Source organism: Carettochelys insculpta, chromosome 6 (genome assembly GCF_033958435.1).
Source record: "Carettochelys insculpta isolate YL-2023 chromosome 6, ASM3395843v1, whole genome shotgun sequence".
Lineage (NCBI taxonomy): Eukaryota > Metazoa > Chordata > Testudines > Carettochelyidae > Carettochelys > Carettochelys insculpta.
The window spans coordinates 70234496-71355187 of record NC_134142.1 but is presented as its reverse complement, the minus strand read 5'-3'; the positions used below and the strand labels follow the sequence as shown (position 1 = coordinate 71355187).

General features: G+C 44.3%; 2 protein-coding genes across 20 annotated transcripts in view; both read left to right on the top strand.

The window, feature by feature from the left end:
* Window positions 1-556671: 556671 nt before the first annotated feature.
* Window positions 556672-1092271, top strand: GPHN (gephyrin). 19 transcript variants are annotated; one of them, XM_074998882.1, is made up of 27 exons: window positions 556672-556783; window positions 668310-668388; window positions 725008-725065; window positions 742196-742248; window positions 744449-744512; window positions 770258-770350; window positions 851141-851235; window positions 864334-864400; window positions 876892-877164; window positions 878458-878565; window positions 901745-901879; window positions 931801-931857; window positions 974341-974383; window positions 988800-988937; window positions 999467-999559; window positions 1022270-1022325; window positions 1026496-1026615; window positions 1036208-1036266; window positions 1036476-1036629; window positions 1039242-1039363; window positions 1054435-1054506; window positions 1075010-1075097; window positions 1077874-1077947; window positions 1080534-1080598; window positions 1086946-1087049; window positions 1089469-1089565; window positions 1091264-1092271. In XM_074998882.1, the coding sequence occupies exons 1-27, from the start codon at window positions 556720-556722 to the stop codon at window positions 1091395-1091397; spliced, it is 2565 nt and encodes an 854-aa protein (XP_074854983.1). In that variant the 5' UTR covers window positions 556672-556719; the 3' UTR covers window positions 1091398-1092271. The 19 variants fall into 19 exon arrangements, with proteins under 19 accessions (XP_074854983.1, XP_074854989.1, XP_074854995.1 ...); XM_074998881.1 differs by lacking the exon at window positions 556672-556783 and adding an exon at window positions 610152-610272; XM_074998885.1 differs by lacking the exons at window positions 556672-556783; window positions 878458-878565 and adding an exon at window positions 610152-610272.
* A 13722-nt stretch (window positions 1092272-1105993) lies between these two features.
* The window catches only part of GARIN2 (golgi associated RAB2 interactor family member 2), a 19029-nt gene continuing 4330 nt past the window's right edge, over window positions 1105994-1120692 (top strand). Inside the window, exons 1-3 of the mRNA XM_074998527.1 lie at window positions 1105994-1106077; window positions 1110242-1110444; window positions 1112657-1112924. Coding sequence (XP_074854628.1) covers window positions 1105994-1106077; window positions 1110242-1110444; window positions 1112657-1112924 — 555 coding nt within the window. The remainder of the gene's footprint in view (window positions 1106078-1110241; window positions 1110445-1112656; window positions 1112925-1120692) is intronic.

Here is a 1120692-nt window from a genome sequence, read left to right as displayed (position 1 = left end):
TTTGATAAAGGTATGTTGAAAAATATAAAATATTGTTAGCAATAAAGTATTTATTTTTAGATATTAACTAGGTATTGTGGCTCCTTGTTCCTATTGGTTATTTGAGCCTCTGGTGCTTACAGTCCTTGCAAACTGACTCCTGCCACTACAAGAAGGAATTTTCATAGAATCTCAGTGTGGCTTCTAACGATTCCTAGGATGAGCAGACATGATCTTCACCACCCAGCAACTGCAAAAAAATATTGTGAACAAAACCAAGCCTTATATGTGAGCGTCATCAACCTAACCAAAGTATTCAACTCAATCCATTGTAGCACACTGTGGACCATCCTCTCAAACACTGTCTGCTCCAAAAAATTTATTAACATTTTCAGGCTGTTTCACGACATGACTGCCACAGTATTGAGCAACAATGGATCCCAAATTGACCCCTTTGAAGTCAAAACAGAAGTCAAACAAGGCTGTGCCATTGCGCCATCACTGTTCAGTATCTTTATCGCCATGACCCTTCACCTCATTGATGGCAAGCTTCCAGGTAGCGTGAAGATTGTCTACAGAATGAACAGGATGCTTTTCAATCTCAGGTGACTGAAGGCTAAAAGCAAGACCCCTATAACCTTGATCATGGAGCTCCAGGATGCAAATGACAACTTGGTTGCTGCTCTTTCTTCTGCACCCCTTCAGACTATCTTAAGTGCCATTACTGAAGCATATGAGAATCTCAGCCTCACACTGAATATCAAAAAGACCAAAGTGCTCCAGCAACCCTCACCAAAAGGACAGTCTCATGTACCTTCTATTTAAGTCAATAGGGAACTGCTGGAAAATGTTGAGCACTTCCCATACCTAGGAAGTCCTCTTTCTGCTAAAGTCAGTATTGATGTGGAAATCCGTCGTCGTCTCTGAGCTATGCAAGTTCTGTTTTTACCCACCTGAGGCAAAGGGTCTTAGAGAACCAGGATATCTATGCCAAGACAAAGCTGCTTGTATATCATGTGGTGGTTGTTCCAACACTACTGTACTAATGTGAAACCTGGAAAACATGCAAATATCATTTGAAGGCACTTGAGCAATATCAAGAATGCTGCCTCAGGAGAATTGTAAATATCTCTTTGGAGGATAGGCGTAGAAACACTAGCATCCTGGAAGAGTTGAACATGACCAGCATTGAAGCCATTATCATTCATGAACAACTTTGTTGGACTGGTCACATGGTTGGGATGTCCAATCAGTGCCTCCCGAAAGAGATTCTGTTTTCCGAGTTGGAGGAAGGACAGAGGAGCATTGGAGACAGTGGAAGCAATATAAGGACATGCTGAAGGCACATATGAAAAAATGCAGCATCAGCGTTGAGCCACAGCAGATCCCAAAGTGACCCCATTGAAGTCAAAACAGGAGTCAGACAAGGCTGCCTCATTGTCCCAGTATTGTTCTGCATCTTCATTGCCATGACCCTTCACCTCATTGATGGCAATCTACCAGATGGTGTGAAGATTGTCTACAGAGTGAACAGGAAGCTTTTCAGTCTCAGGAGACTGAAAGATAAAAACAAGACATCCATTACCTTGGTCATGGAGCTCCAACACTTGGATGAGAACATGGTTTCTGTTCTTTATCCTGGAGCCTTTCAGACCATCTTAAGTGCCTTCACCAAAGCATATGCGAATCTCAGCCCACACTGGACATCAAAAAGACCAAAGTGCTCCACCAACTCTCACCGATGGGACAATTTCACATACATGCTGTTGACATCAGTGGAGAACTGCTGGAAAATATGGAGCATTTCCCATACCTTGGAAGTCAACTTTCTGCTAAAGTTGAAATTGACGCTGCAATCCAGCATCATCTGAGCTGTACAAGCTCTGCTTTTGCATGCCTGAGACAAAAGGTCTTCGAAACCTGGGACATCCGTGCCAAGACAAAGCTCCTAGTATACCACACAGTGGTTATTTCAACCCTAATGTATGCGTGTGAAACCTGGACAGCATACAAGTGTCATTTGAAGGCACCTGAACAATATCATCAATGTTGCCTCAGCAGAATCCTAAATATCTCTTGGGAGGATAGACACAGGGATACTAACATCCTGGAAAAGTTGAACATGACCAGCATTAAAGCCGTTGTCATTCACTAACAACTTCGTTGGACCGGTCACATGGTTTGGATGTCTGATCAGTGCTTAGCAAAATAGATTCTGTTTTTGGAGTTGAAGGAACACTGGAGGAGCGTTGGGGGCCACAGGAACTGAAATAAAGACATGCTGAAGACAAGCGTGAAAAAGTGTTGCATCTGTGGCAACACTTGGGAGAGCCTTGCCCAAGACCATCCTCAGTGGAGAGTGGCAATCTGTGATCGGGTGGCACAATTTGAGAAGTCCTGCCACAGTGTGGATGAGGAGAGGCAGAGAAGAAGAAAAGAGCAACAAAAACTGCCCCGTGTCCCTCTAACAGCTACAAACACCTGTCCCTTCTGTGGTAAGATGTGCAGCTCCAGAATCGGGCTGGTCAGCCATCAGTGGACTCTCAAATACGAGTATGACATGAAGACGTGTCCTACTCTTTATCGAGTGATTGCCCAAAGAGAGAGTTTACAGTGCAGTCCTAGCATGGCACTGCCATAGAGAAAAGACCCCATCTTTTCCATTCCAGTATGCTGTCACGTGCACCTATCTTTCCAGAGATCTATTTCCTTCAGGAGTTCCAATTAGCTCTCCAGATAAAACAGCCAAAACTCAATCCATTATAGGTTAAATAAAATAAGTACTATGGACTTGAGTCACAGTTGCTAAAAAGCCCCTTTGCCAATGAGGTGAAGAGCTGAGGGATAAATGAGACTTAGGTCCTGTAGTAAATATTATAGCATACAGAATAGAGAGAAAACAAATAATAAATATTGTATTTGATACTGAAAGGAACTTGAATGGAGCATTTCATGAAGGTACTATTGATTAGTTAAGTTATGTAATAATTACAAATTATACTTGCTCCAATAAAGCCTTAGTTTTGCGGAAGTCCATTTTGTTCTCTGTATCAGAGCTCCAACTCTGACATAACCCTATAAACACAGAATCATTGGAATAAGGCCCCCAGTCCCATTATGGTCCAAGTACTCTTTGATATAGACAAGAGTTTTAATTTCTTTCCTTCTGATGTGTGTTAATATTTAATGGTATGAATTCCTTCTTCTAATTTTACATGTAATAGGCTTATTATTAGAATTCGGGAAACTTTTTTGGCCAAATCTCTCTCCACTCAAAAAATACATATTCAGATTAGCCAAAACATTTTGTGAATTGCCGTCAATTCTGCAAAATTGTTTCGCTGTAGGAAAGACAAATTTGAAAAAAATCTTTGTTCAAAATTTTCAAATCTAAAATTTTCAGGTTTTTTATTCAGAACTTTCTATATGCAAAGTTACTTCAATTTTATTAACAAAATTTTAAACTATTTTGTTCAACCTAAGTTTTTATATTTTTAAAAATATCTGTAAACCAAAAAATCCATTATTCACACAGCTGTAATTATTACATCTTTTGTAATAATTTATTTTCCACTGTACCTAGTTATTATTTCTTTCCAGAGGAAATCTTCCCCCTTGGATTCTCTCCAGCTGGGCTAACAAACTCTCCACATATTTTTCAATTAAGTAGCCTTATGTATTGCTGAAGATTGAAGCCCTGAGGCTTCTCTAAGGTGTATAGGGCACTGAACTGCCCCCTCTCCCCCGACTTCAGCTGTTCTAATCCCATTGACAGCTAATACGCAGATCTGTATTGCGTGGCATTCTCCAATATTTATCGGTCAACAGCCTCACTTCCTCCTTAGTGACTTGTCAGGCAAACCTTAGATTGCCTGACAAGTTGCTTTTTCTGTTCGTTTGTTAGAACAAAAGCCTAAGCTTTCTTTTTTTAAGAAAGTTACTCTGAAGTGGTCAGAAAGTTCCCTCGCACATTAAAATTTGTTCTAGGTTTGTTTGGATACTTGAGGTATTTTCCATTTTCTATTTCCTCCAGCATCCACCTCTTCCCATGATAATGGTCAGCCCTCCTTCCCCCAGTCACAGGTCCGGAGTGTTTTTTTGTTTTTAACTTCGGATTGCTCAGCTAGTTTATAAAACCTCCACTTGACGTGCGGTCGAACAGGGACTTTTACTCTCAAGTGGACTTGTGAATGGTAGTCTATTTTAAATGCAGCACTTTTCCACTTGGGTTAATGTCTGCCGCAAATGTATTCCTAGAATTGATGTTTCTCATTTCAGCAACCCTCCCACAAGAGAATTTAGTATAATTCCTTATTTGGTTTACCTTTTTTGGATGGGGGAGGAGGGGGAACATTCTTGGGACCAGCCATAGTACTGCAAAGCACCAGCTGTGTTCAATTTAATTGTTTACATATTGACCAAAAATACCATTAAAAGAAATACCACCAATAGGCTATGTCTACACTAACCAAAAACTTCAAAATGGCCATGCAAATGGCCATTTTGAAGTTTACTAATGAAGCGCTGAAATACACATTCAGCACCTCATTAGCATGCGGGTGGCCGCAGCACTTCAAAATTGATGCGGCTCGCCTCTGCGCAGCTCATCCAGACGGGGCTCCTTTTCGAAAGGACCCTGCCTACTTCGAAAGTCCCCTTATTCCCATCTGCTCATAGGAATAAGGGGATTTCGAAGTTGCCAGGGTCCTTTTGAAAAGGAGCCCCGTCGGGAGGAGCCGCGCAGCGGCGAGCCGCATCAATTTCGAAGTGCCACAGTTGCCCGCATGCTAATGAGGCGCTGAATATGTATTTCAGTGCTTCATTAGTAAACTTTGAAATGGCCATTTGCATAGCAATTTTGAAGTTTGGGGCTAATGTAGACGTAGCCACAGAGTACAGATTGCTTCAGATGCAAGTCTGTTAGGACCTCACCCAAACCCAATGCAGCACGGAACACATAAACTCCATGTGAAAGAAAAAATCCACAAAAAGGCCCAAATTACAGGCGGTTGGGTTATCTTTGATAGTATTCTCAAGAGTAATCTGGGTAAAACATGTCTTCATAAAGTCTGATGTAATAATTGAACCATCAGGGTAGCATAACATTTCCAAAACTCCTAAGGAACTTGCCTCTCCTGTTTGCCTTGAATGAAGTGATTTACCTTTTGGTAAAATCCTGCTCTTTCATCTTAAAGGTGAAAATGAGTTGCTCCAAATTGATCCCAGAGTGTCATCCCAAAAGAACTTCAGTAACTTGAGAATCTCTGGCATAGACCTATTTGCAATAAAATGCAATGCTGACTTCTCTATTTTGGCAGCAAGTCCCTAAACCCAGTAATGTTGGCCTAGGACATATTTGCTATTCGATGGAACTTGCCCTCGAGTTACCCCTTTCTTTCCTTCACATTTCAGCTGCTTCCAGTTGGAGTTTTCCAGTAAGTTACTTATACTGGCTAAGATAGGCTTGATCTGCAGACCTGCTGATCTCTCCCAACGGATAAAAATCCCTCTGCCTGTGTACCACACTGTTCTTTAGCGTGGTGCCTGAGGGTGTGTGAAGTTACTAAAGACGCTTCAGAAGGAGGGAAGCATCTTATGTAGTGCAACCCGGACCACATGGCATGTACAAAACCAGTGCTTTCTTCCCTTTTTGATCAATTGCAAATGTCAGTGTTTTTGCCCACCTGTTGCAAGCCAGGGACTTGTTTTAATTTGGTTTTAAGATTTTGTGGGGTTTGCTTGTTTTTGTTTTTGTTTTGTTTTGTTTTGTTTTTTCTAGTTATGCAAGCCAAAGTCCCAGCTGTTGTATAGCGCCTTCAGGAAATGTACAGGAACTAACCCCCAGAGTTCAGATCTTTGCTCTAAGCATCTTAGGGTCTCCAGCAGTAGCAGGCCCCAATGCTAATGTTGAGGTTCCTGAAAACAATGAACTTTTGTGCCCCCCAAATTAGTCCTCTGATCCAGGACATATGGGCCTTGTCTACACTAGCCAAAAACTTCGAAAATGTCCTGCAAATGGCCATTTTGAAGTTTACTAATGAAGCACTGAAATACATATTCAGCACCTCATTACCATGTGGGCGACCATGGTACTTCGAAATTGACATGGCTCACTGCCATGTTACTCGTCCAGACTGGGCTCCTTTTCAAAAGGCCCCCAGCTGCTTCAAAGTCCCCTTATTCCCATCTGCTCATAGAAATAAGGGGACTTCGAAGTAGCTGGGGGCCTTTCGAAAAGGAGCCCTGTCTGGACAAGCCGCGTGGTGGCGAGCCACGTTAATTTCGAAGTGCCACAGCCACCCGCATGTTCATGAAGCGCTGAATATGTATTTCAGGGCTTCATTAGTAAACTTCAAAATGGCCATTTGCATGGCCATTTCGAAGTTTTTGGCTAGTGTAGACGTAGCTATGAACATGGTCTTCCTCCATATTATGAGCCTTTCTGTGAGGTAGATTTTCAGTTTCTGTCACTGAGGGTAATTTCGAGGGAGTGATTGCTTTGGCCAGGGAAAGTGGGGACACTTTATGCTTTCCAGTAGTCCTCCATATTTGTCTTCTCAGAGGAATAAGGAGTTGTTCTCACTTACCCTATTTTTGCCAAAGACTTTTTTTCTGCTTTGATTAAACCAATAATATACCTCACTTTTTAGCTTCTGTCCTAATCTTTAGCCAGAGAAAGAAAAGCTTGACACTCAAGGCCTTCACAATGTAATTAGACCAGAAACCTTCAAGGGAATAGGTTCCTTTTTTCATTCTCTTCCAAGGCTAAAAGATAAGTTTCATGACCAAATGGGTCAGGGCCAATATTCATGAGATTTACAAAGCCAGAGAAGTTCCTTGTCTGGTGAGATTTACAACCCATTCCACTAGATCCAGAAACAGTTCCTTGGCTGGATAGAAGAGGATCTCTGATCAAGCTTTGCAAAGCTACCACTTAATATTCCCTGCACATCTTCAACTCAGCAATAACAGCTTATTGTGCAAGTGTCTACAGACACAATCCTTGACTGCCAAGTGCTTACTATAGAACTTCAGTGACAGGCTCTCCCTTTGGGTGAGTTGGCAAAGTCAGAGATGTCCATCCCCTTCTTTCTTTAGCAAACTTAGTCTTGCTTGTCTAGTCAGCCTCAGTGTTCTTGTTCTCGCTCATGTTTTTTATGGGATACAGTTTTATAGACCTCAGTGTCTAGGATCACTGAAATCACATCTTACATCCGCTCTTACTAGCTGAGAGAAGACAACTAGGCTTTCCACAAGAAAGGGAAAGAGAGTAGGCTAGCAGATATCTTTCCAAGCAGTAGGAATCAAACTGGAGAAATTGGAAAGGGTTCACAAAAGAGCAACAAGAATGATCAAAGGTCTAGAGAACATGACTATGAAGAAAGGCTGAAAGAATTGGGCTTGTTTAGGTTGGAAAACAGAAGATTGAGGGGGGATGTGATAGTGGTTTTTGGGTATCTAAAAGGTGTCATAAGAAGGAGGGAGAAAACTTGTTCTTCTTGGCCTCTGAGGATAGAACAAGAAGCAATGGGCTTAAACTGCAGCAAGGGAGGTGGACACTAGGAAAAAGTTACTGTCAAGGTAGTCAAACACTAGAATAAATTGCCTAGGGAGGTTGTGGAATCTCCATCTCTGGAGATATTTAAGAACAGGTTAAATAAATGTCTGTCAGGGATGGTCTACACGGTACTTGGTCCTGCCATGAGGGCAGGGGGCTGGACTTGATGATCCCTCAAGGTCACTTCCAGTCCTAGTATTCTATGATTCTATGGCGAAACAGAGGAGGGAGCCCTAGGAAATGGGACATGCCAGCAGAGTATAGATTACTTCAGATGCAAGTCTATTAAGAACTTACTCCAAAGTCAATGCAGCACGTTTGTTTGGTTTTTTTTTACCTTGGCTATTAGTAAGGAGGAACCAGCACCATGCCGTCTGACCCAAACTGCAAACAACCAATTAGCCAGTAAATGGGAACGGGATTTGTCTATTCACATCAGCATATTATTGGAGAATGGACTGTGACATTTGACAACGTTAAATGCATGGTCACTTGGTAACATCTATAAAAATTTTATTTGATTTCACTAGAGAGTAAAGTTAGTATAGTGAAGTGACAGATTTAAGCATGTGGAGTTAAATTGACAGAGGCAAGTATCAGAGAGGTGTAGCCATGTTAGTCTGTAGCTATGAAAACAAAAAGAAGTCTTGTGGCACTTAACAGACTAACATATTTTGGAGCATAAGCTTTCGTGGGCAAAGACCCACTTCATCACATGCATGAGTGGGGGGAGGGGTGGTTTCAGAGGGGTATTTAAAGAGTGGGGTCCCAGAAAAAGGGAGGGCCAGAGCTGACAAGGTCTATTCAGCAAGGTGGAAATGGCGCATTATCAATAGTAGGTATCAAGAGGAAAAAACAAGTCAGATCAGACAGGGTGATATGAGCCATTGTCAGAGTCTAATGGGGAGATCTTAACACCCAGGGCAGAGAAGCTGCTTTTGTAAGCTGCGAGCCACTCCCAGTCTCTGTTTAATCCTTGGTTAATGGAGTCAAATTTGCAAATAAATTGCAGCTCAAAGATTTCTCTCTCTATTTGATTTTTGAAATTTCTTTGTTTCAGGATTGTCACCTTTAAATCTGCCACTGAGTGTCCAGGGAGATTGAAGTGTCCCCCAACAGGCTTCTGCACATAACCATTCCTGATGTCTGATTTATGCCCATTTATTCTTTTACAGAGAGACTGTCCAGTTTGGCCAATGTAAATTGCAGTGTGGCATTGCTGGCACATGATGGCATATATTATATTAGTAGATGTGCAGGTAAAAGAGCCCCTAATGGTCTGGTTGATGTTAGGTCCTGTAATGATGTCAATAGTGTAGATATGTGAGCAGAGCTGGCAGTGAGGACCATTGCAGGGGCTGGTTCCAGGCCTAGAGCCACTGGTTTGTGATTTGTAGTGGCTGGTGAGGATTTGTTTAAGGTTGGCAGGTTGTCTGTAGGAGAGGACAGGCCTGCCTCCTGTCCTGTCCTGACAGAGGTAGCGATTCTTACTGGCTCAGAAGGAATTTCTTGTGCACTGGAATTTTTTAATAATTTTTTACTTGTGAGTAATTTTTAATTCTATAACACTAATGCAGTCCATTAAGACTGAGCTGAGTTTTTAATCTGTGCATCCTAGGAAATTATATGATGTGATGGGATCTATCAGGCTGTCTTGTTTGCTGCTTGGCCAGCTGCTCAAGGCAGCTACCCACCATACCTCATGCTCCAGAAGTCTAAAAGGGCCAAGAAGTGATACTGATCAATCAGGACCAGTTAAGAAGTCTTGCCTTTTACTTCTCAGACGTGATGGTGTGAAAATTAATCAGAGAAGAAGCTCATCAGGGCTAGTCCAGAATGTGAGGGTGTCATGAATGAATGTCTGTGAAGGGTTAAATCCAGAGAGAGGGGGTTCTCTATTGGCAAGCAGTCAAATGAGCCAATGGGAAGAGAGAGATCCTTTGAATAGAAGTTGTTGCCTGCTGAGGATGACTTTTGTTCTCTGGTCCAAGCAGAGAGACCAAGATGCTTAATCCAAAACAGGTTTAATAAATCCAGTAATTATCCTGGCTACAATGTAATCTGGGCATACAGATATGTAAGCAGAAAGGAAATGTTTAGTTAGATGTGCTCAGATTATTTTTATTTTGGGTTTGGTGCAGGATATCTTAGGCTGGTTAATGTAACCCCCCCCCCGTGCCCCTCCCCCCTACCATATGTTCTAACTTAAAAAGAGTCCCAAAGAAGTAATTCCCTGTTCTCTAACTTTTGTGAGGGGGTCGGGGGGAGAGGTTTGTTTTTGTTTGTTTGTTTGTTTGCTTTGTAACACCTAGCAACAAGTATGCTTTATCACTTCTTTTATACCTTTTGTTTTGCTTTGTTAATTACTTTGAGGCAATGATTTGATTCCTTTGTCCTAGAGAAGGGTCTGTGTATGTTCATTCTTAAGACTCAAAGGTCAGCTGTGGGACTACATCTTTCTTTCTTTCTTTTGTTTTCAAGCTCTCTCTTTAAGGAGGGTTAAAACTTTGTGTTCACTCCATAGGAAGCTATCCCAAGTGTGTCTTCCTGGGTTTTAAAGGATTGCGGGGGCGGGGGGGGATTCCACTTGGGTGGCAGCAGCTACCTCCCAGGGTCAGGGAACCTGTAACCTTGGGGAGTTCTTAAGATGAAGCCAATAGAGGCAAGGTATTTTTAAGGTCTCTTGTGGGATCCTAACTTCTACAGTCAGAGAGGGGATCAGCCCTTACAGAGGGCCTTGCCTTTAAGTACTGCAAATAAGGTTTTGTTTGTTTACAGATTCCGACAGTCAAATTCTGGGTTAAATTTTATTTCACTGCATAAAGTCTAGTGCTGGCCACCGTGCTCCATGCAGGGAGACAGAACGTGTGGACATAGGCAGAGTGTGTCTTCCATTCTATGATGCAGAGCAGCCCCAGCTGTGACATACAATAACTGGAATTAATAAATGTTTACATAGCCAGTTTGAGATTCCCAATATAGGAGCTATGAGCATGAAAGGTGAGTGGGTTTGTTTAAAAAAGAACATTTTCCAACATTAAAAGAAAATTGAAAATGCTAAGAGGTTCCCTATATGCCCCTTTTCTGCCAATTTAGCTGTAAACAGGTGCAAATAAGTTAAGGTGGAAGGAGATAAATCTGAAGCATAATTTTGTTTTGCAGTATTTTGCTTTATTGCCCTTAGGTTAATATTCTACCTACCTCTAAATCTCAAATTTGTAAGGCAGCCTTTGCCATGGTATGTGGATGTCCATAATAAAAAAACAATCTCAGGAGCACCATCCCCTCTTTTACGCCTGAGAGTACCTGACATGAGTTCTGAGTAAGACAGTGCCAGACCTTTCTTTTAAGGTTGTGGGGAAGATTGTGGAGAACAGATAGTTGGCTGGTTCAACTCTGAAATCAGCATTTTACTGCTCAGGGCCAAAAAGTGACCAAGTCGTGGTCTGTGAACTTCAGCCAAGTTCCATCTGCTTTGGAATCCCTACTGAACTCTTCTGTTGTAAGCAGAGCAGTGCCTGACGCCTCTCTGGTTTCTGCAGAGGGAAGTTGTGTCTAACTAATCTATTAGAATTCTCTGAAGGGGTTAATAAACATGCGGACAAGGGGCACCCAGTGGACATAATATACCTAGATTTCCAGAAAGCCTTTGACACGGTCCCACACCAAAGGCTTTTATGTAAATTCGGCGGTCATGGGATAGGAGGAAAGGTCCTTTCATGGATCGGGAATTGGTTAAAAGACAGAAAACAAAGGGTTGGAATAAATGGTAAATTTTCACAATGGAGGGGGGTAACTAGTGGTGTTCCCCAAGGGGTCAGTCCTGGGACCGATCCTGTTCAACTTGTTCATCAATGATCTAGAAAATGAGGTAAGCAGTGAGGTGGCCAAGTTTGCAGATGACACCAAGTTGTTCAGGACAGTCAAAACCAAAAGGGATTGTGAAGAACTACAAAAAGATCTCAGCAAACTGAGTGACTGGGCAGCAAAATGGCAAATGAAATTTAATGTGGGTAAGTGTAAGGTAATGCACATTGGAAAAAATAACCCAAATTACACGTACAACATGATGGGGTCAAATTTAGCTACGACAGATCAGGAAAGGGATCTTGGAGTTATAGTGGAGAGTTCTCTGAAGACATCCACGCAGTGTGCAGCGGCAGTTAGTAAAGCAAATAGGATGTTAGGAATTATTAAAAAAGGGATATATAATAAGACAAAAGATATCATACTTCCCCTATATAAAACTATGGGATGCCCACATCTTGAGTACTGTGTGCAGATGTGGTCTCCTCACCTCAAAAAAGATATATTGACATTAGAAAAGGTTCAGAAAAGGGCGACTAAGATGATTAGGGGCTTGGAAAGGGTCCCATATGGGGAGAGGCTAGAGAGACTGGGACTTTTCAGTTTGGAAAAGAGGCGATTGAGGGGTGATATGATAGAGGTATATAAAATCATGAATGGTGTGGAGAAAGTGAATACAGAAAAATTATTTACCTTTTCCCATAATACAAGAACTAGGGGACACCAAATGAAATTGATGGGTAGTAGGTTCAAAACTACTAAAAGGAAATTTTTCTTCACACAGCGCACAGTCAACCTGTGGAACTCCTTGCCCGAGGAGGCTGTGAAGGCCAGGACTCTATTAGGGTTTAAAAAAGAGCTCGATACATTTTTGCAGGTTAGGTCCATAAATGGCTATTAGCCAGGGATAAAGTATGGTGCCCTGGCCTTCAGAACAAGGGCAGGAGATGGATGGGGCAGGAGATAAATCACTTGATCATTGTCTTCTGTTCTCCTTCTCTGGGGCACCCGGCATTGGCCACTGTCGGCAGACGGGATACTGGGCTGGATGGACCTTTGGTCTGACCCAGTATGGCCGTTCTTATGCTCTTATGTGACTCAGCTATCTGAGGGATTTGAACATCAAAATTAGGAACCAGATAGGTTACGAGACAGGGAGCAAGTGCCTGGAGCCTTGGAGAGAGATGCTGTCACCTCCATTGTTTTAGTAGACAGCCTGTTGACCTAGCTTATTCAAAGCTTCCGATTTCATTCTTAAGCATAATGTACTGCAACAGTCTATCCTGGAAGTAGCAAATGTGTAGATCACTGTGGCCATTTATATAGCTGTTAGGAAGAGATGATCCAAAGAGTGAAAGGTGTATACCTGCCACTAAGAGAAACTGTTGAGTATGGCCTGGGATTGTGTATTTGAGTTGACAGAGGGCGACTGCCCTCATCTGAGCCACAACATAGTTCTTTGTTTTGCTGTTCCTATCAACACTGCCCAAGTTTGTTTCAACCAGCTGTACTTTATCCAGGAGCCTCTCTTTCCCAGGGTGTAGAATAACTGGAAGGTATGTTCTATACATTTGACATGAAAAACACTTAGAGCTGGGCTTTGTCAAGCTTGCTAGTGTTGGAAACCACAGCGTACTATCTTCCCTCATTCGGCTACACCCACCTCTCACTCTTCATCGTGCCAATGATGCCAACTTCAGTTCTCACTTCACCTCCTTGCCTCACTCGTGTGTCTCTGTCCTACCTTGTTGTCCTTTGTGCTCTGAATACCTTTCCCAAATCACCACCCATTCTTCATTTATCATAGGCAACAAAAGGAACTCTAGTAGATAGTGGAACAAGTGTGCAGGTTAATTTAGGCCTCTGTCCAGACTCGGTAATACATAAGATATATACATTATCTTGTAAATAATAAATGCTTGGACTTCCTCTGATGTCCAGAGTCAGACAAGCAAAGGGCCAGATTTTTTTTCTGGATTTTTCCACTTTCGCTTATTGTAGTCTGTCAAGGCTGTTCCCCAGTCTGACAGTCTGAGTGCAGAAGGTGGGAGACCACAAGAGACCTTGAAAATATCTTACCTCTATAGGTTTTTGCTTAAAAGCTTCTGAAGGTGACAGATTCCCTGACCCTGGGAGTTAGCTGCCACCACACAAGTGAAATAACCTTTATTTAGGACCCAAGAAGACACACTTGGTTGTCTCTTTGTGGCATACCCCAAGCTCTTCACCCTCACTTGAGAGCTTAAAAACAAAGAAAAACGAAACAAACTGCAGTCTCTGGCAGCTGACCTTTCAGTCTTAGGCATGCATATACAAAGACCCTTCTCTAGGACGCAGGAATCAAATCATCACCTTTAAAAAAGGTAATTTATTAACATAACAAAAAGATATACTTGATAAAGCATATTTGGTTGCTGTGTGTTACAGAGCAAACATATTTTTGAAAAAAGGTAGATTAAAATACAGAGAATTGTTTCCCTAGGATTCAGTTTAAAAGTCACAGTGTATGTGGGTGAGCGAGTGGGGAAACAAGCCAACCTGAGAAGTCCCACATCAAACCCAAAATAAAAACTAGACTCATACAATCCTATGGCTGGCAGAGACTGGAGGAGGTCATCAAATCCAGCACTCTACCCAAACCAGGACCAACCCTAATTATGTCATCCCAAACAGGACTTTGTCAAGCTGAAATTTAAAAACCTTTACATATGGATATTCCACCACCTCTCTAGGTAAGCCATTCCAGTGCTTCACCACCATCCTCGTGAAACAGAACAGTGGTTAAGTACTGGAAAAAAACCGAGCTGATCATGTCAAACTAAACATTTCCTTTCTTCTTGAATATCTTTATGCCCAGATTTCCTTGAGGCCTGGATATTTATGGAATCCTCCAAGCCTGGTTCAGTCTTAAAACATCTGTATCTCTCCCCTCCAGCTGCAGGAAAGAAAGACTCTCTCAGCAGGTAACTGCTTCACTTAAAAAGTAACCCTCCCATCCCATTGGCTCTGCTGCTTCCCAACAGAGAATCTGCTATCTCTGTTTAAAACTTAATAGGCATTCATTCATGACAAACTGAATGGAGCAGAAGCTTCTTGCTAAGAAACCAGTTAAAATCAGCTTCTGCTGTAGTGGTCAGATTCCTGATGACACAGAATAAATGTAAGTATTCAGGGACTCTGTCTCTTGGTGGTCCTGCGATAACAAGTAGGATGTCTTCATATCATACTCCTTTTTATGAGTCCGTCGATGACTGATCGGGCCGATTCTGGAGCTACAGGTCTTATCACAGAAGGGGCAGGTGTTTGAAATTGTTGGAGAAGCACAGGGCAGTTTTTGTTGTTTTTCTTTCCCTCTCTTCATCTGCATTATGGCGGGATCTCTCAAATTGCACCACCATCATCTCAGCTTACTGTTCTTCTCTGGGGACTGTCTTGGGAAAGGTTCTCCCAAGTGTTGACACTAATGCTGCATTTTTTCATGTGTGCCTTCAGCATGTCCTTATAGTGCTTCCACTGGCCTCCAGTGCTCCTCTGCCCTTCCTCCAACTTGGAAAACAATCTCTTTTGGGAGGCACTGATTGGACATCTGAACCATGTGACCAGTCCAACAAAGTTGTTCATGAATGATAGTGGCATCAATGCTGATCATGTTCAACACTTCCAGGATGCTAGTGTTTCTGTGCCTATCCTCCAAAGAGATATTTAGGATTCTCCTAAGGCAGCATTCTTGATATTGTTCAAGTGACTTCAAATGATACTTGTGTGTTTTCCAGGTTTCACATGAGTACAGTAGTGCTGGAACGACCTCCACATGACATACAAGGAGCTTTGTCTGGGCATAGATGTCCTGGTTCTCTAAGACCCTTTGTCTCAGGTGGTTGAAAGCAGAGCTTGCACGGCTCAAAGATGATGATGGATTTCCATATCAATACTGACTTTAGCAGAAAGATGACTTCCTAAGTATGGGAAGTTGTCAACATTTTCCAGCAGTTCTCCATTGACTTCAATACAAGGTACATGAGATTGTCATTTTGGTGAGGGTTGCTGGAGCACTTTGGCCTTTTTGATGTTTAGTGTGAGGCTGAGATTCCCATATGTTTCTTCAATGGCACTTAAGATAGTCTGAAGGGTTGCAGAAGAAAGACCAGCGACCATGTTGTCATCTGCATCCTGGAGCTCCATGATCGAGGTTATGGAGGTCTTGCTTTTAGCCTTCAATCACCTGAGACTGAAAAGTGTCCCATTCTTTATGTAGACAATCTCTACCCTGTCTGGAAGCTTGCCATCCATGAGGTGAAGGGTCATGGCGATAAAGATACCGAACAGTGATGGGGCAATGGTGCAGCCTTGTTTGACTCCTGTTTTGAATTCAGAAGGGTTGATTTGGGATCCATTTTTGCTCAATACTGCGGCAGTCTTGTTGTGAAGCAGCCTCAAGATGCTAATGAATTTTTGGGTGCAGCTGATCTTTGAGAGAATGGTGCACAGGGCGCTATGATTGACTGAGTTGAATGTTTTGGTCAGATTGATGGAACTCATATATAAGGCTTGGGTTTGTTCATGACATTTTTCTTGCATTTTCTGGGTGGTAAAGATCATGTCCCCTGTTCCTTGGAATGGTTGGAAGCCACACTGGGATTCTGGGAGAATTTCTTCTTAAAGTGGCAGGAGTCAGTTTGCAAGGATTCGAGCTAAGATTTTCCCTGCTGTTGCCAGGAGGGAGATGCTACAATAATGTCCACAATCTGACTTGTCACCCTTCTGGAAGAGACTAATAATCCACGTGTCCCTGAAATCTTGTGGCCTCTGCTCCCTATCACAGATCTTAAGAATCAGGAGGTGAAGTTGTTTGTGGAGGTCTGGCCCGCTGCCTTTGAAGACTTCTGCAGGGATTCCATCTGGTCCAGTTGCGTAGTTGTACTTCATTGCTTTGATGGCAGCTAGGACCTCACTCAGGGTAGGATGTGTTACAAGATCAGCCCTAGGCATTTGCTGAGGGATTTAGTCAAGAAATTCGAAGGCCACAGTGAAGGGGCAGTTCAAGAGCTCAATGTAGGGCTCCTTTCAGAGAGAAGCAACAGCTTTTTTGTCTTTTAAGAGCTGGGTACCATCCTTTTATCTCAGGGGATTGATTCTATGGTTTCTCGGCTCATAAACAGATTTAGTAGCGCTGAAGAAATCTTGTATTGTTGATGTCTGTGAGATGCTGGAGTTCTTATGCCTTCTCAGTCCATCACTAGTTTTTCAGAGTCCTTGTTTTACATTGAAATTCTGCCTTGACTTAGCACTCAATTCTCTCTTCATTGTGCAGTTGATGTCACTTTGCCAGGCCCTAAAGACTTTCCTTTTTGTCTCAATCAGACATTCAATTTCCACATCATTCTCATCAAACCAAAACTGATGCTTCCTGGTCTGGTAGCCAATGGTTTCCCCACAAGTTCCAATGATCGCATTTTTCAGTTGACACCAGTGTTCTTCCACATGATCAGGGTGTACTGTCAGCAGCTCCTTTTGGAACACCATCTGGAAGTCTCTTCATCTGATGAGGTCCTTCAAGCCTTGTATGTTGATCTTTCATTGCATCTGTTTCCTTTGACTTATCTGTTTGGTGACAATCCTAATCAGCATTGTGGATTGCATAAGGTGATGATTGGTCCAGCAGTCATCAGTACTAATCATTGCACATGTGAGAAGCACATCACATCGATACTGAGTTCAGATGTCTAAAAGGTGCCACTGCTTCAATCAAGAATGTTGCCTTGATGTCCTAAATTTGTTTTTCTGTTGGAAGGGGGCGTTCATGATAACGAGCTCATGTTCCGCACATTTTGTAAGGAGGAGCACTCCATTGGATTTTCTGTTGCCAACTCCTCCTTTCCCCATGGTGCTCTGCCAGAGGTCTAGGTCTCTTGTGACCCTAGAATTGAAATCCCCCAAGATAATAATCTTGTTTCTTTTGGGATGTCTTTCAGGACTGTATCCAATTGGGTGTAGAACTTCTCCTTTACATCATCTTTGGCATCTAGAGTTGGTGCATAAACCCTGATGACAGTTGCCTGTTGGTTTTTGGCAAGCTTCAGCTGGAGAGTCTTGAGAGATGCTCATTGATGCCAACAGGGATTTCAGATAGGATCTTTGTCAGTTCATTTTTGATTGCAAATCTTACTTTGTGAATTCATTCTTCCTTTGGGTGTTCAGTTCCAGAAAAAAGGTGATCCCTCCACCTTCGCATAGCTGTCCTTCTTCTGGTCTATGCCTTTCTGCCAGGACAGCTATATTGACATCAAATCATTGCAGCTTATGGGCAATAATTGCTGTGCATCTTTCAGGTTGCCCACTGTCTGGATTGTCTATTAGAGTCTGAATATTTCAAGTTTCAAAGTTTACTGTTCAATTTTGACCACGTAGAGGTGAACCCATTGGCCATGGTTATCCAGTCAGGGGGATTGTGATGGACTATGTTTAGGGCACCTTTTCTAGCCTCCTCCCCATGTGGGGTGAGCAGAGTGGATCCTAAATAGGGCTGCTCAGTCATGGATGCAGCGGCTATACCATTCTACCACCTCAGCCCTCGAGATATAATGGCTAATACATACATCCACCACCTATGTGCTGCTCCATTACTAAAATCTTCCAGATTTCACAATCCTGCTGCCGTCACCACTCGTCAGTTGCTGTAGGGCTTAAGTTTGGGAAAGTAGTACTCAGAGGAAGATGCCTGTGTGTGACTTCTTTTGACTTCTTTTGATATGGGGGGACTGTTGCACTGTAGTCACCACATAGTTCGTGATGGATAGATGACTCAGGCCCAATGGCATGGGATCCACAATGACTGGGAGTCTCCTGTCTGCTTCAACCTTCATCTGCCTTCACAGCCATTGTAGCATTACCTGTGCTATCTTTCCATTTCCTGAGCTGTCCAATGAATTGGATTCAAGTATGAAATGTACTGTGAAGAAAGCTTGAAAAAGTTCACAGGTATCCAGATGAAGATGGGGACTCTGGGGTGGTAGAGGGGAGAAAGAGTTCCTGTGCATATTTTGCGGACAAGGAACATGTGAGCAAAATCCCAAGGCTTCATGATGGTGGTTGGGAATGTAACCAGTTCTACTCAGAAGGGCCAGGGATGGAGCTCGAGGCCCATTAAAGGACTGGCCTCCAAGCAGGGCAGACTGGCCTGACCAGGCTCCTGGGTGCCAGAATCGGGGGACCCGGGCCAGACCAGCAGGCTGACATGAGCCGCCAGCCAGCTGCCAGCCCAACCCGTAGGACCGCAGCCCATGGCCCCCTACACTGCCTTCCCAGATCTACTGGGCCCCTTGCGCTTGCGGCGGGGCCCCTCCCCCGAGGCCCTGCTGGGGCTGGAGAGACTGCCTGTGGCCAGTTACCCCAGGGTCCCAGGTGAGGACGGTCTCAGAGTGTGCCTAATGCCCACAGTACTGAAGCCCTTGACCATCCAGAGCCCACAGTCTTGCCCCCGGTAGACTACCCAAATGACATAGAGATGTCCGACTGGCCAGACCTGCCGAGTGCTACCTACCTGAAGGAGACCCACCTGCCTGGACTTGCTGACCAATCTGACTGTGACCCTGCGCCAATGGAGGTGGAAGTAGGAAGTGGCTCAGGGGATGCTCCACCTGAGCCCATGGTGGTGTGTTGCGGCCTGGATTCCCCACTGCCAAGCTCAGGGTAAGAGCAATCGTTAGGGCCCCGTGCGGGGACACAGTGGAATGGGAGGTTCTGCATCCCTCTACCCCACCCCCAGGAAAGGCAGCCCCATGACTCTCCCCAGCCACCGCATTTTGGTGGCTGGCTGCTTACCTACTGCCCCACCCTGAACTAAGGGCTGGGCTTCCAAGCTGTTTGTCTGCTGCCCTGCCTTGAACTGAGGGCTGGGCTTCTGAACTGTGGGCCTGCCTTGAGCAGTCCGTTAAAGGGGACAAGGCCCCCCCTGGGTTGGCCGGACTCTGAGGGGGGCAAGCTGTGGAGGCCTATACCACCTAGAAAGGGCAACTGCCACAGGCTGAGGATGTTACAGCACTAATAATTTTTAAAGGGGTACTTTATAAAAAAAAAAAAAAAAAAAAAAAAAGTTGAGAAACATTGGTCAACGTAACAGTCCTACCCGGCCAAGTGGAAGCGCTTCTCCTGTTGCTGTAACCATTGCTATCTTGTACCTCTGTCTACCTCCGTCCCACAGGTGTTAGATTATCTCCTATTCATGAAGCAGCAAGGCATTGCTTCTTCATCAGTGAAAGTGCACTTGGCAGCCATATCAATCTTCCATCCTGGGGAAGGTCAGTGTTCTATGTTTGTGCACCCCATAGTGAGGTGCTTCCTCAAGGTCGTGGACTGACTTCACCTGCTAGTTTGCTGGCTGGTCCTGGCTTGGGACCTTAATGTGGTCTGCTGGGTGATTATGGGCCCTGCCTTTGAACTACTAGCTACTTGCTCCCTTTTCCCTCTCTCCTGGAAAGTGACCTTCTTGGTGGCTATAACCTGTGTCAGAAGGGAAACTGAACTCTGGACCCTTGTGTCTGAGCCCCCCGTACAGGGTGTTCCATGAGGACAAGGTTCAACTTCGCCCTCACCCGGTGTTCCTGCCTAAAGTGATCTCCAGCTTCCATATCAGTCAGGACATTTTCCTGCTTGTGTCCTGTCCTAATCCCCATAGCTCCCAGCAGGAGCAACAGCTGCACTTCCTGGATGTGAGCCGGAGCTTGCCTTCTATATTGACAGCACTAAGCCTTTCTGTCAGAACACACAGCTCTTTGTGGCCATTGCTGAGTGCATGAAGGGACTCCTGGTGTCATCTTCCTGGTTCACATCCTGTATACCAGCATGTAAAATCTTCCCACTGCTGGTGATGGCGCACACTACATTAGCGCAGGCATCCTCATCCACCTTCCTGGAGCATATGCCTCCCCAGGAGATCTGTCGTGCTGCAATGTGGTCCTCTGTGGATGCCTTCACATCTCGCTATGCAATTGTGCAGCAATCCAGATAGAATGCAGCCCTCAGGTCTGCTGTCCTGGAGTCGGCCACTGCCACCCCCATTTCTGGGTTTAGCTTGGGAATCACATAAATCAAATCAATATGAGCAAGCACTCGAAGGACAAAAATGTTACTTACCGTTGTAACTGTTGTTCATACTGACTGAAAACCCATCCTCCTGCCGCACATTTGGAGTGGTCAGCAAGAAGGAACAGAGGGGTTCTGGGTCAACTGGATCATATAGAGGCTTTGCATAGGTGCCACCACAGGGGGCTCTCCAGCTTACCTGGCTAATTACTAGGGAAAACTTTCCAGCAGGTGTGCATATATAGACACACACAACTTGAATAGATATGAGCAACATATGTCGAAGAACAACAGTGGGTAATGCTTTTTGTTCTAGTAACTTGTAAACTAGCTCAGTTGGTAACTCTGAGATCTTTCATTTTCCCCAGGAGTACGAAGTGTAAAGGTTCAGTCCTACAAACGCATGCTTCTGGGTGTTGTGCCTACTAATGTTTGTGGGATCTGGCCATAAATATTTCTACTTTCCTAACAGAAGCTTCTGGCTCAACATGGAAAAAAAATCATCAGATCACTACCTGGAAACTATCTTTCTAGCTCTTGTGTGCTTGCCATTCACTTCAATAACCAAAGTGGCTCACCTGTCCCACTTTCCCCTCTTCTTAATTTGCATTTTTCAGTGGTTGCTGCTGTACACTAATCAGTTTAGAAGGAAATTAACAGAAGTAAACAAGTAATTGAGAAAAAGGAAGCACAAGGAGAGAGGCTATTTTCCACGGAGTTTCAAATGTAGCAAAAATGACATCTGCTTTTTATCTACTTTGAAATTTGAATTAATTTTGTTGGATAATTGCTTCTCTGTACTTTTTCTATATGTATAGAAGCAGGGTCAGGGGGGATATTTTCTGAAACCCACAAGTGACTTAAATAAAGTTTGTAACATAACTTATTAATTAAGGGCCTCATAAAGGGTCACTGATTACCTTCTATTCCCAATCACATCTGTAGGAGAGGCAGACGCTCAGCACCAAGCATGATCAGTCTCTCTATCCCTGACCTCTCTACCTTTGCTGTACCTCTCATATCTGTAGTCTGACTGCATTACGCTTTTATCACACACTAAGGAGAGTTCAGTCAACTTATTACTGGATGAGCTACCCCCAGGCAACACCAAGATGCTGCAGAAAGAAAGGTTAGCAATTTCATATTCTTTAGTATTCTTTCCCCCTCTGTGTCAGTACAGAAGTGATGCCCTTTCATGGCGTTAGGCAGAGCTATGCTGCTGGAAATGTGGACCTGTAGATAACACATTACAGTGAGCTCCAGTAAGTAGTTAAACTAAATTGCTCTCATGTCTGCAGGTGGAATTGAGAGGGTACACTGGACTTTGCCACTTTTCAGAGACTCTACTAGTGTCTGAACAGTGTGGCCTCCTTGTTTATTATGAACATTTAAATGATTGCCTTTGTGATGTCTAGAAGCAGCATCAGCAGCTTCACCCAAGATAGATAAAATGGAGCTTCTGCCTGAGTTAGCTTGATGAGAGCTGTGCAGAGCATGGCTCAGATAGCCACCTTTCCCTGCAAATTCTACAGCCATTTCAGATACATAAAGGCAATTGACTAGAGAAGATTCCAGTGATGTTTGTTCAGTGGCTGGTACTCATACTTGTGTTTCTTGGTCTTGAAATGCTGGTAGGGCAGTGCCCTGGTAGTTACATCAAAGGAACCCAAGGGAAGAGCCCTTATCTGTCTCATGATGAGGATCCAATTTCATTAATGTAGCATCTTCCCTTACCTTGGTCTGGCAGATGATATCCAGCCCTATGTGTTATAAGCACCTGGGTTCCCCAAACTTCATGGCCACCAACAACCAGCAATGGGTTTACCAAGAGGACTAAAATGGAAATATGACCCTTTAGTGGAGTCTTTTGGGTAAAAAATGGGGATAAAGCGGAGGGAAGTGAGTGAGCAGATCTAGTCACAATGCCAAAAAAGAAAAAAAAAAATCTGTCTTTGCTTTTATTTTAAAAAGTTGAGGAGATGAGCAGAGTGCAGCATTCCAGTGAGTGTAACTCCGAGTTGCTGAAATACATTGTGAAACCACAGTGAATAAAACTAGCTAAAATAAATTGTGAACATTCCATGAAAAATGTATAACCTTTGCATTTACTGAGCTGTTCAGGTTGGCATAGGGGCTTACTTACCTCTGCACTGTAGCACTTTAGTCCCTTTACTGCATTTATAACGCTTTGTAGAAAAGCTCTCTGATGCTCAAATTAATTCAATTTTGTCCCTGCACTCCTAGATCTATTTATTAATTCATCAGCTTTCACTTATTCATGCAGTGGTTCTCTCTTCAGTTCTCCACTCTTCAGGAACCATACTGGTCTGTGGAAACGGAAAGTGATGAGGCTGAAGTGATTAGGAAAATGAGGCTACAAGATAAATTCCAATTTAAGCAGAGAGGTAGCCCTGTTGTTCTGTACTCAAACAAAACAAAGCAGCAGAAATGTAGCACTTTAAAGACTAACAAAATAATTTATTCGGTGTCCCACGAAAGCTCATCACCAAATAAATCATTTTGTTAGTCTTTAAAGTGCTACATTTCTGCTGCTTTGTTTGTTCCAATTTAAGCAGTTAGCTCAATATTAAAACATTACTGTTTTCACTGTAAATAGCATTAGCTTGAATTCGGGAGCACTAATATCGATATCATAATATTGTTGGAACCTGCAGGGTGTAGCGTCAAATTTGAGTTTCAAACAAAGACGAGTGTGGAAGCTTCATGTCCCAAAATCGAACTTATTAACCTTCAGAAATGTCTGTTATGTATCCCACAAAGCTATCTGGTTACCTGCCAGGTATGGCCATTTCTTTCTAAACTTCTCTCCAGGTGCACGGGAAGGAGGTCACAGGAAGCCCGTGAATTTGAATTTGAGTTCATCAGCACGCAAGCCTGGAAATATAAGGGTGCCCATTGTGGAAAAAATGCCTTTCACCCATCGCATCACACTGCATCAGTAGCCATCTCCTGCAATCAAGAGCACTTAGGGTAGAGATCTGCCTAGTAGTTCTGCCTCGCAAGGGAGCTCCAGCATGGAGCCATCAGGAGATTCTGGATCTTCTTGCAGTCTGGGGAGAGGAATCAGCGGTAAGCAGACTTCAGGTGTTCAAGAGAAACATGAACATGTATGTGGCAGCATAGGGTTGGGGATACAAAGCCCCACCCCCCCACCCCTGCAAGGCCTAGGGAAGGAGATGGACACCTCCAGTTGCCAGGGAGACAGGGCCAAACCCCTGTGACAGCCCCTGTGAACCAAGGCTGGAGCTGAAGTCCTAAGGAAGGGAGGCTGAGGCTGCAGCAGCCCCAGAGTGCAGGGCTATCTGGAGACAGATGTCTTGGACCTTTCCATTCTGGCCAATTCTCTTGTTTGGGACCTGTTAGGGTCCTGATCATTCCAGATCAGGGAGGTGCAACCTGTATGAGACTTTTAAAAAAAAAAAAAAAACAAACAAAACCTTTTAGAACAGGATTATCAGCACAATGGGATGGTGACACACAATACATACAACAGGGTAATGTCTTGTTCACATTCTAGCATAAAAAAATATTGGAAGAAATGCAGCACTAAAAATGAATCATAGACTCACAGAATCCTAAGGCGGGAAGGGATGTCAGAAAGTCATTGAATCCAGCCACCTGCCAAAAGCAGGACCAACCCTAACTACGTCATCCCAGACAGGACTTTGTTAAGCCAGGACTTTAAAACCTCTATGGATGGATATTCCACCACCTCTCTAGGTAATGCATTCCAGTGCTTCAACTCCTGGTAAAATGTTTTTCCTAATATCCAGCCTAGACCTCTCTTTCTATAACTTGAGTCCTTACGCTGCCGTCGGCCACTACTGAGAACATCTTCTCTCCATCCTCTTTAGAACTCCCCTTCAGGAAGTTGAAGGCTGCTATCAAATTGCTCCTCAGTCTTCTCTTCTGCAAACTAAATAAGCCCAAATTCCTCAGCTTCTCCTCCTACATTAAGTGCTCCAACCCCCTAAACATATTTGTTGCCCTTCGCTGCACCCTCGCCAATGCATCCACATTCTTTCTATACTGGGGGACCCAGAACTGGACACGATACTCCAGATGTGACCTTACTAGTGCCAAACAGAGGGGGAAAATAACTTCTCTAGATCTGATGGAAGCGCTCCTCCTAATGCACTCCTATTTGCCGTTAGCCTTCTTGGCTACAAGGGCACACTGTTGTCTCATAGCCAGCTTTTCACCTACTGTACTTTCCAGGTCCTTTCCTGCTGCACAGCTACTTAGCCGGTTGGTCCCCAGCCTGTAACAATGCATGAGATTCTTCTGTCCCACATGCAGGACTCTGCACTTGTCCCAGTTGAACCTCATGGGATTTCTTTTGTCTCAATCCTCCAATTTGTCTAGGTCACTCTGAACCCTATCCCTATGTTCCAATGTATCTACTTGTCCCCTTAGTGTATCATCATCTGCAGACTTGCTAAGAGTGCAATCCAGTCCCTCATCCAGGTCATTAATAAAGATGATGAACAATATTGGACCTAGAATTGATCCTTGGGGCACTCCACTTGGAACTGACTGACAATCAAACATAGAGCTGTTGATCAGCACCCTTTGGGCCCAATCATCTAGCCAGCTTTCTAGCCACCTTATGGTCCATTTGCCCATTCCATGCTTCCTTAATTTATGGGCAAAAATGTTGTGGGAGACTATGAAAAGCCGTGCTAAAGTCAAGGTATATCACATCCATTGACTACCCCACATCCACAGAGCCAGTTACCTCATCACAGAAGTTAATCAAATTGGTCAGGCATGACTTGCCCTTGGTGAATCCATGTTGATTATTCCTGATCACTTTTCCTTCTTCCAACTGCTTCAAAAAGGATTCCTTGAAGTCCCCCTTCATAATTTTTCCAGGGACTGAGATAAGGCTGACCTAGCCTATGGTTCCCTGCACTGTCCTTCTTACCTTTTTTAAAGATGTGTACTATATTTGCCTTTTCCCATCATCTGGGACCTCTCCCGATCTCCACAAGTTTTCAAAGATAATTGTTCAAGGCTCTGCAATGACATTTGCCAATTCCCTTGGATGCATTAGATCTGGACCTGTGGATTTGTGTACGCCTAGTTTTTCTAAATAGCCCTTAAGCTGTTCTTTCTCCACTAAGGTCTGACCAGCTCCTTCACATACTGTACTGCCTAATACAGTACTGTGAGAGCTGACCCTGTCTGTGAAGACTGAGGCAAAAAAGCATTGAGTACTTCAGCTTTCCCCACATCATCTGTCACCAGGTTACCAGTCTCATCCTCTAACAGCCCCACACCTTCCCTGACAACCCTCTTATTTTTTTACATATGTGTAGAAACCTTTCCTGTTACCCTTCATGTTTTTTTGCTAGCCACAATTCCAGTTGTGCTTTTGCCTTCCTGACTAGTCCCCTACATACTCCAGCAATACTTATACTTCTCCTTAATCATCCACCCAAGTTTCCACTTATATGCATCCTTTTCGTGCTTAAGCTTGCCAAGGATTTCCCCGGTAAGCCAAGCCGTATTTGCTTTTTCGAGTGCCCATCGGGATGGTTTGTTCATGTGCTTTCAGTAAAGCTTCTTTAAAATACTGCCACTTCTCCTGGACTCCTTTCCCCTTCATATTAGCTTTCTAGGCAAACCTGCCCATCAGTTCTCTCAGGGAGTTGATGTTTGCTCTTCTGAAATGAAGGGTCTGTATTTTACTGCTCACCTTTCACCCTTCTGTCAGGATCCTGATATCCACCATCGCTGCAGCCCAGGTTGCCACCCATATCTACTTCTCCTACTAGTTTCTCTTTGTTAGTGAGCAGCAGGTCAAGCTGTGCATGGCCCCTGGCTGGTTCCTTCAGCGCTTTTACCAGGAAGTTATCGCCAACATTCCCCAAAAACTTCCTGGAATGTCTTTGTGCTGCTTTATTGGTCTCCCAACAAATGTCAGAGAGAATAATAATAAACATATGTTAAGGAGAAGTCAGGGAAAATAATAATAAATGAGTAAACTTTGATAGAACAAAGAGTTATCATTCTTATATTTTAATATTAATATTTTTATATTGATAATACACAGCAGTTAATCAATTATATATTATAATGGAACTGATTAGCCCTTCATCTGGAATACACTTCATTGAGCAACATATAAATGCATTAATCACACAAATCATGACATACAACTTCCTCTTGACCCTATCGAATGCATATTTTGCATGGGTTTGTTTTGTGATCTCATCATGCATGAAAAGTCAAATCATTTACATATAACCTACCAGAGATGTCAGGGAGATGGATGAAAATGATTCCTATATGCATAGTTGAGAGTTCTCAACAAGGAATTTGTCACATTATGGTAAATGTGATTACCATACATGTACTCTTTTACAGTTGTATTTATTATAGTTGCTGAAGAGAACTACAAAAAGGATAAAACCTACAGGGTGAGTTGCTCTATCCAAGCTAATCAGTGTTTTCATAGAAACACCCACAGCCAATCACTGGGATCACACTAGTCATGGAGACTGTACCTGTCCCTGATAGTGGCAGGAGAGAGCTCAGCTGCCCTTACAGCATCATCCCTCTCTGCACTTGGGAACTTGTATTGCATCTGTGCCAAGGTTAGGGAATGTGTGGTTCATGAGGGATGGGCAGGTTAGGGGCAGGAAGGAGAAGACCAAGGAATGGTACCACGTGTTCCACACCTTCAACACCCTATAGAAACAGAGAGGTAGATGTGTTAGGCTGTATTCTAACAAAAGAACCAGCAGTCACGTAGCACTTTTAAGACTAACACATCAGGTCGGAGGAAGTGGGTTTGCCCCATGAAAGCTCATCGCCTAATAAATTATTACAGACAAGCTGTGAGAAAATTATTGGAGTTGAGAGTACCATTAACTTTTCTCTGGCCTCCACTATGTTGATGGAACACTTCTTCAGGTGCAGGTGACAGGAAAATGTCCCCTTCTTTGGAAATGCTTTGATAAGAGGTGAGGTGGGAGTGCCTCAGAGCCAGCATGGGGACCCTGTGCCGTGGTGTGCAGCAGTGGACAGTAAGAGGCCTGCGGGCTGGATGTGGGATGCCAGTGAGGGTTCCTGTATGTTGCGGAATGTGGCATTTCCCACAGGTCCCATAGGCTGGGAATGGCAATATCTGGCCAATGGGAGCTGCGAACAGCTGTAGCTGGGGAGGCGCAGGTAAATAAAGGGCTGGGGGCTAACCCTGGCCAACAGCCTCCAGCTTATTGCCGATCTCTGATCTGTTCAACGTGTGCCTATGAATCTAAAGAAAGAAAGATGTAGAAGGGAATGGGGTATGTTGGGAGTAGTTAAGGTATGTGCCTTTCATTTTTGAATTTAAATTCCCTTGCAGCTCACAAGCAAAAATTACTTTGAAGACCTCTCACCTGAGTATGGACTCACTAAAGGTTACTTTCTCCATCACAGAGTCGTCATATTTGTTAGAATTGGCCATCTACTTCAGGAGAGGTAGTTGCATTTGAAGATCAGAGATCCTACAGATTAGGCATTGACAGACCTGTGTATGAAGCCAGCCCAGGCTGGAAGAGTAAGCGGTTATGAAAGACTTGCTAGAGCTGCATCTACAGAGCTGCTGTGAAGGTGACTCAAATGGAAAAGCAGAAATTACTTCAGGCAAAGATTGAGTTAGGTGCATCCCCAGACCTTGGGAGGCCCAGGATTGGAACTGGTGAGGCATCTGCAGGTTATAATGGAGTAGCTCAAGAGAGTGCTATGCGGGAATAGTTCTACAGTTTCTCTCCAATACTTCACTCTAGCCAGCACTGTCATAATCTAATACACGAATTACATTTTCAGTGTTCGTTTTTTTTGTCTTTTTTTTAAAGTGCCAGTACTCGTACCTGGTGTGGGACAGGGGACCCCACAGCTGGGACCCAGCTAGGGGGTGGAGACTTGCTGGCAGCCTGAGCCACAGGAACCCCAGCCAGGGTGCAGGGGGACCTGCAGCCCCGAGGTCACCAAGTGGTGTGTGAGCCACAGCTGGAAGCACTCTGCAACCTGTGAGTTGGCTGGAGGCACCCTGCAGCTGGTGGCGCCGTGTGGCTGGCGGCGCCCTATGGCACTAAAAAAACAGGAAAAGGTGTCAGAATGCTGTTTTGGTGTGTTCCACCAGAAAAAAAGCCCTGCGTTTTTATGGCCCGACCAGACAATGAAACATCAAGCACTCTGTTGGCACTATTTTTTTTTTAAATTTCCTTCAGTTTCCAAAGTGTTATATTTATCCAGTAACTGGAAAAGAAGGGAAGGGTGAACTTCCAAAAAGGGGAACATTTGTGGATAAGATCCGCTTAATTATTCTGACACTTGTCTCACTCATTTTAATGGAGTAAATGGTAATCCAGTTTAACCATTAACACAAACCTTTTCCAAATCCTCCACAGTACATATACAAAGACACACATACACTGTACACACACTATAATACTTTCCTGTTCCATTGTAGAATTTCAAGTTGCTTTTCAAATACGAATGCAAATAGCTTGTGAACCCTTTTGTGAGGTAGGTAACTATCCCCCTTTTGACAGTCTCAGCACAGCCTCAAGACTGTCTCCTACAGGTGTGTGCTTCTGTGGTGATAAGGCATCTGAATACAGGGGAATCTTGACAGTCTAGATAGTCTTTTTGTGTGCAAAAAATTAATTTCATATGAGTCAGCATGGCTGAAAGCTTGGCCCCATGAAAGAGGAGAGTAGGGCTCCCTCTGGCTTCTCAGGATTTCACTCCAGCAATTCACTCTGAATGCAACAACAAAGGGGAACTTCTCAGCAGTTCTTGTAGGGTGAATGATGAGGTCTTTTCTGATGGATACCTTTTTCTGATGGATACCTTTTTCTGAATGATGAGGTCTTTTCTGATGGATACCTTAGTGAAGGCAGCAGGAACCTTCATCAGGGAACTCTCGGGAATGAAATGATAGGGAATCTTCCAAGAAGAGCCCCTCACTCAGTACCTGTTGGGTATACCCTAGAATCTTGATGTAACTACACGCCATGGATGGGTGTTTGCTAAAATACTGAACAGGAATGACTCTTGTGTCATTCTCTGTACACAGGACATACAGTGGTGGAAATGGTCATTTTCATCTCTAAGCCACCTTCAAAGCCAATGAAGGGAAGTGGAAGGGAATGTCTGGCAGATTGGTTGAAATGAAGGGGAAAGCTATTTAGCTGATTCTGACATGAATTCCTCAGTGTTTCAGTCCTTACAATTCAACTTTTTGCAATTATTCTGTTTAGATTTTTGGAATCGCCTGACCTGTATTAAATGCACAAAAACATCTCTTCTGAACATGCCCATTTTCTCCAAAGACTTCAGTGATGTTGTTTTTCAACTACTACCTCTTTGAAAAATGCACTGTAGTGGCCTTAAAACCAGAGGCTAGGATTGTTCTTTACATGTCAGGAATGATCCTTTCCATCTTTAGAACTGTACATGTGAAAGTTTAAAGGCTTGTGGAAGAATAGTGCTGCAGTAAACACCACTGATTACATTCGCCCCTTCTTGCTACATTGCCTCCCAGTTTCTTCAAAGTCAATTGTAAATCGTGCATTCGTAGATGAAAAAATTGAAAAAGCAGCATGTCAATTCCATTAGGGTGGATTTGAAAACACCAGTGCTGATGGATATGCCTTACAAAGTGCTAGTGTCAGATTGTCTTTGAGCCTTTCATGTCTAATGCACTGAAAACCTCTTGTGTATGTACTACTTCTTTCCCCTTTTTCTTTTCTTCCTTAACATCGAAAGTAAAATGTTTGTAGCTGTCATGATACTTTATAAAGTAACGAGTAATTAAATCTGATACAATATTAAGTTGGGGCATGATGGTGATTGATTAATTGCAATTTTGTTTCCTCTCCTTTTGCTGTTACTCATGCTTGTTCTGTTTGTTGAGCGTCTCTCTCTGCCCCAGTTTAATTAAAACAAGATGTGGAACTGGGTAGTTGGAAAGGTGCATTTTTTGTCCATGTCCATTAGATCTTTCTTGAAAGGCACCATTTGTAGATTTGTAGGATCATCTTTCTTATTGTGCTAGGGAAGTGATTTTGCTGTCGAGCTAAAGCAAGAGGATGTTGAGAAGCAAACAGGTTCTTCAGATTTCCCGTTGTCTATAGCAGTTAAACCAGCCTTCAGTAGGCCTTTCAGAAAAAGTTACCTTGAGTTATAGTTGCTTTTCCTAATACTTTACTGGTTGCAATTTTCTCCCATCATCCCAGTCATGCAGCTGCACTTCTGTTTGTTTTTGTTTGATTGTTTTTTTGTTTGTTTTTTTTTTTAAAAAACCTGGAAACTAACAGTTGATCGCAGCTCACAGCTACCCCTCTGAGACTTTCCTTTTGGGTTTGACTCTTTCCCCGTTGTATTCCAATAAAATTAAAACAACAAAACTTTGTGTGGGTATTTCTGCTGGCATGAACTCTGCACATAAAGGGCCGTGCCCACAGCTAGCATCAGTGGATCCGGCTCCTTTAAGTAATTCATAATAGTTGAGGAGCCAGCTTAGAATATATTCGTAAACAGCCCCATTGAGCCGAAACAGAGGCTTACAAAACAGTTGCAATCAGCAGCACAATGCTTAAAGCAACCCTTCCGCTTGCTGGATCTCCTGGCATTAATATTACACCATCACGGGTTAGTTTTTTAAGGAAAATTAGAAAAAGTTAAGATAAACAGTCTAGATACTAATCAGTTTGTAACTTCTTTTTATCTTGCCCTGCGTTAAGACCTTTGGTTCAATAAGGGTGTATCTAATCAGCTCTGCCTGTAACTAGTTGCACTCCATCTGTTTAATTGTACACCTATAGAGAGAAGAAAAAGTTTCTCTGAGACAGTCTCATGGTAGAGTTTTCAAAAAGTCATATTCTGCAATAAAAACAGGCAAAGGCATGAGTCCCCCAAGAATGTAGATGTTCTGCATCCAGGCCAAATCTAGAATGTCAAACTGCCTGTGGCATGGATGTATGCCATTAGGGTATAGATGAAAGTAGGTCGTCCATCATTGTGCTTCCTATCCCATAGGCTCATGATTTGAGCACAGTACTTCAGCCTTTTGTAACCTCTAGCACTGATTACAGACATTCATTGGATATAGGGATGAAACAGCTGACTATGAAAATCTCTAGCTGTTTCAGAATGCAGCAGCATGCATGCTCAGTAACACAGGGTTCTGCAGACACAGCACTCCAGTTCTCTCTTCCTTGCATTTGTTCCCTGTGGGATATAGAATCAAATGCAGGACTTAGGCTCCCGCAGTCAAAGGCATCAATGACATTAGCTCAGACCACGTGAGGATTTTCCTTCTTTATGTTACTATGACCTCCCACCACAGTTATACCCCACTAGTACTTTGGAGCTGTCAGACACAAAAGTGAGCCTCAGGAACGCTTTGAACAAAGATTTCTTGGCAGATGGCCCAAGAGTGTGAAAATGGCTGTCGGGACACATCAGACACACACATCTCAACAGCTTCAGAGCAAAATGCAAAACTCACACATTGGAGTCAGCGGCACCACAATAAGAGTAAAATAAATGAAAAAATGCTGTCTGGGAGGTGGGTGGGAGATTAAACAGATTTTCTCCCAGGAAGAGCTATTTTAACTTGTAGGGACTTCAGGTACTATGGAAATGAGGTTGGTATAAAAACTATATACATTTCAACAACAGTTATTATATGTATCTTCTTGTGGCTGGTCAGTGGCTTTTGCTAAACAATGGCTCTCATCCAATTCCACGTGGACTAGTGGGGCTGGAACCCTTGAGGCCTTTTCTAGACCTAAGATTCTATGTTTTTGAGTGTTCAGATCCTAGAACACTCATCACATTTCATTCTGATTAGCCCTTGCTGGTAGTTTTGGCAGCGAAAGCAAAGGACTCAGTGGGCCAGAAAATCAGAGGTCACAGTTGAGGAACTGATGCGGCAGTATGTTGTATAGCTACTATCTGTTTGTGCCAGTCAGCGGGCTTTTGTTTTCAGGGCTCTCGGCCTGGCGCTTTTCACCAGCGTAATCTTCACACCCCAAACAGTTCTTTAATATGGTAATTACAGTATCAGAAACACTCCAGGTTTGTCCTGGCTTCTGTCATCTACCAAGCACCACTGAAGAGAGTACTGTGTAATTTGAATCTCTGCCAAAATGAATGATATAGAGACTTCCACACGTTGTGGGCCTCTGTCTGTGGAGATACAACCTTATCTAAATGGAATGAGATGCGGTTTCTAGCAGAATCCATCATTCTAGTCATTGTTTAGCACCCACTGGATTAACAGCAACTCCCTGAGTAGCAATCTACAAAAAACACTGCCATGTCTTTCATACAAGTTAAACCCAGACCCACTGTCAGCTATCTGTTTGTCTGTTTGCTGACTAACGACTCTCTCAATCCCTTTAATTACAGCTGGATGTAGGAGTTTATGGAATTCCAGCTGTCTTTGCAGATGTATAATCCTTCGTAGATCTCATATGCAAATGTGCACAAGCTCCTGAACTGATCTTGTTAGAAAGGCAGGAGGGATGTGGTTTTTTTGCTTAAGCAGAATTGAAGTTGAAAGCTCTTCAAATGAGCCACTTTAAGCTCTTAGAACCCCTTGCTCATAGGCCTCCTAAATGTTTCCAGGTCTCTAACTGATATAAGATGATGGACAAGGAACATATGCCCTGTAGAAGTCCTGCTGGCTGATCTTGCTTGTGGAACTAGGGCCATGCACAGCTTTCCTGTGCAACTTCTGGGTACTGCTGCTACAGCCAGGCAGCATGCAGTTCCTACAGAGCTGTTGCTGTGCATATGGATGAGGGAGGAGCTCAATATTTACAGTATCCCTGTATACCAGGAGTCATACTGTATGTTAAATCATCAAGATCATGTAGTAGGAATTTGGCACTCAATTTATATGGAAGTTGAAAGCTCACATGAGGCAGAATTATGGCTTTGAAAATAAAAGACACCACTTGTCCACACAGGGTGCTTGGCCCTCGCAAAAAGCCATTTTGGGAAAGGGATGTGGACGCAAGAGAAATGCTGCAGAATTGTCACAGCAGATGAAGTTTGTACTAATACGCAGGGGCAGCAGTAGCCAGGAGCCATTTTTGACCAGCAGGAGACAGTACCTTGTGGTGAAGGAGTCAAAGGTACAGCAGGTATGGAACCACTTCCGGCAATCACAGCAGGAGAACTGAGTGGCATAGTATTTATTCTCTTACTGTGCTGTAAAGGCAACCCATAATAGTAATAGGCAAATCTGTAATCCTGTCACTCAGGAGAAGCTAAGACTTAGGGTATGTCTATACTTGCACTTGATCAACAAAACTCAGGAGTGATTTAAAAAAAAGCCTTGAACAGCAAAGTTTTGCTCCAGCAAGTGAAAGTTTGAATGCTGCTTTGTCAGCAGGAGAGCTTTCCTGCCAACAAAGTGAAACCCCCTCCCTCATAGGGAGTGGAAATAATTTATCTGCAAAAATGCTAACAAGCAGCATTCACAAGCACCTACACTGCTTTCTAGCAACATGGCAGTGTTGACAGTCTTGTTTCTAAAAGCTGCACAGTATAGCCATAACCTCAGTGTGATTATTGGTACCCTGTGCATGCCATCGGGCTCTTCTGGGTCACTTTTGATAGTGTCTTGATGTGTTTGGTGGCAGTACCACAGTTTCACATTGCCTCTCTCTCAGGATTTCAGCCAGCCCTTCTCAATGACCTCATGAACGAGGTCTTGATTACTTGACTCAGAATTGCTTTAATGACTGGTAGCCACTGCTCGCCTATCTCTTAAATGTTTGTATGGTGCTTATCACAATAGTATAGAAACATTTTTCCTAACTTTAGAAAAATTTATGTACCTGATTTAGGTCAACTGAATCTTCAGCAAAAAGCATTCTGGACAGGTAGGTGACGACTAAAGAGGCTACCTGTTCATTGAATTAATAAAAAATATCCCTCAGAGTATTGAGGAGGGCAGCTTAGAGGGCTCAGAGTGACACACATAGCCCCTCACATCAGTGCTCTTGGAATCCATCCCTAGTTGACTGTGATTTGAAGATATCAAGCTGCTCGGTGATCAAAAGTAGTCAGCATGGATTCACCACAGGCAATTCGTGCCTGACCAAACTGAATGGTTTTTATGATTACGTAACTGGCTCTGTGGACATGGGGAAGTCAATGGATGTGATATACCTTGACTTTAGCAAAGCTTTTGGTACAATCTCCCACAACATTCTTGTCCATAAGCAGGTATGGATTAGATACATGGACTGAAAGGTGGATAGAAATCTGGTTAGATGGTCTGGCCCAACGGGTAGCAATCAATGGCTCAATGTCTGGTTGGCAGACAGTTTCAAGTGGAGCACCCCAGGGATCAGCTCCGGGGCCAGTATTGTTCAACACCTTTTTTAATGACTTGGATGAGGGGTTGGATTGCACCCTCAGCAAATCTACAGATGACACTAAGCTAGGGGGACAGGTGGATACTTATGAGGGTAGGGATAGGGTCCAGAGTGACCTAGAAAAATAGGAGGATTGGGCCAAATGTAATCTGATGAAGTTCAGCAAGGACAAGTGCAGAGTCCTGCACTTGGGACAGAAGAATCCCAAGCATTGTTACAGGCTGGAGAACCTACTGGTTAAATAGTAGTACAGCAGAAAAGGACCTGGGGATTATACGGAATGAGAGGCTGGATATGGGTCAATATTGTGCCCTTGTAGCCAAGAAGGCTAACGGTATATTGGGGTGCATTAGATGGAGCATTTCTAGCAGATCTAGAGAAATTATTATTCCCCTCTATTCAGCACTGGTGAGGCCACATCTGGAGTAGTGTTTCCAGGTCTGGGCTCCTCAGTATAGAAAGGATGTGGATATATTGGAGGGGGTCCAGCAGAGGTCAATAAAAATGATTAGGTGTCTGGAGCACATGACCTGTGAGGAGATGCTGAGGGATTTGGGCTTATTTAGTTTGTGGAAGAGAAGAGTGAAAGGAGATTTGATAGCAGGCTTCAACTTCCTGAAAGGGGGCTGTGGTGTGGACACTGGACTGCTATACGCCCTCTCTCTCCACATGCATAACACTGATATCCACGATGCGGCAGCCGTCTATTCCTTGGACTACCCGGCCTGGCCTCCTGACTCTCCTTTCTAGTAACCCCCAGAACCTTCAGGGCCTCAGACAGCTCTCCCATCTCCTTCCTTCCACCCCCCTGTCCAGCCCAAGGATTCAGAGGAGCAGGCCTTGAAGGTAGGAGTGGCCCATTGGGCTGGCCCAGCATCTTCCTTGGGGGAGAGTCGTGAGAGGCTCCTGGTAGATAGCTGTCTCTCTACAAGTGCCACCATCTCATCATGGGAGGAAGGGTCGTTCCGGCTAGCCCATGCTTACAGATTGGGTGGAAGTCCCCTCATATAGCGGTCCAGTACAATGATCTCTACAATCCCCTCTGGTGCGTAGGTCTCGGGTTGTAGCCACCTTTGAGCCAGGTGAATTAGGTCAAACAGCTGGGACCTTGGGGATTTCCCCTCTCGGTACCTCCATTCATGAAACCTCTGGGCCCTAACAGCAGTGGTCACGCCAGATCTGGCCATGATTTCTGTCTTCAAGTGGGTGTAATCAGTGGCTGCCTCCTCAGGCATGTTGAAGAAGGCCTCCTGAGCCTCACCACACAGGAATGGTGCCAGGATGCTGGCCCACTGGTCTCGGGGCCAACCTTCCTGTGAGGCCATCCTCTCAAAGGCCAAGAGGTACGCCTCCACATTGTCTTCTCCTCTTGTCATTTTTTGGAGGAAGTTACCAGCCCACCGGGGTCGGGTTCCACTTAAACTGGGTATGTGGGCATTCAGGGTTTTTAGCTGCAGCACCATCTCTTCCAGGGTCGCTTGGTTGTGGGTAGCCTGGTTTATCAGCAGCTGGTTAGTTTCTTGCTGCAGCTGCAGGGTCTCCTGCTGTGTAGCTGCATACACCTGGGTGGCTTCCTGCTGGGCTGCAGTAACGTGTACGAGGGCCTTTACTACGTCTTCCATCGTGTCAGTCTCACTATACTGATGGTGCATTGTTCCATTCTAGGTAGGTCTGCTGCAGGGTCTCACAGCGGCTCAGATCCCACCACTGCCATCATGTGTGGTGTGGTCAGTCTCATTCCTGGGCCCCAGGCCCTCTGTTTAGTCCACTGGCCCCAACCCCTGCACCACGTTACCCTTGCTGGGGCAGGGGGCAGTCTGGGGGGGGAACCCGGTCCCCACCCACTCGCCCCAGGTTCCAACCCAGGGACCCTGGACAACTGTTACCTGGGAGGGCTGGCTTACTTTGCCCTGACTCCTGCAGCTTCTCTCCCTGGGTCACTTCCCCCAGATGCTTCCCCCTGGTATTCCCTTCCTCAAAGGGTAGTCGTGGCAGCTGGTCTCCTCCTTAGTTTGGCTCCTTCAGCTGGACAGTTCCTCCGGTCTCCAGTGAGGCTCCCAGCCCTCCCTGGGTTGGGGCAGCACAGACCCCTGGGTTGCCGAGGCTCCTCTCCTCTTTTGTAGCCCTGACTGTTTCTCTCCATCTCCTTCCTTCTCCTCACTAGTCTCCCAAACTCTCCTTCACCCTCCTCCCCTTGCCTTGCGAGGAGAAGAGCTTATAAAAGTAGCCCCTGAGTAGGATCAGCTGGCCCTGATTGATTTAAGGCAGCCTACTCCTCAGCTGTTCCCACTTTGGTTGCCAGCTCTGTCTCAGCTTTTTTTACTCCTGCCTCCCCTCTCCTGGCCCCACCCTGCCCCAGGGGCTCTAAAGAGGGTGGAGAGAGGTTGTTCTCAGTCATGACTGATAACAGAACAAGGAACAATGGTTGAAAGTTACACAGGGAGAGGTGTAGTTTGGATATTAAGAAAAACTATTTCACCAGGAGGGTGGTGAAGTACTGGAATGTGTTACCTAGAGAGTTGGTAGAACCTCCCTCCCTAGAGGGTTTTAAGTCCTGGCCTGACAAAATGCTGCCTGTGATAATTTAATTAGGGCTGATCCTGTTTTAGGCAGGGACTGAACTTGACGACTTTCTGAGGTCCCTTCCAACCCTAGGATTCTATAATTCCATGAGTTTAACTGCTGGGCCCTGTACATGTTCCATATTTATGCCATGAACCTGAGTCTGAAGATTTCCAGCAAGTAAAATATACTGGTCTGCACATGTGCAATTGTTCTCCTTGTGCTCTGAAGTGTGGCACCTATCAACTCTGTTGGAGATTGAGGAAGAGAAGGTTGAACTGGATTTCTAGGTACCAGCAGTGCCAACAGGTGTTTCATCATCTTCACCACATCAGGCAATTGACATATCTTTGGTATCTCTGCCTGATAGCCACAGGTAGTATCAGGAGCTTCTATAGAGAGTATCAATGATGTGCAAAGTACATTACAGGTGGCCCAAGTTACCCAGTTGGTGACTCTGTTCCGGCTCCATCTTGTGAAAGCTTTGGGAATGTGTGTGTAGCCCAAGGTCCAGTGTACTTCAGAAGCATCCTTGGGAACTACAAGTAGTGGGCTACAAACTGTGGCAGGTTGGGAGAACTTCCTGGAATGGCCCAGCAGGTTCTCGCCACTGATTTATCTGTGAGCGTGCAGGCTGCAAGCAGAGAAAAGGCTGCTGAATTGTGATTTTGTTGTATGTTATTTACTGGAGTTTAAGTGACCAAAGGGAGAACAGGGGCTTGTTTGTTTTGGCATTAGTTATTGTGGGAGTTAGAATGGGTTTTAAGAGGGGGTGGTGTTGTACGCTGTGCCCTCTGCTCTCACAGCATGGTCTCCAGCACTGACTGTCCTGGGAGCATGCAGGCTGCAAGCGGGGAGGCTGCTGAATTGTAATCCTGCTCTATGTTCTTTGCAGAATAAAGCCTGTTCCTGGTGGTTCGTCTGTGTGGATCTGGTCTGAGGTGCTCACACACTGATGAACGATGCAGAGCATGCATAGGAACCTTAGGCCTAGTCTCTCAAAGTTGTGTAAAAAGTCACGAGGTTGATGTATGTTGAATAACCTCCTCCTGGGCTAGTGAACAGGAGGAGCTACATGCATAAGTGCTGGAACAAGAGTATGTTTGTCTGGGCTGCAGCATCCCCGGTCTTGAAGTGGTTTCCATTATATACAGGGTTTCTAGCTTGGTTCAACAGTTCTTGGCAACCCCATTCTAAAAATTGTTCCACCACCCTGGTTCCATGTGTACACAGAGTCCATTCTGAGTCCCTCGAGGACTATAGATGTTATAGGAGTGACCCTACCTTTGACCTCAGCAAGGCCTATCTCCCCACAGAAAAAATTCAGACCCTCAACATTCGGAAAAGTCACACTCCCAATCCACAAGCCACCATCAAGATTTTCCTTCTCGTGTTAGGCCGTAGAGCATCAAGTAACATTGTTCACCAGACTTTACCTTTATTGCCTACAAACATGGCTCCAGTTCACTTGCTCATCAGACAGAGACCACATGCATACCAAAGTGACAATTTCCACCCAGCATCACAGAGGTAGCTGTGTTACTCTGTTTCTTCGAGAACAACAAGGAGTCTTGTGGCATCTCATAGACTAAGATATTTTGGAGTATAAGCTTTTGTGAGCAAAGATCTGCTTCATCACATGCATGAGTGGTGGGGTGGGGGTGTGTTCCAGAGGCATATTTAAAGAGTGGGGTCCTGGTAAGAGGGAGGGCCAGAGCTGACAAGGTCTATTCAGCAAGGTGGAAATGTCCCATTATCAGAAGTATGTATCAAAAAAGGAAAAAACAAGTCAGATCAGGCCGTGGGATATGACCCATTGTCAGAATCTAATGAGGAGATATTAACACCCAGGTCAGAGAAGCTGCTTTGGTAAGGGGCCAGCCACTCCCAGTCTCTGTTTAATCCTTGGGTTGGTGGAGTCAAATTTGCAAATAAATTGCAGCTGAGAGATTTCTCTCTCCTTTTAATTTCTGAACTTTCTTTGTTTTAGGACAGCTACTTTTAAATTGGCTACTGGTTGTCCAGGAAGATTGAACATAGACCTCTGGAAACATACCCCACCCAGGTCATTGCTTCTCTCAGTTGTTGGATGAACCCAAAACAGGCAGGCATGAAAGTTCCTTTCACCATTCCCACACTGATGCTGCTTTTGTCACAGGTTACTGAGTGATCTGAAGCAGAGACTTGGTGTCTTGGAAGCAACTTGAATATTGTGTGATTTTTGGTGTAAGTGAACATTTACGCTCAGTCCAGCTGGCCTGGGTGGCAAGATAGAGTAGAGATTGTCTGTAACTCCCTGGTGAGAATATTATAGTGATCCAGATGTTCACATTTGGTGTTGGCTTGGTAAAATCTTATATAACATACCATCAGTTTGGGGTGTCTACTCTGAAGTAAGTACTCAGAGTTGTGAACCGCTCCAGACAAAGTAGAAAAGGTGTTTTTCTATAGTAATCAATCATTTTCAGAATCTGCATCTTGCTAGACATCTCCAGATCTCCAGACTCAGGCCCATGATGCTGATGCCTCCCCATGTGTCGAATGCAGAGATGTACCACACATCTCAAAGAACTTCCCGTGACAAGTAAGTAACCTCCATTTTTCTTATTGCTAGACTAGATTTTTTTTCCCTGAGTCAGTTGGATTCTTGCTGCTTGGCTGTTTCCCCTTCACCAGCTCTTAGCATTCACAGCTCTGCACAATTAGAGACAAGTGGGACAATCTGCATGAAAAAGTAATAGAGATTTTTAATTAAGAAATTATTTAGAGCTTTGAGGAAGGTGGCACAGCCACTTGTTATGCAGCAGCGCATCTTACCAGCCGGCACCCTAGCATATTCAGTAAATGATAGTTCTATGCTTTCCTTTGCAGGTGGTCTTAGAGTTACACGTGTTCAGAGCATCTGGTACTGATGCTTTGGGGACTGCAATAAGGTAAAGATTGCTGTTTCTAATTACTAGCATATCAAGAGGTGCATATGAAGAATTCCAGCCGCTTCCTCTGACTCGTACGGTATTCTTGAACTGCATCACCACGCAACTAATGTCTGCAGTTCTCTGCACAGCATAGTACCCTTCTGAAAGGCTCTGCTTTGCTTGTGAGTGTGTTCTTACTGCGGGGTTTTGGTTCTGCTGTTTGATGTCCATAGGATAATTCTTTTGCTTTGGTCCAGATTATTACCTTTCATCCAGAGAAACCCCCAAGCAGTTTATACACATGTGCACGTGCACACACACACACCATATTTCACCCATCTCTCAAATACAGCTACCACAGGTTGGAAAGTGACAGTCGGCTAATGGCTCACATCAATGCTATGAAAGTTTAGACACAGAAGAAAGAACCAATACTGAAGCCAAATAAAAACCACATACTATCACCACCTAAACTAGAATTTAGTCAGGAAACTAGGGTTGATGCTCTATAGTCTGAACAAAATGCCAGTGACTCTCTAGTGATCGTCAGTTGTAATCTCATCTATATAAACTGTACATCTTGGTGACCTAAAGAGTAGGAATCTCAGTATTGACAGCTGTTGATCAATAGGAGAAAAGAATCTCAGCTTTGCTTGAGCGCTCCAGTTGGGCAGTGAGCAAGAGGAAGTGGCTGATGGCCTGGGCCTCATTTATGGTCCTGTTACGTGACTGGGAGCATTTTGCATAACATACACGTAAGTTTTGAATTTGGGAGCTATCTAAAGCTACTATATGTCTTGGGAAACTGAAGGCCAAGCAAACTGCCCGAATGTGGCTGAGGTGAAGAGTCACCCTGATCATGCTTCAGTCAACTGCCATTGGGTAAGGGAGGCTAGACAGGGATAAAGGAAGATAGGGGAAAGGGGCTTCTGCTTTTTGTTGTGAGGCCTTTCTGGTGGTGAGGATCCTGTTTAAGGGTGTCTATATACTCTTGATTCCTTTATAAATACTCAGCACTGCAGCAAGTTCAAAACAGGTGATGGAGCTGAGCCAAGGTGAGGTGGCTGTGGGGGCAGTAGGTGGAACTGAGCTGAGGTGGCTCAGAGGTGGTGGATGGTGCTGAGAAGCTTAAGTTGAAGCCATTGTTAGCAAAGGCCAACCTGAAAGATTCCAATGTGAGTTGCTGTGCTCAGCAATCAAAGATAAAATCACTTCTGCTGGGTCAGGTGGTAAAGTTCTGGAACAGTGCAGGCAGCACTCTCTTAGGGGCTGGCCACTGTCCTGCCAGAATCCTTTGACTCCTCCAACCCTGGACAACAAACTGCGTGAGTAAGCTGGGGAGAAGGGAAGTAGGCAGAATAGGTTAGACACTTCCTGCTGGAACAGGAGGAGTGAGGCTGGGACTGCTGCTAACACACTTTGTAGAGTAGGAGTCTTACCTAACAGATGTTGATTTACTAATTGCTGTCTTTGTTTTAAACCCCTGGACTCTCTGATTGTGCGTGGGAAAGTATTATCTACCAAGGCTGCCCAGGTAGGAAACCAGAGAACCTTATAATCTGAGTTGGGGCTCAAGCCAGCGTAGTTTAAGTTTTCACAAGGCAGCCATGGAAAACTGCATCTGTCCTTTTTTGCTGCCAGCAACACTTGGAAGGAGTACATCTGAAAATGTATTTTTATAGTAAGTGCCCCGTGCCCCCGTACATTGGCTCATCTCTCACTCAAAAAGAACCGTGTCAGACTTATGAGTCACGGTCATTTCCTGCAGCATTTAAATATTCCTTGAGGATGCACTGAACAAATTCTGATTTTGAGATCTGATGCATTCACAGCTCCATTAGGTATCGCTGTAGGTACTAAGTTGCTTCAATTTCAAAAGGCCTTGCTTCCCAAGCCAAAGCATCTTAGCGTTCTCCAGCAGCCCTGAATCACTACTTCTGGACATCTTGGGGAAGTTAATGATAGACTGCACATAGTTCTCCCCAGGTTCTTTTCAGTGGAAGGGAGGGTCAGTGGGGAAGTAGGTGGAATGTATTAGACACTTCCTGTTGTAAGAGGCGGAGTGAGGTTGGCACTATTGCTGAGATACTCTGTTGGGTGGGAATTTTGTGATTGCCAGCTCTAGTTATTTTCTTTTTGTTAGAGCCCTGGCAGCTGGAATCAGATTTCATTTTAAACAAAGTAAGCTTATAGCCCTTGTGACTGCAGAGAAAAGCCTGAAAATATGGCTCCTAAATGTCCTGACACAAGAAGACAAATTAAAAACTACCTTTTTTATTTTTTTTTTATTTTTAGTCTCTTTTGGGGTTTGACTGCTTGAGGTTTTGTGATGCTGGGTCAGTGTGGTATAGGACTCGAGAACTGGTAGCATAGATGACACAGTGTGTGTTTCCCCACACGTAATGGGACTAGCTTAGTAAGTGGATCCTACTGCAACATAGAAAGTATTAAAAATATGCACAGTGCAGGGAGCTTGCTGGTTTCTGTAGTGGACAATAACGTAAAAGAAAATTAGTTTGTAAGGAGGAGCTGGTGCTGTCTCTTTAAACATGTTTGCCATTTTTCACAGTGCTCTCAGCCATATGCATGGTTGGTTTAGCATTTTAATTCTCAGCACTGATTGTCGTGTTTCCTGTCTTGTCTCTTCCAAAAGCCATTAAGCAGGTTCCGCAGGCCTAACAATTTATTCTTGGACCAAACACTGGCATAAAGCTGTTCAGCTGGGATGAGTCTCAGAATTCACCTCCTACCAGCCAAGGTTCTGAATAACAGAGAGACTTTTTTACCGAGCCCAGAGAACCCAGGCTGGGTTGAGGTATTCCTTGCTAGTGCCTCTGTGAAGAATGCATTGGTAGTGTGTTCTGAATTGTACGTACTTACGAAATCCCTGTGTGCTCTCTGCAATTTCACAGCTTCTTCTGTGCCAGTAGGAATATTGTTTGTGTTGTGATATATTAATACAAGGGTTGCCATCTGCTTGCTTCTATGCAAAGGCAAGGTTTCTTTTTGTGCATGAAAATGGGTCTGTTGCTAGTGTTTGCTTTCTAATGTCTGCATTAAAGAAAGAGGGAAATCCTACATGCAAATTAATAATTGTCCTGAATACTTTGTGCAAATTAGCATCACAGCAGGATCCATGAGGCTTCACACTCCCAAACCCACTAGCAGGAGCTTACAGTATTTGAAAAGCCGACAGCCCAAATTCCCCTCCACGCACTGAGCTGTGCGAATGTGCCGAGATGTGTGTTTTCTGGGGACTATATTGCTCTCAAGAGGTGAACAATTGTCAGAAAAGTTGCATGTTGATTCACAATCAGCATTGATTCATGTGTGGAATCTTCTTTCCCTCACCTGCATGTATTATTGCTACCTGCCTTCAAACTGCTGTCATCAGCCCAACACCATCTGGGTGCAATCCAATCCAAAAATAACCACCCCAGTAAAGATGGTTTGGGTGAAGACTAACATGAAGTTTTCAGAGTAGGGTGCTGGGATTTAGCTGAACAAAACGTGCCTTGAGAAGCGAGTGACTAGAGGCCCAAACCCTATAGGACAATATATACTGAAAAGTGTATTTTGGTGTACATGTCTGACATCACAGGAGCAATGATGTCATCATTCTAACAGTAACAGCATGAGATCATCATCGGCTGCATTGGTGGAATGTCTCAGCTATGGTGGAAACTTTGAATAATGTGGTACCTATGAAAACTACAAAGAGACTTTTCTCCTAACGTTTGGCTCCCAACAGGCTCCGTTCTCTGAATAATTTTATCATAAAAGTAATTTTAAAGGGATAGAAATAATATAGGTAGACCTTAGGTAGGGGTTGTGCTTACAAGCTAATTTCCACATCTTCTATGACTTTGCCACATGACAGGAATGAATCATAACTTTTTACTTCCAAACTCAAAACAAGATAAAAGGGTTTGGATGTAAAATATAAAACAAACAATTTCATCCCTCTTTGTTTCCTTTCCTCCCCCAGTAACACTCACTGTACTTACCCAATGCCATACGACCCAATTTGCAAGGAGAATAACACATTACTCCATTGTGCTAAAAGGTACGCTATATGGCTGTGTCTACACTCACCCCTCCCTTTCAGAATGGTGGCCAGTCGTGCTTCGAAAGTGCTGCTTTTGAAATGCAGACTGGCTGTATAGATGTGGGTGCTTTGAAACTGGGACCTGGGAATAAGGGAATTTTGAAGTGCGGCACTTATTTCAAAAGGCCTGCATCTATACACCCAGTCTGCATTTCAAAAGTAGCACTTTAGAAGTGCGACTGGCTGCCATTATGCTAATGAGGTGCTGAATATGCATGTTGGTGCCTCATTAACCTGTTCCAAAGTGCCTCATTAACAGGTCCCTTTGGAAAGGGAAAGGCATGTGTAGACATGGCCTATTATACAACATAGTTTATAACCAAAGACACAAGCATATGGATACAGAAGTTCAGGAAAGTACAAGGAGAAAATATGAAACCAGTCTACTGTTTCAAGTTTTTGTAGGCTTTGTGGCAAAGAAGGGTTAGGAGGAACATAATGAGCTAGTTTTGTTGATGCTTATGGGGAGCTTCTTCCACCCGTGAGTGGCAGTGTGGAAGAAAGCAAAACTTAACAGGTTGGTGAAGGGAGCTGACATTGTGGGCCTATTTAAGGTGGGAGTTGATACCTCATTAGTGAATGAGAGATGATAGGTAGGGTGGGGATAGACTGTGAAAGGGCTTAAAACTGAAGACAAGTTGTGGTAGAGCAGTGGAAGCCATTGGAGGGATGCAAAGAGAGAGATGATGCACTCAAAATGACAGCTAGAAGAATGATCATTGTAGCAACAGTCAGGAGTAGAGCAATACTGCACTTGTTAAGGTCAGAGTAAAGGAAATTTCAATAACTGAGAATATGGGAGCTTGGACGAGGGTCTTATTTGTGTGTACAGCTAGGAAATGCTCCATCTTAGAGACGTTATACTGAAAGAATTTACAAGCTTTAGATGTAGCGTGAATGTTAAGACCTAGTCTAAGCTGAAAATGACACCGAGGTTGTGGGTCTGATTGAGATACAGGATGGTGGTACTATCCAGAGTGATTGTGCAAGAAGGGTATGTGTCTGGAGAGGTTGTGGGGGAAAGATTAGGAGCTCTGTTTTAACCATGTTGAACTTGAACTAATGGCTATACATCTTCAGTAGACCTGTAGGTAAGGGCACCAAAGAAAGAGCATGATGAAACCTCCACAGAGGCCGCGTCTACACGTGCCGGCTACTTCGAAGTAGCGGTGCCAACTTCGAAATAGCGCCCGTCACGGCTACACGAGTTGGGCGCTATTTCGAAGTTGACATCGACGTTAGGCGGCGAGACTTCGAAGTCGCTAACCCCATGAGGGGATTGGAATAGCGCCCTACTTCGACGTTCAACGTCGAAGTAGGGAATGTGTAGTCGTTGCGCGTCCCACAACATCGAAATAGTGGGGTCCGCCATGGCGGCCATCAGCTGAGGGGTTGAGAGACACTCTCTCCAGCCCCTGCGGGGCTCTATGGTCACCATGTGCAGCAGCCTTTAGCCCAGGGCTTCTGGCTGGTGCTGCTGCAGCTGGGGATCCATGCTGCATGCACAGGGTCTGCAACCAGTTGTCAGCTCTGTGGATCTTGTGCTGTTTAGTGCAAGTGTGTCTGGGAGGGGCCCTTTAAGGGAGCTGCTTGCTGTTGCCCCGGAAGTGCTAGTCCGCCCTGTGACCCTGTCTGCAGCTGTTCCTGGCACCCTTATTTCGATGTGTGCTACTTTGGCGTGTAGACGTTCCCTCGCAGCGCCTATTTCGATGTGGTGCTGCCCAACGTCGATGTTGAACGTCGACGTTATTCATCGAAATAGGCTATTTCAATGTCGCTACATCGACATAAGCTCAACGAAATAAGCTATTTCGATGTAGCGTGCACGTGTAGACGTAGCCAGAAAGGTGAAACGGTGTTCAGAAGAAACCTCCAAATGATAAGATGAAGGAGAAATTAGAGAGACAGGAGGATAACCAAGTGTCCCAAAAATCTTGTCCTGCCTTGACTTTCAAACAAAAGGGCATGGTCGATAGTGCCAAAGGTGGCTGATGGGTCAAGGAGGATGAGGGCAGAATGCTGATTTTGAGCTTTGACCAGGAAAAAGGTAATAAGGGACACTGGTGAGAGCATTTTCAGTTGAATGCAAGAGATAGATGCTGAAATAGATGGAATGGAGTGGATCTAGATTAAATGGATCTAGAGGAAATGGAGGAGAGACACTCCAGACCCTGACTGTAAACTGGGGTGGGCAAAATATGGCCTCTTGGCTGGACCTAGCCTGCTAAGGAATCAGATCAAGCCCATGGCCCAACAGGAGCCTCAGCCAGCTCCCTGCCTGCCCGGCCCTGGCACGCTACTCAAAGCAGTTCTCAAAATGCTCTGGGCCTGGAGGTTGGGGCAGGGAGGCTTTGTATGCGATCCCTGCCGCCGCTCCCCCGCCAGCACATTCTCACAGCTTGCACTGGCTGGTTTCTGGATGAAGGGAGCTGCCTATTTGCAGGACAGGTGGTACACTAAGTACTTCTCCTCCTCCGGGATCACAGCTTTCATCAGAGCTGCACATGGCCCTACAGTTGGCCATTCTGAGTGATGTACAGGGACATGGAAGGCAGGGAGCATGGCTGAGGAACCTGCTGGGCTGCTGGCCAAGAGATACCCAGGTAAGCACCTTCCAGTCATTGCCTACCTCTGGCACACCAGCCCCCTCGTTCCCCCCAAACCCTCCGCCCTCTTCCCGCACTTCTACTCCCTCTCAGAACCTGCATCCCCTCCTGCAACCCTCCTCCAGGTCACACCCCCTCCCAGACCAGGCACCCCAATCTCCTAGTGATGGGGTGTGGTCACAGAAGACCCCTTGGGGTTATTCCCTGTTATGCTGATTATGCCACCAAAACCCATTTTCTTGCTCTCTGGGGCTCTCCTACTACCCTGCCCCAGCCCTGGTTATTCCCCAACCCCACCCCTACTCCCCATACAGCAATATAGATACTGCTTAACTACAGCTTTGGGTGGTTGTGGCTCTAGGGCACAGCTCTCAAAAGAAATCAAAACCCCAAATAAATCCAGCCTCTCAGTGCAAAAGATTTGCCCAGGGAGGGCTCATTAGGTAAGCCCCTTTGTCAGTGAAAGGGAGACATGCACAGCAGTAGCCCTCCCAAGGTAATAACAGTTTACACTGGGCTTGATCATAAACATGAAAGTTTTCAGTAAGCAAAACAATAGGATTTAATGGGTTCTAAGAAAACAGGGAGATTAAAATGAGTTACCAAATCAAACAAAAGAGAACACTCATAGCTAATTCCATTCCGATAAAAATCTAGTTACTTACGAGTTCGCACCCTAAGCAGCTGCCTTTATAGCACGTGAAATCTTCAGGTCAGAAATAATCTTATCCTGACTTGGGTCTCAGGTAAAGTTCTCTGTCTGTCTTAGGCTGTGGCAGACGATTTCCAAGGCAGGTTGAAGACAAAAGATGAAGGAATCTCAGGGCCTCCTTTACACCTTTCACCTCTGGAGGGAATTTCATTGTTCTCTATGTATAAAAGGACACTCCAAGATGGAGACTATTATGTGAGTGAAATCACCTGTCCCTGTCTTTTTTAGGCAGTCAGCTGTTGCCTACGAATTGGTATGAACATAGACTGTAAAGTTCTTCAGATCTGGATTGGCACCCATTAAAGGCCCTTTGTTGGCTAAGTCCTGCTACCCCATCGCAAGTCGTACTATCACAACTGGGTGGCTCCTTTGGAGGTCTTCACAGAGACAAATGTTTGAAACACAAATATGTGGACAATACTTATAACTATAATTACAAAAATGATGAACAAAAATAGCATTTTCAAATGCCACACATTCTAACATTAGAAATGATAGGTCACAGGCACATTTTGTCCACAGTATTTCTGAGTTATGCATATTTATATTCATAACCCACTTGCCTTAAAACATGAGGGGTGAGCTCTGTCACACTCCTACCTCTAGTAACAATCCAGATCCTTTGCACCTCCTCTTGCACTCCTGTCCCAGGTCACAACCCCCTTCCAGACCCTGAACTTTCTCTTGAACCCCTCCTCCAGATCAGAATCCTCTCATGCACCCATATTCTTCCACACACACGCCTCCTGCCCTAGGTCACAAACCCCTCCTTCACCCAGGCCCTTTCCCAGATCCCACACCCCCTCCTGCACCCCAATCCCTTACCTTAAGTTTTCTTCTTCACCCAATTTCCAACACAGATCTGGCACCTCCTCCACTAATATCATTGAAGAGTGCAGCCCTTGACCATTTACCAAATTCTTGGAATAGCCCCCAGTCAGAAATTATTGCCCAGCCCTCTTTTAAACAGTGTATTCAGAGAACGTAGAGATGAAATGGAGAAACGGAAGATCAAATGGTAGTTGGAGATGCCAGTGATGTTTATCTTTTTTAGTTGACTGAGATGTTTGTATTGTGGATGGAAAATGCTATCTAAGACCTAGGTGGTAATGATTTACAGTGGTATTATTTATTGTTAGGGAAGGCGAAGGGCCCTTACTGGATGAAAGAGATAACCTAGTGACAGATGATGTAAGAAAAGCTGAAATAATCAATGCTTTTTTCTCCTCAGTCTTCACGGACAAGGACAGCTCCTACACTATGGTGCTAGACAATGTAGTATGGGAAGGTGGAGGGCAGCCATCAGTGGGGAAGGAGTGAGTTAAGAGCCACCTAGAAAAATTAGACGTACACAAATCCATGGATCTGGATTTAATGCACCCAAGGGCACTGGGGGAATTGGCAGATGACATTGCTGAGCCTTTGGCCATTATCTTTGAAGACTCTTGAAGATCTGGAGAGATCCCGGATGACTGGGAAAACGCAAATGTAGTGCCCATTTTTTAAAAAGAAAAGAAGGACAATCCAGGGAACTATAGACCAGTAAGCCTTACCTCAATCCCTGGGAAAATAATGGAGGGGATCCTCAAGGAATCCATTTTGGAGCACTTGGAAAAGGGGAAAGTGTTCAAAAGTAGCCAACATGGATTCACCAAGGGCAAGTCATGCCTGAACAATCTGATTAACTTCTATGACGCGGTAACAGGCTCTGTGGACATGGGGAAGGCAGTGGATGTGATATTCCTTGACTTCAGCAAATCTTTTGATACAGTCTCCCACAACATTCTTGCCCGTAAGTTGAGGAAGCATGGATTGGATCCATGGACTATAAGATGGATAGAAAGCTGGCTTGATGTTTTGGCCCAACAGGTAGTGGTCAATGGCTCAATATCTGGATGGTGGTCAGTTTCAAGCAGAGTGCCCGAAGGCTTCGTTCTGGGGCCGGTGTTGTTCAACAACTTTATTAATGACCTTGGCAAGGGACTGGATTGCACCCTCAGCAAGTTTGCAGATGACACCAAGCTAGGTGGAGAGGTAGATACATTGGAGGGTAGAGAGAGGATCCAGAGTGATGTGGATAAATTGGAAGATTGGGCCAAAAGAAATGTGTTGTGGTTCAACAAGGAGAATTGTAGAGTCCTGCACTTGGGACAGAAGAATCCCAAGCATTGTTATAGGCTGGGGACCGACTGGCTAAGCAGTAGTGCAGAGGAAAGGCACCTAGGTATTACAGTGGATGAAAGGCTGGATATGAGTAAACAGTTTGTCCTTTTAGCCATGAAGGCCAATGGCATATTGAGGTACATTAGGAGGAGCATTTTGAGCAGATCTAGAGAGGTGGTTGTTCCCCCCTATTCAGCACTGGTGAGGCCACATCTGGAATATTTGGTCCAGTTTTGGGCCCCCCCAATACAGAAAGGATGTGGATGTGGTGGAGCAGGTTCAGTGTCGGGCAACGAAGATGATTAAGGGGCTGGAGCACATGACCTATGAGGAAAGGCTGAGGAATTTGGGCTTGTTTAGTTTACAGAAGAGAAGACTGAGGGGTGATTTAATAGCAGTCTTCAACTTCCTGAAGGGGAACTCTAAAAAGGATGGAGAGAAATTGTTCTCAGTGGTGTCAGATGGCAGAACAAAGAGCAGAGGTCTGAAGTTAAGGAATGAGAGGAATAGGTTGGATATCAGGAAAAACTACTTCACCAGGAGGGTGGAGAAGCACTGGAATGCATTGCCTAGATAGGTGGTGGATTCTCCATCCCTAGAGGTTTTTAAGTCCCGGCTTGACAAGGTCCTGGCTGGGATGACTTGGATGGGGTTGATCCTTCCTGAAGCAGGGGGCTGGACTAAATGACCTCCTTAGGTCCCTTCCAGCCCTACGATTCTATGATTCTAAGATTGTAAAGTGAAAAGTCTGGAGGAAGTGAGGTTAAGAAGGCTAATGGAGGAGAGGAGTAAGGATGCCAAGGAAATCAGAAGAGGGATTAAATGGGGTCACTGCGGCAAGTGAAGGGTTTAGAAGAGGAACGCAGATGAGAAATTTTGGCATCTCTGATAAAATGAGAAGAGAATTTTGTTGTGAGGGGAGGAGGATGGAAACGCAAGCCAAGGGGAGGGGGAAGGTGACATTGCATTTTCACAGTACTTTACAGTTATTAGTTAATTAAGGCACATGAAAGCCCTGTGAGTCATAGTTAATAGTCACTTCTGAAAGGTCTATGCTAGATGTTTTTGTGTGGTAACTGTAGGCAAGTGCTTACTTTACTGGTGACCTCTATAGCTAAGTAACCCTTAGTGGCCAAGTCTCTGCCTTGAAATATCTAGATTTTGTTTTAGCACTGATTCAAATCCTGGAAGAGATTGTTTAGTCCTTCGCTTTTCTGAAGTAGATAGATGAAGCTCCATGCAATTTTCAATTTAATTATCAGATGACACTTTAAAATTGGATGCATTATTTCCCCTGAATAGGCACTGAAAGTCCTCTGGCACTTATTACAACAACTGTAGGATTTAGCCCTGGTACCCTTGGCCAAAATTTACTATTTCCTCCCACTATGATGCAGTGTACTGGAAGACCTGGCCAGCTTGGAGCTGACATAGTGAATGTAGGGCATCCTCACTGCTGGTCCTCAGGATAAGCAGTATGGGCAAAGTGTCTTGGCATTCCCTGGCTTCCAGAGATGACTTTGAGGCTATCGTCTGCCAGGATGAACTCAAAACTATAGTCCTACCTCATTAATTCCCTATTCATCAGGCTCAGGATTCTTGCGTGTGAGTGTGCGTGTGCGTGTGCGTGTGTGTGTGTGTGTGCATAGAGAGAGATTCTAGTCATAAGAACATAAGAACGGCCATACTGGGTCAGACCAAAGGTCCATCCAGCCCAGTATCCTGTCTGCCAACAGTGGCCAGTGCAAGGTGCCCCAGAGGAGGTGAACCGAAGACAATGATCAAGCGATTTGTCTCCTGCTATCTGTCTCCAGCCTTTGCCTAAAGGCTAGGGGCACCATACTTTACCCTTGGCTAATAGCCATTTATGGACCTAACCTCCAAAAATTTATCAAGCTCTATTTTAAACTCTGTTAGAGTGCTGGCCTTCACAGCCTCCTCCGGCAAGAAAAAAATTCTTTTATTAGTTTTGAACCTACTACCCATTAATTTCAGTTGGTGTCCTCTAGTTCTTATATTATGGGAACAGTAGTAGTAGTAGGCATCCTTCAGTCTGCATAGACTATGGATCACACCCTTTATAGTTTCAATCGACGACTTCATTTACAGCGTCTACTGTGACTATGAAGACCCACACGAGAGTGACAGTCCTTGCTGCATCTCTTGCAGATGTGGTGGGTGTCTGGCAAGTCCTTAGTGTGCTTTTTGTGCACTCGCTTCTCCCCTGCTAGCTGTCTGATCCTCATCTCGCCCTTTTGAAGGCCCTTGTGTAACCCCTGCCTCCATCTGCTGTGGTCATCTGCTAGTTCTTCCCAGTTGTCCAGCTCGATGTCTACCTCTCTGAGGTCTCTCTTGCAGACATCTTTGTAGCACAACTGGGGGCGTCCGGGAGGTCTTTTGCCAGAGGCTAGCTCACCATACAGGATGTCTTCCGGAGTCCTTCCATCATTCATCCTGTGGACGTGGCCAAGCCAGCGGAGCCGCCACTGCCTGAGGAGGGTGTGCATGGTTGGGATTCCAGCTTGCTTCTTCGCACTCCTCCTGAAGCATGCCTTTGGATCTTCAACAGAGGGCATCTTCCTGCACACAAGATCTGATGGGAAACTGTTTAATCTTGCAAGGCTGAAAGCCAAGTCTAAGGTACGGGACATCCTCATCAGAGACATGCTGTTCGCAGACGATGCTGCTGTAGTGTCTCACACAGAAGACCAGCTTCAAAAACTGCTGGATCAGTTCCCCAAAGCGTGCAAGGACTTTGGGCTTACCATCAGCCTAAAGAAGACAAACATACTCGGTCAGGATGTTGCTGAATCCCCATCAATCAGCATTGACACCTATATGTTAGAGGTCGTCCATGAGTTCGTTTACCTCAGGTCCACCATCACTGACACCCTGTCATTGGACACTGAGCTAAATAGGAGGATCAGAAAAGCAGCCACAACTCTGTCCAGACTCAGCAAGAGAGTGTGGAATAACACAAGCTGTACACTCACACCAAAATGCAAGTCTACAGAGCCTGCATCCTCAGCACCCTCTTTTATGGGAACAAGTAAATAACTTTTCAATATTCACTTTCTCCACACCATTCATGATTTTATATACCTCTACATATCGCCCCTCAATCTCCTCTTTTCTAGACTGAAAAGTCCCAGTCTCTCTAGCCTCTCCTCATATGGGACCAGTTCTAAACCCTTAATCATTTTAGTTGCCCTTTTCTGAACTTTTTCTAATGCCAGTATATCTTTTTTGAGGTGAGGAGACCACATCTGCATGCAGTACTCAAGATGTGGGCATACCATAGCTGTATATAGGGGAAGTATGATATTCTTCATCTTATTTTCTATCCCTTTTTTAATAGTTCCTAACATCCTATTTGCTTTACTGACTGCCGCTGCACACTGCGTGGATGTTTTCAGAGAACTATCCACTACAATTCCAAGATCCCTTTCCTGATCTGTTGTATCTAAATTTGCTCCCATCACATTGTATGTATAATTGGGGTTATTTTTCCAAATGTGAATTACCTTACACTTACCCACATTAAATTTCATTTGCCATTTTGCTGCCCAAACACTCAGTTTGCTGAGATCTTTTTGAAGTTCTTCACAGTCTGCTTTGGTTTTGACTATCCTGAACAGTTTGGTGTCATCTGCAAACTTTGCCACCTCACTGCTTACCCCTTTCTCTAGATCGTTGATGAACAAGTTGAACAGGATTGGTCCCAGGACTGACCCTTGGGGAACATCACTAGTTACCCCCCTCCGTTGTCAACATTTACCATTTATTCCAACCCTTTGTTTCCTGTCTTTTAACCAGTTTCCAATCCATGAAAGGATTTTTCCTCCTATCCCATGACCACCTAATTTACATAAGAGCCTTTGGTGAGGGACCTTGTCAAAGGCTTTCTGGAAATCTAAATATATTGTGTCTACTGGATCCCCCCTGTCTGCATGTTTGTTAACCCCTTCAAAGAACTCTAATAGATTAGTAAGACACGACTTCCCTTTACAGAAACCATGCTGACTTTTGCCCAACAAATCATGTTCCTCTACTTGTCTGACAATTTTATTCTTTACTATTGTTTCTACTAATTTGCCCAGTACTGACATTAGACTTACTGGTCTGTAATTGCCAGGGTCTCCTCTAGAGCCCTTTCTAAATATTGGCGTTATATTGGCCGTCTTCCAGTCATTGGGTACCGAAGCTGATTTAAAGGATAGGTTACAAACCACCATTAATAGCTCTGCAATTTCACATTTGAGTTCTTTCAGAACCCTTGGGTGAATGCCATCTGGTCCTGGAGACTTGTTACTGGTTAGCTTATCAATTAGTTCCAAAACCTCTTCTACTGACGCTTCAGTCTGGGACAGTTCCTCAAATTTGTCACGTACAAAGGACGGCTCAGATTTGGGAACCTCTGTAATATCCTCAGCCATGAAGACTGAAGCAAAGAAATCGTTTAGTTTCTCTGCAATGGCATTATCTTCCTTGATTGCTCCTTTTATATCTCTATTGTCCAGGGGTCCCACTGTTTTTTTAGCAGGCTTCCTGCTTCTAATGTACTTAAAAAACATTTTACAATTGTTTTTTGAATTTATGGCTAACTGTTCCTCAAAATCTTTTTTGGCTTTTCTTAGTCCTCTGCCTAAACTAGTTATATGGTGATGATTATTGATTGTGTCCATTGGCACCTTTAATAAGTTTGTGTGTCAGTTTAAAAAAAAAAAGCAACTTTTTTTTACTGATAAACTGAGCACACTTGATGTAGAATTAATGAGATGCAGTAAACATGCAACCCCAGCAGGCTATTTTTTGAATTACTTTTTAGAGTAAAGCAAATGTTTATTATTTTTCTCCCTGGCTTAGAATTTATTCTTAACTTCTGCAGCTGTTTTGTCTGAAAGCTTGAAGATAGTTCAAAAAATGAAATTATTATACTTTTATGTGGTCAGACTTGAGGTGAATGTAGGCCTAGGAGTTAAATACTAGGGGTTACTATAGGTCAGTGTTGAATATGATATATTGGGAAATCCAATGCTCAAACATTTGGATAAAGCAAATCCTGGAAGCGTGGGACAAAAGTTGGGAACATGTCTCTTTCTTTGAGTATTAATTTGCATTGCATAAACTTAATCTTTCCTGCTATTTTTACTGTCTGTGTTAAGAATTCTGTCTAGGCAAGACTTCAGTTTGTTACTAACTGCTTTTCAGATGAATGTTTATTGACTCATTTAGGCCATGGCTACAGTAGCCCCTGCCTTTTGAAAGGGGAATGCTAATGAGCCACTTTGGCAGGTGCTAATGAGGTGCCTCCCATTTGGTTTTGGGGGTGAAGGGTCTTTCAAAACTGGGGGGGTTCTTTCAAAATGCCCCTGTCTACACGAGCAGCGTGTGTTTCAAAAGCGGCACTTTTGAAATGCGCATGGCCACCATGATGCTAAAGAGGTACTGCATATTCACGACAGCGCCTCTTTAGCATCTGCTGAAGTGGTTCCTTAGCGCACTTCTTTGGAAGGGTGGGGGCTAGTGTAGCCACAGCCTTAATGAATGTTACAGGTTAAAAGATGTCTGGGATTGTACAGCAGCTTCCATCCTTCTCTAAAGGCGTCATTAACTATTATAGAAACTATTAATATTTCATCCAATGTTTAACTTCTGAATGTTGCCGTGAAACAGCTACACAGCCTCTGTGAGGACTTGTTTGTGATTTCCAAACAAATATTCTCAGGCAGGAACTCTTTTAATTTTTTGTTTATTTACTGTGAATTCAGGCAGATGAAACTAGTTCAAATAACAAGCATATCTATAGAACAAAAAGTTCACCAAGTCTATGACTATAGTTCAATGTCTCTTAAGAGACACTCCCAGTCAGAAGCTCAGGGCCTGATCCAATACCATCTGACATCAACTGATAAACAGCTCCCTCCCAGTGATTTCACAAAGAGCTGATCTAGGCTCTTAGTGCCAACATAAATCCACTAAATGTACCCATTTTTCTGTCCCAGGCCAAGGCTTGCTCAGCATAGGACTACTGGAACTGGGAAGCAAAGTGGTTATCTTATCTTTGCATTTCCAGGTCTGGGTCTAGTGGGAACTGGAGTTGTCCTTAGCATAGGTTAAAGCAATTGAAAATCCTTCTGATATGAAGTGTGAGGCCATGCTGGGTTGGGCAAGGTTGGGAGTGGAGCTCCAGCAGGTCCCAGCTAGTGTAAAGGCTTGCATGAGGCTGTTGCAAGTCACCATTACCTGCAGTTACTCTATGTTACACCAAAGTCCATTCTGGTACTTAGTCTGCTGTGGACATGTTTGGAGTGGTAGTGTAAAGCCACCTCTCTCTGCCTCCTGCCCTAAGTCCCTCCCAGCATTCCAAGTGCAGTTCTGATGTATCTGAGGATTAAGATTTTGATACTTGATGTTTGGTTGCCTGTATTAATTTTCAACAACACGGATACCGCCAGCTACTCGCAGCGAGTACCAATGATAATTAGGAACATGATATTTGGAGCCCTTTTACAGTTTCTTTTTCTTGAAAGGGGCCTCTTGCTGAAATACCCTAGAAGAGATTTAAACCATAAATGTACCAAAACCAATTTTTCCCCAATACATGTAACTTTAGAATGGCAATGGCTCAGTGACACAGACTAATTCAAGATCTTCCGTGACAAAATTTCATGCAAATTCCTATAAAGCCTTGACCCAAATCTGTGCCCCACCCACTGCTGGTATGAGTTATACAACTTTAAGGTGAATGGCAATGGACCAAAACCCTTATTTTGGCTCACACGTGGAAAAGGAGCAAAGAGAGCTTCCTTGTACGTATGCTAATTAATATATTACCCTAGATTGGCCTTGGCTTCTCTGCTGTGATTGGCATAGTGGAGCTCTTAGTGCTAGCTGTGCTGGTGGGGATCGGTATATGGTCAAAGAGAGTGAAATTGTCAAACTCATTTCATGCCAACTGCCTAAGACCCATCAGGAGACAATTATCTTAGGTCACAGTACACCTCAGCTATGTCTGCACTAGAGTTTTGTAGGCAAAAACACCAGTTTTGTGGACAACACTTGTGGTGCGTCCAGACTAAAAATGCATTCAGTACATACCATTGGCAAAAAAACCACGTGTATGCTCCAGGGGGCCCTCTGTCTTCCTTTCATCAGAGCTTTCAGGCTTCTTCTTCAGACGAAGACCAGCCACCATAGTGCTCCTAACAGAGTTCTATGGCCATGAGCTCTGCTGCACAAAATTTGGAGCTAATTAATTGAATCCTCTTAGCTTCTGTTTTGGAGGGGAAATTTTGGGTACCCCAGACCCGAGTAACAACCTACACCACTGCCTGCAGCTGGAACACCAAATGTTACGCTCATAGCTAGGGTCCTACTAAAGTCACAGTTCATACTGGTCAATTTCACAATCACAGCATTTAAAAAAAATCTCACATTTTATGATTTCCAATATTTAAACTTTAAGTTTCATTGTGTTATGACTGTGGGGGTCTTTGACCCAAAAGCGTCAAGACTCATGGGGGGCTAAGAATATTGTAGGAAAGTTGTGGAGTTGCCACCCTTATGTTTACTCTGCCTTCATAGGTAGGTCGATGGAGAACGGAAGCTCCTGGCCAAGAATCCAGCTCTGAAGGTCAGGCTAATGCCTGCAGCAGTGAAGTAAGGGTTCAGTACAATACCATGCCACTCTTACTCCTACACTGCTGCTGGCAGTGCTGCTGTCTTCTAGGCTAGGTGCCTGGCTATTAACCACCACTCTCAAGCCACCCAGCTGTGCTAGCATCATAGAAGTCAGGGTGACAATACCATGACCCCTCTACAAGAGCCAGTTTTCATGGTGAAGACCAGATTTCATGGGCCATGAGACATTTCTTGTGGCTGTGAATTTAGTAGGGCTCTACTCTTTGCCCATTTCTGAAGCCTTAGCACAACCAACAGACTAGCAGGAAATGGGGAGAGTGAACATGGGGAGTAAACAAGTCCCTGTGCCCTCCTGACTTGAACTTTTTTCTGAAGCACATGGTTTTGCAAGATGAAATGTCTAGTAATAGCTAACTATGGGTATGTGAAATACAACTGGTTAACTAGCAGAAAAATTCCTGCATGACCAGCTAGAAAACTGTACACTTTACTTAGCTTCTCCTCAGCATTTTTTGTTTTGGTGGGTTTTTTTGAATGAAGAAGCTACTTACTACTAAAAAAAAAAAGGCTATAAAAAGAGAGAGAAATCTGAGCTCTGTGGACATTTGAATGTCTCTTAAGTTCCTGTGCAAGTGTAAGGCTGGCTGCTGGACTTCTGCAGAAATCCACTTAAAACTCCTCAAGATCTGGGGTTAAGTTGGGGTTCTGTACTAACCTGTTATGGACCTGTGTAAGTGCTGGATATGAAATAAAGCTTTGAGTGAAAGCACTTTTGTTTGCCAGCCCGCATCACCTATTGGCCAGATGGCCATGTGCTGATTGATTTATTTCCTGTCATCTCCTTGCAAAGAATAGAGTTATCATGAGCTTTGGGTTCAGCAAAAACTTGGGTAACACCTGTACCCCCATCTGTTCTGCTTGTGCTTTTCCAGCTTGTACTGCTCAGTGGAGATTGAATTTTAGCCAGTAGATCTAGGTCACCCAGTGTGGACAAAAAATGTTTTTGGGGGCTGAGGGGACATGAGGAGACGTTCAGAATGCCAGGAAAACTTCATTTTGTCCTATTACTTTTAATTCTTGTCCTCTCTCTTCTCGTGCGGTATCTAGACAGTACCCAATAACATGAGAGATCCTCTTCATGGGGTATTTCTGGCTAGGCTGGAAGTAGGAAGGAGCAGAAGTCTTGCATGTTCTCTTGAAGAATTCATGCATCCCTGTTTTACAAACCCCAGTAATCTATCAGCAAAGTATCCAGACTTTTTGGTGCTTAACCAAACCTCTGAACATATAAGATTTGCCAGCAATTTCTTGTAGTTCTCAGATACTGGCATGCATGTTTTTTAATTCTAGGGACTCAACTGAAATGTCACAATTGACATAACAATGTTTATTTTTCAACTAGCCTTTCATCAACAGCTCCCCCCAGCCCGAGTTTCTGGTTCAGCTTGTTGGCTGGCACGCTTCTTCTCCCAACGGAAACCTTCCCTGACTGATCATTCTGTGCTGTGGCGCTGAATCTGGAAATCTGGGGCCCGCTTTTCCCCAGGTGAACAGACAACAACATTTTGTCACTTTAGCTGTCTTGGGGGACAAACAAAGTAGTTCAAACAAAAAAGAGATGGCTATAGTGGATCAACTTGGCTTGGTGTCTGCTACGTCATCTGTGGACTGACAGATAATACTTAGCTGCCACAATGGGGCATTATTAGGATTTATTAATTAATATTTATAAAAGGCCAGATTACTCATTGCTCTTTACCTTGTACATCATTTATTTCAATGAAAAGTGGGGCTACAATTCTATTGCTCTGGATTAATGAAATTTTATAGCCATTCTGTACCATTATGAATGGTACAGGGTAATAAGTAACCTGACTGTAAGAGTTTTCACACCAGCTGTGTTTTTAAGCACAGAACAATTGATTCTTCAGTGAAGGCATTTGTAATTGCATTTCTGTAGGTTCCCATCTTAGATGTTTATGTCAATAGGTTTACTGGTTTCACTTCTTTGCCACCTCTCCTACAGTACTCGGTATCCTACTTTTACTGAAAGTGAAGCACAGAGGAGTCAAGAAAGTTGTAGGAGGTGCTTCAAGCAATTGGTAGAAATCAGAATGATTGACTTTTAGTTGTCTGCACATGGACACATTTCCTTCTTTCATAGCAGGACTCTCTGGAACACCAACAATATTTGTCTTCTGCCCCTCTTTGATAAGTAGGGCGACCAAATATGGGCCAGGAAGATATGACAAGGAGGTATGGCTCTTCCAAGCTCCTGGGAGCCAGGAAGGAGGTGGCAGCTGCCAGCCCTTCCCGGGAGCCCTGGGGAGGGTGGCAGCACTCCCTGGAAGCCTGAAGGAATTGGCAGCTGACGGTGTTCCCCAGGAAAGCAGCAGCCACTGGTGATCCCTTGGAACTCTGGGGAAGGCACAGCTGCCCACCTCCCCTTGCTTCCCTGAGGCTGGGAGTGGGGCAAATATGGGACAATGAGGCCCTTTGAAAAAATAAAAACTTTTTGGCATCCTAAATACAGGACCGTCCCGCCCAGTAGGGGATGGATGGTCACCCTATTGATAAGTCTCTAGAAACACCACTTCACTGTGACCCTGTTTTGTTTTCTAATGTCCAGTAAGGCAAATGGGCTTCTGTTAATTAACCCCAAATGACAGCTGAAGAACTAAAATAAAATAATAACAAAATAATAAAGTTAGAATGCTGAGGATCTTTCTTGAAAGGTGTCATGAATTAATGCCTGTAAAGGATTAAACACAGAGACCACGTCTACACTACCCCAGCATTTTGGAAGGGGTATGTAAATGCCATGGCTCAGAAAAAAAATTCTTCCCCATTTTTTGGGGGGAAGAAAAGTGCTTTCGAAAGGAAGTTCCTTTCAAAGGAACCCTGTCTACACGATTAGTTGTCAATGAGAAAGCAGTACTTTCAATGCTCCAGGTGGCTGCCATTATGCAAATGAGGCACTGAATATTCATATCAGCACCTCATATCAGTATTTCCAAGCCAGGGCATTTACATACCCCTTCCTAAAGGGAAGGGGAGCATAGGAGTGGTCAGAGAGATTGGGTTCTCTGTTGGTAAGCAGCCAGTTGAGCGAATTTGGAAAAAAGAGGGTTTTTTTGTTTTGTGTGGCAGGAGAAGAGAGACAGAGAGTTGTTTAAACCTCAGGCTTAAGAAATGCAGTAAATATCCAGGCATAAAGATATGTAAGTAGAAGGGAAATGTTTAGTCAGACGAGATCAAATTATTTTTAAGTTTGGATTTGGTGCATGACTTCTCAGGCTGGCTAATGTACTCCCCTATGTACTGTAACTTTTAAATTGCATCCCAGGAAAGTAATTTTCTGTGCTTTAACCTGCCATTTTTAGTTGCTCTATATCACCTCGCATCTAAGTGTGCGTTATCATGTAAATGTTTTGCTTTTTTAATAAATCGACTTTTTTTTAAAGCGTTATCCCACACGGAGACATCCCAAGTATGTCATCTCGGTTTCTACAGAGGGGTTTTCTCACGAGTGGTGGCAGCCACCTGCCAGGGTTAGAGAATCTGTGACCTTGGGAAACTTTTAAGCAGAAGCCTATAGCGATAAGGTACTTTAAGGTCTCTTGCAGGCCTTTCACCTTCTGCCCTCAGAGTGGGGATCAGCCTTGACACAAGTGTCACAGCCTGTGTCTAGGTTCAGCCTTCAGTACTAACTGGAATTGACCGCTGATTAACACATCTTTAGGACTCTGCTGCGCCATATGATCCAGATGATAAAAGCTGCAGTACTTCTATACTATTGCCCTGCTTCTCACACTCCATACCTCACCTTTTCCTGCTGGAGTTTATCACTGAGCATCAGTCATTGGAGAGTGACTCTGGAACACTCACACCTTCTTTAAGTGAGAGAGTATGCCCCTGAAAATAATTAGGCTGTGTCTATACTACAAGATAAATTTGAATTTAAGGCAGTTAGCTGAAAATTATGACGTCACAGTCTTCACTGTAAATATCATTAGCTTGACTGAGGGAGCACTAATGTTGATATCATAACGTCGTCGAAACCAGCTGGGTGTAGCATCAAATTTGAATTTAAAAATCCCAATAAAGGCCAGTGTGGAAGTGCCATGTCTTAAAATCGAATTCATTAGCCTCCATAGGTATCTCATATGTATCCCACAATGCCCCACAGTGCTCCACTCTGGCTGCTTCCATCTCCGCTGCTCTCCAAGTGCATAGGAAATAAGTAAGAGGAAGCCTGCGAATTTGAAATTGGCACCTGGAAGCCTGTGGCTGAGGGGTCATGTTTGTATGAGAGGCTAAGAAACTTCTTTCTTTCTTTGCTATGAGCGCTGTGAGTACATCTACCCCTTCCAAATAGCCCCAGCATGGAGTTCATGGCACTATTTCAACCTCTGCAAGCTGAGCACTTGGATTTTTTTTTTTGCACCAATGGACTCAACCCCTGCACCATGTGGCAGCTAGGCTGCTGCGGGGCGGAGGTCGTGCATGAAAGAGAGGCTAAGAAACTTCTTTTCTGCAGTTCACGTTGGTGCAGGCCTCCCCCCTTTTTCCCCCACAGGCACCACGCAGTTGGGGTCTTTCCCACACCCAACCACATCAAGCCCTCAACCCAATGAAAGGACATGCCTGGTGTTCAGTGTGGACCATGCTGCCAGGCAACACCATGTCCTGGCTTATGCACAGTGAGACCCCATCCCCTGTGTTGGACAACTCTGTGTAGTGTAATGGGAACCCAATAGTTTTTTTTCCTAACCTTTTCTATCATCTTTCTTCAAGCTTTGGCCTCCTTAATACAGGGAAGAGTGGTTGGAGGGCCAGTTGAGAAGGCACAGACACCATGCTGCACTGTAAGCCCATTGCAGACACCTGCTGCTTCTTATAAAATCTTTGATATTTCAGTTATGAATTATAGAGATTTCAGCCCCTTCCATTTTAGAAGCCAAAAATCTTTTTCCTAACACCCTTAACACAGGGAAGAGTGGATGGAGGGCCAGTTGAGACAATGCAGAGTGCTGGGTGGTCCCAGGGCACAGAATCTGGGTAATGGACCGGAAAGCCAAAAACCCTGCTTTGGAAAAATCTCTTTTTTTCAAAACCTTTACTCTCCTACTCTTTCTTCAAGCTTTGCACTGTTCCTGTTTTATTCTCAGGGATCATATGTAATCAAGGGAGGGGGGACAGTGGCTGGAGGGCCACTTGAGAAGACACCTGCTACTTTTTGTAAAATCTTCGATAATTCAGTTACAGCTGCAGTTATAAAAAGCAATTCAGTCATAGAAGCAAGACATTTCAGTTAATTTGGTGATCTTTGTTGATGCCTTACTTTTCCTCCTTTCCTTCTTTCCTCCTAGGAAAATGACTGCTTTCCACTGGAGGGGAATGAGGGCATTGCAATGTGGGAAGATGACATCACACTCCCACATTTTTTCCTATGCTGCACCAGCAAAAATACCCAGAATGCTACTGCGCTGAGGGAGCTGTGGGATGGATCCCCACAATGCATGCTGCAACAGTCAATGTTTGGCAATTGAGTGTGGCAGCAATAAGTCGACTTTGTGGGGAGGTGAGGCTACTCCAATTTGAATTTATAAAACACAGTAGTTAATTTTAATAAATTTAAATTTATCCTCATAGATTAGGCATAACCTTAGCCTATTGGTACAGTGGAAGTGTGCCCAGAGCAAATGGGAATGTCGGTAGTCCAGCAAAGAATGAGAAAGAGAAGTTCACTGTTGCAGCATCCAGAGTTTCTAGTGGTTGAAGGCAGGGAGGAGATCGGTATTTTTCTATTAAGAGGTAGGGATGCTAATAAGGGTGCAAAAAGAAGATTTCTATCCTTTTGTCCTCCTGTCCATGCCCAGCATTTTGTTGCATACAGAAGTGGCCAGAATCACATAAATACTAATCAGGTGATTGCTTTAGTGCATATACTTATTATGTGCCTGTTGCCGACAGCCTTATCCTTGAGCCTTTTCCTGATTAATCATTCTCTTCTCATCAGCTGGTCCTATCATCTAATGTCCAATAATGAGCCTCAGCCTTAGAATAAAAGATTTCCCAATAATTAGAAACTGCCACTATTGGTTACTCCAGAGAGTGTGTTGTCCATAAATTAAAACAATAGGGAACTAGTCAGATGACAGTTTACTTTTGTCCCCAGGAGAGTACAGCATAAGCTTTCATATTGTGACTCAAAAGAAGTTGGAGGTGGGGGAAGGGAAGGGAAGGGAAGGAGGGGCCTGACGAGAAAACATGAGTGCATATAAAGTGAATCTCCCTCCTGTTTGAGTGGCAGTTGTGATTATATATTTGCTATTGGCTACGTCTACAATAGAAAGCTACATCGAAGTAGCTTATTTTGAAGTAGTGACATCAAAATAAGCTACTTCAACACGTAGCATCCATACATCCTCTCGGGCTGGCACCATCAATGTTCAACGTGTATGCAGTGAATGCGCAACATCCAAAGGAGCCCCCTGGGAGAGCATCTATGCACAAAAGTGTCCCCTTTCACAATAAGGGGACAGGAAAGTCTGTAGACAGGGTCACAGGGTGGACTGACCCTTCCAGGGCAGCAGCAAGCCACTCCTTTAAAAGGCCCCTCCCAAATGTACTCAGCCTGCACAGCCCGGGGCCTGTGGAGCTGACATCAGACTCGTAGAACCAGTGCATGCATCTATGGACCCCCAGCAGCAGCAGCAGCAGCCAGAAGCCCTCAGGGCTGTCACACAGGCAGGAGCCGCTCTGATCGGCACTGTGCAGGATGCCGCCCAGCACCTCTTGGAAGGTGAGCCCTCCTCAGTCAATGAAGGGGTTGCCCCAGACCTTGGAACCCTCCTGGTACCCCTCCCCGCACTTGGTCCTCCAACAGCTATGGAGCTACCCCATCACCTCAGAGTGGTGGAATCATTTGGTTCCGGCAGAGTGGAACAACGACCACTGGCTTCAGAATTTCTGAATGTGCTGGCAGAAGTTCCTTGAGCTCTGCTAGTGGTTCACCTCTGCCCTGAAGCACCGTGAAACCCACATGTGGCACACCCTCATCATTGAGAAATGGGTCCACATCGCCGTCTGAAAACTGGCCACTCCACACAGCTACCGATCCATAGGGCACCAGTTCGGTGTGGGCAAGGCCACTGTTGGGACCATCATCATGGAGGTAAGGAGGCCCAGGTGGGAACCCATTGCGGGGGTGGGAGGCCAGGGAAGAGGTCCGGGTAAGGGGCAGCCCTACGGGAAGCCTGGGGATGGGGGAGGTTGGGAGGGAAGTGGGCACACCACGCACACCCTCATGGGTGCCCAAGTCCTCTCTCTGGAGGTGGTCCATGTGCTGAATGCCCTGCTGCTCCACAGGCTCATGTGTATTGTGGACCTGGACATGGCCATCACAGGGTTCACTGGCATGGGGTTCGCCAACTGCTTCGGGGTCCTGGATGGGATGCATGTCCCCATCCGCGCCCTGGACTACAGTGGAGGACGCTTTATAAACAGGAAGGGCTGCCACTCAGTGGTCCTCCAGGCAATGGTGGACAGCTGGGGCCACTTCCAGGACATGTATGTTGGCTGGTTTGGCAGCACCCATGACACCCACATTTTCAGGAATTCAGGCCTGTGCCACCAGCTGAAGGTGGGGACCGACATGCCCCAGAAGGAGATCCCTTGGGCGGGACACCATCGTGCCCCTCTGCCTTGTGGCAGATGTGGCCTACCCGCTTCTGTCCTGGCTTATGCAGCTGTACATGAGCCACCTCAACGCCAGCTGGGAGGGGTTGAACGGCCACCTGAACCACACCTGCCAGCTGGTTGAGTGGGCTTTTGGCCGCCTCAAGGGCTACTGGCGCTGCCTCCTTGCCTGCTTGGACTTGGGCCTCCCCAACATCCCCCAGGTTGTGGGCGTGCGCTGCATGCTGCACAGCTTGGTGGACAGCAAGGGGCAGGCCTTTGTGCAGGAGTGGGCTGTGGAGGCTGGCACATCCTACCCCCAGCCAGCTGCCATCCCAAGCCACCAAGCCCACCATGAAGGGGTCCAGGTCTGGGAGGCCCTGCAGCCCTATTTTGACCAGGGTGTGGGGTGAGTGCTGCCCCAGCCATCCCTGGCGGGCCTCTCTCTCACTACCCCCACCACCTGCACACTGCCCCCCTAAAGAACACGCAAAACATGTTTTTGAAAAATAAACCTGTGAACATAATATTTAAGAACCCAAACTTGTCAACCATTTATTTACAGGAACGAACATCCTGTAAACTATGTCCGGGGGGCGGGGAAATTCTATCTAAAGGTGGGGGGACCATGTACAGTGGAGGGGAGCCTGTGTGGCCCTGTCCTTGGCCCCTCACAGCCCGTCATCCAGCGTGGAAGGGTGTAACCCCTGCCGGGTCCAGGGTTCCAGTTGACGCGGGGTGGGGGCTGGAAGGATCAACAAATATGGCCAGGACAGCTCTGGCACCCTGCAGTCGTCTTCAGTGGGCTCCAGTGCAGGGAGGCTGCTGGGAGGGACAGCAGCTGGAGCAGCGGGGGGAGGCAGATGGTCTGTGATCTTCTCAAGGGTCCCAGCGATGCACTCGAAAGTCCATATGAAGGACCCCCACACCTCCTGGTGCCAGGCCAGCACCTGCTCCTCCAATTGGAGGCAGCGGTCCACCACCTCCACCTGGTGCTGGAGGTTGGCAAGGACCTTGGGGTCAGCAGCTGCCCTTAGCTGGCTCCAGTGGTGGTGGGCCAATCCTGGCACTGGTCCCTGCCCAGGCTGGCTGCCAGGCTGTGATGTCCCTGGCAGCCTGTCCAGCACCACTGACACTGCAGTGGTGTTGTAGCACTCAGACAGTGTGGATGTGGAAAGCAGAGGGAACAGAGAGAACGGCCATTAGTACTGGTACTGGGCCCTGGCCCATGACCCAAGGCCCAAGGCCCCACCCCCTCCCATGAGTGCCAGGTCCCTGTCCCCCGGCCATGGGCATGGTGTCCCTGTGGACTGCCCCCTTTGGGGGTTCAGCACCCCCCGCTCTCCCCCCCCAGGGATGGGGCATGGTGCTGTCTGCTGGGGTGGGTACTGATGGGCACCAGGGGCTGTGGTCTAGCTAGTCCATGGTGGGCCAGGGTTGGCTGGGTGTGTGTGGGGCCTCCGGTTGTGTCCTATGCCCCCACCCCATACCCTGGGGTTGTGCGCCCTGTGGAGAACATACCTGGAAGTCAACTCCTGTGGTTGGGAGACACCTGTCGAAGCTCCGGGAGAGGAGGTCTATCAGGAGCTCCCTGTCATTGAACCCCTTCTCCACTGTCCCGAGGCTTGGCTCCTCTAGGGGCCCCTGGGGTGTGGGGCTGGCCTCCAGACCAGACTTCCAGTTGGAGGCCTGCTGGGGCTCCTTGGTCATGGTTTTGAGGATGGCAGCTGGGGAGGAGGTGTACCAGGAGCCCAGGATTTCCTTGAGCTCCCTGTGATAGGGGTAAGTGGTGGGGATGGATCCAGACCAGCTGGCTGTGTCCTGGGTCTGAGTGTAACCCTGCTACAGGTCCTTGACTTTGCTCTGGATGTGATCTGGAGTGCGTGCAGGGTGCCCTGGCGGCCAGGCCCTCAGCTAGCTGGGCAAATGCTTCGGCATTCTGCCACTTCCTTCCCATTACCTGGTCTGGGGGGACAGCAGTGCAGGGAAGTGCTCTCTTGCAGGTTCTGTCCCCACTGGAAGGAGCGGGGGATGGTGCCTGCAAGCACACAGCCAGGCAGAGACATTGCTTTTAACTTTGATTCTCAGTGGAGGGCCACATTAGTGAGGATTTTTTAAATTTGTTTTGCTTCTCATTTGTGTGGTTCCCAACTTCTGTGGGTCATTGGTCCCCAAAACAAAAAAAAGATTATTCACCCTTGTCTTGTGTTATATGTTAACATTGATAGCTAGGCGGTGCAGGATTGTTTCTCTATTCTCCTGAGCTGCTGTGCTACAGAGGTGTAAATTGTTGCTACTTACATCTGGGCTCCCCTCATTATAAAGCCAAAATAGTTGGAATGTTTTTAATATATTAGGTTGATGATAGAGTGGTGATCAGACCAGGATCTAGCAATGAGGCCAATGATTTCATACACAAACATTCTCTAAAAGTAGAACTGTATAGTCATTTAACATAGCATGGTGACCCACAATTCACTCCGCTACACGAAGTCTGCCTCAAGCTGTATCTTGTGACAGGTAAGCAATGTAAACTGCTGCTTGACACACAGAACTGAAAGTCAGGATTGCTGAAATTTTTGTGTCTGCTTTTTGACTGATGTACAATTCTGTGGCCCGTTAATGTTAGAAAAGCAAGGAAAAGGCCATTGATTTTTTTTTAAAAAAATCTACAGAATCTTGATTTCAATGGTTTCACTCTCTGTACATGGCAAGTGGAAATTTTCAAAACACAGTTTTGTTGGCAATGGACAAAGCTGGGTGTCCTGAGAAAGTCCTTTTCCCAGGAACTCAACAGGTCCATGCATGACAAACCTACAACAAGTACGCAGGTGTATATTTAAGTAACTATTTTGTTTTTGTGTTTGTTTTTTTTTTTTCAAAATTATGCTTTAATGTGGTCACGCCAAACATGCAGGCCTACGAAAGCTAAACTGAGGCTCTAGTCTGATTGTACTGTGGTATCAGTTAATTCTCAGAACACGATACCTGATAATTGACATGCATTACCACCAGTGCAAGTTGATTTGCCATCATCAGCAAAAAAAAAAAAAAAAAAAGTGGTTCAATGATATCGATTTTCTGCTTTGATCATTATAACAAAGCAGGTATAAGCAGCACTGAGTAAGACATCAACATCCAACCAGAAATTACTGGAATCCATCCACGCATAATAGGCACATCTAAAGATAACATAATTTAGTACAAACCCAAAGAAATTTTATTATGAAAACCTTGTTTTACTTTGGTCTTGTTCATTTTTAGACATCGAGCCTAAGAATACCAAGTAGCAGCTCTCGCACGCAATGGAGAGCAGCAATACCACAGATTGGATCAAGCTATTTGAGCTTGAACTGACGACAAACCCTTGGGAAGATACAATGATACAAGATGCTTGAATTTTTCCTGCTCTTTATTCAGTCTGTCAGAATGGCTAATTGGAATTTGCACCTCACAGCAATGGACAACATTTTGAAATACTTTTTTACTTTAGATTTAACCAACTAGTCTGCAGTGATTGCCTGGTACAACACTGAAATCAGTGGTCCTGAAACATCTGACTCTGGCATATGGGAAGAATTTTGAAGAGGAAATTGGGTTGTTAAGAGGTCTCCGGTGTCCTCCTGTGGACTTGTTTTGGACAAGGCCCTAAAACACGAAATTAGAGCAATGAAATCACAGTGTGTGTGTCAGTGCGCGTAACCTAGCTTCCCAGTGTTCTTTCCTAGAAACCCCAGAATTTTACTGAAGTTTGAATGAAACATTAAGCATGGCTGGAATGACTTCCCTAGAAGTAACCAAGCCTCGTTTAGCCACATGCAGTTAAATGCCAAGAAAGGGCAACTTGAAAGCTACAGTATGAGCTTACTCATACTGGCACCCTATTTGCATATGATGGGCTAGAGCTCATTAATATCATGATTAAGGCAGACTTCAGTGATGCGATAGTTAAAAATATCAGTCAAATGGACGCTCTGAGTTGTCACTCATCAAAGTCCAAAGAATTATTGAAGGTTGTGTCAATCTGTGGGCTCCAATCAGGGATAAACTAAATTTGTGTTCAAGTGCAAAGGAAAAAAGTCAGAATGAAGGTCCGAGGGCAGGAGTCAGCACCCCCAGCACAGGTGTCAAGAGAGCCAGTTTTCATGGGAACATGAGGCAGGAGCTCACTCCTTCCCCATGCAGCCAGGAGCTTGCTCAAAGCCATGATCCCTGTGGATTAACAAAAGACCAGGTAATGCTATCAATCATCATCTAAACAGCAAAGTTCTGCATAATAATTAATGAATGAAACTGTTGTAAGTAGGATTATTGGTTACTTTAAAAAGTGTTTCTGGCACTCGGACCATATATAGAGTCCATAAGGTCAAATTTCAGCACTCCTCCTTGGAAAGGTTGCTGACCCCCTGAGCATGCCTTCATCCCATCATCATCTTGATCTATGTGAGAATTTTGGAAAGTCCGAGTTCCTGCTGCCACAATGGATGTTTTGAATGATTTGAAACAATGCATATGTGCCAAGCAAAAAACAAAGGGATGCATAACTTAAACAGTCTTCTTGGCCAGCACCCACATCAACAGAACCTTCTGCCAGCAGAGGACTTTCAGTGTACCAATTATAGATTCAGAATACTAGAACTGGAGCGGGCCTCCAAAGGACATTGAGTTCAGTCTCCTGCACTCACAGCAGGTCCAAGCACCATCTAGATCATCCCTAATAGATGGTTATGTAACCTGCACTTAGATGTCTTCAATGATGGAAATTCCACAACCTCCCTAGGCAATTTCTCCCAGTGCTTAACCACCATTACAGGTAGGAAGTTCTTCCTAATGTCCAACATAAACTTCCCTTGCTGCAGTTTAAGCAGTTTAAGTTCTTGTCCTGCCCTGAGAGGTTAAGGAGAATAACATTTCTCCCTCTTCCTTGTAACAATCTTTTAAGAACTTGAAAGCTCTTGTCACATCTATCAATCTTATCTTTCCCAGACTAAACCTAATTCTTTCAATTGTCCCGCACAGGTCAGGTTTTCCAGATCTTCATTTTTGTTGGTCTTCTCTGACGCTTCTCCAATTTGTCCACTTCTTTCCTGAAATGTGGTGCCCAGAACTGGACACAATACTCCACCTGAGGCCTAATCAGCACACAGTAGAGCAGAAGAATTACTTCTTGATGATAAGGCTGAGGTGCAAGCTCTTGACAAACCAGAAATTTTTAACATCTGCCACAATTTGACTGAAAACTTCTTAACAAAATTACACAGAAAATATTGGACCTATGATGTTCATCTTAAGTCTGACATGTACATTGAGGAATCTATTAGAAATATTACCAGAAAGAAATGACTCTATGGTAATACAATGTCCGGTATGAAAAGTAATGACTCTGCAAAACACTTACAATGTCACAATGAAGAAGCTATTGTCTCATACTTGCACAAAGGATGGGTTAATCATGTGCATTTCAGGAATCATGCTCCAATAAAGAACAGCTTGAAATATTTCACTGTTGAGTGAAATGAAGCAGTGGCTCGCAATTTCTTTGGGCGGGAGGCGGGGCTAGATTTTGTTTGAACTGGACACAGTATATGAAGCAAGCAGGAGGGTTTATTACACACAGCTGGTGGGGTGTCACCTCATGCGTTAGGCTCGGTGATCACCATCGGACAATAGGTTACAATTGATTATATAGATTATTGATGGGCAGGGGGAAAGCTCCGGCATGGGTGTCACCCAAGCCTGTATAGGTCCTAGCAGCAAGATGAAATGAGCACAGTAAGCCTATAATCTGAATAACGTTACAGAGCATCCCCGCCCATAGCTTATAGAACATCCTATCTCTAGTACAGGTGTCTTTCCAAACAAGTTATCAAACAAAACAGATAGACAATAGCATATTTATGTTGGATGAGATGGATGATGTGTCTACAAGGATAATGATGGCGCCTCCACACTGGCACATTCAGGGATGCTTATCTAGAGAGTTGAAGCAAAAGACGTTAACAGCATAAAGCAATAACATATTTGTTTGAGTACAAGTCTGGGATGTCAGAGGACAAAATACCATAACTTGGTTCTCATATGCAGGGCTTCTCTGTTGAATATGGTTGCTGAGGCATCTATCCCTCCCTTCAGACTCCAGGGTCCTGCCCAAGCTGGGATGACCTTCTCTGGGTTTTCTGAGTGAGATGCGGTTGGGGGGCAGTGAGGTATTCCTCCACTTATGCTAGCTGAGTTTCTATATTGTAGGATTATAGGCCTGCTCCAGACTTAGGAATTGAATAGTGGGTCTTTAGCGTAAACCATTGCCTGCCTCAGGAATTTTCACCGTACAACTTGATGATTTCCTGGGGTCTCTTCCAGCCCTAAGACTCTATGATACTTACATATTTGTATGCCCAGATTGTGTTGTGACCTGAACATGTACTAAATTCATCCAAGCCTACTCTGGATTAAACATCTTAGTCTTCCTGGTCTGGCCAAACAAAAGAGAGACACCTTCAGCAGGTAACTGTTTCAATTCAAAATGATCCCTCTTTCTTCCCTTTGGCTCACCTGACTGCTTGCCAACAGAGACCCCTTTGCTGGGTTTAACTATTTACAGGTATTCATTCATGACAGATCTGCTTATGGGTGGCACTTGAAGTAACTGAGGAGATATGGGGCCCTCTCAAACTGAAGATTGTAGAGTCTTTGCCAAATTGGTGACACAGAATACGCTGTGCACCCAAAAACATTAGGAGGATATTCCCAGTGTGCTGGCAGCTGTCCAACATTTTCACCTCTGCTCTGTATACAGATGTCTGATTCCACCTCATATGGTTTAGTGGTGTGTGGGGGAGTTTATACATACACAGATTCTCACACCTGAAAAGTGCTTTCAGATCTGTAGATGAAAGTCATATCAGCATTATGTAGAGTGATAGGACAGCAGCAGACAAAAGTGTAAAATATTTTTATGTGGTGTCAGCAGAAGAGTTTAATTTTAGTTGCATACTTTCACCAAGTAAAGAACATAAATGAGGGACAAAGCAGTATTTGGCTTTCACTTTTTGCTTCTCCAATCCCAACTGTGTCAGGGGATCATGTCTTACAATATACATTTCAAACTGTATTGAAATCACCCAAATGGTGAGAAAAAATTCTCCCATACTCTGAAGAGGGATCTGTATGGCTTACATTTTTGCTATGGAACAATGTCTTAGACTGGCTTCAGTCAGGCTGCGTAGCAAACAACTAAATTGTCATGATAGCTGGATTTGTCAGAGCTTCACGGAAGGCTGTGTTGTTTAAGATTAGATTGTAGTCATAAGTACAGAAATACCCATTCTGCCTTTTACAGGCCATCCAGTAACCTTGTGTACGTATATTAGAGAACAATCAGAACTGACTTAAGGAGGTTCAGCCCCCAACCCCCAGTTTTTAATGAAATAACAATTCAAATACTAATTTAATTTTGGAACTTGCAGTATATGCAAATTGTGCCATGGTTGGGAGAGAAGAAATACTATCCAGTGGTGAGAATTATGGACTGGGAGCCAGGGTAACAGCGATTCTATTCCTCCTCTACAACTGACTCACCGCTGAACCTTATGCAAGTAACTCAGTCTCTCTGTGACCCTATTAGCTTCACAGCAGATTTGTGAAGCTTCAGTAATAAGTGTTTATAAAGTATTTCCTGAACATTTCAGATCGCTCTCCCACCCAACTTTTTATCATAGATGATAAGACCATTGCTCCCTGCCAAAACTTCTTATGGCATCAGTTTAAAGGACTTGAATGAATTCCAGAAACAGAAACAGCCCCTCAAAGGAAGGCCACAAAGCTTCGTGGAGTTTAAGGCCAGAAGGGAACCACCAGATCATTTAGTGTGATCAGCACGTTACATCCATCAGGAGACATGACTATTATGTGCCACAGACAATGGATAAGAGGGACTGAATGAGACCAATGCCCAAGCCCCCTTCAATTGTTCAGAATTAATTTAGTGAGAGAGATCCAGATACTCCCAACAAGTGAACCACACTGAATGTTGCACAGGAAAACAAAAAAGAAAGCAAACTCTCAGGTCCCCACCAATCTGACCTGAGGAAAAATTCTTTCCATACTCTGACTGTGGTATCCAGCTAAATATTGAACGTATGTGCAAGTCCCACCAGAAAGGCACCTGAGAAGAGAATTGTTAGTAAATGCAGTGTGGCAGCCCACCCCATCTAGTGTCCTATCCTTAGCCAGGTCCACTTCTGATGCTTCAAAAGGAGGAGATGGGGAAGTGGCGGGGGGCGGGGGGGGAATGCCTGTTCTACAGGCCACTGGCTGAAGTCTCCTCAGAGAGGTTTTTCAAGAGAAAATGGAATTGCCTAAGGAAGCGATAGGGTCTGTGCATTGCTGCAACAGGCTACGTGAAACATTTTAATCATAACAAAACACGGCTTTTGTTTTCAAAACTGTCAGGATTTACACAGTCCCACCGAACATTTAATTTTTTTGATAAATTGATATTTTCAAAAAAATAAAATAAAATGTTTTGTCAGAAAATTTTTGACCAGCTTCATGGGACACACATGGTGGGTAAAATTAACCATCAAATACACCCATGAGGGCACAACAAGCTCCGATGATTCTGTTGTGCTCTCTGGTTTTTGGGACACTCTCTGCGTACTTCACAAGCTAGGCCCTGGAATATCAGAGGAGCAACCCGGTCATTCAAAGGGCTGTTTCATCTATACCACTGCCACTTTCTTCAAAAGAGAGAACTGCTTCATTGAATATGATTTCTTCCAAAAGGCACTTTTCTTTATTTTCCTTTCTTTTATTTCAAAGCCACTTCCATCCTCCTATCTCCAGTTCTCCTCCTGGCACAATTGTTCCCTCTCCCTTTCCTGTCTGCCCATTTACCTTTCCTGTCTCTTCTGTTTCTTCCTTCCCCTCTATTTTCCTGTCTCCAAGTTCCCAGTGCATGCTTCACAGCACACAAGCAAACACAGCCTGTAGGTTTGCTTGTTTTATTTGCCATTTCACTTTGGTAGTTTCTAGAAATGTGCTATTAAAAGACTATTTCAGTTTCAGGAACAATCTCAGTGGTGCTGGCTAGAAATTATGATCCCAATGTGAATTTCTTAGATGGTTAGCTTCAACATGAAAATTACTGAGCACCGGTTCTAAAATGTGTATACTTTTATAAACATCTGCAAACAACTGCTGCAGGAGTCAGATCTGTACCATGTCAGTATAATTATGTATTCTGCCAAGCTGTCCTGAGTGGCAGATTGCAAACGTTCCCTCTTGCAAGGGCACCCACTAGGTAACAGTCATGGAAGTGATACTGGACATTGCCAGCTTAATGGTCCATCACAAAGGGAGTAAGTGGTGGATGATTAATGCGCAGACAGCAAATCTCAGTAATGACATATCTACAAAGTTGGAAACAAATTCTGTAATCTGAACAATATACATTCTAGGTGACCAACACGCTGACTTGAACCGTCAAGTCCAGGACACAAATTTTGCTCCAGTGAGGCTGCATTGATGCTTGTTAGTGCAAAGCTGATCAGTTCAAGTGACCCATTAAGAGAACTGGTTTCAGAGAGGTAGTCATGATAGCTGAAAAAGCAAAAACAGTGATGGACTCCAGTGGCACTTTAAAGACTAACGAATTTATGAGGATATAAGTTTTAAAGAAATAGAACTCATTGCTTGAGATGCTCGAAGTGAAAGAAAGGCAGGGAAACAGATATGGGAGTTCTAATTGAATCAGGGTAGATGTGGCTCACTTCCAACAGTGACAAAAAAGTGTTAGAAAAGCATATACAATTTACCTGAAGCGGAAATTACTTACTGTAATCAGAGAGCAATTTCATGTCTCAATTTGCACCCATTGTGATGGTGTTAAATTTGCACGTGAATTCCAGCTCAGCAGTTTTGAATTGCTGCATATTTTTGAAAATTTTTTTGCATAAGAATCACAACTTGCAAGTCAGTAACTGTGTGTCCAGGAGGTTAAAGTGCTCATCATCACCAATAACCGTGGGCTCAGCCCCCGTTGGTGTCTGATGCTTCTCTCACTACTTCCTTCCATCTTTCCCTATCCAGTGCAGAGTGGCTTAGTTTCTGTAGACTAGCTCCGCACCAATCTACTACATCATCTATCCATTCTCTGTGGGGTCAGCCTTTCCTATTCGAACCATCCATTATGCTGAATACTAAGGTCTTGATTTTTCATTTGTCATTCATTCTGCAAATATGTCCAAATAGTTGTAGCTTCTATTTTATAACCTTCTGCAGCAGGTCCTCTTTTGGCTGTATCTTCCTATATAATTCCTCATTGGTGACCTTCTGCATCCATCCTAGTCTCAGAATCTTTCTATAACAAGTCCTTTTGAACGCCAATATTCTTCTTTTTGAATCTTTCGTTATCACCATGTCTCACATCCGTACACCATGCTGCTGAATACACAGGTTTTCAAGACACCCAGCTTCATTCTTAAGCTAATTGCTTTGCTTTTCCAGATCTTATCCATCACCTTCAAACTTGCTGTTGCTTTTGCTATTCTAGTTGCTATTTCCTTCCTACAGTCTAGATCATACATTATGTTGCTCCCCAGATATGTGAACTTCTCCACATTTTCTAGTTCAATACCATCCACACTGATCTTCCTTCCTATTTTCTTATCTCCAAATACCATTGTTTTTGTTTTATCAATGTTCATAATCAGTCCATACCGCTTCCCTTCTTCATTTGACATCCGCACCGTTTTTGCTAGCTTCTCCTCATCTTCCTCAATGATAACTATATCATCTGCAAGCCTCAAGTTGTTAATTCTTTTCCCATGCACAGATGTCCCTTCTACCTCTTCCTTGATCTTATCCATCGTTCTCTTCAGATGTGCGATGAAGATACTTGCCGCTATTGGATCTCCTTGTCTCGTACCTCTGCTTGTTTTAAACCAACTTCCCAACTCCCTGCATGTTCTCACTGCTGCCTCCGCATTATCATTGATATCTTTCAACAACCGTATTAGTCTGCTATCCACTCCGTATGACTCCAACACTGCCCAAGTCACTTTCTGATCTACACTGTCAAATGCCTTTTCAAAATCAACAAAACAAGTGTATACGTTTTTGTTCTTTCATTAGCTTTCTCTGCTATCAGTCTTAGTGCCAATATCTGCTTTATGGTACTTCTATCTTTTCTGAACCCTGCTTGCACATCTGCTACGTTCTTCTACCTGCGATCTTTATGTCTCGGTCAGTATCATCAGCACCACACCTAGATGACTCGTTAGGGCAATCGTTCTGTAGTTCTTGCACTCCAATGTACTTCCTTTCTTGGTTATTGTCACAAGCACAGATCTTGTCCATTCCTGAGGTGTCTTCCCTTCTTTCCATGCTATATTACATAATCGGTGTATTTCCTGAATCATGCTTTCTCCGCCATATTTAATCATCTCTCCCATGATCTTATAATTTCCAGGGCTCTTGTTGTTCTTTAGTCATTTCACTGCTTTTTCTACTTCCTCCTTTGAAATATCGGTTTCACTCTTGATGCTCGGGGGAGATATCTCTTTCAATTCTTCAGTCAGTGTCTCTGAGACACTCGGGTCCAACTGTGCTTTGTATAGCTCTGTGCAATATCTTGTCCATCGCTGCACAATCTTCTCCCTGTTCATGAGCACTTCGTCGTTCTCACCTTGGATCACCATCTGCTTTGGTTGCCATTTCCTGTTAATATTCCTAATTGTTTTATACACCATGCTGGTCTTACATTTGCCACAATACCTCTCAATGGCTACGTCTACACTAGCCAAAAACTTCGAAATTGCCATGCAAATGAGCATTTCAAGTTTACTAATGAAGCACTGAAATACATATTCCGCACCTCATTATCGTGAGGGCGGCCATGGCACTTTGAAATTGACGCAGCTCGTCCAGATGGGGTTCCTTTTCGAAAGGACCCCGGCTACTTCGAAGTCCCCTTATTCCTATGAGCAAGTAGGAATAAGGGGACTTCGAAGTAGGTGGGGTCCTTTCGAAAAGAAGCCCCGTCTGGACAAGCCATGTCAATTTCAAAGTGCCGCAGCCACCCTTATGCTAATGAAGTGCTGAATATGTATTTCAGCCCTTCATTAGTAAACTTCGAAATGGTCATTTGCATGGCAATTTCGAAGTTTTTGGCTAGTGTAGACATGGCCAATATCTTCACTTTGCTCCTCTAACCATTTCTCCTTACCCTTTCTGGCTGCTTTACTTACTTCATTGCATTTCATCATATATTGCTGTTCTGCCACCTCAGAAACATCTCTTCAGATCTTCAACGCTCTTTTCTCTTCAACCAACTTCAATGTCTTCTGGGTAATCCACTTCTTATTTATCTTTTCTTCTTCTGGAACAGTCTGCTCAATTGCTTCTTCTATAGCAATGGCTATCTCTGCGACTCTGTTCTCTAGGTCTTCCTCTGTGGCAATATTCTTAATCTTCTCTTCGAGCGCTGTTCTGCATGCATTCCCTGTTTCTTCCTCACATAGCCTCTCCACATCTCTTCTTTTCTTAAACTGTATCTTACGTTTTCTTTTGAGTTTTATCTTGATGTTTGCGATCACTAGACTGTGGTCTGAGTCTATATCTGCTCCTTGGAAAGTTCAGCACTGCTGTACTGGTGTTATCCATCTTCTTATCAAAATCATATCTATCCTGTTCTTGGACTTCCCATCATTCGATCACCATGTCCACTTCCTACAGTCCTTTTGTTGGAATCTCGTGTTGCAAATCACCATCTCATGCTCTGTAGCAAACTCTAACAGTTTCTCAACTTGTTCGTTTCTTCCTCCATATCCAAACCTTCCCATGACTCTCTCCTAACCTTCATTATCTGTTCCAACCTTCGTGTTCCAATCTCCTCCAATGATCAACACATCTTTCTTCGGTATCTCCTCCACCGTCTTTGTCAAGTCTTTATAAAATAGCTCAATCTCTTCCTCCATACTGTCCAACATGGGTGCATACACCTGAATGACTGAGATGTTGAACAGTGTTGCTTCGAATTGCGTGACCATCATTCCTACACTCACTGGTTTGTATCCTAATAATGCTCTTCTAGCTGTTTTGCTAAGAAGGAATCCAACTCCTGCTTCATGCTTCATTTAATTTCCTGACCAAATGACTTTGCAACCGCATCTCTCTCCTGATCCCATCCAATGCATCTCTGCCAGTCCAAGTATATCACATCGGTATCTCTCCATTTCCTTCCGAAGCAGCTTTAATTTTCTAGTTGCCCACAGTGTTCAGATGTTCCATGTTCCAATGGATCGCATATGTGTTAGGTGTAATTTTCTTTCGGTAGCCAACTTATCGACCCAACCCCGATCACTCGATTGACATCGCAGAACTTGTTTATCCGGACAATGTCCAAGCTGGCATCTTTTAACATTTGGTTGTACCAGCATCAGATTTCATTTGTATTGTTGTTTGATGATCAGTGCATCAACACACATCTGACCATCCCTCCTCCTTCATCCAGGCTTGGGACTGGCATGGAGCTCTCAGTGGCTTCATGGTGGAGTTGTTAAAGTGCTCCCTTACTGATTTTTTGAATGTTACCACTCTTGTTATCTGATTTGTGTCCAGTCATTCTTTTATACAGACACAGTCTAGTTTGTCCAATACATATAGCACATGATGGCATATAGCTCAGCAGAAGATGTGCAGGTGAATGAACATTTGATGGTGTATCTGATGTGATTAGGTCTTGTGATGGTGTCACTGGGGTAGATATATGGACAGAGTGGGCAATAGAGTTTACTGCAGGGATTGGTTCCTGTGTTGATGTTTCTGTTATGGGGTGTGTAGTTGGTGGTGAATATATGTTTCAGGTTGGAAGGCCTGCCTCACATGGTCTGTGAAGGCAAGGGATCAACACCTTGGGTAGGTTATAGATCCTTGATGATATATAGGAGCGGTTTTAGCTGGGCTGGGGGCAGGGGGCTGTAATTAATAGCTAGTGGCATTCTGTTGTTTTTCTGTGGTGGGTGTGCCCTGTAGTAGGTGACTTCTGGGAACCCATCTGGCTTTGTTGATCTGTTTCTTCACTTCTCCACGTGGGCATTGCAGGTTTAAGAATGCTTGATGGGGATTGTGTAGGTGTTTCTCTCTGACTGAAGGACTGGAGCAAATGCAGGTGTATCTTAGGGCTTGACTGTAAACAATGGATAGTGTGATATGTTCTGAATGAATGATGGCGGCATGTAGGTAAGTATAACAGCAGTTACGAGATTTCTGGTACAAAGTGGTGTTTGTGACAATTTATTCGCACTGTAGTGTGCAGGAATTGGATTTCTTGTGTGGACTGGTGCAGGTTGAGGTTGATGGGTTGAAATTGTTGAAATCCTGGTGGAATTCTACAAGGGCCTCCTTCTCATTGCTCAAGATGATGAAGATATTGATGTAGCAAAACTGAAGGATGGGCACTTGGGGATGAGAACCACGGAAGCATTGTTTTAGGTCAGGTATAAAAAAGTTGGCATACTGTGGGATCATGGGGGTACTGACTTGAAGATGTAAATCATCCTCAAATATGAAATTGTTGTGGATGAGAACAAAGTCACTAAGTTCAGAAACTGTAGCACAGTGACAACATTGGAGGTACAGTTCCTGATGGCTTGTAGGCCATCTGTGTGTGGAATGTTGGTGTAGAGATCTTCTATATCCATAGTAGGTAAGACAGTGTTTTGATTTTACACTCCCATCTCTGTATCACTAAATTTCTTTCATTTGAAGCATCTGAGGAAATGAGTTGTATCTCATGAGTCACTCACCTGGTGGTATCTTACTGATGAACTCATTCTTTTCAGAGATGGAGTAAAGTATAGTGGCATATGTATGGCTGATTTTGATAAATAGTGGTATGTAGTTCTGATGCAATGTTCAGATAGAATTGTAGAACACTAGAAATGGAAGGCATCTTTAGAGGTCATCGAGTTCAGTCCCCTGCCCTCATGGCAGGACCAAGCACTGTCTAGACCCTCCCTGATAGATGTCTGTTTAACCTGCTCTTAAATATCTCCAGTGATGGAGATTCCACAACCTTCCTAGGCAATTTATTCCAGTGTTTAACTAACCTGAGAGGAAGATTTTCCTTATGTCCAACCTGAACCTCCCTTGCTGCAGTTTAAGCCCATTGCTCTTTGTGCTATCCTCAGAGGCCAAGGAGAACAATTTTTTTCCCTCTTCCTTGTAACCCTCTTTTGGGTACTCGAAAACTGCTATCTTGTCCCCCATAAGTCTTCCTTCTTCTAAACTAAACAAGCCCAGTTCTTTCAGTCTTGCCTTATAGCTCATGTTCTCTAGACCTTTACTCATTCTTGTTGCTCTTCTATGGACCTTCTCCACATCTTTCTTGAAATGTGGTAACCAGAACTGAACACAATATTCCAACTGAGACCTAATGAGCTCCGAGCAGAGCAGAATGACGTCTTGTATCTTGTTCTCAACACACCTATTAATGCATCCCAGAATCATATATTTGCTGTTTTTGCAACAGCATCACACTGTTGACTCATAGTCAGATTGTGGTCCACTATGACTCCTAAATCCCTTTCCGCAGAACTCCTTCCTAGACAATTGCTTCCCATTCTGTATGTATGGAGCTGATAGTTCGTTCCTGGGTGGAGTACTTTGCATTTATCCTTTTTACACTTCATCCTGTTTACCACAGACCATTTCTCCAGTTTGTTCAGATCATTTTGATTTATGACCTTATCATCCAAAGCAGTTGCACCCTCTCCCAGCTCGGGATCACCTGCAAACTTAATAAGCATACTCTATATGTCAATATCTAAATCATTGATGAAGATGTTGAGTAGAACCCATCCCAAAACATACCCCTACAGAACCCCACTTGTTATGACCTTCTAGCATGACTGCGAACCTTTAATAACTACTATCTGAGAAGGGTTATCCAGCCAGTTATGTATTAACCTTATAGTAGCCCCATCTAAGTTGTATTTGCCCGGTTTATTGTTAAGAAGTTAATGCAAGGCCATATAAAATGTCTTATTAAATTCTAGATATACCACATCTGCCACTTCTCCCTTATCCACAAGACTTGTTATCCTGTCAAAGAAAGCTATCAGATTGGTCTGGCATGATTTGTTTTTTACAAATCCATGCTGGCTGTTAGCTATCACCATATTTTCATTCCCGATGTTTGAAGATGAATTCCTTTATTACTTGCTCCATTATCTTTCCTGGCACAGAAGTTAAACTGACTGGTCTGTAGTTTTCTGGGTTGTTCTTTTTTCCCTTTTTATAGATGGGCACTATATATGCCAATTTCCAGTCTTCTAGAATTTCTCTCAATTTCGAAAGATGATAGCTTTTCAAAGATGATAGCTAAAGTTTCCAATATCTTCTCTATCAGCTCCTTGAGTATTCTAGAATGCATTTCATCAGGTCCTGATGACTTGCAGTCATCTAACTTTTCTAAGTATCAGAGGGGTAGCTGTGTTAGTGTGGATCTGTAACAGCAACGAAGGGTCCTGTGGCAACTTATAGACTAACAGAAAAGTTTGGAGCATGAGCTTTCGTGAGCACAGACTCACTTCATCAGATGCTGGTCTTGGAAATCTGCAGGGCCAGGTATAAATAAGCCAGAGCAAGGGTGGGGATAACAAGGTCAGCTCAGTCAGCAAGGGTGAGGCTTACTACCAGCAGTTGATCTGGACATGTGAACACCAAGGGAGGGGAAGCTGCTTCTGTATTTAGCCAGCCATTCGCAGTCTTTGTTTAAGCCAGAGCTGAGGGCATCGAATTTGCAGATGAATTGTAGCTCAGAAATTTCTCTTTGGAGTCTGGTCCTGAAATTTCTTTGCTGTAAGACAGCTACTTTTAAGTCTGCTACTGTGTGGCCTGGGAGATTGAAGTGCTCTCCTACGGGTTTTTGTATATTGCCATTTCTGATGTCTGATTTGTGTGCGTTTATTCTTTTACATAGAGACTGTCCAGTTTGTCCGATGTATATAGCAGAGGGGCATTGCTGGCACATGATGGCATAAATTTAATTGGTAGATCTACCAATTGCTGACTGAGCTGACCTTGTTATCCCCACCCTTGCTCTGGCTTATTTATACCTGGCCCTGCAGATTTCCAAGACCAGCATCTGATGAAGTGAGTCTGTGCTCACGAAAGCTCATGCTCCAAACTTTTCTGTTAGTCTACAAGTTGCCACAGGACCCTTCGTTGCTGTAACTTTTCTAAGTAATTTTTAAGTTGTTCTTTTTTATTTCATCCTCTAACTTACCCCATTCCCACTAGCATTCAGTATGTTAGGCATTTCTGCATCAGACTTCTTGGTGAAGACTGAAACAAGTCATTAAGCACCTCTGCTATTTCCACGTTTTCAAATATTATTTCTCCCTCCTTGCTGAGCAGTAGGCCTACCCTGTCTTTGGTCTTTCTCTAGCTTCTATTATATTTATAGCATATCTTCTCATTACCCTTTGTTTCTAGCTAGTTTGAACTCATTTTGTACCTTTGTCTTTCTAATCTTCCTCCTGTATACATGTATTGTTTGCTTATATTCATCTTTGATAATTTCTCCCAATTTCTACTTTTTATAGGAGTTTTTTTTTTTATTTTGAGGTCCTGCAAGATCTCCTGGCTAAGCCAAAGAGATCTTTTACCTTACTTACTATGCAAGAAGCTGCTCGGCAGAGTAGAATCAGAAGAAGTCCTGACCGGGGAGCGTGCAGGACTGGTTCCTTGGAGGAGAGAAGTACCTTAGACAGAGCAGGGCTGGGAAGGCTAATGGGCGCTAGGGTCATGTTCTAGCCTGATACCTGCCAGATTGCTGACCCTGAAATAAAGCCCAGTGGGGTGCAAAGGGTCACAGGAGAAGTATCCCAGGGAACAGGAGGCAGTAGAAGGGAAGATAGAAGGATGGCAGGAGAAGGCCATCACCTGAGGGTCCCTGGGCTGGAACTCACAGAAGCGGGCAGGCCTGAGTTCCCACCTTTCCCCCTAGCACCACACCTTCCCAGGAAGAAGTGGCCTTTCTGGACTGTCTCTTGCCTCTGAGGTGATGGGCTAAACTGAGGCTGCAGTTGGCCACAGTTGTGAGTGTTCAGGTGCAGAATCACTGCCACCCCCATAAGGAGGTGAGAGACTGTAGTAGGCACAGCCAAAGGATGCTGTCTGGAAGAGAATGCCATGATCCTGAGAGTGAGATGGGACCACAACAAAGGGAGCACAGGCAGAGCAGAGTGACAATGTGGGACACACCTGCCAGCCAGGGGTGACCTGATGACAAGGATAGCAATGTCAGCAATAGCTGCATTCAATATTCTTCATCCCATATAGAGTTCACAAATAATATCTGTGAAGACAAAACTGCAGATCTTCAACACAAATGTGAAGAATGTGCTCTTGTTTGGATGTAAGACCTGGTGTACTAAAAAGTCTTCAAATCACAAGCTACAGACATTCATAAACAGATGCCGGAGGTACATCTTTGCATCAAATGGCAAGACTCTGTCACAAATGAGGAGCTTTAGAACAGAGCAGGACAAGAACCAATTGACCTACAAATCAAGAGAACAAAGTGGGGATAGCTAGGTCACGCTCTCAGAAAACCATCATCCAGCATAGTCCGTCAAGCTCTCATATGGAACCCACAAAGAAAATACAAAGGAGAAAGACCTCGGACAACATGGAGAAGATCTACTGAGATTGAAGGACAACTGGGGTACTCCTGAAGTCTGCTAGAAGTTTTGTCCTGAGACAGAGTGAAGTGGAAGAGACTTGTAGATGACCCATGCTCCACTCGAAGGACAAGGATTTAAGTCAAGTAATACAATGAATTTTTGACTGCAGAACTCACCCCATGTTTATGGCAGTCTTATTTGCTTCTTTCAAGCCAGAAAAAAGATGTAATCAATGTATCTCACAGAGTGTCTGTGTCAGTTAGTCTGGTTTCAAAGAGAGTAGCTGTGTCAACATCAAGCTACTGAAGTTCTTTGTCAATGGTGGTACCAGTGGTCCTCCCTAGGACCAAAGCATCCTTCTTTGTGGTGCTGACCAAGCCCAAATACTTGAAGACCAAGACATCTGGAAGTAGCAATTTCAGGAGAATAATATAAAACAGGCTGCAGAAGAAAATATGTATCTCTCAGGAGATTGATTAAAACAAAAGCCATATGCATTAAAAATTGCAAGGGACTCTCTTCCAAGTGGCATGGAAAAATAAATCTGCAAATACCAGTAGATGAATATCCCCTTCTTCCTGAAACATGCAGTGAGTGCCTTGATGTGTGTGTGTGTGTGTGACAGAGAGAGAGAGAGAGAGAGAGAGAGAGAAAACACCTAGTTTGCACAATTCAGCTTCAAGGGGCAAGATTAAGACTTCAGTGAAAACAACTTCCCAGGCTGCTGCAGTGGAAAACTTTGGACAACTAGGCTTTAATGACCAAAACCAAACAAATGTAAAAGCCACCTGCATTTTGAAGCATTTCTGTGCCAACACGTGCATTCTGCTTTTCATGCTTTGTCCCATCAGCTTCTTTCTGCTTCCTCATTGCCACAGTCCTCCAGTTCAAGATCAGGAGACAGCACTAGCTGTGAGTATTTTCTAATCTTGTTGGCCTTCTGCAATTAACTAAGAAGAAGCCACCAGTGGAGTGTTAGCTCAATCCAGATGCATGGCCAAGCAAGTGTGTTTGAGGTTTGTTGTTTGGCACAGTTTTTAGGTAATCTAAGTAGCTACATGGGTAATTATATGCTTACTTTTAATTATGCCTTCTTTCCAAAGGCAGCTGTTTCACACTCTGCCCCCATTACCCTCCAAATCCTTGAATGCCTTGGCATGCTTTGTCATCTGGCAAGGTAGCTGGGGTGAGATGGGCTAGCCTATAGCAGAGGAGCACAGGGTGTACCCTATTTGAATCTACTCTCTTCTGGGAGAGTAAGGTGAGAGTCACCTATGTATTTTAATTGCTTTGCGCAGCTGTATTGGTGCAAAGTAGCCAGAATCCTGTTGTAAATGGCTAGTTGATAGCTGCTTTTGTTGCAAGAGAGGCACAAGGCAGCTGAAGTGTCTTTGCTATGGATCTTAACGTTAAGTATCAGAGAGGCAGCTGTGTTAGTCTGTAGCTTCGAGAACAACAAGAAGTCTTGTGGCACCTTATAGACTAACAGATATTTTGGAGCATAAGCTTTCATGGGCAAAGACCCACTTCATCAGATGCATGGGTGGGGGTGGGGGTGGTTTCAGAGGGTTATTTAAAGAGTGGGGTCCCAGTAAGAGGGAGGGCCAGAACTGACCAGGTCTATTCAGCAAGGTGGAAATGGCCCAGTATCAACAGTACAAACATTTTTAAAATCTCCCTGGACACTCAGTGGCAGATTTAAGGGTGACAGTTATGAAACAAAAAAATTGTAAACATCAAATGGAAAGAGAAATCTCTGAGCTGCAATTCATTTGCAAATTTAACTGCATTAACCATGGATTAAACAGAGAGTGGGAGTGGCTCGCAGTTTACAAAGGCAGGCTCTCTGCTTTGGGTGCTAATAGCTCCCTGTAGTGAGTCAGTATGGCCTCCCGCAGACTCAGAGGCATATGAGGCTGTGAAGAGGCCCTGGTGGGCGGGTCCGGAGCTAGGATACCAGAGGCCTGCCCCTCAGAGGGCGGAGCCCAGGGCTAGAAGAGCCCAGGGCGGGGCTCAGGGCTCATTAAAGGCTGGGCCTCTGGGCAGGGAGGACGCGCCTGCCCGAGCTCCCCGGCGCCCAGGGCAGAGGGCCTGCCGCCGCCCGGCCAGGCTGGAGGAGCAAGCCCCCAGCGGCTCCCAACAACCCCAAATCCAGATGCCCAAGGGGGACTTCCCAGACCTGCCAGGGCCCTCACGCCGGCGGAAACCCCCCGCCTGGGAAGAAGCCCCAGCAGACCGCTGCAGCCCTCAGGCCCAGGATCATCGCAGGTCCCCCGTGCTACTGCCGCCTGACTACCCCAATGATATTGAGATGGGCAACTGGCCGGAGCCCCCGAAGGTGGATGACCTGGAGGAGACCGACCTAGAGGGACCCTCTGACCAGATGGACTGGGACCTTCCTCCAGTGGAGGTAGAGGTAGGAAGTGGTTTGGGGAACGACGCTCCTGAACCCATGGCAGTGTGTTGCGGCCTGGATCCCCACTGCCATGGTCACGTGTGAGCGACCCCCAGGGCCCCGGGCCGGGTCGCAGTGGAGTGGGAGGGCCTGCGACCCCCTACCCCGTCCTTGACAGGGCCGGCCCACGCTGGGCCTGTGCTTAAGCCCTTGTGCTGGTGCCCTGCCCCAAACTGAGGGGTGGGCTTGTGCTGCTACTTTGAACTGCTGCCCCGCCCTGGACTGAGGGCTGGGCTAAGCTTGTATTGCCATTGTGAACTGCTGCCCTGCCCTGGACTGAGAGGCTGGGCCTGTATTGTATTGCACTGGGAACTGCTGACCGCCCCAACTGAGTGCGGGCCGGTGTTGCAACCACTCTTTGGTTGCCAGCCGCCCTAGGCCAAGGGCTGGGTGGTCTAGGACTTCCTACACTCCCCATTAGACACTGACATAGGCTCACATCCCCCTGTCTGATCTGACTTGTTTTTTTTCCTCTTTTGATAAGTGCTGTTGATACTAGACCATTTCCACCTTGCTGAATAGACCTTGTCAGCTCTGGCCCTCCCTCTTACTGGGACCCCACTTTTTAAATACCCCTCTGAAACCACCCCCGCACTCAGGCATCTGATGAAGTGGGTCTTTGCCCACGAAAGCTTATGCTCCAAAATATTTGTTAGTCTATAAGGTGCCACAAGATTTCTTGTTGAACTTAAACTATGTCAGTTTCATAAGGGAAGGAAGGGGCTAACAGAATTTCTCTGGCTAGGTCACTAGGTCTCACCTTCAGGGGCAACTGTTTATGAAACAACTTGGTCTAGCTCTTGAAAGTGGAATTTATAGCTTGTACAAGGGAGAAAGAAGAAATTAGGAGTGAAACAGGCATTTCACACTGACTTCACTAGGGCCAGGGTTGAACCCAAGCTCTGTGAGTGGTGTTCCTAATGGCGTAGCTCCAGCTCTGAATTAGCATCAAAGTGTATTTCTTTGATGCAAAATAAGAACGAGAGGTGCTGGTTGTAGGGTTTTTTTGTTTGTTTATATTATATTCTTCACTAAGGGCCTGATTGAACTCTATTGAAATAAGTAGGAGCCTTTCTGGAGGCATTAATCATAGCTGGATCAGACCCTCGGTGTGCTATGCATGTCTCTGTCGTTACAGGTTACCCTCAAATGAAACATTACCAGTGACGTATTTTATGACTATTTGATCATTTATTCTGCAGTTAAATTTCTTTTTTTGTTGCTTTAATATTTATATTTTTAACAACGTATATAGCATAATTTTTTTGAAATGCCAGATAAATAAATAGAAACACTGCCTCAAGTTATCCCCCCATAGCTTTGGTCCTGTTGTAGACAAATAATTTGAATTTGTGACCTTGCTAATTGTTAGTTTCTTGGCTGTGCTCCACACTATATGTCTGTACTATTTACTCCTTGGTGGTGTTCTATCAGTTTGTGCTGAGTAATGTTCACACCAGCTGGTGCACTGCTTTAAAAAAAAAAAAGACTCTCACTAAAGATGGCTAGAAAAGATTATAGGTATTTTTTTAGAGCAACAGGGATGGTCATGATAAAGCTCAATCTTAGCCCAATAAACTTACTATGAGGCCTGGAACCAGTTCGTTACATTTTGTGGGAACCACTGTTTGCACAAATGATCTGTCTTTCTCCAGTTAGTGTAATGGTTAGTGATTCTACCTCAAAACAATACACATTTAGGAACCGTATCGGCTCATTTCCTATGGATAAGTACAAAAATCATGTGAAACAATAAATTGGCTAGTGTGGTTTAAAGAGCATGTTTTTAACTTCTACAGAATCTTCTGTGACCATTAGCTTCTCAGAACACAACACTCCAATAAATGTTATTCCTGTTTTATAAATGACAGTATTGAGGTACAGAAAAGCCATGTGATTAACCACTGGTTATGCAACTAGTGCTTGGCAGAGTTCGAGCCATAATGCAGCTCTCCTGGTTGCCTGTCCTGTCTAGCTCAAAATCATGTTACAGTGAATACTACAGTGAGCTTTAGGATCAATCATTTTACTTTGTTTTGGTTTTGTAGACCAACACCTCTGGCACTTTCAAAGTAGACCTAGGCCGAGATTTCCCATTCCCTCTTGTGGGTTCCGAAATATGGGGCTTTAAATCTGCCTCAGCACCTAAATATGTATTTAAGAACTGACAGGTTCTCATTTTTAAAAATCTTGGACCTTATGATTTCAGTCCCTGTGACTTGAGCATTCATGTGGAATGACTCAAAGGCTGGAAATGGCAAAGCGAGAGAGAGAGTGCACACCCCATGCGGATAGTACATATGCAAAGTACACTCCCTTACGATTAAAATGAGCTCATTTAACAAATGTTGCAGAAGAGCTGTCCAACAGGAATGATAGCTAATAAACAGCCTGCCACAGTCTTCCTTGGGTGTTTAATTCCTGTACTCATCTATGCCTATGTTATCACTGTTTTGCTATCATTATAGAATTATCCAAGTTACAGGTGGAAAAGCTCTAGCCACTAGTAGGTGACATCAGCTCCACATTCTTGGAGTTCAGTTCAGAATTTTTCCCTCTCATGTGTTCTCCAGAGCTTCGCCAATCTAATAGTCAGGAACCAAATTCTGGGGCTCTTAGTATTTCCCTCAGGAGATTATTCTACTGCTGAATAGTTATCACTGTTAGGATGTTTTTCTCGATGCTCATCTTAAACTCTCCTTTTGTTAATGTCAACGATATTAATATACTTTCTACAAATCCTGACAATATCGTCTCCCCACCTCAAAAGTCAATGGGGAATCTCCAGTGTTTTTAAATCAGTCTGAAATTTGCCAAAGGTCTAAATCAAACTCACTAAAATTTCCCTTTCTAGATCTGGGTGAGTTGTACACAGCAAACAATTTATTTGACAAATGTAAATATATTTTCTTGTTTGTTGCCTGAAATATTTGACAGTCTGTATCTACCTGAGGACTGATCACAAACGCTTTGCTAGCACTACTACTTTAAGCATTCCCTCTGTGTGACCACTTATTTTCTTTGCGTGATAGGAATCCCAAGCTCTATATTCTTTATTTTACTCAGACCGTGGTATGTCCAAAATGTTCTGGGAACTGCAAAGGTACATGGGATGACACAGTACCAGCTTACTCTTTATGACATGGGTTCATAAATAGGTGGACCGCTTTTGAACTGATCTTAAAATTGTTTAATTTACTTATTTTATTTTCTCTGGAGTCTGGACCTTGAACAAGACAGCTGGACTTTGACAAAAAAAAACCCAACAATTGATTACCCCTACCCTTTCTTCTCACAAGTAACTTGAGTTATACCACACAAGGTGGCACATGGTCCAGCCAAATTGAGCTTAAGGTACTGTGTACTTTGACCTAGACATTTTGGTGTGTGGGTGGGAGTTGGGTTGAGAGAACGCTTTGAGATATACCTGAAGCTAATGAAAACAAGCCTGAAACAGGTACGTCCCATGAAACTGATTTTGTTCCCTGATTGCACAACTCCAGTCTACAACAGTTTTTCAAGATAGCAAATACACAGCCCAAGTATATGCAATGTCTCTTTCCCCTGCCACAAACATACTTGTGAACCAAAAAAAAAAAAAATTCTTGCATCAGTGCTTTCAGAATCAAATGAAAAGGAAGCACAAATACCACTAAACTGAATTCACATCCTTTAATCAAATGAATATTGCAAAATTTATTTTAGGCTGGCTCTGTTGAAATAGATAAGAAGTGTGAAAATATGCAATCTCCTGCTGGAAAAAGGGAAGGGCAATAAAAGGAATTAAGCATACTTAATCAGCTGGTAAGAGAAAATGCAGTGGCAGTTAAAAATGGCCACCCCGAGGCTGCAGCCGCTAGTGTTTGCCAAATATGAAGAGTCAGAGTCATAGAAACCTGCTGGGCCCAAAATTGCTATAAAACCAGAACTCATTGTAGGAAAGAGTTAAAGGGATGAAGAAGTAATCAAGGATAATGCTCCTGGGGAAAATTTGCTTCTGTGTTGCTCTTATCACATGTTCCTGGGGAAAGGTTGCTTCTGTGTTGGTCGTGTGTTCTGCCATGCTAAGCATTGTACAAAATATGCGGTGGATTACTCGGGCAGTAAGAGATTTTAGCTCTGCTTTTGTTGTTCTAAAGCAGGTGTCCTGAACCTGAACATTGTAAGCAGGTGCACTGGGCTCATGAATATTTTGACTTTGTAGTATAGATTAATAGGAGTTTCAATAGCTAGACCACTGTAAGAGTGAAAGAGGGAACTGGTGTGTAAAAGGTTGAGAACCACCATTCTAAAGATTTGTTGATGCAAATGGAAGTCTTCTCCCCATGGAGATCTCATTTCTCTATCAATCCATTTCTTTGTATGTTAGCGCTGTATATATTTCTAAGCATGCCATGCCCTGTTGTGTGTGGGTTGCTTCACAAGCAACCCGCTACAATACACTGTTAAACGTAGAAGTGCCTGTTACACTGCACTAGAAATATCCAGTCTCAACAGAGGGGTCTGGCTACTAATGAATGTAGTGTATTAGACCAGTGTTTCTCAATGTCTGCTACGCGTACCCTTAGGGGTACATAACAGAAGTTTAGGGGGTACATGCCCTGGAGCCATTTGTGGCTCGCTGAGCAATAAAATGCTGTGGGCCACTCTGCACGTGTCCCTCCCTAGCACTTGGATGGAGAAGAAAGTGGCAGCAGCGATGGTGGTGGCGGTGGTAACTCAGGTGAGTTGCCGGCATTGGATTATGGGGAGGGGGGAGGGTCTGGATCTGTAGAAGGGGGAATTGAGTTAAAGTGGGGGGTGGGGAGGGCTGGGACTGCCTGCCTCTGGAGGAGGGGAGGGGAGGGGAGAACTGGGTTAAAGCTGGGAGCAGGGGGTGCCTGGCTGTGGTAGAGGAGAGGGGGATTGGGTTAGAGTAGGGAATTGGGTGTGCCTGGCTCTGGAATAGGGGAGGGTGATTGGGTTAAAGTGGGAGGTGGGGAGGGCTGGGGTGCCTAGCTCTGGAGGAGGGGATGGGGGATTGGGTTAAAGCAGGGAGCTGGCAGCGTCAGGCTCTGGAATGCTATGCTTGTTATCCGAAGTAAGTGATAAAATTGCTGTTTGTACAATTTTAGTTTAGTATTTATAATTACAACTGAAAGGGTTTTAAATGGACCACTTCCGTGTGAAAACAAAGAATAAAACTGCAGATTTGGAAGAAAGTACTGCACAGGAAACCGTATCAGAAGCATTGATTTAATTGTGGCCCTCAGCAGTTTGAAACCTAGGTTTGAGCATTTGAATTCATCCAAACAAGCGCAAATTTTGCATTAAATTAATTATAATTTTTCTTGTAATTTCATTGATGTTTGCATAAAAATATATACATATGTATGAATAAAAATTGGACCTATTCTATGTTCATCTAATTTTTTTATTTATCCTCTTTGCACAATCATAAGTACAACGGCAAGTTTATTGGCTTTAGGCAATTTCCTCCAACCAACCAGTTACAATTAAGTTGCTTAAACAAATGTGTTGCAATGGAGAAAAAATTTTTGCATGTTTGAAACTTGTGAGTACTGGGAGTACTTATAAACCGGGTACTTGTAAACAAGGTAAACTAGGAAATAGTGAAAAGCAGTTTTCTTAGTATGTCCATCTCCCTCCACATTGTTCCTGCAGTTCCTTGTGTGTACAGAGCCATCAGTGAATGAAACGAAATAGCTGTTACGTCACTGTGTTTTTAATTTACTGCTATTAGTTGAATCTGTGTTTCCAAAGCGCTGCACTGAATACACCCTGTGTTTCTCTTTCTGCAGTTATTGCTCATACAAACCTGTGCTGACAGCTGTATATGTCAGGGCCAGAACCACAGTGTCACCAGTGTGTTCCATGCAGCCACTGTCAGTTCACTTAGTCTCTGAAAATGGTCCCAGTAAGTTTAGAGAGAGTTAAAGAGTGAACAGAAGAGTCCATGAAGGAGAATGGAAGCTAAGTATCATTAAAGCTGCTTATGAACTGCTTTGAGGTAAAAAGCATGAACAGGGCACCAGTCTTCATGGCAGCTGACATCAGCGTGAGATCCAGTTGAGTTTTCTGGATAGAGGTGAGCAAAGTATGGATTTAAAGACAATATTGAAAACCTGTATCTGACAACCAGCCTCTTTCCTGGCATCCTGAACCTATTCCTTTATCTTATTTTTCAAACCATGTTTAAACCAGAGTGGGCCCCACACAGATCTTTTATTTACTGTCACCCCCTGTCCACTTCAGGGTGGAATAAAATGCACTTTGGCATGTGTGTCACAAATGCGTCCTATCAAAAAGGACCAATCAAATCTGTAGATGTGTGTCCATTACCCCAGGTGGGGTAAAATATACTAGAATCATAGAACACTAGGACTGGAAGGGACCTCGAGAGGCCATCGAGTTCAGCCCCCTGCCCCAATGGCAGGACCGAGTACTGTCTAAACCATCCCTGATAGACATCTATCTGACCTGTTCTTAAATATCTCCAGCGATGGAGATTCCACAACCTCCACTGGCAATTTATTCCACTGTTTGACCACCCTGATAGTTAGGAACTTTTTCCTAATGTCCAACCAAAACCTCCCTTGCTGCAGTTTAAGCCCATCGCCTCTTGTTCTATCCTCAGAGGCCAAGAAGAACAAGTTTTCTCCCTCCTCTTTATGACACCGTTTTAGATACCTCAAAACCACTATCATGTCTCCCCTCAATCTTCTCTTTTCCAAACTAAACAAGCCCAATTCTTTCAGCCTTTCTTCATAGTTCACATTATCTTGACCTTTAATCATTCTTCTTGCTCTTTTCTGGACCCTCTCTAATTTCTCCACATCTTTCTTGACCTGTGGTGCACAGAACTGGACACAATACTCCAGCTGAGGCTTAACCAGTGCAGAGTAGAGCAGAAGAACGACTTCTCATGTCTTGTTCACAACACACGTGTTAATGCATCCCAGAATCAAGTTTGATTTTTTTGCAACAGCGTCACACTGTTGACTCATATTTAGCTTATGGTCCACTAGAACCCCCAGATCCCTTTCTGCTGTAGTCATTCCTAGACAGTCTCTCCCCATTCTGTATGTGTGAAACTGATTGTTCCTTCCCAAGTGGAGCACTTTGCATTTGTCCTTATTAAACTTCATCCTGTTTACCTCAGACCATTTCTCCAATTTATCCAGATAATTTTGAATTATGACCCTATCCTCCAAAGCAGTTGCAATCCCTCCCATCTTGGTATCATCTGTAAACTTAATAAGCATACTTTCCATGCCAATATCTAAATCATTGATGAAGGGATTGAACAGACCCGGTCCTAACACAGACCCCTGCAGAACCCCACTTGTTATACTTTTCCAGCAGGATTGAGAACGATTAAGAACTACTCTCTGGGTACAGTTATTCAGCCAGTTATGCACCCGCCTTATAGTAGCCTCATCTATATTGTATTTGCTTAGTTTTTTTATAAGAATATCATGCGAGACTGTATCAAATGCTTTACTAAAGTCTAGGTATACCACATCTACCGCTTCTCCTCTATCCACAAGGCTCGTTATCCTATCAAAGAAAGCTATCAGATTAGTTTGACATGACTTGTTCTTAACAAATCCATGCTGGCTGTTCCCTATCAGCTTACCACCTTTCAAGTCCTTGTAGATGATTTCTCTAATTACCTGCTCCATTATCTTTCCTGGCACTGAAGTTAAGCTGACTGGCCTGTAGTTTCCTGGGTTATTCTGATTCACCTTTTTATAGATGGGCACTATATTTGCCCTTTTCCAGTCTTCTGAAATCTCTCCTGTCTCCCAGGATTTTCCAAAGATGATAGATAAAGGCTCAGTTACCTCCTCTATCAGCTCCTTGAGTATTTTAGGATGCATTTCATCAGGCTCTGGTGACTTGCAGACATCTAATTTTTTGAAGTGATTTTAGCTTGTTCTTTTTTTATTTCAACTTCTAACCCTACCCCTTTCCCACTAGCATTCACTATGTTGGGCATTCCTTCATCAGACTTCTCAGTGAAGACCGAAACAAAGAAGTCATTAAACATCTCTGCCATTTCCAGGTTCCCTGTTACTGTTTCTGCCTCCTCACTGAGCAATGGCCCTACCCTGTCCCTGTCTTCCTCTTGTTTCTAATATGTTTATAAAAAGCCACCTTGTTTCCCTTTATGCCTGTAGCTAGTTTGAGCTCATTTTGTGCCTTAGCCCCTTCTAATCTTGCTCCTGCATACTTGTGTTGTTTGCTTATATTCACCCTTTGTAATTTGTCCTTGTTTCCATTTTTTATACGATTCCTTTTTTATTTTAAGGTCATGCAAGATCTCCTGGTTAAGCCAAGGCGGTCTTTTGCCATATTTTCTATCTTTCCTACACATTGGGATAGTTTGCTTTTGGGCCCTTAATTATTGTCCCTTTGAATAACTGCCAATTCTCCTCAGCTCTTTTTCCCCTCAGTTTTGCTTCCCATGTGACCTTACCTACCAGCAATCTGAGTTTACCAAAATCTGCCCTCCTCGGATCCATTATCTCTAGTTTGCTGTCTTCTGTTCTACCTTTTCTTAGAATTGTGATCTCTATGATTTCATGTTCACTTTCACCCAAGCTGCCTTCTACTTTCAGGTTCTCTACCAATTCCTCCCTATTTGTTAAAATCAAATCTAGAACAGCTTCCCCCCGGTAGCTTTTTCAACCTTTTGGAATAAAAAATTGTCTCCAATACAATCCAAGAACTTACTGGATAGTCTGTGCCCTTCTGTGTTAGTTTCCCAGCATATATCTGGATAGTTGAAGTCCCCCATCACCACCAAATCTGGGGCCCTGCATGACTTTGTTAGTTGTTTAAAAACAGCCTCATCCACCTGGGTAGCTGGCCTGTAGTAAACTCCTGGCAGGACATCACCCTTGTTTTTTACCCGTCTTAGTCTAACCCAGAGACTCTCAACACGTCCATCTCCTACGTCCATCTCCACCTCAGTCCAAGTGTGTACATTTTTAATGTATTAGGCAACCCCTCCCCACTTTCTTCCCTGTCTATCCTTCCTAAGCAGGCTGTAACATTTCATTACCAACATTCCAATCATGTGTATTATCCCACCAAGTTTCCGTGATGCCAATGATGTCATAGCTTTGTATTTATTTATTGTCACTTCCAGTTCTTCCTGCTTATTACCCATACTTCTTGCATTTGTATGTAGGCATCTAAGATGTTGATTTGATCTTGACTCCCCCTTTTGCCCTGACCCTCTTTTTACTCTGACATTGTTGCCCATACTGCTTCCCATTTCTGACCCATCTCCCAGGTTTCCATGTTCTCCACTTACCTGTGGGCTTTGCTCCCTTGCCCCTGTCAAACCTAGTTTAAAGCCCTCATCACTAGGTTAGCCAGTCTGTGTCCAAATATGGCCTTTCCCCTCCTCGAAAGGTGAACACCATCTCTGCCTAGCAGTCCTTCCTGGAATAGCATTCTGTGGTCATCAAGGAAGCCAAAGCCTTTCTGGTGACACCATCTTCAAAGCCAGGCATTCACCTCCAGGATGCACCTGTCTCTGCCTGGGCCCCTACCACTGACATGCAGGATTGAGGAGAATACCACCTGTGCCCCAAACTCCCTCACCCATGCCCCCAGAGCCCTGAAGTCACTCTTGACCTGCTCAGCATCACACCTCACAGTATCATTAGTGCCCACATGGATGAGAAGCATGGGATAGTAGTCAGAGGGCCGGATAATCCTTGACATTGCCTCCATAACATCTCAGATACAGGCCCCCGGCAGGCAGGATACCTCCTGAGATGAAAAGTCAGGGCAAGAGAGGGGCACCTCCATCCCCTCAGAAGAGAGTCCCCAACCACCACTACTCTGTTTCTTCCTCACACTGGTGGCAGCAGAATTCCCAGCCTTGGGGGTACGAGGCTTCTCCTCTGCTGTACGGGGTGATTCTTTGTCTCCTGTATCAATCTCTAGCTTAATATAAATGTGTTCCCTTCTGGATGGAATCAGACATGTGATTCATGTATACATCATTGTATTGCTCTCTAGTGGAAGGAGGGCTTTTGTTCAGTTACCACCTTAATACTAGTGTCAGGCCATTGAGATTCTCAATTTTGTTCATTTGGTAGAAGCCACTGTTTTTGAAACAGAAAGTTCTATGATGTGCCCCGTATTTGGCATGTAGCTACAGTCTATTGTGTCTGTTTGGACTCACAGATTTTTTTCAGTGTCTAGCCAGCAGAGACTGTTTCTCTAGCAGCAGCTGTACCTCACTTTTCTAATGTATAGTAGTTAACCCCTCTGTGGGCTTTCTCTTGGAGGGACTCTTGGAGATCTAGAGAGATTCCAAATGATTGGAAAAAAGGCAAATGTAGTACCCATCTTTAAAAAAAGTAAAGGAGGACAAGTCAGGGAACTATACACCAGTCAACCTTACTTCAGTACCTGGGAAAATAATGGAAGGGATCCTATAGGAATCCATTCTGAAGCACTTGGAAAAGGGGAAAGTGATTAAAAGTAGTCAACGTGGATTCACCAGGGGGTAAGTCCTGCCTCACCAATCTGATTTGCTTCTATGATGAGTTAAGTGGCTCTGTGCATGTGGGGAAGTCAGTGATTGTGATATACCTTGACTTCAGTAAAGCTTTGAATACAGTCTCCAACAATATTCTTGCCCATAAGTTAAGGAAGTATGGATTGGATCCATGGACTATAAGATGGATAGTGAGCTGAGCTGACGGTTGGGCCTAACAAGTAGCGGTCAATGGCTTGATATTTGGATCACGGTCGCTTTAAAGTGGTGTCCCCCAAGGCTCTGTTCTGGTGCCGGTGTTGTTCAACATCTTTTCTAATGACCTGGATTGCACCCTCAGCAAGTTTGCAGATGACACCAAGCTAGGGGGAGAGAGAGATACATTGGAGGGTAGAGCGAGGATCCAGAGTGATGTTGATAAATTGGAGGATTGGGCCAAAAGAAATGTGATGTGGTTCAACAGGGAGAATTGTAGAGTCCTGCACTTGGGACAGAAGAATCCCAAGCATTGTTATAGGGTGGAGACTGACTGGCTAAGCAGCAGTACGGCAGAAAGGGACCTAGGGATTACATTGGATGAAAGGCTGGATATGAGTAAACAGTTTTTCCTTTTAGCCATGAAGGCCAATGGCATATTGGGGTGCATTAGGAGGAGCATTTCGAGCAGATCTAGAGAGGTTGTTGTTCCCCTCTGTTCGGCACTGATGAGGCCACTTCTGGAATATTGTGTCCATTTTTGGGCCTCCCAGTATAGAAAGGATGTGAATGTGCTGGAGCAGGTTCAGTGGAGGTCAACGAAAATGATTAAGGGGCTAGAGCGCACAACCTATGAGGAGAGGCTGAGGGATGTGGGCTTGTTTAGTTTACAGAAGAGAAGACTGAGGGGTGATTTAATAGCAGCCTTCAACTTCCTGAAGGGGAGCTCTAAAGAGAATGGAGAGAAACTGTTCTCAGTGGTGACAGACTGCAGAACAAGGAGTAATGGTCTGAAGTTACAGGAGAGAAGTAGGTTGGATATTAGAAAAACTACTTCACCAGGAGGGTGGTGAAGCACTGGAAAGTGTTGCCTAGGGAGGTGATGGAATCTCCATCCCCAGAGGTTTTTAAGTTCCAGCCTGACATTGTCATGACTTAGTTGGGTTTGATCCTGCTTTGTGCAGGGGGATGGACTTGATGATCCCTTGAGGTCCCTTCCAGCTCTGTGATTCTATGATTCTACAATGGTCAGTAGTGTGTAGTGTGGCACAATAGTCATTTTTAGATATCTGGAAGTTTGCTCACAAGCTTGGAAACAAGTACAATAAACACTCCAGGCATTAGAATCCAGTGGATCTGAGCAGAGGATGAAGCCCCACTGAATACTCATGTTTAGTAAGTAAAGGAAGTGTCGTTGCTGTGGTTAGTAGGAAGTCAGTTTGCAAACAGTGTAGGCACAAGACTCAAGCAGCTACAATGAAATCTGGATTGCTCTCCCTGTGACCCATCCAAGAGAATGGTACATGGGTAACTGTATCCCCCCTTTGTGAGTACCTGGGGGTGATCCTTCTACTCCAGTTAGCTCTTGGAAAGTTGGTCCATAAGCTACGCTGGCTGGAGTCCAGTTCTTTGGCTCATGATGTTGCTAATCAAGATATGCAAGTATCTCATGCCGCCTTCTAGAGTGCTCCCCCTGCACAGTGCTGCTGTGGGCGCAGCAGCTACTTCTGAGTATCTTCTAGGAAGTTTGTTTCAATGCTCAGCTCTCAGGCTTCCTGCTACATCAAAGTTAATAACCGAATTAGATCCCTGCACCTCCACCTGTGGGAGATATACAGTGGTAAGTTAGCAGGTACACTATAGTAACTATACCTTTACATCCTTTGATTCTGAGTCATTTAACATTTTGGACCACATACTCGAAGGAACAGCCACCCTTTTTCTGGACACATTTCCTTCGAAATCTCATCTGCATTTTTACTTTTGCAGTAGAGACTTCTGGGCTCCTGTCAGAGTAGTTGCACAGCATCCTTCACATAATCCAGGAAGGAATTATATAGTCAGGAGCTCTGATTTTATGCCTTCAGTGGAATAGCAGCCTCAGAAATGTATGAACATGTTGTTTACATAAGATAAGATTCTGGGCTTTGGCCTTTTTTAAATTGTTCTTAGAAGCCTATTTTGGAGGAGAACAGGGAAGAGAAAAACTGATCAATATGTGCTGAAGGGGGGCAGGGGGAAGCTACATCAAAAGCTTGCAGAATCCCCAAAACTACAATGCACTGCCAAGCCAACTCTCTGAGCATCAACTGTGCTTCCTACAAAATAGAGGGGAGGCCAGATTATCCTCATAATCCTAGAGCCAAGAAAGGGATGAAAAATGGCTAATGTTTGTGTAAAAAGGCAGAAACTCAGATGAGCAGGAACAGTAAAGTACGGAACGTGCTATATGATAATACACCACACAAAAAATTAGGTTAAAAGTCTTAAAGTTTCAGATTCCAGCACCCAAAAGTTTGGATGTGCCATTTGAGGTTGTCAGTGCAACCTTTATTTGGACCCCGTATGCATACCAATTACGAAACAGCCTTTAATTACATGAATGCATTTTTAAACAGAGCCCCGCCTCAGTCTATAGGATGGAGAATGCTCACATAATAAGCGCACATAATAAGTAGTGCTCCCATAAAAAGTAGTGTAGCAGGGCTGGTCCCACCCTGTGTGCCCCCTCATTACTTAGGTTGCAGCTACACTATGATTTTTAATAAATTTGATTTTTAACCTCATTATTATGTATTCGAATTAGGTGTCCACAGAGCTTCTTGAAATTCAACCCTCCTTTTTACTGTGTCGAGTTTCTGCAACCCCATTGCCCTGTAAAATTTCGACCATGTGAGCATTGCTTTGTGGGTACCTATCCTACATTGCCTTAGCCCAGGTTGCTTGTGAGCATTTCATGTTTGAATCCCAGAATGCAAAGCACTGTCCCAGAATTCAGAGCACCAGTAACTGCATGAAAATAATCTGGAGATCACATCATTTACTGCTGCAGCTTTTCAGTGCAAGCATGGATACCCAAATGCTTCGACTCATAGCTCACATCTTTTGGCAACCGCACTGGCTGTCATGTAACTTTGCTTTCAATTACAAAGCTCAGTGATGGTTCAGTATCATATAGACGGTGATGACGATGATGGTTTGGAAGAGCAAATCTCCCAACTGCGGTCCAAGAACTCAGAGCTGCTGGATGCCCTGGACCCATTGGTGACAGTGGACCAGTGGTTTTGGATTTGTAAGACCAGCACACGCTTGTGGGACCACATCATTTTGGAGTCCTGGGATGACCAGCAGTGGCTGCAGAACTTTCGCATGTGCAAGTCCACTTCTATAATGTGCTTTTAAATGGAATGAACAAGTCTGTGTGAGCACTATCAGGTAAAGTTACCTTTCTGAAGGCAGCTAAAGGCTTATTAAGGATGGGGACAGTAAGCGTGCGTTTCACAACACATTATTTGCCATCACTTATCCAGCACAAATTTCTTTGTGGACATGGTGAGCTATAAGCAATAGTCTGCTTTTGGGGGGATGGAGAGGGCTGCAAAGCAGGAGAAGCTGCCAGATGTCCCGGGGGTGTTCTGTGGCAGGGAAATTTTTTTTCAGCCATTCCTGGCGCAGTCCTCCCTAGTGATCAAGCTGCGTAGAGGGGATGGTGGGAAAGGGTTCGAATATAGATGCATGGATGGCTGTGTGTGGGTGGGCTTCAATGTAAAATAAAACAAATGTAAAAAAATATATAATAAATAATACAAAGAAATGAGGAGTGGAAAAGAACATGAGAGGGGAGACACCCAATAGAGCCCGGCAGCCATGTGGTGCCGGGGAGTCCTGAAAAGGAAAAGAAATGCTGGTTGGAAAAGGGCATGGGAGGGGATCCCCACAGAACCTGCAAACCACGTTACGGAATGGAGAACAGAGTGCTTGCTGGCTTCTGCAAGCAAATGTGAAAGGGCAGGAAGCATGTTAAAAAAAAAAAAATCTGATGCAAATACCCATAGCTCTGTAGGTTGCCAAAGAAGACATCACCCTCCTAAAACTAACAGACATGGAGGAAGAACACCTGCTCATGCTGTGTGACCAAAAGCCTGGAAAATTTGCTAAAATGCTCAAAAACAACAAGAATTCCTGTGGCACCTTATAGACTAACAGATATTTTGGAGCATAAGCTTTCGTGGGCAAAGATCTGCTTTGTTAGTTGCATCTGATGAAGTGGGTCTTTGCCCATGAAAGCTTATGCTCCAAAGTATCTGTTAATCTATAAGGTGCCACAGGACTTCTTGTTGTTTTTGCAGGTACAGACTAACACAGTTACCTCTCTGATGGTAAAATGCTCAGTGGCGCCATGACACCAGATCGCTATCTGGTTGTCTGGTATGGCAAGATGTGCTACCGTGGAACCCAAGAACTTTGTGGGGAAAAAAAAATACAAGAGTGCCTGGATGAGGTCTTCGAGGAAATCTCCAAAGAGGAGAAGAGCTCCATCCCAAGAAACATTAACATGACATTCTGATGGGCACAGAACCGTATCAAACCTGTATCTATACCTCTATCCACCCCTGTTTCTAGCATGCAGAATAGTCACCCAAATGGCTTCGTCCAGGGGACTTGGGGACCAGCGTGGAGGTGACCGATATGGAGGGGACCACTGTGGAGAGGCCTGGCATGGAAGGGCCCAGTTCCAGGACTATGATGAAGAGCTCTCGGCTGTCTAGAAGAACTTCCCTCGTTCTCTGCTCATTGCCCCCTTCGTCCTCTTCATTGCCCTCTTCCTCTGGGGCACCCAGCTCCATACCACGGCCTCCAGAAGTGTCATAATTAAGACCGGGCTCTCTGGTGGGGTTGATCCCCTTAAGCATGTGCAGCTGTTCATAAGAGCAGCAGGTCTGTGGAGCTGCCCCAACCACTGATTGGCTTCCTGGACTTTTTGATAGGCCTGACAGAGTTCTTTCACCTTCACCTGGCATTGTAGAGAGTCCCAGGAGTAGCCTCGGGCAATTGTCTCGTGTGCCATCTGATCATAGATTACCGCATTTCCCTCAGAATCTCCTGGTGGGTTCACACTGGGCTCTCTTGTGACCCTGAGAAGTACTAGGCAGATCACTACTCCAAGTGCTCATGATTGCAAGAGATCGTTAAAGATGTGATTGTTACTAATGCAGTGTGATGGCTACCGATGTGGTGCAATGCAATGGGCAAAGGAATTTTTTCATAATGGGCGCCCTTTTTATTTGCAGGGCTGGGTGCTGCTGAATTCCAATTCAAATTCAAATTCCAATTCAATCAAAAATTTGTGGGCTTCTTGTGACTGTCGTTCTGCACACCTGGATGGCAAAGGAAGTGGCCATACGTGGAGGGTAACCATGTAGCTTTGTGGGATACATATGGGTCACTTCTGGAGGATAGTAAATTTGAACTAAGGACATGGCGCTTCCACACTCGCCTTTATTCAAAAGTTTAAATTCAAAATTAATGCTATACCCATCCCGTAATATCCATATTTTGTTGTTGGTATTATAGCTAAATAAATGGAGCTAATAATATTACCTGTGAAGACAATGACGTTTTTAATGTCAGCCTAACTCCTTTAAATTCGATGTTATTTCATAGTGTAGACACAGCCTTTCTCATACTACAGGCGGTTGCTTTGCTTCTCCATCTTGGACTGTTCAGCATGCTTTAAAAACACAATTTTGTCCATTCCCATCCCTTCTCGGGTTGCGCTTTTGTTAGCTTAACAACATTCAAAACAAAGATTTCAAGTCCACCCATAAGTCTATACAGAGCAAAGATTTCTCATCCTCCTCCCAAGCCTCTCTACCCAAGTCTTTCTGCTTTGGCAAGCAATTTCCAAACCCTACCTGGCTGGAGTCTCAGTCCCAATTCTCTACTGGAACCTGGGCACTCCCTAGTTGTCACTGGTCCGTCCCTGAACATTCCCCCTTCGTTCAAGCCTCTTGCTGATTTTATAGGGCAAGCGACCTGATCTCTTCAGGTATGATTCATTGGAGTCAGGGTTGGGGAACCCCAGTCCTCCAGCAGTGAACTGCCATGTACAAGAAGTTATTCAACTGTTGACTCATGCAACTGATGAAGCGGGTTTTTGCCCATGAAAGCTTATGCTCCAAAATATCTGTTATTCTATAAGGTACCACAGGACTTCTAGTTGTTTGCGAAGATACAGGCTAACACAGCTACCCCTCTGATACTTCAACTCTTTGTTTTCTTTCCATTGTACATTGCTGCTATTCCTTATTTACTGCACACCATCTAAACCCAGCTTTAAAGGCAGAAATAGTAATTTCTGAGGGGCTTTTTTGTGTGGCTCTTATCACTATAAGAGGAGCGCTTCACAATCATTAAATTTATCTTCATATAACGCATATCATATGAGGGAGTAGTATAATCCTCATTTTACAGATGGAGAACTGAGTTTGCTATGAGGATAAGAAGCACTTTTCCAAGAGTGGCAAAAGACTGGTTCCTCAAAGGCAAATAAAATCAGTTGCATCTCCGAGGGTCTGAGGGACAGTACAGTGCCAGGTGGCTCTGAGGGAGAGTAACAAAGCTGTGGGCCTCAACTGGTCCTAGCTGTCAGAACTTGAGGAGGGAGCACAAACTTCTTCCCTTGGATGACCTCCACACGTCTCCCAACCTGTCCTGGTTGGGGAAAATTCAACAAAAAACCTGGGAGCCCATGCGGGCCCATGCTCATCACCTCTGCTGGAACACCAGTGGCAGAACTTATAGACTGAGTATGACTGATCACGTCAAAGAATTTGTGCTATGGTTGTACAGAAAATGAAGAATTTCTTTGCTTTTTGCCTCTGCCACAGCATCCTTTAAGTCTCCTTGGCAGCAAAACCGTTCCGACTGGTGAACAAACCGGTAAACTGAGACTATGTGCATTCAACAACAGAAGCAATTGTTTCATTCTTTGATGGCCTTTCAAGCAGAACCATGCCTAGTGCTGCCAAATACCATTTCTACACTGTGGCCAATATTCTTTAGATGAAGAAAATTGAATAGATGGTGGTGAATCAACTTCAGTAATTCAAGGAGTAGCATATTTCCTTGACCTGCTTCTCTCTGGCTTTATGTCTATGTACTGTATTGAGACTGCGCTGGTCTTGTAGTTGCTGAGCAACGTCTGGCAAGAGGTGAAGATCCTTGGATCTGATTCTCTCTGCCTATCATGTTGCCACAGCCATTTACACCAGTATAAAGTTTGGGGAAAAATGGGGACAAAATTCTATCATAGCAAAATTCTGCACCCAGGTCAGTTGTGGCATTTTCCAACCATGCAAAGCAGTGCAGCATGTGGCTGCAAGTGTTCCAGCTGATTTTTTAGGTCTACTATTTGCTTCTTATGCTAGAGACCCCAACAAGAAAAAAAAACCCATGTTCAGCTATGTCTATGCCTAAGTACAATAAGAAAAGGGATGAAGAGAAACCAATTGAAGCTGAACCCAACAAGCTCAAAATAATTCTTGTGGGAAATGATAAACACCATAAAATTGCCTAGCACTACAATGTCTCCAATCAGTAAGGGAACCTTCAGATATTCAAGACATTAGGTAACCATCCTGGCTTCCTCACTGGTCTTGGATATGTGGTTAACAATATCCATCAAATAGGTCTCTTCTACCAAGAACCTTTCACCAAATATGTGCTTGCATTGGTTACACACTTTCAGTCTATAGTGTCCACCTAAACTAGAGTATTACAGTTCTTTGTAGTGGGAATGCACATTAAAAGCACCAAAAGAGTTCAGGTGGAGCCAAAATGCACCAGCCAACTTACTATGTTGACTCCCCAGAAACCACTCATTCATGGTTATGATCCTGATCTTTAAAGCCGTTCATGAGCTAGAACTGAGCTGCCTGAGCTCCTGACTTTCCTTTTGTGGCCCACATAGATTTTGACAGCTGCACTCCTCAGAAATGATGATGCTACAGCAAAAATAAAGCTCTGGAGATCTGGAAATAGCTTTGTCAACAGCTGCTCATGATTGTGGATCTTTCTCTCTTCCTAAGAATGACCCTGAATGATAGAATTACAGAATCCCAGAATTCTAGGGGTAGAAGGGATATCAGGAGGTCATTGAGTCCAGCCTCCTGCCTAAAGCAGGATCAACCCAATCAAAATCATTCCAGCCAGGACTTTGTCAAGCTGGGACTTTAAAACCTGCAGGGACAGAGATTTTACCACTTCTCTAGGTAACGCATTCCAGTGATTCACCACCCTCCCGGGCCGCGTCTACACTAACAAGTGCATTCAAAATTAGGATCGGAAGACCGAGCTCTTTTGAAAGACCCCCTGGAGCATTCACACACACACACCTCGCACCCGTTAGGAAGTAACTTCAAAAGAACTCCTGTGTTCTTTCAAAGTTGGTCCTCCATTCCCAGGATGGGAAGAGCGCCCTCCTTCGAAAGATAATTTCAAAAGAGAGCAAGTGTAGACGCTCCACGGCCCACTCATTTGAAAGAGGGAGTTCTCCATGGCGGTGATCAGCTGGCAGGCGGCAACACAGCTCACGGCACAGACGGAGCTCTATGGTTCTAGCGTCCGGCCGCGCTTAAGAGGACGCAGGCTCCCAGAAACCCTCAGGCAGGAAGCTGAGAGAGTGCAGCCAGCAGTGAGACCACGCTGCTCTCCAGCTCACCAGCCACCATGACGACCAGCCAGTCCCCCACACCACCCGGACCCATGGCCAGCCACCCCAATCCCCACCTAACCCAGGGGCCCTCCAAAGACAGTGGGAAGTCATTCCAGGAGGTGGGCCAGGCCCCAAAGTGTCAAGCCCCCTCCTGGACAGAGGCCGAGATCCAGGACCTCCTCTCCCTCTGGGAGGATGAGGAGGTCCTCCAACAAACAGGGGTCTGTCACCGCAATGCAGTCACCTTCCAGAGGCTGGCAAAGGGGCTGCTCAGCCATGGCCACCCCACCTGCACACCGGACCAGGTCCAGTCAAAGGTAAAAGAACTGCGGCAGGGGTAGTGCAGGGCCCGGGACGCAGCTGGGCAGTCGGGGACAGCCCCCACAAGCTGCCCCTACTACAAAGAGCTCCACCGCCTCCTGGGGACGAAGGAGGCTGGACCCCCCCACCATCTTCCTTGACACGTCCATCAGTGACACCGAGCCAGAGACGGCGCCCAAGGGCGAGGAGCACCCGGGGGTCATTAGCCAGCACCAGGCAACCGTGGACAGCACGGCAACTCGACCCCACCAGCGATGATGAGGGCTCAAGCGAGGGGGCCCTTGTTATCGACCTCCCATCCGGGCCACCCATCCAGGCCCTGTCCAACTGAGCCTTGCCTGCCTTCCCGGAGGGACCCCTAGGTAGGTGGCATGCACACCAGCCTCCCTAGTGCCCAGGGAGGGAGTGTCAGGTACCATGGGCTGGCCACAGGCATCCCACACGGCCACCAGTCCCAGTGCATGTGGACCCTGGACAGCTATGTTCCCTGGGCTCTCAGGGGGATGATGCACGGCGCTTAGCACCACATAGATGGAACAGCACCAGGGGCTGCCCAGACTTGGAGGGAGCGGGGAACAGCGTGTGGGGCACCCAGGGACATGTACCCTGGGGCGGGGGGGCAGGACACGGGGACCTGCACCTGGGACTTATGGCCCATTCTCTCCACCCCTTCTGTCTCCACAGCTCCTGCAGCCAGTGGCCGGACCAGCCCCACCACGGAGGGCGAGGGGGAGCGGCCTGCATCCTGAGCAGGGACCATGGGGGGTCGCCACCAGGCCATCCGCCGGCGCCACCAGGGCAGCAACAAGGAGGTGGGGGACACTGCCCATACCGAAGCTTTGCGAGACCTTTCTGGCATGCTGCGGGAGTGGCTTGCCATGGAACGGCAGGCCTGGGACCGGGTTGTGGCAAACGTGGATGCCCTGACCTGGGCCGTGGTGGGCCACCTAGACCCAGCTGCTGCCCCATTGCAAGCCACTCCTGCCCCCACCCCACCCCACCATCCCTCATCCCCCTGTCACCCAGCCATCCCCCCGCCTCCCCAGTCCCCCGGTCAGCCTCTCCACCCCTGACATCTCCTGCCCCCGCAAGTCTCCCCCTCACCCCCTGCAGCAAACCCCTCCCCACAAGCCTGACCTCTCTGCCGTTGTCCCAACCCACCTGCCCCCGTCTACCCTGATGCAGCTGGCCCATATGTTGATGGCCAGGGCTGGCCAAGGTGAGGCCATTCCCCATGCTGACCCCAGGGAGCCTGCAGGGGCCCCTCCACAGCAGCGCCCCTACCTCCCTGTGCCACCCACCCCAGCCCAGCGACGACGGACCACCCGGACCCGGGGGGGAAGGGGCAGATGTGGGCGACGGGGATCCCGTCCCTCAACTCCCATAAACGAATCAGCCCTCCCAGGGCCCAGAGGGTGACCCCCTAGGGCCACAACGCCCCTGTATATAGTTCCCCCAGCCCCTCTTTCTGTGATCCCCCCTGTATATAGTTCCCCCCGCCCCCCTTTCTGTGAGACCCCTCCCTGTACATAGGCAGCAAAGCGGTAGTATTGGTTAAGTAAAGTGTTTATTTTGTGGTTCCATCTGGGTCCCCTGTGCATGTGTGGGGGTGGTGGGGGTATGCGTACATGGGGGTGGGGTGCTTACTGTGGTTCCCACTCAAAGACCTGGCACAGGGCCTCCCGTACCCACATCCCATCCCGCTGGGCCTGGTGGCATGGGGCAACAGGAGGCTGCTCATACCCGCGCCCTGCCTCAGCGGTGCACCCCCATGGCTCGAATGGCTTGTGCTTTGCCTCCACGAGGTTGTGCAGGGCACAGCAGGCCCCAACCACTGCCGGAACACTGGGGAGACCAATCTCCAGCCTCGTGAGGAGGCATCTGAAGCGCCCTTTCAAGCAGCCAAATGCCTGCTCCACCGCGTTGTTGGCCCAGTTCAGCCGCTCATTAAAAACGTCCTGGCTGGGCTGTGTGTGTCCCGTGTATGGCCTCATGAGCCAGGCCTGCAGGGGGTAGGCCACGTCTGCCATGGTGCAGGGTGGCATTGTGGTGTTCCCAGTGGGGAACTCTCACTGGGGGATGAAGGTCCCCTCGGCCATGCGGCGGCCCAGCCCCGAGATCTGGAACACCCTGGTGTCATGGGCACGGATGGACCAGCCCACGCAGATGTCCTGGAACTGACCGTTGGTGTTGACAAGTGCCTGCAGGACCATGGAGTGGTAGCCCTTACGGTTTATGAAAGCCCCGCCTCTGTGCTCTGGGGCCCGGATGGCGATGTGCATACCGTCCAGGGCCCTGAAGCAGTTTGGGAAGCCCAACTCCTCGAAGCCCCAGATGGCATCATCCAGGTCCCTGACACGCACCAGCTGCCACAGGAGGACCCTGTTGATGGCCCAGATGACCTGCAGGGAGCAGGAGGAGGATGCACTCATGAGCATGGGGTGGGGTGTAGTGTGCCTGACCATCCCTGTCCCCTGCAGGGCAGGTGTTCTTGGGCCCCCTATCCCTGTCTTGTCCCCTGTGGGGGCTGCCCTGTGCCCATGCCGGAGTGCCCCCCCCATCCCCTGGCCCCTGCATGCGCATGGCTTACCTCATTGAGGATGGCCCCAACGGTGGCCCTGCCCACCACGAACTGATGGCCGACAGATTGGTGACTGTCCAGAGTGGCCAGTTTCCAGAGGGCGATGGTCACCCTTTTCTGGAACGGGAGCGCTGGCATCATGCAGATGTCTTGGTGCTGGAGGGCTGGGCGAGCCAGTGGCACAGCTCTAGGAATGTCCCCTTGGTCATCCGGAAGTTCTGTAGCCATCGGTTGTCGTCCCAGTCCTCCAGCACCAGCCGGTCCCACCAGTCGCTGCTTGTGGGGAAGCTCCACAGGTGGCGGATGCGCCAGGGGACTGGCTGGGGATGTCGCACCCTCTGGATGACTTCCACGAGGGTGGCTAGTAGGCTGGCTGCCTGTAGCTGCTGCTGTGCGGTGGCCAGGACCACAGCCAGTGCACTGGCCAGGGCCTCGATGGGGATGGGGGGGCTGCTTGGGTTCCATGGGGGCCCGGGGCACCGCCTCTGATCTCCTCAGTGTGCGAGCCTGGGGACAGGTGGCTGGCCCTCGATGCATGTGGGCTGACGTATAGGATGGGAGGGCCTTTCAGGGGACGGCGGGCTGCAGTCCTGGAAGGGCTCATCCTCCATGAAACCCTGCCCGCAGGACTTCTTGTACCTGTACTTCCGAAAGAGCGCCCTGCATAGTGTGGACACTCATTTTCAAAATCTCACTCCAGGACTTTCGAAAGAGCGGATCGCACCTTCGGTCTTTGTTTGTCTGTGTGGACGCTCCCTTTCAAAAGAACGGTTTTTGATGTTCTGTTTCGAAAGCCGTCCTTTCAAAAGGGGGCTGTAGTGTAGACGCGGCCTTGGTGACATAGCTTTTCCTAACAGCCAACCTACATTTCCCCCTCTGTAACTTGAGCCCATTGCTCCTTGTTCTGTTATCCGTCACTACCGAGAACAGTTTCTCTCCATCCTCTTTACAACCTCTCTTCAGGAAGTTCAAGGCTGCTATCAAATTGTCCTTTGCTCTTCTCTTCTGCAAGCTAAATAAGCCCAAATCTCTCAGCCTCCTCCTCATATGCCATGTACTCCAGCCCCCTAATCACTTTAGTTGCCCTCCACTGGACTCTCTCCAATGCATCCACACCCTTTCTGTACGGGGGGCGGGGGGGCGGGGGGGGCAGAAATAGACACAATGCTCTGGATGTGGTCTCAACAGTACTGAGTAGAGGGGAATAATAACTTCTCTAGATCTGCTAGAAATGCTCCTCCAAATGCACCCTAATATGCCATTAGGCTTCTTGGCTACAAGGGCACACTGTTGACTCATGTCCAGCCTCATCCACTGTAACCCAGGTTCTTTGTGCTGCACTGCTACCTAGCCAGATTGGATGCCTTGAGGTCAGTGGACAGGTGTCCCATTGCAAAAACCTGTCACAGTAGTTAGTTAATTGGCCTTGCAGGTACAGTAAAAAATGGCCAAGGACTGAACTAACCACAGAAACAGAATCTCTCTTTCAGCCATCCAGGTCCAATTTGAGGTGCACAGGTGCTGGATGTCAGGTGGGGCACAAATGGAGCTTGCACTGTTTTGGGTCTAAACAGGACCCAGCACCTCTCCACAGTGCTAAATTCAGGGAGGGTTTAAGAAATGGCGATTACAGTCTAAACTCCAGCGCTTGAACAAGGCTGAAGGGAATAATAGCAAGATAAAGATGAGGCCTTTAAGCACAAAGGATGAAAAACAGCCTGGTCAGATGCGGAAAGTTTCAGTCCCCGGTCTAGCATAAAGTTAATGGATTTCAATGGAGATAAATGACCCTAATCTTTGGTTTTACTGGGGCTGCAGTGCAGTGCACAAGCTGCAAAAAATAGTCCTAAAGTCATAGAGTCAATCACAGAAGAATCACCCCAAAGAAGGGGCACATGGCACAGCCAGTGTAATTCTCTCACCCTCTCCCTTTCCTACAACCAGCATGGGGAGGTGGCTACGGAAAAGAGAGATGGTGGTTCCCAATGTCCCTTTGATTGCCCACAAGCTGTAATGGTGCCTGGAGGGAGGTCAATGGCAAGAGGCGTAGATTGGAGCAGTTCTCAGGGTGTTTTAACCTCATAATAGGGGATTTAGAATTAAGGAACCCTGTTCAGGTCAGGGTAATGGGAAGGCATGCGCCCACTTCTGAGTTCCACTGTATGCATTTCAGCCACAGCTGAGGCTCAGAGCCAAATATGTACACTAGTGTGGTTTGAAGGACTACTCGCAAGGGACAATATTGGTATTTCAGCAGCTACCCTGCTGGCTATCATAAAACCTAAGTAAAACAGGAAGCAAACTGAAATGAAGTTAACTAATTATATGCCCTTAAATAATAATATCGGGACCCGTTCTGATACTCACATTGATTATAATACCTTCTTGCACCCTCAGGCCGTTTCTACACAGGCCACTTTCTTCGAAGTGGCATGGTAATACACAGCCCGAAATATGCTAATGAGGTGCAGGTGCAAATTCCCCATGCCTCATTAGCATACGGTCACACGATTTGGAGTCCAGAAGACCATTTTTCTAGACTCCAAAACGCCGTTTAGAAGCGCAGCCCCCGGCGAGTCTTCCGTAAGGAAGTCCTTCTTCCGGATGCCCCTTCTTCCCGAAAATTTTTGGGAAGAAGGTCTTCCTTCTGGAAGCTCCCCTGGGGCTGCGCTTCTACATGGTGTTTTTGGAGTCCAGAAGAATGGTCTTCCGGACTCCAAATCACATGACCGTATGCTAATGAGGCGTGGAGAATTTGCAGCCATGCATCATTAGCATATTTCAGGCTGTGTATTACCATGCCACTTTCAAAGAAAGTGGCCTGTGTAGAAACGGCCTAGGTGAAAAGCCTTAGACTCATTCATAACGCTTCTGGAGCAAGAGTACAAAGGGAAGGGAAAAGTCCAGCGTTCTGGCCTTAAGTTTGTATAGTTCCAGCCAGGAGTTCAGGATCGTGGAGCTCTTAGTCAAGCAACACTTTCACTGAAGCCAGTAAGAGTTTTGACTGACGGAAGACTGTCATAACACTCATCAGATACTCATCCTGAACTTGTCCGACCTTTTGAAGTTGTCAAATTAAGCTGAAAAAAAAACATGAACAAAGCTTTCTGGAAACGGGGCTGGGGGATAATTCTTGACACTTCCCACTGTTTACGGCATAGGAAATGTGATGAAAAAAGTCTTCTCACAAGAAACAACAATATGGCACTCCTGCTTTGCGTCCCAGCTGATTTGAGGAAGCCCTGACATAGCAGCCACAATGAAAATGAACAGCCAACTAAAAAGGTAGCCAGATTTCTTCTCAAATATTAAAATAGGACCTGATTTGGCTTTTTGGTTGATTGGTTGTTGGGGGAAGGCCTAGAAAGACTTTTGCCGCCCAGCTACTCCCTGTGTGATAGACGCTCTGGAGTGCTTTAGCAAATTGAAAGGGGGCAAAACAACAGGCTCCGGAAGTGTCACTGGACTCTTGATGCTCCTGAGTGATGGTAACAGGCTGTCTGGCTAGCCAAAAGAGCAATCTAAGTGGCCTGGGAAGAAGGGTGCTGCCTGGGTGGGCTCCTAAAGGCACTGAAGACTGGGATAGAGCTCCAAGAGAGCTGCTTAGTTACCCTTTCAACTCCAGTCTTGCGTGAGAGTGGCTGCCAAACTCCCTTGCCAGGAGGCAAAACTTCATGGGGGAGTTAACAGCAGACATAAGGTGAGTTGTGACTAGACAGAGTTGGCTGAAAATTGGAATTTTCATCCCATGAAGAATTCAAGTATTTTACCTTTTGATCCCAAATTGGATGAACATGTGCAATAGCAAAGGTTTGACATGGAAACGTACCTGACTGGGGTTCATGGAAATTGTAGTTCGGGTTCAGCTGCCTCGGTCTCATCCCCTATAGGCAGGGCTCCTTAGCTTGACCGTAGCTCTTAGAATGCAGCATGATCCAGGAACTTCCATGTGATATCATAATGATTCAACCAAAGGGACAAATGGGGTGCAATCCACTGAAAGAGCAGGAGGCACCTGAGCTACATGTGCCAGTAGGCATCCAGGCAGCTCAGACAAATTAATACTGAACTGACCCAAAGTGAAACAGCAGAAATGTAGCACTTTAAAGGCTAACAAAATGATTTATTCGGTGATGAACTTTTGTGGGACAGACCCACTTCGTCAGATCAATCTCATTTCCAGTACAGACCGACATTTATAAGTACAAAGGTCCTCTAAAGCTCATCACCGAATAAATCATTTTGTTAGTCTTTAAAGTGCTACATTTCTGCTGTTCTGTTTTACTGGAGTACAGACTAACGTGGTTATGTCTCTAAGACCCAAAGTGAAACATTTTGTTTAGGTTCAGACTAAAATGTTTTGTTTCAGGTCAACTTGACCTAAACTGAAGTATTTTTGTTTAGCTTTTCCTGATGGAAAACCATCATTTTTCCTGCAGAAAATATCATTTTGCAGAAACTGTATTTTCCATTAAAATAAACCAGCTTTATTATTATATATGTATATTCTGGTACTGCTTAAAGGACCCAGGTGAAGGCCCCATTGTGCTCAGATTTCTATGAACATAGGAAAAAGAAAATCTCTGCTCGGAAGAATTATACAATCTGAAGACACAAACAGACAAAGAATAGGGAATAAGGATACAACAGACAAGCTTATTAATCTGATGAAGATTTGGTGTTGCTTTTGCTAGTTACTCTGGTCTTTTTTTAAACAGATTTGAACCATTTGGACAAACATTTGATAAACCTTTGCACTTCTGCACCTGAGTTTTGCTCATCACTAGCAAAAATGTTATGGCACCAAAAGCAAAGACAAGTCCGTCTCAGTCCTTCTGTGTCTCTAAGGTGTGTCTACACAGGCACAAATCTTCGAAACAGCCACATTTCAGAGATTACTAATGAGGCCCTGAATTGAATATTCAGTGCCTCATTACCATTAGGATGCTTCCGGCCATGGCACTTTGAAAGCACCGCTTTCGAAAGCTCGTGGCTCGGCACAGCTACACAGGCGTCCCTTTCAAAAGGACCCCGCACCTTTTGAAATCCCCTTATTATGATCAGTGAGCAGGATAAGGGGATTTCGAAAGGTGTGGGGTCCTTTTGAAAAGGACCCCCGTGTAGCCGAGCCACGCACTTTCGAAAGCAGTGCTTTTGAAGTGCCGCAGCCAGAAGCGTCCTAATGCTAATGAGGCGCTAAATATTCAGTTCAGCGCCTCATCAGTAATCTTCGAAACGGCCATTAGCATGGCTGTTTCGAAGATTTGTGCCTGTGCAGACACGCCCTAAATGAAATCAGGTTCCAGTGTAACGTGGGAGGTGCTGTGCTAGTTTAAAGTGTATGTACTTGGAGGTGCAGTTTAGAATGCACCGTATGCTAGCTTGAGTTCAATGCCCTGAAACCCTGTGCCAGGTAGCTGATATGTGATCCTCACTTGTGCAACTGAAAGGAAGCTGAAAAGCAGTGGAGAGGAGTGAACTGAGTTACTATTCTGGTGCTGTAATGAACTGGCCTTATTCAGACCCATGAATGATAATACTGCCTAGGAGTCTGAAACTGTAACCGTTTCATTTTTATGTAGCTGAGTAAATAGATCAGGGAAGACATCTGCTTAGGAAATGCATTTGGCACAACAAATAACATTTACACAACTGATCCTGCAAATATCACTGTGACATTTACTGATTTTATCCTTAACCGACCCCTTATGACAACAGAGCGATCAGCTGTTTTAAAGAGAGAGTTCATACCTTTCTCTCTCTGAGCAGCAACTTTATTATTATTAGTTAATACACTGTCACAGCTGTGCCTGGCGTCATGAAGACAATTAAAAAAATGGGTCTACTTCCAAAGGAGCTAACAATCTAAATCCCTGAGCCCACGCCGGGCTCCACACAAGCAGCACTTGCACACATGCCCGGCCACATAGAAATCAGTGAAACTCTATAGTCTCAGGGTTTGAATGCACAGAGCTAATTGGAAAACCAGGGCTTAAATGAGACCTAAGCAAGGCGTGAGAAGACCAATAACAAAACCCAGAAGGGGAAGAATACATAGGCAGGCAAGGAATATGACATCTATGTGTGCGATGCTTATTGTTCTTTGCATCTTGCTACGTCATCTTTTAAAAAATCAATAGATAAAATATATGCCAGTGAAATAAAGGTCCAGATGGAGTAAGGGTTGGAGGGAAGGAAGTGGGCTGGTGTGAAGAGCCAGTGTTTTAACTTTAGCAAATCTCTCATTAAAATTAAAAAAACAGGTAAATTCAGTATTGCCAGCTTTCACAATATGCAGTACATTTCTTCAGGCCTCAGCCCTTAGCACCACATAAGTATGCCCCTGAGGCTGTGGGTCTTTGCCCTCAAAACTTATGCGCTGAAAAAATCTGCTAATCTATCAGGTGCCACAGGACTTCTAGTTATTTTATGAATACGTGAGAATCTCACCTGCCATTTTTTTAAAAAGTAAGTTTCTAGCAGTGAAGTAGCTGGAAGTGGAAATTTGGATGGAATCTTGAGCCCTTTAGCTTTGACGGCCTATGACTTAAATGGACAGATATGATTGGCACTCTTAGGCTATGTCTACACAGTAGTAGTATTTTGAAATAATCCATTCTGGAATAGCTATTCTGAAATAACTTTGAAATAGTGCTTATTTTGAAATAATTCGATTGGATGCCATTATGGCTTATTTCAAAAGAGAACTATTCCATGGCTTTAGCTATGTCTACACTAGAGCAGGATTTCGAAAGGCGCCCTTTCAAAAATGATAAATCGAAAGCCCACTTTTCGAAATACGACATCCACACATGAGCAGAGGCTGGTTCTTCCAATTTTCCCTTTTGGCAGGGCAATGCGCGCTTTTGAAAGAGAACGTCTACAGTGCCCCAAGTACCCCTTTGGAAGAATGGGCCAGGAAATGCCGCCAACGAGGTCCATGGTGGACAACCCCTTCCAGGCCCACAGCCACTCACCCCCTAAAAGGCCTCCTCCCCAAAACCCTTGCCCTGCACACGCTGAGGTCTGCAGAGCTACCACAAGCCCCACAGACCAAGTGCATGCACCAGACACAACGACCAAGGCCAGATGGACCAGCAGCAGCAGCTGGATCTCCTGCTGTCCTTTGCCAATGGCGCACTTGCCCTGCTGTTCATGACAGTGAAGGCCACCCTTCAGCTTCTCTGGGGAGGGGGGACCTCCCACCTCGCCATGGCCATGGAACGCCTCCCAACTCTGGAGCCATCCCCGTAACTCCAACTGGTGGGAGCGGCTGGTGATGGGGGAGTAGGATGATGCCAGGTGGCTCCAGAATTTTAGGATGAGAAGACAGAGCTTCATGGAGCTCTGCCAGTGGCTAGCTCCTACCTTGAGACACCAGGATACGTCGCTATAGCCGTGTGGAAGCTGGCCACCCCAGATAGCTACCGTTCTGTAGGCCACCAGTTTGGGGCAGGTAAGGCCACCATCAGGGCTGTTCTCATGGAGATAAGTCCTGCCCGGGTCACACACCATTGGGGGAGGGGCTCCTGGGAAAGGAGGAACATCTGGGGCTGCAGGCTGGGAAGGGCATAGGAATGGGAGGACCAGGCACTCCCCATCATGCCCTCATGAGTGCACACACCCTTCATCCTGTGCAGGTGGTTTGGGCCATCAATGCCGTGCTCCTGCAGAGGGTGATCCATGTGGTGGACCTGGATGCAGCCATCGCCGGCTTTGCAGTGCTCAGGTTCCCAAACTGTTTTGGCACCTGGATGGGACTCATATACCAATACGTGCCCTTTAGAAGGGGAAGAATGTGGGTCCTGCCCCTAACTGCCAGGCCGAGTCCCTAGTCCAGGCGTAGCCCTGCCACAACTTCTTCACTTATTCCTGACCTGGTCAGGAGTGTGAGCAGGGTGTCCCCGGAAGGCCAGTCCATCCTCCAGCTGGGTGAAGGCAGCTGCACTGCAGCACTTTGTCCCCATTTCTTCGAGGACCTCCTCCTCCTGCCAGAGGCCCAGGAGGTCCCTGAGCTCTGGCTCCATCCAGGATGGGGCTCATTTTTTCATTGCCTGGATGGTCCCCTGCGGTCCCTGGGAATGCTCAGAGGAGGGGTCCTGGGGGTCCTCCAGGGGCTGTCTGCTTGCCATACCTGGCTATCTTGCTGCGGGGGGGCGGGCTGTCCCTGAGGTGTGCTGAGGGAGCACTTGCGATGGCTGCTCACAGCACACTCTCAGCTTCCTGCCTGAGGTTTCAGGGTCTGTGTGGTTTTAATGACTGCTACATGCACGAGCCATAGAGCCCCGCAGCCTCTGGCCAGCATGTATCCGCATCCTGGCTGTCCATGGAGGACCTGAGCTTTCAAAAGAGTGAGTCACAGAGAGTCTACACACATTTTCTTTCGAAAGAGCCTTTTGAAAAGGGGGGCTTTTTCTATTTCCAGTTAGAAAGAGCGATTTAGAAAGCTCAAGCACATTTCTTCAATTATCTTTTTGAAAGGGAGTGCTTTGTGTGTAGATGCTCCACACACTGTTTCAAAAGAGGGCTGAAAATTTCGAAGGTACTGGCTAGTGTAGATGTGGCCTTAATGGCAACTATTTCGAAATAGCTATTTTGAAATAAGCATAATTTCTACTGCAATGAGGTTTATGAAATTCAAAATAATGCTCCCACTATTTCAAATTTCTTTTGAAATAGTGTATGTGTACTGTAGATGCTCACAAAGTTATTTTAAAATAAGGGCTCTTATCTCAAAATAACTTTGCTCTGTGGCTGTCACGTTAGATACCCCGAAAAGTGCTATGCCTCTTTTTGCTTATGCACTGTCCTCGTCATTTCCTGTCTCTCGTATGGATACCATGCAACGTTGCAGAGATGGCCCACAACACAATGTTCAGGCATTGCAAACAGGTCGTCAAATGTTAGGGGGCTTGATTTTAAGAAGTGGACATAAAACATTTCATTTAAAGTCAGTAGGAGCTCCAAGTGCTCAGCAGCTATAAAATCCAGGCCTAGAATTCTGCCTGCAGAATTTTCTTTGGTGTAGATAAACTAAATGGGATAATGACAAAGTAACTTACCCAAGACATATTGCTAGTTACCCAAATAGAATTAAAGTCAGAATCTGTATTTCAGGCGCACAATAAAATGTGCTGCTAGTACATATACAGGCCTTTGAAATGGAGCACACTAAAACTATTCAAGGTCAACTCCAAAAAATATCAGGCTCCCAAGAAGGAACGTGTTGAAGAACTATAGAAATTCATCTAGAAATTTGTTTTTCAGAGATACTTCCACCAGAAGTTATATATAACAGTAATAAATTTTGAATACAACCTTTATTTGCTGAACAATTTGTCTTTATGAAAACTGTGCTGTCTCATGTCCTCCTGATACCCCAGTGACTTCACATAATAATGAGCACCCTGTAAATTGTGAAACTTTGCATATGTGGAACTTCCCTTTTTACTTACTAACATACACGGTCTCTTTGCCTTACCAGAATGCTCAGTCTTCTGGGATTAGCAAGCTACCTTAGTGTTTTTCATGTGTTGGTTTGTAACTAGCTTAACAGTGTAAATTTAATGTTGACATGCCCCGCCCTCTCCCCCCCCCCACTCACAAGCATTCTCGGAACAAACCCTTTTCAAATGAAATTTTTCATATGTAGCCTTGTGCCAAAGAAAATTTTTGGAGAAATTGTGAAAATTAGACCAGAATTTGTTGGTGCTATGAGAGTCTGAAAATGAGAGGTTAGATCTCTTTCTGAACAGTCTTCTAATGTTGCATGTGTTTCATTGCTTGACTCTAGAATGCTCACATTTCTATTATTCGCTTCCTCAATTAAGAGTTTTTCTTCTGAGTATTTTATAAAGCTGTTGTTTAAGTGAAGCTCATTTGACAATGTCCAGATTTTCAAACATTTGATTTTTACAACTGTAAAGTTCCGGTAAGATTTTTCTTCAGTAATTTACAGCATTGCTAAGACTAAACAGTCAAAAATCATGAGTCATGCCCCTCAAAGCATAAGATTTTAAAAAACATGGTGTTCTTTATATTGACCTTCTGTTTTTTGAGTCTTTTGAGTTCGTGGGGGTTGGTTTTGGTTTTTGGTTTGTTTGTTTTAGCTTTTCTATGCAACCACAAAAGCTAGAAAACGGGCGTAGCCAGCAGGGAGCCTGCATGGGCCATGACTCATCTGATTAGCACTCAAATCTACCCAAAGTCACTCACACATCCCCAGCTCCCTGCCTGCTTTTGGAGGAAAAACCCCTTTCATTGCAGTAATCTGCGTCTACACTATGGGGTTGCACTATGATTGTGTGGAAAGGCAATGTAGCTACTATCACTGTTGGGAGGTGGAGTTCCTACAGTGATTGGGATCAGGGACCCTTTCATCACTGTAATCTGCATCTGTACTGTGGAGCTGACGTAGGTGGGGTGCTGAAACTATGCTACTATAATGGCCCTAGTCTATATATAAGGGCTAGGTGTCATCAAGAATTTGCAGTGGCTATCCAGATACCCACGGAACCTACCCTTGCTAGCTAATGATGGGAACTTACACACACACACATCTCCTAGAACTGGAAGGGACCTTGGGAGGTCATCTAGTCCCTGGGTTTAGCAGGCCAATCGTCAAACCACTGAGCTATCCCTCAGGGACAAAACTCTGTAGTGAAGGTTTTGTTTTTCTCATTGTGATTTGTTGGGACTGAATCTGTTCCATAATGAGGTTTTTTTTGGCTAGGATTACAATACCCAATCTATTTTACCACTAAGGACATGTAGCAATTGTCCAGACACTGCTGTTAATTTGCAATCTTCACACCTGCAAGGTGAATAATCAGACAGATGCCTAAACATCTATCTTAAAATCATTGAATAATTATCCTTCATGGTCTGTGCTCAGGAGCTTAACAGAGACAGTGGACTCTTTGCATGTATAACTGTTGTTCTCAGGAAAGTATGCTAAAGTGGGCTCAACATTCATTGGTCTGAAGTATGTACAGTGAACTTAGTGTGTTTACTTATACCTAAACTAGAAAAAGCTATGGTACTGCAAAGTGACCGATGTTGGGTTTTAATGTTGTCAACAATAAATGATTTTTACAATAAAATCTGCTGATTCCAGTATTTAGCCCATTTGTTGATGTGCGCTGCATAAGGACTAATGCAGCAGACTAAAAGACAAGACTCCTATGGTCTGTTCCCCACTCTGTCAACACATTGGCGTAACCTTTTGTAAAAAGCATCACCTTTCTGCGCCTCAGTCATGACATTCTATAAACTGGGGAGGACAATACTAACCTATCACATGGAGTGTCTGGACCTTGTTAGATTTGTTTGCAAATGTTTGAAGACCCTCTGTTGTTGGTACTACAGAATAATCTGGTGATAATAGACGTGAGGGAGGTGAATGATATATTTCCAGACTTTTTCAAAATGTACACTGTACAGAAAATCCTGTTCTTCTCTTTCAGGGAGACAACAGTGGGAGATCCCTCTCACTCCAACTTCTTTTCTCCCAATTGCTCTTCAGTTTTGAACTGGTTGTTTCATCCCCTCCTCTGCGTCTTCATGGACTGCACTTTCCCCAGCTCCTCAGTCAGGGTTGCCAATGGGTGGGTGGAGAGGAAGGGGACAATTGCCCGCGGGCCTGATGATTTTAAAAGGGCCTGAGGCTCCAGGCCACTACAGCAGCAGCAGGAGCCTCCTCTGGTGGGATCCAAGGGCACCAATGCCTGGCTGCCCCTAGCCCCTTCCAACTGAGGTCCCGCCCCTTCTGGAGAGTCTGGGGCTGAGCACAACCTCCGCACATTGCCCAGGGCCCAGCAAAGTCTGTTGCCAGCCCTGTCCACCACCGTGTTCTTTGTGTTCTGAACTGCATGTCCAAATCTGTCAGTGTTTGCTTGCTCAAATATATCAACTTCCAATGAGCTGAGCTGCCAGTGACATTGCCACTGGGAGCAAATCATCAGAACAAGATGAGAATCTGTCCTCTTGAAGACACATTTCCAAGAGTTATTGATATAAACAGTTCTCTGACATCCTTAATACCTCTAAAACTTTATAGCTTTTCCATCTTTGCTGGTTGCATGGGCACCATTAGCAGCAGCGATTCTCTGTGAGCACTAGTGTGTGTAATCTTTCTATGGCACCTTCACATGCTCTGCCTAAAAACTCCCTTTCCTGTACTGAGCCACCAAAGTTCGTGCTCTGTTGTTCAACTTCAGAGAAAGCAAAGAAGTAAAACCCGTGCACTATGTATGTGTCACAACTTTCAATCTTCTCTCATCCACCAATCTTCTCCCACCCGACCCCCAAATCAGGGCACTGCATCTCCTCACTTGCAGACTAGCTTTTTTTTCCCCATCTTCCAATCACTCTCCCCTTTCTGTCCCCCCATACACACTCATGACATTCAGATGACTCAGGTATTTTTAAATGTTCAGCTTTTTCTTCTTTCATTCATTTATTTCCTTTACCCACCCAAGGAGAGAGGCCTTTTCAGAGCTGCCAGATTGGTGATGTCATTTTGGGTGTGATTATCCCTCCTTAAACATCAGAAGTATTTGAAATGGCTACATGAGTAGTTGTAGTCAATGGTGCCAAACAACCTTTTGTTTGTTTCACCAGTTTTGTTCTCATTTTGGCTAGCACGCATGGAAGAGAAGGATTAAACAGATGCGTTGAGGTAGTTGGCAGTGGAAGAGTAGAGCAGGGGTCGAGTCATGTAGGTATATTGTGGTTGTTGTTTCTGAAGTAGGAATTTTAAGTCCTGTTTCCATAAGCTCTGCCAGCAGCCAGCAAGACTGGATGATTTTAGGGGATTAGCTGAAGGCCACAACAAGGGAAACATTTACATTTAGATTACTAGTTCAAACCCACTTGAGGATAATAGTGAACAGGCTTCTCCCCACCTGATAGCTACTTTGGTGCCCTGTGTAAAAGAAGTCAATTATCTCTGTACAGTTTCTACTGGACGATGTTCATATCATTAATACCATGTGATAGTTGATTTAATGAGATTTTTTTAAGAGAGAGGCCAAGGACTGAATGGCCTTTGAATAGGGAACAAGTTGCTTGTCCCAGGGAGACGTGAGCCATTCTGAAAAAGCAGAGTGGGGGTAGCTTCTACGACAGGTATCTGTGTTGTACCTGCTACTGTGGGTAAACAAACAGCTGTGAAACTATGACTTTTCATCAGCATTAAAAATAAATACATAAATAAATAAAAGGAATGGGCCAAAGCAGATACGTTTTGTACCTCGCTGAGTCTTTTGCATTCATCTGAAGATAACTCCTGTGAGGCTGCTGCCATAGGTGGGAAGATCTGAGGCACATTGCAGTGTGATAGTGCACCTTCCTTTAATATGCATAGGGCTACGTCTACACGTGCACGCCACATCGAAATAGCTTATTTCGATGTAGCGACATCGAAATAGACTATTTCGATGAATAACGTCTACACGTCCTCCAGGGCTGGCAACGTCGACGTTCAACTTCGACGTTGGGCAGCACCACATCGAAATAGGCGCTGCGAGGGAACGTCTACACGCCAAAGTAGCACACATCGAAATAAGGGGGCCAGGAACAGCTGCAGATAGGGTCACAGGGCGGACTCAACAGCAAGCCACTCCCTTAAAGGGCCCCTCCCAGACACAGTTGCACTAAACAACACAAGATCCACAGAGCCGACAACTGGTTGCAGACCCTGTGCATGTAGTATGGATCCCCAGCTGCCGCAGCAGCAGCCAGAAGCCCTGGGCTAAGGGCTGCTGCACACGATGACCATGGAGCCCCGCAGGGGCTGGAGAGAGAGCATCTCTCAACCCCTCAGCTGATGGCCGCCATGGAGGACCCCGCTATTTCGATGGTGTGGGACGCAGATCGTCTACACGTGCCCTACTTCGACGTTCAACTTCGAAGTAGGGCGCTATTCCCATCCCCTCATGGGGTTAGCGACTTCGACGTCTCGCCACCTAACGTCGATTTCAACTTCGAAATAGCTCCCAACACGTGTAGCCGTGACGGGTGCTATTTCGAAGTTGGCGCCGCTACTTCGAAGTAGTGTGCACATGCAGACACGGCCTAGGAGTCAGTAAACTGGAAGGAAATCATGGTTGTCTCCTCACAAGCTCCCAGCATGGCCTCTAGTAGAGGGGAAGAGGAGCTGAAGGGGGAATCTTGCTTATTCTCTGCACCCCTGCTAATGACTGGAATGTCAGCTGGGATACCAGATGACAGGAAGGACAAATGTGGGACTGCAACTCTATCAGAACAAGATCTGGCAAGTGGGTGGGATTATATGACTTACTCAGATCACACAGGAGGCCTCGGTCACTAGGTTCCCAATCCCCTGACCAAGGCCACCTTCGGTGCCTTCCTTTATTGTGCTGACCTATCACAACCTGCCCACCCTCCTTTCCAGCTAAGGGGGGAGCTAAGGGGAGGTTGGCAATACAGCAGTACCTGAAAGAAATGTAAGAGTGGGATGGAGTGCAGGGGGCTCAGGGAAGAGGGGTGGTGTGGGGGATACAGAGTTAGTGCAAAGGGATGGGGACAGCGATGCAGGAGTTACAGGGCAGGGTGTGAGGATGGGCTTAGGGCAGGGGCCATGAGGAAGGGACATGGAAGGAGGGTATGAGGAAGGGCCCATGGAAAGGGTTGGGGGTATGAGAAGGGGTTCTGCACGTTCCCCTCATACCTTAGTCACAACAACCAGGAAGCAACACACAGGGAGTGGTATGTGTGGCTGCATGTCCCCCAACCCTCAGCCTGAGAGTGGGTCCCCTCAGGCAGCTCCTTTAACCTGCCTGGCTGCCTGCTGCTGAGCAGTGCGGCCTGCAGGGAGCCAGGAGCCAAGGTGGCAGAGTCCTACCCCTCCCGCTGCAGCCGGGTGCCCCAGCCAGCCAAGTTCTTGCCAGAGTGCTGCACCACGGTGTCCCAGCTTACTTTCACCTCTGAATTAAACAGACTGGGGTGTGTCAGCTTGAAAAAGAGATGACTTTCGCAAAGGGGAATATTTTAGCTCTATACGATCATGAATGATGTGGAAAAAGCAAATAAGGAACTATTTACCCCTTCACAAAACATAAGAACCGAGGGGTCCCCAATGCAATTACAGGTTGTATCTCCCTGGTCCAGCACCCTCAGGACCTGATTGCTGGATCATGGGCGGTCAAGGCTGTCCCTTCTGCTCTTGACTTCCTGGTTCTCCTGGGAGGCTGCCAGCCTCCTGGCTGCTGAGCTCAGCTCCTGGTGCCTGCCTCCTGCTTCCCAGCTGCCAACTCTGCTTCTGGCTGCCAGCCCAGATCCACAACTGGCCTTGGCCTTGGCCAAGTTCCTGGATTCTGTACTACCTGCCACTGGCCCAGCTCTGTTCCTAACCCAGACCAGGCTCCAGGCCACCTGCTCGCTGTTGCCATCCCAGCTTCTGATCGCCAGCCTCTCCTGGCAGTAGCCCAGCTCCATTCTCTGCCCCAGCCATGCTCCTGCTGCTGCCCCCCCCGTCACCAGTCCAGATACGCTCCTGGCCCAGCTATGCTCCTGGCAGCTGCCCCTACCACAACCTGACTCCTGGTGCCCTCCTGCCCCCAGCTCCTGGGGCTCTTTGATCCAGCCACATCCATGGTCTTGCCAGACCAGAGTCCCAGATTAGAGAGCTTGTATCTTTAATAACAAGAAGTTCTGTAGCACCTTATAGACTAACAGCTATTTTGGAGCATAAGCGTTTGTGGGCAAAGACCCACTTCATCAGCTGCATGAGTGGAGGAGGTTCAGAGAGAGAGAGAGAGAGATTTAAAGCGGGGGGTGTTCAGTAAAAGGAAGGGCCAGAGCTGACAAGGGCTATACAGTCAGGGTGGAAATGGCCCGTTATTGGTAGTTAATGTGGAGTAGTGTACATCAAGAGAGAAGAAAACAAATCAGTTCAGTCGGGGGTGGGGGGATGTGGCCCATTGTCAGATGCTAATGTGGAGGTTTTGACATCAAGAGCAGAGAAACTGCTTTTGTAATGGTCCAACTACTCCCCGTCTCTGTTTACTCCTTGGTTGATGAAGTCAAATTTGCAAATGAATTGCAGCTCAGAAATTTCTCTCTCCATTTTATTTTTGAAATTTTTTTGAGTAGGGCTGCTACTTTTAAATCTGTTACTGAGTGTCCAGGGAGACCGACGTGTTCTCCTACAGGTTTTTGTATCAAAACAAAATAGTGTATAGACTAGCATGGCTTACTCTCTGTTACTATTCAACACACAAGGTTTTTGTATGTTACTGTTCCCGATGTCTGATTTATGTCCGTTTAGTCTTTTATGTAGAGACTGTCCAGTTTGGCCAATGTAAATTGCAGTGGGGCTTTGCTGGCACATGATGGCATATATTATATTAGTAGATGTGCAGGTAAAGGAGCCCTTGATGGTATAGTTGGTGTTAGGTCCTGTGATGATATCGCTGGTATAGATATATGAGCTGAGTTGGCAGTGAGGTTTGTTGCAGGGCTTGGTTCCAGGTTTAGCATTACTGTGTTGTGGTCTTGTTGTTTTTGAAGCTAGAGTAACACAGCTACCTCTCTGATAATGTCTATCTGTAACAGTCAGCACATTTAAAAGATACAAAAGAAAGTACTTCTTCACACCAGCCATGGTCAAACTGTGGAACTCCTTGCTATGGGATGATGTAAAAGCCAAAAGTATAACTGGGTTCAAACATAATTAAATAAATTCACAGAGGCCATGTCCATCAATGTCTGTTCCCCAAGTTGGCCAGGGATAGCACCCCATGCTCTTGGTGTCCATAAGCCTCTGACTGCTAGAAACTGAGACTGGGGAACAGGGGATGGATCACTTGTACATTATGACGTTCATTCCCTCTGCAGGATTTGACATGGGCTGCTATCAGAAGTCACAACACTTGGCTAGACCAGCCTTTATCAGACTGGGGTCCCCCAGAAGTCCCCCAGGGTATCCTGGGGCTGGGATCTGTGGACCCCACTGGCCAACTTCTCACCCTCCTTGTCAGCTCCTTCTGCCTGCTAAAAGTCCAGTGATGCAGCAGGCCTAAGGCTGGCTTCCTGTCTGTCATACCTCCACACTGCTCCCAGAAGCAGCTGGCCCATTTCTGTGGCCCCTGGCTTGAGGCAGCAGGGCTGGGGGGGGGCAGGGATCGCTGTATTCTGCCTATGCCCTGAACACTGACTCCACAGCTCAATTGGCCAGAAGCCACAGGGATGGTGTCTGCAGTTCGGGACAGCACAAGGTCCCAAACACCTAGGAGCTGTAGCCAGAGGGATGTGTCAGTCACTTTCAGGAGTTGCCCAAGGTGCACATTGCTTGGCCAGAGTCCACACACATTTATCCACCTCCCTCCCCAAAACCACATGCCAAGCCCTCGCCCACACCCTAACTCCCACCCAGAGCCTGACTTCTGGACCACAATCCTGGGCTCCAGCCTAGTGAAAGTGATTGAGGGTGGGGGAAGACTGAGCAATGGAGGGAAGGAGATGCAATGAGCAGGGCTGAGAGGGCCTCAGAGACCAGCTGGGGAAAGGGTGTGGCCTGAGGAACGGGGCAGGGCAAGGGCTGAGCGCAGGCAACTTTGGGATCCCCAAAATTTTAAATCAAAATGGGATCCTCACATTGATAAAATTTGGTGAGCATTAGTTTGACCCCGCCCCCACCCCCCCGGCCTTTCCAAGATAAAATTCACTTACTCTCTTCACTCTGTGTGTACGCGCACACACGAGCATGCATGTGTGTGCCTTTTATCCCTCTTTCTTTCTCACCACCTTGTTCTTTGACTCCCCCTCCTTGAATAGTAACAGAGAAGTAGCCATGTTAGTCTGTATTCCAATGAAACAACAGCAGTCATGTAGCACTTTACAGACTAACAACAAGATTTATTAGGTGATGAGCTTTCGGGGGACAGACCCACTTCTTCAGATCTGTAGCATTTCCAGTCCAGAGCCAGTTATATAGTGCAGAGGTCTAAAAAAATTGCAATAAAAACTGACAAATCAAATACAGGAACTGAAGGAGGGGGGTGGGGGTGGGGGATGTTAAGTGTCTTGCCTGAGATCATTACGAACATCAAAGGAAGGGAAGCAGTCCTTGTAATGCGTGAGATATTTGTTATCTTTGTTCATACCAAGTGTTACTGTGTTGAATTTGAATATGAACCCAGTTTACAAATCTCCCTATGTAATCTGTTTTTAAAGTCTCTTTATTGTAGGACACATATTCTGAGGTCTTTAACAGAATGGCCCACTCCATTGAAATGCTCTCTGACCGGCTTATGTGTTCTGAGATTCCTGATGTCTGCTCTACGCGCATTCAGTGTTTGGCACTCGTTTGTATTTGCCTGGTTTGTCCAATGTACATTATAGAGGGGGCATTGCTGGCACATGATGGCATATATAATATTGGTGGAGGAACATGACAATAAGCCCCTGGCCTAAAAATTAACATGGTTAGGTCCATTGATTGTATCTCCAGAGTAAATATATGGACAAAGTTGGCAATGGGGTTTTGGTCAGACTGACATTAGAATATAGCATCCAGTTCTGGTATCTACATTTATTAAAGGATGCTAGCAAATTGGAAAGGGTGAAGGGAAATGCCATACAAATAATGTGACGGTGGGAGAAAATGGCTTACAATGAGACACTTACACAGCTCAGTCTTTTTGAGCTTTGGGTGTCCGTGTGAGGTGAACATATTAACTTGTTCCTGATGTTATGGCTGAGTCACATTAAAGGAGCAGTAGATGGCAGGATATGTGGAACATGTGCTAGGACTTTTGAAAGTCTGAGATGAGTGGTCATGACATAGTCACAGCCCTTCCGGCTCCTTTATTGCCTCATGCTAGAGAATGCTGAGGCATCCTGTGACCATGTGCGTCCCTTTTCAGAAAGAGTAGAGAGAAGCTCAAAACACCCCGTTAGATGAATAAATGGGCAGATTTCTCCAGAGTCCACTTTGGAAAATTATGGCCTGTTTGACTCATTCGAAATTAGAGGAGAAGTTTAGGCTGAGCAATAAAACACAGGAGTCTTTATTCCTAGGCCTGTGCTTTAGCCACTGTAGCAACCTCCTTCTCCATGCCATACGCTAATCCCAAGAGCAAGCAGTTTTATTTGTATTTCCATCTATGACTTTTTTTCTTTCTATTTTTAAATTGCCATTAAGACTATCATGTTTCCAGTGACCTTGCTGAACTGGACTGGCTGCCCCGACAAACTGGTACTTACATAACTGCAAATCCTAATTGGTGGTCTTAGAAGCTGTCTGTTCATTTATCATTAAAACTAGACCCAGCCATGTTGTGTGACTTGAAGGAAGCTTGACTCTTCCATTGTGATTTTATAATTCCCTTGCTTATTCCAGGGTCTATGTCAAAACTGTGGATAAACTTACGGTAACAATGCGGGCATTCCATTAATGCTGCTTGTTAGTTGCATGTATCTTTGACAGTTCCCACCATGTGGAGAGTAGCAGGACCCAGCGTATGTGGAAGACCACTGATCAGCAGGCTGATGGAAGCATACAAGAGCAATAGGACGGCTAGGTATGGGGGAGAGTAGTTGTGGGATTTCCTGTCTCAGTTTTTTCCTTTAACTCAACAGTAGGACTGTTTTTGCTGTGATAGGAAATCCCAACAGGACGCAGAAGGGAGCGTATCAGGACGGGTGCTATGTGGTTAGGTTCCCTGGGCTCCAGGTACTGCCACCTCCTATATTAATGCACTAAACTTGTGTAATAAATCCGGTTGTTACAGCCAGCATAATTTCAAACATTCACCAGTGTTTGTTATATTGAAGTACTCCTATCTCTCGTAAAGGGGCTGATGGCCATATCCTTTGCAGCTTGAGCCAAGATGACCCATATGGCCACCAATAGCTTGAAATGTGTTTTCGCTCTCATCTCTAATAGAAGTCAAAGTAGTCGTAGCTTTTAGTTGATCTTTTTTAGTGGAGAAACAACCCACACTATTAGTTCCCCAGCCTGTGTCAATTCAATAAAAGCAATTAGTTTCCCTACAGCAGAGACCCTGCTCAATGTTTGACAACTGCCGTGGAGCATATCCTTGGAGCAGATGGCTGCTTGTCTGCCAAACAAGGCATAAATTAGATTTCCAGATGACTGAATGATGGTGGCAGCAAAGCTACCATTCATCTTGACTCCTTCTGTATTATGTATCCGTTTTTTCACTAACAGGACAAGTCCTAGCAATGACAGCAAGTGACCGGACAGAAGAGAGGCAGGAGGATAGGCAATGCTGTGAGAAAGAGATATTTGTTGATAGAAACATTTTGCTCTTTGTAAACATTTGGTTTATGATGATTGCTGGATCGGTTTCCTACTTGAGTGAATTGCCGGGGATGGGGTTGTCTGTAAGGAAAGTAAGAAGTTGGTACAATTAGATCAATGATCCATCTAGCAGGATAATTCTGACTCTGACAATGTCCATTGCAAAATGTATGAAAGTAAGGCATAGATTCCCATAATGCTTGTGAATAATTGTGCATTTTATATCATGGAAAAAGATTTATTCTTGTTTCAGTTAATGACCGCTTTTGATTCAAAGCCAGCAGTAGTATTGTGTGTGTTTGTGGAGAAGGGCAGATTATGGAACTACTTCCTAGCTGGCCAAGAAAATCTGAGGCTCAACCTAATAACCATCCGTCTCTTCTATAGCTCAGTTTCTGTATTTAAAAAAGACATTTTACATTTGACCTTGGTTGTTTCTAACTCATAAGAGATGGTGGGCTCACCAATAGCTGAGCACAAGGGCCAGGTAAAGGTGCTTGGCCTAGTTGGAGCCCCACTCAAAACGTTAATGGTTTTATAGTTCACCTTGAACTCACACATTGATGTACTCAAGTTCTTTTTAGAAGTTAGTATACTTTAAAAAAAAGTGTTGGTGGAGGGGAATAAAGAAAAAGCCAATGAAAAAATAAACTGATCTATAAGCAGAGCTGGGAACAGAAGACTAAAAATAGAAAAATAAAGCCCATGACAGTGGGACAAGTTGGTCTATGAGTTAGTCATGTTCCCATTGAAGTTCATGGGGTTGCAACAGTGACATTAAGGGCTTGTCTGCACTAGCTGCCTACTTCAAAGGGAGCATGCTAAGTAAGGTGTCGTGAGATTATTGATAAAGTGCTGCACTGCATATGAAGCATTTCGTTAAGCTAATTCTCCCCGGCAGCAACTCCAAAGTCTTAAACTTTCAAGTGCCGACTCACATGTAGCCACAGCTAACCCGCTGGTACTTTGAAGTGCCTGGGCAACTGCGAAGTCCCTTTACTCCTCGGTGGGTTAGCCGCAGCTCCATGCGAGCCGGCATTTCTGAGCCGGCACTTCTAAGTTTAACATTTTGGAGTTGCTGCAGGGGAGAATTAGCTTAACGAAGTGCTGCATATGCAGCGCAGCACTTCATTAATAATCTCCCGACACCTTACTTACCATGCTCCCTTCAAAGAAGGGAGCTAGTGCAGAAACAGCCTAAGAGAAGAATTTGCCCAGTATAGAAAGGAGAGCCCAGAGCCTCAGTTAGTATGAACAGGTATATCTCCCCTGAGGTCCATAGAACTAAGCTGATTTAGACAAAAAGAGGATTTGAACACAGAACATTCACTTGTGGCAGCCTCACTTTAGGCAGATTTCTCTTAGTTCATGTTCACATAATTAGCTATTCTTTGGCTAGAACAGTATATTCTTCCTCAAAAATGGATTTAAGTGAGAAGACGGAAAAGTCTGAAAACTCGTACCAGTTTAGTGAACCCATATATTTTACAGGTCTGCATATTCTCCTCTCCCCAAGGTTCACCCAGTTCTACTAAGTGTACCTATAAATATAAAGCTGCAAAAGCAGCTGTGTTACAGTCACTGGGAGGCAAAAAAGTTTTAAAAGCACAGCAAGGGCTTGTCCATCTAGAGCCCCAATTTAAAACATGCTCTTGCAAGTTATTCTCTTATCTACGGCTTACGATGAGAGATTTCAAACAAAGAGGAGTGAAGGAAGACAGAAGTAATGGGGCTTAAAATGTGGTTTTACTCTGAAAATTGACTAAAAAAGCATTAAGGGTTCCATGCTCACTGTTTCTCAATGGCTTCCCAATCAAACATGCTTAGTTTATAAGTAAAACAATGTGTCTAAATGTCTTTTTTTTTTTTGAACAATGTTTTACTAAATGTCTCTTCTGAAAATCAACCTGGGCTCTGATAGTCAAGCTGAATTCTTTCATTCATTTGCATTATTGCCAGTCATAAAGGTTTATCAGCCCAGAATCTATCCACTGGACGTATTTACCAGAGGCAAAAAAGGAGTCTTGGGTAGCACACACTAGCTATCATGTTGATTAATGACAAAGTTATGGGGTGTGACACACCCAAACAACCTTTCCACCAGCTCAGCTAGGCATGGGAGCAGTGAAGCTCCAGCAGCATATATGTGGAACTACCCCGGGTGGGCTCATGCAGCCTGTGCAGAAGCATTTGCTGCCATAGATTTACTGCTCTGTTACCAAAACTAGCTTTGGTTTCTGCACAAGCTGTGATCATACTCCATGGCTGCAGCACGCTCTAAAGAGGGATTCCCAGCCTGTGGGTTGGGACCCAAACAAGGGTCACCATTAGATTTTCTAAGGATCATCAGCTGGGCATCTCCAAGCCACATGTGGCTCTTTAAGGAGCCATTTATGGCTCCTGACACTGCTGACGCTCTCTCCCCCAGCTCCCAGACCCTGTCCTGACATGCTGAGCCAGAACTCAGTTGAAGTGATTTAGTGGTCGGCAGGAGGGATCCAGCTGTTAAACCAATTCAACTGAGTCCCATTTCAGCATGGCAGGACAGGGAACTGCCCTCGTTGCAGGTGGAGGAAGGGAGTAGTTGAGCTGTGGGGAGCGGCACGGAGGAGGAGGCGATGGTGGCAGCCCAGCGAAGGAGCAGCAGGGGGCAGCAGTGGCACTCATGTGAGGTAGGTGGTGGGGCTGCAAGGGGTTCCAGCCTTGGGGTGGGGGGGCATGTTTCGGGGCTGTGAGGAGTTTAAGCCTGGGGGTGGGTGGTGTTTTGGGGCTGTGAGGGGTTTAAGCCTGGGGGCGGGGGGTAGGTGGTGAATCACAATTCATAAAAATAAATTTCCCAGGGAACCTCCCCTTCTGCCCCCTCCTTCCCCCCCACCCTGGTTTGGAATTACCTTGGGTCACAAAAAAATTTTACTGAATTGTCAAAATGGGTCTCCATCTCAGAAAGGATGGGAACCAGTGATCTAACATGTTTTAATCCTGGCATAGACAAAGCAATTTATAGTTTTCATATATTAACTATATGAGGTAAACCACAGGTTCGCTAGAGTTAAACTTACCAGTATCAGGTGAAATATAAATACTGTCTACACTTAGGCTATGTCTACAGCAGAGAGTTTTGTCAACAAAACTCACGGAGCGTCCACATTACAAAGGCAGTCTGTCGACAGTAAAGCAACAGAATGCATCACTTCTGTCTAGAGCATTCTGCTGTTCCTCCACAAGGCAGGACACCTCTCTCGACAGATCGCTGTCGACAGAAAGCCAATCTGGACATTCTGGGGGGCTTCCCGTTGACAGTAAAGGCCTCCAGGGCACTGGCCAGCTGTCCTAGGGGATGCCCTGATACAGCAAGCAGAGCTGTATTGTCCCTGCCTCTGGCCAATCTTAAAGCTGCAGGGAGTCCTTGAAACCCTGTGGCAGGAAGCTAAGAGTATGGAGGCAGCCCAGCAGCAAGTGTCTGCTCAATGCCCTCAGAGACACTCCTAGCAGCAGATCCCCGTGAGATGACAGAGAGCCAGGCCCTTGGTGACCCAGCCGGCCCTTACAGGGAGCAGCTGTAGATGTCCCAGGAGCCCCCCGGCGCATAAAAATTTGAGCCCTCTCCATGACCAGGCCCAAGATCCAGAACCTCATGGCCATGTGAGGCAAAGAATACACCCTCCTAGATCCCTCAGCAAAGCAGAGGAACACTTTTCATATGCTGTTCAACATCTTTATTAATGACCTGGATGAGGAGATGGATTGCACCCTCAGCAAATCTGCAGATGACACTAAGATAGGGGGTTAGGTAGATATATTGGAAGGTGGGATAGGGTCCAGAATGACATATAGAAATTGGAGGACTGGGTCAAAAGAAATGTGATGACGTTCAACAAGGAGAAGTGCAAGCATTGTTACCGTCTGGGGACTGAATGGCTAAGTACCAGTGCAGCAGAAAAGGACCTGAGGATTACAAAGGGTGAGAGGTTGGATATGAGTAAACAGTTTGCCTTTGCAGCCAAGGAGGCTAACAGCATATTTGGGAGCATTAGGAGAAACATTTCTAGCAGATCTACAGAAGTTATTATTCCTCTCTACTTGGCACTGGTGAGGCCACATCTGGAGAATTGCATCCAGTTCTGCCCCACCCACCAGGTATAGGAAGGATGTGGATACATTGGAGAGGGTTCAGTGAAGGTCTGGAGCACATGAACCTATGAGAAGAGGCTGAGAGACTAGGGCTTATGTAGTTTGCAGAAGAGAAAAGTGAGGGGCAATTTGATAGCAGCCTTCAACTTCCTGAAAGGGGCTCTAAAGAGGATGGAGAGAGACTGTTTGCACGTGGTTCCCCTGATGGCAGGGTGGCCTAATGGCTAGGCCCTTGGGGGAGCCTAGAGGCCTAGGGTGTAGGTCTGCCCCCTAAAGCCCCTAAAGCCTGTAGTCTTAGTTTGGGGTGTGGCCCGAAGACTCATGTTCTCCTCTGCAGGGTGTTGGTTTTCTGGGGTTCTCCCCCCTCTTCTCTGCCTAGAGAAGGGTTCGGAGGCCCCTTCCTCCAGTGGCTGACCTGGTGGCAGATCTGACTCAGGTGCTCCATGTGCCAGAGTCAGATCCTGCTTCTTGGCTGGTCAGCCACGAACTGAGCTAATTTCTCCCCTTTTATACTGCCTCCATGCTCTCAGCCCCAACCCAGCCCCATGGGGAGCCCAAACCTGCAGCAGGAGGGGATCCTGAAGCCAATGATAGCTGGGGTCCTGCTCCTCCATTGGGGCCACAGCCCCCCCACCCCGGATTGAGCCCCACCAACCCCTGTCTCAAGCCCCACTTTTATTGCACCTTGCAAACAGCTTTTCATCACATTTATTTTGAACACATTTAGCTATGTTAAAGTAAAAATGTTATTTCTTCACCATCCCTTTTTATTGAGAAGGGGTCAGCAAGCGTTGAGGAAACAAAAGGAGAAGTTGTGGTGGGGACAGGGTAGGACTGTAGTCCTGAGTCCTCCACTGGGGGTGCCCTGGGGAGGGTCATTAGGAGCTGCGTGAGAAAGTCTTCCTTAGGGCCTCCCATGTCTGCAGCGTGTCACGGTGGGCTTAGAATCATAGACTCAGAGAACACTAGAACTGGAAGGGTCCTCAAAAGGTCATCAGGTCCAATCCCCTGCCCTCACAGCAGGATCAAGTACCATCTAGACCACCCCAATAGATTTATATCTAACCTGCTCTTAACTATTCCACAGTCTCCCTAGGCAATTTATACCAATGTTTAACCACCCTGACAGTTAGGAAGTTTTTTCTAATGTCCAACCTAAACCTCCCTTGCTACAGTTTAAGCCCATTGCTTCTTGTCCTATCCTCAGAGATTAAGTAGAATTATGTTTTCTCCCTCCTTGTAAAACTCTTTTAGGTGCTCGTAAACTGCCATCAAATCTCCTTCCAGTCTTCTATTTTCTAAACTAAACAAGCCCAATTCTTTCAGTCATAGCTCATGTTCTCTATACCTTTAAGCATTCTTGTTGCTCTTCTCTGGACCTTCTCCCATATGTCTACATCACTCTTGAAATGTGGTGCCCAAAAATGGACACAGTACTCCAATGATGGCCTAATCAGCACAGAGTAGAGTGGAAGAATGACTTCTCATGTCTTGCTCACAACATTTCTGTTAGCGCTTCCCAGAATCATGTTTGCTTTTTTTGCAACAGCGTCACACTGTTCACTCATATTTAGCTTGTGGTCCACTATGTCCTAGATCCCTTTCTACAGTACTCTTTGTTAGACAGTTGCTTTCCATTGTGTATGTGTGAAACTGACTAGTCCTTCCTAAATGGAGTACTTTGCATTTGTCCTTATTAAACTTCATCCTGTTTACCTCAGACCATTTCTCCAGTTTGTCCAGATCATTTTGAATTATGACCCTACTTCCAAAACAGTTGCAACCCCTCCCAGATTGGTGTCATCTGCAAACATAATAAGCGTATTCTGTATGCCAATACCTAAGTCATTGATGAAAATGTTGAAGAGAATCAGTCCCAAAACAGACCCCTGAAGAATCTCATCTGTTATGACCTTCCAGCATGATTGTCAACTGTTAATAACTACCCACTGAGAATGAAAGGCAGTCAAGTAGCACTTTAAAGACTAGCAAAATAGTTTATTAGGTGAGCTTTCGTGGGACAGACCCACTTCTTCGGACCATAGCCAGACCAGAACAGACTCAATATTTAAGAGACAGAGAACCAAAAACAGTGAGCAAGGAGGACAAATCAGAAAAAGATAATCAAGGTGAGCAAAACAGAGTGGCATGTTCACATCCCCAACCACCAGCTCCTGGCAGAAGAAAAAGGTGCCTGCCTCCATCCTCCATCACAGGCCAGGGTTGTGGAACAGCTGTGTGTCATGTGCCCAGCTGGACTACCCCATGTACACATCGATGAACTGTCTGTGGTGGTTGACCAGGGCCTGCAGTATGAGTAATATCCCTTCTGGTTGTTGAACCCAGCCTCATGTGGGCTGGGGCATGGATGGCAACGTGGGTCCCATCGATAACCCTGAAAGAGCCAGGAAACCCCAGGGTAGCAAATCCTGCCACGACCATGTCCACATCAGCAAGACGGATTGTCCTTCACATCAGGATGGCGTTGAAGGCCATCATGACCTGCAAGGGGAGGAGATCAAACACACACATCAGGGACTGCAGGAGGGGGCCTCTGGGCCCTGGCAGGGTCCCCTGTCCCCTCCTATTCACTCCCCACTAAGCTCTCCAGAAGCCTCCCCCCAAAACAGGTTTCCCCTCACCAGCACAGCTATGTGAGGGTGGGATGTGTGAGAGCGGCACAGTCCCTGGCTCCACCCCTTGCACCCCTGACCCCACCTCCCAAGCGTCCCCCTTGGGCAGGACACCCCACTTCTATTCATGCAGGGCTTGCAGACTGAGAGTGCCTTATGTGCATGAGGATAGCCCTGACAGTGGATTTTCCCAAGCCAAACTGGTTTCTGACAGAGAGGTAGCTGTCAGGATTGGTAGGCTTCTATGGAGCATTGGTGACGTGATTTTCTTGGGGCATGTAGGGCTGCAACTGGGTGTCCTGTCCCCACAACATGGGGCAAGACAGGCACAGAGCTCCAGAAATGTGTCCTTCCACATTAGGAAGTTCTGGAGCCACTGCTGGTTGTCCCATTGTCCCAGGATGAGACAGTCTCACCAGTCGGAACTGGTGCTGTGCCTCTAAACCAGCCTAAGCACCTGAGTGGAGGGGCAAATGCAGCTGGGCCTGTGCAGGAGCAAGGGTGAGATCTTTGAAACTGGTTTCAGGCATACCCTGCCAGAGGAAGAGGAGGACAGTCATGAGGATGGGCAACAGAAGCTGAAGCACTTCTGTGTGAGGCCAGCGCAAGCCCAGGTGCTGTTCTGGCACCATGGCTAACTGTTAAGCGTCTTCCTCAGCAAGCACGTGAGCCCTGCTGTAGCAGCTGTGCTGTCCCTCGACAAGGTAGGCAAGCCTCAGCATGGGCAGGGAATGTGAGTCGAGGGGGTCTTTAAGGTCGCATCTCGCTGAGGCACCCAGAAGGGATTGCCGGCCATGCGACCCTGTTTGACGGGTTCCAGGGGCCATTCTATCGAGAGAGCAGCTGGGCAGTCTGGCCAGTCTCTGTTGACAGAGTGGATCATAAAAGTGATCCACTTTCATGTCTGGCTGCAATCTCTTGCCAGACGTTTTGTTGGATGATATCTTCTAACAGTAATTTCTATTGACACATTGCTCTAGTGTAGACATAGCTTAAGATATTAACCTGGGTTTGCTAAGGTATATTAAAACATCCTTTGTTCCTAATGCAGACAAGTCCATCAATGCCTTTGTAACTCCCTTTCCTCTAGAGGGTTTTCACACAACAAACAATTATGGAGGTGTGTAGTGGGGCAGGATGGCCATCCAATGACCTAGAGAGGGACAACCCCCTTCTGGGAGTCATTTTGTGTAGAGCCTGACCCCTCCCAGTCACCTGACCAGAAGTCAGGAGGTGGAACCAGGCCTACAAAAGCCCAGGCTGACGACTCAGTTGGAGCTGAGCCTCTAGAGGGGCTAGAGGATAGCTCTGTGCTCCCTGCCTGACAGTCTGAGGACTCTGCTGGGGGCAGCCCCCCGGGCAGCCAGAGAATGGCTCTGGGCTCACAGCCTGGGAGGTGGTGAATTGGCTACAGACCAAAGCCTGGGTTGACCTACCTAGGCCCCTGCTGGTCCTGACACCCTGGGACCCCCAGCAGAACCTTCCTAGAGAAGACCGGCTAGACTCTGGGAACCGACCGGAGCATCCACTTCAACTTGCACACTGAGTCAGCCTGAGGATGTGGAAATGAGAGGCTGTGCAGGCCTGGATTGAGTCACCTGGACCCCAGCCGGACCTGATACCCTGTGAGCCCTGAGATGTTGGTGGACCACAGGTATGTGCCTGGGGGGTGACCAGGAGTGGCCCAGGGGATAGACCAGACCAGTAAAGGTCTTTGGGCAGTGTGTTGCAGTCTGAATTTCCCCACTGACCCATACAGCAGGCTATACTGCTGTAACCAGGCCCCTGGGCTGGGATGCAGTAGAGCAGGTGGGCCTGCATTCCCCCTGCCATCTACTTGCCAGGTGGCAGTCTCCCTGCTCTCTGCCAGCATGGGCAGAGTGTGTGTTGTGTTTGTTTGCTGCCCCACCCTGAACTAGGGCCTGGGCTTCCTGAACTGTTGGTTTCTTGCCTGGGCCAGCCCTGCCTTGCTCCAGCGCTTGGGCTCTTTGTGATGTGCACCACCCTGCCCTGAGTTAGGGCTGGGCACCGCCAATGACTGTGGGCTCACTGCCGCACCCTGATTTGAGTTAATTTCCCCTGGCACCTGCCTGAGATAAGGTAGGGGGCTTATGAACTGTTGACTCTCACCCACCAGAGGCAAGGTGGGAACCCCCAAACTAGGGACTTGGGGGTTGGTGGACTTATAGCAGTGAGGCGGGATGGCCATCCACTGACCCAGGAGGGGAGGAGCCCTTGTGGGAGCCTGAACCACCTGAAGGGTGATATACAAAAGAGAACAGCCTCAGCTCACTCTTAGCTGTATTGGTTTGGTATTGATTACAGGAGGGAAAAACAGGAAAAGCCTATGTTTTTTTTTTCACTTATGGAAGCAGCCCTGGCTCTGAATTTCCAAAGAAAGCAGCTGCTTTTGTGTGTGTCCTCCATCTTTGTAACACCTAAGCACCTGACAAATAATAATGGTTTTATTCTTACAATAAACTTGTAAGGTATGGAAATATTATTTTAATTTTAGATGAGAAAATCAGGCAGCTGCTGCTACAGTACCATGGTCCTGTCGGAGGCGCCATGGCAATGAAGCAACTCAAAGCAAGCTAATGAGGCACTGACATGCATAAGATTGGGGACAGCTTCGAAATAAGCACCCCGCTTTGACATTCCCGTATTCCATTCCAGTTCTGTGGGAGTAAGAAAATGTCAAAGCAGGGTGCTTATTTCGAAGGTGCCCCCATCTTCATGGTCAATCTGAAAAATCGCCGTTTGTTCACGTGGCTGCCATTATGCTAATGAGGTGCTGAATATGCATGTAAGCACCTCATTAGCTTGCTTTGAATTGCCTCATTACTATGGCCCCTCTGATGGGACCATGATAGTGTAGCAGCAGCCTGAGGCATGAGGAGAGAAGAGAAATTCCCAAAGCCTCATACAACATCTGTATCAGAGCTGGGAACTGTACTCGGACTTCCTGAGTCCCAGGCCAGTGCTTTAGAATAATTGGTAAAATACAGTATTCTTATTGTCTGTGGCACCTTTTATCCTAAAGGACTTAACATTTTTCACAAGCATGGAGCTATATATAAATGACCAATTAAATGCAGCTATCTCTGAGCTTGAGAGCCGCAGCCAGGCACTGGGCACACTGCAATAGGGACAGAAGCTTTTGGACGGACACTGTAGTAAAGTGCTTCTCGTTGGTGTTCATCTCCACAAGAACTGTTTCATTTGAAAGATATTTCCTGATTAGCAACACAGCAAATTGCAAGAGACTCAATTTACCCTTCTTTGAAATGTAACAAATTAAATCCTGTCAAGATGTGAAGCTATGGATCTAGAAACTTACACATTTAGAAGGCAAAACTTAGAGCACCAAACGGTTCTGGTGACTGATTCAAAGCCTTAGGTTCTTTATTTATTCTGTCCAGGATTATGTAAGTACCAGAACCACTAAAATTTATGTCTACAGTAGAGCTGAAAGGTATAAATTCCAGCTGGAGGAGGCACATGTTGACTTGCTACTTTGATCAAAGCTAATGTAGGCTTATCGCCTCATGCTGTAATTTCACTTTCCACATTTAGTTCAGGCATACTGTATATGTACTTCGAACCCTAGAGCAGTCCACCCAGTGCTGTGTAGGACTCTATAATAAAAAGTTGCTAGAGACTGGCTGGCACAGTTTTTATCAGATATTTTTATCAGACTCTCCATTGCCGTGAGCCTCAATGTCAGTCATCAAGTGGTCCTAATCTTGTAGTTCTTTGGAACATAACTGGGCTAGCCCTTTCTGACCAGAGATGAGTTGGATGCTGGCGTCGGTCTTGAGTGTCTTCATGGCTCATAAATCGGAGTTTTATTGTACATTTAACACTTCAGTTCCCCCAGAGCAGATTTTCATGTCACTGCTCAAATTTTATTCATTAAGTCTCTTATTAGAATCTTTCCTGATAGGCTGATTTCAGTCTACATATTAATGCTTGCTTCTGTCAGTTCCTTGCCTATTTTAATTTCTTGCCTACTTTTGGTGATTACTACCTCCTCATCTCTTTCTCTCTCTTCCCTCTTTTTTTTGCTGGTGTAGACCTTTGAGAGAAGATTTTGCAACATGATAAGGTCAAACAGAGCCCTGTTGATAATGTTTATATTGTTTCTTCTCCCTGGTGAATTGCAGTCTCTTCTCTGAACTAGCAGAGAGAACAAGAATCTTCATGTTTTGGATTAAAGTAAAAATAGCCCAGAACCTCAAAGGAAGGCACTATCTCTTCATCATTTATATCTGTTTACAAGTGTTATGTTTATGATAGTTTGGGAGGGCAGAAGAGAAGGGACAGATCTCAAGGGCACCACAGCGGAAGTCAAAATAAAAGTATAAGGCTACGTCTACACGTGAAGCCAACATCGAAATAGCTTATTTCGATGTAGCAACATCGAAATAGGCTATTTCGATGAATAACGTCTACACGTCCTCCAGGGCTGGCAACGTCGATGTTCAACTTCGACGTTGCGCTGCACCACATCGAAATAGGCGCTGCGAGGGTACGTCTACACGCCAAAGTAGCACACATCGAAATAAGGGTGCCAGGCACAGCTGCAGACAGGGTCACAGGGCGGACTCAACAACAAGCCGCTCCCTTAAAGGGCCCCTCCCAGACACAGTTGCACTAAACAACACAAGATCCACAGAGCCGACAACTGGTTGCAGACCCTGTGCCTGCAGCATGGATCCCCAGCTGCTGCAGAAGCAGCCAGAAGCACTGGGCTAAGGGCTGCTGCCCACGGTGACCATAGAGCCCCGCAGGGGCTGGAGAGAGAGCATCTCTCAACCCCCCAGCTGATGGCCGCCATGGAGGACCCAGCAATTTCGACGTTGCGGGACGCGGATCGTCTGCACAGTCCCTACTTCGACGTTGAACGTCAAAGTAGGGCGCTATTCCCATCCCCTCATGAGGTTAGCAACTTCGACGTCTCGCCGCCTAACGTCGAAGTTAACTTCGAAATAGCGCCCGACGCGTGTAGCTGCGACGGGCGCTATTTCGAAGTTAGTGCCGCTACTTCGAAGTAGCGTGCACATGTAGACACAGCTTAAATGGGATACAGATGTTTATCTTACATTTTTATATTTGCATCTTCAAATATTCCAAATCACTTTACCAAGGCTGTAAATTAAAGCCAGAACATTTTAAGAAACAGTTAAGATTGCCAATAGATACCAGTAAAATTAATGCATCAAAAGGTTATGGTTATACAAGAAGACATATCTTTGATATCCAGAAGCCAGGTTACAAACAAGTGTTTGATCATCAGGAGCTCAAAACTAAAATTCCCTAAATAACCTTACCCCTAACCAGTGCCTTTTTTGTATAAAGAAGGGTGCCAGTACTCAGTACTGGCATGAAAAAAAGGACTGCCTCTGACCATCTATGCTAGTCCACCACCTACTTATCTTTTGGCACAATGTAAATTGTATCAGAGAACTCCTGTAAGTGCATATGTTAGAGGGTAGTGTAGGCAACCCCAATTTAACCACAATCATTCCCATGGTTTCCCTGTTCAACATAAACTAAAACTGAATAAAATACCCCAGCCAGTTTCAAACTTTTTGTGCTAGACTTGCAGGCTAAGGCTGAGGGAGAAGCAGGGGGAGGAACAATCAGAGGCAGGAATATTTTCTCCCATCACCCATCTTCCCTAAGGTACAAGGGGAGTTGCCTGCTGCAGGTGAGTAGAAAAAAGTTGCCACCATTTATCTTCCCTACAGAACAATAGGACTTGCTGGGACTAGGGGTAACTGTTCCTAAAGCAAAAAGCAGTCAAGTAGCACTTTAAAGACTAGCAAAATAGTTTATTAGGTGAGCTTTCATGGGACAGACCCACTTCTTCAGACCATAGCCTGGTCTGGCTATGGTCTGAAGAAGTGGGTCTGTCCCATGAAAGCTCACCTAATAAACTATTTTGCTAGTCTTTAAAGTGCTACTTGACTGCTTTTTGTTTTGATAGTGTATAGACTAGCACGGCTTCCTCTCTGTTACTGTTCCTAGAGCAGTTCATTTTGGATAAGCAGAAACTTTCAGATGCAGTCGTAGAACTGACAATTTAAGTACAATAGTTTTAAAACACTCTATCTTAGGTGTGTATGCACAATAGGTGCTTTAGGTAATCAGTAGCTGGTTGGTAGATGTTACTAGAGCAACCAGGTAGAGTATAAATATAGGTTAAAAAGAAATAACCAACTGGAAGGGGCTGGATGGGGTAACACACTACTTTATTCTTTGTAACCAGAAGTTGTAACCTGTATTTACCGGCAATTGCATTATGGACACCTTTATGCATGGAAGAAGGAAAAAGGCCCCAACCTTCCACTTAACTGATTTATAAAATCAGTTCATGTATATTCATATTGATTATATGGACTATCTTGTGTAATATCCGGTGTGTAGGCATCAGTGTATTATCATTGTCACTAATCCCGTGTATTAAAATAGATTACTATAACTCTGCATTACTTGCCTGTACTGTGTTGTCTACTGGTTCCTTGAATCTAAAAGCTGAACACACAACAGGTAATAATATAGCTAGAACTTCCTGCCTAATAATATAATTGTGCCTGGGTGACAGTGTTAATTCTGACTTGAATATGGAGGGATGACAAAAGACAGGTTAATGATAGTGTTATGATTCTCAGGGTAACTGTACCTCTCACCCATTTATGGCTTTCCTGGGGTCACCCGAAATATGTTTCAGGCTTCTGTCTGTCATCTTTCGCAGGACAGGAACCAAAGTCCTTCTCCTTCCAGACTGAAGATTTAGACTATCAATCCTCTTGCAATTCACTATAATCACCTTAGTATGTCTGAGCTTAGTTCAGCCTCTTGCTGTCCTGCTGTCTCCTGGGAAGTATGAAATATCTGACTAGTTACCAGCCAGCCTTTGTAAAAAAAAAAAAAAAAAAAAACAGTATTTATTTAGGACAAAAGCATTACACAGAAAACACAGGTTGAAAAACAACAAACAGTTAATATACATTCCTGTCTTACCAGGGTCACCCATCTTCCACACACAGACTGTCAGGTTTAAAGGCTTCCATTACATTAATAAGGCCCCAGTCTCATTCTAGAAATTGCTGTTCTCCTTATTCTAAGATAAAAATAATTCAGAAAAGCATCAACATTTCTGTACCCAAGACTGGGACAAGATCACAGCCTAAAGAGGCTTTATTGCTTGGCAGCTTGAGAAGCTTGCAGAAGAAATCGGTTCAGGCTTTCCCCGTGTAAAATGTTTAGAAAACAAATCCTTCCAGTGCTATGTCAGTTTATTTAGAAACTCTTGACACTAGTGGTATTCCTTGTATGAAATTCTAATGCAAACACTTATTTTGTAAAGGAAATGCCTGTACTTTAGGTTTATTTAAGTAACCACTAAGTTTTCTTTCAGGAGATGAATATAATTTTTGTCATGTCTACATTCCCTTCTGCATCTAGGAATCTTAATTGAAATTATGAAGCTTCCAGAATGTACTAGTCTGCCCTCAGGCTGGGGGGAGAAGTAAACTCCAGTCATGGAGCTCCAAGAGAATAGACAGTTTTAATTGCACAGGATCACTGCCTTGCAGCTTTTATCTGAGATTGTCAATTTTCAAAGTTAAATCTAAATACAGTACAAAAAACCCTCTACTTCAAGCTTCATGCACTCTGAGTATTTGGCTCTGAATACTAAGTAATCCTTACAAGCAAGCAGCTTTTATATGATGGTTCATTTCTGCAGCCAAATCTCAGAACTCATATTTTCAGGGTTAACCTTTGGAGACGAAAGACCAGGACCTTTGTATTTAATTGTTGTTTGGTTGGGGGAACCTCCAAGTAGAAGCCAAAGTATTGCTGGAAATAATGTCATGGTTCATAAGCTGGCAGCTATTGTCTGGAATAGAACTCATTCAATGCTTAAGTATTATGTTGAGTAGACTGTATGCTACTGAAGAGAACGCTCTTTGGATAAAATGTAGGCCTGCCAATGGGGATTTTGAGGAGGCTCCAGTGACTGGAGCGCCAGGTTCTTTCAATCACCCTTGGAGAGCCATGTGGCACTCTCCAGGACATGCTCAGGGCTGTGGGGAGGTGCGTCCATAGTCTTGGCTGTGGTGAGTGTCGGCTACTACCAGCTCTGCCCCTTCCAATCTAGGCTCACCCTTCTGGGAGCACAGAGCCACCTCCCTACCTTGCCCATGGGCCCCTCAGTTCTATTAGCTTCCCTGATAAGATGTAAAATCAAGGACCTGACTCCCTGTTGTTAGGACAGGTTCCACACTATTTCTTCTAGGAGCAGAGGATTTACCCCAAATATCCAGAACAAATTCCAGCTGAGTCATTACATCCTGTGGATCTATTTTCTTCTGCAGTTTCACGAAGGTGTCTTCATCATGTTAAGGTTCATAAATCCATGAAATGAGTACTGGAGCATGTTTGCAGCTTGTGGGCATACAGTTGCTGGAAGCTGGGGAATCTCTTTGCCCTGAATTTCCCTTCGAATTTCTTTGCCTTCCTAGTGGTCTGAAGCACAATTAGGCCTCCTTGAAGAAGACTTTTCTAAAGTTAATTCAAAACTGTATTTCAGATTTCTGATGGACAGTTTGGCTCAACAATGTGTTGGTCTAATATCAAGCTGTTTCCTAGGGCTCTCGTTGCCTTTTGGGGAGATTTTCCTCCTACCTCCACTTGCCCTTGTGTGGTGTTTGAACTAGCTTATGCCTTTGCAGTCCTCAAGAAGACCGCTGTTCCAAGAAAAGAAGTGGAAGGAAAAGTCTGTGTCTTCAGCTCATCCCATTAGTGAGGGTCACATGGCAGAGCTCAGCCAGCTCTGTGGCTGGAGTGCAGCCCCCCTCCCCACCATCACCCAGCCCAAGTGGCCTCCTCCTGTAGATAGCAAAGGAACTTATTTCTAGAGGCAAGATTGTCCTCCTCCTCCTTCATGAGGGAAGTGAAGAAGGGCAGTGCAACAAATAGAAGGCTTGAGAATGTAGAGAGAGGCCTTTGGGTTCATTTCTTTGTGGGGAGATAAACACCAAGATTTTACAGTGAAGAAGTTGAACTAAGCTTGAAAATATTCTCATTCATTCCAAATCTGCTTGGTGGGCTGGTGATTGACCTCTGACTCTGGAAACGGCAATAGACTGTACTGCCTCTTTAATGCTGCGTCTGCACTAGCAAGTTCTTTCTAAAGATTTTCTTGAGAGAAGGGGGGGCTCTTTTGAAAGATCCTGTGAAGCATCTAAACACAGAATGCTCTTTCAAAAGTGAAGCAGAGGAATACATTGCTCCTTTCAAAAATCGCTCATCCTTTCCTGTTTCAGAAAGAGTGCCCCCTTTAGAAAGCTTCTTTTGAAAGAAAATGTGTGTAGATGCTCCACAGGCCCTTTTTTTTCCGGAAGGGCAGCCCTCGTGGGGCTTGTTTTTTTTGATCTCCCAGCCCATTCTTTTGCAAGAGCTATGTGGACACTCTTTTGAGAGAGCAGATCACTCTTTTGATCCACTTTTGTGGCTGTGGATGCAATCTTTTGAAAGAAGCTCTTTCAGAAGGGCTTCTTTCTAAAGATCTCTGTAGTGTAGATGTAGCTGAAGTGTCAGAAGTCAATGACCTCTTGAGAGTTGGTCAGTGTCTCTGCTATTGTCTTTCCACCTCTCACACTGCTCCCTCAGAGCCATGTTTCCTATGTGTGGTACGTATACCCTTAAGGGTACATGAGAGAAATTCAGCAGGTACGTGCATTGGAGCCATATATGACTCTGAGCAATAAGGTGCTCAGAGCTGTGAGAGAGCTGTGTACCACTCTGCGCATGTGTCCCTCCCCAGCACTGGGAGGGGGACGCGCATCATAGTGGCAGTGGCACCTCCAGTGAGTGGCTGGCACTGGACTACAGAGGCAGGGGGAAGGGCCTGGATCTGGAGAGGGGGGGATTGGGTTGAAGTGGAGGTTGGGAAGGGCTGGGGCCACCAAGCTCCGGAAGAGGGGAGGGGGGATTGGGTTAAAGCAGGGAGCTGGGGGTGCCTGGATCTAGAGGAGGAGAGGGGGTTTGGGTTAGAGTGGGGAGCTGGCAGTGCCAGGATCTGGAGCACTATGCTTGTTATCTGAAGGAAGTGATTAAAATTGCTATTTGTACAATTTTAGTTTAGTATTGATCATTACAACTGAAAGGGTTAAAATGGACCAATTCCTTGTGAAAAACAAAAATAAAACTGCAGATGTAGTACACAGGAAACCGTATCAGAAGCCTTGATTTAATTGTGGCCCTCAGCAGTTTGAAACCCAGGTTTGAGCATTTGAATTCATCCAAACGAGTAAATTTCACATTAAATTAACTATAATTCTTGCCATTTCATTGATCACTGTTCATTGATGTTTGCATAAAAATACATACACATGTACAAATAAAAAATTGGACATTTTATGTTCATCTACTTTTATTTATCCTCTTTGCACAATCATAAGAACAATGGCAAGTTTATTGCCTAAGGGCAATTTCTTCCAACCAACCAGTTACAATTCAGTTGTTAAAGCAAATGTCTTGCAATGGTAAAAACAAATTTACATGTCTGAAAATTATTGGTACTGGATGTACTTAATTTTTTTTCAAAGTTTTTTTTTTTCAAAAAGATTGAGAAACACTGCCCCAGAGCATGCAAGAGAGAGAGAAGGGCACCCACTGCTTTGTCCTTTCTACTTGCAAAGGCTATGGTTCTCAGGAATCATAAACCTAGATTTGGACTGTCCACTATCTCAACCTCAGCCATTTCCACCAACCCATTTTAAGCTCATTTAACAGAATCATAGACTCCTATGGCTGGAAGAGACCTCAGGAGATCATGGAGCCCAGCCCCCCTGCCTAAAGCTAAATCATGCCAACCAGGAATTTAAGATAGGAATTAAAAACCTCTAGGGAAGGAGATTCTACCCCCTCTCTAGGTAACACATTCCAGTGTTTCACCACCCTCCTAATTAGTTTTTTTCCTAATAGCCAGCCTACACCACCCACTCCATCCAGATATTGAACCATTGACCACTTGCTCTAGAACCAATTGTTAGGGCAACCCACTTGAAACAGACCTCCAACTGGAAATTGAGCCACCGATCACTACCCATTGGGGCTGACCATCTAGCCAGCTTTCTAACTATTTCACAATCCATGTATCCAATCCATACTTATGGGTAAGAATGTTGTGGGAGACGGTATCAAAAACTTTGCTAAAATCAAAGTATATCACATCCATTAACTTCCCTGTGTCCACAGAGCCAGTTACCTCACCATAGATACTGATCAGGTTGGTCAGACATGACTTGCCCTTGGTGAATCCATGTTGACTATTTTTGATCACTTCCCCCACGTCCAAAGTGCTCCAAAATGGATTCCTTGAGGATTCCCTCCATTATTTTCATAGGGACTGAGGCAAGGCTGATCAGTCTATAGTTCTCTGCATTGTCCTTCTTTCATTTTTAAAAGATGGGCACTACGCTTGCCTTTTCCTAATCATCCAAGATCTCTCATGATCTCCAAGAGTCTTCAACAATCATGGCCAATGGCTTGGCAATGACATCTGCCAATTCCCTCAGTACCCTTGGGTGCATTAAATCCAGACTCATGGATTTGTGTACATCTAGTTTTTCTAAGTAAGTCTTAACTTAATACTTCCCCACTGAAGGGTGCCCTCCACCTTCCCATATTGCATTATCTAGCAATGTAGTGTGGGAGCTGTCCTTGTTCGGGAAGATAGAAGCAAAAAAAACCATGGAGTACTTCAGCTTTTCTTATATCATCTGTTACTAGGTTACCTCCCTCATCTAGTAACAGCCCCACACCTTCCCTGATCACCCTCTTATTGTTAACATGCCTGTAGAAACCCTTCTTGTTGTCCTTCACATCCCCTGCCAGCTGCAGTTCCAGTTGTGCTTTTGCTTTCCCGATTACTGCCTGACATTCTCCAGCCATATAGTTATACTCCTCCTTAGTCAACTGTCCACATTTCCACTTCTTATATGCATCCTTTTTGAGTTTAAGCACACCAAGGATTTCCACGATAAGCCAATCGGGTTGCTTACTGTATTTGCGTTTCTTACTATGCAGCAAGATGGTTTGTTTCTGTGTCTTCAGTAAGACTAGTTTAAAATACTGCTAGTTTTCCTGGACTCTCTTCCCCTTCATCTTCATTTCCCAAGGGATCCTGCCTATCAGCTCTCTCAAGGAGTCAAAGTCTGCTCTTTTGAAATCAAGGGTCTGTATTTTACTGCTCACCTTTCTCTTTTTCAGGATCCTGAAATCTACCATCTCATGGTTGCGGCATCTCAGGTTGCCACCCACTCCTATTTCTCCTACTAGCTCTTCCTAATTCGGGAGCAGCAGGTCAAGTTGTGCACGGCCCTTGGTCAGTTCCATCAGCACTTGTACCTAGAAGTTATCCCCAACATTTTCCAAAACTTCCTGGATTGTCTGTGTGCTGCTGTATTGGTCTCCCAACAAACGTCTGGATGGTTAAAGTCTCCCATGAAAACCAGGGCCTGTGATTCGGCAGCTTCTCTTAGCTGTCTGAAGAAATCCTCATCTCCCTGATCTGGCGGTCTATTGCAGACACCAACTATAACATCACCTCTGTTGCTTCCACCTCTAAGCTTAACCCAAAGACAATTGTCAAAGTTTGACTCAGACTCACAATTTATCAGACCACTCTGTTTTATTAGCAAAGCCGCTCTGCTAATACATTTAGAAGTGAGCCGCCCGAGTGGGGCTTGTGTCTCTTAATTTATACAGTTTTTTGGAGAACAAGTTACAGAGAAGTTACAGACAAAAGAAGAAAAAGATTTTAGTCACCACCCTTCGAGATCCCTGAGACCAGTCACGTATCTTCAATTACCTGCCACCCTTAACAATCTCCTTTAACAGCTTCCAGTTAACTTAACTAATTGCCCTTCACACCTTCCATTCTGATGCCTGCTTCTTAGACGTGCTGGCTCCATCTTAATTGCTTCTCCATTCAAAAGCTAACTGTCCCTACTGTGCTCCCTCAGATACTTTGTAACATGTTTTGGCATGCCCTCTCATATACAATGTATCCAGCATGTCCCCTTATACAACGTTATACTTATACAATGTTATACTTCCACACATCCAACTGGCTTTTCTCCCTCCTTTTACTGGAGCACTGAGCAATCATTGTGCTCCCTCACATAGAGAGCAACCCCTCCTCCTTTTCTTCCCTGCCTGTCCTTCCTAAACACTTCATATCTTTCCATGACCGTACTCCAGTTATGAAAATCATCCCACCAAGCCCTTGTTGTTCCAGCCACCTCATAATACTTTGAAGGTGCCGAGGCCTCTAATTCTCCCTGTTTCCCAGGCTTCTTGAATTTGTGTACAAGCACCTTGTAGAAGCGGCTGATTGGCCCACTTCCTTCTCTTCACCCAGGAATCTTACTTTGTTGTTCCCTACTCCTTACCTCATCATAGAAGCTAAGCAGATTGGTCAGGCATGGCTGGCCCTTGGTGAATCCACGTTGACTACTCTCGATCACTTTCCACTCTTCCAAGTGCTTCAGATTGGATTCCTTGAGGATTCCCTCAATGATTTTTTCTGGGGACTGAGGTAAGGCTGACCACTCTATAGTTCCTTGGATTGTCCTTTTCTTTAAGGATGGACACTATATTTGCCTTTTCCCAATCATCTGGGACCTCTCCCAATCTCCACGAGTTTTCAAAGATAATGACCAAAGGCTCTACAATGACATTTGCCAACTCCCTCAGTACCTTCAATGCATGAAAGCTGGACAATCGACATATTTTTGCTATGTCCATCCATTTGTCTATCTGGGCAAGGTTCAACCATGTTTCCTTACCCTATCGTGTCATCCCCTCCCTCAGCCAGCATGAGACCAGGTCCAGCTGCCTCAGCGGAGCCCCCCCACCCACACCATGCCAGCCTCAGCCCCTCCCCTGGCCAGCACAGGGCCCGGCCCAGCCCCAATGCAGCTCCCACCCCCAGTCAACATGGGGCCCGTTCCACACACTTTTAATATGTTTTACAACAGGTTTCTGTCTAGAACTTTCTTCCAGCCCAACTTCCACTTGCAAGCAGAGCTGCTACAGGGACACTAGTACATATTATTTTTGCTATGTCTGTCTATCTGGGCAAGGGTCTACCATGTTCCCTCCTGCTGCACCCTGCCAGCTCCAGCTCACCCCCAGCCCAGCTCTCCAATGGACCTCCCCACACCATGCCTATCCCTCCTCCACCTAGCCTGGGCCCCAGCCCAGCCTTCCCAACTACCTCCCCACCATGCCTACTCCAGCCCCTCCCCCGGGCAGTGCAGGGACTGGCCTATACATTTGGGCTGTGTATTACAACGGGTTTCTGACTAGGATTTTCTTCCAGCCCAACTTCCGCTTGCAAGAGGAGCTGCAACTGGGGCTCTAGTTCAGGTTATTTTTTCTAACATTCTCAGATAAAAAACTTACCTGCACAAGAAGTATCACTGTACCAAAGAAAACAGACCTCACTGGGACAGAATCAAACCTATTTTTGTCTGCTCAGCTAATAAATGTTGATAGCAGTGAATTAATGAAAACAGTGCACAAAAATCATTCCTAAAATGGTAAGATGCAGGTTAAGTCTCTGCTAGAAAGCCTGGGTTTCCCTAAACTTCCTGCTCTCATAAATGGACAGTTCATCGCATGGGCACCCACTCCAGTCTAGGGAGTGGAGCACCCATGAGGGAAAAATTAATGGATGCTCAGCACCCACCAGTGCCAAGCTCTCCCCTTTGCACTCCTCCCTCCCACTGCTGCAACACAGTTCTGGGATAGGAGAGAGTGAGGGTGCAGTATGCTCAGAGGAGGTGATGGAAGGAGGTGGGAAGGGTATTTGGAGAAGTGGGCTGAGGGGGTTTGACACCCATGTTTCACCAGGAAAACTGTTACAGCTTAACTATAATGTCAGAGACACAATACTAATTACTTTAATGATGTTATGCTAAATACAACTGTTGGGATCAAGATTTTTATATGCCACAGACAAATATTATTTGACACAAGCCAAACTTTGGACAATTTTGTTTTAAGGAATAGCCAGGAAATTCTAATGTGGCCTCAAAAAAGAAAAGAGAATTCACATTGTGTACATTGCATTGCATAAATGAGAGCTTTCAAATTGCTTATTTATTGATATCAAATGTTATGAAGGGTGCATCGTGTTCAGGTTTTTAAGGTGAAAAATGCTCCCTCTATAAAAGTTACTTCCCATTATGAGTGGAACTGTGAGACTAGAATTGGCACTTCTGGTAAAAATAATGAAAAACTTGGGAAAGCAGAAAATCATGGTTAGAGCAGGGGCCAGAAAGTCAGTACTCTTGGGCTATGGCTATACTAGAGTTTTGTTGACAAAACTCAGTGTGTCCACATTACAAAGGCGTTCTGATGACAGTAAATCAATAGAATGTGGCACTTCTATTGACAACATTCTGCTGTTTCCCCAAAAGGCAGAATGCCTCTCTTGCCAGATCTATCAACAGAAAACCAAAGTGGACACTGGGCAGCCCTGTCTGCTGTACTTCTGGCTGGCTGTTTTGTCGAAAGAGTGGCTGGGCAGTCTGGCCACTCTCTGTCAACAGGGCAGATCGCTTTTTTAATACGCTTTGCAGTCTGGCCACAATCTGTCGACAGAAGTTTTGTCCGAAGATACCTTCTGACAGTAACTTCTGTCGACAGATCACTTCAGTGTAGACATAGCTTGGAGTCTATTTCTGTCTATGCCACTAAGTCACTGTGTGACAAATAGGCATGTTACTCAAATTCCCTGGGTTATTGTTCCTATTTCTAAACTGGATGAATAATATTTAGTTACCTCCCCAAGGTGCTTTGAAGATTATTTCAGCCATTTGCATGCACAAAGCAGAAGTCAGGCCATTAACCAGTATGCATTAATTGCTTTTATAGGGACACAACAGGTGGGTGTACGTGCTGTGCCTGCAGCTAAAAATATGTCCCATAGGAATATAGTTTAGTTCAAAAGTGAACGTCTCCTTATTTCCAAGAGAACTGTTACGCTTTTACAGGATTTGTTTGCATCAAAGAAACAAAATAAACTTAGCAAATGGTTCTGAAATAAGCATTACTCCAAATTGTGCTTTAGAGCGTGTATGTCCCAGTCTGTTACCACAAGTATCTTGAACTTCTGTTCAGAGTTTCAACCTAACTGTAACCTCTAGGTACAGGTTGCAGTTTTAAATATTAGCTCTGCAAGTGTGAGACATAGAAGAGCCATCCTAGAATGTGAGCCTGTGGTCCCCAGACTGTGGTGCATACCCCTCCCCCCAGAGCAATGTTTGGGAGGCCAGGTGGAGTCCTGGCCAAACCCAAGAGTGCCACCCAGCCCTGATCTGCCTCAACTCCACTCCACTCCATTCCATTCCCAGTCTTGGCCTTGGCTCCATCACCAGCCTCAGCTCTAGGTGCCATTCTCAGTCTTGGCTCCCAACTGTGGCTCCTGCTCACTTCTGGACTGAGGATCCTGGTGGGTGGGCAGGGACAGGCTCCATGACTGGTAAGGGAGCACACAACAGAAACAGTCTGGGGAACTACTGGTCTAGTAAAACCCACAGAGACTCAAGACCTGTAAACCAAGGTCTGTTATAATATACCTCCATGGCTCTTGAGAAGTTCATGCTGTAACATTACCTTTACTCCCTTTGACAGGATGCTTCCCTTCCATTGACTCCTTCCCACTGGCAGACACAGAAGCGGGATGGAGCCATTTGCCTTATTTTTCCTACTGCTGGTGTAACTAGCCCAGTGGAAGCCAAAACTCTGGTGCAGTCAACACATGGACTTCGGCTGTAGATCATTTTGAATTATGACCCTATCTTCCAAAGCAGTTGCAACCCCTCCCAGCTTGGTATCATCTGCAAACTTAATAAGTGTACTTTCTATGCCAATATCTAAATAATTGACGAAGATATTGAACAGAACCGGTCCTAAAACAGACCCCTGCAGAACCCCACTTGTTATACTTAACCAGAAGGATTGAGAACCATTAACAACTACTCTGAGTACAGTTATCCAGCCAGTTATGCACCCACCTTATAGTAGCCTCATCTAAATTGTATTTGCCTAGTTTATTGATAAGAAATATCATGTGAGACCGTATCAAATGCTTTACTAAAGTCTAGGTATACCACATCCACAGCTTCTCCCTTATCCACAAGGCTTGTTATGCTATCAAAGAAAGCTATCAGATTGGTTTGACATGACTTTGTTCTTTACAAATCCATGCTGGCTGTTTCCTATCACCTTACCACCTTCCAAGTGCTTGCAGATGATTTCTTTAATTACCTGCTCCATCTTTCCTGGTCCAGAAGTTAAGCTGACTGGCCAGTAGTTTCCTGGGTTATTCTTATTCCCCTTTTTATAGATGGGCACTATATTTGCCCTTTTCCAGTCCTCTGGAATCTCTCCTGTCTCCCATGATTTTCCAAAAATGATAGCTAAAGGCTCAGATACCTCCTCTATCAGCTTCTTGAGAATTCTAGGATGCATTTCATCAAGACCTGGTGACTTGCAGACATCTCATTTTCCTAAGTGATTTTTAACGTTTTCTTTTTTATTTCAACTTCTAATCCTACCCCTTCCCCACTAGCATTCACTATGTTAGACATTCCTTCATCAGGCTTCTCAGTGAAGGACAAAACAAAGAAGTTGTTAAGCATCTCTGCCATTTCCAAGTTCCCTGTTACTGTTTATCCCTCCTCACTGAGCAATGGCCCTACCCTCTCCCTAGTCTTCCTCTTGTTTCTAATGTGCTTATGAAAATATTTAGAACTATCCATCAGCACCACTTTATAGAAGCGGACAGGGAGCTGCAGACAGGGGAGTTTAAGAGGGAGTTTGGGAGGGAGTGTGACAGAGAGGACTATAATGGTTAGGAAGACCCTCAACACCTGTGCCAGCACTACTGCTGTCTCCCTCACTTGTGCCTGTAGCCAGACAGACTGCCTGACCGTGGATGTTTCTACCCAGATCCTGGTGTGGTTCTGCAAGGACTGTGGCCTGCCGTTCCCACTTACTGATACCCAGGCTGAGGGGAATATTCAGTGTGGAAGGTGCCTGCTGGTGGAATCTCTCAGGCAGCAGGTGGGGGAGCTGCAGGAGGAGGTGGCCAGGTTGAGGAGTATCCGAGTCCATGAGCAGTTCCTGGATAGTATTCAGGTGGAGACCGCGGAGGTAACTGTCCCAGTGCACAGGACGGCTGATAAACCACTGGAGGAGGTGGACCAGGGTGGACACTGGCAGCTGGTTACTTCTCACAGCAGACAGTGTCCCACCCCTGCTCAGAACCCTCCCACCGCGGTACTGGAAAACCGTTATGCTGTACTCGATACAGGAGACCAAGAATTACCCGGTACAGAAGAGGAGAAGCCTCGTACCCCCAAGGCTGGGAAGTCTACTGCCACCCCTGCAAGAAGGAAACGTAGAGTAGTGGTGGTTGGAGACTCTCTTCTGAGGGGGACGGAGGCGCCCATCTGTCGCCCTGACATTTCCTCTCGGGAGGTCTGCTGCCTGCCGGGGGCCTGTATCCGAGATGTTACACAGGCATTGTTGAGGATTATCCGGCCCTCTGACTACTATCCCATGCCTCTCATCCATGTGGGCACTAATGATAATGCGAGGTGTGACGCTGAGCAGGTCAAGAGTGACTTCAGAGCTCTGGGGGCACAGGTCAGGGAGTTTGGGGCACAGGTGGTATTCTCTTCAATCCTGCCTGTCAGAGGTAGGGGCCCAGGCAGAGACAGGTGTATCCTGGCGGTGAATGCTTGGTTGCGGAGATGGTGTCGCCAGGAAGGCTTTGGTTTCTTTGACCACAGGATCCTTTCGAGGAGGGGGAAGACCATATTCGGACACAGGCTGGCTACCCTAGTGAAGAGGGCTTTAAACTAAGTTTGACGAGGGCAGATCCTGCTAGGATAGGGGAAAAGGCAGCTCAGGCCAGTAGCCTGACCTAGGCGAGCAGCTAGTGCGGCAATACAGGTGAGGGCAATCTTCAGTCAGCTTAGGAGAGCCAGCTGATCTGGCTGCCAGCAGGCTTAAAAACAACCCAGTCAAGATGAGACTGGAGATGGAGGAGTTTGGAGAGCTATTATGAAGGGGTTAAGGAGAAGGTGACACAGAGGAGTTGAGTGAGTGCTTGTCAGGGAGCTCGGGCAGGAACAGTACCTCACCTTCCTCCTCTAGCAAGGCTGACAGTCCTGGCTGTGACTAGAGGAGGGAAGGAGGTCTTCTCACTGGCCGCAGCAGCACAGATAGTTGTAGCCTAAACCCTACAGCGAGGGGCAGAGGTGGGGGACTTCAACCAGACAACGAGGCACCTTGCCATGTCACAAAAACTTAAGGAAATCCAAGGTGTTGATGTGAAGCCATGAACGGGTCTGAGGATTTCTGGAAATGGAGCACAGATTTATTCTTCAACATTCAAAAAGATCAGCCAAAGTTGAAACTGACACAAATAGGCAAAATCCATAATGAAGCACCCGATCAGTTGAATTTCATGTCTTTGTTCTTGCCTGTATCTTGGGTTCCCCGTAACCCTGGTCTCACACCGTAACTGTAGAGGGAGACCACAGAGGCATTAATGGGATCTCAACCTCCCTCAAACATTAAGGATTTTCAGATTAGATATCACAGCTTGAGTGCATCTTAATTATGACCCTGGCAGAATGTCACAGTTGGATCCTAACATGATTTGGGTCCATCACTGCATAGGCTGCATCTAGATTGTCTGGCTGCTGGCAGCATGATGGAAATGAGGGCTCATGAAATTGCAAATGGCTATTCATTTACATATTTGTGTGGTTCATTTGTACATTCACAGCAGAAAACAAGCAGTGTAGACATGGTTCTGCCAGCAAAACCCCCCTCTGTCGCCAGCCCCTTGTCCCTCTTTTGCATCACGTGGCCAGCAGCCAGACTGAATTTGGACTCCACCATAGAGATTGGTTTAAGCCAAACATAAGGCTGTAAATGTCCTCAGTCTTTGGAGATGGGGGTTCAAAAGAAAAACCCAGCCCTAGGTTTAAACTTTTCAAATGGCTTTTATGATATGCAAGGATGAACCAAAATGCTTGATTCAAAACTGCCAAAACACTGGATCGTTGTTTGAAATCCTTAACCAGTCTTTGTAGTTTGAACCCAGCTCCAAGATATGATAATTTCAAAATCCTTTTTCAAAGATCAGATTGAGATTTGGTATAAATTAATACAATTTCACTAACTAAAAAAATGGCCCTCACTTACACCTCATCCAAATTTTATCCAAAAGAGTAAAGGAAAAAGAATCCTTTGCTATATCTCTTTACTATTCAAAATTTTGCATGGGAAAAATTCTCAGTGAGAGGAAGGCAAATTAGATATAACTGACAGGTTGCAATTAAGCACTTTTACTTTCTTGCTCAAGTGAAATTAATAAAATGTTTTTCCATTTACTGCTGGCATTTAATAGCTTTCCTGGAATTCCCTCAGTGATTCTGCAATGTGTTCCTTTCAACTATACAGGCTTTGTGGTATGCTTTATTTAAACAGTCTGATAATGGTTAAAGGAGCATATTTAATTAAGTTCTTGTTTATCATAAAACTAATGGACTTAGACTAATGATCAGCCAAACCAAAAATCTTATTTTTTTTTATTTAACTCATCCATTTTCTTAAAGTTAAACAGTAAAATATTGGTTATACATAGCTAACATATATATCATTCTTCCAGTTGTCTTCCCATACCATACCTCTCAGGTAATTTAAGATAGTTAATGACCCTGTCCTAACAAGGCAGGATCATTCCCTAAGGTATATTCTCCAGCATTCTGCCCTACTGAATTTTAAATGACTCACCTAATAACGCTTCTTCCATGTCCCTTGGGAGACTCTTCCACAATCAAATAGAAAGCACTGCTAGGAGATGTTTCTAGATATGAAGCCTAAATTCCTCTTTTTGTCAGGTTCGTCCCATTACTTTTAGTAATCCTCTTAGTCAAATTCTTCTCCTCCCTGGCAGATAATTCAAGGTTATCCTTATTAAGTCATTCCCTGCTGCCTATCACCATCAACACCGCTATTCTCCCACTCTTCTGACCTCTTCCTCATGTATTTGCTTTGACAATCAACTGCCTGGAATCTCCCAAACATCCCAACACCCCATTTAATCCCAATATGGTGACTGGCAGTTCTACCACACTTCCAACTCACCTAGAGTTTAATTCTCCATTGCCCTGAGCTTTTGTAATCATTTATAGCGGTGGTGAAAGTGAATGCCAAGTAGGTGCAAACTCTAACCAATCAAAAGATACTCACTTTGTACTGATGTAAATGGCTACACAAAGTGCTGAGCAATGGAGAACCAGACTCTTAATATCTCATTCTCTCCAGATGCCTCTGCCAAGTTCAGAAGAATGTATCGCCTTCTCCCCAGGTGCCTTCCTGGAGGTTGGATGCTCTCCTCCCTCAGGCTGGCAACTCAGGAAAAGGGCTGGCTTTTCTTCTGTCCTCTGCCTATTGACAAGTTGAGGCACCATAGCACATAGGTCCTGCAGGAGCCCCTCCACGTACCCACCCAGATGGTGCCTGCATGACTCCTCTACCACAGGCCCCAGCCGTGACAGAACCCTGTTTCTTGCACGTAGCTATCTCCTCCAGACGCCAGGGGAAAACTTTGCTCCTTGCCCCCGCCAAGCCTTCTCAGCCAAAAATTTCACATCCATTGGCCAGTTTCTGGCCAATAGGAGCTCATAAGTAATTCTGTGAGGCAGGAGCAGGGCATGAAATCTTCTCCTCCTCCCTTCAGCATCTGCGGCAGAGATCCACGTGGAGCAGCCTTGGCTGATTTGGGGCTGCAGCAGGTAGGGAGCCTCCCTCAGCAGGCTGTTGGCTGATAGGTGCCTGGGTAAGTGCATCCTGGCCATGGCCTGTCTCTGGAACCCCAGTCCATCCCTTCCCCGCAACTCCCTGTCCAAGTCACCACTCAAACCACTCTGCATGCACCCCAGTCCGTCCCTCCCCTGCAACTCCCTCAAAGGCGACAGCAACAGCCCTGCCCCCTTCAAGAGGAGGTGGAAAAAGGTGAGGTAACGGAAGAAATAGGGTGGCAGCAAGGAGTTTTGCTGCTCCACTTTGCATAGGTGTTGATGGTTTAGAAGGGAAAAATTTCTTTTTACAACAGAATTCTTTAGAAGTTTTCTAGCTATCAGAAACTGATCAATGATTTTGTAAAAAAAAAAAACTTGTTGCTTTACTAATTGATACATGGGAAATGAAAAACTGGAAGAACTTTACCATTGATTCTGTTTATTTGACTTTTCAGTTAGAGTTGGATTTCCAGATGAGTGATTTCCATCAAGTTTTAGCATTTGTTTGGGAAGGGGTATTTGAGCCAGGAGTCTGCGGTCCTAAAGTTAATCTGACCTTGCCCTGGGGAATGGGAAAACTAGGTAGACCACGACTGCAAAGCAGGGGGAAATGGGGAAGAGAGGGAGGAAGGGGAGACCCATAGGTGGCACCTCTTTGTTTCCTAGTTGCTATGTGGCCTGGGCATCTCTGAGGGAGAAAGGGGCAGCTGGCCTAGTGGTTAGATGGAAGGTCAAGTCACTGTTTGGGAGCGAGAAAACCATGGTGGGGGATTTCAGTGAGAGATGGCAGAAGGCAGCATCAGGGCAAGGGGTGAGGATTCCCAAGCCTTTCAGTGCTGTACCTCTCAGAGGCTTATAAGCTCTGAAAATCCTGTTTACAGCATGGGGCATTAGACTGTAGGTCTGTTGTATAGAGACTGGTGGCAGGTTGGAAGGTTTGGCAATGAGTTTGGCAGAGCGTGTGTGGCTATTAAAAGCTATACTGTGCTGTATTGAATACAGCGAGGTATTGAAACGTATCAGGAATGGTTATATATATTGTTTTGCTTTGAAAGTTAGGGGTATAATTTATCTACTGGAAATCCACAGACTCAGTGAAATTTAAATGTGGTGGTGGTGTGGCGTGGTGGGGGAACAGGGCTGGTAACATTCATTCTCTTCTCTTTTTATACTGTTGCAAAACTATCACATGGCTTACGTTGTTCCAGAACCCAGGCCAAGTGCTCTCCCCTGCTCCCAGCCTTCTGTCCTGACCCGTATCCCTGATTCCTGCACACACCCCCAGCCCTGATTTCCAGCAGCTCACTCACACACCCCAGCCCTCCCCCACATACCTTCGGCCCCCTGCTCTGGCTCCTGCACTGCTCTTTCTCACTACCAGCCCTCTCACTGGCAGCCCACACTGCATAAGACAGCACGATGAGGACAAGGCAGGCATTTCTATAGAGCAATAAACCACTTATGTGTAGGTATATATGTTTAATGTTTACCTATTGTTATAATAATGCAGTATATCTTTTAAATGGGTGCTCAGTCAACTTAATGTTGTTTTTTGAATGTTTGTATGGCATAATTCTGATGTACTGCCATTGAACTCACTTAACTCCAAGCTATTTTACCAGGTGCCCTGTATTTCACAGAGGGCAATATGATCACCCTACAGCTGAAGGAATTTGGCTCTGCCTGGGAAAGTGCCATTGGCAAAATGCAAAAAAAACTGACCTTGAGTGGTGATGTGATTCTCCATTTTGAACATGCTCCCAAACAGGGAGGAAAAATGGATTTCCCTCCACATGGGCAAGGACATAAAGGGGACCCGAGGCTCCTCAGTTTGGTCTTCAATCTTCCATCTGCAGTCTCAGAGCTTTTTAAATAAATATATCTTTGTTTAGAAGGTCAAAATCAGAACAAAAATTTTGTTTTTATAAAACCAAAATGTATCTATCAACTTGCATTTTTCCCCAGACATTTGTTTCCTGGGAAACCGAACGGTTTTTTGATTTTGTTCCATTTTGAAATGGAACAAAAATGCAAAATCACACAACTCCCAGTGAAATGAAAAAACCTGACCCACCCAGCTCTACTTCTGAGAAAAGTGAACTGTCCTATTCCTGTCTCTGTTAGTGACTCTAGAGTCTGAAGATGACAGTATAAATGTCAGTGTTGTTCATGTTTTACTTGAGATCATTTCAGCAGAAACAGCCAACAAATGAGCATGTTCCTGAATCCTAAACTGCCTCCCACAGTTCTCCAAGGCAAAAATCCAAACTGTTCCCAGCCTTTCTGTGTATCATTTAAATCCTGTTTGCTTCAGCATACCCAGTGCCAGAAAAATGATCCCGGAAAACTGGTCCTTTCCTACTTCACAAAACTGTTTTCTGTGTCTGCAACTCCCATCTCGTCCCTTCATAGACATAAATGATATTTTCTTCCTGTTAAATGAACGGAGCATATACAGGTACAAGAGAGCAAGATGGAGGGTCTATTCTATCTTGTTTATCAGCTACACAATTCTTGGATAATTTCCAGTGGTTGCATATTTATTTGTCGTGATGGAGTCAGAAAGAGACAGCTGCATTTGGAGAACCCAGCTGGAATTTGTGATGCCAGCACTTAGAAAACTATCTTTTGGCTTATAAATGGAGCATATCTGATTTCAAATCACAAAGGATGAGAAATCCCATAATGTGGTATTTGCAGTTAATTTCCTGACTATAGCCCCACTATAACTGAAGGCTCCTAAATATTTTGGGAACGCATGCTTGGGGGAAAAAACAAGAGGCATCATATCGAATGAATGCATTGCAACAACTCCTTGTACCTCTGCCCCATTCTGATTTGGACTTATTCCCCTCCCGGCCTGTCAACCCCTAGAAAATATTTAGGGCTATGGCTACGCTGTAGCCATAACTCGAAATAACGTACACAATTTATTTTGAGTGAACTTAGTTCAAACTGATTTCAAGCCCATGCCACCCAAACAGCACTGAAATTCAAGAGAAGTGGCTATTTTGAAGTTTCATTTTCTATCATGATGAGGAAACAGAATTCCATGCTCAAAATTGTGCTGTTATTTGAGCACTGTTTAGCCACCGGGTTGCTGTTTCAGGATACAAACATATCCTGATATAGTGACCACAGTGTAGCCATAGCCTATGAGAGAGATTACTAAACTGGAACACGGATGTTATCACACTGTGCTAGATCAGTGGGCTGGCTAATCCAGTATCCTTTATTTAAGCGTAATCAATGCTTCAAAGTAAAGTGGAAAACCTCTGTAATGGAACTAACTTTGCTACTCTACCCAGTTCAAGAGTATGTTCTTTGTGATTCTGGTGGTCTGCACAAAGAGCGTGAGGATAGACAGCCCCTGTGATTTTTATCTCAGCTGGTACAAGTTGCCTGCAAAAAGCAGCGTGATCACCGCTGATTTAGGTGGGAGACAGATTTCCTCAAACTATGACTAGGTGTCACCTTTCATGAAAGAAATTTTTCCAAAAGAAATTGGCATCTATAGGAAAGATGTTAAAAGCAGCTTTGGTGCCTGTCCCCACCAAACACGTGGTGTCAAATATCAGAGGGGTAGCTGTGCTAGTCTGGATCCGCAAAAGCAACGAGGGGTCCTGTGGCACCTTACAGACTAACAGAAATGTACGAGCATGAGCTTTCGTGGGCGAAGACCCACGTCGTCAGATGCTTATGCTCATACATTTCTGTTAGTCTATAAGGTGCCACAGGACCCCGCGTTGCTTTTACCTAACACATGGACTGGCTGGACTGGGAAGGGGATGTGGCCCCACTGTTCAGCTGGTGAGCATTCTCCTAATGCCAATTAACACAGGCAATTAACTCAAATTCCCCAGACATTAGAGTAAGAATTGGAATTCCTAATGAGTTAAAATTTGGGATGTTTAGCATCATGCCGCTTCTGTGAATGCAGAGGGTTCATCTCACCTAAGAGCTATGGCAGAGTGGGGTTCCTGGTGCTTTCTCTAGGTTTTGCCTTCTTCCTTGTTCACCACAGCTAACTAGGACTGGGGTGTGAGCATCTACCCTCCCCCGTGCTGCCCCACCCACACACCAAAGCTCTCAGCACTTCCTCTTCTTGGTTCTTACAAAATGCTTGTACAGGCTGCCTATCCCTTCAGTTTGAGCCAAAGTCTTTAGTGTCTTCCATGGTAAAAGGTTAATGCATAATGAAGAGCACACATCTGTATTTACACTGAATTATGCTGACTGTTGACAACCTGGTAATTAGCCTCTTTGCCTCTTAGCGAACCCCAGTTTTAGGATAAAATGCTGGATTTTGAGATGCACTTGCATGAACTTGTGGTTTTTTCATAGGTGTTGGAAGCAGGGGTGCTACTGTACCCTTTGACTTGTAGGGGGTAAAGACCCAAATGCAGTTTCCTCCTTTATTGCTCTCGCTATAAAAATTTGTTTCAGCATTGCTCTGGCTTTTTGACTGGAAAATTACTGAGTTTATCTCATTTTTAAGACTACATAGGGGAAACAAGCACTGACCATATAGGGAAAAGAACCCAGCAACAGTTTTCTGCCTACTCTTCACATTTCTAGTAACTTCTCTCCTCTCCCTCCATCTTTTTATTTTCCACTGATATCTCCTGTTGCCTTCTTGGGTATCATCATTTTAAGAAGGAAGAAAATCTTGTGTCTTGATTTTTTTTGTCTGATACCCCCATGGATGTTCTCGAATTGGCCCCATCATCCTGGCACAAGACTGGATTGCCTTCCAAAATTAAGTACACATGAGATTTTTTTTTTCTCTTTAGTACTTTGAGAAGCAGCAGGACTTCAGAGTAATATGTCCTGGTATATAAGGCATGTAATGCTTGCACTGTATCTTTCAGCAGCATAAACTCGATCCTCCTTCAATAGAGAGTATAGAAAGGAGGACATACAACTCTATTTTGCAGTAGTCATCAATGAAGGCCTCATTAATGCATTCTAAGTAAAAGTGGGGGTTGTATTCATAGAGAAGGTTCTGAAGGTGAAGCTGTAAGATAGCTACATGGAGAAAAAAATAGGTATAAAAGATGAAGGCTCACCGGAGTCATACTGTGATGAAGAAGAGGACATTAGAAGTTTTTGTGCAAGAGAACAAAGCCGCTACAAAAGTCACTTTGCTTAGCTCAGAACTGTAGGGACCACCTTGTGATGAGTTGAAGAATGAACACATCTGACCTAAGCTTGCATTAACTTTGATTGCAGAACAAGGGCCTGTAAAGAGACGTGGTTTATTTAAGGCATCAAAGAGGATGAAGCAGATAAGAAACATGACACTGCCATAAGTATAGGGTGGTGCTAACTCCAATAGCAAAGAGAAAAGAAGAAAATCAACTTCTATGTGATCGTGTTTGTATTAATAATTTTAAACAACCATATAATAGGTCATTCTAATGGCTAATTAGACATGAACTTCCAGAACTTGGTGTGCCACGTTTCACTGGCATTTCCTTTCAAGTCACGTGGTATAAAGGACCTCTCTGCAGCTAACACAGAAACAAATAAACATGGAATTTTATTTACTAAACTTCATTAATATGCAAGGGGTGTGTCCAAACATAGCTGACCAAGCCTGGGTCTGGGTTCCCATGTTAGAGGGTATTCAAGGGCTGAGGCAGGACTTAATATTACCTAGACCATCCCTGGTGTATGTCTGTGTATCTTGTTCTGTGAAACATCCCTGATGGTGATTCCACGACCTTCTTAGATAAGAAGTTCCAGTGTTTAACTAACTGCCCTTACAGTCAGGAAGTTTTTTTTCTTAATGTCTAACTAAATTTTTCTCCTTACGCACTAAGGACAGAACAAAAAGTAACGAGCTTAAATTGAAGCAAGGGAGATTTATTATCCCATTCTTTGTTTATCATTTATTCACATCCTTTTTTTTCCTATCTCTTAACCAGTTACTGATCCATGAGAGGACCTTCCCTCTTATCCCACAACAGCTTACTTTGCTTCAGAGCATTTGGTGAAGGATCTTGTCAAAGATTTTCTGAAAATCTAAGTTCTCTGTCCACTGGACCATCCTTGACCATATGATCATTGACCCTCCCAAAAATTCTAGCACATCAGTGAGGTACGATTTCCCTTTTTTTATCTACTTTTTCCCCTAGCCACAAGTGTTACCCTGTCAAAAAAAGATATTAGGTTGGCCTGTTAAGATTTGTTTTTGGCAAATCCATGTTCACTCTTGCATATTAATTTGTTTTCTAGGTGCTTGCAGTATGATTATTTGCTCCATTATTTTTCCAGATTTTGGAGCTGAGCTGACTACTCTATTATCTGAGTTATATAGGTATAATCATAATACCCAGTATAAGCATAAGCTATAACAGCTAAATCTACCATGTCTTAATAGCTTGAATTCTGTAAATGCTTATTTTTATTAGGTATTACATATTTGATGTATAGAATATATATGACCAGTAAAGTTTGTTTCATAACTTTTATTGCATATAGGTGGAAGGTTAATATATTTTTGTAAAAGATCCGAGCCTACCCTAGAGTCTGCTGGACTGCCGAGCAAGGAGTAATATGCCAGAGTGAGCTACAGAGCTTTTCATGTGTGGGTAACCAGTTACCAGTTTGAAATCAGTCCAGTTCAGCAGGGAGTAAAAATAGGTCCTGCTGATGAATGTCCAGTAGCCTTTACATGGGATGAGCCTGAGCCTGGGTTCTAGCTTCTGCAGAACAAACTCATCACCACTCTGTTTACTTTGACAGGCAAACTCAGCTGAGAGGCTAAGAATTATGTGGGCCTTGGAGACTGACTTACCCTGGTAACCCTAGAGGAAGTTTCTGCAGATCAGATTTGAGGCCTGTGTCTCCACAATGACAGTGTGTTGGATCGTCTGTCTTCTTGTACAGCTGAAAGGAAAATTATTTTCTTCTTGGCAGGGGGAGGGAGGGGCACACCAGCTCAGGGAAGCATGTGATCTCCCCATCTGACTCCCCCTGCTCCCAGCCTGGGGCCCCTACTCTCTTCCTCCCCCATCCTCATCCCATGTTATCTGAGGGGGGGAAGGATGGTGTGGGGGAGTATGGCAGCTGGAGGAGCTGATGGCAGTTCTGCTGCTTTCCTCACTCTGCCCCTGCTCCTGGGAAGAGAAGCAGAAGCCCCAGCCCCTCTGCAGAGCTGCTTCTCATTCAACTTCCTACAACACAGCCCTGCCAGAGGACAAGGCTGGCAGTGGTGGGGGTTCAGATGGAGGAGGACAAGGCTGGGACTTCTGCTCTTTTACCTGATGGAAGAGACAGTAAGGAAAGGAGCAGAATGCCAGCAGCTCATCCAGCTGCTGTACCGCTCCCTGCATCCCCTCCCAGCCCCGTTCTCCTGCAGGGTTTGCTGGTGTACAGAGGATGCTGGAAGAGACGTTCCTCCATGGAGGGGTTGGGGGCAGAACTGCATCTTTTTGATACACTGTACTGGCTATAAATGGCCATAGTGTATAGAACTTTGCAGGTCACTTTCTCGTGGTAGGGTGTATCTGTGCTTACTTTCACCTCTGCTTCTTGACAATAGGGCCCTTCATCCTTCAGAGCTCTGCAGTCAGTCTCCATAACACTAAATCCAAACAACTTTTTTAACCTTGATGTATGGGGTTTATTCAAACTGTTTTCATATATTCAAATATTAGGTATTTTAAATAACTTGCATACCATAGACCCGCATAAAACTTAGTCGCTGTACTTTACTTCCCTTTTGCTTGTCTGCTGTTACCTCCATAATTATAATCCCTTGATCCCTCACCTGGAGCCTGTGTGAGGAAAAACAGCTCTCTGCAGGCTAGCTGTCAGTGTTCTGCTACTGCCAACTTTACCACCAGCCAGCTCCTGTGTACCTCAGGCATCTCTGCTACCTGTATCTTGAAGAATATTAGGAGACACCATACAGCAGTAAGGTGGTGCCAGACGCAAAAGAGACTAGCGGGGTCGAGGCAGTTGAGCCTGAAAGAAGCTGTTCCTTTCCTGCAGACTGTAGACCATGGCCAAGAAGTCCTTTTCGTAGTCCCTTTTCTCGGGCACTTACATTGCAGATGCTTTGGCTTTGGCCCTACTTCAAAGGGAGCATGGTAAGTAGGGCGTCGGGAGATTACTAATGAAGTGCTGCGGTGCATATGCAGCACTTCATTAAGTTAATTCTGCCCCACGGCAACTTTGAAGAGGCAAACTTTGAGGAGTAAAGGGACTTCGGAGTAGTCCAGGCACTTTCGAAGAACCCGCGGGTTAGCCGTGGCTACATGCAAGCAACTTCAAAATCTGCCACTTTGAAGTTGCCGCAGGGGCGAATTAGCTTAATGAAATACTACATATGCACCACAGCGCTTCATTAGTAAACTCCCGACACCCTGCTTACCATGCTCCCTTTGTAGTTGGGAGCTAATGTAGACACAGCCTCTGAAGGTTGTCTAAATATTGGGAAGTCAGAGAATTAGGGAATGCCTTTGTGCTACGTATTTAGAACAAAATCATGAGATTTGGAAAGAGTCAGTTACAGAAATTATTTAGTGCTGGCTGAAGGATATATTTTTAGTACAATTTGGTCTGGAGCAAGACAGAAGCTCTAATAATTCAAGAAACTTTTTAAAAGTTCAGTAAGGAAAGCCAAATATTAAATTTAACTTGGTATTGCAAAGATCCCAAATGAGATGAAAGGTCTATACGTTATACAGAGACAGTCTCTCCCTAATGAGCTAACAGTCTACATCGATGAGACAAATGATATTTTATTGTTCCCATTTTATATATGGGGAACTTTTTTTCCATTTAATTTATGGACTCCTAAGTATGCCCTACTCCACTACAAAAAATCATGGAGCTAATATGTTTGTTACTATCACATCACATCTTCCCCATCTCTGTATCGCTCTTGTCTCTTTAGACTGCAAGTAATTCAGGGCAAGGACAATGAAGCCCAATCTTGCTTGGGCCCGTGGACATTACCATAACTATTAAAAATACCCCAATGCCTATTAAAGTCAATCGGAGCCTTCGGATCAGGCCCTATGTGACTTGCCCCTGATTAAATTAATGCCTGGGGACAGAGCCAGGAACTGAACCGTGTTCTTTGAACTCTCAGTGCAATGGAGTAGATACAAGACTTAATAAAACAGGACAGCAACCTTTCTGCAGTTCAAAGAACTCTTAAGTACCACCTGACAAGGCAGGTAGTTACTGTCTGAAAAATGCACAGCTTTGATGCTGAAGTCAAAAGAGCTTGTGAACTGTGCAGTGGAATACCTCAAGATTTATTTATGGTAACATAAAAGTTTTGAAATCAAGCACCCATCTCAGGAAAATCCATTGCTGTGGCCACAAGCAAGGAATTTCGAAAAGGAAAACCCTGATAAGTAATTTTAAAGTGAGTCATTTTGATATGGAGCAAATACACACAAAGCTCGGATCAACGTTAGGATCTGCAACATTGAAAGCTACCCCCATCCTTTCGAAAGGGAGCACAGGGCGTCCTTTCAAAAGAACGGGTCAGGAAATGGCGCAGGAATGATCGAATGACCAACAAGCCCTTTCTGGAGCACGGGCCAGCCACCCGCCCCTCCCAAGCACCTTCTCTTCCCCCTCACCATGCACATGCTGAGGGCTCAGGCTGCGTGCAGCACCAGTCCTCCAGCATAGCACAGGTGGAGCCTTGCTCAGCCCCAACACCACCGCACTGCATGGACCTGCAGCACCTGCAGGATGAGGACATCCTGCACATCATGGCCAGCCTGATGGCCGTCCTCGCGGCAGCTCAGCTCAGGCTCCAGATGGCCCGCCACATGGCCAGGTTCCTGCAGGCCCACCCCCCCGATGGTGCAACTGGAGCATCCCATTTCCCGAGCCCGCCGTTACCTTTGGTAGTACCTCACCAGCGGGGAATGGTGGGACCGCATAGTGCTGCAGGAGTGGCACGATGAGCAATGTCTCCAAAACTTTATGGAGCACCTTTATGGAGCTGTCACTGGCTGGCATCAGCACTATGCCACCAGGACACAAGGATGTGTCCTGCCCTCCCCCTGGAGAAAAGGGTGGCCATTTCCTTGTGGAAGCTGGCCACCCTGGACAGCAACTGTTTGGTGGGCCACCAGTTCAGAGTGAGGAAAGCCACCATCAGGATCATCCTTGTTAAGGTAAGTCAGCTGGGGTCATGCACCCATAACAGGCCCCAGGGAGGGGGATGGCTGCCCCCATCCATCCCACCACATGCTCATGGGCACTTTTGCCCTCCACTTCACGCAGGTCATTGAAGCCTTCAACAATGCCCTCCTGTGCCAGCTCATCTGTGTGGGGGATGTGGACGCCACCATGATGAGGTTCCAGCAGCTGGGGTTCCCCCAACTGTTTTGGTGCCTTGGACAGCACACACATCATCATCCGGGATGCTATCCACACAGCCGTGGATGGTACATCAGCCACAAGGGTAACTATTGCATCGTTCTCCAGGCCCTTGTGGATGCCAGCAGGTGATTCATGGACATTTGTGTGGGGTGGTCAAGCAGCATCCACAATGCCCGCATCCTGAGCAACTCCTGGCTTGGGCGGAGACTGGCTGATGGGACCTACATTCCCTGTTTATGGGAGCTCCTGGTGGGAGACATGACTATGCCCCCGTGCTTAGTTGCTGAAGCAGCCCACCCCCTCCAGGCATGGCTATGCACCCCTGTATAGACCATACCAATGACAGCCAGGACTGCTACAAAGCCCAGCTCCACCAGGCCCAGAACACGGCTGAGCGGGTGTTCAGACTCCTGGAGGTGGGGCCTCCTCAGTGTGCCTGCAATCATGGGCGCATGCTGTGCTGCTCACAATCTCGTGGAGAGCAAGCACAAGCTCTTCATGGTGTGTTGGTGGCGGGGGTGTTGTGGAGGGTCCCGGCTGTGGTTCCTCTTCCTTCCCGTCAGGCTTAGCTGTATCCAGGGCCTGTTCCAGGGGACCTGCCTCCCTTGGGCAGAGGAGCTGGTCCAGCTCTTCAAAGTAGGGGCAAGCATTGGCCCTAACCTCCTGGCTGAGTCCTTGGCCTTCGCTTAGCCCTGGCACAGCTCCTTAACCTTGAAGCGCATCTGGTTGGGGTTCCAGGGTGGTGCCCCCTTTCAGAGAGGTTGCCCACAAGCAGGGTGAAAGCAGTCACATTCCACTTCCACTCCTCCATGTATAGCAGGACCTCCTTGGTCCCCTCCAGAGGGCCAGGAGGTCACAGACCTTGGCCTCCAGCCATAGTGTGCCCCTCTTCTTTGCTGGCTGCCTGGGCCCTGGAAGCCCTGCCACCCAGTGCCTGGGGATCCCTGGGTTTCCTGGAGGATCTTGCCTCATGGCCATGGCTCCACCTGGGGGCTTTTGTCATTTTGGGGGATACTGGAGGCTGTGCTGCTGTGGGTTTGTGGCTACCAGCACACTCTTAGCTTCCTCCACGGGGCTTCTGTGTCCCTGTAGCTTTAAGGGGGCTGGAGCTGGCAACCATAGAGCCCTGCTGGTGCTGGCCAGGGTGTGTCTGTGCTCTGGGGTGGGGTGGGCGCAGCACTGTGGAGGATTTATAATTTTGAAATGGCAGCCAGGGGAGTGATTACACCATTTCCTTTGGGAATTGATATCAAAATGAGCTGTTGCTCCCCAAACAGGAGTGGAACAATGCTTTTGAAATGACCACCTTTTTTATTTCAAATTTGCTTTTGAAACAAGCACTTTGTGTGTAGTCGCTCTGCTGCTTGTTTTGAAATCACCGCTCCTTTTGAAAACGCTTTTGAAATTCCTTGCTAGTGTGGCCACATCCCAGATGTTAATGTGCCAATATCAAATTAACTTGAGCAAGTTACACATGCATGGCATTCTGTCTTCCTATTTAATCACGTGACATGGAAAAAATATGATTGGTGATGTGTGCCTTCAGGCATACAGGATTTACACTATGATTGAGTTAATTGTGATGGAATTGAAAACACTTGAAATTTCCAGGTGAGCAAGAAGTAGGAAGCCCGGCATTTTGAATTCTTTTTTTTATGGAAAGTGCATCTAGTCATGAAGAGAGCCCCAGCATGGAGCCATCAGGAGAGCCAGGATCTCATTTTGGCAGGTGGGCTAGCCCTGGCCCCACCAAATCAGAGACCAGATAGTGGTACATCAGGCAGCAGCATGGCATGCCCTGCCCTGTGCAGGGTGAAGGCTACTTTCCTACACAGGGTGTAGAAGGAGAGGCCGAGAAACATCTTTTCTGCTCTTCACATTTGTTTGGGGCAGCTCCCCCTCCACACATGCAGATGCCATGCAGTCGGTGGTCTGGCCTCCATCGCACCATGTGGCTAACCACCTCCCTCCCACCACCATCCCCCAAGTCTCCAAACGTCTGCCATTCCCTGCTTTTCCTTCTGAAAAATGGCCGTTTCCTTTCAATGAGAGGGGAATGAGGGCAATGCAATCTGGGAAGATGATAATGGTGCTCTCAGAATACATTTGGTTAAAAGGTTAAAACCCAAACAATTTTTCTCATCAGGGAAAGAGACTTCTGAAAAATGGTCATCTGCTCTCAATGGGAGGGGAATGCAGGGTGAGAAAATGACATAACATACCAACAATCACTTGCAGGGCATCTTTTCCCCATAATGCACCAGGAAAACAACTCAGAATGCTACTGGGCTGAGGGAACTGTGGGATAGATTCCCCACAGTTCACTGCTGCAACAGTCAAACTTTGGCAACTTAGTGGGGAACCACTAAGTCGACTTTGTGGGGAGGTGCAGAAACTCAACTTTGACTTTATAAAACTCAGAGTTACAAAGTCAACTTTCATAAATTCGACTTTATTTCATCGTGTAGATGTAGCCTGAGTTCTAAAGAAAGAAAGAAACCCTGTTTCCATGCACTGAAATATCTTTCTAAATGATATAGACTATGATGCTGTTTGCAAAGTCAAAAATGAAATAATCCTGAGGAATAGCTGGCTTTATTTGAGAACTATTGCTTCAGTACTTTTCCAATTTTTGGAAGAAGAAACTAATGGTGGCTCATGATGGACAAGCCTTTCTGAATTGTCTTAGTTAATCTTTAGATGATATTATGTCCTTTATTGATAGCTGTCATGCACTTCACACCTTGCATGCCCACTGCTGTGTGAACATTTCAGATAAGATTGTTTCAGCTTGTTAATGTTTTTTGAATTGACTGTGATCTGTTAACAAAGCAACTCCTCTTTCTCTCACTTTGCAAAGAAGAGAGTACATTCTTAGTATGCCCTGCTTGAAGTGAAAGCTATGAAAAGGTCATAGTGTTCCTAAGTAGCTATTCAGTCATAATAAATATTGGTAGACAGATAGTTCAGCGGTTGTAGGTTACAAAAACACATTTATTAAAGAAGGCCTGAGGCTACAACAATTAAGTAACTAGAATGAACAGATTGCATACACTTAATCATCTCTCTCATACAAATACATATTCCCTTGTATAAAGCTCCAGGTAGGAGCACACCCAGACAAATTAGTTGTCTCAATAGCCCAATCAACAGAATAGTTAATAAACCTGTGTAGTGGGTATTCTTGCTTTCCACTGTGAGACTCAAGCCTTGTTGAGTATGCATCCTGAATCTATTGTCCACACAGTGTGCCTGATGGAGAAGGAGGTAAATGAGTATGGATTTCTAATTAGTTCAGCAGCTGCAAAAGCCCAGAACTGTGTCATTCTCTCCTGTTTATTATGTTACTTGCCTCTGAAACAACATATATGAGCCTCCAGTGGGCAAACTCCAGTGTGCCTGCATGGAAACGCTCAGAATGATTAAGCTGAATTAACTGAAAGTGTGAATTTAAAGAATGTTAAACCCCCTTGTGGATGCTCTAATTCAGAAGTACATGGATCTATTTTTCTTTGGCTTAATTCATGAATTAAACTGAACTGAATTAAGACTGTAAGTTGAACCTCTCTAGTTTGGCACCCTTGGGACCTGACCAGTGCTGAACCACCAAATATGCCAACCTACAGAAGGTCAATACTGTCTAGCAGCATTACCAACACTTCCACTGCTTACTGGGCTCCTGGAGGATATTCAGTGGTAAATTGAAGCTAAATAACAGCACAGAACACTCAGACTCAGGACTGGTGCCTGTAAACAGACTTTATGGGACCTTGGTAAAGTTAATCATGCCCATGGTCAACTAAAATGAAGCCAGGCCATGAATATTGCTGCACCAGAGAGTGCTGGACTAGAGAGGTTCAACCTCTACTTTATTTCAGAATGAGAGTGTCTACCCAGGGTTTTAACTAAGCCTGGATCTACACCTGGAAGGCTTTGCTTTTATACCTAGAACAGTGCACAACATTGGCAAAGCTTATTCTGTACTGTAGTTTATTTCAGAAAAGTTGCTTTTCCTTTTCCTAAGTAGCTTATTTTAGTTTTCCAACCCCATGCCCACCCATTTAGTGAAACAAAGCCTTCTTCATTCTAGAAGCAATTTGTTGGTATAAATAGGCTAGTATAACTATACCAAAAAATCAGAGAGGTAGCCCTGTTAGTCTGTAGCTTTGAGAACAACAAGAAGTCTTGTGGCACCAAATAGACTGACAGATATTTTGGAGCATAAGATTTTGTGGGCAAAGACCCGCTTCATCAGATGCATGAGTCGGGGAAGGGGTGGTTTCAGAGGGGTATTTAAAGAGTGGGGTCCCAGTAAGAGGGGAAGGCCAGAGCTGACAAGATCTGTTCATCAAGGTGGAAATGGCCCAGTATCAACAGTATTTATCAAAAGAGGAAAAAACAAGTCAGATCAGACAGGGGGGAGGTGAGCCTTTGTCAGAGTCTAATGGGGAGCTGTTAGCACCTAAAGCAGAGAAACTGCCTTTTGTCAGCTGCAAGCCACTCCCAGTCTCTGTTTAACCCATGGGTAATGGAGTCAAATTTACAAATAAATTGCAGCTCAGAGATTTCTCTCTCCATTTGATTTTTAAAATTTTTTTGTTTCAGAACTCTCACCCTTAAATCTGCCACTGAATGTCCAGGGAGTTTGAAGTGTTCCCCCACAGGCTTCCGTACATTACCATTCCTGATGTCTGATTTATGTCCATTTACTCTTTTACAGAAAGACTGGCCAGTTTGGTCAATGTAAATTGCAGTGGGGCATTGCTGGCATATGATGGCATATATTATATTAGCAGATGTGCAGGTAAAGGAGCCCCTGACGGTATAGTTGGTGTTAGGTCCTAACTGTGCCTGGGGTACTTTGAAGTCCCTTTACTCCTCAAAATTTTGCCTCCATGGGCATAACCAACTTTACCAAGGTCCCATAAATTTTGTTTACAGCCACCAGTCTGGAGTCTGAGTGTTTTTGTGCTGTTTATTTAGCTCTAATTTACCCCTAAATATCCTCCAAGAGCCCAATAAGCAGAGAAAGCATTGGTAATGCTGCTAGAAAGTATTGACCTCCTGTGGCTTGACATATTTGGTGGTTCAGCACTGGTCAGGTTCCAAGGGTGCCAGACTAGAGCAGTTCAATTTATAGTCTTAATTCAGTTCAGTTTAATTCATTAATTAAGCTAAAGAAAAATAGATCCATTGTACTTCTGAATGAGAGCATCCACAAGGGGTTTGACATTCTTTACATTCAAACCTTTAGCTAATTCAGCTTAGTCTTTCTCAGTGAATTTTGAGAAGTGAAGGGACTTCGAATTACCCTGGGCACTTCGAAGTACCGGTGGGTGAGCTGCGGCTACACGCGAGCCGGCACTTTGAAGTTTAAAATTGCCACGTGGGGAATTTGCTTAATGAAGTCCTACATATGCAGCGCAGCAGTTCATTAATAAACTCCCAACACCCTACTTACCATCCTCCCTTCAAAGTAGGGAGTACGTAGACACACCCTAAGTAAATTCAGCTGGTACAAGGACACTTCTGCTGGCATAACTGCATCTATGCCGAGGCTTTTTTTGTGGGCATAGCGAAGTCAAGAAAAATCAGAACACTGGGCAATATAGCTCTTCCACGAAGTTTTAATGTAGACAAGGGCTAAGCTATACCAGCAAACACTTTTGCCAGAGAACTACATCTATACTTGAGGTTTTTGCCTGTGCAAGCAGGTCTTGCAAGCCCAGCTAAGTCTGTCACAATCACATCTCATCACACCCCTGGCTGACTTAGCTTTCCCACCAGAAAAAGTTTGTAGCTTAAACCTAGATAGTGTGCTTTAAATTCATGTATCTCTGCTGCAATCAGAATAAAATGTGGCTTACCTAGGGCTATCTTTGATCAAGCTGTGTCTCTAAAAATAGCTGTATAGCTGCTGTAGCACAGCTAGTCACTGGAGTACCTACCAAGGGTCCCAGATGGGGATATATTTGGGCAGATAGCTGCAGTTCATCCAATGCTGACATGACTCAACAGTGTTGTTAGTTACTTCACTAGCTCAATTGCAGCATGGACTTAGGTGAAGTGTCCCTATGACAACAAAGTCAGAGACACTGTCCTTAATGAGAAGAGTTCACAATTTAAATAGACAAGCTAGCCACAGTGTAGGGGAAATGGATATAATGCCACATAGGAGGGGAGCAATGATAGTTTGGAACCATCATGTTGGTGCAACTTGGTTTTGTTGAAAACTTTAAATGGGGTTTTTAGAAGGGGATTATCAGTAAAGAGGTGGAGCCTGGAGGCCTTGTTGCCGTGAACAGCCATTCAACAAAGGGAAGGGAAGGTTCGGAGTGAAAAGTGCAGAAAGCAGACTGATGATTTGTTCAGTATCTATCACTTCCTGCTTCAACTGCTCCTGCAGCTACCTTGATCTATGGCTGACTTCTGCTTGTGGCTTCTTGCCTCAAGCCTGCATGGCTGGAGAAGTGGGGGCACTGGATAAGCTGCAGAATCCCCAGATGGCAAGATACACCTGCCCTCTTCTGGCCCTTGGCGGATGCCGTGGAGAAGGGGTAGCCCTACCTGGACCACTTTTTACTCAAACTTTCTTTAGTTCAGCAGTAACTGCTTTACTTTCCTCTGTTCTGCTGGCTTTACTCTGTTACTGATCCCTAACATGGACCAGACAAAGCACTTTGGAGACATCTGCATGAATGTGGAAACACTAATGGTGCTGAGGAGATGTGTCCCAAAGACTGTTGTGTGTCAGCTTCTGAGTTATACTACCTTGTGAATGGCTGGTGGTGCTGCTTGATGTAAAATCTGATCCAAGCTATGTAATCCTGTTTGGATCTTTTTTCGTATAGCTTTGCATCAGAAAGAATAACACACAAGGACTAAGAGGGCTAGGATTATAGAGTTGGGTGATATGGACACCTTCTGGGAAGAAATCATTTTCCCGTTTGGACATTAGCTAGTACACCTGGTACTTCCCTGATGAAAAGAAAGACATGGTGATGGTCTCAAAACTCTTAAAACCTTAAAAAAAAGTCAAGGGAATGAGGAGAAATATGTTTTAAGAAAACTCAAAAGATAGAAAAAACCTTAAATATGTATAGCTAGCTTTATTTAAAGCTTTTTTAAAAAATTAGTTACAGCTCTTTCTTATAGCTTCGTAGAAAAACTTGGTTTGTTTAAAAAATGGATTATTTGGCTCCAGACAGTGTGACACCTTTTTTATAATGACATATATGTATGCTAAATTTGCATACTAATGTGCACATCAAGATGCACCCAAGGTTCTAATCCTCCTTCCTCATTGCAAAATATCAGACCTGCTGTTACCCAGCAAGCTATTCTGTTGATGACTCTGATACCTGAGACTAAGATGAGTAAATGAAATGAGATAAAATAAGAAGCTTCTAAAACCTTGGCCAAAAAAACCAGCACAACATAAAATTGAATCTATTCTGAGATATAAAATCATTCCACAATTTGGGTTTAGAGTCAAGTTATTCATACAGGGTTTTTTTTTTGTTTTTTTTTTGTTGCTCTAGAACTTGTCTGGACCCAGAAACAAAAGCCCCAAAATGCTTCAAGATGGTTTTCTTATATTGGTACCTGCCTGACCAGAAACTGGGAGGCAAAAAACTGGAAATGTAATCAGATGTTATAAAATTTCCAGTCTAATTTTTCGGATCCAGGAGACAAAGTTTGTTAAAGCCTGTGGGTCAAGATACCCCACTGGTATAAATTGGTAGGGCTTCACTGGGGACGAGGTTAACTTACTTCAGCTGAGGCTCTGACCCATGAACTTTTGAATGTTTAGCTGACCTTACCACAATTGATTAAAGTATTTTAGTTCCCCTCTTTTTGTGAAGTTACAAGACTACTTTATTATAACTGTCATTGTGGGTGACCCAGTAAAAACATGCACATATCTAAGTATGTTTAAAGTACGGGTCTATCTGGCCATGAAGATGATTAATTGGATCAGGGAGCTGCCAAGTTGTATCTGGATACACTGACGGAGGAGTTGTGTTAAACTGAAGAAGGGACATAAGAAATATGGTAGCTATGAAACAACTTGATTGTTAGACATCATGGAAGGTGCTATATTTACCCCTTTGCCAAGGATAAATAGTCACTGAATCTGTTAAAATTCTAGCTTAGCAAAGCAAACCAGAGATCACTGTTGCCTAAGGGAGGTCTGAGAAGCTTCAGGTTTGTGATGTCCATGCAATAGATGCAATTTCCCAAAGCTATGAGCATCTTTGAAGAATTCTCCATTTGGATCAACAAGATCCCTCCATTTAGAAGCAAACTTAGTAATTATGGTCCAGTACATGGTACATATTTTCTTAGTCAACACAAACGGTTGATTTTAATCCCATTGTTCCCCTTCCTTCTCTTTAACTGATTGTTAGCTATAGATACAAAGTGTAACAGAAAAGACACACAGGTTTATTTTTTTCCCTTTTCCTTTTTCTTTTATTTTTTTAATTAATCCTGAAGTAATACTTGTTTTTTTTTTTTCAGGGAAATGATTTTTCCCTAAACAGATTAAATTAAACAGGCTTCCCTACCCAGCAAACATAATGGCATCAGCTCTTCACTTCTGAACTAATTTCTGCTACCAAACCTGATCATTCCTTTTTCTGGAGTCTTACTTTTAAAGTCTCAATCCATCTGATTTCAAACTAAAAAAATGGGTAATGTGGCAGTGGGACCTGAGCCTAATCCTTTAATACAGGCAGACAAGAATTAGAAAGTTCAAGTCAGTACTTGTGGCATATATTCTTGCTAATAATAATTCCAATCTTTTCCCAGAATTATGGTCTTCAGGTTCAAATTGATACCAAAAGTGAAACACCATCAATGCAGTTTTTCAATTCTCGTAAAAAATCATCTGTCTTCAGATTTTGTGTGTGTGTCTAGTGCTAGAGACTGAAACCCCTATAGTCCTAGAGAGGTACATCAGAGGCATCAGATGCACAAACTTACCCTGTGCCCCAGCAATCTGTCTCTATTCCAGAGAAACCTTTCACAAGAGAAAGAATAGGGTGCAGATGCAATGATCTATTTAGCCCTAGGCCACTCTGCCATAAAAGTCTCCTCCAAGAACATGCAGGCTGTGTCTACACTAGACAGTTTTGTCATCAGAAAGGACCTTGTGTTGACATAACTCTGGGATCATCTACACACAGAAAGTGTTCTGTTGACAGAGTCTTGACAGAACTCTGCCTTTGTCTCGACAATGTTAGCCCTCCAAAATTTGAGAAATAATACTTCTGTCGACAGAAGTACAATGTAGACAGTTCTGTCAACAGAGAGGGCTTCTGGTTCACCAGGCAGGCCAGTTTGCGGAGCTTATGGTAAGCTGTTCTGTCAATAGAGGGCTGGGAAGTCTGGATACTCTCTGTCGACAGACCAGATTGCTCTATCAATCTGCTTTTGTGTGTAAATGCAAGGTGTTGACAGAGTTTCTGTCAACACAACTCTGTTGACAGATGTCACTGTCTATAGATGCTTCTAGTGTAGATGTAGCCATAGAGTGGAGCCTGGGCCTGGGAAAATGTGTGAATATTGGCTTCTAGGGCTCAACAGAGAAGACTGCAGTTCTGTACAGGTGGAGGAGGTGGGAGGAGTTTTGGGATAGGCTCCTTCTGATTCTTACCACTAAAATCCACTAGGAAAAGAGCAGAAGATAATGCAGCCATATTTCATAGAATCAGTCATAGAATCATAGAATACTAGGACTGAAAGGGACCTTGAGAGGCCATCTATTCCAGCCCCCTGCCCAAAGGGCAGGACCAAGTACCGTCTAGACCATCCCCGATACACATCTATCTAACCTGTTCTTAAATATCTCCAGCGATGGAGATTCCACAACCTCCCCTGGCAGTTTATTCCAGTGTTTGACCACCTTCACAGTTAGGAGCTTTTTCCTAATGTCCAACCTAAACCTCCCTTGCTGCAGTTTAACTCTGAAGACCCATGGACACACCCCTGGCAAGACTCCATTTCATACATGGCGCATCTACACACACAATGCACTCTCTCTCTCTGAAATTGAATGAATGCAACTTTTCTTCCAGAAGCCCTCTTCCGCTCCCGGATATAGAAGACCGCCTTCTGTAGAAAGTTTCTTTTGAAAAAAGTGTGTGAAGACGCTCCATGAGCCCCTTTTTTTGGAAGAGTCATCCTCATGGTGGTGGATTTTTCCATCCCTGGCCCACTCTTATGAAAGAGCAGGGGCTGTCTGAGCACTCTCTAACAAAAGAGCAGATCAATCTTTCAATCCACTTCTTTGTGTGCGGACGCATTGGTTCAAAAGAAGATTTTTCAGAAGAGATCTTCCTGAAGAACTTCTTTTGAAAGATGGATATAGTGTCAACGTAGCCGCAGAATCTACAGGGATAAATTTCGTTCCTGGTGACCAAGATTCTGTGGCTGAGAAGCAGCCAAGCAGTAAACCAGTAAAATACAGAATTCAGTAAAATACAGAGGCTATGTCTACACTAGCACCCCCTCTTTCATAAGGGGGATGCTAATGAGACACTCTGGGTTATGCTAATGAGGTGCTGCAATGAATATGCAGCATCTCATTTGCGTAATGGCAGCCGTGGCACTTCGAAAGTGTCACTTTTGGTCACGCATGGCTTGTCTACATAGGATCCTTTTCGAAAGGACCCCGCACATGTTGAAATGCCCTTATTCTGATAACCAAATAGGAATACAGGGATTTCAAAGCATGTGGAGTCCTTTTGAAAAGCTCCCCATGTAGACAAGCCATGCACGATCGAAAGTGGCACTTTCGAAGTCCCACAGCTGCCATTATGCTAATGAGGTGCTGCATATTCATTCCAGTGCCTCATTAGCATATCCCGAAGTGTCTCATTAGCACCCCCCTTTTAGAAGGGAGGGTGCTAGTGTAGCCATAGCCAGACTCCCATTGATTTATTTGATCAGCAGATAGAGGAGGGGTAGTCTGTATTGCCATGGAACCAGGCTTGAATGGCAATCTCTCACAACAGCTACTGCAACCCTTGATTGCCTCTCACCCACATGAACATATTCTTATATAAGTTGCAACGATAACTTGGATAGTGGAAAATTCAACAGAATTGGAAATTAACAGCTATAATTAAATGTCTAGGTTGTGTCAATAAAGCTTCAATTCTTTAAAGAAAACAGTTTGGATCCGATTCTTAATTGGAAAGAAACTTTTCTGTTTGGGGAGGTACTGTGTTGCAGTATGACACGTTAGAGCCTGGGGAAGACACTTCTCCACGAAAGATGTTTTAGTGTGGGGTGATTATTTTGGTGGGTGGGGAAATGATAGTGAGGTACATTTGACAGTGGGGCCAAATTTTCACATGGCCAGCTGTGGCATGAAGAATATTTCAGCTGAAGAGTGCACTGAAGTGAGCATAATGAAAAGACCATTTTAGCAGCAATAAGAGCATGCTTCAGTGGGGAATACACTTCAGTTAAATGGGCAATATTTACAGGGTCCACTTCATTGTTTTCTTGTGGTTGGGGCAGTAGCAAGGATCATAGAGGGGCAAGATTCCAAGACAGGCATTATTAATGGTAGTCAGCATTACCTCAAGTTCTATGAGACCTCCAACATTAACTATTTAACTAACTTTCCGCACAGTTAGTGGGTGTGGAGGTGGGAAAGCATTTCAGTGAACAGGAGTTTTTAGAGCTCTATAAATATTTTTAAAAGTGCATTCTCTGTCACCTATGTTGTTAATCTAGCTGGAAGTTTTATAATATATAGGTCAAAATACTACATTTTTAAAGCTACAGTTTTGTCTTTGATTCTTTTGAAATGAATCTCCATGTAAGCAATAATCTGTCAGGAATAATAGTAAGTCCTGCTGTGAGGTCCCCTCTGTTTCTATGAGGTATATATATTCAAGGTTTTCTGGGACACTCTGCCTACTACACTGTATTTGGTCTATGGTCAGCTTCACACAGGTAGTCTAAGAAAATCTATCCCAGCTGGAGACTCTCTCCAATATTTCACAACACTGTCAGAAGTAATGTGACGGAGCTTTTATGATTGGTGTTGTAATAGGGGTCTCCTGAAAATGATTCTTCCCAATAGCGATGGATCAAAACATTCACTTTGTATTGTTTCCAGAAGTTTAAGGAATCAATTTTTCAACGCAAAAAGTGGACAGTTCAGCAGCTATTTAATGTCAAAAGTTAGTTATTTAGTTAGTTAAAGCCTGTTATGCCCACTGGCATGTAGGGTAGCAACTCTGTACACTGTTCTGTGACACTTCTCAGGGTGAAAATCTGGTCTATACATCCCATTCCCTGGCAAAATCCAGCTTGTTCATTCCTCAGAGACTCGTCAACAGCATCGGAGATCTCTTGGATGATGACTTTAGCTAGGATCTTACTGGGTACAAATAGAAGTGTGATCCTGCACCAATTGTTGCAAGTCACTGAGTGCTCCTTTCTTGGGAATCTTGATGACTCCTTTGGTCCATTTCTTTGGTGTCTGTTGTCCTTCCCAAATTTCTGTAAACAATGGTTGGAGAATGGTGAGTACAGGTCTGCTTTAAACAACTTCATGTTCAGGTTGTTAAGTCCTGGAGCTTTGCAGTTTTTAAGGGATTTGACGACTGATCCACCAGAGAGAGAACAAAATCAGTGAAATGTTAATATCAAGGTCCTCCTCAGCTTCCTGGATGTTTTATTCTTCTTCAGGTGGCAGTCTATTCAAAAGTTGGGTAACTGTACTTTAGAAAATCTGCGCCTAAATACTCAGCTGTACCTCCTTTGGATCACTGTAGCCTGTAAACTTGGGCATGAATCCTTCTAACTCCTTCATTAAGCTGCTAATGCAGTCTTCTTCTGGTAAAAATAGAAGTGTCTCAGGACCAGCCTTTTTTTTGGCATTTCCAGTACCAGAATGACTTGGCAGTGTGAAATATAAAATGAAAACAATCATTATGGAGGGAAGAGGTATTATCCAAATTCTTTTGAATTTTCAAAAAAGGTTTAGATAGGATTTGCATTTGGGACAAAGGGTCAGTTCTTACTTTATCTGAACTGATTTAATGTGAGGATAAAAAAAAATAGCATTTGTACCATGAGTATACCTGTATTTTGAGTGACCATTATATTTTTGCAAGGTTTTTGTGATAATGTTTGATTTTAATTTCCCAAAAGAGTCCATCCTATTGTCTGCAGATCACGATTACTGAAAGAAAACACCTTATTTATACCCTCAGACAATTACAGCTCAAAACATCACATCTGTTGTGAATAGAAATACTGGTGTGACTGAATAATTACTGTCCATATAACTGATTGCAAGGTTTCATATCAATGTTTTTCATTTGCCAGACTGAAGTAAGCATTCAGAAAAAATGCAGCACTCAGTACATAGATTTTTTTTTCTCTTCCAATTAGCAGGAAAACTTCGTGTTGTTTTTTTTTTTAAATTTGTTAAGCAGTGTTTGCAACTTAAAATGTGGAGGAAAAGGAAGTGAAATGTGTATGGCAGAGGTAGGAAATAAAATGTACAGACTTATATCAGTTCTTCATCCAATTAAGCATGCGGCTCTGTGCTCCAGTTTCCCTCCAGAGGAATTAGTTTGTTTAACACCAACAGATCAAAGGGAATGTTGCTGTGACAGTCCATGATCTCTGTGTAAACTTGAATGCCCCACTGCAAATTTTAGTCCAGAAAGAGTGACTCCTTCTTGTCTCTCTACTGTGACCTTTCTCCAAGTCTCAGGTCTCCAGACCTTTATAAAGTGTGCAGATAAGAAGCCCCTAAATAGCTATTTTTGTTACAAAGAACATACCGTCTCACTCATACAGTGACGCACAACCACATCATTAACAATCCTCAAACACCTCCACTGGATGCTCATTCCAGACTGTGGCTGAAAACTGCCCTCTGCATTCAAGCTTCTATTGACTTATTACAGATGCCCTCACAGAACCTCTCTCTACTCCGCTCCTTCTTCAAAATTATTTTATCCTACTGCTCTTGTACTGGGAATCCCACATTTTGGTCACATAACATTTCCTTTTTATGTATTTTTAGAGAACGGTTTCCGCTCACAACCCTAAATGAGAATAAAAGGACAGAATTATCCATGTGGTCAATTCATAACCTACTAAAGCGTCCCACCACGGGGAATGGGAAATACAATTAGACAATGTCTGTGTAAGATACTGGGGCTAATATTCTTTTGTTTCCTCATAATAGGTGCCCTTTCCTGCACATTTTAAACAAACCTTTTTAAATATATATTAAAATAATTTATTTCCAATGGTAATTTTCATTCATTCATTCATTTCATTAATTTTCATTATTAGTGTACTCTGGGGATAAAGCAGAAAGGCTATTAAAGAGCAGGCACTCAATGGCTGAATCAGCAGCATGTGGATTAATGAGCTGTCACAAACCATTTTACCTTTCCTGAGACAAGTGGCCACTCTGGCTAGAGAGGCCATTTTGAAGTGACGTATAGAGCCAGTCCTGATATTTCCAGTACACTAGTACCAGGGCATAAACTCAAAAAGGAAGAGAGCAGATCCTGGAGCATCAATCCATCAAGCCACTCACTGCTCAGAAAATAGATTAGTCATTGGCATGAAATGACACCACGTTAATCAGCTTATCTGTATGCTCATCACAGAAATATCAATGTGTGCCTTTTGGTCTCCTTCCCCTGTACATATGGGAAAGGAAGTAAATTTGTCCTGGTACCCTGCATCTCCTGAACAGATGAAGTGCATTTTTCCTTCACACTTGGGCCTGGCTGGGAGCATGACATTTGGAAAACCAGTAGGTACCAAGAGTCAGCACAACTCCTTGGCTCCAGTCACAGAGACCACTGGTGTTTATTTAGATTTCATAAATTTCTTAATCCAGATTGAGTTTTGTTGCCAGGTGCAAGGGACATGGACAGATCCACAGAATGCCAAGGAAAAGGGTGGCATTCTGTGAACATCTCAGTTCTGCCAAGGTCTTTTTAACCCAGTTTCAGTAACTAGTCGTGATATTCCCTTAAAAGCCCAGTTCTGAAAAATGCTGCGCGCATATTAAAAAAAAAAAAAACTGTGGAGGTCCGATTGAGCGCAGCAGGTTGTAGCATCAGACCTTGTGCATAAAATGTCAATGTCAGTATAAGACTATTATGACATCCATATAACAAATGAATGATATTAATCACTGCAGGTTTCTCAAGCATCCCAAAGAGCCTGCCCTGACAATAATATCCCCCAGTCTATATAGTTTTAAAAGGCTTGTTGCATTGTATCGTGTAGGAAAAATTTTAGAAAATAATAACTCATGGCATGACTTTGTCCTGAAATCCACATTAGCACAAAAGGAATAATTTTCCTCCACCTCAGCATTCATTCATTCATTCTGCTGGTGAAAACTCGGTTGGAATGAGTACCATTGTTCTAAAGCAGTTTGTCACCCCTACAAAGATACTGTGCTGAGAGGTTCTTGGGCGTTCCTTTTGTTTTGTTGCTATTGGCATATTTAATCTTATGGCCACTTGCTTTCCTGAACTATCATTCCCTGCTTTTGTGCTTGCACCTATTATCCCCTGCATATTCTTAATACTTGCCTGTCATTTTTCTCAAATTTAAATGTGAGACAGTAGTTCATCATCAACAACCGTGGGCTCAGCGCCCATTGGTGTCTGATGCTTCTCTCGCTATTTCCTTCCATCGTTCCCTATACAGGGCAGAGTGGCTTAGTTTCTGTAGACTAGTTCTACACCAGTCTACTACATCATCTATCCATTCTCTGTGGATATTAGTTACGTCTAATCATGTCTAATAACATGGGTCTGCCTCTCCTATTCAAACCATCCATTATGCCGAATACTAGGGTTTGATTTTTTGTTCGTCATTCATTCTGCAAATACGTCCAAACAGTTGTAGCTTCTGTTTTATAACCTTCTGCAGCAGGTTCTCTTTCGGCTGTATCTTGCTATATAATTCCTCATTGGTGACCTTCTGCATCCATCCTGTTCTCAGAATCTTTCTATAACAACTCCTTTCAAACGCCAACATCCTTCTTTTCGAATCTTTCGTTATCACCTGTGCCTCACATCCGTACAACATGCTGCTGAATACACACGTTTTCAAGACACTCAGCTTCATTCTTAAGCTAATTGCTTTGCTTTTCCAGATCTTATCCATCACCTTCAAACTCACTCTTGCCTTCGCTATTCTAATCACTTTTTCCTTCTTACATTCTAGATCATATGTTATGTTGCTCCCCAGATATGTGAACTTCTCTACATTTTCTAGTTCAATACCATCAACACTGATCTTCCTTCCTATTTCCTTACCTCCAAATACCATTGTTTTTGTTTTATCAATGTTTATAATTAGTCCGTACTGCTTCCCTTCTTTGTTTAACACCTGCACCGTTTTCACTAGCGTCTCCTCATCTTCCTTAATGATAACTATATCATCCGCGAGCCTCAAGTTGTTAATTCTTTTCCCATGCACAGATATCCCTTCTACCTCTTCCTTGATCTTGTCCATTGCTCTCTCCAGATGTGCGATGAAGATACTTAGCGATATTGGACCTCCTTGTCTCGTACCTCTACTTGTTTTAAATCAACTTTCAATCCCGGCATGTTCTCACCACTGCCTCCTCATTATCACTGATATCTTTTAATGACCATATCAGCCTGCTATCCACTCCGTATGACTCCAAAACCGCCCAAGTCACTTTCTGATCTATACTGTCAAATGCCCTTTGAAAATCAACGAAGCAACTGTATACATTTTTCTTCTTTCGTCGAGCTTTCTCCGCTATCAGTCTTAGTGCCAACATCTGCTGTATGGTACTTCTATCTTTTCTGAACCCTGCTTGCTCATCTGCTATATGTTCTTCTATCTGTGATCTTAATCTCTCAGTCAGTATCATCGTCAGCACCTTACCTAGATGACTCATTATGGCAATTGTTCTGTAGATCTTGCACTCCAATGTACCTCCTTTCTTGGGTCTTGTCACTATCACAGATCTTGTTCATTCCTTAGGCGCCTTCCCTTTTTTCCATGCTATATTACATAGTCAGTGTATTTCCTGAGTCTTGCTTTCTCCACATATTTGATCATCTCTCCTGTGATATTATTTCCAGGGCTCATGTTGTTTGTTAGTCATTTCACTGCTTTTTCTACTTCCTCCTTCGAAATATCGTTCTCGCTCTCGATGCTCGGGAGATATCTCTTTCAATTCTTCAGCCAATCTCTCTCAGACGCTCGGGTCCAACTGTGCTTTGTATAGATTGTGCAGCGATGGACGAGATATTGCACCAATCTTCTCTCTGTTCATGAGCACTTCTTCGTTCTCATCTTTGATCACCATCTTCTTGGGCTGCCATTTCCTATTAATATTCCTAGTTGTCTTATGCACCTCCCGGGTCTTACGTTCGCCATAATACCTCTCAATATGTTCACATTCCTCTTCTAACCATTTCTTCTTATCCTTTCTGGCTGCTTTCCTTACCTCATTCTATTTCATCCTATATCTCTGTTCGGCCACCTCAGAAACATCTCCTCTGATCTTCAACTCTCTTTTCTCTTCAACCAACTAAAGTGTCTTCTGGGTAATCCACTTCTTATTGATCTTTTCTTCTTCTGGAATAGTCTGCTCAATTGCCTCTTCTATAGCAATGGCTATCCCTGTGACTCTCTTATCCAGGTCTTCCTCTGTGGTGATATTCTTAATCTTCTCTTCCAGCACTGTTCTGCATGTATTCCCTGTTTCTTCCTCACATAGCCTCGCCACATCTCTTCTTTTCTTAACCTGTGTCTTACATTTTCTTTTGAGTTTTATCTTGATGTTTGCGATCACTAGACTGTGGTCTCAGTCTATATCCACTCCTTGGAAAGTTCGGCACTGCTGTACTGATGTTATTCATCTTCTTATCAAAATCATATCTATCCTGTTCTTGGACTTCCCGTTATTTGATCGCCATGTCCACTTCCTACAGTCCTTTTGTTGGAATCTTGTGTTGCAAATCACCATCTCATGCTCTGTAGCAAACTCTAACAGTTTCTCAACTTGTTTGTTTCTTCCTCCATATCCAAACCTTCCCATGACTCTCTCCTAACCTTCATTATCTGTTCCAACCTTCGTGTTCCAATCTCCTCCAATGATCAACACATCTTTCTTTGGTATCTCCTCCACTGTCTTTGTCAAGTCTTTATAGAATCGCTCAATCTCTTGCTCCCTACTGTCCAACGTGGGTGCATATGACTGAGATGTTGAAGGGTTTTGCGTCAAATCGCGTGACCATCATTCTTGCACTCACCGGTTTGTATCTTAATAATGCTCTTCTAGCTGTTTTGCTAAGAAGGAATCCAATGTCTGCTTCATGCTTCATTTCGTTTCCTGACCAAATGACTTTGCAACCACATATCTCTCCTGATCCCATCCAGTGCATCTCTGCCAGTCCAAGTATATCACATCGGTATGTCTCCATCTCCTTCTGAAGCAGCTCTAATTTTCCAGTTGCCCACAGTGTTTGGACGTTCCATGTTCCAATGGATAGCATATGTGTTAGGTGTAATTTTCTTTCGGTAGCCAACTTATCGACCCAACCCCGATTGCTCGAATCGGTATCGCGGACCTTGTTTATTCAGGCAACATCCAAGCCAACATCTTTTAACATTTAGTTGTACTGGCATCAGATTTCATTCATATTGTTGTTTGAGGGTCAGTGCATCGACACACATATGGCCAACCCTCCTCCTTCATCCAGGCTGGGAGTGGCATGGAGCTCTCAGTGGTTTCATGGTGGAGTTAGGCAGTAGTTGCTTCATTTTAAAAGAGGCTTGTATCAATCTTATAAAGTTTTGGCTTGGATAGTACTGGAGGAGTACCCTTGCAAGAAAGGTCACAGCCTTTAAAAAGCTGACAGTGATAGTCACAAAAGTGTAACATTTTAAACAAGAGTCATGCCTCTGCAACAAAGCTTGGATTCCGATTGAAATTTCCTCTACATTTCCAGGTCTCTGAAGGCAAGATTCTAATCTGCCCTCCTGGATGTGGGGGAATGGAAGGCTGGAGGAAGAGAGAGGGGGAGAGAGAGAGTTTGGCTGCTGTAGCAAAGTTTGGCTACAGATCTGACCTCCAAAATCTGGGTATGATAGGATATGGGATTTTGGTTCAGGTTCATCTAAACTACAAGTCTCTGCTGTCAATGAGGATGCATTGACACTTAGACACAGAAGTTGCCCACAGATACACAATTTTAACTATGCTAATTGTGTAGCTAAAATTAATGTACCTGTGTTTGGCTAAGTTGTCTGTCTTAATAGGGGAAGATCAATGGGATAGTTTCTCCCACTGACCTACCTTACCCCTCACCTCTTGTGAGGAGCACAGAGGTAGACTTTGACCTCTGACAGCTCAATTTCCCGCACACACAAAATCAAACACCGTAAGATTGACTCTGAACAAGTCAGTCTTCTGCAGTAGTGTAGATTAGCTGTTAAAGATACGTTAGCACAGCTGATTAGGAATCTTTTTTAATATTTTTTTCCAATAGAAAATGCAGATTAACCAAAACAAACTTTTTGCAAGATTAGTTTAAACCAGTTGTCTGACTTTCAAACATATGACATGTTCTTGTTCAAATTTTTTTAAAGCAATGAGAGGTCCTGGGGTACCTTATAGGCTAACAGATTTATTGGAGCATAAGCTTTCATGGTAAAGACCCACTTCGTCAGAAGCGTTCAGGAAATGCATTTTTTGCCCATGAAACTTATGCTCCAATAAATCTGTTAGTCTGCAACAAGCCACAAGACTTATCATTGTTTTTGAGGATACCGACTAACACAACTACCCCCCCGATACTTTTAGTTTTGAAATTTAAGCTAATTATAGTTTTAAAAATTAAAAATGAAAAGGTCAAATGAAATATACAAAATTAATAATAAGTTATATATGTATTTTTACAGTACAGAACAAAATTAAAGACCTTAACTTTTTATCTCAGTTCAGGGCAGGATTTTTTTTTGAAAAACTCAAAGCCTTTTCCACACAGGAAAGCAGTTTGCTGCCTATCTCTAACTGTCTGTGTAGTGATCAGACTTGGTATTCTTTGTCAAAGAGGCATACTTTATAGAAGTGTCTGAATGGAGAGAGAAAAGATGCTTGGCTCTTGGGAAATGGAAGGTTATTTCAATCAAATGGTGGTATGAAATAAGGTATATAATTCATAGTACCAAAGGGACTTAAATGGAGCAATTAGATTTGAGAGAGCAGTGAGGACCAGAAGGAGCAGAAGGGTTGGAGGGGGGTGCAGGGAGGGCGGGAGGAAGGGAGAATGTATGTAGAAGGCTTAGAATATTGTACTTAAAAAGCTCCAGTGTAATCTCTCGAAATAAGAGTTATTCTGACTTATATACTTTTAATAAAGACAAACCTTACACCATTGGATCGGGCTTGACGTGTGGCAGGATTAAAATATCTTGAATTTATTTCCAAGTGCAAAAAACATTCAAGAAAAAGAAGCGTCAGCAGAGGGAACATCTATAAATTTCAGAATTCTCTTTATCACTTTCCTTCAACCTTCAGTAGATTTAGCACTGCTGAAAGGTGCCGAACTGACAGCCCTGAAAAATGAAACCCTTTATTTATCCCAAAGGCAGGCACAGCAAGGTCCATGGCAATGCAAATGTCCCTACACTCCTCTAATAAGGTGCTTCAGTCTGACCCGGAAATGTTTTGACCAAAGCTCTCTTTTTAATCATAAAATTCAGGTTTGGCAACACATTTTTCAATTGTCAATTTCACCTATTTATTTTGAAAATAAAAACCTGAAAAGTTAAAAGGTTTCATTTTGACATTGACGTTGGAATGTTTATTTTTCAAATCTAAATGACTTTTCAGTTTAAATTTTTCTTTTTTTAATTAAATAATGTAATACAGGGCTCAAAGTTGAAACCAAACTTTTCATTTTGGTCCAAATCAAACTCTTTAACCCAGAAATAAATATATATATATATATATATATATATATATATATATATATATATATATAATTTTTGGCTTAATCTAAAACAGGTTTTCCACATTTTTGGCATGACCAGAAAATTGAAAAAATCTCTGTCACCTTTTTTGAAACTGCTATGAGATAGGCAATTAGAACCAAATGTGGCTGTTCTGAAGAAGATATCTTTTTGCTAAAAATGGGGCTGAGAGCCCCCATATTAGCCCAGGTAGGGCCCTCAGCAGCTATCAAACAGCAATGCATTTCAGTGACTCCTAACCTGATCTGGATTCCTCCAGTGCCATAGGGACAAAAAGCTCTATAAAAAGTGCATTATCACCCTGATGATTCATTCAGTTCCCCCCGCCCCCACTCCCCCGGCTCCCCTTTCAGAGGTGAAAGTACATGAGTAAGCTCTGGAGTGTTGCCTGCCAAGAGCTGGTTGAGCTGTGTCAAAAGCCAGCAGGAAACTATTTAAAGAGCTGGCAGTGACCCAGGTTGCAATAGGATAGTTCCTGTTAAAATTTTTAAGTTACTTTCACCCCTGCCCACCTTAGCCACTTCTCTGAAAAAAAAGAAGGGATCCATGCTGGCTACTTGGTATTTCGCCACACTTGCTTAGTTTTGTTTTTAACAAACAACCAGGAGGCTCAACAGCCACTCTGGGCCACAGGGCAAAGTAGAAGGGGGGCCCAGCTCTGTGCCCGCAGAAGGAGTGGGGCCAAGGGCAGAAGAGGCAGGGCCTAGGGCAGTCGGCCCGTACTGCCACCTGGACCATAGCACTGGCCTCCCCCCAGAGTTGTTCATAGTGGTGGAACAGTGGAACAGCGCTGCCACAGCTCTTCAGAGGGGCCCAGAGAGCCAGCCATCACTGCTGCCAAGGCAGCAGCAGCCTGAGTTCTCAGACCCTTTGAAACACCTGGCCCCAGAGGAACTGCTCTCTTTGTCCTTGCTAACCCCAAGTGGCAGACCTGCTCACAGTAGTAGTTGCTGTCCTCAGTCCAACAGATCCCAGCTTCTTCATGTCCTAACTAGAAATCTGCCTGAATTTCTGAGAATTGCAGCCTCTCACACTATGTCTACACTAGAGGATTTCGTTGACAAAACTGGTGTTTGGTCAAGAAAACCCTGGAACTGTTCAGATTCCTGAGGCATTCCGTGGCCTGTAAATCAACAGAATGCAGCACTTCTGTTGGCAGCTGTATCCCGCTCCCCATGAGGCATAACACCTCTGTCAATAGAGATCTGTGGGGGCCCTCTGACAAACAGCGCTTCCAGGACACTGGGCAGCTCTGTCTGCTGTGCTTCTGGTTTACCATTTCACTGATAGAGGGACCAGGCAGTCTGGCCGCTCTCTTTTGACAGAGTGGATCGTTCATGCAATCCGCTGAGAAGTTGGGCTGCGATTGGAAGATATCGTCCAACAAAAACTTTTGTCAGCAAAACATTGTAATCTAGACATAGCCTCACAGACTAGAGCACAATCAATTGAAAGACAGACAGTTTATCTAGCCTAGGAATCTTCATGGGGTTATAAATCCCATCCGTTATTTCCACAGTCAAAAGGAATTAATCTGATGCTCTTCTAATTTTTTGTTTTCCTGTGGAGGAGATAACCCACCTTAACATGGCATTCTGGAAATTGCATAGGAAATCTGACACAGTGCTGGTTGAGACTTGTTCTGCTCCCCATAATCCCAAGGAAGTACCCAGAGACTAGGCTGCACAAGACAATGGTCATTATACCTGGGACAGAGAGGATATGTTTTGTGCATCCTCCCAGTTTACCACACAGATGCATAATAGTTTCTGGAGTGAGCTTGTATTGCAACTCCTCTACGTCTACACTAGCACACTGTGCTGAAGTAGCCTATTTCAAAGTAAGAACATCGAAATAGGCTACTTCAACGCGTATCGTCTCGACATCCTCCGGGACTGGTGCCGTCGACGTTCAACGTCGAAGTAGCGATGGTGACCTTCAAAAGGAGCCGCCCCGGAAGGAAATGTGGAGCGTCCACACGCACAAGCACTCCTCATCGAAATAAGGGGCCTGCAAAGCCTGCGGCTGGGGTCACAGGCTGGACTAGCCCTTCTGGGGCAACAGCAAGCCACTCTCTTATAGGACCCCTCCCAGACGCACTTGGCCTGCACAGCACAAGGTCCACAGAGACAACTGCCAGTTGCAGACCCCATGCACGTTGCATGGACCCCCCCAGCTGCAGCAGCAGCAGCAGCCAGAAGCCCTGGGCTAAGGGCTGCTGCACACGGCGACCACAGAACCCTGCAGGGGCTGGGCAGAGTGTCTCTCAACCCTTCAGCTGATGGCCACCATGGAGGACCCTGCTATTTCAATGTAGTAGGACGCGGATCGTCTACACACACCCTACTTTGACGTTGAAAGTCGAAGTCGGGAGCTATTCCCATCTTCGTATATGAATAGCAAATTCAGCATCTCGCCACCTAACGTCGATTTCACTGTTGAAATAGCACACGACACATGTAGATGCGACGCGTGCTATTTCGATGTTGTGCCAGCTACTTTGAAGTAGCTGGCTAATGTAGATGCACCCCTAGTGTGGAAAACACTAGAAATCTCATCCTTCAGTAATCCCTCACCCTTATTTGAATTGTTCTCATTCTCTAACACGTGCTGCCTCATGTGTCTGAGACGTTTTATTCATTTAAGAGTGAAGTCACTTAGCGTTTTTTTTCTGGAGTTCCTACTGCTGGACAGTGAGAGGCTTATCTAGTACCTTCTGATTTGTCCATGTTCATAACATTACTAAACCAATAGCACTTAATTGTGTATGTGGAAGTCACTGACTACTTTGAAAATCCTAATTAAATGATTCCCCCACCCTTAGAATGACCACTTGCACTGCTTGCTCTGAAGGTACTTGGGGATTTGTTCATAAGTAAGGGACTTTCTGGAAATGTCTGGTAATAAATATGTGCCAAGGCCTGTACAGTGGGCCTTTTGAGTCATTCAACCTTTGTAATATTTGGCATTAATCAGCTCTTCATCTGTTACAAACAGATAATATTTCTCTGCTTAACTGAGGTGTGTATGTATTTGGATATTTACCACCAATGGAGAGACATCATTATTCTTTGGTGATAGGAAGACAAATACATGTAACCTAAAGTAGAAAAATACATTATCCTTATCTCCCCATTTCCCCTTGTAAAACCCTTTCTATTCTGTTTAGCTGCACCTACCCTCACCCCACTTCCAGAAGGAGCGTGGTAATAAGCAGAGCAGAAGATGCTAATTAGGCACGGATTAAAATATCACACATCTCATCAGCATATGTGAGATCTCGCTTCCAGAAGATCCCCTTCCAGAAGCAAAGCTGCTGTGTAGATGGGGCTCCTTTGGAAGGACATGGGGGGGGGTCCTTCTGAAGGAAATCCCCCTTCCAGAAGACCCATCTTCTGCTCCGCTCATTACCGTGCCCCTTCCAGAAAGGGCAGGAGGGTGCAGGGAGAGTGTAGACACAGACTTTGTGTTGGATTGCTGGTACTAATATCCCCACTCAGCTCCATCATAAAACATGCAGGTAGATCCAAGCGGTTTCAAAATTAGAAGTAGTTTAATCTGTCAGAGATTAATATATGCTCTGGGGATAGCTTTGAAAGAAACTTTCCTCTTACAAACAAATGATGAAGTGGGGATTTCACAGTCATTTTGGCAGACACACATTGCTGCATCTTATGTTTTAATCTAGAGTTGCCTGAAAGGAACAGAAAACAAAACAAGTAGCTGGAAACTCATTTGATTTACAAGCTAGGAGTCCAGCCTCTGTTACACCAGTACACTTCCATATTGGCTGAGACTCTGCCCCTGATTTTTTTTCTTTGTACTCTGTGTTGCTTGCTGAAGCTCACACAGTGATCTCTTCTCTTTTCAACAGAGAAAATGGGAGGTATTTTTTTTTCCTAGTGGGATTTCAAGAGCTGTCTTTTTCAATCCAATATTTTAAATAAGACTTGATTGCGAATCCTCCTGTTTATTAGGATCCCTCTACTGAGTTGCAGAGCATCCTCTCGATATAGCTGTCACCCCCATTACAAAGATAGCAGCACCAATGCAGTCCACTTTTTAAACACTGTTTTGTCAAGCAACATGCTTGTATCACTACCCAGTAATGACCACAATATTATGCCTTACTGTTATACCAGCACATAATGATTCAAGGTCACATTGTAAGACATGGTGTTAGAATGTCATAACAAAAACTCCTGTCGCTATGTAACAGCACATCTTTATAATACCAGATAACATGTTGGAATGAAGCAAATTATCTGACACTAGTTTTCTGTATCTGTGAGAGTTTTCCCATTTTCAGGCCAATGACATTATGAGGAAGAGAGCTAGAGACCTTATCCAGGTATCACACAGCAATTTCTGGTCATTTTATTTCCTGCTTCCTCTTGCTAATGAGGACAGCTGTCAAACTGGAGCTCAGAAACTGTCTTTTTTGATGGAGCACACAATGACAGATCGTTAAATGATTCTACGGTTGATTGAGCATCTAGGAACTGGGGAATTAGGGGCAGTCATTAGGATGCCAAAAACAAAAACAAAACAAAACAAAACAGAGCTGATAATGAGAAATGGGACTTAGAAGTCAATTCATGCTGGTTTCTCAAGAACTTTTACCTGGATTTGAAACAGTTCTTATCCCTTAATTCCTCTTGAAGGACACTCACTGCTGTATGGCCTGAGAAATGCTTTGCTCATTGCAGACACTTCACTCCATGCTGTGATTTTTTTTTGTGATATTTCTGTTCCTAAGCCAGATAAGGTGGGAGCAATACTTGGAAAAGATATCATCAGGAACATAAGAACATGAGAACGGCCATACTGGGTCAGACCAAAGGTCCATCCAGCCCAGTATCCTGTCTGCCGACAGTGGCCAGTGCCAGGTGCCCCAGAGGAGGTGAACCGAAGACCATGGTCAAGCAATTTGTCTCATGCCATCTGTCTCCAGCCTTTAACTAAAGGCTAGGGGCACCATACTTTTCCCTTGGCTAATAGCCATTTATGGACCTAACCTCCAAAAATTTATCAAGCTCTATTTTAAACTCTGTTAGAGTGCTGGCCTTCAAAGCCTCCTCCGGCAAGGAGTTCCACAGCTTGACTGTGCGCTGTGTGAAGAAAAATTTTCTTTTATTAGTTTTGAACCTACTACCCATTAATTTCATTTGGTGTCCCCTAGTTCTTATATTATGGAAAGAAGTAAATAACTTTTCAATATTCACTTTCTCCACACCATTCATGATTTTATATACCACTATCATATCGCCCCTCAATCTCCTCTTTTCTAGACTGAAAAGTCCCAGTCTCTCTAGCCTCTCCTCATATGGGACCCGTTCCAAACCCTTGATCATTTTAGTTGCCCTTTTCTGAACTTTTTCTAATGCCAGTATATCTTTTTTGAGGTGAGGAGACCACATCTGCACAGAGTACTCAAGATGTGGGCGTACCATAGTTGTATATAGGGGAAGTAAGATATTCTTCATCTTATTCTCTACCCCTTTTTTAATAATTCCTAACATCCTATGTGCTTTACTGACTGCCGCTGCACACTGCGTGGATGTTTTCAGAGAACTATCCACTATAATTCCAAGATCCCTTTCCTGATCTGTTGTATCTAAATTTGCCCCCATCACATTGTATGTATAATTGGGGTTATTTTTCCGAATGTGCATTACCTTACACTTACCCACATTAAATCTCATTTGCCATTTTGCTGCCCAATTACTCAGTTTGCTGAGATCTTTTTGAAGTTCTTCACAGTCTGCTTTGGTTTTGACTATCCTGAACAGTTTGGTGTCATCTGCAAACTTTGCCACCTTACTGCTTACCCCTTTCTCTAGATCATTGATAAACAAGTTGAACAGGATTGGTCCCAGGACTGACCCTTGGGGACCACCACTAGTTATCCCCTCCATTGTGAAAATTTACCATTTATTCCAACCCTTTGTTTCCTGTCTTTTAACCAGTTTCCAATCCATGAAAGGATCTTTCCTCCTATCCCATGACCACCTAATTTACACGAGAGCCTCTGGTGAGGGACCCTGTCAACAGCTTTCTGGAAATCTACGTATACGATGTCCAATGGATCCTCCCGTCTGCATGTTTGTTAACCCCTTCAAAGAACTCTAATAGATTAGTAAGACACGACTTCACTTTACAGAAACCATGCTGACTTTTGCCCAACAAATCATGTTCTTCCACATGTCTGACAATTTCATTCTTTACTATTGTTTCTACTAATTTGCCCGGTACTGACGTTAGACTTACTGGTCTGTAATTGCCAGGGTCTCCTCTAGAGCCCTTTTTAAATATTGGCGTTATATTGGCCGTCTTCCAGTCATTGGGTACCAAAGCTGATTTAAAGGATAGGTTACAAACCACCATTAATAGCTCTGCAATTTCACATTTGAGTTCTTTCAGAACCCTTGGGTGAATGCCATCTGGTCCTGGAGACTTGTTACTGTTTAGTTTATCAATTAGTTCCAAAACCTCTTCTACTGACACTTCAGTCTGGGACAGTTCCTCAGATGTGTCACCTACAAAGGACGGCTCAGATTTGGGAACCTCTGTAATATCCTCAGCCGTGAAGACTGAAGCAAAGAAATCATTTACTTTCTCTGCAATGACATGATCTTCCTTGATTGCTCCTTTTATAGCTCTATTGTCCAGGGGTCCCACTGCTTTTTTAGCGGGCTTCCTGCTTCTAATGTACTTAAAAAACATTTTACAATTGTTTTTTGAATTTATGGCTAACTGTTCCTCAAATTATTTTTTGGCTTTTCTTATTACATTTTTACACTTAATTTGGCAGTGTTTATGTTCCTTTTTATTTTCCTCACTAGGATCTGACTTCCACTTTTTAAAGGATGCCTTTTTATCTCTCACTGTCTCTTTTACATGGTTGTTAAGCCATGGTGGCTCTTTTTTAGGTCTCTTACTGTGTTTCTTAATTTGGGGTATACATTTAAGTTGGGCCTCTAATATGGTGTCCTTGAAAAATTTACATGCAGCCTGCAGGGATTTTACTTTAGTTACTCTACCTTTTAATTTCTGTTTAACTAACCTCCTCATTTTTGTATAATTCCCCTTTTTGAAATTAAATGCCAGAGTGTTGGACTGCTGCGGTGTTCTTCCCAACACAGGAATATTAAACATTGTTATATTATGGTCACTATCTCCAAGCGGTCCTGTAATAGTTACTTTTTGGACCAGATCCTGCGTTCCAGTCAGTACTAGATCGAGAATTGACTCTCCCCTTGTGGGTTCCTGCACCAGCTGCTCCAAGAAGCAGTCATTTAAGGCATCAAGAAATTTTCTCTCTGAATCCCATCTTGAGGTGACATATACCCAGTCAATATGGGGATAATTGAAATCCCCTATTACTACTCCATGTTTTATTTTGATAGCATCTCTAATCTCCCTTAACACCTCAGCATCACTATCACTGTCTTGATTAGGTGGTCGATAATATATTCCTAGTGCCATAGTCCTATTAGAGGAAGGAATTGCTATCCATAATGATTCTATGGAACAATTTGATTCATTTAGGATTTTTACTTCATTTGAGTCTATATTATCTTTCACATTTCGTACCAGTCCACCACCCAGACAACCCGTTCTGTCTTTCCGATATATTTTATATCCCGGTATGATTGTGTCCCACTGATTGTCCTCATTCCACCAGGTTTCTGTGATGCCTATTAAGTCAATCTCCTCCTTTAATATGAGGTACTCTAGTTCACCCATCTTATTAGACAGACTTCTAGCATTTGAGTAAAAGCACTTTAAAAAACTACCACTGTCTATATGTCTGCCCATCACTGATGCGTTGGTTTTTTTTTTTATATGTGACTGTTTCTCCTCTGATCTGGCCCATACTTTACCATCTCCCATCTTCTCTTTCTGAGTGAGTTCTAGGGAATCTCTATCAATGGAGTCTCGTCCAATCCACGTGCTCCCCTGCACCAATCGGCTTTCCCCCATCTCTTAGTTTAAAAACTGCTCCACGACCTTTTCAATGTTTAATGCCAGCATTCTGGATCCACCTTGTTTTAGGTGGAGCCCATTGTTCCTGAATAGGCTCCCCCTACCTCAAAAGTGTCCCCAGTTCCTAATAAATCTAAACCCTTCCTCCCTACACCATCGTCTCATCCACGCGTTGAAACTCTGAAGCTCTGCCTGTCTACAGCCGCGTCTACACATGCCAGCTACTTCGAAGTAGCTGCGCCAACTTCAAAATAGCGCCTGCCACGACTATACGTGGCGGGCGCTATTTCGAAGTTGACATCGACGTAAAGCGGCAAGACATCGAAGTTGCTATCCCCATGAGGAGATGGGAATAGTGCCCTACTTCGACGCTGAACGTCGAAGTAGGGCACATGTAGCCGATGCACATCCCGCAACATCGAAATAGCAGGGTCTGCCTTGGCGGCCATCAGCTGAGGGGTTGAGAGACGCTCTCTCCAGCCGCTGAGCTCGATGGTCGCCACGTGCAGTGGCCCCTTAAAGGTCCCCATCCCCTGCCTTCCTGTGCAGGAAGCTGAGAGAGCGTGCAGGCGGCAGCACAGCCACGCGGCCGGCCTGCACGTCTCACAGCAGCCCAGAGACACCCCCCCCCCCGCTGCGATGGCCACCCGCCAGCCCCCCAAGCGACCCCAGGGCAACCCCCTCCCCCCAAGGGGAGCCAGGGCTCCCAGGCTGGCAGCCAGCCCAGGAAGAGGCAGCGGGGCCCCTCCTGGACAGAGGCCAAGCTTCAGGACCTGCTGGGGCTCTGGAGCGAGGAGGAGGTGCTCCAGGTAATGGGGAGCAAGAGGCAGAACGCGGATGTGTTCGCTCAGCTGGCCGACGGCCTGGCGGCCCAGGGTCACCCTGCCCGCACTCCTGACCACGTCAGGAGTAAGGTTAAGGAGCTGCGGCAGGGTTACGCCCGGGCCCGGGATGCAGCCAGCCGATCTGGGGCCGTCCCCATCACTAGCCCCTTTTACAGGGAGCTCAGGGAAATCCTGGGCCTCCGGCACACCTCCTCCCCCCCAGCCACTCTTGACACCTCGGCCGATGAACCTCAGCAGGCCCCGGAGGCGGAGTCCACCCCAGAGGCAAGCCCTGCATCCCACGGGCCCCCCCAGGAGCCCCCCCGGGACACTGCAGGAGGAGGAGGGGGGATCCTCCTCCAGCGATGGGGGGCTCCACATCACGCTGCCGTCCCGGAGCTCCAGCAGGGTGTCCACCCACAGGGTGTCCCCCGACCGTGGGAGCGGACCATCAGGTATGTACCTCCCTGGTGCACACCCCCGGGTTTGAGGGGCGGGGCCAACAGACATGACCAGGGCCCTCCACATGCCCAGATGACCATGGCCCCAAGGGCAGCAGTGGCATGTCCCTCAGAAGAATTCATCAGCCCCTTCCCCCCCCAAGCACAACAGTGCGATGCCCCATCCCTGGGGCTGGGGGGAGCGGAACCTGGGGTCCCCCGGGGGGGAGGAGATGTGACACTCAGCAGCAGCAGCAGCATCTCCCGGGGATGTGGATGGGGAACCAGCAGCAGAGGGGTGGGGGCACAAGGGCCACGGCTCGGGGGCCACACTAACGGCTGTTTCCACTCTTCTTACCCCCGTGTTCCTCAGCTGCACCATCGGAGGGACTGGAGAGCGCCAGTGAGGTGTCAGTGGTCCTGGAGAGCCCACCGGGGCCATCAGTCCAGGCCAGCCCCTCGGCAGAGCACCGACCAGCCCCAGGGCGGGGACGACGGCGGACCCAGCACCACCCACGGATGGCGACGGACCCCCAGCTGCTGGCGATCCTCCAGCGGCAGCTGGAGGTCTCGGAGCAGCGCCTGCGGGTGGAGGAGCGGCGGCTCCATCTGCAGGACCGGGCGCTGGGCTGGTGCCAGGAGGCATGGGGGGCCTTTATGCGCATTTTCGAGCGCATAGCGGACTACCTGGCCCCCAATGCCGTGCCAGTCGCCTCTCTGCCCGCCCTGCCTGCTCCACCCGCTGCTCCACCCGCCGTCGCACCACCGTCCACCACCACCCACCTTCCGCCGAGGGGGACCTGGAGCCTGCTGACACCTGCCTGCCATATCTGCCGGTCCACCCGGCCCCCAGCCAGCCCTGGCCAGGGCTGAGGCCGAGGCGCGGGTCGTGGCTGCCCACCCCCTGCACTGGACATTAGGGGGTGCGGGGCCCAGGACGTGCCCCACCCTTTGTACATATCCCCTTTTACTTGTGTTTTGTATATAGTTTGTATTAGACCCCTGTTATTTTATGATACCTGCCCCCCCATGTAAATAGTTCTCCTCTTCCTTGTCTTCCCCTTTTTTTGGCTTAATCATCATATAATATATATAATATTTATATTTATTGTAAATAATATAATAATAATAATAAGAGTTCAACGTTTGGTAGTTTCACGAACAACAGGTCTATTTTTATTTGCAAGAAAAGTGTGTGGGGGGGTGCTCTTGGGTGCTCTATGGTGTGGGCGTAGGGGCAGGGAGTGTTGTGGAGGATGCGGGGGTGCAGTGGGGGGCCTGCCAGCATTCACTCTGCAGCCTGGTCGAAGTAGGCCCTCAGGGCCTCCAGGACCCGGATCCCCTCGGGGTCCACCTGGCGACCGGGGGCAGTGGGTGGCTGCACGTCGGCCCTGCCAGCCTCCACAGCCCAGCCCTGAAAGAATGCCTCCCCCTTGCTCTCCACCAGGTTGTGGAGGGCACTGCACGTGCCCACAATCTGGGGGATGTTGGTGTGGCCCGCATCAAGGCAGGTGAGGAGATACCTCCAGCACCCTTTGCGGTGGCCAAATGTGCGCTCAACCACCTGGTGCGCGTGGTTCAGGTGCATGTTGAAGCACTCCTGGCTGGCTGACGGGTGGCCCGTGTAAGGGTGCATGAGCCAGGGCCGGAGGGGGTACGCCGCGTCTGCGATGACGCAGAGGTGCATGGTGGTGTCCCCCACAGGGATCTCCCGCTGGGGGATGTAGGGCCCCGCCTCCAGCTGGCGGCACAGGCCCGAATTCTGGAATACCCGGGCATCGTGGGTGCTGCCAGGCCAGCCAACATATACGTCCAGGAAGCAGCCCCGGCTGCCCACCAAGGCCTGGAGGACCACTGAATGGTAGCCCTTCCTGTTTAAGAAGCGTCCTCCACTGTGCTCTGGGGCACGGATGGGGATATGGGTCCCATCCAGAGCCCCAAAGCAACTGGGGAAGCCCAGGGTGGCAAAGCCCGCGATGGCGGCATCCGGGTCCCCAAGCCTCACGAGCCTGTGGAGGAGCAGGCTGTTGATGGCATGGACGTCCTGCAGGGGAAGGACATGGGAGAGCACCAGTGAGGTGAGTGCAGGGTGTGTCTGGCCCTCCACTTCCAGGGCTCCCCTCCCCTCCACTCCCCTGCCAGGGCTCCCCTCCACCCCCAGGGCTGCCTCCCACTCCCCGTGGGTCCTCTTACCTCCATGAGGACAGCCCCGATGGTGGCCTTGCCAACGCCAAACTGCTGACCCACGGATCAGTAGCTGTCTGGAGTGGCCAGCTTCCAGACAGCGATGCCTACCAGTTTCTCCACTCTGCGGGCACGTCGCTTGGCGGTGTCCTGGTGCCTCAGTGCGGGAGTGAGCCACTGGCATAGCTCCAGAAATGTCTGCCAGTTCATACAAAAGTTCTGGAGCCAGCGGTCGTCGTCCCACTCGCTGACCACCAGCCGCTCCCGCCAGTAGGTGCTCGTGGGGTAGCTCCACAGCCGGCGGCGTGTGCGGTGGGGGGGGGCGGGCAGGGGGCTGCAGGGTTGGGGGTTGCTTCCTCCTCCCCTGCAGACAGCTCCTCTTGTGTGGCTAGAATGTGATCAGCTGCCTCCTGCATGGCATTGAGCAGGGCGAGCACTGCTCCTGCAGGGGCGGCTGGGTGGACCTCTGGCTGCTGCTGCTGCTGCTGCTGCTGCTGGGGGTCCACAACTGCGTCGCCGAGGTGTGCGTGCCTATGTCTCTGCAAACCGCGTGCTGTGCAGGCTGTGTGTGTCTGGGAGGGGCCCTTTAAGGGAGCAGCTAGCTGTTGCCCTGGAAGTGCGAGTCTGCCCTGTGACCCTGTCTGCAGCTGTTCCTGGCACCCTTATGTCGATATGTGCTACTTTGGCATGTAGACGCTCCCCCATAGTGCCTACTTCGATGTGGTGCTGCCCAACGGCACCAGCCCTGGAGGATGTGTAGACGTTATTCATCAAAATAGCTTATTTCGATGTCGCTATATCAAAATAAGCTATTTTGATGTAGCATACACGTGTAGATGTAGCCCATCTGGCCCTGCGCGTGGAACTGGAAGCATTTCTGAGAATGCCACCATAGAGGTCCTGGATTTCAGTCTCCTTCCTAGCAACCTAAATTTGGCTTCCAGGACATCTCTCATACCTTTTCTTATGTCATTGGTACCTACATGTACCACAGCCACCGGCTCCTCCCCAGCACTGCATATAAGTCTATCTAGATGCCTCGAAAGATCCGCAACCTTTGCACCAGGCAGGCAAGTCACCATACGGTTCTCCCAGTCATTAGAAACCCAAATATCTATATTTCTAATGATCGAATCCCCCACTGCTAACACCTGCCTCTTCCTAACAACTGGTGTTTCCTCCCCCGGAGAGGTATCCTCGGCACGAGAGGATACCATAGCACCCTCTGGAAGGAGGGTCCCAACTATGGGATGGTTTCCCTCTGCTCCCATTGACTGCTCTCCTTCCCCGAGCCTTTCATCCTCCTTAACAGCATCAGGGCTGTCCGACTGGAGGTGGGACAGCCCTACTATGTCCCGGAAAGCCTCATCAACATAGCTCTCTGCCTCCCTTAGCTTCTTCAGTTCACCCATCCTGGCCTCCAAAGCCCGCACTCGGTCTCTGAGGGTCAGGAGCTCCTTGCATCGAGTGCACACATACGCCACCCACCCACGGGGTAGGTAGTCATACATATTACGCTCGACACAATAAACAGGATAGCCCCTGCCATGCTGCTGGGCTTCTGCCTCCATTGCCTGCTCTGATTTAATTTAATTTAATTATATATGGGGATTTTAAGTAAATGCTTCAGATGGGGATTATTATAAAGATTTACATTTAAGGGCAATAGAATAACTAGCTCCCTCTAAGCTCCCCTTCTAAACTCCCCTCTCAAAACTCCCTCCTGTTAGCAATCACCCTGTTCACAGGCTCCTTGGTTGCCCACCACCAGGGTTTATATGCTCTGGCCTTCCTGATAGCCCCTCCCTCTGACTACAGCTCAGCTCAGCCAATCAGCACACAGTGTTCCGATTCAAACCTAATCAAGGCTAACAGCTTCCAACTGCCACCCTGAGCACACGGCCTTTGAAACAAACAGACAGCTCAGCACTCCAAACAAACCTATACACACAAGCCCAGAACCCCCAAACACAAAGAGCCACACACTATAGAGAGCCACTTACCCCAAGCTGCTGTGGTTTGCCTCCTCCTTCTCCAGGAGAGCCCTCTCAAAACTCCCTCCTGTTAGCAATCACCCTGTTCACAAGCACCAGGTAGCAGGAAAATCCAAGGTTCATCAGGAAATAGTTTGGTGGCTTCGTAGGTGATGTTTTCCCTCTTATTTAGTCCTGAAACACTATCTCAGAATAGTGTTAGAAGGAACTGTGTTCTTTGGCAGGTGATTTGCAGAGAGCTGGATTGTACCCAGCCCACAAAGGCTACATCTATACGAGCCCCAAACTTCGAAATGGCCACGCAAATGGCCATTTCGAAGTTTACTAATGAAGCGTTGAAATGCATATTCAGCGCTTCATTAGCATGCGGGCGGCCGCGCCACTTAGAAATTGACGCGCCTTGCCGCCATGCGTCTCATTCCCACGGGGCTCCTTTTCGAAAGGACCCCGCCTACTTCGAAGTCCCCTTATTCCCATGAGCTGATGGGAGTAAGGGGACTTCGAAGTAGGCGGGGTCCTTTCGAAAAGGAGCCCCGTGGGAATGAGACGCATGGCGGCAAGGCGCGTCAATTTCTAAGTGGCGCGGCCGCCCGCATGCTAATGAAGCACTGAATATGCATTTCAGCTCTTCATTAGTAAACTTCGAAATGGCCATTTGCGTTGCCATTTCAAAGTTTGGGGGCTCATGTAGGCACGGCCAAAGAGGCCAATCCTACATTCAGAGTCTCTTTTGCAGAAAGTTTTATTTCTCAATAATACGCAAAACACAAACTGGCAAATAACAAGCAGGTGCATTATTTCGATTCCAGTAAACTTCATTCCACAAGAAATAACATCTATTTTGAAATAAGCTAAATTGAAATAGGTCGAAATAAGCGGTGTTTCAAAATAAGCCATAATGGCGTCCTATGGCACTATTTCAAAATAGGCATAAGTGTCCAGAAAAGCTATTTTGAAATACAGCCCACAAGGGGGTCAGCTAACTAGCCACAGATGTATTGGCCTCTTCTCTCATAAATGGGAATCTTTATTTCTTAGCAGAGATATAAAACTAGGATTTGCTGCTTGGTGACCATTAAGATCCCATGTCATTTTTCATACAGGAAGGCTCCTCCTATCTAACTTGAGAAGCCAAATTCTTCCAAACTAAAATTTCTCTGTAGTTTCAGCAGGATGATCTTTTCTCCCATTCCTACATTAAATTGTCATCTGCTGTTGCTGTGCACCATTATACAGTGGCTGTGTAAGACAGGCAGTGCATTTCACGTTGCTGTAGTGATCTCTCTAATTAGTACATATTTGTAAAGGGCCTCAGGATGATAGGTGTCATAGCTATCCATCCTGTTTATTTTGCTGCCATTACCATTGTGGCTGAGTGCCCCTTAATCTTAAATTCATCTGTCCTCATAACAGCCCCGGAAGGTAAGGTAGTGCTATTATTCCCATTTTATGGATTAACAACTGAAGCCCAGATCAAAGGTATGTAGGCTCCTAACTGAAATCAGTGGAAGTTGGGAGGCTAAACAACTTTGTGAATGTGGGCCTAAGTGACATGCCCAAAGTAGTTCATGGATAAGCAGGGGGATTGGACCTGAATATCTCAAGTCCCCAGCTAGAACCTTCTGCTGATCTCCCTCTTACTAAACGTCTAAGATTCACTATTCTGAGACAGTGCTTCAGGACTAATTGGCTACGTCTACACGTGAAGCCTACTTCGAAGTAGCCTATTTTGATGTGGAGACATCGAAATAGGCTATTTCAATGAATAACGTCTACACGTCCTCCAGGGCTGGCAACGTCGATGTTCAACATCGACATTGCGCAGCACGACATCGAAATAGGCGCAGCGAGGGAACGTCTACACGCCACAGTAGCACACATCGAAATAAGGGTGCCAGGCACAGCTGCAGACAGGGTCACAGGGCGGACTCAACAGCAAGCCGCTCCCTTAAAGGGCCCCTCCCAGACACAATTGCACTAAACAGCACAAGATACACAGAGCCGACAAGTTGCAGACCCTGTGCATGCAGCATGAATCCCCCGCTGCAGCAGCAGCAGCCAGAAGCCCTGGGCTAAGGGCTGCTGCACACGGTGACCATAGAGTCCCGCACGGGCTGGAGAGACAGCGTCTCTCAACCCCCCAGCTGATGGCCGCCATGGAGGACCCCACAATTTCGATGTTGCAGGACGCGCAACGACTACACGGTCCCTACTTCGACGTTGAACGTCGAAGTAGGGCGCTATTCCCATCCCCTCATGGGGTTAGCGGCTTCGACGTCTCGCCGCCTAACGTCGATGTTAACATCGAAATAGCGCCCAACACGTGTAGCCGTGACGGGCGCTATTTCGAAGTTAGTGCCGCTACTTCGAAGTAGCGGGCACGTGTAGACACAGCTATTAAGAGGGAAAACATCACCTACGAAGCCACCAAACTATTTCCTGATGAACCTTGGATTTTCCTGGTTAATCCAATTTCCTCTGGAAGTTTTTAATGTTAAAAGGCATGTGGAATAGGGTTCCAGTGTAGTAGTCTATAAGGGCAATTAAAAACCTCCCCCTGCATGCACTTCACATAAAATAATTAATGATGTCCTATGTGGGATATACCCCACAGATTTATTGCCCAATCCAACATCTTCATGATGTTCAATGTTATAGGTATAATCATAGTCAATGGGTTATACTTGGAGATGGGACAGCAGCAAATAATATTTTACAGGTGTACCCAAACCTGCAAGGAGTATATGACTCTTAAACAGTTCAGGGACTGGGGAAAGAAAGACAAAAGTCTGGAGGGAAAATAGCCTGCACTGAACAGAAGTGGCTTTCAGTGTCTTGGTCAAAAGTGATTTTCAGCTGACTGACTTAGAAGCCTTTGAAAACTGAATTCTGTGCCTTTGCAGCATATTTGGTATGAGTGTTGCCATTTTTTTTCCACGCCGTGGTCTATTCCTTGTCACGGTGAGGTGGCTTTTGTGCCTCAATGACCCAGAGAGCTATGCCAGCAGGAGCTACAGCCCCTGGAAGGGTTACCTAAACTGGATGTGTCAAAAGGTCAACGTCTAGACAAATTTGGATCACCTCTTCCCAGGGTAAAAGGGGGTGAATTAGGGTTAATAACCCTAACCAAAAAAAAAAAACAGTTACAGAAATATCTACAAAGTAACCTACAACTACGCAAGTCTTGGGAGGAGTCGGCAATCCGAATGGATTTACTATGAAATGTGGTATGGAAATCTGAAAAAAAAGGTGTGCCACAGATGACCTTTCTGTTACCTGGGACAACCACCCTATTTGGTACATGGAACGTTTGGTCTATGTATATAACGGGGAAGACAGCACAAATTGCAGTGGAGATGAAACAGTAGAAGCTTGCCATTTTGGGCTTGTGTGAGAAGGTGGACACAGTCTGGGCAGCTATGTGTGGCAACAGGTGAAATCAATCTGGGACATGAAGAAGAGGGTGCATCACACACAGAAGGTATGGGCTTGATCTTAACAAGAGCAGTATCTGGTGCTTTAATGGAGAGAACAGAAATATAATGTAACACTTCAGCCAGATTCTACACCAACATGCAGAAGGTACTGACTGTGCAATGTCATGCAACAACCAACAAAGCAGCTGAGCAATGTAAAACAGATTTCTAGGAGAAACTACAATGTGTTTGAACCGGAAGGTTAAGAAGAATATCTTGATTCTTGATGGGTGACTTCAGTGTGAAAATTGGAAGCATAACTACAGGCAGATAACAGACCATGGCACAAGAAGGCCTAGGCAACACAAAGGAAAATGGAGAGCATGTCACTGGACTGACCATTAACAAGGGAAAGACCAAGAAAATGAGGATCAACCAGTCCAACAACAGCACCATCACACTGGGAGAGGATGACCTGGAATACATGGAGCAGTTCACCTACTTGGGGCGTATTATTGGCAGAGATGGAAGAACAAACAAGGATATTGACGCTAGGATGGGGAAAGAAAGCTGGATTCAAGACTCTTTGTCCCATATGGAGTTTACAAATAATATCTGCAAAGATGATCCGAAGGATCTTCAACGCCAATGTGAAGAGTGTGCTCTTATATGGATGTCGGACATGGCATACTAAAAAGTCTTCAAATTGCAAACTACAGACATTCAAAAAGAGATGCCTGAGATACATCCTTTGCATCAAATGGCAAGACTTTGCGGCCAATGAGGAACTTTGGAACAGGGCAGGACAAGAATCACTTGAAGTTCAGATCAAGAGGAGAAAGTGGGGATGGCTCTCAGAAAACCATCGTCATCAGTCAAGGGCCCCAAAGCAATTTGTGAACCCCGGTGTGGTGAAGCCCACGATAGCTGCAGCCAGGTCCTCGATGCGGATGACCCTGTGAAGCAGCAGTGTATTTGGAGCACAGACTACCTGTGGGGGGGTGGGGACATAGGCATCCGTGAGGTGTGTGGGGTGTGCATACCCCCAGTTCTCTCCCAGGTCTCCCCCCAGCCCCCTCCAGCCTTACCCCGGGCCCCCACCCCCTCCAGTGGGTGCACGTCCAGGCCCCCTTACCTCCATCATGACAGCCCCAACTGTGGTCTGGCCCACACCAAATTGGTGTCCCAGGAAGTGGTTGCTGTCTAGAGTGGCCCATTTCCAGACAGCTATTGAGATCCTTTTCTCCATGGGGAGGGTGCATCGCATCTGGGTGTCATGGTGTCTCAGGGCCAGGGACAGTCACTGGCACAGCTCCAGGAAGGTCTGCCACCACATCCAGAAATTCCAGAGCCACCGGTTGTCGTCCCACTGTCCCACGACCAGTTGCTCCCACCACTCGGAGCTGGCGGGGAGCAGGGTGGCTCCAGAGCTAGCAGAGTATGAGGAGGGGGTGGGAGCAGAGGACCCCATGGTCTGGGGCATCCCCTTCTGCTCTTTGGCGGAGGTGGGGGTCTGTCAGGAGCTGCTGGGTGACCACCAGTGCTGTGGCTAGCAGAGTGCCCACTCCACTGGTGGCAGCCAGCAGGGTTTCCAGCTGCCGCTGGCCCACACCCATTCCTGAGGGCGCTGTGTCTGCAGGGCTTGTGGCAGCTCTGCAGGCCTCGTGCTATGCAGGCCAGGTGTGTTTGGGAGGGGCCCTTTAACAGAGCGACTTGCTTCAGCCCCCAGGAGGGGGTGGCCACCCTGTGACCCCGTCCACAGCATTTCCTGACCCTTTCAAAAGAGGCCATTAGTAAGTGTAGATGCTCTCTTCAATGGCCTGGGCATTCCCTTTTGACATGTCAGGTGGCCCTTTCCATGCACTCATCAATGGCACCGGCACCAGCCCCAGCCTGTGTGTAGATGCTCCCCTTCAAAAAGGCATGTTTCGACCACTCTCTTTCTTTCAAAAGACACTCTATCGGAAGAGCGCTCTAGTGTAAATGTAGCTATAGACTGACTCTCCACTTGGGAATTTTGGGTGCTGTCATGAAGATGGCTCACTGTGTCCAACAGCTCTTTTCGTCACCTTGTCAGTTAGACTTGCTCTGAAAAGGTTTAACTGACGTGCTGCTGAAAGCAGCTGCCAGAGCTAAAGAACAGGTCATGCTGTGGCTGTACCAGCATTAGCAATGGTAAAAGTTTTTTCATAACAGTGCCTTAATGTAAACAATGACTAAGCTCCTAATATTATATCCTTCAAACACTTTATCCTGGGATAGTTCTGTGAAGAGGCCAGGGCTTCAGAGACTGCTGAGGAGAAAGATTTTGATAGGAGAGGGTGTGGTTTTGGTCATTTAGGGAAGTAATGGAGGAGTGGGGAGCAGGTTTCACCAGGCAGGACAAAGTATGGGGAAGACACGAATGAGTTCAGTCGACGAGGGGAGGTAGAGGGGGCAGAGATGGAAGTTTGATCAGTGTCAGAAGAATGGTTAGACTGGGAAGCTGTGGCAGAGATATGGGTAAATGACTAGTCCCAACTTGGAAGTCTCCGTTGGAAACTGGAGAAGGAGCTATTTTGTAGCAGCAGCCCCTTCATCTCCAAGAAAACAATTATCAGTTGAGTTCTAGCAAGGGAGCTTCTGGCTATTTTCCTGGAGGAAAAAAGAGGAGTATGTGTCAAGAGTTCAGGGCAACAGTTTCCCTCAGCAAATGCAAGCAAAATTGGGACTGTGAGCAGATGCATGTATATGTTTTTATCCTTCAGTGAAGTCCCTGAATTCTTCCATTGTGGCCTCAAACAATGTAACTGATTCTGAGAAATAGGATCTAATAAAAGGTTCCCCCACACATGGTTGGCTAGGAGACTCTGTGTCATTGTGGTGGACAGTGACCTGGTCATGATTCTGCCTTGTTTCCCTCCCATCTAGATTACAGCGATGCAGTAAGCCTGGGTATGAACACATAGTGCATTGAGAAATTCCAATTACTACAGAACAATGCAGTATGTCTCCTTAGTAACATGAGTTATGATGAGCACATTAGCCTTACCTTTACACTTGCTTGCTTATAAACTACTGTGTCAGGTTCAAGGTGCCCTGGGGCCCCAGCCCAGAATAGCAAAAAGATCAGCTTAAGCTCTGCGGTGAAGAGATGGTCAAAAACTCTACTCCTCAGGCACAACAAATCTCTAAAATAAGGGCAAAGCTCACCCATGAAAAAGACAGGGCTTTCTAGAATGTTGGTCCCAGCCTATGGAATGTCCTGGGGACCAAACAGTACCACGAACATTACCACCTTCAGCTCAAGGCGTACTTCTTCAACGTGAGTTCTCTAGCATGAGCACTAAGCATCAGGTATATTTAAAAAAGCCACACACTATTCTGTCCTTGGGGAGAGGATGCGAAAAGAACAGACCACTCGTAGAATATGACAGGCACATCATTTAATGTGCTACAGTGGTGAGGAAAGCAAAAGATTCTATATAACATACAATACAATATTCTACCTGCTGTGGGCAGATAAGTAAGTGAAGCCGGCATAAGGAGGAGAGAAATATGATTTTCCTAAAAAAATGCAGTGGCTAGCCTGGAACTTAGGCTATGCATTTGCACCAGAGTAACGACACCCTCCTTCTTCTCACCCACATGGGCTGCCCTCTGGACCTTGAGTGCAGAAATGCAGGAGTAGGTAGATGTTGGGATAATGAGCATCTATACCACCACCTATTGTGGATTCTATGGTGCTACCACACCTGAGCCCTAATTCCATTAGTCTATAAAAGAGATCATCACTAAGTGAAGATCAGGGAACTATGTGTTAGGACAAGAAGATTCTATTGCCCCCTCCCTGTTACTTGCTGTATAAACTTGGGAAAGTACCACATCCTTTCTACGCCTCTGTTTCCAGATCTCTGAAATAGACCTGACACTATCTAGCAACAGGTGTGCTACAGAGCTTAACGAATGTTTGTAATATGCTTTGGGATCTTCAGATGAAGGGAATGGGAAACAGAACATGTCAGAGCTTATTGACTTTCCAAAACAGGAGATGAACCTTAGTTTGAGACACACCAAGACAGAGATGACAGAACATAAGGGCTATGCTTACACGAGTAAGTATGCCAACAAAACGCCAGCTTTGTCAACAAAACTTGTGGCATGTCTACACACAAAATACCTTTTGTCAACAGGTTGTCCACAAAACTCAGCACTTTTGCTGGCAGTGTTCGGCCTCTCAGCCATGAGGCATAAAGCTGCTGTCAACAGAATCTGTCAACAAAAAACAGTGTGAACACTCTGAGGGGCCTTCTCTCCACGGACAGGACAACCAGAACAATGGGCAGCCCTGTCTGCTGCGCTTCCAGGTGCCTGTTTTGTTCAGAGAACAGCTGGGCAGTCAGTCCGCTCTGTCGACAGAGTAGTGTGCTCTTCTGATTGACGTTTGTATTTGGCCGCACTCTGCCCACAGAAGCTTTGTCAGGAAATCTCTTCTGACAGTGACTTCTGTCAACATATCTCTGGAGTGTAACTGTAGCCAAGGGGGCAATACAGATAAAGAATACATACAAGGCTGTCATCTGATAGTCTCTCCGTAACTCTGCAAGTGAGTAGCTAGTACAGACTGTTGGCACAGACTGGATACCTGCTAAATGGGGGCATGTTGAGTTATTCATGCCTTTGGTTATAAATAATGCATTGCCTGTGTATATCTAATTTGAATACACCAATATAGCCCAATGGATTAGTCATTCCATGTGTCTCAGAAGTAACAGATCATCTAGCCAAGTTCTGCAGGCTTACCTGTCCTCAGTGAACCTCCTGTAGAGGATAACACTTTAAAGTAATTGGTTCTGCTGTTTTTGTTGATACACAGATAAGGATGTGCTGTAAAGACTAAAGCAGGAGTGCAGTTTTGTATAAAAGCACAGGCTGGCTGAAATTACTCTGCATAATTTTCCCTTCTGATAATAACAGAGAACTGTGCTATATATTTTTACAGTATAAAGTGTACTGTATCTGCAATATTGTATGCTAAGCCTACGCCTAGGCTGTGGCCATACTTGGACAAAATTTGGAAATGGCCATGCAAATGGCCAAATTGGAGGATACTAATGAGGCGCTGAAATGAACATTCAGCACCTCATTAGCATGCTGCCGGCCGTGGCACTTTGAAAGTGCTGTGTTTCGCTCAAGCGTGTCTCAGCTACATGAGGGTCCTTTTCGAAAGGACCCCACAAAAGTCAAAATTCCCTTATCGCTATCAGCTGAAATTTTGAAATCTGAGGGGTCCTTTCAAAAAGGATCCCCTATGTAGCCGAGCTGCACACAAGCAAAACACAGCACTTTTGAAGTGCTGCAGCCAGCAGCAAGCTAAATGAGGCAATGAATATTCATTTCAGTGCCTCATTAGTATCCTCCGATTTGGCCATTAGCATGGCCATTTCCAAATTTTGGCCAAGTGTGGCCGCCACCCTACACTAGGAGATAAATTTGATGCTATTAAATTTGATTTTGTAATGCTGGGTTTTGTAACTCAAATTTGAGTATCCAAACCTCGCCACAAAGTCAAATTAGTGCTGCCACACTAAACTGACAAAGATTGACTGATGCAGCAGTGCATTATGGAAATCCATCTCACAGTTTCATCAGCCCCATAGTATTCTGGGATTTTTGTCTAGGCAGTATGGGGAAAAAAATGCTCCACAAGTGGTTGTGGGCATGTGATGCCGTCTTCCCATGTTGCATTGCCTTCATTCCCCTCCTGTGTAAAGCAAATGGACCTTTTTTCCAGAAGGAAAGAAGGAAAAGTAGGGAATCACAATGCGTATGTGCTTTGGGACCACCCAGAAGACTATGCCATGCCAACTGGTCCCTTAGCTACTTTCCCCCCACTTGAAACTACTGTACAGTATGTCCTATCTTAAGGAAGCCATTTGATAAGGAATTTGCTAAAAGAAATGAAGATTGGAAAGAAAGCATCACCAGATGTTGCCAAATTAACTAAAATTTCTTGCTTTTATAACTGAATTATCAAAGATGTTACGAAAAGCAGATGAAACATCATATCTGAAAATATTGCGGGAGTAGATTATAGCTTGTGGTATCCCTCTTCTGTCATTTATTAAAGCTTTTGAGGAAAAGCAAGAGTGCTCATTTAAACATATCTTGTTTTCCCACAAGTTACTGTTTGAAAGAAAGCTACGGACAAACTGGTAATCCATCTTAAAATCACATGCTGTAGATTCACTGGCTGAACTGCAAATAATAATGGAAACAGTTCTATACACTGAAAACATTGTGCTTTCTTGGAAGGGAGCCAACTTTCTGAAGCTTGCTTTGGTATAATGGTTCACTCTATACGGTGGGCATGGAAGCTGAGGGGCCAGTTGACATGTTCCCTTCAGGGGCTTTCTTCCAGCTGCCCAGCATGTGCTGCCCCACTGAAAATATAGCAACGACCAAGCTTCCCTGCTCATGTTGCCTATGAGGGGCCAACCAGGCTACCTGGCTCATGTTGCCTATGAGGGGCCATCCAACCCCAGAAAGGCTCTTGTTAGCATGGTGCAGGCACCAGACTTCTCCTCAGTGACACCCAGCCCCCCCAAAAATCTTTGCCATGGGGGCAGACTTCCCACAGGTGACTGCCAGACCCTTTGTCATGGGGGGACCTTAGTGGTTCCTAAAATTGACCTAATGGTGTGCACAGAGAAGACAGGGACATTGTAAAATCGAGCTAACTACCTTAAAATCAACTTTACCATGTCATGTAGACATAGCCTTTGTTGGTTGCTGTCCTAAGGGAAGGTGATTATTATTAGAAAGAGGATGCTACTTTGGGACTAAAATATGCCTACTAGTACTGCACAGCCAGGAAGCTATCCAAGCTTGGGTCCCCTACATGTACAGCGTGGCCCCTTTTTTGTTGTTCCCCATGGAAAGCCTTAACATAGGCTGAAGGTTGCAAAGCTTGGGAGAAAGCAGACCTGGCTGAAGGGAGTTGGAATTGGAGTGATACACATCAATGCCCATTTGTCATGCATCCTGAGGTGACTGAGAGTGCATGGACTGACAGCTACATGTTCCATTTGCACTGGAAGAGAAGCAGACTATTGACACCAAAACTAAAAGAAGAGAATACACCTTTATCCCTTTTGATTTCTCTTCCTAGGGTCCTGGCAATATGTAGGCTCCAACTGTGGCCATCATGAACCCACTCTAAGATCTGTTATGGATGAGATAAAGATAAAGGGCAGAATAAAGATAAAGGCACCCTTTATGTGCTGCCCAGGTATTGGGACTTCACAGCTTTAAGGGAGGTCCAGAAGGCAATGTCCTTCTGCGAAGCACAGTGATATCTTCTGAGCTCTCGGGCACTCTTGGGGAACGTGGCCCCTCATGCCACATGTAAAAGAATGCAGTGTGTACTCACCTCCACAGTGGGTCAGTGTATCTTGGGGACTCAGGAGAAGTAGGCTGTGGCATTTGAGGTCATCAGTATTTTGGTGCACAAGTGATGCAAGACATTCAGTGTTCAGTTCATATTAATGTAGCAGCAGCAGCAACTGGGCTTAATCCATGCAAAGGGGCACAAATTGGTGACAGCAGGGGAGGAGTAATATTTATTAACACCAAAATTATCACACCGCCCTTATTTCCCACCACTGCCAACAGTTTATAATTCCCAGTCCCTCTGGCCCCTGAACTGCAAAGCCAACCAGTTACCAGCTGCCATCCCACTGAGCGATGACTTGTTTTATAAAGAACAATATTCCCTCTCTTCTTTGGGGCCATTACCAGGGACACTTGAAGGAAAAGCCTTCATGGGCCTCCAGCATCGAGGAAGAAGGAGCACTAGTAGCTGTTCATTTTGGACAAAACAAATCATGACTTGTTCATGCCCCTGTCAATTTAAAACAGAATGGCCTGTATGTCTAAATCTTTAAATAAACAAAAGCAGTGTTGTAGACATAGATTCCTTTGCATCTAAGTAGCCATGTCTACACGTGCATGCTACTTCGAAGTAGTGGCACTAACTTCGAAATAGCGCCCGTCACGGCTACACGGGCCGGGCGCTATTTCGAAGTTAACTTCAACGTTAGGCAGCGAGACGTCAAAGTCGCTAACCCCATGAGGGGATAGGAATAGCACCCTACTTTGACGTTCAACGTCGAAGTAGGGACCGTGTAGTCGTTGCGCGTCCCGCAACTTTGAAATAGCGGGGTCCACCATGGCGACCATCAGCTGAGGGGTTGAGAGACGCTCTCTCTCCCGACCCCCTGCGGGGCTCTATGGTCACCATGGGCAGCAGCCCTTAGCCCAGGGCTTCTGGCTGCTGCTGCGGCAGCTGGGGATCCATGCTGCAGGCACAGGGTCTGCAACCAGTTGTCAGCTCTATGTATTTTGTGTTGTTTAGTGCAACTGTGTCTGGGAGGGGCCCTTTAAGGGAGCGGCTTGCTGTTGAGTCCGCCCTGTGACCCTGTCTGCAGCTGTGCCTGGCACCCTTATTTCGATGTGTGCTACTTTGGCATGTAGACGTTCCCTCGCAGTGCCTATTTCGATGTGGTGCTGCGCAACGTCGAAGTTGAACATCGACGTTGCCAGCCCTGGAGGACGTGTAGACGTTATTCATCGAAATAGCGTATTTCGATGTTGCTACCGATGTAGGCTTCACGTGTAGACGTAGCCAGTCAGTGGTATTTATACCTTTTTCTCACCTCAGTATAACTCAGAGAGGTTGGGGGTTAGTTTATTATCTTTTATGAATACAGAAGAAAAATCTGAAATCTTTCAATTTATTAGTGAAAATCTATCCTACTAATCCCTTCATGAAACCATGCATCCTTTGTAGAGGGACTTGAACAAAATAGGATCAGCCTTGCCACCCCCACTTGTGTGAAATTTTCCTCAGAAAGAATTGTGCTTATGTCTCAATTTCCCATACAAACAACAACAAGTCCTGTGGCACCTTGTAGACTAACAGATATTTTGGAGCATAAGCTTTCTTGGGCAGAGACACCCTTCATCAGATGCATCTGACCAAGCTGGCCTTTGCCCACAAAAGCTTATACTCCAAAACGTCAATTAGTCTGTAAGGTGCCACAGGACTTCTTGTTGTTTTTGCAGATACGGGCTAACATGGCTACCCCTCTAATATCAATTTCCCTTGAATCTCTGTGGTCCAGCTATCCAGTGATTCTCTCTTGGAATCCACCAGCAACTCTACCTTGAAGTGGGAGGACTTTAGAAATTCCAGAATTCTGTGACTAATCTATTCATTCTATAACTAATCCTAGCCATCAGCTAACTGTTCTCTACTTGCAGGTGCTAAAGAATATAACAACACGTGGCTAAGTATCTGTCAAGGTGTTTGATCCCTCCTTCTTCTTCCACTCACTATCTCAGATTTTTTGCAGTACATCAAAGACAGCTGGTGGACCCCACTCTTCACCCAGGTTGCAAAGCCATCTTCTAAGCTTAATATCATACGACATAAAATTCCTGCTTGCCAGATGCCTGTTCCAGATAATGCAGATCCTCAGAGCACAGGGATTCCTCCGGCTTACCTCCTTTTTCTTCAGACATACCGCCAGCGCTGCTAGAATAGACCAAATCTCACTTAATGCTGCTGAAGATCTAGCCCCTTGATTGCCACATCTGTACTTTGTAACTTTTCCACTAGCAGATATATATGTGGTATGGCTCAAATTCTCAGCTGGTGTAAATCAGCATAACCCTATTGCAGTCAGCAGAGCTATGCTTGTACATATGAACTGAAAACCTCTGTATATATGATCAGATCTGTGCAACAGATTTCTTGAGGATTTCTTCTTTTTCAGTGGTCATTATGCACCACATATTGATTCTCATGTTTGGAGTTTATTTACACCTGATGCGATTTTAATTTCCATATAAGCTTAGAAGAGCAGGATTGGATGCATATGGATGCATGATATAGGACGATGTGACTTTATCACATTTTAACAATGCTGCTAACATCAACATATTGGAATTTGTGAGGGCAGGTGAGTTACAGCCAAAAATTGGACATTTAGGTGTTAAAATGGGCTATGTCCACCCCCATACAGTCCTTGAGCTAAAAAGCTCCACTCCACAAAATTGAGGTTATTTTGCACTAGTTGTACACTTCAGTGAAATCACAACACAAAAATTTTTGAATATGACACTATCTTGCCCACAACTTAGGGAAAAATAACTCCTTTTTGATCAACCTGTGTCTTTTTTCCAGTATTGACATAAATGCAACGAGCAGCTGGTATCATTTCCTGTTTGGAGCACAGAAGCACCTGGAAAAAGATTCTCCTTAGATATCAGATAAGCTGTCAGTTCTGTCACAGATCTCTGACTTTATCCTTATGGATCTGACAAGGCTGCTTCTGTGTTAGCAGTAATAATAGTTTATTTATAGTACTGCTTTTCACACTGAAGGATCCCAAAATGTTTTTCATTATGGACCAGCCATTTTCCCTATTTCCAAATGGCTCCATTTCTTTTAAGTTGAACAGTAACCATACCTTTTTAGTAGCTCAGGTGAGTTTTTTGGTGGTATAGCATAAAATGTTCTTGTAACTATTTTACCCTTAAATTAATATTAGAACTTTTGTGAGGGACTATTATGAGCCAGATTCTCCACTCCATTACACTGTTGTAATTCCATTGAGGTCAAAGGAGTTACTTTGACACAAAACTGGTATAATGGTGTGGGGAATTGGCCCCAACACATATAAGAATCACTTCAACTGCTATCAAAATACCACCACCTTTGTGGTTTAATGCAGCTGCAATTTTAATAGAGAAGATTGTTAGCATGCAGGGTTATTTGTTAAGCTGAGATAGGATTTGAGGTTCGACTCTTTGGTACTCTTATACTAATAGGTGTGAATAAAGGGTGTGGGAATGAGAATGGGGAACAAGAACACAGGCGAGGTTCTATGGTTCAGAGCTGTGAAGGGGAAACACTGCATAAAAGGTTCTGTAGCATCAAAGTTGGGAACGGGACACTAGGAAACAGCCTCTGCCATCATGTCGAGTTATGAATATGCTTATTTGGAACTAAGCCCGGTAAACATTGCATTGGCTGCACTTTGGACTTCTGATCTCCTGCTTTCTGTCTGTGTGACAAGAACCAGGGGAGAGAGTAATGAGAGAGCCTTCCAACAAGCAGGACTGCTAAGCAGGTGATGTAGATCCTGCATAAACTGCATAGCAGTCCTTGTAGGAGAAGGATTTAAGGGAAGCAGAAGGTAGCTATCCAAACTTTTCACTAGAACTCTGAGACAAGATCCTTACACCTGAGAATACTACCCTGAGATCTGCAACCATGTCCTTGTTTTGCAGAGTCATTGGTACCCTCTGTCTAGCTCCATTATTTTGTGTGATAAATCTACATGCTTCACTTTCCCCTGCCACTAAAGAACTAAATACATAAGACTAAGTGCTAAAAGAGAGGCTGATTTCCAGGGATGAAGGAACACTGTAACCTTTGAACATTGAGAAAACTTATGATTTGTCAACTCGGACATGACTGCCTGCCTTCGTTTAATTAGATTTTATTTTTTCTTTACACATCTTTTCCTCTAAAGGCCTCCAAAAGTAATTATTTCCAATATCAATTGACATGGAGGAGCAATCCCAAATCAGAATAAGCAGCTTACAAAAATTCATCATGTTTCTGGTTAAATATTTCTGCTGTGAAGCTGTATATGCTGCTTGCAGTAATAACATCCAGTACAAATAATGGACTTGTGTCTCTGAGCACAGACTTGACATGGGTGAAGAGAACTTCTCACATGGCTCTCAGCAATCGCAGAGAAAAAGTTCCCAAATAAGCTACCAGAGGCAGAGAAATGAAGGTAGGGCCAGTCTCTTGCCTCCAGGGTCCCTTTCCTTAAAGTAAAAATATCAACATTTGTCAGGTTTCATAAGCAAACGTTGGAATCTGAAATGACATAAATTTCTCATTTGCTTAGGCTATAATGAATTTGTCTGTCCATAACCAAATATATTATTTATGTGCCATGTGTGGAAAGCCAACTTGGTAAAACAACAACTTCAACAAGAATGACAGCAACAAATAAATAAAAGCTACCTTAAAACAGAGATCCTTCACTTTAAGATGTCTCAAGTTGTAAAGCCTCTAATGGAAGTATGCAAAATCAGTGCTCACATTTGAAAATTTCGCTACAAATTCCTGGCCTAAGGCCAAAGGAAGAGTCAGATGTTCCAGACAGCTAGCCCTAAGCTGAGAGCGACAATCTCTCCCTGTCCCAAACACGGGACAGGGAGATATCGGGAGAGAGATGGCTCCTCCAGGCTCCTCCAAGCCCTGGGGAGAGCCGGGAAGGAGGCAGCTGCCTCTGGCCTTCCCCGAATCCCAGCCACGGCAGCCTCCAGTGCTGAGGAAGTGGCAGGGACAGGGCAGCCATGGCGCTTCCCCCGACTTCCCTGAGCTCCAAGGAAGCAGCAGGGAAGGGGCAGCCATGGTACTCTACTCACCTTTCCCCAAGACCCAGGGAAGCATCAGGGATGGGGCAGGTGCCCATGCGCCCCACGCTTCCCGCAGCCCCAGGGAAGGGGAAAGTAAGCTAACCTGCAGGCTCCCTACTCTCCAGCCAACAGCTGGACAATTAGTCCCTTTTCTAAACTAAGCAGGGACACCTTTTTGGCTTCCCAAACATGGGACCATCCTGCCAAAAACCTGTCTATGCTCATTCCACTACACTGTACCTCTCTTTTGCCTCTCTGTTAACAGCTGGTGTAGAGCTGCCAGGGCTAACCATTGGCGGTACATAAGAGGAAGTTTCTTTGGTCCTGCAAACCCCACAAACGTTACATATGCTTGAGTGCCATCTACTGGCGCCTAATCTATTAAATATATAACAGATAAATTTTAATGGTGTTAATTTCCTGCACATCCGAAGGAGGAAATGAAATGGCTGCAGAGCACCATAATGGGGGCGTTGCAGCCAGTATGTCCCTCATGATGTTCCTTTGGACTTGAACAGAACCTTCACAACCTCAGACAACCCCGGGGTGTATCATCCATTGGCTTTTGCCATTAACTTAGAAATATTGTTTGCACAGAGATGACTATGATGAAAAAGAAAACGGCAGGAGGCCTTGACTGCCCGGTGATATCACCATTGTTCATTAGGGCTGTTTTCCTTAAAGCAAAATCATCTGACTTTGGGAAGGAGGCCAAAGCTAATCCCTGAGCAATGGAAAAAGGCGGGGGGGCCTAATGCTAGGGAACTGTTGGTCTAATGTTGTTTTTCCTATCCAACGAAGTTATGAAGTTGCAGGGGTTTAAATACGTGTATGTGTGTGCAAACGCACACACACACCTTCAACAACTTAGTAGCTTTATGTACAAACACACATTTGAAACTGGGAATAATCACAGAGGTGATTTCTATGTTTGTTAATAAAAATGTCTAAGTTAATCAGTGATCATCCAGCTATACTCTAGCTATGCCATGTAAATCATAGAATCATAGAAGAGTAGGACTGGAAGGGACCTCGAGAGGCCATCGAGTCCAGCCCCCCCGCCCTCACGGCAGGACCAAGCACTTTCTAGACCATCCCTGAAAGCCATCTCTCTAACCTTTTCTTAAATATCTCCAGTGATGGAGATTCTACCACCTCCCTTGGCAATTTGTTCCAGTGTTTGATCACCCTGAAATACATTAACATTCTTGACCTTGTCCTTCTTTGCTTTCCTCTATCAATTTATTTTAATTAATTTGTTAATTCTTGTCTTAAATTTAGACTGTAAACTCTTCATCCCAGGGACATCTTTATTTTTTCTGTTCAGCACCCAGCATAATGAGGCAAGGATACTGAGGTATTTGTGTTTCCATCTTACAATATTTGGCTTTATGGCAAATTGGTTGAATATGTGCTCTTGGCTGAGCAAAACTGAGACACTCCTAGCTGATGTCTAATCACTTGAGCACACAGTGTAAATACGTGATCTTTTCTGCACTAGAGGCAATCATGATTCGTCTCTTGGGCTACGTCTACACATGCACGCTACATCGAAATAGCTTATTTCGATGTAGCGACATCGAAATAAGCTATTTCAATGAATAGCGTCTACACATCCTCCAGGGCTGGCAATGTCGACGTTCAACGTCGACGTTGGGCAGCACCACATCAAAATAGGCGCTGCGAGGGAACGTCTACACACCAAAGTAGCACACATCCAAATAAGGGTGCCAGGAACAGCTGCAGACAGGGTCACAGGGCAGACTCAACAGCAAGCCGCTACCTTAAAGGGCCCCTCCCAGACACACTTGCACTAAACAGCACAAGATACACAGAGCCGGCAACTAGTTGCAGACCCTGTGCACGCAGCATGGATCCCCAGCTGCAGCAGCAGCAGCCAGAAGCCCTGGGCTATGGGCTGCTGCACACAGTGACCATACAGCCCCACAGAGGCTGGAGACAGAGCGTCTGTCAACCCCTCAGCTGATGGCCGCCATGGAGGACCCTGCTATTTCGATGTTGCGGGACGTGGATCATCTACACGTTCCCTACTTCGATGTTGAACGTCGAAGTAGGGTGCTATTCGCATCCCCTCATGGGGTTAGCGACTTCAACGTCTCGCCGCCTAACGTCGAAGTTAACTTCGAAATAGCGCCCAACATGTGTAGACGTGACGGGCGCTATTTCAAAGTTGGCGCCGCTACTTCGAAGTAGCGTGCACGTGTAGACGCGGCCTTGAAGAACAGTATGGCCTTTTTAATGTCTGATAAACAGGGAGCATTTTATGGAGCAGTTGTCCATTTGAAGTGACACCTTCTTAGAGCAATTAACAAAATTTCTCAATAGGAAGTCATTCTCATTAAGTATTAACTACGTGTTGTAGGATTGGTTGCTATGAAGTCACCACAACCAGTCAGGGAGGCCAAGGCAGATGAATAGGAAACAATCCATGGTTTTGGGTTCCAAAGCTAGTACAAATGACCACAGCGATTGGGTGTCTCGCAGCTAGAGTTCAATGAACACAGGCAGAAGAGCCTTGCAGCCTCTTTCTTAACTTTGCATAGACAGATGAGTTTGGTCCTGCCAAAATAAGAGTGATTGTCCAGAACTGTCCATTCCTGGGTTTTGTCCCTGGTGGAGCAATTAGCTGTAACTGACCCACATTCCTCTCCAGAGCTCCTGATCCCTCAGGTGCTGTGTCCAACATTCCCTATGACAATGTCAAGTGCATGCGGTACATTTTCTGCTCAAAGGAGCTTATCATATTTATCCTCCCACTGTCAACAACAGAGCATTCCAATCACCCACTCATAGTCAGATCTTGGATCCAAAAAATAATAAGCTACCTCAGTCAGACTAAGGTTTATGACATACATGGAGTCACACATGGCATTTACATGCCACTCATTTCAGTCATAAATGCACTGCTGATTGGCTGCTGCACCAAAAAACTAGTGCCCCCAGCAGGTGATACTTATACATTCACAAAAATGATTTTTTTCAAGTGCCTTTATGGCAAAGAGATCAGTCCTCGAACACCATAGCAAATAGGTACCGATACTTTTAAAAGATAAGGCAACACTTCCTTAAGGCTGAATTTTACAAAGGTAATAAACACATACAATACGGGCAAAAACAATATGGTGAAAACAAATTGTTCTTTGTCACAGGTTGTTGATCCATGAAGAGATCTTTTTAAAGAAAAAACTGTTGCTTTCACAGTCTTCTTCAGAAGATAAAAGGGCTATGCGATCAAATTCAAAGTAATTGCTCTGTCTAATCCAGTAGTCTCTCCCTAACAATTGGTATTATTAGACACTTCACAGGAGATATAAAATGCCATAATGGACAATCGTGCAGTTCAGATTCCTGAAAACAAGAACTCCTCCTGCTGTCTTTCTAATCTGCATGTAACGATGCAAGGTCTGCCTAAAATAGCATATGAACTCTTAAAGTGGAAATTGGAGAAATAGTGATTAGCAGACTTTGACCTTTGTAATAATCTCAATTTATTTGTTTCTTGATTAAATTCCCTACTTACTTTTCTCTAGTTTATGATCTAATTTCATTGTGTTTTAGACCAATACAAGGATGGCTTGAGAGGTTTTCTTTTGGCGAAGGGGTTGTTGTTCTTGGGTGGAACTTCACCTTATTAAACCAAAGGACTCCACAATTTAACCGTCAAGTGTTTACACGTCTATTGGTTTGGAGAAATGTTATTAAATAGTCCGGATATCTTCCAGCTTAGGAAATAAGGCTGGGAAAAGAGAACTAATGCATACTAATGTCTCTGCAGGGAAGAAGGAGGGGGCCTGGCAGTAGTTAGCACTTTGGCTATGCCTTTACGGTGCTCTGGCCAGTGCCGCTGCCAGCAGAGCTATGCAAAATGAGCTTCTTGGGATTGCAAATAGCTGCCCATTTGCATACTCCCAAAGCTCATTACCATAGCCACGCAAAAGTTCGGTGAGGTCAGAAGGGGGTGCTGGCAATACAGTGGCCATTTGGACATGTCTCTGCTGGCTAACCCCCTCTCTATCACCAGTCCCTTATGTTTGAGGCATAAGGGACTGGTGACAGAGGGGGGTTTGGCCGGCAGAGACACATCCACATGGCCACTGCAGTGGCAGCACCCCCCTTCTGCCGGCACCAAACTCTCATGTGGCTATGGTAACAAGTTTGGGAGTATGCAAAGGGGCAGCCATTTGCAATCCCGAGAAGCTCACTTTGCGTAGCTCTGCTGGCAGCAGTAGTGGGCAGAGCTCCGTGTAGACCAAACCCTAGAGTCTTCTTTTAAACTTCTTAAGTCTTGCATGAAAGTTGAAAGGGCATTTGGAAGAGATGTCTGACTTGCCTAGTTCTCTCCTTGCTGCTTGTTAGTACTGAATAATTCAAACAGAGCTGGGTTACAGCTATCAATATTTGATGTTCAAGATCACCTCAGTGTAACGTTCACAGAACTCACTTGGATGAGCATTCTGAGTAGCATGAATGCAGTTGGTGCACCAGATACATCAACTGAATGCATTTCATGTACAGCTTTTTCACTCAGCGTGCAGCAGCATGCAAAAGCTAGATTCTGTCTGCACCAGCATGTACAGATTGTACACTGGAGCTGCAGGTAAGGATGTGATTGAAATTACAGGCAGGCTGTTTATAATGGAAATCAGCACTATTATATTTAAAATCAAATTTTAAACTGCTCAGGAACCAGAAATACACCTGGCACTCCACTATGTAAAATTATTATTATTATTATTTGGAGGGGAGAGGGATTAGTTTTTGATCTGTTAATCCCTACAGTCCTGCTGCAGAATGCAACTTCCTTTCATTTCAGTTTAAGTTACTATCACCCTGTAGCGTAAAAAGGGACTTTAATGTGCTTTTTGAGTGTTCATAGGAGGGCAGGACCAACATGGGGTACACCAGAACATGAAAATTCTATGCATATATCAGTAAAATACTTAAGCATGAATGCGATTCTCTCTGACCTTTTATAAGACACCACTATGGTTAAAACAGTATTTCTGGGAGAGATTCCATTGCATCAAATAATTGCTGTGGCTGCTGACTGAAAGTCCATGCCAGAAAGGCCATTAATGGTCGCAGTAGACTTTCTCTTTCTCATCTACTTTCCCTCCCAAGATTCATAACTAACTCACAAATTGTGAGGCAGTCACAAAAATATGAGTATTAATAATGATAATCATTTCAATAACAATACATTTGAAAAATAAAAATAACAATTCTCTGATACATCATAAGGAAATAGTGTTAGAACAATCCTCTAAGATATTAAAATTACCATATAAGTCAGTGTTTTGAATTCCGAATAAGAAATTCAGTGTTAATAACTTACAAGAACATAGTAAAATGCATACAGTTTAAAATGGCTTAAAAGAGTTTTTCAAAGCCAAAGAAAGAATTCAAAAGTAGTACCAACCTTGGCTACTGGAATCAAGCTGTGTCTACACGTGCACGCTACTTCGAAGTAGCGGCACTAACTTAGAAATAGCGCCCATCACGGCTACACGTGTTGGGTGCTATTTCAATGTTAACATCGACGTTAGGCGGCAAGACGTCGAAGCCGCTAACCCCATGAGGGGATGGGAATAGCGCCCTACTTCGAAGTTGAACGTCGAAGTAGGGCACGTTTAGACGATCCGCATCCCGCAACATCGAAATAGCGGGTCCGCCATGGTGGCCATCAGCTGAGGGGTTGACAGACGCTCTCTCCAGCCCCTGCGGGGCTCTATGGTCACCGTGTGCAGCAGCCCTTAGCCCAGGGCTTCTGGCTGCTGCTGCTGCAGCTGGGGATCCATGCTGCGTGCACAGGGTCTGCAACCAGTTGTCGGCTCTGTGGATCTTGTGTTGTTTAGTGCAACTGTGTCTGGGAGGGGCCCTTTAAGGGAGCGGCTTGCTGTTGAGTCCGCCCTGTGACCCTGTCTGCAGCTGTGCCTGGCACCCTTATTTCGATGTGTGCTACTTTGGCGTGTAGACGTTCCCTCGCAGCGCCTATTTCGATGTGGTGCTGCGCAACGTCGATGTTGAACATCGACGTTGCCAGCCCTGGAGGACGTGTAGACATTATTCATCGAAATAGCCTATTTCGATGTCGCAACATCGAAATAAGCTACTTCGATGTAGGCTTCACGTGTAGACGTAGCTTCAGTGTGTGAATTCCAAAGGTCTCCTCTTTTGCTGATGAAATAAAGAGCAGTCTGTATCTGGGGTCTTACATGACCTCATGACAGCTTCTAAGAGCATCATATATATTAATAAATGTAGCCTCAGAGCAATTAACTAAACTGTTTCTTGTTAGGAAGTCATTCTCATTAAGTTCTGCTGTTAACTACAGCTCTGTCTACACTACAGAATGTTGTCGCCAGAAGAGGCCTTCTGTCAACAAAACTAGGGAACGTCCACATTACAAATGCGATCTGTCAAGAATCTGTCAACAGAATGCCATCTTTTCCTGGCAGTTATGTCTTGAAAGTCTGAGGCATAGCACTTCTGTAGACTGATTCTGGTGACACAAAAATAGCGTTTATGCTCAGGGGGGTCCTCATTTGACAGAGAGGGCTTCCAGTTCACCAGGCAGCCCAGTTTGCAGAGCTCCTGGTTAGCTGTTCTGTCAACAGAGGGCATTGGCAGGGGGAGCCCCTATTTGGTGTGGACTTGTTCTGTAGACAGAGGTTCTATAGCGAAATAGCTGTCAACAATGACTTCTGTTGACAGAACTCTGTAATGTAGGCACAGTTTAAGTGTCGTAAGATTGGTCGCTATGAAGTTACCACAACCAGTCAGAGAGACCAAAGCAACTGCATGGAAAACAATCCAAGGTTTTGGGTTCCAGAGCTCCCTGCCTTCCGTAACCCTGCACCATTCCTGGAAGCCGGCAGCACCTCCCTGTGTAGGTAGCAGGGGTGGGGGAAGGTAGCTCCATGTACTGCCCCCTCCCCAAGCCATAATTCTGTAGCTCCCATTGGCCAGAAGCCACAGCCAACTGGAGCTGCAGGGGGTAGTGCCTGCAGGCAAGGGCAGGGTGCATAGCCATGCTCCCCCCAGCTGCTTCCAGGAACAGTGCAGGGTGAGGGCAGGCAGAGAGCCTGCCTTAGCCCCCCTGAATGACCAACGGGGGGCCGCCCAAAGTAAGTGCCGCCCAACCAGAGCCCACACCACACACACCCTGCTCCAGCCCTCAGCCCTCTTCTGCACCCATACTGCCTCCAGGAGCAGCAAACTTCTCTCCTGAACTGTACCTCCTTGTTCCAGCCTGGAACCCCTCCCAGAGCCTGGGCCCTGCATCTACTCCCATACCCCAGCCCTGTCCCCTACCCCATCCCAGTCATGATCTCCTCATGCACCCAAAATACCTCCTGGGGCCAGCACTCCGCACCCCTTCCTGCACTCTAACCCTATACCCAAGCTCTGAGCACACCTCCACACCCAAATTCCCTCCCAGAGCCTGCTCAGGCATCACCTTTCCCGCACCCTAACCTCCTGCCCTGGACTGTCTCTCATCCTGCACCCCAATGCCTGGCCCCTGGCTCTGCCCAGAACCTCCGCCACACACCCGACCCGTTAGGCCCAGCTCAGACCCCCTCATCCCCACCTTGTGCCCTATCCCAGTGAAAGTGAGTGAAGGTTGAGGAGAGTGTAGGAGGAAGGGAGGAGTGGAGTGAGCAGGTGCAAGGCCTTGGGGAAGGGGGAAGGAAGTGGCATGGCCTGAGGCAGGGGCAGATCAATGTGTTTGGGGGTTTGTATGATTATACAGTTGGCAACCCTAGCATGCATGTGAATTCTAGTGAATGTGTTTTCACTGTAAAGCTTTTTCCCATAAAAATAATATAAAGTAGGTCTGCATAGGAAGTGCTGTGTGGCAACTTATAGCAGTAAGTTATAACTTAGAGCAATTACACATGTTAACTGTCTGAAGAAAACAGAAGCAGGTACCTTTGGGAAGCCTGTCTGTTCTGGGAAAAATACAGGAAGGCAGGGAACTGTGCAGACTGGAAACACCCTGACCAGAGGGGAGAGGTGTAGTGCAGGTCTGCACCCAGAAAGGCAATGGCTGGGGAGCTGGAAGCTTGAGCGCGAGTGCCCTTGCTTGCCCACTAAGGGGAAATACAGGTGTGGTTGCCCTGAATTGCAACAAACACAACTAAATCGTCATCTGGGAAAACAAGGTGTGAATGTCATGATTGGATTTTTGGAACAGTTTATCTAATTTCTTTGTAATTGTTATTGTTGAGAAATGTGCCTGTAATAGAAACACAGTTTGCCTGGAAGAAACTGTAGACCTGGTGAATATTTCTAGTGACAGTGATGTTTGAATTTAGATTTAGAGTTGCATAAATGGCTGTCATTCAACTGTTAACAATTTCTCCTCATCCTGACAAAGTGGGGAAGGGACAACACGTTGGACCAAAAGGCCCAAATTATTCTTCTCTGCCTTGGAAAACTGTGACTTACATTTCGTATTTGGGAAACACAGGCCAAATATGATTTATGAAGGATTGAATTTCAAAGGATTCTAAGCTTCATTATTCTTATTACAATTCATCTTTTGTTTATCCAGTGAATGTACCAGGTGCTGTACAAACATAAAGGAAGCCACAGTCTTTGTTGCAAAAAGCTTACCGTTGACAAATACAAGGCAGAAATAGGATCAGATAGGAGAGAAGTATTCACCACAAAAGAAAAATGGGCAATATGGAGCTTGCCCATGATTTTGTAACATAACATTCTGTTCCCAATGAGGACTTGCTCCAAGTTGTCAAAGCACTCTGATTTGGCATACCTCCCAGCACTGTGACTCTTTTAGACTTCACAAACTACATAGGACTGAAACAAGTCATTTGTTTAAATGGGATAGCTCCACAGGAAAACAAGGTCATATAGAACATGGTATCAGTGATCGAGTAGGTTCTGGTCTTCAAAGTCAGAAGTGAACCAGTGCCTCCAGATGTTTCTGCTGAGGTACCATCTTTCAGATAACGTGAGAAATCACGCTCCTGTCCATGTTGAAGAGACTGCTGTACTTTTAGGTAAAACTGGAAGTATTACCTGGAATGTTCAATGTGTTTACCATAGGACTGCTTGATTTGCTCTGTGACATGGTTCTCAGAGCCCTTTATGCAGCTACATAAAAGTCTACCTTAAGACGATCCTGGGGCTGCAGTATTAGGCATTCAAAAAGTCTAGAAATCCCAAAGTTAAATTGGCCTGTGAAACCTTAACTCTGCTTCTTGGTGCATGTATATTATTCCAGACTTCAATAGATGATCACATTTTTAAGTAGTGCAGTTTCCTACAGTAGATCTCAGCTCAAAAGCCCATGGAAATCATTTTATGCAATAGCCACCATTGCAATCCCTTGCTCCATTCAGTGGGCAAAATTCACTTCACTTCCACAAAGCCAGAGTATTCAGACTTTGGCTACGTCTACACTAGCACATTACATCGAGGTAGCCTATTTCGAAGTAAGAACATTGAAATAGGCTACTTCAATGAATATCGTCTACACATCCTCCAGGGCTGGCAATGTCGACGTTCAACATCGAAGTAGCGACGGGGAAAGTTGAAAAGAGCCACCCTGGAAGGAAATGCAGAGCATCTACACACACAAGCACCCTCTTTCGAAATAAGGGGTCAGGACAGACCGCGGACCAGGTCACAGAGCACACTAGCCCTTCCGGGGCAGCTGCAAGCCACTCCTTTAAAGGGCCCCTCCCAGACACACCCGGCCTGCACAGCACAAGGTCTGCAGATCAGTAGCCACTCTCTTGCAGACCAAGTCACAGCAGATATGGACACCCAGCAGCAGCTGCAGCAGCAGCAGCAGGAAGCGAAGGCCCTCCAGGTAGTCATCCAGGGGGCAAGAGCCCTGCTAGGGGCTGCCCGGGAGGCCTCCCAGTGGCTCCTGCCAGAGGATCCCACCCCGGAGGCGGACGGGGACGCCCCTGACCACCAGGCTCCCCTCTTTCTCCCTCACCGGCTGCTGCCCCGCCTCTGGAGCTACCCCACCAGCTCCGAGTGGTGGTAGCAGCTCGTCATGCGGGAGTGGGATGATGATATGTGGCTCCGGAACTTCCGCATGCCCCGGCAGACCTTTCGCAAGCTCTGCCAGTGGCTCACCCCAGCAGTGAGGCACCACGACACCCAAATGTGGTGTGCCCTCCCCATCGAGAGGAGGGTCGCAATAGCCGTCTGGAAGCTGGCCACTCCAGACAGCTATCACTCCATGGGACACCAGTCTGGAGCGGGAAAGGCCACGGTCGGAGTCGTCGTCATGGAGGTAAGGAGGCCCGGGCACGCACCGGCGGGGGGGGCTGGGTGTGGTCTGGGGGGGGGACAGGGGGGAGGGAGGGGCCGGGTGTGGGGCTGGAAAGGGAGGGGTACCGGGGAGGGATGGGCTGGGCAAGCGGGGTACCCGGGGAGGTGCCTGGGAGGGGGGCCTGGAGGAAGGGCCCCAGGGCACCCTGCACAGCCTCATGGGCACCTGTGGTCCCTCCCCACAGGTGGTCCGTGCGCTTAACACCATGTTGCTCCAGAGGGTCGTCCGACTCGGGGACCTGGATGCAGCTGTCGCCAGATTCACCTCCATGGGGTTCCCCAACTGCGTCAGGGCCCTGGATGGGACCACATCTCCATCCGCACCCTGGACCACAGCAGAGGAAGATACATCAACCACAGGGGCTACCACTCCGTGGTCCTGCAGGCCATGGTGGACAGTTGGGGCTGCTTCCAGGACGTGTACGTGGGCTGGCCTGGCTGCACACACGATGCCTGTGTTTTTAGGAACTCTGGCCTGTGCCGCCGGCTGGAGGCGGGGACCTACATCCCCCCGAGGGGGATCCCTCTGGGGGACACCACCGTGCCCCTCTGCCTCGTGGCAGACACGGCCTACCGCCTCCAGCCCTGACTCATGCGCCCATACACTGGCCACCTCAACACCAGCCAGGAGCGGTTCAACGCCCACCTGAACCATGCCCGCCAGGTGGTGGAGAGAACATTTGTCTGTCTGAAGGGCCGCTGGAGGTGCCTCCTTGCCCGACTGGACATCAGCCTCCAAAACATCCCCCAGGTTGTGGGCACGTGCTGCATGCTCCACAACATTGTTGAGAGCAAGGGGGAGGCTTTTGTCCAGGGGTGGGCAGTTGACGCCGGCATGGGCTTCCCCCAGCTGGCCGCTGCACCCAGCCACCAAGCCCACCATGAGGGGGTACAGGCCCGCGAGGCCCTGCGGGCCCACTTCGATCAGGGAGACCCCTGAGCACCTCACTGGCCTTCCCCAGAAGATCCCACACACACACAGCCTGCAATGCCCGCACACCGCCCCCAACACCCGCACGCCACGCCCCCCAACAAGCAGACGCCTCCAGCTTTTTGGAAAATAAAACTTTTTTTTTTAAACTGGATAACTTGTTTGATTCAACAAAGAAACTGCAACTAATCTACAAAAACGGGGGCTACTATATACAAAAAGGGGGACAACTATATACATGGGCCAACAGCCGAGCCGTCCGCCTGGCCTCCATCAGTCCGGGGTGGGGGCAGAGGGGCGCGAGCCCCGGCGGGTATGGCTCGCAACCCCCCCTCCCCATGTCCACGGTCCCCGGCGTGTCTGGCTGGGGGCTGGGAGGACTGGCAGGTAGGGCCGGGATGCCTCCACTGGCTGGTCTTCAGCCCCAGTGGGCTCTGTGGAGCTTGCCGGTGGTGAGGCAGGTGGGGCGGCAGGCGGGGCAGCAGGCAGCGAGGCGGGTGGAGCGGTAGGTGGGGCAGCAGGCGGTGAGGCGGGTGGAGCAACGGGGAGGGCAGCCTGGGGGGGCAGCGTGGGGCGGGAGACGGGCAACGGCCTCCTGGATCGACCTGGCTATGTCCCTGAAAACCCCCATAAAGTCCTCCCACTCCACCCACCACCGGTGGACTCCTCCCGCTCAAAGCGGAGTCTTTCCTCCGCCATGTCTGTCTGCCGCTGGAGAGCTGCCAGCTGCTGAGGGTCCACCGGAGCCATCCCAAGAGTCCGGCAGTGCCGGGACCATCCTGCTGGCCTTGGGGGTGTCTCCGGCCGCTGGCGGTGGCTGGCCTCCGGCGGGCTGTCAAGGACAACAGACGGTGCCTGGCTGCCTGGGGCATCCGATGCTGCAGCTGGAGAGAGGGAGGGGAAGGCTGTTAGTCCAGTGCCCTGGCCCGTTCTCCCCACCCCCTCTTGGGTTCTAGGTCTCCGTCCCCGTCAGTGGGTTTGATGTCCCTGTTGGCTGTCGCCATGGCATTGTCCCCCCAGCCCCGGGGTCAAGACTGAGTTCTGTCCATGGGTACAGGTGCTGACCGGCGCTGATGGTTCTGCTGCCGTCCTGGGACTGTACTGTGGCTGGGCATTCGCAGGCTGGGGTCCGCTGGGGGTGTGTGAGGCTCCCGGTCATGTCTGGTGCCCCCGCCCTGTGGCCCATGGGTGTGTGCTCTGTGGGGTATGTACCTAACCAGCCATTGCCGCGGTCGGGGGAAGCCCGGTGGGCGGGTGCCCGGCTGGTGTTCTGGGAAGGGAGGTGGCTCTGAGCTCCCTGTAATAGGGGCAAGTGGCGGGGGGCAGCCCCAGACTGGCTGGCCGAGTCCCGGGCCCAGGCGTACCCCTCCTGCAGCTCCTTCACTTTACTCCGGACATGATCCGGAGTGCAGGCAGGGTGACCCCGGGCAGCCAGGCCCTCGGCCAGTCGGGCAAATGCGTCTGCATTCTGCCGCTTGCTCCCCATCACGTGGAGCACTTCTTCTTCACCCCAGAGCCCCAGCAGGTCTCAGAGCTTGGCCTCTGACCAGGAGGGGCCCCGCGTCCTTTTGGCTCCCCGCCTGGCTGCTGGGGGTGCCTGGGTCCCCTCAGGAGGGGAGCCCTGGGGGCGCTTGTGGGGGGCTGGCTGGAGGCCATGGGTAAAGGCAGCGGGGATCGGGGCCTGTGAAAAGCGTGCAGGGCTAGCATGTGCCTGTGCTGCTGCCTGCACACTCTCAGCTTCCTGCCACAGGAAATCCGGGTCGGCGGTGCCTTTAAGGCTGCTGCATGCAGCGACCATAGAGCCCCGCAGGGGCTGGAAAGAGCATCTCTCAACCCCTCAGCTGATGGCTGCCATGGAGGACCCCGCAATTTCGAAGTAGCAGGATGCAGATTGTCTACACACACCCTACTTTGACGTTCAACATCAAAGTAGGGTGCTATTCCCATCTTCGGATGGGAATAGCAACTTCGACGTCTCGCTGCCTAATGTCGTGTAGACGCGCCGGGTGCTATTTCGACGTTGGGTTGGCTACTTTGAAGTAGCCAGCTAGTGTAGACGCACCCTTTATGTGGGATATTTGAAAAATGAAATTCACCACAAAGCTAAAGGGCAGGGCTGCGGTACAGGACTAAACAGCACATGCACCACACAAGAGGCTGAAATACTGGCTGCACAGCAAAAGGATACTGGATAGGTCTATATGATTCTTTAACTAATATTTTTCTCCCACACTAGTTATCTGAACAGCTAAGACGTATATACAGGTAGAGAGAGGGAATGCTGTTAACGATATGCTAGTATGGGTTCTAGTCCTACTTTTACCATGGACTGTGTGTGTGTCAGTGGGCAACTTACTCAAATTATGAGTACTATGTCTTGGTTTCCATATCAGTAACGTGGGAATAATAATGTTTACCTACCTCATGAAAGCATCACTATGCTTCACTAATTAACTTCTGAATAATATGTCCAGATCCTTGACTGAAAGGTGCAATGACTTCTTCTAATGAAGGAGTTGGCAGTGGTGTGGGTCCTGTAAGTCCCTGCACAGACAGACAATGTAGTATCTGCTACTCTTCTGAAAGAAGGGAGAACAATATTTCAATGAACCAGCCTGTTTGGAATCAACATCAAGGAGTTTTTGTTTCTTATTTTTTCACATGAAAGAAGTCATTCTGGGAGATCATTTCATCTTTCTCACTGTTCACAAATAACCACAGGTCCTTTTATGCCATGTAACGTTCAGAGGCCAGAAAGCCATAACACACCTTCCAATTGCAATGCTTGGAGAGCTATTCCAATTAATCAGAAGGGTGGGAGGGAAGAATGAAATCTCTCATGCAGAAGCTATCCCACAACAGCCTGTGTTTCTAGACAGCTTCTGTTGGTTTCTCTCACATTTCCCCAGCTATCAGAGGCCTTGGGCTGCTTTGAAACACATGACAATCAAAACAAATTCTTCTAATGAAAAAAGCCCTGCATTTGAAGTCCAAAGAGACTCTCACTAGACAGCAACAGATAAGAAATGTTTCCTGTTCTGACTTTGCAGAAGTAGTCAATTTTTATAAGGCATTTAGGGTCCAAGAGATGCTCTTCTTTTGCCTGCAGCTTGATCTTTATTTTATCTGAAATAGGTTCTCTTCACTGGCACAGGTATTCTTTAAGGTCAGCTTTGTTCTTTGGTTACAAGGAAAAGCAAGAAGTAATCAGGCTTGTAACCACCAGCTGCCATGGGATTGCATTTCTGTTCATTTTAGAAGTGAGGAGTCAAGATACTTTTGTCTTCACTGGCCCATTCAGCTCCAATGTCAACTGAAAAGGCAGCTGGGGGTTCCAAGAGTGATCTGGTTTGTCTTTTAGGGCCTTGGAGCCATAAGTGCTGAAACTAGGATGCTGGGTGTGCTGCTTCACCATCTGGCCTGAAGTGGTTTCCATTATATATAGGGTTTACAGTTTGGTTCAATGGCTTTCAACACCCCCCGCTATAAAAATTGTCTCGGGACCCAGGCTTTAAGCCATAAGGATTCCTGGCATGGAATTATCCTCCTGCATCTTTAGGAGCAACCAAGTGATTTAAAGAAATCCTGTGCAATAGATGCAATGGCAGGAATTGATTAGGTTTTTTCTTAGAAAAGTACATTTACTATTATGGCCCATATCCTCAAAAATTTGCACAAGCAAAAGTGAGTGTGGGTGGATACTCATAGAATTTTCCTATAGTGTGTGTAATTGGCCCCAATGCCCTTTACTGACCCAGTAGGAGTGGGGGTGATGGTAAGAAGGGGTGAAGAGGGATGTAATAGGGTGCCCATTGGGAAAAGGATGAGGGAGGCATGTGGGTTTCCATTCTAGACCTGTAGTGATAGTGATGTCCACAGGAAGAATCACATTTGCTAAGAGGTCTTCGGAAGGCCTAGAGCTCAAGGAAAATAAAAATGTTCTTTTGTCCTCCAACTGCATCTCGTGTAGAAAGTGTGTTCTCCCTTCTGACATTTATGGGGCAGTAGATGTTGCTGTTGAGGGTTGGCATAGAAGGGAAATTCAGGAGACAGAGTACCAATCATTCTACATGTGGGCCCGAAGGCAGCTAGTGCCAATAGCTGCAGATGCCATTTTAAAGAACCATATTGATGACCAGGGCATCATTCCAGCAACAGTCATTGGTATTTTGCATTCACCTCTGGGTGTACAAATAAATTACTATTGTAAGGAATGTGGTAGCAGGAAATTGAGAACTGTGTTCGTTACAATCACTTACTTGAAAGGGGAAGAGTTTCTGGGTGTGTCTATGTAAATAAATAGTTGCTTTGTTTCCAAGATTTTCTGTGTAGCTGGTGAAGCAGTCATGTTTCGCCTATTGTAAACAACTAAGTGTAGTAAAGTCATAACTTCCTGGTGGATACCAAGATTCTTGTGGTTAGGCCCAGAGCTGAAGCCATGGAGAGCTGAAACCACAGTGTTGTTGCCTAGAGCCAAAAATCACAAAGTAGCAAGCAAGCAGCTGGCAAGGGGTGACCAGCAGAGTACAGCAGGTGACAAATGATCCTGTCCAGTGCAGCAGGATTCACCATGCTGATGTACCTGTGAACTCTGCATTGGTACAGACCGGACTGCACTGAGTGGAGAGCTGAGGTGGAGGTACAGTCTATGGCTGTGTCTACACTTGCATTCCTCTTTCAAAAGAGGAATGCAAATGAGGGAAATCAAAAACTGCAAATGAGGCACAGATTTACATATCTCATGCTTCATTTGCATGATCTTTTTTTGGAAGAGATTCTTTCGAAAGAAAAAAAGCACTGTGGATGGGGCTCTTTCGAAATTACACTCCATCTTTGAAAGAACCCTTCTTCCTACTTTGTTTCGGGAAGAAGGGTTCTTTCAAAGATGGGATTTATTTTCAAAAGAGCCTTACCTACACTGCTTTTTTTCTTTTAAAAGAATCTCTTCCAAAAAGAGATTATGCAAATGAAGCACAAGATATGTAAATCAGTGTGTCATTTGCATGTTCAGTTTTCCTTATTTGCATTCCTGTTTTGAAAGAGGAATGCAAGCGTAGACACAGTCTATTAGAGGGAATGTGCAGGTAAGGACCTCTGTGCAAGGAACGTGGCTCAGCAGACTCTAGGGACAGTGCCTTGCTTAATGGGGCTTTACTTTCCTTTGTTTAAGAATACCGGTTCTGTTGCTGTGTAAATTTGTGTTAGGCTACTGTTATTGAACAAACTGTTTCTATCTCAGACTCTGTGCCTGCAAGAGGGGAAGAGCTGCCTCTACAGGCACCCAGCAGGTAGGGTGAGATTGTCCGAGGTTGCTGGGTAGGAGCTTGAGCCAGTTTGATTGTATTATTGCTGGAATCCCCTAGGAACTGAACCTGGCCCTTCTGGCGGTCACGTGCCATTTACAGAAGGGTTACAGTATTAACATACATAATTTTGAAACGGCATTAAGGAAGGTAAGGATGAGCTCACACCCTCCCACGCCATGTAGTAAGTAGCAGCACTTGTTCTGGAAATGACAAGTGGATGATGTGGGCCATTCCCAGTCCCACACTCGTTGCCCATGCTATATGCTGACTGTTATGTGGGAGCCACAGAATGAAGGGCAGCGATACTGGGTCAGTGACAATGCATAGGGAGCTCTTCCTCTTTAAAATAGCAGCACAGACTGTGCCAGTAATGAAATGAGTATAATTCAGAGCTAATGGCTTCTCCTGCATTGCTTTGCTGCCACTGCCAAATCCTAAGGCTAGTCTACGTGAGCATTCTGCCATAACATAATTTTGCTGCTGATAACAGCAGACTCAGAAGTGTGCAACTGACTTCTGGCATCAGTTACATGACCATCCATATGAGACCAGGTACTCGTTTTTTAGCGTCAGGGCCAGCCGCTTTGTCATGACTTTCCTGTAGTTCATCTATTTCATTTTACATTCATTCCAGTATGTCTATCGCCCAGGGGCACGAGCTGCTCTATTTCAGCCTATGACAATGAGAAGGCTGTGTACAGTCGCCCCCCTTGCGCACATTGCTGCACGTGGGCACCACTTGTTTGCCAGACTTGCTCTTTCTGAAATCTGAAGAGGGCTACAGTGATGGGTTGCAGCACGCTGTGTTCCTGGGGAGCATTCAGCACCCCTCCAGCACCTTCATTGCCCCATGAAAATACTTAGCTTATTCAGAGCAGTCCAAACTGATCTCTCTTCTCTCCCAAAATTGCCCCACTTCTTCTGCCTTCAAAACTCCCCTTTGAGAAGTTCGTGTCTAGTTATCCTGCCAGATGCATTCACAGAACCTCCATTTATTTCAATGGGAAGTGTGCCAGCTTCCTCCAGACCTGGATTTGGACCAGAAGTCTAGGTCATCTAAAGGGAAGACTTGCGGGGGGCAAATGAGGACAAGAAACTTACAGTATTAGTGTACAGAATTGTTTCCCCTTCACAAGCTGGCCTAGGCAGTGGGTTTAGACCCCTAAATCACAGGTGTCTTAAGACCATCTGAACAGCTCCCCAGGTCACCTGCTTCCTGTTTAGCTGTATTCCTTTACTGTCCCGCCCCTCCAGCCCTAGCTCTCAAATCTCCTTCAATGAGGGAGACAACAAATCTACTAACACTGATTCAGTCTCACACTTCACAAATCCTGGGGAGCTGAGGGTAGGATGAATGTGGCCATCCCCCTGACACACACTCACCTGTTGTGCAAAGCTTTGACCCCAGAATGCACCAGCAAGGAAATTTCTCTACGATCATGGGAAAGGAAATGGTACCTCGTGTATCTGTTCCTCCCCTCCTGTCATGGCCTCCACCCTACCAGATTTGGCTCCCCGCCTTTCTTCAGTTATAGCAAGAAAGCTGGCCCCAGAGATAGAGAGAGAAAGTGGTAGAAGAGGGAGGGAATGATAATATATGAAGGTGGCTGAAATCAGGCTGACTTTTTGTCATATGCTTATTCTGTTTAAAACCATTTTTTCAACTTAGGGAGGAAATCAGCTTGTCTGTGAATATTTAATCAGGCATTGACTCCATCTGCATCTGCAACCTCATTACTTCAAGAAAGATTGTGGGCTGTTTTCAAAGAACAAAAGACAAAATATGCTTGAGCTTGGCACAAAGTACTGAGTAGAATTGGTCAATAGCCAAATATGTGTATTCCTAGCAGAAACTAGCTACATGAGACTGGCTGTATTTAACTGGAGATCTTTCTTATTGTATGCTTATTGCCATTCTCAACTACCCTTCTTTCCTCTGACAAGTGAAGCTGACTCTGAGCTCCGTGATAGAAATTTCACCGGCAATGGAAAGTGGAAGATTTGTTTTAAGACTTTACTTTTCTCACGCACATGTCATATTAGACCAAATTCAATCATTGGCTTCAGGACAGTGACAAGAGGCATGAATTTGGCCCATTGTGACTGGTGAGAGAGAGCATATTGCAGTTGTTAGATACCGGCTACCTCAGAAAAGCTATGTCTACACTACAGAGATCTTTTGAAAGAAGCTGTTCCAGAAGATCTATTCCAAAAGAACTTCTTTCGAAAGAGTGTGTCCACACAGCTCCCCGACTCCTTTGAAAGAACGGGCCAGGGATCAAAAAATCAGGCCCCATGAGGACTGCTCTTTTGAAAAAAGGGCCTGCAGTGTGTCTACACGTGTTTGCTTTCAAAAGAACCTTTCAAAAGGGGGCACTCTTTGGCCCCTTCTACACAGGCCACTTCCTTCGGAAGTTGCATGCTAATACACGGAGCAAAAGATGCTAATAAGGCATGGATGCAAATTCCTTGTGCCTCATTCGCATAAAGTCACATGATTTGGAGTCCGGAAGACCGTTCTTCCAGACTCCAAAATGCCGTGTAGAAGCGCAACCCCCGGGGGCGGGGGGTGCTTCTGGAAGGAAGTCCTTCTTCTGGAGGCCCCTTCTTCCTGAAAATTTTTGGGTAGAAGGGGCCTCCGGAAGGAGGACTTCCTTCCAGAAGTCCACCCGGGGCCACACTTCTACACAGCGTTTTGGAGTCCGGAAGTATGGTCTTCCGGACTCCAAATCACATTGCATTATGCTAATGAGGCACAGGGTATTTGCATCCGTGCCTTATTAGCATCTTTCGCTCCATTTATTAGCATGCCACTTCCAAAGGAAGTGGCCTGTGTAGAAACTGCCTTCCTGAAATGTGAAAGGAAGAACGATTTTAAAAGGAGCACCTAATTCTTTCAATTTAGTTTTGAAAGAATGCTTTTTGTGTGTAGATGCTCCAGGGGATCTTTCAAAAGATCCCCCTTCTTTTGAAAAAATCTTTTGAAAGAACTTGCTAGTGTAGACACTGCCAAAGAGAAAGAGATGCAGCCAGGTTCAGACAAAGAATGTGGTTGTTTCTTTTGCAGGTGTTTTCTAGTTATCAGTCGTTCTTCTGATGCCTTCTCATAAAAGGGAAACTTGTTATTAAGCTGTGAATGCCCTGTTAGTATGATTTGTCCTTCCAACATGCCCATCAGAAGCTGCTTTCCCAGTCACAGAGCAATTGTTGATGTGGGGACATAACAGGACACTGAGGGCTGACGTGACTTAATTGTCTAAGGATAAAGCAGGACGTTTTCTGTTAGTTTACATGTCTGATAGCATCTGCTGAACCATGAACAAAATGCAGGGTAAGCTGCTCAGTGCTAAGTTCTGTAACTTCAGATATATAAAAACAGAAACATTCTACCGAATGAGCCTGGCCAGGCCTGGGGAGAAAGCTGGTACACAGGGGGCTGGTGCATGGCTGGTACACCCTGTCACACAGTCATTAAAACTCTCTGTTGGATTAAACAATAAGCAATTGCAGTTAGGAAGATTCAGGACCCCTGGCCGGGCTCCAGCTATGCTCCCACTGCCTCCTGGCTGGGGTAAACAATTGTAGCTGAGGTTCTGACCCTCTGGGTAGGTTAAAGCCGACAAACAGTATACGATGGTATACTCTGAACCCCTGCGCAGAGCAAAGCAAACAGTTGCGGGGCTCTGATCTTCTAGGAAGGGCAGAGTAAACCAGTCTGTAGCTGGAGCTCCTGGTAATCACACCTTAGAACAACAATGGGTGTGGGTACAGGAACTCACCTACCTTACTCTAATGGGTTCTGACCCAGGATCCTATGAAGCCAGGAGATCACCAGTTAAGGATGCAAGCCTCAGCTTCTAATACACTCATGAGGTCACTTACTACTGCAAGGCTCATCTCGGGCACCTCCTCAGCTGACAGTGGCTCAGCATTCCAGTCAGTCTTCCTAGTTAACTGATCATGACTATATGTTCTGTCTGTGGTTGTTTTGCATGCTAAGTAAGTCAGGGCTGAGAGGCACCACTGACCCAGAGGTACCTTACTATGCACGTTGGGACCGTCGCATGCTTTGAAAATCCTGTAAGAGCTCTCAAAGCAGACTAGAGTTGGCCCTTTGCCTATCCCATTTCCTGAGCATGCAGAAGTAGTGGGACCAAGTCGCAGACTCCTTTTTTAAAATGCTTAGTGCACCCAGAGGAATCCCCACACAGAAAGAACAAACACCCTTTAGCTGCGTCTACACGTGCACGCTACTTCGAAGTAGCGGCACCAACTTCGACGTTAGGCGGCGAGACGTCGAAGTCGCTAACCTCATGAGATAGGAATAGCGCCCTACTTCGACGTTCAACGTCGAAGTAGGGACTGTGTAGACGATCCGCGTCCCGCAACGTCAAAATTGCTGGGTCCTCCATGGCGGCCATCAGCTGGGGGGTTGAGAGACGCTCTCTCTCCAGCCCCTGCGGGGCTCTATGGTCACCGTGTGCAGCAGCCCTTAGCCCAGGGCTTCTGGCTGCTTCTGCGGCAGCTGGGGATCTATGCTGCAGGCACAGGGTCTGCAACCAGTTGTCAGCTCTGTGTATCTTGTGTTGTTTAGTGCAACTGTGTCTGGGAGGGGCCCTTTAAGGGAGCGGCTGGCTGTTGAGTCCGCCCTGTGACCCTGTCTGCAGCTATGCCTGGCATCCCTATTTCGATGTGTGCTACTTTGACATGTAGACGTTCCCTCGCTGCGCCTATTTCGATGTTGGGCTGAGCAACGTCGAAGTTGAACATCGACGTTGCCGGCCCTGGAGGACGTGTAGACGTTATTCATCGAAATAGACTATTTCGATGTTGGCTGCACGTGTAGACGTAGCCTTTGAGGCCCAAATTGCCTCCTTTTGCATGCATGTTTCTAAAAATTCTGGTCTTGGAGACAGTCATGTTATTATGACATTCACACAGAAGATTTTTTTCTCAGCCTAAAGTAATAATTTACAATTGTTACAATGTATAAGACAATGCTGACCTCTCAGTGAAGGACCGTGTCATGAGCTTCTTTATTCATTAACCACAAAACCGTTAAGTATTCAAGTAATAAATAATTAAGGAAGCATCTTAGAAGGCAAAGGTGATGCTGAAATGCGTGTCTTTAATTTACCTCTCTTTCTCCAACAGATCTGTTAGATCAGTTAGTCTATATGGTTAGTCTGTAAGATGTCATAGGACTGCTCTTTGTTTTTGCAGATACAGAGTAACACAGCTACCCTTCTGATAAATCTCTTTCTCCAGTTTGTTAAACTACCTGTATGTCACACAGCTAACTAAATATCAAGACTGTATTTCAATTTTCCCTAAAGTGTGTTGGAGGGTGGGGTGGGGGAAAGAAGGTATTTCATAGTCTTGGAAACCCATCCAATCCTACCCTATCTATTAGTCAAACTGGGATTTTTGGTTTTATGTGGTCAAATTTTTCAATGAGCTACATCCTTACGTAAATCAAGAACTTCTTCACTCCCCGGCTTTCTTCCTACAGGGCTGGAACAGGTGCTATTTGAAGAAAGATTCAAAAAATTGGGACTTTACAACTTACAAAAAAAGGAGATTAAGGAGGGATATGATAGAAGTCTCTAAAATCATGACTGGTGTGGAAAAAGTGAATGAGGAAAAGTTATTTATTTATTCCCATAACAAAAGAACTAGGGGTCACCAAACTAAATTAATAGGCAGCAGGTTTAAAACCAACAAAAGGAAGTTTTTCTTCATGCAGCACATAGTAGACCTGTGGAACTCCTTGCCAGGGGAATTGGGAAGACAAAGACTTTAACAGGGTCCAAAAAAGCACTAGATAAATTAATGGAGGATAAGTCCATTGATGGATATTAGCCAGGATTGGTAGGAATAGTGTCCCTAGCTTCTGTTTGCCAGAGGGATCACTTTGATGGCTACCTGTTCTGTTCTCTTTCACTGGGGCACCTGGTCTTGGCCTCTTTGGAGGACAGGGTGCTGGGCTAGATGGACAATTTATCTGACCCAGTATGGCTGTTCTTATGTTCTACTGCCTTACACCTTGTAGAGTTATTTAAACCTCTGAAAAATGAATGCAAAGAAACTCTAAAAGATTACCAAATCAAGACATTGGCATTTGCACCAATTTTACTCTAGTGTAACTGACTGCTCAAGACACAAAGCAAGACAGAACCAGTCCATAAAGGTTTTGGGGAAGTATTTTCAAGTGACTGGTGATGGGACTGCAGATCTCAATATTTCTCACACATTCATATTTGGCACCTTCTACTTCTCTGCACCCCTGAGCTCTCAGCCCTCAGAAAGCACAACTACTCTATCCACAGATCACTGCACATCCACAGATACCCACTCTCTATCCAGAGTTAACTGCATCCATGGCTGTGGATGTGGATATCCATGGCTCTCTTCTGCAGATATGGATGCAGACATAAATTTTCTATCTGGAATCCTGCAAATGTGCAGATATTTGCTTTATATCCACTGGTATCTTCATCCACAGGTGTGGATGCAGATATCAACACATCAGTGTGACATATGCAGATACCACTTTTATGTCTGCACAGGGCTGTATCCATCCTTAAACCCACCATATTTCCCTTAACTCATTTAAGGAACCCCTCGTGGTTGCAGGGTAGCTACATGGACACCAGCATCCATACATGCATTTTTTTTTTAATGTTGTTGTGATTACATTGTGACTTCCATGTGATATTACTGTTTGGGGTATAATTAATGTGCCTGAGTGACATTAAAAATACTACAAACTTAATGGTGAAGGGCTACCAGTTTGGAACATAGCTGTTTCTCCCACCTGTGTGAAATGTTTGAGAAAATACCTAGTGAAAGCACAGCCATTGTTTAGACCTGCAGTGTCCTATCCAGTCTCCAGTTGCCACATGTTGTGGCAAAGGGGCTCTTGGAGTGCAGGACTGGGGCTTGAGCCCCTGCTGCAGGGCCCCTGCTGGAACACGGTGCTGGGGCCGAAGCCAAACCCCTGCCGTGGGGCCTCCACCAGAGTACTGGGCTGGGTCGGGAGCCTGAGCCCCTGCTTCAAGGCCCCCACCAGAACATGGCTCTGGGGCCTGAGCCACTGCCACAGGCCCTGAATGGAATGCAAGGTGTTGGGGCTGGAGCCCAAGCCCCTGCTGCAAGGCCCTTGCCAGAGTGCAGGGCCGGAGCCTGAGCCCCTGCCATGGGGCCCCAGCTGCAGGGCCCCACTAGAGTGCTGGCCAGGGCTGGAGCCCCTGCAGTGAATCCCCCACCAGTAATGGGGGATGCAGGACAGAGGGGTGGGAAGGCCTAGGCAGGGGTTTGGAGGGTGTGGAAGTGAGGGTGTGGGAGTGTAGGGTATGGGAAGGCCATGCTGCCCAGCCACCCCAGGCCTGGAGCTTGCTGGGGACCACTCTGCCCAGCTGCCCAAGCACTGGAACTGGCTGGGGACCACAGCTGCCCAACTCTTTGAGCACCACAATTGGAGCCTGGATGTGCTGTGCCCATGCAGCACAGAGTGCCAGAAAACATCCAGAGCCCCACCCCTGTCCAGGCAGTCCAATATAAGTACGCTGCACCAGGACACAGTGGCTTTCACATTTGGGGAAGCGGGAGACCCGTGTATATAAAATCCATTAAATCCACTAATATTTACCAGGGCTATTTATGAAAATTAAGCAAGCATGTCTGCAAACAGCTGTTCAGGTACTAGACACCTCCTAATAGAGAGATCTAGTTTACTTCCCAAATTGTAGCAAATGTGAATGTGGTACGTGAATGTTGGTACAACTTTTACTATGACTTTCATACACAAACCTGGTCTCCACTTTGAAAATTCTGACATGTGCTTATGGCAAACCAGAAAAAACAGGTATGCATTCAGTAGCAATGGCAAGCGTACACGATAAACTGAAAAGCTCTGCATCTTAATTTATTTATTGATGAAGCTGTTGTAAGTAGGACTATTAATGACTTTAAAAAGTATCACTGGCATTCAAACCATACATAGATGTCAAAAGGTCAAATTTTTGGCACTCTGCCTCAGAAAGGTTGCTGACTCCTGGGCTAGGAGGTGCCTGGCTTTAGGGGTGGGGAATGTGTAGCCAGACATGAACCCCCCATTTGGCCTTTTCTTCTTCTCCCCCACACTGGGAGAGGCAGAGAGAGAAACAAAGAGGGGGAGACAGGCAGCCTTTGATGTCCTGGGAACGCAGGTGTGCCGTCTCGCCCAGCCTCTCTACTATACACAAAAACCAGACAGTGAATGGGCTAGCTAATGGCCACCCTTCTGGCTGATCTCGGTAATTGACACGCCTGATCACTACCCCAGGAAGAATGGGGAATCTCCGCCCATCACCTCCAAAGGTGCCCAATTGTCCACAATTCACAGGTGCAAATTGAGCCTTGCACCTTCCCTGGGAAACCTGGGGTTCAAACACTTTCCTCCCAATTGGCCAGTTGAGACCAGGAAGAAGCCTATGTGACAAAAGGGGTATAAGAGGGGTTTGGCAGCCCACCCCCCTTTGAGTTTCAATCACGTACACCTGCTGGCCAGGTCTGAAATTAACTCCCGAGACTGGGGACGCCTGGTTCATATCTACTTCTTCCCGAGGGATTGAGAGAAAGATTCTGGGTCACACTGGATCTAGGAGGCAGGGGTAAGAATTACACCTGTATTACACTTCTTTCCTATAGGAATTGAGGGAAAGACACTGGTTCCACCAGGTCTAAGAGGCAGGGGTGAAAATCACACCTGCAACGTGCCTTTCTTGTGTACACATTAATTGTATTAGTTTAAGCTTGCTAGTTTGTCTAAAACTTTTCTTAAGTTAAATTGTGTTGTTTCCCCTCTAAAAACCACGAGTACTAACTTGTACTTTAATCATTTGTCTTAGTTAAATTGTGTCTATCTTTGTATAAATAAAAAGTAACTGTCAAAGCCTCTCTAAGTGTAATTTTCCTCTTGCTGCTGTACCCGAACTAAACACAAACCAAAGAACCCAGCCTGCCCTGGCTGTTTAGCGTAGCTGCTGGTGTGGCATCACCCCCTTTGCCCCACCAGACCCTTAGCTGGCACCTGGGCATCGGCTCACAGAATGGCATTTACTTTTTGGGGTTGTGGGGGCAGTAAATGTGGTGAATATGGAAAGATGACAACCACAGGTGTGGTGATCTTTGAATTCTTGTTGGACAGCGTTGTTTCAGATGTAAAAAACAAGACCAATAAAGGAGTTTCCAATACACTCTTCTGTGTGGAATAAATAGCTGTCTGGATACAGTACTTGGCCACAAATACAACTCAGTAGTCCTTCTCAGAGGGTGAAAAGTGGGTCATGAGACCTGTGTTGGATTGCTTACAGGCAGTGATCCAGATTCTCAGAAGGTGAAAATTGAAATCACAGTTATGCTGACTTACACTGAGGATCTGGCCCATCATCTTTAATTTTCTAGTCCAAGAGCTGAGAGTAAAATAACTCCAACATCTTAGAAGAGGATCACACCAGCAATTGTCAAGTTGTACTTTTGCTCCTCAAATCAATGGGATTACTCACCAAATAAGATACTACTCAGAAAGCATCTAAGACTTCTAACTCCATGTAATCTTATTCTGATATTAGCCTGTGGTGATTCTGCCTTGCTTTGTGTCTTGAGCAGTCAGTTACACTAGAGCAAAATTGGTGCAAATGCAATTGCCTTGATTTAGTAATCTTTTATACTTTCTTTGCATTCATTTTTCAGAGGTTTAAATAACTCTACAAGGTGCAAGGCAGTAGAACATAGGAACCACCATGCTGGGTCAGTGTGGGAAGGTGGATGGCAGCCTTCAGTGGGGTAGGAACGAGTTAAGAGCTACTTAGAAAAATTAGATGTACACAAATCCATGGGTCTGAATTGAATGCACCCAAGGGTACTGAGGGAATTGGCAGACATTGTTGCCGAGCCTTTGGCCATTATCTTCCAAGACTCTTGGAGATTGGGAGAGATCCCGGATGACTGGAAAAAGGCAAAGGCCGTGCCCATCTTTAAAAAAGGAAAGCAGGACAATCCAGGGAACTATAGACAGGTCTGCCTTACCTCAGTATCTGGGAAAATAATGGAAGGGATCCTCAAGGAATCCATTTTGGAGCACTTGGAAGACGGTAATGTGATCAAAAGTAGTCAACATGGATTCACCAAGGGGAAGTCTGCCTGACCAATCTGATTAGCTTCTATGATGAGGTGACTGGGTCTGTGGACATGGGGAAGTCAGTGGATGTGATATACCTTGACTTCAGCAAAGCTTTCGATACAGTCTTCCACACCATTCTTACCCATAAATAAGGAAGTATGGATTGGATACATGGACTGTAAGATGGATACAAAGCTGGCTTGAAGGTCGGGCCCAACAGGTTATGGGTAATGGCTCAATATCTGGATGGTGGTCAGGTTCAAGTGGAGTACCCCAAAGCTCAGTTCTGGAGCTAGTGTTATTCAACATCTTTATTAATGACCTGGGCAAGGGACTGGATTACACCCTCCGCAAGTTTGTGGATGACACTAAGCTAGGGGGAGAAGTAGATATGTTGGAGGTAGAGAGAGGCTCCAGAGTGACCAGGATAAATTGGAGGATTTAGCCAAAAGAAATCTGATGTCGTTCAGCAAGGAGAAGTGTAGAGTCCTGCACTTGGGACAGAAGAATACCCAGCATTGTTGTAGGCTGGAGACTGATTGGCTAAGAAGCAGTACAGCAGAAAGGGACCTAGGAATTATAGTGGATGAAAGGATGGATATGAGTTAACAGTATGCCCTTGCAGCCAAGACGGCCAATGGCATATTGCGGTGTGTCATGGCTCCTTCCCCACTCTAACAAGACAAATGCAGAAGTGGGGGCCAGCAAAAGTACCTCCAAAACCTTATCTACCAGGTTTTTGTATAAACTTCCCCCACCCCCACAAATCCTAAAAACCTTAGATTTTGGGGATAAAATTTGCTGCCACCACCCAAGTAACAATAAGGAAACCAGGGAGAGACTACTTGGGAAATCTCAGCCCCCAAAGTGAAAAACCGGGACACAAACATGAACCAATACCAGATTAATAAAAAGAAAAAGAGAGAACTTTTATTATTACAACAATATTCATGTTGCAAACTTCATAACTAGAAGGAAGAGTCACAAAGTAAAACACATGGGGAGTCTCCACCATGGGCCTAGAACTTCGTTACAAGGAGAGTAAAAGAACATTTCTAAAAAGTGCACAGACATCAGATCCCACTTCCGAAACCATAAAACAATAAAGCCTAATGGACTTATCTAAACTTTACCCTACTTACAGAAGATTGGAGGGCCTGTTCTTGGAGGGAGATATTCTGTGTCTCCCTCATGGCTGGAAAGAAGAAGAAGCAACAGAGGACAGAACAAGGGAGAAGCCAAAAAATTCAGTTCTTACCTACATTCCTATAGGCCAACCCCACCTGGCTAAGGAGGTTAACCCTTTTACTCCCAGGCTGTTGGCTAACCCTCATGATCAGGACAGGATGCATTAGCAGGAGCATTTTAAGCAGATCTAGAGAAGGTGGTGGTCCCCTCTGTTCTGCACTGGTGAGGCCACGTCTGGAGTACTGAGTCCAGTTTTGGGCCCCGCAGTACAGAAAGGATATGGATGTGCTGGAACAGGTTCAGCAGAGGGCAATGAAAATGATTAAGGGGCCGGAGCACATGACATATGAAAAGAGGCTAAGGGATTTGGGCTTATTTAGTTTGCGGAAGAGAAGACTGTGGGGTGATTTAATAGCAGTCTTCAACTTCCTGAAGGGGTGCTCTGAAAGGGATGGAGAGAAACTGTCCTCAGTGGTGACAGACAGCAGAGCAATGGGTAATGGTCTGAAGTTACAGGAGGAGAGGAGGAGGTTGGATATTAGGAAAAACTACTTCAGCAGGAGGGTGGTGAAGCATTGGAATGCACTGCCTAGGGATATGGTGGAATCTCCAGCTCTACAGGTTTTTAAGTCCTGGCTTGACATATTCATGGCTGGGATGACTTAGTTGGGGTTGATCCTGCTTGGGGCAGGGGGCTGGACTCGATGACCTCTTGGTCCCTTCCAGATCAGTGATTCTATGATATTTGATTCTTTTACATTGCTATGACTATACCTGACTATGAAGAAAAGATTGGTAGGGGTTTTAGGGGTCCATATGTATTCTTGAGAAAAGACTGAGGTGAGGGGGCTGGTAACATGTTAAAGAGGACTATGATCAATTATTCACCATGTCCGCTGAAAGCAGGACAAGAAGTAATGACTTTAATCTGCCGTAAGGGAAATTTAGGTTAGATATTAGGAAAAATGTGCAACTATAAGGATTGTTCAGTCCTGGAATGCATTGCAAGGAAAGTTATGGAATCTCTATCCTTGGAGATTTTTAAGCGGGATGTGGAGTGTCTGGGGTAGAGGTAGTACCTTTGACTCTCCGTCAGCTGTGCCTTTTCAGGTAGACGGAAGTGCTGTCCTCATCCACCACTCAACTCTCACTGTTGGCTCCTAGCAGCTGTTGTGCATTACAGCGACACCATCCCCCGGGCAACTGCGTCAGCTCACAGGCGAAACACAGTGAGGGGGTTCTGGTCTGTCTCACATACCTACCTTATGGGGGGGACTTGTTCCTTCTCCCTTCTAACGCACAGTCTCAATGGCAGACCAGGAGGTGTGGTGCTGCAAATAGACAACTCCTGTGAAGGCAGAGGAAGATGCCCCACTGCCTTGTGGGTTATCTTGGGAAGGAGTAAGGCTAAGGGAGTAAACCCTGACAGAAAATTCGAAGGGGAGTCCTAAGACGGTTCTGTGTCAACTTCTGGCACTGTCCCGAGAACTCCTGCAGATGAGCTGGTACCAAACGTAGAGGTTATCCATAGTGCCGACTGTGATACAGATCATTCACAAGTCTGCTCCAAGCTCAAGATCAGACCCAAGAAGCTGCACCATTCTAAACCAACTGAAAAGCCCCGCATTGGTGCCAGAAAGACGGCAAACTCAGAAAAAGCCAAAGTGTTCAGAGAGACCCTTGAGGAGAATCTGCGCGGCAGCTCTGGGGGTGCTGATGTGACATCCAGATGGCAGCATCTGAGGGACACTATCTACAATACGGCCTTGTCAGTGTTTGGAAGAAGAGCTGGAAACACAAATGACTGGTTCGACGCTAACTCCAATGAGATGATTTCAGTCATTGAAAAGAAGCGTGCTGCACTTCTGGAGTATAAATGCTCACCAAGTCAGAGTACCCAGCAAGCACTCAGAGTAGCCAGAAAAATAGTACAGCAGACAGCCAGGAGCTGTGCCAACATCTACTGACTTAAGCTGTGCAGCAGCATCTAGATCTGTGCTGACTCTGGTAATCTCAGGGGAATGTACAAGGGCATAAAAAAGGCAATGGGAACCATCCAGAACAAGAAGGCACGTCTGAAATCCAAATCTGGTGAAGTCATCACTGACAAAGCCAAACAGATGGAGTGATGGGTCGAGCACTGCTCCAAGCTATGCTCATGTGAGAATATTGTGGTTGATACAGCCCCCAACGCCATCGAGCTCCTGTCAGTCATGGACGAGCTGGACCAGGAACCAACTGTCGTTGAATTGAAGAAAGCTATTGACAGCACTGCAGTAGGAAAGGCCCCAGGCCAGGATGGTATACCACCAGAGGTAATCAAGTGTGCCTTGGACACACTCCTGGAACCTTAGGAGGGAGATTCCATGGTAATTGTTGCAGTCACTTCTGTCTCCTTTGTTCTTATGCAAGGTTACAATGTTGGCGTCCCACATATCCTGTGGTACCTCACCCTCTCTCCAGCACTACATGAGCTGCTGTGCCTGTGCTGGAGAGAGGGTAAGGTTCCACAGGTAAATTTTTCACTCACGTCATCCTCGGCAGACTCCAGAAGCTCGCTGAGAGGGTGTATACTGAATCCCAGTGCGGATTCTGCACCAAGAGATCTGCCATTGACATGATCTTCTCCCTGAGGCAGCTGCAGGAGAAATGCAGGGAGCAGAGGAAGCCACTCTATGTCGCTTTCATCGACCTGACCAAGGCTTTCGACTCGGTCAGTAGGGATGGACTGTTTAAATTGCTCCACAAGATAGGCTGTCCACCACGGCTACTCAAGATGATCCAGTCTTTCCATGAAGACACGAGAGGAACCATCCAATATGACGGCACATCATCGGATGCCTTCAGCATCAGGAGTGGAGTCAAACAAGGATGCGTCCTTGCTCCAACATTGTTCAGGATCTTCTTCACACTCCTCCTGAAGCATGCCTTTGGATCCCCAACAGAGGGCATCCTTGTGCACACAAGATCTGACGGGAAACTGTTTAATCTTGCAAGGCTGAAGGCTAAGTCTAAGGTGCAGGAAGTGCTCATTAGAGACATGCTGTTTGCAGATGACGCTGCTGTAGTGACACACATAGAAGGCCAGCTTCAAAAACTGCTGGATCAGTTCTCCAAAGCATGCAAGGACTTCGGGCTTTCCATCAGCCTAGAGAAGACAAACGTACTTGGTCAGGACTTTGCTGAACCTCCATCAATCAGCATTGACAATTACACGCTAGAGGTCATCCACGAGCTTACTTACCTCGCGTCCACCATCACCGACACCCTGTCGCTTGAGACTGAGCTAAACAGGAGATTGGAAAAGCAGCCACAACTCTGTTCAGACTTGGCAAGAGAGTGTGGAACAACAACAAGCTGTACACTCACACCAAAATGTGAGTCTACAGAGCCTGCATCCTCAGCACGCTCCTCTATGGCAGCGAGTCTCAGACCTTATACACCCACCAGGAAAACAGGCTCAGGAGCATTCTTGGGATATCATGGAAGGACAGAGTGCCCAACAACGCCGTCCTCAAGCAAGCTGGAATTCCAACCATGCATACCCTCCTCAGGCAGCGGCAGCTCCGCTGGCTTGGCCACGTCCACAGGATGAATGATGGAAGGATCCCAAAAGATATCCTGTACGGCGAGCTAGCTTCTGGCAAAAGACCTCCTGGATGCCCCCAATTGAACTATAAAGACTTCTGTAACAGGGACCTCAAGGAGGTAGACATTGACCCATAGTTGGAAAGACCTGGCAGACGACTGCAGCAGCTGGAAGCAGGAACTACACAAGGGCTTTCAGAAGGGGAAGATGAAGATCAGACAGCTGGCAGAGGAGAAGCGAGCCCGTGGAAATGACAGCAAGGACCTGCCAGACACCCACTACATATGCAACAGATGTAGCAAAGATTGTCACTCTTGTGTGGGCCTCCACAGTCACAGTCAACACTGCAAATGACGATCTTAAAAGGAGTTATGAAGGGCGCGATCCATAGTCTACGGAGACTGAAGGATGCCTAGGAGATTTTTAAGAACTGGCCTGTTAAGGATGGTTAAGGTTAACTTGGCCTTGCCTCCACATGGGGGAGTGGACTAAAATGACTCCTCAACGTTCCTTCCAGGCCTATATTTCTAAGCTTGTTATGTATTTCTTCTTATCTTTTTCAAGTTACCATATGCTATGTTTTGTCCTTGGAGACACTGCAGCCCAATAACAGTGTTACACTCTGTAAATATACTTTATCTATTTTCCTTTACCTTGTAGAGATTCCTTTAGTTCAGAAAGGTATAGAGACATGATAAAGAAAAGGATAGTATCTGAAGTGACTGCCTTTAAAGAACATTATTCATTATTCAATGAGAAATTCCAAAGGGGATATTTGACTCTGAAATATTTAACACAATTAAGTTAGGGGTTAATTTGGTGGCAATGAAAACTGAAACTTTCTAACTTTGTAACAAGAGCATTTTTTGTTGTTTTTTGTTTGTTTAGTATTCGTTTTTTCTTTTTTCTTCCTCCTCCCACAGTGGCGGCTGATGTGATAGGAACTACAGAACATCACACCAAATAGCCATCTTCAGTTTTCTGTTGCTGATTTTGGTCATTACTTTCACTTATACCCCTTTGTATTCTGATACCTAAATTCTATTCTTCATTCAGATGGGTACCCATGTTAGTCTTTATGTGTAAAAACAACGAGGAGTCCCGTGACACATTAAAGGCTAACAGATATATTTGGGCATAAGCTTTTGTGGGTAAATACCACATCACCAGATGCATCTGACAATGTGTTTTTTTACCCACAAAAGCTTATGCCCAAATAAGTCTGTTAGTTTTTAAGGTGCCATGGAACTCCTTGTTCTATTCTTCTTGGTATCTGCCTACTTTATATACTTTACCATCATTAGCCTACCCTCTTCCTGCAGACATAAGGTAGTAATTGGGCTCAAACACTGTAGGCTTGTTCACCTCTGGTGTATGTAACATTCTTAAATGATTGGCATTTTAGCTGTGTGTGAAGTTTTACTAGAAGTAGACTGCTGTTTAAAATAAACTAAAAAATAGTCATCCTCAACCAGGTTGAGTAATTTCATTTTGTATCTCCTTTGGAACGTGGGCACCAAACCTTTCAACTCTAGCTCCCTAGTGAATATTTAACCACAGAATTATTGACACTTTATGTTGCAAATAATTGATTCTGAATTAAATTGGTATGAAATAAATTGACATTGATTGTACCCAAACATAGGATGATGAACAAATTACATGGGTATTAATTATATCTTCTTAATATACTTATGCCCTCCTCCCAGCAGCTACTGAAGACTTAGTGCCATTGTTAACCAGGTTTCTTGAAGATAAATAAAAAATTGTGGAAATGCGGCATTTGATTAGCCCAGAACCTGGTTTTAGAATAATAGACGTGCAGGACTGAAAGGGATGTCAAGAGGTTATTTAGTCTAGTCTCTTGTGCTCTTGGCAGGATTATCTAAACCTTCTTGGTGCAGCTGGCTCTGGAACCCACATGGGGCGATGCAATTCTAGATTTAGCCCTAAGTGGAGTGCAGGATCTAGTCCAAGAGGTAACTATAATTGGGATGCTTGGAAATAGTGACCACAAGGTAATAAAATTTAACATCCCTATGGTGGGGAAAGTACTTCAACAATCCAAGACTGTAGTATTTAATTTCAGAAAGGGGAACTACACAAAAATGAGGAGGTTAGTTAAACAGAAATTAAAAGGTACAGAGCCAACAGTAAAAGCTGCATGGAAACTTTTCAAAGATGCCATAATACAGGCCCAGCTTAAATGTATACCCCTCAAATTAAAAAAAACCAGAGTAAGGCTATATCTAGATTGCAGCAATTTCTTGGAAGAAGTTTGTGTTGGAAGATATCTCTCGACAAAACTTCTGTTAACAGATCACGTCCAGACCGCAAGGCGGATTGCAAAAGAAATCTGCTCTGTTGACAGAGAGCGAGCAGCCTGCCTGGCTATTCTATTGGCAAAATGGCCTCCTAGAACCACATCAGACAGGGTCACAGGTCACCAGTTCCTTCCAGGAGCCCTGGCGAGAAGTGCACTTAAAAAGGGGCCCCTTGAACACCCATTTCCTGCATCAGCTGCAGGCATGCCTACCTCCTCGAGGGACAGCACAGCTATCACAGAGCTTCACATCTTGGTGGGTGACACAGCCGGTCTCTGGGAGCCATGCCACCAGAGCTGCTCCTGGGGCTTGCAGTGGCCCCACACAGAGAAGCTGCAGCAGCTGCTGAACTTCCTGACAGCCAACCTCCTCTTCCTCACACAGGGCAAGCCTGAGACCAGCTTTGAGGACAGCGCCCTGGCTGCTGGACTCTCACACCTGCACCCGCCCCCCTCTTTCTCCAGGAGGCTCTGGAGGCACCACACTAATTCAAACTGGTGGGACCAGCTGGTCATGGAGCAGTCACAGTAACATCAAGTTTTATGCTGAAAATTCAATTGTCCATTGGTGACTTGTTCCAAATTTGGAGAGTAAATTCATTAATGAAAGTATCAAATAGAGAATCTGAAATCCCACTTAAGTGGAAATCAATGCGTACGCAGCTATGCAGCTACTGCGCATGCCTCCATAATAAAAGGCAGATTATTGTATGACTGATTGGCCATGTTAGAGTTACATTGGAGTGTTAAGGCTTTAATTTTACTTTCAGATCGACTCCATTTTGTTTTCTCAGTTTTTCCTTGTAATCTCATTGTGAGGGTCTGAATCAGGCTAACATCCGAGGCGTTATCTAGTTCTGTTCTCTTATGTTATAGGGAGTCTTATTTTGTTTATAGTGTTATATTGTTCATCTTGTTAAATAGAAACCCTGTTACTTTTACTCAACTTACCTTTGTCATAACTACACAATAACCAATGATAGAGGCGGAGCAGATAGAGCCTTGCAGAATAGCCCATCTTCTGATCAGTAAAACTACAGTTCTAACTGTCTTGGACTAACAGCTAGGTTCATGGTTTAAATTGCATTTTCTTGTTACACTTATTCTACATGTGGGCCACATCCCAACTGCAAAAGTTGCAGTGAGATTAGTGCTTATTTAATTGCCTCTGTGACCAGACTCTGTTAAACAGCTTCCCATACGAGCTATGCTTAATTCTTTATTTGCACACAAACAACAAACATCATCAAAGCAGTAGAAAATGGCAGAAACGTGTCTTCCAAATCGACACCTTTAGACTCTAGGCAGAAGTGAGGAGCCACTTCTAGCATTAGAATCAGGGTAGTGTCACCTTCACAACCTGGTATTTCAGCTAGGCCAAAAGCAACAAGCTGGAGAAGAAAAAGATGAGTCTGTCTTGCTTGCTGTGGCCACCTTCTGAACTTTGAGGACGTAGTGCAAGTCATCCTGTCGGAGGTTGATGCAAACAAACTCAAAGATCTGAAAACAAGGGCACATCTGAGGTGGGGTGTGTGGACAGTTCCACTTTTACGAAACAGGTGAGTGCTGCTGCTGAGACAAAGGAGGCTGTCATGGGCCCACAGGGGTGCCTAGTGGTGTGCTGTTCACATCTTACTTCCACGGGGCCCAAAATCAAAATACACATGCCACTCAGGAGACGAATGATCGAACTGGTACTGAAACAAGAGAGACCACAGTGAATACCAGGCACTGCCATCTCTGCTGCTCCTCAGAGGTAATCCTAGATGCAGCGCTCCTAGGGGCATTGTGCGCTGTGTAAAGCCTGCTGCATCCCTCCTTTGTGCCTTACAAGATACTGTCTCCCTTTCAAATATTGCCCAAGCCCAATTCCTGAGCGTAAGAATTATAATTATTCAATGAAGGAACAGAAATTGCTCTGTGCTCCCTCTCAGAGTCATGCTCAAGTGTCTTTCTCGCTGTCTGCTTTCTTCCCTCCCTCCCACACACACTCTTCCAATTTCTATTAATGGAACCTTTTAGCTGACAAGGCTCAGCTTCTGATAAGGTCTTGTCATATTGTGCATTGCCTTGGGTAGTGTCATCTATTATTTTCAGCTCTCTGACTCCGTAGAAAGGCTTAACTTGCTGTTTTTCTTTCATGTGACAGTAGGGTGTTTGGCAGTGCCCACCGGCTTTAACCACATCTATGGTTGGCTGCTCCACAGAGTTTTGTTGGTAAAACGGTGGAGGTGGTACACACTGCTCTGATCCTTCTGCAGAGAAAACTCGGCTGCTTTGCCAACTAATAAAGCAAGAGACATAGAGCTTTTTGCAGCAAAGCTGTATCAATGAAGTGCCAATGCAGACATTATGCTTGGTTATGTCCCTGTAAATGGCTTCCAGGAGATGTTCCACAATGCCCATCCTGATTACTCCAGTCAGTGGTTCATTATCAGCAGTTAATGTGGAGTTGTGAACATCAAGAGAGGATAAATCAGGTCAGATAGTAGCTACTGATAATAGGCCACATATATTTAAACCCTCCTCAGGAACCCCCCACTTATGTATCTGACAAAGCAGGTCTTTTCCCACAATAGCTTAGGCTCCAAAATACCTGTTAGTATATATGGTGCCACAAGACTTCTTGTTGAAGATAGACTAACTCAGCTATCCCGCTGATACATGGTTAGAATGTTCCCCCAGATGTGTGCTTGCCCAGGGACAATGAGAAAGTGATCCCTTCTGTTAAAATAGGAGCATTTTACTATAATTCAGTGCTGTGCATGAATCACCTAACATGCTTCCCTGTATTGTTTCTTGTGCTTCTGCAGACATGGTTTTCAGGAACCCCCCTATCCATGAATAGAATGCCTCCACTAGATAAGAAAGTGACTAAAGCAAAGCAAGGGGTACATGTTCCAAGAAGTGCTCCAGTCTTCAGAAGCCAAAGCCAAAGAACGCAGACAGAGGAAAGAAACCCTGAGAGAAAAAGTTAAAGAATAGAAAGGCAGAAGAGAAAGGAAAGAGAGGAGCACCCTGTAAAGGGCCAGGAACTGCTGACAAAAGAGATAGCAACACAAAGGGTGTGTCTACACTTTCATTTCTCTTTCGAAAGAGGTATGCAAAGGAGGTAAATCGAAAACGCAAATGAGGCATAATTTTGCATATTCCATACCTCATTTGCATATTCTAATTTCGAAAGAGCTTCTTTCGAAAGAAGAAAGCCAGTGTAGACGCTGCTCTTTCGAAAGTAAACCCATTTTCGAAAGAATCCTTCTTCCCTTTATTTAATGGGAAGAAGGATTCTTTCAAAGATGGGGTTCACTTTCGAAAGAGCAGCATCTACACTGGCTTTCTTCTTTCGAAAGAAGCTCTTTCAAAATTAGAATATGCAAATGAGGTGCTGAATATGCACAATTATACTTCATTTGCATTTTCAATGTACCTCATTTGCATGCCTCTTTCGAAAGAGGGATGCAAGTGTAGACACACCCAACCAGAGATGTTCCTAGTCACACTCCAGGCTGAATACATATGTTCTTGCCCTGCTTCTCCAGCTTGCTGTGCTCCCCCCAAACTCCTTCCACACATTCCTTTGAACTTCTTGGAACATCCTGGTACCCCATTCAATCCATCCCTTCTGACAGCTTCCAAAATGATAGACTCACACACAACTATAAGACCTATACTGACCTGCATTCTTGCCTCCCTTCCCACCGAACTTTTTGTGTGTGTTGTTAATTGGTATTCACTAAAGATAACCAATCTTTATTTCTCTACTACACATGGCAGTTGCTGCTGGTAGAAATACATGGCACAATTTGATCATTTGCTGACTACAAATCCTAGTCAGGAATCATCACAATTTTCATGCAAAGCAGGAAGTTAACAAAGCATGGTAGAAAGCAATGTAGAAAGATACATTACTGTTACTAATTATCTAAAAGTTGCCACAAAGCTGATTTGCAAGTAAGCAGTAGCAGTCTGGAGTTGCCAATTTCTATGCAGCTGCAGACGCTTGCATACACTTCATCACCAAGAAGACAGCTCTCATTTTGGTGCCTTTGTACAACAGTTCTGGGTTGAGTTCCGAAAAAAAGTTTCTAGAACTTTCTGCATCTGAAAGTTCTGAGGCATCTGCTCATCATCTCAGACCTACATAGTCATGTGATCTCACCACTCTGTGCTTGTGTTCACTGTGTTCACCTGCTCCATAAATACCAGAAGTAATCTCATGTTGTTCTTTCCATGGCACCTGGCTAGTCAGGCACCTCAGATTCTTGTTTGGAGTTAAGTATCAGAGGGGTAGCCGTGTTAGTCTGGATCTGCAACAAATCTGGATCTGGACACCACGGTGCTAATACATGATGGCCACATCAGTACCACCCTGTACCATAAACCCACTGACCACTATGCCTACCTTCATGCTTCCAGCTCCCATCCCAGACACACCACATGATCCATTGTCTACAGCCAAGCACTAAGATATAACCGCATTTGCTCCAACCCCTCCGGCAGAGACAAACACCTACAGGATCTCTACCAAGAATTCTTGAAACTGCAATACCCACCTGAGGAAGTGAAAAAACAGATCAACAGAGCCAGACATGTGCCATGAAGCCTCTTACTACAGGACAAGCCCAAGAGAGAAACCAACAGGATACCACTAGCCATCACCTACAGTCCTCAGCTCAAACCGCTACAGTGCATCATCAGGGATTTACAACCCATCCTGGACAATGATCCCCCACTTTCACAGGCCTTGGGAGGCAGACCAGTCCTTGCCGACAGACAACCTGCCAACCTGAAGCAAATCCAAACCAGCAACTATACACCGCACCACAGTCACTCTAACTCAGGGACCCGTCCATGCAACAAACCTCGTTGCCAGCTCTGTCCACATTATCTACACCAGCAACACCATTACAGAACCTAACCAGATCAGCCACACCATCGTGGGTTCATTCAGCTGCACCTCTACCAATATAATTTATGCCATCATGTGCCAGCAATGCCCCTCTGCTATATACATCGGACAAACTGGACAGTCTCTACGTAAAAGAATAAACGCACACAAATCAGATATCAGAAATGGCAATATACAAAAATGCATAGGAGAGCCCTTCAATCTCCCAGGCCACACAGTAGCAGACTTAAAAAGTAGCTATCCTACAGCAAAGAAATTTCGGGACCAGACTCCAAAGAGAAATTTCTGAGCTACAATTCATCTGCAAATTCGACGCCCTCAGCTCAGGCTTAAACAAAGACTGGGAATGGCTGGCTAAATACAAAAGCAGCTTCCCCTCCCTTGGTATTCACACCTCCGGATCAACTGCTGGTAGTAAGCCTCACCCTTGCTGACTGAGCTAACCTTGTTATCCCCACCCTTGCTCTGGCTTATTTATACCTGGCCTTGCAGATTTCCAAGACCAGCATCTGATGAAGTGAGTCTGTGCTCACGAAAGCTCATGCTCAAAACTTTTCTGTTAGTCTATAAGGTGCCACAGGACCTTGCTGTTTGGAGTTGGAGCTCATGATATACTTGCATGATCATCCACAAAGTGTTCGTTACCATGGCCACAACAGTACAGAGCAGGTCCCTGGAATGCTAGGACAGGAAGAACCCCAACATGGGAAATTGCATCTGTATCCTGATGCATTGTGATCCACTCCATCTTACCACAACTCCCAGCTGCAGAAAGTGGTGATAGCACAGTGGGATAACTACCCACAACACACTGTTTTCACTGTTGATGATGGAGCATCAACTGTGGAGGTGTTCTTTGAAGAGCATTGTGAGATCGTGCAATAGTGATGTAATTAGACCATTTTTGATTGTCAGAGTAACTTGTGTTTACATAACTCTGTAGTGTAAAACAAGATTATAGCTCAAAGACCTGCTTGATGCCAGCTAGTAAGACATACTAACATAACAAATGCTATGGGATAGAGGCGATCAATCACAGTTAACTAATGCTGCTCCTGTCCTTTCCCCCCACAAGCTCTCTGGGTGCCCATCTGGCTGCCCCCCTCCCCTCACACCTCCACACCTCAGGAGTCCCCTTTGGGTGGGAGCCCCCCACCATCTTCCCCTTTTCCACCTCCGTGCGTGTAGGGCCTGCAGCCTATGAGTACCTTACCTTCATAAGTACAGCCCCAACGGTGGACCTCCTGACACCAAATTGGTTGCCCGCAGAGTGAAAACTGTCGGGGGGTGGCTAGCTTCCACTGGGTGATGGCAACCTGCTCCTCAATGGGGAGGGTGGGCCACAAGAGGGTGTCCTGTCATTGGAGGGTAATGGATGAGCCAGCTGCAGAGCTCTATGAAGGTCTCCTTGCACATCCGGAAAATCTGGAGCCACTGCTGGTCATCCCATTGCCCCATGGTGGGGTACTTCCACACCTGCCTGAGCACCTGAGGGGTTGAGGGCAGGCAGGGCACTGGTACGCTATGGGACAGACAGCAGGCTCATCTCCCCTGATGTGGCTGGTCATCAGCCCAGGGTGAGCCCGGGGCTGCTCTGGCATGCTTGCAGTCAGGAAAGAACTGGGTCTCTCACAGACAGCTGGGTAGCCCTGAAACAGCCATGCTGACCCTCAAGGAGGTAGACAGGCCTTGGCATGGGGTGGGAAGGTCTTTAATGGTGAGCCTGGCCAGAGGTCCCATAATGGCTTGCCCTCCATGCAACTCTGTCTTCCAGGGTTTTGGGGCCAGTTCTGTGAACAAAGTAGCCAGAGCCAGTGGCTGCTTTGTGTCAACACAGCTGACCGAATGATCGATCCACTTTTATGTGTAGCCGCCATCTGTCAACAGCTGTTTTGTCAGGAAATCCCTTCTGACAGATACTTCTGTAGACAGAGGCTTCTAGTGTAGACATAGCCAAGCTGAACAGGACCAGGTCTACCTCAGTTCTTGGAGAAAAGCCAAGGGTATTATGGAAAGTGGCAAAGCGAGCAGCACACTTCCCTGTGTGTCTGTATAGCTGAATTACTTCTTTACTGAAGTATTAGAAGGCATTCTGTTGCTGTAGGTATTCATCATTTCAGACCTGATAGCATTGGATGGATAACTTACGGTCTGTGGCTAGGCCAGGGGCCAAGTGAGTAGAGAAACCCCAGAGGAGTCTAAATCTAAAAATATAATCCAGCTGTGGGTATGTCGTTTGGGGTGTAATTCAGAAGTTATGGTTTGACCCAAATAACACAAGTCTGGCAACTGTTGCTGGGTGTATTGTTTCTATGCAGCATTACAGACAGTGACCTTTAAAGCACAAAATAAATATACAAACCAACGAATCTAGCTCTTATATTTCCCCTGGGGCAGCTAAAAGGCCAAAAGAAGGGTGAGAGATGCAGCTGGCCATGGGCCTGTGACAAATCCATTTCTGTATTATCATCATCAGTGCTTTTCACCTGCGGCTGTATGTTCTTGAATGCATTTTTGCATTTCTGTTGCTTTGCAATTTATGCTGAAAAACACTTTTATAAAATGGCTTTTTTATTGAAAGTGAGAGACCACTTGTACTAGATACCTCTGCATTTTGTGTATGCACAACGTGCTTATATATTTACTGCAAATAAGCCTGGTTACTGTCATTTGCTTCCTATTGTCGTCTTTTTTGGACCTTATCAGAACCCACAGACATAAACAGAAAAACTCACACTAACCTCAGGAATGCACTTTTGATATGATGTCCATGACAGCTCTTCCTCTGCTTGTTAACGCTTTCATTTGTGAATCACATGATATATTTCAGTATCCTTGCAAATATTCACTGTCCTTTGTAACGTCAAGACCTTCTCCAGCAATAAATTTCTTTGACATATTTATCAGTTACACATAAAATAATTGTCTCTAATTACTCCATCTGTTAATTGTTTAAGTTCACATGTAATAAAACTAATACATAGGTATGTGGTGATTTCCCCTACAGAGAATACACTGTTCCGGGGAGGCACTCTTGGTTGAATTACAGTATTCTTGATTTTTAAAATAACTTTAGGTAAAACTTTAAAATTGCCTGAGTGATTTAGGAGCCTGAGCCCTATTTTCTTTTTCAAATGTGACTGAACAGTTGGAAGCCCATGTCTCATGAGGGGATTAGCATGGGAATGACTGCAAGTTAAATACTATGTTACGTTTGAAAAATGAGATTAGGGACTTCTGAAATTTTTGCCCTTTATCTTGTCTTTTACAGTACCTGCAATGCCCCCACTGCATGTACTATAGACTTGCAATCCCCTTGGACCAGTGCTGTAGATTTCACTTTCTCTAGCTTCTCTACCACCCGCTTCCAGAAATATTAAGCATTTTTGTAACCTCCACCTCTTGTTCTCTGTATGGCTTCATTTCAACTTGAAGGGATTTAAGATGTACATCTTGTTCTATTTTTGTGACAGATTTGGTTTGCTTCTGACACCATAGAATAAATGTCTAACATGAGGGAATGCTAACCTAAAACAGAACTTTCGTTTCCTGGCCTGAATATATGATGTGATGTGAGGAGCCAGAGGCACTTTCCCTGATGCATGTCAGAAATTATTATCTGCTGACCTCAGAGGTTATTATTATACCACCTTCCACCTTGACTTGTCCAGATACCTGCATATTCAGTGTATGTGCAGGTCCAAAAAATGGAAACAAATTACTTTTAGTTTGTGTCAGCCAGAAATATTTCAAGAATTCTGATGAACTGAAATATCAAAGTGTTATTTCATGTTAACCAAAACACAGATCTCAATGCGAAATTAAACTTTAACTAAAGATTTTGAACATTTAAAAAAACCTTTTAAAAATTGAGGGAAATTCCAAAACAAAAAGTCAAACTACTTTATTTCAGAAATGCTTGAAATAAACCATTTTGACATTTTTCACTATATTTTAATCCCCAACCAAAACAATTCATCAAAATCAACCTCAACTATCTATTTTTTCAGTTGATCCAAATCTGCAATGGTAAGGTTAAAAAAAAAGGCTTCAATGAAATAGTTCACCCACCTCTATTGAAGCTTTATTTTTATTTGGTGTTTCCAAAAGTTATGAGGAAGGTAGCTAAATTGTAGTTACAGTATATGCTTGTTGGCTGTTCATTTGGTGAATGAGTGGAGACTATTGTACACATTTCCCCAGTTAGCCAAAGGTAGCAAGAACCAGAGAAGCAAGCTCCATTACCCACCTACTAACTGTTCCTCCCAGGCACCATCCATTGAAATCAATACTGCAGCAAAGCTCATTAAGAGACAACTGTGATTGGGTATTCCATAAGATTTACGAAAATATGCTTATGAATATGACAACTGGAATTTGCTTTATGTGAAATATCTTATGAGATATCACTGGAAAAGTTATAATGTACTGAATGTTGTCAGAGAGGTGGCCGTGTTAGTCTGTAGCTTCGAGAACAAGAAGAAGTCCTGTGGCACCTTATAGACTAACAGATGTTTCGGAGCATAAGCTTTCGTGGGCAAAAACCCACTCATCAGTTGCATCCAAAATTTCTGTTAGTCTATAAGGTGCCACAGGACTTCTTGTTGTTCTTGAATCTATTGAATATGATTTTCCCATTTCATTTGTAGATCAAGTGAGGAGTATGGAGTATAAACCTGTGTTATTAATGTACTCATGCTAAGTTAGGACCATTAATGATTCTTCAGGAATGTAAGGGCCTATTATCTGAACATGTTCAATAGTAGCAGAGAGGTAACTGTGTTAGTCTGTATCCCAACAAAACAAAAAAGCAGTCATGTAGCATTTAATTATTTTGTTAGTCTTTAAAGCGCTACCTGACTGCTTTTTTGTTTTATTATCAAATAGACAATGAAGCTAAACCTTCCTCTGCCCATCTGGGTCAGCCCCGAAGTATGACAACAGGGGTCTTGCAGAGAAATGTGATCATTTTACCTGACACTGGAATCCACCTGAAACCTTGTATTTTTCCATGAGTAACTGGGAGGGAATCGAACTGAACCAACTGCATTAGGAGGAGCATTTACAGCAGATCTAGAGAAGTTATTATCCTCCTTTGCTCAGTATCAGTGAGGCCACATCTGATGTATTGTGTCCAGTTTTGGGCCCCCCACTATAGAAAGTATGTGGATGCATTGCAGTGGGTCCAGCAGGAGGCAACCAAAATGATTAGGGGGCTGGAGCACATGACCTATGAGGAGAAGCTGAGGGATTTAGGCTTATATGGTTTGCAGAAGAGTGAGGGAAGATTTGATACCAGCCTTCAAGTTCCTGAAGGGGATGTTATATAGAAGATAGAGAGACGTTGTTTTCAGTAGTAATGGATGGCAGAACAAGAAGTAATGGTATAAAGTTGCAGAGGGACAGCTGTAGGTTGGCTATTAGGTAGAAACTATTTAATCAGGAGGGTGGTGAAGCACTGAAGCTTACCTAGAGAGGTGGTGGAATCTCCATTCCTCAAGGTTTTAAGTCCCAGGTTGACAAAGTCTTGGCTGGGATGATTTAGTTGGGGTTGATCCTGCTTTAGGCAGGCAGCTGGACTAGATGACCTCCTGAGGTCCCTTCCAGCCCTAGGATTCTATGATCTAAGACTGAACTAGAAGAAGGATTGGGCCCCGGCTGGAAGGCTTTCCAGCCAGTGAAAAACACTTATCAGCATAACTTTCAGGGTGAGATATTACATGGAATTAGTTTCTATAGTGTATTAAGCTTAGCTTGTCTGTTCTGTTTTATTTTGTTTAGTAACCTACATTGTCTTGCTTGCTATCTCCTATGAACACTGAAATCCTACCTTTAACATTTAATATAATCATTTTTGTTTATTAATAAACCCAGTGTTAAAGAGTCTGTGCATGTCTCTTTACATTTATAAGAGTATACATTTCATAAGTTTACACTGTACAGCTCTCCATACAGCAAAAGACAGATTTATCTGGGGTTCAGCTGCCAGAACGGCTGGGTATCTGAGTGCTGGAGACAGGTATCTCACTGTGCTGCTGTTAATTATGGTCTGCAGCTTTGGGAGCATGGCCCAGACCCTGTGTCTATGTTACAGCAGGCTGACACATCTGGCTTAACAAGACAGGGTACAGAGGGTCCAAGCTGGTAGGGAAAACAGGCTCAGTGTGGTCTCAGCATATCAGGAGACAGCACCAAGCACATGTCGGATGTTGGTTTAATAAAAGATAGTACCTCACCCACCTTTTCTCTAGATTCAAAAAGGAAGTTGACCAAGAAAGGAAAACAGCCTCCCTTCCACTCATATTTGTCCCTTTCTCCTGTTGTACAAGCGACAAGACACTCCAAGTTATTTTGGTCTGGTACTGTTACTCTCAATGTCCAGCACTGGGGCCTGACTAGATTGAAGGCTCTATGCGTTACTTCAATATACATTCTAAATAAGCAATAATGGGAAAACACATTGCAATGAAGAAGGATGCACTGATATAAAGCAAGATCAGAGACAGGTACTATTGAAATAGCGGTGTTTCAGAGGAATGTCATCCCTCATTACCTGCCCTGATTCTAACTTCCCTCATCTGCTTCAGGCATGTTTCAGTGCCTAATGGGTATACAGTGGCTGGAGCAGGTTCTTGCAAGTAATGACTCCTAGGCCACCCTACTCTACCAGGTACTGACCCAGGGCTCTTTGAAGTTGGGAAATTTCTGGTTAAGGATTTAAGCATTAGCTTCTATTACATTCCCTGGATCACTTCCTACCACAAGGCTCATCTTGGGCACCTCCTCAGATGGTAGCAGCTCAGTGTCCCAGTCAGTCTCCGCAACCAGCTGGCCATCCCCAGGATAGTCTTGGTCATTGGTGCCCACCTCTTGGAGAGCTGCATGTGTCTCTGTAGGACCCTGCAGTACATATCCTCCTTAGTCAGCTAAGACTGAGCTGTGCTGCTTCCTTTTATCTGCCTCTTCCATTTGAAGCATGTCCAGCAGGAGTCCAGGGATATAGTCAGGCCCTGATGTCCCAGTGTTCAGTAGGTACAGCCTACTTGGAGCCTCCATGTTCTGGTCAGCACTTCCTCTCTTATCAGTACAGGTTCAATGCCATGTTACAGATACAGTCATATCAGAGTGGTGGGAAAGACTTCAGGAAAACATTCTATAACAATTGATTCCATTTTAACATATATTGAAAAGTTGCTGGTTGGCTGTGTATTTCATGGACTGATATATCTTGCATTGACATTTCCTTCTACATCTTACTGTGTTTTTTTCTGCGGATCTAGAGGTGACTGTAAGATGTGACCAGGATATTTTTCCTCCAAAGGAGGAGTGAGGGAGAACTGCAATAAATTCATACAGGCAGCATCTACACTACAAACTGACTTCCAAGTTATGGAGTAGCACCCTACTTCGAAGTAACTTGTGTGCAGATGTTCTGCAGGAACTACCTCGAAGTAAGGTGTCCGCCAAGGAGGTGCTGCCTCTAGAGGATGGAGATTTCTCTGGCCAGCCAAAGCAGGGCTCTATGGTCCCTGCCAGCCACCTAAGAGGAAGCAGCTCCCCGGCAACCCCAGGCAGGAAGCTGAGACTGTGTCCGAAGCAGGGGCAACATGAGCTCCCATTTGGAGTGCCCCTGCTCGACGCACCACTCAGCCTCCACCCCCCTGCAAACCATGGCAGCACACCAGGACCCCCATGCCTCCCCGGGGGCCCTGGACAATGAGTCTGATGTCTCACAGTGCCCAGGTAAGGGCCAAGCCAGGAGGGGACCCTACTGGTTTGAGGGGGAACTGAAGGACCTCCTTGCTCTGTGGCGGGAGGAGGAGGTCCTTCCACTAACTGGTGCCTGACACTGGAATTCCAAGGCCTTCAGCTGGCTGGCCAGCAGCCTCACTGCCCAAGGCCACCCAGACTGCACTGGCAGCAGCATCAGGATAAAGGTGAGAGAACTGAGACAAGCATGCGTCAAAGCCTGGGACACTGCCAGCCACGTGGGGGCATGGCCTGTGCACTGCCCCCCCTATAGGGAGCTGCACAGGCTCCTGGGGCCAAGAGAGGTAGCTGCCCTGGAGCACCTCATCGACACTGCCGGTCCTCCCCTGTGGACAGCAATGAGGAAGCTGACCCTTCTGGCACCACCAGCCCCCCACCCCTGGCAGGGACCAGCCCACCGACACCGAGGGAGATGCTGAGGCCTCCAGCAATGGGACCCTCACCATTGCCCTCCCCTCCAGGACACCCAGCCGAGCCTCATCGAGCCAAGCCTTGCCCAAGCCCCAGGAGGTTGCAGCTGATACATACCAGGCAAGCGGGATGTCGCAAGTGCCAGGATGGGGCCCCCTGGAACAGCCCCGCGGGTCACATGCCTGGGGATGGGGGAGTGGGAGGGAACATGGTCTGACCCTCGCCAGGCGGGAACCTCTGGGCACCCAGGATCCCACAGGGTTCATGGGCCATCAGGCAGAAGTGGACGGGGTGGTGGCACCCCCAGGTTTGGGACCCAGCACTCCCAGTACATCCCCCTGTCCTCTTCTGTGGCCACAGGTCCATCATTGGGCAGCTGGCATGGCCCTTCCAAGCAGACCACAGCTGCAGAAGGCCAGGAGGCTGCCCCATCACCCTAGCCTGCATACCCCCCTGGCCGTGGCCGGGCCTCACAGATATGATGCTGGATGGATGAGGAGGTGGCCACCAACCGGGCAGTCATGCAGGAGATGATCAGGGTGCTCCAGGTCTGGCTGGAGATGGAGAGGGACATGTGGGTGTGGCTGGCCAGCAGCCTGGATGCCACGGTCCAGGCCTTGACCGCCTTCCTCATCCAACCTCCTGCCTCTTCACCAGCCCAGCCAGCAGCTGTCTCTTCCCCCCCACCCCCGCCGCCCCCGAGGGTCCCCACTGCTTAGCAGACCTATCTCTGGCCACCAACATTGAGCTGGCTTGGTGGCTCCTGGCCAGGTCAGGCACAGCTGGCCAGCCCCAGTGGCCCCCCTGACACCCTGTAGAGGTCAAGCTTGTAGCACCCCCACCTGCCCCTACCTCTCCATGATCCTGACCCCATTGCAGCCCTGCAGGGATCCCTGGACCTGAGGCAGTAGGGGAGCAGCTCCCAGCCACACATGCCCCTGGGCAACTCAGCCTTCTCCCATCCCAGCCCCTCTCACAGTTGTCTCTCCACCCAGCCCTCCACCTCTCTCTGTGGTCTTCCCCCGCCAATACATTATAAATAATTTAACACATTGTTTTGTTTTCTCATTATATTGATTCCCCAAAGTAATGTTTATTGTTCCCACCCTAACCCTGTGTCCCTTGTGTGTGGTGGGAGAGCAGTGAGTGGGGGAGTAGGAGGGGGGTGCATTAGGTGGGGGAGGTGAGGGGTAGAGGAGTAGGGGGCCTGTGGTATGGCATGTGGCTGGGAGGGTCAGGGCAGGCCCTGCGTAAAGGCCTGGCTCAAGGTGTCCTGGACCCTGACTTCATCCCTCTGGGCTTCAAGGCACGGGGTAGTGGGTGGCTGTTCATGCCCAGCCCCTGGGTCTGCAGTCCAGTCCTAGACAAAGGGCTCCCACCAGCCCTCCACAATCTTGTGGAAGGCATAGCAGACAGCAATCACTGTAGGGACATTTGGGATGCTGTGAAACCTCCCCTTCTGTCTCCCAAGTGCCTGCTCTACTGTGCCCTTGGCGTGGTTGAAGCAACCATCGACGGTGTCCTCGGCTTGCGTGGTGCGTATGCTATAGGGCTGCATGAGCCACAGATGCAGCGGGCACGTGGTGTCAGCCATGATGCAGGGGGTATTGGGATGTGCCAGCCACAAATTCTGGAACACCTGGGTGTCTTGGGCCCTGCCCAGCCACCTCACAAACACGTCCAGGAAATGGCCCTGAGTGTCCACCAGGGCCTGGAGTACCAGTGAGTGGTACCCCTTCCTGTTAATGCAGGCACCCCAGCTGTGGTCCAGAGCCTGGATCGCCACGTATGTCCCATCCAGGGCTCCAAAACAAATGGGGAAGCCCAGGTCTGCGAACCCAGAAAGAGTGACTTCCAGGTCCCCCAGGGTGAAGACACGTCGCAGGAGCACCATGTTGATTGGTTGGGCGACCTGTGGGGAGAAGCAGGGAGAGGAAGACATGTCCATGAACTCCTGAGCGGGAGGCCTCCCTGCCCTGTCCCCTGCCCAGTAGCCCCCTCCCCAGGGTGGGTCTGTGTTGGGGGCCGAACTTACCTCAATCAGCACCTCCCCGATAGCGGTCTTGCCAACTCCAAGTTGGTGACCAACAGACCAGTGGCTGTTGGGGGTGACTAGCCTCCATAGTGCGATGGCCACCCTCTTCTGCACTGGGAGCACTGACCACATCCGGGTGTCCCATTGCTGGAGGACTGGGGTGAGCCAGGGACAGAGGTCCTCGAATGTCTGGCACATCATGTGAAAGTTGCACAGCCACCAATCATTGTCCCAGCCCTCCTGCACCATCCGGTCCCACCATTCGCTGCTGGTGGAAAAGGTGCACTGGTGCTGGATCAGAGGGGCCCAGGGGAGGGGCAGCAGGGCCGTCGCCAGGGCCTGCACGCTGGGCCCAATGTGGGCAACCCGGCAGTGCCACTGGAAAAGCAGGGTGAGCAGCATGGCCAGCAGGCTGGCCAGGGTGGAGAGGAGATTGTCCTCGGGGAGGGTGTGAGCAAGCATTTGGTCAGCTCTTCTCCCCAGCACATGCTCTGCTGCTGTGTGCAGCCCGGATGCCATGCCTGCATCATTTCCTGGCCCCTTACTGCAAAGTAGGAGCTATCGGGTGTACATGCTTTACTTCGAAGTTGCTTATTTCAACATTATTTTGTAATGTAGATATGGCCATAGGGAGGAGGAGAGAGTCCATGTGGTGCTGTGCTATTTTTATAAAAGAACCCTAACAGCTGTCAATCCTCATTTATCAAGGCATTTGCTGATTGCAAGCTGGGGTCCAAAAGTCATTTCCCTCATGGGATAGCATTGCAGTTAGGCGCATTATGCAATTTCTTCCTCTGAAGCATTTGACATTGGTCAGGGTCAGAGACATAAGAACAGATTAAATGGGTCATTGGTCTGTGCTATTGTGGCAATTCCTGTGTGAGAGATTGTCAGGAAATAAAGCAATCTTGCACTTATATTTTATAGAGCCTTCCATCCTAGGACCTCAAAGCACTTTGGAGACATTACTGAAGTAATTCTTACCACTTCCTTAAGGGGTGGGACAGCATTATTATTATCCTTATTTAACAAATAGTTGATGCACAGGGGGGGTTAAATGACTTGGCCATGACCACACAGGTAACAAAGCTAAACTAACCCAGATCTATTGGCTCCCAGGCCCTGATACACACCCATCCTTGCCTAGATCACTACTATAATGCACTTTTCTAGAGACCACAGACAGGAACATGTGCATAAAAAGCAGGGAAAATTAATGCCCTGAAGAAATATGTTATGACTGTTTCACTTCTGAACTTCGGGGCAGAATACATTTTACAAAAGGGGTCTTCGAATCCTTTGGTGGGATTTGTGGGGAGGGAACATGTGACAGCTCCCATCTAGCTGCAATGCAGGTTCTATCACTGCAGAAAAAAAGTGCAGTTTCTTTCCTGCACTTTTATCTCCAGCTTGTCTTGCTAGGCACCACTTGTTTGTTACACAAGTCTTACCCTACCTATCTGGTTTGCAGGCCTTACTTCTCTAATCTCCTTTGTAGACTAAGGGCATTAAACATTCCCCCAGCTCCAGAAAATAATAGATCTCCCCTAATGTTATATGAATGAAAGAGGCAGCCTGAGGCAGGAGAATACTGAGAGCCAAGTGTACTTGTATAACATGAAAAGGCTCTTTTCTGAGACTGACTGATGAAGGGAGAGAAGAAAGTATTAAGGGCTGTTTTATATCCATCTCTGTTTAATCTACAAATCAAAGATTTCTTTCCACAAGCCAGAAAAGGTAACTGATAGGTTGTCACTCACTGGAATGTTCACTAACACCACCCCCGGCTCTGAAGCAGGACCGACTGGGACTGGGAAGAAGTTTCATATTACAAAATATTAGGTTTAAAGCTTTGGTGTCATTCTGAGAATCATCCAACATTTCGTTATAACTTTACTTCAACTTTCCAAATCTTTAAGGTCTTCAGAGTGGGGCTGGGAGGCAACTCAGATAATCAGCTTTCTCCGCAGAGAGTCTCAGTGTTTACTAATGCTCTTTGGATTGGTAATTCATGAAAACATCTTATCTACTACTTGCCAGTCATAATTCTAGTCTCTAATGGAACAAGACATGCAGAAGCAGTGGCAAACAACAAGAGAAGGTAATGACGATAATTAACCGTAAACAAAATTCAGGGCATTAGGGTTCATTTCATGCTTGGATTTGAGGTGGTGCCCTTATTTTCTCTGAAAGAATTTTCCCCACCATTCGCAAAAAATAGACACATACGTCTTCCAGACCATGCCAGAGAGGTCCTTTTGTTATTCAACGATATCCACTGCATTTTGCATTCTGTTAGTTCCTGCCTTTGTGAAATAAGCCAAGAAAATAAGTAATGAAGCCATATAAAAGAAGCCAAATAAAACAGTTTGCTAGGCTGGACCCAATAATTAACTAATAAGATTACATGAAATAAGCCAATCTAACTTGTTTTTATGCCTACATTAAAATGTGAATCTTAAGCCAAACAAGAACATCAATCTCACCAGAAGCTGCTACTATTAAAATCAGCCTGGATTGTAAGTAGAGACAAGGCTTCATTGGCAGCCATAAAATTTTCTCACGTGCCAGCAGAAGAAATGATGATAATAAAATCAGCTCCAGTTAAATGACTCTGTTTAATGAGACAGAACATTTGTGAGGAGTCATGCAGGATTCTTGCAGTCCAACCCACCATCTCCCCTTCCCCAGCTTCATAATCATAAATTTCTATCTAAATGCCCTACGTGAGATTCTTTTTGTTTTGTTTTTACCTTGGGGGCCACCCTGCCTCCTTTGCTGCCAAGGTGCCCTTTCTAGAAGAGTAAGGTCTGACATGTTATGGGATAAGTGAAGATTCTGCAGCTTTTACGCACGTGAGTAGTCCCAGTGACTTTAGGGAGACTGCACAGTAGAGTGAGAGCTGCAGGTTTAGTCCCAGAGACTGGGGCTACACTTGCCCCCAACTTCGAAGGGGGCATGGTAATCAGGGTGATGGGAGATTACTAATGAAGTGCTGTGGTGCATATGCAGCACGTCATTAGGCTAAATCTCCCCTGCGACAACTTCAAAGTGCCGGCATGCGGGTAGTTGCGGGCACTTTGAAGTAGTGCGGACATGTCGAAGTGCCCACTGCTATGTGCATGCTGGCACTGTGAAGTTTGACACTTGGAAATTGCCGTGGGGGTAGAATTTAGCCTAATGAAGTGCTGCATATTTACCGCAGCACTTCATTAGTAATCTACCCTCGCCCTGATTACCATGCCCCCTTCAAAGCTGGGGGCAAGTGTAGACAAGCCCTCAGTGAACAGATGGTATGTATGCTCTGCGGGGGTCTTCGCCTGGGGTAGTGGCCTCTTGTCCTGCAACCCATAGGAGGGAGTACAGTGCTCTGTGGGCTGACCCCAGCCTTCAGCTGCCCCTACCCTGGTCCTGCACTGGTTAGGGGTGGAGGGTGATGTTTTGGGGGCTACCCCCAACATTCAGTGACCCATCCATCCTGCTGCTTGTTTGGTGGGGTGCTTCAGGGCCTGGCCAGGCTCCGGGGGTTGCCCCCTGCCTCCACTAACCCCTACGGCCTACAGATTGTCTGCAGGCTGTCTGGGGGCTGCCCTTCCCTTGTGCAGAGCCACCCTGCCCCAGGCTGTAAGCTGTTGAAGTGGGGGTGAGGCTCTGAGGGCTTCCCTCAGCCTTCAGTGGCCCCCATTTGGCCTTCACTCTGTGTGTGAGGGAAGACTCTTGGAGCTGCCCTGCAGCCTCCAGTAGGCTTCCCCTTCCCCCACAACCTGCAGGCTGTCTGGGAAGGCAGGCTCCAGAGGCTTCTCCTCCATCCAGCCCCTCCTCTCCCTGCAGTCTGCTGGCTATCTGGCAGGGGCAGGCTCTGGATACAGTCCCCCCTCCTGCTTTTTTTGCAGGTTGTCTGGGTGGGCCAAGGTTCCCAGGAATGCCCCCAGTTTCCAGCACCCCCACCCATGGCCCACAGGCTGTCTGGCAGCTGTCCCCCCCCCCACAACCAGCAGTCCCCTCTAGGCTCTCTGTAGCGAGGGAAGGCTCTGGGTTTGGGGCAAGAGAGCTACTTACTTGGTCTTTGTGGCAGGCAAGATGGTGAAGCCCCTGGCTTGATGGGTGCCGAAGCTGCCCCCAGTGCCACTCTCAGTATCACATCTCTTTTGTATGTGCCTCTCCTGTTTTTCCTCCCTCATCCTCCTGCCCCCTCTCTTTCAATGGTCTGGGAAACGCTGGGATTTCGGGCATTTCCCACTTTCCAGGCACAACCAAACTCTGACTATGTTTTAAGTTAGGGTAAGAGGAAGCTGCATACCAAATTAAGTGGTTGTAACTCTTATGGTTAAAGAGGCATTCTCGGAACAAACGTAGCATTGACAGACAGACACATTCTAAAACATTGATTGATAGATAGTCCGGGTGTGTTACTTCAATGCCTTATAATAAACACTTATACCAACATTAGTGTCATAAGAGTATAAAATTGTAAAGAAAATGGGCCAGCTGAATGTCCCCCAGTGTCTGGATGTATGCCGGGAAATCAGAAATAAATCCAAGACCATGGAAGACAAACCTAAAATGCAAGTTGGAAGTAATTGGCAGTAAAGAATTATGAATCAAAAGTATAGGGGAAATGTCAATGTTCTGAGTTAAAATATGTTATAATATATTAGAGGAGTATGATGCAGCAGTTGACTGCATTTGGTGCATTAAAGAGATACATCACTTTGTTTAATGGCTGAGATTACCTGGTTTATAAGTCCACCTAGGAAACATCTTTTCTCACAATGGTTCGTTAAATAGTGCCGTCCTGCCCCCCACCCCTGCCATCGCTCCTGCCTCATCCCAAAGTCCCTTGGGAACTTCACTACAGGAAATAGTGCAAAGGACACTATGGTAAAAGACAATGCAGCCAAAAGACATTTCTGTGAAAGAATTTCAAAGGATTTTGTGGCAAGAGATGACTCAAAGAACAGTAGAAGAGCTGAGTGGACTCTGGTAAAACCCACATATCAGTTGGATCACTCATCTGGGTTAGGTGGTAGCTCTACTAACTGGGACAAGACAAGTAACTCTCCCCTTTGGAACTGGAGATAGACCTACATCAAGATACTTGGATAACTGCTACTTGCTAATCCAAACTGAATGGGGTTTGGTGGATGGGCAGCCATGGGACTGTAAAATGTGGGACTTTCTTCACAGAGGTTGGCAAGGAACTTAGACTGATTGCTGTCAAAGTTATTGAAAGGGAGTTGCTGGAAGGGAGGTACAGTAAAACCATAGTCCGCCAACATAATCAGACTGACTGATGATTGGGAAACTGAGAATGTTGGATAATGGGCAAGTGCGGGTGTGCTGCTGGCTGATCCCAGGGCCTGCTGGCCTAGGGCACACAGCCCCAGCTGGCCCAGCGTGCACAGACCCAACCAGCTATTGGGTGGTGAGCCACCACAGGCCCAGGGAGCTGCCAAGGGCCCCAGGCAGAAAGCTGCTACTGGCCCTAGGCAGGAAACCACCACCTCCCTGGAGCAGGGAGCCCCCGTATCCCAGGGTGTGGAGCCCTAGCCAGTTTGTGGAATGCAAGCCCCAGCCAGCTCCAGGAACGTGGATGTCAGCTGCCCCTTGGGCACCCAGGGTGGGCTGACAGCTGATGGGAACCATTTCCTGGTTGTCTTGGGGCTGGGAAAGATTAATGGTAGTCCATCGATCCGATGATTACAAATGTGTGCAGATCATCCGTTATTGGTCTTATGGTGTGCCCTCTGGTGACTGTATAAGCCAATTCTAGAGGTGCACATTTTGCCGCAGGTGGTGCATGGGAAGTTCACAGTCTGTGGGTTGTGCATTGTTGATGCTCTGTGATGTCATTCGCATGCCTCTTGTAGATGCCGGCAGCGGTCTTTCTCAAAGGCAATGCAGATATTTCTGACTGTTGCACGCCACTGTGTTCTGTCACTGGTGGTGTCCTCAAGGTCCCTAGGTTTGATACTGCTGTATTGCAGATTGGCTCTGATGGTATCCTTGTAGCATTCCGTGGACTACCTATACGCTGGATGCCCTGGGAGAGTTCACCACACAGAAGCTGGCAAGGGATTCTGTTGGCATCCATGCAGCTGACATTACCGCTCTAACATAGTTGTGACTTCATAATCATCATTTCGATGCTTGTAAACCGGGGTCTCTTGAGGACCTCAACATTGGGCACTTTGTCTTGCCAGCGGATCTTCATGATGTTACAGAGGCAGCGCGTGTGGAATGCTTTGAGCTGTTTGATGTGATGCCTATATAGTGTCCATGTTTCGCACCCATACAAAAGAGATGAGAGAACAACAGCTCTGTACACAAGCAGTTTTGTTGACATCTGGATGTTGTGGTGGTTTAGAACTTTGGCACTCAGACAGCCAAGTGCCTGGCTTGCTTTGGATATTCACGCATTGATCTCATTATGCAGTGATCCATCACTGGATATGACACTACCCAGGTATTTTAAGTTCTCCACTACTTTAAGCTGGGTGCCGTCAATGGAGATACTCGGGACAGCAGCATTTGATCCAGGTGCATGTTGATGGAGAACTTCTGTCTTTCCGAGGCTGATAGTTAGTCTGAAAAGTTGCAAGGCTTCAGCAAACTTGTTGACAACGTGCTGAAGATCATTTTCAGTGTGAGCCATAAGGGCACAGTCATCGGCAGTGTGCCTCAGAAAGGAGTTAGTGCACTGTCTTAGTCTTTGCATTCAGGCGACGTAGGTCAAAAAGTGAACCATCATGCTGGTATTTCAAGTATATACCTTGGTCCAGATCTTTCATTGCATGGTTAAGGACGCATGCAAAGAATAGGTTATATAGGACAGGAGCAAGAATGTATCCTTGTTTCACGCCATTGGTGATGTTGAAGGGGGCTGATGTGGCTCCATGAGACAGTACTTCGCCTGCCATGCCGTCATGGAAAAGACGTATAATCTGGACAAATTTTCTTGGGCAGCCAAGTCGTATTAGAATGGTCCAAAGGGCTTCCCTGTTGACAGTATCAAATGCCTTTGTCAGATCTGTGAAGACAGCATACAGGTGCATGTTCCATTCAATGCACTTCTCTTGTATTTGTCTGACAGCAAACACCATGTCGACTGTGCTCCAGCCAGGTCGAAAACCACATTGACTTTCAGGTAGATTTGCCTCGGAAATACTGGCTATTAGGCGGTTCAAGATGATGTGGGCGATGATCTTCCCTCCAATGGAGAGAAGGGATATGCCTCTGTAGTTTCCACATTCTGCTTTGCTGCCTTTATTCTTGAAAAGGGAGACAATAATAGCATCGCAGAGGCCCTGTGGTATATTTTCATCTTCCCAGATGCTGATGATCATGCTATGGAACGCTGCTAGTGCTGCTGGACCTGCTGCTTTATGTATCTCTGCTGGTATCCCAGCTTTTCCAGGAGCTTTTCCTGAACTCATCTGGCTAACAGCTTTCTTAATCTCATCTATAGTGGGCGGAAAGTCAAGATCTATCAGGACGGGTTGTTGTGGAATTTCATTGAGGACGTTATTATTCACGGTCAATGGTCTGTTAAGGAGGTTGCTAAAGTGTCTCGCCATCTTTCGTTGATGCCCTCTTTGTCTTTGATCAGTGTTGTGTTGTCTGATGAGAGCAATGGGGTAGTCCTTGGTTTAGAAGGTCCGTAGACAGTCAATAGCACTAAAGAAAGCTTGGCTTTAGCATTGGCTTTGCTCTCCCACCAGCTGTCTTGTATCTGATGGAGGTCCTTCTGTGTTTTGCTCCGAAGGTGCTTGAAATGGTCCTGTTTGGAGACTGAGGAGGGGTCATTCTGCCATTCTTTAAAGGCTTTTCTCTTTATTTCCAGTGCTGAACATATTATTTCTTGGTTCTCATCGAACCAATCCTGATGTATTCTTTCCTTTGGTCCAAGCGATGTTATTGCTGTGTCAGTCACTATCTACTTGAACTGATCCCACTTTCCGGTTACAGTACCGATCAGTTGACCGTGGGATGTTACTTTGTCATCGAGACTCTTCTGAAAATTGTTGAAACATTGAGCATGTTTCAGTTTGGCTATGTTAAAAGCAGGTGGCACATGCTTAAGGCATTTGTGCCGAGAGGGAGCGATGTAAAGTTGAAGAGACATCCTGACTAACCTGCGATCTGTCCAGCACTCTGCGCCTTGCATAACTCTTGTGATCAGTACGTCTCGGATGTCTCGCCTTCTGACAATGGCATAATTTATCAGATGCCACTGTTTACACCTAGGCTACGTCTACACGTGAAGCCTACATCGAAATAGCTTATTTCGATGTAGCAACATCGAAATAGGCAATTTTGATGAATAACGTCTACACGTCCTCCAGGGCTGGCAACGTCGATGTTCAACTTCGACGTTGCGCGGCACCACATCGAAATAGGCGCTGCGAGGGAACGTCTACACGCCAAAGTAGCACACATCGAAATAAGGGTGCCAGGCACAGCTGCAGACAGGGTCACAGGGCGGACTCAACAGCAAGCCGCTCCCTTAAAGGGCCCCTCCCAGACACAGTTGCACTAAACAACACAAGATCCACAGAGCCGACAACTGGTTGCAGACCCTGTGCCTGCAGCATGGATCCCCAGCTGCCACAGCAGCAGCCAGAAGCCCTGGGCTAAGGGCTGCTGCCCACGGTGACCATAGAGCCCCGCAGGGGCTGGAGAGAGAGCATCTCTCAACCCCCCAGCTGATGGCCGCCATGGAGGACCCGGCAATTTCGACGTTGCGGGACACGGATCGTCTACATGGTCCCTACTTCGACGTTGAACGTCGAAGTAGGGCGCTATTCCGATCCCCTCATGAGGTTAGGGACTTCAACGTCTCGCCGCCTAACGTCGAAGTTAACTTCGAAATAGCGCCTGACGCGTGTAGCCGCAACGGGCACTATTTCAAAGTTAGTGCCGCTACTTCAAAGTAGCGTGCACGTGTAGACACAGCTCTAGGGTGCATCCTCATCATTTTGTATTCATCCATTTGTCGGAACAGAGTATTGGTAATAGTCAGGTCGTTTTCAGAACAAAGGCTCAAAAGGAGTAGTCCCTTCCTGTTCATTTTGCCTACACCATGTGGCCTGGTTACTCTTTTCCAGTTCTCGTTGTCAGCCCCGACTCAGGCATTGAAATCTCCAAGTAGGAGGAGTTTGTCTGTTGCAGGTGTGGCCTTGATAAGTCTGTCGAGATCTTCATAGAATTGGTCTTTTGAGTTGTCAGGGCACGTTAGAGTGGGTGTATATGCACTGATGATGGTGGCATGATGTTTGGCATTTAGTGGAAAGCGTAGTTTCAGCAGTCTTTCATTGATACCCACTGGAAAGTCTGGGAGTTGACGCATCAATGAGGTTTTTATTGCCAGACCGACTCCATGTATTCTATCCTCCATTTCAGTCTTTCCCTACCAGAAGAAGGTATAACCACTTCCCGGTTCACTCAAGAAACCTTCCCCAGCAGATCTTGTTTCACTTAATGCTGCTATATTGATGTTATAGCGGGCTAGTTCATGAGCAATGAGAGCTGTCCTTCTCTCAGGTCTTGCAACAGCTTCTTGATCCATGGGAGTACAAACATTCCATACACCAATGGTAAATTTTCTCAAATTTTTTTTTTGGTTTTGACCGCAAGTAGGGTTGAACAGCCAGCCGCAGCTTGCTGGCCAGTTGTTGTTGTAGGGCAGACAATTTTTAGGCCACCTTTTCTAGGCCCCTCCCTTACTAGGGTGAGCAGTGCTATCCTAAAGAGGACTGCTCAGATGCCTGGGATGCTGCCGGGCAACTCTGCTGCCCCAGGTACAGAGCTGGACGACCACTTGTCCACAGGCCGCCTACATGCCAGATTGGGACTACAACTCCCAGTGGTAACCTCCACCTGTCGCTTTGCCCCTCCCCCATCGCTGCAGGACTTGGGTGATATGATGGTATGATGATTTGCACAGGACCTGTGCATGAAAGCTTTTTAAGTGGTAGAGCTGTTGCATGGGAGCAGTCCCACTCTCTCAACCTTGGAAGCCAGACACCAGTGGTACATAGAATCGTCACAACTGGTAACTTCTTTGGTTGCAGTGGATGGGCCTTGATGTCTTTCGTGGCTTGTCAAGCCCTTCACTTTCCACAAAGCATTGCAGAACTGCCTTCTTGGCCGTTGGATCCAAATGATCTCTTCCGCCCAGTCCGCCAGAACTGACTTCACATGCCGGGTAGGCACATCCCTAAATTCACCGAAAATTCACCGAGGGTTTGAGCCCCATCGGTTACACTCACCTGGTTTGGTCGGCCTGTCGAAGCCGTTGCCCAGGGTGTGGCGGCTGCGCATGCTGCAGCTACTTGGAGCCACAAGTGAGAGCTGAGTGACAGGTGGGGACCAAAGTGGATGGACTACCCATGAAGGGGTACGACAAGTCCCTCCACCAGAGGTACTACCCCTCCCTGTACACCCCATACACTCCAGCTGGGAAAGATTATCTGACCCCCAATTATCCTACATTCTGTTTTATCAGTGTTGGATAAAATGGAATGTTGGGTACCTGGTGGTCAGATAATTGGCGTTTTACTGTATTTTACTCTTTATTTGAATGCATATTTTGTCTTTGTGGAGGCCCAGCTCATTAGGGCAAACAATAACAGAGGGGGAAACTGAAAAATGCCCTTGTAGTGGGGCGGCTGCCCCACTCTGGCCAGAAGAAGCAGCCTGTGTAGAACCCAGGCCAGTCTAAGAGGCTTGTAAGAGACAAATTAGAGGGTCAGTTGCTCCTGGGTCTTGACCAGGGAGGGTGAAGGACTGATTCCCTGGGAGAAGCACCTCAGGTGGAATTGTGCTGGGCAGCAGAGAAAGAGAAAATCCAGGCTGATACCAGCCAGTCTGCAGGCCTCAATACAAGGTCCAGAAGAGTGTAAGGATCATAGGGGAAGTAGCCCAGAGACTAGGAGAGTGAAGGAGGGAAGAACAAGGCTGCTGCCAGAGGCTCCCTGGGATGGAATCCAAAGTAATGGGTGGGCTTGAGTCCCCCCTTATAGCACACCTGGCCTCAAGAGAGAAAGGCCTTTACAGACTGCGGCTTTCCCCTGAGGCAAAGGGCTAGACTTTGGAGCTACAGTTGGATACAGTGGCAGGTGTAGGACTGAGGACTGATGATATACCTCAAAAGTGGGTGAGAGACAGTAGTGGACTCTGCTGGAGAACAGTGTCCCAGTGGGAGTAAGACAGGTCCAGTGCCTGACAGTGAAGGTGATATGCAGAGTGGAAGGTGGTAACAGGTGAAACACTGGTCAGAAGAAGATTGGGCTAATTCCCAGCGTGACCAATAGGAAGTGCTGCGGTGCTGAATCGAACTCCATTACAGTCCCGTCTCATATGGAAAGGTAAGATAGTCCATTTTGCTCTAAACCAACAATTCCACTTTACCCCTCACATCACTGTTCAGCAGATGAAGATGTGCACTTCCAAACTCTCATATCATTCACGGGATCTGCAGAAGCTAACTCTTGAATATCTTACTTGTGCAGGACTTACTACTGGGTATTCTTAGGTTATCCAAGAGCCCATATTCACAGCTTATGGAGCTGGAGACTCCTGTATCATATAATTGAGTTAGACAGAAGACTGCTAAACAGAGGTGAACCACACAGTGAAGAATGCAGAGTTTTTAAACAGTTAAGACTGATGAGCATAGGCTAGACTCAATTTTTTTTCAGTGCCACAAAATTAGATCTTGCTAGGCAATTCTAGTAAACTTCTTCCAAAGTTATTGGAAGAGAGTTTTCTGAAGGGAGGCATTTTACTCTTTATGTGAATGCATTTTTTGTCCCAGTGAAGGTACAGCTGGCTAGGGCAAACAAAGAGATCAAGGACAGAGGGGGAAACTGAGAAGTGTCCTTGAATGGGAGAAGATGTGGCTAATGTACATTCAAGGAACTTAGGTGGTAAATGAATTTTTACTCTTATTTCCCAATGGCACCATTATCTCTATACTGTGTGAATTCCATATGAGTAGGGAAATAGTTTCTTGCCTAATATTTTCTTACCCTGTGCTTACAATATCTTCTCACTGTGGAGTTAGTTAAATGGTGTTTGTTCAACAGGCCAGAATAAGAGTTAAACTGACAGCCCATGCCACAAGTGGAGTTCATAGCAGAATACTTAAAGAGAGACAAGTCCAAAGGGTAAATTTAAGAGATTATGGGTTTTGAGAGAGGTGCAGAAATACAGATCTCTACATATTGAAGCAAAGTAAGAAATGAAGTGGCACAAAACTATTTGGAGAAAAACCTCAAGGGCAGAGATGGATTATGGATTTGTAGGATACTGTGTGGAGTAATATGCATCGATCCTTCTAGCATCCGTTGACTACACAATTATTCCCAACCCTTCCTCATATGTCACCTTCTATCTCCCTGTGCTTCCCACACAAATTGTGCCACCAACTCCTTGCCTGTTTAAGACACCCTGGCAACAATGTACTCATTCCAGAAACCTAAAAATAAGTCTCAGTGCGACTTTGCTGAGATGGAGTGAGGAGGGAAGCTAGGGAATCTAGTCTTTAATATGGCAAACTGGTATTACAATTAGACAAGATTGGATGGGAAATTGGCAATGATCATCTGGCTATCCTGTCGGGATTGGGGTCATTGTGAGTGGCATTATACAGCCACAAACTAATAGGTTCACAAGCTTAAGGCTAGACCTTATAAAGAACAAGCATATAGGTAGGTGTCCACATCAGTACTGTACATTATCTCTCTTAGGCATCTTTTCTTTTTTTCTGTATGCCCATGTTGGCTCTTTGTTAAAGAAAACAAACTTGGAGAATTCAAAATAGTGGAAAGGTGTATATGGTGAAATCAGTATTTGCTCGCACTATTTTTCGAGTGCCTTGAACTTGGTATTTCCTGATCAAGAGACCATGACAAAATATAAGATGTGCTTCATATTTAGTTTTGGGAAAGGTAATATTCTCATACTGTCATAGAATTAGTAGTAAAATTAAAATATTACAAGGAAAGATGCATGTTTAAAATTTTAGACATGCACCAAAAGCAGAACTAGGATATCAGGCATTATCCTTTCCTGATCCAGTACCAATGGGGCTGGAGCTCAGCACAGAACAGTGTGCCCAACTGATCCAATTTAACGGATAGCGCTTTCTGCCAGAGGAATATTAACTTTAGTGTTCCAGGAAAAATCCAGTTTGGTGAATTAGTAGAGCTGAGTCACTGATTGTGGCTGGTGCTTAACTTTGTCTGAAATATCAGGGCATTGGCCATTGATAAGAGTCAAGAAACCAGATAACATGAAACACTGGTGTGATCTGACACAACTACTACAATGTAAATTTGGTATGGAAAGCCCCCGAGAGCTAGCAGCACAGCAGTCCACTGATCAGCAGAATTTTAACAAGGCACTTTGCAGAGGCTGTGGAAATAGGGAGCCAAGGAAGAAGGAAGTTGGAGGACAAAGAGAGATTCAAATCTTAAAATGGTTATCAAAATGTATTGCCTGTGAAATTGCTCCATTAGGAAAAAGAGTGTCTCTAGATTTGTTTTTCACTTCAGTTGAAATGGATACTTGCCTGTTAGAGGAAGTGAGAAAATTGCAGGTCAGATGGTTTCTGAACTTATATTTGTTCTATATTTTAACATTTGTAACAATGACTGCTCTCACAGAATTGGGCATACAGTACATGATGACATTTTCTCCTGAATGTCAGTCACCTTTAAAGTAAATCAGAAATAGGGGACACACTACACTTTTTATCCTTTTCAGGAAAGAATACAAGGGGAAAAGCTGTGCACTTATTCTTTGAGCAAGTGAAAAACTTGTCTTTGCATCTGTTTGCATCACTGTGGCAGTGCCAGTGGATATTTTCCTAAGGGATAATTCCAAAAATAACAGTGAGATATTGGGGCCACTAAGCCCTGAACTGCTGTAGGACTAGGTGAACATTTAATTGAAATTTAGGTTATTCTTGTATTTATGGCTATGTCTACACGTGAAGACTACTTCGAAGTAGCTTATTTCGATGTAGCGACATCGAAATAGCCTATTTCGATGAATAACGTCTACATGTCCTCCAGGGCTGGCAACGTTGACGTTCAACATCGACGTTGGGCAGCACCACATCGAAATAGGCGCAGCGAGGGAACGTCTACACGCCAAAGTAGCACACATCGAAATAAGGGTGCCAGGCACAGCTGCAGACAGGGTCACAGGGCGGACTCAACAGCAAGCCACTCCCTTAAAGGGCCCCTCCCAGACACAGTTGCACTAAACAACACAAGATCCACAGAGCCGACAACTGGTTGCAGACCCTGTGCATGCAGCATGGATCCCCAGCTGCAGCAGCACCAGCCAGAAGCCCTGGGCTAAGGGCTGCTGCACATGATGACCATAGAGCCCCGCAGGGGTTGGAGAGAGAGCGTCTCTCAACCCCTCAGCTGATGGCCGCCATGGCGGACCCCGCAATTTCGATGTTGCGGGACGCGCAACGACTACACGGTCCCTACTTCGACGTTGAACGTCGAAGTAGGGCGCTATTCCCATCCCCTCATGGGGTTAGCGGCTTCGTCGTCTCGCCGCCTAACGTCGATGTTAACTTCGAAATAGCACCCGACACGTGTAGCCATGACGGGCACTATTTCAAAGTTAGTGCCACTACTTCGAAGTAGCGTGCACGTGTAGACACGGCTTATATGTTATTTATCAAAACCTAAAAACCAATTCCGCTTTCAGGGTATTATCGAAGTTCTTTCACCTACCAAACAAATATACACTAAATCCTACATTCACTGCACCAGTGATTTACTTCTTGTGACAAAACAGCAATAACAATGCAAAATTGCACATAAACCCAATGAAGGAGGGTAAACAGGGTTTGTAGTTTGGAGCAGAAGCCTAACACATGGATGTTTGTGCAAATTCATGGTAGTTTTCACCCGATCTGCATTATACAATCTGTCCCCTCCATCCCTGCACAATAGGACTCTTTGATGTCCAGCAACTGATGTCTTCGTTGGGAAAGGATCATTCATTGTGACTGGGTATGTTCAGCAAGCTTACTCCCTCTGTGGTACCTTCACCATAATGTATGGCAAGCCTGCTTCCCTAATGTCTTCAGGAGCACTGTTACTGATCCCTCTCTCTCCCTCGCCTACACCTAGACTTCTCCCTTTTTCTTCCTCCGCCTCCACCACCACCACCATCAGAGAGCTCTGTATGTGTGCATTGAAAGGGCGAGGGGGAGGCTGATATGCAGCAGTGAGATCTAAATGAGCGGGGTTGTGTCAACAAACTTTCTACCACCATACACAAGAATACCTCTTCCAATTACATGTGTTTAGGGCCGACTGATGTTCTCTCTGCCCCTTGTGTACGTGGGGGATGAATGACCACCAGAGCTCAATGTTAAAACTGACAAAAGTGGTCCCTCTCACTTCTTTTTACTCTGTTCCTTCCCTCGTAGTTGGTAGCCCTTTGTTCAGTGATGATGGAAGGGTTGAATTAATCTGAAAACTGGAATTCTGATATAGGCAGTGCTGAACTGATTTTCTGATGGGAGTCAAAATTGATTTGATAAGGACAAGGGCTGAACTGGAATGTAGAGGAAAGACGGATTTTTTCTCATGAGAAAGAAATGGTTGAATAATGAAGCAGAATTGCTGGAGAGAGAAACAGTGAAGTTTTTCCTAGGTGCAAGCTGCAGGCACGCTGCTGAGTGGTTTTGTTTCCTTGTTATACTGGGTATGGAGGATGGCAATGGATCCTTTACTGCATCTGGGCAGTTCCATTATTGGCCCTACCCTTCATTCATTTTCTTACACATTTTTGAAAATCAGGTTCATTCAGTCTCAGATCAATTTCCTGGGAGCCAATAGGGTAAAAAGGCCATAATGTGTCAATTAATAGCAGTGGCTTTTGTGATGTAGACACCTGTTCACTGGGAACTGCCTCCTTCCTCTGACTCACTGGATGACGGCCACTGTTGGAGAAAGTATACTGGACTAGACAGACCACAGCTTTAATACAGTATGGTAATTCCTATGAATGTGACTGAGACCCAGTCATGTTAAATGGGCTAGAAAACCACAAGGGAACCATTTAGGATAACTACCAACTGGAGCTAAAGCTGAACCAGTGACTTCAGCATGAAAGGCTCTATATGCTATTATCAATCTCCTGAGTAGGACAGTATCCCTATGAATCCCTTTTCCAAATATAACTGGCCTTTAATAATAAGTGACAGGCTAGCCACAGACGTTGCACTGTTTTAGTTTGGATAAACACTGTGCCAAGGCCAGCCTCACTCCTGGGCCCCCAACCCCTTATTCTGCTCACAGCCCCTCAGAACATCTGGGTACTATGTTCTGGGCTCCACATGCCCTAGCTGCAGTTTAGATTTATGTCTCCTGGCTGAAGGTAGCAGGAGCCCCCTGGTCTCCTGGGTTGGGTGTGCAGTCTTTCCCAGCCTCCAGCAGACCCCGGTGATCACCTAAGGGGAGAGGAGTCCAAACAATCCCTGTGGCAACTCTTCACCTCCCCTGCTGTCTCTGGCAATGCCTGTGTTCTCCTCAGCTTTCTAATGCTCTCTCACCTTATCTGTTGTCACCTCCTCACTCCAACTTCCTCTTCCACACTCCTCCTCTTCAACTGGCAGGGGAGGCTGTTTAAACACTCCTGTGGCAGCCCCAAGTGAGCTTAGCTGGCTCTGATTGATTCATAGCAGCCCCTTCCCAGCTGCTTCCCCAGGTTAGCAGCTCCTTGCTGGCTGCCCTAAAGTATCCCTCTGTTACTTTTGCCAAGAGGTCTCTGCTTGTTTAGTGTTGCTTCTCTCCCCTTCCAGGCTAGCTCACTGGCCTGATCCTGCCACAACATGCAGAAATTTGGAAAGCTTTTTCTAGCTCTTGACTGCCTCCGACTCCATGCTAAGAGACCAACAGTTCAATTTACACTAAAAAATTAGTTTATCACCAGCAGAGTGAAAACTTCCATTTTTTAAAATTAAAATTGTATAACAGAAAGAGTAGAAAATCCCATGCCCTGTGTGTTAATGAACATCACAATTGTAATCATGTACAGAAAAGTAAATGTTACACACGACGTAAATTGAAACATTAATAAAATTTCATCTATAAAGTTATTTTATATTAAAATTATGTCTAATGTTCTCTGCGTTCCTGAAAGACATTGAAAAGTAATCTGGCTCCAAAGATCTTGTAAATTTACTGGTCTACTGGCTTGTTTGTTATTTGGGTTATTTATATTAGTCTAAACTGGCAATTAATCTCTCTTTACTATTTTCATCTTCAGTATGAGACACTAACTCGGGAGTCATAGGAATGCTTCATAAAGACGGTGGTTACTTTAATGACGTGAGGCCAGATTCTGTTCTCACTTTGCTAGGTCAGGAGTAAGTTCTCTTAAATCAATGGAATTGCACTGATGTGAAACCAGGACAGGAATTTGTCCAATAGGTTTAGCCAGAGAACATTAATCACCTGAAAGAAAGAGAGGACACAGAAGAAAGGAAGGGTATGAGGAAAGTGAGAGAAAAGGAGAGCTTTTGCGTACAACATGTGCCTCTCTGCCAAATAGTTTCAAATTAGACAGTATGACCATTAACAATTAAAGAATATAGAAATTAGAGGTTAAAAATGCATATGGGCCATCTAGTTCACCCTCTGGTGAAAAACCTGTGCAGGATTGTTTCTTACAAAATATATTCTATTACTTGCCCAATTTGTTTTTAAATCAGTGGTTACCAACCTTTTCACTAGTGGGGACCCCCTACCGCACCCAAAAACATGCACAGATTACTATCAAGGCCACTTCTAGTTTCTATGTAAACTTCATTAAATGAAAAAGGAAACATGAATAATTAACATTTAGACATTCCACTTGCTCATTTGCCACTCTGCTTATCAGTCTCCTTCTTCTTCAGTCAGCCTGCTTTCAGCTACAGATCCATGTTGAATGTATGGCTACCAGAAGTACACTTCTAATTGCCAGGATCGTTTAATCACACAACGATGCCACAACATAGATTTGGATATTTAATTTAAAAATAATAATTGATTGTAACTTTGCAATTTATTTAAAACTTATTTTCTGTGACCATTTTTATTTATTTTTAATTTTGTACACAGACAAGCTGCAATACCTTCGCAGACCCCTAGGGGTCCGAGGACTCTAGGTTGAGAACCAGTATTTTAAATGACTTGTGAAAAGCAGCTCCCACCATTTCTCTTGTGATACTATTTCAGTCTAACAGAGCAGCAGATGGTATGTTGGTGGTATAATAGATAATATTCCTTTCTGAAATACTTTGCAGTTTCAACTTGATCTTCAGTTAGTGGTCCTGAACAATCTCTGCTTGTGCAATAAAATGCATTAGGTGGCTCCCTGCATCACTGAGTGCCGCTTATCAAGGGACTTTTAACTTGGAGCCCTGACTCCATATAAGCCCTAGGGGTTCAGGTTGCTTGGGGAATGCACTGATTGAAAATGAGACATGAGGAGGAGGTCAAGGAGGTTTTGATTCTACTCTGTTCAAAGATCTTATACTCTTCTCATAGGCTGCATCTTCACTTGCATTCCTCTTTCAAAAGAGGCATGCAAATGATGGAAATCAAAAATGCAAATGAGGTGCAGATTTGCATACCTGGCACCTTATTTGCATACTCTTCTTTCGAAAGAAGAAAAGCAGGGTAGACGCGGCTCTTTCAAAAATAAACCCTGTCTTTGAAAGAACCCTTCTTCCCCTTTTTTATGGGAAGAAGGGTTCTTTTGAAGATGGTATTTGCTATCGAAAGAGCCGCGTCTACACTGCTTTTCTTCTTTTGAAAGAAGCTCTTTTGAAAGAATATGCAAATGGGGTGCAAGATATGCAAATTTGTGCCTCATTGCGTTTTCTATTTCCCTCATTTGCATGCCTCTTTCAAAAGAGGAATGCAAGTGTAGATGCAGCCATAGTGTCTGAGCACCTTTCAGAAATGTGTTAAGCCACATGTCTGCATCCATCAGATGTGGTTGTAGGCATCCTGAATACTGAAAGGTATGGATGGCTTGAAGAGCCACTGCTAATACTATACCTACTAAGGTCTTCTGTTGTTCTGAGACACCCAAACATCTCTGGGCCAGTTCTACAACTGGACAGCATTCTTCCTCAAGTTTAGAACCTTCAGAAAAGCCGCATGGAGGAATACCAAATATGCCCTTAAGTTTTGGTTAGCACAGTCACATTAGAGTGGGAGATCAGAAATGTGTGAATGAGAATTCAAAGACTTCCAGGGTCTTGGAAAGCTGAGTAGCACTTAGCTTCAAACTGAATTGTTATAGGAAGTTCAGCATCATACAGAGGGCTCCATAGGATTTCAAGTTCAGTATAGTGGAGAAAAGTTTTGTCTTTTGACTGTTTTCTCTTGTCTCCCGGTGACACAAAAAATCATCATGTTTCCTAGAAGTGTCATCTTTCTGTAACACAGGGAAACATTAGCTCCCAAGTACTATGTGGGTCACAAAAAAAGACAGTTCTTGAAATGAAAAACACTACAGTGTAATCAAAGGTTTGTACGTACATTTGACTTAAAATGGACCATTCTGTGTAATAACATCCAACACAAATTCATGGTGAAGAAAATTTTCAGAGGCAATTAGATACCAAAGTCCTGTGATTTGCACTTGTTTCTTTGTAAAATCTCCCTCCATGTTGTGCAACAGAATAGGTGGCTCAGATACAGCAACTGCTAACCATTAAAAACTCTGAATTTGCAAATTCTGTCAAACACACTACACAGCAGCTAATGCACCATATAGACAAATGCCTTTGTAACAGGGTGCCTGTCCCCTTAATGATAGTAATGACTAGCCATTAGACAGCACTTGTTCTGTGGTGCTTCCCCTTAAATCCTGTTTTGTTTTGTTTTGTTTTGAGTGGATGAAGATCTAGAGAAGACAGAGGTAGTAGCTGGGATAAAGGAGGATGATTCCAGGGGGATAGATAAGGCGTGGGGGAAACCCAAAGGACTTAATAATTTTTGGACTTCCAACAGAACCATGGAGAAAAGGGAAGGAATGAAAAATATTGCCACTCAAAGGGTTCTTGAAGAAAGGGCTGGGAAAGCTGATAGAGCGCCTACTGAGAGTAAAAAAGCATAGGCCAAGGAAGGAGGACTGGGCATCCTCCTGAATCCAACAGGAGAGAACACAGGTCAGGGAGATTTTATTTCCAGTCTCTTTGGGCATTATAAAGAAGAGCACCAGAAATTCTTAAGGAGGGGGCCTGCAAGAAGGGAAACTGAGGTAAGGCGCTACAGAGTCATGTTTGGCCAGTAAGGGATGCTACAGGGCAGGCATGCCCTTTTACAGCCTCACAATTCCTGGCAACCAGATAACTGGTGTCTTAGTTGCGCAGGGCATGGCTAGCATGGGCAAGGGTTCTCTAGCCCTGGGCCTAAAGTCCCTTTCTGCCACCTGGTCAACCCTGTTCCTCCATAAGACAGGGAGGTGGCCAGAAGCACCTCCCACAAGAGTCAGCCTTGATGGGTCCTCCAGCCCTGGTTCCAAAGTTTCAGTTGATCATTGGGATCAACTCAGTGCCCTCACATGTTGCAGTACCAGTTAGGGAAGTTAAAGGTTAATCTGTAAGGGCTAGAACAGTACCCCACCTGTCACTGGCAGGGGATTGCTCTAGCCCTGCAGGACTGCTGCACATAAGGGCACTCCAGGCATGCTGGAGTAGCCCTGTCCATGGTGGCCCCAGGAAGAGAGGTGGAACCCCTGCCATGGGCAGAAGTTGCTCCAGCTGGGCTGCAGTGCTCCCACCCTTGCTTGCTGGGACCGGGGACACTTCAGCCCACCTGGTTCACCCCCATCCACAGTGCAGCTGAGGCCACAGTTGATGAGGGCTGCTCCAGCCAGGCTGGAGCACATCTGCCCACAGCACTCTCAGGCTGAGCCACTTTGTACAGGAGCTGCTCTGGCACCACTGCAGGTAGGGATGCTCCAGCTGGGCCACAGCAGCCCTCATCCTTGACACACCATTGACCCTTGTGGGAAGAGTATCTGGTCACCTCCCCCTCATATGGAGGAACAGGACTGACCAGGTAGCAGAAAGAGCCTTTAAGCCCAGGGCTAGGGGACCCTTACCCATGCTGCCCTGGTATTGAGCCAATTAAACAGGATTTTACATCCCCAGTAGCAGTTGCTAAGAGTTGCCCTACCTGCCTCCCCTGAAAGATTAGGACCCTCCACCCTGAGCCCAAGTCCCTTTCAGCCACAAGTTCAGTCCCAATGGGACAGAGGCTCAGTCTGTAACTCCCCGTTTCTTTTTTCCTTTAATATGGGAGGAGACCACTTGTATCACTAGAAAAGTGGAAAATTCCTAATGTGACGATTCTGCTCATTTCTTGAGATTAGCCAGACACCAACAGTTAATAGATCCTGAGCCCTCAAACCTGAAGAATTCACATCTAATGCCAATTTTAATTCAATACCTATCAAAGACTTTGTAGATGTGTATTGTCTGGGTGATGACCTGCTAATAGTAAGCTAATCAGAAAAGTGTACTTGTGCTAACGAAACCATGTAATAATTGAACTGTGGATTTATTTATATCTGAATAACAAGTTCCATGTTAACTGTGAGTGTTGTGTAAGCAGGGCTTTCTGGCCCAGCTTATACCTTGTTTATATCTTGAAGGGTTTTGGAAGACTATGAATATAAATTAGTTATATGAAAAACAACTGCAGATGTATATGCATACATATGTAAATATATAGCCTTGTGGCTATGGCTTGCTGCTAAGAAGCCATCCACAGTCTCACTATAGACAGTTATGTTTCTAAGTTCTCAAAATTACATACTGGGTGAATGCATTAAAAAAGTATCTAGGTAGGCCTTCTCTGTGCCTATAACAAGCCTTTGGCAGGCACCTCAGCTTCAGTAAGCCACAGGCAGAGCAAACGTCTGTCTAGATGTTTTCCAAACATGTGCAGTTTATCACCAGGAAATCCCTAGAGAAAGAACTTAAAGGCCATACTGTTTATTGCTTAAAATTCTGTGTGGATGTTATTAAAAAGATAGTACCACTCTCAGTGCATTGAGGGCTTGTCATTTATAAGGATTCATACTAGAAAGTTCCTCATTTATTGAATAACTGTTTCAATAGGTTCAGCTGCAAAATCATTCTCCTCCAAAGAGGTTTTTTTAAATGGCAAATTTCTACCCCCATCTCCGAGATTAAAAAGCAAGCGTAAAGGAGGAAGATCTGATTCCTTAGTTCAGCTGTATTAACTGGGCATTATTATTTTTATTACTGTAATGCCTACGGGCCCTGTTCATGGGCCAGGACCCCCATTGAACTATAGTGGTATCATACTAGCACAGTAGTTATATTATTATGATTATTTTTAGTGTGCACTATAGATTGAGCATCCAAGGAGCATGTTACACTCCCGTTGATCCAAAATCCTATGGTATGTGTTGTCTCTTGCTGGGGGACAATGAAGGGGTTTGAAAAATGTGGAAGTTTGGGTAATGGAGCAGAGGGCACTGCCCCTCCACGCAACCGCCCCACCAAACCAGGACTGCAAAAGAAGGATGGGTCTTACTAGTTGAGTGAACCTTAAGCAGCAAGCTGCAAGCAACCTGCAGATTAAAACACAAGGAAGCAATCCAAAGCAGAAACATTCCTCCAAAAATCTGAATATTTTAGTGGCCTGATACCATCTGATGCCCAGAGAAAGAAAAGCAGTAACTTGACTGTGATTTGTGCTGGAATTTTCAAATGTCTACAAGTACAAATCGATATTGCACCATCTGTCTTGTGTCAGAATATGGTCGGCCACTTGGACTTTCAACATAAATGTTTAATCACAGGAAAGTCCCCAGAGAGCTCCAAGGAGGTAAATAATCTAACAGGGAAGTTCCAGGATGTGATTAAAGGAGGGATCACTCATCTGAAATTTCAAAAGCATTTTGTGGTCTCTGTGCTAAACCAGAGAAACAAAGCAAGGCACTTGTCACTGTCTGGTTGTTCAAAACATAACTCAGACGTGTTCCTAAATGAAGCTTCAGAAAAAATCAAATCTGCAGTAAAGCATGGGACAGGAAAACCAGCATTATGTAGCATAGCTCATGGGGCAAATTCAGGGCATTTGAGGGAGGTGTCTACTTTTTTAGTAATTTTGTCCTAGTAATTTCAGCCATTTTACACAGGCATAACATTATTTATGTCAATTAGTCCTATTAGCCCCAGTAACCATCCTTGCCTGGCCTCCTTACAGAATCTGCATGCAAACAAATGAAGGAAGGATATTTCTTATTCTAATAGGCACAAGCTGTCCAGTGACCAGGCTCTTCCCAGAAGCCAGGGGACTCAGCCTCCTTGCATTCCTGGCTTGGAGACTGTTCTCTCATTCCCATGAAAGCAGGGCTGCAGAAGACTCCCTGCGTAGTTCCAGGCTGCTGATGCCTGATCCTTGCAGGTACAAAGGACGCAGGGAATAGAAGCATCGCCAGCCATGACTTTGTTGTGCTCCCTCTACTAGGTAAGTGAAATCGAACCCTGGAAGATTCACCCTGACCTGATTGATCTTTCACATAGTGAAGAAATGCCCTAAGTAAATATAGGCTCTAAGTGGTTTTTAAAACTGCTTCAAAGCTCATTGTAGAGTCTGGCTCTACCAAAGATCTACTGTGTAGGCTTAGAATTATGTGCAATAGGATTTTCCAAGTCAGGCAAATGGGGCATGCTGTGGCACAAAAGAGCACTTGTGATTGGACAATCTTGATATCTCTGGAGTCTCTGAGGATGGGTGGGGATAGGATGGAACATTTACCTACCTCTCCAGGCACTCACACTTCTTTGGTGTTCTGGTTCCTGCTGTAGGTTCAGGCTTCAGGATTTTCAGCCATGTCTTTAAAAGCCAGCTACTACCGTGCCCAATAATCAACAAAGACCAGAATTTTCCTGCAGGGTACTGGACCCCAACATGCAGCAAAATGTCAAGCTTGGACTACAGGCAGAAATCAAGAAGGCCCAAGAACCATGAAAGAATACCACAAAGGGAAAAGGGGCTCAGAAGGACAAGAACAAATCCTGTCTTTAAGTATAAGATGCCCACTCATATTAGCTTCAGGGGAAAAAAACTTAGAAACATAGAATCCTAGGACTGGAAGGGACCTCAGGAGGTCATAGAGTCCATCCCCCTGCCCAAAACAGGACCAACAGTATCTAAATCATCCCAGCCAGGGCTTTGTCAAGCCAGGTCTTAAAAACTGTAGGGATGGAGATTCCACCGCCTGTCTAGGTAACACATTCCAGTACTTAACCACCCTCCCAGTGAAATATATGGTCCTAATATCCAACCTAGACCTCATCCACTGTAACTTGAGACCACTGCTCCTTGTTCTGCCATCCATCACTACTGAGAACAGCCTCTCTCTATTCTCTTTACAGCCCCACTTCAGGAATGCGAAGGCTGCTATCAAATCATCCCTCACTCTTCTCTTCTGCAGATATGATGTCCCAGGCAAATACGGTATGTTGAGAGATTAGCACATTATTGATCTCTCTCTGTTCTCCACAGCCAAAATGGCCTGTTTGGGGTCACAGCCAGACAGCATGCTTTAGAAAAGCTGTGCACCGAGGATAACTGGAATACAGTGGCAATCTGGCTTTGTTTCGTCCCTGCTGCAAGAATGATCTGAGGTCTGAAAACAGGCCTATGGTGAGAGACTTAGGGAGCTCAATCTGTTTAATCTAACCAGGAGAGATGAGGTGACTTGGTCATGGTCAATAGGTATCAGTTGGGGAGAATATAACTGAGTCTAGAGTGTTCTTTAATCTAGCAGATAAATCATTAACACTAAGATTCTGTGACTGAAAATTGAAGCTAGATAAATTCAGTCTGGAAACAATGTGCAATTTCAAATAGTGAGAGTAATTAACCATTGCAACAATTTACCTATGGTTATAGTTAGTCTCAGTTGCCTGAAATCTTTAATAGACATTAGATGTCCTTTTAAAATATATAAACTAACTCAACCAGAAGTTATTGGGCTTAATGTAGGGTGAAATTCTACAGCTTGTGCTATGAAGGAGGTGAAGCTACATGATAATAATAGTCCCTTCTGGCCTTAAAAAAATCTCTGAATGTATAAACCACAACTCCTTCAGCAAAGCTGTGGGACAGAGATTGGCATCAGGCCAGTCCCACTGGTTTGAGTGAGGAATCCTTAGCCAGCTATTTAGCCAGCTCTTTAAATCGTGGATTTGTACTGTGAGAGCAACACAAAGCAGAGTGAACCAAAACCAAGATTTGACCTTCTGTGTTTTGCAGATTCATCCTCCTCATTTTTCGGATAATCCCTCCCAAGAATCTTTTCCAGGCAAGTCAGAAAGCCTCTCATTCATTGCAGACTGAAAGAATCTGTATTTGAAGGGTTGCCTTTAAGTTAATTACAAAACAATTCCTGTTTTGTTTTAAAACAGATGATAAAAGTATCTTTTTATTGAGATCCAGTAACATGGGGGTGGAGAAGGGTTATGAGGAAGCAAGTGACATGTTAGTTGACTGGAGGAAAGTGGTGATGGGGTAAATGTCATTAGAACTATCTCTGACTGGCTATCTCACTACCTTTCAAACTACCTCAAAGCATCAGACAGTCTTTTTGTTTCAGATCTAATGCTGGTTTAAGATGAAAACTACCTGAAGTGATCAGAGATCATGTGAATCAGTCTGCTTCCTTAAATAACTTCATTTCCCTCTGTGTGTCCTCATCACCTATTTGTTGTTAGTAACACAGCTTCCAGACCTGCTTAGGAGGAATATTGAGCTCAGGTGCCAGATGTGTTAGGGGAGTAAATTTTCTGCTGTGGCCTTTGTAAGCGCTAATCAGTTTCATCTGACAGTTTGCTAGAGGTCTGAAAGGCTTTTCTAATGAAGTAGAATATGTTAGAATCCCCAAACTCAGCCCAGACATGCTGAAATGTTTGAAAATCTTTTAATAAACTGCCTAAATTTTGCACAAAGCTCAAGCAGTTATAGGTGTCCCTAACCTAACTTATGTGTTTGGATGTACGCCATTAAGCATTGAGTAAATTCTGTGCATTTCAATATGAAACCAAAAAAACTTACCAAGCTGAGTTTTTCTTGAATGCCTGGGTGAAATCCTGGCTTCACTTAAGTTAACTCCTGTCTACTCAGTGGGGACAAGATTTCACCCCTTGTATACATCTCAAACCTAGAGTAAAGGTGAAACTTAAGATAAGCAAACCCTATGAAACCAAAAGCAAAGCTGTCATACAAGCTCTTACACATTGTGCTCAGCTCTTTCCAGGGCTTCTGAGTTAAAAGAGTTTTTATTTATTTTACATGCAGCCAGAGAGATAGAGACCTCTTTGGTGTGAGCAACAGGCTAGAAGAAACAGGTTGGGAGCTGGGTAAAGAAGGAAGATGACCATCTCAGAATTCATGAGCACTCTGTAGGACTGTGTGAAAAGATGATCCTAGGCCAGGAGTGGAAAGGTGTAAGTAGCCTAGGGGAGTCTGGGCGAGACCTTTGAATTTGCCACAAGAAGAAATTTGCTGGTGAGAATTTAAATTATCTAACTTTTTTGTTGACCCTACAAAAATGGGCACACATACGCAGTTTGTGTGCCAGGGAAAACTTTGCTGATAAGCAAGTCTCAAAAGGCTGGGGATCTTCAGAAGAATCTGAAAGTCTGGCTACTTGACAAACCCTCGCAAAAGATTGAATGACTATAAAGTTTGGCTGGAAAACTTACAACATACCAATATTTTCAGCTGGGCCAGGAATAGAAGAATAGTTTTTTTCTCATTGTATTTAAGAATTCCCAGTTTCAGGCCTGATCTAGACTCACATCAGCTGCCTATATTTGAAAGGTTTTGTAATCTACTCCATGACCTCTGAGCCGCTCAGTTCCCTCTAGGGAATTCTTTCTCTCTCTCTCTCCTCTCTGTGTACACACATGCATACATTGATTTTATGGTTTACAGCTCACCTAAGACACTTTATCTCTGTTTTTTTTTCAAGTAGTTGACCTGCTGTTAGCTGCTTTTGCTTTGTCAGTTTTCTCCTTGCAGGTTTGCACTGGCATGTAAAACCTCTAATGAAGCTTTTGGAATAATGTTCTGCATCTGGCTTTGATCATTAATTTGTGATCCTAATATTATCATTTTCCTCCTTTCATCTCTTCATGTCTTTTTGGATTCTCAAAATTGCCTTTTTTTCTAGACAATTTGTGAGCTGAAGCCATTCACAGAATCAGAGGGTTGGAAGAGAGCTCGAGAGGTCATCAAGTGCAGTCCTCTGCTCAAAGTAGGATCAATCCAAACTAAATCGTCCCAGCCAGGGCTTTGTCAAACTGTGGCTTAAAAACCTCGAGGGATGGAGATTCCACCACCTCTCTAGGCAACGCATTCCAGACAGCAACACCAATGAAGTCTGGTGACATGAAGATATGCAGGTGCACCAGTATATCTGCAAGAAGATATGCCTCAGAAAGGAGCACTCAGTCATCTCTTAGTAGCAGGTTAATATCTCATTTTATCTGACTCAGTTCAAGGTGGACACAGCCAATCTATCCTTACCCTTGCAGAATTAACCCCTTCCCCATCATCAGTTCACGTGGGTAGAAATGGAGGGAGTGTTACCAGGTCACAAGAGCAATTTTTAGGAGAAGGAAGGCACACTGAGGCTGTGTCTACACTAGCATTTCTCTTTAGAAAGAGGCATGCAAATGAGGAACTTGAAAATGCAAATAAGTTGCAGATTTACATATGTGGCACCTCATTTCCATAGTCTTCTTTTGAAAGAGCTTCTTTTGAAAGAAGAAAAGCAGTGTAGATGCAGCTCTTTTGAAAGTAAACCTCATCTTCAAAAGAACCCTTCTTCCCATTTCTTTGGGGAAAAAGGGTTCTTTTGAAGCTGGGGCTTACTTTCGAAAGAGCTGCATCTCCACTGGTTTTCTTCTTTTGAAAGAAGCTCTTTCGAAAGAAGAATATGGAAATGAGGTGCCAGATCTGTAAACCTGCACCTCACTTGCATTTTCAATTTCCTTGTTGGCATGCCTCTTTCTAAAGAGAAATGCTAGTGTAGACACAGCTGCCTGAGACTGGAAAAGCTACACAGCATGGCAATTAATCATAACCTTACAGAAAAATGATCTTGTGTGTTCTCATGGGCGGGTCAGTGATGATGATCACACAATGTGGAACTGCAGTCCAAAGCGTGACTCAGCTGTGTCGTAGTGAGAAGAGATGAAAGATAATTCTGATAGTCATTATAAAAATCAATGGTACACCTTCATACTGAACACAGCTCAATTTCACTAGATTATGGCAGTTAAGGACTCCAGGCACAACATGATAAAAGGCCTCCCCTACATGGGGAGGTGGTACCAGGAAGCCCTCCACTCAGAGAGAGTCAAGGCACCCTATTCTTTCCATCTCCAGAATGGCATAAGAGATCCTGCTCCCCTTAGCCGTGTCTACACGTGCACGCTACTTCGAAGTAGCGGCACTAACTTCGAAATAGCGCCCGTCACGGCTACACGTGTTGGGCGCTATTTCGATGTTAACATCGACGTTAAGCGGCGAGATGTCGAAGCCGCTAACCCCATGAGGGGATAGGAATAACGCCCTACTTCGACGTTCAACGTCGAAGTAGGGACCGTGTAGTCTTTGCGCGTCCCGCAACATCGAAATTGCGGGGTCCTCCATGGCGGCCATCAGCTGAGGGGTTGAGAGACGCTCTCTCTCCAGCCCCTGCGGGGGTCTATGGTCACCGTCTGCAGCAGCCCTTAGCCCAGGGCTTCTGGCTGCTGCTGCCGCAGTTGGGGATCCATGCTGCATGCACAGGGTCTGCAACCAGTTGTCGGCTCTGTGGATCTTGTGTTGTTTAGTGCAACTGTGTCTGGGAGGAGCCCTTTAAGGGAGCGGCTTGCTGTTGAGTCCGCCCTGTGACCCTGTCTGCAGCTGTGCCTGGCACCCTTATTTCGATGTGTGCTACTTTGGCGTGTAGACGTTCCCTCATAGCGCCTATTTTGATGTGGTGCTGCGCAACGTCGATGTTGAACATCAACGTTGCCAGCCCTGGAGGACATGTAGACGTTATTCATCAAATAGCCTATTTCGATGTCACTACATCGAAATAAGCTATTTCGATGTAGCGTTCACGTGTAGACGTAGCCCTTGGGTGCAGCAGTGATAAAAGCACTGATCCAGTCAGTCCCCAGGTGAAGCAGGGGTGGCAGCAAGGAGGCTTTCCACTATTTGTCCAACCATCAAAGTATATTTGCTTGTGCAGTACAGCAAGCCCTGCTGCATTCTTCCCTTGTTGCCACCCAGAGTCCCCAGCTAAAGTGGTGATTGCAGGGCCCTCCAGCACAATGGATTTTGTAGTTAACACCATACTGAGGTGTCTGAGTCAACTCAGCTCTCACGGCTGTTATTTTAGGCTGTCCATAGACTAAGGTATGACTTGGCTTACATTTTAAAGGCTTTTCCCCTCTCCTCATATAAGTATGAGGACTGGAAACTTTGCTGTAAAAAAACTAAACAGAGATTGTGATGTAATTCCATGACTTCTACAGCAGGAGTCCTAAGCTAGCAGTACCTTTGTCTTAATTCAGCCATGATCACCTCATCTCAAAAAGAAAACAAAGCAGTCCTGCAGCAACTGAAAGACTAACAATATAATTTATTAAGTCATGAGCTTTTGTGGGACAGACCCATTTCTTCAGATCTGGAGAATCCTGAAAACTGATAACTGAGATAAAGAGAATTTAAAAGAAAGACAGAAAAAAAATGAAACAAAAACTGATGAATAAGTAAGATAGGACAAAACAAAAGAGGTGGGAAGAAAGTGTGAAGAAAACAAATTCTGTAAGTATCTATTAAGTGGTCTGCCTGGGGTTACTGCGAACATAAAAGGTAGGGAAATTGTCCTTGTATGTGTAAGGTAATTGATGTCTTTGTTGAGGTGATAAGTATCAAACCTGAGAATAAATTCCAATTCATACATCTCCCTTTATAATGTGGTGTTCAAGTTTCCTTGTTTCAGAATACTCACAATTAGGTCTTGGATACTATGACCTGCTAGATTGAAATGCTCACTTACAGGTTCATGTGTATTCAGATTCCTAATGTCTGATTTGTGTCCATTCATTCTCTGGCAAAGTGATTGTCCAGTTTGTCCAATATACGTGGCAGAAGGGCCATTCACCTTCACATTAATTAGTAAGAAGTAAGGACATTTGGGGAGAGTAACCACTCTTAAATACATCATTGTGTGGTTCAGGAAGAAACGTCCTCATACTGTGGAGCCAGGGCTCAGACCTTCCACACCAGATATGAGAGTATGAGTTGGTGACAATGAGTAAGGCTGCAAACTTGTCATGGAGGTCACTAAAGTCACAGATTTGGTAAGTTTCCAGGACCTCAATGACTTCTGCAGTGGCCTGGGAGCTACCTGAGCAACGTGGGCAGCCTTTGGCCAGCTGCATCAGGAACTTCTGGGGCAATCGCAGGCCACCTTCTCCCTCCCCAGCAACAGCAGGAGGTTGGGCTGAGGGGGCAGGGGGTCAACAGTGGGGCACAGAAGAGGACAAGGACTGGAGGCCTTGCTTACCTTGGGGGGGGCTCCCTGGAAATGGCAACATGTCCCTCCCTTAGCTCCTAGTTCTGCAAACTGCTTCTGCCCACAGACACCGCCCCCACAGCTCCCATTGGTCACAGTTCCTGCAGAGCTCCAGGGACAGCACTTGGGGCAGAGGCAGCTTGTAGAGCTAGGAGCTGAGCGAGGGATAAGTTGCCTCTTCTGGGGAGTGGTCAGGAGCTGGATAGGGATCCTGCCAGCACCAGCTGGCATCCCAGTCTGCTCTTGCCCTGGCCCACAAGCATTCACACTGCCCCTGTGCCATGCCCCCTAGCACCCAAGGATGAGTGAAGCTTTGATATTGGTTTGGAAGGAAATAGCGAAATGAGGGTAATGCAGCAAGATGCCCGTGGATACAAACTGGAAGAATGAGAAGGACTCTGAATATGTTGGGGGGAGGGTAATCTAAGTGGAAGCAGACTGTGCTGTCAAGCCATGTGCCCACACTGCATTGCACACTGATGTTAAGATCACTGTGTTTCCACAACCTCACGCGCCCATGCAGAGCCAAGCACACAGTCGCCCCTAAAGAGAAGATCAGAGTGTGGGTGAATCGGAGATGGAAGTGAGCCAGAGGGGGCTGGCAGGGTGTACTGGCAAGAAGTGGCCATCTGTGCACGGACGAAGTTAAAGTGCTGCCAAGGACCCTCATTAGATGCTTTAACGTAAGGATCTCAAACTCAAGGCCTACAGGCCATCCCCAGCAGAAGCAATTGCACGATCCAGCCCAGGCATACTGGATGGCAGGCCAGGATAGGGCCTGTCTGTTCCTGTGCCAATCATTCCCCTTCCTGCCACCATCCCCCCATTGCACCCCTTCCCCAGGGACACAACCTCAGTGATTACTGAGAGGTCTGGATCTGGGTGGTAGCAGCAGTCAGGCCCCCCAGCACACCCTGTGGTGGTGGGAGCGGAGGGGAAGTGGAGTGAATGCTCTGCCTGTGGCTCCTGCCACCAGCCACTGCTGCCACCCCACACCAGCACCCTGACACTCGCCTGCCCTCCGGTAATTCCCAAGGCCACTTCCCACGTGGGTAGATTCTGAGAGCCATTGAACCAAATTGTCCTATCACTACTGGTTGCAGAATTTGGAGAGTTGCACAAACGAAAAAGGATAGTGCATGAAATAGGTGAACGCTGAAGAAATCTACATGGGCAAGATACCTCTGTTGAGCTGGTATTGTGCCCACATCACAGCCACTATACACTTTTGCATAGTCTGCATTGGTGCCTATTGGTTTGCTATTCATCTCCATGCAAATACCAAGCCAGATGCTTTCCTCATGTATGCCATAGTAAAATTGCTCTGTACATTGAATAATGCATTCGTTGATTGACTTGTCAGTATAACTGCTCAAAGTAATGTAGTTGAACATCTCTAGCAATAAGCTGGCAAGAAATGTAGTTTCATGCTTCTGAATGTATGATATTTTTTATTCTACACTACTAGCAGGGTGACTTTTCATCTATCGACCTTCTACCCTCCATAATTACAGCTGCTATCAGTTGCCAGCACCAGGGTATTTGGAGGAGTGTTTTTAGAGCACAGCAAAAGCGTTCAGTTTTTCCTATAATTGTTAACATGCAGGGCATACCCTGGAGATTAATAATTGTCTGGAAGCAGCCAAGGGCCTGAGGCATAAACCTGGAAAGAGAATAATCCTACCAACACTCTCCATCAATGCGGTTTCTGCCCATATGAAATTTCTTTGGATTATTTATTCATTTAGTCCATTAATCAAGTCAGTTAAGTGCCATACAATAAAAATTTAAAACAAAACAATAAAAATGTAGAGAAGAAAGAAAGAAAGAAAGAAAAAGAGTTTGTGCTTGTACCAAACTTCTTTCTTTCTATTTGCTGTCAGGTAAACCCCAGCCCCAAAATAATGAGAAGAACAAAGGGTAATGGATATAAGAGCACAAGAGGTGCCTTACATATGATAAAAATATCCCATCATCATGAATGCAGCTTGCAATAAGCCCTGCAAGGTACCAATAAGAGATGCCAGCAGATCATTTCTGGGAAGCAGTCTGACAATCAATCAAAGGCTCTCAGCTAACAATGATCTACCCTGAGCAAAGTCCTGTCTGAAACTAGAAAATCAAAGACTTAAACCCGCTAAACATAAGCCAGGGGCAAGCATCAGCTATAGAATGCTGAGTGAAAGACTGAGTCACATATTTGGCACTGTACATAACCTGTGCAGTCACAGAGCACAGAAGAGTTGTGGCAGCATTCAGCAGGGAAGAGATTACATTTTTATGGTTTGGGTGGTCTCTTATCAGTTTTACATTTGTGTGTGACATCCATATTGCCTCCAGCACAGTGAATATTTGTCTATACCCTACTGGGCGTTTCTAAAGAATGATTAAGTCAGAGGTTCACACTGGTAACTAGAGGTAGTAATTGGCCCAAATATCTTTTATTTATTTTATCTTAACCCAGAGGAATTCAGAAATCTTCATTTTATATATATATATATATATATATATATATATATATATACACACACACAAACTTTAACTGAGCCAATTATGGCATCATAGTCTTTCTGCAGTTACAGCAGAGTAGTAAAGCAGCCAGCTAAGAAGGACCGTGTCCTCTGCAACCCCAGCTCACATCTCCCCTTTGGTCTGTCAACTTCTCCCAAGTTTGCCTTTTGCAATACCCTTAATGGGAGAGGACTCTTCAACTTAGAATCTCAGATTTAAAATATATATATATATATATATATATATATATATATATATATATATATATATATATAGTTTTTAGAGCAACTTGGGTGAGCCTGCATCAGAAAATCAAAGGAGTAACAAGGACTGACCCTGCTCAGACTGCAGAAATAAGTGCAAGAGCAAATACAAATTGACCTTTCTACAACTTAATCAGAAACTGAAGCCTATTATCCCCAGAGAGAGGATAACAGCATTTTAGGATATCCTCTGAGCTAGTCCTCTGTACTTGCAAATTCCTTATGGAACCAAATCATATCAGATGATCATGGGGATTCTAAATACTGGTGGTCACCAAAGCCTTTCTAAGTATGTCCTTTTCCCCAGAGATTCTCTCCAAGGACAATATGTCATTTCTTCTTTATTTTTGCCTGTTTAACTTCCTCCAGAAAGGATCTTCCTCTAATATTTATGACATGTAGAGAGAAATTTCCTCTCTCACTCCATTGGGCTCTCGACTTGTTTGCTCTCCTCTCCCTTGAGCACAAGTTGTCCTATGCTATTTTCCATAAAGCATTTTGCACTGACATTATTGCTACCAATTAAGAGTTTGTATACTCCAGTTAGAATCTGCCTTGGTTGCCTGGCTTTTCAACACAAGTCCGTTGACATTCTTAACCTTCCCCATGTAACTCATCGTCCCCTTTATCTAGAATCAATTTTCTATCTCTTTACCTTTACCCTGAGCACTCCAGCCATCAGAACTGAAAGAATTAAACTAAGCACAATCTGACCTTACACACGATCTCCTGGGGAAACATTTTCAAAACTTGATTTGAAGATTTAGCAGCCTGGCTGCAGTTGTCATTACTGGACGCTGTTTTGTCCAGTTCCTTAAGATCACATAGAGAACGTATTCTTTAGGGAGTTTCCTCACACGTAGACTTTCTTGGTTCATTTGTCACTCTTCCCAATATAAAGAGTCTTAAGTCACCACAACTGGACATCTCTGAAATTTCAAGGGGTAACACTCAATGAGTAGCATGCTTGTGTCTGAGCCAAGTGATATTTGAACTAATACTTGCAACGGAACTGTTGTGTGTAACAAACACCATCTGCAAAATTTTGTATTTACGTGGGACTTCCATGATGGAGACAGATACACTGAGGTTTTCTACTCCTAATCCATTATGATTTATTGTCACTTTTCAAACACACTCTAGTTTCCTGGTAAGAATTCTGTGTACAGGAAGTTCGTGACATTTGCGAGTTCAACATTCACTAGTTCAACTCTTCATGATCAACTCATGAAATTACAGTGCTGTAAAATTATTAATTTTTGAACAGGGCTGCTGTGAGGTGAAATTCAAATTCGCCACGTGCCAGTGTGGGATTGTGAAGTGGGATGTTTGAGCATTGCTAGCATGAGAACTTCAGCGTCCTGCCAGACAGCATTCCAGCTCTGCATGGTCTTGTCTTACAGAAAAATGGCCCCCAAAAGTGCTAAAAGTGCTAGTGCTCATGGAGAAAGTGCTCCTAAAGAGAAAAGGGCCGAACATGTGAATACCCTTGAAATTTTAGACATTAAGGAGTGGACTGAAGTCGGCCATCAGTTTGGCATGAATGCGTCCTCGATACACTACATCAAGAAAAGGAAAAAGAACATTTGTGATTCAGTATCAGCAAGTGATCGAACCACAGCTAAAGTTACCCATAAACAAGAGATAAAACATTATTAAAAACTGAAAGGGCTCTGAATGTATGGCTGGAAGATATGAATGGGAAACGAGTACCTATTGAGGGGCCAGTCATGAGTGAGAAAGTGAAGAGCCTACATGAGCATTTTTGCATGGCAACAGGTGGCAAAGAGACTAGTGAAGCTACAGAATCGACATTTATTGCTGGCAAAGGTTGGCTCGGTAATTTAAAAAAATGATTTTCGTTGCATAACATCAAGTTAATGGGGAAATCAGCACTGGCTAACCACGAGGTTGCAGAAGTGTTTCCTGCCATGTTAAAGAAGCTCATACAACAGAAGAGCTATAGGCCAGAACAAGTTTTAATGCTGATGCAACTGGCTTATTTTGGAAGAAAATGCCCATGCAGACATACATTTCCAAGGCAGAGAGACAAGCACGAGGGTTTAAGGTAAGCAATGACTGAGTGACAGTTCTGTGTAGCAATGCAGCAGGCTTCATGATAAAGACAAGCATGATCTACCAATCTGTAAACCCCAGGGCATTACAGGAAAGAATAAGAAGCTCTTACCGATATATTGGCAATGAAATAAGAAGGCTTGGGTCACAGCAACACTACTTCTGGACTGGTTCCATAAGTGCTTTGTGCCAGAGGTGGAAACATATCTTGCTTCGCAGAACCTTGAATTCAAGGTTGTATCACTAGTTGATAACACCCTTTGTCATCCACAAAGTTTAGCATTTGCCCACCCAAAAGTTGAGGTCATCTTCCTCCCTCCCAACAACACATTGCTCCTCCAGCCTCTCAAACAGGGATAATACATGCCTTCAAAGCATATTACACGCAGCGTATATCTGCCCGCATAAAAAACGCAACGAACATGGATCCCAACTTTGATGTTAGTAAGTGTTGGAAGCAGTATGATATAGGCATCTGTATTACTAACATCAAGATCTCTTTGGATGAGCTGAAACCAGAAACAGTGAATGATTGTTGACAACCTCTATGGAAGGAGGCAGTGAATGACTTTATGGGTTCCCTTCCATAGACACAGAAGTGTAACAAATTCTTTCATAGTGCAGGAAAGTCTAGTTTTGTATGTTGAGGCAAACTTATCTGTAAGTTAACCAAGTTTGTTATTTAGTTTTTCTAACCTATTCCATCCAACTGCCCCACTCCTCCACAGAATGGCAGCTTGGTGTGCGGCCCAGCTGATAGCTACAGTCATGAGTAAAACAGAGCATCACCACATAGTAAAAACTGGGCAATGGTTAAGAAAACCTGAAAAATAAGATGCTGGGGTGTTTGTGCTGTTGGAACATTAGAACATGGAGCAAGGACGTGAGGTTGAGAAGAGGTGTGATAAAGAGAGAACTTTCTGATCAATCTGTACAGATATATTATTATTATTATTTGTCAGCTGATGGCTGGGTAATGAGTGGTCTGTGAGCCTATTTTACAGCCGAGTCTTTAGCTGCTAGAACGGCCCGTCCCTTCTCAGCGGGTAGCCAAGATGGCTGACGGATGCCCCCAAGATTCACCCGAGACTTTAACTGCTAGGACAGACTGTCCCTTCACAGTGGGCAGCCTCTGTGGCTGATGGGTGCCCCAAGATTGGTGCAGAGAGCTTATTCCACCCGACACTTTGATTGCTAGGACAGACTGTCCCTTCGCAATGGGCAGCCAGTGAGGCTGACGGGTGCCCCAAGAGTCTGCTCCATGAAGGCAGCATGACTCAGCACCCAGCTTTTACTGCACCGTACCACTGACCAGGCTGAATATAGCCAAACCGGCTAAGGTTCTTTGTTTGTGTTTGGCCAAGTTACAGCAACTAGGAGGAGTCAGGCTGAAGCTTAAACATGGTTACTATTTATTACAAAGCAGAAATGAAAATCTGAATGGTTACAGAATTATACAAAGTCTTAATGGTTACAGTTGCAGGAAAAGTTATATAAAATCTTAATGGTTACACTGTTATTGCTCTATTTGCTTAGCTACTATAGTAGGATGACACAAATGACATGTCAATTAGAGAAAGTTACCCATTTGAGGACAAGACGCCTCAGACTAAAGAGCTCTTACTATTAAATGTGCACAAAAAAAAGCATTGCAGGTATAATTCTCACCCCTGCGTCCTTCGACTCCGGCGTAGCCAAGGTTGTTCACTGATTCCCTTGGGAAGAACTGTACAAGGAAGGGGGTCCCCTAGATCCTCAGGAGGCAATAACCTTACCCGACCAGCAGGCACAAGAAATTGGAGCTCAGTTAGAGTAGGCTGCCGGGTCCCTCTTTATACCCCTTGAGGCATGTAGGTTCTTCCTTATCTCAAGGTACCAATTGTGCTGCTTCGTCTTTGTGACGCCAGCACTTACAAGGCAGTTACACTTGTAAGGACAGAGATAACTAGATTTAGAGAAACGGGGCAAACTTTCACACGGGCAGTACAATTCCCCTCCTGGGACCAAGTGTGGGCAGATCAATTATCAATACCAGCCAAGGGCAACTTGAAGCCCCGAGGCCGACAGCTAGGCCGTTAGCCCCCTTATCTGTATTCTTCAGTCCAGGGTCATGCAGACATAGCACATCTGTGTTTGTGAGGCACCAGCAGACAGTGTGCTCTCAAAACGTTCCAAGATTGTGCTGTTTCTTTGTGCTGTGTGCTCAAAGAGGGGCAAGCAAGATGGAGTAGAGCAGGGGGAGTCTGTCTGGCTACATTATTATATATGAATATATATTTATATATATATATTGTTATGTATATTTACAGTAGTCCCCCAACTTATGTGGAGGTGGCTGTCCTGCGCAACCTTGCATAGGTCAAATTTCGCATTACTCAGGAGAGCCAGGAAACTGACCAGCACAGCACCTCTGGACAGTTTCCTGTCTCCTGTGAACAGCACAGATCTGGGAGCCAGGCTCCAGCTCCTCACCACTCACAGGAGTGGGAAAACTGGCTAGTGCTGCTGCCCTGGTCTGTTTCCCCTCTCCTGTGAGTGGTGGGAAGCTGAAGCCTGGCTCCCAGCTCCTTGCCATGCACAGAAAACAGTTTCCCTGTTCCTACTCAGTTTCCCTGCTCCTGTCACTAGGGGCAGCCAGAGCCTGCCTCTCGGCTGCCCCCAATGGCAGGAGTGGCTGCCACCACTGACAGGAGTGGGGAAACCCTGAGTGGTTTCCCTCCTGTCAGGGACAGTGAGAGTCAGGCTGCTGCTCCTTACAGGAGAGGTTCCCCCACTCCTGTCAGGGACGGCAGCCTGACTATCACACCCTGACAGGAGTGAGGAAGAGGAGGGATGGTGAGAGTCAGGCTGCCACTCCTGACCGGAGCAGTTTCCCTGCTTCTGTCGGGGCGGCAGCTGCTCCTATCAATGGCAACAGCTGAGAGTCAGGCTCTGGCCACCCCTGACAGGAGTGGGGAAACTGACCAGCGCAGTAGCCCTGGTCAGTTTGCCTGCTCCTGAGAGTGGTGGGGAGCTGGCACCTGGCTCCTGGCAGTCTGCCACTCACAAGAGCCAGGAACCTGACCAGGACTCCCCACCTCTCAGAGTCATGTTAACCCGAGATTTGCGCAACTTGAATGCACATATCTCGGGGCTCTACTGTATTTGTACATTATATGTACATATACATTACATATAATAAACCACACTCGGTAACATTTTAAAAACCTCCAATATAAGGAGAGCAGGAGGTAGTCCAGAGCAAATCTGAAAAGACCCATACCTCCCCAGAAATAATATGCTCCCATCCTTTGATGAGAGATGTTCCTTTGGGTAAAGAACAGGAAAGCAGGTGAAACCTTCCACCTCCAGCTATCACAAGGAAGAGGGAGAGCCCCAGATTTAAATAAGACTACGAGCTCACAATTGAAAGGACATGATTTGAACAGAGATTTAGGAGAAAATTAAGGCTCTTCAACAAAATCCATGTTTTTATCTTCAGGGGTAGATTGAATAGATTGCATTGGGAGGCTGAAGAGACTGAAGGGAAGCACTGGGGATTTAGAAGGTCAGCCAGTCATTCAGAAGAAAGCAGACAAAGTACTATGATTTTAGCACCTTCTAAATGCTTTCTCATCCCTGAACAGACAAGTTTCTCCATCGGAGCATCTCTTCAGTTCTGCCAAGATATTGTGCAATTGCATTTTTACATGCAAAGCTTCCTTTCCGCTCCTATCAGTTGTGGTGCAAAGCATAGAAATCCCGGCCCCGGTTTTACACGCCACCTTAGACAACTTCATAAACATTTCATCTGTGATGAAAACATTTTTCCAGAATGCATAGTGGCTTCCCAGATCCTTGGTTGGGAAAGGCCACCGGATCCTACAGAAGTAATGCTCCAAGCAAAAGGTGAGAAAATGCTCGGTTAGAGGGGGATGAAAAAACCACATATAAGAGGAATTAACGCACAAAGAAAGATAAATTGGACCACAGAGAATGGAACTGAAGGGGGTTTAGAGACTTGCATAAACTATAGATTTTAAAGATAGATATATTGTCTCCATATCTCAGAACAGTAGCCTGCAGAAACACAGTAATTCCCCCAGATAGCCCAGTATTTTAACAGTACTATGGCCATTATTTGCCTTTTACTTACTAGGCTAACACATCAGTGCAACTCCAGTGAAGTCAATGGTGCTCCATACCCCTGCCAAGTGAATCAGATTCTAAGTTTACAAACTCTACTTCTGGAAGAATTCTGAGCTAAAAAATTAAAATCCTGTACACAATATCTTAAAATTCTGCACAGCTTGTCAAAATATAAACCATATAAAGGCACTACTTTCAATTACTTTGGTAATTTATTACAAAATTGCTGGCAGCAAGTATGTCTGTAATAATACAAATAATGATTACAGTTGCATTACAGAGATCTGTTGACAGAAGTCGCTGTCGGAAGAGATTTCCTGACTAAACTTCTGTCAACACAGTGTGGCCACACACGAGCCAATTGGAAGAGCACTCCACTTTGTTGACAGAGCGGCCGGACTGCCGAGCCATCCTCTTGCCAAAACAGACACCCAGAAGCACAGCAGACAGGGCTGCCCGCTGTTCTGGATGGCCTGTCTGTCAAGGAAGGTCTCTCCCAGAGCATCCACACAGCTCTTTTGCCAACAGAATCTGTCGCTAGCAGCATTATGCCTCATGGCTGAGAGACAGAACGCTGCCGGTGAAAGTTAGTCGCATTTTGTGTGTGGACATTCCTTCACGGCAAAACTTGCTAGTGTGACCGTAGCCTATGAAAGAGATTCTCTCAGAAGCAGAGAGTTAGAGAAACCCCTGTGACAATCCACTTCCTGTTTTTTTGTTATGCTTTTGATGGGCAACTTAAGCCATGTTTCACCCTTGTCAGCTGCACATATCTTTGGGGGAAACTCTGCCCCTCTGGTCTCAGACACCTACCCTCACCCCAGAAAACAGCCATCAGTTGCCTCCCTATCCAAGACACTCAGACCCCCACAGAGCCTAGCCATGGGGTACCCCTCAGCCCAGACACCTGCACTCCTTACTCCCACAAAAAAACAGGGTTCCAGAGGGAGAAAAACCTGATGCCGGGTCCTGAGTTTGTGCACAGATTCCAGTATATTGCCTCATTCCTGCAAGTCATGCTGAGAACTTCAGCGGACCAGAACCCTTCAGCTCTCATTCCCCTATCCTCCTCTCCCAGTGTCCTCCATTTGCAAGATGCTGAGTTAGGGTCCAGTGGTCCCTAGTGGTTGTCAACAGCTCTATAGCACCAATTCTTTGGGAGGCAGCAAATAAAATTCTGTGCAAAGCATTAATTCTGGGCACAGAATCCCCCAGGAGTTAAACTGAAAGTCAATGCAGAAACAGAGCAACAAGCAACTAAAAACAGATTTTTATGACTTCTTTCTGTAGGGAAGTTATTGTAGAGTTGTTAATGTAATTTGCCCTTCTACACTGCCTTTCATCAATAATGTCCAAGTGGTCTACAAAGATTAATTACTTCAAGTTTTACTACAATCTCAGTCACTCAAATAAAAAGAAGCTAATTTTTCTTATTTTCATTATGTAGGTACTTAAAGAGAGAGTCAAATAACTTGGCCAAGGCTGTACAGTGAGTCATCTGCAATCAGGAAGTAGAATCTAGTAGTCTTTACTTTTTCTCATTTGTTTTCTCTAGTACAGTAATAACCAGAAGGATCAAGTGTATCTTATCCAATTATCTGATTACAAAATTCTTTGCAATAAATCCTATTGTATTCCCAGTCTTCTACTAATATCCAGATTGTGTTGCACTATCATGTGCCCAATGGTAGGATGATGGCTGTAGAAGGAAATATGCTGGGAATATTACAGAAATTAACCCACTATAGCGACTTCTACACTTGCACGATCTTCCAGAAGAGCGGAGGCTTCTTCCAAAAAATCCGTGGAGCGTCTACACATGAAAGGTGCTCTTCTGGAAGCTCTTTACCAGACGAACACGCCGCATCTTCCGGAGTCCGTACTCCGCTCCCAAATGAGGAAGAGCAGTACAGGCAGCCCCAGCAGGGCTCTATGGTCCCTCAGTCTGTCCACTTTTAAAGCTGCAAAGACTCAGAGGCCCCGTGGCAGGAAGCTGAGAGTGTGAAGGCAGGCAGCACATGTGAAGGCTGCCAGCCATACTCCCCCAGGACCCTGCTTCACCCACCGAGTCCTGAGCTCTACAGATGGACAGATGGACAGCACCCCCTGCCCCCTCAGGGCAGCCCCAGAGAGCTGGCCAATGGCACCCAGGTCCTTGACTCGGCTCCAATACAGAGGTCCCCATCCTGGACCAAGACAGAGCTCCAGGACCTCCTGGGGCTCTGGCATGACTAAGGGGTGTTGCACTGATGGAATGCCCCCACCTTCATGCACCTCACCTAGTGCCTGGCTGCCTGAGGCCACCATTCCCAGACCCCTGAGCAGGTCCAGTGTATGGTAGAAAAGTTGTGGAAGGGCTACATGAGGGACCAGGACAGCACCCTTCAATCTGGCGGGGGCCCCAGCCAGCTGTCCCTACTTCAGGGAACTGCAGGACCTCATGGTGGAAGATGACATCTGCCCACTCCGCAGCACTATGGAGACAGCTGCACTGGAAGGGGAGGCGGGTTCTGCCACAGTGCCCAGCAGCCAGGACATCAATGTCCATCCGGTGAGGAGTCCTCAGAGTGCTCACTCATAATTTAGCTGCCCTCTGCCACCTGCAGTGAGGCCACCTGCAACCAGGAATCACTCGACCTGTTCGAGGCCACTTCAGGTAAGCGCATGACATGGCACATCCCTGGGGTGGCGGTGGGCACACCCAGTTCCCCATGTGACAGCCCAACCCCATATGGCCCATTCCAGACTGTGGCCCAGGGCTGCGTCCACACCTGCAGGTCATGTCCTGCACCCTCCTCCATGGAGAGCCCCATGAGCCATACTACTGTGCTGGGGGGCCCTCAGGTAGCATGGCTCCACCCAGATCACCTGTTCCCCAGGCAGGGACTCCCCCATGCCTGAACCCCTCCACACATACAGCTGCCGGACCATTCTCAGGGGGGCCCCACCATGGACAGCACCACCGCCAAGCCATCATGCCGCACAGGCCAGCACACTGGGGACATCCTTGGGACGGACGTCCCTTGGGTCCAGGGTGGGGTAGCCAGCAAGGGGCGGGGCTGGAGGCATGACACTCAGGATCCAGATGTGCCTCTGGACCCCCTTCCCTATCTCCCCATCTTAAAGCAGCTGTGTCCGAGGGGCAGGAGAGCTGGAAGAGGAGCCCGAGGCCCATCCACCCCATCCAGACCAGAGGGCCTGGCAGTCCTGCAGCAAGGCCCAAACCAGCCTCTTCACCTGTTGTACAGTGGCTGCAGGGCCAGATGGCCCAATGCCAGGGCCGTGACGAGGAGGTCATGGCCTACACAGCCACCCTCCAGCACCAGAATACGCTGACAGACAGGCGGCTGACCCTGGATGAGGCCAAACTGAAGTGGTGGCGAGACGTGTGGGGGAGCTGGTAGGGATGCTCCAAACCATCTGCAGAGCCCTGGCTGGCCTGCCCCCAGCAGCTCCTGCCCTCCCAGCTGCCACCCCAGCTGTTCCCACCCCGCTCCCAGCTACTGCCACTCCCGCTCCTGCCCAGCCAATGACCCTGAGGCCCTAGCCACACTACTTTCCCCAGGCCCATCCACAGCTGCTCTCAGGACCTTTGAGGCCTGGCTTGCAGCTACAGTGGGCCCCATGTAGGGCCCCCTCCCCACCAACCCTTCCCCCAGCCCCCCTACTGAGGTTGAGCCTGTGGCTGACTGCCCGTACCTCCCAGTGCTCCCAGCCCCAGCAGAACCCTGACGGGGTGGGAGGGGCACCTGCAGGCACCAGGGCTCATGGCCCTCCACCCCACCCCTTGAATAGCCCCGTCCCTCCCTGTCCCCGTCCCCATCCAAGTTGATATGCCCCCATTCCCTGACCTCCATGTACATAGTTGCAGAGGTTCTGGTTTTAACATGTATATTTGTTGTTTTCTAAGTGCTTTTTATAATTATTGGCTAGTGTTCTAAGGTTTGGTTTATAAACAGTTTTATCATTTGCACCCCCTGTGTCCTTGATCATTGTGGGGAAATGATAGGGGGTGGGGTGGCTGTGGGGATGGACTCAGGAGGGAGTCAGTGCTCCCCTCAGGTGAATGTCTCCCTGAGCTCCTCCCAGATTCAGACCCCATTGTGGTTGAGCCGCCAGTTGGGGGCTGTGGCAGGCTGCTCGTATCTGGTGGCCAGATCGGCCATCCAGCCCTGCAGAAGGGTCCCTTCATGCACGTTGATGAGGCTTTGGAGAGCACAGCAGGCACCCACAACCTGGGGGGATGTTCTCCACCCCCATATCAAGGCGTGTGAAGAGGCATCTAACCCTCGCCTTCAGGTGGCCGAAGGCATGCTCAACAGGGTACCAGGCCTGTGTAAGCTGGGGACTGAACAGCTCCTGGGGGTGGGGGGTGAGGCAGCCTGTGTATGGGCACATTAGCCAGGGCTGCAGGCAGTAGGCCGGGTTGCCCATGAGCCACAGCAGCATGGGAACCTCCCCAACAGCACACTGCTGCTGGGGGATGTAGGTTCCAGCCTCCACCCAGTGGAATAGGGAGGATGGGCTTGTCATGTGCCCTGCCTGCCAGCCCACATAGCTGTTGGTGAATTGTCCCTGCAAGTCCACCACCGCCTGGCGCAGGAAGGAGAGGTATCTTTGCAGTTCATATAGTGGCTGCTGCTGTGGTCCAGGGCCCTGATGAGGATGTGTGTCCTGTTGCTCACTCCAAAGCACTTGGGGAACCCAAGCTCGGCAAAGACCCCAGCGACTGTGTTCAGGTCCCCAGTGCACACCAGCCTCTGCACCAGCATGTTGTTGATGGTTCCCACAACCTAAAGAGGGCAGGCGCACTTTTGGGTGTGCACAAAGGGTGCCCCTGCCCCCTCCCCAGGCCCCATCCCTATGGGACCCCCCCTGACTGGGGCACCCCTCTGGGAGCAGCCTTACATTGGTCCCCCAGGGCTAGGACTACCCGCCCCCACAGTCCAGGCCCTTGCCTCCCTGGCCCCCAAGGGTCCCCAGTGCTCGCCAGCCCCCTTCCTCCCCATCCCCAGCTGGGCCAGGGCCTGGAGCAGGGCTTATCTCTAGGACAACGGCCCTGACAGTGGACATGCCCACCCCAAACTGATGCCCAATGGACCAGTAGCTGTCCGGTACGGACAGTTTTCAGATTGCGATGGCCATGCGCTTCTCAACAGAGAGGGCTGGCTGCATCCAGGTGTCCTGTCATCAAAGAATGGGGGAACAAGCCAGCTGCAGACCTCCAGACAGGTCTCCTTCATCATCCAGCAATTCTGCAGCTAGCACTCGCTGTACCACTCCCCCTGTCCCTCCAGTCAGTGTTGGTGCCGTGGGTCCAGACATGCAGGACAGCCTGTGGGGGGCCCAGTGGTGGGGGCGGGGGTTGGGAGCCACAGGGGTAGGTCTCTGTTTCCATAGAAGGCTGAAGAGAGTGGACAGGAGGACAGCCAACATCTAGGTCAGGACAACCCTGCTGGTCTGTGGCTTCTAGGGGTCTATAACTGATCACTGGGGATGTCAGGACCAGGCTTGGACTTGCTGTGAGCAGCATGGCAGGCCTCAGCAGCTTGTGCAGGGAGGGGCTGTTTGGGAGGGCCCCTTTAACAGGCCACATGCCCGGAAGCCCTGGAATGGCTCTCTGGCCATGCGACCCCGTCTGCAGCATTTCCTGCCCCATTCTTCCAGAAGACCATCCATGCATATGTAGATGTGATCTTCCGAAAGAAGGAGTGGCTCTTTCAGACCGTGTTGTACGTGTGGATGCTATTTTCCAGAGGATGATCCTCCACAAGTTGTCTTCTGGAGGATACTCTTTCAGAAGATCGTGCATGTGTAGAAGCAGCCGACAATAGAATCATCTGGTCTATTGCTCACTCTGATGGCCTCCTTTGAAATTCTCCTATATCTTATTTTGCACAATAATAACACCTTGCATTTTAGGATTTCAAGACCATTCAGAGACCATGATGACGGGGATGGTACTATAGCCTAGGTAGAGACAGAAGCATTAATTAAGCCCTGCACTGCATGATAGAGTTAGGCAAACATGATCAACTCTGTTCTACACATGGGGAACCTGAAACAAAGGTGAAGTGATTTCCCCTACCTCTTGATACAAGAGGTACCTGGTAGCTGAGATGACAAACCAAATTTCCTATCTTTCAGTCCTTCATTACCCACAAGAACAAATTTAAATGGTCCTTATTGTAGGATATAGCTCATCAAAATATTAACAATTTTGTGTAAAAATGGGGTTTCACAGAAAACTAAATTTTCCCTTGGGAAAAATCAAATGGCACTTTTCTCTTAAAGAGTGAAGGAATGATACTCTTTAAAATTTGCTTTATGGAAACAGAAAATAGGTTTTCTATATTTTATTTTGTTTTCAAATATTTGCAGGAACAAATGTTATTTTTGAAATAACACACAAAATGTTATTAATGGGGAAATTCTGAATGTGCATTGTTCCAGTGGATTATCATTCTTTGGTCAGGTCTCTTATTGAGCCTTTTGTGAAGATGCCCAGTGTAATATGTCACTCATCACAGAAGCCAAGGCCTGCGTGGACATTCAGTATGAACCTCCTCCTTCTCCTTACCTCTCCCAGATGTGGTCCTTCCAGTTCAGGTCTGAGGTACATTGGAATGGGGCACAGATTGTCAACCTGTGGACTCATTCTGTGCCTCTTCAGCGAAGAAACAGAGGGCTGCACTCTCCAGGGCTGGAAGTCCAGCACCAATTCACTTTCAAATGCTAGTTTAAAAACAAAAACGACTCACACAGAGAGACACACATTTTGGCTGTGAAATTCAGAATTACACAGTGCTTAAACTCTATTACATTCTGTATTTCATCTTTGCCCTACATATAGAGGTAGTCAGGTCCTTTGCTTCAGGAGATATATGGAGACACTTGGGTCTAACTAAAAGACTTCGGAATTAATTCAGACATGAAAGGCATTCTAGAACTGTTCTTTCCTAATTGACAAATTATCCTGTCATTACGGCACAGTACGGAATGTATCTTTTTCCTGTAATTCTGCAACTTTAAACAAAGACACGAGGAATCACCTTGCCCAGAAGGAAAGATCAATAATTGAGCACTGGCTGATGATGGAAATAAAATTGAGTGACTTCTACAGTACGCAGCTTACTGGAATACCTATGACTGTAAATGACAGCTCTCCATCAATGGCTGTGCAAATGGAGGTGAGAAGGAACAGGGAGTCCCTTCCGTCGGCACATTGAGACAGGAGGCAGCTATAATATACGTGATAACGTTATGGGCAAGATCCTCAGCAGATGTAAATTCATGTAGTTCCACGGAAGAGCACAGCTGTAGCAATTTCTTCCAGTTCAGTATCTGATCCATTACAACTACTGGAGATTCTGCATAGACCAAAGGAAGCAGATGCGTTGAAGCTGAATGTGTGGCCACAGTCCCACCCACCTGCAGACCAGTCCAATGGAGGAAGTCAGGGCAACGGCATGTTCACTGCACGGTTTTTATATTGGGAAAGCACTGCTGTAGGATGAGTTCACACAGGGACTACACTCAGGACATCCAGACTTCCAGGCATGAATCTTTATAGTTTGATTCAAAGAGCCAGATATGAATCTCTGCCTCTCGCAGATTCACATGCTCTGTGGACCAGGCACACAGGGGAATGGAGGTGTAACCCATTGATCCGTACATTTAATGGGTATAACGCCACTACTCGATTGCTGAAGTACATCACTGGCCCCAAAATTACATGCCTCTGAGATTTATAATGTGGCCGTCGGAGTCTCAACAGCAAATTATTTATAAGACTGGTAAAACAAAAAATCAGACGGACTTCAGCTTTAAAATGGGAACCGGATTTTCATACAACCAAAGCCAGGAACTGGTTGATCCTGAAATTCATTGTGTTGCTATTCGATAAATATTGAATGACTGATATTTATATAACACCCATTTATCCAGTTATCCCAAAATGAAGGACACGCAAATTAACAACCTGTCCTGGGACTCATCTTGTATAAAAGTGCAAGGAGAAGGAGAAATCAATTAAAGCTGCTTTCAGGGGGTTAACACGTAGTTCTTCGACTGCATCCTCCCATCTCCTGTGAGCAGCTACAACCGGTACAACAAAGGACAGGGAATTTAATCGGAGGAAGAATAAGAAGCTGGAGATTTGTAGGAAGAACTAGGTCCAGCTCCACCCCTCAAGAATGTTTTCCTTCTGCTGTTCTTCACCCACAACCTACTGTCTATCTCTGGCAACATAGATGGCTCTGTTGCCCTTCCATATGGGGCCCATGTGTTGGCACCTTAATAAAATCTGGTGATTTTTTTTTTGGCTTGGTTATTTCCCAATACCAACAGGAAGGGGAAGGGTAGATGGGAAATCAGGACCCTGAGACTCACAGTTGCCAGGGCAAAGTGGAGAGGCCAATGCTCCAACTCACACCAATCCACACGGCCAGCAGGCAATGAGGCAGTCAGAAGGTCACGGTGGGACCCAGCCTCTGTGTCAGGAGCTGGTGCAGCTGGGCCAGAGTGGGGCTGGGATGAGTTGGAGAGTAGAGCAGTCCTAACCAGAATGGGCTAGAACCAGAGAAGCAGACCTGTGCTGGGATGGGAGCAGCAGCAACAGCAGAGCTGGAGCAGTCTGGAGCCAGGTGCAGAGAGCAGCTGGGGAGAGTGAGGGGACCCTGGCAGAGGTATCCATCAGTCAAGAGGGCTTGCAGGCCAGATTGGGAGGGGGGGCTGACTGGGGACTGACTCTGGGAAGAAGGGTCCGTAGTAAGTACAGTCCCAGTATGAGGCCTTAGGCCTGAGCTAAGGTAATGGTCAAGACTTTGCTAACAGAAAGCAAAGTTCAGCTGTGAGCTAAAGGAATGCATTGCTCACAGAAGCCGGCAAGAAGAGGGTTGATGTTGCATAAACATATCTACCTAGCATATTGAAGTAGGAACATGGTACCAGAACACCCTACCCTGGAACATTCCACAGGCAAGAAAGAACAGGCCGACCCATCCCAATGACAGGGGCAAAAGGGTAATATGATAGATAGAGTTGTTTTGTTCGAACCAACATGTACAAGGGAGAGGCGGCACCTGACTACGTGAAAGGGTTGTACCTCAATACGTCAGGAGTGATGTGTAAATTGTTTGTACCTGTGTGTAAGAATGTACTCCTGGGGTGTGGTCTGGGTCCGGCCGAGGCGGCAGTGGAAAGTCCTGCCACTGACTGAGCCGAGTCCGTTGATTGTGGGTGCATATTTGTAGTATGCTCTGACTTAGACTAAGAAGTCTACAGGGAACTACTATTGTGTCCAATACGGCAATAAACCTGGCCGACGTGCCTTTGCACCTTAGTAGACTCTGTGGTCATTGGGGGTTCTCTTCAGGTCTGCTGGGTCGGCTATCTGCAGAGCTGGGGCAGAGCACAGAGGGAACGCACGCACGCAAGCTGAGTGAGACCAACATTGGAGAGAGCAGAGCACCACGCTGGTAGCATCTGACAACAGGGTCTTGACACCTAGAGCCCGAGGGCGTGTGGCCACTGCCAGAGTAAGTGTCTGGCCTTCAACATCCCTGAAGCACAGGGAAGCCTGGGAAAGGGGCCTGGGAAACGTGAGGGACAAACTGTGAACTTGCCATATGTTCCTGACACAGCCATTTCTGATCTCCCCGTGCCAGAGAACGAGGCTGTGTGTTTTACTTTCCCATGTTGTTGCTATTAACTTAATTGTTTAAACTACACGCCATGATCTGTGAGTTAGGGAAGCATTTAGAGTGGAAAGATTAGCCCAGTGTGGGGGACACCCTAGCCACTGTCCGAAGTGACTACAATAAGATTGGGTGTCAAGCCCCACAGGAAACGTGAGCCCATCTTTGTTGGGGTTACAAAGACTGTGCCGCGGGCGAATGGGAGGGGAGGTCAGGCAAGCCTCTGGGTAAAGGGAGTGTGAACGAGGGTTTGGGTCCCTTTGATGGCCAGTTCCACTGGCGTAGCATATAACAGTAAAGTTCCCGACAATAGGGGGACCAATCCCCTGCTTATGCTTGTCTTTCAATAAAGGTGATAGAGAAATTAATGCTGCTGCAAGCAGTGTTAACTAAGCCTTTCTTTGTGTGCAAGTTACTTGGTATAAAAAATATGCTGCTTATAGAGACACTCCTTCCCTGTATTTCCTATGGAATAGCTAAGGCACCTTTCCCCAAAGACCGTTGTTTTTGTGCAGGGTTTTTGCAACACAGCTGTTGACAGCTGTGCAGAAGAGACACATTCTTTGCAACTGCCTTTCATCTTTCTTTCATTTCTGATAAACTTCCATGATTTGGTCCCTTCTGCACTCAAGAGACAAGGAACTTTCACAGGAGTAACTACTGGATTGCTGCCGCCCACAGCTGGTCAGAACTAGAGGGGATCAGAAATTTTCCAAAAATATTTTTTCTGTTGGAAAATGCTGAATTGTTTGTATCAAGGTTCAAAGGGAGTGTCTACACAAAACTTCAGTCCAAAACCTGCCTCATTTCCTGTCTGTCTCCCCAGGCTCCTAGACTTCCTGGCTCCTTGGCAGCCTATGCGGCCAGCTCGCTGGCAGCCCCTTAAGTGAAGTTCTGTGCAGTACAGGCTGCCAACAGCCTCGGAAGCCAGGGAGAGCATTTCATTTCAGAAATGCCAGTTTCCCTGTGGCATGAAGCATCGTGACTCAGGCTCCAAAAATCATGGCATTTGTTTTAAACTTATGAGATTTAAATAAAATTAATTATTAGATTTTTATATACTTTTTTTCTTAGTGACTTTAGAGTTTACATTGTCAAGCTCTTTTGTGTAATGAAAGCTGAGATTCTCAAATACACTACATGAATCTAGGCTCTAAGACAAATACAGTGCTGCAAACTCAAAGAGTATTCTTTTTCTACAGCATCTGGGTGAGTCTCCCTTATAAAATCTGTGTGAACCCTACTACTATGGCCCCTTTTCGTCTCAAGAGACGGTGGTTAGCAGTGGCAGTGAGGATCTATAGGCAGTGTTTGAGTCTGCAGCTTCTCTCTTGGCTTATCCATCCAGTATTAGATTTGCATGGTTGTCTGCAATAACCGCAAGCCATCTATTTCTGAATTCTTGACTCTCGGAGTTTCTCCTTCTAAGACAAAGTTCTTTTTCATGGCTTGCACATATACTATCGAAGGATGATGTGTCCTGCTTTAGCTAGCATCAACAGATATTTCAATCTGATGATGTAGATTCCCAGGATTTTGGCTCGATGTTGAACTTTTTCATGGAGTTTTTGCATGTATCCTTGAATCTTAACTTTCGTTTTCCTCTTGTTCTCAACCCATGTGACAGTTCACCAAAGAGGATTTCTTTGGGAAGATGTTCGTCACCCATTCTTCTCACATGACCAAGCCATCATAGTCTTCTGCTGTTGAGGATCAGTATGAAGCTGGGTATGCCAGATCTTGACAGGACATCTGCATTAGAAACTTTAGCTTGACAGGTGATATTCATAATTTTGCAGCGACAGCGAAGATGGAAGCTGTTCAAATTTTTCTCCTGGTTTGAATAGGTGGTCCATGCACCGGAACCACATATAGCAGGATATTAAATACACGTGCCTGGTAGAGTAGTATCTTTCTTTTCACTGTCAGTTTAGGATTGTTCCAGGCACGTTTCATAAGTCTGTCAAAAATGGTAGCTGCCTTCCTGATACTAGTGTTCAGTTCTTCCTCCATGGATAGGTCTGTGGTAGCAGTAGATCCAAGGTAACAGAATTGTTGAACCACATCTGGCTGTTATCCAGAATGACGTTGGGTCACTGAGGTACACCTTGCAAGAATACAGCAGTTTTCTTCATGCTTATGTCAAGAGAAAAATCTTTCAGGCTCTGAACAGAGAATCCATCAGTGACAGTAGGGTGTCTTCATTATCAGCAATAAGAGTTGCATCATCTGCGAAGAGGAGTTCCCTAATTCAGTCTTTCTTCACCTTAGTTTTAGCCTTGAGTCGTGCCAGGTTGTAGAGAGAGCCATGTAATCTTGTGTGGAGAAACACATCACTGCAACAGTTTTGAAATGCGCAATTTAGTAGAACCGAGATAAATATGCTGCAGAGGGTGGGGGCAAGAACGCACCCGTGTTTGATTCTGCTGTTCATTGCAAATGGTTCCAATGTAGATCCACCGTATTGCATTGTTTGATTCGTGTTTTCGTGAAAGGATGTTATGAGTTTGAGTAGGGTCACTGGGCAGCCAATCTTGGTTAATAATATGTATAGTCTTGATCTGCTAACTGTGTCAAACTCCTTTGTTAAGTCCACAGTGTTATGAATAATGGCTTCCCTTGTTCTCTGCATTTTTCCTGTAGTTGCCAAAATAAGAAAATCATGTCCATTGTTGACTTGCCAGCCCTAAAGCCACATTATATTTCTGGAGAGACTCGATCTGTGAGTTTTTGCAGAATGATACAGGCAAATGCTTTACCTGTGATGCTCAGTAACAAGATGCCTCTGTAGTTGTTGCAGTCACCCTTGTCACCTTCTGCTCTCCAACATTTTAGGAGTAAATCATAGAGGAAGGGGAAGAGCACAGCCTTGCTTGCTTTCAGGACTTCATCTGGGAGTCTGTCATTCCTGTCACTTTTCCACTGGAGACAGCATTGAGAACTTGAGAAAGTTCCTCTTCCATAGGCTGTGCACCTAGCTCAGCCATTTCTGGAAGAGTTGGGAAGAGGCTTTCAAGTTAAGGTTGTATTGTATGCTCATGGAAATAAAGACTTGAGTCGACTTGAGACTTGAGTCCTATTTGGACATCTGCAGCTTTTTGTCTGTGATAACCTGTCCATTTAAATGCTTCAATGGGATGTTTTGGTAATGTTTGGTCCAAATGTTTTATTCAATCCTTCATACATGGTTCCCAGGTTGCCCAAATCAGACGCCTTTTGGATATTAAAACAAAGATTGGCCCAATATTTGTTCGCACACCACCTAGATTCTGTCAGAAGAACAGATCTAGAATGTCAAAGTTGATCTCTTGCACTTTGAGATGGGGTCTTTATGTTATACAGATGTACCTTATGGTTTTCTTCAAGAAGTGGCCTGAGCATGTCAGTATTTTCATTGATCCAGTCTTTGTTAGAGAAATTATGTGTTCCAAAGGCTGATTTGGCACATTCATATATTGCATCTCTCAGCATGGACTGTGTTTAATCAACGGTTTGTTGATCTGGTTTGTGTTCCATTTTGTGAGTGAGATCATCTGAGAAGACTGAGCATTTGAGTACTTGAGGGTATTGATTTTTGGCTTATTACATTCCTTTGTCATATAGAGGTTTTGGGGGGGACGATTTTCACACTTCTGATGATCAAGGAATGATCAGTGCTAAAATCTGTGCCATGGTACATGTGTGTAAATTTGATGGCATTGAGATGTTTCTTGCGTACCAGTACAAGGTCAAATTAATGCCAGTGACCATATCTGGGGTGGTGCCATGAGACCTTGTGACACTCTTTCAAAGTAAAGAACACATTAGCGATGCAAAGTTGATTCTGAGAGCTGAATTCAAGAAGCTTTTGACCATTTTCATTCATATTCCCAGTACTGTGATGACCAAGGCAGACAGGCCAGAGCTGATGGTCATGTCCAACTCTTGCATTGAAGTCACCAAGGATGTACAGTTGTTTTCCAGTCAGAAAGGAGTCAATAACTTTCTGAAGATTATAATAAAAGTGGTCCTTGTCTTCGGTGCAGGATGCCAATGTGGGTGCATGAGCACTGGTGATGTTGACATATCCTGACTTGGTGGGGAGTTTCAAGGATATAATGCATTCCAGTTCAGCTGTGGGCATATTGATAGATTTCAGCAGATTCTTCTGAACAGCAAATCCACTCCATAGAAGTGGTGTTCTTCTGAACTCAAGCCCTTCCAGAAGAAAGTTCAGTTGGTTTCTTTCACTGACCCAGGACCTGCCAGCCTGGTTTCCTGGACAGCAGTGATGTCAACGTTCCATTTGTGTAGCTGTTGATCTATGACTTCCGTTTTGCATATTGAGTCAATGTTCATAAGTTATGGGCAGATTCAAGTCCTGGGTACATGGTCCGCACATTCCAGCTACCGAGTCAGAGGCAAGTCGATTTATTATTTCATTTTTTCACAGGTATGTCATTTACATCTACTTTTTGATTTTGGTCTATCCCCATGTACCTAATGAAGAAGGCCGATGTGGTGGGTCAGCAACTTATTGATCAGAGGCTGCCCGGCTTGTGGTGAATGGTAGTTGGCCAGTGGAGTGCCCATGGCATCCTTCTCTTCTCCAGTTGAGGAGGGCTTAGAACTCATAATTGCCAGCTCCCATGTTATTTCCATGCCATCAGCAAGGATGGAGTGTCCTCTCCATTTGGCACCCTCTTACACGTTGCATTGCCTGGGCTAGTGTTTGGAAGCAAGTGCGTTGCCCCAGGGGCACTGTCCCCCTCTCGGTCGCCCCAGTTGAATCCAAAGGAAAGACAGAAGTCAGTACTTTTGGAACTGAGGTGACTGCAAGGAGATGCCAGAAAGCAGGTTTGCCAGATCCTCCCTGCTAACTGCCTTAGGGTCTCCACTCCAGATTTTCTGTCTGGGTTTACTCCCATAGCCTTTGGATTTCCCATACCTACCCACGAGTCAGTGAGGAATTTTCCGACAGGGTTGTCGTCCCTGGGGTGAGGTAAGGAGTCACGCTTCCTTGGGTGCCAGTGACAAAATCATGGTTCATACACCGTTTGGATTAACAAAAATAATCCAGGGACCCAAGTATCCCAGGTCCTCATCTCATCCAGAATGAGGGGGCAGAAGCTGCTCAGGCTGCCTGCCTGCCATCATGCTCATGGGTGAATTTAACCCTGTTATAATTGTTTTTTTATTTTTTTTTTTGTTTTTTCAAAATTACACATGCTTCTTTAAACATTAAACATGTTGGTAAAACAAAAGCCCATTGATATATTTAAGATTCAGCTGAGCTCAGAACCAGGACTAAGCTTTAACTTTTTCATAATCTGATTTGGTCCAATATGCACAGCCAAAATTAACACAAATTAAAAAAGGTTGAGGCACATCCATTTTGAAAGTGGTTACCCAGCACAATTCTGTGGTTTTCGAAGTGGTGGTTATTTTGATATTCTAGTACTCACAGGAGGTGAGATATTTTGCAGTAATCAAATAAGGTGAATTGTCTTTTTACACTGATATCCTTAAGGGAATATAATGCTATATGTTGAGAGTATGGTTTATCTTAGTGGAATCCTTTTGTAATATAAGTTCAAGTTGGATGTGAGAAATTGATAAAAGGAGGATCATATTGATCATTAAAATGTTTTAAACATTTTCCTCACTGTAAAGATTAGAAGCCTCAAATGACAAAGAAAAATGGTATAGTTTTAGACTGTCAACTTTCCCTCTTGTCTAAGAGATATTTGGTGAATATGCTTTGAAATCTTCTGCAGGCAGGAGTCAGCAAGTTCCCGAAGAAATCTATTATCGCAGATAAGAAGCCAAGTGTACGTCAGAGGTGATTAATGAGAAAAGCAAAGAGAACCTCCTTTAGTGACATTAGGGGGCAGGTGGAGGAGAGTGTGGAAAAAAAAAGAAACAGTAGCCCTCGTATCATAGTCTGCACCATCCTAACCATAATTAATGCCAACACTACCATCAGTATCACAATGTCACCATCATGGCCACTGTCAGTATTACCAGCCATACTATTTTTGCCACTATCACCCGTTTTGGTCACAGTCTTAGTCTCCAGTTCCGTTATCAGAATCTGTCATCGTCACCACTGCCACCATAACCAACAATCTCACATAGCTGGAAGTAAGCAACCACTGCATTCAAAAGCACTAGTGATGGTACAGCAACTTTCCCTACCATCACATCTCTTACCACTTCCACAAGCAATATCCTACAGAAAACTTCCCACCCTCAGACTCCATTTCACTCCTGCAAATAGCATCCCTATAATTTGCAATCAGCATCACCCACATGACAATCATTATCTCAGGCCTTGTCTACGCTTACCAGGAGATTGATGCTGTAGAGATTGATCTCCCAGGGGTTAATTTAGGGCATCTAGTAGAGATGTGCTATATTGACCACTGATCAGGCCTTCATCAACTCCAAATGAGAAGAGTAAAAGGATATGACAGGAGAAACTCTCCCATCAGCCCTCCACAATGGGTCCACTGCGGCAACTTGGACTAAGACAGGGGTCAGCAACCTGCAGCTCTTTAAGGAGCCACTTATGGCTCTGAGAGCTGCCGCCACTTAAACAAAAATCTAAATTCAGTTGCCCACTATTGAGCCAACTGAATTTAGCTTTTTTTTTTTTTTATGCTGCAGCAGCGGAGCCTCACAGCAGTCAGCTGCAGCAGTGAGCCTGGAAAAGAAATCCAGCCGGGCAGAGAGCCACCCCTTATGGGCAGAAGCCTAAGCTGGCAGAGAGCTGGGGGCAGGAGCGGCCAAGCCTGCCACTGCTGGAGCCGCACAACTGCACCAAGGATGACGAGAAGATGGCAGGGCGTAGTTCGGGGAGGCAGCGGTCATGGGAACGGCAGAACTCTGTGTGCTGAGGAGAGTTAGACCTGTGGCAGTGGGAGGGAAGTTGGGGCTCAAAGGGGTTAAGCCTGGAGGTGGGGGAGGGAGGTTGGGGTTCTAGGAGGTAAATCCTGGGGTTAGGGGCCAGGTTTGTGGGATGGGGGGGGTTAAAGTCTGGGGATGGGGGCAGATTTGGGGGGCTGAGGTGAGTAAAGCCTGGAGATGGGGATAACAACTTTCTAACTTGTACAAGTTATTGTGTGTGCGCTGTTCATAAAATAAGGGTGATAAAAAGCCCAGTTTGATATTATTAAGGACCGTCTCATATTCCCATGCATTGCGGCCCTTGAAGGATTGATTTTGTAACTGACTTTGAAAAAATGGCTCTTCTCTCTATTTTGGTTGCAGACCCCGGCCTCAGATATGTCAGACTCCAGGAATACTATTCACGGAGCTGGAGTTGCACACCTTAGGTCAACATTGCCCACAGCATAAACCAGACCTCAGACTTTATTTCTGTCATTGCCATGACCACCATGATGCCTTTGCAACATTATTGCTTATTAACATCTTTGTCACCATCATTAACAGACTTTGAACTTGACACATTTTAGGTGATTGTTCTTCCTGTTGAACTTTCCATGCATTAATGTCTCCTTTAACCCTGAGGATCTAAAGCAAAGCAAAAAGAAAAACCTTTAGGAAATACTGCCATATAATGTGTGTCTGTGTGTGTGAAGAGGGAGCGAGAGAGAGAAAGAGGAGAAATCTCACAAAAGCATAGGAGGGATTAAAAAGAACTAATGGGTGCAGCTAGATCTGACCCACTATCTGTGCAGTAAATGCCAGACCTGCAAGGAGAAGAAAAGAACCTGGAGAGCTCCGGCCTGACTGGTGAAGAAGTAGCTGTCCCTGTCTATTTGATGGGAGGGTGTCACTGTAGCCAGACAGCTGGGACATCTGCCAGAGTGGTGTCCCTGTGGTGTGGTGTCCCTGACAGAGAGAGACTGCTGAGGAGACAAGGAATTTCCCAGATGTGAGTGAATTTTACTATATGACTATGCCCTCCAACTGATATTTATCCTTGCCCAGAGGGACCAGAAGCCTTGGTGGGATGCTGCAAAAGATCTACAAGAGGGCACTAGTCAAGGTGGACTGATGCCAATTGCTTGGACTATAAGTGCCAGGCCCCAAACTAAAGGGATGTAGGCAGGAAATAGCTCAGGTCAGTAGAGTTAGGCTGTGTCTACACTGGGAGATACAATTGAATTTCAAGGAGTTAACTCAATATTAAAATGTCACTGTCTTCACAAAACAAACCAGAAGAAATGTAGCACTTTAAAGACTAACAAAATGATTTATTCGACGATGAGCTTTCATGGGACAGACCCACTTCATCAGATCAATCTGATGACATCAAAAGTGGGTCTGTCCAACAGAAGCTCATGGCCGAATAAATCATCTTCTTTGTCTTTAAAGTGCTACATTTCTGCTGCTTTGTTTTGTTGCAGTACAGAATAACACAGCTACCTCTGTTACTGTCTTCACAGTTAATATACTATTATCTTGATTTATTGAACCATAATACCAATAACAAAATATAGGCTCATATGGAAATACCACGTCCTTAATTCGAATTTATTAGGCTTCAAAAGTGTCCCGTATTTATCCCACAAAGCTATGCGGTGACCATCCATGTATGGCAGCTTCATTGTACGCTGTTCTCCATCCAGGGGACAGGAAGAAGGTCACAGTAAGCCCACAAAGTTTTGTTTGCATTTGAATTTGAATTGGAATTCAGCAGCACCCACCCTGCAAATATAAAGGGCGCCCATTATGAAAAAATGCCTTTGCCCATCACATCGCACCACATTGGTAGACATCGTACCACATCAGAAGCAACTGCACTGTTAATCACCTTTGCAATCATGAGCACTCAGAGGAGTGATCTCCCTAGTACTTCTCAGGGTCCCAAGGGAGCCCCAGCGCAGACCCACAAGGAGATTCTGGATCTTCTTGCGATGTGGGGAGGCCAATCATTGGTGAAGAGACTGCGGGTGGCCAAGAGAAACGTGGTAATCTATGATCTGATGTTGCGTGAGATGAACATCCACAGTTACTTCTGGGACTCAATGCAATGCCAGGTGAAGGTGAAAGGACTCCATCCGGCCTATCAAAAAGTCTGAGAGGCCAACCAGCAGTCAGGGGCTGATCCACATACATGCCACTATTATCAGCAGCTGCACGTGCTTATGTGGAGCAACCCCACCATGGAGCCTGGTCTGAATTATGACACTTCTGGAGGCCTTGGTATGGAGTTCGAAGTGAGCCCAGAGGAGCTGGGTGGCCCAGAAGAAGCGGGTAACAGAGAGGAGGAAGTGGGCGATGAAAAGGGGACTGAGGAAATTCTCCCAGGCAGCCTGGAGCTCTTCACCATGGACATGGAGCTCACCCCTCTACAGCATTCCCTCCACACAGGGCCCCTCCACACCGGTCCCTGAGCTCCCTGGACCACGCCATTCAGGAGAGTATTTATTCAGCGTCCTAGAAGCGGGGTGAGGGTGGGTACAGCTATAGAGTTATGTATGGGTACAGGTTTGCTAGGTATGGTTCTGTGCCCGGCATACAGACGGCATGTTAATGTTTCTTGGGATGGAGCGCTTCTCCTTTTCAGAGATCCCCTCAAAGGCCTCACCCAGGCACTCATGTATTTTTATCACGAGGTTCTTGGGCAGGCCTGACTTGTTGCGGCTTCCACAGTAGCACACCTTGCCACACCAGGCAACCAGATAGCGGTCTGGTGTCATGGCACCACACAGCATTTTAGCAAATTTTCCAGCCTTTTGGTCACACAGCAGGAGTAGCCGTTCTTTCTCCATATCTGTTTTAGGAGGGAGTTGTCTTCTTTGGTAACCTGGAGAAGCGTAGGAATGTGCCTCTGGGGTTTTTTGGGGTTTTTTTTGTTTGTTTTTAATTTTTGTTGTTGTTTTGTTTGTTTTGGGGTTTTTTTGTTTTTTTGTTTTTTTTTAACATGCTGCCTGCACCTTTACATTCACCTGCAGCAGCTGGCAGATGCTCCATTCCCCACCCCCCAAAGCAGTTTGCAGACTCAGTGGGGCTTATCCCCAGCCCATGTCCCTTTCCAACCAGCATTTGTTTTCATTTTTCAGGAATCCCTACACCCTGCAGCTGCCAGGCTCTGCTGGGCGTTTCCCCTCCCAAGTCCCTTTACATCCGGCCTTTCTTTGGATTACTTGTTTTATTTTTCTTTACATTACTTTTATTGTACATCGACGCCCCACCCACCTCAGCCATCCATGCAGCTGTAATCAAACCTTCCCCACCATGTGGCTTGATTACTGGGGCGAATTGCTCCAGGAATGGCCAAACATTTTTTTCTCCTGACACAGAACACCCCCCAGTACAACTGGCAGCTCCCCCTGCTTTGTAGTCCTTCCCTTCCCCCAAAAAGCTGACATGTCCACAAAGAAATATTCTGGATAAGGGATGGAAAGTGATGTATTATGAAATGCACTCTTCATATTCCATTAATTAATAAGCCTTCAGTGGCCTTCAAAAAGTTAATTTTCCCTGGTAGTACACACAGAGACCCATTTATTCCATTTCAAAGCACATTATATGAATATATCTTAATTTTGACCTCCATTTTCCAGAGCCAATGCTCAGCGTAGCAGAGAGGAACAGAAGAAGAAAGAAGTGCAAACAGGATGTTATCCTGCTGCACATGGAAAAGAATGAAGCAGAGCACACCAAACTGACAAAGGACACTGCTCATTGGTGTCATAGTACAGCTCAGTGGTGTCAGAGTCGAGCTGAGTTTAACCAGAGAATGCTTGACTTCCAGCAGCAGCAAGCAGCAAAGCTGAATCAGGCCGCGGCAAAGCATAGTGACGCTGCAGCAAATCTCGTAACAGCAGTTATGGAGCAAACTGAGGTCCTGCACTCCTTGCTGCAGCTGCAGAGGTACTCCCAACGCAGCAATACAGCAGCTGATACCTGCTGCCCAGGGTCCCTAAGGTGAGATTGCCCACCCCCCGTTGTTGCAGTCCCCACACATGGGGAGGGAGGGCAAGGGTAGCCTGCCACTCCACACCCAAAGGCTGCTGAAAAAGGCTATTCAAGCACCTTTGAGAAGGTTTCTTTTCTCTGCCACATAAAGCTCTCCTCCCCACAAAAATAAAATAATTCCTTTGAGCTCAGTGCGATTTCATGGCATGCAGGAGTGGAGAGAGGACACAACTCAAACGGGGTGGGTTGGAGGAGGGCTGAAGGCATGGCTGGCCACTGATACTCCCAGGTCTGCAGCGGACACACAGCTGAGGGAACCGGTTGTGTTAGGGTAGGGCTGAAGGCACAGCTGCCCACTGATAATCCCAGGTTCATAACAGACGCGCAGTTGAGGGAACCGGGCGGGCTGTGGGAGGGCTGAGGGCACAGTTGCCCACCATATGCCCACCATGAGGGCAGGGGCTGGACTCAATGACCTCTCAAGGTCCCTTCCAGTGCTAGTATTCTATTCTATGATTCTATGCATTCTACTTACTGCAACTTAACCCCCTCCCACCAAATAAAAACATTCATTCATTAAGACACAGAATGATTTACTGGCATTACGTCACAGAAATACATGGATATCATGTGCTTTACAGATCGTTCATGAAGCTGTTTTTTAAAGCATCCCTTATTGTTTCTCTCTCAGCATGGCTACCAGTGGATGCTTGTGTAGGCAGCTGCAAGTAAGTCTTGCCTATGCCCTCTGCTTTGAAATTCCAGATGGAGGAAGAAGTCTCCCACCTGTATTCACATATGTTGTGCAATATAACACATGCTGTAATAATGGTGGGGACATTAGTTTCTGAAAGGTCCAGTTGTGTCAATAAGCATCTGAACCTCACTTTTAAATGGCGAAAGGTGCATTCCACCACCACTCTGGACTTGATGAGTCTGTGATTGAAGTTTTCCTTGCTGGGGTCCAGGGCTCCTCTGCAGGGCTTCATAAGTCAGGGGGCGGAGGGTAAGCAGGGTCACCCAGTGTAACAACAGGCATCTCCATGTCGCCAGTCATGATTTTTGCAATGAGGGAAAAAAGTCCCTTTCTGTTCAGGCCAGAATTTAGGAAGATGTGTGCAATGTGAACCCTCCCTGACCAGCCAATGTTGATGTTGGTGAAATGACTTTGTGATCTACCAATCCCTGCAACACCATGGAGAAGTGCCCCTTCGGTTTAATATAGTCTGAGGCCAGGTGGTCCAAGGCCATGGTGGGGCTGTGCATGCCATCTATTGCCTCACCTCAGTTAGGAAACCCCTGGGCAGCAAAGCCATCCACTATTGCCTGTACTTCTCCCAGGGCCACAGTCTTCCTAAGCAGAAGCTGACAGAGTGCATGGGCCACCTACATCACCACAGACCCCACTGTAGATCTGCCTACCCTGAAATGATTTGCCTCTGACCAATAACTGTTGGGGGTTGCAAACCTCCACAGTGCAATTGACACTCGCTTCTGAACTGTTAAAGCCAACCCCATTCTTGCACTGCTGCGCTTCAGGGCAGAGACCAGCAGATCACAAAGTTCCACAGAAGTGGACTTGCACATGCGAAAGTTCTGCAGCCACAGCTGGTCATCCCAGAACTCCAGAACACTGTGGTCCCACCAGTGTGTGCTGGTCTCACACGTCCAAAACCACCACTCCACTGTCAGCAATGCATCCAGGGCAGCCAGCAACTCTGTGTTCTTGGACCGTAGTTGGGAGATTTGCTCTTCCAAATCATTGTTATCAGAAGCAGCAGCAGCAGCAGCAGCAGCAGCACCATTATGATACTGAACTATCACTGAGCTTTGTAATTGAAGGAAAAATTGCATGACAGCCAGTGTGGTTGCCAAAATGATGTGTGCTGTGAGTTGAAGCATTTGGCGATCCATGCTTGCACTGGAATGGCGCAGCAGGAAATGGCGGGATCTCCGGTTCGCTTTTGCACAGTTAGTGGTGCTCTGAATTCTGGGACAGTGCTTGGAATTCTGGGATTCAAACATGAAATGCCCACAACCAACCAGGGCAAAGGCACTGTGGAATACGTCTGTGGAATGCTGTCAAACTTGCACAGGACAATGGGGACACAGAAACTTTACATGGAAAAAGGGTGGGTAGAATTTCAAGAAGCTTTGTGAACACTTAATTTGAATTCATAATATCGAGGTTAAATAATCAAATGTATTAGAAATTGAATTTATCTCATAGTGTAGACACAGCTGTAGACTCTTTGCTGGAACGTTCCCTGATGACTTTGTCTCACGCAGAGCTCTGAACTGGGAGTGGGACCTGGGGGAGAAGGAAGGCCTGTGTCCTTCTGCCACGCTCTCTGAGGACCCAAATCAACTGGAAATTGAAAGGTTCCTGGCCTAATGTAAGGAACAAGGTACCTCTGTTAGGGAAGCAGGGCTGGAAATTAAGTTTGCTAACAGTTGAGTTACCTGGCCCTTCAAGCATGTTATGACAGTAAACCACTCTCTCCCCCATTGCTCTGAATGCCTTCTCATAGTATTCAGAATTATATTACCCTACGTACATGAAATGCCCAGAATCCTCAGTAGAAAGTTGTGCGTCTTGATTTTGATATTAAAAGATAAAGTGATTTTCAGCAGTAAATCTCTTATGCAAGTTTTTTCTTTTCCCCAAAACCCACCGGTGCGCAATATATCATACCTATCACAAGGTGTTTGCTGTCTCTACCCTCTTTGGTTAGTACTTGATAGCATATTCTATGTGTGAACACTAAAGAAGATTTTCATATACTTGAGTGAAAGGGCACTAATCTTTTTCCTTCAACATTTAATGACCAAACACTTAAAATAAATAGTAATTAGGAAATCACTGTTTTGGGTGTCCAAATTAACATAGTATGAGGAGGAGTTGATTCGTAGAGGGCAAGTGCAGAGCATTTTGTGGAAGATAGCCCTGTCTAAGGTACCTAAAGCTAAGCACCGAAAAGATGAGGCACCAATATCACTACTCACTTTTTACAAATTAGGTCAATATTGCCTTTTCTCAAGTGTCCAGCAACATTGGCTGAGAAACTAATAGAGCTGTTGAAAAATGCCAGTTATTTTTTTAAAAAAATTCTCTGTGAAAGCATACTGAACATAGTATTTTAAGTACAAAGTATGATTCTAGAAACCCAAAAACCTTTTACTTTATTGAAAACTGAACCAAATTATGAAGTTTTCTTTTTCTTGTTGTTAAAAACACCAAAAATTTTTATTTATCTCAACATTTGTTTGAGTTGAAAAGCTATCTTTGTTTTTAGAAAGAAATTGAGCACTTTCAGTCAGATCTAGACATTAATTCTATTCTTGGCAGTTTTCGTATTTCCTGAGCCTCTGCCTTCAAAGTGGCTCCTGTATAGGTACTACTGACCTCTACTGGATACAATAAGTATGATTAAACTGTCAGTATAAATCTTATAGCTGGTGAAAGGTGTATTATTAGTAGATTTAAGGAAAGTACTAGAATAATACTGTTCTTCTTTAACACAATCATTGGAAATCTATGCTTTTAGAGGTAGGGGATTAGAATTAATTGTGAAGTTCTGCGTTGACACGGTGTACAGCCCCGAAAGAATCCTGAAGTTCCTCCATGGTTGCAAATATATTATATTGCTAAGCCTCTTCACAAACTTTAGGCAAAATTGATTAGTATATTGCAGAGAATAGGGAAAATTAATTTGCAGAAAATGAAAAGTAGTGTGAACCCTTTCTTAGAACTCAAAACTTTTATGATTTTTCAAGAAAAATGTCCAAATATTTGTAGCCTGCAAAACAGGCTAAGTCAGTTCTGGACTATTTAGGCATAAAGTCATAAGGTCTTTGAGCCAGGATATAATAGTCCATCACTGGAAAACTACATTCAGTTTTTGGCATCAGATTGCAAGAAAGATATCTACCAACTTGGAGAAAGTTCACAGAGAAACGATGACACTAGTGCATGATCCTGTAGATCCCAATGACCATAGAGTACTTACAAGAGCTGCCCTTTGCTTATTTTAAATTTGGTTTCCCCTTTTGGTTCTCAGAATTGCGGAGCTGGGTCTATACTAGAGAGTTTTGTCAGCAGAAGGGGCCTTCTGTCAACGTAACCCAGGGACCGTCTACACACTCAAAGCACTCTGTTGACAGATTCTCAAGAGAACTCTGCATTTGCCTCAACAGTATTATTTCTCAAAAATTGTTTGTCTAAAAAATCTGTTAGTCTAGAAGGTGCTGCAGGATTTCTTGTTGTTTTTGAAGATACAAACTAACACAGCTACCTCTCTGATACTTGAGGCATAACAAGCTCTCGATAGACTACTGTCAACAGAAGTACAGTGTAAGACACTTCTGTCAACAGAGAGGACTTCTGGTTGCCGGGCAGCCCTCTTTGCAGAGCTGCCATTCTGCTTTCTGGGATGGGAGGGCAGTGCAGTCTGGCAGCTCTCTGTCAACAGAGCAAGTTGTGTGTAGGTGCACTCTATTGACAGAGGTTCAGTTGAGATTTCCCTGTCGGCAGTACCTTCTGTTGACAGATGCTTCTAGGGTAGACATAGCCCAGATGTTAGTTTATTTAGCAACAGAGACTACTTCAAAACTGCAGTAGAGGTGGGCATTTCAGCAGAGATCTTTTACAGTAATTTTTCCTTTGGTGCCTCTTCCTAATCACAGCCACTATAGCTGCGATTTCATCAGAATGTGACCTAACACAAGAACAGATGCCATGGAAGAGTGTTATAGATTGATTTTTTTTTAAAAAAAAGTCAGCTATGTTTGCTGTCCACACTCCACACTTCCCATGATTGTCAGAGCTCACGAACTTTGAAAAAAGTTACTTTGAATCATGTTCAAACTAACCTGCATGCAATGGTTTAGTGTTTCACTGATTTGACCAAAGTGGCAATTTTATGTTCCCTATAAAACTTCATCTAAAACTCTTACGACACTCTTCTTGAAAATTTCCTTTTTGATATTTTGTATGACATCAGTGAAAGGCTTTGTCTTGTTTAAAATTTAAGATGGTAAAATGTCATTTTCAAGACCATGAACTCAGGATTAGTACTGTGCTCATAAGCTTGAAACTTGTAGTAAATTAAAAAGCCAGTTCCTGGCTTTCTAAGGTAACATCAAGTTGTTTGGAACATTTTTATAGATTTTCTATATCCACGCAATTAAGATTTTCCAGCTTTTGTTTATGCACGGTAAAGGCTGAGACAGATTAATTACTCAACTACAAATCAATTGGAGGGTGACTATGATAATGTGGACTGTATAAGTAAAACAGAAAGAATATGTAAGAACATTAGAGGACCTTTGTGATTTACATTTGTTTGATTAGCTCCCCTCTGAATATTAACTTTATTTTTGATACAAAATATTCCTGTGGAGGATGAGGTGAAATCTATTTATTTTAAACATTTGGGGCATTAATGTTTTGTTTAAAATTAAATTGCTACACTATATTCTTGAAGTATCCAGCAGCCTGCACGTCCATGGCAAAGACAGAAAGACGTTCCAGGGAGCACTGCATTCAGTCTCCAAGCCTGTGAATGAGTCCTTTATGTTTTTACTTTTACCATATTATGCCTCTGTCCAATCACCGACATAGCAGCTAACCCCAGAAGTATAGTGGATGACAGTAAGGACAACCTTCCAGTATTATTATTGTCCCTGCAATTGGCCATTGCAAGAAATTGAACATGAAAGATAGGCCGAATTGATTTTAAAAGCTCATTCCTGGCCAGTTCTCCAAAGGAATGAAAGAGACCTTGCTAGGTCATAATTTCTAAATGGAAGTGTTACCCAGTGAGTATAGCAGAGTTTTGTTGCTACTAGCTCCTGAGTCCTAGTGCAGTTGCAATCAGGTGGATTCAAACTTGGGACTTCTGGAGGTTAGTGCATAAGCCTCTACAGTTTGACCTAAAAGCCAGCTGCCCTCAGCAAAGGCTGTAGAGGGGCCTCCATCTTTCTTTCTGTAAGTGGCATAGGTGCCACTACATGGGCCACTGAGCCACACCCAGGAGGTGTGTGGGTTATGTGTGGGTTACACAACCACTGCTTTATTATGGGATCTTGGACAAGTCATGTCACTATCTTGTGCCTCTGTTCCTTCATCTGTAGAAAGGAGATAGAAATAGTTAGTTTCTTAAGAACCGAGGGATCTGCTGATCATGTATTCAGATTTACAGATGTCTTATCCAAGAGCACTTGATTAACATCTCATACCAGTCTTTTCTCCAGGAATCCCAACATGCATTATGGAGTTATTTAATCTCAGGCTGCCACAGAGGCAGCCATCTTTGGGGGAAGTATGACTCCTATTCTCCTAAATGTGTCATTTTTCATAAGAACATAAGAATGGCCATACTGGGTCAGACCAAAGGTCCATCCAGCCCAGCATCCCATCTGCCGACGGTGGCCAATGCCAGGTGCCCCAGAGAAGGAGAACAGAAGACAATGATCAAGTGATTTATCTCCTGCCATACATCTCCTGCCCTTGTTCTGAAGGCTAGGGCACCATACTTTATCCCTGGCTAATAGCCATTTATGGACCTAACCTGCAAAATTTATCAAGCTCTTTTTTAAACCCTAATAGAGTCCTGGCCTTCACAGCCTCCTCAGGCAAGGAGTTCCACAGGTTCACTGTGCGCTCTGTGAAGAAAAATTTCCTTTTATTAGTTTTGAACCTACTACCCATCAATTTCATTTGGTGTCCCCTAGTTCTTGTATTATGGGAAAAGGTAAATAATTTTTCTATATTCACTTTCTCCACACCATTCATGATTTTATATACCTCTATCATATCACCCCTCAATCGCCTCTTTTCCAAACTGAAAAGTCCCAGTCTCTCTAGCCTCTCCCCTTATGGGACCTGTTCCAAGCCCCTAATCATCTTAGTTGCCCTTTTCTGAACCTTTTCTAATGCCAATATATCTTTTTTGAGGTGAGGAGACCACATCTGCACACAGTACTCAAGATGTGGGCGTACCATAGTTTTATATAGGGGAAGTATGATATCTTTTGTCTTATTATCGATCCCTTTTTTAATAATTCCTAACATCCTATTTGCCTTACTAACTGCCGCTGCACACTGCGTGGATGTCTTCAGAGAACTATCCACTATAACTCCAAGATCCCTTTCCTGATCTGTCGTAGCTAAATTTGACCCCATCATGTAGTACGTGTAATTTGGGTTATTTTTTCCAACATGCATTACCTTACACTTACCCACATTAAATTTCATTTGCCATTTTGCTGCCCAATCACTCAGTTTGCTGAGATCTTTTTGTAGTTCTTCACAATCCGTTTTGGTTTTGACTGTCCTGAACAACTTGGTGTCATCTGCAAACTTTGCCACCTCACTGCTTACCTCATTTTCTAGATCATTGATGAACAAGTTGAACAGGATCGGTCCCAGGACTGAGCCCTGGGGAACACCACTAGTTACCCTCCTCCATTGTGAAAATTTACCATTTATTCCCACCCTTTGTTTTCTGCCTTTTAACCAATTCCCGATCCATGAAAGGACCTTTCCTCCTATCCCATGACCAGCTAATTTACATAAAAGCCTTTGGTGTGGGACCGTGTCAAAGGCTTTCTGGAAATCTAGGTATATTATGTCCACTGGGTGCCCCTTGTCCGCATGTTTATTAACCCCTTCAAAGAATTCTAATAGATTAGTTAGACACGACTTCCCTCTGCAGAAACCATGCTGACTTTTGCCCAACAATTCGTGCTCTTCTACGTGCCTTGCAATTTTATTCTTTACTAGTGTTTCTACTAATTTGCCTGGTACTGATGTTAAACTTATCGGTCTATAATTGCCAAGGTCTCCTCTAGAGCCTTTTTTAAATATTGGCGTTATATTGGCCGTCTTCCAGTCATTTGGTACCAAAGTGGATTTAAAGGATAGGTTACAAACCACTGTTAATAACTCCGCAATTTCACATTTGAGTTCTTTCAGAACCCTTGGGTGAATGCCGTCTGGTCCTGGAGACTTGTTACTATTCAGCTTATCAATTAACTCCAAAACCTCCTCTAATGTCACTTCAATCTGAGTGAGTTCCTCAGATTTGTCACCTAAAAAGGCTGGCTCAGATTTAGGAACCTCTGTAACATCCTCAGCCGTGAAGACTGAAGCAAAGAAATCATTTAATCGCTCCGCAATGGCACTGTCTTCCTTGATCGCTCCTTTTGTATCTTTATCGTCCAAGGGCCCCACTGCTTTTTTAGCAGGCTTCCTGCTTCTAATGTATTTAAAAAACATTTTACTATCGTTTTTTGAATTTTTGGCTAGCTGTTCCTCAAAATCTTTTTTGGCTTTTCTTATTACATTATGGCACTTAATTTGGGAGTGTTTATGTTCCTTTCTATTTTCCTCCCTAGGATTTGACTTCCACTTTTTAAAAGCTGCCCTTTTCTCTCTCACTGCCTTTTTAACATGGCTGTTTAGCCATGGTGGTTCTTTGTTAGGCCTCTTACTGTGTTTTTTTATTTGGAGTATACATTTAAGTTGGGCCTCTAGTATGGTGTCTTTAAACAGTTTCCATGCAGCTTCCAGGGATTTTAGTTTAGTTACTCTACCTTTTAGGTTCTGTTTAACTAGCTCCCTCATTTTAGTGTAATTCCCCTTTTTGAAATTAAATGCCAGAGTGTTTGACCGCTGCGGTGTTCTTCCCAACACAGGAATATTAAAAGTTATTATATTGTGGTCACTATTTCCAAGCAGTCCAGTAACAGTTACCTCTTGGACCAGATCCTGCGTTCCAGTCAAGACTAGATCGAGAATTGACTCTCCCCTGTACTAGCTGCTCCAAGAAGCAGTCATTTAAGGCATCAAGAAATTTAATCTCTGACTCCCGTCCTGAGGTGACATGCACCCAATCAATATGGGGATAATTGAAATCTCCTATTATTACTGTGTTTTTTATTTTGGTAGCCTCTCTAATCTCCCTTAACATTTCAGCATCACTATCACTGTCCTGGTTAGGTGGTCGGTAATATATTCCTAATGCCATATTCATATTAGAGGAATGAATTGTTATCCATAATGATTCTATGGAACATTTTGATTCCTTTAGGATTTTTGCTTCATTTGATTCTATATTATCCTTCACATATAGTACCACTCCGCCACCCACACGACCTGTTCTGTCTTTCCGATATAATTTATATCCCGGTATGATAGTGTCCCACTGATTGTCCTCATTCCACCATGTTTCTGAGATGCCTATTATGTCAACTTCCTCCTTCGATATGAGGTACTCCAGTTCACCCATCTTATTAGACAGACTCCTAGCATTTGTGTAAAAGCACGTTAAAAAACTACCACTATTTATATGTCCGCCTTTCACAGACGCGTTGGATTTTTTTATATGCGATTGTTTCACATCTGATCTTGCCCATATATTATTTCCCACGTTCCCTATCTGACTAACTTCTAGGGAATCCCTATCTATGGAGCCTCGTGTAAGAGAAGTCTCCGTCCGATCCAGGTGCTCCCCCGCACCAATCGGCTTTCCCCCACCTCTTAGTTTAAAAACTGCTCTATGACCTTTTTCATGTTTAATGCCAGCAGTCTGGATCCACCTTGATTTAGGTGGAGCCCATCATTCCTGTATAGGCTTCCCCTACCCCAAAAGTGTCCCCAGTTCCTAATAAATCTAAACCCCTCTTCCCTACAACATCGTCTCATCCACGCATTGAGACTCTGAAGTTCTGCCTGTCTATCTGGCCCTGCACGTGGAACTGGAAGCATTTCAGAGAATGCCACCATAGATGTTCTGGATTTCAGTCTCTTTCCTAGTAACCTAAATTTGGCCTCCAGAACATCTCTTCTACCCTTCCCTATGTCATTGGTACCAACATGTACCGCGACGACCGGCTCCTCCCCAGCACTGCCCATAAGTCTGTCTAGATGCCTCGAGAGATCCGCAACCTTCGCACCAGGCAGGCAAGTCACCATACGGTTCTCCCGGTCATCACAAATCCAACTATCTATATTTCTAATGATCGAATCCCCCACTACTAAAACCTGCTTCTTCCTAACAGCTGGTGCTCCCTCCCCCGGAGAAGTATCCTCGGCACGAGAGGATACAATAGCACCCTCTGGAAGGAGGGTCCCAACTATGGGATGGTTTCCCCCTGCTCCCATTGACTGCTCTCCTTCCCTGAGCCTTTCATCCTCCGTAACAGCATCAGGACTGTCAGATTGGAGGTGGGACAGCCCTATTATGTCCCGGAAAGTCTCATCAACAAACACCTCTGCCTTCCTTAGCTCCTCCAGTTCAGCCACCCTGGCCTCCAAAGCACGCACTCGGTCTCTGAGGGCCAGGAGTTCCTTGCATCGAGCGCACACATACGCCACGCACCCACAGGGTAGGTAGTCATACATACTGCACTCGACACAATAAACAGGATAGCCCCCACTCTGCTGCTGGGCTTCTGCCTCCATTTCCTACTCTAATTATATATGAGGGGTTAATTAAAAGTTTCAGATAGAGGTTGTTATAAAGGATTTAAGTTTAAGGGCAATAGAAGTCAGTGGCTCCCTCCAAGCTCCCTCTCAAAACTCCCTCCTGTTAGCACGCACCCCGGTCGCAAAGCTCCCTGGTCGCTTACTAGCGGGGTTTAAGTGCTCGGCCTCCCTGATAGCTCCTCCCTCTGCCTACAGCTCAGCCAATCAGCACATGGTGTTTCAATTCAAACCTAATCAAGACTCACAGCTTCCAACTGCCTGCCTGAGCACACGGCCTTTCAAACAAACACTCAGCTCAGCACTCCAAACTCCAAACAAACAAACAAACACACACAAGCCCAAAACCCCCAAATATAAGCAGCCACTTACCAAATACCATTTCCCACTTGCTCTTAATTATCTAATTGTGATTTGTAAGGACTCTGGCAAATGAGTGTGTGCAACAGCAGCATTTCCATACATGTCAGTCTCTGTGATTATAGACTCTCCCATTTTGGCTTTTTAATTCATTTTACATTCCAAGTCCCCTGCTTCCTTACTAACTCCTGTACTGCTGTCAAGGCCAGAATAGCCCTAATAACTCAGGCTGATAATAGAGATGCCATTACATCTGCATATTTCAATGATATTACCCCTTTGCTGTCTCTTTTCTGAGCTATAACGATTCTTCATAGTTCACAGAATCCTATTCTGCTGTAGAGTCAGTTGCATTGCCCTCCACAAACCATTTCCAAGGCTGGGAGGATATTTTTCATAAGTCTGTGACGCTGATGCCCAGTAACTGTTACACAGGACAAGGAATACCCTCTACGGTCCAGTTCACCATTTGATAAATTGAATGGAATATAGTAGGTATGAATATCCCTGCTGTTCCATGTGGGGTGAAATTGGATGTCCACTTGTGGGCACACACATGTAGGTGAACAAGCACATGTGAACACTTGAGGTTCTTGGGAGCTCTAATGGATACTCCTTCATGTGATCTGGAGCAGCCCCTTGAACCTAACCTCTTTTCACCCAGCTCCAGCCAGGATGTTGGGTAGTCTGTGGTGGCTCCGTCTCATGGGAAAGCCATTCCGTTTGATAGGAAATTATTAAGTATTCACTGAGAGAGAATGACTCAGTAGTCCAGGTGCTCAGGACACTGCCTTAGGAGGGGGAGCCCTGGGTTCACATTCCCTGCTCTGAATAAGGATTTAAACATGGGCTTTCCCCATCCTGGGTGAATGCGCTAAGCACAGGAGGACTATTATGTACACAGTAGCAGCACAACCTCCCTTTGTAAAAGAGTTGACCCTGACTGCGAGTCCTCTCCTTGAGATAGGCATCTAATCCACACCAGCCTTAAGTGGAGCAAGGTGCCTTCCTCCAATCCAGGGTTAAATGCCTAAATCCCTTTGAGGAAACTCCTCAGCATTTCCTAGAGGCTAAAGGAGGTAGCTCCCTGCTCAATGTTCTGTTTTCTGTCAAGGACTTTCTTAGGCATCTGGGTCTCCCGATAGATTATATATGGTGCTTGGGCATCTAATCTGGAGTTGTGAATTCCACTAGTCAGCTGTGCAAAGTTAGGTGTTTCGGGGTAACTGATAGCACCAGCACTGAATGTCTGTTTGAGCCTTTCACTGTGTGCTGAATCTGACACAATCCATGGACACTACTGCACTCCAGCCCCATGTGTCCCCAAAAAGCTTCTCCTAATTCTTAGGTATTTCGTCTCCTCTGTCTTCTTCACAGGGACAAATCTGAAGAATTATTTGCAGAAGAGGAACTCATAATTCAGTGGGATTTTTAGAGCAGGCTGAACTTAAAAATCCACAATGGCAGCAGCTGGGCTTAAGTCCCTTCGGAGGGAGAAATGATGCAGGGAACAGGGATCCCTGTCTCTAAGAAAGGTTATGATTGGCTAATTTACAAAAGGCCTCCCTTGATACCAAGCTGGGTGACATTAAGGCTGGTGTCAGGGAAATGGGAGTGAGAGTGACTGGCCTGGAAACAGGCATAGAGGAGAGTGGAGACAGAGGCTGAGCTGCAGACTAGAATCAGATGAGGTGACAGACATCCAAGGTGAATCTCAGGAAGAGGAAAGTGCCATAGTTGAAGCCAACTGCATCTGTATTTCACCTCTCATGGTCCAACAAACGTACCCACTCCAGCTACACAGAAAGGCAGGAGCTCTGCGTCCTATCTCTTGTTGGGCTGCGGCCACGCTAGCCCCTCCTTTCAGAGGGGCTATGGTAAAGTGGCACTTTGGAATATGCTAATGAGGTGCTGGTATGAATACACAGTGCCTCAATAGCATAACAGCAGCTACACGTGCTTCGAAACTGCCATTTTCAAAACACATGCTGCCCGTGCAGCTGGGGGCCTTTTGAAACAGCCCCCTGATTTCAAAAGCCCCTTCTTCCCATTTCCCAGCCTTGGAGAACAGGAGCAAGTGCTGCTGCACATGAAGCTTTATGTAAGCTTCCTGTATAGACTTTCTACAGTGACACTTTGGGAGCCACCATAAAGTACACAAGCTGCATGGTGGAACTGCATTGAGAGGAAGGGGAGTTCTTATCATGTGGGAACGAATGCATTCCAGATGAGAAGGACTATTCTCAAGGTTCCCCTTCATGGTTACCACCCTGTGCTGTTGGGAGGACCTTTGACTGGAGATGATGGAGAAGTGGTTCTTCCATGAAGGCAATACACAGATAGCTCTTTGCTGAAAGCTGCAGAAGGCGGTAACAGAGCTGAGTGGTCCCTGCTGGCTGTAAACTCTACAAGCCGGCTGATGTGCTTAAGCCTGAGACAGGGCTCGGCAGCACTTCTCCTGGGACTGGAGACAGGCGTGCTTCAGTGGCCTTCAGAACACTGGGACAGCAGCACTGACACCAGACCATATGTGGGGTCTAGAAGATGGGGTAGGGGGAAGTGACATGTTAAGGGGACATCAGTGGATTGGACTTCATGCTGGCAGGTGGGCAGACAAAATAATAGACTACTGCCAAAGTTACCAACAGGAGAGAAGGCCTGGAAACAAAATGCCTTTGCCTGGGTGAAATTAGACATAACTTCACACTCCTCAAGTTAACCTCAGCTTTCCACTTTGTCTTCACTGTTAGGTATAAAAAATAAGTGATTTAATATTATGGTGTAAATTAAGAATGGAACTTATTTCTGCAAAGATATAAAATACAACTTGTAAAAATCCCATCTGTGAAATTGCTTAACAAACTGGTTGGGAAAAGGAGCAAGCATACAAGAAGGAGGAAAAATCATTATCTTATTTCCATCTCCCATCCATGCCAATGACACATGCAAATTCTTTGCCTTCAAATACAAAAAGGAAAGGCTTTTGTTTAAAGGGGCATTCAGCTTAATTTATACACAGATTTTAATTTTGATCAAAATATGTTTCAAATGTGTTAAAAGAAATTTTTTTTTAATTTTTTATTTTTTTTTTAAAAATAGGACATTTAAATGTAGCAGTTTAAGACACCATATGCTCCCTGCTTCTGTAACTTGAAAAACAGAAAATGAAACAATCCAACTTGAATAAAGGAGTAAATTTTATTTTAAGATGCAGTTAAAAGCATATTAAACTATTTAAATAACACAAGGAAGGATAGTTAATTACAATTTTATCTTATCAGTTCTTTAATCTATTCAGTTCCCTCTCTGTAACCCTAGTCTCTTTCCTCCCACTCTTAAGTTTCATAGTGCATTTAGAGCCATTATCTTTTCATCTAAATAATCTCTCATTTTCCGCTTCTGAGATGCAGTATCTCAGCTGAAAGACTAAACCAGGCTGCTGCCTATAATGGCTCCCCAGTATGGGTAATCATCCGAGCTACGTGACATCCATTTACTGGGACAGTAGAAGGGCAGTATTTAGTTTCTCTTTATGTTCTTTGCTATCTCTTTTCCCTGCACAAAATTCTGCAAACCAATGTAATATATATATTCACGGAAATCAAACTTTCCAGAGCTATCTGATTCTGGGCTTGTGAACTCAATGTGTCATCAGACTGGAAGGACTCTTACTTCATTCCTCTCTCTGCATTCAGAGCACACAGCTAGACTCTGACTGCGGGCTTTGTACATGTCCGTACCTATGCTAGCATTTCACCTCTTCATCATCGGGGTGACACCTGCCTCAGTTTCCCTTTCCTACTGGTATGTTAAGGAAATTTAGCTCTCCACACAATCCTTGCCTTCCAAATAATAACCATAGAATCCTAGGGCTAGAAGAGACTTTTGGAAGTCGTCTTGTCCAGCCCCCTGCCTAAAGCAGGATCAACCCTAACTAATAAGCGACAAAGGAAAAGCAAACATTTGAATTATAGGTCAGAAATTGCTGGTCTTTGTAGAGAGTTTGGTAGCCTATAAACCTTTCTAGGGCAAAGAAGAGTCCTACAGAACAGACAGCTTAATGAAGGTCCAAAACTCATCATCCTTTGATGCAGAGTCTAGGGGACAGAAGGCTTTATCAAGTGAAATGTACCAACCCCAGGTTTCTTCTTTAACCTTCTAGGCCTCCTCCCAGGCATTTTTCATTATAACCTTTTCCAAGATCCTTTGCCTGGAGAAACCCAGGAGCTTCTATTATTCTTGCCATGCCTCGCTAATATGAGTAAAAGTTGTTTCTGGCAAACTTCCCATCATCCTTTTCTGACCCAGGGTCCAGACCCTACAGCCTTTCTGGGCTACGCTCTCCAGAATTCCTGTATCCTGGACCACAGCTGGAAACAAAATTGTGCTGAGCTTGTGCCTGTCTTAGGGCTTGGCACTCCTTTATACAATATCTTTTCATTTGCTATTCACAAACATTCTTTTTATTCACAGGAGTATTTGGGGAGTGCCTGTTTGAGGAACAGAAGGAAAATTATTCATGTGCAGACAAGAATATTCATTATTAGATACTTGTCATTCATTGTAATTTTCCCTCTGTTTATAAGTTTTCAGTCTTCTAATGAGAGAGAAGAAACAATGCCCTGTGATTTTAAGTATCCAGTTATATACCATGATTCATTAAAGTGAGATGTTTGAAAATACTCTAGATGCCGAAATTTGTTTGCACAACTTATATGCTGTATACCATTTGTTGAAAATCAGGGGCTTTCAGTGAACTCTTTGCAAATAGAAACAGAGTAATTTCAGATAATTTATCTGCATCAGATAATTCTACCTGCTGTAATTACATCCCTCCAAGTACATTATAGCAATTCTGGGTGTAGAGTTCTAGCTCAGTTCCTCAGCTACAGCCAAGGAGTGTTCAGCTCAGTTGAAGACAGAGCATGAAGGTGCTTGTTTGTGTTATGATAGCTGCTTGAGGCGCCAACCAAGACCATGTCCCAGTTGAGCAGGGCACTTCTAATTATGAGGTAAGAGACCGCCCCTGTACCAAGCTCAGTGGTTTGAGCATTGGCCTTGTAAACCCAGGACTGTGAGCTCAATCTTTGAGGAGGCCATTTAGGGGTCTGAGGCAAATAGATTTAGAAAAAAACTGTTAGGATAGTGCTTTGTCCTGTAGGAGGGCAGGGACTGGACTCCATGACCTCTCAAAATGCCTTCTGGCTCTGTGAAATATGTATGTATGTAACTGATTATGCAAGGTGAAGAGCCTTCAGCCCAGCGCTCAAGGCATATTAACATATGAGCTGAGACTCAGGAAAAGCTGAGGTGAGGCAGGTGAAAGGAAAAGGGCTGTGTAAGGTAAGAGGGGAGCTGAAGGAAAAGGAGATGATAATTGGAAGAGAAGTAAATGGAAGCCATATTTGAGGAGTGACTACAACTGCGGGCAGGAGCTAAAACTGAGGGCTAGGACATTGCTTGGTGTTGCACTGAGGAGAAAAAAGGGGTCAGACAGATACAGTGCCTCAGGATACTCCAAATGTTCAATCAACTACGCAAAATGAAACACCATCAAATGCTGAAAGCATTTAGAGGAGAACAGGTGTTCAATAAATTGGTCATTTGGGTCAGCCATCAGTAAAAAGTGTCAAGGTAATCTGATATTCAGAAAGGGAGGTGATTTGAGTGACTAAATCAATTGTTTGAGAAAGCAGTGTGATCAAATGTGCAACTGTCATTTACAGTCTGTGGGCATCAGTAATCAGTGAAAAAATTGAAGTTATCAGCTAGGTATCAGATTGCTAGAATTATTTAATGCAAATAACATCTGCATCAAAGAACCTCTTTAATCCGGCACTCTCTTGTCTGGCAATATCACTCATCCAGCCTGATTTTAGTTAGCCAGACAACCAGTTATCATGGGTGTGGCCAAGTTTCCAACAGTCCCATAAAGTTTGCTCACAGCCACCAGTCCTGGCTCTCAGTGTTCTGTGCTGTGATTTAGCTCTCATTTACCCTTAAATGTCTTCTTCTAGCCAAGTGTTGGTAATGCTCCTAAACAATATTGACCTCTCTGACATTCAGCGAATTCTCTACTGGCACCAGTTAAGTCCTGAAGGCTCCGGACTAGAGAGGTTCAACCTGTAGTTCAGGGGAGAGTCACAGAGTGAAAGTGAAATCATGTTAATGGCGGAAGTGGAAATGTACAGAGTTGTGTGCCTTTTAGAATAGCTTGTGCCGTACAAGAAGCACTGGTCCTGGAGAAGAAAGAATCTCATTCTGTTACCAGTAGTTAGAGCAGGCTTAAGAGCTCTCTAATTTGGGCCAGCATTCTAGCAACAAGGGATCACCAAAGCAGAGGGCAAAGCCTGTCCATTGCTCTTGTGGTGACAACCAGGAGAGGAAGTAGTAGCATCCTTCCCTCTGTCTGAGACGTTACACTGAGAGCATTTGGGTTCCATTAAACATGCTGCAAATGCTGCTTGGTTCTCTGTTCCCTCTGTTGATTTATTCCATTCAGAAAACGGATGGGCTTGAGTTTTTGCCTCCGTGAATGTTGTATCAGCTTTGACATGCTATGTATTTTATCTGGCGAAAACTCTCCTTAATGTGTGCAATGAATTTGATTCCAGCTCGATCCTTTCTGTCCAGGTGATGTATGCAGCTGTGATTCTGTGCCTGAATGATGGCTCAAAGGGGAAATCTATCCCAAAGGGACAGAGATGAGGCTAAGAGATGTATACATATGAAAATCAGAAGCGTTGCTAGATTTATTGGCAAAATAGTAAAGCGTTCAGCAGCAGCTCTCTGACCCACTAGGGCCCATTAGTGCAGTGTCAATGCCAGTTGCAGCATAACACTGAGCAGAATAGACCCTCCAGCACAAGCTCGATAATAACAAGCCATGGGAAATGGCAGGTTCCAGCCGATACAGGAATTAGCTCTGGAGGTCCTGACAGGATAATTTTGCAAAATGTGTAAAACAAGTGTGATGAAAACTGCCTCTCTTGTGGGACTTCTGGTCCTTCCTTCTTTCAGCCCACTCAGACTAGAGTAACATTTCCTTCTTCGGTTTTAGGCTGCCACACAATGCCACTGTACTGGAAAGAACACGGAAACGGAATTAACTCTAGTGCTAGTGATTTAGTTTAGTCAACTGAATGCAAGCGACAGGCTCCAAGAAAAATCCATTGAACCAAGTCTCAGATCCTGAGCCAACTGACTGGGCCTGTGGGACTGAAAATAGCAGTGTGGACATTCCCACTCAGCTGAAGCCAAAGGTTCTCCCCTCCTCACTGGATTTCAGAGCCCAGGCTCCAGCCTGGGTTTGGAACAGCTACACAGCCATCGACTGGTAGATCCTGGAGCCTCTGCCAGTTGACTGATCCTCAGCGAGGCCATCTCTGACTGGCCCCACCCTGCTCCCAGAAGATGGCTGGTTGAGTGCAGACATGTCTCTACAGCCCTTGGGATGGGGGTTGAGGCCCCAGCACTGTCCAAGCAGGATCAATAGTAATCATCCCTTCCCACTGGGGAATGTTTCCTGGCAGAAACATTTCTGAGAGCAGTTCAGCTCAAGGGATCCATACAATCGCTGACCACTGAGACAGGCAGAAGGACAACTAGGGTATGAATAGACTACTGGGGATAAATTTACGAGGAAATATATTTGTGGTGGACTCAGCAACACATCAGCTTGTCTACAGGGGCCCAATCCAGCAGGCAAGGTCTGAGCATGGTAAAGCAAGTTGGGTGGAGAAATGCCTGTCGCCTCTCAGTGTGTGCATTCTGCTCAGGCTTAGGTGCCCAGGGCCACACGTGTGTATGCCCAAAGCTAGAAACATAAGCACCCAGAGAACTTTTGATGAAAAAATTTTAGCTGTGTAATTTTAGGCACCTACAGAGTTCAGGGGCAGCTGAGGAAGCACTTTGCAAATCTCAATGGGGCTTGATTCTGAGATTTAGGTACATAAAGTGACAGTTAGGCAGCTCAGTCCTTTTGTGCCTCTTAGCCCTTGGCACGGAATACGGGTACACTCATCAGCTTTCAAGTGTGGAATGTTAAAGTCCCAGCTCAGCTTTTATACCAGAAACACAAGAGATGGAAAAGGCAGCTTCCCGTTAAGGGGTTTAATCTTCTGCTGCCCCTCACAAACCCACTTGCCTGTCTTCACCCTCATCATTACATAGTGCTGTTGTCATCTTGGTTTAACGAGTCTCAAATTGAAGTCTGCAGAAATAAGACCATTTTGCGTCATAACTGTCACTGGTGTCAGGGTGGCTGTTCCATATTCTTTTCCATGAAAATGTCAGTGGTGATTTGTGAGACTCTCCACCTTTGGCTATAATGTGTTCTGAGAGGTTTCTTAGGGTTTACAGCTATTTTCTGCTTTTTTCAATGTTACTTTGTAATTTTTCTTTCACAGGCTATGTCTAGACTAGAGGGTTTTGTTGACAAAACCAAGTTAGCATCCAGATTACCAAGTGTATTCTGACAGTAAGTGAACAGAACAGAGCCCTTTTGTCAACAGCTGTACCCCTCTCCCAGTGAGGAAGAACTCTACTGTTGACAGAGCTTTGACAACAAAAGGTAGGTGTGGGGCCTTCTAGCAATAGAAAAGGCCTTCAGGTCGCCATGCAGGTGCCCCATGGATACCCTGTCCACAGCAAACTGCACTTTATGGTCCCTGCCTCCAGCCCCTCTGAAAGCCACAGGGATCCCAGGAAATCCTGTGGCAGGAAGCTAAGAGCATGCAAACAGCACAGCAACATACTGCTGTGTCCTATGCCATTGCAGTCACTCCTGAACAGCCAGCGTTCCCTATGACTGAGCAGCAGGCAGCCCGCAAACCCCCTGGGCCTTGAGGGACCAGTCCGAGGGGTCCCACGAGCCACCCTGGGACAGCAAGAGTCAGGCCCTCTCCTGGGCCAAGACTGAGGTCCAGGCCCTTTTGGACCTCTGGGAGGAGAAGGTGGAGACCCTCCAAGACCCCCAGGCAAAGGGCTGCAATGTCCCCATCACACACACACGCACACACACACACACACACAAAACATGGAGCAGGCCGGGGCAAAGGTGAAAGAGCTTTGCCAGGGCCACATCAGGGCCTGGAACCCTGCCCTTCACTCTGGAACCCTGCCCCTGTCATCGTGATTTCCACACCATACTTGGGGGGGCACACCCCCATAGCGCCTCAGCATGGACATGGCACTTGACCCCCCACCACTATCACCACAGTGGATGCACCTCCAGGAGGAGGAAGTCTCCAAGCCTTAACCTCCCCTGCAGCTGGAGTCAGACACAGGGTTGGAGGCCAGCAGCAGCCTCCTAATCATCCTGGAGCCTATTCTGGCTACTCAGTCCACCTCCTGGGCATCTTTGGCGTTGGGTGAGGGTCCTTCTGCTGAGTCCCCCATGTGTCACACACGCCAGGGGGTAGGAGGTGGACACAGAAGGAACATGATGTGCGTGTCACGCAACCAGCTTGGGCAGGACCTTGTGCTGCTGTCTCATCACATGGAACCATATACAAGGTAGTGGGTGCCACCCAGCCCCAGCAGACAGACCCTGGGCACTGGCACCAGCCTGCTGCCAGCCTCATGGGAGGCTGGACAAGCCTCAGGCCCCAGGAGGCGGGGGCTGCCAGCACCTGCCAAGGCTGGAAGCAGGCTGGCCACAAGGCCACTCACTTCACCCCAGACACACTGAGGAGTGCGGCAGCCGCTCCCATGGACAGGGCCACAAGATGCAGGTGTGTGGGAGTGCCAAGGAGGGCCAGGCTGCTCCTGGATCACCTGCCACTCATAAGGGGACCCTTCTGTGGCTGAATAATCCCTTGCTCGCTAGCCAGTGGAGCACGGGAGAAGAGGATGCTGTGATCAGCTTGGTCCCAGAGGCAGTGAAAAGCCCCTGTGTAGCAGGGCCCATTGTGCAAGTCACAAACGCCTTTGCTCTCGGGACATTCCCATTGCTTGGTCTTGTGGGTGTTGGTCCCTGCTCACGGGAGGGTGTGGGGACAGGTCCCTAAGGGCTGTGTTGTGTGAATGACTCACCATCCCTCCTCGTCATCTTCCTTACAGCTGCACATACGCTGTCTGAGGGCTGGGCCAGCCCTACCTCACCACCAGGGCGAGCCCACAGCTGGAGAGGCCATCAGTATGACCAGGAGGACCTCCACTGAGACCTCAATGCTGCCCTCTGGAGAATGACCCAGATTATGGAGTGGCAGCTGCAGGCCAACGTGGAGTGGTGATTGCAGGCCAGGGACTAATTCTTGTCCAGTTTTGACTCCCACCACTGGTAGCTGGTACGACATGATGGTCCAGCTGCCTGTGGCTGCTGCCCCACCCCCTGCCACCCCTGCCACCCTGCCCCTGCTGGCCATCCTGCAGGGCGTCCTGGACCTGCTCCAGTGGCTGAGGGCCATGACCATCCCACTGCTTCCCAGCCCCCCCGCCCCCCGCACCACCACTTCCTTTGTTCACTCAGACCCTGCAGCAGCCCCACCTCCTTCATACCTCCCTACAGTCCTGGGCCCAGCCCAACCCCCAATGGGAGCCCCGAACCCATGGCAGGAGGGGAGCCTGAGGTCAACGCCACTCAGGGTGCTGGTCCCCCCCATCCCAGTTTTGGTAACCTGCACCTCCTGTCCCAAGCCCCCCCACTGTATCTAGTCCACTGCACTCCAGTTTGTTGTAAATAGTTTTGAATGGTACTATGTTGCACAAGCGTTTTTGTTGTTTTTGTTGTTTTGTTTTTGAGTAAAAGGCATTTCACTGTTTACCACAGCTGTGTCCCTCTTTATTCATCTGGAGTTGGGGAGGGATGAGGGCGGGGTTACGGTGGGGATGGGTTAGGGCTGTGGGCATGAGGCCCCTCCACTGGGGGCGTCCTGGGGAGGGTTATAATTGTCCTGGGGGCGTCCTGGGGACTGTGGGAAAAGCTCTCCCTCAGGGCCTCATGGAGCTGCACCTCATGCTTGTGGGATAGGCCAATGGGAGCTGCACCCATCTGCTCATATGCACAGCCCTCACCACTGGCATCCGTCCCCCCACCCCAGGACGAAGGTCTCCCCCTTCCCTTCCACAATGCTGTGCACGGCACAACATACCACCACAACTTGAGGGACATTGTGGTCCCCCACATCCAGGCGGGAGAGCAGGCACCTTTAAGGGAGCATCTTGCCAGAGCTCCTGGAACTGTAATGCGTCAGGCACAAGTCAGTCACTAACCGCTGAGAGTTTGGAACGAGCTTTCCGTCTGGACTGGTTATTCCATAATTGTCCATTCTTGGGATTTCTTACATCTTGTTCTGAAGCATCTGGCACTGGCCACTATCCAAGACTGCATAGTACACAGATGATTCACTTGTGCGATCCATTATGACAATTCCTGCTCATAGATGTTATCTGGCCTTTCTTCTTTTGTCAAAAGCACTCTATGCTAAGAATAAAGGTAAAAGTATCACAGAGATTTTACTTAGAAAAATACAGAGTGACACCAATTAATTTCAGACATGGGGCAGTGCTTCTGAACACCCATCGTGAGCATATTCGCTGATCTTCCACTGGGGCTAATTAGCTTACAACCCCCGTTCGGTAATGCACAGTGAGTCTGAGCAATATACTCATGGCACAAGGCATCCATTCGCCCCACACCTTTATTCTGATTGGCATCTGGCAAGCCATCCTAATGGAGGTAAAAAGAAAGAGGAAAGATGAGGTGACACAGAGAGAAAAAGGGCCTAGTGGGGAGGGGAGAAACTGGGCACTACCTCATCTAGTAGTTTCTTTTTTCCCCCGAGCTCTCTGAGCCATAATTTTCTTCCCCACAGTTTTCAAGTAGCAAAGCTAAGTGGGCGGAGAGCTAACGTGCGTTTATCTAAAGAGGTAATATGAAACATTTACGGGGTTTTATTCGTGCCACCCGGACACATTAAAATAAAAAAAATAAATTAAAAAAAAAACCTTATGGGATTACCCCATAGCTGATGAGAGTTGAAATGACAAGCTATTGACTTAAGTTCAGTCCTTCTGGGAATGTCTCTCCCCTAAATCTCTTTCCTTTACCTTGGGGATTCAAGAATTGAAAAGTCTAGGAATCCTTCCAGTGGAGCTATTGTATTTTGTAATATCCTACACATTTTTCAAGGGCATTTAATTCCTCTCCAGTGCCAAAATGAAACTTATTCACTGTCCTGGTCACCCTGGTGCATTGGGTTGCCACGTCGCTGTAATTTCCTTCATTTCTCTGCTTGGAAGTTCTCAAATGAGCCTCTAAACAGAAAAATAAATAGATTGAAGCTCCATTGTGTTATGTGCTGTGCAAAGAATTAGAGGCTGTCTATGCCTGAAAGCGCTTGCAGTTGGAACAGAAAACTCAGAGAAATCAGGGAAGGAGAGGAGCACAGAAAACATAAGCGATTTGCCTAGCCGCACAGCAGTTCAGTGGCAGACCCATGACTAGAACTCAGCTCTCCTTGCTTTGTAAACACTTGTAATAATAATTGCTCTGCTACATTATGGTCTTTCCATTCTCTTTCCTTTTCATTGTACAGATACTGAAAGTTTATCCAATGGATGGAGTGCTGTTTTTTCTGGAAGATGACTGTGACACATTTTCTGATTGGTTCCCCTTCTCCCCTCCCCTGCCCCCGTTAACTGGACAACTAGCCTCCCAAAGCAGGGAAAATGTGTGTTTAATTATCAGTCTTGTCAGATCATGTAAAGCCCTGGGTTACAGATGAATATTGTTTTTAAATGAAAACACAACTCAGGGCAACACAATTTCTTTTATAAGCCAGACTCATTGTATACACCAGAGATTCCTTGCCTTCTTCCATTCCTCCCCCCCACAGCAAGCTCCCTGTGCCATCCACCTGTCTTATCTATTTTAGCAATACACTTAAAAGTTAAGTTGTATAATTTGTTAAATTATTTGTTTTCTTTTTGTTTAGGTGTGTCTCTGCTCTACAGACATCTGCTGGCATAGCTATGTGAGTTGGAAGCGTGAAAAGGTATGATCCCAGACTAACATAGCAATACAAGCAGAAGTCTATTGTGTTAACTCAGTTATAATTGCAAACCTGAAGTACAGTTTGTTTCACTTTGGTGTGCTCCAGCTTTGCCAGGGTGACCACACTAGGCGAACATTGCTGGCAGAGTATACTTGTATTCCTATATCAGTACAGCATTCCTAGTGCAGAAATGGTCTGGGAGAGAAATTATTCATGGTGCCACCATTTTAAACTCAACTGGGACAGAAGGCAGGGCTGATATGGGGAAGGTATTACACTGCTTCAGTCAGATTTTTAACCTATAGGCAACTGGAGAACTGGTTAAAGCCACAGGCTCTTCTAACCAGCTGCAAAAGTATCTCTGTTTCCTGTTCACCCTTAGTTTTCATCTCTTCACCCTAATTCAGGAGTGGACAATAAAAAAGCAGTGACCCCACCGGGTGAGTACCTGGTGGGCCACCACTGCTATATTTACAGGCACCTCCAAAGGTATTGTGCAGTTGCAGTTCTTGTTGTCCCTGGATCACCACTGGTGGCCAATGGGAGCAATAAAAAGTGGCGCAGACCGGGAGACAGCTTCCTGCCACTCCCAATGGCTGTGAACAGCAATGCACAGCCAACAAGACCTGCAATTGCCTGACACCTGCAGAGGTGCAGGTACATATAGAGGTGGATCTGGCCAGGGGTTAATTCTGATGGGCCAGATCTGGCCCATGGACTAGTATGTGCCCAGCCCTTCCCTAATTAGTAGTTTTTCTGCCCAATGATGTTATAAGTATTCCCTGAAATTTTGAATTTCATAAGATCTTGTGTTGAAAAGTCATCATGCTACATACACACAACCAGACAGGGCAAAAAATGCTATCAGCCTGAGGATAGGCCAGGGGCTCTTCACTGGGTCAGAAATAAGAAGCTCAACTGTCATCAGATAAAGCCTTTTCAGAAGGGTGAGGTAACTGTGAAGATTAGATAAGTGGGTGGAGGGGCTCAATAGCAGAGGAAATTTTTTTATCTGATCTTTTGTTTGATGGTTGAGCAAATAAATGGGAAGCTGCTTGTTTTCATCCTTTCAGAGACGGTATTAGGATGGGAGGTGAGGGAGCGAGAAGTCAAAATCGCTAGAAATGGTGGGGAAAAGACTTAGTATTCACTAATTCCTTGGAGTCTGTCTTTTCCACCACTAGACATCGAATAAACTGCACCGAATATAGAGTGTTAGCTTAGGGACAAGGGGCTTCCGTGAGACGGTAAAAAAGATGAGTGATTCTACAGTGGTTCTGTTTGTTCCTTCATTTGACACTTTTAGCATTTGTGGGGCTGTCAGATTGATGCTGTTCAGGAGGGAGCTGTCTATTTAAAGACAGTAACCTAATTTTATATAGACTCATAATTTTCGAGGCCAAAAGGAAGCGCTGCGATCATCTACTCTGACTTCCTGTATAACACAGGTCAAAGAATTTCCCCAGAATAAGCCCTTGGATCTATCTTTTAGAAAGACATCACATCTTGATTTTAAATGGGTCATTGATGGAAAATCTACTTTGTCTTTAGTGGTTGTTCCAATGGTGAAATTCTCTGTGTTAAACATGTATGCTTGAATTCCAGTCTGAATTTGTTTACCTTCAACTTCCAGGGACTGGATGGTGCAATGCATCTCTTTATTAGGTTGGTGAGGCCATTCTTACATGTTTGTTTCCCAGGAAGGAACTTCATTCAAATCACCCCTTAACCTTCTTTTTGTCTAGTTAGACTCTGAGCTTAATCAGTCACCGTGAGACACGTTTTCTAATTGTTTAATCATTCTTGTGCCTCTTCTCTGAACTCTCTTCAATTTATCAACATTCTTCTTCAATTGTGGACACTAAGGCTTTCTGCTTCTACTTGAAATTCCTGATGGCACTATACTAGTGACATGCCCTCTCCCTTGTTTACCACTTCCTCAGTTTTTGGGTCAGCTACAAACTTCATCCATGATTATTCAGATTTATTTTCTTTGAGATTATTAATAATAATTTAAAATAGTGTGGGCCTAAGAACACTTCCTTATAGGACTCCATGAGAAACACACCTATTCAATGATTTTCCATTTACAGTTCATTACACTTTTGCTGTGTCCACACTAGCTCCCAACTTAGAAGGCAGCCTGGTAAGTAGGGTGTCGGGCGTTTATTAATAAAGTGCTGTGGTGCATATGCAGCACTTCATTAAGCTAATTCTCCCCCACAGCAACTTCAAAGTGTTAAACTTCCAAGTGCCAGCTTGCACGTAGCTGCAGCTAGCCCACTGGTACTTTGAAAATTTTGAGGAGTAAAGGGAGTGAACAAAACATGAGAAGTCATTCTCCAGCTCTACTCTGCACTGGTTAGGCCTCAGCTTATTGTGTCCAGTTCTGGGCACCGCAGTTCAGGAAGGCTGTGGAGAAATTGGAGAGGGTCCAGAGGAGAGCAACGAGAATGATCAAAGGTCTAGAGAACATGACCTATGAAGAAACCTGAAAGAACTGGGCTTGTTTAGTTTGGAAAAGACAAGATTGAGGGGGGACATGATAGCAGTTTTCAGGTATCTAAAAGGTGTCATAATGCAGAGGGAGCGAACTTGTTCTTCCTTGCCTCTGAGGATAGAATAAGAGGCAATGGACTTAAATTGCAGCAGGTGAGGTTCAGGTTGGACGTTAGGAAAAAGTTCCTAACTGTCAGGGTGATCAAACACTGGAACAAATTGCCAAGGGAGATGGTAGAATCTCCATCACTGGAGATATTTAAGAGGAGGTTAGATAGACGGCTTTCAGGGACGGTCTAGAAAGTGCTTGGTCCTGCCATGAGGGCAGGGGGCTGGACACGATGGCCTCTCGAGGTCCCTTCCAGTCCTACTCTTCTATGATTCTATGATTCTGTGAAGTACCCGTGGGTGAGCTGCAGCTACGCGCAAGTGGCACCTTGAAGTTTAACACTTCAAAGTTGCCGCAGGGGAGAATTAGCCTAATGAAGTGCTGCATATGCACTGTAGCACTTCATTAATAATCTCCCAACACCCTACTTACCGTATTCCCTAGTGTAGACACAGCCTTTGAGACTTATCATCTAGCCAGTTTTTAATCTGTTTAGCGTGTCATATTAATTTTATTTTTTTCCATCTTTTTAATCAAAAAGTCATACAATACTAATCAAATGCCCTCTAGAAGTGGAAATATATTACATCAGTACTATTAGTTTTTTCAAGCTAACATCTAAATAAATACTTATAAGCTTTGTTTTTTTTTTAACGAAAAAAGGCACCGCTTACAAGAAGTCCTTGGTGGGTTGTCATTATACTATGTTGAGTCTAAAGTAAAAGGAAGACAGAATGATGATGGATGGATGATTCTAGGAACTGGGAACAGGATAAAGAAGTTTACAAAACAATAATACACTACAATACAGCCATTACAGACCTATAAAAGGATAGGTCTATAGATGGCGTGGTAAGTAGAGTACGGACACGGCACGAATAGCTTGTATGGGTATGAATAGCAGCATACTTAGTAAGGAATGGCTTAGGTGAGTGGAGTAGGACAGAGTGCCCTACAGGCGTGAATGCTAGCATAGGATATAAGCAGTTTCCTACACAATTCTCTGTGCACCTGAGCAATGCCTCCCATAGCTACCCTGTTAATTTTAGCAGAGTGGTGTCCTGCAGTGGCCCTGCTGCTAGAACCTTTCCCTGATGCCTCCCCCCGCTTGCCAGGGCCTTTCACTGTGGTGTGTGGCTACACATGCCCTGCATACTGCCACAAGAGTAGACAAAGTCTAAAATATATTTTATACTATCGTTCTTGCAAAATTCTTAACAGGGTTCAAAAACACCAGAAAGTACTTTGTATAGGCTTTACATGTTAGAAATCAGAGGTTTAAAACACTGGTGAATAAATTAAAATATTCAGTCAAAAGGCTCATTAGCAATGGGAGAGAGAAATTAAGAAACACAGGGAAGAGAGAGAGGTTTTTTCTCTGAAATGAGATTTAAAATGAGATAGGGAATCAATGAGGCAGAGAGAGTCAGGAAGGGTATAACAAATGAAAGAAACTGCAAGGGAGAACTAAGAGTGGAGAAATTATATCGTACGAAGGGTCAGAGAGGATGCAGCCACTGGATGAAAGGAGGGAGTGAAATCATCTGAAGCAAGTTCATGGAGGGTCATAAAACACTGGTGCCTGTTTTTAACTAAATCCTTAATTTAATGAGGATTGTTTGGGGCTCGGTTAGTGCTTTTGGCAATTATAAAAAAGCCAGCAGCAGAATTCTGTACATTCCAGAGTCAGAAGAGCTGGCAATCGCGGGGGAGAGCCATTTTCGAAATGAGATACAAGAGACAGAGGCAATGTAATAGAGTGGTACTGGTGAGTAACTCTCTTGCTCAGGAGGGATCTGTTGTTTTTGCAACAGATAGCTGAACAAGATTGAAAGGAAACAAGAGACTGGACCATTAGAAATCATGAAATGTGTCACAAGATATTCATAGCTGAGTATCCATGTAAAAAAGTCATTGCCAAGTCATTAGTTAGAATCTAATTTGTCAACAGTGTAAGAATTAATTCACAAGGCACAGAATAGCCATGTTGCCAAGTAATTTAGTTATCTTAGCCCCATTTTAGTAACAATATCATAATAATATGTCACTGCTGTTGGCACCAAGAGAGATGAAGAATGAACTGAATTGGAGACAGGAGGACTAGTAGAAGCTAATGGTTCTTGCGACTCCAAGCCATGTCAGGACTAGTGAAAGTTTTAGCTAATCCACATTTTCCCTCAGATGGGGCACAATGTGTGATACTACACTTCTTTTTTGTTTTTTTGGGTTTTTTGCTCAGCAATAAAGAACATCTGTGTAGTATACCTGGGAATCATTCCATTTCTTTTTCCACAGCATGTAGGTTCAATTAATATTGTTTAATCTAAATGAGAAATTGAATTGCACTGAACGACTTCTCAAAGGGAAAGGAACCGATTCTGCCACATTTTTGTAAACAGAGTAGATTCTTACTAATGGATTCCAGGGGGCTGCCTTTCTGTGCTTCACCATTGGGATGGAGTGCCAAGATTAATTATTGAGGCAACAAGCACCCATAGAGGATACTCACCACTGCTCTCCCTTCGGTTTTAAGCCTAGTAAGCAAGACTACAGTATTTTCTGAGCATTTTAGTCTGCTTCTAAATTAAGGGAGCAAAAATACTGAGAAGCAGCTTTTGCAGCCAATAGTGCATCAATGCAATTTCCTAATTTTGCTAGGAAAAGCACAAATTAATGCTCTCTGTATTGGCTATTTGTCTTTTGGGATAAGTTGCTGTTGTTAATCCTTCTTCTGCTGGATCAAAGTTCACACTGTTCTGCTGACACTTAAAAGACTTGGAAGCACATCTTCAGCTAGTAGAACAACTAGAAGTCAGACGAAGCGGGTCTTTGCCCATGAAAGCTTATGCTCCAAAATATCTGTTAGTCTATAAGGTGCCACAAGACTTCTTGTTGTTCTTGAAGCTACAGACTAACACAGCTACCTCTGTGATCCATATCTTCAGGTAGTGTAACTCTCATCTCTGACATTCAGATAAAGAAGAGTGACACACAGTTTATGCTGTACTCAAGGTAAGGTGGGGTCACGGCTGCCCACATGAATCTAGCATGTTCATTTTCACTGAACAGAGCACTCAGCAGATTTTGGGAATGAGGACAAACTTCTTCCTGGCAACCAGCAAATTCCAGGCTCAGTCTACTGGATACAAGCATCTAGCTTCCTGGAAGCTAGATGCATGCTGCTAAGCACACAGTATCCAGTCTGTGCAGGGGCCTGGTGTGAGCATGCCTACCTGCCATGCAACGTCTACTACATCCAAGTTTACTGAAAGGATAGCTTCCCAACACAGAACGCCCTGCACACAGGGAAGCTCAGTGCATGCTTATCCGCCAGTTACCCAATCCAATTTATTCTGGGAATACAGGTCCAGGACAGCAAAGCACACATCACCGAGCCTATTTAGAGACACAGTGGGGACCTTTGCTACAAACATAGCTGTCGACGTGCTTGAGAGCCATGGGGCACCATTTCCTCCAGGCACGTGTGGGTGTGAAGGGAGAGTTCATGCAATTGCCAGACCCGGAGCATCAGACTTGATTCCAAATCACAACAGATCGGAAAAGGAAAAGTAGAAGGGATATAAAATCCTGTGGTTCAAAGCATAAGTCATCACCTGAGGATCAGGGGTTTGGAAGAAACTTCTCAAAAGTTAGATGGTTCTCTAATAGTCCATTTGTTATGGAGTCTCTTGTATGGTCTTCTGAAGCATCTGGAATTAGCCACAGTCAAAGACCAGATACTGGACTGGATGGATTCCTGGCCTTATCCAGTATGGCAATTCCTATATTCATTGCATAACAGACTCCAAGATGCTCAGCAGTTGCACAGGGCAATTGCTGTAGAATTGTTTGCTCATCTCTGCTGAGAAAATCTAATGATTCTTTTAAGGTTCCAAGAACTTCCCACTGGCACAATACCATTAAAGCTGGAATGTTACGCTAATGCTATTCACTATAGTGAGAAGATCAGGAAAGTTTCTCTAACTGTACAAAGTACGTTGTGTTCATTGTTTCTCTAATACACTGAACAACATCCTTGAGCAGCAAGGGAGGGAGGACAAGCAGTATAACACAGACTGGCATGTCCTGAGTTTGCTATACAAAAAGCGTTTGCCCAGTAATTGTTCTCCCATAGGCTAATTGCGATCCCATGGGTTTTTTCTCTTCTCTGTGCACCTTGGGAAGCAGTTTTATGGGCTTTTTCTTCAATCCTTGCTCCCCAGCAAGAGCTCCTTCAGTTTAACATGAGGCAGTTGCTACAATCAAGCAGCCAGGCAGGGAAAGTACTTTTATGGCCCATGCTGGCAGAGGAAATTGTCCTTCTCTGGCTTTTAATGAGAGAGTTCACCAGCTGTTCCATGATTATCAAGGACAATAAAGGAAGTGGAATACTAGGAATATTAGTAACTTTTATTTTTTCCCAATGTATTGAAAAAACACAACAGCTCCCTATAAGGGTCTTATCCTCGTTGTCTTTAAATAGAAGAAGCATGATTATTATGTTCTATTCAAAAATATTCTCTGGGCCTTTCCCTCTTACAGACCTTTATGCTCCTGTATGGCATTTCAAAGAACCCTTTTCTCTCTTCTCCAAATACTGTCTTACTTTCAAATACCTGCATTGCAAGACAGAATAGTGTCCAGAAGGTGTAAAGAAGCAGAGGTCTCTAGTCTTCAACAGTGCTTTTTTTCTAGAAAAAAAATGCTGGAACTCAAGTCTGTTAATTCCTCATAGGGTATTCAGTTTTAATTCCCTGGTCCCTGTGCTGCTACAGGACTGGTGGGGACTCCTGCCCCAGTCCCTGAACTGCTGCAGGATGGTGGGAGCTCCTTCCCGGTCCCCGCACTACTGCAGAACCAGTGGTGAAAGCTTTTCTGATGTTCTACGGGAAAAAAGGTGTCAGAACTCTAACCCGGTGCGTTCCGCCAGAAAAGAAGCCCTGGTCTTTAATGAGAGGACATGACAGTGGTGGTAGTGGGAATGTAGCTATGAAGAGTGGGGGGCAATAATTCATTTAGGAAGGTTAAAGGTAGGGATGGAAGTTTCTGACTTATATGTGGAAGAAGAGCAGGGATATCAGATCGTCTTTAGCTGTTACGAGATAAACAAGCAGGAATAGAAAGGGTGCTCAGGTTAGTTGTTGAAGGGTGGACACAGTTAATGTTTGTGATGGTCTGTGATGGTGTTTTCACCTCACATCAGCCCCTTAAGGGATTAAGGTGGCTAGGTGGGCTAATTAATTTCCTAGGCTGCACTTGGAGGAGGAGCCAGGTAGCAAACAGGATTAATTAAAGAATGATGCTCACCCGAACAGGAAGGAAGGGAACCAGTGGCTTGTATTGAAGGCAGAAAGAAGCTAATACGGACATCTGCCATTGTTGTGTCTGAGCCTAAGGAGAAAAGGGAGCATGGTCTGGAAAGATGGGCATATCTGGAGCAGTGTGGAAAAAAAGACTGACAGAAACAATATAGGAATCACTCCAGGGAAGCAGTCCAGGGAGTCGTAAATGCAGTCTTTAGCTGCTGGGTGTAAGGTAGGGGTCCTGGCAGGATTATAAGTGGGACTTCAGAGGCTGCAGCTCAGGGCCCTATGTTAAGGGCACCCTCCACAATGCAGCCATTAAAGTCTGTGTGCAGCAGCTATCCTGAGCATAGGGGGTCCGTGTGATGCTGTTCCCTTTGTCCCTCACCTGGCTGGAGATGTGTGCATTGCTGCTGGTGGTACTCACCTGCAGGCTCCACCTCGGCTGCTCATGTTGGCCAAGAAATTGCAATGGTGGTATCTGCAAGCACAGGGCCATGTGGAACCACCTACTTTCCCCTACCCCCACCCCTCAAGAGCTGTGCCAGGTAAGTGGCCCGATACCCTGGCCAGACCCTGCAGCCTGCTCCGGCACCCTACCTCACACCCAGAATTGTCCTGGGGGCCTGTATGCCTGTGGAACTCCTTGCCAGAGGATGTTGTGAAGACCAGGACTTTAACAGGGTTCCAAAAAGAACTACATAAATTCTTGGAGGTTAGCCCTATCAAGGGCTGCTAGACAGGATGGATAGGAATGGTCGCCCTAGCCGGTGTTTGTCAGAGGCTGGAAATGGATGACAGGAGAGGGATTGTGCAGTGACTACCAGTCCTGTTCACTTCTTCTGAGGCATCTGGCATTGTCCACTCTTGGAAGACAGAATACTGGGCTAGATGGCCCTTTGGTCTGACCCAATGTGGCCATTCTTATGTTCTTTTAGGTATCAGATTGGAAGAGGTAATCCTCACATATGGCCTCAAGAAGGTGCTCTGAAAGTGAGTAGTGTACTTGTCATAGGAGTCCTATAAAAAGTGAAAATAGGTCAAAATATGAAGGATTAATATAAATAAATAACACAAATATGTAGGAGCAAAATTAGAAAGACCAAGGCAGAAAATGAGCTTAGGCTAGATAGAGACATAAAAGATAACAAGAAAATATTCTATAAATATATTAGAAGCAAGAAGAAGACCAAAGACAGGACATACCCATTGTTCAATGAAGAGGGAAAAACAATAAGGCTGGGTCTACACATGCCCCTTCCTTTCGAAAGGGGCATGTTAATGAGCAGGTTCAAAATATGCTAATGAGGCGCTGCAATGAATATGCAGTGCCTTATTAGCATAATGGTAGCCGCAGCGATTCAAAAGTGTGATCACAGATAGGAAGAAGGGCTTTCAAAAACTGGGGGGGTCCTTTCAGAAGGTCCTGTCTCCACGGGAGGCGCACGATTTGAAAAGTCGCACTTTTGAATCGCCGTGGCTGCCATTATGCTAATAAGGCACTGCATATTCATTGCAACACCTCATTAGCATATTTCAAACCTGCTCATTAACATGCCCCTTTCGAAAGGAAGGGGCAAGTGTAGACCCAGCCTAACTGAAAATGTGGAAATGACAGAAGTGCTTAATGACGTCTTTGTTTTGGTTTTCACCAAGAAGTTTTGAGGTGATTTGATGCCTTCTACAGCAAATGCTGGAGAACAGGAGATAAGTTCAGAAGTTAAACTAGGAAAAGAACAAGTTAAAAATTATTTAGGGGGCCTGACAACATTAATCCTAGAACGCTCAAGGAGCTGATTGAGGTGGAATTGGTGCCATTAGCTGTCATCATGGAAAAGTCACAGAAGGCAGGAGAGATTCCAGAAGACTGGGAAAGGGCAAATATAGCGCTCATCTGGAAGATAATAAGGTGATAAATAGTGTCCCCTTTAATTTTTTCTATCTGTGGGTGGAATAAATTTTGTTGTGTGCAGCTGGGCATGAGTGGATGTGCACCACTAAAAGAAACTCATACTGCCTGTGCGCACTGCTAATCCGCTGGATGGCACCTGAATTTCTCCTGGGTGGCTGCCCAAGCACTCAGCTAATGGGGAACACTAGTGATAAGTAACAGTCAGCATGGATTTGTCAAGAACAGATCTTGTCAAACCAACTTAATAGCTTTCTCTGATAGGGGATAATAAGACTTGTGAATAAGGGGGAAGCAATAGAAGTGATATACTTGGACTTTAGTATATGGCCCTTTTCCTTCTTGAGAGACAGTGGTTAGCAGCAGCGGTGAGAATCTACGGGCAGTGTTTGAGTCTGCAGCTTCTCTCATGGCTTATCCGTCCAATATTGGATTTGCACGGTCGACTGCAATAACCTCATGTCAGTCAATTTCCGAATTCTTGAGTCTGAGAGCTTTTCCTTCAAAGACAAAGTTCTTCTGCGTAGCTTGCACATATACTGTCAAAGGATGATGTGCCCTATCATAGCAGTTGTCACCAGGTATTTCGATCTGATGATGTAGATTCCCAGGTCAGTTTTGGGACTGGTTCTGTTCAATATCTTCACTAATGATATAGATAATGGCAGAGATTACACTTAAAAAGTTTGTGGATGCTACCAAGATGAAAGGGGTTGCCAGTGCTTTGGAGGATAGGGTCATAATTCAAAATGATTTGGACAAACTGGAGAAATGGTCTCGATGAAATTCGATAAGGTCAAATTCAAAGTAGGAAAGAACAATCATTTTCACACCTGCAAAATGGGAAATGACTGCCTAGAAAGGGACCTCGGGGTCAGAGTGGACCACAAGCTAAATATGAATCAGCAGTGTGACACCATTGCTCAAAAAGAAAAATAAAAAAGGCAAACATCAAGCCGGGGGTGCATTAATATGACTATAGTAAGCAAGACACGTGAGGTAATTTTTCTGATCTACTCTGCACTGTTTAGGCCACAACTACAGTATTGGGTCCAGTTCTGGGCACCACATATGAGGAAAGATGTGTAAACTTTGGAGATGGTCCAGAGAAAATCAACAAAACTAATTAAAGTTCTGGGAAACATGATCTATGTGAGGGAAGACTGAAGGAATTGGATTGTTTAGTTTGGAAAAAGAGAAGACTGATAGAGCATATACCCTGTTAGGTAACTGAAAGCTGCTCTCACAAGAAAGGTGCAGAAAAAAATATTCTCCCTAACCTCTGATGATAGGACATGAAGCAATGGGCTTAAACTGCAGCACAGCAGCTTTAGGTTGAACATTAGGCAAAACTTCCTATCAGAGTGGTTAAGCCCTGGAATAAATTACCTAGAGAAGTTGTAGCATCTGTCATTGGAGATATTTAAGAGCAGGTTAAACAAACATCTGTCAGGACTGACCTAAGTAGTACTCAAACCTGCCATCAGCGCAGGGGACTGGAATTGATGATCTCATGAGGTCCCTTCCAGTTCTAGTATTCTGTGAGTTTATACCAGGATGAAACTAGTTTTTTTGAAAATGTCTTCAAGAAAAAATGAGATTCAGCTTAGGAGTGTCAGAATTCCTCTGGGCTACAGGGATATGTTTACAGGACACCCTAACTTCCAAATAAGTTACATAATTTGTGCTATGCAAATTGCATAGCTTATTTCAAGCAGATTTTGAAATAGGCTATTTTGGTATGTAGCATTCTCTAAACAGCTCTACGTGCTGAAATAAAGTGCTATTTTGAGGCATCCCTGTACTCCTCCTGTGATGAGGTCTACGGGGATACCACAGCTTGGTGAGTTCTTTAACAATCTAACTACAGTTTCAGTCAATTGCTTTCATGTACCTAATGACATTTGTAGCATGGGTATCTCTTCATCTCTCCTGTTGGAGCTGTTCCATCATGTATAATTAAATATTCAACATCTCAGTGAAACCTTTTGTTGTGCATTTTTGTTTTGTTTTGTTTGAATCCCACAGAAAAGATAAAAATTCTATTAAGATTCTTGGGGATTATGAATGGCTTCTATTTGAAGGGTTTACATTCTCCCCAGACACCTGACCATCCACTGTTTCTGTGTACAGCCCACACCCATTTTGAAAAGTTTGCTCTAAACTCAGAACAAAATCCAAATCTAGTGGGAGCTCCAATACCAGGATGATGACCACAGCTTAGATGACATACTTTGCTCTCCTTACAGCCTCAAATTCCTAGTTTAGGAGAGCGGATGTTAGATTGGAGATAAACCTTTGGATGTAGGAGAATTTTGCTCTACATCTTGCTTATTCTGTTCTCTCTCTCATCCTTTTCATTTAAATTCATTCCTACAAACAGTGAAATGGAATCACTGCCAAAATGCAACTGCTTTTTGAGTGAAAAATGCAGGGAGGCAACATAATTAAAATACACACATGCTTGATGAGAATTGTAAGCAGATTCAAATATATTTCCTAATATAAACATTTCAGAGGAAAAGGAGGTCACTTTGAGCCTTTCAAGATAAGTAGAACAAGATTAAGCAGTATCATTGATTTTTCCTATACTTTATCCACAGGGAAGATGAAATAGATGTGTGAATAGAGTATTTTATGTATGTGTATGTTAAATATATATAGCTAGTTTAAATTATTGCTATCTTGACCTAGATATGAAAAAAAACTTTTCTTACTTGTCAACAAAATACAGGCTCTTTTTCTCTCCCACTGCTTGCTTACCCTTCTTTCTCAGAGAACAGCTACTAATTTGTGTTTGATGTGGAACTCCGAAGTACTATTAGTATCACACTGTATGACACCAATGAAATAATCTTACAACCCAGTGATCGTGCTATCACTCTTACGAAGGCATTGCGGTAGCGTCTTAGTCATGGTTGTGTTAAGATTTTCATTTAAGCAAGGATTTTTCAACAGAGACGGCGGTATCATCCACTGTAGGTTCACAGCGCATGCCCAAATTGTTTCAGGATTGAAGCCCAGGAAGTATTTATCATGTGAAAATAATCCGTTATTTGATCGTCTCTGGAAAAGCCACTCCTTTTGAAATCCTCTTTCGAAAGAGGGCCAGTGTAGATGCTCCGCAGGTTGCTTTTTCGAAAGACCAGTCCTCCACGGCGCCAGCCAGCTGACGTGCAGCGACACTCCTGCCAGTACATGGGGGCTTTATGGCCAGCACGTCCAGCCGTGTTTAAAGATGCAGTGGCCCAGAAGCCCTGTGCAGGAAGCTGAGAATGTGCTGGCAGCATGCCCTCCTGGTGAGGCAAGAGCCCAGTGAGGCACCCCACTGGCCGCATGGTTACCTCCCAAGACCCCTCTGGCCCCCAGGGGGCCCCCTCTGACCCACCTGAGGGGTCCCGGGAGGGCAGCCAGGGGCCAAAATAAAGTGGCACATGCAGGGCACTCAGCACACCCTGTCATGGACAGCTCCACAACCCTCCAGCCTGGGGAGGGGAACCTGAGAGGGGGACAGAGCCCACCCAGTATGCAGCTCACCCATGCAGGGACCCTCAAGTGCCTAGGATCTCCACAGCAACACTGTCCGAGGGCCAGGTGAGCCCTGCCCAGGGCCAGGGGAGCCCCCCACCCTGGAGGGCCGAGGGGGCTGGATAGTCGGACCACCCACCGCCAGTGCAGGCCTGTGCAAGGAGGTCATGCTGCTGCCACCATGGGGACAATGAGGAGAAGGCACCTCCCAGATAGCAGCAATCCGGGAGCAGCCAGCCATGCTCCGGCAGTGGCTTGAGCTTGAGGAAGCAGACATTGTGTGGCGGCATGAGGCCTGGGGTGAGATAGCCAGACCCCTATGGGCCCTCACCCAATCTGTCACCCAGCACTGACCCTGCCACCTGGTGCCTCCCCCTGCCACTTCCCATGTCACCCCCCACCACCTCCCGTGCCACCTTCCCCACTGCCCCCTCTGCCAGCGCCCTTGCCCCCCCTCCCCGACCTCACCGCCCTCCTCCCACCAGATTTCTCCCCCAGCTGCCCTGCTGGAGCTGGCAAAGCTGCTCCTGGCCAGGGTCGGATGTGCAGTGCTGACCCCCCCTACTCCTCCTGTCCTCTGCACCCAGGCTGCAACTGCCACACCCCTGCCATATCCCTACCTCCCCATGGTCCTGGCCCCATCCCCGCCCTGCCAGGGCCTCCGGACTAAGGGCTGTAGGACCCCCTGCAGTCATCATGAGTCATGGCCCCCCCACCCCGCTCCAGGTTCTGCTGCCCCCCACACTCTTTACATAGTTCATCCCGCCCCATGCATCCCTGTATATACCCCCCACCAATCTATTCTGGCATTCCAATATATTTTATATCCTGGTGTGACCGTGTCCCACTAATTGTCCTCAGTCCTCCATTTTTCTGGGATGCCTATTATGTCACTCTCCGCCTTTAATACAAGGTACTCTAGTTCACCCATCTTACTAGATAGACTTCTACCATTTGTGTAGAAGCACTTTAAAAGATTGCCACTGTTTATTTGGCTGCCCTTCCCTGATGTATTAGATTCTTTTATATGTGATCAAAACAAAAAAATCAGTCAAGTAGCACTTTAAAGACTAACAAAATAATTTATTTTATTTTAATTAAATAATTTAATAAAATAATTTTATTTTGTACATGAGTGTTTCTTGTCTGATCTGGCACATTTATATCATCTCCCCTCTTCTCTTTCTGACTAAAACCTAGAGAATCTCTGTCAATGGACCTCCCTCTAAGAGAAGTCTCCGTCCAATCCACATGCTCCTCCGCACCAATTGGCTTTCTCCCATCTCTTAGTTTTTAAACTCTACTACCTCTGCTCTACTACCTTTTTAATGTTTAGTGCCAGCAGTCTGGATCCACCTTGGTTTAGGTGGAGCCCATCCTTCCTGTATAGGCTCCCCCTATCCCAAAAGTGTACCCAGTTCCTAATAAAACTAAACCCCTCCTCCCTACTCCATCGTCTCATCCACGCATTGAGACTCTGAAGTTCTGCCTGCCTGCCTGGCCCTGCGCATGAAACAGGAAGCATTTCTGAAAACCACCACCTTAGAGGTCCTGGATTTCAGTCTCTTTCCTAGCAGCCTGAACTTCACCTCCAGGACGTCTCTCCTACCCCTCCCTACGTCATTGGTATCTTCGTGTATCACAACCACCAGCACTTTCCCAGCACTACACATAAGTCTAGCTAGATGCCTCAAGAGATCTACAACCTTTACACCAGGCAGGCAAATCACCATACGCTTCTCCTGGTCATCATAAACCCAACTATTTATGTTTCTAATGATCTAATCACCCACTACTAACACCTGCCTCTTTCTAACAACTGGCATTCCCTCCCCCGAGAGGTATCCTCAGTGTGAGAGGATACCATAACATCCTTTGGAAGGAGGGTCCCAACTATGGGATGATTTCCCTTTGCTTCCATTGACTGATTTCTTCCCTTGAGCCTTTCATCCTCCTTAACAGCGCTGAGGCTGTCAGACTGGAGGTGGGACAGTACTACCGTGTCCCAGAAAGCCTCATCAATATAACTCTCTGCCTCCCTTAGCTCCTCCAGTTCAGCCAGCCTGGCCTCCAAAGCCTGAACTTGGTCTCTGAGAGTCAGGAGCTCCTTGCACCAGGTGCACACATATGCCACCCACCCACAGGGCAGGTAATCATACATATTACACTAGACACAATAAGTATCCCCCCGTCCCCTTCAGCTGGGGATCCTGCAGCCAGTGCTTCTGGCCAGGGCTTCATGACCCAGCTGGCTCCCAGCTTTAGGGCTGTCAGGCCCCCCATCCCCTGGCTTAAACCCGTCTCAGTCCCAAAACTCACCTCAGCCCCATATCCTGGTTTTTGGACATCTTATGCAGCTCAAGAAGACTTGGCTGGGTATTCCACAGTTGGGGCTGCCCGTCCTGCATAAGTTTTCCAAAATTCTTGCAACTCTAGCTGAGAGGGGTTTAAGCCTGGGCAGGGGGCTGGTGGGGTCATTTGGGGCTAGAGAGGGATTTAAGCCAGGGGGCCAGGGCGGTACGTTTTTCCCAGAGGAGAACCTCCTCCTTCCTGTCCCCCAGTTTTGAATTTCAGTGGGGCATAAAGTGCTCCTGAATTGTCAAAATGAGTCCCCATCTCAAAAAGGTTGGGAACTGCTGGTGTGGATGCTCCACAGGTTTTTCCTACAAAAGCGCAATTTTGTCAGAAAAAACCTCTCATGTACACGTAGCCTAAACGTTTGTGTAGTCTTTTTTTTCTCCAACAAGGAAGATGAAGACATATATATATATATATATATATATATATAAAATGTTCTCTTAGTGTCAAGTGACTTCATAATACCTAAGTAGGTACTAATTAAGGATGATATTCTAAACTCTGGTCATTTAGAAGCTAAGTCACCAACTGAAGATGACCAGGAGAACAAGCAAGCAGTAGAAATGATTAAATAAAGATTAAAAGCAAGAAGTAGTATTTTTCCTTATGAAAATAACTCTAGCATATGGGGAAAGGAATTCAAGGTATAAGGGATTTAGCTCTCTCTGCAATGGCCTGTCACAAGAGAAACTGTAACCTTAAATCTTATCCAGTAAAGCAGGCCTTGGAATTTAAGGCTTTAGCTGAGCTCTCTTGTAGAAGGTGATCGCAAGTGACAGAGAGATAGCCCTGTTAGTCTGTATTCTATCAAACAAAAAAGCAGTCATGTAGCACTTTAAAAACTAATAAAATAATTCATTAGGTGATGAGCTTTTGTGGGACAGACCCACCTCTTCAGATGATAGCCTTACCACAACAGATTCAATATATAAAGCACAGAGGTCCAAAAATTGTAATCAAGGGTGACAAATCAGAAGAGCAGAGGGACAGCGGTGGGGTGTGGAGTGGAGAAGTTAAGAGTTAGATAAAACATCAAACTATGTAAAAGAATCATTATAACGGGTCAGATAATTGCTGTCCCTGTTCAAACCACATGTTAATGTGTCAAATTTGAATATGAATGTTAGTTCTGAGCATTCCCTCTGTAGACGGTTGTTAAAGTCCCTTTTCAGTAGAACACAGACTTTCAGATCTTTAACAGAATGGCCCACACCATTAAAGTGCTGGCTGACAGGTTCGTCTATTTGGAGTTTTTTGATGTCTGTTTTACGTCCATTCATTCTTCGGTAAAGAGTGTTTGCAGTGTGTCCTATATACATAGTGTGTGGGCATTGTTGGCACATGATGGCATATATGATGTTCGTTGGGGAACAGTAGAATGTGCCCTTGATTCTGTAATTAATGTGATTAGGTCCAGTGATGGTATCGCTGGAATAGACATGTGGACAAAGATGGCAACGGGATTTGTTGCAAGGAAAAGTTCCGGGATTAGTATTATTGTGGTGCAGCCTGTGGTTGCTAGTGAGAATCCTCATAAGGTTGGGAGGTTGCCTATAGGAAAGAACAGTCCTGTCACCTCGGGCCTTCGGTCACAAGGATTTTTTGGTTATTGGCCTCTCATCAGTTTCACCAGTTAGGTTCTGTCAGGGAAGAACCTGTTAAAGTACTCATTTGTTTTAGGATCCTAGTTTTCGTTCTCCTAGACCAGCAGAATTCTTGTAATATCCAGGGAAGGTATAGGACTGAAATGAGTAGAAGGAGAAGGCCCATCTTTCGTCATCTTCCTATACTGATCACTTTCTCTTAGGTGATGTCTAGACTGCAGGCTTTTGTTGACAGAAGTTTGTGTCTGAAGATATCATGCAACAAAACTTGTGTTGACAGAGCTCATCCAGACACCAATATGCATCAAAAGAGCAATCCGCTCTCCCAACAGAAAGCAGCCAGACAGCCTGGCCTCTCTCTTGGCAGAATGGCCACCGGGAACCACGTCAGCCAGAGTTGCTGGTCACCAGGTCCTTACAAGAGCCGGTGCTGTTGAGACACATGCTTAAAGAGACCCTTCAGACAGCTGTTCCCTGCCCCTGCTGTGGGCTTGCATACCTTTGCAAGGGCCAGCAGAGCTCTCACAGGCTACGTCTACACGTGAAGCCTACATCGAAATAGGCTATTTCGATGAATAACGTCTACACGTCCTCCAGGGCTGGCAACGTCGATGTTCAACTTCGACGTTGCGCGGCACCACATCGAAATAGGCGCTGCGAGGGAACGTCTACATGCCACAGTAGCACACATCGAAATAAGGGTGCCAGGCACAGCTGCAGACAGGGTCACAGGGCGGACTCAACAGCAAGCCGCTCCCTTAAAGGGCCCCTCCCAGACACAGTTGCACTAAACAACACAAAATACACAGAGCTGACAACTGGTTGCAGACCCTGTGCCTGCAGCATGGATCCCCAGCTGCCGCAGCAGCAGCCAAAAGCCCTGGGCTAAGGGCTGCTGCCCACGGTGACCATAGAGCCCCACAGGGGCTCGAGAGAGAGCGTCTCTCAACCCCTCAGCTGATGGTCGCCATGGTGGACCCCACTATTTCGAAGTTGCGGGACGCGCAACGACTACACGGTCCCTACTTCGACGTTGAACATCGAAGTAGGGAGCTATTCCTATCCCCTCATGGGGTTAGCGACTTCAACGTCTCACCGCCTAAAGTGGAAGTTAACTTCGAAATAGCGCCCAGCGCGTGTAGCCATGACGGGCGATATTTCGAAGTTAGTGCCGCTACTTTGAAGTAGCGTGCACGTGTAGACACGGCTACAGTGTCCACTGTGCTTGCCCTGCATTTACAGGCAAAACAGCTGCCCTGGGGTGTAATCCTCCTACCAGGATGTGATGCAGCTCTCCATAGTGGGGACAGGATGAGAGTTCTGCCCCCAAGTGTTCTGCAGAGTCCTGGGCCCACACATAGCCCTGCCGCAACTCATTTACATTTGCATGCACCTTTTCAAGGGTGTGGCAAGGGTGGCGCCATTCTGCCAGGGCCTCTGCCATCTGGCTGTAAATACTGGAGTTTCTGTGCCTGGCTCTGGGGTCCTGAAAGGTTTCCTCTTCTGCTTACAAGTCCGGCAGGGCCTGGATCTCAGCCCCTCTCCAGTATGGGGCACACCTCTTGGAGCCCCAGGGAGGATCCTGGATGTTTTTAAGAGCAGTCTAGATAAAAAACTATTGGGGAAGGTCTAGAATGATGGTGCTTGGTCCTGCCATGAGTGCAGGGGACTGGAGTTGATCTCTAGATATCCCTTCCAGGTCTATGATAAGGTTTCAAAGTAACTGGATCAGTTCAAAAGGTATGTTTTTCTCTGGTCTAGTCATGCAAGCTTCCAGTACCATGGGTTATAACATATTATTCCTGTTCTCTGGACTAAATCTTCTTAAAGTTGGACCATCCCCCAGCCTCTATGACACAACGAAAGTTATTAGATTAACAGCTTTCTAGGCCTGGATCAGTGTGAGCATTAGAAGAAAGTGCTATAACCAAGTTGCCTCATGGCACTTCCTATTCACCTCAGAGAAGCCTTGTTCATAGCTCTTCACTTCAGTATCATAGAATTTTAGGGCTGGAAGGGAACTCAGGAAGTCATCTAGTCCAGCCCATTGCCTAAAGCAGGATCAACCCCAACTAAATCATCCCAGATGTGACTATGTCAAGCTGGGACTTAAAAACCTAGAGACAAAAAAGAGGAACTATAGGCCAATCACTCTTACATCAGTCCCTGGAAAAATCATGGAGGGGTTCCTCAAGGAAATAATTTTGAGGCACTTGGAGGAGGGTAAAGTGATCAGGAATAGTCAGCATGGATTCATGAAGGGCAAGTCATGCCTGACCAATCTGATTAGTTTCTGCGATGAAATAACTGGCTCTGTGGATAGGGGAAAATCAATGGTTGTGATTTATCTTGATTTTAGCAAAGCTTTTGATATGGTCTCCCACAATATTCTTGTCAGCAAGTTAAAGGAATGTGGATTGGATAAATGGACGGTAAGATGGATAGAAAGCTGGCTAGAAGTTCAGGCCCAGTGGGTAGTGATCAACGGCTCGATGTCAGGATGGTGGTCAGTTTCTAGTGGAGTGCCCCAAGGTTCAGTTCTGGGTCCAGTTCTGTTCAACATATTTATCAATGACCTGGATGAGGGACTGGATTGCACCCTCAGGAAATTTGCGGATGACACTAAGCTAGGGGGAGAGGTAGATACGCTGGAGGGTAGGGAGAGGGTCCAGAGTGACTTAGACAAATTGGAAGACTGGGCCACAAGAAAACTGATGAGGTTCAATAAGGACAAGTCCAGAGTCCTGTGCTTGGGCCAGAAGAATCCCAAGCATTGTTACAGGCTGGGGTCCGACTGGCTTAGTAGTAGTTCTGCAGAAAAGGACCTGGGAGATGTAGTGGACAAGAAGCTAGATATGAGTCAACAGTGTGCCATTGTAGCCGAGAAGGTTAATGGCATATTAGGTTGCATCAAGAAGAGCGTTGCCAATAGATCCAGAGAAGTGATTATTCATCTTTATTCAGCTTTGGTGAGGCCGCATCTGGAGTACTGTGTCCAGTTCTGGGCTCCCATTTATAGGAAGGATGTGGACACACTGGAGAGGGTCCAGAGGAGGGCGACCAAAATAATTAAGGGGCTGGAGCATATGAAGAAAGGTTGAGGGAACTGGGTCTGTTTAGTCGGCAGAAGAAAAGACTGAGGGGGGATTTGATAACAGCCTTCAACTTACTGAAGGGAGGTTGCAAAGAGGCTGGAGAGAGGCTGTTCACAGTGGTCACGGATAGCAGAACACCGAACAATGGTTTCAAGTTGCGGTTGGGAAGGTCCAGGTTGAACATTAGGAAACATTTTTTCAGTAGGAGGGTGGTGAAGCATTGGAATGGTCTACCTAGGGAAGTAGAGGAGTCTCCACCCTGGAGGTGTTTAAGAGTCGGCTCGACAAAGCCCTGGCTAGGCTGATCTGATGAAGTTTGGTCCTGCCTTAGGCAGGGGGCTGGACTTGATGGCTTCTTAGGTCTCTTCCAGCTCTATTGTTCTATGATTCTGTGGTTCTATGAAACCTCTAGGGATGGAGATTCCACCACCTCTCGTGGTAAAGCATTCCAGTCCTTCACCACCTCCTGGGCTACATCTACATTAGCTCCTTCCTTTCAGAAGGAGCATGGTAATAAGTGAGTTGGGAAGATGCTAAAAAGATGCTTCCACGAATATGCAACACCTCATTAGCATAATGGTGGCCGTACATGATTCAAAAGCGCTGCTTTCAAATCACACGCGGCCCGTGTAGAAAAGGGCCTTTCGAAAGGACTCCCTGGACTTTGAAAGCCCCTTCTTCCTATTTGGTTTTAGGAAGAAGGGGCTTTCGAAGTCTGGGAGGTACTTTCAAAAGGCTCCAGTCTGCATGGGCAGCGCACAATTCGAAAGTGGCTCTTTTGATTAATGTGCGGCCACCATTATGCTAATGAGGCACTGCATATGCATGGCAGCACCTCATTAGCATCTTTCCAACTCACTCATTACCATGCCCCTTCTGAAAGGAAGGGGCTAGTGTAGACATAGCCCCGGTGAAAAAGTTTTTCCTAATATCCAACTTACACCTCTCCTGCTGTAACTTCAGACCATTACTCCTTGTTCTGCCATCTGTCACCATTGAGAACAATTCTCCATCCTCTTTAGAGCCCCCTTTCAGGAAGCTGAAGATTGCTATCAAATCGCCCCTCAGCCTTGTCTTCTGCAAACTAAATAAGCCCAAATCTCTCAGCCTCTAGTCATAGGTCATGTACTCCAGCCCCTTAATCATTTTTGTTGCCCTCCACTGAACCCTCTCCAGTACATCCACATCCTTTCTGTACTGGCTGGGCCAGAAATGGGTGCAGTACTGCAGATGTGGTCTCACCAGTGCCAAGTAGAGGGGAATAATAACTTCTGTAGATCTGATGGAAACGCTTCTTCTAATGCACCCCCATATGCCATTAGCCTTCTTGACTACAAGGGCACTCTGTTGACTCATAGACAGCCTCCCATCCACTGTAATCCCCAGGTCATTTTCAGCTGCACCACTACTTAGCCAGTCAGTTAATCACAGTTTCCTTTCTTGGATCCCCAAATAAACTCCACAGAGGATTTTTCCAGTCCGGTTACAACAACTATTGGTTCAAAACTAAAACAAATCTCCCCTCTAACATCAGTTGGTACAGTCCAAACTCCCTTGGTCTGGTAAGAGTCCTTCTTATCTTAGTAGGCTACTCTCAGCTGGAGCAGTTCCTCCAATGTCAGGGTCTTGCCCGCTAGAATATGCCTCACTGTCAGTAGTTTCATACAGACTCCTGCATCCCCCTTATTGCGGCCACTTTTGGCTCTTTCTAGACAATTGTCTGATTCCACTGAGGAGGGGACCATTTGGAAATCAGAGTTGGCTTAGCTCCAGGCTCTCCAGCTCAAGGGCAAGCCACCCTTTGACAAGGCCTCTATTCATTATTTTTAAAAGACCAGCATTTCCATCCTATGCTGCTTCAATGTGTGTGCAAACCAAACAAGCTTCTCAGCACTAGCCATTTTTTTCTCAGCCACCTGGCATTCTTCTTATATTGCTTTTGGTCTACTGAATTTTGGCAGAGGGTTTACAGCCTGTCATGAGTGTTTCCTCTATTTTTATCTCTCTTTCTGGGAACTGTTTGGTCCAGTTTTTATAGGCATGGTGAGACTAGTGAGTTCTGATGTTATTAACTCATCTATGCCTTTCAGTGTGAAGACACTATATTAAAGCTCATTCTCCCCACCCCATGCCATTTTCCTCACAGAACCCTGTGATAGCACATGCCTGGCCCATGGAACCCCTTTGTAAATTAGTATTGCATAGTACATATTCCCTGTCTCAGTCTCCTTTCTCAGGAAGCCAATAACTCAACTTCAAATGTTCTCAATATGGGTGCGTCTTCTCTAGCCGGCTACTTCAAAGTAGCCAGCACAACATCGAAATAGCACCCATCACGTCTACATGTGCCGTGTGCTATTTCAACGTTGAAATCGACATTAGGCGGCGAGACGTTGAAGTCGCTATTCCCATCTGAAGATGGGAATAGCACCCTACTTCTATGTTGAACATCCAAGTAAGGTGTATGTAGACGATCCTCATCCCGCTACTTCGAAATAGCAGGGTCCTCCATGTCGGCCATCAGCTGAGGGGTTGAGACGCTCTGTCCAGCCCCTGCGGGGCTCTATGGTCCCCACGTGCAGCAGCCTTTAAAGCACCACGGACCCGGATTTCCTGTGGCAGGCAGCTGACAGCGTGCAGGCAGAAGCACATGCACGTGCTAGCCCTGCACGCCCTCTCTGGACCCCAACCCAAGCACCCAGTGGCATGGCAGCCAGCCAGCCCCCTGCGCGCCCCCAGGACTTCCCTCATGAGGGGACCCAGGCACCCCCAGCAGCCAAGGGGGGGGCCAAAAAAGAGGCAGGGCCCCTCCTGGTCAGAGGCCGAGCTCCGAGACCTGCTGGGGCTCTGGGGTGAAGAGGAGGTGCTCCACGTGATGGGGAGCAAGCCATGGAACACAGAAGCATTTTCCCAATTGGCCAAGGGCCTGGCCGCCTGGGGTCACCCTGCCCACACTCCAGATCACGTCCAGAGTAAGGTGAAGGAGTTGCGGCAGGGGTACGCCCGTGCCCGGGACTTGGCCAGCCGGTCTGGGGCTGCCCCCGCCACTTGCCCCTATTACAGGGAGCTCAGGGCCATCCTGGGCCCCTGGGACACCTCCCCCCCGGCCACCCTTGACACCACAGCCAAGGAGCCCCAGCAGGCCTCAGAGCCGGAGGCCAGCCCGGAGGCCAGCCCTGCACTCCGGGGCCCACCAGAGGAGCCCCGCCTCGGGACAGTGGAGGAGGGGTCCAGCAGCGAGGCGGGGTGTCCTCATCAACCTCCCCTCCCAGAGCACCAGCCAGGCATCCACCCACCGGGCTTCCCCTGACCACGGTAATGGACGGTCAGGTACGTACCCCACAGAACACACCCCCATGGGCCACAGGGCGGGGGTACCAGACATGACTGGGAGCCTCACACACCCCCAACAGCCCCCAACCCGCAAACGCCCAGGCACTGTATGGTCCCAGGACATCAGCACAGCCATCAGCACCTGTCAGCACCCGCACCCATGGACAGCGCTCAGCCTCAACCCTGGGGGCAGGGGGACAATGCCATGGCAACAGCCAACAGGGACATCACACCCACCAATGGGGACGGAGACCCAGCACCCAAGAGGGGGCAGGGGGAATGGGCCATGGGCCAGGGCACTGTACTAACAACCTTCCCCTCCATCTCTCCCTCTCTCCAGCTGCAGCATCCGATGGCCCATGCAGCCAGGCACTGTCCGTCATCCCCAACAGCCCGCTGGAGGTCAGCCACCGCCAGCAGCTGGAGACACCCCCAAGGGCAGCGGGATGGTCCTGCCACCACCAGACTCTGGGGATGGCCCCTGTGGACCCACAGCTCCTGGCAGCTCGCTGGCGGCGGACAGTGGCGGTGGAGGAGAGACTCCAGTTTGACCGGAAGGAGTCCACCCGGCGGTGGGCAGCATGGGAGGACTTTATGGGGGTCTTTCGGGACATAGCCAGGTTGATCCGGGAGGCCGTTGCCCAGCTCCCACCCCCCCGCTGCCCCCTGGGCTGCCCTCCCCACAGCTCCACCTGAGGCCCCCCCACCGTACCGTCTGCCACCCCACCCACCTCACCGCCTGCTGCCCCGCCTGCCACCCCACCTGCAAGCTCCACAGAGCACACTGGGGCAGAAGACTGGCCAGTGGAGGCATCCCGGCTGTACTTGCCAGTCCTCCCAGCCCCCAGCCAGCCACGCTGGGGACCACAGACACGGGGGGGGGTGGTTGTGAGCCTTACGCCCCCCGGACTGATGGGCCATCGGCCGAGCCATCCACCGGGCCCCCATGTATATAGTTGTCCCCCATGTATATAGTTGTCCCCCTTTTTTGTATATTCGTTGCAGTTTCTGTTTTCAACAGAACAAGTTTCAGGTTTCAGAAAGAAAAAGGTTTATCTTTCAAAAAGCTGGAGGCGTGTGCTTGTTGGTGGGGTGGCGTGCGGGTGTTGGGGGCGGTGTGCAGACAGCGCGGGCTGTGGGTGGGGGTCTTTTGGGGAAGGCCAGGGAGGTGCTCAGGGGTCTCCCTGATCAAAGTGGGCCCACAGGGCCTCGTGGACCCGTACCCCCTCATGGTGGGCCTGGCGGCTGGGTGTGGTGGCCGGCTGGGGGAAGCCCATGCCGGCATCGACTGCCCACCCCTGGACGAAAGCTTCCCTCTTGCTTTCAATGATGTTGTGGAGCGTGCAGCACGCGCCCACAACCTGGGGGATGTTTTGGAGGCTGACGTCCAGTTGGGCAAGGAGGCACCACCAGCGGCCCTTCAGACAGCCGAATGTCCTCTCCACCGCCTGGCGGGTATGGTTCAGTTGGGAGTTGAACAGCTCCTGGCTGGTGTTGAGGTAGCCAGTGTATGGGTGCATGAGCCAGGGCTGGAGGGGGTAGGCCGCGTCTGCCACGAGGCAGAGGGGCACGGTGGTATACCCCAGAGGGATCCCCCTCTGGGGGATGTAGGTCCCTGACTCCAGCCGGTGGCACAGACGCGAGTTCCTAAAAACACAGGCATCATGTGTGCAGCTGGGCCAGCCCACATACACGTCCCGGAAGCTGCCCCGACTGTCCACCATGGCCTGCAGGACCACGGAGTGGTAACCTCTGCGGTTTATGTATCTTCCTCCACTGTGGTCCGGGGTGCGGATGGGGATGTGGGTCCCATCCAGGGCCCTGAAGCAGTTTGAGAACCCCATGGAGGCGAATCCAGAGACGGCTGCGTCCAGGTCCCCAAGTTGGACGACCCTCTGGAGCAACATGGTGTTAAGCACATGGACCACCTGTGGGGAGGGAACACAGGTGCCCACGAGGCTGTGTAGGGTGCCCCAGTGCCCTTCCCCCATGCCCCACTCCCGGGCACCTCCCCGGGTACCCCACCTGCCCAGCACTTCCCTCCCTGGTGCCCCTCCCTCCCCAGCCCCACACATGGCCCCCTCCCTCCCGCCCCAGCCCACACCCAGCCCCCCGCCCCCGGCCCTCCTTGTGTGTGTGCCTGGGCCTCCTTACCTCCATGATGACGGCCCTGACCGTGGCCTTTCCCACTCCAAACTGGTGTCCCACGGAGCAATAGCTGTCTGGAGTGGCCAGCTTCCAGACAGCTATTGCGATCCTCCTCTCAACGGGGAGGGTGCGCCACATCTGGGTGTCGTGGTGCCTCACTGCTGGGGTGAGCCACTGGCAGAACTCGAGAAAGGTCTGCCGGAGCATGCAGAAGTTCCGGAGCCACATATCGTCGTCCCACTCCCTCATGACAAGCTGCTCCCACCACTCGGAGCTGGTGGGGCAGCTCCAGAGGCGGGGGAGCGGCTGGTGAGGGAGGAAGTGGGGAGCCCGGTGGTCAGGGGCGTCCCCGTCTGCCTCCAAGGAGGGCTCCTCTGGCAGGAACCACTGGGCAGCCTCCCAGGCAGCACCTAGCAGGGCACTTGCCCCCTGGATGACTACCTGGAGGGCCTCCTCTTCCTGCTGCTGCTGCTGGGTGTCCATACCTGCTGTGACTTGGTCTGCGAGAGAGTGGCTACTGCTCTGCAGACCTCATGCTGTGCAGGCCGGGTGTGTCTGGAAGGGGCCCTTTAAAGGAGCAGCTTGCTGTTGCCCCGGAAGGACTAGTCCAGCCTGAGACTTGGTCTGCAGCCTTTCCTGGCCCCTTATTTCGAAAGAGGGTGCTTGTGTGTGTGGACGCTCCACTTTTCCTTCTGGGGCAGCTCCTTTTGACGTTCCCCATCACTACATCAACGTTGAACATCGATGGCACCAGCCCTGGAGGATGTGTGGACGATACGCGTCAAAGTAGCCTAGTTCGATGTCCTTACTTCGAAATAGGCTACTTCGACGTAGTGTGCTAGTGTAGACATAGCCTATATGATTTAATACCCGCCTTGGAGCTTCACATAAACAAGCAGTCATATAGCACCTTAAAGACTAACCATTTTATTTATTAGGTAATGTTTATTTATTAGATAATATTGTAGGTAAAAATGGTTAGTCTTTAAGGTGCTGTAAGACTGCTTGTTTTTTGTGAACCTACAGACTTAGTACAGCTGCCCTTCTGAGACTCCTTGGAGCTTGTTTATTAGTAAAACCCACACAAAAGTGTCCATAACAAAGTCCCAAATAAATAAAATGTGCTTTTGGTTTAAGGTTTCTCTCAAGCCTTTTCTCTAAGCTCGGTTCCCAGCAGGGCTGTCAACTGCAGTTAACTCATGTGATTAATTTAAATGAATCATGATTACCAGTGCGATTAAAACTGTGATTAATTCTTAAACACTAGAATCCCAACTGAAATTTTACATATTTTGGATGTTTTTCTACATTTTGAAACGTATTGACTTCAATTATACACAGAATACAAAATATACAGTATTCTATTTTATTCCAAATACTTGCACTGTAAAAATAAATAAGATAATATTTTTCAGTTCAGCTCATACACATACTGTAGTGCAATCACTTTATCATAAAAGTGCAACTTACAAATGTAGATTTTTTTACATAAATACTCTAACAGCCAAAGTTATAGCAAAAATGTTTTTAAATACATCAGAAGCAGGAAGCCTGCCAAAAAAAAAAACATTGGGGCTACCGGACAATCAAGATTCTAAGGGAGCACTCAAAGAAGTTAAGGCCATTGCAGAGAAACTAAATGAATTCCTGGCCTCAGTCTTCATGGCGGAGGATGTTTGAGAGATTCCCAAGCCTGAACCATTCTTTTTACATGAAAAATTTGAGGAATTGTCTGAGGCTGAGGTGTCCCTACAGGAGGTTTTGGAACAAATTGATAAACTTAACAAGTAAAAAGTCACTGGGACCAGATGGCTTTCACCCAAGAGTTCTGAAAGAACTCAGATGTGAAATTGCAGACCTATTAACTGTGGTTTGTAATTTCTCTTTCAAATCAGCTTCTGTACTAATGATTGGAAGATCTCTAATGTGATGCCAATATTTTAAAAATGTTCTAAAGATGATCCTGGCAATTACAGACCAATAAGTCCAACATCAGTACCACACAATTTAGTTGAAGCTATAGTAAAAAATAAAATTGTCAGACACATAGATAAACATAATTTGTTGGGGGAAAGTGAACACAGTTTCTGTAAAGGAAAATCATGTCTCATTAATCAGCTAGAGTTCTTTGAGCAGGGGTCAATAATCATCTGGACAAGGGGGATCCAATGTTTCATCACCAAAGACGCTTAAGTAAAATAAGTTGACATGGGATAAGAGGAAAGGTTCTCTCATGGATTGAAAACTTGTTAAAAGACAGGAAATAAAGAATAGGAATAAATAGTCAGTTTTCAGAATGTAGAAAGGTAACTAGTGGTGTCCCCCAAGGGTCTGTATTGGGACCAGTCCTATTAAACCTATTATAAATGATCTGGAGAAAGGGGTAAATAGTGTTGTGGCAAAATTTGCAGGTGATACTAAACTGTTTTAGATAGTTAAAAACAAAGCAGACTGTAAAGAGCTTCAAAAAACTAAATGACTGGGCAACAAAATGGTAAGTGAAATTTAATGTTGATAAATGTAAAATAGTACACATTGGAAAAAATAATTCCAGCTCTACATACAAAATGATGGGGACTAATGTATCTATAACTGCTCAAGAGGGATCATGGAGTCATTCTGGCTAGCTCTCTGAAAACATCCACTTAATGTGCAGCAGCAGTCAAAAAAGCAAACAAAATGTTAGGACTCATTAGAAAAGGGATAGAAAATAAGACAGAGAATAACATGCTGATTCTATATACCCACCTCTTGAATCCTGCATATGGCTGAGGCCACCACATCTCAAAAATATATATTGTCATTGGAAAAGATTCAGAAAAGGGCAACAAAAATGATTATGGGTTTGGTATAGGTGCCATATGAAGAAAGATTAAAAGGACTGGGACTTTTTCAGCTTAGAAAACCGGAGACTAAGGTGGGGATATGATAGACACCTGTAAAATCATGACTGGTGTGAAAAAATTGAGTAAGGAAAAGTTACTTACTTGTTCCCATAATATAATAACTAAAGATCACCAAATGAAATGAATGAGCAGCAGGTTTAAAACTAACAGAAGGCATTTTTCTTCATTCAGTGCATGGCAGGCTGGTGAGACTCCTTGCCAGAGGATGTTGTGAAGACCAGGACTTCAACAGGGTTCAAAAATTAATTGGATAAATTCATGGCGGTTAGGTCCATCGATGGCTGTGAGCCAGGAGGGATAAGAATGGTGCCCCTAACCTGTGTTTGGCAGACACAGGAAATGGATGACAGGAGAGGGATCACTTGATGATTACCTGTTCTGTTCACTCCCTCTGTGGCATCTGCACTGCCCACTGTTGGAAGGCAAGGCACTGGGCTAGATGGATTATTGGTCTGACCCAGTATGGCTGTTCTTACATTCTTATGTAAATGCACTCTAACAAAACAGTACAAAACTTTAGAACATATGAGGCCACTCAGTTTCCTGTTCTGTTTTACCCACATTCTGGATATATTTAATGTTTTAGCAATCTCAGATTGTAACCAAGCACATTTTGTTCATTTTAAGAACACTTTCACTGCAGATTTGACACAACACAAAGAAGGTGCCAATAAGAGTCTAATGGGGTTGACTGCACTGCCTCCTGCTGGTAGTGCTGGGGATTAGCTCTATCTGTTGGAGTGTGCCACCTTCTGGGAGGTGTCTCACCCTTTGTCACTCTGCTCCACTATCACCACCGTCTGTAGCTCGACCCACATCGCTCCCTGAACTATGGTGCCCTCTTCTGGGCCCTGGCCTCCGGCAGTGCCTGCCACTCTGTTCTCGTCCCCTATTGGGGCTACCGGCAGTCCTTACACCCACCACCATGGCCAACTGCAGCCCCAAAGTCTAACCCCTTGCCTAAAGTGAAGCTACAGTTGGTAAAGGCCATGCTCTATGTGATGAGGTACAATGCAAGGGTGAAGCAGGCCTGCACCCTACTCTGGCTTCCAGACCAGGATCCTTTGATGGCAGCCATCTCTTGCCCTCCTTCACTGTCCTTGACTGCTCCCTTTCCCTGAGCTACTCTTCTGTGATCCTTGTACCTCCGTGGTCTTTGTATCAAGGCTTACGGCCCGGGAGATATCAGGCTGGGGTTTCTCTCCAGCTCCCCGGGCCTGTCCAGTGCTGCTCTGTCCAGGTGCTGCTGGTTCCCTCCCCTGATGGGACGTAGCTCCTTTTTCCTTGCTGGGCAGGGTGAGAGTGAGCTCCCCTCATCTCTGCAAGTAAAGTCTCAAGAACAAGGAAAATTTCTCTACGCTGCCTTCATAGATCATAAAAGCTGTTGATTTGGTCAGCATAAAAGGTCTTTTATAATTGCTAGACAGAATTTGTTTTGTCCCTTCTCCCTCCTGCCACCACCCCATTCTCCTCAGTTTGATTCAATCCTTCCATTGTGTCATGAAGGCTACAATCCAGCATGTTGGTGATGAACTCTGACCGCTTTGAAGTCCAGAGTTGTGTCAAACAGGGTCACCAACTCTCTTCGGTGTAGCCTATTATCCACTGCTTTCTCATCTATCTCAGAAGGTGCACGTTGACATGCAAAAGGAGATATAGCAGTCTTTAACACCGCATACCTGAGAACAAAAAGCAAATTCAAACACCTATGGAGAAAAGGTCTGCTTTTGGAAAGAGGCGTGGTACTCATTGAATACAGTGAAGAGGAACTTCAGTAACTTTGTAGTAGTTTTGTGCTAGCTTGTGATTAATTTGGACTAACCAGCCTCTAAAGAAGAAGATGATTCAGATAAGCTGTATTAACTGCACCAGAAGTTGTAAAAGCTAGCACTCCACTAAAAGCTGGTGTATCAAAGACATTGCATAATTTACCTTTCTAGATGAAAAGCTTAACTCTCACATCAGAAAAGCAGCTGCCACATTTGGCCAAATGACTAAGTGTGTCGGGGATAAGAGGGGACAAATGCTTAATGCCAAGATACAGGTTTGCAAGATGTGCTGTCTGACCTGGATGCCTACAGCAAGCAGAAAAAAAGGTTAAATGCCTTCCACATCTGCTGTCTTCGCCACTTTCTAAACATCAAGCAGGAAATAAAAGTTCTTGACACCAAAGTACTTGAGAAGGCAAAATTACCCAGTCCTATCACTATCCACAAACACAGATGTCTCCATTGACCTGGTCATCTGCACCAGCTGAACAATGAATGCATTCCTTACAGGAGGATAACATGAGGCGATACACATCTCATAGAGATAGAAGGTCATTGTGTCCAGTACCCTGCCCTTTTGGCAGGACCAAATACCATCCCTTTTAAATCTATTTGCCCCGATCCCTAAATGGGCCCATCAAGGACTGAGCTCACAAGCCTGGGTTTAGCAGGCCAATATGCAAACTACTGAGCTATTCCCTCCCCACTATCCTGCATGTATAATTTGAAAGTGCTCTAAAGCTTGTGATCCAAACCATGCTTGTATTTAAGGTGCTTGCAAGAGGAACTTCAACAGTGCACCACATGCTGGGAAGATCCAGCTAGTAATAGGACACACAGGAGGGCTATGCTATACACCAGGCAGTCAGATTGGCTGAAGAGAGGGGGTGAAGAGACAGGAAAGCATATGGAGCAAAGAGGAAAGCGCAGCAGGCATGAAGTACTACAAGCGCACTAGATTCACCATCCGGCCCCTTTCGACGTTCCCCGTCACTACTTCGACATTGAACATTGGCAGCGCCAGCCCTGGAGGATGTGTGGACAATATGCATTGAAGTAGCCTATTTCAATGCTGTTACTTGGAAATAGAGTACTTCGACATAGTGTCCTAGTGTAGACGTAGCCACAGCGGAGAAGCTTGAACTTCCACCACATCTGTTCTGCGGAGAAGTAAAGACACTTAGTGCAGGTATAACTACACTGGAAATTGAATTAATCTTTTGAACACAAACTTGCTACCTATTTAAGTGTGATATTGTGTATTTATCAAAGCAAACCACAATTAACCAGAGGAGGCAAGTGCCCCTTGTGTCAGAAACCCCCCAGAGAGAACCAGCCAAATAGGATTCCAAACTGTCAATAGACATTCCAAGACAAACGCATGTGTAACAAAGGCACACTGTTCTCACTAGGCAGTGGAAGGGTGCCACATCCTTTCATTAACAAACTGTGAACATTTGCCATCAATATTCTTTACCCTTCATTTCTGTGAGCTGGATTTTGTGATTTGTGACAAGCTGCTCTGCCAACAATGCATTTTAATGAGGAATATCGAACACGGAAGGTGCCATTACTGATGGTACTAATGACTGATGATCAACAGAGCTGATGGTTTCAGGGTTAGGGTTGGTCTGTGGTAAGAGGGAGAAATTGAATGGGATGGGGGAGGAACTGCAGCTGCATATGAATTGTTTGTATGTCTGAGATCCAGCAAATAAAACTAAGATTTGTTGCCTGAATTGCTGCTACTCTTACAGCTCTATGATAAGTAAAGCTTTTATCATGAGTTGATCTAATACTGAAAAACAAACCAAGATCTGGTCTTTGAAACAACTCACTTACGGTTGCCTTTTGTTGTATCCAAGCGGGATATTGGATCACCCTGGTCATTTACCTTCAACTTAATGTGATCATTAGTAGCCTCTTCGTCACCACAATCTACTATATAGTTTAGAGAGTTTGGCTTCTTGTTCAAGAACTCCTGAACAGTGAGAGCTACAACCACCAAATCCAGTATACAGCTTCCTCTTGTCATAACTTAAAGCAACATAGCCAGGAAAATGGGCTGTGTCTGGACTGGGATTTCATCTCATAAAACCAAAGACAAAAGAGACAGAATCACCAAATCAAGTACGGTCCTAAAAAAATGAGATAATTGAGTGAATGTTGAAAGAGACTGAACAAAGAAGGACCAGAAAAATAGGATGAACCTGGAATAGGATTGCATCTCGGTGAACCTTACAGAAAGGTGGTAAATGGAGAAGTTTGGACTAGTGCTCTGTTTAGGCTCAGCTAAATCAATGCTAAAGGTTTGAAAACTAAAAGAAAATGTTACTGACAGCCAGACTGACTATAGCCCTTTTTTGTTTAAAACACAGTGAATGATAGGAGTCTACATGGATAAAGAAAAAAATGTAATTGATGCATAATTAAATGGAAAAATTCTAACCAATCCCTTCTTTAAAGAAATCTGAAATAAAAATCAAGCTTGTACTTTTGAACGTTACAATAATTTAAATAAAGCACATACATTTTCCTTTTATAAAAATAATGAACGGAGTTAAGGACCTGTTAAGGTACATCTGCTAGTTTTTTATATATTTCAAATTTGGAGGCTCTACCATGATTTCCCAAGATTCCCCTTGAGAGGCTTATCTGAACCTAATATATGGGGCTAGTACTGCGAAACGCACAATATGTTTAAGTTTACTTTCAGCCAGACTTCCGGGATCTGAAAATCTCATGAATATAGGGATTGTGTGCACGTAGATAAGGAACTCCCTTAGCCCAGAACCCTGGGCTGCAACCCATTAAGCCCTTGTGTTCTGGGCTTCTTGGTGGGTGGGGGGAAGCTCCATGGGCTGCCATTTCTTCCCTTCCATCCCACCCTGGCTAGAGTCATGTCACTGTGAGCATATGGAAACTGACACCACGAGCTCCCATTGGCTGGGAATCAGTGGGGTGGTTCCTGCAGGTGAGCACATGGCAACATGGAGCCACCTGTCCCCTCCAACCAAACAAGAGCTGCCCCAGCTAAGTGCCCCACACCCCAATCCTCAGCACCAAACCTCATTCTGCACCTTGAGTCCTGTCCAGACCTTGCATCCCCGCTCAACATTCTTCCCTGAGTTCACTCCTGTATTCCAAAACTCCTCGGTCCCAACCCCACCCCAGACCCTGGACCCCCAACCAGAACCCTCTTCCTCCCAAACCTGATCCCTCTCCCAAATACCAAACACCTTGCACCCTCACCACAGCTCATCCTAAAATGTATGTGCACCATTATCCAAACTAATGTGCATTAAATTCATTCTGAACATGCACATAGAAAAGTTAGAGAGAACACTGGATATGATCACCTTCTGATAATGACATTCATGCCTTTGTAAGGCTCTGTGGGTCCTTCTTTGGAGTTCAGTAGACCTAGTGTACCTGGATTTCAATAAAACATTTGCTACCGTTCCAAACGGGGCATAATTAAACAGAAAAAGATGGGATTAATATGAGAATCAAGCAGTGAGTATGAAGTTCAATGGGGGACTACAATAGGATCATGCTGAAAGTTGAACTCTGAGGTGGAATGGAGATTACCAGTGGAGTTCCTCAAAGACTGGTTTTATGACTAATCCTATTTAACATTTTCATGAAGGATGTTGGCACAAAAAGTGGGAGAGTGTTATTAAAATTTAGACACAAAATTGGGAGGTATTGCCACTATGGAGGAGGGCCAGAAGATCTGGACAGCCTTGAAAACTGGAATAATAAAGAAAGTGGACAGAATTTCATATTTGAAAATGCAATGTCACACATTTTGGGACTAACAACAAAAATATTAGCTGTTTAGTGGCAACTTATCAGTTGGAAATGATAGAGAAGGCGAAAGACGTGAGTATGGTGATTGGTCACAGGATAACGATGAGCCACCTATGTGATGAGGCCATGAAAAAATCTGGTGCAATCCTAGAATGATATTTCCAATAGCACTAGGGAAGTCTGATTAAATTAATTAATTATACAGTAACTCTTTCATCTATTTCCCCTCAAACTGCTGCTGTCTAGGGAAAGAGCTGGGTGGAATTTAGAGCCGGTCAATTCTGTTAACAAGTAAGCAACATCTCACATTAATTTTTTAAGGAAGCTCCTTTTGACTTCCAGTGATTTGGAAATAGTCATTTTGATGCTGTTTTATGTGAACTACAAGCATATCTTTCCATTAGATCAACAGCTAATACCAGACCTATAAATAATTCACAACTCTGGTTTGATAATGAATGTTAAAGAAAAATGCAACTACTAAATTATTTTGCAGGCTTTTTACATAGTAAGAAGATGTTTCTAGTTTAGGAAGTTAATTGATACTAGAAAAGAGAATAGACTGATATTAAAACCAAAAAAGGCCTTTCTCACCTCATAATTTTGAGAGACCTTCCCAAAGGTGTCTGGTTCAACAAACCTCCACCATTTGTGTTAAAGGAGTAACTCCATCAGCAGGCAGCAGTAGTGGGTAGCAAGTTGTCCTCCTCTGTTGACCAGCTACAGGAAAGATTAAAAACACACTGGGTTATGAATGCAGTGGTAGCCCTACCTCCAACCATTTATTTCTGAGAGGCATTATCCCTAAGAGAAGGTGACTTAGATCTTTCCATCTAGTCCATAATAGACTTCATTTCACTGCTCTGCAAGAAGTAACGTCTACCCTATAAAATCAGAAGGTAGCTGATACTTGGCCTCTTTTTAGAGTAGAGTGAGATCTTTCTGCGTATCAAGGAAGTGATGAACACAAAATTAGTGTGCAGTCAATAGAGGGGTAGAACTATAACTCAGGAACTCCTGGTTCCAGGAATACAATGCACTGTCCCACAAACCAAAGGCAATATTGACAGGGAAAAGCAGCAGTTGAAGTGTTTTATTTTATTTTTAATAAGCTATTGTCCTGTGCCATCCCTAGGTTTAATCCTGTATGGCTTTAAAATAATGCAGAAGAATTAGAAACACTTGCACTACAATTGGAACGTTACAATGCCTTAAAAACACACACACACACACACACACACACAAGCAGTTCCTTTCAACTGTCCTTAGTCTGGGGCTCTGGGCTGCAGCCCATAAATCCACTGTGCTTTGGGCCAGTCCTTCCTGGCAGGCAGGGGAAGCAGCTCTTTATGCTGCTGTTCCTCCCCTCGCTGTCTGGAGAGCCATGGGCTATGTCTACACTAGAGAGTTTTGGTGACAAAACTGGCATTTTGTTGACAAAACCCACGGAGCGTCCACATTCCCAAGGCATTCCGTTCGCAGTAAATCGACAGAATGCAGCACTTCTGCCAACAGCGTTCTGTGACTTCCCCATGAGGCGGAATGCCTCTGTCGAGAGAAATCAGTTGACAGAAAGCCAGTCTGGACTTTCGGGGTAGGGGGAGCCCTCTGTGGACAGACAGGACTTCTGGGACACTGGGCAGCCCTGTCTGCTATGCTTCTGGTTGACCATTTTGTCAAGGGAGCAGCCAGGCAGTCTGGCCCTCTCTGTCAACAGAGCGGATTGTTCTGTGGACAGATTTCTCTAGCGTAGACATAGCAACATTGCCAGAAAGCTCTGTCTCCATGCCGGCCTTGCCTAGAGGCTCTGCCCCTGCAGCTCCCATTGGCTGGAAATTGTGACTAATGGGAGCGGTGGAGGGCGGTAAGTGCAGAGGAGCACAGTCTACCTGGCACCACCTATTCCCTCCAGCCCCCAGTTGTAAGCTGCCCCAGGTAAGCTTCCCACACCCCAATCCTCTGGCACCAGCCCTGAGCCCCCTCCCATGCGCTTAGTCCCTAACTCTCTTTCAGACCCCACACCCTAAATCAGAGTTCCAGACCTGAGCCTCCTCCCACACCCTAACACCCTCCTAGACCCCATAGCCCAGCCCTGCTCCCCCTGCTCCACTTGAACTCCCACCCAGATCCTGCACCCACCCCCACCTCTTGCCTTGAACTGACTCCCACACTCCAAACCCCTTCAACCCAGCCTGGAGCCCCTTCTGAACCCCAGACTCCTCTTCCCCAGCCCTACCCCAGAGCCAGAACCCCCAGGCAGGGACCTCATTCCCCCCTACTCCAAGTCCCAGACACCAGCTCCTCAGCCCAACCTCTGTCACAGGTCATCCATGTGTAGAATGAATTTTGTTATGTGCACCAATATGGAGGTGCTGTGTAGAACATCATTTCCACATTGATGCAGCTATCAATTCATTCTGCACAGGGGCATAATAAATTAGAAGGAACACTCCTTATCAATTCTTCAATTCTATCCTATTATACTTAACCAAATAACTTCTGGTTCATAACAAGTAAGTAATTATTATATGGGCAAACAAGGAACCTATGCATGTCTCTCTTTAAGCTGAGAAAGAGGGTGAGCTCCATAAGCTGACACTGTATGGATGTCTACACACTGTAAGATGGATTTATCTAGGGTTCTGCTCCCAGAGGTGCTGTGTACTTGAGTGCTGGGAAAAGGTCTCACACTACACTGCTTTTAATGTGTTTCTGCAGCCTGGGGGGTGTGGCCCTGTTACTGTGTCTGCTGAAGCAGACTGGAGAGCTCAGCAAACCAGGGTTTCGGGGTGTCCAGGCTGTCAGGGGAAGTAGGCTCAGTAGTGGATCAGCACATCAGGTGACAGTCCCAGGAGGGTGCCATCCCATCACAGGCAGCAGTAAGAAAATAAGATGCCTAGGATCAAGAGGGTGGGAATTGGTAGAGCTCATAGGAGAAAATCAATGACATAGGTTGGGTGGAGATATTTAAATAAAGCATTTCCAGTTAATTTATGGACACCCTGGCAGGGTAAGCTAAGTGGTACCCCTGAAACAGAACATCTGCTTGGAGGAATTAAACAAGTCACAGAGGAGAGGATAGCTAAAGCTTTGGGAGGATGAATCAGAAAGAAAAATAAAAAGGATTCTAGCAAACAATGTGGGTCTGAGGCAGATTTTAACCACTGCTTCAGCATGATGGGAGTTTGAGAATTTGGACTGTGAAGTTGCCTTTGGAGATGGTTGTCTCTTTAGTATGCTGTTACTCAGTTGCATCTTTCAAGCTTGGTTAATACTTAATGTGATTGTCTTCAAAATCTGACAGCTTTTGGCATAGATCAGCAGGCAGCTGTGACAGAAGTGCAAATATTTGTATTAGAGTTCTGTAGTCTGCTGCAGTTATGATTAATAAGTTTTGCTCAACCATTCAGAGATTTTGTTTTCCAATTTACCCTGCAAAAATGTTAACCAGGATGTTCAGGGATTTATTTTCTCCCTTTGGGTTTGCTGTAAAAAAAAAAAAAGAAGTATAGCTCTTTTCTTGGCTGGCAAATTAAAAGACACGCATAGGTCCTGTCAAAAATCTGAGAAAAATTCTCGATCCAAGGAGATACCCCCCGCAGATCAGGGAAAGGATCAAGAAAACTGTTCTAAGAAAACAAGACTGGGTGACAAAGATGCTGATGAAATGTCAGCTGCTGTAAAACCTGAAATGGAAATAAGTGGCTATTAAACCCTTCAAAACAGTAATATATTGTTGAGTGGAGGCATTTGGAAGAAAGAAATTTTTCAGCTCTAAATAACGCATTAGATCTTTATGTCTTCTGTCAGAAGGACACAAACCTAAAGGATTTCTTCCAGTTATCACATTGCTAACTAGTAGAGCTTTTTTTCTCTGTGTTTCATGGAAAACTTCCTATTTGAACTTGAAGGAGCATGTGGGGGTGAGTGTATAAAAAGAGATCATAGCTGTATGTGCAGCATAGAGGGAAGAGAAGCGGAGACTTGTTGCAAAATAATGGTGCACTGTGCACTGAATTGAAGAGGAGGCAATGAGAGGAACAAATCTTTTTATGCTCTTGATATTTTTCACATAATTGTGATCAGTACCTTAGATACAAGGTGCCAGAGGTCTAAGATGGACAGAGAAACAAAGGAAAATCAGCATTAACTGTCTGTGTTGTTTGAGATTTATAGCCTCTGTGAACTGCACTCTCTAGAGACAATTAAAATGTGCTGAGCAGGTATGAGACATTTCATTCAAATAAAAGCAATAATCATATATATAAACCACTTGGTATATTAAATGTCAGAGAAGACAGGGCAAGTAATTCCATTTAGTTCCCACTTCTACTTACAGCTGCTACAAAGCCATGGAGAGTAATATTGATAGAGAAAAGGAACTCTCAATACCTCCAACCCAGCTTCTATCATTTCAAGGCTGAAACCTCCCTTGGTTTCCATCACTCTGCTTTTTTCCAAACCTAGGGCCATGGTATCAGACTTTGATCAGCCAACATATGTCTCCCCAGTACCTATTGTCTCTCACCCTCTCCTTAAACTTTGTTATCCTATTCTTTTTTCTCCCTATGTTCTGTCTGTCCATTTCTCTTTCCAAGCGTGACTGTGGGGAGGAAGAAGGGATTTGCAATGTATGACATGTTAGAATATCTATTTCTTGTGATTGGTAGTCACTTTTCTCAATTGTGGTAATGGTAAAGAGTCACAGAAAGAACCACTTTCTTCTAAAATTGAACAGTGGACTTTATTAAAAGAAAGAAAATCACATAGTCATAGAGAGAAAGGGCAAAGGGGACCTCAAAAGGTCACCTATTTCATCACCTTGTGCTGAAGCAGGATTAAATATGGCTAGGTCATCCCTAACAGATGCTTATCTAACCTGTTCTTAAAAACCTCCAGTGATAGGGATTCTACTACCTCCCTTTGTAACTTTTTACAATGTTTAACTAGCTTTATCATTAGAAAGCTTTCTGTAATATCCAACATAAATCTCCTTTGTTGAATAACAAACTTTCACATATTTCAAAATTATCAAGTCCCCTCTCAGCTTTCTTCTCTGAAGACTAAACATGCCCAGTTCCTTCAGAAATTTTTTTAAGTCAAGTTTCTGAATCTTTTGTCATTTTTGTTGCTTTCTTCTGGACTCCATTTAATTTGTTCACATCTTTCTTTAAGTGTGATGCCCAAACCTTGACACAGTACTCTTTTATATGCTCTCCCAGGGAGAAAATACAGTGTGACAAATTCAATTTGTGATCCATTACAATGCCCAGATCCCTTTCTGCAGTACTGCTGTCTAAGAGGTTATTGCCATTTTGTATTTGGTTATTTGATTTTTTCATTCTTAATAGTATTTTGTACTTATCCCTAAAGCTACTGTTTCTCTGTGCCTCACTGCAGAACTTCTACCAGCTACACCTTCCAACAGCTCCCTCCCTTTAATAAATTGTAGATTTACATCTTCACTACTTATCGAGATTTGGAATTCTTCTGGTCTTCAAGAAGGGTTTTGTCCACCTAAGTCACTTGAATTATTAATCCCACCAGAGTAAAAGCTGGTGAGAACACAGCAGGATGGTGTTTGGTCACCATTGCTCTATCTTGAGAACCATTGCAACTAAGGGCTCGCAAAGCACCATGACTCTGTTTGGAATCAAGGGAAGATGGCACCATTTCTTTGAACTGAGCACTATGATCAGTCCTTACTGAACAGAGTCTTGTGTGCTGGGTGCTGAAAGTAAAATGCTTGAACTCACAGTATATCACAAAAGTTCAGTATTTGTGGGTATCAAACTGCAGCCTGTTGCTAGTGTCTATTTCTTCCAAAACAAGAAAAGTTGTCTTGAACTTTTCTGCAACTTTAAAGACTAAAAATAAACCTATCCTCCATAAACTTATCTCATTCCTTTTTAAAAACTCAGTTGTACTTTTATCCTCAATATCCTCTGGCAACAATTTTCGTGGGTTGACTGTGCATTGTATGTAGTATTTCCATTTGTTTGTTTTTAAACCTCATCATCATCATCAACCATGAGTTCAGAGCCCATTCATGTCTGATGCCCCTCTCACTATTTCTTTCCACCTTTCTCTGTCCAGTGCAGAGTGGCTTAGTTTCTATAGCTTACCTCTGCACCAGTCTCGTGTATCAACTACACATTCTCTGTGGGGTCTGCCTCTCTGCTGCCTCTGAATTTAATTGGGTGACTCCTGGTTCTTGTGTTATGTGTTCACTTTCTCCACACCATTTGTGATTTTCATAGACTCATAGAATCATAGAACACTAGGACTGGAAGGGACCTTGCGAGGTCATCGAGTCCAGCCCCCCTGCCCTCATTGCAGGACCAAGTACTGTCTAGACCATCCCTAACAGACATTTATCAAAGCTGTTCTTAAAATATCTCCAGAGATGGAGATCCCACAACCTCCCCAGGCAATTTATTCCGGTGTTTGACTACCCTGTCAATTGGGAACTTTTTCCTAATATCCAACCTAAACCTCCGTTGCTGCAGTTTAAGTCCATTGCTTCTTGTTCTATCCTCAGAGGCCAAGAAGAACAAGTTTTCTCCCTCCTTCCTATGATACCCTTTTAGATACCTGAAAACCGCTATCATGTCCCCCCTCAATCTTATTTTTTCCAAACTAAACAATCCCGATTCTTTCAGCCTTTCTTCATAGGTCATGTTCTATAGACCTTTCATCATTCTTGTTGCTCTTTTCTGGACCCTTTCCAATTTCTCCACATTTTTCTTGAAATGCAGTGCCGAGAACTGGACACAATACTCCAACTGAGGCCTAACCAGCGCAGAGTATAGCAGAAGAATGTCTTGTGTCTTGTTCACAACACACCTGTTAATGCATCCCAGAATCACGTTTGCTTTTTTTGCAACAGCATCACACTTTTGACTCATATTGAGCTTGTGGTCCACTATAACCCCTAGATCCCTTTCTCCCATACTCCTTCCTAGACAGTCGCTTCCCATTCTGTTTGTGTGAAACTGATTGTTCCTTCCTAAGTGGAGCACTTTGCATTTGTCCTTATTAAACTTCATCCTGTTTACCTCAGACTATTTCTCCAATTTGTCCAGATCATTTTGAATTTTGACCCTATCCTGCAAAGCAGTTGCAACCCCTCCCCACTTGGTATCATCTGCAAACTTAATAAGTGTACTTTCTATGCCAATATCTAAATTGTTGATGAAGATATTGAACAGAACCGGTCCCAAAACAGACCCCTGTGGAACCCCACTTGTTATATCTTTCCAGCAGGATTGAGAACCATTAATAACTATTCTCCAAGTATGATTATCCAGCCAGTTTTGCACCCACCTTATAGTAGCCCCATCTAAGTTGTATTTGCCTAGTTTATTTTATAGACACACGTCATATTCCCCTTTAGTCCTCTCTTTTCTTAGCTTAAATGTTCTACGCTGGGCTTCAGGCTCTTTCATTTAAATACCCTTGCAGCACCACTTAATCCAGGCTTCCTCTCTCCTCCTCCCCACTCTCATAAGAACCTGTAAGAGTGACCAGCTGTATCAGGTCGTGCTTGACATATATGGATGGAAGCAGACGTAGTCCTCTTTGTATAATCACTGCCTTTAACTGGAGAGAATTATATCTGCTCCTCTACTAGATTTGAATCTTATCAGTATTGTCTCCTGTTTGATGTAAATCAGACTTACACATATAAGTGCATGTATTGTACCCACTGAAAAACTGGTCTTTACTGAGGAATATATGTTAAACATTTATTTAGATTTAATATAAAAAATACCTATATAGAGTTCTAGATTTGCTGGCTGCACTTAAAAGCCTATCCCTGCGGAGAACGCAGTGTAGTGAAACATAATAAAAATAAATGTACTTCTATCAAATGCAGCAGCCAAAGATGCCCCTATTCTAATCAACCCAAAGCCCCAGATTCAGAGACCTCTTCAGAAGCCTGTCAAATAGATGGTTTTGCAACCTATCCTAGAAATCTATTTCAGAATGAAAATGGAGGGGGCAGGGCGGAATGAGGGAAAATTCCAGAGCTAGGTTAGGGGGCCCTCACAGAGAACGCCTTATCCAAGAATAGTGGCATTTGCTAAATTTTAAATCAATCCATAATTTTTGGTTACAGGGATTCCTGCAAAATATTTTCATCTGAGAATGGCCAGGAAGGGGGTTTAACTTCCTGTGTTAATTTTAATATTGAGTTACTACTTTTTGTTCATGTATTTTCTATTCTAAACTAAAACTCGTCCTAGACTCACATGAGACAGCCCAGATTTGCTCAGAAGATTCACAAATACTGGTCAAACTAAGGGTATATGAAGGAAATCCGAGTCCCCAGTGAACTCCAAGGGCCCAAGATTCAGTGTGCAACTTTCCTCTCTACTCCCTCACAAACACTCCAGTACATGTTTATTCCCTCATAGGTGAGTAGCAGAGTAAGAACTGCATCCCTAACTGGAGTGTGTATTTGCAGAGGGAGTTTGAGACTGTGAAAGGAGATTTCCTGTTAAATAGGAGGAAGAAGGAACCTAGCTTGTGCCTCATCATGGGCTCCTCTGGTCAAATTATTGCCACCATGTCAGGAACATTTTCAACTACCCCCCGGAGAAGAGTCTCAATGGCCGTTTAAGTCTTTTGCTACCAGATTTGACAGCATTACCTGAACCAGTTCTATGGACCTCACCCAAATTCCAACTGTGGGACGATAGCCCAAGGTAGTTAGCTGGATTTTGCCTGTTTCAAATTAGAAACATTTTGCATATTAAGCCGCGCCCCTACCCCCTCTGATTTTTATCTGGAATTCCAGTCATTTGGGGGTCTTTTGCAGACATCTATATGAGGGAACTGACTTAATGACACTCTGGCTACGTCTACACGTGAACGCTACATCGAAATAAGCTATTTCGATGAATAACATCTACACGTCCTCCAGGGCTGGTGCCATCAACGTTCAACTTCGAAGTTGGGCAGCACCACATTGAAGTAGGCGCTGCAGGGGAACGTCTACACGCCAAAGTAGCACACATCAAAATAAGGGTGCCAGGAACAGCTGCAGACAGGGTCACAGGGTGGGCTAGCACTTCCGGGGCAACAGCTAGCTGCTCCCTTAAAGGGCCCCTCCCAGACACACTCAGGCTGCACAGCACGCGGTCTGCAGAGCCATAGGCACGCACACCTCGGGCGACGCAGTCATGGACCCCCAGCAGCAGCAGCAGCAGCAGCAGCCAGAGGTCCACCCAGCCGCCTCTGTAGGAGCAGTGCTCGCCCTGCTCGATGCCATGCAGGAGGCAGCTGATCACATCCTAGCCACAGGGGAGGAGCTGCCTGCAGGGGAGGAGGAAGCAACCCCAAACTCTGCACCCCCCCACCCCCCTACCCCGCTGTACACGCCGCCGGCTGTGGAGCTACCCCACAAGCACCGACTGGTGGGAGTGGCTGGTGCTCGGAGAGTGGGACGACGACTGCTGGCTCCAGAACTTTCAGATGAGCCAGCAGACATTTCTGGAGCTATGCCAGTGGCTCACTCCCGCACTGAGGCACCAGGACACCGCCATGCAGCGTGCCCTCAGTGTGGAGAAATGGGTCGGCATCGCTGTCTGGAAGGTGGCCACTCCAGACGGCTACCGATCCGTGGGCCAGCAGTTTGGCATCGGCAAGACCACTGTTGGGGCTGTCCTCATGGAGTAAGAGGACCCATGAGGGGGAGGGGGAGGCAGCCCTGGCAGAGGAGGGGAGGGAAGGGGAGCCCTGGCAGGGGAGGGCCACACACCCTGAACACCTCTCATTGGTGGTCTCCCATGTGCTTCCCCTGGAGGTCGTCTGCACCATCAACACCCTGCTCCTCCACAGGCTCATGCGGCTTGGTGACCCAGATGCCACTATCGTGGGGTTTGCCACCCTGGGCTTCCCCAATTGCTTCGGGGCTCTGGATGGGACCCACATCCCCATCCGCGCCCTGGAGCACAGTGGAGGACTCTACTTAAACAGGAAGGGCTACCACTCAGTGGTCCTCCAGGCCTTGGTGGACAGCCGGGGCCACTTCCTGGACATATATGTGGGCTGGCCTGGCAGCACCCATGATGCCCGGGTATTCCGGAATTCGGGCCTGTGCCTCCGGCTGGAGGCAGGGACCTACATCCCCCAGTGGGAGATCCCTGTGGGGGACACAACCATGCCCCTCTGCGTCATCGCAGACGCGGCATACCCCCTCCGGCCCTGGCTCATGCACCCTTACACGGGCCACCCGTCAGCCAGCCAGAAGCGCTTCAACATGCGCCTGAACCACGCGCGCCAGGTGGTGGAGCGCACATTTGGCCACCTCAAAGGGCGCTGGAGATGTCTCCTCACCCGCCTTGATGCGGGGCCCCACCAACATCCCCCAGATTGTGGATGCATGCAGCGCCCTCCACAACCTCGTCGAGAGCAAGGGGGAGGCATTCTTTCAGGGCTGTGCTGTGGAGGCTGGCAGGGCCGATGTGCAGCCACCCGCTGCCCCCCAGTCGCCAGGTGGACCCCGAAGGGACCCGGGTCCGGGAGGCCCTGTGGGCCCAGTTCGACGAGGCCGCGGGGTGAACGCTGGCAGGCCCCCCACTGCCCCCCGCATCCTCTACAACACTCCCTGCCCCTACACCCACACCACAGAGCACCCAAGAGCACACCCCCCCCACTTTTCTTGTAAACAAAAACAGACATTTGTTCGTCAAACCAGAATATATGTTAAACTCTTATTATTATTATCATAACTATTTACAGGCAAAATAAATATTATATATATATGTATTATAATAAGATAAGATGACAGGAAAAAAAGGGGAAGACAAGGAAGGGGAGAACTATTTACATGGGGGGGCAGGTATCATCATAACAGGGATCTAATACGAACTATTTACAAAAGATAAGTGAAGGGGATATATACGGGGGAGGCACGTCCTGGGCCCCACACCCCCTAATGTCCAGGGCTGGGGGTGGGCGGCCGTGACCCGCGCCTCGGCCTCAGCCCTGGCTGGGGCTGGCTGGGGGCCGGGTGGACCGGTAGATATGGCCGGCGGGTGTCAGCTGGCCCCAGGTTCCCCTCAGCGGAAGGGCCCTCAGTGGCAGATGGCGGTGCGATGGCAGGTGGAGCAGCGGGTGGAGCGGCGGGTGGAGCAGGCAGGGCGGGCAGAGCAGCGGCCAGCGCGGCATGGGGGGGCCAGGAATTCCGCGACATGCTCAAACGTGCGCATAAAGGTCCCCCATGCCTCCTGGCGCCAGGCCAGAGCCCGCTCCTGGAGTTCGAGGCGCCGCTCCTCCACCCGCAGGCACTGCTCGGAGACCTCCAGCTGCCAACGGAGGATCGCCAGCAGCTGGGGGTCTGTCGCCGTCCTGGAGTGCTGGCTGCGCCATCGTCCCCGCCCTGGGGCCGGTCGGTGCTCCGCCAAGGGGCTGGCCTGGACTGATGGCCCCGGTGGGCTCTCCGGAACCACTGACACCTCGCTGGTGCTCTCCGGTCCTTCCGATGGTGCAGCTGCGGAACACAGGGCGGGAAGAAGAGTGGAGACAGCTGTTAGTGTGGGCCCCGAGCCATGGCCCTTGTCCCCGCACCCCTCTGCTGCTGGTTCCCCATCTCTGTCCCCGGGAGATGCTGCTGATGATGATGGGTGTCCCACCCCCTCCCCCCGGGGGACCCTAGGTTCCGCTCCCTTCATCCCCAGGGATAAGGCATGGCACTGTAATGCTGAGGGGGGCAGGGGCTGATGCACTCCTGTGAGGGACATGCCACTGTTGTCCTTGGGGCCATGGTCATCTGGGCATGTGGAGGGCCCTGGTCATGTCTGTTACCCCCGCCCCTCAACCCCGGGGGTGTGCACCGGGGGGGGGTACATACCTGACGGTCCGCTCCCACGGTTGGAGGACACCCGGTGGGCAGACGCCCTGCTGGAGCTCCGGGACAGCAGGATTATTTGGAGCCCCCCGTCGCTGGAGGAGGACTCCCCCTCCTCCTCCTCCGGCGTCCCAGGGGTGGGCTCCTGAGGGGGGCCCTGGGGTGCGGGGCTTACCTCCGGGGTGGACTCTGCCTCCGGGGCCTGCTGGGGCTCGTCAGCCAAGGTATCAAGAGTGGCCGGAGGGGAGGCGGTGTGCCGGGGGCCCAGGATGGCCCTGAGCTCCCTGTAAAAGGTGCAAGTGACGGGGCGGCCCCAGATCAGCCGGCCACATCCCGGGCCCGGGCGTAACCCTGCCACAGCTCCTTCACCTTACTTCTGATGTGGTCAGGAGTGCGGGCAGTGTGACCCCGGGCGTCCAGGCCCTCGGCCAGCCGAGTGAACGCATCCGCGTTCCGCCTCTTGCTCCCCATTACCTGGAGCACCTCCTCCTCGCTCCAGAGCCCCAGCAGGTCCCGAAGCTCAGCCTCCATCCAGGAGGGGCCCCACTGCCGCTTCCCAGACTGGCTGCCAGGCTGGGAGCCCTGGCTCCCCTTGGGGGGGGGGCCTGGGGGCGCTCGGGGGGCTGGCGGGCAGCCATTGCAGCGGGGGCGGGGGGGGTGGCTGCAGAGGGGCGTGCAGGCTGGTGGCTGGGCTGCCGCCCGCACGCTCTCTCAGCTTCCTGCACAGGAAGGCAGGGGGCGGGGACCTTTAAGGGGCTGCTGCACGCGGCGACCATCGAGCTCAGGGGCTGGAGAGAGTGTCTCTCAACCCCTCAGCTGATGGCCGCCATGGCGGACCCCGCTATTTTGATGTTGCGGGACGCACAATGGCTACACTTTCCCTACTTCGACGTTCAATGTCGAAGTAGAGCGCTATTCCCATCTCCTGATGGGGATAGCGACTTTGATGTCTTGCCTTACGTCGATGTCAACTTCGAAATAGCGCCCTCCACGTGTAGCCGTGGTGGGCACTATTTCAAAGTTGGTGCGGCTACTTCGAAGTAGCTGGCACATGTAGACACGGCTTCTGTGTGCCAAATGTGAAAAAAATGCCATTCCGTTCATCTCAACAATGACTCAAATGGAACTTCAACATCTGTGTGTAGTGTGATATGGAAACAGCGACAAAAGAAAAAGAAGATGAATCCCTACAGTCAGGGTAACAGCCTTCATCCCTCTCACCCACAAAGCAGTTAGCCTTTTTGTAATGGCATTACTTGGAATACTTTGACTAATTAAGCTATTTCATCTGAAAGCGCTCTTTGTACTGCAAAAGGAATTTGGCAAGGTAAACATGATTTGGAGCACATTAATGACTAAGGTGTACATGCAAAGGGGGGAAATGTGATTTATTTATTCTAAGAAAAATGTAGGTCTCTCTCCTGCTGTTTATTACTAAGTGCTCTATTGTTTGAGCACAAATAAAAATACAGAAATAATAGACTTGTAAAGGTTTCTTCAAAAGGCTACTTCAATTAGCAAATTCTGTGGAATCAAGTTATTAGATTCTTGTAATTGTTTTTCTCCAGATTAAAATGTATGCAAAGCCATCAATTTTAAAACAGAGGAAAATTGAATATTGAGAAAAACTTCTTGACTCTAAAACTCTGTTGTTGTGAAATTGCCTTCAAAAGAAGTGATTTCCAGATTTAAATAATGCCAGTGCAAAGAATGATACGTAGTCAGAAGTAATCCTATAGTTTCCTCCTGTTCTACGCTATGTCTACACTAGCCCCCTCCTTTCAAAAGGGGGATGATAATGAGAGACTTTGGGACATGCTAATGAGGCACTGCAATGACTATGCAGCACCTCATTAGCATAATGTAGCCACTACACTTTGAAAATGCCACTTTCGATCACGTGCAGCTCGTCTACACAGGGTCCTGTTCAAAGAAACCTGCACCCTTCAAAATCCCCTTATTTCTATAACCAAATAAGAATAAGGGGATTTCAAGGTAAGCGGCATCCTTTCGAAAAGAACCGCGTGTAGGGAAGCCATGCAAAATCAAAACCGGCACTCTTGAAGTGCCGCAGACACCATTATGCTAATGAGGCCCTGCAAATCCATTGCAGCACTTCATTAGCATACCCCAAAGTGTCTCATTAGCATCCCCCTTTTGATAGGAGAGGGCTAGTGTAGACATAGCCCTGGTGTCTGAGTTTCTATTTCTATAGTATATTCATGGAGCTGCACAGTAATAAAACTACACAGCTACAAGAAAACACCATTGAAGAGGGACCAGTTTCTTGCAATGCCCGTGATAGTTTCTTCTCATCTTTTTGGCTAAATCTGCATATAGCACTAAGCTAATATCTGCTAGGTCCTGTGTTGATGCAACTATTGCACTTGTCAGGATCGGGCTCATTGAGCTAACTGAGAATGTTTATATGAGGTTTTTCAACCTCTTTACTAATGTGACCTATATTTAACACCTTAGACTCGGTCTTCTTCAGACATGACCCAGAAGCCTTTGCATCCCATAACCCAATGCTTCGCAGGCGGTACAGTTGAAATCAGCGCTATATTTTACAGGGTTTTTCTAGCATCTAGAGAGGAACACTTCTAAATGATCGAGCAAATCCATCTCTGCAAAGTTCAGAGATGAGCAATAGGCGAGAAAACTAAACAACTGTTGGCTAAATGACTCCCTGGATGGTTCCCTTGTGAAGAAGGGTAGTAAAGAGCACAGCAGTGGCCCTTCTTACAGTTACTCGGGAAAGTTACTTGCAACACACCCCGCTGCCAACTTTGCCCGCCTATTTATTCTGAGGGTACCAGGAACCCCATCTACTTTTGCTTCCAGAAAAGGCTCTTCTGGAAGCGAGATCTCATGGGGATACACAAATAAGGCACGAGATTTATATCCATGCCTCACCTGAACGTTCCCCTTCGCTCAATAGCATGCCCCTTCCAGAAGGGCAGTGCAGTGTAGACGCAACAGCTGTGTTCTGTAGGCAGACCCTGTTGCTCCATTAGACTCCTCAGGGCCATTGAGGAATGGCTGACAGTCCTGTGTGAAGTTGGATTGGTACCAGCCTCTCTCTCTGCTCTCAGGTTCCTCTTGCTGTGTGGATCAGTGGAGTGAGAGGAATGTCCTTATAAATGACTTTCTACAGCACCCAGAGTTTTCCTGTGGCTCAGATGAAGGCAGTGAGCAAACACATACTTCAGGGTAAGCAACATTTCAGCAAAGGTATGTCGCATTTTTGTCTTTCATTTTCAGAAATCAGAATGAAGTGACAGATTAGCTAGATACTCAAAATGCGCTGGATTTCTCAGCAACCTGAAAATAGCATAACTCTCACAGTGTTGTGTGCAATCAGTACACGCCTCAGTTCATCTACCCTTGCTTTCTGTTCATGTCACTTGAGTAATACCGGTAGGCAAAAATATGTGGTGGGTAACACCAGAATCTGACAACCTTGTGCGTAGGCAATGGTAAACAAAATGTTTTGTGCACCACACACAGACCCCCAATAGGCCATATGTGGCCCACAGGTTACCCACTACTGCTCTAGCTACTACAGCTTTCCAAAGAGTGAAATTAAAAAAGACAAAAATGCAATTAAAATCCTCCTGATAAACTGGAAAGTTAAACTAGTTTCCCTGGATTCCTTAGTTTACATAATTATGCTGTCATGAGCTGGGTGAAACACTGTTGTGGGTACAGCAAACAATTCAGTCAAAATGATGTGTGAACTTGACTTAAGACAGGTGTAAGAAACACATAAGAGTTCACATCTAAACTGAGGCATAATGGAGCATGTCCAGAAACTAGTACCATGCAGACAGCTAGGTATGTGTCAAGGGAACAGAACCTGTGAGAGAGGGAAAACATATCTGTTCCAAGTTACAGGACTTAGTATGTTCTTTGTACATAGAAATCCAACTGCATCAAACAAACACCTGTCACCCATTTCTGCTCCCAATGGGAACATGCTCAAGGCCCCAGTTTGATTAGCTGGTTGGTTAGAAAAGGATCAAAAATATCAAATTATGTTAACCTCTAAGAAACTTGGATGGATGATTAGGGAGGAGAATAAAAATATTGCTGGCCCGTGCAGGGGTGTAATCAATAAGGCCAAACCAAACTGGAGCTGCAGCTAGCAAGGGATGTGAAGGATAACAAGGTGTGCTAGAAACAAGATCATGGAAAGTGTGGGATACTTACTGAGTGGGGAAGGCAACCTAGTGACAGGTGATGTGGAAAAAGCTGAAGTACTCAGTGCTTTATTATTCTTTTTTTTTTCCTTCGTCTGTATAGGCAAGGACAACACCCAAACTGCTGCACTGGGCAGCACAGACTGGGGAGGGCATACGTAGCCCTCACTGGTGGAAGAACAGGTTAAAAACTGCTAGAAAAAGCTGGATATGCACAGGTCCATGAGGCTGGATGGAATGTGTCCAAGAGTGCTGAGAGAGTTGGCTGATCTGATTCCAGAGCCATTGGCCATTTTCTTTGAAAACCCATGGTCATTATGGGTGGTCCTAGACAACTGGAAAAAGGAAAAGATTGCATCCATAGTTAAAAAGAGAAGAAGGACAATCCAGGGAACTATCGACCAGTCAGCCTCATCTGAGCCCATGGAAAACCCATAGAGTAGATCCTCAAGGAATCCATTTTGAAGCACTTGAGGGAAAAAAAAGTGAGCAGGAATAGATCCACCAAAGGCAAGTCACACCTGACCAACCTGACTACCTTCTGTGGTGAGACAGCTGGCTCTGTGGATATGGGGAAAGTGATGGATGTGATATACCTTGACTCTAGCAAAGCTTTTGATATGTCCATCCACAGTATTCTCGCCAGCAAGATAAAGTTGCATGGATTGCATTAAAGGACTATAAGGTGGACAGAAAGATGGACAGATTGTCAGGCACAACAGATAGTGATAAACAGCTTAATGATTTGTTGGCAGCTTGTATCAAGCAGAGCATCCCAGGGGTTGATCCCATGGCTGATATTGTTCAACATCTTCATTAATGACCTGAATGACGGGAGGGACTGCACATTCAGCAAGTTCATAGGTGGCAATAAATTGGAAGGAGAGCTAGATATGCTAGAGTATAGGGATATGGTCCAGGGTGACCTAAACAAATTAAAGAATGGGGCCAAAAGAAATGTGATGAAGTTCAACAAGAAGTTCAGAGTCCTTCACTTAGGACAGAGAAGCCTATGCAGTGCTAAAGGGTGGAAACAGACAGGCTAAGCAGCAGTTCTTCAGACCCAGACATGGACATTACAGTGGATGACAAACTGGATATAAGTAAACAGTGTGCCCTTGTTTGAAAGAAAGCTAAGGGCATACTGAGCTGCATTAATAAGAGCATTGCCAGCAGATCAAAGGAAGTGGTTGTTTCCCTCAGTTTGGCACTGGTAAAGCCATATCTGGAGTACTGCATCCACTTTTTGGGCCCCAACTATAGAAAGGATGTGGACAAATGGGGAAGATTCCAGTGGACGGCAACAAAAATTATTAGGGGCCTGGGGCACATGACTTATGAAGAGATGCTAAGGGAACTGGGATTGTTTAGTATGTAAAAGAGAAGAATGAGGGAGTATGTGTTGGCATCCTTCAACTACCTGAAGGGTGTTTCCATAGTGGATGGAGTTACACTGTTCTCCTTGGTGGCAGGTGACTGAACAGGGAGCAATGGTCACAATTTACAATAGGAAAGTCTAGTTTGAATATTAAGAAAAAGTATTTTTCTGGGAGAGTGGTGAAGCACTGGAATGGGTTATTGGGGGGAGGGGGGGAAATATCTCCTTCCTTATAGGTTTTTGAGCCCTGGCTTGACAAAGCTCCAGCTGAGATGATTTAGTTGAGGGATGAGCAGGAGGTTGGACTGTATGACCTTTTGAGGTCTCCTCCAACAATAATCTTCTATGATTCTATGATACGTCAGAGCATGGTTTTGCCTCTCTGACCATCCTGACTAACAGCCATTAATGGACCTATTCTCCATGAACTTACGTGTTTTTTTATGTTTCTTTTTTTATCCTTGTTGTAGTTCTGGCATTTACAATGTCCCCTGGCAATGAGTTCTACAGGTTGACTGTGCCTTGTATGAAGAAGTACTTCCCATCATTTGTTTTACACATGCTGCCTATCAATTTCATTGGGTGACCCCTAAGAAATGCATCTTACCCATGAAAGCTCATTACCTAATAAGTAAATGTGTTAGTCTTTTAAGTCCTACAGAACTGCTTGTAATTTGTGAAGTTACAGACTAACCCAGTTACCCCTTTGACCCTAGTTCTGGTTATTTATTTCTTCACAAATACATTTCTTTATTCCCTTCCTCAAAACCAGTCATCATTTTACAGACCTCTATCTCATTGGTACTCAATTATTGCCTCTTTAAGGAGTCTGATTTATCATGTGTACCTCCACATTTCGCCTCACTTACAAACTACTTGCTTATGAAACCAGACAAAAACATAAACATTGTCATGGCACACTATTACTAAAAAATTGCTTATTTTCACATTTTACCATATAATTATAATATAAATCAATTGCAGGATTAAATATTGTACTTACATTTCAGTTACATAATATATAGAGCAGCATAAACAAGCCATTCTGTGACGTATTAGTTTGTATTGACTTTGCTAGTGCCTTTCATGAAGTCTGTTGTAAAACTAGGCAAATAACTAAATGAGCTGATATACTTCCTGTGCGCCTCCGTATGCCCGCAGGGCTACAGGCACCTCTTCTTGAGAACCACTGCTCTGGCATACCAGACGCACATCCTCTAGTCCTTGCTTTTCTCAGCTGAAAAGTCCCAAACTTTTAAGTTCCATACCCCGATCAGTGTTCCCTGTAAAGTGAGCACTTGGGCAGCCACCCAGGAGAGATTCACTGCGGCCCAGATGATTAGCCCAGCATTCACAGTTCCCCCAGCTGGTGGCATGGGTTTCTGCTGATGATGCACATCTACACATGCCTTAGTGCATATAACAAAATCTATTCTGGACATGAATGAAAAATAGAGAGAATACCGCCTCTAATTATTTTTGTCGTTCGTCTCTGTACCGTTTTGAATTCAAATATATCCCTTTTGAGATGGGGTGCCTAGAGCTGAACACAGTATTCAAGATGTGGGTATATCGTGATTTATATGGAGGCATTATAGTATTTAATCTCTTATTATCTATCCCTTTTCTAATGGTTCCTAACACGCTGTTAGCTTTTGAAGTGTCACTGAACATTGATTGAGTGTTTTCAGAGAAATATCCACAATGAGTTCAAGATCTCTCAGTGGTAACAGCTAATTTAGACCTGAGATTATGTTACTTTGCATTTGTCAACATTGAATTTCATTAGCCATTAAGTTACCCAGTCACCCAGTTTGGGGATATTGCTTCAACATTTTTCAGTCTGCTTTGGACTTCTCCATCTTGAACAATTTCATATTGTCAGCAAATTTTGCCACCTCACTCTTTGTCACTTTTTTCCGGATCATTTATGGGTCCCTATACAGACCACTGGAGGGACATCAACATTTATTTTTCTTCATTCTGAAAACTAAACATTTATTCCTACTGTGACAGGGGGTACCAACCTGGCACTAGCCAGAGTTATGGGGTCTGGGCTTGCTGGGTACAAAAGTCCCCTCCCCCATGGCATTACTGGTCATGCTGCAACTGCAGCCCCAGTATAAAGGCCAGGGAGGCCAGTCAGTTGGGGCTGGCCAACAGAGGAGAAAAAGCTCCTGCTAAAACTTGGCTGTGGCAGCAGTGCCGGGAGGACCAGCCAGAGCTGGAGCAGCACACCTCATCTGAGATGGGGTAGGACGCAGCCCAGGGCAGGGAACTGGGAGGTAACCCAGGAGCTCAGTGTGCTGTGGTGTGGGATCCCCACTAAGCTGGTAGCTGGGTGGACACACCCACCACCGGCAGGGCCCTGGGCTCCAGCACAGTGGACATGGAGGGCTGGAGCTCCCCTCCCCCTCCCCCACCCCCTGTGAAGAGGAAACACTGACTAGGCTACAGGGGCCTGGCCGAGGGGATACGGACTGGGACATGGGGGGCCTGAGGACAGCAGGAAAGCCCCCGAAGAGGTGCGGGGCTGGAGGTTCCACCACACCTACCCTTTGTTTTCTATCTTTTTAACCAACTACCAGTCCATGGGAGGACCTTCCCTCTTGTCCCACGACAGCTTATTTTGTTTAAAAGCCTTTGGTGAGGGACTTTGTCAAAGGCAATCTGAAAAATCCAAGTACACTCTATCCTCTGGATCACCCTTCTCCACATAAAAATAGGCATCACATAGGCTAACCTCCAGTCATCTGACATAGCAAATGGTTTAAATGATAGATTACATACCACAGTTCATAGTTCTGCAGTTTCATATTTGAGTTCCTTCAGAACTCTTGGGCGAACACCATCTGGTCACGTGATTTATTACTGTTTAATTTATCAGTCTGTTCCAAAACTTCCTCTCATGGCACCTAAATCGTCCTCAGATGTGCCACCTACAAAAAAGGCTCAGATGTGGAAACCTCTGTCATAGCCTCTGCAGTGAAGACAGATGCGAAGAATTTATTTACTTTCTCCTTACTGGGCTTACCTTCTCTGAGTGCCGTCGTAGCTTCTCCCTCATCCAGTGGGCCTGCTGAATGATTAGCAGCCTTCCTGCTTCTGATGTATTTTTTTAAAACTGCTGTTAGTTTCTGACTTTTTGGCTAATTCCTCTTCACTTTTTTTTAGCCTGCCTTATTATAGTTGTACACTTGACTTGCCAGAGCTTATGCTCCTTCCTATTTTCTTCAGTAGCATTTAATTTCAAATTTTTGCCTCTAATTCTTTTTTTACTTTATTGTTTAGCTACAGTGGCACTCTTTTGGTCCTTTTACTATACATGTGGTGTTGTTATTTTGTGTATTTTTTAATTTTACTGTGTCCTGCAAAGTCTCATCTGTGTACCTCTATCTCCTTTAGCTCCTCCAATTCAACCACTCTTGCCTCCCAAGTCCATGCTCAGTTTCATCCTTGCACCAAATACACACACTTATGCCATCTGCCCATCATAATCAAACATACTGCATTCAGTGCAATTAACTGGCTAGTGCCCACTCTGTAACTGGAGTTCTGCCTGAATTTTCTTATTCCTGTAGCTTTTATTGTTGGGTTTTGGGGGATTATTTTTTTTTTTTTCAATTGGGGACAGGGGAGTTATTGCCTTATATTTAGAGAATGTTAATCAGGTGTATCTAGCTATCTCGCTGCCACTTTAAAATCTCCCTTGCAAAATTTCTGCTACCTGCTCAACCTAGTCACCCCCCTTCCCCTCCCCATTAAGTGCTAATGGCTGTTAAAGGACTTAGGGATCAAAGCTTCCTTAGGAATCTCTCAGCCTTAACCAGCAGGTCAATAGGCTCAGTATATGGCCATGCAAACAGACTACACTAAGTATGTCAGTCAGGCACACTGCAAAAACATATACTCACACTCTAACCACCACAAGCTCTCTCCAAAGATTACATAGTCCCTCCTCCTTCACCTGCAGAACTCCCTTGCACAACTCTCCAGTTGTATTATAATCCGGTTTTGATGTGTAAATTACACAATTACTTTTCTAACGCAGTATGCACTCTTTCTTCACCATGACAAAATTCAGTACCAAACCCAATAAACCCACAACCTTAACAACAAAAATATTTTCTCTTCTCAGTCATTCCATGTTCAAGGGAACCACATTTGTTAAAGCAGAATAATATCAAAGAGAAACATAACCCAGCAGCACAGAGCCATGATATCAGCAACTGCTTAAATGCATCTGTTATTACTGACGTGTTAGCCTTCCGGCACACGCACCCCTGCAAAACACCATGAATTGGATTATACATCACCACGTAACAGCGATCTCACTGGACTCCCCAGCCCCAAATTGGAATTGCATTGGAGCGGGGATGACTGTGCATACAGCAAGGATATTTGTCTTAACATAAGGTGCATTACAAGCATAGATGCTTGCAGTAAAAAATTTGGCTTATGCAATCTCTTGGGCCAGTCTATTAGGATATCTAGTATCTGCTTCAAAGAGCATCGCTCGCTCCCTGAGATTGCATGCATTCTCTTTCTGTTAGAAAAATATCTTCATATTTTTTAAAAGTTTCCAATTTCACCTCACTAACAGGAAGCACCATGATGAACGTACTAGGAATATCTAGCTACAACATTACCAATAGTCTCCACTGCATCCTCATTAGTTTCCATTCACATAAATAATGACTGAGGCAAAGCCATGTAATTGAGGATTTATGACCCTAAGAACAGGATCAGTAAATAAAAGCAATAGATTACCCCAATACTATTGAATGCTGCCATTTGGAATGTCTTTTGGCAGATTTAATAGGCAATATGTATTCATTTTAGTGGAAGCTCTGGAATAACTAGCATCTAAATCAGGAACACTGAATCAACAAAGCTGATAGATATCTGATCTTTTAGCTGGATGGCAGTAATTCATGCAAAATGTGGAGAGATTTGTGCTGGGATTCAAGGAATATAATATAATATTCATCCTGAATAAACTAATTTTTGCAATCAGTGTACTGTGAGTGATACACTGCTGCCAGCATACATTTGTGACCTGTCTGGAGTACCAATTACCTTCCAATTTCAACAGTAAATTTATTTGGCAATGTGAGGGGCTGAAGCAATTTTTACACATCAGTAAAGACAGAAATGAATGGGCTTTCTATCTTGTCTGGAAGCAAATTTTGTAAATAAAATATAATATAGAGGAATCTCTAGGATGCGCACAAGCAAACTTCGGTTGGTATTGACTTTTTACATATTTGTTTTTACCCAATGATGCTTCTCGGGTTGATTTATTTTTCTTGCATGTTAAAACAAAATATTCTATATGCTGTTTGAAAAGAAAGGGTCTCTAATTTCAGGAAACAGCCAATACACTAGAATCTTAAATCAGGTAGTATACAGGAGAACACAACCTACATCAATGCTGCGGATGCACTCTCATCTTTATTTTCCTCTTGAGATACACCAGTATGATTTCTGTCTCTTCACTGGTTTTGCAAATAAGTGGAGAAATAAGCCATCTGAGAATTAGCACAGATGCTTTGCTTTAACTGCTACATTTAGAGTGATCTCATTAATTCAAAAATCATATTGTAACAAACAGCTTACCTTTACCTGTTTTACTAACCACCACTGTAATTATTAAAAGTAACAACTAAAAAAAACACTCTAATAGTATACATTATCCTTTTTTGCGCCCCTTGTTTACATTTTTCATTTCTTTCATTATGGACAAGGAAAGTCAAGCCACTCAGTTTCATTTCTGTTAAAAGTCTCTTTCCCTTTAAGATTCTTCTGAGTGAAACATTTAGATTTAAAAGAGCTGTAGCAAAGTTTTTGTTTACAAACATATATTTTCATGGGGTTTTAATTTTAAATTTGTGCAAAGATTTCTACTCAGAAATAAACTTATTTCTCAATTTAAATTTCAGGCCAGAAATAAATGGGACAGTAGCCCTTTAAAGGCTGCAAATGACAGCTCCTTGCTTCACACATCAATAGCTACTCTGGTTCCTTGGATTTCACCAGGTTTGGTAGCCACATCCAGAACAGTTTTTTGTAATCCCTGTTTTCCGGGGCTCATGACTTCAATGTCCCTGTGCTTTAAAAAATAGGTCAACATCCAAAATACCTATAATTCAAAGCCGCAATGTGACATGGAAATAGTCCCCAGTGAGCTATACAATGAGCTCAGATTGCTTTGATTTGACTAAGTCATGAACATTTTGAAAATTGTCCACTGAGCACATATAATAGAGATTTTTGCTAAGGTTAAGTGCATGCCTAAGGACCAATGGAGTGTGCTTTCATGCATTAGCAGTTAAGTTTGCATTGCAAACTAAATTCTCCAAAGCTTGCATATATAGGATTCATTTTCTGAAATGTGAGACAGCTCTAGGGGTAGAATATACTTTTCTGTATGCTGATTAGTAGAGGGAACCAACCCACTTCAGCTCTTATTGCTGAAATTCCATAGACATGGATTTGTTTGCAGAAGTAACATCTCTGTTGCAGTTTTACGGAATCAGTGTAATCAGCTGTTCCAGGAGTAGAGGGTGTTCGCTGGATGAGTAGCGGATGGAGACGAGACAGGCAGTGAGGGGAAAAAGCTTTATTAACAGTAGCTTAATCAATGTTACGAGAGGAATTAAGAGGGGATGCCTAGCACACCCTAGCCATCTATCTCAATGCGACGTCGGGTGACGGACAAGGGAAAGCCTGTACTTACAGGACAGTTACCAAACTGCAGATGGTAAGCAGAACCCACACCAACATCTGGCCAAAAGGGTCCGGATTTTCAGTGGGAGGGATAAGCGACTCAGGCCAGCCAACAGACTTGCCAAGGTATACATGTCTCCGGTTTGGGATGGGGGAGTCGACCTTTTATTGGGTTTTGGAAATGGAAGCAGCCCACTGGGCCAATGCCACTGTATTGTGTCCTTTTTAGGAGTTATCCTTTTTAATCCTTGGTGAGGTGGTGATCTCATTTCTGCGTATGTGCCTAAGCCTTAGCTCCTTGGGGCGGGGGGAAGAGTGCAGGGGGGGTTGTTAATGCATGCTGGCATGTCGGCTTTTGATTGGGTGGTGAAGCCTTGATTATGCATGGGGCGTGTGCAGGCCACAGCTTGCAACACTGTTGTGGTCACGCCACAAATGGCTCTGCCCACATCAGCTGATGAAGATGTGCTTGTTATCTTATGTACATAGTCAGATGATACTGCTGACTATGCACCTTACAGCAACACATACATCCTACTTTCCATTTTCAATAGCTCTTTTTTGTAATTTTTCAAATAAACTTAACTTTTCTGGGCTTTTGCTGCCATTTTGAATCTTGTGCCATGACATCTGCTTGATGGGCACTTTTATGTTTACCTGAAACCATAGTCTATTTAGCTGACTATGACGGGAGGAGAGGGGGTTGCTTGAGGATGTGGCTACCAAACCCGGTGGTATCTAAGGCACCACAGTAGATGCTGATATTGAGTAGGAACTGCCATTTCCCTGACAAAACAGAACTGGAGAAGGGCTCTTTTGCCTTCCTGAAAGGCAACATCTAGCTCATTCAGGGAAAAAAATATATTTCTTTCAAACCCCTCAATTCCTGGGTCTTATTTATCCAAAAATTCAGTGGAAGGGATAGCTCAGCAGTTTGAGCATTGTCCTGCTAAACCCAGGATTGTGAGCTCAATCCTTGAAGAGGGCTATTTAGGGATTGGGGAAAATAGATGCCAGAGAGGGTGCTTGGTCCTGCCAAGAGGGCAGGGGACTGGACTAGATGACCTCCCAAAGTCCCTTCCAGTTCAATGAGATGCATATCTCCATATACTTATTTAGATGTGAGGGGGCAGAACTGGGAAGTATTTCTAGTGCCATCTGTAGGCCAGTGGATCGCAACCTGTTTACCAACGTGGGCCACGTATAGAGCACTCTAGGTGGTATGTTAGCCACAGCCACATAATCAGAGTGGTTCTCAAACTATTTACCACTGCGAGCCACATACGCTGCACTCTGTGTGCTGTGGGGGCCACATCCACATAGTCTACATGCTACCTGCATGGCCCTGAGGATGTCTCATGGGCTGCAGCTATGTGCTGAGTGGGTTGAGAACTGTGCCAGACTTTCTACCTCTATAATGTGCCTTGCCTTTTGCCATGCTTAATAGAATCCTTTTTCTTCAAATGCTGACGAGCTGCTGCTAAACTTAACCTCTATCATTTGAAGTGTGTTACAGGCATGCAGCCATGCGTACCTTGGCCTGCTGCTCACAAACAGGGAAGAACTAGTCGGAGAAATAGAATGGGTGGCAATCTGGGCTGCAGCGACCATGAGATAGTAGATTTCAGGATCCTGACACAAGGAAGAAAGGTGAGCAGTAACATGCAGACCCTTGATTTCAAAAGAGCAGACTTTGTCTCCCCTTAGAGAACTGATGGGCAGGATCCCTTGGGAAATGAAGATGAAGAAGAAAAGCGTTCAAGAGAACTGGCAGTATTTTAAGGAAGTCTTACTGAAGGCATGGGAACAAACCATCCTGCTGCATAGTAAGAAATGCAAATATGATAGGCAACCAGCCTTGCTTAACAGGGAAATCCTTGGTCAGCTTAAACTCAAAAAGGATGTGTAAAAGAAATGGAAACATGGACAGTTGACTAAGGAGGCGTATAAATATATAGCTCAAGAATGCCGGGGAGTAATCAGAAAAGCAAAAGCACAATTGGAACTGCACCTGGCAAGGGTTGTAAGGGGTTACAAGAAGGGTTTCTACACGTATGTTAACAATAAGAAGGTTATCAGGGAAGGTGTGGGGCCATTACTGGATGAAAGAGATAACCTAGTGACAGATGATGTAAGAGAAGCTGAAGTACTCAATGCTTTTTTTGCCTCTGTCTTCATGGTCAACGACAGCTTCTACACTGCGGTGCTAGACAATGAAGTATGGGAAGGTAGGAAGCAGTCATCAGTGGGGATGGAATGAGTTAAGAGCTGCCTAGAAAAACTAGATGTACACAAATCCATGGGTCTGGATTTAATGCACCCAAGGGTACTGAGGTAATTGGCAAATGTCATCGCTGAGGCTTTGACCATTATTTTTGAAGACTTGGAGATCGAGTGAGATGCTGGATGACTGGAAAAAGGTAAATGTAGTGCCCATCTTTAAAAAAGACAAAAAGGACAATCTAGGGAATTATAGGCTGGTCAGCCTTACCTCAATCCTCGAAAAATAATGGAGGGGAGCCTCAAGGAATCTATTTTGGAGCACTTGGAAGAGGGGAAAGGCATCCTTCAGTCTGCATAGACTATGGATCGCGCCCTTTAAAGTTTCAACTGAGGACTTCATTTACAGCGTCTATTGTGACTATAAAAACCCACATGAGAGTGACAGTCCTTGCTGCATCTCTTGCAGATGTAGTGGGTGTCTGGCAAGTCCTTATTGTGCTTTCTGTGCGCTCGCTTCTCCTCTGCTAGCTGTCTGATCTTCAACTCGCTCTTCTGAAGGCCCTTGTGTAACCCCTGCCTCCATCTGCTGCGGTCGTCTGCTAGTTCTTTCCAGTTGTCCAGCTCGATGGCTACCTCTCTGAGGTCTCTCTTGCAGACATCTTTGTAACGCAACTCGGGGTGTCCGGGAGGTCTTTTGCCAGAGGCTAGCTCACCATACAGGATGTCTTTTGGAATCCTTCCATCGTTCATCCTGTGGACGTGGCCAAGCCAGTGGAGTCGACGCTGCCTGAGGAGGGTGTGCATGGTTGGGATTCCAGCTTGCTCGAGGACGGCGGTGTTGGTCACTCTGTCCTTCCATGATATTCCAAGGATGCGCCTGAGGCAGCGCAAGTGGAAGACGTTCAGCCTCTTTTCCTGGCGGGCATACAGGGTCCAAGTCTCACTGCCATAAAGGAGGGTGCTGAGGATGCAGGCTCTGTAGACTTGCATTTTGGTGTGAGTGTACAGCTTGTTGTTATTCCACACTCTCTTGCTGAGTCTGGATAGAGTTGTGGCCGCTTTTCCGATCCTCCTATTTAGCTCAGACTCCACTGACAGGGTGTCAGTGATGGTGGACCCGAGGTAAACGAACTCGTGGACGACCTCTAACATATAGTTGTCAATGCTGATTGATGGGGATTCAGCAACATCCTGACCGAGTACGTTCGTCTTCTTTAGGCTGATGGTAAGCCCAAAGTCCTTGCACGCTTTGGAGAACCAATCCAGCAGTTTTTGAAGCTGGTCTTCTGTGTGAGACACTACAGCAGCATTGTCTGCCAACAGCATGTCTCTGATGAGGATTTCTCGCACCTTAGACTTAGCTTTCAGCCTTGCAAGGTTAAACAGTTTCCCATCAGATCTTGTGTGCAGCAAGATGCCCTCTGTTGAAGATCCAAAGGCATGCTTCAGGAGGAGTGCGAAGAAGATCCCGAACAATGTCGGAGCAAGCACGCATCCTTGTTTGATGCCGCTCCTGATTCTGAAAGCATCTGATAATGCACCGTCATATTGGATGGTTCCTCTCATGTTTTCGTGGAATGACTGGATCATCTTGAGTAACCGGGGAGGACAGCCTATCTTGCGGAGCAGTTTGAACAGACCATCCCTGCTGACCAAGTCAAAAGCCTTGGTCAAGTCGATGAAGGCTATGTAGAGTGGCTTTCTCTGCTCCCTGCACTTCTCCTACAGCTGACTTAGAGAGAAGACCATGTCAACGGTAGACCTCTCTGCGCGGAATCCGCACTGCGATTTGGGGTACACCCTCTCAGCAATCTCTGGAGTCTGCCAAGGATGACGCGAGCGAACAGTTTACCAGTGACGCTTAGGAGGGAGATTCCACGGTAGTTGTTGCAGTCACTTCTGTCTCCTTTATTCTTATACAACGTTACAATGTTAGCATCACGCATATCCTGTGGAACCTCACCCTCTTTCCAGCACAGGCACAGTAGCTCATGCAGGGGTTCCAGGAGTGTGTCCGCGGCACATTTGATTACCTCTGGTGGTATACCATCCTGACCAGGGGCCTTTCCTGCTGCAATGCTGTCAATGGCTGTCTTCAGTTCATCCACAGTCGGTTCTTGATCCAGTTCGTCCATTACTGGTAGGAGCTCGACGGCATCGAGGGCTACGTCAACCACAATGTTCTCGCGTGAGTACAGCTCGGAGTAGTGCTCAACCCAGTGCTCCATCTGTTTGGCTTTGTCAGCGATGACTTCACCAGATTTGGATTTCAGAGGTGCCATCTTGTTCTGGGTGGGTCCTAATGCCTTCTTCATAACCTCATACATTCCTCTGAGATTACCAAAGTCGGCACAGGTCTGGATGCTGCTGCATAGCTGGAGGCAATGATTGCTGGCACAGCGCCTGGCTGTCTGCTGTACTGTTCTTCTGGCCTTTCTAAGTGCTTGCTGGGTACTCTGGCTCGGTGAGCGTTTGTACTCCAGGAGTGCAGCGCGCTTCTTTTCAATGACTGGAATCATCTCATCAGAGTTACCTTCGAACCAGTCATTCGTGTTTCTAGCTCTTCTTCCAAACACCGACAAGGCCGTGTTGTAAACTGTATCCCTCAGATGTTGCCATTTGGATGTCGCATCGACGCCCCCAGGGCCGCTGCGCAGATTTTCCTGGAGGGTCTCTCTGAACTTTTCAGCTTTCTCCGAGTTTGCCGTCTTTCTGGCATTAATGCGGGGCCTTCCAGCAGGTTTAGAGCAGTACAGCTTCTTGGGTCTCAGCTTGAGCTTGGAGCAAACTAGCGAGTGATCTGTATCACAGTCAGCACTATGATAGCTGCGTGTCAGAAGGACGTTTTTGAGGTTATTACGCCTAGTGATGACCACATCTAGCTGATGCCAGTGCTTCGAGCATGGGTGTCTCCACAACACTCTGTGCTGTGGCTTCGTTCTGAAGAATGTGTGTGTGATGCACAGATTGTGGTACGTGCACAGTTCAAGGAGACGCTGTCCATTGTCATTCATTTTTCCCACAACAAAGTGTCCTAAGCAGGAAGGCCATGAGGCCCAATCAGCTCCAACTCTTGCATTGAAGTCACCCAAGATGTACAGTTGTTCACGAGCAGGTATTTGCGCTACAGCAGCACTAAGCACGTCGTAGAGTAGTCAGCATGGATTCACCAACAGCAAGTCATGCCTGACCGATCTGATTAGCTTCTATGATAAGGTAACAGGCTCTGTGGACTTGGAGAAGTCAGTGGATGTGATATACCTTGACTTCTTCAAAGCTTTTGATACAGTCTCCCACAAAATTCTTGCCTTTAAGTTGAGGAAGTATGGATTGGATCCATGGAGTATTAGATGGATAGAAAGCTGGCTTGATGGTCCAGCCCAACGGATAGTGGTCAATGGCTTATTATCTGGATGGAGGTCGGTTTCAAGTGGAATGCCCCAGGGCTCAGTTCTAGGGCCCGTGTTGTTCAGTATCTTTATTAATGGCCTGGATGAGGGACTGGATTGCTCCCTCAGCAGCTTTGCAGACAACACTAAGCTAGGGGGAGAGGTAGATTCATTGGAGGGCAGAGATAGGATCCAGAGTGACCTGGATAAATTGAAGGATCGGGCCACAAGAAATCTGATGCATTTCAACAAGGAGTAGCATAGAGTCCTGCACTTGGGATGGAAGAATCCCGAGCATTGTTATAGGCTGGCTGGCTAGGCAGCAGTACAGCAGAACGAGACCTAGGGGTTATGGTGGATGCTAGATAGGAGTAAACAGTATGCCCTTGCAGCCAAGAAGGCTAACCGCATATTAGGATGCATTCTGAGGAGCATAGCTAGCAGATCAAGAGAAGTGGTTGCTTCCCTCTATTCAGCACTGGTGTGGCTACACCTGGAATATTGTGACCAGTTTTGGGCCTCCCGGTATAGAAAGGATGTGGATGTGCTGGAGCAGATTCAGCGAAAGGCAACAAAAATGATTAAGGGGCTGGAGCACATGACCTATGAGGAGAAGCTGAGGGATTTGGTCTTATTTAGTTTATAGAAGAGAAGACTGAGGGGCGATTTAATGTCAGCCTTCAACTTCCTGAAGGGGAGCTCTAAAGAGGAGGGAGAGAAAATGTACTCAGTGGTGACAAATGGCAGAACAAGGAGCAATGGTCTGAAGTTACAGAAGGAGAGGAGTAAGTTGGATATTAGGAAAAAGCTACTTCATCAGGAAGGTGGTGAAGCACTGGAATGCATTGCCTAGAGAGGTGGAGGATTCTCCATCCCTAGAGGTTTTTAAGACCCAGATTGACAAGGTCCTGGCTGGGATAACTTAGTTGGGGTTGAACCTGCTTGAAGCAGGGGGCTGGACTAGATGACCTCCTGAGGTCCCTTCCAGCCCTATGATTCTATGATTTTATGCTAGGCAGTCCACGCCAGGTAGGGTGGTACAGTATGCTGGTATAAAAGAGGCTTTGGGGAACAAATGTCCCACAACCTGACTGTGAGAAAGAGAGATGCCACCTGCCTTGAAGTACAGCAGAAACAAGCCATGAAGGGCTAGGCCATTGCAAAGAGGTCCCAAAAATTCCTAACTAATGCCTCTGATGTTGGTCTCTTGAGCTGTGTCTACACGTGCATGCTACTTCGAAGTAGCAGCACTAACTTTGAAATAGCGCCCATCGCGGCTACACGCGTCGGGCGCTATTTCGAAGTTAACTTCAATGTTAGGCGGAGAGACGTCGAAGTCGCTAACCCCATGAGGAGATAGGAATAGCACCCTACTTCGACGTTCAACGTCGAAGTAGGGACAGTGTAGACGATCCGCGTCCCGCAACGTTGAAATTGCCGGGTCCTCCATGGCGGCCATCAGCTGGGGGGTTGAGAGATGCTCTCTCCAGCCCCTCAGCTCACTGGTGGCCACGTGGAGCGGCCCCTTAAAGGTCCCCTCCCCCTCCCTGACTCTGCAGGAAGCTGAGGCAACGTGCAGGCTGCAGCCTGCACACGCGGGCAGCCTGCACAGCCATCAGCCACCCAGCCAGCGGTGATGGCGAGCCAGCAGCCCCCCCAGCGCCCCCAGGGGACCCCCCCCAAGGGAAGCCAGGGCAGCCAGTCCAGCCAGAGGGCCACCCAGTCTGGGAAGCGGCAGCGGGGCCCCTCCTGGATGGAGGCCGAGCTGCGGGACCTGCTGGGGCTCTGGAACAAGGAGGAGGTGCTCCAGGTAATGGGGAGCAAGAGGCGGAACGTGGATGCGTTCGCTTGGCTGGCCGATGGCCTGGCTGCCCGGGGTCACCCTGCCCGCACTCCAGATCATGTGAGGAGTAAGGTGAAGGAGCTGCGGCAGGGTTATGCCCGGGCCCGGGATGCGGCCAGCCGGTCTGGGGCCGCCCCCATCACTTGCCCCTTTTACAGGGAGCTCAGGGACATCCTGGGCTCCCGGCACACCTCCTCCCCTCCGGCCACCCTTGACACCTCGGCTGACGAGCCCCAGCAGGCCCTGCAGCTGGAGTCCGCCCCGGAGGCAAGCCCCGCACCCCGGGGTCCCCCCCCGGAGGCCATCCCCGGGACATCGCGGCAGGAGGAGGAGGAGGAGGAGGAAGGGGGCTCCTCCTCTGCAGAATCCAGCCTGCAGATCCTCCTCCTGCCATCCCGGAGCAGCAGCAGGGCCTCCGACCCCCGGGGATCTCCGGACCGTGGGAGCGGACCCACAGGTAGGTACCCCTCTCTGGTGGACACCCCTGGGCTGGAGGGGCGGGGTAACAGAGATGTGTCCAGGGCCCCCCCACACGCTCACATGGCCATGGCCCCAAGGACACCAGGGCCATGGCCCTCACAGCACTGCAGCCATCAGCCCCTGCCCCCCCCACCCTGCATGACAGTGCCATGCCCCATCCCCGGGCCAGGGGGGAGCGGAACCTCGAGGGGCCCCCGGGAGGAGGAGGTGGGACACCCCGCAGCAGCAGCATGTGATGGAGTGGGGGGAGTGCCAAAGGGAGACTCAGGCTACATATGAGCCACAAGAGCCGAAGAGCTCCCAGGGCCAAAGGAGGATCCTGGCGCTACAGCTGGCAGGTGACACCTCTGCCCTGAACCAACAGGAGGGAGGAGCCGAGCTGGCTTGGAATTGGGGGGCGAGGGCGGGGGCCACAGGTAGAGGCTAGGGGAAGGGAGAGCTGGTAGGCAGCCAGCCTGAGGAGGGGGAAAGCTGCATCCCAGAGGGGCCCCCCTTGGGGTCTTCTCCCCACGACGGGTTGGAAGGACTGTCTCTTCCGACAGCTGGTGCTGTCACTCCTGCCAGAAACTGGCCATCTGTGGCCTAAGAAACCTCTCCTGCTCTCAGACCCTGCGGGGTGAAGTGAGAGTCGCTCCCACCAGGGGATGGGGTGCAGGGCAGGGGGACCCCTGAACCCCATCCATCACAGCAGCATCTCCCGGGGACGGGGATGGGGAACCTGCAGCACAGGGCGGGGAGGACAGAGGCCACGGCTCAGGGCCCACACTAACGCCTGTCTCCATTCTTCTTTCCCCCCTCCTCTCCTGTGTCCTGCACCTGCACCTGCACCATCAGAAGGACCGGAAGAGAGCGCCGGCGAGGCCTCAGTTGTCCCGGAGAGCCCTCCGGGACCATCACTCCAGGGCAGCCCCTCGGCCGAGGAACGACCAGCCCCGCGGAGGGCTAGACGGCGGACCCCGCGCCTACTACCGGCGACAGCGACGGACCCCCAGCTGCTGGCCATCCTCCGCCGGCAGCTGGAGGTATCGGAGCAGCACCTCCAGCTGCAGAAGCGGGCGCTGGCCTGGTGCCAGGCGGCATGGGGGGCCTATATGCAGACATTTAACCGGCTGGTGGACTACCTGGCCCCCCATGCCGCACCGGCCGAGCCATCGCCCGCCCTGCCCGCTCCTGCAGCCCCACCACCAGCTGCTCCGGCCGTCGCCGGCCCGTCCGCCGTTGCCCCACCACCCACCCACGAGGGCCAGAGCGCCGAGGGACCCCTGGAGCCACCTGAGACTCGCCAGCACCGATACCTTCCGATCCAGCCTGCTCCCACCCAGCCGCGGACCAGACTGCAGGCGCGGCGGGGCTCCCGGCCGGGCACGCCCAGTGCCGGGCTATAGGGGCGAGGGGCCTGGGACGTGGCCCCCACCTTGTTGTATATAGTTGGACCCTGTTTTTTTGGTGCCCCCGTTTGCCCCGTCCCCCCCATGTAAATAGTTCTCCCCTTTCTCCTCCCTGGTTTTCTTTTTATTATGTATGCCACACAGTTGTTTCTTTGGTTTGTTTTATTTGTGTACATATTGCTTTGGTTGAAAGTTTGTACTTAGTTTTCTGTTTGTGGTTCACATATTTATTTACACCCCAAAAAAAAGGTTCGGCCAGAAAAAAAAAAATTTATGTTCAGCCACAAGTTCGTGCTGTCATTTGTCCAGGACAAGTGGGGGGGGGCGGTGGGGTGCTCCATGGTGTGGGCATTGGGGCAGGAGTGTGGGGGAGGAAGGGGCGGGCAGTAGGGGGCCTGGGCAGAGTTCACCCCGCGGCCTGTTGGTTGAAGTAGGCCCGCAGGGCCTCCCGGACCTGGGTCCCCTCGGGGTCCACCTGCCGACTGGGGGCAGCAGGTGGCTGCACATGTGCCCTGCCGGCCTCCGCGGCCCAGCCCTGCAGAAAGGTCTCCCCCTTGCTCTCCACGAGGTTGTGCAGGGCGCAGCAGGCACCCACAATCTGGGGGATGTTGTTGGGGCCCGCATCCAGGCGGGTCAGGAGACATCTCCAGCGTCCCTTGAGGCGGCCAAATGAGCGCTCCACCACCTGGCGCGCACGGTTCAGGCGCTCGTTGAAGTGCTCCTGGCTAGCGGAGAGGTGGCCCGTGTAGGGGTGCATGAGCCATGGCCGGAGGGGGTATGCCGCATCTGCGATGACGCAGAAGGGCATGGTGGTGTCCCCCAGAGGGATCTCCCGCTGGGGGATGTAGGTCCCCGCCTCCAGCCGGCGGCACAGGCCCGAGTTCCGAAAAACCCGGGCGTCGTGGGTGCTGCCAGGCCAGCCCACGTAAATGTCCTGGAAATGTCCCCGGCTGTCCACCAAGGCCTGCAGGACGACAGAATGGTAGCCCTTCCGATTGAGGTATCATCCTCCACTGTGATGCGGGGCGCGGATGGGGATGTGAGTCCCATCCAGAGCCCCAAAGCAGTTGGGGAAGCCCAGGGTGGCAAAGGCGGCGACAGTGGCATGTGGTTCCCCCAGCCTCACGAGCCTGTGCAGGAGCATGGCGTTGATTGCACGCACGACCTGCAGAGAAAGCACATGGGACAGCCCCAATGAGGGGTGAGCAGGGTGTGCGTGGCCCTGCCCTGCCCTGGCCCCCCTGCCCTGCCCTGGCCCCCCTGCCCCGCCCTGCTCTGCCCTGCCCTGCTCTGGCCCCCCTGCCCTGCCCTGCCCTGCCCTGCTCTGCCCTGCCCTGCCCTGGCCCCCCTGCTCTGCCCTGGCCCCCCTTCCCTGCCCTGGCCTCCCCCTGTGGGTTCTCTTACCTCCATGAAGACAGCCCCGACAGTGGCCTTTCCGACACCAAACTGCTGCCCCACGGATCGGTAGCTGTCCGGAGTGGCCAGCTTCCAGACAGCGATGCCGACCCGTTTCTCCACAGGGAGGGCACATCGCATGGCAGTGTCCCGGTGCCTGAGTGCGGGGGTGAGCCACTGGCACAGCTTCAGGAATGTCTGCCGGCTCATCCTGAAGTTCCTGAGCCAGTGGTCATCGTCCCACTCCCCAAGCACCAGCCGCTCCCACCAGTCGGTGCTGGTGGGGTAGCTCCACAGCCGCCGGCGTGTGAGGCGGGGGGTGGAGCGGGGTGCTGCAGGGGTAGGGGTTGAGCCCTGCTGCCCTGGGGGCATCTCCTCCCCTGGGGCAAGGAGGTACTCAGCTGCCTCCCACATGGCATGGGCCAGGGCAAGCCCTGCTCCTGCCGGGAGGGCTGGGTGGACCTCTTGCTGCTGCTGCTGCTGCTGCTGCTGCTGCTGCTGCTGCTGCTGCTGGGGGTCCATGACTGCGGCGCCTGGGGTCTGTGTGCCTATGGCTCCTCAGACCGCGTGCTGTGCAGGCTGAGTGTATGTGGGAGGGGCCCTTTAAGAGAGCGGCTAGCTGTTGCCCCGGAAGCGCTAGTCCGCCCGTTGACCCTGTCTGCAGCTGTGCCTGGCATCCCTATTTCGATGTGTGCTACTTTGACGTGTAGACGTTCCCTCGCTGCGCCTATTTCGATGTTGGGCTGAGCAACGTTGAAGTTGAACATCGATGTTGCCGGCCCTGGAGGACGTGTAGACGCTATTCATCGAAATAGGCTATTTCGATGTCGCAACATCGAAATAAGCTACTTCGATGTAGGCTTCACGTGTAGACGTAGCCTTGCTGTAGGGTTGCTAGCGTTCACTCTGTGCTCCCTGCTTCTGCAGGAGGTGCTGCTACAGGCAACATTTTGGGATAGCCAGGTGTGTGTGGGAGATGATTGGGGAACCTGTCAACATAGTTTGTACCCCATTTTCTGCTTACTGCAGTGGTCAATGGGAGCTATTGCAGTGTAAGTCCAAGTTAGAGCAGTCTGGAAGGCTGTGATGGTGGTTTTTGCCAGCCCCAAATAGGAAAGGCACAAGCTACCTCTGTTCTAGGCCAGATTTGGATCTGTCATGTAACCAGTTTGAAAAGAGAATTGAAGATCAGAGGAACCATGAATTAGATCCACGTCCATGTTAAATAAACTGAAATGAGAATAAAAGGAAAACCTACCTTTTGAGAAGCCTGTAATTGGACAGACAGGAGTCAGCTGGACTAAACCTGAGTGAAGTAAGAGCTACTATTCCTCCGGCAAAGGGAGACTAGAAAAACTAGGGGGTAACTTAATAAAAGCCTCATATACAGCCTCATCACAATAGTTTTCGCAAGGAAAAAGAATGGTAGAACTGCTTCTGTTTAGTGCACAGAAAGGAACTTGCATGCCTCTGCAGTTCTAATGGCTTTTCTTGAAGGCAAAGAATCAGAGACCCAAATCATATGCAAAGTGCAGAATCTTTTCCAGCTGCTCTGGCGGTGGCTGCTCTCTGTACCGAGATCAATTAAAGACCAGTGTGGTGCCAATTGACATTTTGTAAACAGGCTAGAAAAACAGTTGTGCAACCATTTGTTTTCCTACTGAAGATGTTTGCCCAATTTAACCTCTTAAACTTCTAACAACTGAAACTTAAAAGGCAGAAACCACCTCCTCAGTAAGGTGCTACAAAAACCTTTATTCATGGTGACAGCCTGATGGTGCTGAGAGAGTTAGGAATAAAAATGCAGCAGAGAGCAACATCTGAAAGGCCATGACATGCTTCAAGCATTGCAGCAGAAAAATCCTACAGTTGGCATTATCAAAAAGTTACAGGAAGATCATGCAGAATTAAAATTGATAGACTGCCAAGATCCATCTGTGAGAGAAGGTCAGTGCAAATACATGAAAGTTATTGTCTGGAAAGAAGTGGGAGTAGGGGTTCTTGTCCCTATTAATATGGTAAAACTCGCCGTATGGTTTGAAGATACTAAGCCAGAATCTCCTATCTGATTTGGTAGTTCTTTACTTTGGTATAAATGATGACCTAAGGTGCAAGATACCAGAAAATTGGGCCTTTAGTCTATAAACACACTGCCATTATCAAAACTCCAGTAGCTAATCAACTTCAACCATATACCTCTGAGTCAAAAGTTACCTTGTCAAGAGGAAATGTAAACATTACAGGACTAGTTGCACCCTTACTACTTTCTGGGCATCCTTAGTAGAACCCTGAGATGGCAAGCCTCATGCCTTTACCTAGCTTAGAGTAGGATTCTCTAATTCCCTCACTCCTGGAACAGGACCTGGGTTATGGTGCCCTATGTATCGCTTACTTTTACCTTACAGGTCCAGTGCAGTTTGGACACCTATTCTTCTCTTTGGGAGTTTATGATCATAGAGAAAGTGGTTGGTTTGTTTGTTTGTTTTTTAATTTTTAGTACAGAAACAAAGCATTTAGAGCAAAAGAATTTAAAATCATTCTTTAGGTAATATAAACATACGTGAAGCCTTACCATCCTTAGCTGAGCCAGGCAGACCTACCTTCTCCAGATATCTGTACCAGTGTCTGTCTGGTTCCCACCACCCCCGAGATAAATGCTGCCTTGAGTGTTTGTTCCCCTCTTTAAACCTTACTCTTGTTGCTAGATTTTTTTTTTGACCTTTCCTGATCCAAACCATATTGCAGGTAGTCTCAAGAGCATGCCTTTCCTCGAGGATGATGGCCCTGACAGTGAACTTGCCCACCCCAAATCGCTGCCTGAAGAAGCAGTAGCTGTCCAGGGTGGCGAATATCAAAACAATGATGGCCATGCACTTCTCCATGGAGAGGGCTGGCCACTTCCAGGTATCCTGGCATCCAAGGATGGGGGCAAGCCAGCTGCAGAGCTGCATGAAGGTGTCCCTCTTCATTCTGAAGTTGTGCAGCCGGCACTTGTCATCCCACCAGTCAGTGCTTGTGAAGTGGGTCCAGGTGCACCATACAGCCCTAGGTGGGTACAAGGAGTGGGCCATGGTGGCTTGGGACCCCCAGGGCCAGGTCTCCAGCACCACAGGAGGCAGAGGGCAGCTGCCAGCAGGCGAGCCAGGGCAATCCTATGGGGCCACCACTGCTGTGGGTCCATGGCTCTCACAAGTGAGGGTCAGAACCAGGCAAAGGCTTAGCTTCACTTTGTACAGCTCAGCAGGCCTTAGCAGTATGGGCAGGGAAGGGTTGTTTGGGGGGGATCCTTTAAGGCAGTGCTTGGCCAGTGCTTCCAAAAGGCATTTCTAGCCATGCGAACCCTGTCCACAATCTGCAGTGTTTCTTGGCCCGTTCTTGCAAAAGAGCGCCCAGGGCTGGGAGGAACAAGAGCATAAGGAGCTGCCACCTAAGGGGATTTTTTTGGTGGCAGAATCACTTCTACACTGCTTGTTTTCTGCCAGCAGCAACTGCTGCTGGCAGGGTGATCTCATGCAAATATGCAAATTATCCATGTAAATATTCAAATGAGCAATCATTTGCTTTCTCAAGACCACTCATTTACATCAAGCTGCCGGCACTATGGCTCAGTGTAGACACAGCCTTAAAGAAATGAAGGCTCAAGTGATCTTCACCAGGATTCTACTTATCCTCAGAGAAAGAAGTGCAAAGGCAAACAAGATTATGATGATCAACAGATGACTCAGAAGGTGGATGTAAAGGAGGGCTTCGGATGTTTGACCACTGGGAGGGGGGGCCTCAGAGGATGCACTCTCCTGTAGTAAGGAGGGAGGTTGGTACAACCAATTAGAAGAGCTTTAAACTAGGAATTCAGGGGGAATGCTCAGTCTACCAACAATGGGGGGTTTTGCTGGCGGAACCACATCTGCATTGCTTGTTTTCTGTCAGCAGTAGCCTCCACTGGCAGGGCGAGCTCATGCAAACATAGAACTTAGCCACAGAAATGTGCAAATGAGTGGCTGTTTGCATTTTCAAGGCAGCTTATTTACACCAAGTTGCTAGCGCTATGTCTCAGTGTAGACACAGCCTAAGTGTTTTCAGCAGGCTGATGTTATCTTCCTTGATGTGTCCTGGCAAAAATCTAGCAATACTATTTCATCGACCTTCATGTGGTAACAAGGATACTTTCCTGAATCCGTTAGGAACCTCTATTCTGCATTCCATATCTTAGCTCCAAACAGAGAGCATACCCTTGTTCTTTGGATCAGCTCCGGTGACTTCTTAATAAAGTCCACACTCACACAAACTACTTCTTCCTAGTGTTTGGTGCGATTCTCTGGCCTTCCCCCTTCTAGATTTTCTGGCTGCAACTAGTCTTGTCTTCTGTTGTCACTTGCAGCTTCCTGTGAGTTATCTTCTACTCTCCTAGACAACAGAGTTCAGAGCCCTCTTTTTTCACTTCAGCGAGCTTGCTTCTCAACTCTAATTTATCCTTTGCTAGGAAAATTTTTTCCTCTACCTCCTTCTCATAGTCACATGCTTCTACTGGCCCTTTCTTCATTCAGGAGACTACCCCCACAAGTACTCTTACCCAGCATGCACGTGCGTGTCTTGGGATTTCCTCTCAGCCTTGGGCCCCATAAATCCGTATACATACTAGTAAACCAGTGCTCCTACATGCAAAGGCAGCTGGAGGGGAACAATGATTACTTAAAAATGTGATTTCATGATCTTCAGCAACCAACTAGAAATATTTTAAACTAAGGTCCTGTAGATTAACACAGCAAACTAGAAAACTGACATATACCTAGTGTTGGCAAATGCCTGGTAATGAAGCCATTTAACGTTTGGAGGGATCTTTCATGGGTTCGATGTCTAGCAGGCCTTTTCACTTTTAAATTAACCAGCTTGTCTCCAGAGGAAACAGATCCACACAGCAGTGATAGGAGTTGTGTGGGTAGACATTAAGACCCAGTGGTGCCCCAAATTTCTGAGTGCCCTATGCAGCAGCATATTCTGTGTATGGGTAAGGACTGCGGTGTTCCTTCCCTCCAACATCTGCTCAAGCCCCTTTTTTAAAATCCAACCGTAGTTTCTAGCTGCATCTCCCAACCTGTAATCTCCTGATGAAAGAGCTGTCAGGTGACACACCATACAAACAAAACACCTTTCAGGTTCCCTTTCCACATAAATGTACATCCTGCAGCTTCCATGTCTCTTTCTCTGCCATTTTTAGAGTCTCTAGGGCCATTTCTACACAGATGCTAATGAGGCATGCTAATACACGGAGTGAAAGATGCTAATGAGGCCCAGATGCAAATTCCCCATGCCTCATTAGCATAAGGTCATGTGATTTGGAGTCCGGAAGACCGTTCTTCCGGACTCCAAAACACCATGTAAAAGCATGGCCCCGGGGGGCAGCTTCCAAAAGGAAGTCCTTCTTCCGGAGGCCCCTTCTTCCCAAAAATTTTTGGGAAGATGGGGCCTCCGGAAGAAGGACTTCCTTCTGGAAGCCACCCCCCCCAGGGCCACGCTTCTACGCAACATTTTGGAGTCTGGCAGAACGGTCTTTCGGACTCCAAATCAGGTGACATTATGCTAATAAGACACGGGCAATTTGCATCCGCACCTCATTAGCATATTTCACTCCATGTATTAGCATGCCACTTCCAAAGGAAGTGACCTGTGTAGAAACGGCCTAGGTGTGCCTAAACGCCTATCAAGAAAAAACACACCATACAAACAATCATATCATCAAGGTGACCCCAAATGACTAGGCTTCCTAAAGAAAAACCAATTTATTTTTTTCCAGACCACTACACTGAGTAAGTCAATCTATTTCACCCTCTAGCTTTCATATTACTGCACTAACATGTTATGCTTCCGTCAGAATGGAACCCTGTTATGCAGGCTAAACCTGCTCTTGGGGACTTCATTTGCTGTTACCAGAACAAAGTCAAACGGTGACATGAAAGTGTGTCTTCCAAAGTACCTGTGTTCTAAGTTCCCTCTTTGTGGTGGTGAGTTGATTTACTACTGCCCTGTCTAAAGGCTGAGGGGTTTCTGTCTTCTGTGCGGTGGGGTGGGGGGGGAGATTAGCATAAGGCAGAAGATCAATGAAGCATTCAAAATAAGAAGCATTCTGTCCATCCTTCTGTGGCTTGTTATCTGCAAGGCTTGAGACCCAGCAAGACAGTCAGTATTTTGATTGGTTTACTCCACTCCTGGAAATACTTCACCGGCAGATAGGAGGACAGGATGAGAGGAGTCTTTCTGGATTCCCAACTTTAATTTCCTTCCCATTCACTTCTATTGCCCCTTGATGATTCTCCCTCAGACTAAGGAAGGATTTATAAGGCCAGAAACTTACAAAGATCTCCAGTTTTGTACCCACAATGAATTACAGGTAGTCAAGTGTCTAAATGCTGTTTTGTTAGCTTATTTCACAAATGATTACAGGTGCAAAATAGCACATGCAAATCTGAAGTCATGCAGGCCTGCCTTATACTTATTTTTCAGGTCCTGTATATCCTAGTAAAGAGATACCTTTAGTGACTTCCAACACCGTTTCTGCAGGACTTTGGATTTCCTTTAAGAGTGCCAGTCAAGTGCTGACCTGGTCCTACCCACCTGCACACTTTCTTTGAGAGCCAATAAGTCAGGCTGTGGCAGGGAAGCTGTGCAAATGAGACAAGCTATCTGAGGGAGAAAAAAAAAAGTCTCTCAAGCACCATTCTCTTGTTCTTTCATGTATTTCTTAATCTCAAGTACAGCTATCTGGGGATCACCTTCAGGGAACACTTCTAAATAAAGTCAAATAATTATTTTCAAGCAGTAGTGCCTTGCAGCTTCTGCCTTCAGTACATAAATGACATCATTGGAGTCAGTCTTCAGTAATCCTCAGTCATGCAAAGGATTTAGCTGGTTCCGCCTTCATTCTGAAGTAAGGCTGCATTAGCCTGGAGAAGCTAGGGTTGTGTTATTGACCATAAACTTACATTTTTCTTTTGTCTTGTCTCTGGAGACAAGGCCCCAAGCTCTCTTAGGGGAAGAACCTGAGTCGCTGCTTGATTTGATGGGATTCTTGTGTGTGATCAGTGTGACACAACATCTCTATACAAAAATCTGAAAATGTTACAGAAGGTTTGAACTCAGCCAGTTTATCCCTTTCCCTGCCATTTTAATTTACAGCTTGACACTAAGCTGCTGCAGTGTAGAAGGGTCTTGGGCCTGGATTATAATCAAGAAAACAATACTCATTTCCTGATTTTGTGCAGCCCTCTCAAAGGCAGAGGGATTTCTGACTTCTGTGGGCTTTCAGCTGAAGGCAAAAGTCTAATGAAGCACTCAGAATAAGCATCATTCTGTCCAAGCCACAGAAGAAAGAACGTCGTCTACAAGGCTTGAGACCCATGTCAAGTGAGTTAGCATTTTGATCTGTTTACTCCATTCCTGGAAATATTTGGTAGCCAGAGTTTCTCTTTATTTTCCTGCTCTGAATAGGAATATGGGAGGAGGGAGGGGGAGAAATTAGAAGTATTGCTGGATTCCTTGTTACAATGATAAACTATATCTGTAATGGCACCCCTGGTGCTTCAGATCCAAAGTGTAACAGTTATGTAGGCCATTTTTCAATGGGTCATTTCTTGACCTCATGGTCAGCCATGTTGTAGCTTCATGTATGACTTCAATTGAAGAATCCCAGTCCAAATAAAATGCCAAAGTTCTTTAGTATTTGCCATGAGTCAGAGCTGCTTGGAAAGCAACAAGCGACAAAACTCTTCAACTAAAGCAGATGATGCCAGAAGAATTCAAGCCCAGAGGTGCTGGCGTTTCATTCAGTAGATCACATCAAATTTCATATACATATATAATATAGGCTGTGGTATAAAGTTAGGGCTACGAACTATCTTGACTCCCTGGCAGATCTCCTACTGATGTGAACTGGAGGTCTAAATGGAACTCTAAGGAACAATATGGCTTTTATGTAGCAACTAAATTTATCGTTTCAGTTACATGCCCTGTTATTGTACTTAACTTTACTCCAATGGAAAATGTACTCACTTGTATGTCCACTCTATACTTCTCCCCTTTTGTTTCTCTCTTTTTCCCGTTCTCCTTTCTGTGTGGTTTGGTTGGATTTGGGTTGTTTTGTTTTGTTTTGTTTTTTTCCTCTTCCGCCCCCTCTGGTCCCTGTCTGTATCTCTCCTCCTCTTCCCTCTGTTTTTGCCGCCTGGCAGGAATACTCGGTTGCCTCATCCATCTCCTAAAGTTTTTGGCAACAAAATTGTTAATATTTAAATGCAATGTGTCACAATTAGGGATGATACCTCAAAGAAATAAATGAGGGAAGGGAGGTTAGCTGCTACTTCAGGCTGCCTGCTTGTGACAGATGCCACCATACCATTAATTCACACTCCATTCGTGTTGCTGTGAGAGTTTTTCTTTACAATTATGGAGGCTAAAATCCTACGGGAAGGAAGTCTTGCACAGGCATGCTGGATGTAGCTTACATGACAGGCACTGCTTCAGATTTGCTAAGTGACTGCAGCAGCTGACAGTGAAAGCCTTCACTCCCTTCAACTTTATATTTACTTAGATCTATACTGCTACTAAAATGAGCTCCTCGCCTACCTGTGGCTCCACATAATCTCTTAATATATGCATTTAAATAAACAGATTCCTTCACTTGAGTAGCTAAACTTAATCCCTGATTTCCGAATGGAGACAATGTGGGTATTTTCAAGGGATATATGAAATAGGGGAATACTATGGTGGCACATAAGGAGCTTGTGAAAGGGATATGGTGAGCCCCTGTGGTGTGCAATATGCTCCTGTTATGGAAGCAAACAAGTGACCCTGAAGTTAAATCTTGAAAAGATATGTGTCTTTTCACTTGTTCAGCCAAAGCATTTTGAGTTCTGCTTTTCTTACTGTTGGAAACTAATTTCCAATATCTCTGGGAATGCTAGTCCTCATCCTCTTGCTGAAGGGCTTTCAGCCTGGCTGGATACCTTGAGATAGTCACCCTGGCAACAGAGACCAAATCACAGTGAAAAATAGGTAATGGTGCTCTGCCCACTAAATATCACCATGCTCAAGGTAATACAGCAGCGGGGAGGTAACCATCCTCAGCAAAATTTTCCATGGGTAACTTATAGTTTAATGAGCTTGCATACTTGAGGACAAGTGAAGAAGATTAATGGGAAAATAACAGACAAATTTTGTCCAGATTCGTCTTTGGATTATGTCAATAATCAGCCCACGGTCAATGGCAGCAAGAAGTCTGATTGTGGGCAACTGTAGCAACCAGAAACCAGCAGCCAGGACCCCTCACTTGTGTGGGAATGGGGTAAGTGGAGGGCAATCATCTGCCTGTACAGTCCCCCAGATTGGGAGTGCTGACTGAGGAGGAGAGACAGTCCCTGCACACAAGGGCCGTGTCTACACGTGCACGCTACTTCGAAGTAGCGGTGCCAACTTCGAAATAGCGCCCATCACGGCTACACATGTTGGGCGCTATTTTGAAGTTGAAATCAACGTTAGGTGGCGAGACGTCGAAGTCGCTAACCCCATGAGGGGATGGGAATAGCTCCCTACTTCGAAGTTGAACGTTGAAGTAGGGCACGTGTAGACGATCTGCGTCCTGCACCATCGAAATAGCAGGGTCCGCCATGCAGGCCATCAGCTGAGGGGTTGAGAGACACTCTCTCTCCAGCCCCTCCGGGGCTCTATGGTCATCGTGTGCAGCAGCCCTTAGCCCAGGGCTTCTGGCTGCTGCTGCCGCAGCTGGGGATCCATGCTGCATGCACAGGGTCTGCAACCAGTTGTCGGCTCTGTGGATCTTGTGTTGTTTAGTGCAACTGTGTCTGGGAGGGGCCCTTTAAGGGAGTGGCTTGCTGTTGAGTCTGCCCTGTGACCCTGTCTGCAGCTGTTCCTGGCACCCTTATTTCGATGTGTGCTACTTTGGCGTGTAGACGTTCCCTCACAGCGCCTATTTCGATGTGGTGCTGCCCAACGTCGAAGTTGAACGTCAACGTTGCCAGCCCTGGAGGACGTGTAGACGTTATTCATCAAAATAGACTATTTCGATGTAGTGTGCACGTGTAGACGTAGCCAAGGGTATATAAGGACCACAAGCGCATGATCCCAGAGTGAGGATCTTGCTCATCCTTACAATGCTGAACACACACTAGTGGGCTTGTGCACACTTGCCTCCAACTTTGAAGGGAGCACATTAATCGGGGTGACGGGAGATTACTAATGAAGTGCTGCGGTGAATATGCAGCACTCTATTAGGCTAATTCTCCCCCACGGAAACTTCGAAGCATCAAACCTCGAAGTGCCAGCTTGCGTGTAGCCACAAGCACTTCAAGGTGCCTGTGCTACTTCCAAGTGCCTTTACTCCTCAAAATTTTGAAGACTTTGAAGTAGCATGGGCACTTCAAAGTGCCCGCGGCTAGACGCATGCCACCACTTCGAAGTTTGACACTTCAAAGTTGCCACAGGGGAGAATTAACCTAATGAAGTGCTGCATATTCACTGCAGCACTTCATTAGTAATCTCCCATTATCCTGATTAACATGCCCCCTTTGAAGCTGGGGACAAATGTAGACCCAGCCACTATGTTCCCGGATTACCTCCATCTTTGGTCTATAGTTCAATTTTTACCAAAAAAAGCTAAAGGAGTTTTGCTTCTATAATAAAACCAGTATGTCTCATGGCATACGTAGGATTTGATGCTTTCTGAATAAGAATCACTATAAATAATCACAAGGCTAAGCTGGTTAGCAGATAAGGGGACAAAATGTACTTTTGTCTTTCAGATTATACTGGCAGGGACTCACGGTTTTCTTTTTCCAAGCCTTGACCAGAGATTATCTGTTTAGATCAGGTGGGTTTAACTCACCTGTTAAGTTTCTCAGGGGCCAGGACAATGGTAGACCTCTTATATTTAGATGATTTCTATGTCTAGGTTAGCACAGAGGGAAATTGCTGCTTAAGTGTCTAGGTAGGGAGTTACCCTCCAGGCAGAAGCATCACTTTAGGCTGATTTTGAAAAATCGAGGAACAAAAGTCCAGAAGACAGCCCTATCGAAGGGGATCCAGAATGCCAGCCTAGCTATAGGCAGATAAAAGGATCCACAAACCTCCAAAGCCCTTTCAGCTATTTGCCTTTCCTAGAGTACAGATATGCACTGCTAATCTCTTGCAAACAAAAATGATCAGTAACAACCATTTCATTTACTGCTAACAAGAGCTGAGGAATAATTATGCTTATTCTGCATCAGCATTTCAAGTCTCCTCAGCCATTTGGCTGCAAGCCTGGTTATATTTCTGCTTCAGTACATTCTCTCTTTTTTTCCAAACTATTCAAATTTTATTTCTTGGCCCAGAAAAAAACTAGCCTGCCCTCCAAGGACTACTTAAAAGATAACTTTGGGGTTAAATCCAGCCCTCCCCAGAATGCGGCAAAACCTTTTTATTCCAGGAAGAATAAAATTGAGCTAAACAGCTTTTTAGTCAGGAAAAGGGTTTACTGCTCATAAAATATGCCGTCTGGTCCTCTCTCTGACACAGCAGGTTTAGCACAGGCTACAGCTATGGACCTTTCCCCTACACTGCCTTCCGCCAAAATACCTCTGACTGTTACCATCACCTCATTTCATATGGGCCAAACAAATATCATGCCTCTTTAGAGCTCCCCTTAATTATGTAAGGGCTTTCTCTTCATTTTCTGTTCTAAATTGTTGTGTAATTTTGCCATGTGCTGTCAAACAGCCTCTGCATGTTGTCCAGGGGCAGCTGCATTATAATATAGTAGGTGAAACTGTTCCTGTTTACATCAGATAGGCTAGGTCATCTATAGAATTCAACAAATTGATGCTGATTGGACACAGCTAAAATCTGGTTAATTATTTCTAAAGTGCTTTGGGATCCTTCAGAATGAAAGGTGTCAGGGATTTTTCATCCCTTGGGCATAATCGTCCCCGTGGGCCAGGGGAAACAAGCCTTGGGCCATTAATATTATTACAGGGGCAGGTAGACCCTAAAAGGTACATAGGCTGCCAGTTAGCAGCCCCCGTAATGGTCACTCTGTGTCGGTTGGTTTTACTGGTAACCTGAACTCACAAACATTTCAAATCATGAATTTCAAAATCCAGGCTCCTCATTGGACGGAGATGAGGTAGCTCCTGGAAAGGGACCTGGTTGAAAACAGGCCCCTCAGAACGCTTATATGCAAATGACCTCATGAATAATTCATAAAAACAGGGAATATAAGGCAGTGCCCCGCAGCGCTCAGGGGGTTCCACTATCCACCGGCAGCCGGTGCTGAAAAAAGACTTTGCGAAGTGCTCCTGACTTTGTGAAGAGCTCCTGTTCCCTGAAGGTCCTCAGCTGCAATTCTACATCCGCCCAGCGGAGTCCGCTCTGCTGAGGCATAGCTGAAATCACACATACTGAAAGAGCTAAGGCAGTCTCCGCTCTGAGGTAAATTGGGTGAGGGACGAACTGGCCTCACCCTTAGGGTGGGGTACTGCGCCCTCACCCCTTAGCACCCAGAGCCTGCCAAAAATCACTGTGGCACCTCCGATCTCGCCGCCAACAAACAGATTGAGAGCGAATTTGGAGTGGGTCGAACTGGCCCCATCCCTAGGGTGGGGTACTGCGTCCACTCCAATTGAGGCTTAAGGTCTGCCACCATCGCAGCACCACCGCTCTCGCTGCCAACGCCTCAGCCTTTCTCCACCGGACGTGACCATCTTATCAGATTAGACCACCGGATCAGACACGTAAAACCCCCTACGCCCTAAACACTAACTTTCTAGCTTAATTTGGGCTGTGTGGGGATACTTACCAAGCCAGTAACTCTAACTGGGAACTATTATTACTTGGGGCTATAACCATTGGCTTAAAGCTGCACACCTGGTTAACAAGCCCATAACTAGAAGTTTTACTAATTAACTGTTTATCGTTGTGTTCTTTTTCTATAACCCCCTTTTCTCCCTTTTTTTCCCTTTCCTCCCTTCTCTCCAATCTCCACTGAAAAAATCAGTTGGGAAGGACCCTTGTAGGGTGGACCTCAAGGTGTCCAATAGAGTGGCACTATTAGTCGCTCAGGGTACATAGGGGTGACAAACTAATTTATCCCCTATAACCCGGAGGAAAAACTTATTAGATTTTTGTGTCCTTGTGTTTTACAAGGAGAGTCTCATACAGACTTCCCTCATGGAACCCTTGTTGTTGTTTATTGTAAGTGTTTAAAGTATAATTAGAAGTAGATAAGTTAATATATATATATATATATATATATATATCGTTACAAGTTCAATTATTGTGCTGTTTGTTTATAAGTTACTGTTTTTGTTAATAAATATAATCATTATTTAATCCAACCTTCCTCTCCGTATCTCACCCTTGCCCTCAACAAACAAGTCAGCTCCTAACCTACCAGGGATTAGCCTCTCCCCAGTCCCTCCCCACTTACACTGCACTGCGCTCTAGGCCCCCTGCCGGAGGTGGGTGGGGTCGGTTTGCTGAGGAGCGGAGCGGTCCTTTGCCAGTCGGCGGGCTTCCTGCCGTCTCCTCTTTGCCCTCGTCTGAGGCCCCGTGGGGATCCGGACGGACTGCTGGTGCGGGGTCAGCGGGGGGTTTATCGCCCGCGATTCTGCCCGCACTGTCAAAAGGTACTATAAAGAAAGTGAGTTTACATTTCTACTAGTACCATGAGCTACACCGCACACACCTCAACTGCGGGCTAGACCCCAGAATTGTTTAAATGGTCAAAAGCAAAGAATTTTTGGACCCTGCTCACAGTTATTTGTTAGAGGTAATGAAATGCAGAGTACAAGCAAGTTTTCAAAATAAAAACACAAGGTAAAAATCAGAGACATCCATGCTGAGAAAGGACAAAAGCAGAAGAAATTCTCAATAGAAGAAGCAAGTCTGGACCCAAATGAGTCATACTGAGTTTAACAGACTACACATAGTAAATATAGTAAGCACCAGCAAATTACAACTTCAAGTCACCCAGTGATGTCCAATTACTGAGACAAGAGTTTCATGCAAAGTGAATAGCACAGTGAGTAATCAACTGCAGTGCAAATACTTTAAACGCTGAGAGCATGTTACTTCCTGGCTGTCACCAGTTGTTCATTGCAATACAGATGCGTTTCATCTCAGCTTTTGTTGAACACTATTTTTCTATGGGCTTTAGTGGAAAAAAATTCCAAAGGTAGCATATACTACAAATTCAAAGAGAAAAGACAGTTTCTTCAAAGGTTTCAGCTCAGCCATAAGGTGAATTTATATGAGGGAATAACGCTGAATTGAGAAAGTTGACTTTTTACTACTAGATTTTATGAAGTCGAATCTGAGTATCCTAAAGTGCTCACAGATTCTATTTAGTGTGTCCCCACAAATATGACTAAATCCAACGGTGGAAGCAGTACATTGTGGGCACCTATCCCATAGCTCCTGCAGGCCTGTTGCATTTCAGGATTTTGTGCTGGTGTCTTGTGGTGGGGGGGAGTTGCCACAAATGGTTCTGGGTTTCTCAAGTTTCCCAGAATGCATTTCCCTCTCTTGCCTCTGGAAAAAATGGCATTTTCATGTACTTTTATATTGGCTGCCATCCACCATTACAAACACTAACATGGACCCCAAGATGCTTCAAAGTTTGTTGCAGTGTTTTGTGATCACTTCCCACACTGTGATGCAGTATCTTCTGAACATACTGCCCATGCAACATCAGCTTATTGATGCCGGGGGCACTTACATATGTGAAAATCTGCAGAGTAGCACTGCGGAGTTGTTGGCAGCACTGGAAGCACTGCACAGCATGGAGCGCACGTTCTGGAGCCACAAAACCAGCACAGACTGGTGGGACTGCACCATTTTGCAGTCATGGGATGATTGGCAGTGGCTGCAGAACTTCTGCAGGCGTAAGGCCACTTTCACAGAACGTTGTCTGCTATCCTGAAGTGCAGCGATTCCAGAGTGAGACCTGCTTTGACAGTTGAGAAGTGCGTGGTAATTGCTCTGTGGAAGTTTGCAATGCCAGACAGTTACTGATCAGGGGCAAATCAATTTGGAGCGGGCAAATCTACAGTGGGGGCTGTTGTCATTCAGGTAGCCAAGGTGATCAATAAGCTTTTCCTACGAAAGACAGTGACTCTGGAGAATGTGCAGGACATAATGGATAGATTTGATGCCATGGGGTTCCCTAACTGTGGTGGGGCCATAGATGGAATGCACATCCCCATCCTGGCACCACATCACCAGGCCTCAGAGTACGTTAATCTCAAGGCATACTTCTCTATGGTGTTGCAGGCTTTGCTGGATCACAAAGGTTGTTTCACTGACATCAATGTGGGGTGGTCGAGAAGGTTGCATGTTATGCCAATTATTAGGAATTCTGGTCTGTTTATAAGGATCCAGAGTGGAACTTGCTTCCCAGACCAGAATATTAACATTGAGGGCATGGGAAACCCCATCATGATGCTGGGTGACCCTGCTTAAAACTTTTTTCCCTTGGTTCATGAAGAGATGCACTGGCACACTGGACTCAAGTAAGGAGCTCTTCAACTACAGGCTGAGCAGGTGTCAAATGGTGGTAGAATGTGCTTTTGACTATTTAAAAGCAAAGTTCAGGTGCATTCTGACCCATTTAGACCTCCATGAAGAAAATGCTACCTTTGTCATTGGGGCCTGCTGTATTCTTCATAATATTTGTGAGGCAAGTGTGGAACGTTTCACACCTGTGGGTGCTGGGGGGCTAAGGCAGAGATCCTGGCAAGAAATTATCAGCAGCTGACCCTAAGGGAAGACAGAAAAGCTTAGAAGAAAGCACTGAAAATCAGGGATACCTTTAAAACCAAATTTACGAATGAGCATGAATGGTGTTAACTGACACTCCCACACACACACCAATGCTGTTTCCTTGCCCTTTATGAAACCCTGCCCTTCAACCACATGACAAGCATCACCACCCACCCAAACCCAAATCATGTCAATCAATAATTTTTTTCCCAAACCACAATGTTTTTATTTAGGGGGTATACGAAAAACATAAGGATAATAAGATCATGGTTTATTATCGGTTAGTCTTCTGCTGGGGCAGTGATTTTGTGAGGCTAGAGTGCAGGGTTCTCCATGACCTTCCCCTGATACCTTGTTCTGGGTCCCCAATGAGAGGAGGCAGCAGAATGTGTGGAGGAAGGAGGTATGGAAGGGGTGGGCATAGAGCACCAAGCAGTGAAATGGACTGATTTGGTTGAGCAAGGTCTAAAATGATGATGCAGAAAAGAAGACTGAGGGGTGATTTGATAGCAGCCTTCAACTTCCTGAAAGGGGGCTCTAACAAGGAAGGAGAGAGACTGTTCTCAATGGTGACAGGTGGCAGAACAATGAACAATGGTCTGAAGTTACAGAGGGAGAGGTGTAGGTTGGATATTAGGAAAAACTATTTCACCAGGAGGGCGGTGAAGCACTGGAATGTGTTACCAAGACACAGGATGGAATCTCCATCCCTAGAGGTTTTTAAGTCCCAGCTTGACATAGTCAGGGCTGGGATGATTTAATCAGGGTTGATCCTGCTTTATGAAAGGGGCTGGACTAGATGACCCCCTGAGGTCCCTTCCAGCCCTAGAATTCTATTATTCTATGATTTTATGCCTGGAGTGGCTGGGGATACAGGGGTCCATCCAGTACAGGAAAATGAATGGGCTGAGAGTTGCAAGTAATAGTGGTAGCTAGAGTGTCTAGGGGACACAGGGCCCCAGAAAGGAGAGGGTAATATGTGTGGATAGGGTGGCATGTAATAGGCCATGTGTTAAGGGGATGCAGAATTCACTGACTTGGATTGCTCAAGCACTGCTTCAGTTAAGGCAGAGGATGCCAACGGGGATTTCTTAATCAGAACTTCCATTAATTCAGTCTGTCTGTTCATTACGGACAGGAATGAAGCATTCATTTGTGCTTGACAGTCCATCATGTTTTTCCTCCAGGTACTCAGCTCAACTTTTTCCTTTGTTACAACATCAGAAGAACTCTCCACCATTTCATGTTGGGCCTTCGTCCTCTTTCACATCTGACACAAACTTGTATGGGTGGCACTTGGGCCTCTGATTTGTCTTGCAAAGTGGCTTCTTTGAAAAATAAATGCAGAAGTATTAAGGGCATTGTCAATAGCAACATTTTTATCTTTATGTGGAACAATAACCACACTGACAGAATGAGGGGCTGTCTGTCTCTATGGAAGAACATATTGCAACTGCAAGGTCACTCTGGATGTCTCTTAAGGCTGAAGAGTGCATGATTACAAGCGGAAGAGTTTAAGCTCTTCTGTGGCTGAGGTTTACATTCAACACCATGGTAAGTGGTCTTCCATTCATGGGGGGTGGGGGAAGTATGCCATGGGTCCAATCACCCACAGGCCCAGGGATGGGAGGACCATGTGTCCCAATGGACACCAGCCAAGGCAGGAGTGGGTGGCTGCAACACTGACCGAGGTGGGAGTGGGTAGCTGCAGCCCAGCGTTCTTAAAGCAGGACCTTGTTTATAAGCAGACTACTCCAGGAGGAGTTAAAAAAACAATAAAAGTAACTGCAGGCATTCACATGATCCAGGGGAGGATCCGATTGCCTGCGAGTTCAGGGGGAATGCATGTTGCATCTCCAAGTGGACGCTGGTCCAGGGTGGAGTGGGTGGTTGCAGCACCATGATTTAAAAGCCAGGAAGACTGCATGAGTTTTCCTCTGTGGTGGGTAGGTCACAGGCAAGAAATCATTAGTGACTCACGAAACTTTCCCATGCATTCTAGTTTGCAAAACAAGACATCAGCCTAATCAGAATAAGAAAAAGGGATAAGGAAAGGTTCTCATTCTGTCCAGGTACAATGCTGGAAAATTTGCAAGAATGTTTCCAAATTACTTAATGGTGGCTTGACACAGGAAGGTGTCTGACTGTGGAAGCAGGAACCAGTCAGGTCTCCCCAGAAATCTCATAAGGAGAATCCAAGAGTGCCTAAGACCTTCAGTGAGAAACAGAACCAGTGCTCCATCACCAGAAGTATTAACAAACTGTTCTAAGTGAAACAGGCATAGAGACTCCACCCCCACCACCCCATAACAATTGTGCCATACTATTATCAGTAGAAACAAAACATACTCACCAGAGGTTCCCTCTCCATCATCCTGGTTTGCCTCCAAAGCTGCTTCCTGAGATAAGGGGACAGGCTCCAAGTTGAGAAACAGGTCCTGGATTTCAGGATCTGCTCCTGCACTTGACTGGACCCCACTGTGGTCCATCTTTTCCAAATCAGGACACACTTCATCACCCACCCAAGGAACACTGTTTAATGAGGAGTTGAGGCATCTTCTGGGGCAAGTGGTTGTGTCTGTGCCCAGAATAGCATGAAGCTCATCCATAGTATTGGCATATCTAGGGAGATGCCCCAGACAGACCATTAGCTTGTTTGCAATTCTGGTAGCTTTGCCTGAACTCATTGATCTTTACACAGCATTGCTGAGTGTTTCTGGTGTACCCTTTTGAGAAGCATGCCTTGCAATATTTTTGTATAAATACTGGCATTTATTTTGCTGGCTTTGAGCTGAAAGAAGATATCCCCCTCCGCCCAACACACACACACACTGCAATGAGGTTCAAGATCTCCTGATAGCTCCATTCTGGGTCCCTTTTGCCACCCAGAGAACTCATGGCTACAAGGTGTGCTAGGTATGCTGCAGAGATGTGTTCTACATATCTGCTCGTCATGCTGGACAGAGAGGAAAGGAAATCAAGTCAAAATTCCTGGGCTGATGACCATTGCTTTCTGTCACCTATTTATGGCTCACCTGGACAGCAGCAAAGGTGGAGTGATGACTAGAAAGGATACATCGAGGGGCATTGTGGGACAGTTTCAGAGGCTAATAAAATAGAATGTAATAATGATGCCATCTTCACTTGTATAGTTCGAAACTGTAAAATTGACTTTCTTGAGTTACTCCCAGTTACAAAAGTCGACCTTAGAGCCCCTTAAAATCGACCTGTTGATCACTGGGGTGTGGATGCATAGCTTATAAAATCAACCTTAGACCCTTAAATTTAACTTAATTGTCTAGTGTAGACCAGGCCTTAGCCCAAGGTAGACAGCAGCATTAGACTGCTCAGGAGGGTAGCAGAGTCTTAAGCCAAGATGTTTGTAGGTATCGACTGCAGCTAGAGCAAAGGTTCCCAAATTGTGGCACATGCACTGGGGTGTCTGAGCTTGTTGGAAGTGGTACTTAAAATTTTTTCTGTTTCAGATGTGCACAGACATGCAGGAGAAAATGTCCAAAAAGCAACATGCACTTTTCTGTCTGCTCTCAGCTACAATGACACTCATCCACCGTAGCAGTTTCATGCAGTGGTGCATTAAGCACTGTGGCTGCGTAGAAGAATGCCCTACTCTTTTCTAGGCCTAGCCTGGTCCAACCTGCACAGCTTGGACATTGAACGAAGCACAAAGTGTCATATTGCTGCACCAGGGCATTTCTCACTCCAAAAAGATACAAGCATACAAAGTTGGTTCAGAGTGCCTGAAAAATCTCCAGCTACAGGGAACCCTAAGCCTTCCCTCCTCCCAGACGAGGAAGTTGCTCCAGAGTAGGAGCACCACTTGCCCTCCCTACCCTGCAGAATCTACAGCCTGGCCCCTGCAGGGCTGAGAGGCAGGGTCGCCTGGAGATAGTTGGTGGGTGGGATGGTTATTTGGAGGATAAAAACCTGGCTACAGGACTAAGTATAACTGCTTGGCACTTCAGCAGCAGGACAGTGGCAGTCTGCAATCAAAACCTCTCCCTAGAAGTGCAGAAGGATCTCTTGTGCGGTTTGCCTAGCACCAAAAAGCATCCACATACCCTGCTTAGGAGGGAGCTGGAGATGCTGGGGAGCAAGAGACCTCCTGAAGCTGTCTGATCCCTAGGTATAAAGTGCTCTGCTAGTCAGTGTACATGGCACAGAGCATGCTGCCACTCTAGCCATCACACCTGCTCTCTAATCCAATATCTTTTTACCTTCCCACCTGTGCTCCACCAGCCAACCTTCCGTCTCTTCTAACTTCCCCTATACAGCTCTCCACTGCTCAAGCCACCTTTAGGCAGGCATATTCCAGGGATGTGACTTGGGTCTTGGCTCAACAAAAGGAGTTTGCATGCTTTCAAAACCTCTCTCTTCAGACCACTCATCTGAATGTTTTGGCATCATCTGTTTCAGTCTGCACTTGATTCTGGAAGTTGTTTCCTATGTGTAAATATGGTTGTGCTATTCCACAACTGGTAAATGGCTAACTAGGAACAGTGTTCAAAGAAAACACAAAAACTCATCCAGGGCCTCTTGCAGCTATAGACAGGAGTGTAAATCAAGATTAAAAAAAAAATGATCAAAGTGACTGCAAGCATTGTTGGTTGTCTTGCTGTTCGAAGTAATGAAAGCCAGATTGTTCGAATATATGATTCCTGCTACTTTATCAACTGGATTTACTCTGAATGATTGAGGCCATGACCAAAGCTTCGGTGCTTTAGTTTCTATGGACCATTATCTAGTCATTAGTGAAGTCTTACCTCCTCCAGCATAAACTTAATACAAAGCACAGCCTTTTACATAGGCTTTTTTTAAAGGAGGAAGACAATAGCAAGATGTCCAAAACTCCCAGTAGAGCTCACTGGGACTAATGTTAAGGCATTAGAAACATCATGCCAAGTAAGTTTGAGGATTGCTCAAATAGGAAAGTTTCCTATAATTGGTGAGACTTCTGTGTCACCTGAGGCAAGAAGCACTACCACTGATTCTAAGGGGTAAAGTTTCAGAATGGCTTCATGCTGTTTCTTTAGTTCACTGTGTGGCAGGAAGAATTCACGGCATGATGTCTCAACTAAAGATAAAATTCATAAAATGTGTTAAACAGTAAATTTGGTGCACAGACTGAAGTATGGATATTAAAAATTTTTCTCCAGCTTTGTTTTACATACAAGGTTTGAATCAGAAAGGCTATTGAAGGAAGAGTTCTTATTTTGTAAAGGTCTATCAAGGGCTAAATGTACACTAGCCCATTCTTTTGGAAAATCATGCCCTTTGGTGAAAGAACACGTGGAGCATCTGCACACAAGGCGCTGTTTTGATCTGAAATTGAAAGAATGAGGGTCTTCTTCCGGTGCCCCTCTTCTGCTCCCAGGTGAGGAACAGTGCCTCCTTTTAAAGCATCTTTAAAAAAAAAAAAAAGCATGGTGACGGATTTTTCAGTCCCTGGCCTGTTCTATCAAAAGAGCAAGGGCTGTGTGGACCCTCTATCAAAACAGCGGATCAATCGTTTGATCCACTTTTTTGTGTGTGGATGCGCTCTTTTAAAAGAAGATCTTCTTTCAAAAAATCACTGTAGTGTAGATGTGGCCAAGAGGTACAATGGCAGAAGAAATTTTTAACAGACTGCAAATGGCGTAGAGTGGTGAAACCACATATTGTGTGCTCCAACAGCATGTAAGTAATGACTGGTCTGCTAATATTTTTACAAAAATTAAAGCAGCAGTGCCTGATACTAACTTTACATACCACAGGATTCATCACTTGTTACCAAAAATGCCTGTCGAGCTGAATGTAGTTTTGAATCCAGCTCGGAAGATAATCAGCCCTATTGGAGCACAAGTTTTTCAGTTTTGTGCAATGAAATAGGAGATGATCAAAAGCTTCTCTATACAGAAGTGAGATGGAGTCCATGGAATATTTTGATTAGTCTTTTTGAACTCCATTCTGACATACAAGTTTTCCTTAGTGATTTTAGTTTTGAGTGTGTGTATCGATTGATTTTGTGGATGAATTACGGCTGTTCAGACTAGCTTATTTTAGCTGACTTGTGTTTTGCACCTCATTGCCATTTTTATAGGAACTAAAAACTATGCCCTTCATACATGATAAAATAAGGGCAAAGACAAAAAATTGTAGTTAATAGCGTAAGAGTGAGAGAAGAGAAATTGCTACTTACTCCCAACCTAGGAAAATTTCTCTGCTGAAAATACAGTTTGACCTCATTGATGACTTGAGAACAGTGCCTGAATTTAGTCATCACCCTAAAAAAATTTTCCTGACAGTGTGTGGATTTTTTGAAAGCTAGTTGGGGCCCATTTTCAACAGGAGATACTTTGTCCAAAACTATTTGGCTTATCGTATAATGGTGGATGTGAGCTCAAATTTAATATAATGCATCTCTGCAACCTGGGGTAAGGGGGAGAGAGGAATTTAGGATGATATCAGACAAAGCTTTGAAAATTTTTGTCTCTCTCAGCACAACGTATCTCTGCAAGTTTAGTTTTTTTGTTTTGTTCTGCTTTTGCTCTGATCAGCGTTAAAAACAAGTCTGGAATGAATCTGTGGTGAACCAGACATTTGACTAAGGCTCACTTGACTGATCTGTCCTGTCATAAAGTAACTGTTCTCTGAAGGAAGCACATCTGTCTCACTAAGAGCACACGTTCAGTTTTTTCTCCAAAAGCTACTCAAATGGCCATGTCTATACATGCCCCTCCCTATTGGAAGGGGCGTGTTAATGAGGCACTTCGGAACAGGTTAATGAGTCACTGACATTCATATTAGGCACCTCATTAGAATAATGGAGTCCAGTCGTGCTTCAAAAGTGCTACTTTCGAAGTGCAGACAGGCTGCATAGACTTAGGTGCTTTGAAATAAACCCCACACTTTGAAATTCCCTTATTCCCAATTTGTTTTGGAATTGTAAATTAAGAAAGTTTAAGAACCACTGAGCCAAGGGTACCAAAGGTCAGCAGTTTGGGGAGAGAGCATGGGTAGCTGCTTTGGTAGCTGCTTGCCTGGAACTAGTTTGACAAGATTTTATGGGGTAGTAAGTAATTACTGTATTTGGAATTTGTAATGGCACCATGGAGAAATTACCGGTGGGGGGTGAGGAATGGAGGATCAGAGGATTTGTTTCCAGAAACGCTAGATAATTGGCCAGATGTGTGATGCTTGCAGAAGTAACTAGAAGGATTGGGGGAAGGCAGGGACTCTTATTTAGGCATAATTGGCAGGAGATTATCAATTATTCAATCACTGAAGAGAGAAAGTGAATTGTTTTTCAAGGGATACCAGGAAGCCAGTGCTAATTCTGGAATGCAGCTGTAATAAGCTTCCTTTAGGAAGTTTCTGCTGAATAGGCAGAGCAGTACACTGTAGGAGCATGGAGTCACTATTACAGCAATCTGTTTTGGAAGTGAAAAAAGCTATGGGTCTTGTTACAAATAGTAAGAAATAGCTACCCAAATGCAGATGAGAAGAAACATGCTTTTTCAGTGCTGTCTTCAGAAGGACCCAATAATATTCCTACAACGTAAAATCTGATAGCAAAAGGAGGGGCAAATCAGTAGCAGAGGACAAAACTACTTATGCCATTTCCTCTACTTGTTTTCTTCACTAACCCCCTCTCTCTCTTTGCGCTCTCTCAATAACAAGTATGATGTCTTCATGTCACCCTCCTATTTGTGAGTCAGTTGATGGCTGATCAGCCTGATTCTAGAGCCGTAAGTCTTATCACAGAAGGGGCAGGCGTTGGTAGCTTTTGTAGTGGCACAAGTCAGTTTTTGCTGCTCTTTCCTTCTTCTGCCTTACCATGTCTGCACTGTGGTGGGACCTCTCAAATTGTGCCACCCCCTCACGGATTACCACTGTCCACTGGGGATAGTCCTGGGCTTGGTTCTCCCAAGTGTCAACACTCATGCTGCACTTTTTCATGTGTGCCTTCAGCATGTCCTTATATTGCTTCCTCTGGCCCCCAACACTCCTCTGTACTTCCTTAACTCCCAAAACAGATTCTGTTTTGGGAGGCACTGATCAAAAATCTGAACCATGTGACCAGTCCAATGAAGCTGTTGATGAATGATAAGGACTTCACTGCTGGTCATGTTTGACTCTTCCAGGATGCTAGTGTTCATGGGTCTATTTTCCAAGATATATTTAGAATTTTCCTGAGGCAGCATTGGTGATATTGTTCAAGTGCCTTCAGATGATGCTTGTATGTTATCCAGCTTTCACATGCATACAGTGGCATGGGAATAACCACTGTGTAGTATAAAAGGAGCTTTGTCTTGGCATAGATGTCCTGGTTTTCGAAGACCCTTTGCCTCAGGTGGGCAAAAGCAGAGCATCCACAGCTCAGCCGGTGCTGGATTTCTGTGTCAAAGTTGACTTTTACAGAAAGATGACTTCCAAGGTATGGGAAATGCTCCACATTTTCCATCAGTTTTCCATTGACTTCAATAGAAGGTACATGAGATTGTCCCATCGGCTAGAGTTGGTGGAGCACCTTGGTCTTTCTGAGGCTGAGATTCTCTTATGCTTTGGTGAAGGTGCTTAAGATGGTCTGAAGGATTCATGGGGGTGGGGGGGAGAGCAGCAACCATGTTGTCATTCAGATATTGGATCTCTATGACTGAAATGAAGGTGTTGCTTTCAGCCTTCAGTCTCCTAAGATAGAAAATTTTCCCATTTGTTCTATAGACAATCAATGCCATTTGGAAGCTTGCCACCAGTGAGGGGAAGGATCATGGTGATGAAGATACACTTGCAACTGACCTAGATAGAAATTGTCACATAGATCTCACCCTGTCCCACATCTCTGGGAGGCAGTAAGAGCCAAATGACTAAATCATGTTGGTCTAGTGAGATAGTGACATGCAGCTGAGCAACGTCATCATGTTGCTGACTAAGGCTGGATGGAAATTTTCTGATAAAAACCTGTTGTGTCAGAAAATGCATGAGACCCTTTTTTTAAAAAAAAAAGAAAAATGTCAGGTTCGTTGATCTTCCAATGATCTACAGGCTGGGTTCCAGTGGGTTCCTGCCATCTGGCTTGGCAGGCTGCTGGAGAAGCTAAGCTTCCAGACGACAGCTTTGCCATGAGAAGTGATCTAGGGATCCCAACGTTTCCAGGTTCCACAGCTCTGGGAGATCCCCATCATGTGGCTGTCTGGAGACTGTAGGCATCCAGGATGTGGTGTTCTACGCTGCAAACTGCCCCAGGTCCAAGGACCCTGGCACTCCTGTGTTTCCTGTCTCAGAACCAGAAGCCTAAGGTCAGATGTCCAAAGAGTCAGCTGGTCTAGGAATCTGGAAGCCTTGGAACAACAGATTTGGATGTAGAGCACACGGTGTATTAAAGATGCAGATACGGGTATCCTGGGCAGAGGAGATTTACATTATTTTTGTCTGTCACTGCCCAACTCTTAACAGCAGTGGTGAAACACATTCACTTCAGGACCACTGTGTCTGTTTCATTAAAAATATCTTGTGGGGAAATTCTGAAAGCCTTGGGTTTGGTCTGACTTCAAATTAAACCAACTTTCCCAATGTCAAAGTCCCACAAACTGGAAATTGAGTTCTGGAGAGCGCTGCTGCTGACATTGTACCCCAAACAATCTCCACTTGTCCTCTAACATTCAAAATGTCAGAACAAAGTCTGGATGCCGTGTATGAAGCAAGCAGGAGGGTTTATTACACGCAGCACCGTGGACTGGTGGACTCAGGACTCAGTGGAGCGCTGTCAGGCAATTGGTTACAATTGATTATATAGATTATTGATGGTCAGAGGGAAATTACAGCATGGGTGTTACCCATGCCAGGATAGGTCCTAGCAGCAAGACAAAATGAGCACAATAAGCCAATAATCTAAGAAGATTACAGAGTATCCCTGCCCGTTGCTTATAGAACATTTTATCTCCAGTACAAGTGGTTTTCCTTAGAAATTACTTAAACAAAGCAGACGTAATAACATCTACGTGTCTAATTGGATGGATGATGCATCTACAAGAGCAATGATGGTGCCTGTACGTGGGCACATTCAAGGTGCTTATCTAGAAGATTAAAGCAAAAGAAACAGTAACAGTGTAGGACAATAACACATTTGTTTTGAGTTCCAGCCTGGGATAGCAAATGGGATAGTGCTATATCCTGGTTCTCATTTGCATGGCTTCTTCTTGGAATGGGGCTGCTGGGGCAACTATCCCTCCCTCCAAACTACAAGGCCCTGTCCAAGCTGGGACGAGCTTCCCTGGGTCTTGTGAGTGAAATGAGGGCAGGGGCCATGTGGGGATAACCTTCCACTCATGCTAACTGGGTTTCTGAACTATAGGATTATAGGCCTACTCCAGACTTTAGGATTCGAATAGGGGGTCTTTAGCCAAATACTGTAACCTGCCTCAGAAATTTCCATCCTACACAAACAAACAGAGACTGAGTAGTTGGGGAGGAACAGGATTCCCCCTTCTAGTAATCCCAAATCAGAGAAGATGAGTGATTGCCTAATATAATCTGCAGGGTACACTCGGAGTTAAGAGAAGGGAGCCAGTCAATCATAAATGTTTGTCCCTGCCTGTGTCCACATATCATCAATCAGCACTTTCTGGACAGTGGTATCAAAGGTTGCTGAAAAAAACTAATAAAATCAGCATGAACACTTGACTTTTGTCTATTGCCAGAAAGAGATTAGGAAGTATCATTATACATGAGTCTATTCTCCCATCATACTGCATTTCAGTTTGCTGTGGGTGAGCATCAGAGTTGTACTTCAAGCTAAGAGGTGATGATGGCATATTGAGGGACTAAAGTGGCCTGCTGTCTTTAGTTAATACAGTGGGGTCTCAACATTCCTGAGGGTTCTGTGTTCATAACCCTCACAAATGTTGAGTTTTGCAAATGTGGGAGTCCTCGGAGCCCCAGGAAGCGGCAGCTGCCAGCACACCCTACCCGGGGCCTTGGGAAAGCAACACTGCCAGCACTCTGGCCCCAGAGTCCCATGGAAGCAGCAGCTGCCAGCACTCCTGCCTGGGGCCTCAGGGAAACAGTGGCTGCCAGCACTCCCCACCTAGGGCACTGGGTAACAGCAGGTGCTGGCACTCCTGCCCAGGGCCCCAGGGAACCTTCTGGCCCCAGAGCCCCAGGGAACCTGTTGCAGCCACCAGCACTCCCAGCCTTGGAGCCCCGGGGAAGCAAGGTCACTTGTTAATAATTAAATTCATGAATGTGGCAGTCATGAATGTCAAGACCCTACTGTACAGATGTTTCTGCAACTGCTGAATTCTTCCCTGATAAGGAGGGTTTCCTTTTCAAATTCTTGTATTACAACTGCCGCCCTAGTGTGTTCATGGCTTTTCAGAGAAGAATCTATAGGTTCTATCCTGGTGTTTTAAGACAAAATGTACTGAGAGCAGACTTTTTTTAATGCTGTTTTTCCTCTTGGTATCCTCAACATGTAACATTTGGACTTGGCTTCAAAGCACAAGATGAAGTTATTTACACCACATTAATACACATCTCGAAAGATTCAGAATAATTCATACAAGACAAAAAAACCAGGGTCAGATTATTCATAGATGGAACCTTCAGCCTAATGCCAGGTTGTTATTGTGAATAAACCCACGCCCATAGCTTCCGTATGTACAAAGGTGTGCAAGCTTCTCTTTCTCACAGAAGAATCATATCTTCGTTTATTTTGTGAAGTGTCTGAGATTGTTTGGGCCACTCAATAATAATAATAATAATACCTGATTTACAGGGAAGAGCTATAATTCTTTTCTGAAGTGAAAATTATCTTGCAAAATTTATGTATTCCCAGATTCTTCTACTCCCCCTAGAGCTTATGTACTGAAATAAAAACCAACCTCCCATGTACTGGCTATCTCTATCCTCACCTGCTTTCCGAAGCAATCTGCTCCAACAATCTGTCAGTTCTCAAAAGATTTCAGCAAGGCGAGCTAGAGACTTGTAACAGCAACTTTTGCATGTCACCTTCAGAATATCCTGGACCTGTAGAGCCATCTTAATCACAAATGGTGTTTTACTGGGATGTTATTTTGCATTTCTCTACTGAAAAACTCCCCGGCCTGATGAGAACGTGTGCAGAGATACCTGGCAATAGGTTTAACCAGTCTGAGTCAAAAATGGTCTGTATGGCAGTCCAATTATTTATCCAACTAAATGTAAATCTTAACATTTAGATGGGTTCCAACAGGAGAAGTTTCTGTTGCAGGGTTGGAAGTTGAATATCAATACTTTCCTGTTTGGATACAGTTGTATGTGCTTGGCAGTCATAACAGTTCCCTTAGGCATTCAGTACTTGGAGCCAAGAACAAGTGTACTTCAAGAGCATTATTTTCATCACTGAATTAGGATACACTTGCTGCTGGAAGTCTGTGAAACTACATGCAAAACTAAGCTCCTCACTGTCTCCGATAATTAAAGATGACAAAAGTACATATGTCATCATCAGTGCCTTGGCTAAAATTCCTATTGCAGCAACTGCCTTCGGCTAACCTAAAGATCTTCCTCCTCTTCCCTCCCTGCCCCACACTTACAGTTATTTGAATTGTGTTTCAGTTTCTGCCCTAAATTGTTGTGTAATGGTGCACTTTTTAAACAGCTTTCCCATTTTATACTGCAGGCAGTTGCATGTCAGTGGTGTGTGCAGGAATTGCTGTACAATCAGATGTTTGTGAAGCAAACTTTTTGGGATCTAGGCTGAAAGGTGCTATAGCAGTGTAGGATATTAATTGTTGCTTAACAAAAACACCCAAATACATTACTCGGAAGATAAAACTACTCTAACACTGTTTTATGAATAACTTACATTTCCAAAAATGTAAAACTAATTACATTTTCATTGATATAAGGCTCTCAAAAAGTCCAGTGAATGGGCCTTCAGAAACATGACACCAATTAATTGTCATCAGTAATTGTCATTTCATAAGCATGTTAATATCTAATTTGCTTCAGCCAACTTGTTAAAATGCCAATTACACATCTCCTTTTAATGTGTTAATAAAAAGAGCAATCATGCATTTGCCTTTATAATTTCTGAGTTAATTATATAGCAGCTTGAGGTATGTCTTCTGTATTTAACAGCCATGCTGAGCTCTCTGAAGAACCCAGTGGATGGCAAATTAATGTACTTGAATTACCTCGTTATAGTGAAAAAATACTTACTTGGAGCACTTTAATATAAGACTTCTTAGGCACCTTCAATGAGAAGAGATCTGAAGTGACACTGCAGCTGCAGAGAGTACATTAAAGAGCAATGCAATTCTTTTACCTTGCTTTACCCTTCCTTCCATGGGGGAAGTGAGGATGAAAATAGGTTTTTGTTTTTTTTTTTTTTTAAATAAAGACATGACAAGAGCCATTTCGGGATGCTGCTTGCTTGTCTTCCCCCTCCCCTCACTATCAGGGAGCCGTGAGGGGAAAGTACCCAACTTGCGTTACTTACTTCTCTGCCCCCTCCTCTCACCAGCCAGGAAAGAGAGGAATGCAGGCAAGCTGTGTATTTTCTCCTGGCCCTCCGAGAGCGAAGGGGAAGAAGAGTAGGCAAAATGCTGGTGTAAGAGGCTTCAGCCTCTGTGGCCGTACCTGAATGCTGACCCTGAGGCAATTCTACTGGCTGTTACTTGGTTGCTCTCACTTGGTGCCTTATTACTCAGAAAGGTATTGGTACCTTAGTACAGAATTAAATGCTTCTGAAAATGGCTGGTGGCAGGAAAGTCTGGAAGCTCATGTAAATCTGTCTGCTCTTTGGGAAAGCTAAGGCAGTGCTCCACCACCCAACGTGACCCGATTTTGGTTTCCCAGAGATTAAAGAGGATCAAGAAGATTTATGAGTAAATACAGTTCATGCCTAGAGGAGTTAGTATCAGTTTGGGGCCCACATATTTAAGGTCTACAGACATCTGAATAAACTCTTACTCTCAGCATTTGAGTAAATTAAATAAACTCCAAATATCTTGGCATCTATATTTATGGATTTTTGTCATCTGCCTCTAGGGAGCCATTGATAGGGCTAAATAACAGGCGCTTCCCTTCTGCTAGTACTTCTGCCATCCAAGAATGAAAAAGCCAAGGGAAAAAGATTCCCTTTGTTGACCCCATACATCCATACATGTGCCTGTTTGTTGGTTTTCCTTCTGTAAAGTTTTATGGTTTGAGTCCTGGTGAAAATAGAGACTGCAGGCCAGATTCTCAACTGGCATGAAGTTGCAAATGCTCCATTGACTTCAACTGAGCTGTACCAGCTGAAAGTCCTCAGCATGAGTCAAGAGTATGCCCTTGTAGCCAAGAGGGCTAATGGCATATTGGGGTGCTTTAGCAGGAGCATTTCCAGCAGATCTAGAGAAATTATTATTCACCTCTATTTGGCACTGGCAAGGCCACATTGGGAATATTGTGTCCAGTTCTACCCTCACCCCACACCCCACCCCACCCCACCCCAGTATAGAAAGGATGTTGATGCATTGGAGAGGGTCCAGTGGAGGGCAAACAAAAGTATTAGGGGGCTGGAGCACATGACATAAAAGGAGTGGCTGAGGGAGGGGGGCTTATTTAGTTTGTACAAGAGAAGAGGGTGTGGGGATTTGATAGCAGCCCTCAACTTCCTAAAGGGGATGGGGAGAGGCTGTTCTCCGTAGTGACGGAGGGTAGCACAAGGAGCAACGATCTCAAATTACAGAGCAGGAGGTATAGGTTGGATATTAGGAAAAACAGTTTCACCAGGAGAGTGGTGAAGCACTGGAATGCATTGCCTAGGGAGGTGGTGGAATCTCCATTCCTAGACCTTTTTAAGTCCCAATTTGACAAAGTCCTGGCTGGGATGATTTAATTAGAGTTTGTCCTGTTTTGGGCAGGGGCTTGGACTCAATGACCTCTGGAGGTCCCTTCCAGCCCTTGGATTCTATGAACATCTGCTTCCCATCACCTCTCTCTATGTGTCACCAAAGCAAATAAGCCAATCTGTAATGTCCTTCTAGTTAACAGTGTATGCGAAGAAGCTGGAGCCAGGCAGTTGCTCTCATTGGGACCTATTTCTTTATACCTGATGTCATCTGGTGTATTAACACCCTTTTAAATTGAGATGATTTAAAGTGACATATAGGGCCCTCTTATCCTCACCTTACCAAAGAAACTTCCTGACCCAGGCCTCACGCTAAAGGTCTTTCAACAATGCATCCTTCAGACCATCATGGGTCCCCTCTGGAGTGCCACCTGGACCTGGGTTACCACTGAACCCCCTCCCCCAATCATCCAGCATCAGCTCCAGCTCACACTGTGCTGCTACAACAGGTTGCAGAGCTCTCCAAAATTGCTCTTCTATCAGCATACACACAGTTAAGGCCACACCCAGCTGCATTCCTTACAGGCAGCGGAGATCAGCTGTACAAGTGGACACTTACAGGTAAGTCACTGCCTAGCTGTTCAAGATCACACCCTCTCCTGGAATGGAAATCCAAAATTACACCACTTTGTGCTGCACTGAGATCTGTCAAGCATAAGCTTATGAAATTTACCCCTCCCCTCAATGTGCAGAGAAAACATACAAGTTAGGACTCCCATACCTTGGTTTTAGACTAAGCAAAAGCCAAATTTATTAACTATAAAATATAGATTTTAAGTGATTGTAAGGGGTAAAAATCCAAATAAAACAATTTACCTAGCAAATAAGCAAAAATACAATCTAACGTGAAGAGACTAAGGCTATGTCTACACTTGGCCTCTTCTTTGAAGGGGGCCTGGTAATTGGGGCAATGGGAGATTACTAATGAAGTGCTGCGGTGAATATGCAGCACTTCAGTAGGCAAACTCTCCCCCGTGGCAACTTCAAAGTGTCAAACTTCGAAGTGCTGGCAGGCCATGTAGCCGCAGGCACGTCAAAGTGCCCACGCTACTTCGAGGTGCCTTTACTCCCCAAAATTTTGAGGAATAAAGGCACTTTGAAGTAGCACAGGCACTTGGAAGTGCCTACGGCTACACGGTCTGCCAGCACTTCGAAGCCTGACACTTTGAAGTTACCGCAGGGGAGAATTTGCCTAATGAAGTGATGCATATTCATTGCAGCACTTCATTAGTAATCTCTCATCATCCTGATTACCACGTCCCTCTCAAAGGGGGCAAGTGTAGACTTAGCCTAAGAGACTGGATGTGAGTAGCAAATTTTCACCCGAAAGGATGATTTAAGAAGGTTGCGGAGATTCTTGAAGGACCAGCTGCACTTGCTTGTAGTTTAAAAAACCCAGATGTTCCCTTCACAGGATAATATTTCCCCAGCCTGGGTCCATCACTTTGGTCCAGTTCAGTTCTCCTTCCTTGGGTGTTTTCAGAAGTCTTCTTTGGATAGAAAGTCAATGAAGAACCACGATGATGTCATTTCCCCAGCAGGGCCAAAATCCTTGCCAGATCACTGGGCTAGGTGGGTTGGGAGAACTGCTCTGTGCCTGAAGAAGGGGCAAGACCTTGGTCATAGAAAAGCTGGGGCAGGGGAGAGGCAGCACTCCACATTACCTGGAGAGCTCCTCATGCACTCCTCCCAGCCTTCGGTGCTGCCTGAAGTGTGCTGTGTTGCACTTCAGCAGCAATTTATAAGGCCTGGGACTCTGGCTGCTATCACTGCTGCAGTAGCAACAGCGGTTTCTGCGATCCACAAGCCCTTTCGTGTCACTGGACCCCAGGACAACGGCACAGTTTGCTTACGCTCTTGGTGGGCCAGCACTCCCCTGCCTTTTTTGCATGTGGCAGAAACCCTTTGCATGGTTCCCACACTGGTCAGTGGAAAAAAACTGGTATTCCAAGATGAAGTATAGTACCAAGTGACCAGGTCACATGACCCTGTAGTGTCATAGCTGCCATGAGGCTGTTTACAGCATCCCCAGTAAGACTCCTGACAGGAGATTAGCTTCCTCTAAGGCTAGATCTACACTAAGGTAGAAAGTGGATTTCTGATATGCAATTCTAGCTACACCATTAGCATAAATAGAATCGATGTATCAGAATAACTTTCTTACCGAGTGTAGTCCAGAGCTCTTCAGGCTTGTGCCATGTCCCTTACTCCGCACAGTAGTGTGGAGTATGGAGTTGACAGCTGAGCCAAGAGAGGTCTTCACATGCATGGCAAAACTGAGCTCCAGAAGATTGACCACAGTGCAGTCGATCGTCCAGTAATTATAGTATAGATTTAAAACCTGCTGTTTTCTCCTAATGGCCCATCAGCCTGAGTGAGCCCTTCCTAGCCTGACAGCAAGAGAGAGTGTCTTTTTTCTAATGGGCATTCTTCTGGTGTAAACACATTTGTAATACAGTTATGTAATTACTATGCCTAAATTCATATTCAAAAATTATATGTGCGTACACGTAGTGTAATCATATAGTTCACTGGTGTCCAAAAAGAATTTCAGGATTGCCACAGCCTCCCCACCCCTCTGCAGCCAGGCATTCCTCCACGCAGAGCCAGGCGCACACACAACCCACATAATCAGGCACCTCTCCCGCGAGAGCCAGGCACCTCTCCCCCATCTGCTGGCCACTCACCAGAGCCACTGCCACCACTCTGAAACTACCAGGCTGTACAAGCCATGCTGGGGCCCCCGGGCCCCGTGGTCAGAGACACACAAACCATGCAGGCTCTGTGGCTGGAGCCAGGCCAGGCCCCATGGCTGGAGACATGCAGGGCACCACGGCTGGAGACATGGCTGCAGACAAGCAAGCCACGCCAGGCTGAAGCTGCCACCGCTGCCATCACCATGCACTTTTCCCACAAAATGGTGGGGGCGTGTGCGTGGAGTAGGTGGAGGGTGCTCCACTTTGCCACACTGCAGCATCCCGTTCACCGCATGTGGTGAACAGGTGGCATATTGGATGCTACAGATACAGTTAGTAAATCCTAATTTTTCCAGTGATCTCATATAAACTTTTACATAGGGTAAAATCAGAATTATGCCATAGTTATATCCTAATATCACTGAAAAATAGGGAGGGCAGTGTCACGCAGACCTTCCACCCAGAAACTGAAAAGGAAAAAAAAATTCCTTTCTCCTATCCTCCCTAAATACATGCAGGACCAGCTGCATTACCTGTATGCAGAAATTATCAGGTTAGTAGGACTGGGCCAATTGTAGCAAATTAGTCCTGAGATATGCTATGGGAAGGATGTGCCCTGCTGCAGTTGGAATAGTGGGACTTTGAAGCTAGATGGACTGCGTTGCAAGAGCTTTTAAGAAGAACCTATTTTGTAGTTTACTTACTGTGCCGAGCAACGTACATTTACAGGTCTATATACACATGCAACCGGTTTTGTACTACACAACAGTATTGTAATTCAGAAACACAATAGCCTCAGATCCAATATTTTAAATCTAAATTAGTGAGGTCCACAAACATCTTTTTTTTTTACAAATGTTAGCTTAAGGGCTACATTAAAGGCAGCTCAATGCAGTCAAAAGACATTGACCTAACAATCTGAAGTCCTACCATGACCCACACTTGTGAAATGTCCAGACTTAATCGTAGGTACCCTGCAAAGTGAAAAATAAATAATTTTCTTCTAAAAAGTGGAGGGAACAGACTGGCTGGCAGGGAAGGAACAAATCCCACTGCTGTTGTTTGGCAATGGCATCAGCAATGGTTCTAGAATAATTTTTAGGCTGGGGTGTTGTGTTATACCCCTCCCAGTTGCCAGGTCTCCTGGACTGGACTGACCAAATGCCATTCATGGCACTGGTGTCCAGACTGTGTGGTCTGGAAGAACTGGCAACACTAGTCCCTCACTGTCTCCAAGCCTTGGGCTACTTCCGATGCCAGAAGCAGAGCCCCAGGCTGACAGCAGGGCCCCAGGTAGCAGTAGAACATGCAAGGCCAGCAGTCTAGACCCTGGGGCTGATGGGCTGCAAAGCTTAGAGCAGTGAGGCAGTGGGACCCTGAGCACAAGTGGAACCCACAAGGCTGGCGGCACCCTGAGGAGTAGCAAAGCCAGTGGAGCCAGTTGGACCCCAGAGGCCCATCCCACGGTCCGCCCAGGGGCTGGGATCCGTGACTGGCAAAGGCAGTTGGTTGCCAATAGTGGAGCCAGGCCCCAGCATGGGAAACGTAGGTGCAAAACCTCAGGCTGCTGCATCAAACACCCCCTACACCCTTCCCTCCCATGCCTATGCCTGCTAGCACAGTAGTTGAAGCTCTCCCTGCTGTCAAATTCTAGGTAGAACCACCGTTGTGTAAACCTGGAGCATCACTTTTTGCACCTCCATTTTCCCAGTCAGTAAAATGGAGATGGTACCTTCCTGGCAAAGTACTTTGGGATCAATAAATGAAATGCTGTACATCAGAACTAAGTTTATTAATGGATGGAGAGTAGCAGTTGTCTCTTCCACGGGTGCTAAATCACTCACTCTTCCACCAGTCTCACCGTCTAGGGTGCAGTAGAGTCAGAATCTCTTCTCTGACTTCTCCCCATCTTTACTGACATGGTAGATCTATCTTAAAAAAAAAGCAAGCTTCGTTTTTCTTTTCATATGTCTGCATAAGAGTGAAATAGCATTCTCTTTACGTAAATTGAGAGACTTCTACTCATGCTCATTATGTTTGGAAACTGCTGCAAACAAGTCAGAGAAACAGTAAGTAAACTGGTTGGTCCTACATGTGTGTGTATTTAGTAAATACAGTTATTTGGGATTCAGCTGTACCAGTGTGGTTCCCCCACATGATTCCTGTGTGAAGGGCAGAAGACGGGACAGACTCTTTGGTTCCATTTGTCTTGCTGATATTTTTACCTAGCAATAAGAGGAGTCAAGGCCTCAGCTGATATTCAACAGACAAAGAGTTCAAGGGAAAGATATCTTCCATCCACTTTTTTTTCATTTAACTGATGCATATATTTCATTTAGGCTGGATGGTTATCGGAGGCTGTGGATTCTGTGTTTGCTAAGGACTTGATTGCACCCATATAACGGCCAAAATCAAATAATAATAATAAGGGGAAAAGTTAACCAAAATTCCTGTCTCCAGAACTTCATTTTACAAATGCTAACTTGCGAAGAGCCATAGCCCAGAGCCGTGGTGCACAACCTACGGCCCATCAGGACGATCAGCTTGAGGACTGTGAGACATTTGGTTGACAGTCAATGGTGGCACCTGCAGGCTAATTGACAGCAGGGACATTCTGGCCACTGCTTCCCAGAGCTCGTATTGTCTGGGAACAGAGAATTGTGGCCACTGAAAGCTGCAGGGTCTGAGGCCTGAGGATGATCAATGTCAACAAAATGTCTCACAGTCCGAATCAGATTGTCCTTGGGGGACAACCTCCAGCCAAACATTAGACTAGAATCAAGATGAGAATTAACTAGTTTTATCCTGAAATGCTATGATTACAAGTACAAGGCGGAGATACTTAGCAAATCTTAGGGAGCGTTAAGCTTTAGGAAGCGAAAGTGCAAAATGTGTGGTCCATTTTCCTTGCTCCAGACTGATTTTGACCCACGTTGTTCAGCTCTCAAAGAGGGCATCGCTGCTACTGTGCTTTGATGTGATTGATGTTGGCAGGAAGATAAATTTTAAGTCCTTAAAATGCAAGGCCTAACAAAAAGCCTCCAAAAAATCCACCTGGATGCCATTACGTTCTCTTTGATATAGCCTATTGACTCTGTAATGAGGCTGTTGATTTCCTTATACCTTATTTGTTTGCTTGTTAGCTTTTTGCTTTGTTTATGTCTTTTCCAGCTTTTCCTATCCCTTGTACCTACCCTCTATGATTAGCAATCTGAAGCAGAAGAAAGCCACTACCTACTGCAGTTGCTGCAAGATTTCCAATTTTCTCAAACAAAATTCCGCACCTTACAATCTGAGTAGCTACGGAATAGTTTTCTACGTTGATCTGAAGGGTCTGCCAAATGTTCAGTAACCCCACAGGTAGCGCCTCATGTATTGTTAAATCAAATTGTTGTGCTTAGAAGCTGAGCAAGGCCTTGGAGCCACTATATTTGCAAATATTTAGGGTGGTCTCAGTCCAGAGCCACACACAAAAGGAGATGCTGACAGAGCTTTGAGCATCAGAGCATTACAATAATATATTCCCAAATGTACCAGTAAACACCAGTTTGCCTTGAAGCCAAATGGCTGCCAGAGATTTTGTTTCAAAGCACAGATCAGCCCTGGATGAAAGAGTTGGGTTTACTGTAGCTGTATTTCTTTTCCCCTAAATTTTCTAACTCGAAACTAATCTGAAAAAACAGATCATTTATTCACATAGGACTACAGGAAAGAACCCTCACATACCAATATATAACCTTCTCTTAAAGAAGATCCTATGTCAAATACTTGGAGATATCAAGTCTCCTATGGTATTTTATAAGATTGTCTCTGCTTCAGCATAATTAAACCTCTTTTGAGTTTAAAGCGATTTTTACCAAAAATGTCCTAGGTGCTACAAAACTATTATTCTTTTTTCTTCTAATTTCCACTCTGCTTTTGTATAATTCAAATGTAAAAAAAAACTTGTTTTATTAGTAAAATACAATACACTACATGAGATATATGTATTCTGCTATCATATTAGTCTGTATGTACATGCAAAGCTGACCGTTGGTTATGTGTTTGTCTAGAAACAGAAGTTACACACAAAAAACAGGCACGCACACAAGCTCTGAAGTGCATGTGTATCCGGACATGCTGATCACTCTCATGTCCAGTAATATTTCAAGCTGTTAGCAGATAATGGCAGAAAAATGTGACACACTAAAATGTGGGGGAATGATCATCTGTATCGGAATATGTTTCAGAACACAAGGAAAGTATTTGGAAGGTTTTAAAAAAACAAAACCAGGAAAGAAAGATGAAGTTGAGTATATGTGCTGCCAATGGTGTCACCACATAATTAAATGTAAATAATTATAAGCTAATAGGTCTAAGTCTACAACAGTGTATTGTTTATTCAAACGAAAGTTTAGGGGGATTAAAGATATATTATTGTTTTCTTAAACTCAGAGGTGGCATTAAGTTTTGAGTTCTGTTAGTTCTGTATCATAGCCCACTGATGAACAGAATTCAAAGTATTCATCTAATGAATACTTTTCCCCATCCTTCCATCCACCAAAAATTAACTCTTATATTTATCCAGAAAAATAATGAAGAGTTTTACACGGATTTTTTCACCTATCCTTTTTGCTTTCCACCACAACACCAATAATTACTAGGAAAAAATAAATACAATAAAACTGAAAATGAAGGGCCCTACGTATAATTAAGATGCAGATGATAGTCACTAGATGGCAGGCTTTAACCTTTCAAATAAAGCATTCACTGTAGGTGACTTTTCCTGGCAAGGTTAGCCTTTGCTTCAAATGATAGGTGGGCTTTCTGAGGATATCTGCCCAGTTTAATAATACTCAGCTTGGGATATAATAAGAGAACAGACAAAAAACACACACAAGGCTGATTTTGTTTGTCATATGTTCAGTTTGGGAAGAAAAATTTTCCAATAGCTTGTCATGTTTGGTTGTTTTGTAATTTAAACTCCTGCCTTAGCTAATAAATCATCTGCATGACATTAGCCTACATGATTCAGATAGTGCTTGTTTTTCTACAGAAAAGGGAGAAAACCTCTGAACAGTGTGAACTGGGCCCAGGGCATTAGAACACTGCATCATAAAACATAACAAAGGACATGAGGGTAAACAGAGCAACAAGATTTCAGAGCACTGTGTATGTGCAATTTGCTGCTCTAGGGGCTTTAGCCCATTTGGTTTTTAAAACACATTAGCTATATATACCCTTGTCCCCTTCTTCGAAGGGGGCATGGTAATCAGGGTGACGGGAGATTACTAATGAAGTGCTGTGATGCATATGCAGCACTTTATTAGGCAAATTCTCCCCCGCAGCAACTTCGAAGTGTCAAACCTTGAAGTGCCAGAATGCCATGTAGCCACAGGCACTTCAAAGTGCTCACACTACTTCAAAGTGCCTTTACTTTTAAGGAGTAAAGGCGCTTCTAAGTAGCCTGGGCACCTGGAAGTGCCCGTGGCTACATGCATGCTGGCACTTTGAAGTTGCCACGGAGGAGAATTTGCCTAATGAAGTGCTGCATATGCATCGCAGCACTTCATTAGTAATCTTCCATCACCCTGATTCCCATGCCCCCTTCGAAGAAGGGGACAAGGATAGACATAGCCATTTTGAAGTAAATTGTTCTCCTTTCTCCTCTGTCTAGCATGCAGGTGTTTCAGACTATTGAAATTAGAGCTCACAGAAGTTAGAAGTAGCAAAGATATTTTGGATAATTGTTAATTCCTCCACTATCCAGGGTTCTTCCCTATATTTTATATGTTAGTGTTTTGTCCAAGCCATTTTTAAACAATTCAAGCAATTGGGCTAATACTGTGTCTTTGGGTAATGTTCAAGAATTCTCATCCTTAAGATACTGATCCAAGAGTTGAATTGGAGCCTATTAATATATCTTCAGAAACCAAACAGTTTTGTTCATTTCAAAAAAGCATTAGAATTCACACTAGATCCATCTGAATATGAGGCACACTTAATTCTGCATATGAGAAAACACATGCAGCAAAGTATAGCATAATACAGATGCTGGTAATGGCAACTTTAGTACTAGCCACTAGGGATGATACTGGTTTGGAAGTCCACCAATATGCACCTGCACTAGCATAAAATATTTAGCTTATAAATTATATACTTGTGTATTTGGTATTCATCAAAACCCATAACTAATTTTTATTCATTTTGCTTGAAGTGGGAGGAGTGTATTTGTACTCAGGGAACTCGCTTTTTTTTTAAAACCAAACAGCTAGCTAAAGACCTGTTTACAAAACAAAATATTTAAATTTTAATTTTAAGTGCCACCTTCCTGACAGTAGTAAGTGATACTGTATGGACATTTCACCCTACCAGAGGTAATACCTGACCAGTGCTACTGTGCTCTATGGTAGCCTTTTCACCACCATAGGCTTTTTCTTGGCCTTCTGTCACAGCTGGAATTTTATCCCCATCCTTGTTAATTAAATGTCATCTTTCGATGAGTAGTGACTGAATTATCCAATGCCCTGCCTAAAATAAACAAAGGATGGAATTTAGTGAACATCTGACTGAATATTACTGGGTTTGCTTTCCACTGAGACAAGGTTGTGAGAAAGGAATAATCAGGAAGCTATGTATTCCATGTATCAGTGGAATAAATAAAAAGTGAAAAATGGAGCAGAACGTTCAAAGAGTAAAACAAAAATGGAAAAGCAGAGAAAAGGTAATGTATTTTGAGTTAAATTCTTGTATTAAAAATCAGTGGTTAATTATATAAAAGAGGGAAAATTGCAAAGCCCTTTCATTCCATCAGAATCAAAAAAAGCTTGTGGATGACTTATAATGTAATAAAAGGCATTTGGTTAGTCTTAGCATGGTTAGAATACTGATTTCCCTTCCTTCCCTTCTACCACAAAGCTACTGTACACATATTTAGATTGCCAGAGCTCATAACAATGGAGTTGAGCCGACATGATGAGGCTTTTATGACATGATGGTTTTCTGAGAGTGTGCCCTAGCCACCCCTACTTTCTCCTCTTGATTTGAACTTCAAGTGATCCTTGTCCATAATACTTCCCAAGAACTGCTCCACGTCTTCCAAGTCATTGCCTCACAGTATGATGGTGTTGTTATTGGACTGGTTGATCCTCATTGTCTTGGTCTTTCCCTTGTTAATGCTCAGTCCACTCACTGAAGCAGTTTTGTCTAGCATTGAGACTTTTTCTTCCATGCTTTCATGTTGGTGTGAAAGGAGGGTGACATCATCACCAAAATTAACGTACTCCAGCTGTTTGAAAAGTGTCCACTGATGCTCCATTGCTGGCCATCTGTAGTCCTGCTCATAATCCAGTCCATTGCAATCAAGAACAGAAAAGCTGATAATAGGCACCCTTATGCTGAAGGATTCTGTCAAGACACAATTGTGAACAATTTGGCATGTTGAGGGTTCATACGTTGAATGAATTAAGTTAATAATTTTGGATTGGATGCCATGGTATTCCAGCAGTTTCCACAAAGTGTCTTTATCAAGGCAGTCAAAGGCTTTTTCAAAGTCTATGAAGGTTATGTGCAGAGGGGAGTTCCACTCAAGCGACTGTTCTGTGATCACTCTGAAAATTGCTATTTGATCAGTACAGGATCTCCAGGAAGGGTCACCCAAACTGGACAGGTCAAAGGGTAGAGACCAGACAAATTTGGATCACCCCTCCCCAAGGTAAAAGGGGTTGGCTTAGGGTTAACAACCCTAGCCGTAAAAAACAAAAGTTACAGAAACATTTACAAAGAAACCAGCTAAGTGTTAATCATGATTATTTTATATATTGGTCTTACACAGTGATGGAGAGAGCTGATCAGAGGGATTTAGTTTGTTGGTCCTTTGTAAGGCTGTCTTGAATTCATCTGAGTTGGGATTTCGTTCAGTAGACAATGTTTGTGTTGTGTGATCTTGGCCAGGACATTGCAGTAGCAAATCACTAAAAAGTAGGAAACAGGTAGTGAAGGGCCATACTTCTTAACTGCGTCTACACTAGAGCTTCCTCAACTGCTTTGGGGCCATCAATGGCACACATATCTCCATCCATGCCCTGGACCACCGTGCAGCTCACTACATAAATCAAAAGGGGTATTACTCAATTGTGATGCAGGCCATGGTCAACCAGTAGTCATGGCAGGGGCATCCGCCCACCTCCCAGGGTCCTGGGGCTCGTGCAGCCCCCTCCCTGGGGCTGCCCACCAGCTCCAGATGGGACACGCTGCCTATACACTGTGTGGTCCTGCCCAAGCCAGCCTGGTGAGGCTCATGGCATTCCCCGTCCACAGTAGAGCAGAGACTTCACTTTCCCTAGTAAGTGGTCTCAGTGCCTCTGGGGTTACACATGCATGCTATCTGCTTGCTGCAACGGTGTTTCCTGGGCTCCCTGTACCTTTAAGGCAGCCAGAGGCACAGGTCATGGAGTCTTGATTGCTGTAGAGAGGGCACATCCTGGGTCCAGCTGGCTGGCACCATGGAGGATCTCTCTGTTAGCAAAAGTCCTCCCCGGAATGCCTACGCTGCTGTTTTTTTGACAGCAATCTGTTGAGAAAACTGTTATGTCTCATGGCAAAATGCTGTCAGGGAAAGTGCCAGGTTTTGTCGACAAACTGTTGACAAAACGCATTTTGTGTGCAGACGCTCCGCAAGTTTTGTCAACAAAACCCCAGTTTTTTCAACAAAATTCTCTAGTGCAGATGTAGACCTTGAGCCTTATCCAATGCCCTTTACTTAGGGCAGTGCCTTAGGGCGCAATCTAGTCCTTACAAAAGATGTGTCATAAATCTGAGGCCCTGCATCCACAGCGTATCTCCCCTGGATGTCAGTGGAAGATCTATAGAGTGAATCTGGATCCTCACATGGAAGCTAAACTTTTAGGTACTTATTTGAATCTGCTCCTAAGACTATGCCTACACCAGCACTTTTGTCAGTATAGTTTATGTCTGGAGCACTTCCAAAGTCATGGCCATGAACACCAAACCACGCACTGTGTAGCCTGGTCTTACCCTGCACTATGCAGATTTCACAGGGCAGACCAACATTTCTCAAATTGGGGGTCCTGGCTCAAAAGGCAGCTGCAGAGGGTTCACAAAGGTTATTTTAGGGGGATTGCAGCATCCTTACTTCTGCCCTGCTTTCCAGCAGGATGACTGGAGAGTCGCAGCTTTTGGCCAGATGCCCAGTTCCGAAAGAAATGCCCTGTCAGTAGCAGCTCAGAAGTAAGCATGCCAATGCCATATCATGCCACCCTTACCTCTGTGCTGTTGCTAGCGCTGGCTTTGCCTTCAGAGCTGGGATCCTAACTAACACTTGTGGATCTCCAGCTGCCTAGCTCTGAAGGCAATGTCACCACCGCTGCAGAAGTAATGATAACAGTACCATAACCCCCACACGCACTACAGTATGCTTACAAACTGACACACACACACACACACACACACACACACACACACACACACACAGCTTCTTTGTGGGTCAGGACCCCTACAAGGTATAGCATTGTGAAATATCAGATTTAAATAGCTAAAATTATAAACTGAATTATTTTTAAAATCCTATAACCAAAATCCCAATTGATCAGAATGGACTGTTAATTTGAAGGGGCCCTGCCTACATCATGCAGGGATTTGAAAAAGTACCTCCCAGAGCACCATAAATTATTGCAGCAGAAGCACCAGCATGGATAGCACTATGCTAGCAGGAGATCTCTTCACACCATTGAAGCTACAGCCTCTCATTAGGCATGGGGGAGGGTTAATCTATGTTTACAGGAGTGCTTTCTGTCATCAGCACAGAGTAGCTACGTAGAAGATCTTACAGCAGCGCACTGTAATGCCCCCAGTAATGAGGATGAGAAATTTAGCTTTCCCCACATCTCTTCAAATGAAAGTCCAGATTCTGAATTTCATGTCAGTGACATAAAGATATCACATAAGCAAGCTCCAGCCAATAGGGCAAGAATCTGACGTCCTTGTCTTATATTATATATTCTTCTGGACAAGGATTTACTGTGTGTTTGTACCAAACCTAATGTATTATTCTGATCTTCACTGGGGCTTCTTTACTATGTATATATAAACATTTCATAGCTACTCCCATGATTTGTGCAACCCGGTCTTTATACTATGGGTGGTTTATTAGGAACAAAATTTGCCACCAATGCTCACTTGGCTTCTAAATCCGAGAACCTACTTTTTCAAGATTCGGTCACGTATCCATAACTCACTTCAAAAACAGCCAAGAAACTGCAAGTCTGGACAATTCTTTTATTGCTGATACAGAGAGGCATTTCGTATTTCTGGGCCAGCATTCTGAATGGTCAATTGGAATGCAGCATAGGCTTCTGTGCAATCCAGGCCATCATATGTTCAGAGGAAGGGAAGCTGTCAAAAGCCAAATCACTTTCTGGAAGTCAATATCTGAAATAGGGTCAATGACTCAGCAACTTAAGGCAATTTCTTGCTGCTTCTAGAACAGTGCATTTTGTCAAACTTGTCACTCTCTTCTGACAGTTTCAATAATACTTTGTCCAGCAGGCTTTGTTGTGGACTTTCTTGCAATTTTGTTACCTCTTTTTTACAAGAAAATGCTGAAGGAGACAGTTTCAAAGAGTAGGTTAATTATTCTGCATACATTAGTTTATTCAGAAGCTTATTATTGGTACAATTTTTGAAAAACTTACATTTTAAATCAAATAACTGTAGACTGATCTTTTAGAAAGATGTCCAATCTTGATTTAAGGACTCCAGAACTGAGTCTACATGGCCCCTCCCTTTCAGAAGGGGCATGTAAATGCAGCCAATTGGAAATGCAAATGTGGCACTAATTTAAATATCTCATGCCTCATTTGCATAGTCCTGCATAATCTGGCTTCCAGAAGAGCCATTTCCAGAAGCCAAAGCAGCCTTGTGGACAGGGTTCCTTCGAAAGGATTTTTTTTCAGGAAGAAGGGTGCTTTCGAAAGGGGGCTTTCCTTTCAAAGGAACCTCATCTACACACCTGCTTTAGTTTCCAGAAATGGCTCTTCTGGAAGCCAGATCACGTGGGAATATGCAAATGAGGTGCAAGATATTCAAATATGAGCCTCATTTGCATTTCCGATCTACCACATTTTCATGCCCCTTCCAAAAAAGAGGAGCCATGTAGACGTAACTCAAGTGAAAAAGAATCCTGAGTAAGCTTTTCCAGCTGTTACATACACTTAGTTAAAAATTTACATCTTATTTCCAGTTTGATTTTTTTTTCAAGTTTCATCTTCCCACATTAGATCTTACTATGCTTTTGTCTGCTGGATTATAGAGTCCCAATGTGTCAGATATATTCTTCAACTTATATCTGATTACATAATAGGTCTCTTAGCCTTTCTTCAGCAAACTGATACACGGATCTCTTTTAAGTCTCTCTCCTCCCCCAGCTTCGTACACGCACAGGTATTTTCCAGGCTTTGAACCATTCTTGTTGCTCTTTTCTGAATCCTCATCCTTTTTTCAAACATTTTAAAATTGTTGATACCAAAACTTCACATTGTGTTCCAGAAGAGAACTCACCAAAAGTGATATATAGAGGTAAAAAATATACTTTCATGCTTCTGTTTGATATTCCTTGTTTATTTGTGCTAAGTCTGCTTTTCGTCACAGCTTGGCATAGGGACCTCATGTTCAATTCTTATCTACCATAATCCATGAGCTGGGCTGTGCAGATAACTGATTTTTTTTTATTCATCGGCTGTTCCAATAATAATGATTAATACTAATTTTTGAAACACCTGTGCTGGTAAAAGTCAATGTGTTTAGTGTGATTTTAATAATCACAAAAGAAATGAAGGGCAAGATTCATAAAAATGGAAGCAGAGCCCCTTATAATCTGTAGCAAGTGGTTGGACACTCACTTAGGCTTCAGCTTACTCAGCCAGCTCAAATTAAATCTTCCTGATGTAGCTGACATGACAGAGCTTTGGCTTAAACTTCCTAGCCAGCAGCCTGTCACAATCAACCTTACCAACGAAACCAGACCATTTTCTGTCAGTGTCCTGCAGCTGTCAATCATGGTACCAGGAGGTACTCAGTCAAAAGCCTCACAGAAACTGATTTTTCTTCACAGTAACTCCCCATGATACCATACTGGCTAGATAAAAGGGCATTGGTGTAAATGAGAATCGGGTCCTAAATATATCATAACATACTTACCTTTATTAACCAGGTAATCTCAAAGAATGAAATCAAAGTTTATTTAAAACCTGTTTTCCATTAAACTATGTTGACTGGCATTAATTATATTTGCATCCTTAACTGATAGTCCCGTATCTGCTATTTTTTTTATTCTTTCATCTTTCCCAGAATCATCTTTAGGCTCACTGTCCTGTCATCACCTAGATCATCCATTTGTCCCTTTTACACATGGACATGATATTAGGCTTACTTCCATCCCTAAAAACTTCCAATGTTCCAATGTTTACTCAAGGAAAACAAATGGAACGGAGAACTCCTTGGCCAACTCCGGGGTGAAAGTTATTTGTGGGGTGTTACACAGAGGTCATGTGGTGGGCCCTGGTGCCATAGTTTATCCTGATGGTGAAGTTCTGTGCGTTGTGGAGGAGTTGTAGTTGGTCCCAGTTTTTGGTTTTTTTTTGTGTGTGTTGGATGGTTGTCATTAGGTTTTCATATAGTTCTTTCTTGTATTCAGGTAGGTGTCCTGATATTTCTTTTGCCAGTGTGTTGGACTATGTGATGATTTCTCACGTGAGGTGATTGCTTCTGAAATATGTGAAGTGCAGGAGGTGGTATTTAATTTTTTTTTTTTTGGAAATCTAGCTGTAAAGCTGAATTCTACGTACTGGTCAGAGGGTTATAGATGGTGGGTCTACAAGAACTAATCCAGATTCTACAAGAGTCACTGGAGAATCTCCAAGACACTTTACAGCAAGCCAGTAGCAGACTGGCTAAGGGCAGGTACACTTTTAGATCTTAAGAACACAAATTGTTTTAATTATGAATTTAATGCTGCTGAACAATTAACAGCCTGGACGATTGACTCTACTTGTCCACAGAACTGCTACATATAAGCTGCGTCTACACGTGCACGCTACTTCGAAGTAGCGGCACCAACTTCGAAATAGCGCCCGTCGCGTCTACACGCGTCGGGCTCTATTTCGAAGTTAACTTCGACGTTAGGCGGCGAGACGTCGAAGTCGCTAACCTCATGAGGAGATAGGAATAGCGCCCTACTTCGACGTTCAACGTCGAAGTAGGGACAGTGTAGACGATCCGCGTCCTGCAACGTCGAAATTGCTGGGTCCTCCATGGCGGCCATCAGCTGGGGGGTTGAGAGATGCTCTCTCTCCAGCCCCTGCGGGGCTCTATGGTCACCGTGGGCAGCAGCCCTTAGCCCAGGGCTTCTGGCTGCTTCTGCGGCAGCTGGGGATCTCTGCTGCAGGCACAGGGTCTGCAACCAGTTGTCAGCTCTGTGTATCTTGTGTTGTTTAGTGCAACTGTGTCTGGGAGGGGCCCTTTAAGGGAGCGGCTTGCTGTTGAGTCCGCCCTGTGACCCTGTCTGCAGCTGTGCCTGGCATCCCTATTTCGATGTGTGCTACTTTGACGTGTAGACGTTCCCTCGCTGCGCCTATTTCGATGTTGGGCTGAGCAACGTCGAAGTTGAACATCGACGTTGCCAGCCCTGGAGGACGTGTAGACGTTATTCATCGAAATAGACTATTTCGATGTTGGCTGCACGTGTAGACGTAGCCATAGTCAGCATCTCTGCAAGTTTCCCCATAATACCTTACTTTTGTGCCTCAGTCCTCACATCCTGTAACTAACTACCTTTAAGAGCAGAGGGAGTTTAGCCCGCCTGGACAGTCAAGCCATGCTCTTTGCTGAAAAGAAGCCCTTTCAGGCCAGGTTTGAGAGGTTTTGCACAGTGCTGTGTGTCCATGCACAAAGAGAAAAAATACATATTTGAATCTAGATGACTTTTTCAAATAAAGAAAACATATATAATCTCCATGAGACTGAACACAATGATTAAGGCTTGGTCTACTCTGAAAAGACACATTGATATAGTTAGATAGTCAAGAGTGTGGAAAAATCACATGGCTGATGAGCACAGTTATGCTGACAAAACCTCCCAAGTAAATGAACTATTTTCAGTGGAAAGGGCTTCATTGTTATGTTCTGTGATTTGCCACTGAAATCCAATTGTGCTAGAGCATCTTTTAGAAAGATATCAAGTCTTGCTTTAAAGATTTCATGTGACGGGGAATCCATTATGTGCCTGAGTAAATTGCCCATATGGTTTTTACCGTCACAGCTAAAATCTTATTTCTAGGCTGAATGTGTCTAGCTTCAGTGTCTAGCCATTGGACCTCTGTCTCCTAAAGTGAATAGCTCTCTATTGTCAGAAACCTTCTTCCCATGACATGCTTATACCTATGATCAAGTCACCTCCTACTCTAGGCCAGCACTCACTGAATGATGGCAGAATCCCATGATTATTTCTTTAGTCCTTTTTTCTTTAGTTTCTCTCTCCCCTTTTTTGCCTCACATCTAATTAGTCCCCTTGTAAAGCCAGTGCAATTTCTGTGAGTAAATGCGTTATTTTCTGAACTGATTTAGTTGGGCTGGTGCAGCACCCCCCACTCTTATGTGAGGTCTCTTACATTGGCATACAGTGGCTAGTATTGATTTAGTTTAAAACAATTTGCTTCTTAATATGAAAGTAAAACAATACATTGTTGGGTTTTGCACTTGTTAGGCAGCCTGAAACAACAGCTGCAAAGGAGGCATGAACTCTTTTCGATCAATCTCAGAGGGAGGATTAACTGTCAGACCTAATACTGTGTGAAGTGTTGGAGTGGTAGCCGTGTTAGTCTGGATCTGTAACAGCAACAAAGGGTCCGGTGGCACCTTATAGACTAACAGAAAAGTTTTGAGCATGAGCTTTCGTGAGCACAGACTCACTTCATCAGATGCTGGTCTTGGAAATCTGCAGCATAAGGATTTGAATTTGCAGATGAATTGTAGCTCAGAAATTTCTCTTTGGAGTCTGGTCCTAAAATTTCTTTGCTGTAGGATAGCTACTTTTAAGTCTGCTACTGTGTGGCCTGGGAGATTGAGCTACAATTCATCTACAAATTCGATGCCCTCAGCTCTGGCTTAAACAAAGACTGAGAATGGCTGGCTAAATACAGAAGCAGCTTCCCCTCCCTTGATGTTCACACCTCCAGATCAACTGCTGGTGGTAAGCCTCACCCTTGCTGACTGAGCTAACCTTGTTATCCCCACCTTTGCTCTGGCTTATTTATACCTGGCCCTGCAGATTTCCAACACCAGCATCTGATGAAATGAGTCTGTGCTCACGAACGCTCATGCTCAAAACTTTTCTGTTAGTCTATAAGGTGCCACAGGACCCTTCATTGCTGTGTGAAGTGGTGTACCTGTGTCCATCCCATGATATTAGAGAGACTACATAGCTGAAATAATTTCTTTTATTAGCCCAACTTCTGTTGGTGAGAGTGACAAGATTTCAAGCTATGCAGAGCTCTTCTAATCCTAAAAATGCTGCTGTTAACTACTTCATTAATGATAATCAAAACAAAATCAGGGGGTGACTGAGCTTATTGCTATTGAGGGTAGTGGCAGATATTGGGAGGTTGGAGGTAGAGAGGAATAGCTGAATGTTTTCAGTGATTGCTGGAGTGGAAATTGAGAACTCCGCTCCCTCACAAAAATTTGGAATCACTTCACTTCTTCCCAGTTCCAGAGTATGAAATAAGACATATACCCCTGTCTTCCTCTTCCTCAACCATGAATAGTCTATGAAGGAACATTGCAGCAGCCAGAGTGACCACAACAGACTCCCAGATCTGGCTCAAGTCTGCAAATCTATAAATCTTTGGGGCAGCCCAATAACCAGGTCAGGGCATGTATCTTTGTCCATCTTTGAAGTGTTTCAGAACACAATGAGCTGGGGTAGTTTTGTCCATCTTGGCAACACGATTTACTTGATTTAAAGCCTTGTACTCTGAGTAGAGCATAGGTCATCTACAAGTCTCCTCCACTTCACTCTGTCCTGAAACAAAACTTCTAGCTGACTCCAGGAGTACCCCAGTTGTTGTCCTTCAATTTTAGTGCATTTTCTCCACGTTGTCCAAGATCTTCTCTTTTTATGTTTTCCTTGTGGGTTCCGGGGGGGGGGTTGTTGACGGACTATGATGGATGATGGTTTTCTGAGAGTGTGGCCTAGCCAGCCCCACTTTTTTCTCTTGATTTGAATGTCAAGTGGTTCTTGTTCTCTGTTCCAAAGCTCCTCATTTGTGACAAAGTTTTGAGATTTCATGTGAAGGATGTACCTCAGGCATTTGTTTATGAATGTCTGTAGCTTGTGATTTGAAGACATTTTAATACAGCAGGTCTCTCAGCCACACAAGAGCACACTCTTCACATTTGTGTTGAAGATCCACAATTTCATCTTCACAGATATTATTTGTGAGCTCCACATGGGATGAAGAGTCTTGAATGCAGCTGTTGCTTTCCATATCCTGGCACTGATATCCTTGTCTTTTCCTCCATCTCTGCCCATAATACTCCCCAAGTAGATGAACTGCTCCACATCGTCCATGTCATTGCCTCCCAGTGTGATGTTGTTGTTGTTGGACTGGTTGATCCTCATTGTCTTGATCTTTCCCTTGTTAATGCTCAGCCCAGTCATTGAAGCAGTTTTGTCTAGCGTTGAGACCTGTTCTTCCATGCGTTCATGTTGGTGTGAAAGGAGGGCAATACCATCAGCAAAATCAATGTACTCCAGCTGTTTGAAAAGTGCCCACTGAATGCTCCCTTGATGGCCATCTGTTGTCCTGCTCATAATCCAGTCCACTGGGATCAAGAACAGGAAATGTGGCAATCCTTATGCTGAAGGATTCTGTCAAGATGCCATTGTGAACAACTTGGCATGTTGAGGTTTTGTACATTGAACAGATCAGGTTAATAATTTTGGATGGGATGCCACAGTGTTGCAGCAGTTTCTACAACATTTATCTATCAATATTGTCAAAGGCTTTTTCCAAGTCTACGAAGGTTATATACAGAGGAGAGTTCTGCAATCACTCTGAGAGTTGCTGTTTTGTCAGTACAACATCTCTTGCTTCGGAAGCCAGCCTGTTCTTTCCTAAGCTATCTATCAATTTCTGTCTTCATTCTCTCCAAGAGAATCCTACTGGACACTTTTTCTGGAATAGACAGTAAAGCGATGCCCCCTCCGGTTCTTGCAGTCCTTCAGATTGCCTTGTTTTTGAAGCTTGGTAAGGTAGCCATGTTTCCAGTCTTGTGGGATCTCCTCAGTGTCCCAAATTTTCCCAAATACATTATACATCATATTGACGGATGTGTTGACTGACCTGCCTTGATTGCTTCTGTGGGGATGTTGTATTGACCGGGTGCTTTTCCACTTTTCAGAGGGGCAATGGCTTTTCTGATTTCTTCTTTTGTAGTTCTGCTGTTGTTAGTTTCCAGAGGTATATTTGCAGGTGGTAACTCTGGAGGTTCCATGTGGGCAGGGCATTTCAATAGCTCTTCAAAGCATTCCCTCCATCTACTGAGCTGCTCACTTGGATTTATTAGCACATGCCCCTCCTTATCATGTTCTGGCTGATCCACTGTATGCTGTGACTCAGTTAGCTTCCATGTGATGACATACAACTCTTTAAAGTTTCTCCATCCTGCAGCTTGTTCCACTGGTTGTGCAAGGTTTTCCACAAAGCTTTTCTTGTCCCATTTTACAGCCTTTTTAACTTCTATGTTGGCTTCTGAATACAGTCTCTGAGCTTCTGCCTGGGCTGCTCTTGTTTTGCCATTGTAGATTGCTGCTTTTCTGTCCTTTCCTTCACTTTTCTCAGAACTTCTGCTGTGATCCATTCTTTGTGACACCTTGTCCGCTTTCCCAATGTTTTATTGCAGGTCTCTTTCCAGGCTGTTTTGGTGTCTCCACAAATTTGGGATAAGGTTTGTCAGAAGAGTGTACCTATTAGACAGCTCCACTTGGAAACTGGCTCTTGTCTCTAAATCCTTCAGTTGCTCCATGTTGCATCTCAATCCCAGCTTGGTCACTTTTGTGGTGTACCTCTTGAGCTTGAACTTGAGTTTTATAGTGACCACATGGTGGTCTGAACCTATATTTGTGCCTCTTTTAGCATGGACATCCTGCATCAATCTTCTGAAAGAGCTGCTGATACAGATATGATCAGTCTGATGGTCTGGTGAAACCCAAGTGACATTATGGATTCTTTTGTGTGGAAAAATATTACCACTTATCACCAAACTGTTGAAGAAATAAAAGTCACTGAAGCACTCTCCATTTTCATTCATGTTACCTAGGCATTCTTTTCCCATGCTCTGTTCTCTGCCTGCATTTATGCTTCCAATTTTTCAATTTGGCAACATGTCTAAAAGAGAATACACCCCTTATTTCAGATACAATGAGCAACTGAAGTAATGCCAGATCTTTGAGAGACTTTGATATTTCACCCAAAGTCAGATCACTTCATGTTTGGGACTTGGTGCTGTTAGCACATCTGGAATGTCTCTAGCTGCTCCAAGTCTGTCTGTAACAGAGTCCAAGTTTCTGCCTCATAAGGCTTATCTCCTCCAGGGGTCAATTTAGTGGGTCTCATGAAAACCAGCTAAATTGAGTACCAGTCCCTCTGATATCTACTCTGGTAATTCCCCAGAATTAAATAAATAAGTGGAGTTGGTGAAAGAATTTTTCCCATCAACTCAGCACAGGGTGGAAACCACAGTATACAGAGCTAAGCTACATTGACTTGAGTAATGCTACTAATGTAGCTCAAATTGCATAGCTTAGATCAGCTTGATAAGTTTGATAAATTGTAATTGTTGTCTCAGTGTAAAGTGCATTTTTGCATTCCTAAGTGAGACATGAACTTACACAGGAGGTATTGAGGCCTATTTGTTGAAGAACTTCCAATTTGCAGGTACCGTTTGAACTCTATTTGCGATGTGACCATGTGTGTTGTGATGAACATCAGGGTATCTCTCTGCTCTCTATAGCTGGTAAGATCCTGGCCTGCATCCGTTACAGCCAACTTTCACTACATGTGTTCAAAAATGGCTCCATTCCTGAAAAGAGTGCTTATCTCATGCTGGTTGAGGCACTGCTGATATTATAATTGCAGCCAGACAGATACAAGAGAAACGTAGAGCGCAACATCAGGACCTCTATGTGACCTCCATCGACTTGATCAAGATGTTCGACAGGTCAACAGAAATGGAATCTGGAAAATACTTGGGCAAATTGGCTGTCCTGAAAAACTTATCAGTATTGTTCGGTCTTTTCATAATGGCATGCCTGGTCACATCCTAAACAATGAAGGTCTCTTCTGAAATACCAAATGGTACAAAGCAAGGATGTGTCCTTGCTCCCCTCCTGTTCAACATCTACTTTGCAATTATGATGTTAGTTGCTTTTAAGGACTGCCCATTGGGCACACCTATTCCGTTCTGAAGAGATGGCAGTATTTTCAATCTCCAGAGACTTCAGGCTCTCACCAAAGCGGTTACTACAATTATCTGTGACTTCTGTTTGCTGATGATTGTGCATTGTTGGCTCATTCAGTGAAGGATGCACAGGAGCTTTTAGATTGCTTTGTTGCTTCTGCTCACCGTTTTGGACTCACAGCGAGCCTCAAAAAAAAACAGAAGTTATGTCTCAGCCAGTTTGGAAAGAGCCCAGCACTCCAGTGATCAGTGCTGCTGGTACAATCCTTAAGGCTGTGGATAAGTTCTGCTACCTCAGAAGTGTATTGTCCCCTAATAGAAACATGAATCATGATGTATCTGCTTGATTAGGCAAAACCTTTGGAAAATTGGACAAGTGCCCGTGGAATGACCATGGTATTAAACTCCATACCAAGGCCGCAGTTTATCAGGCAGTTGTCCTGAATAGCCTGCTGTGTGGGTTGGACTCATGGACAATATATCACCGCCATATTTTGAAACTTGGTCAGTTCCATATATGCCTTATGAGGAAGATCGCCCATGTGAATTGGTGGGACAAAACTCTTAAAATGGAGGTTCTTAAGCTGCGTGGTGTCATGGGCATGAAAGCAATGCCTACAAACAGACACTTTTGCTGGATTGGTCACATTATGAGGATATGAAGATGGTCTTTGATGGCTAGTTTGCTTATTGAAAGCACACTGTCGGTCCTCAGTGCTTGCTTTGGAGTCAGCGTATCCAGGCACGACAAGAAAAGTGTAGGATCTGAAAAGAACTTACAGCATTTGTAGTTGGTGGCTTTTCATGTGACCTATGTAATGGCTGTGCTGATCAAGGATTGGTTCAATCTCTCACCAACAGCATCAGAGAAGGTGAGATCCATCGATCAATGGCTCAGTCCAAGATTTGCAACATAGGTAGATGAACTCATGAGCACTCTCCATAGTACTCGAACACACCTGCACCAATGATTCTGGTGGCCCAGCATCAAGGTTCTGGACCTTGGTTTTCTGCCATGAGATGTTCACCCTCCTGGGGCTGGTGGTGTTTTACAGATGTTTGAGGGTGGGACTAAAATTCCCTGATTTCTTCCAAGTGCCAAACAGTTTCTGGGCTCCCTAATCCCCAAGCCATCTTTTGCCTATTCCTGGGTGCCAAAAGCCTCAAATTCCACCTTCTCGACTGTCAGAGCTTCCAGTTTCTCTGGGCAAATTCTGTAGTGAAACTTTGTGTTGCTGATACAAAATCTTACAGCACTCTAGGGGCAGAGTGAAAATAAGACACGGTTAAAATTTGTATTACGTTTAATATTAAAATAAAAAATGAGATGTTACATTGGATTGCTCATTTTCATATTTAATTTTAATCTGTTCTTGAATTGACATGAATGTTCTACAAAAACGTTGATGTGGCTGTAGAATTCACCAATGAATTCCACAGCCAGCATTCTGCTGTTTGAGCAATAGTGGCTTGGAGAGGGAGGACCAGCGGTTAGCACTCTAGACTGGTAGGTCAAAGGGGATGAAGCCAGCGGTCATAACTTGGTTCCAGAGCCAGGAGTAAAGCCCCAGTAAACAGCCAGGAACCAGAGTGAAGGTCAAGATGAAATCAACAGCCAGAACCTGTGGGCTGGCAAAGGAAATAGGAACCCTCAATGAGGTAAGGGAACATAACAGGGCTGGGCAAGTTTTAGGAGCAGCTTAGTGATCAGACTTGTTGCCTAGACAATTATCTGTTGTTCTCTCCAGGTTTGCATTGTAGGCTTGGACCAGTCAGAAGTTACAGAAGGAGCCACCAATCATCTTTACTATGGGCCCCATTTTGCTAGTGATTGGTCTCCTATAGTGTATGGTGTGTTAACCCATCACGCTGCCAAGGCTGCCTGATGGCAGAATGTAAGTGCTGCCTGACAAATGCCTCCCAGATCTGAGTTCAAGTGCTGTTTCAGAATAATGGCTATAGTATAATCCTCTCAGGGATTCTGAAATAAGGATGTTCAGGTGGGGAGTTATTCCAGAATCTAGAATAATTATTTTCACAAATTTCTAAATGTAGACAAGCCCAAAACAATAGTGACAAAATGTATCAGTTATTTCCTAGTGTAGACAAGGCCTCTGCAGCTTTAACATTTCATCTCTTGCGGTGGTCTTGCTGTTGAAGATGACGTGAAACAAGGAAGTATATGGCCAGCCTACCTCTGAGTGGCATAAACTAGCTATCATCATAAACTCTTTCGTATTATACTTTTTTCTGAAGCACCAAGACAGCATTTAGCATTACACCAAACTGTGAATTGTAAATAGTGTTTCTAACAAGCAAATAATTAGTTCACTGCCTAAATCGGGGCCAGCAACCCCTGGCATGGGTGCCAGGAGTAGCAAGCAAGACAATTTTCATCAGCATGTGAGGCGGGAGTTCAGGCCCGCCCCTCCTCTCCCATGCTGTTGAGCCATGCTCAAAGCCATGCCACCTGTGGATTAACAGAAGGCTAGATAATACTACTAGCCACCACCAAAAGAGTACAACTGGGCATCTTCATTTATTTGTTAATGAAACTGTTGCAGCTCAGGTTCCAATTCTGTTGTAAGTAGGACTATTAAGCTATGTTTAGATGTCACCCTAGCCTTGAAAAAAGCTATGCAATTTGCGCTATGCAAGTTGCTTAGCTATTTTTTTTTGAGTACATTTCAGAATAGGCTATTTTTGGCATGTGGCACTGTCTAAACAGCCCTATTTCGAGGTGTCCCTGTACTCTTCATGCAATATTATATCAAAAACTGTTTCCAGATAATGGGTAAGTTGCATATATGCAAGCAGCTATTTCAGGATATCTTTTACCCTGAAATAGTGCAGACATAGCCTTCATGACTTTTAAAAATATCACCGGCACTTGGACCATACATAGAGGTCAAAAGATCAAATTTCAGCACTCCACATCACAGAGGTTGCTGACTCTTGGCTTAGGTCTAACAGGGAGATACTGTCCTTGGGTCTCTTTTATGTTACCAGAGGGCAAGGGCTTTCTATAACTGCCCTGTGAAATAACTGCTGCATAGGGGAAGCAGTAATTTGCTTTAGATCTAGGCTTAGTTAACACTATCAACATATGCTGGTGTAAGTACATCACTCTCAGGTGTGGAAAATTTACACTCCTGAACAACGCAGTTATAGTTTATGCCTACACAACAGTGTTATTTCTGACTGAGCTATTCCAGAAGACGTATTCTGGAATAGTTTATTTAGAAATAGCGCACCTACACACAAAAATGCATTTCAAAATTGCGCTCAGCTATTTTGAAATAGAGCATCTACACACAATAGAGCCTATTTTGAAATAGAGTCATTGGATGCACTACAGCTTATTTTGAAATAGGCTGTATTCCCTGTCTACACAGCCCCTATTTCAAAAGAGGTGCTATTCCTCATACAATGGCCATTTCTGCACAGGCCACTTCCTTCAGAAGTGGCATGCTAATACAGGGAGTGAAAGATGCTAATGAGGTGCAGATGCAAATTCCGCTTGCCTCATTAGCATAATGTCACGTGATTTGGAGTCCAGAAGACCATTCTGGACTCCAAGATGCCGTGTAGAAGCGCAGCCCTGGAGGGGGGAGCGGCTTCTGGAAGGAAGTCCTCATTCCAGAGGCCCCTTCTTCCTAAAAATTTTCGGGAAGAAGAGGCCTCTGGAAGAAGGACTTCCTTCCGGAAGCCCACCCAGTGGCCGCACTTCTACACGGTGTTTTGGAGTCTGGGAGAATGGTCTTCTGGACTCCAAATCATGTGACATTATGCTAATGAGGCACAGGGAATTTGCATCCACACCTCATTAGCATCTTTCGCTCCCGTATTCGCATGCCACTTCTGAAGGAAGTGGCCTGTGTGGAAACGGCCAACGAGATTTACCAATTTCAAAATAAGGAATCCACTCTTTTGAAATTATTTCAGAATAGTGGTTGCATTGTGCAGACACTCACACAGTTATTTCAAAATAATGGCTGCTACTTCAAAATAACTTTGCCGTGTAGGCCATGTCGACACTACAATGTGCTTTCAAAAGGACGGCTTTGAAAATAAATGTCGAAAGACATCCTTTCAAAAAGGAGCGTCCTCGCTGGCAAATGGGAACCAAAGGCTCAACCCGCTGCTTCAAAAGACCCCACCACTCTTTTGAAAAACGAGGGTCCACACATCTCAGGTCACCCTTTCAAAAGTACAGGGCCACGAAATGCCATGGGTAGGGTTGCATGGTGGCCAAGCCCTTCTGGGGCTGTCACCAGCTGCCCCTTTAAAGGCCCCCCCACCCCACCCCAGGAGCCTTGGCCTGCACATGCTGAGAGCCACCTAGCTGTATCCAGGCAGGCAAAGGGAGAGCAAATGGAAGAGGCACCCCAGGCTAACACATGGACCCCGAGCAGCTCCCCCACACCCATCGAGGTTGTGGCCAGTGCACTGGCGGCAGGGCTGGCCACGGTGTTGCAGTGTATCCTGGTGCCCACCTTGGTGGCCAACTTCTTGGAGGCCATCCTCAGGGTCTGACAACCTCATCTGGCCCCCCAGGCCCTCTGCCACTTGTGGGGCTTCCCCACAAGTAGTGATTGGTGGGACCAGCTGGTGCTGGAGGACTGTGGCGATGACCAGTGGCTGCAGAACTTCAGGATGAGCAAGGGGACATTCCAGGAGCTGTGCCACTGGCTCACCCAGCCCTCCAGCACCATGACACCCGCATGAGGCCAGCGCTCCCCCTGCAGAAACAGGTGGCCATCACCCTGTGGAAACTGGCCACCCTGGACAGCAACCAACCCTTCGGCCACCAGTTCAGGGTGGGTAGAGCCACCATCAGGGCCATCTTTATCGAGGTAAGCCATGCCTGGGTCACACTCCCACCACAGGCATGGGGCAGGAGGGAGAGGGAGCCCCAGCAAAGGGCAGCATTGGGAACCCGGGGGGCAGGTCGCCAAGGATGGGGTAGGGGACAGGCACGCATGCAGGGGGCAGGGGGAAGGTGCCTCAGGGACAGGGTGGCAGGGACGGGGACAGGCGGGCATGCTGCTCCCCCAATCCATGCTCTCAAGCATGTTTTCCCCTCATGCCCTACAGGTCGTCCTGGCCATCAACAAGATCCTCCTGCGATAGCTAATCTGTGTCAGGGACCTCACAGGTGCCATCCAGGGTTTTGATGAATTGGGCTTCCCAAACTGCTTCAGGGCTCTGGACAGTACACATATCACCATCTGGGCCCCGGAGCACAGCGGTAAGGCCTATATGAATTGCAAGGGCTACCACTCCATGGTACTGCTGGCACCCATCAGTACCAAGGGCCAGTTCCAGGACATCTCTGGGGGCTGGTCCTGCCATGCCCATGATGCCTGGGTGTGCCAGAGCTCACGGCTGGGCAGCTGCCTGATTGAGGAGAACTACATCTCCCAGTGGGAGCTCCCCAGCAGGGACACCACAATGCCACCCTGCATCATGGCAGATGCGGTCTGCCCCTGCAGGCCTGGGTCATGAAGCTGTACCCAGGTCACATCCAGCTGACACAGGATGTTTTTAATAAGCAGCTCAACTAGGCCCAGAACACCACAGAGTGGGCATTCAGCCACCTGGTGGAGGCTAAGCAAGAGCCATTTGTGCAGGGGTGGGCCACTGTGGCTGGGTGTGGGTACAAGCAGCCACCTGCCATCCTGTGCCACCAGGCACATGAGGATGAGGTATGTGTAAGAGAGGCCCTTCCCCAGGCCTTCACCCAGGAGCCTCCAAGCACACGCCAACCACCACCACTTCCATGCCCACACACACACCACACATACACAGGGAACACAAAGTTAAACATTAATAAATCTTTTACTGAGCACGTTATAACAATCTGTGCCTCTTCATAAGCTTGGGAACTATTTACAGGCGGGTTGGGGGAACTACGAACTGAGGGGTTGGGGAAGATATTTACACAGGGGTTGGGGGAACTATTTACAGGGGAGCTGGGGGAAACTATGAACTGGGGGCTGGGGGGAGCCATGATCTAGGAGGTTGGGGGAACCAGGAGGCTGGGGGAACTATTTACAGGGGTGGTGCGGGCCAGATCAGGTGGACACCAATGCCCCAGGAGTGCCAGGGGTTCGGGCAGGGGGCCTTACCCCTTGATAGGGGTTGACAGACAGGATCCCCACTGCCTGCCCCCACCCCTACTTCCCCACCCCATGTCTGGGGGCCCATCAGGGCTGGCACGGGGCTGGGAACATGGTGTGGGGGTGGGTAGGGGCATGGCTGGGCCACAGCCTTCACAGCCTCACTGAGGTCATCATGTGAGGAGTGGGGTGTGGGGGAGCTGCCTTCACATGGCCGGCCCTGGCCAAAAGCATTCAGGCCACCTGGAGAAGGCTGGCTGAGGGGAGGTAGGTTGGGAAGTGAGGTTGGGCTCATGGGGAGGCAGTATGCGGGAAAAGTTGGGAGGGGGAGGGTGATGGGGGGCTGGCATAAGGGGGGAAGGTTGGGGGGGGAAGTTGGAGGGGGCCGGGTGACGGAGGGGTGGGAGCAAGAGGGGTGGGTGTTTGAGTGGGTCACAACAGGGTGGCAGGCAGGGCCAGGTGGTCAGGCACAGCCTGGGTCAGGGCATCCAAGTTGGACACCACCCTATCCCAGGCCTGATGCTCCATTGCGAGTCACTCTCACAGCATGCCCATGAGGTCCAACAAGGCTGAAGTGGGGGCAGGGCCCCTACCTCCTCCTCTCCACCCTGGTGGTGGTGGCGGATGGCCTGACGGCAGCCCCTTGCTCTCCCCAGTCGGGGCCTGGGCCACTTCCCTTCAGTCTCCGTGGTTGGGTTCCCTGGCCCACAGACAGGGGCTCATCTTGCTGCCAGCCACTGGAGCTGTGGAGACAGAAAGGGACAGAAGAACAGATTATTGTTCCCACATGATGGCCCCTGCATCCTCACCCCTCCCCTCCCCATTCCAGGGGCCCTGGAGTGTCTGGATCCCAGGGTTCCCCACATGGGTGGAACAGGCTCCCCTCTGCCTCTCCGGTCCCTCCACAGCTGCACAGCCCATAGTGCTGTCCTGGCTGCATGGTGCTGAGTGCCATGTGCTGGCTCCCCAGCCCCCACGGAGCATGGCCATCTGGGTTCCACATGGACCAGGGCCAGTGGCCATGAGGATGGGCTGTGGCCACCCTAGGCAGGACCAAGCACCCTCTCCCCGGTCTCCAGGGCACCCAGTAAGCATGACAGTCACCTGATGGTCCCTTCAGAAGCTTGGACAAGACATGGGTGGTGGGGGGCCCGGCTGGACAGCCCGGACAGGATGTCAATGATGAGGGCCCCCTTGCTTAAACCCTCGTCATCACTGATGGTCTCCTGTGTCTGTGGCCTACGCGGGTGCCTCGTGCTGGCCACCAGTCCTGGGTCATCCTCGCCCTCCATCCCCACCTTTGGCTCAGACTCAGGCTTTGCCATGTCAAGGACAACGGCCAGGAGTCCAGCCACCTGGGGCCTGAGGAGGCAGTGCAGTTCTTTGTAGTAGGGGCAGCTGGTGGGTACTGCCCCCGACCATCCAGCCATGTCCCGGGCCTTGCAGTAGCCCTGGTGGAGTTCCTTGACCTTGGACCTCACCTGGTCCGGGGTAGGAGTGGGGTGGCCCCAGCCGATGAGGGCCCTGGAAAGGTGCTCAAAAGCCATGATGTTGCAGCACTGGACACCCGTTTGGTGGAGGACCTCCTCATCCTCCCATAGGGAAAGGAGGTCCCAGAGCTTGGCCTTCATCCAGGAGGGAGACCTGTCATTTTGGGGCCTGGCTCACTTCCTGGGAGGGCTCCTTGGTGTCCTTGGGGGGGCCCTGAGGTAGGTGGGGGTCTGGCTGCCTGGCCACGGGGCCAGTGAGTGCAGTGGGCTGGCTGGGGCATCGCAGCAAGCTGGAGAGCAGCATGGGCTCCCTGCTCCTGCATGCTCTCAGCTTCCTGCCTGGGGGTTTATGGGAGCCTGCGTCTTTAAACATGGCCAGACACTGGAGCCATAGAGCTCTGCTTGTGCTGTGAGTGGCACTGCTGCCTGCCAGCTGATCAGTACTATGGAAGACTCCCACTTTCGCAAGAGCGATCCATAGAGCATCTACACTTGTTTTCTTTCAAAAGACTCTTTCGGAAGCGGGTGCTCTTCCTACCACAGGAACAGAGGACCAACTTCAACTGAACAGCCCTGGTTTTTCGAAGTTAATTTCAAAAGATCTCAGTTTGTGTGTAGATGCTCCACAGGGAATTTTGAGAGACAGACTTCTTTCAATGTTACTTTTAAATGTACTTGCTAATGTAGACATGGCCATACTGAGCAGTTTTACCTCCCCCACTCCCTCCTCCGTGTAAATGGAATATGTTGATGGAAGGCTGTGAGCAGTTTGCACCTGGGCCCAGGTGCCCAGTGGCTAGGCCTCCGGCCCGGGCCTGTTGGGTGGGTTTGCAGCCCCACCCAAGAGTCTATGGTTTGAGTTTGGGGCATGGCCCTGAGGATCTAGTCTCCTCTTCTGGCCAGAGAGGGGTTCCTGGGGATGGGGGTCCCCACTCCCCTCAGGTCCTGGCCTGCACCCTCCAGCAGATAACTGGGTAGCAGCTCTGGCCTGGGGCCTCCTGCCTCCAAGCCAGCTCCTGCTTCTTGTCTGGTCAGCCCCAAACTAAGCTGGCTTCCCTCCCTTTATACCCCTCCAGGCCTGACACTGGCCACAGGTGAACCGGGGTGGGGCTGATTGGGCTAACAGGCCTTGTTTAACCCCTGCCTTGCCTGGCCTCCCTCTCACACTCCTACAAAGGCTTTATCATTCAATGAAGCTACCATTTGTTAGGGAGGTGGAGTGTCCACTCCAGTAGCAGAAGCTCTCCACTCATCATAGGAAGTGTCTTCACTAAACACTACAGCAGTGCAACTGCAGCACTGTCAGTAAAGAAAAGTCCCTAGGCTCTGCTTTCAAACCGCAGGCTGGGGTTGTGGCTTCTGTTTTATTCATCCAACATGCCATGTGAGGAAAGTGAAAGAACACTGATTAACCACCTTCTCCCAGCTAACTAGTATATCACACAATAAACTCATTGAGCTTAAATTTGCATTGTGCCCAAATTGACTTACTATAGTAAAAGAGGAATCAAGGTTGACTCCCCCCACCTTCTGCCCCCCTACTGTCTGATTTGCTCACCTTGATAATATTTTTCTGATTTGTCAACCTTGATAACTATTTTTGGTTCTCTGTGCCTCAAATATTGAGTCTGTTCTGGTGTGGCTATGGTCTGAAGAAGTGGGTCTGTGCCACGAAAGCTCATCACCTAATAAATTATTTTGTTAGTCTTTAAAGTGCTATGTGCTACTTTTTTGTTTTCATAGTACATAGACTAGCACAGCTATCTCTCTCTTACTATAGTACTTAGAGTGTCTGTTTCACTGACCACAGTTGAACCCAAAGTGAAAGAAATGAAGAGAAACCCCTGCAGCTAAGTGATTGCTAATGGGACACAAGCAAAAGCAAACCTGGCAGGGCAAAAAAATATTCAACTCCCACTATACGAAAGCAGCCCTGTGCTGCCTGTAGTGCTAAATAAAGAAAGAAGGGACATATCACACCTTCTGCTCAGATTAAATAAGACTCAAACCGAAGAGAAATCTGCTAACTCCTTGTAAATGCAGATTTATTGGCGGTCTCCATAAACTAACTATAAGTCAGTGTCTTGTCTAGGCCTTCCCAGAATCTGTTGTAAACCTGGAATTAATTCTTCCTGGGGCTGTTTTTTGTGATTGTTCCAAGTCCTGTTCAACTAAGGAGAATAAAAGAAAGTGACATGTCCGTCTGGTGGCTGTGTCCCTGAAAATGAGAGCAGGAGAGAGTGCTGAGACATGTAATTAGTTGTTCTCTCAATTTTTCTATGAACATGTCAATGAGAATAAAATATGTCATCAGAGAAAGGATGCATCTTTGTCCAAGGATTCACTGTAGTATCTATTATTATGTGACATAACATTTTAATTAACGAAATGGCTATCAACCATTGGAGGAACTAACTCGTTTCATAGAGGTGACAAAATTCCAGCGTTTCTTGGCATAAAGTCAGAGTGTCAGTGCTTTCATAGAGCTGACAGAGACAAATTTCCCAGTTTGTTCTATGTGAAAGGAGCTTTATATACAGCTCTGAGATCTTGTCACAGCTGAAACTGAGACTGAGTGGAGGATCCATTATAATTCCACACCAAAAAGCAACATTAAAAGATCTTCAACACTGAAAAGTGAAGTTGTCAAATTTTGGAAGTTACAGCTGCCTGCTCCCCACTGTGGTTTCTTTTGGCTGACTGGTAGAGGAGAGACACATCTAGGGGACATCCCATGGCTCTGCTGTGCCTTAAGTTTACCGCATCCAGGCCGTGTCTACACTAGCCCCAAACTTCGAAATGGCCACGCAAATGGCCATCTCGAAGTTTACTAATGAAGCGCTGAAATACATATTCAGCGCCTCATTAGCATGCGGGCGGCCACGGCACTTCAAAATTGACGTGCCTCGCCGCCGTGCGGCTCGTCCCAACAGGGCTCCTTTTCAAAAGTACCCCACCTACTTCGAAGTCCCCTTATTCCCATCTGCTCATGGGAATAAGGCGACTTCGAAGTAGGCAGGGTCCTTTTGAAAAGGAGCCCCAACGGGACGAGCCGGGCAGTGGCGAGGCGCGTCAATTTCGAAGCGCCACGGCCGCCCGCATGCTAATGAAGCGCTGAATATGTATTTCAGCACTTCATTAGTAATTTTCGAGATGGCCATTTGAATGGCCATATCAAAGTTTGGGGCTAGTGTAGACATAGCCACAGTTTTCCAGCCACTTAAAATCAGTTCAAAATACAGAGACAAACTTCCAACAAATTTAATGCCGCTCCCCTCCCCCAAATGCTCACACTTAGATTGTGTGAAAAAGTACTGACATGTGCATGCTGAGATAGTTATCTACAACAGCAACCCCAGTTTGGGCATCTGAGTGCCATACCAGCAATTTTGAAAACGCCATGAAAGCAGCTAAACAAGGCACTTGTCTTGCCTCTACAGTTCCTTGTATCAACAGATAGCTCAAAGCAATTTCTGGCTACTTAAGGCAACTTTCTGAAAATACTATGAAGGCCAACAGAAGGTGGGACACGTTCAGCCACCAATTTATCCAATATGACTGTGCAATCTATTGAAAAGCTTGTCTCAAATCTTGCTTGTGTTTTAATCGGTCTGACCCATCAAACCACCTGGCGGTGCATGTGTAAATCTTCATATGTAGCATCTTTGTTCAGTCCAATTGCCAGTTTTTCAGCTGGCCCAGGATTAGGAGACAATACAGTGGGAACTATTGCTTTTTCCCTCAGGCACAACTATGGCCTGTTTCTTTGCCTTAAGAACCTCTGTTTATCAACCTCCACAGTGTCTGAATGAATCTGCAGCTACCTGATCCAAGCAGGTTCCCTTTCTCTCCTTTCCATCTCTCTCATCTGGAAATACCTTTACCCTTTCCTTGACCTGTTCTCCACTCCAGCAGTTATTTGGTTCACTGGCCAAAACATGCCTTAGTTTTGCAATGGTACTGAATTGTGCTTTATTACTTCAGATGTAGTTTACTGACTGACTGGAGGAATGTTCAGGTTTTCCTGGAGAATAGCTGTTGGACAGAGCTGCTGATGGTTCCTTGTGGTGGGTGATTCTGTCAGTCTACTCTTGCTTTCTAGAGAGCTTTACTTTTGTTTTAACCTTTTCAATTGAATTGTTTTGTTACTTTGATTGCTGGCTCGGTATTTGTCGGATTGCCTGTGTTATAGTGGTGCGGGGAGGCACTCAATCTCCCACTGATTACCAAATGCCTCAAACTTCCTAGTGAAATGTGGATGGCTGCAGTGTTTCCTCAGTATTTCACGGGCAGTGGTCCCTGTAAGCTGAGCACTTGGGTGGCTGCCCAGGAGAGATTCGGGTGCTGCTCAGCTGATTAGCAGAACAACCACAGTGTCCACGGCCAGCAGCATGTGTTTCTACTGGTGGTGCAGATCTGCATATGCGTTAGTGCACATAACAAAATGTATTCCACCCACGGGTGGAAAAAAAATAGAAGGAATGCTGTTAATGGGTCTTTGTAACAGCCTAGCTGCGTCTACACGTGCACGCTACTTCGAAGTAGAGGCACCAACTTCGAAATAGCGCCCGTCACGTCTACACGCGTCAGGCGCTATTTCGAAGTTAACTTCGACGTTAGGCGGCGAGACTTCGAAGTCGCTAACCTCATGAGGAGATAGGAATAGCGCCCTACTTCGACGTTCAACGTCGAAGTAGGGACAGTGTAGATGATCCGCGTCCCGCAACGTCGAAATTGCTGGGTCCTCCATGGCGGCCATCAGCTGGGGGGTTGAGAGATGCTCTCTCTCCAGCCCCTGCGGGGCTCTATGGTCACCGTGGGCAGCAGCCCTTAGCCCAGGGCTTCTGGCTGCTTCTGCGGCAGCTGGGGATCTATGCTGCAGGCACAGGGTCTGCAACCAGTTGTCAGCTCTGTGTATCTTGTGTTGTTTAGTGCAACTGTGTCTGGGAGGGGCCCTTTAAGGGAGCGGCTTGCTGTTGAGTCCGCCCTGTGACCCTGTCTGCAGCTGTGCCTGGCACCCTTATTTCTATGTGTGCTACTTTGACGTGTAGACGTTCCCTCGCTGTGCCTATTTCGATGTTGGGCTGAGCAACGTCGAAGTTGAACATCGACGTTGCCGGCCCTGGAGGACGTGTAGACGTTATTCATCGAAATAGCCTATTTCGATGTTGGCTGCACGTGTAGACGTAGCCCCTGAGTCCCAAATTTTCCTTATTACTATTCCAATTAAAAAAGTAGCTCAGTCACAGAAGGGGGGGCTCTTTTGGTCATTTTCCATCCCCCATCCTTTTCCTCTTGCCCCTCTCTCTCCCATTCACCCATATGGTGGAGAGGAAAACACAAAACAAAACATACACACACACACACACACACACACAAAACAGGAATGTAAGAGAGCGCAAGGGTTGCATCCCACCATTTTGTGACGTGAGGAAAGGCAGAGTTGCTCAAAGGGGGAATAGACTTCTATAGCAGGAAAAAATCCATACTCTTCGGTGATGATGGCTGGAGTTATTTTCAGCAGACATGCTTCTCACATTACTTCTCCTTTGTTACTTAGCCATCAGGGTGCAAACAGCCCTGTCAGTCAGAGCATTCTCTTCAGTTTGTTATGAGAATAAAAACTGCCACTGTGGGTTTGCCACTGGGAGTGAGTGGAGTGTTCAGTAACTGGTGTTTCCATCTACAGTAAATTTTATATTGTGCTGAGGCATAACTGTCACTCTGCTTTCCATCACCAGTTAACAGTATGAACAAGAAGTCCTGTGGCACCTTATAGACGAACAGATATATTGGAGCATAAGCTTTCATGGGCAAAGACCCACTTCATCAGATGCATCCAATATATTTGTTAGTCTATAAGCTGTCACAGGACTTCTAGTTGTTTTTGTGGACACAGAATAACAACGGCTAACCCTCTGATACAATTCACAGTATATTAAATAGTAAAATAAATAATAATAATAAACATTTACATAGCATCAATCATCCTGAAGGATATACAGTATCTAAACCTCCATTGCTTCCCTTCCTTTGATGCTAATAATTATCTCAGACAGGACAATTACCATCCCCCCAACTATCACCCACTTCCTTCTATCCTATTTGATTCATCAGTTTTTATTGCATTTTTTTTTTTGGTCCTCTGTACTTACAAGTGTCAGTCTGTACTGGAAACAAAACTGATCTGATTAAGTGGGTCTGTCCCATGAAAGCTCATCACCAAATAAATCATTTTGTTAGTCTTTAAAATGCTACATTTCTGCTGCTTTGTTTTGTTAAACCTCCGCAGTTCTGAGTTATTAATATTTAAGCTTTGCCCATGTCTAAAACAGCTTTTACACAGACAGAACAGGGGGCTGGGAGATTAATGATCTAATGGCTAGTTTTGTTCAATAGTCTGAAGAAACACCGAGTTGCTGAAGCTTTGTGCAGCTAACAAGACTTCCCTGTCTGTGAATAAGAAATTAATTTTAAAAGCTAAATTAATAACAAATGTTGATATATGAGGTGTCACGTACAGCAGTAAAATAGAAAAATGTATGGAATCTAATCATAATTAAAATGTGTATAAACAGAAAATCAACTATAAGTGTTACAACTTTGGGCAAGACATGGTAAACTTTAACAATAGGATTTTATCTCATGGCAATCTGTTAGAAAAGAATGCATTCATAGTGATTTCTTTCACTTTGAGATAAAGTGAAAAAGGCTAATGTTTGCAATTAAATAGGCTTATGCTATCTAGTTAGTAACATATGCCCGTGCTGAAAGAGGTAATACTTAAAAGGGACTAAATCTAAATAATATCTTTATAAGAACAATGTACCACTGAGTGGCATAATCAGAAATGTGACTGTTTGATAAATAATGTGAAGGCTCAGCTCCACTATAAATACCAGCATCCCACTGGTGTTGTTAAAACAGCAGAATAAAAATAGAAAATTTCTAATGACTGTCTTGCTGAAGAACAAGTTAGTTCATGAAATGACTTTGCATTATATAATGGACTGTTAAGATATTAAGAGCATCAAAGAATATGGAGAGACACAGTGCAAATTGTATGAACTTTAAACTGAACATTTCAGCAGCTAGCAGAGTTTTTGTGGAGAAACTATAACTTGAACAAACATGACTGTAAACTTGGCCAAAGAATGCAACAAGAAGAGGCCCTTAGAAAGTGATTTGCATAAGGTATTCAAGATGTGTCCTAAGATTGCTGCATCCACAATTATGTCCTATGTGGTCTTACATAAGCTAGTGTAAGAAGACGTGTTGGTAAATTCTTGTCTCAATGGCATGAAGTCAAAAGCTGATGTCTTGTTCCCTGATTGGATGGTGAGAGTGGACAACTCTCAGTTTGGTTGGTCATTCTGAATCTTCAGAAGTATGAGTCACCAACTGAGAAGCTATACCCACTTCCAAGAAAATGAACCAAGATGGACTACTGGGAAGAAATAGGATGAAACAGCCTGTCTCCTTCAGTACATTGCTTCCTGACAGACAAAAACACTTGGGCTGTGTCTACACTTGCATTCCTCTTTCGAAAGAGAGATGCAAATGAGAGAAATCGAAAATGCAAATGAGGTGCACAATTGCATATCTGGCACCTAATTTGCATATTCTTATTTTGAAAGAAGAAAACCAGTGTAGACACTGCTCTTTTGAACGTAAGCCCCATCTTTGAAAGAATCCTTCTTCCCATAAAAAAGGGAAGAAGGATTCTTTCGAAGATGGGGTTTACTTCTGATAAAGCAGAGTCTACACTGCTAGTCTTCTTTCGAAAGAAGTTATTTTGAAATAAGAATATGCAAATGAAGTGCCAGATATGCAAATCTGCACCTCATTTGCATTTTGATTTCCCTCATTTGCTTGCCTCTTTCAAAAGAGGATGCAAGTGTAGACACAGCCTTGGAAGGGAGAAAACTGAAGTCCAGGGTCTGACCACCTTGGAGCCCTCCTAGTGATATCAAACACCTAAATTAGACACAAGCTTTTTAACTCTTGTTCTGTTTTCCAGTGATTTGGGTTGCCAGGTGCTACACCAGGAGATGTCTGTAAATGAGTCCATTCCTCACACCACCTCTCTTTGCAGTGTTGACTCCTGCTGTGAACTATAAACAAGTTGAAAGCTGATGGCTGAGTAAAGATCTGGTCATAAGTAGCACAGATTTTCTCTTATGTGGACTACCCAAATCAATTAGTTTGACATTTTTGGAACTGGTTACCAAATTCATAAGAAAATGTATATGTCTGTGTAGTTACTTTAAAGAGTGTCACAGTTAGTGTGTCTTGTTTATTTGTTTGTTGTAACATTCCAATAAAGATTATGGTAAAGTAGCTTTAAAACTGAACAAGCTACTCATGTTAACTAGGATTATCGGACACTGTTGCATGTGTGCCAAGCATAGTTAATAGTTTTCTCTGCCTTTCAAGTTCAAGGTGTAAGTACACAAAGTGAAACTGTGTGTGCAAGGTTTTTGCAATCAGCCTATCATAACTGTACGAATTTATGTTAGCCCCAGGATCCAACTGGCACTCCTATCTAATATAATTCCTTGTGAAATAGGTAGAAAATAACAGAACCCTAAGAAAAGTGATAGAAATAAACAGTTAAGCTTAGAATCATAGAATACTAGAACTTGAAGGGACCTCAAGAGGTCATCAAATTCACTTCCCTGCCCTCACTGCATCTGCTTCTCTAAGGTTTGTTTTATACCAGGCCAGGTCTACACTAGGAGATTAAGCTGACTTTAAGGGCCTTAGGTCAATTTTATAACGCATCAGTCTACACCACAGCACTCAGTAGGTCGATTTTAAGGGGCTCTAAGGTCGACTTTGGTAAGGCTATATTCACCAGGAGTAACTCCTAAAAGTTGATCTTTTCAAGTGCAGATGGCAGCATTCTTAAAAAAAATTTTATTAGCCTTTGAAACTATCCCACATTGCCCCATAGTAGCTGTGTCTACACGTGCACGTGACTTCGAAGTATCGGCACTAACATCGAAATAGCGCCCGTCGTGGCTACACGCGTCGGGCGCTATTTCGAAGTTAACTTCGACGTTAGGCGGCAAGACGTCGAAGTCGCTAACCTCATGAGGGGATCGGAATAGCGCCCTACTTCGACGTTCAACGTGTAGACGATCCGCGTCCCACAACGTCGAAATTGTGGGGTCCTCCATGGCAGCCATCAGCTGGGGGGTTGAGAGACGCTGTCTCTCCAGCCCGTGCGGGGCTCTATGGTCACCGTGTGCAGCAGCCCTTAGCCCAGGGCTTCTGGCTGCTGCTGCTGCAGTGGGGGATTCATGCTGCATGCACAGGGTCTGCAACTCGTTGTCGGCTCTGTGTATCTTGTGCTGTTTAGTGCAAGTGTGTCTGGGAGGGGCCCTTTAAGGGAGCGGCTGGCTGTTGAGTCCGCCCTGTGACCCTGTCTGCAGCTGTGCCTGGCACCCTTATTTCGATGTGTGCTACTGTGGCGTGTAGACGTTCCCTCGCTGCGCCTATTTCGATGTGGTGCTGCGCAACGTCGATGTTGAACATCGACGTTGCCAGCCCTGGAGGACGTGTAGACGTTATTCATCGAAATAGCCTATTTCGATGTCGCCACATCGAAATAGGCTACTTCGATGTAGGCTTCACGTGTAGACGTAGCCAGTGTGTCCTTTTTTGCCATCCCTTCACCTACGCTGCTCTCCAGGGTCGTGTATACACTAGCCCCAAACTTTGAAATGGCCATGTAAATGGCCATTTTGAAGTTTACTAATGAGGTGCTGAAATACATATTCAGCGCCTCATTAGCATGCGGGCGGCCGCGGCACTTCGAAATTGACGCGCCTTGCCGCCGCGCGGCTCATCCCGACAGGGTTTCTTTTCTAAAGGACCCTGCCTACTTCGAAGTCCCCTTATTCCCATCTGCTCACAGGAATAAGGGGACTTTGAATTAGGCGGGGTCCTTTCAAAAAGAAGCCCCATCAGGACGAGCCGCGCGGCAGTGAGCCGCGTCAATTTCGAAGTGCCGCAGCCGCGTGCATGCTAATGAGGCGCTGAATATGTATTTCAGAGCCTCATTACTAAACTTCAAAATGGCCATTTACATGGCCATTTCGAAGTTTGGGGCTAGTTTAGACATAGCCCAGCTGAGCAGGAAGTAGGTGACAGGAAGTCATCAGCCAAGGAATTTAGAATCCAGTTCTTTTCCTCTCTGGCCAGCATGGTGAGCAGACATCAGGAGCACATCTCTGCAGCACACCTACCACACCGAGCAGACATGAGTTCCCAGGGTCGTGAAAGAGCCGCGGAATGGAGACATCAGGAGATCTTGGACCTCATAGCAGTGTGGGGGGAAGAAGCTGTCTTCCTTCATCTCAAAGCCTGCAAAAGAAATGCTGATATTTTTGCAAAGTATATTCCAGGAACACTCAGCAGTGCCATATTAAAATCAAGGAGCTGAGGAAAAGCTGCCAAAAGTGCAAAGAAGCCAATGGTCAGTCTGAGGCCTCTCCCCTGAACTGATGATATTATGATTAATTGTATGCTATTCTGGGGACAGAAGCAATCTCTTCTCCCAGAAGACGCATCAACTCCTCATTAAACAGTGTTCCTGGACAGGATGGTGAAGTGGGGTCTGATTTGCTGTTCGAGGAAGAGGTGGATGACAGAGGGGTCCAGTTGAGTACAGAAGCAGATCCTGCAAGCCAGGAGATGTTTCTTGACTAGGAGCCTGTCCCTTTATCTCAGGAGGAGGCTTTGAAGGCAAAGCAGGATACTGGAGAGGGCACTTCTTGTGAGTATGCTTTTTTTTTCTATTGGTAATAGTATGGTGCAAATGTAGAGTGGGAGGGGGGTCTCTGCCCATTTCCCTAAGAACGGTTTGTTAATATTTTGGTAATGGAGAACTGATCCTGTTTCGGCATCTCACTGAAGATCTTAGACATGTGCTCTTGGGTTCCCCTCATGAGATTTTTGGGGAGCTCTGACTTGTTCCTGCTTACATGGTAAGACACTTTAAAGCACCAAGTCACCAGTAAGTAATGTGGAATTATGGCCCCACAGAGCATTCTTGCAAATTTTCCAGCATTATACCCAGACAGAATAAGCAATTTTTCCATATCCTTTTTTCTCATTCTGAGCAGGCTTTGGCAACCTAGAATGCATGGGAAATTTTGTGAGTCACTAATGATTTTTTGCCTGTGACCCACCCAGAGCGGAGGAAAACTCATACATCCAGTGACTTTTAATGATTTTTTTTAACATCTGGAGCAGCAGGCTTTTAAATAAAGGCGCTGCTTTAAGAAGCCCAGGCAGCAGTCACCCCCACCAGGCCCTGCTGGTGGCCAATCGGATATGCAGCAAACCCTCTCCCCTGGACCAGCAAGCAATCAGACCCTGCCCTGGTGTAGCCAGACATGAACCCCCCATTTGGCCTTTTTTTTCCTCTCCCCCACCCACTGGGAGAGACAGAGAGAAATAAGCAGGGGAGACAGGCGGCCTTTGATGTCCTGGGAATGCAGGTGTGCTGTCTTGCCCAGCCTCTCTACTATACACAAAAAACAGACAGTGAATGGGCTAGCTAATGGCCGCCCTTCTGGCTGATCTCGGTAACTGACACGCCTTGATCACTTCCCCAGCCTTGATCACTTCCCCAGGAAGATTGGGGAACCCCCGCCCATCACCTCCAAAGGTGCCCAACTGTCCACAACTCACAGGTGCAAATTGAGCCTTGCATCTTCCCTGGGAAACCTGGGGTTCAAACACTCTCCTCCCAATTGGCCACTTGAGACCAGGAAGAAGCCTACATGCCACAAGGGGTATAAAGGGGCTTGGCAAACCACACCCCCCCTTTGAGTTTCAATCACCTACACCTGCTGGCCAGGTCTGGAATTAACTCCCGAGACTGCGGACGCCTGGTTCATATCTACTTCTTCCCGAGGGATTGAGAGAATTTGGGTCACACTGGATCTAGGAGGCAGGGGTAAGAATTACACCTGTATTAAACTTCTTTCCTATAGGAATTGAGGGAAAGACTCTGGTTCCACCAGGTCTAAGAGGCAGGGGTGAAAATCACACCTGCAACTTGCCTTTCTTGTGTACACATTACTTGTATTAGTTTAAGCTAGCTAGTTTGTCTAAAACTTTTCTTAAGTTAAATTGTGTTGTTTCCCCTTTAAAAACTGCGAGTACTAACTTGTACTTTAATCATTTGTCTTAGTTAAATTGTTTCTATCTTTGTATAAATAAAAGTAACTGTTAAAGCCTCTCTAAGAGTAATTTTCCTCTTGCTGCTGTGCCCGAACTAAACACAAACCAAAGAACCCAGCCTGCCCTGGCTGCTTAGCATAGCTGCTGGTGTAGCATCACCCGCCCCCCCTCTTTTTGCCTCACCAGACCTTTAGCTGGCACCTGGGCATCGGCTCACACCTGGTTCGTGTGCACATCTGCATTGACTTTTATTGATTTTTTAACTCCTGGAGCAACCTCCTTTTAAATCAACCTCCTTTTAAATCAACCATGCCTGCCCCACTGGGCCATACCAGCGGCCAATCAAACAGCGGCAAAATTTTTTCCAGTGAACTGAAGATAGCTTACCTTTATGTTGAAGGTAAATGTCAGCCGCAGAAGAGCTTAAATTGTTCTGCTTGGAGCTATGCATTCTTTCACCTTAAAAGTCCACAGAGTGACCTTGCATTTGCAAAATGTTCTTCCATAGACAGACAGCCATTCATGCCGTCAGTATGCTCATTGTTCCACATAAAGATAAAAATGTTACTATTGACAATGCCCTAAATATTTCATTTTTTTTATTTGCAGGAAATGACCTTGCAACCACAAGCAGAGGCCACAGTCCCCCCAAAATGAGGTTGCCACAAATGTGGAGGAGGAAGAAGTCACATCAAGAAATGACGGAGAATTATTTTGAAGTAGCAGCAAAGGAAAAACAGGAGCTGAGAGAGTGGAGGAAAGACATAACGGACAATCAAGCAAAAATGAATGCTTCAGTCCTGTCAATAATGACAAGACAGACAGAGATCATGGAAGCAATGCTTGAAAAATCAAAATCAATGAACTCTGCACCCCTGTCCATACATGCTTCATTACAAGCCACCCTATCCCCATTACATGCCACCCTACTCATTCCCCTCACCTGTTAAGGGCTCTGTATCCCCTGGGCACTCCAGGCACCCCCCATTTCAGACATCCCTCTATGCAATTGGTCCCCTCCTCTGCTCGGGATGCTGCGTCCCCCATACAATCCATGCCATTCTTTCCATACTTCCTCCCTCCACTCAATCCACTCCCTCTTCTCATAAGGGACCCAGAATGAGTTGGGGAAAGTCATGGAGGTCCCTGTAATCTACCCACAGGGAATCACCCACCAACAGAAGGCTAACATATGAACCATGAACTTATTTTCCTTTCATTTTCCCTATACCCACCACTCTGCCATTAGGGCCCCCATATATAAAAACATTGTAGATTGGGAAAAGAAAGTTTCGTTTATTAGTTAACATGCTTTGGGGTCCATGCTTTGAGGTTGGGTGTGGTGACGGTTGTCACATGGTTGGAGCGGGTTTCATAAATGGCAAGGAAATAGCATGGAGGGGGGCAAATCTACAGTGGCGGAATGCTACTTAACACCCTTCATGCTCATTCACAAATTTGGCTTTCAGGGCATCCCTGATTTTCAGTGCCACTTTCTGTGGTTTCCCATTTGACCTTGTGTTCAGTTGCTGATAATTGCTGGCTAGGATCTCTGCCTCTGCTTCCCACACTGGCATGAAATTCTGCCGCTTCACTTCACAAATGTTATCAAGAATGCAGCAGGCCCCAATGACAATGGTAATGTTTTTTTAATTGAGGTCTAAGCAGGTCAGAAGACACATGAACCTGGCTTTTAAATGGACAAAGGAACATTCTACCATCATTCTGCACCTGGTCATCCTGTAGTTGAAGAGCTCCTTACTGGAGCCCAGTGTGCCTGTGTATGGTTTCATGAGCCAAGGGAACAAGCAGTAAGTAGGGTCACCAAGAATCACTATGGGCATTTTCATATCCCCAGTGTTCATTTTCTGGTCTGGGAAAAAAGTTCCACTCTAGAGCCTTCTAAACAGACCAGAATTCCTATAGATTCAACTGTTACGCATCCCTCCCAACCATCCCACGTTGATGTAGGTGAAATTATCTTTGTGATCCACCAGCACTTGAAACACTACAGAGGAGTACCCCTTGCGGTAAGTGAAGTCAGAAACCTAGTGGTCACATGCCAGGATGGGGATGTGCATTCCATCAATAGCAACACTGCAGTTAAGGAACTCCACAGCAGCAAATCTGTCCACTGGGTCCTGCACATTCCCCAGAGTCACTGTCTTTCTCAGGAGAAGTTGATTGATCATCTTGGCTGCCTGAATGACAACCGCTGCCACTGTAGATTTGCCCTCTCCAAATTGATTTCCCACTGACCAGTTGTTGTCTGGTGTTGCAAACTTCCTCAGAGCATTTACCACATGCTCCTCAACTGTCAAAGCGGGTCTCATTTTGGTATCGTTGTGCTTCAGGGTGGAAGACAGCAATTCACAATGTTCCATGGAAGTGGACTTACACATGTGGAAGTTTTGCAACCACTGCTGATCATCCCATGACTGCAAAACAATGTGATCCCACCAGTCTGAGCTGGTTTTGTGAGTCCAGAGCCTGTGCTCCATGCTGCGCAGTGCTGCCAACAACTCCATGGTACTATTCTCCAGATCTTCGCATCCGTTAGTGGCCCCTGGCATCAATACACTGGTAGTGCATGGGGATTACATTCAGAATATAGTGCATGGCAACGTGGGAAGTCATCACAAAACACTACACCAAATATTAAAGAGTCTCAGGATCCATGTTTTCTTCATAATGATGGGTGGTAGTCAATGTGAAAGCAGTGCAAAAATTCCCTTGTCTGTTTCTTTTCAGCAGGAAGAGGGATGTAAGGAAAATGCACTCTGGGATGATGACATCAGAAACCCAGAACCACTTGCAGCAACTTTTTTTCCCACAAGACACTGGCACAGAATCCCAAAATGCAATGGGTCTACAGGAACTGTGGGATAGGTGCCCACAGTGTACTGCTGCCATAGTCAAACTTAAGCAATCTGGTGGGGGCACACTAAGTTGACTTTGTGAGCAGTTTTGCGCACTCAAATTTGACTTTATAAAATCTAATGTTAAAAGTTGACTTCAGTAAATTTGACTTTATTTCCAAGTGTTGACATACGCTTATTTTCAGATCCCAAAATGCTATACAAGCTACATGAATAAAGGGTGTGATAAGCAGTGCTGTACCACCAACAAGATACATAGTACATTTTGCAAAATCTAAGGTACACATTTACATTTTCAGCAACTGGGTTGGCTCTTGTAAAAGTGCTGCTCTAGTCTAGTGCCACCAGCCCAATCCCTGCTTTAAACATGGCGAATAAGCAGTATTTTGAAAAATAGCACCCAAGATATTAAACCCCAAGCAGTTGGGAGTAGGATACTCCCAAGAACTGGATGGAATTCCACAAGGTTCAAAACCATTGTCCTGCTGTACATTAAGACACTTTGAAAGCATTTAGGCTTAGACAAAATACTAAAAACTTTTCCTTAACTCTCAGTTGGAAAAGGCTGAGTAACAAACTGTAGATCTGACTGGTTATCTGGTTAGGTTATTGGCTAAAAGCATGCCATTTTAAAATTCTGCGGTACTCATTAGTATCTTTACTGTGGGATTCTGGCTCAGTTAGTACAGTCTTGTGTTGCACTGCTGAAATTTAAAGTACTGCTGCCATCTGCAGGGCCTCATCTTGATGTCATGTTCATGGTTTTTTGTGTGTGATCTTGTTGAGAACAGGAAAAACATCTGTAATGTTTGTATGAAAAATCACAATATGTGTGGGTCTGTAATACCATATTCAAATGTCCCATCCAGATATGGACCCAACAGGACAAATTCATTCATTGTGTAACTCCTCTGAAGCCCATGGAATACCATCAGGGACAAATTTGACACAATGTATGGCAATTTCACTAAAACAATAGAAATGTGAGGCTGGAAGGGACTTTGACAAATCACCTAATCCAACCATCTGCAATTAGACAGGACCAAGTAAGTCTAGACTATGCCCAACAGGTGTTTGTCCAGGCTGTATTTAAAAAGCTTCAGTGATAGGGATTCCAAAACTTTCTTTGGAAGACTATCCCATAACTCAACTACCTTTATCATTATAAAGTTTTCATAATATCTAACCTAAATCTCCCTTGTTGAACTTTGAGCTTCTTCTTCTACTCTAAATGGACATGAAGAATAATCAATCATGGCTCTCCATATAACAATCCTTAAGGCTGTTTCCCTCCTCAGCCTTCTTAAGACTAAACATGAACCCCTTTTTCAAACTTTTTCTACATCTTTTATATTTGTTGCTGTGCTGTGGTCTCCTTCTAGTTTGTCCACCTTTTTCTTAAACTGTGTCATTCAGAACTGGACACAAGTCAGTATAAAGCTGAGGCTTTACAAGTATCGAGTAGAACAGAAAAATTACTTCCTATGTGTTACATATACGCCATAATATTAGTATTCTCGACAATTGCATCACATTGTTCATATGTATTCAGTTTTGATCCACCATAACTCCAGATCCTTTTCAAAATCATTCCTCGGAGGTTAAGGGCACTACACACAGGTTTTGTACACTTAGTACTTTGTAAGATCAAACTGAAGATACATACAGTCTTCCCCCACCTTACAAGGGTAATTCTTCCTGAAAAACTCCTCTTAGGGCGAATTCCTGTAAACTGAAAATGTAATTACCATTAATTTCAATGGAAAAAAAATGTATGCATTCCTGAGCCCCAAAATTTACACCCATTTATGCTAAAACAACACCAAATCCCATTAAAATGAACACAAGTACTTCAATAGTGAACATTAGTTATCGTAACACAACCTAACGAGGCATTTTTCCTTCCTTAATTACCCTATAATATGGCCGTTTACCTGCTCTCATTAAGCTCTTTCGTAGCTATTACACACCGTACACTTATCACTGCTATAAACTATCAAATCACGAGTACTCTGAGAGGAGAACTCAATGCAACACGCACCAACTACTGTATGCAACTGCAAATGACAGAGTAACTCCTACATTTTAATTCCAGAGCAGGCCAATCACATTGTTTTTGTCAAAAGTAAGTAACATAATTTATTGGCAGCCAATGAGCACCCAAAAATGCATTTCTCTCCAATATGACCTTTAAAATCTAACATGCAGCTGTTCCAACATGCTGATGCAAGTTGCAATGGATACTTGAAAGGTCAGATTTTGTTACTTGTTGTCAAACAGATTCCATAACATAAGGATCACTAGAAATTGAATTTGTCTGTAAGGACAAAAAATAGCACCAGACTCAGAAACATCGGCATAGGAGAAAACCATTTGCCACTCACAGCTGTTTAATGCATTGCCAGCTTGACTTGTTACAGTTCTGTGAAACGATGGAGGAGTATGAAGACATTGAATAAATATCCATTGAAGGATTACTATATTGCACGGGGAGGGGGCAGTGCCGGGGGCAGTGCCAGGGGCAGGCCGCATGGGGAACTAGGCAGGCACAGGGGGCCCCCGGTTGGTAAGGGGCGATGCCTCACTCGGGTGGGGCTGCGCGACAGAGAGGCCCCGCCACCGGCGGCCAAGGCACTAAATGTAACGGAACGCCACAGGCGGCAAGAGGCACCCAAGGCACAGCTACGCAGGGCAGGCAGCGGTGGCCCCCTAGCTGCCTGGGGGCAAACAGCAGGGGTGGGGCCAGGATGGGCTGGGCACCCAGCAGCCATGTCTTGTGGCCACACCTGGGAGCCTACAGCCACCGGCTGTGCCAGGGTGCGCCTCTGCTGCAGCACTGAGGTGGAGACATGAGACCAGCCACAGGTAAAGGCTGGGCTGGGGGCTCCGGGAAACTGCCACTGGGCACAGTGGAGAGATGCGCTGTGTGGGATGGAGCTTTGGGCAGCCATTGCCTGGAGCCGTGGCCTTTCTCCTGTCACAGGGCATCCGTGTCCCGCTGAGGCTCACAACACTCAAATCGGTTCTCATAAATTCAAGGAAATGCCTGTAAAACCAAGTAGAGATTCAAACTCCTCATAAATTCGAATTCTCGTAACCCGAATGGGTGTATCTCGGGGTATGACTGTATTTTTGGGTAGGATGGCATAATCTGTGCAATCAGCATTACCCTTCTCCCTGGCTGACAGTTGTCTCTTCATAGTTTATTCACTTCCTCCGAACACAATTCTAGTATTACAAAACAAAATCAGACTAGCTCAAAGTATATGCTTTGTAAATCTCATCCAGAAATAAATTTGTTTGAAATTCTACTCAACAATGAGAGGTGTGATTGCTTCACAGCATGGGCACATCCTCAACTCCAGCTCAATACTGTTTTGACCTTGTATAGGCAGCACCTGTGTTTACATGCCAAATTTGTATTTCAGAAAGATAATAATGCACAAAGTAGGAATTAATCTAGGATGGGGAAGGGAGAAGAGTTGGATGGCACATATAAGCCGTGTCTACACATGCACGCTACTTCGAAGTAGCGGCACTAACTTCGAAATAGTGCCCGTCACGGCTACACGTGTTGGGCGCTATTTCGATGTTAACATCGACGTTAGGCGGCGAGACATCAAAGCCACTAACCCCATGAGGGGATGGGAATAGCGCCCTACTTCGAAGTTGAACGTTGAAGTAGGGCACGTGTAGACGATCCGCATCCTGCAACATCGAAATAGCGGGGTCTGCCATGGCGGCCATCAGCTGAGGGGTTGAGAGACGCTCTCTCTCCACCCCCGGCGGGGCTCTATGGTCACCGTGTGCAGCAGCCCTTAGCCCAGGGCTTCTGGCTGCTGCTGCCGTAGCATGGGCCGCAGCTGGGGATCCATGCTGCATGCACAGGGTCTGCAACCAGTTGTCGGCTCTGTGGATCTTGTGTTGTTTAGTGCAACTGTGTCTGGGAGGGGCCCTTTAAGGGAGCAGCTTGCTGTTGAGTCCGCCCTGTGACCCTGTCTGCAGCTGTGCCTGGCACCCTTATTTCGATGTGTGCTACTTTGGCGTGTAGACGTTCCCTCGCAGCGCCTATTTCGATGTGGTGCTGCGCAACATCGATGTTGAACATCGACATTGCCAGCCCTGGAGGACATGTAGATGTTATTCATCGAAATAGCCTATTTCAATGTCTCCACATCGAAATAGGCTACTTCGAAGTAGGCTTCACATGTAGATGTAGCTATAGAGTGGTGTTTCATTGATATATATAGGCCTGATATAAGAGTGTATGGCAACATCTACACTAGCACAAATCTTTGAAATGGCCATGCAAATGGCCATTTCGAAGGTTACTAATGAGGTGCTGCAATACGTATTCAGCACCTCATTAGCATGGTGCCAGCTGCAGTTCTTCAACATAGCTGCTTTTCACTGCCACATGGCTTGTCCAGATGAGGGTCCTTTTTGGAAGGGCCCCACCAACTTCAAAAACCCCTTATTTCTTACACCAGGAATATGGGGATTTTGGGCCCTGCCAACTTCAAAATCCCCTTATTTCTAACAGCAGGAATAAGGGGCTTTTGAAGTTGGCGGGGCCCTTCCGAAAAGGAACCCCTGTCTGGATGAGCTGCGTGGCAGCGAAAAGCAGCAATTTCAAAGAACTGCGGCCAGCAGCATGCTAATGAGGTGCTGCATATGTATTTCAGCGCCTCTTTAGTAATCTTCGGAATGGCCATTTGCATTTGCATTGCCATTTCGAAGATTTGTACTAGTGTAGACATAGCCATAATGTCTCCCCAGAGAGTACAAGAATACAAATAAATGATGCATGAGACCAGATGAGATCACTAATGACTATTGTACAGTCAGGTGGGCCACACTAAACCAAGACTAGAGCCACAGGGAGTTGTGATTCTGTGAGGATTCAAGGAGTGACGAGGGGCTGGATGGGCACATGGGACAGAGAGGGAAATGTGATAGAAACAGATGGGAAGAGTACAGTGAGTACTTATGTCTGGACCGTATGCTTTATGCATAAATAAACAAAAAAATGTAACAAGGTGTCAGGCTTTAGAACTGTAGAGTAAAGTCAAACCTATTTTGCTGACTCACACTGGATCCCAGACTAGGTGGGTTTCATGAGCTACAACTCAGGAATATAAAAGGCTTGGAACATTTTTAAGACAAAGTAACTTGAGGAAGAAAGGATAGGAAGGGTTATTTGTATGAGCTATTCAAGAGCTTTGTTACTGAAATGAAAAATAATGAATGAAAATTCCAGGGTATGAGCATTTCCGGCAAGACCTCACTCTCTCTACATTTTGGGAGTGGTGTGAAAGGCAAGGAGATAACACTCCCAGTGCCTTTGCAGAGAATGGATGGAGAGAATGCTAGTTCCATTTGTCATTTGAATCCCCTTTTCATGTCTAGCAGAATACAAGGAATCCAGAGAAAAGAAGTGATGATTCTCCTGGATGCTGACTTATTTTGGCATCTAACAAGTTTTTTTCTGTCTCTCTTAAAGTTCAGTTTCTGGTCATTTTGACTGCCTTTGTGATGATTTTGGCAGGTTTTTCTCTTCCTTGTACACATAATACAAAATCATTCTTGCAACCGAGAAAGTTAAATATTAAAGATGGATGGAAGAAGATATTCCATCTGATCCCGAGACAACAAAGTAATTATCGCTTCCAAATTTGTGTTGTTCTGTAACTGTTTTGCCTCTTATTTTAAAGAAGCTTACTTCTACAAATAACATCAATTTGTGACTAGCGGACTTCATCAGTCAGTAGGATTTTAAAACAAATAGAATAAGAAATTCGTGTTAAAATACAATTTCCAGCTTTATATAGTCATTAGCCAATGTAGCCTTGAATTCTCCGAGTATAACTGGAGTTATAGCAAATCTCAGAGTCCTTCCTCAAACATCTTCTCTCAATTTTAATGGGAATGAGGCCCAGTAAAGCTTTTAAGTGATGTAAAATAAGCACATCAGAGTTTTGGTGCCTTCATCCCAAAGGATGCCCAAGTGCTTTACAAATGGGGGTTCTATCTTCTACCTGTGCCTCAAATACTGCAGACCCAATTTTGCTCCAACAATAAAATGTAGGCACGAACTTGTGCGTACAGTTATTTGTGCTCTCCACTATACCCACTTAAAGGTTTACCTACTTGATTTCAGGTGCAGACAGGTAGTTTGTGGTTGTATTCAGAATAGTGGAGGATGTTTCTGAAGAATTAGGCCTATATACAGTAAACCCCCGACATATGTAGGCTGTGTCCCCAGGAAACCACATGTAAGTCAAATTTCGTGCAAGTTGGGGGAGCTGGGAAACTGACTAGCACTGTTGCACTGGTCAGTTTCCTGGCTCCTGAACTGCCCGGGAGCTGAGAACCAGGTGGCAGCCCAGATCCCAGATCCCCTCCTTGCAGGAGCTGGGAAACTAACCAGCACTGTTGTGCTGGTCAGTTTCCCAGCTCCTGGGACTGGCAGGGAGGTGCAAACCAGGCAGAAGTCTGGATCCCAGCTCCCCTCCTTGCAGGTGGCTCCTGACTCCCTGCCACTTCTTGGAGCCAGGAAACTGATCAGTTTCCCAGCTTCCCAGCTTCTGCAAGTGGAGTCCTCTGGTTCCTTGCTCCCCACCACTCACATTTTTGACTGCCTACAGGCAGCATGCCTGCAGCTCCCATTGGTCAGTTTCTGGCCAATGGGAGCACTAGAGTCCATGCCTGGCAGGAGCAGCACACAGAGCCTCTCCCCTGCACAGGGGCACAGGGACATGCCGTGCCACTGGCTGCTTCCAGGAGAGGCACAGAGCGGGCGTGCAGGGAACATGCATTAGCCCTTCTGTGCAGACTGTGGCAATGGTGAGGGCCCTATGTCACCAGGCCTTTTTAAATCCACAAGCCCCTGGGCAATTGCTCCCTTAGCACATGCACAAGCCCTCTATTGACAGTCCTGGTTTTAACCAGGTGTTTTCATAACTGCTTCCTGCCAAGTTTGAAAAGAACTGTCAACTGGACGACAACAGGCAGAGCATGTCTCAATATAAGACTCCTTTAATCCTCGACACACTCCTGCATGGCTGCTTGCTGTTTAAGGAGTAATCCCTAAACATACTCTTAAACAGAGTCATAAGAAGTTGAAACTCTTATTCCACATGCCATTGTTTTGGCAGAATAATTTTATCAGAAGTTTAGCAGTGTATCGAATCTAACACACCAGTTCTTAGGTGTTTGTAAGGTTGACCTTAAAACACAAGTGATGCAAATGCTGTTCCCTATTTAGGTTTAAAATTTATAACTCCCCCATAACAATGGAATGGAAGAATGAGACACTTCTTTGCCCTTCTTCCCTCTGACAGCAGGAACGGAGGCAGAGAAGATGACTCACCATTGGATCTCCACACTCCAGCAGGTTGGAGTCTGGCCAATCAAAGAATGTTTGCATCTTTAACATGGGTGCCAAAAGGAAGGTGACCAGCTAGGGTTACTACCCAACAGGGGTAATGTCTAGTAAACTAGTGTATAAATAAGATGATCATATATTATAATACTTTTATGCCCTTCTCTAAATCCTTCCATTATTTCAATGTTGTTTTTTTTTTAATGTGAACTCATCCTTCCAACTGAAGATCACACAGTGAGTCAGTAACAGAATTAGAACACAAGAAATCGTGGCTCCGACACCTGTTCTCAGACTGCTGGAATATGCCATTTTCTAGACACTAAGGAACCTAACATACAAATTCCAGCTCTGATACATACTTAACAAGTAGCAGAATATCCACAAAGTAGAACCAAGTATAAATTCCAGAAGAGCACGTGGAAAAACTGAGGGATTTTGGCTAGCAATAGATTTCTTTTCCCTAAATAAATTTAAAAGTGCTTCTTTGAACTCTTGAGGATTAGATTCTTACAATTTGAAATAATTCCTTCTTTGAAACCATTCTTCTTGTCTGAGCCATAATGTAGCCAACAGCATGGCGACCACAAAAAAAGTACATAGCTGTTCTTACCATTCCTGGAAAGCAAAAATCTTGAATTTATTCATGAATGTTGTCTGATTTTTACATGAAACTATTGAAAAGGTCAGTTTTTAGAAGAGTTGGGGCCCTATTGAGAAAGTAATGTGTGCTCACATAATTAAAGACGCTATGTTAATGCACTTACACAAGAGAGACAAATTAAAATTCCCTAGGCAATCTTATTCCTGTCATCTCCTAATTTTAAGTGCTAAGCTTTGCAACAGGGATCATATTCTCTTAACACAGTTTTTCAGTATGTAATTTGATGTAATTTGGCAATTAAGACCTCTTTATTCAATGTACATACTGTATGGCTGTGTCTACACTGAGCCCTAGTGCAGACACTTTGATAGAAATAAGCAGTCTCAAAAATGAGAAATGACAGCTCATTTGCATATTCACTCAGCTAGTGTGCCTATTCATCAGGTTGATTTGCATATTTGTGCCAGAAATCAAGTGGTGTAGATGCAGTTCTGCCAGCAAAAACCCCCTATGTCGGCAGCCCCTTACGCCTAATTTTTTTCCAGGCACAAGGGGCTGCCAACCAAGGTTTTGGGGTTTTTTTTGCCAGCAGAACTACGTCTACACTACTTGAGTTCCGACATGAATATGCAAATTAGCCTTATGAATATGCATGTTAGTCGTATGTCTATGCAAATGAGCCACCTTTTTTCATTTTTGACTCTGCTTGTTTGCATCAAACTGTCGCACTAGGGCTCAGTACAGACACAGCCTATATGTATTCTGTTATACTAAATATATTTTAAGTTCAACAGTAGGCATTTTTCTTGCTCTACACAGAATTTGTCTAACACGCTCATTGGATTCCTAATCCAAGTTAAAACCTCGTCCATTTTACAAGTTCAAGAGTCAGGAGAACTTACCAGTAAGCATTTTGTTTAAATAGCAACCATTGCTCTTTATCTGACATTAAAGTTCTGTAACAAACTTGACAGGAACACACTGCTACCTGACTCAGGGTGTTCAAGTACTTTAGCAGTCTATCTCTTGTCCACCAACTCCCAAATTATTAAAAACAGTTACTGTTGACAATGTAAGCCACATATCTACTTCCAGTCCTTGGAGTGATATCAGCTTCCCAAGAGAAAAAAGGTTTTCCATGTTTTGGGGCTAAAGCTGAGAAAGCAAGTCTATTTCAAGTAGGAATAGCTTTCTTTTTCTTCTCAGATATGTTTCCTGGCTCCAAGTCAATCTTTTCTACAAGCATACTGCCCACCCTGAGACAGGCTCAGAAACATTATTTTCAAATACACGTCACAACTTCTTTAGACTGAAAAGTGTTTCCAACTTCGTGACCATTCATCACACTTCACTTAACCGATGTGGCCGCACTTTCCTGTCAATACAATTGTTTATGCTCAGGTGCAGATTGATGAGCTTGGATGGTTCCACATGGACAAACATCAACATTCAGATATTTCCACATAACACGGAACGCAATTTTTCAGCAAAACTCAATAGCAGCTTCCTGTAGCCACATCCACAGGAAAAGCAAGACAAAACACAGAGTGACTTTTGTCACCCTACAGCAAATGAAAACATGTATAGTGCAGATTCTTTCAAGAAAAAAGCTCAACAGAAGCTCAAAAAAGCAGACAGTTCTCACCGTGCTTTTAATTTCTGGGATCAGGAAAGTCATCCTGTAATCCTCCATTTTTCAAAACTTCCTGGTTTCAAGAGCCTCTAGGACCAGACAGACAGGAGAGCATTTCTCCCTGTTTCCCAGGGGCTCAGCATTACATATGTGACCACCACTTGCAATCTGCCAGGTTCCAGCAACAGCCTGAGGCTGCCAAAGCCCTCTGGCCCTGTTTCACAGCCTGCTTGGACTCAGGGATGGAGTCAGAGGAAAAAGAAACCCTTGGTTCAGAGCTCAGTAGAGTGATCTGGATGAGCAGTTGTCTGTAACATGCATTAAACAAGGGCTCCACGGAACCTAGCAAAGACAGAGTCTGATTCAGACCCAGATAATTTATTATAGTTTCACTTTGACCTTGGAAGCTGGGCAAGGCAGAGTGCAGTTCATAGAATCCCTGCTAAATTCTTACTCCTCTCTCAGAGTTCTTGCACTTCTTTGAGATGCTAGTTTCATGGATCAGGGCACTGCAGTACTGCAGCAACCACCTTCCAGAGAGAGAGAAATTCAACTCATGGCAGGTTATTGAGAGAAAACCAAGACTCCAAGACTGTTCTAGACCAGGAGAACCAGCAAACCTGGTTGCATTCAGAAGTGGGCCGTGTCTCACCCAAAGTGAAAAGGTAAATTCATTTTTTGTTTAATCCCACTGTATTCCAACTCCATCTCTGGACATGCCACCTTGGCTGAGCCATCTGCTTTAGGAAAATGCCGTGGAGAGAGCAGGAGTTTCTGAGTGTTCAGAGTTGGGTATCTGGATGATTTATTAATGTTTATTACATGCTAGTTACCCTTAAACCTTTCCCTATCCAGATCCTGTTTTATTGTTCCCAATAAAGTCACTGATTTTGTCATGCTATTATAATTTGTGCGCTATCCTTCGCTAAACTTTATTTATTTACTTTATTGTCCTCTGTGTACTGAGTATTACACTCCTTGCCAGGTAGATATATTCCTGAATTTTCTCAAGTCACAGCACTTTCCTGTATCTGGGATAATGAGGAGCCACTTCAAGTGGAGGCTGACATTACCGAGATCCCCTCTAATACCTGATTCATTTAAGGCAAGACAGAAAAAAAAACCCTCTCTGGATATTGGCAGTAGCAAGCACCAGGGAGAAACCAGGGAGGAGACTTAGACCACATCTCAGGGGAGAAGCTACTATATGTTTGTACAAGGAAGGCCTCAGCTTCCATGTATATTTTTCCTACATTAACACATTTAGCAGTTCTCTCTAACAGCCATGACAGCACAAGCCTCCAGAATGAAAAATCCAAAAAGTATATATGAAAGAGTGCATTAAACAGTGTACATTACTTATACTGAAACCTTCCACTGCATTATGAAGTTGTAAGAGAGAGCTCAGAAAGGAGAATACAGCTTCAGAGTACGCACTACAGAGCTGTCTTTTACTTTCATTCCTTTAATCACCCTGTTTTTAGCACATATTAGGCTTAAGCATTTTTAAGTTGAAGCAGTTTTAACTTTGGTGGAGCTCTCTCTAGAGCGGGGAAAAACACAGACTATTGAGGACTGCACTCTGTTTTGGGTCAAAGGAGAAAGGGGAACTCATTAATTTCTGCTATTTGTATCTTTCTACAGCATTATATGGTTTTCAGAATACAGTATTTGAAATAAGGGAGCACAACAGTTAGGCTACATCTACACTACCCCAGAAGATCAACCCACTCAGGGTCAATCCTCTGGGGTTTGATTTCGCATGTCTAGTATGGATGTGCAAAATTGACCTCACAGGGGTCAGAGTTGACCCCTGTACTCCTCATAAGATGTGAGAAGTAAGGGAGGTCGACGGGAGAAACTCTCCCAATGACCTTCCCCAGTATAGGCAGCCAATTTACCCAAGCACAGATGTGTTGATTTTAGCTATGCATTTACTGTAGCTAGAATTGTGTATCTGCGGTTGACTTACTTTGCCTAGCATAGACATAGCCTTACTTTTCGAAGAGGAGAAAACCAGTGTGCGTTGGGAGTGAGAAGCTGATTGGAACCAAGAGACTATAAAACTCTGGACAGATTCTCAGTGGGTGTGAGGGGTAAGCCATCATAGATTCATTAATGTGAATGGTGCTATGACCATCTACACCAGTTAGGATATGCTTCCAATATAAAAGCTAGGTTCGGGCAAGAAGTACAATATAGTTTAGGAATTCAGCTCAGATTAGAATATAGCCCTTCTTAGATCTCAGCTCAAGTGTTTTTAGTTAGCAGATTTCTTGTCCTTAAAGATAGCTTTTGGTGATTTTTTTCATGTGGCTGCCATTACTGAAACTTAAAATATATATTATTGGAGCTTAACAAGCGTATTAAAGATATATTTATAAGGTACCCCTGATTACTTTCTGTCCTTCGTTTCATCTCTGTGTTTATGAGCCTGACCCACGTATCTTTTGTCACAGTTGTAGTGTGATGGCCTCCTTATAGGCCTTATAGGCCACGGCTGTCAGATGCTTTCTTCAGGTCTAGCTTTTCGTCTCAGCTCTGTGAAGGTATTTCATGCCTCCATGGTTCATCCAGCAAAGAGACATGTATACCCCATTATGCTGCACTAGAATATCTTTCTCTCTGCCCTCTATATCTGAGGGCTTATCTATACTTAGGCAATGTCTAGATTGCTGAGAACTGTCATCAAAAGGTACCCAAATTGTGCAACACATTTTCATATCTCTTGCCAACAGTTCTGTCAGGAGAGGCTTTCACAACATTTGGCCCACCCACCCAGGGCCAAATGTTGGGGAAAAACCCTCTGTCAAGATATCCCTTCTTCCTCATGAAATGAGCTGTACAGGGATGCTGACAGAACACTCCCAGCTGGCAGATCTCTGCCAACAGATCTGTGGTCTGGACGCACACCCCGTCAACAAAACTTTTGCGGACAGAAGCCTGCAGTCTAGACCTAGTTTTACAGTGCTGCAGTATCACAGGTGCAGCTGTGCCATTCTACAGCTTAAATGAAGATGCTACCTAGAAATCTCACCTGTCACTGTGTTACTCCACCTCCCCCAGAGTTGGTATCAGTATAAACAATAGAAGCCTGCTTGTTGACATAGCACCATCTACATCAGGGATTAGGTGGGTATATCAGCAGAGTAGATTTTCCACAACTCTTAGAAATGAAGTTATGACAACATAAGTGCCTAGTGTAGACACAACCTAAGACCATTGATAGGTCAAAACAGATTGCCAACACTGCATCTGTCCTGTGTCCAACAGTGTGTAGCTTTGGTGTTCTACGGTCCCATAAATTCATGAATGACGTTTTTCTTCCATGTAGAAAGAATAGAAAGTATCAAAGCAGTGTTGGTAACCACAAGAGAGAGAAGCAAAATAACTTTACGTTTTCAAAGTATTTTTGACAAATAAATGCATTCAGATTGCAACCGCAGTAAACTCTGCTTTTTTGTGAAAACTGGAGTCAATTGACTTACAGGCACTACAAAGTGTTGAACAATAGGCCAACCAGAGAATTCTCTCCATCATAAACTTTAGGCTGGGAAGTTCTAGTGTGAAATGAAGAAAAATAAAGAATCTAGCTTAGTACAGGGGATTTTACATTACAGCCAATTTCTGTGTGATTCTTTCTACAAAACATATTTCATAGTTTACTTCTGATTTGATCCTTTCCATATAAAAAGCTGAATCAAAGATTATGTCCAGGTTAACAGATCTCATGCTTCTATATATCAGTTGTATCACTAGAGTGGTGAGATTCATAGGTTGCTTCAGGTTTGCAGAGTGGGGTAGGTGCACTATGGGGGTGTTTCACTTTCTTCTGAACTATTAGGCTGAACCTCTCTAGCCCAGCAACTCTCGGGACCTGACTGGTACTGAACAAGTGAATTTGCCAAACCACTGGCGGTAAATATTGTCTAGCACCATTACCAGGACTTCTACTGCATTCTGAACTCCTGGAATACATTTAGGGGTAAATTACAGCTAAATGGCAGCACAGAACACTGAGAGCCGTGACTGGTGGCAGTAACTAAACTTTATGGGACCACAGGAAACTTGGCCACACCAGCGGTAAGTGGTTATTCAGCTAATTAAAACCATTCCAGATTACAGGTATTGCCAGACGAGAGAAGTTCAACCTCTACAAGCCACTGCCCAGTGTCAGTATAATAAGAACATAAGAATGGCCATACTGGGTCAGACCAAAGGTCCATCCAGCCCAGTATCCCATCTGCCGACAGTGGCCAATGCCAGGTGCCCCAGAGAAGGAGAACAGAAGACAATGATCAAGTGATTTACCTCCTGCCATACATCTCCTGCCCTTGTACTGAAGGCTAGGGCACCATATTTTACCCCTGGCTAATAGCCATTTATGGACCTAACCTGCAAAAATTTATCGAGCTCTTTTTTAAACCCTAATAGAGTCCTGGCCTTCACAGCCTCCTCGGGCAAGGAGTTCCACAGGTTGACTGTGAGCTGTGTGAAGAAAAATTTCCTTTTATTAGTTTTGAACCTACTACCCATCAATTTCATTTGGTGTCCCCTAGTTCTTGTATTATGGGAAAAGGTAAATAATTTTTCTATATTCACTTTCTCCACACCATTCATGATTTTATATACCTCTATCATATCGCCCCTCAATCACCTCTTTTCCAGACTGAAAAGTCCCAGTTTCTCTAGCCTCTCCCCATATGGGACCCGTTCCAAACCCCTAATCATCTTAGTCGCCCTTTTCTGAACCTTTTCTAATGCCAATATATCTTTTTTGAGGTGAGGAGACCACATCTGCACACAGTACTCAAGATGTGGGCATACCATAGTTTTATATAGGGGAAGTGTGATATCTTTTGTCTTGTTATCTATCCCTTTTTTAATAATTCCTAACATCCTATTTGCTTTACTAACTGCCGCTGCACACTGCGTGGATGTCTTCAGAGAACTATCTACTATAACTCCAAGATCCCTTTCCTGATCTGTCATAGCTAAATTTGACCCCATCATGTTGTACGTGTAATTTAGGTTATTTTTTCCAATGTGCATTACCTTACACTTACCCACATTAAATTTCATTTGCCATTTTGCTGCCCAATCACTCAGTTTGCTGAGATCTTTTTGTAGTTCTTCACAATCCCTTTTGGTTTTGACTGTCCTGAACAACTTGGTGTCATCTGCAAACTTTGCCACCTCACTGCTTACCTCATTTTCTAGATCATTGATGAACAAGTTGAATAGGATCAGTCCCAGGACTGACCCCTGGGGAACACCACTAGTTACCCCCCTCCATTGTGAAAATTTACCATTTATCCCAACCCTTTGTTTTCTGTCTTTTAACCAATTCCCAATCCATGAAAGGATCTTTCCTCCTATCCCATGACCGCCTAATTTACATAAAAGCCTTTGGTGTGGGACCATGTCAAAGGCTTTCTGGAAATCTAGGTATATTATGTCCACTGGGTGCCCCTTGTCCGCATGTTTATTAACCCCTTCAAAGAATTCTAATAGATTAGTTAGACACAAGTTCCCTCTGCAGAAACCATGCTGACTTTTGCCCAACAATTTGTGCTCTTCTACATGCCTTGCAATTTTATTCTTTACTATTGTTTCTACTAATTTGCCTGGTACTGATGTTAGACTTATCGGTCTATAATTGCCAGGGTCTCCTCTGGAGCCTTTTTTAAATATTGGCGTTATATTGGCCGTCTTCCAGTCATTGGGTACCGAAGCGGATTTAAAGGATAGGTTACAAACCACTGTTAATAACTCCGCAATTTCACATTTGAGTTCTTTCAGAACCCTTGGGTGAATACCGTCTGGTACTGGAGACTTGTTACTATTCAGCTTATCAATTAACTCCAAAACCTCCTCTAATGTCACTTCAATCTGGGAGAGTTCCTCAGATTTGTCACCTAAAAAGGCTGGCTCAGATTTAGGAACCTCTGTAACATCCTCAGCCATGAAGACTGAAGCAAAGAAATCATTTAATCGCTCCGCAATGGCATTGTCTTCCTTGATCGCTCCTTTTATATCTTTATCGTCCAAGGGCCCCGCTGCTTTTTTAGCGGGCTTCCTGCTTCTAATGTATTTAAAAAACATTTTACTATCGTTTTTTGAATTTTTGGCTAGCTGTTCCTCAAAATCTTTTTTGGCTTTTCTTACTACATTATGACACTTAATTTGGGAGTGTTTATGTTCCTTTCTATTTTCCTCACTAGGATTTGACTTCCACTTTTTAAAAGCTGCCCTTTTCTCTCTCACTGCCTTTTTAACATGGCTGTTAAGCCATGGTGGTTCTTTGTTAGGTCTCTTACTGTGTTTTTTTATTTGGGGTATACATTTAAGTTGGGCCTCTAGTATGGTGTCTTTAAACAGTTTCCATGCAGCTTCCAGGGATTTTAGTTTAGTTACTCTACCTTTTAGTTTCTGTTTAACTAGCTTCCTCATTTTAGTGTAATTCCCCTTTTTGAAATTAAATGCCAGAGTGTTTGACCGCTGCAGTGTTCTTCCCAACACAGGAATATTAAAAGTTATTATATTGTGGTCACTATTTCCAAGCGGTCCAGTAACAGTTACCTCTTGGACCAGATCCTGCGTTCCAGTCAGGACTAGATCGAGAATTGACTCTCCCCTTGTGGGTTCCAGTACTAGCTGCTCCAAGAAGCAGTCATTTAAGGCATCAAGAAATTTAATCTCTGAATCCCGTCCTGAGGTGACATGTACCCAATCAATATGGGGATAATTGAAATCTCCTATTATTACTGTGTTTTTTATTGTGATAGCCTCTTTAATCTCCCTTAACATTTCAGCATCACTATCACTGTCCTGGTTAGGTGGTCGGTTATATATTCCTAATGCCATATTCATATTAGAGGAATTAATTGTTATCCATAATGATTCTATGGAACATTTTGATTCTTTTAGGATTTTTGTTTCATTTGATTCTATATTATCCTTCACATATAGTACCACTCCGCCACCTGCACGACCTGTTCTGTCTTTCCGATATAATTTATATCCCGGTATGATAGTGGCCCACTGATTGTCTTCATTCCACCATGTTTCTGTGATGCCTATTATGTCAACTTCCTCCTTTGATATGAGGTACTCCAGTTCACCCATCTTATTAGACAGACTCCTAGCATTTGTGTAAAAGCACTTTAAAAAACTACCACTATTTATATGGCCGCCTTTCACAGATGCCTTGGATTTTTTTATATGTGATTGTTTCACATCTGATCTTACCCATATATTATTTCCCACATTCCCTATCTGACTAACTTCTAGGGAATCCCTATCTATGGAGCCTCATGTAAGAGAAGTCTCCGTCCGATCCACGTGCTCTCCCGCACCAGTCGGCTTTCCCCCACCTCTTAGTTTAAAAACTGCTCTACAACCTTTTTAATGTTTAATGCCAGCAGTCTGGATCCACCTTGATTGAGGTGGAGCCCATCATTCCTGTATAGGCTCCCCCTACCCCAAAAGTGTCCCCAGTTCCTAATAAATCTAAACCCCTCTTCCCTACACCATCGTCTCATCCACGCATTGAGACTCTGAAGTTCTGCCTGTCTATCTGGCCCTGTGCGTGGATTATAAAGAGTTGTGATAGGTCTAGTCTGGCAGGGGAGTAGAAGTGATATAGGACTATCCAGACTAGATAGGCCATTGGTCAGATTTGGTAAGGGAGATACAACACTGGATTAGACAGTACAGTGCAAAGACACTATTGGGCCTCAAGTTAGTTCACCTTCAAAGTAGGTGAGGAGCTGATGGCAAGCATGAACACGTGTGCAAGGCCAATGAACCTGCAATCTTAGGGGCTAAAGCCATGTGCTCTACCGCATGAGCTAAAAACCAGAAAAAACAGCTGGCTCTCAACCCATGCTGTAGAGCAGGGACTTTACTCTCTCTTGTCACTGGACTCAGTGCCTTTGGGGTTCTGCCCGGAAACTGGGATGGGAGACTAGGTCAGAGATGAGAAAAAAGAGGCCACAAATGAATAATTTCCAGTGACAAACACCTCACTCCTATTCTTTTTGCCACAGCCTATTTATGTACATATTCCCTAACAATAATACTCTTACCCTTACCCTGACCTCCTCCCAGCTTTTGAAAACTTCTACTGCTCCACAACCTCCTCTAGCCTATGCAGTTTCCTCCTCTAGCCTATGCAGTTTCCAAAGCTCCTACACTGCACAAATAATATACTGAAACTTGCAGTTTTCACTCTTTCTAGGGCTTCTCCTTATCCCCCATCTATCAAACCTGCCATATTAATGACAGATGTCATTGTCCCAGTGTCTTTCCTAGCTATTATACCTTTCTTCACATCCACTGTGACAAGAATTATCAACCTGACCTGCCATTTCAGGATCCCCTGTTACACCCTCAAAGACAAGCACCTCCACCTCAGCTTACTTCAGCCTGTCACGGTGTCCTTTCTGCCCTCATTTGCACACACTCCATTCCATCCCTCCCAGCTGTTAATTCTTCTCATACCACCTTCTCACTAGTTAAACAGTCTAGTCCCTTTGACATCATAAAATCATGAGTTTATTCAAATGTCTCATATCAAACTCATCTTCCTTTATTTAAAAAAATTACAGTAATAGTTCAGGCACTAGTTGTGCTCTAATATTTTTAAAAGGACTGGGTTATTTTTTACGTTATTGAAGCTTTCCCACCTAATAGAATATAAATTTACTTATCAAGCAATGTAAATGTATAATTTCTTCATTTCTTTAAGCCTGATAAAATGCAACAAACATTTATCAATTAGGAGAAACCAAAGTGTGCTACATTTCTGTATTGCAACCATTATATCTTAGCAACAGCTATGTCTGCTGCTGCTTCTGCAGATGCTTTGCTGACTCACCAACTGATTCACTCAGACAGCAGCTTTATTTGGCTTCTGATTAGCATCACTGTTGCTTGCATGCAGCCTCTGTGTATGCCCTAGGCCACACCTATAAATAGTCTCTGCTTTTCCTTCCACTGAGCAGTGAGCCGTATAACATGCAGAGCTTCCAAGGGTGAAATGATGGTCTCTTTGCCCTTTGCTAGACATGTGCTACTATAGGCCCCGGGGTAATAATTAATATATAACAAATGAAGGATGCAATCTGTAAAGTTAACAGCCTGAAAGGAATTCTTTGTTTATGTTTCATTGCCAGTAGCTTGAAGTCTGTTCTTCCCATTGATGAATGTGCGCAGTTACAATGAACACCAATGGAAACTGCACAGATGATGCCAAACTTCAATAACTACACAGGCGGTCACTTTTTTCGAAACAATGATCAAAATTCTGTGAATTTAGGTACTGTGACTCAGTAAAAATGGCAGGAATTTAAGTTGTAGGACCTGTGAGGCAAAGATGGTCTTTATTTTACACTTTGTGCAGTGTTGCTGTTGTTGTTGTTTGTTATAGCAGTTGCCAAAGACAAAATAGACCATAGTCCCTGCCCCGATGAGCTGACACTCTATATAGACAAAGATGAAGGAAAGGCGAGGGGAAAGAAAGTGATATCAGTTACAAAACAAAGGTGAGTGGCCCATATCATGTTATCGTGTTACCAAACACCATTTAGACCATCCCCAGATAGATGTCTATTTAACCTTCTCTTAAAAATTTCCAATAATGGAGAGTCCACAACCTCCCTAGGCAATTTATTGCAGTGTTTAACCTTCCTAACTGTCAGGGGACTGGACTCAATGACCTTTCAAGGTCCCTTTCAGTTCTAGTGTTCTATGATTCTATCTCTATTATTAATTCCTTTTGTTCAGTATTTTTAACTGCCCCAATTTCTATTGTTCCTTGGCTTTTAATCCTTGCCTGACTTTTTCTGACATTGTTTTTATTGATTTACTGTCTATAAGATTAACTATTTTAAATCACGGTAAATCTGCCCTGCCAGAAACTGGGTTGAAAAAAATGAACAGGTGGGTCAAGAGATTAAACATAAATTAAAAAATGTGATCTTACATTTTACATGTTCTCTTTTGTACATTAAATTGTTAAGCAGTTTATGTTCTCATGCCCCATGTGTCATCTATTACTTCCCACAGCGGTTACTGCTGGAGCTAGATGAAATTATTAGACTAGCTTATTTGCCAAAAAAATCGAGTTTCAGCTAACCCAATAATTGCAGGTCAGCAAACTATGTGCAGCCACCAGTCCTGGTATTTGGGATACCTCTGTTTGAATCTGTGCTCCAAAGGGGTTACAGTTTAGTTCCCCTGCATCTCAGACAAGTGCTGTAATCCTAAAGGTTCTAAATGGGACTGATAAAGACAAAACTTACACTGATGGAAATTGGACTTTCCCAATTTGCTAATAAAATCAAAGATTTTTGGAATCAAATTAAATATTTTGTAAGGTTTTTTTGAGTGTGTGTTTTGTTTGTGTTTGGCCAGCAAAGCTAAAATCAATTATTTGCCCAGCTCTAATACTTGCTAACAAGCTACATGACAATCAGCTACAACCTCTCTTATTTACACCTCTGTTTATTTCCAAAATAAAACAGGCAGGGAAGTCTAGAATCTTTTCTACAGCCACTTGAGCAAGCAGTGGATTGCTCTCAAACTTCACAGACCCAACTGGCCCTGAGGATCCAAAGTGCAGGGGAAGGGATATATATGCACAGAAATAATAGACTGAAAATTTTAAAAAAGGAAAACCTGGTTTTAATATCAGAAAAAACTTTCAAATGGAGAAAACTGCACCTTTTGGAATAGTTTCTCAAGAGAAACAATGAAGGCTCCGTAACAGAAATATTCAAAGCCATGCTTGAGAAAACACTGAGCTGCTATAGCAAACAGTCCTTTACGTGCCTTTTAAAAGGTATGGACTGTATCATGCTTCTCAACACTGATCTACACTAGATAACTAGATTGGCTTACCTCTGTCAGTCAGGGATGTGAAAAACCTGCATCCCTCAGCAGAGTAGCCAAGCTGGTTAAAGTCCCTGGCCGTGGCTGCACTAGCCCCCCCCGTTTCAAAAGGGGTATTCTAATAAGCCGCTTTGGGATGCTAATGAGGTACTTCCATGAATATGTAGCACCTCTTTAGCATAATGGCAGCCACGCGCATTTTGAAAGTGCCACTCTCGAAACGCATGCTGCTCATGTTGACAGGGGCCTTTTGAAAGGACCCCCAGACTTCAAAAGCCCCTTCTTCCCATTTGATTTTGGGCAGGAGGGGCTTTCAAAATCTGCAAGGTCCTTTTGAAAGGCCCCTGTCTACACGAGCAGCGTGTGTTTCGAAAGCGGCACTTTCGAAACGTGCATGGCTGCCATTATGCTAATGAGGCACTGCATATTCATGGCAATGTCTCATTAGCATCTGCCAAAATGGCTCATTAGCATACCCCTTTCAAAAGGTGGGGGCTAGTACAGCCACAGCCCCTATGTAGGCAGCGCAAAGTCAGGGGAAGAATCCTTCCCCTGACCTACCTTTCTGCCTCTCAGGCAGGTGAATTACCTGTGCTGAGAGGAGAATCCCTCCCAACAATGTAAGCAGTTTCTACAGTGAGTTAAGGAACTATTTTTATCCCCCTTTTGCAGAAGAGTAAATGAAACCACGGAAGTTAATAGAGGAAATCAATACCAGAGTCAAGAAAGTGTTATGTACAGAATACAAGACCCAGCCTTTTTCTCATGACTGAATAAGACTTTACCATTGCTAGTTTCTATCATTCTATATACTTAGTGTAGTGGTATTCTGGCTTTCACGCTTGATATTATAAAAAGCTTTCCAAAGATCAAATTGAGGGTGAGTGCACATCATTTGTTGCTTGAGGTCTGCTCAGACACATTTGTAAAAGTTATACACAGTACAAGTACTGCTCAAATTATGGAGTTTTTTGTACAGGTTGAACCTCTCTAGTCAAGCACTTCGGGACCTAACTGATGCTGAATGAGAGAATTTGCTGGACCACAGGAGGTCAATACTATCCAGCAGCTTTACCCATACTTCCACTGCTTCTTCAGCTTCTAGAAGACATTTAGGGGTAAATTACACTTACATAACAGCACTGAGAGCCAGGACTTGTGGCTGTAAAACAAACTTTATGGGACCACAGAAAACTTGGCCGCACCCTTCCCTGTAGTATCTAAGCATTTCCCAAACAAGGTTACTCCAATGAGGTCTATGGTAGACTTTTGTGATTTTTTTTTTTGGTCTGCTATGCCTTCTGCCCTGGCCTAAAAGGAGTTGCTCAGGAATGTATGAACAAGCTATGAAGTTATTTGAGAATCACTCATCTCATATTAAATATGGTTGAGTTAGGAGAAAGTTGTGAAAAAGGAAGCAATCTGACTCCAAATCACCATGTTCATTGCTTATCTGGGAGAGAAGAGAGAAGTTTCTGGAGCAACCTGAAGAGGGAAGAAGACCTTATTCATAAACTCTCGTGCAATCTGGTCTCACAGGATAATTGGAAAGGTCCAAATGGAACAGGACCTTTCCCCACCTTGAATCAAGTGCCCTTGATGCGAGTGAGAGGTTAATGATTAGCATCTTTTCTGTCTTATGAAAGTTGTGTTTGAGCCAGCTGGTCTTCATCCTCATGTTGACATCTTGTAGGAATTTTGGCATGCTGGTGAGGATGTTGGTTGTATCTCTGATGTTATCAGCAAATTGCTGGCAATGGAGGCCAAGAGGAGAATATAGGCCTGCTGCGCAGAATAAATTACAGAGAGAAATTGCTGCTAAAGTTTAAAAATAAATAGTATGCCAGCCCAAAGGAGAAAAATCACACATTCACGTGGAAAAAGCTTGGTGAGATACCCTCGTTTCCAGTATATATATGAAATGCATATTGATTCATAAGGGCATATTTCATCAAAACTATATAATCCCTTAAAACAAGAAAGACCAATGAATATATAAAATAGAAATGGCAGATGAAGAAGAAAACTCAATTAGGAATGCAAAACACTCCTTTTTCCGAAAAGAGAGACTGAGAATATATGCACTCCAGAGCTTTTAATTACAACATTTCAAATAACAGAGAGGTAGTCATGTTAGTCTGTATTCTAACAAAACAAACCAGCAGTCAAGTAGCACTTTAAAGACTAACAAAATAATTTATTAGGTAATGAGGTTTCGTGTGGCAGACCCTCTTCTATCCAGATCTGAAATGCTGCATGACTGCTTGTTTGTTTTTTTAAGATTTCAGATAAGGTAAGCAATGAATCCAGATTGTACGATAACATTCATTTTCAGTTCCTTAGCCCTTTCTTTCTCCTCTAAGGTACTTCAGACCTTCCCTTAATTCCCAAATTCTTCTCCCTCACAACACTTGTGACACCCCCACCCCTGTTTTCCTAGTACTTTCAGAGCACCCTCCTTTAAAATATGAAAACCAGACTCTTCTCCTCCACCTACGCTGCACACTTGTCTTGTATTGCCTATTTTGGTTTTATATTGTTTCCTCCACTTGCAGGAGACATGCTCCAAGCACACCCTGACCCAAGACTTGGTTTTCTTGTTAATTCAGAGATCAGTGAAACTTTCAAATAGTTAGGAGGCGGGTTGGTTCATCCCTAGAGTTCTATCTTGTCCCACCTACACTGTGATGGAGAACATCTCTGACTTCTTCCTACTGCTCATCTGGCCTTTCCCAGCTATATTCAAAAAGAATAATACCCTGTTACCAGGTGTTCTCTTTCTCTCTAGGAATCCAGATGGACCACAAAGTCTTTTTAAAACAACTCATTGTGGAAAAATATTATTTCAAAGTAATTTTGAACCTATATATTTGCTCAAGATCATACGTATCAATGTTTATAGAAATCATACATACTACATTGCCTTTGTAAATGCCTTTCATCTGGATATCTCAGAGGACCTTAGAAACCTCATAAAATCCCACAACGAAGGTAATGAGGACTTTAGAAAAAAATCCTTGGGCACAGAGAAGTTAAGGTCAAAATTGTGAAATGGATGCACGCAGACTAGTAACAGCAGGTGACACTCCAAGTGCATATTTAGTCACCTAAATAAGTGGCCTGATTTTAAATTGTGCTGAGATTTTGCTAACTTCAGTGGGAGTCAGTAGAGTCTCTTTACTTTTGAAGAATGAAAACTCTTATGTTTTGGTACATGAATATGCACATAGGTGTCAAACTTTAAACCCCAAATGTTGATAATTTTGGCATAACTATGACTGACTTTTGTTTAGCATTAGAAGGAATATGAAAATATTTAGCAGCAACTTTTATAAAAGATCCTGAAGTGCTTTACCAGAGGTACAATCACTTCACCCACCACTGAAATATGGCCATCACTGGGGTGGACTGTGACATTTATTTTACTGCTTAAAAGTGTCAACTCACAGGCCAAGCATGGACAGTATCATGGGATTTGCTTCAGCACAGAGCTGATTAGGGATCTCTGTACTTTATTAATCTTATCTATTCCAAGTTACTTCAAAGAATTTGCAAGCTACACATTAGCAAGCTTAAGCACAACAGGACTTATATGTGTGGACAAGAGGCTATTTGGCATGCTTCCATCCCTTTCTGCCAAGAGACATTCAAGTCCCAAAGGCCCTCACATCAGGGCCACAGTGGATGTTGCTCTAGCTGGGGGAATGGCCACGGCACCCTGAAGCAGAGAATCCCAAGTGGAACTCAGCTCAGGGTGGGACTTCACAGTGGTTTTCTCTCTTAGCTGTTTACTGAGTGTACGCATACTGGCTCAATGCCACTTTTAACGTTTTCACAGAGCTGAGGCCAAGGTTGCCCTGGTTACTGGTCTCTCTAGATTCCCATGTCTAAACGCAGTGTCAGGAGATAAAATGGCTATCTCATGTTTATGTTTATGGAGTCCAAGGCTATAACAGGCTGTAACACTGGGATGGGAAATTGGTTGTACCACAGGAATGGAAGTTCCCACTCTTGCTCTCTGAGGTCTGCAGGCTACTCTTTAAGGCCTTTAGGCCTGAAGACAGGTCTGTTGACGTGTTACATGACAAAAAGAATGCTATAAAACAGTTTAGAAAATGAAGTGAGGAATATTGTATTCAAACTGAAACTGCAGAGAGAATCTAGGTCAGCAGAATGTAATTACTAGAACTGAGGAAACAGTGGGAAAAATTTCCGTTGGTATTAATGTAGAGTTGAAAACAATCAAGCTTTACTTGCAAAGAGGGAGTTTAAAAATGAAAGCTGAAATGGTCACCGAATATATTTGAAATTATATATTTATATGTAATGTTTGAAACTTGCAGTGTGTTGGTTAGTTACATAAATCACCCAGTCAGGATATATAAACTTTACCTCTTATGTAATTAACCAACACAGAATGAATTTATAAATATGAATAATGAATATTCATAACAAACTGTTGACAAGCTACATATAGTGAAAACATTTTCCAAAGAAATTTACAAATTTCATATCAAAATGAGAATTATTCTGAACCTTTTATGAACAGAAAAGGGAAAGGAGTGTACTGAATTACCTATTGGGAAGAGTCAGTTCATTTTTATTCTGATTATATGACCTTGAAACTAACTACGATACAAAGGATAACAACCTTTTACTTGTAGAAAACATCACGGAATCTTTAACCACAAAATATTAGCATCTCATTTCTGCAGTTGTTTTGACCTGATGTATTAGTTTATTAAAAAGGAGCACAAGCTCTCCAGCCTCGTTTCATCTAATTAGCATTACCAGTTTGGGTTGGATCTGTTCCAGGAGGTTTTATCACATGACATAATCTTAAAGATTAATCTTTAATTCCTTTAGACTTGAGGAGAATCCTTGGAGGTTGGCAATCCTATATACAATTAAATAGTACCCTTACCACTGCACTAGGACAGTATAGACCTAAATAAATGTTACCCTCTACTCTGGGACAGTACTGAATAAATTGTGTGACCTTCTTAAATTGCATGGTCTTCAGGGCAGGTGGTGTATTCTGCTGTGTTTGGACTGTTCCTAGCATATTTTGGGTGATAACATATTTGCTACCATTGAAATATTAATCACAGTCCTCTTCCTTTAATGTATGAGGTTAAGCTAAAATAGGCAGGTGGAAATGGAAACCAATTTCAAGCTTTATAGCTAATCAAAATACAAAACATTTTATTTAATATTTGGTTAAGAGACGTTCCTTGGGCACATGCAAGCCACCCACATGGACGGGGCACAGTTAAATTCATGGAGGAGAATGGCAGAGAGGAGGGTAAATTGGGAGGAGAGGAGAGTACTCAGAGCGCATGACCTCCAGACCTTGCAGGAGATGTTGAAGCTCATGGTGCAACAAACAGAGCTCCTGAAGTACCTGGCAGAGAAGCAATGGGTCCCACTGCAACTCCTGCTGACCCACATGCCCTCCTCACCATGTTCCATACCCTTCCCCCTTTGGCAGAATGCCAGGGGTGGGAATTAAGGGCAGTCTTCCACTCAACCTCCAAGGACATTTCTCAAAATATAAGATTGACAAAATGCCTCTTGCCTTTGCTTACCAGCTCCAAAGCCCATGCCATGCCTCCTTTACTGTGCTTTATTTTGTGCCCCAAATAAAGATGCATAACCTTTCAAAAACGGTCTTTATTGCCTGCATTTCAGAAGTGGGGCAGGAGTTTCACAGGGTTTACAAGCCAGCATACATCAAACAAGGGGCACTTCCTTAACCACAACAGACAGGGCTGTTGTTTCAGTGTCTGGTCATTCATAAAGCTGTTTTTCAAAGCCTCCCTGATTAGCAGTGCCCCTCACTGTGCTCTTCTTATTGCCTTGGCATCTGGTTGCTCATAATTTGTGCAAGGTGATCTGCCTCAGCCCTCCAGCCTGGCATGAAATTTTCCCCCTTACTCGCACATGAGTGATGAACAAAACAACAGGCTGCCACTACAAGGGGAATGTTGCTTTCACTGAGGTCTAATCATGTCAGCAGGTTCATGAACCTGGCCTTTAAAAGGGCAAATTCACATTCTGCTACCATTCTGCATTTGTTCAGCCTGTAGTTGAACTGCTCCTTACTGAGATCCAGGCTGCTTACGTATGGCTTCATGAGCCAAGGGAGCAAGGGGTAAGCTGGATCTTCCAGGATCACTACTGGCATCTCCATGTCTTCAAAGTTAATTTTCGGGTCTGGGCAGAAAGTTCCACTCTGCAGCTTTCTGAAGATGCACGTCATGCCCCTTTCCTAACCAGCCCACGGTGATAGTGATGCAATGGCCTTTGTGATCCACCAAGGCCTGCAACACCACCAAGAAGTACTGCTTACAGTTTATGTATTCTGTAGCAAGATGTTCTGGTGCCAAGCTAGGGATGTGCCTTCCATCTGTCACTCTGCTGTAGACAGGGATCTCCACCATGGCAAAACTATCCACTATGCCCTGCACATTTCCCAGAGTCACTGTCCTTCGTAGAAGAAGGGTATTGATTGTGTTGGCTACCTTGATGACAGCAGCCTCCACTGTAGATTTGCCCACTCCACATTGATTGCCTACTGACTGGTAGCTGTCTGGAGTTGCAAGCTTCCACATTGCTATTGCCACTCACTTCTGAACTGTCAGAACAGGTCTCATTATAATATGGCCATGCTTCAGGGTTGGGGAAAGCAATTCACAAAGTTCCATGAAAGTGGCCTTACGCTTTGCAGGGTTTTGCAACCACTGCTGATTGTCCCATATGTGCAAAACAATCCATTCCCACCAATCTGAGCTTGTTTCACAGCACGAGAACTGGCATTCCACTGAATACACAGCATTGAGTGCCGTCAGGGTCTCCATGTTCCTCCTCTCCAGTTGTCCATGTCCTCCTTGGAGTTTTCGTCACTCTGAGGACTGCTGCTTAAGCCCTGAACAAACTCCAGCATAATGAGTGAGATGTTCACAATACTTGCCACAACAGGTTGAGACTGGATGGGATCCATGATAGCCGTGTAATGCCATCTGCACAGCTATCCAGTGAAAAAAGGGCATGAAAAGAGTTTGTCATTGCATTCCAGAAGGAGGGGAAGGAGATAAGTGCACTATGGCAGGCTGACAACACATACCCAGAACCACTCACAGCAGTTTTGTGTCATCAGACAGTGGGAGCTTAACCCAGAATTCAAGGGGACAGCAGGAACTGTGGGAGAGGTACCCACAGTGCATTGCTCACAAAGTTGAAGCTGCCCACCCTAATGAGGACATGCTCTGTCACATTCATTTGCCAGTGGGGACATGCACCCTTAACTTCACAAAACTGGGAGCTAAAAATTGACCTTAATAAATGTGACCTAATTTGCAAGTGTACATATACTCTGGGCATTCTTTTTCTCACGCTTAGCTGTCTTATTCTTGTTCACATGGTCAGGCCATATCTATCGTACGTGAGGTGAAGAAGCAATTTGCCCCAGGTCAAATTAGTGAACTAGTGGCAGGTTTTGCTTTCCTCAGCAGATCACTTGCCCGGATTTTTAAGGTATATCTCATTGAATCATTTCCCTGCCATTGCAAAGCCTTCAGGCATTCATGCACTTCAGTCTCTCCCATTTTCCCTTCGTGCCACCTAATAATGTAGTCTCCTATTGTAGCCAGACAGCCAGCCCCCTCTCAGACCAGCATTGCTGGGAAAACAAGGGAGCCAAAACAACAGGGCACTTAACATAAATTCCAGCACAGCCTTTAAAGCTGTGAGAAAGCACAGGTGTGCTGCTACAATGTGCCTCTGGGAACATATACAACGATTAGGCTCACAGCAGACAGAGAAGCTGTGACAGACATGGCTCTTAGCCCCTGCTAAATAACATGATGCACACACACCGACATCCTAGGTGGGAAAATATTTACCCTAATAAAAGGAATGTCCAGTAGTCGAAACTTATTGTTTCTCTCCCTTGCAAGTGTAAACTACTCTTGCGAGAGCTGGCATCGCCCAGACAGACCAGCCCCAATTTGGCATAATAAAGGAGAAGGAGAATAAAGGAGTACAAAGGTATAAGTATGGGACCTACAGCACCATGATTTTTGAGTGCTTTTCACTATCTATCTGCTGGTCAGATAAGTGACAGCCTCCCAAGGCTTCTGCAGCTAAAAGGGTCCCTAAGCCTTGTCCCTTATTCGTCTTTCCACGGAATTGAGTGACCGATCCTGGCTTGGCACCACTGGAATCGAGAGATGCAAGGAGGGTAAGAAGCACCCACACCTGACCTCCTATCTTTAGTGTACACATATTTTGAAATAGAGCTCTATACTTTGTTTTCTTTCTTTGGGATCGTGGCTTCAGTTTTGTAACTTGTTTGTGTGTGTAACATCTATACATTTAAATAAGTAGGCACTAGCAATTTTGTAACCACATGATTAGAATCTAGTTTAATAAATTTTGGTAACCGTTAGTGCATAAGCCTGACTTGTTTCTCTGGGTTACTGTAAAGCAGCCAACACAATTAAAGAACCTCAGCCGCTTTGGCTATAAAGCCTGGCCATTAGGTGAGAGTACTAAGAGCCTAGCGTTGAGTTGTGCTGCCTCCACGAGGCAAACTCTTGGGGCGCCTGTCAGTCAATCCTGACTGCCCACTGTGAAGGGGCTCTGAGCTCTAGCAGTTAAAGTCACGGGTGTGGAAAGGCTCTTAGTGCTGCCATTGGGGCACCTGTCAGTCAGTGTTGACTGCCCACTGCGAAGGGGCTCTGAGCTCTAGCAGTTAAAGTCACGGGTGTTTAGGACCTTGGGGCATCCGTCAGCTTGGCCCGGGCTGCCCACCGCGAAGCGACAGTGAGTCCTAGCAGTTAAAGTCACGGATGGTATAAAACGGGCATAGCTGGCACCTCACCAAACATCCTTGGCCATCGGCTAACACCTATGGGCTGTATTACATCAGTGTAATTTTGGTTGTTGGGTTTTGTGTCCAGGTGCTTGTGCTTTTTGGTGTCCTATGATCTACACGCAGTCAGACAGAGTGATTGGGTGGTTCCTTCTCTCCTTGCACTCTTTCTCTCATAAACAAGTAGCCTTCTCCATGGCAACAGAAGGTCAAAGTTTGTGTCACTATCCTGCTGTTAATTATAATTAACCACATGCTTCACATCTATTCCGGCTATCTGCAAGAGTGTGTCTGTTCGTCTTTCTGGGCTGTTTGTTCACAAACTCCTCTTAAACTGAAAGAGCTCTGACCAGAAAATTCAGTGTGCAGCTTCCTTAAACCAAGGTCAGGGTTTGATTGTGCTTGAACAGTGGGCCGAGCCAGAAATCCCCACTGTTGTCCGGAACGTGAAAAGGGAGGGGCACACAGAGGAGGGATATCGTACTTCAGATTAACCACTGGGCACAGACAGCGTGTGGAACACCAGTACTACAGAGTGACCACTGGGGGCAGCTGCAGCTGGAAAACAGAGGCTCTGAACCCTGCCACCCTTGGGCCCGTAACTACCCTTCCACCCCACACTGCACAGAAGGAGCCCTGATGCCTCTCCACAACCCTCCATCACAGTTAGCCCCCCACCCCAAGCTAAGGCTGGGTCCAGGGAAATGAGCCCAGCTCCACCCCAACCCCTGCAGCTCTTGCTGGGGCTGGTGAAAACCACCACAGCCCTGGCCCCAGCCAGGGTCATGGATTCACCTGCTCTGGCCAGGCCAGACACAAGAGCCACAGCTACAGCCCCAGCCTCCACTCTTGCTGGAGCTGAGCAAACCAACCACAGCCCTGGCCATGCCCCTGCCTCCCCTCTTGACAGGGCCAAGAAAATCAGACCCAGACCCAGTCCCCCTCCAGTCCTTTCTTGATCAGGCCAGGTGAACCAGTCACAGCCCTGGCCCTGCCCATGGCCCCGCATCCCTGCCTGTCTAGCCTGGTCTGGGAAACACTGCCGTGGCCCCAACCATGACCCTAGCCTTCCTGCTGTAGCTGGGTCCAGGAACAAGAACTGCTGCCTCCCGCCCCAGCCTCCCTGCTGCTCTGGCCAGGGCTGGGAAAAGCTGCCATGCCCCCAGCCTTCCCTCTTGCCCCACTGCTCTGGCCAGGGCCAGGAAACACAACTGCATCTGTGGCCCCAGCCACACCTGACCCCCAGCTCAAGCAAATGACAGTGAGGAACACAGAGAAAGTCAATTAATTGTTTTCAGACTTCTATTTTATTTTATTAGTACAAAGTTTTTTTCTTCATTTTCCAACAAATCCAATCATTTACATTAACCATAGAAATTTTCCTTTTATTCTCCCAAAAATGGGGGGAACCCTTATTTGACTTACTCACATGAGCAATACTGGGTAAAGTTGCTAGTATTTAACATACAAAGAAAACCTTCCAGTACTTTATCAAATATCTCCATCAGTGGATTTTGATGACAAAATCAAACCTGATTTGCTGTCAGACCAGTTTTGTAAGGAATTTGTGATCTGAGAAGCTTTACAGATGGATAGACTATGGGCCAAATTGTGAAAGATAATGACTACCTACCATTCCTGTTGACATCTGGACGTTGGGGATACGCAGCATTTTCTTATCCCTTTTCTGCTCTATAATCAAAACATGAAAAAGGAACCCAGGAGGAACAAATGGTGTTTCCAGAAAGGGATAATAAGGCAGACCCCCTAAATGTGCTGAGTAATGAGTAGGTTGGATGGGTGGTATAGGCAGAATGTTCACAGTGGTTTCTTATAAGGGTGCAAAGTCTGCCCACCCATTTTTCTTGCTCCGAGTGGGTCAGGAAGATGATTACCTTGGCAGGTGCAAATGACCTCACCTGCCACCTAATCATTAGATGAACTAGATGGTTCACGCCTGGTGAATATTAGATACCACTCTGCCCTCTAACAACATTGGTGTAATTTGATAAAGTTTGTCTTTTAAAGCACCTATTGATCTGTTCCCTTAAAAGGGTGTCAGACTCAACGTCACAGGTCTTCTTGGGTTTCACAAGGTGCGTTTTTATGTTCACATATCTCAGAAGATAAGCTCATCAACTACTCAGGTTGCTGAGGTCGCATATCTAGAGTATGCCATCCATTTTTATTTTTCTACTCTGTAAAGCATGTAAGGTGATGACTCATGCACTATCAAAACCTAGTTAGACTATAGAGATAAGGGAGTCTTGCGTGAAGGTTTTTATCTGAGAGGAGAAAACTCATTCAAGCCATGCCCCTGTCAGGGTACCAACTGTTATCTGGCTCATGGAGGAATATTTCCATGGTTACATCAGCTCTGTGATTTATCTTACAACAAAGAAGCTGCAGCCCCACTGCTGGCTTAGAACATGGAAGGTGATTCCACACGGGCAGATATACTGTTGCTTGTGTTCTGAACATGAGGCAATGATAATTAGTATGCGGAGGCTGAGATTCATATAGGACACAGCAAGCCATGCTCTACAAATCAAAACTGTACATTGTAGTCTGTAGATTGAAGGGATATGTCTATCACCCTGGTAGGTATATTATAGTTAGTGAGAGCTAGCTAGTGGCAGCACTCTGATTCTGTTAAAAGAGAGCAGTACATCTTCCCAGTTGTCTCTGTGGACTATTGCTCTAGCAAGGTTGGGAGTTCATTATCAGATTAAATGGTGGGCAACATTTTGGCTTTCTGACCCACATTGGTCTGATCCAGTCTGGTATCAGCTCTTTTAAATAAAACTGGAGCTATCAAGCAATTTAAAAAATTGTGTGATTAATTGTGCCATTAAATGATAGAATATTATGTATTTAAATATTTGTGGATGTTTTCTGCATTTTCAAATATATTGATTTCAATTACAATGCAGAATCCACTATACAGAGCTCCCTATTACAATTATTTGCACAGTATAAAAATGGCATTTTCAACTCGCCTAATACAACTATTGTAATGCAATCTCTTCATCATGAAAGTCAAACTAACAAATGTAGAATTATGTAAAAAAATACAAAATCCCAACCCTGAATACTAAAATAAAACAAATGTAAAATTTTACAGCGTACAAGTCCACTTGGGCTACTTCAGCCAAATCACTCAGACAAGCAAGTTTGTTTACATCTTTAAGATATAATACTCCCTGCTTCTTGTTTATACTGCCACCTGGAAGTGAAAACAAGGGTTTGCAGGGCACTGTTGTTGGAATAAGCATCACAAGATATTTAAATGCCAGATGCACTGAAGATTCATGTCCCTTCATAATTCAACCACTATTCCAGAGGACATGTATCCATGCTGATGATGATTCCTGCTCAATAATGATCCAAAGAAGTGCAGACCAAGATATGTGCATTTTCATCATCTGTGTCAGATGCCACCAGCAGAAGGGTGATTTTTTTTGAGTGGTTTGGGTTCTATAGTTTCTGTATTGAAGTACTGTTCTTTAAAGACTTCTGAAAGCACTCTCCACACCTTTTTTCCTCTCAGATTTTAGAAGACACTTCATATTCTTAAACCTTGTTTAAGTTTAGTACATACTTTAGAAATCTCAGACTGATACCTTCTTTGCATTTTGTCAAATCTGCAGTGAAAGGATTCTTAAAAAGAACGTGCTGGGTTATTATCTAAGAGAGCTATAGTATGAAATGTATGGTGAGATATGGATAAAATAGAGCATGGAGTTCAGTCACAAATGTAATTGACACTTTTTTAATGAGCATCAGCAGCAGGGAAGCATGTCCTTCAGAACGGTGGCTAAAGCCTGAAGGCGTATATGAATGTTTAGCATATTTGAAATGTAAACACCCAGCAATGCCAGCCAAAAAAGTGCCATACGAATGCCTGTTCCCACTTTCAGGTGACACTGAATAAACAGCAGCTAACATTATCACCCATAAATTTTTAAAAACCTGTCTTAGTAGTTGGCTGAGCAAGTAGAACTGAGTGGATTTGTAGGCTCTAAAGTTGTTCATTGTTTTGGTTTTGAGTGCAGTTATGGAACAAAAAAAATCCTTGTTGTAAATTGGACTTTCATGATAGAGATTGCACTACAGTACTTTCAAGATTAAATAAAAATACTTTATTTTACTATATTTATGGTGTAAATATTGCAATCAATATATTATAAAGTAAGCACTATACACTTTGGCTACGTCTACACGTGCACCCAACTTCGAAATAGTTTATTTCGATGTTGCGACATCGAAATAGGCTATTTCGATGAATAACGTCTACACGTCCTCCAGGGCTGGCAACGTCGATGTTCAACTTCGACGTTGCTCAGCCCAACATCGAAATAGGCACAGCGAGGGAACGTCTACACGGCAAAGTAGCACACATCGAAATAAGGGAGCCAGGCACAGCTGCAGACAGGGTCACGGGGCGGACTCAACAGCAAGTCGCTCCCTTAAAGGGCCCCTCCCAGACACACTTTCATTAAACAGTGCAAGATACACAGAGCCAACAACTAGTTGCAGACCCTGTATATGCAGCACGGACCCCCAGCTGCAGCAGCAGCAGCCAGAAGCCCTGGGCTAAGGGCTGCTGCCCACGGTGATCACAGAGCCCCGCAAGGGCTGGAGAGAGAGTATCTCTCAACCCCCCAGCTGATGGCCGCCATGGAGGACCCCGCTATTTCGATGTTGCGGGACGCGGATCGTCTACACGTCCCTACTTTGATGTTGAACGTCGAAGTAGGGCGCTATTCCCATCCCCTCATGGGGTTAGCGACTTCGACGTCTCGCCGCCTAACGTCGATTTCAACTTCGAAATAGCGCCCAACACGTGTAGACGTGACGGGCGCTATTTCGAAGTTACTGCCGCTACTTCGAAGTAGTGTGCACGTGTAGACGCAGCTTTTGTGTTCAATGTATTTGCAAATGTGGAAAATATACAAAAACATTTAGGCTGTGTCTACACTTGGCCAAAATTTCGAAAGGGCCATGCTAATGGCCAAATTGGAGAATACTGATGAGGTGCTGAAATGGATATTCAGTGCCTCATTACCATGCTGCCAGCTGCGGCACTTCGAAAGGGATGCTGATAGGAATAAGGGGATTTCAGCATTTGCGGGGTCCTTTTGTAAAGGGCCTTGTGTAGATGAGCCATGTGCAATTAAAACGCAGCACTTTCGAAGTGCTGTGGTCAGCAGCATGCTAATGAGGCACTGAATATTCATTTAAGTGCCTCATTAGTATTCTCCGATTTGGCCATTAGCATGGCCCTTTCGAAATTTTGGCCAAGTGTACCATGGCCTTAATAAATTTTGACTGATACTCTATTCTAATCTAGCCTATTGAACCTCCATCTCTAGAGTTCTTTATGTCCCAGCTGGACAAAGCTCTGGCTAGGATGATTTAGTTGGGCTTGGTCCTCTTTCAGGACCTTTTCCAACCATCTGATTCCATGAACAGTGCAATTAAAACAACAATTAATCATGATTAAATTTCATCACAATTAATTTTTTGATAAATGGGTAAGTTAACTGCAGTTAATCAACTGCCCTAATTAAAAATACTGCCTTTTCCTATATTGTCAAAAATGCCATAAACAGATTACTATCTAAACTGAGTAGAATGCTTTCAAACTACAAGTTATTAAGGTCCAATTCTGTGTTGTGGAATCTGCTGCTAATCAGAAGGATTTTTAAACAGATTGTAGATGGTATTTATAGTCTTAGTTAATTATGCAAAGGGCTAATAATTTTTTTCATAAGTGAATGTTCAAGTGATTAAAAGAAATCATGGCAATCAGATATGAAAACGTACAATTTTCAGGTGTCTCGGGAGATAAAGAATTTACTTGCCATCTCAGAGGAAAAATTCTACCCACCAAAATTCTTGAACAGTTTTAGTAAATTAATATTGAGTATGTTCTGGTCTGGCTATGGTCTGAAGAAGTGGGTCTGTCCCACAAAAGCTCACCTAATAAACTATTTTACTAGTCTTTAAAGTGCTACTTGACTGCTTTTTGTTTTGATACATTAAAGCAGTTTTTAGTTTCCCTCCACTTCTCTCTTTCCTTTATATTGGCTGTGCTATGCTATCCCAGAAGTAGCTGAATTTCAGTGCTGGGTGAGGTGACCCTATACGTACCATAAAATTGTGGCTTGTGAATTATGGTCCATGTATAAATTACTAATGCTCAGCAGAGATATGAGTTAGAGTGATGGCGTCTGCTCGTTTGCAGTTGTTGTCATGGCTATCCAGGCACTTCTTTAAAAAGACAAGGCTGAATGGCTGCACAAGTAACTTTAAATGAGGAGGAGGAGCCAGGCTAATTACCTCCACTAAGTGGCTGTTCCTTAATAGGAGGAGTAAAAGAGACCAGAGCCACCAGCAAGATCAGAGCTACCAAACACCAGCATGACTGGAACTGCCAGTTACTGTATGAAACATGTCCAAGATGGAGCTTGTCACATGAGCAGGTCACCTGTCCATGTCTTTTTTGGGCAACCTTTGCTGGGTACCTTCAAACCAGCAGATAGGTAAATGGCCTATCGCTGGTCTGCATGTGCCCAGCAAAGTTAAAATGTGGATTTGCACCCATCAAAGCCCTTTATCAATCAAGTGCAGAGTCACTTGATTGGTAACCCTTGTACAACAGGTTGCCATGCCTCCTGTTGAGGTTTCTCAGAAGCAAACATTTCAAATATAAGTACATAGTCAATATTTCGGACTTCAAATATAAAAATTATATATGCATATGAGTAGCATAAACAGACTCAGTGAATTATCAGCTTTCTGTAGACATCTCACTTGACCCGCTTTGCCCAGGATTTGGTGCAAACAGAACAGAGGTTGCAACAATGTTTTGCATGTTCATCTCAGAGTTCAGTAATGTCACAAGGAAAAATATGAGATGACTAACTTTTACATAAAAGGTCCCAATGTTTTCTTTGTGAAAGTTAATATATTAATTTTCAATTTTTCTTTTTCCCCATAAACAATTGCTGTAATTGCCACAAATATGTTGTATGACTGGAATATTGGGAAGGGAGCTGATCCATAAAATGATTTCTCTATATAGATATGATCCCTACTGTGAAAAGGAAGTTTGAGTGTCCCTTCCAGGAAACACTTTTCTTCTTTCAGGATGATGGACACTGTGAAAACTGAAGGTGCTGCTCTTCATAAAGAATTAGAGGTAGAGAGCAGTATTTTTACAGTGGGGAAAAATAGGTGGTCAGGTCCGTTGCTAAACACTTGCACCCTCTCTTTAGAAAAATCTTTTAATATATCAAACTGTAACACAAACTTTTGAAAATTTTGGCAATGGTCTCTGTTTGACATGGAACTGATTGATATGAGATTTCAGCCACTTCCTCCCACCCATCTTCATTGCCTAATGATACTTGTATTTGAAAAGCCTCAATCCTGCAACATGTACAAAGGCTGGACTGTGTGCTGCTTATGCACCAATGGAAAAATAGTCTATTCATTCTATAAAAACTTGCCCTGATATTGCAAGCAAAGTGAGCTTGGATTTGCAACATAACTACAGCCAGGAACACACAACTTCATCTAAAAGTTAAAGTTAATCGTAATAATTGACATTTTTATAGTACTTTTGCTTCCAGACCACACTACCAAGATCTTCCGAAAGGTGATATTCTGAAGGATCTCTTCGAAAAGATCTTCTTTCAAAAGAAGGTCCACACAACAAAAGTGGATTGAAAGTGGGGGGACTCTCTCTCTTTTGATCCAGACAGTCCACACAGCCCCTACTCTTTCAAGAGAATGGGCCAGGGATCAAAAAATATGGCACCATCAGGACTGCTCTTCCCAAAAAAGGGCCCACGGAGCATCTAGACATGCTTGTTTTTGAAAGAAGGTTTCAAAAGGAGGTGCTCTTCCTGCTGTGGGAGCGGATGAGGGCTTCCAGAACAAGAGCTGTGGTTTTTTGATTTCGGCTCGAAAGAGCACATTTTGTGTTTGGACCGTTTTTCCAAAATAACTTCTAATGCAAATGCAGCCCCAGTGACTCCAATATATTCAAATAACTCAAAAGTGATGTATTGACTTTGGGCCCAATTCTGTGGACTACTTGCATGAATAAATCTTATTCAGTAAGGGTAAGAGAAGCAGATCAGGTATCACTTCACCCTATGCTGAACTAATGCAGCAATCTGTGGGGTGGAACAGGGCAGTGGCTCAGAATGTTTTCTTCAGCAAATTAAAGGAAGCAGTATTCACTTGAAAGTGAGTGGTGGGCTTTTAGGGACTGCAAAGGTTAGCATTTCTAAGTCACTCATTTAGAGTGAGAGCAAGCCTCTAACTTACCTCCTGGGTCATTCTCCAGACAGCCATAACCCTGTAGACTAGTTATGAAGCATGGCGTAAAGCACTCCAGCTGTGCTTTGTAGTGAGTTTGCCCCCTTATAGTGATATAACACAGTCAAAACAAAAGGAAAATCCTTTTCTCACCCTGTTCCTTGTGCAAGAGAGAGGGAAGCAGTCTCTCAGGCCTCACCAGTAGTCTCAGTTCCCGCTATTCAGGCTTAATCAAGGGAGAATTTCAACAATGAGAACCAGCCCATCCTCCTCATCTGAGAGCCCAAGCAAGTCTTAGATCAGTTGACACCACAGGACCTACATCTGGGAGCTCTCGGCCCTGGCTCTGCTTGATATTGAGCATCATCCCTCCAGCACCGAGCTCTTCTCTTTTAAGAGCTGACTTCCAAGTCTGACAAACCCCATGGCTAAAATGGTTTACAGCCAATTATGTTCACAGGAGTTCCTTAATCTTTTCCTGGCTTGGCGTGTGGGGGAGAAAGGGGGGCTCGCCTGTCCCACCACAGTGACGGAGAATGTAATAAACAGCAGCATAGCTAGGATAGTAAGGTTACTGCATTCTTTAGAGAAGCACCATGGTATCAATAGAGACCACATGCTCTTAATAGCTTTGTTTTTCATCTCATTCAGAGATCTTGTTCCTTCAGTTCCTGTTTGAATACAGTTGTTGAATACATGCTGCTATCTTTTTATAAGCAAAGTTATTCTCTAGTAAATGTTATTCACCGAGTAAGTGACCCCTGAATACCTGTTTAAATGGCGTGTCTGATGAAGCACCTGCACACACACTTGCTGCACTAGAGGGAGTAGGAACCTCATCTCTGCCTTGGACAGCTTTGTCTCACTTAGGCTTGGATTGAGGCCACCAGATTAATGATGTGTTCAATATTCTATGTTTAGTAACAAGGGAACATAATCAGAGAACAAGGCTTTCCTAGTGATTAAAGCTTTTCGGTTTCAAACAGCATGATATCCATTTGAAAAATAATTATTTTAGTAAGGAATCACCATCCCAGGCACTTTCTGGAATTGCTTCATGAGACTCTCTCCCCTGAGGTGCTGTCCATATTTATTCTTTCTTGTGTTAAGGATTCCCCATCCCATTATATTCTTGATTAACTACGGCTGAGGGAAATTATTCCCACCTCAGGCGCTCTCTGACTTTACTCCCTTTTAAAGCAGACAATCCCCCAACTGTAGGCACTTGCAGTAAGTCCAGGTACTGCATGTGACACAGAATTACAAGACTGAAAGTATGTGGGTCTTGTTCTATCTGTAAGCCTGGAAAATTGCAGTGAGAATCTCATCTTGCATCTCCAAAAACACAGGCCTTTATCACACCAGCTAAGAGAGGTTTTCCTTTGCTGAAAGCTGTTACAGTTTCGCTTATACAAAAAATAGGTCTTCAAGTGATGGTCCATGTTCTGTTCCACTGAGGGTTATATCCATGTGCCATGTGTCTGGAGTTGGATATTTTGAAAGCAGTAGTGTCTATTGGTCCTGCATATGTCCTTGCTCTGCCTCATAGTTTCAGCCGAGGCAGTAAAGGCTGTGGAGGACTGACCCACACCCTCAGTACCTTCTCACAGTCCAAATCAAAACCCTGTCCTGCCCACTTGTAAGTCACTTTTCTACAATCACAGAAAAAAGTCTGTTTTATTCCTGTATATACTGTAGTATTACTTTTTTCATAATATTATTAATAGTAGTTTTTAGGATTTTAATGACTTTGGGACACCATTTTACCACTCACACTAACTTCTTTCCTCAAGCACTCTTGCCTCGATACAGGATTTTGCTGAAGATGAGTTCAAGATCTCTGCATCCTGCCATCACTCATTCTGGGTCAGTGAGGAGCACCAGAATTGCCTTTGCTGCCTGAGGTAAGCCCATGTTGCAGCTAGGTGCAGTATCTGCCTCTCCTTCTCAAGCCATACCCAGGAAGGCCAAGCTCTTCTTAAGAAGAGCTTCATGGAGGTCGCCATGAGGCTGCAGTTGGATCCAGGCTGAAGAGTACCCCATCCCACCCCAAACACAGGTCTGAGCAATCAAGAAGCACACCTCCTACCACGGAATATCAGTTCAGTTCTGCTGGTATCAGTGCTATTGACCCAGAGCTGGGGCCTTATCATGAGGCAAGGAAGCAGGTCCATAAAGATGGCAGTAAGTCTTCCTTCAGAATTAAGAAGGCCACTGCTCTGTTCACTAGTTCCAGCCATGGATAAATGAAGCATTCTAAAGCTCACAAGCACGACGAAGCCACAGAGACCAGCAGATCCATCGGTTCCATCTACTGAAGCACATACTCCTCCAAGGCAGACACCGCTGAAGTCAAACAAATGTTCATTTTGGAGACAGTCCTCTGTTCCAGCTGTGGCTGTGGAGCATATGATGCTGACAGTGGAGGAAGTCAAGTCAGCTCCTGAACTTAGTGAACTCTTTGCCGTGGCAGAGATGAGGTCTCCATGCCTTCAAGTGCCATTCCTTACATTATACTTGCCTCTTTCATGCCATGCTCCTGCTCAGTCTGCAACAGTTCCCGCCATTCAGTCTGGGCTTTTGTTTTGAGCATTGGAGGACTTAGATGGAAAGCGGACCCCTCTACTTTTGTACTATGAGTATGATTACCCTAAAGTCCCACTGACTCAGTGGTGATATCCTTCCTTTACCCAGCCCCAGTGTCCTTAGTATTCTGTTCCTTGGGGCCCTCAACAGCAATCACCAGATCTTCCTGGTTGGCCAAACTGTGAATTGTGGACGCAGTATTTGCCACTGACTCTCTCCTGCTTCTCTTGTACAGAGTCTCCAATCTCGCTCCTTCGACTGTCACTGAATAAACATTCAGAACTGCTGTTGAAGATGTACCACTTAGTTCAATTCTGATAGCATTACTGTAAGCAGAGTGATTTCCCTCATCGTTTCTCAATGCCACGGTATCTTTGATTCCCTCATCACCCCTGGAAACCACTGCCAATTTCAAAACTGCCATGTGGGGTGCTGATGATCTCCACTTCCCACTGAAGGAAGTCCAGGAAAAATTGCACCAGCTGCTTGACTTCTTATATATCTTAATACCAGCCACAGAATTTCTACTGATCAACCATGTCAGCAGTAAAACCAACACTCTGCCCTGGCGTGCAAGTAAGACAAGGTACTGGATCTTTTGGGTCACCAAGTCTTCTGTGCCAGCCTCCAATGTTGCATTTCTAATTACTTGACTCTGTTGGGGTAGGAGCTGTGCAAAGAGAGTCCCTCAATCCTTTGGGGCTCCAGGGAGATGCCAGCTTCTGCCAAGAGCAGCGTGAAGCAAGTGTGTGCCTTACTCCCACTGTGCTGCCAGTGGCTGCAGTTGGGGCCCTGAGCAATTGACCTTTTCCCTTCCCCTTGTCAGCAGGCCTGATGGTAGCTATTACTTCCACGAAAAGGGTAGGCAAAGTAGGGGTCATGATGATGACCCCCTTCAACACATTTCTTAAGGACAAAGTTTCCCTATATTTGCACCCCAAAGTTCTGCCAAAGATTGCTTCATAACCAACCCATACATGACCTGCTTTGTTTCTGAAGCCTTCACAATGTGCCGCTTATGGACATATCTAAGAGAGCCACGGGAATTCGGTACATATCGCCTCTTCCATTACACCTTGGTGCGAGACTGTGCAATAGATGCCTCATTCAGCACACTGTTCTCTGTTCCACAGTTCTATCATCTTCCTCACACCCTCCTCCTAACCAGGTACTACCTCTTAATTACTGTCAGTGGAATACAATAGGGACCATCACTTGAAGAAGATTCATTTACTTATCTGCACCTAGAGGTTTTTCAAGATACGTGGTCCCTAACTGCATTCTAAGTACGCAGCTCCCTACATGGCACCCTGCCCCACCTAGAGCGCCTCGCAGTACGGCCATGCGCAAGCTGCCCAAAGCAGCTGTCCACCCTGCCCAGAGTGGCTCGCAGCATGGCAATGCAAAAGTTGCTGAGAGCGGCACCACGTGGCCATACCCAGCTGCCCAGAATGGCTCCCGGCTCCACACGGCCATGTGCATGGTGTGGCAGTCCGCCCAGAGCATATTAGAACCTCCCACTTATAGTGGATTATAGTGGCAACTTCCTGGTCCTGGGGCTGCCAGATATGAAAGAGTTTACTCTAGCTTGCTTGAAGTAGGCTGCCTGATTATCTACTTAATCTGACTGGCAGGAAGAGTCAGCAGACCATCTCTTAAGCCCAACAGCACTTCAGCAGCTGCTCAAACCATATGTCCAATAGTTTCTGTGCCTGCTTGTTCCCAGCCCTTCCCCTGCCTCACAACAGGTAACTCATTTCTGACCCTCTGCTCCAATTCCTGACCTCTGACCCCACCTTTGACCATAGACTCCTATTCCTGGCTATCAGCCCCTGCTCTAACCACTAGACATCACCGCCCACACAACAGTGTCTAAAACTTTTAATAGTCTTCATTGACCCCCCACATTCAAAATGGCTGTGTCTCTTCTTTACAGTAAATGTGCGTACATCTCAGTAATAATGGTAGAAATAAATCCCTTATTTCTGTTGTATGCCAACCTTCAGGAGAACACATGATCAGAATCCACATGTAACCTTTCTTTTTTTATGTATCTTCCAAGTCACACCGCATGTTCCTGCTTCATTTCTTATATCTATGATCCTTGGGCATGTAGTTCATTCCCATCACCTAAAGTTTCTCACATCTAATACTCTTGCCTCTATTTAATCTTTTCTATTGAGACTGGCTTCACACTCATCACAAGAGACCTCTCTCCAGCCCATTTGGAAAGGTTCCTTTCCAGTGTTGTTCCCTTCATCCGTTCTGTTGCTTTTAACACTGTTGGTACACTGCTCTTCCAAATGTTCTCCCTTGAGCATTTTGAGTCCATGTAGATTGGTTCCATTTCCCACCTTCAAACTACTCCTTCACAGTTTCCATTGGTGCCTCCAGCTTCTCATCACTCCTTGTTGGTATCCCTCAGTGGTTTTCTTTGTCTTTCTATTTCTCAGTGTATGCCCCCTTCCTGTACCTAAGAGAATCTTATGCCCTCTAACATATTCTGATAGATGCAAGGAATAGTTCTTGGTAATTCTTGGTAGACCACTGGCAGAGCAAGAAAAGATACTGTTAAAGTGTTTTCAGACAATAACTCCCAACCATTTCATACCATGCCCCTTCCCACCATCTGATCATTCTGACAGAGTTAAAGAATTCCTTAAAATGCAAATAGAAGAACTTCATTTCTTTATGGATATTACCAGTTGATCTCATAAGTAATCATATGAAACACTTATCATTTACAGGCTTGTAAAGTGAATTTAGTTTTGGTGAAAGATACTAGCTTGAAAGATGACTGAATCAACTGCCATGGACACTAAAGCATTTTACTTATTCCCAGAACAGGAACGGTAGCAATTTAAACTTCCCATACGCACTCAGTGTATGTCAGTCCTGCCTTGAAATGCAAAGCTTCAACTTAACCTCGAAAAACAAGGAATTGTCACTCAGTGGGTTCCTGCAGTCTGTCACATGCATTAACAGAACCTATAGAAGGTCATGTATACTAGGAAAAGCAGAGGATGTTGTAGGCCTGGCTTGCTAGTTCTTAACCCCCTTGAGCACAAATTCACACAAATATTTAAAACAGCAATACAGTTAAGTTAGTTTTACCCTGTTATGCCACCTGTGCCCCCATCTCAACATATGGGGCATACTGAAGACAAAGAGAGAACTAGCCAGGAGTGGAACTAACGCACATAGCTCCCTTTCTAATAGTTGCTGTGATGGTATTTTGGAGGACCCGCTAGCCTGCACAGTTTAGGGTATGTCTAAACATTAGCAATTGCTTGTATTCATAGGCAGGTTTGCAATGCAACTCCCCATTGCTCATGCTTAAACCCTGGAAGCCCCTGTCTCTAGACTCCAGGCAAGTAGAGGTGAGTAAGCTAGTACACCTGTGGGAAAGGACACCTTAGAAGTGGCACAACCTTATATCAGTGCTAGTTTTCAGAGTGAATGAGGGTTGAGGTGCATGCCAGGTCTTAAGTTTCATTAGTTTTCTATTCCCATTCCCAGAATATTCTGAACTCCTTTTCTTCCCAGATCTAGCTCCAGAAGTAGCCACTTGGCCTGGATGCTGATCAACATGCAAATGGAGTACACCATCCTCCATGATTTTGGCTGGAGCAACAGCAATATTAATATATACTGGGAAATTTCATGAAGGCTGGAGTAAGTGAGCATTTAGTGGACTGTCTCAGCACTGGGAACTCAGGGGGTACTCAAGACTTTTGTATGGGAAGGCCAGAGATGCCAACAGGCAGCCTGGGAAGGCTCATTGTACATGCCCCCTCTAAAAGGGACTTGATCAATTTCTCTTGAGGTTCCTGAACCCCCTCTCAGCCCTGCCAGACTCATTTTCTGACAGAATACATATGAAGGTCAGGGCAAGGAAGCAGCAGGACGGTGCAGGATGCTCCAGAAGAAATGAAGGACAACAGGCAAGTGATTATGTATCTTTAAGTGGAGGAGCAGGTTGAAGAAGACCAAATAAATCTGAGGAGGACCATGAACTGTGGCAGGAACCAGAACCCCAGGCTAGTATTTTATAATGGCTCCTCACCTATATCCCCTCTTGAAGTGGTACCATACTAATTTCCTGATTTTAAGATCAATGGCATTTGATCTTATGTTGCCTCTCTGGATAATAGGCTACGCATTGCTTTGTGTTGTGCCCTTATCAAACTCCTCCAACTTTCCTTTCCAAAGTTGTAACAGTATAACCAATATGGTTTCTCTATAGCCATATTGAGAGGCATAGAGCTCTTCTGCAGCCAGAGTAAGGAGCAGCAGCCATTACCTGTGAAGCTACAGGTCGCATACTCTTATTCCATCTACATTTCAGTACAATTGTGTCACATCAGGTTGTTAAGAAGAAGACCACAACCTCATACCACCCATTGTCTCCAGATAAAGAAACATATCTCAAGATGGGCAAAGAAAACTTAGTTAGTTAACAGCATTTTGTCTGGCAAGCAATAACTTATCAATAGCTGAGGTTGTGGAATCACCATTCTATGACGACTGTCTTTACTTTTCTACTGTTTTCTGTATAATCTCTGCCTGGTTTGTCTGCTGTATAATTAATTTTCTTTGGTGTAAATCAGTTAAGGTGGTGGGGTTTGATTGGTTAGGTAATTCTGTTAAAGTATGTTATGATTGGTTAGTAAAAATTATACTGAAGCAATTGGTCAAGATACAGCTAAGCAGGACTCAAGTTACTACTTAAACTGGAGTCCAAGAAGGAAAGAGCAGGAAGACAAGAAGGAAGAAAGGAAGGGAAGAAGGATGAAAGAAGGAACACTTTAAGGTAAAAACCTGGGAGACGCTATTATACTGAAATGTAGATGGAAGGTGAGTGAAAAGGATGTGTAGATGGAATGTAAGACCAGCACTGCCAGACCCTGAGATGCAACAACCAGCATCCAGAGACTGACTTTGTCCCAACAGGGGAAGTCTGCCTGCCTTATCAGGATTGGTGGGCATGATACTGTGTGCTCAGCATGTATTTTTGCTTTCTTGGTAATAGTAAATAAATAGAGAATAAAAATATGACTGTAAGGCTTTTTCAGTGGCACAGATCCTGCATACCCACAGGGAATTATGCCCTGAGAATAAGGGTGGGAGTTCAAAGTAACAGGGTCATGCCTTGAACCCTACAAATTGGGTAAAGGTGTGTGTGTCCCTGAAGTGTGGAAGGGATAAAGATGTTTGTGCGGGTAACAGTGTCCCATTTCTACATCTACTTAAACCTTCTGTAAATGCATAGGATTAAATTATGCCTTTGCATGTTTTCAGAGACCCTAGCTGAAGAAAATGAGTCCTTGCACATACTCTTCCTTTCATACACACCACACACACACACACAGAGCGTACCTGAATCCATGCAGGAAAAAAAATGCTACTGGCCATTACCTACAGCCGCAAGCTAAAACCTCTCCAATGCTTCACCAAGGCTCTACAACCTATCCTAGATGATGATCCCTCACTTTCACAGACCTTGGGAGGCAGGCCAGTCCTCAGTTACAAACAGCCCCTCAAACTAAAATATACTCACCACCAATTTCACAGCTCACCACAGAAACACTGACCCAATCCCTGCAAGAAACTCTGTTGCCAGCTCTTTCCACACATCTAACCCAGTGACCCTATCACAGAACTTAACCACACCGGGTACAGCATCAAAGACTCATTCATTTGAACATCTACTGATGCAATATATGCCTTCATGTACCAACAACGCCTCACTGCCATGCACTTTGGACAAATTGGACTGTCACTATGCAAAAAAATAAATGGACATAAATCAAGTATCAAGAATGGTAACATTCACTTTAACCTCCCTGGGCACAAAGTTATCAGTTGCAAGCTGCAAAAAAATAAAATAAAATAAAATAAAATCTTCAAAAACAAACTGTAACACAAAACTGCTGAGCTGGAATTTATATGCAAACTTGACACCATCAAAATGGGTTTCAGGGCAGCTATAGAATCTCTCTGTTTTTACAGTACGTAATTTTCCCTTCAGGTACTCTTACTTTCTCATCATTGTTGGAGGTGTGCTTCACCCACAGTGATTTAATTAGCCCTGATGTTACTCTCTCCGGCTACCTCTGTGAAACTCCTATGTCTGTTTCCCTGTCTTTCTTTCACTTCAAGCATCTGAGTAAGTGAGTTGTGTCTCATGAAAACTTGTTCCCAAATTACTTTATTATTCTTTAAGGTGCCACCAGACTCCTTGCTAACAGACTAACACAGCCGCCTCTCTGAAACGTACGACCTCTTTGTTCACCTTCTTATTAAAGCTGCTATGAAATACATTCTTCATGACTATCACAAAGTTTATACTCCTTATAGCAGCCAGAAACAAACACTTATCAAAAAATACAAGAAGAGTGGTCCAAATACAGCAAAAGCACTAATAGTCACTAAACCCTGCCCACCTGAAGAGATAGAATGAGACAGTGAAAATGATTTAATTCATTCCAATTGCAAAGCAGGGCATTCCTCTGTAAACTTGAAGACATTGACTGGATAAGACACTGTCAGATGAAAGTGATGGCCAATCTAGTCACCTCACACCACTGCGATTCCAAGACCAAAACTGACAAGCTGATGATTAGACAGAAGGTTCAGAAAGAGCTCTTGTTATAAACATCTGACAAAGCCCTAACATGTCACCTCTAACATCTCCATGTACTACAGAAGAAATAAACAAGGCCCCTTTGGCCACTAAAAATGAAAAAGCTTCTGGCAAGAGATGGCATTTATCCCAAATTACTTAAGCATTTGAGGCCAAAAGAACAAATGTGGTTGGCAGACCTATTCATTACTGTATGTTAGATGGGAAAGATCCCAAAAAAGCTGATAAGGAAATAGTTATTGCCTTCCTTAAACATGTGAAACCACCAAACGATGCCTCTAGCTATCACTCAATCATTCCCGTCCATAACTCATAAACAGATAGTATTACTGGCTCATCTCATCCCACAGGAACAAGCTGGTTTCAGATCAGACCAAAGTTGCTGTGGCCAGATTTTTGCCATTAATAGCTATATCAAGGCTGTTTTCCGGGGAAAACAACAAAACCCAACAACAACCAGAACAGCACTGACAGATTTATCTGTCATTTGCAACAGTTTGGCTATATATGACAGGTGCTGGAACTAGGGCTGCTGGGGATGCTACAGCACCCCCTGGCTTGAGGTGGTTTCCATTATATCGAGGGTTTACAGTTTGGTTCAAGAACAATGAGAAGTCCTGTGGCACCTTATAAACTAATAGATATTTTAGAGCATAAGTTTTCGTGGGCAAAGACACGCTTCGTCAGATGCATGAGTGGGGGTTCCAGAGTTTGGTTCAATGACTCACAGCACCCCCACTGTACAAATTATTCCAGTAGTAGTAGTAGTAGTAGCATCCTTCAGTCTACGTAGACTATGGATCGCGCCCTTCGTAGTTCCATTTGGGATCATCATTTGCAGTGTCGACTGTGACTGTGAAGGCCCACACGAGAGTGACAGTCCTTGCTGCATCTGTTGCATGTGTAATGGGTGTCTGGCAGGTCCTTGCTGTGCTTTCTGTGGGCTCGCTTCTCCACTGCTAGCTGTCTGATCCTCATCTCACCGTTGTGAAGGCCCTTGTGTAGTTCCTGCCTCCATCTGCCGCGATCGTCTGCCAGCTCCTCCCAGCTGTCCAGCTTGATGTCTACCTCCCTGAGGTCCCTCTTGCAAACATCTTTGTAGCACAGCTGGGGGCGTCCAGGAGGTCTTTTGCCAGAGGCTAGCTCGCCATACAGGATGTCTTTTGGGATCCTTCCATCATCCATCCTGTGGACGTGGCCAAGCCAGCGGAGCCCCCGCTGCCTGAGGAGGGTGTGCATGGTTGGGATTCCAGCTTGCTCAAGGACGACAGTGTTGGACACTCTGTCCTTCCATGATATTCCAAGGATGCGCCTGAGGCAGCGCAAGTGGAAGACATTCAGCCCCTTTTCCTGGCGGGCATACAGAGTCCAAGACTCGCTGCCGTAAAGGAGGGTGCTGAGGATGCAGGCTCTGTAGGCTTGAATTTTGGTGTGGGTGTACAACTTGATGTTATTCCACACTCTCTCGCTGAGTCTGGACAGAGTTGTGGCTGCTTTTCCGATCCTCCTATTTAGCTCAGACTCCACTGACAGGGTGTCAGTGATGGTGGACCCGAGGTAAACGAACCCGTGGACGACCTCTAATGTATAGCCCTGATTATCTTACTAACACAAATGGTAGAAGGCAGTACAAGAAGGGTCAAGGAGAGAGAAAGGCAGGATAGAAGAGGTGGAACCAAGAAGGATCTCTGTTTGCTTTCTGTTCCTTGGCAGAAGACTAAGGTGCAATAGATGCAATAAATGATGTAGAGCTGTGGTGTCCAATACAGTCACCACTTGCTACATATGGCAGATAGGACACTGCATTGTGGCAAATGCAGCTTTTGAGCTGCATGTGGCTCTTGGAGCCTTTGAATGTGGCTCCTCCTAAAACCAAACGTGGGGAGTGCCATCCACCCACTCTGCATATGCACCCCACCACTTGGTGGGAGAAATGTATGGTGGCAGTGATGGTCCTGGCAGCGACTCTGGTGAGTCACTGGCATTGAATTAGAATGTGAGCCCTTTTTTTGAAAGAGCAGTCCTCATGGTACAGGGTTTTTCAATCCCTGGCCCATTCTTTCAAAAGAGCAGGGACTGAGTGGACACTCTCTATCAAAAGAGCAGATCAATATTTTGATCCACTTTTTTGTGCATGGATGTGCTTTTTCAAAAGAAGATCTTCCAGAAGATCATCTTTCAAAAGATCGCTGTAGTGTAGATGCAGCCAGAAGGTGTTCAGTTATGACATATGGGCACTCCTGAGTCTCTGTTTCACTAGTATGGTTGGTGAGTTTCCCTTAGTAATTAAGTATTTGACATCAAGGAGGAAGGCAGTGCCTGCCTATCTTTGCCTACAATATTGACAAGTCAGCCACTGATATGAAGATCATGCATATAAGATCTAGCAAGAGTGGATGATATAGCACTAAATTTGCCATTGCCTTGGAAATTATGGTGGACAACAGTTCTCCCTCCTGGAAAACTTTTCCACAGAAAATCTTTCAAAACTGCATCTATCCCCTCAATTCAAAAAAGATACAGATGAGACAACTGCAAATTTTATGAGCAGCAATGCATTTCAATGCCTCATGAATGCTTACAAACACCAAGCTTTAATCTGAAAAGTGAAATCTATGCTATCACTCAGATGTCACAGGGTCTGGATGAATCCAGGTAAGGATGAACAGTCGGCTAAAACTGAATCCAGGCAAAACTGGAAGTGAGTCTGGTAGGAAAGGAAAAACACCGTAGTGGAAATGGCAAATTATTGACTGTCATGCTCTGTTAGTGCCAACAATGCTATAGTCACTATTGTAGTGCACAGTTTTGAACTCACAGTCTTTAAACACTCAAGCTACGGTTACACTGTGGTTTCTCTTTTGGGATGTATACGCTGTGAGGGGGACGGTGGGAAGTTCGAAATAAGTTATCTCAAAATGACTTACATAATTTGGGCAATACAATTGTGTAAGCTATTTCAAGACATGGCTACAGTGTAGTTGTAGCTTCCGAGTTAAATTCTACCTCACTGAAATCAATGGGAATTTTGCTGTTGACTTTAGTGGAGCCAGGATTTCACCTACAAATTGCAAAGCAGTTGAAAAATACTTATATTCAGAGGACTGCACTCATTCTTAAGTCCAAAGCAGACTATGAAGAGTTATAAAGCAATCTCACAAAACTGGGTGACCGGGCAACAAGTGGCAGATGAAAGTCAATGCAGATAAATTCAAAGTAATGTACACTGTAAAACATAATCCCAGCTAGACATATAAAATGTTTGGGTGTCAACTAGCTATTACCACTCACGAACGAGATCTTGAAGTCATTGTGGATAGCTCTCTGAAAAGATCCGCTCAGTGTCCAGCAGCAGTCAAAAGAAGTTAACTATGCTGGGAATCATACGAAAAAAATAAATATTATCATGCAGGATAGGTCCATCAATGGCTATTAGCTAGGATAGGCAGGGATGCAAAACTATATAGTATCCCTAGCCTCTGTTGCCAGAAGCTGGGACTGGTCAACAGTGGGTGGAGTACTTGATGATTAGCTTTTCTGTTTATTCCCTCTGAATCATTTAGCATTAGTATCTATGGGAAGACATGACCATTCTTATATTTTTCTCAGAGGCTCACATAAACGTAATTATCTATACAGCTTCTCCTTCAGGAAAATGTATATAACACATTCCACCCAGGCACAAAAATTCCAGAGGCTACAGCATGCAGCAGCTCCTCTATTAGGCAGTAAAATACCACACCACAACAGGGGAGTAGTGTTCATAGAATCATAGAATCACAGGGCTGGAAGGGACCTCAGGAGGTCATCTAGTCCAGCCCCCTGCTTCAAGCAGGATCAACCTCAACTAAGTCATCCCAGCCAGGACCTTGTCAAGTCAGGACTTAAAAACCTCGAGGAATGGAGAATCCACCACATCTCTAGGCAATGCATTCCAGTGCTTCACCACTCTCCTGGTAAAGTAGTTTTTCCCAATATCCAACCTACTCCTCTCCTTCTGTAACTTCAGACCGTTGCTCCTTGTTCTGCCACATGACACCACTGAGAACAGTTTCTCTCCATCCTTTATAGAGTTCCCTTCAGGAAATTGAAGACTGCTATTAAATCACCCCTCAGTCTTCTCTTCTGTAAACTAAACAACCCCAAATCCCTCAGCCCCTCTTCATAGGTCATGTGCTCCAGCCCCTTAATCATTTCTGTTGCTTTCCGCTGAACCTGCTCTAGAACTTCCACATCCTTTTTATACTGGAGGGCCTAAAACTGGACACATTATTCCAGATGTGGCCTCGCCAGTGCTGAATAGAAGGGAACAACAACTTCTCTAGATCTGCTCAAAATGCTTCTGCTAATGCACCCTAACATGCCATTAGCCTTCCTGGCTACAAGGGCACACTGTTTACTCATACCCAGACTTTCATCCACCAAACCCCCTAGGTCCCTTTCCACTGTATGGCTGCTTAGCCAGTCAGTCCCCAGCCTATAACAAGGCTTGGGATTCTTCTGTCTCAAGTGCAGGACTCCACCCGTTTCCTTGTTGAATCACATCAGATTTCTTTTGGCCCAGTCCTCCAATTTATCCAGGTCACTCTGGATCCTCGCTCTACCCTCCAATATATCTATCTCCCCACCTAGCTTAGTGTCATCTGCAAACTTGCTGAGTGCGCAGTCCAGTCCCTCATCCAGGTCATTAATAAAGCTGTTGAACAACACCTGCCCCAGAACCGAGCCTTGCGGCACTCCGCTTGAAACTGAACGCCATTGAGATATTGAGCCATTGACCACTACTCATTGGGCCCAACTGTCAAGCCAGCTTCCTATCCATCTTATAGTCCACAGATCTAATCCATACTTAAAGGAAAGAATGTTGTGGGAGACTGTATCCAAAGGTTTGCTGAAGTCAAGGTATATCACATCCACTGTCTTCCCCATGTCCACAGAGCCTATTAACGCATCATAGAAGCTAATCAGATTGGTCAGGCAGGACTTGCCCCTGGTGAGTTCATGCTGACTACTCTTGATTACTTTCCCCTCTTCCAGGTGCTCCAAAATGGATTCTCTGAGGATCCCCTCCATTATTTTACCAGGGCCTGAGGTAAGGCTGACAGGTCTATAGTTCCCTGGATTGTCCTTCTTTCCTTTCTTAAAGATGGGCACTAGATTTGCCTTTTTTCATTCATCTGGGATCTCTCTCAATCTCCAAGAGCCTTCAAAGATATAGACCAAAGGTTCAGCAATGACATCTGCCAATTCCCTCAGTACCCTTGGGTGCATTAAATCTAGACCCATGGATTTGTGTACATCTAGTTTTTTCTAGATAGCTCACAACTCATTCTTTGCCCACTGATGGCTGCCCTCCACCATCCCATACTGCATTGTCAAGCACTATTGTGTGGCAGCTGTCCTTGTCTGTGAAGACAGGCAGAAAATGCATGAAGTACTTCAGCTTTTCTTACATCATCTGTCACTAGCTTACCTCTCTCATCCAGTAATGGCCCCACAGCTTCTCTGACAACTCTTTTATTGTTAACATGCCTGAAGAAACCCTTCTTGTTACCCTTCATGTCCCTTGCCAGCTGCAGTTCTAATTGTGCTTTTGCTTTCGTGATTACTCCCTGGCATTCTCCAACCATATGTTTATACTCCTCCTTAGTCAACTGTCCATGTTCCCATTTCTTATATGTCTCCTTTTCAAATTTAAGCTGACCAAGGACTTGCCTGTTAAGCCAAACGGGTTGCCTACCATATTTGCATCTCTTACTACGCAGCGGGATAGTTTGTTCCTGTGCCTTCAGCATGACATTTAAAATACTGCCAGTTCTCTTGAACTCTTTTCCTCTTCATCTTCATTTCCCAAGGGATCCTGCCCATCAGTTCTCTGAGGGAGACAAAGTCTGCTCTTTTGAAATCAAGGGTTTGTATGTTACTGCTCACCCTTCTTCCTTTTGTCAGGATCCTGAAATCTATCTCATGGTTGCTGCAGCCCAGATTGCCACCCACTTCTATTTCTTCTACTAGTTCTTCCCTGTTTGTGAGCAGCAGGTCAAGTTGCGCATGGCCCCTGTTCAGTTCCTTTTACCAGGAAGTTATCCCCAACATTCTCCAAAAACTTCCTGGATTGTCTGTGTGCTGCTGTATTGGTCTCCCAACAAATGTCCAGATGATTAAAGTCTCCCATGAGAACCAGGGTTTGTGATTTGGAAACTTCACTTAGCTACCTGAAGAAATCCTCATCTACCTCATCTGGTGGTCTATAGCAGACACCAACTACAACATCACCTTTGTTGTTTCCACCTCTAAGCTTAACCCAAAGACACTGAGGTGTTTTTCTCTCTCCTTATACTGGAGCTCTGAGCAATCATACTGATCCCTCACAAAGGCTATGTCTACACTTACAAAAAATGAATGGCCAAATCGAAGAATACTAATGAGGACCCCTCACAGCTCATCTACATGGGGGTCCTTTTCAAAAGGACCCTGCCAACATCAAAATTCAGCTGATAGGAATAAGGGGATTTCAATGTTGGTAGGGTCCTTTTGAAAAGGACCCCTTTTAGAGGAGCCTCAGGAAAGCAAACCGCAGCACTTTCGAAGTGCCACAGCCAGCAGCATGCTAATGAGGTGCTGAATATTCATTTCAGTGCCCCATTAGTATTCTTCAATTTGGCCATTAGCATGGCCACTTTGAATTTTTTTTGTAAGTATAGACAGGGCCATAGAGCACAACTCCTCCTCCTTTTCTCCCCTGTCTGTCCTTCCTAAACAGGTTATAACCTTCCTTGACCGTGCTACAGTTATGCGAATCATCCCACCAAGTCTCCGTTATTCCAACCACCTCATACGTCTTTCACTGTGCCAGAACCTCTAATTCTTCCTGTTTGTTCCCTAGGCTTCTGGCATTTGCGTATAAGCACCTTAGAGAAGTGGCTGATTGGCTCACTTTCTTCTCTTCACCTAGGAAACCTACTTGATTGTTCACTATTCTTTCCCCGCTTACCTCAGGGCTTGTGTCACCATACCCTGATGAACCTAGTTTAAAGCCCTCCTCACTAGGCTTGCAAGCCTGTGCACAAAGATGCTCTTTCCTCTCTTTGTTAGGTGGATTCCATCCCTTTCTAGCAATCCTTGTTCACAAAAGAGAATCCCATGGTCAAATAAGCCAAATCCTTCTCTGTGACACCACCTACACAACCACGCATTTACCTCTGCAATTCGATGATCAAATATATCTCCTTGAAAATGAGTTACTAGAAAAACCAAGAGAGAAACTGAGACAGGGTGTCCGTAGTGCCATACCTTGGCATGCTCTGTGGCTCAATGATTGTTCACACTTGAGTGTAAGAGAAAGAACAATTTTGTCGTCCAGTGGCAGGTGGGAGATGCCCTGTGACTGGAGCAATTTCAAAAGGGGAGGCTGACAGAATGACCCTATCCCACAAGTCAATGATGAGAGCATGCTCCTGTAGCCAGACAGAATCCCACCCCGCCCCCCGGTCTACTCCATCTTGCCTCTCTTAGGTGCTTCAGAGCACAAAAGAAACAGCCCAGTCTTGGAATGCCTGAGAACACAGACGTGCTAATCTCAAGCACAGTCTTTGATGCCTCAGAGCACAGATGGACTGTCTCATCATGACCCTGAACGGATCAAAACCAGACAACAAAAGACAAATGGGCTAGCAGACGACCAGGGCCTCAGGCTGCCTTTGGCTATTACTGGTGATTGATACGCCTACACACCTTCCCAGGACAGGACTCTCCCACTCATAAGAAAATAATGTCTAAATTATCTCCACCTTGCAGGTGTGAATTAAGCCTTTGAAACTCCCTGTGAGAACTACCATCATGAGACGATCTAACGCATCATTAAAGATAAGGAAGAGTGTATGTGACCCAACGGGTATAAAGTAGGGTCCGGCACCCGCCTCTAATTGAGCTCCAATTACCTCTACCTGCCGGTCAGGAAGGTTTTTGCCTCCAGAGGTCCCAGGGGATGCCCTCCTCGTACTCTTCTTCCGGACGGATTGAGTGACAGACACTGGCCATGCCACATTGGGTAACACAGGGGTGAGAATAAGATCTGCTATGTGTTTTGCTTTTGCACGCATTTAATAATAGATCTATGAATTAAAGTACTTTTGTTGTATGCTAGCAGCTTGTAACTAAAGAAGTAAAATATAAGCCTTGTAACCATAAAAGTTAAGCTTTTCCTTATCAATTAAATAGTAACTGTTTAAGTTTTAACCTGACTCCTCCTGTTACTGTGCAAACCGAACACAAATAAAAGAACCCAGCCAGTTTTTCAGCTGTATTAGCATGGCCACTGGTGAGGCGTACTGAGAGCTGGGCGCTGAGTTGTGTCGCCTCCACGGGGCAGACTCGTGGGGCACCCGTCAGCCTCCCTGGCTGCCCGCTGCAAAGGGACTTCTCTGTCCTAGTAGTCAAAAACTCAGGTGAAGGAGGCTCTCAGTACAACTTTTGGGGCACCTGTCAGCCGCCCTGGCTGCCCGCTGTGAAAGAATTTTCCATCCTAGCAGTTAAAGACTCGGGTGATAAATCCTTGGGGCATCCATCAGCCACCTCTGACTGCCCGCTGCGAAGGGACTGTGTGTCCTAGCAGTTAAAGACTCGGATGAAATAAGGGCACACGTGGTACCTCACCCCCGGCCATTGGCTAACAGCTCCTGAGTGTGGTGAGACCCCTGTTCATTTCTCTCCCTCTGCCAGATGGTGGGGAATTGCACCTGGATCTCCCATATACCAGACGACTGCTCAAACCACTTTGTTAAAAGTTACAAGGTGTGCATAACCATTTTGCTTGCCAGAGTGGGGCCCATTTTAGCAGGTGCACTCAGAAGCTGCCTGTTATATTGGTTCCTGCATCAACTTAGGAGTGCAAACATGCACCGTCCTTCAGTTTGCAAATTCTCTTGGGGCTTGGTAGATAAACATCTAGATGCAGAGAGGGAGCAAGCAGCATGTGTGTCCCTGGCATCTAAAAGGCACCTAGGGAAGTTTTACAATGGAAAGTTATCCTATCAGAAATTTCATGTATTGTAATTGTGCCACACACAGGGACTGGGATACCTGACTTTGGAGAAACACTAACAGATCAGAGGACTGACTTTACACTGAAGGTAGTGCAGGACCTATGTTTTCTATTGAAGATCAAGTCACTGAGGACCACTCCCTATCATCCAAAATATGGATAGATTAGTTGAGAGAGTCAACAAAATGCTGAAGGTAATTCTAAGAAGACTGTAGTCTCCAGTTCCAGGAATTGGGGTTAGCTGCTTTCTCCCATTTTGTTCACTGTAAGGGAGGTACTATAAGCCTCCACCAGGTTTTCTCCCTTCCAGTTTTTATATGGCACCAGTTTAAAGCAATATTAGACCTTCTGTGTGAGGAGGGGGAAAGGCAAGACCAAAGGCATCCAACACAGCTTTGCGTTATCCAATGGAGGGAGAACGTGAAGAAGCTGAGATATTTTGCTCCTGAAAACTTATTTAGACTGAGCAGACACAAGAACAATCACGCAGCCAAGGTGCACACCTACAGATCTTCCAACACAGTGACCAAGTACTATTATTCTACCTCAGCACTGATAAAGATATTTTGAAGTGATTACCAGCTGGTCCAGTACAGTCCAAGGTTCATCAGCCTGGGAAAGAGAGAAAAATTAGGCTATATCATGGGAGCCTGTGCAAGATTTGGAAAACCAGAAAAGGGCTCTTAATAACTCCTTATCTTCAAGACCCAAAACAGGGGTGTAGCCAGACAGAGCCCCTCCTTTTCTGTACTCCATCTTGTCTCTCCTGGGTGCTTCAGAGCACCAAAGGGTTAAAAAGAAACAGCTCAGCCCTGGAATGCCCAAGAGCGCAGATGTGCTTATCTGAGGCACAGTCTTTTTGATGCTCCAGAGCTGCTGACAAGAGACAATGGGATAATAACAGCTGGGCCTTGGACTGCCCTTGGCTAACTACCTGCAGTTGATTCGCCTACACAAACATCCCAGACGGAGGAAAAATCTCCGGCCCATAAAGAAAGAATGCCCTAAAATGATCTCCACCCCACAGGTGTGAACCAGCCCTGTGAGAACCAGTGTCTTGAGATGAGTTAATTCAATTGGCACCCTTTTGGATAAGGAAGAAGCGTACATGACCCAATGGGTATAAAGTAAGGGTCTGGCAGCCCCTCTAATTGAGCTCCAATTACCTCTACCTGCCGGTCAGGAGGGTGGTTGTCTCCCGAGGTCCTCATTATTTATTGCTTCTTCCTGAGGGATTGAGTAAAATGCTGGCCACGCCATGTTGGTAATGCAGGGGTGAGAATAAGACCTGTGAAGTGTATTGCTTTTCTTTTGTTTTCTTTGTGCACATTCAATAATAGATCTATAAATTGTTACATGCTAGTTATTGGCAACTAAAGAACAAAGTGTAAACCTTGTAATCTTTGTAACAAAGTATAAATCTTGTAAGTTTGCAACAAAGTATATATATCTTGTAATCTTATAACTATAAGAGCTAAATCTCCTTAGTCAACAAATAAGTAACTGGTTAAGCTGTAACCTGACTCTCCCTGTTACTGTGCAAGCCAAACACGAAACAAAGAACCCAGCTGCTTTTCAGCTGCAATTAGCCTGGTCATTGGTAAGAGAGCACTGAGAGCTGAGCACTGTCTTGCCGCCTCCACGGGACAGACTCTCTGGCGCACCCGTCAGCCACCCCTGGCTGCCTGCTGCGAAGGGACTTTCTCATCCTAGCAGTTAAAGACTCGGGTGTGGGAAGCTCTCAGTGCAACCGTTGGGGCACCCATCAGCCTGTCCTGGCTGCCCGCTGCAAAGGGACTTTTCCTGTCCTAGCAGTTAAAGACTCGGGTGTTAGGACCTTGGGGTATCTGTCAGCCTGCCCGGGCTGCACGCTGAGAAGGGGCTGTCTGTCCTAGCAGTTAAAGACTCGGATAAAAATAAGGGCATAGGTGGTGTCTTACCCAACCATCGGCTAACAGGGAGCCTCAAATATCCCTTCACCAAGACCCAGTACAAATGCAGCTGGGTGCTGAACTCCTACCTAACCAAAGAACTCAGGTTTTAAATCTTGTAAAGACCTTTGCCCATCTACTGTCCTTTGTACTGATCTACCTAGTTGATACACCAACACATTAAGAGAGTCCTAAGACAATGGCAAATCAGAGGTGGAGAGTGCAGGAAAGCATTTGACCTTGGCCTCAAGCTAAAAGGGGGCCTCAAATTTAGACATTTAATAATTTTGTGGCATTTGATATGTTTCACAACTTATTTTTATGGGCATCCCTCAATAATTAGTGCATTTGTACAGAAAAAGGTTAGAAAACATTTGGTAAATAAAAAAAATTATTTATGTGGGATATAGGGATAGTTGTAGTCAAAGTATCGCAGAGAAACTGTTTAAGTCCCATCACTCTTGTCCAAAAGCCCGACGGTTCTATGCACTTCTGTTAGATTGAATTAACTTTTCCAAATTCTACACAGCTTGACATAGACCCAGTCCCTGATTTCCAGTGGACAAGTTATTAAAACAATTAGCATCTTTAAAGTATATATCAATTCTTTAGATCTTATAGAAGGGCATTGGCAGGTCTTTTTCTTGCCTATATCACAAAAAAAATAAGCCTTCTCAACACCCTTTGGGTTCTTCCACTTGATGGTCCCTTCATGGAGCAGTAGCAGTACTTCAACATTAATAGATAAAGCATTCATAAACAAGAGGATAGGAACTTTCATAAGGAGGGGTCCCAAATCATTTGCCAGGTAGCAGAGGTTGGTGGGATTCCAGTCTAGATGTGGCATTAAAAGAGTTGCAGGGTTACTTTTTATTACAGTGCATATCCACCCTGAACCACCATCTCTCCTTCTGGAGTGACATCTACAGCAGAAGAGGAGGAGGAGGCAGCATGAGAAAATGGCAGCTTGGCATTTTGGAAAATGTTCACATAAAACTGGCATACACAAAGAAAAAAAACAGGAGGTAACAAAACACAAAGTCTCAATGTGCAGTCAGGATTCAAGTTTGTTAGGAAGGTAGGTAAAACTACATGAGTGCACAGATCAGTTTGTGTGCATGTGTAAAGTTTCTGGAAATCCTGGAGAGATTCAGAGCTTTAATTCATGCACCAGGATAGTTCTGACCATATTAATATTACATCAACATTAATTTGTGCCATTGTCTTGACCTTCTTCAGACCATGTAAGTGTAACTGGTAATCTCAGCATTAGATTTAGATAAAATTACAATTTGGTAAAAGATCTAGAGCAGTGTTTGTTAAACTAGGTTGCGTGGAACACTGATTTTGGTGAATAATTTGCAGGTGTGCTGTGAGCATTTGGAAAAATAATTCAAAATTTTATAATCAATAACCATTTTACAACGATAACAGTAATGGAAATACTGAAACAGTTTTATTTCTACATTTTACAAGAGGTACAGTAGTCTGGCAACATAGCAAAGTTGACTAAAGTTGTGCTAGCCTCCCCTCTCCTCTATCTTCTTCTCCTATCTATACAGCAGTATAGCAACTACCAAAATTTTCACAGGTGTTCTGCATAAAAATATTGTTTGGTGTTTCATGGTCTCAAAAAGTTTAAGAAACACTAATCTAAAGGATTGGCTTTCTACTCGTCACTAGTAAAAACATACGGTGTGCCACATTTCAGATACATATGGATGTTAGTGTCTTTCCTTAAGCAATCTGATTGAATTTTATATTACAAACTTTTATCTATACAATTAATATAATGTTGTTTCATGAGTAAGCCAGAGGACACAGTGAGGCACTTCTTGCTTGTGGATCATAATAGGTAGCTCTGCCTTATTTTTGTCAGCCCTGGATGGTGGGGTATTGCATTTTAAGGCCTAGCCTACATTTAAAAATTCAATCAACAAAATTTAAAGCCAAATGCTGTACTAGATTTAAAGCCAACTGCCGGGATCAGTTTTCTAGCGTCTAGTGTAGCTGCAACTAGGTTAAAGGAACCAAAACAGAAAGTAGAGTCTCTCTTTCATACCGTTAAGAAATACCAATATCAATTAGTATGCAAATATAACCTCAGCGAGTGAATCTGCACTGAATTTGAATGGATGCAATGCAGGTGAAGGCAGTATAGATCGGTAAAGCTTGTGTGGCAGTGGAATGAGGGCGAGCGTGGTGCATTGTTATTAGCATTGCATGTGCAGCTGCAGCGAACGACTACGCAACGGAGTGCCAGGGAGGGCAATACAGCAGAGTGCTGTTAGCGTTTGTGCACAGAACAACTAACACACATCAGCTCTCTGCAAACATGTAGATAGCGGCGCGTCCTGCGTGGAATGGGCACACGCCTGGAGCCTCCCTGAGCGCAGAACCAGGTCAGCTCGCTCACGCCATCGCCCGCTCCCGATCTGTGCCTCGGCGCTAGATTGGTGCCGCCTGAGTTCGCGCCGCTGATTGGTTGTCTCGCGCTCCCTCGCCTGCGTTTACTTTCCTCGCCATCTCTTTCACTCTGGCGCCGGCACCCTCCCTTTACCCCACCCCCTCGCGCCCGCTCCCTCCTCCCTCCTCAGGCGAGCTCCGCCTCGCGCTCCTTCCCGTCCCCTCCCCTCTTCCTCTTGCGCTCGCGCCGCTCTCGCGCTCCCTTCCCCCCCACCCCCTCCCTCTCTCCTCCCTGTCAGTGCGGTGGCTGAGCTGGGAAACATGGCGTCGGAGGGGATGATTTTAACCAACCACGACCACCAAATCCGCGTCGGAGTCCTCACAGGTAACGGGCCGCGGTCAGGCACCGGGGCGGGGGAGGGCGGCTCGGCCGCTGGTCGGTGTTAGCTGTTCGGCCGCCCAGCGGGCCGTCCCAATGGCTGCCGTCTCCCGTGACGGCGCCGCCGCGCGGGGCGCCACAGCCGCTCGCCAGTGTTTCTGGGCCCAGGCCTGGGTTTGGGGGCTCCGGCCAGAGGGGTGGACCCGGCTCCTGCGCCCGTGTGCGGGAGGCCGGGGGAACGGTACGGGTTCCGCTGCCGCATGCGGACGGGCTGCTCCGCGCTGCACCGGGGGACTGGCCCGTAAATAACCTGATCCGCGAGGGAGGGGGAAGAGCTGGAGGCGGCCGGGTCTCGGGACTGCTGCAGGTGCAGATGTACCCGGGAGCGGTGGCTGTTCGGGGAAGCTTAGCCCGGGAGCGGCGGGCCTGCAGCGCTCAGCCGAGCTTACACCCCCTCGGGAATTCCTCTGAGCGCGGCACGGGAGGCACCTTTGCAGTGACTCCTTCCCCTCCCCCACTCTGTCTTTCCAGGAGGGGGAGCGCACGCGTGTGGGCATGTATGGGGCCGCTGCTCATAGCGCACGGATGATCTTTTAATAAAGTCACGGCACATGACAAGCTGCTGCTGTGAAAAATGCCTTTTAGATCCATAGTGTATGTTGCAGCTTCGGGCTTTATTCGGCTATTGCGGTTGTATGGGAATTGTGGCATAGTATCGTGGAGATTCAGACTCCTGAGAGCTAAAGCTTTTTGGATATGCTTCTTCACTGGGAATAAATCTGGAGTTGTTGCAAATATACTAGTCATTTAATTCATGTCCAGTTCAGATAGCTTTTAGCAGGAATTCAAGAAGGGATAAATGCCAGTGGAAACCCCGTTTTAGGAGCAAATTGAAGAGTCCTTAGATGTTCAGTATGGAGCGGGATAAATTAGCAGAAAGGGAAGAAAAGAACTAATTTGAGAGTTGTCTATTGAGCTTGGTGATGTGAAATAAGTACAGCCCTACCTGTGCTCTGCTTAAGAAAAAAAAAAGATTGTGTTTGCACTCATCAGCCCCAGATAGCGGATGTGTCTGTGTTCTACCTGCTAATGTCCTATAGGAAGCTCCCCTGGGTAGGAAAGCAAGTATGAACATGACATGTAGGGGGAAACCCTCGAGTGGAGTCTGATAGTGCGCTGTTCTTTCCTTTTAGTGCTGAAATTGACTTTCATCAGTAATAGCCTATAGTAGAATGAAAGAATTATAACAGTCAGGAATTTTAAACCTTACAGCACAGTTGTGGCAGAACATAAACTTCTAGAATACTTCTCTGTAATAATAATAGAAAAGTAAATCTGTAATGCTGGTTTCACATTTTAAACAATCACATCATTTATAATGACAGATGTGTTTTGACAGTGTGAAAGTCATATTGCAGGACTGTATACCTGTCTGTTTCCATGCCCCAGGCATGGAATTCCTGTCTGATTATTCATTCTTGAACTTGATCCCGTAAACTGTGCTTCCATTGAGAAGAATAGCAAGTGTGTTTGCACAACTTAATTTTATAAAACTTAAATTATGGGGGAGGAGTATGGAAATTATGAAATATTAATTGCATGTTTGTACACTTTTATGTAGCTTGCTGATTTTCTGGTAGCTTCCATGTTTCTCTTAAAAACGAAAAGTTTTTGTTCTTGTGGATTTTAAAGCAATGTGAGATAAGCGATACAGCAATCTCCTAAACAATTGTTTCAGCGCCTGGAAAAACCATTCAGTATCACTAAGATCTGTTCTCTGTTATATATCTGTGGTTATAATTCCTGTCTGATTATTACATGCTTGAACTTGATCCCATAAATTGTGCTTCCATTGAGAAGTATTGTAGGTGTGTTAGCTTTTTAAGACAAACCTGTTTTTTTTTATTCCTTAAATGCATGATTTTGAATTAAAATATTCAAACTTGCACTGACGTGTTCTTTCCAGTAATAAGAAATGGTTTATGTACTTAATTTTTAATATCCCTTTGTAGTTTAGCTGGTGAATTTTTTTTTTTTACTGGCTTCCAGTCAGAATTTACACAAATATAGTATTTAAAAATAATGTCATTGGCTGAGCTTCATTCTGATCTCTCTGGTGTTTCTGTTTTACCCATTGAAAGCTAATATTTTCACTTTGAGGGTTTTCATCCTGTGTGTGTGTGTGTGTGTGTGTGTGTGTGTGTGTGTGTGGTTTTTCTTCCTCTTCTTTTTCTCTCCACCTGTGAATTTTTAGCAAGCATAGTATGTAGTCTACTGAAATTTTTCAAAAAATGTACTAAATTGTATGTTGGCTAATTTCTGACAGGATAACATTAAACATAAGCACAACTTTTCTGACTTAATTTTTCAGATAGTTAACTTAGCATGGGTTTTTTAGTTTTCTAATTAAAATTATATATAAAAGTATGTATGTGTGTTTTTATCAGTACAGGCATACAGACTTATATGCCTGTCATACTTTCAACTGTGCTTTCAGAAATGCAACACTGAATACAGAACAAATCGTTATTGGTCCTTTACAATAATATTCAAATACTTTTTGCACTACATTTAAATTCTGAGTGGTTTACATTGATATGTCAGGGGAAAAAAGATTGCATAATTTTTAGTGACTGATTTTTATGTAGTAGATACTAATGTGATCTATTTTACATTTGTTCTTCTTGTTTTGCTTATTGGGGGTGATTCAGTATAAAAACTAATGTCCAGTGAGTATTTTCTGATTTGTAACTTGAATTAGTTAAGTTCAAATCAGCTTTTAGAATAACTTTTGAAAGTGATCATGGTTTATATATCTTCAGGAGTGTATCTTTCTACTTTTAACAGATTGCTATTTAAAAATAAATGTTGCTGCTCGTATCTCTTTTCATAGTTTAACTACTGCAGTCATTTATTACAGTAGAAATTTAGAATGTAAAAAGATTCTGCTTGCTACATGAAAACATATTTCAAGTTGACATTCAAAAACATAGAGGGAATGTCTTTATCTCTGTGTTTATTTATTGAAATTAATGCAACATGTGCCAGAGTTGTCAAACTTTTTGTTAGTTAGGGATCAGTAAGAAGTGAGTGTATACAGAAGCCACTATCTCAAAATCCAGGAAGAGTCTGTACAACATTTGAAAGCTGACATTCACATGTATCGTTATACCTTTATTCAGAAAATTGCAACCGTGACCCTACTTACAGAAATATGGACAAGTTAAAACACCATTGATGAAATAAAGAACGAAGGGCAGTGTTTGCTATGTGGATCAGAAACCTCATTAGCTAATAGATAATTGCTTCCTAGTTTTTGTACAGTGTTCAATCCAAGACATTTCTCAGTGTTGTAAGTATGCATTCTTAAAAATATCAAATATTGTGCCACTGTTAAAGCAGTGTTGAAGCTAAAGGAAGTGATCACACAATAAATTTCAGTTCCTGTTTGATCTGTGTATCTGTGATACATACTGAACAATAAGTGTGTATATTTGTTGTGCTTTCATGGGCATAAAACAGCAATTTTAAGATTTTTGTGACTCTGACTTTATAGAAGCAGGAGAATCTGTTTTGGGAGGAATGAGCTAGTATAGTTTTGTTGACCATGAGTTTGGTTTCACTAACATTCAGCATGCCACGTGTTTTTCCTTGGAAAAATAAAAATAAGATGTAGGTGAGAAGCAGTGAAAGAGAAGGCATGAATTTGCTCAGCTTTACGTAAAGATTGCATTTATTCATTTTTTAATAGAATGATTTATCTGAAACTCTGTAATCCTTTTCTCACTGTAACCCCTCCAGATTAGCGTAGACCAAAGTTTTCATAACCACCTTTCTGATCTCCGTACCTAATACAATTTGTGAACTCTATTTATGATGGTACTGTAATAGATCAGTTATAACTGTCATCAGAGTAACATGCTTGGCATCAACATTGGGAACATTTTTGTATACAAGGATCTTGATTGAAAAAGGTGCTTAGGGAGAATGTGATGATCATGCCTTGAAGTCTCTCATTGGTTTCAGCACATATGATATTGAATTTGAAAGTGGCAGTAATCCTTTGGTAACAAAAGCCGATACCACACCTGTGGCCATTAAGTTGAAGTAGGAAACCTTAACAGATGAGCAGAATTCTCTCTTCACTTGGTGCAGTAGCCATCAGTCTTCAAGCAGACTACATAGGCAAGAGTCAGCTTCACTGAACTAAGTACTAGGTACTATTTAAATCATGCTGCTTTTCAGTCTCTATGCATCAAATGGGGAACCCAGACATTGGAGTCATCTAACACCTGTGACAATCAGAAGATCTCTAAATTTTTTGCAGCTGTTTCATACACAGATCTTATGCTACTGATTTTTGGAGTTAAAGATACGGTTGCCTGTGTCCCCCATCTCTCTTTTTTGAGTGGCTAAATCTTCTTTACCACACTGGAATACTATTCCATGAATCGTGAGGGTCAGTTGTTTGCTCTTACTAACCCGTTGAGGCCTTTACTATATCCTCCTCTTAAAGAGGGTTTCATCTTCATTTCAGCAGCTTATGAAAGGGCATGGTAAACTCTCTTTTTGTATTTATTTTTCTCTTAGAAATATTTCTGACAAAAAAGAGTGCTCCTGGTCTCTGTCTCTCCAGTCTTCTCTTCAATTTCAAGTTGCAGCCTTGGGTACTGTCAAAGGTAAAATTGGTGGCTTCTCATTATAGCCTCTCCTTTTATCAAAAAGATGCATTTGAGCAGATACTCCTCTGAAAGCTAGATCAAATCAGTGACTCCTCCCAGGAGTCTCAAATCAGTCTTTGAAAGCTCTTTGTTCTCCCCTGAGCTAACGCCTAGATCAGTGTTTTCCAAGCTTAAAATATGTGTACCCCTTTCGGGACTTTGGCCTTATCTGCGTGCCTCACTCTGCCAGTGCCGTCCTAGTGGTTCTCTCCTAATTTTCAGTAGTTTATTTTCTGCTGTATACCCCTTGAAATCAGTGGTACACAGACTGGGATTTGGGAAACGCTGGCCTAGATTCTCAGGGACTTACTGATCTTTAAGAGAAGGCTTCTCATAACCCACTTTGCAGCTACAAGAGTAGTGTTCAAGCCTTTCCTCATTTTTGCAGAGGCATCTTTCTAAATTCTTGGAATGTTCTCCTAAGTGGAGCTATGAAGTGAGAACATTATAAACACAGCCCTTAGGCCTTGCCTTCTTCACTGTGCATTTTGCATGCTAAAAACTGGACATCTTCAAAGGTTTGCCTTTATGAAGAGCAAGACTGGAGTGATGCCATGGCATCTAGTCAAGCAGTCAAATCTTTCACACAACTTTTCTCACTGCTCCTCCTCCACGAGTCTTTAGTTCTATGGCTAAACACTGAAAAGTCCATGTAATGTAAGAGTGAAAAATATCATTAATTTTAGTATCATAATGGTTTATTATTATCTATTGAAACTAAAGGTCTCTTCTGTCTAAAGGAACGGTGTTCTAGGGCCTCTTCCTACTGTTAATTGACATAAAGGAAGAAACTTCCATGGACTTCATTGGTAATTCATAGTGTAGACCAAAAGAGTTTTAATTTCAGAGAGTTGAACTCCGAAAGTCCATGTTGGAGGCTGCCGACACTAACTGAACAATACCTACTCCTATGTACTCCTCTTTGAAAGAAGCTACATGAATGTGAACTAGATACCCTTAGGTCACATTAGCAATATCCACATGCAATAGGCATAGTGCAACACTTCTGTGCACTCCACAGTTCACACACTCAGAATTTGAACTGTAGTACAGTAGAGACATAGGCTTAGTTGGCAACTATGTAACATGACACTTTCAGAGAGCCACAGCAAAACATTTTTAGTTACAGTCCAGGGTGTGGAGTGATTAATTAGAAACCAAATTTAGTTGCAAACGTAAGCAGTTTTATATGCCAACAAACTTCAGTTTTGCTGTCTAATATTCTACAAAATGTGCAGATATATTTTAGTGTATATTTCTTACAAAGTGACAAACTGCTTGGTAAACTCATGGTACATGCTGTGCATGTATCTTACATTGACGAAAAGTTGTATACTTGAGAAAAAAGATGTGATTGTGCAGAAGTCTGGAGTGGCAAGGAGGCTCATGAAACCATAACTTTGGCATTTTCTTGACTTATAAGTTCTTAACTGCATGATCTTACAATTTTAATTTTTTTTAAAAATAGGGTTTTTTAGTTGATTTTTGAAAACTGTACATTAGTTGGAAATAATAACCTTTCCTAGGTGGAATGCTGAAATTTGACCTTTGACTCTATACCACCTGAGTGCCAGTGATACTTTTAAAGTCACTAATAGTCCTACTTATAACAGCTTCATTAATAAATAAAGATTCAGAGATTTACTATTTCTAGTGCTCTACCTACATGAGCAAAGAGATGTCACCGAAGTCTGAAGTATTCATTGAAACCACTGATAGTCCCTCAGCATAAGGACAGCTTGACTCCCACCAAAAGAAGCAGTGCTGCTGAGCCAGGGCAGCATGTTCTAGTTCCCAGGGATTTAGGTCCAACCATGGTGCAGAGCGGCTGGTGGGGGCTCTAGCTCTGGCCCCAGCTTCTCACCATGCCAGGCATGCTGCCCCAGCCCCAGATTTGGGGTCACTTAAGCAAGCCCCCTGAAAATATTAAACAAAAAAAAACCCAAAAAAAGAACAAAAAATCCCCATAATCCTCCACACATGCACACATACACAAATCAGGTTCTTACTGTCCCAGTGCCTGAGGAAAATGCTCTTTTGAGTCATTCTTTTAAACCTTGATGGCACAACACTTACCACTCTGATGGGGGCTCCAGTGGGGGCTCTGGCCCAGCCCCGTGCTGCTACAAGGGCTCTGCTCCATGCTGCGATGAAGGCTTCAGACCTAGCTCTGCAGATGGGACTCTGGTGGGGAATCCGGCACCAGCTCCATGCCACAGACTGGGCTCCTGTCGGGGCTACGCCATGAGCCCTGCGCCACTCCAGGGGCTCTGATGCTGGTGTTGCACCATGGTAGGGGGCTTCTGCGGCAGGTGCTCTGGCCTTAGCCCTGTGCCATGGGCCTGTACCATGGCCCCCAGCCCCATGCCAAAATGTTAATTTTCAAACTATTTTTGAAGAATAGGCAACTAGGTTATATAAGCAAGCTTATTTTATATGTTGACTCATATACCTTGAATATGTGGCTTATTACATGTTTGCGAAACTTCTGACGTGTCTTTGTTGAGGTCTGAGTATTAGCACTTCAAAAAGGTTTGAATGCCCATGTTTGACATGTCTTGTATATAGTTATTCTGGGTTACTCTTTAGAATTAACTACAGTGTTGATAGCCAAGGTTTTATATATAATAAAATTTTTACATTGTCCAATCCATTGGCACCTCTGAGTATGGAGCAAGAAGCTCAGGGAATCCATGCTTTTCCCAGTGCCCTATTATTCTGGGTAAGGCAGGATAGTTCTCAATCTGAAATTAACAATTTTGCTATGAAAATCAAAGGGGAGGAAGAGTTTTAGAGCCAAACTTTACAGAAACTGATGAAAAGCACTTTGTCATTAGTAGGCCTGAAGAGATAGATGCCTACCAGTGTTCCTATGCACTATTTCTAGAAGATATATCTCCAGTTTGAATATGGCTAGCATTATTTGTTTGTGGTTTTGTCTTTTGGCCTGGCAGTAGAGCCAAAGAGTTGCCTGAATGCCTGATCGTTGTTTTGGCATTTCATAGGAAGCAAGGGGCTCATGTATGCCTATTTCAGATCTACTAGCGTGTGTGACAAGAGCAAAGTACTGCATTTATGAAGAAACTATCCAGTGCACAAATACATAATGGGGAATAACTGGCTAGACAGCAGTACTGCAGAAAAGGCTCTGAATGTCATAGTGGATCACAAATTGAATGAGTCAGTGGTGCAAAGTTGTTGCAAAAATGTAAATGTCATTCTGGGATGTATTAGTAGGACTATTATCTAAGACATGGGAGCTAATTGTTTTTAGAAACACTTTCGGAAACGCATGATCAAATTGGGAAGAGTGCAAAAGAGAGCAATGAAAAGAAGATGTTTAGAAAATGTGACCTACAAGGAAAGAATTTATGTTTTAGTCTGGAGAAGGCTGAAGGAGGATGCAAGTTCTCAAATATGTAAAGATGATAGTAATCAGTTGCTTACGTAAGAACAGCTATACTGGATCAGACCAAAGGTCCATTTAGCCCAGCATCCTGTCTTCTGACAACGGACATATGCCCCAGAGGGAGTAAACAGAACAAGTAATCATTAAGTGATCCTTCTCCTGTCATTCATTTTCAGCTTCTGATAAACAGAGGCTAGGGACACCATTCTAATCCATCCTAGCTAATACATTCATGGAGGTCCGTTATATCAAAGTTTATCTAGTTATTTTTTGAAACCTGATAAAGTCCTGGTCTTTATATCATCATCTATCAGGAGTTCCACAGGTTGACTGTGCTGTGTGTGAATTCAGTGCTTCCTTTTATTTGTTTTAAACCTGCTACCTAGTAATTTCAGTTGTTCCCATAACGTAAGAACTAGGGGACAGCAAGTAAATAACATTTTTCCTTATCCACTTTCTCCATCCCTTTCATGATTTTTATAGACCTCAATCATATCCCCCCATTAATCTCCTCTTTTCTAAGTTGAAATGCTCCAATCTCTTTAATTTTTGTTCATATGATATCCATTCCAAACCTGTAATCATTTTTGTTGCCCTTTTCTGAACCTTTTCCAGTGTCAGTGCATCTTTTTTGAGAAGCGGTGACCACATCTTTATGCAATATTCAAGATGGATTTATGTAGAGGCAATAAGATATTCTCATTCCTCTTTTTAATGATTCCTGAGATCCTTTTTGACTACACACTGAGTGAGTGGATCTTTTCAGAGAACAATCTGCACTGACTCCCAAGATCTCTCTTGAGTGGATATGGCTAAATTAGTCCATGTCATTTGGAATGTGTAATTAGGATTATTTTTTTTCCAATGCACATTAGTTTGCATTTATTAACATTAGAACTCATTTGCGATTTTTTTTTTTTTTTGTTTTTTGTTTTTTTTTTTTTTTGTTGGCTGTCACCTAATTTTGTGATATCCTTTTGAAGCTCTTCAGTCTGTTTTTTTCTTAACTATCTTAAGTAGTTTAATATGATCAGCAAATTTTGACATCTCACTGTTTTTATTCCTTTTTCCAGAACATTTACAAATATGTTGTATAGGATTGGTCCCAGTACAGGCTCTTAGGGGTTACCACTAGTTATCTCTTTCCATTCTGAAAACTAGCCATTTATTCTTACCCTTTCTTTCCTGTATTTTCACCAGTTATCAGTCTGTGAGAGGACCTTCCCTCTTATCTCAAGACAAATTACTTTAAGAGCCTTTGGCAAGGGTCCTTGTCAAAGGCTTTCTGGAAATTAAGTACACTATATGCACTGGATCCCCCTTGTTCACATGCTTGTTGACCCCTCAAATGTCTCTAGCAGGTTAGTAAGGCATGATTTCCCTTTACAGAAACCATGTTGACTTTTTCCCAATGAATTATGTTAATCTATGTCTGACAATTCTATTCTTTATTATAGTTTCAACTTATTTGCCTGGTACTAATGTTACACTTGCTAGTCTGTAATTGACAGGATCAGTTCTGGAGCCCTCTTAAAATATTGGCTTCACATTATCTATCTTCGAATCATGTACAGAACACAATTTGAAAGATACGTTACAAACCACCATTCATAGTTCTGCAATTTCACCTTTGAGTTCTTTCAGAACTCTTGGGTGAATGCCATCTTGTTCCAGGGACTTATTACTGTTAAGCGTGGCCAGGTCAGTCCCACTCCTGGGCCCCAGGTGTCTGTTCGGTTTTCAGTCCTGCAGAGAATTTGGGTATTGTCATATGGATTCTGCTTGCCCTGACTATGGTTCAGGCTTCTGTCCCTCAGATAGAAGGGCATTGGATAAGTGCCCTCTAGCCTGCATGGACTATGTAAGTATTCCTTCCCAGCCACATCTGACCTCCGAGGTTACCTGAGGAAGGGAGCCCAAATGCTCCTTGTGGAGAGCTCCTCACCTTCCCTGCTGTCTCTGATAATGCTGCTGTTCCCCTTAATGGTATAGACTGTGGTTGTTGGTGAGAATCCTCATAAAGTTGGGAGGTTGTCGGTAGGAGAGAACAGGCCTATCACCTCAGGCCTTCTGGAGTGTGGCATCCTGATTAAGGATAGGTTGTAGGCCTTTAATAAGGTGTTGCAGTGATTTGAGTTGGGGGCTGTAGGTAATGACCAGTGGTGTTCTGCTGTTGGCTTTGTTGGGCCTATACCGCAGGAATGCTAATCCTGCAACTTTTCCTTGCAACGGGGCCCATTGCCAGCTTTGTCCAAATATCTATTCTGGAGATACCATCACTGGACCTAACCAGGTTATTCACAGAATCACGGGCACATTCTCATGTTCCTCAGCTAACGTATATGCCATCATGTGCCAACAATGCCCAGATGCTTTGTGTATTGGACAGACTTCAAACTCTCTTAGACAAAGGATTAATGGGCATAAAACAGACATAAAACCACTCCTGATTCACAAACCTGTCAGCCAGCATTTTAATGGAGTGGGCCATTCTGTTAATGACCTGAAAGTCTGTGTTTTACTGAAGAGGAATTTTCACAGCAGTTTGAACTCTCTAATATTCAAATTCAATACATTAACATGTGTTTTGAACCGGGACAGCAATTTTCTAGCTCATTATAGGGGCTCTTTTACATGCTTTGCTTTATCTAATTCTTGACTCCCCCACCCCCTTTCTGTCCCTCTGCTCTCTGATTTGCTCACCTTGGTAATATGTTTCTGATTTGCCAACCTTTATGATTCCTGGTTTTGGTTTTCTGTACCTTAAATATTGAGTCTGTTCTGGTATGGCTATGGCTTGAAAAAGTGGGTCTGTCCCATGAAAGCTCATCACCAAATAAATTATTTTGTTAGTCTTTAAAGTGCTACTGGACTGCTTTTTTGTTTTGATAGTATATAGACCACCACAGCTATCTTTGTTTTGTTCCAAATCTTCCTCCAATGACATCTCAATCTGGGACAGTTCCTTAGATTTGTCACCTAAGAAGAATGGCTTAAGTTTGGTAATCTCCCTAACGTCCTCAGCCATGAAGACAGTAGCAAATAATTTAGTTTCTCTGCAGTGACCATATCATTTTTGAGTGCTCCTCAATCATCTAGTGGCTGCACTGGTTGTTTAGCTGGGTGTGGTGACAGAAGACAGCTAACATAAGAATGGCCATACTGGGTCAGACCAAAGGTCCATCCAACCCAGCATCCCATCTGCCGACGGTGGCCAATGCCAGGTGCCCCAGAGAAGGAGAACAGAAGACAATGATCAAGTGATTTATCTCCTGCCCCATCCATCTCCTGCCCTTGTTCTGAAGGCCAGGGCACCATACTTTATCCCTGGCTAATAGCCATTTATGGACCTAACCTGCAAAAATTTATCGAGCTCTTTTTTAAACCCTAATAGAGTCCTGGCCTTCACAGCCTCCTTGGGCAAGGAGTTCCACAGGTTGACTGTGCGCTGTGTGAAGAAAAATTTCCTTTTATTAGTTTTGAACCTACTACCTGTCAATTTCATTTGGTGTCCCCTAGTTCTTGTATTATGGGAAAAGGTAAATAATTTTTCTATATTCACTTTCTCCACACCATTCATGATTTTATATACCTCTATCATATCGCCCCTCAATCGCCTCTTTTCCAAACTGAAAAGTCCCAGTCTCTCTAGCCTCTCCCCATATGGGACCCGTTCCAAGCCCCTAATCATCTTAGTCGCCCTTTTCTGAACCTTTTCTAATGCCAATATATCTTTTTTGAGGTTAGGAGACCACATCTGCACGCAGTACTCAAGATGTGGGTGTACCATAGTTTTATATAGGGGAAGTATGATATCTTTTGTCTTATTATCTATCCCTTTTTTAATAATTCCTAACATCCTATTTGCTTTACTAACTGCCGCTGCACACTGCGTGGATGTCTTCAGAGAACTCTCCACTATAACTCCAAGATCCCTTTCCTGATCTGTCATAGCTAAATTTGACCCCATCATGTTTTACGTGTAATTTTGGTTATTTTTTCCAACATGCATTACCTTACACTTACCCACATTAAATTTCATTTGCCAATGAAAGCTTGGGATGTTTCCCAGTATGTTGATCATATCACTGACACCCACCTTCTCTCTCTCTCTGTGGCTTCCTCACCCTTCCATCCTGTTGAGTCTGTTCCTTTGGTCTTCCCCAGCTGAGGCACAAAGTGGGAGTTACCACTACCTAAGAACAATGCAAGCACACTTTAACCCAGCCCTTGGAGGAGGCAGTTCTAGGACACAGCACCCAGGGAATCAACCCCAGAAGGGATCAAAGCCCCAAATAGATTTTTGTGTCTCTGTGCAAAAGATTTGAACAGGGAGAGCTCATTTGGTAAGCCCCCTTTATCAATGAAATAGAGATTAAACTGGGTTTGATTAAAAACAGAAGTTTTGTTAAGCAAAAAAGTAGGATTTATGTGCTCATAGATAATGCGAAGCAGATCAAAATGAGTTACCAAATCACATAAAAGAGAACGCATAGCTAATTGTATTTCCCTAAACATAAAGGCTAGCTCTACTTTAGCTTAGGTCTACGCTTATGTTCGATCTTCCGGGGTGCCATTTTGCGCTTCTGTGAAATGGTGCATTTTGGGCTCATTATTGAACCTGGAACTCCTTGTGAGCCACAAGGATTAAGGAATGTTGGTGGGAAGCGCACTCCTGTCAACATTCTGGAGTGAGGACGGGGACCAGTGTCGATGTCTGCAAAAGTGATTTTTGGCTACGCAATCGGCATACCTGAAATAGCGTAGCAGCTGTAGACATTCCTTTTAAGCGTAGATGTAGCCCTAGTTACTTGTGAAAGCTTATCCTAAACAGTATTTTTAATATCAGGTGAAATCTTCAGGTTAGAGGTGATCTTATTCTGACTTGGGCCTCCAATAAAGTTCGCTGTTTTCCTTAGGGTTGTCAGGCAGTTTCCAAGGCAGACTCAAGACAAAGATGGAGCAATGCCCAGGGTCCTTTTTATATCTTTCCACTGTGAAAGGAATTTCATTATTGTTTTTTGTGTGATAGAATACCCCATATGAGTGGGTCACCTGTTGATGTCCTTTTTAGGGAATCAGCCATTGCCTGTCTGTTGGATTGCGTGTTCACAGACAAGTTCCTCAGATGTGGATTGACACCCATTAAGTTTAAGTACTGCTATTCCCTCCCAAGTCCATACTCTTGCAATAGAGAAGCTACACCTACTGAGGTCTTCACAGAGCCCACATTTGGAATATAAATATGCAGACAGTACTTACAACTTCAACTGCAGAAAATGATACATGCACAAAAATAAGATTTACACATACAGCAAGTTGTAAAATTAAAAACTATAGGTCAGAAGCCACCATTTGCTCAAAGTATTTCTGAGTCGTGTATATTTCTCTTCATAATCCATTGTCCATAAAGCCTTGGTAGTCCATCAGACAGGCTTACTTATTTTGGCTTTCCCTTTATATTTACACATAACTTGACAGTATTTATGCTCTTTTCTATTTTCCTCACTAGGATTTAACTTCCACTTTTTAAATGATGCCTTTATCTCTCACTGCTTCTCTTACTTGGTTGTTAAATTTTTAAATTGGGGGTATACATTTAAGTTGGACCTCTGTTATGGTGTCTTTGAACAGATTCCATGCACCTTGCAGGGGTTTTACTCTTGGCACTGTAACCAGTTTAACTAACTTCCTCATTTTTGTGTAGTTTCTCTTTCTGAAATCAAATGCCATAGTGTTGGCCTGCTATGGTGTGCTTCCCCACCACTGGGCTGTTATGTTTTGTTACATTATTCCCACTGTTTACAAGCAGTCCAGTTATATTTACCTCTTGGATCCTATGCATGCTCCACTTGGGACTAAATCAAGGATTGCTTTTCCTCATGTGGGTTCCAGAACTAGATGCTCAAAGAAGCACTCATTTAAGATGTCAAGAAACTTTCTCTGCATTTCAGACTCACCATCACTATCCTGGGCAGATGGTAGATTTTTCTTTTGTCTTATCCTTGCTGGATATGAGAAGAAGTAGTTGGCTTAGTTTGCAGCAAGGGCGATTTAAATTAAGTATTTGGAAAAACTTTTTATGTATAAGGGTAGCTCAGCAATGAAACTGAAATTGAACGTTTTAAAGAATGGATTAGACAAATACTGGTTTGGGTGCAGGAGAGGGTGCTGGCTCTGGGAGGGTGCTCCAGGTTGAGGAAGAATGTTGGGATGCAGGAGAGGGTGGAGAAGGCAGAGGGTGGCGGAGGAGGTGGTCATGGCTTGTACAGGGGTGCAGGAAGGGATGTGAGTTGTAGCATCTCCTAGCTGGAGCCTTAGCCCCATGCTGCTCCCAGATGTGGCTGGCTACAGGTGTGTCTTTGATATAATCATAGAATGCCAGAACTTCAAGGGACCTCGAAAGGTCATTGAGTCCAGTTCCCTGCTTTCTTGGAAGGACCAAGCACCATTTAGATCATCCGTGATAAGTGTCTGTCTAACATGCTCTTAAAAATCTCCAGCGATGGAGATTCTACAACCTCCCTAGGCAATTTATTCCAGTGTTTAACCACCCTGACAATTAACAAGTTTTTCCTAATGTCTAATCTAAACCCCCCATTGCTCCTTGTTCTAGCCTCAAATGTCAAGGAGAATCTTCCCCCCACCCCCTTACTTGAGGTACTTGAAAACTGCTATTGTCTCCTCTAAGTTTTCTCTCTTCTAAACTAAACATGCCTAGTTCTTTCAGTCTTCCATCATAGATCATGTTCTTTGGACCTTTAGTCATTATTGTTGCTCTTCTCTGGATCTTCTCCAGTTTCTCCACGTCTTTCTTGAAATGTGGTGCCCAGAACTGGACAAAATACTTCAGCTGAGGTCTAATCAGCACTGAGTAGAGTGGAAGAATTACTTCTCATGCCTTGTTAATGCATCGGAGAATCTTGTTTGCTTTTTTTGCTGCACATTACACTGACTCATATTTAGCCTGTGGTCCACTGTGAGCCCTAAATTCTTTTCCACAGTACTCCTTCCCAGACAGTCTCTTCCCATTCTGTGTGTATGAAGCTGATGGTTCCTTCCTGAGTGGAGTACTTTGCGTTTGTCCTTATTAAACTTCATCCTGTTTACCTCAGACCATTTTTCCAGTTTGTCTAGGTAATTTTGAATTCTGATCCTATCCTTCAAAGCAGTTGCATCCCCTCCCTGCTTGGTATGGTCTGCAAACTTAATAAGCTTACTTCTTATGCCAATATCTAAATTGTTGATGAAGATATTGAATAGAACAAGTCCCCAAACAGATCCCTGTGGAGCCCCACTCGTTATGCCCTTTCAGCATGCCCAAGAACCATTGATGTCTACTGTCTGAGGACAGCTATCCAGCCAATTATGCACCCAACTTATAGTGGCCCATCTGAGTTGTATTTGCCTTGATATGCTCTCATTGGGAGGTGGGTGGAAAGAGGGAGGCAGAGACATGTCTCCTGCCACCAGTACTGTTCTCGCTGCTCCCATTGGCCAACAGCCGGCCAGTAGGAGCTGTGGGCATGGGCAGTTTGCAGAGACAAGCTGTCCCCTCTCACCCGCATAATGGGAGTACACAGAAGAGCCTACAGCTGGCAGGCAGCCTGTCTGAGCTCTGCAGTGCTGCTGGACTTTATTGGCCCAGAGATAATGCTTGATTTTCTGAGACTCCAGATCAACAGAATTGGTGGCTACTTTTAGGGCTGTTTTATGTACTTTTGGTACCTACCCCAGCTATATGCACTTATTGGAAATCCCAGTGTAATTGATTTTTGGAATTTCTTTGCACATAATAGGATAATATTGTATAATCTTGACCTACCTGAACACTTCCGTCACATGATGTATGTTTGCAGTTTAGCAGGATGGGTTGTACCTTTTCTGGCTTTATTTTTTTTTTCTCTCAAGTGCAATTTCCTTCTGTACTCTTCTGATTCTTGAAGTAGAGTAATATTACAGTAGGTATTTGCTGTAATTTTTTTTTGTGTTAATCACTTGTTGGTTGAGTTTTAGCAGCTTTGCACTGATCTCAAACTGGTGGGGTCCTCTGGGATGTGGCTGTTCCTGGCCTGCTAAGATTAACAAGTCAGGGCTCCGCTTTCAATAAATTGCAGTCAGGAGAAGCTCACTCTAAGGTATCTACAGACTTCATTGCTGGTAGGAAAAAGACATTTTTTGCATATTTCAAGATGCATTTTCCCATTTTCAAGTGTGCGTTTTTCTTATTCACGTGCATAATAGCTAGATGAACATATAGACTGTTCCCGACGTTTGTGCCCAGCATAGAGCCAAGCATCCAGGATCTTGTGTAGGTATAAGTAGCTGGAAAAGCTAAATGATATGCTATAGAAATATTTAAATTTATGATAAAAGTTGAGACAGTAGTCTGGCTAGGTAAACTGTCTTGGAAGGGGAAAAGTGAGTGCTGGCTCTAGCATTTGAGGGGAAGTAGGAGTGGGTCTTGTAGATTTGTATGACACAATTACATTTTTGTCAATTTAAATGGAATAAACATAATGAGCATCTAAACTTAAGAACACTTTTTAACTAAATTGAATATGATAAGGAGCAGGGATGTGCGGTATTAACTGCTTATAGTGGTGACATCTGCTTTAGTCTATTGATTTTAATTTATTACTTTTTTTTTTTTTTTTTTTTTAAGAATTCTTAAAAATGTCAGTATTCAGGTGCTACTGTAGGAACTAAACAGGTTTGCTTCAGGGTATTTTGTCAGTGTTTCTGAAAATGACAGTTACTTCTGCCTTAACAAAGGCTTATGATGGCAAACCAAAATGTAACTTTGCTAGGGGTGGGAAATTTGGCCTAGGAATTATGCTTTGAACATCAAGGCTAAGAAACCTGTTTCGCTGCATTTGGGGATATGTCTGCAAATGTGGCTAATAGCAGGTAGAGAAAGGGACTGAAGCTGATGTCAGGAAACATATACTATCACAAAAACTGCTTTTGTTGTTCTTCCCCAGTTTCCTTTATTTAAAAAATACATAAAAGTTCTGTTTCCTCTGATTGTATTCACCACAAGCAGCTGAGGTCTCCCTTGTTTTCATTCTTTCCTTAGACCATATGCTAGACACACACGCTCTGGCCTTGTTTTGTATTACAGATTGTGAGTTGTGTTTTCAGCACAGTTTTATCAATCATATTGGCTAGCATGATGTTGACTATAAGTTTGTGGTCTGCATAGAAGAGAATGAGGAACCTATTGGAAGCTAGGCTGGCACACAAATGAGTTCTAGTAAATGCTAGCTGACATGCTATTGATCTTGATTTTTTCCTTGTGTATACTGAGCAGAAAGTCAGAATTAGTGTAATATTAGAAAATTGTTTGGGAAACCCCACTTTTTTAACTTTTTAGCAAAATTATTTTGGCCTGAATACTTAGAGCACTGTGTGGATATACAATTTGTATTTGGATCCACAGCTGTATCCACAGATATGAGCTGTGAATATCTGCATCCGCATCCACATTTGCAGATGCCCATGGATATAAAGCGGATAACAACTGCAGATTTGCAGGGTTCTTGATACAGAATTTGGGTCTGCATCCATATCCACAGAAATGAGCTGTGAATATCCACATCTGTATTGGTGGATGTGGATACCTTGAGATATAAAGAAGCTATCTGTGGATTTGCAGGTCTCTATACATGCTTCCCTCACTGTAAATACTGAGCACTGCCCTGATCGTGCTCAGTGTGTGTATTTGTGGGGGGGTGTAGATAGCACAGCTACAGTTTTCAGGTAGTCAGGTAAGTTGAACACTTGTGTGCTTGAGGTTGCCATTTAAAAAAAAAAAAAGGGGGGGGGCCATTACGCATTACCAGCACGCTGGTTAGACAGGTTGAACCTGTCTAATCCGCAACACTCTTGTCCGGCAAACTCTGTAATCTGGCATGATTTTAGTTAGCCGAACAGCCACTCATGGGTGTGGCTGAGTTTCCCATGGTCCCATGAAATTTGTTTAAAGTCGCCAGTCCTGGCTTTCAGTGTTCTGTGGTGGTGTTTAGCTGTAGTGTACCCCTAAATGTCTCTCAAGAGCCCATTAAGCAGTAGAAATGTTGGTAATGTGGTAGAAAATATTGACCATCCATTGTCTGGCAAAGTCTCTCATTTGGCGCTGGTCAGGTCCCAAGGGTGCCGTATGAGAGAAGTTCAGCTTGTACTGCACAGTTAGAGGGTCCTATAGTAACAGAGAGTAAGCTGTGCTAGTCTATACACTATCAAAACAAAAAGCAGTCAAGTAGCACTTTAAAGACTAGCAAAATAGTTTATTAGATGAGCTTTCGTGGGACAGACCCACTTCTTCAGACCGTAGCCAGACCGGAACAGACTCAATATTTAAGACACAGAGAACCAAAAACAGTAAGCCAGGAGGACAAATCAGAAAAAGATAATCAAGGTGAGCAAATCAGAGAGTGGAGGGGTGGGGGGCGGGAAGGTCAAGAATTAGATTGAGCCAAGTATGCAGACGAGCCCCTATAGGGACTCAGAAAGTTCCCATCACGATTTAAACCATGTGTTAATGTGCCGAATTTGAATATAAAAGTCAGCTCGTCCACTTCTCTTTCCAAAACGGTGGACGAGCTGACTTTTATATTCAAATTCGGCACATTAACACATGGTTTAAATCGTGATGGGAACTTTCTGAGTCCCTATAGGGGCTCGTCTGCATACTTGGCTCAATCTAATTCTTGACCTTCCCGCCCCCCACCCCTCCACTCTCTGATTTGCTCACCTTGATTATCTTTTTCTGATTTGTCCTCCTGGCTTACTGTTTTTGGTTCTCTGTGTCTTAAATATTGAGTCTGTTCCGGTCTGGCTACGGTCTGAAGAAGTGGATCTGTCCCACGAAAGCTCATCTAATAAACTATTTTGCTAGTCTTTAAAGTGCTGCTTGACTGCCTTTTTTTTTTTTTAAGAGGGTCCTGTTTTCTAGCAAAGGAAGTTAGATGCATGTACCAGAAAACAACAGTGTGACCTTTTAACAGGATGTAGCAGGGCCCCCCTTTGCTCCATCCTGTCTCTATTCTTCTCTACTAGAAAAACCACTCAGAGCTCCTGGCTCAGGAATCGCTGGTGCAATTTATTTATAGCTTTTCTCACCACCTCCTCATCCTATACAGCTAGCAGGTTTCCATCTTAAGGGCTTCTCAGTCCTGCAGCATAGAGGGGAGAGCTACCCTTTTGCTCTCTGGCTGCTGCTTCTTCTGGGCCTGTGTAGAGCCCCCAGCTCATTTGCCTGACAGCTGTTTCCCCTTCACCTGTCAGGCAGAGGTTTCTCTAGCCAGCTCCAATTTACCTCTGCTGACTGGCAGCTGGCATGACACAAGACTGATTCAGTAGTTCTCATTCAGCACCCTCTCACAGTCCTCATAGGCTTCAGGCAAGGATGATACATTGCTAGCCTCCATGATTTTATTAATTCTGTAGTAATGATCTTGTATGTAGACACACAGGCCATATCTACACATTCGAGATCTTCCGGAAGAAGGCCGGGCTCTTCCGAAGATCCCAGGAGCATCTATACATAAAAGGTGCTTTTCCGGAAGGAATATGGAAGAATGCAGCACCTCTTCCGGATTCCTTACTGAGCTCCCAAACCAGGAAGAGTGCTTTCCTCTGGAAGAGTCTTCTAGAAGAAAATGTGTAGATGCTCCACGACCTCTTCTTCCAAAAGAGTTGTCTGCTATGGCAGCAGCCAGCTGGAGTGCAGAGATGCTCTTGACAGCACCAGCGGGGCTCTATGGTCTCCCGGCTCCAGATGCTTTTAAAGCTGCAAGGACCCAGAAACTCCATGGCAGGAAGCTGAGAGTGTGGAGGCAGCGTTACAGACTGCACACCTCAGACAACCCTTCAGCAACCTGTGACCCTGTGATGACCAGCAACTAGCTGCCCTGCACCCCCCAGGGAGTAGGCAAAGGGCAACCAGGACCCAGACTGAGCTACAAAAAGCGAGAACCAATTCCTGGACAACATTCATGTGGAGACAGCTGAGGTTAAGACAGTTGTCTCACCAAAAAAGAGTTCTGACACGCTGGCAGCTGATCACTTGTGGCCACAGGCAGTACTCTGCTCCTGCTCCCAATCCTCCCACTGTGGTATTGGGAAACCGTTATGCTGTTCTGGTTATGGGAGATACAGGAGATAAGGAATCGCCACCTACAGGTGATTCGGAGGAGCATTGTACCCCCAAGGCTATGAGGCCTGCTGCCACCACTAGAAGAAAGAAATGTAGGATGGTGGTGGTAGGAGACTCTCTCTTCTTGAGGGGGACAGAGGCAACCAGCTGTTGCCCTGACATGTCATCTTGGGAGGTATGCTGCCTGCCAGGAGCCAATATCCAAGATGTTACGGAGGCGTTGTGCAGGATTATCCGGCCTACTGACTACTACCCCATGCTACTCATCCATGTGGGATGAATGATGCTGCAAGGTGTAACCTTGAACAGATCAAGTGTGACTACAGGGCTCTGGGAGTATGGGTGAAGCACTTGTGAGCACACATGGTGTTCTCCTCAATCCTTCCTGTCCAGGGTGGGGGCCCAAGCAGAGACAGATGCATTCTGGAGGTGAATGCCTGGCTGCGAGGATGCTAGGAGCGCTTTGGATTCCTTGATCAAGGGATGATGATCTGTGAAGGACTGCTAAGCAGGGATGGAATTCACCTTTTGAGGAATTGGAAGGATGTATTTGGATCGAGACTGGCTAACCTAGTGAGGAAGACTTTAAACTAGGTTTGATGGGGAGAGGTGACCAAAGCTCACAGGTAAGTAAAAAACCTGGAGACCTGGGAGTTGGGTTGGAAATTAGAAGGATCATGGGCTATGATAGCAGAGGAAAAAAGACGAACTAGGCAGAACTGGGGGGCAAAATGAAATCCGTATCTTAGATGCCTATATACAAATGCAAGAAGCATGGGTAATAAGCAGGAAAAACTTGAAATCCTAATAAGCAACCACAACTATGATATAATTGGTATCACAGAAACTTGATAATACTCATGATTGGAATATTAGTATAGAAGGGTACTGAGGAGCAAGTGAGCTGTGCTCCAAGTCCTAAATAAGGATGGAGGTGAGTGGAGTGTTGAACTGGGAAAAAAGGAGGGCTGCTTATCGGTGATGTCCCGCACCACTGAGATTGGTGTAGTGATAGCCGTGGCTTACACCACACTACTAACAGGAGGAATAGGGTTATGCCCAAAAGAAAGAGAAGCACTCCTTGCAGTTTTTCTAACTCCCAGTAGTTATCTGAAACAGCCCATGGGTTGGTGGAATTCATTGGCTGTTATCTATCCCAATTTCTAAGAGCTGTTATCTATCCTCAAGAGGTGTGAGTTTTGAGTTTCAGGGGATGGGACTACTTAAGGGTTAATAGGAGGGTATGACATACAGACACAAACGACACTCTGTCCTGTAGAACAGGGAGGTTCAGTGGATCACGCTTCCCAGCTGAGGCAGCTTGCTTTCGGAACTTCCCGGTCATTGGGTCAAAGCCGTTTTGCGGGTTCTGGGGCGTCTTTGCCTCAGGCTTACACATGACCCTTACAGGCTTATGAAACTAAAACATAAACACATCACCACATAGGCAGACTTGCCACAGGACAGGATACAAACAGACAGAATACAAATAGAGTTAATGAGAGCGTTTACTGAGAGCATATACTTACATAGTTAAGCAGATACAGGAATAAGACGCAAAGTTACATCATGTTACTTCAGTTAGCTATACTACTAATACAGATTTTCACGGTACCTTTAGGTATTTACACCCTACTCTAACTCATGAGCAGGCGGGAGGAGCGACGAAGGGTGATCAGGCCTTGTCGCAGACAGCGTCTGGTCTCTCCAGGATTCGGGAGTTCCTCCTCCTCCTTACGTGTAGCTCCCCTTTATAATCCTGTTTGCTGGCCCCACCCGAGGCCTGACACATCGCAGCCTGGTTGCTTCTGCTTCTCTTTGCTTGCAGGGCCCCCCTTAGCCCCCCTCCCCATTTTACACAACTATATATCTCATACTTATTTTTTTCCTTGTTAAAGTACGCAGCTGGCTCATCTGGGCTGATCAGTCAGCGGCCATGGTCTTTCCTGTTTTTCAATTTAGGCCGGGAGGATGTGGATGCTGCTGAAGTTACATACTGCTGTTAATGCAGGCTGTATGCAGTCCAGTAAATCCCGGTGCTAACTGGTTTAGACTTGCCCAGTTTACTTGGTTCATGTCCTGGGGTTCATGTTTTAGCCATTTTGTGCTGAGGCATATTTCTTTATAGTATTTTAAAAGGGTCTCTGTACCCTGCCTCCATCCCACTTACCTCACTGTGTTGTTCAAGTGCCCATGCAATTCACCCTCACATGCCCGAGTGTGGCCGGTCACTTAGGTGTCACCAGGTTATTTTGCACAAGTACAACTTACTCAGGAAGGATAGGCATGGTAAACAGGGAGGAGTTGTTGCCTTATATATCAAAAATGTGCACAGCTGGGCTGAAGTGGAGATGTATGCAGGAGACATGTTGAGAGTCTCTGGGTTAAGTTAAAAGGGGTAAAAAAACACAAGGGTGATGTCAGGATGGGGTCTACTACAGAGCACCTAGCCAGGTAGAAGAGGTAGATGAGACTTTCTCTAAACAAAATTATCTAAAACACAGGACTTGGTGGCGATGGGGGACTCCAACTATCTAGACATACATTGAAAAACTAACATAGTGAGGCAAAGAATATCCAGAAAGTTTTTGGACTGCATGGATGACAATTTTTTTATTTCAGAGAGTGGAAAAGCTACTACGGGGAAGCAGTTCTACATTTGATTATAACAAATAGGGAGGAACTCGCTGAGAATTTCCAAGTGGAAGGCAGCCAGTATCAGAGTTCATGATTCCGTGAAATAGTGAAAGGGAAAACAGCAAAATAGAGACAATGGATTTCAGGAAAGCAAATTTTGTAAACTCCGAGCTGGTAGGTAAGGTCCCAAGGGAAGCAAGATTGAGGCAAAAAGATCTTAGGAAAGTTGGCAGTTTTTCAAAGGGACATTAAAGGCCCAAAAGCAAACTATACTGCTGCATGGGAAAGCCAGAAAGAATGGTAAAAGACTGCCTTGGCTTAGCCAGGAGATCTTGCATGATCTCAAAATCAAAAAGGAATTGTATAAAAAGTATAAAGTAGGAGAAATTACAAAAGATGTGTGCATCCGTCCCTCATTTAATGAGCACTTTACTTACGAGTACTTGCCAAAATGAGGGACACGTATATCCACTTGTGTTCACTAAATGAGTGAACTTCTGCTAATATGAGTGAGCCGTGGGGTCCCTGGCCAGGGAGTGGGGAGACCCACGGCTGGCTCTGCTCCAGCCACAGGGTCCCTGGCTGGGGGGATGGGGAGACCTGCATCCCCCCAGCAGCCCCAGACTGCCCCCAGCCTTAGAACCCCCCTGCAGCCCCAAACTTCCTCCAGTCTTAGACACCCTCCCACCCCACCACAGCCCTAAAAACCGCCCCAGCCTTAGACATGCCTCCTCTTTACTGGGGCTGCTAGGCTGGGTGGCTTCCCCAGCCCTCCTGCTCCCAGCAGGTAACAGTTGTTAAAACCAGTTAAGTCAAGCGTTAAGCTTTCAGCATCTAGGCATAAGGTAATTGCTATCTCTAGGGATAGATATTTGCCTGAGGCAGCAGTGTTAAGGAACTGCAAATGGCTTCTTTAACAGCCACGTGCAGCTTGGAACTGCCCAGCTGGTGACCCTTAACAAACCTAATGGTGATCCATTATGGGTCCCGACCTGTAGACTGGGAATCACCGCTCTACATACATACTCTGTATCCTATTTCTGTTGCCAAACTATTCAAATACATCAGAAAAGTAGCTAAACTCAACTAGTTTATGTGAAGTTTCAAGCAGTTGGAACAAATTGGAGACACTTACATGTATTTTAATGGGAATTTAGTGTCACTCTGAGTTTTCACCTAAGATCAGAAATTTGGGAACCAATTGTGCTCGTGTAGCAAGGGATGAGGGTATAAGCAAACAACGTGGGTATGCAGGGGCAAGATTAGAAAGGCCAAGGCACAGAACAAGCTCAGATTAGCTAGAGGTATAAAGGGTAACAAGATGGCATTCCATAAATGTATTAGAAGCAAGAGGAAGACCAAGGGCAGGGTAGGCCCACTACTCGGTGAGGAGGGAGAAACAATGTGAGGAAACTTGGAAATGGCAGAGGTGCTTAATGACTTCTCTGTTTCAGTCTTCAGCAAGAAGGCTGATGCAGAAATGCCTAACATGCTAGTGGGAAGTGGGTAGGTTTAGAGGATAAAATACATAATGAATATGTTAAAAATTACTTAAAAAAATTAGACGTCTGCAAGTCACCAGGGTCTGATGAAATGCATCCTAGAATATTTAAGGACCTGATAGAGGAAGTTTCTGAGCCTTTAGCTATCATCTTTGAAAAGTTCTGGAAGTTGGGAGAGATTCCAGAAGACTGGAAAAGGACAAACATAGTGCCCATCTATAAAAAGGGGAAAAAGAACAACCCAGGAAACTACAGACCAGTCAGTTTAACTTCTAAGCCGGGAAAGATGGAGCAAATAATTAAGGAATTCATCTGCAGACATCTGGATGAAAATAAGAGGATAGGTAACAGCCAGCATGGCTTTGTAAAGAACAAATCATGCCAGATCAATCTGGTAGCTTTTTTTTGACAGGATAACCAGCCTTGTGGATAAGGAGGAGGCGATGGATGTGGTATACCTAGACTTTAGTAAGCCATTTGACGCGGTCTCACGTGATCGTATCAATAAACTAAGCAAATACAACTTAGATGAGGCCACTGTAAGGTGGGTGCATAACTGGCTGGGTAACCATTCTCAGAGAGTAGTTAGTTATTAATGGTTTGCAGTCCCTCTGGAAGGGCATAACAAGTGGGGTTTCACAGGGATCTTTTCTGGGACCAATTCTATTCCATATCTTCCTCAATGATTTAGATATTGGCATAGAGAGTGCGCTTAAGTTCCCAGATGATACCAAGCTGGGAGAGGTTGCAGCTGCTTTGAAGGATAGGATCAGAATTCAAAAAGATCTGGACAAACTGGAGAAATGGTCTGAGGAAACAGAATGAAGTTTAATAAGGACAAATGCAAAGTACTCCATTTAGGAAGAAACAATGAGCATCATACATATAGAATGGGAAGCAACTGCCTGGGAAGGAGTACTGTAGAAAGGGACTTAGGGGCCATAGTGGACAACAAGCTAAATATGAGTCAACAGTGTGATGGCACTGAGAAAAAAACAAACGTGATTCTGGGATGTATTAACAGGAATGTTGGAAGTAAGACACGAGAAGTCTTCCGCTCTGCTCAGCACTCACCAGGCCTCAATTGAAGTATTGTGTCTAGTTCTGGGCACCACATTTTAAGAAAGATGTGGAGAAACTGGAAAAGGTCCAAAGAAGAGCAACAAGAATGATTCAAGGTCTAGAGAACATGAACTGTGGGAGAAGACTGAAAGAACTAGGCTTGTTTGGCTTAGAAAAGAGAAGATTTTTGAGGGGGACATGATAGCAGTTTTCAAGTACTTCCAAGAGGGTTAAAAAGAGGAGGGTTAAAAATTGTTCTCCTTGGCCTCTGAGGATGGACAAGGAGCAGTGGGCTTAAACTGCAGCAACAGAGGTTTAGATTAGACATTAGGAAAAACTTCCCAACTGTTACGGTGGTTAAACACTGAAATACCTTATTTAGGGACATGGTGGAATCTCCATTGCTGGAGATATTTAAGAGCAGTTTAGACAGACACCTATCGGAGATGATCTAGATCAGTGGTTCCCAAACTTTTTGGCATCACGCCCCACTTTTAATTTTTGAGAAACCTTCATCCCCCTTCTTTTCCATCATCCAACCCCCTCTTTAACAGAAAATTCAATTTGTAATTTAAAACAAATGCAAACATTTATATAAGTGTTGTTTACAATTAAAAATAAGCACAAATAGTTTTTCTTGGCCCCTCATGGGTGCCTGGTGCAGCTCCAGCTGACCAGCTGCCTCAGCCCATTGCCCACCCGAGACCTGCACTTCCAGAGCCACCCAAGCCCCATGATGCTGGGGCCAGCTGCCCACCTGCTAGCCCAAACCCTGTGCCTCAGGGCCCGCCTACCCGCCCACTGCTGGGGTCAGGCACCCGCTCACTCACCAGGGCCAGCCATCTAAGCCCCATGCTGCTGGGGCTAGCCACCCTCCTGCCAGCTGCCTGACTGAGCCCACTGAGTCCTGCAAGCCCACCTGAGCTCTGCGAGTCCTGCAAGCCCACCACCCGAACCCCTCCCCTCTCCCAAAGATAGACACCACCAGCCGCCTGCTCTTACCCTATCCCCAACCCCCTCACCCAAGCCAGGCACCTCCAGCCCCTCATCTAATACCATCCTCCTCCCACCCCACCCCGCCACAACCCATACTCACTCACCTCTGCAGGAGACAGCTAGTTCTGCAAGGGCCTTTGCTGGCTGCCTGTTTTTTATAGCAGCTGCACTGGGTCACCCACTTAAAAAGGCAGGGGCTGAGAGCTGGAAGTAAAGGTCATCTCTTTCTTTGTGTGGGGAAAAGATTGGGGGCTAGGTTGCCTCACACCTCCCCCCCAGAATTTCTTCTTGCCCTTCACGCCCCCCAGTTTGAGAAACTATGATCTAGATGGTGTTTGGTCCTGCCAAAGGACAGGGAATTGGACTTGATAATGTCTTGAGGTCCCTTCCAGTTCTTATGTTCTATGCTTCTATGCCTGAATGTTCCTCCCCCCGCTTTGTCTGCTAGCCCATTCTCCAGGGTGGTGGCAGGGGGTCCAGCACCATCCCTAAGGCATCGCAGAAGCCATGTGTGGCATGGGTCACCTTGCAGGGAGCACAGGCCATCGCTACAGGGACATCCCCAGGACATGCTTGTTCCTTAGGTCAGGGGTAGGGGTAGCTGTTTATGAGGAGGTGGGGGACATGGCACCCATGGTCAGGATAGGGGACTGAACACCCTGCTTCTTCACACACCCCCACCACCTGTGTGTCTTACAGCAGCACCGTCCAAGGGCCTGGAGAGCCGCAGGATGAGTCTGGGACCCAACAGTGGGGCCTTGATGAGTAGGACACAGCCGCCTTCTAGCACCAAAACCTCCTTGCGGAGAGGCAGCTGTCCGTGGACGAGGTGGACCTGGACTGGGGGTGGGACACATGGAGGGGGTGGGCATACTCTGCATAGCGTGTGGGGTGCTTGCAGAGCTTCCCCTCCCGTTGCTCCCACCCCACAGCTGCTCCCCCCCACACATGTCCCTGAGGCCCTTGCTGCTCTCCTCCCGGCAGGCCTCTTGCACGCCACCCTCGGGAAACTCGGGGCCTGGCTTGTGTCCACAGCAGGCCCCAGGGAGGAAGCTCCCCTGGGAACCTTCACCCCACCCCCACCCCTCTACCTCCTTGTATTTCCAGCTCCTTCCATGCCCCAATGGGGACTGCACACCTGGGGCAGGAGGGGTCTCCATGACAGCTGGGGCTTACAGCCCTCCACCCTCTCCCTTGAATAGTGCCCCTATCCCCTCCCCCCTCACCCAAGTTGAAATGCCCCCCCCCCCCAGTTTAATGAGCCGCGTTATACATAGTTAGCCCCCACACAGTCACAAACTGTTCAAAATGTTGTTTATTGTTTTGTATTTTTTATGGCTTCTGTTTTCTCTATACCCCTGTGTACCTTATTATTGGAGGGGGTATGGTGAGGGGTGGATGGATGGGGGGCCTTTACGGGGTGCCTGCGTGAGGGTCAGTCCTTCCCATGGGCGAAAGCCTCTTGGAGTGCTTCCTGGATATGCACCCTGTTGCAGGTGATCCAGCGGTCGGGGGCTATGGTGGGCTGCTCATATCCAGAGGTGGCCATGGTCTTCCAGCCCTGGAGGAAGGTCTGCTCGTGTGCCTCGATGAGGTTGTGGAGGGCAAAGCAGGCCCCCACGATCTGGGGGACATTCTCTACCCCAACATCAAAGCCCATGAGGAGGCACCTAAATCTTGCCTTCAGGCAGCCGAAGGCACACTCCATGGGATAGCATGCCTCTGTGAGCCAACTGTTGAAGAGCTCTTGGGAGGTAGTGGGGTGGCCAATATATGGCCACATAAGCCACGGCTGCAAGGGATATGCCAGATTGCCCACCATACAGTGTGGCATGGTGATGTCCTGAGCAGCACGCTCCTGATGGCGGATGTAGATTCCGGTCTCCATCCTGCAATGCAGGCTAGCCCACATAAATATCCGTAAACTGACCTCAGTGGTCCACCACCACCTGGAGCATGATGGAATGGTAGCCCTTGCTGTTTGTGTATCGGTCAGCTGTTGATGGCCCCAAAGCACTGGCGGAAGCCAAGGTCGGTGAACCCTGCAATGACCACGTCCAGGTCCCTGACATGCACCACCCTCTGAAGCAGCACCTGGTTGATTGGCTTTCACTACCTGCAGGGAACAGAGATCAAGCACGCTCCTGGGTGTGTACAGGATTGCCCCTGCCCTCCCCCTGGTCCCTACCCTACAGTACCTCCCCTCTAGCAGCAGGCCTGTGTATGGATGGGGCATCATGGTCTCCTGGGGCTAGGCCTCCCTGTCGTCTCCCCCCACCTGCCCTTCGGCCCACCACCTCACACCCCTGCCAAGACCCCTGAAGGTCCCCCATATTGTGCAGCCCACTCCCTGTGCTGGGCCAGGACATGGAGTGTGCCTTACCTCAAGGACGATGGCCCCAATGGTGGACTTGCCCACCCTGAACTGATACCTAAGGGAGAGGTAGCTGTTCAATGTGGCCAGCTTCCACATGGTGATGGCCATGTGCTTGTCCACTGAGAGGGCTGGCTTCATCCAGGTATCCTGGCATTGGAGGACAGGGACAAGCCAGCTGCCAATCTCCAAAAAGGTGTCTGTCTTTATTCAGAGATTTTGCAGCCAGTGCGTGTCATCTTACCCAGCCAGGACCATCCTGTCCCACCATTTGGAACTCTCAGTGTGGGTCCACACATGCCAGATAGCCCAGGTGGGGCGCAGCAGGGACCACAGAGGGTTGGGCCCCTCAGGCCTATGTCTCCTGCTCCATAAGAGGCTGAGGAGGGTTGCAAGTAGGATGGCCAGCAGGCAAGTGAGGGCAACCCTGGGGGTCTGCAGCTGCTTGAGATCCATGACTCACAGGGGTGAGGGTCAGGACCAGGAACAAGCTCATCCGAGCTGTAAGTAACATGGCAGGCCTCAGCAGCATGTGCAGGGAGGGGCCTTTAAGGCAGTGCGTGGCCAGCACTCCCAGAAGGGGTTTCTGGCCATGCAGCCCCGTCTGTGGAGCTTCCTGGCCCATTCTCCCAGAAGAGCATCCATGGCTGTGTAGACGTGCTCTTCTGGAAGAAGGGTAGCTCTTTTGGACTGTGTTTTACCATGTGGATGTGGTCTTCTGGAAGACTATCCTCCAGAAGCTGTCTTGAATGTGTAGATGCAGCGAAATAGTGTATGGAAGTAATCCCGTTAAGACATGGTTTAAAATTAATGTGAAAACATGTAGTGAAGGTGGAATCTTAGTTATGAAGGGCCAGCATATAGAAAAATTAAGGAGTAACTGTGCTTTGAGATATGTGGAAATGTTGATGCACATAATAGTCACACAATACAAGAGAAAATTAGGGAAGGTTGCACAGGGACTTCTACAAATACATAGAAAGGAAATCATACAGAAAATCAAGAAATGTCAGCAGAATATAGACTTAGATTTTTATGCTATGTAGGTGCAGAGATACAGCATAAATAGATTTAATGAAGGCTGAAAGGGACACAAGTTGTAAAAATGAAGCAGGAGGATGATATCGGGAAATACAGATTTCCTGAAAATGAAAATGAAAAGGAGGTGTTTAGTGTCTGTATAGCCTTCATTAGAAAGCCTAGCAGGATGATAGTTAATGTAGCAAAATGAGGAAAAAGCAGGTTAAAGAAAAGTTTGAAATAAATTGAATGTGGTAAAAGCAGTTTGTCATAGTCAACTATCCTTAATATTTTAACAGTTACTCACTGAGCTTTTCATCTTTGAAATGTTTTATGAACACTGAACTTTACAACTCTGTGCAGTAAATATTTTGCAAATGGTGAAATTAAGATTATATCCGTTCTTCACATTTGGAATGTGGATGTCAGATCCAAGAGACATTCTGGTGCTAGCTGTTGGAACAGGCACACTAAACATAGATTGTAGCCATGGTAGCATGAGCAATCCAAGAGATGGAGTAGAAGAACATTGTCTAGGTTTTGTATTTCTCAAACTGATCAGTGCCCAGTGGTGGTCTATGAAATTAACCTTAGGGAACTAAATATATGATGGAAGGAGAGGTGTATTCATGGAGGATTTCTTTAAAAGTGATCTGCAGAATATGAAAATTGAAGCATTACTGGGTTAGATAGGTGTGTTTGTTACAAGTCCATGGACTTTGTGAGAATGGACATCTGAATTGAGCGAATAAGTAATGCCAACACTATCTCAATAGTCAAATGCTACATTGAGTTGTTTTAGCAGAAGAATTAGTAAAATTAAGATGACTAGTAGATTTGCTTCAGATTAATTAGACCTCATTTGGAGAATTCAATGTAGTACTACACAAAAGATGTTAAAGAAGCATTGGGATCCAACATGGGTGGCTCTTGTTTTTAAGCCGCCCCCTTAATCCCTTGGACAGATTATGTGGCTGGTATGCAGTCAAATGAAGCTTGTGATAGTCTCTATCTGAAGGGGGCAAAAGAGCTGCTTATTGTGTTCCTTTGGATCAGATTATTTAACATTGCTAAGATTCTTTTCTCCACACTTGAATACCCTCCATTTAGAGGGGGAAAAACCTGGAAAATAATCATACATTTTACAAAGTGAACCATAAAATGTGTATTGTATACTTTGATTTGCAAATATATTTATTCCTGGAATGTAAAAAGACAGGTGTAGGTTGACTCTCTCTAGTCCAGCACCCGCAGGACCTGACTAGACAGAGAGAGAATTTGCTGGATCACAGGAGGTCAATATTGTCTAGCACAACACTTTCTGTGCTTACTGGACTTTTTGAGGACATTTAAGGATAAATTACAGCTAAATGACAGCCAGGACTGGGGACTGTAAACAAGTTTTATGGGACCACAGGCAAATTGACCACACCCATGATAAGTGATCGTCCGGCTAACTAAAATCATGTGAGATTAACTACTTAGTTAACTGATACACTCTAAAATTTTTGACAATACAGACTGAATTGCTCTACTGTGGTGCTCTATCTTCTCACAACATAGGTAATCTACTATTTTTTTAAATCATGTCTTTAGCTATAGATGCACTTTTACCAACCTACTTTTTTCGGTATAATTCTTTTTGATCAAACTAATATGGAAGCAGTTAAAAACAAATGCTTGACTGATGTTGAAATGGTAGAGTGTTATGGGCATCATAAACACTGGCAAAATTCTGAATTATTTTCTCTTTCATGCATTTTAATTACACAGTTTTACATGTGAGGATAGAAATCTGGTTCTCCCATTCTAAATAGTAGAAAAGAGTAAGCAAATTTTGGGATTATGTTCTTTTAAGCCACACTTGAGTTTCTTTCCTGTTCTAAGCTCAATTTAACATCTTTGCATTCAGGTTCACATGTTAGTTAAGTGTTGGAAAGGTTCCATACTGTCTCAGTTTCTTTTCATTGTGCAGTTCCAGTTTTTATAATTAGATCAAGCCAGATGTCCATTGAAACTAGGAAATGAATGTCATGAGCTTGTAGTGTGACAGAGCCCATAAATCTTCATTTACATTTTTAACTTTTTTGTGCCTTTGTACAGAGTCCCTTGTGTGAAATGAATACTGTGTTTTGATTGAGTTGTCGTTGTGTTCAGTACAAATTATAACAATACTGGATGCAAACAGGTATGAAATTTTCTTTCAGACTTTTTTTATTAACTGTCATTGGGAAACTAGGGCGTAAGTCCTTTTTCCAGTTAACTAACTTTCATGGTGGTTATGGAGTTTTTAACTTCCATATTTTTTTAGGACTGGTTTTTGGTATTGGCACTTACTGAAAGAGTTTTCAATAATGTGCTGAACATCCATAGTTTGAGAAGGCTACACTTCTGAATTTTCTTTTTTGAGCAGATGACAAGAGCTCATTTTATTTTTTTTCTGCATTTTTCTAATGGCCTCATCAGTACCTTGGAGAGAATATTTTGTTACTTTTTGCTTTCCAGGCATAAACTTATTAGCGTTAAAAAGGATATATTTTTCCCTGTGTGGATGCTTTTAAGCATTTTTGTGTTTTGACCACATTGTCATGTTGAGTCTTCTAAATGCGTCTTCAATTCGTCCTTTTGTGTCTTCATTTTACAGCATCTACTAGTGGGCCTAAAGTTATCTACTGTCTGGATGAGCATACTAGAGAGAAGTGCTTAACTGCAGAACAAAATGAGAAATTGAAATAAATGTTTGAGGGCAATGTTGGCATAAAAGTAGGCTATAACTGTCTTATCAAGTTTAACTCTGCTTTTCTTAATTATAATCAGCAATTGATCACTGACATTTTTGGGTGTCAAGGAGAGACTATTCTTGAATTAGATGGTGAAGTAGTTGTTGGAAAGCTTGGAACCGCGATTTAAATCCACATTGTATCAAAAATGTGTCTTGAGGATCAGCAGAATTTTCAAACTCATGAATGTTCTGATTTTTCTGTGTCAGTAGATAGTTTAATTTAATGACGTATTTGTTTGTGAAGAATGAAGAAACTGGCTTTCTGTCTTTTTGGAGATGAAGAGTAACCTATTCACTCTTGCTACTTTAATTTTTATTGCTGTTTACTTTTTAATTCAGAAGAATTATCCGTTACCCATTATTTAAATCACTTGCTCTTACCTATTTCCATTAGGTTTATCATGCTAAGTTAGATAATTTAATACTGTTTGCTACTAAAATGCCAGCTGTCTGTTTTGTAATATTATTAAAAGGCATTTACTAAGTAATGGAATTTAACATTGTGAAGTCAAAGATAAGATGAAGTAGTTTTTAGCTAGAACACCTGATCACATAGGTCTGACACCTTCCAGAGGGTGCTAAATTTGAGCAAACTGAGCCCCCTCAGAATTCACAATTCCATCCCCTCCTTTAAATCAGTCAAATCAGTTGATTCTAGGTCTTAATTACTTTGCTCTTTCATGAGTCACCCTTAATTCCGACTTTTCCATTTAGGTTTATAGATAGTATTAGCACCTAGATTTTTAATAGTAACTAGAGCTTTTGGATAGCTCATCTGTTTTTTGTTTTCTTTGTGAGCTTACTTTAAAAATGGCCAAATTTTCAGAAAGTGTATCTGTTCTCTAAAAATTACCGCCTTTTAAGGTATTTATCTCAGGTTAGGTACCTAGACTTTGAGCCAGCTGATGACATCAGTCGTTTCTGAATATTAGACTTAGGTATCCATCTTCTTGTTTTTGTAATAGGCATAACTGATGATCTTATTGCATTCTTAAGCTTTTTAGATGCATTAAAGTATAAACTGTTTGGTTAAAAATTAGACTATTTTCTGTGAAAACTTTCATAATTTTTTTCAGTTAGCCCTAAGCCAAGACGTTCTGCTAGCTGTTTTAACTTTTTCTAATATATCCTCTTCATGAAAATATTTGAGTGCAAAGAGAACTGAATACATGAGATAGTGAGTTTAAAATTGTGTGCAAGGGGTAATTTGGAGTTATTTTGGCTAGATAGGCTAGGTGATGAAGATTTAACACATCTGTTATCTTGTTTTTCCATTGTATCAAATTCAGGCTATTTGTCATGTCAGGACATCTCTTTAAGGGAGGAGAGTAGTTGCTTACAGACCGGGAACTTGAAAAACAGATGCCTTACAGGATATTTGTGGCAGAACTGAGAACAGCCGTCATATCTGTGGAGTGCTACTGAAGTACCATATGAGATGTCATTCTTTCGTTGTCAGAAAACCCATTCTAGTGGCAACGTGTGTGGGGGGGCGGGGAGGTGATGTAGGATTGTGGGACAGTAAAGAAAATGTGCAAAATGTATGTAGGTGGGGAGATAAGTAATGGACCACAGAAAGTCTGAAGAGATGGAGCTGTACTACGGATCACTAAGAAGCAAATTTAAAGTGAGAGTTTTTACTCTTGGCTATAAATTCAACTAACCTGAAGTAAAAAAGTATATGTACTTGCCCCACCCAGCCCAGAAAACAAAACATTTTGAAACCTTTCTGTGCTTGGGATCACGTAGATATGGAATAATTGTAACATATAGCTTGATTTGGATATTAAAATTCTTTCTTGGTGTTTTGTTTCAATAAATATTCAGTTAGAATGAAATAGTATTAAGAAACATTGGGAGAATGGCTTCTGCTAGCCATTAATAAACACAATCAATCATTTAAAATTTCAGAACTCCATTTTTGAGTTGCTTGTATATCCTAAAAATTTCCAAAAGTTATCTGAAACAAACGGTGTGTCACTTATTTTGAATAACATTGTGAATGTTAGACGGCTTGGCAAAGCCAGACTAAACTGTAGCCAGGGATTTTACTGTAATTCTAATTGATAATTCTCTAGAAATATCAAAACTATAATAAGCAGTTTGGTTTTGATTAAAACTGTATAACTGCAAGTCATGCTGCCAATTCTAAATTAAATTTAGAAAGAGCATGTGGTGATACAGCTTTTATGATTATAAGATGAAAAAATGTGTGTTCTCTGGATATATGCAAGCTGTTTTGTACAGATTCATGATGGAGAAAGTCTCCTCTCATTGTAACAGATACCGTATACCAGTGCCAGTATGCCTTACTTTACTAAAATAGTTGTTAGTATCAGAAAATAGGACATTCTATCTTTTTCTCCATAGCATAAGCATAAATGGTGTTCAGATTTATCTATTTGCCAGAGTACCTATTAGATTAGCTCAGATTTCACAAACCAGATTTTAACAAATTTGATGAATACCAATCACTATGAATACCATTAGTGTTGTCTGGCAGTATTAAAAGCTTTTAGTCTATGGAGCATTGGTTTACAGATTTTAACTGCAGGTTCTTTACACTGACACTCCCTACCCCCCCGCTTTGGACAGCACTGTTGCACCAGGATATTTAATTATTTTAAGTACTGTTGTATATATTCATCACAGAAAAATTCTTTATGTATTAAACATTTGGAAAAGATAGGCTAGGCATACAAGTTCACAATGTACAGTCTTTCAGGGGACCTGCAGAGTCTTGTGTTGAGGACAAGTGTTTTGTACAAGAAAATTAATCACTACAAAATTCTCAATAAATTTGGATAATTACTTACGAATTTCTGGCACATTTTGCATACTGAGAACACCCTCTTCCCCCACAATAGCTCTCAAAGGAGAAGGGGTTAGGTTTGACTGAATGCATTACATAAATTTTGTTCTGAGATTTCTATTACTTTGTTCAGATAACTCTAGTTTTATAATAGGAAAAGAACTTGCTATAAGGAATACCCTTAGGTGGCGCAGTGTAGCATTGCCATTATGAATGTGCCTAAGTTTATCCCTAGTGAAATTTCAGTATTCCCAGTGAGGTTGTTGTATATTGGTACTCCTTCACGAGTCTAATTTATTTAACCTAAAGGGTAAATCCAATGAAATGTAATTGGCAGTAGTTAATAACAAACAAAAGGAAGTACAGTAAACCCTCAAAATACACGATTTTCAAGTTGTGCTTAACTTGCATTAACGCAAGTTAAGTGCAACTCAAAATCCTACTCCCCTCAGCCCTGGCTCAACCCCCCGACCCTGTACGGCCCTGGTTCAAAGCCCCTGCAGCCCAGCTCGCCACCCAAGTACGGCTCTGGCTCAACCCCTCCACCCCAGTTCAACCCCTTGTGGCCTGGCACACCCTCCCCCACCCTACGCGGCCCTGGCTCAAACTCCCCACCCCTGTTAAACGTCCCATGGCTCGGCTCACTACCTGAGCATGGCTCCAGCTCCACCACCCTTGTGCATGGCCTTGGTTTACCCTGCCCCCGCCCCCAGCCCTGTTTCAAACCACTCTCATTCGGTTCCAGCTCACCACCCCCACGCACAGCTCCAGTTCAGCTCCATCTTACTGCACCCCTGCAGCCCAAACCCAACCCAGGCTTAAACCCCCTGCCCTCAACCCACCGCCAGGCTTAACCCTCCCCAACTGCCCCACCCCAGGACCTACCTTTCAAAAGGAGCTCCAGGTGCTTCTGCTGCTTCCCCAGCTGCAGAATGTGTGTTCTGCCAGGGGAAAAGCCCCGCCCCCCCCACCGGCTTCAGCAAAATTTGAGTTATGCTAGGGTGTATGGGGAAAGTAACCCTCACATAACTCAAGGGACTACTGAACTACTTCACACAACATATGATCAACCTGAGGAACTCCTTTCTTCCATGTGAAGCCTGTCAGGTAGGCAGAACCCCTCACTGTCTCAGAGGGCCAGCTACCATCTAGCAGTATATTTTTTTTTTTTTTCAATTTTTCTTAAGCCACCTTGCTAGGATTTACAAAGAAGAAACTTATATCAGAGAGGTAGCCATGTTAGTCTGTAGCTTCGAGAACAACAAGAAGTCTTGGGGCACATTATAGACTAAGATATTTTGGAGCATAAGCTTTTGTGGGCAAAGACCCGCTTCATCAGATGCATGAGTGGCGGGGGGGAGGGTTCAGAGGAGTATTTAAAGAATGGGGTCCCAGAAAAAGGGAGGGCCAGAGCTGACAAGGTCTATTCAGCAAGATGGAAATGCCTCATTATCAATAGTAGGTATCAAAGGAGGAAAAAACAAGTTAGATCAGACAGGGAGATATGAGCCATTTTTCCTCTTTTGGTGCCTGCTATTGATAATGGGTCATTTCCGCCTTGCTGAACAGACCTTGTCAGCTCTGGCCCTCCCTTTTTCTGGGACCCCATTCTTTAAGTACCCCTCTGAACCCTCCCACCCGCCACTCATGCATCTGATGAAGCGGGTCTTTGCCCACGAAAGCTTATGCTCCAAAATATGTTAGTCTATAAGGTGCCACAAGACTTCTTGCTCTTCTCGAAGAAGAAACTTGTACACCAAATCACTTAGGCTTTTGTCTACACTGGTATGTTTGTTAGTAAAACTTTTGCAGGACAGGGGTGTGAAAAGACACACTGACAAAAGTTTAACTGACAAAAACACCAGTGTGGACAGCACTATATTGGATTAGACCATCACCCCTTAGGGGTGGTTTAATTACCTCGGTAGGAGACCTTTATAGCAACATAGCTGCAGTAGTATAGCTATGCCTCTCTGAGGTCTGTAGCATAGAGAAAGCTGTGTAAAATCCAACGTGTTCAGTTCCTTAGGATTTTGCTGGAGGGAGTGAAGATCCAAAAACATAACTGAGATAATTAATAAAACAAAAGAATCACCAGTTTTTAAATGGAATCTCACAGCTCTTTCTGGTAATTTGCTTGCAGTCTAAAGCTTTGCATAGATATGGTTGCTCTTGTTGGATTCAGCATCTTTGGAAGTTTTTTAGTGACACCTCACCTTTTATGTTCTTTTTTTCTTGGGAGAAGAAAGAGGTGGGGAGGGACACTTTCCCCTCCACTATCCCTCTGTTGGATATTGGCTATTTGATTTCTGGCCCTTAGATTATGGTGGTGGTTCTACTGATTTACATTTGATAGTGTCAGTATATGTAAAATCTTCCTTTTTTTAAAAATTTTTTCAGGGAAACGTAGCTTTTATCCATTTCAAGACTTTTCTTTGTTAGCTCATATTTATTGATAAAGAATTTCCCAGTTTACTCAGTTCCTTTCAATGTTCTAAACAGGTGGGATGTTTATATCATACAGTATTTCCTTCCTTCTTCCTGTAATACAGTAAACGTGATCAGAAGATTTCAATTTCCAAAATGAAACAAGTTTTCAGAATCTAGTAGTACTCATGTTTGGTGGCAGTGCTGCGTACAGTCAGTGAATTAAATTACATCTGATGTATATAATTAATAACTTTTGAATAGATTTGCCCAAACAAAATGGCTGGTTTTTCGGTACCCGTACATGCTATCTGATTTGCAGCAATAAATTAAAATTACTTTCTAGCTTGGAGTGAAAAAACTTACCTTTTTTGAGGTAATAATATGAATTAATTTGCTAGAGATACTCCCTGCCTACAAAGGGATTTAGTTTGCACTCAGCTGACTCATAGTATTGGTGAACATTGTGCAAGTGGCACACAGGATGGCTGTCGCCTTTCAATTTGTATTGTTTACACATGTTAGGGGGCTTGGTTACACTAAGCACATGGCACTGTGGGAGGGTATTGCATGGTCCTTTGCTTCACAGTTGAGCTGCATATTGTGGAATGCATAGTGAAAGCCAGGCATAAACCATCTGAATTTTTTAATTTGGGGATAAACTCAAAAAATCTCATGAATCTACTTTCTCTGCTTCATGGATTCTTTCTCTGTCTCTTTTTTGGCAAGCTAGTGCCATTTTTGACCATTTATGGATCCAGCAAATTCCATTCACCATTTTGTTTGCAGCTGTGAACATACATAGACTGTTTTCATTTTATATGAGCACTCAGAGCCAGGTGACTTTGTTTTGGATCTTGCTGCACTGTTAAATAAATGATGTTGCCTCAGTAGTGGCACCCACTCCTGCAGCAGCAACAGAAGTGAGAGGTCAAGGAAGTGGAGGGTGACATCAAACAACTAGCATTGAACCGACTGTTACTGGAGCATCTTTATGCAGTGCTGTACCATTTCTGGCCATGGGAAACTGGTGCTGATTGGTGGGGAAGGACAGTTTTGCAGACCTACAATGACTAGCAGTGGCATCAGAATGTCAGGATGGGCACGGTAACTTTTTTTTTTTTTTTTTTTTTTGACATCTGTGCCGAACTAGCTCCTGTTCTGCAGTGACAGCCTACCAACATGTAGTATCCTGTAGCCATTGAGAAGCCAGTCACTGTACCATCTGGAATCTGTCCACTCCTCAACGTTAAGGTGAGCAGGAAGTAGGAAACAGGAAGCAGGAGTCAGTTCAGGCTCTCCAGCTGCCCCCGTCCCATGCAGCTGCCAGGTTCTCCAGCTGCCACTCCCCCACACGGTTGCTGGGTCAAAATGAAATAAATCAAAATAGCAATATCAAAATGAGGCATTTCAGCAATACCAAAATATTTTTAAATAGCTCCAAATTGAAACTTTTCAGATATTTATTTCTGAATTTTACATTTCTCAGGACTGCCCCACTAGCCTTGTAACAGCATGTGCCAGGGGCAGGCTGTGGAAAAGTGGCAAGAAAGTGCATTTGTCAGTTTGTTTTCAATAGGAGCACAGAGTGAGGGTAATGGGCCATGGGATGATGACATCAGACACCAACAACTACTTGGAGTGCAGTTTTGTCCCATAAAACACTGGTACAAAAACCCAGAATGCAATGGGGGTGCAGGAACTGAGATAGGTACCGACAATGCACTGCTGACCCAGTCGAATTTAGCAAAGGTAATGGGGACATACTATGTCAACTTTCTAAATGTGTGGACACTCACCACTGACTTTATAAAATCTCGTGGTATGAAGTCAACTTTCTTAATATCTATTTTGCTAGTATAGACATAGCCATAGGTATCTATCTGTATATTTGGGCTTTAAGAATACTCATAAGAGCATGAAGTGGAGTTAGTTTGATCCATTTGCTTCTCTGCTGCCTGTTGTTTAACTTTCTGGTGAGGTATTTCATCAACATCTCTTGCAATGCCTTCCAAATTTTGAAAGGATCAGCAATGCATTAGCTATTTCTCTGAAGTTACTTTAGGTTATGGATAATGGGTTTCAGTATACTGAACATATCCTCTACATTCCTCTTTGATCCAATATTAGATACTTTGGATGAGATATTTCCATCCATTTGATCATGGTTTTTCTTCACAAAAATTAATGAAACTCGGCCCAGTCTTAATATATTGTTCAAAACAATCAACTACAGAATTCCATTGAACATTTGGAAGGCAATTTTGGTTTGGATCCTTCCGCTCTTATCAGTGAAAATGAAGAAAAATGGTTGTTACAAAGAATTTTGTGATTTCAACATTTTAAGCGTTTGGCTAAAAGGTGTATTAAATGGGCACTGCAGCCATATGGTATTGAGAATAATTCTATTTCTTCTTCTGAGTATTATGCTTGCAATATTGTCTGTGACAAAACTGTGCACACGACAGGTGAATATTTGTTCACAGTTTAATACAGCCTTCACTGTTACTTTGTTTTAAATACAGTAGACCCTTGAGATATGCGTGCATCTTGGGTTAATGTGACTCTGAGTGGCAGGGAAAATAACCTGGTCAGTTTCCTGGCTCCTGTCAGCTGACTTGGCTGCTGCCACTGAGGAGAGGTGGCCCTGCTCCTCTCAGGGGTGGCGGCCAAGATGCCCCTCTTGACAGGAGCGGAGAAACCATTCTCATCAGGGGTGGAAGCCTGACTCTCGCCATCCCTGACAAGAGCGGTTTCCCCACTCCAGTGAGGAGCAGCAAGAGTCAGGCTACCATCCCTGACAAGCAGTTTCTTTACTCCTGTCAGGGGTGGCAGCGTCCCTGCTCCTGTCGGGTGGCGAGAGTCAGGCTGCTGCCCCAATGAACAGTTTTGCAGCTCCTGTCAAGGGTGGCAGCGTGACTTTTGGCATTGCTGCACTGGTCAGTTTTCTGGCTCCTGGCTCCCCTCCGCTTGCAGAGTGGGGAAACTGCAGCAGCCCTGGTCAATTTCCCATCTGTGCTGTGGTGGGGAGCTGGGAGCCAGGTCCCCCGTGGTTCCGCTCCCCTCCACTAACTGGAACCAGGAAACTGACCAGGGCTTCTGGCAAGCCTGGTTCCTGGCTCTCTTCACTCAGAAACCCTGTTCAGTTTCCCTGCTTCTGTCAGTGGTGGCAGTGAAGATCTTGACTCTCAGCTGCCACCAGTGACAGGAGCAGCTGCTGCCCCTGACAGGAATGGGAAGCCCACTCCTGTCAGGGGCTGCTGTTGAGAGTCTGGCTGTTGCCCCTGACAGAAGGTGGGAAACAGCTCCTGTCAAGGGTGGAAGCCTGACTTTTGCTGCCCCTGACAGGAGCGGTCTTCCCATTCCTGTTGGGGTGGTGGAGTCCGGCTGCCATGCCTGACAGGAGTAGGTGGGGGGGCAGAGCAAAGAGTCCAGCTGCTGCCCCTTAGAGGAGTGGGGAAACTGACCGGTTTCCCCTGTCCTCTGAGTAGTAGGCTGCCCAGAGCCAGGCTCTTGTCTGCCCACCACTCACAGGAGACAGAAAACTGACCAGCATTGCTGCGCTGGTCAGCTTCCTGGCTCCTATGAGTTGCACAAATTTGACTTTTGTGGGGTTGTGCCAGAATGCAACCCCTGCATAAATTGGGGTTCTACTGTACTGTGTTGTGTGGGCATTTCCCAATGTATCTGTTTCTGAAAGGTGTACAATCTCATCTTCTGTTGTCGCACAGGCACATGTTACTGGTTCATTGTGTGTATTGCTCCAGCCATCGAGGCTTAAACTAGTAAATTTCCCCTCTGTATTTTTTCCACACTGTTCATGTTCCTTCTGTACACTGTACCTGGCAACCTTCCAGCAACATCTGTTTTACCAGGTGGCATGTAGCCCTATCTTTCTGGAGTAGATCTCTCCGTTCCCCTCCTTGCGTTCTTCTGATGATTCTTGCTGTTTGCTGTTGTGGAGAGGACTCGCAAGGTCTGCAGTAATAGTGCAATTACATAAAATCTTATAACCGGCCCATTTTCTTGAGGAGCTGAATGTGTTCACAGTCTGTTTCCTGCCATCTCTGTTTTTTCATGTAAATTGTTACTGCACTCCTATTTGTCACCCGATGACAATGAGATGTGGAGTCTGTGCACAGTGCTGAGTGGCTGCATAAGACATGTTTATAAAGGGTGCAGGACTAATATTGCTTTAATGATAATATGCTGGAATTCAGGAGCAAATGAGTGTATCTTGGCACTGCACCAACTTTTAAATGGGAGGAACTGCTTGATCCTAAAGCAGTGGAGGGCACACAGGTAGATAGTTGTGGGGTCAGATCACCTCTTTTGGAGTGCTCAGAGCACATTCTACTCCCTGCCCTGCCTCCCCTGAGAAGCTTTCTGGCTACTTTTTTAAACTCCATCTCCAGATCAAGAATGTTCAGCACAGAGGCTGGGCCTCCTGAGATCAGAGTTGTTCCTTTAATCCCCTTCCTGATCATTAAAGGTTTTGTACACCCTGTCACAGCCCCGATTATATGTAGTTATAACAGCAGCCTGGAGTCCCTAGAATAAAAAGAAATTTTGGATGAGGCCCTTGATGGTAGTACTAGGTTTAACAGGGTCAGGCCAGCAGACCTTGTTAGGAAGTGGAAAAGGCCACCCAGGACACAGCCTGAGCTAGGGGAGGAAGGGAAACAGCTGTTTTGGCCCTCAAGTGAAAGCAACTACAATTAAGTAATGAGGGCCAGCTGACCTCCTGGCTGGCATGCTGGCAGGGCTTTTAAAAGCCATCTCAGTCAGGGAAGGAGGGAGGAGAGTGAGAGAGGAGGTAGATGAGATAGAAGAGCAGTCCAGGGAGATAAGACAGGTAAGGAGACCAGGGAGTGTTTTGCAAAAGACAGATGGGGAGGAAGTGCTTGGGTTCCCCTTCCCCAAGGAGGCTGAAAGTCCTGTCCTTGGCTAGGGGAGGGGAAGAAACTGACCAACCCTCCCAAAACACCGGAGGTTTATGCAGCCTAAACCAGCCAGAGGGAGAGGGATGGGACCCAGGCAGGAAATGGGCACCTGGCCACATAGGGTGCATCTTCCCCATCCCCCTACTCTGGGGCTTCTGAATTAAAGCTTCTCATTTGTCTGCTGAGACCAGCTCAGTAATTGCATTCAGCTACCCTCAGCCCCCAGAATTGCAATCCCGGCTACCTCCACCTCACACAACAGGCTGTTGCTTCATCTGAGGACTGAAATGAACAGGTTGAAAGCAACTCCTTGTCCTTTAATACTGCTGGAAGACAAGTTGTCTCTCAGGGCTTGTCTATATGAGCAAGTTATACCAGTTTAACTTAACAAAACAAACCAGCAGTCATGTAGCACCTTAAAGACTAACAAAATAATTTAATAGATAATGAGCTTTTGTGGAACAGGTTCACTTTTTCAGATGTGTCCGCAGGACACTTAACATCCACCCCCTTCCGTTTCAGTTCCATGTATTTGATTTGTCAGTTTTTGTTGCAAATTTTTAATTTATTTATTTAGGACCTCTGTGCTATATAACTGAGTCTGTATTGGACATGCTATAGAGCTGAAGAAGTGGGTCTGTCCCACAAAAGCTCATAACTTAATAAAATTTTTTGTTAGTCTTTTTAAAGTGCTACATGACTGCTGGTTTGTTCTGTTAGAATACAGACTAACACGGCTACCTCTCTGTTACAGTTTAACTTAAGTCAGTGTGAAAACTGTTAAAGTTAAACATGTGCAGATCCTATTTGGAGTTTATTTCTGATGTAGTTGCTTTTTTGTTTAGCTTACGCCAGTTGTGAAAAGGCTATAGTTCAACTATGTCTGTTTAAATTCACACATCACATTTAACTGGTGTATTTTAATTTTGTAGATGGATAAGCCCTTGGTTATTGCCTCCTCCGCAAGAGGTATGCTGAAAATGTATTGTGTGTGGAACTTTCAGTATATCAAAGTAAGGGAGGCAAAGTGCTCCATCTGTTTGAAGTATCCATGGGAGATTTCCACCACTAGTATCTTATTCCATACCCCTCCTTTTCATAGTTATTACCCGGACTCCTTCTGGATTAGGAGGAGCTTCCAATTTAAAATCAGATTGTGGTGTTCTTCGGTTTTAAAAGTGAGACAGGTTCTGAATCCTCCAAATTGATCCGACCTCTTTGGGTAAGAAAGAAAAAAGTTATTCTTCACAATGTTAGGTTGCACAGCCATCCTTGGATGTGTTTCTTTGTGCGCCTGAAGCTATGTCTGCAAGAGATTTAAGATGCAACCTCCTGATCAGGGTCTATACCTAAAATTATGAAGAACTTTGTAATTTAAGAGCTGTAAAAATAGCTGGAGTGTTGGAAAATGCTGAGTTTCCACCTTTTCCACTAATGGCTTCAGTGATTTGCTCCTGCATAGCACTTCATATTTTTATAAAAATCCTGGATTTGTGTAAATTATAGACTCATGGAACTGGAAGGAAATTTGAGAGATCATAAAGTCCAATCCCCTGCACTTATTGGCAGGACCAAGCACCATTTAGACCAGGAGTTCCCAATCTTCCAGACAGAGACCCATTTTGATAATTCAGGAAGACTTGTGGACCCAAGGCAAGTCAAAAACAAGGGGGAGCCATGCTGTAACTAGCTAATTTTGTGACTGAAGCAAGAATATAAAATTGAGCCCCCTCATCTTTATATATTCATAGTAGTTATTTCATAGAAAAAGGGAAAATATATTAATAATAACAATGACGCAATAACACTGTTTATTATGGTTAATTATTATAGTTGATCTGAGTTGTGGTGGGGGAAAGATCCTCATCCCCATACTGCTTCCCGACCAGCTTTCCCAGTTTAAACCCCATACTCAGAGGCTGGAGGGGCTGGGGTGAGTCACACTCGAAGCTGCGGGAGGGTCACACTCAGGGTCTGGCGATTTGCGTGGCAGACCACAGCCTCTGTGCTGCAAGGACCTGATAGAAGGCAGGTATATTAGCAGGTGGGTTAATACTTTCCTGTTCCCCTATTAAGGCAGGCAGCTGGAGCCTCATTAGGAGTCAGTCACAACAGGGGCTAATCCGCACCGGTGGCCAGCCAAGTCCTCTGGATTTCCTATAAAAAACTTCCCAGTCCTGGGATTGCTGGCTATGAAAGAGTTTACTGTATCTATACTAGTGACACTATCACTGGACCTAACCACATCAGCCACACCATCAGAGGCTCATACACCTGCACATGCACCAATTTTATATATGCCATCATGTGCCAGCAGTGGCCTTCTGCCATGTGAAACGGACAAACTGGATAGCGTCTGCACCAAATGGTGAATGGACATAAATCCAACATTAGGAATTGGAATACACACAAACCTATGGGGAAGACTTTAACCTCCCTTGACATTCAGTAAAGAATTTAAAAATAGCCATTGTACTACAAATGGACTTTACCACAATATTACAGAGAGAGACATCTGAATTGGAATTCATTTGCAGATATGACCCTTTTAAATCAGGCCTCAGCAGGGATCTGTATTATCTTATGCATTACAAGGATAATTTCCCTACCTTTTGGCATTTGCGGGAATGGCACACATCTCATTTAATTTAATTTGGTTCTTCTACTAGTCCTATTAGTGACAGTTACTCCCACTCCCCCCACTTTTTTTCCTCCTTCCTTCTGTATCTTCTCTGCTGTATAAACCCTGGAATCTAATTGTCAACTCCAAATCTGAGGAAGTGGGTCTTACCCACAAAAGCTCCTTACCTGATAACTAAATTTGTTAGTCTTTAAAGTGCTGTAGGACTGCTTGTTGTTTGTGTTATTTTTCATAAGTAGATCTCAAAGCACTTCACACACTTCAGTATATTTATCCTCACAACAAACCTCTGAAATAAGGAAGTATTCTTAATACCATTTGTGAAATAAGGAACTAAGGCATAGAGAAGCTGTGGTTGTTTTTCTATCGTCACACAGGAAGTTTGTGGTAGAGCAGGGAATTGAATTGTGGTCACAGTTCCTTGTAAGCCACAGTGCTTTGCTTTGGGAGGTTCTAGGTGTCTGTCAGGCATTTCTAGAAGGCTGTGGTGGTGGGGGGGGGACGATCCTTGCTTATCTGAAAATTTCCTTTGTTCTAGTGGGAAAATCCACAGTTCCATCCCCACCCTGGACAACTCTTGAGATTGATATTTTTTTTTGGTGGGTGGCGTGCCACGGTCTTCTGCCGAAGAGGAGTTAAATATTTTTCTCTAAATAAGGTTGATAGGACTTGTTAAATCAGCTAGTTGCCTGAGAACAGCTATGGCAGTTATTTTTAATTGCCAGTTTTCAGAGGTCAGGTGAGTCCCTTCCTAACAGCCATTGACAAATCTTGTTCTGTCCCCTTATCAGGGTGCAGGCTGAAGTTACATAGTTGTAGATGTATAGACCTTCATACTGCATGGAAGAACACTTTGAGGCAAAAATAGGTGCATTTTTCCTATTCTCCTGATCCCGCAACCAAACGGTCAAATATGTTAATTTGATCACTCATTTTTACCCCCTGCCCTCTTTGTGGGATTATTCTGCTTCTGCTGAAGCCACATGCGTTGCTCTCCAGAATCCACAGGAGACCTTTAGCTTTCTTGCTCCTCCTCGTATAGAGGAACCCTCTAAGTCTCCATGTTTTTTTCCATCTAGTGCAGAAAGTGCAGCAGCTCCAGATGCTTTGCTTCCTTCCCTTCTAAAAATAGTAGTTGTGGATGGGCTATTCTGCTTCCTTTGGCCAATTTCCCTCATGTTTAAAACATCCATGAGGTCCACTGGAGGTACTGAGTTAGGACATTTTCTGGTATGGGAGAGCACAAGTTGAGTGGCTAGCCTGATGCGTGAGTCCTGAAGCAGGTCTTCAAAAAACTCTGTCTTGGGTATGCTGTAACTTGACAGCTAAATCTATTCTGCTTTATTTTGATCACCTTTTTTGTGTGTGTGCGCCATCCTTCTTCTCATATATTGGTTATTATAGCGTAATGTTCAAAATTGACTGGGAAGGGGTTTGTTTATTTATCCTAAAAATGCTGCAGCTGGAGGTTTATATTTCAGGAACATCTTCTAATGCTTGGTGCGGCAGCTTCACTAATGGAGACAAAACCTTCATTATAGCTTGTATATCTTCACAACCTATATCTATTCCAGCCATGTGACCAATTTGGTAACAGAACTGCTGCTGGAAATCATACAAGAGGAACATGAATGAATATTTAGTGCACATTAGTATATAGCAGACTGCATCCCTTCCTTTGCATACCCAAGCATATCTGGCAGCTCTTTTTTGTATGTATGGCATTTATTGGGCGAATGAGTCAAATTTGAACAAAACCTCTGCTTGCTGTGTCCCAAAATATATAAAATGAACCTCTGAATATCATTCTTTCCTCTAAATGTGACCTAGAAGTAGCAGTGCAAAATCATTGAAATACATGCAGATTGTCTTTAGAATAAAGCATTACATACTATAAAGTTTGCTTGAGAACTGACAGCGCCTCCTCAGTCTGTTCTTAAAAACCTCTGATGATGGTGATTCCACCAGCTTCTTTGAAACTCTGTATCGTACTTTAACTACCACTACACTTATAGTTAGAAGTATTTTCCTAATATCTAACCTAAATCTCTCCTATTACAGAAACTGGGAAGGTGTATTTAGGAATTCCTTCATGGGGTACCCTCAAGGTCTTTAACCATGCCTCTGGAGAGAGCTTGAAAAAAACTGTTTGTTTCTCTTAATATTTGGCTTTGCTGTCTTAGACACATGCACACAGGAATCAGAGCATTGTCTTTAAAATGGTGATTTTTATTAACAAAACAAAGAAAACACACTTGGTGAAACTGCTTATTTGCTGTGTGTTACAGAGCAATTTGAAAAAATAATGAAAAGTATTAAAATACAGAGAATTGCTTCCTTGGGATTCAGTTTGGAAAGTTACAGTTTGGGGTAGTTATGCTCAGAAGAGGGACATCTTGCATCCCAACTTTCTGCCAGTGGCTGTATCCTGATTTCAGCTTAACAAATCCATATACTTACCTGATTTCTTTCTTAAAGAATTGCACCTTCATCCCCTTGACATCCACTGGCCTCTGGCTTTCTGTCTATCAAGGATGAGATCATTCATAAACTCCCTTACAATTTTTTGTTGTGATAGTGAAAAATATCGAAAGGCAAAGGCAACCTCCACTCAAAGGATTTTCAAGTGAGTTTTGGGTATTTTATGCTGCATTATCAGTTACCTTCACCCCTTTTCTGTATAAGTCCACTCCATGGCTATGTTTACATTTGAGTGACCTGTCAACAAAAATCACTGTCAGATGATACCTTCCAGTAAAACTTCTGTCAACAGATCACAGCCACACGACAGTGAATCAAAAGAGCGATCCGCTCTGTCAAAGAGCAGCCAAACTGCCTGTCTTCTCTCTCAACAGAACAGTCCCTGGAGCATCGTTGAGCAGGGTTGCATGGCTGGCAAGCCCTTATGGGAGCCTCAGCAAGAGATGCCCTTAAAGGGCCTCCCCCAGCACCCGTTGCCTGCTCTTGCTGAGGCTTGCGTATCTTCATGAGGGACAGCACAGCTGTTTTAGCCAGGCTCACCTGCTTGCTGAGACAGACTTTGAGCTTTCCAGTTAGCCATGGTGCCAGGGCAGCTGCAGGACTTATGCTGGCCCCCCACGCAGGTGCTTCAACTTCTGCTGTACTTCATCACAGCTGTCCTCCTCTTCCTCTGGGAGGGTGAGCCTGGCATCACCATCAAGAAGCATGCTGTTGGTGCCACACAAACCAGCTGCACTCCCCCCGCTCCTCCCCCCTGGGTGCTCAGTACAGTCTGGGGGTACAGCACTGTCATAAGGCAGTGGGATGACCAGGAGTGGCTCCAGAACTTCCAAATGCAGAGGGTCACCTTGCTGGAGCTCTGCACCTGGCTTGCATCTGCCCTCTGCAGATAGGACATCCAGCTGCTGCCTGCCATTTCCCTGGGAAAGTGGGTCACCATCACCCTGTGGAAGCTCGCCACCCCCAACAGTTACCACTCCATCAGGAATCAGTTCGGTGTGGGGAAGTCCACCACTGGGGCTATCCTCATGCAGGTAAGGCACTGTCGATCTGCAGGCCTTGCACGGGGAGGGGTGTGTGTGTCCAGCCCAAGGGGAACCCTTGGGGAGTGGGAATGGGGGTGCAAAGGGTGGGGTGTGGGGGAAGTCCTGTCCCCGAGGACAATGCTGACCCACCCTCACACAGCCCTGCTGCTGGGGGTGGGGTCAGTCTTTCTGGGGGGAATCCCAGAGAGGCTTCCTGGGGGGGGAGAGGATGGGAAGGGCGCAGGGGAGCTTGCCAGTTCCCAGGGGCCCCCCTCCCACAGTCCATGAAATGTTTGGTCTCATGCCTTTGCAGATTCTGATGACCATCCCTGCTGTGGAGGGTCGTCCGCCTGGCAGACACGGGTGTGGTCATGGCCAAATTCACTGCCCTAGGGTTCCCAGACCGCTTTGGGGTGATCAACGGGACCCACATCCCCATCTGTGGCTCAGACCACATTGCGGCCAGGTTCATCAACCACAAGGGATATTACTCCATTATTCTGAAGGCACTGGTTGACCACTGGGGACAGTTCATCGACGTTTAGGTTGAGTGTTCTGCACATCATGTGCTCAGCCAGGTGTTCCACAACTCCAGCCCATGCTGGAGGATGGAGGTGGGCACATTGTCTCCTGCTATGAGCTGGCAGTTGGGGACATGCACATGCCACTCTGTATCATAGGGGATGTTGCCTACCTCCTCATGCCCTTGCTGATGAAGCTCTACACTGGACAGCTGGACCTGAGCCAGGACCTGTTTAATGCCAGACTCAGCTGGGCATGGCTGCAGACCTAATGTGCCTTCGGCTGCCTCAAGACATGCTTTAGGTGCTTCACCCGGCTGGATGTGGGGGAGCAGAATGTTCCTGAAGTAGTGCTTGCGTGTTGTGCCCTGCACAACTTTGGGGGGAGGAGGGGGAGGAAGAAGGCTTCCTCCTGGAGTATGGGCTGGATGCCAACCATGACTATGAACAGCTGGGGGCAGCTCTGATCTCCCAAGCCTATTGGGATAGGCTGTAGATCAGGGAGGGCCTCAGGGAGAGTTGCTCCCATGTCCCCCAATAGCCCTCCTCAGGCCCTCCATGGCAGGGGCCTCTGACTCACAGCCCTAACTTGTCCTCACCATGACCCCTTCCTTCGCCCCCTTACCTCTCCCTGACCTTTCCCCAATAAAGAAGGATGCGGGGGTGGTGAACACATGACGTATATCTCTGTTCAAGTAAAAAGCGTTTAAAATAAATGCTCTGAAAAAGAATATTTACAAAGAGCAGTAACAGGTGACTATATATGAGGGTGGGCATAGGATGGGGGTGGGTGGGCAGGCATCTGAACCTGGATTAGGAGGCTTGGGACAGAGGGTGGAGGGAGCTTCAATCCAAGGTGGGAGTAGGGGACCACAATCCCGTGACGGGAGGGATCCCAAGTGACATCGACCTCGGGATCCCCTCCCACTGCAGGTTCGTGGTCCCCATCGAGGCAGGATTGGGGCCAGGAGCACAGAGAGGTATGGAGATGGGGTGGCTGTGGTTCATCAGGCTCAGTCGGGGGCAGGGTTGGGAGGCAGATGGGACTGGGATGCAGGGGGATGACCATGGCCATCCTCTACTGCAGTAAGTCAAGCATGTCCTGTGAAATGGTCGGTGGGAGTGGGGGTGTTTGGGGGTGGCAGCTGTGGGTGGCTGGGACAACAGGTCTTGCCAGACGCTGGTGAAAGCATCAAAGCAAGACATCAGCTGGTCCCAGGCCCACATCTGCCACTCCTGGTCATCCCACAGCTACTGCTTGAGGAGGTTGGTTAGGCTCCAGTAGGCAGCAGCATGGGCCCTCCTGGAGGTTTTTGTCTGGCCAGTGATATTCCCCCCAAGCCACAGGCTCGCTTTCCTGGTGGTGGAGTGCTGGTTTGCCCTGGTGCCAGTTTGGGGCTGGCTGTCCTTGGTGAGGAGGTGGGGCTGGCCCAGCCCTCGAATGGTGTAGGTGCAGTTGTAAGGATGACAAGGAGGAGAGCTTGTGAGTCATTCACACAACATAGCCCCTAAGATTCTGTCCCCCATCATGAGCAGGAACCATTACCCCCTGGACCAGGGGACAGGGATGTGCTAGAAACACAGGCATGTGTCCCCCTGCGGTTCAGCCCACTGTGCAAGCCACACAACAGGGACTGAGCAGGCTGTTTGCAGCCCTCTGTCTCCCCCATTCGACGGGCTAGTGGACAATGTGGGTGTGTCTGGCCACAGAAGGGTCCCCACATGGGTGGCGGGTGATCTGGGTGCAGTCTGGCCTTCCTCAGGGCCTCCGCACGTTTGAGGCTTGCAGCGCTGTCTGTGGGAGCGGGTGCTGACTCCTACCTGCAGGCATGCGTGTGTGCTGAGAAGCTGCACCTCCTCAGTGTGTCTGAGAACAGGCTGTCACCAATATGGCTAGCCTGCTTTCCAACTGTGGCAGGGGCTGGCAGACCCCTCCTCCCCCAGGGTCTGGGGCTCATCTGGCCTCCCATGAGGCTGGCTGCAGGCTGGTACCCAAGCCCAGGCACTGCTTGCTGAGTCAGGGTGGGACATGCTGCCGTGCACATGGTTCCACCTGGCTGGCCTGCAGCCCAAGGTCCTGTCTGAGCTGGTCTAGCAAGGCTCACAGCATGCCCTGTCTGCACCCTCCCCCAGCCTGGCTGGAGGGACCTGAGTCCAGGGTGATAATGAGTGTGTGGGCCTCAGACCCTGTATTTGCCTCCGGCTCCAGTTGGCTCCCAGGGTGCTGCTCCTCCTCCTCTGGCTCTGTTGGTATGGTGGGGAAGGCTCCTCAGCCGTGTCCACAGGGGCAGATAGAGGGGAGGTGTGGTGGAGTTCTGTGTAATAAAGGCAGGGGGCAGGTTCTGCCCCTCACCAGTGGCTGGCATTCTTTCCTGGATATACCCGTGCCAGAGTTTTTATTTTGGCCCGCACTTGCTCCATTGTGCAGGTGGGGTGGCTCCCTAGCGCCAGGGCAGTGGTCAGTCAGACTTAGGTGGGGCTTTGCGCGTCTCTGCAGAGGGGTCCGAAAGGGTCTCCTTGTCAGCCCACAGGTTGAGGATGTTCTTGACCTCCTGCCCAGTCTATTGGGGGCTTGGCATTTTGTGCCCTGGGGAAGGTGGACTCCTGGGATCCCCTCAGCTGCTCTGTAGAGTGTACCACGGGGTTGTGTGCTGGCTGGCTTGCTGCCATGTCACTTAGCTCAGCTAACAGGAGTGGCTTTGGGAACCTTGAGCAGACAGTGTGTTGCTGGGCTGCTTTCCTGCTCTTAGTTTCCTGCTACAGGGTTTCCGGGGCTCACTGTGACTTTAAGAATGGCCAGAAGCAGGGAGCATAGAGCTGTGGTTGCTGTGAATGGAGCATTCCCCCTGGGCCAGCTGGCTGGCACTGTGGAGGACTTTCCTGTTGACAGAATCGCCCCCACCTCCCAGAGCGTCCACACTGCCTTTCTGTCAACAGTCTATTGAGAGAGGAATTCTGTCTCCTGGGGAAACAGCAGAACTCTGTCGACAGAAGTGCCTCATTCTATTGATTTACTGTCAACAGAATGCATTTATAATGTGAATGCACCAAGAGTTTTGTTGACAAAACTGGCATTTGTAGACCAAACTCCCTTGTGTAGATGTAGCAAAGATTGAGTATGGCTGGCTGTGCTTTACGACCTACCACTCATGGACATAAGCGGAGTTTGGATTATAACTTTTCTTCTCATTACTCCTTGGAGCAAGAGTCTGTGAAGGATGCCTCCTTCAGTGCGGCTGCTCTCCATTCCACAGTTTTATCAGTTTCTTCTCACCCTCCTCTTAGCTAGATATTGCCCATTGATGAATGCTGTTGGGACCATCACTGGAAGAAAAAAGATATTTCCCTGTAACTGGAGTTCTTCGAGATGTGTGGTCACTATCTGTATTCCAGTCTCTTTCTCCTTTTCCTCTGCTGCAGATTTTTTGGTTTGTGGTGGTAAGGAACTGAGAGAGTGGTCAGTGTGCCCTGCCCTTTATCACTTTGGATGAAACCATGAGACAAGGAAAGATGCATGCAGAAAGAAAAAGACACCGTTGCTTTCAAAATTCCAGCTCTGGACACATGGGTGCATGCTGATAACCTTCAGTGGAATACAGATATGGAGATGCTGAAGGCACACAATGGAAAAAGTACAGCATTGGTGTTGACACTTGGGAGATCTTTGCCCAAGACCGTCCTCAGTGGAGAACAGTAATCCATGAGGGGGCGGCACAGTGTGAGAGGTCCCACCACGATGCAGAGGAGGAGAGGCAGAGAAGGAAAAAAGAGAATCAAAAACTGACCCATGCCCCTCCAGCAGCTACCAACCCCTGCCCCTTCTGTGATAAGACCTGCAGCTCCAGAAGCAGGCCGATCAGCTATCAATGGACTCACAAATAAGAGGGTGACATGAAGATGTCCTACTCATTATTGAATGACTGCCAAGGGGGTGGGGGAAACAGATATGGACCGCACGTCTCAAAGAACCCCCAGTTACAGGGTAAGTAACTGTCTCTTTTCTAAGCCTTCCATCATTTTGGTGATTTTTTTTTTTTACGTTGTCTTTAGTTTGTCTGCATCAATTTCTGAAGTACAGTGCCGAAACTGAGCATGCAAGTTGCAAGCTGGTACCTAGGTGCTTAATAATATGTTTGTTAGTTATTTTGAACTACATAGGGTTATGAAAATAACTAAAACAACATTTTTGGCAGTCTTTCTTCCAGATATGAAATGCTATAATTGGTCACTGAACTTATCATGTATCTTTAATCAGTCTATATAAAAATTAGAATAAAAGTAGTACTTTGCACTTTGACTTCATTAGATAGATTTCGCTTCTCGGTTTTAATCATCTGTCAGAATAGTAATAGAGGAGTTTGTATTTGGCATTACTGAATGTTTAAAAGCTCTCTTAAATTCTTCTGTGGGCTCATTCACTTTGAATAACAGCAGCTTTCCTTCCAGGTTTTCCAAGAAAACTGGCTAATGGAGGCAAAAGAATCAAAAGATAACAAGAATCTATGTAGTACATTGGTTTACTTTTTTAGTACTAAAACACTTATGATCATTTATATGCTATGACAATTGTGAAAGGCTCAGTTGTTAAGGTAGCTTTGTGTTTCATGTAAGCTTTTCTTTTTTTTTTTTTTCCCAATTTTATTAATTTGTTCCTGTTATGACTGTGACGTGGGAGATCTTATGTATTGGTTGGCACTGCACTTGGGAGTTAGGAGACAAGCTAGAGGGCAGAGTGGGAGTCTGCTTCAGGGTAGCAGGAGGTCAGGGTCAGGAAGGAAAAAGTAGTGCAGGGAAGACAGCCTGTAAACAGTAGAAAATCCAGCTGTATGGATGAATTTCTGTTCCTCTCCTTGCTTTAAATAGAATCAGACTACCAGTTAAGGCACAGAATTTCAGTAATCATATTTCAGAACACGTATTCTCTGTGAAAGTTGAGCTTCATGTTTTGGCAACTTATCAACAACCGATGGGTAGAACATACTGTCTTCAGAGTTTTATGGCCCCTGACATCACCTTCATTATTCTTTTTCTGCTTATAACTGCATGGTATTAACTCCAGCAAAACCAAATAAACAGTTCATAAAGAAAACTAGAACTCGAGTTAATTTAAAAAAAAAAAAAAGAAAAGAAAAAGGGCTAGGCTATATAAAAGTAGAAACTTTAGTTGAGTTTGCACTTGATCTCCCTTTTAGGCCATTCCTTCATGTTTTATGTGAAATCCCCTTAGCCTACAGGAGCTGAAATTTAGGTGAGCTTGAGCCTTCATAAAGAACTGCTTTCATTCATTTTCTGATTATATAATAAGCTTTTAGAGGAAAGCTATTACTAGTGACATCATTTTGGATGTTTTAGTACCAGTGACGTACACTTTCATAATCTCTCTCTAGGTGCCAAACCACTGATGGACTTTAGAATGTTGTTTTTACATTGACCAAAAATGGAAATTTGAACTTCAGTTGTTGTAAGAGTGTGAGAACAAGGCCAGGCAGCCCCACCCCAGTTCATGTGCAGCCAGTGTCAGGCCTGGAGGAGTATAAAGGGAAGGAAGCCAGGCTGACCAGCCCCGAGGCAAGAGCTGGCTCTGAGGCAGCAGGGCCCGAGCCAGAGCTGCCACCTGGTCAGCCGCCAGAGGGCATGGCCTCAGGGCCCTCCCCCAAGCTTTGGGGGGGAAGCCCCTCCCAGGGAACCCCTCTTCCGCCAGAGGGGGAACTAGGTTCTTGGGGCCACACCCCAAACTTACCCCACAGACTCTCGGGTGGGGCTGAAAACCCACACCCCAGGCCCTGGCAAGGTGGTCTAGTCACTAGGCCACCTCGTCGCCAGTGGGACCTGCTCACAGTTGTATTTTTGTATATTACAGCTTCGTAGCTGTAAGAATTATGACACAATAAAAACAACATTGTGTCAAATATTGGTTCCTCTTCAGTGAGTTCCATGTACATTTCTATCTGCAGTGTGAGCTCGTGTTGAAAAATGAACCAGTTTCTGCTTCATTATGTCACTTACGTATGTTCATATAGTTCATATATCTTCCTCCCCAACCAAACACAAAGACTTAGGAATTGGAAAATAGCTGGCCATTTTCAGTGATTCATGAAGCTGAAGAGAATCTTCCTTGGTTTTCTGTGGCTGTGTCAGTTTTTCCATGAGTGATAGTCATAAAAACTTTCTTTTTGTCAAGCTATGAAGATTATCAGGTTGCCATTCAGTTGTCTCTTCTGTGTAATACACATCCCAATGATTTAAATCTTTTTTCATAAATTGTTTTCTGAATTTCATGCCATTTTTGTTACTCTCCTCTGGACTCTCCAATTTGTTCATCTTTCTAAGTGTGGTGTGCCCCTAAATGGAAATATGGTAGGCCTGTAGATTTTAGGATAGGGCTCAAGGAACCCCCTTCAAAATAGGTCCTCTGGCCTGTGTCTGTGACAGCTAGTATCTCTATCACATGGTGATTATTGATTACATTGAATCCTTTCTTTTATTATTATTTATGTAAACTGAACAAATGGAAAAAGGGATAATTTGTAAACAACACAATCATGAAACAAATATAGTAGTCTGTCCCTGTTGTGTAAAACCAATACCCAATATAAAACTCCTGGCCAGGAAACAGTTGAGGTAAGTAAAAACAGTTTATAGAAGCCTTCATCAAAGTTTGTCAGTTGCTTAGGGCTTCAGATCTGTTAGCTCCTGTGGAGCCTTCAGAGAGGGACATGGAGTGATCCCTCTGTCTCATGGTGTATGTCAGGAGTGACAGACTGCTTGCTTGAATTGAGTTTTCTGGTGACAAATGGGTGGCTAGTATGTTGACTGGAGTCTGTATGATGATCTGGAGTGAAGATTTGGGCAACTGTGGCAGTAGAATGGGCAGTGTTGAACTGATCCTGTGCTCACTTTTTAAACATTCTGAGGTGGGAAAATCCTTGCCAGGAACCCCTCCGGGGGAACCAGTTATGGAACAGGTAACTGTCTTTTATTAAGTGATCCGCCCTGTGTAACCCATTCTCAGCCCTGACAGACAGGCTAGATACCTTATCCCAGCCCATCCTGGCTAATACCCATAGCTGTCATCCATGAATTTATCTAGCTTGTAAAAAAAATCTTGTTATAGTCTTGGACTTCACAAATCCTCTGGCAAGGAGTTTTGCAGGTTGACTGTGCCTTTCATGAAGAAACACTTCCTTTTTTTTCTTTTTAAACCTGTTGCCTATTAATTTCATTTGGCAACCCCTAGTTCCTGTGTTACGAGGAGTAAATAACTCTCTTCCTTATTTTTCTCCACACCAGTCATGATTTTATAGACCTCTATCATATCCCCTCCTTTTGTTGCCTCTTTTCCTAGATGAACAGTCCCAGTATTTTTAATCTCTCCTCATATGGAAGCTGTTTTCTACCCCCAATCCTTTTGTGAACCTTTTCCCAACTCAAATATGAAAATATATATATAAAATATAATTTTTTTTAAGATGAAGCCTCCACATCTGCACATGGTGTTCAAGATGTTGGCATACCATGTGGTTATGTAAAGGCAATGTGCTATTCTACCTGTCCATTTCTTGATGATTCCCACCATGCTTAGCTTTTTGACCACAACTGCACACTGAGTGGATGTTTTTAGAAAAATGTCCAGTGACTCCAAGATATCTCTCTTGAGTGGTCACAGCTGATTTAAATCCCATTATTTTATATTTATAATTGGGGTTATGTTTTCCAATATACATTACCCTGCATTTGCCAACATGTAATTTCATCTACTATTTTGTTGCCTAGTAACCAGTTTTGTGGATTTTTTGAAGCTCTCTGTAGTCTGCTGTGGACTTAACTAGCTTGAGCAGTTTTGCATCATCTGGAAATTTTGCCACCTTGCTGAATAGCCTTTTTCCAGATAACTTGTTGAATAAGATTGGTTCTAGTGCAGACTCCTGAGGGACACCATCTCTTTCCATTCTGACAACTAACCACTATTTCCTACCCCTTGTTTCCTGTCTTTTAACCAGTTGCTGATTCATGAGAGTACCTTCCTGTTTTTCTCAATACAGCTTACTTCTTAAGAGCCTTTTGGGAGGGACCTTTTCAAAAATCTTTGTGTATTCTATATCCACTGGATTTGTCATGTCCAAATGCTTGTTGACCCCCTCAAAGAATTCTAGTAGATTGGTGAGGCATGATTTCTCTTTATCAAATCATGTAGACTCTTCCCCAAAACTTCTGTTCATCCGTGTGTCTGACAATTCTGTTCCTTACTATAGTTTCAAATAACTTTCCTGGTGCTGATGCTAGACTTACTGGCCTCTAATTGCCAGGATCACCTCCGGAGCCCATTTTAAAGGTTGTCATCATCTTAGCTATGCTCCAGTCATTTTGTATCGCAGCTGACTGAAAGGATATATTACAAACCACAGTTTTTAGTAATTATGCAATTTCACATTTGAATTCCTTAAACTCTTGGGTGAGTGCCATCTAGTGCTGGTGACTTATTACTGTTTAGTTTCTCAGTTAATTCCAAAAAAAAAAATTTTTTTTTTAAATTTAAAAACGCTTTATTTTCAGTTTTGTCTGTTCTGATATTAAAGGTTGTGATATTCCTTGTGGATTTTCCAGGGAAAAAGCCACTAACTTAAGCCTAGCTAGCCTTCCCATTGAAGGACACGAATACAGCCCTCTAGTCAAGAATAGGCAGCAAGCAGTAAGTTCTTTGGAAGCAAAATAGTATTTATTTAAAAGTAAGGTAACAACAAAAGGGGAGAGAGAGAGGTAGTATAAAATAAAATAGTAAATATTATAGTTTAAAGGAGAGAGAGTGCAGTAAGTAGATTCAGCACTTCATGAACAATTCCACTTACCTCTATAACATAATTTAATTTACTTAATGCTCTAAAGTCTATTACATATAACAATGTAATAACTAATAAGCAATAACAATGTACATTCAATATTAAATACTTAAAACTAAATACTTGACACCAAGCATCTAATAAGAGGTGATCAGACAATCATCAGATGGGTAGAGGAAGATCTAATACAGCACTCGGGCATACTGCTTTATAGACAGATAAAACCTGTTTATAAAACACTGGTGGCTTTGGTGGCTGCTGAAGAAAATTCACTGCTTCAGTGGGAAATAGGAAGGCCTGTTGATTGCTGCAGCTGGGCTGCTTTGTAGGCCTCCTCCAAGCTGGCTAACAGGAATGACCGTTGCCAAGCCAAACTTGGGATGGGCTGCTGCTGTTGTCTTTCAAGCAACTCTTCTTTTACTGGGCTGTGCTGCTGCTGTTTCACAGGTGTTTTCTTCCTTTCAGCATCCCACTCGCTAGCTGATCTCAGTCCCCTTCAGCGTGTTAGCAGTCCAGTTTTGGCCCTAATGTACTGTTTGAGCTAATTACATAATTTATGACAGCCAGTCAGTTTGCATCTGAGCTATGTCATCACCTTGTTATACAGGCTTTTGCAGTTATTATGCAAGTCTGATTGTCCAGAAGAAACTCACCAACACTTCGTTGGTCTTCTCTAATAAAGTGCTTTGACGCTTATAAATGGTGTGCTCTTCCTATTATTAATGGTATCAATCTTATAGTAGGCATCCTTTGATCCTGAGGGATCATGGGTTTGCGTCCCAGTTGGACTGATTCGAGCAGCATCTTCTGTGGTTGTGCAATCCAATCTGAGAGTGGCAGTCCTTTCCGCACTGAGCAGCAGTAGGCAGATGTCGTTCTGGTATCATGGGCACAGATCTTCCTGAGGGCTCACCTGTCTTCCACTTCCTTCACCAAGGTAGTTTCATACATAACAAGAGCTTCCTTCACTCTGTTTCCAGGCATGCCTGTCTGAGGTGAGCGAATGCCAGGTGTTCACACTGATAGAGAGAGCACTGAGGTCAGGCTTGCACGTGTCCTTGTAGCGCAATTTAGGTCGCCCTTTTGGCCTCTTTCCAGATGCCAGTTCGCCGAAGAGGCGGTCCTTCGGTATTCGGCCGTCTGTCATGTGTGAGACATGGCCCAGCCAGCGCATACGCCTCTGTTTGAGAAGGGTGAACATGGAGGCGGTGCCTGCCCTCTCAAGCACTGCACTATTGGGGACCTTGTCCTGCCATGAGATACCAAGTATGCGTCTAGGGCAGCGCATGTGGAATGTGTTGAGCCGCTGCTCTCGTTTTGAGCACAAAGTCCATGTTTCACTGCCGTACAGCAGTGTGCTCAAAACACAGGCTGTGTAGACCTGCACCTTGGTGTGTACAGTGAGCTTATTGTTAGCCCATACTCTTTTCGTCAGCCTGGAGAACACTGTGGTGGCTTTTCCAGTGCGCTTGTTGATCTTGCTATCAAGTGACAAGTTGTCCGAGATCGTCGAGCCTAAGTACACGAACTCATGGACAACTTCCAGTTCATAGACTAGTATTAATCAGGACTGTGTAAATTGTCCACTCTTGTATATTCTCTTCTATGCAGCAATACTTGATGATACTAATGGAGACTTGAAAGCTGGATGAGGATACGTTATGATCCTCTGGAAAATTATTTAATCTGAACAGTCTGAGCTGTTCAAGAAAAGTGTTCGTGAGCACGTATATGCCAATGGTTACGCTCTAGAGACAACTGTTCATGGATAAATTTATAGAGTCTTCAGGAAGATACAGGCTGACAAGAACCTGAAAGGTGGAAGTCAGGTATCAACCTTCTCTAAGGAATACCCCGCTCATTACTGTTGCAAACTTTTGGTATCTTAGTAGTCTATCATCAAATGATGTTGCCATAGATCAGGAGCTGACATCAGGAGCTCAACAAAGCAAGTTCATCATATAATTTTCAAATCAAGCTAAAAGTTTGTAAAGTGATCATGCTGTCCAAATTGTATGATTGTGAAACATCGACCTGCTATAGGTATCAAATTAAGGCTCCAATTAAGTTCTATTTATAGTATGTATGCCATTATCTACATTAAATGGCAGGATAAAGTTATCAATAATGAGGTTCTGAAACATAACCTTAGCATCAGGCTAGTGGACTTGCAGTAGCATTGACTCTCGCTGTTCTAGACTACAGGACAACATAAAATGACTGACCTGAAATATATATTTGGTGATGGCATGCTCCTTAAATTTTAAGTTTTTAGAGCATAACATGAAGGAAAATGGTTCTTGTGTAAGGAAGGATAAACTGGTATCCACAGTAATCTTTTGAGTATTCATGCTGCTGTTCTCCCTCAACTTTTCGATAGCCTTGTCTCTTTAGACTGGAAACTCTTCAGGGCAAGGGCAATTTTATGTTTTGTCTGCAAAGTATAAACATAGTGGGACCCTGATCTCTGTTTGTGACCTTCTGTGCTACTGTAATACAAGTCATAGACTCACAGAATACCAGAACTGGAAGGGACCTTGAGAGGTCATCAAGTCCAGTCCCCTGTCCTCATGGCAGGACCAGACATGATCTAGATCAGGGATGACCAAAGTTTTTATGTTGGCGGGGGGCGGCCCCCCTTTTAGTTCCTGCAATTAGCTGGGGCCCAACAACCTGTTTTATGTAGTCTGAATTTATGGAAATTTCACTTACGTTCATATGGGGAAAAAAATAAAAAACCTTTCAGCACATATAAGAAAATAAACATTTTAATCAATATATGAATGTGAATATACATACATAAAAACAGTAACATATTTCAAAATTTTTAATGAAATGGAGAGTGATTCTAGCACTCCTAGGGGCAGGGGGGCTGCCGAAGGAGGGCTGGCAGCAGAGTAGTTCTTCACAACAATGTATTCATTATTGGACAACAGTTCTGTGTCACCCCTTTTTTGCAGCCTTTCTGCTGAACAAATTAAGTGTCTCTTATACCTGGGCCAGTCAAGCTCTTTGCTATGCTTTTGCTGCACAGAAGCTCACTCAGTACAACCTGTCAACTGCATTTTCATTATCAGTGCTAGCTTTGGATACAAACCTGATTGTCGCTTTTCCACTCAGCTAATTTTCACTTAAAAAATCAGTAGAGTTGTCTAGTTGTGTGGGTTACCTAGTTTCAGCGTAGTGCCAAAGTAGAGGAGGTTTGAAACTGCTGCTTGCTAAAATTTCACCACAAATTATGCACTATGGTTTTGGACAATTTTATATAACACTAGTCACATTTTCTTTGCCTCCCAGCACCATCATGATCATTTGATTTAGATTTTCCATGCTTTGGACTTGGCCAAGTACCAGCTGATGCTGAATGTTCTTTTTCTTGTCTTAGGCTTTCTGTTTGTAGCCACTTGGTGTACATTAGATGTACAACAGTTCAAGTGAAAATAACACACTGAGAATGCTAACAAACAAAGCAGTAAATGAGATGATTCACTTACATCTCACTGGAGCAAAATAGCATGCCACAGAGAATGAGTGAGCATAGACTGAGAGATGTTACTGCTGCTATGTTGGCTAAAATGACTGTGGTTCTGGTTTAATGCACAAGTAATTTTTCTTCTGCCATTAGGGAATTTTTTTTCTGTGAATTCCCTGTAACATTTTGTGAACTCCTAAGGGATCACAAACCACAGTTAGGGAGCCACTGATTCCATATGATTGTCTGTTCTGATCTTACAGTGTAGGAGTTTATGAAATTGGACTTTTCAGAGCTTTCTCTTACATAGAATTATGTACATCAGATTCTACAAGAGAGGTGGGGAACCTATGGGCCGTGGGCCCTTGCTCATTTTCATTTCACTTGTGGGCTGTGTCAGGGAGGGCAGTGAGACTTGGGGCTTGCCCTTCCACACCCTGCTGTGAGAGAGGAAACACTGAGTCTTGGTCCCTGCCACCCACGGGGTTGGAGCTATGAATGCTGGCTTGCCCTCTCATGGGCAGGAAGCCCCAAGAGCTGTTGCACCTCTTCCAGGGGGCTAGAGCTGTAAGCAGTGGCTTAGCCATTGCATGGGTGGTAGAGGAGAATCCTTCAGTAATGGCACCCCCTTACGTGGTAGGTCAGTTGAATGTGGGTGGCCTTTCATTTTTATTGGCAGCTCAATGGCCCCTGATACAAAAAAGGTTCCCCAACCCTGTTCTAGAATGTGATTCTTTTGACCATTAATGTTGGCAGAAATGAAATACATCAGTAAGAATTATTCATGTAATTGTCCATTCTGAATACATGTATGATTGGACCTTTAGGCAGTGTTACCTTACAGTAATTAGGTAATTTTTCCTAAATAAGCAGTAAAGCATTACATCTGAACTATTGTACTGTGGCCACAGTGTTGTCATGCTAATGATGTATAAGCAAAGAGATGTGTGAAATTGATAGGTTTGCTCTGGTTGTATTAATTAATATAGATAATTTGTTAATAAAACTTATTCATTTTTATAGCATTTAACTTACTATATTAATTATACTTGATACTTTGCATGGAGAACTTCCTTCAGCATATAAAGTGAACAAAAGAAGAAAATTCGTATAATATAAACATTTAGCTATAATATAATGTTATTTACTTTTTTTAAAATCAGATAGAGATAACAAGGGATTATATGTTTATTGGGTTTGAGCCTTGTGCCTAGATGCAATCTTCTCTTCACAGGAAAGTTTTTGATTTTAAAGAAAGTGATCTTGAATTTTAAGTCTGCAATGGATCTGAATTACATTGTCTTCAGATCTTGCTGTGTTATACGAAAACATCAATGTGTATATGGAAATATAAATTTAATTGCACAAATGGGAATCTTGAGAAGAATATAGCAGTTGCTTAGATTTCTTCTGTGCATCAAGTTTGAGGAGTGTCTCTGTGGGTACAATGGAGATTTTTAGTGGCAGTGCCTCTTTGAGCTGTTCAGGTACTGTTCTTCTTCCATGCCACTTTAGGTGGTTAAATAGAGCTGTGTGACCAACCATTCCTCAGTTCCTTCTTGCTCATTCTTACCTTGAGATGCAGCACTTTAGCAGTGCCTCTGTACTTCATCATACTTTAGTTTCTCAATAGTTAAGTTAGTAGTTTACTTTCTTTTCTCTGTTTACTTTTCCAGCCCCTCTCTTCCCCCCCCCCCCCCCGTTGTCTCAGGAATTTAAGCTTCAGTTATTAAAATCCTCCTTTCTGCCTCCTGGGAGAAAGTATACTCTTAGGGTAATGCATGGCTTCCCAGATTTTAAACATTGCTTCACTTGCTACTCCTCTGTACTGAAGTCTGATGGGCACTCACAGGGACTTGTGCCACACTCTCCATCTCTATCTTCTCAAGCTATGAAGTGGGTCCTGGAACTGGTGGCTCAGGGGCATTCCATCCCTTTCACCTCCACACCCCCACACCCGCCCCACTACCTTGTCGCTCTTCAGGGACCCTTTCCATGAGCCTCTGCTCAAGCAAGAGATTCAGCACCTCCTCAGCTTGGGAGTTGTCAAACAGGTTCCCATGGAGTTTTGGGGCAGGGGGCCTTACTCCACCTACTTTCTCACTCAGAAGAAAAATGGGGGGTGGAGACCAATCCTGAAACTAAGGGTCAACAAATACGTCCTTTATCTCTGCTTCAGAATGTTGGCTCTCCCTACCATTATTCCAGCCTTGGACAAAATGACTGCCTTCCAGCTGTCAACCTACAAGACACCTGTGTTCATATCACCATCCATCAGGGTCAGATATGCTTCCTCTGCATTGTGGTGGGACCCTGCCATTACTAGCACCAGGTTCTCGCATTTGGCCTCTCCACTGTGGCCAGCACGTTCTCCAAGATTCTGGCAGTCATAGCAGCACATTTGCGTTGGCAGGGGACCGTTAGTTTCCCGTAGCTGGATGACTGCCTTCTTAAGGGTCCATCATTCACCAAAGCACAACACGTGGTGCACATCACCATGGAGGTTTTTCTCAGTCTCAGTTTCCACATAACCTACAACAAGTCCACACTCCAGCCCAGTCTCTAGAGTTCACAGGAGCACACATAAATACAGTCACTGCCAAGGCCACAGTTTCTGTCCAATGGTTTCTGACCTTGTGCAACTTGATTTAGGTGACACATCTATCACCCACAGTCAAGATGCACTCCTGCCTCATGCTGCTGGACCAAATGGCTGCTGCTACTCATGTGGTCATGCTGGCCAGACTCCGCATGCACTGTCTCCAGTGATGGCTGGTCTCTTGCTACACCCCAGCCAGGGACCATCTCTCAAGCCTGTGGCTATCCTGCTGCATGTCCTTGCTTTGCTCCAGTGGTGGACTTGCCTCAGCAATGCTCTTGCTGGCGTGCCTTTTCACCAACTGCCATCATCCATTAACCTTACTACTGATGCTTCTCTTCTGGGCTGGGGGGCCCATCTGGGCTCCCACACAGTGCAAGGTAAATGGTGGTTCAATGAACAGATGCTCCATATCAGACTTCTAGAGCTCTGGGCAGTTTGTTATTCATGGAAGCATTTCCAACAGTTTCTGGCGCACAGGTCGGTCACCATCCTTACCGACAACACCACCTGCATGTATTTACATCAACCACCAAGAGGGACATCCCTGAACATGAAGCCATAAAGCTGTGGACATGGTGCATTCAACATCGGGTTACCCCCATTGCCACCTACCTCCCTGGTGTACTAAATGTGACAGTGGATACCCTCAGTCTCTCTCGTTCAGCTACTATGATGAATGGGAGATCAATACAGTGGTTCTCAACCAAGTGTTTTACCTCTGGGGCCGGCCCTACATGGACCTGTTCACGATCCAACTCAACTTGATGATTTGACTTTGCCATGATTCAGAAACTGCTAATTAAGGTCAGGCAAGACTGGGCTCACCTCATCCTGATAGCCCTGGCATGGCCCAGACAAGCTTGATACAGTTACCTCTTTAAGATGTCAGTAGTGGCTCCTTATCCCTTTCCTCCTCTCCACAACCTTCTGTGTTGGGACTTGTGCCACACTCTCCATCCCGATCTTCTCAAGCTATGCCTTCATGCATAGCTCCTTCATGGCTCCAAAATGCTGAAACTCTATGCTCTGAGGGAGTAAAAACTCTCATCAACAGCAAATGGGAATCAATGCACAAGTCCTACCTCTAAAAGTATTGGCCTTTTTTTTTCTCATTGGATGGATGCTCATCATTCCATGCCTCCTCAGGCCATGGCTTTTCCTGTCCTGGACTATCTACTGCACGTACGTGAGTTGGGCTTAAACCTTAGCATGGTCTCGTGTTAGGAATCATTAAAATAGGGATAGAGAATAAGATGGCAAATATCTTATTGCCCTTGTATAAAACCATGGTGCGCCCACATCTTGAATACAGCGTAGAGATGTGGTCTATTTATCTAAAAAAAAAAGTTTGTCATAAGAAAAGGTTCAGAAAAAGGCAACTAAAATGATTAGGGGTTTGGAATGGGTCCCATATGAAAAGAGATTTAAGAGACTAGGAATTTTCAGCTTTGAAAAGAGGAGGAGGAAAAGACGAAGGGGGGACATGATAGAGGTATATAAAGTTTGAGTAGTGTGGAGAAAGTGAACAAGGAAAAATTATTTACTTGTTCCCATAATATCAGAACTAGAAGACACAAAATGAAATTAATGGGTAGTAGGCTTAAAACAAATACAGATAAGTTCTTCACACAATACACAGTCAACCTGTGGAACTCCTTTCCGGAGGAGGCAGTGAAGATTAGGACTATAACAGGCTTTTAAAAAGAGGTAGATAAATTCATGGACCTTAGGTCCATCAATGACTATTAGCCAGGATGGGTAAAGAATGGTGTCCTTAGCCTCTGTTTATCAGAATGCCTGTGTTTGTAGGAAGTTGGAGATGGATGACAGAAGAGAGAATGCTTGATCGTTACCTATTTGGTCCACTCCCTCTGGGGGAGTTGGTATTGGCCACTGTCAGCAGACAGGATACTGGGCTGGATGGACCTTTGCTCTGACCCAATATGGCCATTCTTATGTTAATACAGACAAGCTGCATTTAATTAAAATGTATAATTCTTAACATTTTGTTGTGCTTTATAACTTCAACATGCTGTACAAATACTCAATTTCTGAAAATAGGTAAGTATTCATTATCTAGCCACAGACACAGACTTGTATGTGATATATTGAAGGAGTCACTAGCTCAACAATTTGGAAGCATTTCGCCCATGTTATATAGCAAAAGCGGCAGCAGTGAGGGGAGTTTAATTCAACCAGCTCTGCCTTTTTAGAGCTGTGTGGTGAAGTTTGTCTGCAGGCACTTCTTGAATCCTATTTTGTGTTTTCTGTTACTGAATGCTATTAGCAGCTGTTTCCCTTAAAGCACCCACGGAAGTGCAAGCATAGTTCCTGTTAGTTTTCCCCACCATCCACTGTGGAGTTTAGTAATAGAACTCTGTCTCTCTGGGCATCTAAACCCAGCCTCTGATCCACCATCCAATTATTCTTAAAGACCTCTAAAGGAGGTGTGTGTGTGTGGGGGGGTTTCAATATGCCATAGCTGTAAGACTAAGTGTGGGGTGGATGGGCTTTGGGGGAGGGTGTGGAAATGTGACAAGAGTTCAGGAGTCAGAGCATGAGCTTGTGGGTGTGGGTGGTGCATGAGTCAGGGTAGGAGCTTGAAGGTGTGGGGACTCAAGGCATGGGGTGGGGTGTGGGTTCAGGAATCAGGGTTGGGGTTGTGAGGAGGAGCTCAGGGCAGAGAGTTGGGTGGGCATGGAGGTGTAAGGGATAGAGTGTGGGGCAGAGGGAGTGCAGGGATCATGGTAGGGATTTGAGGGTATGGGAATGCAGGCATTTGGGTTGCCAGCTTTCCTTCTTACTGTCTTTGACTGTATTAGAACAGCAATCACTTGCCTGCAATATTTCATCCTGTAGGCTTTTAATTCAGCTTGTGATAGTGCCAATATATTAACTAATACCTAAATGTTTTCAGTAAGAGAAAAATATTTGTGAGAATAAGAAGTAGGGCTCTTAACCGGTCTTGGAGTAACACTAGTTCATTGTATTTAATCTTAGATTTTTTTGGCTATTATTTCTATTTATTAGGCTCCTATAGCTAATTTAAAACATATGTCTTACAGAATCTTTTACAAAATATTTTATTCAGTATCATTGTCTAAGCTGACAGGCTACTTAAAATTGATGTCCCTTTGAGAAATCATTTTGAAATACTCTAGGTCCAGAATAATATGCTGTATTAAATGAGCTTGTCTTTTTAAGATGAATACAAGGGTGGTGGTAAAAAGTAGTATGCGAGGGGAGTGCAGTTTTTTTATAAATGAGCAATGGCATTTTGGCACTTTAAAAATGACAACATTAATATTTGTAAGTTTTTCCCCCCCCCATGTTCAGAAAACACTCCTACAGACTGCTAAGATTAGAACAAATTTTCCCATTCAGTAATGAAATAAACATGCTGTCTAAAAACATATGTATGGAAGTTTGCTCATGCACAGGTTAGGGAAAGAGTAATTAATGTTTCTTTTCTTTAATATTAAACAGTACTACAGCAGTCACTTATTCATGTAACCCATTTACTGGGATGAGCTCTAATTAATTTTATTTTTAACTCCTAAATTCCTGAATCTTTCATTAAATTGTACTGATTTTGTTTAAAGTTGAATCAAAAGATGAACAACAGAAGGAAGTTGTTTAAATGTTGTTAGAATTATTTCAGCTCTTTTGGGTAAATGCAGATATGATTAGGTCCAGTGTTTAGTGCTTAACCACAAACAAAATTACTCTTAGCTGTGTATCCTTTTACCTTCTTTGATGCTCACATGAACTAGAGCCTTTAGAATTCAGTCTGCTACTTATAAGCTACGTCTACACTAGCAAGTGTTTATTTTTGAAAAAAGCCAGGCCTTTTTCTGAAAAAACTCATGAAGCGTCTACACGCACAATGCATTCTTTTGATATTAAAGCAAAAGAATGCAGCACTTTTTCTAGTGTCCCTCTTCTGCTCCTGGATGAGGAAGAGAGCACCTTTTGTTCAAAAGAATCTTTTGGGGGAAAAAACGTGTGTAGACGCTCCAGGTCCCTTCTTTCGGAAGGGGAGTCCTTCATTGCACCAGCCAGCTGGAGCTCAGAGACACCCTGTCCAATGCTATTGGAGCTCTATGCTCTCTGCGTCCAGCAGCTTTAAAGGCACGGGGCTGGCGGAGGAGAGGGCTGGGGCAACCCCACCACCAGTACCCAGGTGAACCCATGCCTGGAGGGAACGGTGCGACACCCATCAGGATGCCTCTGCCTACACAGCTGCCCTCTGCCTCCAGAACAACTTGGCTGAGCAGCAACTGTTGGTCGAGGAGGTGGACCTGGCGTAGTACTGTGCAGCTTGGGCCAAGCTCGTGGCCAGTCTCAGGACCACCACCAGAGTCCTGAGGAAGTAGCTAACCCAGCCTCCCACCCCTGCTGGCCACGCTGCCACCTTCACTGCCCCCCCACCTTCCTGCTGCTTCTGCAGCCCCTAGCCCTTCAGCCCTACTCCCAACTGAGCTCCCTCCAGCCATCATGCTGGGAATCACCCAGTGACTCATGGCCATGGTGGGTGCTGCCATGCCAGGCCCCACCTGCTGTACCTCCCTGTGATCTCAGCCCAATCCTGGCCCCATCCCGGCCCCATCGGGGACCTAAAACTAGGGCAGAAGGGGATCCCATGGCCGCCATGGATAGCACCGCTCACCCCCTCTGAGGACTAAGGCCTCCTATCCCAAGCCCTGGCCAAGATGAGCTGCCTCCACCCTCTATCCCCAGCTTTCCCCATGGGTATAGTTATCCCTCGTTCACCAATGTACGTTGTTCTTTGCGGTTTTTGTATCACGGACTTTCCACGTTCAAGTAAACTGTTGATTTTTTTTTTTTTCAGCAGCCTTGCGTTCCTCATTACTGGGGGGGGGGCAGTGAAGGGTGGGTGGGAGGGGTAGTGGAGGGGGGCAGTGCAGGGTGGATGGGCAGGAGGGGTTGTAGTGGGGACAAGGTGAGGCTGCAGGCTGGAGGAGCATGCAGGGGATGTTCAGGGGAGAGTCACTGGGACCTGTATGTGAAGCTCTCCCCAAAGGGCCTCCCAGATCTGTCACAGTGGGCTTGGTGGTTGAGGGCTGCAGCTGGCTGGCTGGCCATAACTGGGGCCAACCTCAGCCAGCCACCTTGGGAGGAAAGTCTCCTCCTTGCCCTCCACAAGGTTGAGGAGGACACAGGATGCCCCCACAACCTGGGGGACATTGTCCACCCTGATGTCCAGGTGCATGAGGTGGCACCTGACCTGTGTCTTCAGGTGGCCAAAGGCAAATTCCACCAGGTGGTATGCCCCACTGAGGTGGCTGTTGAACAGATCCTGAGTGGGGTCCAGTTGGCCTGTGTATGGCTGCATGAACCAGGGCATCGGGTCAGTCGATTCTCCTATTGTGCACAAGGGCATGGTGATGTCCCTGACCGTGAGCTCCCACTGGGCGATGTAGGTCCTTGCCTCCAGCAGAGGCCCAAGTTCTGGAAGACCTGTGTGTTGTGGGCCCAGCCTAGCCAGCTCATGTAAATATCCACAAAGTGTCCCCATTGGTCCACCAGGGCCTGCAGCACAACTGACTTGTAGCCCTTCTTGTGAATATAGCAAGCCATGCTGTGGTCCTTGGCATGGATGGTGACGTGGGTGCCATCGATGGCGCTGAAGCAGTGGGGGAAGCTGAGGGTAGCAAACCTGGAGATAGGCACATACAGGTCCCCGATTTGGATGACCCTTTGGAGCAACAGTGCATTGATCGCCCTCACAACCAGACAGGGACAGGGTGGAGACACTTGTGAGTCTGTGAAGGGGTGCCCTTGGCCCTTCCCAGCCCCTTCTCCCCCTCGAGCCCTCTGTCCCCTCCCACAAGGCCACCCCCTACCACAAGATGTGTGGGGGTAGGATGTCATGGTCTCCTGGGGCTAGGCCTCCAGGTCCCCCTGTCCTTTCCCCTTGCCCAAGAGCCCTTCCCTGTGCCAGGTCTGTGAGCCAAGCATGCCTTACCTCCGTGTAGACAGCCCTGATGGTTGATTTGTCCATGCTGAATTGCTGCCATTTGGAGCGGTAGCTGTCTGGTGTGGCCAGCTTCCAGATGGCAATGGTGACCCACTTCTTGGGGTGGGGGGCTGTATGCAGGTGTCCTGTCATCGGAGGATGGGGGTGAGTCAGCTGCAGAGCTCCAAGAACATCTCCTTCCTCACACAGAAGTTCTGGAGCCACTGCATGTTGTCCCACCAGTCGAAGTAGGTCAGGTAGTTCCAGATGTGCCTGATTGCCCCGGGGTTGGGGGAGAAGGCATGGCCAGATCCCTGGGGGGTTGGGCTTCTCAGCCCCGGTGACAGGTCACTCCAACTGGAGGAGCAATGATGGTGGCCAGCAACCTGAGCAGCAGGTGGATATGGTGCTGGTCCAGGAGCTGCTGTGAGTCCATTGCTTCGACCTACCAGCTTGTGTTCCTTGCACTGGCTCTGCTTTGCTTTGGTCAGCTTGGCAGGCCTCAGCAAGTGCAGGGAGGGAATGTTTGGGAGGGGCCTTTTAAGGGAGTATGTGGCTGGAGCTCCTGGAAGGGCTTGCTGACCATGCAACCCCATCTACAGCATTTCCTGGCCCATTTTTTCAAAAGCGTGTTTGGGGCTGTGTGGCCACTCTCTGTCAAAAGAGTGGATTACTTTTTCAGTCTGTTTATTGTGTGTGGCCATGATCTTTCAAAAGAAGTCTTTTCAAAAGAGATCTTCCAAAAGCACTTCTTTCAAAGGACCATGGTAGTGTAGACATTGCCGTAGTGTCTCAGTCAGGGGTTTCCTTGTGGATGGGCTTTGTGAGAAAGAGAAACTGACATATCTCTTGCAGCAGCTTTTATTATGTTAGTTGTTTCATTAGTTATTCAGAGCAGGAAGTCATGTACTCTTTTGTCAAATGGAGTTTGTGGATTTTTGTGGACTACTGAGGTATTAACTAGTCTTGCCTAGAAAATGTAAGAGGGAATTTATTTCTCTTTAAGATCACCTCTAAATTATGAAAAGGGCGGAAATGAGTTAAGTAACAAACATCTTATTCCTTAGCATAAGCATAGTTTTAATGCCTTTAAAATTCTGTTATCTGGTCAGGGTTGACCATGGGTTGTCCATTAGAGTACAACGCAGCCAAGCTAACATGATTTTAAAGATGTTACATAATGCCTATACTAGGTACTACAGAGTATTTCAAATCTTGGTAGGTAATTCATCCCCAATCTTGGTAGCTAATTCATCTTCTCCATCCCCAACCACACACTAAATAAGAGGTGAGGTAAAATTAGAAAATAATAGCTTTTCCCTAGTAATGGAAACGTTTAGTACATGTCTGGAAGGTTGGGAAAGACATGGAATTATTAGGGGAAGCTTTTTTCCCTGTAAAGATACCCCATAAATTGACATTTTTTGTCATCTGCTGAAAATAGAAACATTCATCATTTTTACCGGTAGGTACAGCATCAATATAATCATGGGAGAAGTTTTAAAAATAAGTGAGTTTATCTTTTTTTGTTTTTTTTTTTGTCCTCCCCTCCCCCGGTCCCCACTCTGGAGCATGTTGTTAATTTCAAATTAGGTATCTGTAGCAATGGGCTCCTGTTAAATGGAAATATGTTTTGAAATAAGAGTAATAAATTTTTCTCTTTTTAAGGAGTGCTCCACATACGGTATTTTGACACTCTGCACTTCAAGTCAGAAGATTTTTAGATCTTCTGATTTGAAATGTAGGGTGCCGACACACCTTATGTGGATCACCCACAGGACACTCATCAGGAAGAACATCAGTTACTGTAGTCTAATAAGTATGTGTTAAAGGATTTAATTTGATTAATTTAAAAGCACTGGGATTAAAGCATCATTCAAACTATTGTAAGCATCGTTACTATTTAAGGTTTGAATGTTCTTCATAGCCTTGAATTATCCTTTCAAACTCTAGCCTGACTACTGTTAAGAAGATAGTACAGTTTAATTGAAACACAAATGAGAGTTATGCATTAAATTAATGTGAGATTTGAAATACCAATTAAGTTCATTAGCCCTGGGCCACATAAACATTGTAAGGTTAAAATTACACCATTGGAAACTGTTGTAATCTGTGGGGTCAAGAAACACAAAGGATGAATGTCTCATTTAATTAATAGTAGATAATGTAAGGAGTCTGGGCTGAATTTTTAGGACTATCAGATTAAAAAAGATGTAATATCCATGTAATAACAATGTGAGCCCCTGAGCTTGAGAACCCCTGATTTAGGGAATTGTGTGGTGAATAAAAATGTCTGACCATTTAGAACTTTTTATATCTTTTGCATTTAGACATTCTCTAATACTGGGCAGCTAAATTTCAATAGCAACATATGTTATTTTATCAGTTATTTTTCTTTTTATTTTATTTATTTTATTTTTGTAAAACAGTCTGTAGGATGACCAGAGGGTGCCATATAATAATGGATAACTTTATTTTTATACGTAGTAGTGTCTCTCAGGTTTATTTCCCGAACTTAAAGCCCTAGAATAGGGCTGTGCCAAGAATGGCATGCCAGCTGATTTTCATTGGCACACAAGGTGGGAGCTCAGCCCGTCCCTCCTCCCCCATGCATCCTGGAGCTTGCTCAAAGCCATGCCACCTGGACATTAACAAAAGGCCGTCTAATGCTATCAACCATCACCTAAATGGTAAAGCTCTGCATCTTTAATAAATAAAGAAGCTGTTGTAAATAAGACTATTAGTGACTCTAAAAAATATCACCAGCATGCAGACTGTACATACAGGTCGAAAGGTCAAATTTCTGTACTCTTGCCTCTGAAAGGTTGCTGATCCCTGCTCTAGGAGCAGAATCATGAATGAGACTGTCATAGTTACAGAATAAGCTTCACCTGTGAACACTCTTCCAGCTTTCCCAAAAGTACCCTTACCAGGGGCAGGCCTCCAGCCTTCACATCTCTCAGGGTGGAATCCTGTAATTCTCCCATCCACAGACTCAGACTGCGTCTACACTAAGAGATAAAAGCAATTTTTATTAAAATATGTTCCTTAACACTGGGTTTTATCCATTTCATTTTGAGCATCTTCACCTTTCCACATGCTCTCCACAAAATCAACTTACTGCTGCCACACACAAGTAGCTTAAATTGACTGCTGCAGCAGTGTATTGTGGGAATTTATCTCACAGTTCCCTGATCCCTGTTGCATTCTGGCTCCCCATGAAAATAGTGGCTGCCCATGGAGGCCCTTTCAGGAACTTGAATCTGGATTTAGGTCTCCTACGCAGGTCTTCAACAACACAGTCCGCATACTGGTGGACAACAGAACAACAATCACCTGACAAATACCCATTGTGGTAGCCTATATACAAGGCAAGAACAACTTCCTTGCGGACAAGCTCAGTTGTAATTTCCCTCTAGACCACGAGTGGGAAATCAACAGGTCCGCTATCTGTCGCGTCTTTTACAAATGGAGGTTCCCAACCGTAGACCTGTTTGTCACAGCTGCCAATGCACTCTGCCCCCAATTTTGCTCCAGACATGGATTAGACTACAGCTCACTGGGGGATGCATTTGACATCATGTGGAATGAACCTTTTAGCATATACATTCCCACTGATCCCTCTCATCCAGAGTGTCATGGACAAAATGAAGTGGGATGGAGCTTGAGTCATACTCCTAGCACCCAGTTGGCCCAGACAGACCTGGTTTTCCAAACTGTTACAACTGTCCAGGCTTCAGCCACGTCCTCCTCCTCCTCCCATACCACTGTTCCTAATCCAGCAGAATGGGTCCATTCATCATCCAGCTGTCGACCGGCTTCACCTCCATGCGCGGTTCCTAGTTGTCTAACAGAATTAGAGGTCTGTTTTCCACCTGAGGTCCATTCAGTTCTGAAAAATAGAAGGAGGCCTGCAACAAGAAAGACTTACTTCCAAAAATGGCCGTGTTTCACATCCCGATGTCCCTTCCAATCATGTGACCCTAGGCAAACAAGCATTCCATGTATACTTACCTACCTATTCCACCTCCAACAGACAAATACAGCAATAAGTACTATTAGAGTCCACCTAGCTACTGTATTGGCTTTCCATCTGCTGGTGCACGACTACTCAGTCTTTATCCATACTTCCATTGAATGATTCCTAAAGGGCCTTTGTAACATGTATCCATCAATCAGGGTACCCGCACCGGCATGGGACCTCAACCTTGTTCTCAGAGCCCTAACTGGGAAACCATTTGAGCCCTTGGCCATTTGCTCTTTACTGGATATCTCCATGAAACTAGCCTTCCTTGTGGTAGTAACCTGGGCACAGAAGGTAGGAGAGATCACTACACTCATGTCTGAATCACCATACACAACCATTTATAAAGACAAGGTGGCCCTATGAACCCACCCCAAATTCCCCTCTAAAGTATTTACCTTGTTCCATTGCAGTGAATTGGTGTACTTACCTGTCTTCTTTCCTAAACAGCACATGACCAATAGGGATAGATTCATGCACACCCTTGATGTTCTCAGGGCATTGGCCTTTTACTTACAGAAAACTTTTGTAAAGTGACACACCTATTCATTTCCACTACATAGAGGTACCACAACATGCTCATCTCTAAACAGGATCTCCAAATGGATCTCCGGCTGCATGTGACTTGCCTATAGTAATGCACATAAAGATGCCCCAGTAGGCATCTGAGTACATGCCACATGTGAGATGGCTGTTTCTACAGCCTACCTGCAAGACGTATCCACTGAGGATAGGTGCAGAGCATCTACATGGTCCTCGGCCCACACATTCATGCAACATTAAGCTGTACAATCATACTCTGATTCTCAGGCTACATTTGGCCACTGTGTACTGTTATCAGCCTGTACACGTCATCTGAAGCACCTGCCTTCAACAATGACACTGCGCTGTAGTCATGTAGGCGGCGCACTCTCAGGGACCCTTGAAGAAGGAGATGTTATTCACTCTGTGCAGTAACTGGAATTCTTCGAGATGGTCATCCCCGTGGGTTCTTCTCCACCCACCCCACTCCCTTCTTCTTCAGATTTGTACCCTGATGTCCAGTTCAGAGAAGAACAAAGGTGATGGGCTGCCCATGCATGTGCAATAGCTGTGACAGGCTCTTGTGCCTGAGCCCTGTGCAGGTGGACAGGCTGCTGAGGGACACTAATACACAAAGATCTTCAACCCAGGAGTTTAGTGGAGCTGACACACCTAGATGGAGCACGTATGGGGCTGTCCATCTCAAAGAACTCTAGTTACTGCACAGAGTGAGTAAACTCTCCTTGTCCACATCTGGGATTATTTTTTTTTTTTTGAGGTCTCATTTTACACAGCCTTGAAAAGCAATTTTGGGCATCCTTTGAGTCTTTTTTCCAGATGCCAATTTCCCACACAGGTTTCCTTTAGTACGCATACATCACGCATTCTGCTCATCTGCCCAAGCCGGTGGATGTATCTGTTTTGAAGAGTGTTTTCATGCTGGGAATGTTGCCTCCCCTTGAGCTGAGTTGATTAAATTTGAGGAAGGCAATGTATGTGAAAGCTGTTGAGCCTCTTTTGTAGATGAGTGTAAGGTGGTGAGACATGTACTGTATAAAAATGTGTTCTGCCATACCCTGTTGTTCAGTCTAGCCATTCTTGTGGCAGCTTTTCCAATGTGGATGTTGAGTTCTGTTTCAAATGAAAAGTTGATTTGATTGTGGATCTGAGATATGTGAACTCATGCACTGCTTCGTAGTTGTTGATCTTAAATGGAGGTAGCTTCCTTAGGTCCTTGGTGTATTATGTTAATTTTTGGGGGCTTATAGTAAATCCAAAGTCTCGGCAGGCTTTGGAAAAAACAATCCATAAAGTTTTGGATATGCACTTCTTCATAGGTTGTTACTGCTATGTCATCAGCAAGGAGAAGTTGTTGATTGAGGGCTATCTGTGTCTTGTAAGATTGATCAGCTTTCCATCAGCTCTGGTGTATAGGTAGATTCCCTCTGCTGAGGGACCAGAAGCTCATTTGAGGAGCAGGGAGAAGATCTCCAGAATTGGGGCAACTTCACTTCGAATCTGGAAAACCTCAGAGACTGAGCCATTGTATTGAACTGGGACGTGCAAGTGTTCATGGAAGGATTGAATCATGCTTAAGAGCTTGGCAGGGCATCCAGTCTTTTCCAGAAGCTCAGATAATCCGTTTCTACTGACAAAGTCCAAAGCCTTTTTGAGACTGACGAAGGCTTTGTAAGATAATATTTTCAATAGAGTATAGCTCATAGTAGTATTCTACCCAGTGATCTCTCTGCTTGGTGTGCTCATTGTTTGAAGTTTGTTGTGCCTTGGATCTTACCACGCTCAGTGCTTGTGAGGTGGTTTTATTTGGGTTTCTGAATTGGTTTGGGTTGTGGATTTGGCCTCTGACTTGTATCACTACACTGGCATCAAATTACTCATTGGTCTTGTTAGACAGTTGTGTTGTAGCTTGTGTTCTTCAGTCACTCACGCTTATGGCACAATCATTGTAGTCGAGGGCTTGTTGTAGTATGTTCTTGCACTGCTTGATATTTTTTACTTCACCTCCAATGGAATTGGAGTTAATACAAGCATATCCTTTTATTTGAGATCTGTCCATTTTCTGCAAGTCTGACCTTGCTGCATAAAGAGTGGTCTGTGTTGCAATCATCACTTTCATAGCTGTGCGTCTTGAGGACAGTATTCAGGATGGTATGCCTTGTGATTGTAAGATCTAGTGTCCAGAACAGAGATGTTTCCAAAACACTTCGCATTGTGGCTTTGTCATGAAGAATGAGTTTGTTACTTAGAAACCATAATACTAACAGATTAGTAGTGGTCTCTAACCTTGTCCATTTGTCTTACCCATCCATTGTTGACCAAAACAGTTGTTCCATGCTTCATGGTCAGCTCCCACCCTTGCACTGAAGTCCCCTAGAAGGAAACTATATTTGTGTTTTAGAATCCTGGTTATGGTGGTGTTGAACTAGTATTCAGAATTTCCAGATCTGAAGAAGTGGGTCTGTCCACGAAAGCTCATCACCTAATAAATTATATTGTTAGTCTTTAAAGTGCTGCATGACTTTTTTGTTCTGTGAAAATGCAGGCTAACATGGCTACCTCTCGTGACTATTTCTCATGAGAGATCCACTTGATGCTAGCTGTATTTCTTGGAGGCATGTGATATCCAAATTCAGCCTCTCATTAATCATGGCAGTTTTATGGGCTTTGTAGATTTGTTGAAGGTCCTCGGATAAACCAGTTGTCATAGGGCAAATGTTCAAGCACCATACCTTTTAAAGGATGTTTTCTTTCTTTTATTTTATATGCCTGGGGCATTGGTTACAGTCCCCTTGTCAAATTATAAAACTTGAAGCTCCAAATACCCATTGAAGTAGACAGACTGTTATTGTCTGTGGGCTGCCCAGTTTTATGGTGGGAGGTGGTTGTCCAGTGTGTTACGATGATCTTTTCTCACCATTGGAGACAGTGCTCAAATCTGTACCAGTTGACTAAGAGCTTAGAACCAATGACTGCTGCCCCCCATGATATGACAAAGCTGGAGTACCTCTGTAAGGAGCAAACCTGGGAAGATGATATTGAAGCTCTGAGTTGCCCCTGCATCACGACCCCACTTTTCAGCATCACTGGTAACAGCCAGAAGAGAAGAACCACCAGTACCAATACATTTAATACCTGCCCTACTGCAGGAGTTGCCAGAAGGATACTGAGATAAGATGTTGGTACCTGACTGCTTTGGGGCTTAACTCCCAGATTTTCTGAGTTTTACTCTTGAGTTTTACATTCTCCTGAATTCACCTGCAAGGCAGTTGGGCTTTTCTGTCAGGCATTAGTCCCTTAGCCTTACCTTTTCCTGCTACCCACAAGGCAGTGGGTTTGATCACCCACAGGCGCTATTCTCTGCTTTCATTATGGTAACAGGCATAGCCTGATCTGACACTGACACGTCCATGTCAACACAGAAACACTTCCATTAGGTGTAGGAGGAGAGAAGCTGGTTTTTTGAGACAAGCTAATTGAAATCACCTTGCTGCTATTTGGAAGTGTCTTCTGAAGTGACTTCATTAGCTTATATCAGGAAATTCATTTCAAGAAGTTGTGGACCTCAGTAAATTTTTGTATACATCTGGAAATTCCGTTTCAGTAGGTGTGTCTTCTATAAAGAAACTATTCTACCCCCCCACCCGTTACCAAGGAAAAATTAAGATTATTTTGAATTTCTTTAGTCCTCATTGACTTCAGTGGAATGAGGTTACTTGGGACTTTTGAATGCCAGGCCATAAATACTCAGATGAATGTGGGTTTGAGATGGCTTACATCCTGCTGTGAACTATTAGTGTATTTATCAGTAGTAAATTTAAATTGAAATACCTAAACGAGCTACAAAATTGCCCCCAAACTCTACTCACCTTACATCTCTCCCAGTAAAGATGATATCCAAAAATAATTATGGGGGAGGTAAATTTCGAATTGAAGAAAATTATATATAGCATGGGCTTTTAAAGAACTGCTACATACAAATGGTGACTGGGTCAGACTAAAGGTCCGTCTAGCCCAGTATCCTGTCTTCCAACTGTGGCCAATACCAGGTGTTCAAGAACAATAAACACAACAGGTAATCATCAAGTGATCCCTCCTCTCCCACCCATTCTCAGCTTCTGACAAACAGAGGCTAGGAACATCATTCCTACCCAATGCTAGCTAATAGCCATTGATGGACCTTGAGTGGCAACAGCTAATTTAGTCCCCATCATTTTGTACATATATTTCAGATTGTTTTCCAATATGCATAATTTTGCATTACCAATATTATAATTCATCTGTCATATTGTTGCCCTAACACTTAGTTTTGTGAGATTCTTTGAAGCTCTTCACAGTCTGGTTTGTTCATAACTATCTTGAGCAGTTTAATATCTGCAGATTTTGCCACCTCACTCTTTTACCTCTCTCTCCAGATTTTTTTATGAATATGTTGAATAGGATAGATCCCAGCGTGGACTCCTGCGGGACATGACTAGCTACCATTCTTAAAACTGACCATTCAATCCGACTCTTTATTTTCTTTCTTTTAACCAGCTATCAGTCCATGGGAGGACCTTCTTTATCCCATGACAGCAAAAGGCTCCCTGGAAAACTATACCCACTGGATCCCCCTTGTCTGCCTGGTTGTTGACCCCCAGCCACCAAAGAATTCTAGTAGATTTAGTGAGGTATGATTTCCCTCTACACAAACCACGTTGACTTTTCCCCAGCAATTGTGTTCGTTCATGTGATTGATAATTCTGTTTTTTATTATAGTTTCAACTGATTTGCCTAGTACTGGTGTTAGACTTACTAGTCTGTAATTGTCAGGATCACTTCTACAGCCCTTTTTAAAGATTGGTTAAAGATTAGCTGATGTCCAGTTATTTGGTACGACAGCTGATTGAAAAGAGGTTACAAACAATGGTTAGTTGTTCTGTAGTTTCACAGTTGTGTTTTTCAGAACTCTTGGGTGAATGACATCTGGTTGTGGTGACTTATTACTATTCAGTTAATCAATTTGTTCCAAACCTCATCTAATGACACTTCAGTCTGGGTGGATTCCTCAGATTTGTCACCTGAAAAGAATGGCTCAGATTTGGGAATCTCCCTAACTTCTTCTTCGAGTGTCCCCGTGGGTGCTCCACATTAGGTGTCGGGCTCGCCCGGCACCGCAGATCGGATCTTCCAAGCAGTTTCTGCCGGACCGCACATGCGCCGGTGCGCGCCGCTCCCTTGCGCGCTGCTGGCCACGTGCGCGATCCGGTCCCCGCCAGTTCCTCTTAACCGCTGTCAGCTGCAGACGGAATCCGACTAGGCTACGGCCAAGTTAGCATATTCAATGGTTTTTAGCTGTTTTTCTTTAAAGTTTTCAAGTTCTTAGTCTATTCTTAAGTTAGCCAGTTTTTTTGAAAATAACAACAAGCGGGACGGAATTCATTCCAGTCCTAGTAACAAGCGGAGCACCGGAGGCCAGGAGCCTAGGGCCATTAGCCCTCCTGCCTCGGCAGGCTATTTGAGAGGGGGATAAACAGCACAGAGAAGGTGCTAAGTACCCCATTAACAACTAAAAGACTCACCAACAATGTCCTCTTCAGGATTCAAGAAATGTGAGTCTTGCCGAGAGGCAATGCCAGCGTCTGATGGGCACAGTCACTGCATAAGGTGCCTTGGGGAGTCCCATGTCACGCAGAAATGCTTCTTCTGTGCAAAATTAACAGCCAGAGCAAGGAAGGACAGGGAGATGCGGCTTAAAATGCTGCTCTTCGACAAGGCCCTCCAGCCAGACGTGCCGGAGCGGCCGCAGCAGGAGGGACCCTCCGGGGCCCATAAAAGGAAAGCCGCCTCCCTCACCCCATCAGCGCAAAAATGGAGGAAAGTCTCCCCAACCCGATCCCTGCCGGCAGCAACAGCGAGCGGGACGGGAGGAGCGCACAGCCCCCAGCTGCAGCAAAAGCTGATCGGCGGTGGCACGGAGAGCCATGTGGAGGCGGCTCAGCCTCCGATAATCAGCCAGCCGCCCCGCACCGCAGGCAGGGCGACAGCTAAACAAGCGCCGGTACTGGCGGCACCGCAAGCAGCGGCACCAACCCCCGGGGAACTGGTGGTGCAGAGCACGCAGGCACGCAGCCTGCAGGCACCGGAGGACACCGCCCGCGCGGCACCGCCCAAGAGCGTGCCGAGCGCGGCGCGGATGGGGCCGAGATCCCCTGCACGTCAGGGGGCAGAGCCACCCCCTCAAGGGAGGGGGAAGGCCGCACAGAAAACAAGGCACCGCAGCCCCACTCCAGACAGGGCTGCAGAGTTGCTTTCTCTCAGCCCTCCGCTCATGCTGCAGACTCCAACTACAAGGCAGGGGTCCCCCCTAGCCTACCCGGAGCCCCCGTCTCCATTTTTACAACCAGCCTTGCCGTGGCTGGGACCACCCTCACCCTTCTTGGGGTTTGAGCCGCTGGAGTACTATCACAAATCGCTCTCTCTAGTGTCCCAGATCTCTCGACGATCTCGCTCCCCCAGACGCAGAGGGTATGCACCAAGGGAGTGGTCTAGGTCACCTTCCCAAGAACAGTGCCTATACTGCCATGGTCGCCCCTATCACGCGGGGCATAGACACCACCGGCATTCTACCAGGGAAAGATCCCCACAGACGGTCCCGTATCCCCGAGGGCAATCGCAAACGGGGACAGAGACTCAAGTATCTCAGGGGGAACTGGTTATGCAACCCCGAGATTTTCCCTTGCAAGCTTCCAGCGAGCGGATGTACCATCACCAACAGGAACCAGAAGGGTCCAGAGAGGTGTATCCTAGTGGTTCCTCGCTCTCCTCCCCGGACGACGCTACGGCCCCGGGGGACGTCCATCCTCCGGACGATCTCAAACAGTTTCAAGAGCTGTTTAAAAGGGTGGCCTTCACGCAAGGCATCCAGACAGCAGAGGTGCAAGAGAAACACCATAAGCTCCTCAAAAATCTGAGACCTCCGGCCTCCTCCAAAATAGCAATACTGCTTGATGAAGCAATCTTGGAGTCCGCCACTATGATATGGCAGACGCCTGCAACTATTCCGCCTGTCCACAAGAGAGCGGACAAGAAATACTTCGTGCCGGCGAAGGGCATGGAGTTCCTGTTCAGCCACCCACAACCAAATTCCTTGGTGGTAGAGTCATCGCAACAAAGATCAAAGACATCTCAATTCAAGACAGGGGGAACAGACAAAGATGCCAAGAAGCTAGAGCTGTTCGGCAGAAAGGTCTGCTCCTCCTCCACACTACTGTTGCGAATGGCAAATTACGCAGCGCATCTAGCGAACCACAATTTCGACAACTACACTAGGTTAACCTCCCTCATGGACTCGCTTCCAGAGGACAAGAAACCGGTGCTCGAGGCCATCGTGCAAGAAGGCTACGCGGCCTTGAGGACGGGAGTTCAGATCGCCCTGGATGTTGCGGACACAGCAGCATGCTCCACAGCTACGGCAGTGGTGATGCGAAGGGAGTCCTGGCTCCAGACTTCAGGTATACCGAGGGATCTGCAGGCAAAGATCGTCGATCTTCCCTTCGACACGCAGAAGCTGTTTGCTGAATCAACTGACCCGGTCCTTCATTCCAGTAAAGATTCAAGAGCCACACTTAGGACCCTGGGGATTTACACCCCTCCATACAGAAATAAAAAGTACTACTCTCAACAAAGACGGTACCAGTACCAGCCACAGCGTCCCCAGTACCACAGGGGTTACGAGCAAGGGCGACATCAACAGCACCAGCAGTACAGAACTCCCAGGCGACGTTCCCAACAGAGCCGTGCGTCCTCGGGTCAGGGCCAAAGGCCACAAGTTTGACACACAGATCCAGGGCTGCGCCATCACTACCATCGCACGAGATCATCCGAAGCTGTTATTCCACCATTGCCTCCGACCATTCTTCGACCAGTGGCAAAGGATCACCACAGACAAATGGGTGCTGGAGATCATAGCCACGGGGTACGCCATCCCCTTCCAGTCACTCCCACCGCCATGACCTCCACCCAGGCCCCACCTCCAGGAGGCCTCCCACATAGCGAGGCTCAAGCAGGAGGTAGACCATCTCATGCTCATAGGGGCAGTAGAAAGAGTGCCGGAGCAACTGCACGGGAAAGGGTTCTACTCGAGGTACTTCCTCACGGAGAAAAAGACAGGAGGCTGGAGGCCCATCTTAGATCTTCGAGGCCTCAACCGGTACCTGCGCAAGCAACGCTTTCGGATGATCACAATCGCCTCCATCCTTACGGCACTGGACGATGGAGATTGGTTTGCAGCCCTCGACTTACAAGATGCGTATTTTCACATAACTATCCATCCGGCTCACCGACGATTCCTCCGGTTCATGGTAGGCAAAGAACATTTTCAATACAAGGTCCTACCGTTTGTCCTCTCCTCGGCCCCCAGAGTCTTCACCAAGACCTTGGCAGTGGTGTCAGCCTACCTGCACAGACGGGGTATTTATATTCCCGTATCTGGATGACTGCCTACTCAAAGGGGCCTCGAAGGAGGAGGTACTACGCATGATGCGCGTCACAGCAGGCACGTTCTCTTCGCTTGGCCTGGTTATCAATCTGGCAAAATCAAAGATAGACCCCACACAGAACATAGAGTTCATAGGGGCACGCATAAATTCTATTACAGCGAGAGTGTATCTACCAGACACACGCTTTCGGGCCATCGGCTCCCTCGTGCAAGTCATCACCTTCAGCCCTACAGTGCCGGTTCTGACGTGCTTACAGCTGCTGGGCCACATGGCAGCAGCGACGTTCGTAGTACAGAACGCCAGGTTACACATGCACAGCATGCAGCACTGGCTGGCGAGCGTATACAAACCGGCAGCACACACCGTTCACAGGGTGGTGTCGCCCACAACAGAGGTGCGCAAATCCCTGCAATGGTGGGTAAACCCCAAGAACATGCTAACAGGGGTACCCTTCCACCAACCACAAATATCGGTTTTTCTTACTACAGATGCCTCCCACATAGGGTGGGGAACACACATGGGCGAAGAGGTGATGCAAGGACTCTGGTCCTCCACGGAGCAGTCACTGCACATAAATATACTGGAGCTCAGAGCAGTGTTCAACGCCTGCAGACATTTTCGAGACCATATACAAGGCTAAGTAGTTGGGATCAGTACAGACAATACCTCCACCATGTTTTATATAAATCAGCGAGGAGGAGCTCGGTCCCGTGCCTTATGTGCGGAAGCAGTCCGGTTATGGAACTGGTGCATCGCCAGCAATATAATCTTGAAAGCCTCGTACTTACCAGGCGCTCACAATGTGAAGGCAGACCAGCTGAGCAGGCGTTTCGCACTCACGCATGAGTGGCAGATCCGTCCCGATCTGCTACGGCCAATTTTCCACGCATGGGGCTTTCCCCAGATAGACCTGTTTGCCACTCAACGCAACAAGAAGTGCCCACGATTCTGCTCCAGGGCAGGACTGGGACAGGGGTCCCTGGAGGACACATTCGCGATCTCCTGAAGGGGCCCCCTGCTTTACGCTTTTCCTCCCACAGTGCTGATCCACAAAGTCTTGCAGAAAGCCAGGAGGGAAGGAGCCCGAATGATCCTGGTAGTCCCAACGTGGGATCGACAGCAATGGTTCCCCCTACTCCTGCGCATGTCGGACCGTCCACCGATGCCCCTTCCGGTGGCGCCGGATCTGCTCACGCAAGCCCAGGGGTCCATAGTGCATCCGCACCCCCAAGGCCTGCGACTACAAGCGTGGTTAATCCATGGCTCAGCTCCCTAGAGAGCACATGTGCGGAGGAAGTGCAACAAGTCCTAGAAAGTAGCAGGAGGGCCTCCACCAGGAAGACCTACAAGCAGAAATGGACTCGCTTCACGGCATGGTGTTCTACCAAACAGCTAGCCCCCCTTTCGGTGCCTATACCTGTAATATTAGAGTATTTACTGGACCTCAAGAGAGGAGGACTCTCACTATCCTCATTAAAGGTCCACCTTGCTGCCGTTTCGGCGTTCAGACACGAAGAGGAAGGGCCCACGGTGTTCGCCCATCCCATGGTTACCAGGTTCCTCAAAGGGTTGGTAAACCTATACCCACCTCGGAAACCGCTTCCACCTTCGTGGAACTTGGACCTGGTGCTTAATGCGCTAACGGGACCACCGTTCAAGCCTTTGGCCACGGTTTCCCTCCACCTCCTTACGATAAAGACGACCTTCCTTCTCGCAATCACGTCAGCTCGCAGGGTGAGCGAGCTTGTGGCAGTTATGGCAACGGCACCCTGCACTGTTTTTTCCAAGGAGGCGGTAACCATACGGCTGCATCCAGGCTTTGTTCCTAAAGTTTCTTATGAGTTTCATACTAACGAACCTATTGTTTACCCTCGTTTTATCCAAAGCCTCATAACTCTAACAAAGAGGCGCGCCTACACCTCCTGGACGTGAGGAGGGCACTAGCCTTCTATATAGACAGGACCAAGTCCTTCCGGAAAACGGATAGACTCCTAGTCTCTCTCGCTCCCAAATCAAAAGAGAAGGTCTCTCTTTGCAGAGAATCTCGAAGCACATCGTATCCTGCATAAAAATGTGCTACGAACTCAAAAAGACTCCTTTACTGGCCACGCCTAGGGCTCACTCCACTAGGGCGGTGGCGGCATCAACAGCCTTTTTCAAGGGCGTTGCGCTAAAAGACATTTGCAGAGCGGCGACCTGGTCATCCTATGACACCTTCGCCAAGCACTACGCCCTTCACAGGGTATTCCAAGAGGATACCCAGCTCTCGACAGCGGTCCTCTCGGGGACAAGCTGTACATGATCCGATTTACCCACCTCCTATCTTGGGTTATTGCTGGGTAGTCACCTAATGTGGAGCACCCATGGGGACACTCGAAGAAGAAAGAAAGGTTACTCACTGTAGTAACGGTGGTTCTTCGAGATGTGTCCCCGTGGGTGCTCCACTACCCGCCCATCCTCCCCGCTTCGGATCTCTGTTTAGTGTTTTGCAGGAGCATCCGAGGCGGTTGGTCAAGGAACTGGCGGGGACTGGATCGCGCACGTGGCCAGGAGCGCGCAAGGGAGCGGTGCGCACCGGCGCATGCGCGGTCCAGCAGAAACTGCTTGGAAGATCCGATCTGCGGCGCCGGGCGACCCTGACACCTAATGTGGAGCACCCACGGGGACACATCTCGAAGAACCACCGTTAGTACGGTGAGTAACCTTTCTATCCTCAGCCATGAACATTGATGCAAAGAATGCATTTAGTTTCTCTGCAATGACCTTATCCTCTGCAATGACTTTATTCATTTAGTTTCTCTGCAACAACCTGTTCCTAGCCTCTGTTTTGTCAGAAGCTGAGAATGGGTGAGAGCGGAGGGATCACTTGATGATAACCTGTTGTGTTTTATTGCTCTGGAACACCTGGTATTGGCAACTGTTGGAAGACAGGATACTGGGCTAGACGGACCTTAGTCTGACCCAGTCACCATTTGTATGTAGATGCTCTTTTAGCATCTCAATCATCTGGTGGCCCCACTGGTTGTTTAGCAGGCTTCTTGCTTCTGATGTAGTTTAAAAAAAATGCTATTACTTTTTGAGTTTTTAGCAAGCTGTTCTTCAAATTTCTTGTTGGTGTCCTAATTCTGTTTTTCACTTCATGTGACAGAGTTTATGTTCCTTTATATGTTCCTCACCTAGAATTTAGCTTCCACTTTTGAAATAATGCCTTTTTATCTCTCACTGGTTCTTTTACTTGGTTGTTAATCCACAGTGGCATGTTTTTGTTCTTTTACTGTGTTTTTTAATTAGAGGTATACATTTAAATTGAGCCTCTGTTATGGTGTCTGAAAATTTTCTGTACAGTTTTCAGGGGCTTTATTTAATCACGGTATCTTTTAAATTCTTTTTAACTAACCTCATTTTTATACTAATACTACTAGTATCTTTCTTCCTGTAGGTTTTAAGGGGGATGCTGCTCCAGTCTCCACTGGTTATCCATAACTGGTAAACCTCCTCTTGTTAGGGTGAGGTTTACCCATTAGCTAGTTAAATGTTAACATGCTTATCTTCTTGTGGCTCTTGATGTGAGTAAGGTTTATTGTCAACAGAGCTACTGGTAGTGCAGTATATTTCTTTCCACCCTGTGGGCTTGGATATTTTTAAGACAACTGCTCTAATCTCAAAGACAGGGAACAAAAATTTACATTTCCATTGCAGTTTTTGAATGTGAAGTCTATTTTCAGCCCAGAGTTCATTTGAAAATATGAAAATTAACCTCTTCTAAATATTATCAAACTTCTTCTCAATATTGTGTCATCTGAATTGTCAGCGAACACAAACGTGGCTAAACAAATGGAAGTTGTTGGCTTGATACTCAATGATAAGGGCCTCTCGTTTTTTTCCTACACACCTGCTAAGGACTGATTTGGTGCTTAAATAATTTAGAGAAGTAGAACAGTGATTTCTCTTCCTTACTTTGTATAGGTCCATCAGACTTTCACATAACAAAAATAACTTCAGTAAGATATATGTGTTGATTGATTTTTGTTTTTCACTTATGTTGTAGGGATGAAAATTTTGATGAAATTCTGTGCACTTTTTATGCAGGTTGTCAGCCTAGAGATCATCTTTCTCTCTCTCGGCGGTCACTCAATAATGAGTAGGATATCTTCTTGTCACCCTCCTATTTGTGAGTCCACTGATGGCTGATCAGCCCAGTTCTGTAGCCACAGATCTTATCACAGATGAGGCAGGTGTTAATAGCTCTTGGAGGGGGCATGAGTTGGTTTTTGATGCTCTTTTCTGCTTCGCTGCTTCTCTTAGTCCGCCGTGCGGCAGGACCTCTCAAATTGCACCACCCCCTCGTGGATTACCGTTCTTCACTGGGGACAGTCTTGGGCAAGGTTCTCCCAAGTGTCAGCACCAATGCTGCACTTTTTCATTTGTGCCTTCAACATGTCCTTATATCATTTCTACTGGCCCCCAACACCACGCTGTCCCTCCAATTTGGAAAACAGAATCTGTTTCGGGAGGCACTGATCAGACATCTGAATCATGTGACCAGTCCAATGAAGTTGTTGATGAATGATAATGGGTTAAATGCGATGATATTTGACTCTTCTTGGATGCTAGTGTTCATGTGCCTAGCCTACCAAGAGATATTTAGGATTCTTCTGAGACAGCGTTGATGATATTACTGAAGTGCCTTCAGATGCTGCTTGTATATTGTCCAGGTTTCACATTCATATAGTAGTGTTGGAACAACCACTGCATGGTATGCAAGGAGCTTTGTCTTGGGATAGATGTCCTTGTTCTTGAAGACCGTTTGTCTCAGGTGGGACAAAGCAGAGCTTTCATGGCTCTCACAATGCTGGGATTTCCGCATCAAGGTTGACTTTAGTGGAAAGATGACTTCCAAGGTGTGGGAAGAGCTCCACATTTTCCAGCAGGTCTCCATTGACTTAATAGAAGGTGCATGAGATTGTCCTATTGGGGAAGGTGGTTGGAGCACCATGGTCTTTTTGATGTTCAGTGTGAGTCCGAGATGCCTCGTATGCTTCAGTGAAGGCAGTTAAGATTGTCTTGTTTGACTCCTGTTTTGGTGTCAAAGGGGTTGCTTTGGGATCTGTTGTTCAATACCATGGCAGTCATGTTGCTGTGAAGTAGCCTTAAAATGCTAATGAATTTTTTTGGGCAGCTGATCTTTGAGATAATGGTCCACAAGGTGCTACGATTAACTGCATCGAATGCTTTGGTCAGGTTGATGAAACTCATATAAGAGGCTTGAAGGTGTTCACAGCATTTTTCTTGCAGTTGCTGGGCCATGAAGATCATGTCTGCTTTTCCTTGGAATGGTCAGAAGCCACTTTGGGATTTTGGAAAAAGTTCTTCTGAGTGGCAGAAGTTGGTTTGCAAGGATGTGAGCTAAGATTTTTCCCTTCTGTTGCCAGGAGGGAGATGCCATGATCGTTTCCTCCGTCCAACTTGTCACCTTTCTTGAAAAGACTGACTGTCAGTGCATACGTGAAATCCTGTGGCATCTGCTCCCTATTCCAGATCTTGAGGATCAGGAGATGGAGCTGTTTGTGGAGCTCTGGCCCACCTTCTTTGAAGACTTTGGTGGGGATTCCATCTAGTCCGGTTGCTTTGTTGCACTTCATTGCTTTAGTGGCAGCTTGGACCTCACTCATGGTAGGAGGTGTTGCAAGGTGATCTCTAGGCAGTTGCTGAGGGATTTGTTCAAGGAATTCTAGGACCCTGTTGGAGGGGATGTTCAAGAGCTCATTATAATGCTCCCTCCATTGAGAAGCAATGGCTTTGTTGTCTTTCAACAGTTGGTACCCTCCTTTGACCTGTGGGGATTGATTCCATCGTTTCTCAGTCCTTAAACAGTTTTGGTAGCATTGAAGACACCTCTTGTATCGCTCATGTCTGTGATATGGTGGAGTTGTCATGCCTTCTCAGTCCACCACTGGTTTTTCCAGAGTCCTTGTTTCATGATGCACTTTTGATTAGCTTTGTCATGTGCATCTCTCTTCATCATGTAATTAATGTCATTTTGCCAGGCCCTAAAGGCTTTCCTTTTTGCCCCAATCAAGTGTTCAATTTCCACACTGTTCTCATCAAACCAGTCCTGATGCTTCCTCGTGTGGTAGCCAATGGTTCCTCCACAAGCTCCAACGATGGCATTTTTCAATTGACACCAGTGTTCTTCCACATCTTCAGGGTGGTGTACTGTTGACAGCTTCCTTTGGAGCGCTATCTGGAAGTCACTTCATCTGATGGGATCCTTCAAGTCTTGTACCTTGATCTTTCATTGGATCGGTTTCCTCTGACTTCTCCATTTGGTGCCAGTCCTAATTGCTATTGTGGACTGACTAAGATGGTGATCAGTTCAGCAGTCATCAGCATGAGTCATTGTACGTGTGAGAAGGACATCATGCTGATCCCAAGCGTGGACAGCGATATGGTCTACAAGGTGCCAGTGCTTCAACTGAGAATGTTGCCATGAGGTCTTAAATTTGTTTTTCAGGCAGCACAGGGTGTTTGTGATGACTAGCTCATGTTTTGCACATTTTGTAAGGAGTGGCATTCCATTGGAGTTGCTGTTGCTGACTCCTTCTTTCTCAATGGTAGTTTGCCAGAGATCTGCATTTCTTCCAACCCTGGCATTGAAACCCTCCAAGAGAATAATCTTGTATTCCTTGGGTGTGTCTTTTAGGACTGTGTCCAGTTGGGTGTAGAACTGCTCCTTCACATCACCTTCGGTGTCTGCAGTTGGTGCATAAGCACTGATGGTAGTTGCCTGTTGTTTTTTGGCAAGCTTCAAGTGGAGAGTCATGAGACACTCATAGATACCAACAGGGACTTCGGACAGGATCTCTGTGAGTTCTTTTTTTATGGCAAATCCTACTCCATGAGTCAGTTTTTCTTCTTTTGGGGTTCTTTTCCAGAAAAATTTGTACCTGCCTCCTTCTTCTGGAATATGTATTTCTGCCAGGACAGAGATATCTATGTTGAATTGTCACAGCTCACGGGTGATGATTGCCATGCATCTTTTGGGTCACTCACTGTCTGGGTTGGCCATCAGAGTCCAAATATTCCATGTTCCAAAGATTACTGTTCGATTTAGACTGCATGGAGGTGAGCCTACTTTTGAGGTGGACTATTTTTAGGGCACCTTTTCTGTCCCATTCCTTATGTGAGGTGAGCAGAGCAGATCCTAAATAGGGCTACTCAGTCATGGCTGCAGCAGCTGGACCATTCTCCACATCAGTTCTGGGAATAGAACAACTGATACATACATCCATTGCCTACATGCTGGTTCATGATTAAAAGTTTCCAGATTTCACAGTCCTCCTCCTGTTGCCATTCTCCAGTTGGTGTAGGGCTTAAGTTTAGGAGAGTAGTACATAGAGGAAGATGGATGTGCGTGACTTTTTGTCATGTGAGGGAGTGTTGCACTGCAGCCACCACATGGTTGTTGACTCATAGAAAACTCAGGTACAGTGGCATGGAATCCACGACAACTCGGAGTCTCCTGTCTGCAGCAGCCTTCATCTGCCTTCACAGCTGCTGTGGCATTACCTTTGTTCTCCTCCGACTGTTCTGCTGTTGAGGGCTTTTAGGAGCGTTCTTTGTCTGGACCCCCCCGCCTTGATCTTGCCACCATGGGTGACCCTTCTGGGAGCACAAGACTCACTGTGGCATTGCTTTCGGGTTCTTCATTGGAACATACAAGCCCACTCATCACAACTAGGTAACCATCCAGAGAAAGTAGTATCATAGTGGTGCTTTGTGATGTTAAAACTATGGTGCTATAGAGTACAAGTATTTTTCTTTTATAAATATTAAGCAATAGGAGGAAGAGAGAGAATTGCTAATACTTCTCTTCAGAGGTTGCACTATGGATCAATTACTCACAAAACTCTAGCAATCCAAAATTATGCGAGTCTTTGTTCCACTTTCTTGCATAGAGTTCAAGTTCAGTATCTCTCTCGTGACAGGCTTTTCAAAAATGAGATGAAAAATGAGTACAGACAATGTTATGCAGACTAATGCCTGCTCAATTTGGCAAAGGCAGTAGTGCTTCTGAGATCCGTATGGTCTTGAAGATGCTAATTCTGGAGGAAAACCGTGCCCAATGGCATGATGCCAGCTGTCAGCAAATGAATGCTCACGAAGAAGATTACTTGAGATGCTTTCAATTTCCTGGAATTACTGTATGTGTTCTGACAGTCATGATGAAGTGAATATCTGAACAGAATCACTGTAATAATTTTATTTAATAGCACAATAGTATCTACTCTGCCATGAGGCCTCTACGAGTTCCATGCCAGTACCAAGCCTGGATAAAGAAGGAGGATTGGTCAGATGAATGATGATGTGCTGATCATAAAACAACAATACGAATGAAATTTGATGCCCTTACGACTAACTGATAAAAGGTCCTGGCTCGGATGTTGCCTGGATAAACAAGGTCTGCGATAACAGTCGAGTGATCAGGTTTGGGTCAATAAGTTGGCTATGGAAAGAAAATAACAACTAAAACATACACTATAAATTGGAACGTGGAACATCCAAATACTGTGGGCGACTGGAAGAGTAGAGCTGCTTTGAAAGGAGATGGGGAGATATCCATGGAATATGCTCAAACTAGTGGGGATGCCTTGGAGACAGATCACAGATGAGCAAGAGGGATTCAGGAAAGATAGAAGTACCATACAGACGGTATTGACACTAGGATTGGTAGTGGAGAAAACTCAATGAAAGAACAGGAACATCTACAATTGCTTCATCGATTTTTCAGAAGGCATTTGACAGTATAGCTCAGAAGGTGACTTGGGCGTTGTTGGAATCGTACAGAGTGAATAGTAGACTGAGGGGTATCAAGGACAATGTGGAGGCAGTGGTAAGAATGTGCAGAGTTGGTAAGTTGGTTTAGATGAGTAGAGGTACGAGACAAGGAGATCCAATATTGCCAAGTATCTTCATCACGTACCTAGAGAGAGCGATGGACAAGATCAAGGAAGAATTGGAAGGGATATGAGTGCTCGGGATGAGAGTGAAGCACTTGAGGTTCACAGATTATATAGTTATCATTGAAGAAGATGAAGAGAAGCTAGCAAGAACAGTGCAGGTGCTAAACAAGGAAAGGAAGTGGTAGGGACTGATTATGAACATTAATAAAACAGAAACAATGGTATTTGGACATAAGGATATAGGAAGGAAAATTAGTGTAGACAGGATCAAATGAGAGAATTTAGAGAAGTTCACATATCTGGGGAGCAACAATACGATCTAGACTGTAAGAAGGAAATAGCGACTAGGATAGTGAAAGCGAGCGAGTTTGAAGGCGATTGATATGATCCAGAAAAGCAAAGCGATTAGCTTAGGAACAAAGCTGAGCATCTTGAAAATGTATGTATTCAGAAGCATGTTGAATGGATGCGAGACATGGGTGATAATGAAAGATTAAAATAAAAGGATATTGGTATTCAAGAGGATTGCTATAGAAAGATACTGAGAAAAGGATGGAAGCAGAAGGTCACCAACGAGGAATTATATAGGAAGATACAGCCTAAAGAGAACCTACTGCAGAAAGTTATACAATGCTAGTTTTGTTGTCCAAAACTGGCTCCGAAATTCTAGTGTCATCGTTTCACTCACATTCTGAATGGGTATTTCATGATAAGGTGGTTTTTAAAGAGATTTTTTCAAAAGACACTAAAGTTTTAGAAGTGTCTCGGAATTCTTAGTAGTGGACCTGGGAGATCCTTGTTCTGAGAAACTTAGGGAAAAAAATCTCAATTAGATACCAACCTTGAGAACTTTTGGTGTGATTTAAAGTTGTAGCAGTTGGTCTCTTCTTTGTACTATGGATAGCAGTTGGGAGTGAAAGGAGCCTGCTCGCTCAAGCAAGCAGGAGAAGGGTTTCAAAGGGTTTTCTGTATATTTTAATTGGCTAATGTCTGGACTCTGAAAACGAGCCTTTTCTGTAAGATGAACTGTGCACTTAAAGGGGGAATGGGTTCCTGTGCCCTTTGGCCCTGGAGGAGAAGACGCTAGTAGGCCTGCTTTACTCACTCCCACTGATGTTGGGAGGAAGTAGTGGACACTGAGGATTATGTTGGCTTTGAAGTACAGACTACAATGATATTGAGGCAGATTTGGCAAAAAAATGGAAAAAGCAAGCAGTTGTTGGAAAGTGGCCTCTGATAGAGGGGTATAATTAGAAATGGTGGATTAGGCTTTTATGTGGCTGCCTCAATGATGCATTGCAGATCGATAAATGGTTCAGGTGGTGAAGAGGAAAACAACCCTGGAGACTGCCTTGAATTCAGGTGGGAGATATGACTTGTGTCATCTGTGCTGGCTGGCTTGAGAATTAGCTGGAAGTCAAACTGAAAACAGCACGTATAAAGACATCCAGTTTCTAAGTTGTAACCCATGTCTTAACCAAGTGGGAACACTGGGAGTGTTTATTTGTCTAAACCTGTTTTAGAAACAGCACAGAAAACTTCAGTTTCTGCTAACTCCTTTTATCAGATCCCTGAATTTGAATCACCTCTACTCACTAATTGGCTAAAATCAGTAGTGTGTGTATTACTAAGCTAGATGCTTTTTAAAGTTTATGAATTAAGTTAGCTTTATAATCAAAGGATTCCAAGTGTTTCTAAGGTGTGGGTTTTTTATTTTATTTTATTTTTGAGGAACTAAAATAGAAGAAAACCCCTCAATAAATGTATTTAGAAATAATGACCCACTTCACACCAACTTCCATTTCTCTGCCCTTTCTGTACATTATCAGCCTGCTTTCATAACTTTCATTTGCTGTAGTTTTTCAAGTCTCGTCCTTCAAACCTCCCTTCATCCCCCCCAGGATAGTAGAGCACACCCACAGGTTTTGTAAGTAGTGTGCACATCAAATTAGAACAGGTGTTCTGAATGCACTTTTTGTTTAGTCCTGCAATGAACATTGTTCATAAACTGCAAAATAAGTTGGAAACCTTCCTGAAACAAGATAAAGCATTCTTGTTTCATAGCCTCCAGACTTTAGACTTCTACAAAGTGTAAAGAATGGAGACACAGGCCACCTCCCTTCATGTAAGAGGGACAATTTTATTTATTAACATTTTAATTTTTTCCCCCATTCTGGGTAGGCTGCATAGTTGCATAGAGTTCTGAGATAGGAATTGCAGCTATCTGGGCATATCTGCAGAATGACCAACAAATGAAAAGTCGAGACCCTAGTGTTCAGCGAAATGGAGGTTCGAACAGGAGAGGCAGAGCCCACAGAAAATGGGTAGATGATATAGTAGATTCTGTAGACTAACTCCACACCAAACTAATCCGCTCCTCATTGGACAGGTAAAGATGGAAGGAAATGGAGAGGGAGGCATCAGACGTGGCGCTGAGCCCATGATGGTTGTTAGTGTTGGTGACAATATTATCCTATTAGTAGCATCATATGGTATTTGAATATAAGAAATGCATGTACATTTAAAAATTCATTATCATTTTAGAACATTTTACCTTTGTTACTTGAGGCTGTTTTTGGTATAAGTATCAGAGAGGTAGCTGTGTTAGTCTGTATCTTTGAGAACAACGAGAAGTCCTGTGGCACCTCATAGACTAACAGATATTTTGGAGCACAAGCTTTCGTAGGCAAAGACCCACTTCATCAGATGCATGAGCGGGGCCCCACACATGCATTTGATGAAGCATGTCTTTGCCTGTGAAAGCTTGTGCTCCAAAATATCTGTTAGTCTATGAGGTGCCACAGCACTTTTTGCTGGTTTTGGTATAGGAATTCATTCACTTTTCTGTTCAAATTTTTGCTGTGTATGAAGTTCAAGTAAATTTAGAAGGAGATTCTGTAGTGAATATTTTTGGTTCTGCTGTATTCTACTATTAAGAAAAATATTTAAGCAATTTTCTCTTGCCACAGCAATATGTAATTTCATGAATGAGATTTTTAGTTGTGTTGTCACCAAAATTTATTTTTACACATGTTGCTTAGAAATTGTTTGAACTCCACAACTATCATTTTCTTTTCCCCACTATTCACAAAGATTTCATCTTTACACAAATGAAGCTAGAGAAAGAGGAATATAGTTATGTAAATATGATCTAATATCCAAGATTGTAAAGGGTTAATTCTTGTAATGGGTCTAATTAAGCAACACACACCTTAGTTGGTCCTGTTGGTCTCCCTATAATTGACTGTGTGCACCTAAATAGCTTTTTATAACATGTTTAATTACTGTAGGTATCACATTTTTATGTTACTAAACAACTTTTCTGAATTGGCTGTATTATGATATGAAATGTTTTCCATCAGATGTCACAAACAGTGCCTATTTGTTAATATATTTTGAGTTGATGTGACTAATTTTGTTATAGCAGGTGTCTGGTATCCTACAGATGCAAAATTTTCAGTTATAACTCCCTGTTTTCACATAGCAATTTCTAGTAGAGTAAGATTAAAATAAATTGCTTTTTTCTGATTTGAAAAATATAACCTTTTTTTTGGGACAGACATACAGCAAAAGTAAATAGTAACGGACAGAAAGCCATGCTAGTCTATATGCTATCGAAACAAAAAAGCAGTCCAGTAGTACTTTAAAGACTAACAGAATAATTTATTAGGTGATGAGTTTTTGTGGGACAGACCCATGTCTTCAAATCATAGCCATACCAGAATAGACTCAATATTTAAGGCACAGAGAACCAAAACTAGTAATCAAGGTTGACAAATCAGAAAAATATTATCAAAGTGAGCAAATCAGAGAGGAGAGGAGCAGAACGGGGGGTGGGAGTCAAGCATTAGATTAAGCCTAATATGCAAAAGAGCCCCTATAATGACCCAGAAAATTCCCATCCCAGTTCAAACCATGTGTTAATGTGTCAAATTTGAATATAAAAGAGAGTTCAGCAGCCCCTCTTTCCAAAGTAGTGTGAAAATTCCTCTTCAGTAAGATGCAAACCTTCAGGTCATTAACAGAAATGACCCACTCCATTAAAATGCTGGCTGACCAGTTTGTGGATCAGGAATGTTTTTATGTCTGTTTTGTGCCCATTTATTCTTTGTCTAAGAGAGTTTGAAGTCTGTCCAATATACAAAGCATGTGGGCATTGTTGGCACATTATGGCATATATGATATTAGTTGAGGAACAAGAGAATGTGCCCATGATTCTGTGACTAACCTGGTTGGGTCCAGTGATTGTATCTCCAGAACAGATATGTGGACAAAGCTGGTGATGGGCTTTGTTGCAAGGAAAAGTTCTAGGACTGGTGTTTCTGTGGTATAAATTGTGGTTGTGGGTGAGAATCCTCATAAGGTTGGGAGGTTGTCTGTAGGGGCTCTTTTGCATACTTGGCTTAATTTAATTCTTGACACCCCCCCTTCCGCCCCTCTACTCTCTGATTTGCTCATCTTGATAATATTTTTTCTCATTTGTCAGCCTTGATTACTATTTTTGGTTCCCTGTACCTTAAATATTGCGTCTGTTCTGGTATGGCTATGATCTGAAGAAGTGGGTCTGTCCCACGAAAGCTCATCTCCTAATAAATTATTCTGTTGGTCTTTAAATTGCTACTGGACTGCTTTTTTGTTTTAAAAGTAAATAGAACATTTGTTTCAAAATGGTTTGCTTACTTTAACTGTACTGAACATTTGAAAACTGCAGGATGATCATGCGCGTTATGTTCTTAAAAACCTGAAAAGAACTAATGTAGCCAATTCAGAAAAAAAAGTTTAGTAACAGAAAAGTGTGATAGCTACAGTAATTAATTAAGCATGTTATAAAAAGCTATTTAGCTATCGTAAGAAGAGCTTTGACAAATATCTGTCGGGGATGGTCTAGATATATTTAGGATTGTGCCAGTACAGCGTGCTGAACTTGATTACCTCTGAAAATCCCTTCCAGACCTACATTTCACACCCAATATACATAACCCAGGTACCCCCAAATCCCCCCCACTCTCCCAGAGCCAGACACACCCAGACCTGCCCCCCCCCGCCTCTAACTTGATGCCAGCCACCATTGCCACCACACACGTCTCCCATCAACCGCTAGGGCATGTGCGCATAGCAGCAGATGGCACTTTTAGTGCACGGCTCTGAGACACACAAAGCGTTGCTTTGCTGCGCACCGATTATGGAGCACTGCACTATACTCCCTCTCAGTTGCTGCCTAACCTGGTAGGCATGTAAACATACTTGGTGCCTAAGGGTGATGTGTTTTATTTAAATTTAATTTAATTTAATTTAAATTGTTGTTTTTCTCACCCTATGGACATGTGCACTACATCCTCACTTGAGGTATCAAGCTGTCAATCTGATGTCTGAGCATAGAATCATAAAATCCTAGAGCTGGAAGGAGCCTCAGGGGGTCATTGAGTCCAGCTCACTGCCTAAAGCAGGATCGACCCTAACTAAATCATCCCAGCCAGTACTTTGTCAAGCTGGGACTTGAAAGCCTCTAGGGATGGAGATTCCATGATGTCACTTGCTAATGCATCCTAGTCCTTCACCACCTCTAAGTAACACATTCCAGTGTTTCACCAGATATCAAAACTATACCAATCCCATCCCGTAACTTGATATCGTTGCTCCTTGTTCTACCATCTGTTACTACGGAGAACAGCCTCTCTCTCCATTCACTTTAGAGTGCCCCTCAGGAAGTCGAAGGCTATCAAATCACCCCTCTCCTCTTCTGCAAACTAAATAAGCCCAAATCCCTCATTCTCTCTTTGTAGGCAATGTGCTGCAGCCCCTTAGTCATTTTGGTTGCTCTCTGCTGGACCCTCTCCAATGCATCCACATCCTTTTTATACTGGGGGGCCCAGAACTGGATACAGATCAGATTTATCTGATCGTTCGGGATCTTGTATTGTTTGCAATTTAGATATGAGTTGTTCGTGTTTGGGTTTGTAAATGTTCATTATTTGTCAAAATTAATCAAAGTTTTTTTTTTAATTTTTTTTAACTCTGCAATTACGGCATTGGGAGCCACAAAGAATTTCTTAAAGAGCCTTATGCAGCTCCAGAGTGACAGGTTGCAGTCACCTGGGCTAGAGAGTCAGTCTAACTATTCCTCTGTCCCAGTTAATTTTTAGTTATTCAGTTGTTTAAAGTGGAACAACTTCAGTAAGAGAAATTGAGGGAGCTCCATATCAGAATATCCTGTAGTCCAGTGTAGTGTTGTTAATGGTTAGCCAGTTAACTGATAAGCGTTATCCATTTAGGATGAGGCTTCGCAGTTATGGTTAGCTGGCAGGCTCTGGAGCTGCCCAGCCCACAGCGGGCAGGGGGTTGCTCCAGCCCCATGGGACTACTGTGGACAGTGGTGCACCAACCTCGCTGGAGCAGTTTCCATCCACAGCAGCTGGGGGTTGGGGGACACTAGGAAGCGGGGGGGGGCAGCTGGAGAGCTAGGGGGGGACCACTCCAGCAAGGAGCCCCCCTGCTGTGGACACAGCTGCTCCAGCAGACCACTTTCTCCTGCAGTACCAGGGACTGGGGCTGCTGTGGTGGCTGGAGCGTCTCTCCCTGTGGTATGCTGGGGACCGGGGCTGCTCCACCCATGCTTGAGTGTCCCCCACCTTTCTAGCAGTACCATGGACAGGGAAGCTCCAACTGAGCTGGAGCAGCACTTTGGTTTAACTGGTTACCCCATTAAATGGGGTTTTACATCCTTCGTCCTGTAGCTAGGTTTTGCCACTGTGAAGTGACACATCCCTGTTCTATCTCTAGTCCCCTCCAGGGGAGGGGAACGTGAATTGAGCATTCAAGTGGGATTGGTCAGTATCCTGTCTGTTAGGCTAAAAATAATAAGGGAGCTGCTGCTTTTCCTCCTCCTCCTTCTCCCCTTCAGTTCTATTTCACTGAATCCATTACCCTTTTGTTTTGTATTTGTCCCTATGTGCTCAACCCCTGGCTTCCCTGGGTTCACAGATCATTAAAGAAAGTAGTTATCTGCAGCCTGAACTTCTGCACATGGTGCCAAGATACAGTTTGGCACATGCCTCTCTGCCCAGTTCTAGTTTACTACTAAACATTAGATAGGTTAGTAAGCACCCAGCTTGCCTGACTTTGTGGCTTGCATTCTTAGGGTCTGTCTCTCTCCATTCATAATATTAGGGAGCTAAGCTGCCTAACTCTGGCTTAGTGAATCGCAGTGCTTTTCCTATGATTCTGTAGGCACCTAAAAATTAAATACTGTGATGCTCAGCATTGTAATTTATAAGACCTAAGGATCCCATCCTAAGATCATACATAAAATGAGTGCTTTGAGTGCATGTACAGGTAGTTAAGCACAATTTTTGAAACTGATTTTGCTGACTTTGATATCCATGAACTATATTCAGTGAAGGAGTGGGACAAGCCTCTATTACGTCTTGCACCATCATCATCATCATCATCATCATCATAAACAACCATGGACTCAGCACCATTTGGTGTCTGATACCTCCCTCAATATTTCCTTCCATCTTTCCCTGTCCAGTGCGGAGTGGCTTAATTTCTGTAGACTAGCTCCCTACCAATCTACTATATCATCTACCCAGTCTTTGTGGAAATCTTGCATAATGACTTCTATTCATGCCACAGGAAAGAGGACATAACACAGGGTATGAATTCTGGCTGACAAATGTCTGGGGCACAACAAGAAGTCCTGGAGCACCTTATAGACTAACAGATATGTTGGAGCACCAGCTTTTGTGGGCAAAGACCTGCTTCATCAGATGCATGAACTCATCTGATGAGGTGGCTTTTTGCCCACGAAAGCTTATGCTCCAAAATATCTTTTGGTCTATACGGTGCCACAGGACTTCTTGTTGTTCTCAAAGATACAAACTAACACTGCTACCTCTCTGATACTTGTCTGGGGCAGTTAGCTGATTTGATGTAGAGGTAGCCTTCAGGAGCCACATTGGCATCCACTGGGCACACAAATGTGTCAACAAAGTTCATTTCATCATCCTTACCAACAACCATGGACTCAGAGTCCATTGGTGTCTAATGCGTCCTTCACTATTTCCTTCCATCTTTCCCTGTCCAGTTCAGAGTGGCTTAATTTCTGTAGACTATCTCTGCACCAAGCTACTGTATCATCTACCCATTCTCTGTGGAGTCTTCCTCTCCAATTCAAACCATCCAGGTTCTTGACTTTTTGTTTTTCGTTCATTCTGTAGATGTGCTCAAATAGCTGTAACTTCCGTTGTATAACCTTCTGCAGTAGGTTCTCTTTCAGCTGATTCTTCCTATACAATTTCTCATTGGTGACCTTCTGCATCCATCCTGTTCAGGATCTTTAACAATTCCTCTCAAATGCCAGTATCCTTTTCTCTGAATTTTTCATTATCACCCACATCTCACATTCCTACAATATGCAGCTGAATACATGTTTTTAAGATGCTCAGCTTTGTTCCTAAGCTAATTGCTTTGCTTTTCCAGATCTTATCCATCACCTTCAAACTTGCTCTTGCTTTCACTATTCTAGATGCTATTTCCTTTTTACAGTCTAGATCATAAGTCATGTTGCTCCCCAAGTACGTGAACTTCTCTATATTCTCTAGTATGATCCTGTCTACACTGATCTTCCTGCCTATTTCCTTACCTCAAAATACCATTATTTTCATTTTTTCAATGTTCATAATCAGTCCATATTGCTAGCACTTGCACCATTCTCTCTAGCTTTTCTTCATCTTCCTCGTTGATGACTGTATCATCTGCGAACCTCAATTCTCATCCCGTGCACTGATATCCCTTCTATCTCCTCCTTGATCTTGTCCATCACTCTCTCTATGTGTATGATGAAGATACTTGGCAATATTGAATCTCCTTGTCTCATACCTCTGCTAATTTAAACCAGCTTCCCAACTCTCCACACATTCTCACCCCTGCCTCTGCATTGTTGTTGATATCCTTCAACAACCCTGTCAGTCCGCTGTCCACTCCATATGATTCTAACATTGCTCAAGTCACATTCTGATCTATACTGTCAAATGCCTTCAGAAAATCAACACAGCAATTGTAGATGTTCTGGTTCGTTTCTTAGGTGCCTTCTCTTCTATCCGCATTGTACAACATAGCCAGTGTATTTTCTGAATTATACTTTCTCTGCCATATTTGATCATCTCTCCTGTGAGCTTATCGCAGAATCATAGGGCTGGAAGGGACCTCAGGAGATCATCTAGTCCAGCCCCCAGCTTCAAGCAGGATCAACCCCCACTAAGTCATCCCAGCCAGGACCTTGTCCAGCCAGGACTTAAAAGCCTCGAGGTATAGAGAATCCACCACCTCTCTAGGCAGCGCATTCCAATGTTTCACCACCCTTCTGGTGAAGTAGTTTTTCCTAATATCTAACCTACACCTCTCCCTCTTCAACTTCAGACCATTACTCCTTGTTCTGCCATCTGACACCACTGAGAACAGTTTCTCACCTTCTTCTTTAGAGCTCCCCTTCAGTAAGTTGAAGGCTGCTATTAAATCACCCCTGTATTCTCTTCTGTAAACTAAACAAGCCCAGATCTCTCAGCCTGTCCTCGGTAAGTCTTGTGCTTCAGCAAATTCACATCCTTTATATACGGGGCAGGGGGGCAAAACTGGACGCAATATTCAAGATGTAGGCTCACCAGTGCCGAATAGAGGGGAATAACTGCTTATCTAGATCTGCTCGAAATGCTCCTCCTAATACACCCTAGTATGCCGTTAGCTTTCTTGGCTACAAGAGCACACTGTTTACTCATATCCAGTCTTCCATCCACCAGAACCCCTAGGTTCCTTTCCATTGTATCATTTCCAGGGCTTTTGTTGTTCAGTCATTTCACAGCTCTTTCTACTTCCTCTGAAATATCGGTCTCACTCTCAACGCTTGGCAGGGATATTTCTTTCAGTTCTTTGATTAGTCTCTCTGAGACTTTCTCGTCCAACTGTTCTTTGTGCAGATCAGTGCAATATGTCATCCATCACTGCACAAATTTATTCATGGGCACCTTGTCATTCTCGTCTTTGATTGCTATTTTTCTTCAACTGCCACTTCCTGTTAATATTCCTGGTTATCTTATACGCCTCTCTGATCTTACACTCCCCATAATACCTCTCTGTATCTTCACACTACTCCTCTAATCATTTCACCCTGTCCATTCTGGCCATTTTCCTTACCTCATTGCATCTCGCTCCATATTCATGTTCTTCCCTCTCGGAAACATCCCTTCTGATCTTCAGTGCTCAATTATTTGGACCAACTTCAGTGTCTTCTGTATAATCCACTTACTGATTTTTCTCTTCTTCCAGACCCGTCTGCTCAGTTGCCTCTTCTATCATCATGGCTATTCCTTCGACTCTCTTATCTAGGTGCTTCTCTGTGCCTGCTTTCCTGATCTTTGAGCGCTGCTCTGTACGCATTCTCAATTTTTCTCACCTAGCCTCACCACATTTCTTCTTTCTTTAAACTGTGTCTTATACTTTCTCTTGAGTTTTATCTTGATGTTTGCAATCACTGACCTGTGGTCTGAGTCTATATCTGCTCCTTGGAAAGTTCAGCACTGTTGTACTGTTATTACCCATCTTCTTCCTATCAAGATCATTATCTATCGTGTTCTTGGACTTCCCGTTGTTCGATCGCTGTGTCCATTCCTACAGTCCTTTTGTTGGAATCTCATGTTGCAGATAACCATCTTGTGCTCTGTAGCAAACTCTAGTAGTTTCTCACCTTGTTTGTTTTGCCATATAAAAACCTCCAATCTCCTCCCATAATCAACACATCTATCTTCAGTATCTCTTGCAGCATCTTTGTCAAGTCTTTATAGAAAAGCTTGATCTCTTCTTCAGTACTGTCTGATGTGGATGCATACACCTGAACGACCGAGATGTTGAACGGTTTCGCTTCAAATGTCGCTACCATCATTCTTGCACTCGTCTGTTTGTATCCTAACAATGCTCCTTTAGCTCTTTTTCTAAGAAGGAATCCAATTCCTGCCTCATGCTTTATTTCGTTCCCTTACCAAATGACTTCACAATTGCATATCTCTCCTGATGCTGTCCAAGTATACTGCATCAGTATCTTTTCATCTCCTGTGAAAGTAGCTCTAACTTCTCAGTCACCCACAGTGTTTGGACATGCCACATTCCAAATTATAGTATATGTTTTAGTTATAATTTTCTTTTGGTAGCCAGCTTATTGACCCAAACCTGATCGGTCGATTGGTATCGCAGACCTTGTGTATCCGGGCAACATCCAAACCAGCATCTTTTATCAGTTAGTTGTACTGGCATCAGATTTCATTCAGATTGTTGTTTTACAGTCAGCGCATCATCACTCAGCTGACCAACCCTTGAGACTGAGGCTTGAGACTGGCATGGAATGTGTAGAGGCTTCATGGTGAAGTTAAAGTTCATTTAAACCTGCTAAAATGAGAGAGAGTGTTCTTTTTGTAAAGACATACCCATAAGGCAAGGAATGCTATTGCTGATGATGAAGCATTTTATAGTTTGGAAAAGATAGCTACTGCTATCCTTTTTTAGGGCCTAAAATTTCAGTTCCAAAAGCAGTTATTTTTTGTTACAAAAGGGTGCATCTGTAACTCAGAAAGGGACCACTTATGTATATGACTATGTCAAGATTAGAGCAATCTGTCAACAAAAGTTTGTCAGAAGATATCTTCTGACAAAACTTTTGTCAACAGATCATGGTCAGACTGCAAAGTGGATCGAAAAAGCCATCCATACTATTGACAGTTTGCAGACTGCTTGGCCACTTTCTGGACAGAACGGCCCCCAGAACCCCATCAGATAGGGTCATGTTGCTGGCAGTCTCTTCCAGGAGCAGTAGTGAGAAATACCCTTAAAGTTAAACAAGGTTAATCAGTGTGAAAATAAAGGGTGTAATACAAAACTATTTACAAATGGTGCAAAAGCAGTGAAATATATACAGTGTGTGGAGGGTTGGAAAAGGTGGGGGGAGCATCAGAACTCCTATGAGGGGCTTGGGGACCTCAGCCCATAGGTGGGTGGTCACAACCCCTTGTGCTGTGGGCCTTGGGTTCCTTTTCCACCACAGGTTCAGGGTCCCTGTTGGGGCTTGGTTATGGCCAGGAGTACGCGGACATACGGTGGTGGCAGGTCTGGGAGGACGGGGGGATGGGCAGGCATGGCCAGGGGTTGGGCCTGGCCCTCAGCCACTGCCAAACCTCAAGGAAACACTGAAGGATGGCCAGCAGGGGGAAGGGCAGGGTGGGCAGGGCTGGGCTGAGCGGTGGGGGCAGCAACCGCGGGCAGCTGGGCCAACAGTTCCTGCTAGAAGCCAGTGATGGCGTCAAAGCAGGGTATCAGTTCGTTCCAGGACTGCCACTGCCACTCCTGGTCATCCCTGTTCCATCAGCAGCTGCGATCCATGAGCCTCTACTGCGCAGCAGTGTGGGCCCTCTGGAGGTCCATGTTTGCCCAGCAGCGGTCTCTCCAGCCATGGGCATGCCCTCTTGGTGTGTGGGGGAGGGGGAGGGGTGCTGGCTCACCCTGGAACTGGTTTGGGGCTGTCTTGCTCCGGTGCTGGGGTGGGGCTGGCCTGCCCTGGTGGGGAAGTGAGGCTGGCTCAGCTCTTGTTCGGTGCAGGTCCAAATGTATGGAAGACAAGGAGGGGATGGTGAGAAATTCACTCAGTACAGTCTCTAAGGCCCTGCCCCCCACCGTGAGCAGCAACCAACAATCCCTGACCCATGGGATGTGGAGGTCTTGAGAGCACAGACACGTGTGGCCTGCATGGCAGGACTCTACAGTGCCTCAGGGACTGGGCTGACTTCTGCGGCCCCCCCCCCACCTCCCTCCTGCCTATGGGCTAGTGTCTAAGGAGGGTTGGCCAGCCACAGAGGGGTCCCCTCATGGATGGTGGGTGATCCGAACACAGCTTGGCCCTCTTTGTGTGGCTGGCAGTGCTTGTCTGTGGAAGCAGGTGCTGATTACTGCCTGGGGACATGCACGTGTGCCGGGAGCTACACTCCTCTGTGTGGCTGGGGTCAGGCTGGAGCCTGTGTGTCTAGCCTGCTTCCAGCCATGGCAGGGGCTGACAGGTCCCCCTGCATTCCCCCGGGGCCGGGAGCTCGTCCAGCCTGCCATGAGGCTGGCAGCAGGCTGGTGCCTGCTGGGTCTGGGTGGCGCATGCTACTTTGCATATGATTCCACGTGCTGGGACCACAACACAATGTCCTGTTTGAGGCAGTCAGACAAAGCTCACAGCATGCCCTGTGTGCGTCTACCTCCACCTCCCATGCTCTGGGATGTGTGACGCGTGGGATACTTACCAGAGGGCCTCTTGCCCAGCTCTGTGGATGCTCTGGAGGTGGTCTGGCTGGAGGGGTCTGACTTGAGGGTGATGACCAGTGTGTTGCCACTTGCCTTGCACCCCATGTCCACCTCTGGCTCTGGCAGGGATTGGGTCCCAGAGTGCTGCTGCTCCTTCTCGCTGGGCTCCGTCTGTTGGGGCAGCCTCCTCCACTCTGTTTAAAAAGGCAAGCAGAGTGCATGTGTGATCCACCCCCAGGGGCTCATGCAGCTCCCTGTAGTAGGGCAGGTTGTGGGCCCTGCCCCAGATTTCCTGCTGGTACTCTTTCACCTGGGCCCACACCTGCTCCATGGTGCAAGCGGGGTGGCCCCATGCTGCCAGGGCAATGGTCAGCCAGGCGTATGTGGGGGCATTGCAGCACTTGGCTTTGGGGTCGAGGAGGGTCTCTTCCTCACCTCACAAGTCCAACATGGCCTGGACCTCAGCCTCGGTCTGGGAGGGGGCCCAATGCTTCGTGCCCTCTGGTGACACCTGTGATCCCTCTGGCTGCTTCCCTTGAAGGGCCAGGGAGTAGCAAGGGGCCTGGCTCTCTGCTGTCTGTAAAGGTTCTGCTGGAAGGAGTGGCTCAGAGGGTTTGGGGACAAACAGCCTGCTGTTCCGGTGCTCCAATGCTCTCAGCTTCATGCCACAGGGTTTCCCAGGCAACAAGAATGGCCAAAGGTAGGGACCATAGAGCTCTACTTGCTGTGGACAGGGCCCCCCTGCGGCGCCTACCCGGAGGCCTTTTCTGTCAACAGAAGCCCCCCAGAATGTCCAGACTGACAGAGCTCTGTCAGTACAGGCGTTCTTCCTCCTGGGGAGCAGGATAATGCTCTTGGCAAAAGTACTGCATTCTGTTGATTTACTGTGGACAGAATGCCTTGGGGAATCTGGGCACTCCCTGAGTTTTGTTGACAAAAACCTCTAGTGTAGTTGTAGCCATAGTGTCTACATATTTATTGCATCAGGACTTTAGATTTGTAAGCAACTGTGAGAGACAGTTCCTGATACTATATACGCAAACAGTGCCCAGAACTATTTTGTAACTGTGCACTGAAAATTGAGTTTCAGACATCTTGCCAGTTCTGGCCAACGATTGCTACGTACGTGAAACTGAATTGAGACTTCTGAGCAATGCAGTGATACAATTGATAATTCTAGGAACACAAGTCCATTTAGCCCGGTATCCTGTCTTCCAACATTGGACAACGCCAGATGCCCCAGAGGGAGTGAATGGAATAGGTAGTCATTCAGTGATCTCTCTCCTGTCATGCATTTCTAGCCTCTGACAAAGAGATGCTAGGGACACCATTCCTACACATCCTAGCTAATAGTAATTGATGGACCTAACCTCCATGAATGTATCTAGTTCTTTTTTAAACCCTGTTTAAGTCCTGTTTTTTACAACAACTTCTGGCAAGGAGTTCCACAGGCCTACCATGTGCTGAGTGAAATAAAAGTCAAGTAGTTTTAGTTTTAGTTTAGTTGAAAAGAGGTTTTAAAGAACGTCAGTATATCTAACCCCTTTCAAACTCCCCCTCTAAAGTCCCACATGAAACTCCCTATTAGATGCTCTTGTTTGCTAAGCTCTCTGGTCACTTACTAGCAGGCTTTATATAGTCCTGGCCTTCCTGATATCCCACCTCTGGTAAAGCCTTGACAAATGAGCAGGGTTATAGATTTCAAATCCTTGTTAAGTAGCTCACATCTTCCATCTGCCAGCCTTAGCGCACGGTACTTCAAACAAGCAGTTCAGCATATGTCTCTCCACACAGACAGACAAACACAAGCTCAGCACACGGTATCTTTAAGGAAAGGGCCACAAGCTAAATATGAGTCAACAGCGTGAGGCTGTTGCAAAAAAAGCAAAGCTGATTCTGGGATGCATTAACAGGTTTGTTCTGAGCAAGACATGAGAAGTCATTCTTCTGCTCTACTCTGTGCTGGTTAGGCCTCAGTTGGAGTATTGTGTCCAGTTCTGGGCACCGCATTTCAAGAAAGATGTGGAGAAATTGGAAAGGGTCCAGAAAAGAGCAACGAGAATGATGAGAGGTCTAGAGAACATGACCTATGAAGAAAGGCTGAAAGAATTGGGCTTGTTTAGTTTGGAAAAAAGAAGATAGCAGTTTTCAGGTATCTAAAAGGGTGTCATAAGAAGGAGGGAGAAAACTTGTTCCTCTTGGCCTCTGAGCATAGAACAAGAAGCAATGGGCTTAAACTGCAGCAAGAGAGGTTTAGGCTGGACATTAGGAAAAAGTTCCTAACTGTCAGGGTGGTCAAACACTGGAATAAATTGCCTGTGGAGGTTGTGGAATCTCATCTCTGGAGATATTTAAGAACAGGTTAGATAAATAACTATCAGGGATGGTCTAGACGGTACTTCGTCCTTCCATGAGGACAGTGGGCCGGACTCAATGACCTCTCAAGGTCCGTTCCAGTTCTAGCATTCTATTATTCTGTGAAACCAGCAAGTAAACCCCAGCACACACACACTACAGACAGCCACTTAGCTTAAGGATCCCACAATCACTTTTGTTTCACTTAGAGAACTTCTGTTAGCTAAGCCAAATTCTAAGGCAGCTTTTCTCAAACTGTGGGTTGAGCCCATGTTATTGGGGTTGCCATTCCTGGTGTTAATTTTCTGAGGGTTAATAAGGCTGAAGCTGGCCCCACTGCCCAGCAGCTCAGGTTTTGGCTTTGGCTCTCCTAAGCAGGGTGCCTAGGTTTGTATAGACTTGGACTTTTGTTCCCCTCCTGGAATTGTGTAGTGATTCTTGCTGTCAGAAGCAGGGGAGGGGAGTTGTCAGGCTGAATAAAATTGGAGTGCCCCTGTTTTAAGGTAGTTTTTGTATTAAGGAAAAAGAAGTCAAATTCTGCTGTGGCATGTTCAGAAAAGAACACCATGGAGACAACTAGGTCAAAAAAGATTGAGACATGTTCTTAAGTTGGAATTTCCTAAAAAGAATATGATTAAAGGTATTTATTTAAAAAATGGTTAATATATAAGGAAAAATTAATCATAACATTTATGGTAAATGCATTGTAAGGAAATTTATAGCAAGGAAACTCTTTGTATTAAGGCCAGGTTTTGTGTTGATGTACCCCTTTTTAAATACAATCAGGAACTTCATTTGAGAAATTGATTGGTGAAAGTGTGTCATGTAATTCAGATTCCATTTTCTTTGATGCAAGAGCCCAGCAATGCTACATGTAGGCTCAGTCTACACTTGCCCCCAACTTCAAAGGGTGCATGTTAACCAGGGTGGCAGGAGATTACTAATGAAATGCTGTGGTGAATACGCAACACTTCATTAGGCTAGTTCTCCCCTGTGGCAACTTCAAAGCCTCAAACTTCAAATTGCTGGCATGCATGTCGCCATGAGCACTTCAAAGTGCCTGCACTACTTCGAAGTCCGTTTACTCCTCAAAATTTTGAGGAGTATCATAGAATCATAGAACAGTAGAGCTGGAAGAGACCCAAAAAAGCTATCAAGTCCAGCCCCCTGTTCTAGGCAGGACCAAACCCATCAAAGGGACTTAGAAGTAGCGCAGGTGCTTCGAAGTGCCCGCAGCTACATGCATGCCACCACTTCGAAGCTTGACTTTGAAGCTTCGAAGTTGACGTGGGGGAGAATTAGCCTAACGAAGTGCTGTGTATTTGCCACAGCACTTCATCAGTAACCTCCCATTGCTCTGATTAACATGCCCCCTTCAAAGCTGGGGGCAAGTGTAGAGAAGCCCATAGTGTAACAATTACCTGTGGGCTTATGGCTCAAATTCTAGCAATGACACTACTCTTACTGCTTGCTTATAGTGGCACCACCATCCATGCAAACAGCAGTATATTTCTCCCAATTCAGTAATTCAGCTTTCATGAAATAGACAATAATTTCAGTATTTCCTGACCTATTGTCCATTCTGCTAATTCCTGGCAAAGAAAAGAAAATCCCCCAAAATTTCCTCCAGCCAAACCCAATGAATAAAACCTAACAATTATGTTATAGAACCAACATCATATGTCTCATGAAGCTGAATTGCAAATTCTTTCACTTCGTTGGCATTTTATAAAATTTAGAAGCTCTTCAGTTCTCCTACTAATTGTGTTTGTTATAAAGTGGTATGGTCCTACATCTTTACTTACTGTCACTTTCCACCTTTCTGCAGCAGCTGTATGAATCAGTTCTTCAGTGGCACTGGACTTTTACTCTTTGCAATTGCAAGCACTAAGGGTTTCAGAGCCTTTCCTGGACCAGTGTTACGTTTGTCATTTGAGTTTTCTGTCACTGGTAATCTTTCTTTTGTTGTCTCTGAATTTGTCTTTATACTTCAGGTGCCTTGTTGTGTGGTGGTATTTCAGCTCTGCCAGTTTCATTGCTTCATTTGTTAGGATTTGTAAGCATACAAACTCTTGGTTGATGAATGTGGAGGTTTTATTTACTCTCTTTCTGATCAAGATTAACAATAAAACTTTGACTAATGGGTTTAATCTAGGTTCACAATATTTTTGCAGCTGTTTCATTTTGCATGTTTGTTTTTATTCATTTTTATAATCTGCAGCATCTTTTGATTGGTTAATGTGCATGCAATATTCAGTGGAGCACATACATTTTAATTATCTATCATAGGACTGGAAAGGATTCTGAGAGATCATCTATTCCACTTCTGCAGTGGCTGAAGCGTCTGGCCCATGGTTTGCTAGAGCTGCTCATGCAGCCCTGGGCCAACTGCACAGGCCACTAGTGAGGCCGTCTTGGGCCACTGTGCCCTTTCTCCCTCCTTAGCAGGTGACTCACAGCGAGGGCCACTTGCTGACTCACCAGAGTATTCTGGAATGCTTCCATGCCACATCTCCTGTTCATTCACTGTGTCTTGGATTATTATGGTAAATCTCCTACTTGGGTTATGCCACTGAAACTGTTATATAATTTATAAATTGTATTAGTAATTCCACCATTTAAGTTATTGTACATTTTTAGCTGCAGTTCAAGTAAACAATTTGTACTATGCTATTGAAAACTTGATGTTAATATGTAGCAATTCTCAATATTTCCAACCCTCCAGAGTATTGAATTGTGTGTGATTGACACATCACACTATAATGTTTAATATTTCTGTGTATTTATGATTCCAGCGTCATGTTTGTTGAGATTGTGTGCTAAGAGTGTTAAAGCAAGTGATTTAGGAGCATTGAGAGACCTGGTTGAGGTACTTAATGGTTGGTCTTATGACAAGTTTTGGATCTCTTTGTGCCTAAGCAAATTTCAAGAGTTCCTTGAGCAGTGGTGTCCAATACAAATTAAAGGATTGCCACACCCCCGCCAGCACTCAAAATATATCTCTCCCCCCGCCCCCGCAAAGAAAAACAAAACAAAACAAAACCAAGCCCTGGGGCTGGAGCCGTGCCAGGCCCCAGAGCCGTCACCTCCCCGCCACCACATGCTTGTCCCATGAAGTTTGTGGGGCACGTGGGTGGAGGGCGTTCCACATGTGCAGCTCTAAGGAACTGCACTTGCCACGCCTGGTGTTCAGTTTGCCACACGACAAGCATATTGAACACCACAGTCCTTGAGAAGCTCTGCTTTCCTCCAGAGCCTCAAGTCCCTTCTCCAATAAAGAACTAAATTAGGTGAAACCTCATTGAAAAGTAATTTAATAGATGAGTTCTGAGCTTTTCTTTAAATCAACAAAACATGCAAACCAAACAGATATTATTACTTGGCTTAGAAATACTGTATGCAATTTTCAAAGTTTCATTTCTTGTGGTTATCTTTTTTAGTGAGCGACAGTTGCTTCAGAAACCTTGCTGAAGATCGTAGTGGGATAAACCTTAAAGATCTGGTCCAAGACCCATCTTTGTGAGTATCTGGTTCTTACAGCTGAGCATAGAAAATCTATATTGTTATATCCTGTGTGTGTCTAGTTGTAATTGGGGACAGACTTAGATATGATGAAACGTACTTTACTTTGGTAGCAGTCTTTGTATCATTTGTTGAGTCTATAATGAGGGAGATGAGATTGGAATCATGTGGTGTCTTTTTCAGAGGGGACAGAGGAAAGGGAATGGCATCACTGATTTAACTGCCAAGGAGCGCAAATACTAAATGGAAAACTGTCAACATAACAGTGAGCATCAGTGAGAGACAATTCTGAGCAGAGTGATTGTTGAAGAGGAAGACGTATTATACTCATGTGCTCTTCCTTCATTTTTATAGGCACAATACACTATATAACTAGATTTTAATCTCCTGCTTGTGAATTTACTGAGGGTTTTTTTTGTTCTTTTTTTTTTTTTTTTAAACCTTGGAAGCCTTTATTTTCTTAATCACCGATTTGATTTTCTTCCAGCTGATTTTTTTTAAACCTCCTCTTTCTTTCAGTACTTATTATTTATGCCAAGCACATTTATGGCAGCTTCATACAGTAAACTGTTTCATATCTGGCAGCCGCAGTACCAGGAAGTTGCCAGATGTTCAAATATTCTAGATAATAGAGAGGTATACTTAGCAGTGTGTAACACTAAAGAAAAACAAGATTAGCTGTCAAGAAACAAACAAAAAATATATGTAGAGTACTTCATTTACCAATGACAATTGCATTGTAAACTGTAAGCTTTTACTGTATTTGCTGTATTTGTTTGTATTTACTTTCACTATACCATACTTAAGGAAAATATAACTAAAATTTACTTGATCTTTAACCTAAACTATACTGTATTTATTTTAACTTTCACTATACAAGTACTGTGCTTATGTGAAACTTAACTAAAATTTATTTTATCTTTAACGTAAACTTAAATTTAGTTCACCACTTTAACCTAAATGCCAGTTATTTGAGAATTCCCAATACTAGAATACCAGTTAACAACACAGAATTTATTTTACTAGGAGAACAGATCTGTTATAGTCCCTTCTTCGCTCCGTAGCAAAGAAACAACCTTTGAAAGCCTAAGACAAGATGCTGAAAAGCACAAAATTATGTTGCTATCCTTGCTAATCTTACTTGTTTAGTGACCAGGTCAATACACACATCCTTCCACTTAGTTCTAGTTCAATATAGTACCTTCCAATCTGTTTCTGTAAATCATATCTCCCTCTTACAAGCTCTCTCACTAGGAAGTGGTGCCATGTCACCATGTCAGAGATGGCTTTCTCTGGATTTCTCCTGAAGTAATGTTAAAAAATGCTTTTCCAAACGCTGTAGGCAGACATCCTGTTGTATCACCTGTTGTAAGAAAATGTGGCCATCTCTCTCTCCAACAGAATTGTGTGTGCCTTTTTGTAATGGCCATTAAACATGGTTGGCCCTATTAATACAAACAGGTCAAATTTTTCTATGTTGGTTAACAAGCAGCAGTGAAGAGGCCATATTTGAAACCTCATTTCAAACATGGAAGATTTTTTTAATGGTAGATACAAGCGCACCAATTACTTTGTCACATTACTAAAGAAAAGAAAACCTCATCCTGAAGTTTCAGACTGAGGGAACTAGCTCATGAGGCATCTAATGTATGATTCATACCACAGAAATATAAAGAAGAGGGGAAAAGTACATTAATTGCCTGAGAAGTTATTCAGTGAACAGGAGGCTAAAATTTCAAGACAGTTTAGGTGCCTCAGTTTTGTGTGTCCAGTGTGAGACCATTTCAAGGGGCCTAATTTCCAGCTGAACTTTGCTTTGTGTGTTTTTTTTAATTCTTGAGAATTGTATCTGTTGTAGTGAGATGCAAATATGATTTCAAGAGGTGTACACAGTGTACAACATGACTTAGGAGTCTTGTACAGCTGTAGTCCTGTTGCAAAGGTTCCCTACAGAGATGGTAAATGGTGGTTGTTGTGGAGTATTAGTCTTTCTTTCCAATGTCTCATAGTAATGAAATTCTCTCACTCCTTCCCACAGCCCATAACTTGTATAAGAAAAAATGTAATCTGTTAATAATGTAAACTAGGAAAACCAAAAATATATTCTGACTGTTATTTGTCACATAAATAGTAGTGAGTGGCCACTCAGATTAAGTGTGAGGCAAGTTGGAGACATTCATATAGCCTCAAAACCAGTTTTTAAAGAATAATGATCATAATAAGTCTGTTGCTTAACAAACTATAATACGAGAAAGAAATAATATTTATCTCTTCTCTGTGGATGATGTGAATGTGTTGTGCTCTCTGTGGGCTTGTCTACCCTACCACCTTCCTTTGAAGGAAGGATGGTAATTAGGGTGTCGGGAGTTCACTAATGAAGTGCAGCGGTGCACAAGCAGCACTTTATGAAGCAAGTTCCCCCCTGTGGCATCTTCTAAGTACTGGCACACGGCTAGCCACAGCTCACCTGCTGGTACTTCAAATGAGGAGTAAAGGGACTTCAAAGTTGCCCCGGCACTTCGAAGTACCGGCGGGTGAGCCGTGGCTAGACGTGTGCCAGTACTTTGACATTTAAAACTTCGACGCTGCCGTGGGGGGAATTTGCTTAATGAAGTGCTGCCTATGCACAGCAGCACTTCATTAGTAAACTCCCAACACCCTAATCAGCATCCTTCCTTCAAAGGAAGGTGGTAATGTAGACAAGGACTCTGACTTTCCTGATGGACATTCTTATAAGGTAGGGGTTTAATAATGAATAACAGTCTGCTGTTCATCGAGTGTCCCTGTGGGTGCTCCACAATAGGTGTCAGGCTCGCCCGGCACCGCAGATCGGAAATCTTCCAGCAGTTTATCCTGAATCGCGCATGTGCCGGCGCGCACCGCTCCCTTGCACGTCCCCGGCCACGTGCGTGATCCGGTCCCTGCCAGTTCCTTCTCAACCGCCATCGGCTGCAGACGGAATCCGCTCAGGCTATGGCCAGAGTCAGATTAGACAGCATTTCTGCATGTAAATTGTTGTTTCTTTTTTTTTTTTCAAAAAAAAAAAGAGAGAGGACAAAGTGAATACCAAAAAAAAAAAAGGGAGGAGCAGAGAGGAAGAGTGGACGTGAAGGCTAGTAGGCTGCCCGCTGCCCTGCAGGCTGGTGTCCGTGATTCGGGGAAACAGGCACGGATTAGGTGCTGAGTACCCTATTAACAGTAAAAGACTCACCGCGATGGCTTCTTCAGGCTTTAAAAAGTGTGAGTCCTGCCGTGAAGCTATGCCGGCCTCTGATGGGCATAGTGAATGCATCCGATGCCTGGGGGAATCACACGTTACCCAGAAGTGCTCCCACTGTGCTAAGCTCACAGCCAGGGCCAGGAAAGACAGAAAAATGCGTCTTAAAATGCTCTTGTTTGATAAGGCCCTCCAGCCAGACGTGCCGGAGAGGCAATCAGAAGGGCCCTCTGGGTTTCACAAGAGGAAGGCAGCTTCTCTGACCCCCTCGGTGCAAAAACAGAGGAAGCTCTCCCCAGCTCGATCCCTGCTGGCGCTTTCAGCGAGCGGGACGGGCGGAGCACACAGCCCCCAGCCGCATACTCAGGCAAGCGGCACCGCGGCAGCGCACATGGCAGAGGCTGAGCCTCCGATTACGAAACAGCTGGCACGCGCGGCGCCTAGAGCTTCGGCCAGGCAAGCACCGGAACCGGCGGCACCGCCACAGGCGGCACCGACCCCCGCAGCACCAACGGTGCAGGGCCAACAGGCACGGAGCCTGCAGGCACCGGAGGATGTTATCTGCGCGGCACCGCAGCTGAGCGGGCAGAGCGCGGCACCGACAGCAGGGCCGAGATCCCCGGCGCAGGAGGGGGCAGTGCCAGCCCCGCAGGGGAGGGGAAAGGCAAAAGCAAAAGCCCGGCACCACAGCCCTTCTCCAGACAGGGCTGCGCTGCTGCTAACAACAAGCCCTCCCCCTGTGCTGCACATACCGCCCAGAAGGCCTGGGTCTCCACCAGCCTATCCAGAACCTCCTTCTCCGTTCCTCCAACCAATGTCACCATGGCTTTGGGCCACCTTCACCCTTTCTGGGATTGGATCCACTGGAGTACTATCACAAACCAGTGTCACCGCTATCTGTGTCATCGCGGAGGTCTCGCTCTCCCAGACATCGGGGGTACACAGCCCGAGAGTGGTCCGGGTCTCCGTCCCTGGACCCGTGCCCGTGCTGCCATGGTCGTTCTTATCATGCTGGACACAGACACCCCAGGCCTACGCCCAGGGGCAGTTCCCCCCTGGCTGTCCAATACCCCTGTGGGCACTCCCATTCAGGGATGGAAACTCAGATATCTCAAGGGGAGTTAAATTTAGAACCCCGAGACTTTCCTTCGCAATCCTCCAGCGAGCAGGTGTACCATCGGCCACAGGAACCTGAGAGTTCGAGGGGGGTGTACCCTAGTGGTTCCTCCTCATCCTCCCCAGATGAGGCCGTGGCCCCCAGGGATGTCGCTCCCCCGGATGACCTTAAACAGTTTCAGGAGCTGTTTAAAAGAGTGGCTTTCACGGAAGGCATCCAAACGGCAGAAGTGCAGGAGAAACATCACAAACTCCTGAAAAATTTGAGGCCCCCGGCTTCATCCAAAATAGCTATCCCGCTGGACGAAGCCATTATGGAGTCAGCCACTACCATATGGCAGACTCCGGCCTCCATTCCGCCTATGAACGAGAGTGGATAAGAAGTACTTCGTCCCGGCAAAGGGCATGGAGTTCCTCTTCAGTCACCCACAACCGAACTCGGTGGTGGTCGAATCGTCCCAGTAGAGGTCAAAGACTTCTCAGTACAAATCGGGGGGATCGGACAAAGATGCCAAGAAGCTAGAGCTGTTCGGCAGGAAGGTATATTCCTCTTCCACCCTGCTATTGAGAGTGGCAAATTATGCGGCACGCCTAGCAAACCATAACTTTGATAATGACTCCAGGCTTACATCTCTCATGGATTCGCTTCCGGAAGATAAGAAGCCGGTGCTAAAGGCAATTGTGCAAGAGGGCTACGCAGCTTCGAGGACGGGAGTCCAGATCGCCCTGGATGTGGCAGATACGGCGGCACACTCAACGGCTACAGCAGTGGTCATGCGTAGAGAATCCTGGCTCCAGACATTGGGCATCCCGAGGGATCTACAGGTGAAGATCGTGGATCTTCCCTTTGACACGCAAAAGTTGTTTGCAGACTCATGTTCCATCATCGCCTCAGACCGTTTCACTCCCAATGGCAAAAGATCACCACAGACAAATGGGTGCTGGAGATCATAGCCATGGGCTACGCGATCCCCTTCCAGTCGCTCCCACTGATGAAGCCTCCCTCCAGGCCCCACCTCCGGGATGCTACCCACGAGGCGAGGCTCAAACAGGAGGTGGACCACCTTATGTTCATAGCGGCGGTGGAAAGAGTGCCGGAACAATTCCAGGGGAAAGGGTTTTATTCACGCTACTTCCTCACAGAGAAGAAAGCAGGAGGCTGGAGGCCCATCTTAGATCTTTGGGGCCTCAACCGCTACTTGCACAAGCAACGTTTTCAGATGATTACAGTCGCTTCCATACTCACGGCACTGGATGATGGAGATTGGATTGCAGCCCTCGACTTACAAGATGCTTACTTTCATATAACGATCCACCTGGCACACAGGCGCTTCCTCCGCTTCATGGTCAGCAAGGAACACTTCCAGTACAGGGTTCTTCCATTCGGCCTCTCCTCGGCCCCCAGAGTCTTTACCAAAACCTTGGCAATGGTGTCAGCCTACCTGCACAGACGGGGTATTCATATTTCCATACCTGGACGACTGCCTATTGAAAGGGGCCTCGAAGGCAGAGGTCCTACACATGATACACGTCACAGTGGACACGTTTTCTTCGCTGGGCCTAGTCATCAACCTCGCGAAGTCAAAGACCGACCCCACACAGAGCATAGAGTTCACAGGGGCACACATAAACTCTATCACAGCAAGGGTGTACCTACCCAACGCCCGCTTTCGCGCCATCAGTTCACTGGTGCAAGTCATTACATACAGCCCCACGGTGCCGGTCTTAACGTGCTTACAGCTGCTGGGCCATATGGCGGCAGCAGCATTTGTGGTACAGAATGCCAGATTGCATATGCGAAGCCTGCAGCATTGGCTGGCGAGCGTCTACAAACCAGCATCCCACACTGTTCACAGGGTGGTGTTGCCCATGACAGAGGTGCGCAGATCCCTGGCGTGGTGGGTAAACCCCAAGAACTTGCTAGCAGGGGTGCCCTTTCACCAACCACAAATTTCTATTTTTCTGACTACCGACGCCTCCCACATAGGATGGGGAGCGCACATTGGCGACAAGGTGACGCAAAGGCTATGGTCCCCTGTGGAACAGTCACTGCACATAAACATACTGGAGCTCAGAGCAGTGTTCAACTCCTGCAAGCATTTCTGAGACCACATATACGGCAAAGTAGTCGGGATCAATACAGACAATACCTCCACTATGTTTTACATAAATCGACAAGGAGGAGCCCGATCCCGTGCCCTATGTGTGGAAGCAGTCTGACTGTGGAACTGGTGCACCGCCAACAACATAACGTTGAAAGCCTAGTACTTGCCAGGCGCTCACAACGTGAAAGCAGATCAGCTGAGCAGGTGCTTCGCACTCATGCACGAATAGGAGATCCGCCCTGATCCGCTATGACCGATCTTTCATACATGGGGATTTCCCCAGATCGATCTGTTTGCCACCCAGCACAACAAGAAGTGTCCCCAGTACTGCTCCAGGGCAGGATTGGGGCGGGGTTCCCTGGGGGACGCATTCATGATTCCATGGAAGGGCCCCCTACTTTACACGTTCTCCCCCACAGCGCTTATCCACAAGGTCTTGCAGAAAGCCAGAAGGGAGAGAGCTCGCATGATACTAGTAGTCCCAACGTGGGATCGACAGCAATGGTTCCCCTTGCTTCTGCGCATGTCGGACTGCCCACCACTCCCCCTACCAGTGCCGCCGGACCTACTTACGCAGGCCCAGGGGTCCACAGTGCACCCAAACCCTCAGAGTCTGCGCCTACAAGCATGGCTAATCCATGGCTCAGCTCCTTAGAAAGTACGTGCACGGAGGGAGTACAACAAGTCCTAGAAAGTAGCCGAAGGACCTCCATCAGGAATACTTATAGGCAGAAATGGACTCGATTCACAACCTGGTGTTCCGCCAAGCAGTTAGCTCCCCTTGACGTTCCTATACCGATAATACTTGAATACTTATTGGACCTCAAGAGGGGTGGACTTTCCTTATCCTCGCTCAAAGTCCACCTCGCCGCTATATCAGCCTTTCAGCATACAGAGGAGGGGCCCACGGTATTTGCCCATCCTATCGTTACCAGGTTCTTGAAGGGGTTGGTAAACCTGTACCCCCTCGGAAACAGCTTCCGCCATTGTGGAACCTGGACTTGGTGCTCAGCACGCTCACGGGTCCACCTTTTGAACCATTAGCCACGGTTCCCCTACGTCTCCTTACGGTAAAAACAACCTTCCTCCTTGCAATTACGTCAGCTCGCAGGGTGAGTGAGCTCGCAGCAGTTATGGCAACGCCGCCCTGCACACTATCCTCAAAGGAGGCGGTAACCTTACGGCTGCACCCAGCCTTTGTTCCAAAAGTTTCTTCAGAGTTCCACCTTAACGAACCAATAGTTTTACCCTCGTTTTACCCGAAGCCTCACAACTCCAGCAAGGAGGCACACCTGCATCTCCTGGATGTGAGGAGGGCGTTGGTCTTCTACATAGACAGAACTAAGTCCTTCTGGAAAACGGACAGGCTTCTAGTCTCTCTCGCTCCCAGGTGAAAAGGAGAAGGTCCCTCTTCACAGAGAATCTCCAAAGCACATTGTGTCCTGTATAAAAATGTGCTACGAGCTTCGAAAGACTCCTTTGCTGGCCCCGCCCAGGGCTCACTCCACCAGGGCAGTGGAGGCGTCAACAGCCTTCTTTAAGGGCATTGCATTGAAGGACATCTGTAGAGCGGCGACCTGGTCATCCTATGACACCTTCGCCAAGCATTATGCCCTACATCAGGTATTCCAAGATGATACCCGCCTCTCGACAGCAGTCCTTTCAGGGGCAAGCTGCACATAAACCGATTACCCACCTCCTTTCTTGGGTTACTGCTGGGTAGTCACCTATTGTGGAGCACCCACGGGGACACTCGATGAAGAAAGAGAAGTTACTCACCGTAGTAACGATGGTTCTTCGAGATGTCTCCCCGTGGGTGCTCCACCACCCGCCCATCCTCCCTGCTTCAGATCTCTGTCTGGTGTCTTTCAGGAGCATCCGAGGCGGTTGGTCAAGGAACTGGCGGGGACCGGATCACGCACGTGGCCGGGGACGCGCAAGGGAGTGGCACGCGCCGGCGCATGCGCGATCCAGGAGAAACTGCTGGAGGATTTCCAATCTGCGGCGCCCGGCGAGCCCGACACCTATTGTGGAGCACCCACGGGGACACATCTCGAAGAACCATCGTTACTACGGTGAGTAACTTCTCTTTAAGAACCGTTATTAAGAAATGTGTGATTGTGTGAGGAATTGGCCTCTGTGGAAAATGAATGAGGTGAGTTTACACAATAATGCCACACTCTTGGGTTTAGTCCTTTTTTGTCTTCTTCTGCCACCAGAACAGTGCAGAGGACAAACAGGGGCAGTGATTGGACCAACAGTGTCAATAAAGGTGATTATATCAGCATTTTTATGGGAGGAGGGTAAAGTTGAATTACATTCTGAGGAGCACTTGGCTCAGATTATTTGGCATAATCATACTGAATAGTGTTGCACTTGTTGGCTGTGTGTGCATTCTCCTTGTGTGCTGTACCGGCTCTGGGCAGATAGCCAGCTCAGCAGACCTTAATCAAACTATCCAAAGAGACCACAGTTTTCTGTCATTGGTGAAGGAGCATGGCCAGGTTTATTGTCAACAAAGCACAGCTCTAGCTGTGCAGCTCCATGTTTACAGTTACACTACCTCATGTATGTCTCCAGCTCCATGTGTACAGCTACGCTAGCACATGTGTGCCTGTTACAGTGGACAATCTTAGTGAGTGATGGGAATTCACACCCCCTGAAATGGTGCAATAAATATATTACCTCGTACAGTTTGTCTCTCTCTTATCCTGGGATCTACATAGCTGCTGCAACACTGTACCTATTAAGTTTCTCTTGCATCAAACCTGTATGACACACAAGGTTAATTACTAATGGCTTCTTTCTTTTGCATGAGGTTTACTTATTTTACATATTTTCCTCAGCTATACTAGTGTCTGTATTGTATTTATTATTTTTAGCTCCCGTCAGAAATCTAGTGTTGTCAGAGATGTCCCATTGTGTCTTTTCAAAAAGAAGACAAATAGAAGCTTGTTCTGCAAAGTTTGAAACATTATTATATGCTGAAAAGAAATGTTTTAAGGATGATATTGTAAGGTTGTGTGTTTCGTATCTGAGTAACAGCATATCAGTTGTGCTTTTTTTTTCTCCTGACTGGCAACATTGCAAACTCAGCATGGGCTCTGATAAACAAACTATTTCCTTCTCACATATAATCACCACCAGTAGTGAAGATTTACAGGTTTAGTCCTTCATTCACAATCGTATTTCTCATAACCCTTGCTCATGACTAACTGTGGGTCTGCATGTCTGTGAATGGCCCTGTAAATGGAAGTTTGCAAAAATACTAAAACACAAAATGATGTAGACCAGTATTTCTTAAATGTTTTGACACCACAGACACCAAACAATAATTTTTATGAGCAATATCTATGAAAATTTTTTTCAAAAATATCTTCAAAACCAAACCAAGAGCAACATACACAGCAAAACCAAAATGAAGTAATTTAATCAGGTATCATAGCAATAAAAAGGAACATTATATCTGGTTTTAATAACCAAAAATATATTCTTTGAATTATTTTTCCAAATGCTTGTGGCACACCTGTGAGTTGTTCACAGAACACCAGTGTTCCATGGAATGTAGTTTAGGAAAGACTGGTGTAGACACTAGCTCACTTTCTTTGTCTTGCAATCAGAACTAAGAGGAGTAAAAAGAAATAAAAATGTATTTTAGTTGCTACAGTTAGCTGGCATTGCTATTAATACAAAATGAGAACAAATCTAGAAGCAGATTCTGCCTCTGATCTAGAGCTATTCATGGCTTCAGTAGCATACAGGAGCCATGAAAGCATTGCATCAGACCAGGGAAGAATTCTCCTGGTGTAGGCACATCAGAAGTGGTCTTCTTTTTTTGTCTTCACACAACCCCCTTTCAAACAATGGCATAAGATGGTGCCAGAGATGATGTGGATGTGGAAGAGACCAGATTGGGAGCAGCCTGATAGCACACAATGCTGTAGAATTTCAGGAATTCTGTAGGCTGCTGCAACCAAATGTGCTGCTGTAAGTTAGAGCAGATATAGATGTTAATAAGATCATGAAAGGACAATTTTCAGGTGTTCCTTGAGGCTTTGGAGGAATGCTGAGTGTCTCAAGTCCCTTCTCCAATAAGTAATAAAGGCTGACAAGCTCATGTCACACAAAACTGAGAGGCTTGTCAAAGAATTTTTTTTTCCAAGTCTGGATTTTAAACCACTGGTACAAATGGGCATTAGACATCATTCAGCATAACTGCCTCTCAAGAATTTCTTCCCTTCCTACCAGATTACTTGTAACTAAATTGCTTTACTTTAACCCTTCCAAATGGCTAAATGGACAGTGTCACAGGATGTCTCTGTTACTACCCAATGTACTCCACTGCCTGTCCAGTTAATGTGGTCTCACAATCACAAATGCACATCAGCTTGTTACCAAGGTGTATTTTTGTTCTTTTCATACAATTTTTTACAATGTAATGCAGGCTTACAGTAAGGGGCAGCTTCCTTGCAGTCTTCATTGTTTGACCCAGGTTGCTCTTCTGTGTTTCCTTTTGAGGTTCCCTCTTGTGTCCAGTTCTTTCCACTTATGTGCTCCCAGTAATATCATTAGATTAGTGATTACCACACAGAGGACCATAATTCCCCAGGAGAAAAGTTAACTATCTCCAGATGGCCATGCCTCTTTCTGCAGCCTGCAGCAATCTTAGGGTAGGTCTACAATTGGGAATAAAGTTGGATTTATTAAAGTCAACTTTTTAACACTAGATTTTATAAAGTTGAAGTTGGGTCTCCGACACTGCTCACTAAGTTGGCTTAGTGTATTGCTGTTAGATTGCTAATGTGTGACTGTGGCAGCAATGCATTGTGGGCGCCTATCCCATAATTTCTGTAGACTCATGTTTTGGGATTCTGTGCCAGTGTCTTGGGGCGGGGGGGAAGCTGCTGGAGGTGGTTCTGGGTTTCTGATGTCATTATTCAAGGCTGAATTTCCCTCATTTCCTGCTTCCTGCTGAAAAGAAACAGCCAAGGGAATTTTCATGCTGCTTTTCCATTGACTACCACCCACTATTACAAAGGATAACATGGATCTGGAGACTTAAATGTTTGGTGCAGTGTTTTGTGATGACGTCCCACATTGCAATGTAGTATACTCTGAATGTAGTGCCTGTAGAGAATGAGTGGATTGATGCAGGAGGCACTAACTGAGGTCAAGATCTGGAGAGGAGGAATGTGGAGTTGGTGGTAGTGCTAGAGATATTGTACACCAGGGAGTACAGGTTGTGGACTTGCAAAACCAGCTCAGACTAGTGGTACTGCATCTTTTTGCAGTCATGGATGATCAACAGGGGCTACAAAACTTCTGCATGTGTAAGGTCACTTTCAAGGAACTTTGTGAACTGCTGGCTCCCACCTGAACCATAGCAATACCAGAATGAGACCTGCTTTGATAGTTGAGAAGCATGTGCAGTCCATGCTATGCAAGTCATCAGCACCAGAGCACAGCACAGCACTGAAGCAGTGCTATGAAAGCTCACCATCCAGGGCATATACAGCACCGGGGCTGGGACTGCTTAGCCCGCGCCATGTATCTCTGTGGCTGCCAACATCCCCATGCTTACCCTAGCATTCAGGGCTCTCACGTGGCTTGGGGGCTAGAGCACTCACTCTGGAAGGCAGCAGTTCTCACCCTAGAAGAGTATTTTCATCCCAGCACTCCAGTCCTACCCAGCCCATCTGGCAGGATGTGCATCCCACCATGGGATACCTGCAGCAACCACCACCATTTTTGCATACCACTACTGCCATCACCACAAGCCTGTGCCTCAGTGGTCATCCTGGCACCCATGGTCACCGCACTCTCGTGTTCCATCAGCCCGGGCACCATCTGTTTCACCATCACCTTTGCCACTTTTTCCACCATTGGGCTGCCATTACGTCAGACAAGTGGGTCCTGGAGATAGAGTACCACCGGGGTACTTTCATGTTTACCTTTATCCTGCTTAACCACACCCTTACTCCATCCCTCTTCAGGGACCCTTCTCGCAAGCATCTTCTCAAGCAAGAGGTTTGACACCTTCTCTGTCTGGGAGCCATCAAGCTGGTCCCCAGGGAGTTTCAGGGCAAGGGGTCTACTCTATATACTTCCTAAACCAGAAGAAAAATAGAGGATGGAGACCCATACTCGACCCTCAGAAGGCTCAACAAGCACATTCTCTATCAGTTGTTCAAGATGGTGACTCTTACGACCATTTATCCCAACTTTGAACAGAAATGATTGGCTCTCAGGTTTTGACTTACAGGATGCCTACTTTCACTTCACCATCCATCCAGCACACAGGTGTGTTCTCCGATTCAGTCTGGGGGTTTCACAATTATCAGTACCAGGTCCTCCCATTTGGGCTGTCCACTGCACCCAGTGTGTTTTCGAAGACTGTGGCAGTCATAGCTGCCCACCTGCACCGATGGGGGTCATCATCTTCCCCTAACTGGCCAATAGCCTTCTAAAGGGACTGTCATTCACCAAGGCCCTTCATATAGTGTGTGTCATAATGGACCTCTTGTTGAGCCTCAGCTTGCACATAAACTACAAGAAGTCCATGCTTCAGCCCGTACAGTCCCTCAGATTCATTGGGGCTTACATAAACACCACCACTGCCAGGGCATAGTGCCCCTGCAAAGGTTACAGGCCCTGTGTGATCTAATCCTCGTGCTATGTCTGTTCTTCACTGTCACAGTGCGTGTTTGCCTCAAGCTGTTGGGGCGCATGGCTGTTACCACATATGTGGTCATCCTGGCCAGACTTGGCACATGATGTCTTCAGTCATGGTTGGCCACATGCTATACTGTGGACAGGGACCCACTGTCCAAAACAGTGGCCATTCTGAAACACATTGTTGCCTCTCTCCAGTGGTGGACATGTCCAGGCAATGTTCTCAGTGGGGAGCTGTTCCACCAGCCACCTCTGTCAGTCACTCTTACTACAGATGCCCCCCGCCATATGAGCTGGAGGGGCCCATCTGGGCTCTTGCATGGTTCAGGGCAAATGGTCCTTCACCAAGCAGGTGCTCCACATCAACCTCCTGGAGCTCTGGGTGGTCTGTTTTGCTTACATGCACTTTCAGAGGCACCTGGCAAACAGGTCACTCAATATTCTGCATGTACTATATCAACTTTCAGGGCAGGGTTCAGTCCCCATCCCTGAGCACAGAGGCCATTAAACTGTAGACCTGCTGCCTTGGGTTTCATGTTACACCTACTGCCATATATCTCCCTGGGGTGCTAAATGTCATGGCGGATGATCTCAGTCATTCATTCGGTGACCACCACAAAGTGGGAAATCAATAGTACAGCCATTAATTATGTGTTTTGACTTTGGGGCCAACCACGCATAGAGCTATTTGTCAACTGAGTCAACAGGAAAGGTCACCAATGCTGCTCCAGAGTAGGTCTGGGGAGATGCTCCCTCGGGGACGCCTTGTCCATGAAGAGGAACGCACCCCTTCTCTAAATATTTTCTCCCCTTCTTTTGATTCACAAGCTTCTGGTCAAGGTCAGAATGGAGCAGAACCACCTCATCTTGAAAGCTCCTGCGTGGCAGAGACAAACTTGGTATCCTTACCTTATTGGATGTCATTAGTGGCTCCTTATCCCCTTCCTCCTCACTGCAACCTTGTGTCTCAGGACTTTGGCTGCACTCTTCACCTGATCCACTCAAGCTGCATCTCCATGCATTTCTCCTTTATGTTTCCAGAATGCATGCTCTGAAAGGGTAAAAATGGGGTTCTCGTTAACAGCAAATGAGAGTCTACATGCAAGTCCTACCTGCACAAGTGGAAGTGGTTCACTCTTTGCTTGGGCACCAACAATCAAATTCCTCCTTATACCTTGCCTCTTCCTGTTCTCCTTGACTACCCACTGCACCTACATGAGTCAGGCTTGGCCCTCAGCCTTGTCCGCTTTCCACCAGGTGGATGATGAGATCTGCTTCCTCGACCATCCTGTCACCAAATGTTTTCTGACAGGCCTGCAAAACACCTTCCTATCACTATGCCCCCCTGTCCCTATCTGGGACCATAAGCAAATACTCATTGCCTCATGAAACTGCCATTTGAACCTACAGCAACGTGTTCCTGTCTTCATTCGCCAGCGAAGGGCTCATTTTTAGTCACCATCGAGTCAGGGAGCTTGCCATCCTCATGGCTGAGCGTCCTTATATCGTGTTTACCAAGGATGGGATCACCCTTCACCCTCATTCTCAGTTTCTTCCTACGGTTCCTGCTCCATTTCACCTTAACGAATATATTCACTTAACGACATTGTTCCTGAAGAGAGAGACTGATCCTGCACGTGTGGTGTGGCACAACCTGGATGTGCAGTGGGCATTGGCCTTTTACATTGACCACACAAGCCTTTGGCGTAAATCCACGAGGCAGTTCCTGTCCTTTGCAGAGCAGTCTAAAGGCCTGTCCGTCTAATCCCAGCCGCTGTTTAAATGGATCTCCACCTGCCTTCACCATTGTTTGTGTTTCATCAAAGGGAGATCCTGGGTGCTGTCACTCCCCACTCCACCCGGACTGTGTCCTCTTTTACCTCCTTCCTCAAGAACATACATTTTTCAGACATGTGCAAGGCAACCATGTGGTCTTCCAGTAACACGTTTGCACAGAAGTATACTCTCTCATCTTTCATTGCTTCCTCTATCTGAGTGGGACAAGTGGTGTTATCTACTGTGGTAGTTACTGAGCTCCAAACCCACCTCCAAACTGTGACTACTGCTCTGTAGTCAGCCAAAGTGGAGAACCCATGGGGTCACTACTCGAAGAAGAGGAAGTTACTCACATTGTGCAGTAACGATGGTTCTGAAGGATGTGTCCCCCCATGGGTGCTCCACTTCCCTTCCTCCTTCCCCTGCTTTGGAACATCCTGCTCTGTTTGTGGGGTAGAGAAGGAATGGTGGGGCACCACGCAGTATGCGTGCCAGATAGCACAAGGAGGTGCCACTGTGGTTTCCTGATCTGCGCGTGCACATCTGTAGAAGAATATCTGAGCACAAGTGCAAGGATGCACTGACAGAGTGGAGCACCCACAGGGACACACACCTCGTAGCTCCATCATTACTGTACAAGGTGAGTAACTTCCTCTTGCCTGTTCCATCTAGTTTGGTAAATTCATAAATGTTAAAGCCAGAAGGGACCTAATCTGATCATCTGTGTAACATAGGCCCTCAAAATTCACCCATTTACCCCTTCATGAAATTGTTTTTGACTAAAGCGTGTCTTCCAGAAAGGTATCTAGTTTTGATTTGAAGACTTTAACAGTCATTCAGTGTATTACTTCCAGTGGTACAGACAGCCACTGCAGGCTCCGGGTCAAGGTGAGAGGGCAGCTTGGTTTCATGCCCGGAAGGGGTAGGGCCAAGAGCAGGGCAAGAACAGTCAGCTCTCAGCACTGCTTGGACCATGGTGCTCCTCCCATTCCCTCACAGCTGTGTGGAGTCAAAGCAACACTGCTTAAAGGGGCTAGGAGCTACTGCCAAAGTAGCAGTGGCAGCAGCTGGAGCTCTGGGCCCCTTTTGAAATGCCAAGCCTGGGAGCAACTGCCTCCTTCGTTCTCTTCTGTCAGTGGGTGTAATATAATATTAGTGGTTATTCACCCTCACTTCTAAAATTTTCTTCCTTGTAATTTGAATGTCTAGATTCAGCATCCATCCTTATGTAATTGTTATAAATTTCTCCACTAGATTAAAGAGCGCTTTAATACTTGGTATTTTCTCTCCGTGAAGGTGTTTATAGTCTAAAATCAAGCCAGCTCTGAGTCTTCTATTTTATAAACTGAATATATCAAGCTCTTAAAGACTCTGCAAAATGTTTTTTCTAGCCCTCTAATTTATTTGTTAGTCTTTTTTTTTCTGAGTCTGGAGGCAGAGGTGAATGAGAGAGTCAACTCCCTACAAGGCAGTTCTAGCTGCTTGGCTGCTGCCACTGTGCCATGCAACTAGAAGTGGCATCTCTCTTCCACTACCACTCTCAGGCAGCCACAGCTGCTGGGCTGCTGTGCAGAGTACAAGGCAGGATCAGTGGGGAGAGGCAGAACAAGAAAGTCCCTGGGCAGCCCCTGCTGGGCTGCAGAATTTACAGGCAGGAACTAGGAGAGACTGGATGAGGAGGAAACTCACAGGCAGGCCCAGGAGAGCTTTGGGCAGTGGCTGAGAGAGACAGGACAACATCCATATGCCATTTACTTCAGAAAGTTTTAACTAAGTGTTAATTTTAAAATCTTATATTTCTTTGTTGCTGTGTTGAAGATTACACCATTTGTGCCATTTACAAATAAGTATTTTATGTCTGTGCCTTTTTAATGTAAAAATCCAACAGATACAATCATCAAATGTATTTAACTTCATTTTCATGTTCCCTCACTGAATGTACCTGTATTTTATATATGGTCAAGTCAAGCCTACTGAACAGGAAAATGGAAACAAGATTGGAAGGACACTTTATATATAACCTATTATTTCTCCAAAAAGAAGATCCCTGGATAAGTAGTTCTAGGTGGAGAATAAGTAATTTTTTTCTAAGCCTCCAAATAAATCATTTCAAAGCTGCTATTAAAATAGTATTTATTTAGCACCATCCCCATGCCCCCCACCCCTTTTTTTATTTGCTTCAGATCCCTAAATGGCCTCCTCCAGGATAGAGCTCACAACTCTTCGTTTAGCAGGCCAGTGCTCACCAGAGCTATCCCTTAATTAATCAACTTCCTAAAATTAATGCTTCATCCACCAGCTGCTTAAAATATTTGTATTTAGTTTTATCTAAGAACATATGTTGTCCCATCAATTTGCATATCACTCTTGTATTAGCTAACCTGTAATGTCCCAGCCTCAGCTCTGGGGTTGGGGTGACCTAGATGCCTCCAGATGATTATCATTGGCTATGTCTACGCTTAGTAAAAACTTTGAAATGGCCATGCTAATGGCCAAATTGAAGAATACTAATGAGATGCTGAAATGCATAGTCAGCACTTCATTAGCACGCCACTGGCCGCGGCACTTCAAAATTGCTGCATTTCGCTTCCATGCAGCTCATCTACACTGGGGTCTTTTTCGAAAGGACCCCAACAACACTGAAATCCCCTTATTCCTATGAGCTCATAAACGAGCTGCACCGGAGCGAAATGTGGCAATTTCAAAGTGCTGTGGCTGGTAACATGCTGATGAGGTGCTGAATAGGCATTTCAGCGCCTCATTAGTATTCGTTGATTTGGTCATTAGCACGTCCATTTCAAAGTTTTTACTAAGTGTAGACATAACCATTATGTTTCAGAATTTGATTGGAGAGAGTGATTGAAAACTATTAAGTCTTTAAGATCTTTGCTCTGTCATGAAGTTCTGGCTCTCAGTACTCCCACTGACTCATAAGTAGCAAATAGCAAGCATTTGGTGCTATGTGTTTTGTAGAAGAAGGAGTTTATTTGCAAGTTCTTTGAAGCAGGAATGAGTCTGTGAACTCTGAAGCCATTAATGGACTTCATTTTCTTAAGGTCTGAGTTTGTAAAATCTAAGTGAACCTCCTGTTGTCTCCCCTCTTGAGTTGGTGAAATACATAAACTATAATGTGAAACTGGGAGGGCTGAGAGGGCTCTGCATTTTCACAGAAAGAAGTACTCATTTAAAATGCACATAATTACAGCCAAACATTTTCACGTATCAACAAAAGGGACTATATTTAAGCAAGGAGAACTCCTGTGGCACCTTGTAGACTAACAGATTTTTTGGAGCGTAAGCTTTCATGGGCAAAGATCCACTTTGTCAGATACAACGTGAAATTAAAAAAAAAAAAGGGAAGAAGCATTCTCTCAAAGATGTGGGTTTACTTTTGAAAGAGCCATGTCTACACTGCTTTTCTTCTTTTTTAAAATAATATGCAAATGAGGTGCTACATATGTAAATCTGCAGCTCTTTTGCATTTTCGATTTCCCTCATTTGCATGCCTCTTTTGAAAGAGGAATGCAAGTGTAGACGCAGCCATACTGCTGGTGTTAAATTGCATGGTATCGACTGAAATGTATTTTGATCTGATGGCACTGACTTCTTAGGAATTAAAAACAACCAAAGAGAGCACATGTATCTAAATATGCATCTGTGCCAAGCACTTCTTCCATTCCAAATTCCTTGATTCCTGACACCCAAGTCAATTTGCTGATAGTGACCAAACTTCCTGATCTTATTGTTACAGCCAAAATCACTCAGGCTGTGGCCACACTTGGCCAAAACTTTGAAATGGCCATGCTAATGGCCAAATCAAAGAATACTAATGAGGGACTAAATTGAATATTCAGCCCCTCATTAGGACTTGCATGCTACCGGCCGGGGCACTTCGAAAGCACTGCTTTCGAACGTGCACAGCTACACGGGGGTCCCGCACATTTCAAAATCCCTTTTATTCCTCTTGGTTTCGAAATGTGTGGGGTCCTTTTGAAAAGGACCCCCGAGTAGCTGCGCTGAGCCGCGTGCATTTGAAAGTGGCGCTTTTGAAGCGACGCAGCCAGTATCATGTGAAAGCTAATGAGGCTCTGAATGTTCAGTTCAGCACCTCATTAGTATTTTTTGATTTGGCCATTAGCATGGCCATTTCGAAGTTTTGTCTGTGTGGCCACAGCCTCAGTACTCTGAAGATTGCAGTACCATTTACCAGCTAGTCTGCTTGATTTGGGGCAATGGTGTGGTCTCCTTTCACATGCTGTGTACAAGGTGGAGTGGGGGTGGAAAAACACAAAAAACAGTCATAGCTATAGGTAGTTTGCATTTATGTGTTGGTGGTAAAGCAGGCTGTTCTGTTGACATGTGTTTTTAAAAATGTGAGATGGCAAATGATGATTTTTTTTCCCCGAAACCATATAACCTTTGCAGTAGCACCACATAAAGGCATATCCTATTCTGTTATCTCAGAGTAATCACATAATATTTAATTATTTTTTACTGTCAGAATTGCTCGAGTCCTTTGATGGTGAAGCCATTTAGTTCAACAGACCAGCTTTGAAAGAGGGATTTACTAGAAGCAAAATTGGCTTTTGTACGTTGACAGACTGAAGAAGTGGGTCTCTCCCACGAAAGCTCATCACCTAATAGATTATTCTGTTAGTCTTTAAAGTGCTACTGGACTGCTTTTTTGTTTTTATAAATGAGGTTTGCTCTGTAGTGAAATTCAGACCAAACAAGTTCATTCCATAAATTTTAAATTGTTACTCATTTCAGTGAGTTTTATGTATGTGCATTTCATTTTCTTCCTCCAAAATTAGTGTACCCTATTCTGATACAAGTGTTAAAGCCTCTAGAACTTGAAAAATCACTCATCTATAGGGGGAGAGAATCTTTTCTGGATGTGTGTAAGCATTTTTCTGTAGAATTTAAAATGAATTGTTTTAAAATCTAGTTTTGCTGTTCAATCATATGAGTCCAGAAGCTTGGGTAGAGAACCTACTAGCCACCAAATAGGTACAGAATAATTAGCTTTCTAGTTATTGTCAGCTCTCAACATATTAGGAGCTTCCTAGATCATATTCAAAAACAACAAGAAGTCCTGTGGCACCCTATAGACTAACATATTTTGAAGCATAAGCATCCATGGGCAAAGACCCATCCTTGCCACCATCTGAAGAAGCAGGTGTTAGCCCACAAAAGCTTATTCTCCAAAATATCTGTTAGTCTATAAGTTGCCACAGGACTTCTTGTTCTTTTTGAAGATGCACACTAACTCAGCTACCCTTCTGATCCAGGTCATATTGGAATTCAGCAGTTTCACTTTTCAGCAAGTAGGACATGGGTACTTTTGCCAACAAAGAATCTTGAATGAGTATAGAAGGGAATAAGTGGAATGGAGTAAGTGTCACAGGATTTCCAGACACACTGGTGGGAAGCTGTTTTTGAAGCTATTGACAGTCTGTGAGACTGGTATTCTACATATTGCAGGCCTGTCCATACAGAAGTACAACATGACTAGCTACTGCAGAAGCTACAGAACTAGGTGATGTCTGGATTACCAGGGTCACAATTTCAGCAGACAGAATTCTGGCTAAACTCTGACTGAAATTATTACTGGAAAGAAGAGTCACTGGCTTGTTCTTCAAGTTCTTGCTCAAGTCCCTTCCAAAACAGGCTTGTGCGTGTATCTGCATTCATGGTCTCCAGAAGTTTTTCCCTTGATGGTATCTGTCAGGTTGGCTCCTGCACCCCCTACGCTGGCTCCCTCTTTGAGCAATGTATAGGGGCTTGTTGATCCTATGCCACTTCAGCTAAGCCAACGAAGTACCTCCCTTTTATTACCCTCCTCTGGTATACTTTGTGTTTCTTGTTCCAGCTAACAGCATAAGGTCTGCAGAAAGTCTCTCAGATTTGAGAAGAATGCAAATCTGAATGTAGTGCTGTCAGACCAGGTCATGCCAGAGTGTATTCAGGTCGATTCACTTGTATATTAGTCTAGATCAATAATGTTGCAGGTAAAAGAGAGTAATTAATGTTTAGACTTCACAAAACTCATGAGATGTTATTTGCCTTGTTTTCACTTATATGACTCCTGTGATGAGGCAACAGCAAACATTTATGTTTTGAGTGTCCCTGTATGTACATAACATACAAAGAAGCCTTGTAAAATACTAATAAAGGATTTTAACAAAAAATGCTGATTTTGCCCAGTGTCCTGGAAGCCATAGTTGTCAACACAAGGTCCCCTGGAACACCCACACCAGCTATTTGTTGACAGATATCTGTCAACAGAGACGTTCTTCCTCGTGGTGAGCAGGGTACAGCGGTTGACAAAAGTATTGCACCATGTCAACTTGCTGTCAACAGAATGCCCTTGGGAATCCGTGTGCGCCATGTGTTTTGTTGACAAAAACCCTCTAGTCTAGGCATACTGAGTGAGAATAAGTTATAAATATGAATTCAAGGAAAGATCCTTGATCTCTGGACTGTTTGGGCTATTATAGGAAAATGTATCAGAGACAAAGCAGTGATTCCCTGAAGACAATCAGGGTACCCTGAAAAGACATTTGGGAAGCTGGCAGTTTATTACATCCCTTCCACCATTTGGAATGGTTCAGCTGTGCATATAATTTTACTTGCTTTAACCAACCAACAACTGTCATTTCCTTTTCTTAACTAGTAATTATTTAGTTAGTTTCCTATAGAATTGGCTACCAGCATTATCTTGGGATTAAGATCTAGAGTATCTGTGACACCATGCTAATAATTATATAGTGATCCTAGAGTTCAGATTTGTTACCAGCTTGGTGAATAAGGTTACCAGCTGTGCACACTGAAAGACCTGCCCTGCCCCATCCTACCTTTTCTCAGAAGCCATGCCCCTGTCCTGTTTCTTCTTCAAGACTTTGCCTTCGCTCACTCCACCTCTGTCGCTTCTTCTACCCCACCCTAACTTTCACCAGCCTGAAGCAGGGAGTTGGGATGCAGGAAAGTGTGTGGGATCTCTAAGGAAGCTTGGCTGTGGGAGGAGGCAGAGCTTGCAGTCGAAAAGGGAATTTGAGTGAGGGAAGGTGTGCGGTATCTAGGTTGGCAAAGTTGATTGGGGTATAGAGTGGAGCAGGATATCACCATTTATCCCAGGACTTGTTGATTGGGGTGTAGAGTGGAGCAGGATATCAGCATTTATCCCAGGACTTGATGATTGGGGTATAGAGTGGAGCAGGATATCAGCATTTATCCCAGGACTTGTGGCCCCTGTAGATAAATCCCTCTGTTAGGCAAAGGGGCCAGCAGGTCTCAATAAACTGCTGCCTCCAGACATCACCCCGGCAGCACAAATTTGCCACAGTTCCCAGCCAATGGGAGATGCGTTTTCGGTGCTCTGGGTGGATGCAACTCAGGGAGACCCTCTGCCCTCCTCTCCTCCAGGGACCCCCGGGGCAGGGCTTGCTGTTTCCAGGTGTATTGCAGAGTGAAATCAGGTGAAGGAGCCTGCTTTCACTCCATAGCCACTCTGGACAGTTAGCACCCAAAAACTCCTGGTTTGGCTGGGGTAGCTTCTGGGAGACTCCTGGTGAAAGTGTGAGGGTTGTCAGTCCTATTGGTGAAATCTCATTATAGCGTAGACCCCAAGCTGGGGCTGCTTGCCATGTTTTCTGACAGTCTGCCATGAGGTAGGCACTCTCAGTTGTGAGCCCTTCCAAACAGCATAACCCTGGGAATGGGAACTAGTGGGAAACTGTCAGAAGCTGGTAAGCTCTACATAGTTTCTTGCTCCCTAATTCTGCATAGTTTGTGATGCATTATGATGCACCATTCCAGTTTACACCCTAAGATCAGGTGGTCTGTTCTCTATAAATATTTCAAAGTTTTAAAGAAGTAGGAAATGTTCACACCAAAAATAATTAAAATTGATAACATGATTATTATAATAATGTTGTAACTAACCTCCCCCAATACCAAGCATTAGAAAACTCAGGAAATTCAGAGTTCAAATAATACTTTTAACAAAGCCAAACATTTGAATGGTCAGACGTACACATTTAACATGAGCTGTCATCCTTTCTTTGTGCATAAATGAAAGGAAAAGTCATGTTTTTAAGACTAGTGTTTCCTTTTGGTTGGAGGTGAGACTGAGGCTCTTGAAGGACTTTATAACCTACTTAGCCTTGCTGAGCGGCATTTGTGGATTTTTTTTTTTATTTTATTTTAGTTCCTACTAAGTGACATAGAGCAGTTATAAAATGAATAAGTCGTTTCATCTCACTGAAAAGAAGCTATTTATCTTGGGAAGTTGGAACCTTGCCAAGGGCTAATTGGTGCTCTTGAACATAGTTGTATTTTTGTGAACTGTAGATTTTAATGGCAGTAACTTTTGAACAGAAGGATGAATATGTGTAGATGAAACAATGTAAATAAAAGGTACTTGCAGAACATCCCTTGATGTCTTTAGGCTAATAGTTTAAAATATGCACAGATTGCTTTTTTTTTTTTTTGCTTCTAAAAATCAGTTAGGCTTATGGGCTCTCTATCTTTAAAATGTTTTTCTGATGTAACTGCCTTTCTTAGTTGAGGAGGGGATAACCATGGCAGACCAAATTAGATTTCTTTTACTAAAGCTGTTATGTTGTTGTGGACCAATTTTAAGTCTTTATCAACCTCTGATGATTGCCAGGGTGTTTGTTTGAATGACTGCACTACAAGTTTCTGTCAGTGATTTTGCCACATGAGGATTGCATGTTTGGTTTCCCTCAATTATAAAGTTGAATTTGTAAGATTCACTTAAACTCAGGTTATTTCTTACTTGTCTGTTCTTAATTTCTAAGCAAATAGTACTATGCAAAGTCATTTCTTACATAGGAATAATTGAATCTAGGTATGCATGTGTGAAAACATAACAAGATTATCATGACAGCTACCTGTACTGTTTGGCAGGCACCAGCCTCTGTCCCCATGACTGTTTGTGGGCTGAAACCCCTCCTCCCTTCATCCACCCCCCCAACCCTCACCCAATAAGGAGGGATGCAGATGTGGTGTTTTAAAAATAACTTTTAGTAAACAAAACATAACTATGTAAAAAGTAAAGATTTGACAAGAGATAGGTAAATTTGTGCAACTGTATACGGTGGGGGAAGTTTGTGATGGGGTGGGAGGGCTCAACTTGGGGAGGGGGCTGGGGTTGTGGGGGCATTAGTCCAAAAAGAGGGTAGAGGTCTGTTCGGGGTCTCCATTGGGGCTGGGATGGGGTCAGGAGCATCGAAAGGTAGCGGTAGAGGGGTTTGGCAGGGTTGGTCTTGGTGGCAGGATCAGCAGGGGAGGGGGTCTGTGGGGTGGGGATGGGGTCGGCCCTGGCAATTACCCACTGTAGTGCCTGCAGCACCACTTGAGGCATAGAGTTGAGGGGACCAGGGCCAGTGGGGGAGCAATGGCAGTGGTGGGAAGGGAAGCAGCAGGGGCTGCAGACACAGTGGCCCAGTCTGCCCTAGCCTCCAAGATATCCAGAAAGCATTCCACCCAAGCCAGCCACTGGTTGAAGGCCTGTCCCCGCTCCTGCTCCTTTTGCCATTCCTCTTCCCACCACAGCCACTGCTTTGTGAGCTCATTTTGGTGCTGGAGAGCGACCGTGTATGCCCTTAGGCTGTTGATGTCCGGGCGGTGACAGCCCCTCTGGCCGTGGGCACACCCTGTTGATGGTGAGGTGCCCTTGCTGTGGGGTGCTGCTCCTGATTCCACTGGCTCTGGCTCCTCCCTGGGACTGCCTGGCTGCACAGTGGGGCTGGCCTTGCTGTCAGACAGTGTAGCTGTAAGGAGAGAGGGGGGCACTATGAGTCCTTTCTGCAGCACAGCCCCGAGACCTCATCCCCACCCTCTGTGAGCAGCAGCCCCCTGGTGCACATGCCCTTTGCATGGTGGGCCCTGCCACACAGGGACCCTCTGGTGTCACAGGGAGTGGCCTGAATCCAGTGTCCACCCTTTTCCACCAGAAGGGCTAGTGGCCCAGGGTGTGTTCAGCCACAGAGGGATCCCCATGTGGGTGGCAGGTGAGCCAAGCCCTCCCTGGGGACCCTCACATGCACATGACTTGCTGCATTATCTGTAGGTTGCAGGTGCTACCTGGCACCAGCAGGCATGGCCACCAGCAGGGGGCCACACTCCTTGGCAGTGTGTCTGGGGTCGGGTTGTCGAATGTGTGGCTAGGCCACTCCTAGCTGTGGTTGGGGCAGTTGCCTCCCCCTGTGAGGTCCCCAGGTCTCAAGTGGCCCCCAGTGGCCCTGGCAGTGGGCTGCTGGGTTTGGGTGGGACACACTGCCATGTACATGGGTGTATGTGCCTGGCCCACAGTGTGGATTCCCACCTGAGCCATCCAGGCAAGGCCCATACCACGGCTGTTTTTGCTCCCCCTCCAGGGGGTATGATGCCCAAGGTACTCACCAGATTGTCCCACAAACAGGTCCAGAGATGCCTGTGTTGATGATGTCACACTGGAGGGCCCATGTGCAGGGTGATGCTTAGGGTCCGCCGGCAGCATTCGCAGTCCGAAGGTGAGGTCCTGGGGTGGCTCCATTGGGGTTCCTGGCTCCTGTGACATTGGCTGCGTTGCGGGGCCCTCCTGCCCAGTGTCGATGGTCTTCAAGCTGGATGCACCATTGTTGCCCCGAGGAGCTAGTCTAGCTCTTTGTAAAGGGGCAGGTGGCTGTTCCTGCCCCTGACCACAGCTGTGCATCCTGGGCAAGCATGTAGCCCTGGTGGAGCTCCTTCACCTTGGCCCCCATCTGCTCGAGGGTGCGGGGGTGGGGGGTTGCTACGCTCCACCAGGGCTGTAGCAAGGCGGGCATAGCCTGGGGCATTGCAGTGCTTCATCATGGAGTGGAGGAGCAGGCCCCAGAGCTCTTGGCCAGACCATGAGGGGGGCCACTTCTTGGTGCCCTGGGGTAGGATCTGGGAACCCTCTTCAGTGTCCTGCAAGGGGCCAGGGGGATCTCAAGCAGCCTGAGACATATTTTATTTGTCCTGGGAGTGGCTGTCGGGGTGTGGTGCTGAAAGTGTGCTGCCAGCCTGCATGCATGCTTCCAGCTTCCTGCACAGGGTTTTTGGGGCTCCCTGTATCTTTAAAAGTGGCCGGCGGCACAGACCAAAGAGGTTTGATTGTAGTGGGGAGGGTGCCTCCGGCTCCAGCTGGCCAGTGCCATGGAGGACTCCTGGAGGGACAAAAGGGCCCCCGGATCAAATGCATGGCTTTTTTTTGTCAACAGTAAACTGTCGACATAGGTATCTATACCTGAACGCGGAGAAGCACAAGGCTACTGGCAGATGTGACAAGTTTTGTCAACAGACTGCTGAAAAAGCACACTTTGTGTGTAGCTGTTCCACAGGTTTTTCCAACAAAAGGCCAATTTTGCCAGAAAAACTCTCTCATGTAGATATAGCCTTTGAGCCTGAGCAATCTGATCCTTATAACATATGTCAGTGAACCATGCCTTTTTAATAGCCATTATATTAGTTTGAATGGTAGGGGAGATTCAGACCCTCAAAGCAGTTTCACCTTGTACATGTTTTCATAGGGAGACGGTTCTTTGAGGCCTCATTCCCCAAGTTGCTGCCCAAAGTTATTTTAGAGTTGCACATGAAGAGATAAATTCATCTCACAGGTTTTTTTTCTTCTTTTCTTTTTCCATCACGCCTCATTCAATCCTGGAGGAGTCTAAACATCATGCATTTGATGTAGTAAGTAACGGAGATAGCTATGTTAGTCTGTATTCTTTCAAAACAAAAAAGTAGTCATGTAGCAATTTCAAGACTAACAAAATAATTTATTAGGTGATGAGCTTTCGAGGGACAGACCCACTTCTTCAGAACATAGCCATACCAGAACAGACTCTATATATAAATCACAGGGGTCCAAAAATAGTTATCAAGGTTGACAAACAGAAAAATAGTTATCAAGGTTGACAAATCAGAAGAATAGTTATCAAGGTTGGCAAATCCAGGTAGAAGAGCAGAGAGAGGGGGATGTGGGATGGGGAAGTAAGTGTTAGGTCAAATATCAAAGTATGTGGAAAGAGTCCTTATAATGGGTCAGGTAATTGTCCCTGTTCAAAACGCATGTTAATGTGTTGAATTTGAATAAGAATGTAGTAAGGTTATTTGCATACTGCCTTTTCAAGACAAATCCTCTAGGAATATATAGACTTTTCATGGCCTTTGCTGGTAGAAAAACTACAAGTCAGGAATTAGTAGAATGGGTCTGCATTTGTCTGAGAACATGTCACAAGTTAGAGCTACCCAGCCACATTAGGGATCATTGCATAGGGCTCAGGCAGCCTCTGCTACCCCCAAAGAATCCTCTGAGGTGAACTGTTGTGGGGCGAGAACAAGAGGAAGACCAAAGCTAAGATTCAAGGATATATGCAAAAACGCTATGAAAAAAGTCATCATCGATCTAAAATCCTGGGAATCTACATCAACAGATTGAAATACTTGACAACGATTGCTATGACAGGGCACATCATCCTTTGACAGTGTATGTGCAATTCACGCAAAAGAACTTTGTCTTAGAGGAAAAAATTCTCAGACTCCAGAATTCGGAAATAGACTGACATGCGGTTATTGCTATCGACCATGCAAATCCAATATTGGACAGATAAGCCATGAGAAAAGCTGCAGACTCCAACACTACCCACAGATCTTCACCGCTGCTGCTAACAACCATCTCTCAAGACAAAAACGGGCCATATTAGTCCTCATACTAATCTCCATGCACAGCACTGCTGGTCAGGCACCAAATGAATCCATGTGGACAATCACTGGAAAAAGAAAGCGTGGTTACACACATTGCATCTTACAAACTTTTTCCAAGACCCACCCATGCAACTGAAATGGGCATTATGGACCACTCTAACACTTCTTGAAGAAGATTATTAATTTTAATGATCACATAGCTATAAACTATAATACTGTAAATAAACAATGTAAGTTTCCTTTTTATTTTATAGTAAATTCCATTGCAATTATGCACATAAAAATGCTTCAAGGTCCTTGAAATTTGAGTTTTAGTCAAATGACATTTTAAAAAATGTTGAGAGCAAAATGCAGTGTTTAGAAAGGACAATTGTGGTGTATAAGTATACAGTGTATAAAACTGAATAGTAAGCAATATCAGTATTAACAAAATTATTAATAGGGTCCTTTGTTGATTTTTAAAACATAACATTTGTCTGACTTTGAACACAATATAGTGTTTTCATTTCTAATGTAAAATTTGCATTTCTGGACTTTGTAAAGACCTAACCCAACTTTCTTCCAATTAAAAATGAGTACAATATAGAAATAAAAATATAAAATAAGTTATATTGTAACATACTTAGACAATGGGCATTCATCCAGTCCGTTAAAGGAGAATATAAACTTCAAGCATGTACTTATCATTTTTTCCTCCCACTTTATTTTTTTCTGCTGGCTTATTTTGTGTAATTGTACATGGTCTGGGATTTTTATCATCATCTTCACTGGTACACCCTCTCTTTAAAAAAAACAAAAAAAAAAACCCCAAAGATTTATAGCAGACTAAAATATTGCTTTCTGGTTTTTAAAGTTGTACATGGTGGACTCTACATATGTTGCTAGGTTATTTTGCAGTGAAACACAACACTGTACTTGCAAGAACTAAACATGACATATTAGTGTTGTTTTTTTAAAAAAAAGTTTTGTTTTCCGTACTCTTGCCTAAGATATGCAGCTCAAAACATTAATAACAATCAGTACTGTGGCACTTTAGAAACTAAATATTTATTAGACTATGAGCTTTTATGGTAAAATGCAGAAGAAAAAAAGAATACAGGGTTTATAGATGGGGAAGGGTAACCTGTCACTAGTAGGACCAGTTAGTGGAATAAATTAAGTAGGATGTGGCTCATTCTTGCGAATATTAAAAGTTGGAAAATTGCCCTTGTAACGCATAAGATAGTTAAAATATCTTCAGGCCACAGTTAGAAGTGCCAAATTTGTAAATTAATTCCAGTTCAGGTGTTCCTTCTTTAATCTTGTGGTAAAATTCTGTTGCAGGAAAATGGCTACTTTAAAATCCATTGTTGAGGGTCCTAGGAGGTCATAGTGTTCCCCTATAGGCTTATGTGTATACCTATTCCTGATGTCAGATATATGTTCATTTATCCTTTGGCACAGAGACTGGTTTGTCCAATATACATGGCAGATATATGTTTCTGGCACATGACAGCATATATCACATTAGTGGATATGCGGGTGTATAAGCTCCTGATGGTGTGGCGGATGTGGTTGGGGTAGTTTGCATTTGCCTCACTCTTCTGGCATTTCCTAGGAAATTCACTTTACTTGTATTGTCTTAGAAATTTTTACATTTCCCTCACTTTCCTAGCATTTCCTAAGAAATCCACTTTATGTGCATTGTCTCAGGTGTTCTTTTTAAGTTCTTAATTTTTATGTTAGTTAGTCCTTTTAAGAGTCACATACAGTCCTACGATAACACATAAATAATTACATTTTCAATTTAGTGAACCTCGAGGTCAAACTCAATTCAGGAAGCTTTACTTTAATTCTAAAAAGTAAATTCAGGATATTGTCACTCTGTCAGGTGACATCTTTGAGTACCTGAGTGAAACAAATTGAAAAAAATCTTCATTTAATTAAAATTCTCTTAGGAAGTGTCACAGAATTTTGTGTTACATTTTGACAATCATTGTGGTAGAAATGTATTTGAAGGAGGATGATGTGGCTTTGTAGCATTTTATGGGGAGCTCTTTCTGTGTGGAAGGAGAGCATGGTAGATGGAAAATTTACAAATAGAGAGTGAAGATCGGCATTGTTGGTGCTTTGTAGATGGGAGTCAACATTTCGACTGTGTTCAGAGAAGTAATGGACAGAGTTAACATAGAAGCTCTAGTTTTATTCATTTTGGATCTGCAACCTAAACTGTTTGCACATGTCCTCCATGCACTCCTCTGAGTTTGTCGTCATGTTCTGTCATCTTAGCTGTCATCCATGTTTTGTTGTGTTGGTAGATTTATGGGGCACAGACCTGCCTGGAATGAAAGAGAAATAGATTACATTATGTGCTCATTTCAAATTGACCTCCAATACCAACAATACCTGTCGGTTTATCGCAGAAGCCTGTACTTCCCGTATACCACTCTGCTTTTTTTAAGCTTTCTTTGAACAGCACTCACTCGCTGAATGTAAAATAATGGTGTAGCCATGGCTAGCACTGATTGGTTTGTACTCAAGCAACTGAGCTAGCCCAAGGTGCTGCCCATGCTACCCCTCACTACACTACTATTTTGAATATGCTGGCCCAGTGTTTCTCAAGCAGGGGTACATGTACCCTTGGAGGTACACCAAAGTCTTCCAGTGGATACATCAACTCATCTAGATATCTTCCTAGTTTTACAACAGTCCACATAAAAACACTAGTAAAGTCAGTACAATCTAAAAGTACATTCAGAGAATGACTGATTTCTACTGCTTCATATGCATTATGCTGAAATGTAAGTACAATAATTTTATTCCAATGCATGTATTTGATAATGAGGTAGTAGAAAGTTAGCAAGTTTTCAGTAGTAGTCTGCTGTGATATTTTTGCATGATTTTGTAAGTAAGTAGTTTTTAAGTGAGGGGTACCTTTGGTGGTATGCAAAACAAATCTGACTCCTGAAAAGAGTACAGTAATCTGGAAAAGTTGAATGGCATTTGTTTCAAGACCTCAGATTACTTTAGAACCATGTTTCACAACTGGTGGTACGCATAACCTTAGGAGTAAGTGAGAGAAGCCTGGATGTACTTATAATGTTGGGGGTTTTTTTGGAAAAAGAGGTACTGTTTTAAAAAAAAAAAAAAAAAAAAGTTGAGATACGCTGTGCTAGCTCAATCAAAGCTCGTGCAGATCTATCTACTAGAGGTAGGAAGGACGCTTTCAACTGCAGTACAGAGATGCCTGTAATGTGAGTCAGCAAAAATAGCTCTACCTCTGTATAACAGTGTTCTAAAATTAAATGTTCAGATAAATCAGTAGAAGAGCCCTGCATTCCCACACATCAGATTGGAAACTTCAGCTCTGTTATGTCTGGAGATTATTGCAATATCTGTTTCTTGTTATAAAAATCAGGTTTTAAATACCCAGTAAATTCCCTTAATTTGTCTCATGGTGAGCCACTTCTGAATGTAATGCTGCAGATTCTCTGTGCCCTCAAAAAGTATACTTTATTTTAATAATACTCGTCTCAAATAAAAAGTAGCTTCTGTAGGGCAAAGTAATAAATAAGAATGTATTACCTTTGCCTCATGTGTAATAGTCCACTTTGCTTTCTGGATTCTTCAGTCTACAAACTAAGAGTATGTCCACATAGTCCTGGCTGGGACGATTTAGTTAGGGTTGATCAGTCTTTGGCCAGGAGGCTGGAAGGAGGTCTCTTCCAGCCTTAGGATTCTGTGATACACGGGGATAAAAACCCTGTGGCACATCTGTGGCTGGCCTGGGTTAACTGTCTTGAGCTCACAGGCATAGGCTTCACCTTCGCAGGAACCCAGAGCTCAGGCTCCACTCCAAACACAAATGTCTGTACTGCAGTTTTCCAGCACTGGGGCCAGAGCCCCAAGAGCTGAAGCCAACTGACCCAGGCCAGGCTGACAGGGTCGGGGATAGGGCCATCTGGAGCCCAGGGTCAGGCCACAGAGCACTGCCCCTTTCCCCAGCTGGCTGCAAGATGGGGCAGCCTCTACCCCCAAGCAAAGACTCCTGGGAGTAGCTGAAGGCCTGGTGGCTGCTCCCTAAGCGCTGACTTTCCCCAGACAGGCTGCAGGCTATGGGGCGGGGGGCACAGCTGGAGGCTGGTGCCAGTCCACAGAGCCCCAGTCCCCACCTGACAAGCAAGCTGCCCTGGATCCCTTTTTCTTGGGAGGAGATGCTGCCCGAGGAGCTGCTGCCAGCATAGTGCCACCTTCACCACCATGAGTGGCCCAGATAATATCTTCTCCCCACCTTCCAGTCCCTCTCCTGAGAGCCCTGTTCTAACTTATGTTCTTCCCACCTGCAGTTGCACAGCGTATCTCAACTTTTTCTTTTCGATGACTGAAATCATCTCATTGGAGTTAGCTTTGAGCCAGTTGTTTGTGTTTCCAACTCTTCTTCCAAACACCATCAAGGCCGTATTGTAGATTGTCTCTCTCAGATGCTGCCATCTGGATGTCACATTAACACCCCCAGGGCTGCTGCGCAGATTCTCCTCAAGGGTCCCTCTGAACATTTCGGCTTTTTCTGAGTTTGCCATCTTTTTGGCATCAATGCAGGGCCTTCCAGTTGGTTTAGAATGGTGCAGCTTCTTGGGTCTCAGCTTGAGCTTGGAGCAGACTAGCAAATGATCTGTATCGCTGTCGGCACTGTGGTAGCTGTGTGTCAGGAGGACGTTTTTGAGGTTGTCACGTCTGGTGATGACCAAGTCTAATTGGTGCCAGTGTTTTGAGTGTGGGTGTCTCCATGACACTCTGTGCTGTGGCTTGGTTTGGAAAAATGTGTTTGTGATGCACAGATTGTGGTACGTGCAAAGTTTGAGGAGACGTTGTCCGTTGTCATTCATTTTTCCCACACCAAAGTGACCTAGGCAAGAGGGCCATGAGTCACGATCGGCTCCAACTCTTGCATTGAAGTCACCCAAAAGGTACAGTTGTTCACAAGCAGGTATTTGCACTATGGCAGCACTGAGCTCATCATAGAACGTGTCCCTTGCTTCTGCTATGGCGTTCAGGGTTGGAGTGTAAGCGCTGATCAGGTGGACGGGACTGATGCAGGTTTGAAGTTTGACCTGAAGGAGCCTTTCTGATCCACCCGTGACTAGCTCCACCATTTGCAGAAGGGTGTTTCTGATGGCAAAGCCGACACTGTACTCCCTGGGTTCCTCTTGGGCTTTGCCCTGCCAGAAAAAGGCGTAGTCCATTACCTTTAGGGATCCTGAAGCTGCGAGTCGCGTCTCCTGCAAAGTGGAGATGTCAGCTTGGAGCCTCTTCAGTTCCTCGTTGATGACAGCGGTCTTTCAAGTGTCGCTGATGTCCTGAAGATGTTCAGTCAAACCGGTCAACGTGGTCCGTACATTCCAACAAGCAAGCTTGAGACTTTGATTTCCTTTTCTTAATTTTCTTGTTGGTTTGTCTGGTGCTCATTTCAGTCACTCGTCAGATTTGGGAACCTTAAACCTCATGCACCCAGTGAGGCAAGTGAACTGTGGTGAGACAGTACCGTACTGGCTGGGGGCTGCCCAGCTTAAGGTGGGTGGTGGCTGTCTGATGAGATGCTATGATCTCTCCCACCGTTGGAAGCAACCCCTGGCGCTTGTTCTCTACGCCAATCGAGCAAGAGCTTATAACCGGTATCTGTTGCCTCCCGTGTTGCTTCAATGCTGTTAAGCGATGCTGGAGTACCTCTTCAGGCGCAAGCCTGGGCAATTTTTATGGAGAGTCTGGGCTGCCCAGACACCAGACCTCCCCTCTCGGCTTTACAAATATAGTCCAAAGGAAAGGATAACCTCTAAGTTTGGTACCAGCCCAGCTGCAAGAGTTGCCGGGACAGTACCAGAAGTTGACACAGAACCGCCTTAGGACTGCCCTCTGGATTTTCTATCAGGGTTTACTCCCTTAGCCTTACTCCTTCCCAGGATAACCCACAAGGCAGTGAGGTGTCTTCCTCCACCTTCACAGGAGTTGTCGATTTGCAGCACCACACCACCTGGTCTGCCATTGAGACTGTGCATTAGAAGGGAGAAGAAACAAGTCTCTCCATAAGGTCGGTATGTGAGACAGACCAAACCCCGCTCACTGTGTTTCCATCAATGTGCAGAATAAATTTGTGTGCATTGAGGGATGTGTGAATGTGCACCACCAGTAGAAACAAAAAACCTAGTTACGGGCATTTTGGATAAACTGGGCAGCATTTGAGTCTCTCCTGAGTGGCCACACAAGTGCAGAACTTGCAGAGAACACTGCCATAGAGTGGCTTATTCACTGAACATGCCCCTCAAGAAATTCAAGGAACAGCCATATGATTTTATAGATATCTTCCTTACCTCCTTGACGAAAGATTGTGCTACCCACCAGTGAGGACCCATTTTTGAAGCTGCTAGCCTCCACTTGCAGACTCCAGATTCCTATCCTGACCACCTTCAAGTGGACAGATAGAAAATATGTTCCAGCAAACAAATGCTAAGTTTCTCTTTTCACATTTTACCTCCCAGTTCCCTTGTTGTAAATGCTGTGCATGGGAGGGGCTAGCAAGTATCAATCCTGATCTAGGCATTCCAACCATGAGTGGAAATGGCTGGATTTATTTGGTAGTAATTTTTATTTGTCCAAAACCCTCTAATTTCTAATCATGAGGCCTTCACGGCCAATTACAATTATAAGAACTAGTTGTAACTGGAGGAGCTTTAAGACCTATGATAGGCAAAAAAGAGCAATTCCTTCCTCTAGTAGCTGAAGGTCACTTAATAGCACATACAGTTCTGCAGACCTCCCTAGATTCAATGGACACAGCTGCCCAATCCATTACTACCTCCATAGTAATGAGAGACACATCCTGGTTATACCATTCAAGAGTCCCTAAGTAGGTTTCAACAGTCGAGGATCTGCCATGTGAGAGATTAAAAACACCTCTTCAAACATACTAACAATGCTTTATATTCCTTCAGGATTCCACCTAAAGACATCTTGGAATATACACCACACAGCAAAAAGAGAAATCAGGAAAATACCCCCACAATTGTGAACCTGATCATATTGTCCACCATGACAGTTTGATAACCAATGTGGCTGTCACAGGACTGCCACCTGCCCCCAACACTGGAGATAACCATCCACAAAAAGAACACCATCTCATATAACTTCCACAAAACAACGATTTTGAAACTGTGGTCAAGGGCTTTCACCTACACCAGTCAGACGTGCCATTCCTACCATCTGTAACATCTCTAGCACATAAACACTTTGGCAATCATCTAATGCCGATTTTACAATCTTGGATGCTGATCACATCAGACAGAAGGCTCCTGGAAATAGTCTATCAGTGATGTTCCATCCCCTTCCTAGCTATACCATCTCACTGCCGCCCCCGCACACCCATCCTTCTTCAGAGACTCTTCTCATGACTCTGTCCTCAAAGAGGAGTGAAAAATCTTCCAATTGAGGCCCATTGAACCTGTTCCCTTACAAATGGGATGTGTTTTTTTTACTGATAGTACTTCCTTATTCAGAAGAAAATGGGCAGTTGGTGTCATGTCCTGGACCTTCGCTATCTGTACAAAATTGCCAAGCAACAACATTTCAAGATGATCACTCTCTCGACATCATCCCAGAACTGGAGCAGGGTGATTTGTTCTCAGTACTTTGTTTTTACATTGTCATCCATCTTGCCCCCAGAAGCTTCCTACGATTTGTTGTTGGCAATGGCTATAATCAGTACAGGTGCTACTCTGCAGACTAATCACAGCACCTTGAGTATTTTCCAAGGTACTCACAGTGGTCACCTTAAAGGAACAAAGCCATCACCATCTTTCCATCCCCGGAGGATTGCCTTCTGAAAGCTTCTTCAGAGGACAGAGTGCTCTGAAAGATCCACACAGCAGTTATGCCCATCATAAAATTAGGTCTCTCATCAGCCTTGAAAAAGCCATGCTAAAGCCAGTGCAGAAGCTAGAGTTCATTGGCACTCTGCTAAATAGCATACAAGCAAGGGATTTGTTCCCACCTCATAGGGCTATATGTATAACAGATCTGATATCTAGCACTTGAATATGCCCCAGATCTTGGTGCACACATGCCTCCACCTCCTGATATGGCTGCAGTAGTCTGCTGTTCTCCTTTCTTCCTTTTGTCAGGATCCCAAACTCAACCATCTCATAGTCATTGCTGTTCAGGTTGCCACCTACTTCTACTTCCCCTACCAATTCATCCCTGTTTGTGGGCAGCAGGTCAAGAGGCACATAACTTCTATTTTGTTCTTTTGGCACCTGCACAAGGAAGTTGTCCCCAACACTCACCAGAAATTTCCTGCACACATGCCTCCACCTCCTGATATGGCTGCAGTAGTCTGCTGTTCTCCTTTCTTCCTTTTGTCAGGATCCCAAACTCAACCATCTCATAGTCATTGCTGTTCAGGTTGCCACCTACTTCTACTTCCCCTACCAATTCATCCCTGTTTGTGGGCAGCAGGTCAAGAGGCACATAACTTCTATTTTGTTCTTTTGGCACCTGCACAAGGAAGTTGTCCCCAACACTCACCAGAAATTTCCTGAATTATCTGTGGACTTCTAAATTGCTCTGTCAGCAGATGTCAGCAGCCCTTTACTCCAAAGTGGAGAAGGTTTGGCTGTCATCCACCCCCACCACTGAGAAATATCAAAGATGTATAGTGTATTTGATTAGAGGGGTCTAAGTGGTATCACTGATATTTATGACCGCTCCCTGTGGGGGAGAGAGCAATACATCAAACTCTTCTTTTTCTTTCTGACAGGGGAAAGGAGTATTTGACTTGGGAAGAGGACTTGTAGGAGATTTCTCATCCCAAAGGAGGAGAAATTTGTTTTCTTTCTTGTATGGAGGGAGAAAGCATGTGTCTTCTCAGTAGTTTGTCAGGTTTTTTTTTTTGTTTGTTTTCTAATTCTTTTTTTTCCTTGAAATATGTAGCTTCATTTTCAATAAAAAGTTAATTTTGGGGGTGGAAAGGGAAATGTAAATGAGCAATTTAGGAATCGAGGAGAAACTTCACTTTTCAGTACTTTATAACTATTTCATTTTGAAATTGTGGGAAAGTACCCCCATCTCTTCTGTTTTTTTTTTTTTCCTTAGAAAAATAGGGAATCTTTTTTAGCTTTCTTACATATTTCCATTTTTTCCAGTTTGAAAACAGGAAGTGGGGAAAAATCCACATGGGTTTTTCTACACTTTCTAAATATCATTTGTTCTCAAGTAAGTGTTTTTTTCCCCAGTAGACACTAATGAACTATAATTTGGAAGAAAAAATCAATCATCTTTTCTAGCTAACTCTACCTACAGTTGTCAGAGACAGGAACTGATAGAAAACGATCGTCAAATCTTTTAATTTATTGATGTAGTTTACAGCCCCATGTTCATGTGTGCTCAAAATTAGAAATACGTAATTGTCAAACCCTTCTTAGAGTAAGTTCAGGGATAGATCACCATTTTAGACTTTCTGCAACTCATAGTGGATGTAAAGTTGCTTTACCAGGACAGCTGGGCATTCCCTTTGGAAACGAAAATTCTGGTATGGCAGATCTACATAAGCTCTACGTCCACATCAACTGCTGTACCTTCTATTATTCGGCAGTGTAGGCAACATATCAAAACCAACATGCTTTGATAACTCAGAAATGGTTTAATAGCTACAAGGGGCCATTGTAAGATCGCAAAAATTAGAGCAGTTGGAGTGTGCTTTAATATATGCCCCCAGGATTGGGAAGAGCGCAGCTTCCTCTCTCTAGGCTGTCTATGCTGCCTCACCCCCCCCCCCCGCCCAATTCCTTCCTAATATGTGGCTCAGCGAGGCTTGAGGATTTGGCTAAGGAAGTTTGCTGAAGGTTGCACAAGTCAGTGTTAGAGTTGAAAATAGAGCCGAAGAATGCTGATTCCCAGTCCTCTGATCGGCTTACAAGAACACATTCATTCTCAAATAACATTTCAGGTCTTTAATAGCTTGCTTATTTTATAAATACATCAAAAGAGAGAGAGAGAGTTCCCTTTTGATGAATAGCATGAATATAATTGTAAAATACATTTGGAAAAACATGAACAGAATAATTCTTTTAAAGAGGAAAGCACAATTTTTCTGTTGACAAGCAGCTTTCTGCAATCAGTGAAAGCCTTGCCATCATTTAGACAGCATGATCTGCCTGAGAAAAAATTAATGTTAATTAAAGTGGCATCTGAGACTTCTGCAAATGACAGCAGCCTTCCTGGATAAAGTTATTTTTAGAACACTACATTGCACTCAGCATGGTTCATTTGTTAAGATTCAACAGATAAATAAATAGCTCAACTTCTCATGACAATCACTGTACGTAGAACTGCATAGGAGGACATATTTGCTCAGAGCAAAGATTGTGAAATCAAAACAGCACTACCTGAGTCCTAGGCCACATCTGAAGTTTAAAAACCCATGTATTTCATAGAAGAATAAATATATTTATAAATATATTTGAAAAGGATAGTAATGACAGGGAAAAATGTACCATAATTCTAAACTGGAAACTGCACAGAAAACTATTTTGTATATACAAAGTGATCTTGATATGTTTTGATTTATTTGTAGAATATTAGTGTTTAAAAAGTAAAAATACACTGCCAGACAGAGATTTTGCTGGCAGTGCCAGATAAATGTACTTCAGAACAATCTTAATCATCTATTTCAATTGCTCTTTGAGAAGTGTCCCTGTGGGTGCTCCATTCAAGTTCCAGGTTCGTCCCGTTGCCTCCAGCTGGAAATTTTGACAGTAGTACTCATCCGAGCTGCACATGCATATTGCCTGCCTTATGAAATGTCATCACTTGAATAGTGCATCTGTGGCTCAGGCGCTTCAATTCCTTCTCTACTGTCTGGCTAAAAACAGGGTGTAACAGTCCCATTACCCTTCCTTCTTTAACAATTTTATTTTTCTCATCCTGTCTGTTAGCTAGTTTGTTTTTTCTTAGTTCATAGACCAGATACTTATTTTGTAGACTAGGTTTACTTTTCATTTAAAAAACGTTTGCCTCAACTTGCCAATATGCTAGGCATCCTGGGATTCGAGCAGTATTTTCCTTGTAGAAAGGCTTTGCTGTTTCAGATGGTCACTCACAATGCGTCTGCTGTTTGGGGGAATCTTTTGTGTCCCAAAAATGTGTACATTGCTATAAATTTAAGGCTTGGACGTGCAAGGATAGAGAACTGCAGCTAAAGCTACTTCTCCAAGACTCCTTCAGACCTGTATGTGACCCTGGAACACCTGACGTCAAACAATGAGAAGAAGCCTGCCAAAAATGAACAGCTTCCTCTTCCTTACTAGATGGACACATCACAAAACTCCCAAAGACAAAGTCAGTTACCTCAGTGCTGGGCACTTCGTGGTTCAGCACTTAAAACTTGGCAGGCATGTCCAGCACTGACTTTGAATTGGCTACTCTTCCAAATGGTGCTGAGGCTCAGGGCTATCAGCTTTCTGCCTCTCAAAATGCACCTGTGGCCACTGCTCTTGATTGTGGTGCCAAAAACGGTCATTCTGCTTCCACCTCAAGCTGAGATGATGGCAATGACTGTTGGTGCTGTGGCACCCGGAGTGCTGGAGCAGTATTTATAACATGAGTGCTGAGAGCCATTGAACCAAAACTGTAAAGCTTGTCTATAATTGAAAATGCTTCAAACCAGAAGGTGCCTCAGCACCCCCTGCACCCATAGTTCCAGCACCCATTGCGGAACTGCTTCAGTGCCTGCTGCCACATACACTGCCCCCGTGCCCAACAATGCAGCTGCCCACAGCACACAGCTCTTTGGCACCGACACAGTATATGGCCTTAATGGTGCTGTCACTTCCTCAGACATATACTCCAACTCTGTGCATAGAGCTCCAGGGTCAGGGGGCACTACTTGCCTCGGTACGACAGTGGAGCCTCACAGATACGTACCTGCCAGAGAATACTCCCCATGGTATGCTTCCTCTGGATGGGGCCATCCATGTTTTTGCTCAGCGTCTGGACATATTGGGGCACATGGGACCACTACAGGAGAAAACATAGCATCCATGATGCCTCACAGACACAAGACCTTAATGTTCCCCCTCTGGCTTCCCATGTGGAGAAGGAGCTCACAGCTGAACCCCCGCAACATTTGCTAGGGGATGCCACAACAGACAGTTCATCTATGATCAATCAACCAGCTCTCTCACCTCGCATGGCATCTACATCCACTGATGAACTCATGTATTTTCAGGACCTGTTTAAAAGAGCGGCGGATGAACTAAAAATCGCTTTGAGTGTCTGAAATCCAGTGTGAGCTCATGGACATACTTCAGGCCACAGTTTCCTCCAAATTAGTGCTGCCAGTCAGTACAGCCATCCTGCAACTGGCCAGGTTTATTTGGCAGACCCCAGCCAGCATACCCTCTACCAGCAAGAGGAGAGACTGCAAATATTTTGTCACCTCTATGGATATCAGGTTTCCCTTCCCATATCCAGCATCCAGTTCGCTAACCGAAACCATGAGGTACTGACCTACCTCATCAGACAAGAAAAATAAAAGAATGGACTCCTTCAGTTGCACAGTATCCTCATCCTCCATTTTACAATTTAGAGTGGCAAACTATGTGGTGCTATTTGTGAAATATCAGCAAAATTAACAAGTTTTATTGGTGACATTCCCAAAGATAAAAGAGAGCAGTGCAAGACACTAGTCTCAGATGAACAATTTCTCTCTCTCACAGTTTTCCAAGCCACCCTTGATGTTGTGAATATGACTGCTAGGTCCACCACACTGGCTATCATCATGCACCATGCTTCTTGGTGTTCTTCCTTTCCTTTCTATGGGAGATGCAGAACATAGTTGAAGACCTTCCCTTCAATGGAGATGAACTCTTTTGTGGTGAAGACTAGCAAAGTCCTACACTGCGTGATGGACTCCTGTGCCATGCTCAGATATCTGGGCATCCTACCACAAAAAAAGAGGCAGTTCAAGTGTCAAACATGCCAGCACCTGTGATCTCTCTATTACACATAACACACCAAAGAGAACATGATACACGTCAATTTGTCACCAGCAACGTTAAAGGCCGAGAGCCCAACAACATCACCCTCCATCAGCAGCAGTGACCTTATTTCTGACCACAAACAAGCAAATTTGAAGGCTTGGTTCAGGGCATAGAAAACAATTCACCCTTCCAAGTGCCTGCAGTAACTGTCCAATCCTGTACACACCATTTATGACCATTCCTTACCAACTGGGAAGCAATTACCACAAACTGGTGGGTCCTGGAAATTATCCACTGTGGATATACCATCCCCTTCATATCCAGACCCCCCACTCATTCACTCCTCCCATCCCTATTCAGGGATCCCTAATTCCATACCAAAGTGCAGTGCCTCATACAGCTCTGAGAAATAGAGCTAGTTACCTGCTCAAAAGAGGGGGAAGAAGTTCTATTTCCAGTGCTTCTTGGCAGAAAATAAAAAGAGTGGATGGCAACCTATTCTTGACCTTTGACATCTCAACAGCTATATCAAGAAACAAATTCTGGATGATTACCCTTTCATCAGTAATCACAGGAGCAGGGAGATTTGGTTTTCAGCCCTTGACCTGCAGGATATATATTTTCATGTCACTATCCACCAAACCCATGGATGTTTTTTAATAATGTAATCTAGGGGCAGACCATAATCAATACACTGTCCCTCCCTTTGGTCTCATCATAGCTCCAATTGTCTTTTCAAAGGTGCTGGTGCTAGTAACAACACACATAAGGAAACAGAATATCAGTATCTTCCTTCACGTGGATGATTTGTCTTCTGATGTCCCCCAAACATTGAAATGCCCTTCAAGTGATTGTTGAAAGCCATCCAGTGCTTCCATAACCTGGGTCTCCAAATAAACAGGAACAAATTTACATGAATGCTAACCCAGCACATCACCTTCATCAGAACCCATCTTGATTCCATCACGGATCACGCCTCCTTTCCAAAGGACAGATTCCACAAAATCTTACATCCTCATTGGCATCATCCAGAGCAGTTCACATGTCGCAACTTGAGATTACCTGACTGTAATAGGCAACATGGCTCTCTAAATATTTGTCTGTAATGCCTGCTGACATATGAGACACCTTTCAAATGGGCTAGCCTCTGTATACGAACCAGAATTGCAGAGATTACACAAACTGCTTACAGAGCATTCTGAAGTCACAACCATGCTTGCATGGTGGACCCTCCTTCTCAACCTATATGTGGCAGTCCCCTTCCCAGAGGACTCCTCCCTTCAATCACAATTATTACAGAGGCATCACTCACAGGATAGGAAGTACACATGGGATATATCACAACTCAGGGACTCTGGTCCCCCACTGAGACTACTCTTCACATTAATCTTCTAGAACCAAGGGCCAAGCACAATGCCTGCTTCCATTTCTTTGGCCTCATCAGAGATTGCAGTATCAGAATCAAGACCAACAATGTTGCATGCATGTTTTATGTGAACAGGGAAAGGGGAGTCTGGTCCCATTCCTGATGCACTGAAGCCATTAAGCTGTGGAACTGGTGCCTCCAACAAACTGTCCGCATTTCTACCTCGTCCTTACCTGACATTCAGAACACCACTGCAGATGAGCTCAAATTGATCTTTCATCCTACAGCATGAGAGGGAGCTACACACCATCTAGTGCTGGATTAGCTCCAGATAGATCTGTTAACAATTGCAAAGAACAAAAAACTGACCTACATTCTGCTCCACAGCAGGTCTGGGAACCCATTCTCTGGAAAATATAGTTTCATGCTCCCATGGGCCATCTCTCCTGTATGCTTTCCCACCAATACCCTTGCTAAACAGAGTAATACATAAGATCAAGATGGACAAATCCAACATCATTTTAACAGCACTTTCATGACTCTGGCATTCATCGTATCCATTTCTGACATGCAAATTAGCCAAACATCTGATCCTCCAGCCCCCGATTCCCAACTTCCTAACAGAACGCCTGGGGGCAAAATACTTCACCCCAACATACAGTGACTTCACCTCAAGGCCTGTCTACTTTATGATTCTCTGAGGAGGTAGCATGGTCAGAACCAGTCAGGACAGTCCCCTTACACAGCAAGACACATACCATGTGCACAACTTACCTCCAGAAATGGAAGAGGTTTACATCTTGGTGTATGGGAAAAATTTATCTCCCTGGCTTCTCGTCCTCTTCTGCCAATTTTAGATTACTTGCTGGAACTTAAATCATTGGGCCTTTCCACCAACTCAATTGACAATATGCCTCGCTACTATTCCACCACAGTCTTTGCCCATTTGATCACCAAATGGTTTATGAATGGCATGCAGTCGCTATTTCCAGACATATCAATGCTGGCCCATGCCTGTGACTTACCTCTTGTTCTCAGCACCCTACTGCATAAACCATCCAAACCAGCCACCTGCTCTCTTCTCCATCTCTCCATTGAAAGAGCCTTCCTGGTGGCAGCTGCCCCTGCAAGAAGAGTAGGAGAACTTGGAGCTCTTACGACTAACCCTCCGTAAGCCATGTTCTTCCACAACAGTCAAACTCTGCATTCATCCCAGTTCCTGCCTAATGTACACTAATGCTTTCATCTCAATGAGCCCTTCAATTTACCAACATTAGAATGGGCAGAATTGTTTTGTTTGCATCCTTTTTAACTTACCCAAAGCCTCATCCATCCTAAGAGAGAGTGCTTTACAGTCACCTGCAGTAGAGCACCCACAGGGCCATCTCTCAAAGAAGAAGATGAGATTACTCACCCTGTGCAGTACCTGCCATTCTTCGAGTGGCTGCACATGTGCATTCCATGTCAGATGTGTGCACACGTGTATGCATGGTTGCCAAAAGATTTCTCCCATGGTAGGTAGTTGTTGGGTTGGTTCAGTGCCCCTTGGCCAGCAAGAACTTTCTTTGGGCCATAAGCAGGCCTTTTGAAGGTGAAGTTGAGGAATACACCCCACTCTTACAGCTGGATCCTTCTCATCCCATGTTCTCATTTTGGTCATCCCCTTTCTACCATGGTTTGTTACGAATGACATACAACCATTGGGTCCTACGCATAGTAGAAAGGGGATATGCTATCCAGTTCTGCTCTTACCTACACTCTCATCTCCCACCTCCATCCCTCTACAAGGACCATTCTCACAAGCATCTTATGCTGGAGGTGCAGTCACTCCTGGCTTTGGAGTGATAGAGGAGTTTCCTTAGGGAGTCAGGGGTTTTACTCCCATCATTTCCTAAGCCCAAAATCCAAGGGTGGACTCAGGCCTATTGTGGATCTGTGAGAGCTGAACAAGTTTGTAAAAAGAATCAGATTCCAAATGGTTTCTATGGCCTTCATAATCCCTTCCTTAGATCAAATGGACTGATTTGACACTCTCAATTTACAGGATGCTTATTCCAACATAGCCATTTACCCTCCACACAGGAAATTTCTCAGATTCATGGTGAATGGCAAACACTACCAATTTACTGTCCTCCCTTTAGCCTTTCAGCAGCCCTGAGGGTTTTTACCAAGTGCATGGCAGCGGTAGCTGCCTTCCTCTCCATATACCATATCCAACTCTTCCCATACCTGAATGGCTGGCTAATGAAGGGCTGCTCAGAGGCCCAGGTTCAGGAACACCTCTGGTTTATATGACAGACTTTTGCCAATTGGGGGCTGCTCATAAATGAGGCAGTTCCTCCACCTAATGTCATGGAAGCCTCATGGTTGAATTCCTTGGAGCTCTCATGCTCAGATCCTGTGAGGGGAATCCTTATGAATAGTAGGAAACATTCCACAAAGGAGACTTATATGGCCAAAACAAAAAGCAGTCAAGTAACATTTTAAAGACTAACAAAATAATTTATTAGGTGAGCTTTTGTGGGACAGACCCACTTCTTCAGACCATAGCCATACCAGAACAGACTCAATATTTAAGGCACAGAGAACCAAGCACAGTAACCAAGGAGAACAAATCAGAAAAAAATGATCAAGGTGAGCAAATCAGAGAGTGGAGGGGTGGGGGGGAATGTCAAGAATTAGATTAAGCCAAGTATGCAAACAAGCCCCTATAGTGACTCAGAACATTCCCATCCCGGTTCAAACCACATGTTAATGTGCCGAATTTGAATATAAAAGACGGCTCGGCTGTTTTCCTTTTGAATAGTGGTGCGAAAATTTTTTTTCAGTAATATACATACTCTTAAGTCATTAACAGAATGGTCCACTTCATTAAAATGTTGACTAGCTGGTTTGTGAATCTGGAGTGGTTTGATGTCTGTTTTGTGCCCATTAACTCTTTATCTAAGAGAGTTTGAAGTCTGTCCAATATAGAAAGCATCTGGGCATTGTTGGCACATGATAGCATATATGATGTTAGTTGAGGAGCATGAGAATGTGCCCATGATTCTGTGAATAACTTGGTTAGGTCCAGTGATGGTATTTCCAGAGAAGATATGTGGCAAAGCTGGCAGCAGACTTTGTTGCAAGGAAAGGTTCCAGGACTGGTATTCCTGGGGTATAGACTGTGGCTGTTGGTGAGGAGCCTCATAAAGTTGGGAGGTTGTCTGTAGGAGAGAACAAGCATGTCACCTAGGGCCTTCTGGAGTGTGGCATCCTGATTAAGGATAGGTTGAAGGTCTTTAATAATTTGTTGCATTTTTTTCTGATTTGTCCTCCTTGATTACTGTTTTTGGTTCTCTGTGTGTTAAATATTGAGTCTGTTCTGGTATGGCTATGATCTGAAGAAGTGGGTCTGTCCCACAAAAGCTCACCTAATAAATTATTTTGCTAGTCTTTAAAGTGCTGCTTGACTGCTTTTTGTTTTGATCGTATATAGACTAGCACAGCTCCCTCTCTGTTATATGGCCAAGTGGAAATGGTTCACAGTATGGGCAAATCAGAGAGGTGTAGCTCCTTCAGAGGCCTCAGTGACTACTGTTAGACTACCTGTGGCACCTTAGCCAACAAGGCTTTTCATCCATATTCATGAGGGTGCACTTAGCAGCTCTCTCAGCTTTTCATCCAGGAGTGATGGGCTGTTCAGTGTTCACTAACCCCATGGTCTGCAGATTTCTCAAGGGCTTAGACAAGATGCACTCTTGGGTCACGCAGCCATTATCTCCGTGTGACTTTAACCTAGTACAGGTTAAATTTCTCTAATCAGGAACTCTCTCTTCCAGCAACATCTGTAATTTAGCATGATTTTAGTTAGCCAAACAAATATTTATCATGGGTGTGGCCAAATTTCCCACAGTCCCACAAAGATTCTTTACAGCCACCAGTCCTGGCTCTCAGTGTTCTGTGCTGTTACTTGCCGTAGTTTACTCCTAAATGTCATCTAAAAGCCCAGTAAGCAGTGGAAGTGTTGGTAATGCTGCTAGACAATACTGACTTCCTGTAGTCCAGCAAATTTGCTCATCTGGCACTCATCAGGTCCCAAGAGTGACAGATTAGAGAGGTTCACCCTGTACTATCCAAGCTTATGTGTCTGCCTTTTGAGCCTTTAGCCTCCAGTTCCCTCCTATATCTTTCATACAAGGTGGTATTCTTAGTGGCAGTCACTTCAGGAAGAAGAGCGTCTGAATTTATGGCACTCACGGTGGATCTGCCCTATGCAGTCTTTCATAGGGACAAGGTTAGCGTGAGACCTCCACATGGTGTTTCTGCCAAAGGTGATCTCTTTCCATGTTAAGCAGGACATATTTCTACCAGTCGTTTACCCTAACCCACACTCTGACAGATGAAGGGACAACCTACTTCCTCTCAGATAATCTCTTTCAGATTATGTCATGCATTAAGGAGTGCTCTAAGCTGGCAGAGTTTCCTTAACCCCTATTAGGGCTCACTCCGTAAGGGCTCAAGCATCCTCAACAGTCTTCTTGGCTCATGTTCTCATACAAGAGATTTGTAGGGCAGCTACATGGTCTTCCATTCAGACTTCTGCAACCCAGTATGCAATCACTCAGCATGCCATAGATGATGCAACTGTTGGTAGAGCAATGCTTCATTTGGTTCAGAAATCTGACCCCATCTCCCAATGTCAGCTTGATATTCACCTAACAAGGAATGCACGTGAACAATCACTCAAAGAAGAAAAAAGTGGTTACTTACCTCTTGTAACTGTTGTTCTTAGAGATGAGTTGATCATGTCCATTCCAATACCCTCTGTTGGAGTACCCAGCAATAAGGAACTGGGGGTGGGGGTGGGGTCAGCAGTGTCTATTTTCAGCACTATGAAGGCACCACTTCAGGTTGTGCCACACTGACCTGATGGCTACATGCTAGGGGAAAAATCTTCCATCAGCCACACATGCACCTAACATGGAGTGGACATGAAAAAACATATCTTAAAGATTGTTATGAGAGGTAAGTAACAATTTTTTCTTTGAGATGCATGCCCCTGTGAGCATTCCATTACTCGCCCTCCTCTCTTATAGTTCAGAACTGCTCCTCACTCAGTTGTAGAGAACGAACTGAGGATCTCTGGCTGTGCTTGCACAATTCAATCCATGACAGCTCACAAGGCAGGCATTGTGCATGCACAGCCTGGATGGGGTACTAATGTCCAAATTTCCAGTTGAAGGCACAGGGATGCACCTTGACCTGGAGTGGCGCATCCACAGACTCATCTCAAAGAATATTCATCTTATGCAGTAACTGATAATCTCCTCTTTTCCTCCAATCACATACACAGATTCTTGGGCTGATCTGCAATCTTGGTTTGCTTTTAATGTTCTTTGGATGTGCTGTTTTCCTGTCATTCCTCTTAATATTTGAAGCATGCTCTGTCTGTGTGTGACATTGTGTAGCTTTGCCTGTCTCAGTTCTCATGTAAGTGGAGTTTTCTGTTTAGGAGAGGTTTGTAAAACAGCTAAACTGATGCCAATAAAAGTTAACAATTTCAGTTCCTCTTTAACTCCCTATTTGGAGCACTACGAGATCAGAATAGATTGGTTTTTACTATTCTTATGTGAATTGCACAGAATGTTAGTGATTGGTTTTGCCCATTTGTAGCAAAGTCTATATGGCCCTAAAATTGTCCAGTACATTGCATTTTGCCCAATATTGAATCATAATCTATGTGAAAGTGTACTCAAGAAAGGATACTAGTAGTTAGTGATACTGTTTTAATTTTCTGTGTGTGAATTTTACACTGGTGAAAGGTGCCAACCAGAGTCTCCTGGAAGCCAAAATCCTGTCTTCATTTGTTTAACAGATGCATTATAGTACAGTAAAATAGGAAATCCCCCATCTGGTTCCTTAAACCCTGCCTCGCATGTGATTTGCTGATGACCTGGAGAGAGAGACCTCCAGAAGAGGCAGACTATGAGAGGCCTTGAAAATAAATACAGGCTATTTGTTTGAAGTGATAAAGAAAGGGAAGGCGATACTGAGTTCTTTTATTCCAAGTTTTGTAAGAATTATTTGGCTTACTGGGCCATTGGTTTTTCATTGTATAATTTTATTCTCTAATGGCTATAGGGCTAAGCATTTCCATTGTATGACTCTGCTATTATATTTATCTTATAAAATTCTAAATCATAGTTGTTTTCCATCAAGCTTCACTGGTATAGATAAATAGAGGAGCAGTTCATCAAGTGGAGCATTTTGAACTGAAGGTGGTGCAGAATATCTTGACTTCTCTGATAGTCTTGATTTCTTTATATATATATATATATATATATATATATATATATATATATATGTGTATACAACAAAAAGTAAAATGATCCCATTCATTCTTTCCAGTTTTGGGCTTTTTTGGTTCATTGTGATATATTTATGCCTTTGCAGTGTCCAAACTGTGGACTGATTGTAAGTGGAAGTTCTTTATGATTAGATTGAAGGCACAAATATGGTTTTGATTCAGTTAATCCATCCATTACTTCTTCTAATTTTGGCTCATTATACCCTTTCATGTCTGATCTGTTTCTTCCATTTAATTTTCCAAGATAGCACAAGATAAAATTACCTGTTCTTGGTACATATAGCTTTGATTAACATAGATCAGTCCTTTGGAAAATGGACTAAATCCACAGGGGTCTGTAAAGTTTTCATTGCCCTAGAATTTAGCAGTGAAAGCAATCCCATATCTAGTTGAGAAATTCTACCTATTTTCTCTGAGAACCATTTCAGGTACACCAGTCAGAACTATGATCAAAACTACTGGCAGGTCGTTGGCCTGATCCTGACCAAATATTTCCCGGGAGAGAACCACATGTTCAGGGCTGGAGGGCCCACCTTGTCCCCCTCCCCTGATGAGCTAGGCCCCACCTCTGGCTCACCTACTTCCCTAGTTTCTCCCCTGGTAGTTGGACGGTTCTGCCTGCTGGCCAGCACCTGTTTCAGACTGTGGCCCAATATCTTGGTTCCCAGCCTCTTGGCGGCCCTTCTTTGCCACTTCATCTTATGGGTCTTCCCTGGCACTTAGAATAGGTCCTGGGAAAACTCACAAAAGATTAGGACTGAGCTACCCATCCCTTCATAGTCCTATGACCACAGGATAGGGGAGCTCGGGGACCACCCCTGCAGTTATGTTCGTGACACTACCTTGGACCTCTGTCTTTACCGGGATGGCTGGGTAATAATTAACATCCCTGTGAGCACAAGAGATCCCTGTGTGCTTGGCCTTGGTCAGCTGGTCCTGTCCCCCTAACATCCCTGATACCAGAATAACTGCATTCCCAGAGTCTACCAATGCGGTCGTTTCTATCCCATTCATCTTCGCTGAGCAGGTGCACTGATGGGAGGTTGTTGAAATGCGAGCAAGGTGAATCAGGGCACAGGGATCTTGCAGGTACCCTACGCCACATTGCATTGGATCTTCCTGATTGGGCCACTGTGTGGCTATGTGCCCCAGTTCCCCACAGGTATAACACCTATACCTTTGTGGGGCATCCCCCTTTTCTTTCGGCTGTTGGGCCCGGCCCTCCCTGCCCTCACCCCCAAGTTTCCTTATACCCTCGAGCTGTTCCCCTGCCCACTTCCTCTCCACACATCTGTTCTGGGGCTTCGGGAACATGGGCCCTGGGAATGAGGCCAGGATCCTTGTTCCACTGTACCCATTCCCCCGGGGGCGGAGGGGGTCGAAAAAGTTCCCTGTCCATCAAGTGTCTCTCCACAAGGACCACCAGCTCATTGAACATTGAGGGGTCATTCTGTCCAGCCCACTCCTATAGGTTGGGTGGCAGCCCTCTGATATACCTGTCCAGAATGACTACCTCGACGACCTTCCCCACACTGTGGACCTCCTGCTGCAAACACTTCTGGGCCAGGTGGATTAGGTTAAACAACTGGTTCCGGGGGGATTTTGTCCTCCCAATATTTCTGCTCATGGAAGCTTTGGGCCCTCACTGCTGCAGTGACACCCTCATGCACTAGGATTTCTGCCTTCAGCTGGAGGTAGTTGGAAGCTGCCTCTTCCACCATTTTGAAATATGCCTTCTGGGCTTCTCCACTCAGGAACAGGGCTAAAATACTGGCCCATTGTGCCTGGGGCCAGGCCTCCAGTACAGTGGTTCTCTGAAAGGCCAGCAGGTAGGCCTCCACATCATCATCCCCAGTTATCTTCTTTAAATAGCATCTGGCATGTACTGACTGGGTCCTGTCCTGATTTGGCATCTGGAGAGCCAGGGCCTTCACCTGATCCACGGCCTTCTGCAGGGTAGCATAGTCCTGGGTGGTCTGACTCATCAGCAGCCGCTTCATCTCCTGCTGGACAGGGTAGGCTCCTGCTAGGCCACCATAGCCTGCAGGAGTGCCTTTATCACATCCTCCATGGGTACTTCTCCTTTAAGAGGGGTCCAGATAGTAGGTTTTGGAGGTTGCTGTAAAACCTCACAGCACTTACATCCCTCCCTGACACCATGTGCAACAGACAGTCTCATTCCTGGGCTTCTGGCCTCTATTCAGTCCACTGGTCCCACTTAAGGGCCCAGTTGCCCTCGCTGGGATGAGGGGTGGTCTGGGGGGAACCCCGCCCCTGCCCACTCGTGCCAGGTTCCAGCCCTGAGACTCTATGCTGCTGCTAGTGTGAAGAACTGACTCCCATAGCTCTTGGTGCAGCAGCTCTTCTCCCTGGGTCACTTCCCCAGATGATTCCCCCGGTACCTTCTTCAGGCTGCAGCAGTAACGAGTCCCCCCTCTTGATCTGCTGAAGCTCCTCACCCTCCCTCTGTGGTTTCTGGTGTTCCTGAGCCTCTCCTGTGCTTCTATTAAATCCCACTACTCTGGTCTCCTTGTCTCTCTCCACTCATCTCTCACACTCTCTCCCACCCGTCCCACTGTGAAGGGCTTTAAAGGCCTCTTATTAGACCAGTCATGGAGTCAGCTGGCCCCAATTAGGCTCAACAAAACAAGACTTGCAGCAGCAAGACTCAGACCCTAGGTCTACTGCCTTGAGATCATGCTGTCAGGCTAAAAATATTAACAGCTCTGAGCCCCTTCCCACTCACTGGTCTTCAGAGCCCAGGATGCATCTTGAGCCCAGATATCTAAACTTTTATTTTAGCCCCCCAGTGCAAGACCTGTGGGCCCAAATCGGTTCTAGGCTCTGAGACTCATTGCCACATCTCTTTCTTTTTCTTTGGGGTCGGCATACCCTATTTCATCTAGCTGCTCATAAAGTTAAATATCATGATGGTGACAATGCTTTTGTCCTGTCTGTGGCTCAGTAACCAAATGTTGCTGTTACCAGAGAATGTGTACATATTTATGGGGATAGCCTACATCTGTTTCATAAAGCAGTCTCATTGCTTATGCACTCATCCGTTGTTAAATGAGTACTTACAAGTGTTTGCTAAAATGAGGGACATATATCTCTACCATTGTTCACTAGGCAAATGAACTCCCCCCAAAGCAGATCTAACCTACCGCAGCCTGAAACCACACTGGTCCTGCAGATCCAACCTGCTGCAGCCTGAAACCACACTGACCCTGCAGACACAACTTGCCGCAGCCCAAAAACCCCACCAGCCCCGCAGACCCAACCCTCAGCAGCCTGAACCCCCTGTCCTCCCCACGTCCCTAGCCTGCCGCAACCTTAACACCCTGCCTGCCCCATGGACCCATTCCACTGCAGCCTGAAACCCCACCCACCCCACAGACCCAACCTGCAGCATCCTGAACCCACCCTGCCTGCCCTGGAGACCCAGCCTGCAGCAGCCTTAACACCCCGCCCGCCCCGCAGCCCCAGCCTGCTGCAGCCTGAAACCCTGCCAACTTCCCAGACCCAATCTGCCACAGCCTTAACATCCCTGCCCGCCCCACAGAGCCAACCTACCATCAGGTTTTAACCCTCCCTCCCGTTCATGGCCCCAGACTGCCCTCAGCCTTTAACCCTGCCCAACCCCCCACAACCCAAGGTTCACTTGCCTTTCAAAAGCAGCACCACATACTGCCACTCCTTTGCTGAGTTATGAGCACTTGGAAAGAATTAGAGACTTTTACATGTATTTTAATGAGAATTCAGTGTCACTCATACAAGTTTTTGCCTATGGGCAGAAATTTCGGAACCAATTGTGCTTGTGTAGCGAAGAATGAGTTTACAGCATTTTATTTTTGAAGGAGACCTGCTTGTAGAGAAATGTAGAGACAGAAGGCATAATCCAGCTCTTGTTTGGTTAAAAATTTATTGTTTAATTTAAAAAGTAAAATATATAATTAAAAATGTATTGTATTTTACCTGTGTGCATATCTATCTGAAAGAAAACAAACACCCCTGCCTAGTGAGAGAGCTAGAATTTAACTATATAAATATTTGATAATTCTCCACTGCTTTGTCATTACATTATTTTCTGTAAGACCTAGAAAATAATTAGTTCTGCAGCAGAGCCAGCAGGAGGAATATTAATTAATTATATTCCCAAAGCAATACTGTCATTATCAATGATGGCGCTTCATGATGGCTGGGTCTACACAGAGCTCTGCTCAGCGCAGCTGCCAGCAGAGCTGTGCAAACTGAGCTTCCCAGGATTGCAAATGGCTGTGTGGATGTGCCTCTGCTGGCTAAATCCACCCCCATTGCCAGTCCCTTATGCCTGAAATGTGTCAGGCATAATGTACTAGAGACAGAGTAGGGTTTAGCTGTAAGAGACATGTCCACACGCCCTCTGCAGTGGCATAAGGGACTGGTGACAGAAGGGGGTTTAGCCAGTAGAGGCACGTCCACATGGCCTCTGCACTGCAGGCACCTATTTCTGCTGGTACTGAACTCTTGCATGGCTATGGTAATGAGCTTCAGGGGTGTGCAAATAGGCAGCCATTTGCAATCCCAAGAAGCTCACTTTGCATAGGTCTGCCGGCAGCAGTGCTGGGCAGAGCTCTGTGTAGATCCAGCTGATATGAATAGAACCATGGTACTGTGTCCTTGGGACAGAATACCAGTGCCTGAAAAATAGAAAACTAATCCTGCAAATGCATAGCACCCCCCACAGTACTTATTACTGCGAGTCTTAATCACATTGCTTCCACAGGACTATCAAAGGATAATAAGGTCTTTCAGTATATGCTTTAAAATACAAAAAGCTACTCAACGGATTTTGGGGACAGAGAGCAATGAAATATATATGGTTAGCCAGCTGTTTCTTTTCTTCTTTAGTTGGAAACTTTAAAACTGGCTTACTCTCCTCTTGGACAAGTACCTTCTACTTAGGCATGATGTTTCTCAGCTTTTTTAAAAAGTATCTCTTATGCAGAGTTGGGAAAATTACCCCAGAAGTTACTTGAGTGGGTGTGCACTTTTACTCAAGTAGCGTTCCAGAGGGACACTGGAATTTGTACAAAAGTGCATTCCTCCCAAAGCAGCTGTACTTTTTCTGAAGTAACTTTTTGGGTACTTTTTTCACCTCTGCTTTTACACAGAATATTTTTTAATTCAAACTTATAGTTGATTAGGAAACATGAAAATTCCAACTACTAGCACATCAATCTTTGCAGGTCACTTTCCTTAAATAAAAAAAGTCTATGCATGAGGTGGTGGGGAAGAATTTGGATAGGCAGATGATTTTAGAGAAATAGGCTTTGATCTGGAAAAGAGTGCCATCAACTTTAGTTTATAGTATAATAAAATTTCTTCAAGGTATTTTTTTCAGTGGTACTCACACCCATCTAGTTAAAAAGTAGACAGAATGAGGATAATTTTTGGAGAAAATGTGATGAAAGACAGATTTTATATGGATTTGTTGACAGTTAAAAAGTAGTAACTAAGGATATTAATGTTTAATTGGTTAACTGGTTCACCATTAGGGGCTGGAGCAGCCCCCGTACCTGTCATGAGCAGGGAGTTGCTCCAGCATTATGGGGCTGCCCTGGCACTTCAGACCAGCTGGGAGGAGTCTTCATCCATGGTGGCAAGGTGGAGTGGAGTGGTGGTTAACCAGTTAAGTGGAATTTTACATCCCTCGTAATAATACATCAGTTATGTACTCAGCAAAATAAAGGACAAATAGATACTCAGGTATTTGGTATTCAGTGTTCAAAAATCATCTCCTGGGGGAAAAAAACACATTTTTTTTTTAATATTAACCTTTGCTCGATACACCTGGTTTGATAAATAAGAGAAGAGTCAATAATTTGATTCCACTTGTTTAAATAAGCAAAAGCAACATGTCTCAGATGGTATAAAGATGCTTAGTCTAAAATATGGGAAAGCCCTGCTACATGGAGAAATACTGTTATTATATTAATGTATAATGTTTCTCTAAACTGAATTATAATCTGTGTGTAATTATTAACTTTTTATTTTTAATATTTATATGGCAATGAATTGTGAAGCTATTAAAATTTCCAAATAGGTAGTGACAAAAGAAATCACAGAATCATTAAAGAGATGAAATTTAAGTTCCAGTTTTCGAAATGGAGATTTCAAATTATGAAGGATTTTTAAAAATGTGAACTATTGAACACACAACTCTATGATCATGGCATTTAAATGAAATTAGTTTCAAAAACTTATTTATTGTTGAATTATATTCTAGATATAGGTGGAGCAAAATGAATATCTACGGTTGCCTCATGTATTTAGTAATATACATCAACACAGAAATGCCATCGTAAAAGAGTGTTATCTTAAGAGAATATTGCTGAGGGATGTGTGTGTGTGTGGCATATTCAATATTTGTTTGCTATTTCAAATATAACTCAGAATTGTAGTGTCCAGAAGCTTTAGCCTTCTGAATGCTCTTGCAGACCAATTGTTGTTGATGGTCAATGAAATCTTGGAGACAAACAGAGCAGTTTTCTTCAACAACAGTCTCTGCATTTTCTTCCTTGTTGGTCTCTGTGTACGGAATGCCCTTCAGATTGGTCCATGGAGCCCCTACCTTCTCTGTTTGGGTGGGATTTCTTACAAAGTCCACTGAAGTCGATGGTTAATCTTTCCAAAGGTTGACTTCAAAGTTCTTTGGATCAGGCTCGTCATTTCCTCCTCAAGACCCACATCTTTTGCAATACCTGTAAGAAATTTACTAATTTTGTCTTATACTTGTCCATTCTGTTTAGCTGTTTAAAATAAATCTACTCCATCATGATGCCCTTTTCTGAATAATTGCGTTTTCCTATTACTACCACTTCAGTCTGCCCCACCAATTATCTTGTCTTAGCCCTGATTTTAGGTGTGCTTTAAAATTAATTTGCCAGGCCCCAACATATATTTAATTAATTATTTTATATTAGTTTAGTTTATTTAGTTTATATTATATAGTTGGAAGGCACCTACTATATTTTAGGTACTGTCAAGTAAAAGAAGAAGAATTAGAATTAGAATCAGAATGATTTTTCTCAGGTACATTATTAGTAGAAAGAAGTCAACATCTCAAAATCACCACTACACTGGGAATAATTATGACCTTTACTCACATTCTCACCAGATTCTTTGGCCTCAGTGTTCAGTGGACTCTGAATACGCCCCTCACCTTAAAAATTGTCCATAAAGTTCAGATGAAGTAGGTTAATAAAGTGAAGCGAAAGAAGCTTTGCATTGTTACTGCTCATGCTGTACCTAGTTCAGGGGTCTGCAACATGTGGCTGTGAAGCTGCATGCAGCTACTTAAGGACTTCTTTGTGGCTCCTGAAGCTATAATTGCAAAGTTTAAAAAAAACAAAACAAAACAAAAACCTTATTTTTGATAAACAGTAAGTGTCTAAAAGCTCAAAAATCAACAATTCATATATGAATAGTAAATAATATATGATCTCAAAATGTTAGATAACTCCCCCTAGAGTTTTCCAAAGAGAGAGAAGGTTCAGGAGTGAAAGTCAGGAAGACAGTGGTACAAGCTCACATGTAAAATGTGAGGAAATAGAATATGTAAAAAAATGGTGAACATCCTGCAGTAAACATGTATCCCACTACAAATCATTTTGTGTACCCTGTTCTTAAAATTGGAGTTACAAAAAGAATGGCTTGATATTACTTTTAAGGACCCTCTTGTATTCAGCATTGTGGCTCTTGAATTATTATTGTTGGGGGGGGGGAAATGGCTCTTCTTGCTATTTTGGTTGCTGACCCTGACCTTGGGTGTACATAAATAGAAGACATCAATTTGCAGAGCTGATGGTCAGACACATTTTAAAATAAAATTTACTTAAAAAATTAAAATGACACAGCAATCCAGGGAAATACTAAAGATGAAGCAGACATCAGCAATAAACTATGAAACTTATCAACAAAATTAAAAATGGAAGTCAAAGAATCTAGTAGTTAATGACAGTTTGAAGTAAAGAATAAAGCTCTAATGTTGATGATTCCTGTTTAGGTGACCTAAATTTTAACTCTCAGGCTAGCCAAGCATATCTTGCTCCTGATGCTCATGTTAACTGCTTAAAGGTTTTTATTTGGTTAAAGAAAGAAACATTTCTGAACTGCTCAAATAGCAAGTTAACACTCAGAATTAATATATGCAGAACTAACAGTAATATCATAAAGAGCATTTCATGCTTTGTGATACTGGTTATGAGAATGTTTTCTTCTCCGAATTTCAGGTTAGGTGGGACTGTATCTGCATACAAGATAGTGCCAGATGAAATTGAAGAAATCAAGGTACAGTATGACTATTGTCTTTCAAAACTGAAGTGTTTTGCTGGGGAAAATTCGTAAGGTGTGACTTGAAAAAGCACTCGTCCCTTCTTTTTGTGCTTTGGAATGCATGGAGTATGTATTGTCTTCTCTTAAAACCCCCACCAGATAAATAATGGAAACAGTAGAAAAAGCTTTTCGCTATTGAATAACTGACGTGACTAACAATCAGGAACAATCTCTAAAATTTAAAACAGCATGTAAGAAAAACGGAATTTTTGTCCTTTTTATTTTTCACTAAGCCTGAGTGATTGTATTTGCTGTATTCATCTAGCTGCATCTCCATAGGGCCAGAACATGTTTTTACTCAGTCTGACAGTAAGACTTTTTTCCTGACTTTTTTCCTAATTTCTGACTTAAATACCTTTATTTAAATTGATTGGGGTTTTAATCAGGCTTTATAGTTTCGTGTCCAGAATTTTAAAACATGACTGTCTACACTTAGGTCCTAAATCCATAACAAGGCCCCTTAATGGAACTGACCTTATTTTGAAAGATGCTGAGCACATTCAGTTTTCATTGACTTCAGTTGGATATGTTGATGCTCAGCGCACATGTAATTTATGCCATTTATGTTTACAGAGTCTGTAGCCTAACTTTAAACATCTAACATTGAAAATGTTGACCTAAATATTTTAACACTTTAAAAATTTGTAATCATGGAAGGATTAGATTTTTATCAGAAACTGTCGTCAAGCATTAATTTCACTGTACACACTCCAATTAAAGAAAAAAATTTCCATTGATAATCAAAAGTTACAGTTTGTAAAGGTGAGGAAATTATTTATTTATTTAAAATATTTTCACCCTGCCTCTCTATTTCAAATATTCAAAGTGGCTTACAAAATTTTTAAAAAATATAAACATATATAAAAAAAATTTAAAAATACAAAAACTCCAAAAGGACATAAAACCTGCTAAAACATCTCAAAAGAAAAATCACATACACAAACTCAAACACCAGTAACAGCCTGAGTAAAAAGGGTGGCTGAGAACTTAACTACACGTTGATATGACAGTATTTATTTTGTATATGTTGAGGTGTGATCTTGACAATTTGTATTTTAAATGGTTATAAAGCTTTAACTTTGAATTTTCACATCTACTGTCATTAAATAATGATTGTCTGACCCCCCCATGTTTTCATGCAACTGCGAAATAATTGATTATAAAAAAGTTTAAACCCCCAATTTTGTAAACATTTTAATCTATAAAAATCTTTTAAAATGGTTAAAATAAACATTGATATCCATCAAAATTGAAAAATAAATAGGTAAAATTGAAAATGCATTGTCTCAAGCCTAAAAATATTAAAACTTTTTGATTTTCCTTTGGGAATCAAAAGTATATCCAGCTCTGGATGTATTGTGTTTTCATGTAAAGAAAGGAAGAATCAGTGGAAACAAAGGACACACACAAAAATCCCAACAGCTCTTTGGCTATGTCTACACTAGACCAGTCATTGTCAACAGATTGTGGTCAGACTGCAAAGTGGATCAAAAGAGTGATCTCTGTCAACAGAGAGCAGCTGGACTGCACGGCTGCTCTCTTGACAAAATAGCCAACCAGAATCAAAGCAGACAGGACTGTGCAGTGTCCTGGAAGCCCTGCCCAGTGACAGAGGGCTCCCTGGAACATCTGGACCAGCTTCCTTTTGGCAGAATCTGTCAACAGAGGCATTCTACCAAAGTGCCACATTCTGTCAATCTACTGTTGACAGATTGCCTTGGCAATGTGAATGCTCCGCAGGTTTTGTCGACAAACACCAGTTTTATTGACAAAACTCTGTAGTGTAGACACAGTCTTTGATTTGAAGAAGTGCCTAGTCTGGGGGCTGATACCAGTTTTTTATTTACAATGTGTTGTAGCTGAATCCAACCAAATCCACACAAGGAAAACAGTTTAACAGTATTGTTTAATTGTTATTGATGGAGCAATGCGGACTTCCACAGCCCAGAATTTGGCCAGTTGTTAACGGTTCCTATGCAGCCAGTACTGTATTCCACCTGCATCTATTATTGCAGATCTTAATCTGTCCATATGGCATCCGCATAACCCTGAACATTCTCTGCCTCATTTGAAAACTGCGAACTTCTAAATTCTAAACTTTTTAAAGTATGATAATAAACTAGTTTAAAGAAAAAAATTAGGGCTTGGTAATTTGATAAAAAGACAAATGATTTGTGAGTTCTAAAACCAATTAGACTTTGTTCCTGATGTTTAAAAAAAAAACACTTTTTTTCAATGTAGTCTTTCCCCTTCAGTGCTGGAAACTGAAACTCAGTGGCCCTTTTCTAGGACATGTTAAGTAGAAAATGAAACTGACCTGTCTTTTTTTTTTCCACTGGGGCTGATTCTGTGCTGCGTAACAATCCTTCGAAAGAAGCTCTTCTGGAAGAGATCTTCCGAAAAACCTTCTTTTGAAAGATCATGTCCACACACAAAGAAGCAGATCAAAAAATCAATCTGCTCTTTTGGTACAGAGCAACCACGTAGGGAATAGTGTTTAAAAAAAAACCCTCTTCTTTCAGCTTAGTACAGCCTTGTAATCTCTGCAAAATCCAGTACTTTCTGCTTCTCAGAGATGTCCCTTATGTTCCTGCTGGGAAGATGATGAGTTTACAAACATGAGAAATGATAGTTATGTTGCTTAATACATTACAATGATGAAGGTAGTATGAGCATCTATGTAGCATAGTACTCTTGTGGTCTGCTTCTGTAGTAACAGTCAGGCAGCACCATTTGAAGAAGCCGTTATGAGTAGCAGCTGCCATGCAGGAAGACAGACTATCCTTGCAATAAAGAGGAGTCTGTTTTGTGTCATGTCCTTCTGTAAAAGGAAACATGATGATGATGGGAGAAGGAGGCCAGAGAAAGAAGAGGGTGAACAGAAAGACAGAAGTGATTAAATATATACAGGGTTGTGATGGTTCTTGGGGTACCTGACTCTGACACTTCTTGTAATACCTGACTCCAGTTTGAGGAAGTCCTGCTTCTGGTAAATGGTTGTATATTCCCTAACATCACCAGTTTTTGAGCCACTCAAGCACTGTCTTCCAGGTTATGCCAGTCCTTTCTTTGCCTTGCCAGAGTAACATCAGATAGATCCAGTCCACAACCAAGTCACTTTGAAGCATTCCTCTGTGATTTCCAGCCTCTGACACTAAATACTCACAGTAATCCTAAAAGAACAATGCAATCCCAGTTCACCAGATTTACTTTAAATTACTTTTCCTGCAGCATTTGTAAAGAAACAAAAGGTTTATTTAAGAAAGTGTAGAGATTTCTTTAGAAATTAGTGATGTAAACATGTGTTTACAATACAAAACAAAATAATGTAGGACCTACACTTGCTAATATTTACCTTTCCTGTCGAACAGAGTAGCTTTCGCCTGCCCCCAAAGTTCAGTCTGTTTCAGAGCTGGCTGGCTTCACAGGAGCCAGGATCAAACTTTTCTGGACTATTCAATATGCTGTGTCTCATCAGTGCATGAATCCAGAGAGTCTTCCCTGCTCTATCTTCATTCATCCACAGGGTTATCCATTGTCTGCTCTTATCTTCCTCTTTTTTTTTTCTCCCCCTCCAAATGGTTTTGATTGTGCGCAGGAGTTTTTGATGGTTTTCCATTGACTTTTCTGAGACAGGGCAAGGGTAGACAATTGAACAATACATTACATAGTGCTTGGATGAGTGATCAGGATTCTCTGGTGACTGTTTCTTCAAGACCACGAGAGAATAATTTTGTGTGTGTGTGTGTGTGTGTGTGTGTGTGTATATATATATATATATATATATATATATATATATATAAATTCCTTAACTGTCATCCATGTACACATCTGAAGGTCATTACAATCCATGAGTAAAGGTTTATTAAGCTACAGGCTGTGGATAAATACTAAGAAAGTGCATATTATATGTAATGTTTGCCAGGCATGAGAAAGAGTTGTTTAGGAAGAACAGCAAAACTTCTTCCAGTTGTTAATCATTGGTCATTGTGTCACAAGGATAAGAAATGGAATCTTCTCTTATGCACAGCAAGGCAGAGCAGAAATCTCACTTTTCATCCACTCTTCTCCCTGCCTAAATGTGAAATTAAAATCCAGACATATAATGGGTTGATAGTACAGGTAAGAAAAATAACTGTAGTTTTAAATATATGATTTATTTTGACTTGTTGCTGAACTAAATCTGTGGAGTAAAAAATAATCAGACTGGCCTTTTCTAGCCTTATAGCATGATCTTTTCTCCCTGAATGGGCAAAAGAAGGTGGTTTTCTCTGTAACAGTGCTAATTGTTTCTAGACATAAAAGTGTTAGGAAAGTAAAAACTCAAAGTGTGTATGTATGAAGTGTGTAAATACTATGTACGAATGTGTGATTGTAGTGTATTAAGTGCCCTCCTTTGAGAGTTTTATAGTATATTTATACTGTGTGTCCTATTGTGTTCATGTGTATTTGAATGTGTGTGTATATACTTGGTATTTGTATGTGTGTCATATGCTGTATACCATCTCTCTATGTGTGTATACTGTCTTTGTTCATGGGCTGTTTGTATCTCCATTGAGGCAGCAGAGGTGGGTGGGACTTGAGGGCTATAACCGTCTCAAGATTTACCTTAGTTCCTCCCACTCCTAGCTGCCCCACAGCAGCAGCTGCTAACAAGGCATCCAGCTCTAGCAGCAACAGAGAAGTAAATAAGTTCAAGGGTGCTAGCACCTAGCTTGTGTTCCTGCCTGCTTGAGTATGCCATCCAGGGCAGGTCTGGGGATCCCCACAGTGACTCAGACTGACCCTTCTAGCCTGGGCTACTGAGCTTCTTCCCCTGCTCTCATGGACCTGGAGCTAGATCCTCTGCCATGACAGCTCTTATCTGGATCCACCTTCTGGCAGGGCCAAGGGGCTGGGCCTTTCAGGGAGAGGTGGAGCAGGGGCAGGGCCACTGGGGTGGGGGGCGGGAAGGACTAAGGCCCACTACAGCCCCCTCCATCACCTCCTCCACTTTTCTGGAATGAGGCAAGTCCCCATTCATGGTTTGCATGCATTTGTATGCTTTCTTCTAGGAGTGTGTATATATTTATTTAGTGCATGTGCATGGCTATAACCAGACTCCCACTTGTCATGAGCAAGATGCTATGACTCAAAGTGGCCATCACAAATATGACATACATAATCAATGATGGCTAATAATCTTTTTAAGTATGAAGTAAACCAAAACAACTTTTATAGAATTTTAACCAATTTGCTTGCCATGTACAAATAAACACAATTTAGCTATGCCACTGGGTAAGTTGTCTATTTTTCTGTGTGCCAATAATCTTCAGCCCATTTGCAGTACAGGAGACATAGACAAACTTTGCTGTCATTGGCAGGATGTGAATGTCTCAGTTGCTTAAATCCCATCCAGTTTAGTTCTCGGCTGTATGCAGGCTTTTCCAGGCCCTGTGTTGCACAGCTGAAACTCAAAATAAAGAAAAATAGGCAAGTACAAGGAATGTTCTGCTTCTTATTATCTTAGGTTTACTGGATTCTAAGCTTTCACTGAGCTATGCTGTTTAGCCTCATTAATGATGAAGAACCTTAACTGCTGTAGCAGTTCCCAACACATTTGGGCGGATGTCTTAGGCCAGGTGTGGTCAACCAGTTAGGGATGATGAGCCATGGATAAGCTGCAAAGAGCCAAGTAGTATAAATTTATTTTTGCTTATAGCTATATAGATATGGATATAATATTGATAGGTAGGTAGATGAAAAGAAATATGTAATACGTGGCTCAGTGCCCTCCCCCAGAGCCAGACATCCCCAGCCTTCTGCTCCAACTTGGTCCCCCTCCCCCAGTACCAGGCACCCCTCAGTTCCCCACTATAACCCAATCCCCCACCTCTCCTTCAGGACTAGGCACCCTTAGCACCCCCCTTTAACTCAGTCCCCCATCCATCCCCCACAGCCAGGCACCCCAAGCCCCCTACTCTAACTGAATGCCCTCCTGCAAAGCCAGGCACCCCCAGCCCTCCCTTTGCCTCACTCTAATTGGATGCTGGTGACTCGCCAGAGCTGCCACCACCACACACTTGTTGCACCAAGTGCTGGGGTATGTGTGTGGAGCAGTGGATGGCATTCCCAGCATGCAGCTCTGAGGAGGAGCCATCTTTAAAGGCTCAAAGAGCCTCATGAGGCTCAAGAGCCATGGGTTGGCCACCCCATCTTAGGTGAATGGACCATGAAGGCCAGAGGCACAGGAAAGTTAGTTACATTAGATACACAGTTTGAAGCCAGCAGGAGAGGGTGCAGGAATACCTGGCTACAGTTTCCAGTTCACACCATGAGTTGTTACATTCCACAGCATCCTGCCTCTCTCCCTAGAAGCCAACAGAGCACAACTCCCATTAATGCACATTACAAAACTTGGAATTGTTGGAACTGAGAACATCTGAAAATCTGGCCACAGGTATACATGCCTAAATGGGAGCTGCGCTCTTTAGAAAATCCAGCACTGTGTATGAACATTAAGCAGTTTTGAAAAGCTGGCCTTGACTCTTTCAGGTGCCATAAATATATTTTATGGCATGGCAGTGTATGGTGTTTTCCTTTGAGTCCCTCATCTGGCAGGGGCATGGGTACTTTTTTATTGGTAGGTGGAAGGGCAAACTGTAGTTTAAAAAAAAAAGATAGATGTTGAATATCACTTTACTGAGTAATATTGACTAAATTTGTCCACTTTTGATAGTGTAAAATAAATGATCTGTTCCAAACTCAGGCTTTTCTTTATTAATGCAATAGCTACATTTTTGGCAGGGCTAAAGCCTCATCAAAACCACCAGGTGTTCGTGCTCATCTCAGGGACATTCTGTAATTGCAGGAGATGTCGTCTCCCCCAGTCCCAGAAAGGATCAGGGATCGCCAGTCAAAATTTCTTGAGATCATCATCACATAAATTTATGGGACATATGTTTCTGTGCTAGATGAAATAAAGTATCTTCCCCTCTTCCGTGGCCCTCCAAGCAGTCTAGGGACATAGTCACCAAAGATCACTGGGAGGTTCTCTAAGAGAAAAAGTATTGGAGGAGTAGCCATGTTAGTCAGGAGCTGCAAAAACAACAAGAAGGCCTGTGGCACCTTATAGACTAACAGATTTTTTGGAGCATGAGCTTTCATGGGCAAAGACCCACTTGTTGAAATGCAGGACTTCTTTTTGAAAGAAAAAAGATAATACCAGCAAAAATCTGATAGCAAATACCTTCATTTCTCTAAGGTACCTGAATATGCTATGTCCTTGATCTGTTGGAATTAATGAGAAAGTTTAAAGCAGGGGTATCTGACCCTTTTTGCCCAAGGATGTTGAATAGTAACAGAGAGGTAGACGCATTAGTCTGTACTCCAACAAAACAAAACAGCTCATCACCGAATAAATCATTTTCTTAGTCTTTAAAGTGCTATATTTCTGCTGCTTTGTTTTTTTACTCAAGATCACTTTTTGAATTCAGAATCTACCACACCCCTTCCTCAAAGCCCCAACCCTCTCACTCCATCTCCCTGTGCCGCCAGCCCCTTTTCTGTTCTTCTCCACCCTCACTCGCTGTCAGCAGGCTGGAAGAGTGGGTTGGAGTTCAGGAGGGGATTCAGGCTCTGGGCAGGGGCAGGGGATTGGGTGAGGGGACTCCAGGCTGAGTCTGGGGCAGTGGATTGGATTATGGGAGGGGGTGAGGGGTACAAGGTTTAGGAGGGAGTTTGTGTGGAGCAGGGGGCTCTGGGATGGGGCAGAGTGTTGTGGTGCAGGAGGGCATATGGGATGCTGGCTCTGAGAGCGGGCTCAGTTTTGGGGCAAGGGCTTGGGATGGGGTGGGTACAGGATGCTGGCTTGAGGAGGTGGTTTGGTGATGGTCTCTCAACAGATGGCTCTTACCTCAGGCGGCTCCTGGTTGGTGGTGCAGCAGAACTAAGGGAGACCCCTTGCCTGCCCCAGCCCCATGACATTTCCAGAAGGGGCCAATAAGTCCCTGTAGCTCTTGGGGCTGGCACATAACTCTGTGCACCACTCCTCTGTGCAGCCATTGTCCCTGCAGCTCCCATTGGGCAAAATTTCCTGTTCCCATCTAATAGAAACCTTCAGTGATTGTAATACTTCATCCATCCCCAAGTTCTTGGTACAAGTCCCCAACAATGACTAGATTGGATCTCACATGGTTTGAGGAACAGGATTTTTTTGTCATCAGACTCAGACTTGAGTTCTTAATCTCACAACCCCAAAGAAGGACCTGTTAATCCCCTCACAAGTCTTCCTTCAGGACTACCAGTGTGACAGCATAATGGGAGTGTCCATGAAAGTGGCCAGAGGCCCTTGTAAATCCTCTGGTTTTCCCCCCAACTTCCAGATCTTCCTATCACCTACTCTGAAGGAGGACAATCTGTGCCCTGGGTTGCTCCATCTCCAGAATTAGGTACCGGTTAAACCAGGGGTCTGCACCTGAAATAGCAAGAAGAGCCACTTTTTCAAATTCAGTTATAAAATCAATCCTTCAAGAGCCACAAGGCATGTGAATGTGAGACCATCCTGAATAATGTCAAACCTTGCCTTTTGTAAGCCCTATTTAAGAACAGCACGCGCGCGCGCACACACACACCCACACCCACACACGAAATGATTTGTACCAGTTAAAAAGTTGTTAACCCTATCTCCCAGGCTTTACCCACCTCAGCCCCCAAATCTGTCCCCTATTCCGAGGCTTTACCCGCTATCCCACAAACCTGCTCCCCACCCCCAGGATTAAACCCCAACCTCTCTCTCCCACTCCCAGGTCTAAGCGCTCTGAGACCCAGTCTCTCCCCAGCCCACGGGCTTAACCCCTCAGCGCCTCAAACTCCCGCACCCCCCACATACAGGCTTAACTTGCGTCAGCGCACACAGTTCTGCAGCGGCTGAAGCTGCCACCTCCCGCTGCTGCTCTTCACCATCTCCTCCTCTTTGTTGGCATGGTTGCGTGGCTCTGGCAGGGGCAGGCTCAGCTGCCCTACCACCAGTTCTCCTGCCAACTTAGACTTCTGCCCACTTAGGTCAGCTCTCTGCCCAGCTGGCTTTCTCTTCCAGCCTCCCTGCCTCCGCTGACTGCTGAGTGGCTCCGGCTGCCACCACTTAAACAAAAAACCTAAATTCAGTTGGTTCAATGGTGGGCAACTGAATTTAGATTTTTGTTTAAGCAGCAGCAGCCACCAGAGCTGCAAGAGGAATCAGCGGCAGCAGCGCTCAGAGCCACAAATGGCTCCTTAAAGAGCTGCATGCAGGTCCGGAGCCACAGGCTATTGACCCCTGGGTTAAACCACTTCAATCTGGTGCACTCATAGCCTGACCAGTGTTCCCACTAATTTTCTACATACATGGGAAGAATAAATTGTGTTATGCTTGCCAAGGCACATGCAGATGTGCACCACCAGTAGAAACAAATGTTGCCTGCTGTGGATAGCTGTGGGAACTCTGCTAACCAACTGGATTCAGCTGCTCACTTGAATCTCTCTCTCTACCAACTCTTCCACTGATAAGTGGGTATCCAGCTAAATAAAATCATGCCAGACCATGGATGTTGCCGAGTGCCACCCTAGAAAGTTTCAACCTGTACTGAGCATAGTATAGATCATCAGGAAGAGGTCCTTGAAGCAGAGCAAGAGACAGTATGAGAGATTCAGCTTCCTCTGTTGTTGACTTCCTCTTTGCTTCTCCACAGGAAGGTCTTCTGTCTGACTTTTACTGCGTCCTCATGATTTTAAAATCTATCGAAATTTGTTATGAGTGGCTGCAGATGTGGGCAGGGCATTCTGGTTGAGGAGATCAGCAAGTCTTCACGTTTCCTGGTTGAAATCTCATTTGTGGGTTCTTCAAGGATGTCTCTGCCAATTTATGAGGCCATACTAGAGCCTGCAAAGGTTCTGTGGCAGGCTCCATCTTCGTTGTCTCCCATCTCAGAAAGGGCAGAAAGAAAATACTATGCACTTTCCCAACATTTTGAGTACCTTTTTACTCACCCAGTTCTGGTTTCATTAAGTGTGACGGTGGCTAATGAAAAGGAGCTACAAAAGCATCATGCTGATACCCCCAAATCACAGAACACACAGAGTCTGGATTTATTGGCAAGACGATGTATATGACAAAGGGCTTACAGCTGCATATGGATAACCAGCAAGCTTTGCTGAGGCAGTAGGATTTTAATTTGTGGCACTGCATGGAAAAGTTCTGAGAGCTGCTTCCCCTCCTTAGTTGCTGAAGGTCTAGCAGACTAGTCATGAGAACGTCCCTGCAGGCTGGGCTGGACTCGACTCTGCATACGCCACCGTTAGAATCATGGCCACCTCAGTTTCCATGTGAAGATTCTCGTGGTTGTAGTCTTTTGGTCTTCCCTATAAAGTCCAGATTATTATTCAGGACTTGCCATTCAAGGGTCTAGCTTCATTTTCAAACAAGGTGGGCAACAAGCTCCGTGAGCTTAAGAACTCCACATCCACCTTAAAGTCTTTAGTTCTGTGCACATCTGTCCCAGCAGATGCACTGATTTTTCACTCTACCCCCTCAAAAGTGCATGTCAAAAACAAATCCAGGAATTATAATCATAGGCTTTCCCATCCTCTGCTTCAGCTCCAGGTCCTTCAGAACAACAAGGAAAGTACCAGGCAACCATTTTGATGGGCCTGTTGAAGTCACCATACCAGTGTCTTATTTCCTGACCAAAATTCACCATCTATTCCACTTCTGCAGTGCTTGGTCCTGAATTACCTTGGACCAGAGGGTCTTGAAGTTGAGTATACTCCCCAGTTTGCTTTTACTTCTCTCTCCCACCCTCTGTCTGCGTTCCTCTTCAGGGGCCACTTTAAAGAAGAACTCCTCATCCAAAGATGCAATATCTCCTTTAGTTGGGAGCCATAGAACAGGTGAAGTTGAGGGGAGGGTCCTCAGACCAATTTTACACCTGCATCAATGTACCAGGTTCTTGAAGGAGATGAAGTTGCATATCGTCATCCTTGCTTCTTCAATCAGTTACAGGTATGAAGGCTCACCTGTTCTCAAAAGCATGAAACTGTTTGAGACTTCTGTGAGCTGTGGCCTCCTGGATCTGCATGGTTCAATATGACAGACTACACCTCAGAATTCTCCTGGGTTGGTTGATAGTTTAGTGAAAAGGCTGGTGTCATTGGTGAGAGTCAGTAGTGAAGGTGCGCATCCCATGTCCTCACTTCCCTATATTGGTGGGCAAATTTCATGTATGTGTAGGTGTTCTGTTTTCCCACCCACAGTTATCAGTTAAGCTAGTGACAGGCACATCTGCTTTGGGATGGGAAGCCCACCTGAGATTGCAACAGACTTAGAGTGAATAGTTTTCAGAAGATTTAGTTTTGCATATCAGTGTCAGAGGACTGAGGGGCTGACTGTCATGCTAGATATTTTTTTATAGTAGATCAGGGAAACGGGCTCACAGACAACACAGCAGCAGTGGCCTATTTAGAAAAGAAGTGGGAGGGTCACTCTTCTCCAGTTCACTAAGAGATGACTTTGCTCTGGGGACTCTGTATGTCCAACTCTGCAGAGCTAGAAGTCTCTTACTTGCTGGGGTTTCAAAACAACCTAGCAGACTACCTGAGCAGATCGCTTGACTCACCACCACAAGTGGTCTCTTCATCCAGGTGTTTCCAGGTACATCTTCCAGCAGTGGGGGTTTCCCCAGGTAGACCTATTTCTGCGAAGGACCAATAGATAGGGTTGTCAGTTCTGTTCCCTAGAGAATCATGGCCCAGACTCCATGGCAGACATGTTTGTATTGCCATTGTTTGGCGCGCTCTTTTACGCTTTTCCACCAATTCTGTTCATTCACAGGGTATTACTAAAGGTAAGACAGGGTGAGGCCAAAGTAATATTTATTGCCTGACATGGCTACATCAGCACTAGTTCTCCAGTCTTCTGGTGCTGTCAGTGAAACCTCCAATTTCTCTTTCAATAAGACTAATCTCCCAAAATCATGGCCATGTGCACCACCCACAGTATACAGTTCCTTCATTTAGCTGCAGAGATGTGCCCTGGATAGGTACTAGGAAGCAGTCTTGCTTGAAAGAGGTTTAAGAGATCCTGCAGAAATACTTTTACCAGAGCTAATTATCTCTCCAAATGGAGGTGTTTTTCTATTCGGTCACACCAGTGTTGGGTATTGTGGCCCAGTTCTTCAGTTCAGCATATCGTAGTCTACTTACTGAGCCTGAAACACAATAGGTTGGCTGTTAGTTTGATCAAAGTATATCTGACAGTTATTTCAGTGTTCCAACTTAAAGCGGACAATATTTTCTCTAGTGATATGTTTATAAGGCTTTTGAAAGGCTTTTTCAAATTGTTTTCTCCAGTGCAAGACCTTGTTCCCCAATAGGAGCTAAACTTAGTTTTGTCAAGACTTGAGTACCCCGTTGGAGCCATCGGCTGCTTACTCTCTGCCACATCTGTAAATGAAGGTGGCATTTTTGGTGTCCATTACCTCATCTGGAAGAGTGAGAGAGCTGCATGCCATAATGTCTGGACCTCACCTTATGATCCTTTTTGAAGGACAATGTTTATATATGTCCTCATATGAAGTATGTACCAAAGGTGGTGTCATCTTTCTACATCAACCAGCCAATTTATTTGCTTGCATTCTGTCTAAAGGCACATTTGAACAGGGAAGAAGCTTTTGTGTATCTTGGACATCAGAAGAGCTGTAGCATTCTACCTAGTTAGAACCAGGAACATTCTATAAATCCTTCTAGCTATTTGTAGCAGTACTGGACAGATTAAGATGACAATCAGACTCCACCCAGAGAATTTCATGTTGGATTGTTTCTAGTATATGCATGGGCTGTGACCTGGGTTATGTGTCTCCATTTAGCGAGGTCGCAGCTCATTTGATGAGGTTTCAGTCAGCCCTAGTGGCCTTTCTAATACAGGTTCCAGTTATGGACATTTGTAGAGTGGCAACCTCGTCCTTGGGTCCGCACTTTGGCTTGCCCTTGTGCAATGGTTCAAGACGCCAGAGACACAGTTGATTTGTATTGTTTTCTTGATTATTAAAATAAATGCCAATCGCATCTTCTGTCATTAGGTCTTCTGAGTGCTCAAGAGTGGAATACACATGTTCAATCACTAGATGAAAAAAATGTTTGCTAATCTATTCTGTAACTAGTGATATTCAAGGTATGTTGTACATGTCCATTCCACAACCTGTCCTTCTACCCCCTTTGCATTATAGTTCTGGCAAAATGGACCTGAGAGGGGCGAGGAGACTCTCTGCATGCAGTGGCATGTAATAGCAGAAGTTCAAGCTGCCCAGTTGGTACTACTGAGCAGAAAAGACAATCCACTCTCTGTGCACTAAGCACACAGACACCTACGTTGGGTTTGTGCTACATATCTAAAAGAACAGTTGCTTGACACGGTGAACTTCTTGCTGAGAAGAAACTTTGCGCATCACCAACCTACACTTGCTAAATGCTGGACACTATGGCTGGGACATATTCCTTATTAGGGCACTCTTGTGTTAAGATCCAGAAGTCATATGATTGGGAAGTTTCATTATTTAAACAAATAAGAAGAATCCTTCCTCAACATGTATTTAAGGAACCTCATACAATGATCTTTACAATTCAACAAGAGAAGTAGAATATTTATTTCAGTGTCTCATTGTCAAATATGTGTACAGTTCTGGAAAGTGGATATGCAGGCCAATCAGGTCCTAGCAGCCTTCAAGTATATAGGCAGTAAACTCTTTAGTGAGCTGATAGATAAGTTCATCATGGAGTCCTGTTGGATATCATAGATGACCTTGACCACTATTAACAATAACAAGAGAGATTATAAAGCAGGGATGAGCAAATCCTGGACCACGGGCCAGAGATGGTCTGCCAGGATTATCCAGCTTCTCATTCACTGTAATGCCCCGGGTTAGTCCTTGGCAGATCCCACCTCTATGTTTACCTGTGCCTCCTTAGGTTTTGGGTGATTGTAGCTCTTGTTGGCCACAGATTGACATTTGCAGCCAATTAGAGAGGCAGGAAGCAGCAGAGACCATGACACCGCTTGGCTCACTTCCCTTTGGTCACAACCGGCAATCTGCAGCCAATGAGAGGTGCAGTAGGTCAATACATGTAAATATAGGGGTGGCAGACCACCAGGGAATAACGTGGGGATGCAGCTTTTTTATTGCTCACCACTGTTATAAATCCTACTGTAAAATGAAGGAATCTTTTTGTTTATAGTCTTTTTTCATATTCCTCCTCAAGATATAATAGGAGTGACAGCCAAGATAAAAGAGGAAAATGGAGGTCAAGGGAGACTGGGATTTCCCACGGGGAACATTGACCTCAAAGAAGTGAGCTTGCCTTCAACTAATTTTAGTTCAGTGTGGAGCCCTTCATTGGTTGCACTTTGCATACAGCTGGGGCTAGATATCAGAATTCACCATGTGTTATCTTTAGATGAAAGTCTTTAGGGATTTATAGGTTCAGTCCGTTACTTTATCCATTTTGGGGACCTCAAAATCCAGACCCTGATGTTTTTACTAAGAATGGAGTCCTGTTGTTGATATTCTTTGCTGGTCAACATTTCATTTTTAAAAAACAAAATAAAATGAATATCAACCGTACCAGTCAGCTGAGTTTTGGAAGTAGTCCACCAGGACTGTGCTACATAACTGGCTAGATTGAAAGTTCCTGAAGAGCTCCATTTGCCAGATTTAGAATGGAGATGTACAAATCTGCTTAGACTGCAACATCCAAAGGAGATTGATTTTCATTAGTCTTTTTGCAGATCAATAATTTGTGCATGTGTATAAAAGCGTAGAATCATAGGGTTGGAAGAGACTTCATGAGGTCATCTGATCCAACCCCCATCTCAAAGCAGGACCAATCCCAACTAAATCATCCCAGCCAAGGCTTTATCAAGCCAGGACTTAAAAACCTCTAAGGATGGAGTTTCCACCACCTCCCTAGGTAACCCATTCCCTTCACCACCCTCCAAGTAAAAAAAGTTTTTCCTAATATCCAACCTGACCTCGCACATTGCAGCTTGAGATTATTGTACCTCATTCTGTCATCTGTTACCACTGGGAACAGTTTCTCTCCTTCCTCTTTTGAACCTCTTCCCCCCACCCCCTGCAGTTTCAGGTAGCTGAAGACTGCTATCATATTCCCCTTCACTCTTCTCTTCTGTAGATTAAATAAGACTAAATTCCTCATCCTCCCCTCATAAATTATGTGCTTCACTCCTCTGATCATTTTGTTGCCCTCTACTAGACTCTCACCCATGTGTCTACATCTTTTCTGTAATGGGGGGCCCAAAATTGGAGACAACTCCATAAGTGGCTTCACTGGTGCTAAAAAAAGGGGAATAATCATTTCCGTAGATTTGCTGGCAGTGCTCCTACCAATGCACCCCAATATGCTATTTGCCTTCTTGGCTGCAAGGGTACATTGTCGACTCATATCCAGCTTTTCATTCACTGTAATGCCCAGGTCCTTTTCTGCAGAATTTCTGCATAGTCAGCCTGTAGCAGTGCTTGGGATTCTTCCATCACAAATGCAGGACTCTGGCACTTGTCCTTGTTGAACCTCATCAAATTTCTTTTGGCCCAATCTTCCGATTTGCCTAGGTCACTCTAGATCCTATCCCCATCACCAATATATCTGCTTCTTCCCCTTGCTCAGATCTTACAACAGTTTTCTGTGCTACTTCTACAGTACCCATTTCCAGCCCATTCTTTGTCCTGAGTATTTTTGATGCAAGTACTAATTGGTCTACAGCCTCTCAAAAAGAAAGTGGTCCACATATACCTCTTCCTGGATCATCCTCTAATCAGAGCATCCACACAGAAGAAAATAACAGCTACTGCTAAGCAAATAGCCCAACTTATGCAAAACTACCAGTTTGTCACAAATCAGGGTAAGAGCAAGATGATACTAGCCCATCTGTGTACCTTGATTAAAAATCTATATATCCGATCATAAGATCTAACTCTAAGAGAATTGCGTTTGCAACACATATCAGTCTGGCTGGGAGACCATACAAAAGAGAGCTCAGGTTCCAGGGATCTGATCAAATTAGAAACCAGACTATATAAATAATGCCCTGCAAATCCATGGCTATCAGCTTTATATCCTTTGGTACCTGCATCTGTGGATGTGGATAACTTCAGTTCATTTCTGTGTCTAAAAAAATTGTATCCTCACAGGGCTCCAAGTATAAACCTTTAGACCCTCAGGAAGATGATGGCGTTGATGCCCCTATGGAATATCTAGGTGAAGATTGGTAATGCTTTAGTCACTGCCTACATTATTGGTCAGAAAAGAATCAGGTCATTGATATACCAGGTGGATTCCAGCCTCCTGCTTCCGTGGTCAGAGAGCAGGATGTTAGCCCTACATGTTCACAGTGTAAATGGAACTTTAAAAGTCTAAGCACATGAGGTAAGCTGACAATGAATAAAAAAAGGCAAGTGGGGCTGTGTGTTGAGGTCCATTCTATTAATTTTGAGATTCAACAGCAATAAAACCATGTGCTTTCTCTAGGAAGGAGCACAGGCACAAGGCCACAGCAGTTGCCCCTCTCATTCTAGAGATAACCAAAATCTCTAATGTTTGCTTCTCTACTAGCATCCATAGTCTCCAGTTCATTCAAAAATGTCTGGATGGCGAGGTCTAGGAGGCTTTTGGTAGCCATAGCTGGACAAGAAGATCACAGTGCTCAAATATGATCAGTCTGGCATTCATAAACAACTTATTTGTATGTTCCTTTTGAACCACAAAGAAACTTATTTCTCAAAGCAGCTTTCCTTCAAAAAATGAAGTTGTCATAATATACTGGTATCTAGAAAACCATAGTATTATACTTTCCATAAGACAATGGTAGTATTGAGGACTAATTATGCCAATATTCAGGAGGCAAATACAATACTTAATAGATCTCAGGAGATACACAAAGCATCCAGTATAAAAATATTGCATGCTTTGAGAAGAATGAGAGATGAGAAGAGGATTCAATCTACATAAACCATACAAAGGCTTTCAGATACTCTCTCATTCTTTGAATCCTCTTCCATACAGCAGCCAAAGGAAAGAAGGCATCCCTGTACACAGCATTTCAGACTGCTACAAAGGTAGGACCATTACTCTTTTGAACTTCAGGGGTCATTCCTTAAGAGTGATATCTAACTATGTTGTCAGGAAGATCTTCTGCTTCATATGAAGAAATATGTAGAATAGCCTTATAATTATCTCTTCATACATGTACCATATTTTACAGTCAAAATGTTCTGGTTTCATCAGACATGGCTTGCTTTTAGGACAAATTAAAACTTATTGGTGAGGCTAGATGCTACTTTGGTGTAGTTCAACACCCAGACTATTTAAATCCTACTGCAAGGGGTCTGTGGATCTTCATGCATAGAAAGGATAAGTCATCCATTCTTATCTGTATATTTCCTTTCTTCTAGTAGGAAGGCCCACTGATCTGCCAGGAATACGTTTTTTTTTTTTTTTACATCTTGGTTGCCATTTTTTCAATTGAGAACAGATCTTATGCAGCATTTTATTGTATTAAGCAAATATAAAGTTGTGAAGTCTTTGTTTTTTAGTAGTTTCATAGTTAAATAAAGTAGTTTTTATGGCAGCAACTGCAGAAGATGTCTCAGATTGGCCCGGTCTTCAAACAATGACCAACTCTTTTCCTGCCAATTATTGAAATGCCTGGTTCTAACATCTGTGCTGCAAGGACACTGAACCCTCATTGTGAAAGATCATTGGGCCTTTTTCACATGTCTGGATACATTTCCTTACTAGTCAATTCAGAATTCTCGCTAATAGTCTTTTAGAAAAATTGAGAATTTAAAGACTACCTCAAGAATTTTCCTGCTTGTTTTCAGTTTTCCATATTTTCCTCATGAAATTACTTTTTTCAAAAAAACAACCATCTGGAAAGGAAGGATACAAATAGAGGGAGAATTTGTGTACCATTGTACTAGGTGTAAAGTCTGGAGTGGCATAAGGGGGGCGTAAAACCCCTATATGTGACTGTAGAAAGGTTTTCTTGATGCAGGCACTGTAAAAATAGCTGTATGACTGATAGTCCTCTGAATATTCCCTCCCAGGCCATAGAGAGGAGATGTATGCTGGAGTTAGAGTCATAGTACATAGTACTGTAAAGATTCCAGGCAGTTCTGTGACCTATAGAACAGCCTATGGAGGCTGCCAGTGACATCTCTAGCTCTTGGAACAGTCCAGGATTGTGAGGGCTCAAAGAAAAAGTAAAACCACATTAGCTCCCCACCTGTGGGCTGTGAATTCTATTCTGAGCCTCTTAAAAGCTCAGCATACAATCTCACCCTATGAATCTATGAAAAATGGTACTTAAAGAAATGCTTATGGATAAGAGCATCATAGAGTTACAATGCAAAGAGAGTAGAAAAGGAGGTCAAGTTTTGGTGGAATCCACAAACAGGGTGAAGGGAGGATAACAGCCTACCAAATAAGATACTAAGGGAATGATCTGATCTAAAAGGAAGTGTATGAGAATCAGAAAAGCTAATGCAGAAGATTTCCAGAAGTAGAAAGTGATCAACAAATATGCAAAGCTGCCTAGTGTAAAGGAGAATAAGGATATCCTCCTGAGTTTTGGCCAATAAGAAGTCACTAGAGACTTTGGAAAGTGCAATTTAAATATAATATAGAGTAGAAACCAAACTAGAGAGGGCCAAGGACAGAACCAGCAAAAAAGATACTCAAGGTAATATGCATAGCTGGGACTTGCAGAGTTTGGAGACTAACGGGATTTTGAAGATGAAGAGAAGGAGAGAGTGGCTGATATTGTGAATGAAATGTGTTGGTAATCAAAGAGGAAGGAACTTTAGCACAATAAATGATTTGCTATTTGCAGTGTTGTAGACGTGTTAGTCCCAGGTTATTAGATAGACAAGGTGGGTGAAGTAAAATATTTTATTGGCTCAACCTTTTGAGCTACATAGAATTCTTCTTCTAAGCGTGGGAAGGTTCTCAGGTGAAACATGTCTGACAAGTACCTATTAAATATGTATGAGTATTGTTATATAATATACAAACCTGTTAGAAGAATAAAATCTGTTCACCTTGTGAAGTGTGCATATATCAATTAAATAGGTTGTGCAAATTCAGTTTGTTGTGTGCTAGTCCTGTATGTGACCATAGAAAAGAGCAGACTTGCTGAGGAAATTGCATATTGTCTACCCACAACCATACCTGCATGTATTATTTTATGAAGGCCTCCCTCATTTATTGTGTAATGAGATGACAGTGTGATAATGCTCCTTTTTAAATTACTTTTAGTATTTCTGGGAGATTACAAGTGCTGAGTTTTTCCCTGAAATCATCAGCTTCAATACCTTGGATGGTGAGTTTAGAAAGACATTTATAACTTTAGTTAACTTTGGGCAGATACCATATCTCAGCTGTAGTATAAACATAAATGTGGTTCAATTAATTTTACTTTGCCAGAAGCACAGTGAAGTAAATGTATTATTCAATTTTCTCCAAGGTAGGTTAAAAAAAATCCAATAATATTTTATTTGAAATGTGCTAGCTTTTCTCAAGACCAGGTTGTTCTACCAGATGAGATTATTTACCAGCTTGTGCAGCAGCTAGATTAAAAAGGAATAACCCCTTCTTCAGGGTAGTATGAACGTCTGACTTCTGAACAATAAATAAAAATTAATGAAAATATAGTTCTCCAGATTTTCATTGGCTTATGATCTACAATCATGATAGATTACAGTGATGATATTAGGTGCGACTCTTCCATCTCCTGGAAGGAAGTTTTTGATGGATTCATTAATTGAAATTGCTTTAGTTTCATTGGCTAATGTTCACTGGTCTTAAGTTTTTCTGAGGGATAGAGCGATATGAATAAAAATAATCACAGAACCCCTCCTTCCTGTCAAAAAATTGTGTTTTCATATGGAAAGTGAAAAAAAAAATTCAAATGGTATGCACTATTTACTGCCTAAGTCTTTAAGGTTACTGATCTGTTCTGTCATAGAATCTGTTTTAGCAACTATATATTTGCAATCTTGTCACAAGGTGGCTGGACCCAGTAACTAAACTGTCTCCACATGGTCTATCCTTCCACTTGAACCAGTTAAGAGAGCATGGTTACACCTAGGTGTATAAGGCATTAAATAGCATTTGAGTGAGGGAGGATAGGCTGCAAGAAGGAACTGTCTGAGAATGAACCAGAGGCACCCAACACTTCCAAAGACCTGGGAATGGAGGCAATGAAAGCTAGAGATGCAACAAGTGAGTGGAGAACTGATGGTTTAATTTTGGGAATAAAACTGCATAAAAGATGGTGGTCAAGGTAGTGAATCCTTGGCAAGGCTGGAAGAAGCCCTACCCTTGTGGTAGATACTGCAGAATGAGGGCACAGCAATAAGGCATTGGTATAAGTTGAACCCATTTAGACCAGCGCCCTCAGGACCTGAGTGGTGCCAAATAAGAATTTGCCAGACCACAGGAAGTCAATATTGTCTGGCAGCATTTACAACACGTCCACTGCTTAATGTGCCCTTAAAAGACATTTCGGGGTAAATTGCAGCTAAATAACAGCATAGAAAACTGAGAGGCAGGTTTGAGGGCTGAAAACAAACTTTATGGGACCACAGGAAACTTGGCCACATGACAACTAACTAAAATCATGCTGGATTACAGAAGTTGCCAGACTAGAGAGGTTCAGCCTGTAGAAGAGAAGAGTGAGGAGGCGTATTGGTGCTAAAGAAGGAAATTGAATCCCCAAACACTTACTGATCACATATAGCTTGGGTGAATAAGAAAGATGGAGGCAGTGATCTGTCTGTTGGTGATTGCATAGTGTCATTAGATGCTTGGTTGTGTGGCACAGAAGACCTCAGTTGAACTAACTAATAAATACAGACTTAATTTGTAGTGGCGGTATCCGGCTATGTTTAGTGTCAATGAAGTAAGATAATAGTTCCTGTCAGACTCTGTGAAGATATTAAGATATATATCTGTGACAGGGGATGCAGCTCAGTAGTACTTCCATTCCCCCATTAGGCTGGCCAAAGGCACTGCCTTTCAGACTTCATCAATAAAGGTTATATATTGCGCCTCTGACATTGTTACTTGCACCTAATAGGGATTATCATCACCCATTACCTTGTACATGTTAGTTCAGTCAAAAGATCTTCTTTTATGGTGTCATCCTAACTTCATTTTAAGGATGAGTCAGTGTGTTACCATTACCTTTTGTGGAATGTGTTGGTATCAAGGTGTTCAGGTAGTCTCCTTCTGGCAGGCATTTGTGTGTGTTCTTGTGCCTAGTACTGTTTAGGATTAAATGTCTTTGCAATGCTAGCCCTGTTCTTGCCAGCTACTGTGAACAACACCTGCCTCCTGCTCAGAACATGATTTTGCTTTATAGCAGTAAAGCTTTAATCACTACTTTTGTGTGTAAAACCCACTTCATCAGATGGGATTTGGAGTTGAAAGGTAGAATCCAGTGTTTATATAGCGGTTGGGGGGGGACGACAAGCCAGCCCTCTCTTATAGACTGCTGCCAAACCTCAAGACAGTACTCACAAGTAGCCACGCACCATACCACAGAACTGCCTCACCTGGTGCCACCTGTGCTTCCCCAGAGGCCCACAGGCTCCATCCTCCAACCTGCTTTTGTGGTGGCAGGGGCTGGGGCAGACAGGCTGGGGTCTGTGCCATACCACCCCGAGCTCTCCTAGAGTGCTATGTGTTGGCAGCGGGGGAGGGGAACTGGCCAGTGGCCACAGTGGGGGTGGGGCCTTGGGCAGAAGGAGTTGTGCTGTGGGTGCTTGTCTCCCCAAGCCATGGGGTCACCCACTGCCCATGGAGGCCTCTAATCAGCTGAAGGAATTTATAGGGAATATCTGGCATCTGAGCAGCAAAGAGGAACCTGGGAGATGTTAGAACAACATATTAAAGAGTAGGAGGGAAAGGACAGGATCAAAACTGCACAGTGGGGAATGTTGGTTGGAGTTTCATTTCTGTCTCCCTAAAACTACACATCTGTGACTATGGACACTGATATTGCTGAATCAAGAAAATTAGATGCTCATAAACTTTTAACCAAGTTAAGGTTGCCAAGTAGTTAACTACTTTCCACATTCTGGAACGGCATAGACAAACTGAAACCACTGAAAATGAAGGCAATGAAGAGTTAAGGTAATACAAACAAACCTGTGAAAGCCAGAAAATTACTGTTAAAATGTATTCTACCCCATCAAGGCACTTTACCCTCTTTGAACAGTGCCTCAGTACTAGCACATTACCCTCACACATGCTATAAAGCATATGGACACTGTAAAACAGTCTAGCAGACTTTTTTTCGTATGGTGAAACTCCTGTTTACATTAGATGTAGCAAACAAGAGCTGCCTTCAGTCAAACACAGCTTCGCTTCCTCTAAAACCACCACTGACATGCTAAATACTATCTCCCCTTCACCGTTCGCAAAAGGATTCCTTCTGAAACATTCCCTTCAGTGATGGGACATATGAACCCCACACTGAACCGTGGGTTGAGAGCCATCCCTATAGCACAGAAAAGGCCCTGCTCCCAAGACCCTGCTGGGCATGCTCCGACTGTAGGCCAAGTATGAAGGCTGGAGAAGCGTGGCAGGTGGGGCTGACCAGCAGCAGGGAAGGAGCTCCTGCGGAAGCCCAGGAGCCATGGCTACCCAAGGAGCAGCCACGGCAACTGACTGGGCACCAGTAGCCACTGCCACAGCTGCCCAAGGAGCAGAAGCAACATTGGTGGCAGTCCCCACTGGAGCAGCAGTCCTCAGCAGGAACGGCTGGAGGAGGCAAGGTCAGAGCAGAGGCAACGGACTACACCAGGAACAGGGTAGGAAGTAGCCCAGGGTGGGGGAACCAGGAAGGTAACTCGTGAGCTCAGCATGTTGCCATGGGAATCCCCGCTGAGCTGGTAGCTGGGGTCTCACACCCACCACCAACAGGGCCATGGGCTGGAACTTGGTGGAGTGAGTGGGCCCAAGCTCCCCTTCCCCACCTCCCCATGAGCCTAAGGCAGGCAGGACCTAGGCCGCAGAGGCCTGACTGGGCTGTAAGGCCCACAAACTGTGACTGGGCCGCAGAGGCCTGACTGGGCTGTGAGGGTTGTGAACTGTGACTGGGCTGCAGAGGCCTGACTGAGAGTGGTAAGGCTGCAAACTGAGCCTAGGCCATGAGTTCTGAGTGGGCCGTGGAGCCCTGAGGGTGATTCCAGGGCCCCCCGAGACCCCACCACACCTTCTCTCTCTCTCTAATCCCCACTAAACCCTTGAGATCAGTATCAAATGCCACCAGACACCAGATTGCTGACAGTCCCCATGGCACCCTTATACACATCTGTGGGCTCAAACTACAAAATTCAGTGCTGGAAGGAGCCGTACTTTAGCCTTTGGAGTGCAAATGCGTGTCTTGTCACACACAAGCTATCCCTACAGACCAATTCAACTAGTCCTTCCACTGTGCAGTACATCTACATCTAATAAAGGCTGCTTGTGTGCATGCAGGTAAATACACAATAAAGACAAACCTGAGTGTGTGCAGATAAATATGGTATTCAAATCTGTGGGGAACAATTCAAGTAATGGCACATTCTTCTAGAATTTCTCAAAGTCATTTTATTCTGGCCATCCTCCCTGTCCCGCTGTTAGTGGCTGTTGCCAGCTCCTGCGGGCAAAATTAAATTTGTATTTCGGGGTGGCTGTAACAGGGTCAGGCCAACAGACCCCAGGTGGAAGGGTAAAAAGCACCTTGGGATATAGCCTTGGCTAGAGGAAGAAGAACAAGAACCAGTTAAGCTCACAGGTGGAGGCAATAGGGAGTGGTGGCTGTTAATTAATGTGCCCCAGCTGCTGTCATTGTCAGAGAGCTGGCAGGGTTTAAAATCCTCTCCCAGTTGGGAGAGGTGGCAGACAAGGTAGGGAAGTTGAGGTAGTTGTGTGAGAGGAGGCAGAGGAGGAGAGAAAGCAGCATTTACAAAAGACAGCAAGGGGGAAGGGAGCAGCTCAATGGCAGAGTGCCTGGGCTCCCCTCCCCAAGTAAGACTGAAGCCCTGGTGGTGGAAAAGGGGGAAAGGACTGACCCACTGGCCCAGATTAACAGAGATGGGTGCAGCCAAAGGGAGAGGTGTGGGAACCTGGCTAGACCAAGGAAGATCCTGCCACAGTGGCATATACATTAACTTGGTATTTCTTGGTCTTCATAAGTTAATAGCCAGCTTCCCCATTCTGGAATGCTACGAAACACCACTGGGCAACCTTAACTGTGTATTGTTGATGTTATAAGGCACTTAATGAAGTTTTAGGCAATAAAGGCATTGCCCAGCTAGTTGAACAGGTTCACATGAGCCTGTATTTAAAATACAGAAAAGTCTACATTGAATATAATTAAAAGTGTACCACATTGGCAAAAGTATTAAAACACATACAGGTTAGAATTTTCACTATAAAATATACCTGTTTGTCCGTTGAGTTGAAAAAGTGATCTCCAGTGGACACTTGTGGTAGCCCATTGTTCAACCACTTGCACAAAAATTTTCCACTGGAAATCTGAATTCAAATCCATGTATACTGTATTTCAAGAATATTTTATACATTCATAGTAGATTATAATGATTGTGTAGCTGCAATCAACTTTAAGGGTTCAGCTCAATCCTAGGAAATGCTGATTACTCTGGCACCAATGCAAAAAAGTATTCCTGTATTTGTTTTACTTTGAATATGAAAATATTCCTAATAGAAACAGGACTACTCCCAGGCTTCTGCACTCCTGAATCATGCTCAGGTGCTGATCGCTAGCAGAAATAAACTACTCTAGCATGCTTATGGTCAGTTCCATTCCTGGGAAATTTGCATCTGATTTAAAATTATGATTGGAAGTCAAGTCCAGTTTTCCCTCTCCATTTTTACTTTGCATTTACAATTCAAAAACTGAGGACTTGTCTTCTTGGCATGGTAATATGCTTTAGAGGGGTGTGAATTGTGGCTCATTCTATCATCATCATCAAACAACCATGGGCTCAGCACTCATTGGTGTCCGATGCCTCCTTCACTATTCCCTTCCATCTTTCCCTGTCTGATACAGAGTGACTTTGTTTCTGTAGACTAGCTCCCCACCAATCTACTATATCATCTACCCATTCTCTACAGGGTCTGCCTTTCCTGGCTGAAGCATCCATTATGCTGAATACCAGGGTCTTGATTTTTTTTTGTTCATTGTTCATTCTGCAGATATGCCTGAATATCTCTAACTTCTGTTGTATAACCTTCTGCAGTAGGTTCTCCTTCGGCTGTATCTTGCTATATAATTCCTTGTTGGTAGCCTTCTGCATCTATCTTATTCTCAGGATTTTCTGTAACAACTCCTCTCAAATGCTGATATCCTTCTCTTTGAATCTTTCATTATCACCCAGGTCTCACATCTATAAATCATGCTGCTGAATACACACATTTGCAAGAGGCACAGCTTTGTTCCTATACTAATAGCTTTGCTTTTCCAGATCTTATCCATTGCCTTCAAACTCACTCTTGCTTTCACTATTCAAGTCACTATTTCCTTCTTACAGTTTTGATCATACGTTATATTGCTCCCCAGAACTTCTCTACATTCTCTAGTTCAATCCCATCTACACTGCTCCTTCTTCCTATTTTCTTATCTCCAGATACCATTGTTTTTGTTTTATTGATGTTCATAATCAGTCTGTACCACTTCCTTTCTTTGATTAGCACCTGCACTGTTCTGGCTAGCTCTCTCCATCTTCAATGATAACTACATCATCTGTGAACCTCAAGTTGTTGATTGTCATCCTATCCACAGACATCCTTTCTACCTTTTGCTTGATCTTATCCATCACTCTCTCTAGGTGCATGATGCAGATACTCAGCGATATCAGATCTCCTTGCCTCGTACCTTTAGTCATTCTAAACCAACTTCCCAACTCTCCACACGTTCTCACCACTGTGTCCGCATTGTCATTGATATCCTTCAGCCCTATTAGTCTGGTATCCACTACATACAACTTCAACACTGCCCAAGTCACTTTCTGATTTATACTGTCAAATCCCTTGTGAAAATCGACAAAGCAATTATAGATATTCTTTCATTGAGCTTTCTGTGCTATTAATCTTAGTGCCAATATATGCTGTATGGTACTTCTATCTTTCCTGAATCCTGCTTGCTCATCCATTAGATGCTCTTCTATCTGTGAGCTCAGTCTCTCCATCAGGGTCATCATGAGCACCTTGCCTAGATGACTCGTTAGGGCCCTTGTTCTGTGGTTCTTGCACTCCAGTGTACTTCCTTTCTTGTGTATTGTCACTAGCACAGATCTTATCTAGTCCTTAGGTGCCTTCCTGTCTTTCCATGCAACATTACATAGTATGATTTCCTGAATCATACTTTCTCCACGATATTTGATCATTTCTCCCATTATCTTATAATTTCCATCATACTGTGTTGTTCCAACATGCTGTGTTCTAAGTGGTCTTTAGTCCTTGCTGATATATTAATTCAAATGAGATGCCTTTTGTTTATAAGTACCCAAGATATCTTTTAGTTCGCACCAGCTTGGCATCTATATTGCAATAAAAAACCCACAGCACCTACTCTTAAAGCCTGGTTAGTTGACTCAGCCTCAAGAAGCTCAGGCTGTGGGCTTAAAAATTGTGTTGTACATAGATGTTTAGGATGAAGCTGGACACAAGGCTCCAAGACCTACCACTGTTCTAGGGTTTCAGACCTCAAGCATGAGTCCAAGCCCAAATGTCTGCACTGCCAGTTTAGTCCTGTAGCCTAAAACTGGTGAGCCCAAGTCATCTGACCAAGACCAGCCACGGCCATGCTATCGGCCTTCTATTGTAGTGTAGATGCTCCCTTAGAGTGCAGCATGTTAGAGCACTCTGTAAATCATACCCTTTATCAGCTCTTTGTCGTGCCAGGTAGACAAGTTCTGACTGACAAATTACAACAGTAAAATTACATGTAAAATATTACTTCATTGAGTGACTTCTGCCAATAAAGGAGCTTTAGACTCTTGACAGTTTGATAGAAATGTTAATGAGTTTGGCTGAATTCTAGCAATATATTTTCATATTTTCTGCAAGTTTTAAAATACATTCATGGTAAACGTACATCAATTGGGAGGTTGGCACTAGGGCTTTGTATCTGTTGTTTTCTTGTCTACTGATTTAAGAAAAATTAAATTCACAGTCATCTAAAAATAGAAAACATTTAGGCTGTGTCTAAATTAAGCCCCACCTTCGAAGGGCGCATGGTAATTAAGGTGTTGGGAGATTACTAATCAAGTGCTGTGGTGCATATGCAGCACTTCATTAGGCTAAATCTCCTCCGCAGCTTGTGTGTAGCCACGGGTCAGCTGCGGGTACTTCGAAGTGCCCAGGCTACTTCAAAGACCCTTTACTCCTCACAATTTTCTGCCACCTGCTTTCATTTGTTTTTCCAGTTGAAGCCTCTGAAAGAAAAAAGTAGGAAACGTCTTGAAATGATATTTGACTGTATATAATGTTATTCAGGCAGTTAATTTGTATGGACCAGCCTTGTAGGAATAGCCCGGTTTTCACACCTCCCTAAATGTCTTTTTCCAATGTTTACCCCATTTGAGGGACTGAATGCAGCCACATTCCACCTCCATGTAACTCTCCTATTTAAGCATGATTGCTATTGACTTGTAACGGTCCACAGGATCACAGGGCTGGAAGGGACCTCAGGAAGTCATCTAGTCCAGCCCCCTGCTTCAAGCAGGATCAACCCCCACTAAGTCATCCCAGCCAGGACCTTGTCCAGCCAGGACTTAAAAACCTCAAGGGATGGAGAATCCACCACCTCTCTAGGCAACACATTCCCATGCTTCACCACCCACCTAATATCTAACCTACACCTCTCCCTCTTCAACTTCAGACCATTACTCCTTGTTCTGCCGTCTGACACCACTGAAAACAGTTTCTCACCCTCCTTTTTAGAGCTCCCCTTCAAGAAGTTGAAGGCTGCTATTAAATCACCTCTAAGTCTTCTCTTCTGTAAACTAAACAAGCCCAAATCCCTCAGCCTATCCTCATAGGTCTTGGGCTCCAGACCCTTCATCATTTTTGTTGCCCTTCACTGAACCTGCTCCAGCAAATCCACATCCTTTTTATACTGGGGGGCCCAAAACTGGACACAATATTCCAGATGTGGCCTCACCAGTGCCGAATAAAGAGGAATGACTACTTCTCTAGATATGCTTGAAATGCTCCTCCTAATGCACCCTAGTATGCCGTTAGCCTTCTTGGCTACAAAGGCACACTTTTTACTCATATCCAGCCTTTCATCCACCATAACCCCTAGGTCCCTTTCCATCGTATTGCTGCTGAGCCAGTCAGTCCCTAGCCTATAACAATGCTTGGAATTCTTCTGCCCCAGGTGCAGGACTCTACACTTCTCCTTATTAAACCGCATCAGATTTATTTTGGCCCAGTCCTCCAATTTATCCAGGTCCCTCTGGATTCTCTCTCTACCCTCCAAAGAATCTACCTCTCCCCCTAGTTTTGTGTCATCCTCAAACTTGCTGAGGGTGCAACCCAGTCCCTCATCCAGGTCATTAATAAAGATGTTGAATAACACCGGCCCCAGAACCAAGCCTTGCGGCACTCCACTTGAAACAGACTGCCATCCAGATATTGAGCCATTGACCACTACCCGTTGGGACCGACCATCAAGCCAGCTTTCTATCCATCTTATAGTCCAAGGATCCAATCCATATTTCCTTAACTTATGGACAAGAATGTTGTGGGAGACCATATCAAAAGCCTTGCTGAAGTCAAGGTATATCACATCTACTGACTTCCCCATGTCCACAGAGCTTGTTACCTCGTCATAGAAGCTAATCAGATTGATCAGGCAGGACTTGCCCCTGGTGAATCCATGTTGACTACTTTCGATCACTTTCCCCTCTTCCAAGTTGTCCAAAATGAATTCCTTGAGGATTCCCTCCATTATTTTCCCAGGGATTGAGGTAAGGCTGATGGGTCTATAGTTCCCTGGATTGTCCTTCTTTCCTTTTTTAAAGATGGGCACTACATTTGCCTTCTTCCAGTCATCCGGTATCTCCCCGATCTCCAGGAGTCTTCAAGGATAATGGCCAAAGGTTCAGCAATGACCTCTGCCAATTCCTTCAGTACTCTGGAGTGCATTAAATCCAGACCCATGGACTTGGCCACATCTAGTTTTTCTAGATAGTTCAAATGGATTCATTTAAACATATCCGTATAAAGCCATGAGTCTATTCTAATTTTGTCCAAGAACAAGTAGTCATGGGTATATAAGTAGTTTACAGGTGGTTTAAAGGTAACTTCCTCCTCACATACTCCTGCTCTGAGTGAAGGAGTGGTGTACGGAAATGAGAATCAGATGCAAAGAGTTTTGAACAGCCTATCTTCCCAGCTGGAGGTTTTAGTGTCCTGACATTTTTGTGTAGCTCCTGTGAGCTTTATAGAACTCCGCTTTGATCCCTTATCCAAGTGCTCTCTTCACCATTTCACCTTGATCATAGCTATCACCTCTGCCAGGAGAAAATCTAGGTCCTCCTTATGTTTTCTTCTGTGGGGATAAGGTGGTGCTGAGGCCCCACTCTAACTTCCTTATTCAGGTGGTGTCTGAGTTTCACTTAAACCAAACCATCAATCTCTCCATTTTCTTTGTCAAACCACAGTCAAAACCAGAAGAAATTGTTCCATATCTTAGATATTTCAAAAACTCTTATTTATTATTTAGAAAATAGAGAAGAACATTTAGCATATCTCTGTGTTTGATGGTGGCACTGCAGAAGGCTGTAGGAGCTCAGGTCATCTCTTCCCTGTAGCTTATTAAGTGCAGTACAGTCTGTTACCAGTAAACAGATAATCCCTTCCCTCAGGTGTTAGGGCCTGCACAGCTAGAGCCCAAGCAAACTCTTCTTTTTGTGAAAGAAATATACAAAATATTTGCAAGGCAGTCACTTGAATCTGAACCCATACTTTTACCAAGCATTATACCCTGGATTTGGTGACAACATCAGATGCCAAATTTGAGGGGTAGAGTACGCAATCTTATTTTACTAGCTGCAGCTATGATTGCTCTGTTCCTTCATATATTCATCTGGGGACTACTAGCTAGTCAGCAGAAATGAGATCTGCGCAGATAAAAGCTTCAAGAAGGCGATTATGTAACACTGAATCTTTGAATGGTTTTGTCTCTGCAATTCTCAGAACCTATATTCCATACCTCAGCCCACCTTCCTTGGATTTATGATTATTGAGGAAACGTAATGCACTTGGAGCTGCTGTGTTGTTTGTGCTCTTGAATGTGAGGGCAGGTGGACAGGCAGGACTTAGGTGATGCTCTAATAGACACTTCTGATCATGTGCCTATGAGGCACATGTACATTGTAAGTGGTATCAACATGGACAGAATATCTCAAAAACACTGTTACTGTGAGGTACAGTTCTTTCCACATTATTTGGATAAGGCGGTAATTCACTCTTGGACTATAATCAGATCAAATAATTTGCAGACTACATGAGGACCACATGTATTCCAGGGAGAATGTAGATGATATATTGAAATATGGTACAGGCCAAGGCAAACTGTTTGCACTTCTGCCATAACTTTGAGCCAGAAAAAGTAGTTCCTGGTATTAACCAATTTACCGTTGGCATTATTAATCAATCAGAGAACACCTCTCTGGTGATTATGCCTCTATAGAAGATGCACAGTTACTGACCATGCCACAAAGTGGTCAGGAGTTGTTGACAAGTCATCTTCTTATTGCCACACAGTCTTGTCCTTTATCACCAATTCCCTGGGCTTACCAATTCTCTCATTCAGCACAGGGATTTTTGGGGACTAAGCCCTTGAACACTTAGTCTTTTCCAGCTGGCCTCTAATATTAGATGGAGGCTGTTGTAATTGTACCATCCTCCCAAAGAAGGTAAGAGAGTGTGGGAGGCTCTGGTCCAGTGACATCTTGCGGTGGTAAGCCACTGCCCTCCCCACTTCCTTCTCCAGTTTCCTGTAACTTTCCAGAACAAATCACACCAATCAAGTCTCTAACCTGAACTCTCAGATATCAACCTCTCTTTTGTGGGTTTGTACAGGTAGGTGTGTCAGGCCACAGGCAGTGAATTCATCAGCAGTACTTTGCTCTCCAGTGCAGAGTTTGTATACTTTATCACAACCTCCCTTCACATGGAGCAAAAATATTCTTGTAGAATTGTTGCAGGTAAATAGGATGCAATTCAATGAAGAAGACAGGCAAGATCCTCCACTTAGGAACATTCAGTTTCATACATACAAAATGCAAAGTGACTACCTAGAAGAAGTTCTTTTGAAAGGGATCTGAGGTCATATTGGACAATACGCTAAAAGTGAGTTAACAGTGTAACTGCTGCAAGAAGCAAAATCATTCAGGGATATTATTAGCAGGTGTGTTGTACACAAATAGTAATTCTTCTGCTCTACTCTATGCTGATTAGAACTCAGTTGTAGTAGTGACTCCAGTTCTGGGCACCACATTTCAGAAGAGTTGTGGACAAATTGGAAAAACCCCAGAGAAGCACAAGAAAAATTATTAAAAGTCTAGAAAACACAACTACGAGAGAGGACTGAAAGAACTGAATTTGTTTAGTCTGGATGAAAGAGTGAGAGGGGACAAAACAGCTTTTGAGTACCTGAAAGGTTGTTACAGGTAAAAGGAGAAAAAGTTGTTCTCCTTAACTCCTGATGATGAGATACAAGAAACAGTGGGTTTAAACTGCAGTGAAGGAAGTTCAGATTGGACATTAGGAAAAACTTCCTGTCAAAGTGAGTAACCAATGAAATATATTGCATAGGAGATTGTGGAATCTCCATCATTGAGATTTGTAGAAGCAAGATGGTCTTCATCAGGGGTCTGCAACCTGTGGCTCTTTGAGGACTTCTTTGTGGCTTCCAATGCTATAATTGCAAAGTTTAAATAAAAAAAACTCGCACACAAGAAAACCCTCTGGATTATTTTTGATGACTGGTGTACATCTAAAAGTCAAAAAATGAACAATATATATATAAAGAGCAAAAAATATGTGATCTTGAAATGTTGGATAACTCCCATGAACATCTGTCACAGACAGTGAATACACAGATTATCCAATAAGTTCGTGGACTGCATTGGAGACAACTTTCTATTTCCAAAGGTTGAAAAGCCTACCGAGGGGAAGCTGTCCTAGATTTGATTTCAACTAATAGGGAGGATTGAGAATCTGAAAATGGAAGGCAGCTTGGGTGAAAGTGATCATGAAATCATAGAGTTCACAATTCTAAGGAAGAGTAGAAGGGAGAACAGCAGAATAGAGACAATGGATTTCAGGAAGGTGGATTTTGGTAAACTCAGAGAACTGGTAGGTAGGGTCCCGTGGGAAGCAAGACTGAGGGGAAAAATGAGGGAGGAGAGTTGGCCGTTTTTCAAAGAGACATTATTAAGGGCCCAAAAGCAAGGTATTCCTCTGCACAGGAAAGATAGAAAATATGGCAAAAGACCACCTTGGCTTAACGAGGAGATCTTGTGTGATCTCAAAATAAAAAAGGAATCATATAAGAAATGGAAACTAGGACGAATTGCGAAGGATGAATATAGGCCAACAACACAGGAGTGCAGGGACAAGATTAGAAAGGCAAAGGCACAAAATGAGCTCAAATTAGCTACGGGCATAAAGGGAGATTAAGACTTTTTTATAAATACATTAAAAGCAAGAGGAAGACCAAGGATAGGGTAGGCCCCTTGCTCAGTGGGGAGGGAGAAACAGTAGTGGGAAAGTTGGAAATGGCAGAGATGCTCAATGACTTCTTTGTTTCTGTCTTCACAGAAAAGTCTGAAGAAGGAATGCCTAACATAGTGAAAGTTAGGGGGAAAGGGGTAGGTTTAGAAAATAAAATAAAAAAGAGAAGAACAAGTTAAAAATCACTTAGGAAAGTTAGATGTCTGCAAGTGACCAGGGCTTGATGAAATGCATCCTAGAATGCTCAAGGAGCTGGTGGAGGAGGTATCTGAGCCATTAAATATCATCTTTGGAAAATCATGGGAGACAGGAGAGATTCCAGAAGACTGGAAAAAGGCAACTATAGTGTCCATCTATAAAAAGGGGAATGAGAACAACACAGGAAAATACAGACTGGTCAGTTTAACTTCTGTGCCAGGAAAGGTAATTGAATAAGTAATTAAGGAAATCATCTGCAAACACTTGGAAGGTGGTAAGCTGATAGGGAACAGCCAGCATGGATTTGCAAAGAACAAATCATGTCAAACCAGTCTGATAGCTTTCTTTGTTAGGATAACAAGCCTTGTAGATAAGGGAGAAGCGATGGATGTGGTATACCTAGATTTTAGTAAGGCATTTGATACAGTCTCGCATGATATTCTTATCAATAAACTAGGCAAATACAACTTAGATGGGGCTACTATAAGGTGGGTGCAAAACTGGCTGGATAACCGTACTCAGAGAGTAGTTATTAATGGTTCTCAATCCTGCTGGAAAGGTATAACAAGTGGAGTTCTGCAGGGTCTCTATTGGGACCAGTTCTGTTCAGTATCTTCATCAACTATTTAGATATTGGCATTGAAAGTACGCTTATTAAGTTTGCAGGTACGCTTATTAAGTTTGCAACCCAAGCTAGAAGGGGTTGCAACTGCTTTGGAGGATAGGGTCAAAATTCAAAATGATCTGGACAAATTGGAGAAATGGTCTGAAGTAAACAGGATGACGTTTAATAAAGACAAATGCAAAGTGCTCCACTTAGGAAGGAACAATCAGTTTCATGCATACAGAATGGGAAGCGTCTATCTAGGAAGGATCTTAAAGGCTTAAAGGGATCTAGGGATTGTAGTGGACCACAAGTTAAAATATGAGTCAACAGTGTGATGCTGTTGCAGAAAAAGCAAACATGATTCTGGGATGTATTAACAGGTGTGTTATGAACAAGACACACGAAGTCATTCTTCCACTCTACTCTGCACTAGTTAGGCCTCAGTTGGAGTATTGTGTCCAGTTCTGGGCTCCGCATTTTAAGAAAGATGTGGAGAAATTGGAAAGAGTCCAGAAAAGAGCAACAAGAATGGTCAAAGGTCTAGAGAACGTGACCTATGAAGAAAGGCTGAAAGAATTGTGCTTGTTTAGTTTGGAAAAAAGAAGATTAAGGGGGGACATGATAGGTGTTTTCAGGTATCTAAAAGGGTGTCATAAGGAGGAGGGAGAAAACTTGTTCTTGGCCTCCGAGGATAGTACAAGAAGCAATGAGCTTAAACTGCAGCAAGGGAGGTTTAGGTTGGACATTAGGAAAAAGTTCCTAACTGTCAGGGTGGTCAAACACTGGAATAAATTGCCTAGGGAGGTTGTGGAATCTCCATCTCTGAAGATATTTAAGAACAGGTTAAATAAATGTCTATCAGAGTGGTGTAGATAGTACTTGATCCTGCCATGAGGGCAGGGGACTGGACTCGATGACCTCTCAAGGTCCTTTCCAGTTCTATGATTCAGAGAGAGAGAGAGAGAAGGTTCAGGAGTGAAAGTCAAGAAGACGGTGATACAAACACACACACAAAGTGTGAGAGAATAGAATATGTAAAAACTATATGAACATCCTGCAGTAAACGTATTGCATTGTTAATCATGTGTGCGCTATTCTTAAAATAGGGCTTAGAAAAAAGAATGGTTTGATGTACAAAAAAAGTATGTTTTGACGTTATTTATTCAGCACCATCTCGTATTCACATGCATTGCGGCTCTTGAATTTTTGATTTTTTTTTTCCACCAAATTGGGAAAAATGTCTCTTCTGCTGTTTTTGTTGCCGACCTCTGGTCAAGATGGTGGTTGGTCCCAGCATGAATCCAGGGGACTGAACTCGATGACCACTTGAGGTTCCTTCCAGTTCTAGGTAGTGTAGATGTTGAAATGGATATTGGATGTGCACAAGTTACCAGACAGGAAAGTGGGGATTTCTTCAGCCATTTCGCTTTTGCAGGATACTGTAGGTTTCCAAGAGTTAATGCAGAGAATGGCTGTTAGTTTGAAACTGCTTACCTCAAGTGAGAGTCTCCAAGTTGGTCTCTTTGGTACTTAAATTTCAGGTAAAATAGCACTCTTAAAGTGACTTCTGCAACCTATAAGAGCTAGTCAAATCCTTCTTCAGTCCAACCTGCATACAAAAAAGTGAATAAACTGTATCAGTTACCTCAAGAAGATTGTTCATATTTTCATACATACCCTTCACCGAATTCTGCAGTAGTCATACAGAATTTACTGGGCTCAGTACAGAGGGTAAAATCCATAGTCTGTATTACACAAGAGGTCAAATTAGGTGTCCTGATTATCCCTTCTAGGTAATTAGGACATCTAATTTTATTTACTTGTGTGAAAGAGTGCTGATTTACGTAATCTGTGAATTTTCTCCTCAATTTTAGTTTGTATAGAGAATCTGAATTGTAAACGAAGTTGAGCAACATAAAGGAGAGGTGTCCAAATATTATTCCGAGGAGTTCTATTTGTTTGAACTTCATATTATTAGTTTTATAGCACCAGTGTAGCTGTATAGTTTTTGTATTAGTTGTATAGCACCACTGTAGCACCACCATAGTTCTGCCAAATATGTAGCTCCAGACTGGGAGGAACTGAAGTCTGAAAACACAACAGGTGTACTATTTTATGAAGGGCATACAGAAAGAAGACAGTCTGCAGTGTAACTACAATGAGGCTTACAGAGATTCTTCATTTCTGGTGACTGTACATTTCTAAAAATATTATTTGGGGAGAACTATAATTTTAAATTGGAAATACAATTTTGAGTAATTTTTAGAGATTTCCTAAGACTTTCTTATTTTGCTACCTCTCCAAGGTCTGAGTGGTGATAAGGCAGCTGAGGTTTACAGGCAGAGTTATTTTAAAAGTAGAACCAGTATAACCAAGAGTTTGGGAAGAAAAGTTTAAGTGCTTCTTGTGTGGAGAAGAATGGATGATAATTTCCAGTTCTCAGTGTTCTATGGTTTACTGGCTAAAACTTAGTATTCTGTGAATCTATAAAGATGGAGTGTTTTTACTGTAAGCGACATCAGTGATTCTCAATGTGTGGTATGCGTGCCCTTAGGTGTACGCGAGAGAAGTCCAGGGGGTACGTTCACTGGAGTTGTATGTGGCTCTTTGAGCAATAACATGATAGGAACTTCAAGAGCTCTGTACACCATTCTGCACAATTGTCCTCCCTAGCACTTGGAGGGAGAAGCACGTGGCAGCTACAATGGTGGTGACAGCATCAGCGGCCCTGGTGAGTTGCCAGCGTTGGATTACAGTTGAGGAGGGGGGTGCCTGGCTCTGGAAGAGGCGGGTATTGGGTTAAAGTGGGAGGTGGGGAGGGCTGCGGCTGTCTAGCTCTGGAGGAGGAGAGGGGGGATTGGGTTAAAGTGGGGAGTTGGGGGTTGCCTGGCTCTGGAATACTACACTTCTTATCTGAAGTAAGTGATAAAATTGCTGTTTTTACAGTTTTAGTTTAGTATTTATAATTACAAGTGAAAGAGTTTTAAATGGACCGATTCCTTGTAAAAACAAAAAATAAAACGGCAGATTTGGAGGAATATACGGCACGGGAAACTGTATCAGAAGCATTGATTTAATTGTGGCACTCGTCAGTTTGAAACCTAGGTTTGAGCATTTAAATTTATCTAAACAAGTGCAAATTTTGCATTAAATTTACGTTATCATGCATAATGCTTGGCTTCTCTGCTGTCTGCCAATTAATGGGAAGCATGGCAGAGAATTTGTGACAGGGAACCTCACCAACTTAACTCTTCCAGAAGAAGTTTTGACAAAATGTCATCTATTTTTAAAAAAAAGGTATTACAGGAACCAGCAAACATCTGTTAGATGGGAGCTATTTTAATGCTTTCTCACTGGGCTGGATTCACGTTGATGTCCTACTATTAAAAAGTTCTGTAGTTCCTTAGCAAGAGCTTGGGGAATGCAGATTACCAATAAGTGCTAATGTTTCACTGTCACGAATAAGCTCATTCTTTCCTGAAGGATAGCTTAAATCAAATTTTGAAGCTTACACAGGTGGGATCTTCCACTCCTTGGCTAAAGACTCCCATGCAATTGCCTGTCAAAACTCTCACTCGCCGCTCTGCCTTCTGTATTTTGCCAGTATTCAGCGCGTGTGTTTGTGTATGAGAGAGAGAGAGAGATGTTGCATATAAAAATACATTAAATGAATAGTGAGCTTCCACAACAAGCAGTTAGGAAGTGCCAGAATTAAGATGATTGTTTGAGTGCTTATCTATATATATTTGCACTGTTTGTGCAAATGCACTCCATGTACTCAGGAAAGAGTCTCTTGATCACTAGCTGTGCCTGCACTTTGACTGTCCTCACAGTCCTTCCATTCCTTCTCACAACTTGGCATCAAAACACCTCTTAGTCTCCAGGGTTAGGGATTCCTTCCATTAGCGATGGTGAAGTTATCTCCACTGATATCAGTAATAGTACTGACTCTGGTACCATTATAAATAGCAACTAAAACTCCCACTGCTCCAAGCACCAACTGATACTGCCTTACTTCTTCAGTGTACTCCTTTTCATCCTCAGGCTTCACCAACTAGGACAGTGAAGTTGAGGTGTTCCATCCCTCTTACCTCTGAGAGGGTTTCTAGGGCTGACGCTATTATGAGTGGTAACAGAGAAGTAGCTGTGTTAATCTGTACCCCAACAAAACAAAGCAGCAGAAATGTAGCACTTTAAAGACTAACAAAATTACTTATTCGGTGATGAGTTTTCTTGGGACAGACCCACTTTTTCAGATCAATTTAATTTCCAATACAGACTGACATATGTAAGTACAGAGGACCAAAAAGAAAAAAAAAATTTCAATAAAAACTGATAAATCAAATAGGATAGAAGGAAGGAGGTGTGGGGCAGGGGAGATGTTAATTGTCCCGTCTGAGGTAATTACGAGCATCAAAGGAAGAGAAGCAGTCATTGTGATGCGTGAGGTAGTTGATGTCTCTGTTCATACCACATGTTAAGGTGTCGAATATGAATATGTACTCTAAATCAGAAATCTCACACTCTCTGATCTGTTGTTAAATTCTGTGTTGCAGGACACACATTCTCAGGTCTTTAACAGAATGGTCCACTCCATTGAACTGTTCACTAACAGGCTTATGTGTATTGAGTTTCTTGATGTCTTCTCTGTGTCCATTTATTCTTTGGCGAAGGTTTTTGGCCAGTCTGTCCAATGTACGTAGTGTCAGGGCATTGTGGGCACATAGTAGCATACATAATGTTGCTCGAAGTGCACGAGAATGTGCCTTTATCCTGTAACTAACATGGTTGGGTCCAGAGATGGTATCCCCAGAATAAATATGTGAACAAAGTTGGCAGTGGGGTTTGTTGCAAGGAATAGTTCCAGGATTTGTATTTCTGTGATGTAGCCTGTGATTGCTGGTGAGAATCTTTCTCGGGTTAGGAGGTTGTCTATAGGAAAGGACAGACGTCGTCTAGAGCCTTCTGGAGTGTACCATCCTGGTCTAGAATAAGTTGTAGATTTTTAATGATGTGTTGCAGGGGTTTGAATTGGGGGCTATAGGTGATGACAAGTGGTGTTCTGTTGTTGATTTTCTTGCGTCTGTCTTGAAGTAGCTGGTTTCTGGGTATTTGTCTGGCCCTGTCAACGTGTTAGGTGCTAAGGTTAGGAACCCAGTCCCTGATGTCCTGACTCTTAACCACCTTCACCCTTTGCAAATCCACATCCCTGGCTGCACTGTTCTCCATGAGGAATTCTGCATGCAAGAAAGCCTGTGTCATCTTATTCCAGAGTCAGATACCATTCTCAGACTCAGAAAAGGAATATACTTCCACCTTTATGCTGTTCAACCTCCCCCTCCTCCCCCAAGGCTATCTGTTCATGCCTTGAAAGAGACTGCAATCATTTGACCCTTCAGACTCCACATATGAGTCTTCCCCAAATGAGGCAACAATGTTTAGTCATTCAGAGTGGAAGCTTCCAATCTATCTGACATTCCAGAACCTGCTAAAGAGAATTGCCCCCACATTAGAGATCCTAGGCAAGATATTTAAAGAAAAAGGGGACAAATTTGTCACCATTGTCCATACCTTGGTTCATAGACATCCTGTTTTACCTGTCAGTGATGGATTATCGGATCCTGCCAAGCTATTCTTGCAAATGCCTGCTGCTCAAACTCCATCATCAAAGAGAGCACCTCAACTGCCAGGTCTTCACACAAAGATTTTTAGTTTTTGACACATTCCACACCTTCTTCAATGATTGGTTGCATGTGTCAGGGTCAACAAAAATCCACTGCTAAAAATAGAGGCTCCAAACAGTTTAACTTATTTGGATGGAAAATCTGTTCTACTTCTAGCTGCCAAGTGAGAATTGCCAGCTACTAAGCCTTGTTAGCAAAATACAATTTTAATAATTGAGACCCAAGGTCAAAATTACATAAGAGATTCCTTGGGACAATTAAAAAAAAGCCATCAAGTAGCACTTTAAAGACTAACAAAATAATTTATTAGGTGAGCTTTCATGGGACAGACCCACTTCTTGAGACCATAGCCATACTGCAGCAAACTCAATATTTAAGGCACAGAGAACCAAAAATGGTAATCAAGGAGGACAAATCAGAAAAAAATGATCAAGGTGAGCAAATCAGAGAGTAGAGGGGTAGAAGGAGGGGAAGGTCAAGAATTAGATTAAGCCAAGTATGCAAACAAGCCCCTGTAGTGACTCAGAAAATTCCCATCCCGGTTCAAACCATGTGTTGTGCCGAATTTGAATATAAAAGACAGCTGAGCTGAGCTGCCTTTTATATTCAAATTTGGCACATTTAACACGTGGTTTGAACCAGGATGGGAATTTTCTGAGTCACTAGAGGGGCACATTTACATACTTGGCTTATCTAATTCTTGAGGGCCCCCCCCCCCCACTTCTACCACTCTACTCTGTGATTTGCTCACCTTGATCATTTTTTTCTGATTTGTCCTCCTTGATTACTGTTTTTGGTTCTCTGTGCCTTAAATATTGAGTCTGTTCTGGTATGGCTGTGGTCTGAACAAGTGGGTCTGCCCCACAAAAGCTCACCTAATAAATTATTTTGCTAGCCTTTAAAGTGCTACTTGACTGCTTTTTGGTTTTGATAGTATATAGACTAGCACAGCTCCCTCTTGGGACAGTAAGGGTAAGTGCAGCAGAAACTGCTTGCAAATTGGTGGTGACCTCATTCACAGTGAAGAGTCTCCTACCTCCATTCTTTAGGGATTCTGAAAGATGTTCATCTAACAATTAATGGTCTCCCATTGTGAACATTTTAATTCTAAAATGAAGGCATTTGAGGCATTTCACATCCTGAAGTACTCTTGTGCAGTGTTGAAATCTTTAGAGGCCTAAATCCTTGCTTCCAAAAAAAGCATTATAGATCACAAATTCAACTGCAATGGTCTCCCACTCCCTATTAAACAGCTGGAACTACCTAGAAAATGTTAGAAGTTTCCTAGAAGAAAATCTCATGCATCCATCACCATATAAACTCATCAGCCTCCATCTACATCTAGATAGGAACTTTGTTTGGTCAACAGCACTATACAAATCCCATCATATCTCCTCCTTTGGGGAACCATTTACATAATTTCTTTGGGTTCTTGAATACATCACTACTGAGTGGGTTTTAGAAAAAGTTGAGGTGGGCTAAACAATACATTTTCAGACCCTTTAGGGATCTTTCCTATGAGAGTATGCCATATCAAAAGGTGCAATAACATGACTGTCAAAGTAGTAAAACTTGTTCCTCAATTGCACAGGGCAAGAGGGTTTTATTTTCATTATTTTCTCATTCTCGGAAAGTAAGTATGAATATTCTTTTAAGTGTAAGATAGCTAAACACATTTTTCAGGAAGCTCAACTTCAAGGTGGATGCCAGCTGAATGTAAATACAGGGTTTATGGACTCCTCAAAAGGAAAAGCTTCACATGAATATTCTGAAGTTAGAAGTCATTTGTTAAGTATGCTTAGCTTTCCTCCCGGACGTCAAAAGTCTCATTCTACAAGTCATGTTAAAGAGCAATGATTGTGTTTTATCAAGATGATGTATGATTTTGGTACTTCCCACAAAAAGCAACTGAGGGAAATTCATCTATCAGGAATACAGAAGACACTATTAGATGAATTTGGGAGCCAAATTGTGGATGACTTCAAGCAGTCCATAAATTACAGTGTGATTCTGTAAATGTTGCCCTTCAAGTGGGGTTTCCTCACCTAAGACCTGTTTGTTACTAGGCATAACAGGCATTGTCTTTGCTTCTGTTTCAGAAAAGGTCAGAGGCAACAGTTTTCAGTGCATTCCCGATCATATGGTCCTTAGACTCTCTGTTGTTCATATCCTCTAGTTTCAAAAATACCCGGGATTACCAAAGGCTCAAGCAGGAATCTGACAAAATTATCATGGTAGTCCCATCCTGTCCAAGGGAATTTTGGTGCCTGCATCTCTAATCTCTCTCCATTAAATTTCTGGTACACTTATCTCTAAAACTCAACCTGGTACATCACAATCATGTGTAATGCCTCAAATGCCTTAATTTAAGAATTAAAATCTTGCACCTGATCTGTACACTCTTCATCTCATAGAATAAATGCTAGCTGACTAATTTAATCAGAAAGAATATCTTGAAGAACCTCTAACCAAAACTCAAAAAGTAATAGCAAAAAGAAGCATAAAGCCTGCTAAGCAACCAGTGGGGCGACTCTATGATTGAGCTGCTAAAGGAGCAGTAAAGGGTGATACATTCATGGCAAAGAAACTAAATGAATTCTCTGCATTGGTCTTCATGGCTGAGGCTATGAGGGAGATTCCTAAACTTGTGCCATTCTTTTTAGGTGACACATTAGAGGATTTGTCCCAGATTGAGGTGTCATTAGAGGAGGTTTTGGAACAAATTGATAAGCTAAACGGGAATAAGTCACTAGGACCAGATGTCATTGACTCAAGAGTTTTGAAAGAACTCAGATATGAAATTGTGGAACTACTAACTATGGCTTGTAAGTTATTCTTTAAATCATCTTTTGTACCAAATGACTGGAGCATGGCTAAAGTGACACTCATTTTTAAAAAGGGCTCTAGAGGCGATACTGTCAATTACAGATGGGTAGATCTAACTTCTGTACTGGACAAATTGGTTGAAACTGTAGTAAAGAACAGAATTTTCAGACACACAGATGAACACAATTTGTTGGAGAAAAGTCAACGTGTTTTTTGTAAAGGGAAGTCATGCCTCACCAATCTACTAGAATTCTTTGAGGAGCTCAACATGCATGTGGACAAAGGAGGATCCAGTGAATAAATTGTACTTAGATTTCCAGAAAGCTGCTGAGGAACTAGTCAAGTGATCTGTCAGAAAAACTGATAGGTTTTGAAACCTGCTTGACAGGTGGGATTCCATTGAATCCCTATTTGGGTTACACTGAAATTCCCGGTGAAATCAAAATACCTCTGCAAAATGTTGCAATTTTGACAAGAGGAAAATTTTGTTGTGGAAGTGTTTCTCTGAACTTTTCCAATCATCTCTAAAAGAAACATCATATTTGGGTGTCCAGCATTACAGGGAAATGTTAAACTATTTTCATTTAATAGGGGGAAAAATATGTGTTATGAAAAATTTTACCAAACAATTTGTAAAATCATTTTAAAATGAAATTTTATTAAACCTATATGTGTAGCTTAAACTAAATTGATGTCGTTCTTTGAAAACATAGTGGTTAGTTTCATGGCCAATAGTATTGTAGTCTCTTTCAAACTCAAGACATTATTCATATCTAAACTCATGTTTGAGATCATTACTTTATCACCAGCAGCCACAAAAATAGTTCTCCCCTCCCACATGTAATATTAAAATAAAATGATAGTTCATTCACCTTTTCCTGAAGAATCAAGTCCAACTTGTGGGATAGGAATAACTGGCTAAATGAACTGCTAGCTTGAATGTGTTTTAGATACAGCAAAAGCTTTGTTATCAGGCATATTGGGGAAATGGGGCTGGGGTGCTGATTAGTCAAATATTCTGATTAACCAAGAGTTAGGTGGAAAATGGGTGAGGACTCCAGCTGGGAGTGCATGCTCCAGGGTGGGGCTGGGGATGAGGAGATTAGGATGCAGGCTCCTGGCTGGGAAGTGGGGTTGAGGCCAGGGTTGGCATGTGAGTGAGAGCTTCAGGATGAGGTGCGGAATTGGAGTATAGAAGGGCATATGGGCTCCGTGCTGGAGGTACAGGTTTTGGGATGGGGCCAGGTATGAGGAGTTTGGGATGAAAGAAGTGGCTCCAGGCTGGAGCTGAGTGGTTTGGAGTGCAGTGGTGTTGCAGGATCCAGGAAGGAGTTTGGGTGCAGAAGGGAGCTCCGGGAAAGGGATTGGAGTGGCTTCCTGCGAGCTGGGATATGTCCCTGCTGCTCCTAGGCAGAGGCACAGCTAAGCAGCTCTGTGTGCTGCTTCTGCCTGCAGGTGCCACCCCTTCAGCTCCCATTGGTCACGGCTCCCAACCAATAGAAGCAGGAGAGCCAGTGTTTGGAGCCCCCATGGTCATTCCTCTGTCTAGGAGCACCAGGAATATGTTGCCACTTCCAGGGAGCCACACAGATCCAGGTAGGGAGCCTGCCAGCCACTCAACAACCAGACGATAAACCAGACTTTCAGTGAAGAGTAGAAATGTTGGTTTATAGATCTTACATTTGGTGTTCTGGATAAAACAGCTTTTAGTGTATTGTGCTACTGGGCGTATTAGAAAGTTTGAAAGTAAACTGATGAATAGTGTTGTTTATAAGGAGAGAAAAGATATTTTGCCACTTCTTTTATAGAAGTGTAATGTGATTGCTGAAGCAGCAGCACCTAGATTCAATAGTAATTACCGACCCCAATTCCATCTTAATTTGAGGAGAAATACCTGGATAATAATTTAACAAAATGAAACCATCTCTGCTTACCTGGGAATTCATTGTAGAATTTTAGCAAGTTTTATTAAAGCATTAATGCAAACCTATAAAGACCAGTTTCAATAGGAATACTGCATGAAACCTGTCACCTAATATGTAGTTCTAAGGCTATAGCGTGTTATTGGCTTCATTTTGCTCCCTGCTGCTCCTGTGTTGTAGGTTTTGAAGGACATAGACAATGCTCATGCCTGAACTATGTGCATTTCCTGCCTATATTGAGTTTGTGGTACAGTCAATGTGTTGGTTTAAAATGCAGTTTTGATAGAACATACAAAGTTTATTTTATTTGAATGAAACTTCATCTAGAGCCAGAAGTCCTCGAAAGTGTTGATGTTCTATTAGCAAACAGAAGAAAGGTGGACAAAAAGCAGTGACCACTTTTGTGCCACTATTTTAGGCATACGGCATTCGCTTAATCTGTATTCTTGTATCTCTTCACAGAGAAGCTCACAGCAGTGTTGCTCTCATAATCATCAGGCCATTCCTGTGGAAATTAAAGCATGGAAACCACAGTCACCTGGAGGAAAATATGTGCAGTGTATTGCCATATGCTGGAGAATTTAGGCCCAGATCCTCCTAATTTATACTGAAATTAATGAAAGTTCAGTCTGTAAATACTTTTGAAGCTATGGTCCTATGTGTGTATTTAGACCTATGTTACGATCTTAGAATCATACTTTGCATTGTGTGTCTGTGGTCAAGTATTGTAGTAAAAAGTTATTAATATGTCAAAGTTAGAAATTTTTATTTTTTGTTTGGGACTTGAGAAGGATTCTCAATTTTCAGTGAGAATCAATATCAGTTTTAGACTCCAAAACACAGTGATATTTGTACCCAAATTATTCTGTTGGTGATAAAGACAAAGGAAGAAGGAAAGAGAAGTAGTCACATAAATTGTCATGTGGAATGGCCCGAATTTTTTTAATTGATTTATATGAAGCTGCATTTAATTATTGGTACTTAAATATTTTAAGCTTTTGGCATTTTTCAGATCTCTTCATTAACATTATATGCCAAATATGAAATTGCTGATGTTCTCTTTCAGGAGACACTGATAGACTGGTGTGATGAAAAGGAGCTTAACTTGATTTTGACAACTGGAGGAACAGGGTTTGCACCACGAGATGTCACTCCAGAGGTGAGCTATCCTGATGCAGAGCAGTCTGCCCTTCAGTACATAAACATGCTGACTTAGAAATTTCCTTCATTGATCTGTTTCTACAGTTTCTCTGGACAGACTGGGAGGAGCCATGGCCCCAGCAGTGAACAAATACATACATTTGTCTTTCATAGCTTACCTTTTTGAATCCGTGTCTTCAGAGAGTCAAAAAGCCTTTTTGGTTAAAACTTGCCATTGTGCAGAATAGAGTTCCATCTCTCTCACAAAAATTTAAAAAAAAAAAAAAGCTTCAGTATTCTGGAGTGGTGTTCCTAAGCACTTCAGTTAATTACTTTTCTATACAGTTGCTATAGAGCTAATAAAGGGCACTGTGTGACCTGCACTTTGTGCCTGCAAAAGGAGGAGAGACAGTATAAGACATCCCTTTATTCTCCAACGTTGGTTACACATATTATAAGTTACAGTATGTGTGATACAGAGAGAAAGAGAAGCTTCTGCAAGGCTGCTGCTGCCCTTCCTATACTGGTGGCCAGAACTTTAACACTATGCTGTTCTGCTATATTAAAAAGGCAGAATTAAAGGGTTGGCACAGTTTTCTTCTCTCCTGGAGCAGGTGGTGAATCAGGAACCATACCATGATCTTTGTTATGATATTGAGATATGTTAAGATGTAAGTGGAGATACACATCTCCTAGAACTGGAAGGGACCTCGGGAGATCATCTAGTTCCGTCTCCTGCCCTCTTGGCAGGACCAAGCACCATCCGTTCACGGATCACCGTGTGGTTTCTCTGCTACTTCAGGAGAGTGCAGCTACACACTGGCTCTTGCTAGGGTCTTATGGTAAAATCACAATCTTGTCCAGATGAAATGAAAACTAAACAATATACCCAAAAAATGTTCTGATGATTGAAAAGTATGTAGTATCAACTTAAGTATTTTCTTTTAAACTTTTAATGCAGATTTACCGGGACATGAGAATATTGCAAACCAACCAGCACATACTAGTTAAACTGTAAATCCAGATTAACTACTCTACTTTACACTGTCAGAGCATCACAAAGTAGCCAAAATGTGCAGGTGAATCTGGCCATCAATTTGCAGTTGACTTCTTGGTTTAGAGGACTGTATTACAGATAACAGCTCTGTATGAAAGAATGATCAAGGGAGACCCCATGTTCTGATATTGCCACATGTTAAGGGCTGAACATCTGCTCCTGCCTACTTTCCTTGGTACACGGTGGATTGGAGGCTCCGGAGTCCTAAGGAGCTTTTCAAGCAGTGTTGCCCAAAATGTACCTCCAAGGACAGTGGCAATCAGACAAACCAATCTACCGATAACAACTCTTCACACAAGTGTGAATTCTCCCTTATGCTACAGAGTCATTAAAGCCAACAGAATTATTACATTTACATTAATTATGGAATATCAATTATGTTTGACTGAGTTATTGCTGAGGTGACAATGGCACTTTACCTGAGATGTTGAACTGACTTTTGCTGAACTCTCTGTGATCATGACAACTAGATACGAAAATCACGAACAACTTAGAATACCTAATTTCCTAATTTCTTGTAACCTAATTTATCGACAAGAGTTCAGTTGATTGCGACTTTGGAAAGTTTTAAGCATCTGCATTGTTCTGTTGTTAAAAATCATTTGGGAAAAATAAGAACAATTACAAAGTACTTCACTTATGAAGGTACAGTCAGTTCCACATGTACAAAAGTAGGAAATGACTGTCTGCGAAGGACTACTGTGGAAAGGGCCACAAGCTAAGTATGAGGCAACAGGATAACACTATTGCAAGAAAAATACACAAACATCATTCAGGGATATATGAGCAGGAATGTTATGATAAAGACATGACAAGTAATTCTTCCTCTCTGCTCCATGCTGATTAGGCCTCAACTGAAGTATTTTGTCTAGTTCTGGATGAAGTGTAGGAAGACTAAAAACAATTTAGTTTGTTTTATTTTGAAGAGAAGACTGAGAGGGAACGGTATAACAATTTTCAAGTACATAAAAGATTGTTACATGGGGGAAGAATTTTAAAATTGTTCTCCTTAATCTCTGAGGATAGAATAAGGAGCAATGGCCTTAAATTGCAGCAAGTAGGATTTAGGGTGCATGAGAAAACACTTCTCTGTCAGAGTGGTTAAGCCCTGGAATAAATTGCTTAGGGGTGGTTGTGAAATCTTCATCACTGAAGATATATGAAAGCAGATTAGACAGATACCTATCAGGGATGGATTAGGCAATACCTCGTCCTTCCCGTGGCTGCAGGGGACTGGATTAGATGACCTCTTGAGGTCCTTTCCTATCCTACAATCCTCTGAGTCGTCCTGTAAAAGAAACTAGACTTAAATTTCTCAAAGGGCCCAGTTTTTAATTAATTTTCACTTAAGCTAACATTTACTTATAAATTCTCAGAAGATTCTGTACTCAAGGAGTAAGAGCTGTAAATATGGGAAAACTACAGTGCATTTTTATATACTAAGAAAATATGCTGAACCCCTGCTTTAATTGCAAAATGCAACTGTCTCACCTAGGAAATTGTGACCATATTGTCATTTCTAATGGTTCTTTTGAGCAAATGTTGAAGGAAGAAACCTGGTCTATTGGCATTTAAGTGTTATCAGTGTGCTAAATAAAAGAGTACTTTAGCCCCAGAATTAATTATTTTCCTTTAAAGACAACTGAAAGGCAAATGCACAATAGAAAAAGCAGTGGTTAAGAGGTATTTAATTTTGTAAATATCAAGTAAATTAAAAGAACTTTACTAGAATAGTGGAGTTACCACATATTTTTGAAGCAGTATCTCAATTATTCAGTCATTGTACAGTAAAGGCCAGGTTCTCTGAATTCGGATAATTAACACGCTCAATTAACTGGCACCTGCACCACCAGTGGCCGGTGCCAGTTAATTGAGCATATGATCGTGGGTTCAGTGGCTGTGCAAAGCCAGGTGCTGGCCTCTGTGCTGGGCCAGTGGCAGTGGAGCCAGCTGCTTTGGTGGTGGAGGCGGCAGGGCTGGTGGCAGTGAAGCCAGCTGCTCAGCTGGCAGCAGTGGCAGCTGTGCTGGGGGCTGTCTGCCATGCTGCTGCCCACAGCAGCAGGGTTGGGGGCAGGCTGCCATGGTGGGTCCAAAAGCAACTGGGTCAAGGGGTGAGGCTGTTGGCAGTGGGGCCAGGAGCCAGCTGTTCTGTTTGCAGCAGTGGGAGTGCTGCCGATTGGAGCGGGGCCAACAGCCCCACTCCACTGTCTGGCACATTTGATTATCCGGCACTCCCAGTTCTTCAGGGGTAGTGGATAATATAGCATCTACTATAAGTATATGAGGTTTTATATGTGTGTGTGTGTGTATATACACACACACACACACACACACACACAAAAAAGTATAAAGATTGTGCTTATTGCCTTTTAAGGAATGGTGGTTATTAGATGGTAATTATGGAATGATCAGAGGTCAACTGTTTCTTACTGTTACTGGTTGGTTAAATTTGAAGCAGGGTCAGTCTTTGTAGGTGATCCTGAATTGTGGTGGTTAGGGTAGTAGTTCTGTATGTAATGTCGCAGTTGATAATATTTCCCATATGAATTGTAGCCAAAACCAGGAATTGCATTGCTGAGGTAATCATATAACTCTGGTTGTTGTTATCTTAGTATGGGATACTATGATTTAGGTGCATATTGGAAATGTGGTGTGAAATTGTGGTTTGGTTGTATGGTGTCTTGGTGTAATGGGATTTTTGAACATTTGTTGAATCTCTGTTTCACATTTCCAGCCTTCCAGTACTGTTTTCTAGAAGAGCAAGGTAATATTTTTATTTAATTGATGTGCAGTTAGGATCTTAACAGATTGTTAATGTGTTGCCTTACGTTTTTTTAAATTATTTTAAAATTGATGTGATTATTTGTTGTAGATTATATTTCTTTCTGATATACAAATATATTTTGCTTATGGCAATCAAAAGACTTGAGTTAAAAGGTGCTAGTATACATATACCCCCTGTGTACCGGTCCATCTCCAGGAGTGTTCTTTGTCCCATACACTGTTCAGCAAAATAAACCTAAAATAGGAAATATGTGTACTCCTGCATCCCTTAAAAGAGACATTCTTCAGCCTCTCCACAAAATGTCTCACTTGCTGTAGTCAAGTATTCTATGCTCTGTGAATGTACACCTTGTGACTGATCCACAGGCTGCCCTTATGTACTACAGCTGTTCACATGACTGCCACTGGGCTGCTGAAGAGGTGCAGGTCCCCAGATCCCCCAAAGAGCGCATCTCCCATCAAGCCTACCCTTAAATAGGGAGACCATCCGTTCCATTTTTGGTGGGACGGTCCCGTATTTGGGATGCCAAAAAGGCATCTTGACTTATTTTAAAAAGGGACTAATTGTCCCGTATCATCTACGCAGGTGCAGCTGCCTGCTGGAGAGCACATTCTGTGTGTCAGTACGTGCTCTCCAACAGCAGGAGCCAGCAGGTTAGCAGGGGAGGGGGAGTGCCATGGCTGCTCTGTGTCTGCCGCTTCCCTGAGCCTTGGGGAAGGGGAGGGGAAGTGCATGGGCTGCTGTGTCCCAGCCGCTTCTCCAAGGCTCAGGAAAGTGGGGGGAATACCTCAGCTGTTCCATCCCTGCTGCTTCCCTGAGACTGGGGGAAGCGTGGGGGGGATGGGGAACGCTCTGGCTGCTTTGTCCTGGCCACTTCCCCGAGGCTTGGGGAAGTGGGGGGAGGCGCCCCCCCACACCACGTATGCAGCTAACCTTAAAGGAGCCCAGCCTGCGAACATTGTCACCTTGCCTCAAATGATTACTACCATAAAAAAGGCACAGATTGTCCTCTTACAAAGTCTAATGCTAATCCCTACAGTACCCTTTTTATAACACTTGAATACTTTATAATCCATTGGTTAAGGCTATGTTTTAGTCATGGGTATTTTAAGTAAAAGTCAGGGACAAGTCACAGGGCAGTAAACAAAAATTCATGGCCTGTGACCTGTCCATGACTTGTGCTATACGCCTAACTAAAACTTGGGCTGGGGAATCGGGGGCATGGGCGTGTCTCCTGCTGGTGCTGTCTGGATCTGGCAGGCTCCCTACCCAGCTCTCCACAGCTCTCCAAAAATGACTGGCATGTCCCTGCAGCTCCTAGAGAAAGGAAAAGCCAGGGAAGCTCCTTTGCATGCTGCTGCAGCTGCAAGCTCTGGTCATGCAGCTCCCATTATACAGAAACAAAGCCTGTGGGGGCCGAGCTTGTGGCAAAGGCAGCACACAGAGGATCCCCATGGCCTTACCTCAACATAGGAGGTGAAGGGACATGTTGGCCTCTTCCAGGTACCCTCCTGCTCATGGTAACCACTGCCTCACAACCCAACACATTGGCCCAGTGCTGAGCTCCCTCACATACTGAAATTACCACAGCAGCTGCCCCAGGGTCTGCCTGAACTGCTCAGCCAGCCTTGGCACCAGTTGCACAGGCCATTGCAATAATGACCGGGGAATTAAAAGTCACAGAATCCATGACTTCCATGACAGACACACAGCCTTATTTATAGATACCAGTAGATAGTTTTCAATTCATATAAATAGGAATGTAAAATCTCATTTTATTAGTTAACCAGTTAGCCGATTAAACAGGGAAGGGTGCCTGGGCTGGAGCACGCTCTGCTCACTGCACTGTTCAGGCTGCCAAGGATGTGGGCTGCTCTGGCTGGGCTGAGGTGCTCCCTGCGCACCATGGGCAGTAGGCTGCTCCAGTCCTGTAGGACCAGCCATCAGCAGGGGTGCTACAGCAGTCCCAGAGTAGCTCCTTTCGTCAGTGGGCCTGGGAGCACCAGCAGGATGGGGGTGCTCAAGCTGGGCAGGAGCAGTCGCCATCCACCGTGACCTTCGGAATTCTGTGGGGCAGAGGCTCTCCTGACCAGGCCAGAGCAACCCCCATCTGTGGTGGCCCCAGGAGTGCTGCAGGTGGGGGTGCTCCAGCGCAACCAGAGCAGCCCACCCATGGCTCTTCCGGGTCTGTCATGGACTAGGTCTGCTGTGGCTGTGCTGGAATGCCCCTGCCCAGGGTGGGCCAAGCAGAGTTGGAGCAGCTCCCTGCCCATGGTGGGCAGGAGTCTCCTCCGGTCTCAATCAATTAACCCTAACCAGTTACTGTTAACATCCCTGCATATGAATATGTATCTTTATACAAGCCTATTTTGCAGGGATGGGATGGGGGATTCATTAAATTCAATTCGGAGTTTGAGGTACCGTATTGAAAAGTTTATATATACTGAATCAAAAACCCAAATATATGTACGGGTCGTGCGGGTCGTGCGGGTGGCGGAGTGGTACTATATGTGAAGGATAATATAGAATCAAATGAAGTAAAAATCCTAAAGGAATCAAAATGTTCCATAGAATCATTATGGATAACAATTCATTCCTCTAATATGAATATGGCATTAGGAATATATTACCGACCACCTAACCAGGACAGTGATAGTGATGCTGAAATGATGAGGGAGATTAGAGAGGCTATCAAAATAAAAAACACAGTAATAATAGGAGATTTCAATTATCCCCATATTGATTGGGTGCATGTCACCTCAGGACGGGATTCAGAGATTAAATTTCTTGATGCCTTAAATGACTGCTTCTTGGAGCAGCTAGTACAGGAACCCACAAGGGGAGAGTCGATTCTCGATCTAGTCTTGACTGGAACGCAGGATCTGGTCCAAGAGGTAACTGTTACTGGACCGCTTGGAAATAGTGACCACAATATAATAACTTTTAATATTCCTGTGTTGGGAAGAACACCGCAGCGGTCAAACACTCTGGCATTTAATTTCAAAAAGGGGAATTACACTAAAATGAGGAAGCTAGTTAAACAGAAACTAAAAGGTAGAGTAATTAAACTAAAATCCCTGGAAGCTGCATGGAAACTGTTTAAAGACACCATACTAGAGGCCCAACTTAAATGTATACCCCAAATAAAAAAACACAGTAAGAGACCTAACAAAGAACCACCATGGCTAAACAGCCATGTTAAAAAGGCAGTGAGAGAGAAAAGGGCAGCTTTTAAAAAGTGGAAGTCAAATCCTAGTGAGGAAAATAGAAAGGAACATAAACACTCCCAAATTAACTGTCATAATGTAGTAAGAAAAGCCAAAAAAGAGTTTGAGGAACAGCTAGCCAAAAATTCAAAAAACAATAGTAAAATGTTTTTTAAATACATTAGAAGCAGGAAGCCTGCTAAAAAAGCAGTGGGGCCCTTGGATGATAAAGATATAAAAGGAGCGATCAAGGAAGACAGTGCCATTGCGGAGCGATTAAATGATTTCTTTGCTTCAGTCTTCACGGCTGAAGATGTTACAGAGGTTCCTAAATCTGAGCCAGCCTTTTTAGGCGACAAATCTGAGGAACTCACTCAGATTGAAGTGACATTAGAGGAGGTTTTGGAATTAATTGATAAGCTGAATAGTAACAAGTCCCCAGGACCAGATGGCATTCACCCAAGGGTTCTGAAAGAACTCAAATGTGAAATTGCGGAGTTATTAACAGTGGTTTGTAACCTATCCTTTAAATCCACTTTGGTACCAAATGACTGGAAGACGGCCAATATAACACCAATATTTAAAAAAGGCTCTAGAGGAGATCCTGGCAATTATAGACCGATAAGTTTAACATCAGTACCAGGCAAATTAGTAGAAACACTAGTAAAGAGTAAAATTGCAAGGCACATAGAAGAGCACGAATTGTTGGGCAAAAGTCAGCATGGTTTCTGCAGAGGGAAGTCGTGTCTGTCTAATCTATTAGAATTCTTTGAAGGGGTTAATAAACATGCGGACAAGGGGCACCCAGTGGACATAATATACCTAGATTTCCAGAAAGCCTTTGACACGGTCCCACACCAAAGGCTTTTATGTAAATTAGGTGGTCATGGGATAGGAGGAAAGGTCCTTTCATGGATCGGGAATTGGTTAAAAGACAGAAAACAAAGGGTGGGAATAAATGGTAAATTTTCACAATGGAGGGGGGTAACTAGTGGTGTTCCCCAGGGCTCAGTCCTGGGACCGATCCTGTTCAACTTGTTCATCAATGATCTGGAAAATGAGGTAAGCAGTGAGGTGGCAAAGTTTGCAGATGACACCAAGTTGTTCAGGACAGTCAAAACCAAAAGGGATTGTGAAGAACTACAAAAAGATCTCAGCAAACTGAGTGATTGGGCAGCAAAATGGCAAATGAAATTTAATGTGGGTAAGTGTAAGGTAATGCATGTTGGAAAAAATAACCCAAATTACACGTACTACATGATGGGGTCAAATTTAGCTACGACAGATCAGGAAAGGGATCTTGGAGTTATAGTGGATAGTTCTCTGAAGACATCCACGCAGTGTGCAGCGGCAGTTAGTAAGGCAAATAGGATGTTAGGAATTATTAAAAAAGGGATCGATAATAAGACAAAAGATATCATACTTCCCCTATATAAAACTATGGTACGCCCACATCTCGAGTACTGCGTGCAGATGTGGTCTCCTCACCTCAAAAAAGATATATTGGCATTAGAAAAGGTTCAGAAAAGGGCGACTAAGATGATTAGGGGCTTGGAAAGGGTCCCATATGGGGAGAGGCTAGAGAGACTGGGACTTTTCAGTTTGGAAAAGAGGCGATTGAGGGGCGATATGATAGAGGTATATAAAATCATGAATGGTGTGGAGAAAGTGAATATAGAAAAATTATTTACCTTTTCCCATAATACAAGAACTAGGGGACACCAAATGAAATTGATGGGTAGTGGGTTCAAAACTAATAAAAGGAAATTTTTCTTCACACAGCGCACAGTCAACCTGTGGAACTCCTTGCCCGAGGCGGCTGTGAAGGCCAGGACTCTATTAGGGTTTAAAAAGGAGCTTGATAAATTTTTGCAGGTCAGGTCCATAAATGGCTATTAGCCAGGGATAAAGTATGGTGCCCTAGCCTTCATAACAAGGGCAGGAGATGGATGGCAGGAGATAAATCACTTGTCTTCTGTTCTCCTTCTCTGGGGCGCCTGGCATTGGCCACCGTCGGCAGATGGGATGCTGGGCTTGATGGACCTTTGGTCTGACCCAGTATGGCCATTCTTATTCTTATTCTTATTCTTATTCTTATGTATGTTGTGTTCCTGTAGTCCACCAATTTTGTAATTGTTTAAAAAAATTGTAAGGCATTTTTTTTTATGGGAAACCAATAGTGGCCCATATATTTAGGTTGCCTAATACTTTTCATGTGCAAGAATTCTTGACAGCATTTTTGCTCCACTTTTTACAGCAAACTTTTGTTATTCAGCAGGATTTCCTCAGGCTAAAAAAGTACTTTTTCTTTGTCCTGTGACAGTCTTGACAGAATTAACTGAATTGGAAACCTTAAAAATCAGTTTCCTTTCTGTCCTGTGCCTCAGGAGAATTTTGGCAGCATGCCAGGAACACTAAACATATAAAAACCTTTGCCCTATTGACATCAGAGCAGCAGCAGATACTGAACTGGGAACACGTGAGCTGTGAGGCAGCTGTAGCTGGATGTAGAAGTTGAGGAGGGAATTTCTGCCTCAGCTCATTTTACTAAAATTAGCAGAGTGTGGCAGAATTCTGAGGAAGAGGGAGAGGTCTGAATATACAGTAAATTCTTTCATACCTGGCATTCTATCATCCAGAATACTCAAATAACCAGCATTTTACGCATAAGTAAATTTTAGCTGCGTTTTCCATAGGTATGGTATAGTGAAAGTAAACAAAGAAGTATAGCACATACAGTATAAGTTTACAGTATACAGGTTGACATGTTTGTGTGTCTTCTTTTTGTATATGTGAGAAAGCTGTTAGCCTATAAGGTGCCATGGGACTTCTTGTTGTTTTTGCGGATACAGGATAACACAGCTACCTCTCTGATACTTGTGAGAAAGCTAGTAATGTCTGCACAGGTGTGATGATGAAAATATCTCGAACATTTTTAATCACTTCTGTGAACAAGTTAATATGAGGTGGTTGAAAGGTGTATAATACCAGATTCTGAACATTTATAGCTCTATTTTTGCCTACGTTAGAATCCTCAGAAAATCAAGATGATTATTTTATTTTTTTGCCCTTTTGGTCAGTAAATAGTTGTGTTTGCTTTATCACAACTTTCCCTGGTACTTTAAAATTACAAGCTAATAATTCCCACGTCTGTCTTCCCATTATATTTAAGATATTTGCAATCTTCTGTTCAAATTGCAAAGATAATTACAAAGATTTGACTGTTTCATGTACATTGAAAGAAATGAGATCCTGTTTTGTGACCAGTAAAAGATGTGACTTCTACAAATATGATTTTTATTCCATGATGACACCAGAAAATGGAAGAGGGAAGAAGACTCTGCAGTCCTATGAGTAGATCACTGGTCATTTCCAGGCTAGTAATGAAAAAGTAATGCGATTATAACTTATTTCTGCATCAAAGCAATAAGACTTCTTGTCCTGCTACCTCTGTTATTACTATTGCATTAATTGATAATCATGGGCTAATGTATGCAGTGCTATCGTAGTTGTGTCAGTCTTATGATATTACAGAAATAAGGTGAGTAAGGTAATATCTTTTATTGGACCAACTTCTGTTATTGGCAGAGACATACTTTTAGGCTTACACAGAGCTCTTCTTGAGGGAGAGGCGATTTGATTGCAGCCTTCAGCTTCCTGAAGAAGGGCTCTAAAGAGGATGGAGAGTGGCTCTTTTCAGTCGGGACAGATGGCAGAGCAAGGAGCAATGGTCTGAAGTTACAGAAGGAGTGGTATAGGTTGGATATTAGGAAAAACGATTTCACCAAGAGAGTGATGAAGCACTGGAATGCTTTACCTAGAGAGGTGGTAGAATCTCCATCCCCAGAGGTTTTTAAGTCCTGTCTTGACAGGTTGATCCTGCTTTGGGCAGGGGGCTGGACTAGATGACCTCCTAAGATCTCTTCCAGCCCAAGGATTCTATGGCTGTATGAGGACTGGAAAGTGGAGGAAGGAAGCAGCTTTTGAGGGTTCTTAGTGGGTTAAACTATGTCACCCACAGTTATACCAACCTGTAATTCACTGTCCATCACTCCCAGCTACTTTTTCCCACAAACTTCCTTTTCTTTCTGGCCATGTCTATACCGGCCTTTCCCTTTCGAAAGGGGCATCTTAATGAGGGAGTTCAGAAGATGCTAATGAGGCACTGACATGAATACGCATAGCCTCATTAACATAATGATGGCTGCACGTGTTTGGAAAATGCTGTTTTGGAACGCATGATGACCACGTAAAACGGGGCCTTTCAGAAGGGCCCCCAGACTTAGAAAGCCCATTCTTCCTAAAACCAAATGGGAAGAAAGGACTTTCAAAGTCTGGGGGTCCTTTCGAAAGGCTCCCATTTACACGGGCATTGTGCATTCCAAAAGCAGCACTTCCAAATCTTGCGTGGCCACCATTATGGTAATGAGGCATGGAAAATTCATGTCAGCACCTCGTTAGCATCTTCCCAACTCCCTCATTGACATGCCCCTTTCAAAAGAGAGGGGCAAGTGTAGATGTGGCCCCTGTAACTGGAGCGGTGAGAACAGGCCATGTTACCTTGAATGGTCCCTTGAAATATGTGTCAACTCAGTGTTTCCCAACTGGTCTAACACAGCACACTGGTGTACCTTCAGGCCCAACAGGCATGTTATGGAATTTTTTGAATTACATGTATGAACAGAAACACCTCCGCTTGTATTTTAGTCAGGGTTGCAACCAGATCCTGTTCTGTACTTTTGCTCTCTGGGACAAGGCCCCTTTCAAATATTATGCATATATCTCATGCCGTTCCCCAAAGATAGGCAAAGTAAGAAAAATGCTGCTTGAAAACTTACTAGCGTTTGATGTAGGGGTACTTTGTATTTGCATATGTGATGTTGACAATTTGTGGTTTAATATTTGTAAAATTTTGACTCTCAGCATACGTCTATGTACCTCCCCAGACTTCTGCCTTCCATCTTCCATCCCCTGCCCGGAGACAGCCGATTAGAAGATAGTGGGAACTGCCTGGATCCCCTGGCTCTCTGCTCTGTGGGAGCTGGGTTGCTGGCTGACTTCTCGACAGCCCTCCCTGCCATGCTCTCTGAGAATGTGTGGCTGGGTGCTCCTCAGGCAGGGCAGGTTCACAGCTCCAAACTACTCCCAACATGTTCCTGCCTCTCTCTTGAAGGAGCCTGGCTCTGGCTGGTTGCCTGTAGAGGCCGGTTTCCATTAGCTGTTCCCAAAAGCATTTGCTCACCACTGCCCTGGCATTCCTGTCTCTGCAGCTACTTCTCCACAGAATATGGTGATCACCATTAGTACCAAAATGCAATTATGAAAATTCTACAATCTCTCTTTATGGAAATAAGGACATATATGATTCTTGCATATAAATACGGAAATCCTAGCTTATTTCTAATAGTCCATCAAATAGTCAGCAGGTGCTAGTATCTTTCAAATGTTATTGATCTTCCTGGGATTTCAGCTACTAATTTAGCAAGGCAAAGTCATACAGTCCACTACCAATCTCTTGAACCATTCAGCGAGCTGATCTTCGAAATATTTTTCTTTTTTGTAACATGAGGAGCGTTTGAAGTTCTTATCTTCAGAATTTCTGAATATACCTTTGGCAAGAAAGATTTAAAGCCTCTGAAAAATAACGTATGTTAAAAAGTTACCCATACTGCTGAATGGGATAGGAACTACTAGCATAAGATGTCAGCAATTAACACATACAGTCCTAGCTCTTACCATTTAGAAGGAGTTGTTGAACAGACGGACAAACTCTCTGAAATATATAGGAGATGTTGATATTTTAACTATATAATATTCATAGCTATAACACAAATAAAAGAAAAAAGCATAAACTTGAGTTCAGTGTGCACTTTAGAGCTCTGTTAATGATTGCATTTTACTGAAATACCAAGGACAAAAGAGGAATCCTACATGAGTTCTTTGTTAATGCAAAAACAGATTTTGTGTCTGCAAGAAAACACAGTATGGGATATACAGTCCTGGAGCACATTAAAGACTAACAGTTTTATTCCTTTTTGAGTGATGGTTCATGTGTATTCCAGTGTGACTGCATGGTGCTGGTGGTGATAATGCCATTCCTCTTGATGCCATCCACCATGGCACTGGCCATGCCTGCACTAGTAGGGCCTGGTGGGGTCCCCCCAGCGTGTCTGGTGATGGTTCCTCTCTCACTGTCGGCATCAGAGGCTCAGTACCACCACCAGTGTGTTTCGCACCAGCAGTGCAGGTGTCAGAGTCATTTTCCAGAGGGCAAAGGGAAGGTGGATGTGATCTTACTGATACCGTGGAGGTAGGTTACCCTGTTCAAATGGGTACATCATCATCTTTGTTCCTGGACGAAGTCATCATGAAGTCCTATGCCTCCGTGGTGCTGCTCCGCTGAGTGGCCCAAGGCCTAGGGGTCCAAATGGAGGATGTCAAGGGGGAGTCCGACCCGATGACAAATATCCTTTCCTTTATGGATCCCACTAGGATGGCATTACGCCTTATTAAAACCGTTGCTGAGATAGCCAAATTGGTGTGCATCAGCCCCTTCTATGGAGAAAAGGAATGAGAGGAGATGTTTTGTCCCCCTCCTAAGTCCCTCGTGCTGGACGCATCTAACCATAGGGAGAGGCAAGGCTCCCAGGGCCCTTCCCATAAGAACAGAGAAGCCAAATGAGTAAACCTTTGTGGAAGAAAAGTTTATTCAACAGGTGGTCTGCAGTTATGTATCTCAAATCAACAGGACCTGATCAGCAGATATTCCCTTAATATAGCCTCTTCCATTACTAAGTTTACAGAACGGATTCCACCTCACGTCGGTCTTGGTAGATGAAAACAAGCTTATATCTCAAGCACCCTTGAAGGCTGCCTTGGATGCTGCGGATGCAACAACGAGCGTGATGGCATGAGGTGTGGCTATGAGAAGGGGCGCATGACTTCAGGTCTCTGGCCTCCCCTATGAGATCCAACAGACAACCCAGGACTTGCCCTTTGAAGGTCCCACCCTTTTCTCCAAGAAGACTGATAAAAGGCTCCATAGCCTAAAGAACTCCAAGGCTACCGTGAGGTCACAGGACTGCCATACCCCTGTGATGCAAGGCAGACATTTTACAACCTGTCCTCCACCTAGGCAATTCCCTCAGCAGCCTAGAGATCAGAATAGACATAGGTGTCAAAACAGCAGAAGGTGTTCCCACATATCTGGCCAATACCAAAGCAGTAGAAGCCCCCATTGGAGCATGTCTAACTTTTGAGGGTGCGGTCAAGAGCACTACACCAGTCCCTGTTCTAGATCCAGCAAGTCCTATTTTTTTTGTTTCACCTATCCCCATTCTACCATGCTTAGTGCCATATAACATCAGATCGTTGGGTCATTTTGCACTGTAGAAAGGGGATATGTTACCCAATTTAGTTCTTGCGCCCCTTTCAATCCCTCTTGAGGGACCCTGCTCATGAGAGTCTACTCGGGCAGGACAGGGGCGGGGATAGAAGAGGTTCCTCCACAATTCTGTGGCCAGGGGTTTTATTCCCATTATTTCCTAATCCTAAAATCAGAAGGGGGAACAAGTCCTATCATGCCCTTGCAAGGCTCAAACAAGTTTGTTTAAAAAAAAAAACAGGTTTCGCACAGTCCCACTAAGGCTCATTATCCCTTTGCTGAGTCCAGGGGACTGGCTCGCTGCTCTTGACTTACAGGACAGATATTTTCACATTGCAGTCTACCCTCCCCACAGGATATTTCTCAGGTTTGAGGTAAATGGAGGATACTGTCAGTTCACAGTCCCTCCATTTGGCCTGTCAGCAGCTCCAAGGGAATTCACCAAGTGCATGTCGGTGGTTGCAGCACAGCATCCAGTCGTTCCTATACGTGGCTGACTGCTTAGTCAAAGGGAGCTGGCAGGCTCAGGTACATCAACATATAAAGTACATTCACCGAACTTTAGACATTCTTGGTCTCGTGGTGAATGAGGTGAAGTTGATGCTCATCCCCACACGAAGAACAGAGTTTATGGGGGCTCTCCTGGACTCCGTGCTTGCCAGGGCCTCCCTGCCAGAGAGCAGGTTTCAGGCTATGGCCAGCATCATAAATGACTAAATCAAATACTTCACCATGACAGTCAGGTGTTGCATGAGGCATCTGGGACACATGGCAGCTTGTACATTCATGGTGCAACACACCAGACTTCAGCTACGTCCCTGCCACTGGTGGCTCGCTTCAGTGTATTGCCATCTGAGGGACAGTATAGACAATTCGGTGACATTGTTGCAGCAGGTGTTGCTAACCCTGCATTCGTGTCTGGATGTGAGGTCAGTGTGCGTAGGGGTGCCCTTCAGACCTTCCCAACCAACCATGTCTCTGGTAACCAGTGCATCAGATTTGGCCTTGGGGGTGTTTCTGGGGGAATGCCATACTCAGGCTCCCTGGGATGCCTCAGACCTTGAGATTCACGTGAATATCAGGAAGCTCAAGGTGATCAGGTGGGCATGTGTGGTATTTTGGGAGAATGTGAGCACAGACAATACAGCAATGTATTTTATCAACAGACAGGTGGGTTTATACTCCTCTCCCCTGTGTAACAAGATCCTTAGGCTCTCGAAGTTCTGCATTCATCAGGACAGTCTCTTGCTGGCCCACTACTTACCCAGCATTTACAATACCATAGCAGACCACCTCAGCAGGTCCTTCATGAATCACAAGTGGTCCATTCCCCCAGATGTGCTGCAATCAGTTTTCCAAGTTTGGGGCTATTCCCAGCTTGACCTGTTTGCCATGGACCTAAATTCAACATGCCAAATGTTTTGCTCATATGGGAACCGGAGTCCTGGTTCCTCAGCAGACACATTTGACATGTCCTGGGGAGTCCCTCTCCTTTATGCCTTCCCTCTGGTTCCCCTCATCCACATGGTCCTCCTCAAAATTTGAGCAGCCCAGATCTCAATAATTCTGGTGGCACTAGCATGGGCCAGGCAGCATTGGTACATGGCTCTGCTGGACCTGTCAATGTGCAATCCAATAAGTCTCGTGTTATGCCCGAACCTATTGACGCAGGGCGATGGCTGGCTTCAGCATGCCAACCTCCAACCCATTCACCTCACAGCATGGAAGCTTCATGGCTGAATGCCATGGAACTTTCCTGCTCAGACCCAGTGAAGGAGGTTCTTTTGAATAGTAGAAAACCCTCTACAAAGGCCACTCACTTGGCAAAGTGGAAAAGGTTTGGGATTTGGGCGTCCCAGAAGGGGTTGTCTCCCTTGCAGGCCATGACGCCCTCAATTCTGGATTTTCTGTGGAATCTAAGTTAGTCAGGGCTGTCTCTGGCTTCCATTGAGGTACACTTAGTAGCTATCTCTGCTTTCCACCCTGTTCCAGATCTTCCACTGGTTGTCTCAGACTCTGCCTTCTAGGGCAGGGGCTACTGGTCTATCTGACAGGGCCACATCTGGTGAGGAGGAGGCAGAAAGTAATAGGGGAAGAGGCTGTTTTCTTCAGTCTCCTCGGTACGGAGGAATGAAAGTTGCTGCAGATATGGATGCTGCACTGAAGCAGGACGCTTGGCTCCTGCCTTGGGCTTCATGGAAGTCCCAAGGGGTCCAAAACCGCCACGGTGTAGGATTTTGCCACTGAAGTGGCCACTGGATAGAGTGGGGCTTCCTCCAGTGCCCGGACAAGGATCTCTTCTTCCACTGTACCCAGAAAGTTATGAGTCTGATTCCGACTTGGAGTCTGACGACTGGTGGTGCAGCTCCTCTTGAGATGGGTCAAACAGAGGCAGGAAATCTACTACAGTTCCTGAACTGTGACCAGCATGACATCAGTGCCGACTTTCCTTGGCCTGCACTGGTGATCAACATAATGTTTGAGCAAGAGTCAATGCAGCCTTGGGGCAAACTTCGGCATCACAGCCTGATTGCCTGACTACAGTGATGCTACCATCTGTTCTCCCAACTTCACCTTAGGGGATTGTCCACTATCTCTTTTCTTTCTATGAGCTGATGAGTGGGATTGGTGTTGAAAGCTGACATGGCCCTCAGAATTAGCAGTGAATTGTCACGTTAGACAACAATGAAGTTTTCTGAGCATGTCTAACCTTCAACAGCTAGCTGCCAGCAGCTACTAGTTCAAGTGATTGCTCATGTCCATTCCAAGTTGGGTGTGCACAGGTGCATGCCCAGTTGCCGGAAGCAGGAAAACAGGAAGCAGTGGTCATTGTGGAGCTGCCAGCTTCTACCTCATCAGCGTTGACCTCAGCACCATCGTTGGCACCGTTGCAGCAGGACTACACCCCTTCAGTGTTAGCACTATCTGCAATTGTACCTCCGGTGCCGATGGGGCAGGCACCAGTACCAACCCAACTGCAGAGAGCGGCAACAGTGCAATTTGTGCCTCATGTGGCTGGGTTTTCGGGCCAGACAGAGCCCATGCCAGCTCCGCCTACCTTGCCCCCTGGTTTGCCCATAATTTCCATAGGGGGCCAAGTGTCTGAATAGGTCACTACTACCCTTCCCCTCCAAATGGAGGAGCAAGGGCTATCATCGTCTTCCTCCCTGGATGAGGTGGTGGCGGGCTTAGCAACCTAACCTGTATTGGAGGATGGCAGGGCTTTTCAACAGCTCCTTAGGAGAGTGGCCCAAAACTTAGGGGTGCAAGCGGAGGAAGTCCAGGATGACATGGCCCCTGTTATGGACATTTTGTCCTCTGCAGGCCCCACCAGGGTGGCTCTGCCCATAATCAAAACAGTTGCCACTACAGCTAAAAGAGTTTGGCAGACCCCTGCTTTTGTCCTTCCTACAGCCTGTAGGAAAGAGAGATGGTACTTTGTCCCATCCTAAGGCCATCAACATTTGTTTATGCACCCCCCACCTGACTCCCTGATAGTGGACGCTGCTAACCATAGAGCGCACCAAGTGTTCCAGCGTCCCTCCCCAAAAAATAGAGAAGTTAAACGCTTGGACCTTTCTGGGAGGAAGTGGGGGGGGCTGCGTTTGCAATTAAGACTTGCTAACCAGCAGATTCTGGTTAGCAGGTATGCCTATAATACAGTCGACGCCCTGTCTAGGGTCTCTCGGATGGTGCCACCCAAAGCCAAGCAGGACTTCACAGCTGTGGTGGTGGAGAACAAACTGATTTCAAGGGCAGCCCTGCAGGCAGCTTTGGCTGTGGATGCTGCCACAAGGGTTATGACCTCCGGAGCAGCAGTGCACAGTGGGGCTTGGCAGGAATTGCAATCCCTCCTGGGCTCTGGGGCCATACAAGAAGTTCCTCCCAGGCTCAGGAGACAGGGGTTTTAATCACAGTATTTCCTAATTCTGAAACCAAAGGGGGGACTTGAGACCCATCCTGGACCTAAGAGGTCTCAACGAGTTTGTGAAAGAGACAAAATTTCATATGATATCCCTGGGTTCATATGATATCCCTCATACTCCTGATGCTGGATCAAGGGGATTGGTTCAGGGCTCTTGACTTACATGACACATATTTCCATATTTCAATCTACCCTCCTCACAGGAGGTTTCTCAGGTGTATGACAGATGCAAACCATGATCAGTTCACAGTCCTCAAGGATCTTCACCAAATGCATGGCGGTAGTAGCAGCACACCTACGCAAGCAAGGGGTGCAGCTGTTCCCATACCTGGACAACTGGCTAGTCAAGGTTTGTTCCAGAGAGCAGGTAATTCAGCATGTACAGTTGATCCATCAAACCTTTATAAGCCTCAGTCTCTTGATCAATGAGGCAAAGTCGGTGTTTGGTCCCATCTCAATCAATAGATTTTGTAGGGGCATAACTGGATACCAGGTATGCCAGGGTGTTCCTTCTGGACAACAGGTTCAGGTCCATGGGGACCATCATCCAAGACATCCTGGCAGTTCCCACCACGACGGCTAGGTGCTGCCTGCATTTGCTGGGGCACATGGCAGCGTACAACCTCATGGTGCAGCACACCAGGTTAAGCATGGGCCCTCCACAGATATGTCTGTCATCAGTGTATCACCCTGTAGGAGATAGTTCAAACTTAGTGATTATGGTGCAGACATGGACTTTGTCAGCCCTTCACTGGTGGTTAGACGAGGGGGTCATCCTCACAGGAGTCCCCTTTGCCTCTCAGCAGCCCTCATTTTATCTAGTAACAGACGCTTCGGACTCGGGGTGAGGAGTGTACCTGAGTCAACTATGAATCTTTTGGGACATTGCACGTCAGTCAGCGCAGACAACACGTCAGCAATGTACTATATCAACAAACGGGCGTACATGCTCCTTTCCCCCTGTGTCCCGAGGCTGTGATGCTCTGGGACAGCACAACGTCATGCTGCAGGCCCTTTACCTGCCAGGTGTGCACAATTCACTGGTGGACCAGGTCCTTTACAGCTCACGAGTGGTGTCTCCACCCAGAGGTCATTCATTCTATTTTCCAGAGGTGGGGGTATCTCCAGGTGGATCTGTTCGCTACCCACCTCAGTGCGAAATGCATGACGTTTTGCTCCTACTGCAATCAGAGCCTGGGGTCCTGGGCAGATGCCTTCAGTGTCCAATGCTCAGGCAGGCTGATGCTTGCGTTCCCTCTGATCCCGCTAGTTCACGGGGTCCTCCTCAAGATTCACTCAGAAGCGGCATTGATCATCTTGGTGGCGCCAGCGTGGGCCCATCAGCACTGGTACTTGACCCTCCTGCACCTGTCGATCCGCACGCTGATGATGTTGCCGATCTGGCCGAACCTGCTGAGGCAGCAAGAGGGGAGACCGCAACATGCCAGTCTCCAGGGCAATACACTCCTGCCAAGCCCCGCTGCGCACAGTCACTGCATCTCACAGCGTGGATGCTCCATGTCTGAGGGACCAGGACCTGGCCTGCTCAGATCCCATAAAGGAAGTGTTGTTAAATAGTAGAAAACCCTCCACAAGTGTGACTTGTTTGGCCAAGTGGAAAAGGTTTTCGGTGTGGGTGTCTCACAGAGGGTTGTCTGCCTCGCAAGCTCCCATCCTGTTGATTTTAGATTACCTATGGAGTCTGGTGCAGGAGGGTTTGTCCCTCTCCTTGGTTAGGGTGCACTTCAGTGCTCTCTCAGCCTTTCACTCGGGTCATGGAACATCTTCTGTGTTCTCAGACCCCGTAGTCAAAAGGTTTCTGAAAGGTTTAGAAAGAATCAGGCCTCAGATTTGGGCATCACTGCCCCCATGGGATCTCATTTTAGTGTTAGCCAAGGTTATGGGGGCCCCCTTGGAACTCCTGGCTGCCTGCTCCCTACTGTTTCTAAGTTACAAAACAGCGTTTTTGGTGACACCCACCTCAGCCAGGAGGATATCTGAGTTGAGGGCACTTTCAGTGGACCCCTTGCACACAGTGTTTCACAAGGATAAGGTTAGCCTGAGACCTCACCCTGCGTTTTTACCTAAGGTGGTCTCTGTGTTTCACGTTAACCAAGACATTTCCCTACTGGTACTTTACCCAAAGCCCTGTGCTTCCTAGAAGGAGCAATGTTTGCATACCTTGGATGTTAGAAGGGCACTGGCCTTCTATATGGGTGGGACTAGTCCCTTTAGAAGAACACAGCAACTCTCTGTGTCAGTTGCTGACAGGATAAAGGGCTTTCCAGCAGACTTCCTCCTGGATAGTGACATGCATTGATGAGTATTACAAGATCGCGGGGGGTCCTCCCCTGCCAGTTAGGGCACAGTCCATGAGAGCACAGGCACCATCTGTGTCGTATTTGTGCAGGTGCCTATCCAGGACATCTGTAGGGTGGCCACCTGGTCCTCAATTCATATGTTTACAGCACATTACGCTTTGACACAGCATGCATGGGAAAACTCTTCAGGACAGTCCTGCCCACCGCAGTCTGTTTGGGGCTCTGACCCGATCTCCTAGCCATTGGCTTGTATTCACCCAACTTGGAATGGACATGAGCAATCACTCAAAGAAGGAAGGACACTTACCTGTTCTGTAACTGGTGTTCTTTGAGATGTGTTGCTCATGTCCATTTCAAAACCCACCTGCCTTTCCCACCGTTGGAGTAGCTGGCAAGAAGGAACTGAGCGTGGGGGTGGGAGGGGGTGTCGGGCGGTGCATGTACTGGTCGCAGTATCCATGCTGCTCCAGGGGCACCGCACTGACCCTATGGCTACTGACTGGGGCAAAAAGCTTCCTGCGACTGTGCATGCACATGCACACACCCAACTTGGAATGGACAAGAACAACACATCTCAGAGAACACCAGTTACAGAACAGGTAACTGTCTTTTTCTGCACCTCTCAACTGCACTGATTCCCTGAGGTAGCATTTTGGGACTATTTCTTCCAATCTTTTTCCTCCTTACTGATCAAAAAAAGGGTAAGGACTAGGATGTAGAGTAGTTAATGATAGATTAGGAGCTGGAGCCCTGTTACTCCAGATGGTGGAACTCTAGGAGACCCTTTACTCTATTTTATTTCTATTCAACAAATATGTAAATACCAATGCAGGCTAGTTACTATTCTTCTGTAACAAAATGGAGTGATTCCTCAGATTTGAACGTTGGTGCTTCAGAGAGCAATACAAGGTACAGTGGACAGCACTAGAGGATGTTTTACCGAGTATTCTATACCTTGTCTGTTGTGCTACCTTGACATGATATAGTCATTAGCTGGGACGTTGCATACGGTAATGGATAAAATTAAAAGAAAATATAGATGGTGTATCATGAAATCTTTGTTAGTCTATTAATAGTGTACCAGGAGAAATGTTAGAAACCTCTGATTTTGCTCTTTTACAACTGGATGAGAGAAGGCACTGAAGATTAGGCCATTTGCGCCCATTATCACATCTCGGGTTATGACTCATAACTTGTTTTTCCATCAAAGCCTAGCTGTCCTATATATTTAGTAGTATGATTATCTAAGCATGATGTGTGTATAATCCTAAATTACTTGCTTTATTATTGTGTGAGTCACATTTCACACCTCTTTCATTTTTTACATGTAATTGTTTGACCCTGTTCAGTTACTTCATATATGAATGTAGGATTATTGTGTTCTGAGAGTCATTTGTTCTAGCTCATTCCTACTCAAGTCTTGGGTAGACTCTTTCCCTTAAAACAAAAACAACAAAACAAAACAAAAATAAACAAAAACATGCTAGAGTTACGTGCAATGCAACTAACTCTAGCCATATCTTTTCATGATATCACAAGAGCTGCTGAAGTTGCTAGCAGGTGGTCTGGGTATCTTTTTTACTGTACGTTGTTAATGGCTACTCTGATTGTATTGCTTACACCAAACTATAATTGACTAGATTATACCCCCAAACATATAATATACTGGTTCTTCTTTGAGTGCTTGTTCCTGTGCATTCCAATCAGGTATGGGCACACGTGCACGGTCATTAGGAGATTTTTCCCCTAGCACCTAGTTGTAGGGTTGGTCTGGAGGCCCCCTGGAGTGGTGCCATCATGGAGAACCTTGCTGACCAAACCTCTCCTCAGCTCTTTATTACTGCCAGTGATGGTATCTGGAACTGCTCAGTGCTTCTCTCTTGTCTTCACAAATGGATAAGCATATTTATTCAACTCTCTTTTATGAGGTTATCTGAGTTTTACTTAGTAGCTAGTTAGCTGTTAGTTCAATGTTAAGTTGTTATATGTTTGTTAGGGTGGTTTTACCACCCATCCCCCATCCATTTCCTGGGCATACCTCATTCCCCAGGATTCAAGACTTGCCAGTTGTGCACCAAAAATATGCTAAAGAGTGATCCACTCTTCACCTTCCTGAAGTGCATGGGTGAGGGCCACCAAAAGGACTGCTGAAAAATTTGTGAGGAATTCTGATCAAGAGCAATCGTGGAGAGAGAGAGAGAGGGAGCAGCATCTAAAAATTCTACTTGTGGAGGCAGCATGGCATCCACAACCTGACACCAGAGCTGGTGTCTAATTAGCCTACTTTCTCCTTGTCCATAAGGAGATCCCCAGCATCAAGACAGATTGAGCCAAAGAAAGACATAGTCAGGGACTGATACTGTCATGCTAATTCTCGGGGCCATATCAGCTCTCAGCACCAATCCCAGTCATTGGCTCATAGAAAGAGAAGAGAAAGTGGACAGTCCCCTAAGGTGAAGTGTAATGCTACAATCTGTTCTCCCCTCATTCAGGCAGTCAGGCTGTGATGCCAAAGTTTGCCCCAAGTCTGCATTGACTCTTGCTCAAACACTATGTTGATCACGAGTGAAGTCCAAGGAAAGTCAGCACTGATGTCATGCTGGTCACAGTCCAGGAACTGTAGTAGATTTCCTGCCTCTGTTAGATCAATCTCAAGAGGAGCTGCACCACCAGTCATCAGACTCTGAGTTGGAATCAGATTCATAACCTTCTGGATACAGTGGAAGAAGAGATCCTTGTCCGAGCACTGGAGGAAGCCCCACTCTACCCAGCAGCCACCTCAGTGGCAAAATCCTACCCTCTGGCCCTTTTGGACGTTTTGAGACTTCCATGAAGTCCAGGGCAAGAGCCAAATGTCCTGCTCCAGTGCAGCATTCATAGCCTCAGCAACTTCCATTCCTCTGTGCAGAGGAGACAGAAGAGAACAGCTTCCTCCCCTGTTAGTTTCTGCCTCTTCCTTAGCAGATGTGACCCTGTCAGATCGAGCAGTGGCCCCTGCCCTAGAGGACTCCCTGGTACTGCTAAAACTTTAATGATGAGTTGCCCAGGGACTAGGTTTCAAGTGGGAGGACGTGGTGAATCAGAGTCAACATCCTAGCCTCCTCTGGATCATCCAAGATGATGGATGCCATTAAGACAGTCACAGACATGACAAAAACCTTGTGGCAAACCCCAGCTTTGTTGTCATGCACACCCAAATGCATTGAGTGGTATAAATATCTGTACTACCACCCACAGCTGGACTCCTTTGTTATAGATGTTATAGAGAGAGACAGGACTTCTGGGGCCCTTCGTGAAAAGCAGGGAGGCCAAATGGTTAGACCTCTTCAACCATAAGGTCTATTCAAGGGAGGCCTGGAAATGCACCTTGCCAATCAGCAAGCCATTATAAGCAGGTATTCTTACAATACCTGCTCGGCAATGGTTTTGTTCACCTCCTGGACCATGTTTTTTGCTTTGGTTGAAGAAGGAGGGCTAATTTTATAGGCATCCCTCCAGGTGGCATTAGATTGCACCAGTGCCAATACTAGGGTCATGGTCACGAGGGTTACCATGCATGGGGGTTTGTGGATCCAGGTCTCGGGCATCCTATATGAGGTCCAACAGACAATTCAGCAGTTATCTCCTGGCTTGCCTCCTGCTGCTGCACTGGTCAGTTTCCCAGCTCCTGCAAGCAGAGAGGAGCTGGGAGCCAGGCTGCCCCTTGGTTCCCGGCTCCCTGCCACTCCTGGAAACCAGGAAGCTGACCAGCACAACAGCACTGGTCAGTTTCCCAGCTCCCACAAGCAGAGGGTAGTCAGGAACAGAAAGGAGCCAGGCTGCTGCCTGGTTCCTGGCTCCCCACCACTCACGATTTCAACTTGTGGTAATCCAAGTAACATGCCAGTCAACATCATGTTAATAGTGATTTTACTATATAGAGATCACTCAAGCCTCACAGGAAGTATCTAAGGTTTGTGGTGAACACTATTTACTGCCAGTTCACTATCCTACCATTCAGCCTGTCAGCAGCTCCCTGTGTTTTCACCAAATGTATGGTAGTAGTAGCTGTGTTTCTCTGCAGACGTCAGGTGCAGGTATTCCTGTATCTCGCCAGCTGGCTGATCAAGGGTCATTCCCGTGCTTAGCTGAAAGCTCAGCTCAGTTTCATCAGGGCCACCTTCAGTGATAGAGGTAGTCTTGTGAGGGAAGTGAAATCCACTCTCTTCGCAGTCCAGCAAATAAAAAGAGTTTGTAGGGGCAGTTCTGGACTCAGCCAGGGCATACCTATCATGTGCAATGTTCAAACTCCTGACTGATCTCATCCAAGGTCTTCAACAGTTTCTCTCCCCCCACACACTATGGTGAGAATCTGCCTAAAACTTCTCGGTCACATGTGTGCATGTATGTACACAGTGTGACTTGTCAGGCTCAGATTCAGGCCATTTCTTTTGTGACTGGTTTCATTCTATTGCCCAGCCCAAGACAACTTGAACAAGGTAGTAACTCTGCCTTGCCCAGCTCTTGATTCCTTCCTCTAGTGCTTAAACCCTCAGAAGGTCTGCTCAGGTGTTTGTTTTGCTGCCTCACAACCATCAATGTCACTAGTCAGGGACACATTGGACTTGGGATGGGGGACCTATCAGGGGGACCTCAAGGTCTCTGATCTCCAGACAGCCTGGCTCTCCAAATCAGTGTCAGACGTCTAAGGGCAGTTTGCTTAGCTTGCCAGACCTTCCAATCTCACCTGACAGGACATTGTGTATCAGTAATGATGGACGACATAATGGTGACGATCTATGCCAACGAAGTGGGGGGAGCATACTCCTGTCCCCTGTGCTGAGAAGCCCTCCTGCTGTGGGATTTTTGTGTAGAACATTTGATTTTTTCTACAAATTTCCTAACTTGTAGCAGTGCAGAATGAGCTGGTGGACCACCTCAGCAAGTTGTTTTGTGTCCACAAGGGGTGTCTTTACCCAGGCATTGTCAACTCAGTCTTTCAGTGCTAGGGTTTCCCTGAATTCACCACAAGACACAATAGGAATTGCCAGCAATTCTGCTCCCTCCAGAACCACAGCCCGGGATCTTCCAGGGATGCAGTCCTCCTCTCAAGAGAGTTGTCTCCTATATATCTTGTAACCCATACTGCCTGTACATAAAATCCTCCTCAAGATCTGGAGGAAACAGGGTCAGGTCGTATTGATCATACCAGTTTGGGCCCATCAACACTGGTACACATCTGTTCTGACATGTCTGTAGAAACACCAATTATCCTACCATGTGTGATAGACCACAGCCCACAGCAGAATACAATAGTCTCATGGAGAACCAATATGTGGGCAGCTGGGTCTGTGTTTTTATGTTTCCTAGGGACTGGGGGTTACCAAGGAGCAGCCTGCAGCACCTGTTTTTAATTCAAAACCTGCAGCCAATTAAGGCCTGAAGAACCCTTTAGAAGGCTTCCGTCTGGTAAGGAGTGGAGAAGGAGAAAGGTGACAAACGATGGAGAGGCAAGGAATGCAGAAGGAGAGCTCCCAGGGGAAAAGGTTTGCTGTAACTACATGAGGAAAATACTGGGAAGCATCTGGTGGAAATGGTCCAGGGAAGCAGCTGCTGCACTGAGGTGGACCCGGGAGGAAAGCACCTCTAGTGGCAGCTACATAGGGACCCTGGGTTGGAACCCAGAGCACATGGAAGGGGTCCAAGTTCACCCTAGGGGATAGGAGGAGACTGGACACACTAAAGGGATCTCCTCCACTAATGACTGTGGCATTGATTGTGCCAATGATGAGAATGGCTCATTAATGCCATAACCCAGACCTCTGGGAGAACAGGAGGCAGAGCAAAGGGATGCGGTGAGTCTCTGAGGCATCAACTAAACCACCACGACATGCAGGACCCAAAGCGAACAAGCTTGGGGCTTTGTCACACACTCTTGCCAAACACAGGACAATGGGCACCTTCACCATCTAAAGTTGGAGTTGCTGCAGCTCATGGCATGGAAGCTACAGGGCTGAATCCAGAAGAGTTTCTATACTCAAATCGAGTCAGAGAAGTGCTCCTTAATAGTAGGGGACACTCCACAAGAGCCACAAGAGATTCTCAGTCTGGCTGGCATGTCTCCAACACTAGGTCCCATTCCTTTCATTTTGGACTATCTTCTCCACTTTAAACAGCATGATTAGTCGGTGCCTTCAATAAGGGTCCATCTAGCTGCCATATCTGCTTTCTGCCAGGATACACATGGTCACTTAGTGTTTGTGAACCCCCTGATTAGCTGATTTCTAAAGGATCTAGACAGGCTTTATGCTCAGGTCCACCAACCACTCTTCCCTTTGCCCCTGGGATCTTAACTTAATCCTCTCCAGGCTGATGAGTCCACCAGTTGAACCATTGGCTAATTGCTCCCTGTTCTACCTCTCTTACAACGTAACTTTCCTGGTAGCAGTAACTTCTGCTAAAAGGGTGCTTGAGCTTAGGCCCTCGCTTCAGGGCCCTTCCACACCCGCAGTTTTCTATAAAGACAAGGTACAATTCCATCCACATCCAGCCTTCTCTCTGAAGGTGGTCCCACATTTTCATATAAGCCAAAATATCTTCCCCCCATTGTTTTTTCCCAAACTGTACTCTGGCATCAGAGAACAAAGTTTCCCTTCCCTCGAAGTATGTAGGGCATGGGCCTTTTATATTGACAGAACAAGGCCGTTCAGGAAGTTACCTCAACTCTTCCTAGCATCAGCTGATAGAAAGGTCAGCCCATATCATCTCAACACATCTCGTCCTGGATAATGTCCTGAATCCAAGAATGCTATAGCCTCTCAGGTGAACCACTGCCTTTGATCACTTCACACTCCACTGGAGCTCAGGCTTCTTTCACAAAGTTCCTGGATCAAATCCTGACCTGGGAGATCTGCAGAGAGGCAACCTGGTCTTCAATACACACTTTCGCTGTGGACTATGTAATTATGCATCAGGCTAGAAATGACTTGGTATGTGGACAGGCAGTGTTCCAATCCTTGCAGAACTCTGGCCCCACCTCCTGAACATGTGCTTTTGAGTCACCTGATTGGAATGCACATGAACTAGCACTCAAAGAAGAAAAAATTACTCATCTTTTTAAACTGTTGTTCTTAGTGATATGTTATTCATATCCACTCTATTGGAAAAGCCAGCAAGATGGAACTGAGGAGGGGGCCTGTTGGCAGGTTCCTATATAACGCACTCCAGGGATGCCCAGACCAACCCCGTGATTAGCTTTGAGGGGAAAAAAATCTTCTGGCCACAGTGTGCACACTCCTGATTGGAATGAAGATGAAGAACACATCTTGAAGAACATCAGTTACAAAGGGTGACTAATTATTCTTTATTCTTGGTTCCTTTCTTAGGGTTGAATTTTTCTTTACTCTCTTCCAAGACCACATACAAGCATCTAATACTGAGGAGTTCTTTTTGCCATTCCCTTTCTATAGCTAGTACATCCTGATCTGTCAGCTGCAGACTGTTACTGTGTTACCATTTTCACAAACCTTGCTGCATAGGTTTGCACAACAAATCCCTGTGAATTTTTATGAGTTCCCCAAATCTTGACAAAGCGCTACACCATGGGTTGGCAGCCCCCAACATGGTGCCAAGAGTGGCATGCGAGCCGATTTTCATCGGCATGTGAGGTGGGAGCTCAGCCCTGCCCCTCCTCCCTCATGTAGCCAGGCGCTTTCTCAAAGGCGTGGTGCCTGTCAATTAACAAAAGACCAGTTAATGCTACCAGCCACCACCTAAACAGTACAGCTCTACATCTTAATTTATTTAAGTAAGTAGGACTATTAGTGACTTTATAAAGTATCACAAGCACTTGGACTGTACATAGAGGTCAAAAGGTCAAATTTCAGCACTCCACCTCGGAAAGGTTGCTGACTTCTGCACTACTCAAAACAGCTAGTGCATCTTCTCTTGTGTCTAATGTTCTCTGTAGTTTGAAGGAGTGTGGTGAGAAGGTAATGCTAGCCACTCAACAGATGGATAGGGCAAAAGACAGTCAGTGTCAGGCAATTAGATGGCCAAGAGGGTATTTTGCTCATCTGGCCATTTATTGCATTATATTACCTAGCCAAAATTGGATGTAGGTATTCTTTCTTTTTCACTGTATGAAATTGATGCATAGGTAGCTGACTAAATGTGAAAAATTCCTTTAAGTGCTTTGTACCAGAAGTAGTTCAGAAGGTACAATGACCAGTATAAAACCGTGTGTATAATGATTGTCCAGAAGAGATGCCGCTCTAAAATAGAAAGCCATGACACTAGGGAGAGAGTGCTGGTTCGGTGAAAGTTGATAGGCAGAAAAAAGGACCTTAATTCAGTCAGTGAGTATGGGATGCAAGATGGAAGTCAAGCAAGGGTAATAATTAAATTGAAGGAACTGAAGTAGGAGTTTTTAAGTAGGCACCAAATCTGCTTAGGGTCTGGTACTGGAGATTAGTGGTTTGGGACAAGGGGCTAAACTATAGGACTGTGAGGTGTGGAGGACAAACGTTGGGAACCAGAGCGAGAGCTTTACCCCACCATTGTGAAGGAGTTGGAAACTGGAAGATGTTAATCCCATTGGTGAGTGCAAGTCTAGCAACTGGAAATAGATCTCAGTAGAGACTGAGAAAGAAAGAGTGCTTATTCTGTCTGATGGATTGAAATCAAAGGAGAGGACTCTGGATTCATTAGTAGAGGGGATGGGGGAGATTGAGAGTAGAAGATGTTCATTCAGCTCAAAAAACAATAGAATAAATTATCCAGAGGGACAACATGGCTTCAAGAAGGAATATGGACTTCCAGTGACTGGCATCCGTTGAGGTCTTTTCAGAGGCTTTTTGTCCATTCTTTTAAATTTACTGCCTGTCACATGACCCCTAGCAAGCTGGGGAAAAACCGAGATCTTGTCCAAGTAGGGACTCCGGAATCAGTGATGGGTAAATTATGTGTTTTGGAGGTTTGGATAAATACATAGATACAGTTTGGGTACTACTTTGAACCTTCAGAGCTATAGTGAGAATTTGCCTACATCCCCTCAGGGATAGCTTCTCCTCCACCACAACTTGACTGCTTATCTTTATGTTGAGGGGATGTAATTTGGGCTTCTGTGGAGATTTACATAGGTGTTTTGATGAAGTGTATATCAGTCATCAGGATGACATCTGTGGTCCCTTTCATCTCTCCCCAGGTAGGTCCTATAATTTTCAATCAAATCCCTAGTCCAGATTGGCAAGAGACAACAGCAATTACATGAAAAGATGCAGATGTATTTCCACTCAGTCTGATTCCTTCTGTGACTTTCTTGGTACTTAAGGTCTCAGATTTCAAAGTATGTTTTTGAAACCAAACTGCTGGTGAGATATCTGAAACACACTTTGAAATGCAAATATAAGGGACACTCCAGAGAGCTTTTGTTGCAAGAGAAAATCAAGATAAAGTGAAGGAGTTGCTGAATCTCTCTAAACACACTTTTGGAGAAGAAAATGGCCATTCCCACAAAGACTGATGGCCCCTATGGTGGGAGGTGATTATCTGGACAACTTTAAATACCAGCCTTTGCGAGAGGTGATTTGGGGTTAACAAACCTCTTTAATGTATCCCATAAAATGACCTACATCAGCCTTTTGGCACTGTTATCTGTCCTCATTAGGTGTTTTTTAAATGGATATGGGAGTGAACTCTTGATGCTATCTCCCATTTCTGTTTGCACAGCCAGCACTAGAGGTAAGTGTGGTTCATGGAAATAGTGGTGGGATATCATGAGACGTAAGTGGTGTGGACTTCTTAAACCTTTCTCAAATTTCAATAAAGGCTTGATTCCAGAGAGAGGCAGAGATTCAGACCAGTTCATATTTTGCCACACACACGTCACCTAGCCCTAAATTGACATGCTTTTCCTCAAACTGGGAGTCAGAAATCCCTTTTCTCTTCTGTTTTTCTGCTGCAGAAATACCCAACATTCCCATTTTGTGGGCTCCAGAGAGGGGTAAGCAACATCTTCAATTCCAGCAAATCATTTCCAAACCAATATTTTTTTTGTTTTGCTTTAAAAAAATGTCAGAAACAGTTTTCGGGCTTACGTTTTCCATTTTCTTTAGTTTCCTCATGGATTCACATAGTTCTGTTTATAGGAGGGTCCTGTTGCCTCCCCAGGCACTAGGGCTCAGTTTCATTTGCTGCCATTTATGTGTTGTTCTCTGTTGGATTTTCATGGTTCACTTTGTTGATCTAATGGTATTATTAGAGAGTGTTTTACTCTCACTATCCGCCAGTACCTAAAAACCTTTGTCATCCTGCTGCCAACCTATTATCAGGCTTCCATTTTGTCCATGCTGGTGATTGTATTTGCTTATTAAAGGACATTACCGTCTTGCTACTGCTGTCCACCTAGGGATTGCCTGGCATTATTGCTCTCTTTTTGCTATGTCTACCTGCCAGCAGCTTAGAATTGCCCCTGTGAAGTCCCGTTCTTTTGCCTGATTGTGTGGCCGTGCTCTCTTGACCATCTGATTGCCTGACATTGAATATCTTTTGCCCTATCCATCTGCTGAGTAGATAAATCATTTCCTTCTTACTGCTCTCTGCATCAGACCGCATGTGGGCATTGATTTTCTGCTGTCCTGCCTCCTTTCTTCAATACCTGGTATTGTCCTCCTCCTGTTTTGTGCAGCTGTTGAGTTCCTGGAATTGGTGTCTTACTGCTTTGTGCATCTGATGATTGCTTGATATTGCTTTATTGACTTCCGAGTATCTGACATTTCACTTCTGTTTTTGCACCTGCTTTCTAGCTTATCTTATGTTCTTTCTGGTCTCTGAGTGTGATTACACACTGGCATTGCCCTTTAGTTGCCTTGTCCACTTGCTTATTTTCCTGGCATGTTCCTCCTGCTGTTCTGCCCACTTGCTTACATTTTTCTTCCAAATAAGCATACTTTGGGGGGAAAAATCATAAAAAATATGAGGAACACAAAAGGCTATTATCTTGCTCCAATATACTATGCTTTAATCAAAGATACCATCACTTCAGTATTGACCTGTGTATCTTTAATCTGTTTTGTTTTGGGACTACTCAATCACTTCTCCTCCTAGAAAAGATTGAGAGGTGCAGTAATTTCATTTAAACTCTTTACTGCACTCATCTGAGAATTTATTTTATAGGTGTATTACAATTTGCAGGTCATCGCATTTATACAATGCTGTTCGGTCTAAAATCCCTTTACCAACAATTCTGGCAGTATTATCATCAGGTAGGTAATTAACACTTAGCCGCATATTGTTGAGGTTCAGAGACATTAAACATTGATTGCTCAACTGTGCTTAGTAGGCACTTGGCACAGTTTATAGTTTCCAAGAATCGTAGGGACAATCTGATCATCTAATCTGATTTCCTGCATAACATAGGCTATAGAACTTCCCCACCATGTTTCCTAGACTCTATCTTTAAAAAAAAAAATTCCAATCTTGATTTTAAAATGACCAATGTTGGAGAATCCCCCAAGACCCTTGGTAAATTAGTCCAATGGTCAGTTACTGTAAAATAAATATTTATGTTCAGCTTTCAGCCATTGAATTGTGTCTTACCTACATTGAAAAGCAGATTATCATATACTTGTTTCCCAGGCAGATTTCTGTAAATTGTTATCAAGACACTCCTAAACCTTGGGTTTAAGCTGAATAGATTGTGCTCCTGGAGTGCATCACTATAAGGCATTTTTTTCTAATCCTTTAATCATTCTCTGCCTCATCTCTGAATCTTCTCCAAAATTGTTCTTGAGTGGTGAACACCAGAACGGGACACAATATTCCAGAAGTGATCATGTTAGTGACAAACACAAAGGTAAAAAACCTCCTTACTTCTATTCAAGATTCTCCTGTTTTTCCACCAATTGCATTAGATTCTTTCAGCCACCACAATGCATTCAGAGCTCATGTTTAGATGATTATCTGCTCGGATCCCCAAATTTTTTTTCTTTTAGAGTCACTGCATCCCAACTTAGAGGCCCCCATCCTGTAAGTATGAACTATGCTCTTTGTTCTGGTTGTATACATTTAGGCATAGTAAAACACATACTGCTCGCTTGCATGTAGTTTACTAAGCAGTCTAGATCGCCTGGTGTCAGTGATCCATTCTGTTAATTATTTAACACCCCCGCACCCCAGTTTTTGTGGTTTTACCAGGTAATTCATGAAAATGTTACCTAGTGAAGGGCCAAGAACTGATCCACGCAGGGCTCCACTAGACAGACCCCTTCTTGATGGTGATTTTGCTTTTACAAGGGAGGAAAGAAGCTAAAAAGAATACTTTTACAGTTCTCTGGTTCTGCCATTATATTCTGAACGAATGAAGGAAAAGGTTAAATAGTTAACCTTCCTTAGCCGTTAACTGTGGCAGGTCCCACACCAGCTAGAGCAGACAGAGGAGCACTGCCTTGGTGGAGTTGGCAGCCACACTATCCAGCTGGAGACAGCTCAGCTGTGGTCCTGGCCAGAGCAGCACTGCCCTGCCAGAGCAGGCCCAACGCCAGTTGCACCAGCCCAAAGCCTCAGCCTCAGCTGTTTAATCATTTAACTGTTTACATGACATGTTTTAATCATTTAAATGGTTAACTTTTAAAATGATATCCACATCCCTATGCTAAACAACACTGGCTTATATCTGGCCCAAAGACACCTTTGTAGCAGTGGGAAATTGCCAGAGTGCCACATATTCCAGACATATGCCCCCCTGCCCCACCACAAGCATAACCCTAATACACCCACTGTGCTTAAAGAATCTTCAGTGCCCCCTTGTGTGAGCTTTTTGGCTTATTTACATGGAGTAGGGTCCAGGATCTGATCATGGCTGATTTGCTCAATGAGACAAACCATTTTTAGAACCTAGAATAGAACTAAAGAGATCCTTCTTCCTGCTCCAGGACTCTAAGGGTACGTCTACACTAGACAGCTACTCTGAAGTAGCCGGCACAACATCGAAATAGCACATGTCGCGTCTACACACGCCGTGTGCTATTTCAACATTGAAATCGACGTTAGGCAGTGAGATGTCGAAATTTGTATTCCCATCTGAAGATGGGAATAGCGCCCCACTTTGACGTTCACCGTTGAAGTAGGGCGTGTGTAGACGATCCGTGTCCTGCTACTTCGAAATAGCGGGGTCCTCCATGGTGGCCATAAGCTGAGGGATTGAGAGACGCTCTGTCCAGCCCCTGCAGGGCTCTGTGGTCACCTCATGCAGCAGCCCTTAGCCCAGGGCTTCTGGCTGCTGCTGCAGCTGGGGGTGCATGCTTCGTGCACAGGGTCTGCAACTGGTTGTCGGCTCTGTGGATCTCGTGCTGTGCAGGGCACGTGTGTCTGGGAGGAGCCCTTTAAGGGAGCGGCTTGGGGCTTTGCTGGCCCCTTATTTTGACGGGGAGCGCTTGTGTGTGTGGATACTCCACATTTCCTTCCAGGGTGGCTCCTTTCAATGTTCCCTGTCGCTACTTCAACATGGAACATTGACAGCACCACCCTGGAGGAAGTGCAGACGATAAATGTTGAAGTAGCCTATTTCGATGTCCTTACTTTGAAATAGGCTACTTTGACGTAGTGTGCTGGTGTAGACGTAGCCTAAGTGTTAGACTGCACCTCTCCTACACAATGTTGGAGTTCTCTGTTACTCCTAATTTTCTTCATTTTGGATTATGCTTTTGAACCCTCTGTCAGAGTGAGCAGTCTGTGTCTATAGACTTCTTCCATCTCATAATTACATAGAAAAGAATTATGTAATGTTAAAATCTTCCTCCTTACAATTAAAATAGACCAAGCTTCCTTAGTTTTTCCTGATAAGTGTCAGAGTGGTAGCAGTTTTAGGCTGTGTCTACACTGCGAGATAAATTTGAATTTAAGGCAGTTAGCTCGGTATTGCAACATGACTGTCTTCACCATTAGCTTGATTTAGAGAGCACTAATATTGATACAATATCATTGGAACTGGCTGGATGTAGCATCAAGTTTGAATTAAGGCCAGTGTGGAAATGCCACTTCTTAAAATCGAATTTATTAGCCTCCAAAGGTGTCCCATATGTAACCCACAGTGCTCCGCTGTGGCTGCTGCTCTCCAGGTGCACAGGAAATAGGTAACAGGAAAAGAGTGAATTTCGGTTAAGGACCAGGAAGCCTGTGGCTGTGGGGTTGTGTTTGCATGAGAGGCTGAGAAATGGCTGTCTTTATTTGCTATGAACACTGTGAGTGCATCTATCCATTACAAATAACTCCAACATGGAGTTTGTTATTCTGTCTCTACCTCTGCTAGCTGAGCATGTTATTTTTTTCTGCACTGCTTGGTGCCAGCTGCTGCCCCACTTTACCATGTGGCAGCAAGGCTGTTGTGGGGATTGTGCTTGTGTAAGAGACTGAGAAACTTCTCAGCAGTTTACATCTGTGCATGCCCATCACCCACAGGCATCACACAGCCAGAGTATTTCCCACACTCAACCACATCACATGGCAACCCCCAACCCAATAAAAGGACATGCCTGCCATTCGGTGCTGACCATGCTGCCAGGCAGCACCTTGTCCTGGCTTACATGCAGCTAAGGCTCCTACGGCGGGAAAGATTTTCGGGGGGCTTGCAGCTGCCAGGGAGAAGTCTTCCCCCCACAGCTAACGTTTTGGGGCATTCTCTGGGGTCTTGGGCATTCGGGGCATTTCAGGGTCTTGCAGCTGTCTGGGAGGACTGCTTCAACTGGCCCCCCACCAAAAATATTTACAGGGCCTTTCTGCCACCAGGGAGAAGTCTCCTTCAGCAGCTAAGATTTTTGGGGCATTGCTGCCTCCCGGGGGGCGGGGGGAGTTGCCCCCAGCTGCTAAGATTTTCGGGGTCTTGCAGCCACCCAGGGGAACTACGTCAACTCGTCCTCCCACTGAACCCCCCTTTTCCCTACCCCAACAAGGACCTAGGGGCTAGCTGTTGACTGGGGAAGGTTTCCCCCGTGGCTACAAATTGCAGGGGCTTGCAGCTACCCAAGGAGACTACCTCAACTGGCCTCTCACTGAAACCCCCATGCCCAACAAGGACCTTTGGGGGGGCTAGTGGTCACTGGGGGAAAGTCTCCCCCAGTGGCTACAAATTGTAGGGGCTTGCAGCCGCCCGGGGAAATACTTCAACTTGCCCCCCACCGAAACCCTCCCTTCCCCCACCAACAAGGTCCCGGGGGGCTTGCTGTCACCAGGGAGAAGCCTCCCCCAGTGGCTACGAATAATGGGGCCTGGGTGCCACCCAGGCGGAACAGGTCAAGTTACCCTTGAGCCATGGATCATGCCCCGCCAGCCAGAAAAGATTTTTGGGGACCATGTCAGCTGGCCATCCAACTTCCCAAATACCAAACTGCCCCACAGTGGCAATGAAATTTGGCGAGCCCCATCCCCCGTGTTGGCAATGTGTGTGTAGTGGGAGAGGGAAGCCAAAAATCTTATTTTCTAGTCTTTTCTAGCTTCTTTCTTCTGATTTTGGACCCCTTCATGTGGGGAAGAATGGGTGGAGGGGTAGTTGAGAATACAGATGGTGCACACGGAAGCTGTATAATGAACTGGGAACCTAAAGACCCTCCCCTGAGCAATTATTTTTTTTCAAAAACTTCACTGTATGCTGTTTCTTCATGTTTTTCATTGTCCCTGTATTATTTCAGGGATCAGATATAATCAGGGGAGAAGGGACAGTCAGTAGAGGGCCAGTTGGGAAAACACATACCTGCTGATTTTTATAAAATCTTTCATAATTCAGTTACAGCTATAGTTTTAAAAAGCAATTCAGTTATAGAAGAAAGAGATGTCTGTGCATTTGGCAGTCTTTGTTGATGCCCTGTTTTTCCTTCCTTCCACTTTGAAAAATGGACATTTGGTTACCCTGGGAGGGGAGTGAGGGCAATGTAATGTGGGAAGATGATGTCAAATACCAGTGAAAATACTCAGAGTGTTATGGGGATGCGGTAAGTGTCACTGCTGCAACAGTCAATGTTTGCGATTGAGAATGGCAGCAATAAGTCGACTGTGTGAGGAGTATGTGGGGAGGTGAGGATAGTCAAATTCAAATTCATAAAATCCAGCATTACAAAAGTGATATTAATAAATTTGAATTTATCTCTTATAGTGTAGGCGTAGCCTTAGTCTGTATCTGCAAAAACAACAAGCAGTCCTCTGGCACCTAATAAACTAACAGATTTGGGCATAAGCTTTTATGGGTAAAAACCGCTTCATCAGATGTGTGGGTGCATGCTTCATCCATGCATCTGACAGTGGTTTTTATCGACAAAAACGTATGCCCAAATAAATCTTTTGGTCTATAACGTGCGACAGGACTCATCATCATTTTCCTTATAACAGCTTCTTCAGTTCTGGTGTCACCTGCATTCACTTATTTGAAGGGTGCCTACTAATTACAGAGCAGGTCTAAGAATTGCTTTATTTTGAACAAAGGATAACATTACACAAGGCAACAAATCTTTCCTGTGGGATAAATGCTGGCACATTGTGGGCTCTATCAAACACTTTTTACAATACCAGTTTTTCCATTACATTCACTTCCCCTTTGTAGGGTGATTCCCAACCTTGCGAACAGTATTTCAAATAATGCCAAATCAGGACGTGCCCTGTGAGTGTTCTGGCTTTCACTTTGACCCTTAGAAAACTGCAGATGCTTGAAACTGACCACTGCTACTACTATTACTTCCTAGCCCAAACAATAATCCTGCTTCTCCTTCCACGGGTTCTCCCTTTTCTGAACACGACCACTTATCCTCAAAGAGCTTCCATACAGTAAAAGATTTTAAACTTTTTGGATTGGTAACTTTCTTCTTTGTCTCTTATTGTCATCATTTTAAATAAGATATTCTTTGTTACTTTGCAGTACTGCACAATCTGCCCCAAAGCTAGCAAACATTTTAAATTACATAGAAGCTACCCTGGTCGCTTTGGTCACTTCCTTTTAATGTCCTGTGCTTTCTCTATTTGAAGTGAATCATAGGTATCAACTGCACTTCTCTGGACACCTAGCTTCTTTAACTGTTATTTCAGAAAAACTGATGGGTGACTTATGCAGACTGTCTCCCTGATTCTCTCTGAGTAAAATAATTATATATCACATATGTGGCCTCCTAAACCTGAAATAGAAGCTCGTTAGAACGCTGTCCTGATCCCCTTAATGTAATTGCACTGCTTTTAATCTCAGTAGAAGCTGTCCTTTTTTGAAAAGATGTCACAGTCATTTTACAGAGTATACAATAAAAGTTGCGTTGTGAAATTCAACATCTCACTGGCTTCCAGATCAAATTTGAAAGAGTTTTTTTCTAAATGCTGATTCTTTGGTCTCCACATAGCTCGTACATTATCACCAGTACTACGGAATTTTTTTTCAGTCAGAAATATTTTAACAATTCTGTTGCTGATCCACCCAGCAAAATATACTCTCACTCACTCTCTGTCACCTCTAATGACTCTCTGTGACTAAAGGAAATAAAAAGGAGTAAAAATCTATTTTTGTCGGAAAATGAACAAATACATCTTAAACATGGTAGACAGATCTTTTGAGTTAGAAGCTGCAATAATTACATGGCAACGTTTCTGATCGTGACCTTTTATAACCACCTGTTTGACTTTTTATCCATACAGTACATTTGGGTTTGAAAAAAATCTAAACCTTAACACTGTCAAAGTCACCCTTTCATAAAAGATGTCCTTCCTTTCAGTGTAGATTGGAAAAAAGGGGTTCAGTTACTGTTCTAATAAGTAAATATGAAATAAGTATAACAACAGTAAAGTCCAGAGTTCACTCGCTTCTCCTAAAATAAAGCCTGTGGCTTCTGGTAGGTGAGATGTTTGAGATAATTAAAACAACAGATTTAGAGAAGTCAAAAATTAAGAAAACCCAATAGTCAATGTGACCAGGTCGACTATGCCCTTTAGCCCTCTGCTGCAGGCTTGTGTTCTTGCCACACCCCACCCCAGGAAAAGAGCTGCAGAGAAGTTCTTCAAGCTCCTTGGAGTGGCAATGTGAGAGGCAGCTGATCAAGGCCCAGCAAGCCAGTATAAAGAGAGCTGCTGGGACAGATCCATGCAATTCCTCTTTGGAGCTTGAGGACTGAAGGTTAACTGACTTGACTGGCTGAGAGCAGAAGTGTTGTAGACAAATCACTTTGGAGAGCTTATCACAGACAGGACTTAGACCCAGGGTTGGCTTCTGAAAACCAGGGCTTGGTTGGTGGGAAGAGCCCCAGACAGAGTGGTGTTTGAACTTTATTGAGACAAAGCCCTGAGGGAAGGGCAAGAATGATGTGGCCATGGGGAAGTGGCCCAGGGAGTGAGAATAACAGTAAAATTTTAATCAACAAGACATAGCAGACAGTTGCTATTTACAGGGTCTCTGGGCCAGAACCCAGAATAGTGGGCAGGCCTGAAGGTTCCCCTCCCCCACAAATTCTTCTGTAGCTGTTGGGGGACGGGAAAGAAGCATGGTCCTAAGGCAATCCAGAAGAGGGAGCTCTGGGACACCACCCTGTCCCAGAGTCACAAGAAGTAGTGAGAGCATGCAGGCACACGCTTTCAGCCCAAAGGGGTGCTCATGAGAAGAGGGTAAACCCATTAGTCAGTTAGTCTAACTTCCAGTGGCCAAAATAGAATTGTTCCCTATAATGCATTTTTTAGTGATTTTTATCTAGTCAGTTTTTCAATTTCTTGGAAAACTGCAAACAGCCTAATAAATTTCATGGTCGGGAAGCTTCATCTGGTATTCTACCTGAATTTTTTTATTTCTTTTTTCACTGCTAGTTACTGAAGTTTGTAGCCACCTTAAATAATCCTTTCCATACTTGATATGTATACTCTTCAAATATTTGTCAACATTTTGTTTTCATTTATTGGGTGCTTAGACAAATTCTCACATTTATAGACCCCTTTGCAGTTCCTCTCAGGTTTGTCTCTTTGATGGCAGGTTTTTCTGCCTTTAGCCATACAGTCCTGCCACTCTTAGGCTATGTCTACACGTGCCCCAAACTTCGAAATGGCCATGCAAATGGCCATTTCGAAGTTTACTAATGAAGCGCTGAAATGCATATTCAGCGCTTCATTAGCATGCGGGCGGCAGCCGCACTTCGAAATTGACGCTCCTTGCCGCCGCGCGGCGCGTCCAGACGGGGCTCCTTTTCGAAAGGATGCCGCCTACTTCGAAGTCCCCTTATTCCCATGAGCTCATTGGAATAAGGGGACTTCGAAGTAGGCGGCGTCCTTTCGAAAAGGAGCCCCGTCTGGACGCGCCGCGCAGCGGCAAGGCGCGTCAATTTCGAAGCGCGGCTGCCGCCCGCATGCTAATGAAGCGCTGAATATGCATTTCAGCGCTTCATTAGTAAACTTCGAAATGGCCATTTGCATGGCCATTTCGAAGTTTGGGGCACGTGTAGACACAGCCTTAGTTTGTCTCTCAGCTGTCCTGTTTGCTGCCTCTGAAAAAGCAACAGGCCTCTGTATTTGGCACCTGTAAGATCTTTTCTGCGGGAACATGTTATGGGTTACAGGAACCCCTTGAGACTGTTGATCACACCACTGGGGCTCTTCTGGGGCACTCCACCACTGTGTCCTGCTTAGGCAGAATCCCTGGTATCCCACAGCAAAGGCATATAGTTGGGGTCACAACTCACGGCAGAGCAGCACAGACACTCAGAGCACCTCAGCTCTGGGAAGGCTCAGCCTCAGGAACTGGACAAAGCACTCAGAAGCATAGCTCCTGCGGGATCAGAACCCCAGGTAAATCCATCCTACTCTGCATAAAAGTTTAAGTGGTTGTAAGTGATAATAGACCGGTTAATGTAAGTTACTAAGATAAAATAAAACAAAAACACACCAGCTAAGCCTAATACACCAAGGGTATGTCTTCCCAGTCAGGGTCGATCTTTTGGGGTTTGATTTTGCACGCCTAGTAGGGACATATAAAATCAAACTATCTGAGGTTAACAGTTGACTTCTGTACTTTTCAATATCACAAGCAGTAAGGGAAGTCAACAGGAGTGTTTCTCCTGTCAACTTCCCTCTGGGAGGATGGCCAGTTAAGTCGATTCTAGCTACACAATTGCTGTAGCTAGAATTGCATATCTATAATCCACTTTAATGCCTAGTGTAGACCTGGCCTAAGAGAAGTTGTTACAAATCACAGTTGCTCATCCTACATCTTATTTCAGATAAAGTCTTTTTCTGGCCAGAGCTGTTCATTCTAACCTCTGTCCAGCAGCTCTTCTCTACCCTGTCATTGAAGTTCTTTTGTTTCCAGGCCTTTTCCGGCCTCTTGAGGTGGGAAGCAGTCTGTGAAACCAGGTGAAGACAATCATTGTTTGCTTTCGATTCCTAATGTACAATTTCCCCAACTCCTGTGGAAAATTACAAAATTCAAGATGGATTCCAGCACCAAGTGGCATGGTCACGTACATTTGTAGGACCAACCATAGACCTGGCTTAGAGGAAAAACAAGGCTATTCACATATCATTGTTCTGAGAACTGCTAATGGCCTTCAGTAGCACATCTAAATATACAAATGGGTTTATACTTCATATTGCTAACTTCACAAACAAGAATGATATACACACATAAATAGAATATGAACATTCAGTGGGTTACAAGCTTTTCAATGACAGGTTATACACCACATTTTGCATAAAACATATTTGATATATATATACACACACGTATTCAAAAACATATTCCCTGTGTCTACACAAGCCCCTTCCTTTCGAAAGGGGCAAGTTAATGAGCAGGTTTGAAAGATGCTAATGAGGCACTGCTATGACTATGCAGTGCCTCATTAACATAATGGCAGCCGTGGCAATTCAAAAGTGTGGCTTTCGAATTGCATGCTGCCCGTGGAGACGGGGACCTTCCAAAAGGACCCCCCAGTTTTCGAAAGCCCCTTCTTCCTAACACCACATAGGAAGAAGGGGCTTTTGGAAGGTCCCCGTCTCCATAGGTGGTATGTGATTCGAAAGCTGCACTTTCGAATCACCGTGGCCGCCATTATGCTAATGAGGTGCTGTATATTCATAGCACAACACCTCATTAGCATCTTTCGAACCCGCTCATTAACATTCCCCTTCCAAAAGGAAGGGGCTTGTGTAGACCCAGCCATTTTCATAAAATATGGGGGTGCGACATCACACCTATAACCAGCAGCTGATTAGAGTGACTCAAAACAGCATCTTCAAAATAAAGTATTATTTATTTACCCAGCAGTGCGTGGCACTCAGAAAAGAGGTTTAAAACAACAGAAGGCCTGTGGGCATGAGTCTTTCTTTGCAAGTGTTTTTAAGTTGTTCTAATCCTATGCATCCCTAACTCCTGATTGTAGAAAGTCAGACCCTTCTTGAAACATTTTCTATCTCTCTGTCAGCATCTCTGCTGTAGTCCATCACTCCTATCATTCCTCTCTAAGCAGGAGTTTTTAAGATTTTCATTTTCTTGTGATCTTTGGTTCTGGCCTGGGAAAAGTAAACCTGTTAATCTGTCTGGATCCAGGCTTGTGGGCATTTTCCAGTTAATGATTCCTCCATTGTTTCCAGGAGATCCATAGGTATTTTCCTTAGAGGTAACTTGTCTCAGTTTTGTTTCCTTCTTGGTTTTCCCTTACTGCCTCCTTTGATTTAACTCCGTAATCAGACAGAATATTATTGGGCTGGCAAACTGTGGTAGGTACAAATATCGCTGGGGTGATAGCTCTGTTATTTTGTATGAAGGCAATATTCATACAAAATAATAGAGACATCACCTTAGTTCCCTACATACACTATATATAAATTTTGCTCTTTTAATTTCTTAGATCCTGACCATTCTAGTAGTAGTAGTTCTCTGAAATTTCCTCAGATTATCAATAGTTTTGAGATCCCCAAAATGTAATGCAATATTCCAGAAGAGTTTACATCCAAGATATTTGGAGAGAAGGACATCACTTTGTTCTATGCTTATCTCACAATCATGTTAGGAGTTAAACATATCTGTTCCCCCTGCACCTCCCCCTCTCCCCAGCTTCAATTTTGTAGTTATCCTCTGTCAGAATAAAAATCATTGTCATACTGGAAATTGAAAATGTGGGGATATTTAATTAATTAAAAAGTAACATATTAAAATTTAAATGCAGCTGCTGCACAGTTTGCAGTTTACTAAAGCAGAACATTCCAGTATCTATGAACCTCACTTCTGAGGTTAGGTCCAGCTTGCTTCACAGTACCCAAGGCCTTATTTGTATACCTGGAAACTACATTATTGTAATTATGTTAATGAAAATTTTGCTAGGTATATGTATTACATAAAAAAACAAGCACTCTGAGTTAAAATGCCAGAATTAAACTTACGTATGCAACTCAAATTTGCAGTGGCCTAAAAGTACAATAACAAGTGGATTGAATTTAGTTTCAACCAGGATATTAAAGGCACTGTAACTCCTCTTCAGCTATGTCTACACTATGAAATAAAGTGGCATTTATTGAAGTTGACTTTTTATCACTACATTTTATAAAGTCAAAGTTGAATGTCTGCACCTGCTCACAAAGTCAATTTAGTGTGTCCCCCACTAAATTGTCTAAGTTCAATTGTTGCAGCAGTGCATTGTGGCCACCTGTCCTACAGTTCCTTCAGCCCCATTGTACTTTAGGTTTTTTTGGCTGGTGTGTTATGAGAAAAAAATGCCCTGGAAGTGGTTGTGGGCGTGTGATGCCATCTTCCCAGAGTGCATTGCCCTGATTCCCCCCACCATTGAAAACAGCCATTTTTCAGAAGTCTCTTCCCCCACACCCCCTGTGAAAATACACCAAACAGGAATCGTTCAGTAGCTAAAGCCTGTGATACCCAAAGTGAACATAATGACCGTGTCTACACTAGCCCAAAACTTTGAAATGGCCATGCAAATGGCCTTTTCGAAGTTTACTAATGAAGCACTGAAATACATATTCAGCTCCTCATTAGAATGCTGGCAGTTGTGGCGCTTCGAAACTGACACAGCTCGCCACTGCGTGGCTCATCCAGATGGGGCTCCTTTTCGAAAGGACCCAGCAACTTCGAAATCCCCTTATTCCTAAAAGCAGATAGGAATAAGGGGATTTCGAAGTTTCAAAAAGGAGCCCTGTCTGGATGAACCGTGTGGTGGCGAGCTGCATCAATTTCTAAGTGCTGCAGCTGCCGGCATTCTAATGAGGTGCTGAATATGTATTTCAGCTCTTCATTAGTAAACTTTGAAATGGCCATTTGCATGGCCATTTCGAAGTTTTGGGCTAGCGTAGATGTAGCCAGTATATCTGGAAGGTAGGTTTCACCACATGTGCAAGAAAATGTGTTATCTGCCCCGTGGGGCTGGTGTAGACACCACGTTTGAAATAGAGAGAAAGAGAGAGAGACAGAGAGATTTTTCTGAGTCCACATTACTGAAAGAGGCACCTTTTACAAAAGACTTTAAGTTGTCATTAAATACAAGTGAAGAGACAGAGAGAGGGGCCAAGATTTTAATTTGGGCTGAAGGAGTAAACCTGAATTAGAGAATGAGAGAGAGATTTGTGAGCCATCACCCCAGAGAAGTGAAGAATGTCCATTTTTCAGACACATTTTCTCTCAGTGAAAATACACCAAACAGGAATGTGTCAGTAGCTGAAGCTCCTGATACCCAAGTGGAACACAGTATATTTAGAAGGTACGATTCACCACGTGTGCATGAAAATGAGTCATCTGCCACTTACACCTAGTATAGATCATCATCATCATCAATAACTGTGGGCTCAGCACCCATTGGTGCCTGATGCCTCTCTCACTATTTCCTTCCATCTTTCCCTGTCCAGGGCAAAGTGGCTTAGTTTCTGTAGACTAGCTCCGCACCGATCTACTACATCATCTATCCATTCTCTGTGGGGTCTGCCTCTCCTATTCGAACCATCCATTATGCCGAATACTAGGGTCTTGATTTTTCGTTCGTCATTCATTCTGCAAATATGTCCAAATAGTTGTAGCTTCTGTTTTATAACCTTCTGCAGCAAGTTCTCTTTCGGCTGCATCTTCCTATATAATTCCTCATTGGTGACCTTCTGCATCCATCCTGTTCTCAGAATCTTTCTATAACAACTCCTTTCGAATGCCAATATTCTTCTTTTCGAATCTTTTGTTATCACCAATGTCTCACATCCGTACAACATGCTGCTGAATACACACGTTTTCAAGACGCCCAGCTTCGTTCTTAAGCTAATTGCTTTGCTTTTCCAGATCTTATCCACTGCCTTCAAACTTGCTTTTGCTTTCGCTATTCTAGTTGCTATTTCCTTCTTACAGTTTAGATCATATGTTATGTTGCTCCCCAGATATGTGAACTTCTCTACATTTTCTATTTCAATACCATCAACACTGATCTTCCTTACTATTTCCTTATCTCCAAATACCATTGTTTTTGTTTTATCGATGTTCGCAATCAGTCCGTACTGCTTCCCTTCTTCATTTAACACCTGCACTGTTTTCACTAGCTTCTCTTCATCTTCCTCTATGATAACTATATCATCCATGAACCTCAAGTTGTTAATTCTTTTCCTGTGCCCAGATATCCCTTCTACCTCTTCCTTGATCTTGTCCATCGCTCTCTCCAGATGTGCAATGAAGACGTGGCGATATTGGATCTCCTTGTCTCGTACCTCTACTTGTTTTAAACCAACTTCCCAACTCCCCACATGTTCTCACTGCTGCCTCCGCATTTTCACTGATATCTTTTAACAACCGTATTAGTCTGCTATCCACACTGTATGACTCCAACGCTGCCTAAGTCACTTTCTGATCTATGCTGTCAAATGCCTTTTGAAGATTGACAAAGCAAGTGTATACGTTTTAGTTCTTTTGTTGCGCTTTCTCTGCTATCAGTCTTAGTGCCAATATCTGCTTGTTAGCCGGTGGCCGGGTAATGTGCGGTGAGGTACTCCCCTGGGTCCTAAGCAACCCAGTTTTTTACTGTTAGAGCAGGCAGCTCCCAGCACACTCACCCACGGCCAGGCTGTAGTAACCAAACGGTTAAAGTTCTTTTGTTGTGCCGGCTGTGTTGCAGTGACAAAAGGGTTAACAAAATGCTTAGGCTCAGAGCTTAACTAGTTACAAGTTTATTTAAGCTACAGTTATAAGCGTGCGGTTACAAAAGGCTATTGTTTACTTCTTATATGCTAGCAAAGTACAGGTGTTAACAAGTTACGTTACAATCCAATACAAAGATATCAGTTATCATCTAACACAATGATATCTTGGCACAATGACATCTAGTTACAGAGCTCTAATTCTTTAGCTGTGCACAAAAAAAGTCAGAGACCTAGCATGGGTGTATCTTACCCTCTCTGCGTCTCTCGATACCAGCGTAGCCAAGCCGGATCGGTCACTCAATTCCGCGGAAAGACGAATACGAGGTTGGGCGTCCCCAGCTGTGGACCTCGGGAGGCAATCACCTGACCCGACCAGCAGGAAGTTGGTGGAATGCACTCAAAGTTAGAGTTCTGCTGGACCCATCTTTTATACCCCTTTTGGGTTACGTATTCTCTTTCTTATCTATGGTGCCAGATCATACTGGTCTGTCTTTGTGACTCCAGTTTGTTACAAGGGCATTTCTACTTAGTTTGCACTTGTAAGACAAGAGATAAACAATTTAGGAGTACAGGACATTCTTTTGTGCGGGCGGGGCACGTCCCCTTCTGGGTGATTGTGTGTGTGCATCATATTGATCAATGCCAGCTGGGGTGATTTCTGAGGGTCCCCCCCCCCCCTCTCATGTTGACAGTCTGGCCTGTTAGCCTTCTAGCTGTACTTTCTGCTTCTCAGGGTCACGATAAGCTAGCATATCTGGGCCTCAATGAGGGCATCAAAGACTGTGCTGTCAGCAGCCGTTTCCGTGCCCTGTGTGCTTCTCAGTGCGGGGGGGCAGCGAGCAAGCTGGCTTGTAAGGGGGAGACTTTGTCTGGCTACACTGCTGTATGGTACTTCTATCTTTTCTGAACCCTGCTTGCTCATTTGCTATATGTTCTTCTATCTGTGATCTTAATCTCTCAGTCAGTATCATCATCAGCACCTTTCCTAGATGACTCGTTAGGGCAATTGTTCTGTAGTTCTTGCACCTTTCTTGGGTATTGTCACTAGAGCTAGTATAGATGCCAGGTCTGAAACAGAGCTAGAGAGAAAACTTTGTGACTCATATGCATTACAGAATGAGGCATTGAGGGAGAGAGAAGCTGAAGAAGCCAGGTTTGAAGTGAAGAATGCTCTTTGGAAGTGGGGCCCATGCAAATAGGGGAAAACTTCATATTTTTCACAAAGAAAGAAGATACAATGACAGGAGAAGCAAAGGCTCAGTATGGAATCCCAGAGGGCATTGGTGCCTAGTGGTAGAGAGCACTGGTGTCTAGTGGTTAACGTGCTGGAAGCAGGCATTCCACTGATGTCTCCGACATGAAGCAAGGAAACCATTAGAAGTAGTGGTGTCGAGACTCTTTATGAATCCAAAGCTAAATAGAAGAGAAGGAAAGACTCGGTATGGAATCCCAGAGGGCATTGGTGTCTAGTGGTCAGAGTGCTGGAAGGCACCATTACCCTGTCAGAAGAAGTAGTGTCTGAAGAAGAGAAGGAAAAGTTAAGGAAGTATTAGAAGATAGAAAAGTTGAGGAAAGATGAACCCTTGAGACGGTCTGTTGGTCCCACTAAAGAATTAAGGGATTCTCTTTCCTCTTCCAGTAAAGAAGTCCTAGCTCAACTGCCTGTGTGGGAGAGGGAAGGAAAAGAGTAAGCCCACAGTTCTCCATTCTTTCATAGGAAATCGTCCCTGGAGCCACGCGCTTTGAAAAGGAAGTGGGACCCTGCAGGGAGAGAATAGGAAACTTTCTTTAAGCAAAGAGCCTGGTGGGATCGGGTTACTTTTTAAAAAAGGGACAGAAGATAAAGCTCCTTAGAAAATAGCCAATGAAGCGCAGTTCCAGCAGAGACTGCTTATATATGTAACAGCCGCATGGTGACTTGGAGAGGGGGACAGCCCCTTAAAATTCAAAGCTCAGAGAACAAGTTTCTCGGCCTCTCCTGCTTATCCTGGGCAGGGAAGAAGCTCTCTCAAGTGCTGAAACCCCATGCACAACAGGGTATACCGCTGTCTGCAGGCAAGGCCCGCACAGCCCGGCAGCCATGGGGTGGAGAAATGGGGGCTTCCCTGCTGGCCACGTGGTGGAAGGCAGGGCAGCCCTGTAAATGTGCATTCTTAAATGCTGTAGGGAATATCCTCTTTTTGGCTTAGCATGGTAACTACAGTATTTCTTGCTAGCCCCAGGAGGGAACCACGAGGGTAAGCCCCCTCAAGGACTGAAGCCCAAAACAGAGCAATACATGGCACTGTCTGCAAGCATTGTCCACACTGCCCAGCAGTGTGCTGAGATGTGGGGGGGAGGGTCTCGCCTGTCAGCCACATGGCAGCTTGGGAGGGGGCAGCCCCGTAAAATGTGAGGCGCACAAAACAAGTTCTTCTTCGAGTGTCCCCGTGGGTGCTCCACAATAGGTGACGGGCTTGCCCGGCGCCGCAGATCGGATCTTCCAAGCAGTTTCTGCCGGACCGCGCATGCGCCGGCGCGCGCTGCTCCCTTGCGCGCTCCTGGCCATGTGCGCGATCCAGTCCCCGCCAGTTCCTCTTAACCACCGTCGGCTGCAGACGGAATCCGACTAGGCTAAGGCCAAATAGCGTATTCAACGACTTTATCTGTTTTTCTTTCAAAGTTTTTCAGATACTTAGGCTACTACGAGTTAGCCGGTTGTTATTTTGCAAAAAAAAAAAAAAAACCAAACAAACAACAACAAACAAACTACGAGCAGGACAGCTTCAGCCAGTCCCAGTAACAAGCGCCGGAGGCCAGGAGCTACGGCCATCAGCCCTCCTGCTGAGGCAGGCCATCGGACGGGGAAAACAGCACAAAGAAGGTGCTAAGTACCCACTTAACAAAACTCAAAGACTCACCAACAATGTCCTCTTCAGGCTTTAAAAAATGTGAGTCCTGCCGAGAGGCGATGCCAGTGTCCGATGGGCACAGTCTATGCATAAGGTGCCTGGGGGAGTCCCATGTGGCACAAAAATGCGCCTTCTGTGCTAAATTAACAACCAGAGCACGGAGAGACAGGGAGATGCGCATTTAAATGCTGCTTCTTGATAAGGCCCTCCAGCCAGACGTGCCGGAGCGGCCGCAGCAGGAGGGACCCTCTGGGGCCCTTAAAAGGAAAGCTGCCTCCCTCACTCCATCAGCGCAGAAACGGAGGAAAGTCTCTCCAGCCCGATCCCTGCCGGCAGCAACAGTGAGCGGGACGGGAGGAGCACGCAGCCCCCAGCCGCAGCAACAGCTGATCGGCGGCGGCACGGAGAGCCACGTGGAAACGGCTCAGCCTCCAATGATCAGCCAGCCGCCCCACACCGCAGGCAGGGCGGCGGCTAAACAAGCGCCGGTACCGGCGGCACCGCAGGCAGTGGCACCGACCCTGACGGAACCGGTGGTGCAGAGCGCGCAGGCACGTAGCCTGCAGGCGCAGAAGGACACCGCACGTGCAGCACCGCCTTCGAGCGTGCCTAGCACGGTGCCGACGGGGCCAGGATCCCCCGCGCGTCAGGGGGCGGAGTCACCTCCTCCAGGGAGGGGGAAGGCTGCACACAAGAGGAGGCATTGCAGCCCCTCTCCGGACAGGGCTGTGGAGCTGCTTTCTCACAGCCCTCCGCTTACGTTGCAGACTCCAACCAGAAGGCAGAGGTCCCCCCTAGCCTACCCGGAGCCCCCTTCTCCATTTTTACAACCAGCCTCGCCATGGCTGGCACCACCTTCACCCTTCCTGGGGTTTGAACCACTGGACTATTATGCGAAGTCGCTCTCTCCAGTGTCTCGACGATCTCCCTCCCCCAGACGCAGAGGGTACACACCAAGGGAGTGGTCTAGGTCACCCTCCCAAGAACAGTGCCTATACTGCCATGGTCGCCCCTACCACGCGGGGCATACACACCATCGGCAATCTACTAGGGACAGATCCCCACAAACTATCTCGTACCCCCGAGGGCAGTCGCGACCGGGGACAGAGACTCAAGCATCTCAAGGGGGACTGGTCATGGAACCCCAAGATTTTCCCTCGCAAACCTCTAGCGAGAGGGTGTACCATCACCAGCAGGAACCGGAAGGGTCCAGAGAGATGTACCCCAGCGGTTCCTCACTCTCTTCCCCGGACGAGGCTACGGCCCTGGGGGACGTCCATCCTACGGACGATCTCATACAGTTTCAGGAGCTGTTTAAGAGGGTGGCCTTCACGCAAGGCATCCAGACAGCAGAGGTGCAAGAGAAACACCATAAGCTCCTCAAAAATTTGAGACCTCCGGCCTCTTCCAGAGTAGCAATACCGCTTGATGAAGCGATCTTAGAGTCCGCCACTACGATATGGCAGACCCCTGCAACTATTCTGCCTGTCCAAAAGAGAGCGGATAAGAAATACTTCGTGCCGGCGAAGGGCATGGAGTTCCTGTTTAGCCACCCACAGCCAAACTCCCTGGTGGTCGAGTCCTCGCAACAAAGATCAAAAACATCTGAATTTAAAACAGGGGGAACGGACAAAGATGCCAAGAAGCTAGAGCTGTTCGGCAGAAAGGTCTACTCCTCCTCCACTTTAACGTTGCGAATGGCAAATTACGCAGCGCACTTGGCGAACCATAATTTTGACAACTATTCCAGGTTAACTTCCCTCATGGACTCACTTCCAGAGGACAAAAAGCTGGTCCTCAAGGCCATAGTGCAAGAAGGCTACGCGGCTGCGAGGATAGGAGTTCAGATTGCTTTAGACGTTGCGGACACGGCAGCACGTTCCACAGCAACCGCAGTGGTGATGCGAAGGGAGTCCTGGCTCCAGACCTCGGGTATACCGAGGGATCTGCAGGCGAAGATAGTTGACCTTCCCTTCGACTCGCAGAAGCTGTTTGCTGAATCAACTGACTCGGTCCTTCATTCCAGTAAAGATTCAAGAGCCACACTCAGGACCCTGGGGATTTACACCCCTCCATACACAAAGAAAAGGTACTACCCTCAGCAAAGGCGGTACCAGTACCAGCAACAGCGCCCCCAGTATCACAGGGGTTACGAGCAAGGGCGACATCAACAGCACCAGCAGTACAGAACTCCCAGGCGACGCTCACAACAGAGCCGGGCGTCCTCGGGGCTGGGCCAAAGGCCACAAGTTTGACATACAGATCCAGGGCTGCGCCATCACTACCATCGCACAAGGTCATCCGAAGCAGCTGTTTCACCATCGCCTCCGACCATTCTACGACCAGTGGCAAAGGATCACCACAGACAAATGGGTGCTGGAGATCATAGCCACGGGGTACGCCATCCCCTTCCAGTCGCTCCCACTGTCACGACCTCCACCCAAGCCCCACCTCCAGGAGGCCTCCCAGGTAGCGAGGCTCAGGCAGGAGGTGGACCATCTCATGCTCATAGGGGCGGTGGAAAGAGTGCCGGAGCAACTGCACGGGAAAGGGTTCTACTCCAGGTATTTCCTCACGGAGAAAAAGACAGGAGGCTGGAGGCCCATCTTAGACCTTCGCGGCCTCAACAGGTACCTGCGCAAGCAACGTTTTCGGATGACCACGATCGCCTCCATCTTTATCGCTCTGGACGATGGAGACTGGTTCGCAGCCCTCGATTTACAAGACGCGTACTTCCACATAACCATCCATCCGGCTCACCGGCGATTCCTCTGGTTCATGGTAGGCAACGAACACTTCCAATACGAGGTCCTACCGTTTGGCCTCTCCTCGGCCCCCAGAGTCTTCACCAAGACCTTGGCAGTGGTGTCAGCCTACCTGCACAGACAGGGGGTATTTATTTTCCCGTATCTGGACGACTGCCTGCTCAAAGGGGCCTCGAAAGGAGAGGTTCTGCGCATGATACGCGTCACAGCAAACACGTTCTCCTCACTTGGCCTGGTTATCAATCTGGCAAAATCACAAATAGACCCCACACAGGACATAGAGTTCATAGGGGCTTGCATAAACTCGGTTGCAGCGAGAATATACCTACCAGAGGCTCGCTTTCGAGCCATCAGTTCCCTCGTGCAAGTCATCACCTTCAGCCCTACGGTACCGGTCTTGACGTGCCTGCAGCTGCTGGGCCACATGGCAGCGGCGACGTTTGTAGTGCAGAACGCCAGGTTACACATGCGCAGCATGCAGCACTGGCTGGCGAGTGTATACAAACCGGCAGTACACACCGTTCACAGGGTGGTGTCGCCCACAGCCGGGGTGCGCAAATCCCTGCAATGGAGGGTAGACCCCAGGAACTTGCTAACAGGGGTACCCTTCCACCAGCCGCAAATATCGGTTTTTCTCACTACAGATGCCTCCCTCATAGGGTAGGGAGCGCACATGGGCGAAGAGGTGACTCAAGGACTGTGGTCACCCACGGAACAGTCACTACACATCAGCGTACTGGAGCTCAGAGCAGTGTTCAACGCCTGCAAACACTTTCGAGACCACATACAAGGCAAAGTCGTCGGGATCAGTACAGACAATACCTCCACCATGTTTTATATAAACAGGCAAGGAGGAGCTCGATCCCGTGCCTTATGCGCAGAAGCAATCCGCTTATGGAACTGGTGCATCGCCCACGATATAGTCTTGAAAGCCTCATACTTGCCGGGTGCGCACAACGTGAAGGCAGACCAGCTGAGCAGGCGTTTTGCGCTCACACACGAGTGGCAGATCCGTCCCGATCTGCTACGGTCGATTTTCCACGCATGGGGTTTTCCCCAAATCGATCTGTTTGCCACTCAGCACAACAAGCAGTGCCCACGATTCTGCTCCAGGGCAGGACTGGGATGGGGGTCCCTGGGGGACGCGTTCGCGATCCCGTGGGGGGGCCCCCTGCTTTATGCGTTTCCTCCCACAGTGCTGATCCACAAAGTTTTGCAAAAAGCCAGGAGGGAAAGAGCCCGGATGATCCTGATAGTCCCAACGTGGGATCGCCAACAATGGTTCCCCCTACTCCTGCGCATGTCGGACCGTCCACCAATGCCTCTTCCGGTGGTGCCGGATCTGCTCACGCAAGCCCCGGAGTCCATAGTGCATCCGCACCCCCACAGCCTGCGACTGCAAGCGTGGTTAATCCATGGCTCAGCTCCCTAGAGAGCACGTGCACAGTGGCAGTACAACATGTCCTAGAAAGTAGCAGGAGGACTTCCACTAGGAAGACCTACAAACAAAAATGGACTCGCTTCACGGCTTGGTGTTCTACCAAGCAGCTGGCCCCCCTTTCGGTGCCTATACCTACAATTCTAGAGTATTTATTGGACCTCAAGAGAGGAGGACTCTCGCTATCCTCGTTAAAGGTCCACCTTGCCGCCATCTCAGCGTTCAGACATGAGGAGGAAGGGCACACGGTGTTCGCCCACCCTATGGCTACCAGGTTCCTCAAAGGGTTGATAAACCTCTACCCCCCTCGGAAACCGATTCCACCTTCGTGGAACTTGGACCTGGTGCTTACCACGCTGATGGGACCACCGTTCGAGCCCTTGGCCACGGTTCCCCTCCGCCTCCTTACAATTAAGACGACCTTTCTTCTCGCAATTACGTCAGCTCGTAGGGTGAGCGAGCTCGCGGCAGTCATGGCAACGCCACCCTGCACTGTGTTTTCCAAGGAGGCGGTAACCATACGGCTGCATCCAGCCTTTGTCCCCAAAGTTTCTTCCGAGTTTCACATCAACCAACCTATTGTTCTACCCTCGTTTTATCCAAAGCCTCATAACTCCAACGAAGAGGCGCGCCTACACCTCCTGGACGTGAGGAGGGCGCTAGCCTTCTACGTAGACAGGACCAAGTCCTTCCAGAAAACGGATAGACTCCTAGTCTCCCTCGCTCCCAAATCGAAAGGAGAGGGTCTCTCCTCGCAGAGAATCTCACAGCACATTGTATCCTGCATAAAAATGTGCTACGAGCTCAAAAAGACTCCTTTATCGGCCACTCCCAGGGCTCATTCCACCAGGGCGGTGGCGGCATCAACAGCCTTTTTCAAGGGCGTTGCGTTAAAAGACATTTGCAGAGCGGCGACCTGGTCATCCTACGACACCTTCGCCAAACATTACGCCCTTCACAGGGTATTCCAAGAGGATACCCGTCTCTCTGCAGCGGTCCTCTCGGGGACAAGCTGCACATAATCCGATTACCCACCTCCTTTCTTGGGTTACTGCTGGGTAGTCACCTATTGTGGAGCACCCACGGGGACACTCGAAGAAGAAAGAGAAGTTACTCACCGTAGTAACGGTGGTTCTTCGAGATGTGTCCCCGTGGGTGCTCCACTACCCGCCCATCCTCCCCGCTTCGGATCTCTGTTAGTGTTTTGCAGGGGCACCCGAGGCGGTTGGTCGAGGAACTGGCGGGGACCGGATCGCGCACATGGCCAGGAGCGCGCAAGGGAGCGGCGCGCGCCGGCGCATGCGCGGTCCAGCAGAAACTGCTTGGAAGATCTGATCTGCGGCGCCGGGCAAGCCCGTCACCTATTGTGGAGCACCCACGGGGACACATCTCGAAGAACCACCGTTACTACGGTGAGTAACTTCTCTTTTCTCGGCCTCTCCTGCTAAATCCTGTACAGGGAAGAAGCCCCCTCAAGCACTGAAACCCTGCACAAGACAGGACATGCCACTGTCTGCAGGCATGGCCTGCCCACCCCAGCAGCCATGTGGGTGAGAGGGAGCTTGATTTTCAGCCAGCGCTACTGAGCATCTCTGGTGTTTACTGAGCACAGATTCATCTACCCACACAGAAATGAGATCCTGGCACTCCTAGACGCTGCCAGACAATGCAGCGTGGGAAGGTGTAGGGCATCTTTTGGTAGGGAAGGAACAAGTTAAAAGCTACTTAGAAAAACTAGATGTACACAGATGCATGGGTCTGGATTTAATGCACCCAAGGATACTGAGGAAATTGGCAGAAATCATTGCTGAGCCTTTGGCCATTATCTTTGAAGACTCTTGGAGATCAGGAGAGATCCCAGATGACTGAAAAAATGCAAATGTAGTGCCTATCTTTAAAAAAAGGAAAGGAGGACAATCCAGGGAACTATAGACTGGTCAGTTTTACCTCAATATGTGGGAAAACAATGGAAGGGACCCATTTTGGAGTACTTGGAAGAAGGGAAAGTGATCAGAACTGGTCAACATGGATTCACCAAGGGCAAGTGGTGCCTGACCAATCTGGTTAGCTTCTAGGATGAGGTAAGTGGCTCGGTGGACATGGTGAAGTCAGTGTATGTGATATACCTTGACTTCAGCAAAGCTTTTCATACAGTCTCCCACAACATTCTTGCCCTTAAGTTAAGGAACTATGGATTGAATACATAAACTATAAAATAAATAGAAATCTGGCTTAACAGTCAGGTCCAATGAGTAGTGGTCAGTGGCTCAAAATCTGGATGGTGGTCAGTTTCAAGTGGAGTGCGCCAAGGCTCAGTTCTGGGGCCAGTGTTGTTCAACATCTTTATTAATGACCTGGATGAGGGACTGGATTGCACCCTCAGCAAATTTGCAGATGACACCAAACTAGGGGGAGAGGTAGCTATGTTGGAGGGTAGAGGCAGGTTCCAGAGTGACCTGGATAAATTGAGGGATTGGGCCAAAAGAAATCCGATAAAGTTCAACAAGAAGTGTAGAGTCCTGCACCTGGGATGGAAGAATCACAAGCATTGTTTACAGCAGAAAGGGATCTAGTGATTATGGTGGATGAAAGCCTGGATATGAGTAAACAGTGTTCCCTTGTAGCCAAGAAGGCTAACGGCATATTGGGATGCAATAGGAGGAGCATTTTGAGATCTAGAGAAGTTGTTGTTCCCCTCTATTCGGCACTGGTGAGAACACATCTGGAGTATTGTGTCCAATTTTGGGCCCCCCCAGTACAGAAAGGATGTGGATGTGCTGGAGCAGGTTCAGTGGTTAATAAACATGCGGACAAGGGGCACCCAGTGGACATAATATACCTAGATTTCCAGAAAGCCTTTGACACGGTCCCACACCAAAGGCTTTTATGTAAATTAGGTGGTCATGGGATAGGAGGAAAGGTCCTTTCATGGATCGGGAATTGGTTAAAAGACAGAAAACAAAGGGTTGGAATAAATGGTAAATTTTCACAATGGAGGGGGGTAACTAGTGGTGTTCCCCAGGGCTCAGTCCTGGGACCGATCCTGTTCAACTTGTTCATCAATGATCTAGAAAATGAGGTAAGCAGTGAGGTGGCAAAGTTTGCAGATGACACCAAGTTGTTCAGGACAGTCAAAAGCAAAAGGGATTGTGAAGAACTACAAAAAGATCTCAGCAAACTGAGTGATTGGGCAGCAAAATGGCAAATGAAATTTAATGTGGGTAAGTGTAAGGTAATGCATGTTGGAAAAAATAACCCAAATTACAAGTACTACATGATGGGGTCAAATTTAGCTACGACAGATCAGGAAAGGGATCTTGGAGTTATAGTGGATAGTTCTCTGAAGACATCCACGCAGTGTGCAGCGGCAGTTAGTAAGGCAAATAGGATGTTAGGAATTATTAAAAAAGGGATCGATAATAAGACAAAAGATATCATACTTCCCCTATATAAAACTATGGTACGCCCACATCTCGAGTACTACGTGCAGATGTGGTCTCCTCACCTCAAAAAAGATATATTGGCATTAGAAAAGGTTCAGAAAAGGGCGACTAAGATGATTAGGGGCTTGGAAAGGGTCCCATATGGGGAGAGGCTAGAGAGACTGGGACTTTTCAGTTTGGAAAAGAGGCGATTGAGGGGCGATATGATAGAGGTATATAAAATCATGAATGGTGTGGAGAAAGTGAATATAGAAAAATTATTTACCTTTTCCCATAATACAAGAACTAGGGGACACCAAATGAAATTGATGGGTAGTAGGTTCAAAACTAATAAAAGGAAATTTTTCTTCACACAGCGCACAGTCAACCTGTGGAACTCCTTGCCCGAGGAGGCTGTGAAGGCCAGGACTCTATTAGGGTTTAAAAAAGAGCTTGATAAATTTTTGCAGGTCAGGTCCATAAATGGCTATTAGCCAGGGATAAAGTATGGTGCCCTAGCCTTCATAACAAGGGCAGGAGATGGATGGCAGGAGATAAATCACTTGTCTTCTGTTCTCCTTCTCTGGGGCACCTGGCATTGGCCACCGTCGGCAGATGGGATGCTGGGCTTGATGGACCTTTGGTCTGACCCAGTATGGCCATTCTTATGTTCTTATGTTCTTAGTGGAGAGCAAAATACTTTTTTTTTTTTTAAGTGGCACAGGCTGATGGATTTGGGCTTATTTAGTTTGCAGAAGAGAAGACTGAGGGGTGATTTAATAACAGCCTTCAACTTCCTGAAGGGGAGCTCTACAGAGGATGGAGAAACAAGAAATCAGTCAAGTAGCACTTTAAAGGCTAACAAAATAATTTATTAGGTGAGCTTTCATGGGACAGACCCACTTCTTCAGACCATAGCCATATGCGAATAGACTCAATATTTAAAGCACAGAGAACCAAAAAGAGTTATCAAGGTTGAGAAATCAGAAAAAAATTATCAAGGTGAGCAAATCAGAGAGTAGTGGGGTAAAAGTGGGGGGACGGTCAAGAATTAGATTAAGCCAAGTATGGAAACGAGCCCCTGTAGTTACTCAGAAAATTCCCATCCCGGTTCAAACCACATATTAATGTGCCGAATTTGGAATTTAAAGACAGCTCAGTTGTCTCCCTTTGAATAGTGGTGTGAAAATTTTTCTTCAGTAACACGCAAACTCAAGTCATTAACAGAATGGCCCACTGCAGTAAAATGTTGACTAACCGGTTTGTGGATCTGGAGTGTTTTTATGTTTGTTTTGTGCCCATTAATTCTTTGGCTAAGAGTCTTTGTGTAAGAGGATGGAGAGAAACTGTTCTCAGTGGTGACAGACAGCAGAATAAGGAGCAATGGTCTGAAGTTACAGAAGGAGAGGAGTAGGGTGGATATTAGGAAAAACTACTTCACCAGGAGGGTGGTGAAGCACTGGAATGTGTTGCCTAGGGAGGTGGTGGAATCTCCATCCCTAGAGGTTTTTATGTCCCGGCTTGACGAATTCCTGACTGGGATGACTTAGTTGGGGTTGATCCTGCTTGAAGCAGGGGGCTGAGCTCGATGACCTATTGAGGTCTGGTCCAGCCCTATGATTCTCCTGATGGCTCCATGCTAGGGCTCTTTTGTGATGCGGAGATAATGTGGCCAGATGCAATTGCTCCTGAGGTCTGCTAGCCACACTGGCTAGAAAGAAAATGAATTGAAATTGCCAGGCTTCCCGTAACCTACTTCCTGTACACCTGGCAAACAGCAGAGGTGAAAGCAGTCAGAGTGGACACATTTGGGGCATTGTGGGATAACTCTGGAGGCCAATAAAATCAATTTAAAGTTATTCTGCTTCCACCCTAGCATTAATTTGACCTTTTAAATTTGAAGTTTGTGTTACTCCACCTGGGAAGGGCGGTATGAGAGTCGACATTAGTGCCCAAATTTCAGAAGAAAGTATAGGCTGAAGACTTGTGTTGTTATTATTTAAGTAAATAGTATAAACAAATGCCCAGGAGAAAGATAGGTTTGTGCTTTATACTGTGTGTATCCTTAATTCAAAATTGTGAGGAGTAAAAGGACTTCGAAGTAGCCCGGGCACCTCGAAGTACCTGCAGGTTAGCCACAGCTACATGCAAGCTGACACTTTGAAGTTTAACACTTGGAAGCTGCCACGGGGGAGAATTAGCATAAGCACTGCAGCACTTCATTAATAATCTCCCGACACTGTACTTACCATGCGCCCTTTAAACTTGGGAGCTAATGTAGACACAGCCAAAGTGTGGTATTTTTCACAGGCATGAATGACTCATGGATGGGTAACATCTTGATAACGTACGCCTGTGGTGACTGTGGATTCCAGTACTTCTTTAAATGCTGAAGTTTAATTTAATATTACATTAAATACTTTTTTCCTGAATAAACAAGCTCCCTAATCCTTTAGGAAACAGATTACATCCTTATGATTTGGCTGAGCAGTGGTAACAATGAGATTGCAAGGAGAGCCACAGATTTCTTAAAACATTATTAATATTTACATTGATAGGCAACATTTGTACTTGGCAGAGGGTAGCAAACAGTCAGTAAGGCATCAAGTTTGCCATCTACCATGCTACTGCTGCTTTTAAAAGTTAAAGAAACATTATGTGCAGAGGGAGTTCTACCAGTCTCATATCAAAGATGTCATGTCCTGGAGCAAGAATCCTGCAAGATAACTTCAGAGAGGAATAATTACAGGTAAAGAATTTTTTATTTTTGCAATATCCAGCTGGTGTCCATGGAGACAGGATATTTGGATGCAGAATTCTTGACTAAGTGAGTTCTTTGTGTGGCAAAAGTGTTGAGGTCCTTAAAAAAACAAGGTCTTTTCCTTTCTGAGAATTAAAGCACACCTAATGGTTTTATTTCTTGTGGAAGGGGCTGTAGTATGTGGCTTTGGGTCCCCACTTCTAGGTATCTGAGGCCCATTTTGGTAATCATCCAGAAGTCCAAGAGTGGGATTTATTTTGTATAAAATGAAACAAAATGACTGGACTAGTATGCATATGTAATCTGTGGAGACTATAACTCACCAGATTAAGATGACGCATAAGGTATCAGGGTGTGTTTTTTTTCCAGAGCTAGGGTTGCTTATTATGTATTAAGAAAGTCAAAGTCATTGTGGAATTGAGTGCCCCGTTGCAGAAGAATTTTACTTAGCTCCTACATCTTTAATCCTGTCATATGATTCTATGAATTTACACCACACGATAAAGGTTAAAAAACTAAATAGACTTCTACTGTTCTTTGTTCTCAGATTTGGCAGTGCCTCTTGAATCTGAACTGTATAGTTTATCTCTCTCAGGCCTATGCAACATTGAAGGAAAGTCAGCATGGTGTGGAAAATAAATTGAACTCTGATTTTCTTACCAAAGGTTTTCAGAGATAATAACAATATGCTAATTGGGTAAATAGTGTCTCCATTGAAGTTCATGGAAATATCCTGACTAATGTCAATGGAGCCAGGATTTCATTCATTGAATTCATTTTTTTCTTGTTGGATTTGTCAGATGATAACTGCAGGTTGTCATTTGATTGTTTCTTGTTTGTTTTCCTCCCTTGGAAATAATCACATGTTCAGGAAAGCCCTCTTACAGTGAAGTTTCCCTGCTTCCACCCCACATCCCAAAAATCACTTCACTGTAAGTAGATTTTCATCCTAACAAACTATAAATTGTACAAGTTTGAAACATTTTGGGAATTCCATTCAACTTCATTAAAATGGTATATTGTTGTATCCAATTGCCACTATCTGATTTCATTGCATTTCCTTGTAACACCACAAGACTGAACACCTATTAATCTCAGATTGCTCTCCTTTTCTCTTTTTCTCTCCTTTTCCTGTGCTCAGTCCACACAAGTTGTTCACATGCCGTAAGGTTGCTTTTTGTGCTACAAAGAGATTTCATTGAACTGGGTAACTGAGTAACAAAATGGCAGATTAAATTCAGTGTTGATAAATGCAAAGTAATGGGGTCTAAATTACTATTACCACTCAAGAAAAAAATCTTGGAGTCATTGTGAATAGTTCTCTGAAAACATCTATTCAATATGCAGCAGCTGGCAAAAAAACTAACAATGTTGGGAATCATTAAAAGAGAGATAGATAATAAGGCAGAAAATATGATATTGCCAATATCATATTGCCACATCCTACATCTTGTATACTGCATACAGATGTGATCACCCCATTTCTCTGTCTCTGTGTGTGTGTGTGTGTGTGTGTGTGTGTGTGCGCGTGCATGCGCGTGTGTGTGTGTGTGAGTTGGAAAAAGTTTGGAAAAGGGCATCATTGGAGATATTTAAGAGCAGGTTAGACAAACATCTGTCGGGGATTATCTTAGAGGGTGCTTGGTCCTGCCATGAGTGTAGAGGACCAGACTTGATGGCCCATCTAGGTCCCTTCCAGTTTTAATGTTCTACAATTCTTTGATTTGTTTTGTTCCCTCTGAAGCACCTGGGATTGGCCACTGCTGGAAGACAGGGTGCTGGACTAGATTAACCTTTGTTCTCATGTCATTTTTATTCCTCTAAAGAAACTTTAAATTTTTGAACCCTATAAACTGCACGTTATAGTTCTTCTCCCCATTCTGTAAGCATATTGTTAACTGTTATAAATAAAGGGAAAGCAGAATATATACATGGGAGCACCAGGCATAAAAAGCTGCCAGCAAAGGGGGAGGTTTTGCTGGCAGAAGCACGTTTGTACTGCTTTTTTTATGCTGGCAGCAGCCACTGCTGGGGAGCGAATATGCAAATGATTGTCAATTTGCATTTTTGAGACTGTCTGTTTGCATACTGCTGAGGGCAGTTCGGGTCATTGTAAGCCTAGCCACAGGTGCTGTAAAGCAGTGCATCTGACTAGCTTCCTTATGCCGGCATGCACTTCATTCAACCCATTGAGTGGATAAAAGTATTTTTAAGTGTCCTGCATAATTTTTTTCTGACAAAGAATTGTAATTTTATTATTTTATACTATAAAGGAAGGAAATGAGGGCTATGATGAAATTAAGTACAGTTTATATAGATATTCTCTATGCTTCACAATCTGACAAATTTACTGAGAGTAATGGCACAATAAATGTTACAACAATTAAAATTTATTTTAATATTAGTAGTCATATTTATGAGGCGCATGCCGCTGTGCTATCTGGTTGTTTTTATTTCAGTAATGCTTGAATTACACAAAGGAAACAGATATGATCTTAATCCTTAAAACAAACAAAATATACAGAAGCAGAGCTCCATAAAAATTTAAACAGAAAATTACTGATGAGAATCAGAGAATCCCATCACAGTGTCACAGATACGTTTATGCTGACATTGGCACATAAAATGAGGATTCAGCATCCTGGGTTTGTATAAAGAGTACAGTGGATCATCTTCAAATTTATACCACATGATCTTAATCTGACAGTAAAGATTTTTCTGAAGATTATCAAGTAAATCATTGATTTTAAAAATGGGATCTTTAAAAATGTTGCTTTAAGTTGTGTTTCTTCCTTTTAATTCCTCCTTAATTCTTCACACTTTCCATTTGGATAATACTGATTGAAAATTTAATAGGCTACATTTTGAGAAATTAGGATTAAGAAAAGTTATTAATAATCATTGTTTCTACCTGTAATGATTACAGTCAGAATTGAGTCAGAACTCAGGTAATTCTGAACTGTAGTTGTTTTGACTCCGGTGATTATTGAATCACAGAATACAAGAACTGGAAGGGACATTGAGAGGTCATTATCTCCAGTCACCTGACCTCACAGCAGCACCAGTCGCCATCTACCTTGGGGTCAGCAACCTTTCTGAGGCAGAGTGCCAAAATTTGACCTTTTGACACCTCTGTATGGTTTGAGTGCCAGTGATACTTTTTAAAGCCAGTAATAATCATACTTACAACAGCTTCAGTAACAAATAAGTTAAGATGCAGAGCTTTACCATTTAGATGGCGGTTGGTGCATTAGCTAATCTTTTGTTAATCCACAGGCTCCACAGCTTGAGCAAGGTCCCAGCTGCATGGGGAAGGAGAGGTGGGGCTGAACTCCTGCCTCGTGTGCTGTATTAAATTGGCTTGCATAGCACTCTTGTCATGTGTGGTGGGGATTCCTGACCTAGATCATCCCTAATAGTTGTTCATCTAACCTGCTCTTAACTATCTCCAGTGAAGGCAATTCCATGACCTCCCTAAGCAATTTATTCCAGTGTATAGCCACCCTGACAGTTAGGAAGCTTTTTCTAATGTCCTACTTAAACCTTCCTTACTGCATTTTATACCTGTTGCTTCTTGTCCTTTCATGATAGGTCAAGGAGAGTAATTTGTTCCCCTCCTTCTTGTAATACCCTTCTGGACACTTGAAAGCTGCTATCATGCCCCCCTCAGTCTTCTCTTTTCCAAACTAAACAAAACCAGTTATTTCAGTTTTCTCTCATATGTCATGTTTTCAAAGCCTTTAATGATTTTGATTGCTCTTCTGTAGACCCTCTCCAATTTTTCTACACCTTTCTTGTAATGTGGTACCCAGAATTAGACATACTACTTCAATTGATGCCTAGTTGGTACAGAATAGAGCAGAATTGCTTCTCATGTATTGCTCGCCATATCCTGTTAATTCATCCCAGAATCACGCTTTTTTTTTTCCGCAACAGTCTCACACTGCTGATTCTCATTTAGCTTGTGGTCCAGTATTGATCCCTTTCTGCAGTTCTCCTTCATAGACAGTCACTTCCCATTTTGTATACGTGAAACCGATTGTTCCTTCCAAAGTGGAGTACTTTGCATTTGTCTGTATTAAACTGTATCCTTTTTACTTCAGCCCCTTTCTCCAGTTTGTCCAGATCTTTTTGAATTATGACCCTATCCTCCAAAGCACTTGCAAAGCCTCCCAGCTTGATATTATCTGCAAACTTTACAAGTATCTCTATGCCATTATCTAAATCATTGACAAAGGTATTGAACAAAACCGGTCCCAAAACTGACCCCTGCATAATCCCACTAGTTATGCCTGACTTTGAAGGATTAATAACCATTCTCTGAGAATGGTTATCCAGCCAGTTATTCACCCATTTTATAGTTGTCCCGTATAGATTACATTTCCCTAGTTTATTGATAAGAAGGTTGTTGTCGTCGTCGTCATCAACAACAACCATGGGTTCAGTGCCCATTGGTGTCTGATGCCTCTCTCATTATTTCCTTCCATCTTTCCCTGTCCATTGTGGAGTGGCTTAGTTTCTGTAGACTAGCTCCATACCAATCTACTATATCATCTACCCATTCTCTGTGGGGTCTTCCTATTCTATTAGAACAGTCCACTATGCCGAATACCACGTAAGAAGGTCATGCAAGACAGTATCAATTGTTTTACTAAAGTCTAGGTGTGCCATGTCCAGAACTTCCCTCTATATACAAGATTTGTTATCCTATCAACGAAAGCTATCAGGTTGGTTTGACGTGATTTGTTCCTTACAAATCCATGCTGGCCGCTACCTGTCATCTTATTGTCTTCCAGATGTTTATGGATGAACTTAATTATTTGTTCCATTATTTTTCCTCTCACAGAAATTAAGCCAACTGGTCTGTAGTTTTCTGTTTGTTTGTTTGTTTGTTATTTCCCTTTTTATAGATAGGCTCTATATTTTCATTTTTCAGTCTTTTGGAATCTCCCCCAACTTCCATGACTAGTTGCTCAGATAACTTTTCTGTAAGATCATTGAGTATTCTAGTATGCATTTCACCAAGTCCGGATGACTTGAAGGCATCTAACTTCTCTATGTAAATTTTAACTTGTTCTTCTCCTATTTTACTTATAAACCTACCCCACTTCCACTATCATTCACTATATTGGGCAGCCAGTCACCACTAACCTTCCTAGTGAAAACTGAAACAAAAAAATCATTAAGCACCTTTGCCATTTCCACATTTTCTGTTATTGTTTCTCCCTTTTCATTGAGCAGTGGGCCTTCCCTGTCCTTGGTCTTCCTCTTGCTTGTTATATATTTGTAGAATGTTTTCTTGTTACCCTTTATGTCTCTAGTTAGACTAAGCTTGTTATGTACCTTCCTTTTCTAATTTTGCCCCTACACACTTATTTGTTTATATTCATCTTTTGTACATTGGCCTAGTTTCCACTTTTTATATGACTCCTTTTTGATTTTTAGATAATTTATGATCATCTAGTTTGGTGATCTCTTACCATATTTCCTATCCTTCTGACACAGTGGAATAGTTTGCTATTGGGTCCTTAATAATGTTCCTTTGAAAAACTGCCAGCTATCTTCAATTGGTTCTCCCCTTAGAATTGCTTCCCATGGGACCTTACCTACCAGCTCCCTGAGTTTACTAAAGTCTGCCTTTCATAAACTTCATCCTCATTTTGCTGTTCTCCCTTCTGGCATTCCTTAGAATCATCAACTCTATCATTGCATGATCACTTTCACCAAAGCTGCCTTCCTCATTTAAATTTTCAACCAGCTACTCCCTGTTACTTAAAATCAAATCTAAAATGGGATCTGCAATTCAAGAACTCCATGTTATCACATTTCTTTTCCAGCTAATTTACATGGTGAAATTTGATTGACATGAGTAGACCAAGTGAGGGCAATTGTACACAAGTCCAAAGTTCTCGGGTCACAAATAAGAAGGACATTGCATTGGCTCCATATTCCAGTGTCTGTTGCACCAGCCAAAGGGAACGGTGCGTGGCTGAATGAGGAGGATTATAGGGATATTTGTCAGAGAAGCAGGGGTTGGCAGATGCAGTAAGAAAAAGAGAAAACAGAAAAGTATTTTCCTGATTTTCTAGTTTATCAAATGGTCACTGCTATGATGCTTTCATTTCCCCTATTGATGAGGTCAATAGAGAGCCCTGTTATCAAAATCTAGAGCAATGGAAATCTTCTCATCACTATAAGTATGCATGAGAGGGGTAGCCATGTTAGTCTGTATCCGCAAAAACAACGAGAAGTCATGTGGCACCTTATAGACTTAACAGATTTTTTGGAGAATAAGCTTTTGTGGGCAAAGATCCACATCATCAGATGCATGTAAATATGGAAAATACATTTGGGTAAATATGGGAAATTTCAAACTACGTTCAGATGTGCCATATTTTTGTGGAGAACATGGTATTCGTGCTAAACTCACATACCAGCCTGTGAATTTCCTTGTATATAGACTACAGCAAGCTTTCAATGACTGTTTCTTTAAACAGAATACACAGGTAGGAGTATTTACTGTCAACAGGAATGAAGGCATTTCTGTAAGGATCAGGATGATACATCACTAATGTCGGGCTGAGCTCTTTGGCATTTGGTGTGGCTAAGTAAATATAAAGTCATAGCTACTGCCCCAGTTTGTTTTAAAATCCACTTGTCAAGCTATTCACCAATATAATGCTTTCATCTCTCAATGGTTCCTGAAACAGAAGTCAGCATTAAAATTTAACACAGATACTAAGACACAAAATTAAAAAGGACAAACAAAGGAATCTTTCTAATAGCTTGTTTTGTCCTCTAATTCAGTGGTTCTAAGCCAGAAGTCTGGGGCTGCAAGCAGGTTTTAGAGGGGGCTGCCAAACAAGGCCAGTAGTAGACTCACTAGGGCCCAGGGCAGAAAGTCCAAGTTTCACTGCACAGGGCTGAAGCCAGCCTTGAGTCCCACCACCCGAGCTGAAGCCATAGCCTGATAAATATAGCTTCCTGGGGACTCTTGTGGCATGGTGCCTTGGGCAGTTGCCCAACTTTCTATCCCCTGTGCTAGCCCGGGTTTTTGTATGCAGAAATGCAGTTGCTGTGACGCAGGTAGGCCATAGAGTATTTGTAGGATGTTGGAAGGGGAACCTCAAGAAGAAAATGGGTGACAACCCCTCCTCTAAATTACAGAATCCACGTGATTTTCTTTTCCCCATGGATGTTGAAAACTAACATTTTTCCCTCTTGTTTCAGATTTATCATCACCCTTTCCTGCCACTTTAACAGACTAGATGAGTAAATTCAGCAAAATATTAAACGTAATATACTAGAGAAGCAGGTAGTTGGCAATCAGCTGTAACAAAGGCAATAACAAGAATATACATAATACTTAATAACAAGAATATACTTAATAAAGAATGCATCATATGAAACATTTGACTAGAGAGCAGGGTTTGTATGCGGCGTTATCTTGGTTTAGACAAGAAATAAGAACATAAGAATGGCCGTACTGGGTCAGACCAAAGGTCCATCCAGCCCAGTATCCCGTCTGCCGACAGTGGCCAATGCCGGGTGCCCCAGAGAAGGAGAACAGAAGACAATGATCAAGTGATTTATCTCCTGCCATCCATCTCCTGCCCTTGTACTGAAGGCTAGGGCACCATACTTTACCCCTGGTTAATAGCCATTAATGGACCTAACCTGCAAAAATTTATCGAGCTCTTTTTTAAACCCTAATAGAGTCCTGGCCTTCACAGCCTCCTCCGGCAAGGAGTTCCACAGGTTGACTGTGCGCTGTGTGAAGAAAAATTTCCTTTTATTAGTTTTGAACCTACTACCCATCAATTTCATTTGGTGTTCCCTAGTTCTTGTATTATGGGAAAAGGTAAATAATTTTTCTATATTCACTTTCTCCACACCAGCCATGATTTTATATACCTCTATCATATCGCCCCTCAATCGCCTCTTTTCCAAACTGAAGAGTCCCAGTCTCTCTCGCCTCTCCCCATATGGGACCCGTTCCAAACCCCTAATCATCTTGGTCACCCTTTTCTGAACCTTTTCTAATGCCAGTATGATATCTTTTGTCTTATTAACTATCCCTTTTTTAATAATTCCTAACATCCTATTTGCTTTACTAACTGTCGCTGCACGCTGCGTGGATGTCTTCAGAGAACTATCCACTATAACTCCAAGATCCCTTTCCTGATCTGTCGTAGCTAAATTTGACCCCATCATGTTGTATGTGTAATTTGGGTTATTTTTTCCAATGTGCATTACCTTACACTTACCCACATTAAATTTCATTTGCCATTTTGCTGCCCAATCACTCAGTTTGCTGAGATCTTTTTGTAGTTCTTCACAATCCCTTTTGGTTTTGACTGTCCTGAACAACTTGGTGTCATCTGCAAACTTTGCAACCTCACTGCTTACCTCATTTTCTAGATCATTGATGAACAAGTTGAACAGGATCGGTCCCAGGACTGAGCCCTGGGGAACACCACTAGTTACCCCCCTCCATTGTGAAAATTTACCATTTATTCCAACCCTTTGTTTTCTGTCTTTTAACCAATTCCCAATCCATGAAAGGATCTTTCCTCCTATCCCATGACTGCCTAATTTACATAAAAGCCTTTGGTGTGGGACCATGTCAAAGGCTTTCTGGAAATCTAGGTATATTATGTCCACTGGGTGCCCCTTTTCCGCATGTTTATTAACCCCTTCAAAGAATTCTAATAGATTAGTTAGACACGACTTCCCTCTGCAGAAACCATGCTGACTTTTGCCCAACAATTCGTGCTCTTCTACATGCCTTGCAATTTTATTCTTTACTATTGTTTCTACTAATTTGCCTGGTACTGATGTTAGACTTATCGGTCTATAATTGCCAGGGTCTCCTCTGGAGCCTTTTTTAAATATTGGCGTTATATTGGCCATCTTCCAGTCATTGGGTACCGAAGCGGATTTAAAGGATAGGTTACAAACCACTGTTAATAACTCCGCAATTTCACATTTGAGTTCTTTCAGAACCCTTGGGTGAATACCGTCTGGTCCTGGAGACTTGTTACTATTCAGCTTATCAGTTAACTCCAAAACCTCCTCTAATGTTACTTCCATCTGGGAGAGTTCCTCGGATTTGTCACCTAAAAAGGCTGGCTCAGATTTAGGAACCTCTGTAACATCCTCAGCCGTGAAGACTGAAGCAAAGAAATCATTTAATTGCTCCGCAATGGCACTGTCTTCCTTGATCGCTCCTTTTATATCTTTATCGTCCAAGTGCCCCACTGCTTTTTTAGCGGGCTTCCTGCTTCTAATGTATTTAAAAAACATTTTACTATCATTTTTTGAATTTTTGGCTAGCTGTTCCTCAAAATCTTTTTTGGCTTTTCTTACTACATTATGACACTTAATTTGGGAGTGTTTATGTTCCTTTCTATTTTCCTCACTAGGATTTGACTTCCACTTTTTAAAAGCTGCCCTTTTCTCTCTCACTGCCTTTTTAACATGGCTGTTAAGCCATGGTGGTTCTTTGTTAGGTCTCTTACTGTGTTTTTTTATTTGGGGTATGCATTTAAGTTGGGCCTCTAGTATGGTGTCTTTAAACAGTTTCCATGCAGCTTCCAGGGATTTTAGTTTAGTTACTCTACCTTTTAGTTTCTGTTTAACTAGCTTCCTCATTTTAGTGTAATTCCCCTTTTTGAAATTAAATGCCAGAGTGTTTGACCTCTGCGATGTTCTTCCCAACACAGGAATATTAAAAGTTATTATATTGTGATCACTATTTCCAAGCGGTCCAGTAACAGTTACCTCTTGGACCAGATCCTGCGTTCCAGTCAAGACTAGATCAAGAATTGACTCTCCCCTTGTGGGTTCCTGTACTAGCTGCTCCAAGAAGCAGTCATTTAAGGCATCAAGAAATTTAATCTCTGAATCCTGTCCTGAGGTGACATGTACCCAATCAATATGGGGATAATTGAAATCTCCTATTATTACTATGTTTTTTATTGTGATAGCCTCTTTAATCTCTCTTAACATTTCAGCATCACTATCACTGTCTTGGTTAGGTGGTCGGTAATATATTCCTAATGCCATATTCATATTAGAGGAATGAATTGTTATCCATAATGATTCTATGGAACATTTTGATTCCTTTAGGATTTTTTGTTCATTTGATTCTATATTATCCTTCACATATAGTACCACTCCGCCACCCGCACGACCTGTTCTGTCTTTCGATATAATTTATATCCCGGTATGATAGTGGCCCACTGATTGTCTTCATTCCACCATGTTTCTGTGATGCCTATTATGTCAGCTTCCTCCTTTGATATGAGGTACTCCAGTTCACCCATCTTATTAGACAGACTCCTAGCATTTGTGTAAAAGCACTTTAAAAAACTACCACTATTTATATGTCCGCCTTTCACAGCCACCTTGGGTTTTTTTATATGCAATTGTTTCACATCTGATCTTGCCCATATATTATTTCCCACGTTCCCTGTCTGACTAACTTCTAGGGAATCCCTATCTATGGAGCCTCATGTAAGAGAAGTCTCCGTCCGATCCACGTGCTCCCCCGCACCAATCGGCTTTCCCCCACCTCTTAGATGTACTCTAGAGAATGCTGTCGAGTTCTGGACACAGGCTTTGTCTCTGTTATGAGTCTCCCACTGTGGAATCTGGGAAGCTGTACGCTGTTGCTACCCTGTTGTGGAAGATAGTTTCACCATTTATTCATAGTTAGGTTTTAAATGTGCAGCAGGTCCTCTTTTACCTGTTGTCCTTTCACTCTCATCCCTAGTCATCTGCTACCTTATGATAAGAGGAGCTCCACGGACATATTCCTGCAGGAATGGCAACAATGTCAGCATTAAAACTGCACACAGATCACTACTGTGATTATATAGTAGGCATCATTTTTGTGGCAGATCCCTTCTGCTCCTCTTGTCCTTTGGGTCCTGGGAGACAGTTGTTGTTTTTGCTGGAAATAGTCTGACATGTAGCCCACTTCATGGGAAGCTATTGAGGAGTAAGTAAGACAGAGGAGAATGTGTGCAAACTAGCTTTCTCTTGGTGGTTCTCTCTATCTGTGCATTTGAAGGGATGAGATGAAATATGACCAGGCATGTTTCTATTCTTCCTCAAAATTCCAGTGTCCAAGAGCTCATCCTGGTTTATGGGATATTTAAGTATTATTTTGCAACTTAACACCAATGCCATGACTAAGCTTCTTTTTCAGCCTTAGGCCTTAACATCTCAGTAAGCAAACATGATTTTGAACGTTTCTATTTGTTGGGCTAAGCTCAGATCCTCAAAGCATTTTGATATCTAAAGTGTACCTAAGTGAAAGAAGACCCTAAGTGTGCTGGAATATTATGTAAATTTACTACATTTTGTATTTGCTAATGATTTTCCATAATTTAAAAAGTATAGATGTAATGTTACTGAAGACTCAGTTTGATAGCTCTGTGAATGAAGTGCCTATACCATTCTGCATTCCTTATTTTACTCCCCTGTCCTGCCACTTTGTCCCCAGAGAAATGTCACTGTTACATGAGGACTGGGGATGAACTAACTCAATTTCTGACGTGTTCAGTCAGTGGCAGATGCTGCAGACAGACCTCTCTGAGGTTTCCTGACATGTGGCAATCCTCCCTGCAGCCAACATTCCATCATCTCCTTCCAAAAACCATGAGAAGTCCTGTGGCACCTTATAAACTGACAGATATTTTGGAGCATAAGCTTTCATGGGCAAAGACATTGCATTGGATAAAGCGGGTCTTTGCCCATGAAAGCTTATGCTCTAAAATATCTGATAATCTATAAGGTGCCACAGGACTTCTCATTGTTTTTGCGGATACTAATACAGCTACCCCTCTGATACTTGTCTCCTTTCCATTTGTCCTTTGAGTGATGGTTTTCATATGAATTTCAGCTGTGAGTGAGCATCTGCACCATGTGCCAGAGCTGGAATTGTTTGCAGGTGTGTCCGTTGATCCACATATGCCATGTATCACCCGTGTATTATGTTCAAGGCTATGCAGGTCAATGCTACTCCACTTCATTCTTACTGTTGCATGGCTCAAGCCAGATGACCTGGTCCTTTGGTGCTCGTAGCTTGCTAGAGAACTCATCTGTTCCTACTTATTGTACATAGTTTACTTGTGTTTTAGTTGTATGTAGCTGACTTTACTACATTCTTAGCTAGGCTCCTCCAAAGGATTTCTTCCCCGGCAGAGAGAGCCCCTCCAAGGTACATGAGAAATATGCCCTTACAAGCTATATCAAACACTAGGAGAGTTTCTGTGAAGGGTGGGAACCAATATTGTCTCTGCTGTCTCAGCGAAGCCCACATTATCACCTGCTGCTCCATCTGTTCCTGCCTCAGACTTGGGAAGCTAGAGAACTTCGCTTTACAAATGTGTAATGGAGGAGGCTATGTGCCCACATACACAATCAGACCTGGGACCAGTGTATCTGCTGATGCAGCACTTGTCTTCTCTGGTGAACACCTACCCACCCCCAGTCTTCCTACTAGTGAGTGTCCTTGATACCGCCTCAAGTTTAGAAGCCCCACTGTGAATGTAAGAAGCATGCTCGTTTCCATGAACAGAGATCAAAAAAAGAAGCCTTGATTGAGGCTCATCCCAAGTGAAAGTAATGAGAGACATTAGTGTCTGAATGACATAAAATTCACAAGTTTAATGCCTGAGTCATGAGAACATGTGATACTAAAATTTCAAAAAGTAAATACTGCGAGACACACAATAAAACTATCCTAGCTGACAATTCTGACATTGTAAAAATCCTCTTAAGTTCCCCTTTGTGGCTTAGTGCCAGTGGCCTGCATTTTTTCTGGATGTAGCTGTACTAGAGATACACTTACTAGTAAAATTAGTATCTTTGTAAGTGTACCTGCAAATCTGAAGCAGGTCTTACCCACAAAAGCTCGTTACCTAATAAATAAATTTGTTAGTCTTTAAGGTGCTACAGGACTGCTTGTTTTTTGTGAGTGGGAGGTGGTTTGGAGCTATTTTGTGTACAGCCCCCCCGCCCCGAACACACACAACTTTGCCATGTGGCCCCTAATGAAAAATAAGGTTGGACACCTCGGTCTAATATTTATTTCCTGGGCATTTTAGCGTATCGTAATGGTAGTTTAGCAAGCAGACCTCTACTGCCTCACTTCAACTTTGTGCAATATCAAGATCCTGTGTCATCTTGTTTTGTTAGTGATTTGTATTCGGGATAGTAAATATAGCTCCTTTTAGCTCCTGAGGCAAACACAGATGCAAATGTTATATTGGCATTCCTCCTCTTGCCCCAGTCCACAGAGGAAGGATTAGGAAAGGTGGCTAAAAACTCTGTAATAAAATATCTAGTTGAACACTGAGCATGTGACATGAACACAAAACGGTCTGCAAACACTTGCAGACCCATTAATTTCAGTCATATGTACTTACTTTGCATGTGCCTGAGTCTCAGGAAGGTTACAGTTCTTGCTCACTAATTTGTTTATACTGTATCAGTGTGTTATTTAAAGACATCCTAAGGGTGGAGTTTCAAGTGGCTGAAACAGCAGATGACACTGCAAAGAATATAAGTTAGTAGCAGCCATTTTCATTAAATCCACATAGCTGTTCTGAGAGAACAGGCAGTATTGTCCTATTAGTAGAAGTATGTCTATAATAAGGATTGCTGACAGAATTGCTGGGCCCCTGGGAACGATGGGGGAGAGGTCATCTCCAAGCTCCCCCCAAGAAGTGGCACAGCCGCAGACAGAAGGAAGGGACTAGGGGCAAGCCTCCCCCAGCAAGCCCTCCAGTGCTACCTGGTCTGCGCTACCCAGGACTCTGGCCAATGCCACCTTTTGCCTTCCTGTTGGCATCCCTTCCTGTAATAGTAGATGGAAGTATATATACTAAGAATGCTGTATTTTAGTGGCTTATGCAGAAAGTCAGGCTGTTTATCTTGTTGACCTGAATTAACCTGTTTATCTTGTTGACCTGAAGGATTGTGCCTTGCTGCGAGCCGCACCTGATCAGAATATGACAGAGAGATAGCCATGTTGCCAACATTGGCAAATCAGAAGAGCGTAGGGGTGGTGGGGGCTGGGGTGGGGAAGTTAAGAGTTAGATGAAACATCAAAGTATGTAAGAGAGTCCTTATAATGGGTCAGATAATTGCTGATCCTGTTCAAACCACGTGTTAATAGGTCGAATTTTAATATAAATGTTAGTTCTGAGCAGTCCCTCTGTAGGTGGTTGTTAAAATCCCTTTTCAGTAGAAAAGTAACTTCAGGGATGATATTCCTGACTGCTTGTAGTCCAATTTCATGTGGAATATTATTGTAGAGAGCCTCTACATCCATGGGGGCCAGGATGATATTGTCAGGAAGTTTTCCTATGTTTTGTAATTTCCTCAGGAAGTCAGTGGTATCTCGGAGATAGCTGGGAGTGTTGGTGGCATAGAGTTTGAGGAGGGAGTCTACATAACTGGATAGTGTGGTAGTAAGGTGCCAATACCTGAAATGATAGGGTATTACCACAGCTAATCTGGTGTCTGACCTCTGTAACTTGGTTCTCACCCACAAATATTTCTGATTAGGTGACAGCTTATACCTCCAGATTAGCGGCACTGCAATGGGCACCCTCATGGCTCCACAATATGCTAATATATTTATGGCTGACTTGGAACAACAGTTGCTGAGCTCTTGTCCCCTGTTACCCCTCCTTTACTTATGATCCATCAGTGACATCTTTATCGTTTGGACCCATGGTAAAGAGACTCTAGAAGAATTCCTGAGACTTTAACAGTCTGCACCCAATCATCAACTTATGCTTTGACCACTCCACATGAGAGATACATTTCCTGGACACCACAGTACAAATCACTGATGGCCTGATCAATACCACTCTACCAGAAACCCACTGGCGCTACACTTACTTACATGTTTCTATCTTCCATCTTGCATACGTGACGTGATGCATTGTTTATTATCAAGCCCTGAGATACAATCGCTTCTGCTCTGATCCTACTGACAGAGACCAAAAACTATAAGATCTCTACCAAACATTCATAAATGTGAATTACCCACTGGGAGAAGTATAAAAACAAATCAACAGGGTCAGATGAATTACCCAGAAACCAATTACCCAGAGTTACCTGGAAACCAATTACTTCAAGGTAGGCCCAAAACAGCCAATAACAGAACACCACTGGTCATTACCGACAGCCCCCAACTCAAACCACTGCACCACATTATTAAAGACCTACAACCTATCCCAAATCATGATGCCACACCCCAGAAGGCCCTAGGTGACAGGCCTGTTCTTTTCTATAGACAACCTCCCAACCTTATGAGGATTCTCACTAGCAACCACAGGCTATACCACAATAATACTAATCCTGGAACTTTTCCTTGCAACAAACCCGTTGTCAATTTTGTCAACATATCTATTCTGGAGATACCATCACTAGACATAACCACGTTAATTACAGAATCACGGGCACGTTCTCCTGTTCCTCAGCTAACATCATATATGCCGTCAAGTGCCAGCAATGCCCACATACCGTGTATATATGAGAGACTGCAAACACTCTTAAACAAAGAATGAAGGGACACAGAACAGACATAAACTCCAAATACACAAACCTGTCAGCCAGCACTTTAATGGAGTGGGCCATTCTGTTAAAGAGCTGAAAGTTTGCGTTCTGCTGAAAAGGGATTTTAACAACCATCTACAGAGGAAATGCTCAGAACTAACATTTATATTCAAATTCGACACATTAATGTGTGTTTTAACAGGGACAACAATTACCTAACTCATTATAATGACTCTTTTACATACTTGAATGTTTTATCTAACTCTGAACTTCCCCGCTCCACACACACCTGCTGCCCCTCTGCTGTTCTGATTTGCCAACATTGACAACAATTGTTCTGATTTGTCAACCTTCATAACAATTTTTGGACCTCTGTGCTTTATATACTGAGTCTGTTCCAGTAAGGCTGTGATCTGAAGAAGTGGGTCTGTCCCATGAAAGCTCATCATCTTATACATTATTTTGTTAGTCTTTGAAGTGCTACATGACTGCTTTTTTTCTGATCAGAATATATTTAGGTTCTTATCCCAAATCAGGTCACATAGAGAAAGAGAACCCAGAAGGTTCTATCTCAAAATTGGAGTTCCAGGGCTTACAGCAAGGATATTTAGCTTGAGCACAATACCAATTCATTAAAATCTGTATTAGAATGCATAAAAAAGTAAAAAAAAAAAATTAGAAAGCGTAAGATCACTAGAACATAATATAATTCTAGGATTCCTTTCATTAACATCACTAAGAAAAAGAACTACTTAGCTTTGCATACTCGCACCCCTTCCTGAAGACCTCATGTTAAGAGATGAAGGGCCAGCCTCACCTCTGGCATGCCCGAAGAAATGAAAGTATCAGCAAGAAGAACATAGAGGGTTCAGCTACACTAGCTGGCTACTTCGAAGTAGGTGGCACAACGTCGAAATAGCACACGTCGCATCTACACGCACCGTGTGCTATTTCAACATTGAAATCGATGTTAGGTGGCGAGACATCGAAATCTCTATTCCCATCTGAAGATGGGAATAGCACCCTACATCAACGTTCAACATCGAAGTAGGATGTGTGTAAACGATCCACGTCCCACTACTTCGAAATAGCGGGGTCCTCCATGGTGGCCATCAGCTGAGGGGTTGAGAGACGCTCTGTCCAGCCCCTGTGGGGCTCTGTGGTCACCACGTGCATGCAGCAGCCCTTAGCCCAGGGCTTCTGGCTGCTGCTGCTGCAGCTGGGAGTCCATGCTGCATGCACAGGGTCTGCAACAGGTCTGTGCATGCACAGGGTCTGTCGGCTCTGTGGGTCTCATGCTTTGCAGGCCGTGTGTGTCTGGGAGGGGCCCTTTAAGGGAGCGGCTTGGGGCTTTGCTGGCCCCTTATTTCGACAGGGAACACTTGTGTGTGTGGATGCTCCGCATTTCCTTCCAGGGCAGCTCCTTTCAACGTTCTCTGTGCTACTTCGATGTTGAACGTCGACAGCACCAGCCCTGGAGGATGTGTAGATGATACTCTTTGAAGTAGCCTATTTCGATGTTCTTATGTCGAAATAGGCTACTTCGACGTAGTGTGCTAGTGTAGACGTAGCCAGAGTGACTAAACTATACTATAAACTAAGCTAATTGCTGATAGAAAATAAAGACTAAACATAGCTCAGAAACAGATGATGTGAAAAGCATACATATTCACACATTAACTCAAAAGACACTAACCAAGAAACACACTAACTACTTCATTCCAGCCTAAAGCCTAGATATTTATAGGATCTTGGCATCACTTACCTCCAGTGCAGCCTGTTATGCCCATATTTTATGTCCTCACCTCAAGAAATTCTTGGGTAGCCTTATTGTGTAAATTATAATACTTATCACTACATCTCAAACCCATTGTCTTTAACCCTTCAAAAACTTCTCTGTCCTAAAGTTTTGCGTTTGAGTAACCAACCAGTTCTGGGACCCGACGAGCCAGTACAGCTTTGTGAGTCAGTTCTCCTATCTAGTTCCCCAGAACTTGAGGAGAAGTAAGCACAATAAGCATTTACTTTATTTAGCACAAAGGTTGCTTTTGCTAACTTGCTCTGCTAATATGCTTAGCTGTTCACACAGGATACAGTCCTGCAGGTTTCTTGCATTACATCTTAATACTATGGGTAATGATGAATACCTACAATGAATACCTTATCATATTGTGATTATATATATTTTCTCTCTCTCTCTCTCTCTCTCTCTATATATATATATATATATTGCATATAATGAATTAGTAGGAATCACCCAAGAAAAACATGTTATCTAGTATAGCAGTGAAGCAGCGTAGGCTAAAACCTGGACTTTTTGCCCTTTCAGAGTTTGCCATTGTGTAGACAATGCATTTTTAAAAATCACTCTGCCTGCTATCAGTGTCTTTTTTGTTAAAATAATTTCTCTTATGAAGTTAAAGGATCTGTCTGCATTTCACTGAAGGACTCCTTGGACTGCAAGGTCATTATTTGTGAAACTCTTTTGTATCTTGCACTATCTTTGAAGCCTCTTTGGAACATTAACTAATGACATCTTCTAAGTGTCACTCTGCTCAAGGGCAAAGAAAAAGGAATTTCAAAGATAAATTCCATTTAAAACTAATTTTCAAGCTTAGAAAATATGTATTAAGTAAAGTTAAAAGGCATGTGTGCATATAATTATAATATATATGTGTGTGTGATTTTTATCATATACTCATACGCACAATTCCTTAAAGTGCCTACTTTCTTCGTTCTTATTAAGTGGTACTTCCGGTAACTTTTCTCAGAACTGTAATGTATATTTCTTCTGTATTGTAAAACATACCAACCTCTTAAATTTTCAGTGAGTGAGTGATAATGTCATATCAAACCAGGTTTATTTTTAGCAGAACATCTTAATTCAGCATAGGCTGTGTCTACACTACAAGATAAATTCAAATTTAAGGCAGTTAGCTCAATATTACCACATTACTGTCTTCACTGTAAATACCATTAGCTCGTCTTAGGGAGTACTAATATCAAGATTACAAAATTGCAGTTACCTGATGGGTATAGCATCAAGCTAGAATTCATAAGTTTGATTAAAAGCCAGTGTGCAAGCGCCATGTCTTAAAATTGAATTTGTTAACCTCCAGAGGTATCCTGGGTGTAATCCCTCGCTGCTCTCCAGTAACAGGAAGACTGTGAATTTCCAAGTGGGAGCAGCAAGCCTGTGGCTGTTAACTCATGTTTCTATGAGAGCCTGAGAAATGTCTTTCTTTTTTTCTTTGCTGTTAGCGCTGTGAGTACATCTGCCCATTCAGATGGCCCCTGCAGGGAGTTTTTGGCTCCGTGTCTACACTTCTTGTTTGCTTCTGTGTTGTCTGGTGCCAGACGCTGCCCCACCACACTGCATGGCAACAAAGCTGTGCTGGGGGTCGTGGTTGCATAACACGCAGAGAAACTTCTTCTCAGCAGTTTACATTTGTTTGTGAACCCCCTTCCCTCCCCCACAGGTACCACGCAGTCTGGGTCTTTCCCATGCTCTGCCGCATCATGTGGGAAGCCCCAACCCAATAAAAGGTGTGCCTGCTGTTCAGGGCTGACCATGCTTCCAGGCAGCACTGTGATAGGTTGTGGGCATTTAGAGATCCAAGGGAGGGAAAGCTATTGGGGGTTTTGCTGCTGCTGTGGGGAAGTCTCCCCCCGGCAGCTAAGATAATGGGGGTTTTGCTGCTGCCGTGGGAAAGGACCACTTCAACTGGCCCCCCACTGACTGCCCCCCCCAGTGCCCGTAACATGGCTTGCTGCCATTGGAGTGAAGTGTCCCCTGGGAGCTACGATACACAAGGGGAATACTTCAGCTGCTTAAGCAGTCGCAGACCACAGCACCCCCCCCACACCCAACCAAAAATGTTTTCAGGAGCTTGCTGTCCGTTGCAGACACCTGCTGGCTTTATATTTTGGTTATTAAATCTATTTTTACTAATATCTACTTCTCAGGAGGATAATATCTACTATCTCACATCTTCTTAGGATCTAAACACAAAGCAGTAGACTTTGTTGCCCAATTGCATTCACTTTAGGAATAGTGTCTCTGCACACGTACAGGTGTGGACACATAAGTAATTCTAAGTCCTGCTGTTCAGTCAGGGCCCCAAAACTCATAAGTTAGGCTTATAAATCATGAAATGTTCAAAATAGCAAATTTGAGGGTTTTATTTGTCTGTGGGGTTTTTGAGCCTTTAGGGCTCACATGTTTAGATCTCATCTGCAACTATGAGAGCTAGAATTATTTGTTTTAAAAATTAAATGCTCATATAATCGTATGACGTAAAGAACAGGGCTTCAAGATAAATACCAAATATCACAAGGGTTGGCACACTGAGACACGGTATTTTCTTGGGGCTTATTGTGATGCAGCAATTGAACCCTGAGCCTGCAAAGCAATTTTGGGTCTGCTGCTTATGCATGACACGTACTGGGTAAATGTAATTCATTTGTAATATATTACTCTTTTATGCAATTGTTTTACATATTATTTTCATTTTCATTCTTTCAGTGTGTCAAACTGCAAAGTATTATACAAAGAATATTTAACATATTGGTAGTGACCATCAGAACAAAGGGCTTCTCTATGCTACCTCTCTACTTCAAAGGGAGGATGGTAAGTAGGGTGTTGGGAATTTACTAATGAAGTGCTGTGGTGCATATGCAACAGTTCATTAAGCAAATTCCCACCCACCCCACCCCCAGCAACTCCAAAGTTTTAAACTTTGAAGTAACGACTCACATGTAGCCATGGCTCACCCGCCGGTACTTCCAAGTACCCGGGGTACTTTGAAGTCACTTTACTCCATACAAATTTTGAGGAGCGAAGGAACTTCGAAGTACCCCGGGCACTTGGAAGTACCAGAGGGTGAGCCATCGCTACACATGAGCCGGCACTTTGAAGTTTGGAACTTTGAAGTTGCCTCAGGGGGGAATTTGCTTAATGAAGTGCTGCATATGCAGCGCAGCACTTCGTTAATAAACTCCCAACACCCTACTTGCCATCTTCCCTTCAAATAGGAAGGTAATGTAGACACAGCCAAGCAGTCTCTTACTTCCTCATCCCTTCTACTGATCGCTTGCCAAAGTCTTGGTTGCATTTTTCAAAAATAGATTTGATCATTTTATGAGAGTTGGTAACATTCATAGTTATGTATGATAAGAAAAGGGTAGTATATGATCATGATTCAGAGCATAAACTGGTTTCTGTAAGGGTCAGGAAGTGTTTGTCATATGCACGACATTTGCACTGTTGGTTATGTGTATTGTAAGGAATGGAAGGAAGGTGTTTAACCTTTGTGGAAGTGTCAGGTATTCGCCTATGCTAGATATTAGAGATAGAATTGATAAATCTAATTCTATATGACAAATCCTGTGTGGCAGCAGCAGAGTATGCACACCTTTTAAATAACTTCTCACCCATAGGAAAAATTGTGAAAGCTGAACTACTGGCTTCCTGGTGCCTTATGCGTTTGGGCCGTCTGTGGTTTGGATCTGCCACTTTGCTGATGTAATGGATAGAGAAGGCTGCAGCTCTGTCATTCCCTGACAATTACCATTTTCACTTTCACTATTTTTCCTGCCTGCTCATAGGCTTCATTTAGCAGGTTCTTTCACCTGCTGCTAGTCAAATTGCTTTCTACTATTCCCTCCTGTTCCCCTGGGGAAAAAAAGCCAACAGGAAAAAGTACATGATGAAAATGAGGGGGCATTTACATTTGCTCTTCTTGCTTAGTTGCCAAATGCTATTTCATTCCTGATAGGAGAAAATAGTCATTATTCTTGCAGTTATACTTACTAACTGCAGACATAAAAGTCCCAGAGCACAAGGCTTTCAGTATTCCCATAATAATTTGTTACACCAAATCTAATAGTGATTTTCTATTTTCCGTGTTATCCTTATTTTCTTTCCACAAGCAAGAAAATATTTTTAGGGGATGAATTTCAGAAGCAAGTATTAGTTACAGGCATCTTTTTATATCACAAGAGGGGAAGATTTCAGGAAAGATGAATATCTCTGCTCTGAAGACAGATGAAACTTTCATGCTGATCAACTTTTTTGAAAAGGGAAAGATCTTATACAAGCTTTGGTTAATTTTGCATTTTCTTTCTGTTTCTTTTTTGTTGTTTTCACTCAGTCTGCTGTTTAATCTTTGGTTACAGGCCACTAAAGAAGTAATAGAGCGAGAGGCCCCAGGAATGGCCCTGGCAATGCTGATGGGATCACTTAATGTTACTCCTCTGGGCATGCTGTCTAGGTAAGAATGTTACCAACAAAATACAAAGTGAACTATTTCCTAAAATATTCAAGGTGGATGAATGACAGCACGGAAAAGAACTGATACTTGGCATATTTCTTAAGAATAGGGGGATCTTGGCACCAGATAGTTGGCCAAATTCCAACTATGGTATTTGCGTTCTGCCTCTTTAAATTCCCTCTGCAACAGCTTCTTGATAACAATTCAGTGCAGTTGCAGTTCAGTGATGAGTGAAGTGATTCCTGTATATGGAGCTTGTAAAGCGCCAAAGCACTTTCTTTAGTGTGATAAATGTAAGGGTATTATTTTGATGATACAGCATGTTACAGCATAAACAAAGAGCATCTATATGGAAATACAGAAATATAAATGTGGTGCCGTCATATGTGCTTAGTTTTCAGCCATTAAACTATTAAAATTTTGAAATTTACTGTCTAATGATTGATGATGATTTTTCTTTCCCCTTTGATGTTTTTCTTCAAACAGCAACTTTTCCCACAATCCTATATTTCTTTTAAAGTACACATGCAAACATGGGTTTTCCCATTTATTCTCCTGAGATCCCCCAGATCAAAAATGATCTTTTTGTATAAGGGCAGAGCTTTAGAAGAATCCATATGGTTTTGTTAATTCATATGTGATTGCTCTTTATATGCATGTGAAAGAGCTAAGCAAATATATTATAGGATAACACAGAAAGGATGACGCTTTGGCTTTTATTTATTTAATTCTCAATTACAGTCATAGTTAAAACAGGTGTTGTAATCAAGAATAATAAAGAGGTTTTAAAATATGAAGATAATTCTTACTCAGATGCTTATAGTTGAGGGCCCAAGTGATTTGAGAGCTTCCATTTAAACTTTTGTCTCAATATGAGTATCTGAAAGGGCAACAGTATGTAAGCGTCACAAGATTCTGTGCAACCCATGCAGTGTTTTCGTTTTCTTGTGTGATATGCGATATGTACTGTTGATTATATTTGTAGAATCTGAAGAGAAAATAATTGTGCACTTTTTTTTTTCCACACACAGAATGCAGGAAAGTGAGGGGATAATTTAGCTTCTTTCTTGTCAGTTCTGACCACTAAGGTGGAATTTTATGGAATGGATGATCAGAAAATGTCCCTTAACTTCAGCCATTCCAAAGTGTTGTACTGGAGAAGAGTGGAATTCCCCTGCCATATTAACCCATCCCTAACTATCTCAAATACAGTTATTGTACTTCATTATTTGGAAGAGTATACAAATTCTCTTTTACTTTTGCCAATACCACCTCAATTCAAGCATTAAATACAGAAATTAGCAGACAAGTAGGAAAGGGACTGGGACATTGATCTGTCATAGAATCATAGGGCTGGACAGGACCTCAAGGAGGTCATCGATCCCAGCCTCCTGCTTCAAACTGGATAAACTCCAACTAAGTCATCCCAGTCAGGATTTTGTCAAGCCAGGACTTAAAAACCTCTAGGGATGGATACTCCACCACCTCGCTAGGCAATGCATTCCAGTGCGTCACCGCCCTCCTGGTGGAGTACTTTTTCCTAATATCCAACCCTACTTCTCTCCTTCTGTAACTTCAGACCATTGCTCCTTGTTCTACCATCTTTCACCACTGAGAACAGTTTTTCTCCATCCTCTGTAGAGCTCCCCTTCGGGAAGTTGAGGGCTGTTATTAAATCACCCTTCTGTGTTTTCTTCTGCAAACTAAATAAGCCCAAATCCCTCAGCCTTTCCTCATAGCTCATGTGTTCCACCCACTTAATCATTTTTTTTTTTTTTTGCTCTCCACTGAACCTGCTGCAGCACATCCACATCCTTTCTGTACTGGGGGGCCCAAAACTGGACACAATACTCCAGATGTGGCACTGAGGTAAGGCTGACCGATCTATAGTTCCCTGGGTTGTCCTTCTTTCCTTTTTTTGAAGATGGGCACTACATTTACCTTTTTCCAATCATCCAGGATCTCTCCCAATCTCCAGGTGTCTTCAGAGATAATGCCCAAAGGCTTGGCAATGACATCTGCCAATTTCCTCAGTACCCTTGGGTGCATTAAATCCAGACCCGTGGATTTGTGTACCTCTAGTTTTAATAGGTAGCTATTAACTCATTCTCGTTCCTGCCCCCTCCCCCTTCCCGTACTGCATTGTCTAACATTGTAGTGTGGGAACTGTACTTGTCCGTGAAGACTGAGGCAAAAGAAGCACGAGTACTTCAACTTTTCTTGCATCATCTGTCACTAGGTTGCCTCTCTCATCCAGTAAGGGCCCCACACCTTCCCCACTAACCCTCTTATTGTTAACATGCCTATGGAAACACTTCTTGTTACCCTTCACATCCCTTGCCAGCTGCAGTTCCAATTGTGCTTTCACTTTCCTGATTACCGGGCTGCATTCTTCAGCCATATATTTGTATTCCTCATTCATCAGCTGTCCATGTTTCCACTTCTTATACGCATCCTTTTTGAGTTTAAGCTGCTCGAAACTGCTCTGGTTGAGGATGACTTGCAGACCATGAGTTTAAGACCCCTGATCTAGACTGTCTCTGAAAAGTTATTGTATAACCTGCTCTTTAAAATCTCCAGTGATGGAGATCCCACAAGTTCCCTAGGCAGTGTATTCCATTGGTTTACCACCCTGCCAGGAAATTTTTCCTAATGTCTAATCTAAACCTCCCTTACTGCAACTTAAGCCCATTGCTTCCTGTCCAATGATCTGGAGGTTAAGGAGAATAATTTTTCTCCTCGCTCCTTGTAATAATTTTGTAGATAAATGAAAATAGTTATCATGTCCCCTCTCAGTCTTCTCTTTTTCAGAGCAAACAAACTCAGTTCTTTCAGTCTTCTCTCATAAGTGATGTTTTCTAGACCTTTAATAAGTTTTCTCGCTTCTCTCCAAACTTTTTCCAATTAGTTCGTATCTTTCCTGAAATGTAGTGCCTAAAATTGGGCGCAATATCCCAGTGGAGGTCAAATCAGTGTGGATTAAAGTGGAAGAATTACTTCTTTTGTCTTGCTTAGAACACTCCTGTTAGTACATCCCAGAATGATGTTTTGCTTTTTCTGCAATAGTGTTGCACTGTGGTCTCATAGAATCACAGAACAATAGAGATGGACGAGACCTAAGAAGCCATCAAGTCCAGTCCCCTGCCCAAGGCAGGACCAAACCCCATCAGATCAGCCCAGCGCAGCCCAGCCAGGGCTTTGTCGAGCTGAGACTTAAACACCTCGAGGGTTGGAGACTCCACTACTTCCCTGAATAGATGATTCCAATGCTTCACCACCTTCCTAGTGAAAAAGTTTTTCCTAATGTTCAACCTGGACCTTCCCATCTGCAACTTGAGACCATTGTTCTGTGTTCTGCCATCTGTGACCACTGTGAACAGCCTCTCTCCAGCCTCTTTGCAACCTCTTTTCAGTAAGCTGAAGGCTGTTATCAAATCCCCCCTCAGTCTTCTCCAGGATCAGTCTTCATATTTAATTTGTCGTCCACAATAACCCCTAGATCCCTTTCTTCAGTACTTGCTTCCAGGTAGTCATTTCCCATTTTGTATGTGTGCAGCTGATTTTTTCTTCCTAAGTGTAGTACCTTTCATTTGTCCTTATTAAATTTCAACCCATTTAACTCAGACCATTTCTCCAGTTTTATTATGCGGATTTGAATTATCTAAATCATTGATGAAGATACTGAACAGATCCAGTCCCTAAACTGATCCATGTGGAACCGTACGTGTTATTCCCTTCCAACATGACTGGAAACAATTGATAACTACTCTCTGGGAACAGAAATTAAATGGAGTGGTTGATAATTCCCTGGATTGTTCTTATTTCCCTTTTTATAAATGGATACTATGATGGGGTGCTGCAACAGAACCCCTGGGAGTGTTTCCTGGTATGCTAATCATGTCACTGACATCTGTCTTCTTGCTCTCTCGGACTCCCTACTCCACTGTCCTGCTGAACCAGATCCTCTGGTCTCTCCCAGCCAAGGTACAGAATTTGGGTTACCATCTTCCTTCATAGCACAGCAGACACTGATTTTCTCCAGCTCTGGGACAATGCAGTTCTAGGGCACAGCACCCAGCAAACCAACCCTCAAAAGGGATCAAAACACAAGTAAATCTGTCTCTCTGTGCAAAAGTTTTGTGCAGGGAGGGCTAATCATGTAAGCCCCTTTTTGTTAACGAGAGGAAGTTCTGCACAGTGGTGCCCCTTGAGGTCATAATTACTTAGACTGGGCTTATAGAATACGAGGACTAGAAGGGACCTCGAGAAGTTGTCAAGTCCAGCCCACTGCCTTCGTGGCAGGACCAACTACTGTCTAGACCATCCCTGATACACATTTGTCTAACCTGTTCTTAAATATCTCCAGAGATTCCACAACCTCCCTAAGCAATTTATTCCAGTGTTTGACCACCCTGACAGTTAGGAACTTTTTCCTGATGTCCGACCTAAACCTCTCTCGCTGCAGTTTAAACCCGTTGTTTCTTGTTCTGTCCTCAGAGGCCAAAAAGAACAAGTTTTGTCCCTCCTCCTCATTATTATTAACTCTTGATTATTAACACACAAGTTTTTGTTAAGTAAAACCAGCAAGATTTAAGTGAAAACAGATTAAAATGGTGACTAAAGTAAATGAAAACGCATAGCTAGTTCTAACTTGCCTAAGAGACTGACAGCATACAAATTCTTATCCTAAATAGCTGTTCTCAATTCAGGTAAAATCTTCAAACCCGAGCAGTTCTCCTTCTCTAATTTTGGGTCAACAGCCTTTCAGAGTTCTTTGTTTCTTCTTAGGCGCATTCCAAAGTAGGTTGCAGTTTAAACTGGTGGCTTTTCAGTACTTAAACTTCCCCTTAGGTCAGGAAAACTTTGTTTTGCACACGCACATACACCATCACATGAAAAAACACTGGATCAAAATGGAATTTAATATGAGATGGTTACATTTTGTTGTAATACCAACCACCTTTTATACTTACAGGACAGAAAAAATAACCTATTTAGAAATCATTAAGCTTTTCACCCTATGGTTCTGGGAGCAGAAATAAATGGTTCTCATTAGCACATTTAAAACCATAAACAGGATTACATTTCATATTTCTAATTTCACGTAGAAAAATGATACCTATACGAAAATAGACTCTACAGATCCAGCAGAATGTAATATTAAAATGGGTAGGTTACATGAGGTATTTTATCCAAAGCCTCTGTGTTATGTATATTTATATTCATAATGCAGTATTCATAAAGCATGGCATAGGGTCCATCACAGGCACTGTATTTGCTTTTTTTCCGGTCTTCTTAAATCTTACTGGTCTTCCATGAATTTTCATGATAGTAGCTAATGGCTCAGATATCTATCTCCTCAGTCAGCTCCTTGGGTATTGTAGGATGCATTTCATCAGCCCCTGGTGACTTGAAGACATGTAACTTCCCTGCGCAATTTTTAACATGTTCTTTTCCTGTTTTAGCTTCTGAACCTACCCCATTTTCACTGGAATTTTCTATGGTAGGCATCTCGTCACCACTCACCTTGGTGAAAACCAAAACAAAGAAGTCATTAAGCACCTATGCCACTTATTCATTTTCTGTTATTCTTTTTGGTTCTTCATTTTATAATAAGCCATCACTGTCCTAGGTCTTCCTCTTGCTTCTAATAAATTTGTAGACTGTTTTGTTGTTACCCTTTTTCTAGCTAGTTTGAGCTTGTTTTGTGCCTCAGCCTTTCTAATTTTGCTCCTGAATACTTGTGTTGTTTGTTTATATTCATCCTTATGACATGAATATTTGTTTATACGCATCCATATGAGAAATGTTCAATCTCTTCACATATAATTAACAGAGAAAATGGCAAGGCTTGTGGCATAAATTTTTTGCACATCACTAATTCACTTGCAACAAAGCAGGACCTACAAGGTCTAGCAAAATTTTGTAGGAACTCTTGCAAAGAGTCCTCGTGTAACAAAGTGCTGAGTCAGCACCTTGTGACTCACCTCTCTACCAGTTTATAATATTATTTCAGCACTGATTGAAAGATGGGTGGTTGGCAGAGTTGACCAAATAATTGAGAGAAAAGATAACTGAGAGGCTAGTTTGGTGGAAATATCCAGCAGGTAGAATTATACAGGATGCACCTCCCTAATCCAGAATGGTGAAGACCTGACAGGTCCCAAATTGGCCAGACCAGGGAAGGTCTAGGGTTTCTGCCCTTGTCGGTCCCAGACTCCTGCTTTCTGGGGATTCTGGGATTCCCAGGCTGCCAGGGGCCTTTGGCTGGGGCAACCATATCTCCTTATCCCAAATATAGGACAGGGAGATATATGGGGAGGGGTGGCTCCTCCTGCCTCCACCAAGCCCTGGGGAGCTGGGAAGGAGATGGCAGCCCCCGGCACTTTCTGGGAGCCCCAAGGAAGTGGCAGCCCCCAGTGCTGCCCAGGAGCCCGGGTGAAGTGACAGCTGCCAGCGTTCCTGAAGCCCTAGGGAAGCAGCAGCCGCCAGTCCACCCTGGGAGCCCTGGAGAAGCAGCAGGGACATGGCAGCTGTCCACGCTCCTCACACTTTCCTGAGGCTCGTGAAAGTGACCTACGTGCTCTCTGGTCAGCAGCTGCTGATGGAAAAGGTCAGTGGGGTGAGGGTCCAAATATAGGACAATTAGTCCCTTTTAAAAATAAGTAGGGACACCTTTATGGCATCCCAAATATGGGACCATCCCATCAAATGCAGGATGGATGGTCACCCTAGCTCTGGCTCCCAGACCTGCACTCTTGGGGCTGCTGTAGAGCCCAGCAGGTGGGAGCCTCTGGCCCCAGCCCTGCACTGCGGCAGGGGCTCTCCCTCAACCACCTATCACTGACCTCTCACTTACTTACTGCCCAAAACACTTTCTTGTTTTCTTCCGTGACACTACTTACACGTGGAACATCCTCCCTGAACTGATCCTGAAGGCCTCTGTCCATTCTTCCTTCACGTACTTTTCAGGAGGACCCACTTTGGACATAAATGCCTACAAATATTCACCTGTAAATGATGTTTTGGTTTTGGGGCGATTTGGAATATCAGATTAATAAGTATAGCTATAACACAGAATATGTTTTAAAAAGGAATTGTACATTGTATATAATCACCTGTATAAATTTTGATATATTCATCACTCCTTTCATTTATATATCACTTGTTTTCTTAGCAGCAGGTACTCTGTTTAGCTCTTTTTTGAAAGAATAACACTACAAGTCATCAATTCTAACTGCACATTTAGAGATACAGTAAACTCTTTCATATCCAGCAACCCTGGGACCAGGAGTTTGCCAGACAATCAAATATGCCAGATAATAGAGAGTAGCCATGGGATCCCGAGCAGCGGGGCAGGGTCCCCGCCAGCCCCATGGCTGAGACCAGGCTGGGGTGCGAAGCCCTGCTGGCAGCCCTAGCCATTGGAATCCTGGCTAGGTGGTGGGAGGGCCCCACCAGTCCCATGGCTGGGAGCTGACTGGAGCGCAGAGCCCTGCTAGAAGCTCCAGCCCCAGGGACCTAGCTGGGGTGGGGGAATTCTGGCAGCCCCAGGGCTGGGGTAACTCTGCCAAGGTGTGGCGCTCTGCCTGCAGCCCTGGGGCCAGGAGAACTCTGCCAGGGCTCAGAGCTCCACCAGCAGCCCTGGGGCCAGGGAACCCCAGCAGCCCCAGGGCTGAGAGCTGTCAGGGGCACAGAGCTTCACCAGCAACTGTAACCCAGGGGACTTGGCTGGGGCCTGGGGAACTCTAGCAGCCGTGGGGCGGAGAGGGAGGCTCTCAGCACTGGCTCTCATCATGTTTATGCCAGTTATTTGAGAGTTCCTTTTGACCAAATACTAGATAAAATAGAGTTTGCTGTTTGTGTATGCTGCATTGTTAACCCAGGTTTAGACTCCGTTTTGAACCCAACTCCCCCTACTGTCCACACACATCTGTCTGACTTTAGTGAGCAAGTATTCACAACCCAGGTCCTAGGACAAACCCGGGGGTTGGATGCTGAATCCTGCTGAATAATGCAGTGTAGACAGACCCAACATTGTGTAGAAATATAAAACTATTTATAGTAAGTACCATATTTCATATTGTATGGTAGAGATATTATCTGAGTATTGAGAGCCCAATACAGGCTTATTCTGAGATCCTGACACCAACTCCTTCTTTGTCTTTTTTGCAAATCACTTAAAATCTCTTCTCATTTTTTCCCCATTTGTAAAATGGAGGTATAGTATAGCCTGAATTTCTAAAAGAAAAAATGGTCACAATTATGAGGCTCCTTGAAAATGTGAAGTCATCTGCATAACTGTTTAGCAGTAGCAGCATTATTCATTTTTGATCTTACATGCTGATGAGATAAGCTCTCATCACAAGTCCTCTGCTGGAAATTATCACTTCATCCTCTTGGGAGTGCACAGCAGACTACTCATGGGGAGAATAAAATTTGAAAATTGCCCTTTAGTTTTGAAATGAATATGATACTATGACATCCAGGTTGCTGTACTGCAGTGCTGCTGATTAAATTTTTATATACAAGAATTATAAGTATTTCCTCATATCCCTTTCTTATGCTGAAATCAAACAAATGCAATAGGACAAATGGAAGTTGGAGTAATCGATTGTTATGCTTAGTTCCTAGTCAAAATATTTTCTGGTACCATTAATCAGGTTGCATACAAACAAAAGAACAGGCAGTCCTGTACCACCTTAGAGACTAACAAATTTATTAGGCCATGAGCTTTTGTGAGTAAGATCCACTTCCTCAGATGAAATATGGAATGGAAAAACAGAATCCAAGGTTTATATAGCAAGAAGTGAGCGGGAGTGGGGGTGGGGGAAGAAACAGGCTAGTCTTCTGCTACAGACTGCTGCCCAATCTCAAGACAATACTCAACAGTAGCCACACACCGTACCACAGAAATGCTAACCAAGGAACTTATGCCTGCAACAAACCCACTGTCAACTCTGTCCATATATCAGAGGCGTAGCCGTGTTAATCTGTATCTGCAAAAACAACGAGAATTCCTGTGGTACCTTATAGACTAACAGATATTTTGGAGCATAAGTTTTTGTGGCATCTGATGAAATGGGTCTTTGTCCATGAAAGCTTATGCTCCAAAACATCTGTTAGTCTGTCAGGTGCCACAGGACTTCTCATTGTTTCAGTTCATGTATCCATATAAGTGACACCATCACAGGACCTCAGCACAGAAGCCATACCATTAGGAGATCACACATCTGCATATCCAATGCTGTGACATACGCCACCATGTGCCAGCATTGTCCCTCTGCCACATACATTGGACAAACAGAACAGTCTATTTGCCAAAGGCTGAATAGAGATAAATCTTAAACAGAATACACATAACCTCCCTGGACAGACAAAAATGGATTTCTAAGTAGTCATTCTTCAACAATTTTGCTACAAGATTACAGAGTGGAGACATCCAAACTAGAAATTGAAAATTTGACCCATTTAAACTAGGCCAGAACAGAGATCTCAATCAAGTTAAGTATTACAGTAAACCCTCAATTTAATGGACTAATGAGGGGGAGGGGTGTCCATGAAACCTGAAAGTCCATAAAATCTGAGGGTTTACTGCCCACCCACCTCTTCCAGGCTCTCCCAGTCTCCCCCACCCCTCAAAAAAAATGCTGACAACTCACCAGAACCATCACCACTGGAGCCAGAACGGCCACCGTGGCTGGAGCCGCTGGACCTGCAGCTGGGGCCTCGCCCAGGCAGCAGGAGCCACCACTGCTGGAACCTCTATCGCAGCCTGGAGGAGCTGCTGTTGCCAGAGTTGCCATGCACTCCTCCCACCAGGAGTGGGGCACATACACAAGTGCTGTCTGCCCATGTATGTGCCCCACCCCTGGTGCGAGGAGCATGTGGCAGGTCAGGTGGCAGTCCAGGCCGCCTTGGAAACTCCAGCTCCAGCAGCTCTGATAAATCAGTTGACAAACTCTATAGGGGGCTGGTGGATTTAGGATTTTATGGTTCCTGATTAAGCAGACTTTGGGAACAATGGGGGTGGTGTTCTTCTTAAACTCTGCTGAATCAGGATGTGTAAAATTGAGGGTTTACAGTACAAAGGCAATTTCCACAACTTTGATATTCCTAGGAATGGGCGTGTGTGTGTGTGCGCGTGTGCGCGTGCATGTGTTCTACTAGAGATAGGTGACCCTTTTGTTGTTCATCACCATTCCACCCCCTGGATTCTATTTTTCTACTTTTCATTTGAAGAAGTGGGTCTTACCCAGGAAACCTCATGACCTAATAAATTTGTTAGTCTCTAAGGTGCTACAGTACTGTCTGTTATTTATGAAGCTACAGACTAACACAGCTACCCCTCTCTGATACTACAAACTAAAGAGTTTAAGCAAGTACGGTTGAACCTCTCTAATCTGGCACCCACGGGACTTGACCAGTGCCAGGCTGAGAGAACATGCTGGATTACTGGAGGTCATTGTTATCTAGCAGTGTTACCAATACTTTCACTGCTTACTGAACTTTTAGAAGATGTTTAGGGGTAAATCACCACTAAATAACATCACAGAACACTGAAAGCCATGACTGGTGACTGGAAACAAACTTTATAGGACCACGGGAAACCTGGACACACCCATGACAAGCAATCACCCAACTAACTAAAATCATACTGTGTAACAGATGTTGCCGGATGAGAGAGTTGCAGATTAGACAGGTTCAGCCTGTACAGATTTACTCCAAATAGGACTATGACCCAATCAATGTCTTTATATTGTTACAGTTATCAGATGTGGAAATCTGATTGTCTGCCCTACCTGACACTGCTTCTGGGCCTATTTCTTCTAAGCACATCTTGCCCCCATCCCAATTCAACCCTTAATCAGAATGTGACCAACAAGTATTTTGAGCAGCAACGAAGGGTCCTGTGGCACCTTATAGACTAACATAAAAGTTTAGAGCATGAGCTTTCGTGAGTTAACTCACTTCTTCAGATGCTGGTCCTGGAAATCTGCAAGGCCAGGTGTAAATAGGCCAGAGCAAGGCTGGGGATAACGAGGTTAGCTCAGTCAGGCAGGCTGAGTTGTATTGTCATCAGTAGATCTGGAGGTGTGAACTCCAAGAGAGGGGAAGCTGCTTTTGTATTTAGCCAGCCATTCACAGTCTTTGTTTAATCCTGAGCTGAGGGTGTTGAATTTGCAGATGAATTGTAGCTCAGCAATTTCTCTTTGGAGTCTGTTCTTGAAATTTCTTTGCTGCAGGATAGCTACTTTTAAATCTGCTACTGTGTGTCCTGGGAGATTGAAGTGCTCTCCTGTGGGTTTTTGTATATTGCCATTTCTGATGTCTGATTTGTGTGCATTTATTCTTTTACGTAGAGACTGTCCAGTTTGTCCGATGTATATGGCAGAGGGGCATTGCTGGCACATGATGGCATAAATTACATTGGTAGATGTGCAGCTGAATGAGCCCACGATGGTGTGGCTGATCCAGTTAGATCCTGTAATGATGTTGCTGGTGTGTATATGTGGGCAGAGCTGGCAACGAGGTTTGTTGCATGGATGGGTCCCTGAGATAGAGTGACTGTGGTGCGGTGTGTAGTTGCTTGTTAGGATTTGTTTTAGGTTGGCAGGTTGTCTGTGAGCAATGATAGGTCTGCCTCCCAAGGCCTGTGAAAGTGTGGGATCATTGTCCAGGATGGGTTGTAGATCCCTGATGATGCACTGTAGAGGTTTTAGCCGAGGACTGTAGGTGATGGCTAGTGGTGTTCTGTTGGTTTCTCTCTTGGGCTTGTCCTGTAGCAGGAGGCTTCGTGGCACACGTCTGGCTCTGTTGATTTGTTTTCTCACTTCCTCAGGTGGGTATTGCAGTCTCAAGAATGCTTGGTGCAGATCCTGTAGGTGTTTGTCTCTGTCGGAGGGGTTGGAACAAATGCGGTTATATATACCCGCATTTATATATATAATATATACAATACCCACCTGAGGAAGTGAGAAAACAAATCAACAGAGCCAGACGTGTGCCACGAAGCCTCCTACTACAGGACAAGCCCAAGAGAGAAACCAACAGAACACCACTAGCCATCACCTACAGTCCTCAGCTAAAACCTCTACAGCGCATCATAAGGGATCTACAACCCATCCTGGACAATGATCCCACACTTTCACAGGCCTTGGGAGGCAGACCTATCATTGCTCACAGACAACCTGCCAACCTAAAACAAATCCTAACAAGCAACTATACACCGCACCACAGTCACTCTATCTCAGGGACCCATCCATGCAACAAACCTCATTGCCAGCTCTGCCCACATATCTACACCAGCAACATCATTACAGGACCTAACCGGATCAGCCGCACCATCGTGGGCTCATTCAGCTGCACATCTACCAATGTAATTTATGCCATCATGTGCCAGCAATGCCCCTCTGCCATATACATCGGACAAACTGGACAGTCTCTACGTAAAAGAATAAATGCACACAAATCAGACATCAGAAATGGCAACATACAAAAACCCACAGGAGAACACTTCAATCTCCCGGGACACACAGTAGCAGATTTAAAAGTAGCTATCCTGCAGCAAAGAAATTTCAAGAACAGACTCCAAAGAGAAATTGCTGAGCTACAATTCATCTGCAAATTCAATACCCTCAGCTCAGGATTAAACAAAGACTGTGAATGGCTGGCTAAATACAAAAGCAGCTTCCCCTCTCTTGGAGTTCACACCTCCAGATCTACTGATGACAATACAACTCAGCCTGCCTGACTGAGCTAACCTCGTTATCCCCAGCCTTGCTCTGGCCTATTTATACCTGGCCTTGCAGATTTCCAGGACCAGCGTCTGAAGAAGTGAGTTAACTCACGAAAGCTCATGCTCTAAACTTTTCTGTTAGTCTATAAGGTGCCACAGGACCCTTCGTTGCTGCTACAGATCCAGACTAACATGGCTACCCCTCTGATACTTGACAAGTATTTTGAGAGCATGCAAAATGAACTGACAGGCAGTGGCGACTAGTTAGAATTACCCTTTCATGCTGAGGTTTTCCCATGAAAAATGGCACTTGTATATGTTTCTTGTATATGTTTAACCTTCTTTCTCTTTCTCTACAGACCTGTATGTGGAATCAGAGGAAAAACTCTCATAATTAACCTTCCAGGCAGCAAGAAAGGGTCACAGGTAAGAAATGTTCATATTGCATCTAATTTGAAAGCTTGCTGCCATTCAGTAAGAAGCGCTTCAGATTGCTTGACATGGCAGAAAATTAGATACACAACCAGTTTTACAAAAATCCATAAAGATATGTGCCAATAAAGCCAAAGCAGGATTAAGCATATTGCTGGCTGCAACTACAAGACTCTTCATTCTAATTCTCAAGGAAAAGTAAGAGATCCAGTTCAATCTTACGCATGAAAAAATAATTTCTTTTTTATTGCCAGTTTTCGGCAGTATGGAAAAAAGAGGATGGAGGGCAACAATTTTTAAGCCACTGTGAAGATACATAGATTCCAGACAACCTCTTCCTTTCATTACTGAATTTCAGAGTTATTACAGTAGAAATAATTTTAAAACTCAAAGTTACAGTTTATCCCTCATATGCTTTGTTTTCGTTTTGCTTTTCACTAAGCTTGAAGAGGGAAACTAGTCTGGTCAGTTAACTATTTTAAGTTGTTTTCATTTATTGATTCTAACACACTATTACAATTATTTTACATTTTAGAGTTTCCTTCACAGCAGTGAAAGATTCCCATCAAAATGAGAATTTTACCCAATATTTACTGCTTTTAAACAAAAATTTATAAGTCAGTATTAATAACCTTGATTTTTTTTTAAATGAATAGGTCATAATCTCAGTAGCTAGTTACACTGACGTGAATTGCCAGCAACAGTATGCAAATGGGTGGTCTGAAAATTCACATGTCTGCTCATTTGCATATTTGCTCACCATCAGAGGCTGCTGCCCGCAGAAGATAAACAGTGTAAATGTGGTTCACCTGGCCAAAACCCTCCCTTTATCAGCAGCCTCTTGTGCCTGGAAAAAATCAGGCATAAAAGGCTGCCGACAAAGTGCGGGTTTCACAGTCAGAACCATGTTTACACTGCTTTTCTTCTGTCGGCAGCAGCATCTGCCGCTAAGTGAATATGTTAATGACCAGCCATTTGCATTTGCAAGACCTGCGTCCAGCAGTTTGGGTCAGTGTAACCATAACCAATGAGAAAACATTGTTTCAACACATATTGCCTCTTTTTAGCTTCTAAAAATGATATCCCATGTGTTTAAACTATGGGGGAGAAAAAATGACATTTTTCTGACAATTTTTATTTACTATTTCCAGTAGTCCCACAATGTACTAGGTGTTATCCAAACAAAAAGAAGGCAAGATCTCTGTTCTTGCTCACAGTTTTAAGATAGGCAGATAAATGAACAAAGGATAATGGAAAGGAATGCAACATACTGAGAAATAAGTATTTTAATGAATATATGAAAGTTGTGCAAGTGAAAAACAACAAGATCATGGAACTGAAAAAAAAGAAAAATATGTCGTGACATCTAATATAGTAACCTGATGTGCTTAATCTTTCTTTTTCTTCCTCACCTCCACCCTCTCAATTAGTGTAATTTAAGAATTCAAGATCTCTTAAAATTCAGCATTGGTTGTTAAGACCTGCCATGAAAGGTTTATTTCCAGGATGTAGGAACCTCATGAACTGAATGGAATGAGTTTGTTACAGAGGTATCAAATGACCATTTACTCTTTCTTATGGATTGTTACTTCCCTTTTTGTTTCATTAAAATAACCATACTAAATATCACTGACAGGTAAAACCTGGCTGTATGAATGTAAACATTCAGAGCTCAAAAAATTATGGGTCTGCAGTTTCCCTCATAATGCAGGAAGTTAAGGTGTCATGAGGATCAAAAAGTAAATATGAAAAAATCTTTCTAAAAGAGTAAGATTAATTACTTTTCATTTTGCTTTTCATTTTGGATTAGCCTACAACTTGTCCACTATTCCTATCCTATTTTGCTTTTTGAGGTATAGAATTTATTTAAATAAAGAAAATGATATGCTTTGCTATTTCCAAGGATTTTTTACAAAAATAATAGTTGTGGAGAAAGAGTGGCAAAAGTTACACACTTAGGGCTTGTCTACACTAGCCCCCTTCTTCGAAGGGGGCATGGTAATGAGCCCGAGCCGGGAATAGCAATGAGGTGCTGCAGTGCATATGCAGCACCTCATTAGGCTAATTCTCACCGTGGGAACTTCAAAGTTAGAGACTTTGAAGCACCAGCAAGCCCGTGTAGCTGCGGGCACTTTGAAGTATCCATGCAACTTGAAAGCGTTTTGGGAGTAAGGGCACTTTGAAACTGTGTAGTACTTCAAAGTTCCTGCAGCTACACAGCTTGCTCGCACTTCAAAGTTGCTAATTTTAAAGTTCCTGTGGCGAGAATTAGCCGAATGAGGTGCTGTATATACATTGCAGTGCTTCATTTCTATTCCCAGCTCGGGCTGATTACCACGCTCCTGTCGAAGAAGGGGCTAGTGTAGACAAGCCCTAAGCATGTAATTTTTGACACTCTTTCTCCACAACTATTATTTTTCACAGAATGCATGGCAGTGGTGGTGGCCTTACTCAGAAGGCAAGGGATACAAGTCTGTCCTTACTTCAGTGATTGGATGATCAAGAATCAGTCCAAGGATTAGGTGAAAGTCAGTACTGGTCTAGTCCAAGCTACCTTCTGGGCCTATCGATAAACAAGTAGAAGTCAACTCTCATCCCCATTTAGAAGGTTGAGTTTATTGGTACAGTGCTCAATTCCAATGTCACAGGTCAAGGTCTACACCATCATGACAGCCCATATGTACCTTAAGACTTTTAAGTCACATAGCCATGGCTGCGTCTCAGGTCCTTGCAAGTGTGGCTGTCCTCAGTGTGCTTGCCAAGCTGTCACCATTTGGACTTGGTGCTTACAGTTTCCATGTCAGTCCTGATAGAGGGTTTCCTGGTCAGTGGCCTTGGGCATTCCCTTTGTGAATCCCCAGCAATCAGTGTCCCTAATCTCAAGTGCATCTGTTCTTGGTTGTGGGGTTCACCTGGAGTACTTCAGGACTAAAGGCCTATAGTCCCAGCAGGAACTCTCCTTTCATATAAATGCCAGAGAGTCCAGAGAGGTCCACTTCATATACCAGACGTGTACAGCTCAGTAGTTGGAGTATTGGCCTGCTAAACCCAGGGTTGTGAGTTCCATCCTTGAGGAGGCCACTTAGGGATGTGGGGCGAATAGATTGGGGAAAAAAAAAAAACCTTCTCAGGAATGGTGCTTGGTCCTGCCAAGAGGGCAGGGGACTGGACTCAATGAACTCATGAGGTCCCTTCCAGTTCTATGAGATGTGTATCATCGTATATTTTATTTTAAGGTTGTGCAAGTACATTCAGACAACATGGCTGCCATGTTTCACATCAACTGGCCAGGAGGAGCATGCTTGTCCATCCTTTGTCAAGAGGCCATCTGTTTGTGGAATTTCTGCATGAAACACTCCATCCACCCTCAAAGCTTCTTGCCTTCCAGAAGCCTGCAAGACTCTGGCAGATTGCCTTTTGTAGGCCTGTTTGCAACTAACAGAATGGAAAATAACAGCATTTTTACTCACTACAGATCACAGCCAGGGCTTGCTCACGGTTGCCTTTCTACTCCCATGGACAAAACACCTGTTATGTGTTTCCAACCGTTTATATTGTGCACGCAATCCTGCTGAAAGTCAAGTGGACAAACAAGGGTTCTTATAGACCCTGCATGGCTGCATCAGCACTGGTTCAGCATGTTATTGAACATGTCAGTAGCAAACCCATTGACAGTCCCTCCCCTCCCAGACCCGATCTCACAAAATCACAGCCAGTTGCTCCACATGAACCTCAAGAACCCCCACCTGACCACATGGAGGCTCCATGGTTAATTATAGTGGAGGTAGCCTGTTGAGAACAACTCCAGAAGTCTTGTTAGGTAATAGGAAACTTTCTACTCAAGCTGCTTATGTCAGACAGTGTTCGTTAAGGACAAGCTGCAACTTCATCCCCAATCACATGTTCCTCCTGAAGATGGTTTTGCATTTTCACAGTGATCAGGCAATTTTCCTGCTAATATTCTTCCCTAAAATGCACACGAATATGTAAGAATGTTGTCTCCATGTGCTGGATATTAGATGTGCTGTGGCTTTCTGTATATAGAAAGGGTCACGCTGTTTCATAAATCTGTGCAACTCTGCGGCAGTAGCAGATAGGATGAATGCCAGTTTCTGCCCAGAGAATTCCATCCTGGATCCTTTTCTTCATTCACGTATGCTCTGAAAAGGGAGGTGTTATACCACCTGCCATCTTGATTGCCCATTTGACAAGAGCTCAGGCTTCATCAGAGGTGTTTCTGTATAAGGTCCAGATCCAGGACACTTGCAGAGCAGCAGGCGGTCATTGATATATACCATCTCTTTCCACTGCGCAATCTCCCAACAGGCTGGAGGTGATGCCAGATTTGGAAGAACAGTTCTTCTACGAGTGTCCCTGTGGGTGCTCCACAATAGGCGTCGGGCTCGCCCGGCACTGCAGATCGGAATTCCTCCAGCAGTTTCTCCTGGATCGCGCATGCGCCGGCGCGCGCCGCTCCCTTGCGCGTCCCCGGCCACGTGCGCGATCCGGTCCCCGCCAGTTCCTTCTCAACCGCCATCGGATGCAGACGGAATCCGCTCAGGCTATGGCTAGAGTCAGATTAGCTAGAGTTTTACGTGTAAATTGTTGTTTTTTTCTTTCTAAAAAAAAAAAATAAGAGAGAGAGAAAGCAAGAGAGTAAAAAAAAAATAAAAATATATAATAAAAAGAGAGAGAGGAGCGGAGAAGACGCGTGGACGTGAAGGCCAGTAGGCCTCCCGCCACTGCAGGCCGGTGTCCGCGACGGGTAAACAGGCACGACTTAAGTGCTAAGTGCCCTATTAACAACAAAAAGACTCACCGCGATGTCCTCTTCAGGCTTTAAAAAGTGTGAGTCCTGCCGTGAAGCTATGTCGGCCTCCGATGGGCATAGCGAATGCATTCGGTGCCTGGGGGAATCACACGTTACCCAGAAGTGTTCCCACTGCGCTAAGCTCACAGCCAGGGCCAGGAAAGACAGAGAAATGCGGCTGAAAATGCTCCTGTTCGATAAGGCTCTCCAGCCCGACTTTCCGGAGAGGCCTCAACCAGAAGGGCCCTCTGGGCTCCACAAAAGGGAGGCGGCTTCCCTCACCCCCTCGGTGCAGAAACGGAGGAAGCTCTCCCCAGCCCAATCCCTGCCGGCGGTCTCAGCGAGCGGGACGGGCGGAGCACACAGCCCCCAGCAGCATACTCAAACAAGCGGCAGTACAGCAGCGCACATGGCAGAGGCTGAGTCTCCGATTACCAAACAGCCGGCACACGCAGCACCTAGAGCGGTGGCCAGGCAAGCGCCGGCACCGACCCCTGCGGCACCAGCGGTGCAGGGCCAACAGGCACGGAGCCTGCAGGCACCGGAGGACGTTATCCGCGCGGCACCGCAGCTGAGCGGGCCGAGCGCGGTGCCGATAGCAGGGCCAAGATCCCCGGCACAGGAGGGGGCGGTGCCAGCCCCACAGGGGAGGTGAAAGGCAAGAGCAAAATCCCGGCACCGCAGCCCTTCTCCGGACAGGGCTGCAATGCTGCTATCAACAAGCCCTCCCCTTATGCTGCACACGCCACCCAGAAGATCTGGGTCTCCACCAGCCTATCCAGAGCCGCCTCCTCCATTCCTCCAACTTACGTCACCATGGCTTGGGCCACCTTCGCCCTTTCTGGGATTGGATCCCTTGGAGTACTATCACAAACCAGCTTCACCATTATCTGTATCGTTGCGGAGATCTCGCTCTCCCAGACATTGGGGGTATGCACCCAGAGAGTGGTCCAGGTCTCCATCCCCAGACCCGTGCCCGTGCTGCCATGGTCGTTCTTATCATGCTGGACACAGACACCCCAGGCCTACACCTAGGGGCAGGTCTCCCCTGGCCGTCCAATACCCCCGTGGACACTCCCGGCCGAGGACGGAAACACAGCTATCTCAAGGAGAGTTAATTTTAGAACCCCGAGACTTTCCTTCGCAATCCTCCAGCGAGCGGGTGTACCATCGGCCATAGGAACCTGAGAGTTCGAGGGAGGTTTACCCTAGTGGTTCCTCCTCGTCCTCCCCTGACGAGGCCACGACCCCCGGGGACATTGCTCCCCCGGACAACCTCAAACAGTTTCAGGAGCTGTTTAAAAGGGTGGCTTTCACGCAAGGCATCCAAACGGCAGAAGTGCAGGAGAAACATCACAAACTCCTGAAAAATTTGAGACCCCCGGCTTCATCCAAAATCGCTATCCCGCTCGACGAAGCCGTTATGGAGTCAGCCACTACCATATGGCAGACCCCGGCCTCCGCTCCGCCTATGAACAAGAGAGCAGATAAGAAGTACTTCGTCCCGGCGAAGGGCATGGAGTTCCTTTTTAGTCACCCACAACCAAACTCATTGGTGGTAGAATCGTCTCAGCAGAGATCAAAGACTTCTCAGTACAAATCGGGGGGTTCAGACAAAGATGCCAAGAAGCTAGAGCTGTTTGGCAGGAAGGTATATTCCTCCTCCACCCTGCTATTGAGAGTGGCAAACTATGCAGCACATCTAGCGAACCATAATTTTGATAATTACTCCAGGCTTACTTCTCTCATGGATTCGCTTCCGGAAGATAAGAAGCCGGTGCTAAAGGCAATTGTGCAAGAGGGCTACGCAGCTTCGAGGACGGGAGTCCAGATCGCCCTGGACGTGGCGGACACGGCGGCACGCTCAACAGCTACAGCAGTGGTCATGCGTAGAGAATCCTGGCTCCAGACATCGGGTATCCCGAGGGATCTACAGGCGAAGATTGTGGATCTTCCCTTTGACACACAGAAGTTGTTTGCAGACTCAACCAGCTCAGTCCTCCACTCCAGTAAGGACTCCAGAGCTACACTTAGAACTCTGGGTATTTATACCCCTCCATATAGGAAGAAAAAGTATTACCCTCAGCAAAGACGATACCCGTACCAACGGGGCTACAACCAAGGGCGACATCAACAGCAGCAACAGTACAGAACTCCCAGGCAACGTTCTCAACAAAGCCGTGCATCCTCGGGGCAGGCCCAAAGGCAACAAGTTTGACGGGCATGTCGAGGGCTGCACTATCACTACCATCGTGCAATGCGATTCCCAGCTCATGTTCCATCATCGCCTCCGACCGTTTCACTCCCAATGGCAAAAGATCACCGCAGACAAATGGGTACTGGAGATCATAGCCACGGGTTAGGCGATCCCTTTGCAGTCGCTCCCACCGCCGAAACCTCCTCCCAGGCCCCACCTCAGGGATGCTTCCCACGAGGCAAGACTCAAACAGGAGGTGGACCATCTTATGTTCATAGGGGCGGTGGAACGAGTGCCGGAGCAATTCCAGGGGAAAGGCTTTTATTCACGCTACTTCCTCACAGAGAAGAAAACAGCAGGCTGGAGGCCCATCTTAGATCTTCGGGGCCTCAACTGGTACTTGCGCAAACAACATTTTCGGATGATCACAGTCACCTCCATACTCACGGCACTGGACGATGGAGATTGGTTTGCAGCCCTCGACTTACAGGATGCTTACTTTCATATAACGATCCACCCGGCACACAGGCGCTTCCTCCGTTTTATGGTCGGCAAGGAGCATTTCCAGTACAAGGTTCTCCCATTCGGCCTCTCCTCGTCCCCCAGAGTCTTTACCAAAACCCTGGCAGTGGTGTCAGCCTACCTGCACAGACAGGGGGTATTTATATTCCATACCTGGACGACTGCCTATTGGAAGGGGCCTCAAAGGCAGAGGTCCTACACATGATATGCGTAACAGCGGACACGTTTTCTTCGCTGGGCCTAGTCATCAACCTCACGAAGTCAAAGACCGACTCCACACAAGACATAGAGTTTATAGGGGCACGTATAAACTCTATCACAGCAAGGGTGTATCTACCCGACGCCCGCTTTCGCGCCATCAGTTCGCTGGTGCAAGTCATTACATACAGCCCCACGGTGCTGGTCTTAACGTGCTTGCAGCTGCTGGGCTGCATGGCGGCGGCGGCGGCGACGTTTGTGGTGCAAAATGCCAGATTGCACATGCACAGCCTACAACATTGGCTGGCGAGGGTCCACAAACCGGCATCCCACACTGTCCGCAGGGTGGTATCGCCCATGACAGAGGTGCACAGATCCCTGCAATGGTGGGTAAACCCCAAGAACCTGCTAACAGGGGTACCCTTTCACCAACCACAAATCTCTATTTTTCTTACTACCAACGCTTCCCACATAGGATGGGGAGCACACATCGGCGACAAGGTGACGCAAGGACTATGGTCCCCTGCGGAACAGTCAATGCACATAAACATACTGGAGCTCAGAGCAGTGTTCAACTCCTGCAAGCATTTTCAAGACCACATACAGGGCAAAGTAGTCAGGATCAATACAGACAATACCTCCACTATGTTTTATATAAATCGACAAGGGGGAGCCCAATCCCGTGCCCTATGTGCGGAAGCAGTCCGGCTGTGGAACTGGTGCATCGCCAACAATATAACGTTGAAAGCCTCGTATTTGCCAGGCGCTCACAACGTGAAAGCAGCCCAGCTGAGCAGGCGCTTTGCACTCATGCACGAATGGCAGATCCGCTCCGATCTGCTACGACCGATCTTTCACACATGGGGGTTTCCCCAGATCGACCTGTTTGCCACTCAGCACAACAAGAAGTGTCCCCAGTACTGCTCCAGGGCAGGAGTGGGGCGGGGGGTCCCTGGGGGACGCATTCGCAATTTCATGGTAGGGCCCCCTACTTTACGCGTTTCCCCCCACAGTGCTCATCCACAAGGTCTTGCAGAAAGCCAGAAGGGAGAGAGCCCGCATGATTCTAGTAGTCCCAACGCGGGATCGATAGCAATGGTTCCCCTTGCTTCTGCACATGTCGGACCACCCACCGCTCCCCCTTCCGGTGCCGCCGGACCTACTCACGCAGGCCCAGGGGTCCATAGTGCACCCACACCCTCAAGATCTGCGCCTACAAGCATGGCTAATCCATGGCTCAGCTCCCTAGAAAGCACATGTACGGAGGGAGTACAAGAAGTCCTGGAAAGTAGCTGAAGGACCTCCACCAGGAAGACCTACAAGCAGAAATGGACTCGATTCACTGCCTAGTGTTCCGCCAAGCAGTTAGCTCCCCTTGACGTTCCTATACCTGTAATACTAGAATACTTATTGGACCTCAAGAGGGGCAGGCTTTCCCTATCCTCACTAAAAGTCCACCTCGCCGCTATATCTGCTTTTCAGCATGCAGAGGAAGGGCCCACAGTATTTGCCCATCCTATTGTTACCAGGTTTCTGAAGGGGCTGGTAAACCTGTACCCCCCTCGGAAACCGCTTCCACCATCGTGGAACTTGGACCTGGTGCTCAGCATGCTAACAGGCCCACCGTTTGAACCCTTAGCCACAGTTCCCCTACGTCTCCTTACGATAAAAACAACCTTCCTCCTTGCAATTACGTCAGCTCGCAGGGTGAGTGAGCTCGCAGCAGTTATGGCAACGCTGCCCTGCACAGTATTCTCAAAGGAGGCGGTAACTTTACGGCTGCACCCAGCCTTTGTTCCAAAAGTTTCTTCAGAGTTCCACCTTAACGAACCAATAGTTTTACCCTCGTTTTACCTGAAGCCTCACAGCTCCAGCAAGGAGGCACGCCTACATCTCCTGGACGTGAGGAGGGCGTTGGCCTTCTACATAGACAGAACTAAGTCCTTCCGGAAAATGGACAGACTTCTAGTCTTTCTCGCTCCCAGGTCAAAAGGAGAGGGTCTCTCTTCACAGAGAATCTCAAAGCACATTGTGTCCTCTATAAAAATGTGCTATGAACTTCGAAAGACTCCTTTGCTGGCCCCGCCTAGGGCTCACTCCACCAGGGCGGTGGCAGCGTCAACAGCCTTCTTCAAGGGCATCGCGTTAAAGAACATCTGTAGAGCGGCGACCTGGTCATCCTATGACACCTTCGCCAAACATTATGCACTACATCGGGTATACCAAGAGGACACCCGTCTGTCAACAGTGGTCCTTTCGGGGGCAAGCTGCACATAAACCAATTACCCACCTCCTTACTTGGGTTACTGCACATGTGGAGTCACCTATTGTGGAGCACCCATGGGGACACTCGTAGAAGAAAGAGAAGTTACTCACTGTAGTAACGGTGGTTCTTCGAGATGTGTCCCCATGGGTGCTCCACCACCTGCCCATCCTCCCCGCTTCGGATCTCTGTTTAGTGTTTTTCAGGAGCATCCGAGGAGGTTGGTCAAGGAACTGGCGGGGACCGGATCGCGCACGTGGCCGGGGACACGCAAGGGAGCAGTGCACGCCGGCACATGTGCGATCCAGGAGAAACTGCTGGAGGAATTCCAATCTGCAGCGCCGGGCGAGCCCGACATGTGTCCCCGTGGGTGCTCCACAATAGGTGTAGGGCTCGCCCGGCGCCGCAGATCGGAATTCCTCCAGCTGTTTCTCCTGGATCGCGCATGCGCCGGCGTGTGCTGCTCCCTTGCACGTCCCCGGCCACGTGCGCGATCCAGTCCCCGCCAGTTCCTTGACCAACCGCCTCGGATGCTCCTGAAAAACACTAAACAGAGATCCGAAGCGGGGAGGATGGGCGGGTGGTGGAGCACCCACAGGGACACATCTTGAAGAACCACCGTTACTACGGTGAGTAACTTCTCTTTTTACAGTCCCACCATCCATGAACATCAAGCACACCTCCTTGGGTGCAACTTGGTAGTCACCTAATATAACATGGTGACACAAAGAGCATAGTGTGGACATGCAACAGTAGGGCAATTGTACATTGGTGTAATTTCAATCAGTTTAATGTTGTAGTGTAGACAAAGCCTAAGTGATCTGAGTATGGATGTATTTAGCTATCTGTCGTTTAGTCCCCATAAAGATGGAGCATCTGAGAAGACAATGGCACAACACTGACAACTGGCAACCTCTGATCCAGAGGGATGCAGATTTCCCCACCTGTCAACAGGGAAGTTGTTCAGTATTCCCAAGCTTGAAAACGAAAGCCTTGGATGTGTGAATTTCTAGATCTGAAGAAGTGGGTCTGCCCCACAAAAGTTCATCACCTAGTAAATTATTTTCTTAGTCTTTAAAGTGCTACATGACTGCTTTTTTGTATTGTCTACACAGGCGGTTAAGGTCAGTGTAACTACATCACTCAGGAGAGTGAATTTTTCACACCAGTGAGCAACATAGTTATAGTTAACTAAGTATTTAGACTAGACCAAGCATCAAACATACATACGTTGAATAGTGGGGTTCACCATAGTGTGGATGGTTTAACCAGAATGGTCTATATGCTTTAACCTTCAGTTCTCTGTGCTAACCTAGAGACTTCCTATGCTGTGTTTCTGTTCACTACTGTTTTGACAAAGCTGTTGGAATGTAACTGCAAATGCTTGATCAGGTGCATTAATCCCTGAAGAATCTACAGCTCTCTACCAGGAATCTGTCTTAGCTGCACTTGCTGAACAGAGCTTATGGTATGACGTGGGAGTGCTGAAGATCATGAAGTACAATCTAATGAAGTAGCGAAGCCGTGTTGCTTAGCCTGGAGGAGAACTGGGGGTCCTGCCACATTGAAAGGGTTCCTCCTAGAGGCTGTTCCAAAGCTTGGCCATAGCACTGATCCTGTGCATCTGTGACAAATACATTGTTTTAAATGTTATTAAAATATTCCTAATAAATAGGTAATCTTTTGTGTCTGTGTTGTGGAAATACGTGATACTTATGACTAGTATTACATGTGTAAGAGATACAGTTACAGGATTTCTGCAGTTTTTCAATTTTTCCTGCCATAGAATGAAAACTTCTCACAACATTTTAGAAAAATATAGGATGAAGGGAGGTTTACAGGATAGATTTTATATGGTCACTTTAAAATTATATGAAATTATGGTGACATTATTGATAGTGTATTATTCTACCAGCCCACAGGAAAATTTCAAGAGTAAAAATTAATGTCTTATATAAAAGCATGATCATAAAAATCCCTAAAGGTGTGAATAAGGATTTGAAGAGTTTTTCTCAAGGTATAAGAGGAACAAAACAGGGACAGTTTGAGTGTAAGGTCACTATATGGGTAAAGAAAAGGTTGTTTATGTTTTGAAATCTGTTTAAACTGGTTATTTGTGGTGTGTGTTCTGTGGTTTGGTCAATGATTGTGAATTCCATATAAAATGTTGTAGATTGCTTACTGAATGGTGTGAAAGATGGGACTGACCTGTTACTTTCCTAGATATTTATGTTTGTAATATTGGTTGTCTAATTTCTGCTAGTTTAACTGTTGCACCATGTAGTAGTCTCATCTGTGAATAATAGCGTATAGTGCCCAATTCACCTTCAATTAATCTACTAGATTTTGTCTCCTCCTGTCAGCAGCTGGGTATTAATTTTTCATCATATGACAAATCTGATCCAGAGTCCAAATACTCCACAATGACAGTGAAGTCAACCCCATATTTTCCTCTGCAGATAACTCTTCATAGTCATTTCTCTTCTTGTACATAGGAATGTTTTCAGTTTATACTGCCAGCCCTACCTCATGCCATTGACCTTTTGCGGGATGCCATAGTAAAAGTGAAGGAGGTACATGATGAACTTGAAGACCTACCTTCACCGCCACCTCCTCTTTCTCCTCCTCCAACCACCAGCCCACACAAACAGACAGAAGACAAAGGTGTACAATGTGAGGAAGAGGAGGAAGAGAAGAAGGATAGTGGAGTTGCCTCAACAGAAGACAGTTCATCCTCACATATAACTGCTGCAGCCATTGCAGCTAAGGTGAGTGTGGGTTATATTTACAAGGAGCACTTAGGTTTCTATCTCAGGTACTTTCCACCAACATCCAATTGCATTTGAGTATGCTTGGATGGATTCTAAGGACATTGTCCATAAACCAGTACCTTCCAAATCCACAACAGTACGCGAGCCCTGTTTTGGTAGTTGTCAGACTTCATAAGGTACTACACATGCCTGGCTATTATCTTAATGTTTTTGTGGACTTAAAATAAGACTTTCTGAAGTGCAGAATGTTTTTCTCAAAACATCTGCCCTCTGTTATCTCCAGTTGGTGTTACCTCATTTCTTGCTATCACAGTATTCTGTTTAAAAGGACAATATTGAATTTTGAAACAAAGATGGGAAAATATAGCAGGTAGATATAGTAGCATAGCTAAAAATCTATCCAAGGTACTGGTATTCCCCCATATATATCTGTGCACTTGGAGCACAGTAATGCGGAATTCTGCTTCAACAAATAGGTCTTATTACTATTAAGACTTCATTGCTTTAAACAGTTTGATTAGGCAAATATTACCAAGTCTAGAATTAGAAATTTTGGAGTATAAAAAATGATTTGCAATAATTTGTTCAAATAGTGCTTACGTCAGGGTGTTGAAACTGGCTAAAATACCATTTTTGGTTTGGCTTTTTTTTTCCCCGCATCAATAGTATTGCTTTCATTGAAGCATTGCATCTTTAATGTTGTTCCATGCCTTCAATTTATTCATATTTAAGGTTTATGTGTTCCTAGAAGCTTACAAAAGGTAATTTACGTTAATTCATCCTACAGCTGGCTAAGATGTTGTTTTTAAATTAATGTTAACCAGTGTGTGCACATAAGGAATTCATTTTAAGTTAATCAAAAGGACAGTATGCCACTTTTTTATTTAATACACAATAGCAATGTCCTGCTCCCAAAAGATGAAGCCCAGGAATGATGAATGTTTCCATGATGCCTCCAACCTAATATGATTTTCTCATGAACCCAAAAAAAAAAAGTGCTATAGATTATCAGCTGCAAGTTGCAAGTTTTGTTAATATTAAAAATTTAAATGTATTGTCTAATTAAGTTAGCTAGTGTTTGTAAATGGTCAGAGCCTTAAATATTTAGTTCTATTTTTTAAGGACAGAAAATACCTGAGATCTAAACTAACTGTGCTCATATAAGTTTGTAAGCATTTGGCATTTCAGTGTCCCACCTCTATTCACATTTTTTCCCTCTCAGTCATTTTGCTTATATAGTTTCATGTTTTCCTGTCACTGTATTCATAGCTGTTATGTATTGTACATTAGAAGCATCCATCCTACACCAGTTCTGCTGTTATCATGGCAAAAGGTGAACAGCCCATCCCGGGTCTCATCTGTTATTCCCATCACGCAGCAGGCAGTGCAGGAAAACCGGTAAGACACAGCTACAAGAGGCTTTTGCATTAATAGTATCTGCAAGTATACTGCCTGCCACCTCTCCTATCCTATCAAGAGAGGTTATTGTTTGTTTTATTGTAGCAGACATACAGTGGTGCTTTTAAAAAATAAAGTATATGACAAGCCACTGAGCCTATTCTGTCAAGGACACAGAGTTTAATAAAAATCTGTCCTACAGGCAAAATATTCAGAATATTCAGATATTGTGGGTTGTGTCAAGAAGTGTCATCATTTGGATGCCAAGATGTTCACTGCTATAAAGTCTGTGTCAGTTTCATCATCACATATATTTTATATAATTAATAAGTTATCCAACCTAATTAAAATAATCCCTTAAAATTATTGCTTTGGAGTCTTGGAGTCTTGGTGGCTTTTTCACCATCAAGTTGTATTGCCTCTTTAAATAATTTTTTTCATTGCTGAATGTTGCGAATGAGTGTGTCTTTGTAGTAGCCATTCACATTTTCTTTATGATTAATCAGTGCTTTTCTTGTGCTGGTACTAGCCGCTACTGAGTACTGGCACCTTGACAGCCCCAGCCATAGGAATGGCTGCAGGAGGAGGAAGGGGAGAGGAGCCAGCACTGCATTTAATTATTTACAGTTTCTACTAAATTCTGGTATTTTGTGTTTAGATTCAGGGTTTCCCACAATGTATGGGCAAAAATTGAGGACACAGGATAGAAAGGATGTTTATTACAGATATTGTTGAATTTCAGTGAATTGGCAAAAGTGAGGAAGGATGTGATGAGACAAGTCCAGATTTAGGGTAGTCAACTGCTCTGACAATTTAAGAGGGCCGTAGCTGAGAGTCTTGCAATGTAATCTACCAATTTTCATACCTCCAGATATTTCAGTCTAGGTTTCAAGGAAAAAGAATGAACTCAGATGAGCATTAGAAAGATATAATTTAACATGCCCATAGCTAAGTCTAGCAAAACCAAAGAAAAGCGATTGTATGGAGACACTGAGAGTAGCTGACCTGCTCATACGTCATCAAACAGCAAGCTGGAAAAAATTCTCTGGACATTATTATCATTAGCCTTGCTGGCAAGGGCAGCACAGTGTTGCAGTCAGTTTTTCACTTTTTTTGTCTCCTCAGACAAGTGGTAGTCAAAGTCATGTGCATTTCAGACATGATGTGACATGTTTAAAAAATAATTTATGAAATGGGGAAAGGAGCCAGCAGATGATAAATCTGTGTCCAGTATGTGAGCTTGTAAGAGTACTGACACCTCTGCTTCATGCTACTACACTGGGCATCTATATTGCTGATTTTCCATCAGTGTACCCTGAGCACTGTCCAAGTATGCCGTGAAAGTTCATCAGTGTCCCTTGCCATGGCTCTTTGTGAACCCCTATGGGGGCAGATTGATGACCCTGTGCCAGCTGAGGCTCAAACAGCAAGGCTGCATCTCCTCAACTCAATTATTTCCAGCTATACATAGCCCTAAATCTGTTTCACATGCAGCATTCACTCCGGGTGTCTGAATTTCAACCTTTCATGTTATCAGTTTCATATTTGTAACAGCTGATCATTATAATCTTATTTCACAATCAATTACCTTCTCTGGGCCTAGGAAGAATCCCTCTGAAGATCATTTCTTCAAGGGTCTTGGTGTAGACTTCATTCATCCATTGTCTCCTTGTAAAGTTCTTAAACTAGTAGGCTATGTCTACGAGAGGGTTTTTCTGGCAAAACTGGGCTTTTGTCCGAAAAACCTGTGGAGCATCTACACACAAAATGTGCTTTGTTGACGGTCTGTCATCAAAACTCGATACATCCACTAGCAGCGTTATACCACTATGTGTTCAGGTATTACGCCTTTGTCAACAGGAAACTGTTGACAACACTGCCGTTTAGACGCTCTGGAGTCCTTTCGTCAACAGACAGAGCTTCCAGTTCACCAGGCTGCCCTGTTTGCAGAGCTTTCAATCAGTTGTTCTGTTGAGAGAGGGCCAGGCAGTCTGGCTGCTTTCTGTTGACAGAGTAGATTGTTCTTTTGATCTGTTTTTATGTGTAGACACAATCTGTCGACACAACTTCTGTTGGGAAACCCCTTCCAACAGTTACTTCTGTTGACAGATGCATCTTGTGTAGACAGAGTCCTAATGTTATGTGTTCCCCTGTAAAGAACAATCAGTGGATTTTTTTCTGCTCCCATTAGGATCCTCTTCAGCTTCTGGTCTACATCCTGAATCTGAGGCTATGTCTACATGCTGGTGTAAATTTGATTTTATTAAAATTGATTTTATAACACTGCGTTTTATAAATTCAAATTTGACTATCCTCACCTCCCACAAAGTCGCCTCAAAGTCAACTTATTGCTGTCATGCTAAATTGCCAAACATTGACTGTTGTAGCAGTGCATTGTGGGAACTTATCGCACAGTTCCCTCAGCCCTATAGCATTGTGGGGTTTTTTGCTGGTGCAGTATGGGGAAAAAATGGCCCCAAAAGTGGTTGTGGTTATGTGATGTCATCTTCCCATATTGCATTACCCTCATTCCCTTCCCGTGGAAAGCAAAAGGCCATTTTTCAGAATGAAAGAAGAAAAAGTAGGGAATCCCAGGCAAAGAAAAACCAAATAGACTGTCTTCAGAAGGTGTAATACTCCAGGCACGTGACTGTCATGCTGCCCTGGGATCACCCAGATAACTCTGCCATCTCAACTGGCACTCCAGCCACTCCCTGCCCCCCGCCCCCAAAAACTCCCACTTGAAACCAGAAACATTCTTCTTGAAAATATTACAGGAACAGAGCACAGCTTGAGGAAAGAGGAAGATGGTAAAGTGAAGGAAAGTGCAAACCATAACAACTAAAGCCAACTCCCTCAGGCAGGGGAAAGAAGACAATTTGTGCTGCAGGATTTTTGGCTTCCCACTTCACTACACGTACGTGTCCAACACAGGGCATGGAGCTCGCCAAATTACCACATGCCAGAATGAATCTGTGCCCTGGAATTGCCCAGGTGTCTGTGTCATCTCAGTTGGCCCTTCAGCCATTTTTCCTCCCCTAGAAAGCACTCCAACCTGGGCAGAATGGTACGGCGTCTACCTGATAAGCCAACTAGCACTCCAGGCATGGAATTGCCATACCACTTGAGAGGATCACCCAGGTGACTGTCATCTCAACTGACCTTCCAGCCACCTTCCCCCCATCCATGAAAGTACCCCAGCTTCTGAAACAGGAACAGTTTACAGCTTGTGATATCTGCACCCGCCACATCCTATAAGAGGTATTATGGGGTAGGTGGGGGAATTGGTTGAAGGGCCAGTTGACAGAGCCTCTTCAGTGTGTTTGCTCTGGCCGGGGGGAGTCAGCCCTGATTGCCTGTGAGTGTAGGGGCCTGCCTCCCCCCGATTCTATAAGGGGTGTCATGGGGGTGCAGGATATCACAAGCTGTAATCTGTTACCCATCAACACCCAGCTCCCAAAATCTTTGCAGTGGGGGACACTTCCCCCAGCGACAGCCAACCCCCCAAAATCTTTCCCTCGGAAAGAGACGTCCCTCCAGCGACAGCCAGTGCCTGAAAATCTTTCCCATAGAAAGAGACTTCCCCCCAGTGACAGCCAGCCCCCAAAAATCTTTACCGCAGGGGGAGACTCCCCCCCCCCCCCCAAGCAACAGCCAGCCTGTGAAAATCTTTGTTGCGGGATGAGACTTCCCTCCCCGGTGACAGCAAGCCCACAAAAATCTTTCCTGCCTTCGGAGCCCTCACTGTGCGCAAGCCAGGGCTCATAGTGCTGTCTGGAAACATTGTATTCACTGTGCTGCAGGCATGTGCTTTTATTGGGTTGGGGGCTAGCTATGTGATGTGGTTGGGTGTGGGATAGACCCTGACTGCATGGGGCCTGTGGGGAACAGAGGGGCTGCCCCTGTACAAATGTGAACCACAGAAAAGTCGACTCACTTTCTACAGTAACAAAGAGGAAGCCGTGCTAGTCTATACACTATCAAAACAAAAAGCAGTCAAGTAGCACTTGAAAGACTAGCAAAATGGTTTATTAGGTGAGCTTTCGTGGGACAGACCCACTTCTTCAGACCATAGCCAGACCAGAACAGACTCAATATTTAAGGCACAGAGAACCAAAAACAGCAAGCAAGGAGGACAAATCAGAAAAAGATAATAAAGGTGAACAAATCAGAGAGTGGAGGGGTGGGGGGAAAGGTGAAGAATTAGATTGAGCTAAGTATGCAGACAAGCCCCTATAGTGACTCAGAAAGTTCCCATCACGATTTAACTCATGTGTTAATGTGCCGAATTTGAACATAAAAGCCAGCCCAGATGTTTCTCTTTCCAAAAGGGTGCGATAATTCCTTTTCAGTAACGCACATACCTTTAGTGATTATCTTTCTACAGTGTTATAATATCAGCCTTCATTATCATCGTCTATAACCGTGGACTCAGCATCCGTTGGTGTCCGATGCCTCCCTCACTATTTTTTTCCATCTTCCCCTGTCCAGTGCGTAGTGGCTTAGTTTCTGTAGACTAGCTCCGCACCAATCTACTATATCATCTATCCATTCTCTGTGGGGTGTGCCTCTCCTATTCCAACTGTCCATTATGCCCAATACCAGGGTCTAAATTTTTCATTAATCGTTCATTCTGCACATATGCCCAAATAGTTGTAGCTTCCGTTTTATAACCTTCTGCAGCAGATTCTCTTTTGGCTGTATCTTGCTATATAATTCCTCATTGGTGACCTTCTGCATCCATCCTATTCTCAGAATCTCAGAATCTTTCTATAAAAACTCCTTTTGAACACCAATACTTCTCTCTCTGAATCTTTCATTATCACCGATGTCTCACATCTGTACAACATGCTGCTGAATACACACATTTTCAAGATGCCCAGCTTCGTTCTTAAGCTAATTGCTTTGCTTTTCCTGATCTTATCCCTCGTTTTCAAACTCGCTCTTGCTTTCGCTATTGAAATCTTTTTCCTTCTTACAGTCTAGCTCATACGTTAGGTTGCTCCCCAGATATGTGAACTTCTCTACATTTTCTAGTTCAATACCACTGATACTGATCTTCCTTCCTATTTCCTAATCTCCAAATACCATTGTTTTTGTTTTATTGATGTCCATAATCACTCTGTACCACTTCCCTTCTTCGTTTAACACCTGCATCGTTGTCTCTAGCTTCTCCTCATCTTCCTCAATTATAACTATATCTTCTTCTTCGAGTGTCCCCGTGGGTGCTCCACATTAGGTGTCGGGCTCGCCCGGCGCCGCGGATCGGATCTTCCAAGCAGTTTCTGCCGGACCGCGCATGCGCCAGTGCGCGCCGCTCCCTTGCGCGCTCCTGGCCACGTGCGCGATCCGGTCCCCGCCAGTTCCTCTTAACCGCCGTTGGCTGCAGACGGAATCCGACTAGGCTACGGCCAAGTTAGCATATTCAATGGTTTTAACTGTTTTTCTTTAAAGTTTTCAAGTTCTTAGTCTACTGTTAAGTTAGCCAGTTGTTATTTTCAAAAAAAAAAAACAAGAAACAACAAGCGGGACGGCATTCAGTCCAGTCCTAGTAACAAGCGGAGCACCAGAGGCCAGGAGCCTAGGGCCATTAGCCCTCCTGCCGCGGCAGGCTATCGGACAGGGGGAAAAACAGCACAGAGAAGGTGCTAAGTACCCCATTAGCAACTAAAAGACTCACCAACAATGTCCTCTTCAGGATTCAAGAAATGTGAGTCTTGCCGAGAGGCAATGCCAGCGTCTGATGGGCACAGTCACTGCATAAGGTGCCCTGGGGAGTCCCATGTCATGCAGAAATGCTCCTTCTGTGCAAAATTAACAGCCAGAGCAAGGAAGGACAGGGAGATGCGGCTTAAAATGCTGCTCTTCGACAAGGCCCTCCAGCCAGACGTGCCGGAGCGGCCGCAGCAGGAGGGACCCTCCAGGGCCCATAAAAGGAAGGCTGCCTCCCTTACCCCATCAGCGCAAAAACGGAGGAAAGTCTCCCCAGCCCAATCCCTGCCGGCAGCAACAGCGAGCGGGACGGGAGCAGCGCACAGCCCCCAGCCGCAGCAACAGCTGATCGGCGGCGGCACGGAGAGCCACGTGGAGACGGCTCAGCCTCCGATAATCAAACAGCCGCCCCGCACCGCAGGCAGGGCGGCAGCTAAACAAGCGCCGGTACCGGCGGCACCGCAGGTAGCGGCACCGACCCCCGGGGAACCGGCGGTGCAGAGCGCGCAGGCACGCAGCCTGCAGGCACCGGAGGACACCGCCCGTGTGGCACCGCCCATAAGTGTGCCGAGCGCGGCGCGGACGGGGCCGAGATCCCCTACACGTCAGGGGGCGGAGCTACCCCCTCAAGGGAGGGGGAAGGCTGCACAGAAAACAAGGCACCGCAGCCCCTCTCCAGACAGGGCTGCAGAGTTGCTTTCTCTCAGCCCTCCGCTCATGCTGCAGACTCCAACTAGAAGGCAGGGGTCCCCCCTAGCCTACCCGGAGCCCCCGTCTCCATTTTTACAACCAGCCTCACCCTGGCTGGGACCACCTTCACCCTTCCTGGGGTTTGAGCTGCTGGAGTACTATCACAAATCGCTCTCTCCAGTGTCCCAGGTCTCTCGACAATCTTGCTCCCCCAGACGCAGAGGGTGTGCACCAAGGGAGTGGTCCAGGTCACCTTCCCAAGAGCAGTGCCCATGTTGCCATGGTCGCCCCTATCACGCGGGGCATAGACACCACCAGCAGTCTACCAGGGAAAGATCCTCACAGACGGTCCCGTATCCCCGAGGGCAATCGCGAACAGGGACAGAGACTCAAGTATCTCAGGGGGAACTGGTTATGGAACCCCGAGATTTTCCCTTTCAAGCTTCCAGCGAGTGGATGTACCATCACCAACAGGAACCGGAAGGGTCCAGAGAGGCGTACCCTAGTGGTTCCTCACTCTCCTTCCCGGACGAGGCTACGGCCCTGGGGGACGTCCATCCTCCAGACAATCTCAAACAGTTTCAAGAGCTGTTTAAGAGGGTGGCCTTCACGCAAGGCATCCAGACAGCAAAGGTGCAAGAGAAACACCATAAGCTCCCCAAAAATCTGAGACCTCCGGCCGCCTCCAAAATAGCAATACCGCTTGATGAAGCAATCTTGGAGTCTGCCACTATGATATGGCAGACCCCCGCGACTATTCCGCCTGTCCACAGGAGAGCGGATAAGAAATACTTCGTGCCGGCGAAGGGCACGGAGTTCCTGTTCAGCCACCCACAACCAAATTCCTTGGTGGTGGAGTCGTCGCAACAAAGATCAAAGATATCTCAATTCAAGACAGGGGGAACAGACAAAGATGCCAAGAAGCTAGAGCTGTTCAGCAGAAGGGTCTACTCCTCCTCCACACTACTGTTGCGAATGGCAAATTACGCAGCGCATCTAGCGAACCACAATTTCGACAACTACACTAGGTTAACCTCCCTCATGGACTCGCTTCCAGAGGACAAGAAACCGGTGCTCAAGGCCATCGTGCAAGAAGGCTACGCAGCCTCGAGGACGGGAGTTCAGATCGCCCTGGATGTTGCGGACACAGCAGCACGCTCCACAGCTACGGCAGTGGTGATGCAAAGGGAGTCCTAGCTCCGGACTTCGGGTATACCAAGGGATCTGCAGGCAAAGATAGTCGATCTTCCCTTTGACTCGCAGAAGCTGTTTGCTGAATCAACTGACTCAGTCCTTCATTCCAGTAAAGATTCAAGAACCACACTTAGGACCCTGGGGATTTACACCCCTCCATACAGAAAGTGTATCTACAAGAGACTCACTTTCGGGCCATCGGCTCCCTCGTGCAAGTCATCACCTTCAGCCCTACGGTGCCGGTTCTGACATGCTTACAGCTGCTGGGCCACATGGCAGCAGCGACGTTCGTAGTACAGAACGCCAGGTTACACATGCGCAGCATGCAGCACTGGCTGGCGAGCGTATACAAACCGGCAGCACACACCGTTCACAGGGTGGTGTCACCCACAGCAGAGGTGCGCAAATCCCTGCAATGGTGGGTAAACCCCAAGATCTTGCTAACAGGGGTACCCTTCCACCAACCACAAATATCGGTTTTTCTTACTACAGATGCCTCCCTCATAGGGTGGGGAGCACACATGGGCGAAGAGGTGACGCAAGGGCTGTGGTCCTCCACGGAGCAGTCACTGCACATAAATATACTGGAGCTCAGAGCAGCGTTCAACGCCTGCAGACACTTTCGAGACCATATACAAGGCAAAGTAGTCGGGATCAGTACAGACAATACCTCCACCATGTTTTATATAAATCAGCAAGGAGGAGCTCGGTCCCGTGCCTTATGTGTGGAAGCAGTCCGGTTATGGAACTGGTGCATCGCCAGCAATATAATCTTGAAAGCCTCGTATTTACCAGGCGCTCACAATGTGAAGGCAGACCAGCTGAGCAGGCGTTTTGCACTCACGCACGAGTGGCAGATCCGTCCCGATCTGCTACGATCGATTTTTCACGCATGGGGTTTTCCCCAGATAGACCTGTTTGCCACTCAACACAACAAGAAGTGCCCACGATTCTGCTCCAGGGCAGGACTGGGACGGGGGTCCCTGGGGGACGCATTCGCGATCTCCTGGAGGGGCCCCCTGCTTTACGCTTTTCCTCCCACAGTGCTGATCCACAAAGTCTTGCAGAAAGCCAGGAGGGAAGGAGCCCTAATGATCCTGATAGTCCCAACGTGGGATCGACAGCAATGGTTCCCCCTACTCCTGCGCATGTCGGACCGTCCACCGATGCCCCTTCCGGTGGCGCCGGATCTGCTCATGCAAGACCAGGGGTCCATAGTGCATCCGCACCCCCAAGGCCTGCGACTACAAGCGTGGTTAGTCCATGGCTCAGCTCCCTATAGAGCACATGTACAGAGGAAGTGCAACAAGTCCTAGAAAGTAGCAGGAGGACTTCCACCAGGAAGACCTACAAGCAGAAATGGACTCGCTTCACGGCATGGTGTTCTACCAAACAGCTAGCCCCCCTTTCGGTGCCTATACCTGTAATATTAGAGTATCTACTGGACCTCAAGAGAGGAGGACTCTCTCTATCCTCGTTAAAGGTCCACCTTGCCGCCATTTCGGCGTTCAGACACGAAGAGGAAGGGCACACGGTGTTCACCCATCCCATGGTTACCAGGTTCCTCAAAGGGTTGGTAAACCTATACCCCCCTCGGAAACCGCTTCCACCTTCGTGGAACTTGGACCTGGTGCTTAATGCGCTAACGGGACCACCGTTCGAGCCTTTGGCCACGGTTTCCCTCCGCCTCCTTACGATAAAGACGACCTTTCTTCTCACAATCACGTCAGCTCGCAGGGTGAGCGAGCTTGCGGCAGTTATGGCAACGGCACCTTGCACTGTTTTTTCCAAGGAGGCGGTAACCATACGGCTGCATCCAGCCTTTGTTCCTAAAGTTTCTTCTGAGTTCCACATTAACGAACCTATTGTTTTACCATCGTTTTATCCAAAGCCTCATAACTCTAACAAAGAGGCGCACCTACACCTCCTGGATGTGAGGAGGGCGCTAGCCTTCTATATAGATAGGACCAAATCCTTCCGGAAAACGGATAGACTCCTAGTCTCTCTTGCTCCCAAATCAAAAGGAGAAGGTCTCTCTTCGCAGAGAATCTCGAAGCACGTCGTATCCTGCATAAAAATGTGCTACGAACTCAAAAAGACTCCTTTACTGGCCATGCCCAGTGCTCATTCCACTAGGGCGGTGGCGGCATCAACAGCCTTTTTCAAGGGCGTTGCGCTAAAAGACATTTGCACAGCGGCGACTTGGTCATCCTATGACACCTTCGCCAAACATTACGCCCTTCACAGGGTATTCCAAGAGGATACCCGTCTCTCGACAGCAGTCCTCTCGGGGACAAGCTGCACATAATCCGATTACCCACCTCCTTTCTTGGGTTACTGCTGGGTAGTCACCTACTGTGGAGCACCCACGGGGACACTCGAAGAAGAAAGGAAGGTTACTCACCGTAGTAACGGTGGTTCTTCGAGATGTGTCCCCGTGGGTGCTCCACTACCCGCCCATCCTCCCCACTTCGGATCTCTGTTTAGTGTTTTGCAGGAGCATCGAAGGCGGTTGGTCAAGGAACTGGCGGGGACCGGATCGCGCACGTGGCCAGGAAGCGCGCAAGGGAGCGGTGCGCACCGGCGCATGCGCGGTCCGGCAGAAACTGCTTGGAAGATCCGATCTGCGGCGCCGGGCGAGCCCCACACCTAATGTGGAGCACCCACGGGGACACATCTCGAAGAACCACCGTTACTACAGTGAGTAACCTTTCTATCTGCAAACCTCAAGTTGTTAATTCTTTTCCCATGCACAGGTATGCCTTTTACCTTTTCCTTGATCTTGTCCATTGCTCTCTCCAGATGTGCGATGAAGATACTTGGTGATATTGGATCTCTTTGTCTCTTACCTCTACTTGTTTTAAACCAACTTCCCAACTCCCTGCATGTTCTCACTGCTGCCTCCGCATTGTCATTGATATCCTTCAACAATCGTATCAGTCTGCTATCCACTCCGTATCACTCCAACACCGCCCAAGTCACTTTTTGACCTATACTGTCAAATGCCTTTTGAAAATCGATTAAGCAAGTGTATATGTTCTTGTTCTTTCATCAAGCTTTGTCCGCTATCAGTCTTAGTGCCAGTATCTCTTGTATGGTACTTCTATCTTTTCTGAACCCGGCTTGCTCGTTTGCTAGATATTCTTTTATCTGTGATCTTAGTCTCTCAATCAGTATCATCATTAGCACCTTGCCTAGATGACTTCCTTTCTTGGGTATTGTCATTAGCACAGATCTTGTCCATTCCCTAGGCGCCTTCCCTTCTTTCCATGCTATATTACATAGTCGGTGTATTTTCTGAATCATGCTTTCTCCATTGTATTTGATCATTTCTCCCGTGATCTTATCATTTCTAGGGCTCTTGTTGTTTAGTCATTTCACTGCTTTTTCTACTTCCTCCTTCAAAATATTGGTCTCGCTCTCGATGCTTAGGGGAGATATCTCTTTCAGTTCTTCAATCAGTCCGTCTGAGACACTGGTGTCCAACTGTGCTTTGTATAGGTTGATGCAATATCTCATCCATCGCTTCACAATCTTCTCCCTGTTCATGAGCACTTGTTCATTCTCATCTTTGATCACCATCTGCTTTGGTTGCCATTTCCTATTAATATTCCTAATTGTCTTATACACCTCCCTGGTCTTACATTCGCCATAATACCTTTCTATATCTTCACATTGCTCCTCTAACCATTTCTCCTTATCCTTTCTGGCTACTTTCCTTACCTCAATGCATTTCACCCTATATTACTGTTCTGCCATCTCAGAAACAGCTCTTCTGATCTTCAGTGCTCTCTCCTCTTGAACCAACTTCAGTGTCTCCTGGGTAATCCACTTCTTATTGTTCTTCTCTTCTTCTGTAACAGCCTGCTCAATTGCTTCTTTTATAGCAATGGCTATCCCTGCAACTCTCTTATCTAAGTCTTTCTCTGTGGCGATATTCTTACTCTTCTCTCTGAGCGTTGCTCTGTATGCATTCCCTGTTTCTTCCTCACATAGCCTCGCCACATCTCTTCTTTTCTTAAACTGTGTCTTGTATTTTCTTTTGAGTTTTATCTTGAGATTTGCGATCACTAGACTGTGGTCTGATTCTATATTCGCTCCTTGGAGAGTTCGGCACTGCTGTACTGATGTTATCCATCTTCTCATTATTCTTGGACTTCCCATCATTCCAATCTCCTCCAATGATCAACACATCTTTCTTCAGTATCTCTTCCACTGTCTTTGGCAAGTCTTTATAGAATAACCCAATCTCTTCCTGCGTACTGTCCGACGTGGCTGCATACACCTGAATGACTGAGATGTTGAATGGTTTTGCTTCGAATCTTGCTAACACCATTCTTCCACTCACCGGCTCCATGTCCGTCCCAAACCTGGATGAAAGAGGATGGTTGGTCAGATGTGTGTCGATGTGCTGACTGTCAAACAACAATACGAATGAAATCTGATGCCAGTACAACTAAACAACAAAAGATGCCGGCTAACATGTCTCCCAGATAAACAAGGTCTGCAATACCAATTGAGCAGTGGGGGTTGGGTCGATAAGTTGGCTACCGAAAGAAAATTACAGCTAACACGTATTCTATCCATTGGAATATGGAATGTCCGAACACTGTGGGCAACTGGAAAATTAGAGCTGCTTTGGAAGGAGATGGAGAGATACAGATGCAATAGACTTGGACTGGCAGAGGTTTGTTGGACAGCATCAGGAGAGATAATATCAACCTTAGCATTCCCAAAAATCAATTTAATGGTGTTCACAGTGAAGACAGTGATATTGTAAAATCTATCTGTGTTAAAATCGACTTTATGAAGTGGTGTAAACATAGCCTTAGATCTCAGCAGAGGCAGTGCACCCTTCTGTGCTCCAGATTAGTTCTGATGACAGGCGTATCTGTTCTTCCCAGTAGGGAGTCTCCAGTAATGTAGATGCATTCCTTCCTGCTCCTGGTGCACTTTTCCAGCCTTCCACCTTTTGTTCTTTCTCACTGCAATTCTTTTTCTGTTATTTTCAGTCTTCTGAAATCATCTTGTATCCTTCTGGAGCTCCGAATGCTGACTGCTTCCATTGGCTCTTCTTCTCTTCTTGTATATCTTCTCTTCTCTCTCCCCTCATCTTCTGTACTGCCTGCCCTTCCCCCTTCCTTTTGCAACTCAGCAAAATTGCTCTTTAGCCTTCCTTTGCTAGCTGTCCTTTTCCTGTGCTTTGTTCTCTTAACCACATGCTTCTGCATGCTACTTTACTCATCCAGCAGTCTGCTATCATAATTATGCAGTACAGATTGCATCTGCAAGTCTTGAGTTTTCCTTTCAGCCTCCTCTCTCCTTCTCACCATCATCTGCTCCATTCCCCTTCAGAATTCTAGTTTCTGGCTGAGTCTACATACCTCAAATCTTCTCTTCCGTCAAATCTACCAAGTGGCACTTCATAAAAATGAAGCATCTTTCAGATACCCTCTCCAGAATAATGTACATCCCACTAGTTCCAATCCAGTCATCTTCAGGAGCTGCCTCTGCATCTGTCATAGCCTTTTTTCCTAAGCTCCTGTCAAAAACAAAAGAAAAGAAAAACACCTTACAAACAGACCAGTGCATACCCCTTCCCCAAGCATCCAATCAGGCTCCCATGTTCAGCTTTTTTGGCTAGCTCTTATGCCATTGCTCTTCTGTGCGCAGATCAACTAAAAAATCAAGCAATGCCACCCCCTTATGTATTCTCAGATTGCTGTTTACTGTATGCACCATGAAACCACTACATTTTAAGGATGGAATGAAGGAAGACAAAGTGCTTCCTCCCCACCCCCAGTTTTTGCTGGGAGCTTTTGCCATTTGTCAGAGTCATCATGACAAAGAAATGGGTACTCATGGCTGATCTCACTGGAGTTAAGAGATGGTAGTTTACCTTGTGTGGAGATAAAAGGTTGAAAAAGTAAGACAGAAATAGATTATCAGCAGCTAGGAAAGTTAGGACAAGAAGTTTGTATTTAGTGCTGTGTGTGCAGTTGAAATAGAGAAGCATGTAAGAAGAATTCTCTGAGGAGTAGCTTGGAGATGAAGTGGGGAAAGGCAATAAAACAGTAATTTATGGGAGATAAGCAGTCAGCACTGGACTTTTTTAAGGTGGAAGAGATCAGGAGGGGAAGACCCTTGAGGAGAATGAACAGTTGAGAAGGGTAAAGGTAGGAGTGAGAGAAGGGGTGAGGGATGAAGAGCTGGAAGGGGATGAAGTCACTGAAGTAGGTGCTGGGTTAGAGAAGGAAACCAGGGAAGCAGTCACCATGTTCATGCCTGAGGGAAAGGAAGAAAGAATAATAGTGTTAGATTTAAAAAAAAAAAAGGACAAGGGGATCTGTCTTAGGTCTGGAAACTAAATTCTTCTGGAAATCTAAATTCCTCAGTGAGCATAAATAAATTACCATGCTAAAAACTGAAGCTTAGAGCAGTAAAGAGGGGTATGCAACTGAGTTATTATGCTGTAATTATCTCCCTATTAAGTTCTTAAACTGATTTTTCCCTCTGTCCCTGGATAATATTGTGGAATATGGTTCTCATTTTACTAACTGCATTCAGCTTGATACATGATTACCCAACTAAATTATGGAAGTGCCAACAAAAACATGCAAGTTACACAAACAGTAGTTGAGCTTTCATTTTAGTTTGTGCTCACAGGAGTAGAGGTAATGGGAATAATTCCCATTGTCATAATACCTAAAATCAGTTGTTTTCTTTACCCGTGCAGCACAACTGATTGCAGCCCTGACTCAGGACCTTTTATTTCCTCAAAGGCAGAAATCAGTTTAGTCCCATACTGTTCAGTGGATACTCCATCTATCTTAACATTACAATTGCACAAAGACAGATTTAGGTTTTGGAACTCCAGGGCTATGTCTCCACTACAGCCAGGATCAAGGGCCGGGAGATCAATGAACCAAGGGTCGATTATAGCAGGTCTGAGATGTGCCAAATCAATCACAGATTACTCTCCAGTTAATCCGAGTACTCTACCCTAGAAGAGAAAGGTAAGTTGATGGAAGAGTTTCTCCCATCAACTGAGCACTGTGTAGACACTGCAGTAAGTCAACCTAAAGTACATCAATGCTGGAGTCATATATCTTATGTCAACATGCTGCAACAGAGTAGACATAGTTTGAAAGAACTAAAGGGCCAGCCACTCACCTCTAGATGAGAAAAAATGTACACTCAAATCACTCTTGAATGAGCTCCCTATGGATAAAAATTTGAGTGATAACTGTCTTCTAGAAGGAGATTTTTTGCATCATGGCATCTTTATGGGAATAAGGGAGTCATGAGGAATTGGCAAACACACACCTTTACCACGGGAGAATAAATTGTGTGTTGCTGTTTGGAGATTTACAAATACATCTTGTTACATTCTTTTGGTTTATTATAGCTTTATTACAAATTCGCGTCAATCTTTCATTCTTTCCTAAACCACAGAAATTAAAAATTCTAGAAATCAGCATTGCTGTGGCAAAATTAAGGCTGTGAATGTCAGACATCCTATGTTTTTAACTTTAGCCTATGTAAGAAGGAATCCCATGAAGGACTGCAGAAAGATGGGGCTTCTGGTTATGTACTCTATATTGTGTGTCAGACAGTGATCTCCTCGTTTCCATTTACATCTATTGTTATTTCCTCTCCTGGGTCCACATGCAGAAAACAGAACACTCTGGGAAGAGTGATGGGTTGCACAACATTCCTAGAGAGAGAGAGAGATTTGCACTGTAATTTTCTTTAATGAACAGGTATTCTATTGGTTTAATAATTCATAGTTGAATTTACAGTGCAGGTTATTAAAAGTTGAAAGAGCCTTTAAAGGGATTTTTTTAAAATGTTGACAAAAAAGAATGAGACCTAATTGTGCCTAACATGGAGGTTAAATTACTCAGTGCTGTAAAAAAATTTCAGCCTGCTCCCATTGTAGGTGCAACTAGCTTTTGTTGACCTAGCTATCACCTGTGTAACAGGATGAACTCACTAAAGCAATAGAAAAAAATTGCTTCTGTAGTAAGAGTCTACACTGTAGCAGTGTACCTGCAGCACAGTATTTGTGATGCTGCAGTGCTTGTTACATAGACATACACTGACACAAAAATGGTGGAAAGCACAAGGTCTGAAAAGTAGCATGAGTCAGTTCTTGTAAAGTTGTTCCAAGACATTGAAATCAGTGAGCTCATGTGCCAGCTCATTTTAAACTCTTGGATGCAAGTTATCCTGACTTGCTAATTTTAAAAACGTGTGGCTGTATTAGCTGCCGTTTTACATCTTCCCATTATATTCACAAAGGCATTGCTTAATTTCAAACTTTCCCCAAAAGTCTCTCTTGGCAAGAATTCACACATGAGAAATTTTGGCTAGGGAGATTTTGTTCTAGTAAAATTAATGATAACAGGGTCACAAGTGAGATTGTAAGGTAAAGGTAGTTGCAATTTGAGGTTCTGACCCTGAAAATCCTCATAGGATTTGTGAATAAAGATTACCTGTTTACATGATTGGGCCCTTCATTATGTAATTGTTATAATTTCTGCTGCATTTTCTAGGAAGAATAGTTGCATGCTGGTAATAGTGCTATCTGAAAATTCTTAAATACCTACAGTAAAAGGTCAGTTCTCCGGCACATTGGGTTAACTGGCATGCTGTAGACTTGCTGCGGCAGGCTTCAGCAGGGCCCACTGACCAGCCAGGACTGTCTGCTGTGGGACCCGTTACCTGGCCAGGGTTGGCTTCTGCAGGGCCGGTTACCCAGGTGGGGCCCATTGACTGGATGTGATTGGCTGACCACAACAGCAGCAGCAGGGCCAGGAGCCAGCTGCTCTGCAGGGACTGGGGCCAGCTGTTCAGCTAGGGGCAGTGGCAGTAGGGCTGGGAGCTGGCTGCTCAGCCGGTGGCAGTGGGACTGTTGGCCACACTTCAATATCTGGCACATTTGATTATGCAGCACCCCCAGTTCCCCAGGAGTTCCAGATAATGGAGCGTTTATTGTACTTGGGAAATGATGATGTTTTGGAAATTGGGGGTTGGTTGTGTGTGTGCGTGTTAATATTTCATTTGATTCTGAGTCATCAAATTAGTACTTTTTTTTGGTTTCCATTCATTTTTATTAAACTGTTTATCTTCGTTCTCCTGAAGCACCCTGTGTTTTTCTTAGCATTTCAGTCTTCTTTCATAATTATATTGTATAACGTTTTGTTTCTTCTGTTGTCAATACATTTCCTCAATAAATTATTGTTGACTTCTTGATCCCATGTATCTGATTTATCAAGACCTTTCAGGGAGGTGTTGTACCTCTAACTTTTGGGGCTATCTGTCAAATAATGTTCATGAGGTTGCCCTATAAACTACTTGTACATTTTATGACAATCCCATTTTTCATTAAAAATAAAATTTCTTTCTCAAAAGCATTTGTTATAGTCTTTTAAAAACTGTTGGCCCTTAGCATTATAAAGGTCCTAGAGCAGTTTTTAAGCTTAGGGATGGGGGGAAAGCCAATTGGTGCAGAGGAGACATGGCTCGGACGGAGGCTTCTCTTAGAGGAGAGTCTTATTTCTAGGTTTTAGTCAAGAGGAGAGGATAGAAGAGGGCTGGATAAGAAAATAAACAATCACATGAAAAAGAATCTAACGCATCAGGAAAGGGCAGATGAATAAATAGTGACAAGTCTTTGAAGTGCTTATACACAAGTGCTAGAAGTCTAAATAATAAGATGGGTGAACAGGAGTGCCTTGTATTAGAGAAGGATATTGATATAATAGGCATCACAGAAACCTGGTGGAATGAGGAAAATCAATGGGACAGAATCATACTGGGGTACAAAATATCTCTGAAGGACAGAACAGGTTGTATAGGTGGGGGAGTAGCAGTATATCTAAAAGAAAATATAGAATCAAATGAAGTAAAAACCTCAAATGAATCAAAATGTGCCACACAATCTTTATGGGTAGAAATTCCATACTCGAATAAGACAATAGGAGTAGGGATATATTATCGACCATCTGACCAGGACAGCGATAGTGATGGTGAAATGCCAAGGGAGATGAGAGAGGCAATCAAAATAAAAATTCAGTTATCCCCATATTGAATGGGTACATGTCACCTCAGGATGAGATGTAGAGAGAAAATTTCTCAATACCTTAAATGACTGCTTCTTGGAGCAGCTGGTACAGGAACCCACAACGGGAGAGGCAATTCTTGATTTAGTTCTGAGTGAAGTGCAGGATCTGGTCCAAGAGGTAACTGTAACAGAACTGCTTGGAAATAGTGACCATAATAAAATAACATTTTAACAATCCTGTGGTGGGAAGAACATCTCAGCAGTTCAACACTGTGGCATTTAATTTCAGAAAGGGGAACAGTGCAAAAATGAGAAGGTTAGTTAAACAGAAATTAAAAGGTACAGTGACTAACGTAAAAACCCTGCAAGCTACATAAAAACTTTTCAAAGACATCATAATAGAGGCCCAATTTAAATGTATACCCCAAAGTAAAAAACACAGTAAAAGACCCAAAAAGCAGCCTCAATGGCTTAACAACCATATAAACGAATCAGTGAGAGAGAAAAAGGCATCTTTTAAAAAGTGGAAGTTAAATCCTAGTGAAGAAAATAGAAAGGACAATAAACACTGCTAAATTAAGTGTAAAAATGTAATATGAAAATCCAAAAAAGGAGTTTGAAGAACAGCTGGCCAAAAATTCAAAAAGCAATAACAAAATGTTTTCAAGTACATGAGAAGCAGGAAGCCTGCTAAACAACCAGTGGGCCACCTACACAATTGAGATAAAAAAGAGCACTCAAAGACAATACAGTAATTGTGGAGAAACTAAATAAATTCTTTGCTTCAGTCTTCACAGCTGAGGATGTTAGGGAGATTCCCAAACATGAGCCATCCTTTGTAGGTGATGAATCTGAGAAATTCTCCAAGATTTAGGTGTCATTAAAGAAGGTTTTGGAACTAATTGACAAACTTGACAATAACAAGTCACAGGGACCGGATGGCATTAATCCAAGAATTCTGAAAGAACTCAAATGTGGCATTGCAGAACAATATACTCTGGTTTGTAACCTATCCTTTAAATTGGCTTCTTTACCCAGTGACTGGAACATAGCTAACATAATGGCAATATTTAAAAATGGCTCTAGAGGCGATCCCAGCAATTAGAGACCAGTAAGTCTAATATTGGTACAGGGCAAACTAGTTGAAACCATAGTAAAGAGTAAAATTGTCAGACACGTAGAAGAGCATAATTTGTTTGGCAAAAGTCAACATGGTTTCTGTAAAGGGAAATCATATCTTACTAATCTATTAGATTTCTTTGAAGGGGTCAACAAACATGTGGGCAAGGGGGATCCAGTAAATATAGTGTACTTAGATTTCCAGAAAGCCTTTGACAAGGTCCCTCACCAAAGGCTCTTTCATAAATTAACTTGTCATGGGATAAGAGGAAAGATCCTTTCATGGATTGAGAATTAGTTAAGTGACAGGAAACAAAGGGTGGGAATAAATGGTACATTTTCAGAGTGGAGAGGGGTAACTTGTGGCATTCCCCATGGGTCAGTCCTAGGACCAATCCTATTCAACTTATTCATAAATGTTCTGAAGAAAGGGGTAAACTGTGAGGTGGCAAAGTTTGCAGTCAATACTAAACTGCTCAGGATAGTTAAGACCAAAGCAGACTGTGAAAACTTCTTCAGGATCTCACAAACCTGAGTGATTGCGCAACAAAGTGGCAAATGAAATTTAATGTGGATCAATGTAAAGTAATGCACATTGGAAAACATAATCCCAACAGTCAAAATGTGGAACTCCTTGTCAGAAGAGGCTGTGAAGACTAGGATTATAACAGGGTTTTAAAGAGCTAGATAAATTCATGCAAATTAGGTCCATTAATGGCTATTAGCCAGGATGGGTAAGGAATGGTGTTCCTAGCCTCTGTTTGTTAGAAGCTGGAGATGAATGGCAGGAGAGGGATCATTACCTGTTCAGTTCATTCCCTCTGGGGCGCCCCTGGCTTTTATCCTATGGGTTTGAAAAACCCACTACTTCTCTTATTTCTGGCAGTGGGTAAGCTCTCCTTGACCAGTGGGGTTGCAGATGTCAGTTTCCACATAATCTATTTGGTATTTTAATTAGTTATCTTGCCATTTAGGCTGTGACAATAATCTTGTGAATGTGAACATGCTTTTTGTCTTTCTCAGTCTGCAGACAGAGGGTTCTAGTACATCCTTCAATGTTCATAGCTTTCCTAAATGCCAAATTAACTCAGCTGCAGTCAGTTTCACCAAATCATAATCCTACTTTCAGTTATATCCATTTCATCCTGCTGATTGGGGAAATTGTGAGCAGCAGAAAAGAAGGTATTCAAGCTAATCATTAGCGTACATCAAGAACACACAAATGTGGTGAGCTTGAGGGACTGTCACACCACACAAAAACTCATATTCAGGTTGGATCTCCCTGGTCCAGCACCCTCAGGACCTGAGCCTTCCTAAATGAGGGAGTTTTCTGGACCAGGGGAGGTCAGACCACTCTGGGCTGCCTGCTCCAGCCAGCAGTGCTCTTGGCCTCCAGCATCTCTTTGCCCAGGAGTGGCCCTGGCTCCACACTCCCAGCTGCTGAGGTTCCCTATCTAGGGGTGGGGGTGGCTCTCCACCCACAGCCAGTGGTGGCACTATGCCCCGACTACTGGGGCTCCCCAGCCAGAGCCAGTGGTTGCTTGGTACCCCCAGCCTCCGGGGCTCCACGTCCTGGGCTTCTGGGACTGCCTGCTGAGGACCAGAGGTGGCCCCGCTCCCAGTCACCGTTGCTGCCCACCAGACCAGCTGAGACCCCAGCTCTTAGCAACCTCTGTGGCTGGGGCTCTCTAGTCCAGCAACATCCATGGTCCTGCCAGACCATGGATGTTGCCAGTCCAATGAGTCCTAGATAAGAGAGGTTCAACCTGTACCGAATATCCAGGATGCTAGGGAAGGAGGAGAATAGCAGAGGTCCATAAACAACTTATCTATGCAGGTGCGAGCATGCTAGTGGAAGGGCAGAGAAGGAGAAAACTATTCCTATGGAGAAGGCAGGAACGGAGAGGAGGAACACATTTGTGAAGAACTCCCTACCTTTGTAACTGTCAGGCAGTATGTCAAGAACATGATGAGCCTGAGGAAAAGAAAGATCCAGAAGAGTGTGGGAATGGACAGGAAGCTTCATCATTGTCAGACCCCAAGGGCTAAGTTAATTCCTGCTGTGGTTCAAGTACCTACACAGGGATGAGGATGAGGCAGCTTATGCATCTACTATTAAGGTTTATTGTTCGGGCTTAGACAGGCCTCAAGACTACCCAAATTCTGCCTCATTTCAGTGGGTATATTCCATTTCAGGTATAAAATCACCAAGACAGTAAGGATACCCTTCCTGTCCCCACCCACTGGCTTCTTCCTCTGTCCTATCCCTGCTCTGCTTCTACACTTCCAGTGCTGTGAAAGAGGTATTTCTGGCTTCTCTGCAGTCCCTGTTACACAGAAGATCATTAAAAGATGCCTGAATATGATCGAGATTACAGCGTGCTGCTAAGCATTCCAGTATCCACCTCTTTCAAAGTGCCTGAAGGTAGAGAGATGATTCTCACCAAGGCTTTGTCTTGTCTTACTTGTTTCTGTCTTACTTGTGGCCACTGCCAAAATATCTTCATATTGGCCTTTGACTAGTCATAGGTGTGTACTCTGGTTAGTGGAAACTACTGTTTCTCTTTTTATTTTTTTCCCTTTGTTTAGTTTTTGGAAATTGAAAACAAGAATTGACCCATTAGACTGTGAAATGCTCATTGAGAAGAGAAAACTTTACAAAATGTTATTCTAAAGCTCTAATATGTTGGAGATGGTTTCCCATGACTGACTACAGTGTATGTCAATTGTGAGGGGTTAGAAAATACCCCTATATAAGGGCAAGATGGCCAAATAATCCAGCTATCTTAGAAAAAAGAGAGGATTAATATAATGGGACTTATCTACACTACCCCCCTCCTTCAAAGAGGGCATGGTAATCAGCCTGATAGGAGGAGACTAATGAAGTGCTGCGATGCATATGCAGCACCTCATTAGCATTATGGCCACCGCAGGAACTTCGAAGTTACTAACTTCAAAGCAGTGACAGGCAGTGTAGCTGTGGGCGCTTTGAAGTATCTCCCAAACTTTCAAGTTCCCTTACTCCCACAACTCCCATATCCATCGCAGCACCTTATTAGCCTTCTCCAATCGGGCTGATTACCATGTCCCCTGCGCAGTAGGGGACTAATGTAGACAAGCCCATGAAGTGGGACTTTGAAGACAGCAGTATGGAAAACATCATAGAGCATAGGAAAAAAATATATTGCAGAATATATTGTAGAACCAGCCTTCACAGCTCTTAGAACTTACTTTTCTGACTTTTGAACTCAAAATCATGTTTTATGTATCTTAAAATATTATAAAAACACTATAAAATAATGAAAAATCGAATTAATAATTTGAGCTGGCAGTCCAATTTTAATAGACAATTTGGTATCTCTGGTTGGGTGGATCTAAATGTCACAGGGACAGGAAGATGGAAGCTTATCTCTTTTACTTGGGATTGGGTAGAAAATTGAACAAAAGAACTAGAAAGAGAAAAGTAAAGCCTAGATTTACTTTCATACTCCAGCATGCATAATTAAATAGGGCTTGTTGCACACTGTTATAAATCAGGATAGGTCGATTTTTTTTTCAAGTGAGTTACACTGATTTGCACCAGCTAAGAATCTGGTCCTTTAAATTGCAGCTAAAAATGGGAGGCCAAGCCATTTGAAGATAAATGACATACAGAAAACAAAAGACCAAGGCACATCAATGGGTCGGTAAAAATATGTTGTGCTGATGCCCTTGCTCTTTCTTCTCTTTGGATAAATATAGGACTTCAGATTCCAGAGCTATAAACCCAGCATCTTTCATCAACACCAAATTCACTTAATCTTTGAAGTGAAACAATAACTTCACTGAATGGAATAAGAATGAATGTATTTTCAATCCTTGACCTTTGTTCTTAGATTGTCAGCGGAGGAATCAATTAGTGCTATACGTGGTATTGCTTTTGTGATTAGGACAGTGGTCCACTAGGAATTGGATTGGGAGTCTACCTCCTTTAGGACAGGCTATCAAACAATCAAAGTATGGCAATAACATTTTGATCATTATTGGCATGTGTTGGACTTGACCTTTAGTCTTAGAGGCAAAAGGTTCTGTATCTTGTTACCAATCACCTGACCCTTTTAGTCCCCTCCCCTGTTGAACTGTTTATAGTTTATATTGTGCATCTGATTACAGATGTAATTTTTAAGACAAATTATGGTATGTTCTGTGTATCTGGAATTAGAAACTGACCTTATATTTGCTGATAGATTGTTTTGGAACTACCAAAGGGATATGGTTTGCAGAACAGAATTCCAAAGAAGGCTGGGCAGAGAAAGATGGGGTATCTGAAGCAGTTTTTGATTCATTTGTAAGCCTTTGAGTCATTTTATGTACAGTATATTTTCAATTGTTAACTGCATCTCTTCTCCTGTTCAGATTCCAGACTCCATCATTTCTCGTGGTGTTCAAGTGCTCCCACGAGACACAGCCTCTCTCAGCACTACCCCTTCAGAATCTCCTCGTGCCCAAGCCACTTCTCGTCTCTCCACTGCATCCTGTCCAACACCAAAAGTAAGTGCAATGCCTTACCATCTCCCAGTTTTTGAATGTGTACTCTGATCAATAGTTCCTTTCTGCTGTTGAAGGTAGGCTCGCATGCAAGGTTACATTATTGAAAATGACAAATGAATAAAAGATAGTATAGCTTCTTACATGTATTGCTATACCAATTACAGTGTGGGGCTGGAAGTTTGTTACAAAAGGTCTTATGTAATTTTGTGACTACTGTATTGAACCGTTGCTGCAGCTTCTGTGTAGCAACAGTGAAGCATATTATATATATGAAAAATCTTGTCTTCTCTTACCTACTGCAATTTACTGATCATGAGCATGAGACTGTTCACTCTTTAAAATTCTCTGTTCACTCCCGAAATAGTTCATACAACCCTGCCACTGAGTAACAGAATTAAACTATTAGAGTACTTTCACCCAAAGGATATGTGCACATTTTTCACCTGGGCTGGGGCAGCTCTTTGCCCCAGTATAATAGAGATTAATTGAAAACTCTTTCAAACCAACTTGTTTTGCTTTAACTTGGATACTTGCTGCCTCATATTTGAAAATAACTCCAATTTTACTAGAAAGAAAGTTTTAATGCCAACCTTTTGGGATTATTACTCAGTTCCTGCAGACAAATGCTGGTTTAATTTATTCAGGTGAATTCTGTTTAAATGTGTTTTATATTACACCTTAAAACAGTGCTGTGGACTCTAAGGGAATGAACTAGTTGCAAGGCTAGTTATGAAAATGATTTCTTTCTGTCAGAGTTTTCTCCATTTGTATTCATCTAGTGTTGTTCATAACACAAAGTTCTCTTTTTGGTGTACCTGGTACATTAATAGGCTTGTAGCAAATGGAAAACATTCCTTCTTATCTAAGTTATAATTCTTAGAGATTATTTTTCTTGCTAAAATGATTGCAGATGTCTGGGAATTCATTTTCTTGCTGTCTCATTTCCTTTCTCTCACCAAATTGTATTAACCTGTAGCCACCAATGGAGCTGTCTTGAGTTAAAATTTTAGACTCTGATAGGATTTTGGTGGCACCATGTAATGGACTTCACTGTGCAGTTTATTGCTCTTAAAATGATGTTCAGTGAAACTTTGTTCTTTGCATTTGCTTTCCAAGTGAATTGCCACTTACAGGATGACAAGTATCAGAGAGGTAGGTTATAGGATGATGTCATTAAAATAAAACCTGCAAGGCTGTGTCTATGCTACAGAAATAACTTTGAAGTAGGGCACTACTCCATTCCCATGGAGGAAGGACTTTGAAGTCAGGCTCCCTTTGAAGTAAGGGGGAAATGTGTGTACACTCTCTGCTGACGATTTGGGTGTAGTGCCTAACTTCAAATTTAAATCTAAGGTAGTTCCTAGTGTTCACACACCCTAAGAGTATTAAATGGGAATTCCCAGGACAGAGGAGCAATACACAAAATAGGAGACAGAAACCATGGGTCCAGTTCTCACAATTTATACCTTTTGGAAAGATTGTGAAGGAAGAACATACACGTGCATACACACAAAAAACAGGAGAGACTCTCAATGAAATCTAAGTAATTAAAGCAATATATGACAAAGGAAAGGAGCACGTTGTACCAAATCTGAAACAAAATCACACTATTGGACGGTCTTTGTGAAATAAGGGGTTACACAAGGAAACTAGAGAGAAGTGTGAAGCACATCATGAAACTGAGGTTTTTTCATATGAGGTTGGTTGGAGTAAGTTCCCACCAAATAAGGACCACTACCTTGTAAACTTAATTTAGCCTATATTTAATTTCTTACCAGAAACTGAAGGGTATTTCAAGACAGGCTAAATCACTGAACATTTTCTAGAACACAGGACATGCTGTGGCAGCTCAGACCACTAGGGTGCATCTACACTATGAGATAAAATCGATATGCAATAAATGCAAATACTTAATCTCAATATTATGAATTTGAATAGAATGTCCACTAAACTTCCTGAAATTCAACCCAGCTTTTCTCCGTATTGAATCTCCACGTCCCTATTCCCCCATGCAAGTTGGACAGCATGAGCACACTGCACGGTGGGTACCTATCCCATAGTGTCTTAGCCCTATTTGCTTGTGGGTGTTTCATGTTGGAATCCCAGAATTCCAAGCACTATCCCAGAATTCACTGCTTCACTAACCGTGCAAAAAATGAACTGGAGATTGTGCCATTTCTGCTGCAGCATTCCAGTGCAAGCACATATCCATGAATGCTCCAACTCATAGCACAGATGGTTTCAGCAATCACAGCATCTATCATGCAATTTATCCTTCAATTCTAAAGCTCAGTGATGCTTGGCCATCCTGCTGGTGGTGCTGCTGCTGCTGTTGATGATGATGACGATGATGAAGATGGTGGTTTGGAACAGCAATTGTGCCAACTGCGGTCCAAGCACTCACAGCAGGTGGCTGCCATGACTGCATTGCCACCTTTACGAACTTTGTGATGCTCTAGCACCCACCCTGAAGCACATCAACACCAAAATGAGGCAGGTTTTAATGGTACAGAAGCAAGTGGCAATTGCACTGTGGAAGTTTGCAACCCAGTTACCAGTCAGTAGCAGTGACAGTTACCGGTCAGTGGCAAATCAGTTTGAGAGGAGCAGATCTACAGTGGGGTCCATGATGATGGAGGTGGCCCATGCAATCTGTCGGCATCTTCTCAGGAAGTCTGTGACCCTGGGAGAATGGATGGCTTTGCTGCCTAGGGCTTTCCCAATTGCAGTGGAGCAATAGATGACACACACATCCTCATCATGGCCCCGGCCCACCTGGCCTTGGAGTAAATTCATTGAAAGGTGTACTTTTTCATGGTCATGCAGGGATTGGTAGATCACAAAGGTCATTTTACTGATATCAGTGTTGGCTGGTCAGGGAGGGTTCATGACACACGCATATTCCAAAATTCAGGACTGTACCAACAGCTCCTGGATGGGACTTTTTTGCATGATCAGGAAATCAAGATTGGCAATGTGGAGATGCCCATTGTTATATTGGGCAACCCTGCTTAGCCTCTGCTTCCCTGCCTGATGAAACTCAGGAGCCCTGGACCCCAATAAGGAAAACTTTAATCACAGACTGGCAGGTGCAGAATGATCGTGGAACGTGCCTTTGGATGTTTGAAAGCAAGGTTCAGATGTTTATTGACCCATTTGGATGTTTCTGAAGCTAATGTCCCCACCATTACTACAGGATGCACTATTTTGCACAATATATGTGAATCAAGGCAGAAGATTTTCCCGTCTGTTTGGAATTCTGAAGCGGAGGCAATAGATAGGGCTTACTTGCAGCCGTCTACACCATCATCCACCAGTAGCCATGTTCAGGCTGCAACAATAAGGGAAGCTTTTAAAAAACGGCTTTATGACTGATCTATAATGCACATGGTACCTCAGTAAGTCTCTGCCATAATGCCAATAAATCAAACCATGCCATAATAAATTAATGCTCTTTTTTTGGTGGGAGGGGATTCAGTTGCAGTAAATAAAATGCGCTGTGCCTTCAGCACCCCCTCCCCAACTTGCTTGGTTCCCTCATGCTGCACATCTGCTCCAGACAAGGGAGTTTGATTGGGCAACTGTGCCTTCAGCAGCGCGCGTGCGCGCGCGCACACACACACACACACACACACACACACACACACCATCTGGGCCCTCAGCCGTGAATCTGCTGTGGACAAGGAAGTTTCTCTTGGCCACCTGAAGTCTCTTCACCACTGACTGGTCTCTCCAAATGGCAATGAGATCCAGAATCTCCTGGTGGGTCCGAGCTGGGGCTCTCTTGCGAGCCTGAGAATTGTAGTCAGATCACTACCCTGAGTACTCATGATTGCAGTACAAGGAGACTGATAATTGCTACCAATGCAGTGCAACACAATGGACAAAGCAATTTTTTCATAATGGACGCCCTTTTTATTTGCAGAGCTGGGCTGCTAAATTCCGGTTCAAATTTTAATTCAAATTCAAATTCAATCCAAACTTCACAGGCTTACTTTGACATTCTGCCTGCACACCTGACAGCAGTGCACAACAAAGCAGCCATACTTGGAGGTTTGCCATGTAGCTTTGCAGGATACATACAGGACACTTCTGGAGGTAAACAAATTGAAATTAAGGATACGGTGCTTCCACACTGGCCTTGATTTGAGATTTTGAATTCTAAATAGATGCTATACAAGTCCGGTAATATTGATATTCTGTGATTGTCATTATGGCTCAATAAATAAATTGAGTTAGCAGTATTACGAATGAAGACAGTCACGTTTTAATATCGAGCTAGAGCCTTGAAGTTCGAATTTATCTTGTAGTGTGGATGCAGTCCTAGTCCAGTTGTTGCAGAATTGTGCTTCCCGTGGCAGCCAGTACAAGCTGCTTCAGAGGAAGGTTTAAAAAAAAATTAAAAAAGCAATAGTTTGGGAATAATTTGCCCACAGGGAAACCAATTTTTTTAGTCCCCATTATTTAGAGTTTAGATTAAAAAGTGTGAACTTTTATCTCCCATACAAAGCTCTTGGAGATTTATTATTATTGTTATTATTATTATTATTCCTTACCATGTAAATTAAGACTTGTTATCCATATAAATGTCCAGACCTCTTGTGCCTATTCTTTAGGGAATATTCATGTTTCTTGGTATCCTTACTACTTTCATAATTGTTTTCCTTTTGGCGCCTGGATTTCTAGTCATGCAGCATGCATGCAGATTTCCCTGTAGCTGATGTAGGACTGCCTGGCTCTCTCAGTAGTGGGGTTAATGATAAATTCTAATCTGTAACGTTGCTGATTTGTTAGAATGTTTATTTTCATCTGCAGTGTTTAACATATGTACCATTTTCTATTCCTGTTTTTGAATTTTGGAGAATCATGAATACACACCTACAAGTGTTGTCGTGTAAAATAGAGACGCTGTCGCAGAAGGCAGTTCACAGTGCATATAATTACAAACTTCGTGTGTTGATGGAGTTGTGATTTAATCTAGAAAATTATTTCCCCAAGAGTATGCAGCAATAGATCTCTTTGTGAAATACAAAATCCTGTTTATCTTATTATACCAATTAAAATTATGTATCTTGGGTACCACAGCCTCAATAACTCTTTGCTGAACCTGCTTTTCTAGCAAAAGGTCATGTGACCCCCTCAGTCAAGAACCAAGCTTCAGTAATTGTAACAGAAACTATATTGGATTAATTATCCGTGCAGACTCAACAGTAATGGGTTATGAAAGGTATATTATGTTTATGGTCAGTTGGGTAAGGAAAAATTTATAGTCCTATAAGTTTATTTTGAGAAATTGTGTATATTGTATAGGCATGTATAGTATGTGGTCAGACATATTTTAAAAATCAAAATAAATATTTTAAAAATTGAAATTTCTGAGTTTTTGAAGTTTCGCTTATATTTTCTGAAAAATTTATCTCTTAAAACAGCACTATAGATTAATAAACTCCACATATGCATTTAGAATCAGTCCTCAAAAGTTCCCTTTGCTTCCCTAAATTATCCCTAAGTTCTGTTTCTGTGTTAGTCTAGTTTTTGTATGTTAATTGATTTCGATTTTCACTGAGACTACAAGAGTAGTGTCGTCAGTCTGTATTCAATGAAGGCCTTCTTAAAATTCCTTTGGTTGCTCTTATAAAGCTTTAGTGTGTCTGTACAGTCCCTTGTACAAAATGCAAATTATGTTGTGAACAAAACCCTCTTTGGGCTCAGTGCAAATTTTACCATATTTATAATAATTGGTTTCAGATGTAGAGACAATATTTATCAAAGTTTCACCAAAAAAATTGTCAAATTTGTGTATCAATCCTGTTTGTTCAAACAGCCAGCTGGGATCTGCATGGTAACACAGAAGAATTTTTGATCACTTTCAAAATGTGCTTTAAGCCCGTGTTACATGTTACTTTATGAGGTGTATATTGGTTCTGAGTATCCATTTATTACAAGTCTAGGGCAGGGTCTGCAATCAAAATAGCGAGAAGAGATATTTTTTTCAAATTCAGTTACAAAATCAATACTTCAGGAGCCACAGTGTATGTGAATGCAAATCAGTCCTTAATAAATAACATCAAATGGTACTTTTCGTAACCCCTATTTAAGAACACCGCACGCACAATAATATGTACCAGTTAGAAAGTTTAAGTTACTTTTACCCCTGGTTTTGAGAGCAAATGAGGACAAGGAAAACACTGTCCCTGGGTATTGGATCTTAAGCAGGAAGGAGCAATGTTCACATCAACTGTCCATGCTCCCCACCCCCATTCTCAAGCTCTACCCCCCCTTGACCCTCAAACCTGCTGCCCCATCTCCAGGCTTTACCTGCTTCAGCCCTCAGCCCCCAAATCTGCCCCCATCCCCAAATTTTACACCCCAGCCTGCAAATCCACGCCCGCAATTAACCCCCTCTGCTTCAAACTGGGCCCCCTATCCCCAGGCTTAACTCCTCTCCCCAACCCCATTCCCCAGGATTAACCCACCTCAGCCCCAGACCAGCCCCCAGGACTAACCCATCCGTGGCACTGACTGGGGAGCCTACAACAGGTGGTTATATGCATCCAGCTGAAGGAAGGCTGGCATGGAAGTGTTCCATTGGTAGGGGTGAACTGAGCCACGCCCACTGGAGGGGTGTGGTTACTCAGGTAGAGGGGTGAGTGAAGGGCTCTCTGCAGCTCCCTTCCCTGCCACCACTGAAATAATGGAACTAAATGCAATTGGTTTAACCGCTGGATCCCTCCGGTCACCCTGCCAGTTAAACAATTAAATTTAGTTCTACTGTTTCAGCAGCAGCAGGGCAGGAGCCACAGAGGAGTTAGCAGTGGCAGCATCCAGAGTCACAAATGACTCCTTAAAAAGCCTCATGTGGCTCCAAAGACACAGGTTGCCAACCTGTGGTTTGCGATGATAATACTTAAGCAGTTCTCTCCATTTTTTCATATAACTTTAACTGGCTGAGTGAGCTCTAACTATTGTAATCATTTCTATATTCTTGGGTGACATTTTGACCAACTTAGACACAATGGCTGTGGCTAAACTAGCCCCCCGCCTTTTGGAAGGGGCATGCTAATGAGCCCTTGTCTACATGGGGGGCGTGCATTTCAAAAGCAGCACTTTCAAAACGCGCGCGACTGCCCTTATGTTGATGGGGTGTTGAATATTCATGGAAGTGCCTCATTAGCATCTGCCTAAGTTGCTCATTAGCATACCCCTTCTGAAAGGCAGGTGCTAGTGTAGCCATTGCCTATATGCTTTTCCTATAAAGAAGTGGTATCGTTAATTAGGAATGCATTTTCCCTATGAGACTGCTTGTATGTAGCCATGATTGAGTAATTTTTTTTTGTTTAACAAATCATCTTGAATTACATGCCAATGGTGAGTTTACACTTACTTCCACTTATCCATCCAGCCGTCCTACCACCAGTACCTCCGGTTCACAGTGCCAGTGCACGTCCAATTCACGGCCCTCCACTTTGGGCTCTCCATGGCCTCCAGGATGTTCACAAAATATGTGGCAGTGGTGGCTGCCTTCCTCCACCATCATGGGGTCCAGATGTACCTATACCTGAACGACTAGCTTCTCTGGGGGCAGCACACAAATCAGGTGCAGTTGCAGGAGGCCTTCACCAGCCAGACTCTGGACACACTGGGCTTTCTGCTCAATCCAGCAAAGTTCTCGCTGGCACCTTCTCAGCATATAGAGTTCATCAGGGCAGTTCTCGATGCCACCCAAGCCATGGCATTATTCCCTGATCAACACTATCAAGCTCTCATTCAGCTCCTGCGCTTCCTCTCCGAGTTTCCTGTCACCATGGTCCACGAATGGCATTGGCTGCTGCATTGCATGGCCGCCTGCCCTTATGTGGTGCCATTCTCCAGGCTCCGTCTCTGCCCTCTCCAGGCGTGTTTGGCCTCAGTGTACCATCCTGACTGGGACAACCTGGACCTGGTTATGACCTTGCCTTGCTAGGTCCCCAGTGATCTCCACTGGTGGCTGTGTCTGCAGAATGTCCTTGTAGGCATTCCTTTTAATGCTCCTTGGCCCACCACGTCCTTGGGCACAGAGGCATCAGCTTTTAGGCTGGGGTGCTCATCTGGGTTGTGTTGTGGACAGCGGAGGAGCTGTCACTTCATATCAATGTGTGCAAGCACTGAGCCATTCACCTCACTTGTCTGGTCTTTCTACCTCATCTCCACAATCGTTGTGTAGCAGTCATGGCAGACAATACAACAGCCATGTATTACTTCAACTGTCAAGGAGGGCACCCTCCTCTCCACTTTGCTCAGAAGTTACATGCCTGTGGGAATTCTGCATAGCTCACTCCATTCACTTGGAGGCGTCCTACCTCCCGGGGTTCCAGAATCAGCTAGTGGACCATCTGAGTTGTCAGTTCCTGGCCCACAAGTGGTTGATCCATGCAGATGTCATCCACTCGATATTTTGAAAGGAGGGCTTTCCCCAGCTGGACCTCTTCACATCCAAGAGCAACTGCAAGTGTCCTTCATTCTGCTCCTTCCAGGGCCTCGCCTCAGGCTCCACAATGGAAATGTTCCTCATCCTGTGGACCCCAGGAGTGCAAGATCTGCAGGGACAAGGCAGAGATAATCCTCATAGCCTCAGCCTGGGCTCGCCAGCATTGGTACCCCATGTTGTCGGAGCTTTCTGTGCTTCTGCCTGTGGTACTTCCCCTGGTTCTGGACCTCATCACGCAGAACCACTGTCTCCTCTGCCACCTGGACCTCCAGTCTCTCCGCTTCATGGTGGACACCTGCCGAGCAAGCTTTCCTGGGGCCAGTGCAGTGGGTCCTCAACAGCCACAACCCATCTACGTAATGGTCCTACATGGCCAAGTGGACATGCATCTGTTGGTGCACCCAGCATGATCTCATGCCTCTGCCTACCTCCGAACTGCAGGCATTAAACTACCTTGTGTCCCTGAAGCAGCAAGACCTTCTTCATCCATCAAGGTGCATCTGGCAGCCATATCAGCCTTCCACCCTGGGGTAGGTGGGCTTTCTGTGTTTGCACACCTCATGTTGGGGTGCTTCTTCAAGGGCATGTACCATCTTTACCTGCTGGTTTGCTGGCTGGTCCTGGCCTGGGACCTTAACCTAGTTCTCTGGGTGCTTGTGGGCTCTCTCTTTGAACCACTGGCCAATTGTTCTCTCCTCTACCTCTCCTGGACAGTGGCCTTCCTGGTGTCTAGAAGGGTGTCTGAACTCTGTACATGGTGTTCCACAAGGACGAAGTCCAACTTCGCACTCTCCTAGGTTTCCTGCCGAAAGTGGTCTCCATGTTCCATATCAGTCAGGACATTTTCCTGCCTGTGTTCCATCTTAAATCTCATAGATCCCAGTGGGAACAACAGCTGCACTCCTTCAATGGGAGACAGTAGGTTACCTTCTATATTGACTGGACTAAGCCCTTCCCTAAGACCATGCGGCTCTTCGTGGCCATCACTGAGTGCATTAAGGGACTCCCAGTGTTGTCAGAGCACATCTTCTCCTCAGTCATGTCCTGTATACAGGTGTGTTGTGACCTAATGAAAGTCTACCCACTGTCGTGATGGCATGCTCTGTGTGAGCATAAGCATCCTCATCCACCTTCCTGGCACATGTGCCTGTCAGGTGATCTGGTGTGCTGCTGCGTGGTCCTCTGTGCAAACCTTCACATCTCACTATGCAATTGTGGAGCAATCTAGACAAGACACAGCCTTTGGGGCTGCTGTCCTAGAGTCAGCCCCATGTTGACTCTGATCCCCACTTCCTGAGGTTTAGCTTGGGAATAACTTAACTCAAATAGATATGAACAAGCACTTAAAGAAAAAATGGTTATTCACCTTTGTAACCGTTCTTCGAGATGTGTTGCTCATATCTATTCAAAACCCTCCCTCCTGCCCCACTGTCAGGGTGGTCAGCAAGCAGGAATGGAGGGATGTCAGGTTGGCTGACTTATATATAGGCTTCGCATAGGCGCCACTCCAGTGAGCTTCCCAGCTGACCCAGCTGGCTAGTTGCTAGGGTTAATTTTCTAGCACCTAGTCATGCATGTGCACACACCTAATTCAAATAGATATGAGCAACACATCTTTTATGACAACAATTACAAAGGTGAGTAACCTTTTGGGGTTGGAGGGGTGGGGGTTGCCACTTTCGTGTCAGAGATACATTAAGTAGATGTTGAAGAGCTGCAAGACGACCACGGATAGGGGTTAAAAAGTTATCATCATGAATATATTCTAGCAACAGCAATAGAATCAAATGCATCTTACTTCTGGGATCATCAAATTCATCAATTTTTTTGCTCTTGCACTTCAACAAACAAGTTTCATTCAATAGTATATTTAATCCTCAGGAAACTGGCTTGCACTTTTTAGAGGAGCAAATTTTTTCTATCTTGGTCTCTGGGCAATTTGTACATTTTATTTTGAAAGAATTGTATGTTTTCGTTACTTCACTCTCTTCTTTTCTTGTTTATTATCCTCTTCATCTTTTGGACTTTGAATCAGCTATATTTCAACACTAATTTTAGGTAATGTGTTCACTCTAGTTTGTAGCCATCAGCAGCAGCCTTCACAGTATAAAAGGAACAATCCAGTGAGTTCCAAGCTTTGAAAGATAAGTTAAGCAAGCTATTTTTGGATGAAGCCCTATTATCATGTCCTAATCATCTTCCAGAAGGTTTTAGATTCCAGATAATCCAGTCTTTCAGCAGTCCCCACTCTACTCATTCCCATCTCATATTCTGCAAAATAATTACATCATCCTCTTGCATTGCTGATTGCTGTCCATTCTCCTTTTTCTTAAGGCAACTTTCTCATTGATTCCTAGAGCACTTAAGAACTTTGTTGTCCTTATCACTCTTGTTTCCTTGCACTTCTCATGGTAGTTAAAGTTTATATTCCATGAGTAAAGGTAAAGAGACCACATTTCCAATGTTAAAAAATCTAATATGTATGCAATGTTTGTGTGAATACTTCAGAAAGACAAAGAAATTCTGAATATCAAAAAATCCAAGGGAAAAAAAAACTTTTAACACCATTGCTAAAACAAAATCACCACCAGCATGGTTTATTTCTGGAGGGGAAAAAATCTGCATTTTTCAATCCACCTTCCTTGCTTCCTCTGCAACATGATCTTTTGAACACCATCTAAATTCAGATATGACTCAAAAGTTACAATCTGGTCCTTCATGTCAGTTATTCCATACAGTGAAGTTTTAAAACTAAAGTTTTATATTATAACCAGTTGTGATTGTTTCAGTCTCAACACAAGACCCTGTTTGTGGCCGGGTTTCCTGCCACCAACTTCACAGAATCATAGAACACTAGAACTGAAAGGGACCTCAAGGGGTCATTAAGTCCGGTCCCTTGCCCTCACAGCAGGGCCGAGCACCATCCAGAGTCTCTAGACTGTCCTTGATAGATGTTTATCTAACCTGCTCTTAAATCTCTCAAATGATAGAGATTTCATAACCTCCCTAAGCAATTTATTCCCGTGTTTAACCACCCCAATAGCAAGTTTTTCCTAATGTCCAACCTAAACCTTCCTTGCTGAAGTTTAAGCCCATTTCTTCTTGTCCTATCCTGGGAGGCAAAGGAGAACAATTTTTCTCCCTCCTTACAACAATCTTTTAAGTACTTGAAAACTGCAATCATGTCCCCTCTGTCTTCTATTTTATAAACTAAACAAGTTCAGTTCTTTTAGTCTTCCCCCATAGTCCATGTTCTCTAGACTTTTAATCATTCTTGTTCATCTCTAGACCTTCTCCAATTCCTCCACGTATTTCTTGAAATGTGCTGCTCAGAACTGTACACAATACTTCAAATGAGGCCTAATCAGTGCAGAGTAGAGCAGAAGAATGACTTCTCCTGTCTTGCTCACCACACTCTTGTTAATACATTCCAAAATCATATTTGTTTGTTCAGGTTTTTTTTTCCAACAGCATCATATTGTTGACTCATATTTAGCTTGTGGTCCACTATGACCCCTTGATCCCTTTCTGCAGTACTCCTTCCTAGGGATTCACTTCCCATTCTGTATGCCTGAAACTGATTGTTCCTTCCTAAGTGGAGTACTTTGCATTTGTCCTCATTAAATTTCATCCTGTTTACCTCAGACCATTTCTCCAGTTTGTTCAGGTCATTTTGAATTATGACACTATCGTCCAAATCAGTTGCAATCCCTCCCAGATTTGTATAAGCTGCAGACATAATAAGCATACCCTCTATGCTGAAATCTATATAGTTGATGGTCATATTGAACAGACCAGTCCCAAAAGAGACCTCCTGTGGAACTCTACTTTTTATGCCCTTCCAGAATGTTTGTGAACTATTAAGAACTACTAGTGGCCCCATCTAAGTTGTATTGGCCTAGTTAATTGTTAAGAAGATCATGTGAGACTATATCAAATACTTACTAAAGACTAGGTATATCACGTCCACCACCACCATCCCTTAGCCACAGGACTTGTTATCAGATTGGTTTGACATGATTTGTTTTTCACAAATCCATGCTGACTGTTACCTATCACCTTATTTTCTTCAAGATGTTTTCAGATGAATTCCTTAATTACTTGCTCCATTATCTTTCCTGACACAGAAGTTAAACTGACTGGTCTGTAGTTTCATGAGTTGTTCTTATTTTCCTTTTTATAGATGGGCTCTATGTTTTGCCCTTTTCCAATCTTCTGAAATCTCTCCTGACTTCCATGAGTTTTCAAAAATGATCATTAAAGGCTCAGATACTTCCCCTATCAGCTCCTTGAGTATTCTAGGATGCATTTCATCAGGCCCTGGTGACTTCCAAACATCTAACTTGGCAGGGATTCTACTGAACCACGTTTAGCTAGTCTCCAGTTGTATAAACAATTCCCTGCAGAGTTTCTCTGTGTTACTTTCTGTTCATTTCTTTACGGATTGATATATCAGTGTTGTCAAAGTCTTTCCTTCATCTGTGTTGTTCAAAGCCTGGAGGTCATGAGTTATCACTGTATTGCTGGCCTCTGCATCCTGGAGTACAGACGGACATTCCAAAGGAGCCTGCAGCGTACCTCTTTCCGCTCTGCCAGTCAGCTCAGAATGAGATGAGTTATTTCATTTTACAGCCTGGTTCCAGCAGGGATATGCCACCAGAGCTGAGGGTATGGGGCCTTCTTAGCCCAAAGAGAATCATAAGCCCTTGCGGTACCAATGAAGGGCTGGTATACTCTATCAAAGAGTGCAATAACTAGGCAGTAAGTCAATACTGGAAGTCTCTTTTTGGAGATTCTTAAAAAAGCTCTTGGGAGAAGTCCTGCTTTGTTTCCCTCCAGGTTTCAGTCTGTTTTATTCTATTTATACTTTCCTTATTACCAGGTTTTCAGTATCTACAGGGAAAGAGCAACTCTGACTGATTGGCTCAGCTCCAGGCAGTTGACTCCAGGGAAGTGTAATATCCTTCAAATTTTCATGAGCATTTCCCACATCTTAAGGTATCATTCAATGGACCAGCTGTCCTCCATGGTAACTTATTAATTTCCTTTGTTCTGTCTTGAATTCCAAGTCCAGATTTCTTCTTGCAGATTTCTTTTGCAAGAGCCTACAGTATAAAACTCAAGTATGGTTTATCCTTTCTTCCCTTATTGTACGGTGTGCTGAAAGCACTGAAGCAAGATGGGAAATAGCATTATTGCCACCTCACCATTGGCCTTACCAAGTGATTATTAGATCAATAAGAGGAAAAGCAAAAAGCTATCTCTGGTCACTCCGCAAGACTCCACTTTTAGTTTTCCCCTGTTGCTTTTCAGTCAACATCAACACCTCAAACTAAATTCATGAAAATTAAATGGAGTTCACCTCAGAGGATGGAATTTGTATATTTTAGTGTCTGAGTACCTGGTGAAGAGCAAAAAAGTTTCTACATCTAAGATATATTCTTGTATCTGTAAAATTTCAATTATATGCTGCATGAAAAGAAACACTATTTTTCTGTTTTTGTTCTATTTGAAATGTTTTGGCTGTTTTTCTAAAAATATCAAGACCAGTCTTAAAATCTTTGCTTTCTTATCACAGCAGTCATGCAATCGTAAGACATTGAGAATCAGGTTCAAATTTTTTGTCTTTATTATTGTAAAGACCTTTTACTAATCGTATTAGATCACTAGGGTTAGTCCTTTGTTTCACAGATGTGAAAAGGACCATGCTTTGAGTTTTTGAGATTGCTTTCTTCTAAATGATTTTTAGTTCTTAACACTTCTGCTAAGTGAATAGATCAATAATGAGAATTCAGTTTTTCTCCCCTCTGCTTCAGGTTTTTCCCCACAAGAAGATGGCTTTTGATCTTCTACAAGGTATCATCCCAGTGGTAAATACAGAATTTCACATCAGTTAGCTTATTGTTTTTCCATCCGTTGTCTAAACTCAGTTCATCTCAGGACAAAAATCAACCTTTATTGGCTGTTAGATGGTGACACATATTCTGAAATTTTATGTACCTCTTTTCCAAGAGTTTGAGACAGTCACACAGATGGGCCAGGGAATCTATTTCAGGAGCAGTGCAGTCAATCATGCTACTTCTTCAGAGGAGTCTCCACTTTCTGGAAGGTAAGGGCTTAGTCATTCATGTTTGAAATATCCAAGGTAGTGATTTATTTTTCTCTTCATAAGTTTATGTTATATATTATCTGGATCTCACTGACCATGGTTGCATTGCAGCAATCTGTGGACAGAAGTCACTGTCGGAAGAGATTTCCCAACAAAACTTCTGTCGACAGAGTGTGGCCACACATAAAAGCCAATCAGAAGAGCACTCCACTCTGTTGACAGAGTGGCCAGACTGCCTGGCAGCTCTCTCAACAAAACAGGCACCTGGAAGCACAGCAAATAGGGCTGCCCATTGTTCTGGCTGCTATGTCTGTTGAGAGATCCCTTTCCCTCCACCCCTGCCCCACCCGAGCAGCCACACAGCTTTTTTGTTGACAGATCCGTCTACAGCAGCATTATGCCTCATGGCTGAGAGACAAAACGCTGCCAGCAAAAGTGCCGAGTTTTGTTGACAAACTGTAAAAAAAAAAAAAAAAAAAAAAACACATTTTGTGTCTGGACAGTCCACCAGTCCGCCATAGCCACTTTGTCTTGTAATATTTTCTTAGGTCTTAAATTCCTTGGAATGGCAAAATAACACAAGCCCTTCTTCCCAGGGTATTTCCAATTACATTTATTGACCCACAGTGTCCAAGGTAAGATATGGAAAGTATGAATAGTGTGACAAACTCAGCATCACTCCTGCTCTGTTTGGTCCACAGTCAGGGGTTTGCTTGCCCTTGCCAGAGTTCAGGCTTCAGTCCCTTGGCCCAAAGGGCAGTGGATAGGAGCCCCCTGGTCTGATAGGTCTAATAGGTCTGAGCGACGAGACCTCCTCCTTCGAGTGTCTCTGTGGCTGTTCCACCTTTAGCTGTTATAGCTCCGCTATACCCACTGGCTGTAGATTGTCCCTCCTCAACTGTCCGTGTGCACAGGGCACAGGCACGAAACACCTGCAGCACTTCCTGTGCGTGCGCAGACAGACAGCTTCTTAGTTCTTCTCTTTGTTACAGCCACCGTCCCACTACTCAGAGCAAGTGGGAAAAGAAGCCACAGCCTGCTCCTGTGAGCAATACAGCAGTGCAGGCAACTGCTGAAACTGACAAGCTGGCACCAAGGAAGCACGGGAAAGCACTTAGCACAGCTGTAGCTGCTCCTGACCTCTCAGCACCGGCAGCACAGGGAGTCCTGGTACGGATGTCTCCTCCACCATTTATGCCACACTGTATCACTGCAGGGGAGCTCTCTGTCACCTTGGTACTGAGTACCCCCATGCTTAGGGAGCGTTGTTGATATGGCTCTGGGTTTTCACGTTCACTCACTGAGACTTCAAATTCAGCAGTTTGTGACTCAGATGAGGAAATGGCAAAGTGCACACCAGCTTCCGCTATGAGTACTGGCAAGCCAACACAGGCAAAGCACGCACCAGTCTTGGCTCGAAGTGTACTAATGCCGTCAGCTGGGAGCTGAACATGCCCACAGCCTCTTTGGTGCTCCCAGCACCAACAGCGCAGGGGCCCTGGTACCGATGCCCCTCCGCCATTTATACCTCAATACACCACTGCAGGGAAGCTTTCTGCCACTTCAGTACTGGGCACCCCTCTGCTTAAAGAAGGCTTTTTACACAGCTCAAGGATTTCACATTCACCTAATCGAGTCTTGGATTCTGCAAGGTTCTCTGGCTCAGGTGATGACATATCTCCATAGACAACTGAGAGAAAACCATCATCAAAACCAGTGCATTTGCAACAGTGCCAACAGCAATGGGTACCGCCACCCAGCTGGCCATACTGGGATCTGTAGGTGGCTTCTCATCACCAGACCCTTCCCAACTAGTTACCTCATCTTCCTCACATACACAGACCTCAACCACCTAGTATTCAGGTGCTGGACAAGTGGGAGTTTCAGATGTTGAGGACTGTGGTGCTTACACTAGAGGAGATGATCACTTGAATTCTCCACTCCCATCACAGTTCTCTCCCTCATTGTCCTCCACAGGCTCGACAATACCACCTCTCACCCCTCTCTTGGATGATGACCCCCAAGACTTTTCAAGACCTCTTCAGGAGGGTCTCAGACAGGCTCAAGATATCCCTCTTGACCCTGAGGGATACAAATCACAAGCTGTCTCACATCTTACACTTGTCCATGCAGAACAGAGTGGCAGTACCAATTAATGAAGCCCTCTTGGATTCAGCCATTCTTTTATGGTACTCCCCAGTCTCCATTCCACCCACGTTGAAGAGGCTAGATCAAAAGTAAGTACTATGGGGCCTCAAAGTGTGCTGAGTTCCTCTTCTCCCCCCGCCCATTAACTCAGTGATAGTAGAGACCACGAAGCAGAGGGGTAGGTAGCAGAACACCAGATCCACCCTGGGAAATAAGAAGGCTGGATGCAATAGGTGAAAAAAGTCGTGCTCATTGGCCAGCCTACATTTTCACATTGCCAATTATGGGGCATTGCTTGCAAAATACACACACAATGCCATTGACCAACTTAACAACCTTTATTGAAACAATTCAAAAAAAATCAATACAAAGCCCTCACAAGAGAGCTCTACCTCATTTTATGAACAGTTTTTCAGTCAGCTCTAGGTAGAACAGAGACTACTGCTAGGTCTCTCATGTCTGCAGTGGTAATACAGCATGTGTCCTGCCGACAACCATCCAGGATTTCCCAGAGAGGTCCAAACCACCCTTGAGGACGTTCCTCAGGAATGATCCTCTTGATCCTTCACAGAAAATATTAACATGACGCTTCACTCAAAAGATTCATGGGTCACCTTGCATACTCTGATCATCCAAACAGTAAACAAAACAGACACTTTGGTCACACAGGCTGTGCCTCATCAGTTGTTTTGAACATTTGGTCCATAGTCAGAGGGCTCCACAGCTGGTAAGCTCTAAGACAAACCACATACCACTTTTGGCTGGCAGCATTCTGCCCTCCTTTGCGAACCATCACGACCGACAAGTGGGTCTTAGTGATTGCACATCAGGGACCCTTCTCATGAGTCCATCCTTGTGCAAGATGCACTTCTTCTGTGGCTGTGAGCCATAGAAGAGGTACCCACTCAGCACAGGGGAAGAGGTTTCTATTCACGCTACTTCCTCACACAGAAGAAAGCAGGGCATTGGAGATCCATGCTAGATCTCAGAAATCTAAACTGGTATGTTCTTTGTCAAAGATTCAAGATGATAATATGAGCCCTGCACTACAGAAAGGGAATTGGCTGTCCTCTCTCAGCCTACAAGATGCTTATTTTCATGTAGCCACCGACACATTGCAAAGATTCGTGATAGCAAAGTGACACTTCCAATACAGCGTGCTGCCCTTCAAGCTACACAGAGCACCTATGATTTTCTCAAAGGTCCTGGCACTGGTCACTGCATATCTAAGAACAAAGGGAGTAACCATCTTCCCTACCTAGACCACTATCTAATAAGGGACCACCCCTTAGCTCAGAACTAACATACAACAGCTGTGACTAGAATGCCATTCTTTGATCTGAGTCTACACGTAAACCTGCCAAAATTGCACCCTGACACCGTATCATACACTCAAGTTCACAGGGGCTTTTTTGGATCACCAGACAGCCACAGCCTTGCTGCCTCTACACAGACTACAGGTGATCCAAGACCTCATCATCATGTTGCAGGTCAATCTCAGTGTATCCGCCAGACAATGTCTGTGTTGCCTTGGCCACATGGCAGCAACGATGTCGGTCACACCCCATGATCGCGGCTGGATGAAATCAATGCAGGCTTGTTTAGAGCAGACTTTAGGCCCATGTCCATCTGCTGAACAAAACACTGTGTGTCTCAGGTACAGTCAGAGGCTCCCTCAGCCAGTGGATTCAGCCTCAGAATGTATGCACAGATTTTTCCTTCCAGACACCCTCTCCAGCTATCTCACAGGTCGATGACAACACAGTCCCCATAATAATGGAAAATGTAGCAACAATGCATTGCATCAACCAAGAGGGCAGAGTACGCTTGAGACAACTCTGCCAAGAACCGGTGCAATTGTGAGAGTGGTGTATCCCTGGTGGTGCCCTACATACCAGGCAGGAACAATATACTTCCAGAGGACCTCAGCCGCAATTTCCCCTCCCTATCATGAGTGGAAAAGCAACAGATCCACCATCTGCCACATCTTCTGCAGATGGGGGTTACAGAACTCTGTTTGCTACGAGGGCCAACACATACTGCCTCCACTATTGCTCGGACATGGATTTTGCTGGAATTCACTGGGGGATGCATTCCAATCACATGGAATGAACTTCAGGGTATGCGTTCCCACTGATCCCTCTCATTCAGAGGGCCGTGGCCAAGATAAAGTGGGCGGGATCCAGGTTATACTACTAGCATCCAGATGGCCCAGACAGACCTGGTTCCCTGAACTTTTACAGCTGTCCAGACATCCCCCGTATCTTCTTCCTCTTGTCTTCTCACTCTCAACCCAACAGTACAGGTCCATCCGCCACCTAGTCATCTGCCCCCTTCACTGCCACACATTGTTCCTGGTGGGCTGGCAGATTCAATTGCATTGCCCACCTCAGGTCCAAATGACCCTTATAAACAGTAGGCAACCTGCAACAAAGTACACTTACTCAAAAACAAAAATTGGCAACACTTCACAATGTGGTGTCTCCCTCTCACAACAATGCCTTCCCACAAATCAAAGAATCAGTGCCTGCATGGGACCTCAGTTTGGTCTTCAGGGTACTAACCGGCAAGCCCTTTGAGCTGGTAGCCACCTGCTCTTTATTGCACTTGCCCAAGAAAATAGTTTTCCTTGTGGCAATCACCTCTGCACAATAAATGGGAAACTTTGGTGCATTAATGTCCAGACCACTGTGTTCAACCTTTTACAAGGACAAAGTGGTCCTCTGCACCCACCCAAAAATTCCTCCCAAAAGTACTTACTTATTTTCACTGTAACAGTGTACTTACCTGTCTTTTTCCCTAAACCGCATACTGATGATAGGGACAGAGCCTCACATACCCTCAACATCCATTGGGTCTTGGCTTTCTATGTGCAGAGAACACAGCCATTTCAGAAGTCTCCTCTGCTGAAAGGGCATGTGGCATGCCTGTCTCCAGACAGAGGCTGTTCAAATTGATATTGGACTGTATAAGACTAGACTACAATAAGTTTAACGAAGAACCTCCACTGGGCATTCATGCCCGCTCCACAAATGCAATGGCCGCCCCTACAGCCTTCCTCGGAGGTGTGTCCACTGACGACCATTGCAGAGCAACCACATGGTCATCTGTTCACACTTCCACTCGGCATTACTCTATACAAACCTGTGATGACGCAGACTGCATTCAGCCGATCTGTGTTATCATCAGCCATTGTACACCTTCCGAAGGACCCACCTTCAAGCAGTAACACTGCTTTGTAGTCAACTAAAGGCGGAGCACCCACGGAGAGACTCGAAGAAGAAGGAGAAGTTACTCAGCCTATGCAGTAACTGGAGTTCTTCGAGATGTGCTCGTGGGTTCTCCACGACCCACGCTCCTCCCCTCTGCTTCGGATTCATTCTTTGGCTTCCGTATCAGAGAAGATCTGAGGAGCTGTCTGCACATGGGCAGTCAGAGCTACAGGCATCTCATACCTGTGCCCTGTGCATGTGGACAGCTGAGGGAGGAACACTGCTACCTACAAATCTACGGCCACTGGGCGCAGTAGTGCTGGTGCACCAGAAGGTGGAGCACTCATGGGGACAACATCTCAAAGAACTGCAGTTACTGCATAGGGCATGTAACCTCTCCTTCCAGCCTCTGGCTGAGCCCTGAGGTTACCAAGGGCAGGGAGCCCAAACACTCCCTGTGGGAGCTCCTCACCTGCCCTGCTATCTCTGGTGCTGTTAGCGTTCTCCTCTGCTACTCTGTAACTCTCTCCTTGTCTGCTCTAATCTCTTCACTTCTCTCCAACCTCCTCTTCCACTCTCTCCTGCCTCCCTACTGCGGGAAAGCTTTGTAAAAGATCTGTGACAGCCTCAAGTAGGATCAGCTGACCCTTAAATGATTTATAGGAACCTCTTCCCTGCTGCTCCCACTCTGCCTGTGATAATACCTGATCAACAAGGGCCGTTTTGGCTTTTTAGAGCTGCGTGTGGCCTGACCCGGTCACACTAGGAATTAATTATTGACAATTTTATTTGTCATTGACAACTCCTCTCCTGTCTTACATTCCACTCTGTAAAGAGTTGTATTTATATAATCTGCCTCTTTTATCCCTTTTTCAATAACATTGTTTAGATAAGTGGCAAGGTGAAACTGCCTGCAAAACTCTGTTTTTTTGTTACCTCATCCTAACACTTATTCCTACCATATAAGTTTGCTTTGTTGAACTTTTGCATCCTGTTTGCCTAGATTATAGGTTAAGACAATATGATCTGGATTCTTGGTTTGGGGTTTCTAGATACTGTCATTAAAGAAGTAATATAGTATAGTAATGGCAGCATACCTTTCTCAGGAAGTCTCCAACTGTCAGAAAGGGAGAGAAACTGGAGCTTTCATGAGGGGATTGCATTACACAAATATACTGCCACTTTGCTTTCCTGTAAGTGAAGCCATTAATACTAAGGTTTGTAATGTCTCTGTAGTAAGTGGGAGAAGAAGACTACATTGAAGAGCATTGCTGTTGAGATAGCTTCCTGTTTAAAAAGTCAGCTTCCCTTTCCCATGCTAGCTTTCATGGGTACTTAAAAATAAAGGGTTTTCTGACTGCAGGGAGAGCAGAGTTAAGTAAAAGTGCAAAGAAATATAAACTGAGCTCCTTACAAAAATGAAATTGGATTGCTTTTTAGAGACTTCCAAAGTGCAAAAATCTAAATGGTGCCTTTGTTTGTTGAATATGGCCACTGGTGAATAATAATCACAATTAACTAGAACATCATGGCCAGATTGTACCAACATTGCAGTTTTATTTTATGCTGGTGATATTTTCAGAAAATGTCTCTAAGAATGTAAGAAGTTGGATGTTGCTAAGAGAAGGAAGAATGAAAAAGCAGTAAAAAAAAAAAAACATTATCATGCTCAGGTAAAATTAAGAAATTTGTAAGCTTCTACACACGATCAAAATATTTAGTTTCTAACATGAATGCAGAGCATCGTTGTATTATTCCCTTGGTGATTCTGGATTATTTTTGTTTATTTTGAATGCTGGTTTCTATGGGGAAAATGCCTATGTCTTCTGAATTATAATAGGTCCATGTGCCCTCAGCAGGAGGCCTGTCTTTCTTGATGTACTTCATGATCTTAGCTCTTAATAGCTAAGATGTCAAGCTGCAAAGATACAGAACCTGTTATAAATCATATTAACTATACCCCACTGAAGTGACATTTGACATGTCCTTCAACAGCAACCCACCTTTTAAGTAGTAGTAACAGAGTTACTCCTTTTTGAAGAAGAACTTCAGAAATTGCTGAAGTCCTTTGCAGGCAAATGGAATTCAGAACTAATGAAGGACAGATGACATGGAGAAGGTATGCTTCATTCCAGTCACTTAGAGGTAAATTCAGAGAGCCTAGATTGTCCTCATCCATGGAGGATGATATAATCTGATAAAGACCCTGAGAGGCCAGAGCACCTACCTATAGACAAATATAACAAGATCAGTTTATCTATTCACAGACATAAAAGGAGGACACCTCCATTTCTTCTTCACTGCATGGACCAACATAGCCTTGAATTGCCAAGTCCTGGATTACAAAGCATCCTTACTAGATGGAATTGCTTTCCAGAACCTACAGCAGAGTCTTATTTCAATCTGCTGCTCTTTAAGCATTAAAGGGTTCAGGATTCTTTCAACCCACTTCTTAAATGACCCATCATCCGAGTTACCAGAGGATCTTAGTGGGTAAGGAATACATACCATCTTCTTTACAGCCTCCCAAAAATAGAGATCTGTACTCATTTCTGGCTTTCCAGATGGAGCCATTAAAATTGCTTGTTCAGGCAGTGTACTTGAGACAACATTCACGGGATCTCTCTAAGATGGCTGCACATCTCAGTTCGACATCCATTGAGTCACAATACTGACACAATACTACTTTTGTCTAATTTGGTGTTCATACAGCACCCAGAACATTCTCAAAAGTGATGGCTGTCCTAGTAGCAGCAGATTTTTGTGTGACTGGGCCAAAATTGAAACTCAGATTATATCATTTCCTAGGTAGGCATGTTCCTAGAAATATGTATCAGAGAGGTAGCCGTGTTAGTCTGTAGCTTCGAAAACAAGAAGTAGTCTTGTGGCACCTTATAGACTAAAATATCTGTTAGTCTATAAGGTGCCACAAGACTTTTTGTTGTTCTAGAGATATATAGTTAATTTGTCATTGGTTCCACTACAGATATTCATGTACCTATAAGACCAGTTTAGAAAGTGACAGGCAATATCTGTCTGATGCAGGCTACATGAGAAAAGCAACAATATTGGACACAGTCATTGCTTTGCTTATCGCTGGTCTGGGTGGTAGGATCATCTACCAATTCTAGCCTCTGTGGCAAGTGCAGTAGTCGTCTTCTGAGCCCATTTCCACTTCAGGCCATTGTAGGACTCTCTTCTTTGATGTGAAAACTAGAATCATAGGAGTGTGAGAAAATGCTTCAGCTATCCATTTGCTTCTGAACAGAATTGCTCTGCAACAAGAATCTGCTGAAAGAATAACTCTAACACCCCTGCAGTGATTAATCAAACTACAAAAGCCAGTCTGTCAAGATGGGGCTATTTCGTGATCCAAGAATCAATTGCACGTGAATGAGGAGCCTTCTTACTTCAATTTTGTGGCATGCCTATTAGAAGTACTTTTTGGACAAAGTGAAATCTAAACATTTGTAGTAAAACAATTGGTCTACTTTAATATGGCACGTGAAAATATAGAAAACTTTCTCAGTCTGGTGTGACAACAGAAACAATCAAATCCATGAAAGTCACATAGGCTATCTAGAAGTAACTGAACAAAAGGCTGAATCTGAAAATGGATTATTTTATTTTTAAAATAATTGTTTATTACAGGTTGAACCTCTCTAGCCCTGCACTTTCTTGTCTGCCAAGATCCATGATCTGACATGATTTTGGTTAGCTGGATGTCCACTTATCATGGGTGTGGCCAAGTTTCCCGTGGTCCCGTAGTTTGTTTACAGCCACCAGTCCTGGTTCTCAGCTGTCCGGTGCTGTTATTTTACTGTAATTTACCTCTAAATGTCTTTTAAGAGCCCAGTAAGCAATGGAAGTATAGGTAATGCTGCTACACACAATATTCACCTCATGTGGTCCAGCAAATTTTCTGGTTCGGCACCAATCAGGTCCTGAGGGTGCCAGACTAGAGAGGTTCAACCTGTGTTAGAATAATTTGATGGAATGTTAAAACAATGGCACTTCCACAATTCAGTGGTAGTATATATAGCGCCTGTAGCTCTCAGTGTACATGTAGACAGCTGCAGCTTCTTCGTGGTCATTGAGCAATTGAGACACCAGAGAAGCAGAAATGGAAGACTTGGAGACTTCAGCATAGGCCTGAATATCCTCACAGACTACTATCAGGGTGAGGCAACGAACAATAGCAGTTCAGGCAGGAGTTAGTAGGCACAGGACCTGGTTCAGGCCAGAGCAACAAACATAGCGCTTCAGAAGGCTCAGGCCTACAACACCAGTGAGGGAGACTGCCACCAACAGATTAGGGAAGGCGGAGGGCCACTGGCATACACACTTCACTGCACCCTGTCTCGATGGGGCTTGGAAACCTAATAGATGCTCCTAGGTGATATTGCAATATATATTATAAATAGTGATATACTTCACAAAATTTTTAAACGTTAAGAAACAAATCTTCAAGGATGGACAGAGAATCACAAGTGTAAGTTCTGTGGGTTTTTTTTTAAATCTGCATCATTAATGGCTGTCAGGATAACAGAGTTGGTTTGGGATTTTTTAGTTTATATTCTTTCTGTATTATTTTCTTATACTTTTTCTGCTTTCTTCCCCCGCCCCCTTTCACTTCTTGGCCTCCTCTTTTATTTAGACCTAAATCACTGTGGGAAAACCTTTCCTTTATTATGTTTGATATTTCTCACTACATTTTGTGTGTGAAATATTCTTTTAACTGTGATATCTACGTGTTCCCATTTATGATTTAGCAATATGAGATGTGATTCAAAATGGCAAGATAAATATTGTTTAGAGCGATAGGATGTATTTAAAAAACAATGGATGGAATGGAGTAGAAATTGTAAGTGCATGCCAGAAATATTAACATCCAATTTATGTCCAATTTCTTTTATCATTTGTTTTTCTTCTGCAAATGGTAGCATAGCATTCCCCTCTTTTTTACAGGACATACTTCAGCATTCCTCATTCTATATTTACCTTGTATCCACAGTGCTTTTTTTGTTACAAAAGAGGAGCCAGTACTCAACCCTCTCCCTGTCTCCTCCTCCCCAGACAATTGCATGACTGGGGCTGCTGAGGTGCTGGTATTGAGTACAGGCAAGTACCAGCACAAAAAAAGCAGTGCATGTGATAATCTGCAGTTGTAAATTATGCTATTATCATGTGAACTATTGTCATGTGCAGTGGAAGAATTCTTATTTTGCTCTTATGTTACAGCATAATCTGTTTGTTTTAAATGCCTGTTAGCTGAAGGGTGGGGCAGCTGTGTAAACCCTTGTTTCTGCAGCCATAGTGGAAAGAAATATAGATCTGCCCATGCTAATTAATACAATCATGTCTTTGTAACTGCTCTTTTTAGGGTTCAACCATCCATTTACAACATTCTTTCATTTATTTTTTGTGAGCTTGTTTCTCCACAAGTTGATCACAAAACATGTCTGATTTCAGTTGTTCAAAATCACAATACTTCACTCATTCCCTTAATATAATTTACATACAAATCAGTGGTCACCTGCAGTAGGTCACCTTCCTGGAGATCCAAGTGGCTTACCTCTACCCTAAGGTGACAGAACAGCAGAATGGGGACCATCATCCCCATGCAGAAGTACATGACCATCAGCTGGTAGAAGTTCACCATGCTGCACTGATACCATTCAGTTAGGAACCGAGAGGGGAATATGCAGCCTCCTGTGACCCATCGCTTGACCTGTCCGGTCTTTGGAGTGAGGAAGCCTGGGAGAAGTCCTAGAATGGATGAGGAGGAGCTCCAGGGTCAGAAGAAGCTCCTGGCTGGCAGGCACGATCACCTGGCTGGCACTCTGCCTCCCTGCCAACTGATGCTGGCTGTTTCCTGGCTGGATTCAACAATGACAGTGGTATCGAGCTGCTCATAGTAGTGGCAGGTGTGTGGTGCCAGCCCCAGAGCATTCTCTCTGCTCCAGGGCCTTGTGGTAGACCTGCTTCAGCTCCTTGATTTTCATCCAGCAGTGATTGAAGGTCCTGGCATGCCCCTTGTCAGCCAGGGTGGAGGCAATCCAACCATAGATGACTGTATTCCTCTTCCTGGTTCAGAGATCATGGAGGTTGGTCTCCTCTCCCCACATATCAATGAGATTCAGGATCTCCGCACCAGCCCAGGACAGGACTCTCTTGCAACCCTGTAAAGTGGCTGCTATGGGAGCTGCAAGAGTGCTGGTTGCTGTTGGGGGGCATCGCTCGCACTAGCCTCAGGTGCTGGTGTCTTGCACGTGGCCATCATGGCTGGCCACATGTGAAAAGCCCTTCTTCCCTTGTGGGCCTTTTGGAGCTCCACCAGAAGAAGGAGAGCAGTGGAGGTGCCAGGTGTGGCCAGGTCAGGGCTGCAGGACTGGTTAGGGCTGCAGCTGTGAGAGGCCTCCAGAAGCCAATTATTTCTAATAACAACACTGGCATGGCCACACTACTGCTGTTTTGAAATAACTATCTGTAAGTCAGTGTTACTCCTAATAGAAAGCTGGAGTACCAGTTTCAAAATAAGCAGTCCATTATTTTGAAATAACTGTCAGTGTAGACACTCCACTTCTTATTTTGAAATAAGGGGCCTTATTTTTAAACTGACTTCCAGTGTAGACCAAGGCTAGATGTCCAAATACTCTAGGCATATTTGAAAATCTTGACCTAGGTATGTCCATATGCCTCTAGCCCAGGGGTGTGGAAAATTTTAGGTTGGGAGTCACTGACCTGTAGACAAATCAGTCAGGGGCCACACAAATGAGAAGCTAACTAACTAACTAACTAAATAAATAACCCTCATTGATGTGGTCCCCTCTGTAGGGGGACCAGGGCTAAGGGGTCTGGGCAGGAGGGAGGATGCAGGAGCAGGCTGGGGGTGGTTGATCTGGAGGGAGTGGGGTGTAAAAGTCAGTTGGGGGTGAGGGAGTGTAGTAGGGGGTGGGGGTCTGGGTGGGAAGGGCCTCAGGAGCAGGCTAGGGGCGCGGCAGTGCAGGAGCAAGCTGGATGTTGTGGGGTCTAGGTGGGAGGAAGGGTGCAGGAGTGTTTGGGGTAAGAGGTCTGGAAGGGAGGAGTCAGGATGAGGCTGAATGTCTGAGAGGGAAGGAACAAGAGCAGCATATGGGTGGGGAGTCTGGGCAGGAGGGGGTGGAGAATATGAGGTGTGGGCTCTGGGAGGGAGAGATCAGTGTGGAGGTGAGGGGTCTGGAAGGGGAGGAAAGGGGCAGGAGCAGGCTGAGAACTGGGGGTTCTGGACAGGAGCTTGATTGATCTAGGGAAGTTAATGGATGTGAAAGAAGACAGATTACTACACAGGAGGTGTAAACTACCATTGTGTTTGCATAATCTGATTTACAGAGGCATGTTCATATTTTGTTTTCTCTCATTGTTGTTCTTTAGGAGGATAACAGAATTGGCTATATCTAATGGTAATATTCACATAATAATTTGCAGAGCTGAGCAATGAAATACATTATCTTGTACCTTTAATTTCTTTGTCTGCACTCTGCATACTAATCCTTCTCCACAACAGCAATTTCTGTCTTTTGAAACTTTTAAAATAGACAATATTTTAGAAAATCAAAAATCTAGCTACAAAAATACTTGCCTTTCTAGCCCCATTTCCCTAAAATTACTGTGGTTTGAGGTATATGATGACATATATTCAGATGTGGACTAATGAAAAGTTTTAAGTCCTGTATTTCCTGGACTATCATGAAATGAAGAAATGTTTGATTTTTTTTTTCTTACATGTTCATCTTTGGTTTAGATTCCTGATATCAGTAGCCTGCCCACAAGTACAAGGTCTTAATCTGGCTTCCACCAGCCAGATTACTTCTCGCAGAATAATACCAGTCCATTGTCTCCCCAGATCTGTATTTCCTGAGGTCTTAACTACTAGACATTTGGACTTTTTCCCTTTGGTTCATCACCTCCAAAGGTGTGAAACCAACCCACAACTTATCATTGACCTTTGGCACACATACTACATGTAGGAGCACAACAGAGACCTGCTTGGAGAAAAAATAAACAAAAGGTTTATTTCATAGAAAAAAAACAAGATTCAAAGATTAAACATTAACGCAGAGCAAACATACACATAGAAAATAAGTGTAAGGAGACAACCACAGATTTTAATCTGATTTCTCATACAGGCTACCTATGGCCTTATGACAATTTCCCACTGTACCCACCTTAGAGGAGGGATCCAGTATTTCACAGACAGCCTCCCACTTAGAGGCTGGCCTCAGTTTTTGGATGAATCTATCTTCAAAAAACCTTCTATTTTAAAGAGGTTTCCAGCATTAGCTTCACTGGTCCATTATCTTTTATTGGAACATAAAATGAGTGGGTACTTTCAGCTGGTTTCATGTAAACACCTAGTTTGGGGGAGTAACCCTTCCATGTCTGATTTCCTCATCTTCTTGTTCCACTTATTATTATTTACAAAGTCATACTGGACAGCTGTAAGGGAGTGATGAAAGGCAGATACATTAATTCTAGATTAATAAAGGCCCTTTCCCCCATAATCTGAGAAGGGGTTATGTCAGTTAACTTGGAACACCTGGGTCCCCTTAAGAGCTGCCAGAGACCTTAAAAACCCTCCTCTCTCAAGAGGATGGGAGACTGTGGCTACACTACAGCAAACCTGTGGCACCATAACTATACCAGCAAAGCTGTTGTGTAGGTGCAGCTTGTCAAATTAGTCCATGGCTGTATCTAATGGGATATCACTGAGTAGAGACTTATTACAGTGACAGGAAGGGTTTTCCTATTGCTGTAGGTAATCCACGTCCCTCTGAGTCAGTAGCTGGTCAGTTGAAGGATTCTTTTATCATCCAAGTGTTATCTTCGCTATGGGTTAGGTCAAGAGATGTGGATTTTTCCTCTCCCCTAAGAGATGTAGCTATGCCAGTGTAGACCAGACCACTTTTTCACGCATCATCAGCACTCCTGCCATTATGACTCAACCCTGACCTGGTAATATCACCTCAAACTCAAAGCAGAGAATTTAGTTTCCATGGTTTATTCGTGTCTTTGCTTCTTTTCTGAGATTACTAAAAGGGATGCCAGTTAATGCCACTTGCGCTGTGTCAGTTCCAAAGGAAAGGGTTCTGTAGTTGAGTCAACAGCTCTAGATGGGACCTTTACTGTAAATGGACTTTTTCAGAGCATAGTTCATCTGGCATTTCACAATTGTGTTAAGATGTTAACAGCAATGTGAAAGGTTGAAGCAGTAATTTCTTTTGTTTCTTCCATCCTCTTTATACTAGAAAAAGATTGTTATAACAAAGGGAAAAAAACAAGAACGGAGGAGGTGTTGGGAACGGAGTTAAAGTATATGTACTGCAATAAATCTTAACGGTCTGGCATTAAAATTTTCTGGTTGGGCAGCATAATTGTTTAATTGGGAATCCTAATGGCAGTGGCTAAAACATCTAAGCCTGAGTCATGGGCAACTCTACTTCATTCTGTCACGTATCAACAGTGATACTTGTCAGGATTGATAGTTCCATTTAAAACGCTTTTTGTTTCTAATCATATGATTGACACCTTCTAACTTCAGCTCGTAACCACAAAGTTAAAGACACAGGAGTGAAAGACACAGGATTTTTTTTTCTATCAGTGTGTTAGGACCCCATTTGTCTCTGAACCAATTCCAGGCAACTGCAAAATACTAAGTAATGTGTATCCTCGAAGAAGAAGATGAAGAAGAAAATAGTGAATTCAGCATGCAAATTTATGGTGCCAATTTGGTAATATAAAGCAAAAAACAACAAAAATAAGCTCAAGATGTCTTGATAAATCATCACTTATTCCAGAAACTAGAGTCTATGTCCTTGTCCTTTAGAGATGTCTCAGAGAGTCAAATTAATGTCTTGCATGTACTGCTAATTGAATGTGTAGAAATTTTTTTAAGTTTACTTTTTCTTTATTCTTCTGTCTTTTTACCCATCTTCCCCCATTGTAGCAAATTAGACGGCCGGATGAAAGCAAAGGAGTTGCTAGTAGAGTTGGATCCCTCAAAGTAAATATGTTTCTAACATTTATTTTGCAAGTTTTCTTCTATAGCCTTCACTTTTCTTTTTTTTTTGGGGGGGGAAGAGAGGGAGGAAGGGGCTTTTCCATTTCTCACCATCCCATTGATTTTATTTCAGTATTTTTATCACTGTGGGGGTCACATTTTGTTTATTTATGTGCTACACATAGAAGAACCAGCTGAAGGCAAGCTGTCGTGTAGTTAGCTTTCAGTGTCACCCCAAACAGGAGATAGGAATGGTCTCCGTCAGGTGCCTTTGATTTGGGGTCATAATTACACCATTGTTCTGACTGATGTCATTCACTGTGTGTTAAGTGCCTGTGATGTATAAAAGACGACCTGTTCATTTTCAGAATACGGTTCCCCCTCCAAAGAGAAATTAAATTGTTTCACTGTTTGAAATTCCAGAAAAGATTATTCTTACGAAAATTGATTAATTTATTTAATATTTGTGAGCTTAAAAATCAAAAAGGTGTGAAAAAGAGAGAGAGAGAGAGAGAGACATCCAACTGTGCCTAATACCAGTGGAGCCATCACTTAGCCAAGTGTTCGAATTTTTCTCTGCCTTCTTTGTAAATATAAAGAGCATTGAATGTTTGTAACACCAAATGAAAACAGGCAGATTTATAAATCAGTGCCCGCTCTTGTACAGTGTGTCACATTAAAGTTTCTTTGATTATACATTCTTGCTAATGCTACTGTAATTAAAGAACCTCTAAATAATCCAAATTTACTAAAATGATGCAGGTATGTAGTACTTTCCTTTTCAGATTCAGCCACAATAGCTTTTTTCAAAAAATCGTATACTATTTCACCTTTTTCCACTTTATTTCCTTTTAGCACTGTATGAAGCACTATTTTTTTCTTCTGCACTCTCCTCGCCTCTCCGGCCTTTTTTATTTTTGCTTTTATTATATTTTTGTATGTCTGTGTTGCCTTTGTTCCAGAACAAGCCATCCTGTCTCTTCTCTAACACTGTTATATAGCTGCTCGTTGTGAAAATGTTATTTCGCTGAGCATAAAAAGTGGGGAGGGACGATATCATTTTGCACCTATTTCCAGCAGTAATGACACCATTTAAATTGATTTCAGCATAAAAAAAGAAACCAGTTTCTATTTGTTCATGTAAGTGATACCTAGAAGCATCTGTAGCATTCCTCATTGTCAATCTCTATAAGGATTTAGTGTTTCTTCTCTAGTTTTGGGAGGAGGTTACAGCTACAGTGCAAATGAGGGAAACACTACATTAATGATGCACTGTTCAAGTTGTAGATGATGCAATGCAATATGAATTTGCAGAAGGGAAAAAATGAGACCAGCGCAGTTTCTACTGTGTTGTTGGAATTGTGCGTGTATATACCTATTTCTGAATTTTGCTTTTGAGTGGAATTCTGCATTATAAATGTAAATGTAATGAATATACCTGTGTATAATATGTATGCATGTATAATTTGAGTAAAAGAAAGTCTTTTAGAGTTGGGATTCAAATTTTTAATGAGCATTGCACAAATTCAGTTTAAAAAGAAAACACATAGGGCCCAATTTTCAAATGTGAACATCTAATGTAGAATTTGCAGTTCTGTGTCTGACTGTTCAAATTGGAACTTCACTACCTAAAATGCTAATTTAGGCCCATGAATCCAATATGAACCTCTAAATATAGAATTGGACACTGAGATCCTGAAAGTTTGAAAATTCCCCCCCCAAGAAGTTTTCTATGATTAAACAATTCTGAATAGACCGCCTTGCCAAAAATAAAACAAGAAAGCAAATATCTTTGGCATAATGAGTCCATTTACTAAATTACGTTACTTATTTTTTCCCCACACTGAACAAAGAGCATTGTTAATCAAGAAAAATAGCTGGTTTCCAACTTCAGAGTTTACTAAGCGTGTATATTTGTGTTGTACAAAGATCTTTGACGTCTTGAAATGTTTTGCCAGAGGCAGTGAGAAATATGTTATGCTATGATCTTATTTAAAAAAAAAAAAGATAAAAAAGAAAGAAAGAAATGAAAAGAGAACAGGTTGCTTTTTCAATTCATTTTCTGATGTTTACATATAGCTCCATCGAAAGCTGGAGGAGCTCAGAGATCACCTAGAAGGCAATGTCAAAGGATGCTCTCTCCGAGTAAATGTACGATTTCACTCGGTGATTTACATTTTCTTTTAAACTTCCGCTGGTTGGTAACACCAAATCTGATTGGTTTTGTCCTCTCATCTCCATCTTTATTCCTTTCTCTGTCTTTCTCCCCATGTGTTTCTTTCTTTCCTAGCTGGGGTTTCATTGTAACATGTGAGAATTCTAACCTACCTAGTGTGTTTGTTTAAAAGAAAACTGCAGTGCCTTTTTTAATTAATGTGACCATACTCTGTTGTGTTTTAATGGCAGCAAATGATTAAACAAGAAAAATACCCTTTCTAAAATCAAAATCATATTTTTAGGTCATTCCTAAACATTAAGTTAAATCCAGTAAGTACCCCCTTTTTGGAAAGCAGCTGTATATCTAATAAAAGTTATAGTTAAGCTGAAAACTCTGGCTTCTTTAAGGTAATCCAGATGCAACCTTGACTGAGATCTGGTTCTGGCTTTGTGACTCTTTGAGCTTTGTTTGAACTAAAGAAAAACGCTAAACAATTAAATGTTGAATTCACTGCTAATCAAATTTCGCTGCTTCTTTGGAGCTAGCAGAATCGTTTTAATAAACAAACATTCAGCACCTTCTTAGAGTTTTGACATATTTGTGTTCTAATTTAAAAAAATCTCATTCCAAATGCAAAAAGTCATGTGAAATAAGGATCAGTGTCCAGCATATAATTCATGACCTTTGTAAGAATCTTCAGTGTCCCCAGAGTCAAAGGACTCGTCTATACTTGCCCCCGAATTCGAAGGAGGCATGTTAATCAGGGCGACGGGAGATTGCTAATGAAGTGCTGTAGTGAATACTCAGCACTTAATTAGGCTAATTCTCCCCCATGGCAACTTCAAAGCTTCAAACTTCCAAGTGTCGGCATGCATGTAGCAGCACTTCATTAGCAATCTCCAGTCGCCCTGATTAACTTGCCTCCTTCAAAGTTGGGGGCAAGTATAGACCCAGCCAAAGACATCTACAACAAAGTATCCAGTAGAGCATTAAAGACAGTACCTCATTCCTAAAAGAATAGTTTTCTTGACATTTACAGACCTGCTTCTCAACTTTATGATAGAATTTGAAGGGCAAAGTGCATTATGCAATATAATTTGAAAATAAGAAAGGAACATGAGCATGGTAGACATAGTAAATTGTCTTTGTGTATGCAAAAACATCATTTACGTGAGTCATGTTTACAAAACATCATATGTAGAGCCTTGTTCTGATACATGTCTCCCATACACTGAGGTAGCTGGCTTTACAGTTTATCACCGTTTTGTTGCAAAATCCAATATGGTGCTGTGCAAGAGAAGGAAAAGCTTCAGACCGATCATTTTACATGTTACTTTTGGTGTATCTGAACATTTCAATTTTCAGCTAACAATAATCCCTCCTGAGCTCATAATCTGTTACAAGTGAGATGCAAGGACATTGAAATGCTGGTTGGCAGCAGCTTTCTGTAAAATCAGTTTGATGAGCATTTTGGATTTCATGTCATTTCACTGGCATACATTTCTAAGCATCCAGTTTTATTGTGCATGTGATTTTTTTTCCCCCATTTGATGAAATGTTGAACTTCTCAAGTCTTATAAGGGCAGAGGAGGGGTCTTTATTTTCAAGTTTCTAAGTCCATAGTATGAGTGGGTGAATATATAGCTAGCAAAAGGTGCATATTGAAAATTAATACTACAGAAAGTTGTACATGACTACATGTCTTCCCACAAAATGTCACACCAGCACAAGTGCACAGTGAAAATACGTGTCTGCTGTAACCATAGCTATTTTGAGAACTAATTGAGTGGACAACTTGGGACTGGGATACTGGTTAATATAAAGTGGCCCTCTTCTTCCATGCCTTATTACTTGTCGCATCATGACCTGTGTAATTGGAGGACAGATATTTTATGTGATTAGGTAGGGCAGTGTCTAACCCCGGCTATACACTGAGATGCCACAGGTATCACTAAATTTTATCTGAGCAGTGAGATTGTTTTGAAGAAAAATATTAAATAGTCAAACTCTGCAGCCCATTTCCCCACCTTAATTACATATGCCAATGAGTGCCATAAGAATGGATGCTTTTCATGAGGCAGCGTTTTGAAGATGAGAGCAGTGTCAGTGCTTAAACCAAGCAATCTCATAAGTCTCCAGTAAATGCTGTGCATCTGGTAAGAATATTGTAAGGTCATAGTTTATAAGTGTGCTTTCAAATTAATTTTCATATTTTCTGCACTTTTTTTGGAAAGGGATTTAAATAAAAGTTCACATGACTACAATGCAACCAGTATGTTGACTAGTAGGGGATGGGGAATAGGTAGTAGCCATTAATATTAATTACTCACTAAGAGGGCTTGAGGTTGCATAATTCTGTACTTTATTAAGGTGGAAACTTTGGTTAATAATGATTTTCAAATACATGTCTTTCACATTAATTGATAGGTCCACCTAAAATCTGTGGTAAACATATTCTTTGGATTTTTTTCTTCCAGATTCTGCTTGAAATTGTTAGAAAATCTGCCAGATTTTTTTAAAGTGTATCAATTCAAAATATGCAAACACTAGCAAATTAAACATGTTTGTATTTTACTTGCTAATTTCAATTTAAAGATGGCATTTCTATATAATCAGTCATACCTTTTCTTTTAAAAAAACAAAAGTTATCCTGAGATCTTTCTTTTCTCCTGTAGTCTGACTGGGGGTGTGACTCCACCTCCTCTGGGTCTGTGGTGGCCACTCTGCCCTCACTACACACATTGGTGTAGCACATGGGGAATCAGTCTGGTTACTGGTGTTGCAAGTGTGGCCCTCAGGCCTGTACTCAGGCCAAGCAGACAGTAAACCCAAGTCCTAACTCAGGATGAGGCAGCAAACAGTTGAGTCTCTTAGCTCGTGCAAAGAGCTAACAAGCACAGACATTTTGTGGTATGGCTGGGCGGCATGGGGGAAAGCACGCCCACCTGCTCCACTTCATCCTCGCCCAGGGCCCTAACAGTGCTGTCTACCATGGGGTCAGCAGAGATCCTGAGCGCAGTATGCTGACTTGCTTGTAGGCACTGTTTCAGTCAGATCAGCAACTTCTACCCTGGGCCACTTCCTAACTTCCCCTTGGGGCACATCTGGCTCAGTAGCAAGTCTTCTGGATTGCTGGGGAATGGAACCTCTGTCAAGGCTTGAGCTCCTGTGGGTTGGGGGCGTCTGTCAGTGTTCCTGGCAGTCCTGGCCAGTCCTCAGCTTCCTTGAGGTCTGTAGTAACCTCCCACCTTGGGGGCTCAGGAAAGACATCTGGCCCCTCCAGCAGCTGGGGTCCAACTGAGCTCCTGCGGCTCTCTTTTTCACTTCCTGTCCCACCCCCTGACTTCTGTTAGGATGGTGGGGTGGGCCAGAGCTCTGCCCACCAGGACTCTACCTTAATACCTCCCCCTTGACATTATCAGTCAGGTATCTTCACGTTTCCCTTCATCTGGAGATATTCAAGCTACCTGTCTGTTGTCTGTCTTCTCTTTAGATACAACAAAATATTTCACAGAACAGTTAGTCTTTTCCAACTTTGAAATTTTCAGCCTTTTTTTGTTCTTTCAGATAAGAGCACTTTGGTTGCTCCAATGATCAATGGTAAAATAATTAATAGCTGTGATATTTTAAAACTCAAATTCATAATTCATTTTTAAGACAGTTTGACATGGTGAAAACAGTTCATGGAGACTGAGAAAGCATTGCATCAATTTCTGCCTAAGTTTTCTTTGTAATGCAGGCTTTTCATTTGTTCCTCAGAAAACTACTGACAACATTTAAATTCAATAAGAAGATACTAAATATGAAAATATATATGAAAATACATCAAAAGTCCCCAAGCAATGCATAAATCAGCTTCTGAGTGCAGTTTAAGCAAAGATGTTTTTCATATACATACCTTTTTTATGATCAAGGTAAGAGTTGTCCAAATGCATCATGAAGGCCAAATATCAGCCATGGTTGTTCTATTATGAAGCCTGGGCTGCAGTCAGAATCTTTCATGTGGAATAGTGGCCCATGAAGGCTTGGGCCCCAACATGCATTGTTCCACCTTGTTCTGGGTAAGCTGCTTTCTTTGGTTATGATGAAAGATTATATTTATGGGCAATTCAGTCACTTTTGACTTTGTCTTTTTAATGAAGAGGGACGGATACAATATGTCTGTTATACCTCATGCTTATGGTAAGTTGGTAATGCATTCTTTGTGTCTTGGTCTCAGCTGCTGTAGGATGGCACAGCTCAGTTAAAGTTTGAAACTATGCCCATTTTCATCAGCTGAGTATTTACCCCAAGGATTGGCAATGAGCAGCCTGCAGACCAGATGCACTTTTCCAGGATTAGCCTCTGGCAGGCTGCCAGCTCTTTATCTGCGTGTCCAAAGAGGTACAGCCACTTCCAGCTCTCACTGGCCACAGATTGCTGTTCCCAGCCAGTGGGATCTCAGGAACTGGTTTCCCAGACCATGCCACTTCCCACAGCTCCCACTGGCTGGGACTGGTGATCGGCAGCCAACGGGATCTGCAAGCATGCAGGTAACCCTGGTGAACCACTGCCATCCTATTGCCCACCCCTGAAAATTTTAGTGCCTTATTTGAGTGTCCATGATGTAACAGCCAGATCAACCCTTAGTACACTTTGGATAGCTTTGCCGCAAGAAATGTGCACTGCTATCTTATCTAAAACGTGGAGAGTTCCTTCAGCTGGAAAGAGACATCATTCAGCTTTACAGATGGCACCAAGTTAAGAGGGAATTGGAAGCACAATAGATTTTAGAGAGAAATTATTGAATGATCAAGAGAGCTTAAAGAACAATGGAGAAATGGGTTGAAATCTCATTTAGATAATGCCAAGTAATGCCCTTAGGGAATACTAGTACAATTTATAAGTTCAAAATGGGATGTGGTTAGAGATCAGAGATGCAGAAAAGATCTAGGAATTACCCATGTTCAGCAAATTAAACATGAGCTGATAATTCAATCACATTCCAAAAAAAGCAGAAGTTATATTGGAATCCTATAAGGAGGGTCATGTGACAGCAGTGAGATCGTGGTTCCTTTCCTTAAAGCATTATGTACAATTTAGAGCTCTCCTAAACATGGTTGAATAAAATGATGAAAAAACTGGGCATAAAATGAGATTAAGGAAAATTAACATACACATGTTAAAGCAGAGAATACTCCTGGCTGCCTGTAAATATTTTAAATGTATAATACAAGAAGATGAAGGATTGCTTTTGTATGGTTAAGTGTCAGGAAGAATAAAAGTCTGAAGCTAGGGCAAAAATTTAAGTTTTCTGTTGATGAAAAAATATCTGAGTGAGGACAGTTAAGCCACGGAATAATTTGACAAGGGACGCAACCTCACAAGAAATGTTTAAGAAGACACTAAATAAAACACTGGTTTGATATAAAGATAAGGGGAGGACTTCTATGGCTTGCGTTATGCAGGAAGTCAGACTAGATGGTCACAATGTTCCTTCTGGTCTTGGACTCTATGAAACTATAATTCCAGCAGGTAACAGTGTGGGGAATAAAGTAGATAGGATGACCCAGGGAATCTTTTCCAGCCCTGATGAATAAACTACTAAAACTCTTCATTCTGCTGTTCCTGTATATTTAATTTTTGATGTTCAAGAAGATGTTGCTATGATCTCATTTTTATACCATGTTCTCTGGTTCTGGAGTTACTAAGCTGAGAGTAATGGATCTTATTTACCCTCTGAAAACAAAATATGGGAACTGCATTTGGAAAATAATCATTGAAATTTTGACTGTGGTTCATCCAAATATGTAAGAATAACAAAATTACTATGCCATATAATTAAATTAAAAGACACCCAACATGTCTTAGAAAACTCTGAAAAATAATTCTCTTAGAAAAAATCTGGTTTAGTATCATGCTTTTACTTGTTTCTTGACTAATTCTTTTGCAAAAAGAGGGTGTAGGAAAAGAACATTGTGCATCTTCCACTGTTTATACTCACCTGAAATCATTGATTTCTTTTTGTGTTGTAATCACTTTCCAAAACAACCTATGGCACCATGTTGTCACAAGGAATTACTACATCAGATGGGATAATACGTTTAAGGCTTACACTTAAAATATTCTTTGTTCTTACAGATTTATTTAATAATAAGAATATACAAAAGCAAATGAAATATGGTATGCACAATGCCAGAGAGGAGCAAAATAATTTTAGGACAGAATTTTAAACATTTCTGTTGATGCATGAATAGCTCTGTAGAATTCTGTAATCAAGACATAAAGGAATGTAGTGAAGCATGAGAGAAGGAATTTTTCTGAAATTGAATAGTTTATTATTTTAATGAAGCAAAAATTAGTTGAAATCATGGGATCTACGTGTCAGATATTGGAAAAAGCCAACAAGTTACTTACTCGTAAGGGAAGTATTCTCAGTTCATTCCATCAAGCTACCAAAGTCATTAGCGCTCCACCAAATAATCAATATACATGGAAGCGCTCCTTGGAATCATCTGTAATGTATATGGTCTGATTTTTTAACCATGCTGAATAGTTACTGATTCTGCTGAAATCAGTGGGAGTTTTGGATGCTTTGGTCTTCTGAAAATTGGGCCATTCAGTTATCTGGGTTTTCAGAAAATCAAGTATATTTTTAACTCACCTGTAGAAGATACATTCTCTTCTTCCTTTGATATTTTTATTTGACTGACCCAGTAAAATTTTATAATTTTAAACCCAGTTCCTGTCATATCTTGATGGGAAAATCACATCACAATGCTTCTTGAAATTCAAATTAAACGATAACCAAAGACATGATATGTAAGGCAGAACAGAACATAGCCCTTGGAATTTTTCTGTTCTTTATGAAAAATGAAGTACTTGCCATCTGGGAAAGGGATTTGAGATTCAAATTACTGAGAAAACCAAGTTTCCTATGAATAACCTGAGACCCGTTTTTCATTTTATTTTTATTGACATAGCTTTTGTGAGTGGTAGTGATTTCTCATTCTTTGGAAGAGTGGATGGAACAGAGAGCCTTCCCCGCACTCCCACCACCACCAGTATCAAAATATTGTTAATGAGCACATAACCAGATGACATCAGTAGGTTGTACACTAAAGGAGAGGGTCTCTAATATGTTCCACACTGTGAGCTTTGCAGAGCTAGAATAAAATCTATGGGATTAAATGTGAGAGATTTGGGAAACCACATTCCAGAATATCCTAATGCAAATATTCTTATTGCATTACCACCTTTCTAGGGGAGAAAAGACTGAATCTTCCTTCAAAATCACTTTTGGATTGTAACCATTATTTTTACATTTTTAAAGAAGCTTCCACCTTAAATAACTACATTATGGAATATTCTTATGCAGAAGTATCTGGTCTCAGACATTAAATGAACCCGCTGCCAATGTGTCTGTGCTGGAACCATCTTTACAGAAGGTCTTCTGAGACCCTTACTGTGCCACCATTTCCTTTTTAATGATGTTTTCTTTTCCCCACTGCACAACCAGGCTCGGCTCCCTTCGTGTTCATCCACCTATAGTGTTTCCGAGGTATACTTTGCACGCGTTTTATCATGCAGTCAACATGCTGACCCATCACCCTTGTTTATTTTATTTTATTTTGCCTTGTACTATGCACAGATGAAGGAAAAAAACACTTTGGGGTTAGATTCTGCATGCTTATCCTGCAACCATGTTTAGCATGGTTTCAGAATCACCATGTGAGTCAGGGACCACCGCAGTGTAAAGTCCAGCCAAGCAGCCATTACTTACATATGAACACAGCTTATATAAAGAAAACTTCTTTAAATAACTATTAATTTATAATTAAACTGTTCACATGATGAATACAGATACGCCCTGACTGTAAAACACTTTTTTCAGCCTTTCTGATCATTTTACCTCATGCTAAGTAGTATACCTGAAACTTGAAGAATCAAAAGTCTGTTCAGAAATGGCTGTTGCACTGAGTGAAAAGTGCCTGTTTCATGCAGATTGCTTTATGAATTTCTAAATTTCATTGCCAGCAATGAAGGCTAAAATGTACAGTTACATTGCAGTCTTTATCTTCTGAGATTTTCAAGCAGGAGTCAAAGCCACAGGCTGTTTCATTAAAGATACCTCTTTCCTTTTTCCTTATATGATTAATTCTTCAGTTTTCTATCAGTTAAAGAAGTATCATATAATAAGAAATATCAGTTAATGCAAAGTCATGAGTTGGGGTCATCTTATAAAACGCACTCTCTAAAATCTTGTTTATCTTTCCATTAAAAGGTCCCTGCTTGTTTCCCAGAAGAACTCTTATCTCCAAAACATGCTTTATTTTTAACTGCTCTTTGTATCTGCTTCAAGAGAAGGCTTGTCTGCTTTAAAAGGATCCTATCAATTTAGTAAGGCCTGAAAAAGAAGTTACTTTAAATTGAAGTTGTGGTCAGAAAAGTGATGATGCAAGAGTGTCTCCTTTTACTTCACACTTCTTTGGGCCTGCGGGGCGGTAGGGAAGGGAAGCAGAAAAATTCTTACAGTAGATTAAGGAAGTTAATGAAGACCAAGGAGATGGATTTGGGTTTGTACACAATATTTAGTTAAATTAGAGCCAAAGCAGCTGTCATTATGTATCTTAAAAAGAGCCTTTAAGAATTCCTGAGAAGAGAATTATCTCTGCCTCATGTTTCTAAGCCATAACACATAAAACACAGGCCCCAATAGTTCTGTGAGCTCAACATGAGTGGACTGTTGCGCCCACAGAAAGTTCATTGCAGTACAAAAAAGCCTTTGTCATTTACTTTATCCACCCTTGGATTAAACCAGACATATCCTGATAAAGGAATCCCATGGTTCATTATTTACTGACATCATGTTTATCAGCTTGACTATGCAGTTGGGCATTTGGCATAGAATGTAAAATCTTTAACTCCAGAAACAAAGCCCTCTACCATTTGAACTAAAAGAGAATAGTTACTTTTGACCATTTTTATTGTGTTAGCAACTAGAAGCCATAACCAGGTTGGGACTCTGTAGCTCGAGGCATTGTACAAGTATGTGGTAAATAACAGTCCTTGCTACAAAGTACCTTCAGTCTACTTTTCTCGTAACCAATAATTTGTCAGTTTAAAAGGCACTGTTGGGTTGATCATGTTCATAGTCACATACCTCGATAGCTGTCTGGTGTGAAGTATTGACAACGAACTTCCTTTCAGATATGCTCCAAAATTGTGCCACAAGAATGGGAGACAACTCCCAACATTTAAAATTCTTGTGAAATGCACATTCATATGCAGGGGGAGAAAAAGGGGAGGAGGGGACGGAAAATTAGACAGCATAGGTATCAAGTGTGGGGATGTAAAACTGAAAAGCCCAAGGGCATCATCTTAGGCAAATGGCACTTGAAAATTCCCAAAAGATGCTCCATTACTCTGTTCATTGGATGGAAAATGATCTTACAGAAAGATCTTAAGGCAGAAGGAGATGATGTGCCAGTCTTTTCATAGGACACAAAAATTGCTGCCTTTATCCACCACAACACCTTTGGGGATTAAGGAAGTACTATTGTAGTCCTGGACAACTAAGGCTCAGAGAAAGTTTGGTACTCCCAGTATAACACAGGAAGTGAGTGAAGGAGCAGCAAACTAAACCTGCATCTCACATGTTCCAGGCTAACAGCCTAATTTCTGTACAAACTATCCCTCCTCCAGTGTGATGTAAATCTGATTTGTTAAATAATTTTTATGGCCAAATAAACATGCAGCTGATGTCACTTTCCTTACCAAGGGTGAAAAGAATTGGGACAGAATGAATAAGAATAATAACTTGAGTTGAGGAGGAGCATATGTGGGTATAAAATAATAATGTGGTTTGTAGTCCACTCAAAGAAAATACTGCTCAAATGGCTTCATTCAGTTTATTTGGTCCTTCTTGCAGAGGTAAAGTCACTCTCTATTCACACGAAAACAAAATAGAAGCCTAGTTTCAAAAGCCTGCTATATCAGTTGTTTCATTGCCAAATTCAGCTTATGTCTGGAGAGGGTTTTTTTTTTTTATTAGATGAAGACAATGTGCCATTGCTTTCATTAGCTATCATGGTGCATTACAAGGCTTTCCCAGAGGTTACTTGATGACTGTCACCTTAACCACATGAATCCTTTACTGAAACCAGCTAACGGAAAATCAGCTTATATTGATTGGACTTAAAGGTTAGATCATGGTCACGGACACTAATACTAAAATATGACATAAGTGGTGGTGTTGGTGGACTGAAGCATGATACCTACTAATTGAGCAGAGTAACTGACATCTCATTGGTTCATCCTTTCAAGTTACAGACCACAAATCCGATCTTCTCCATGTCTTGGCAACAGAACGAATCTTACATGCAACATCTTTGATAACGAATAATTGAAAGGCAGGGACAATTGATTTCCCCACTGATGAGAGAAGCAGGGTGTGCAAGGTCAGTAAAAGGCTTTAGGAATATTCCCTGTCAAATTTGAATTTCCTGACCACCCAAGCTAAGAAAGAAAAAGGAAATGACAACATCTGAAAGTTTGATCATATGTTTTTCCTTCCAGGCTATGTCTACACTAGCCCAAAACTTCAAAGTGGCCATCTGCTGATAGGAATAAGGGGATTTCGAAGTTGGTGGGGTCCTTTCAAAAAGGACCCCCATCTGGACGAGCCGTGCGGCGGCGAGCCACAGCAATTTCGAAGTGCAGCGGCTGCCGGCATTCTAATGAGGCGCTGAATATGTATTTCAGCGCTTCATTCGTAAACTTTGAAATGGCCATTTGCATGGCCATTTCAAAGTTTTGGGCTAGTGTAGACACAGCCCCAATGTCTGGAGTAGAGGGAATCCAAATTTTTGTTCCTTGAATAAATCAATATACAGAATCCACCACTCCAGGAGACTTACTGAAATATTGTATTGTTCAGTTCTCACTCTGCTGAAAACAACAAAAAACAGCTAGTTGTGACTCAGCCAGGTGTCCTGAATGTTAATTTTTCCCTGTATACAAGAAACTGAGACTGTTAGGCTTTGTTTCGCTACTCAGTAGAAGATACAAAAAACTATTGGAAATCAACATGTGAATCAGGGGCCATCACAATGTAAAGTCCAATGAAGCAGCAGCCATTACTTACATATGAACATAGCTTATATAAAGAAAACTTCTTTACATACCTATTCATCTATAATTAAACTGTTCACATGATGGACACAGATATGCCCAGACTGCAAGACACTTTTTTCACCCTTTCTGACCATTTTACGTCATGCTAAGTAGTATAGCTGAAACTTGAAGAATTGAAAGTCTGTTCAGAAATGGCTGTTGCACTTTCTAATAAATGCCTTTTTCATATGCATTTCTAAATTTCATTGCTAGTAATGGAGGTTAGCCCAGAGACCATGTTGAGGGTGTTTGTTCCTTTGTCTCCTGAAATGCACTGCACTGCTTCCTAAGTAGTGAGGACTAGTTATATTTGCTTGTTTCTATCAGATTGCCATCTGAGGTGTGTCCATTGAGAATCTGGCAGAAGAGCGGGAGAGAGGAAAAAAAGAAAATGTGGAATACCACCACCAAATCTGTGAGTCTGTGGCCTTTCCCAGGTGAAGACAGCTCATCAAGCTGCTTCTGCCAGATACAACTTCATCAGTGCCAAAATCATTCAATAGTGTTTGCCCCTGTGTGTGTCTGTGGGCATGGCCAACCTAATCTGTTGCATACTAATGAAGAGAACAGTTCGTGAGACTGTCTGTTTATTCTTAGCCATATTTAGGTTTTTATAATCTTGTTAGTTTCTGGCCATTGTAGGGCGATGGTACACACACGTTAGCTACTGGTGCCTTTTTCGTCTCCAGTTCCTTAAAAATAAGAGATTTCCTTTTATGGGATAGATAGAGTTCTAATAATCTAAGACTGTATTATGACCAAGCGTGTAAATGTACGTTTTATTCACTGTTGTTAAACTTTTTCTCCATAGGTAAAAATCCTAAAGTTTCATGCCTTTAACTTTTATTAATATTAACCAGGCAGGTTTGATGGTTATGTATAAAAAATGGAAATATATTAACTAATAATGGCAGTGACTCAAGATTTATCCAGTATAACTGTGCCTGTCATTGATTCATTAGACAGTCATTGCAAAATTCAATAAACAACATTTTATTTTTTAAAATAGAAATAGTTATTCACTTTGAGAATTAGACCATATTGGCTGCACTTAAATGTTTAAAAATACCTGGCCTTTATTTTTCTGCCTTAAATGTATCCAAAGTATAAACCTATGCCTACTAATTTGTAAAACAAGTGGGCAGTATTTTTAATGGCCTTATTATTTTATCTTTCTTGTATCTCAGCCATTTTTTTTATCACTATCATTCTCTCTCATTCTTGCTCTGGCTTCTGCATGTGCTATATGTGCCGAAAGAGTAATGGAGGAAGTCTTTCAATATGCTTGTTGAAAGGGTAGCAGCAACCAAATATTCATCATAATGTTATCCCCAGGCTTCCAAAAACAGAATGAAGCGTGAAATATTAGTTACAGTGCGTGAAGAGCATTGTTGAGCTCAGGTGCGTCCCATAGATGAGAGACAAGACTGCTTTTGTTATGGTAAATATGCAGTAAGGGTATGCATACCTCTTCTCTCCCCAGGACAAAGCTAGTGATAGAATATATATTGATAGTGGAACTGATTAATTAGATTTGTTTGTCTGCTGAGCCTTTATAGTAAAATACTATAGGATATCCTTGTTTGACGAAACAAGAACAAAGGGGCCATTGACAGAATTAAGAGCTAGTAATATTAGCAGAATAAAAAAGAACCATTTCGTAGACTATATAATCAGTACATGGAATTCCTGTGTCAGAAAGTCATTAAGACAAATACAGTGTATCGATTTTTGAAAGGGCTGGATAAAGTTCTAGCCCTTAATTACAGTTATAGTTACATGTGCCAAGTTGTAAATAATTGACTCATAGTTTAAAAGTAAACTGGGGTAGGAGTGAATGTTTCTCCCACAAATATGGCATTATACATCATGCTAAGCACATTATGTTTTTCTCCTTTTCTCTGAAGTATCAGATATTGACGTGTTTGTACAGCAGAATATTGAAATTGATCAACCAGTGTTCTGCTGCTATAAAGTAACATGTTCCTATGATGAAAATTTTGAGAAACTGTATTGAACTATGGTAAACAAACTGTGTTAATCTTGTTCTATGAGTGGACTAATGAACTATCTGTAGAGAATGACATATATTTTTGCTCTTCGAACCCCATCCCCTTATCATAACTGTTTTTACTTTGTGGTGAGAGATGGGCATTGATTCTATCACTGATTATTGCAACACTCTCTGCATACCAGTATGGCCTACAGCACACAGTTAGAACATTTGATTGTGAATGCAGTGAGCACATCCTCTTCACAGAGGAGAAATGCATGAAAACAAAAGATTGACAGGTTAATTAGGTGCCGCTGATACAAGTCTGGATTAAATTGTCAAAAGTGAGATCTCAGTTCTTGCAGGCATAGTCTGTGGTTCCTAAATTTGTACCCAAATGCTTTACCCTCTATTGAATTGTGAGCACATAAGAACATAAGAATGGCCATACTGGGTCAGACCAAAGGTCCATCAAGCCCAGCATCCCATCTGCCGACGGTGGCCAATGCCAGGTGCCCCAGAGAAGGAGAACAGAAGACAATGATCAAGTGATTTATCTCCTGCCATCCATCTCCTGCCCTTGTTATGAAGGCTAGGGCACCATACTTTATCCCTGGCTAGTAGCCATTTATGGACCTAACCTGCAAAAATTTATCAAGCTCTTTTTTAAACCCTAATAGAGTCCTGGCCTTCACAGCCTCCTCGGGCAAGGAGTTCCACAGGTTGACTGTGCGCTGTGTGAAGAAAAATTTCCTTTTATTAGTTTTGAACCTACTACCCATCAATTTCATTTGGTGTCCCCTAGTTCTTGTATTATGGGAAAAGGTAAATAATTTTTCTATATTCACTTTCTCCACACCATTCATGATTTTATATACCTCTATCATATCGCCCCTCAATCGCCTTTTTTCCAAACTGAAAAGTCCCAGTCTCTCTAGCCTCTCCCCATATGGGACCCTTTCCAAGCCCCTAATCATCTTAGTCGCCCTTTTCTGAACCTTTTCTAATGCCAATATATCTTTTTTGAGGTGAGGAGACCACATCTGCACGCAGTACTCGAGATGTGGGCGTACCATAGTTTTATATAGGGGAAGTATGATATCTTTTGTCTTATTATCGATCCCTTTTTTAATAATTCCTAACATCCTATTTGCCTTACTAACTGCCACTGCACACTGCGTGGATGTCTTCAGAGAACTATCCACTATAACTCCAAGATCCCTTTCCTGATCTGTCGTAGCTAAATTTGACCCCACCATGTAGTACGTGTAATTTGGGTTATTTTTTCCAACATGCATTACCTTACACTTACCCACATTAAATTTCATTTGCCATTTTGCTGCCCAATCACTCAGTTTGCTGAGATCTTTTTGTAGTTCTTCACAATCCCTTTTGCTTTTGACTGTCCTGAACAACTTGGTGTCATCTGCAAACTTTGCCACCTCACTGCTTACCTCATTTTCTAGATCATTGATGAACAAGTTGAACAGGATCGGTCCCAGGACTGAGCCCTGGGGAACACCACTAGTTACCCCCCTCCATTGTGAAAATTTACCATTTATTCCAACCCTTTGTTTTCTGTCTTTTAACCAATTCCCGATCCATGAAAGGACCTTTCCTCCTATCCCATGACCACCTAATTTACATAAAAGCCTTTGGTGTGGGACCGTGTCAAAGGCTTTCTGGAAATCTAGGTATATTATGTCCACTGGGTGCCCCTTGTCCGCATGTTTATTAACCCCTTCAAAGAATTCTAATAGATTAGACAGACACGACTTCCCTCTGCAGAAACCATGCTGACTTTTGCCCAACAATTCATGCTCTTCTATGTGCCTTGCAATTTTACTCTTTACTAGTGTTTCTACTAATTTGCCTGGTACTGATGTTAAACTTATCGGTCTATAATTGCCAGGATCTCCTCTAGAGCCTTTTTTAAATATTGGTGTTATATTGGCCATCTTCCAGTCATTTGGTACCAAAGTGGATTTAAAGGATAGGTTACAAACCACTGTTAATAACTCCGCAATTTCACATTTGAGTTCTTTCAGAACCCTTGGGTGAATGCCGTCTGGTCCTGGAGACTTGTTACTATTCAGCTTATCAATTAATTCCAAAACCTCCTCTAATGTCACTTCAATCTGAGTGAGTTCCTCAGATTTGTTGCCTAAAAAGGCTGGCTCAGATTTAGGAACCTCTGTAACATCTTCAGCCGTGAAGACTGAAGCAAAGAAATCATTTAATCGCTCCGCAATGGCACTGTCTTCCTTGATCGCTCCTTTTATATCTTTATCATCCAAGGGCCCCACTGCTTTTTTAGCAGGCTTCCTGCTTCTAATGTATTTAAAAAACATTTTACTATTGTTTTTTGAATTTTTGGCTAGCTGTTCCTCAAACTCTTTTTTGGCTTTTCTTACTACATTATGACAGTTAATTTGGGAGTGTTTATGTTCCTTTCTATTTTCCTCACTAGGATTTGATTTCCACTTTTTAAAAGCTGCCCTTTTCTCTCTCACTGCCTTTTTAACATGGCTGTTTAGCCATGGTGGTTCTTTGTTAGGTCTCTTACTGTGTTTTTTTATTTGGGGTATACATTTAAGTTGGGCCTCTAGTATGGTGTCTTTAAACAGTTTCCATGCAGCTTCCAGGGATTTTAGTTTAATTACTCTACCTTTTAGTTTCTGTTTAACTAGCTTCCTCATTTTAGTGTAATTCCCCTTTTTGAAATTAAATGCCAGAGTGTTTGACCGCTGCGGTGTTCTTCCCAACACAGGAATATTAAAAGTTATTATATTGTGATCACTATTTCCAAGCGGTCCAGTAACAGTTACCTCTTGGACCAGATCCTGCGTTCCAGTCAAGACTAGATCGAGAATCGACTCTCCCCTTGTGGGTTCCTGTACTAGCTGCTCCAAGAAGCAGTCATTTAAGGCATCAAGAAATTTAATCTCTGAATCCCGTCCTGAGGTGACATGCACCCAATCAATATGGGGATAATTGAAATCTCCTATTATTACTGTGTTTTTTATTTTGATAGCCTCTCTAATCTCCCTCATCATTTCAGCATCACTATCACTGTCCTGGTTAGGTGGTCGGTAATATATTCCTAATGCCATATTCATATTAGAGGAATGAATTGTTATCCATAATGATTCTATGGAACATTTTGATTCCTTTAGGATTTTTACTTCATTTGATTCTATATTATCCTTCACATATAGTACCACTCCGCCACCCGCATGACCTGTTCTGTCTTTCCGATATAATTTATATCCCGGTATGATAGTGTCCCACTGATTTTCCTCATTCCACCATGTTTCTGAGATGCCTATTATGTCAACTTCCTCCTTTGATATGAGGTACTCCAGTTCACCCATCTTATTAGACAGACTCCTAGCATTAGTGTAAAAGCATGTTAGAAAACTACCACTATTTATATGTCCGCCTTTCACAGACGCGTTGGATTTTTTTATGCACGATTGTTTCACATCTGATCTTGCCCATATATTATTTCCCACGTTCCCTATCTGACTAACTTCTAGGGAATCCCTGTCTATGGAGCCTCATGTAAGAGAAGTCTCCGTCCGATCACAAATGTTTGTATTTGCACTTCTCATTACAGCATCTAAGGTCATATCTACACTACAGCACCAAGTCAATTTTAAGGCAGTTAGCTTGATTTTACAATATCACTGTCTTCCCTACAGATACCATTAGGTCATTTTTAAGGAGCGCTAAGGTCAGCTTTCTTTCATCGACCATCCGAGGTGGCATAACACCAAGTTTGAATTTAAAAGGTTGAATCAATGCTAGTGTAGAAACAGCATTAATTTAAATCAACTTTATTGGCCTCCAGGTATTCCACAAGTCCCCACAGCTGTCTGTTCTAGCCACTTTCACCTCCACTGCTCTCCTTGTGCACAGGAAGTAGGTAACAGGAAGCCTGGGAATTTGAACTCATTTTCTTTCTGACCAGAGTGGATAGCGCTCCTCATGAGCCATCTGTCAGAGCTAGCCATCGCATCTAATCCTCATGACTACTCAGGGTTCTTCGCAGGGTTTGAGTTCTCAGGGTCACAAAAGAGCTCCAGCACGGACCCCAGTATGGACCCACAATAAGATCTTGGATTTCCTTTCTGTGTGGGGTGAAGAATAAGTGATAAGCAGACCGTGAGTCTGCAAGTGAAAAGCGGATATTTATGAGAAGATTACATGGGGCACGATCATGAAAGGGTATGCTCGGGACACTCAGCAATACTGGGTCAAAGTAAAGTAGCTCAGACAGAACTATCACAAAGGATGCATCTACACTAGCCGGCTACTTCAAAGTAGCTGGCACAACGTCGAAATAGCATGCGTCGCGTCTACACGTGCAGTGAGCTATTTCGATGTTGAAATCGACATTAGGTGGCAAGACGTCGAAATCTCTATTCCTTTCCAAAGATGGGAATAGTGTCCTACTTTGATGTTCAGCGTCGAAGTAGGGTGTGTGTAGATGATCCGTGTCCTGCTACATCGAAATAGCGGGGTCCTTCATGGCGGCCATCAGCTGAGGAGTTGAGAGACGCTCTGTCCAGCCCCTGCAGGGCTCTATGGTCACTGCGTGCAGCAGCCCTTAGCCCAGGGCTTCTGGCTACTGCTGCAGCTGGGGGTCCATGCTGCGTGCACAGGGTCTGCAACCGGTTGTCGGCTCTGTGGATCTCGTGTTGTGCAGGCCAAGTGTGTCTGGGAGGGGCCCTTTAAGGGAGTGGCTTGGGGCTTTGCTGGCCCCTTATTTCAATGGGGAGTGCTTGTGTGTGTGGATGCTCTGCATTTCCTTCCAGGACAGCTCCTTTCGATGTTCCCCATTGCTACTTCAATGTTGAACATCGACGGCACCAGCCCTGGAGGACATGTAGATGATACGCGTCGAAGTAGCCTATTTCGATGTCCGTACTTCGAATAGGCTCCTTCGACGTAGTGTGCTAGTGTAGACGTAGCCAAAGTGAGAAAAGTGAACAAGCGATCTGGGTCATCTTCCAAGGTGTGTTTCTTCTACAAGCAGCTGGATGTCATTCTTAGGAGAGACCCCACCACTGTCCCCAAAGCTAACAAGGACTCTTCAGGGAACTGTCCTCAGGGCTCATGGGGAGCAGAGAGTGGGCGCAGGAGGCCAATGAATAGGAGGATGCGGACATGCTATATGTGCCTGAGGAAGCTGGTCCTGGCAGCCTGGAGCTCTTCACTCTTGATGTCGAGACAGTCCCCTCCTCTTTGACACCTAGAGCTCTGGTGTCCAGCAGTGGTGCAGAGTGCTTTTCTGGTGAGAATTTTTTTTAGAATGCTACAAGTGGTTTGCGGCTTGGTTGTGGTATAGGTTTACTTCTGCAGAATAAATTTTTTAAACTTCTGCAATCAGGTTGCAGATCAGGCACAGTGGATCTATGCCCCCTAGAACAGCATGTTTCTGGGGATGGTGCACTTATCCTTTTTGTTGATCTGCATAAAGTTCTCAGCTAGGTATTGTTATTTTTCATACAAGGTTTTTGGGGAGGCCTGATTTATTGTGGCTTCCACAATACGACACCTTGCCACATCAGGCAACCACTAAGTAATCTGGCATAATGTCACCACCCAGCATCCTGGCAAATTTTCCAACTCTGTGCTCACACAGTCTGAGCATATTTTCTTTTTCATTCTGTTATTCTTAGGAGGCTGTTGTCTCTTTTTGTAACCTAGAAGGCTCATGGGAATTTTGATTAGAGTTTTTCACACTGCTCCCTGGTGACTTAAATTTCTAAGGGCCATCCTGACACACCACCTCTCCTTGTCCCTCCTCTGCATGGCTGGCAGGCTCTCCTGGACTTCTGCCCTCTCGCCATGCTGCTGGCTTTTCGCCTGCACAGGATTGATGAGCTGGCAAGAAACTTTTTTAACATGCTTTACCATTTATAGGGATGACTGCCCCCCCCCGCACAGCCTGCCATGTGGCAAGCGGAATGAACCCCTCTCCCCAGTCACATGGTTGTTAGGCTCTGGGGACCTTGCTCACAGATACCAGCGTGTTCAGCATGGGCTTTCCCTGCTTTAAATGGCTTTTCACCTGCAAAGAACTGAGGAGGATCCACCAAGAAACTTTTTTCCATGTTTTATAGTTTACAAGGATAAACACCCCCACTCCAGCCTGTGTGGCTGCCTGGCTGTGCCAACGCTGCCCCCCAGCATCCATAAGCTGGCAAGATTGTACCATGTCTGCAATTAAACCGTTGGGATAACTAATACCTTCTGTTCGGCACAGATTGATTCATTGTCATCCTTAAGAAGCCAAAAGTGACCTTCAGAAACAAACGTTGCAGTCATTGTCAAATAGAGACCCAATCATTTAATGGATAAGCTCTTTGTGTCATATTTTAAAATCGTATCTAAATTGTGACCTTCACTGTCTTCAACAAGCAAGGTGTGTATGGGAGAAGGCATTGCTACAATGAGGCAAAAAAAAGAGATTCAAATGGGACATCATCCTGCAGCAACTTGAAGGGGCTGACAGGGAGAAAGCCAGAGCCACTGCTAACCAGAAGTGGACAAACTGTGCTCAAGTGCAGGAACGAGGACTTGGCAGAGCTCATGACAGCTGTCAGGGAGCAAACCAAGATCCTGTTTTCCATACTGGAGCTGCAGAGGGATACCTACCACAGGATTCATTATGTGTCCTCCACATCTTGTTGCCCAGCCTCCCCTCGATATAGCTGGACTCCGCCCCCTTATCAGGGGTCCACAAACACAGAGGGGGAGACAAGGACAGTCTCTTGCTCCATGCCCAGGACTACTTCACACAGCAAAAAGCTCACATTCTACCACACATGATGCCAGGATTCCCATTGTTTTCCTACCTACCCCTTCATCCTCTCACCCTTTAAATAAAAAGACTGTTTTTGTGAAAACCACAGTGTCATTTATTGGTTCACCTGAGGTGGGGTGCAGTTGGGGGTGGTTTCATAAAGGTGAAGCACACATCATTGTGGTGGCTGGGGATGATGTGACAATAGTTAAATGCAGCAGTTTCATGCAGCTGTCTGCTCATTCATAAAGTTATTTTTCAAAGCCTCCCTGACTGCTGTTGCTTCTGCATATGCCTTGGTGAATGTCCTCTGTATAGAGAGGGAATGTAAAGGCAAAGACTAAATTAATAGCTATTTAAAATAAATAAAATTTGAAGCATCAATTGCATGTTACCATAGATATGTCTGTAGTGCTGTGTTTTGAACACTAGCAGACTATCTAATAGGAAAGTCTAGGGTTTCACTCCCAGTATTCCACTAGGCCTGTAATGAAAAGTGTGCACCACATTTTTCTTTCCTCTGTAATGAGGAAATTGTTTCTCTCTTCACTGAGATTTTATCAGAGAATGGCAATTTTTGCACTTGCTTGTGGTATTGTCTTGGGTAATGATTGTTTTTTAAAAAATGTAACATTCCAACTTGTGGTGGTGGTTGGCACATAACGAGTCATTGAACAAACGAATTGATTTGATGAAAGGGAAAGTGCAAAGAAAAAATAATCACACCTTAAAGGACAGAATTTTTTAATTGAGTTTTCTTTGTTTTTCCTTTATTCATGTCTTTGCTTTTAACTTTGCAGTGTTTATAGCCAGCAGAGGATTCCCTGTGGCCATGTGAGCTCTTTGCGAGCTACCTGCCTTATAGGCATTGGGGGAGGGAATGAGTATTTCAGTGGCATGGCAGAACAGAAATATACCCTATCCTCTGAGGATGTAAGAATACTCGGGTCCAGTGATCTTCAGTAGCTCTATGCAACGTGGCCCGGGACTAGTGAGGTGCAAGCCCCCTTGAAGCTTCTCTTGTCTGCTCCTCCCAAGCATTCCTCATTTGGGGTGGAGAATCTAATCCTGAATGTCTAACATCCTGCACATAGGCAGCACGTGCGTCTTCTGTTTGGGGAAGCTTACAAACAAGGGCCAGAAGCTCCCTAGAAGTTTGAGGGGGAATTAATGCTCACACCATGGTTCCTCCCCTCTGCCTCTTTTCTCCAGTGCCATCTCCAACTGTACCTTTTCCTGCCCTTCCTATCCTCTACCTCAAGTTCTGCCAACCCATTCTTCTATGTCTCTTTCCTCACAGTAGAGAGGAGTGAATTGTCAGCCAGGGGGTCCTACAGGGAAGAGGTTGAGAGATGGGATGGCCTTGGTGGAAGTTGCCAAGAAGGCGTTGGGCCTTGGGGTGAAGTTTTTTGGCTCACTGTAATGCAGTACATGCTCATTTTATTCTTTGACAATATCTTTCACTTTTAAAAGTACAAATAGGAATCACAGCTGCGTTTGAGCACCTGGAAGCCTTAATAACTCAGCAATGAGGAGCATGAGTTAAAAAGAAGAGTACATTGTTATACATTAAATTAGGACAGTGCTCACCATTCTGGTTTTGTTGGTTTGTTTTTAAGTACCTTTTAACAGAATGGTGTGTTTTACAATAAAATTAGAATACATAGGAACTTTTCTTTCAATTTCAAATAGTAGATCAAGTTTGGGTCTCTACTACTTGACTGTTTCCCTCAACAGTGATTTACATTTTTATCATATTTTCCTTGATTTTTTTTTTCTTCTTAGTTTGGTTGGTTGATTGGTTGAGTCATGTTTCAGTTTGCTGTTGAAATGATCTATTTTATTTTGGAAGCTTAAGAGACAAAGCAAAAGAAAGTTGTTGCATGTAGAGAAGTTTGTGTGTTCCCTTCATACATACATACTCTGACATCCTAGGACCCAGTCAGCCCACCCAGGAGAATTTGCAGAGTAGAACAGGTGAACCACCTTTACTTCCATTGTTACCATCAGTAGCGTCAGGGAGAATCCTACATGTGCCGTTCACTTCAGAATACAGAAATAGAGCGTCACAAGTAAGAACTAGTTATATTGCAAAATGGGGCATTGACTTCATATCATGAATGGAGATTTCTCTAAATTCTCCTATGTTAAATTAGAAGAGAAAATGATTGCTTTGTTACTGACGTGTAAGCAAGATATACATGAAATCCTGCACAAAAGCTGTAGTTAGTTTGGTAGGGACCTTAACATTCATTTAAAAAAACACCACCTGCAGTAATATCTGTACTTGTATACCTTTTCAGCTTCATTTGGTACCTGCAGTGTGCCCCTTGCTTAAGCATTTGGCCCATTGACATAACTCACATGCAAGATAGAAAGAAAATATGGGCCTAATTGTAAGTTTGACCTGCTCTGTGACTTCTGCCTAAGGAGGCAGTACTAGTTACTTTGAACCAATTGAAATAAATCTCTCTAGACAAGACTATTTTCCATGAAAATCTGCAAAAATGAAAATTCCATTTATTTTATTTAGCTTACCCCACCTTGCAGACACCTTGTTCATTTTGCTTCTCACTTTAGTAGTAAATTCTATTTTGGCACAAAATGTCTGTGATAATTCGTATGGATCAATTTTAAATTTATGGAGATAGTAAAAACTGGATTTATAAAGGAAGTCTCTCTAGCTTTTGGTTCAATTCATGAATATTCATCTTACCCAAATCAAAGTGATGATATAATGTTTTTATAAGGCCCCAGCTCAGTATTTGAGAGAGTTGAAATTAAACTCAGAATATTCAATAAGTCTAAATATTAAAAAATTAAATGATATAACAAATATCTATCTATATCTATATATCTCATATCATGCCATCACCCATATACCTAATATAAACATTCTGCATTATCATAAAATAATTTAACTGAGGAAGAATTCTCCACTGTACTTGTTAAACATTTAGTAGTCTCAAATTCTCTGCTCTTTTCAAAACATTAAACTATAATTATCTATCTGTTTCTATCTATTTCTCCCTCTTTTCCCCCTTCCTTGGAGCAGGAAGTCATTTTCATTTTTAATGGTGATTGAGACTTGTGTTCCCCACTGGGAGCCATACTACAAGGGCTTTATCTGAGAGGTGAACTATAAGTTCTAAAATAACCTTTTTGTCTTTTCTTTTGATTCTGTGCATATGGTTTAGACTCACATGTGATTTAGCTTCACACTTCTTAGTCTCATAGTTTCTCCATTTGCTCATAATTACATCCAGTTAAATTATATATTTTATAGGATTTCCTTATACTTTATACCTTGCATCTTACAGGGCAGAACAACCTTGGTCAAGCATGTATACTGGATTTCTATTCTATCCAGCTACTAATTTCTCTTTATTGAGCACCTTGCTATTGTCCAACAAACAGCAGTTACCTGAGTTTTTGTTTGAGCTGCTCTGCTTGCATGTTTTGTTTGAAATACGTGGCTCCAGCTTTTGCAAAGTTGTTCAGGAACCGTGGTTTATTTTTAGGCACCTATCACGAATGTTTGGTTCCCTGCAGCAATCTAACTAGTTAGATTTAGGTTGGCAGCTGTAGTAATTAGCCATGAGTTTCCAGATCTCTCTCAGGGCCTGGAAAAGCAAAGGGATTCCCTGTGAGAATGAGAAAGTAAATCATCACAAACTTTTCAAGCAAACAGATGTTTCTGGATCTGTGATCAGTGTTTAAGCTTCTGTGTCTAAACCTGTAGCTCTTGGATTAGAGAGAAGAAAAAGTGAGAGGCCAGACACCAAAATCAAAATTAATCCAGGGAAGAGATTGGTTTTAAATTGCAAATCCCATCAACCTCAAGATCAGCATCTTTGAGAAGTTGGCTCCATCTCTGAAATACAAATAATTAAAACAAATTAAAACTGACTTCAATTTTCTTGCTGTAAGATTTCTTGGCTTAATCATCCAACTTAAAATGACATCTGATGTGACCTAATTTACCCATATCTCTAGCAGATAGAAACTTTAATATTGTACTGCATTGTCCATGTTAGTAACTTATATTTGAAATGTCAGTCTGTCCTCATCGGTGTTTACACTAACTTCTATTTTGTAATTTGAAAAAGTAAACTTTTTTCTGACATGGAAAAAAGATTTTTCTCCATACCTTTCTGTTTTCATGTCTGTGATTTCATGAAAAATGCATGTAAAGAAAAATATGTGCTTAATCCTAGCATGTTTAACTTCTGTTTTCCATATCCCTTTTTCTGTAATCAATTTCTAGGATTCAGTGTTGCCTAAAATCCAGCCATGTCTATAATCTGTTCTCAGTTTAGTCTACCAGTCAGCCCATTGATTTCTGCAGTGCATCTTATGGTTGCCATCATCTTTATTTACTTTAGTTACAGGTCTGAGCACCTGCTGGCTCAAGATGTAGCAATCTGTGGGGGACCTTAGTGATTTTTGTAGACTGCACTACTATATGCAAGATGGTCATTTTACACAAAAATCTTCAGCCTTCCAGTTCCTCACAAATTGTCAGTGGGGCTTTCATTTTGGCAGATTTCTAATGCAAATCCTGTTGCCTGCAATTGTTATGATTGCTTTTAGAAATATATTATAACTTACACTTAAAAATATAACTCCTAGAGTAGGATTTGCTCTCATTTCTATATCTGCTCATCCTGTACCAGTTATAAACTCTCTGAAATAAACCAGCTATTCAGCCTGATTTCTCTTTATGCACACCAGTTCTCACCCCCAAGGTAATACAGTCATTGTTGCACTCTATAAGAACTGCCTCTAAATAAGGCAACAATCACTATACTTTATACTGGCCATCATGGAGATTCACATAATGTAGTTTTACTTTCTCTACAGTTCAAGATGATTCATGTGTTTTACTCTTAATTTATCCTACTTATCCCTTGTGAAGGGAATTTTATTGATCCTTATATTTAACAGTGTAAATGTATTGTGTTTTTCTCTCTCTTAAAAATGCTGTACATATCAATCATTGTATTGACCACAATAGCTAAAAATTTAGTTGGGATTTTTGTTATCTTAATTTTACTCATAAATTTCTCAGGTTTTTTTTTTCATTTTAACCTGAAATTTCCCACACATAGACCTCCTAACACAATTTAGAATATTGTTGAGAAATTCTGAACAACATCTATTATCCAGTAAGTTATAGAAGAGTAAAAATTTGGTTTGATTTGGTTTGGTTTTGCATTTGCATTTCATATGTCTCTGGTGCTTTTTTTTGATTAATCAACACAAGTGACTCTTTAACCCTGAACTTTCTTTATGTCCTGCTCACACTTAAGACTGATCTTCAAGCTATTCTATTTTGAAATAGCAAATTTATAACTGATTGGAAACTGAGTTTTGTCCATAAGTTGTAGAAAGTTTCCTGTCAGTAAGATTGTGTTGTAATTAATGTCCATGTAGAAGTATTCCTCTATGAAAAGATATGAAGGGCATATGCGCATCACAAGTGCAGTGCAATGGTAATATAATTTATTAAGAATTCAGTACAGAAGAACTTCAACACAACATTTTTATAAAGGGGTGGGTAGAACTAGATTTCAGTAAAGCGAAGATGTTATGCTACCCATTGAACTGTGCAGATAAAATTAAAATGAACTTCCTCATTAAACTAACTAAAGCTGTTGGCAATGTTGGCATAGGTGTCTCACTTTTCATTTAAAAAAATCAAGAGGTCTGTTTTCTCCCAGTAAAAAATTAAACCAAATTCTCAAACGTTAGATTTTTTCACAAAATAGAATTCTCTGTTTTCAGCCAGCTCTATATTTAGTATCAGATGCATCTGACAGATCTCCTGTGAAAAAAATTGTTAGGTGACATATCATAATCTATACACAAGTGCAGTGAGGTGGAGTGGCCCCTCACTGACCTGGAGAGGAAAGAACCCCTCCCCTGACCCCGGTGGGCAGGGCCCCACAAATGCCCGTCATTTGGCCAGAAGCTGAGGGTGGGATAGGAAGTATGAAAGCTAAGCCTAGGTGTTCCGTTAGAGCCCAGCCACTGAAGGAGCCAGATGCTAGTCCTGAGCTCCCAGACCGGGAGGCTGATGTAGCCCTGTAGGAAGCTGAAGGTTGGCCCAGACTGCTGGGCCCACTGTTAAGCCCTCACAAAAGAGGATCTAGAAGCTGGAACAGAGGCCTTGCTCTACTCAGACAAGGAGGACCGCAACCTGCTGCCCAGTGAGCTGTGCCCTGAGGCTGAGTCTGGAAGTGGCCCAGGGATAGCTAAGTCAGTTTTAATTCTCACTGACCCCAGTGGCAGATCGCTCTGCCTCTAGTAGGGCCCTGGGCCATGTCATAGTGGAGTAGGCAGGCCTGGGCCCTCCCTGTCATCCCTATCTGTGGGTGCCAGTCTTCCCCTGTCACTTGTGTTCTCAGACAACCTGCAGTCCTGAGCCTCTTGACTAGTTGTCCACTCTGAGTGCTTGGGCCCATTCAACTGTCTGCTTGTCCTGATCACAAGCCCGAGCCCTGGGATTAGAACATTTGCTGATTCCCCATAGATGACTGCAGTGAGGTAGAGTGGTCCCTCACTGACCCCGGGGGAGGGTTTCAACTGGGGCCACAGACAAGGAGTGGTGAGCCAGAACCATGCTCGGGTGGTGAGCTGGGCTGTGGGTGTGCTGAGCCAGGGTCAGGTTAAGCACAACTCGAAATCACGCATTTCGAGGGATGACTGTATTACGCTTCTTCAGTGACCTCCCTTTAAAACAAATGAGGAAATAGTTTTCATTTCTAACACTATTGTCTGAATTGGATTGTTATGGTATTTCAACTGCTTTAGCTGTTACTGTGGACGAGGCAAACAGTGAAGTAGTGGAATGTCTCCTTTAGAAACAAAAGATTAGGAAAGTATTAGAAATGTAAGGGGACTGGAGCACTATTAAAAATGTTAATCCTGTTAACGTGTGCTAAGGTCAGAGAGCAATTCCTTCTGTGCCAGAAAATAAGAGTTCATTTACATCACTGTTGAAACTTCAGCTTTCCTGGCAGACACCATCAGAAAAAATCATTGAACTAGAACAGGCAAAGGGGCTGAAAATAACTTAATAGTGGACAGAGAGTAAAGGATTTAGACAACAAATGAGAGTGTCATTAGACCAAGTGAATCATCAGTCGGTTTGCCAGTGACTGAAGTAGTGTGACAGTAAGACTGTGGTAGCATAACAGTTACATAGGATGAAGAAGTCCTTAGTCCCCACCCCAAGTTTTCTGTCTGAGATAATCAGGGCTTTTTTTTCTGCTGGAACACCACAGAACAACGTTCCAGCACCATTTTTTATGATGCCGCCATTTTAGAATGCAGCTAGGAAGATCTGTGCGGCATGTGGCTCTCTAAGGAGCCATTTGCACCTGCCACTGCTCTCATCTGGCTCCCTGCCTGCCACACTGAAAGCGGACTCAATGTAACTGGCTTAACAGCCATTATACCAATGAACTCGAGTCCTTTCAGCATGGTAGGGCACTGAGAGCTGCTCCTCCTGCATTGTACATTGGGGGAGCTGGCAGGCTGGGGGAAGCCACGCAGCTGTGGTGAAGGGCGGTAGCATGCAGAGTTCTTGGCCTGGGTAAAGTAAGTCACTGAATCCTGGGGTTGGGGGGGCAGTTGAAGGGGTTAAGCCACCTGGGGTTGCAGGAGGCAGTTTGGAGCTGTGGGGGCAGGTTAAGCCTTCAGATGAGTGGGGCAGTTTGGCATTGCAGGGAGTTTCAGCACCTTTCTGTCTTTCCCGGGAACTTTGAAGTAAGGCGTGTGTAGATGCTCAAATTTGAAGTTGCTTACTTCAAAGTAATCAACTTCCAAGTTATTTTTGTAGTGTAGACACAACCTTAGTGTGTCTGCTGCCTGGAAGAGAAACAATCCACGGAAGTGTGGTTTGTGCCACCAAGTGAAGTCCAGATCCAGAAAGGACAGAGAACTGAGACTCAAACTCCTATTCCTGAAGGCAGCCCTTCAGCCACCCAAGCTGCACTAAGACCCTGGCAGAAAACTTCACTGCAACCTCCTACTTCTAAGAAGAGTGAGCCCAAGGAGATGTCCGTAAACCAGTCACGTGAGGCTTCTAAGAAGTGAGCCATGAGTCCTCACAGTAAGCCCAAATAAAGTCGAAAACAGTCTTCAGATTGATCAGGATTAACAGTAATGATGACACTTAAGCCATCTAGAACAGGCATCTTATGGTACTATCCCAACAGCCCATGACGGGTTGCCTGAGAACACAATGGGCACAGGCAAGCAGTATCAAATTAGCCACTGGGCCCTGTGTGACTCATGTCTAGGAGCTGCATCCAACTAGGGGTCCCAAAGTCCCATGTGGGCTGGTAAAGACCCCACATCACAACCTCACTCCCATAAATAGAGCAAGGCATGCAAGGCAGTGGCAGGTAAAGTACCAAAAGTACTCCTTTCCCTGGTGGATGGGCTGAACTGTAAGCCCAAATCCTGCTTCCTAGTGGCAGCACTGGGTGAGGCAGGTAAAGTAACAGGAGACTACCCCAGGACACATACATCCAACATAGCCAGCAGCTGGGTGCCTCAGTGGGAGAAGCCCAAAGAGCATACAGACCCCTTCCAGGGCTGGTGCCAGAAGACCTCACGGAAAGCCCCCATTGCCATGACGCCATCCCTGGCTTCTGCCAGGGGCTGCAGATGAACCCCCAGTATGTCCCTTTCCCTGTCTGAAGCTTGGGGAGGGAGCAACAGAGCAAACCCCCATCAGAAGCTGGTGGCAGCAGAGGAAGCCCTGGTACTGGAATCCCTGCTGTGGCCCTGGGATTAAAGAAGTTCTTTCTACCATCTTTCTGCAGCCTCTGGGCTGGGGGAGCTGTTGCTTCCCACTGGGGCTGCAAGCCCCAGGAAAGGGGCAAAAAAAAGGGCAGAGCCATGAATAGGGTCACATATTAAGGTGGCAGAATGAGCTCTGAACCACAGATGGAAGGGATGAGGAGGCCCCAAGAAACCTTAATTCGCCTCTGCAGCCAAGGAACCATTGGTACGATCTGGTTGTGAGAAATATAGAAAATATGCCCTAGGGAAGGCTCCTGCAGTGTTAACATCAACATTTGTACTACCTGTGGCACACCAGGTACCTGTTGACCATGCTATCAGATCTACTCCAACTCCTTCAGTACGGGCATCTTGGCTCACACAAGTACCACCAGTATTTACATCTTTGGCATTACTTGACTTCTGGCATGCAAAAGACATTTTGTTGACAGATTTGCTTCTTCTCAGTACTGAGGCCCCAGTATCACGTTCTCTCAGAGCTCCTGACTTGCTGGTGACCTGTCATGCACCACCTTTCTCATCCACTGAGTCAGAAAGTGAACAAGTGTACATTTTGTCTCACTGTTCTTTTCATCCTCTGAATGAGGCCCAATTCCATTATGGATTGCAACCATACCATCCACCTTATCTATTGACTCCCTGGGATGGGCAGCTGTGGCATCAACTACCAGACCACTTCCATCTCTTCCAGTGGCTCAGTAGGGGTCCCTGGCAGGCTCAAGGACAACATGCCTCCCATAACTCTAAAGTGGCCTAGCAGCAGTCAAGGAGGAAACTACCCTTTGGGTTAATTTCTTATTGTCATCACTAAATGAGACGGTGATGCCGCCTCTGCCATGGATTGCAGATGGCTCTATACCAGTAGTAAGCAACCCCTGTCATGTATGCCAAGAGCGGCACATGAGCCGATTTTCATCAGCATGCGAGGCAGGAGCTCAGCCTGGCCCCTCTTCCCTGATGTAATCAGGAGGTTGCACAAACTCATGCTGCTTGTGGATTAACAAAAGACCAGATACCACCATGTAAATGGTAAATCTCTTTATCTTAATTTATGTATTAATGAAATTGTTGTAAGTAGGACTATTAGTGACTTTAAAAAGTATCACTGGTACTCAGATCATAGATAGAGGTCAAAAGGTCCATTTTCGGCACTTCACCTCAGAAAAGTTGCTGATCCCTGTGCTAAAAGATTGATCAGACCACCACTTGAGCCTATGCTCACTTGTCCTTTAACTCACCTCTCCATGAAGACAGTGCTGCTGACTCTGATCACCTTGGCAAGAAGGATAGGAGTGGTAGCAGCTCTGATGGCACATGTCCTTCCCGCTCCCCTACCCCATGTTCTTCCCTGACAAAGTCACCCTTAGACCACATCTGAAGTTCACTTCCAAGGTGACTTCCATATTTAGCATGAATGAGCTCATTCACCTTCCAACCTTTTTTTCCAGAGCTCCTCAGGATAATAGGAAAGCCATCGTCCAAATGCTTGACAATGTGAGGAGAACCTTGATGGTCTAGATGTAAAGGACAGGAATTTTTTAGAAAATCTCTAGGACAGGAGTTTTTTAGAAAATCTCTGAGACTCTTCTTTTCCGTTCCTGATAGGCCAAAACACACAGTGATTTCATCTCAAAGACTTTCCACATGTATTTCAAACTATATCAAACTCTCAAAACAAAAAGCAGTCAAGTAGCACTTTAAAGACTAGCAAAATAGTTTATTAGGTGAGCTTTCGTGGGACAGACCTACTTCTTCAGAGCATAGCCAGACCAGAACAGACTCAATATTTAAGGCACAGAGAACCAAAAACAGTGAGCAAGGAGGACAAATCAGGAAAAGATAATCAAGGTGAGCAAATCAGAGAGTGGAGGGGGGAAGGTCAAGAATTCGATTGAGCCAATTCTTGACCTTCCCCCCCACCCATCCACTCTCTGATTTGCTCACCTTGATTATCTTTTTCTGATTTGTCCTCCTTGCTTACTGTTTTTAGTTCTCTGTGTCTTACATATTGAGTCTGTTCTGTTCTGGCTCTGGTCTGAAGGAAGTGGGTCTGTCCCACGAAAGCTCACCTAATAAACTATTTTGCTAGTCTTTAAAGTGCTACTTGACTGCTTTTTGTTTTGATAGTGTATAGACTAGCACAGCTTCCTCTCTGTTACTATATCAAACTCTGTTTCTAGATTTGCAATGTAACATCCCAGTCTTCAAAATACACACATTTTATGGCTATGTTTAGATTTCCCACAATTTTTGGCAAAAGATACGTAAATTGCACAAAGAATTTGCTTATCTCCTGCCAACAGTTTTGCCAGGCGAGGCTTTCCCAATATTTTGCCCATCCACATGGGACCAAATATCAGGAAAACCCCCTCTGCCAACACATCACTTCTTCCTCATGGAACAAGGATGACCAGGATGTCGCCAGAAGGCTCCCAGAGTGGCAGACTTCTGTCAGAAGATATCTGGGCTCCCAACAGAAGCCTGCAATCAAGACACAGCCTATGAGATTGGTCCCTCATCCATTGCCTTCTCCAAGGTTATCCCTGTATCAAAAATCTGCAGAGCAGCTATGTGGGCATCTGCATATATTTTTGCAAAGCACTATGCCATCATGGGGATCTCTGCTTCAGATGCCATATTTGGTACCCGGTCATCCATAATAGACTCTACTCTGAAGCTCCAGCCTCCCGGGAAGGGTACTGCCTGGGCATCACCTACAGAGTAGCACCCAAAAGTACAATACTCAAGGAAGAAGAGAACATTACACAACTTGTGCAATAATTACAGTTCGTTGAGATGTGAGTTTTTGCGGGTGCTCCATGACTCCCCTTTCTCCCTCTACTACAGAGTTTTCATCAGAGATTCTGCAATAGAAAAGAAACTTGAGGGTTCACCCATGCGAAGCTGGTTAGCCTCATGGCAGAGCAGAGCGTAATGCAGCAGTGAATTCAAGGGCTGAATGGGTCTATTACTAAAGTTCTCCCATCAGCAGCACAGGGATGCATTCACCCCTTGAGTGGAGCACCTATCAGGACACATTTCAAAGAGCCATCATTAGTGCACAAGATGAGTAACTTCCTCTTGTCTTTCAGCAACGCCTTTTATCCTTGTATATTGCATATATATTAGGCAAATAGATCCATTGCTAATGATGAATAACAATGGTACATCCTTTTCTTGCCTCTCTTTGAAAATAAAATATATTAGATCAACTTCCATTTATATTATCCATTTCTTAAACTTGGGGCTGATTCCCAGGGTATACAGTGTTAACTTCATTCAACCCTGTCAGGGTTCTTTTTAGCTGTTAACTGGAAAAGCAAAAGAGGCTTTTTTTTTTTTTTTTTTTTTAAATCTTGGTGACAGTAGTATTCCTAGTACCCATATAAGGTTATTTGTATTGTTTGTAAAGCCATGTACTCTATTTACCAATATATTGGCAAGAATCTTACCTCTCAGTTTAATAAAGAAGTTGTATTATATTATGTAAGGTTCTTTTCAAGTTTGGGAATAGAAGCTATTTTAGCCTATCAAATACATTCTGGTATTTCCTCCCTTTTTAACACTGTTTAAAAGGTCCTACCAATTTGCCTATAAAAGTTTGATATTTTATTCGTAACCCATCTCAGTCCAGGACTTTTCCATTTTTCATATAATTTATAATGACTGATTCTCATGTGATAATGGCTTTTTATTTCCTCTTTGCTTTTATTTTATTTACTTTACTTGAAGCATGAGCTTTTCGTCACGTCATTCTCTAAAGGATTATTCAAATAGGAACATGTCTAAATGAAATAGGAAAAGGTTCATGTTATTGAGCACTAAATTGTGTCATCTGTTGTAGCTAAATGGAAGCACAAGAAGTAATAAGGCTGCCCAATAGCCTCCTAATAGTCACAAGCAGTTTGTGACTGAGACCAGAGAGCACATGCGCAAGGCATATGTGTTGCTTATCCAGTACTCCCTCACTCATCCCTAACAAGCCTCTTAGAACTATGCCTTCCCAGTGCTCTTGTTGGGGCAGCACCTCTACTTCATCACCTCTATCATCAAGGCACAACTTAACTTACATTTTTATTTTTCTAATACTAAAACAACTTTCATACATACTTTTATAATATGAAAAGAATCTCCCATTGCTTTGCCTATCTTCATTCTTAACTATGCATGGAAGTTTATGTTGGTAATTTACTTCCCTTTTAGCTTTCTTTCTAAAGGTATGTATAGCCTACGGTAGAAAGTCAATCTCAGTTACATCATTCTAGCCACGCCATTAGTGTAGCTAGAATAAACATATCAGAATTGACTTTCTTATCCTATGTAGATTGGGGCTCTTCAGTCTTGCACCAATGTCCCCTACTCCTCACAAAAGCGTGGAGTACCAGGGTTGACAGTCAAGTCCAAAGAGACTGATTTTGCCATGTCTTAACACATGCAGCACAATCAAACTCCGGAAGACTGACCACACCACGGTTGATCAGCCAGCCAGTAAGTACAGATTGACCCTAACAGTTTGTCCCCGTATTCGTTTTTGCCCTTGGAGGGAGTCTGAAATCCTGAAGAATGTTTTAATTATTTTTGATTTTTAGATACACAAATCTGATTGTAAATTTTTTGCTATTTAAATAATCTTCGACAATAATCTATCATCAATATATCTAATTTAATCTTTTATTAAAAATGTGCAGTGTTTGAAAATGAGCGTTTTGCTTTTCTAAAAGTTTGTTAGAGAATATATGCCCCAGTCATATTCCTTTGAAGTCACTTTTCTCTTGTCTTTTTAAATGTATTTAAATGTATGCAAATAGAGGTTTGTTTTTGTTTTGTTTTTTTTAAGTTTTGTACTGACTTTGGCTCCAATTAAGGAAGAAAATTAAACACATTATTAAGTGCACAAGTACTGTCCTAAACAGGGATACTTTACTTACTATCAGGGCCTTGGCATTCCTTAACCACATTATATAGTTCTTTAACGTTTACTGAGAAATATTACCATTTTGCATACACTTGCTATGTTTATGGGTAACCTATTTAGACAAAATTATTCTATACTTTATATTAATTCCATCAGAACAATTATAGTTTTCTGTTTTCTTCTGAACATCAAAATAAAAACCATCAAATCCTAGTAGATTACTCTGATAGTTCATTATTTTGACTTTATGCTCTGTGACTTTATGCATAATATGTTACAATAGTAATCCAAAACCATTATGGATTGCAAAGTTAAAAAATAGTGCAGGAATAGTTGTTATAAAATATGGTTTTATATTATTATAATATGTATAAACTGCATGGTGGGGCAAGGAGAATTTTTATGGGAAGGGGACATGAGAGTACATTTCCATTACTAAAAACCAGATAGTGGTGTCTTTTATACCAATGCAAAATAGACAAGTCATCAGTATTGGAGGGATCATCCAAGAAATTGTAGGGAACTGAGATCATGTATTTACTCACTTCAGGTAAGTATGAGTAGTAAAATTTGAAAGTTAGCAGAATTTGAACAGCAGAGCAGTAGTATATGCTAAAGCTTGAGTGATGCTAAGGTTCTTCTTGTCACTCATATCTTGCTTACAATCTTATACTGAAAAGCAATCTGAATGTATTGGGAGTTTTGTATTCCAAGAATGGATTATATATAGTTTATCCACTTGGCCTATATCATGAAACAGATTGGAAAAGACAGCAACAGCATACTGCACCAGATCTCACACAGAGGATAGATGGGTTCTACACAACTGTTGAATTCTCAGGGAAAGATGATAAGAATTCCACACTGACTTCCACACTACTTACAGAACACTAAACTTAGTCCTTAAATTATACTCACATTTATTGGACAGTTCAAGGAACACCGTTCTCAAATTCATACCAGCTGCTGTGCTTTGCATGTCTTGCTTCCTTCATTACAGCTTAGCTAACCCATTCCCTTTCCGGTATTTTAGTCCTCTGTGTGTGAATACGTTGGGGTTCTGTGGGTGGTTCCACATTCTGCATGTTGTCTTAATAACAAAGTAGTATGCTTTCCCATACGTAGGTTACGGGTTAGCTTCCTATAATCCTGTGTGTTCTTGTGATACAGGTTCTTTCAACTGCTGGTGTTAAAATACGTGTTTTGTTGTTACTACAAACTGTTCTTCATGTTGAATTAAACCTGAGTTTAAATGTTCTACCATAAAACTTAGCTTTTGCATATTTGGCTGGAAACTCATTGTGTTTATGTAGCAATTTATTTTATTATGACCTCTGGCTTTTAACTGTACCTCCCATAATGAAGAGGTGATTTAATACTCTGTGCTAAATCTTGTTATGACATATAAAAGGTGAGTAATTTTTCTACCCATTCCTAAAAAATTGTGGTCATGTGATAAAGGCTGCTTTTCCTCTTTTATTTGTTTTACTTTTACTTCACTTGAAGCATGAGCTTTCTTCATGGCATTTTCTGTTTTACTTATAAAGATACACTTAGAGATGCTATGATGTGAAGCAAATCATGTAGATTTAAACAAATCCAATCTGCTGCAACAAGTGATTTCATGTCTCAGGCAAGAGATTATCAGTAGGTTTCTTGTTGGTACCATTCCCTCTGGTTTAATTTGAAATGCTTTATTTCACATAGTGATTTGTGTTTATGCCCATGAGAACAAGGCTTACTTTGCGTTACAATGCAATACAATTATAATTTAAATATAATAAAATCCTACAGAGCTGTGGAATGTAGATTGCTCTGCTTTCTAGTTGTTTCCTCCTGAGCCACCCTCAGGAATGACACTGAATGAGATCCCAATTTATTCAGTTTCTCTGCCAAAATATATTGGCAGCTAAGAGAACGTAGACAGAAGAAACAATAAGACTTCCTGTGATATAAGAGACAAGCACAGGTTACTCTATCTGGAGCAGTTTGTGACTGAGGAAAGAATTACAGTTATTCCAAAACCATTTTCCCAGCACATCTTAATATGGTATACGATGGTACACCTGAATATTTACTTCAAGGGTATGTGTGACATAGATACAGATTATTTAAAATAACACTGGCCTAAGACATATATAAAAGATGAAATATGAAAAAGACAGTTCACATAAAGCTCTAAAGTAGGTTAAATGTTTGTGCTAGAAAACACTACTGCTTTTTAAATTTAAAATAATTTTAATGGGACAAAGGACAAAAATCAAGATACAATAGAATGTACAATATATAGTAAATGGGAGTACTGATTAATTGATTAATCCTTCAGCTGCATTGAAACAGGTAGATTATGGTTACACTAATGCAGTCTGTCAACAGAAGTCACTGTTGGAAGAGATTTCCCAACAAAATGTTGACAGAATGTGGCCACACACAAAAGTCAATTGGAAGAGCGCTCCACTCTGTCGACAGAGCAGAGTGCCTGGCTGCTCTCTCTCAACAAAACTGGCATCCAGAAGCACAGCAGACTGGGCTGCCCATTGTTCTGGGTGCCCTGTCTGTCGACAAAAGGCCCCCACAGATCATCCACACAGCTTGTCGATAGAATCTGTCAACATCAGAGTTATGCCTCATGACTGAGAGGCAGAATGCTACTGGAGAAAGTGCTGAGTTTTGTCAACAAAACCAGGATTTTGTCAGCAAAACTTGCTAGTGTAACCATAGCCATAGTGTATTATACAGCAATGACCAAACAATGGGAAATCAAGTCTAGTTGTTTGGGTCTTTTCCCACAATCATGGATGTCTCTTGTGTAGCTGCTTTTAAAATTTATGTAGAGAAAAAATTGTTCCACAATGTTGCTAATCAGGTGAGTGATAAATTGTAAACATTAGGTCACCGTGACATACTGCAAAGCACAATTTATCTTTGTCATTTGAAGTCCTCTATGCTCATAGAATTTTTAAAAATGCCACCAAGAGGCTATGTTTAAAACCAGCTATCCTTTGTTTCCATTATCATCTGGACATTGTAAGAGTGGCACTCTGTCAGCACGTTTTTATACTAGATCTGCAAGTCTCAGCTGCTCTATTTATTGTAAATTTCTGTTTTTGTTCATACACTAGCTCCACTATAGATTGGAAGGGCTTAAAGATGAACTCAGGAGGAATAGAGGCTACGACTCGAGAGTAACTATTACTGCTCAAAGGAGCTGCTTTCCATTCGCAAACGTTGCTTTGCGTTATGGGTTTGGGCTCCCATTCCCACACTTTGTTGAAAACTCTCTCTTGACTTCCATTTTACTTCTTCAGCACTGTCTTTGTCCACTGACATTTTTCCTCTCTTTAATAGCCTTTATATGTGTCGTTTGAATCACATTTTTAATTACTTTGTTTTATTAGATTGTTTTTGAGTGTTTGTGTGGGTTTTTGTTTTGTTTTTGTTTTTCCCTTTAGGAATGTGTTGTTGTTTCACTAGGTTTCATTCCAGAGTTTGTTGAATTTCTTTATTATTTTGCAACAGGCCCATTCCTAGTTCTCTCTTTCCACATGGATTTCAATGAGAAATAGCAGAGCCTCTTCCATTTTAAACTATCCTGTGCAGCTAGGACCATCTCTCCTTTTGCATACCACATTTTGGATTTGCCCCAGCCATGCCCCATCCAGCCCTCTATCTCTTTCTCTCTGTGTTTCTCTCTCTCTCTCTCTCTCTCTCTCTCTCTCTCTTTCTCATATCATTGTACCTTCCTTTTTGGTCCAGAATTGCTCTTCAAAGAGAAACATTTTCCTCTTCAAATGAGATTTTATTTTATCATGTTCGTGGAATATGGAAAAGCAACTCTGGGCCAATTCAGGGCGTTACTGACGTTTTGAAGTTTACGTCTAGAGTATTTTTGATGGGGAGGAGGGGGTGGTTTTACTTTTTAAACATAACAGTTTTTTTCAGGGAAGGACAACCATAACCCACTCTAAGTTGCAACATTACTATCATAAGTTTTTCCATTACAATGAGTAGACTGTATTATGCTGTAGAATCCAACTTGTGTGAATATGTATTTGGGGCAAGCTGCTGTGGAATGGAAGAAAGAGGTTTAGAAAATAAAAAAAGGATGGGTTTCGCACTTCAAAGGTAGCTCTAGTCTGAAAAGTGACTGAAAAATGGCATTTTTGGTTTCCACATTTATCATGCATCAATAATTTCCAGATCATGTGTGTTCAGTTTGCTGCCGGGCCCCATTCCCATAAACTCAACCTCAGATAAAATTAGGTTGATCTCTTTCTTTCCTACACTTCTTCAACACTAATAAAAGTTTTACAAGGAAGGGTATTCCATCAGTGAGACACATGCAACGCCACTGCTGTGAATAGGCTTTCATGGATGTAATTCATTGGCATTGTACTTGAACAATTCTGTTGATGCACATCAGGGGAAAGAATTTAGCTTACACTTCTCACACTTACATAGGGCTTGTCTTCCTTTCAAAGTTAATTTGAGTTATAACTAGTCTCGCCTCTGACTTAAATCCCATCCACACACAAAAACCTTGAATTAAAGTTTGATGATGCTTTTAACTCTAGATGTCTGGCCCATGTGGGACTGTAGGCCACAGCTTGATTGAAGACAACTTGTCAGCTGCTGCTTGAATTGAGTGTTATTTTGCAGTGTGACTGTTCTGACTCAAATGTGGAATAGTAACAGAGAGGTAGCCGTTTTAATCTGTATACTAACAAAACAAAACAGCACTCATGTAGCACTTTAAAGACTAGCAGAATGATTTATTCAGTGATGAGCTTTTGTGGGACAGGCCCACTTCTTCAGATCTGTGGAATTTCCACTCCAGACCCAGTTATGTAGCACAGAGGTCCAAAAAAATTGCAATAAAAACTGACAAATCAAATGCATGAACTGAAGGAGTGGGATGAGGGGTGGGGGATGTTAAGTGTCTTGCCTGAGATAATTACGAACATATAAGGAAGGAAGCAGTCCCTATAATGCATGAGATAATTGCTGTCTTTATTCATACCAAGTGTTAATGTGTTGAATTTGAATATGAAGCCCAGTTCACAAATCTCCCTATGTAACCTGTTTTTAAAGTCTCTTTGTTGTAGGATGGATATTCTCAGGTGTTTAACAGAATGGCCCACTCCATTGAAATGCTCACTGCAAACACTTCACCAAAGAATAAATGGACACAGAGCAGACATGTGGAATCTCAATACACATAAGCCTGTCAGTGAGCATTTCAATGGAGTGGGCCATTCTGTTAACAGCGTCAGAATATGCATTCTACAACAGAGTCTTTAAAAACAGGTTACATGGGGAGATTTGTGAACTCAGGTTCATATTCAAATTCGACACATTAACGCTTGGTATGAAAAATGACACCAATTATCTCATGCTTTACAAGGACTGCTTCCCTTCCTTTGATGTTCGTAATTATCTCAGACAAAACACTTAACATCCCCTATCCCCCAGCCCCCTCCGTCAGTTCATGTATTTGATTTGTCAGTTTTTATTGCAATTTTTTTGGACCTCTGTGCTATATAACTGGGTCTGGGCTGTAAATTCTATAAATCTGAAAAAGTGGGTCTGTTCCATGGAAGCGCATCACCAAATAAATAATTTTGTTAGTCTTTAAAGTACTACATGACTGCTGTTTTGTTTTGCTCTGACTCAAGCAAGACTTACTTGAGACACATTAACTCAAGTTATCTGCATTCAAGTTAACTCCACAATGATGGCATAACCTACACTGTGTTGGCTCTGCACAACTAACAATATTTGAAATCAAAAACATCAGTTACTCTCCACAGTAAGCTGATAGGACTTTAAATATTCAGACATGGTTCACCTCTAGTACTTCAATATTACACCAATGAGAATCTATTGACTTCACTGGAGTGAAAAACTGGTAGAGATAAAACTGGAGTAACATAATGGGATTCGGGCCCACAGGGAGTAGGTCTGTTGCATAAGATGCCATTTTATGCAATCATTTTTCAAAGTAGATCTACACTATAAAAAGCATATAGAGCATACGACTTATCTAAACTAGACTTAAAATGCTGAAAAAAGTCATCTGTTTCCAGCCAGATGATATTTGTGCAGCTGTGAAGTAGAAGTATGAAATGTTTACATAATCACCACATTCTGACCTGTTAGCATTTTGAATGTCTCTCTGAGAAACCTCAACAACCCCACTGAAAGCAACAATAATCAAGTCTTCAAGTAGATTATGTAAATGCAGTCATATTAGTGTTCTGGGCAGGACATAAAACAGAAGGACTTAGGTTCAGGAGCACTACAGTTGCAATTATATAAGTGAACTTGAAATTTAACATAATATTGAAGTTTAATATGTATCTTTGAGAGCTGTATATTCATTTCTTAACCTACAACTCTGTCCTTTAGGCTGGATTGTTTGTGTTTTTAATTGCATATATCAGAGTCAGGCTGTCAACCAATAACTTTCTGCTTGAATATATATATATGTATCCTATACATACCCACTATATAAAATTGTTAAGGTGTCAAATATGCACAGCCTCTGAGTCTAGACCCCAGGAGCTTGCCCACTAAATCTCTATGTCACTGTACCTGTTATCTACTGAAGCTCATAGTTTGTGCTCTCTCTACAGGTGCAGTCCAGGTGCAGCAGCAAGGAGAACATCCTCAGAGCCAGTAAGTATTGCTGCCTTCCTGATGTACTATTGAACTATGATGCCTATGGAAGGAAGTGAGCAAGTTAGAGTCATATTTTGGTGGGGTGGAAAGAGGAGAATGAAAGAGGATTCATATGACTTCATAATATGAGTAGGAAAGGAGTCTGGGAGAGCTGGCTTTATCTTAAAGAAGCCTTATTGAGGGTGCAGAACAAACCATCCCAATGTAAAGAAAGAATAGCAAGTATGGTAGGCAATCAGCTCGGCTTAGGTGAGCACTCTTTGGTGAGATTAAACACAAAAAGGAAGCTTATAAAAAGTAGAAATTTGGACAGGTGGCTACATAGGGGTATAAAAATATTGCTTGTGCATGCAATTGTGTAATCAGGAAGGCCAGAGCACAACTGGACTAGTGTGGGATGTAAAGGATGATAAGAAGGGTTTCTATAGGTATGTTAACAAAGAGAAGGGCAAGGAAAGTGGGGGTGAGGGAACCCTTACTAAATAAGAGGGGCAATCTAGTGATGTGGAAAAAACTGAAGTATTCAGTGCTTTTTGCCTTGGTCTTCACAGATTAGGTCAGTTCCCAGGCTGCTGCACTGGGCAGCACAGTGTTGGGAAGGAGGTGAGCAGCCCTCAGTTGTGAAAGAACAGGTTAAAGACTATTTAGAAAAGCTGCATAAGTCCATCGGACCAGATTTAATGCATCTGAGGGAGCTGGTGTAATTGGAGAGCTACTGGACATTATCTTTGAGAATTCAGGGTGTTAGGGGGAGGTCTTGGATGACTGGGAAAAGGCAAATATAGTGTCCATCTTAAAAAAAAAAAAAAAAAAAAAAAAAAAAAAAACAGGGCATGAGGGAAAAGGAGAATCCAGGCAACTACAGATCAGTCAGCCTCACCTCAGTTCCTGGAAAAATCATTGAGCAGGTCCTTAAGAAATCTATTTTGAGGAGACGGTGATCCAGAACAGTTAGCTTGCATTCACCAAAGGCAAGTGATGCGCCGCCAACCTCATTGCCCTCTATGATGAAATAAATGCCTCTGATCTAGGGAAAGTAGTGGATGTGAATACCCTAACTTCAGCAAAGCTTTTGATATGCTCTCCCACACTATTCTTGCCAGTAGGATAAATACGGTTTCAGTTATCAGAGAGATAGCTGTGTTAGTCTGTAGCTTTGAGAACAACAAGAAGTCCTATTGACTGATAGAAAGCCAGCTAGCTTGTCAGGCTCAACAATTAGTGATCAAAGGCTCGGTGTCTAGTGCGGGTAGTATCAAGTGGAGTGCCCCAAGGGTAAGGCCTGGGGTCAGTTTTTTCAACATCTTTAATGACCTGGATGAGAGAATGTATTGCTCCCTCAGCAAGTTTGCAGATGATGCTAAGCTGGGGAGAGAGGTAGATACACTGGACACTATCCAGATGACCTAGATGAATTGGAGGATTGTGTCAAAAGAAATCTGATCAGGTTCAACAAGAAGAAATGCAGAGTCCTGCACTTTGGATGGAAGAATCCCATGCACTACTATGGTAGACGTGGGACCAGCTGGCTAAGTGGCAGTTATGCAGAAAAGGACCGGCGATGGACAAGTTGGAGAGAATACAGCAGGGGGCAATGAGAATGATTAGGGAATAGGGGCACATGACTTATGAGGATAGGCTGAGGGAATTGGGCTTATTTTGTCTGTGTAGAGAAGCATGAGATGAGGGGATTTGATAGCAGCTAACGGAAGGAGTTTCCAAAGAGTATGGAGCTAGGCTACTCTCAGTGGTGGCAGATGACAGCAGAAAGGGCAACAGTCTCAATTTGCAGCAGGGCATGTCTAGGGTGGATATTAGGAAAAATTATTTCACTAGGAAGGTAAAGAAGTACTAGAGTGTGCTCTTTATTGAGATGGTGGAATCTCAATCCTTAGAGTTTTTTAAGGCCTGGTTTGACAAAGCCCTGTCTGGGATCATTTAGATAGGGTGGATCTGCTCTGAGCAGTGGATTTGACTAGATGACCTCTTACGGTCTCTTCCAACCTTACTCTTCTATGATTCTGACTTTTACAGCAGGGACAGAAAAAATAGGATGATGAAATTCAGTTTCAAAAGGAAAAAAAGAAAACATGAATAGCTTTCACCTTTCTAAAATAGACTTATTTTCCTCTTAATTCTTTTTCCCAAGATATTTTTAGTGACTTTGTAATCTACACTCTGTATATAAAAAAGCAGTTCAGTAGCACTTTAAAGACTAACAAAATAATTTATTAGATGATGAGCTTCCTTAGAAGAAGTGGGTCTGTCCCACGAAAGCTCATCACCTAATAAATTATTTTGTTAGTCTTTAAAGTGCTACTAGATTGCTTTTTGTTTTTATAGTATATAGACTAGTACGGCTATCTCTCTGTTACTATACACTATGTATCATGTGATAAGCGATAGAGAACTTATCGTAGAGCAGTTCCTGCCTGGGATTTTATCCTGTTTCTCTGGAGTCACCAGTCCAGCTCCTGATCACAGTATGCTGGGGATGGACCTGTACTTAGTAGTGCAGGTACAGGTTTCAGAGGAGAAAAAAATCAACAAAGTAAATATCCATTATGTCAACTTTTGAGCTTGAAGAGTTTAAAAGAAACGCTGAGCTAAATGAGCAGAAAAATAGCTGCCAGATTCAAAAAGGAATTACACAAATTTTCTCTCTCTACAGTTACACTTTGTAATGTCCCCTAAAAGTTTAACCCACTGTAAGTGTATTATAGGTTGCATAGTAAGCTGACTCAGTGGTCAAAATAGAAGATGGGTAATCAGGTCTCCTGAGTGTTCTTGCTAGCTCTCTCTATGATTATCTGAGCGGCCTTAGGCAATTATTCATTTCTGGAGTGAGAAAAGCATTATTTTATTACATAGGCTGTTGTGAGATGCAAAAAGTTGTCTTTCAAAGCACTTTGAGATACTCACATGGAAGATTATGAACACTAAAACTTATTGTTTGTTTGTTATCATCATCTAGATTTTGTAAGAAAAGAAATCTACCATCCATAACTCGGAATTTTAAAAAAAAACTAAATCTTTATAAGTTAGTTGGTCTTAACCATGAACATAACAGAAGGTTAACATATCTGCTTTTAATTATTAGAAATATTTGAAAGAAAAAGAAAAATCAGTGCTTTGAAGAAATAGGGGAAAAAAGAATGATGGTTCTGTAAGCTACATTCGTCTTCTATGCCTTAGAATTATGAATAACTATTCTAGCCCAGAAGAAGTTGGTTTTTGGTTTGTTTTGAATTTTTGGAGGGAATAAGGGTTGCAAAATAATGATTGCTGTCGTGTGATTTTAAAAAATTGTAAGATATGTGGATTTCCTCCCCTCCCTCTTTTGTTTTTTTTTTAAGGAATATTGTTGCATAGAAGCATTTTAGTTTTTTAACATATTGCTTTGGACATGTGACATAAAAAAGCAAACATATCTGTTTGAGACCATGGTTTGAATTCCCTAGAATTATGTATATCAGCACTTTCAGAAAATTCTCATTATTCTGTGGATGCCATTGAGAAATTTTGACAATGAGTGTACATTAAGTATGGTGCTACACAGGGCTGAAAAGGGCTAGATCTCTTCCTTTTAACTTCTTATCTCCATATCTGACATGGCTGAAGGTGTAATGGGGGGCAGTCCACATGCTCTCATAGGTCCTGCACTGGAATTGACAGGATTAATCTGTCCCATCAAAATGAGGAAAAATGTTCTACTCCTGTTAACCCTGCATAGTTAATGCCACTATAGAAGAACAAGCTGGATTCTGTTTTACTTTACATAACCATCCAAAAAATGTCAGTTAAATTGAGCTTGCAGAATTACTAATCTTTATTCCCAGTGATGGTTTCAGAGATTGAAAAAGCCAGTTAGATTCTCAAATCCCAGGAGCAGTTTGCAATGCAGATAGTTAGAATATTCATCTCTTTCACTTGTGTATTAAACATATTTAATCATAAGGGACCTCAGGAGGTCATCTAGTCCACCCCCTGCCTAAAGCAGGATCAACCCCATCTAAATCATACCAGCTATGACCATGTCAAACTGGAAATTAAAAACCTCTAGGGATGGAGATTCCACCACCTCTCTTGGTAACACATTCCGGTCCTTTATCACCCTCCCGGAGAAGTAGTTTTTCCTAATATGCAACCTACACCTCTCTCTCTAACTTCAGACCATTGTTCCCTGTTCTGCCATCTGTCACCATTGAGAACAGTCTCTCTCCATCCCCTTTCAGAAGGTTGAAGACTGCTATCAAATCACTCCTCAGTCTTCTCTTCTGCAAACTAAATAAGACCAAATCCCTCCGGCTCTCCTCATAGGTCATGTGCTTCAGACCCCTAATCATTTTTGTTGCCCGCCGCTAAACCCTCTCAAATACATCCACATCCTTTCTATACTGGGAGGCCCAGAACTGGATGCAGTACTCTAGATGAGTCCTCACCAGAGCCGAGTAGAGGGGAATAATAACTTCTCTAGATCTGCTGGAAATGCTTCTCCTAAGGCACCCCAATATGCCATTAGCCTTCTTGGATACAAGGGCACACTGTTTATCATATCCAGCCTCTCATCCACTGTAATCCCCAGATCCTTTTCTGCTGCAGTGCCCTTGGTGAATCCATGTTGACTACTCTTGATCACTTTCCCCTCTTCCATGTGCTCCAAAATAGATTCCTTGATGATTCCCTCCATTACTTTTCCGGGGACAGAGGTGAGGCTGACTGGTCTATAGTTCCCTGGATTGTCCTCCTTTCCTTTTTAAAAGATTGGCACTACATTTGCCTTTTTCCAATCATCCGGGACCTCTCCCGATCTCTACGAGTTTTCAAAGATAATAGCCAACGGTTCTGCAATATCTGCCAATTCCGTCAGTACCCTTGGATGCATTAAATCTGGACCCATGGATTTGTGTGCACCTAGCTTTTCTAAACAGCTCTTAACCTGTTCTTTCCACACCGAGGGCTGCCCACCTCCTTCCTATATTGTATTGCCTAGTGCCATAGTCAGGGAGCTGACTTTGTCTGTGGAGACTGATACAAAAAAAAGCATTGAGTATTGCAGCCTTTCCCACATCTTCTGTCACCAGGTTACCTCCCTCATCCAGTAATTGCCCCACACCCTCCCTGATAAACCTCTTATTGTTAACATGCCTATAGAAATCCTTCTTGTTGCCCTTCATATCCCTTGCTAGCTGCAATTCCAATTGTGCTTTCACTTTCCGGATTACCCCCTGGCATTCTCCAGCCATATGGTTATACTCATCCTTAGTCGTCTGTCCAATTTTCCATTTCTTATATGCATCCTTTTTGAGTTTAAGCTCACCAAGGCACTGGTTAAATTACAAAGGGATCTCACAATACTGGACGACTAGGCAAAAAATGTCAGATAAAATTCAATGTTTACAAATATAAAGTAATGCACATTGGAAAATGTAAACATTCAAGAAAAATTCATTGTAGATAGTTAACTGTAAACATCTGCGAAATATGCATCAGCAACCAAAAGCTATTGATATTAGAACAGTAAGGGCTAGATAACCAGACAGAAAATATAATGCCACTATACAAATCCCTAGCACCTTGTAAACTACATCTAGTGCTAGTCACTCCATCTCAGAAAAAGATGTATTAGAACTGGAAGAGAGACAGAGGTCAAAAAAATGAGTATAGGTATGGAACAGATTCCATGTGAGCAGAAATTAAAAAAGAGTGGGACTGTTCATCAAAGAAAATAGCCGAATAAGGGGGAATGTGAGAGAGGTCTGTAAAATCATGAATGGTGTGGAGAAAGTAAGTAAGAAAGTGTTATTTATTCCTTTGCATGCCATAAAGACAAGGGATCACTCAATGAAATTAATAAGCATCAGTTTTAAAATAAATAAAAGAAATACTCATCACACAAGGCACATTCTACCTGTGGCAATCATTAAAAAATATATTCTTAAAGCCAAAAGTGTAGCTGTGTTCAAAAAAGAATTAGATAATTCCCTGGAGGATAGGTCTGTCAAGGCGAAGGTAGTCAGGGGGGTGTAACAGCATGCACTGGGTGTCCCAAAGCCTCTGACTGCCAGGAGCTGTGATTGGATGACAGGACATGGATCACTCAATAATTGCCCTGCTGTGTTAATTTCTTCTGAAGCAGCTGGTACCAGGTTCACCATTAGTCTGACCTAGAGGTTTTTAAGTCCCACCTTGACAAAGTCCTGGCTGGGATGATTTAGTTGGGGTTGATGCTGCTTTAGGAATTGAGCTGGGCTAGATGACTTCCTAAGGTCCCTTCCAGCTCTAGGATTCTATGTTTCCCTGGTAGTGTGTCCATTCTTATAATCTTATGACCTGTATACATGGCTGGGATAAAAACCAAAAAGCAGTCCAGTAGCACTTTAAAGACTAACAAAATAATTTATTGGGTGATAAGCTTTCGTGGGACAGACCCACTTCTTCAGATCATAGCCACAGTCACATTATATTGTGGTATATAATGTCATCTTGCTATATCTTGTTTGGGTATTTAATTATATGACATTTAATTTCTATTATTACATGTTCAATATGAAAATGGAACATTGAAACCCTTAGCAAACACAGAATGAAAACTAAACAGTATGTCCCCAGTCGTAGGTGTTCTAGGAGATATGAAGTCCAAAGACATATATATGCAAATAGATCTGGAAGCTCTACACACAAGATTGCAAAGTCATTCTGCTTATAACTTTTATTTTGTATGGATGAGCTATCAAATGCTGGATTTTCTAGGAAAAATAGCTTGAGCACAGGCTGCTCTCCTGTACATTTAAAAATTTGAGTAGCACTGGAGCAGCAAGTTGAAAAGTTGAAAGTATGCTGAAAGCTGCCGATAGTCACCGCCTGACGCCATCACCAGGAGACTTGTATTCATTTAAAATAAATTTAAAAAAATAAAAACAGCTGTGAAAATACTTTACTGCTCCTCTCTCTCTCCTCCTTCTTTGTTTTTTTTAAAATTCCGGCATACTGGTTCAGTGAAAGTCTTGAATAATTCCAGGCAATGTGCTTGTAAAGGTTTATGTACATATCTTGGAACAACTTTTTAATAGCCAATTTATGTTCTCCTTGAATGGATCTCTATTTATTGAGGCTGTAGAAGCTGGTGTGGAATAGAGGGGTATTGCTACATTGCCCTTTCCATTTTACGAACATGAGAATGGTCACAGTGAGTCAGACCAAGGGTCTGTCTAGCCCAGTATCCTGTCTTCTGACTATGGCAAATGCCAGATGCCCCAGAAGGAGTGAACAGAACAGGAAATCATCAAGTGATCCCTCCCCATCACCAGTTTCCATCCTTTGACAAACAGAGGTTATGGACACCATCCTGGCTAATTTTGCTGTCACTGCAAAGACAGTTATTTCATAGAATTCCCATTCCCATTTCTCAGTTTTCCTTTGCAAAAGAGTGTCCATCGTACTCAGTCCACATAAACCAGTTTGCATGTGCAGTATGGCATCCCTAGGGGCTGCAGGAGCTCTGTCATTCTTTTAACCAATGCTTCCTTTAATGGGAGTTACACACTAAGGCTATGTCTAGATGGGCAGCCTCTGTCCACAGAGGAACCTCGGCAGTAATTCTGTTGACAGATCGCATCTACACATAACAGTGGCTCAAAAGAGCAAGCCACTCTGTCGACAGAGAGCAGCTGGACTGCCCTGCCCGCTGTTGACAGAATGGCTGACTGGAAGCTCTGCAGACAGGGCTGCCTGGAAAACCAGAAGCCCTCTCTATCGACAGAGCTGTCCACATGGACATTCTTTTGATAAAATACTGTCAACAGAGGCGTTATACCTGATCAGGGAACACTGCTAGCTAAACAGCTGAGTTGTGTTGACAAACTCTCAAGAGAGCAGTTTAACCGTGTAGATAGATGCTTGGTGAGTTTTGTCGAAAAAAGCCCAGTTTTGTTGACAGAGGCTGCCTGTGTAGACATAGCCTAAGGGATTACTTGAATCTGAAGTAGTCTTTCTGTCTTCAAAATGTGTCACTTTCAGAATTGTCAGCCTCTGGATGGTGGTAAATAATTTGAAAAGAGGATAAAAGGTGAACTGGAAAAAGTAAACATTTATTGGGGAAATTTAATTTGTATGCTGTTCTGAGCCAAACACAGGAGGAGTCAGAAGGAAATAGAGACTTTTGCCTGTTTATAAAATATAACATTGATTTTAGTTTAATAATAAGATTTGATTGCTTCTGTGTAGCATCAGCAACATAAATTAGTTCATAAATATTAGTAGAACTGCTTTAGTCCTTCACCCTCTGGACCTGACCAATACTGAATGAGAGAATTTGCCAGAACATGGGGGGTCAATATTGTCTAGCAGCATTGCCCACATTTGTACTGTTTTCTGGGCTCTTAGAAGACATTTTGGGGTAAATACAGCTGTAAACAAACTTTATGGTCCATAGAAAACTTAGCCACACTCATAATAAGTGGTTGTCTGGCTAATTAAAATCATACTGGATTACAGATGTTGCTGAACGACAGAGGTTCATCCTGTAATATCCTACTTGACTCATGTGAGTGAGGATGTTTTGGCACAGAAGAAAGGTTTGTGCACTCAGTCATTACTGTACTGACTTAGCACCATCCTCCTATGAACAATGGTGTTTTCTGGCAATATGCTTATAAAGTATTTTAACAGCAAACCACAATGGAAATATCCTGTCTTGTTTCAAATGGCCTTTTGAAAAGAACTGAAGATACATAAAACAACAAATAGGGAGCTTGGTAGCCAAAAAGACACCGGAGATAGAATAAGGTGTTTTAAAAAAATGCCTAATGCCTAATTTGTGTTAACACATTATCGCAAGGGAAATTATTTTAAAAATCAATTTTTGTTTTCAGTATTTATGCTGCAGCTTTGGCTTTTTAAACGTGTTTTATGAAGCATGGCTTGAAGGGGAGGAGGATTGGAGTGAGTTAATAGGAGGAAAGGAGCTAGAAGAGGAAGCAATGGATGGGAGGCATTAAAGAGAGAATGTGAGATGGGACAGAGAAGAAGGAGGAGAAGATAGAAAGTAGTGTAGAGGTTCAGGAATCTGAAGCTGGCAACAGAAAGGGGAGGATGAGGCAAAAGGAGAATGCAGCAAATGGCCTGCTGGCAAAAATTAAGACTATTTTCAGTGGGAAAAACAGTCTGGTAAGATCACTCATCACTGGCAATAGATGGTGGGGATGGCATCAGAGCCCAAGGTCAGCCTCTCTCCCTGCCACTCTCCTGCCAGCAGTATTGCTAGATAGTCCTTTGTATCTAGGGACTCTATCACATCTCAGAGTGCCTTCTATTTTTCTTATTATTGCATTTTCTTCTGCATGGAGAGGCAGGGGGCACTTGAGGTCTGGTGTCCAGATAGCAGATGATGCCTCCAGTTTTCTCCACATTTAGGTCCAAGCCTAGATGTAGGAGAGGAGCCCTAACTGAACCATGCAGCACTAACCCATTGCTGCAGTCATGACTGCCTCTAATTCCTACTGTGAAGAGGAGTCTCTCTTTAGTGACTATGGAGTCATTCCTAAGTACTTTCTGGGACCTGTCATGCTTTGCAGTACAGTAAATAAACCTGGAAATCACTAATGAAAGAATCAAAATGGCCCACTCTGTGCCTGACAGGATGAGAAGTAATTGTCTGATAAGCCGAAGGTGGAAGAAAGCATTTTCACTGTTGTTACTCAGTATCTAATGTTAAAAAAGAGTCCAGGAGGACTTCTTGGTTGCATACCATTTTATTGATGCTGAACAGACACCTTCTGTTGAGGACAAGGGAATAGTATTGACTGCTCCTTCAGAGTATCTCCCTCTACCCATTAGAACCACTTGTATCATCCCTGGACTTCATTTAGCCAGCTGTTCCTCATTCAGCCACTGATATCATTTAAGCATTAGAATAGCTTGGAAAGGGGTGTGATTTGAATTTTAAGATGAAGTTGGTGTATACTTCAGTGTCCTGCATATTGTTTGCATTTAAATCTATAACATATGGCAATCTCTCCAAGGCTATGTCTAGACTACAGGGATTTCTCAGCAGAAGTTTGTGTCAGAAGGTATCTTGCAGCAAAACTTCTGTCAGATCGTGTCCAGACCACAGGGTGGATTGAAAGAGTGATCTGCTCTGTCGACAGAGTGGTCAGAATGCCTGCATGTTCTATCAGCAAAACAGCCATTTTTTTTCAACAAAACCCTGTAATCTAAACATAACCCTAGAGGTTTAATGTATATGTTGAATAAGAGAGGGGGAAGAAAGGAAACATGTAGAACTCCACCACAGGTGAGGTTCTGACTCTTGAAGAGCAGTTGTGCAACTCAGCACTCTGGGAGCAGACTCTGTTCAGGCAAAACAACCATCTGAGCGGGTTGCCTCTACCCTGACCTTGTTCCAGTTGGTGAATCAAACTCATATGATCCATGGTGTCAAATGTAGCATTGTTTTTTGAAAGATATGTAGTAGTGATGTACTTTTTTCTTGTCACCATTAAATGTCCCAGAGCATTTTTCATAAGAGCAGGGATATTAACAATTGTAATAATTTTCATTTTATAAATTTAATTATTTGTTTCTCTAAATTTCCCCTACAATTCAAGTTGAATTTCAGAGCTAATTCTTTAAGGATTCTACTGGTTACCTGAAGGGAAATTTTTGTCCCTCACTGTACTGTAAATGATTTTTGAGTTTCCTTTCTGTGAAGCATTCGAGATGGCCACAGCTGGATATTGGCATTGGATAGGGTGGGCCAATATTATCAGGTGACACAAAGCATTCTTTTCTCAGATACTAGGTTGGCTGATTCTTGTTCAAATGCTTCATTCTTGTTGCTCTTCTCCAATTTCTCCACATTTTTCTTGAAATGTGGTACCCAGAACTGAACATAATACTCCAGTGGAAGCCTAATCAATGCAGAGTAGAGTGGAAGAATGACTTCTTGTGTCTTGCTCACAACTCTCCTGTTAATGCATTCCAGAATCATGTTTGCTTTATTTTTCCCAATAGCATTACATTGTTGACTCATATTTAGCTTGTGGTCCTCTATGACCCCTAGATGCCCTTCTGTAATACTCCTTCATAGGGAGTTTCTTCCCATTCTGTATGTGTGAAACTGACTACTCCTTCCTAAGTGGACTACTTTGCATTTGTCCCTACTGAAGTTCCTCTTATTTGCCTCAGACCATTTCTCCAATTTGTCCAGGTCATTTTGAATTTTATGACCCTATCTTCCAAAGCAGTTTCAACCCCTCCCAGATTGTTGTCATCTGCAAACTTAATAAGCGTACTCTCTATGCCAATATCTAAATAGTTGATGAAGGTACAGAACAGAAATGGTCCCAGAACAGATCCCATTTGTTATACCCTTCTGGCATGATTGTGCACCATTAATAGCTACTCTCTGAGAAAGGGTATGCAGCCAGTTATGCACACACCTTATAGTAGCCCCATCTGCGCTGTATTTGCCTAGTTTATTAATAAGATCATGTAAGACTGCATCAAATGCCTTTCTAAAGTCTAGGTATACCATGTCCACCTCTTCTCCCTTATCCACAAGACTTGTTATGCTATCAAAGAAAGCTTTGGTGTGGCATGATTTGTTCTATACAAATCCATGCTGGCTGTTCCCTATCACCTTATTTTCTTCCAGATATTTGCAGATGAATCCCTTAATTTCTTGCTCCATTATCTTTCCTGGCACAAAAGCTGAACTGACTGGTCTGTAGTTTCTTGGATTGGTCTTACTACCCTTTTTATAGATGGGCTCTGTATTTGCCCTTTTCCAGTCTTCTGGAATCTCTCCCAACTTCCATTTTTCCTTTCAAAGATGATAGCTAAAGGTCAGATACCTGCTCTATCAGCTCCTTGTGTATTCTGGAATGCATTTCATCTGGCCCTGGTGACTTGCAAACATCTAACTTTTCTAAGTAATTTTAACTTGTTCTTTTTTTATTTTATTTTCTAAATCTACTCCCTTTCCACTAGCATTCACTATGTTAGGCATTCCTTCATCTTCTTCAAGCTTCTTGGTAAAGACCAAAACAAAGAAGTCATGAAGCATCTCTGCCATTTCCAAGTTTCCTAATATTGTTTCCTGATATTGAGAAGTGAGCCTATCCTGTCCTTAGTCTTTCTCTTGCCTCTCATATATTTGTAGAAAGTCTTTCATGTTACTCTTTATGTCACTAGCTAGCTTGAGCTTGTTTTGTACCTTTGCCTTGCCAATCTTGCTCCTGCATACCTGTATTGTTTGCTTGTATTTATCCTTTGTAAATTGTCCTAGTTTCCACTTTTTATATGACTCCTTTTTGATTTTTAGATCATGCAAGATCTCCTGGTTAAGCCAAGGCAGTCTTTTGCCTTATTTTCCATCTTTCCTACTCAGTGGAATAGCTTCCTTTATGGGCCCTTAATAATGCCCCTTTGAAAAATTGACAACTCATTCAGTTGTTTTTCCTCTTGGTCTTGCTTCCCCTGGCACCTTACCTACTAGCTCTCTGAGTTTACGAAAATCTGCCTTCCTCAAATCCATTGTATCCATTTTGCTGTTCTTCCTTCCTTAGAATCATGAACTCTATGTTCATGGTCACTTTCTCCTGAGTTGCCTTCCCCTTTCAAATTCTCAACAAGTTCCTCCCTATTTGTGAAAATCTAATTTAGAAACAGCTTCCTCCGTAGTGGCTTTTTCAGCATTCTGGAAAAATAAATGTTTCCAATGCAATCCAAAAACTTATTGGATAATCTGTGCCTCACTGTGTTAATTTTGCAACATATGACAAGATAGCTGAAGTCCCCCATCACCACCAAATCTTATGCTTTGCATTATTTTTTTTTTAGAGTTTTAGAAAAACCTGTGGGCTTTGATCACTTGACCCCATCAAACCTAGATTAAAGCCCTCCTCACTAGATTAGCCAGTCTGCATCCAAATACAGCCTTCCTCTTCTTCAAAAGGTACACCCCATCCTTGCTTGGTAGTCCCTCTTGGAATAATATCCCATGGTCAAGGAAACTAAAGCCTTCCTGACAACACCATCTTCACAGCCAGGCATTCACCTCCAAGATGCCCCAGTCCCTGCCTGGACCCCTGCCTTTGACAGGAAGGAGTGACCTGTGCTCCAAACTCCTCCCATACTCCCAGAGCCCTGTAGTAATTCTTGATCTGCCCAGTGTCACACCGTGCAGTACCATTGGTGCCAAGATGGATGAGTAGCATGGGGTGGTAGTCAGAGAGCCAGAGAGGCCTTACCAAGGCCTCTGTAATGTCTCAGATATGGGCCCCTAGCAGGCAGCATATCTCCTGACATGATGTATCAGGGCAACAGATGGGTACTTCCACCACGCTCAGAATAGAGTCTCCAACCACCACTACCCCACATTTCCTCCTTGCAGTGTGGCAGCAGACCTCCCAGCCTTGTTGGGTACAAGGGTTCTCTTCTTCTGTTTTTGGGGGTAATTCCTTATCTCCTATATCTAGAACAGCAGAATGGCTGCCCAGTACCATGGTGGGAGGGCTGGGAGCAGGAGTACAGCCTGCTGCCAGAAAGTGACCAGCTGACAGTGTCCCCTGAGCCATCTCTTCCTCCACCAATGGTGTGTCAGTACAGCTGACAGCTATCTCAGCCTCAGCTGTGTACACATGAATAATTTCTAGGAATTGCTCATGGATTTGGATACTCTTCAGCCTATCTACCTCTTCCTGTAGCTCTCCCGCCACATTTCCAGGGAGATTCCACCACATTTCACATTAGATGGTCCCCCCCAACCTGGATTTCAGTAAGTGGGAATTGCAAGTCACAGTCCCTGCAAAACCACACCAGGGTCTGCATAGAGGCATCCGTGATCAAGAGGTCTGTCTGACTACAGCCACTGGTGGAGGAGACAGGAGCAGTGCTGGCAGATGTGCTGCGGGTCTTCCTAACCTAACTCTCTCTTAAGCTCCCCATCTTCAGCCCACTGTCCACTTTGCTCCCCTGGTCACTCTGCCTCTGGCTCTTAAAGCCACCTAGGTCAGGCCTACCCCATCATTATCCCCACAAGGGAAGGGTGATCCTGAGGCTGATTAAAGGCAATCCAGGGAACAAAGGATCAAATGCTCCCAGACATACAATCCCAACGGCCACATTACCTGAAATCAGAATCAAAATTCAAATAGTCCGACAAACTCACTCACACAAAAAACTAGTACTCTCACCTGGCAGCCTGTTCAGTGGTGGAATCTCTTGCTCTCCCTCTTAAACTCCCGTGTCTGTAGCCCCCTGTGTCCACATCAAACAAACAAAACTTGTACTGTAAAGCACTATGTGATTCTTCTGGATGAAAGCTGTTGAATATATGTAAGCCTTCCCATCAGCCTTCCAAGCCACTGCCATGGAATATATTCTAAACTGGATGCTCTCTTCTCTGCAGGTCACAGTGCCGTTGATATTACCAAGGTGGCTAGAAGACATCGCATGTCTCCATTCCCATTGACATCTATGGACAAAGCCTTCATCACAGTTTTGGAGATGACCCCAGTGCTTGGAACAGAAATCATCAATTACCGAGGTGCTTTATATTTAGTTGGACTCGTTTAAAAAAAATTAGGGCTAGGGAATATTACTTGCTTTATTATAAACAATTTAAATATATGGATCATCTAATAATTATTGGGAAGTGTTTGGGACTGGGACAACTCTTTATATCCTCCTCCAGTGGAGTTAGTTTCAGAAAGTGACTATAGAAAGTGTAAGCATTTCTTTGCTAAATCAGAAAGGAATGCACTGGTCTCAGTGCATCTTTCTGAAGGAACTCTGATCTTCCTGTGATTGGAACCCATTGATAACAAAGAGCTGTAATTTCAGAACACCTGTTTAATTTGTTTGTTTCTTGGAGTGAAAAGAGTAATGTAAGAGAGACTTCTTGGAATCCAACCTGTTTGCTTTGCCGGGACGCTTGTGATGGCATCTGCTTCAAAGTGGTTGTAGGATCTTGTATCCAAAGTGAGGCCTTACATCTTTGTCCAACAAAGGATGTAATTCAAGAAGACCTAATGGTTCAGTATATTGATTCAGACTCACAGTCTGTTCATCCACACAAAGCAGTCCTTTCACAGAACAGACATCAAGGCAATGGAATATGAAGTAAGAGGCATCAGAGCAGAGCTGCGACACAGATCTAAAGTTCTGTTTGCAAGCATTCATACTGTGATATCTCCATGCTTAGGCATTTTTAGTGTTCTGTGTGAGACAGATACTGTTGGTCTACTACCATTCTTCAGTGCTTGATGTTTGGAAACAACAAGCAATGTTCTGAACAATAGACTATATTATCAAGTTTGGCTTCTTAAAGCTTTGTAGCCAAAACAATGAAAGTCTGAGAAGTTCCTTTATTTGGAACTTCATAAAGCAAGACCCTCAGACACATCAAGAAAGCATTCATGACTCAAACCCTGTTTTTCTGGTGCATACACATTCACCCAATGTTACAAAGCCATCTATGCTTTTCTGCACAAAAGCGAGTTGCTTTGATACATGCCACCTCAATTGAAAATTCAGTAATTGTTTTGTTCCCCTATGGGAACAATTGCACTTACCCAAATAAACCTATTGCTATTTGGAAGAATTTGAACTGAGGAGTGTCAGCCTATTGGTTTTTCATGGTCAGATTAATGTGCCATATCTCAGTTCCCAGAATGTGGTAATGTTCTTTTTGAGGGTATAAAAGACTAGCCAAGGGACATGGAACAGTAACTTTGCAAGTTTTCCCCAAGCTGCTCTGCTAACAGAATGGGCTGGAGGAGACTTTGATTGGTTTTATTTTCTAGAAGGGTCAATCAGTGTAGAAATGTTTGAGAAATGCTGATGTAGAGGATATCATATTACAAAACAGCTTCAATGGACTGAGATGCTTCAATTTTATCATCGTGATGCAGAGCTACCCCTTATATCAGAACAGTGAACCAATACATTAAGGATTAATAAAGCATTAACTAGGGCACGTTTATGGAGACTCCTCTGAAAATGTTTCCAGACTAGACAAATATGCACACATTGAAAGATGTAGTTTGTCCAAAACTGTAAGTTGATCATTGAAAGACAGTCTTAAACTGAGTTGTATCAACACAAGTCTTCAATTGGTCTCAAATACACAGCATTCATAACAAAACTATCATTGATACCAAAAATACAAGGCTTCTGTCAGGTTGAACACACAATTCCATATTCTCATCAACCAAACAAATCAGGAATGGAGTCATAGATCAGTGAGGTCTTTTATCCGTAAGGTCTCACTGTGCATAGCTGATTTCTCTTAAGGTACACCTTTGTATTGCAAAATGTCATGCTAGCCTACTCTGAGCTGGCAATACCGTGATCTATTTATGTTTTATTCAACCTGTCATTCAAAACAAATACTATCTCATCATAATTCATTGATCCTAAGCTTTCCAACATATTTTCATGTGACAATAAATAATTAATGTTTTATATCATTGGACCCTTAACCAAATATATCCAAAGACTTCAGTAATCACAACTGACTTGTTTTGAAAAACTACACAGTTTCCTTTTGTAAGGTATTATAATGGTTGTCTACTTACAATGAAGGAGGACAGCTGTGTGTAGAAACTTGCCCTTTTTCCTTCAAAGGTTCCAGCATGGTAAAGTATTGGAATGGATTGGTTTGGTTTTGTTGTCATAGTCACCTACCAGGTAGTCACTACTGCTGGAATTCTTCCTGGACTTTCTCCATAGGTGGAAACTTTATACCCTGTTTACTTATCTATATATCAGTGAGCTCATTCAAATTCTTACGAGACTGCATACCCACAAAACAGTTTTCCTCCTATAATTTGTTTGATGTTTGAATTGAACAGGACTCAGTTGTCCATCTTTTATCATGAAGACTTCACACATGCAGGTTTTTCATTACTGCACACTCCCAAGTGCCTACTGGCACCTTGGAGGATACCTTGACTGTTTCTGAGTGTTGAGTACAGATTCAGACCTTTCCTCCAAGGTTGTAAGGCCTGTACAGTGTGATCTGAGATCCTCTAATCAGCTTCAGTACTTCCTGCTTCACCTCTCCTAGGGTCAGAAAACGGCAACGAAAATAATTTGGAGCTTGAAAAGGGCCCCTGTGAAGAGAGATTAAAAGAGACTAGGACTTTTCAGCTTAGAAAAAAGGAGGTTTAAGGGGAGTTATGAGAGGTATACAAAATTATGAATGGTGTGGAGAAAGTAAACAAGTGAAATTATTTACTTGTTCCCATAAAGTAAGAACAAGGCAACACCAAATAAAATTAATAGGCAACACGTTTTAAACAAATAAAAGGAAATTCTTCACACAGCGCAGTCAAAATGTGGAACTGCGTGCCAGAGGAGGCTGTGAAGGCTAGGACTGTAACAGGGTTTTAAAAAGCTAGATATAGTCATGGAGGTTAGGTACATTAATGTGTATTAGCCAGGATGGGCAAGGAATGGTGTCCTTGACGTGTGTTTGTCAGCAGCTGGAGATGCATGGCAGGAGAGGGTTTCACTCCCTGTTTGGTTCACTCCCTTTGAGACACCTGGTATTGGCCACTGTCGGCAGACAGGATACTGGGATGGATGTACCTTTGGTCTGACCCAGCATGGCCGTTCTTATGTTCCTGATTTTTCTGTTAAAAATTAAGTGATGTGGTGAATAGTGTATTTTTCAGGTTCATGTTATGGAGCTGCTACTTACACCACTTTTTTACTGGTACAATACAGAATGGAAATTCTATTACTTTCCTGGTACCTTGGTAATGTGCATTCATTATAGCATCCCAGGCACACATTTTGGCACCTATAAGCTCTTTTGAATTATTGCCTTATAATGAGCTGGACCCCTTTCAGGAGCAGGCCTAGCCATTTTGCTGACCAAGGCAGGAGGGAAAAAAGGCCAGACAATTGGCAAAGAGTAGAGGAAAAAAACCCAAAGCCTTCCTACATAATCGGATTTTTTAACCAAAATCTTCCTCAAAACCTCTGAAAGTGATCATGCCAGTATCCCTAATGGATATAGTAGATCAGTGTTCTTGTTATTGGCTCAGTAACTCCTGAGTTTTCTTTCAGGCCCTTCATTCAAAACTGATAGTTGTCACTGTACAGTACCCTATTCTCTTTGTGAATCTGCTGCTATTGCAAATTGACTATATATTTTCATTCATATATTAAGACAATTAATAGAGTTTTCAACTTGACTTAGGACCAGATTTTTGGAGGTTTTAAGTCCCTAACTGCAATGGGATTTCAATGGTTTCAGTGCGAGTTAGGTACCTTAGCTCCTTTTAAAAGCCTGACACTTAGGCACTGTAGGTGTCTGTTTCCAATTGACTTTCAAAGAGACATGTTCCTAAATGCCTAAATCATTTTTTGAAAATGGGCCCTAGGTTCCTAAATCATTAGGTACTTCAAAAACTTTTATCCAATATTTCATTGATCTTGGGGAATGTTTTGATGTCTTCAGTCATCTAGGATCATCAGGGTTGGGTCTCGATTGGACACAATGTGTTTCAGTAATCATGCATTAATTGCCTTTTCCTTCTGTAGAGAGAGACAGGTTTTATATTCCTTATATGTAATTAGAGGCTTAAAGGAAGTTCTTGAATTTTGAAGTGAATTGTGTGGAATGTTCTGAACTGGCTGACATACATACACCTAGGAGAGCCTATTCACTAGCATACAGTTGCCTTTGAAAGCAAAAATCTTAAAAGTGGGTGAATGTTCTACAAGAGTCAGGCCTGAAGCACAGGATTTGGAAGTGAGAATTCTGCAAGAGAATATCTTCAGAGACAGAGAATCACAAATTTTCCCTTTCAGTGGATTGTGAAGATACACAGAAATGGAATAATTTGATTCCCTTCTGCAGGGTATCTCATTGAGTGGTGGTGACAGCTGCCTTGGGGTAAGATGTGGGAGCCATTTACATGTCCCAGACAGGTGGTGCTGAGGCAGTCAACCCTCAGAATTGCCCTGACCACAGCAACACCCCCCTCCCGCCCCACCAGCCCTGGATTGGTGCTCCCAGTGGCAATTCAAAGGGGCTGGGAGCTCCAGATCCTGGGCCAATTGCCACCTTTGCCTCCTTCTGCCCTCTCCACCATCGGTGGGCCTGACCCCATCCCTGAAAAATCCAGATAGACAACACTTGTGCAATATGGAACCTCTTGAGAAGAGGTGCTGATTTTCCTCTGCATTGTAGTCATTTACAACTGTGAAAATCAAGCACAACATGCAAATAACATGCTAGCAAGTGAGAATAGAACACTCATCCCTCACTATATGAACACAATTGGTTCCCAAATTTCTGCTCATAGACGAAAACTCATGAGTGATACTAAATTCCCATTAAAATACATGTAAAAGTCTCTGATTTGTTCCAAGAGCTTGTAACTTGACATAAACCAGTTGAGTTTAGGTACTTTTCTGATGTATGTAAACAGTTTGGCAGCAGAAATAGGATGTAGTGTATGTATGTGGAGCAGAGATTCCCAGCCTATGGGTTGGGATCCAAACATGGGTCACCATTAGATTTGTTAAGGGTCACCATCTGGGCAGTTCTGAGCTGCATGTGGCAGTTAAAGAAGCCATTTGCAGTTTCTTAACATTGCTGCCTCAGGCAGATATCTATCACTAGAGATAGCAATTACCTTATGCCTAGGTGCTGAAAGCTTAACACTAGAGTTAATTGGTTTTAATGACTGTTACCTGCTGGGAGCAAGAGGGCTGGAGGAGCCACCCAGCCTAGCAGTCCCAGTGAAGAGGCTGTGTGAGGAGGAGGAGAGTCTAAGGCTGGAGCCATTTACGGCTGCCATGAGGGGCGGGAATCTAAGGCTGGGGGTGGTTTAGGGATGTGGGAGGTCTAAGACTGGGAGAAGTTTGGGGCTGCAGCAGGGTCTAAGGCTGGGGGCAGTTTGGGGCTGCTGGGGAGTGTGGGTCTCCTCGCTCCCAGGCCAGGGACCCCACAGCTTGCTTATCTTAGCAGGGGAAGTTCACACATTTCGTGAACATAGGTGGGTATACATGTCCCTCGTTTTAGTGAGTACTCGTAAATAAAGAGCTCTTTAAACGAGGGATGGGTATAGTGATTTACCCCAGCTTCACACTGGTGTGACTACAAAAAGTACTGAACAAAGTTGAAGTAAACTTTACATCTTGAACTTGGCACATAAGATGAGTGAAGTTTTCATAGGACCATTCTAGTTTTGTCCAAGGTTACTAATCTTCTCTTGCACACAAAAAAAATTCTAATTTTTTAAATCTAATGTTGTAAGCACAGTTTTGGAATAAGCACAACTTTTGAGTTGAAGGAGAAGGGGACTACTGATGAGACCATGTGTTTCCTGTTTTTCCTTCATTCTACAGATCTTCTGGGTTATATCTTGTTTGTCACAATTTCATTGTTAACTCAAGTTCTGCATTGTGACAGACTTGCTTTTTCAGATTGCAAAAATCTGCCTTGTTCTGTCACTGCTATCATTTTATTGATAATTTGTAAAATAGTTCTTGCAATTCCAGTTGAGTTGTCTTGGAGACTGCAGCAATGTATTTCCCATGGAAGATTATAGAAATCTGGTCTAAATGTTCTCTTGTAAAAAGAGTGCAAATGGCCAGAATCCACATGTGGTGTGTGCCCTGTAATGTACAGCAATAATATCACTGTGTATTTATTTTTATGTAACAACATTAGTGTAGAGGGAGATCATAAAGAAAAAATGAAACAATCCTATCACCTCTACTGCTATCATGGGGATGGAAAAATATGAAAACGAACATAACTCATCTTTAAAATTAGTTTGAACTGAAATTACTTAAATGCCTTAGCCATAACTGTATAGTTAGTCCATAGTATCACTAATGGCTAGACTTAGGTTGTTTTGGAAGCTTTTACTGTGTATTTCTGTACTTTAACATGTTTAGATTTCTTTTAAATGTTAAGTCTAACTCTTCATTTCCTGGGTTTCTAATGTATGATTTTGGATAAACAGAACATTCCCGTTATTACTGTCCACTCCTAAGTAACTGGTGCATATTCTTTTATTCTATTTTAGTATCGTTTTTGTCTTAGTACGTATCAGTGATTTTTACCTAACATATTCAAAACCAGCAACCATAGGTTGGTTAGAGTTGCAAAGTGCAATTTACAAGAAGATGTGCTATTGAACACATGCATTTAAAAATGTAGAGCACAAGCTAAGTTTACATAAACCACTCTGTCACCAACATTCTCTGTCACACACACAGAAGATTGGTACCTAAGCAATTTTAGCTTTGTGGTAGTAGGTATCCTTTGATCCCGCAGGATCATGGGTTTGCGCCCCAGTTGGACTGATTCGAGCAGCGTCTTCTGTGGCTGTGCAATCCAATCCAGGAGTGGCAGTCCTTTCCACACTGTGAGCAGCAGTAGGCAGATGTCGCTCTGGTATCACAGGCACGGATCTTCCTGAGGGCTCTCCTGTCTTCCGCTTCCTTCACCAAGGTAGTTTCATACACAACAAGAGCTTCCTTCACTCCCTGTTTCCAGGCATGCCTGTCTGAGGCGAGCGAATGCCAGGTGTTCACGTTGATAGAGAGAGCACTGAGGTCACACTTGCACATGTCCTTGTAGCGCAATTTAGGTCACCCTTTTGGCCTCTTTCCAGATGCCAGTTCGCCGAAGAGGAGGTCCTTCGGTATTTGGCCATCCGTCATGCGTGAGACATGGCCCAGCCAGCACATACGCTTCTGTTTCAGAAGGGTGAACATGGAGGCAGTGCCTGCCCTCTCAAGCACTGAGCTATTGGGGACCTTGTCCTGCCATGAGATACCAAGTATGCGCCTAAGGCAGCGCATGTGGAATGTGTTGAGCTGCTGCTCTCATTTTGAGCGCAAAGTCCATGTTTCACTGCCGTACAGCAGTGTGCTCAAAACACAGGCTGTGTAGACCTGCACCTTGGTGTGTACAGTGAGCTTATCGTTAACCCATACTCTCTGCGTCAGCCTGGAGAACGTTGTGGCGGCTTTTCCAATGCGCTTGTTGATCTCGCTATCAAGTGACAAGTTGTCTGAGATCGTCGAGCCTAGGTACACGAACTCATGGACGACTTCCAGTTCATAGTCTAACACGTTGATAGATGGCTCTTTACCCACGTTTTGGTCCATCACCTGGGTCTTCTTTAAGCTGATTGTGAGGCCAAATTCCATACATGCATCCGCAAAGCGAGTTTAGCTTTGTACTTGTAACAAAATGCAGTTAGCAGTTCAAGAGTACCTGAAAAATGAGTCTGTCCCTCCATACAGCTAAACTTCCTTATAATGCCAATGACCATACAGAAACCCAACAACCATATTTTCTTACTGGACAAAACAACTCCGTAAACAGGCTGAACCTCTCTAGTCCAGCACCCTTGGGACCAGACCAGGGCTGAACAAGAGAATTTGCCGGACCACAGGAGGTCAATATTGTCTAGAGGCATTACCAACACTTCACTTCTTTACTGGGCTCTTAGAAGATGTTTAAGGGTAAATTACAGCTAAATAACAGCACGGAACACTGAGAGCCAGAACTAGTGGCTGTAAACAAATTTTATGGGACCACAGGAGACTTGGCCAGACACATGATAAGCAGTTGTCTGGCTAATTAAAATCATGCTGGATTATGGATGTTGCCAGACTAGAGAGGTTCAACCTGTATGTCTAATAGAAGACATAAAAATAAATTCACGAGTTGGTCATGTTTGTCTTCAGGGCTCAATCCTGCACTTTTCTCCAGTGCAGAATTCTCTTAACCCCTTCTCCACCCCTTCCACACATACTATTTTTTAAAAAATAGGTTAAATATTTTTCTTTTACCAAAACAAATCAGATTCCACCAATTTTAAATTGGACTGCCAGCCAAAAGAACTGCTTCAAGAAATAGTCGATCTCGGCCTGTCAATTGTATTTCCTTATAGCACAATTGCATTATGTATTTTTGCCAGTCTCCCTGCATCTGTGGCTTCAGGTGAATGCACTTTCAACATGTTAAAACAAGTAAAGAACTATCGTCATTTTACAATGTGAAAAGTATTTGAAGAGGCTCACAATGCTTAACATTAACAGGGATGTTGCAGGTAAATTAGATTTTTCTTCAGTTGTTAATGAGTTTGCACACAACAAAGCCAGAAAAACATTCCTAAAATAAAATGTTTTGCTTGCAGTGGAAACTCACAATTAAAGTTAGATTTTTAATATATATGCTCTTGGGAGATGACTTAATTGTTAATATATAAATGTCTCAAGTGTTCATTTTCAGATATTCTTTTGGTTTTAGTCTGACCCTGTGGATGAGAAGGTACATATGTCAGAGTTCTGGGGCTCGGCTGGGGCCTCTAAACTCAAAGTAGCCCCTGTCATTCTCTGAGAGGGCCTGGTGGCTGTACAGACAGTGAAGAAAAAAGCGATAATTGCATTGTGGAAACTTACAATGCCAAATTGCTAAGTCGATTGGAATTCATTTTCAGGCTGGAAAATCTAGCATGTGATTATTGTGATGTGAATGTGTGGAGCCATCAATTGTCTCCTGTTGCACAAGACTGTGACTTCCAGCAATTTGCAGGAGTTGCAACAGTTGGAGTTGAAGTAATGAGTTTCCTGAATTGAAGTGGTGTGGTAGATGACACCAAACTCTATTTTGGTCACATTGCCACAGTGTGCATCAACAAAAAGAACTCATTTCCTTTGCTATGGAAGTGCTATTCAAGCACTATAGATGCCTCAGTGTTGACTGGCCAGGAAAGATGCACAACACTTCTATCTTTAAGAATACAAGACTGATCTGAAAGCTACCGGCAGGTACATTCCCAACCAGCAGATTATCACTAGCAGCGTCCAGATACTAGTAGTGATGCTGGGTGATCAAGGCTACCCCTTGATTATCTGGCTTATAAATGTACGTCAGCCACCTCAACAACACTAAGGAAAGATTCAGCTACAAACTCAGCAGGTGTAGAATGATAGCTGAATTCACGTTCCGTAAACTGAAGGGATGTTAGAGTTGTTTACTTACAAAATTGGGTATCAGTGAAAGAAACACTCTAATGGTTAAAACTGCCTACTTATTTCCTGCATAATATCTGTCAAGCAAAGGGGGAAAGTTGCTGTGGAGGTGGAATGGCTATCTTCTGAGTCTTCAGCCACGAGAGTTATTAAAAGCGCTGAGGGCTATTTTCTATGGTTCAAGGATGATTTTAAAAATGACTTTAACAGTGAGCCACAGTTACACAGTATGGTGTCCTGCACTCTACTAGGCCCTGCTGATTTGGAGCCTGCTAGGAATTGTGTGGTGTTTGCTGTACGTCTGTGAATAACTATCAATGCATCTATCAATTTTGTGGTGCTTGCTTTACATTTATTATTGTTATGCTGCATCAGGACCACGCCAAGGGCAGTAATGGCCAAGGGACAGAGCAGCTAGGTATGCTCACCAAGCTGGCCAATCAGGAAGAGGCATTTAAAAATGTGGGGGATATTCTGGTCTCCATGACCTCTGGACAGAGCAGTCCATGTTGGGCTGCTGCTGCTGGAGGACTGTTTAGATTAGACATAAGTAACATCGTATCTGCATTCATGCTGCTTCAACTTCATTACATCAGTATGGCTCACTGCCACTCAGGAAGATTGTTGTAACTGTATCACTGTAACAGGGAACTTACATCAGCAGGAGATAAATTTAAGGGTAGACACACACACAACTTGGTCAAGGAAAGGCTTATGTCAGCCTTACTTGGTGGTATAGACTGGGCCTTAGCCTGTATATCAACTGACTACTCTGGTTCTAGACACTTTAAATCTAAATCCGTACTAACATGCTTGTCCTAACCAGAAATCCAAGTTGACTAAACCATATCTTTCATCTCTGTTTTCAGGCTGCATCTCTCAGTGTAGTTCCCTATTGGTTTAGACATAAATCAAAAGCTTGACAGACCAGATTATGAGATATGTCACATACACATGAATCTCATCCATAAGAGCACACTGCTGTCACCTTCTATTCCCTGTGAGTACATTCACTGACATGGAACACGGTCTTTTTTCCTCTTTCTCCCCTTTTAGATGGAATGGGCCGAGTCCTTGCTCAAGATGTTTATGCAAAAGACAACCTACCCCCCTTCCCAGCATCGGTAAAAGATGGATATGCTGTCAGAGGTAAATGCTTTTACTCTAGGCATGTAGTTGTCCTTTGAAAGCTAAGCATTAACCCAGATTATTAGTACAAGCTTCATCACAGGCAGAAGCACTTCCTTCTGAGATATAACGATTGTTATTCATTTTATTTGAAGATGTCTAGATCGTTACTGAAATCCTGGTTGTGTTAAACTCAGTCAATTTATAGGAAGACTGCAATGATTAGTTCTAAATTTTTAAGCAGGAGGAGCAGGGAGTGAGGGAGTGAAAATGCTTACGTACAGCACCATGTTTAGTAAAACCTCACAGAGTTTTACTGTCTGTAACCGTACATGAGTCTGGTACCCACTTCAGAGAAAGTTACCATTCTACTGCCACTTTCCAGCAGGATGTCTGCCCTAATAATATAGGTTGAGAACCAGGAAATGCTTTTCTTGTATGAAATAGACATGAGAATTTTGAAGATTTTGAGGTTAGGTTTCCCTGATTTTAGAGTCTTTGTCATTAAGGGTGTTTCCTATGCATCAAATATTTTTCAGATTGTTACAATTCCATCTTACTGTTTATTAATTATTCTTTATTCTTACAGTTAGTAATTTTAACTTGGCTCACTCAGTGATTTAGGCAAGTTACTTCACTTCTGTGCCTCTGTTTTCCCATCTGTAAAACTGGGATAACGATATGTTGGTGCATGCTAAAACTTTTGAAGAGGAAATTGATACATTTACAAATGGTCTGTGATAAGGTTAGGTCTCCCAATCTAAAAGTGAACCCAAAGATATTTGAGTTGTTTCAAAAAGAGGTTATTTACCTTGGGCGATCAATCAGGAATTTCCACTGATGAAGAGAAAACTGAGGCTCTGCAGAAATGGCCAACTTCCTAGATACTCTCAGATGCGCAGTTTTGTAGGGCTTTGCTCCTATTAGAGAAGGTTTATTTATGAATTTGGCAATACACAAAACAGTTGCATAGTTTTGGTGAGGAAGGGAAACCATTTCAGAGATCAGCAGAGTGTGATTTAGCATTTTTGGAGTTGAAAAAAGCCCTTGTATCTGTTTTTGCCTTAGTGTGTCCATATTTCAAAACTCCTATTATATTGGACACATCTGCTTCATATTATGGGGACAGTTTTGCACAAGAACACACAAGATTTAAGAGCGTAATAAAACAAATATCTAATTTCTTCTGAAATATATTATTTCACCATCCTAAAGAAATTCCTCGAAGAGGTCAAATCTGTAGGACATTTTCACCACTGCTGTTGTTGTTTGTAGTCAGTCTAGACCATGCATCCCTGCAATGGCTGTTTAGATTCAAGAATTCTGAGGGACCAGTTCCCAGGTGGTTGGGAAAACAGCAGTACTAAGATTTAATAGTTGCACACAGGCCTGAACAGAAGCACAGTTATGCTGGTGCCTTTTGGGAGGCTAAATGCCAACATGGTGATTGCGCTCTTTATGATCCAAGATAAACTACATTGCAGACTGTAGTCAAAGGCAAAAATTGACTGAGTTGATAGACAGTTCCTCACATGTTCCCTGGGCAATGTTTCAATAGAACAGTCTCATTTGGCCCTGCAGGCCTCCTCAAGACAACATAGTAGTCTTTGTCTTTGTCTACACTTACCTGGAACTTCAAAGGGGGCATGGTAATCAGGCTGATGGGAGATTACTAATGAAGTGCTGTGATGAATATGCAGCGCTTCATTAGACTAATTCTCCCCTGCAGAAACTTCAAAGTGTCAAAGTGCTACTTTGAAGTGCCCGTGCTACTTCGAAGTGCCTTTACTCCCCAAAATTCTGCATGCTACATGGTATGCTGACAGTTCAAAGTTTTACACTTTGAAGTTGCTGTGGGGGAGAATTAGCCTTTGAAGTGCTGCATATTGATTGCAGCACTTCATTAGTAATCTCCCTCAGCCTGAGTAACATGCCCCCTTTGAAGTTTGGGGCAAGTGTAGACATAGCCTTGATGTATTCAATGGCAGCCATCTATCTCAAAAGGCAATGGTGTGCGCATCAAAGCACTTGTTACTGTGTTCTGCTGCAGCATTATGGGTGGCTAAAAAGTCCAATTTTCAAACAACATCTCTGGCCAGATTTAGTACAGTGTAAGGCACAGGGCAGCAGGATGAAGCCAATGTGTTAGCAGCACTTGAGGCCTGCTGCCCTTTCCTCGTTGTTTTGTGTATTTTCCCCTCTCTCAACCACCTTTCTTCTGCCTCTTTGACTCTGGTGCTGAGTAGCCCTTCAGTGTAGCATATTGTCAGCTTCATCTTTCCAGCTTGTAGTGTCAAATTGAATGTTTTGAAGTCTCTCCAGCAAAGAACCTTGAAACTGAGTAAAGGTTGGCCTAGTGACTTTGGAGTATTTCATATAGGAAATACTTTGGAATGCATCCATCTGGTGATCAAACCACTAGAGACAATTGGGTTTTAGAACAGTGATTAGTCTTGGCAGTTACATATACTCAATTGCTTTGGTGTCAGGAAGTTAGATTTCCCACTTGATATTTAGAATAAGGCAATGATAGCAGATGTGGAAGGCGTTAAGCCTTTTCTCATTCCTGCTGTAGATGGTCCAACTCTCACCACCATACAGCAGCGCACTCATAATGAAAATCTGGTAAACCCATATATTGGTGATCAGTCTGAGTTTCCTGTTACCCCAGATGCCCTTGGTTGGTTAACCTATTGTGCTTACATATTTGTCCAATGTCTTGTTTGCCTACTGGAAAGGTGGGGGGTGCCGTAGAACATGAAAGTTGTAAATGTCATAACATTGCACAAACACAAAGGAGATAGAGTTTTTGCAACAACAACAGAGGAATTTCCCTCTGTAGCTAAATAAAGGAATAATTCTATTGAGAAAATAAACTCAGTGATCTGCCACCAAACCTGCCGTCTTCCCTAGGGCTCTTGCAGTCAGCAGTATCTTCAGAAGTTCTGGGCTAGCCCATTGATCACAAAGGAACACACAGGACATCTCTTCTCCCTGGTCAACAACCCACTGAGCTGTCCTCTTCCCTTTTTAACTGCCTTTTCATTGCCTGACAACAAATACAAGTGTGTTGGGGAAAGGTGGGGGTGTTGAGTGGTCTCACATCAGCTCATTAGCCTTTGCTGGCTTAGTTTGACATTCATATGTGATGGATAAGATCTGGAAAAGCAAAATGATTAGTTTAGGAATGAAGCTGAGCATCTTGAAAACATGTATTCAGCAGCGTGTTGTACAGATGTGAGACACGGGTGATGACAAAAGATTCAAAGAGAAGGATATTGGCATTCGAGAGGAATTGTTGTGGAAAGATCCTGAGAATAGGATGGATGGAGAAGGTCACCAACAAGGAATTATATAGGAAGATACAGCTGAAAGAGAACCCACTTCAAAGGGCTATACAACAGAAGTTATAGCTAGTTGGGTGTATCTACAGATTGAATGACAAATGAAAAATCAAGACCCTGGTATTCAGCTAATGGACAGTTTGAATAGGAGAGACAGACCCCAGAGAGAATGAGTAGATTATGTAGTAGATTGGTGTGGAGCTAGTCTACGAAAACTAAGCCACTTCACATTGGTGCTGAGCCCATGGTGGTTGATGATGATGATCGTGATGATGAACACACATTCTCCCTTCAAGCCAGTTCCTGGGGACTTGTTGTAGAACTCTCATGTTCCTTCGCATGAGAGCATAGTGATTTTTCAGGTGTTCCTTCCCTGTTCTTTGTTGAACCTGGAGTCATATGGCTCAAGGGATAGGTGCTGCTTCATCAATCCACATTTTGGATCTTTTAGCACATTCATCCATCTTAGGGGGCATGATCCATAAGCAGGATGACTTGGTTCCCAAGGAGATGATAATGAAATGCATTCAAGCCCTTTTTTCCAGTAACAGAAATGGCCAATGCCCAAGGAAATAATTTGTGGTTAATGTAGAGCACTGGATGTTCCTCCCACTGGACAAAAAGCAATATGTGGGGCTTTCCAGAGAAGGCAGCTAGAAAGTCTCACGTGCAGTCAGAGAAAAACTTGCAGTGTGAGCCTGTAAAAAATAAATTAATTAATTAATTAAATAAATAAAACAGAGATTTTTTAAAAGAGTGCTGTCTGGAGGAAAAAAAAGCTTTGACTTGTGAACAAAAAAACTCTGTCCTGCTGCTTGAGTCCTGTTTTGTCCAAGAAAACAGTAAAATCATGTTATTTTTAAATAAAAAGGATTGCATCAAGGTAATACCTGACTCTCCTTCATCAGTTTTTCCTCTAGCAGATACAAACCTACAAGATCCAGAATATCTGGCTAACCGCCAGGTTAAAAGACATACAGATACTATTACTGTTATTATTTTAAAATGCTTTTCATGTTCCATTTTAAAAAGACAGAGATATTTGAGGATGGGAGTGATAAAGTTGCATTGTTTTGCATGCATAAGAAGATGGGGAATAACATTTTGTGGATGCTGCACTCTGGAGACATGGAAATTTAGGAAGCTAGAGTGAAGAGAGTTGCAGTAGTGGAGGCAGCAGGTGATGCAGAAATATGTGAGGATTTCAGAAGAGAGAGATTCATGGGAGTGAAATTTAAAGGCATTGCTGCAAAGGTGATAAAATGGTTGCTTGATTTGCAGATCTGAGCCATGAGAGCAAATTTCAAGGTAAGGGAATATGACAGAGTTTCCCGTGAGACATTAGCAGTAATTTAAATTGGAGTTGTAATGCATGGAGCCTTTTTTTTTTCTCCCAGATAAGCTAAATTTTGGCTTTTAGGCATAGCCCTCTAGTTGGTATGGTAGAAAGCTATACAGTCCTGGGCTGAGGGATATTGATATGCATTCTGCTCTAGAGAGGCACAATAGGCCTTTGGTTAGCTCTTTGGTAACATGGGGCAGAGAGATTATTTCATCCAATATGGCAACTAATTTCCTCCTGCACAGGTGGCTAATTAACAGAACCATGACTCTTGCTATTCTCCAGCACTGTGACCACTTTCTAGGAAGTTTCTTCCAGAGAGAGGGAGAGCAATTCAATAGCTGCTCTTGCAGTCTGGAAACATGGAGGCTATAATTCTCAACAGCATTTACATGGATGATAACGCTCCTTAAAAATTGAATCTGCTTTCAGGTGCAGTACACGTTGCTCAAACGGACACTCTCATTCTGCTTGTGTGGCTGCAGGTTGCACCTCCCTAGTCTGGTACACTGGAGATGTGAGTGATCCTGGCCTACAGAATTTCCCTGGACCACGGGAGGTCAATGTGCCCTTCTGGACACAGTCCTGCTCCCGGGCTCTCCTTTTGACTGTGGGCCTTTTGGCAGCTCCCCGCCCAGCCACTTCCCAGCTGTTGAATGACCGCTGGCTTTCCAGCCCAGACATGGATTCCTGACCTGGGCCACCATTACAGCCCCATATCACTGCTCTCTGGCCATTGCTCCTCAGCTGCCGGCTTCCTGGCTCCCCAGCTGCAGGCCTCCGGTTTCTCAGCCAATGCTGGGCCACTGCCCTCATCTGTGGCTCTGCCACTCCCCGGCCCTGGCTACCAGCTGCTGACCAAACTCTCAGCTAACTCCCACTCTGGGATGCCAGATGTTGCTGGACGAGAGGATACTTGATTTTAGAGGTGCAGCCTGTAGTACCAGTCTGTTACAACTGATGAGCACATATGGGCCTCCCTATTGTAAAACTGTTTAAAAGTACACTAATTCATGAGACTACATGGTTGTCATATCCCATATGTTGTAGTTTAACTTTTAAAAAAATTATTTCAGAAAATGAAGCCATAAAATACGTATCTAATATTGAAAATTTACAGATGTATGTGGAATGATATAATCTGTTATACACTCATCCCTCATTAAATGAGTACTTTATTTATGAGTACTCGCTTAAAAGAGGGACACATATACCTAACTTTTATTCACTGGACAAGTGCACTCTCCCCACTAATACGAGACTTATCCCATCCCCACGGCTCCAACCCGCCGCAGCCTGATCCTCCTCTCCCGCCCACTCGCCCCGCAAGCACCAAACCGCCTAAATTTAAACTGCCCTGCTTGCCCCTGCACACCCAGGCTGCCAAAACTTAAACCCCCTGCCGGCCCCCTGTGCACCCAAACTGCCGAAACTTAAACCCCCTCCAGCCCCCACACACCCGAACTGCTGAAACTTAACCCCCTCACCAGGCCCCATGCACCCAAACTGCTGAAACTTAATCCCCCCGTCTATGCACACCCGAACCGCCAAAACTTAAGCCCCCCTCCATTGGCCTCCCACGTGCCCAAAGCAACAAAACTTAAACCCCCTCCCAGCCCCTGCACACCCGAACTGCTGAAACTTAAACCCCCCCATCAGCCCCCGCACATGCAGACCGCTGAAACTTAAACCCCCCACCAGCCCCATGCACCTGAACCACTGAAACTTAAACTCTCCCGTCGGCCCCCCCATGCACCCAAACTGCTGAAACTTAACCCCCCCATCACTTCCCCCCATGCATCTGAACCGCCGCAACTTAAACTCCCAGCTGGCCCCGTGCACCTAAACCACTGACCCTTAACCCGCCTCCTGGCCCCATGGACCCAACCCTCCACCATGTTTTAACCCTCCCTCCCACTCATGTCCCCAAACCGCCCCCAGCCTTTAACCCCCCACAACCCCAGGTTCACTTACCATTCAAAAGCAGTGCCACTTGCTGCCACTCCAAGCACTTGGAACCAATCAGAGACTTTTACACGTATTTTAGTAGAAATTTAGTGTCCCTCTTACGAGTTTTCGCCTACTAGCAAAAAGTTAGGAATCAATTGTGCTCGTATAGTGAGGGATGAGCATATATGAAAACACCTGTTCAGAGCTAATTATCTGAGTTCTAGGACTGTTCAGTGATGGGGAAAGTTTTGAATCAACTTTGCTGAGTTTGTTTCATCCTTTGCTATTTGAGAATTTTGACTAAAAAGCTGAGACTTTGTTGGCCTTTTTAAAACTGAAATTAATCCTTCCTTCAAAAAACTGGTAATTTTAGTAATTTGCAGCTTTGTAGACTAGTTTCAGAATGTGAATTCCATAAACCAAGTTACGCAGCATAGCCATTCTTCCAGAGTGGCAACGGAATCTAGATGTCTCCAGAGGACTGTTGGAGGCATTGAAATGAAACAAAGAGTACTGTGTAAAGTTGACTGGTCTTCACACCAGGAATATTTTTAAACACAACAGATTTAAAATGGAAAAAAGGGCATATTTTAAATCATTTCCATAGTGAAATCCGGAAGTAAATAGCTCATGAAGATTTTCATAAAGATTATATATTTATACAGCTAAGAATCATGTCTAGCTACTAGCAACCATGAACAATTACAAAGATTATAATATTTTATGTTCTGGCATGTGAACTCTCTGCCCACTACTACTCTTATAGTATATGGTACTGTAGAATTAGATGCATTAGGGTTTCTTTGCATCTTTCCTGAAATATTCAGCATTGACGATTGTCAAAGATGGATTTTCAGCCTTCTGTATATAGCCAGTCCATTTCAATTTCATAATCTATGTGCCTGTCAATCCTATGTTGTTGAGAAGATTATGAACAAATGCACTTCAGTAGCATAGAATCTGTTTCATATCAACCAAGTCAACTCACTGGCCATGTCTTTACTAGCCCCCATGTTAATGAGGGATTTTGGAAGATGCTAATGAGGTGCTGCTATAAATATGCAGCGCCTCAGCAGAATGGCAGCCACACATGACTCGAAAGTGCCACTTTCGAAATGCACAGCGCCCATGTAGATGGTGGCCTTTCAAAAGGACCCCCTGATTCCAAAAGCCCCTTCTTCCATTTGGTTTTGGGAAGAAGGGGCTTTCGAAATCAGGGGATCCTTTCTAAAGGCCCCCATATACATGGGCTGTGTGCATTTCGAAAGTGGCACTTTCGAATCACGTGTGGCCGCCCTTCTGCTGAGGCGTTCCGTATTTATGGCAGTGCCTCATTAGCATCTTCCAAAATCCCTCATTAACATGCCCCCTGCGAAAGGCCACTCAGTTTGAAAAAAAGTTAAATCTACCTTTGAAATATGGTGCACCTTGATTTAAGATGACTTGAAATCACTTGCTAGGATATTAGCAGCAAAGTAGTGAAATACACTCCCTGGTTCTTAGTTGATCAATAAACCCTGGCGCAGGGCAAGATTTGCACTGTATGTGCCCCTAGGCACAGCATCTTCATTGTTCCCCCTGCCTTCCAAGTAGCCAGACCTGAAGCCCTACTCCTGCAGCCCCATGTGGCCATGTGACACCCCCTCTCACCACCACCACCGGCCCTACATGGCCTGCTCTGGCACCAAAAGGGCTACTGCGACTTTTCCCTTCAGGACAAATATCAGAGAAGTAGCCTTGTTAGTCTGTAGCTGCAAAAACAATGAGAAGTCCTATGGCACCTTAAAGACTAACAGATATTTTGGAGTATAAGCTTTCATGGGCAAAGACCCACTTCATCAGATGCAATTTAGTGAATCCCCACTGTAGTGAATCTACATTGCATCTGATGAAGTGGGTCTTTGCCCATGAAAGATTATGCTCCAAAATATGTTAGCCTATGAGGTGCCACAGGACTTCTTATTGTTTTCACTTCAGGAGCAAATGTACCCGCCATCCCCAGCTAGCCGTTTGCAGCCAGCCAGCCTTGACCAGCTCAGGCTGTTGTGGTGCCACAGCAATCTTCAGCCAGAGGTGAGGCAAATCAGGAGGCTCCCTTCCCTTTGGGCAGCATAATATCCCAAAATTCAGCAACTCACAAATGTTAAAGCCCTGGCAATTGATGGCTATACATTGGCCAGTTGGGCTATTACAAACACACACATCTAGAATTACAATGGTGCCCCTAGCAGTGTTCCCTCAGGATTTCTTCCATCCATGGGCAGATGAGCACCACCAACAGAAACACATGCTGCCTACTGTGGGCAGCTGTAGATGCTCTGCTCATCAGCTGGGTGGCACCTGAATCTCTTCTGGGCATCTGCCCAGGGGCTCAGTTGAAGGAAACTTCGACCGGGTGCTGGCAAACAGGGTGCGTGCTAACAGGAGGGAGTTTGGAGAGGCTCTCCTGGAGGAGGAGAAGGAAGGAGCAAACTAAAGCACCTTGGGGTAAGTGGCTGCTTATATTTGGAGGTTTTGGGCTTGTGTGTTTGTTTGGAGTTTGTTTGTTTGGAGTGCTGAGCTGAGTGTGTGTTTGTTTGTTTGAAAGGCCGTGTGCTCAGGCAGGCAGGCAGGCAGGCAGTTGGAAGCTGATTAGGTTTGAATTGAAACACCGTGTGCTGATTGGCTGAGCTGTAGGCAGAGGGAGGAGCTATCAGGGAGGCCGAGCACTTAAACCCTGCTAGTAAGCGACCAGGTGCTGGCAAACAGGGTGCATGCTAACAGGAGGGAGTTTGGAGAGGCTCTCCTGGAGGAGGAGAAGGAAGGAGCAAACTAAAGCACCTTGGGGTAAGTGGCTGCTTATATTTGGAGGTTTTGGGCTTGTGTGTTTGTTTGGAGTTTGGAGTTTGTTTGTTTGGAGTGCTGAGCTGAGTGTTTGTTTGTTTGTTTGAAAGGCCGTGTGCTCAGGCAGGCAGGCAGGCAGGCAGTTGGAAGCTGATTAGGTTTGAATTGAAACACCGTGTGCTGATTGGCTGAGCTGTAGGCAGAGGGAGGAGCTATCAGGGAGGCCGAGCACTTAAACCCTGCTAGTAAGCGACCAGGTGCTGGCAAACAGGGTGCGTGCTAACAGGAGGGAGTTTGGAGAGGCTCTCCTGGAGGAGGAGAAGGAAGGAGCAAACTAAAGCACCTTGGGGTAAGTGGCTGCTTATATTTGGAGGTTTTGGGCTTGTGTGTTTGTTTGGAGTTTGGAGTTTGTTTGTTTGGAGTGCTGAGCTGAGTGTTTGTTTGTTTGTTTGAAAGGCCGTGTGCTCAGGCAGGCAGGCAGGCAGTTGGAAGCTGATTAGGTTTGAATTGAAACACCGTGTGCTGATTGGCTGAGCTGTAGGCAGAGGGAGGAGCTATCAGGGAGGCCGAGCACTTAAACCCTGCTAGTAAGCGACCAGGGAGCTTTGCGACCGGGTGCTGGCAAACAGGGTGCGTGCTAACAGGAGGGAGTTTGGAGAGGGGAGTTGAGAGGGGGAGCTTGGAGGGAGCCAGTGACTTCTGTTGCCCTTAAACTAAATCCTTTATAACAACCTCTATCTGAAACATTTAATTAACCCTCATATATAACTAGAGTAGGAAATGGAGGCAGAAGCCCAGCAGCAGAGTGGGGGCTATCCTGTTTATTGTGTCGAGTGCAGTATGTATGACTACCTACCCTGTGGGCGGGTGGCGTATGTGTGCGCTCGATGCAAGGAGCTCCTGGCCCTCAGAGACCGAGTGCGTGCTTTGGAGGCCAGGGTGGCTGAACTGGAGGAGCTAAGGAAGGCAGAGGTGTTTGTGGATGAGACTTTCCGGGACATAGTAGGGCTGTCCCACCTCCAATCTGACAGTCCTGAGGCTGTTACGGAGGATGAAAGGCTCAGGGAAGGAGAGCAGTCAAGGGGAGCAGAGGGAAACCATCCCGTAGTTGGGACCCTCCTTCCAGAGGGTGGTGTTGTATCCTCTCATGCCGAGGATACTTCTCCGGGGGAGGGAGCGCCAGCTGTTAGGAAGAAGCAGGTTTTAGTAGTGGGGGATTCGATCATTAGAAATATAGATAGTTGGGTTTGTGATGACCGGGAGAACCGTATGGTGACTTGCCTGCCTGGTGCGAAGGTTGCGGATCTCTCGAGGCATCTAGACAGACTTATGGGCAGTGCTGGGGAGGAGCCGGTCGTCGCGGTACATGTTGGTACCAATGACATAGGGAAGGGTAGAAGAGATGTTCTGGAGGCCAAATTTAGGTTACTAGGAAAGAGACTGAAATCCAGAACATCTTTGGTGGCATTCTCTGAAATGCTTCCAGTTCCACGCGCAGGGCCAGATAGACAGGCAGAACTTCAGAGTCTCAATGCGTGGATGAGACGATGGTGTAGGGAAGAGGGGTTTAGATTTATTAGGAACTAGGGACCCTTTTGGGGTAGGGGGAGCCTATACAGGAAGGATGGGCTCCACCTAAATCAAGGTGGATCCAGACTGCTGGCATTAAACATTAAAAAGGACATAGAGCAGTTTTTAAACTAAGAGGTGGGGGAAAGCCGATTGGTGCGGGGGAGCACCTGGATCGGACGGAGACTTCTCTTACACGAGGCTCCATAGACAGGGATTCCCTAGAAGTTAGTCAGATAGGGAACGTGGGAAATAATATATGGGCAAGATCAGATGTGAAACAATCGTGCATAAAAAAATCCAGCACGTCTGTGAAAGGCGGACATATAAATAGTGGTAGTTTTCTAACATGCTTTTACACTAATGCTAGGAGTCTGTCTAATAAGATGGGTGAACTGGAGTACCTCATATCAAAGGAGGAAGTTGACATAATAGGCATCTCAGAAACATGGTGGAATGAGGACAATCAGTGGGACACTATCATACCGGGATATAAATTATATCGGAAAGACAGAACAGGTCGTGCGGGTGGCGGAGTGGTACTATATGTGAAGGATAATATAGAATCAAATGAAGTAAAAATCCTAAAGGAATCAAAATGTTCCATAGAATCATTATGGATAACAATTCATTCCTCTAATATGAATATGGCATTAGGAATATATTACCGACCACCTAACCAGGACAGTGATAGTGATGCTGAAATGATGAGGGAGATTAGAGAGGCTATCAAAATAAAAAACACAGTAATAATAGGAGATTTCAATTATCCCCATATTGATTGGGTGCATGTCACCTCAGGACGGGATTCGGAGATTAAATTTCTTGATGCCTTAAATGACTGCTTCTTGGAGCAGCTAGTACGGGAACCCACAAGGGGAGAGTCGATTCTCGATCTAGTCTTGACTGGAATGCAGGATCTGGTCCAAGAGGTAACTGTTACTGGACCGCTTGGAAATAGTGACCACAATATAATAACTTTTAATATTCCTGTGTTGGGAAGAACACCGCAGCGGTCAAACACTCTGGCATTTAATTTCAAAAAGGGGAATTACACTAAAATGAGGAAGCTAGTTAAACAGAAACTAAAAGGTAGAGTAATTAAACTAAAATCCCTGGAAGCTGCATGGAAACTGTTTAAAGACACCATACTAGAGGCCCAACTTAAATGTATACCCCAAATAAAAAAACACAGTAAGAGACCTAACAAAGAACCACCATGGCTAAACAGCCATGTTAAAAAGGCAGTGAGAGAGAAAAGGGCAGCTTTTAAAAAGTGGAAGTCAAATCCTAGTGAGGAAAATAGAAAGGAACATAAACACTCCCAAATTAACTGTCATAATGTAGTAAGAAAAGCCAAAAAAGAGTTTGAGGAACAGCTAGCCAAAAATTCAAAAAACAATAGTAAAATGTTTTTTAAATACATTAGAAGCAGGAAGCCTGCTAAAAAAACAGTGGGGCCCTTGGATGATAAAGATATAAAAGGAGCGATCAAGGAAGACAGTGCCATTGCGGAGCGATTAAATGATTTCTTTGCTTCAGTCTTCACGGCTGAAGATGTTACAGAGGTTCCTAAATCTGAGCCAGCCTTTTTAGGTGACAAATCTGAGGAACTCACTCAGATTGAAGTGACATTAGAGGAGGTTTTGGAATTAATTGATAAGCTGAATAGTAACAAGTCTCCAGGACCAGATGGCATTCACCCAAGGGTTCTGAAAGAACTCAAATGTGAAATTGCGGAGTTATTAACAGTGGTTTGTAACCTATCCTTTAAATCCACTTTGGTACCAAATGACTGGAAGACGGCCAATATAACACCAATATTTAAAAAAGGCTCTAGAGGAGATCCTGGCAATTATAGACCGATAAGTTTAACATCAGTACCAGGTAAATTAGTAGAAACACTAGTAAAGAGTAAAATTGCAAGGCACATAGAAGAGCACGAATTGTTGGGCAAAAGTCAGCATGGTTTCTGCAGAGGGAAGTCGTGTCTGTCTAATCTATTAGAATTCTTTGAAGGGGTTAATAAACATGCGGACAAGGGGCACCCAGTGGACATAATATACCTAGATTTCCAGAAAGCCTTTGACACGGTCCCACACCAAAGGCTTTTATGTAAATTAGGTGGTCATGGGATAGGAGGAAAGGTCCTTTCATGGATCGGGAATTGGTTAAAAGACAGAAAACAAAGGGTTGGAATAAATGGTAAATTTTCACAATGGAGGGGGGTAACTAGTGGTGTTCCCCGGGGCTCAGTCTTGGGACCGATCCTGTTCAACTTGTTCATCAATGATCTAGAAAATGAGGTAAGCAGTGAGGTGGCAAAGTTTGCAGATGACACCAAGTTGTTCAGGACAGTCAAAAGCAAAAGGGATTGTGAAGAACTACAAAAAGATCTCAGCAAACTGAGTGATTGGGCAGCAAAATGGCAAATGAAATTTAATGTGGGTAAGTGTAAGGTAATGCATGTTGGAAAAAATAACCCAAATTACACGTACTACATGATGGGGTCAAATTTAGCTACGACAGATCAGGAAAGGGATCTTGGAGTTATAGTGGATAGTTCTCTGAAGACATCCACGCAGTGTGCAGCGGCAGTTAGTAAGGCAAATAGGATGTTAGGAATTATTAAAAAAGGGATTGATAATAAGACAAAAGATATCATACTTCCCCTATATAAAACTATGGTACGCCCACATCTCGAGTACTGCGTGCAGATGTGGTCTCCTCACCTCAAAAAAGATATATTGGCATTAGAAAAGGTTCAGAAAAGGGCGACTAAGATGATTAGGGGCTTGGAAAGGGTCCCATATGGGGAGAGGCTAGAGAGACTGGGACTTTTCAGTTTGGAAAAGAGGCGATTGAGGGGCGATATGATAGAGGTATATAAAATCATGAATGGTGTGGAGAAAGTGAATATAGAAAAATTATTTACCTTTTCCCATAATACAAGAACTAGGGGACACCAAATGAAATTGATGGGTAGTAGGTTCAAAACTAATAAAAGGAAATTTTTCTTCACACAGCGCACAGTCAACCTGTGGAACTCCTTGCCCGAGGAGGCTGTGAAGGCCAGGACTCTATTAGGGTTTAAAAAAGAGCTTGATAAATTTTTGCAGGTCAGGTCCATAAATGGCTATTAGCCAGGGATAAAGTATGGTGCCCTAGCCTTCATAAAAAGGGCAGGAGATGGATGGCAGGAGATAAATCACTTGTCTTCTGTTCTCCTTCTCTGGGGCACCTGGCATTGGCCACCGTCGGCAGATGGGATGCTGGGCTTGATGGACCTTTGGTCTGACCCAGTATGGCCATTCTTATGTTCTTATGAAACTCTGGTCCGTCCATAGCCACACACCTACTGTGCCTAACTGGAAACCAGTCCCTGTCCTGGTGTACCATGAACTCCTCCATTATGTGATTTCTGAGTAGCAACTTGTGTCACTCGGAAAACTGAAATATATTTTATTTAAAAACAGATTTGCTTATATCCTATATTGTCTGTCTGTCTTTCCCCTCATGTTTCTCTGCTAGCAATATTGTCATGAAAACAAGATTTTTGTTTCTCAGTGGTTCATCTGTTCTCTTTTCTTCCTCATCTTATGTTATAATCCTCCATTAGATACATCATAATCAATCCAAAGCAATCACTTCTGGTATTAGATAGGGAATGAGCAGTAGAAGCAGATGAACAACTATGAAACAACCTGCCTGTTTTCTTGGAGAACAAGACAATAGATGTACAGAAGATCTAAGCAGTAGGCAAAACTATTTATCTGAGAGCTTGAATACTGCTCTTTAAAGAAAGGAGTCAGTTAAGTGTGGTTTAGGTTTCAGATTACCTTTTTGTATGATTTTATAGCTAACACTATTGATTTAAAATTAAATGGAGATTTTATTGAGCATTGTTATTATGTAATGCAGACCCCAAGAGGTTTGTCTGAAATAGCAGATACACTTGTGAAATGAACTCACCACTGGAAGAAACTCCATAGATTTGGCAGAAAGCACCCCCAAAATTCCTTACTAATGTCAACAGGTACTTGCAGTACTACTAATAATACTTAATACTGCCTAAGAATTTCAAAAACATTTCATAAACATCAACACAGCATTGCCATCCTCAAATATTCAAAAATCATGAGTCAGGCTTCCCAAAATCATGATGTTTTTAAAACTATAAATAATTTTTATATTTTTGTATCGTATAAATTTGTGTTATAATTACATACTATAATTTTTATTTGCTTTCTGGTTTCTGAGTCTTCAGGGTGCACTTATTTCACATTCTCAAGCTTTTCAATACACCAGGAGGGCTAGAATCTTTTTAATGAGATTAGATTTTCATTTAGACTCTCAATTCCAACAGTTTTTAAGGGCTAGCGCCAATTTCTTAGCCCAATCAGATGCTAAGAAGAACACTAACTGTTATGAGTCTCATGTTAAAATCTCATGATGTGGTGATATTATGGAAGAATTAATTTTCCTCCCCTTATCTGTGATGAGTTGTACCTTACTCTATGTGAAATTTCAATAAAATCAGTGAGTCTACTTATGCAGTAACTAAGTGTAAAATAGAGACTCTGGCCACACTTGAATAAGCATCACAACACCTTGGGGACATAGGTAAGGTAAATATTTCCATTTTCCGGATGGGGGTCTCTGAGAGTAAAAGAGATTGTGTCATTGAGAGAGCACAGTTAGAACAAAGGGACTCAATTTTGTTCCAATTAATGTCAGTGATAAAATTCTGATTTCAGGGTAAGCAGGGTTTCTAATATAGTCTAGTTTAGGCTAGAGCCAACTACCACGGAAAGTCAACCAATCAGGGTCAATCTTGTTGCTTTTCTGGGTCAAAGTCAACCCCAGAAACGCACTGTGAGCAGCGAGGATTAAGAAAGGTAGATGAGAGAAATGCTCCCATGAACCGTCCTCTGTGTAGACACACATTGAAGTTGAACAGTGATAAGCTGATTTTAGTCATGCAACTGGCGTAGCTAAAATTGCATATGGGCAGTCGACTTATACGTCTAGTGTAGACATAGCCTTAGATAGGTTCTTATACTGTCTTATCACTTCAGTGTCTGAGTCCCTTCCAATAGTTCACTGGTTGACAGAGGTGTCCAACACATGGCCCATGGGTCAGAATCTGGTTCTCCAAGCATTTTCATCTGACCCACAACTGCATGTCACCAAGTAGTGAGTGGTAAGCCAGCACAGGGCCTAACCCAGGGAGGCTGCATCAGCTCGACATAGCCACCCAGCCCCATGGGCAGGCACTGCCTATGTGGAACCGGGTAGGCCCCTCGTGGGGATGTCGATGCACTATTGGGTGGGACAGGCTCCACTATGGACTCCAGGGATGGGTGTGGTGAGGCCGCCACCCATAGAGAAATGAGCCTCAGCATGTCGGGGGAATGGAAGAGGGGTGTGTGCGTGTGGCTCTAGCAAGCTGTTTCCAGTTGCTGGTCTCCCTGCTCTGTGCAGTAGGGAAGAGCTGAGCTCGCCCTGCCCCAGTACCCCCCCTTGCCACTGTTGGTGTCAGCAGACTTGGCATGTACCATGTGGGTCATGCTACTGACAAGTAGCAATGAGAATGTCTGGGGCCTTTATGCTGCTGGGACCCCACAAACCCTCATTCCTGATTCCTGTACAGAGCTCAAACTCCCAGCTGGAGACTTCATGCCCCGCCCCCCTCTGCACAGCCCAGCCCACTTGACCAGCTGGTTGAAAGTGGGGGAAGGGGCAGATTAGAGGCAGAGCATTGTGGAAAATGGGGGGGGGGGGCATGACATTGGTATTTGGCCCCCAGAACATGTAGAAAATTTCCATGTGGCCCCCCGATGCAAAAAGGTTGGCCACCTGTGGGGTAACATGACTTACATTTATCATATGTGGTTTGTCCTTACCCTTATCCTCTTCCCAGGGGGAGAATTTTGTATATAATGTAGTGTTTTGTTTTGGTACATTTTCTGTTTGCATTTTCTGGTTGAGCTAAGTTTTTTTTTTTTTTTGTTTTTGTTTTGTTTTTTTTTGTTTTGAATGTGCATGTTGATCTATAGCAGTGGTTCCCAAACTTTTTGGCTTCGTGCCCCCTTTATGATTTTTGAGAAACCCTCATGCCCTCTACCTCTTCACCATCATCCAACCCCCTTTTAACAAAAAAATTCAATTTGTGATTTAAAATAAACATGAAAACTTGGTATAAAATTTTTATTTAAAATTAAAAATAAGCACAAATAGGTTTTTTACCCCAAAATTTAGTAAAAATGCAATTTAACATCAGAAATAGCAGAAACAAAATGAATTTAATGTGAAGAGTGATGCTGCGTTTTCTTCATGAGTTGGGAAGTCCAAGGTTTGAAAGATAAAAGTGCACATACAAATTGTTTTCAACATTCAGTCGATTTCTTTGTTTCATTTGTAATGTGACTGAACTTGACAAACTCTTCTCACAGAGGTACTCAGATGAAAATGCAAAAATAATATGTAGCGATTCTTTCTTCTCCCACTTCCGAGTACATTGGGAAATATTTTATCCAAAATTCCTCAAAACTTGAGTTTTCAAAATTACCTTTTGCACTTCAATTATATTTTATTTTGAGTGCTTGTTCTTGCAGTACTTCTTGCAACGAGTTGACATCAACATTGGATGGATTGCTTACTAATTGATAATGGGGTTGCCATAAAAGTTGTCTAGGAAATAGCAGAGGAGCTCGTCAGCAAGGCAGTTGAGCTGAAACACAATTTTTATTCTTTGCATCTTCTTTACAACATTCTTGAAAACCTCCATTTTCAGCAAGATATGAAAATGTTGGTAAAGAAGAAAAGTTAAGTGTCTGAGCTTGTGTTCAACATTTCCAGAGATGGATTTTTTTTTCCATAAATGCTTTGATGACATCACGGTACTCTATAATGTTTGCAGTGTTGTTTCCCTGCAGCTTCAAATTGAGGCTGTTCAAAGATTAAAAAAATGTCCACGAGGTACTCCAGTGAAAGTTGAACTGTTTGATCTGTAAATGAACGATATAACTGTTCTTTTTTCTGTTACTTGAGGAAAAATTTCACTTCATCTTTTAGTTAAAATAATTTTGAAAGCATGTTCCATTTGGAAAACCATCATGCCTCTGTGTGAAAGAAGAGTTTTATGATCTGCTGCCAAATCCATGCAAAGAGCAGCAAAAATTTTTGTATTTAAAGCACTGTTCTTCACAAAATTGACAGTTTTGATGGCCAAATTCAACGAGTCACATAGGACATCTAGAAGGGTTTTAGCAGCCAACGTTTGTCTGTGTATGACGCAGTGAGTTGTAGTTATGGCTGGATTTTTTTTCTTTCATCCATGTCACACATCCAGCGTGAGCACCAGGCATCACTGGAGCACTGTCTGTGCATACACCAACCATTTTTCCCCATGAAAGTCTATTTTCTTCAAAAAAAGTCAGAAATTGTTTTCATAACGTCAGAAGCCTTTGATGCAGTCATCAATTCCTTCAAAAAAAGCACTTCTTCTTTCACAGTTCCATTGTTAATGAATTGAACACAGACAAGCAACTGACAGCATTGTGCTAGATCAGTGGTATTGTTGCGCTGAATTGCAAAATAAAGGAGAAGCCAACACTGTCTGCACAACTTTTGCTAGGTCTCTGATGCGACATTTCACAGAATTGTCGGAAAGTGAAATGTCCAATAGCTTTTTCTTGCTTTCAGTACCAAGCACAATATCAGCTGCTTTCAACAAGTAAGGCTTCACAAGAGTATCTCCAGCTGTGCCAGCTTTCTTGGCTTGAGTGATGAGCAATGACAGTTCATAAGATGCTTCTGCCACTTTGGCTGACACTTGATGGAAAGCACCAGTAGTGTCAAGCTTCATGTGTTTCAAATTTTGAAGTTTAGCAGCAAAAAACTCTTTTAGTGGGTAGGTGTGTGTATTCGCATTTTATGGTATGAAATATGAAAATTAATTTTTTACAGCAGTGGTCTCCAATCATTTTACACCCAAGATCACTTTTTAAATGTCATAGAATCATAGAATTGCAGGTCTGGAAGGGACCTCAGGAGGTCATCTAGTCCAGCCCCCTGCCCAAAGCAGTATCAAACCCCACCAAATGAAGGCAAGCCCCAAGACTCCAATTCTTTCTTGAGGCCCTGCCCTCTCCATTCCCCTCCCTCGCCATCATTTGCTGTCCTCAGCCCTTAATCTCACTGGGCTCAGACCGGAGGTATGGGCTCTGGGGTGAGACTGAGGGATATGGGCATGGGAAGGGGTGAAAGGTGCTTTCTCTGGGAGAGAATTTGGGTGCAGGAAGAGGTGGAGAGGGGCTGCTGGCTTATGGAGGCAGGGTCCAGGCTGGAGAGTGTTGAGGTCAGGTGGAGTGTTGGTGTGCTGAGCAAACCACAGGCTTGAGGGTGTGAGGGTACAGGAGTTCAGGTTGTGGTGTATGAGGGGCTCAGGGCAGAGGTTTGGAAGTATGATGGGTTCAGGACATAGATATGCAGTGTGTGGATTGTGCAGTAGTGTTGTGGCAGAAGACTGGGGATGTGAGAGGCTCAGAATAGGGGGTTCCAGTGTATGATAGGCTCAGGATTGAGGTGTTGGGGGGGATGCAGGGATGTTATGATGCTGTGGCTAGATGGGGGCTTGTCCCCAATTGGGGGCTTGTTAGCCAGGCTTCATTTTTGAATAAAATATGTCCAGCACAAACATTTCATCATTGTCTTTATTTATGGGAGGGGTGTGGAATCTGTACTGGTGGGGGTCTGGGCAAGGGGACTGCTCAGCTTGTACCTGGGGGTCCCCCAGCTGCAAGCCAGAGCCGGCATCTCAGGAAGCACGTGTGCTGCATCCACTCTCCAAAAAGTCAGCTCATTTTCTGTCAAGCAAAGTCAGTTGCCTGCTGGCAACTTCCTACTGCCTTCCTGCACAGGGGGATAGGGGAGTGGGAGTCCCAGGTCCACACCAGCTCCAACTGTTCAAGCAGAGTGCACCCTGCTCCTCACTCCCCATGGCAGCCATGCACTGCCTGAGTAGTTGGAGCTGACACAGACCCAGGACTCCCATTCCCCCACCCGCCCCCATGCAAGAAGGCAGCAAGCAGAAGGAAGTTTCTTGTGGGCAATGAACCTAGCTTTTCAGGAAACATGCTGGCTGGCTGGGGAGGGGAAGCACTTGCGTTTCCTGAGATGCTGGCTCTGGCGCATGGCTGCAGAACTTCCCCCCGCACCCCGTCGCAGGAAGCCAGCACTATCTCCATTTTTCCAGGAGGTAACGCCAGTGCAGGCTCTTTCTTGGGGTAGGGGAGATTGATGGGGGGCTGGGCTGCCTCATGTCTGCTGTGAAAGTTCTTCATGCCCCCCAGTTTGGGAGCCTATGATGTATAGAGAAGGAAGGTGCAACCAGGCTGCCTACAAAGCACTCCCTTGTGGCCCATCAAGGCACAACTCAATCTGCTGTGATTCCCTAACAGTTCAATGTCACCCTTCTTAATCCATAATCCCATGCACAAGAAGTCTCATCCAGGCAGCAAACTCTCTCAGGGTTGTGACTAGAACCATGCTTCCTTATCAAGGAAGATTGCTCTGCTCTGCTCTCTCTTCTTCCTGATCAGTTCCCTGGTGTGAGTCTGTTTCTTTAAGACACTTCTCAGTTCTTGAGAACTCTCCAAGTGTAATGGGATAGAGCCAGGTGTGTCAACAGGCTCTTATTAAAACGCCTCCCTAACAGTGTGGGACATATCTCCCCCATTGAAGCAGGTCAAATCAATGCCCCTTGCATTTGAACCATAAGGAGATAAGGTATGTAATAATTCTTAGTTCCTATGGGAGTTCATTCCGCAAGTGTCAGACTAGTCCCCAGGAAAGTTCTATATCTATCACAGATTAACTTTACCCTTATGGTAAAATACTTCATTGTGCCTGAGGAGTGGAGTTTCTGACCCTGGTCTTCACATGAGAGTTTTAGGTAATATTCTAGCCATGTTGGATCCAAAACATTGAGTGCCTTCAAGATAAGAAGAAAGACAACTGGAATGGACTTGATATTGTGTGAGAAGCCAGCACTGAGGGTGGTTGATTAGATCCCAGTTCTTCTGAATTGTAGTCCTGTGCTCTTCCTCTAGTAATAAAATGCCCCTAGATATTGAGTCGTCGCTTTTAAGTGTACCATAATCAGATGAGCAGGTAATTGTCAGGACTCCCAGACTCACCTATGAGATTCTGAGCAAGTCCTTTACTCTCTCTCTACCTAGTCTCAGAAAGGTAGCCATGTTAGTCTGTAACTTCACAAAACACCTTAAAGACTAAGCATATAATTTATTAGTTGATGAGCTTTCGTGGGACAGACCCATTTCTGATTTTCCAGAGCTGAATAAGTGGGTCTGTCCCACGAAATTTCATCACCTAATAAATTATAGTGTCAGTTTTTAAAGTGCTGCAGGACTGCTTTTCTCTCTTTACCTCATTCTTTTTTTGTAAAATGCTGATAACAGCTACCTCCGAAGGTGTTTGTGAGGTTGAATTAATATTTGTACAGTACTGAGAGATCCTCAAAGGCAGAAGTCAGTGACACCTATAGTTAACATCTCCTAACTTACTACTTTCCATGATTTTAGTTGCTTCAAATTCTAGCTGTTCACTCTGATAATTTCTGTGTTTGGTCTCCTGACTCAGAATTACATATTCAGTTTCAGCAAAAACAATGCAAGTGTTTCTGAGAATAAGAGTAATGACAATATGATAACTTTCCTTCTATTGTTTCTCTGAACCCTTTTAATGCCTCCAAAGCAGAAACTCAAAGTTTGTCAGCAGAAATATCCTTGCCTTCCCCTTGAAAAAGTGTCCAGATGTAGTCTTGCAAAATTGCCATTTGTACATGCACAGTAAAATGTGTCGATTAATTTTCGGAATGCTCCAGCGTCAGTGCTCATAAACCTTTGCCCACCTGCTCTCCACCGTGAAAATTCCTTTTTGCCTAAATGAAGGTGCACTGAGTAGGGAGTGAGGAAATAATGAGTTCACGTATCGCCTCTGACACAGATGTGAGAACAAAACCCAGTTCTGTAATGTGGCCTGTGCGAGTCACATCTACTTAGGCCAACTGCCCTTCAGACAAATGTGTCAGAAGTACATGTTTGTCTATACTGTCTGTAACAAATGCCTTAACCATTAAATCACACTCCTTCGTAGCTCTGGGAATCCAGAAATCTTTATATCCAAAATTCTGTTTTATGTAACATTCTGGCATATATATATATATAAAAATACTCCTCTCTGGCAATTTCATATAGAGGATAACCAACTATTGCTATTACATTTACTTCATGAAGTAGAGGCTTTTAATCCTAAAATACCTTATGTATAACTGGCAATTTTTGATACTAAAACATATATCCAGTGGTCTCCTTTAAGCATTTTCCAAGACTTGTGCATACTCTTGCAAGAGCTAGGAAGAATGAGTGTATCTGAGCATTTTTGTGGTAGAAAATATAATTATATAAGCAGTCATTAGCATATTCATAAATACCTCTTAAGTAGACCTAAAAGTCCAGAATGTTTTGCAAGATATTCATATCCTCTCACACAGACTCTGAAGAAGCAACTGTGAACTAAGTCTTGCATTATCCTAAGGTTCTCCAATTCTTGATTTCTAATTGTCTCCATTGCAATGATTAAGGTTTTTTATCATCTTTTTTCTGTACTGTCTTACAGCTGCTGATGGCCCTGGGGATCGATTCATCATTGGGGAATCCCAAGCTGGTGAGCAGGTAAGTGCAACGTCTTTTCACTTCTTTTGCGCTTTTTTTTTTAAAAAAGTAATTTTTTTTCTCATATACGATTAAGGATCCAACTTTTTTTGTAACTTATGCCTTGTATTTGTGCTCTGGAATATTCACAAGTACTCCAAAGATTGTATTTGTTATTGAAGTTAACACTAAATAATCACAAAGTTGTGTGCACTCTCTAGCCTGCAGTCCTACAACTTGAGACAGGATCTCAAATACTATGTAGTGTAAGATCTGGTCAGTATTTGGATAAGAGACTCAGAGGTACACCCCAGAATACTGAGGAGGTAGTGTTGAGAAGTCAGTGCACGGCTGTCATATGTAAGAATAAGCAATGATCCAAGGATGGTAGGAGATGCTGCGCTACTGGTGCCATAATTTTTCAAAAAAGATATGGAAACAACATCCTGACCACTTATCACTGACAAATATTCAAAGGGGCCTACACCCCGTATCTATTTGTATGTGCACAAATTACTTGCAAATTGAATTTTTGCTGTTACTTGTGTGTGCAAATGAGGCAGTTTACATGCAAAGATAAGAATTCTCTAAAAACTCTAAAAATGTGCAAAATTATGGAGAAGTGATTTTCCTGTCTTCCATCTCCTGAAATAGATCACTCTTTACTCAGGTTTTAGGGAGGTAGGAGTCACTTTGTCAGAGAGAGGATCTAGGGCAAGGGTGGACAATAATATTTGCAGGGGGAAGCACTCCAGGAATTTTGGTAAGGTGTCATGAGCCATGCATTTGTACTATATTAAGGGAGTGTGTGCAGAGTCTGGGAGACAATTTGGGTGCATGAGGCAACTCTGGGATGCAGTGGGAGGAGCTGACAGGTCTTAGAGGGAAGTTGGGTACAGGAGAAGGTTATGAGCATGGCAAGATTTGTGGTGTGGGAAGGAGTTTGTGGTGCAGGCTCTGACCAGCAGGCATTTACCACATGCAGGTCCCCACCCAAAGCGCGGCTGCCATGGCCTCTCATCACTACTGCAAGCAGCTACCATGTCTCTGTCCACCTCTTTGGGGGCCGGAGAGAAATGGGTGTCCATACATGGCCCACACCGACAAGCACTGCTCCCACAGCTCCCATTGCTGTGTATTTTACCTACTAAAGCTTATGCCCAAATAAATGTTAGTTTTTAAGATACAATAGGACTCCTCGTTGTTTTTGCTAATCCAGACTAACATGGCTAAGCCCCCGAAACTTAAAATCTAAAGGTTTACTAATAAAAGAAAATAAAAGTGTTAAATTGGTTATTTGATCATTGAGTCAGTATATATCCTGTAAAGTGTCTTAAAATTGAAGAGGTTTGTTTGTTTGTGCAGGGAGCTGCAAAATGTCTTAATCTGAGCTGCCTATGAATGTACTAAATTTGAAAGGTGCATAACCATGATCTGGATTCAAATTCTGAATCACTTAAAACCGTAAGATTACTATACTGATTGGATCAAATGACTACTGGCCAAGTGGGTAGGGAAAATCTGTAGATATATCTTGATTTTTAGTAGGGCTTTCATCGTGTGAGCTGTCAGTCTCAGAAACAAATATAAAAACATATACTATAAAATTGATACACAACTGGTTGAAAAAACGAACTCAAAGTGTAGTTATGAATGGTTCACTGTGAAACTGGGAGGCTATCTATAGTGGAATTGTGAAGGAGCCTGACCTGGGTCTGGTACTACTCAATATGTTTGTTAATGGTTTTGATAATGGAGTGAGAAGTATGCTTATAAAATTGGCACATAATAGCAAACTGAAAGGGATAGCAAGCACTTTGGAAAATGGGATTAGAATTGAAAAGGACCTTGAAAAATTGGAGAATTAGTCTGAAACCAGTACAATGACATTCAGTATAGAAGGACAGGAACCACATGGTTGAGTACCGTCAGCTATGGCCGGAACTGGCCAGTTCAGCTTTTAGGCAGGTTAATGGATCCAGTTGGCTGAAGTGAACTTGCCTAATTAGGTGGTCCACCTGAGTAGCTGAAAGGAGCCAGTAGGTCACTAGCTGCTCAATGCTGACTCCAGCACCTACAGTTGCTCCTGTTCTGTCCTTATGTTCAGCTTTGTTCCTATCCTGCTCTAGTCTGCACCTGCCCTGTTCCATCAGTTCTGCTCCCATCTTCCCCAACCCTACTCCCTCACCCAGCTTGTGAGCCCTGCTGCATGACCATTGGCTCTGCTTATTGGCTTCTGATTTCAGTTCTGCCCTTTGGATCAAGGATGGGGCTTAGGTTTATTTGATCCTGTCTCAGCCTGGAGGGATGGGCTGAATCAGTGATTCTCCACGTTTAGTCTATGGATCCCCGTGGGTCTAAGGGGTCTGCTAAATCTTGCCTTTACAACAGAACAGTGATTTTCAGCCTGTGTCCAAATGCCCATTGATGTCTTCTGACTATGTCTAAGATTTCCAAACGGGTCCACATCTTCATTTGAAATTTTGTAGGGGTTCACAAGTGAAAAAAAAATTGAGACTCACTGAACTAAATGACTGCTCTAGGCCCCATAGCCCTACATTTTTATAATTCTGTGGTTAGTGAAAGCCCAGATATGATATATGATGATTGTGTCTCGTTAAATTCTCATTACCGTTTTATATATGTCCTGTTGAATGACATTTGATTTCCTTTGTCCTTAGACTAGGCAACATTAAATGCAGCCTCAAGTGTTAGGTAGACAAAACCTTTGTTCCGTACCCTGGTCTTGTGTGACGTCTGACTCAATTATAAATTTTAGGCCTTAGCAAATAGATCCACAGATTCCAGGCAAGCCTCAATATTTGGAGTTGATCCACCTTACAGTAATGGAGAAAGCTGCTTAGAAGTAAAGCACTGGGATATGTTTTTATAGGAAGAGCTTTTCCTAACCAGCTTTGTTAGTTCTTTCATTTTCAAAAAATGAATTTTAATACTAATGAGTCGGCAATCCTCTATCCAAAGAGCATATAGCACAGTTTCTCCTTGCCTGTGTGGTTTATTCCTAACCCAGAATGGCCACCTCTTCATGTAGTAGGGGATAATTTTCTTGCTCAAATTCTTATTTGGCTTCTTTACGAGCAACAATGTAAATTTATTACCCATTACGACACAGGTTGAACCTCCCAAAACCAGCATTCTCTTGTCCGGCAATATCCATGGTCTGGCATGACCACAAATGTCACTGGACCAGAGACTCTGGGTTGGGAGGTTAGTAGGGGGAAACCGGTCACCTTGAGCAAGGGGCTTGCATCCCTAGCCAGAGGCAACAGCTGGCCAGAGCCAGCCTCTGCGGGGCTGGGGCCTGGGGCTGCACCTGGTGCCCGTGGGCCCGGGACCGTGCTGAGAGCCTGGCCAGGGCTGCAACAGGCACCCAGGAGGCTGGAGCCACTCCAGGCACCCACGTGGTGGGGGCTATGAAAGCAGTCTGGCTGGGACCATGCTGGGAGCTCAGCAGCTGGAGCTGGCACCTGCAGGGCTAGGGAACTGTCTGGCACCTTGGCCAGGGCTGGAGCTGGCCTCTGCAGGGTGGGGGCAGCATCTGTGGTTCTGGGACTATGCCAGCAATCCAGTCGGGGTGGGGCTAGCACCCACATGGCCATAGCCAGGGTCCTGGCCATGTCTAAAAGTCTGGCTAGGGCTGAAACAAGTCTCCACAGCTGGTCGCCAAAGGTGGCTAGGCCAGTGTTGGCTCAGGAGGGGTCAAGGTACAGGCAGGAGGCAAGAGGGCTGGGGGTGTGGGGGTGAGTGGGAGTTAAGAAGAGTGGGCGGCAGACTCTGTGGCTGAAGCAGGGCACCTCCCTTCGTCTGGCAAATTCCCTGATTTGGAACCAGTCAGGTCCTGAGGATGCCAGATGAAGAAGGTGCAACCCCTAGTTATTTTTTGTGATGTAGAGACCTGTCTTCCGGGAAATGACTGAAACTACCAATTCATTTCATACTGCCATCAGGTAATAATGGCTTTCAGTTACTACTGTCCTGAGTTAGATGTGAATCAGTGTTGTTTTTTAATTATATAGGGGATTTTAACTTCACTAACAGTGTATCAAGCAGAAAATAAACCCAACTATTGAAAGGATTTATTACACTCCAGTGTATTTCTGCAATGTTCAAGTGTATTCAGGTTTTTCCCTGTAAATTAGTTGTAGTTTTTTTGTTTTTTTTTTTTTTCAGCCAACCCAGACTGTGATGCCTGGTCAGGTGATGCGGGTTACAACAGGTGCTCCAATCCCCTGCGGTGCTGATGCAGTGGTACAAGTAGAAGACACAGAACTCATCAGGGAATCAGATGATGTGAGTCATAACTAAAAACTCATTGTGCTAGTAGTTCTGCATGCACGAGCATGGCACCAGGGATTGCAGAGATGCATTGTGCAATCCAGGAGCTTCCAGGGGAACATTGTGTCTTAACCTCCATGCCATTAGTTCTTTTTTATTTATTCCCTATGAAGATTAGATAACAATCTCCAGAAGGCGTTAGAACTGCCCTCCCACTCATCTTCCTAGAATCTCATAACCCTCTCAGTATTCCTGCTTCATGTACTATCTTAGTCCACACAATCCTTCTGAAGGCTTATTTAGTCTCTTCTGGTATTTTGAATTGAGCTTTGAGATGCTGCAAATTCTTTATGCACTGTGAATTTGAGAATCTATATCGTCTGGGTGCCCATTGGGCATCTCCGTTATTTATTGCATTGATATAAATTTCTGGTAGCTGCACGCAGGGTCTGCTTCAGTATTCTTACCGCAAGGAAGATAATGCTGATCCAAATGTCCCACATGTTAGCACATCCTCAGAAGAGATGTAATGTCCCTTGCATCTTGAAAGCACTTCCTAATTTCATCTGCAAGAAACCTCAGATCAGCATCTCTCATTTGCAATCCACATCATCTGCCCAAATTGCACTATCTATTAAGGAGGCACTAAAGTAAACTACCATACCTCAGCAACAATGATGCTTACCTGATAAGAAATGCTATGTTCCATCTCAAGATTAGACATTTGTTTTCTCATGTGTCTCAACTCCCTAGGTGTCCAGGCTGTAAATGAAACACCATCCATTAAAGATCAGAAATAGAAACAGAGAAAGCCACTATAAGAATCATCTCAATTTGTTTGGTCATAAATCATATTTGTGTAAAACTCTGCAGTTTAGAATCACCAACTATCAGGCACCGATGGCAAAATATACTCACATCAACTACTCAAAGTTTGCTTCGTTTGAGCATTGACCACCATAACCAACGGGACCCATTTCAGCCAGTCATTACAGAGGATCATCTTCTTGCCAGAACATCCTGGTACGCTTCTTTAGATGCTGCTGTCATAGCTGCTTTCTCTGCTTCTTAACTGTTAGTCATGAATAGGGCCTCCTGGCTTGAGCTCCTTGATTTCTGAGAGAGGTCCAGAATATAATAAAGGACCCTCCCTTGGCCAGCTTAAATTTTTGTAGAGAATACAGAAGAATCTCTGTATATATTAAAATATTCCAGGACCATTTTGCAGTCTCTAGCAATTACACAAATATTCATAAAAGAAAATGTAGTAAGTCCATGACAGTGCAGAAATGCTATCCTGTTCAGATTTACAGTGTCCAGAGACCTTATAAAACCCCCAGGAAAAGGCAGAGGCTGGATACACAGGCATTAACCTCACAATCCTCCTCATCAAAAATCTGGTTTTGATGACATTGTCAAAGTTTTGAGTTATCTCCTCCTTACCCACTGCAGTAGTTCACAGGCTTTTCTTGCTTCAGGGGCCACCTTTTTCATTTCTCACAAGCTTGGGAGCATAATACTACACAGAGGTGAATTTTGGAGATCATATCAGCAGGATACTCCACTCTACTTCCCTGCATACACCATTTTCCCCATCTTCTTCAAGGAACCCTCTAGTGAGCATCTTCTGTAACAGGAAATAGACTTCCTGCTGAACTTAGGTGCTATAGGATCAGCTATAGAGTGCTTGCATTCCATCTGCTTTCTGCTCCCAGAATGTTTTTGAATGTTCTGTCCATGATACTGACTTGTATTTGCAGAAAAACAATCCTACTATTCACACAGCTTGATGGCTGGGTGCTAAAGATGTGCTTCTACAGCAAGATCTCAGTGGCAACTCAGGCCATAGCACTGTTTCTCAGCAAAGGGACTACAGATAAACAGTCAGAAGTCCACTCTGACCCCAGTGCGAAGACTGGAATTCATATCCATCTGATAGCAGCCAAAGCCTACCTCCCAATTCACAGGGTTACAGCCTTATCAAATTTAGCCACTACAGTCCAGATCAGTTTCTATATATTGGTCAAAACTGGATCCACTTGTTGTGACATACAGCATCTGGTACTTTTGTAATAAACCACATGAGATTGCATATGGGTGCTGCCTCTAAGGGTGGCTCAAAACTGTTTATTTACGAAGCAAATACAGCTTGAATAAACTGCTCAGTGCCTATAGTTGTGAAGAAGTCCATCAGTTGGGGGAAAGACCCTCACAACACTTACACAGAAGTCCTCTTTGCTCAGCTGTCTCCAATGATCATAAAGACGACAGATGCATCCTTGCTGAGATGGGGGAACACATTTCAACACTCACTGCTCAGAGCTGGTGGTAATTTTACAAACTCACTCTTACACATCAACTTGGCGGAACTCAGGGATGTTAATTGGGACAAATATGTTGTTATCATGATGAACAATGAGTCATGCATGTTTTATGTCAGTTGTCAAGCGAGGGAGCAAGATTACCTATCCTCTGCACCGAAGCAGCGAGACTGGAATTGATGCATACAAAATCACATCAACATCTCAGCAACTTATCGTGTAGAAATTTGAAGCATCACCACAGTTAACATTTAGCAAAGGCTTTTCTCAGGATCACAAATGGGAGCTAGATCCTCTTACACCCCATCATATGTTTCAGTATTAGAGCATCCTACAGCTAGACCTGTTCACCGCAATCAAAAACAGGAAGTGCTTTCAGTTCTGCTCAAAGTGGGGACTGGACTGCCATGCTTAGGAGATGCTTTTCTCCTCCTTTGGACATTGAGTCCCTTGCATGTGTTTCCTCCAACTTCTCCACTATCAAAGCTGATGATTAAGAAAAACAAAACCAAAGTTCTGGTGGTTCCAATGTGGTCAGGACAGGTGTGGTTTTCTTACCTGACCCAGTTGGCTGCTGATCAACCTCTTTAAGAATGTCAGTCAAATTCTTTACCCAACCTCAAGATTCTTCACTTTCATCTCAGTCTGGCTGATCACTGGATAGCTGTGTTAGAAATCACCTGTTCAAAGGAACTGAGAAGACTATTGTTACATGATAGGACGCACTCTCGCTATAATAGGTACAAAGGGGGACAGGATTCAGCAACTGGTTTCACCTAAGACACCTTTCACCTGCTTCCTCTTTGTTGTCAGATACACTTGATTACATCCTAAAACTGAAGAAGACCAGTTTGTCTTTGAGTTCCATGAGGATATATCTGGCAACCATTATGGCCTTGCATTTTCAGTGTTTGAACATCTGATGATGGTGAGATTTCAAAAATTGTTGGGAATCTGTTTCCATGAACCAAACATCTTACCTGGCTTAGGACTTCAACTTGCTGACTACATGCTTTATGAGACCTCTCATCCAGATCCAGTGGTGGTTTGTTCTTTGAAAATGGCCTTCTGAACAAAAATTGGAGAGAGAGAGAATACGTTGACATTTACACTCTTCACAGTATTCTTCAAGGACAAGATCACATTGTGACCACAACCCAGATTTTTACTGAAGGCGTTGTATAAATTCCACATTAACCAGTGTATTCATCTTCCAGGGTTCTTTCCTAAACCACTCCTGAACAAGGAGAATGTGAAATTTTGTACACTCATGGCTTGTCTACATTTGCCCCCAACTTCAAAGGGAGCATGGTAATCAGGGTGATGGGAGATTACTAATGAAGTGCTGCAGTGAATATGCAGCACTTCATTAGGCTAATTCTCCCCCGTGGCAGCTTCCAAGTGTCAAACTTAGAAGTTGGTACAGGGGAGAATTTGCCTAATGAAGTGCTGCATATTCACTGCAGGACGTTAATAATCCCCCATCACCCTGATTACCATGCCCCCTTTGAACTTGGGGTCAAGTGTAGACCCAGCCTCAGTGTCATAACTGTACTAGCATTTTACTTGGACAAGACTAATTCATTTCGAAAAGCTCTCAGATTCTTTGTGTCTCTTGTGGACAGACCTAAGGGATATCCAGTTTTCAAGCAAATATTCTCTGGATGGATATGTGGCTATATTACTTTTCTTATTATTCTAATGATCTCCAGTTTCCTTATACAATATTAACCTATTCAATGAGCTCTTTCTACTCCTGTGGCCTTTCTTATGAATGTTGTACTTCTGTCTTGCACAGAGCTACAACTTTATGACTTAGCTGTTCATGCTGTCATTGGCTCTACTGTGCTGTTTTCAGTCTCAGACTCAGCTCCAAAGTCCCAGCCCATGTAGAGGGTTCTGCCTAAATCTGCTTGAGCATTCAGAGGGATGCTATTAAAAGGAGGAGGAGAAGTTACTGACCCTGTGCAGTACTTCTAGTTCTTCATAAGAACATAAGAACATAAGAATGGCCATACTGGGTCAGACCAAAGGTCCATCAAGCCCAGCATCCCATCTGCCGACGGTGGCCAATGCCAGGCGCCCCAGAGAAGGAGAACAGAAGACAAGTGATTTATCTCCTGCCATCCATCTCCTGCCCTTGTTATGAAGGCTAGGGCACCATACTTTATCCCTGGCTAATAGCCATTTATGGACCTGACCTGCAAAAATTTATCAAGCTCTTTTTTAAACCCTAATAGAGTCCTGGCCTTCACAGCCGCCTCGGGCAAGGAGTTCCACAGGTTGACTGTGCGCTGTGTGAAGAAAAATTTCCTTTTATTAGTTTTGAACCCACTACCCATCAATTTCATTTGGTGTCCCCTAGTTCTTGTATTATGGGAAAAGGTAAATAATTTTTCTATATTCACTTTCTCCACACCATTCATGATTTTATATACCTCTATCATATCGCCCCTCAATCGCCTCTTTTCCAAACTGAAAAGTCCCAGTCTCTCTAGCCTCTCCCCATATGGGACCCTTTCCAAGCCCCTAATCATCTTAGTCGCCCTTTTCTGAACCTTTTCTAATGCCAATATATCTTTTTTGAGGTGAGGAGACCACATCTGCACGCAGTACTCGAGATGTGGGCGTACCATAGTTTTATATAGGGGAAGTATGATATCTTTTGTCTTATTATCGATCCCTTTTTTAATAATTCCTAACATCCTATTTGCCTTACTAACTGCCGCTGCACACTGCGTGGATGTCTTCAGAGAACTATCCACTATAACTCCAAGATCCCTTTCCTGATCTGTCGTAGCTAAATTTGACCCCATCATGTAGTACGTGTAATTTGGGTTATTTTTTCCAACATGCATTACCTTACACTTACCCACATTAAATTTCATTTGCCATTTTGCTGCCCAATCACTCAGTTTGCTGAGATCTTTTTGTAGTTCTTCACAATCCCTTTTGGTTTTGACTGTCCTGAACAACTTGGTGTCATCTGCAAACTTTGCCACCTCACTGCTTACCTCATTTTCCAGATCATTGATGAACAAGTTGAACAGGATCGGTCCCAGGACTGAGCCCTGGGGAACACCACTAGTTACCCCCCTCCATTGTGAAAATTTACCATTTATTCCCACCCTTTGTTTTCTGTCTTTTAACCAATTCCCGATCCATGAAAGGACCTTTCCTCCTATCCCATGACCACCTAATTTACATAAAAGCCTTTGGTGTGGGACCGTGTCAAAGGCTTTCTGGAAGTCTAGGTATATTATGTCCACTGGGTGCCCCTTGTCCGCATGTTTATTAACCCCTTCAAAGAATTCTAATAGATTAGACAGACACGACTTCCCTCTGCAGAAACCATGCTGACTTTTGCCCAACAATTCGTGCTCTTCTATGTGCCTTGCAATTTTACTCTTTACTAGTGTTTCTACTAATTTGCCTGGTACTGATGTTAAACTTATCGGTCTATAATTGCCAGGATCTCCTCTAGAGCCTTTTTTAAATATTGGTGTTATATTGGCCGTCTTCCAGTCATTTGGTACCAAAGTGGATTTAAAGGATAGGTTACAAACCACTGTTAATAACTCCGCAATTTCACATTTGAGTTCTTTCAGAACCCTTGGGTGAATGCCATCTGGTCCTGGAGACTTGTTACTATTCAGCTTATCAATTAATTCCAAAACCTCCTCTAATGTCACTTCAATCTGAGTGAGTTCCTCAGATTTGTCGCCTAAAAAGGCTGGCTCAGATTTAGGAACCTCTGTAACATCTTCAGCCGTGAAGACTGAAGCAAAGAAATCATTTAATCGCTCCGCAATGGCACTGTCTTCCTTGATCGCTCCTTTTATATCTTTATCATCCAAGGGCCCCACTGCTTTTTTAGCAGGCTTCCTGCTTCTAATGTATTTAAAAAACATTTTACTATTGTTTTTTGAATTTTTGGCTAGCTGTTCCTCAAACTCTTTTTTGGCTTTTCTTACTACATTATGACAGTTAATTTGGGAGTGTTTATGTTCCTTTCTATTTTCCTCACTAGGATTTGACTTCCACTTTTTAAAAGCTGCCCTTTTCTCTCTCACTGCCTTTTTAACATGGCTGTTTAGCCATGGTGGTTCTTTGTTAGGTCTCTTACTGTGTTTTTTTATTTGGGGTATACATTTAAGTTGGGCCTCTAGTATGGTGTCTTTAAACAGTTTCCATGCAGCTTCCAGGGATTTTAGTTTAATTACTCTACCTTTTAGTTTCTGTTTAACTAGCTTCCTCATTTTAGTGTAATTCCCCTTTTTGAAATTAAATGCCAGAGTGTTTGACCGCTGCGGTGTTCTTCCTAACACAGGAATATTAAAAGTTATTATATTGTGGTCACTATTTCCAAGCGGTCCAGTAACAGTTACCTCTTGGACCAGATCCTGCGTTCCAGTCAAGACTAGATCGAGAATCGACTCTCCCCTTGTGGGTTCCTGTACTAGCTGCTCCAAGAAGCAGTCATTTAAGGCATCAAGAAATTTAATCTCTGAATCCCGTCCTGAGGTGACATGCACCCAATCAATATGGGGATAATTGAAATCTCCTATTATTACTGTGTTTTTTATTTTGATAGCCTCTCTAATCTCCCTCATCATTTCAGCATCACTATCACTGTCCTGGTTAGGTGGTCGGTAATATATTCCTAATGCCATATTCATATTAGAGGAATGAATTGTTATCCATAATGATTCTATGGAACATTTTGATTCCTTTAGGATTTTTACTTCATTTGATTCTATATTATCCTTCACATATAGTACCACTCCGCCACCCGCACGACCTGTTCTGTCTTTCCGATATAATTTATATCCCGGTATGATAGTGTCCCACTGATTTGTCCTCATTCCACCATGTTTCTGAGATGCCTATTATGTCAACTTCCTCCTTTGATATGAGGTACTCCAGTTCACCTATCTTATTAGACAGACTCCTAGCATTAGTGTAAAAGCATGTTAGAAAACTACCACTATTTATATGTCCGCCTTTCACAGACGTGGTGGATTTTTTTATGCACGATTGTTTCACATCTGATCTTGCCCATATATTATTTCCCACGTTCCCTATCTGACTAACTTCTAGGGAATCCCTGTCTATGGAGCCTCGTGTAAGAGAAGTCTCCGTCCGATCCAGGTGCTCCCCCGCACCAATCGGCTTTCCCCCACCTCTTAGTTTAAAAACTGCTCTATGTCCTTTTTAATGTTTAATGCCAGCAGTCTGGATCCACCTTGATTTAGGTGGAGCCCATCCTTCCTGTATAGGCTCCCCCTACCCCAAAAGTGTCCCCAGTTCCTAATAAATCTAAACCCCTCTTCCCTACACCATCGTCTCATCCACGCATTGAGACTCTGAAGTTCTGCCTGTCTATCTGGCCCTGCGCGTGGATTTCTTCAAAATGTGTTTACCTGTGGGTGCTTCACTACCTGCCCTCCATCCCCTCTCTTTTGCTCTTCCCTGCTATGGAGCTGTGTGGTAATGAATGAACTGAGGGCAGCTCACCTGGCAGCTCTATATAGTGGTGAAGAGCATGAAGTGGAACTGAGCACATCTGTGGCCTGAGTGGGCACTATTACGTAACATTATCAAAGGCACCTGAAGTGGAGCACCCATCGGGATAACATCTTGAAGAATTACAACTACTGCACAGCACGAGTGACCTCTCCTTCTTGTTCATATGACCTCATGCACTTATGTAGTACAACAGGCCAGACTTTACATATGCTCCATGCAAGAATATCAATGTATCTGTCACACAGACAGCATGTGGACATGCAAATGCAGATGACCCTATGAAGTCCTCTCACTGTTATATTGGTGGAAGAAGGCTCTCCAGGCATGCAAAGGTGTGCTGTCTTCTCTCCTCTGCCTACCAAGAAGTTGAAGTGTTCACTTAGACCACTTACAGACCCAAGACCTCTGGACTCCCAAAGAGATAGCCCTTCACACAAATGTTCTAGAACTCAGAGCTATTAATCTAGCATGTGCAGCATTTCTTCCCATACTATGTGGACTGAAAGCCTAAGTAATGACAGGTATAACAACGTTTCATATTATCAGATAGGGAGGGCCATGATCATCACCCTTTTTCAAGAAGTTGTTCCTCTGTGGAACTGGAGCATTTTGGCACAAAATCACACCAGTAGCTCTATATCTACAAGGCTTCCAGAATGTCCTGGTAGACCAGCTCAGGAAGCAATTCACAGATTACCACGTGTCAAGAATATGATACTACAGAACATCTCCTGCAGATGGGGATACCTGACAGTAGACCAACTGCTACTCAAGTAAGACCCATTATGTCAAAATGGAACAAGAAATGCCATGGTATACTCAATATCAGGATCCAGGTTTCCTCTCAGATGCATTCCTCATCTCATGGAATAATGTATGTGTACCCACTGATCCCATTAATACCAACGGTCCTCAAGAAACCCAGGATTCAGCAATAGTGATCGTACTAGCCTCTGCTTAGCACAAATTTGTCAAATCAGTCTTGGTGAATGATCATCTAAAGAAGCTGTTCAGTTAAAGTCAAAATTATATTTGTGTGGCACAGGAAGGGCTCTACTAAACTGACCTACATAGCTAAATGGAAGAGGTTCATTATTTGGGCAGCACCATGCTACCTTACTTTTACAGTCACTATTCCAAATCATTGACTATCCCCAAAACATTATGGTCGATCCATCAGTTCCATAAAGGAATGTTTAGCAATAATATCAACACATTATCCTATTGATACATTACTATAGCCTTAGCTGGGTTAATGGGGCATCTCTTTTGCACCTCTAGGCAAAATCATGTAAAGGCAAATCATGCCACTCCACTCTATATGATTTCTGCCTGGAAAGGCTGCTTCTGAAATATTGTTTGAAGATGTGAAGCTTGCTGAGAAAAGGAGAATGTATCCTTCTGGTGAATAAGACATAGCCCAAGGATATTGTATGGTGAAGACACATAAAAATAGCAGTCCTGAAAAACCAAGGCAAACTATGTATCCAGTGCAGGTCCTTTTCTAGTAAGCTCAGCTTGAAAGTAACTATCTTAAACTCTTTAAATTAGAGCACATGTTGTAGAGCTCTCATGTTCAGCAGATCAAGAGAACCAAGAGGATGTTTGGACAATAATATGACAGACTAGTCACTGTTGTAAAGAGAAACTGTGGCATGGCCATTTCTGAACCAGAAAAAAGTGCAGACTAATGAGAAACACAAGTTGATTAACTTTGTTTGGTGAACACATTTGGAATTATGTGACTTTTTTTGCAGGGCACTGAAGAGCTAGAAGTACGAATTCTGGTGCAGGCTCGACCAGGTCAAGATATAAGGTCTGTAAATAAGCTAATTTTAAAATATCTCTTCAGAAAATATAATGGATAGTGCATTTTACTCACATTGTTTTACTTTAAATAGCAGTAAAATTTTGAATTTATAACCAGGGCACAGACGCAAACTCTTTGCTTAGAGCTTGACTGGGTAATGAGTAATTTTGAATTATATTCTATTTTTTTCTTCTTTTTTGTGATATGGCTTTCAGACCCATAGGACATGACATTAAAAGAGGTGAATGTGTACTGGCTAAGGGAACCCACATGGGTCCATCTGAGATTGGTCTCTTGGCAACTGTTGGAGTAACAGAAGTAGAAGTTAACAAGTTTCCAGTGGTTGCAGTCATGTCAACAGGGAATGAGGTAAGAAAAATATATTTAAGCTCAAGACTTTTTGAATTAGTTTCATTTGCAGGCACAGGAGTAGTATTTTGGACAGTACAGTAGGGTCTCAACATTCGTGAGGGTTCTGTGTTGAGAACCCTCGCTAATGTTGAATTTCGCATATATGGCAGCCACTCCCTGCCTGAAGCCCGGCTGCTGGGGCTCCTGCCTGGAGCCAGGACGAGGCAGTGGCTGCTGGCGCTCCGGGCCCAGAGCTCCAGGAAGTGGCAGCTGCTGGCACTGCCCACCTCAGAATCCTAAGAAGTGGCAGCCGCTGGCACTCCCTGCCTCCGAGCACCAGGAAGCAGCAGCCACTGGTGCTTTCTGCCCTGCAGCATCGGAAAGCGGCAGCTGCTGGCACTCCTGCCTGGAGCCCCAGGGGAAGTGGCAGCTGCTGGTGCTCCCTGCCCCAGAGCCCTGGGGAAGCGGCCGCTTGCAAATAATTGAATTCGCAAACCTTCAGTTCGCAAATGTTGAGACCCTGCTGTAATTGCCATCCTAATATCAGTCTGTTTTAGTGGTGCATAGACACCTGCAGTTCTCACTAATGTCACGTTTAGTTGTGGAAACTCAGAACTTCTGAAGATCAGCTTCTTTGGCTCTATTTAACTTAAAAGACAGTCCAACACTGCTTAGTTTGGAAGTTCTGACAAGATTACGTGGCTGCATTGCGTGAAGTGACATACAGATCCTCATTTGGAATTTTGAGATAAGCAAGAGAAAATGGAAACAAGGATAAAATACTTTATGGCTATCCATTCTCTTTTTCCTTCCCTATGGGAAAAACTGTCATGTTGGGAACCACAAATTCTTGCTCTTGAAAGGACACACTGAAATCCAGTTAACTACCTCCCAATGTTGTTCAAGACCAGGGCTCTATCCTGCTAGCTCTCAAGAGTATCAGAATAAACAAGTTCCCATTTAATACAGCTGACTAAATTCTCATATGAGAGAGCTTGGGTCACTGCTTCTGCTTCCACATTTTCCATCCTCCACCTTCTATAAGTTTAAATTTCTCACCTTCTCAAATGTTGAGGGAAAATGACTTACACAAGACTGTATCAAGGGGTGCGTTATGGGAGGCACTCAGATTGAAATCCCAAAGCCACTGATGTTAGTGGCAAACTCCCATTACCTTCAGAGAGATCAGCATTATAACTGACTGTCTTATAGTTATAGGGTCATATAAGTGGAAAAGAAGGGAGCATAACCTAAGAATCATGGAAGTAGTTCACATGTTAATATGAATGAAAAGCCCTGTAACATTCTACATTCATGTCCAAAAGAGCTGATGGCTATTCTTAGGAAGTATATATTGTACAAAGGAGCTGTGCACAAGAAATTAAAATAAAAATGTAGTAATGAACATGTTTTCTTTGCAGAGGTTTCAAAAGCCTTATGAAACCCAAATCCTCAGTAGAACTAGATGTTATTTCCTCTAGTGTGTCCACAGAAATATAAACAGTACCCAGCTGTCCTGTCACTATTCTCTCATTTCTAATGCTCTTTGCAAAAAATTCAAAATTAGAAACATGAATGGCAAGGGATTTATGAAAGATCAGGTAGGTAACTTAACTGGTCCAATAATAGACATCTTGTTTCTTAATAGCCTGGAAGCAACATGGCTACCACGCCACTGCATTCAAAGGATTTATAATAATACCAGGAGAAGTTTTAAACAGCTGGTTCAGGTACTTGTGGGGAGTAATCACGTGTAGTAGATAAGGCACTTGGATCAGTTCATATAGAAGACCACTGATATGTTTTATTGAATTCAAAGTCTTCATCTTTACCAACTAGAAAATCACTTTTATTATTGTAGTAATTGTGCTGTATTTAAAAAAATCCAGTTACCTCAGATGTGCATTTTGACCTAACATCTTGACTGTGCTCTTCTGAGGCAAACCTTTTGAAGTCTAAAACACTAAAATAAACCCCTGGCTGTATTCTTATCCTGTTGAAAGCCTTTGATGTGTTTAAGTTTTAAATCTTTGATATGTAAAATAGAGCCATAAAAATAAAGTTCTGTTCACATTTGTCCAAACTCTTTCTGAGTGATGCAACACCAGTGAAAATCATTCTTTGACTGCAAAATGCCAACCCACCTTGGGCTGAAATCATAATAGATCTTCTAACATTGACTGGAGTAAGGTGGGCAGTAAATATTTCCAGAGAGAGCCCAGAATGCCCCAAGGAGTGATGAGTTAGTAAGTGGGATGCTTCCCTGTGTGCATCTTTTGTATAATATTTTTAACCTAGATCCTCCCTGTTCATGTACATTAAACATTCTGTGGAACTTTTCTCAAGATTGGGTTGCTAGCCACACTGTAGCTAGCCAAGATCCAAACTGAACAATTATTTTCTTACTGTCTCACATCCTTAGTGTCATTTTAATTAATCCAGCAGTCTCCTTCATTTCCAGTCCTCAGTTGTTGTGTCGCTGCATGCTGTTAATCAGCAATACAGTCCATGCCAATGACTACGGTGTTGCAAACATGGATGAAAGGAGTCCTACTGTATAAAATGTGTCTGTATGTTTGTTAGATACTTTGGCATCCTTGACTGTCTGGTAATGTGGCTCTATTTTATAGTTGTTGAATCCTGAAGATGAGCTCTTACCAGGGAAGATCCGAGATAGTAACCGTTCCACTCTCCTAGCTACAATTCAAGAACATGGCTACCCAACAATCAACTTGGGAATTGTGGGAGATAAGTAAGTACCACATGTTAATAAAGAGTGTCATCTATTGTTACTCTATGTTCATATGGTGCAGTTTAATGTAGCAGTGGGAAAAGAAAACATGGCAAAGTTGCATTCACTATATTCTCTGCAAATGCCACAGCACTGTGGTGGTGTTCGTTTTGGAGGAGGAGTACTCTTTTATTTTCTTCCCAATATAGAGTGTAACAATACCCATCCCAGTAGTAAGCGGAATAGTCTCATAAGGATATTTTTAATGAGTGATGTTTATCTTGTTTGGTCTTCCTCCTGTTGTACAATTGTAGCACTGCCTCTGGTCCCTGCATGATAGGCTGATGTGAATTGGGAGAGGGTAATAACACCAACACTTGAATGGTGAAATGTTTAGCTATCTATTCGTGCAGCCTCATTGTGGATGTAAGCACATTGTATTTAATAAGGCAAAAACCTGCATTGGGGGAATATATTGTACAGAAATTCAGTGATCCTGATTTTTAAGAAGGTGTCTGTCACACAGTTTATTTTCCATGTTAAGATTAATTTTGAGTTTAACTTTTTGTCAGATTTCTTGAATCACTATCTTACGGGCAGTGCCCCACTCTTGACTATGGTGTATTGCTAAAACAAAGTTACAGAAGTGCATCTGAGCATCCATTTTTCAGTGTTGTCCTCCAGTGAGATCTCTGTTTCAACAGCTTTTAAACTTCTGCTGTTGTCAAATCATTTTATTCATCTGACAATAACTTCTAACCAGGAATGAAAGTAAGTTCTGCTTTTCAGAGCTCTAACAGAAATGTTCACGCTATTTGGTGTTCCCTCCTTAACAAGACTACAATGTCTGTATTTGGCTCAAACTCAGATGGCTAAGAATTCTCAACATTCAAAAAAATCTGAATTATTTCCTCTGCTTTTGATGCATAGGAATTGGACTTTCTATTTCTCCTTGTGTGTATCAAACTGACCAACAGACCACAAAGGCTACACCAGTTCAGTCCAATGTATTTAAGCAGCTAATAATTCATGGTGTGTCCAGGCACACTTAGTAGTCACTGAAGCCAGTTTTATAATTATTCCCAACCATAAATTTAAACCCTCGGAGAAAGTCTCTTGATTGTTCAGATGCTGTGACCTGCGAATTTCTGAACAAACTTCTGTCTATACGCAATAAGTGAAGACAGAAAAATAGAAAATAAAATCAGAGTACACTGATTGTCCCTAAGATAGCATCTGGCAGGTGTCTCACTTGGGGTCTTAGATCATGGGAAGCAAGACTGAGAGAAGAAACAACTGAAGAGAGTTGGCAGTTTTTCAAAGGGACCAAAGGGACATTAGCAACCCAAAGGCAAGCTATAGGGACCCAAAAGCAAGCTATACCACTGCATATGAAAGACAGAAAGTATGGTCAAAGGCTGCCTTAGCTTAGCCGGGAGATATTGCAGGATCTCAAAATCAAAAAGAAATCATATAAGAAGTGGAAGTTAGGAGAAATTACCAAAAATGAACATAAGCAAATGATACAGCTGTATCTACACTGACCCCTAGTGCCAACAGTTTGATGCAAGTTTGCATATTCATGTGCTTATGTACATATTCATTAGGTTAATTTGCACATCCAGCAAAAAAAACCTTTGTCGGCAGCATCTTATGCCTGAGTCCTTATGGCATAGCCTACATGTATGCATGGGCAAGATAAGAAAGCCAAGGCAAAAAATGAGCTTAAACTGGCTAGAGACATAAAGGGTAACAAGAAGTCATTCTACTCATTGAGGAGGGAGAAACAATATCAGGAAACTTGGAAATGGCAGAGGTACTTAATGACTTCTTTGTTTCAGTCTTCACCAAGAAGGCCGATGCAGAAAGGCCTAACATAATATATGCTAGTTGTAAGGGGGTATGTTTAGAAAATAAAAAAGGAACAAGTTAAAAATGATGTAGAAAAATTAGATGTCTGCAAGTCACCAAATCCAGATGAAATGCATCTTAGAATACTTAAGGAGCTGATAGAGATGGTTTCTGAGCCTTTAGCTGTCATCTTTCAAAAGCCCTGGAAGTTGGGAGAGATTCCAGAAGACTGGAAAAGGACAAACAAAGTGCCCATCTATAAAAAGGGAAAAAAGAACAACCCAGGCAACTAGAGAACAGATAGTTTAACTTCTGTGCCAGGAAAGATAATGGAGCAAATAAATAAGGAATTCATCTGCAAACATCTGGAAGAAAATAAGGTGATAGATAACAGCCAGCATGGATTTATTTATAAAGAGCAAATCATGCCAGACCAATCTGATAGATTTTTTTGACAGGATAACAAGTCTTGTGGACATTCTTTCCCCTAATTTAAGGAAATATGGATTGGATACATGGACGATAAGATGGATACAAAGCTGGCTTGACGGTTGGACCCAACGGATAGTGGTCAGTGGCTCAATATCTGGATGGTGGTCAGTTTCAAGTAGCGTGCCCCAAGGCTCGGTTCAGGGGCTGGTGTTGTTCAACTTCTTTATTAATTACCTGACTGAGGGACTGGATTGCATCCTCAGCAAGTTTGTGGATGGCATTAAGCTAGGGGGAGAGGTAGGTAGGTTCCAGAGTAACCTGGATAAATCAGAGGATTGGGTCAAAAGAAATCTGATGCAGTTGAACAAGGAGAAGTGTAGAGTCCTGCACTTGCAACGGAAGAATCCCAAGCATTTTTATATGCTGCGGACTGACTGGCTAAGCAACAGTACAGCCAAAATTGACCTAGGGATTATGGTGGATGAAAGGCTGGATATGAGTGAACAGTGTGCCCTTGTAGCCAAGAAGGCTAATGGCATATTGGGGTGCATTAGGAGGAGCATTTCAAACAGATCTAGAGAAGTCATTCCCCTCTATTCAGCACTAGTGAAGCCACATCTAGAGTACTGCATCCTGTTTTCGCCCCCCGCCCCTCAAATATAGAAAGGATGTGGATGTGCTGGAGCAGCTTCAGCGAAGGGCAGCAAAAATTATTAAGGGGCTGGAGCACATGACCTATGAGGAGAGGCTAAGGGATTTGGGCTTTTTTAGTTTGCAGAAAAGAAGAATGAGGGGTGATTTTATAGCAGCCTTCAACTTCCTGAAGGGGAGCTCTCGAGGATGTAGAGAAACTGTTCTCAGTCGTGACAGATGGCAGAACAAGGAGTAATGGTCTGAAGTTACAAAAGGAGAGGAGTAGGTTGGATATCAGGAAGAACTACTTTACCTGGAAGGTGGTGAAGCACCGGAATGCATTGCCTGTAGAGGTGGAGGAATCTCCATCCCTGGAGGATTTTAAGTCCTGACTTGACAAAGTCCTGGCTGGTGTGACTTATTTGGGGGTGATCCTGTTTGAAGCAGGGGGCTGGACTCAATGACCTCCTGAGGTCCCTTCCAGCCCTATGATTCTAAGATAAAGAAGAAGTGGTGGATATGGTGTACCTAGACTCTAGTAAGGCATTTGACATGGTCTTACATAATCTTCTTATCAGTAAACTAAGCAAATAAAACTTAGATGGGACCACTGGAAGGTGGGTGCATAACTGGCTGGACAACCATTCTCAAAGAGTAGTTATTAATGGTTCACAGTCATGCTTGAAGGGCATAACAAGTGGGCTTCTGCAGGGATCTGTTTTGGTACCGGTTCTATTCAATATCTTCATCAATTATTTAGATATTGGCATAGAGTGTACACTTATTAAGTTTGCAGATAATACCAAGCAGGAAGTTTTACCTGTCAGGGTGGTTAAACACTGTTATAAATTGCCTAGGGAGATTGTGGAATTTCCATCACTGGAGATTTTTAAGAGCAGGTTAGATAGACATCTGTCAGGGATTGTCTAGGCGATGCTTGGTCCTGTTGAGAGGGCAGGGAACTGGACTTGATGACCTCTTGAGGTCTCTTCCAGTTCTAGTGTTCTGTGATTTTATAGGATTTGGAACCCTCAGGATTGTGACAGTGGAGTAGATATGAGCCTGCCCCCTGCTGTTATGCCCTGCCCCCTACCCACAAAAAATACTGCACTCTCATAAAGATTCAGTCAGTTCCTTCCTGACTTCCCTCTTTCCCTGTTACTACACTTTTCCATTGCTTCAGCTCTTCTCTGCAGTCTCGGTGTATCCTTTACATTTTGGCACCCCTATGTACTAGCTGCTCATGTCTGGTTGTCTAACCTGAGAGGCTTTTGTCTTGAGTGCATTAGTACATTTTTGTAGCACTCCCATCACCATTGTTTTGACATACTACTGATCTCGCGTAGGCATTTCATTCCTTATTCTGTTCTTTCTGAGTTTTCTCTAGCAGCACTCCTGTCTAGCTGCAGCTATGTTCCTGAAGAAGGAAGAAAGACCACTTCACATCTTCAGACCATATCAAAATGATAGAACTTTAACTATTTAATTCAATATTATTCATATATTATATTATCTATTATATTATTATCTATTGCATTCAATATCATTCATATATTATTCATTGCATTATCTGGCCAAGAGCCAACCATGAAATGCAGGAGTGCCTGATTGTCATGCAAAAGTTATTAACTTAAAAAACAGGGAGAATCATCGAATCCGCCTTGAAGAACCTCAAAAAGACTCTTCTGATTTCAGGCATCTCTTTACTGAAGTCTCCAGGTTCTCTAACTCCACCCCACCTGCCCCACACACACATATTCATGTCCAGAGACAGGAGAGATGATCTCAGAGACTTAATGTATAGTCAGCCATAATGGTCACTCATAATCTTTTAGGAGGCTGCTACAAAGTGCTCTGTATCAGCTTTGAGCATTCTTCTTGCTCTGTATCAGCAGGTATAGAATCTCTTGGCACAGCTGTGTTCTTTTTTGTACTGAGTCACAAGCTTGCATCCTGGAAATTGGTGTTTCTGACATGGAAGCTCTGGATTTCATATTGGCACATCAAGCACTATTGCACCAAGGGCTCTGGCTTAGTCAGTGTTAGTGCTTGCTGAAACTCTAGTAGTACTCAAGGTCTCTCCATTGCCTATAAAATTAGAGCTGTGTTGGTAGGAGCAGACTAAGGTTCAGGGTGAGGATGACAGTCATCTGGATTCAGATGCATAGGAGGATTCATCTGATACCAAATATATATTCTGTATGGAGGAACACCAAGAAGGAAATTCTTCATGGGATAATGATACCTTTCCCTAGTTTTTCTGACATAAATTCAAGATGGCTAACTTTTAGTTGATTATAATACCGCACCCCAGAATCCAATGCTGTGCCTAATGATTCATTCAAAATATGTTTACTAACCTATGGTTATAGCCCTTCATAACAATGTACTGCCAAGGTCACATGAAGCTGTGAAAGAAAGCCTTTATTCTGGTCACTTCTCTTCATCCTTCCTCAGATCTGGAGACATAACATTTCCAGTACAGAACTGATGGTTTTATAATGAGAGCCAAAAAAAAAGAAAGAAAAACTGACAAATCAGATGCATAGAACTGAAGGGGAGTGGAGAGACGTGCAAAATAACATGACGTGCCTGAGATCATTATGAATATCAAAGCTGGGGAGACTGTCTTTGTAATGCTTGAGGTAATTGCTGTCTCCAAGAAGGCAGCTCTTCCCAGGGTTACCAGTCTCCCTACCTTTGATATTGGTAATTATCTCAGGCAGGACACTTAGTATTTCACACCCCTTCCCTTCAGTTCTATGTATCTGATTTGCCAGTTTTTATTTCAATTTTTGTGGATCTCTGTATTATGTAACCATCAGTTCTGTATTGGAAAGGTTATATCTCCAGATCTGAAGAAGTGGGTGTGCCCCATAAAAGCTCATCAACTAATAAATTATTTTGTTAGTCTTCAAAGTGCTACATGACTGCAGGTTTGTTTTATTAGAATATAGAGTAACGTGGCTACCTCTCTGTTACTATTCATCCTTCCTGTAATTAATACACAAAGGCGAATCTGCTTGGCTTGGGCAGTTTTTGATGCAAGTGATATGGTTTCAGAGACCTAGAGATGGATGCCCACAGTTTGCATCTCTGCAGAGCTCTACATTCCAAAAAGAGGTCCAGAGAGAAACCAAGGATCTTCCATACACTAGAGGGAATTTGTTTCTGGAATTAAGTGGAACATCCCTGCAAAAGACAAAAGAAACAACGTCGGTACTGGGTTTTCTTGCATCAGTGTGTTCTCCCTTCAGTCCCTTGTTCAAGAGGGAAAGGGAAAGTCTCCACTCTAAAATACAGGTCTCACATTTACATGTGGGTTTAATGAAGTTTAGTTTTCCCCGCACAGGACTCTTGGCATCAGGAGCCTCCTTGTGCCAGCACCAAAACCCAAAGGGTTTTTGAAGGATTCTGGAGCATTTAGTTGACCTGTAGTTATCTGAAGTTTGCCAGGACTTATTTGTCAAACCTGGAGCTTTTTGCCACTGATGACCCTGGTCGCTTTTAGCACATGCGTTCTTTGGGGTTACACCACGAGATTTTCAGAAAACCCTCCAGATTTTTCCATCCCCACCCCACAGACCTTAAAATGTTCTCAGACACCTTTGTATGAGGAAAAGATGATGTGTCGAATCCAATCTATCTTGGAAAAGAAAGCCTTCAAATTTGCCATATGAGGGGAGAGAAATCAGGGGGTTTATTTCAAGTGCTTCCTTGTAGTCAAATCTTAGGGACTTTAGCACACCCTGAACTTTGAGGAACTGGATCACTCTGTAGCCAAAGAGAAATGGTAACCCTGGGAACCCAAAAGCCTCTTTTACAGAAGCATGACCACCAGTGTAGTTTAGGACTTCGTTGACACTCATTTCACAAGCAAAAGAAGTACCTCATAGTTCTTGAAGAAAACAACATAACCCATTTTATGTGCTTACCTATTAGAACAATGTGGGCTGGTCTTTTGGTCATTCTCATGCCCTAATGATTATTGTGACAAATTCTGTGGAAAAATATTATTAAAACTACGTGCATCTTCCTCTTAAGTACCTGATCCCCATTGAATTATTTATCATAGGATTTTTGTGTGTGGTTGGTGCTTTAAAACTTTTGTTCACTGTCTTCCTTGTATTTATTTTGTGTAAAAGTTGCAAGTCTAAGCTCTGGGGAAACATGCAATAAATTGGGCCAGTGTGACAGCAGGTGGTGATTTTATTTTATATAACTAAACTCCATTTTTGGACCTTCTAGAGGAGCTCAGTTAAAATATTATATGGATGGACCTCAGAATCTTGGCCTCTGTGCCTGGTGAATTTAATTTCCTTTTCTGTTGTTTATCTCTCTTGTTTAGCTCCAGTTTACATGAGTAAATTTTCTCTTTCTTAGGTTCGTTCCTTAATTGTGGTGTTCCCCATGGTCATTTTTTATACTACAGCACCTCTGTAATGTTAATTGCTTTCATTCATATTTTATCCTGCAATTGTGATGGTTCAGAATAGAGAGAGAGGAATTGCTACAGAATTTCATCAGGTATTTCATAAACTTCACATTAAATGTGTCTTGTTGAGGTGCTATAAATTATTGCACATATTTCTTATCAGGACAGTCACAAATTCACAGGCAACCTGTCTTTCTTTTACTTTGTGTGAAGACTCAACATATAGGGTTTTAGGTTTTTGGGTTTTTTTTTTTTTTTGATCAGAAATTATTTCCACACTGTTGTCATAGTTTTATAATGACACATTGCACATTATTTTCTGTAAATGGTGAACATCTAAAAACCCAACAATAAACAAATCATATTTAAATAGGAAACAATATGTGATCTCAAAATGTTGGATAACTCCCCTTAATACATGCAGTTCGTTGTGGGATCTGATACTGTATCTGTGTTTTGATTGTGTTACTAATAAAGTCTTGATTTTGAAAAGGAAAAGGAAGCTTGTGGCATTCCTTTAGTGAAGAGCAATGTATTTTAAGCAAGAAAACTGAAATTAAACATGAAATAAAGTTGGCATAATTAAAGTGGATTTCGGAGTGAAAGTCAGGAAGACAGTGGTACAAACACACATGTATAGTGTGAGGAAATATAATATGTAAAAAGTTTGTGAACGTCCTGAAGTAAACACGTATCACATTACAAATCATTGTGCATGCACTGTTCTTAAAATAGGGGTTCCAAAAAGTATGGTTTGATGTTATTTACTAAGGACCATCTCATTTTCACATGCATTGCAGCTTTTGAACGATTGAGTTTTTAGCACATTTGAAAAAAAAAAAATGGCTCTTCTTGCTATTTTGGTTGGTAACCCCTGGCCTAGCAGTTTCCATGATGGAAGATAAGCACAATTCCAATCTACTCTTGAGGCCTGGGGTACTGTTTTCACAGACTCCACTTGGAAGCCTAAGTTCTACTGCCTTTTACTTTTGAAAATAAGATTTAAATTCCTAAATCATTTAGGCACTTTTGAAAATGTTACGTATGGTATCCACTAGGTAGAACACAGTATAGGTAAACAGGAATTTAAAGGGGGACAGTTAAACTAGTTTTTCCGCAAGAATGAAGGTGCAACACCATCTAAGTAAAAAAAAGATTACTTGGGCTTGTCTATACTACCTCCCAACTTTGAAGGGAGCATGGTAAGTAGGGTGTTGGGAGTTTATTAATGAAGTGCTGTGTTGCATATGCAACACTTCATTAAGTAAATCCCTCTCCTCCCCCCGCAGCAACTTCAAAGTGTTAAAGTTCGAAGTGTTGGCTCGTGTCTAGCTGTGGCTAACCCACAGGTACTTCGAAATGCTGGGGCAACTTTGAAGTCCTTTACTCCTCAAAATTTTGTACTATGAGTACAAGTTTTAAGTAGTAAAGGGACTTCGAAGTTGCTCCAGCACTTCGAAGTACTGGCGGATGAGCTGTGGCTAGACGCGAGCCGGCACTTCGAAGTTTAACACATCGAAGTTGCCACGGAGGGGAATTTGCTTAATGAAGTGCTACAGATGCAGCTCAGCACTTCATTAATAAACTCCCAACACCCTACTTGCCATCCTTCCTTTGAAGTAGGGAGGTAGTGTAGACACAACCCTTGAGATTAGTGTTTCCTTCTTGTAAAGAAGAAAAGATTAATTTGAAAAACTTGGCAAAAGGGAGCAGAGAAGAAATATGAAGAAGCAGCCTGCTGAAAAGTTGCCAGGTGCTCTGCTATCCTATAATAAAATGTTTAAAACTTGTACTGATAGTTCAGGTAAATAAACAAAGAAAATTAATTAGCATAAACAGGTCTTCCAATTTCAGTGCAGTATTTCTAAGATCCAATATTGTGAATTTACCACATAAAACAAAGTAATGCCCACTCCTTCTCTGGCCGAAGTCATCTAAGGGCATATCCAACTGTGGTGCATTCTCTACTTTCTCCTGAGCTAATAAGGTGAAACTGTATGAATTCCCAGTGGCAGGAAGGAAGGATTCTGCAGCAGTTAGTAAATAAAATAAAAAGACTAACACCCATGTAACAATGTTTCAAGGAATTCTGGAGAAATGCAAGATCTTTGTTTTCCACTGGTTGCATTCCCTATAAAATAATAATAATAATAATAATAATAATGTTTACTTTGTCTATTACTCTTACATCTTCAAAGCCCTGTATTGATATTGACTACCATTAGTGAGGTAGCTGATATTATCACTATTTCACAGCTGTAGAAATCTGCATTGAACAAGCCATTTTACTTCTCTTCCTTACTCAGCAAAGTTAGTGAGTCTCACAAGTACAACTCAAGACTTCCTGACTGCCACTCCTATACTCCAGAGTATGCTGATTGGCTGAAGGCTCCTACAGGCGCATTCTCAAATCTTGCAGCATGTTTGAGTCTCTGGCTCTTCAAATGTATTTCATGCCTGCATTTTGTGTTTCTGGTCCTGCTTATCAGCACCTTTCTCACTCCTGTCCCACCCTCCTTTTTCCTGGTTCCTACTCCTGTCTCTGGTCTTTCTGATAGTCTGGCTCTGATATTTGGCTCCTGGTTCTGACTTGCTCCCTGGACTTGGTAGTTGGCTTCTAACCTCAGCTTCAGTACTTTGTTCCTGATTCATGGCTCTCAGCTTTACTTCACTCCCTGGACTTGATAACTTGGGTCTTGATTCAGGTGCTGACTTCTAAGTTTGGTGACCTCGGTTCCAACCATTAGGGTCACCTCCCTGACCATAGCCTTGTCCTGAACAAAAAATAACTGCAAAAATGTTACGGGGAGGTTATTTTGCTTTTTTTCTCTCAGTGACTTCAGATCAGATTTGTTCTGTTAACAGTATAAAGCTGTTTTTCAAATTGTCAATGGTGCAAATTTATTCTAGAATCTGAGAATCAATAACATTCTTTACTTCTGCTTGCTGTTTTTCAAGCATTAACTGTTGCATTAAAAAGTAGTCATATTTAGATTATTAGGTGAAAGATGCTAGGGCTAAAATGCAGAGTAAAATTCCTCCTCTCTCTCTCTCTCTCACTCTTGTCCTTCCTGGGACTGTAAATATCAGTTTCCAGACACCTTTGTCAGGCATTTCTAAGCCTGACCTATTTAAATTGAGTGGCATAATCACATTTGTTGTGCTAAATTGTTTTTGAATACAGTAATACAAAGACCTTTAATTGCATCTGATTGAAAAATGTTATTACAGTCACAGCAATGCTGCAAGTTTAATGTTTAAAAAGTTAATCACTTTAAGATATTTTAACAGCAAATAACTTTCTTTCTTTAATCATTTGACTGTTTCTGTGTCTACCAGATAGACTGTTTCTGCTGCATATGCAATATAGTACCTCTGTGTACTAACATTGTATTGATATCAATGATATGTTAATGGATCACAGGTAGTAGTGACCAGGCACAGAAGACCAGCACTGAGAGAGTTAATGATTAATGAATACCATAGCAATGAGTTAGAAGCACAGAATACTGGTAATTACATTTTGGTTAAGATGTTCCGTTCCAAATTAATTTAAAATTTCTCGGCCTATGAAAAGATGCTCTGGATTCCCTTATAAGCAATGCTGTGGTTTTTAATCCCCCGCCTCCAACACACACACACAGAGAGAGGTAAATGCTGGAGGTGAAGCAGCGTGTGGGGGTGGAGGCTGACAGCTCAGAAAACCCACATAATAATTGGCTGAACCTCTAAGAGGTTACAATCCCCAGTTTGAGAACCCTTTCTGTTATTCAGATACGCACATAATTCCATACAGTCATCTTGTAGGAGAAAACACTGTCTGACAGAATATGAGAGACACGGCGGGTGGCATATTAACTATCTTTTGTTAGACCAGCTTCTGTTAGTGGAAGTTAAAAAATTTTGAGCTGCAAATCTTTTCTTCGTATCCAGGGAAGGAAGCAGGCTGGCTGAGTGTATGTCTACATTACAGAATTTTGGGGAAGAAATTAATGTTGACATGCAGAAGTCACCAAAAATAAGTTGCCAAAGCAAAATTACACTTGCTCACTCCGTTGACTGATCATGGCCACATTTTTAGCCCTCCCATCAACAGATTGAGGAATTCACTGTGAGTATGTATCTCAAAATGCCTAGCAACACCTTCTTTCACTAGGCACTGTAGGAATGCAGAATGGAGCACAGCACATCTTGGGAATGTGAAAAATGTCCATCTGAGGTGGTTTTGTTTCCCAGCCCTCCAGAAGCTTCTGGCTCCCTTTCATGCCATTTGTGAAACTGCCAGGCTTTGCTTTGTACTCACAGAGGAAGAAGTGTTGCAGGTGGATAACGTTTTGTGTCACATGGACAACAGCAAGCTGGCATTGCATTGCTGTCACAGAGCACCTGGGAAGTGCAGACCATCACTTTTGGGTTTGGGATACCTGTCGTAAGAGATGGGATTGCACTGTCTTGCAGGTGTGAGATGAAAACCAGTGCCTATAGAACTTTGGGATGCACAAAGCAGCCTTCCTGGAGCTCTGTGCTGAGCTGGCCCCTGAGCTTTGGTGTAAAGATACCAGAATGAGAGCTGCCCTCTCAGTAGAGAAGGATATGGCAATTACTTTGTGGAAGCTGGCAGGTCCCAAATGTTGCCATTCCGTTGCAAATCAGTTTGGGATTGGGAAGTCTGCTGTAGTGGCTTCACGCTGTAAAGTGTGCAGAGTGATAAATAGCATTTTGCTGCTTAGGACTGTGACTCTCGGAAATGTGGATGACATAGTGGCTGGCTTTGCAAAGATGGGCTTTCCTCATTGTGGTGCGGCCAGAGATAGTACACACATTCCAGTTGTAGCACCAGTCAGGGGTCCCATTAATTTCTTCCATCCATGGGAGAATAAATTTTATTATGTGCACCAAGGCATGTGGGGATGAGTACCACCAGTAGACAGTTATGCTTCTGGCTGTGGGCTCTCTGCTAACCAGCTGGGTGGCACCTGAATCTCTCCTGGGCAGCTGCCCAAATCCTCAGCTTACAGGAACACTGGTGACAGTCCACCTAGCCGTGGAGTACATCATCTGGAAGGGATACTTCTCAATGGTGCTTCATGGACGACTTGATCACCATAAGCATTTCACAAACAAAAATGTGGAATGGTCTGGAAAGGCACATGAAGAGCGAAAAATGTAGCAAATATGTGTCCCAGTTCCTACACGTCACTCTCAGTTGGGACAGCACATACTCCTCTCCCCATATACTGATAAGATCCAAAATCTCCACACTGATCCAAGCAAGAGAATGTATGGAACTATAGTGAGAGATGATCAGCTGGGAAGACCCCATGAGTGCATTGCATGCTGAGTCAGCCAGCCAGAAATGGAATTTAAAGTTCCAGAGGCTTGCAAGTAGGAGAGGCATATTGCTGTTTATGTGGTTGTAGATCAGTGGAATTCAAAGCACTGCCCAGAGTGGCTACTTGGGCATTGGGGGGAAATATTCTGGAGTTCAGTAAAGGTGAAAAAGCCTCCTGTGGTACACACTGAATGATTATCAACAGTGCACGGAGAGGGAGAGAAAAAATCCTTTACGGTAGTAGAAGTTTTCTTGCTGCTGAAAGTGGGCATATTTCGTGGCTGGTTCTGTGACAGTGTGAATGCTATCAAAGTTTTGTCATCAGCAAAACTTGCCAGTGTACACATATCCTGAGCTAAACAAACTGGGACAGCTTGTTAGGTAGAATTGTTGCATGTCAGGGACAATCACTTGAAATGAAGTGAGCAATTGAGGACAAGATTATTATTCAAAAAGGGTTTGAAGTGGGCAGTTAAGGTTATTAGGCAGCCTGGTGTACTATAAATTATAGCCGTAAAAATGATGTCTCTGTTAAGTCCATAATTTTTGATGTCTAGCACAGTTATGAATTTAAGCTCTGAGGTTCAGTTTTGATGTTTTGTGCAGGTTTCCCTTAACGATAAATATGGAAAAATCAGATATAGAATGGTTGCTTTGACACCATCACAATTACAGCATACCCTGGGACCAATACAGCCACAATAGTACTGCAAGCAGAATATTCTGTAGACCATTTAGTAACAGCACTTAAAAAATTAAGTTCCTGAGCCTGCTCTCCTTAATGCTGGAGACTGGTGCAGTGACCAGGATCAGGTGAGGACTCTGAAGGTGGCTTACTAAAGTATTTCCCCCTCTTCCTGAGCTGCACTGAGTCTACATCTAGAAAAGAAGTTACATGTTGCCCTGTTACAAAATCAATGGAATAAGAATTAAGGCAGTAAGGCCTTCTTGAAGGGTCACTGCCCAAGGACATGAGGCGTGTTGAAAAGAAACTGAACTCTGGATGTATAGTGTACTAGTTCATCAAAATTGTTTAGTTTGAGGATTTTTTTTCATGCATGCCAACATTATTTAGCAAGTATCTGAACATAAATAAGAGAAATCTTTGCTGGAATAGCTAAATGAGGACAAACTACATAGCATTAAGTCAACGTACCTGAACAAATCTTTGAGAAGATTCATTCTATCTGCTATATTCTTGTGCAGTATCCCTTGGTTCCTAAAAAATAGTTAACATCTATTCTAGAAGTGTAAAACAATTTCTTATGGTTGTAATGTCAATTTTGGTTTCAAACTTCTTATTTTAATATTATAGAAGCTGCATTTTAAAGATTTCGTGTCAAGTTAATTGTCTTAAAAATGAGAATGGAAGGAGAAATAGAGATTAAAAGTACTTTTCTTTGTGAGAGAAAGGACGTGTACTCATCTCTCATCTTACACCACAGAGTAAAAGATAGACTTTGGTTTTATATTTGTAGCACAAAAGGCCCTAAGCAGGTGGAAACGAGGTCTCCCCAGCCAAACTGACTTGGCCAGAATACATGCTAATAGGATCGTGACCTCCATAAAATAGTAATTTAAAGTAAGTCATCAGCTTGTTCAAATAGAGTCCTAAAACCAGCTACCTTTCATTCTGGATACTTTTGTTTCTATTGGCTCTTCTCGCTGGTAACAGCAGTTGTATTCTCAAGTTGAGCAAAGCAATCAAACAGGCTCCGATGAGACTGAAGTGGTGCTGTAATCAATCATTAACGTGCAGAAGCAGCATAGATACTGTACCATTCTTCTTTGCAATCAAGAACATTACATTTAACATGCCTTTGAACCCAATTCCTGAGGAACGAGTTAGGTTTCCTGCATGACAATTCAGTGCATGAACTACAAAACTAGATTTATCTCAAAGTCTGCTTCCTCCTTCCTCTTACTTTACCTTTGTATGCCTCCAGTAGACATATGGAAGTTAAATATTTAGTTAGAGGCCTTCTCTAAAGACTCTCCATTTTATCAGGGCCTTCGTGAAAATCTCAGTGTGCTTAGAACCCTTCAGTTTGGTTTCTCTTCAAGTGAAGAAGTTTCTTCCAAGACTCTGGAAGAAAACAAACCAAGTTCATCATGCTCAGCAGCACCATTGCTGGCAGATGGGCCATGCTCAATGTCCTCAAATGCTTCCCTAACTTCTTCACCTTCTTCCTTGTGAGCAGCACAAAATATATCTGAAAGGAGAGATGATGTTATTTCACAAATCTTTTTCTCCTACTTGCTGGCCCAACAGAGAGATCATCTCCCATAAATCTTTGAACATTCTGAGCCACTTAGGGGAATGTGGCTGGGTCTTGACTATTCCTTTTGGCCTAGGAGCCTCTGCTCTTCTCAAGCTCTTTACTCGCCTTCTGCTTCCTTTACCCTCAGGAAGCCAGGTGCTTTTAAAGAAGAAGGGACACAGAGCTTCCAGAACACAGTGGAAACAGGTCTACTAGATTGGTGAGCATCTTTTTTAAAGACATTTGGAATGTTCAGGCACATGCATGCCAGCACAGGTAGGGTCACCTACCAACTATATGTGCAAATCTTGGAGCATGGATAATAACATCTGTTATAATAAATAACCTTTTATCCTGGCTGGTTCAGATACTGCTGCCACACAGGTGCTGAGGACTGCAAGCACCAAATTGCATGTTTACGCACCAGTGCACTGGCCTATGTGCTCCCCATAGACTTTGATAAAATTAATGGTATTGCAACTGTTTCACATTCTACCAGTACTGAGAATACTGATATTATTCACCCACACCAGAAAACTGCTCTACCCTTCAGAAGTTGGCCTTTTAAAGATAGTGCAAGTTACAAATAAACCATCAGGTATGGAAGCTTTCCAGAGGGGTGTTTCTCTACCAAAGACATTATTACAACTCTTCAGTCTCACGGTGTCCAATACGCTTCCCATCCACCGCATGTGGTGAGCGGGAGGCTGGGGTGTGGCGAATGGAGCACCCTCTACCTGCCCTCTGTGCTCGCCAAGCACGCACTGCACCACTTTCTGGGAAGAGCATGTGGTGGCGGTGGCAGTGGCTGCTCCAGTCCGGCGTGGCTGATGCAGCACCAGCTGTGGGTCCAATGCAGTCCCCCGCGACAGGGCCCAGTGCAGCCTCCAACCACAGGCCCAGCATGGTCTCCAGCTGTGGGACCCGTGTGCTTTCCAGCCACAGAGCCAGTGTGGTCTCCAGCTGCACGGCCTGGCTGTTGCATAGTTGTGACAGCTCTGGTGAGAGGAGCAGGAGCAGTGCCTGGCTCTGCAAGGGGGTTTTCAGCCTAGTTTCATGGGGATGCCTCTGGCAATCATGAAAATCCTATTGGACACCACTGCTTTTTGTCATAATCACATCCATATCTTGCCACTCATTCTCATGTCCAAGCTGATAATTACTCCAGTGGGTCAACTTTTGATCTTGTGGAAACCATGGAAATATGCAGCGTGATTTTCACCCTGAAATACTTACACTGTCATATGCTGGATATTATTTGGATTCTGGATTAGGAAATAATTAGGGTCTATCTAATTCAGGACCATGAAAACCATGTTATGGACATTGTAATCTGGTCTTCCCCTATGAAATCTGGTCTCTTGTGTGTTATTACCCCATAAAGTGTGGCCCGCGGCCCAGTACCGATCCTTGGGAAAAAAAATGGTCCTTAGAAAATATACAAATTATCGCTCTGTACTATTATCATCATGAATAAATAATAAACTGTAAAATTAATTGGTTTTTTATATTAATTTATATGTTTGGGCCGCAAAAAAAAGGTACTCTAAAAAACCAGGTCCCAACTATATAAAGTTTGGGAAACCCTGCCCTGTACTATGCACATTGCATGAGAGACAGGACAGTGTTTCATAAGAAGGACTTGGGGGGGGGGTCATAAGGTTATTTGAGGGGTGTAGCAATATTACTGCTCCTCTGCACTGCGTTCAGAACTGGGTAGCTGGAGAGCAGCAGCTGTTCATTGGGCATCCAGCTCTGAAGGCAGTGGCTTGCCAGCAGCAGTGCAGAAGTAGGGGTGGCAATACCATATCAAGCCACCCTTAGTTCAGCTGCTGCCTTCAGAGCTGGGTGGCTGGAGAGAAGGTAGCTGCTGACTGAGGGCCCAGCTCTGAAGGCAGCAACCCAGAAGTAAGAGTAGCATAACTGTGCCATGGCCTCCTTACTTCTGCACTGCTGCTGACAGTGGCTCTACCTCAAGAGTTGAGCTCCTGGGTAGCAGCTGCTGCTGTCTAGCTGCCAAGCTCTGACCACAGCAGCACAGACCTAAGGGTAGCAATATCTCAGTCCCTTCCCTCCACCCCACACACATATGTAATAACTTTGCAATTCTCCCATCCAACAACTACTTTTTGAGTCTAGACCCCTACAATCATAACATCATGAAATTTCTCATTTTAATAGCTGAAATCATTAAATTTATAAATTTTAAAACCATCTGATCATGACATTCACCGGAATGGACTGTGAATTTGGTAGAGCCCTAGAAATAATGTAAAGTCAATAATGATTATACCCTTGTCATTGCCAGGGTTTACAACAGGCAATGATAAACGAGGGTGAGAAAAACTTATCATAGCCTCTGTAAATGAAAGAGTACCTTTAGCATAATTTTAAATTCTACTTACACAGCCAACAAACCAGAAATGAAAAGCACACTAAACTCCACGCCTGAAACTTTTCAGAGTTAGTATCCTCATGAAAGTTAAGGGGCTGCATTTATAAGTAGAGGCTCCAAAATTGGGCCCCAAATTAGCTAGTAGCCGTTCCTTCTGATTACAGAGCATCTGCACAACATCTGAAGAATCTCACAGAAAAGATACATCTTCTCTGTATCTATCATTTGCTCAGGAGTGATATTCTTAGCTTATAAGGGCTGCTTCCCCACTCTGACACACCAAGTGCAGAAAACAGGGGCCCACAAAATCTTAAAAATGCCTTTCCTTCAAAACCTTAAAAATACCTCACCTCCATAAGCTCTGCTTAAAAAAAAACTCCCCAAGGTCACAGACACTCTGACCCTGGGTTGGTAGACTGACACCACCCAAGTTTAAAAAAAAAAAAAAAAAAAAAAACTTTTACCCAAGAAGACACACTTGGTATGTCTCCCTATGGGGTAAACCGCAAACTCTCAACCTTCCCTTAGGAGACAGCATGGAAGCAAGAGCTGTAATCTGATAGCTGACCTTTCAGTCTAAGGCATGAATATACACAGACCCTTCTCTAGGACACAGGAATCAAATCATTGCCTTAAAAAAGTAATTTAGTCACAAAATGAGAGATGGTAAAATACCAAGAAAATAACTAAACGTACTTAGTTGCGAGATGCAATAAAACATCTCAAAACATTCCAGTTGCAGCACAAGGAATTACTTCTCTGGGATTCAGTTTAGAAGTTACAGAATACAGGGGAAAGAACAATCATTAGCCCGCCTGAGGAGTCCCAATTCCAAAATAAACATTACCTGATCATGTCTAATTAAACATTTGCTTTCTACTTAGGTATCTATGGCTGATTATGAGGTGGCTAGGAGATTTACTGGATTCATTCAAGCTGCTTAGGATCAATCATGTCTGTCTTCTCTGAATCAGCCACACAGACAAAGATCCCTCAGACTGCAATTGTCCTCAGTTTAAAAGACTCTCTCTTCTTCCCATTGTCTTACTTAACCACACCCTCCACAGAGAGATGCCTCTTAGGGTTAACCCCTTGCCAGCATTCATTCATGACATAGCCCTTAGATGATATAGATGAATTCAGAAACCCGTTGTTCTTTTATCTGCACTTGCTAAACAGGGCTATCATAGGTCTAGGTTCACCTTATAACATTACTTGCACAAATTAGCCCTCTTGGAATCTGACACTATATTGTTCATATCTCAAAAGTGTATCAGAATGGTCTGCTCCTATAAGAGTCAGAGGGCCTAACAGGCAACTGCTGGGATTCATTTGATAATTCCTTCGTAGGGGATATAAAGAAAGGCCTTAGCTCCATGAGAATTTCTAGAACCAGGAAAAGACTAAGTTTGTACTCCCTTGTGGCTGTAGAAGACAACTGTAGGAACTCAGGTGAGCCCTAAACCCCCACCCTGGGGAATGTTCAGTCCATTAAGCTATTGGAAGCCAGAGGTCCTCATAATCTCAGTTAAGAACAGGACTGTTGCTTTTTGTTACTGTTCAGTTTTCCTGAGCTAAAGAACAAAGAGATTCCTGAGGTAAGAACTATAAACTGAACTATAAACTGTGTGTGGATGATTGTTTGATCAGATCCACCAGCCTATGACACTGTTATAAATATTTAGCCTCTAAGGCTAAGTCTATAGAAGGGAAATAAGTTGATTTCAGATATGCAGTTCTAACTACAGGATTTGTGAAGACTTAGCCTCTATATTATTCTCATGTCAACCTGCCAAACTCCATGTGGTAGCGAGGCGTACAAGGGTTGACTGCTGACCCCAGAGATCAGTTTTACTGCGTCTTTTCCAGGCATGCAAAATCAAACTAAGTCCTAAGGAGAGCATGAGATGGGTCCTCCTCATTTCTCCCCCACTACACACACACACTTCTCTAAGCTGATCTTGGCACGAGAGAATGTGATCCAGAACTGGTAAGCATCTGCAACTCCATATGTTAATTTGATGCTTATCAGTAAAACTGAATGGCTGACCCCAGGCAAAATCTTGTTTCTCTTTCACTTCCTTTGCCTTACTTATTATTAGCAAACTAATTATTATGTTACTTGAATGACGTTTTATGTATGTAAAAAATAGGTGCACATGTAATTTTTCCATGACTTCTCCTAACATATAAGCAGCTGTTTAAAATGTGGCTGCTGACAAGGAAAGGTTTCAAAAATGTGTGGTTCTGTACATACAAAATGTTTGTACCTGAGAAACACTCTCCATATCAATTTTGCTTTGAAGAGAACAATTAGGCTTGTTCGTATGTTTTTCTTTCTTTTGTTTTAAGCCCCCTGAGCTCACATTAACCGAGGAAGTGCTTTCATGTTCTGTTAGAGGAGAAGCACAAATGTAGCACTTGGAAGACTAACAAAATGATTTATTCGGTGATGAGCTTTTGTGGGACAGACCCACTTCTTCAGATTCTCTGTTACTGTTAGAGGAGAAACACTTAACACTAAGGCTTTGGGTCCAGTGTGAAAGGCCTCGAATTCATCATTGTAGCATCTGTGATCTGACAGTTTTTAAGGACCAAATTCATTGCATAACTAGATACATCTCCATGTACTTCAATGCGAGTTGCAACCACTCACACAAGGGATGAATTTGACCCTCTGCCTTCATATTCATACTCATTTACAGAAATTAACATAAAGTAAGAATTATATTAAAAATATATATATCTGGTTGCAGTGTACCAGACAATAGGGAGATTAGTAACAGAGAGAAAGCCATGCTAGTCTCTTTACTATCAAAACAAAAAAATAGTAAAGTAGCACTTTTAAAACTAACAAAATAATTTATTAGGTGAGCTTTCATGAAACAGACCCACTTCTTCGAACCATAGCCATACCGAGACAGACTCAATATTTAAGGCATAGAGAACCAAAAATAGTAATCAAGGTTGACAAATCAGAAAAAAAATTATCAAGGTGAGCAACTCAGAGAGTAGAGTGGTATGGGGGGGAGTCAAGAATTAGATTAAGCCAAATATGCAAAAGAGCTCCTATGACACAGTAAATTCGCCTCCTGGTTCAAACCACGTGTTAATGTGTCGAATTTGAATATAAAAGAGAGTTCAGCAGCCTCTTTCTAAAGTAGTGTGAAAATTCGTCTTCAGTAAGATGCAAACTATTACGTCATTAACAGAATGGCCCACTCCATTAAAATGTTGGCTGACCGGTTTGTGGATCCAGGAGTGTTTTTATGTCTCTTTTTGTGCCCATTAACTCTTTGTCTAAGAGAGTTTGAAGTCTGTCCAATATACAAAGCATCTGGGCATTGTTGGCATATGATGGCATATATGATGTTAGCTGAGGAACATGAGAATGTGTCCATGATTCTGTGACTAACCTGGTCCAGTGATGGTATCCCCAGAATAGATATGTGGACAAAGCCGGCAGCAGGCTTTGTTTCCAGGAAAAGTCCCAGGACTGGTGATCCTGCGGTATAGACTGTGGCTGTTAGTGAGAATCCTCATAAGGTTGGGAGGTTGTCTGTAGGAGAGAACAGGCCTCTCACCTAGGGCCTTCTGGAGTGTGGCATCCTGATTAAGGATAGGTTGTAGGTCTTTAATAATGCGTAGCAGTGGTTTGAGTTGGGGGCTGTAGGTAATGACTAGTGGTGTTCTGTTCTTGGCTTTTTTGGGCCTGTCTTGGAGTAGCTGGTCTGGGTATTTGTCTGGCCCTGTCGATTTGTTTTTTTATTTCTCCTGGTGGGTAATTCAGGTTTATGATATTTGGTAAAGATCTTGTAGTTTTTGCTCTCTGTCAGTAGGATCAGAGCAAAGGTGATTGTACCTAAGGGCTTGACTGTAAATAATGGATCTAGTTATGTGTGCAGGATGGAAACTAGAAGGGTGTAGGTAAGTGTAGCAATCAGTGGGTTTCCAGTACAGTGTGGTACTGATCAGGCCATCCTTGATTTGTACTGTAGTGTCCAGGAAATGATTCTCTCTCATGGAGTAATCGAGGCATAAGTTGATTGCGGGGTGCAGATTGTTAAAGTCTCATGGAATTCTTCTGTATGGTATGAGAGACTCTAGAAGAGACTTTTATCTCCTCCTTTATGGAGCCTTTGTCATTGTGTGTCAGTTTAGACTAGGGGTGTCTGCCAAAACAGTTCATAAATAGACTGGAATAAAATAAGTTACTATTCAAACACAGAGAAATGTTTTAAAGGAATCAGGAAGATTTCACAGAAACATGCATGTAATTCTGAGCGTGCTGAACCTTTCAGCTGCTATTGGACACAGGATGAAATGTATATAGGCGAGCCCCAATTTATCTGAGCGCCCAAAGTTCTCATCATTATTCCAGTCTTGTCCTACAAATGACATATACTCAAAGACAGAAAGCACCATTTTGACCATATGCAGAAAGAAAACAACAAATAAGATTAGAGGAATGGAATGCCATCAGAACATTATAGAGCACACTGAAGAATTCTGAAATAGATGTGGTATCTAGTTATTATTTAACATCTGGAAAATTACTGATATGCAAGACATCCTTCTGACCCATGAGACAGCATAGTCCTAAAATGGGTGACATATCTTGTGTTTATGCCCAGCTGCATCCATGGTTTTGCAATCTACCACCTCCACTGAATGCATGTGAGAAGACAAATAAGGGTTAGTCACAATGATCCAAGTCCTTTCATCCGCAGCAAGAAATTTCATTGACCTCACTGAGGCTGTTTCTACACGTGCCACTTTCTTCCAAAAGTGGCACGCTAATGACCAGCCTAAAATATGCTAATGAGGCACAGATGCAAATTCCCGATGTCTCATTAGCATACGGTCACGTGATTTGGAGTCCAGATGACATTCCTCCGGACTCCAAAACAATGTGAAGAAATGCGGCCCCGGGGGAAGAAGGGGCCTCCAGAAGAAGGACTTCCTTCTGGAAGACCCCCCAGGGGCCGTGCTTCTACACATTGTTTTGGAGTCCAGAAGAACATCTTCCGGACTCCAAATCACGTGACCTTATGCTAATGAGGCACTGGGAATTTGCATCCATGCCTCATTAGCATATTTCAGGCTGTTTATTAGCATGCCACTTTCAGAGGAAAGTGGTATGTGTAGAAACAGCCTGAGAGTTTTGGCTGACTGAAAAAATAAATTCAGAACCTGGCCCCAAGAAAATAATAACTTTACACTAACAGGAGTTTTCCTTCAGCTAACACTTCTGTCCTTATTTTTATGGAGAGAAAATGTTCCTTAATTTCTCTGTGAAAACTGGAAGTTTGCTGTAATTATGGGAAGGAAGTCTTAAGGTGTCTGAAGGAATTCCTATCAACACTTAATAGCTTTTTACAGGCTAATCTCTCAGACTGGGAATTTCCTTAGCATGGGAAAGTTGTGAGGAAGTGTAAACTAGGCAAAGACAATTCTTAACTTCCCCAACCCCCTGCAGTCCTCACTAGAAGAGGAGGACAGGGATGAGAAAGTGCTGTGACTGAAGTATACTATACTCCAGCTAGCCCCAGATTGGGATTCATAGCTGTTAAAGTCTAGAATAGCCCTTCAGCTATTCTGATCTATGCTACAGATGAAATAGCATCATCTTCATCATCTTCTTCAGAATCACTGCAACCAGCTCCCTTCCTGCACCAAGCTGTACCCAGCCCTCCAACTGTAAATATCTTGTTTTCAAGTATATAGCTGGAGGTCAAGAAAGATGACCCAATTCTGCCTTCATGTACACAGGCATCAGCAACAATCACTAATTGTACACTCCTCTCTCTCTTAAATTTGTGAAGCATCCATCAAAATAAATTCAAAGAAGTAAATGCACAAATTTTATTAATAGTTTTCCAAAAGACTTCCCTTAGTGCAGTGGTTCCCAAATTGTTCGAGAAACCCTAGTGCCCCCCTCACCTCTTCTTTACCATTATCAAACCCCCCCTTAACAAAAAATTCAACTTGTAATTTAAAATAAACACAATAACTTGATATAAAAATGGTATTTAAAATTAAAAATATGCACAAATAGTTTTTCTTGGCTTCTTGTGGATGCCTGGGGCAGCCTCAGCTGGCCAGCTGCCTGAGTCCCACGGTAGCCGCCAAAGCTGCCCAAGCCAGCTGCCTGCCCGCCTGAGACTTGTGTACCAGAATGGAATACCGAAACAGTGCTCAGATGTCCAGTCTGCTCCCTTTGATGTTAATCACTTTGGCCATGTGTGTGTGCTCTCTTTGGACAACAGCGTAGACCCTGCAGTTAGCTGACCCTGCAGACCTCAGAGAGCCCGCCCAGAACCACAAATCAAGTGAGGTACGAAGGCACTGGAACCAGGTTTATTGTTGCTGACACGTGGTCTCCAACACCCTCATGAGTCTCCAATATGACTCATCAGTTTACATTGGTACACGCATACGCTGTGACAATGGACGTGACTCAGTTGACGGCAACGGGGCTCCGTCATCCCCTAGGTCACTCAACACAGCCCTTGTTACGCACATTTTATACGCAGGTATAAACAAGTTACGTATCCAGGTACAACCCCTTCATTGTAATACATTGACACCCCTCACTGTAACTAGATCTACCCATTAACTTGAGCAATAGTGGTGGTACCATCAAAACAACATTATCCATCATGCTGTCGTTACGACCAGTTCCTGAACTTGGGTTGGAATGTACCTGGTGCTAAGCTGTTATCCATGGGGAGGGTATGGGGAGTGCATGGTGCCAAGCAGGACGTGTTTGTGTGTATCAATAAGTGCCTGGCTCTGAATACTTTCAGGTGTTTTTATGTGCTTTTAGGCTCTGTGACTTCTCAGCTCTGTCTCTTGCTGAATTCCTGTGGGCAGAATCTACCTAGCTTACAGTTTTTGCTTCAACCCACTGTTGTTCAGGCTTGAGGCCTTTAGCTTTGCTCTATGTTAACAAAGCATTGACTGTTGTTCTAGGCCTTTAGTCTTACACCAAGCCTCTCATTACTACAACCTGAGCTACCAGAGCCGCCCGCCCAAGCCCCACACCACCGGGACCAGCCACCTGCCTGCCAGCTGCCCACCCACCGGCCACTGAAGCCCTATGCTGCCAGGACTAGCCTCCCACCCACCTGCCCCAGCTGCGGGCCAGTTGCCCAAGCTGCCTGCCCAATCCCCACACTGTCAGGGCCAGCCTCCCATCCACTAGCCCCAGCCGCCCAAGCCCCACACTGCCGAGGCCAGACACTCACCCGAGCCCTGTGATGCCGGGACCAGCCACCCAAGCCCTGTGAGTCCCACAAGCCAGCCAGCTGCCCGAGCCCTGCAAACCCTGTGAGATGCCTGCCCATGCCCCTACCCTCCCACAAAGCCAGGCACCACCAGCCCCTGCTCTTACCCCATCCCCCTCACCTGAGCCAGGCACCCCCAGCCCCCCATCTAACCCCATCCTCCTCCTCCTCCCCCCACAACCCATACTCACTCACCTTTGCACATGGGTCTTCACCAGCTGCCTGCTTTTTACAGAGGCTGTGCCGGGTCACCCATGTAAAATGGCAGGGGCACAGAGCTAGAAGCAAAGGCCGGCTCTTTCTTCAGGTGGGGGGAATAATGGGGAAACTGGGTCGCCTCACGCACCCCTGGAATTTCTTCACACACTCCCCAGGGGGGCACGCCCTCCAGTTTGGGAAGCCATGTCTTAGTGCTTAAAACATGAATTTATAAAGCAATGGCTGATGCATAAAAAAGTAAGAATGTCACAACTGTTTTCATTCATCATCCAACAGTAATAGCATCACTGAAATCTGCCAACAGGTTAACAGAAAGAATAGGATATGGCCAACATATTTTGAAACGTTCATTTGAGAGAATGAGACTGGTACAAAAGACAGGTCTGTGGAGCGGGTCCAGGAAAGCTGTAACGAGCTCTGGAAGTTGTAGTATGACAATACCTTGATAATTCAATCCCTGCTAAGTGCTCCAGTTCAGTTTTGCAGACTCCACTGATCCTGTTGCAGAATGGTAGGTGAGGCTGCATGTTACTTGTTTTCCAGGTTAAGTGGCATAACTGAATGATCTAACTGCATGAATTTTAAACTACTGAAATATAATGGATTGTGTCAAAGATGGGGGTTTCCTGCCTTAAAAACAAGTTACACTAAAATCTCTCATTAGGAATCAACAACAGGATTAGGAAAAACGAGCTGACTGTGTTTATGGTCTCTACCTAAAAGTCGATTAAAATGTACTGTACATTTGGGGATACTGTAAAGTGGTGCTTTTAGACACTGAATTGCTTAGTGAAGGATTCTTTGGTGCAGTTTTATTAATCAAGATAATATAAAACTTTTTGCACGTGTGTTGTATGTTTTGCTGACATTTGCATCGCTTTCCAGTCAGACTGCTGGTTCAAGTTACTGAATTCATTTATACCTTTCTGGGTCAGCTTAAAGACGGCTCAGTAGTCATAATTGTTGATATATGCTTTCTACATACTGGCCTGGAGGGCTGGAAGACTTCCATGACTGTAGAATGGATTCCCCTTCTGGAAGAATGCCATATTCTGTGCCTTTTCCAGTCTGATAAAATCAAGCTGCACTTCTACTGCAGTGCTATGCATCAGCTTCATAGATTTGTATTGCATGCTGCTGTTGCCATTTTACAAAGCCTACCCTCAGTCTCCACACCAGAATGTACTGTGCATTCTCCTCTACAAAAGACAGAAAGAGCAAAAAAAAAAATAGCCTTGTTAAATTGGCACAGCAGAGAATATTAAGATAAGTCACTGCCTCTTTAAACAAAGCACAGTGTCTGCAGTTTCCAAAATATGTGCACAAAGCACATCCCTGCTTCTTAGTGCAGAAGTAATCTGCTGAAAGTGGTGATTTCTAATTATCCAGGGGAAGTTTGGGTCTGTGCTTAATTAGCCACATGCACAGCTTCATAAATTTAATATTGTCCTTACAGAGCAAATATACTCATCAGCTCTATCTCCAGTACATACAAAGTTGTAATAGCAGTAAGATACAAGAAGTATGGTTTGTGAATTGCTATGTATCAATGTTTATGGGGGGAAAGCATTATAGCACCAGTCCCCCCCGCTTACTTCTCACCTGGGCCAGGGGAAAACCGCCCCAGACACCCACCCACACCTCTTGCTGGGGCCAGGGAAAAAGAGACCCCACCCCAGCCCCAAGTTCAGGCTGAAGCAGGGAAAGCAACCCCCCCAGCAAGGAGCCCAGCTCCAGCCCCCCCCTTTCCTTTACTTAAATACCCAATCAATGCCAGGTACATTTATTAGAACTATATATTTTAGAAATATTTGTCTGTCCATCCATCCATCTATGAGCATATTTGTTCAAGAACTACTTCTGAATTATAAAACCTAGGACCACAAAAATTGGTGTGCAGCTTCCTCTTATCGTAACTTAGAGCAAGGTTAATGTTTGATTGTTAAAATGGGATGTACCTGGAATCCGATCATTTCTCACCAAATGGGAAAGAAGGGGCCTGATAGCAAGAACAGTTATGTTCCGCAATGACCACGGGGGGCAGCAAGTCTGGGGGACAGTTCTACTGCAGACTGAACACAGGGGTTGGCTGCATCTGTCACAGAGTGGCCAACCTGGGATCGGGCTTCCACCTGTTGCAGGCCACCAGCGATTGGTAAGTGCCCCACCCCCACCCCAAAGCCTTGGCCCATGCCCTCTGGCATAGTGCCAGACCAGGTGGGGGCCACTGACCAACACAGGGTCCCCCTTACCCCCCCACCCAGGGTGCAGCCGCCAACTGAGCTGCACAGCCCCACCTAGCATGGAAAGCAGCCACCAGTCTGAGCTGCCCCCCTCCCTGTGCCCCCCCACCCCCAGAAGAGCCTCCCAACCCCCAGCCCTGAAACACGCCCCCCCTTCCGGGCCAAACCCAGGTGTGGGCAATGCTGGATAAGTCTTCTAGTATGAAAATAATCAAAAAACTGCCCTTGCTGTTGCTGCTACCTGTTCACCTAGTAACAACTGGTAATCACAGACATGAACAACAAAAACAGGACAGACCCCTTAATTTATGGGGCAGATCTTCTGGTCACCTCAATCAGCCAACCAACAACTCAGTCTTATTCAAATCTAGTTTCAGTCAGCTAGACTTCTCCCATTCCTCAGTCATTGACACCCTGAGTAAGGCAATTCACTTCTCTGGTTGGCTCTGATATGGCTGGTTTTCAGTGCTGAGTATCAGCAGCACACAGAAGGCCCAGCGACCCATGCTATCTCACTAACTCTTCTAACAGCTATATAGGTGCATTAAACAAAAGGGGTGACAGAATATAATTCTGCAGAACCCCAAATTAGAATACCCTCCTGCAGGAAGAACAATTATCCACTATCCGCCTTAGAGAAATTAAGCAACTTAAGAATAAAGCCACCCAAAATAGCCCCACGTAGTATCACTTGGGTCTGCAGGTTTGTCTGTCTGAAGGCAGATCCCAAATCTGAACATACCATCATGGACACCTAGCAGTTACCTATTGCCAGGAGGCAATCCACCAAACAATGCAACTCACACAGCTGCCATGCTGTATCTGTAGCTCAGTCTGTTCCCAAGCAGAAAAGGGTCAAGAAGAACATTTGACTACTAGATGTTGGGAGAGTTGTCTAAATCAAATTTGAGAGACTAGCTATCAAGTGTTAACTGGCCACACCACCAAAATTGTTTTATGAACAGCAGCTGCCCGTGTGCTTTTTCAGTGGAAGCTGGCACTCAGCTCTGCCTAAATGATTCACTGATACTTTCCATCAACAGTGAAACCAATTCTTCCCTATTCTGACCTCCAGAAATCAGGAAAGAGGTTGGTCTCAAGCACAGGTTGTTGAATAAAGTGAACTGTAGACTCTAGAGGGTGACACTGGCCAAAATACATCAGAGAAGCCTTTTCATTTGTCTTTTCAGGAACAGACACTGACAGAAAATCTTGCTTGAATTGAAGCAATTTAAAATGCAATTTTTTTTATGTTTCCTCATAAGTAGAACTTAAATTAGCCATCAAGTGTAGGGAGCTTGAAATAATCGAGCTGCCCAGTACTCAAAACAAAGCTGCTAATCAAGATTTTGCAGTTTCTGTTAAGGAGTCACGTGCCTCGCACACAGTATGGGTGGTGCATATCACAAGCTGAGCCTCCCTACACAGGTTCACATGGCCTCACACATGCCTTTCCCCTAGACCCTGTTTCCCTTCTTCCAGTTCCTGCTCTTCCCATGTGTCCAGGGCTGGGCTGGGGGCTGGTCTGCAGCCAAGACTCAGGGAAGCTTGGGCTTGTGCTTGCATCACATGGCACTCCAAGACTGGAGATGCTGAGGGCCTGCTTGCCTGGCACTCTGGAACTGGGAATACTCAGGTGACCCAACAACAATAATGGGAAGTGTTCTGGACTGTAGCAGGGAAGTGGAGATAGAAAAGGCAGGGCAGGGGAGAGGCCTCAGGCAGAAGGGGAGAAGACAAAGGGGCTACTGTTCCCCAAACGGGCCGTTCATGCACTCCCCATGCACTCATCTTAAAAAAACTTGTTACAGTCAATTGACTGTGGCCTACGTAGCACCATTGGCATTCTAATTGCTTCCTTCTGCTTCACTTGGTTTCAAACCATCTATAAACCAGGATGACCTGTAAGGCCAAATCCAGGGAAGAAGTGACTGAGGGTCACTTTACTGAAAGTGTCCAACAATCACTGATAAAGAATGGCTTATCATAGGAACCTTTTTCTCCCAATCCTTCTAGGAACATTCAGATTTGAATAGGTTCTGGAGGCAGACTCTTAGAACAGGCCCCTCATCCGGAGGTGAAGGTATCCCTCACATTGATATAGTAACAGAGAGTAAGCCGTGCTAGTCTATACACTATCAAAACAAAAAGCAGTCAAGTAGCACTTTAAAGACTAGCAAAATAGTTTATTAGGTGAGCTTTTGTGGGGCAGACCCACTTCTTCAGACCATAGCCAGACCAGAACAGACTCAATATTTAAGAAACAGAGAACCAAAAACAGTAAGCAAGGAGGACAAATCAGAAAAAGATAATCAAGGTGAGCAAATCAGAGAGCGGAGGGGTGGGGGGGAAGATCAAGAATTAGATTGAGCCAAGTATGCAGACGAGCCCCTATAGTGACTCAGAAAGTTCCCATCACGATTTAAACCATGTGTTAATGTGCCAAATTTGAATATAAATGTCAGCTCGTCCACTTCTCTTTCTAAAACGGAGCGATAATTTCTCTTCAGTAACACACATACCTTGAGGTCATTGACAGAATGCCCCATTCCATTAAAATGTTGGCTAACTGGTTTGTAGATCTGGAGTGTTTTGATGTCTGTTTTGTGCCCGTTGACCCTTTGTCTAAGAGAGTTAGAAGTCTGTCCAATATACAAAGCATCTGGGCATTGTTGGCACATGATGGCATACATGATGTTAGTAGAGGAGCATGAGAAAGTGCCCGTGATTCTGTGAGTAACCTGGTTAGGTCCAGTGATGGTATTTCCAGAGAAGATATGTGGACAAAGTTGGCAGCAGGCTTTGTTGCAGGGAAAGGTTCCAGGACTGGTGTTCCTGGGGTATAGACTGTGGCTGTTAGTAAGGATCCTCATGAGGCTGGGAGGTTGTCTGTAGGAGAGAACAGGCATGTCACCCAGGGCCTTCTGGAGTGTAGCATCCTGATTAAGAATAGGTTGTAGGTCTTTAATAATTTGTTGCAGTGGTCTGAGTTAGGGGCTGTAGGTGATGACCAGTGGTGTTCTGTTCTTAGCTTTTTTGGGCCGATCTTGGAGTAGCTGGTCTCTGGGTATGCATCTGGCCCTGTTGATTTGTTTTTTTACTTCTCATGGTGGGTAATTCAGGTTTATGAATATTTGGTAAAGTTCTTGTAGTTTTTGGTCTCTATCAGTAGGATCAGAGCAAATGCGATTGTATCTAAGAGCTTGACTATAAACAATGGATCTAGTCACGTGTGCAGGATGGAAACTAGAAGGGTGTAGATAAGTATAGCAATCAGCAGGTTTTCGGTACAGTGTGGTACTGATCAGGCCATCCTTGATTAGTACTGTAGTGTCCAGGAAATGTATCTCTTGCATGATGTAATCGAGGCATAAGTTGATGGTGGGGTGTAGATTGTTAAAGTCTCTGTGGAATTCTTCTAGAGCCTCTGTACCATGGGTCCAAATCATAAAGATGTCATCAATGTATCTTAAGTAGAGGAGTGGTAATAGGGGACGAGAGCTGAGGAATTGATATTGTGGTTGTTCCATGGCGTGAGGTTTCAAATTCCCTACGTCCAAGCCCAAACCAAAAATTTGAAAATACTTTGTGGTTAGTAGCATACTGAATAAGTAGGGTGACCATATCTCCCTGTCCCAAGTAGCTGCTGGCGGAAAAGATGGGAGGGGGAATGGCCCAAATACAAGACAATGAGTCCCTTTTAAAAATATGTTGGGACACCTTTTTGGTGTCTCAAATATGAGACTGTCCTGCCCAATACAAGATGGATGGTCACCTTACGAATAAGTATTATGGCAAGGGAGCCAAACTCACAATCACAGGAATTAATAAAGCTTCTGTTGGTTCAGGATTGTTCCCTATAGTGTATATGTTTGTCAGGGGTTGGGGTACTAGTTTATGCTAAAGGAACACTCATGTTAAGCTGATTATTAATTAGCTAATTAATAGGCTGGAATTTCTGTATGGTTCCTTCTGTTCTACTGTGTGGTCTGTATTAGTAAGAAGCTCCTAATTCAGGTAATAGCATCAGGAGTATTAGTTACTATCCCCAACTGATCCGTATTTCAAAATGAAAATGTCAGTGTGTGTAACAAATGATTGCTGGTGTGCTAGAGACAGAGTTAAGAATTGAATTTATTTTAATTGTTCAGTCTATATTAGTTACTTCATATAAGAATCCTCAGATATGGAGAGTCTTTATATCAGTATGTTTTCCCACCACCACAGTTTCCCCATGAAAAGTTACAAAGATGCTTGTGTGTGTAGAAGAATGTGTGTGTATACATCACAGAGAATATAGATATGTGAACAGCTTTATCACAGAGTCCTCTAGTGGAGAAGAGAAGCAAGTTTCAGACGAAAGAAAGCTGAAGGTTTCTCTTGCCTATTTATCTTGTGTTTTGGTTCCATTATTGTACATATTGAATAAACTGGATTCCAATAACATTTTAATCAATGGGTTTTCTTTGTGCACCACAGAGGTCCTTCCTACTACAGTGAGGCTCTGGAAAATAATACTGAGATTTAAGAAATGCCATGTTTAATAAAATACTAAAGATCATAACCACAGTAAGTGAATCACTAATTATGAAGTCTGTCTTCTGATTTCTTTGGTCTGTCTGCTGAGACTGCCAACAAGGTGGCCAGTTAGTGCCTAATGTACTGGGTTTTGTGATGTAGCTGTCTACCTGTCCATGAGGCACACAACTAACTTAGCTTATTTTGTATGAGCTAGAGAGCTATCAGAAACTTTTGATGATTACTAATCTAAATTGAATAAAAATGAATGACCGTAAGCCATTACCCTCCATCGGAACATCCGGTCTCTCAGAGAGAATATTAACACCACAGAGACAAATAAGAGGAGATATCCTAGGAACTTCAGTTCTTGTGATATTGTACTACAAGAGCAAGAGGATTTTTAGTTAAATTTAAAGGTGGCAAATCCACAACTGATCGGAGGAAATGTTTTTTCAATAACACATAATTAGACTGTGGAATTCATTACCACAAGAATTTAGCAAGATTAAATGTGACTGTGTATTCATATGGATCTCAAGCATATACAGACTTATAATTATTCCTCAAATTATTGTCCCTAGGAGTAGTCCATGTCAGGATGTAAATATGCCTGTGCTCTCTTGAACTGAGATTTTGTAAAATGTGCCCACAGAGCCACACATGTGCCCACCACAACCTCATACTCAAATGCAAGGACATACAGGGAGTGGTGGACCTGCACCACCGCTCCTGTTCCTCCTCGGTCACTTGTGTCTTGAAATGGGGAGTCACAGTTGTCAGCTTGTTACTCTCGGCTTGTCTTCAACACCTGGGTGAGAGGGCAGCATGTACATTTGTATTGCCCCTGGCAAGACTATTCTTCTTCTGTGTCCATGCCTACCTCAAGTCCACCTATACCCACAACAAGCACAACCTTTTCCAAGCAGGCATCAATGTCTCTGAGGTTCCTTGACTGCCACAGCTAGTAGAAAGATCCCCTGAAAATCTGTGTGGGAATTCCATTTGCACATCCTTCCCCCACAAAGATCATAACCATCACTGCCTCCCTGCTAGGTTGAGATGGTCATTTCCTGGATTTCACAGCACAAGGCAAATGAACCCTCCAAAGAATATCTTGTCTCAGAGCAGTCCTTTATGCTTGCTTCAACATCAGGGGCCACTTAGTCAGACTAATGCGAGACAACAGGGCTGCAATATCTATATTGTTATAAAAAGAGAGCCGTTCGTCTATCTATCCACCCCACTGTTGTCATGAACGTGTTCTGGAAGAGTACAGAATGTGATCAGCCTCTTTCCCACTCCCATCCATAGCTTCTGCTGTTACCCCTGTGGCCTGTGCTGGTTCCCCCAGCTTTCCCCCGCCCCAGCCTCCGTTCACCCCACCCCCCAGCCTCCACTGGGCCTTCCCATGAAGCTGCCGCAGGTAAGTCTTGCCCGGCCTGCACACTCAATGCCAGTTATTGCCGCACCCACCCTCTAGACAGATCCCTCTGCTGCCAATGCACTGTGGGGACCAGACGGGCTGCATTACCAAGCCACGAGCTCACTGCCTGCCCCCATCTCCTGACATAGGCCCTCCTGGCAACACCTCCACACACGCACCAGTCGCTCCAGTCCCCCCTCCTGCCACAGACATCAGTCACCCCTGCACCTCTCCCCACCACAAAGGGGTGGGCCCTGCTAGCATGATACAGACCACCAAAGAGGAGCACAGTTCCAGGCTTTATATGCAGAGTCCATAAAATTGTGGAATTGGTGCATATCCTATTGCACAGAGAGCTCAATGGTTGATCTATCAGGACCACAGAGCACCACAGTAGACTACCTGAAGAGTTTTTTCCACCTCTTTCATATCTCCAATGTGAAGTACTGTTGATGCTGCTCAAAAGGAGGATATGCTTAGAACTTGTTAAGGGATACCCTCCTTATGCTGGGGACATGTGGCCTGTGAACTTTCCTAGTCAGTGCATATGTTGACCTTTCAGTTCTATGTGATGACTGGTAGATAGAAGGTCATTGTGGCCTCCTGCAGTTTGCAACATCTTAGCATCTCTAGTATTCAACTTTATAAAAAGCATATAAAAATAGATGGTTCGGAACTTGAAAGTTACATTAATCCATGTCATTCAGATTTGAAGTTGAAAGTTTGTATACTTAACAATAAATATTTATTTTTCAAAAAGTAACACATGAGTATGATTGAGAATGGGGGATTGCTTAGCTATATTACTGTACTGCGTCCATTGCTCAGCCTCATTTATAATATTTTCACCATTAAATACACTATATGCCTGATTCTGCATCAGTTTGTATTGCCACTGCAGCACAGGATGCAAAGTATTCATCAGTCTGAAGGGCCTGGTATCTGAATCTACGGCTATTCTACTGTATGTTATGTCCTACTTTCCCTTGTATGATTGTGGAATACAAATAATGAAAAAGCGGAAAAATGGGATTGACTGTAAACAATGTGCTGCGTACCAAGCACCTCTCATATCTTTATGAATGGATTTGTTGCTCATGACAATGGCAGATTAATAGCATGGACTAGACCCTGGCCAAGTATAGCCAGGCATTACGCACACTTCCCACAATCAACTGTTGCAGTGAATTTATCTTAATCTGAAGCTCATTTTGCTTTTCCGGTGCCAGATCCCCTTATGTTGCTCTGGCTGTACACCTAGTCATGACCTGTAATGTGCCTTCTACTGCTCTAGTAGCATACCTCTACCAGTGATTCTCATGGACCTCTTAGCCAGAACAGTATCAAATGACATGGTGTTTGATTAGATCACTTGCTCGTGAGTAAACCTTGCCTATCTACTTTTGAAGGGTGTGCAGTCTTCTGAATGAAAACAGAGAACAATGTAACACTACTGCCAGAAAAACAAACATTATTCATGGACGTACTAGCAGGCATGTTATAAGCAAAACATGTTAAGTAATTCTTGCATTCTACTCTGTGCTGATTAGGCCTTAACTGGAGTATTGTGTCCATTTCTGGGCACCATGTTTCAGGAGGGATGTGGACAAAAAGTGGAAAGTCCAGAGAAGAGCAACAAAAATTACTAAGTTTCAGAGGGGGTAGTCATGTTAGTTTGTTTCAGTAAAAACAAGGAATCCTGTGGCACTTTAAAGACTAACAAATGTATGTAGGCATAAGCTTTTGTGGGCTAGAACCACTTCATAAAATGCATCAAGGAGAAACTTCAGTCTGGTAGAAATATATAATGATTAAAGTGATAATTGAAAAAAAATGTGGTTTGTTTAGTCTGGAGAAGAGACGCTTGAGAGGGGCAGGATAACCGTTTTCGAATTCCTAAAGGGTTATTTACAAGGAAGAGGGAGAAAAATTATTCTCTTTAACCTCTGAGGAAAGGTAGGAGGAGAAGCAATAGACTTAAATTTGAGCAATGGTACTTCAGGCTGAACATTAGAAAAGCTTCCTGTCAGGGAGCATACGTAACACTGGCATAAACTGCCTAGGGAGGTTGTGGAATCTCCATCATTGAAGATGTTTAAGAGCAAGTTAGACAAACTTCTGTCAGGGATGGCTCTAGATAATACTTAGTCCTGCCGTGGGTGCCTGGGACTAAATTAAATCGGTGGTTCTCAACCAGAAGTACAAGTGTCCCTGTGGGGCAAATAAGCTCATCTAGATATTTGCCCAGTTTTATAACAGGCACATAAAAAGCACTAGTGAAGTCAGAACAAACTAAAATTTGATATAGACAAAACAAGAAAGCAGGGAATTTTTCAGTAATAGTGTGCTGTCACATTCCTGTATTTTTGTGCCTGATTCTGTAAGCAAGTAGTTTTTAAGTGAAGTGAATCTTGGGGTATGCAACACAGCTCAGACTCCTGAAACAGGTACAGTAGTCTGGAGATGTTGAGAATCACTAAACTAGATGACAATGCAAGGTCCTTTCCAGTCCTACAATTGTATGATTATTTCATATATATAATTTTGTGCAAAGATTTATTTCTGGTTTACTTTATGCTGTACCTAAAAATATTTATCTGTCTGTTAATCTCTTTGCTTTGATTTTATTGCAGCCCAGATGATTTACTGAATGCACTGAATGAGGGTATCAGCCGTGCAGATGTTATCATCACATCAGGAGGTGTGTCCATGGGCGAAAAGGTATAAGCTGAAGCATGATTGCTACATTGCAATAAACATATCAAGCATGAAATCAGAAGCTCCTGATGGCAACTGCTAAGGCACTGATTATCCCCAGGTTATCCCAGTCCCCTGGACTGAGCATCAGTGAATTAATTATAGAAATAATCTTTGATACTATCCTTTTTACACTTTTGTTTAAGTATTATTGTTGTTTCATGATAGTGCTGGGAAGAGTCTAAGCGTATTCCAAAACATTTTATCTAATTTTTGATTACAGAGTTATCACATACATTTAGTGCTGGCAAAAGATACTGGATTTGACAACATTTGAAGACTTTTTCTTATCAATCAACTAGGTGAAATATGAGTATAGGTTGCAGCTCTGAAATCCAGTACTCTCTCATCCAGCAACGCCCATGGCCCATCCGGACCCCAGGTGTTGCTGAACAAGAGAGTAGCAGGCTGGTGCAGGAGTTCCTGCAGGGCTGGGAGCTGGAGCCCCCCGGCTGCCTCACAGCAGCAGGGATCCAGGTGCAAGAGCTCCCACCTGCCCTGCAGCAGCTGGGGTTTGGGAGCTGGAGCCCCCACCTGTTCAGCAGCAGCGTGGAGGACAGGGGACAGAGTCCCCGCCTGTCGTGCAGGAGCATGGGGCTGGGATCTGGAGCCCCCACTCATCCAGCAGCAGTATGGGGCAGTGGAGCCCCAACCCCTACCTAACCTACAGTAGCATGGGGGACTGAGACCCAGCTGGTCCTGCAGCAGGATAGGGAACAGGGCCCCCACCTGTCCCGCAGCAGCATGGAGGCAGGGACCCCACTAGCCCCACAGTTGCACAGGGGCTGGGTGCCAGAGCCCATGCTTGCCCCATGGCAGTGCCAGAACCCCTTCTGGAGCCATGACAGCAGGGGAGCCATGACCCGGGAGTTCCTGCCTGTCCCACAGCAACAAGGGCTGGGAGGCTGCCACAGGGCTGTGAGACACAGCCCCTGCCTGCTCCCAGAGTCCCAGGGGAAGGAGGCTGGAAGCTAGCGCTGCAGCAGCCCCTGAGATGGGGCTGTCTGCCTGGAGACGCCCTACGCCTCCCCTCATTCAGGCAAATTCTCTTGTTTGGGACCTGTCATGTCCCGAACATGCCAGATAAGGGAGGTGTGACCTGTAGTGGCAGTGCAAGTTACTCTGCACCTAAATGTGTAAAACCGGCTCCTTCTTACTGTAAAACCATGGAAGATAAATGACACAAAGGCATCCATGGGCCTGCAGAACCATTATGCCTGTGAGGACATATGAGAAGGAAAGAAGGATGACTTTTTTTTATACCAGGTTCTGTTTTCTGGGATGGCAGCTAAAACATTTATCTGGATGTAATGAACCAGATTTTATATGGCATCACTGATAGATGAACAATAATCTCAATGGTTCTATTTTTGGAGTCAGTTTTCTGAACGATATCATTATTTCAAAGATCTGCATCTTGTATTAAGGGAGAACAAGAAACATTTTTTGGATCAATACCAATTACATCCAGGTCCTGGTCAGAAAAAAGAACTGTCAATTCATACATTTTTACAACACTGGTGTCATGCACACACACAGCCACTAGGAACTGGATTGAGACCACCATCTCCTTTCACAAAGGCATCTGAACAGCTTTTGAATACTAACACTTTTGGTCACTCTTCAGCTAGACTGGATTTGAGAGGGCATCCTAAAGCTGGAGGGCGCCATATCTCATCACCTTTCCTTGAGGCATCCCATCCCCATATATTGGACTTGTAGTAAATGAAGTATTTGAAGACATCTTAAGAACTTAGATGGCAAATAAGGGACTTAATGCAGTCAACAATCAAAAATCTGTTTTGTGGTAGAAAAAGAGTCCCAAAAGAGATTTAAGAAAAACAGTCAGAAACTTTCTTTGTGACTTCAGATTTGTTGCTTCTGAAGACTCTCTTTGCTGACAGGTCTACCTGGTGATAACCTGCTTAAAGAGGCACAGAGTTTAGTAGAAATACACTGATAATAGTCTTGTTATTATCAGTTATTATACCCCATTTTCTAATGTGGGCTTTTTGGATAACATTGTAACTTCTTCTGGGACAAGCATTTAACATCTGATGCAGCCCTCAGGCAAGATCCTGCTACACACCTTGGAGCACACACATTATCAACAGAGAGTGAACATAAAGAACTCTGCACTTCTTCAACTGATTATGATTATGTTGATCCAGAATAACTTGAACCACCACACAGGCAGTGGAGACTCGCTAATTCCCTTCTACAGCAACTTTAGTTAAATAATCTACAACTGTTAATTATATGGTATCCCAAAGAAATTAGTAAAATCACAGTGATGAGGTGGGTAAGGTAATATCTTTTATTGGACCAACTTCTGTTGGTGAGAGAGACAGGCTGTAAGCTTGAAGTGAGACTCTCTCACCAACAGAAGTTGGTCCAATGGAATGTACTGCCTCACTCCACTTTATGTCTCTGATATTGTGGGATCAACATGGCTGAAACAAAACAGCAAAGAACTACAGTGACTTTTTGAGAGATTTTGAGGTCTACGGCAGATCCTTGATCTCCAAGGTATTGGCTGATTATTGAATTCCACTAGTAGCTGATTTCCAGTCTCCAGATAAAAGTAATTTTATTTGGTTTGAGTCTTAGCCCTGATTTATAAAGAACACTGTTTTTGCCTTTTGGACCTGTATGCACACTTGACTTTAATTGATATCTTTGATGCTGCAAACCACTTTAAACAACTTTGATGTTTCTTAATTTTTTTTTATTTAAACAGGATTATCTTAAACAGGTGCTGGACATTGACCTTCATGCACAGATTCACTTTGGCCGAGTTTTTATGAAACCAGGGTAAGAAATACTTTTAATTTTTGTAGCTTTGATGGAGTTAATCTTGTGTCAAATATGCTACAAGTGGTTGTTGTCCTGTTTTGGTAGAGATGTTATTTTAATCCCTAATATAAACTGCTGGATATCTGTGTACATGAAAAGAAGTAGTATCAAGCCTAATTAAGTAATTCCTTACCATTGCTAGTGAATTCAACCAGAATTGAAAGCTTACTCCTGATTGATGATAAAGATGACTTTGTTGGAAATAACAGAAGAAAATCCACACATTCAGAAATGTTCCAAATTCACATGACCTGTATCGGTACAACAAAGAGCTTTTAAATAAAAAAAGGGTGGAGTGGAATCTAGGTTGTAATACTCTTTGTTATCTGAATGTTGCAGATAGGAATTTTGAAGTGACGGAGGATGTTTTATATGCTTGTTTAACATATAAGCACAGAGAATACACTGCTTGTTCCTCACCTTTATAGTGCTGATACTATACTCTGTGGAGACACTAAAATATGTAGGTCTTCTGGGAGCAGATAATTCTTTTCTACAAATCCAAGACTATGAAGTGTGTGTTTGGTTGGTTGGCTGGCTTGTTTGTGATAAAGCCATTTGTAGCCTCATGTATTATATATCTAATATCCACCCAAATGGGGGTAGGAAATTGATTGATTTGCCAGTTCTTCCATTTGCATTTTAGGCTGTAGAAACTGGTTACCATTAGCAAAGCACATGTGTCTCTCAGCCACCTGAGACCTTTAAATAATCACACACTTTCATTATCCTGGTAAAAGACCAAAAGTACATCCTTACTTTTCATCAGTTTTATCTGCAAAAAACTTAAGAGCGTGAATTGCCAATATTCTCTGCTGACCTAGATTTGGAAAAATACCCTGGACATAGACAGAAGAGACTAGACCTTGGGATATATCACTCTATTTTGAGATTCCAGGGTAACAGAGAGACTCCTAAAGTAAAATATTTCCCATTTGGCCTTTGATGCTGCTGGACTAACATAGGTCTTGCCATCAGGCATGTAACAAGAGAGAAATAATACTGGAAAACCTCAGCCACAAAGTTAACAGAAGTATACATGTTAGATTATTAGAAGCTTTCTGGTGCCCATTTATATATTAGCATTTTAAGCTGTTATAGTTGCTGTATGTATGGAAAGTAAAATATTATAGAACATGTAATTTGTAGTCCTGGGATAAGGAAAGAAGGAAAATTTTAAGTACTAATCTCTCCTTGTGAGATGTATCTGTTAATGAGTTTTAACTGATAATTAATTAATCTGTAAAATTCAAATTGTGGGACCTTAGTCATCATTCCATGAAAATACCCTGCACTGGTGCTTTTAAAAAAATGAAAATGAATAAACAAAGTTGTACAGAATAGATTTTTTTAGTTGGTGATACTATTTCAACTAGTACAAAAAGCACACTCCTAGAGAACTGGTGTCTCCTAGTTATGCCAGTCTGATTGTTTGAGTGCTCTCCAGTTACTCCATTGGGCTGATTACTTGTTATAACAGTCATATCCCTAATAACTGGGTAATGAAGGAACATTTCAGAGTAGCTGAGGAAAAGAGGAAAGGTGCTTTTTACTTAAGAGACCTCAGTCAGACATATAATATTTGACTACAATTCTGCCTGTTGAAGTCACTACTGCTTGAAGACTTCAGAGTAAAGAGACTCTAAGGAAATACTACATTATAGAAATCTTTGGATACTATTCCAGTCCTATATTGTACAGTTACAGTTCTTCCATTCTCATTCTTGATTTTTAGGTTATTTGTATGAAGACAGGATCTGGATTTTTGTTGATTAGTTTAGCTGTTTTTGTTGTTCTTTATCTGAAGCAGAATGCTCTGCCTACGACTTCACAGCTGCAGATGGGAATAAACAGAAGCCACAAATGAGTGAATGACTAAGTGGATCCTGTTTTGTTTTGTTTAGTTTTGTTTTGTTTTAGAAATATTCCTTTAAAAAATGAAAAGCAGAAAATACTTGTTCTGGCAGCAGGACTCTTTCTAAATAAAATTAAGGCATTTGGCAGGTGCTTAACCAGTGGAACACTAACCAGGTCCTAGACAGATACCTGGAAACTCAGTGTTTTAATAATTTGGAAATGAGAATTTCTTTGTATTAGTACTCTAGGAGCTTGGTTATTTGGGAATGGTTGCCCAGAGGCTCAAGGAATTGAAAAGAGTCAGAAGGAAGAGAAAGAGGTCCAAGGAGGGTTAAAGTAATGAGTCTTTAATTGGGATCTCTGTGGGCTACTCCAATATGAAGAAGTATTAATGAGGAGAAGATTTGGTTAATAGAGAAGAACCAGCTTTTGAAGAGCAGGTTAAGGTGATTGTAGAGAGGAGAAGGACTGCAAGCAGATGAATTTAATCAGCTTAAATTCTTCAAAACAATGTAATGAGGATGACTATGCTCACAGTGTGCGAAGGATTAAAAAGGCAGTGACAATAAGGGAAGAAGGATAATTTCAGATTATGAAGGGAATGGAAGGTAATCTATATATTAAAATAGTGCAGTTGGGTTAGATCCAAATTCAGTGTATTTATTAAACAACTTTCTTTTCCTCCAGCCTGCCAACAACATTTGCAACTTTGGATATTGATGGTGTACGAAAAATAATCTTTGCACTGCCAGGTAAGATATTTTTGTTGATGTTCATTGGTACAAAGATCCATAAAATAAAACCAAAATGTCTCATGAAGGTCAGTGGCCTGGCACTTGCTTCCCTAAACACATAACTCTTGAGATGTTAACACCAACTTTTATTAGGAAAGGGTTTATTTGAGGGTACACTAGAGAGTTCTGATATCTGCCTGAGCACGTGATGGTGCACAAGACCTACAGTTTTTTCCATCCAGAGACTTCCTTTGTCTTTGTTAAGAATATTATCCAGTTGTCCCTTCCTCCTATTTTCCTCACCTTCTCAATAGATATTCTCTACCGGAATACCCATATTAATCAAATCACAGAATCTGATGCACCACTAATATAGAAAAAAATTAGCAGTCACAGAATTTATCACAAAACTGTATTTTATTTGTCGTACTCAAGCTGTGACAAGGTACATGAGGCAATGTCTTTTATTGGGCACACCTTGGCTACGTCTACACTGCAGCGGTCCTTCGAAAGAAGCACTTTCAGAAGAGATCTTCCCAAAAGACTGCTTTTGAAAGAACATGGCCACACACAAAAAGCAGATCAAAAGATCTGCTCTTTTGGATGAGAGTGGCCACATGGCCCTAGCCGCTCTTTCGAAAGAACAGGGCAGGAAACACCGCAGACACACTGACACAGAGCCAGTGCAGGGACTGCAAGCCGCTAGATCACAGCCATAGACTCACAGCAGCTATGGGACTGCATCCATGCCCTGGTCAGGCCTCTGGCCACCACCATTGTGGCCTCCCTCCAGCTGCCGTCGTGGGACAGACCTGCTACCAGGACCGAGGACTCCGACCCACCGTGGCCCCAGCCACCACCCCACTGGGCAATCAGACGCCTCTGGAGCTACCCAAACAGCTCTGACTGGTGGGACCAGCTGGTGATGGATGAGTAGAACAACATGCAGTGGCTCCAGAATTTCCACATATGGGAGGACACATTTCTGGAGTGCTGCACATGCCTCACCCCTGCCTTCCGATGCCAGCACACCCGCATGCAGTCTGCCCTGCCCCTTGAGAAGCACATAGCCATCGCCATGTGGAAGCTGGCCTTCCTGGACCGCTACCACTCCACGGGGCAGCAATTCAGGGTGTGCAGGTTGACCATCGGGGCTGTCGTAATGCAGGTAAGGCATGCTCAGCTTGCAGGCCCAGTATGGGGGGGAAAGGGGACTCCTGGGTGAGGGGATGCCTTGGGGACCGGGGTTGGGAGTGAGAGGGATTGGTGGGGGACAGGGAGGCCTGGACCCCAGGGGATGATGATATCCCACCCCCACACAGGCCTGCAGCTGGAAGGGCAGCCTCATGGGAGGTGAATGGGGTCCAGAGGGCTCGCGGGTTTGGAAAATGGGGCTGGGAATAGGCAGGGGAGCCTGCCAGAGCCAGGAGCACCCCTTCACATACTCACAAGTGTGTTTGTTCTCTGTCCCCTGCAGGTCGTGTGGGTGATCAATGCACTGATGCTATGGAAGGTCATCCACATTGGGGACCTGGACGTGGTCATTAGCGGGTTCACTGCCCTCAGCTTCCCACACTGCTTTGGTGCCATCAAAGGCACACACATTGCCATCCATACCCTGGACTACAGCATGGCCCATTACATCAACTGCAAGGGCTACCACTTGGTTGTGCTGCAGGCCTTGGTGGACCATAGGTGGCAGTTCATGGAAATATATGTGGGCTGGTCAGGCCGGGCACACGATGCATGCGTCTTCCGCAACTTCAGCCTCTGCCAGAGGATGGAGGCGAGGACCTACATCCCCCAGCAGGAGCTCATGTTCAGGGACATGACCATGCCCCTGTGCATGATGGGGGACACAGCATACCCCCTGCAGCCCTGGCTCATGCAGCTGTACACAGGCCACCTGGACCCACCCAGGAGCTGTTCAACAGTTGCCTCAGCTGGACACTCTGCTCAGTCGAGTGTGCCTTTAGTCTCTTGCAGGCACAGTTCAGGTGTCTCCTCACACACCTGGACATCAAGGTGAATAATGTTCCCCTGGGTGGGGCTGGGGGGTTCTGTGCCCTCCACAATGTCATGGAGGCCAAGGAGATCTTCCTCCCGAGGTGGACAGCTAAGGCTGGCGCTGGATATGAGCAGCCGGCCATAGCCCCGATCACCCAATCCCCCATGACAGACTGCAAATCTGGGAGGGCCTCTGGGAGAGATTTGCCTGAAGGCTCCAGTGACCCTTCCCTGGACACTTCACAGGCTCCTCCAGACCACAGCCCCACCCCAGCCCCACCACAGCTCCTCCAGTCCATCCACCCGCCACCATCCCCTCCAATAACGCAGGACACAGGGATGCTGAAATAATAAACCGTTTACTTAAACAAACTAATTCTTCTGCAGCACGGAAAAGAACTCAACAACGGGGGAACGATAGACATAGGGTGGGGCTTGGGACAAGGGGTGGGGACACCTCTACTTGGATTGGGGCTTGGGACAGTGGGTGGGGACCCTATTGTCCTGGGTCCAGGGTCCCCATTGGGGCTGGGATGGGGCCAGGATCATGGGGAATTAGGGCTGTGGGAGTAGTGCAGCGGGGTCAGGCTCAGCAGGGGGAGAAGGCAGAGATGGGGTCAATGCTATGAGCCAATGGGTGAATCCCAACAGTAGAGCCGGTGGGCCTCTGGGAGGAGTGGGGTAGTGGAGGGCAGAAGGGGTGCAGCAGGGATGGCAGGAGGGTGGCAGAGCAGTGGAGGCAGGAGGCAGGACTGGCTGCTCCCTGAGGGCCCCGCTGATTGTGTGCATGTTGGCCATCAGCTCGGCGTAGGCCTCCCGCCACCAGGCCAGGTCCACCTCATCAAGGCGCAGCTGTCATTCTGCCAGTTCATTTTGGTGGCAGAGGGCAGCCATGCATGCCACAGCAGCATCCCAGGTGCAGTGACGTGGCCCCTAGGTGCGGGTCCGACTGGGTACCGGTGGTGTTGCTGCCGTAGCCCTTTCCCCCACCAGTCCTGGGCTTCCTGGCCCAGCACCATGGAAGGGGCTGACTGGCCCTGAAGCTGAGGTGGGGATTGTGCAGCCCTTGCACGGCGCAGCTGTATGGATAGAAGTGAAGAGAAAGATGGTATGTCAGTTCCACGCCCCACTCTGAAGGGCTGTGCCCCAACTGCCTGTGGGCAGGATCCCCCACCCCCAGGCCGAAGGACAGGGATATCTTGGGAGCAGTGACGTGTGCCCTACATGGCAGGTCCTCCTGCACATGGACTCTGCAGCACCTTAGGGATGGGGCTGACCATTGCGGGCTCCCTGCCACCGCCGGGGAATGGGCTAGCGGCCACAGGGGTTGTCCAGCTACAGACAGGTCCCCACATGGGTGGCAGTTGGGCTGGGTGCAGCCTGGCCCTTCCCAGCTCCCACCACATGTGTGCCCCATGGCGCTGTCCACAGAGGCAGGTGCTGACTGTCAGCTGTGGGCGCGGCCATGTACCAGGGGTGCACTCCTCGGTGCAGTGTCTAGGGTCAGGCCATCACATGTGGGGCTGGCCCACTTTGGGCCATGACAGGAGCAGGCACCCCCATGCTCCAGGGTGTGCAATGCACCAGACATGTACCAGAGAGTCCCTCAAAGATTTCCAGGGATGCCTAGCTTGAGGTGGCCCGGATTAATGAGCCCGAGAGCATAGCTATAACCAAATTCCCATCAGTCAGGTCATCATCCAAGGGGGGTCCATCTCCATCTCAAGCACAGTGGAGGGTCCCAGGTGGTCTTTGTCCAGCCCGGGCTTCTCCTCTGGCGCCACAAGGGGCTCTTCTGACACCATGTTCAGTGTGGTCCAGAGTGGGGATCTGTCATTGCCCACGAAGAGACCATAGAGCTTGTGGTAAAAGGGGCACGTGGCTGGTCCCGCCCCTAAGCACCTGGCCACATCCCTTGCCCAGACACAGTCCTGGCACAGCTCCTTTACCTTGGAGTGCACCTGCTCCAAGGTCCAGGTGGGGTGTCCTTGGGACACCACGCTGATAGCCAGCCATAGGCAGGGGCATTCTGCCTCTTGCCTGTGGTCACCCTCAGGATGTCTTTGTCCTGCCAAAGGCCCAGCAGGTCCCTCAGTTCAGGCTTGGTCCAAGGAGGGTGCCTGTATTTTAGTGACTCAGGCAGGATCCTGGGACACCCCTCAACCCTCAGGACTGTGGGGCAGCTGGCTGTCCTCCGTTGTCAGGTTGTGCACTGCAGGGATGGGTGTGGGACTGCTCAGTGTCTATCCATGCTGCCTCCAGACTTTCAGCTTACTGCCATGGGGTATTTTGTGTGTAGACACACTACGTTTTTTTGAAAAAAGTTCTGGCTTTTTCGAAAAAACCTGCTAGTGTAGACGTAGTCCTTGTCTCCCTGATAACCGGGAGCCAACAAGGCTACCACAACACTGCATGCTCAGACTTGATGAAGCAAAAGAAGGCACTATTGCCTCACTTTGCTGTATCTTTTTGAAAACCTATACGCACAGAAGCGGAACAGGTCTGCACTAGGAATTTTACAACAGTTCAGCGGTATGCACTGGAATAGTGCTCATGTGGACAGTACTCAGGTCAATACATCTTGCATCTTTTCTTCTCTTTTTTTATACAGCGTGAGAAGTAAGTAACATCAATTTAAGTGGTAGTGTAGACCAGGGGTGCGCAAACTGGGGGGTGCACCCCCTGGGGGAAGTCATGAAATTCCAATGGAGGTGTGGAGCACGATCAGCTCCCCACCCACGGGGGCTCTCTGCTGCGTCCACAGACTCTTTCAACTCAACAGTGCTGCCTGCCTGCCTCCATCTGCTGTCTGCAGAGGGCCGGCTTCATTTCTGGTCCCCCTCCGCTTTCCCCCGCTCCCACTACAGGTGCCTCTGTAGCCTCCCTTGGCAAGTCTGACCTCTGCTGCCAGCCCTCCTGCCCACTAGGGGCCATCGTCTCCTGGGAGTGCTGGAATCATTTCCAGTCTCCCAGGCTGAGCAAGCTAGGAGGCACATGTAGCAGAGGCAGCTAAGTGGAAGTAAGCATCTACTGTGACAGCAAGGAGGGGTCCTGTGGCACCTTACAGACTAACAGAAATGTATGAGCAAAGCTTTCGTGGGCAAAGGCCCACTTTGTCAGATGCAGGTCTCACACGGCTACCCCTCTGACACCTTCTACTGTGACAGTCCCTTTGTTCAGCGTCCGAGTCAGTTCAGGCTTTTTTTTTTTTTAAGTGTAATTATGCTGATCTTTTGTTCTTTTGTTTAACTTTGCTCAGAAGGGCTGCGGGAATGGGAGAGCAGGCCTTTTAGACAACTGTTGAGTTTTTTTGTTTTGTTTTGTTTTTTACCCAAGCTGGAGAGTGGATGGGATGGGGTCTTGAAACAGCAAGATAAAGTTTTTATATATATAAAGCACTCTCCATTTAATTAAAATTTTTTAAATATGGTACTGTTTGTATATATGTATATTCACATTCCTATACCGATTAACAAAGTTTTGACACTACATACTTCCTTATATGTGCTGAAAGGACTTTTTTTTCATATGAATGTAAGTGAAATTTCTGTTGGTTCAGATTACATTAGACAGGTTGGGGGTATCCAGCTAATTGCAGGGATGAAAAGTGGGGCCCAATGTAAAAAGTTTTCTCACCCCTTGTGTAGACCCTATCCTCAGTGTTGTTTTAGCAGTGTGGCCAGGAAGATGCATCGTCTGAAGTTAGGAGGAATTTGCTTTACTCTGTTTACCACGCATGCATTTGTGATCACAGAAATGCACTTCTTCATAAGATAGTGATTTTTTAAGATAAATGCTTAGGTTTTCTTTCTCTCCTGTACTGATTGTTTTCAGGAGAAAGATGAGTAGAGCATTTACCTGATTGTATAATGTATATTAGGGTTGTCACCAAGGACAGCCCAGGTGTTTGTAAGAGGCGTTGCTGGTAAAAAGTACATGGCACTCTTCTCTCTAAGTTAATACTAAACCTCAGTAGCTTGCGCTATGCCAAATTAATGCAAAAACAATTTGCTGGCCTGATATTAGGGGTCATTATAATGCCAAGTTCCAACTTCCCAATGTATACATATAGAATCTGAGCATGTGCAGTTATTAAAAATATCCTAACACTTTTTACAAGAGTACAGGTATTAGCCCAATGTCTAGTCTGAATTATAATCTGATAAATTACAATTGGATAAAGTTTTCTGCTTCAGTTTTTGTCCTGAACTCTGTGCACTGCTTAACAATTCCTGTATGCATAGTGTGAAAAGTATTTTGGAATCCTTTATGATGAAAGTTGCTATGGAAATGTGAGATCATTTCACATCTTAACTCAATTACTTACATGTGAAGTACTGTTCTGTTTTGCTGTCTAGGAAATCCTGTATCAGCTGTTGTCACCTGCAATCTCTTTGTCGTCCCAGCACTGAGGAAAATGCAGGGCATTTTGGATCCTCGGCCTACCATTATCAAAGCTAGGGTAAGGACTTTGGGATATATTTAAAATATATAGCTTCTTATACCATTCTGAGATTCTGCTGTCTAACAGGCCCAGTACTTTGTCTAACTTTAAGTATCTCAATACTATAGATCTGATGATAAGTAGAGGAGAATTCAAGAGCTGAGAATAGTTCAAATGACTAAAGGAGAATGATATGCATGGGAAAATTTTAAAAGCTAAATATACATTTGATTAAACATCTAAAGGTTTATAAGATGGTTGACTGATAACTGTTCATACTGAGAAGGGACAGGAATAGTTTAGGGTGGTCTGAGAGGTTGCTACTGGAGGCCCTTTTGAGTATAAAGTCTCCACAATGCCTTTCCCAGATAACTTCAACCCAGGAAAATGGAAAACTGGGTCCAGCAATGAAGCAAATCCCAAATTCCTGCATAACAGTCCAGAGAATCCTGTTAGGCCTATCAAACCAGCCCATATATATTTTCAAATTTACTCATTTAACATTATTCCCATCTTCATTTAATGATCATTTTAGCTTCTGAAATCATCATAAGATGTAACCATGTTTTTCTCTTACACATTGCTATATCTCTATTCCAGGATTCCCAGATTTGTTACTCGGAATGACAGAAAATATAATTCTCATTCATGCATATTGCTGTCAATTCAGGTTGCAACTCACTGAGTAATGGAGACTTGTGCATTTATTGTGCAGCTGGGTCTCCTTCTAGTTCATTCCTCCATTCATTGTCTTGATTTTGGAGGGGCTAAACTCTTTGGCTGTTTCTACACATGCCACTTTCTCCGAAAATTTTCAGGAAGAAGGGGCCTCCAGAAGAAGGACTTCCTTCCAGAAGACCCCCTCCCCTGGGGGCTGCACTTCTACATGCCATTTTGGAGTCTCGAAGGGTGTCTTCCAGAGTCCAAATCACGTGACCTTATGCTAATGAGGTGTAAGGAATTTACATAAGTGCCTCATTAGCATATTTTGGGCTGTTTATTAGCATGCCACTTTCTCCGAAAGTGTAATGTGTAGAAACAGCCTTCATGGCTAGAATTTTCTATAGGCATTCTGCAGTTGTAGAACATGGCTATGTTTCTGCAAAGTGCTGCCATTTTACTGGTGGTATCAGAAGTGCTTAGGGCACCACTGAGGAGGTACACAAACAACTAACCTATACTGAAGCAAGTCAAAAAGTACTGCATTGATGTCTAGTCCAAGAAGGATAAGAAAAACAGTCGTAGCAGTTCAGCAACGAATGGTGGTGTTCCAAGCTGACACCCATAAGCTTAGAGCTCAAATAAGTACTAAAATGTTTAAAGATCACTAATATCAGAGAAATCTGCTGTATCATATTGATGTTACATTTGAAAAAAATGACTGTCCAAAGCCCAGAACTATTCTATGGTGGGGACTTCTGGTTTGTTTGTTTGTTTTTTAAACCAGAATTTTGAGTATATGCAGGATCTAGGAAGGTCAGAGACATAGTATAAGACCATAAGGAAGGCAGTGTCTGGAAGAGTAGGTCAGGCACTTGTTGGAAGGGCTGCTGGTATAGGATGTTGTGAATTCAAGCATGTGGACTGAAATGATGAAAAGAAAAAGGTAGACAGCAAGGGAGAGTGCTGATAAGCTTATCTCAGCTGTTAAGGTTGCATAGAAGACTTACCTAAAGTCTTGTGAATTCTCACTGTTTATGTCAGAATGCTGAATGAAAATAGGAAGGTTTTGAGACAGCGTCTATATTGATCTTGTGTCTGTTTCTCTGTTCTTGATGGTGTCTGTTTTAACATTTCTCAAATCTCTGGACTTGTAAAACTGCTGGTACTGCAAACACTACCTGCAGTCTCAACCAACTTTGCTCTTTCTGCCTCTTAATCAGTCATGCTGCCACCCTTTCCTGTGATCCTTTCAGCTCTCTCAAGGATGTAGGAAGTGCTACCAATAATTAAACAGATGCCACTCTTCCCTCTGTGTCAATACCCAACCCAAACCACAGACTGTCATTAATGGGACGTGCACTGTCTGAATCTTTCAAATGAGATGTACTCCTGAGGTCCTGACCACTCAACTTGCCCATGGAATTTTTGACAGTAGTGGCATGTGTTAGCTCTTGGGTATTAGACAAGCTCTGCTTGACATAATTACTACTTGCCAATCTTAGTGGTCTCTACAATTTCAACTGCGTACTTTAGTCTACACTACTATTTCTGAACAGTTAAGCTGCTTCTCAGTTAAAAAATTAGTTGCATTCAAACCCCACAAGTGGATAGATGCTTACAATAAAATGCACTAGCTGTGTGACTATGAGTTTCTACAGAGAAAACTGAACTGACAATCCTGTTGCTGATGGCCGAGGCAGAATAAAGTCCCGCTTGTCTAATGAAATGCGAATAACAGCTTGAATCTTTCTTCCTCTACTTGCTTCTCCTGCAGTTATCATGTGATGTAAAATTGGATCCTCGTCCAGAATACCATCGGTGCATACTGACTTGGCATCACCAAGAACCACTGCCTTGGGCACAGAGTACAGGTCAGCCACTTGCATAGACTGACACAGTCACACACAGGCTTTCAGACATCTGCCCTACAATCAATCACACATATATTTACATACACACGTACAATTGCTTGTTTGCCAACATACATATTCACACAAACAGAAACACTGCCCAGCACATACTTATATGCAAGTTCAATGATGCTGTAAAATATGGGCTTGCTAGCCCTGTTCCAATATTTTATACAATTATTAGCCTTTATGCTCCCTGACCCACAAGTATTTGCATATACACTGTCTACCTATTTACATGTTCTTTGGCAATAAACATTCACTCACACTTGTTTATGCTCACAGACATGTGCACTTAGCTCATGTGCTCACTTCCAAACTCATACATTTACTAAATACAAGTTGGGGCATTCAGAATAAGCAGCTGTTGCTAGCTGAAAGGGAGGAGCGTCAGGAAGAGATGGCTACGGGTGGTGTGTATTCTCTCAATCAGATATGGGTACTCTTTCAACGAGATTCGCAATCTGGGGGTGCTGTTTGACCCTCAGCTGCTCCTGTTACTAGGTACAAGCAGTCGCTGAGTAATTTTTCCATCAGCATGTGGCTTGTAGATTGACCTGGATTCGCTCTCAGATATATGTAGGTCATGCCACAATTCCAATGCTTTTGTCCAGATTGGTTTAAAACAATATATCATACACAAAGCTTTCCTTGGAGACTATCTGGAGACTTGTTAACATTGATTGTGTCTCACCACTTAATGTAGATAGACTCTGCACATGCAGCTCTCCATCAGAAGTTTTACAGGTGCAATTCAAGATGTCAGTTTTTATCAGTTAAGGTTTACATGACTTAGTTCCTGGTTATTTTGTGCACTACCCCTTCTCTCAAGTTGCAGGCAGACAGTTGACACCAGCTGGAATGCTGTCAGTCCCCAGGTTTGAACATAAGGAAGTGAAAAGCAGGGCATTTTCTGTGGAGATTTTTGCCTCTCCGTTTTGCTTCACAGTTGGTCCAGCAAAACTGAAGTTATTTACTTTCATGACATCTTGCAAGACTGAGGGTGTTCAGTGGGACTGTGAGTTTTGAGTTCTTTTGAGCACATGTACTAATGAATTATGTAAATTGTACTAGATATCTAGTATTACATGAAATTGATTAGACACAATTACAAATTGTAAAATAACTATGGTGTCAATGGAAAGTGGTGGGAAGGCATCGTGAAAATGGGAAGATTTGAGAACACAGAAAGGTGGTGAAATAAGAGGCAGAAATTTGGGAGCATTGATAGAAAGGAGAACAAGTGAGTGAATGGAAGTTTATAGAATTTGGGAAAAATACTCTGACAAATTCTCTTTCCTGGGCAATGTTCCCCATAAGCTGAGTGCTTGGGCAGTCACCCAGGAAAGATTCAGGTGCCACCCAGCTGATTAGCAGAGTGCCCAAAACTAGCAGCATGTGTTTCTACTGGTAGTGCACATGCCCATATGCTTGGGTGCATAGAACAAAATTTATTCTGCCCATGAGTAATAAAAATTAGAGAGAACCCTGCTCCTGGGTATTTTGTAGGTATTTGTCATGCATCTGTTGAATATCCAGACTCCACCCACCATGACCTGAATTAGGTCCTTAATTCTCCTCCTAAGAATAGCCCTTTTTCCATCTTCATATATTGTGGTAGTAGTACTGTTAACCACAATCTTTCTTATTTCCCTCTAGGGAATCAGATGAGCAGTCGTCTGATGAGTATGCGTAGTGCCAATGGACTGTTGATGCTACCTCCAAAGACAGAACAGTATGTGGAGCTTCACAAGGGCGAGGTGGTGGATGTCATGGTCATTGGAAGGCTATGATGTCACCAGCAAGAATGAAGCTTTGATGCATGTCCACATATCATTGACTGTATCCTGTAATATGCAACGGCACAGCTAGTTTTTCTGATTTGGAGAAAAGTTGATCAGTATAGTCAACATCTTGAACTATATTTCAAATGGAATTTAAATAAATACCTTTTAAAAAACTAAAAAAAACAAATCTTAAAAGAAATTTATTCTGATTATATCAAAGCAACTTTTTCCTTTCTTGCAATTGCTTTGTGTGTTCAATGCTAGTTCCAGTAGCAGTAGCTTTTAGTAGACAGCAGTAGGTGCCTGCAGAACTTGTGTTTTTTCTCATCTTTCAGATACAACTACTTACGCTCTTAAAACAAGGCTGTCTGCTTATTTATACTAGCTTAGACGACACTTGGATTTCCCTTATTAGTATGCTTCATAATCGCTTCACAGAGAGCTTCTGCTTGTTCTTTATCTTGTATCTCGTGTTGATGTGCACAGTGCCAAAAGCAGAGTGGCTGCACTGGGAACCCGATCAAGCCTCGAGGTTTTCCCCCTCGCTGCGCGTTCAGGGGTATCTCTTGGCCCAGCAGCCACCCAGTTCAGTATTCTTGGGCAGTAACTGGATACCTTTTATTTGAACAAACACAAAAAACTGCTTCCTTAAGTGCTGACAGCCTTTTTAACCAATACATTTAAAAATGTACAGAAATTAAAAAAAAAAAAATCAAAGACTGATCTTGTACAGATATTAATGTTACCAGCATTCGTGTGGAAATCAAATGAGCAAAGAAATAAAACTAATGTTAAACAATTCTGTACCATAACATTTTCTGTAATGATATTGAAACTTAAATGAATAAAAAAATTCCTTGATCATTATTTAAAATTTCACTGTTTTAGCCTTGTTGTTTGAAAATAGGGAATGGGGCCAGGGAGGCGGGGGGTTCGTTGTTTGTTCTTTTCATTTTGGGTCTGGAATAAAATGTATTTTCTAAGGTGATATAATGAGTGTATCGAAATTAAAACAAAAGGGGCATTTAAACTGTTCTAAGTGTACAATCTGTGAAATAGTCTCCTGGTTAAATAGGTAGAAGAACCCAGGATTGAATAATTTAAAACTGGATTGGGAAAGCATTGAAGAATATGCTGTGTTTTTGTTGAATTGTATGGCTGTTCAGAACTGACCTCTGAGATATATTAGAAGTGGCATGACCTAGTAATGCAAATCCTTTCTCTCCTCTTCATGAATCTTTTATTAAGAACTTGTCCACTCGCAACTTGCCAAATTATGTTCTTTGGGGTTATATCTACACTAGAGAACTTCTGTCAACAGATCATGGCCACACTACAAAGATCAAAATAGAGATGTGCTCTGTCGACAGAGGGTCCCCCCACCTCCTGGGAATGTCCAGACCAGCTTTCTGTCGACAGAGATCTGTTGACAGAGGCGTTCTGCCTTATGGGGGAGTGGCAGAATGCAGTCAACAAAAGTGTCATGTTCTGTTGATTTACTGTCGACAGAACGCCTTGGGAATCTAGATGTTCCCCAGGTTTTGTCGACAAAATGCCAATTGTGTTTACAAAATCCTTTAGGGCAGACATAGCCTGGGATTCCATATATAGCTGCAGAGTTCATAAATTACTTCCCTTCAGAATAGCACTGTGGAACCTGTGCTATTTCACGTGATCCATTAATGAAGTCAGACCAGTTCTGGCTGTAATAGTTTTGTGGTGAAAGTGCTGGAGGGGAACTTAAGAGAGCGGGTTTCAGTTCCTCACTACCACAGACTCTGACACTATAGCTATGTCTGCACTACAGTTATCCTTCAAAAGAAGTTCTTCCGGAAGATCTCTTCCAAAAAATCTTCTTTCGAAAGAGCACATCCACACACAAGAAAGCACATAAAAAATCGATCCACTCTCTCCAATAGTGTCCACACAGCTCCTGCTCTTTCGAAAGAAAGAGCCGAGGATTGAAAAATCTGGTGCCATAAGCACTGGTCTTTCAAAAAAAAAAGGCCCCCCCAGGGCATCTCAACATGGTGTTTTCTGAAAGAATCTTTCGGAAAAAGGCACTCTTCCTCCTCTGGGAGAGGAAGAGGGCCACCGGTAAAAGTGTTGCATTCTTCCGATTTAGTATTGAAAGAACAGATTTTGTGTGTAGACGCTCCGCGGGGTTTTTCAAAAGAGCCATTGCTAGTGTAGACGTAGCCCATGTGATTTTGGGCACACTTAATCACTCTGTGCCATAGTCCCCTCTCTGAAAATTGGACGTCTACTTCTCTGCCTTATGGCAATGGTGCCAGGATAAATGCATTAACATTTATGACGTGCTTAGATACTGGTTTTGCATCCTTTACAAGGCAAATATCAGGCAGCATAGAAAATAAAAATAAAATTAATCACATTGCTAAGAATAATATGATGGCAGGTTGTTCATAGTGTTGGAGAATTTTGTTACAGAGAACAAAAGTGAGACTCAAGAAAATTTACAAGTATTCATTTTAGGTCTGGCCTATGTTACAAAGTTTCACTCTGTGGTTGTTGAAAAAGCATGTTAATTAACACAATGTTGAACATTATGAATCAATCAGTGTAAAACAAGACAAACTATCTCTACATTCTGTCAGCTAACCATCATTGTGTATAACTGAAACATTTAACAGTAAAAATGCCAGGAACAGTCATATCACAGCGACAGTGATTGCTTATTAATGTTTGGTCAGACCTTTTGCTCACTATTCCATGAACGCTTCTGATATGACTCCCAAACGTGGTGTAGTCAACAGGGTGTGTTGTGGTAGATGGGTCAGGAAGTTGGAAATGGGTTGCAAATCTTTTAAAGCTCTTTTTACCAAGTCCAGATTGCTAGTAACCACACATTACTATCTGAATACTATTTCTTGGATTTGGAAAAACAGATTCAGAAAGCTGTTCATATTGTAACTTACGCTTGTTGGCAGCTTCAGAAAAGAAGTCAAGGAATGACAGGTGTCCATATTCTCACATTATGTGGTTTTATAGGCTAAGGAATGAAAAAATGGTAGTCCAATTTGAGGGATATTTGCTCTACTTTTACTTCTCCAATAGATAATCAGAGTATTTAAAGATTATTAATAGGATACATATATTATCACTATAAATAGTAAAGTACCAGATGGTAGGGGTTGTATTTGGATTTTTCTGGGTTTGTGTCATGGCTTTCCATTTATCTTGTAGTTTGGCAACTTCTTCAACAATGTATACAGGAGATGCTCAGCAGCAGATGCTTATGCAAGAGTCTTTCTGCATCCTATTCATCCATTTGGCCTAATCTTGCAGTGATTATGTGCAGTGACTGGCTTCCTAATATCAGACCCTTTACTAGGAGACTCTGGGTAATATTACATGCAAAATTTTCTGCACTGAATTGGGCAATTGACAGGATAAGATAACCAAATCAATCTTTCCCAGTACTAATCTCTCAGATGTTATGAGCAACAAGTATAATTGTCATTGTAGCCATATAGGGTGCTATTCAGCTATGTCAACCCTCATATTATACAGAAGAGTGCAGCTACATTTAGGGAAAGGATGACTCAGAGGACTGTTTATGGAAAATTTTTATCCCTTCTGTGACTAGTTCAAATATACCCTGAAGTGTCTGTGACTGAAAGTGATCATCTGAAGGCTCAATGCTGGTTTATATGAACTGTATTAGAGGAAGGGTCTTCTCAGTTCTCAAAGGACACATATCAGCAACACACAAACCACCAGTTTAATTGACTGCATTACTGAAAGGATAAGCAACCAAAAAAAACCAAAACCACCAGGATTTAACTCTTCTTTTATGGGAAGAAATGGACCCATTACAGCAATGTTGTGAAGAAGCTTGTACTGCTGTTATGATATCGTTCTTGCATAGCTAGCCAGAGAAGTCAGCTTAGCTTCTTTCACTAATCATACAGTACATTTTGAAAAGGGTAGTATCACAGCAGTTACAGCCTTGCATTTTCTTTCCCTTCCAGGACATTTCTTGCCTACTGTTTTCATATTGGCTCCACTGCTTATTGGTATGCAACAAACCTTGCCCAGAAGCATAGGCCAGGACCAGAAGCTGTCAGTTTGTCCTCCACAATGAGCAGCAAAAGAAATACTGAATTTCAATGATGATTTAGAGTCTGGAAGGAGACTTCTACTGTATGTCTAGTTGAAGGTTAGGATGCATGGTACTAGACAACAAACACAGAGATGGAAGGAACTGATGCCTGGAAGATAAATGAGAATGACCCTTTCTGCCAGAAAACAATCAGATTTCGGTGCGTAGGTGAGCTTTTCATTTTGACTCTGTACTGAATGCCAAGCTGTTGCAGCTAGTAGGATAGTGCCATCCTTGACAGCTTACTGATTTACGTCACCTGTCTGCCACATCTCACACATACAATACCCTTCCCAATCTACCCTATTGTGCCCAAACCTCCCCATAATCTGTTGTGACAATGAGGCCAACTGACATGGCCTCTTGCCAAGAGACATTCTGCAATAGATTTAAGGCTTTGGATAGGGCACCACATAACAAAATGAATGCTAAGAAGAATCTAACACATACTGGGACCCCCTTTTTCTTCTGCGACCCCTTTTTCTGATGATGGAACTTGTTTCTGTATTTCTGGGTTACAAGTATTTGGGTTTATAGAAATCACAGAACATAGAAATTGTTTCAAGAATTTTTCATCGATTGAGAATTTTTCTAAGGACTACACAGTTATAAAAAACCTAAAGGATTCTGAAGTGAAAGTAACATTTTTGTAAACATTGGACTACTGGCACATCAATGTCTTTTCTTTCCTATCTTTATTCTTTATATTACAAGACCTAGTGGTATGAAGCTTATTGAACATCATCAAAATTGTTAGGTGGGTTTTTAGAATGTTAACCCTAGCCAGTCCTTGATTAGTATCACCCTGCTTAGCTGACACTGGCTCAGCTGTCTCTTGGCCACAGGAGAAAAGCAACTTAGGTCAACTGCCAGACCTCACCCTTACATCTGTCTTCCAGAGAGATCTCAGGTGACCCAGTACCTGAGACAAGAATAAAGAGATACCAGCTTCAACCCACATCTGCTGGTAAAAGAGCAGGTTTTTCCCTTGTCCCCTTGCTTTATTATACTTGTTTGTCTTTGGGAGAATGATTTTGCATTAATCACTTTACCTGCTTATGTTCACATCATATAAGAAAACTGATTTTCTTCTGAGCATGAGGGTTTTGTTGTTCAGATGTTTTAAAAATGTATAATTCTTCTTCCTTCTTGAACTCATGGAATGAAAGCTGTAGATGACTGTGTGATTTTTTTTTTTCTTTTTGAGGAACACAGCCTTAGAACATAAGAAAGATCCCTGACAATTCACAACCCTGAGAGAGAGGTGTAAGGAATCTTTAAGCTACGTTTGCTCCCTTCTGACCCTTGGCCATTCCAGAATCCCCCAGAATATCTTTGCCCAACACTAAGCACCCATCTGAGTTGTAGCAGCTACCTCATACTGGTCTGTGAGCTGTAGAGCTGCCTGAAATACCTTCATGCAGCTCATGTCAGGAGCCAGCCTACAGCAGAGACAGTGTCCTGGCAACCCAATGGGAGCTGGACCTGATAGAAGCTATTTGATTAACCTTTACACCTCATTAGCTGCAGGTTGACACTTATGTTCAGTTGCCTCACCAATCCAATGGTCATGGCACATATTCTAGCCTGCACCTACTGAAGCACTGGGGTTGGGCAGTGCCTGAAAAGTTGGACAGTGCCCCACCAGTAAAGGCCCCTCTCCTCACATTTGCCGCTTCAGAGGCTCTTGGTCTTGTCCCTGTCTCCATTGTCTCTAATCTCTAGGAAGTACACTGAAGGGGACAGTTGCCAGCCCTGCAATTCCTTTGGTAGCTTCAGGAATCACAGTGAAACATCTGGATTACTCCAATGTTTTTGATAATAGAAGGCAGATGCTTTGCCACCCCATCATAATTATGATTGTCCAATAAACCTGCAACTCAGAGCCAACATTCCTTGTGGCTGAATAAATTCCCTCTCGGAATACAAACTCCAGATGCTTTGGGAGTACTTTCATGAGACTCTAAAGAAGATGGTTCGTTGTTCCTCCACTACATCTCTACTGGAGGCTCAATCTTCTTTGTGGCAAAGAAGGATCCTTATACCCATGTGTTAGTATCAAGCTCTGAACAAAGCAACAGGCTAAAACTCATACCCTTTGCTACTTACGAATGAGCAATTTGAGAGGCTCTACTCAGCTAATATTTATTATTTAATCAGACCTACATGGGCCTGAATCAGAGAAAGTGATGAATGGAAGTGTGTTGCACACCTAATGTCGACATTATGAAGAGTCAATTATGCTTTTTAGGTTGGGTAGCACTCTGGCAATGTTTCAGAATTTCATCAGTAATATCTTTGGGACATATCAGACCAATGTCTGAGTATTCATTTGGATGACCTTGCTTTTTCTGAAAATTAGACATTGCAAGATCAGCATGTTCGCCACATGCTTAACAGACTTCTACAAGACCATCCACACTGCAAACTGGAGAAATGTGAGTTTGCCAAACACACACTTCCTTGGCTATACCATTTCCCTTGAAGGGTTAACTGTGGCCCCATGGAAAGCAACTGCCATTTCTGGATGGACTGCCTCAGAGGATAAAAAGGGCATCCATCAGTTTCTCCGGTTTGCCAATTTCTATAGGTATTTTATCAAAAGGATGCTCTTACCCAATTTACCCAATAACTACCTTTCTTTGAAAGGGAGTTAATTTCATCTGGTCGCCAGAGGCACAGCTCATATTTGATCAGCTAAGAAGATGTTTTACTTCAACTCATATTCTTCTGTGCCTGGATCCTGCCAAGCCTTTCACCACTGAGGCAAGCCCTTCACTTTCAAACTTTGCCCTTCAGAGCCATTCAGGACACAACATACTGGCTCACATAACCAGTTCCATTCCTGCATGTTCAAATCCTACTGATGAGATTTATAATATCTAGGGCAAAGAGTTATTTGCCAAAGAGACAGATTTTAAAGAATGGAGACACCTTCCAGATGGAGCTTGGTTCCCAGTCCAGATACTCATTTACCACAAAAAATCTGGGATACCTTCAAGCTGCTCGTATCTTTAACTAGTGATAGAGCCTGCTGGTCCTATTTTTGCATGATTCAATTTTGTTGGAATATGCTAAGTCAGACATAGCTCTCTGGGGTGCCATTTTTGCATTTCTCCAAGAGACCGCAAACAGGGACCTGATGCCCCTCATCCACTACCTGCTTTCCCCAAGACCTCCAAACTACTAAGAGCTACCAGACTCCAGAGGCTCCTAATAATTTGCCTCGTTCACACTTTCATTTGAAGGATGATTTGTTGTATGGAAGACTGCATTCAAATACTAGCTAGCCAGCCAGACTCAAGTTGCTATAGATGTGTGTTGATATGTCAATTCCTGACGATTTCAACTGCTTCTAAACCCAAGATCTAGCCCTGTGAAACTTCTGGTGGCCAAAGTTGAATACTGATATCAAAAGGTATGGTAATTGATGTGATCTGTGTCGTTGGAGCAAGTGCCTACGTGCCAAACCACTTCAGTCTCTGTCTACTCCATCTCAACACTGATCTTGAGTATCCTTGATCTTCACTGTAAAGTTACCCTGCTCCCACGGTTGCACTGTTGTCCTTGTTGTTGTCAACTTCCTCACTATGGTGGCACACTTTATTTCTGTTCACTCGTTCCCAACTGTCCAAGAACACCGTGCATCTTTTTCTAGATCATAAACTTCCAACTGGAGTAATCTCAAATCAAAGTTCACAATTCACATCCCATTTTTGGCACAAACTCTCCCAACTCTTAGAAATGAGCTTGCCTATCTTTCAGCCTATCACTCTCAAATCAACAGGAATACACTGGTGAGGCCACATCTTGAATATTGTGTCCAGTTTTGGGTCCCCCAGTATAAAAAGGATGTGGATTTGCTGGGGCAGGTTCAGCAGAGGGCAACAAAAATGATTAAGGGGCTGGAGCACAAGACCTATGAGTATAAGCTGAGGGATCTGGGCTTGTTTAGTTTACAGAAGAGAATACAGGGGTGATTTAATAGCAGCCTTCAACTTCCTGAATGGGAGCCCTAAAGAGGAGGGTGAGAAACTGTTCTCAGTGGTGTCAGATGGCAGAACAAGGAGTAATGGTCTGAAGTTGAAGAGGGAGAGGTGTAGGTTGGATATTAGGAAAAACTATGTCACCAGGAGGGTGGTGAAGAATTGGAACGCATTGCCAAGAGAGGTGGTGGATTCTCCATCCCTCCAGGTTTTTACGTCCCGGCTTGACGAGGTCCTGGCTGGGATGACTTGGTGGGGGGTTGATCCTGCTTGAAGCAGGGGGCTGGACTAGATGACCTCCTGAGGTCCCTTCCAGCCCTGTGATTCTGTGAATACGTGAACCGGGTTCGTGAGCAATGCTTCAACTCCTTTCTCAGGTACTGTCAAAGCCACTGAGTTGTCCTCCGGCTATCCACAGAGTTTGCATTTAACAGCTCCATTCATCTATCCCCATCTTTCTATGTAAACTATAGTTTCAACCCTCATCTCAATTCAGCTGCACCTGGAGGTTCTTAAGTCCTTTCCACAGCAGATCGGGGTCCACTGAGAGCTTACTGAACACTTTGAAGTCTCCAAAGAGTGTCACATAATGGGCTTTTAATTGTTCTGGCTAGATCAATACTACTGAAGGCTTTAAAGTGCCTTCACACTGATCCTGACCTTTCCATGATTTTGTCTACATAAATGTAAGGATACTAAAATTGCCCACCATTGTCACTACTGATGATACCAAAAGTGAGCATGTACCTTGTCTACACTAGCAATCAGCTACCTGTGTTTTAAGCACACAGTGTTTAAAGTGGACAAGCCCACCTGTAATCAACTGCTCCAAAACCAAAACTTCCCTTTTAGATAAATGTGTATTAACTGTTTATGGGATTTTTCTAAAAAGGCTAAAAGAGTTAATCAATAAAAGTGCCTAACAGTATGCCTCCTTTGAAAATCTCAATCTAACATTTTTAAAAGTCCTTGGGGACATCTGCTTCATGTGTAGAATTAAAGGGTCAGATTCATCACTGGTGTGTTCTAGCTGCCTCATAGTACTCTGATGACACAAAACAGCCATAAATACATCTTAATTTCTAGTTAAAATGTATTTAGTGCTACTTTGTGTGCCTAAAAGCTCAAAATCTTTTGGTGGACTAGGATAAAAAAGGAAGGATTACATTCGAAGGAAAAGTAAAATGATCATGATGTTAAACCACTTAATTGCAAATACAATGTATATTTGTACTGTGTCTTTTGAAAGATAATGAAAATAATGGATCATTTATAAATACACAAGTTTCCTTCTCCTTGGGCTACAGGGGCTCCTATACCTCACCACAGTTACTTTTGGAGCAGACCTCTTGACCTCGATGTTTTCCTTTGAAGAAAGTTTCTGACTTCTTTTGTAGGAGTCATGAGAAATCTGTGCAAAACACCTACTTGTCCTGCCCCAAGAGTAGAAGACACTAGAAGAATGGTAAATAAGTCCCCACATCCCTGTTAACTCCAGCATTCTACTGAAGTATTGTTACCTCACTATTTAGAAGGCATTGCTGGAGAAGAGTTTAAATCTTTGCCACACTGTCGGCTACGTATTGCTGACCCAGATATAACCACTTGAAGGAGCACATGAAAATCATCTGCTGAGGTGGAGAGTGGAATCAAGGTAAACTATTAAGTCTTTGCAAGGATCCCTACTATTTAGGAGCCTTCTCTTACTCTGCAGTTGTATTAGGCCAAATTTTCAGGACAGTGGAACAACAATGGTTTAGCATAGCTGAGAATCTGCCCTACCTTGTGCAGAAAGGATGTCTTAATAGCTAAGCTATGTTGCTGTCAGTTTTTTCTCTCAATATTGACTTTTTATTGCAGGATTACAGCCATTTGGATTGGCCTCTGATAGTGACAGACTAGTAATACGAGCTGCTATTGCATTCCTCTGAATTGCCAGTAGGCCCAGTAAGGTGGTAGTCACAGCAAAATACATACACGTAGAAACTTGGAAGAAAATGTTCAGCCTTATCTTTGTCTGCACATTCCATTTATATGGTTGAGCTCTGTGCTGAAGCAGTTTCATGGTAAGGGCTCACTGGAGCCCCCTGGGAATATAGCATTTAATAGCCATTTGGTAGGTGGAAAATTGCAGAATTCCAAGTGGAGTTGTACAGTCCAGCTTATAATTGAGCAAACTGAAGTGGTGAAGAATTTGGCAGTTTGTTTCAGATTTCATGTTTTGGCTGCACACGATATCAGTTCTTCTGAATCTTCAATGTCTAGCTGTCAGCTACCGGTAGAAATTAAGGTGTTGGGTGACCAGTTACTTATTGAGCAGACCTGTGTGTATGCAGTGGCACCTGAGGTCACATAAGAAAACAGGAGAGCTGGTAAAGAGTTTCTCTTATTATGGCCTTATTTGGAACTTGTACTTCACTGGCCAAGTTCAATTGATTTGACGTAATATTTTAGAGGGAGCCAGAGTGGAGAGTGCAAAACATGACTGATGTATTCACAGCAGCCTGTGTTGATGAGAAAATTCACTGCTGTATTCATAATACTTAGAGTTCCCTAAGGGCTGATGACCAGGGCGAAGGTTGGTGCCCTTGTGACTGGAATATAGAGTTAGCGTCTCTCAACGTCTCCCATGGAAGCGATGCCATATATAAATAATTAAATATAAATTGTGTGAAAATGAGAGGTTTTGGATTTGAAAAAAACTTTTTTTTCAAACACAGACAACCGTGTTGAAAAATTTTTAACCAGTTCTATCAATAGCTTCATTCCCAGCAGTGTTATGTCTGTGTACCTCCCCCAGTGCAAATGCACTGCACCGATGTAGTATGGCCTTGCATTCTATGTGATTTACCTCAGTTTCACCAGTAAAATCCCCATTTTGCATTGGTGCAGCTCATCAACCCTGAGTTTGCAGTTGGGAAGCCCTGATTCTGTAAAAATCCTTAATATAACAAAATGTAATGTACTGGTCTGGGCAAATTCTGCAAGGGGGGGAGGTGAGTCAACATGGTTTCTGTAAAGGGAAGTCGTGTCTTACTAATCTATTAGAGTTCTTTGAAGGGATTAACAAGCATGCGGAGAGGGGGGATCCAGTAGACATAGCATACTTAGACTTCCAGAAAGCCTTTGACACAGTCCCTCACCAAAGGCTCTGATGTAAATTAGGTGGTCATGGGATAGGAGGAAAGATCCCTTCATGGATTGGGAACCGGTTAAAAGACAGGAAACAAAGGGTAGGAATAAATGGTAAATTTTCACAATGGAAGGGGGTAACTAGTGGCGTTCCCCAAGGGTCAGTCCTGGGACCAATCTTGTTCAACTTATTCATCAATGATCTAGAGAAAGGGGTAAGCAGTGAGGTGGCAAAGTTTACAGATGACACCAAACTGTTCAGGATAGTCAAAACCAAACCAGACTGTGAAGAACTTCAAAAAAAATCTCAGCAAACTGAGTGATTGGGCAGCAAAATGGCAAATGAAATTTAATGTGGGTAAGTGTAAGGTAATGCACATTGGGAAAAATAACCCCAATTATACATACAATATGATGGGGGCAAATTTAGCTACAACAGATCAGGAAAGGGATCTTGGAATTATAGTGGATAGTTCTCTGAAAACATCCATGCAGTGTGCAGCAGCAGTGAGTAAAGCAAATAGGATGTTAGGAATAATTAAAAAAGGGATAGAAAATAAGATGAAGAATATCTTACTTCCCCTATATAAAACTATGGTACGCCCACATCTTGAGTACTGCATGCAGATGTCGTTTTCTGACCTCAAAAAGATATATTGGCATTAGAAAAGGGCAACTAAAATGATTAAGGGTTTGGAATAAGTCTCATATGATCAGAGGCTAGCGAGACTGGGACTTTTCAGTCTAGAAAAGAGGAGACTGAGGGGCGATATGATAGAGGTATATAAAATCATGAATAGTGTGGAGAAAGTGAATACAGAAAAGTTATTTACTTGTTCCCATAATATAAGAACTAGAGGACACCAAATGAAATTAATGGGTAGCAGGTTCAAAACTAATAAAAGAAAGTTTTTCTTCACACAGTGCACAGTCAACCTGTGGAACTCCTTACCAGAGGACGCTGTGAAGGCCAGGACTCTAACAGAGTTTAAAAAAGAGCTCGATAAATATTTGGAGGTTAGGTCCATAGATGGCTATTAGCAAGGGGTAAGGTATGGTGACTAGCCTTATGTCGAAGGCGGGAGATGGATGGCAGGAGACAAACTGCTTGATCATTGTCTTCGGTTCACCTCCTCTGGGGCACTTGACATTGGCTAATGTCGGCAGACAGGATACTGGGCTAGATGGACCTTTGGTGTGACCCAGTATGGCCATTCTTATGATTCTTGTCACCCATGCTCTGCCCTAGTTTAGTCAAGTAATTTAATTGGTCTCAATGTCCTCTAAGAGCACAGAGGCCATGCCAGTGGATTATGATGCAATGAGCTAAGCTTTCCTGGCCCATCTCTGCCTCCCTATTATGACATGACTTGTTGCCTCACCTCTAGGTGTTGACATATCACCACACTATTAAAGAAAATTCAACCAGGGGTACCAGCTGTTCAAAAGTAGTCTACCTGAATTTGTCATTCCTAGTACAGGGAATTTTTGGAGAGCTCTTCAGACCAAGCTAGAACATGATGCAAATTCTCTTTTATTGGTAGATTTGCTGTGTGAGAAATGGATCTATTTCAGTAAAACAAGGCATGAATTCCTAGGAGTAGAAGAGATGGGACATCTTGATTTTCTTCACTGCTTTGCCACTGACTTACTATGCAGCCTTGGAAAAGTCATTTTACTTCTGTATTCACACGCATAAATGGAAATAATGATGTTTACCTATCTACTATTGGGTTGGAAATAGTATGAAGTTCAATTCATTATTAGTCCCGATCCTTTCCTGAAGTGTGACCACTTTGTTGCTCTACTTTCTGTTTGTATCTTTAAAATCTTTTTAGCCAGTTGGTAAAGGACACCCTAGTCCCACTCCAAAGACTCCTGAATGCTGGAATATGCCTTTTGAGTTTTAGACAGCTAACTCAATTTGGAGCAGTACTAAGGCTGCTCTAAATTGCATCTCTAAACCAAACCAGCATCTGGGAGCCACATGAACAAGGGACATTAAGATCCATTAACTACATGAAATAATTATTTTGTTAGTCTTTAAAGTGCTACTGGACTGCTTTTTTTGTTTTCATAGTATATAGACAAGCACAGCTATCCCTCTGTTACTAAGGGATATTAAGATTTGTACAAGTCATCTTACCCACTTCCCTCTTGAGTTTTGCTGAGCACTGACCCAGGGCTCTAACCCATTATTTGCGAGATATGTCAGTACACTCACATGAACGGGAGAGGAGGATAGCAACATTTTACTATAACAATGGTAAACAATATTTTGATCAATCTTACCATTATATTGTTTCTTCACTTAATTATAAACAAGATGAACAATCTAAAATACAATGTATATAAAATCATGAATGGTGTGGAGAAAGTGAATATAGAAAAATTATTTACCTTTTCCCATAATACAAGAACTAGGGGACACCAAATGAAATTGATGGGTAGTAGGTTCAAAACTAATAAAAGGAAATTTTTCTTCACACAGCGCACAGTCAACCTGTGGAACTCCTTGCCGGAGGAGGCTGTGAAGGCCAGGACTCTATTAGGGTTTAAAAAAGAGCTCGATAAATTTTTGCAGGTTAGGTCCATAAATGGCTATTAGCCAGGGGTAAAGTATGGTGCCCTAGCCTTCAGTACAAGGGCAGGAGATGGATGGCAGGAGATAAATCACTTGATCATTGTCTTCTGTTCTCCTTCTCTGGGGCACCTGGCATTGGCCACTGTCAGCAGACGGGATACTGGGCTGGATGGACCTTTGGTCTGACCCAGTATGGCCATTCTTATGTTCTTATGTTCTAATGTAGCACACATGATCTGATCCATGTTTCACCTCTGCTTGTGCAAGCTTCATGTCATCTATATCTGTAGAATTCTGCTGTGTGAGATCCAATGAAGAGAACAAAAGTATGAAGCCAACAAATTGGGTTGTGTAAGAGAAACAGAACAGAAGGCACTGAAGGTGAGTTTTGGCAGGATGTTACCTTGTACAGTAATAATTATTCCTTTTCTCACCTATTAGGCCCTCCTTCCTTAAGACTGATCAGCTCCCCAAGAATCCTCTCCATTGCCTAATCCTGTCCAGCTTCTGGAGAGCCTTTGGAAGTTCATAGCAGGTATTAATGTGCTTGTCTGTCTGTATTTTAAATAACCTTATGCAGCTAGTGACAGAAAAGGCTGTGTCTGTTCCATGTTCTTTTTTCAGTTATTTCCCCATCAGCTGATTATTTGTTTTCCTAGAATAGCCCCTCTTGACTACTAAATTCTTCCTATTTTGCATACAGGCAATACTAGAAGCTATTCCTCTTTCGGGAGCTTCAGTATGTAGACAGCCTCCAGGAGCCAGATCTCCATTATGGGAGACCTTCAGAGAGTTCTTGGCAAAGGAGAATATGCACCTTTCACGTCTGCTCCCATGTTTGAGAGCAATTTTGTACAGGTAAATTTAATTTTAAATGCTGTTGTTTGGCTCTGATGGCTTCACATTCCTTGAATAGAGAATTTCCACTTTTATTCCCCAATATGGTTGATGCTCACACCTTTGTTCATTTCCATTGTCTCTGTCTTACTCCGTCACATTTATGAGAGGGAAATACACATTTATCCTACTCTCCATTCATGTGCAATAGGGTAGCTCCCAGCAGCCCTTATCTCTCTTCCACGCCCTTATTCTGGGAATAGCTGGAAGCAGATTCAACTTTCAACTCATTGTGCAATTTACAGCAGCCTTAAGTTTGTGGCTGTTACAACTGAGTGCAAAGTGGTCATTCTAGAAATTCTTGGCTTATGTCTCTGATAGCTCCTTATAAATATCTACCAGATCCTCTCTCACTGTAGCCAACACTATCATCCTACCTGTGACTCAATTCCACAACCATAGCCATCTTTGATTCTGCCCTCTTTCATTAGGTACAAGCATCCAGTCTTTCTCATAAAACTCCTAAGAGGCAGCTTTTTCTATCCTTCAGCACTGTCAACAAACATTTCTCCAGGCTCTTGTTATATAACTACAACAACCACCCTTTCTTTGGCCTCAGCAAATGGAAACTTGCTCTACTCATATTAATTCAGAATGTGGTGGCAAGACCTTTTTCCCAGCTCATCATTTTAACCAAGTCACCCACCTCTTTGCATCCCTCCACGTCCTGGCCTTTCCCATATTGAACATAAGATTCTTGTCTTTACAATCTATCCCCACCCTACCTAGCATGGCTTATTTGCTATCAAGATGCTGACTTCTACCCACATCAGCTGGTGATACTAGCCTTTGTAACCCCCTTATTACACTTACACACATCATAGTATTTTCTCCCACTCTGCCAACTCATCTTTGCAATATCAAGAAAGCCACCTCTTTATTCTCCATCAAAACTCTCCTTTGCTGCAATGCCTACAAATAATTAACACTCACCATGCTGTTGGCATGCTGAAACAACTGCCTATCATGCTAACCAATACACTTGAACTTCTTTTATCCAGCAACCCTGGGAAACAGGCTATGCCAGATTATAAAATTATATTGGCCATGTTGGGTGCTGTGAGGTCTAGGTATGAGGGGTCTGGGGTGAGGCAATTATCTGGCACTCCGCTTCTGGGGGTACACATGGCTCTGCACCATTTGTCACTCCCAGGCAGCATCCCCTGATGCTATAGGATCAGCATGGGAAAAGCCTCATGAGAAGCATGTTGCTGCACTGCCACTCCCCCAGCAGGGGGGAAGGGGAACAGCATCATGTACAGCCACTTCCTCCACCTCCACCAGGGTCTGAACCACAGGTGTTCCCAGACTGGGGCTACCCAGATTATGGAGGGTCTCATGTCTTGTGTAATATATTCCTTGAACTACCCTTTTGGGCTTCTTGTCTTTATACATAGGTTGACAATTCTTTGGGGGCAGGGACCATCTTTGTTACGCGCATCTAGAAAATTCTTAGTGCATGATGGGAGCATCAACAACATTAATAACAATGGATCACCAAAGGATTGAAACTCTGTTTCCATGACTCCTACAAAACAGCCTACGAGACAAGGTAATGCAGAGAATGGTCAGGGCCACCCAAAAATTCTAGGCACTCAGATACCACAATGATGGCCACAACATAGGAACTAAATAAATGGATAAATCTCCAGCTAGCTGATTACGCAGTCTTCTGATCCTTCTTCATGCCGACTCACTTCTTCCTCTTCATACATATGCCCCTTCTTGTTCATTACAGTCCCTTACCTTCCCACCACCTGAGCTGTGAAAGTCCCAAGGAGGTTGTATCACATCTGTGTGGTATTGTATCATAGTTGCGTCTCTATGGCTCAGTCTACACTATGAGATAAATTCAAATTCATTAATATTGCTTTTGTATTCTGGAATTTATAAATTCAAATTTGACCATCCTCAGCTCCCACGTGCTCCTCACAAAGTCGACTAATTGCTGCCACACACAAATGGGCAAACACCGACTGTGCCAGTAGTGCATTGTAGGAACCTATCCCACAGTTCCCTCATCCCCGTAGTATTCTGCATATGCTTGCTGGTCTTTGACATCGTCTTCCCACATTGCATTTTCCTCATTCCCCTCCTAATCACTGAAAATATGCCGATCCCTGGAAACAGTACAGGGACCCTCAAAGTTAGGAAGAAAGAGGATAGAAAAAAGATTTTTGACTCTATTGAAGCTAATACAGGGACCCCAAAAAGCATGAAGAGAAGATAGGAAAGTTTTTCCAGAAAAGAGAGTTGTTGATGGAGAGAGTCTTTGGCTTTTCGAAGCACTCTAAGGCTTCTGTGCACCGTGTTCTCAACTGGCCGTCCACATCTGTCCTCACTCCCATCACTGCATGTGATCCCTGAAATAATACACGGGCCCAGACTGCATTCTAAAGTTAGAAGAAAGAGGATAGAAAAGTCTAGGAAAAAAGAATTTTTGGTTTCCCCCAACATTACATTGCCAACATGGGTGCAGTGACTGTATTCTCAACTGGCCAACCACTGAGTGTCCCATCTCCCATCATTGCATGTGATCTCTGAAAATAATGCAGGGGCCAAGACTGTATTCTAAAGTTAGAAGAAAGAGAATAGAAAAGTGTAGGAATAAAGGTTGTTTGACTTTCCCCTACGCAACTGGTGTGGGAGGGTTCAGTGGAGGGGCCAGTTGAGGTGGCAGAATGTTGAAGTAGCTCAAAAGGCGATAAGACTGTCAAATTAGGCCCACCAGCAAAATGTTTACATAAGAGAGAAAATAATATAGAGGATGAGAACGATTTAAATAATGTATGTTCTGTAAAAGATGTCCCCAGAAGAAGCTCTACTAAGATAGTTTTGGAACAAAACAAAACAACACAGAAAGAATGTCACTGTAGGTGTAATAAGGTGATGGTGGAAGCCCCATATCTCATTGACTAGATGGGGCAGCTCATGTTTCTGGTCGGGGGAAGCACTGAGCACCCATTTGACATGGTCTTTCATGGGGAATCAGCCCCCACATGAGACTTCTCCCTGGCCGCAGCAAAATCCCCAGTATCTTAGCACCTGGGGAGACTTCTCCCCAGTGGCAACAAGCCTCAGTATGGGCATGGGGGAGTTCAGTGGGGGATCAGCTGAAGTTGAAGTGGTCCTCCCCGAGCCAGGAAAGACTTCTCCTAGGCGGTAGCAAACCACACTAGGAGCATAGGAGGGTTCAGTGGGGGGCCAGCTGAGATGGTCCTCCCCATGTATCTTAGCCACTGGGGAAGACTTTCCCATGGTGGCAGTAAGCCCCCAAATATCTTAGCCAATGAGGGAGACTTCCCCACAGTGGCAATAAGCCTCCAAATATCTTGCCCACCCTAGGAGCCCTTAACACATGCAATCTCTCATGGTGCTGCCTGAAACCATGGTCGGCACCGAAAAGCAGGCGCATCCTTTTATTGGTTTGGGGGCTACCCACATGATGTGGCAGAGTGTGGGAAAGACCCAGACTGTGTGGCGCCTGTTGGGGAGGGAAGGGGGTTCACACACAAATGTAAACCGCTGACAAGAAGTTTCTCAGTGTGTTATGCAAACATGACCCCCACCACAGCCTAGCTGCCACGTGGTGCGGTGGGGCTGCGGCTGGTGCCAGGCAGCGCAGAAAAAAATAACAAGTGTAGAGACAGAGCCACAAACTCCCTGCAGGGGCTAGCTGTAATGGGTAGATGCGCTCACAGTGCTAATAGCAAAGAAAGACATTTCTCAGACTCTCATACAAACATGAGCCCACAGCCAAAGGCTTTCTGCTCCCACTTTGAAATTCACGGCCTTCTTGTTGCTGGAGAGCAGTGGCCAGAGTTGAGCAGTGAGGGGCACTGTGGGTTACATATGGGACACCTCTGGAGGCTGATATATTGGATTTTAAGGCATGGCACTTCCACACTGGCATTTAATTTAACTTCTGAATTCAAGCTTGGCACTATACCTGTCAGGTAACTGTGATTTTGTTATCTCGATATTAGTGCTCCCTAAATCGAGCTGATGGTACTTACAGTGAACACAGTCATGTGGTAATATTGAGCTAACTGCCTTAAAATCGAATTTATCTCATAGTAAGATGCAGCCTATGATGTAGTGCAATTACTTTGTTTTGGTATGCAGGTTAATCGGAGAGGTGAACCAATTTATCTTCATAACCGTCCCAACTGTGTGACTGTAGGCATCTGTGCATCCAGCCCCTGTCTGTCACTGCCCAATGTGATGCTGCTAGCACATTCAGTGCCTATATCTCCCCAGGAAGTTCTGCCAAAGCCCTGGAAGGCTTCAAAGCAGCAGCCCTCCATGGAACAGCTAGTACTCAGCAGGTAAGAAGGGTAAATGTCAGTTCACAGAGCACACTTTCCACAAAGCTTTTTTGTGAGGCTTGATGATGTCTTAGACAAAGGTAACCTTGTCATCAAGTGTTTATCCACTTGTGTTCATTCAGTAATGCTGTTCTTTGGATGAAACCTTAACTAAAACATTCATCCTTTGGTCCATCTGCAGTGGCCACTCCAAGCCAAAGAAATAATACACACTTAAGTAGAGCTATAAGTATATCAAAGACATTGTTTCTTGTCTTATATGTAGATTGTTCTGTGGTTGTACAGTGCCTAAATCCATGGGCTCCTGGTCAATACCCAGGCTCCTAGGTACAATCAGAATACAAATAATAAACATTTAAAGCAGGAACCCCTGCAACGAATTTGATGGACTTGCAGGATCAGCAAAAAGCAATCAAGGGGAATAGGGACATATCAGAGAAGCCAATTATTTTTTGCGTCAGTCATCCCAGTGAAAGATGCTGGGGAGACAGCTACCTAAAATATACTTTTTCCAGTTAATAAAAATGAAGTGTTGATAGAAGGAGGTGATAGGACAAAATGATAAAGAGCAAAAGGTCACCAAGACTGGATGGCATACATCCAAGAGTTCTGTTAAACTGGAGAGGATTCAGAGTAGAGCTGTAAGACTGAGTAAAGAATTAGAAAACATGCTGTATAGTGAAAGACTCAAAGAGCTCAATTTATCTATCTTAAACAGAAGATTAAGGGATGATTCAATTACAGTCTATAAGTATGTACAAAGGGAACAAATATTCAATGATGGCCTCTTCAGTCTATGTGAGGACTGGAAGTTGAAGCTAGACAAACTGAGACTGGAAATTAAGACATAGTTTTTTGTTTGTTTGTTTTTTGTTATTTTTTTATATCAGTGGCATGAATTAATCATTGCCACAAGTTACCAAGGGTCATGTTGAATTCTCCATCATTGGCAACTTCTAAATTTAGATTGGATTTTTTTTTCTTAAATAAATGCTCTAGGAATTATTTTTGGGGAACTTGTATGGCCTGTGTTACACAGGAGATAAGACTAGCTTATAACAAGTGTAGCTTCTAGCCTGGGAATCAATAAGAGTTATGTGACTGAGCTGATTAAAATCTAGAATCTCTCGTTAAAAATCAGTAACCATACCAGAATACCAGAGGGTGACAAATTCAATAAAGGAGAATAATTAAGGGATATTGTAACTTTAATATTAAGAAAATGGTTGAAACAATGAAAAAGAGAATTACTAAACATGTGATTTGCAAAGAGAAAATCATGCTTTTCTAAACTGTTCAAATTCTGTGAGCATGTCAGCAAACTAGTGCATAAAAGAACACCAGTTCATAGAAGCTTTCTGAAGGCCATATAAAGTCTACCAAGTTTTCCTCAAAGATGATAAACAGTTATGGGACAGGAGGTAAACAATTATCTTGCTCTTGAAACAGACTGAAATGCAAAAAACAAGGCAGGATTAGTCCATTAGTCCATTTCAGTCTGGCCTAATTTTAGTTAGTTAAACAAGGAAAGACTGAGAAACTCCAGCGGGAACTTAACAAATGGAGATAAAAGGACAATCTGATAGCAGAAGAAATTCATTGTTGGAAGGAATAATTTGAACTACACACAAATTGATAGATTATATATTAATTGTAACCACTCAGAGAAATGATCTAGGCATCATTGTGAACAGTTCAATAAAACCTTTGTTCAATGTGAAGTGGCAGTCAAAAATGGTAGGATAAAGAATGGGATAGGATATAATAGCAAATAGACAGACTACTGACTGAGCATAGAAGCAAAGGAATTGTTATACCTGGAAATTAAAGGATGAAAGAGACCTTTCAAAAAGAACAAAGGTTAATTCCAGTGTCCTAATCAATGCACTGTGCCCTCTGACAAAATAAAAATCAGGCTTTAATGTTACAAATACCATGAGCTATTGCCAAACATCTCTCTCGCAAGAAGCATAATGGCATCTGAAAAGAAAATCTCCAGGTACACTCATCATGATTTGTCCCAAAAGAATTCTTCCCTGCAGTTGGGGTGTGGCCCCAGAGATGAGGGACGCAACACGTTCCTCAAGAAGAGTGTGCATGAACTTCTCTCTAGGTTATTCCTTCTACAGCCTATTTCCTGAATCACATAGCCAATATAGTGCTTCCCGTAAGCAGAGACTCTAGCTGGTCTCACCTCTGAGTCTTTTTGTAGGTTCTTCCCTCTGAAGTTTGTGGAGATCTCCGTTCATAATGCAGAGAAGCAACGCCTCAAGCTGAAGTTGGCAAGCGGTCGCTCCTTTTATCTGGAGCTCTGTGCACCACCAGAAACACACCACCTCCTCTTCCGTCAATGGTTGCGGCTCATCTCTCTCTTGAAACTTCCTCAAGACCACAACAATACTCGAGTCAATATAGTGTATGAGAATTTTAATGGGCAGCTAGAGGAGGGAACGCGAGTCAGAAGAAACCAATCAGACAAAGTGAGTCTTCAGCAAGGGTTGATGACCTGGGTATTTGACTTCTGCAAGCTCAATAGTCAAAAAAGTTACACATGCTTGTTCCAACATTGCTTATTATTGCACAACAGACAAGAACTCAAAGGAGTTACAATTCTGTTTACAAGAATTTAGCATAAAAATAACTGGCACGTCAGAAGCTCCCTATAAAATTAGAGGGTAGTGGAAGATACAATTTGGCCAGTAGTTATCTGGATATCAAGAAGTCAGATACCTGACATCATTGTCCTGGATTTCTTTTTCCTGATATTTTGGGACATAGGTTGCGGTGGCCTACAGTGGCACTTTCCTCCTGTAAATTTCCCCTATGACATGGGCAGAGCAGAAGAGGCATAACATAACTGCGCTCTTTAGGGCCTGTGGTGGCTGACACGCAAAGTCCATTAGCAACTTGGCCTGTCAAGAGGGAAGTGGGTATTCTAGCTCTTGGTTGAACATGATGGAGAGTTTCTTTCTGGGTAGAGCTAAAAGGGGAAATAATTATCCCTACTCCCTAATGGAGTGGGATAGAATCTCAGCCTACCAGAGGTGACCTGAAAAAAACATTTTTTTCTAGAAGGAAGGAAGTTTCGCTGTACTTTTAGAAAAGAGTCTGAAGTAAAAAGATGAATGATTAGAGTAAGGAATGAGTAGAGATGAGACAAACCAACATATGGATAGGATTGTACACCATTTTCATCAGAAACCCTGGTTAGAACCTCTCTTGCCTTATGTTCTTGGCTCAGGAGCTTTTTCAGGCACCTGTGTAGAAAGTGGATATCCCTCTAGCTTATTAAGATTCAGTGAAGAACAATACAGTAGTACTTCTTGATATTACATGATAGTTTTTCTTCTTCAGCTATTATTTATATTCATCCTCATCCCAAATTTCCTGTTTTCTTTCTTATTAACTTCAAAGAGCAAATTTTTGTCCAGTTTAGGATGCGCCCTTATGGATATTGGTGCCTGTTACTGAAAGTGGTATTGACTAATCCTTAGATTTATTGAGAAACATGCTACAGCTACAGGCATCTATGGCTCCTCCTGCAGAACACATAGGCCGTTTCTACACATGCCACTTTCTCCAAAAATGGCATGCTAATAAATGGCCCAAAATATGCTAATGAGATGCGGATGTAAATTCCCAATGCCGCATTAGTATAAGGTCACATGATTTAGAGTCCGGAAGAAAATTTTCAGGAAGAAGGGGCCTCCAGAAGGAGGACTTCCATCTGGAAGATCCCCCAGGGGCCACGCTTCTACACGCTGTTTTGGAGTCTGGAAGAGCTTCTTCCAGACTCCAAATCATGTGACCTTATGCTAATGAGGCGTCGGGAATTTACATCCATGCCTCAGTAGCATATTTCAGGCCGTTTATTAGCATGCCACTTTCCCTTATGTGTAGAAACGGCCATAAGGATTTATGGTGGAAGATATATGTTCCTAGTTTTATATACTTTTTGCCATGCACACTCACCAGTCTTTGGATGCTAGACTTAAAACTTTTTGTTGGCAACTGCTGTACACAGTAGTTATTATGTTAGCATTTGGTCTGCCTGAAAGTCATTTCTGTAGGACCTAAATCAGAAAAGACATCTGGAGACAGCACTAATAGCCATGGAGTGAGCAGCAAGCTGCCAGTAAATCAAGAAACACAGAGCAAATGTAAGGGAAAATGCCACCAATGTTGTCTGCAACAGCATCTTTAGTTTTTGTCTTGAACAAGTAGGCATCATGATTTTGTTGATCCAAATATTGCCTGTGAGAATAAAGTGCATGCTACAGCAGAAATTGGCACATAGAGGGGTGTCGAGTTTATGTATCTGAAGATATCTTTCTGTTCCTTGACTTTATTTGGGGTTTCCTATTTAGATTTTATTGCCTCTCCCAGGCTGTGTCTACACCCGCCCTTCCCTCTCACAGGGTATATGGAAATCAGTGGGATCGAAACGGCAGATGAGGCAGGGATTTAAACATCCTGCACCTCCTTTGCATATTCCGGTGAGATGAGGCCTTCGAAGTGGGGTCATTTCAAAAGTGAAAGTGCCATGTAGACACCGGCACTTTGAAAGGAAACTGACTTCAAAATTCCTTTCAAAGGCCACATCTCGCAGGAATATAGAAATGATGCGTGGGATATTTAAATCCCCACCTTATCTGCAATTTAGATCCCGTGGATTTAGACCCCCCTCTGAAAGGAAAGGGGTATGTAGACACAGCCCCAGAGTCACAAATCCAATGACAGAATAAGCAGAATTCCCTTATCTTTTAGATACACCCAAAAAAAAAATTCTAACTTGCCTCTCTATCCCTTGTTTCCTATGTACCCTTTTTTTTTTTGTTTATCTGGGTATCCATTGGGAGATTCAGCATGCTCATTTTCTTCTTTGGGAAACATTATGAGAAGAAAGGGGTAGTCTATTCTGTAGCTCTTTCAACTCTTCCAGTTCACATTCTTTGCTTTCCATAGAAGCAGAGCAATTGCTGGTTTGGGATTAAAGGAAAGAAAACACAATTATGCTTAACTTTTTATGTTTATATTTTATATTTGGACAGCACTGAGGATGTGTATTAAACCAAGTTGTTTTCATATATGTATTTTAAGCTCTGTATAAGGGAGGCCTTTAGTTTTCCTGCACCAGCTGGCTTGAAAGTATACAATTTAGGCAGCTTTTTTTGCAAGAGATCATTCATAGAATCACAGAAGTGTAGGGATGGAAGAAACCTACAACTCTCATCAAATCCAGCTCTGGGTACAAAAGTAGTGCCAAGAAGTCCTGGACCATTCCTGAGTGGCATTTGTCTAGCCTGTTCTTAAAAACCTCCAGTGATGGGGTTCTATAACATCCCTTGGAAGCCTATCACAGTCCTCTTCATAGCAGCCTTTAACATGTTTGAAGATGTATCAGGCGTCCCTTTTTAGTCTTCTTTTTTCAAGAAGAAACACACCCAGTATGTTGAAACTTTCCTCATATGTCAGGGTTTCTCCTTTCACTCAGTCTAGTATCCTTAAGGAAATGCAGCTTCGTCTTGCCATCTCACACTCATACTCATCTAGTTCTCACTGGTCTTTTTAGGGGAAAATATCTTTAATTCCAAGCCAACATCATTTTTCATAAAGAAACCTTCCATAGAACTAGAGGCCCTGTTGCAAATCCACTTGCAAGCGGAAGCTGGTCTGGAAACAGGGAGAAGGTGGGGTGAGGGGAGGGGAGCTGGCTGAAAAAAAAAAAAGCAGTAAGTATGTGCAGGCTTACGCACTTCCCTCAGCCAGCCTGCTCTTCCCAGTTGGTTCACGTACTTCCTCGTTTTCATGTCATCTTGACTGTGACGGATATTATTCTTCAAATATCTTTGTTATTTTTGATCATCATGGGTCTGACACATGAAAAAAGTTTCTTCAGCGGGTGTTACTAAGGCCAAGAAACCAAGGAAAGCAATATCCATAGCTACCAAACTTGAAGCAATTGAAAGAACTGAGAAAGGCCAGTGATCAAAAGACATATGTTTGGCAATGAACTTGGTGTCATCAACAGTGCACATGATCTTCCCGCACAAAGAAATGACAGAATCATACGTTGGTCGGGCTAAGTTGCATTGAATAACAAAGGCCAAGAATGCAATAATGTGTAAGCTTGAAAGCCTTTTAAGACATTCGATTGACAGTCATAATGAATGCAACATTCCTTTGAGATTCCTCATCGTAAGGGAGAAAGCCCTGTCTTTGTTTGAAGATCTGAAGAAAAAAGTCGAGGAAGAGAGGCAAGTTGGAGCCGCCGAAGTAACTTTCAAAGCAAGTCACGGTTGGTTTGAGTGCTTTAAAGTCTGTTCACATTATCATAATCTGCATTTTACAGGTGAAGCAGCATCTGCTGATATTCAGGCAGCTAACATTTTCCCAGATGCATTGCAAAGAATAATGGGTGAAGGTGGATGTTCTCCCAAACAAATCTTTAATGTTGACGAAACAGAGCTTTTTGGGAAAAGAATGCCTTCTCAAACCTTTATTTCAAGTGAAGAAACAAAAGTAACAGGTTTCAAGGCCTTGGAGGATTGACTGACATTACTTCTTGGTGGAATTTTGGAAGGAGATGTGAAATTAAGGCCTCTCCTTATTTACCATTCAGAAAATCTGAGAGAACTTAAAGGTTTATACAAGGCATCATTACCTGTGATATGGTGTTGTAATGGAAAGGCACGGGTGACAAAGCAGGTTTTTGCTGATTACATAACAAGCTATCTTTCCCCATTCATCTCTTAATATTGTGCTGAAAATAATCTGGATAATAGATGTCTGCTGATCTGCGATAATGCTTCTGGTCACCCTATCAATGTCAAAGACTATGGCAATAACATTTAAGTGTTTTTTTTTGCCCCCAAATACCACTTCCATCCTTCTGCCAATGGATCAAGACATAATTGCTACATTTAAAATTTACTGTCTGCAATTGGTGATGAGGTATCGCACATCTGTGTCAGACAGACAAACCAACAATTAAGCAGTTGTGGAAGAACTACAGCATCAAGATGGCTATAGAAAATGTCACAACTGCATGCAATAAAATTACTCAAAGTATTCTGAATGGTGTTTGGAAAAAGCTATTGCCAATATATGCTCATGATTTCCATGGTTTTCAGGGTGAGGTGAAAGACATTCAAAAGAGATTTGTGCAACTGGCAAATCAAGCAGCATTCAATGAGGTAGACATAGATGATGTTGAAGACCTGTTATTGTCAAACAGTGAAGAATTGACTAATGAAGAATTAATTTACCTAGATGCAGAAAGGTTATTAGAAATGAAGGAGGAAAAATTGGATGAACCACAAAAAACACTGGAAACTAAAACACTCTCAAAATTCTTCAGTGCATTGGAGGCAGCTATACAAATTCTCGCTGACAATGACCCAAATTTAGAAGAGGATTCAGCAGGCAAGTGACAAATTCGTGAAGCCATTCAGTGCTATCTGGAGTTGTACAACAGGAAAAAGAGAGCTGAAGTACAAATTTCAATGCTACCATTTTTTCAACCTCATCACCTCCACCTAAACCCTCAACGCTGGAAGCTGATCCACAACGCTGAACCTCAAAAACTGAAGATAAAACCCCAATTAAGGAGGCTGAAGTCACTACAGAGCTGTCTTACAAAGATGATGCAGAGGATCCCATAGAACTCTCGTCAACCTCACCTTCTTCACCACTATCTAAGAACTGATAGTGGTAATAAATGTCATATAAAACTAATAAAGTGATAATGTTCTTATTTTTATGATTGTGTAGTATTGTAACATATGTGGGGAAAAATATTGGGTGATTTTTTTGGGAGTCAGGAACCAGTCACAATTTTTTACATTGAAATTAATGGGAATTTCATTTTCAATGTGTGAATTTTCACCTTACAAATATTTTTCATAGAATGAATTACGTTCATAAATTGAGAGATAGGTGTACTGAAATATATCTTAATATCCACCTCTTCAATTTTCAAGAGTATGTTTTGCTGCTTTGTCAGCCATCGCATTTCCAGGTATTCCAGCAGGTGCTTAAGTTCTTGCTACTTCTACACTGACACCTATTTGACTATTTTCATACATATAGAAACACTGTTTCACTTATTATGCAATTTCTGATTATTATTATTACTATGCCTGACAAGGAATCAAAAAAATTACAGCTGAAGCTGGTCACAGCTCTCTGATCCAGGTTAGTGTCAACATTTTCCAAATAGTTCAACAAATCAGAAATTCCAGAGCCTTTTAGATGTCTGGATTCTGAACTTAGAGACTCAGAAGACTGTCCTTACTCCACCTGTGCTGTCATCTTTTGATCCCTCCTCTATGGACTTGGCAAAGCTGCCCCCATTTGTCATTCATTCAGAAATATCATTGGTCACAATGTATGGGTTTTGTCCTTGATTTGTTTTTTTAACTCCGATACAATTCAAAATCGACTCATGCAGCTACAATTTGATTTTCTTTAACTAAAAAAATTTAGTTCTCTACATTTTGTAAACTCATCTCCCTTACCCATTTTTGATTCTGATAATATGAAGAAGTCTGTGGCAAACAATATCATTTTGTGTACTAAACGTCCCAGCAATCCCCATAAATCTGCTGTAGACTACTGTTATTATGATTTCCCTCTTACCTTTGCCCAAAAGGTTAGCTATAATGATTTCATATCTACTTTTGCAAGAGGTTCTCCAGACAGCTGAAAACTTCCTCTCTTTAAACTACCCAGCCTGCTCCAACCCATCTGGGCTTCATGATCCATTAAGCTTGGCTCACCCTCCAGGAGCAGCCAGATAACTAATTGGTCTCTCAAGCCCACATTAACCCATTAAGGACCTATGTGAGGTATGCACGTTGTCACAGTGTCTTACCCTTTCTGATTTTATCTGCACATACCTATGCTATTCTTTTGTATTGCTTACCAATGTGTCCATGTTCCTATTTTTTGTAGGATTCTTTCTGGAATTCTAGGTCATTAAAAAGTTCCTCATGCGCCATATTAGCCTCTTACTATTCTTCCTTTACTACCTTCACATTGTGATAGTTTGCAATTGTAACTTTTACATCATCTTGAAAAGCAAGCGGCCCATTTAAGCCTTGGCCATCAGGCAGTACAAATACCTGGTCTCTGCTCCCAGATCAGAACAAAGAGAAGAAATCCCAGGGTAAGGATCGTTGGATATGGGTGGTATGAAGAAAGAAAAAAGAAAACTTACAGTGTATGTCATGTATCAGAGGGGTAGCTGTGTTAGTCTGTATCCACAAAAGCAAAGAGATGTCCTGTGGCACCTTATAGACTACTTTCAAAATGCAGACTGGCTGTATAGATGTTGGTGCTTCAAAATAAATCCCCAAATTTGAAATTCCCTTAGTCCCAGTTCATTTTGGGAATAAGGGAATTTCGAAGTGTGGCACTTATTTTGAAGCACCCACATCTATACAGCCAGTCTGCATTTTAAAGTAGCACTTCCAAAGTGTGACTGGCCTCCATTATGCTAATGAGGTGCTGAATATGCATGTCAGCACCTCATTAACCTGTTCCAAAGTGCCTCATTAACATGCCCCTTCCAAAAGGGAGGAGCATGTATAGACACAGCCTAACAGATTTTTTGGAGCTTAAGCTTTCGTAGGCAAAGACCCACTTCATCAGATGCATGTAGTGGAGATTCCAGATGCAGTGTATGTCATTAAACAATGCTCAAAGATCCACTGACTTCCATGATCCCATGGTAAATGAACTCCACGCTTACACCCAGAAGAAGTTTCAGGGATGTCAAATGGCCCATGGGCCAGATCTGTTCTGTGGACTTCCCATGAATCTTATTCTTCAGGCTTGTCTTCATGATCCCAAAGTCAGTCCACATTATGGGCATGTGATTTATACAGTGTTCCAGTGTCTTGTGCTTTGTTTCCCCACATAGAGTTGCCTAATATGCATTAATTTACTCTACCAAACAAGACTACATTAATGTGTACTAAGGAACATTTAGTGCAAACCAGTAGGGTCCATAAAAGAGTGTTAGAGCAACTAGTTCATTCTATAAATAACATCCCCACAGTCCAGGCTCTAGTGCACCAATCCAACAAACCTTTGTGCACAGGTGTAGAACCAGTTGGTTGCATTTAAGAGGCACTGGAAAGGTACAGATTAGGGAAGCTTGCACTGCCATGATCCCTGCTGTACCATTCCCCCTGTCAGTCTGATGTTCTTAACCAGCAAAAAAAGTCAGTATAATTAAAAAAT

What these genes read in the sequence shown, in the direction of transcription:
- GPHN (XM_074998881.1), top strand. Translation starts at nt 610,182, where the DNA reads ATGAAGATGTCCTACTCATTATTGAATGACTGCCAAGGGGGTGGGGGA. An exon ending in GCAGCAAGAAAGGGTCACAG is followed by an intron (nt 864,401 to 876,891) that starts GTAAGAAATGTT and finishes TCTTGTACATAG; the next exon opens with GAATGTTTTCAGTTTATACT. An exon ending in GTGTGTCCATGGGCGAAAAG is followed by an intron (nt 1,075,098 to 1,077,873) that starts GTATAAGCTGAA and finishes TTATTTAAACAG; the next exon opens with GATTATCTTAAACAGGTGCT.